Here is a 1,153,433-nt window from a genome sequence, read left to right as displayed (position 1 = left end):
GCAAATGGGACCTAATTAAACTTAAAAGCTTTTGCACAGCAATGGAAACAATCAATAAAATGAAAAGACAACCTAATGAATGGGAGAAAATATTTACAAATGATATGACTGATAAGGGGTTAATATCAAATATATATAAAGAACTCATACAGCTCAGTGTCAAAAAAAATAAACAAAGGAAAAACCTGATTGAAAAATGGGCAGAAGAACTGAATAGACATTTCTCCAAAGAGGAAATGCAGATGGTTAACAGTCACATGAAAAGATGCTCAACATCAGTAATTATGAAGGAAATGCAAATAAAAAACACAATGAGATATCACCTCACACCAGTCAGAATGGCTAACATCAACAATAACACAAACAACAGCTGTTGGCTAGGATGCGGAGAAAAGGGAACCCTCACTCACACTGTTGGTGTGAATTAAATTGGTGCAGCCATTGTGGAAACATTATGGAGTTTTCTTGAAAAACTAAAAATAAACCTAACATATGACCCAGGAATTCCATCCTGGGTATATATGTGAAAAAAAAGCCCACAATAATGTGAAAATATACATGCACGCCAATGTTCAAAGCAATTGGGAAGAAATGGAAGCAACCTAAATGTCCATCAACAGATGAATGAATAGGGTTAAGATGGTGGAATAAGAGGACCTGGAGTTCACCTCTCCCCACAAGTACATCAAGAATATATCTACAGCAGACCTTCAAGATGGCAGAGGAGTAAGATGTGGAGATCACCTTCCTCCCCACAAATACATCAAAAAAATACATCTACATGTAGAACAACTCCTACAGAACACCAACTAAACACTGGCAGAAGACCTCAGACTTCCCAAAAGGCAAGAAATTCCCCACGTACTTGGGTAGGGCAAAAGAAAAAAGAAAAAACAGAGACAAAAGAATAGGGACGGGACCTGCACCTCTGGGAGGTAGCTGTGAAGGAAGAAAAGTTTCCACACACTAAGAAGCCCCTTCACTTGTGGAAACAGGGGGTGGGTGGGGGGAAGCTTCAGAGCCATGGAGGAGAGAGCAGCAACAGGGGTGCAGAGGGCAAAGCCGAGAGAGTCCCGCACAGAGGATCCCTGCCAACCAGCATTCACCAGCCTGAGACGCTTGTCTACTCACACGCTGTGGAGTTGGGGGCTGAGAGCTGAGGCTTAGGCTTCGGAGGTCAGATCCCAGAGAGAGGACTGGGGTTGGCTGCATGAACACAGTCTGAAGGGGGCTAGTGCACCACAACTAGCCAGGTGGGAGTCCGGGAAAATGTCTGGAACTGCCTAAGAAGCAAGAGACCATTGTTTCAGGGTGCACGAGGAGAGGGGATTTAGAACGCTGCCTAAACCAGCTCCAGAGATGGGTGCAAGCCACAGCTATCAGCACGGATATCAGAGACAGGCATGAAATGTAAAGGCTGCTGCTACAGCTACCAAGAAGCCTGTGTGCAAGCACAGGTCACTACCCACACCACCCCTCCTGGGAGCCTGTGCAGCCCACCACTACCAGGGTCCCGTGATCCAGGGACAAGTTCCCCAGAGGAACACACAGCACACCTCAGGCTGTTGCAACATCACGCCGGCCTCTGCCACCTCAGGCTAGCCCCACATTCCATAACCCTCCCTCCACCCGGCCTGAGGGAGACAGATCCCCCTAATCAGCTGCTCCTTTAACCCCCTCAGGTCGGGGTGAACAACAGACACCAGCGGGCGACCTACATGCAGATGTGGGACCAAACCCAAAGCTGAACCCCAGGAGTTGTGCGAAAAAGAAGAGAAAGAGAAATTTCTCTGTGCACCCTCAGGAACAGAGAGTTAAATCTCCACAATCAACTTGATGTACCCTGCATCTGTGGAATACCTGAATAGACAATGAATAATCCCAAAATTGAAGCAGTGGACTTTGGGAGCAGCTGTAGAATTAGGGTTTGCTTTCTGAATCAATTTGTTTCTGATTGTATGTTTATCTTAGTTTTGTATTTAGAGAAAGGACAGACAAAACACAAAATTAGTAGAAAGAAAGAAATTATAAAAATCAGAGTGGAAATAACTAGAGACTAAAGAAAGACAATAGAAAAGTTCAATGGAAATAACAGTTGATTCTTTGAAAATATGGATAAAGTTGACAAAGTTTTAGACAGACTCATCAAGAAAATAAAGAGGGGTCTAATTAAATAAAATCAGAAATTGAAGAGGAGACGTTGCAACCAAACTACAGAAATATAATGGATCATGTGAGATTATTATGAACAATTTGTGCTATTAAAATAGACAACCTAGAGGAAATAGATACATTACTAGAAAAGTTCAATCTCCAAAAACGGAATCAGAAAGAAATAGAAAATATGAACACATTTATTACTACTAATAAAATTAAATCAGTTATGACAAAACTCCCAACAAAAAGTCCAGGAACAGATGATTTCACAGGTGAATTCTACCAAACATTTTTTAACACCTATCCTTCCCAAATTATTACAAAAATTTGAAGAAGGAAAGAACACTTTTAAACTCATTCTATGAGGCTAGCATTACCCTGATACCAAACCCATAAACAGACACAATAAAAAACTGAAGACCAATACCTCTGATGCACATAGATGCAAAACCCTCACAAAACATTAGCACACTAAAATAACAATACAGTAAAAAGCTCATACAACATGATCAAGTGGGATTTATTTCAGTGGTGGAAGAATGGTTCATGTCCACAAATCAATCAATGTGATATATCAAATTAAAAAATTAAGAATAAAAACCATATGATTATCTTAATAGATGTAGAAACTGCTTTGGACAAAATTCAACATCATTTATGATAAAAATTCTCAACAGAGTGGGTATAGAAAACATGTAACTCAACATAATGCAGGCAATATATGACAAATCAACAGCTAACATCATACTCAATGGTAAAAAGCTGAGAGCATTTCCTCTCAGATCAGGAACAAGACAAGAATGTCCACACTCTCCACTTTTCTTCAACATATTTGGAAGTCCTAGCCCCCACTTTTTTCAACATTGTATTGGAAGTCCTAGACACAGCAATCAGGTAAGATACATAAATAAAAGAAATCCAAGTTGGAAAGGAAGAAGTAAAATTGTCACTATTTTCAGATGACACGATACTGTACACAGAAAATTCTAAAAGACACTACCAACAAAATCTGAAAACTAATAAATGAATTTGATAAAGTTGTAGGATACAAAATTGATATACAATATCTGTCGTGTAGCTATACACTATAACTAATTATCAGAAAGAGAAATTAAGAAAACAATCCCATCTCCAACTGCATCAAAAAGAATAAAATACCTAGGAATAACTTTAATTGAAGATATAAACGAATTGTACTCTGAAAACTATAATATGTTGATGAAAGAAATTAAAGACAACAAAAGTAAGAGGAAAGGTAAATTGTGTTCATGGATTGGGATAAATAATATTGTTAAAAATGACAATACCACCCAAAGCAATCTACAGATTTGGTGCAATCCTTATCAAATTATCAAAGACATTTTTCACAGAGCTAGGACAAATAATTCTAAAATTTGTATGGTGTCACAAAATAATGCAACTATCCAAAACAATCTAAAGAAAGAACAAAGCTGGAGGTATCAGGCTCTCTGATTTCAAACTATACTACAAAGCTAGAGTACTCAAAATAGTATGTACTTGCACAGAAGCAGACACACAGGTCAGTGGAACAGAATAGAGTGCCCAGAAATAATTACTTAATGGTTAATTAATCTATGACATAGGAGTCAAGAATATTCAATGGGGAAAAAGCCACTTCAATAAATTCTGTGGGGGAAAACTGGACAGCTACTTGCAAAGGAATCATAGCAGACTACTTTCTCACACAACATATATTAAAAATTAAGGAATTGAGGACCTAAATATAAGACCTAAAACCACAAAACTCCTAGAAGAAAACATAGAGAATACACTCTTTTACATTATTCTCAGCAAATATTTTTAGATCAGTCTCCTCAGACAAGGGAAACAAAAGCAAAAACAAGCAAATGGGACTATATCAAACTAAAATCTTTTGCCCAGCCAGTGACACTATCCAAAAAAAGAAAATGCAGCCTACTGAATATGAGAAGATATTTGCAAACAATATATCTGACAAGGAGTTAATATCCAAAATACACAAACAACTCATGCAACTCAACATCTAAAACCAAACAACCTGATTTAAAAATGGGCATAGCACAGGGAGATCAGCTTGCTGCTTTGTGACCATGTAGAGGGGTGGGATAGGGAGAGTGGAAGGGAACAAAAAGAGGGAGGGGATATGGGGATATATGTATAGCTGATTCACTTTGTTATGCAGCAGCAACTAACACAACAATGTAAAGCAATTATACTTCAATAAAGATGTTTTAAAAAATGGGCAGAAGACATGAATAATCATTTTTCCAAAGAAGACATGCAGATGGCCAACAGACATATGAAAAGATGCTCATTATCACTAATCACAGGGAAATGCAAATAAAAACCATTATGAGATCTCACTTATCACCATGGCTTTTATTAAAAAGATAAGAAATAGCAAGTGTTGGCAGGGATGCGGAGAAAAGGGAACACTTTTACAGTATTAGTGGGAATGTAAATTGGTGCAGTATGGAGGTTTCTCAAAAAATTAAGATAGAACTGCAATATTATCCAGCGGTTTCAATTCTGGATATTTACACAAAGAAAACAAAACAAGAATTCAAAAAGACATAGGCACTCCAATGTTCATTGCAGCATTATTTACAATAGCCAAATATGGAAGCAGTCTCAGTGTCCAAAATGAAATCTTACCATTTGAGGAACATGGATGGATCTAGAGGGTATTATGCTAAGGGAATTAAGTCAGAGGAAGACATATACTGTATTATCTCCCTTACATATGGAATCTAAAAAAACAAAAACAAAAACAGACTATGATACAGAGAGAAAGCTATGGTTGCTATAAGTGCATGGGGTGAGGGAGCAAAATAGGTGAAGGGGATTAAGAGGTACAAACCTCCAATTATATATATATAAAAAAAGTAAGCCACTGGGTGTTAGTATACAGCATAAGAAATATGATCACTAAGATTGTAATAACATTACAAGGGGGCAGATGGTTATTAGACTTATGGTAATCATTCCATAATATATGCATATGTCAAATCACTATGTAGTCCACCTGAAACTAACATAATATTACATGTCACCTATCTTTTTAAAAAAGAAAAGAAAAAAATTACTTTGGGCATATAATCCAAAAGACCAAGTCACTAATAAAGGAAAAAAAACTCAGGATAGTGTTATCTTTATGATAGCAATACTTTATGTCAGAAAACAGTGAGGTAAAATCATGGATACTTAGAAAAAAATGTAATCCACGGGTTTTATATCTACCTAAATTTATCTTCAAGTATAATGGTATTAACAATTACAAAATTTAAAGATATCAAAATTTTGTTCCTATGATCACTTATTGAAAAAGTTACCAGGGAATGAGCTTTATAATGTTACTGACTGACAAAACATCACCTTAAGGACTAGTGGAGAGTCATACACACACACACACACACACACACACACACATACACACATATATATTTGCATTTATTTGTTTTGACATTATTAGAGGATAATTGAAGGACACTGAGCTTTACATATTAATGTGCACAATTTGATCTGTTTTGACATATGTATATACCTATGAAACCATCACTAAATTTAGTATAACAAACATTTCTACCACAGTCAAATGTTTTCTTGTACCTCTTTGTAATCTCTTCCTTCCTCCATCCCCATCCTCAAGCAAGGAGTGATCTGTCTGTCTTATAGGCTTATATGTAGAGATCTTGAGTTTTAAGAATTTTTTTTTTAAATTCTTACCTCTACTACATGTTGGATTACACTAATGGATTCCCTATTATTGAATTATGTTTACATTTCATAATAAACTCATTTAATAAGATAATTTTTAAATTATATTTTTTATGCTTTAAATTTTACTCATTTTTATTATTTCCTCTGACTTGAGTTTATTTCATTATAATTTTTTCCATCATGTTAAGAAATAAACATGCAGTAACATGGATGAATCTCAAAATCATTACAACGAAAGAAGCCAGGAAAAAAGAATATATTCAATATAATTTTATTTATACAAAATTCTTGAATGTGCAAATTAACTTATAGTGATCAATCATTAGTAGTGTCCAACATCTCAAAAGCCCACTGTAGTGCATGGACAGAACCAACACAAGATTAAATTTGTTTTTCTTCTACACTTATCAGCCAATACATGGGGCCTGCATTATCTTTTAGAAAATCCAAATCATAAGGAAATTTTCTCTCTTCTTAAGAAAAATTCAGAATACTGCATTATTTCCAGGAATATATATTCCATACCCCACTTCAAAAATTTATTCTATCCCATAAGAAATTTCAGTTTTTGAATTGACCTTTGTCCCTTTTAAACTCATCACAGAGTACAAAAAGTTTTTTCTTAATTTAGTACAGATATTAATTCCTTCCCAATTTCTCATGCTATATTTAGGTTCAAGCAAAAAATAACATGACTCTAATTCCATGAAGTAATTTGTATACATATCAGTAACTTCAATACTGAAAAATTATCTCATGAAACTGAAAGAAAAACCACAACACCAAAAAAACATGCTGCCATTCACTAGTGCCCAGGATGTTTTTTCCTATTTAAATTGATAATTATATTACATTTGAGATAATATTGTGTATACATACTAACATATACCCAAATATTAACAGTATGCATTTATGCAACATATGACTCAGGTAATTTTTACAGACTGACCACTTAAAAAAGTAGCTTTTCTACCTTTCTCTGTTACTGTTGACTTGATGTTATTTCTATTTAAAAATGCATTATTGCTGGGGCTTCCCTGGTGGCGCAGTGGTTGAGAGTCCGCCTGCCGATACAGGGGACATGGGCTCGTGCCCCGATCCAGGAAGATCCCACATGTCATGGAGCGGCTAGGCCCATGAGCCATGGCCACTGAGCCTGCATGTCCAGAGCCTGTGCTCCGCGACGAGAGAGGCCACAACAGTGAAAGGCCTGCGTACTGAAAGAAAAAAAAAAGCATTATTGCCATCAAAATGGCTTTTTAATTGAAGTATAGTTAAATTACAATGTTATATTAGTTTAAGGCTTGCAACATATTGATTCGATATTTTTTTAAAGACTTAATTTTATTTATTTATTTTTGTCTGCATTGGGTCTTTTTTGCTGTGCATAGGCTTTCTCTAGTTGTGGCAAGTTGGGGCTACTCTTTGTTGTGGTGTGCAGCTCCTCCTTGTGGTGGCTTCTCTTGTGGGGTGCAGGTTCTAGGTGCACAGGCTTCAGTAGTTGTGGCACATGGGCTCAGTAGTTGTGCCCAGTTGATGGGCACTTGGGCTGTTTCTATGTCTTGTTTATGGTAAATAGTGCTGCTATGAACATTGGGGTTCATGTATCTTTAAGAATTAGTGTTTGGGTTTTTTCTGGATATAGGCCCAGGAGTGGAATTGCTGGATCATATGGTAGTTCTACCTTTACCTTTAGGTAGAATTTTGTTTGCAGGGAGTTTTTTTTTTTCTTTAAATTACAGGTTCTATTTATCTTCTCATGATTGGTCTGTTCAAATTATCTCTTTCTTCTTGGCTCAGTTTTAGCAGGCTTTTTGTTTCTAGAATCTTATCCATTTCTTCCACATTATCCAATTAGTTGGCATATAAATGTTCATAGTATTCTCTTATTTTTTTTTTATTTCTGTGGTATCAATTGTTATTTCTCCTCTTTTATTCTTATTTTGTTTATTTGGGTCCTCTCTTTATTCTTCTTGGTGAGCCTGGCTATAAGTTTTTCCATTTTTTATATCTTTACAAAACAGCAGCTCTTTGGGTTTTTGTTTTTGTTTTTGTTTTTGTTTTTTTTGCTTTATGCAGGCCTCTCGTGTTGTGGCCTCTCCCGTTGCGGAGCACAGGCTCCAGATGCACAGGCACAGTGGCCATGGCTCATGGGTCCAGCCACTCAGCGGCATGTTGGATCTTCCTGGACTGGGGCATAAACCCATGTCCCCTGTATCGGCAGGTGGACTCTCAACCACTGTGCCACCAGGGAAGCCCTCAAAACAGCAGCTCTTTATTTTATTTGATATTTTTATCTCTAGCTTATTTACTCTCTGATCTTTATTATTTCCTTCCTTCTGCTGACTTTGAGTTTTGTTTGTTCTTTTTTCTAATTCTTTTAGGTGATAGTTTAGGATGTTTATTTGAGTTTTTTATTTGTTTGTTTTTTCTCATGAGGAATACATATATCATTATGAAATTCCATCATAGAACTACTTTTGCCACATCCCATAAGTTTTGCAAGGTTGTATTTTCATTTTTGTTTGTCTTGAGGTATTTTCTGATATTTTCTTTGATTTCATCATTGACGCAATGGTTTTTTTTTTTTTTTTGGTAGCATGTAGCTTGGTCTCTATACAATTATTTTTAATTTTTTTTTAATTTTGGCTGTGTTGGGTCTTCGTTCCTTCATTTCTTTGTTGGCTTTCTCTAGTAGGGTTGAGCAGGGGCTACTCTTCATTGTGGTGCACGAGCTTCTCATTGCAGTGGCTTCTCTTGTTCTGGAGCACAGGCTCTAGGCATGTGGGCTTCAGTAGTTGTTGTACACAGGCTCAGTAGTTGTGGCTCATGGGCTCTAGAGTGGAGGCTCAGTAATTGTGGTGCATGGGCTTAGTTGTTTTGTGGCATGTGGGATCTTCCCAGACCAGGGATCAAACCCACTTCCCCTGCATTGTCAGGCAGATTCTTAACCACTGTGTCACTAGGGAAGTCCCTCTGTACGATTATTGTTTTCACATTTTTCTGTCTGGGTGATTTCTAGTTTCACACCATTGTGGAATGAGAAGATGCTTAAAATAACTTCCGTCCCCTTCAATTTGTTGAGGCTTGTTTTGTGACCTAGTATATGGTTTATCCTACAGAGTATTCCATATGCACTTGAAAAGAAGGTATATATATATATATATATATATATATATATATATATATATATATATGTAGTGTTCTGCAGATATCAATTAACTTCAACTGTTCTATTGTGTCATGTAGGACCTCTTTTGCCTTATTATTTTTCCTGACTTCCTGATCTGTCCATTGATGTCAGTGGGTTGTTAAAGTATACTACTATTATTGTTAATTTCTCCCTTTATATCTGTTTGTATTTGTTTTATATATTTATGTAATCTTATACTGGGTGCATATATTTTTTTGAATTTTATTTTGTTTATATTTTTATACAACAGGTTCTTGCTAGTTATCAATTTTATACATATTAGTGTATATATGTCAATCCCAATCTCCCAATTCATCACACCACCACCACCACCACCACCCCCGCCACTTTCCCCCCTTGGTGTCCATATGTTTGTTCTCTGCATCAGTGTCTCAATTTCTGCTCTGCACTGGTTCATATGTACAATTTTTCTAAGCTCCACATATATGCATTAACATATGATATTTGTTTTTCCCTTTCTGACTTACTTCACGCTGTATGACAGTCTCTAGATCCATCCACGTCTCTAAAAATGACCCAATTTCGTTCCTTTTAATGGCTGAGTAATATTCCATTGTATATATGAACCACATCTTCTTTATCCATTAATCTGTTGATGGGCATTTAGGTTGCTTCCACGTCCTGGCGATTGTAATTAGTGCTGCAATGAACATTGGGGTGCATGTGTCTTTTTGAATTATGGTTTTCTCAGGATATATGCCCAGTAGTGGGATTGCTGGGTCATATGGTAATTCTATTTTTAGTTTTTTAAGGAACCTCCATACTGTTCTCCATAGTGGCTGTATCAATTTACATTCCCACCAACAGTGCAAAGAGTTCCCTTTTCTCCACACCCTCTCCAGCATTTGTTGTTTGTAGATTTTCTGATGATGCCCATTCTAACTGGTGTGAGGTGATACCACATTGTAATTTTGATTTGCATTTCTCTAATAATTAGTGATGTTGAGCAGCTTTTCATGTGCTTCTTGGCCATCTGTATGTCTTCTTTGGAGAAATGTCTATTTAGGTCTTCTTTCCAGTTTTGGATTGGGGTTTTTGTTTTTTTAATATTGAACTGCATGAGCTGTTTATATATTTTGGAGATTAATCCTTTGTCTGTTGATTTGTTTGCAAATATTTTCTCCCATTCTGAGGATTGACTTTTCGTCTTGTTTGTAGTTTTCTTTGCTGTGCAAAAACTTTTAAGTTTCATTAGGTCCCATTTGTTTACTTTTGTCTTTATTTCCATTACTCTAGGAGGTGGATCAAAAAAGATCTTGTTGTGATTTATGTCAAAGAGTGTTCTTCCTATGTTTTCCTCTAAGAGATTTATAGTGTCTAGTCTTACATTTAGGTCTCTAATCCATTATGAGTTTATTTTTGTGTATGGTGTTAGGGAGTGTTCTAATTTCGTTCTTTTACTTGTAGCAGTCCAGTTTTCCCAGTGCCACTTATTGAAGAGGCTGTCTTTTCTCCATTGTATATCCTTGCCTCCTTTGTCATAGATTAGTTGACCACAGGTGTGTGGGCTTATCTCTGGGCTTTCTATCCTGTTCCATTTATCTATATTTATGTTTTTGTGTTAGTACCATATTGTCTTGATTACTGGAGCTTTGTAGTATAGTCTGACGTCCGGGAGCCTGATTTCTCCAGCTCTATATTTTTCCCTCACGACTGCTTTGGCTATTTTGGGTCTTTTGTTTCTGTATACAAATTTTAATATATTTTGTTCTAGTTCTGGTAAAAAATGCCATTGATAATTTGATAGATGTTGTATTGATTCTGTAGATTGCTTTGGGTAGTAGAGTCATTTGCACAATATTGATTCTTCCAATCCAAGAACATGGTATATCTCTCCATCTGTTTGTTTCATCTTTAATTTCTTTCAGCAATATCTTATAGTTTTCTGCATATTGGTCCTTTGTCTACCTTGGTAGGTTTAATCCTAAGTATTTTATTCTTTTTGCTGCAGTGGTAAATGGGAGTGTTTCCTTAATTTCTCTTTCAGATTTTTCGTCATTAATATATAGGAATGTTAGAGATTTCTGTGCATTAATTTTGTACCCTGCAACTTTACAAAATTCATTGATTAGCTCTAGTAGTTTTCTGGTGGCATGTTTAGGATTCTCTATATATAGTATAATGTCACCTGCAAACAGTGACAGTTTTACTTCTTCTTTTCCAATTTGGATTCCTTTTATTTCTTTTTCTTCTCTGATTGCCATGGCTAAGACTTCCAAAACTATGTTGAATAATACTGGTGAGAGTTGACGTCCTTACCTTGTTCCTGATCTTAGAGGAAATACTTTCAATTTTTCACCATTGAGAATGATGTGTCCTGTGGGTTTGTCTTATATGGCCTTTATTATGTTGAGGTAGGTTCCCTCTGTGCCTACTTTCTGGAGACTGTTTATCATAAATGGGTGCTGAACATTGTCAAAAGCTTCTTCTGCATCTACTGAGATGATCATATGTTTTTTCTTCTTCAATTTGTTAATATGGTGTATCACATTGATTGATTTGCATATATTGAAGAATCCTTGCATACCTGGGATAAATCCCACTTGATCATGGTGTATGATCCTTTAAATGTGCTGTTGGATTCTGTTTGGTAGTATTTTGTTGAGGATTTTTCCGTCTATATTCATGAGTGATATTGGTCTGCAATTTTCTTTTTTTGTAGTATCTTTGTCTTGTTTTGGTATCAGGGTGATGATGGCCTCATAGAACGAGTTTGGGAGTGTTCCTTCCTTGGCAGTGTTTTGGAAGAGTTTCAGAAGGATTGGTGTTAGCTCTTCTCTAAATGCCTAATAGAATTCACCTGTGAAGCCATCTGGTCCTGGACTTTTGTTTGTTGGAAGAGTTTTAATCACAGTTTCAATTTCATTACTTGTGATTCATCTGTTCATATTTTCTATTTCTTCCTGGTCCTCGAAATTTTTGCCTTTCTAAGAATTAATCCATTTCTTCCAAGTTATCTATTTTATTGGCAGAGAGTTGCTTGTAGTCGTCTCTTAGGATGCTTTGTATTTCTGCAGTGTCTGATGTAACTTCTCCTTTTTCATTTCTAATTTTATTGATTTGAGTCCTCTCCCTCTTTTTCTTGATGAGTCTGGCTAATGGTTTATCAATTTTGTTTATCTTCTCAAAGAACCAGCTTTTAGTTTTATCAATCTTTGCTACTGTTTTCTTAGTTTCTATTTCATTTATTTCTTCTTTGCTCTTTATGATTTCTTTCCTTCTACTAAGTTTGGGTTTTGTTTGTTCTTTCTCTAGTTCTTTTAGGTGTGAGGTTTGATTGTTTATTTGAGATGTTTGTTGTTTCTTGAGGTAGGATTGTATTGCTACAAACTTCCCTCTTAGAACTGATTTTGCTGCATCCCATAGGTTTTGGATCATTGTGTTTTCATTGTCATTTGTCTCTAGGTATTTTTTTATTTCCTCTTTGAGTTTTTCAGTGATCTTTTGGTTATTTAGTAACCAAATAAATGGATGTTTAGCATCCATGTCTTCATTTCTTTTCATTCTTTTTTCTTTATTCTGCTCTGCAGTAATTATTTCCACTGTTTTATCTTCCAGGTCACTTATCCGTTTTTCTGCCTCAGTTATTCTGCTATTGATTCCTTCTAGTGTATTTTTCATTTCAGTTATTGTATTGTTCATCTCTGTTTGTGTGTTCTTTAATTCTTCTAGTTCTTTGTTAAACATTTCTTGCATCTTCTCGATCTTTGACTCCACTTTTTCGAGGTCCTGGATCATCTTCACTATCACTCTTCTAGATTCTTTTTCTGGAAGGTTGCCTATCTCCACTTCTTTTAGTTGTTTTTCTGTGGTTTTATCTTGTTCCTTCATCTGGTACATAGCCCTCTGCCTTTTCATCTTGCCTATCTTTCTGTGAATGTGGTTTTTGTTCCACAAGGTGCAGGATTGTAGTTCTTTTTACTTCTTCCATCTGCCCTCTGGTGGATGAGGCTATCTAATGGGCTTGTGCCAGTTTCCTGATGGGAGCGACTGGTGGTGGGAAGATCTGGCTTTTGCTCTGGTGCGCAGAGCTCAGTAAAACTTTAATCTGCTTGTCTGCTAATGGGTGGGGCTGGGTTCCCTTCTTGTTGGTTGTTTGGCCTGAGATTACCCAACACTGGAGCCTACCTGGGCTCTTTGTTGGGGCTAATGGCAAACTTGGGAGGGCTCATGCCCAGGAGTACTTCCCAGAACTTTTGCTGCCAGTGTCCTTGCCCTCACAGTGAGAAACAGCCACCCCCCACGTCTGCAGGAGATCCTCCAACACTAGCAAGTAGGTCTGGTTCAGTCTCCTATGGGGTCACTGCTCCTTCCCCTGTGTCCCAATGTGCACCCTACTTTATGTGTGCCCTCCAGGAATGGAGTCTCTTTTCCCCCAAGTCCTGTTGAAGTCCTACAATCAAATCCCGCTAGCTTTCAAAGTCTGATTCTCTAGGAATTCCTCCTCCTGTTGCTGGACCCCCAGGTTGGGCAGCCTGACGTGGGGCTCTGAATCTTCACTCCAGTGGGTGGACCTCTCTGCTATAAGTGTTCTCCAGTTTGTGAGTCACCCACCCAGCAGTTATGGAATTTGATTTTATTGTGATTGTGCCCCTCCTACCATCTCATTGTGGCTTTTCCTTTGTATTTGGATGTGGGGTATCTTTTTCCATGAGTTCCAGTGTCTTCCTGTCAATGACTGTTCAGAAGTTTGCTGTGATTCCAGTGCTCTCGCAAGAGGAAGTCTTTACTGGGTACATATACGTTGATGAGTGTAATATCCTCTTCTAATATTGATCTCTTTCTCATTATAAAATGCCCTTTTTGTCTTTCTATATGAACTTTGTTTTAAAGTAAATTTGTCTGAAATAGGTAGTGGTACCCCTGTTTTCTTGTCATTTCCATTTGCATAATATATCTTTTCTCATCCTCTCCCTTTTAGTCTGTGTGCGTCTTTTACCCTAAAGTGAGTCTTTTGTAGGCAGCATATTGTAGGTTCTTGTTTTCTAATCCAATCTGCCACTCTATGTCTTTTGAATGGAGCATTTAGTCCATTGACCTGTAAAGTAATTATTTATAGGTGTGTTCTTATTGCCATTTTATTCCTTGTTTTCCAGGATTTTTTTTTTTTGTAGTTGTTCTTTGCTCACTTTTTCTTCCTTTTGTATTTTCCTTTTGTGGTTTGATGATTTTCCTTTGTAGTACACTTGAGTTCTTTTCTTTCTGTTTTTTGTGAATCTATTATATGTTTTTGATTGTTTTTGTATGTTTTTGATTGTGGTTACCATGGAGTTCAAGTATGTTGACCAATAACTATATATATTTGCATTAAATTGATAGTCATTCAAATTCAAACACATTCTAAAAGTCCAATATTTTTATACTCTCGTCCCCTAAATTGTGTGATATTCAAGTACTGAAAACATAGGGAAAATCCAGTTAATAAAATGTATTGAAAAGAATTAAAGTGATAATAACTATTAAGTGCCAGACATTCTGATAAATGATCTGTATTATGTCATATATTCTCACACCTACACCTCTCCACACAGTGGGGCTGGCACTCACTGTATAATTCTGAAGGAGAAGGGCAGCAAGAATGATATTTGGTAAAATACTAGGGAATATGCACAGAAAGCAGATCAGAGTCTGCAGACCAGGGAGACCACACATTTGAGCTGTAGTACCACCTTAAAGAAAACAAATTGGCTCTCAGCACTGGCCTCGTGCATTATAGGAATAAGAGAAAGACATATAAGCTTCAGAATACTCTCATAAGAGGAAGCAAGAACTGTGGAGAAATTTTATCCATACAAGGCCTTATAAAGCCTCAAAATCTATAGAAGGGCTGGAAAAAGCTATTTATATGCAAAAGGAAGTTGGTGAGAAATGGAGGAGGAGATAGATACTTCAAATAAGAAAACAGCAATTAAAATTTCTAAAAAATGTGAAAAAGCAAAGAAACATGACCAAAAGATTACAACAAACTTCCAGTGACCAAAACAAAAATATAGAGATCTACAATTTACTCAATAAAGAATTGGAAATACAAGTTTTATGTAAACTGCAGAGTTTTGAGAAAACACAGAAATGCAATTCAAGAAAATCAGGAACACAATGCGTACTGAAAATAAAACTTTCAAAAAAGACGTTAAATCATAAAAATAATCAAATAGAAGTTCTGGAGCCCAAGAATTCAATGAACATGATCAGAAATGCAGTTGAAAGAATCAACATTAGAACACATCAAAAAGAACAAAGAATCAGTGAGCTAGAAATCAAAACCTGGAAATAACCCAGTTAGAAGACATGAAAAGAAAAAAGAATGAAAAAGAGTGAAGAAATCCTGTGTAATCTATGGCACACCATTACAAGAATCTAAATCATTGGTGTTTCAGAGGAGAAAAGAAAGACAAAGGCTGAAAAAAAGCTTATTTGAAGAAATAATGGTTGAGAATTTCTTAAATCTGGGGAGAGATTTGGACAGCCATGTTCATGTAGCTACAATTTTATTATGTCTTTGAGATGATAGTTTTTGATTGAAATAATAAAACTGTCAAAAATAAAAGACAAAGAGAGAGCTTAAAGCAGGAAAAGAGGGGCTTCCGGGTAGATGGTGGAAGAGTAAGATGCAGAGATCACTTCCTCCCCACAGACACACCAGAAATGCATCTACATGTGGAACAACTCCTACAGAACACCTAGGGAACGCTGGCAGAAGACCTCAGACCTCCCAAAAGGGAAGAAACACCTCACATACCTGGGTAGGGCAAAAGAAAAAAGAATAAACAGAGAAAAAAGGATAGGGACAGGACTAGCACCAGTGGGAGGGAGCTGTGAAGGAGGAAAGGTTTCCAAACACTAGGAAGTCCCTTCACGGGCGGAGACTGCAGGTGGCAGAGGGGGAAAGCTTCGGAGCTACGGAGGTGAGCACAGTAAGAGGGGTGCGGGGGGCAAAGCAGAGAGATTCCCGCACAGAGGATCGGTGCCGACCGGCACTCACCAGCCCGAGAGGACTGTCTGCTCCCCACCGGGGCAGGCTGGGCTGGGAGCTGAGGCTCGGGCTTCTGTCAGAGGCAGGTAGAGGACTGGGGTTGGCAGCGTGAAAACAGCCTGCAGGGGGTTAGTGCGCCACGGGTGGCCAGGATGGAGTCCGGGGGAAAGTCTGGAGCTGCCGAAGAGGCAAGAGACTTTTTCTTCCCTCTTTGTTTCCTGGTGCTCAAGGAGAGGGGATTAAGAATGCTGCTTAAAGGAGCTCCAGAGACGGGTGCGAGCCGCAGCTAAAAGAGCGGACCCCAGAAACAGGCATGAGACGCTAAGGCTGCTGCTGCCGCCACCAAGAAGCCTGTGTGCGATCACAGGTCACTATCCACACCCCTCTTCCGGAGAGCCTGTGCAGCCCGCTACTGCCATGGTCCCGGGAACCAGGGACAACTTTCCCGGGAGAATGCACGGCACGCCTCAGGCTGGTGCAACGTCACGCCGGCCTCTGCCCCTGCAGGCTTGCCCCATACTCCGTGCCCCTCCCTCCCCCCGGCCCGACTGATGCAGAGCCCCCGAATCAGCTGTTCCTTTAACCCCATCCTGTCTGAACAAAGAACAGATGCCCTCCGGTGACCTATACACAGAGGCAGGTCCAAATCCAAAGCTGAGCCCCTGGGAGCTGTGAGAACAAAGAAGAGAAAGGGAAATCTCTCCCAGCACCTTCAGAAGCAGCAGATTAAAGCTCCACAATCAATTTGATGTACCTGCATCTGTGGAATACATGAAGAGACAACAAATCATCCCAAATTAAGGAGGTGGACTTTAAGAGCAAGATTTATGATTTTTTCTCCTTTTCCTTTTTTTGTGAGTTTGTATGTCTATGCTTCTGTGTGAGATTTTGTCTGCATAGCTTTGTTTACACCATTTGTCCGAGGGTTCTATCTGTCCATTTTTTTTAAAAAAATTTTTCATAATAATTACTTTTTATTTTAATAACTTTATCTTATTTTACTTTATCTTCGTTCTTTCTTACATGTCTTCACTCCTTTAGACAACAAATCGTCACAAATAGAGGACTTGGACTTTGAGAGCAAGATTTATGATATTTCCCCCTTTTCCTCTTTTTGTGAGTGTGTATGTGTATGCTTCTGTGTGAGATTTTGTCTGTACAGCTTTGCTTCTACCTTTTGTCCTAGGGCTTTATCCGTCAGACTTTTTAAAAAAATTTTTTTCTCTTTTTTTAGCTTAATAATTATTTTTTATTTTAATAACTTTATTATATTTTATCTTTATTTTATTGTACTTTACCTTCATTCTTTCTTTTTCTCCTTCCTTCCCTCCTTACTTCCTTCCTCCCTTCCCCCTCCCTCCCTCCTTCCCTGCCTCCTTTCTTTCTATTTCTACTAATTCTTTCTTTCTACTTTTTCTGCCTTTTATTCTGAGCCGTGTGGATGAAAGGCTCTTGGTGCTCCAGCCAGGAGTCAGGGCTCTGCCTTTGATGTGGGAGAGCCAACTTCAGGACACTGGTCCACAAGAGACCTCCCAGCTCCACATAATATCAAACAGTGAAAATCTCCCAGAGATCTCCATCTCAACACCAGCACCCAGCTTCACCCAACGACCAGCAAGCTACAGTGCTGAACATCCTATGCCAAACAACTAGCAAGACAGGAACACAACCCCACCCATTAGCAGAGAGGTTGCCTAAAATCATAATAAGGCCGCAGACACCCCAAAACACACCACCAGTCGTGGACCTGCCCACTATAGAGACAAGATGCAGCCTCATCTACCAGAACACATGTACTAGTCCCCTCCACCAGGAAACCTACACAACACACTGAACCATCCTTAGCCACTGTGGACAGACACCAAAAACAACGGGGACTATGAACCTGCAGCGTACAAAAATAGGACCCCAAACACAGTAAGATAAGCAAAATGAGAAGACAGAAAAACACACAGCAGATGAAGGAGCAAGATAAAAACCCACCAGACCTAACAAATGAAGAGGAAATAGGCAGTCTACCTGAAAAACAATTCAGAATAATGATACTAAAGATGATCCCAAATCATGGAAATACAATAGACAAGATGCAAGAAACAATTAACAAGGACCTAGAAGAACTAAAGATGAAACAAACAATGATGAACAACACAATAAAAGAAATGAAAAATACTCTAGAAGGGATCAATAGCAGAATAACTGAGGCAAAAGAATGGATAAGTGACCTGGAAGATAAACTAGTGGAAATAACTACTGCAGAGCAGAATAAAGAAAAAAGAATGAAAAGAACAGAGGACAGTCTCAGAGACCTCTGGGACAACATTAAACACACCAACATTCGAATTATAGGGGTTCCAGAAGAAGAAGAGAAAAAGAAAGGGACTGAGAAAATATTTGAAGAGATTATAGTTGAAAACTTCCCTAATATGGGAAAGGAAATAGTTAATCAAGTCCAGGAAGCACAGAGAGTCCCATACAGGATAAATACAAGGAGAAATACGCCAAGACATATATTAATCAAACTGTCAAAAATTAAATACAAAGAAAGCATATTAAAAGCAGCAAGGGAAAAACAACAAATAACACATAAGGGAATCCCCATAAGGTTAACAGCTGATCTCTCAGCAGAAACCCTACAAGCCAGAAGGGAGTGGCAGGACATACTGAAAGTGATGAAGGAGAAAAACCTGCAGCCAAGACTACTCTACCCAGCAAGGATCTCATTCAGATTTGATGGAGAAATTAAAACCTTTACAGACAAGCAAAAGCTGAGAGAGTTCAGCACCACCAAACCAGCTTTACAACAAATGCTAAAGGATCTTCTCTAGGCAAGAAACACAAGAGAAGGAAAAGACCTATAATAACGAACCCAAAACAATTTAGAAAATGGGAATAGGAACATACATATCGATAATTACCTTAAATGTAAATGGACTAAATGCTCCCACCAAAAGACACAGATTAGCTGAATGGATACAAAAACAAGACCCTTATATATGCTGTCTACAAGAGACCCACTTCAGACCTAGAGACACATACAGACTGAAAGTAAGGGGATGGAAAAAGATATTCCATGCAAATGGAAACCAAAAGAAAGCTGGAGTAGCAATTCTCATATCAGACAAAATAGACTTTAAAATAAGGACTATTAAAAGAGACAAAGAAGGACACTACATAATGATCAAGGGATCGATCCAAGAAGAAGATATAACAATTGTAAATATTTATGCACCCAACGTAGGAGCACCTCCATACATAAGGCAAATACTAACAGCCATAAAAGGGGAAATTGACAGTAACACATTCATAGTATGGGACTTAAACACCCCACTTTCACCCATGGACAGATCATCCAAAATGAAAATAAATAAGGAAACACAAGCTTTAAATGATACATTAAACACGATGGACTTAATTGATATTTATAGGACACTCCATCCAAAAACAACAGAATACACATTTTTCTCAAGTGCTCATGGAACATTCTCCAGGATAGGTCATATCGTAGGTCACAAATCAAGCCTTGGTAAATTTAAGAAAATTGAAATTGTATCAAGTATGTTTTCTGACCACAACGCCATGAGACTAGATATCAATTACAGGAAAAGATCTGTAAAAAATACAAACACATGGAGGCTAAACAATACACTACTTAATAATGAAGTGATCACTGAAGAAATCAAAGAGGAAATCAAAAACTACCTAGAAACAAATGACAATGGAGACACAACGACCCAAAACCTGTGGGATGCAGCAAAAACAGTTCTAAGGGGGAAGTTTATAGCAATACAAGCCCACCTTAAGAAGCAGGAAACATCTCGAATAAACAACCTAACCTTGCATCTCAAGCAATTAGAGAAAGAAGAACAAAAAAAACTGAAAGCTAGCAGAAGGAAAGAAATCATAAAAATCAGATGAGAAATAAATGAAAAAGAAATGAAGGAAACAATAGCAAAGATCAATAAAACTAAAAGCTGGTTCTTTGAGAAGATAAACAAAATAGATAAACCACTAGCCAGACTCATCAAGAAAAAAAGGGAGAAGACTCAAATCAATAGAATTAGAAATGAAAAAGGAGAGGTAAAAACTGACACTGCAGAAATAAAAGAGATCATGAGAGATTACTACAAGCAACTCTATGCCAATAAAATGGACAATCTGGAAGAAATGGACAAATTCTTAGAAATGCACAACCTGCCAAGACTGAATCAGGAAGAAATAGAAAATATGAACAGACCAATCAAAAGCACTGAAATTGAAACTGTGATTAAAAATCTTCCAACAAACAAAAGCCCAGGACCAGATGGCTTCACAGGCGAATTCTATCAAACATTTAGAGAAGAGCTAACACCTATCCTTCTCAAACTCTTCCAAAATATAGCAGAGGGAAGAACACTCCCAAACTCCTTCTACGAGGCCACCATCACCTTGATACCAAAACCAGACAAGGATGTCAGAAAGAAAGAAAACTACAGGCCAATATCACTGATGAACATAGATGCAAAAATCCTCAACAAAATACTAGCAAACAGAATCCAACAGCACATTAAAAGGATCATACACCATGATCAAGTGGGGTTTATTCCAGGAATGCAAGGATTCTTCAATATACGAAAATCTATCAATGTGATAAACCATATTAACAAACTGAAGGAGAAAAACCATATGATCATCTCAATAGATGCAGAGAAAGCTTTCGACAAAATTCAACACCCATTTATGATAAAAACCCTGCAGAAAGTAGGCATAGAGGGAACTTTCCTCAACATAATAAAGGCCATATATGACAAACCCACAGCAAACATCATCCTCAATGGTGAAAAACTGAAAGCATTTCCACTAAGATCAGGAACAAGACAAGGTTGCCCACTCTCACCACTCTTATTTAACATAGTTGTGGAAGTTTTAGCCACAGCAATCAGAGAAGAAAAGGAAATAAAAGGAATCCAAATCGGAAAAGAAGAAGTAAAGCTGTCACTGTTTGCAGATGACATGATCCTATACATAGAGAACCCTAAAAATGCTACCAGAAAACTACTAGAGCTAATCAATGAATTTGCTAAAGTGGCAGGATACAAAATTAATGCACAGAAATCTCTGGCATTCCTATATACTAATGATAAAAAATCTGAAAGTGAAATCAAGAAAACATTCCCATTTACCATTGCAACAAAAAGAATAAAATATCTAGGAATAAACCTACCTAAGGAGACAAAAGACCTGTATGCAGAAAATTATAAGACACTGATGAAAGAAATTAAAGATGATACAAATAGATGGAGAGATATACCATGTTCTTGGATTGGAAGAATCAACATTGTGAAAATGACTCTACTACACAAAGCAATCTATAGATTCAATGCAATCCCTATCAAACTACCACTGGCATTTTTCACAGAACTAGAACAAAAAATTTTGCAATTTGTATGGAAACACAAAAGACCCCGAATAGCCAAAGCAATCTTGAGAACGAAAGAAGGAACTGGAGGAATCAGGCTCCTTGACTTCAGACTATACTACAAAGCTACAGTTATCAAGACGGTATGGTACTGGCACAAAAACAGAAAGATAGATCAATGGAACAGGATAGAAAGCCCAGAGATAAACCCATGCACATATGGACAACTTATCTTTGATAAAGGTGGCAGTAATGTACAGTGGAGAAAGGACAGCCTCTTCAATAAGTGGTGCTGGGAAAACTGGATAGGTACATGTAAAAGTATGAGATTAGATCACTCCCTAACACCATACACAAAAATAAGCTCAAAATGGATTAAAGGCCTAAATGTAAGGCCAGAAACTATCAAACTCTTAGAGGAAAACATAGGCAGAACACTCTATGACATAAATCACAGCAAGATCCTTTCTGACCCACCTCCTAGAGTAATGGAAATAAAAACAAAAATAAACAAATGGGACCTAATGAAACTTCAAAGCTTTTGCACAGCAAAGGAAACCATAAACAAGACCAAAAGACAACCCTCAGAATGGGAGAAAATATTTGCAAATGAAGCAACCGACAAAGGATTAATCTCCAAAATTTACAAGCAGCTCATGCAGCTCAATAACAAGAAAACAAACAACCCAATCCAAAACTGGGCAGAAGACCTAAATAGACATTTCTCCAAAGAAGATATACAGACTGCCAACAAACACATGAAAGAATGCTCAACATCATTAATCATTAGAGAAATGCAAATCAAAACTACAATGAGATATCATCTCACACCAGTCAGAATGGCCATCATCAAAAAATCTAGAAACAATAAATGCTGGAGAGGGTGTGGAGAAAAGGGAACACTCTTGCACTGCTGGTGGGAATGTGAATTGGTTCAGCCACTATGGAGAACAGTATGGAGGTTCCTTAAAAAACTACAAATAGAATTACCATATGACCCAGCAATCCCACTACTGGGCATATACCCTGAGGAAACCAAAATTCAAAAAGAGTCATGTACCAAAATGTTATTGCAGCTCTATTTACAATAGCCCGGAGATGGAAACAACCTAAGTGCCCATCATCGGATGAATGGATAAAGAAGATGTGGCACATATATACAATGGAATATTACTCAGCCATAAAAAGAAACGAAATTGAGCTATTTGTAATGAGGTGGATAGACCTACAGTCTGTCATACAGAGTGAAGTTAGTCAGAAAGAAAAAGACAAATACCGTATGCTAACACATATATATGGAATTTAAGAAAAAAATGTCATGAAGAACCTAGGGGTAAGGCAGGAATAAAGACGCAGACCTCCTAGAGAACGGACTTGAGGTTATGGGGAGGGGGAAGGGTGAGCTGTGACAGGGCGAGAGAGAGTCATGGACATATACACACTAACAAACGTAGTAAGGTCGATAGCTAGAGGGAAGCAGCCGCATGACACAGGGATATTGGCTCGGTGCTTTGTGACAGCCTGGAGGGGTGGGATAGGGAGGGTGGGAGGGAGGGAGACGCAAGAGGGAAGACATATGGGAACATATGTTTATGTATGACTGATTCACTTTGTTATAAAGCAGAAACTAACACACCATTGTAAAGCAACTATACCCCAATAAAGATGTTAAAAAAAAAAAGACACATGAACCCCAATGTTCATTGCAGCACTATTTACAATAGCCAGGACATGAAGCAACCTAAATGCCCAACGACAGATGAATGGATAAAGAAGATGTGGTAAATATATACAATGGAATATTACTCAGTCATAAAAGGAACGAAATTGGGTCATGTGTAGACACGTGGATGGATCTAGAGACTGTCATACAGAGTGAAGTAAGTCAGAAAAAGAGAAACAAATATCGTATATTAACGCATATAAGTGGAACCTAGAAAAATGGTACAGATGAACTGGTTTGCAGGGCAGAAATTGAGACACAGACGTAGTGAACAAATGTATGGACACCAACGGGAAAGTGGCAGGGGGCGGGTGGTGGTGCTGTGATGAATTGGGAGATTGGGATTGACATATATACACTAATATGTATAAAATGAATAACTAATGAGAACCTGCTGTATAAAAAAATAAAATAAAATTCAAAAAAAATAAAAAAATAAATTAAAAGAAAAAAAAAAAGAAACGAAATTGAGCTATTTGTAATGAGGTGGATAGACCTAGAGTCTGTCATACAGAGTGAAGTAAGTTAGAAAAAAAAGACAAATACCGTATGCTAACACATATATATGGAATTTAAGAAAAAAAATGTCATGAAGAACCTAGGGGTAAGGCAGGAATAAAGACGCAGACCTACTAGAGAACGGACTTGAGGTTATGGGGAGGGGGAAGGGTGAGCTGTGACAGGGCGAGAGAGAGTCATGGGCATATACACACTAACAAACGTAGTAAGGTACATAGCTAGTGGGAAGCAGCTGCATGGCACAGGGATATTGGCTCGGTGCTTTGTGACAGCCTGGAGGGGTGGGATAGGGAGGGTGGGAGGGAGGGAGACGCAAGAGGGAAGACATATGGGAACATATGTATATGTATATCTGATTCACTTTGTTATAAAGCAGAAACTAACACACCATTTTAAAGCAATTATACCCCAATAACGATGTTAAAAAAATTTTTTTTAATTTCTCTTTCTGGTAGTTTGTTGTTAGTGTATAGAAATGAGACAGATTTCTGTATATGAATTTTGTATCCTGCATTTTACTGAATTAATTGATGTAATTTAGTAGTTTTCTGGTGGCCTTTTTTGGATTTTTCTCTGTATAGTGTCATGTCATCAGCAAATAGTGACAGTTTGGGGCTCCCCTGGTGGCGCAGTGGTTGAGAGTCCGCCTGCTAATGCGGGGGACGCGGGTTGGTGCCCCAGTCTGGGAGGATCCCACATGCTGCGGAGTGGCTGGGCCTGTGAGCCATGGCTGCTGAGCCTGCGCATCCGGAGCCTGTGCTCCACAATGGGAGAGGCCACAGCAGTGAGAGGCCCGCGTACTGCAAAAAAAAAAAAAAAAAAAGTGACAGTTTTACTTCTTCCTTTCCAATTTAAATTCCATTTATGTCTTTTTCTGCTCTGATTGCTGTGGCTAGGACTTCCAAATCTATGTTGAATAAAAGTGGTGAGAGTGGACATCCTTGTCTTTTTCCTGATCTTAAAGAAAATGCTTTCATCTTTTCACCATTGAGTATGATATTAGATGTGGGTTTGTGATATATGGCCTTTACAATTTCAAGGTATGTTCCCTCTATGACCACTTTCTGGAGAGCTTTTATCATAAATGGATGTTGAATTTTGTTGAAAGGTTTCTCCACATATATTGAGATGATCACATAGTTTTTATTCTTCAATTTTTTAATTTGGTGTATCATATGGATTTATTTGTGAATATTGAAACATCCTTGCATCCCTGGGATAAATCCCACTTGACCACTGTGTATGTGCCCTTTAATATATTGTTGGATTCCGTTTGTTAGTATTTGTTGAGGATTTTTTCATCTATATTCATCAGTGCTATTGACCTGTAATTTTCTTATTTTGTGATATTTTCATCTGGTTTTGTCATGAGGGTGATGGTGGGCTCAGAGAATTGGTTTGAAAGTGTTCCATCCTCTGCAATTTTTTTCAACAGTTGCAGATGTGTAGGTGCTAACTCTTCTCTAAATATTTGGTAGAATTCACCCATGAAGCCATCTCATCCTGGGCTTTTAGTTGTTGGGATTTTTAAAATTACTGATTCAATTTCACTACTGATAATTAGTCTGTTCATATTTTCTACTTCTTTCTGGTTCAGCCTTGGGAGATTGAACCTATCTAATAGTTTTTCCATTTTCTCTAAGTTGTCCATTTTATTGGCACATAGTTGTTCATAGCAATCTCTTAAGGCCCTTCTTATTTCTGTGGTGTTGCTTGTAACTTCTTTTTCATTTCTGATTTTATTGATTTGGGCCTTTTCCCTTTTCTTCCTGGTGAGTCTGGCTAATATTTATCAATTTTGTATATCTTTTCAGATAACCAGCTTTTAGTGTTATTGATTTTTTCATTGTTTTTTAGTCTCTCACTTATTTCTGCTCTGATCTTTATGATTTCTTTCTTTCTACCTACTTTGGGTTTTGTTTGTTCTTGTTTCTCTAGTGACTTTAGGTATAAGGAAAGTTTGTTTATTTGAGATTTTTCTTGTTCCCTGAGGTAAGCTTATATCACTATAAACTTCCCTCTTAGAACTGCTTTTGCTGTGTCCCACAGGTTTTGGATCATCATATTTTCCTTTTCATTTGTCTCTAGGTATTTTTTATTTCCTCTTTGATTTCTTCAGTGTTCCATTGGTTTTTAAGTAGCATATTTTTTAGCCTCCACGTGTTTGTGTTTTTTGCAGTTTTATTCTTGTAGTTGATTTCTAGTCTCATACCATTGCAGTTGGGAAGGATGCTTGATATAATTTACATTTTCTTAAATTTGCTGATGCTAGTTTTGTGGTCTAGCATGTGATCCATCCTGGAGAATGTTCCATGGGCACTTGAAAAGAATGCATATTCTTCTGATTGAGAATGGGATACTATCTATCTATCTATCTATCTATAAATCAATTAAGTCAATTTGGTCTAATGTGTTATTTAAGGCCAATGTTTCCTTCCTTATTGATTTTCTTTCTGGATGATCTGTCCATCTAATGTAAGTGAGGTGTTAAAGTCCCCTTATTATTGTGTTACTGTATATTTCTCCTTTTATGTCTGTTAATATTTGCCTTATATTTTGAGGTGCTCCTATATTGGATGCATATATATTCACAATTATTGTATCTTCCTTTTTGATTGATCCCTTGATGATTTTGTAGTGTTCTTCTTTATCTCTTCTAACAGTCTTTATTTTAAAGTTTACTTCGTGTGATATAAGTATTGCTACTCGACTTTCTTTCGGTTTCCATTTGCATGGAATAACTTTTCTCATCCCCTCACTTTCAGTCTGTATTTGTCTCTAGATTCGAAGTGAGTCTCTTGTAGGCAACATATGTATGGGTCTTGTTTTTGTATCCAGTCAGCCACTCTATGTATTTTGGCTAGAGCATTTAGTCCGCTTACATTTAAGGTAATAATTGATATATATGTTCTTACTGACACTGTGTTAATTGATTTGGATTTGTTTTTGCAGGTCTTTTTTTCCCATCTTTTATTCTCTTTTATTGGGATTTGATTATTATCTTTAGTGTTATGTTTGTTTCCCTCTTCCTTTTTTGTGTGTATATCTATTATAGATTTTTGTTTTGCAATATATTGGGTTGGCCAAACTATATATACATATATATATATATGATTAAGTTGCTGATCTCTTAATTTCAAATGCATGTAATAAACCCTGCATTGTTACTGTCCTCTTTTCACTATTACTGTTTTTGATATCATAAATTACAACTAACTGTTTTGAGTATCTCTTAACTGCTTATTGTGGATATTGATTTTACTACTTTTGTCTTTTAACCTCTGTATTAGCATTGTGTGGATGATTTTCTACCTTTATTGTATTTTTGCCTTTACTGGTGAGATTTTTCATTTCATAATTTTCTTGTTTATTGCTGTGAACTTTTTGGGGCCTAGAAAAATTCCTTTAACATTTGTTGTAAAGTTGGTTTATTGGTGCTGAACTTTTTTAGCTTTTGCTTGTGTGTAAAAGTTATGATTTCTCTATCAAGTCTGAATGAGGATCTTGCTGGGTAGTATATTCTTGGTTGTAGGTTTTTCCCTTTCATCACTTTAAATATATTGTGTCACTTCCTTCTGGCCTGCAGAGTTTCTGCTGGAAAATCTGCTGATAGCATTATGGAACTTCCCTTGTATGCTATTTGTTGCTTTTCCCTTGTTGCTTTTATTATTTTCTCTTTCATTTTTGTCATTTTGATTGCAATGTGTCTTGGTGTGTTCCTTTTTGGCTTAAGCACTCTCTATGCTTCCTGGATTTGGGTGACTGTTTCCTTTCCCAGGTTAGGGAAGTTTTTAACTATTATGTCCTCACATATTTTCTCAGGACCTTTCCTTCTTCTCCTTCTGGGACCCCTATAATTCCAATATAGTAATGTTGTCCCAGAGGCCTTTTAAACTGTCCTCATTTCATTTCATTCTTTTTTCTGATCAGTGGCAGTGCTTTCCTCTATTCTGTCTTCCAGCTCACTGATCCATTCCTCCATATCATTTGTCATACTATTAATTTCTTCTATTGTATTTTTCATGTCAGTTATTGCATTCTTCATCTTTGTTCTTTATGTTTTCTAACTCTCTGTTAAAGCTTCTAACTTACTGTCTCTGCACATCCATTTCTCCCCCCAACTTCTTTGATCATCTTTATGATCATTACTCTAAACTCTTTCTTGGGTAGATTGCCTATCTCCACTTGGCATAGTTCTTCTTCTGAGGTTTTATCTTGTTCCTTCATCTGGAACATATTTCTCTGCTGCCTTATCTTGTCTAAGTTGCTATTTGTATTTTTATGTATGTGCTAGATAGTTATGTTTCTCGATCATGGAGAAGTGGTCTTCTATATGAGATGTTCTATATGTCCCAGCAGTGCACTTCCCTCTCATCACCCAAGTTATATTCTCTAGGGATTCCCCCTAAGAGTGCTGTGTGGGTCTTTCTGTTCTGGCAAGCTGACTATGGAAGTGGTTAGCTAGGCTTTGTTGGCCCTTAGTCCAGTTGGTTGCCAGGTCCTGCCTCATGTGGATGCTGCTGGCTGTTGTTTAGTGAAGAGTGGTCACAAGGCGGCTGGTTGCAGAATCCTACATGGCCCTGTGGCTAGTGAGGCTCAATAGTGAGTGGAGTCATGGTCCCAAAGACTCTGGGGTTGTTCCTGCACCACTGACAGGTGAAGCAATGTCCTGGGATTAGTCCTGGACTACTGGAAGGGAAAGCCATTTCTTGGAGTCTGGCTGCAAGGCCCAAGGATCTCAGAGCACTTTTCAGATGGTTGGAGGCAGGGGGCTGGTCTCTGACAAAGTTCTGTATGGGATTTCGTGTGTCCCACTGATTGTGTTGGTCTGCTAGTTGGCAGGGTCTGGTCCCAGTTTGGTCCAAGAGTAGGGTCTGGCCTGTGGTGGGCAGGCTGGGTACCCAGGCTGTGGGATCATAATTTTTTGTTTTGGTGTCTGCTCCCTAGTGGGTGTGGCTGACCTAGGGGCTAGTGCAGGCTTCCTGGAAATAAGGGCTTTTGCTTGCCCACTGGCGGGTAGAGCTGGTTTTTGGCCCTCTTTTGGGCAGGGCTGTGTCTAGGGGCATGTCTAGTGGTGAATGTGGGCTCAGGAATTCTTTAAGCAGCCTGTCTGCTGATAGGTGGGGTTGTGTACCTGCCCAGTTAAGGTTTTGACCTGAGGCGTCCCAGCAGTGGTGCCTATAGGCTGTTGGGTGGGACCAAGTCTTTTCTTTAATGAACCAAAATGGAAGTCACCAACAGCAGTTTTAATTTAGTTGAATGTTTCCAAATATGGCTGCCACCAGTCTATGTCCCTAGGGTGAGCTTCATCTGTTCCCTGACTCTCCAGGAGCCTTTCCAACACCAACAGGTAGGTTTGGTCCAGGATCCTATCAAATTACTGCTTTTGACATGGGTTCCAGTGTGCAGAAGCTTCTGTGTGCACCCTTTAAGAGTGAAATCTCTATTTCCCCCATTCTTTGGGGCTTCTCATATTAAGCCCCACTGGCCTTCAAAGCCAAATCTTTTGGGGGCTTATCTTCCTAATGCAGGACCCTGGGCTGGGGATCCTGATTTGGGGTTCAGAACTCTCACTCCTCTGGGAGAGCCATTGAAATATAAGTACACTCCAGGTTGTGGGTCACACACACAGGGGGTATGTGATTTGATTATATCACATTTCCACCCCTCCTATTTGTCTCATTGTGGTTCCTTCTTTATACCTTTAGTTGTAGAAGATCTTTTCTAGTAGTTTCCAGTCTCTTTTGTCAATTGTTCTGCAGATAGTTGTGGTTTTGTTTGCTTATGAGAGGAAGTGAGCTCAGGGTCTTTCTGCTCCACCCTTGGCCACTGTTCTAGGCATCAACTTTTGAAAACTAGCCAATATACACTCTCAATAGTGTTCTAGAAAAGGCATTCCCCTTTCACTGGAATCCCAATTGAACTCTGCTTTAAGAACAGCCTGGTTTTCACCTGGGACTCCGTTTGTATCTGCCAGATGAATGTGATGAGTTTGCTCTCAAATTCTGTTTATAACCATTCTTCTCTCATCCCCAGCAGGCATTATATTCGTGAGAATGTGTATGTCTGCTCATGAGGAGTACTGCATGACAAAAATGGAAGTGAACAGCTCAGTCATGCAAAGGCAGTCCTCTCTGACAGAGGAATTACTGTTCTCCCAATTGAACAAATCTGAAGTTAAAAGAGATCATGCATCCATAGATAACTGACTGGCTAGCTATATGCATTGAGGCTCCCTATGGGATATCAGCTTAATGGAAATTGTGCTGCTCAAGGGGTGGTTCCCAGACCAAATTCAATACACTGGCATATCCTAGGCAGTGATTCCAAACCACGTCCCTGTGTCCTAAAGGGGAATTCAGGGAGAATCACTGTTCCCCATATAAGGGAACAGGCCAGATCTCTTGGGACATTTCCTATGTCATGACTGTGAGAACACAGGTAAGAGTTAGACATGCCAGTGTACCTGATGGCAGTGCAGGGATGGAAGGAAGCAAAGAGGAGGAGGCTGCAAATGTAGTTTCATAGGCAAAGCCAGAGATAGATTTAAAGCTTTAAGTAACATGCCTTTATCTCTATCTTCCAACTTTCCCTCTTGCAATACAGGATTTCCCTCTGGTTACCTCTTGCTATTTGTACCATAAAATGGCAGCCATTCTGTTTCTTTTCATCTTGGTCCATGACACCTGTATATATAGGAATTCATCATCCTTTCCTGCTTTTTTACAAAATGATTCTAGCTGTAAAATGGTATAGTAATTTAGTGAGCAATTTAGAGGCCACCACTCTTTCAACCCCAACATGTACTGAGAGCATACAGTATTGCAATAAAATATCATATTTTTCTTAGTCATAGGTTCTTATCTGTACTCTGACCATTTATTTAAGATGCATCCCAAGGGAATCTCTTTGGGATAGATGAAGTTTTTCCCATTTATAAGATGAAAGTACAAAGAGGACACAAGAAGCACAAACAAAGGCAAACAAAGCACAACAAAGGCAAGCAAAAGCAAACAAATGCAAATGAACAAGTTCACAAATCAGGTGGAAGTCCAACAACTATTGCCTTCTCCAATATGGAATCCCACACAAATACAAAACAAACTTGCTTATTCCAGAGAGCAAAAGCTCAAAGAGAAGGAAAGGGAGTTTGCAGGTGTACACATCAGAGTGATTCATCCTATGTCAGAAGTCAAGCCAGTCATCTACTCACAGAGGTTTGTCCATTCTTTGCACAAACAGCCAGGCTCTAGGGCAGCTGGTGCCACTCCAGGCAATTAAAGAGAAAGTTCTCAGAACAAATGGCCCTGGCTGCTGATAGGGAATTCCCACCCCCACCCCGGCTCATTGGAGCCAGCTGGCCACAAGCAGTCAGATCCTGGCTGGTACACCAAATTTTGTACCCAAGTCTAAATTCATAACATTCATCACATGAAGACCAACACATCCAGAGGCAAGGTACTGTGACAAGGAAAAGTGACCTTATTCAGGAAACCAGAAAAGTGAGAAGATTAATGTCTTAAAGAATTTTATTGCTTAGGTTAGAATTCAAGCTTCTTTTACACTAAGAAAAGGTGGAAGTGGAAGGAGCTGAGGTCAGCAGGAGACAGCTGCAAACAGCTGCATGCCAGCCCTAGTCCAAGGGAGGTTACAAAAGATCTTTGTTCTTAGTCAGTTGACTTTGGTTGATGTTAATCTGACCTGGTCATGATGTTCCTGAAGAACTCAATAACACAAATGTTATTTTGTTGTTGTTTTTCATGTTCCTTATCACCAAAGGGCAAGTAGCTTTCCTTTAAAAGGAGCTTATTACAAAAACCCCAAGCTGCAGCAAAATTTCTTCAGTGAGTAATGTGGCTATATGCTGAACTAGCATGACTAACAAAGGCAAGTAATAATAGAACACAAAGATTAGAAATAAAGTAGGTTCAATATGGAGTTAGAGTTGTTCTTCCCTGTTACAATATGAGGGAAGATTATAGCAATAAGTACCTACATTTGGGGTTTCCCTGGTGGTGCAGTGGTTAAGAATCTGTCTGCCAACACAGGGGACATGAGTTTGAGCCCTGGTCCGGGAAGATCCTACATGCAAGGGAGCAACTAAGCCCATGCACCACAACTACTGAGCCTGAGCTCTAGAGCCCACAAGCCACAACTACTGGATCCCACAAGCCTAGAGCCCATACTCCACAACAAGAGAAGGCACCGCAATGAGAAGCCTGTGCACCACAATGAAGAGAAGGCACTGCAATGAGAAGCCTGTGCACCCACTTGCCACAACTAGAGAAAGCCCACACACAGCAACAAAGACCCAACACAGCCGAAAATAAATAAATAAATAAATAGATAAATAAATATCTACATTAAGGAATATAAAAGATCTCAAATAACCTCCCTAAATTAACATCTCAAGGAACTAGAAAAAAGACTAAACTAAGTCCAAAGTTAGTAACTCAAAGGAAAAAATCAGAGCAGAAATAAATGAAATAGAGACCAGAAAGCAATAGAAAGGATGAATAAAACTTTTACTTTCCAGAAAAGTTGCTTTTTTGAAAAGTAAAAAAATTATAGACAAATCTTTAGGTAAACTCATCAAGAAAAAAAGGAGAAGACTCAAAAAACATAAAATAAAATTGGCTGGTGAGATGCTGGAGTAGAAGGACATGAGCTCACCCTTTATTACAAAAGCACCAAAATCACAACTTACTGCTGAACAGCCACTGACAAAAAACAAAAACAACACTGGAACCTACCAAAAAGGGTTCCCTACTCCCAAAGGCAAAGAAGAATCCACAACAAGTTGGTAGGAGGATCACAATCATGATAAAATCAAATCTCATACTTGCTGGGTGGGTGACACACAAACTGGAAAATAATTATACAAGAGAAGTTCTGCCACAGAAGTGACAGTCCTGAGCCTCATGTCAGGCTTCCCAGCCTGGGCATCTGACACAGGGGGAGGAGTTCCCAGGGAATCTGGCTTTGAAAGTCAGCAGGATTTGATGGCAGAAATTCCACAGGACTGAAGGGGAAAGAAACTCCACTCTCAGAGGGTGCACACAAGACCCCATGTGAACAAGGACCCAGGGAAAAACGCAGTGACCTCATAAAAGATTGGGCCACACCTACATGCTAGTATTGGAGGGTCACCTGCAGAGGTGGGGAGTGGCTGTGGGTCACAGCTGGGACAAAGACATTGACAGTGGCAGTTATGCAGAGTACTCCTTGGTGTGAGCCCTCCAAGGGGCCTCCATTTACTTCCCAAGACCTAGCTGCACCCAACAGTCTGTAGATTCCAGCGCTGGGATGCCTCAGGCTAAACAACCAACAGGACGGAAACACAGCCCCACCCATCAGCAGACTGGGCAGTAAAACTCTTTCTGAGCACAGCCCTGCCCACCAGAGGGGCAAGATGCAGCTCCACCCACCAGTAGGCAACAATCCTCCCACCAGGAAGCCAGCGCAAGCCACATAGACAGCTTCACCTACCAGAGTGCAGACAGCAGAAGGAAGAAGAACTACAATCCTGCAGCCTGTGGAACAGAAACCACAATCACAGAAAGGAAGACAAAATGAGACAGCAGAGGAATATGTCCCAGATGAAGGATCAACCCAAGAAGAACAACTAAGTGACGTGGAAGTAGACAATCTACTAGGAAAAGAATTCAGAGTAATGATACTGAAGCTGATCCAAGATCTCAGAAAAGAATGGAGGCACAGATGGAGAGGATGCAACAAATGTTTAACAAAGAGCTAGAAGAACTAAGAAACAAACAGACATGAACAATACAATAATTGAAATGAAAAATACACTAGAATAAATCAATAGCAGAGTAACTGAGGCAGAAGAAAGGTTAAGTGATCTGGAAGACAGAATGGTGAAACTCACTGCCACAGAACAGATTAAAGAAAAAAGAATGAAAATAATTGAAAACAGTCTAAGCGACCTCTGGGAAGACATTAAATGCACCAACATTCACATTATAAGAGTCCCAGAAGGAGAAGAGAGAGAGAAAGAACCTGAGAAAATATTTGAAGAGATAATAGCTGAAACTTCCCAAACATAGGAAGGAAAACAGTTATCCAATCCAGGAAATGCAGAGAATCCCAGACATAAACTCAAGGAGGAAGAAGCCAAGAAACATAGTAAGAAAACTGATAAAAATTAAAGACAAAAAATATTAAAAGCAACAAGGGAAAAGGAACAAATAACATACAAGGGAACTCCAATAAGGCTATCAGCTGATTCCTCAGCAGAAACTCTGCAGGCCAGAAGGGAGTGGCATGATATATTTAAAGTGATGAAAGGGAAGAACATACAACCAAGAATAATCTATCCAGCAAGTGTCTTATTCAGATTTGATGGAGAAATTGAAAACTTTACAGACAAGCAAAAGCTAACAGAATTCAGTACCAACTGACCAGCTTGGCAACAAATGCTAAAGGAAGGCTTCTAAGTGAAAAAGAAAAAGCCACTACTAGAAACAGGAAAATTTCCAATGGAAAAGCTCACCAGTAAATGCACATATAAAGTGAATGTAGAAAATCATCTGCACAAAAAAATGACATCAAAATCAGTCACTGTGTGAAGAGGAGAGCAGAAATGTAGGATATTGTAAATGCATTTAAAATTAAAGGACCAGCTACTTAAAATAATCTTGTTTATATATAGACTGCTATATCAAAACCTCATGATAACTGCAAATCAAAAATCTACAATACATACACACAGAAAAAAGAAAAAGGAAGCCAAACACAACACTAAAGTTGGTCATCAAATGACAAGAGAAAAGACCAAAAGAGGAAGGGAAGAAAAAAAGTGACAAAAACAAATCCAAAACAAGTAAGAAAATGGCAATAGGAATATACATATCTATAATTACCTGAAATGTAAATGAATTAAAAGATATAGACTGGCTGGATGGATACAAAAAACAAGACCTGTGTATATGCTGTCTACAAGATACCCATTTCAGATCTAGGAACACATACAGACTGAAAGTTTAGGGATGGAAAATAGTACTCCATGCAAATGGAAATCAAAAGGAAGCTGGAGTAGCAATACATATATCAGATGAAATCGGTTTTAAAATAAAGACTGTTACAAGAAACAAAGAAGGACACTACGAAATGATCAAGGGAACAATCCAAGAAGAAGAGAAAACAATTGTAAATATATAAGCAACAAACATAGGAGCACACCAGTATATAAGGCAAACACTTACAGCCTTAAAAGGAGAAATTAACAGTAACACAATAATAGTAGGGGCCTTTAACACTAAACTTTCATCAATGGACAGATCATCAAGACAGTAGATCAATAAGGAAACACAGGCCTTAAATGACACATTAGACCAGACCAACTTAACTGATATTTACAGAGCATTCCATTCAACAGCAGCAGAATATAAATTCTTCTCAAATGCAGATGGAACATTCCCCAGGATTGATCACATTCTGGGCCACAAAGCAAGCCTTGATAAATTTAAGAAAATTGAAATCATATCAAGCATCTTTTCCAACCACGACATTATGAGATTAGATAACTACTAGAAAAAACTGTAAGAAACACAAACACAAGGAGGGAAAACTATATGCTACTAAACAACCAATGGATGACTGAAGAAATCAAAGAGGAAATTAAAAATACCTACCGACAAATGAAAATGAAAGCACAATGATCCAAAATCTATGGGACACGTAAAAATATGTTCTCAGAGGGTAGTTTATAGCAATACAATCTTACCTTAAGAAATGAGAAAAATCACAAATAAACAACCTAACCTTACACCTAAAGCAGCTAGAGAAAGAAGAACAAACAAAACCTAAAATTTTTATAAAGAAAGAAATCATAAAAATCAGAGCAGAAATAAATAAAATAGAAATAAAGAAAGAAAAGATTGATGAAATAAAAGCTGATTCTTGAAAAGATAAACAAAATTGATAAACCTTTAGCCTGAGTGATCAAGAAAAAAACAGAGAGGGCTCCAATCGATAAAATTGGAAATGAAAAAGGAGAAGATAATATGGACACCACAGAAATACAAAGGATCATAAGAGACTACTACAAGCAACTATATGTCAATAAAATGGAAACCTTGGAAGAAATGCAAGAATTCTTAGAAAGGTACAATCTCCCAAGACTGAACCAACAAGAAGCAGAAAATATAAACAGACCAATCACAAGTACTGAAATTGAAACTCTGATTTAAAAACTCCCAATAAACAACAGTTCAGGGTCAGATGGCTTCATAGGCGAATTCTATCAAACATTCAGAGAAGAGTTAACACTTATCCTTCTGAAACTCTTCCAAAAAATTGCAGAGAAAAGAACACTCCCAAGCTCATTCTACGAGGCCATGGCCACTCTAATCCCAAAAGCAGACAAAGGTATATCTAAAAAAAGAAGAAAAAGAAAGAAAGAAAAGAAAGAAAATTACAGGCCAATATCACTGATGAACATAGATGCAAAATTCCTCAACAAAATGCTAGCAATCTGAATCTAACATACATTAAATGATGATACACCATGATCAAGTGGGATTTATCCCAAGGATGCAAGGATTTTTCAATATTTGCAAATCATTCAGGGTGACACTGCATCAAAAAAAAGAAGAATAAAAACCATATGTTCATCTCAGTAGATGCAGAAAAAGCTTTTCACAAAATTCAGCACCCGTTTATGATAAAGACTCTCCAGAAAGTGAACACAGAGGGAACCTACTTCAACATAATAAAGGCCATATACGACAAACCCACAGTAAGCATCATTCTCAATGGTGAAAAACTGAAAGCATTTCCTCTAATATCAGGAACAAGACAAGGATGTCCACTCTCACCACTATTATTCAACATAGTTTTGGAAGTCCTAGCCATGGCAATCAGAGAAGAAAAAGAAATAAAAGTAATCCAAATTGGAGAAGAAGAAGTAAAACTGTCACTGTTTGCACATGATATGATACTATACATAGAAAATCCTAAAGATGCCACCAGAATACTACTAGCGCTCATCAATGAATTCAGGAATGTGGCAGCATACAAAATTAATATGTGGAAATCTGTTGCATTTCTATACACTAACTATGAAATATCAGGCATAGAAATTCAAGAAACAATCCAATTTACCATCGCATCATAAAGAATGAAATACCTAGAAATAAACCTACCTAAGGAGACAAAAGACCTGTACTCCAAAAACTATCAGACACTGATGAAAGAAATCGAAGATGACAGAAACTGATAGAAAGATATATCCTGTTCTTGGATTGTCAAATTATTCATTCATTTGAGATTCTTTATTGTCAAAATGACTATATTAACCAAGGCACAATCCCTATCAAATTACCAAGGGCATTTTTCACAGAGACAGAACAAAAAATCTTAAAATTTGTATGGAGACACAAAGGACCCCTTCTGTGTCTCAATAGCAATCTTGAGAAAGAAAAATGGAGAGGGTGGAATTGGGCTCCCTGACATCAGATTATACATCAAAACAGTATGGTACTCACACAAAAACAGAAATATGGATCAATGGAGCAGGGTAGAAAGCCCAGAAATAAGCCCATGCATCTATGGTCAAGTAATCTATGACAAAGGAAGCAACAATACACACTGGAGGGAAGACAGTCTCTTCAATAAATGGTGCTGGGAAAACTGGACAGCTACATGTTTAAAAATGAAATTAGAACATTCTTTAACACTGTACACAAAAATAAACTCAAAATGGATAAAAGAACTAAATGTAAGACCGGATACTATAAAACTATTAGAGAAAAACATAGTCAGAACACTCTTATATACAAATCACAGCAATATCCTTTCCGAGCCAGCTCCTACAATAATGGAAATAAAACAAAAATAAACAAATGGGACCTAATTGAATTCAAAGGCTTTTGCACAACAAATGAAACTATAAACAAAACAAAAACACAACCCACAGATTGTGAGAAAACATTTGCAAATGATGCGACAAACAAGGGATTAGTGTCCAAAATTTACAAACATCTCATGTGGCTCAATATCAAAAAACCAAACAACACATTTCAGAATATTGGCAGAAGACCTAAATCAATATTTCTCTGAAGAAGACATACAGATGACCAGGACAGACATGAAAAGATGCTCAACATTGCTAATTATTAAAGAAATGCAAATCAAAACCACAGTGAGATTTCATCTCACACCAGTCAGAATGGCCATCATCAAAATACCTACAAACAATAAATGCTGGGGATGGTGTGAAGAAAAGGGAACCCTCCTAGACATTGGTGGGAATGTACATTTGCACAGCCACTACAGTGAAGAGTATGGAGTTTTCTTAGGAAACTAAAAAGAGATCTACCATATGATCCAGCAATCCCACTCATGAGCATGTATTCAGACAAAAACATGGTTCAAAAGGATACATGCACCCGACTCTTCATTGCAGTGCTGTTTACAATAACCAAGACATGTATGCAACCTAAAAGTTCATCAACAGATGAATGGATAAAGAAGATGTGGTAATGTACACAACGGAATATTATTCAGCCATTCCAATATTAAATAATTCCATTTGCAGCAACATGGATCAACCTGGAGATTAAAGTTAATCAGACTAAAACAAATATCATATGACATCACTTATATGTGGAATCTAAAATATATATATACAAATGAACTTATTTTCAAAACAGAAACAGATTCACAGATTTAGAGAACTAATTTATGGTTACCAGTGAGATAACAGGGGAGGGGAGGGATAGATTCGTAGTTTGGGATTGACGTGTATGCACTACTATATTTAAAATAGATAACCCACAAGAACCTACTTTATAGCAAAGGTAACTCTGCCTTATATTCCGTAATACCTAAATGGGAAAGGAATTTGAAAAAGAATAGATACATGTATATGTATAACTGAATCCCTTTGCTGTACAACTGAAACTAACAGAACATTGTTAATAAACTATGCTCCAATATAAGATTAAAAAAATTTTTAATTAAAATTAAAATCAGAAATGAAAAAGGAGATATTAAAACTGATACCAGAGAAATACAAATGATTATAATATTGTGAACAAGTATATGCAAATAAACTGAACAACGTAGAAGTAATTGACAAACTTTTAGAAACATACAACTTACCAAGAAATAGAAAATCTGAATACAACAATCACTACTTAGAAGATTAAACATGTAATAAAAAAACCTCACAACAAAACAAAATACAGGAACAGATAGCATCATTGTTATATTTTACCAACCGTTTAAAAAATTAACATCAATCCTTTTTTTTTTACATCTTTATTACAGTATAATTGCTTTACAACGGTGTGCTAGTTTCTGCTTTATAAAGTGAATCAGTTTTACATATACATATGTTCCCATACCTCTTCCCTCTTGCGTCTCCCTCCCTCCCAACCTCCCTATCCCACCCCTCCAGGCAGTCACAAAACACCTAGCTGATATCCCTGTGCTATGAGGCTGCTTCCCACCAGCTATCTACCTTACATTTGATAGTGTATATATGTACATGCCTCTCTCTTGCTTTGTCACAGCTTACCCTTCCCCCTCCCCATATCCTCAAGTCCATTCTCTAGTAGGTCTGTGTCTTTATTCCTGTCTTACCCCTAGGTTTTTCATGACATTTTCCCCTCAAATTCCATATATATGTGTTAACATATGGTATTTGTCTTTCTGTTTCTGACTTACTTCGCTCTGTATGACAGACTCTAGGTCTATCCACCTCATTACAAATAGCATAATTTCATATCTTTATATGACTGAGTAATATTCCATTGTATATATGGGCCACATCTTCTTTTTCCATTCATCCGATGATGGACATTTAGGTTGTTTCCATCTCTGGGCTATTGGAAATAGAGCTGCAATGAACATTTTGGTACATGACTCTTTTTGAATTTTGGTTTTCTCAGGGTATATGCCCAGTAGTGGGATTGCTGGTTAATATGGTAGTTCTATTTGTAGATTTTTAAGGAGCCTCCATACTGTACTACATAGTGACTGTACCAATTCACATTCCCACCAGCAGTACAAGAGTGTTGCCTTTTATCTACACCCTCTCCAGCATTTATTGTTTCTAGATATTTTCATGATGGCCATTCTGACTGGTGTGAGATGATATCTCTTTGCAGTTTTGATTTGCATTTCTCTAATGATTAATGATGTTGAGCATTCTTTCATGTGTTTGTTGGCAGTCTGTATGTCTTCTTTGGAAAAATGTCTCTTTAGGTCTTCTGCCCATTTTTGGATTGGGTTGTTTGTTTTTGGTAGTGAGCTGCATGAGCTTCTTATAAATTTTGGAGATTAATCCTTTGTCAGTTTCTTCATTTGCAAATGTTTTCTCCCATTCTGAGGGTTGTCTTGTGGTCTTGTTTATGGTTTCCTTTGTTGTGCAAAAGCTTCGAAGTTTTATTAAGTCCCATTTGTTTATTTTTGTTTTTATTTCCATTTCTCTAGGAGGTGGGTCAAGAAGGATCTTGCTGTGATTTATGTCATAGAGTGTTCTGCCTATGTTTTCCTCTAAGAGTTTGATAGTTTCTGGCCTTACATTTAGGTCTTTAATCCATTTTGAGCTTATTTTTGCGTATGGTGTTAGGGAGTGATCTAATCTCATACTTTTACATGTACCTGTCCAGTTTTCCCAGCACCACTTACTGAAGAGGCTGTCCTTTCTCCACTGTACATTCCTGCCACCTTTATCAAAGATAAGGTGACCATATGTGCGTCGGTTTATCTCTGGGCTTTCTATCCTGTTCCAGTGATCTATCTTTCTGTTTCTGTGCCGGTATCATACTGTCTTGATTACTGTAGCTTGGTAGTATAGTCTGAAGTCAGGGAGCCTGATTCCTCCAGCTCCGTTTTTCATTCTCAAGGTTGCTTTGGCTATTCAGGGTCTTTTGTGTTTCCATACAAATTGTGAAATTTTTTGTTCTAGTTCTGTGAAAAATGCCAGCGGTAGTTTGATAGGGATTGCATTGAATCCGTAGATTGCTTTGGGTAGTAGAATCATTTTCACAATGTTGATTCTTCCAATACAGGAACATGGTATATCTCTCCATCTATTTGTCTCATTTAATTTCTTTCATCAGTGTCGTATAATTTTCTGCATATAGGACTTTTGTATCCTTAGGTAGGTTTATTCCTAGGTATTTTATTCTTTTTGTTGCAATGGTAAATGGCAGTGTTTCCTTGATTACACTTGCAGATATTTCATTATTAGCGTATAGGAATGCCAGAGATTTCTGTGCATTAATTTTGTATCCTGCTACTTTACCAAATTCATTGATTAGCTCTAGTAGTTTTCTGGTAGCATCTTTATGATCCTCTATGTATAGTATCATGTCATCTGCAAACAGTGACAGCTTTACTTCTTTTCTGACTTGGATTCATTTTATTTCTTTGTCTTCTCTGATTGCTGTGGCTAAAACATCCAAAACTATGTTGAATAAGAGTGGTGAGAGTGGGCAACCTTGTCTTGTTCCTGATCTTAGTGGAAAAGTTTCAGTTTTTCACCATTGGGGACTATGTTGGCTGTGGGTTAGTCATATATGGTCTTTATTATGTTAAGGAAAGTTCCCTCTATGCCTACTTTCTGCAGGGTTTTTATCATAAATGAGTGTTGAATTTGTCAAAAGCTTTCTCTGCATCTATTGAGATGATCATATGGTTTTTCTCCTTCAATTTGTTAATATGGTGTATCACATTGATTGATTTGCATATATTGAAGAATCCTTGCATTCCTGCAATAAACCTCATTTGATCATGCTGTATGATCCTTTTAATGTGCTGTTGGATTCTGTCTGCTAGTATTTTGTTGAGGATTTTTGCATCTATGCTCATCAGTGATATTGCCCTGTAGTTTTCTTTCTTTGTGACATCTTTGTCTGGTTTTGGTATCAAGGTGATGGTGGCCTCATAGAATGAGTTTGGGGATGTTCCTCCCTCTGCTATATTTTGGAAGAGTTTGAGAAGGATAGGTATTAACTCTTCTCTAAATGTTTGAAAGAATTCGCCTGTGAAGCTATCTTGTCCTGGGCTTTTGTTTGTTGGAAGATATTTAATCACAGTTTCAAATTCAGTGCTTGTGATCGGTCTGTTCGTATTTTCTATTTCGTCCTGATTCGGTCTTGGCAGGTTGTGCATTTCTACGACTTTGTCCATTTCTTACAGGATGTCCATTTTATTGGCATAGAGTTGCTTGTAGTAATCTCTCATGATCTTATGTATTTCTGCAGTGTTACTTGTTACTTCTCCTTTTTCATTTCTAATTCTATTGATTTGAGTCTTCTCCCTTTTTTTCTTGATAAGTCTGGCTAATGGCTTATCAATTTTGTTTATCTTCTCAAAGAACCAGCTTTTACTGTTATTGATATTTGCTATTATTGCCTTCATATATTTTTCATTTATTTCTGAACTGATTTTTATGATTTCTTTCCTTCTGCTAACTTTGGGGTTTTTGGTGTTCTATCTCTAATTGCTTTAGGTGCAAGGTTAGGTTGCTTGTTCGACTTGTTTCCTGTTTCTTAAGGTAGAATTCTATTGCTATAAACTTCCCTCTTAGAACTGCTTTTGCTGCATCCCATAGGTTTTGTGTTGTCGTGTCTGCATTGTCATTTGTTTCTTGGTGTTTTATAATTTCCTCTTTGATTTCTTCATTGATCACTTCGTTATTAAGTAGTGCATTGTTTAGCCTCTATGTGTTTGTATTTTTTACAGATCTTTTCCTGTAACTGATATGTAGTCTCATAGCGTTGTGGTCAGAAAAGACACTTGATACAGTTTCAATTTTCTTAACTTTACCAAGGCTTGATTTGTGGCCCAAGATATGATCTATCCTGGAGAATGTTCCATGAGCACTTGAGAAAAATGTGTATTCTGTTGTTTATGGATGGAATGTCCTATAAATATCAATTAAGTCCAACTAGTTTAATGTATCATTTAAAGCCTGTGTTTCCTTATTTACTTTCATTTTGGATGATCTGTCCATTGGTGAAAGTGGGGTGTTGAAGTCCCCTACTATGAATGTGTTACTGTCAATTTCCCCTTTTTTGGCTGTTAGTATTTGCCTTATGTATTGAGGTGCTCCTATGTTGGGTGCATAAATATTTACAACTGTTATATCTTCTTCCTGGATCAATCCCTTGATCATTATGTAGTGTCCTTCTTTTTCTCTTCTAATAGTCTATATTTTAAAGTCTATTTTGCCTGATATGAGACTTGCTACCCCATCTTTCTTTTGGTTTCCATTTGCATGTAATATCGTTTTGCATCCCCTTACTTTCAGTCTGTATGTGTCTCTAGGACTGAAGTGGGTCTCTTGTGGACAGCATATATATGGGTCTTCTTTTCCTATCCATTCAACCAATCTGTGTCTTTTGGTGGGAGCATTTAGTCCATTTACATTTAAAGTAATTATCGATATGTCTGTTCCTATTCCCATTTTCTTAATTGTTTTGTGTTCGTTATTGTAGGTCTTTTCCTTCTCTTGTGTTTCTTGCCTATATAAGTTCCTTTAGCATTTGTTGTAAAGCTTGTTTTGTGGCATTGAACTCTCTCAGATTTTGCTTGTCTGTAAAGGTTTTAATTTCTCCATCAAATCTGAATGAGATCCTTGCTGGGTAGAGTAATCTTGGTTGCAGGTCTTTCTCCTTCATCACTTTAAATATGTCCTGCCAGTCACTTCTGTCTTGTAGAAGTTCTGCTGAAACATCAGCTGTTAACCTTAAGGGGATTTCCTTGTGTGTTATTTGTTCCCTTTCCCTTGTTGCTTTTAATATGTTTTCTTTGTATTTAATTTTTGACAGTTTGATTAATATGTGTCTTGGCATATTTCTCCTTAGATTTATCCTGTATTGGACTCTCTGTGCTTCCTGGACTTGACTATTTCCTTTCCCATATTAGGGAAGTTTTCAGCTATAATCTCTTCAAATATTTCCTCAGTCCCTTTCTTTTTCTCTCTTCTTCTGGTCCCCTATAATTCAAATGTTACTGTGTTTAATGTTGTCCCAGAGGTCTCTGAGACTGTCCTCAGTTCTTTTCATTCTTTTTTCTTTATTCTGCTCTGCAGTAGTTATTTCCATAATTTTACCTTCCAGGTCACTTATCCGTTCTTCTGCCTCAGTTATTCTGCTATTGATCACATCTAGAGTATTTTTAATTTCATTTATTTTGTTGTTCATCATTGCTTGTTTCATCTTTAGTTCTTCTATGTGCTTGTTAACTGTTTCTTGCATTTTGTCTATTCTATTTCCAAGATTTGGATCATCTTTACTATCATTATTCTGAATTCTTTTTCAGGTAGACTGTCTATATACTCTTCATTTGTTAGGTCTGCTGGGTTTTTATCTTGCTTCTTCATCTGCTTTGTGTTTTTCTGTCTTCTCATTTTGCTTATCTTACTGTGTTTGGGGTGTCCTTTCAGCAGGCTGCAGGTTCATATTTCCCGCTGTTTTTGGTGTCTGTCCCCAGTGGCTAAATTTGGTTCAGTGGATTGTGTAGGCTTCCTGGTGGAGGGGACTAGTGCCTGTGTTGTGGTGGATGAGGCTGGATCCTGTCTTTCTTGTGGGCAGGTCCACGTCTGGTGGTGTGTTTTTGGGTGTCTGTGGCCTTATTATGATTTTAGGCAGCCTCTCTGCTAATGAGTGGGTTTGTGTTCCTGTCATGCTAGTTGTTTGTTATAGGATGTACAGCACTTTAGTTTGCTGGTCGTTGAGTGAATCTGGCTGCTGGTGTTGAGATGGAGTTCTCTGGGAGATTTTCACTGTTTGGTATTTTGTGGAGCTGGGAGGTCTCTTGTGGACCAGTGTCCTGAATTTGGTTCTCCTACCTCAGAGGCAGAGCCCTGACTCCTGGCTGCAGCACCAAGAGCCTTTCATCCACATGGCTCAAAATAAAAGGCAGAAAAAGTAGAATGAAAGAATTAGTAGAAGAAGAAAGAAAGAAAGAAAGAAAGAAAGAAAGAAAAATAAGTAAAGAAAGAAAGAAAAAAAGGAGGGAGGGAGGAAGGAAGGAAGGAAAGAGGGAAGAAAGGAAGGAAAAGAAGATAGAAAGAAGGAAGAGGCGGACCTTGAAGATGGCGGAAGAGTAAGATGCGGAGATCACCTTCCTCCACACAGATACACCAGAAATACATCTACACGTGGAACAACTCCTACAGAACACCTACTGAAGGCTGGCAGAAGACCTCAGACCTCCCAAAAGGCAAGAAACTCCCCACTTACCTGGGTAGGGCAAAAGGAAAAAAGAATAAACAGAGACAAAAGAATAGGGACGGCACCTGCACCAGTGGGAGGGAGCTGTGAAGGAAGAAAAGTTTCCACACACTAGGAAGCCCCTTCACGAGCAGAGACTGCGGGAGGCGGAGGGGGGAGCTTCGGGACCACGGAGCAGTGCACAGCAACGGGTACAGAGGGCAAAGCAGGGAGATTCCCACACAGAGGATCGGTGCCGACCGGCACTCACCAGCCCGAGAGGCTTGTCTGCTCACCCGCTGGGGTGGGCAGGGCTGTGAGCTGAGGCTTGGGTTTCGGTTTCGGATGGAGCACAGGGAGAGGACTGGGGTTGGTGGCTTGAACATAGCCTGAAGGGGTTAGTGCACCTCGGCTAGCCGGGAGGGAGTCCGGGAAAAGTCTGCACCTGCCGAAGAGGCAAGAGACTTTTTCTTCCCTCTTTGTTTCCTGGTGTGCAAGGAGAGGGGTTTAAGAGCGCTGCTTAAAGGAACTCCAGAGACAGGCGCGAGCCGCGGCTAAAAGCGCGAACCCCAGAGATGGGCGCGAGCCGTGGCTAAAAGCGTGAAACCCAGAGATGGGCACGAGCCGTGGCTAAAAGTGCAGACTCCAGAGATGGGCGCAAGCCGCGGCTAAAAGCGAGGACCCCAGAGACGGGCGCGAGCCGCAGCTAACATCACGGACCCCAGAGACGGGCACGAGCCGTGGCTAAAAGCATGAAGCACAGAGATGGGCGCGAGCCATGGCTAAAAGCACGGACTCCAGAGATGGGCGCAAGCAGCGGCTAAAAGCGCGGACCCCAGAGACGGGCGCCAGCCACAGCTAACAGCACGGACCCCAGAGACGGGCGGGAGACGCTAAGGCTGCTGCTGCCGCCACCAAGGGGCCTGTGTGCGAGCACAGGTCACTCTCCACACCTCTCTGCCGTGGAGCCTGTGCAGCCTGCCACTGCCAGGTTCCCGGGATCCAGAGACAACTTCCCTGGGAGAACGCACGGCGGGCCTCAGGCTGGAGCAACGTCACACCGGCCTCTGCCGCCGCAGGCCCACCCCGCACGCAGTGCCCCTCCTTCCCCCCCCGCCTCCCCCCCCGGGCTGAGTGTGCCAGAGCCTCCGAATCAGCGGCTCCTTTAACCCCATCCTGTCTGAGCAAAAAACAGACACGCTCCAGCGACGTACACGCAGAGGCAGGGCCAAATCCAAAGCTGAGCTCCTGTGAGCTGTGAGAACAAAGAAGAGAAAGGGAAATCTCTCCCAGCAGCCTCAGAAGCAGCGGATTAAAGCTCCACAATCAACTTGCTATACCCTGCATCTGTGGAATACCTGAGTAGACAAGGAATGATCCCAAATTGAGGAGGTGGACTTTAGGAGCGAGATCTATGATTTTTTTTCCCTTTTCCTCTTTTTGTGAATGTGTATTTGTATGCTTCTGTGTGAGATCTTGTCTGTATAGTCTTGCTTCCACCATTTGTCCTAGGGTTCTATCCGTCCATGGTTTTTTTAAAAAAATTTTTTTCTTAATAATTAATTTTAATAACTTTATTATACTTTACCTTCTTTCTTTCTTTCTTTCCTTCCTTCCTTCCTTCCCTCCTTTAGAAAACGAATCACCCCAAATTGAGGAGGTGGTCTCTGAGAGCAAGATTTATGATTTTTCCCCCTTTACCTCTTTTTGTGACGGTGTATGTGTACGCTTCTGTGTAAGATTTTCTCTGTATAGCTGTGCTTCCAAAATTTGTCCTAAGGTTCTATCCGTCCCTTTTCTTTGTTTTTTCTAAATAAGTATTTTTTAATTCAATAACTTTATTATACTTTATTTTTACTGTATCTTCTTTCTTTCTGTCTTTTTTCCTTCTCTCCCTCCTTCCGTCCTTCCTTCCTCCCTCCCTCCCTCTCTCCTTTCTTTCCTTCTTGCCTTCTTTCCTTCTTTGCTTATTTCTTCCTTCCTTCCTTCCCTCATACTTCTACTAATCCTCTCTACTTTTTCTACCTTTTATTCTGAGCCGTGTGGATAAAAGGCTCTTGGTGCTCCAGCCAGGAGTCAGGGCTCGGCCTCTGAGGTAGGAGAGCCAACTTCAGGACACTGGTCAACAAGAGACCTCCCAGCTCCACATAATATCAAACGGCAAAAATCTCCCAGAGACCTCCATCTTAACACCAGCACCCAGCTTCACTCAATGACCAGCAAGCCACAGTGCTGGACAACCTATGCCAAACAACTAGCAAAACAGGAACACAACCCCACCCATTAGCAGAGAGGCTGACTAAAATCATAATAAGGCCACAGACACCCCAAAACACACCACCAGACGTGAACCTGCCCACTAGAGAGACAAGATCCAGCCTCATCCACCACAACACAGGCACTAGTCCCCTCCACCAGGAAGCCTACACAACCCACTGAACCAACCTTAGCCACTGGAGACAGACATCAAAAACAGTGGGAACTACGAACCTGCAGCCTGCCGAAAGGACACCCCAAACACAGTAAGATAAGCAAAATGAGAAGACAGAAAAACACACAGCAGATAAAGGAGCAAGATAAAAATGCACCAGACCTAACAAATGAAGAGGAAATAGGCAGTCTACCTGAAAAAGAATTCAGAATAATGATAGTAAGGATGATCCGAAATCTTGGAAACAGAATGGACAAAATGCAAGAAACAGTTAACAAGGACCTAGAAGAAATAAAGATGAAACAAGCAATGATGAACAACACAATAAATGAAATTAAAAGTACTCTAGATGGGATCAATAGCTGAATAACTGAGGCAGAAGAATGGATAAGTGACCTGGAAGATAAAATAGTGGAAATAACTACTGCAGAGCAGAATAAAGAAAAAAGAATGAAAAGAACTGAGGACAGTCTCAGAGACCTCTGGGACAACATTAAATGCACCAACATTCAAATTATAGGGGTTCCAGAAGAAGAAGAGAAAAAAGAAAGGGACTGAGAAAACATTTGAAGAGATTATAGTTGAAAACTTCCCTAATATGGGAAAGGAAATAGTTAGTCAAGTCCAGGAAGCACAGAGAGTCCAATACAGGATAAATACAAGGAGAAATATGCCAAGACATATATTAATCAAACTGTCAAAAATTAAATACAAAGAAAGCATATTAAAAGCAGCAAGGGAAAAACAACAAATAACACATAAGGGAATCCCCATAAGGTTAACAGCTGATCTCTCAGCAGAAACCCTACAAGCCAGAAGGGAGTGGCAGGACATACTGAAAGTGATGAAGGAGAAAAACCTGCAGCCAAGACTACTCTACCCAGCAAGGATCTCATTCAGATTTGATGGAGAAATTAAAACCTTTACAGACAAGCAAAAGCTGAGAGAGTTCAGCACCACCAAACCAGCTTTACAACAAATGCTAAAGGAACTTCTCTAGACAAGAAACACAAGAGAAGGAAAAGACCTACAATAACAAACACAAAACAATTAAGAAAATGGGAATAGGACCATACATATCGATAATTACCTTAAATGTAAATGGATTAAATGCTCCCACCAAAAGACACAGATTAGCTGAATGGATACAAAAACAAGACCCTTATATATGCTGTCTACAAGAGACCCACTTCAGACCTAGAGACACATACAGACTGAAAGTAAGGGGATGGAAAAAGATATTCCATGCAAATGGAAACCAAAAGAAAGCTGGAGTAGCAATTCTCATATCAGACAAAATAGACTTTAAAATACGGACTATTAAAAGAGACAAAGAAGGACACTAAATATTGATCAAGGGATCGATCCAAGAGGAAGATAAAACAATTGTAAATATTTATGCACCCAACATAGGAGCACCTCAATACATAAGGCAAATAATAACAGCCATAAAAGGAGAAATCGACAGTAACACATTCATAGTAGGGGACTTTAACACCCCACTTTCACCCATGGACAGATCATCCAAAATGAAAATAAATAAGGAAACACAAGCTTTAAATGATACATTAAACACGATGGACTTAATTGATATTTATAGGGCACTCCATCCAAAAACAACAGAATACACATTTTTCTCAAGTGCTCATGGAACATTCTCCAGGATAAATCATATCGTAGGTCACAAATCAAGCCTTGGTAAATTTAAGAAAATTGAAGTTGTATCAAGTATCTTTTCTGACCACAACGCCATGAGACTAGATATCAATTACAGGAAAAGATCTGTAAAAAATACAAACACATGGCAGCTAAACAATACACTACTTAATAATGAAGTGATCACTGAAGAAATCAAAGAGGAAATCAAAAACTACCTAGAAACAAATGACAATGGAGACACAACGACCCAAAACCTATGGGATGCAGCAAAAGCAGTTCTAAGGGGGAAGTTTATAGCAATACAAGCCCACCTTAAGAAGCAGGAAACATCTTGAATAAACAACCTAACCTTGCACCTCAAGCAATTAGAGAAAGAAGAACAAAAAAACCCCAAAGCTAGCAGAAGGAAAGAAATCATAAAAATCAGATGAGAAATAAATGAAAAAGAAATGAAGGAAACAATAGCAAAGATCAATAAAACTAAAAGCTGGTTCTTTGAGAAGATAAACAAAATAGATAAACCACTAGCCAGACTCATCAAGAAAAAAAGGAAGAAGACTCAAATCAATAGAATTAGAAATGAAAAAGGAGCAGTAACAACTGACACTGCAGAAATAAAAAAGATCATCAGAAATTCCTACAAGCACCTCTGTAACAAAAAAATGGACAATCTGGAAGAAATGGACAAATTCTTAGAAATGCACAACCTGCCAAGACTGAATCAGGAAGAAATAGAAAATATGAACAGACCAATCAAAAGCACTGAAATTGAAACTGTGATTAAAAATCTTCCAACAAACAAAAGCCCAGGACCAGATGGCTTCACAGGCGAATTCTATCAAACATTTAGAGAAGAACTAACACCTATCCTTCTCAAACTCTTCCAAAATATAGCAGAGGGAGGAACACTCCTAAACTCCTTCTATGAGGCCACCATCACCTTGATACCAAAACCAGGCAAGGATGTCACAAAGAAAGAAAACTACAGGCCAATATCATTGATGAACATAGATGCAAAAATCTTCAACAAAATACTAGCAAACAGAATCCAAGAGCACATTAAAAGGATCATACACCATGATCAAGTGGGGGTTATTCCAGGAATGCAAGGATTCTTCAATATACGCAAATCTTTCAATGTGATAAACCATGTTAACAAATTGAAGGAGAAAAACCATATGATCATCTCAATAGATGCAGAGAAAGCTTTTGACAAAATTCAACACCTATTTATGATAAAAACCCTGCAGAAAGTAGGCATAGAGGGAACTTTCCTTAACATAATAAAGGCCATATATGACAAACCCACAGCCAACATCGTCCTCAATGGTGAAAAACTGAAAGCATTTCCACTAAGATCAGGAAAAAGACAAGGTTGCCCACTCTCACCACTCTTATTCAACATAGTTTTGGAAGTTTTAGCCACAGCAATCAGAGAAGAAAAGGAAATAAAAGGAATCTAAATTGGAAAAGAAGATGTAAAGCTGTTACTGTTTGCAGATGACATGACTCTATACATAGAGAATCCTAAAGATGCGACCAGAAAACTACTAGAGCTAATCAATGAATTTGGTAAAGTAGCAGGATACAAAATTAATGCACAGAAATCTCTGGCATGCTTATATACTAATGATGAAAAATCTGAAAGTGAAATCAAGAAAACACTCCCATTTACCATTGCAACAAAAAGAATAAAATACCTAGGAATAAACCTACCTAAGGAGACAAAAGACCTGTATGCAGAAAATTATAAGACACTGATGAAAGAAATTAAGGATGATACAAATAGATGGAGAGATATACCGTGTTCTTGGATTGGAAGAACCAACATTGTGAAAATGACTCTACTACCCAAAGCAATCTACAGTTTCAATGCAATCTCTATCAAACTACCACTGGCATTTTTCAGAGAATTAGAACAAAAAATTTCGCAGTGTGTATGGAAACACAAAAGACCCCGAATAGCCAAAACAATCTTGAGAACGAAAAAAGGAGCTGGAGGAATCAGGCTCCCTGACTACAGACTATACTACAAAGCTACAGTAATCAAGACTGTATGGTACTGGCACAAAAACAGAAAGATAGATCAATGGAACAGGATAGAAAGCCCAGAGATAAACCCACGCACATATGGTCACCTTATCTTTGATAAAGGTGGCAGGAATGTACAGTGGAGAAAGGAGAGCCTCTTCAATAAATGGTGCTGGGAAAACTGGACAGGTACATGTTAAAGTATGAGATTAGATCACTCCCTAACACCATACACAAAAATAAGCTCAAAATGGATTAAAGACCTAAATGTAAGGCCAGAAACTATCAAACTCTTAGAGGAAAACATAGGCAGAACACTCTATGACATAAATCACAGCAAGATCCTTTCTGACCCACCTCCTAGAGTAATGGAAATAAAAACAAAAATAAACAGGTGGGACCTAATGAAACTTCGAAGCTTTTGCACAGCAAAGGAAACCATAAACAAGACCAAAAGACAACCCTCAGAATGGGAGAAAATATTTGCAAATGAAGCAACTGACAAAGGATTAACCTCCAAAATTTACAAGCAGCTCATGCAGCTCAATAATAAAAAAACAAACAACCCAATCCAAAAATGGGCAGAAGACCTAAAGAGACATTTCTGCAAAGAAGATATACAGACTGCCAACAAACACATGAAAGAATGCTCAACATCATTAATCACTAGAGAAATGCAAATCAAAACTACAATGAGATATCATGTCACACTAGTCAGAATGGCCATCATCAAAAAATCTAGAAACAATAAATGCTGGAGAGGGTGTGGAGAAAAGGGAACACTCTTGCACTGCTGGTGGGAATGTGAATTGGTTCAGCCACTATGGAGAACAGTATGGAGGTTCCTTAAAAAATTACAAATAGAATTACCATATGACCCAGCAATCCCACTACTGGGCATATACCCTGAGAAAACCAAAATTCAAAAAGAGTCATGTACCAAAATGTTCATTGCAGCTCTATTTACAATAGCCCAGAGATGGAAACAACCTAAGTGCTCATCATCGGATGAATGGATAAAGAAGATGTGGCACATATATACAATGGAATATTACTCAGCCATAAAAAGAAACGAAATTGAGCTATTTGTAATGAGATGGATAGACCTAGAGTCTGTCATACAGAGTGAAGTAATTCAGAAAGAAAAAGACAAATACTGTATGCTAACATATATATATGGCATTTAAGGGAAAAAATGTCATGAAGAACCTAGGGGTAAGACAGGAATAAAGACGCAGACCTACTGGTGAACGGACTTGAGGATATGGGGAGGGGGAAGGGTGAGCTGTGACAGGGCGAGAGAGAGTCATGGACATATACACACTAACAAACGTAGTAAGGTAGATAGCTAGTGGGAAGCGGCCGCATGGCACAGGGCTATTGGCTCGGTGCTTTGTGACAGCCTGGAGGGGTGGGATAGGGAGGGTGGGAGGGAGGGAGATGCAAGAGGGAAGACATATGGGAACATATGTATATGTATAACTGATTCACTTTGTTGTAAAGCAGAAACTAACACACCATTGTAAAGCAATTATACCCCAATAAAGATGTTTAAAAAAAAAGAAGGAAGATAAAGTAAAATAAAGTAAGATAAAATATAATAAAGTTATTAAAATAGAAAATAACTATTAAGAAAAAATTTTTAAAAACAAACAAAAAAACGAATGGTTAGAACCCAAGGACAATTGGTGGAAGCAAAGCTATACAGAAAAAATTTCACACAGGTGCTTCCCTGGTGGTGCAGTGGTTGAGAGTCTGCCTGCCGATGCAGGGGAAATGGGTTCGTGCCGCTGTCTGGGAAGAGCCCACATGCCGCAGAGCAGCTGGGCCCGTGATCCATGACTGCTGAGCCTGTGCATCTGTAGCCTGTGCTCTGCAATGGGAGAGGCCATAACAGTGAGAGGCCCACGTAACACACACTCAAAATATATATACATAAATAATCTCACACAGGAGCATACACATACACACTCACAAAAAGAGGAAAAGGGGAAAAAATCATAAATCTTTCTCTTGAAGTCCCCTTTCTCAGTTTGGGATGATTCGTTGTCTAAAGGAGGGAAGGTATGAAAGAAAGAAAGAAAGAAAGTAGATAAAGTAAAATAAAATAAAGTTATTAAAATAAAAAATAATTATTAAGAAAAATTTTTTTTAAAAAAAACGGACGGATAGAACCCTAGGACAAATGGTGGAAACAAAGCTATACAGACAAAATCTCACCTAGAAGCATACACATACACACTGACAAAAAGAGGAAAAGGGGAAAAAGTCATAAATCTTGCTCTCAAAGTCCACCTCCTCAATTTGGGATGATTCATTGTCTATTCATGTATTCCACAGATGCAGGGTGCACCAAGTTGATTGTGGAGCTTTAATCCGCTGCTTCTGAGCCTGCTGGGAGAGATTTCCCTTTCTCTTCTTTGTTCGCACAGCTCCCGGGACTCAGCTTTGGATTTGGCCCCACCTCTGCATGTAGGTCGCTGAAGGGCATCTGTTCTTCGCTCTGACAGGACGGGGTTAAAGGAGCAGCAGCTTCGGTCACCCTGGCTCACCCAGCCCGGGGGAAGTGCGGGGCACGGAGTGCAGGGCGGTCCTTCAGCGGCAGAGGCCGGCGAGACGTTGCAGCAGCCTGAGGCGCACCGTGCGTTCTCCCGGGAAAGTTGTCCCTCGATCATGGAACTCTGGCAGTGGCGAGCTGCACAGGCTTCCCAGAAGAGGGGTGTGGATAGTGACCTGTGCTTGCACACAGCCTTCTTGGTGGCGGCAGCAGCAGCCTTAGCATCTCCTGCCGGTCTCTGGGATCCACTCTTTTAGCCATGACTTGCGCCTGTCTCTGGAGCTCCTTTAAGCAGTGCTCTTAATCCCCTCTCCTCACGCATCAGGAGACAAAGAGGGAAGAAAAAGCCTCTTGCCTCTTCGGCAGGTCCAGACTTTTCCCCCGTACTGCCTCCCAGATAGTCGTGGTGCACTAACCCCCAGCAGGCTGTGTTCATGTCGCCAACTCCAGTCCTCTCCCTGAGCTCCGACCGAAGCCGGAGCCTCAGATCCCAGCCCTGCCCACCCCGGTCGGTGAGCAGACAAGCCTCTCAGGCTGGTGAGTGCCGGTCGGCACTGATCCTCTGTGCAGGAATCTCTCCGCTTTGCCCTCCACACCACTGTTGCTGTGCTCTCCTCCATGGCTCTGAGGCTCTGAATCTTTCCCCCTCTGCCACCTGTAGTCTCCACTCACGAAAGGGCTTCCTAATGTGTGGAAACTTTTCCTCCTTCACAGCTCCCTCCCACTGGCGCAGGTCCCATCCCTATTCTTTTGTCTCTGTTTATTCTTTTTCTTTTGCCCTACCCAGGGTCGTGTGGAGTTTCTTGCCTTTTGGGAGGTGTGAGGTCTTCTGCCAGCATTCAGTAGGTGTTCTGTAGGAGTTGTTCCACGTGTAGATGTATTTCTGGTGTATCTGTGTGGAGGAAGGTGATCGCCGCATCTTACTCTTCTGCCATCTTCCCCTCGTCCCCCATCAATCCTTTTAAACTCTTCCAAAAAATAGAAGAGGAAGGAATACTTTGAAACCCATTTTATGAAGTGAGCATCACCCAGCTACAAAAACCAGACAAGAACACTACAAGAAAATAAAATTACACATCACTTTTCCTGATGAATATAGATGCAAAATTCTGAACAACATATTATCAAACCAAATTCAACAATACATTAAAAGAATCAGACACCATGATCAAGTGGGTTTTATTCTGGGGATGCAAGAATGCTTCAACACTTACAAATCAATTAATGTAATACATCACATGAACAAAATGAATATAAACTATCATATAATCATCTCAATAAATGTAGAAAAGCATTACATAAAATTCAACATCCATTTATAATGAAAACTCTCAACAAAATGGACATAGAGAAAATGTACTTCAACATAATAAAAGCAATATATGACAATCCCACAGCTAACATCATATACAAAGGTGAACAGTTGATACCTTCCTCTAGTATAAGTATCAAAACAAAAATGCCTGTTCTCACCATTTTATTCACCATAATATTGGCAATCCCAGACAGAGTAATTGGGCAAGAGAAAGAAATGAAGTCTTCCAATTTGGAAAAGAAGAAGTAAAACTGTCACTGTAGATGACATGATAGAAACCCTAAAGACTCCACCAAAAAAAACGTGTTAGAACTAATCAACTAATTAAGTTGCAGGATAGAAATTCAATATACAGAAAAACTGTGTTTTTCTACATACTACCAAGAACTATCAGAAAGAGAAATTAAGAAATCAATCTCATTTACAATTTCGTCAAAAGGATAACGTATCTAGAAAATAATTTAGCCAAGGAGATGAAAAACTTGTACTCCAGAACTGTAAGACAATGAATAAAATTGAAAAGAAACAAATAAATTGAAAGGTATTCCATGTTTGCAGATTGGACGAATTGATATGTTAAACTGTCCATACTACCCAGAGCACTCTACATATTCAATGCAATCCTTATCAAAATTCCAATAGAATTTTTTACAGAAAAAGAATGAACAATTTAAAAATGTGTATGGATCCCAAAACCCCTGGAATAGCAAAAGCAGTTTTGAGGGAAAAAAAAACTGCTGGAAGCGTCATGCTTTCTGATTTTATTAAAAAATTACACAGCTAAACAGCAGATAATAATCAAAACAGTATGATATTGTCATAAAAATAAACACATAGATTATTGGAGCAGAATAGAGGCCCCAGAAATAGACTCATGCATGTATTGTCAATTAATTTGCAACAAAAAAGCCAAGAAGTACCATGGCGAAAGGAAAGTCTCTTCAGTAAATGGTGTTGGGAAAACTAGACAGCCACATGCAAAAGAATGAAACTAGAACACAATCTTATACCATACACAAAAAGAAAATCAAAATGAATTAAAGACTTTAACCTAAGCCCTAAAAACATAATAATTCGAGGAGAAATCATAGGAAGTCAGCTCCTTGACATTGGTTTGTCAATGATTCCTTTGGATTGTACACAAAAAGCAAAGGTAATAAAAGCAAAAACAAACAAGTGCGACTACATAACAGTAAAATGCTTCATCACAGTAAAAGGAATGATCAACAAAATATGAAGCAACCTACAGACTGGGAGAAAATGTATGGACGTTATATATCTGATAAGGAATATTAATATCCAAAATATGTAAAGAATTCATAAACTCAATAGCAGAAGGAAAGAAAGAAAGAAAGAAAGAAAGAAAGAAAGAAAGAAAGAAAGAAAGAAAGAAAGAAAGAAAGAAAGAAAGAAAGAAAGAAAAAGAAAGAAAGAAAGAAAGAAAGAAAGAAAGAAAGAAAGAAAGAAAGAAAGAAAGAAAGAAAGAAAGAAAGAGAAAGAAAGAAAGAAAGAAGGGGGGAGAGAGAGAGAAGAAGAGGAAAGAAAAGAAAATTTTAAAAATCATTTTTGCCTCTCCAAGATGGCAGAGGAGTAGGAGGACTTGGAGTTCATCTCTCACCACAAACGCATCAAGAATACAACTACAAATGGAACAATTCTCACAGAGCACCTGATGAACACTAGCAGAGGACCTTGGACACCTAAAAGGACAAGAAAGACCACCACATAACCAGATAAGATGAAAGAAAGAAGGTAAAAAGAAGAGGAGAGGAAGCAGAATGGGACCTGCAGCCCTGGAGGAGAGCTGAGGGTGAGAAGAGGTTTCTGCATCTGGGGAAGCCCCCTCAATGGTGAGGTCATCTGGGACAGAATGGGAGCCTTGGGGGCTCAGAGGAGAGCCCAACAATGGGTCTGCGGTAGGCAAGACAGAGTGAGAACTACACAGATGGTCCATGCCACAGCCCTGCATGCTCCCGCCTGAGACTGGTGTCCAGTGCACAGGGGGGCTGGGTGTGGGAACATGGGGTTTGGGAAGCAGACCTGGAGAGGAGATGGCTCTTGGCTGTGAGGAGATATCCTGAGGGGGTGGGAGAGAGGAACTCCACAACTGGGAGTGCTCATGGATGAAGCCCAGACCTCCACAGAAGTGAAGCACCATTGCTGAGTGATGCACAAAAGGCGGCGCCGCCATTGTAGCCTCTCTCCTCCACGGGCACTAGGGAAGACTCCCACTGGAGCCGGCTCACATGCTCCTGCCATCACCTCCTCCACACCCTTCTACCTGCCTGGGTGACCCACTCTCCCTGATCCCCTGTTGCTGCCTGACAGTCTTGCACATTCCAATTGCTAACCCAGCAACCTCCCACCTGGGTGGCCTGCTCACCCAATTGTCACCTCGGCCCCTTCCTCTCTGAAGGGCTTTGTGTGCTCCAGCAACCTCTGGTGCAGAGTTTGGGAGGGGCAGTAGGGACACATGCAGCAGTGAGGCTGAAACCACAGCTGAGCCCTGGGGGCCGTGTGACTAAGGAAGAAGAGCTGTAATCTCTCCTCACAGCTGCGTGAATCATGGAGTTACATCTCCGCTGATGGCTTCCTAAATTCAGCATCTGTGAAACATCTGAAAGGACAAGTGCTCCTGCATCTGGGATGGGTCTTGCTTTAGCAGCTGTGGGCTTTGTGGGCATATACATGCAAGGGTTGGGACAGGCCAGAGTCTGAGCTTCCTCCATAGCTCCCACAAAGGGTCCAGGTGCATCATTATTGCAGTCCTGGGACCTGATTTGCACCACTGGCCTGGTGAAAACAACACCTGAGAGTCCCCAGGGCCAATAGATGGCATACCCACAGTTAAGGTGGGACTAAGAGCAGTGCCAACAACAGTGTACTTTGTGAGCCCAAACGATGGGAGAAAGGGGACACAACAAAGCACATTCACAGTTGAACACATCCAGAGGAGGAATACTCAGTCGCTTCTCTCCGAGGGAGTGCTCCAATCCCACTTACCTCACACTGCAGATCAGAAACACAGCTAAGAAACAGACCTGGGGGTCTCTGCTCCAACAACTAGGGAGAGAACCCCACCTGTGAGAGGGCAGTGAAAATTGCAGAGCAAAGGGGAGGCCCTCCTCCATATCCAGGACAGGCTCTGGTCACCACAACACCAATCAAACCCCCTATCAGGGGGAATAACAGCACAAGCCTCTGGACCAACCTCACCCACAGGGGGCAGACACCAGAAGCAAGAGGAACTACAATCCTGCAGCCTACAGAAAGGATACCAGAAACACAGTAAGTCTGACAAAATGAGAAGACAAAGAAATATCTTTCAGATGAAGGAGCAAGATAAAAACCTACAAGAACAACTAAATTAAGAGGAGATAGGCAATCTACCTGAAAAAAAGAATTCAGAGTGATGACAATAAAGATGATCCAAGATCTCAGAAAAAGAATGGAAGCTAGTTCAAGAAGATACAAAAAATATTTAACAAAGACCTAGAAGAAATAAAGAACAAACAAATAAAGGTGAACAATACAGTAACTGAAAAGAAAAATACACAAGAAGGAATCAATAGCAGAATAACTGAGGTAGAAGAATGTATACGTGAGCTGGAAGACAGAATGGTGAAAATCTCTGACACAGAACAGAATAAAGAAAAAAGAATGAAAAGAGATAAGGACAGTCACACAAACCTCTGGGACAACATTAAATGCACAAATATTCAAATTATAGGGGTTCCAGAAGAAGAAGAGAAAGGGTCTTATAAAATATTTGAAGAGATTATAGTTGAAAACTTCCTAACATGGGAAAGAAAATAGTCACCCAAGTCCAGGAAGCGTAGAGAGTCCCATACAAGATAAACCCAATGAGAAACATGACTAGACATATATTAATCAAGCTAACAAAAATTAAATACAAATAAAAATATTAAAAGCAACATGAGAAAAGCAACAAATAACATACAAGGGAATCCCCATAAGGTTATCAGCTGATTTTTCAGCAGAAACTCTGCAGGCCAGAAGGGAGTGGCTAGGTAATATATTTAAAGGGATGAAAGGGGAAAACCTGCAACCAAGCATACTCTCCCAGCAAGGCTCTCATTCAGATTCAATGGAGAAATCAAAAGCTTTACAGAGAAGCAAAAGCTAAGAGAATTCAGCACCACCAAACCAGCTTTACAATGAACACTAAAGGGACTTCTCTAGGCGGGAAATACAAGAGAAGAGAACAAAAGAGGAAGGGAAGAAAAAAGACCTACAAAAACAAGCCCAAAACAATTAAGAAAATGGCAATAGGAACATACATATCGATAATTACTTTAACAATTCACCAGAGACTTACCCAAACGTTATTGATTGGAGATGTATCAATACATTTTTAGCCAGTGATAAATTTAACATCTTTGTGCAAAGTTGTTAGAGCTTAAAATTGATCAAGTTTCATTATACAACTTATGATTGTCATTATCATTCACTTTTTCTCTGTTAGGTTTTTGTTCCAACCTTGTGTATATTATAAATGCCAGTTTATTATTATAAAGTTTTCAACAATGACTCATCATGAAATTTTGAGTGAAGAAGAATTATTTGGTGAATTTTATGCAGAAACTTTCTCTGATTGTCCGAGCAACATATATACTAGTGTCTCAGAAGATAATAGTTCTTCAGAATATAGTTCTGATTCAGATGATGTGACTGTTTATCAGACCAAGAAAAAGACAAAAAAAACTTAGTGAATGATTCTGATACAGAAAGTGAAAATGTAACTCATGGTGCTGGAGAATGGTCCTTTGCTTCTACAGAAGAGTGGCTTGAAGAAAACATTTCATGAAAATTAGAAGACTTTATAAATGTGTCAGGTATAACTATTAAATGTAAAAACCTGCAAAGTGTTAGTGAAATAACAGAATTAATTTTTGGTAACTACTTTTTCAAGTTGGTCGCTTCTCAAACAAACTTGTATCACAAACAGAATGAAAAATCATATAAAAAGTATGATAAGGCTTTAAAATAGACTGATGTAACCAATAGTGACATGAAGAAAGTTCTTAGATTAATAATTTTGATGGGACAAATAAGAAAGTCATAATGGAAATAATATTGGTCGATTGGTCCCTTACTTGAAACACCTATCTTTACAAAGATTATCATGAGAAGAAGGTTTGAACAAATAATGACATTTCTTCACTTTAATGGTAACTCAGAAACTCCACTTCCTGCAGACAGAATTTCAGAAGTTAAACCTATTTTGGATTATTTTCTACCAAAATTTCTATTGATCTATATACCCAAACAAGAGCTATCACCTGAGGAGGCAATGATAAAGTGGAGAGGACGACTCAGATTCAAAACCTATAATCCTGGAAAACTTACAAAATATGGAATTTTGGTCAGGACGGTTAGTGAAAGTGAAACTGGATATATATGCAACCTTGAGATTTACATAGGTGAAGGAAAGAAACTGCAGGAAACAATGTTATCGGTCCTACAATCTTATCTTTGTTCATGGCACCATATTTACCAAGACAATTATTACAACAGTGTGTCCACATATGAAATGTTGTTGAAAAATAAAACCAGAGTTTGTGGGACTATAAAAGAGAATCATGGTCTACCAAACCAGTTAAAGGAGAAATATAAAAATCTACAGAGGGGATAAATGATATCCTTATGGAAGGGAGAAGAGATTCTTCTTATATGGAAAGATGTGAGGCTAATCCGCATGGTGACAACTATTCATGACACTTCCTTAGCATATAGAGGAAAGGAAGACAAGAGGACTGGCCATCAGATAGCTAAGCCAACTTGTATATTAGAGTATAATACATATAGGAAAGGAGTTGGTCAGACTGATCAATACCTGGCAAACTTCAATATCTTCCAGAAAACTCGTGATGGTATACTGAGTCTAAGCTCACTCTGCTCACTGCACGACAGGCTAATGAATCAGAGACGAGGTGTTGAGGCAAGGAATATGACTATATTGGAAAGCTGGCAGACTGAGAAGATGGCAGACTAGTGTCTCTGAAAAATGATCTTATCGGGGTTTGGATGCCAGTTTCTTTTATAACACAGAGAGGGGGAGAAGATGAGGAAGTAAAGTAAAAAGTGCAGAAATTTTCCAAATACCCCCTGGAATGGCCAGCCTCGGGGAGGGGATGTGGCAAATTTCTTCTTTCTTGGAGCCATCGACAGGTGGACAGGGTCCGGATGTTTCCCAGAACAAAGACACTTTGGTTTAACATTCAGGCAGAGGGGCAGTGTTCCCCAATGCAGGCCATTATGTATAGAAAGTATCCTTTCAGTGAACAAAAGCAATGGGAATCAAAGGTTAAAGTAAGAGAAACAGATTGAACATGTACTCAGATTTGGCTCTTCCCTGTTACAATGGTATAAGAAAGTGGGTCTATATTTAACTAATTGTGGTTTATCCAATGCATTTAAAATTTATTCTACCCCAAGTGAAGGATCTTCAAGATGGTGAAGGAGTAAGATGTGGAGATCACCTTCCTCTCCACAAATACGTCAAAACTACATCTACATGTGGAACAACTCCTACGGAACACCTACTGAATGCTGGCAGAAGACCTCAGACCTCCCAAAAGGCAAGAAAATCCCAAAGTACATGGATAGGGCAAAAGAAAAAACAGAGACGAAAGAATAGGGATAGGGCCTGCACCTCTGGGAGGGAGCTGTGAAGGAGGAAAAGTTTCCACACACTAGGAAGCCCCTTCCCTGTGGGAAACATGGAGTGGGCATGAGGGAAGCTTTGGAGCCACAGAGGACAGTGCAGCAACAGTGGTGCAGAAGGCAAAGTGGAGAGATTCCTGCACAGAGGATCAGGTCTGACCAGCACTCACCAGCCTGAGAGGCTTCTCTGTTCACCCGCTGGGGCTGGCAAGGGCTGGAAGCTGACACTCAGACTTTGGAGTTTCAGATCCCAGGGAGAGGACTGGGTTGGCTGCATGAACACAGCTTGAAGGGGACTACTGCACCAAAGCTAACTGGGAGGGTGTCTGCGGAAAAGTCTGGAAATGCCTAAGAGTCAAGAGACCATTGTTTCAGGGTGTTCAAGGAGAGGAAATTCAGAACACTGCTTAAACGAGATTCAGAGATGGGTGCGAGCTACGGCTATGAGCATGGACACCACTGACGGACATGAAATGCTAAGGCTGCTACTGCAGCCACCAAGAATCCTGTGTGCAAGCACAGGTCACTATCCGCAACTCCCCTTCTGAGAGCCTGTACAGCCCGCCACTGCCAGGGTCCCGTGATCCATGGACAACTTCCCTGGGAGTAGACAAAGCATGTCTCAAGCTGTTGCAACGTCACGCCAGCCTCTGCCATCGCAGGCTCGCCCTGCATTTTGTACCCCTCCCTCCCCCTGTCCTGAGTGAGCCAGAGTCCCTTAATCAGCAATCTCCTTTAACCTCCTCCTGTCTCGGTGAAGAACAGATGCCAGAGCGTGACCTATATGCAGAGACAGGGCCAAATCCAAAGCTGAACCACAGGAGCTGTGCAAAGAAGAGAAAGGGAAATTTCGCAGTGCAGCCTCAGGAGTGGCAGATCAAAGTCCAACATCAACTTGATGTACCTTGCAATTGTGGAATACCTGAATAGACAAGGAATCATCCCAAAATTGAGGCAGTGGACTTTGGAGTCAACTGTAGACAAGGAGTTTGCTGTATGCGGCTGACTAGTTCCTGATTTTTATGTTTATCTTAGTATAGTTTATAGCACTTGTTATCATTGGTGGATTTCTTTATTGGTTTGGTTGTACTCCTCTTTTTTTAATATTTTAAAAGTTTTTATTTTAATACTCTTTCATTTTTAATTTTAATTAATTTAATTTAATTAATTTTGTTTCTTTTTCTCCCTTTTCTTCTGAGCTCTGTGGCAGACAAGGTTTTGGTGCTATAGCCAGGTGTCAGGCCTGAGACGCTGAGGTGGGAGAGCCGTGTTCAGGACATTGGACCACTGAGACCTCCTGACCCCATGTAATATCAATTGGTGACAGCTCTCCCAGAGATCACCATCTCAATGCTACCACACAGCCCCACTCAATGACCAGCAAGCTCCAGTGCTACACACCCCATGACAAACAACTAGGAAGACATGAACACAAACCCACCCATTAGCAGAGAGGCTGCTTAAAAACATAATAAGTTCACAGACACCCAAAAACACATGAACAGATGCGGCCATGTCCACCAGAAAGGCAAGATCCAGCCTCATCCAACAGAACACAGGCACCAGTCCCTTCCACCAGGAAGTCTACACAACCCACTGAACGAACCTTACCCACTGGGGGCAGAAACAAAAAACAAAGGGAACTACGAACTTTCAGCCTGTGAGAAGAAGACGCTAAACACAGTAAGTGAAGCAAAATGAGAACAGAAAAATATGCAGCAGATGAAGGAGCACAGTAAAAACCCACCAGAACAAACAAATGAAGAGGAAATAGGCAGTCTACCTGAAAAAGAATTCACAATAATGATAGTAAAGATGATCCAAAACTTGGAAATAGAATGGAGAAAATACAAAAAATGTTTAACAAGGACTGAGAAAAACTAAAGGGCAAATAAACAATGATGAACAACACAATAAATGTAATTAAAAATTCTCTAGAAGGAATCAATAGCATAATAACTGAGACAGAAGAAAGGATAAGTGACCTGGAAGATAAAATAGTGGAAATAACTACCACAGAGCAGAATAAAGAAAAAATAATGCAAAGATTTGAGGACAGTCTCAGAGACCTATGGGACAACATTAAATGCACCAACATTCGAATTATAGGGGTCCCAGAAGAAGAAGAGAAAAAGAATAGACTGAGAAAATATTTGAAGAGATTATAGTTCAAAACTTCCCTAATATGGGAAAGGAAATAGTTAATCAAGTCAGGGAAGCACAGAGAGTGCCATACAATATAAATCCAAGGAGAAACATGCCAAGACACATATTAATCAAAATATCAAAAATTAAGTACAAAGAAAAATATTAAAAGCAGAAAGGTAAAAGCAACAAATAACATAAAATGGAATCCCCATAAGGTTAACAGCTGATCTTTCAGCAGAAATTCTCCAAGCCAGAAGGGAGTGCCAGGACATATTTAAAGGGATGAAAGGTAAAATCCTACAACCAAGATTACCGTACCCAGCAAGGATCTCATTCACATTCAATGGAGAAATTAAGACCTTTACAGAGAAGGAAAAGTGAAGAGAATTCTGCAACACCAAACCAGCTTTACAACATATGCTAAAGGAACTTCTCTGGGCAGGAAACACAAGAGAAGGAAAAGACCTACAAAATCACAGACAAAACAATTAAGAAAATCTTAATAGGATCATACCTATTGATAATAACGTTAAATGTAAATGGATTAAATGCTCCAACCAAAAGACATAGACTGGCTGAGTGGATACAGAAACAAGACCTGTATGTATGCTGTCTAGAAGAGACTCACTTCACACCTAGGGAAACATACAGACTGAAAGTGATGGGATGGAAAAAGATATTCCATGCAAAAGGAAATCAAAACAAAGCTGGAGTAGCAATTCTCATATCAGTCAAAATAGACTTTAAAATAAAGAGTATTAAAAGAGACAAAAAATGACACTTAATAATGATCACGTGATCAATTGAAGAAGATATAACACTTGTAAATAACTATACACCCAACTTAGGAGTACCTCAATATATAGGCAAATGTTAACAGCCATAAAAGGGGAAAATGAGAGTAACACAATCATAGTAGGGGACTTTAACACTCCACTTTCACCAATGGACAGATCATCCGAAATGAAAATAAATAAGGAGACACAAGCTTTAAATGACACATTAAACAAGATGGACTTAATTGATATTTATAGGACATTCCATCCAAAAACAACAGATTACGATTTCTCCTCAAGTGTTCATGGAACATTCTCTAGGGCTGATCATGTCTTGGGTCACAAATCACGCCTTGGTAAATTTAAGAAAATTGAAATTGTATCAAGTGTCTTTCCATCCACAATGCTCTAAGACTAGATATCAATTACAGGAAAAAAATAGTATAAAAAAAGAAAGCACATGGAGGCAAAAAAAATACACTATGAAAAACCAAAGAGATCACTTAAGAAATCAAAGAGGAATTCAAAAAATATGTAGAAACAAATAACAATGAAAACACGATGACCCAAAACCTAAGGGATGCAGCAAAACCAGTTCTAAGAGGGAAGTTTATAGCAATACAAGCCTACATTAAGAAACAATAAACATCTCAAATAAACAACCTAACCTTACAACTAAAGCAGTTAGAGAAAGAAGAACATGAAAAACACCAAAGTTAGCAGAAAGAAAGAAATCATAAATATCAGATCAGAAATAAATGAAGGAAACAAGAGCAAAGATCAATAAAACTAAAAGCTGGTTCTTTCAAAAGTTAAACAAAATTGGTAAACCACTAGCCAGACTCATCAAGAAAAACAGAGGAGACTCAAATCAATAGAATTAGAAATGAAAAAGAAGTAACAACTGACACTGCAGAAATACAAAGGATCATGAGAGATTACTATAAGCAACTATATGCAAATAAAATGGACATCCTGGAAGAAATGAGCAAACTCTTAGGAAAGCACAACCTTCCAAGACTTAACTGGGAAAAAATAGAAAATATGAACAGACCAATCACAAGCACTGAAATTGAAACTGAAACTGTGATTAAAAATCTTCCAAATAACAAAGGCCAGGATCAGATGGTTTCATAGGCAAATTCTATCAAACATTTAGAGAAGACCTAACATCTATCCGTCTCAAACTCTTCCAAAATATAGCAGAGGGAGGAACACTCCCACCTCATTCTTCGAGTTCACCATCACCCTGATACCAAAATCAGACAAAGATGTCACAGAGAAAGAAAACTACAAGCCAATATCACTGATGAACGTAGATGCATAAATCCTCAACACAATACCAGCAAACAGAATCCAACAGCACATTAAAAGGATCATACAACATGATCAAGTGGGGTTTATCCCAGGAATGCAAGAATTCTTCAATATATGCAAATCAATCAATGCGAAAAACCACATTAACAAACTGAAGGAGAAAAACCATATGATCACCTCAGTAGATGCAGAAAAAGCTTTCAACAAAATTCAACAGCGATTTATGATAATAACCCTCCAGAAACTTGGCATACAGGGAACTTACCTCAACATAATAAAGACCATATATGACAAATCCACAGCCAACACCCTTCTCAATGGTGAAAAACTGAAAACATTTTCACTAAGATCAGGAATAAGACAAGGGCACTCTGTCACCACTGTTATTCAGTTTTGGGAGTTTTAACAACAGCAATCAGAGAACAAAAGGAAACAAAAGGAATTCAATTTGGAAAAGAAGTAAAGCTGTCACTGTTTGCAGATGACCTGATACTATACATAGAGAATCCTAAAGATGTTACCAGAAAACCCCTAGAGCTAATCAATGAATTTGGTAAAATAGCAGAATACAAAATTAAAGCACAGAATTCTCTTGCATTCCTATACACTAATGATGAAAAATCTGAAAGAGAAATTAAGGAAACGTTCCCATTTACAACTGCAACAGAAAGAAAAATAAAGCCAGGAATAAACCTACATAAGGAGACAGAAGACCCCTATGCAGAAAACTATGACACTGATGAAAGAAATTAGAGGTGATACAAACAGATGGAGAGATATACCATGTTCTTGGAATGGAAGAATCAACATTGTGAAAATGACTCTACTACCCAAAGCAATCTACAGATTCAATGCAATCCCTATCAAACTACCACTGACATTTTTCACAGAACAAGAACAAAAAATTTCACAATTTATATGGAAACACAAAAGACCCCGAATACCAAAAAGCAATCTTGAGAAAGAAAAATGGAGCTGGAGGAATCAGGCTCCCTGACTTCAGACTATACTACCAAGCTAGAGTAATCAAGACAGTATGGTACTGGCACAAAAACAGAAATATAGTCAATGGAATGGGGCAGAAAGCCCAGAGATAAACCCATGCACATATGTCACCTTATCTTTGATAAAGGATTCAAGAATATATAATGTAGAAAAGACAGCCTCTTGGATAACTGGTGTTGTGAAAACTGGACAGCTACATGTAAAAGAATGAAATTAGAACACTCCTTAACACCATACACAAAAATAAACTCAAAATGGATCAAAGACCTAAATGTAAGGCCAGACACTATAAAACTCTTAGAGGAAAACATAGGCAGAACACTCTATGACATAAATCACAGCAAGATCCTTCATGACTCCCCTCTTAGAGAACTTGACATAAAAACAGGAATAAATAAATGGGACCTAATGAAACTTTAAAGCATTTACACAGCAAAGGAAACCATAAACAAGATGAAAAGACAACCCTCAAAATGGGAGAAAATATTTGCAAATGGAGCAACTGACAAAGGATTAATCTCCAAAATATATAAGCAGCCCATGCATCAAAAAAACAAATAACCCAATCCAAAAAGGGGAAGAAGACCTAATTAGACATTTCTCCAAAGAAGATATAAAGATTGCCAATGAACACATGAAAGGATGTTCAACATCACTAATCATTAGAGAAATGCAAATCAAAACTACAATGAGCTATCATCTCACCCCAGTCAGAATGGCCATCATCAAAAAATCTTCAAACAATAAATGCTGGAGAGTTTGTGGAGAAAAGGGAACCCTCTTACACTGTTGGTGGGAATGTAAATTGACCCAGACACTATGGAGAACAGTATGGAGGCTTTTTATAAAACTAAAAACAGAACTACCATACAACCCAGCAATCCCACTACTGAACATATTCCCTGATAAAATCATAATTCAAAAAGAGTCATGTACGACATTGTTCATTGTAGCACAATTTACAATAGCCAGGACATGGATGCAACCTACATCTCCATCAACAGGTAAATGGATAAAGAAGTTGTGGCTCATATATACAATGGAATATTGCTCAGCCATAAAAAGAAACAAAATTGAGTTATTTGTAGTGAGGTGGATGGACATAGAGTCTCTCATACAGAGTGAAGTAAGTCAGAAAGAGAGAAACAAATACCATATGTTCACACATATATATGGAAAGTAAAAAAGTGTTTTTAAAAAATTATTTTGAAGAACCTAGGGGCAGAACAGGAATAAAGATGCTGACATAGAGAATGCACTTGAGGACCCCAGGAAGGGGAAGTGTAAGTTGGGACGAAGTGAGAGAGTGGCTTTTATATATATACACTACCAAATGTAAAATAGCTAGTGGGAAGCATTCACTTAGGACAAGGAGATCTGCTTGGTGCTTTGTGACCACCTAGAGGGGTGGGATAGGGAATGTGAGAGGGAGACATAAGAGGGAGTAGATATGGAGATATATGTTTACATATAGCTGATTCACTTTGTTATACAGCAGAAACTAACACAACATTGTAAAGCAATTTTACTCCATTAAAGATGTTAAAAATAAAATAAAATAAAATTTATTAGATCCTTAATGCACAGAATAAAATAACTTACAAGCAATTTTTGTTAGCAGTAGTAAAGAATGGGTAACTGACCTTTCTGGTGAATGTAGTGGTAGTTCCCCACCTGGTCCTTCTTGTAACATCTAAAAGAGCCCCCTCAAAGTCCATCTTGTCTGCTCTCAGGTAAAATCAAAAACGTATTCTAGAAGAATTAATACCCAAAGGAAAAAAAATGCTGCCATAAAGTGTAGAATCCACTCTTTTCTGGGAAAGCACCGTGAAACATGATATATTTGTAGTAGATATTCTGTTCCCCTGCACATAGGTGCCTGCTATACTGCCTATCACACTCAAACGAAATATTAGAATCCTTTAGTAAGACATGTACAAAGTTTCAAATAAATGCATTAAGTGCAAAAAAAGTTGTTGATATTTACAAAAACATGGTGTATCAATATTCACTTATATAACAAATCACCTGCCACAGGTGGTAGTTTCTGCAAAAAAATCCCACAGTCAATAATGTGTTAAATGTAAATGGATTAAATGCTCCAACCAAATGACATAGACTGGTTGAATGGATACAAAAACATGACCTGTATATATGCTGTCTACAAGAGAGTGAAGAGGGGTTGGTCACTGTAGACTTCTGGGCAGAACTTAGTGGCAGAATCCTAAATCTCACCATCTGAGAGTCATTCCTCACTGTAGTTATTTTTCCTCCCAAGGATGGAATGTTCTGGTAGGTTTCACCCAAACAAGCCATGTCATTTATTAGGCAAAACCTTCCTATACAGGACAAAAGGTACATTATATTCAGCACTGTCATATATTTACTGAGATATATTTTGCTACAACTGTTATTTTAATGTCAAGTCCAATTTAAGGAAGTGCAATATTTTATTAGTATTAGAGGAGTACAGGGACTTTCCCATTTCTTAAACTGCAACATTGCTTAATACAATTATAATACAATTTTCATTACTCAGCCATAAAAGAGAATGAAATTTTGCCATTTGGAACAACATGGATGGACTTGGAGGGTCTTATGCTAAGTGAAATAAGTCAGACAGAGAAAGACAAACACTGTATGATATCACTTATATGTGGGATCTAAAAAATGAAACAAACTAGTGAATATAACAAAAAACAAGCACACTCACAGATACAAAGAACAAACTAGAGGTTACCAGTGGTGAGACAGAAAGCAGAGGGGCAATATAAATGTAGGAGATTAAAGGTAAAACTACAATGAGGTATCACTTCACACCAGTCAGAATGGCCATCACCAAAAAATCTACAAATAATAAATGCTGGAGATGTTGTGGAGAAAAGGGAAACCTTTTGTACTGTTGGTGGAAATATAAATTGATACAGCCACTATGGAGAAGAGTATGGAGGTTCCTTAAAAAACTAAAAGTAGTACTACCATGTGACCCAGCAACCCCACTACTGGGCATATAGCCAGAGGAAACCATAATTCAAAAAGACACATGCACCCCAATGTTCACTGCAGCACTATTTACAATAGCCAGGACATGGAAACAACCTAATTGTCCATCAATGGAGGAATGGATAAAGAAAATGTGGTACATATATACAATGGAATATTACTCAACCATAAAAAGAAACGAAACTGAGTTATTTGTAGTGAGGTGGATGGATCTAGAGCCTGTCATACAGAGTGAAGTAATTCAGAAAAAGAAAAACAAATACCATATGCTAATACATATATATGGAATCTTAAAAAAAATGGTCAGATGAACCTAGTGGCAGGACAGTAATAATGATGCAAACATAAAGTAGGGACTTGAGGACATAGGGAGGTGGAAGGGGAAGCTGGGACAAAGTGAGAGAGTAGCATTGACATATATACACTACCAAATGTAAAATTGATAGCTAGTGTGAAGCAGCTGCATAGCACAGGGAGATCAGCTCGGTGCTTTGTTACCAACTAGAGGGGTGGGATAGGGAGCGTGGGAGGGAGGCACAAGAGGGAGGGGATATGGGGATATATGTATACCTATAGCTGATTTACTTTGTTATACAGCAGAAACTAACACAACATTGTAAAGCAATTATACACCAGTCAAGATGTTAAAAAAATTTTTTAAATAACAATGTAAAACAACAACAAAAAAAAACAAAGAAGGTATCCAAATTGCCAACAAGTATTTGAAAATATGCTCAACATCACTAGTCTTTAGGGAAATGCAAATCTAAACAACAGTTAACAATCACTTCACACCTGTTAAGATTGCTATTATCAAAATGTCAAGAGGTAACAAATGATGGAGAGAATGTGTAGAAAAGTGAACCATTATACACTGTTGGTGAGAATGGAAAAGGTATAGCCTGTATGGAAAACAGTATGGAGGGGCCTCATGAAATTAAAAATAGAACTACCATGTGATCTAGTAATCCCACTTTTGTGTGTATATCCAAATGAAATAAAATCACCATCTCCAAGAGGTATCCACATCCATATTCATCGCAGCATTATTCACAGTAGAAAAGATTTGGAAACAGCTAAATGTCCATCAGGCAATGAACAAATAAAGAATATATATATAAACACACACACATATACAGGAATATTATTCAGCCATAAAAAGGAACTCTTTCCTTTGTGACAATATGGATAAACCTAGAAGACATCATGGTAAACGAGATAAGCCAGACACAGAAAGATAAATATTACATGATCTCATGAGGGATCTTCATGCTAACAGAGTGGTGGTTACCTTAGTCTGGGGATGGTGTGGGAAAATGTGGAGGTATTAATCAAATGGTACAAATTTTCAATTGTAAAAAAAAAAAAAAAAGATTTACAAATACTGTATACCTAATGTACAGAAAGTGACTATAGTCTATAATAATTTATATAACAATTATTTGTATATTTTTATATAAATTATTATAGACTATGGTATATAATGGCTATTTTAATTAGTTTGTGTTTATCATCTCACAATATCTACATATTTTTAAAACTTCACATTGTGTACCTTAAATATATACAATTTTTTGTCAAAAATAACCCCACAAAAAATGTAAAGTCAGTTTCTTGCAGACAAAAACAAGCAAAAAAAAAGAAAAAAGAAAAAAATACTTTAAAGAACGAGTGATGTGATTATGACCTGAAAATAACTCTTGTCATAAAATAAAGATTAAGATTCATATGAATTTAAAGATGGATTCTCCTCAGGTCTGAGGCTAAAATGAGAGTTGTTATGCCTCCTTATTCTCTCCCAGTCTGTGACACAGTCTTTCCTTGTCTTTAATTAATGTTGTCGCTTTTGGAGAGTGCAGGACCATAATTTTTTAGAGGATTGTTTGTAATTTGATATTTCCTCATGGAAAATTCAAGAACATAATGGTTAAAATAGCATTTTCTAAATTTCTATGGGGTATTGGACCATTTCAAGTAATCTTTTTCTTAGATCATTAGCTTCCACATGTGATGTTCATTGCTATATTTGAGAAAACATGTAATTGTTCATGAGAGAATTCCAAAACTAACTGAAAATAAGGAAAGAAGGAAGGGAGGGAAGGAGGGGAGAGGAGGAAGAGAGGGAGGGGAGGGAGGGAGGGAGGGAACAGAGACAGAGGAAGGTAGAGAAAGAAGGAAACAGACAAAACAGAGATAGAGAAAGAGGGAGAGATAAAAATAAAGGTAGAGGAGAGAGAGAGTGAAAGCGGGGATTGAACACAACACAAATTCTCAAGCTATCATTATTTTAATCAACAACTGTACTCAGAATAATCGCTGGCATCTTTCAAATAGATTATTCTTAAGGATGACATATTTCTTTGGTATTTCAAAGTGAAAACAGCTTTGTAAACCTGCAAAGTTTAATTGAAGATGGCTCACCCTACTCCCCTATACTTTCATTCATACTTTTCTACATAGAATTATCTTTTAATTACTTGAGATAACATTGAATATTAACATTGAAACAAACTCAGAAGTTAGATATTTAACTTCATGTAGGTTATAGGAACCATCTCTATCTTAGGACTCTATTTATACCAGCCACTGATCTAAAATAAGTCTATGAGCACAACTTGATGAGCTTGCGCTTCCAAGAAGTCAGATGGCCTGTAACTTGTCAAGTAAAAGAAACTTAGACTTTGATAGAGAGTTACTTTATTCAGAAGAATGTCTGTGGTAATAAGAGGAACGTTCCAATCTCAGAAATCTACAAGTGTCTCAAAATCAAACAGAAAAATATTTTCCTTTTATAGGTTAAGGAAGGGTAAGCAAAGATTAGTAGAAAGTTTTAAGGAAAATTTGGACAAACAAGGGGAAATGACCAGTGGGATCTGACAGGAAGTGTCTCACTGTAGTCAGCTGATTATTAGGATAAACTTATAAGGGAGAATATTCTAATTTTTAGTGCTTGCTCAGCCTTGAGAGCAAGCAGAGCTCAGGAGTCTGAAAGAAGGAGAGAAGTGTGACTCAAGTTTGGTCAAGAAAAAGCAGAGGGTAAGAAATGAGCAATTGTAAACACTTGCTTAGTTCCCCTGTTGTTAAGACAGGTAAAGTCTACCCTTAAACACTATTCTGGGTGGAATAAGAGTCATTGCAAATTTGAGGTTTGTGCAAGTAGTTTTCAGCAGTGGATTAGCCTTCAAGTTCTTATTGACCTTAAAGAACTAGCTTTGTTATCTTTTGAGTGTGCTTTTAGACTGACAGCTGTTGGAGAGTCTTAGAGACCAGACATTTAATGAGAAGTATACCTTAGAATATAATAAAATAATAATTATTAAAGGTTGACTAAAGGAGTTAAACCACGATTTGAGGTTTAAATGAGTCAATCGAGAAGATTCCTGGACACTGGACTTGAAGAATCCTTACATGGTAGAATAAAGACAGAAGTGGTGATCTGATAGATTTATTGTTCTGAAATCTGAAAACTTTTGGTGGTGGTATACACATTAGAGAGTTTTCTGAGAACATATGAACAGCAGTCACTTTACACTACTGTACCAGTGCCCCCTCTGGAAATCAACATCATGTCCAATGTCACATAACACTAGAGAACTGCTCACTGCAAGTTCTGTAGTCCTTTGGCAGTGATGATGATTTTGGCATGATGGTCCACAGTCCTGGTCATTTTCTGGAGCAGAGCATAGAAATTGTGGGAGTTCTAGAGAAAATTTTGAGTGACTTACACATCAGCAGCTTTAGGCACAGAGGTTGCCCAGACATGATCTATTGAATCAGTCAAATATTTTTGGTCTACTTCCAATATTTTAAACTCTTGTTCAAAGTTTCTTGAGAACCTTGTGAGAAATAAAGATCACAACCTCCTTCCTGTGCTAGTATTCTGTACCTGAACTTGTCATACCATGTGTTTCCAGAACTTTTGGGTCATCTAGTATTGAAAAACTTAAATCAGGGTTAATAGAGTAGTTAAGGTGAGAAAAGGGAGGCACTAGATTAAATATATGATAAGGGCTAATAAGATTAGATCAATAAAATGATACAATCCAGTTAACAGGCAGATACCGATAAGTATGGATACCACATAGAAAATATGTTTTATTGGAAGCTAGCTAGGATTCTGGAAATAATTGCCCTATGGATTTGCATTTTAGAGTGTATATAAACCCTTTTTTGAAAAGTACCGAGATTGAAGGAAGTCTCTTTGAAGTTTATGGAGAAAGGCAAAAGGGCCGGCCAAGTTTTAAAGGCTGTCCTTAGATTTTCTGATGATGGCCATTCTGAAAGGTGTGAGGTCATACCTCATTGTAGCTTTGATTTGCATTTCTCTAATAATTAGTGATGTTAAGCATCTTTTTATGTGCTTTTAAACCATCTACATGTCTTCTTTGGAGAAATGTGTATTTAGATCTTCTTCCCATTTCTGGATGGGGTTGTTGTTTTTCAGATATTGAGCTGCATGAGCTGCCTGTATATTTTGGAGACTAAGCCTTTGTCAGTTGCTTCATTTGCAAATATTTTCTCCCTTCCTGAGGGTTGTCTTTTCATCTTCTTTATGGTTTCCTTTGCTGTGCAACTAGTTTTCATTTTCCTTAGGTCCCATTTGTTTTTTTGTTTTTATTTTCATTTCTCTAGGAGGTGAGGAAAAAAGGATCTTGCTGTGATGTATATCACACAGTGCTGTGCCTATGTTTTCCTCTAAGAGTTTTATACTGTCTGTCCTTACATTTAATTCTTTAATCCATTTTGAGTTTACTTTTATGTATGGTGTTAGTGAGTGTTCTAATTTCATTTTTTACATGTAGCTGTCCAGTATTCCCAGCGCCATTTATTGAAGAGGATGTCTTCTCTCCATTGTTTATTCTTGCATCCGTTACCAAAGATAAGGTGACCATATGTGGATGGGGTTATCTCTGGGCTTTCTATCCTGTTCCATTGATCTATCTTTCTGTTTTCGTGCCAGTACCATACTCTCTTGGTTAGTTTAGTTTGTAATATATTCTGAAGCCAGGGAGGCTGATTCCTCCAGCTCCAGTTTTCTTTCTCAAGATTGCTTTGGCTATTTGGGGTCTTTGTGTTTCCATAAAAATTGTGAAATTTTTTTTTGTAGTTCTGTGAAAAATGCCATTGGTAGTTTAACAGGGATTGCATTGAATCTGTAGATTGCTTTGGGTAGTAGAGTCATTTTCACAATGTTCATTCTTCTTATCCAAGAACATGGTATATCTCTCCATATGTTTGTACCATCTTTAATTTGTTTCATCAGTGTCTTATAGATTTCTGTATACAGGTCTTTTGTTTCCTTAGGTAGGTTTATTCCTACGTATTTTATTCTTTTTATTGCAATGGTAAATGGGAGTGTTTCCTTAATTTCTCTTTCAGAGTTTTCATCATTAGTTTATAGGAATGCAAGAGATTTCTGTGCATTAATTTTATATCCTGCTACTTTACCATATTCATTGATTAGGTCTAGTAGTTTTCTGGTACCATCTTTGAAATTCTCTTTGTATAATATCATGCCATATGCAAACACTGACAGTTTTATTTCTTCTTTTCTGATTTGGATTCCTTTTATTTTATTTTTATTTTATTTTATTATTATCCCTGATTGCTGTGGCTGAAACTTCCAGAAGTATGTTCAGTAATAGTGGTGAGAGTGGGTAACCTTGTCTTTTTCCTGATCTTAGTAGAAATGGCTTCAGTTTTTCACCATTGAGAAAGATGTTGGCTGTTGGTTTGTCATATATGGCCTTTATTATGTTGAGGTAAGTTTCCTCTTTGTCAACATTCTGGAGAGTTTTTATCATAAATTGGTGTTGAATTTTGTCAAGAGCTTTTGCTGCATCTACTGAGATGATCATATGGTTTTTCCCTTTCAATCTGTTTCTATGGTTTATCATATTAATTGATTTGCATATATTGAAGAATCCTTGCATTCCTGGGATAAACCCCACTTGATCATGTTGTATGATGCTTTTTTTTGTGTGTGTGGTATGTGGGCCTCTCACCGTTGTGGCCTCTCCCGCCGTGGAGCAACAGGCTCTGGACACGCAGGCCCAGCGGCCATGGTCCACGGGTGCAGCCGCTCCGTGGCATGCGGGATCCTCCAGGACCGGGGCATGAACCTACATCCCCCGCATCAGCAGACGGACTCTCAACCACTGCGCCACCAGGGAAGCCCTGTATGATGCTATAAATATGCTGTTGGATTCTGTTTGCCAGTATTTTGTTGAGAATTTTTGCATCTATGTTCATCAGGGATATTTGCCTGTAGTTTTCTTTCTTTGTCACATCTTTGTCAGGTTTTGGTATCAGGGTGATGGTGGGCTCGTAGAATGAGTTTGAGAGTGTTCCTCGCTCTGCTGTATTTTGGAAGAGTTTGATAAGGTTAGGTGTTAGCTCTTCTCTAAATGTTTGATAGAATTCGCCTGTCAGTCATCTGGCCCTGGGCTTTTTGTGTTGGAAGATTTTTTTTTCTTGCGGTACGCGGGCCTCTCACTGTTGTGGCCTCTCCCGTTGTGGAGCACAGGCTCCGGATGCGCAGGCTCAGCAGCCATGGTTCACGGGCCCAGCCACTCCACGGCATGTGGGATCTTCCCAGACCGGGGCATGAACCCGTGTCCTCTGCATCGGCAGGTGGACTCCCAACCACTGCGCCACCAGGGAAGCCCCTGTTGGAAGATTTTTAATCATAGTTTCAATTTCAGTGCTTGTGATTTGTTTGTTTATATTTTCTATTTCTTCCTGGTTCAGTCTCAGAAGGTTGTGCTTTTCTAAGAATTTGTCCATTTCTTCCAGGTTGTCCATTTTATTCGCATACAGTTGCTTATAGTAATCTCTCAAGATCCTTTGTATTTCTGCAGTGTCAGTTGTTACTTCTCCTTTTTCATTTCTAATTCTATTGATTTGAGTCTTCTCCCTTAATTTCTTTTGAGTCTGGCTAGTGGTTTATCAATATTGTTTATCTTCTCAAAGAACCAGCTTTTAGTTTTATTGATCTTATTTATTGTTTCCTTCATTTCTTTTTCATTTATTTTCGATCTGATCCTTATGGTTTCTTTCATTCTGCTAACTTTGGGGGATTTTTGTTGTTGTTCTTTTTCTAATGGGTTTAGGTGTAAGATTAGGTTGTTTATTTGAAATATTTCTTGTTTCTTGAGGTAGGATTGTGTTGCTACACACTTTCCTCTTAGAATGCTTTACTGCATCCCATAGGTTTTGGGTCGCTGTGTTTTCATTGTCATTTGTTTCTACGTATTTTTTGATTTCCTCTTTGATTTCTGCAGTGATCTCTTGGTTATTTAGTAGTGTATTGTTTAGCCTCCATGTGTTTGCATTTTTCACAGCTTTTTTCCTGTAATTGATATCTAGTCTCATAGTGTTGTGGTCAGAAAAGATACTTGATAAGATTTCAATTCTCTTAAATTTACCAAGGTTTGATTTGTGACCCAAGATATGATCTATCCTGGAGAATGTTCCATGAGCACTTGAGAAGAAAATGTATTTGGTTGTTTTTGGATGGAAAGTCCTATAAATGTCAATTAAGTCCATCTTGTTTAATATGTCATTTAAAGCTTATATTTCATTATTTATTTTCATATTTGTTGATCTGTCCATTGGTGAAAGAGAGGTATTAACATTCCCTACTATGATTTTGTTACTGTCGATTTCCCATTTTATAGCTGTTAGCATTTTCCTTATATATTGAGGTGCTCCTCTGTCAGGTGCATAAATATTTACAATTGTTATGTCTTCTTCTTGGATTGATCCCTTGATCATTATGCAGTGTCTTTTTTTTGTCTCTTGTAATAGTGTTTGTTTTAACGTGTAATTTGTCTGATATGAGAATTGCTACTCCAGCTTTGTTTTGATTTCCATTTTCATTGACAATCTTTTTCCATTCCCTCACTTTCAGTCTGTATGTGTCCCTAGGTCTGAAGTGGGTCTCTTGTAGATAGCATATATATGGGTCTTGTTTGTGTATCATTTCAGCCAGTCTATGTCTTGTCTTTGCAGCATTTAATCCATTTATATTGAAAGTAGTTATCAATACATATGATCCTATTACCATTTTCTTAATTGTTTTGGGATTTTTATTGTGAGTCTTTTCCTTTTCTTGTGTTTCCTGCCTAGAGAAGTTCTTTTAGCATTTGTTGCAATGCTGGCTTGGTGGTGCTGAATTCTCTTTGCTTTTGCTTCTCTGTGAAAGTTGTAATTCCTCATCGAATCTGAATGAGATCCTTGCTGGCTAGAGTAATGTTGGTTGTAGGCTTTTCCCTTTCATCACTTTACATATGTCCTGCCACTCACTTGTGGCTTGCAGAGTTTCTGCTGAAAGATCAGCTCCTAACCTTATGGGGATTCCCTTGTATATTATCTGTTGTTTTTCCCTTGCTGATTTTAATATTTTTTCTTTGTATTTAATTTTTGACAGTTTGATTAATATATATCTTGGCATGTTTCTCCTTGGATTTATCCTATATGGGACTCTCTGTGCTTCCTGGACTTGATTGACTATTTCCTTTCCCATATTAGGGAAGTTTTCAACTATAATCTCTTCAAATATTTTTCAGTCCTTTCTCTTTCTCTTCTTCTTCTGAGACCCCTATAATTCGAATGTTGGTGAGTTTAATGGTGTCCCAGAAGTCGCTGAGACTTTCCTCAATTCTTTTCATGCTTTTTTCTTTTCGGCCCTGTGGTAGTTATTTCCACTATTTTGTTTTTAATTTAATAAAAAATATATTATTAAAAATAAAAAAATAAATAAAGAAAGAAAAGATCAACCAAACCAAAAAACAAATGCAGCAATAATAACAAGTGCTAAAAACTATACTCAGAAAAAAAACAACAGCCAATCCCTAGGACAAATGGTAAAAGCAAAGCTATACAGACAAAATCACACAAAGAAGCACACACATACACACTCAACAAAGGAGAAAATGGGGAAAAAAATATATATATAAAGGAAGAGAGCAACAAAATCAATAAACAAATCTACCAATGATAATAAGCTCTAAATACTAAACTAAGAAAAACCTAAAACCAGAAACAAATTAGATGTAGAAAGCAAACCCCAAGCCTACAGTTTCTGTCAATGTCCACTGCCTCGATTTTGGGAGGATTCATTGTCTGTTCAGTTATTCCACATATGCAGGGTACATCAATTCAGTTGTGGAGATTTAATCTGCTGCTCCTGAGGCTGCACGGAGAGATTTCCCTTTCTCTTCTTTGTTTGCACAGCTCCTGGGATTCAGCTTTGGATTTGGCCTGCCTCTGCATGTAGGTCACCTGAGGGCATCTGTTCCCCACGCAGACAGGACAGGGTTAACATTGCAGCTGATTAGGGGGCTCTGGGTCACTCAGGGCAGAGGGAGGGAGGGTTATAGAATGCAGGGCAAGCCTGTAGTGACAGAGGCCAGTGTGACGTTGCACCAGCCTGAAACGCACCTTGTGTTCTCCTGCGGAAGTTGTCCCTGGATCACAGGACCCTGGCAGTGGTGCGCTGCACAGGCTTCAGGGAGGGGAGGTGTGGATAGTGACCTGTACTTGCACACAGGCCTCTTGGTGATGGCAGCAGCAGCCTTAGCATCTCACGCCCATCTCTGGATCTCGTTTAGGTGGTGCTCTGAATCCCCTCTCCTTTCACACCCTGAAACAATGGACTCTTGCCTCTTAGGTAGTTCCAGACTTTTCTGCAGACTCCCTGCTGGCTAGTTGTGGTGCACTAGCCCCCTTCAGGCTGTATTCACGCAGCCAACCTCAGTCCTTTCCCTGGAATCTGACCAAATCCCAAGCCTCAGCTCCCAGTCCCCACCAACCCCAGTGGGTCAGCAGACAAGCCTCGCAGGCTGGTGAGTGCTGGTTGGCAGTGATCCTCTGTGTGGGAACCGCTCCATTTTACCCTCTGTACCCCTGTTGCTACACTCTCCTCCATGGCTCCAAAGCTTTTCCCCTCTCCCGCCCACCCCCAGTCTCCTCCAGTGAAACGGTTTCCTGGTGTGGAGAAACGTTTCCTCCTTCACAGCTCCCTCCCAGACGTGAGGTCCCATCCTTATTCTTTTGTCTCTGTTTTTTTTCTTTTGCCCTACCCATGTATGTGGGGAGTTGCTTGCCTTTTGGGAAGTCTGAGGTCTTCTGCCAGCATTCAGTAGGTGTTCTATAGGAGCTGTTCCTCATGTAGATGTATTTTTGATGTATTTGTGGGGAGGAAGGTGATCTCCACGTCTTACTCCTCTGCCAGCTTGAAGCTATATTCTCTGGATGTCATTTTAAACTCTGAAATTTGTGGTAATTTGATATACAGCAATAGGAAATTCACATAATCATGAAATCAATTTAGTGAGTCATGCCTAGCACGTCTTTTAAATAGAATAGAATAGAGTAGAGTAATATAGAATAGAATAGAATATCATAAACATTTAAGAGTGGCTGGGTTTTGGAAAAGTTAAATATTGTTTCATAAAACTGTTGTTTGTGTGAGTATGCTTTGGGTTTCTATGGAAATTTAGTTTTTACTTGAAAACAGCAGCAGTATATATCGCATCTCCATGGATAGTACCTGGGGCTTAAGTGGTTTCAGGCTGTAGAGAGTTAATAATCATATCACATATCAGAGAGTCAGAGAGCCTGGGATTGCACTCTTGTTCTGTCACCAAATAATTATATGAACTCAAGTCTTATCATTTGATGTCTCCTTGCCTCAGTTTATTCACTGTTAATTTGGAATTAATATTTAATTAATATTTGTTTTATCTACCTGAAACAATTATCATTAGGTAAAAGTTTGTGTTCATTAAGTTCATTAAATGCTCTTTAGTTTTAAATAAATAGAAGTTGCCAGTCCATACATATGTATATATAGATAGATTTGTACTGAGGTGTATGTATTTGTACTACATATTTTGGTACAAATATTTGGAAAAAATTTTATCTGAATATTTGTCTTATTGTAACCTAAACCTGAATATTTGTCTTATTGTAACCCCAACCTGATCATAAATATTCATCTAATCCTGATTCTAATGTAGTCTGCCCTTTTATTTAGATTAAAATGTTGCTATTTTTCATTCTAAATTAGGGTTTTGCAAAGTTTATGGAGTCTAAAATTGGATATAAAAATTCCTTAGTTTTAGGTTTCCCTTTACATCTGTGTACTACCTCACAATATTCAAAGACTTTTATATACATCCAAACCTTATTGACTCTGCAAAACCAGGTTTCATTACCTAGTTTTGCACATGGGGGAATTGAGGCTTAGAAAGGTGGAGTGATTTGTTCAAGGTCCCATTATGAGTGAGAAGCAGAACTGGGATTTGAATCCATGTCAATAGGTACCCAAGGCTTGGTTATAAGAGTGTGATAAAAAAAAAAGTTTGAGAGCTTTAGGTCCAGGCACTAGTGCTATCTCAACTAAGCAAAAAATGTTTCCAAAAATAAATATACTAATGAATTGAAAATATGAACACTTTAAATAAAATCACTTTTGAAGGAGCTTCAAGATGGTGGAAGAGTAAGACGGGGAGATCACCTTCCTCTCCACAAATACATCTAAAATACATCTACATGTGGAACAACTCCTACAGAACACCTACTGAATGCTGACAGAAGACCTCAGACTTCCCCAAAGGCAAGAAACTCCCCATGTACCTGGGTAGGGCAAAAGTAAAAAGAAAAAACAAAGACAAAAGAATAGGGATGGGACCTTCACTACAGGGAGGGAGCTGTGAAGGAGGAAAGGTTTCCACACACTAGGAAGACCCTTCACTGGCGGAGACTGTGGGTGGCGGGGAGAAAGCTTCAGAGCCACAGAGGAGAGCACAGCAACAGTGCTGTGGAGGGCAAAGCGGAGAGATTCCCGCACAGAATATCAGTGCCAACCAGCACTCACTAGCCCGAGAGGCTTGTCTGCTCACCCGCCGGGGTGGGGGTGGGGCTGGGAGCTGAGGTTTCAGCTTTGGTTGGATCCCAGGGAGAGGACTGATGTTGGCTGCCTGAACACAGCCTGAAGGGGGCTAGTGCATGACAGCTGGCCAGGAGAGAGTCCAAGAAAAAGTCTGGAGCTGCCGAAGAGGCAAGAGAATTTTTCTTGCCTCTTTGTTTCCTGGTGCGTGAGGAGGGGGGACTAAGAGTGCCGCTTAAAGGAGCTTCAGAGATGCACGCGAGCTGCGGCTATCAGCGCAGACACTAGAGACGGGCATGAGACGCTAAGGTTGCTGCTGCAGCCACCAAGGAGCCTGTGTGCAAGCAAAGGTCACCATCCACACCTCCCCTCCTGGGAGCCTGTGCAGGGCACCACTGCCAGTGTCTTGTGGTCCAGAGACAAATTCCCTGGGAGAACACAGTGCGCCTAACACTGGTGCAATGTCATGTTGGCCTCTGCCACCGCAGGCACGCACCGCATCCATACGCCTCCCTCCCACAGGCCTGAGTGAGCCAGAGCCCGCGACTCACCTGCTCCTTTAACCCCATACTGTCTGAGTGAAGAACAGACGCCCTCAAACGACCTACACGCAAAGGTGGGTGAAAATCCAAAGCTGAACCCCAGGAGCTGTGCAAACAAAGAAGAGAAAGGAAAATCTCTCCCAGCAGCCTCAGGAGCAGAGGATTAAATCTCCACAATCAACTTGATGTACCCTGAATCTGTGGAATACCTGAATACACAACGAATCATCCACAATTGAGGAGGCGGACTTTGGGAGCAATGACAAATATATTTTTTTCCCTTTATAACTTTTTGTGAGTGTGTATGTGTATGCTTCTGTGTGTAATTTTGTCTGTATAGCTTTGTTTTACCATTTGTCCTAGGGTTCTGTCTGTCTGTCTTTTTTTTGCTCAAAAATATTTTTAAAAAATATTTTCTTTATTTTAATAACATTATATTATTTTTTTACTTTATTATATTTTATTTTATCTTCTTCTTCCTTTCCTTCTTTTTATTCTCCATTTTATTCTGATCCCTGGGGATGACAGGTTCTTGGTGCTCCAGCTGTGCTTGGTGCTTCAGAGCTGTGCCTCTGAGGTGGGAGAGCCAAGTTCAGGACACTGGTCCACAAGAGACCTCCCAGCTCCACATAACATCAAATGAAGATTATCTCCCAGAGATCTCAATCTCAATGCCAAGACCCAGCTCCACTCAATGACCAGCAAGCTACAGTGCTGGACACCATATGCCAAACAACAAGCAAGACACGAACTCAACCCTAATCATTAGCAGAGAGGCTGCCAAAAATCATAATAAGTCCATAGACACCCAAAAACACACCAACAGATGTGGACCTGCCCACCAGAAAGACAAGATTCAGACTCATCCACCAGAAAACAGGCCCTAGTCCCCTCCACCAGGAAGCCTACACAATCCACTGAACCAACCTTAGCTGCTGAGGACAGACACCAAAAACAATGGGAACTACAAACTTGCAGCCTGTGAAAAGGAGACCCAAACACAGTAAGTTAAGCAAAATGAGAAGACAGAGAAACACACAGCAGATGAAGGAGCAAGGCAAAAAAACCACTGGACATAACAAATGAAGAGGAAATAGGCAGTCTACCTGAAAAAGAATTCAGAATAATGATAGTAAAGATGATCGAAAATCTTGGAAATGGAATGGAGAAAATACAGGAAACGTTTCACAAGGACCTAGAAGAACTAAACAGCAAACAAACAGTGATGAACAATACAATAAATGAAATTAAAAATTCTCTAGAAGGGATCAATACCAGAATAACAAAGGCAAAAGAACGGATAAGTGACCTGGAAGATAAAATAGTGGAAATAAGTACTGCAGAGCAAAATAAAGAAAAGAGAATGAAAAGAATTGAGGACAGTCTCAGAGATCTCTGACACATTAAACAAACAAACATTTGAAATATAGGAGTCCAAAGAAGAAGAGAAAGAGACTGAGAAAATATTTCAAGACATTACAGATGAAAACATCCCTAATATGGGACAGGAAACAGTTAAACAAGTCCAGGAAGCACAAAGAGTCCCATACAGGATAAATCCAAAGAGAAACATGGCAAGACACATATTAATCAAACAATCAAAAATTAAATACAAAAAAAATTATTCAAAGCAGCAAGGGAAAATAACAAATAACACACAAGGGAAACCCCATAAGATTAACAGCTGAACTTTCAGGAGAAACTCTCCAAGGCAGCAGGGAGTGGCAGGACATATTTAAAGTGATGAAGGAGAAAAAACTACAACCAAGATTACTCTACACAGCAAGGATCTCATTCAGATTTGACAGAGAAATTAAAACCTTTACAGACAAGCAAAAGCAAAGAGAATTCAGCACCACCAAACCAGCTTTACAACAAATGCTAAAGGAACTTCTCTAGGCAGGAAACGCAAGAGAAGGAAAAGACCTACAAAAACAAAGTGAAAACAGTTAAGAAAATGGTAATAGGAATATAAATAATGATAATTACCTTAAATGTAAACATATTAAATGCTCCAACTAAAGAAACAGACTGGCTGAATGGATACAAAAACAAGACCCGTATATATGCTGTCTACAAGAGACCCAGTTCAGACCTAGGGACACATACAGACTTACAGTGAGGGGATGGAAAAAGATATTCCATGCAAATGAAAATCAAAGGAAAGCTGGAGTAGCAATTCTCATATCAGAAACAATAGGGTTTAAAACAAAGACTATTACAAGAGACAAAGAAGAACACTACATAATGATCAAAGGATCAATCCAAGAAGAAGATATAACAATTGTAAATATTTATGCACCCAATGTAGGAGCACCTCAATACATAAGGCAAATACTAACAGCCATAAAAGGGGAAATCAACAGTAACAAAATCACAGTAGGGGACTTTAATAGCCAACTTTCACCAGTGGACAGATGATGCAAAATGAAAATCAATAAGGAAAAACAAGCTTTAAATGATACATTAAACAAGATAGAATTAATTGATATTTATAGGACATTCCATCCCAAAACAACAGAATACACATTCTTCTCAAGTGCTCATGGAACATTCTCCAGGATAGATCATATCTTGGGTCACAAATAAAGCCTTGGTAAATTTAAGAAAACTGCAATCATATCAAGTAACTTTTCTGACCACAACGCTATGACTCTAGGTATCAATTACAGGAAAAAAATATGTGAAAAATGCAAACACATAGATGCTAAACAATACACTACTAAATAACCCAAATATCAGTAAAGAAGTTGAAGAGGAAATCAATAAATACCTAGAAACAAATGACAATGAAAACACAACGACCCAAAACCTACGAGATGCAGCAAAAGCAGTTCTAACAGGGAAGTTTACAGCAATACAATCCTACCTTAAGAAACAGGAAACATCTCAAATAAACAACCTAACCTTACTCCTAAAGCAAATAGAGAAAGAAGAACAAGAAACCCCAAAGGTAGCAGAAGTAAAGAAATCATAAAGATCAGATCAAAATAAATGAAAAAGAAATGAAGGAAATGATATCAAAGATCAATAAAAGCAAAAGCTGGTTGTTTGAGAAGATAAACAAAATTGATAAACTGTTTACTAGACTCATCAACAAAAAAAAAGGGAAAAGACTCAAACCAATAGAATTAGAATTTAAAAAGAAGTAACAACTGACACTGCAGAAATACAAAGAATCGTGAGAGATTGCTACAAGAAATTATATGCCAATAAAAGGGACAACCTGGAAGAAATGGACAAATTCTTAGAGATGCACAACCTTCTGGCACCGAACCAGGAAGAAATAGAAAATATGAACAGACCAATCACAAGCAATGAAATTGAAACTGTGATGAAAAATCTTCCAAAAAACAGAAGTCCAAGACCAGATGGCTGACAGGCAGATTCTGTCAAACATTTAGAGAAGAGTTAACATGTATCCATCTCAAACTCTTCCAAAATATAGCAGAGGAAGGAACACTCCCAAACTCATTCTATGAGGCCACCATCACCCTGATACCAAAACTAGACAAAGATGTCACAAAGAAAGAAAACTACAGGCCAATATCATTGATGAACATAGATGTAAAAATCCTCAACAAAATACTAGCAAACAAATCCAACAGCACGTTAAAAGGATCATACACCATTAAGAAGTTGGGTTTATCCCAGGAATGCAAGGATTCTTCAATATATGCAAATCAATCAATGTGATACAGCATATTAACAAATGGAAGGAGAAAAACCAGATGATCATCTCAAGAAATGCAGAGAAAGATTTCGACAAAATTAAACACCCATTTATGATAAAAACTTTCCAGAAAGTAAGCATAGAGGGACCTTTCCACAACATAATAAAGGATATATATGACAAACCCACAGCCAACATCGTCTTCAATGTTGAAAAACTGAAACCATTTCCACTATGATCAGGAACAAGACAAGGTTGCCCACTCTCACCACTATTATTTAACATAGTTTTGAAAGTTTTAGCCACAGCAATAAGACAAGAAAAAGAAATAAAAGGAATCCTTAATTGGAAAAGAACAAGTAAAGCTATCAGTGTTTGCAGATGACATGATACTATACATAGAGAATCCTAAAGGTGCTACCAGAACACTACTAGAGCTAATCAATGAATGTGGTAAAGTAGCAGGATACAAAATTAATGCACAGAAATCTCTGGCATTCCTATACACTAATGATGAAATGATACACTGAAAATGAAATTAAGAAAACACTCCCACTTACCATTGCAAGAAAAAGAATAAAATACCAGGGAATAAACCTACCTAAGGAGAAAAAAGACCTGTATGCAGAAAATTAGAAGACACTGATGAAAGAAATTAAAGGTGATACCAATAGATGGAGAGATATACCATGTTCTTGGATTGGAAGAATCAACATTGTGAAAATGAATCTACTACCCAAAGCAATCTACAGATTCAATGCAATCCCTATCAAAGTACCATTGGCAAACTACCACTAGAACAAAAAATTTCACAATTTGTATGGAAACACAAAAGACCCCGAATAGCCAAGGCAATCTTGAGAAAGAAAAACGGAGCTGGAGTAATCAGGCTCCCTGACTTCAGACTATACTACAAAGCTACAATAATCAAGACAGTATGGTACTGGCCCAAATACAGAAATATAGATCAGTGGAACAGGATAGAAAGCCCAGAGATAAACCCATGCACTTATGGTCACCTTATCTTTGATAAAGGAGGCAAGAATATACAGTGGAGAAAAGACAGCCTCTTCAATAAGTTGCACTGGGAAAACTGGACAGCTACATGTAAAAGAATGAAATTAGAACACTTTCTAACACCATACACACAAAAAAATTCAAAATGGATTAAAGACCTAAATGTAAGGCCAGAAACTATCAAACTTTTAGAAGAAAACATAGGCAGAACACTCTATGTCATAAATCACAGCAAGATCCTTTTTGACCCACCTCCTAGAGAAATGGAAATAAAAACAAAAATAAACAAATGGGAAGTAATGAAACTTAAAAGCTTTTCAAAGCAAAGGAAACTGTAAACAAGACGAAAAGACAACCCTCAGAATGGGAGAAAATATTTGCAAATGAAGCAACTGACAAAGATTAATCTCCAAAATATACAAGCAGCTCATGCAGCTCAATATCAAAAAAACAAACAACCCAATCCAAAAATGGGCAGAAGACCTAAATAGACATTTCTCCAAAGAAGATATACAGACTGCCAACAAACACATGAAAGAAGGCTCAACATCATTAATCATTAGAGAAATGCAAATCAAAACTACTATGAGATATCATCTCACACTGCTCAGAATGGCCATCATCAAAAAATCTATGAAAGATAAATGCTGGAGAGGGAGTGGAGAAAAGGGAACCCTCTTCCACTGTTGGTGGGAATGTAAATTGATACAGCCACTACGGAGAACCGTATGGAGGATCATTAAAAATCTAAAAATAAAACTGCCATATGACCCATCAATCTCACTACTGGGCATATACCCTGAGAAAACCATAATTCAAAAAGAGTAATGTACCAAAATGTTCATTGCAGCTCTATGTACAATAGCCAGGACATGGAAGCAACCTAAATGTCCAACAACAGATAAATGAATAAAGCAGATGTGGCACATATATACCATGGAATATTACTCAGCCATAAATGGAAATGAAATGTTATTTGTAGTGAGGTGGATGGACCTAGAGTCTGTCATACAGAGTGAAGAAAGTCAGGAAGAGAAAAACAAATACTATTCTTACACATATACATGCAATCCAATAAAAAATGGTCACGAAGAACCTAGGGGGAAGATGGGAATAAAGACACAGACCTACTAGAGAATGGAGTTGATGATATGGGGAGGGGGAAAGGTAAGCTGGGACAAAATGAGAGAGTGGCATGGACATATATGCACTACCAAACGTAAAATAGATAGCTAGTGGGAAGCAGCCGCATAGCACATAGAGATCAGTTTGGTGCTTTGTGACCACCTGGAAGGGTGGGATAGGGAGGGTGGGAGTGAGGGAGATGCAAGAGGGAACAGATATGGGGACATATGTATATGTATAGCTGATTCACTTTGTTATAAAGCAGAAACTAACACACCATTGTAAATCAATTATACTCCAATAAAGATGTTAAAAAAATCAGTTTCTAACCTATTTATATTTTCCTTTAAACTGTAATTACTGCTGTCAAGGAAATATCTTCTTTGTTGAATTTCTTTATTTACATAGGAATTAATCTTCCTTTTGGAACTCTTTTGAAACTTTGGTTTGAAACACACAGTATTCTCTGTATGGACAAAAAACTGCTGCCTGCCGTTTCAGTAAGTATAAAATGTTGCTTGACATTCCCTTAAACAAAAGATGTTTTGACCATCACGCCATCAGCCACTGATCCACCCCTGACAGTGCACTCTGAGGGAAGTTCAGGATGGAGAAAAGGAGGATACTGGCCCTAGATAGTTAAGATGCATACGAGAGGAATAATTTCAATAAGCCCAGACTCTTGCATCTTACCATACATGGAAAGGCACTAAAATCATTAACTTGAGATGTCTGTCTTTCTTGATCAGCAATAATCTTTTGATGTTTTACTACATTTTTTTTCAGCAAAAATTCCTATATTACCTGACTCCTCACTTACCTCTTTGGTATAGTTTCTCAGAAGTATCTGAGAGGATCTATAGTGGGCTAGAGTTTTCAGGAGGCCATTGAATAAAACATAAATCTCAACTTTTAGGTAGTGCTTTTATTCAGTCAGCAGTTTTGGTGACCACAAAGGGATCCAGAGCATACTTCTCTCCTTCACCTGAACTCCATGAAGAATCAGAGCTTTGGTACCAGGAGAGGGCCCCTTGTGCCTGGTCACCTCCTTGGAGAGTCCAAATGAATTTGGCTGAGTCTCTCCTTGATCTTGGATCTTCCATTATTGGCTGTTGATCCTAAGTTTTATTCAGTGGTGTTAAACTCCTCACTGGAGGAGTAGGTGTTCCTTGAAAGTTAGTTTCAAGAAGAGGTACCTGAGTACCACTGAATGAGTTCCCTCGGTTGAAAGATGCTGGGAAGATTTTGCTCAGTTGAAAGACACGGAGTCGGTTATCCTCAGTTGAGAGGCACTCGGAAGATTTTATTATGTGCATAAAGAATGTATACTTATATGTACTTGCTTAATTGATAATTAAAGGAAATCTCACTTAAAATAGCCTAATTGGAGTTCTTTTGACATACAAAAATTACTTCGTTTTTTGCATGAGCAGCTAGAAAAATCCAGCTTGATAAAATGTCTTCAGAATTCTGACCCTAAAGGAACAAAAGCCCTTCTAGGGGGAATTTGCATTTCTCTCCCTGTGTCATTGACATGTAGATGTTCTAACTGATCTTCTTAGGCATTTTTTCCCTTTTGTTTGAGAGCTTGGCCTCTGCCATCCAGAAGGTACATATCCTGTGTATTTGGCAGCCAGTCAAATAGACTGGGATTCTGAGCAGTCTTTTTCTTGTCTGTGCCAACTCTCAGGGTCCTTTGCCATCTTAACCTTCGTGTATCTGCCTGTACAATGAGGCCCTTTACCTTCTTAGACTCTTTTGGGGAGTAAACTTTCTAGATCTTGTGAAGGCTATATCCTTTGCGCTGTCTTGTGGGGATGCCTCTTGAGTATTATTGGTCTGAGTTGTCAGTGGTCAGATGATGGATCCTTTAAATTGGAGAAACTTCTAAACTGGTAAATTTTTAGAGAGTTCTCATTATGAACAGCTGTTTTATTGGTACCTATTTTAAAAAGGAAAAAACAAATTAGAAGGTGAGTAAAAAAAGCATATAACAGCTAACCTAAGAACTACCTTAGGTTAAAACAAATAACAACAAGAAAAAAATGGTTTGGGAAGCCTTATTTGCGGTCTTGGCTTCACCTCTATGGGTCTTATAGATGCTAATAAAAACATTGGTTAGTTGCAGCTCATGCAGCTCAATATCAAAAAAACAAATAGCCCAATAAAAAAATGGGGGGAAGATCTAAATAGACATTTCTCCAAAGAAGACATACACATGGCCAAAAAGCACATGAAAGGATGCCCAACATCACTAATTATTAGAGAAATGCAAATCAAAATTACAATGAAGTATCACTTCACACCAGTCAGAATGGCTATCACCAAAAAACTCTACAAACAATAAATGCTGGAGAGGGTGTGGAGAAAAGGGAACCCTTTTGTACTGTTGGTAGGAATGTAAATTGGGACAGCCACTATGGAGAACAGTGTGGAGGTTCCTTAAAAAACTAAAAATAGAACTACCTTATGACCCAGCAATCCCACTTCTGGGCATATTCCTGGAGGAAACCATAATTCAAAAAAGATACATGCACCCCAATGTTCATTGCAGCACTATTTATAATATCCAGGACAAGGAAGCAACCTAAATGTCCATCAACAAAGGAATGAATAAAGAAGATGTGGTGTGGTACATATATACAATGGAACATTACTCAGCAATAAAGAAGAACAAAATAATGCCATTTGCAGCAACATGGATGGACCTAGAGATTGTCGTACTGAGGGAAGTAAGTCAGACACAGAAAAACAAATATTGTATGATATCACTTATAGGTAGAAACAAAAAAACGGGAGGTACAAATGAACTTATTTATAAAACAGAAGTAGAGTCACGGATGTAGAAAACAATCTTCTAGTTACCAGGGGATAAGTGGGGGAGGGATAAATTGTGAGACTGAGACTGACTTATACACACTACTATATATAAAATAGATCACTAACTGTAACCTGCTCTATAGCACAGGGAACTCTATTCGATACTCTGTAATGGCCTATATGGGAAAAGAATCTAAATAAAAGAGTGGATATATGTATATGTATAACTGATTCACTTTGCCGTACACCTGAAACTAACAACAACATTTTAAATCAATAAAAATTTTTAAAAATTGGTTAACTAATGTTAGTTAGATTGATTAACAGAAAAAAATGTTGAGGGAAAGACTAGAGACTTCTTCCCAACAAGATGGAAATATTTTAATTGAAATATAGTTGATTTACAATATTGTGTTAGTTTCAGGTATACAGCAAAGTGATTCATTTATATATATATGTATATATCTGTAATCTTTTTTCCATTCTTTTCCATTATAGTTTACTATAAGATATTGAATATAGGTTCCTGTTCTATGCAGTAAAACCTCATTGTTTATCCATTTTATATATGATAGTATGTATCTGTTAATCCCATTCCCAATTTATCCCTCCCCCCCTTCCCCATTGGTAACCATGCTTGTTTTCTGTGTCTGTGAGTTTGTTTTGTGTCTGTGAGTTTGTTTCTGTTTGGCAAATAAGTTCATTTTTACTATTTTTTAGATTCTACATATAAGTGATATTATATGATATTTGTCCTTGTCTGACTTACTTCACTTAATATGATAATTTCTAGGTCCATCCATGTGGCTGCAAATGGCATTATTTCATTCTTTTTTTTATGGCTGCATAAGAAGGAAATGCTAAAGGGACTCTCTCAACTGGATAGAAATCTTTAGATAGTATTAAGAAATTGGATAAATAAAACCGATGTTAATGGGATTAAAGCAAAAGGTTTTGATACAACATTACCTAAGGTTAGATGGGCCAAATGGACACACTATTGGTTCCCAAGGTTAAAAGGCCCCGAATAAGCCCACTCTATCTACCCCAGTTTAATACATATATTTAAAAGGGTGGAAGAAAATTACACTGAGATACCTGACTAACAATTGCTTGGGGCAACAGGCCAATTAATCAAGTTAAAGATTGACAAAAGGGCCGGAGTCCCTTGGCTCAACCCCTCACTGGGGACTCCGAAGCTTTTGTATAAACATAGATAAAATGTCTGGGGGGTGGGTAAAAAGGACTTCTAGGACTTCTTATGAGACCAAAGCTTGTTGATGGGTTCTTAATGGAAACTAAAGTTAAAGCTATAAAAGTTGATAGGATTGAGATGAAAGATTATATAAATTGGTATATTGAAATGGGCTTTGTATAAGATGGTTACATCTCTTTTGCCAGTTATATTGTGGGATAGACATTATGTCTCACTGGGGAATGCTTCCCCTGCCTGTTATTATAAGACAGGGCATATAAATCTGTCCCTTAGAAAATATTAATTAAACATACTAAAAGAAGCCAACAGGGTTACTTGAGCCCACACAATATGAAATAAAAACTGAGTTAACATCCAGGGGCTAATAAAAATATTAATAGAGATTTTTGCGCTGGGTATAACCTGTGCACTCAGAAGAGGGACTTTGTTGAATGCCTTGTGTAAACTTTTGAAAACATGGTAAATTGAACCCTAAAGTTCCCGAACATAAAACACTTGATTTCCAGTTTTGTTGGAAATCTCATTGATATAAAAAAAGCAAATTAAGGAAAATTCAGTTGGGCAAATCAACCTTTTAACATCATTTAGGTGGCAGACCAGGTCATTGGGGAATTCAAAGGAAATGTCTGTGTCTTAAAAATCTCTACAAACCAGAAATGTAACTAACAGCCGATAATGACCTGAAACTGTGCCTAATTAGCCCAATCATGTAAAACCTGAAATCAAAATGGGGAGGGGGGAATAAAGAAATAAAGTGGCCTTTTAACACTCAAACTACTGGATAGGCTCCTTCAACCAAAATCTAATTCAAAGCTTCCTTAAGGATTTATCAAGGACAAATACAAATCTTAAAGTCTTTTCCACAAATAGTAAAGCCTTAATCATCTAAGCAAATAAATTTAACTTATTCCAACTGTTATTTATAAACTAGTAAGTTTATATTGTACTACCTGATTCAAAACTAAGTCTTAAAGTGAAGCCATGAGATCTTGAGTTTTGTCTGTTTATATGTCTGTGTGTACACTATACATATAATACGTCTCTACCTCTGGATAATATTATCAAAATTAAATTTATGAAAAAGCTCCATTTAGTTGACTGAAAAGCAAGCACTTACAAATTAAATATTTCTAAATATAAAGAAAACTGGCAAGAATGAATTTCAGGTTCACATGATCTAGGAAATATTCAATATTAAATTAATATCTGGTATTAAAACCAGCTTAAGCTTTTTGGTTTAATCAATACAGTCATGTCTCTTATTGTAACTAAGTTTACTGAAGGTCAATAAGTTTATGTTATTTGTGTTGTAGACTGTCAGCAAGGAAAATCAACTTGGTATGATGATATTTTCATAAGTTATGAAATAAAGGTAAGTGAGATAAGAGTTTTCAAGTGAACTCTTTAGGAATAATTATGTTTGGGGTATGTCTATCTAAAATAGTTTCTCAAGATTTTTGGTAACTTGAAACTTTAGAGTTTTGCCAAGTTAAATATAGAATTCATTAAATATCAGTTCATTTAAAATAAGATAAGATACTGGAACATTGACTGCTAAACACGTCTAAGTTTACCTACTTTTGTCTCCTTATGAGAGGGAAACTAAAGATGTTTGGGTTTATTAAACCCATAGTTTGTACCACACCAAGGGAAAAATGTGCTATGAGAAGATATATGTTTCCAAATGTTGTGGAATAGTCCTATGTTTGCCAATCAGGAAATTCTGATATGACAAAGAGTTCACAATTACTTGCTAGTCAGTTTTCACTGGAGATTAAGGTTTTTAAGAATTCAAATTGTGATTACAGGTATTGGGTTGGCCAAAAAGTTCCTTTGGGTTTTTCTGTAAGATGTTACAGAAAAACCCGAACTAACTTTTTGGCCAACCCAATAATTAAAGCTACTGGGATAATAAGGGAAATATTTAAGTGTGCAAGGAAAGTAGGATGTGTATTTTCATCAAAAGAAGGTATAAAGAATGGAAATGAACTTTGTTAAGGGAAAGGAAAGTGATTTTGTCTTAAAGCTTGTTGTTTCTGGATGGGAAAGAAAATAAGGGAAAAACTAATACAGACACAGAAAGTTGTAGAAGGTTTGTAAAAGGGAACCCTGAGAAAAGCTTTGTACAAGGTCAAGCTGGGATTGGATCGAATTTAATTAGGTAAATGATTTTTGTTACTGAGGGTGAACTAGTGCAGGATTGGAGTTTGGTTTTCTCTCTCTGTTACAAGAACAAAGTTTTCTTGGAATGTTAAGCTACTTTTAATAACAGATTGTGAGTTTCTTTGCCTTCTAGATGATCTGTATTTGCCTTAAAAATATTTTGTCACTTTGGTTGAATGAATAAGTATTGGATTGTTTCACAGGGGCCCATGATCCTATTTAACCAAGTGTTTTAAAACATTTTTATATCTTTGACAAATTTCCCAAATATCAAATTCTAATTAAGGTTATTTTGACCTCCAACTAACTTTGGGGTGCTTCAAAGGGCCCCTGAAACATCCCAAAGAGAATCATTAAACTAATTAGGTTTATTGAGTATGTTAAATTACGTGGGAAACATTGTCAAATAAATAGTGATAAAACCTTCTTAGGTTATATTGTATGGGTAAATGTCATTAATACAGATATTCCAAAAGTTATACGGAATTCCTAAAAATCTGATATGTCCTGGTATAATGTTATCAGTCATCACTCTAGTTAGTATCTTAAAATGTTGTATGTTACAGAAATAACCAAGTTTCTTGTCAATTGCATTGTAATCAGATCTTTAGCCATGGCACTTTAAGTTTTTACTTTATATACAATCATTATTTTATTCTGATGCGTTTATAAAATGAGTATCTTCAAGAAGATACTCCTGTTAGTCAGGTATCTCAGTGTAATTTTCTTCCACCCTTTTAAAATATATATATATTAAACTGGGGTAGATAGAGTGGACTTGTTCGGGGCCCTTTAACCTTGGGGACCAATAGTGTGTCCATTTGACCCATCCAACCTTAGGTAATGTATCAACCTACAACAAATTGATAAAGTATGCCGTTGTAAATGAAGATGGAACATTTACCTTTTTCTCTTGACCCTCCATAATTTGGCTTCTGCACCTGGCTCCCCTGTGGAATTAATGGCTTATTGTGACTAGATTACAACTAGTTATACTAATCATTGTTTTAGTTTGTTCTGTCTTGTTTTCAAATTATTTATGATTTGTGCCTCTCTCTGCTGTACTATGACTTTATTAATGTTAACAGCTGTATATCCTGTCTATTTTATAAGATTATTGTCTCTTGCATTACCCAAAGTGTAACCAGGCCTCCAACAAAATTATTGATGGCTAAACATCTTGAGCCAGTCGATTATACATATAACTCTACATAGAATAATTATAATAGTTCAACTCTAGATATGAGAAGAAGCAACAAGGGAAAACATTTTCTGGATCATAATAGGCTAGTAAAACTGGCAAACCAGAGAAGTTCAGGTTATCAATAGGGCCTAATCCAAAGATTAGCACATAGTGTCTATCAAGAGAAGCCTCACCTGATCCAGGAATAAGCCTTTCTAGTGCTGTGGGACAAATGGGTCAGGAAATGTCTCAAACCTTGGTTGAATTTATGACCAAGAGGAGTTGCTGTGGACAAAGTGTTGCCTGCAATTTCAGTAAACAAAGAATGCTGCGTGCCATTCTGGTAAACAACAAATGTTGCCTGTCATCAGGCCATCAGCCACTGCAGCCATCCTTGAAGGTGTGACCTGAGAGGAATTCAGGATGGTCCTAGACAGTAAAGATGCAAATGAAAGGAATAATTTCAATGACCCCAGACTCTTGCATCTTACTATACATAAACAGGCACTAAAATCATTAACTTGAGATGTCTGTTTTCTGTGATTAGCAGTAGTCTTATGCTCTTCATCTACGTGTTTGTTTTTCAGCAAAAACTATATATCCTGGCTCCTCCTGTAACTCCTTTGACCAACTTCTCAGAAATATATGAGCAGCTGTATCCTGGGCTATAGTCCTGAGTAAGTCCTGAATAAAACATAACTCTCAACTTCTAGGTTGAGATTTTTTTTAAGTTGACCTCTGAAGTTGTTTCATGTCTGTCTTACAATTAATGGCTGTGTTTGGTTTCTACCTTGCTTTATTTTTAGGGGCTTTCATCTATAGATGGCATGGAATGTTTTCAGGGAAACTATGTGCTGTATACTAACAGGGAAACATTTCCATCACAAAGAAACGTGTGACCTATGCACATATTCCAACCATTCTATATTAAATTGCTGTTTTTCTCCTAATCTCAGAAGTAAATTTAAAACCACAAGCCAAGGGTTTCCGGGAAGATGGCGGAAGAGTAAGAGGCGGAGATCACCTTCCTCCTCACAGATACACCAGAAATACATCTACACGTGGAACAACTCCTACAGAACACCTACTGAACGTTGGCAGAAGACCTCAGACCTCCCAAAAGGCAAGAAATACCACCACCATGTACCTGGGTAGGGCAAAAGAAAACAGAGTAAACAGAGACAAAAGGATAGGGACGGGACTTGCACCAGTGGGAGGGAGCTGTGAAGGAGGAAAGGTTTCCACACACTAGGGAGCCCCTTCTTGGGCAGAGACTGCGGGTGGCAGAGGGGGAAAGATTCAGAGCCGCAGAGGATAGCACAGCAACAGGGGTGCGGAGGGCAAAGCGGAGAGATTCCCACACAGAGGATCAGTGCCGAGCAGCACTCAGCAGCCCGAGAGGCTTGTGTGCTCACCCGCCAGGGTGGGCGGGGCTGAGAGCTGAGGCTCAGGCTTTGGTTGGAGCGCAGGTAGAGGACTGGGGTTGGCGATGTGAACACAGCCTGCAGGGGATTAGTGAGCCACTGCTGGCCAGGAGGGAGTCCCGGGAAAAGTCTGGACCTGCCGAAGAGGCAAGAGACTTTTTCTTCCCTCTTTGTTTCCTGGTGCACAAGGAGAGGGGATTAAGAGCGCTGCTTAAAGAAGTTCCAGAGACAGGCACAAGCTGCGGCTAAGGGTGGACCCCAGAGACAGGCATGAGACGCTAAGGCTGCTGCTGCCACTACCAAGAAGTCTGTGTGCGAGCACAGGTCACGATCCACACCCCCCTTACGGAGAGCCTGTGCAGCCCACTACTGACAGGGTCCCAGGAACCAGGGACAACTCCCCCGGGAGAAGGCATGGCACACCTCAGGCTGGTGCAATGTCAGGCTGGCCTCTGCCGCCGCAGGCTCGCCCCGCACTCCGTGCTCCTCCCTCCCCCTGGGCTGAGTGAGCCACAGCCCCCGAATCAGCTACCCCTTTAATCCCATCCTGTCTGAGCAAAGAACAGACCCCCTCCGGCACCCTACACGCAGAGGCGGGGCCAAATCCAAAACTGAGCCCCTGGGAGCTGTAAGAACAAAGAAGAGAAAGGGAAATCTCTCCCAGTAGCCTCAGAAGCAGCGGATTAAAGCTCCACAATCAATTTGATGTACCCTGCATCTGTGGAATACATGAATAGACAACGAATCATCCCAAATTAAGGAGGTGGACTTTGAGAGCAAGATTTATTATTTTTTCCCCTTTTCCTTTTTTTGTGAGTGTGTATGTGTATGCTTCTGTGTGAGATTTTGTCTGTATAGCTTTGCTTCCACCATTTGACCGAGGGTTCTATCTGTCCATTTTTTTAAAAAAGTTTTTTTAATAATTACTTTTTATTTTAATAACTTTATTTTATTTTACTTTATCTTTGTTCTTTCTTTCCTTCCTTCCCTCCTTTAGACAATGAATCATCCCAAATTAAGAAGGTGGACTTTGAGAGCAAGATTTATGATATTTTCCCCTTTTACTCTTTTTCTGAGTGTGTATGTGTATGCTTCTGTGTGAGATTTTGTCTGTATAGCTTTTCTTCCACCATTTGTCCTAGGGCACTATACATCCATTGTTTTTTCTCTTAATAATTATTTTTTTATTTTAATAATTTTATTATATTTTATCTTACTTTATTTTATTTTACTTTATCTTCTGTCTTTTTTCCTTCCTTCCCTCCTTCCTTCCTTCCTCCATCCCTCCCTCCCTCCTTCCCTCCCTCCTTTCTTTCTTTCTTTCTACTTCTACTAATTCTTTCTATCTACTTTTTCTCCCTTTTATTCTGAGCTGTGTGGAAGAAAGGCTCTTGGGGCTGCAGCCAGGAGTCAGTGCTGTGCCTCTGAGGTGGGAGAGCCAAATTCAGGACACTGGTCCACAAGAGACCTCCCAGCTCCATATAATATCAAATGGCAAAAATATCCCAGAGATCTCGATCTCAACAAGAGCACCCAGCTTCACTCAACGACCAGCAAGTTACAGTAATGAACATCCTATGCCAAACAACTAGCAAGACAGGAACACAACCCCACCCATTAGCAGAGAGGCTGCCTAAAACCATAATAAGTCCACAGACACCACAAAACACACCACCAGACGTGGACCAGTCCACCATAAAGACAAGATCCAGCCTCATCCACCAGGACACAGGCACTAGTCCCAACCACCAGGAAGCCTACACAACCCACTGAACCAACCTTAGCCACTGGGGACAGACACCAAACACAATGGGAACTATGAACCTGCAGCCTGCAAAAAGGAGACCCCAAACACAGTAAGATAAGCAAAATGAAAAGACAGAAAAACACACAGCAGATGAAGGAGCAAGATAAAAACCCACCAGACCTAAAAAAAGAAGAGAAAATAGGCAGTCTACCTGAAGAAGAATTCAGAATAATGATAGTAAAGATGACACAAAATCTTGGAAATAGAACAGACAAAATGCAATAAACATTTAACAAGAACCTACAAGAACTAAAGATGAAACAAACAATGATGAACAACACAATAAATGAAACGAAAAATACTCTACATGGGATCACTAGCAGAATAACTGAGGCAGAAGAATGGATAAGTGACATGGAAGATAAACTAGTGGAAATAACTACTGCAGAGCAGAATAAAGAAAAAAGAATGAAAAGAACTGAGGACAGTCTCAGAGACCTCTGGGACAATATTAAACACACCAACATTCGAATTATTGGGATTCCAGAAGAAGAAGAAGAAAAGAAAGGGACTGATAAAATATTTGAAGAGATTATATTTGCAAACTTCCCTAATATGGGAAAGAAAATAGTTAATCAAGTCCAGGAAGCACAGAGAGTCCCATACAGGGGATTCCAAGGAGAAATACACCAAGACACATATTAATCAAACTGTCAAAAATTAAATACAAAGAAAACATATTAAAAGCAGCAAGGGAAAAACAACAAATAACACACAAGGGAATCCCCATAAGGTTAACAGCTGATCTTTCAGCAGAAACTCTGCAAGCCAGAAGGGACTGGCAGGACATATTTAAAGTGATGAAGGAGAAAAATCTGCAACCAAGATTACTCTACCCAGCAAGGATCTCATTCAGATTTAATGGAGAAATTAAAACCTTTACAGACAAGCAAAAGCTGAGAGAGTTCAGCACTACAAAACCAGCTCTACAACAACTGCTAAAGGAACTTCACTAGGCAAGAAACACAAGAGAAGGAAAAGACCTACAATAACGAACCCAAAATAATTAAGAAAATGGGAATAGGAACATACATATGGATAATTACCTTAAATGTAAATGGACTAAATGCTCCCACCAAAAGACACAGGTTGGTTGAATGGATACAAAAACAAGACCCATATATTTGCTACCTACAAGAGACTCACTTCAGACTTAGGGACACATACAGACTGAAAGTAAGGGTATGGAAAAAGATATTTCATGCAAAGGAAACGAAAAGAAAGCTGGAGTAGCAATTTTCATATCTGACAAAATAGACTTTAAAATAAAGACTATTAGAAGAGACAAAGAAGGACACTACATAATGATCAAGGGATCGATCCAAGAAGAAGATATAACAATTATAAATAGTTATGCACCCAACATAGGAGCACCTCAATACATAAGGCAAATACTAACAGCCATAAAAGGGGAAATCAACAGTAACACATTCATAGTACGGGACTTTAATACCCCATTTTCACCAAAGGAGAGATCATCCAAAATGAAAATAAATAAGGAAACACAAGCTTTAAGTGATACATTAAACAAGATGGACTTGATATTTATAGGACATTCCATCCAAAAACAACAGAATACACATTTTTCTCTAGTGCTCATGGAACATTCTCCAGGATAGATCATATCTTGTGTCACACATCAAGCCTTGGTAATTTTAAGAAAGTTGAAATTGGAAAAATTGTTGATTGGAAGAATCAACAATGTGAAAATTGTTGTACTACTGAAAGCTAAGTACAGATTCAATGCAATCCCTATCAAACTACCACTGGCATTTTTCACAGAAGAAGAAAAAATTTCACAATTTGTATGTAAACACATAAGACCCCGAATAGCCAAGGCAATCTTGAGAACGAAAAACGGAGCTAGAGGAATCAGGCTCCCTGACTTCAGACTATACCACAAAGCTACAGTAATCAAGACAGTATGGTACTGGCACAAAAACAGAGAGATAGATCAATGGAACAGGATAGAAAGCTCAGAGATAAACCCACGCACATATGGTCACCTTATCTTTAATAAAGGGGGCAGGAATATAAACTGGAGAAAGGACAGCCTCTTCAATAAGTGGTGCTGGGAGAACTGGACAGGTACATGTAAAAGTATGAGATTAGATCACTCCCTAACACCATACACAAAAATAAGCTCAAAACGGATTAAAGACCTAAATGTAAGGCCAGACACTATAAAACTCTTAGAGGAAGACATAGGCAGAACACTCTATGACATAAACCACAGCAAGACCCTTTTTGACCCACCTCCTAGAGAAATGGAAATAAAAACAAACATAAACAGATCAGACCTAATGAAACTTCAAAGCTTTTGCACAGCAAAGGAAACCAAAAACAAGACCAAAAAACAGCCTTAAGAATGGGAGAAAATATTTGCAAATGAAGCAACTGACAAAGGATTAATTTCCAAAATTTACAAGCAGCTCATGCAGCTCAATAACAAAAAACAAACAGCCACAGCAATCAGAGAAGAAAAGGAAAGAAAAGGAATCCAAATTGGAAAAGAAGAAGTAAGGCTGTCATTGTTCGCAGATGACATGATACTATACGTAGAGAATCCTAAAGATGCTACCAGAAAACTACTAGAGATAATCAATGAATTTTGTAAAGTAGCAGTGTAGAAAATTAATGCACAGAAATCTCTGGCATTCCTATACACTAATGATGAAAAATCTGAAAATGAAATCAAGAAAACACTTCCATTTTCCATTGCAAAAAAAAGTATAAAATATCTAGGAATAAACCTACCTAAGGAGACAAAAGACCTGTATGCAGAAAATTATAAGACACTGATGAAAGAAATTAAAGATGATACAAGTAGATGGAGAGATATACCATGTTCTTCAATTGGAAGAATCAACATTGTGAAAATGAATCTACTACCCAAAGCAATCTACAGATTCAATGCAATCCCTATCAAACTACCACTGGCATTTTTCACAGAACTAGAACAAAAAATTTCACAATTTGTATGGAAACACAAAAGACCCCGCATAGGCAAAGCAACCTTGAGAATGAAAAACGGAGCTGGAGGAATCAGGCTTCCTGACTTCAGACTATACTACAAAGCTACAGTAATCAAGACAGTATGGTACTGGCACAAAAACAGAAAGATAGATCAATGGAACAGGATAGAAAGCCCAGAGATGAACCCATGCACATATTGACACCTTATCTTTGATAAAGGTGGCAGTAATGTACAGTGGAGAAAGGACAGCCTCTTTAATAAGTGGTGCTGGGAAAACTGGACAGGTACATGTAAAAGTATGAGATTAGATCACTCCCTAACACCATACACAAAAATAAGCTCAAAACGGATTAAAGACCTAAATGTAAGGCCAGAAACTATCAAACTCTTAGAGGAAAACATAGGCAGAGCACTCTATACATAAATCACAGCAAGATCCTTTTTGACCTACCTCCTACATAAATGGAAATAAAAACAAAAATAAACAAATGGGACCTAATGAAACTTCAGAGATTTTACACAGCAAAGAAACCATAAACAAGACCAAAAGACAACCCTCAGAATGGGAGAAAATATTTGCAAATGAAGCAACTGACAAAGGATTAATCTCCAAAATTTACAAGCAGCTCATGCAGCTCAATAAGAAAAAAACAAACAACCCAATCCAAAAATGGGCAGAAGACCTAAATAGACATTTCTCCAAAGAAGATATTCAGACTGCCAACAAACACATTAAAGAATTCTCAACATCACTAATCATTAGAGAAATGCAAATCAAAACTACAATGAGATATCATCTCACACTAGTCAGAATGGCCATCATCAAAAAATCTAGAAACAGTAAATGCTGGAGAGGGTGTGGAGAAAAGGGAATCCTCTTGCACTGTTGTTGGGAGTGTAAATTGATACAGCCACTGTGGAGAACAGTATGGAGGTTCCTTAAAAAACTACAAATAGAACTACCATATGACCCAGCAATCCCACTACTGGGCATATACCCTGAGAAAACCAAAATTCAAAAGGAGTCATGTACCAATATGTTCATTGCAGCTCTATTTACAATAGCCTGGAGATGGAAACAACCTAAGTGTCCAACATCAGATGAATGGATAAAGATGTGGCACATATATACAATGAAATATTACTCATCCATAAAGAGAAACGAAATTGAGCTATTTGTCTTGAGGTGGATAGACCTAGAGTCTGTCATACGGAGTGAAGTAAGTCAGAAAGAGAGGGACAAATACCATGTACTAACACATATATGTGGAATTTAAGAAAAAATATGTCATGAAGAACCTAGGGGTAAGACAGGAATAAAGACACAGACCTACTAGAGAATGGACTTGAGGATATGGGGAGGGGGAAGGGTAAGTTGTGACAAAGCGAGAGAGAGGCATGGTCATATATACACTACCAAAAGTAAGGTAGATAGCTAGTGGGAAGCAGCCGCATAGCACAGGGAGATTAGCTCGGTGCTATGTGATCGCCTGGAGGGGTCGGATAGGGAGTGTGGGAGGGAGGGAGATGCAAGAGGGAAGAGATATGGGAATATATGTATATATATAACTGATTCATTTTGTTGTAAAGCAGAAGCTAACTCACCATTGTAAAGCAATTATACTCCAATAAAGATGTTAAAAAAAAAAAAACCACAAGCCAAGTTCAATTTTATCTCCATATTTTTCCAATAATTTTTATCTAAACACTTTACCAATATGAATTAATAGCAGCAGCAATATACAGAGATACAGTTTAAAAGTCTCTATGTCAATTTACAACGTGATTTTTATTAATAACTAAAGGTACATAATATGCATTTCTTTGGCATTCTATTTCTCTGAAACACAGAAACTTCCAGAAAATTCACTATAAAGCGGATTTCAAATAAATTGTTACATCTAAATTTTTTAAATAAGCTTAAGCTTTCTTCTGTAATTACCTAGGCAACAATTCCTGATTTTAGTTGAGAAATGTAAATTAAAACTACAATGCTATTCCAGTAAACACACTCTAGAATGATTAAATGAAAAAGTCAAACATTACCAGGTCCTGGTCAGGTTGAGGAATAACTAGACCATTCATAACTGCTGGTAGGAGTGTAAATTAGTACAAGAACCTTTGGAAACTGTTTGACAGTACTTACTAAAACTAGACATATCAAGCTCCACTTCTTGGTATATAACTCATAGAAATGAATACATATCCTCACCAAAAAAGGTATATTTGAATGCTCATAGCAGCATAATTAATACTTGCCCAAACCTGAAAACATTAATGCCCATAAACAGAATGTAAAAGTAATTATGATATAGGCATACAATAAAATTCTGTACAAGAAAAAAGTGAATTATTTCTACATGCAAACATGGCTGAATCTTACAAACAAACTGTTGAGTAATATTTTACTTATTTTGACTTATTAGTCAAACACAAAAGGAATACACATCATAAAACTTAAAAATAAGCAAAACTAATCTATGGTTTTAATATATTCATACAAAAATTTGTACACAAATGTTCATAGCAGCATTATTCATAATAGCCCAAAAGTGGAGACAACCCAAAAATCCATTAACTGATGAATGAATAAACAAAATGTGGTATACCCATACAATGGAACATTATTCAGCCACAAAGAGAATGAAGTACTGATACATGCTATAACACAGACAAACATTGAAAACAGTATTATATTAAGTAAAATAATCCAGACACAATAGGTCACATATTGTATAATTCCATTCAGATGAAATATGCAGAATAGGCAAATCCATAGATACAGAAAGTAAATTAGTAGTTTCTAGGGGGTGGGAGGAATGGGGGATTGCTGCTTAGTGGGTATGGGGTTTCTTTTTGAATAATGAAATATTCTGGAAATGGCCGTCTGTGATGATTCCACAACATTGTGAATGTACTAAAACCCACTGAATGGTACACATTAAAGTGGATAAAATAGTGAATGCTATGTTGCATGAATTTTATCTCAATAATAATAAATAATAACAGAGAAACAAACAAAGGCCTGAATTTATGGTTTTAGAAGCCAAGATATTTTTTTGGTTCAGGATAATAGTGCCTGGAAGAGGACATGAAGGAACTTTAGCTTCTGGTAGTATTCTAGTTCTTGATCTGGGTAGTGGTTACATGGATGTACTCACTCTGTGAAAATTCATGTAGCTACATATTCTTATGATCTGTATGTAATATATGTTGTTTCAATTAAAATATAAAAAACAATAAATTTTACAAATAAAATACTTCATAGACCCAGTTATGATTCAATATATGGTAGCTTAAAATTTAAAGCAAGGAATGATTAAAATATATAATGCAGTTTCAAAACAGATAACCTATAGTTTGTTATCTGAATGTTTACTGAATTCAACAATGCATCAATCTTGCAAAGTAAAATCAATAAAAATGAATTATCAACTTTAATGTCATGAATCAAATACTCACATTTAGTTTTAAAATACTTTTTCAACTATTTGGAGTAGAAATAGTTGAAAGCACCAAACACTAAAACGTCAAACATGTAAAATAAACAGCATCTAATTTGACCACATTTTGGCATTTCAATAGGCAAGCCTAAATTTGGAAAACTTTTCTCTTCACTTCTTACTATCCTCATGGAATTTCTGAAAGCCAGATAGTATTAGATAGACAGATGACCAATGTTACAATAACATCTATTTGAAGGTTTTATATTGCTAACTGTAACTGGAAAATACTGGGTGTGTTTTTAAATCGCCATTGTGCTTTTATACAGATGTTGTAGACCAGAGACACTTAGGAAAAGCCAAAACACTTGGCTATAGAGAAAACTTATCTTCTTTTTTTGTTGTTTAAATTTTATTTTCATTTCTGTTTTGGGGAAGAATCCTTAACAATTTTTGCAAGTCCAGGTAACATTTTATCTTTGAGGAATTTTTTGCCCCAAAATAATCTAAGGTGAAGGACAACCAGAATCACTTTGCAAACAAGATCCTATGCAGCAAGTCTTTACAATATTCAGTAGATTTGGTACATAGATTTAGTAGTGAAAAGGACGATCCAATGTCTACTATAGATCCAGAAAACAAACTGGTAGTTGCCAGAGGGGAGGCAGGTGGGGGAACAGGTGAAACGGGTGAAGGGGATTAAGAGGTACAAACTTCCAGCTATAAGTCACGGAGATGTAATGCACAGCATAGTGAATATGGTCAATAATATTGTAACAACTTTGTATGGTGACAGATGATAACTAGACTTATTGTGGTAATCATTTCATAATGTATAAAAGTATCAAATCACTATGCCATACACCTGAAACCGACATTATATTGTTATGTCAAATATAATTCGATAAAAATTAAATATAAAACAAATCAATTTTTTAAGGTCTCATCTAAAGAAAGACTCAGTGCTGTATATGGAGTCTTCTAAAAGCAGACTATAATATGCTGTAAAATGTACAAGATTAATCAGTAAGATTGATAAATACAAAGTCTGATTTAATAACAGAAATGAATCTCTTTTTTCTCAATGAATTTGTCCTTCATTCCTTTCCATAAGCCCTCTCTGTTATTTAGGAAAGTAGTACATCTAGCCTAGGCTTCTCCAATTTTCAAGGTAGTCAAATTACTAAGGTTATAATTGCAAACACTTATTTAACAATGCTCCCAAGTCTTATTGCTTTCTAAGTACATAAACAATGACATACCCATGGGAAAGTGAATCTTCAAAGAAAAAAATAGAAAAATAAGTTTTACTTAATCAACATTTTGGAAAGTGAGGCAAAAATAATAAATATATGACATTTTTTTCTATTAGTATGTCATGGCCTCTGACGACACTTCTTATTGATATTATTGATAATTAACAAAAAAAATTTAGCTCTAAGAAGCACAGGAACGTAAGGTGACTTTAAGGGGCAAAAATGTTGCATTTATTTAGAAACACCAAGTGCTATGTTTGGCATTAATTAATTAATACCAACATGAATCAGGAGGAAAAAAATATCTGTCCAGAAGCACACATTCTAAAATTGGAACTAGCCTGGAATGAACTGCTGCTCTATTCACTGAGTCATTGCCTGAGGAATTTCCACTTCAGCTCTCTGTTTTGGCTAATTTCCCCACAAACAGATATGTGATCAGCTTCCTTCTTCCACATCCAGTGTAATGTAGTCTCATACTGCAGTTATATCCCTCCATTGTATTGTGTAAACAGGAAAGGGAAGTAGGTCCTGATAAAGATTAATAATTTCTTGGCTTCATTCCAAAGTGAGAATGCCTAGAGTTGAAATACCTTTGTTTTTGCTACCATTTGTAATTGCTTTGCATTGTGGAAATGTAGTGTTGCTTGTCACTAAAGAGAGTTTTATTTTGCTATGGTGGACTTTGTTCCCCTTTCCAAATATGTTAAGCTACTTATATTTTATTCATAATCTTAAATTCTTGTTTGATGACTAATCTGACCCTCACCACATAATTGGTGAATTCTCAGGGTTCACCATGCTAAATTCCAGTTCTCAGTCCTAAATATCACATGAAATTTATATACTCTTCTTTTCAACTAGTGTACCTATATGAAATAGTTACATTCAAATTAAAGTCCTTGTTTTTTATTTCAGAAAATTAAAATTTGCCATTATGTGTAATATAAGGAAAGGAAATTTTATTTATCTTAACACCATTTATTTATATTCTATAGTTTTCTCTTTCAAAATAACATATTTGTTTTATATGATCACTTTCATGTATAACACTACATCCAGGATTCCAATTTAGAATAAATAAAAATAAAGCATAATTTAAAAGTTATTTACCAAAGAATTTTGCTATAATTATTTAAGCTATCACTCAAATTTCTGTTTAAGTTTTAATTTAGGATAGTTTAATCTAACTGCTGTATGCCAGATTAAATTTTAGATTCTTAGAATTTTTGGAAATACTTTTGATAATCTGTGCATTGAATTTTTCCTTATCACGATTTTTAGTCCATACTCTAAGAATGACAGCTAATATTTAATCCTTTATTATTCCAAAATGTAACCATTTAGAACTTGATTATATATTATTTTTCATTGCTTGAGATTTTCTTTCTCTGTCTGGATAATAATGTTTGTGAGCATAACAACAGAAATTGTCAAATATGTGCTCAAAAATGTTTGTTTGAATGAATTGATAAAATATGCTTTTGTTTTAAACCTTATAGTATCTCACACAGAGTAGGCACTCAATAATTACCAGCTTCTTAATAAGCTGATAACAATACGAGATATTCCTAAGGGATTCACACTTTATTAGTGTTAAGAATCATTGTCTGGCTTTGTTTAAAATGATGAATTGTTTTCTGTAGGCCAAGTGTTTTTCAGGTCCATAAATGTCAGCAGAAAATTAGAATGAGATGAAGCCTTCTGTTGACAATGCAGGACAGCAAAATTCACCATCAAACAAAATTTAATTGTTAGGTAGTTATTTATGCTACTTATTTACTCTCTCACTCTTTCTTTGGACTCCATTCCTCCTGAGTTATCACCATTAGTGGTAAGAGTAACAAGAAAAAGGAGAAAATATGCTAGGGTATGTAAATAAGAGAGGATGTGATCCCTGTGACTGAGTTCCCACACCACATTAGTTAGTCACAGAGGGGATTATGAGTAAGGAGACCCAAGGATCACATGGAAGTTATTTTTGGACGATTCTAGCCCTATCACTTCCAATCTGAGAAAAATACAGGTAAAATTCAATTTTGCAGTTTATATTGAGGAACTATTGAAATTAATGACTAAGCAGCATCCCCCAAATTCTGGAGAAATGATTTATTATATTACTAAGTACCACATAAAACATCCGTTGAATATCCATAGTAGGGAAGAGAGTAGTAGTAAGAAAGAACTGTCAGACAAAGGTGACATAGCTCATTTTGATGCAGTGTATTCTGGGAGGATATTGTATGAGGTTGAAGAGGCCTGTAAGTACTCAAAGGCAAACAAGAATACAAACGTTGAATATAAATCTGAGAATACATGAGGGAGCCAAGGGAGATGAAATGGCACTCACTGTCTAGTGGTGTGTATAATCCACAATATGTATAGTTTATTCAGGGATAACTGATTTATCACTTCCCAATAAATTAAACATGGCCTGAACTAATTATCTTTCAATATATATTCCTGAAAAGACTTCAATACTCAACGTATTGTTCATGTTAAAGAAATGTAATTTTTAGTTTCAACAAAAAAAATCTTTAGAGTCATTTCTGATCTTCCTTTTTCTCATAAATGTTTCATATATTCAGTCAGTCACCAAGTTATATTTGTTTCTCCAATTTAGAGACATCTCCAATCTGTCCTTTTCTGCCACAACCCCAGTCCAAACCTTCATCACAGAACCCTGAAATTATTACAATAGACTCCTAAATGATTTTCCCATCATCTCTCCTCATCAAATTCACATTGTACATGTCTACTATATTAAACTTTCTATATATTCATCATTTGACTTCTCTTCTTAAATATCTTCACTGACTCTTAACCATGTCCAGAATAAAGTCCTATCCACTGTGACTGGTTTTCTTAACTCTTCAGATTGGCTCCATATTGGCAGTCTAAGCCTAACACTTAGCACTTATCAAACAGGCGTCCTGCATTTGAGCTAGGTTGTCTTTCCGTGTTGTGTGGCCAATTCCATTTCAAATTCTTTCCTTGTGCTTTTTTTTTCCTGGCTGGAATTCACCTATTCTCTTATCTATGTAACTAAATCTAACCATCCATTAAAGCATAGTTACTGCCCCTCCTTTCCCTCCAAGCCATTAAGTTAGTGTCTGAAAACATGCTTGCTGATATTGTTTAGATGTGAAATATTTAATTCCTATGTCCTCTCCAAAATTAAGAAGTAGCTCACATTTTATACCTCTTATCTACATCCCTAGTACTCTTCTACCTTGTATTTTTGTATATAGTCAGTAAATTAACTCAGAATATACAATGAGGTCCCTAGCTTAAAAATGGTTACCAAATCAAATCAGATTTGAAAAATATAAAAAATTCATTTGTAATGAGTGCTTTGCTTTTAATATATAGTTGTGGTCTGACAAAGTGCTTGATAACCTGTTCTCTAAATGTGCAAAACACATTTCACTTTCTAAAAAATTGCTAAACAAATCTTTTGTTCAAAAACATAAATTACATAAATTTCAGCTCAGCCTTATATTTCAATTATCACTATTATCAATATTTTGAATGAGCTGCATCTAAATTAGGTTTTATTATTACCAAATCATCAAATGGATCTGTTTGATATCAGTAATTACTAAGGGATTATGGATATTCCCAAACAGGCAATTAATCAATGCTTTATCTGGAATCAAGGAATAGTCATAAATACCCTTCTCTCATTTTTGCTGGATGGGAATATGAAGTATTTAATCCAGAGAAAAATGACCCTCATATTCTATCAAGTTTCACTTCTACTACTCAAGCCTTTCAATTATGTAATACTATAATGAGACCAGGGTAAAAATGTCAAAATAAAGGTATTTTAACTCATGATGAATATGTTCAAGAGTCCCCTGGATGCAAACCTTCCTGCAAAGTATTTTGTTACTGTGTTTTCAATTGGCAAAATTTTAATAAACCAAGGACTGAAGAAGCACAAAAAGCAAGTGAGATAACATTAAACCATACCCCACTTTTTTAAATGGCAAATTTATGCCAACACTAACAAAAATGTAACCATTATGTTTGTACTGATACTTTTGACTGTAATTTCATGCTATTTTCACCATCATGTTGGAAAAATGGTATTGAATGGGAAATCTTTTGAACAAATTGACTGAAAGAAACCATGTGGGCCCATAAATAATTACAAGATTTTTATCTTCAAGAAAAGTAAAATCTTTCCTTTGACAATTCCACAGAATAGAACAAAAGCATATTTTATGATTGTTTTTAATGAGGGATTGAAGAAACAAAATGACAGGATTTTTAAATATTTTTATGGTTATATATATTAACAGATGCTTAAGACCTGCATGTTCACCTGGGATTTCTGCATTCCTATCTGTAGGAAAAGAAGAATAACTTATTTAAGAGGACTTAACTAATGACAACACATTTCTAAAATGGGCTTAAAAATCCTTCCAAAATGCTGAGGGAGAACTGTTAAATGGTTACAAAAAATCACACTCTGACCATTTCTTTGGATTTCAAATTTATGTATACTTTTTGCTTTTTCACTGAATGAGTACAACCAATTTAAAAATTAGACAGTACAGATGCATTTCAAAATGGCAAATTATAAAGTGCACTGCCAAAGTGCTATGATTGTTATCGACAAATGTACATACAAACAGTACTGGATTAGAATATTTCACAGCAACTAATAGTGTTTGCCAGCCGAACTACGTTAAAAATTTTAGAAGAATAGAAGAACTACATGTCTCATAAAACCTTATATAAAACATTTCCATTATTATTTGATTCATATATAAACACACTGACCTCTAAATCCAGAAAATAATTTCTTAATGCACACTCAGACTTGCAGTAAATATTGGGACTGAAAAATGGGCCATGTCCTGAATGGCTGAGAGATGGTGACCATGAAAAAGGCTTACCTAATTAAAAAAAAAAAGAGAGATCATGGCAAGGAATGGAATGGACACGCTAGAGAATAGGTTGGAGAGGGAGCAGAGCTGGCAGAAGGTAAGAGACATATGTTAATGTGGAATGGAACAAGTGGTTATAAACAAAAGTCATCATGAAACTCAGAAGAGTAGAATGAAAGTTGATGTGCATACACACACACACACACACAAGAGTTCCTAAGCAAGAGTTAGGTAAATTTTAATATGTCTTATAGTTGAAATTTTGCCATAACTATCTTAAAATATTGTGAAGATCAAATATAACAGTTGTGAAAGTGCTACATAAACTGTAAAATGCTATACTCAAGTAAGACAGACAATATTTACTCAAAATGCAAAGTAAAACTCTCATTCCAACTCTGGGAGAAGGCAAACAATGAGCTCTCCAGGGCACAGAGGGGAGAAAAACCTTACTCTGGCCTATTCCCAGATTTCCTTGGAACCACAGGCTCTCCGGTCACTCTATAGGATGGCTTTGAATGCAAGAGTAAAGACACTGGCAAAGTTGGCAAAGTCACAGAATAGTGTGGAGAAAAATCCTTAATCTGTGGAAGAAAGAGATTCCCTTTTCTGTTTCTTAACCTGCATAAAGCATTAGTGCCTGCACATGAGCATGGTGTTAAATTATGCTAATTTCTTTGAGGAAGGGAATAAGAGGGACAGGAAAGGTGTAAAACTTCACTAAAACAGCCAAAGTACAAAACATTTTTCTCTCCATACCTAACTACTAGGATACAAGAAGTCTACAATGCATCAGGTATGTGTAAATTAAAATAACAGCTTTACACCTAGGGAACTGAGGGTTAGTGAGAGGAAATGACTTAATAAGGCCACTTATTCAACACCACAAAGTCAGTATTTCTGAGCCTGAGTCTCATCAAATTACTGGGACTTTCCCCAACACAGCCTTCCATCAAAAAAAAAAAAAAAAAAAAGAGGCTACAAAGATAAACAGGTAAAAAGAACCAACCCAGATTTTCAGCTTTCTTCTTCTTTAAGCTCACCACAAGATTTTAGAAATATTTTAGCACTGTGTAAAATTTTCATTAAATTTTTAAAGTTAAACACCAGTTACATCTCATATCATTAACTCTCAATGCATTTTTCATTACATTAGGAGCACATGCAATTGTTAATCATTTTAAAAGGTCTTAAAATTTTCAAGGAAGAGCACAAAATGATGAAAATAGAGCTGGAATGACCTTAGAAACAATCTATTCAAACCACTCATTTTATAAATAAGGCTCAGATAGGATAAGTGACTTGTTCAGGGTCACACAATCTGTCAGTTCCAGACTCAAGATCAGAATTTAAACCTCCAAATTTGTAGCCCAGGGCTCTGTTCTTTTTCAAACCTATAAGAAATGACTGCATTTAAACATTTAGTCCAGAATACTCTTAAAATTGAGTGTCATCAATAAAAGTAAGCCATGTGGCAAGGAATGGATAGAGTTTAGTTCATACCAAAAATGAGCTGCCAGTCACTGTGATAAGATCTGTTTCTTTCTGAGACCCATGGTTTCCTGCTGGATTGGAGAATGCAAACTGGGTTTCTTCCTCCTCTCCAAAGAAGTCAGAATCAGGATGTACGTTCCATTCCGTTTTGGTTGGCGGCAGTAGTTCTGAGACACTGTTTTCACAAAGGGTGCTCGAAGGAGTCAGAGCATCTGTGTCTACTGTTAGCTTACTGCTGGGGGTCAAAGCTTGGGGCTCTTGACTCGAGGTTTTCATAGTCAAAGAGCTCAGAGATCCTGAAGGCCTCACACTTAGACTTGAGACATCATCCGTATCTAAGGGACTCTGCTGAAAACCAGCAGCTGTCGTTCCAAAGAAGAGTGAGGTATCCAGACTTTGAGGAAGGTCACTGGTGGCCATCAAGGCCTGAGGGTCCACCGCCTGCCCTAAGGAATTATTATTATTATTAACAAGGAGGTTCCCTGCCAGAGTTGAGTTCACAGAAGCCACATCAATAGTCAAGATCCCAGAGTTCACCAATGCGGTGTCCAATACTGCAGCAGAACTATTACTGGGCACATCAGAGAAGAGAGACACAAGCTCTGCATCACCGAGGTCATTCTGCCCTTGGCTGGTAAGTTCACTGCTGGGCGTAAGAGAATTTGCAGCTCCTAGCTGAGCTAAGAGATCCTGGCGCAGGTTGTGCCTTTTGGCCATGTGGGTCTTCATGCTGTGCTTGGATGTGAAGAGTTTATTACAAGTGGAGACTGGGCATCGGCTTTTCCCAGTGTCCACATCCTGCAAGTGTTTCTTGGAGTGAATGTAGAGACTACTGCGAGCAGAGAACCTGGCACAGCAGCCTTCCACGGGGCACACAAAAGGCTTTGTGCCCAGGTGGGTTATGCTGTGGCCTTTCAGATGTTCGGCCCTCGTGAAAGATTTCCCACAGCCTTCTACAGGACACATGAACCTCCGGTCATCGTCGTGCTTCCTTTTGTGCCTAAGGAGTTTGGACATGCTGGTGAAGTTCCAGCCACAGCCCTCAAAGTCACAAAGGAAAGGTCTCTCACCAGTGTGGCTCCGAAGGTGAATTTTCAACCTACAAGCCTTGTCGTACTGTTTGCTGCAGCCAGGAAAGGAGCAGGAAAAGAGTTCCTGTTCCCTGAAGTGGGCGCGGTTATGGGAAAACAGGGCACTCACTGTGATAAACGTCTTCTTGCAGCCCGAAAATGCGCACTGGTAGGGTCTCTCAGGCTCGAAGTGGCTGCGCTGGTGGGCGCTGAGTTTGGCCTGCGTGGGGAAGGTCTCCTCACACACCTCGCATTTGAATGAGTTCTCCTGCTCATGGCCCTTCATGTGTGCTTTGAGGTTATACACCGTGGTGAAGCTCTTGCCACAGCCCTCTGCCGGGCAGCCAAAGGGCCTCAGTTTGTCGTGTGACTGCAGGTGCCTCTTGAGCTTGTACGAGGTGGTGAAGGTCCAGCCGCAACCGCCCAGGGGGCACTTGAAGGGCCGCTGGCCCTGGCTGCTGCTGTGCATCAGCAGGTGCACCTTCAGTTGGTGCTTCTTGGCAAAGGTTTGTCCGCACTGCGCCTCAGGACACAGGTACAGCACCACGCCCTGGCCCGGGCCTAGCGGCCCGCGGGGACTCTCAGCAGCAACCGGGCCCTCCGCCTCCTCCTCGGGCGCTGGGGCGGGCGCGGGTTCGGCCCGCTCGGCCAGCAGGAGGTCGGGCAGCAGCTCGGGACAGTCCCCAGGCTGCGCGGCGTGCGGGATCCCCGCTTGCGGGGCGATCAGACCCCCGGGCTGCGGGGCAGGGGCGACCCCAGGCGCCCAGGCTGGCGGCGGGGGCGTGGCCAGGGTGAGGAAGCCGTTCTCGAAGCGCAACAGCAGGTTTTGTTTGTGAATGGTGACGGTGCCCGCGAAGGCCGCGGCGGGGCCCAGGACTGGGGCGGGAATCGGGGCCAGGGCCGGGACTGGGGCGCGGATAGCGGACAGGGAGCTGGGGCCCAGCGCAGGGCGGCCCTCGGGGTTCGCGCCGCTTTCGTGCCCATGGAACCGTGGGCCCAGCCCGGCCTCCTCCCTCCATAGGGGCCCTGCGGCCTGGCTGGCGCCCATGGAATCTACGTCTCCACCCACCGGGTCCAGCAGCACGAAGAAGAAGTCATCGCCATCGCCGCCGCCGCCGCCGACGCCGCCGCCGCCGCCGCCGCCGCCGCCGCCAGCGTGATCGGGCGTCGGCACCAACGGGCTAGGGCCCGGGCCCGGGGAGGCCGCGCGGGCCACCTCACGCTGCCGCCCGGGCCCGCCATCTTGGGGGCCCCGGAGCAGCAGGAGGCGGCGCGCGGGGGCCTGGCCGGCCCGCGGGTCAGGACCTCCGTGGATCCGGCCGCCGCCCCCGGGGCTGCCAGCGCCGCCGCCCTGTCGCGACCCGCGAGCCGAGAGCAGCCTTGGGATTTCCATCTCCGCGTCCATGAGGCTCCGCTGGAACCAGAATCGCGGAGGAGGTGCGACCCCGCCCCCTGCCGCGGGCCCGAACACGTTCCTGAAAGGAAAAAAAAAAAAAATGTGCAATGCGCAGAAACTGGCCCTATCAGATATAAAAGCGTGTTTAACGCCACCGTGATTTGAATATTCTGGTACTGGGTCTCTAGAACAGAATAGAAAGCCCAGGGTCAGAGCCTCGTATACATAAATAAGTTCCACAGTTAATATTAGTAGGAAATCAAGGAGGTTTTCCCAGATACAGGGGAAATGGTGCTGGAATGAATACCTTAGCTATCTATCTGCTAAATGCAACATAAATCGGTACCTCACTACCGATTTATGTACCAAAATAAACACACCCCCAGCCCCTCCCAGTGCTAAACATGGTGGTTAGCACTTATCCTGTATTAAACATTGTTTACTGGATGGATGGCTGGATTAATGGATGACAGAAAATTCCTGAGAGAATATGCTATGTGTCAAGATTAAACAACCATAGTGCCACCAATTCCTACTGAAAAGGTTGTCTTTTAAAAAAATTTCCTGGAAAGCTTCCATATCCAGAACTGTCTTGAGCAATGTCTTTAGGAAAATTTGTCGCATAGTTAAATTTTTTGTCCTGCTGGTGCAGAGACTAGATTGAGTAAGAGGTGGGGCCGAAGCAGATTAGCACTGTTCAGCCTAGAAATGCAAAGCCTGGAGGATGAAACAATTTATATTGAAATCTGGAGAACCCAACCCACTCCTGGGTTCTCCCTATAAGGTACACAACCTAAACCAACTCTGCTCTTCCACCATTGGTTGCACCATGGTAAATTTTATGTCCAATCTCACAGCATGATGAGGACATTCTTCAGCTTACTCTAGATTCTCCAGCACACGGAGGTCTCTGGACAAGAGTACTAGTTAAATGTGATAAGGTTAAACCCTAAGTTACTGCAGTGGACTCTCCTGAGAACAAGGCACAGATGCCTTTTGCATGCCCAATAGCCCCAATGTGCCTGCTTGCATTTAAGTGTGGTGGCCTAGTCTCACTGTAATGTATTTGGCCTATGATGCCTAATGATCTTATTAATGTTGATGATGATCCTTCAATTTGTCTGTCATCAGTGAGTTGGGAATTGATATAAATACAGGGTGAATTAATCTGGCAAGAGAAAGGTTTAGAGTGATGACTAGATTATGGGATACCTATAGTTTAAGTAATCCCTTCTTTCCCCTCTTTTAATGATAATGGACACTTGCTGATCTCTTGATTAAAAGATCAAGTTTTTCATCCATAACAATTCAAGCCTCATCAAAATTTCTACATCACATATTTTTCTTTCTATTACATTTTTTGGAGGAAACATTTTTTTCAAATCTGAGGTATAGAGGAATGCATAAAATATATCTGCCAGGTTTAGATAATTTATAAAAGCAAACACCCGTGTAACCAGGACGAAGGTCAAGAAATAGACCATTGCCAGCCTTCCAGAATACATCCACCGTATTCCTCTCAATCACAAACCATACCCTCCCCTATAGATATAGTCGTTATCTTGACTTTGTGATAATCATTTCAGTGCTTTTTTTTTAATATGACTTTCCAACTTTTGTATGCATCCCTAAACAATACAGTTTATATGAAGTTATATCAACAGAATCATGCTGCATGCTCCCTTTTATGGCCTGCCTCTTTCACTGTGTATCATATTTATTTGAGAGACTCATCATGTTGTTCCTAGTAGCTGTAGATCTTTTGTCTCCATTGTTGACTAGCATTCCAGTGCATGATTTTAGCAAAGTGATTATGATATGATTATTTCATTCTACACTGGATGAACACTGGGTTCATCCAGGGTTGTTTTTAGCTTTTTATTATGAACAATGGTACAATGAACATTCTTGGACATTTTTCATGGGACTCATGTTTAAAAGTCTCTTGGGTATACATGCAAGAACAGAATCACTGGCCCACAGAGTATGCGTATCTTCAGCTTTTCTACACGATGCCAAATTGTTTTCTATAGTGGTTGTACCAATTTACAATCCCACCAGTAACACAGAGAGTTCCTGCTCCTGCACATCTTCATCTACACCAAGTATTGCCAGAATTTAATTTACTGTTTTTTACCACTACTAAGTTTGGGCACATTCTCATGTTTATGAACCTCTTGGATTTTCTCTTCTGTGAAAAGCCTGTTCATGTTCAACTCTTTCACCATTTTTCTATTCTATTTTCCATCTTGTCTTTACTGATCCAATGAGTTTTTTATGTGTTTTAAATACCAGTCCATTGGTGGTTATATGTGTGGCCAAAATAGTCCTTTGCTTTGTTGTTTGTATTTTCTCTTGCTTTATGCCGTGCTTTGTGAACAAATCTTAGTTATAACATACTTAATTATAACATAGTCAAATTTATCATTCTTTTCCTTGTGGTTAGTGCTTTTCTGTTTCAAGAAATCTGTCCCTGCCCTGGGGCAATGAAAATATTCTCTATATTTCCTTCTGAAATATTTGTGGTTTTGCCTTTCACAGTTAGGTCATAATCCACCTACAAGTGATGTTTGTGTATAGTGTTGAGTAGAGTTTCATTTTTTTTCTTCATGTGGATATCTGATTGTCTCAGTGAACCACTTATTGAAAAGTCTGCCCTTTTACTCTTGATTTGCAGTGCCACATGTGTCATAAATCACGCATCTACCTATGTATGGGCTAGTTTGTGTACTCTCTATTAAGTACCATGGCTCTATTTATCTGTCCATTTTAAATACCACATATCAATATTAATTACTACAGATCTATAAACAATTCTGATCTTTGGATAAGGCCACTCAATTCTGCCTTGTTCTTCAAGAATGTCTAGGTTATTTTTGGCCTGTCTCAACTCCACTTATATTATCAATTCATCAGAAAAGTTTCAACCAAAATCTTGTTTGAGGTTCTAATTAAGATTGCGTTGAACTTTTAGATTTGACTCCTTGTCAATAATATGGAATGTTATTGAATAGATATGGTCTATCTCTCCTTTTAATAAGAACTTCCTTAATGTGTCCCAATAATACTTCATATTTTTCCTATAAGAGGACATTTTATCCTAGGTACTTCATATTTTGCAAATACTGCCTTTGAAATGTTCACTTTGTAAATTTATTGCTGGTAAATACAATACAATTGGCTTCCGTATATTGATATTTTATCCTACAAACAGCTATCTAAACTCTTTTATTGATTCTACCAATTTGAAAATACCTGTAGAATATAGTGTACACAATCATGTCATCTGCAAACAATGCCAGTCTTACTTCTTCCTTTCCGAGCATTTTATTCCTTCTTTTTCCCCTTACTACTCTTTCTGGGTGTTAGTGGACATTCTTACTTGATGCAGCTCTCAAAAGAAGGCTTTCAGTAATTCCAGGAATGATATTTGCTGTAGGTGTTGTGTTCTGTAGCAATCTGGATCCAATCAGGATATGGAAAGTACACAGTGGACAGGGGAATTTTAACATAAAGTGAAGCATAATGTTTAACATAAAGAATTATTAAACTATGACAAATGTAGAATATATAAGATATAGGAAAACTCTATATGGTATCCTGGGCCTGAGGGAGCATACCCAAGGAAAGACAAACTTGGAATGCGGGTCCTTCCCCAAGACTGGAGGTCACACCTCATTGGAGAAGGTGTAGGAGAACCTACTGGATGGCAGAGAAGTTTTCTGGTTTGCCAGCGCCAGAGCAGGTCTGCAAAACCACAGCTGGTCTACAGTTGCAAGGTAAGCAGGAAGGTACCCTCTGGAGCACATCAGTGTGGACAAGCCACTGCTGGTGGCCAGCATGTAGACGTGTAGTAGGAGCAAGGGTCCTGGTGGGGTTGGAGGCCTGGAGCTAACAATGTCCTATACATAGGATCCGGAGGGCCTTGGTGTTGTAAGGGCTGCAGCCTTGGGAGAAGTGCAGGAGGTAACGTTAGTGGTGAGGTGGGGTGGGTCGGGAGAGCAATCAATTAGAGGAAATCAGCGGGTAGGTGGCTGGCTTGGAGCACAGGATGTCCCTATGAAGAGGGCCACAGAAAGCCAATGACCAGGCTACACTCGATAGGACAGTTGTTCTGGGTACATGCTTGGGGCCGAGCACCTAGGATATCCTTACACCCACACTTCTGACAGCCAGAAGTCACAGGAGAGCCACTTTCTCCTTCAGTAACATTTTGATCACTTTGAAGGAGAGATGCTTAAGGTAATTCATCCATTATCAGAGAGAATATATTAAAGGGTGAATTTAGAACAGGGAGAACATTAACAACTGGCTTCATATCCTTTATCAGTTTAGGGGGGTCCCTTCTATTGTTACCTTGCATGAATGGTAGGTACCCTATCTATCATCATATTGTTTCTCTGGTGAATTAATGATTAAAGCAGCAGGACTGGCCACTTCCAGAGTTTTAATAGACTGCTTACAATTCTTGTTGGACCCACGGTTCCCTGGCCTGAAATGAGTTTTGCTGCAAAACCCAGGCTCTGGCACAAAAGGGTGTCATGGGGGTAGGGCAGAGAGCCTGTGAACTCCGCATTCTGGTCCTACCCAGGGCTTGTCTGCTCTACCTGCAAGGAGAACCTTGGTGTGTGGTGAGATTGCCTCTTCCACCATGAGTGTGCATATCACATGTTCTCCTCAGGAATCTTCCACCATGAGTGTGAATATCACATGATCTCCTCAGGAATAGACTAGTTTATACCTGAAATTTTGCTCTACTCTCTTGGTAGCTGTACCTACCAAGATGAAGATGCTTGGATTCCATTTAAAGCCATGCTCATCAGAGCCCTGTCCATGGAGGAGCAGGGCAAAAGTTTCCTGTGTTAGTCTTACAAAGTGTACGTGTTTACCAGTGGTGGCAATTTGAGTGCTTTAATTGCACTTTTCTTGATTGCCTTTAGGCTCCAAAATGGACAAAAATTGATGGGGGAAAATGGCACATAATTTTGCCATTCCTAAGTGACAAATGATCTATTCTTTAGTGGTTGGACTGGCATCTTATACTGGGAAGGAGAGACAATTTAATTTTTTTTAAACTTTTTCTTTCAGTGTGTCCATATTCAATAGATAGAATAAGATACCACTAAATCCAGAGGAAAAATACTTTTTTTAATAATTATTATTTTTTCTAATAATAGTTGCTCATCCTTGGAATCTTGTACTCTCTTCCTAGTACTTCCAATGTATAAAGCATATTCACTTCTGTTCAGAAACCACACAAGACAAATTAACCCACAGCCTTCTGTTCTCACACAGGACTGGGCTGGCCTCCTATCCCCGGCACCCTGAGATCTTGAACAGGAGGACCTGAATATGAACAGCAAGTTTATCCTTTAAATGCTGGTTGGACCTGCTGCCCGGGCTCTCTTAACTGCCACCCTGACAATGATGAGACACAAATGTGAAATCTGAAACCTGCTCACTAACAAGAGGAGCAGCTCTCTAGGCCTGCCACTTGGGAAGCTGTCACCACCAGGCATCCAAGTAGGCACTCTCACTTGGTAGAAATCACTGAGAACCAGGTTTTGTGGAGATAACACACCTCTAGTCTGTCGTTTCTGAAGGTAGGCTGTGTAGCTGCAGCTGCTGTGTCTCTCCCTGCAGGAGGAAGTTGAACTTGGGAGCTCCCCACGAGGCATAGGCTGGGAGGGACCCATCAAGGCTCACATCTTCCCACTGACAACCAGAATGACCCCACTCCTGAACCCCAGCAAAAGAGTAAGAGTCCCCCTGCTGTGTAACCGCTCAAGGATACATTCTTATTCGCTTTGTCCTTCGCTTCAACCTGCTGTGCTCTGGCTGAGGATGCAGAGCAAGAGCTGAGTTTTAGTAGTTCCTGAAAATTCACGTAGTTGTTTCTCCCTGGTTCAACTGAGAGAAGAGAGGACGGTGCCAGGGTACACCCTGTCTTTACTCCTGGGGGCCAGCTCTGCTTTGGGCGAACTTGACAACTACTTAACCACAGAAACCTTCCCCATGCCCTGCATCTGTTCTCAGAATATAATACAGTTTCTGAGGATGCCCAGGCTTCCTTACATTAAGCTCCAGTTTCCCCTCAAGAATTGTATGGGTGAGAGAGTTTTCATTCACTCTCCCTTTCTTCTTACTACAAACACCCCAAACCACACTCAGGGATTGCATGGCCACTCCAAGACTTCACCCAGGTCCCGATTCTCTGCCATCTGCAAGCTTGGCACATTCTGACTGGCTCAGAGGAATTTGATCTCAAGAAAAGTACTCATGGGGGCAATCCTCTCCCTAGAGAGGATCTCTCTGGGACCAGAAAATGAACCAGAGACTGATGGCCTGAGTGCTCCTCTGGAAAAATTTTCACTGTCTGCCAACAGAGGACGTGGCTGAGAGGGACTGTTCTAGTTATCTGCTCAGCAGGGAACACTGAGGACCTGACCCTCTGTCTTCCTTATCTGTTGGAAGTTTAACCCTCTTCATATCCTGACGATGGTTTAGCTTCTCAGAACGATACATGCTATATTTGACTCGTGAACTGGTGACGATGGGAAGAAAAAAAAATGAAATCGCCATCTATCCACATTTATTTTCAACTTCTGTACATTTCACTGTTGTCCTCACCTCCCTCATCCCTCTTTTAGGAGTTTGCTCCCCAGGGCCCCACACCACAGTTAGACAGCCTCACATGGATCTGGGCTTTGGATTTGAGTTCTCTGTGAGGTAAATTTTGGACTCAGGCTCAGCACAGAGGGCAGGGCCTGGAGTGAAAAGAGGTTCACAAGTCAGATTGTTACTTTCGTCAAAAGAAATCTTTTCCTTGTAGCCTGCTCAGCAGGAGGGTCACTGGTTTTCACATCATTTATCCCGCACATGCAGACGTAACGTGCTTGCTTCAAAGCCCAGTGGACTCATATAGTGAATCTCCAGAGTAATGTATGACAATTTTACTGAGGCTAGAGCTGCCACTGACCATCTTTGACACAACAGGGAGCAAACCTGTACTTACCATATACAGGTGTACCTTGGAGTTATTGCAGGTTCTGTTCCAGACTACCACAATAAAGCAAATATTAATAAAGTGAGTCACACGAATTTGTTGGTTTCCCAGTGCTTATAAAAGTTATGTTTACGCTATACTGTAGTCTCTTAGGTGTGCAATAGCATTATGCCTTAAAAAATATACATACCTTAAATAAAAAATACTTTATTGCTAAAAAATGCTAAAATAAATGTTTTCTTCCTCCTCAGCATCTCCCAGGCTCTCCATGCCCAGGCTGAGGATTGTTCCCAACCACTGGCTGCATTTTGCCTCAGCAACTCTTGCACATGACTTACCTTTCCAAGAAAGAAGCACTTCCCCAAGTCTACTCTGGACTGGTATGCAACCTTAGAGTGGGATATCAAGGGTTGAAGAGGTATTGGGAAAAAGAGCTGAGGACAGAAATTGGTTGAAATTTTCTGGTAACAGAACCCAGTTAGTGTGTTTGAGTAGTTGACTTATCAAGTGATATTTGCAATAACTGCTCATCGCTTTTACATTTTCCCAAAAGCAGGTTCCTAGTCCAGAGTGTTCCTTAAATATCAGACTTCTGACCCATAATTGTGCCTAGAAGTGGTTCACATCAGAATCGGACAGGCTCCTGGACCATCAAACTGAAAATCAAGACCGTACTTGAGATGCACATTACTAATACTGAAGAAAAAAAGTGTATTTATAGTGTATTTATTTATTTATATTTGTAAAATATGACTGAGAATGCAAAAAAAATCACATTAATACAAATAGGAAAAAAATCTTGACTATTTTGATTTTTTATTCACTTTAGAGGAAAGCTAATTGGCTAATAAGTTGACAAGCGCTTTGCAGGCCTTAAATTATTTGAAGGTTCTTTGACTCCAAACATGCTTTTACATTCCTTAAATTTAAAAATAATCCCTAAGGGATTTGAGGAAATATGGCAGAGTAAAAGGACCTTGAGCTCACCTCGTCTCATTAGAACACCAAAATCACAACTAACTGCTGACCAACCATCAATAAAAAGACTGGAACCTACCAAAAATTATCTTCTACAGCCAAAGACATAAAGAAGATACCCAATGAGATGGTAGGAGGGGTGCACTGGCAATATAATCAAATACCATACACCCCGGGTAGGTGACCCACAAACAGGAAAATGATTATATCACAGAAATTCTCTCAGTCTCCTCAGCCTGGGGGTCTGGCATCAAGAAGAGGAGCTCCCAGAGCATTTGACTTTGAAGGCCAGTATTGCTTCATTGAAGGACCTCCTTAGGAATGGGAGAAACAGAGACTCCACTCTTGGAGGGTGCACACAAGGTCTCATGTGCACTGGGACTCAGGGCAAATGCAGTGACTTCATAGGGTCCTGGCCCAGACCTACCTACTGGTCTTGAGGGGCTCCTGGGGAGGCAGTGGGTGGCTGTGGTTCTCTCTAGGGTCGTAAAAGCTGGTGGTGGAAGTATTAGGGAGTGTTCATCTACTTGAACTCTTGCTGGAGGCAGACATCTTGCTTGGGTAATTAGCACCTAGACCTGGCCCCACCCAATAGCCTGTAAGTGCCACTGCTGGGACTCCTCAGGCCAAACAACTGACAGGACAGGAACACAACACAACCCATCAGAAGACAGGCTGCTGAAGGACTTCCTGAGCCTACAGCCACCTTTAGACACACCCCTTAACAAAACCCTGCACACCAGAAGGCCAAGAACCAACTCCACCCACCTGTGTGCAGGCACTGGACCCTTCCACCAAGAAACCTGCACAAGCCACCAGACACACTTCACCCACCAAGGGGCAGACACCAGAAGCACGAAAACTATGTTCCAGCAGCCTGAAGATCCAAGGACACAAATACAGGTCAGAACCTAACCTCAGGCCATCTGGTCCCTGGCCCTTGGGTGACGAGGGGGCAGTGTACTGCTGGGACACATAGGACATCCCCTATATAGGACCACTTCACCAATGTCAAGAAACATAACTAATCTTCCACTTACATAAAAATACAAATAGAAATTTAGACAAAATGAGACAGCAGATGAAGATGTTCAAGATGGAGGAGCAAGATAAAACCCCAGAAGAACAGGCCAGTGACATGGAGATAGGCAATCTACTGGAGAAACAGTCCAGAGTAATGATCATAATGATGATCCAAGAACTTGGGAAAAGAATGGATGCACAGAGAGAGAAGTTACAAGAAGTTTTCAACAAAGAGTTACAAAATATAAAGAATAAGCAAACAAAATTGATGAACACAATAAGTAAAATGAAAAATACACCAGAAGGAATCAATAGCAGTATAAACAAGGCAGAAGAACAGATAAGTGAGCTGGAAGACAGAGTGGTGGAAATCACTGCTGCAACACAGAATAAATGAAAAAAGGATGATGAGAAATGAGAACGGTTTAAGAGACCTCTGGAACAATGTCAAATCCTCCACCATTTGCATTATAGGGGTCCCAGGAAGAGAAGAGATAGAGAAAGGTCCTGAGAAAACGTATTTGAAATGATCATAGATGAAAACTTCCATAACATGGGAAAGGAAATAGTCACTCAAGTCCAGGAAGCACAGAGAGTCCCAGGCAGCATTAACCCAAGGAGTAAAACACTGAGACATAAAGTAATCAAATTGAAAAAATTAAAGACAAAGAGAAAATATTAAAAGCAGCAAGGGAAAAGCAACGAATAATATACAATGGAATCCCCATAACGTTATCAGCTGATTTTTCAGCAGTAAGTCTGCAGGCCAGAAGAGGGTGGCACAATATATTTAAAGTGATAAAAAGAAAAAACCTACAACCAAGAAATATAGATAAAAGGAACAGGATAGAAAGCCCAGAAATACACCCACACACCTGTGGTCAATTAATCTATGACAAAGGAGGCAAGGATATACAGTGGAGAAGACAGTCTCTTCAATAAGTGGTACTGGGAAAACTGGACTGCTACAAGTAAAAGAATGAAATTAGAATATCTTCTAACACCACACACAAAAATAAAGTCAAAATGGATTAATGACCTAAATGTAAGACCAGATACTATAAAACTCCTGGAGGAAAACATAGTCAGAACACTCTTTGACATAAATCACAGTGATATCTTTTTGGATCCATCTCCTTGAGTAATGGAAATAAAAATAAACAAATGGGACCTAATTAAACTTAAAAGCTTCTTGCACAGCAAAGGAAACCATAAACAAAATGAAAAGACAACCTACAGAATGAGAGAAAATATTTGCAAATGATATGACTGGCAAGGGATTAATCTCCAAAATATAAAAACAGCGCATGCAGATCAATACCAAAAAATAATAATAATAACAAAAAATGGGCAGAAGACCTAAATCGGCATTCCTCCAAAGAAGACATACAGATGGCCAAGAGACAAAAAACAGGTACTCAATATCACTAATTATTAGATAAATGCAAATCAAAACTACAATGAGGTATCACCTCACACTGGTTAAAATGGCCATCATGAAAAATTCTACAAAGAATAAATGCTGTAGAGGGTGTTCAGAAAAAGGAACCTTACTGCACTGTTGGTGGGAATGTAAATTGATACAGCCACTATGGAGAACAGTATGTAAGTGCCTTAAAAATTCTAAAAATAGAGTTACCATATGATCCTGCAATCCCACTCCTGGGCATATATCCAGAGAAAACCATAATTCGAAAAGTATCATGTGCCCCAATGTTCATTGCAGCATTATTTACCATAGCCAAGACATGGAAGCAACCCAAATGTCCATCAACAGATGAATGGATAAAGAAGATGTGGTACATATATATGATGGAATATTACTCAGCCATATAAAAGAACGAAATAATGCCATTTGCAGCAACATGGATGACCCAGAGATAATGATACTGAGTGAAGTAAGCCAGACAAAGACAAATATCATTTGATATCACTTATATGTTGAATCTACAAAAAAAATGATACAAATGTACTTATGTACAAAACAGAAATAGACCCACAGACACAGAAAACAAACTTATGGTTACCAAAGAGGAAAGGGGCGAGGGACAAATTAGGGGTTTGGCATTAACATATTCTATATGTAACACTGCTATATATGAAATAACCAACAAGATCCTACTGTGTAGCACAGGGAACTATACTCAATATTTTGTAATAACCTATAAGGGAAAATAATCTGAATAATATATATACATATATACATATATATATATATAACTGAATCACTTTTCTATACACCTGAAACTAACACAACTTTGTAAATCAACTATGCTTCAATTTTGAAAATTAAATAAATGAATACATATATAAATAAATAAAATAAAGACAATCCATACGTAAATTTTCATGAAGCCCTAACCACAATCATAAGAGTGACCATGTCGATCACCTCCAAAAGTTTTTTTATACCCCTTTTTATTGCTTTCCTCTCTACACCTCCCCATCCCTACACCTAGGCAACCACTGATCTGCTTTCTCTCACTATAAAGTAGTTTGAATTTTATTGAACTTTATATAAATAGAATAATACACTCATTTTGTCTTTTTTAACTCAGCATAATTATTTTGATATTTTTTTCATGCTGTTATTTAAAGCAATGAACGTTTATTTTCTTGTTGTGTAGTGTTTCTTTGTATGGCTATTTGGGATGTTTTCAGTTCTTAACTATTACACATAAAACTGCTATTAATATTGATGTACAAGCCTTTGTGTCAAACTATGTTTTCATGTCTCTTAGTTAAAATCTTAAGAGTAGCAATATGGTAAGTATATGTTTAACGTTAAAAGAAACTGCCCAACTGTTTCCAAATGTCTGTAACCAAATGTACTCCCATCACATGTTCAGGAAGCCTTCATATGGTCAGTCTTTAAATATGTTTTAACGTTTATTTTTATTTATTTATTTTTTTGTGGTACGCGGGCCTCTCACTCTTGTGGCCTCTCCCACTGCAGAGCACAGGCTCCAGACGCACAGGCTCAGCAGCCATAGCTCATGGGCCCAGCGGCTCCGCAGCATGTGGCATCTTCCAGACCGGGGCACGAACCCGTGTCCCCTGCATCGGCAGGTGGACTCTCAATCACTGTGCCACCAGGGAAGCCCAACGTTTATTTTTAATTGAAGTATAGCAGATTTAAATATTATATTAGTTTCAGGTATACAGCACAGTAATTCAGTATTTTGCAGATTATACTCCGTTATAGGTAATTAGAAGATAATGGCTATAATTCCTTGTGCTATATAGTGTATCCTTCTTGCTTATCAATTTTATATTATACATTTTAGTTTATATCTGTAATCCTGTGCTTGTGATTTGTCCCTCCCACCTCCACTCGCCCCTTGGATGACCACAAGTTTGTTTTCTATATCTGTGAGTCTGTTTCTGTTTTGCATATACATTCACTTGTGTTATTTTTTAGATTCCACATGTAAGTGATACATACAGTTTTTGCTTTACTTTGACTTATTTCAGTAAGCGTAATCTCTAATTCCATCCAGGTTGATGCAAATCACAGAATTTCATTCTATTTTTATGGTTGAATAATATTCCATTGTGTGTATGTGTGTGTGTGTATATATCAACAGATGTTTGGATTAAGAAATGTAGTATATATATATATATATATATATATATCACATTATATACTTTTTTTTTCGGTACACGGGTCTCTCACTGCTGTGGCCTCTCCCATTGCAGAGCACAGGCTCTGGATGCACAGGCTCAGCGGCCATGGCTCACGGGCCTAGCTGCTCCGTGGTATGTGGGATCTTCCCAGACTGGAGCACAAACCTGTGTCCCCTGCATCGGCAGGCAGACTCTCAACCACTGTGCCACCGTGGAAGCCCACATATATATTTAATATATATATGCCACATCATATGTATATATAATATATCTACCACATTATATATATATATATATATATATATATATATATATATATATATATATATATATATATATATATACACCACATTTCTTAATCCCAATGTCTGTTAATAGGCACTTGGGCTGTTTCCAGTCTTGGCTATTTTAAATAGTGCTGTTATGAACACTGGGGGTCATGTAACTTTTCAAAGTAGTGTTTTCATTTTTTCAAAGTATGTACACAGCAGTGGAATTGTTGGATCATATGGTAGTTCTATTTTTAGCTTTTTGAGGAACCTCCATACTGTTTTCCATAGTGTCTGCATCAGTTTACATTACCACCAACAGTGTGCAAGTATGTTTTTTTCTCCACATCCTCTCCAACATTTGCTATTTGTAGACATTTTGATGATAGCCATTCTGAAAGGTGTGAGATGATATCTCATTTGTTGTTTTGATTTGCATTTATCTAATCATTAGTGATACTGAGCATCTTTTCATGTGCCTCCTAACCATCTGTACAACTTACTGGAAAAATGTCTACTCAGGTCTTTTCCCCATTGTTTTATCATTTTTGTTTTGTTTTGTTTTTTGTTTTTTACATTTAGTTGTAGGAGCTATTTGTATATTTTGGATATTAACCACTTGTTGGCCACATCATTTGCAAACATTTTCTCCCAGTCTGTAGGTTTTCTTTTTGTTTTGTCAATGGGTTCTTTTGATGTACAAAAGTTTTTAATTTTAATTAGATCTGGCATGTTTAGTTTTGCTTTTGTTTCTTGGTTGGCAGTGTTTTTTTTTCTTTCTTTCAGCACTTTGAATATATCACCACACTCTTGGCTTGCAAGATTTCTGCTGAGAAGTATACTTATAGCTTATGGGGTTATCTATATGCAAACATTTTTTTCTTGCTGCTTTTACAATTCTTTTTATGTTACGCAGTTTTAGTATAGTTTGTCCTGGAAAATATTGTTTTGGGTTGAAATTTTCAGAGGACCTATTAGCTGCATGAACTTGGATAGCCACATCTTTCCCTAGATTTAGGAAGGTCTTAGCCATTTTATTTTTAAATAAGCTTTCTGTCCCTTTCCCCCTCTCTTCTCCTTCTGGGACTCCAATAATGAGCAGATTGTTCCTTTTTATGGTATCCCATAATTCACATAAGTTTTCTTTACTCTTTTCATTCTTTTTTTTTTCTTTTTGCTCCTAAGACTGGGTAATTCCAGTGACCCATCTGCTACTGCACTAATTCTTTTCCCTCATTGATTGAGTCTGCTCTTGAAGTTCTCTATTGAATTCTTCAGTCATTTTATTCTTCAACTTTAGTATTTAACTATTTTTAATGTTTTACTATTTCTTTGTTGAACACTCATTTTGTTCATGCATTGTTTTTCTAATTTTATTTAATCGCCAGTGCTTTCTGGTAATTAACTGAATTTTTAAAAGATGATTATTATGAATTCTTTTTCTTACAGTTCATAGATCTCCATTTCTTTAAGACTTAGTCATTGGAGTTTTACTATTTTCCTTTGGTGTTGTCATGTTTCATTGATTATCCATGATCTGTTTGGCCCTTTGTAGATATCTGCACACTTGAGTAAGTAGGCACCTCTTCCAGTCTTTACACACTGGTTTGGCAGGCAAAGCCCTTCACCAGTCAGCCTGTCCAGAAATCCTGAGACGGCCACCTAATGGTGTCTTCAAGCAAAAATACTGCCTGTCTTTTGATGGGGAAGCCTGGTGCTTGGGCACATGAGGATCAACCTGCTGTTTGTGTCCACAGGGTTGGGCTTGTAGCCTTGGTTCACTGGAGGTGAGCCTGGCACTTGGTCTGCATTAATGAGCCTAGGACTTGGTTCTGCATGGACAGACCTGGATCCTGAGTCTACAGAGGCCAACCCAGTGCCAGGGACCACTGGAGTGGGCCTGGCATCTGGTTCTTAAATCTTAAAGGGCCAGTCTGTTTGTGGGATGGGACAGGAGCCTGTTTTGGCAGGAGCAGGCCTGGAGGCTGGGCCTATAGGAGTTGGTGGTAAAGTGAGCCTGGAGGCTGGAGCTACAGAAGTTAACTTGTAACCTGGGGCCTCAGGGGACAGCCTAGAGGTTGGATCTGTTGAGACTGGTCTGATGCCATGGCAGGTTGAGAACCTGGTTATTTGGGATCTAGACTCAAGTCTGGAGCCTTGGAAGCTAGCTTAATGCTGGGGCATGATGGGAGCCTGGTTCCATGGGAGCTAGTCTGGAGTCTAGGTCCACAGGGACCAGCTTCAAACTGGAGTGTACTAGGGTCCCAGGGTTGCCTGGTACTGAGATAGGTCAAAAGATTGGGTCTGTGGTAGACATCCTGTTGCTGGACTCAGCTAGGAGCCTGGATTCAAGGGTTTCCACCTGGAGTCTACTGCCATAAGAGTACCTAATGGCCATGGGAGCAGACTGGAAATAGGTTGAACCAAAATCCTGGGTTCTTGAGGGCCTTCTTTGAGCCTGGTACCATGGAAACTGCCCAGGGCTGTAAGAGCCAGCAAGCATCATGGTGGTTCCAGAGCCTGGGGCTGTGGGAATCCACTGAGAGACTGGTCCCACAGGAGTTTCCTGGCACCATGAGAGCCACCTGGAGCTGTACGAGATGTCTGGGACTGCCTGTGTCAGCAGGTACCAAACTAAGATGAGAGGCTGCGTTCATAGAGCCTACCCGGAGCTAGGTGCTGCAGTAGCCAGGTAGGGCCATGGAACTGCTTAGAGCTGCTGAAGCCAGAGGGTGCTGAGGTGAGCTAGGAACCTTGTTTAACAGGAACCCACAGGGAGCTACCTAGGATTGCAGGAGTTAACAAAGTGTTGTGGCAGATGGGCTCTGTCATCCATGGTGAAGCTGTGTGCTCACTTCCCTCTCCTCCCATAGAGAAGGTGTCTCTGCACTGGATTGCCTGGGCTTGAGGGAGAGGTAAAGGGGGACAGTGGATCTATATTTCTTACTCTCTTCTATGCATCTTTTATTTTCTTATTTCTGTGCCTCACCCAGTTACTGTAACCTGTCGAGTCCTTTAAAGGTATTGTTATGCATGGATAGTTGTTCAAATTGATGTTTCTTGGAAGGGGGAAAAGAGAGCTAGAAATTCCTATGTCACCATTTTGCTTTAATGTGCAAATTTAAAATATCAGCCATGTTTTGCTAACATGATGCTTCTATCCTGGTTGCCCCTCCCCAGGAGTATCCATTTTCTTATTATTTGAATGGACTTCCTCAATAAGTAAGTAAGTTCATGGAGCAAAATTAAGGCTTTTATACTACTGATGAGCACTTCCTTGGGAACCAGTTAACCTTCCTCTACTAATACTGGTGATGAATACACCACAGTACCAGCTAAGGCAAGGCACTAAAAATGTACAGTCTGTCATAGGAGACTTAGATAGAGAATGAGTACTGATTCCCACCATCTCACCTTTCAATTACCCTATACGGCCTGTGCTAAAAGTCACCAATAATAAGCGAAACCTAACTACAGACTATAGAGACTCCAGTAATGCTCTTTCCTTTGTTAGAGCAACTTTATCAGATATTGTTGCCTTAATGGATGCCATTAAAAACAACAAAAAAATTATTAAATGCAGGGCATCTATGGCCTCTTGAATTTGGAGTTATAAACTTAGCTAGCATATGCTATTCTGTAAAATGTGTAGGTTATTCAACCACACATTGTCTTCACCTTTGAGCATCAATAATACTCCTTTACCCAATTGCTTTTTAGATACTTCAATAGCCCTCCGATTGCACATGGGCTTTGTGGACAGACAAAGACAGATGCCCTGCAATTTCATCAGAAACTAGGTTTTGGAATTATGTCAGTGACCTCCTCCTTATTAGACCTGACCAAGAATATTTCAGAGGCTATCACTAATGTGTTGGAGAGCCCTGAGATGGTATCTTAAGAATATGTAGATTACATAAAGCTGTTCAAAATTTTGATATAGGAAGATTTTGAACTCACTGCCTTCCATGTACATACCAAATCTACAGATACACATGGAACAATTCCTTCTGAGAAAGAGCTGAAAAGTAACTGAGCGGCTCCTTCACATGAGCAAATGAGAAAAGGGCCACATTGAGATGGGTAGGGGAGACTGGGTGTCTTCTTGCCATAAACCTCATCCCCAGTGTAGCAATTCCCAATTAGGAGGGAATTCACAAACCCTAAGCATCTCCGAAGAATGAAGGGTTGTGTCCCACATCCGACACCCCAAATGTTAAGATCTGCACCTGAAGGACAAGCACCCAAAACATTTGACTTTGAAAAGCAATGAGGTTCCTGTCCAAGAGACCCAGAGAGTTGTAAGGAACTGGAAAACAGCTCTTAAAAAGCTTGCATGTAGACTAAATTACCCCAGGCCCCAAAACTGAAGCAAACTTTTGAAAAGATCCCTGACTTTATGTGAAGATATTTATTCGCTAGTATTAAATCATCACCTGGAAGGGTAGGGGCTGTAGGGATACTCTCTGAGGATGGAGGTGATGGCAGACACAATTTTTTCTGCCCTCCCTATGCCTTCCAACAACTTTCTTTAACTCTAGATTTTTCCACCCTGGGTGGGTGACATCTTCACACTCTCCTTCTGCCGTGCTTCACGTTGCCAGTATCTCCCAGAAGAAAGGTTTTACACACATCTGCTGCTTTGGTTTTTAATGACTGGTGCCCTGGTTTTTGTGACTGCTACCCAAGGGACACCCCTTTAATGTCTGGCTTGTGTTCCTGTGTCCCACAGTACTGTAACAATTGAAGAGACCGTTCTTGTCATGTTACCACACCCAGGGTGCTACACAGACAAAAGACTGAAACACACCCCACAGTTTTTCTGTGACAGAGGTCTGTTTGCTTGTCCTGATGTTTTGGCCTGAGGGGCAGGCTTCAGAATTAGTGCAAATCTAGAGGCCTACAGATATGTTCTTTGGAAATGTTAGAGGACACTCTCTCTGCACTATACATATGCCTAGCTATAACTCATTGGTACCTCCCAGAAAGGAGCTTGTACACTCATCTGCAGCCACAGATGACACGTCCCGATCACGTGGTCTGATGGCCAGCAGGACTTGTGCATGTGGTCCCAGAGTACTATATATATTTTCATACTTTAAAAGTTGCTTCATGAGAGTCTAGCTTCCATAAAGCCTGAAACTAAGTTCTGACAGAAATCCCTCCCTTTGGGACTCTGACAGTCTTGGAACACCCTCAACAACTGAGATATATTAAAAACAAAATAGGCTACTTGGACAATCACCAAGGTTTGAAAGATAAAAAATAGTTGGGCAAGGTTGAATGATATATTTTATATCCTATACAAGGCCACCCTTCCAATACTGGGAGAAGTAGCTCTTTTATCTAACACATAGAAACAAACACAGAGAGTCAAGAAAAATGAGAAAACCTAGGGATATTTCCCAAAAAAAAATGATAAAACCTCAGAAAAAAACTTAATGCCATAGAGGAAAGTAATTGTCTGATAAAGAGTTTAAAGTAATGGTCATAAAAATGTTAATAGAACTTGAGAGAAGAATGGATGAACACAGGGAGAACTTCAAGAACAAGAAAGAAAATATAAGAAAGTACCAAATAGAAGTCATAGAGCTGGAGAATATAGTAACTGAACTGAAAAATATACAATACGGAGAAGACCTTCAAGATGGCGAAGAGTAAGAAGTGGAGATCACCTTCCTCCCCACAAATACATCAGAAATACATCTTCATGTGGAACAATTCCTACAGAACACCTACTGAACACTGGCAGAAGACCTCAGACTTCCCAAAAGGCAAGAAACTCCCCACATACCTGGGTAGGGCAAAAGAAGAAAGAAAAAACAAAGACAAAAGAATAGGAATGGGACTTGCACATCGGGGAGGGAGCTGTGAAGGAGGAAAAGTTTCCACACTCTAGGAAGCCCCTTCACTGGAGGAGGGGGTGCGGTGGTGGGGGAAGCTTTGGTGCCACACAGGAGAGGACAGCAACAGGGATGCAGAGGGCAAAGTGGAGAGATTCCCACACAAGAGGATCATGCCGACCAGCACTCACCAGCCCAAGAGGCTTGTCTGCTCATCCGCTGGGGCGGGTGTGGACTGTGGGCTGAGGCTCGGGCTTCAGAGTTCAGACCCCAGGGAGAGGACCAGGGTTGGTTGTGTGAACACAGCCTAAAGGGAGCTAGTGCGCCAAAGCTAGGTGGGAGGGAATCTGGGAAAATGTATGGAACTGCCAAAGAGGAAAGAGAACATTGTTTCAGGGTGCACGAGGTGAGGGGATTCAGAGCAACACCTAAAAGAGCTCCAGAGATGTGCGCGAGCCTCAGCAATCAGCGCAGACACCAGAGACAGCCATGAAAAGCTAAGGCTGCTGTTGCAGACACCAAGAAGCCTGTTTGCAAGCAAAGGTCACCGTCCACACCTCCATGCCCGAGAGCCTGTGCAGCCCACCACTGCCAGGGTCCTGTGATCCAGGGACAACTTCCACAGGAGAACACATGCCTTCGGCTGGTGCAATGTCATGCCATCCTCTGCTGCCGCAGACAAACCCTTGCATTCCGTACCCCTCCCTCCCCTGACCTGATTGAGCCAGAGCCCCCTAATCAGCTGTTACTTTAACCCCATCATGTCTGAATGAAGAACAGATGCCCTCAGACAACCTACACACAGAGGAGGGCCAAATCCAAAGCTGAACCCCAGGAACTGTGCAAACAAGGAAGGGAAAGGGAAATTTCTCCCAGCAGCCTCAGGAGTAGAAGATTAAATCTCCACAATCAACTTGATGTACCCCGTATCTGTGTAATACCTGAATAGGCAACGAATAATCCCAAAACCGAGGCAGTGGACTTTGGGAACAAATATATATATATATATATTTTCCTTTTTCTCTTTTTGTGAGTGTGTATGTGTATACTTCTTTGTGTGATTTTGCCTCTAGAGCTTGGCTTTTACCATTTGTCTTAGAGTTCTGTCTGTCCTTTTTGTTTTTGTTTTTGTTTTTTAGTGTAGATTTTAGTGCCTGTTATCATTGCTGGATTTGGTTTTTGGTTTGGTAGCTCTCTTTTTTCTTTCTTTCTTTTTCTTTTTTTTTTCTTAATTACTTTTGAGTTTTTTATATTTAATATATACTTTATTTTAATAACTTTATTTTATTTATCTATCTTTCTTTCTTTTTTTCCTCCCTTTTCTTCTGAGCCATGTGGTTGACCAGGTTTTGGTCTTCCTGCCAGGTGTCAGGCCTGTGCTTCTGAGGTGGGACAGCCGAGATCAGGACATTGGTCCACAAGAGAGTTCCTGGCTACACCTAATATCAAATGGCAAAAGCTTCCCAGAGACCTCCATCTGAATGCTAAGACCAGGCTCCACTCAATGATGAGCAAGCTCCAGGGCTGGACACCCTATGCCAAACAACAAGCAAGACAGGAGCACAACCCTACCCATTAGCAGAAAGGCTGCCTAAAGTCATAAAAAGGCCCCAGACACCCAAAACACACCACTGGACATAGACCTGCCCACCAGGAAGAAAAAATCCAGCCTCAATCCACCAGAACACAGGCACTAGTCCCCTTAACCAGAAAGCCTACACAACCCACTGAACCAACCTGAGCCACTGGGGGCAGACAACAGTAACAACAGGAAATACAAACCTGCAGCCTGTGAAAAGGAGACTCCAAACACAGTAAATTCAGCAAAATGATAAGACAGTGAAATGCACATCACATGAAGGAGCAAGTTAGAAAAATACCAGACTAAATAAATGAAGAGGAAATAGGCAGTCTACCTAAAAAATATTTCAGAGAAATGATAGTAGAGATGATCCAAAATCATGGAAATAGAATAGAGAAAATACAAGAAACGTTTAACAAGGATCTAGAAGAACTAAAGAGCAAACAAACAATGATGAACAACACAATAAATGAAATTTAAAATTATCTAGAAGGAATCAATAGCAGAATAACTGAGGCAGAAGAACGGATAAACGACCTGTAAGATAAAATAGTGGAAATAACGACTGCAGAACAGAATAAGGAAAAAGGAATGAAAAGAATTGAGGACAGTCTCAGAGACTTCTCAGACAACAATAAATGCACGAACATTCGAAATATAGGGGCCCAGAAGAAGAAGAGAAAAAGAAAGGAACAGAGAAAGTATTCGAAGAGATTATAGTTGAAAATGTCCCAGGGGGTCCTTGAAGATGGCGGAAGAGTAACACACGGAGATCACCTTCCTCCCCACAGATACACGAGAAATACATCTACATGTGGAACAACTCCTACAGAACACCTACTGAAGGTTGGCAGAAGACCTCAGACCTCGCAAAAGGCAAGAAACTCCCCACATACCTGGGTAGGGCAAAAGAAAAAACAGAGACAAAAGTATAGGGACGGCACCTGCACCAGTGGGAGGGAGCTGTGAAGGAGGAAAAGTTTCCACACACTAGGAAGCCCCTTCGCGGGCAGAGACTGCGGGAGACGGAGGGGGGAGCTTCGGAGCTGCGGAGGAGTGTACAGCAACAGGGGTTGCGGAGGGCAAAAGGGGGAGATTCCCGCACAGAGGATTGGTGCCGACCGGCACTCACCAGCCTGAGAAGCTTGTCCGCTCACCCGCCAGGGTGGGCGGGGCTGCGAGCTGAGGCTCGGGTTTCGGTATGAGCGGAGGCAGAGGACTGGGGATGGTGGCTTGAACATAGCCTGAAGGGGTTAGTTCACCACGGCTAGCCGGGAGGGAGTCCAGGGAAAAGTCTGCACCTGCCGAAGAGGCAAGAGACTTTTTCTTCCCTCTTTGTTTCCTGGAGCGTGAGGAGAGGGGTTTAAGAGCGCTGCTTAAAGGAACTCCAAAGACAGGTGCAGGCCGCGGCTAAAAGAGCGAACCCCAGAGACGGGTGCGAGCCGCGGCTAAAAGCGCGGACCCCAGAGACGGGCAGGAGACGCTAAGGCTGCTGCTGCCACCACCAAGGGGCCTGTGTGCAAGCACAGGTCACTATCCACACCCCTCTTCCGCGGAGCCTGTGCAGCCCACCACTGCCAGGTTCCCGGGATCCAGGGACAACTTCCAGGGGAGAATGCATGGCGGGCCTCAGGCTGGTGCAACATCACGCCAGCCTCTGCCACCGCAGGCCCGCCCCGTACACAGTGCCCCTTCCTCCCCCCAGCCTGAGTGCGCCAGAGCCCCCAAATCAGCGGCTCCTTTAACCCCGTCCTGTCTGAGCAAAAAACAGACACCCTCCAGCGACCTATATGCAGAGGCGGGGCCAAATCCAAAGCTGAGCCCCTGTGAGCTGTGAGAACAAATAAGAGAAAGGGAAATCCCTCCCAGTAGCCTCAGAAACAGCGGATTAAAGCTCCACAATCAACTTGATGTACCCTGCATCTATGGAATATATGAATAGACAACGAATCATCCCAAATTGAGGAGCCGTGTGGATGAAAGGCTCTTGGTGCTCCAGCCAGGAGTCAGGGCTCGGCCTCTGAGGTGGGAGAGCCAACTTTAGGACACTGGTCAACAAGAGACTCCCAGCTCCACATAATATCAAATGGTGAAAATCTCCCAGAGACCTCCATCTTAACACCAGCACCCAGCTTCACTCAACAACCAGCAAGCCACAGTGCTGGACAACCTATGCCAAACAACTAGCAAAACAGAAACACAGCCCAACCCATTAGCAGAGAGGCTGACTAAAATCATAATAAGGCCACAGACAACACAAAACACACCACCAGACGTGAACCTGCCCACTAGAGAGACAAGATCCAGCCTCATCCACCACAACACAGGCACTAGTCCCCTCCAGCAGGAAGCCTACACAACCCACTGAACCAACCTTAGCCACTGGATACAGACATCAAAAACAGCAGGAACTACAAACCTGCAGTCTGCAAAAAGGAGACCCCAAACACAGTAAGATAAGCAAAATGAGAAGACAGAAAAACACACAGCAGATAAAGGAGCAAGATAAAAATGCACCAGACCTAACAAATGAAGAGGAAATAGGCAGTCTACCTGAAAAAGAATTCAGAATAATGATAGTAAGGATGATCCGAAATCTTGGAAACAGAATGGACAAAATGCAAGAAACAGTTAACAAGGACCTAGATGAAATAAAGATGAAACAAGCAATGATGAACAACACAATAAATGAAATTAAAAGTACTCTAGATGGGATCAATAGCTGAATAACTGAGGCAGAAGAATGGATAAGTGACCTGGAAGATAAAATAGTGGAAATAACTACTGCAGAGCAGAATAAAGAAAAAAGAATGAAAAGAACTGAGGACAGTCTCAGAGACCTCTGGGACAACATTAAATGCACCAACATTCAAATTATAGGGGTTCCAGAAGAAGAAGAGAAAAAAGAAAGGGACTGAGAAAATATTTGAAGAGATTATAGTTGAAAACTTCCCTAATATGGGAAAGGAAATAGTTAGTCAAGTCCAGGAAGCACAGAGAGTCCCATACAGGATAAATACAAGGAGAAATATGCCAAGACATATATTAATCAAACTGTCAAAAATTAAATACAAAGAAAGCATATTAAAAGCAGCAAGGGAAAAACAACAAATAACACATAAGGGAATCCCCATAAGGTTAACAGCTGATCTCTCAGCAGAAACCCTACAAGCCAGAAGGGAGTGGCAGGACATACTGAAAGTGATGAAGGAGAAAAACCTGCAGCCAAGACTACTCTACCCAGCAAGGATCTCATTCAGATTTGATGGAGAAATTAAAACCTTTACAGACAAGCAAAAGCTGAGAGAGTTCAGCACCACCAAACCAGCTTTACAACAAATGCTAAAGGAACTTCTCTAGACAAGAAACACAAGAGAAGGAAAAGACCTACAATAACGAACCCAAAACAATTTAGAAAATGGGAATAGGAACATACATATCGATAATTACCTTAAATGTAAGTGCACTAAATGCTCCCACCAAAATACACAGATTGGCTGAATGGATACAAAAACAATACCTTTATATATGCTGTCGACAGGAGACACACTTCAGACCTAGAGAGACATACAGCCTGAAAGTAAGGGGATGGAAAAAGATATTCCATGCAAATGGAAACCAAAAGAAAGCTGGAGTACCAATTCTCATATCAGACAAAATAGACTTTAAAACAAGGACTATTAGAAAAGAAGAACACTACATAATGATCAAGGGACCGATTCAAGAAGAAGATATAACAATTCTAAATATTTTTCACCCAACATAGGAGCACCACAATACATAACGCAAATACTAACAGCCATAAAAGGGGAAATCGACAGTAACACATTCATAGTAGGGGACTTTAACACCCCACTTTCACCCATGGACAGATCATCCAAAATGAAAATAAATAAGGAAACACAAACTTTAACTGATACATTAAACAAGATGGACTTAATTGATGTTTATAGGACATTCCATCCAAAAACAACAGAATACACATTTTCTCAAGTGCTCATGGAATATTCTCCACGATAGATCATATTTGGGCCACAAATCAAGCCTTGGTAAATTTAAGAAAATTGAAGTTGTATCAAGTATCTTTTCCGACCACAATGCCATGAGACTAGATATCAATTACAGGAAAAGATCTGTAAAAAATACAAACACATGGAGGCTAAACAATACACTACTTAATAATGAAGTGATCACTGAAGAAATCAAAGAGGAATTTAAAAAATACCTAGAGACAAATGCCAATGGAGACACAACGACCCAAAAGGTATGGGATGCAGCAAAAGCAGTTCTCAGGGGGAAGTTTATAGCAGTACAAGCCCACCTTAAGAAGCAGGAAACATCTCGAATATGCAATCTAATCTTGCATCTCAAGCAATTAGAGAAAGAAGAAAAAAAAACCCCAAAGCTAGCAGAGGAAAGAAATCATGAAAATCAGATCAGAAATAAATAAAAAAGAAATGAAGGAAACAATAGCAAAGATCAATAAAACTAAAAGCTGGTTCTTTGAGAAGATAAACAAATTAGATAAACCGCTAGCCAGACTCATCAAGAAAGAAAGGGAGAAGACTCAAATTAATAGAATTAGAAATGAAAAAAAGGAGAACTAACAACTGACACTGCAGAAATAAAAAAGATCATGAGAGATTACTACAAGCAACTCTATGCCAAAAAAATGGACAACCTGGAAGAAATGGACAAATCCATAGAAATGCACAACCTGCCAAGACTCAACCAGGAAGAAATAGAAAATATGAACAGACCAATCACAAGCACTGAAATTGAGACTGTGATTAAAACTCTTCCAACAAACAAAAGCCCAGGACCAGATGGCTTCACAGGCGAATTCTATCAAACATTTAGAGAAGAGCTAACACCTATCCTTCTCCAACTCTTCCAGAATATAGCAGAGGGAGGAACACTCCCAAATTCCTGCTACAAGGCCACCATCACCTTGATACCAAAACCAGGCAAGGATGTCACAAAGAAAGAAAACTACAAGCCAATATCACTGATGAACATAAATGCAAAAATCCTGAACAAAATACTAGGAAACAGAATCCAATAGCACATTAAAAGGGTCATACACCATGATCAAGTGGGGTTTATTCCAGGAATGCAAGGATTCTTCAATATACGCATATCTATCAATGTCATAAACCATATTAACAAATTGAAGGAGAAAAACCATATGATCATGTCAATAGATGCAGACAAAGCTTTTGACAAAATTGAACACCCATTTATGATAAAAACCCTGCAGAAAGTAGGCATAGCAGGAACTTTCCTCAACATCATAAAGGCCATATATGAGAAGCCCACATCCAACATCATCCTCAATGGTGAAAAACTGAAAGCATTTCCACTAAGATCAGGAACAAGACAAGGTTGCCCACTCTCACCACTCTTATTCAACATAATTTTGGAAGTTTTAGCCACAGCAATCAGAGAAGAAAAGGAAATAAAAGGAATCCAAATCAGAAAAGAAGAAGTAAAGCTGTCACTGTTTGCAGATGACATGATACTATACATAGAGAATCCTAAAGATGCTACCAGAAAACTACTAGAGCTAATCAATGAATTTGGTAAAGTAGCAGGATACAAAATTAATGAACAGAAATCTCTGGCATTCCTATATACTAATGATGAAAAATCTGAAAGTGAAATCAAGAAAACACTCCCATTTACCACTGCAACAAAAAGAATAAAATATCTATGAATAAACCTACCTAAGGAGACAAAAGACCTGTATGCAGAAAATTATGACACTGATGAAAGAAATTAAAGATGATACAAATAGATGGAGAGATATACCATGTTCTTGGATTGGAAGAATCAACATTGTGAAAATGACTCTACTACCCAAAGCAATCTATAGATTCAATGCAATCCCTATCAAACTACCACTGGCATTTTTCACAGAGGTAGAACAAAAAATTTCGCAATTTGTATGGAAACACAAAAGACCCCGAATAGCCAAAGAAATCTTCAGAACGAAAAAAGGAGCTGGAGGAATCAGGCTCCCTGACTTTAGACTATACTACAAAGCTACAGTAATCAAGACAGTATGATACTGGCACAAAAACAGAAAGATAGATCAATGGAACAGGATAGAAAGCCCAGAGATAAACCCACGCACATATGGACACCTTATCTTTGATAAAGGAGGCAGGAATGTACAGTGGAGAAAGGACAGCCTCTTCAATAAGTGGTGCTGGGAAAACTGGACAGGTACATGTTAAAGTATGGGATTAGATCACTCCTTAACACCATACACAAAAATAAGCTCAAAATGGATTAAAGACCTTAATGTAAGGCCAGAAACTATCAAACTATTACAGGAAAACATAGGCAAAACACTCTATGACATAAATCACAGCAAGATCCTTTCTGACCCACCTCCTAGAGTAATGGAAATAAAAACAAAAATAAACAGGTGGGACCTAATGAAACTTCAAAGCTTTTGCACAGCAAAGGAAACCATAAGCAAGACCACAAGACAACCCTCAGAATGGGAGAAAATATTTGTAAATGAAGCAACCGACAAATGATTCATCTCCAATATTTACAAGCAGCTCATGCAGCTCAATAACAAAAAAACAAACAACCCAATCCAAAAATGGCAGAAGACCTAAATAGACATTTCTCCAAAGAAGATATACAGACTGCCAACAAACACATGAAAGAATGCTCAACATCATTAATCATTAGAGAAATGCAAGTCAAAATTACCATGAGATATCATCTCACACCAGTCAGAATAGCCATCATCAAAAAATCTAGAAACAATAAATGCTGGAGAGGGTGTGGAGAAAAGGGAACACTCTTGCACTGCTGGTGGGAATGTGAATTGGTTCAGCCACTATGGAGAACAGTATGGAGTTTCCTTAAAAAACTACAAATAGAACTACCATATGACCCATCAATCCCACTACTGGGCATATACCCTGAGAAAACCAAAATTCAAAAAGAGTCATGTACCAAAATATTCATTGCAGCTCTGTTTACGATAGCCCAGAGATGGAAACAACCTAAGTGCCCATCATCGGATGAATGGATAAAGAAGATGTGGCACATATATACAATCGAATATTACTCAGCCATAAAAAGAAACGAAATTGAGCTATTTGTAATGAGGTGGATAGACCTAGAGTCTGTCATACAGAGTGAAGTAAGTCAGAAAGAAAAAGACAAATACCATATGCTAACACATATATATGGAATTTAAGAAAAAAATGTCATGAAGAACCTAGGGGTAAGACAGGAATAAAGACAGAGACCTACTGGAGGATATGGGGATAGCCTTGAGGATATGGGCATAGCCTTGAGGATATGGGGAGGGGTAAGGGTGAGCTGTGACAGGGCGAGAGGGAGTCATGGACATATACACACTAACAAACGTAAGGTAGATAGCTAGTGGGAAGCAGCTGCATGGCACAGGGATATCGGCTCGGTGCTTTGTGACTGCCTGGAGGGGTGGGATAGGGAGGGTGAGAGGGAGGGAGACGCATGAGGAAAGAGTTATGGGAACATATGTATATGTATAACTGATTCACTTTGTTATAAAGCAGAAACTAACACACCATTGTAAAGCAATTATACCTCAATAAAGATGTTAAAAAAAAAAAAAAAAGAAAATGTCCCTAATATGGGAAAGGAAATAGTCAAGTCCAGGAAGCACAATGAACCCCATACAGTATAAATCTAAGGAGAAACATGCCAAGACACATATTAATCAAACTGTCAAAAATTAAATAGAAAAATTATTAAAAGCAGCAAGGGAAAAACAACAAAACATACAAGGGCATCCCCATAATGTTAACAGCTGATCATTCAGCAGAAACTCTGCAAGCCAGAGGGAGTGGCAGGACATACTTAAGGTGGTGAAAAGAATACCTACAACCAAGATTACGCAGCAAGGAAATCATTCATATTCGATGGAGAAAATAAAATCTTTACATATAAGTAAAAGCTGAGAAAATTCAGCACCACCAAACCAGCTTTTCAGTAAATGCTAAGGGAACTTCCCTAGGCAGGAAACATAAGAGAAGGAGAAGACCTACATTAACAAACCCAAAACAATTAAGAACATGATACTAGGAACATACATAGTGATAATTACCTTAAATATAAATGGATTAAATGCTCCAACCAAAAACATAGACAGGCTGAATGGATACAAAAAATATCCGTATATATGCTATATACAAGAGACCTGCTTCAGACCTAAGGACACAGACAGACTGAAAGTGAGGGGATGGAAAAAGATATTCCATGCAAATGGAAATCAAAAGAAAACTGGACTAGCAATTCTCATATCAGAAAAAATAGACTTTAAAAAAAGACTATTACAAAAGACAGAAAAGGACACTACATAATGATCAAGGGATCCATCGAAGGAGAAGACAAAACAATTGTAAATATTTCTGCACCCAAAATAGGAGCACCACAATATATAAGGCAAATGCTAACAGCCATAAAAGGGAAAATCGACCATAGCACAATAATAGTAGGGAACTTTAACACCCAACTTTCACCAATGGACAGCTATTCCAAAATTAAAATAAATAAAGAAACACAAGTTTTAAATAATACATTAAACAACATGGACTTAATTGATATTTATCAGACATTCCATCCAAAAACAACACAATACACCTCTTCTTAAGGGCTTATGGAACATTTTCCAGGGTAAGTCATATCTTGGGTCAAAAATCAAGCCTTGGTAAATTTAAGAAATTGAAAATGTATCAAGTACCTTTTCTGATCTCATTGCTGTCAGACTTGCTATCAATTACAGGAAAAAAATCTGTAAAAAGTACAAACACATGGAGGCTAAACAATACACTATTAAATAACCAACAAATCATTGAGGAAATCAAAGAGGAAATCAAAAAATACCTGGAAACAAATGACAATGAAAACATGGTGACCCAAAACCTATGGGGTGCAGCAGTAGAAGTTCCAAGAGGGAAGTGTATAGCAATACAAGCCTACCTTAAGAAACAGGAAACATCTCGAATAAACAACCTAACCTTGCACCTAAAGCAATTAGAGAAAGAAGAACAAAAACCCCCCAAAGTTAGCAGAACAAAAGAAATCATAAATATCAGCTCAGAAATAAATGAAAAGAAATGAAGGAAACAATAGTAAAGATCAATAAAATGAGAAGCTGGTTCTTTCAGAAGAAGAACAAAATTGATAAATCATTAGCCAGACTCATCAAGAAAACATGGGGGAAGACTCAAATCGATAGAATTAGAAATGAAAAAGGAGAAGTAATAACTGACATATCAGGAATACAAAGGATCATGAGAGATTTCTAAAAGCAACTATATGCCAAAAAAAAAATGGGCAACCTGGAAGAACTGGAAAAATTCTTAGTAAAGCACAACCTTCCAAGACTGGACCAGGAGGAAATAGAAAATCTAAACAGACCAATCACAAGCACTGAAATTGAGACTGTGATTAAAACTCTTCCAACACACAAAAGCCCAGGACCAGATGGCTTCACAGGCGAATTCTATCAAATATTTAGGAAGAGCTAACACCTATCCTTCTCAAACTCTACCAAAATACACCAGAGAAACAGTTCCAAACTCATTCTACAAGGCCACTATCACCCTCATACCAAAAACAAAGTTGTCACAAAAAAAGAAAACTACAGACCAATAACACTGTTGAATATATATGCAAAAATCCTCTGCAAAATACTAGCAAACACAGTCCATAGTCCACACAGCACATTAAAAGCATCATACACCATGATCAAATGGTGTTTATCTCAGAAATGTAAGGTTTCTTCAGTATACACAAATCAATGAATATGATACACCATATTAACAAATTGAAGGATAAAAGTCATATGATTAACTCAATACATGGGAAAAAAAACTTTTGACAAAATTCAACATCCAATTATGATAAAAACCTGCCAGAAAGTAGGCATAGAGAGAACTTAACTCAACATAATAAAGTTGATATATGACAAACCCACAGCCAACAGCATTCTCAATGGTGAAAAACTGAAACCATGTTCAATGAGATCAGGAACAAGGCAAAGTTGCCTACACTCACCACTATTATTCAACATAGATTTGGAAGTTTTAGCCTCAGCAATCAGAGAAGAAAAGGAAATAAAAGCAATCCAAACCAGAAAAGAAGAAATAAAGCTGTCACTGTTTGAAGATGACATGATACAATACATAGAAAACAAGGAAACTACTAGAGCTAATCAATGAATTTGATAAAGTAGCAAGATACAAAATTAATGCACAGAAATCTCTTGCATTCCTATACAATAATAATGAAAAATCTGAAAGAGAAATTAAGGAAACACTCGATTTACCATTGCAACAAAAAGAATAAAATACCTAAGATTAAACCTAGTTAAGGAGAAAAGAGACCTGTATGCAGAAAACTATAAGACACTGATGAAAGAAATTAAAGATGATACAAACAGATGGAGAGATATACCATGTTCTTGGATTGGAAGAATCAACATTGTGAAAATGACTCTACTACCTAAAGTAATCTACAGATTCAATGCAATCCCTATCAAACTACCACTGGCATTTTTCACAGAACTAGAACAAAAAATTTCACAATTTGTTATGGGAAAACAAAAGACCCTGTATAGTTTACCAACAAACACATGAAAGAATGCTCAACATCATTAATCATTAGAGAAATGCAAATCAGAACTACAATGAGATAACATCTCACACCGGTCAGAATGGCCATCATCAAAAAATCTACAAACAATAAATGCTAGAGAGGGTGTGGAGAAAAGGGAACACTCTTGCACTGTTGGTGGGAATGTAAATTGTTACAGCCACTATGGAAAACAGTATGGAGGTTCCTTAAAAAACTAAAAATAAAACTACCATACGACCCAGAAATCCCACTACTGGGCATATACACTGAGAAAAACATAATTCAAAAGAGTCATATACCAAAATGTTTATTGCTGCTCTATTTACAATAGCCAGGACATGGAAGCAACCCAAGTGTCCATCAACAGATGAATGAATAAAGAAGATGTGGCACATATGTACAATGGAATATTACTCAGCCATAAAGGAACAAAACTGAGTTATTTGTAGTGAGGTAGATGGACCTAGAGACTGTCATACAGAGTGAAGTAACTCAGAAAGAGAAAAACAAATAGTGTATGCTAACACATATATATGAAATCTAAAAATAAGAAAAAAATATGGTCAGAAGAACCTAGGGCCAAGATGGGAAAAAAGATGCAGACCTACTGGAGAATGGACTTGAGGATACGAGGAGGGGGAAGGGTAACCTGGGACAAAGTGAGAGAGTGGCATGGACATATATACACTACCAAACGTAAAATTGATAGCTAGTGGGAAGCATCTGCATAGCACATGGAGACGAAGTTGGTGCTTTGTGATCACCTAGAGGGGTGGGATAGGGAGGGAGGGACGGAGGGAGATGCAAGAGGAAAGAGATATGGGGACATATGTATATGTATAACTGATTCACTTTGTTATAAAGCAGAAACTAACACACCGTTGTAAAGCAATTATACTGCAATAAAAATGTTTAAAAAAAAAAAAAGACCCTGTATAGCCAAAGGAATCTTGAGAAAGAAAAACGGATCTGGAGGAATCAGGCTCCTGGACTTCAGACTAAACTACAAAGTTACAGTAATCCAGACAGTATGGAGCTGGCACAAAAACAGAAATATAGATCTGTGGAACAGGATAGAAGCCCAGAGATAAACTCACGCACATATGGTCACCTTATCTTTGATAAAAGAGGCAGGACTATACAATGGAGAAAAGTTAGCCTCTTCAGTAAGTGGTGATGGAAAACTGGACAGCTACATGTTAAAAATAATGAAATTAGAATACTCCCTAACACCATATATAAAAATAAACTCAAAATGGATTAAAGGCCTAAATGTAAGGCCAGACACTATCACACTCTTAGAGGAAAACATCGACAGAACACTGTATGATATAAAGCACAGCAATATCCTTTTTGACCCACCTCCTAGAGAAATGGAAATAAAAGCAAAAATAAACAAATGGGACCTAAAGAACCTCAAAAGCTTTTGCACAGCAAAGGAAACCATAAACAACACGAAAAGAAAACCCTCAGAATGGGAGAAAATATTTGCAAATGAAGCAACTGACAAAGGACTAATCCCCATAATTTACAAGCAGCCCATGCAGCTCCGTATCAAGAAAACAAACAACCCAATCCAAAAATAGAAGACCTAAATAGACATTTCTCCAAAGAAGACATACAGCAGCCAAAAAACACATGAAAGAATGCTCAACATCAGTAATCATTAGGGAAATGCAAATCAAAACTACAATGAGATAACATCTCACACCGGTCAGAATGGATATCATCAAAAAATCTACAAACAGTAAATGATGGAGAGGGTGTGGAGAAAAGGGAACCCTCTTGCACTGTTGGTCGGAATGTAAGTTGATAAAGCCACTATGGAGAACAGTTTGGAGCTTCCATAAAAACTAAAAATAATACTGCCATACGACCCAGCAATCCCACTACTGGACATATACCCTCAGAAAACCATAATTCAAAAGAGTCATGTATCACAGTGTTCACTGCAGCTTTATTTATAATAGCCAGTACATGGAAGCAACCTACTTGTCCATCAACAGATGAATGGATAAAGAAATTGTGGCACATATATACAATGGAATATTACTCAGCCATAAAAGAAACAAAATTGAGTTATTTGTAGTGAGGTGGATGGAACTAGTGTCTGTCATACAGAGTGAAGTAAGTCAGAAAGAGAAAAACAAATACTGTATGCTAACATATATATATATGGAATCTAAAGAAAAAAAAGGTTATGAAGAACCTAAGGACATGACAGGAATAAAGACACAGACGTAGAGAATGGACTTGAGGATATGGGTGGAGGAAGGGTAAGTTGGGACAAAGTGAGAGAATGACACGGACTTATATACACTACCAAATGTAAAATAGATAGCTAATGAGAAGCAGCCGTATACCACAGAGAGAACAGCTCGGTGCTTTGTGACCACCTAGAGGGGTGGGATATGGATGGTGTTAGGAAGACACAAGAGGGAGAAGATAAGGGGATATTTGTACACATATAAGTGATTCACTTTGTTATAAAACAGAAACTAACACAATGATGTAACGCAATTATACTCCAATAAACATGTTTAAAAAGAAACAAAAAAAATGGTGGAAGAGTAAGACATAGAGATTACCTTCATCCTCACAAATACATCAGACATACATCAACACGTGGAACAACTCCTACAGAACAAGTACTGAACGCTGGCAGAATACCTCAGACTTCCCCAAAAGCAAGAAACTCCCCATGTACCTGGGTAGGGCAAAAGAAAAGAGATGAAACAGAGACAAATTAATAGGGACAGGACCTGCACCTCAGGGAGGGAGCTGTGAAGAAGGAAATGTTTCCACTCACTAGGAAGCCCCTTCACTGCTGGAGTGTTGGAGTGGCGGAAGGAACCTTTGGAGCTACAGAGGAGAGGGCAACAATATGCATTTAGAGGGCAAAGCAGAGATGTTCCTGCACAGAGAATCATGCCGACCAGGACTCAACAGCCAAAGAGCATTGTCTGCTCACCCGCTGGGGTGGGTTAGGGCTGGGAGCTTTGGCTCAGGCTTCAGAGTTCGGAACCCAGGGAGAGGACTGAGGTTAGCTTCATTAACACAGCCTGAAGTTGGCTAGTTCACCACACCTAGCTGAGATGGAGTATGGGAAAATGTCTGGAACTGCCTAAGAGGAAAGAGACCATTGTTTTAGGGTGTGCAAGGACAGGGGATTCAGGCATAGCCTAACTGAGGTCCAGAGATGGGCGCGAGCTGCAGCTATCATAGCAGACACCAGAGACAGGCATGAAATGCTAAGGCTGCTATTGCAGCCAACAAGAAGCCTGTGTGCAAGCACAGGTCACTATTCACACCTCCCCTCCCAAGAGCCTGTGTATCCCGCCACTGTAAGTGTCCTGTGATCCAGGGACAACTTCCCTGGAAGAACACACAGTGCACCTCAGGCTGTTGCAATGTCATGCTGGCCTTTGCCACCACGGGCTCACCCTGCATTCTGTATCGCTCCCTCTCCTGGCCTGAGTGAGCCAGAGTCCCTAATCAGCTGCTCCTTTAACCCCGTCCTGTCTGAGTGAAGAATGGATGGCCTCAGGCAACCTATACCCAGAGGCAGGGCCAAATCAAAAGCTGAAGCCCAAGAGCTGTGCAAACAAAGAAGAGAAAGGGAAATTTCTCCCAGAAGCCTCAAGAGCAGAAGATTAAATCTCCACAATCAACTTGATGTACCTGTATCTCTGTAATACCTGAATAGGCAACGAATAATCCCAAAACTGAGGCAGTGGACTTTGGGAACAAAGATATATATATTTTTCCTTTTTCTCTTTTTGTGAGTGTGTATGTGTATACTTCTTTGTGTGATTTTTCTTTAATTTTGCCTTAACAATTTTACCTACGGTTCTGTCTGCTTTATTTATTTATTTATTTATTTATTTATTGTATTTTTAGTATAGTTTTTAGCACCTATTATCATTGGTGGATTTGTTTTTTGGTTTGGTTGCTCCCTTTTTCTTTTTCTTTCTTTCTTTCTTTCTTCCTTTCTTATTTTATTTTTCATTACTTTTAAATTTTTTTATATTTAAAAATTATTTTTTTACTTTAATAACTTTATTTTTTCTTTTCTTTTTTTTCACCCGATTCTTCTCAGCCGTGTGGCTGACAGGGTCTTTGTGCTCTGGTGGGGTGTCAGGCCTCTGCCTCTGAGGTGGGAAAGATGAGAACAGGACATTGGTCCACCAAAGACCTCCCATCTCCACATAAAATCAAACTGAAAAAGCTATCACAGAGATGTCCAACTCAATGCTAAGACACACATATTCTCAAAGACCAGCAAGCTACAGTGCTGGACACCCTAGGCCAAACAACTACCAAGACAGGAACACAAACCCACCCATTAGCAGAGAGGCTGCCTAAAATCAAAATAAAGCAAAAGAAACCCCAAAACACACTAACGGATGTGGAACTGCCCAACAGTAAGACAACATCCAGCCTCATCAACCAGAACAAGGCACTAGTCCCTTCCACCAAGAAGCCTACAAAACCTAAAGAACTAAAAGTAGCTACTGGGGGCAGGCACCAAAAACAACAGGAACTATGAACCTGCAGCCTGCAAAATGGAAACCCCAAACAGAGTAAGTTAAGCAAAATGAGAAGACAGATAGATAGCAGATGAAGGAACAAGTTTAACACCCACCAGGACAAAAAAATGAAGAGGAAATAGGCAGTCTACCTGAAATAGAATTCAGAGTAATGATAGTAAAGTTGATCCAAACTTTTCTGTATAGAATAAAGAAATACAAGAAACGTTTAACAAGGACCTAGAAGAGCTAAAGACCAAACAAACAATGATGAACAACACAATAAACAAAATTAAAAATTCTCTAGAAGGAATAAATAGCATAATAACTGAGACAGAAATTCGGAGAAGTGACCTGGAGGATAAAAGAGTGGAAATAACTACTGCAGAGCAGAATAAAGAAAAAAGAATGAGAAGAACTGAGGACAGTCTCAGAGACCTCTGGGAAGACATTAAATGCACCAATATTCAAATTACAGGGATCCCAGAAGAAGAAGAGAAAAATAAAGTGAGTGAGAAAACATTTGAAGAGATTACAGTTGAAAAATTCTCTAATAAAAGAAAGGAAATATTTAATCAAGTACAGGAAGTGAAGCGAGTCCAATACAGGATAAATCTAAGGAGAAATATGCCAAGACACGTATTAATCAAACTATCAAAAATTAATACAATGGTAAACTATTAAAAGCAGCTAAGAAAATACAATAAATAATATACAAGGGAATGCCCATCAGGTTAACAGTTGATGTTTTAGCAGAAATTCTGCAAGCCAGAAGGGAGTGGCAGGAGATATTTAAAGTGATAAAATGGAAAAACCTAAACCAAGATGACTCTACCCAGCAAGGAACTCATTCAGATTCGATGGAGAAATTAAAACCTTTACAGGCAGGCAAAAGCTAGGAAAATTCAGCCTACGAAACCACCTTTACAACATATGCTAAAGGAATGTCTCTAGGTTGGAAACACAAGAGAAGGAAAAGACCTACAATAACGAACCCAAAACAATTAAGAAAATGGTAATAGGAAAAGACATATTGATAATTACCTTACATATAAATGGATTAAATGCTCCAACAAAAAGATATACACTGGCTGAATGGATACAAAGATAAGACCCATATATAAGCTGTCTACAGGAGACCCACTTCTGACTTGGGAAACATACAGACTAAAAGTGATGGGATGGAAAAAGATATTCCATGCAAATGGAAATCAAAAGAAAACTGGAGTAGCAAATCTCATATCAGAGAAAATAGACTTTAAAACAAACACTGTTCCAAGAGACAAAGAGGAACACTACATAATGATCAAGGGATCAATCCAAGAAGAAGATACAACTGTAAATATTTATGGACCCAACATAAGAGCACCTCAATACCTACGGCAAATGGTAAGAACCATAAAAGGGGAAATCGAGAGTAACACAATTGCACTAGGGGACTTTAACACCCCACTTTCACCAGTGAACAGATCATCCAAAATGAAAATAAATAAGGAAACACAAGCTTTAAATGACACATTAAAAAAGATGGACTTAATTGATATTTATAGGACATTCCATCCCAAAACAACAGAATACACTTTCTTCTCAAGTGCTCATGAAACATTCTCCAGGATAGATCATATGTTGGGTCACAAATCAAGCCTTGGTAAATATAAGAAAATTGAAATCATATCAAGTATCTTTTCTGACAGCAATGCTATCAGACTCGATGTAAATTTCAGGACAAAATCTGTAAAAAATACAAACACATAGAGGCTAAACAATACTTAATAACCAAGAGATCACTAAATAAATCAAAATGGAAATCAAAAAATATCTAGAAACAAATGACAATGAAAACAAAACGACCCAAAACCTATGGGAAACCATAAACAACACGAAAAGAAAAACCTCAGAATGGTAGAAAATATTTGCAAATGAAGCACCTGAGAAAGGACTAATCTCTAAAATTTACAAGCAGCTCATGCAGCTCAATATTAAAAAAACAAACAACCCAGTGCAAAATGGGCAGAAGACCTAAATAGACATTTCTCCAAAGGAGATATACAGACAGCCAACAAACACATGAAGGAATGCTCAACATCACTAATCATTAGAGAAATGCAATGAAAAGTACAATGAGGTATCACCTCACACCAGTTGGAATGACCATAATCAGAAAAGCTCTATGCAGTAAATGCTGGAGTGGTTGTGGAGAAAAGGAAACCCTCTTACAGTGTTGATGGGGATGTAAATTGATACAGCCACTATGGAAAACAGTGTGGAGGTTCCTTAAAAAAACAAAAATAGAGCTACCCAGCAATCCCACTACTGTGCATATACACTGAGAAAACCACAATTCAAAAAGAGACATGTACCACAATGTTCATTACAACACTATTTATTTTAGCCCAGACGTGGAAGCAACCTAAATGTTCATTGAGAGATAAATGGATAAAGAAGATGTGGCACATATATACAATGGAATATTACTCTGCTATAGAAAGGAACAAAATTGAGTTATTTGTAATAAGATGGATGGACCTAGAGTCTATCATACAGAGTGAAGTAAGTCAGAAAATGAAAAACAAATACTGTATGGTAACGCATATATATGGAATCTAGCAATGGACGTGAGGACACAGAGGGGAAGAGGAGGCTGGGCCGAATTGAGAGTGTCGCATTGATATATATACAGTACCAAATGTAAAAAAGATAGCTAGTGAGAAGCTGCTGCATAGCACAGGGAGATCAGCTCAGTGCTTTGTCATGACCTAGAGGGGTGAGATAGGGGGTGTGGGAGGGAAGCTCAAGAGAGAGAAGATATACTGATATCTGTATTCATATAGCCGATTCACTTTTTTGTACAGCAGAAACTAACACAACATTTTAAAGCAATTATACTCCAATAAAGATGTAAAAAATGTAAAGTCACAGAACAAAATACAGTAAAATAAAAAACATAAGACCCATCTATATGTTGCTTACAAGAGACCCACTTTAAATATAAGAATACCCACAGACTGAAAAAGAAGGAAAAATATATTCCATGCAAGTAGATATCAAAGAAAGATGGGGTAGCTTTATATATATATATATATATATATATATATATATATATATATATATATATATATATATATATATATATATGGAATAGAAAATTAAATTTAAGCCAAAGGCTGTTATAAAAAGCCAAGAAAGTCATTATATCATGACAAAGGTCAATGTAACAAAAGGACATATAATTTGTAAATATTTATGCACCCAACTTAGAAGAATCTAAATATAGAAAGCAAATATTAACAGACCTATAGGGAGAAACTGACAGGAATGCAATTATAATAGGGTACTTTAATGCCAACTTACATCAATGGATGTATCATCGAGACAGAAAATCAATAAGAAAATATTGCCCTTAAATGACAGGTTAGACCAGGGGTACTGAACATATATATAAAGAACATTCCATCCAAAAGCAGCATAATACACCTTATTTTCAAGTTCACATGCAACATTCTTCAGGATATATTTTCTGTTAGACCATAAAACAATTCTTAATATATTTACTAAGATTGAATTCATATCAAGCATCTTTTCCGGCCACAATGGCATAAAGCTAGAAATCAATTATAGAAAGAAAACTTCAAATTTCACAAATATGTGGAGACAATCACATGCTACTAAACCAAAATTGGTCTATCAATAAATCAAAAGAGAGATCAATAAATACCTTGAGCCAAATCAAAGTGGAAATTCAACATACCAAAATTATGAGATACAACAAAACCTGTGTAAGAAGAAAGTTAAAACAACAAATGCCTATTTCAAGAAACAAAGAAATCTCAAATAATCAACCTACCTTTACACCTCAAGGAACTGTAAAAAGAAGAAAAGGAAACAATGCCCAAAGGTAGTAAAATGAAGGAAATAATAAAGACGAGAGCAGAAATAAATAAAATAGAAACTAAAAACAATAGAAAAATCAATAAAACTAAGTTCTGTTTCTTCGAAAAGAACAAATTTCATGCCCCTTTAGCTAGACTCGGCAAGAAAAGACAGAGAGAGGTCTCAAGTAAATAATATAAAAAATGAAAGAGGGTATATTACAATTGATGCCACATAACTACAATGAATAGTGAGAGACTATTATAGATAATTATACTCCAACAAATTGGACAATCTCGAAAAAAATGGGTAAAATCTTAGAAATATGCAATCTTCTGAGACTGAATCATGAAATAAAAACATCTGAATAGCCCATTTACTAGTAAGGAGATTGAATCAGTAACCAGAAACCTCCTAACAAAGAAAAATCCAGGACCAGATGGTTTCAAAGGTGAATTCTACCAAATTCCAAAGAAGGATTTATGCCAATCTTTCTCAAGGTTTTTCAAAAAGCAAGAGGAAAGAATACTTCCTAAGTAATTTTTCCATGCAAGCATTACCATGATACAAGGACATCACAAGAAAAGAAAATTACAGCCAATACCCCTAATGAACAAAGACACAAAAATGTTCAACAAAATGTTAACACACTGAATTCAACAATACATTAAAAGGATCATACACCATGATCAAGTGGGATTTTTGCCAGGGATACAAGAATGGTTTTAAATTAGCAAATGAATCAACGTGGTACACAAAACTAACAAAATGAAGGATAAAATAATATGATGATCCTAATAGATGAAGAAAAAAAGCATTTGACAAAATTCAACATCCATTCATGATTTTAAAAAAACTCTCAACAAAGTGAGGTATAGCAAGAACATACATCTCATACTAATGGCCATATATGACAAGTCCACAGTTATCATCGTATTTAACAGTGAAAAACTGAAATCTTTTTTTCTAAGATCAGGAACAAGTCAAGGATGCTCACATTCACCATTTTTATTCAACATGGTATTGGAAATCCTAATCAGAGCAGTTAGGCAAGAGAATGACATGAAAGGCATTTATTCTGGAAAGGAAGAAGTAAAACTGTCACACTTTGTAGATGACATAATATTATCTATAGAGACTCTGAAGACTCCACCAAAAAAACTGTTAGAATTAATAAATTCAGTAAAGTTTCAGAATAAATATTCAATATACAGAAATATGTTGCATTTCAGAACACAATAACAAGCTATCAGAAAAGAAATTAAGAAAAAATCCTGTTTACAATTGCAGCCAAACAAACAAAAAAAACCCTAGGAATAAATTTAACCAAGAAAGGGAAAGACCTGTACACTGAAAACTATGTCATTGACTAAAGAAATTGAAGAAGACACAAATAAATGGAAAGATAGTTCATGTTTATGGATTGGAAGAGTCAATATTGTTAAAATATCCATTTTATCCAGAACAATCTACATGTTCATTGCAATCCCTATCAAAATTCTAATGGCATTTTTCCCCAAAATAGAAGAAAACATCCTAAAATTTGTATGTAACTGCAAAAGACCCTGAATGACCACAGCAATCTTGAGAAAGAACTACAAAGCTGGCACCATCATTCTTTCTGATTTCAATCTATATTACAAAACTATGGTAATCAAAACAGCATGGTATTGGCATAAAAATATATACATAGATCAATAGGACAGAATAGAGAATCCAGAAAATAAACCCACATACGTATGTTCAAGTAATTTTCCACAAAAGAGACAAGAATATATAATGGGGAAAGAACAGTTTCTTCAATAAGTGATGTCAGAAAAAAATTGACAGCCACATGCAAAAGAATGAAACTGGACCACTATCTTACACCACACACAAAAATTAAATCAAAATGGACTAAAGACTAGAATGTAAAACCTGAAACCATAAACCTCTTAGAAGAAATTATAGGTGGTAAGTTCTTTGGCATACGTCTTGGTAATGGTGTTTTGTATCTGACTCCAAAAGCAAAGGCAACAAAAGCAGTAATAGACAAGTAGGACTACATCAAACTAAAAAGCTATGCACAGTGAAGAAAATCATCAATAAAATGAAAAGGCAACCTACTGAGTGGGAGAAAATATTTGCAAATCAGATATCTGATAAGCAGTTTATATCCAAAATATATAAAGAACTTACAACTCAATAGCAAAAAAACAATCCAATTTCTGATTAAAAAATGAGCAGAGAATCTGAATAGATATGTTTCCATAAAGGACATACAGTTGGCCAACAGGTATGTAAAAAGATGCTCAACATCTCTAATTATGACGGAAATGCAAATCAAAACCACAATGAGATATCATCTCACACCAGTTAGAATGGCTATAATCCAAAAGATAAGAAATAAATGAGTGTTGGTGAGGATGTGGAGGAAAGGCAACCCTTGTACACTATTGGTGATAAAATAAATTAGTGCTACCTCTATGGAAAACACTATGGAGGCTCCACAAAAATTAAGAATAGAACTATGATATGATCCAGCTATTCCACTTCTGGGTATTTATCCAAAGAATATGAAAACACTAATCCAAAAAGATATATGCAGCCCCCTGTTCATCACATTTTTTTCAATAGCCAAGATATGGAAATAACTGATATCTATCAACAGATGAATGGATTAAGAAGGTGTGGGATATATATATGCTGGATATTATTTAGACAATGGACATTACATATATACAAAGGAATTCTATTCAGCCATAAGAAAGAAATTTTGCCATTTGTGACAATGTGGATGGACCTTGAGGGCATTATGCAAAGTGAAATAAGTCAGGCAGAGAAAGACAAATACCGTATGATCTCATTTTTCACTTTTATCTGGAATTAACAAATAAAAACCAAGCTCATCAATACAGAGAACATATTGTTGGCTTCCAGAGGCAGGAGGATGGGCAAAATTTGTGAAGGGGGTCAAATGTACAGACTTCTAATTATAAAATAAATAAGTCATGGGGATGTAATGTACAACATGGTGACTATATTCAATAGTACTGTATTGCATACTTGAAAGTTGCTAAAATAGTATATCTTAAATGTCCTCATCACAAGAAAAAAATTTGTCACTATATATGTTCACAGATGTTAACAAGACTTATTGTGGTAATCATATATATATATATATATAAAACAAATCATGTTACACAACTGAATTTTTTAAATAAAGTTATTTTATTTTTTATTTATTTACTTTTGGCTGCATTGGGTCTTTGTTGCTGTGCAAGGGTTTTCTCTAGTTGCAACGAATGGGGGCTACTCTTCATTGTGGTTCATGGGCTTCTCATTGTGGTGGCTTCTCTTGTTGTGGAGAACAGGCTCTAGGCATGTGGGCTTCAGTAGTTGTGGTATGTGGGCTCAGTAGTTGTGGTTCGTGGGCTTAGTTGCTCCAAGGTATATGGGATCATCCCAGACTAGGGATCGAACCCATGTCCCCTGCATTGGCAGGCGGATTCTTAAGCACTGTGCCACCAGGGAAGTCCCACACAGCTGACATTTATATGTCAATATACCTCAACAAAAATCATGCAGGTTATGACCTGCTGAATGAGAATGTACAAAGCCACACACAAGGGGCTGGCAGTTGGCACCACCAGCATCTCGGCTCCCACTTTAAGTAAGTGAAAACCCAGAGGATGTTTTGATTCAAGGTACAGTTTCCACACACATAAAGGAAATAAAGTCACAAGGTTTATTACATACAGTTGCCAAATGGGGGTACAGTGAGTCAGGGGGTGGTCAGTCCTCTGTCCCAGGTCACAAGCGAGCAGAAAAGAGAGAGCGAACGAGTATAATAGCACCTATTTTTTATAAAGTGGTTGTAGTAATTGTCTAGTTTTCACAGACTTAACTAATTTTCACAGACTTAACTCTTAGTGGTCATTTTTAAAATTGAGGTATACTTGATTTATTATATTATATTAGTTTTAGGTGTACAGCATAACGATTTAGTATTTTACAGATTATACTTTATTAAAACTTATCACAAGATAATGGCTATAAATTCCCTGTGCTATACAATATATCCTTGTTGCTTATCTATTTTATACATAGTAGTTTGTATCTCTTAATCCTATACCTCTAATGTAACCCTCCCCCTTCCCTCTCCCCACCAATAACCACTAGCTTGTTTTCTATATTTGTGAGTCTATTTTGCTACATATATCCATTTGTATTATTTTTTAGATTGCACATATAAGTGATATCATACAATATTTTTCTTTCTCTTTCTGACATTTCACTAAGCATAATATTATGTATATCCATCCCCATTCCTTCAAATGGTAGGATTTAATTCTTTTCTATGGTTGAGTAATATTCCACTTTATATATATATATATATATATATATATATATATATATATATATATATCCATTCATATTTTGATGCACACTTGGGTTGCATTCTTACCTTTGACTATTGTAAATACTGCTGCTATGAATATTGAGGTGCATGTATCTTTTGAATTATTCTTTTGTTTTCTTGATATATACCCAGGAGTGGAATTGCTGGATCATATGGTAGTTTCCCATAAAAGATGAACACAAACAGACCCACATATCATAATTAAAATGACAAAATTTAAAGATCAAGAGAGAATTCTAAAGGCAGCAAGAGAAAAACAGTCGTATAAAAAGGAACCCCCATAAGGCTATCAGCAGATTTCTCTGCAGAAATTTGCAGGCCAGAAGGGATGGGAATGGTATATTAAAAGTTCTAAAAAGGGAAAACCTGCAATCTAGGATACTCTACCCAGCAAGACTATCATTTAGGATAGAAGGAGAACTTCTCAGACAAGCAAAAACTAAAAGACTTCATCAATACTAATCCTACCCTAAAAGAAATGTAAAGTGGCTTCTCTAAGTGGAAAGGAAGTAAGAATCTATAGGAAAAGAAAAATCCCACTAGGAAAGGCAAGTACTTAGTGGTCATCTTAAAAGATGACCCAGGAAAAGTAAGGTGAAACTTGTGGCCGAACTCCTGCTTAGGTCCTTACAAAAAAGTCCAGACTTTGGATGTGATCAGGGTTGTCATAATGTTAAATGCCAAGGTAGCAACTAAAAATGGTTCTTTTCTCATTACAACTACCCTGAGTAAACATCTCATAGAAGAGATAAGCTATTAAACATCTCACTAGAAGAGATAAGCTATTACACTGCATGTGACACAAGGCCCCTACCACTCTCTTAAATTTTATGGCTACATCTGGAATTCAAAAGAGTGAATTATTTTGTCTGTTAAAAGACAAATTCCTAGTTCTCAAACATTCACATTGGCAAAGAAGCACCAACATTTTATAGGAATGATCTGATTCTGACACCAACACATTCCTCACATCCAATATTTGCTAACCCTATTAAGGTGTCTATTGAGACACCTGTAAATCCACTTTTCAGTGGGGAGCTGAGCCACAACAGGCAGTAGATAAACTAAAAGAGGCTATTACTTTGGCTCTCCCACCAGTGTCTTCAAGCACAGAACATACAAGTAGAAGTTCTGTCACCCCCAAATTTGCATTCTGGAGTCTCTGGACCAAATGGACAGGTAGATGTCTACCCATGGGCTTTTGCTATAAGTAGCTTCCAGACTCAGCTTAAAGTATTCACTACTAGAGAGGTACCTCCTGGCAGCTTATGGGGCACTTATAGACACTGAAGCCTTTACTGAGACAGAGCTAATTACCCTAAGGACCAATATTCTTATTATGACCTAGGTGGTGGAAAAAGCTCCCCATAAAATTTAATTGACAACAGAAGCCTCTTTATTAAAATGGCATCTATAGGATAGATAAACCTGACCCTACTGAAGTGTTATTACTTCATGAAGAAATGCCCTGCTACTGAGGTTAAGTTGACAAAACCCCAATAAGAACCAGAGGGATAATGGTTAGTACTCTCAAAACAAGGAAAGCAATGTTTTTCTTGACGAACGGAGTGAGCACAGAAAATAAAGGGGCTAGAGAATGGACAGCTACAGCCTCTCACTTTTATGCAAATACTCCAGTTTCCATAAAGGGGATAGACCAATGTTCCCAATGGGCCATGTTGTGTGCAATAATCCTAGAAATAGAGAAAGGCTTTGACAATATTTTTCTAAGGTTTGTATTTTCACTGACTCCTCATCAGTGGGCTGACTATCTGATCAAAAATTTAACAAAATTATGGCTGTACGTAGAAGGCTGAGACATTTGGGGTAAGGAGATATAGAAAAGTTGCCATCTTAGCCCCCACTCTGCTCATCTTAGCACACCATACCTCAGCTCATACCAAAGAAGGCATGGAGGGGGCGCAATACAACAACAAAACTGACAAACTAAGCCACCAAAGTTAAGCCCCTTGAAGGAGGGGAAGTTCTCAAAACTTTGGAATGAGCCACCTTACCTTTCCTATCAGTGGACATATTAAAGTTCAGGGCATTTGGGCATCATGGAATTATGAAAATTTGTTGTTCATAGAGGAATCAAGTCAGCAGAGACATTTACATAAAGCTATTAGGGTATCTACCACATGCCAGAAATCTAGACACTGGCTCTAGTGTTGCATGGAGGAGAAATTTACAGAGAAGAGTCATATCAGAACAGTCAAATCAACTTCATTGGACCTCTCTGAAGCAGCAGAAGCTATTAAATATGACTTAACTATGGTAGATACATACACAGACCTACTATCAGCTTATCCATGCAAGGCACCAGCCTATGCTAATGTTATTGAGGAGTTACCAAAATGTCTTTTACAGTCTTTAGGAGAACCAAAGTTACACAAAATTATACAGTCAAATCAAGACTCCCAATTCTCTGCAAGGCAAACACAACAATGGGCATTATAAAAGGACATTGCTTGGATATTTTTACCTATTCTATGGCCATATAGTAGCTGGTATTATAGAATGAACTTGAGGATATGGGGAGGGGGAAGGGTAAGCTGTGACAAAGTGAGAGAGAGGCATGGACATATATACTCTACCAAACGTAAAATAGATAGCTAGTGGGAAGCAGCCGCATAGCACAGGGAGATCACCTCGGTGGTTTGTGACCACCTAGAGGGGTGGGATAAGGAGGGTGGGAAGGAGGGAGATGCAAGAGGGAAAAGATATGGGAACATATATATATATATATATGTGTAACTGATTCACTTTGTTATAAAGCAGAAACTAACACACCATTATAAAGCAATTATACTCCAATAAAGATGTTAAAAAAACAAAGAATGACATAATGGGCTTTTAAAACAAGGGCAATTGAGAGAATTTTTAGAACAATAGCATCCCAAGTGGGCAAAAATACTGCACATAGTCAGGATTACATTAAATCCACACTTCTATGACATAGCTATACCTTATTAAATTCACATAAACTAGGAAATCACCAAAATACTGGTGCAGCAATTTCTGCACACTGGACACAACATGATTACCCATTTTTATGTATATCGGAGTCCTGACACAACCACCAAGTGCAAAGGAATATCTACCTGGTACTTTCACGTTTTCCTTCTACCTAATAGAAAATCCAGAGCATAGCCATTTCTTCATCAATCCTGACAAGCATCTGGCATGGACCACTAACTGTGGGTCCATTCTCAGTCCATCTACTCACCATCCAGCATAATATGATCCACAAATCACACACCACTATGTGGAGAGAGAACAGTCCTCTTTTTCCACCCATGTACTTCACTCCACCAAGGGCACTGTGGAGCAAACAATGACCTGCTCCTGTCACCCAGCAGGTGGAACTAATTGCTCTTGGACTGAGTAGCACCATTTAGATAATACTTAGGGGAAGATCAGATCCCCTACTGCTAACCATACATGACCTTCAACTTTTACCACTACTGTGTTGTTCTGCATTTTTCTTACCTGAGAAGTTTCTACTCTCACTAATGTCGATTATACATCCAACAATAGATCAACCTAGCTATGGTAATCTACACACTAGGTAATCTACACAATACTGCAGAAAATGTATGTATGGAAGTAGCATGCCACATGTACACCACAGGGAGACACAACACAGGTTAGATTTTTGACAATGGGAACCATGCTGATAGTTGTTTCAGTTGGTCAGTCTTACTAACACAGAGACAATATTTACTATCCACATACAATAACACCAAAGCTAGCACTCCTCTTAATTTTACTACCACTAGCAACATCCTTTCATCTAGGTTACTCTCTATAACATCATTACTGACTCATAGATGGCATCTAAGCTCTATTAGCCATCTTTTACTTCAAATCAGATTAAACCAACTATTATCAACTTGTGTCACTGGACGAATAGATCAATGGACCACTATCTATTGAATCACATTTAAGGAATACCCAGAGATAGTATGTACCAAACATTACAACCAGGATGCTCGTGATTAGTGCAATCAGATTAAAAATGCTGTAATCCACATCCAATACCAACAAATCTTAAGAGATTGTGCAGATAAAATTACAGGTTTTACTAATCTCTGGAAATATGATAAATTTAAACCCTGCCAACAATGTATATCTTTACAACCATTTTCCTATTAATTATAATGATTTTTCTCCCTCTCTAGGAGAAGCCCAATTTGAGGTGAAAATAAATTACATTAACCCAGTGTCCAAGGGCACCTCCTCCATGTCTGCTAATCCATATAAACAAGGAAGCAGGTAAGATGGCAGAATAGAAGGCTCCTGACTTTCCTTCCTCCCAGGGATGCACTTAATAAATAGCTACACATGAATCAACTCAGACTGAAAGAAATTAGTGGAGTGACTAATCAGGAAACTGAGAAAATGCCCATATTTATACAGGTAGGAAAACCTGAGACACACACATCATAAACCCCACCGCTGGCACAGCACCTTCCAATCAAGAGGAAACTACAAACTACAAATTCCTGAAGAGAAAAGGGTTTGGAACACACATGTAGAGCTCTTCAGAGCTGCTACCCAAGGGACTGGCTCTGAAATCATACAGCTCTGAGAACCTAAAGGGCTTGGTAGTCACAAGTCCCCCAGGATAAACAAAGAGGGTGTCTTTAAAGGGGTGTATGAACACTTCCCATATCTATCACCCAGGCATAATGCAGAGAGAGCAAGAAGAGAAAGTAATGCTCTCAGTTTCTCCCTAGAAGGGTTTGACTGCATACTTTTTCAACTGTTGCCTGATGGTTGGACTTCTAGTTAGCTTACATCTGGGAGATGACTGGGTTTATCCATGAACATGAAAGGGCTTGTGGGCACTTCCCAAGCCATATACACTGGCTCTCCCCAACAGCAAAACCAAGCCTTCAGCTGCCCCTCTGGAAGGATCTTGTCCACACATCCATTGCCTCAACTTTTATGGCTGCCAACCAAAGGAATAGCTCACAGATCACCTAGCTCTAGAAGTTGATGGGGCTAGGTATTTGTGGGTCCCCAGGACCACAGAGAACAAAGATGTGGTTCTATGTGGGCACACAAGCACTTCCAATGGCTATTGTCCCTGGCTCAAGACAGAGCAATTAGGCAAAAAACAAAGAGCTCACAGTTTTTCTCTGACAGGGGACAGACTGCATATCTAACATCCCAACTTTCCCAACTGCTGCCTGAAGGTTTGGATTCCAATTATCCTGCATCTGGGAGATGAAAAAGCAGGCAATAAATAGTCTTCTGGGAATGTGAAAATGTGTGTGAGCATTTACCCTGTTTACAGGACACTGATGGGACTCGGAACATCCTAATCTACTGGACACCACCAAGAACAAAAACAGCAGTTTGAACAAGCACAAGGATTTGAGAGGCACCCAGAATCTTGGGCCAGACTGATTGATGAGGTTCATCTCTTACATAAGTCTAGTCTACCAAGACAGAGAAAGATGAATGTTTTATCTAATGCACAAACCAAACACAGGGAATCAAAGAAAATGAAGAAACAGGGGAATATGTTCCAAACAAAAGAACATGACAAATCTAAAGGAAACAATCCCAATGAAATATAGGCAAATGATTTCCCCAACAGATGATTCAAAATAAAGGTCATAAAAACATTCACCACGGTCAAGATAAAAATGCATGAACAGAGCTTCCCTGGTTGCACAGTGGTTGGGGGTCCGCCTGCTGATGCAGGGGACACGGGTTCATGCCCCGGTCTGGGAGGATCCCACATTCCGCGGAGCAGCTGGGCCCATGAGCCATGGCCGCTGGGCCTGCGTGTCCGGAGCCTGTGCTCTGCGACGGGAGAGGCCAGAACAGTGAGAGGCCCGCGTACCACAAAAAAAAAAAAAAAAAAAAAGCATGAACAAAGTGAAAATTTCAACAAAGAGATAAAAATGATCAAAGAGCACCAAAGAGAAATCATACAGCTGAAGAATACAATAACAGAATTGAAAAATTCAATAGAAGCTTTCAGTAGCAGACTACATCAAACAGAAAAGAAGACCAGTGAACTCAAAGATAGGACAGTGAAGATCATCCAATCAGAGGAGAAAAAAAAAGAATGCAAAGGACTGAAGATAGCTTAAGGGACTTATAGGACACAATTAAATTGAATTAAATTAATTTAATTCAATTTAATTATAGGACACAATTAAATTAAATACATGTTATGGGAGTCTTAGAAGGAAAAGAGAGTGAGAAAGGGACAGAAAGGTTATTCAAAAAGATAATGTTTGGGGCTTCCCTGGTGGCGCAGTGGTTGAGAGTCTGCCTGCCAATGCAGGGGACATGGGTTCGTGCCCCGGTCCGGGAAGATCCCACATGCCGTGGAGCGGCTAGACCCATGAGCCATGGCCGCTGAGCCTGTGCGTCCGGAGCCTGTTACTCCGCAACGGGAGAGGCCACAACAGTGAGAAGGCCTGCGTACCACAAAAATAACCCAAAACAACAACAACAACAAAATGATAATGTTTGCGAGTGGAACCCATTTTCAAGGAGACAGCCTTGAGAGAGCACTGTGTTGTTAAGACTGTCTGAACTGACTTTGTGGTTGAATGCTGTTAAGACCTCTAGAGAAACTTTAGATTCTGGTGGGAGGATATGAAGATCTACTTGCCTTGTGGCCACCTAAACAAGCCTCATGAAGAGACAGAAGGATTTAGAATCTCATTAAAGGTTTTGAAGCCAATAAGCAGCAGAGCTGAAATCTGAATCCAGAGAATTTCACAAAATGAGCTTGGCTTTTCTTAACTGCTAAGCTGTACTCTTTGGATTCTTAATTGTCCATTACACTTTCCCTGTGTGAGGGACTGTGGACCGTGCATGATTGAGGCAGACCATAAGTCTGGGGTGAAGTTTGTATTGCACTTTTGCTCTCCTATTCCACCCCTCCCCATTAAATGTGTTATTAATAAGAATGGTGAGAGGTCGGGATCAAGATGGCACAGGAGTAGGAGGCAGAATTCACGTCCCTACGCAGAAACATTGAAGATACACCTACAAGTGGAACAATTCACACAGAACAGCTACTGAGCACTGGCAGAAGATCTCAGATGTCCAAAAAGACAAGAAAACCTCCATGTAACTGGGTAGGACAAAAGGAAAAAGAAAAAGAAGGAATCAGGACAGGGCCTGTGCCCTGGGCAGGGAGCTGTAAGGAGGAAAAGTTCCCACACCTTGGGAAGGCTCCTCACCAACAGAGAAATTAGATGGGATGGAGGGGGAGGTTTGGAGCCTAAGAAGGGGAGAGCAGCAACATTTTTGTGGAAGGCAAAATGTACAATAAACTGCACAGAGGGTCAGCACTGCCTGCCAACCTGAGACACTCCTCTGTTGGTGAGGGTGGGAGTCGAGTGCTGAAGCTCAGACTCCAAAGTTCAGTCCCAAGTAGAGGACCAGGGTTAGGTGCAGAAACAGCCTGAGGAGGTGGGGCCATGGCAACTGAGGTGTACTGGGAAGAAGCCTGGGCCTGCCAGGGAGGCAAGGCACCATTATTGGGAGGCACAGTAGGAGAGAGGCGAGACAACCATAAGAAGTCCTTTCCCTGTGAGTGCTCCCAGGAAACAACACTGCCTACAGGAACTGAGTGGATGGGCGTAAGTCACCCCCACCGCCATCTTGGGCTCCAGAGGCAGGCACTGACTGCCTCTTCTAGACAGGCAAAAGCCAGGCACCACCCCTGCTGACCCAGAAGTGTGAGTACAGCTTCCCCCTCTAGGAATTCTGCCAGTGAGCTCCAGAACATGCCCATTCTGTCCCAGGAAGGTGAGAATAGCTTCCACAGCTACAAAATCTGTCAGTGAGTGCCAGAACCCACCCTACTGTCCTGGGAGTGCAAGGATAGCTCTTGCTGCTAGGAAATCTGATAGTGGCTGCCAGGACCTGCCCTGCTGTCCCAGGAGCTCACAGAAACCTCTTGTTACTAGGAAATTTGCCAGTAGGTGCTGGGACACACCACACTGTCCCAGGAAGACACAGATAGCTTCCAAGACTAGGAAATCCATCAGCAGGGGCCAGGACCTGCCCTGCTGTCGCAGGAGAATACGGATACATCCCCCCACTAGGAAAACCGAGTATGGGTCTCAGGACATGCCCTGTTGTCCCAGGAGAGTACAGATAGCTCCCTCCACTAGGAAATCTGCCCAGGGGAGGGGCTGAAACAGCTGAGGCCCAGGGGCTGTGTGACTAAGGAAGAAGAGCTGAAATTTCTCCTTGTGGTTGCAAGAATTGTGGAGTTATACCTTCATTCATGGCTTCCTAAATTCATTGTAACACATCCGAAAAGACAAGTGCTCTTGCAGCTGAGATGAGTCTGAGTCTGGCTGTAGAAACTGTGGGCTCTTTGAGCATATAAACGTGGGGGTTGGGCCAGACCAGAGTCTGAGCTGCCTCCATATTCCCCACAGTGGATCCAGTGCATGACTACTGCAGTCCTGGGACCTGACCTCAGTGGACCTGCACTGGTAGCTGGGTGAAAACAAAACCTGAGAGTCACCAGGACCAATTTCTGGCATACCCACAGTTAAGGTGAGACCAAGAGCTGTGTCAACAACAATATACTTTGTGAGCCCACACAACAGGCCAAAGGAGACAAAACAGAGCACAATCACAGATGAACAGTTCCAGAGGAGGAATATTCAGTAGCTTCTCTCCCAGAAGGAGTGCTCCAATCCCACCTACCTCGAACGCAGATCAGAATGAAAGCAAAGAAACAGATCTGGGTGCCTCTACTCCAACAACTAAGGAAATTATATTCAATAGGAGCAGATCCCGCCCCTGAAAAGGCAGTGAGAAACACAGAGCAAAGGGGAGGCCCCACTCATTATCTAAGATAGGCTCTGATCACCACAACACCAATCAAACAACCTATAAAGGGGATAATGGCACAAGCACCTGGACCAACCACACCCACCAAGGAGCTAACAGGAGAAGTGAGAGGAGCTACTATCCTGCAGCCTATAGAAAGGACACCACAAACACAGTAATTTAGACAAAATGAGATGACAAGGAAATATGTTGCAGACAAAAGAGCAAGATAAAAACCTACAAGAACGACTAAATAAAAAGGAGATAGGCAATCTGCATGAAAAAGAATTCAGAGTAATGATAATAAAAATGATCCAAGATCTCAAAAAAAGAGTGGGAACACAGATCAAGAAGATACAAGAAAACTTTAACAAAAACTAGAAAACTAAAAAAACAGAGACAAAGAAGACAATAACTGAAATGAAAAACACACTAGAAGGAAACAATAGCACAATAACTGAGGCAGAAGAATGGATACGTGATCTGGAAGACAGAATGATGGAAATCTCAGCCATGGAACAGAATAAAGAAAAAAGACTGAAAAGAACTGAGGAGAGTCTCAGAGACCTATGGACAAAATCGAATGCAACAACTTTCGAATTATAGGAGTCCCAGAAGAGGAAGAAAAAGAGAAAGGAACTGAGAAATTATTTGAAGAGATTATAGTCAAAAACTTCCCTAACATGGGAAAGGAAATAATCACACAAAGTCCAGGAAACGCAGAGAGTCCCATACAGGATAAACCCAAAAAGGAACAAACAGTGACACATATTAATCAATTTAACAAAAATTAAAGACAAAGAAAAATTATTAAAAGCAACAAGGGAAAAACAACAAATAACACACAAGGGAATACCCATAAGATTATCAGCTGAACTTTCAGCATAAATTCTGCAGGCCAGAAGGGAGCAGCAAGATATATTTAAAGTGATGAAAGGGAAAAACCAACAACCAAGAATACTCTACACAACAAGGCTTCATTCAGATTCAATGGAGAAACCAAAAGCTTTATAAACAAGCAAAAGCTAAGAGAATTCAGCACCACCAAACCAGCTTTACAACAAATGCTAAAGGAACTACTCTAGGCAAGAAAAAGAAGAGAACAAAAGAAGGAAAGAAAAAAGACCTATAAAAACAAACCCAAAACAATTAGGAAAATGGCAATAGGAACACACATATCAATAATTACCTTAAGGGCTTCCCTCATGGCACAGTGGTTAAGAGCCTGCCTGCCAATGCAGGGGAGACAGGTTTGAGCCCTTGGTCCGGGAAGATCCCACATGCCACAGAACAACTAAGCCCAAGCATCACAACTACTGAGCCTGCACTCTAGAGCCTGCAAGCCACAGCTACTGAACCTGTGTGCCACAACTACTGAAGCCCGCACGCTTATAGCCCATGCTCTGCAACAAGAGAAGCCACCACAATGAGAAACCTGCACACCTCAACGAAGAATGGCCCCCGCTTGCCGTGACTAGAGAAAGCCCATGTGCAGCAACGAAGACACAACACAGCCAAAAATAAATAAATTTTAAAATTTTTTGAATAATAATTACCTTAAATGCAAATGGATTAAATGCCCTGAACAAAAGACATAAACTGGCTGAATGGATACAAAAACAAGACCTGTGCATATACTGTCTACAAGAGACCCACTTCACACCTAGGGACACATACAGACTGAAAGTGATGGGATGGAAAAAAGATATTCCATGAAAATGGAAATCAAAAGAAAACTGGAGTAGCAATTCTCATATCAGACAAAATAGACTTTAAAATAAAGACTATTACAAGAGACAGGGAGGGACACTACATAATGATCAAGGGATCAATCCAAGAAGCAGATCTAAAAATTGTAAGTATTTGCACACCCAACATAGGAGCACCTCAGTACATAAGGAAAATTCTAACAGCCATAACAGGGGAAATCAACAGTAACACAATAATAGTGAAGGACTTTAAGACCCCACTTACACCAATGGACAGAATAACCAGGCAGAAAATTCAGAAGGAAATACAGCCTTAAATGACACAATAGACCCAATAGATTTCATTGATATTTATAGGACATTCCATCCAAAAGCAGCAGAGTACACTTTTTCTCAAGTGCACATGGAACATTCTCCAGGATAGATCACATTTTTGGTCACAAATCAAACTTCAGTAAATTTAAGAAAATTGAAATCATATCAAGCATCTTTCCCGACGACTATTCTATGAGATTAGAAATTAGAAATAAACTACAGTTAAAAAAAAAACCCTGTAAAAACCACAATAACAATATGTAAATAAGCAACACTGAAGAAATAAAAGAGGAAATCAAAAAATACCTAGAGACAATGACAAAGAAAACACAATGATTCAAAACCTATGGGACACAGCAAGAGCAGTTTTAAGAGGACACTTTATAGCAATGCAAGAAACAAGAAACAAGAAAAATTTCAAGTAAACAACCTAAACTTACACATAAAGCAACTAATGAAAGAAGAAAAAGAACAAAACCCAATGTTGGTAGAAGGAAATAAATCATAAAGATCAGAACAAAAATAAATTAAATAGAAACAAAGAAAACAAAAGCAAAGATCAATGAAACCAAAAGCTTGTTCTTTGAGAAGATAAAATTCTTAAACTTTTAGCCAGATTCATTACAAAATAAATGAAAAGGACACAAATCAGAAATGAAAAAGAAGTCACAATGGACACCACAGAAATACAAAGGATCATAAGAGATTACCACAAGCAACTATATGCTAATAAAAAGGAAAACCTAGAAGAAATGAACAAATTCTTAGAAAGGAACAAACTTCCAAGACTGAACCAAGGAGAAATAGAGAATATGAACAGACCAATCACAAGTAATGAAATTGAAACTGTGATTAAATATCTTCCAACAAACAAAAGTTAAGGACCAGATGGCTTCACAGACGAATTCTATCAAATATTCAGAGAAGAGTTAACAACTATCATTCTCAAACTCTTCCAAAATATAGCAGAGGGAAGAAAAATCTCAAGTTAATTCTACGAGCCCACCATCATCCTGATACTGAAACCGGACAAAAATATCACAAAAAAAGAAAATTACAGGCCAATATTACTGAAGAACATAGACGCAAAAATCCTCAACAAAATACTAGCAAATAGAATCCAACAACACATGGAAAGGATCATACACTCTGATCAAATGGGATTTATCCCAGGAATGCAAGGATTCTTCAATATATGCAAACCAATCAATTTGATACACCATATTAACAAATTGAAAAATAAAAGCCATATGATCATCTCAATAGATGCAGAAAAAGCTTTTGACAAAATTCAACATCCTTGTATGAAAAAAACTCTCCAGAAAGTGGGCATGGAGGGAACCTACCTCAACATAATAAAGGTCATATATGACAAACCCACATCAAACATCATTCTTAATGATGAAAACCTGAAAGGATTTCCTCTAACATCAGGAAAAATACAAGGATGTCCACTCTCACCACTATTATTTAACATAATTTTCGAAGTCCTAGCCATGGAAATAAGAGAAGAAAAAGATATAAAAGGAATCCAAACTGGAAAAGAAAAAGTAAACCTGTCATTGGTTGCAGTTGACATGATATGATATGTAGAAAAATCCTAAAACGCTACTAGAAAACTACAAGAACTCAGTGAATTTCACAAAGTAGCAAGATACAAAACTAATACACAGAAATCCCTTGCATTCTAATAAACTAACAACGAAATATCAGAAAGAGAAATTAAGGAAATAATCCCATTTACAATCTCAACAAAGAGAAAAAAATACCTAGGAATAAACCTACCTAAGGAGGCAAAAGACCTGTACTGAGAAAACTATAAGATACTGATGAAAGTCATCAAAGATGACATAGATAGAGAGATATACCATGTTCTTAGATTGGAAGAATCAATATTGTGAAAATGACTATACAGCCCAAAGCAATCTACAGATTCAGTGCAATCTCTGTCAAATTACCAATGGCATTTTTCTCAGAATTAGAACCAAATTTTTACAATATATATGGAAACACAAAAGACCCCAAATAGGCAAAGCAATCTTGCAGAAGAAAAATGTGCCTTGAGGAATCAGGTTCCCTGACTTCAAATTTACTACAAAGCTACAGTAATCAGACAGTATGGTACTGGCACAAAAATAGAAATATAGATCAATGGGATTAGATAGAAAACCCAGAGATAAGCCCATGCACCTATGGTCATCTAATCTATGAAAAAGGGGGTGAGAATATACAGTGGAGGAATGACAGCAGCTTCAATAAGTGGTGATGGGAAAACTGGACAGCTACATGTAAAAGAATGGAATTAGAACACTCCTAAACACCATACACAACAATAAACTCAAAATGGATTAAACACCTAAATGTAAAACTAGATACTATAAAACTCTTAGAGGAAAACATAGGCAGAACACTCTTTGACATAAATGGCAAGATCTTTTTTGATGCACTTCCTAGAATTATGAAAATAAAAACAAAAATATACAAATGGAATCTAATTCAACTTAAAATCTTTTCAACAACAAAGAAAACGATAAAGAAAACAAAAAGACAACCCTCAGAATGGGAGAAAGTATTTCGAAAAGAAACTACTGACAGGGGATTAATCTCCAAATTATATTGTACAAACAGCTCAACAATATCAACAAAATCAAATAACCCAATCCAAAAGTGGGTAGAAGATCTAAATAGACATTTCTCCAAAGAGGACATACAGATGGCAAGAAAGCACATGAAAAGATGTCCATCACTACTTATTAGAGAAATGCAAATCAAAACTACAATGAGGTATCACCTCACACCAGTCAGAATGGGCATCAGCAAAAAATCTGCTAACAATAAATGCTGGAGAGGGTGTGGAAGAAAGGGAACTTTCCTGTGCTGTTGGTGGGAATGTAAGCTGGTGCAGCCACTATGGAGAACAGTATGGAAGTTCCTTAAAAAACTAAAAACAGAGCTACCATATGATTCAGCAATCCCACCCCTGGGCATATATCCAATGAAAACCATAATTTAAAAAGATACATGCATCCTAATTTTCATTGCAACACTATTTACATTAGACAGGATATGGAAGCAACCTAAATGTCCATCAACAGAGATATGGATAAAGGAGATGTGGTACATATATAGAATGGAATATTACTCAGCCATAAGAAAGAATGAAATAGGATCATGAGGAGGAAGATGGCGGAAGAGTAAGACACGGAGATCACTTTTCTCTGCACAGATATATCAGAAATACATCTACACGTGGAACTGCTACTATAGAACACCCACTGAACGCTGGCAGAAGACCTCAGACCCCCCAAAAGTAAAGAAATTTCCCACGTACCTGGGTAGGGCAAAAGAAAAATTTAGAAAACAGAGACAAAAGAATAGGGACGGGACCTGCACCAGTGGGAGGGAGCTGTGAAAGAGGAAAGGTTTCCACACACTAGGAAGCACCTTCACAGGTGGAGACTGCAGGTGGTGGAGGGGGAAGCTTCGGAGTTGCACAGGAGAGCACAGCAACAGGGGTGCGGAGGGCAAAGAGGAGAGATTACCGCACAGAGGATCCGTGCCGACTGGCACTCACCAGCCCGAGAGGCGTGTCTGCTCACACGCCAGGGCGGGCGGGGGCTGGGAGCTGAGGCTCAGGCTTAGGTTGAATTGCAGAGAGAGGCCTGGCGGCGTGAACACAGTCTGAAGGGGTTAGTGCACCATGGCTAGCCCTGAGGGAGTCAGGGAAAATGTCTGGACCTGCCAAAGAGGCAAGAGACTTTGTCTCTTGGAGCTTCAAGGAGCTTCAAGGAGCTCCAGAGACGGGAGCAAGCTGTGGCTAACAGCGCAGACCACAAAGACAGGCATGAGATGCTAAGGCTACTGCTGCCACCACCAAGAGCCTCTGTGCGAGCACAGGTTACTATCCACACTTCCCCTCCTGGGACCATGTGCAGCCAGCCACTGCCAGAGTCCCATGATCCAGGGACAACTTCCCCGGGAGAACAAACAGCGTGCCTCAGGCTGGTGCAACGTCACGCCGGCCTCTGCCGCTGCAGGCTCACGACATACCCCTCTCTCTCCTCATCGTGAGTGAGCCAGAGACCCTGAATGAGCTGCTCCTTTAACCCCGTCCTGTCTGAGGGAAGAACAGACGCCTTCAGGCGACATACATGTAGAGGCCAGGTCAAATCCAAGGCTGAAATCTGGGAGCTGTGCGAACAAAGAAGAGAAAGGGAAATTTCTCCCAGCAGCCTCAGGAGCAGTGGATTAAATCTCCACAATCAACTTGATGTACCCTGCATCTGTGGAATACATGAATATACAACGAATCATCCCAAATTTAAGAGGTGGACAGTGAGAACAAGATATATTATTTTTTCCCCTTTTCCTCTTATTGTGAATGTGTATGTGTATGCTTCTGTGTGAGATTTTGTCTGTATAGCTTTGCTTTCACCATTTGTCCAAGGGTTCTGTCCGTTCATTTTATTTTATTTATTTACATTAAAAATATGTTTTTCTTAATAATTATTTCTAATTCATATAACTTTATTTTTTATCTTACCTTATTTTATTTTATCCAATTTCTTTCTTTCTTTCTTATATCTCTCCCTTTTATTCTGAGCTGTGTGGATGAAAGGCTCTTTGTTCTCCAGACAGGAGTCAGTGCTGTGCCTCTGAGGTGGGAGACCCAACTTCAGGACACTGGTCCACAAGAGACCTCCAAGATCCACATAATATCAAATGGCGAAAATCTCCCAAAGACCTCCATCTCAATGTCAAGACCCAGCTTCACTCAATGATCAGCAAGCTACAGTGCTGGACACCCTATGCCAAACAACTAGCAAGACAGGACCACAGCCACATCTATTAGCAGAGAGGCTGTCTAAAATCATAATAAGACCACAGACACCCCAAAAAACACAACCAGATGGGGAACTGCCCACCAGAAACACAAGATACAGCATCATCAACCAGAACACAGGCACTAGTCCCCTCCACCAAGAAGGCTACACAACCCACTGAAACAAACAGTCGGGGGAGAGACACGAAAAACAACAGGAATTACGAACGTGCAGCCTGCAAAAATAACACCACAAACACAGTAAGATAAGCAAAATGAGATGACAGAAAAACACACAGCAGATGAAGGAGCAAGGTAAAAAAACCAACAAACTTAACAAATGAAGAGGAAATTAGCGGTCTACCTGAAAAAGTATTCAGAATAATGATAGTAAAGATGATTCAAAATCTTGGAAATAGAATAGAGAAAATGCAAGAAACATATAACAAGGAACTAGAAGAAGTAAAGAGGAAAGAAGCAATGATGAACAACACAATAAATGAAAGAAAAATACTCTAGACGGTATTAATAGCAGAATAACTCAGGCAGAATAATGGATGAGTGACCTGGAAGGTAAAATTGTGGAAATATCTACTGCAGAGCAGAATAAAGAGAAAAGAATGAAAAGAACTGAAGAGTCTCAGAGACCTCTGGTACAACATTAAACGCACCAACATTCGAATTATAGGGGTTCCAGAAGAGGAAGAGAAAAAGAAAGGGACTGAGAAAATATTTGAAGAGATTATAGTTGAAAACTTCCCTAATATGGGAAAGGAAGAAGTTAATCAAGTCCAGGACGCACAGAGAGTCCCATACAGGATAAATCCAAGGAGAAACATGCCAAGACACATATTAATCAAACTGTCAAAAATTAAATACAAAGAAAACATATTTAAAAAAAGCAAGGAAAAAACAACAAATAACACACAAGGGAATCCCCATGTTAACAACTGATCTTTCAGCACAAACTGCAATCTAGAAGGGACTGGCAGGACATTTTTAAAGTGATGAATGAGAAAAACCTAAAACTAAGATTACTCTATCCAGCAAGGATCTCATTCAGATTTGATGGAGAAATTAAAACCTTTACAGACAGGCAAAAGCTGAGAGAGTTCAACACCACAAAACCAGCTTTACAACAAATACTAAAGGAACTTATCTAGGCAAGAAACACAACAGAAGGAAAAGACCTACAATAACAAACCCAAAACAATTAAGAAAATGGGAATAGGACCATACATATCGATAATTATCGTAAATGTAAAAGGATTAAATGCTCCCACCAAAAGACACACACTGGCTGAATGGACACAAAAAGAAGACCCATGGGGGCTTCCCTGGTGACGCAGTGGTTGAGAGTCCGCCTGCCGATGCAGGGGACACGGGTTCGTGCCCCGGTCCGGGAAGATCCCACATGCCGCGGAGCGGCTATAGGCCCATGAGCCATGGCCACTGTGCCTGCGCGTCCAGAGCCTGTGCTCCGCAACGGGAAAGGCGGCAACAGTGAGACGCCCGCGTACTGCCAAAAAAAAAAAAAAAAACAAAAAACAAAAAAAAGAAGACCCATATATATGCTGTCTACAAGAGACCCACTTCAGACCAAGAGACACATACAGACTGAGAGTGAGGTGAAGGAAAACGATAATCCATGCAAATCGAAACCAAAAGAAAGCTGGAGTAGTAATTCTCATATCAGACAAAATAGCCTTTAAAATAAAGACTATTAGAAGACACAAAGAAAGACACTACATAGTGATCAAGGGATCGATCCAAGAAGAAGATATAGCAATTCTACATATTTATGCATCCAACATAGGAGCACCTCAATACATAAGGCAAATACTAACAGCCATAAAAATGGAAAACGACAGTAGCACATTCATAGTAGGAGACTTAACACCCCACTTTCACCACGGACAGATCATCAAAAATGAAAATAAATAATGAAACACAAGCTTTAAATTATACATTAAACAAGATGGAGTTAATTGATATTTATAGGACATTCCATCCAAAAACAACAGAACACACATTTTTCTCAAGTGCTCATGGAACATTCTCCAAGATAGATCATATCTTGGGTCACAAATCAAGCCTTGGTTAATTTAAGAAAACTGAAATTATATCATGTATCTTTTTGGACCACAGTGCTATGAAACTAGATATCAATTACAGGAAAAGATCTGTAAAAAATACAAACACATGGAGGCTAATCAATGCACTACTTAATAACGAAGGGATCACTGAAGAAATCAAAGAGAAAATCAAAAAATTCCTGGAAACAGATGACAATGGAGACACGACGACACAAAACTTATGGGATGCAGCAAAAGCAGCTCTAAGAGGGGAGTTTATAGCAATACAATCCTACCTTAAGAAACAGGAAACATCGCAAATAAACAACCTAAACTTGCACCTAAAGCAATTAGAGAAAGAAGAACAAAAACCACAAAGTTAGCAGAAGAAAAGAAACCATAAAGATAAGTTCAGAAATAAATGTAAAAGAAATGAAGGAAACGATAGCAAAGACCAATAAAACTAAAAGCTGTTTCTCTGAGAAGAAAAACAAAATTGATAAACCATTAGCCAGATTCAACAAGAAAAAAGGGAGAAGACTCAAATCAATAGAATGAGAAATGAAAAAGAGTAACAACGGACTGCAGAAATACAAAAGATGATGAGATATTACTACAAGAACCCTATGCCAATAAACTGGACAACCTGGAAGAAATGGAGAAATTCTTAGAAATGCACAACCTGCCGAGACTGAATCAGGAAGAAATAGAAGATATGAATAGACCAATCACAAACACTGAAATTAAAACTCTGATTAAAAACCTTCCAACAAACAAAAGCCCAGAACCAGATGGCTTCATAGGCGAATTCTATCAAATATTTAGAGAAGAGCTAAGACCTATCCTTCTCAAACTCTTCCAAAATATAGCAGAGGGAGGAACACTCCCAACTCATTCTATGAGGTAAACACCACCATGATACAAAAACCAGACAAGGATGTCACAAAGAAAGAAAGCTAAAAGCCAATATCATTGATGAACATAGATGCAAAAATCCTCAACAAAATACTAGCAAACAGAATCGAACAGCACATTAAAAGCATCATACACCATGATCAAGTAGGGTTTATTCCAGGAATGCAAGGATTCTTCAATATACGCAATCAATGTGATACACCATATTAACAAAATGAAGGGGAAAAACCATATGGTGATATCAATAGATGCAGAGAAATATTCCGACAAAATTCAACACCCATTTATGGTAAAAGCCCTGTAGAAAGTAGGAATAGAGAGAACTTTCCTCAACATAAAAAAGGCCTTATATGACAAACCCACAGCCAACATCATCCTCAGTGGTGAAAAACTGAAAACATTTCCACTAAGATCAGGAACAAGACAAGATTGCCCACTCTCACCACTTTACCTCAACATAGTTTTGGAAGTTTTAGCCACAGCAATGAGAGAAGAAAAGAAAAGAAAAGGACTCCAAATCGGAAAAGAAGAAATAAGCTGTCACTGTTTGCAGATAACATGATACTATACATAGAGAATCCTAAAGATGCTACCAGAAAACTCCCAGAGCTAAACAATGAATTTCGTAAAGTAGCAATACAAAATTAATGCACAGAAATCTCTGGCATGCCAATACACTAATGATGAAAAATCTGAAAGTGAAATCAAGAAAACACTCCCATTTACCATTGCAACAAAAAGAATAAAATACCTAGGATTAATCCCACCTAAGGAGACAAAAGACCTGTATGCAGAAAATTATAAGTCACTGATGAAAGAAATTAAGAATGATACAAATAGATGGAGAGATATACCATGTTCTTGGATTGGAAGAATCAACATTGTGAAAATGACTCTGCTCTCCAAAGCAATCTACATATTCAATGCAGTTCCTATCAAACTACCACTGGCATTTTTTCACAGAACTAGAACAAAAAAATTCACAATTTGGAAACACAAAAGACCCCGAATAGCCAAAGCAATCTTCAGAATGAAAAACGGAGCTGGAGGAATAGGGCTCCCTGACTTCAGACTATACTATGAAACTACAGTAATCAAAAGAGTATGGTACTTGAACAAAAGCAGATATATAGATCAATGGAACAGGATAGAAAGCCCAGATGAAAAACCACGCACATATGGTCACCTTATTTTTATAAAGGAGGCAGGAATGTACAGTGGAGAAAGGACAGCCTCTTCAATAAGTGGTGCTGGGAAAACTGGACAGGTACATGTAAAAGTACGAGATTAGAACACTCCCTAAAAACATACAGAAAAATAAGCTCAGAATGTATTAAAGACATAAAGGTAAGGCCAGAAACTATCAAACTCTTAGAGGAAAACCTAGGCAGAACACGCTATGCCATAAATCATACCAAGATCCTTTATGACCCACCTCCTAGAAAAATGGAAATAAAAACAAAAATAAACAAATGGGACCTAATGAAACTTGAAGCCTTTTGCACAGAAAAGGAAACCATAAACCATACCAAAAGACTACACTCAGAATGGGAGAAAATATTTGCAAATGACGCAACTGACAAAGGATTAATCTCCAAATTTTACAAGCAGCACATGCAGCTCAATGACAAAAAAACAAACAACCCAATCCATAAATGGGCCGAAGACCTAAATAGACATTTCTCCAAAGAAGATATACTGACTGCCAACAAACACATGAAAGAATGCTCAGCATCATTAATCATTAGAGAAATGCAAATCAGAACTACAATGAGATATCATCTCACAACCGTCAGAATGGCCATCATCAAAAAATCTAGAAACAATAAATGCTGGGGAGGGTGTGGAGAAAAGGGAACTCTCTTGCACTGCTGGTGGGAATGTTAATTGGTACAGCCACTATGGAGAAAAGTATGGAGGATCCTGAAAAAACTACAAATAGAACTACCATATGACCCAGCAATACCACTACTGAGCATATACCCTGAGAAAACCAAAATTCAAAAAGAGTCATGTACCAAAATGTTCATTGCAGCTCTATTTACAATAGCCCGGAGATGGAAACAACCTAAGTGCCCGTCATCGGATGAATGGATAAAGAAGATGTGGCACATATATACAATGGAATATTACTCAGCCATAAAAAGAAACGAAATTGAGCTATTTGTAATGAGGTGGATAGACCTAGAGTCTGTCATACAGAGTGAAGTAAGTCAGAAAGAAAAAGACAAATACCGTATGCTAACACATATATATGGAATTTAAGAAAAAAATGTCATGAAGAACCGAGGGGTAAAGCAGGAATAAAGACGCAGACCTCCTAGAGAACGGACTTGAGGTTATGGGGAGGGGGAAGGGTGAGCTGTGACAGGGCGAGAGAGAGTCATGGGCATATACACACTAACAAACGCAGTAAGGTAGATAGCTAGTGGGAAGCAGCCGCATGGCACAGGGATATTGGCTCGGTGCTTTGTGACAGCCTGGAGGGGTGGGATGGGGAGGGTGGGAGGGAGGGAGACACAACAGGGAAGACATATGGGAACATATGTTTATGTATGACTGATTCACTTTGTTATAAAGCAGAAACTAACACACCATTGTAAAGCAATTATACCCCAATAAAGATGTTAAAAAAAAAAACAGATTTAAATCTAAAAAAAAAAAAAAAAAAAGAGTCATGCACCAAAATGTTCACTGCAGCTCTATTTACAATAGCGCGGCGATGGAAACAACCTAAGTGTCCATAATCGGATGAAAGAATGAAGAATATGTGGCCCATATATACAATGGAATATTAGCCATAAAGGGAAATGAAATTGAGCTATTTGTATTGAGGTGGATGGACCTAGAGTCTCTCATACAGAGTGAAGTCAGAAAGCCAAATACCATATGCTAACGCATATATATGGAATTTAAGAAAAAGTGTCATGAAGAACCTAGGGGTAAGACAGGAAGAAAGACACAGACCTACTAGAGAATGAACTTGAGGATATGGGGAGGGGGAAGGGTAAGGTGTGACAGAGAGAGAGAGTGGCATCGACATATACACACTACCAAACATAAAATAGATAGCTAGGCTGAAGCAGCAGCATAGCACATGGAGATCAGCTTGGTACATTGTGACCACCTAGAGTGGTGGAATAGGGAGGGTGGGAGGGAGGGAAATGCAAGTGGGAAGAGATACGGGAATATATGTATATGTATAATTGATTCACTTTATTATAAAGCAGAAACTAACACACCATTGTAAACCAATCATACTTCAATAAATATGTAAAAAAAAAGAAAGAAAAAGAGTCATGTACCAAAATGTTCATTGTAGCTCTATTTACAATAGCCAGGATATGGAAACAACATAAGTGCCCATCATTGGGTGAATGGATTAAGAAAATGTGGAACATATATACAATGGAATATTAGCCACAAAAAGAAACGAAATTGAGTTACTTGTAGTGAGGTGGATGGACCTAGAATCTATCATACAGAGTGAAGTAAGTCAGAAATAGAAAGACAAATACGGTAAGCTAACACATATATATGGAAAGTAAGAAAAAAAAATGTCATGAAGAACGTAGAGGTAAGACAGGAAAATAGATACAGACATACTAGAGAACAGACTTGAGGATATGGGGAGGGGGAAGGGTGAGCTGTGACAAAGTGTGAGAGAGGCATGAAAATATATACACTACCAAACGTAAGGTAGCTAGCTAGTGGGAAGCAGCCGCATAGCACAGGGATATCAGCTCGGTGCTTTGTGACGGCCTGGACGGGTGGGAGACGGAGGGTGTAAGGGAGGGAGACGCAAGAGGGAAGAGATATGGGAACATATGTATATGTATAACTGATTCACTTTTTTATAAAGCAGAAACTAACACACCATTGTAAAGCAATTATACCCCAATAAAGCTGTTAAAAATAAATAAATGAAAAATACAAGCAGCAAGGGAAAAACAACAAATAACACACAAGGGAATGCCCATAAGGTTAACAGCTGATCTTTCAGCAGAAACTCTGCAAGCCAGAAGGGACTGGCAGGACATATTTAAAGTGATGAAGGAGAAAAACCTGCAACCAAGATTTCTCTACCCAGCAAGGATCTCATTCAGATTTGATGGAGAAATTAAAACCTTTACAGACAAGCAAACGCTGAGAGAGTTTAGCACCACCAAACCAGCTTTACAACAAATGCTAAGGGATCTTCTCTAGGCAAGAAACATAAGAGAAGGAAAAGACCTACAATAACGAACCCAAAACAATTTAGAAAATGGGAATAGGAACATACATATCGATAATTACCTTAAATGTAAATGGACTAAATGCTCCCACCAAAAGACATAGATTGGCTGAATGGATACAAAAACAAGACCCATATATATGCTGTTTACAAGAGACCCACTTCAGACCTAGAGACACATACAGACTGAAAATAAGGGGATGGAAAAAGATATTCCATGCAAATGGAAACCAAGAGAAAGCTGGAGTAGCAATTCTCATATCAGAAAAAATAGACGTTAAAATAAAGACGATTAGAAGAGACAAAGAAGGACACTACATAATGATCAAGGGATCGATCCAAGAAGGAGATAAAACAATTGTAAATATTTATGCACCCAACATAGGAGCACCTCAATACATAAGGAAAATACTAACAGCCATAAAAGGGGAAATCGACAGTAACACACTCATTGTAGGGGACTTTAACACCCCACTTTCACCAATGGACAGATCATCCAAAATGAAAATAAATAAGGAAACACAAGTTTTAAATGATAGATTAAACAAGATGGACTTAATTGGTATTTATAGGACACTCCATCCAAAAACAACAGAATACACATTTTTCTCAAGTGCTTATGGAACATTCTCCAGGATAGATCATATCCTGGATCACAAATCAAGCCTTGGTAAATTAAAGAAAACTGAAATTCTAACAAGTATCTTTTCCGACCACGATGCTATGAAACTAGATATCAATTACAGGAAAAGATCTGTAAAAACTACAAACACATGGAGGCTAAACAATACACTATTTAATAATGAAGTAATCACTGAAGAAATCAAAGAGGAAATGAAAAAATACCTAGAAACAAATGACAACGGAGGCACGACGACCCAAAACCTACGGGATGCAGCAAAAGCAGTTCTAAGGGGGAAGTTTATAGCAACACAAGCCCACCTTAAGAAACAGAAAACATCTCGAATAAAAAATCTAACCTTGTACCTAAAGCAATTAGAGAAAGAAGAATAAAAGAACCCCAACGTTAGCAGAAGGAAAGAAATCATAAAAATCGGATCAGAAATAAGTGAAAAAGAAATGAAGGAAACGACAGCAAAGATCAATAAAACTACAAACTGGTTCTTTGAGATGATAAAAAGAAAACAGATAAGCCATTAGCCAGACTCATCAAGAAGAAAAGGGAGAAGACTCAAATCAATAGGATTAGAAATGAAAAAGTAGAAGTAACAACTGACACTGCAGAAATACAAAGGATGATGACAGATTTCTACAAGCAACTCTATGCCAATAAAATGGACAACCTGGAAGAAATGGACAAACTCTTGGAAATGCACAACCTGCCAAAACTGAATCAGGAAGAAATAGAAAATATGAACAGAACTATCACAAGCACAGAAATTGAAACTGTGATTTAAAATCTTCCAACAAACAAAAGCCAAGGACCAGATGGCTTCACAGGCGAATTCTATCAATCATTTAGAAAAGAGCTAACACCTATCCTTCTCAAACTCTTCCAAAATATAGCAGAGGGAGGAACGCTCCCAAATTCATTCTACGAGGCCACCATCACCTTGATACCAAAACCAGACAAGGATGTCACAAAGAAAGAAAACTACAGGCCAATATCACTGATGAACAGAGATGCAAAAATCCTCAACAAATACTAGCAAACAGAATCCAACAGCACATTAAAAGGATCAGGCACCATGATCAAGTGGGGTTTATTACAGGAATGCAAGGATTCTTCAATATACGCAAATCAATCAATGTGATAAACCATATTTTTTTTAAACATCTTTATTGGAGTATAATTGCTTTACAATGGTATGTTAGTTTCAGCTTCACAACAAAATGAATCAGTTATATATATACATATGTTCCCATATCTCTTCCCGCTTGCCTCTCCCTCCCTCCCACCCTCCCTATCCCATCCCTCCAGGCGGTCACAAAGCACCGAGCTGATCTCCCTGTGCTATGCGGCTGCTTCCCACTAGCTATCTACCTTACGTAATCATTAGAGAAATGCAAATCAAAACTACAATGGGATATCATCTCACACCAGTCGGAAATGCCCATCATCAAAAAATCTAGAAACAATAAATGCTGGAGAGGGTGTGGAGAAAAGGGAACACTCTTACACTGCTGGTGGGGATGTGAATTGGTTCAGCCACTGTGGAGAACAGTATGGAGGTTCCTTAAAAAGCTACAAATAGAACTACCATATGACCCAGCAATCCCACTACTGGGCATATACCCTGAGGAAACCATAATTCAAAAAGATTCGTGTACCAAAATGTTCATTGCAGCTCTATTTACAAAAGCCCGGAGGTGGAAACAGCCTAAGTGTCCATCATCGTATGAATGGATAAAGAAGATGTGGCACATATATACGATGGAATATTACTCAGCCATAAAAAGAGACAAAATTGAGCTATTTGTCATGAGGTGGATAGACCTAGAGTCTGTCTTACAGAGTGAAGTAATCAGAAAGAGAGAGACAAATACCGTATGCTAACACATATATATGGTATTTAAGAAAAAATAATGTCATGAAGCACCTAAGGGTAAGACAGGAATGAAGACACAGACCTTTTAGAGAATGGACTTGAGGATATCGAGAGGGGGAAGGGTAAGCTGTGACAAAGTGAGAGAGTGCCGTAGACATATATACACTACCAAACGTAAAATTGCTAGGGGGAAGCAGCCGCATAGCACAGGGAGATCTGCCTGGTGCTTTGTGACCACGTAGGTGGGTGGGATAGCGAGGGTGGGAAGGAAGGAGATGCAAGAGGGAAGAGATATGGGAACATATGTATATTTATAAATGATTCACTTTGTTGTAAAGCAGAAACTAATACACAATTGTAAAGCAATTAAAGTCCAATAAAGGTGTTAAAATAAGAAAGAAAAAATAAAATATTTGTTAAAATAAAAATGATTAAAAAGTAATAAAAAAAGAAAGAAGAGAAAACCAAACCAAGAAACAAATCCACCAATGATAACAAGCGCTATAATCTATACTAAAATTTAAAAAAAGACCGACAGACAGAACCCTAGGAGAAATGGTAAAAGCAATGCTATGCAGGCAAATCACACAAAGAAGCATACACATACACACTCACAAAAAGAGAAAAAGGGAAAAATATTTATGTATATATAAAAGGAAGAGAGAAAGCAAATCAATAAACAAACTTACCAATGATAATAAACTCTAAATACAAAACTAAGATAAACATAAAAGCAGAAATAAATTAGATGCAGAAAGCAAACCCCAAGTCTGGATTTGCTCTCAAATTCCACCGCCTCAATTTTCAGATGATTCATTGTCTATTCAGTGTTTCCAGTGATGCAGGTACATCAAGTTGATTGTGGAGATTTAATCCACTGCTCCTGAGGCTGCTGGGAGAAACTTCCTTTTCTCTTCTTTGTTTCCACAGCTTTGGATTTGGTCTCCCCTCTTCTTGTAGGTCGCTTGAGGGCATCTGTTCCCCACCTAGACAGTACGGGGTTAAAGGTATTTTATTCTTTAGAATAAACCATGCTTTTCTTTTACTCTTTATGTCCTGTGATTTTTTTTTTTTGCCTGAAAATTGGGCATTATAATATTATAATATGGTAAATCTGGAAATAATATCCTCTCTCTTCCCCTGAGTTTACTGTTATATTTTTTAGATTATTTAAGACTGTAGTACTCAATTATTTTTATCATTTTCACACACTTATTTTTCGAAGACTATTTCTTGTCAGGGTGATCATTGATCTCTGTTTCATTAGCTTGGCTTCAACTCTTTTGACAGATATTTCCCTGAGATAAGGAATCAAGAAAAACAAAAGAAAACAAAGAAAAGAATACAACATAGAGATTGATAGATGATAGATAGATGAGAGAGAGAAAGAATGAGAGAGCGAGATACAGCAGCCACATCTTCCAGTCTTTAGAGAAAAACTGTTTCAGGATACTCATTCAGCACTTCACTAGGCGTTCACTGAACTTAGGAATATGCTATCAGTGGAAAAAAACTTCTAAGTATTTTCTAAAACGTGTATTTGTTGGACATGTACATATTCCATCAAAAGTGTGGCTGCTACTGAATGGACTAAATTCATCAAAATTCTTATTCCAGACTCTTCTTAAGACTTAGGTAGTATAATCTTTGCCTTCACCTGGAATCTTCACTCAGTTTTCTATGGGTCTGTATGCATCTTGTATTATTTAGGGCATTACCCATAACTTCCAGAGTGGAGGGTTAATTATACAAAACAAATATTAGTGGTTTGTTCCCAATTCAGGTAGCCCCTAAGACAGACTGGAACATAAAAATTTACAAAATGAAATTAACAAAAATTTATGAATGACAAGTGATTTGGTTCTGCAGGGTAGAGATACTGCAAACAATACTACTACCAGCTCAAGAACAGGTTTGAAAGACATGAGAATAGTAAGAGCTACGTGGGAAGGGTAAAATCTGTCAGGCCATCTGAAAGGTCACCCTTGCAAAGGACATGACAAATCACTGTCAAGAACAGGTTTCTAGGTTCCCTCCTGTGATCTAACAGCATTGTATAAGCACGAGTCACCACACACCTCAGTCTTTAAGGACTTCCTGCACTCCAGGAACAAACTCCATCCAGGATCATCTTAGCGCACACTGCAACAAACAAATACCTGCATTCCTTGTAAGAACAGCATCTTCCAAGTAGCCGTCACATTGAACATGCATCTCTAAGCTCCACTTACATAGAGCATATACAATCGATAGGTTTTAAACTCACACCACTCATCACTGCAGGTGTCGCAACACTCGGTATGACCTCCTATTGCTGATGGAACCCTCTTGGGAGAAACGCTTTCAGACCCATATCTGTCTACATAGGGCTTCATGTTGGAAATTGGTAAGGCTTAATTGTGATGTGCATCGACCTGCTAGATTGCTGCTAGTCTCCTGAGATTGCTCCATGTGTGGAGACTGTTTTAAGGCAAGTTATACCCCACATTGGCAGGGGAAGAATGGGACAGAAGACACTATGTGTTCCCCCAAACCAGGGTCAAGTTCCCTATATACAGAACGAAGAAAGCACTTGGAATTTCCTTAATCTAGCTGTCAGGTACACAAACCATTTACCTTGTGAGAAAATGCCTTTGCATGCAGTCTGAAATGCTGTCATTCCATATCACCTTGAGAAACATGGAGCTTAGCACTATTTGAACGAACTGGTGATTGGCGTGCTGAGAAAAGGGGCACAAACCTTTCAGAACCTGCTTGGAACAAGCTGGATAAGAACTGGACAATCCCGAAAGAATCATGGGTATCACATTGCTTTCATCTAGCTCGTCAGCTGCACGTGCACATCCCGTCTGTGGAATGAGCATGGCCATTCTTTCCGCACAAAGCTTCATTTATTCCCTTTCGAATATGGAAGATCAAACTTGGGGCAGCATGAAGGCACTTCTGAGAAAGTGCTATTTCCAGGTGTCCCAAATAATTGGCTCCTTGTCTGGAACTCTGTAGCTAAACTCCAAATCCAGAAATGGCCAAATGCGTAACCTACAGTTCACCAGCTTGAAGGGCACATACCAATTTCCCATGAGGAGGACACTTTTGCCAGGCCATCAGTAAGGTTTTGCCAAACACGTGGCTTCACACATACCACCAGGCACAGGGGCACATGCTGGTTACCCAAACGTGGAGTTCGGGTGTGTAGAAGAAACCACCCAGTGCATGACACATTCAGTATGGGAGCACTCCAGGTATTTCTAACAGCCTGCATCACTTTTCTCTCCTATAGCCTGTAACAGACTTCTGCACTCTTCTAGGAGCAACACATTTCAACATGCCCTCTGTTGAAGGCATGAGCCTCTTTTTGCCCACTGGACTAGAGCCCATTTTGTTAACTTAGATCAGTTCCCAAAGCCCTAAGAGAGAGTGTGTCTGGGTTTGGAAGGTTCGACAGTAATCACTGCATTTGTCCCACAGGAAGGATTGCTTCTGGTCACTAAAAGAGCACTCTCAGGAAACCTTGATTCCAAGGGCTGACATCAAAGGAATCCCGTTCTTTAGGAAAGTTTTCATGGTATGAGGGTGGAGAAAGCACAGCTGTCTCTGGACCTGAAGTCCATGCCTGTGTGGAGTTTCAAGTCAAAGGCAGGCACATCTCCAAAAGCTCGGTGGATAAACCTCTGAAATGACCCAGATTTTGCCTTGGTCACTAGGCTCAGAGGTCAAGGACTGAACAAAATTTTTGTTCCACGTGGGCCGTCCACCTATAGAGTGAAATAAACACACTTTGCAGAGGTTGGCAATCAACACCTGGCCAAGTGCCTTGAAAACCTTTAGCACCCTGTGGGTTTCAGAACCAAGACCTTAGTGTCTTGGGAGGCTCTGTGCAAACCAGGTACCACAGTTCGCACATAGGATTCACTACATTCTAGACACTTGGCCTATGCATTTACTGCACGGAAAGCAAGATAGTATACTATTGTTTCTGCACGGCCCACCTCGGTCATATGAATTTCTGAGCTGGGGAGAAAATCGTTTCCCATAGCCCATGGGAAAGGCCTCCCTTGCAATGGACTTGAGGACACAGTGCCAAGAAGAGTTTTCAGTGTTCCCGCCTGTGATCTGAACCATTTGTGTGAACACAAGTAACCTCAAGCCTCAGTCCATAGGACTTATCTCTTTCAAGGAACAAACACGAACCCAGGTTTCCTTTCCCGCATGCAGCAATGAAAAAGCCCCTGCTTTCAATGTAGGAGCAGCACCTTCCAACTTGCTTTTAAAAGGCTTTCTAGACCCGTACCCTTGAGCAACATTTGCTACACTCCACTTCCAAGAAGCATGTAAAAATGATAAGTTTTAACTCACAGCACTCATCAACGCAGGAGTCACTGCACTCGGTATGACCTTCTATTGTTGAAGGGACCCTCTTGGGCAAAAAGCTTGCGGAACCATCTGTCTCCACAGACCTTCATATTGGAAATCTGCAAGGCTTCTTTGTGATGTGTGTCAACCTGCTTTCTCCTGCTATTCTCTTTGGATGGCTGTATGTGAGCAAAGCGTTTTAAGGGAACCAATGCACCACAGTGAGAGAGGATGTCTGTGAAAAAAGACACTACGTGCTCGCCCGACCTGGGTCTTATTCACCATAAACTGAATGAAATCTGCATATGAAATTTTCTTCATCTAGACTGTCAGGTACACAACCAATTTCCTCTGTGAGAAACTTCCTTCCTATGGAGTCTGAAAGGCTGTCATACCATATCACCTTGAGAAACATGGTACATAGCACTGTTTGAATGAACTGGTGGTTGGCGTGTTGGCAAAAAGGGTGAAAACTTTTCAGAACCTGCTTGGAACAAGCTGGATGAGAACTGGCCAATCCCAAAAGAATCGTGGGTATCACATTGCTTTCCTCTGTCTTGTCAGTTGCACTTGCACATCCCATCGTGGGAACGAGAATGGCTGTGCTTTCCGCATAAGGCTTCTTTTGTTGCATTCTGAATATGGAACACAGTGCTCAGGGCAGCATGAAGGTGTCTCTGTGATACTGATATTTCCAGGTCTCACAAATAATTTGATCCTTGTCTGGAACTCCATGGCTAAACTTCAAATCCAGAAAGGGCTAAATGCATAACATACCTTTCACCTAGCTTTAAGGGCACATACCAATTTCCCATAAGGGGGACACATTTGTGAGGGCAGCAGTAAGGTTTTGCCAAACATGAGGCTTCACAAAGCCTGCCAGACCCAGGGGTACATGTCTATTCTGATACGTGGGTTTTGGTATGTAGAAGAAACCGCCCAATGCATGACATTTTCGGTATGGGACAACGCCAGGGATTTCTACCAGCCTGTGTCATGTTTCTATCCTATAGCCTGTAATGGACTTCTGCAATCCTTCTAGGAGAAACACGTTTTAACATGACCTCTGTTGAGAGGCACGAGCCTCTTTTCACCCGTGGGACCTGAGCCCACTTTGTTAGCTTCACTCAGTTTCAAAAGACCTAAGAGATAGAGTGTCTGGGTTTGGAAGGTATGAAAGTAATCGTTGCATGTGTCCCACACGAGGGATAGATTCTGGTCACTGAAGGAGCACTCTCGGGAAACTGTTCTTTCGAGAGCTGACATCAAAACTGTCCCGTTCCTAAGGACAGTCTCTATGGTATGAGGGTGGAGAAATCAAAAGATTCCCCTGGGCCTGAGGTCCCTACTTTTGAGGAGCTTAAAGTCAATGGTTGGCGCCTCTCCAGAAGCTTGGTGGAGAAGTCTCTGAAATGACCCAGTTTCTGCCTCTCCCACTAGGCTCAGGGGTCAAGGAGTGAATGAAATTTTTGTTCCACATGGATCGACCACCTACAGAGTGAAATTACCATACTTTGCAGAGGGGGGCAACCAGGACGTGGCCAAGTGCCTTTAAAAGCATTTGCACCATGTGGGCTTCAGAACCAAGTCCTTAGTGCAACTTATGGGATCCCCGTTGCAAACCAGGTACCACAATTGTCGCATAGGTTTCACTACATTCTAGACACTTGGCCATTGTATTTCCAGCACGGAAAGCATCATAGATTTACTACTGCTTCCATCTGACCCACCTCAGTCATATACATTTCTGAGCTGGGGAAAACTCGTTTCCCATGCCACGGGGAAGGCATCCTTTGCAATGGACTTGAGCACACAGTGCCAAGAAAAGTTTGCAACGTTCCCTCCTGTGATGGGAACCGCTTTGTGTAAACAAAGATCACCTCAAACCTCACTCAGTAAGGACCTCCTGCATTCAAGGAACAAACACGAACCCAAGATTTCTTTCTCACACACAACAATGAACTTACCCCCGCCTTCAATGTAGGAGCAGTACCCTGCAACTTGTTGTTGAAAGGCTTTCTCATCCCATCCACTTGAGCACCTTTTGCTACACTCCACTTCCAAGAAGCATGTACAAATGATACGTTTTTAACTCACAGCACTCATCACCAAAGTTGTCACTCTACTCCGTATGACCCTCTATTTCTGAAGGAACTCTCTTAGGTGATATGCTTGCAGACCCATTTGTCTCCACAGGCCTTCATATTGGAAATCTGCAAGGTTTCTTTGTGATGTGCGTCAACCTGCTTTCTCCTGCTATTCTCTATAGATGGCTCTATGTAAGCAAAGTGTTTTAAGGGAGCCGATGTACCACAGTGCCAGAGGATGTCTGTGAAAAGAGACACAATGGACTCCCCCAATCTGGGTCCATTTCCCCATACAGTGAACGATATCTACATATGAAATTTTATTCATCTAGCCTGTCAGGTACACATCCCATTTGCCCTGTGAGAAACTTCCTTCCTATGCAGAATGAAAGGCTGTTATTTCATATCACCTTGAGAGACACGGAGTGTAGCATTGTTTGAATGAACTCGTGGTTGGCGTGTTGGGAAAAGAAGCGGAAATCTTTTACAACCTGCTTGGAACAAGTTGTATGAGAACTGGCCAATCCCAAAAGAATCGTGAGTATAAACTTGCTTTCCTCTCGCTCATCAGTTGCACATTCACATGGCATTAGTGGAATGAGCCTAGCCATGCTTTCCGCACAAGGCTTCCTTTATTCCCTTTCGAATATGGAATACGATGCTCGGGGCAGCATAAAAGCACCTCTGTGCTATTTCCAGGTCTCCTAATAGGTTGCTGCTTGTCTGGAACTCCGTTGCTAAAATCCAAATCCAGAAAGGGCCAAATGGGTAACATACAGTTCACCTAGCTTGAAGGGCACATATCCATTTCGCATAAGGGGGACACTTTTGCCAGACCATCAGTAAGGTTTTATGAAACACGTAGCTTCACACACCATGCCAGACACATGGCCACATGTCTGTTACCGATACGTGGGGTTCAGGTATGTAGAAGAATGTACCTAGTGCATGACACTTTCGTTTTTGGATCACTCCAGAGATTTTTCAGCCTGCATCACATTTCTAACCTATAGCCCATAACAGACTTCTGCACTCCTTCTAGGATCAACATGTTTCCACATGCCCTCTGTTGAGAGGCATCAGCCTCTTTTCGCCCATGGGACTTGAGGCCACATTGTTATCTTCACTCAGCTTCCAAAGAGCTAAGAGAAAACATGTCTAGGTTTGGAAGGTTCGAAAGTAATCGCTGCATGTGTTCCACAAGGATAGCTTCTGGTCACTAAAAGAGCAGTCTCCGGAAAACTTTGTTGCGAGAGGTGACATCAAAGTGATCCCCTTCCTTAGGAAACTGTTCATGGTATGAGGGTGGCAAACAGCGGCCCCTGGACCTGAAGTTCCTGCTTGTGTGGGACATCAGGTCAGTGGCCAGTGCCTTGGCCAAAGTGTGGTGGAGAAGCCTCTGAAATGACCCAGTTTTTGCCTCTGCCACTAGGCTCAGGGGTCAAGGAGTGAACAAAATTTGTGTTGCAAGTGAGCAGTCCAACTACAGAGTAAAATGACCATACTTTGCAGAGGTGGGCAACCAGCATGTGGCCAAGTGCCTTTAAAAGCTTTTGCACCAAGTCAGAAAGAAAAAGACAAATACCGTATGCTAACACATATATATGGAATTTAAGGGAAAAAATGTCATGAAGAACCTAGGGGTAAAGCAGGAATGAAGACGCAGACCTCCTAGAGAACGGACTTGAGGTTATGGGGAGGGGGAAGGGTGAGCTGTGACAGGACGAGAGAGAGTCATGGGCATATACACACTAACAAACGTAGTAAGGTAGATAGCTAGTGGGAAGCAGCCGCATGGCACAGAGATATTGGCTCGGTGCTTTGTGACAGCCTGGAGGGGTGGGATAGGGAGGGTGGGAGGGAGGGAGACGCAAGAGGGAAGACATATGGGAACATATGTTTATGTATGACTGATTCACTTTGTTATAAATCAGAAACTAACACACCATTGTAAAGCAATTATACCCCAATAAAGATGTTAAAAAAAAAAAAAAAAAGCTTTTGCACCATGTGGGCTTCAGAACCGAGCCCTTAGTGTGACTTATGGGAGCCCCTGTGCAAACTGGGTACCATAATTCTCGCATAGGTTTCACTACGTTCTAGACCCTTGGCCTATGTGTTTCCTGCACGGAAAGCATCATGAATTTACTATTGCTTCCATCCGGGCCAACTCAGTCATACACATTTTTCAGTTGGGGAGAACCTCATTTCCGATGCCATGGGCAAGGCGTTCCTTGCTAGGGACTTGAGGATCCAATGCCAAGAATAGTCTTCAATGTTCCCTCCTGTGATAGGAAACGCTTTGTGTGAACACAGGTCACCTCAAGCCTCACTCAGTAAGGACATCGCACACTGCACAAACAAACACGAACCCAGGATTTCACGCACACAGCAATGAACCAACCCGTGCCTTTAATGTAGGAGCAGCACTTTGCAACTTGTTTTTGTAAGGCTTTCTCATCCCGTCCTCTTGAGCATGCTTTGCGACAGTCCACTTCCAAGAAGCATGTACAAACGATTCGTTTTTTACTCACAGCACTCATCAGCTCAGGTGTCACTGAACTCGGTATGACTTTCTACTTTTGAAGGAAACTTCTTGGGTGATACACTTGCAAACCCATTTATCTCCACATGCCTTCGTATTGGAAATCTGCAAGGCTGCTCTGTGATGTGCGTCAGCTGCTTTCTCCTGCTATTCTCTTTAGGTGTCTCAATGCGTTTTAAGGGAGCCGATGCACCACAGTGCCGGAGGATGTCTATGACAAAAGATACTATGTGCTCGCCCGACCGGGGTCCTCTTCCCCATACACTGATCAAAATTTGCATATGAACTATTCTTCATTTAGTGTGTCAGGTACACATCCCATTTGCCTGGTGAGAAACTTCCTTCCAATGCAGTCTAAAAGGTTGTCATTCCATATCACCATCAGAAATATGGACTGTAGCACTCTTTGAACGAACGGCTGATAGGCGTGTTGAGAAAGGGGGCGCAAACCTTTCAGACCCTTTTTGGAAGAAGCTGGATGAAAACTGGCCAATGCCGAAAGAATCGTGCGTATCCCATTGCTTTCTTCTGGCTCGTCAGTTGCACATGCACATATCATCTGGGGAATGAGCATGGCCATGCTTTCCGCACGAGGCTTCTTTTATTCCCTTTCAAATATAGAAGACCGAACTCGGTGCAGCATGAAGGCACCTCTACGAAAGTGCAATTTCCAGGTGTCCCAAATAATGTGCTCCTTGTCTGGGACTCCATGGCTAAACTCCAAATCCAGAAAGGGCCAAATGTGTAACATACCTTTCACCTAGCTTGAAGGGCACATACCGGTTTCCCATAAGGGAGACACTTTTGCCAGGCCATCAGTAAGGTTTTGCCAAACACGTGACTTCACACACCCCAACAGGTGCAGGGGAACATGTCCGTTACGTATACATGTGGTACGAGTATGTAGAAGAAACCACCCAATGAATGACACTTTCAGTATTTGACCATTCCACGGATTTTTATTAGCCTGCATCACATTTCTATCCTATAGCCCGTAACGGACTTCTGCACTCCTTCTAGGAGAAAAGCGTTTCAGTCTGCCTTCTGTTGTGAGGCATGAGCATATTTTCACCCATGGGATTTAAGCCCAGCTTGTTAGCTTCTTTCAGCTTCAAAAGACCTGAGAGATAGAGTGTCTGGGTTTGGAAGTTTCAAAAATAATCGCTCGTGTGTTGCACACGAGGGATAAATTCTGGTCACTAAATGAGCCATCTCGGGAAACCGTGGTTCCGAGAGCTGACATCAAAGGTATCCCGTTCCTTAGGGTATGTTCATGGTATGAGGGTGGAGAAAGCACAAGCTGCCCCTGTGCCTGAGATCCCTGCTTTTGTGGAGCTGCAAGGCAATGCCCAGGGCCTCGCAAAACTCTCGGTGGAGAAGCCTCTGAAATGACCCAGATTTTCCTCTGCCACTATGCTCAGGGGTCAAGGAGTGAACAAAATTTGTGTTCCATCTGGGCGATCCACCTATAGAGTGAAATTACCATACTTTGCAGAGGTGGGCAACAAGAACATGGCCAAGTGCCTTTAAAAGCTTTTGCACCATGTGGGCTTCAGAACTAAGCCCTTAGTGCGACATATGGGAGCCATGTGCAAACCAGGTACCACAATTCTCCCATAGGTTTCACTGCGATCTAGATCCTTTGCCTATGTGTTTCTTGCATGGAAAACAACATGGATTTACCATTGCTTCCATCCAGCTCACCTCAGTCATATGCATTTCTGAGCTGGCAAGAAACTCATTCCCCATGCCATGGAGATCACGTCCCTTGCAATGGACTTGAGGACCCAGTGCCCAGGAGAGTTTGCAAAGTTCCCTCCTGTGATAGGAACCACTTTTTGTGAACAGAGGTCACCACAAGCCTCACTCAGTAAGAACCTTTCGCCCTCAAGGAACAAACACGAACGCAGGATTTATTTCCTGCATGCAGCAGTGAAGCAACCCCTGCCATCAATATAAGAGCAGCATCTTGCAACATGTTTTTGAAAGGCTTTCTCATCCCATCAACTTGAGCACCATTTGGTATGCTCCAATTTCAAGAAGCATGTACAAATGATACATTTTTAACTCACAGCATTCATCACCGCAGGTGTCACTGCACTCGACATGACCTTCCGTTGTTGAAGGAACCCTCTTGGGCAAAATACTTGCTGACACATCTGTCTCCAAGGCCTTCATATTGGATATCTGCAAGGTTCTTTGTAATGTGCATCAACCTGCTTTCTCATGATATTGTCTTTTGATGACTCTATGTGAGAAAAGCGTTTTAAGGGAACTGATGCATCACAGTGCCAGAGGATATCTATGACAAAAGACTCTATGTGCTCACCCGACCTTGGTCCTGTTCACCATACACTGAACGAAACATGCATGTAAAATTTTCTTCATCTATCTTGTGAGGTACACATGCCATCTGACCTGTGAGAAACCTCCTTCCTATGCAGTCTGAAAGGCTGTCATTCCATATCACATTGAGAAAACACAGTGTGTAGCACTATTGAACAAACTAGTGGATGGTGTGTTGGGAAAAGGGACACAAACCTTTCAGGACCTGCTTGGAATAAGCTGGATGAGAACTGGCCAATCCTGAAAGAATCGTGGGTATCACAATGCTTTCCTCTGGCTCGTAAGGTGCATGTGCACATCGAATCAGGGAAACGAGCCTGGCCATGCTTTCTGAAAAAGGCTTCATTTATTCCATTTCGAATATGGAACACAGAGCTTGGGGCAACATGAAGACACATCTCGAAAGTGCTATTTCCAGGTTTCCCAAATAATTTGTCTGGAACTCCGGGGCTAAACTCCAAATACAGAAAGGGCCAAATGGGTAACGTACATTTCACCTAGCTTGAAGGGCACATACTGATTTCTCATAAGGGAGACACTTTTGCCAGGCCATCAGTAAGGTTTTACCAAACACGTGTCTTCACACACCCTGCCAGGCACAGGGGCACATGTCCATTACAAATACATGCGGTTCGGGTATGTAGAAGGAACCACCCAGTGCATGACACATTAAGTATGGGACCACTCCAGGGATTTCTATCAGCCTGTATCACGATTCTATCCTACAGCTCGTAATGATCTTCTGCACTCTTTCTAGGAGTAACACATCTCAGCATGCACACTGTTGAGTGGCATGAGCTTCTTTTCACCTGTGGGTATTGAACCAACTTTTTTAGCTTCGCTCAGCTTAAAGAGAACTAAGAGATAGAGTGTCTGGGTTTGGAAGATTCGAAAGTAATTGCTGCATATGTCCCACACGAGGGATAGTTTTTGGTCACAAAGGGAACGTGCTCGGGAAACCGTAGTTCCGAGACCTGACATCAAATGGATCCCGTTCCTTAGGAGAGGTTTCATGGTATGAGGGTGGAGAAAGCACAAGCTCGCCCTGGGCCTGTGACCCCTGCTTTTTTGGAGCTTCAAGTCAATGATGGGTGCCTCACCAAAAGCTCATTTGAAAATCCTCTGAAATGACCCAGATTTTGCCTCTGCCACTAGGCTCAGGGGTCAAGGAGTGAAAGAAATTTGTGTTCTACCTGGGCCGGCCACTTACATGTGAAATTACCATACTCTGCAGAGCTGGGCAAACAGCTCTTGGCCAAGTGCATTTAAAAGCTTTTCCACCATGTGGGCTTCAAAACCAAGCCTTTATCGCAACTTATGGTACCCCAGTTCAAACCGGAACCACCAATCTCGCATAGGTTTCACTACGTTTTAGACACAAGGAAAGCAACATGGATTTGCCATTTCTTCCATCCGGCCCACCTCAGTCATATGCATTTCTGATCTAGGGAGAAACTCCTTTCCCATGGCACCGGGAAGGTTTCCCCTGTAATGGACTTGAGGACACAGTGCCAAGAAGAGTTTGCACTGTTCCCTCCTGTGATCGGAACTGCTTTGTGTGAACACAGGTCAACTCAAGTCTCACTCAACAAGGACTTCCCACACTCAAGGAACAAACACAAAGAAGGATTTCTTTCCCATGCACAGCAATGAACCATAGCCCACCTGCACTGTAGGAGCAGCACCTTGCAACTTGTTTTTGAAAGGTTTTATCCTCCCAGCCACTTGAGAACCCTATTCTACGCTCTACTTCCAAGAAGCATGTGCAAGTGATACGCTTTAAACTCACAGCACTCATCACCAAAGGTGTCACTCCACTCCGTATGACCTTCTATTGTTGCAGCAACCCACTTAGGAGAAAGTATTGCAGATCCATCTGTCTCCACAGGCCTTCATATTGGAAATCTGAAAGGCTTCTTTGTGATGTTCGTCAACCTGCTTTCTCCTGCTATTCTCTTTAGATGGCTCTATGTGAGCAAAGAGTTTTAAGGTAGCCGATGCACAACAGTGCCAGAGGATGTCTGTGACAAAAGACATTATGTGCTAGCCTGCCCTGCGACCTGTTCTTCATGCACTGAATAAAACCTGCATATGAAATTTTCTTCATCTATCCTGTCAGGTACACATCCCTTTTGCCCTGTGAGAAACTTCCTTCCTATGTAGTCTGAAAAGCTGTCATTCCAGATCACCTTGAGAAACAGTGCGGAGAACTGTTTGAATGAACTGGTGGTTGGTGTGTTGGGGGAAGGGTTGGAAACCTTTATGAGCCTTCTTGGAGCAAGCTGGATGAGAACTGGCCAATCCTGAAAGAATCGTGAGTATCATTGCTTTCCTCTGTCTCGTCAATTGCACGTGCACATCCCATCTGGGGAACAAGCCTCGCCTTGCTTTCCAAACAAGGCTTCTTTTATTCCATTTCAAATATGGAACACAGAGCTCGGGGCAGCATGAAGTCACCTCTGCGAAAGTGCTATTTCCAGGGCTTCCAAATAATTTGCTCCTTGTCTGGAACTCCATGGCTAAACTCCATATCCAGAAAGGTCATGTGTAACTTACCTTTTACCTAACATGAAGGGAATATACACATTTCCCATAAGGGGGACAATTTTCCAGTACATCAGATAGGTTTTGCCAAACAGGTGGCTTCACACACATCGCCAGGTGCAGGGGCACATATCTGTTACAGATACGTGTGATTTTGGGATATAGAAGTAACCACCCAGTGCATGACACTTTCAGTAAGAGACACTTCCGGACTTTCTATCAGCCTGCATCACATTTCTATCCTATAGCCCATAATGGACATTTGCACTCCTTCAAGGTGGAATACGTTTCAGCATGCCCACTGTTGAGAGGTATGAGCTTCTTTTCACCAGTGGGACATGAGACCAATTCCTTAGCTTCACTCAGCTTCCAAACACCTAAGAGATAGAGTGTCTGGGTTTGGAACTTTCGAAAGTAATCGCTGCATTTGTCCCACATGAGGGATATATTCTGGTCACTAAAGGAACACTCTCGGGATACCTTGGCTCTGAGAGCTGACATCAAATTGTTCCCTTTGTTTAGGAAAGTCTTCATGGTATGAGGGTTGAGAAAGCACAAGCTGCTCCTGTATCTGAGGTCCCTGCTTGTGTGGAGCTTCAAGTCAATGGCAGGAGCCTGTCCAAAACTTGGTGAGGAAGCCACTCAAATGACACAGCTTTTGCGTCTGTCTCTAGGCCCAGAGGTCAAGGAGTGAATGAAATATTTGTTCGACCTCAGCAGTCCACCTACATAGTGAAATTACCATACTTTGCCTATGTGGGCAACCAGCGCATCGCCAAGAGCCTTCAAAGGCTTTTACAACGGTGGGCTTCAGAACCGAGCTCTTACCGTGACTTATGGGAGCCCCTGTGCAAACTGGGCACCACAATTCTCGCATAGGTTTCACAAAGTTCTAGACCTTGGCTTATGTTTTTCCCATTTGGAAGGCAATATGGATTTACCATTGCTTCCTTCAGGCCCACCTCAGTCATATGCATTTCTGAGCTCCAGAGACACTTGTTTCCCATGCTATGGTGATGGCATCCCTTGCGATGGACTTGGGAACACAGTGCTAAGAAGGGTAAGCAATGGTCCCCCCCTGTGATCGGAATCGTTTGTGTGAACACAGGTCACCTCAAGCCTCACTCAATAAGGACTTGCCGAACTCAAGGAACAAACACGAACCCAGTATTTCTTTCTTGCACACAGCAATGAACAAACCACGGAATTAAATGAAGGAGCAGCACCCTGCAACTCGGTTTAGGAAGGCTTTCTCATCCTGTCCACTTGAGCACCCTTTTGTACACTACACTCCCAAGAAGCATGTACAAATGATATGTTATTAACTCGCAGAACTCACCACCACAGGTGTCACTACACTCAGATGACCTTCCATTGTTAAAGGAACTCTTGTATGAAACGCTTGCAGACCTACCTGTGTCCACTGGCCTTCATTTTGAAAACCTTGAAGGTTCTTTGTGATGTGAGTCAACCTGCTTTCTCCTGCTATTCTCTTTAGATGGTTCTATGTGATCAAAGCCTTGTAAGGGAGCCGAGGCACCACAGTGACACAGGATGTCTGTGACAAAAGACACTATGTGTTCGCCCGACCTGGGTCCTGTTCCTGATACACTGAAAGAAAGCTTCCTATGAAATTTTCTTCATCTAGCCTGTATGTACACATCCCATTTAGCCTGTGAGAAACTTCCTTCCTATGCATTCTGAAAGGCTGTCATTCCATATCACTTTAGAAAAATGGTGCGTAGAACTTTTTGAATGAACCGGTGGTCGGCGTATTGGGAAAAGGGCACAAATCTTTCAGAACCCCCTTGGAACAAGCTGGATGAGAACTGGCCAATCCCGAAAGAATCGTGGATATCACATTGCTTTTCTCTGGCTTGTCAGTTGCACGTGCACATCCCATCTGGGGAACGAGTCAGCCATGCATTCTCCAAAAGGCTTCTTTTATTTTATTTTGCATCTGGAGCACAGAACTCGGGACAGCATGAAGGCACCTCTGTGAAAGTGCTATTTCTAGGTCTCCCAAATAATTTGCTCCTTGTCTGGAACTCCGGGGCTAAACTCCAAATCCAGAAATGACCAATGTGTAACATACCTTTCAGCTAGCTTGAAGGGCACATATTTCCAATAAGGGGGACACTTTTGCCAGGCCATTAGTCAGGATTTGCCAAACACGTGGGTTCACACACCTTGCCAGGTGCAGGGGCACATGTCCATTACTGATACATGCAGTTCGGGTATGCAGAAGAAATCGCCCAGTGCATGATAATTTAAGAATGGGAACACTCCAGGGATTTCTATCAGACTGCATCACGTTTCTGTCCTGAGCCCGTAACGGATATCTGCACTCCCTCTAGATGCAACACGTTTCAGCATGCCCGCTGTTGAGAGGCATGAGTCCCTTTTCACCCATGAGACTTGAGCCCACATTTTTAGCTTCGCTCAGCTTCCAAAGACCTAAGAGATACAGTGTCTGGGTTTGGAAAGTACGTAAGTAATTGCTGCATGTGTCGCAAATGAGGAATAGCTTCTGGTCACTGAAGGAGGGCTCTCGGAAATCCATGGTTCCGAGAGCTGACATCAAAGGAATCACGTTAGGACAGTCTTCATGGTATGACGGTGGAGAAACCACAAGCTGCCCCTGGGCCTGAGGTCCCTGCTTTTGCGGAGCTTGAAGTCAAGGTCAGCGTCTCGCCTAAAGCTATGTGGAGAAGCCTCTGCATGACCCAGATTTTTCCTCTGCCACTAGACTCAGGGGTCAAAGAGTGAACAAAATTTGTGTTCCATGTGGGCCACCCACCTACAAAGGGAAATTACCATACTTTGCAGAGGTGGGCAACATGCACGTAGCCAAGTGCCTTTAAAAGATATTGCACCGTGTGGACTTCAGAGCCATGCTCTTACCGCAACTTGTGGGAGTCCCTGTGTTAACCAGGTACCCGAGTACTCGCATAGATTTCACTACGTTCTGGAACTTTGGCCTATGTGTTTCCTGCATGGAAAGCAACATGCATTTACCATTGCTACCCTCCAGCCCACTGCAATCATATGCATTTCTTTCTTTTTCTTTTTTTTTTCTTGTGGTACGTGGGCCTCTCACTGCTGTGGCCTCTCCTGTTGCAGAGCACAGGTTCCGGACGCGCAGGCTCAGTGGCCATGGCTCACGGGCCCAGCTGCTCCACGGCACGTGGGATCTTCCCGGACCAGGGCACGAACCCGTGTCCCCTGCATCGGGAGGCGGACTCTCAACCACTGCGCCACCAGGGAAGCCCAGTCATATGCATTTCTGAGCTGCGGAGAAACTCTTATCCCATGCCATGGGGAAGGTGGCCCTTGCAATGAGCTTGAGGACACAGTGCCAAGAAGATTTTGCAATGTTCCTCCCTGTGATCGGAACAGCTTTGTGTGAACACAGGCCACGACAAGCGTCACTGAATAAGGACCTCCCACACTCACGGAACAAACACGAACTCAGGGTTTCTCTACCACATGCAGCAATTAATCAACTCCTGCCTTCAATATAGGAGCAGCACCTTGCAACTTCTTTTTGAAAGGCTTTCTTCTCCCATCCCCTTGAGCACCATTTGCTCTGCTCCACATCCAAGAAGCATGTACAGATGATAGGTTTTTAACTCACATCAGTCATCACCACAGGTGCCACTGCACTCGGTATGACCTTCCATTGTTCAAGGAACCCACTTGGGCGAAATGCTTGCGGACACATATGTCGGCCCAAGCCTTCATATTGGAAATCTACAAAGCTTCTTTTTGATGTGCATCAACCTGCTTTCTCCTGCTAGTCTCTTTAGATGGCTCTATGTGAGCCAAGCGTTTTAAGGCAGCCGATGCACCACAGTACCAGAGAACATCTGTGACAAAGACAGGATGTGCTCATCCAACCTTGGTCCTGTTTCCCATACACTGAACGTAATGTGAATGTGAAGTTATCTTCATCTAGTCTTTCAGGTACCCATCCCATTTGCCCTGGAAGAAACTTCATTCCTATGCGGTCTGAAAGGCTGACATTCCATATCACCTTGAGAAACACAGTGCATAGCACTGTTTGAATGAACTGGTGGTTGGTGTATTGGGAAAAGGGGAGCAAACCTTTAAGAACCGGCGTGGAACAAGCAGGATGAGAAGTGGCCAATGCCAAAAGAATCGTGGGTATCACATTGCTTTCCTCTGGCTCATCAATTACCCATGCACATCCCATCTAGGGAACGAGCCTGGCCATGCTTTCCACACAAGGTTTCTTTTATTCCATTTCGATTATGGAACACAGATCTCGTGGCAGTATGAAGGCACCTCTGCTAAAGTGCTATTTCAAGGTCTCCCAAATAATTTGCTCCATCTCTCGAACTCTGGCTAAACTCTAAATCCAGGAAGGGCCGAATGGGTAGCATACAATTCACCTAGATTGAAGGGCACATACATATTTCCATAAGGGTTACACTTTTGCCAGGCCATCAGTAAGGTTTTGTCAAACACGTGGCTTCACACACCCAACCAGGTGCAGGGGCACATGTCCGATACAATTACGTGCCTTTCAGGTATGTAGAAAAAACTACCCAGTTCATGACATTTTCAGTATGGGACCACTCTAGAGATTTCTATCAACCTGCATCACGTTTCTATCCTATAACCCGTAAACGGACTTCTGCACTCCTTTTTAGGAGAAGCACGTCTCAGCATGCCCTCTGCGGAGAGGCATAAGGCCCTTTTCACCTGTCGGACTTGAGCCCTCTTTGTTAGCTTGGCTCAGGTGCAAAAGTCATGAGCAACAGTGTGTGGATTTGGAAGTTTCAAAAGTATCGCGGCATGTGTCCAACACGAGGGATAGCTTCTTGTCACTAAAGGAGACCTCTTGGGAAACCGTAGTTCCAAGTGCTGACATCAAAGGGATCCCGTTCCTTAGGACAGTCTTCATGGTATGAGGATGGAGAAAGCAGAAGCTCCCCCTGGGCCTGAGGTACTTGCTTTAGTGGAACTCCAAGCCATAGGTCAGCGCTTCGCCAAAAACTTGGTGGAGAAGCTGCTTAAATGACCCAGATTTTGCCCCTGCCACTAGACTCAGGAATCAAGGAGTGAATGAAATTTGTGTTCCACATGGGCCATCCACCTACAAAGTGAAATTACCATACGTTGCAAAGGGGCGCAACCAGCACGTGGCCAAGTGCCTTGAAAAGCTTTTACATCGTGTAGGCTTCAGTACCGTGCCCTTAGCGCAAATTATGGGAGCCCCTGTGCAAACCGGGTACCACAATTCTCGCATAGGTTTCACTACTTTCTAGATCCTTGACCTATGTATTTCGTGTACGGAAAGCAACAAGGATTTAACATTGCTTCTATCCAGTCACCTCAGTCTTATGCATTTCTGAGCTGGAGAGAAACACATTTCCCATGTCATGGGGAAGGCAGCCCTTGCAATGGCCATGACGACACAGTGCCAAGAAGAGTCTGAAATGTTCCCCCATGTTATCAGGACAGCTTAGTATGAACACAGGTCACTTCAAGCCTCACTCAGTAAGGACCCTCTGCCCGGAAAGAACAAACACGAACCCAGGATTTCTTTCCCGCATGCAACAATGAACCAACCCCTGACTGTAATGTAGGAGCAGAAAATTGCAACTTGTTTCTGAAAGGTTTTCTCCTCCCGTCATTTGAGCAACCACTGTTAAGCTCCACTTACAAGAAGCATGTACAAACGATATGTTTTTTAACTCACAGCACTCATCACCACAGGTGTCACTACACCCGATATGACCATCTATTGCTGAAAGAACACTCTTGGGAGAAACGCTTGGAGACTCATCTGTCGCCATTAGCTTTCGTATTAGAAATCTGCAAGGCTTCTTTGTAATGTGTTCAACCTGCTTTCTCCTGCTATTCTCTTTAGGTAGCAGTAGGTGAGCAAAGCGTTTTTGTTTTTTCTTTTTTTTACTTTAACTCCCACACCCACTTTAGGAGGTGGATCTTTTGTTTCTTTTATCTTTATTGGAGTATAACTGCTTTACAATGGTGTGTTAGTTTCTGCATTACAACAAAGTGAATCCGTTATACATATACATATGTTCCCATATCTCTTCCCTCTTGCATCTCTCTCCCTCCCACCCTCCTTATCCCACCCCTCCAGGCGGTCACAAAGCACCAAGCTGATCTCCCTGTGCTATGCGGCTGCTTCCCACTAGCTATCTACCTTACCATTGATAGTGTATATATGTCCATGCCTCTCTCTCCCCTTTTCACAGCTTACCCTTCCCCTCCCCATATCCTCAAGCCCATTCTCTAGTAGGTCTGTGTCTTTATTCCTGTCTTACCCTAGGATTTTCATGACTTTTTTCTCTTAAATTCCATAATATATGTATTAGCATACGGTATTTGTCTTTCTCTTTCTGACGTACTTCACTCTGTATGACAGACTCTATGTCCATCCACCTCACTACAAATAACTCAATTTCATTTGTTTTTATGGCTGAGTAATATTCCATTGAATATATGTGTCACATCTTCTTTATCCAGTCATCTGATGACGGACACTTAGGTTGTTTCCATCTCTGGGCTATTGTAAATAGAGCTGTAATGGATATTTTGGTACATGACTCTTTTTGAATTTTGGTTTTCTCAGGCTATAGGCCCAGTAGTGGGATTGCTGGGACATATGGTAGTTCTATTTGTAGTTTTTTAAGGAACCTCCATACTGTTCTCCATAGTGGCTGTACCAATTCACATTCCCACCAGCAGTGCAAGAGTGTTCCCTTTTCTCCACACCCTCTCCAGCATTTATTGTTTCTAGATTTTTTTGATGATGGCCATTCTGACTGGTGTGAGATGATATCTCATTGTAGTTTTTATTTGCACTTCTCTAATGATTAATGATGTTGAGCATTAATTCATGTATTTGTTGGCAGTCTGCATATCTTCTTTGTAGAAAAGTCTATTTAGGTCTTCTGCCCATTTTTGGATTGGGTTGTTTGCTTTCTTGTTATTGAGCTGCATGGGCTGCTTATAAATTTTGGAGATTAATCCTTTGTCAGTTGCTTCATTTGCAAATATTTTCTCCCATTCTGAGGGCTGTCATTGGGTCTTGTTTATGGTTTCCTTTGCTGTGCAAAAGCTTTGAAGTTTCATTAGGTCCCATTATAGGAGTTGGGTCAAAAAGGATCTTGCTGTGATTTATGTCATATTCTGTTCTGCCTATGTTTTCCTCTAAGAGTTTGATAGTTTCTGGCCTTACATTTAGGTCTTTCATTCATTTTGAGCTTATTTTTGTGTATGGCGTTAGGGAGTATTCTAATCTCATACTTTTACATACACGTGTCCAGTTTTCCCAGCAGCACTTATTGAAGAGGCTGTCCTTTCTCCACTGTACATTCTTGCCTCCTTTATCAGAGATAAGGTGACCACATGTGCGTGGGTTTATCTCTGGGCTTTCTATCCTGTTCCATTGATCTATCTTTCTGTTTTTGTGCCAGTACCATAAGGTCTTGATTACTGTAGGTTTGTAGTATAGTCTGAAGTCAGGGAGCCTGATTCCTCCAGCTCAGTTTTTCGATCTCAAGATTGCCTTGGCTATTCGGGGTCTTTTGTGTTTCCATACAAATTGTGAAATTTTTTCTTGTAGTTCTGTGAAAAATGCCAGTGGTAATTTGATAGGGATTACACTGAATCTGTAGATTGCTTTGGGTAGTAGAGTCATTTCCACAGTTGATTCTTCCAATCCAAGAACATGGCATAACTCTCCATCTATTTGGATCATCTTTAATTTCTTTCATCAGTGTCATAATTTTCTGCATACAGGTCTTTTGTCTCCTTAGGTAGGTTTATTCCTAGATATTTTATTTTTTTTGTTGCAGTGGTAACTGGGAGTGTTTTCTTTATTTCATTTTCAGATTTTTCATCATTAGTGTATAGGAATGCAAGAGATTTCTGTGCATTAATTTTATATCCTGCTACTTTACCAAATTCATTGTTTAGCTCAGGTATTTTTCTGATAGCATCTTTAGGATTCTCTATATATAGTATCACGTCATCTGCAAAGAGTGACAGCTTTACTTCTTCTTTTCCGATTTGGATTCCTTTTCTTTCCTTTTCTTCTCTCATTGCTGTGGCTAAAACTTCCAAAACTATGTTGAATAAGAGTGGTGAGAATGGGCAACCTTGTCTTGTTCCTGATCTTAGTGGAAATGCTTTCAGTTTTTCACCATTGAGGATGATATTGGCTGTGGGTTTGTCATATATGGCCTTTTTTATGTTGAGGAAAGTTCCCTCTATGCTTATGTTCTACAATGTTTTTATCATAAAATGGTGTTGAATTTTGTGGAAAGTTTTCTCTGCATCTATTGAGATGATCATATAGTTTTTCTCCTTTGTTAATTTTTTAATATGGTGTATCGCATTGACTGATTTGTGTATATTGAAGAATCCTTGAATTCCTGTGATAAACCCCACTTGATCATGCTGTATGATCCTTTTAATGTGCTGTTGGATTCTGTTTGCTAGTATTTTGTTGAGGAGTTTTGCATCTATGTTCATCAGTGATATTGGCCTGTAGTTTTCTTTCTTTGGGACATCTTTGGTTTTGGTATGAAGGTGAGGGTGGACTCTTAGAATGACTGTGGGAGTATTCCTCTCTCTGCTATATTTCGGAAGAGTTTGAGAAGGATAGGTGTTAGCTCTTTTCTAAATGTTTGATAGAATTCGCCTGTGAATCCCTCTGGTAATGGGCTTTTTTTTTGTTTGAAGATTTTTCATCACAGTTTCTATTTCACTGCTTCTGAGTGGTCTCTTTATATTTTCTATTTCTTCTTGATTCAGTCTCGGACTGTTGTGCGTTTCTAAGAATTTGTCCATTTCTTCCAGGTTGTCCATTTTATTAGCATAGAGTTGCTTGCAGTAATCTCTCATGATCCTCTGTATTTCTGTAGTATCATTTGTTACTTCTCCTTTTGCATTTCTAATTCTATTGATGTGAGTGGTTCCCTTTCTTTCTTGATGAGTCTGAATAATGTTTTATCAATTTTGTTTATCTTCTCAAATAACCAGACACTATTAAACTCTTAGAGGAAAACAGGGGCAGAATACTCTATGACATAAATCATAGCAAGATCCTTTTTGACCCACCTCCTAGAGAAATGGAAATAAAAATAAACATATGGGACCTAATGTAACTTAAAAGCCTTTGCACAGAAAAGGAAATCATAAACAAAACGAAAAGACGACCCTCAGAATAGGGAGAAAATATTTGCAAATGAAGCAACTGACAAAAGATTAATCTCCAAAATTTACAAGCAGGGCATGCAACCCAATCCAAAAATGGGCAGAAGACCTAAATAGACATTTCTCCAAAGAAGATATACTGATTGCCAGAAACATATGAAAGAATGCTCAACATCATTAATCATTAAAGAAATGCAAATCAAAACTACAATGAGATATCATGTCACACTGGTCAGAATGGCCAATATCAAAAAATCTAGAAACAATAAATGCTGGAGAGGGTGTGGAGAAAAGGGAACACTCTTGCACTGCTGGTGGGAATGTGAATTGGTACAGCCACTATGGAGAACAGTATGGAGGTTCCTTAAGAAACTAAAAATAGAACTACCATATGACCCAGCAATCTCCCTACTGGGCACATACCATGTGAAAAAACCATATGAAAAAACCATAATTCAAAAAGATTCATGTACCAAAATGTTCACTGCAGCTCTATTTACAATAGCCAAGACATGGAAGCAACCTAAGTGTCCATCAACAGATGCATGGATAAAGATGTGGCACATATATACAGTTGAATTTTACTAAGCCATAAAAAGAAACGAAATTGAGTCATTTTAGTGAGGCAGATGGACTTAGAGTCTGTCATACAGAGTGAAATAAGTTAGAAAGAGAAAAACAAATACCATTTGCTAACACATATATATGGAATCTAAAAAACGAAAACAAAGAAATGGTCATGAAGAACCTTGCGGCAAGACGGGAATAAAGATGCAGACTTACTAGAGAATGGACTTGAGGATATGGGGAGTGGGAAGGCTAAGATGGGAGAAAGTGAGAGAGTGTCCTGGCTTTATATATATATATATATATATATATATATATATATATATATATATATATATATATATATATATATAGTCAAATGTAAAATAGCTAGTGGGAAGCAGCCGAATAGCACAGGGAGATCAGCTCAGTGCTTTGTGACCACCTAGAGGGGTGGGATAGGGAGAGTGGGACAGAGGAAGATGCAAGAGGGAAGAGTTATTGGGGTATATGTATATGTATAACTGATTCGCTTTGTTATAAAGCAGAAACTGACACACTATTGTAAAGCAGTGGTACTCTAATAAAGATATTAAAACAAACAAAAACCCAGGCACAGTTGCACATGTCCGTTTCTGATATGTGCGGTTCAGGTATGTAGAAGGAACCACCCAGGGCATGACAATTGCAGTATGGGACCACTCCAGGTATTTCTATCACACTGCATCACGTTTCTATCGTTTATTACGTAACGGACTTCTGCACTCCTTCTAGGAGCAACACATTTCAACATGCCCTCTTATGCAGCTCAACATGCGGCATGAGCCTCTTTTCGCCCATGGGACTTGAGCCCACTTTGTTAGCTTTGCTCAGCCTCCAAAGACCTAAGAGGTACAATGTCTGGGTTTGGAAGGATCAAAAGTAAGCACTGGATGTGTCCCTTATGAGGGATACGTTCTGGTCACTAAAGGAGAACTCTCAGCAAACGGTGCAGATAGCTGACATCAAAGGGATGCCATTCGTTAGAGAAATTTTCGTATTATGAGGGTGGAGAAAGCACAAGCTACCCCTGGGCCTGAGGTCCCTGCTTGTGTGGAGCTTTAAGCCAAAGACAGGCGCCTCTGCTCAAGTTCGGTGGAGAAGCCTCTGAGATGACACAGCTTTTGCCTCTGGCACTAGGCTGAGGGGCGAAAGTGTGAGCGAAATTTGTGTTCCCAGTGGGACGACCACCTACAGAGTGAAATTACCATACTTTGCAAAGGTGGGCAAACAGTACGTGGCCAAGTGCCTTTAAAAGCTTTAGCACCGTGTGGGCTTCAGAACTGATCCCTCACCGTGAATTATGGGAGCCCCTATGCAAACCGGGAACCACAGTTCTCTCATAGATTATACTACGTTCTAGAACCTTGGGCCATGTATTTCCTGCAGGAAAAACAGCATAGTGTAACCATGCTTCCTTCCAGCCCACCTCAGCCATCAGCATTTCTGAGTTGGGGAGCAACTCGTTTCTCATGCCACAGGAATGGCCTCTTTTGCAATGGACTTGAGGACACAGTGCCAAGTAGATTTTGCAATGTTCCCTCCTGTGATCGGAACAGCTCTGTGTGAACACAGGTCACCTCAAGCCTCTTTCAATAAGGACCTCCCACAGCCAAGGGACAAAAAAAAGAAAGCCAGGATTTCTTTCCGGCACTCAGCAATGAACCAACCCCTGCCTGCAATGTAGGAGCAGCACCTTACAACTTGTTTTTGAAAGGCTTTCTCCTCCTGTCCACTTGAGCACCCTTTGCTATGGTACAATTCCAAGAAACATGTAAATATGATACATTTTTAACTCACAGCACTAATCAACGCAGGTGTCACTGAACTCGGTATGACTTTTATTTTTGAAGGAACACTCTTGGGCAAAATGCTTGCGGACACATCTGTCTCCACAGGCCTTCGTATTAGAAATATGCAAGGCTTCTGTGTGATGTGCGTCAACCTGCTATCTCTTGCTATTCTCTTTAGATGGCTCTATGTGAGCAAAACGTTTTAGGGGAGCCGATGCACCATATAGCCACAGGATATCTGTGGCAAAATACACTATGTGGTCACCCGACCTAGTTCCTCTACCCATACAGTGAACAAAATCTGCATATGAAATTTTTTTCTCTATCCTTTCAGATGCAAATCCCTTTTGCCCTGTGAGCAACTTCTTTCCTATGCAGTCTGAAGGGCTGTCATTCCATATAACCTTGAGAAAAACAATGGGTAGAACTGTTTGAAAGAACTGGTGGTTGGTGTGTTGGGAAAAGGGGGTCAAATCTTTCAGAACCTGCTTTGAACAAGCTGGATGAGAATTGGTCAATCCAGAAAGAATCGTGGGTATCACATTGCTTTCCTTCAGCATGTCAAAAGCAGGTACACAACCCATGTGGGGAACGAGCTTGGCTGTGCTTTCTGCACAAAGCTTCTTTTATTGCATTTCAAATATTAAACACAGCGCTTGGGTAAGCATGAAGTCACCTCAGCGAGAGTTGGATTTCCAGGTGTCCCAAATAATTTGCTCTTTGTCTGGAACACCATGGCTAAACTCTCAAACCAGAAGGAGCCAAATTCTTAACATACCTTTCACCAAGCTTGAAGGGCACATACCAATTTCCCATAAGGTGGACACTTTTGCCAGGCCATCAGTAAGGTTTTGGCAAACTCGTGGCTTCACACATAACACCAGGGGCACGGACACATGTCTGTTATCGATATGTGCATTTCAGTTATGCAGAAGAAACCACCCAGTGCATAACACTTTCAGTATGGGACCAATTCAGGCATTTCTATAAGTCTCCATCACGATTCTATCCTATAACCCGTAAGGGACTTCTGCACTCCTTCTAGGAGCAACGCGTCTCATCATGCCCTCTGTGGAGAGAAAGGAGCCTCTTTTCGCCCGTTGGATTTGAGCCCACTTTGTTAGCTTTGCTCAGCTTCCAAAGACCTAAGAGATAGATTGTCTGGGTTTGGAAATTTCGAAATTAATTGCTGCATGTTTCCCACAAGAGGAATAGCTTCTGGTCACTAAAGAAGCCCTCTCGGGAATCCGTGGTTCCGAGAGCTGACATCAAAGTGATCCCGATCCTTATGACAGTTTTCATGCTGTGAGAGTAGAAATAAGCTTCACCTGGACCTGAGATCCCTGCTTGTGTGCTGCTTCAAGTCATAGGCACCTCTCCAAAAGCTCGGTGGAGAAGCCTCTGATATGACCCAGCTTTTGGTCTGCCACTAGGCTCAGTTTTCAAGGAGGGAACGAAATTTGTGCTCCAGATGGTCTGTCCACCTACCGAGTGAAATTACCATACTTTGCAGTGGTGAGCAACCAGCACGTGGCCAAGTGCCTTTAAAAGCTTTTGCACCATGTGGGTTTTAGACTGAGACCGTAGCGTGAGTTATGGGAGCCCCTATGCAGACCAGGTACCACAGTTCTCGCATAGGTTTAACTACATTCTAGAACCTTGGCGTATGTTTTTCCTGCACCGAAATAACATGGATTTACCACTTCTTTACTCAGTTCCACCTCAGTCATGTGCATTTCTGAACTGCGCAGGAACTTGTTACCTATGCCATGAGAAGGTGTCCGTTTAATGGACGTGAGGTCAGAGTGCCACGAAGAGATTGCAATGTTTGCTCTTGTGACCGGATCCTCTGTGTGTGAATCCAGGTCACCTCAAGCCTCACTCAATAAGGACTTTCCTCCCTCAAGGAACAAACGAACACAGGATTTCTTTCTCGCATATTGCAATGAACAAACCCCTGCCTTCCGATTAAGGAGCAGCACCTTGCACATGTTTTTGCAAGGCTTTCTCAACCCGTCCTCTTGAGCACCATTTGCTGTGTTCCACTTCCAAGAAGCATGTACAAATGATACGTTTTAACTCACAGAACTCATCACCGTAGGTGTCACTGCACTCGGTATGACTTTCTATTGTTAAAGGAACACTCGTGAAAGGCTTGCAGACACATCTGTCTCCACAGGGCTTCGTATTGGAAATCTGCAAGGCTTCGTTGTGATGTTCGTCAACCTCCTTTCTCCTGCTATTCTCTTTAGATGGCTGTATGGGTGCAAAACCTTTTAAGTGAGCCGATGCATCACAGTGCCGGAGATTGTTTTGACAAAAGACACTATGTGCTCGCCCAACCTGTGTCCTGTTCCCTATACACTGAACGAAAACTGCATATGAAATTTTCTTCATCTAGCCTGTGAGGTACACATCCCATTTGCCCTGTGAGAAACTCCCTTCTTATTCTGTCTGAAAGGCTGTCATTCCATATCACTTTGAGAAACCCAGTGCATAGCATGGTTGGTTTAAACACGTGGTTGGCGTGTGGGCAAAGGGGCGCAAAATTTCAGAACCTGGTTGGAGCGAGCTGGCTTAAACTGGCCAATCCACAAAGAATCGTGTGTATCACATTGTTTTCTTCTATCTCGTCAGTTGCACATGCACATCCCGTCTGGGGAACGAACCTTGCCATGTTTCTGCACAAGACTTCGTTTATTCCATTTTTGAATACAGAACACAGAGCTCAGGGCAACATGAAGGCACCTCTGAAAAAGTGCTATTTCTGGGTCTCCTAAATACTGGCTCTTTCTATGGAATTCTGTGGCTAAAATCCAAATCCAGGAAGGCCTAATGGGTAACATAAATTTCACCTAGCTTAAAGGGCCCATACATATGTCCCATAAGGGGAACAGTTTTGCCAATCCATCAGTAATGCTTTGTCAAACACGTGGCTTCACAACTCCACCAGGCGCAGGGGCACATGTCCGTTATAGATACGTTGGGTTCGAGTATGTAGAAGAAACGACCCAGTGCATGTCACTCTCAGTACGGGACCACTCCAGCGGTATGTATCAGCCTGATTTACTTTTTTATCATGTAGAATGTAATGGATGTCTGTACTCCTTTTAAGAACAACACGTTTCAACATGTCCTCTTTTGAGCAGCATCAGCCTCTTTTTGTCCAAGGGACTTGAGCCCACTTTGTTAGGTTCACTCAGCTTCCAAGACCTAAGACATGGAGTTTCTGCATTTGGAAGGTTTGAAACTAATCACTGCATGTGTCCCACATGAGGGATGGATTCTGGGCACTAAAGGAGCACTCTTGGAAAACATTAGTTCTGAGAGCTGGTATCAACGTGATACCATTCCTTAGAAAAGTCTGCATGGTATGAGGGAAGAGAAAGCACAAAGTGGCCCTGGGCCTGAGTTCAAGGCTTGTGTGCAGCTTCAAGTCAAAGGTAGGCAGTTATCCAAAACTTCGGTGGAGAAGCCTCTAAAATGACCCATGTTTGCCTCTGACACTATGCTCAGGGGTAAAGGGGTGAACGAAATTTCTGTTCCCTGAGCGTCATCCACCTACAGAGTGAAATTACCATACACTGCAGTTGTGGAAAATGAGCACATGGCCAAGTGCCTTAAAAAGCTTTTGCACCATGTGGGCTTCAGAACCAAGCCCTTAGCACAACGTATGGGAGCCCCTGGCAAACTGGATAACACAGTTTTTGCATAGATTACACTATCTTCTAGAACTTGGACTATTTGTTTCCTGCAGGGAAAGCAACATGGTATATCATGTTTCCGTCAGGCCCACCTCAGTCATAAGCATTCATGAAATGGGGACTAACTCTTCCCATGCTACGGGAAAAGCCTCCCTTGAACTGGACTAGAGCCCACAGTGCCAGTAAGTGATTGAAATGTTCCCTCTTGTTGTCATAACTGATCAGTGTGAATACAGGTTACATCAAGCCTCACTCAGTAAGGACTTCAGGCACTCAATGAACAAACACAAACCCAGGATGTCTTTCTCTCACACAACAATGAACAAACCCCGGAAATCAATGTAGTAGCAACACGTTGCAACTTTCGGTGGGAAAACTTTTTCTTTCCATCCACTTGAGCACCATTTCCTATTCTCCACTTCCAAGAAGCAGGTGCAAATGATACGTTTTTCAGTCACATCACTCTTCACTGCAGGTTTCACTGCACTCAGTATGACCTTTAGTGTTGAAGGAACCCTCTTGGGTGAAATGCTTTCAGATCTCTCTGTCTCCACAGGGCTTGGTACTGGAAATCTCCAAGGCTTTTTGTGATGCTCGCCAACCTGCTTTCTCCTGCTATTCCCCTTAGATGGCTCAATGTTAGCAAAGCGTTCAAAGGGAGCTGATGCACCACTGTGCAAGGGGATGTCTGGGACCAAAGACACTATGTGCTACCATGACAAGGGTCCTGTTCCCAATACACTGAATGACAACTGCATATGAAATTTTCTTCATCTAGCCTGTCAGGTAAACATCCCATTTACCCTGTGAGAAAATCACTTCCTATGCAGTCTGAGAGGCTGTCATTCGCTATCACTTTGAGAAAAATGCAGCATAGCACTGTTTGAATGAACTCGTGGTTGACGTGTTGGGAAAAGGGGCGCAAACCTTTCTGAACCTGCTCGGAACAAGTTGGATGAGAACTGGCCAATCCCGAAAGGATCATGGGTAGCACATTGCTGTCCCCTAGCTTGTCAATTGCACGTGCACGTCCCGTGTGGAGAACTAGCCTTGCTGTGCTTTCCGCCCAAGGCTTCATTTATTCCATTTCGAATATGGAACACAGAACTCGGGGCACTATGAATGTACCTCTGTGAAAGTGCTATTTCCATGTCTCTAAAATAATTGGTTCCTTTTCTTAAACTCCGTGGCTAAACTGCAAATCCAAAACGGGCAAAATGCATAACATACCTTTCACCTAAATTGAAGGGCACATACACATTTCAATCAACAGGAATACTTTTGCCAGGCCATCAGTAAGGTTTTGCCAAACACGTGGCTTCACACACACTGCCAGGCACAGGGGCACATGTTCATTATTGATACTGGCAGTTCGGGTATATAGAAGAAACCACCCCGTCCATGACACTTTCAGTATGGGACCAATCCACAGATTTCTATCAGTGTGCATCACGTTTCTATCCTGTAGCCTGTAACGGACTTCCGCACTCCTTCTAGGAGAAACACGTTTCATCCTGCCCTCTGTTGAGAGGTATGAGCCTCCTTTCGCCCATGGGACTTGAGCCCACTTTGTTAGCTTTGCTAAGCTACCAAAGACCAAAGAGATGGAGTATCTGGGTTTGGAAGGTTCAAAGTAATCTCTTTATGTGTCCCAAATGAGGGTTAGCTTTGGGTCACTAAAGGAACAGTCTCGGGAAACCTTTGTTGCGAGAGCTGACATCAAAGGAATCTTTGATTCCATGGTATGAGGGTGGACACAGCACAGTCTGCCCTGGGCCTGAGGTCTCTGCTTCTTTGCAGCATCAAGTCAAAGGCAGGCGCCTCTCCAAATTCTCAGGGGAGAAGCCTATGAAATGACCCAGGTTTTGCCTCTGCCTCTAGTCGCAGAGGCGAAAGTGTGAATGAAATTTGTGTTCCCAGTGGGAAGAACCCTTACAGAGTGAAATTACCATACTTTGCAGAGGTGGGCAACCAGCACGTAGCCAAGTGCATTTAAAACTTTTGCACCTTGTCGGCATCAGATAGAGCCCTTAGCGCGAATTATGGGAACTCCTGTGCAAACCGGGTACCCCAGTTCTCGCAGGGATTACACTATATTTTGGAACCTTGCGCCATGTGTTTCCTGCAGGGAAAGGAACATGGTATACCCATGCTTCCGTCTAGCCCACCTCACTCATGAGCATTTCTGAGCTGGGGAGCAACTTGTATCCCCTGCAACGGGAAAGCCATCCTTTGCAAAGGACTTGAGGCCACTGTGCCCAGAAGTGTTCGTAATGTTCCCTCCTGTGATCGGAACGATTTTTGTGAACGTAAGTCACCAGAAGCCTCACTCAATAAGGACTTCCCACACTGAGGGAACAAACACGAACATAGGCTTTCTCGCACACAGCAATGAACAAACACGGGAATTCCATGTAGGAGCAGCACCCTGCAACCTGTTTTGGGAAGGCTTTCTCGTCCCGTGCCCTTGAGCACCCGTTGCTACACTCCACTTCCAAGAAGCATGTACAAATGATACGTTTATAACTCACAGCCCTCTTCAATTCAGGGGTCACTGAACTCGGTGTGACCTCTAGTGTTGAAGGAACCCACTTGGGCGAAACACTTGGAGAGCCAGCTGTCTACACAGGGCTTGGTATTGGAAATCTGCAAGGGTTCTTCGTGATGTGCATCAACCTGCTTTCTCCGACTATTCTCTTTTTGTGGCTCTATGTTAGCACACCATTTTAAGGGAGCTGATGCAGCACAGTGACAGAGGATACCTCAGACCAAAGACACTGTGCTCGCACGACCTGAGTCCCGTTCCCAATACACTGAACGACAACTGTATAAGAAATTATCTTCGGGCTTCCCTGGTGGCGCAGTGGTTGAGAGTCCGCTTGCTGATGCAAGGGACACGGATTCGTGCCCCGGTCCGGGAGGATCCCACATGCCGCGGAGTGGCTGGGCCCGTGAGCCATGGCCGCTGGACCTGTGCGTCCGGTGCCTGTGCTCTGCAACGGAAGAGGCCACAACAGTGAGAGGCCCGCGTACAGCAAAAAAAAAAAAAAAAATTATCTTCAGCTAGCCTGTCAGTACACATGACATTTACCCTGTGAGAAACTCCCTTCTTATGCAGTCTGAAAGGCGTTCATTCCATATCACCTTGAGAAACACGGAGCATAGCATGTGAGAATGAACTCGTGGTTGGTGTGTTGAGGAAAGGTGCGCCAACCTTTCAAAACCTGCTTGGAACAAGCTGGATGAGAACAGGCCATTCCCAAATGATTACTGGGTATCACATTGCTGTTCTCTACTTAATCAGTTGCAGGTACACATCCCATCTGTGGCGAGCCTGCCAGTGCTTTCCACCCAAGGCTTCTTTTAGTCCATTTCGAATATGAAATACGGCGAACACGGGGTAGCATGAAGCCACCTCTGTGAAAGTGCTATTTCCAGGTCTCCAAAATAATTGGCTCCTTGTCTTGAACTCTGGCAAAACTCAAAATCCAGAAGGGGCAAAGTGCGTAACATACATTTCACCTAGCTAGAAGGGCACATACGCACATACCCATTTCCCATAACGGGGAAACATTTGCCAGCCCATCAATAAAGTTTTGCCAAACACATGGCTTCACACACACTGCTAGGCGCTGGAGCACATATCCATTACCAATGCATGCCATTTGGTTATGGAGAAGAAACCACCTGGTGCATGACACTTTCAGTACGGACCACTCCAGAGATTTCTATAGGCAGGCATCACGTTTCTATCCTATGGCCCGTAACGGACTTCTGCACTTGGATGAGCAACACGTTTCAACATACCCTTTGTTGGGAGGCATGAACATCTTTTCATCCATGGGTCTTGAACCCACTTTGTTAGTTTCACTCAGCTTCCAAAGGCCAAAGAGATAGAGTGTCTGGGTTTGCAAGCTTCAAAAGTAATCACTTCATGTGTTCCACATGAGGGATAGCTTCTGGTCAGTAAAGGAGCACTCTCGGGAAACCTTGCTTCCTATAGCTCACATCAAAAGGATCCTGTTCCTTAAGAAATTCTTCATGGTATAAGGGTGGAGAAAGAACAACCTGCCATTAGTCTGAGGTCCCAGCTTGTGTGGAGCTTCAAGTCAAAGGCAGGCGCCTCTCCAAAAATTCAGTGGAGAATCCTCTGAAATGACCCAGGTTTGGCCTCTGCCACTAGGCACAGGGGCGAAAGTGTAAACGACATTTGTGTTCCCAGTGGGACGATCCCCTACAGAGTGAATTTACCATACTTTGCAGAAGTGGGCAACTACCATGTGGCCAAGTGGCTTTAAAATATTTTTAACCGTATGGTCTTCAGAGCCGAGCCTTTAGGGCGACTTATCGGAGACACTGGGCAAACTGGTACCAAGTTCTCACATATATTACACTATGTTCTATAAGCTGGGATTATCTGTTCCCTTCAGGGAAAGCAACATGGTATACCCATGCTTCCGTCTGGCCCACCGCAGCCATGAGCATTTCTGATCTGGTGAGCAACTCTTCTCCCATTCCAAGGGAAAGGCCTACTTTGCAATGGAATTGAAGCCACAGTGCCAAAAAGTGTTTGCAATGTTTCTTCCTGTGATCGGAACCAAATTGTGTGGACACAGGTCACCTCAAGCGTCACTCAGTAAGGATTTCCCGAACTCAAGGAACGTACAAGAACCCAATATTTCTTTCTCGCTCACAGCAATGAACAAACCCCAGAATTCCATGTAGGAGCAGAAAGAACCCAGCAACTAGTTTTGGGAAGGCTTCCTCGTCCCATCCACTTGAACACGCTTTGCTATGCTTCATTTCCAAGAACCATGTACAAATGATACATTTTTTAACTCACAGCACTCTTCAGTGCAGGTGTCACTGCGCTTGGTATGATGACTAGTGTTGAAGGAACACACTCTTGAGTGAAACGATTGCTGACACATCTGTCTCCATAGGGCTTGGTACTGGAAAACTGCAAGGCTTCTTTTGATGTGCGTCAAACTGCTTTCTTCTCCTATTCTCTTTATATGGCTCTATGTTAGCAAAGCTTTTTTTTTCTAACATCTTTATTGAACTGTAATTGCTTTACAATGGTTTGTTAGTTTCTGCATTATAACAAAGTAAATCAGTTATACATATACATATGTCCCCATATCTCTTCCCTCTTGTGTCTCCCTCCCTCCCACCCTCCGTATCCCACACCTCTAGGTGGTCAAAACAGCTGATCTCCTGGTGCTATGCGGCTGCTTCCCACCAACTATATATTTTACGGTTGGTAGTGTATATATGTCCATGCCACTCTCTCACTTTTTCCCAGCTTCCCCTTCCCCTTCCCCGTATCCACAAGTCCATTCCCTAGTAGGTCTTTGTCTTTATTCCCGTATTGTCCCTAGGTTCTTCATGATTTTTTTTTTAGCTTCCATATATATGTGGCAGTGTACAATATTTTGTTTTCTCTTTCTGACTTACTTCACTCTGTATAACAGTCTCTAGGTCCATCCACCTCAATACAAATAACTCAATTTCATTTCTTTTTATGGCTGAGGAATATTCCATTGTATATATGTGCCACATCTTCTTTATCCATTCATCTGTTGATGGACAATCAGGTTGTTTCCATGTCCTGGCTATTGTAAACAGAGCTGCAATGAACATTTTGGTACATGACTCTTTTTGAACTATGGTTTTCTCATGGTATATGCCCAGTAGTGGGATTGCTGGGTGGTATGGTAGTTCTATTTTTAGATTTAAGGAAGCTCCGTACTGTTCTCCATAGTGACTCTATCAATTTGCATTCCCACCTACATTGCAAGAGAGTTTTCTTTTCTCCACACCCTCTCCAGCATTTATTGTTTGTTGATTTTTGATGATGGCCATTCTGACCAGTGTGAGACGATATCTCATTGTAGTTTTGATTTGCATTTCTCTAATGATTAATGATGTTGAGCATTCTTTCATTTGTTTGTTGGCAGTCTGTATATCTTCTTTGGGGAAATGTCTACTTTGGTCTTCTGCCCATTTTTGGATTGGGTTGTTTGTTTTTATTTGTTATTGAGCTGCTTGTAAAATTTGGAGATTAATCCTTTGTCAGTTGCTTCATTTGCAAATATTTTCTCCCATTCTGAATGTTGTCTTTTCGTCTTATTTGTGGTTTCCTTTGCTGTGCAAAAGTTTTAAGTTTCATTAGGTCAAATTTATTTTTGTTTCTCTAGCCATTTCTCTAGGAGGTGGGTCAAAAAGGATCTTGCTGTGGTTTATGTCATAGAGTGTTCTGCCTATGTTTTCCTCTAATTGTTTGATAGTGTCTGGCCTTACATTTAGGTCTTTAATCTATTTTGAGTTTATTTTTGTGTATGGTGTTAGGGAGTGTTCTAATTTCATTCTTTTACATGTAGCTGTCCACTTTTCCCAGCACCACACACTGAAGTGTCTGTCTTTGTTCCACTGTATATTATTGCCTGCTTTATCAAAGATAAGGTGACAGTATATGCGTGGATGTATCTCTGGGCTTTGTGCCCTGTTCCATTGATCTATATTTCTGGTTTTCTGCAAGTACCATGCTGTCTGGGTTACTGTAGCTTTGTAGTATATTCTGAAGTCAGGGAGACAGATTCCTTTAGCTCCGTTTTTCTTCAAGTTTTCTTTGTCTATTCAGGGTTTCTTATATTTCCATAAAAATTGTGAAATTTTTTGTTCTAGTTTTGTGAAAAATGCCAGTAGTAGTTTGATAGGGATTGCATTGAATCTGTAGATTGCTTTGGGTAGTAGAGTCATTTTCACAATGTTGATTCTTCCAATTTAAGAACATGGTATAACTCTCCATCTATTTGTATCATCGTTAATTAATTTCAATAGTATCTTATAATTTTCTGCATACAAGTTTTCTGTCTCCTTAGATATGTTTATTCCTAGGTATTATATTCTTTTTGTTGCAATGCTAAATGGGAGTGTTCTCTTAATTTCACTTTCAGATTTTTCATCATTTGTGTATAGGAATGCAAGAGATTTCTGTGCATTCATTTTGTATCCTGCTACTTTACCAAATACATTGATTAGTTCTAATAGTTTTCTGGTAACATCGTTAGGATTCTCTATGTATAGTATTATGTCACCTGCAAACAGTGACAGATTTATTTCTTCTTTTCCTATTTGGAATTCTTTTATTGCTTTGTTTTCTCTGATTGCTGTGGCTAAAACTTCCAAATCTATGTTGAATAATAGTGGTGAGAGTGGGCAACATTTTCTTCTTTCTGATCTGAGTGGAAATGGTTTCAATATTCACCATTGACGACGATGTTGGCTGTGGGTTTGCCCTGTATGGCCTTTATTATGTTGAGGAAAGTTCCCTTCATGTCTACTCTCTGGAGGCTTTTTATCATAAATGGGTGTTGAACTTTGTCGGAAGCTTGCTCTGCGTCCGTTCTTCTGCCTCAGTGATTCTGCTATTGATGTCTTTAATTTCATTTATTGTGCTGTTCATCACTATTTGTTTGCTCTTTAGTTCTTCTAGGTCCTTGTTAAAGCTTTCTTGTATTTTGTCCTTTCCAAAATTTTGGAGCATCTTTACTCTCTTTATTCTGAATTCTTTTTCAGGCAGACTGCCTATTGCTTCTTCATTTGTTAGGTCTGGTGGGTTTTGGCTTGCTCCTTCATCTGCTGTGTGATTATCTGTCTTCTCATTTGGCTTATCTTACTGTGTTTCAGGTCTCCTTTTTGCAGGCTGCAGGTTCGTACTTGCCATTGTTTTTGTTGTCTGTCCCCAGTGGTTAAGGTTTGGTCACTGGTTGGTGTAGGCTTTCTGGTGGAGGGGAATATTGTCTGTGTCCTGGTAGATGAGGCTGGATCTTGTCTCTCTGTTGAGCAGGTCCACATCTGGTGGTGTGTTTTCGGGTATCTGTGGTCTTATGAATTTAGGCACCATCCCTGCTAATGGATGAAGTTGTGTTCCTGTCTTGCTAGTTGTTTGGCCTAGGGTTTCCAGTACGGTAGCTTGCTGGTCGTTTAGTGGAGCTAGGTCTTGGCATTAAAATACAGATCTCTGGGAGGCACACCATGTTTTCTCCAGAGGAAGTTGTCCCTGGATCTTGGCGTTGAAATGGAGATCTCTGGGAGATTTTCACCATTTGATATTATGTGGAGCTTGGAGGTCTCTTGTGGACCCGTGTCCTGAACTTGGGTTTCCCACTTCAGAGGCATGGCCTTGACACCTGGCTGGAGCATCAAGAGCATTTTAGCCACAAGGTTCAGAATAAAAGTGAGAAACAAATGAGAGAAAGAAAGAAGAAGATAAAATAAAATAAAGTAAAATAAAATAAAGTTTAGAATAAAAAGTAATTATTGGGCTTCCGGGAAGATGGCAGAAGAGTAAGACGCAGAGATCACCTCCCTCCCCACAGATACACCAGAAATACATCTACATGTGGAACAATGCCTACAGAACACCTACTGAATGCTGGCAGAAGACCTCAGACCTCCCAAAAGGCAAGAACTCCCCACGTACCAGGGTAGAGCAAAAGAAAGAAGAATAAAGAAAGACAAAAGGATAGGGACAGGACCTGCACCAGTGGGAGGGAGTTGTGAAGGAGGAAAGGTTTCCACACACTAGGAAGCCCTTTTGTAGGCAGAGAATATGGGTGGCGGATGGGGGAAGATTTGGAGCCGCGGAGGAGAGCACAGCAACAGGGGTGTGGACGGCAGAGAGGAGAGATTCCCGCACAGAGGATTGGTGCCGACTGACACTAACGAGCCCAAGAGGATTGTCTGCTCAGCCGCCAGGGTGGGCGGGGCTGGGAGCTGAGGCTCAGGCTTCGGTTGGAGCGCAGGGAGAGGACTCGTGCTGGCAGCATGAACACAACCTGCAGAGGGTCAGTGCACCAGGGCTAGCCGGGAGTGAGTCCGGGGAAAACTCTGGATGTGCCGAAGAGGCAAGAGACTTGTTCTTCCCTCTTTGTTTCCTGGTGCACGAGGAGATGAGATTAAAAGCACTGTTTAAGGGAGCTCCAGAGACGGACACAAGCTGCAGCTAAAAGTGCGGACCCCAGAGACAGGCTTAAGATGCTAAGGCTGTTGCAGCTGCCAGCAAGAAGCCTGTGTGCAAGCACAGGTCACTATCCACACACCCCCCTTCCTGGGAGTCTGTGCAGCCCACCACTACCAGGGTCACGAGATCCAGGGACAACTTCCCCAGGAGAAGGCACAGCACACCTCAGGCTGGAGTAATGTCCAGCTGGCCTCTGCCGCCGCAGCCTCGCCATGCATTCCATGCCCCTCCCTCCCCCTCCCGGCCTGAGTGAGCCAGAGTCCCCAAAGCAGCTGCTCCTTTAACCCTGTCCTTTCTGAGGGAAGAACAGACGCGATCCGGCGACCTACATGCAGAGGCGGGGCCAAATCCAAAGCAGAGCCCCAGGATCTGTGAGAAGAAGAGAAAGGGAAATCTCTCCCAGCAGCCTCAGAAGCATCGGATTAAAGCTCCATAATCAACTTGATGTACCCAGCATCTGTGGAATATATGAATAGACAATGAATCATCCCAAATTGAGGAGGAGGACTTTGAGAGCAAGATTAATGAATTTTTCCCCTTTTCCTCTTTTTGTGAGTGTGTATGTGTATGCTTCGGTAAGAGATTTTTGTCTGTATAGCTTTGCGTCCACCATTTGTCCTAGGGTTCTAGCCATCCGTTTTTTTAAATTTTTTCTTAATTATTTTATTTTATTTTATCTTTTTTATTTCTTTCCTTCCTTCCTTCTTCCCTCCCTCCCTTCTTCTCTCCCTCCTTTCTTTCTTTCTTTCTTTCTTTCTTTCTTTCTTTCTTTCTTTCTTTCTTTCTTTCTTTCTTCTTCAACTAATTGTTTCTTTCTACTTTTTCTCCCTTTTATTCTGAGCTGTGTGGATGAAAGGCTCTTGGTGCTGCAGCCAGGAGTCAGCGCTCTGCCTCTGAAGTGGGAGAGACAACTTCAGGACACTGGTCCGCAAGTTACCTCCGAGCTCCATATAATATCAATGACAAAAATCTCCAAGAGATCTCCATCTCAACACCAGCACTCAGCTTCACTCAACGACCAGCAAGCTACAGTGCTGGACACCCTATGCCAAACAACTAGAAAAACAGGAACACAACCCCACCCATTAGCAAGGAGGCTGCTTAAAATCATAATAAATCCACAGACACCCCAAAACATCCCAAGAGACGTGGACTTGCCCACCAGAAAGACAAGATCCAACCTCATCCACCAGAACACCGGCACTAGTCTCCTCATCCAGGAAGCCTACACAACCCACTGAACCAACCTCAGCAAAAGGGGACAGACAGCAAAAACAACGGGAACTACAAACCAGCAGCCTGCAAAAAGGAGACGGCAAACACAGTAAGCTAAGCAAAATCAGAAGACAGAAAAACACACAGCAGTTGATGGAGCAAGATTAAAAAAAACCCAGACCTAACAAAGGAAGAGGAAAGAGGCAGTCTACCTGAAAAAGAATTCAGAATAATGATAGTAAACATGATACAAAATCTTGGAAATAGAAGAGACAAAACGCATGAAACATTTAACAAGGACATAGAAGAATGAAAGATGAAACAAGCAATGATGAACAACACAACAAATGAAATTAATATTACTCTCGATGGGATCAATAGCAGAATAACTGAGGCAGAATAACGGATAACTGACCTGGAATATAAAATAGTGGAAATAACTACTGCAGAGCAGAATAAAGAAAAAAGAACAAAAAGAATTGAGGACAGTCTCAGAGACCTCTGGGACAAAATTAAACACACCAACATTCAAATTATAGGGATTCCAGAAGAAGAAGAGAAAAACAAAGGGACTGAGAAAATATTTGAAGAGATTATAGTTGAAAACTTCCATAATATGGGAAAGCAAATACTTATCAAGTCCAGGGAACACAGAGAGTCCGATACAGGATAAATCCAAGAAGAAATACGCCAAGACACATATTAATCAAACTGTCAAAAATTAAATACAAAAAAACATATTAAAAGTAACAAGGGAAAAATAACACACAAGTGAATCCCCATAAGGTTAACCGCTGACCTTTCAGCAGAAACTCTACAAACCAGAAGGGACTGGCAGGACATATTTAAAGTGAGGAAGGAGAAAAACCTGCAACCAAGATTATCGTACCCAGTATGGTCTCATTCAGATTTGAGGGGGAAATTAAAACCTTTACATACAAGCAAAAGCTGAGAGAATTTAGCACCACCAAACCAACTTTACAACAAATGCTAAAGGAACTTCTCTAGGCAAGAAACACAAGAGAAGGAAAAGACCTACAATAACGAACCCAAAACAATTATGAAAATGGGAATAGGAACATACATATCAATAATTACCTTAAATGTAAATGGACTAAATGCTCCCCCCAAAAGACACAGATTGGGTGAATTGATACAAAACCAAGACAGCAAGATATATGCTATCTACAAGAGAACTACTTCAGACCTACAGATACAGACTGCAAGTGAGGGGATGGAAAAAGATATTCCATGCAAATGGAAGCCAAAATAAAGCTGGAGTAGTTCTCATATCAGACAAAATAGTCTTTAAAATAAAGACTATTAGAAGAGACAAAGAAAGACACTACATAATGATCAAGGGATCGATCCAAGAAGAAGATATAACAATTGTACATATTTATGCACCCAACATACGAGCACCTCAGTACATAAGAAAAATACTAACAGCCATAAAAGGGGAAACCGACAGCAACACATTCACAGTACGGGACTTTAACACGCCACTTTCACAAATGGACGGATCATCCAAAATGAAAATAATTAAGGAAACACAAGCTTTAAATGATACATTAAACAAGATGGACTTAATTGATATTTATAGGACATTCCATCCAAAAACAACAGAATACACATTTTTCTCAAGTGCTCATGGAACATTCTCCAGGATAGATCATTTCTTGGGTCACAAATCAAGCCTTGGTAAATTTAAGAAAATTGAAATTTCTTTTCTGACCACAACACTATGAGACTAGATATCAATTACAAGAAAATATCTGTAAAACATACAAACACATGGAGGCTAAACAATACACTACTTAATAATGAAGTGATCACTGAAGAAATCAAACAGGAAATTAAAAGATACCTAGAAACAAATGACAATGGAGACACGGGGACCCAAAACCTATGGGATGCAGCAAAAAGAGTTGTAAGAGGGAAGTTTATAGCAATACAATCGTACCTTAAGAAACAGGAAACATCTCGAATAAACAACCTAACCTTGTACCTAAATCAATTAGAGAAAGAAGAACAAATAATCCCCAAAGTTAGCAAAAGGAAAGAAATCATAAAGGTCAGATGAGAAATAAGTGAAAAAGAAATGAAGGTAACAATAGCAAAGATCAATAAAACTAAAAGCTGGTTCTTTGAGAAAATAAACAAAATTGATAAACCATTAGCCAGACTCATCAAGAACAAAATGGAGAAGACTCAAATCAATAGAACTAGAAATGAAAAAGGAGAAGTAACAACTGACACTGCAGAAATACAAAAGATCATGAGAGATTACTATAAGCAACTCTATGCCTGTAAAATGGACAACCTGGAAGAAATGGACAAATTCTTAGAAATGCACAAACTGCCAAGCTGAATCAGGAAGGAATAGAAAGTATGAACAGACCAATCACAAGCACTGAAATTGCAACTGTGATTAAAAATCTTCCAACAAAAAGCCAAGGACCAGATGGCTTCAAAGGCAAATTCTATCAAACTTTTAGAAGAGAGCTAACACCTATCCTTTGCAAACTCTTCCAAAATAGGGTAAAGGGAGGAACACTCCCAAACTCATTCTACAAGCCCACCATCACCCTGATACCAAAACCAGACAAGGATGTCAAAAGATAGCTATATGCCAATATCACTGATGAACATAGATGCAAAAATCCTGAACAAAATACTAGCAAACAGAATCCAACAGCACATTAAAAGGATCATACACCATGATCAAGTGGGTTTTCTGCCAGGAATGCAAGCATTCTTCAATATATGCAAATCAATTAACGAGATACACCATATTAACAAATTGAAGGAGAAAAACCATATGATCATCTCAATAGATGCAGAGAAAACTTTCCACAAAATTCAGCACCCATTTATGATAAAAATCCTGTAGAAAGTAGGCATAGAGGGAACCTACCTCAACATAATAAAGGCTATATATAACAAACCCACAGCCAACATCATCCTCAATGGTGAAAAACTGAAAGCATTTCCACTAAGATCAGGAACAAGACAAAGTTGCCCACTCTCACCACTCTTATTCGACACAGTTTTGGAAGTTTGAGCCACAGCAATCAGAGAAGAAAAGGAAATAAATGGAATCCAAATAGGAAAAGAAGTAAAGATGTCACTGTTTGCAGATGACATGATACTATACATAGAGAATCCTAAAGATGCTACCAGAAAGCTACTAGAGATAATCAGTGAATTTGGTAAAGTAGCAGGATACAAAATTAATGCACAGATATCTCTGGCATTCCTATATACTAATGATGAAAAATCTGCAAGAGAAATCAAGAAAACACTCCAATTTACCATTGCAACAAGAAGAATAAAATATCTAGGAATAAATCTACCTAAGGAGACAAGAAACCTGTATGCAGAAAATTATAAGACACTGATGAAAGAAATTAAAGATGATACAAATTGATGGAGAGAAATGCCTTGTTCTTGGATTGGAAGAATCAACTTTGTGAGAATGACACTACCACCCAAAGCAACCTACAGTTCCAATGTAATACCTGTCAAACTACATCTGGCATTTTTCACAGAACTACAACAAAGAATCTCACAATTTGTATGGAAACACAAAAGACCCCGAATAGCCAAAGCAATCTTCAGAACGAAACACGGAGCTGCAGGAATCAGGCTCCCTGACTTCAGACTATACTCCAAAGCTACAGTAATCAAGACAGTATGGTACTGGCACAAAAACAGAAAGATAGATAAATGGAACCAGATAGAAAGCCCAGGGATAAATCCACTCACATATGGTCACCTTATCTTTGATAAAGGAGGCAGGAACGTACAGTGGAGAAAGGACAGCCTCTTCAATAAATGGTGCTGGGAAAACCGGACAGGTACATATAAAATTATGAAATTAGATCACTCCCTAACACCATACACAAAAAATAAGTTCAAAATGGATTAAAGACCTAAATGTAAGGCCAGAAAGTATCAACTCTTAGAGGAAAACATAGGCAGAACACACTATGACATAAATCACAGCACGATCTTTTTTGACCCACCTCCTAGAGAAATGGAAATAAAAACAAAAATAAACACATGGGACCTAATGAAACTTCAAAGCTTTTGCACAGCAAAGGGAACCATAAACAAGATCAAAAGACAACCTTCAGAATGGGAGAAAATATTTGGAAATGAAGCAACTGACAAAGGATAAATTTCCAAAATGTACAAGCGGCTCATGCAGCTCAATAACAAAACAACCAACAACCTAATCCAAAAATGGGCAGAAGACTTAAATAGACATTTCTCCAAAGAAGATATACAGAGTTTCAACAAACACATGAAAGAATGCTCGACATCATTAATCATTAGAGAAACGCAAATGAAAACTACAATGAGATATCTCACACCAGTCAGAATGGTCATCATCAGAAAATCTAGAAACAATAAATGCTGGAGAGGATGTAGAGAAAATGGAACACTCTTGCACTGCTGGCGGGAATGTATATTGGTACAGCCACTATGGAGAACAGTATGGAGGTTCCTTAAAAAACTACAAATAAAACTACCATATGACCCAGCAGTCCTACTACTGGGCATGTACCCTGAGAAAACCATAATTCAAAGAGTCATGTACCAAAATGTTCATTGCAGCTCTATTTACAGTAGCCCAGAGATGGAATCAAACTAAGTGTCCATCATTGGATGAATGGATAAAGAAGATGTGGCACATATATACAATGGAATATTACTCAGCCATAAAAAGAAACGAAATTGAGCTATTTGTAATGAGGTGCATGGACCTAGAGTCTGTCATACAGAGTGAAGTAAGTCAGAAAGAGAAAGACAAATACCGTATGCTAACACATGTATATGGAATTTAAGAAAAAAAATGTCATGAAGAACCTAGGGGTAAGACAGGAGTAAAGACACAGACCTACTAGCGAATGGACTTGAGGATATGGGGAGGGGAAAGGGTAAGCTGTGGCAAAGCGAGAGAGAGTCATGGACATTTATACGCTACCAAACTTAAGGTAGATAGCTAGTGGGAAGCAGCCGCATAGCACGGGGAATTCAGCTCGGTGCTTTGTGACCGCCTGGAGGGGTGGGATGGGGGGCAGGGAAGGAGGGATATGCAAGAGGGTAGAGAGATGGGAACATATATATATGTATAACTGATTCACTTTGTTATAAAGCAGAAACTAACACACCATTGTAAAGCAATTATATTCCAATAAAGATGTAAAAAAAAAGCAGGGCTGAGATGCAAAAAAAAAAATAGTTATTATTTTTAAAAATTTAAATTATTTTTAAAATAAGAAAGAAAGAAAAGAGAGAGCAGCCAAACCAAAAAACAAATCCACCAATGATAACAAGTGCTAAAAACTATGCAAACAAACAAATGGAGAAACAGAACCGTAGGACAAATGGTAAAATCAAAGCTATACAGACAAAATCACACACAGAAATGTCCACATACACGCTCACAAAAAGAGAAAAAGGGAAAATAATTTATGTATATATCTTTGCTCCCAATGTCCACCTCCTCAATGTGGGATGATTTCTTTTCTATTCAGGTATTCCTCAGATGCAGGGTACATTAAGTTGATTGTGGAGACTTAATCCGCTGCTCCTGAGGCTGCTGGGAGAAATTTCCCTTTCTCTTCCTTCTTCGCAAAGCTCCTGGGTTCAGCTTTGGATTTAGACAAACCTCTGCGTGTAGGTCGCCTGAGGGCATGTCTTTTTCCCTCAGACAGGATGGGGTTAAAGGAGCAGCTTATTCTGCGGCTCTGTCTAACTCAGGCTAGGGGGAGGGAGGGGTACAGGGTGCAGTGGGAGCCTGCGGTGGCAGAGCCTGGTGTAGCGTTGCATCAGCCTGAGGTATGCCATGTTTTCTTCCGGGGAATTTGTCCCTGGATCACGAGACCCTGGCAGTGGCAGACTGCAGAGGCTGCTGGGAGGGGTGGTGTGGATAGTGACCCGTGCTTGCACACAGGCTTCTTAGTGGCTGCAGCAGCAGTCTTAGCATCTCATGCCCGTCTCTGGGATCCCTGTTGATAGCCGCGGCCACGCCCATCTCTGGAGCTCTTTTAAGCGGCACTCTTAATCTCCTCTCCTCGCACACCAGGAAACAAAGAGGGAATAAAATGTCTCTTGCTCCTTCGGCAGCCCCAGAGTTTTCCCCAGTCTCCCTCCAGCTAGCCGTGGTGCACTAACCCCCTTCAGGCTGTGTTCAGGCAGCCAACCCCAGTCCTCTTCCTGGAATCTGACCTCCGAAGCCCGAGCCTCAGCTCCCAGCCACCACTCGCCCTGGCGGTTGAGCAGACAAGCCTCTCGGGCTGGTGAGTGCTGGTCAGAACTGATCCTCTGTGTGGCAGTCTCTCTGCTCTGCCCTCTGCACCCCTGTTGCTGTGCTCTCCTCCATGGCTCTGAAGCTTCCCCACTCCACCACACACAGTCTCAGCCTGCGAAGGGAATTCCTTGTGTGTGGAAACATTTCCTCCTTCACAGCTCCCTTCCACTTGTGCAGGTCCCATGTCTTTTCTTTTGTCTCTGTTTTTTTCTGTTTTCTTTTGCCCTACCCATGTACGTGGGGAGTTTCTTGCCTTTTGCGAGGTCTGAGCTCTTCTGCCAACATTCAGTAGGTGTTCTGTAGGAGTTGTCCCACATGTAGATGTATTTCTGATGCATTTGTGGGGAGAAAGGTGATCTCCTCATCTTAATCTTCCCCCATCTTGGAGCTCTACTTAGCAAAGTTTTTTCAGGGAACCAATGCACCACAGTGCCAGAGGATGTCTGGGACCAAAGACACTATGTGTTCTCTCGACCTGGGTCATGTTCCCAATACACTGAATGACAACTGCATATGAAATTTTCTCCCATTTGCCCGTCATGTACACATCCTATTTATGCTGTGAGAGATGACTTTCCTATGCAGTCGAAAAGTTTCATAACATATCGCCTTGAGAAACAGGGAGCATAGCATTGTTTGAACGAACTCGTGGATGGCATGTTGAGAAAAGGGGTGCAACATTTCAAAACATGCTTGGAACAAGCCGGATGAGACCTTGCCAATCCGGAAAGAATTGTGGGTATAACACTGCTCTCCTCTAGCTCATCAGTTGCACGTGCACATCCCATCTAAGGCCAGGCTGGCTGAGCTTTTGCACAAGGCTTTTTTTAGTCCATTGAGAATATGGAACACATAGCTCGGGACAGGATGAAGGCACCTCTGCAAAGGTGCTATCTTCAGGTCTCGAAAATAATTGACTCCTTCCCTTGAACTCCATCACAAAACTCCAAATCCAGAAAGGACAAAAACGTAACATACCTTTCAGCTATCTAGAAGGTCACATGACCATTTCCCAAAAGGGGGACATATTAGCCAGGCCACCAGTAAGGTTTTGCCAAACACGTGGCATCACACACTGCCAGGGCCAGGAGCACATGTCCGTTAGAGATTCGTGAGGTTCGGTTATGTAGATGAAACCACCTGGTGCATGACACTTTCAGTATGGGACCACTCCAGGCATTTTTATCAGCATTCATCACATTTGTATCCAGTAACCCAAAATGGATTTCTGCATTACTTCTAGGAACAACAGTTTCAACATGAACTCTGTTGAGAGGCATGAGCCTCTATTTGCCCATGGGACTTGAAGCCACTTTGTTAGCTTCACTCAGCTTCTAAACACCAAAGAGATGAGTGTCTGAGTTTAGAAGTTTTGAAATTAGTCGCTTCTTGTGGCCCACATGAGGGACAGATTTTGGTCACTAAAGGAACACCCTCAGGAAACCTTGGTTCCAATAACTGACATCAAAAGGATCCTGTTCCTTAGAAAATTCTTCATGGTATGAGGGTGGAGACACCACAGTCTGCCCTGGGTCTATGGTACCTGCTTGTGTGGATCTTCAAGTCAAAGGCAGGCACCTTTACAAAAATTTGGTGGAGAAGCCTCTGAAAAGACGCAGCTTCTGCCTCTGCCACTAGGCTCAGGGGCGAAGTGTGAATGAAATTTGTGTTCCCAGTGGGACGACCCCCTACAGAGTGAAATTACCATACTTTTGCAGAGGTGGACAAGCAGCCCATGGCCAAGCGCGTTTAAAAGATTTGCATCATTTAGGCTTCAGACCCGAGCCCTTAGCGTCATTTATGGGAGCTCCTGTGCAAACCAGATACCACAGTTCTTGCAGATTACAATATGTTCTACAACCTTGGACTATGTGTTTCCTGCAGGGAAAGCAACATGGTATACCCATGATTCCATGTGGCCCACCTCGTCATGAGCATTTCTGAGCTGGGGAGAAACTCATTTCCCATGCCTTGGCAAAGGCCTCCTTTGCAAAGGACTTGAGGCCACAAAGCCAAGAAGTGTTTGCAGTGTTCCCTCCTGTGATGGGAACAGATTTATGTGAACACAGATCACCTGAAGCCTCACTCAATAAGGACTTCTCGCACGCAAAGAACAAAGAGGAAACCAGGATTTCTTTCTTGCACACAGCAATGAACAAACCCCTGAATTCCATGTAAGAACAGCACCCTGCAGCTTGTTTTGGGGAGGCTTTCTGGTCCGGTCCACTTGACCACTTTTGCCACACTCCATTTCCAAGATGCAAGTAGAAATTATACGTTTTTCACACACAGCGCTCTTCACCGCAGGTGCCACTGCACATGGTAGGGCATCTAGTGTTGAAGGAACCCTCTTGGGGGAAACGCTTACAGACCCATCTGTCTCCTCAGGGCTTGGTAAATCTGCAAGGCTTCTTTGTGATGTGCGTCAACCTGCTTTCTACAGCTATTCTTTTTTATATATATATAATTTTTAAACATCTTTATTAGAGTATAATTGCTTTACAATGGTGTGTCAGTTTCTGCCTTATAACAAAGTGAATCAGGTATACATATACATATGTCCCCATACCTCTACCTTCTTGCATCTCCCTCCCTCCCACCCTTCTAGGTGTTCACAAAGCACCGAGCTGATTTCCCTGTGCTATGTGGCTGCTTCCCACTAGTGATCTATTTTACGTTTGGTAGTGTATATATGTCCATGTCACGCTCTCACTTTGTCCCAGCTTACGGTGAGGGGGAACCCTCACCGTATCCTCAAGTCCATTCTCTAGTAGGTCTGCATCTTTTTTTTTTTTTTTTTTTTTTTTTTTTTTGCGGTACGTGGGCCTCTTACTGCTGTGGCCTCTCTCGTTGTGGACCACAGGCTCCAGACGCGCAGGCTCAGCGGCCATGGCTCACGGGCCCAGCCGCTCTGCGGCATGTGGGATCCTCCCGGACAGGGGCACGAACCCGTGTCCCCTGCATCGGCAGGTGGACGCTCAACCACTGCACCACCAGGGAAGCCCCAGTAGGTCTGCATCTTTATTCCCATCTTGCCCCTAGGTTCTCCTGACCATTTTCTTTTCTTTCTTTCTTTTGTTAGGTTCCATATATATGTTTTAGCATATGGTATTTATTTTTCTCTTTCTGACTTACTTCACTCTGTATGACAGTCCCTACCTAAGTCCATCAACCTCACTACAAATAACTCAGTTTCATACCTTTTTATGGCTGAGAAATATTCCATTGTATATATGTGCCACATCTTCTTTATACATTCATCTGTTGATGGACACTTACGTTGCTTCCATGTCCTGAATATTGTAAATAGAGATGCAATGAACGTTTCGGTACATGATGCTTTTTGAATTATGGTCTTCTCAGGGTATATGCCCAGTAGTAGGATTGCTGGGTCATATGGTAGTTCTACTTTTAGTTTTTTAAGGAAACTCCATACAGTTCTCCGTAGTGGCTGTGTCAATTTACATTCCCATCAACAGTGCAAGAGGGTTGCTTTTACTCCACACCCTCCCCAGCATTTATTCTTTGTAGATTTTTTGATGATGTCCATTCTGACCGGTGTGAGATGATATCTCATTGTAGTTTTGATTTGCATTTCTCTAATGATTAATGATGTTGAGCATTCTTTCATGTGTTTGCTGGCAATCTGTATATCTTCTGTGGAGAAATGTCTACTTAGGTCTTCTTCCAACTTTTGGATTGGGTTGTTTGTTTTTTTTATATTGAGCTGCATGAGTTGCTTGTATGTATTGGATATTAATTCTTAGGGAGTTGCTTTATTTGCAAATATTTTCTCCCTTTATAAAGTTGTTTTCCATCTTGTTTATGGTTTCCTTTGATGTTCGAAAGCTTTAAGATTTGTTGGTCCCATTTGTTTATTTTTCTTTTTATTTCCATTTCTCTAGGAGGTGGGTCAAAAAGGACCTTGCTGTGATTTATGTCATAGAGTGTCCCGCATATGATTTCCTCTAAGAATTTTATGGTGTCTGGCCTTACATTTAGGTCTTTAATCCATTTTGAGTTTATTTTTGTGTATGGTTTTAGGGAATGTTCTAATTTCATTCTTTTACATGTCGCTGTCCAGTTGTCCCAGCACCACTTATTGAAGAGGCTGTCTCCTCTCCACTGTATATTCTTGCCTCCTTTATCAAAGATTAGGTGACCAAATGTGTGTGTGTATATCTCCGTGCTTTCTATCCTGTTCCATTGATCTATATTTCTGTTTTTGTTCCAGTACCGTACTGTCTTGATTACTGTAGCTTTGTAGTATAGTCTGAAGTCAGGGAGCCTGATTTCTCCAGCTCCATTTGTCTTTCTCAAGATGGTTTTCAGTATTCATGGTCTTTTCTGTTTCCATACAAATTGTGAATTTTTTCTGTTTCAGTTCTGTGCAAAATGCCGGTTATAGTTTGGTAGGGATTGCATTGAATCCTTAGATGGCTTTGGGTAGTATAGTCATTTTCACAAAGTTGATTCTTCCAATCCAAAAACATGGTATATCTCTCCATCTGCTGGTATCATTTTAATTTCTTTCATTAGTGTCTTATAATTTTCTGCATATAGGTCTTTTGTCTCCTTCGGTAAGTTTATTCATAGATATTTTATTCTTTTGGTTGCAGTGGTAAATGGGAGGGTTTTCTTAATATCACTTTCAGATTTTTCATCATTAGTGTATAGGAATGCAAGAGATTCCTGTGCTTTAATTTTATATCCCACTAGTTTACCAAATTCATTGATTAGCTCTAGTAGTTTTATGGTAGCATCTTTACTTCTTCTTTTCCAATATGGATTCCTTTTATTTCTTTTTCTTCTCTGATTGCTGTGGCTAAAACTTCCAAAGCTATGTTGAAAAATAGTTGTGAGAGTGGGCAACCTTGTCTTGTTCCTGATCTTAATGGAAATGGTTTCAGTTTTCACCACTGAGGACGATGTTGGATGTGGGTTTGTCATAATAGCCTTTATTATGTTGAGGACAGTTCCCTCCATGCCTACTTTCTGGAGGGTTTTTACCATAAATTGGTGTTGAATTTTGTCAAAAGCTTTCTCTGCATGGTTTTTTTTTTTTTCTGCGGTACGTGAGCCTCTCGTTGTGGACTCTCCTGTTGCACAGCACAGGCTCTGGATGCGAAGGCTCAGTGTCCATGGCTCACAGGCCTAGCCGCTCTGTGGCATGTGGGATCTTCCCAGACCAGAGCATGAACCTACCTCCGCTGCATTGGCAGGCAGACTCTCAACCACTGCGCCACCAGGGAAGCCCTCTCTGCATCTATTGAGATGATCTTATGGTTTTTCTTCTGCAATTTGTTAATACGGTGTATCACATTGATTGATTTGTGTATATTGAACAATCCTTGAATTCCTGGGATAAACCCCACTTGATCATTATGTATGATCCTTTTAATGTGCTGCTGGATTATGTTTCCTAGTATTTTGTTGAGGATTTTCATCTATATTCATCAGTGATATTGGCTGTAGATTTCTTTCTTTGGGACAGCTTTGTCTGGTTTTTGTATCAGTGTGATGGTGGCTTCGTAGAATGAGATTGAGAGTGTTCATTCCTCTGCTTTATTCTGGAACAGATTGAGATAGATAGATGTTAGCTCTTGTCTAAATGTTGCATAGAATTCACCCCTGTGAAGCCATCTGGTCCTGGGCTTTTTTTTGTTGGAAGATTTTTATTCACAGTTTCGTTTTCAGTGCTTGTGATTGGTCTGTTCATATTATTTATTTCTTCCTGGTTCAGTCTCGAAAGTTGTGCACTTCTAAGAATTTGTCCATTTCTTCCAGGTTGTCCATTTTTTGGCATATAGTTTCTTTTAGTAGTCTCTCATGATATTTGTTATTTCTGCAGCGTCAGATGTTACTTTTCCTTTTTCATTTCTAATTTCATTGATTTGAGTCTTCTCCCTGTTTTTCATCGTAATCTGGCTAATGGTTTATCAATTTTGTTTATCTTCTCAAAGAACCAGCTTTTAATTTTGTTCATCTTTGCTATCATTTCCTTCATTTCCTTTAATTTTTTTGTGACCTGACCTTTATGATTTCTTTCCTTCTGCTATCTTCAGGGTTTTTTAGTTCTTCTTTCCCTAAACATTTTAAGTGTAAGGATAGGTTTTCTATTTGATATGTTTCTTATTTCTTAAGGTAAGCTTGTATATCTATAAACTGCCCTCTTAGAACTGCTTTTGCTGCATCCCATAGGTTTTGGGTCATTGTGTTTTCATTTTCCTTTGTTTCTAGGTATTTTTTGATTTCCTCTTTGATTTCTTCAGTGATGTCTTGGTTATTAAGTAGTGTGTTGTTTAGCCTCCATGTGTTTGTATTTCTTACATATTTTTTTCCTGTAATTGATATCTAGTCTCATAGCATTGTGGTCGGAAAAGATACCTGATACAATTTCAATTTTCTTAAATTTACCAAGGCTTGATTTGTGACCTAAGATATGATCTATCCTGGAGAATGTTCCATGAGCACTTGAGAAGAATGTGTATTCTGTAGTTTTTGGATGGGATGTCCTATAAATATCAACTAAGTCCATCTTGTTTAGTGTATCATTTAAAGCTTTTTTTCCTTATATATTTTCACTTTGGATGATCTGTCCATTGGTGAAAGTGGGGTGTTAAATTCCTCTACTATGAATGTGTTACTGTCAATTACCCCTTTCATGGCTGTTAGTATTTGCCTTATATATTGTGCTGCAATGTTGGGTGCATAAATATTTACAATTGTTGTATCTTCTTGTTGGATTGATCCCTTGATCATTATGTAGTGTACTTCTTTGTCTCCTATAATAGTCTTCGTTTTAAAGTCTATTTTGTCTGATATGAGAATTGCTACTCCAGCTTTTTTTGATTTCCATTTGCATGGAATATCTTTTTCCATCCCTTCACTTTCAGTCTTTATGTGTCCCTAGGTCTGAAGTGGGTCTCGTGTAGACAGCATTATATACGGGTGTTGTTTTTGTATACATTCAGCCAGTCTATGGCTTTCAATTGGAGCATTTAATCCATTTACATTTAAGGTAATTATCTATATGTGTATTCTTATTACAATTTTCTGAATTGTTTGGGGTTAATTAATGTAGGCCGTTTCCTTCTTTTGTGTTTCCCGCCTAGAGAAGCTCCTTTAAATTTTGTTGTAAAGCTGGTGTTTTGGTGCTGAATTCTCTTAGCCTTTGATTGTCTCTAAACGTTTTAATTTTTCCATCAAATCAGAATGAGATCCTTACTGGGTAGAGGAATCTTGAAAGTAGGTTTTTCTCTTTCATCACTTTAAATATGTCCTGCCATTCCCTTCTGGTTTGTAGAGTTTCTGCTGAAAGATCAGCTGTTAACCATATGGGGATTCCCTTGTGTGTTATTTGTTGTTTTTCCCTTGCTGCTTTTAATATGTTTTCTTTATATTTAATTTTTGACAGTTTGATTAATATGTGTCTTGGCGTATTTCTCCTTGGATTTATCCTGTATGGGACTCTCTGTTCTTCCTCGACTTAATTCCTTTCTCATATTAGGGAAATTTTCAACTGTAATCTCTTCAAATATTTTCTCAATCCCTTTCTTTTACTGTTCTTCTTCTGGGACCCCTTAATTTGAGAGTTGGTATGTTTAACCTTGTCCCAGAGGTCTCTGAGACTGTCCTCAATTCTTTTTAATCTTTTTTATTTATTCTTCTTCTGCAGTAGTTATTTCCAATATTTTATCTTCCAGGTCACTTATCCGTTCTTATGCCTCAATTATTCTGCTAGTGTTCCCTTCTAGAGAAATTTCAATTTCATTTATTGTGTTGTTCATCTCTCTTTGTTTACTCTGTAGTTCTTATAGATCCTTGTTAAATGTTTTTTGTATTTTCTCCATTCTCTCCAAGATTTTGGATCATCTTTACTATCATTATTCGGAATTCTTTTTCAGGTAGAATGCCTATTTCCTCTTCATCTGTTAGGTCTGTTGGGTTTTTGCCTTGCTCCTTCATCTGCTGTGTGTTTGTCTTCTCATTTTGCTTAACTTGCTGTGCTTGGGGTCTCCTGGGCTGCAGGTTCATAGATTCTTTTTTTGTGTGTCTATCCTCAAAGGCTAAGGTTGGTTCAGTGTGTTGTGTAGGCTTCCTGGTGGATGGGAGTAGTGCCTGTGTTCTGGTGGATGAGGCTGGATCTTGTCTTTCTGATGGGCAGGTACACGTCTGTTGGTGTGTTTTGGGGTGTCTGTGGACTTATTATTATTTTAGGCAGCTTCTGTGCTAATGGATGGGTTTGTGTTCCTGTCTTGCTAGTTGTTTGGCATAGGGTGTCCAGCAGTGTCGATTGCTGGTCTTTGAGTGGATCTGGGTCTTGTTGAGATAGAGATCGCTGGGAGATTTTCGCCCTTTGATATTACATGGAGCTGGGAGGTCTCTTGTGGACCAGTGTCCTGAATTTGGTTCTCCCACCTCAGTGGCACAACCGTCATACCTGGATGGAGCACCAAAAGTCTTTCCTCCAAATGTCTCAGAAGAAAAGGGAGAAAAAAAAGAAAGAAGGAAAGAAGATAAAATAAAATATAAAAAATAACATAAAATTATTAAAATAAAAATAATTATTAAAATAAATTTTTAAGTAAAAACAAACAAACCAAAAAAGAAACACCGACGTACAGAATCCTAGGATAAATGGTAAAAGCAAATCTATACAGACAAATCACACACAGAAGCATATACATACACACTCACAAAAAGAGAAAAAGTGGGGAAAATATATATATATCATTGCTCCCAAAGTCCACCTCCTCAATTGCGGATGATTCATTGTCTATTCATGTATTCAACAGATGAAGCGTACATTAAGTTGGTTTTGGAGATTTAATCCACTGCTTGTCAAGCTGCTGGGAGAAATTTCCCTTTCTCTTCTTTCTTCACACAATTTCCAGGGTTCAGCTTTGGATTTGGTTACACCCCTGCGTGTAGGTCACCTGAAAGCGTCTGTTCCTCACTCACACAGGACGGGGATAAAGGAGCAGCTGATTTGGTCTGGGGAGGTAGCGGTACGGATGTGGGGCGAGACTGTGGTGGCAGAGGCCCACGTGACGTTGCAAGAGCCTGAGGCGCTCTGTGTTTTCTCCCAGGGAAATTCCCCCTGGATCACGGGACCTGGCAGTGGCGGACTGCACAGGCTCCCAGGAGGGGAGGTGTGGATAGTGACATGTACTTGCACACAGTCTACTTGGTGGCTGCAGCAGCAGCCTTAGCATTTCATGCCCCTCTCTGGGATCCACGCTGATAGCCCCAGCTCACGCCCGTCTCTGGATCTCCTTTAATCAGAGTTCTTAATCCCCTCTCCAAGTGCAGCAGGAAACAAGAGGTAAGAATACGTCTCTTGTCTCTTCAGCAGCTCCGGAGTTTTCCCGGACTCCCTCCCAGCTAACTATGGCGCACTAGTCCCTTCAGGCTGTGTTCACACAACCAACCCCAGTCCTCTCCCTTGGATCCGAATGAAGCTGGAGTCTAAGCTCCCAACCCACACCTGTCCCGGAGGGTGTGCAGACAAGCCTCTCCGGCTGGTGAGTGCTTGTCGGCACAGATCCTCTGTGCGGGAAGCTCTCTGCTTTTCCCTCAAAACCCCTGTTGCTGCGTTGTCCTCTGGCTCCTAAGCTCCCACCCTCCACCATCAGCAGTCTCTGCCATGAAGGTGTTTCCTAGTGTGTGGAAACCTTGCCTCTTTCACAGCTTCCTCTCACTGGTGCAGGTCCCGTCCCTATTATTTTTTTTATTTTTATTTTTTTTCGGTACGCGGGCCTCTCACTGTTGTGGCCTCTCCCTTCGCGGAACACAGGCTCCGGACGCGCAAGCTCAGTGGCCATGGTTCACGGGCCCAGCCGCTCCGTGGCATGTGGGATCTTCCTGGACCAGGGCACGAACCCGTGTCCCCTGCCTCAGCAGGCGGACTCTCAACCACTGCGCCACCAGGGAAACCCGCCGTCCCTATTATTTTTCTGTGTTTTTCTTTTTTCTTTTACCCTACCCAGGTACATGGGGAATTTCTTCCCTTTGGGGAGGTCTGAGGACTTCTTCCTGCATTCAGTGTTCATTCAGTGAACTCCTATGTGTTCTGTAGGAGTTTTTCCACATGTACATCTATTTCTGATGTATTTGTGGGGAGGAAGGTGATCTTCACGTCTCATTCTTCTGTATTTGTGGGGAGGAAGGTGATCTTCACGTCTCATTCTTCTGTCATCTGGAAGCTCCTCCTACAGTTTTTCTTTTATGTGGCTCTATGTTAGCAAAGTGTTTTAAGAGAGCTGATGCCCCACAGTGGCAGAGGATGTCTGGGAACAAAGCCACTAAATGCTCATCTGACCTGCGTCCTGTTCCCAATACACTGCATGACAACTGTATATGAAATTTTCTTCATCCAACCTGTCAGGTACACGTCCCACTTACCCTGTGAGAAACTGCCTTCCCATGCAGTCTGAACGGTGTCATTCCAAATCACGTTGAGAAACAAGGAGCATAGCACTGTGTGAACGAACTCGTGGTTGGCCTGTTGAGAAAAGGTGCTCAAACCTTTCATAACCTGCTCGGAACAAGCTGGATGAAAACTGTTCAATCCCAAAGAATTGTGGGTATCACATTGCTTTCCTCTATCTTGTCAGTTGTATGTGCTCATCCCATCTGGGGCCAACCTGGCAGAGTTTTCCACCCAAGGCTTAATTTACTCCATTTCAAATACGAAATACAGAGATCAGGGCAGCATGAAGGCACCTCTGCAAAAGTGCTATTTCCAGATACCCAAAATAATTGGCTCCTTGTCTTGAACTCCATGGCAAAACTCCAAATCCAGCAATCGCAAAGTGCATAACATACATTCACCTAGCTAGAAGGGCACATAAACATTTTCCATAAGGGGGACACGTTAGCCAGGCCATCAGTAGCGTTTTGCCAAACACGTGGCTTCACACATCCTGCCAGGCACAGGAGCACATGTCCATTACCGATACACATGGTTCAGTTATGTAGAAGAAACCTCACGGTGCATGACACTTTCACTCTGGTACCACTCCAGGGATTTCTATCAGCGTCCATAACGTTTCTAACCTATAGCCAGAGACAGACTTCCGAATCCTTCCAGCAGCAAAACGCTACAAAATGCCCTCTGTTGAGAGGCATGACCTTCTTTTCATCCACTGCATTTGAGCCCATGTTTTTATCTTCATTCACCATTCAAAGACCAAAGAAATAGAGTGTCTGTGTTTGGAAGTTTCAATAGTAATCACTTCATGTGTCCCACATGAGAGATACCTTCTAGTCACTAAACGAACACTGTCGGGAAACCATGATTCCAAGAACTGACATCAAAGTGATCCCGTTCCTTAAGAAATACTTCATGTTATGAGGGTGGAGACACCACAGTCTGCCCTGGGCCCGAGGTCCCTGCTAGTGCAGAGCTTCAAGTCAAAGGCAGGTGCCTCTCCAAAACTTCGGCCGAGAAGCCTCTGAAATGACCCAGCTTTTGCTTCTGCCACTAGGCTCAGGGGCGAACGTGTGAACGAAATTTGTGTTTCCAGTGGGAGGACCCCCTGCAGAGTGAAATTACAATACTTTTCAAAGGTGGGCAACCAGCACATGGCCAAGTGCATTTAAAGATTTGCATCCTATAGGCTTCAGAACCGAGCGCTTAGCACCACTTATGGGAGCCCCTGTGCAAACCGGGTACTACAGATCTCGCATAGATTACACTATATTTTAGAAGCTTAGGCTATGTGTTTCCTGCAGGTAAAGCAACATTGTATACCCATGCTTCCATCGGGCCCACCTCGTCATGAATATTGTTGAGCTGGAGAGCAACTCGTTTCCCATGCCTCGGCAACGGATTTGCGGCCAGTGCAAGAAGTGTTTGCAAATGTTCCCTCAATTGATTGGAACCGGTTTGTGTGAACACAGGTCAAATCAAGCCTCACTCAGTAAAGACTTCCAGCACTCAAGGCAAAACTTGAACCCATGAATTCTTTCTTGCACACAGCAATGAACAAACCAGAATTCCATGTAGGTGCAGCACCCTGCAACTCGTTTTGGGAAAGCTTCCTCGTCCCGTCCACTTGAGCATCTTTTGCCACACACTACTTCCAAGAAGCATGTACAAATGATAGGTTTTTCACTCACAGCAGTCTTCACTGCAGGCGTCACTGCACTCGGTATGACCTCTAGTGTTGAAGGAACCCTCTGAGGAGAAAAGCTTGCAGACACATCTGTCTCCACAGAGCATGGTATTGGACCTCTTCAAGGTTTCTTTGTGATGTGCGTCAACCTGCTTCCTACTGCTATTCTCTTTATGTGGCTCTATGTTAACAAAGCCTTTTAAGGGAGCTGATGCACAAAAGTGCCAGAAGATGTTTGGGTCCAAAGACACTAGGTGCTTGCCCGACCTGTGTCCTGTTCCCAATACACTGAATGACAACTGCATATGGAATTTTTTAACATCTTCATTGGGGTATAATTCCTTTACAATGGTGTGTTAGTTTCTGCTTTATAACAAAGTGAATCAGTTATACATATACATATCTTCCCATATCTCTTCCCTCTTGGTCTCCTTCCCTCCCACTCTCCCTATCCCACCCTTCCAGGATGTCACAAAACACAGAGCTGATCTCCCTGTGCTATGCGGCTGCTGCCCATTAGCTATCTACCTTACATTTGGTACTGTATATATGTCCATGCCTCTCTCTCGCTTTGTCACACCTCACCATTCCCACTCCCCATATCCTCAAACCCATTCTCTAGTAGGTTTGTGTCTATTCCTGTCTTACCCCTAGGTTCTTCATAACATTTTTTTCTTAAATTCCATATATATGTGTTAGCATACGGTATTTGTCTTTCTCTTTCTGACTTACTTCACTCTGTATGACAGACTCTAGGTCTATCCACCTCATTACAAATAGCTCAATTTCGTTTCTTTTTATGGCTGAGTAATATTCCATTGTATATATGTGCCACATATTCTTTATCCATTCATTCAATGGATATTTAAGTTGTTTCCATCTCCTGACTATTGTAAATAGAGCTGCAATGAACATTTTGGTACATGACTCTTTTTGAATTATGGTTTTCTCAGGGTATATGCCCAGTAGTGGGATTTCTATGTCATATGGTAGTTCTATTTGTAGTTTTTTAAGGAACCTCCATACTGTTCTCCATAGTGGCTGAACCAATTCACATTCCCACCAGCAGTGCAAGAGTGTTCCCTTTTCTCCACACCCTCTCCAGCATTTATTGTTTCTAGATTTTTTGATGATGGCCATTCTGACTGGTGTGAGATGATATCTCATTGTAGTTTTGATTTGCATTTCTCTAATGATTAATGATGTTGAGCATTCTATCATGTGCTTGTTGGCAATCTGTATATCTTCTTTGGAGAAATGCCTGTTTAGGTCTTCTGCCCATTTTTGGATTGGGTTGTTTGGGTTTTTTTTGTTATTGAACTGCTTGTAAATTTTGGAGATTAATCCTTTGTCAGTTGCTTTATTTGCAAATATTTTCTCCCATTCTGAGGGTTGTCTTTTGGTCTTCTTTATGGTGTCCTTTGCTGTGCAAAAGCTTTGAAGTTTCATTAGGTCCCATTTGTTTATTTTTGTTTTTATTTCCATTTCTCTAGGAGGTGGGTCAAAAAGGATCTTGCTGTGATTTTTGTCATAGAGTGTTCTGCCTATGTTTTCCTCTAAGAGGTTGATAGTTTCTGGCCTTACATTTAGGTCTTTAATCCATATTGAGCTTATTTTTGTGTATGGTGTTAAGGAGTGATCTAATCTCATACTTTTGCATGTACCTGTCCAGTTTTCCCAGCGCCACTTAATGAAGAGGCTGTCCTTTCTCCACTGTACATTTCTGCCTCCTTTATGAAAGATAAGGTGACCATATGTGCGTGGGTTTATCTCTGGGCTTTCTATCCTGTTCCATTGATCTGTCTTTCTGTTTTTGTGCCAGTATCATACCGTCTTGATTACTGTAGCTTTGTAGTATAGTCTGAAGTCAGGGAGCCTGATTCCTCCAGCTCCTTTTTTCGTTCTCAAGATTGCTTTGGCTATTCGGGGTCTTTTGTGTTTCCATACAAATTGTGAAATTTTTTGTTGTAGTTCTGTGAAAAATGCCAGTGGTAGTTTGATAGGGATTGCATTGAATCTATAGATTGCTTTGGGTAGTAGTCATTTTCACAATGTTGATTCTTCCAATCCAAGAACATGGTATATCTCTCCATTTATTTGTATCATCTTTAATTTCTTTCATCAGTGTCATAATTTTCTGCATACAGGTCTTTTGTCTCCTTAGGTAGGTTTATTCCTAGATAGTTTATTCTTTTGTTGCAATGGTAAATGGGAGTGTTTTCTTGATTTCACTTTCAGATTTTTCATCATTACTGTATAGGAATGCCAGAGATTTCTGTGTAGCAATTTTGTATCCTGCAACTTTACCAAATTCATTTTTTAGCTCTAGTAGTTTTCTGGTAGCATCTTTAGTATTTATGGAATTTTCTTTATCTAGCCTGTCACGTACACATCCCACTTACCCTCTAAGAAACTCGCTTCCTATGCAGTCAGAAAGGCTGTTATTCCAAATCACATAGAGAAACACAGAGTGTAGCACTGTGTGAATGAACTCGTGGTTCCCGTGTTGAGAAGAGGGGCGCAAACCTTTCAAAACCTGCTTGGAACAAGCTGGATGAGAACTGGCCAAGCCCCCAAAATTTGTGGTTATCACATTGGTCTCCTCTAGCTGGTCACACATGAGCACATACAGTCTGGTGCCAGCCCGGCCGTGCATTCTGCCCAAGTCTTCTTTTACTACATTTTGAATACAGAATACGCAGCTCGGAGCATCATGAAGGCATCTTGCCGAAAGTGGTATTTTCAGGTGTCCAAAATAATTGGCTCATTTACTGAACTCCGTGGCAAGACCTTAAATCCAAAATGGCAAGTGCGTAACATACATTTCCCTTAGTCACTTACATTTCACGTTTCTTGGGAGAGGGAGACATATGCCAGGAAATCATTAAGGTTTTGCCAATCACGTGGCTTCACACACCGTGCCAGGTGCAGGGGCAGATGTTCATTACTGATACATGCAGTTTGGTTTTGTAGAAGAAACCACCCGGTGCATGACACTTTAACTATGGGAACACTCCCGGGACTTCTATCACCGTGCATCACGTTTCTTTCCTATAGCACAAAAGACTTCTGCATTCCTTCTAGCAGGAACACGTCACAAACCGCCCTCTGTTGAGAGGCATGAGCCTCTTTTTGCCTATGAGACTTGAGCCCACTTTATTAACTTAGCTCAGATTCCAAAGATCAAAGAGATAGAGTGTCTGGGTTTGGAAGGTTTGCAAGTAATCGCTTCATGTGTCCCACATGAGGGATAGATTCTGGTCACTAAAGGAGCACTCTTGGAAAACATTGGTTCTGAGAGCTGACATCAAAGGAATCCCGTTCCTCATGAAATTCTTCGTGGTATAAGGGTGGAGACACCACAGTCTGCCTTGGGCGTGAGGTCCCTGCTTGTGTGGATCTTCAAGTCAAAAGCAAGGGCCCCTTCAAAAATTCGGTGGAGAAATCTCTTAAATGACCCAGCTTGATTCTCTGCCACTAGGCTCAGAGGCGAAAATGTGAACAAAATTTTTGTTCCCCGTTGGAAGGACCCCTACAGAGTGAAATTACCATACTTTGCAGAGGTGGGCAACCAGCACGTGGCCAAGGGCCTTTAAAAGATTTTCATCGTATGAGCTTCAGAACCGAGACATTAGCACCACTAATGGAAGCCCCTGTGCAAACGGGGTATCAGAGTTTTCACATAGATTCGCTGTCTTCTAGTACCTAGGACTATGTGTTTCCTGCAGGGAAAGAAACATGGTAGAACCATGCTTCCATCCGGTCCACCCATCATGAGTGTTCCTTAGCTGCGGAGCAACTCGTTTCCCATGCCTCGGCAAAGGCTTCCTTTGCAATGGACTTGAGGCCACAGTGCCAAGAAGTGTTGGCAATATTCCCTCCTGTGATCAGAACTGATATGTGTGAACACAGGTCACTTCAAACCTCATTCAATAAGGACGTCACACACTCAAGGAACAAACACAGGATTTCTTTCTCACACACAGCTATGAACAAACTCCAGAATTCCATGTAGGAGCAGCACCCTACAATTTTTGGGGGGAAGGATGTCTCGTTCCATCCACTTGAGTATCCTTTGCCCCACTCCACTTTCAATAAACATGTACAGATGATACGTTTTTCACACACAGCACTCTTCACCGCAGGCATCACTGCACTCAGTATGACCTCTAGTGTTGAAAGAACCCCCTTGGATGAAACGCTTGCAGACACATCTGTCTCCACAGGGCCTGGTGTTGGAAATCTGCAAGGTTTCGTCGTGATGTGTGTCAACCTGCATTCTACTGCTATTCTTTTTATGTGGCTGTATGTTAGCAAAGGGTTTGAAGTGAGCCGATGCACTGCAGTGCAAGAGGATGTCTGGCACCAAAGCCATAAGTGTTAACCCGACCTGGGTCCTGTTCCCAAAACACTGAATGACAACTTCATATGAAATATTCTTCATCTGGCCTGTCAGGTATGCATCCCATTTACACTGTGAGAAACTCCTTTCCTCTGCATTCTGAAAGGCTGTCATTACAAATCACCTTGAGAAACATGGAGTGTAGTACTGTGTGAGCAAACTCCGGCTTGTCGTGTTGAGAAAGGATGTGCAAACCTTTCTGAACCTGCTTGGAACAAGCTTGATGAGAACTGGCCAATCCCGAAAGAATTTTGTGTATCACACTGCTTTCCTCTAGCTCGTCAGTTGCAGGTGCACATCCCGTCTGTGATGAGCCTGCGCATGCATCTGGCCAAGGCTTCTTTTATTCCATTTCGAACATGGAACACAGACCTCATGTTGCCACTAAGGCACCTCTGTGAAATTCCTATTTCCTTGTCTCAAAATAAGTGGTTCCTTATATTGAACTCATGGCATAACTCCAAATCCAGAAAGGGCTAAGTGCTTTATATACTTTTCACCTAGCTAGAAGGGCATATACACATTTCCCATAAGGGGGACACATTTGCCACGTCATCAGGTTTTGCCGAGCACGTGGCTTCACACACGCTGCCAGCCACAGAGGCACATGTCCATTACTGATACGTGTGGTTCGGTTATGTAGAAAAAACCACCCATTGCATGACAGTTTCAGTATGGGAGCACTCTAGGGATTTCTATCAGCATGCATCACGTTTCTATCCTATAGCCCGTAACAGACTTCTGAACTCCTTCTAAGAGCAACAGGTTACATCATGCCATCTGTTGAGAAGCATGAGCCTCTTATCGCCCATGGGACTTGGCCCACATTGTTAGCTTCACTTACCTTCCAACAACCAGAGAGATAAAGTGTCTGGGTTTGGAAAGTTATAAAATAATTGTTTCATGTGTCCCACGTTAGGGATAGCTTCTGGTTACCAAAGGAGCACTCTCAGAAATCCTTGGTTCCGAGAGCTGACAACAAAGGGATCACTTTTCTTAGGAAATTATTTATGGTATGAGTGTGGAGACACCAAAAAAAATAGACCCTGGGCCTGAGGTCCTAGCTTGGGTGGAGTTTCAAGTGAAAGGCAGGTGCTTCTCCAAACATTTGGTGGAGAATCCTCTGAAATGACCCAGCTTTTCCTTTTGCCAATAGGCTCAGCGGTGAAAGTGTGAACGAAATTTTTGTTCCCAGTGGGACGACCCCGTACAGAGTGAACTAACCAAATTTTGCAGAGGTGTACAAGCAGAATGCAGTCAAGTGCCTGTAAAAGATTTGCATCATATGGGCTTCAGATCCAAGCCCTTAGCGGGACATATGGTAGACCTTGTGAAAACCGGGTATCACACTTCTCGCACAGATTGCCATAACTTTGAGAACCTTAGACTATGTATTTCCTGCAGGTTAAGCAACATGGTACACCCATGCTTCTGTCGGCCCACCTGAGTCAATGCATGTTTTGAGCTGGGGAGCAACTCATTTCCCATGGCACAGGAAAGTCCTCCCTTGCCATGGACTTGAGGATACAGTGCAAAAAAGTGTTTGCAATGTTCCTCCTGTGATCCGACAGGATTTGTGTGAACAGGGGTCTCCTCAACCCTCACTCAATAAGGACTTCCCGTACTCAAGGAAGAAACACGAACCGAGGATTCCTTTCTTGCACACAGCAATGAACAAACCCTGGAATTCCATGTAGGAGGAGCACCCTGCAACTTTTCGGGGGAAGAATTTCTCATTTTGTCCACGTGAGCACATTATGTCCCAGTCCATTTTCAATATGCATGTACAAATGATATGTTTTTCACACACAGCACTCTTCACCACAGGCATCACTGCACTCGGTATGACCTCGAGTTGAACCAAGCAACCCCCTTGAGCAAAACGCTGGCAGACACATCGGTCTCCACAGGGCTTGGTGTTGGAAATCTGCAAGGTTTCGTTGTGATGTGCGTCAACCTGCTTACTACATTTATTCTCTTACATACATTTCACCTAGGTAGAAGGACACATACCCATATCCCATAAGGGGGACACATCCCTTTGCTGAGGTGGGCAACCAGCCGTAGCCAGGCACATTTAAAAGATATGCATCATATGGGATTCAGAACCAAGCCAGAATTAAGCCAGAACTATGCCACTAAATGGAGCCCCAGAGCAAACCGGATACCACAGTCCTCGCACAGATTACACAATGTTCTAGAACCTTGGACTATGTGATTCCAGCAGAGAAAGCAACATGGTATACCCATGCATCCATAACGCCCACCTCATCATGAGCATTTCTGAGCTGGGGAGCAACTCGTTTCCCACACCTTGGCAAATGCCTCATTTGCAATGGACTTTAGGCCACAGTGCCAAAGAGAATTTGCAATGTTCCCTCCAGTGATAGGAATCGATTTGTGCGAACATTGGACACCTCAAGGCTCACTCAGTAGGTACATGCGCACTCACAGAACAAACACGAACCCAGGATTTACTTTCGCACACAGCACTGAACAAACCCCGGAATTCCATGCAACAACAGAACCCTGCAACTTGATTTGGGAAGGCTTTGTCTTCCCGTCCACTTGGGCATGCTTTGCCACCCTGCACGTCCAAGAAACATGGACAAACGATATGTTTTACGCTCACATCACTCTGCAATGGACCTGAGGCCACAGTGCCAACAAGTGTGTGCGATGTTCCGTCCTGTGATCGGAAGCGATTTGGGTGAACACTGGACACCTCAAGCCTCCCTCTACGAGGACTTCCCGCACTCAAGGAACAAACACGAAGCCAGGATTTCTTTGTCGCACACAGCAGTGAACAAAGCCCGGGATTCCATGTAACAACAGCAGCCTGCAACTTGATTTGGGAAGGCTTTGTCCTCCCGTCCACCTGGGGCACGCTTTGCCACACTCCACGTCCAGGAGGCATGGACAAAAGATACGACTGACGCTCACAGCCCTCTTCACCGCAGTCCTCCCTGCACTCGGAATGACCCGGAGTTTTCAAAGAGCCGTCGTGGGTGAAACGCTTTCAGGCCCATCTGTCTCCACAGGGCTTGGGATTGGAACTCTGCAAGGCTACCCTGGGATGTGCGTCAAACTGACTTCCGCAGCGTATTCTACTTACGTGGCTCAATGTCAACACAGCCTTTTAAGGGAGCTGAGGCAGCACACTGCCCCAGAACATGTGGGACCAGAGACACTATGCGCTCGCCAGACCTGGGTCCCTCTCCCGGTCCACTGGAGGACAACTGCATACGAAATTTTGTTCACCCAGCCTGTCCGGTACACATCCCATTTCCCCTGTGAGGAACTCCGTTCCTATGCAGTCAGAAAAGCTGTCCCTCCACGTACCCTTGAGAAACTCCGAGTGTAGTACTGCGTGACCGAACTCGTGTGTGGCGTGTTGAGCAAAGGCATCCAGGCCTTTCGGAGCCTGCTTTCGCAACTAGCTGGATGAGAGCTGGCTTATCCCGAAGAACTGCGGGTATCCCATTTCTCTCCTCTAGCTCGTCTGTTGCACGTGCACATCCCGTCTAGGGCCAGACGGTCCGTGCATTGCACCCCAGGCTGCCTTGACTCCAAGTTGAATACGGAGCCCAGAGCTCGGGGCAGCATGGCGATGCCTCTGCCAAAGCGCTAGTTCCCTATCCCCCAAACCCTTGGGTCTCTGCGTTGCGCTCCATGGCAGAACTCCAAATCCAGAAAACGGCACTGCTCGTAACGTACCTTTCATCAAACCGGAAAGGAATATAACAGTTTCCCATAAACGGGACACATTTGCCAGGCCACCCGTAGGGTTTGCCCAAAGAGGTGGCTTCACGCACCCTGCCCCGCGCAGGGGCACATGTCCGTGACCGGTACGTGTGGCTTGCTTATGTCGAAGAAACCACCAGGTGCATGACACTTTCACTGCGGGCCACTGCCGGCATTTCTATCAGCGAGCACCACGTTTCTAGCCTATAGCCTGAAACAGACGTCTGCAGTCCTTCTGCAGCAGCAGGAGACACGCTGCCTGCCATCTGTTGAGAGGCATGAGACACCTTTCGGGTACTGGACTTGAGCCCACTTTGTTACCTTCGCGCAGCTTCCGAACGCCCCAGAGGTAGAGTGTCTGAGATGGCAAGTCCGAAAGTAACCGCTGCACGTGTCCCGCGTGAGCCATAGATTCTGGTCACCAAAGGAGCACTCTCACGAAATCTTGGATCCCAGAGCTGACACCAAAGTGACCCTGTTCCCGAGGAAATGCTATATGCTGTGAGGGTGGACACCGCTCAGTCTGCCCTGTGCCTGAGGTCCCTGCTTCCGTGTAGCTTCAAGTCCAAGGCAGGCGCCTCTGCGAACGTCTGGCGGAAGAGCCTCTGAAGTGACCCAGCTTTTGCCTCTGCCACTAGGCTCAGGGTCGAGGATGTGAACGAAATTAGCGTCCCCGGTGGGAAGACCTGCTACAGAGTTGAATTCCCATACATTGCAGAGGTGGGCAACCAGCACGTGGGCCAGCAGCAAAGTGCGTTGAAACGATTGGCATCGTATGGGCTTCAGAAGGAGCCCTTAGCGCCCCTCGTTGGAGCCACCGAGCGTCCCGGGTACCACAGTCCTCCCATAGATAACAGTATGTTCTAGAACCTTGTCGTATGTTTCTCCTGCAGGCAAAGCAGCATGGTACCCCCCATGCTTCCATCCGGCCCACCTCATCACGGGCATTTGTGAGCTGGGGAGCGACTCGTTTCCCACGCCTCGGCGAAGGCTTACTTTGCAATGGACCTGAGGCCACAGTGCCAACAAGTGTGTGCGATGTTCCGTCCTGTGATCGGAAGCGATTTGGGTGAACACTGGACACCTCAAGCCTCCCTCTACGAGGACTTCCCGCACTCAAGGAACAAACACGAAGCCAGGATTTCTTTGTCGCACACGGCAGTGAACAAAGCCCGGGATTCCATGTAACAACAGCAGCCTGCAACTTGATTTGGGAAGGCTTTGTCCTCCCGTCCACCTGGGCACGCTTTGCCACACTCCACGTCCAGGAGGCGCGGACAAAAGATACGACTGACGCTCACAGCCCTCTTCACCGCAGTCCTCCCTGCACTCGGAATGACCCGGAGTTTTCAAAGAGCCGTCGTGGGTGAAACGCTTTCAGGCCCATCTGTCTCCACAGGGCTTGGGATTGGAACTCTGCAAGGCTACCCTGGGATGTGCGTCAAACTGACTTCCGCAGCTTATTCTACTTACGTGGCTCAAGGTCAACACAGCCTTGTAAGGGAGCTGAGGCAGCACACTGCCCCAGAACGTGTGGGACCAGAGACACTATGTGCTCGCCAGACCTGGGTCCCTCTCCCGGTCCACTGGAGGACAACTGCATACGAAATTTTGTTCACCCAGCCTGTCCGGTACACATCCCATTTCCCCTGTGAGGAACTCCGTTCCTATGCAGTCAGAAAAGCTGTCCCTCCACGTACCCTTGAGAAACTCCGAGTGTAGTACTGCGTGACTGAACTCGTGTGTGGCGTGTTGAGCAAAGGCATCCAGGCCTTTCGGAGCCCGCTTTCGCAACTAGCTGGATGAGAGCTGGCCTATCCCGAAGAACTGCGGGTATCCCATTTCTCTCCTCTAGCTCGTCTATTGCACGTGCACATCCCGTCTAGGGCCAGACGGTCCGTGCATTGCACCCCAGGCTGCCTTTACTCCAAGTTGAATACGGAGCCCAGAGCTCGGGGCAGCATGGCGATGCCTCTGCCAAAGCGCTAGCTCCCTATCCCCCAAACCCTTGGGTCTCTGCGTTGCGCTCCATGGCAGAACTCCAAATCCAGAAAACGGCAATGCTCGTAACGTACCTTTCATCAAACCGGAAAGGAATATAACAGTTTCCCATAAACGGGACACATTTGCCAGGCCACCCGTAGGGTTTGCCCAAAGAGGTGGCTTCACGCACCCTGCCCCGCGCAGGGGCACATGTCCGTGACCGGTACGTGTGGCTTGCTTATGTCGAAGAAACCACCAGGTGCATGACACTTTCACTGCGGGCCACTGCCGGCATTTCTATCAGCGGGCACCACGTTTCTAGCCTATAGCCTGAAACAGACGTCTGCAGTCCTTCTGCAGCAGCAGGAGACACGCTGCCTGCCATCTGTTGAGAGGCATGAGACACCTTTCGGGTACTGGACTTGAGCCCACTTTGTTACCTTCGCGCAGCTTCCGAACGCCCCAGAGGTAGAGTGTCTGAGATGGCAAGTCCGAAAGTAACCGCTGCACGTGTCCCGCGTGAGCCATAGATTCTGGTCACCAAAGGAGCACTCTCACGAAATCTTGGATCCCAGAGCTGACACCAAAGTGACCCTGTTCCCGAGGAAATGCTATATGCTGTGAGGGTGGACACCGCTCAGTCTGCCCTGTGCCTGAGGTCCCTGCTTCCGTGTAGCTTCAAGTCCAAGGCAGGCGCCTCTGCGAACGTCTGGCGGAAGAGCCTCTGAAGTGACCCAGCTTTTGCCTCTGCCACTAGGCTCAGGGTCGAGGATGTGAACGAAATTAGCGTCCCCGGTGGGAAGACCTGCTACAGAGTTGAATTCCCATACATTGCAGAGGTGGGCAACCAGCACGTGGGCCAGCAGCAAAGTGCGTTGAAACGATTGGCATCGTATGGGCTTCAGAAGGAGCCCTTAGCGCCCCTCGTTGGAGCCACCGAGCGTCCCGGGTACCACAGTCCTCCCATAGATAACAGTATGTTCTAGAACCTTGTCGTATGTTTCTCCTGCAGGCAAAGCAGCATGGTACCCCCCATGCTTCCATCCGGCCCACCTCATCACGGGCATTTGTGAGCTGGGGAGCGACTCGTTTCCCACGCCTCGGCGAAGGCTTACTTTGCAATGGACCTGAGGCCACAGTGCCAACAAGTGTGTGCGATGTTCCGTCCTGTGATCGGAAGCGATTTGGGTGAACACTGGACACCTCAAGCCTCCCTCTACGAGGACTTCCCGCACTCAAGGAACAAACACGAAGCCAGGATTTCTTTGTCGCACACGGCAGTGAACAAAGCCCGGGATTCCATGTAACAACAGCAGCCTGCAACTTGATTTGGGAAGGCTTTGTCCTCCCGTCCACCTGGGCACGCTTTGCCACACTCCACGTCCAGGAGGCGCGGACAAAAGATACGACTGACGCTCACAGCCCTCTTCACCGCAGTCCTCCCTGCACTCGGAATGACCCGGAGTTTTCAAAGAGCCGTCGTGGGTGAAACGCTTTCAGGCCCATCTGTCTCCACAGGGCTTGGGATTGGAACTCTGCAAGGCTACCCTGGGATGTGCGTCAAACTGACTTCCGCAGCTTATTCTACTTACGTAGCTCAAGGTCAACACAGCCTTGTAAGGGAGCTGAGGCAGCACACTGCCCCAGAACGTGTGGGACCAGAGACACTATGTGCTCGCCAGACCTGGGTCCCTCTCCCGCTCCACTGGAGGACAACTGCATACGAAATTTTGTTCACCCAGCCTGTCCGGTACACATCCCATTTCCCCTGTGAGGAACTCCGTTCCTATGCAGTCAGAAAAGCTGTCCCTCCACGTACCCTTGAGAAACTCCGAGTGTAGTACTGCGTGACTGAACTCGTGTGTGGCGTGTTGAGCAAAGGCATCCAGGCCTTTCGGAGCCCGCTTTCGCAACTAGCTGGATGAGAGCTGGCCTATCCCGAAGAACTGCGGGTATCCCATTTCTCTCCTCTAGCTCGTCTATTGCACGTGCACATCCCGTCTAGGGCCAGACGGTCCGTGCATTGCACCCCAGGCTGCCTTTACTCCAAGTTGAATACGGAGCCCAGAGCTCGGGGCAGCATGGCGATGCCTCTGCCAAAGCGCTAGCTCCCTATCCCCCAAACCCTTGGGTCTCTGCGTTGCGCTCCATGGCAGAACTCCAAATCCAGAAAACGGCAATGCTCGTAACGTACCTTTCATCAAACCGGAAAGGAATATAACAGTTTCCCATAAACGGGACACATTTGCCAGGCCACCCGTAGGGTTTGCCCAAAGAGGTGGCTTCACGCACCCTGCCCCGCGCAGGGGCACATGTCCGTGACCGGTACGTGTGGCTTGCTTATGTCGAAGAAACCACCAGGTGCATGACACTTTCACTGCGGGCCACTGCCGGCATTTCTATCAGCGGGCACCACGTTTCTAGCCTATAGCCTGAAACAGACGTCTGCAGTCCTTCTGCAGCAGCAGGAGACACGCTGCCTGCCATCTGTTGAGAGGCATGAGACACCTTTCGGGTACTGGACTTGAGCCCACTTTGTTACCTTCGCGCAGCTTCCGAACGCCCCAGAGGTAGAGTGTCTGAGATGGCAAGTCCGAAAGTAACCGCTGCACGTGTCCCGCGTGAGCCATAGATTCTGGTCACCAAAGGAGCACTCTCACGAAATCTTGGATCCCAGAGCTGACACCAAAGTGACCCTGTTCCCGAGGAAATGCTATATGCTGTGAGGGTGGACACCGCTCAGTCTGCCCTGTGCCTGAGGTCCCTGCTTCCGTGTAGCTTCAAGTCCAAGGCAGGCGCCTCTGCGAACGTCTGGCGGAAGAGCCTCTGAAGTGACCCAGCTTTTGCCTCTGCCACTAGGCTCAGGGTCGAGGATGTGAACGAAATTAGCGTCCCCGGTGGGAAGACCTGCTACAGAGTTGAATTCCCATACATTGCAGAGGTGGGCAACCAGCACGTGGGCCAGCAGCAAAGTGCGTTGAAACGATTGGCATCGTATGGGCTTCAGAAGGAGCCCTTAGCGCCCCTCGTTGGAGCCACCGAGCGTCCCGGGTACCACAGTCCTCCCATAGATAACAGTATGTTCTAGAACCTTGTCGTATGTTTCTCCTGCAGGCAAAGCAGCATGGTACCCCCCATGCTTCCATCCGGCCCACCTCATCACGGGCATTTGTGAGCTGGGGAGCGACTCGTTTCCCACGCCTCGGCGAAGGCTTACTTTGCAATGGACCTGAGGCCACAGTGCCAACAAGTGTGTGCGATGTTCCGTCCTGTGATCGGAAGCGATTTGGGTGAACACTGGACACCTCAAGCCTCCCTCTACGAGGACTTCCCGCACTCAAGGAACAAACACGAAGCCAGGATTTCTTTGTCGCACACGGCAGTGAACAAAGCCCGGGATTCCATGTAACAACAGCAGCCTGCAACTTGATTTGGGAAGGCTTTGTCCTCCCGTCCACCTGGGCACGCTTTGCCACACTCCACGTCCAGGAGGCGCGGACAAAAGATACGACTGACGCTCACAGCCCTCTTCACCGCAGTCCTCCCTGCACTCGGAATGACCCGGAGTTTTCAAAGAGCCGTCGTGGGTGAAACGCTTTCAGGCCCATCTGTCTCCACAGGGCTTGGGATTGGAACTCTGCAAGGCTACCCTGGGATGTGCGTCAAACTGACTTCCGCAGCTTATTCTACTTACGTGGCTCAAGGTCAACACAGCCTTGTAAGGGAGCTGAGGCAGCACACTGCCCCAGAACGTGTGGGACCAGAGACACTATGTGCTCGCCAGACCTGGGTCCCTCTCCCGGTCCACTGGAGGACAACTGCATACGAAATTTTGTTCACCCAGCCTGTCCGGTACACATCCCATTTCCCCTGTGAGGAACTCCGTTCCTATGCAGTCAGAAAAGCTGTCCCTCCACGTACCCTTGAGAAACTCCGAGTGTAGTACTGCGTGACTGAACTCGTGTGTGGCGTGTTGAGCAAAGGCATCCAGGCCTTTCGGAGCCCGCTTTCGCAACTAGCTGGATGAGAGCTGGCCTATCCCGAAGAACTGCGGGTATCCCATTTCTCTCCTCTAGCTCGTCTATTGCACGTGCACATCCCGTCTAGGGCCAGACGGTCCGTGCATTGCACCCCAGGCTGCCTTTACTCCAAGTTGAATACGGAGCCCAGAGCTCGGGGCAGCATGGCGATGCCTCTGCCAAAGCGCTAGCTCCCTATCCCCCAAACCCTTGGGTCTCTGCGTTGCGCTCCATGGCAGAACTCCAAATCCAGAAAACGGCAATGCTCGTAACGTACCTTTCATCAAACCGGAAAGGAATATAACAGTTTCCCATAAACGGGACACATTTGCCAGGCCACCCGTAGGGTTTGCCCAAAGAGGTGGCTTCACGCACCCTGCCCCGCGCAGGGGCACATGTCCGTGACCGGTACGTGTGGCTTGCTTATGTCGAAGAAACCACCAGGTGCATGACACTTTCACTGCGGGCCACTGCCGGCATTTCTATCAGCGGGCACCACGTTTCTAGCCTATAGCCTGAAACAGACGTCTGCAGTCCTTCTGCAGCAGCAGGAGACACGCTGCCTGCCATCTGTTGAGAGGCATGAGACACCTTTCGGGTACTGGACTTGAGCCCACTTTGTTACCTTCGCGCAGCTTCCGAACGCCCCAGAGGTAGAGTGTCTGAGATGGCAAGTCCGAAAGTAACCGCTGCACGTGTCCCGCGTGAGCCATAGATTCTGGTCACCAAAGGAGCACTCTCACGAAATCTTGGATCCCAGAGCTGACACCAAAGTGACCCTGTTCCCGAGGAAATGCTATATGCTGTGAGGGTGGACACCGCTCAGTCTGCCCTGTGCCTGAGGTCCCTGCTTCCGTGTAGCTTCAAGTCCAAGGCAGGCGCCTCTGCGAACGTCTGGCGGAAGAGCCTCTGAAGTGACCCAGCTTTTGCCTCTGCCACTAGGCTCAGGGTCGAGGATGTGAACGAAATTAGCGTCCCCGGTGGGAAGACCTGCTACAGAGTTGAATTCCCATACATTGCAGAGGTGGGCAACCAGCACGTGGGCCAGCAGCAAAGTGCGTTGAAACGATTGGCATCGTATGGGCTTCAGAAGGAGCCCTTAGCGCCCCTCGTTGGAGCCACCGAGCGTCCCGGGTACCACAGTCCTCCCATAGATAACAGTATGTTCTAGAACCTTGTCGTATGTTTCTCCTGCAGGCAAAGCAGCATGGTACCCCCCATGCTTCCATCCGGCCCACCTCATCACGGGCATTTGTGAGCTGGGGAGCGACTCGTTTCCCACGCCTCGGCGAAGGCTTACTTTGCAATGGACCTGAGGCCACAGTGCCAACAAGTGTGTGCGATGTTCCGTCCTGTGATCGGAAGCGATTTGGGTGAACACTGGACACCTCAAGCCTCCCTCTACGAGGACTTCCCGCACTCAAGGAACAAACACGAAGCCAGGATTTCTTTGTCGCACACGGCAGTGAACAAAGCCCGGGATTCCATGTAACAACAGCAGCCTGCAACTTGATTTGGGAAGGCTTTGTCCTCCCGTCCACCTGGGCACGCTTTGCCACACTCCACGTCCAGGAGGCGCGGACAAAAGATACGACTGACGCTCACAGCCCTCTTCACCGCAGTCCTCCCTGCACTCGGAATGACCCGGAGTTTTCAAAGAGCCGTCGTGGGTGAAACGCTTTCAGGCCCATCTGTCTCCACAGGGCTTGGGATTGGAACTCTGCAAGGCTACCCTGGGATGTGCGTCAAACTGACTTCCGCAGCTTATTCTACTTACGTGGCTCAAGGTCAACACAGCCTTGTAAGGGAGCTGAGGCAGCACACTGCCCCAGAACGTGTGGGACCAGAGACACTATGTGCTCGCCAGACCTGGGTCCCTCTCCCGGTCCACTGGAGGACAACTGCATACGAAATTTTGTTCACCCAGCCTGTCCGGTACACATCCCATTTCCCCTGTGAGGAACTCCGTTCCTATGCAGTCAGAAAAGCTGTCCCTCCACGTACCCTTGAGAAACTCCGAGTGTAGTACTGCGTGACTGAACTCGTGTGTGGCGTGTTGAGCAAAGGCATCCAGGCCTTTCGGAGCCCGCTTTCGCAACTAGCTGGATGAGAGCTGGCCTATCCCGAAGAACTGCGGGTATCCCATTTCTCTCCTCTAGCTCGTCTATTGCACGTGCACATCCCGTCTAGGGCCAGACGGTCCGTGCATTGCACCCCAGGCTGCCTTTACTCCAAGTTGAATACGGAGCCCAGAGCTCGGGGCAGCATGGCGATGCCTCTGCCAAAGCGCTAGCTCCCTATCCCCCAAACCCTTGGGTCTCTGCGTTGCGCTCCATGGCAGAACTCCAAATCCAGAAAACGGCAATGCTCGTAACGTACCTTTCATCAAACCGGAAAGGAATATAACAGTTTCCCATAAACGGGACACATTTGCCAGGCCACCCGTAGGGTTTGCCCAAAGAGGTGGCTTCACGCACCCTGCCCCGCGCAGGGGCACATGTCCGTGACCGGTACGTGTGGCTTGCTTATGTCGAAGAAACCACCAGGTGCATGACACTTTCACTGCGGGCCACTGCCGGCATTTCTATCAGCGGGCACCACGTTTCTAGCCTATAGCCTGAAACAGACGTCTGCAGTCCTTCTGCAGCAGCAGGAGACACGCTGCCTGCCATCTGTTGAGAGGCATGAGACACCTTTCGGGTACTGGACTTGAGCCCACTTTGTTACCTTCGCGCAGCTTCCGAACGCCCCAGAGGTAGAGTGTCTGAGATGGCAAGTCCGAAAGTAACCGCTGCACGTGTCCCGCGTGAGCCATAGATTCTGGTCACCAAAGGAGCACTCTCACGAAATCTTGGATCCCAGAGCTGACACCAAAGTGACCCTGTTCCCGAGGAAATGCTATATGCTGTGAGGGTGGACACCGCTCAGTCTGCCCTGTGCCTGAGGTCCCTGCTTCCGTGTAGCTTCAAGTCCAAGGCAGGCGCCTCTGCGAACGTCTGGCGGAAGAGCCTCTGAAGTGACCCAGCTTTTGCCTCTGCCACTAGGCTCAGGGTCGAGGATGTGAACGAAATTAGCGTCCCCGGTGGGAAGACCTGCTACAGAGTTGAATTCCCATACATTGCAGAGGTGGGCAACCAGCACGTGGGCCAGCAGCAAAGTGCGTTGAAACGATTGGCATCGTATGGGCTTCAGAAGGAGCCCTTAGCGCCCCTCGTTGGAGCCACCGAGCGTCCCGGGTACCACAGTCCTCCCATAGATAACAGTATGTTCTAGAACCTTGTCGTATGTTTCTCCTGCAGGCAAAGCAGCATGGTACCCCCCATGCTTCCATCCGGCCCACCTCATCACGGGCATTTGTGAGCTGGGGAGCGACTCGTTTCCCACGCCTCGGCGAAGGCTTACTTTGCAATGGACCTGAGGCCACAGTGCCAACAAGTGTGTGCGATGTTCCGTCCTGTGATCGGAAGCGATTTGGGTGAACACTGGACACCTCAAGCCTCCCTCTACGAGGACTTCCCGCACTCAAGGAACAAACACGAAGCCAGGATTTCTTTGTCGCACACGGCAGTGAACAAAGCCCGGGATTCCATGTAACAACAGCAGCCTGCAACTTGATTTGGGAAGGCTTTGTCCTCCCGTCCACCTGGGCACGCTTTGCCACACTCCACGTCCAGGAGGCGCGGACAAAAGATACGACTGACGCTCACAGCCCTCTTCACCGCAGTCCTCCCTGCACTCGGAATGACCCGGAGTTTTCAAAGAGCCGTCGTGGGTGAAACGCTTTCAGGCCCATCTGTCTCCACAGGGCTTGGGATTGGAACTCTGCAAGGCTACCCTGGGATGTGCGTCAAACTGACTTCCGCAGCTTATTCTACTTACGTGGCTCAAGGTCAACACAGCCTTGTAAGGGAGCTGAGGCAGCACACTGCCCCAGAACGTGTGGGACCAGAGACACTATGTGCTCGCCAGACCTGGGTCCCTCTCCCGGTCCACTGGAGGACAACTGCATACGAAATTTTGTTCACCCAGCCTGTCCGGTACACATCCCATTTCCCCTGTGAGGAACTCCGTTCCTATGCAGTCAGAAAAGCTGTCCCTCCACGTACCCTTGAGAAACTCCGAGTGTAGTACTGCGTGACTGAACTCGTGTGTGGCGTGTTGAGCAAAGGCATCCAGGCCTTTCGGAGCCCGCTTTCGCAACTAGCTGGATGAGAGCTGGCCTATCCCGAAGAACTGCGGGTATCCCATTTCTCTCCTCTAGCTCGTCTATTGCACGTGCACATCCCGTCTAGGGCCAGACGGTCCGTGCATTGCACCCCAGGCTGCCTTTACTCCAAGTTGAATACGGAGCCCAGAGCTCGGGGCAGCATGGCGATGCCTCTGCCAAAGCGCTAGCTCCCTATCCCCCAAACCCTTGGGTCTCTGCGTTGCGCTCCATGGCAGAACTCCAAATCCAGAAAACGGCAATGCTCGTAACGTACCTTTCATCAAACCGGAAAGGAATATAACAGTTTCCCATAAACGGGACACATTTGCCAGGCCACCCGTAGGGTTTGCCCAAAGAGGTGGCTTCACGCACCCTGCCCCGCGCAGGGGCACATGTCCGTGACCGGTACGTGTGGCTTGCTTATGTCGAAGAAACCACCAGGTGCATGACACTTTCACTGCGGGCCACTGCCGGCATTTCTATCAGCGGGCACCACGTTTCTAGCCTATAGCCTGAAACAGACGTCTGCAGTCCTTCTGCAGCAGCAGGAGACACGCTGCCTGCCATCTGTTGAGAGGCATGAGACACCTTTCGGGTACTGGACTTGAGCCCACTTTGTTACCTTCGCGCAGCTTCCGAACGCCCCAGAGGTAGAGTGTCTGAGATGGCAAGTCCGAAAGTAACCGCTGCACGTGTCCCGCGTGAGCCATAGATTCTGGTCACCAAAGGAGCACTCTCACGAAATCTTGGATCCCAGAGCTGACACCAAAGTGACCCTGTTCCCGAGGAAATGCTATATGCTGTGAGGGTGGACACCGCTCAGTCTGCCCTGTGCCTGAGGTCCCTGCTTCCGTGTAGCTTCAAGTCCAAGGCAGGCGCCTCTGCGAACGTCTGGCGGAAGAGCCTCTGAAGTGACCCAGCTTTTGCCTCTGCCACTAGGCTCAGGGTCGAGGATGTGAACGAAATTAGCGTCCCCGGTGGGAAGACCTGCTACAGAGTTGAATTCCCATACATTGCAGAGGTGGGCAACCAGCACGTGGGCCAGCAGCAAAGTGCGTTGAAACGATTGGCATCGTATGGGCTTCAGAAGGAGCCCTTAGCGCCCCTCGTTGGAGCCACCGAGCGTCCCGGGTACCACAGTCCTCCCATAGATAACAGTATGTTCTAGAACCTTGTCGTATGTTTCTCCTGCAGGCAAAGCAGCATGGTACCCCCCATGCTTCCATCCGGCCCACCTCATCACGGGCATTTGTGAGCTGGGGAGCGACTCGTTTCCCACGCCTCGGCGAAGGCTTACTTTGCAATGGACCTGAGGCCACAGTGCCAACAAGTGTGTGCGATGTTCCGTCCTGTGATCGGAAGCGATTTGGGTGAACACTGGACACCTCAAGCCTCCCTCTACGAGGACTTCCCGCACTCAAGGAACAAACACGAAGCCAGGATTTCTTTGTCGCACACGGCAGTGAACAAAGCCCGGGATTCCATGTAACAACAGCAGCCTGCAACTTGATTTGGGAAGGCTTTGTCCTCCCGTCCACCTGGGCACGCTTTGCCACACTCCACGTCCAGGAGGCGCGGACAAAAGATACGACTGACGCTCACAGCCCTCTTCACCGCAGTCCTCCCTGCACTCGGAATGACCCGGAGTTTTCAAAGAGCCGTCGTGGGTGAAACGCTTTCAGGCCCACCTGTCTCCACAGGGCTTGGGATTGGAACTCTGCAAGGCTACCCTGGGATGTGCGTCAAACTGACTTCCGCAGCTTATTCTACTTACGTGGCTCAAGGTCAACACAGCCTTGTAAGGGAGCTGAGGCAGCACACTGCCCCAGAACGTGTGGGACCAGAGACACTATGTGCTCGCCAGACCTGGGTCCCTCTCCCGGTCCACTGGAGGACAACTGCATACGAAATTTTGTTCACCCAGCCTGTCCGGTACACATCCCATTTCCCCTGTGAGGAACTCCGTTCCTATGCAGTCAGAAAAGCTGTCCCTCCACGTACCCTTGAGAAACTCCGAGTGTAGTACTGCGTGACTGAACTCGTGTGTGGCGTGTTGAGCAAAGGCATCCAGGCCTTTCGGAGCCCGCTTTCGCAACTAGCTGGATGAGAGCTGGCCTATCCCGAAGAACTGCGGGTATCCCATTTCTCTCCTCTAGCTCGTCTATTGCACGTGCACATCCCGTCTAGGGCCAGACGGTCCGTGCATTGCACCCCAGGCTGCCTTTACTCCAAGTTGAATACGGAGCCCAGAGCTCGGGGCAGCATGGCGATGCCTCTGCCAAAGCGCTAGCTCCCTATCCCCCAAACCCTTGGGTCTCTGCGTTGCGCTCCATGGCAGAACTCCAAATCCAGAAAACGGCAATGCTCGTAACGTACCTTTCATCAAACCGGAAAGGAATATAACAGTTTCCCATAAACGGGACACATTTGCCAGGCCACCCGTAGGGTTTGCCCAAAGAGGTGGCTTCACGCACCCTGCCCCGCGCAGGGGCACATGTCCGTGACCGGTACGTGTGGCTTGCTTATGTCGAAGAAACCACCAGGTGCATGACACTTTCACTGCGGGCCACTGCCGGCATTTCTATCAGCGGGCACCACGTTTCTAGCCTATAGCCTGAAACAGACGTCTGCAGTCCTTCTGCAGCAGCAGGAGACACGCTGCCTGCCATCTGTTGAGAGGCATGAGACACCTTTCGGGTACTGGACTTGAGCCCACTTTGTTACCTTCGCGCAGCTTCCGAACGCCCCAGAGGTAGAGTGTCTGAGATGGCAAGTCCGAAAGTAACCGCTGCACGTGTCCCGCGTGAGCCATAGATTCTGGTCACCAAAGGAGCACTCTCACGAAATCTTGGATCCCAGAGCTGACACCAAAGTGACCCTGTTCCCGAGGAAATGCTATATGCTGTGAGGGTGGACACCGCTCAGTCTGCCCTGTGCCTGAGGTCCCTGCTTCCGTGTAGCTTCAAGTCCAAGGCAGGCGCCTCTGCGAACGTCTGGCGGAAGAGCCTCTGAAGTGACCCAGCTTTTGCCTCTGCCACTAGGCTCAGGGTCGAGGATGTGAACGAAATTAGCGTCCCCGGTGGGAAGACCTGCTACAGAGTTGAATTCCCATACATTGCAGAGGTGGGCAACCAGCACGTGGGCCAGCAGCAAAGTGCGTTGAAACGATTGGCATCGTATGGGCTTCAGAAGGAGCCCTTAGCGCCCCTCGTTGGAGCCACCGAGCGTCCCGGGCACCACAGTCCTCCCATAGATAACAGTATGTTCTAGAACCTTGTCGTATGTTTCTCCTGCAGGCAAAGCAGCATGGTACCCCCCATGCTTCCATCCGGCCCACCTCATCACGGGCATTTGTGAGCTGGGGAGCGACTCGTTTCCCACGCCTCGGCGAAGGCTTACTTTGCAATGGACCTGAGGCCACAGTGCCAACAAGTGTGTGCGATGTTCCGTCCTGTGATCGGAAGCGATTTGGGTGAACACTGGACACCTCAAGCCTCCCTCTACGAGGACTTCCCGCACTCAAGGAACAAACACGAAGCCAGGATTTCTTTGTCGCACACGGCAGTGAACAAAGCCCGGGATTCCATGTAACAACAGCAGCCTGCAACTTGATTTGGGAAGGCTTTGTCCTCCCGTCCACCTGGGCACGCTTTGCCACACTCCACGTCCAGGAGGCGTGGACAAAAGATACGACTGACGCTCACAGCCCTCTTCACCGCAGTCCTCCCTGCACTCGGAATGACCCGGAGTTTTCAAAGAGCCGTCGTGGGTGAAACGCTTTCAGGCCCATCTGTCTCCACAGGGCTTGGGATTGGAACTCTGCAAGGCTACCCTGGGATGTGCGTCAAACTGACTTCCGCAGCTTATTCTACTTACGTGGCTCAAGGTCAACACAGCCTTGTAAGGGAGCTGAGGCAGCACACTGCCCCAGAACGTGTGGGACCAGAGACACTATGTGCTCGCCAGACCTGGGTCCCTCTCCCGCTCCACTGGAGGACAACTGCATACGAAATTTTGTTCACCCAGCCTGTCCGGTACACATCCCATTTCCCCTGTGAGGAACTCCGTTCCTATGCAGTCAGAAAAGCTGTCCCTCCACGTACCCTTGAGAAACTCCGAGTGTAGTACTGCGTGACTGAACTCGTGTGTGGCGTGTTGAGCAAAGGCATCCAGGCCTTTCGGAGCCCGCTTTCGCAACTAGCTGGATGAGAGCTGGCCTATCCCGAAGAACTGCGGGTATCCCATTTCTCTCCTCTAGCTCGTCTATTGCACGTGCACATCCCGTCTAGGGCCAGACGGTCCGTGCATTGCACCCCAGGCTGCCTTTACTCCAAGTTGAATACGGAGCCCAGAGCTCGGGGCAGCATGGCGATGCCTCTGCCAAAGCGCTAGCTCCCTATCCCCCAAACCCTTGGGTCTCTGCGTTGCACTCCATGGCAGAACTCCAAATCCAGAAAACGGCAATGCTCGTAACGTACCTTTCATCAAACCGGAAAGGAATATAACAGTTTCCCATAAACGGGACACATTTGCCAGGCCACCCGTAGGGTTTGCCCAAAGAGGTGGCTTCACGCACCCTGCCCCGCGCAGGGGCACATGTCCGTGACCGGTACGTGTGGCTTGCTTATGTCGAAGAAACCACCAGGTGCATGACACTTTCACTGCGGGCCACTGCCGGCATTTCTATCAGCGGGCACCACGTTTCTAGCCTATAGCCTGAAACAGACGTCTGCAGTCCTTCTGCAGCAGCAGGAGACACGCTGCCTGCCATCTGTTGAGAGGCATGAGACACCTTTCGGGTACTGGACTTGAGCCCACTTTGTTACCTTCGCGCAGCTTCCGAACGCCCCAGAGGTAGAGTGTCTGAGATGGCAAGTCCGAAAGTAACCGCTGCACGTGTCCCGCGTGAGCCATAGATTCTGGTCACCAAAGGAGCACTCTCACGAAATCTTGGATCCCAGAGCTGACACCAAAGTGACCCTGTTCCCGAGGAAATGCTATATGCTGTGAGGGTGGACACCGCTCAGTCTGCCCTGTGCCTGAGGTCCCTGCTTCCGTGTAGCTTCAAGTCCAAGGCAGGCGCCTCTGCGAACGTCTGGCGGAAGAGCCTCTGAAGTGACCCAGCTTTTGCCTCTGCCACTAGGCTCAGGGTCGAGGATGTGAACGAAATTAGCGTCCCCGGTGGGAAGACCTGCTACAGAGTTGAATTCCCATACATTGCAGAGGTGGGCAACCAGCACGTGGGCCAGCAGCAAAGTGCGTTGAAACGATTGGCATCGTATGGGCTTCAGAAGGAGCCCTTAGCGCCCCTCGTTGGAGCCACCGAGCGTCCCGGGTACCACAGTCCTCCCATAGATAACAGTATGTTCTAGAACCTTGTCGTATGTTTCTCCTGCAGGCAAAGCAGCATGGTACCCCCCATGCTTCCATCCGGCCCACCTCATCACGGGCATTTGTGAGCTGGGGAGCGACTCGTTTCCCACGCCTCGGCGAAGGCTTACTTTGCAATGGACCTGAGGCCACAGTGCCAACAAGTGTGTGCGATGTTCCGTCCTGTGATCGGAAGCGATTTGGGTGAACACTGGACACCTCAAGCCTCCCTCTACGAGGACTTCCCGCACTCAAGGAACAAACACGAAGCCAGGATTTCTTTGTCGCACACGGCAGTGAACAAAGCCCGGGATTCCATGTAACAACAGCAGCCTGCAACTTGATTTGGGAAGGCTTTGTCCTCCCGTCCACCTGGGCACGCTTTGCCACACTCCACGTCCAGGAGGCGCGGACAAAAGATACGACTGACGCTCACAGCCCTCTTCACCGCAGTCCTCCCTGCACTCGGAATGACCCGGAGTTTTCAAAGAGCCGTCGTGGGTGAAACGCTTTCAGGCCCATCTGTCTCCACAGGGCTTGGGATTGGAACTCTGCAAGGCTACCCTGGGATGTGCGTCAAACTGACTTCCGCAGCTTATTCTACTTACGTGGCTCAAGGTCAACACAGCCTTGTAAGGGAGCTGAGGCAGCACACTGCCCCAGAACGTGTGGGACCAGAGACACTATGTGCTCGCCAGACCTGGGTCCCTCTCCCGGTCCACTGGAGGACAACTGCATACGAAATTTTGTTCACCCAGCCTGTCCGGTACACATCCCATTTCCCCTGTGAGGAACTCCGTTCCTATGCAGTCAGAAAAGCTGTCCCTCCACGTACCCTTGAGAAACTCCGAGTGTAGTACTGCGTGACTGAACTCGTGTGTGGCGTGTTGAGCAAAGGCATCCAGGCCTTTCGGAGCCCGCTTTCGCAACTAGCTGGATGAGAGCTGGCCTATCCCGAAGAACTGCGGGTATCCCATTTCTCTCCTCTAGCTCGTCTATTGCACGTGCACATCCCGTCTAGGGCCAGACGGTCCGTGCATTGCACCCCAGGCTGCCTTTACTCCAAGTTGAATACGGAGCCCAGAGCTCGGGGCAGCATGGCGATGCCTCTGCCAAAGCGCTAGCTCCCTATCCCCCAAACCCTTGGGTCTCTGCGTTGCGCTCCATGGCAGAACTCCAAATCCAGAAAACGGCAATGCTCGTAACGTACCTTTCATCAAACCGGAAAGGAATATAACAGTTTCCCATAAACGGGACACATTTGCCAGGCCACCCGTAGGGTTTGCCCAAAGAGGTGGCTTCACGCACCCTGCCCCGCGCAGGGGCACATGTCCGTGACCGGTACGTGTGGCTTGCTTATGTCGAAGAAACCACCAGGTGCATGACACTTTCACTGCGGGCCACTGCCGGCATTTCTATCAGCGGGCACCACGTTTCTAGCCTATAGCCTGAAACAGACGTCTGCAGTCCTTCTGCAGCAGCAGGAGACACGCTGCCTGCCATCTGTTGAGAGGCATGAGACACCTTTCGGGTACTGGACTTGAGCCCACTTTGTTACCTTCGCGCAGCTTCCGAACGCCCCAGAGGTAGAGTGTCTGAGATGGCAAGTCCGAAAGTAACCGCTGCACGTGTCCCGCGTGAGCCATAGATTCTGGTCACCAAAGGAGCACTCTCACGAAATCTTGGATCCCAGAGCTGACACCAAAGTGACCCTGTTCCCGAGGAAATGCTATATGCTGTGAGGGTGGACACCGCTCAGTCTGCCCTGTGCCTGAGGTCCCTGCTTCCGTGTAGCTTCAAGTCCAAGGCAGGCGCCTCTGCGAACGTCTGGCGGAAGAGCCTCTGAAGTGACCCAGCTTTTGCCTCTGCCACTAGGCTCAGGGTCGAGGATGTGAACGAAATTAGCGTCCCCGGTGGGAAGACCTGCTACAGAGTTGAATTCCCATACATTGCAGAGGTGGGCAACCAGCACGTGGGCCAGCAGCAAAGTGCGTTGAAACGATTGGCATCGTATGGGCTTCAGAAGGAGCCCTTAGCGCCCCTCGTTGGAGCCACCGAGCGTCCCGGGTACCACAGTCCTCCCATAGATAACAGTATGTTCTAGAACCTTGTCGTATGTTTCTCCTGCAGGCAAAGCAGCATGGTACCCCCCATGCTTCCATCCGGCCCACCTCATCACGGGCATTTGTGAGCTGGGGAGCGACTCGTTTCCCACGCCTCGGCGAAGGCTTACTTTGCAATGGACCTGAGGCCACAGTGCCAACAAGTGTGTGCGATGTTCCGTCCTGTGATCGGAAGCGATTTGGGTGAACACTGGACACCTCAAGCCTCCCTCTACGAGGACTTCCCGCACTCAAGGAACAAACACGAAGCCAGGATTTCTTTGTCGCACACGGCAGTGAACAAAGCCCGGGATTCCATGTAACAACAGCAGCCTGCAACTTGATTTGGGAAGGCTTTGTCCTCCCGTCCACCTGGGCACGCTTTGCCACACTCCACGTCCAGGAGGCGCGGACAAAAGATACGACTGACGCTCACAGCCCTCTTCACCGCAGTCCTCCCTGCACTCGGAATGACCCGGAGTTTTCAAAGAGCCGTCGTGGGTGAAACGCTTTCAGGCCCATCTGTCTCCACAGGGCTTGGGATTGGAACTCTGCAAGGCTACCCTGGGATGTGCGTCAAACTGACTTCCGCAGCTTATTCTACTTACGTGGCTCAAGGTCAACACAGCCTTGTAAGGGAGCTGAGGCAGCACACTGCCCCAGAACGTGTGGGACCAGAGACACTATGTGCTCGCCAGACCTGGGTCCCTCTCCCGGTCCACTGGAGGACAACTGCATACGAAATTTTGTTCACCCAGCCTGTCCGGTACACATCCCATTTCCCCTGTGAGGAACTCCGTTCCTATGCAGTCAGAAAAGCTGTCCCTCCACGTACCCTTGAGAAACTCCGAGTGTAGTACTGCGTGACTGAACTCGTGTGTGGCGTGTTGAGCAAAGGCATCCAGGCCTTTCGGAGCCCGCTTTCGCAACTAGCTGGATGAGAGCTGGCCTATCCCGAAGAACTGCGGGTATCCCATTTCTCTCCTCTAGCTCGTCTATTGCACGTGCACATCCCGTCTAGGGCCAGACGGTCCGTGCATTGCACCCCAGGCTGCCTTTACTCCAAGTTGAATACGGAGCCCAGAGCTCGGGGCAGCATGGCGATGCCTCTGCCAAAGCGCTAGCTCCCTATCCCCCAAACCCTTGGGTCTCTGCGTTGCGCTCCATGGCAGAACTCCAAATCCAGAAAACGGCAATGCTCGTAACGTACCTTTCATCAAACCGGAAAGGAATATAACAGTTTCCCATAAACGGGACACATTTGCCAGGCCACCCGTAGGGTTTGCCCAAAGAGGTGGCTTCACGCACCCTGCCCCGCGCAGGGGCACATGTCCGTGACCGGTACGTGTGGCTTGCTTATGTCGAAGAAACCACCAGGTGCATGACACTTTCACTGCGGGCCACTGCCGGCATTTCTATCAGCGGGCACCACGTTTCTAGCCTATAGCCTGAAACAGACGTCTGCAGTCCTTCTGCAGCAGCAGGAGACACGCTGCCTGCCATCTGTTGAGAGGCATGAGACACCTTTCGGGTACTGGACTTGAGCCCACTTTGTTACCTTCGCGCAGCTTCCGAACGCCCCAGAGGTAGAGTGTCTGAGATGGCAAGTCCGAAAGTAACCGCTGCACGTGTCCCGCGTGAGCCATAGATTCTGGTCACCAAAGGAGCACTCTCACGAAATCTTGGATCCCAGAGCTGACACCAAAGTGACCCTGTTCCCGAGGAAATGCTATATGCTGTGAGGGTGGACACCGCTCAGTCTGCCCTGTGCCTGAGGTCCCTGCTTCCGTGTAGCTTCAAGTCCAAGGCAGGCGCCTCTGCGAACGTCTGGCGGAAGAGCCTCTGAAGTGACCCAGCTTTTGCCTCTGCCACTAGGCTCAGGGTCGAGGATGTGAACGAAATTAGCGTCCCCGGTGGGAAGACCTGCTACAGAGTTGAATTCCCATACATTGCAGAGGTGGGCAACCAGCACGTGGGCCAGCAGCAAAGTGCGTTGAAACGATTGGCATCGTATGGGCTTCAGAAGGAGCCCTTAGCGCCCCTCGTTGGAGCCACCGAGCGTCCCGGGTACCACAGTCCTCCCATAGATAACAGTATGTTCTAGAACCTTGTCGTATGTTTCTCCTGCAGGCAAAGCAGCATGGTACCCCCCATGCTTCCATCCGGCCCACCTCATCACGGGCATTTGTGAGCTGGGGAGCGACTCGTTTCCCACGCCTCGGCGAAGGCTTACTTTGCAATGGACCTGAGGCCACAGTGCCAACAAGTGTGTGCGATGTTCCGTCCTGTGATCGGAAGCGATTTGGGTGAACACTGGACACCTCAAGCCTCCCTCTACGAGGACTTCCCGCACTCAAGGAACAAACACGAAGCCAGGATTTCTTTGTCGCACACGGCAGTGAACAAAGCCCGGGATTCCATGTAACAACAGCAGCCTGCAACTTGATTTGGGAAGGCTTTGTCCTCCCGTCCACCTGGGCACGCTTTGCCACACTCCACGTCCAGGAGGCGCGGACAAAAGATACGACTGACGCTCACAGCCCTCTTCACCGCAGTCCTCCCTGCACTCGGAATGACCCGGAGTTTTCAAAGAGCCGTCGTGGGTGAAACGCTTTCAGGCCCACCTGTCTCCACAGGGCTTGGGATTGGAACTCTGCAAGGCTACCCTGGGATGTGCGTCAAACTGACTTCCGCAGCTTATTCTACTTACGTGGCTCAAGGTCAACACAGCCTTGTAAGGGAGCTGAGGCAGCACACTGCCCCAGAACGTGTGGGACCAGAGACACTATGTGCTCGCCAGACCTGGGTCCCTCTCCCGGTCCACTGGAGGACAACTGCATACGAAATTTTGTTCACCCAGCCTGTCCGGTACACATCCCATTTCCCCTGTGAGGAACTCCGTTCCTATGCAGTCAGAAAAGCTGTCCCTCCACGTACCCTTGAGAAACTCCGAGTGTAGTACTGCGTGACTGAACTCGTGTGTGGCGTGTTGAGCAAAGGCATCCAGGCCTTTCGGAGCCCGCTTTCGCAACTAGCTGGATGAGAGCTGGCCTATCCCGAAGAACTGCGGGTATCCCATTTCTCTCCTCTAGCTCGTCTATTGCACGTGCACATCCCGTCTAGGGCCAGACGGTCCGTGCATTGCACCCCAGGCTGCCTTTACTCCAAGTTGAATACGGAGCCCAGAGCTCGGGGCAGCATGGCGATGCCTCTGCCAAAGCGCTAGCTCCCTATCCCCCAAACCCTTGGGTCTCTGCGTTGCGCTCCATGGCAGAACTCCAAATCCAGAAAACGGCAATGCTCGTAACGTACCTTTCATCAAACCGGAAAGGAATATAACAGTTTCCCATAAACGGGACACATTTGCCAGGCCACCCGTAGGGTTTGCCCAAAGAGGTGGCTTCACGCACCCTGCCCCGCGCAGGGGCACATGTCCGTGACCGGTACGTGTGGCTTGCTTATGTCGAAGAAACCACCAGGTGCATGACACTTTCACTGCGGGCCACTGCCGGCATTTCTATCAGCGGGCACCACGTTTCTAGCCTATAGCCTGAAACAGACGTCTGCAGTCCTTCTGCAGCAGCAGGAGACACGCTGCCTGCCATCTGTTGAGAGGCATGAGACACCTTTCGGGTACTGGACTTGAGCCCACTTTGTTACCTTCGCGCAGCTTCCGAACGCCCCAGAGGTAGAGTGTCTGAGATGGCAAGTCCGAAAGTAACCGCTGCACGTGTCCCGCGTGAGCCATAGATTCTGGTCACCAAAGGAGCACTCTCACGAAATCTTGGATCCCAGAGCTGACACCAAAGTGACCCTGTTCCCGAGGAAATGCTATATGCTGTGAGGGTGGACACCGCTCAGTCTGCCCTGTGCTTGAGGTCCCTGCTTCCGTGTAGCTTCAAGTCCAAGGCAGGCGCCTCTGCGAACGTCTGGCGGAAGAGCCTCTGAAGTGACCCAGCTTTTGCCTCTGCCACTAGGCTCAGGGTCGAGGATGTGAACGAAATTAGCGTCCCCGGTGGGAAGACCTGCTACAGAGTTGAATTCCCATACATTGCAGAGGTGGGCAACCAGCACGTGGGCCAGCAGCAAAGTGCGTTGAAACGATTGGCATCGTATGGGCTTCAGAAGGAGCCCTTAGCGCCCCTCGTTGGAGCCACCGAGCGTCCCGGGCACCACAGTCCTCCCATAGATAACAGTATGTTCTAGAACCTTGTCGTATGTTTCTCCTGCAGGCAAAGCAGCATGGTACCCCCCATGCTTCCATCCGGCCCACCTCATCACGGGCATTTGTGAGCTGGGGAGCGACTCGTTTCCCACGCCTCGGCGAAGGCTTACTTTGCAATGGACCTGAGGCCACAGTGCCAACAAGTGTGTGCGATGTTCCGTCCTGTGATCGGAAGCGATTTGGGTGAACACTGGACACCTCAAGCCTCCCTCTACGAGGACTTCCCGCACTCAAGGAACAAACACGAAGCCAGGATTTCTTTGTCGCACACGGCAGTGAACAAAGCCCGGGATTCCATGTAACAACAGCAGCCTGCAACTTGATTTGGGAAGGCTTTGTCCTCCCGTCCACCTGGGCACGCTTTGCCACACTCCACGTCCAGGAGGCGTGGACAAAAGATACGACTGACGCTCACAGCCCTCTTCACCGCAGTCCTCCCTGCACTCGGAATGACCCGGAGTTTTCAAAGAGCCGTCGTGGGTGAAACGCTTTCAGGCCCATCTGTCTCCACAGGGCTTGGGATTGGAACTCTGCAAGGCTACCCTGGGATGTGCGTCAAACTGACTTCCGCAGCTTATTCTACTTACGTGGCTCAAGGTCAACACAGCCTTGTAAGGGAGCTGAGGCAGCACACTGCCCCAGAACGTGTGGGACCAGAGACACTATGTGCTCGCCAGACCTGGGTCCCTCTCCCGCTCCACTGGAGGACAACTGCATACGAAATTTTGTTCACCCAGCCTGTCCGGTACACATCCCATTTCCCCTGTGAGGAACTCCGTTCCTATGCAGTCAGAAAAGCTGTCCCTCCACGTACCCTTGAGAAACTCCGAGTGTAGTACTGCGTGACTGAACTCGTGTGTGGCGTGTTGAGCAAAGGCATCCAGGCCTTTCGGAGCCCGCTTTCGCAACTAGCTGGATGAGAGCTGGCCTATCCCGAAGAACTGCGGGTATCCCATTTCTCTCCTCTAGCTCGTCTATTGCACGTGCACATCCCGTCTAGGGCCAGACGGTCCGTGCATTGCACCCCAGGCTGCCTTTACTCCAAGTTGAATACGGAGCCCAGAGCTCGGGGCAGCATGGCGATGCCTCTGCCAAAGCGCTAGCTCCCTATCCCCCAAACCCTTGGGTCTCTGCGTTGCACTCCATGGCAGAACTCCAAATCCAGAAAACGGCAATGCTCGTAACGTACCTTTCATCAAACCGGAAAGGAATATAACAGTTTCCCATAAACGGGACACATTTGCCAGGCCACCCGTAGGGTTTGCCCAAAGAGGTGGCTTCACGCACCCTGCCCCGCGCAGGGGCACATGTCCGTGACCGGTACGTGTGGCTTGCTTATGTCGAAGAAACCACCAGGTGCATGACACTTTCACTGCGGGCCACTGCCGGCATTTCTATCAGCGGGCACCACGTTTCTAGCCTATAGCCTGAAACAGACGTCTGCAGTCCTTCTGCAGCAGCAGGAGACACGCTGCCTGCCATCTGTTGAGAGGCATGAGACACCTTTCGGGTACTGGACTTGAGCCCACTTTGTTACCTTCGCGCAGCTTCCGAACGCCCCAGAGGTAGAGTGTCTGAGATGGCAAGTCCGAAAGTAACCGCTGCACGTGTCCCGCGTGAGCCATAGATTCTGGTCACCAAAGGAGCACTCTCACGAAATCTTGGATCCCAGAGCTGACACCAAAGTGACCCTGTTCCCGAGGAAATGCTATATGCTGTGAGGGTGGACACCGCTCAGTCTGCCCTGTGCCTGAGGTCCCTGCTTCCGTGTAGCTTCAAGTCCAAGGCAGGCGCCTCTGCGAACGTCTGGCGGAAGAGCCTCTGAAGTGACCCAGCTTTTGCCTCTGCCACTAGGCTCAGGGTCGAGGATGTGAACGAAATTAGCGTCCCCGGTGGGAAGACCTGCTACAGAGTTGAATTCCCATACATTGCAGAGGTGGGCAACCAGCACGTGGGCCAGCAGCAAAGTGCGTTGAAACGATTGGCATCGTATGGGCTTCAGAAGGAGCCCTTAGCGCCCCTCGTTGGAGCCACCGAGCGTCCCGGGCACCACAGTCCTCCCATAGATAACAGTATGTTCTAGAACCTTGTCGTATGTTTCTCCTGCAGGCAAAGCAGCATGGTACCCCCCATGCTTCCATCCGGCCCACCTCATCACGGGCATTTGTGAGCTGGGGAGCGACTCGTTTCCCACGCCTCGGCGAAGGCTTACTTTGCAATGGACCTGAGGCCACAGTGCCAACAAGTGTGTGCGATGTTCCGTCCTGTGATCGGAAGCGATTTGGGTGAACACTGGACACCTCAAGCCTCCCTCTACGAGGACTTCCCGCACTCAAGGAACAAACACGAAGCCAGGATTTCTTTGTCGCACACGGCAGTGAACAAAGCCCGGGATTCCATGTAACAACAGCAGCCTGCAACTTGATTTGGGAAGGCTTTGTCCTCCCGTCCACCTGGGCACGCTTTGCCACACTCCACGTCCAGGAGGCGTGGACAAAAGATACGACTGACGCTCACAGCCCTCTTCACCGCAGTCCTCCCTGCACTCGGAATGACCCGGAGTTTTCAAAGAGCCGTCGTGGGTGAAACGCTTTCAGGCCCATCTGTCTCCACAGGGCTTGGGATTGGAACTCTGCAAGGCTACCCTGGGATGTGCGTCAAACTGACTTCCGCAGCTTATTCTACTTACGTGGCTCAAGGTCAACACAGCCTTGTAAGGGAGCTGAGGCAGCACACTGCCCCAGAACGTGTGGGACCAGAGACACTATGTGCTCGCCAGACCTGGGTCCCTCTCCCGGTCCACTGGAGGACAACTGCATACGAAATTTTGTTCACCCAGCCTGTCCGGTACACATCCCATTTCCCCTGTGAGGAACTCCGTTCCTATGCAGTCAGAAAAGCTGTCCCTCCACGTACCCTTGAGAAACTCCGAGTGTAGTACTGCGTGACTGAACTCGTGTGTGGCGTGTTGAGCAAAGGCATCCAGGCCTTTCGGAGCCCGCTTTCGCAACTAGCTGGATGAGAGCTGGCCTATCCCGAAGAACTGCGGGTATCCCATTTCTCTCCTCTAGCTCGTCTATTGCACGTGCACATCCCGTCTAGGGCCAGACGGTCCGTGCATTGCACCCCAGGCTGCCTTTACTCCAAGTTGAATACGGAGCCCAGAGCTCGGGGCAGCATGGCGATGCCTCTGCCAAAGCGCTAGCTCCCTATCCCCCAAACCCTTGGGTCTCTGCGTTGCACTCCATGGCAGAACTCCAAATCCAGAAAACGGCAATGCTCGTAACGTACCTTTCATCAAACCGGAAAGGAATATAACAGTTTCCCATAAACGGGACACATTTGCCAGGCCACCCGTAGGGTTTGCCCAAAGAGGTGGCTTCACGCACCCTGCCCCGCGCAGGGGCACATGTCCGTGACCGGTACGTGTGGCTTGCTTATGTCGAAGAAACCACCAGGTGCATGACACTTTCACTGCGGGCCACTGCCGGCATTTCTATCAGCGGGCACCACGTTTCTAGCCTATAGCCTGAAACAGACGTCTGCAGTCCTTCTGCAGCAGCAGGAGACACGCTGCCTGCCATCTGTTGAGAGGCATGAGACACCTTTCGGGTACTGGACTTGAGCCCACTTTGTTACCTTCGCGCAGCTTCCGAACGCCCCAGAGGTAGAGTGTCTGAGATGGCAAGTCCGAAAGTAACCGCTGCACGTGTCCCGCGTGAGCCATAGATTCTGGTCACCAAAGGAGCACTCTCACGAAATCTTGGATCCCAGAGCTGACACCAAAGTGACCCTGTTCCCGAGGAAATGCTATATGCTGTGAGGGTGGACACCGCTCAGTCTGCCCTGTGCCTGAGGTCCCTGCTTCCGTGTAGCTTCAAGTCCAAGGCAGGCGCCTCTGCGAACGTCTGGCGGAAGAGCCTCTGAAGTGACCCAGCTTTTGCCTCTGCCACTAGGCTCAGGGTCGAGGATGTGAACGAAATTAGCGTCCCCGGTGGGAAGACCTGCTACAGAGTTGAATTCCCATACATTGCAGAGGTGGGCAACCAGCACGTGGGCCAGCAGCAAAGTGCGTTGAAACGATTGGCATCGTATGGGCTTCAGAAGGAGCCCTTAGCGCCCCTCGTTGGAGCCACCGAGCGTCCCGGGCACCACAGTCCTCCCATAGATAACAGTATGTTCTAGAACCTTGTCGTATGTTTCTCCTGCAGGCAAAGCAGCATGGTACCCCCCATGCTTCCATCCGGCCCACCTCATCACGGGCATTTGTGAGCTGGGGAGCGACTCGTTTCCCACGCCTCGGCGAAGGCTTACTTTGCAATGGACCTGAGGCCACAGTGCCAACAAGTGTGTGCGATGTTCCGTCCTGTGATCGGAAGCGATTTGGGTGAACACTGGACACCTCAAGCCTCCCTCTACGAGGACTTCCCGCACTCAAGGAACAAACACGAAGCCAGGATTTCTTTGTCGCACACGGCAGTGAACAAAGCCCGGGATTCCATGTAACAACAGCAGCCTGCAACTTGATTTGGGAAGGCTTTGTCCTCCCGTCCACCTGGGCACGCTTTGCCACACTCCACGTCCAGGAGGCGTGGACAAAAGATACGACTGACGCTCACAGCCCTCTTCACCGCAGTCCTCCCTGCACTCGGAATGACCCGGAGTTTTCAAAGAGCCGTCGTGGGTGAAACGCTTTCAGGCCCATCTGTCTCCACAGGGCTTGGGATTGGAACTCTGCAAGGCTACCCTGGGATGTGCGTCAAACTGACTTCCGCAGCTTATTCTACTTACGTGGCTCAAGGTCAACACAGCCTTGTAAGGGAGCTGAGGCAGCACACTGCCCCAGAACGTGTGGGACCAGAGACACTATGTGCTCGCCAGACCTGGGTCCCTCTCCCGGTCCACTGGAGGACAACTGCATACGAAATTTTGTTCACCCAGCCTGTCCGGTACACATCCCATTTCCCCTGTGAGGAACTCCGTTCCTATGCAGTCAGAAAAGCTGTCCCTCCACGTACCCTTGAGAAACTCCGAGTGTAGTACTGCGTGACTGAACTCGTGTGTGGCGTGTTGAGCAAAGGCATCCAGGCCTTTCGGAGCCCGCTTTCGCAACTAGCTGGATGAGAGCTGGCCTATCCCGAAGAACTGCGGGTATCCCATTTCTCTCCTCTAGCTCGTCTATTGCACGTGCACATCCCGTCTAGGGCCAGACGGTCCGTGCATTGCACCCCAGGCTGCCTTTACTCCAAGTTGAATACGGAGCCCAGAGCTCGGGGCAGCATGGCGATGCCTCTGCCAAAGCGCTAGCTCCCTATCCCCCAAACCCTTGGGTCTCTGCGTTGCACTCCATGGCAGAACTCCAAATCCAGAAAACGGCAATGCTCGTAACGTACCTTTCATCAAACCGGAAAGGAATATAACAGTTTCCCATAAACGGGACACATTTGCCAGGCCACCCGTAGGGTTTGCCCAAAGAGGTGGCTTCACGCACCCTGCCCCGCGCAGGGGCACATGTCCGTGACCGGTACGTGTGGCTTGCTTATGTCGAAGAAACCACCAGGTGCATGACACTTTCACTGCGGGCCACTGCCGGCATTTCTATCAGCGGGCACCACGTTTCTAGCCTATAGCCTGAAACAGACGTCTGCAGTCCTTCTGCAGCAGCAGGAGACACGCTGCCTGCCATCTGTTGAGAGGCATGAGACACCTTTCGGGTACTGGACTTGAGCCCACTTTGTTACCTTCGCGCAGCTTCCGAACGCCCCAGAGGTAGAGTGTCTGAGATGGCAAGTCCGAAAGTAACCGCTGCACGTGTCCCGCGTGAGCCATAGATTCTGGTCACCAAAGGAGCACTCTCACGAAATCTTGGATCCCAGAGCTGACACCAAAGTGACCCTGTTCCCGAGGAAATGCTATATGCTGTGAGGGTGGACACCGCTCAGTCTGCCCTGTGCCTGAGGTCCCTGCTTCCGTGTAGCTTCAAGTCCAAGGCAGGCGCCTCTGCGAACGTCTGGCGGAAGAGCCTCTGAAGTGACCCAGCTTTTGCCTCTGCCACTAGGCTCAGGGTCGAGGATGTGAACGAAATTAGCGTCCCCGGTGGGAAGACCTGCTACAGAGTTGAATTCCCATACATTGCAGAGGTGGGCAACCAGCACGTGGGCCAGCAGCAAAGTGCGTTGAAACGATTGGCATCGTATGGGCTTCAGAAGGAGCCCTTAGCGCCCCTCGTTGGAGCCACCGAGCGTCCCGGGCACCACAGTCCTCCCATAGATAACAGTATGTTCTAGAACCTTGTCGTATGTTTCTCCTGCAGGCAAAGCAGCATGGTACCCCCCATGCTTCCATCCGGCCCACCTCATCACGGGCATTTGTGAGCTGGGGAGCGACTCGTTTCCCACGCCTCGGCGAAGGCTTACTTTGCAATGGACCTGAGGCCACAGTGCCAACAAGTGTGTGCGATGTTCCGTCCTGTGATCGGAAGCGATTTGGGTGAACACTGGACACCTCAAGCCTCCCTCTACGAGGACTTCCCGCACTCAAGGAACAAACACGAAGCCAGGATTTCTTTGTCGCACACGGCAGTGAACAAAGCCCGGGATTCCATGTAACAACAGCAGCCTGCAACTTGATTTGGGAAGGCTTTGTCCTCCCGTCCACCTGGGCACGCTTTGCCACACTCCACGTCCAGGAGGCGTGGACAAAAGATACGACTGACGCTCACAGCCCTCTTCACCGCAGTCCTCCCTGCACTCGGAATGACCCGGAGTTTTCAAAGAGCCGTCGTGGGTGAAACGCTTTCAGGCCCATCTGTCTCCACAGGGCTTGGGATTGGAACTCTGCAAGGCTACCCTGGGATGTGCGTCAAACTGACTTCCGCAGCTTATTCTACTTACGTGGCTCAAGGTCAACACAGCCTTGTAAGGGAGCTGAGGCAGCACACTGCCCCAGAACGTGTGGGACCAGAGACACTATGTGCTCGCCAGACCTGGGTCCCTCTCCCGCTCCACTGGAGGACAACTGCATACGAAATTTTGTTCACCCAGCCTGTCCGGTACACATCCCATTTCCCCTGTGAGGAACTCCGTTCCTATGCAGTCAGAAAAGCTGTCCCTCCACGTACCCTTGAGAAACTCCGAGTGTAGTACTGCGTGACTGAACTCGTGTGTGGCGTGTTGAGCAAAGGCATCCAGGCCTTTCGGAGCCCGCTTTCGCAACTAGCTGGATGAGAGCTGGCCTATCCCGAAGAACTGCGGGTATCCCATTTCTCTCCTCTAGCTCGTCTATTGCACGTGCACATCCCGTCTAGGGCCAGACGGTCCGTGCATTGCACCCCAGGCTGCCTTTACTCCAAGTTGAATACGGAGCCCAGAGCTCGGGGCAGCATGGCGATGCCTCTGCCAAAGCGCTAGCTCCCTATCCCCCAAACCCTTGGGTCTCTGCGTTGCACTCCATGGCAGAACTCCAAATCCAGAAAACGGCAATGCTCGTAACGTACCTTTCATCAAACCGGAAAGGAATATAACAGTTTCCCATAAACGGGACACATTTGCCAGGCCACCCGTAGGGTTTGCCCAAAGAGGTGGCTTCACGCACCCTGCCCCGCGCAGGGGCACATGTCCGTGACCGGTACGTGTGGCTTGCTTATGTCGAAGAAACCACCAGGTGCATGACACTTTCACTGCGGGCCACTGCCGGCATTTCTATCAGCGGGCACCACGTTTCTAGCCTATAGCCTGAAACAGACGTCTGCAGTCCTTCTGCAGCAGCAGGAGACACGCTGCCTGCCATCTGTTGAGAGGCATGAGACACCTTTCGGGTACTGGACTTGAGCCCACTTTGTTACCTTCGCGCAGCTTCCGAACGCCCCAGAGGTAGAGTGTCTGAGATGGCAAGTCCGAAAGTAACCGCTGCACGTGTCCCGCGTGAGCCATAGATTCTGGTCACCAAAGGAGCACTCTCACGAAATCTTGGATCCCAGAGCTGACACCAAAGTGACCCTGTTCCCGAGGAAATGCTATATGCTGTGAGGGTGGACACCGCTCAGTCTGCCCTGTGCCTGAGGTCCCTGCTTCCGTGTAGCTTCAAGTCCAAGGCAGGCGCCTCTGCGAACGTCTGGCGGAAGAGCCTCTGAAGTGACCCAGCTTTTGCCTCTGCCACTAGGCTCAGGGTCGAGGATGTGAACGAAATTAGCGTCCCCGGTGGGAAGACCTGCTACAGAGTTGAATTCCCATACATTGCAGAGGTGGGCAACCAGCACGTGGGCCAGCAGCAAAGTGCGTTGAAACGATTGGCATCGTATGGGCTTCAGAAGGAGCCCTTAGCGCCCCTCGTTGGAGCCACCGAGCGTCCCGGGCACCACAGTCCTCCCATAGATAACAGTATGTTCTAGAACCTTGTCGTATGTTTCTCCTGCAGGCAAAGCAGCATGGTACCCCCCATGCTTCCATCCGGCCCACCTCATCACGGGCATTTGTGAGCTGGGGAGCGACTCGTTTCCCACGCCTCGGCGAAGGCTTACTTTGCAATGGACCTGAGGCCACAGTGCCAACAAGTGTGTGCGATGTTCCGTCCTGTGATCGGAAGCGATTTGGGTGAACACTGGACACCTCAAGCCTCCCTCTACGAGGACTTCCCGCACTCAAGGAACAAACACGAAGCCAGGATTTCTTTGTCGCACACGGCAGTGAACAAAGCCCGGGATTCCATGTAACAACAGCAGCCTGCAACTTGATTTGGGAAGGCTTTGTCCTCCCGTCCACCTGGGCACGCTTTGCCACACTCCACGTCCAGGAGGCGTGGACAAAAGATACGACTGACGCTCACAGCCCTCTTCACCGCAGTCCTCCCTGCACTCGGAATGACCCGGAGTTTTCAAAGAGCCGTCGTGGGTGAAACGCTTTCAGGCCCATCTGTCTCCACAGGGCTTGGGATTGGAACTCTGCAAGGCTACCCTGGGATGTGCGTCAAACTGACTTCCGCAGCTTATTCTACTTACGTGGCTCAAGGTCAACACAGCCTTGTAAGGGAGCTGAGGCAGCACACTGCCCCAGAACGTGTGGGACCAGAGACACTATGTGCTCGCCAGACCTGGGTCCCTCTCCCGCTCCACTGGAGGACAACTGCATACGAAATTTTGTTCACCCAGCCTGTCCGGTACACATCCCATTTCCCCTGTGAGGAACTCCGTTCCTATGCAGTCAGAAAAGCTGTCCCTCCACGTACCCTTGAGAAACTCCGAGTGTAGTACTGCGTGACTGAACTCGTGTGTGGCGTGTTGAGCAAAGGCATCCAGGCCTTTCGGAGCCCGCTTTCGCAACTAGCTGGATGAGAGCTGGCCTATCCCGAAGAACTGCGGGCATCCCATTTCTCTCCTCTAGCTCGTCTATTGCACGTGCACATCCCGTCTAGGGCCAGACGGTCCGTGCATTGCACCCCAGGCTGCCTTTACTCCAAGTTGAATACGGAGCCCAGAGCTCGGGGCAGCATGGCGATGCCTCTGCCAAAGCGCTAGCTCCCTATCCCCCAAACCCTTGGGTCTCTGCGTTGCACTCCATGGCAGAACTCCAAATCCAGAAAACGGCAATGCTCGTAACGTACCTTTCATCAAACCGGAAAGGAATATAACAGTTTCCCATAAACGGGACACATTTGCCAGGCCACCCGTAGGGTTTGCCCAAAGAGGTGGCTTCACGCACCCTGCCCCGCGCAGGGGCACATGTCCGTGACCGGTACGTGTGGCTTGCTTATGTCGAAGAAACCACCAGGTGCATGACACTTTCACTGCGGGCCACTGCCGGCATTTCTATCAGCGGGCACCACGTTTCTAGCCTATAGCCTGAAACAGACGTCTGCAGTCCTTCTGCAGCAGCAGGAGACACGCTGCCTGCCATCTGTTGAGAGGCATGAGACACCTTTCGGGTACTGGACTTGAGCCCACTTTGTTACCTTCGCGCAGCTTCCGAACGCCCCAGAGGTAGAGTGTCTGAGATGGCAAGTCCGAAAGTAACCGCTGCACGTGTCCCGCGTGAGCCATAGATTCTGGTCACCAAAGGAGCACTCTCACGAAATCTTGGATCCCAGAGCTGACACCAAAGTGACCCTGTTCCCGAGGAAATGCTATATGCTGTGAGGGTGGACACCGCTCAGTCTGCCCTGTGCCTGAGGTCCCTGCTTCCGTGTAGCTTCAAGTCCAAGGCAGGCGCCTCTGCGAACGTCTGGCGGAAGAGCCTCTGAAGTGACCCAGCTTTTGCCTCTGCCACTAGGCTCAGGGTCGAGGATGTGAACGAAATTAGCGTCCCCGGTGGGAAGACCTGCTACAGAGTTGAATTCCCATACATTGCAGAGGTGGGCAACCAGCACGTGGGCCAGCAGCAAAGTGCGTTGAAACGATTGGCATCGTATGGGCTTCAGAAGGAGCCCTTAGCGCCCCTCGTTGGAGCCACCGAGCGTCCCGGGCACCACAGTCCTCCCATAGATAACAGTATGTTCTAGAACCTTGTCGTATGTTTCTCCTGCAGGCAAAGCAGCATGGTACCCCCCATGCTTCCATCCGGCCCACCTCATCACGGGCATTTGTGAGCTGGGGAGCGACTCGTTTCCCACGCCTCGGCGAAGGCTTACTTTGCAATGGACCTGAGGCCACAGTGCCAACAAGTGTGTGCGATGTTCCGTCCTGTGATCGGAAGCGATTTGGGTGAACACTGGACACCTCAAGCCTCCCTCTACGAGGACTTCCCGCACTCAAGGAACAAACACGAAGCCAGGATTTCTTTGTCGCACACGGCAGTGAACAAAGCCCGGGATTCCATGTAACAACAGCAGCCTGCAACTTGATTTGGGAAGGCTTTGTCCTCCCGTCCACCTGGGCACGCTTTGCCACACTCCACGTCCAGGAGGCGTGGACAAAAGATACGACTGACGCTCACAGCCCTCTTCACCGCAGTCCTCCCTGCACTCGGAATGACCCGGAGTTTTCAAAGAGCCGTCGTGGGTGAAACGCTTTCAGGCCCATCTGTCTCCACAGGGCTTGGGATTGGAACTCTGCAAGGCTACCCTGGGATGTGCGTCAAACTGACTTCCGCAGCTTATTCTACTTACGTGGCTCAAGGTCAACACAGCCTTGTAAGGGAGCTGAGGCAGCACACTGCCCCAGAACGTGTGGGACCAGAGACACTATGTGCTCGCCAGACCTGGGTCCCTCTCCCGGTCCACTGGAGGACAACTGCATACGAAATTTTGTTCACCCAGCCTGTCCGGTACACATCCCATTTCCCCTGTGAGGAACTCCGTTCCTATGCAGTCAGAAAAGCTGTCCCTCCACGTACCCTTGAGAAACTCCGAGTGTAGTACTGCGTGACTGAACTCGTGTGTGGCGTGTTGAGCAAAGGCATCCAGGCCTTTCGGAGCCCGCTTTCGCAACTAGCTGGATGAGAGCTGGCCTATCCCGAAGAACTGCGGGTATCCCATTTCTCTCCTCTAGCTCGTCTATTGCACGTGCACATCCCGTCTAGGGCCAGACGGTCCGTGCATTGCACCCCAGGCTGCCTTTACTCCAAGTTGAATACGGAGCCCAGAGCTCGGGGCAGCATGGCGATGCCTCTGCCAAAGCGCTAGCTCCCTATCCCCCAAACCCTTGGGTCTCTGCGTTGCACTCCATGGCAGAACTCCAAATCCAGAAAACGGCAATGCTCGTAACGTACCTTTCATCAAACCGGAAAGGAATATAACAGTTTCCCATAAACGGGACACATTTGCCAGGCCACCCGTAGGGTTTGCCCAAAGAGGTGGCTTCACGCACCCTGCCCCGCGCAGGGGCACATGTCCGTGACCGGTACGTGTGGCTTGCTTATGTCGAAGAAACCACCAGGTGCATGACACTTTCACTGCGGGCCACTGCCGGCATTTCTATCAGCGGGCACCACGTTTCTAGCCTATAGCCTGAAACAGACGTCTGCAGTCCTTCTGCAGCAGCAGGAGACACGCTGCCTGCCATCTGTTGAGAGGCATGAGACACCTTTCGGGTACTGGACTTGAGCCCACTTTGTTACCTTCGCGCAGCTTCCGAACGCCCCAGAGGTAGAGTGTCTGAGATGGCAAGTCCGAAAGTAACCGCTGCACGTGTCCCGCGTGAGCCATAGATTCTGGTCACCAAAGGAGCACTCTCACGAAATCTTGGATCCCAGAGCTGACACCAAAGTGACCCTGTTCCCGAGGAAATGCTATATGCTGTGAGGGTGGACACCGCTCAGTCTGCCCTGTGCCTGAGGTCCCTGCTTCCGTGTAGCTTCAAGTCCAAGGCAGGCGCCTCTGCGAACGTCTGGCGGAAGAGCCTCTGAAGTGACCCAGCTTTTGCCTCTGCCACTAGGCTCAGGGTCGAGGATGTGAACGAAATTAGCGTCCCCGGTGGGAAGACCTGCTACAGAGTTGAATTCCCATACATTGCAGAGGTGGGCAACCAGCACGTGGGCCAGCAGCAAAGTGCGTTGAAACGATTGGCATCGTATGGGCTTCAGAAGGAGCCCTTAGCGCCCCTCGTTGGAGCCACCGAGCGTCCCGGGCACCACAGTCCTCCCATAGATAACAGTATGTTCTAGAACCTTGTCGTATGTTTCTCCTGCAGGCAAAGCAGCATGGTACCCCCCATGCTTCCATCCGGCCCACCTCATCACGGGCATTTGTGAGCTGGGGAGCGACTCGTTTCCCACGCCTCGGCGAAGGCTTACTTTGCAATGGACCTGAGGCCACAGTGCCAACAAGTGTGTGCGATGTTCCGTCCTGTGATCGGAAGCGATTTGGGTGAACACTGGACACCTCAAGCCTCCCTCTACGAGGACTTCCCGCACTCAAGGAACAAACACGAAGCCAGGATTTCTTTGTCGCACACGGCAGTGAACAAAGCCCGGGATTCCATGTAACAACAGCAGCCTGCAACTTGATTTGGGAAGGCTTTGTCCTCCCGTCCACCTGGGCACGCTTTGCCACACTCCACGTCCAGGAGGCGTGGACAAAAGATACGACTGACGCTCACAGCCCTCTTCACCGCAGTCCTCCCTGCACTCGGAATGACCCGGAGTTTTCAAAGAGCCGTCGTGGGTGAAACGCTTTCAGGCCCATCTGTCTCCACAGGGCTTGGGATTGGAACTCTGCAAGGCTACCCTGGGATGTGCGTCAAACTGACTTCCGCAGCTTATTCTACTTACGTGGCTCAAGGTCAACACAGCCTTGTAAGGGAGCTGAGGCAGCACACTGCCCCAGAACGTGTGGGACCAGAGACACTATGTGCTCGCCAGACCTGGGTCCCTCTCCCGCTCCACTGGAGGACAACTGCATACGAAATTTTGTTCACCCAGCCTGTCCGGTACACATCCCATTTCCCCTGTGAGGAACTCCGTTCCTATGCAGTCAGAAAAGCTGTCCCTCCACGTACCCTTGAGAAACTCCGAGTGTAGTACTGCGTGACTGAACTCGTGTGTGGCGTGTTGAGCAAAGGCATCCAGGCCTTTCGGAGCCCGCTTTCGCAACTAGCTGGATGAGAGCTGGCCTATCCCGAAGAACTGCGGGTATCCCATTTCTCTCCTCTAGCTCGTCTATTGCACGTGCACATCCCGTCTAGGGCCAGACGGTCCGTGCATTGCACCCCAGGCTGCCTTTACTCCAAGTTGAATATGGAGCCCAGAGCTCGGGGCAGCATGGCGATGCCTCTGCCAAAGCGCTAGCTCCCTATCCCCCAAACCCTTGGGTCTCTGCGTTGCACTCCATGGCAGAACTCCAAATCCAGAAAACGGCAATGCTCGTAACGTACCTTTCATCAAACCGGAAAGGAATATAACAGTTTCCCATAAACGGGACACATTTGCCAGGCCACCCGTAGGGTTTGCCCAAAGAGGTGGCTTCACGCACCCTGCCCCGCGCAGGGGCACATGTCCGTGACCGGTACGTGTGGCTTGCTTATGTCGAAGAAACCACCAGGTGCATGACACTTTCACTGCGGGCCACTGCCGGCATTTCTATCAGCGGGCACCACGTTTCTAGCCTATAGCCTGAAACAGACGTCTGCAGTCCTTCTGCAGCAGCAGGAGACACGCTGCCTGCCATCTGTTGAGAGGCATGAGACACCTTTCGGGTACTGGACTTGAGCCCACTTTGTTACCTTCGCGCAGCTTCCGAACGCCCCAGAGGTAGAGTGTCTGAGATGGCAAGTCCGAAAGTAACCGCTGCACGTGTCCCGCGTGAGCCATAGTTTCTGGTCACCAAAGGAGCACTCTCACGAAATCTTGGATCCCAGAGCTGACACCAAAGTGACCCTGTTCCCGAGGAAATGCTATATGCTGTGAGGGTGGACACCGCTCAGTCTGCCCTGTGCCTGAGGTCCCTGCTTCCGTGTAGCTTCAAGTCCAAGGCAGGCGCCTCTGCGAACGTCTGGCGGAAGAGCCTCTGAAGTGACCCAGCTTTTGCCTCTGCCACTAGGCTCAGGGTCGAGGATGTGAACGAAATTAGCGTCCCCGGTGGGAAGACCTGCTACAGAGTTGAATTCCCATACATTGCAGAGGTGGGCAACCAGCACGTGGGCCAGCAGCAAAGTGCGTTGAAACGATTGGCATCGTATGGGCTTCAGAAGGAGCCCTTAGCGCCCCTCGTTGGAGCCACCGAGCGTCCCGGGCACCACAGTCCTCCCATAGATAACAGTATGTTCTAGAACCTTGTCGTATGTTTCTCCTGCAGGCAAAGCAGCATGGTACCCCCCATGCTTCCATCCGGCCCACCTCATCACGGGCATTTGTGAGCTGGGGAGCGACTCGTTTCCCACGCCTCGGCGAAGGCTTACTTTGCAATGGACCTGAGGCCACAGTGCCAACAAGTGTGTGCGATGTTCCGTCCTGTGATCGGAAGCGATTTGGGTGAACACTGGACACCTCAAGCCTCCCTCTACGAGGACTTCCCGCACTCAAGGAACAAACACGAAGCCAGGATTTCTTTGTCGCACACGGCAGTGAACAAAGCCCGGGATTCCATGTAACAACAGCAGCCTGCAACTTGATTTGGGAAGGCTTTGTCCTCCCGTCCACCTGGGCACGCTTTGCCACACTCCACGTCCAGGAGGCGTGGACAAAAGATACGACTGACGCTCACAGCCCTCTTCACCGCAGTCCTCCCTGCACTCGGAATGACCCGGAGTTTTCAAAGAGCCGTCGTGGGTGAAACGCTTTCAGGCCCATCTGTCTCCACAGGGCTTGGGATTGGAACTCTGCAAGGCTACCCTGGGATGTGCGTCAAACTGACTTCCGCAGCTTATTCTACTTACGTGGCTCAAGGTCAACACAGCCTTGTAAGGGAGCTGAGGCAGCACACTGCCCCAGAACGTGTGGGACCAGAGACACTATGTGCTCGCCAGACCTGGGTCCCTCTCCCGCTCCACTGGAGGACAACTGCATACGAAATTTTGTTCACCCAGCCTGTCCGGTACACATCCCATTTCCCCTGTGAGGAACTCCGTTCCTATGCAGTCAGAAAAGCTGTCCCTCCACGTACCCTTGAGAAACTCCGAGTGTAGTACTGCGTGACTGAACTCGTGTGTGGCGTGTTGAGCAAAGGCATCCAGGCCTTTCGGAGCCCGCTTTCGCAACTAGCTGGATGAGAGCTGGCCTATCCCGAAGAACTGCGGGCATCCCATTTCTCTCCTCTAGCTCGTCTATTGCACGTGCACATCCCGTCTAGGGCCAGACGGTCCGTGCATTGCACCCCAGGCTGCCTTTACTCCAAGTTGAATACGGAGCCCAGAGCTCGGGGCAGCATGGCGATGCCTCTGCCAAAGCGCTAGCTCCCTATCCCCCAAACCCTTGGGTCTCTGCGTTGCACTCCATGGCAGAACTCCAAATCCAGAAAACGGCAATGCTCGTAACGTACCTTTCATCAAACCGGAAAGGAATATAACAGTTTCCCATAAACGGGACACATTTGCCAGGCCACCCGTAGGGTTTGCCCAAAGAGGTGGCTTCACGCACCCTGCCCCGCGCAGGGGCACATGTCCGTGACCGGTACGTGTGGCTTGCTTATGTCGAAGAAACCACCAGGTGCATGACACTTTCACTGCGGGCCACTGCCGGCATTTCTATCAGCGGGCACCACGTTTCTAGCCTATAGCCTGAAACAGACGTCTGCAGTCCTTCTGCAGCAGCAGGAGACACGCTGCCTGCCATCTGTTGAGAGGCATGAGACACCTTTCGGGTACTGGACTTGAGCCCACTTTGTTACCTTCGCGCAGCTTCCGAACGCCCCAGAGGTAGAGTGTCTGAGATGGCAAGTCCGAAAGTAACCGCTGCACGTGTCCCGCGTGAGCCATAGATTCTGGTCACCAAAGGAGCACTCTCACGAAATCTTGGATCCCAGAGCTGACACCAAAGTGACCCTGTTCCCGAGGAAATGCTATATGCTGTGAGGGTGGACACCGCTCAGTCTGCCCTGTGCCTGAGGTCCCTGCTTCCGTGTAGCTTCAAGTCCAAGGCAGGCGCCTCTGCGAACGTCTGGCGGAAGAGCCTCTGAAGTGACCCAGCTTTTGCCTCTGCCACTAGGCTCAGGGTCGAGGATGTGAACGAAATTAGCGTCCCCGGTGGGAAGACCTGCTACAGAGTTGAATTCCCATACATTGCAGAGGTGGGCAACCAGCACGTGGGCCAGCAGCAAAGTGCGTTGAAACGATTGGCATCGTATGGGCTTCAGAAGGAGCCCTTAGCGCCCCTCGTTGGAGCCACCGAGCGTCCCGGGCACCACAGTCCTCCCATAGATAACAGTATGTTCTAGAACCTTGTCGTATGTTTCTCCTGCAGGCAAAGCAGCATGGTACCCCCCATGCTTCCATCCGGCCCACCTCATCACGGGCATTTGTGAGCTGGGGAGCGACTCGTTTCCCACGCCTCGGCGAAGGCTTACTTTGCAATGGACCTGAGGCCACAGTGCCAACAAGTGTGTGCGATGTTCCGTCCTGTGATCGGAAGCGATTTGGGTGAACACTGGACACCTCAAGCCTCCCTCTACGAGGACTTCCCGCACTCAAGGAACAAACACGAAGCCAGGATTTCTTTGTCGCACACGGCAGTGAACAAAGCCCGGGATTCCATGTAACAACAGCAGCCTGCAACTTGATTTGGGAAGGCTTTGTCCTCCCGTCCACCTGGGCACGCTTTGCCACACTCCACGTCCAGGAGGCGTGGACAAAAGATACGACTGACGCTCACAGCCCTCTTCACCGCAGTCCTCCCTGCACTCGGAATGACCCGGAGTTTTCAAAGAGCCGTCGTGGGTGAAACGCTTTCAGGCCCATCTGTCTCCACAGGGCTTGGGATTGGAACTCTGCAAGGCTACCCTGGGATGTGCGTCAAACTGACTTCCGCAGCTTATTCTACTTACGTGGCTCAAGGTCAACACAGCCTTGTAAGGGAGCTGAGGCAGCACACTGCCCCAGAACGTGTGGGACCAGAGACACTATGTGCTCGCCAGACCTGGGTCCCTCTCCCGCTCCACTGGAGGACAACTGCATACGAAATTTTGTTCACCCAGCCTGTCCGGTACACATCCCATTTCCCCTGTGAGGAACTCCGTTCCTATGCAGTCAGAAAAGCTGTCCCTCCACGTACCCTTGAGAAACTCCGAGTGTAGTACTGCGTGACTGAACTCGTGTGTGGCGTGTTGAGCAAAGGCATCCAGGCCTTTCGGAGCCCGCTTTCGCAACTAGCTGGATGAGAGCTGGCCTATCCCGAAGAACTGCGGGTATCCCATTTCTCTCCTCTAGCTCGTCTATTGCACGTGCACATCCCGTCTAGGGCCAGACGGTCCGTGCATTGCACCCCAGGCTGCCTTTACTCCAAGTTGAATACGGAGCCCAGAGCTCGGGGCAGCATGGCGATGCCTCTGCCAAAGCGCTAGCTCCCTATCCCCCAAACCCTTGGGTCTCTGCGTTGCACTCCATGGCAGAACTCCAAATCCAGAAAACGGCAATGCTCGTAACGTACCTTTCATCAAACCGGAAAGGAATATAACAGTTTCCCATAAACGGGACACATTTGCCAGGCCACCCGTAGGGTTTGCCCAAAGAGGTGGCTTCACGCACCCTGCCCCGCGCAGGGGCACATGTCCGTGACCGGTACGTGTGGCTTGCTTATGTCGAAGAAACCACCAGGTGCATGACACTTTCACTGCGGGCCACTGCCGGCATTTCTATCAGCGGGCACCACGTTTCTAGCCTATAGCCTGAAACAGACGTCTGCAGTCCTTCTGCAGCAGCAGGAGACACGCTGCCTGCCATCTGTTGAGAGGCATGAGACACCTTTCGGGTACTGGACTTGAGCCCACTTTGTTACCTTCGCGCAGCTTCCGAACGCCCCAGAGGTAGAGTGTCTGAGATGGCAAGTCCGAAAGTAACCGCTGCACGTGTCCCGCGTGAGCCATAGATTCTGGTCACCAAAGGAGCACTCTCACGAAATCTTGGATCCCAGAGCTGACACCAAAGTGACCCTGTTCCCGAGGAAATGCTATATGCTGTGAGGGTGGACACCGCTCAGTCTGCCCTGTGCCTGAGGTCCCTGCTTCCGTGTAGCTTCAAGTCCAAGGCAGGCGCCTCTGCGAACGTCTGGCGGAAGAGCCTCTGAAGTGACCCAGCTTTTGCCTCTGCCACTAGGCTCAGGGTCGAGGATGTGAACGAAATTAGCGTCCCCGGTGGGAAGACCTGCTACAGAGTTGAATTCCCATACATTGCAGAGGTGGGCAACCAGCACGTGGGCCAGCAGCAAAGTGCGTTGAAACGATTGGCATCGTATGGGCTTCAGAAGGAGCCCTTAGCGCCCCTCGTTGGAGCCACCGAGCGTCCCGGGCACCACAGTCCTCCCATAGATAACAGTATGTTCTAGAACCTTGTCGTATGTTTCTCCTGCAGGCAAAGCAGCATGGTACCCCCCATGCTTCCATCCGGCCCACCTCATCACGGGCATTTGTGAGCTGGGGAGCGACTCGTTTCCCACGCCTCGGCGAAGGCTTACTTTGCAATGGACCTGAGGCCACAGTGCCAACAAGTGTGTGCGATGTTCCGTCCTGTGATCGGAAGCGATTTGGGTGAACACTGGACACCTCAAGCCTCCCTCTACGAGGACTTCCCGCACTCAAGGAACAAACACGAAGCCAGGATTTCTTTGTCGCACACGGCAGTGAACAAAGCCCGGGATTCCATGTAACAACAGCAGCCTGCAACTTGATTTGGGAAGGCTTTGTCCTCCCGTCCACCTGGGCACGCTTTGCCACACTCCACGTCCAGGAGGCGTGGACAAAAGATACGACTGACGCTCACAGCCCTCTTCACCGCAGTCCTCCCTGCACTCGGAATGACCCGGAGTTTTCAAAGAGCCGTCGTGGGTGAAACGCTTTCAGGCCCATCTGTCTCCACAGGGCTTGGGATTGGAACTCTGCAAGGCTACCCTGGGATGTGCGTCAAACTGACTTCCGCAGCTTATTCTACTTACGTGGCTCAAGGTCAACACAGCCTTGTAAGGGAGCTGAGGCAGCACACTGCCCCAGAACGTGTGGGACCAGAGACACTATGTGCTCGCCAGACCTGGGTCCCTCTCCCGCTCCACTGGAGGACAACTGCATACGAAATTTTGTTCACCCAGCCTGTCCGGTACACATCCCATTTCCCCTGTGAGGAACTCCGTTCCTATGCAGTCAGAAAAGCTGTCCCTCCACGTACCCTTGAGAAACTCCGAGTGTAGTACTGCGTGACTGAACTCGTGTGTGGCGTGTTGAGCAAAGGCATCCAGGCCTTTCGGAGCCCGCTTTCGCAACTAGCTGGATGAGAGCTGGCCTATCCCGAAGAACTGCGGGTATCCCATTTCTCTCCTCTAGCTCGTCTATTGCACGTGCACATCCCGTCTAGGGCCAGACGGTCCGTGCATTGCACCCCAGGCTGCCTTTACTCCAAGTTGAATACGGAGCCCAGAGCTCGGGGCAGCATGGCGATGCCTCTGCCAAAGCGCTAGCTCCCTATCCCCCAAACCCTTGGGTCTCTGCGTTGCACTCCATGGCAGAACTCCAAATCCAGAAAACGGCAATGCTCGTAACGTACCTTTCATCAAACCGGAAAGGAATATAACAGTTTCCCATAAACGGGACACATTTGCCAGGCCACCCGTAGGGTTTGCCCAAAGAGGTGGCTTCACGCACCCTGCCCCGCGCAGGGGCACATGTCCGTGACCGGTACGTGTGGCTTGCTTATGTCGAAGAAACCACCAGGTGCATGACACTTTCACTGCGGGCCACTGCCGGCATTTCTATCAGCGGGCACCACGTTTCTAGCCTATAGCCTGAAACAGACGTCTGCAGTCCTTCTGCAGCAGCAGGAGACACGCTGCCTGCCATCTGTTGAGAGGCATGAGACACCTTTCGGGTACTGGACTTGAGCCCACTTTGTTACCTTCGCGCAGCTTCCGAACGCCCCAGAGGTAGAGTGTCTGAGATGGCAAGTCCGAAAGTAACCGCTGCACGTGTCCCGCGTGAGCCATAGATTCTGGTCACCAAAGGAGCACTCTCACGAAATCTTGGATCCCAGAGCTGACACCAAAGTGACCCTGTTCCCGAGGAAATGCTATATGCTGTGAGGGTGGACACCGCTCAGTCTGCCCTGTGCCTGAGGTCCCTGCTTCCGTGTAGCTTCAAGTCCAAGGCAGGCGCCTCTGCGAACGTCTGGCGGAAGAGCCTCTGAAGTGACCCAGCTTTTGCCTCTGCCACTAGGCTCAGGGTCGAGGATGTGAACGAAATTAGCGTCCCCGGTGGGAAGACCTGCTACAGAGTTGAATTCCCATACATTGCAGAGGTGGGCAACCAGCACGTGGGCCAGCAGCAAAGTGCGTTGAAACGATTGGCATCGTATGGGCTTCAGAAGGAGCCCTTAGCGCCCCTCGTTGGAGCCACCGAGCGTCCCGGGCACCACAGTCCTCCCATAGATAACAGTATGTTCTAGAACCTTGTCGTATGTTTCTCCTGCAGGCAAAGCAGCATGGTACCCCCCATGCTTCCATCCGGCCCACCTCATCACGGGCATTTGTGAGCTGGGGAGCGACTCGTTTCCCACGCCTCGGCGAAGGCTTACTTTGCAATGGACCTGAGGCCACAGTGCCAACAAGTGTGTGCGATGTTCCGTCCTGTGATCGGAAGCGATTTGGGTGAACACTGGACACCTCAAGCCTCCCTCTACGAGGACTTCCCGCACTCAAGGAACAAACACGAAGCCAGGATTTCTTTGTCGCACACGGCAGTGAACAAAGCCCGGGATTCCATGTAACAACAGCAGCCTGCAACTTGATTTGGGAAGGCTTTGTCCTCCCGTCCACCTGGGCACGCTTTGCCACACTCCACGTCCAGGAGGCGTGGACAAAAGATACGACTGACGCTCACAGCCCTCTTCACCGCAGTCCTCCCTGCACTCGGAATGACCCGGAGTTTTCAAAGAGCCGTCGTGGGTGAAACGCTTTCAGGCCCATCTGTCTCCACAGGGCTTGGGATTGGAACTCTGCAAGGCTACCCTGGGATGTGCGTCAAACTGACTTCCGCAGCTTATTCTACTTACGTGGCTCAAGGTCAACACAGCCTTGTAAGGGAGCTGAGGCAGCACACTGCCCCAGAACGTGTGGGACCAGAGACACTATGTGCTCGCCAGACCTGGGTCCCTCTCCCGCTCCACTGGAGGACAACTGCATACGAAATTTTGTTCACCCAGCCTGTCCGGTACACATCCCATTTCCCCTGTGAGGAACTCCGTTCCTATGCAGTCAGAAAAGCTGTCCCTCCACGTACCCTTGAGAAACTCCGAGTGTAGTACTGCGTGACTGAACTCGTGTGTGGCGTGTTGAGCAAAGGCATCCAGGCCTTTCGGAGCCCGCTTTCGCAACTAGCTGGATGAGAGCTGGCCTATCCCGAAGAACTGCGGGTATCCCATTTCTCTCCTCTAGCTCGTCTATTGCACGTGCACATCCCGTCTAGGGCCAGACGGTCCGTGCATTGCACCCCAGGCTGCCTTTACTCCAAGTTGAATACGGAGCCCAGAGCTCGGGGCAGCATGGCGATGCCTCTGCCAAAGCGCTAGCTCCCTATCCCCCAAACCCTTGGGTCTCTGCGTTGCACTCCATGGCAGAACTCCAAATCCAGAAAACGGCAATGCTCGTAACGTACCTTTCATCAAACCGGAAAGGAATATAACAGTTTCCCATAAACGGGACACATTTGCCAGGCCACCCGTAGGGTTTGCCCAAAGAGGTGGCTTCACGCACCCTGCCCCGCGCAGGGGCACATGTCCGTGACCGGTACGTGTGGCTTGCTTATGTCGAAGAAACCACCAGGTGCATGACACTTTCACTGCGGGCCACTGCCGGCATTTCTATCAGCGGGCACCACGTTTCTAGCCTATAGCCTGAAACAGACGTCTGCAGTCCTTCTGCAGCAGCAGGAGACACGCTGCCTGCCATCTGTTGAGAGGCATGAGACACCTTTCGGGTACTGGACTTGAGCCCACTTTGCTACCTTCGCGCAGCTTCCGAACGCCCCAGAGGTAGAGTGTCTGAGATGGCAAGTCCGAAAGTAACCGCTGCACGTGTCCCGCGTGAGCCATAGATTCTGGTCACCAAAGGAGCACTCTCACGAAATCTTGGATCCCAGAGCTGACACCAAAGTGACCCTGTTCCCGAGGAAATGCTATATGCTGTGAGGGTGGACACCGCTCAGTCTGCCCTGTGCCTGAGGTCCCTGCTTCCGTGTAGCTTCAAGTCCAAGGCAGGCGCCTCTGCGAACGTCTGGCGGAAGAGCCTCTGAAGTGACCCAGCTTTTGCCTCTGCCACTAGGCTCAGGGTCGAGGATGTGAACGAAATTAGCGTCCCCGGTGGGAAGACCTGCTACAGAGTTGAATTCCCATACATTGCAGAGGTGGGCAACCAGCACGTGGGCCAGCAGCAAAGTGCGTTGAAACGATTGGCATCGTATGGGCTTCAGAAGGAGCCCTTAGCGCCCCTCGTTGGAGCCACCGAGCGTCCCGGGCACCACAGTCCTCCCATAGATAACAGTATGTTCTAGAACCTTGTCGTATGTTTCTCCTGCAGGCAAAGCAGCATGGTACCCCCCATGCTTCCATCCGGCCCACCTCATCACGGGCATTTGTGAGCTGGGGAGCGACTCGTTTCCCACGCCTCGGCGAAGGCTTACTTTGCAATGGACCTGAGGCCACAGTGCCAACAAGTGTGTGCGATGTTCCGTCCTGTGATCGGAAGCGATTTGGGTGAACACTGGACACCTCAAGCCTCCCTCTACGAGGACTTCCCGCACTCAAGGAACAAACACGAAGCCAGGATTTCTTTGTCGCACACGGCAGTGAACAAAGCCCGGGATTCCATGTAACAACAGCAGCCTGCAACTTGATTTGGGAAGGCTTTGTCCTCCCGTCCACCTGGGCACGCTTTGCCACACTCCACGTCCAGGAGGCGTGGACAAAAGATACGACTGACGCTCACAGCCCTCTTCACCGCAGTCCTCCCTGCACTCGGAATGACCCGGAGTTTTCAAAGAGCCGTCGTGGGTGAAACGCTTTCAGGCCCATCTGTCTCCACAGGGCTTGGGATTGGAACTCTGCAAGGCTACCCTGGGATGTGCGTCAAACTGACTTCCGCAGCTTATTCTACTTACGTGGCTCAAGGTCAACACAGCCTTGTAAGGGAGCTGAGGCAGCACACTGCCCCAGAACGTGTGGGACCAGAGACACTATGTGCTCGCCAGACCTGGGTCCCTCTCCCGCTCCACTGGAGGACAACTGCATACGAAATTTTGTTCACCCAGCCTGTCCGGTACACATCCCATTTCCCCTGTGAGGAACTCCGTTCCTATGCAGTCAGAAAAGCTGTCCCTCCACGTACCCTTGAGAAACTCCGAGTGTAGTACTGCGTGACTGAACTCGTGTGTGGCGTGTTGAGCAAAGGCATCCAGGCCTTTCGGAGCCCGCTTTCGCAACTAGCTGGATGAGAGCTGGCCTATCCCGAAGAACTGCGGGTATCCCATTTCTCTCCTCTAGCTCGTCTATTGCACGTGCACATCCCGTCTAGGGCCAGACGGTCCGTGCATTGCACCCCAGGCTGCCTTTACTCCAAGTTGAATACGGAGCCCAGAGCTCGGGGCAGCATGGCGATGCCTCTGCCAAAGCGCTAGCTCCCTATCCCCCAAACCCTTGGGTCTCTGCGTTGCACTCCATGGCAGAACTCCAAATCCAGAAAACGGCAATGCTCGTAACGTACCTTTCATCAAACCGGAAAGGAATATAACAGTTTCCCATAAACGGGACACATTTGCCAGGCCACCCGTAGGGTTTGCCCAAAGAGGTGGCTTCACGCACCCTGCCCCGCGCAGGGGCACATGTCCGTGACCGGTACGTGTGGCTTGCTTATGTCGAAGAAACCACCAGGTGCATGACACTTTCACTGCGGGCCACTGCCGGCATTTCTATCAGCGGGCACCACGTTTCTAGCCTATAGCCTGAAACAGACGTCTGCAGTCCTTCTGCAGCAGCAGGAGACACGCTGCCTGCCATCTGTTGAGAGGCATGAGACACCTTTCGGGTACTGGACTTGAGCCCACTTTGTTACCTTCGCGCAGCTTCCGAACGCCCCAGAGGTAGAGTGTCTGAGATGGCAAGTCCGAAAGTAACCGCTGCACGTGTCCCGCGTGAGCCATAGATTCTGGTCACCAAAGGAGCACTCTCACGAAATCTTGGATCCCAGAGCTGACACCAAAGTGACCCTGTTCCCGAGGAAATGCTATATGCTGTGAGGGTGGACACCGCTCAGTCTGCCCTGTGCCTGAGGTCCCTGCTTCCGTGTAGCTTCAAGTCCAAGGCAGGCGCCTCTGCGAACGTCTGGCGGAAGAGCCTCTGAAGTGACCCAGCTTTTGCCTCTGCCACTAGGCTCAGGGTCGAGGATGTGAACGAAATTAGCGTCCCCGGTGGGAAGACCTGCTACAGAGTTGAATTCCCATACATTGCAGAGGTGGGCAACCAGCACGTGGGCCAGCAGCAAAGTGCGTTGAAACGATTGGCATCGTATGGGCTTCAGAAGGAGCCCTTAGCGCCCCTCGTTGGAGCCACCGAGCGTCCCGGGCACCACAGTCCTCCCATAGATAACAGTATGTTCTAGAACCTTGTCGTATGTTTCTCCTGCAGGCAAAGCAGCATGGTACCCCCCATGCTTCCATCCGGCCCACCTCATCACGGGCATTTGTGAGCTGGGGAGCGACTCGTTTCCCACGCCTCGGCGAAGGCTTACTTTGCAATGGACCTGAGGCCACAGTGCCAACAAGTGTGTGCGATGTTCCGTCCTGTGATCGGAAGCGATTTGGGTGAACACTGGACACCTCAAGCCTCCCTCTACGAGGACTTCCCGCACTCAAGGAACAAACACGAAGCCAGGATTTCTTTGTCGCACACGGCAGTGAACAAAGCCCGGGATTCCATGTAACAACAGCAGCCTGCAACTTGATTTGGGAAGGCTTTGTCCTCCCGTCCACCTGGGCACGCTTTGCCACACTCCACGTCCAGGAGGCGTGGACAAAAGATACGACTGACGCTCACAGCCCTCTTCACCGCAGTCCTCCCTGCACTCGGAATGACCCGGAGTTTTCAAAGAGCCGTCGTGGGTGAAACGCTTTCAGGCCCATCTGTCTCCACAGGGCTTGGGATTGGAACTCTGCAAGGCTACCCTGGGATGTGCGTCAAACTGACTTCCGCAGCTTATTCTACTTACGTGGCTCAAGGTCAACACAGCCTTGTAAGGGAGCTGAGGCAGCACACTGCCCCAGAACGTGTGGGACCAGAGACACTATGTGCTCGCCAGACCTGGGTCCCTCTCCCGCTCCACTGGAGGACAACTGCATACGAAATTTTGTTCACCCAGCCTGTCCGGTACACATCCCATTTCCCCTGTGAGGAACTCCGTTCCTATGCAGTCAGAAAAGCTGTCCCTCCACGTACCCTTGAGAAACTCCGAGTGTAGTACTGCGTGACTGAACTCGTGTGTGGCGTGTTGAGCAAAGGCATCCAGGCCTTTCGGAGCCCGCTTTCGCAACTAGCTGGATGAGAGCTGGCCTATCCCGAAGAACTGCGGGTATCCCATTTCTCTCCTCTAGCTCGTCTATTGCACGTGCACATCCCGTCTAGGGCCAGACGGTCCGTGCATTGCACCCCAGGCTGCCTTTACTCCAAGTTGAATACGGAGCCCAGAGCTCGGGGCAGCATGGCGATGCCTCTGCCAAAGCGCTAGCTCCCTATCCCCCAAACCCTTGGGTCTCTGCGTTGCACTCCATGGCAGAACTCCAAATCCAGAAAACGGCAATGCTCGTAACGTACCTTTCATCAAACCGGAAAGGAATATAACAGTTTCCCATAAACGGGACACATTTGCCAGGCCACCCGTAGGGTTTGCCCAAAGAGGTGGCTTCACGCACCCTGCCCCGCGCAGGGGCACATGTCCGTGACCGGTACGTGTGGCTTGCTTATGTCGAAGAAACCACCAGGTGCATGACACTTTCACTGCGGGCCACTGCCGGCATTTCTATCAGCGGGCACCACGTTTCTAGCCTATAGCCTGAAACAGACGTCTGCAGTCCTTCTGCAGCAGCAGGAGACACGCTGCCTGCCATCTGTTGAGAGGCATGAGACACCTTTCGGGTACTGGACTTGAGCCCACTTTGCTACCTTCGCGCAGCTTCCGAACGCCCCAGAGGTAGAGTGTCTGAGATGGCAAGTCCGAAAGTAACCGCTGCACGTGTCCCGCGTGAGCCATAGATTCTGGTCACCAAAGGAGCACTCTCACGAAATCTTGGATCCCAGAGCTGACACCAAAGTGACCCTGTTCCCGAGGAAATGCTATATGCTGTGAGGGTGGACACCGCTCAGTCTGCCCTGTGCCTGAGGTCCCTGCTTCCGTGTAGCTTCAAGTCCAAGGCAGGCGCCTCTGCGAACGTCTGGCGGAAGAGCCTCTGAAGTGACCCAGCTTTTGCCTCTGCCACTAGGCTCAGGGTCGAGGATGTGAACGAAATTAGCGTCCCCGGTGGGAAGACCTGCTACAGAGTTGAATTCCCATACATTGCAGAGGTGGGCAACCAGCACGTGGGCCAGCAGCAAAGTGCGTTGAAACGATTGGCATCGTATGGGCTTCAGAAGGAGCCCTTAGCGCCCCTCGTTGGAGCCACCGAGCGTCCCGGGCACCACAGTCCTCCCATAGATAACAGTATGTTCTAGAACCTTGTCGTATGTTTCTCCTGCAGGCAAAGCAGCATGGTACCCCCCATGCTTCCATCCGGCCCACCTCATCACGGGCATTTGTGAGCTGGGGAGCGACTCGTTTCCCACGCCTCGGCGAAGGCTTACTTTGCAATGGACCTGAGGCCACAGTGCCAACAAGTGTGTGCGATGTTCCGTCCTGTGATCGGAAGCGATTTGGGTGAACACTGGACACCTCAAGCCTCCCTCTACGAGGACTTCCCGCACTCAAGGAACAAACACGAAGCCAGGATTTCTTTGTCGCACACGGCAGTGAACAAAGCCCGGGATTCCATGTAACAACAGCAGCCTGCAACTTGATTTGGGAAGGCTTTGTCCTCCCGTCCACCTGGGCACGCTTTGCCACACTCCACGTCCAGGAGGCGCGGACAAAAGATACGACTGACGCTCACAGCCCTCTTCACCGCAGTCCTCCCTGCACTCGGAATGACCCGGAGTTTTCAAAGAGCCGTCGTGGGTGAAACGCTTTCAGGCCCATCTGTCTCCACAGGGCTTGGGATTGGAACTCTGCAAGGCTACCCTGGGATGTGCGTCAAACTGACTTCCGCAGCTTATTCTACTTACGTGGCTCAAGGTCAACACAGCCTTGTAAGGGAGCTGAGGCAGCACACTGCCCCAGAACGTGTGGGACCAGAGACACTATGCGCTCGCCAGACCTGGGTCCCTCTCCCGCTCCACTGGAGGACAACTGCATACGAAATTTTGTTCACCCAGCCTGTCCGGTACACATCCCATTTCCCCTGTGAGGAACTCCGTTCCTATGCAGTCAGAAAAGCTGTCCCTCCACGTACCCTTGAGAAACTCCGAGTGTAGTACTGCGTGACTGAACTCGTGTGTGGCGTGTTGAGCAAAGGCATCCAGGCCTTTCGGAGCCCGCTTTCGCAACTAGCTGGATGAGAGCTGGCCTATCCCGAAGAACTGCGGGTATCCCATTTCTCTCCTCTAGCTCGTCTATTGCACGTGCACATCCCGTCTAGGGCCAGACGGTCCGTGCATTGCACCCCAGGCTGCCTTTACTCCAAGTTGAATACGGAGCCCAGAGCTCGGGGCAGCATGGCGATGCCTCTGCCAAAGCGCTAGCTCCCTATCCCCCAAACCCTTGGGTCTCTGCGTTGCACTCCATGGCAGAACTCCAAATCCAGAAAACGGCAATGCTCGTAACGTACCTTTCATCAAACCGGAAAGGAATATAACAGTTTCCCATAAACGGGACACATTTGCCAGGCCACCCGTAGGGTTTGCCCAAAGAGGTGGCTTCACGCACCCTGCCCCGCGCAGGGGCACATGTCCGTGACCGGTACGTGTGGCTTGCTTATGTCGAAGAAACCACCAGGTGCATGACACTTTCACTGCGGGCCACTGCCGGCATTTCTATCAGCGGGCACCACGTTTCTAGCCTATAGCCTGAAACAGACGTCTGCAGTCCTTCTGCAGCAGCAGGAGACACGCTGCCTGCCATCTGTTGAGAGGCATGAGACACCTTTCGGGTACTGGACTTGAGCCCACTTTGTTACCTTCGCGCAGCTTCCGAACGCCCCAGAGGTAGAGTGTCTGAGATGGCAAGTCCGAAAGTAACCGCTGCACGTGTCCCGCGTGAGCCATAGATTCTGGTCACCAAAGGAGCACTCTCACGAAATCTTGGATCCCAGAGCTGACACCAAAGTGACCCTGTTCCCGAGGAAATGCTATATGCTGTGAGGGTGGACACCGCTCAGTCTGCCCTGTGCCTGAGGTCCCTGCTTCCGTGTAGCTTCAAGTCCAAGGCAGGCGCCTCTGCGAACGTCTGGCGGAAGAGCCTCTGAAGTGACCCAGCTTTTGCCTCTGCCACTAGGCTCAGGGTCGAGGATGTGAACGAAATTAGCGTCCCCGGTGGGAAGACCTGCTACAGAGTTGAATTCCCATACATTGCAGAGGTGGGCAACCAGCACGTGGGCCAGCAGCAAAGTGCGTTGAAACGATTGGCATCGTATGGGCTTCAGAAGGAGCCCTTAGCGCCCCTCGTTGGAGCCACCGAGCGTCCCGGGCACCACAGTCCTCCCATAGATAACAGTATGTTCTAGAACCTTGTCGTATGTTTCTCCTGCAGGCAAAGCAGCATGGTACCCCCCATGCTTCCATCCGGCCCACCTCATCACGGGCATTTGTGAGCTGGGGAGCGACTCGTTTCCCACGCCTCGGCGAAGGCTTACTTTGCAATGGACCTGAGGCCACAGTGCCAACAAGTGTGTGCGATGTTCCGTCCTGTGATCGGAAGCGATTTGGGTGAACACTGGACACCTCAAGCCTCCCTCTACGAGGACTTCCCGCACTCAAGGAACAAACACGAAGCCAGGATTTCTTTGTCGCACACGGCAGTGAACAAAGCCCGGGATTCCATGTAACAACAGCAGCCTGCAACTTGATTTGGGAAGGCTTTGTCCTCCCGTCCACCTGGGCACGCTTTGCCACACTCCACGTCCAGGAGGCGCGGACAAAAGATACGACTGACGCTCACAGCCCTCTTCACCGCAGTCCTCCCTGCACTCGGAATGACCCGGAGTTTTCAAAGAGCCGTCGTGGGTGAAACGCTTTCAGGCCCATCTGTCTCCACAGGGCTTGGGATTGGAACTCTGCAAGGCTACCCTGGGATGTGCGTCAAACTGACTTCCGCAGCTTATTCTACTTACGTGGCTCAAGGTCAACACAGCCTTGTAAGGGAGCTGAGGCAGCACACTGCCCCAGAACGTGTGGGACCAGAGACACTATGCGCTCGCCAGACCTGGGTCCCTCTCCCGCTCCACTGGAGGACAACTGCATACGAAATTTTGTTCACCCAGCCTGTCCGGTACACATCCCATTTCCCCTGTGAGGAACTCCGTTCCTATGCAGTCAGAAAAGCTGTCCCTCCACGTACCCTTGAGAAACTCCGAGTGTAGTACTGCGTGACTGAACTCGTGTGTGGCGTGTTGAGCAAAGGCATCCAGGCCTTTCGGAGCCCGCTTTCGCAACTAGCTGGATGAGAGCTGGCCTATCCCGAAGAACTGCGGGTATCCCATTTCTCTCCTCTAGCTCGTCTATTGCACGTGCACATCCCGTCTAGGGCCAGACGGTCCGTGCATTGCACCCCAGGCTGCCTTTACTCCAAGTTGAATACGGAGCCCAGAGCTCGGGGCAGCATGGCGATGCCTCTGCCAAAGCGCTAGCTCCCTATCCCCCAAACCCTTGGGTCTCTGCGTTGCACTCCATGGCAGAACTCCAAATCCAGAAAACGGCAATGCTCGTAACGTACCTTTCATCAAACCGGAAAGGAATATAACAGTTTCCCATAAACGGGACACATTTGCCAGGCCACCCGTAGGGTTTGCCCAAAGAGGTGGCTTCACGCACCCTGCCCCGCGCAGGGGCACATGTCCGTGACCGGTACGTGTGGCTTGCTTATGTCGAAGAAACCACCAGGTGCATGACACTTTCACTGCGGGCCACTGCCGGCATTTCTATCAGCGGGCACCACGTTTCTAGCCTATAGCCTGAAACAGACGTCTGCAGTCCTTCTGCAGCAGCAGGAGACACGCTGCCTGCCATCTGTTGAGAGGCATGAGACACCTTTCGGGTACTGGACTTGAGCCCACTTTGTTACCTTCGCGCAGCTTCCGAACGCCCCAGAGGTAGAGTGTCTGAGATGGCAAGTCCGAAAGTAACCGCTGCACGTGTCCCGCGTGAGCCATAGATTCTGGTCACCAAAGGAGCACTCTCACGAAATCTTGGATCCCAGAGCTGACACCAAAGTGACCCTGTTCCCGAGGAAATGCTATATGCTGTGAGGGTGGACACCGCTCAGTCTGCCCTGTGCCTGAGGTCCCTGCTTCCGTGTAGCTTCAAGTCCAAGGCAGGCGCCTCTGCGAACGTCTGGCGGAAGAGCCTCTGAAGTGACCCAGCTTTTGCCTCTGCCACTAGGCTCAGGGTCGAGGATGTGAACGAAATTAGCGTCCCCGGTGGGAAGACCTGCTACAGAGTTGAATTCCCATACATTGCAGAGGTGGGCAACCAGCACGTGGGCCAGCAGCAAAGTGCGTTGAAACGATTGGCATCGTATGGGCTTCAGAAGGAGCCCTTAGCGCCCCTCGTTGGAGCCACCGAGCGTCCCGGGCACCACAGTCCTCCCATAGATAACAGTATGTTCTAGAACCTTGTCGTATGTTTCTCCTGCAGGCAAAGCAGCATGGTACCCCCCATGCTTCCATCCGGCCCACCTCATCACGGGCATTTGTGAGCTGGGGAGCGACTCGTTTCCCACGCCTCGGCGAAGGCTTACTTTGCAATGGACCTGAGGCCACAGTGCCAACAAGTGTGTGCGATGTTCCGTCCTGTGATCGGAAGCGATTTGGGTGAACACTGGACACCTCAAGCCTCCGTCTACGAGGACTTCCCGCACTCAAGGAACAAACACGAAGCCAGGATTTCTTTGTCGCACACGGCAGTGAACAAAGCCCGGGATTCCATGTAACAACAGCAGCCTGCAACTTGATTTGGGAAGGCTTTGTCCTCCCGTCCACCTGGGCACGCTTTGCCACACTCCACGTCCAGGAGGCGCGGACAAAAGATACGACTGACGCTCACAGCCCTCTTCACCGCAGTCCTCCCTGCACTCGGAATGACCCGGAGTTTTCAAAGAGCCGTCGTGGGTGAAACGCTTTCAGGCCCATCTGTCTCCACAGGGCTTGGGATTGGAACTCTGCAAGGCTACCCTGGGATGTGCGTCAAACTGACTTCCGCAGCTTATTCTACTTACGTGGCTCAAGGTCAACACAGCCTTGTAAGGGAGCTGAGGCAGCACACTGCCCCAGAACGTGTGGGACCAGAGACACTATGCGCTCGCCAGACCTGGGTCCCTCTCCCGCTCCACTGGAGGACAACTGCATACGAAATTTTGTTCACCCAGCCTGTCCGGTACACATCCCATTTCCCCTGTGAGGAACTCCGTTCCTATGCAGTCAGAAAAGCTGTCCCTCCACGTACCCTTGAGAAACTCCGAGTGTAGTACTGCGTGACTGAACTCGTGTGTGGCGTGTTGAGCAAAGGCATCCAGGCCTTTCGGAGCCCGCTTTCGCAACTAGCTGGATGAGAGCTGGCCTATCCCGAAGAACTGCGGGTATCCCATTTCTCTCCTCTAGCTCGTCTATTGCACGTGCACATCCCGTCTAGGGCCAGACGGTCCGTGCATTGCACCCCAGGCTGCCTTTACTCCAAGTTGAATACGGAGCCCAGAGCTCGGGGCAGCATGGCGATGCCTCTGCCAAAGCGCTAGCTCCCTATCCCCCAAACCCTTGGGTCTCTGCGTTGCACTCCATGGCAGAACTCCAAATCCAGAAAACGGCAATGCTCGTAACGTACCTTTCATCAAACCGGAAAGGAATATAACAGTTTCCCATAAACGGGACACATTTGCCAGGCCACCCGTAGGGTTTGCCCAAAGAGGTGGCTTCACGCACCCTGCCCCGCGCAGGGGCACATGTCCGTGACCGGTACGTGTGGCTTGCTTATGTCGAAGAAACCACCAGGTGCATGACACTTTCACTGCGGGCCACTGCCGGCATTTCTATCAGCGGGCACCACGTTTCTAGCCTATAGCCTGAAACAGACGTCTGCAGTCCTTCTGCAGCAGCAGGAGACACGCTGCCTGCCATCTGTTGAGAGGCATGAGACACCTTTCGGGTACTGGACTTGAGCCCACTTTGTTACCTTCGCGCAGCTTCCGAACGCCCCAGAGGTAGAGTGTCTGAGATGGCAAGTCCGAAAGTAACCGCTGCACGTGTCCCGCGTGAGCCATAGATTCTGGTCACCAAAGGAGCACTCTCACGAAATCTTGGATCCCAGAGCTGACACCAAAGTGACCCTGTTCCCGAGGAAATGCTATATGCTGTGAGGGTGGACACCGCTCAGTCTGCCCTGTGCCTGAGGTCCCTGCTTCCGTGTAGCTTCAAGTCCAAGGCAGGCGCCTCTGCGAACGTCTGGCGGAAGAGCCTCTGAAGTGACCCAGCTTTTGCCTCTGCCACTAGGCTCAGGGTCGAGGATGTGAACGAAATTAGCGTCCCCGGTGGGAAGACCTGCTACAGAGTTGAATTCCCATACATTGCAGAGGTGGGCAACCAGCACGTGGGCCAGCAGCAAAGTGCGTTGAAACGATTGGCATCGTATGGGCTTCAGAAGGAGCCCTTAGCGCCCCTCGTTGGAGCCACCGAGCGTCCCGGGCACCACAGTCCTCCCATAGATAACAGTATGTTCTAGAACCTTGTCGTATGTTTCTCCTGCAGGCAAAGCAGCATGGTACCCCCCATGCTTCCATCCGGCCCACCTCATCACGGGCATTTGTGAGCTGGGGAGCGACTCGTTTCCCACGCCTCGGCGAAGGCTTACTTTGCAATGGACCTGAGGCCACAGTGCCAACAAGTGTGTGCGATGTTCCGTCCTGTGATCGGAAGCGATTTGGGTGAACACTGGACACCTCAAACCTCCCTCTACGAGGACTTCCCGCACTCAAGGAACAAACACGAAGCCAGGATTTCTTTGTCGCACACGGCAGTGAACAAAGCCCGGGATTCCATGTAACAACAGCAGCCTGCAACTTGATTTGGGAAGGCTTTGTCCTCCCGTCCACCTGGGCACGCTTTGCCACACTCCACGTCCAGGAGGCGCGGACAAAAGATACGACTGACGCTCACAGCCCTCTTCACCGCAGTCCTCCCTGCACTCGGAATGACCCGGAGTTTTCAAAGAGCCGTCGTGGGTGAAACGCTTTCAGGCCCATCTGTCTCCACAGGGCTTGGGATTGGAACTCTGCAAGGCTACCCTGGGATGTGCGTCAAACTGACTTCCGCAGCTTATTCTACTTACGTGGCTCAAGGTCAACACAGCCTTGTAAGGGAGCTGAGGCAGCACACTGCCCCAGAACGTGTGGGACCAGAGACACTATGCGCTCGCCAGACCTGGGTCCCTCTCCCGCTCCACTGGAGGACAACTGCATACGAAATTTTGTTCACCCAGCCTGTCCGGTACACATCCCATTTCCCCTGTGAGGAACTCCGTTCCTATGCAGTCAGAAAAGCTGTCCCTCCACGTACCCTTGAGAAACTCCGAGTGTAGTACTGCGTGACTGAACTCGTGTGTGGCGTGTTGAGCAAAGGCATCCAGGCCTTTCGGAGCCCGCTTTCGCAACTAGCTGGATGAGAGCTGGCCTATCCCGAAGAACTGCGGGTATCCCATTTCTCTCCTCTAGCTCGTCTATTGCACGTGCACATCCCGTCTAGGGCCAGACGGTCCGTGCATTGCACCCCAGGCTGCCTTTACTCCAAGTTGAATACGGAGCCCAGAGCTCGGGGCAGCATGGCGATGCCTCTGCCAAAGCGCTAGCTCCCTATCCCCCAAACCCTTGGGTCTCTGCGTTGCACTCCATGGCAGAACTCCAAATCCAGAAAACGGCAATGCTCGTAACGTACCTTTCATCAAACCGGAAAGGAATATAACAGTTTCCCATAAACGGGACACATTTGCCAGGCCACCCGTAGGGTTTGCCCAAAGAGGTGGCTTCACGCACCCTGCCCCGCGCAGGGGCACATGTCCGTGACCGGTACGTGTGGCTTGCTTATGTCGAAGAAACCACCAGGTGCATGACACTTTCACTGCGGGCCACTGCCGGCATTTCTATCAGCGGGCACCACGTTTCTAGCCTATAGCCTGAAACAGACGTCTGCAGTCCTTCTGCAGCAGCAGGAGACACGCTGCCTGCCATCTGTTGAGAGGCATGAGACACCTTTCGGGTACTGGACTTGAGCCCACTTTGTTACCTTCGCGCAGCTTCCGAACGCCCCAGAGGTAGAGTGTCTGAGATGGCAAGTCCGAAAGTAACCGCTGCACGTGTCCCGCGTGAGCCATAGATTCTGGTCACCAAAGGAGCACTCTCACGAAATCTTGGATCCCAGAGCTGACACCAAAGTGACCCTGTTCCCGAGGAAATGCTATATGCTGTGAGGGTGGACACCGCTCAGTCTGCCCTGTGCCTGAGGTCCCTGCTTCCGTGTAGCTTCAAGTCCAAAGCAGGCGCCTCTGCGAACGTCTGGCGGAAGAGCCTCTGAAGTGACCCAGCTTTTGCCTCTGCCACTAGGCTCAGGGTCGAGGATGTGAACGAAATTAGCGTCCCCGGTGGGAAGACCTGCTACAGAGTTGAATTCCCATACATTGCAGAGGTGGGCAACCAGCACGTGGGCCAGCAGCAAAGTGCGTTGAAACGATTGGCATCGTATGGGCTTCAGAAGGAGCCCTTAGCGCCCCTCGTTGGAGCCACCGAGCGTCCCGGGCACCACAGTCCTCCCATAGATAACAGTATGTTCTAGAACCTTGTCGTATGTTTCTCCTGCAGACAAAGCAGCATGGTACCCCCCATGCTTCCATCCGGCCCACCTCATCACGGGCATTTGTGAGCTGGGGAGCGACTCGTTTCCCACGCCTCGGCGAAGGCTTACTTTGCAATGGACCTGAGGCCACAGTGCCAACAAGTGTGTGCGATGTTCCGTCCTGTGATCGGAAGCGATTTGGGTGAACACTGGACACCTCAAGCCTCCCTCTACGAGGACTTCCCGCACTCAAGGAACAAACACGAAGCCAGGATTTCTTTGTCGCACACGGCAGTGAACAAAGCCCGGGATTCCATGTAACAACAGCAGCCTGCAACTTGATTTGGGAAGGCTTTGTCCTCCCGTCCACCTGGGCACGCTTTGCCACACTCCACGTCCAGGAGGCGCGGACAAAAGATACGACTGACGCTCACAGCCCTCTTCACCGCAGTCCTCCCTGCACTCGGAATGACCCGGAGTTTTCAAAGAGCCGTCGTGGGTGAAACGCTTTCAGGCCCATCTGTCTCCACAGGGCTTGGGATTGGAACTCTGCAAGGCTACCCTGGGATGTGCGTCAAACTGACTTCCGCAGCTTATTCTACTTACGTGGCTCAAGGTCAACACAGCCTTGTAAGGGAGCTGAGGCAGCACACTGCCCCAGAACGTGTGGGACCAGAGACACTATGCGCTCGCCAGACCTGGGTCCCTCTCCCGGTCCACTGGAGGACAACTGCATACGAAATTTTGTTCACCCAGCCTGTCCGGTACACATCCCATTTCCCCTGTGAGGAACTCCGTTCCTATGCAGTCAGAAAAGCTGTCCCTCCACGTACCCTTGAGAAACTCCGAGTGTAGTACTGCGTGACTGAACTCGTGTGTGGCGTGTTGAGCAAAGGCATCCAGGCCTTTCGGAGCCCGCTTTCGCAACTAGCTGGATGAGAGCTGGCCTATCCCGAAGAACTGCGGGTATCCCATTTCTCTCCTCTAGCTCGTCTATTGCACGTGCACATCCCGTCTAGGGCCAGACGGTCCGTGCATTGCACCCCAGGCTGCCTTTACTCCAAGTTGAATACGGAGCCCAGAGCTCGGGGCAGCATGGCGATGCCTCTGCCAAAGCGCTAGCTCCCTATCCCCCAAACCCTTGGGTCTCTGCGTTGCACTCCATGGCAGAACTCCAAATCCAGAAAACGGCAATGCTCGTAACGTACCTTTCATCAAACCGGAAAGGAATATAACAGTTTCCCATAAACGGGACACATTTGCCAGGCCACCCGTAGGGTTTGCCCAAAGAGGTGGCTTCACGCACCCTGCCCCGCGCAGGGGCACATGTCCGTGACCGGTACGTGTGGCTTGCTTATGTCGAAGAAACCACCAGGTGCATGACACTTTCACTGCGGGCCACTGCCGGCATTTCTATCAGCGGGCACCACGTTTCTAGCCTATAGCCTGAAACAGACGTCTGCAGTCCTTCTGCAGCAGCAGGAGACACGCTGCCTGCCATCTGTTGAGAGGCATGAGACACCTTTCGGGTACTGGACTTGAGCCCACTTTGTTACCTTCGCGCAGCTTCCGAACGCCCCAGAGGTAGAGTGTCTGAGATGGCAAGTCCGAAAGTAACCGCTGCACGTGTCCCGCGTGAGCCATAGATTCTGGTCACCAAAGGAGCACTCTCACGAAATCTTGGATCCCAGAGCTGACACCAAAGTGACCCTGTTCCCGAGGAAATGCTATATGCTGTGAGGGTGGACACCGCTCAGTCTGCCCTGTGCCTGAGGTCCCTGCTTCCGTGTAGCTTCAAGTCCAAGGCAGGCGCCTCTGCGAACGTCTGGCGGAAGAGCCTCTGAAGTGACCCAGCTTTTGCCTCTGCCACTAGGCTCAGGGTCGAGGATGTGAACGAAATTAGCGTCCCCGGTGGGAAGACCTGCTACAGAGTTGAATTCCCATACATTGCAGAGGTGGGCAACCAGCACGTGGGCCAGCAGCAAAGTGCGTTGAAACGATTGGCATCGTATGGGCTTCAGAAGGAGCCCTTAGCGCCCCTCGTTGGAGCCACCGAGCGTCCCGGGCACCACAGTCCTCCCATAGATAACAGTATGTTCTAGAACCTTGTCGTATGTTTCTCCTGCAGGCAAAGCAGCATGGTACCCCCCATGCTTCCATCCGGCCCACCTCATCACGGGCATTTGTGAGCTGGGGAGCGACTCGTTTCCCACGCCTCGGCGAAGGCTTACTTTGCAATGGACCTGAGGCCACAGTGCCAACAAGTGTGTGCGATGTTCCGTCCTGTGATCGGAAGCGATTTGGGTGAACACTGGACACCTCAAGCCTCCCTCTACGAGGACTTCCCGCACTCAAGGAACAAACACGAAGCCAGGATTTCTTTGTCGCACACGGCAGTGAACAAAGCCCGGGATTCCATGTAACAACAGCAGCCTGCAACTTGATTTGGGAAGGCTTTGTCCTCCCGTCCACCTGGGCACGCTTTGCCACACTCCACGTCCAGGAGGCGCGGACAAAAGATACGACTGACGCTCACAGCCCTCTTCACCGCAGTCCTCCCTGCACTCGGAATGACCCGGAGTTTTCAAAGAGCCGTCGTGGGTGAAACGCTTTCAGGCCCATCTGTCTCCACAGGGCTTGGGATTGGAACTCTGCAAGGCTACCCTGGGATGTGCGTCAAACTGACTTCCGCAGCTTATTCTACTTACGTGGCTCAAGGTCAACACAGCCTTGTAAGGGAGCTGAGGCAGCACACTGCCCCAGAACGTGTGGGACCAGAGACACTATGCGCTCGCCAGACCTGGGTCCCTCTCCCGGTCCACTGGAGGACAACTGCATACGAAATTTTGTTCACCCAGCCTGTCCGGTACACATCCCATTTCCCCTGTGAGGAACTCCGTTCCTATGCAGTCAGAAAAGCTGTCCCTCCACGTACCCTTGAGAAACTCCGAGTGTAGTACTGCGTGACTGAACTCGTGTGTGGCGTGTTGAGCAAAGGCATCCAGGCCTTTCGGAGCCCGCTTTCGCAACTAGCTGGATGAGAGCTGGCCTATCCCGAAGAACTGCGGGTATCCCATTTCTCTCCTCTAGCTCGTCTATTGCACGTGCACATCCCGTCTAGGGCCAGACGGTCCGTGCATTGCACCCCAGGCTGCCTTTACTCCAAGTTGAATACGGAGCCCAGAGCTCGGGGCAGCATGGCGATGCCTCTGCCAAAGCGCTAGCTCCCTATCCCCCAAACCCTTGGGTCTCTGCGTTGCACTCCATGGCAGAACTCCAAATCCAGAAAACGGCAATGCTCGTAACGTACCTTTCATCAAACCGGAAAGGAATATAACAGTTTCCCATAAACGGGACACATTTGCCAGGCCACCCGTAGGGTTTGCCCAAAGAGGTGGCTTCACGCACCCTGCCCCGCGCAGGGGCACATGTCCGTGACCGGTACGTGTGGCTTGCTTATGTCGAAGAAACCACCAGGTGCATGACACTTTCACTGCGGGCCACTGCCGGCATTTCTATCAGCGGGCACCACGTTTCTAGCCTATAGCCTGAAACAGACGTCTGCAGTCCTTCTGCAGCAGCAGGAGACACGCTGCCTGCCATCTGTTGAGAGGCATGAGACACCTTTCGGGTACTGGACTTGAGCCCACTTTGTTACCTTCGCGCAGCTTCCGAACGCCCCAGAGGTAGAGTGTCTGAGATGGCAAGTCCGAAAGTAACCGCTGCACGTGTCCCGCGTGAGCCATAGATTCTGGTCACCAAAGGAGCACTCTCATGAAATCTTGGATCCCAGAGCTGACACCAAAGTGACCCTGTTCCCGAGGAAATGCTATATGCTGTGAGGGTGGACACCGCTCAGTCTGCCCTGTGCCTGAGGTCCCTGCTTCCGTGTAGCTTCAAGTCCAAGGCAGGCGCCTCTGCGAACGTCTGGCGGAAGAGCCTCTGAAGTGACCCAGCTTTTGCCTCTGCCACTAGGCTCAGGGTCGAGGATGTGAACGAAATTAGCGTCCCCGGTGGGAAGACCTGCTACAGAGTTGAATTCCCATACATTGCAGAGGTGGGCAACCAGCACGTGGGCCAGCAGCAAAGTGCGTTGAAACGATTGGCATCGTATGGGCTTCAGAAGGAGCCCTTAGCGCCCCTCGTTGGAGCCACCGAGCGTCCCGGGCACCACAGTCCTCCCATAGATAACAGTATGTTCTAGAACCTTGTCGTATGTTTCTCCTGCAGGCAAAGCAGCATGGTACCCCCCATGCTTCCATCCGGCCCACCTCATCACGGGCATTTGTGAGCTGGGGAGCGACTCGTTTCCCACGCCTCGGCGAAGGCTTACTTTGCAATGGACCTGAGGCCACAGTGCCAACAAGTGTGTGCGATGTTCCGTCCTGTGATCGGAAGCGATTTGGGTGAACACTGGACACCTCAAGCCTCCCTCTACGAGGACTTCCCGCACTCAAGGAACAAACACGAAGCCAGGATTTCTTTGTCGCACACGGCAGTGAACAAAGCCCGGGATTCCATGTAACAACAGCAGCCTGCAACTTGATTTGGGAAGGCTTTGTCCTCCCGTCCACCTGGGCACGCTTTGCCACACTCCACGTCCAGGAGGCGCGGACAAAAGATACGACTGACGCTCACAGCCCTCTTCACCGCAGTCCTCCCTGCACTCGGAATGACCCGGAGTTTTCAAAGAGCCGTCGTGGGTGAAACGCTTTCAGGCCCATCTGTCTCCACAGGGCTTGGGATTGGAACTCTGCAAGGCTACCCTGGGATGTGCGTCAAACTGACTTCCGCAGCTTATTCTACTTACGTGGCTCAAGGTCAACACAGCCTTGTAAGGGAGCTGAGGCAGCACACTGCCCCAGAACGTGTGGGACCAGAGACACTATGTGCTCGCCAGACCTGGGTCCCTCTCCCGGTCCACTGGAGGACAACTGCATACGAAATTTTGTTCACCCAGCCTGTCCGGTACACATCCCATTTCCCCTGTGAGGAACTCCGTTCCTATGCAGTCAGAAAAGCTGTCCCTCCACGTACCCTTGAGAAACTCCGAGTGTAGTACTGCGTGACTGAACTCGTGTGTGGCGTGTTGAGCAAAGGCATCCAGGCCTTTCGGAGCCCGCTTTCGCAACTAGCTGGATGAGAGCTGGCCTATCCCGAAGAACTGTGGGTATCCCATTTCTCTCCTCTAGCTCGTCTATTGCACGTGCACATCCCGTCTAGGGCCAGACGGTCCGTGCATTGCACCCCAGGCTGCCTTTACTCCAAGTTGAATACGGAGCCCAGAGCTCGGGGCAGCATGGCGATGCCTCTGCCAAAGCGCTAGCTCCCTATCCCCCAAACCCTTGGGTCTCTGCGTTGCACTCCATGGCAGAACTCCAAATCCAGAAAACGGCAATGCTCGTAACGTACCTTTCATCAAACCGGAAAGGAATATAACAGTTTCCCATAAACGGGACACATTTGCCAGGCCACCCGTAGGGTTTGCCCAAAGAGGTGGCTTCACGCACCCTGCCCCGCGCAGGGGCACATGTCCGTGACCGGTACGTGTGGCTTGCTTATGTCGAAGAAACCACCAGGTGCATGACACTTTCACTGCGGGCCACTGCCGGCATTTCTATCAGCGGGCACCACGTTTCTAGCCTATAGCCTGAAACAGACGTCTGCAGTCCTTCTGCAGCAGCAGGAGACACGCTGCCTGCCATCTGTTGAGAGGCATGAGACACCTTTCGGGTACTGGACTTGAGCCCACTTTGTTACCTTCGCGCAGCTTCCGAACGCCCCAGAGGTAGAGTGTCTGAGATGGCAAGTCCGAAAGTAACCGCTGCACGTGTCCCGCGTGAGCCATAGATTCTGGTCACCAAAGGAGCACTCTCACGAAATCTTGGATCCCAGAGCTGACACCAAAGTGACCCTGTTCCCGAGGAAATGCTATATGCTGTGAGGGTGGACACCGCTCAGTCTGCCCTGTGCCTGAGGTCCCTGCTTCCGTGTAGCTTCAAGTCCAAGGCAGGCGCCTCTGCGAACGTCTGGCGGAAGAGCCTCTGAAGTGACCCAGCTTTTGCCTCTGCCACTAGGCTCAGGGTCGAGGATGTGAACGAAATTAGCGTCCCCGGTGGGAAGACCTGCTACAGAGTTGAATTCCCATACATTGCAGAGGTGGGCAACCAGCACGTGGGCCAGCAGCAAAGTGCGTTGAAACGATTGGCATCGTATGGGCTTCAGAAGGAGCCCTTAGCGCCCCTCGTTGGAGCCACCGAGCGTCCCGGGCACCACAGTCCTCCCATAGATAACAGTATGTTCTAGAACCTTGTCGTATGTTTCTCCTGCAGGCAAAGCAGCATGGTACCCCCCATGCTTCCATCCGGCCCACCTCATCACGGGCATTTGTGAGCTGGGGAGCGACTCGTTTCCCACGCCTCGGCGAAGGCTTACTTTGCAATGGACCTGAGGCCACAGTGCCAACAAGTGTGTGCGATGTTCCGTCCTGTGATCGGAAGCGATTTGGGTGAACACTGGACACCTCAAGCCTCCGTCTACGAGGACTTCCCGCACTCAAGGAACAAACACGAAGCCAGGATTTCTTTGTCGCACACGGCAGTGAACAAAGCCCGGGATTCCATGTAACAACAGCAGCCTGCAACTTGATTTGGGAAGGCTTTGTCCTCCCGTCCACCTGGGCACGCTTTGCCACACTCCACGTCCAGGAGGCGCGGACAAAAGATACGACTGACGCTCACAGCCCTCTTCACCGCAGTCCTCCCTGCACTCGGAATGACCCGGAGTTTTCAAAGAGCCGTCGTGGGTGAAACGCTTTCAGGCCCATCTGTCTCCACAGGGCTTGGGATTGGAACTCTGCAAGGCTACCCTGGGATGTGCGTCAAACTGACTTCCGCAGCTTATTCTACTTACGTGGCTCAAGGTCAACACAGCCTTGTAAGGGAGCTGAGGCAGCACACTGCCCCAGAACGTGTGGGACCAGAGACACTATGCGCTCGCCAGACCTGGGTCCCTCTCCCGGTCCACTGGAGGACAACTGCATACGAAATTTTGTTCACCCAGCCTGTCCGGTACACATCCCATTTCCCCTGTGAGGAACTCCGTTCCTATGCAGTCAGAAAAGCTGTCCCTCCACGTACCCTTGAGAAACTCCGAGTGTAGTACTGCGTGACTGAACTCGTGTGTGGCGTGTTGAGCAAAGGCATCCAGGCCTTTCGGAGCCCGCTTTCGCAACTAGCTGGATGAGAGCTGGCCTATCCCGAAGAACTGCGGGTATCCCATTTCTCTCCTCTAGCTCGTCTATTGCACGTGCACATCCCGTCTAGGGCCAGACGGTCCGTGCATTGCACCCCAGGCTGCCTTTACTCCAAGTTGAATACGGAGCCCAGAGCTCGGGGCAGCATGGCGATGCCTCTGCCAAAGCGCTAGCTCCCTATCCCCCAAACCCTTGGGTCTCTGCGTTGCACTCCATGGCAGAACTCCAAATCCAGAAAACGGCAATGCTCGTAACGTACCTTTCATCAAACCGGAAAGGAATATAACAGTTTCCCATAAACGGGACACATTTGCCAGGCCACCCGTAGGGTTTGCCCAAAGAGGTGGCTTCACGCACCCTGCCCCGCGCAGGGGCACATGTCCGTGACCGGTACGTGTGGCTTGCTTATGTCGAAGAAACCACCAGGTGCATGACACTTTCACTGCGGGCCACTGCCGGCATTTCTATCAGCGGGCACCACGTTTCTAGCCTATAGCCTGAAACAGACGTCTGCAGTCCTTCTGCAGCAGCAGGAGACACGCTGCCTGCCATCTGTTGAGAGGCATGAGACACCTTTCGGGTACTGGACTTGAGCCCACTTTGTTACCTTCGCGCAGCTTCCGAACGCCCCAGAGGTAGAGTGTCTGAGATGGCAAGTCCGAAAGTAACCGCTGCACGTGTCCCGCGTGAGCCATAGATTCTGGTCACCAAAGGAGCACTCTCATGAAATCTTGGATCCCAGAGCTGACACCAAAGTGACCCTGTTCCCGAGGAAATGCTATATGCTGTGAGGGTGGACACCGCTCAGTCTGCCCTGTGCCTGAGGTCCCTGCTTCCGTGTAGCTTCAAGTCCAAGGCAGGCGCCTCTGCGAACGTCTGGCGGAAGAGCCTCTGAAGTGACCCAGCTTTTGCCTCTGCCACTAGGCTCAGGGTCGAGGATGTGAACGAAATTAGCGTCCCCGGTGGGAAGACCTGCTACAGAGTTGAATTCCCATACATTGCAGAGGTGGGCAACCAGCACGTGGGCCAGCAGCAAAGTGCGTTGAAACGATTGGCATCGTATGGGCTTCAGAAGGAGCCCTTAGCGCCCCTCGTTGGAGCCACCGAGCGTCCCGGGCACCACAGTCCTCCCATAGATAACAGTATGTTCTAGAACCTTGTCGTATGTTTCTCCTGCAGGCAAAGCAGCATGGTACCCCCCATGCTTCCATCCGGCCCACCTCATCACGGGCATTTGTGAGCTGGGGAGCGACTCGTTTCCCACGCCTCGGCGAAGGCTTACTTTGCAATGGACCTGAGGCCACAGTGCCAACAAGTGTGTGCGATGTTCCGTCCTGTGATCGGAAGCGATTTGGGTGAACACTGGACACCTCAAGCCTCCCTCTACGAGGACTTCCCGCACTCAAGGAACAAACACGAAGCCAGGATTTCTTTGTCGCACACGGCAGTGAACAAAGCCCGGGATTCCATGTAACAACAGCAGCCTGCAACTTGATTTGGGAAGGCTTTGTCCTCCCGTCCACCTGGGCACGCTTTGCCACACTCCACGTCCAGGAGGCGCGGACAAAAGATACGACTGACGCTCACAGCCCTCTTCACCGCAGTCCTCCCTGCACTCGGAATGACCCGGAGTTTTCAAAGAGCCGTCGTGGGTGAAACGCTTTCAGGCCCATCTGTCTCCACAGGGCTTGGGATTGGAACTCTGCAAGGCTACCCTGGGATGTGCGTCAAACTGACTTCCGCAGCTTATTCTACTTACGTGGCTCAAGGTCAACACAGCCTTGTAAGGGAGCTGAGGCAGCACACTGCCCCAGAACGTGTGGGACCAGAGACACTATGTGCTCGCCAGACCTGGGTCCCTCTCCCGCTCCACTGGAGGACAACTGCATACGAAATTTTGTTCACCCAGCCTGTCCGGTACACATCCCATTTCCCCTGTGAGGAACTCCGTTCCTATGCAGTCAGAAAAGCTGTCCCTCCACGTACCCTTGAGAAACTCCGAGTGTAGTACTGCGTGACTGAACTCGTGTGTGGCGTGTTGAGCAAAGGCATCCAGGCCTTTCGGAGCCCGCTTTCGCAACTAGCTGGATGAGAGCTGGCCTATCCCGAAGAACTGTGGGTATCCCATTTCTCTCCTCTAGCTCGTCTATTGCACGTGCACATCCCGTCTAGGGCCAGACGGTCCGTGCATTGCACCCCAGGCTGCCTTTACTCCAAGTTGAATACGGAGCCCAGAGCTCGGGGCAGCATGGCGATGCCTCTGCCAAAGCGCTAGCTCCCTATCCCCCAAACCCTTGGGTCTCTGCGTTGCACTCCATGGCAGAACTCCAAATCCAGAAAACGGCAATGCTCGTAACGTACCTTTCATCAAACCGGAAAGGAATATAACAGTTTCCCATAAACGGGACACATTTGCCAGGCCACCCGTAGGGTTTGCCCAAAGAGGTGGCTTCACGCACCCTGCCCCGCGCAGGGGCACATGTCCGTGACCGGTACGTGTGGCTTGCTTATGTCGAAGAAACCACCAGGTGCATGACACTTTCACTGCGGGCCACTGCCGGCATTTCTATCAGCGGGCACCACGTTTCTAGCCTATAGCCTGAAACAGACGTCTGCAGTCCTTCTGCAGCAGCAGGAGACACGCTGCCTGCCATCTGTTGAGAGGCATGAGACACCTTTCGGGTACTGGACTTGAGCCCACTTTGTTACCTTCGCGCAGCTTCCGAACGCCCCAGAGGTAGAGTGTCTGAGATGGCAAGTCCGAAAGTAACCGCTGCACGTGTCCCGCGTGAGCCATAGATTCTGGTCACCAAAGGAGCACTCTCACGAAATCTTGGATCCCAGAGCTGACACCAAAGTGACCCTGTTCCCGAGGAAATGCTATATGCTGTGAGGGTGGACACCGCTCAGTCTGCCCTGTGCCTGAGGTCCCTGCTTCCGTGTAGCTTCAAGTCCAAGGCAGGCGCCTCTGCGAACGTCTGGCGGAAGAGCCTCTGAAGTGACCCAGCTTTTGCCTCTGCCACTAGGCTCAGGGTCGAGGATGTGAACGAAATTAGCGTCCCCGGTGGGAAGACCTGCTACAGAGTTGAATTCCCATACATTGCAGAGGTGGGCAACCAGCACGTGGGCCAGCAGCAAAGTGCGTTGAAACGATTGGCATCGTATGGGCTTCAGAAGGAGCCCTTAGCGCCCCTCGTTGGAGCCACCGAGCGTCCCGGGCACCACAGTCCTCCCATAGATAACAGTATGTTCTAGAACCTTGTCGTATGTTTCTCCTGCAGGCAAAGCAGCATGGTACCCCCCATGCTTCCATCCGGCCCACCTCATCACGGGCATTTGTGAGCTGGGGAGCGACTCGTTTCCCACGCCTCGGCGAAGGCTTACTTTGCAATGGACCTGAGGCCACAGTGCCAACAAGTGTGTGCGATGTTCCGTCCTGTGATCGGAAGCGATTTGGGTGAACACTGGACACCTCAAGCCTCCGTCTACGAGGACTTCCCGCACTCAAGGAACAAACACGAAGCCAGGATTTCTTTGTCGCACACGGCAGTGAACAAAGCCCGGGATTCCATGTAACAACAGCAGCCTGCAACTTGATTTGGGAAGGCTTTGTCCTCCCGTCCACCTGGGCACGCTTTGCCACACTCCACGTCCAGGAGGCGCGGACAAAAGATACGACTGACGCTCACAGCCCTCTTCACCGCAGTCCTCCCTGCACTCGGAATGACCCGGAGTTTTCAAAGAGCCGTCGTGGGTGAAACGCTTTCAGGCCCATCTGTCTCCACAGGGCTTGGGATTGGAACTCTGCAAGGCTACCCTGGGATGTGCGTCAAACTGACTTCCGCAGCTTATTCTACTTACGTGGCTCAAGGTCAACACAGCCTTGTAAGGGAGCTGAGGCAGCACACTGCCCCAGAACGTGTGGGACCAGAGACACTATGTGCTCGCCAGACCTGGGTCCCTCTCCCGGTCCACTGGAGGACAACTGCATACGAAATTTTGTTCACCCAGCCTGTCCGGTACACATCCCATTTCCCCTGTGAGGAACTCCGTTCCTATGCAGTCAGAAAAGCTGTCCCTCCACGTACCCTTGAGAAACTCCGAGTGTAGTACTGCGTGACTGAACTCGTGTGTGGCGTGTTGAGCAAAGGCATCCAGGCCTTTCGGAGCCCGCTTTCGCAACTAGCTGGATGAGAGCTGGCCTATCCCGAAGAACTGCGGGTATCCCATTTCTCTCCTCTAGCTCGTCTATTGCACGTGCACATCCCGTCTAGGGCCAGACGGTCCGTGCATTGCACCCCAGGCTGCCTTTACTCCAAGTTGAATACGGAGCCCAGAGCTCGGGGCAGCATGGCGATGCCTCTGCCAAAGCGCTAGCTCCCTATCCCCCAAACCCTTGGGTCTCTGCGTTGCACTCCATGGCAGAACTCCAAATCCAGAAAACGGCAATGCTCGTAACGTACCTTTCATCAAACCGGAAAGGAATATAACAGTTTCCCATAAACGGGACACATTTGCCAGGCCACCCGTAGGGTTTGCCCAAAGAGGTGGCTTCACGCACCCTGCCCCGCGCAGGGGCACATGTCCGTGACCGGTACGTGTGGCTTGCTTATGTCGAAGAAACCACCAGGTGCATGACACTTTCACTGCGGGCCACTGCCGGCATTTCTATCAGCGGGCACCACGTTTCTAGCCTATAGCCTGAAACAGACGTCTGCAGTCCTTCTGCAGCAGCAGGAGACACGCTGCCTGCCATCTGTTGAGAGGCATGAGACACCTTTCGGGTACTGGACTTGAGCCCACTTTGTTACCTTCGCGCAGCTTCCGAACGCCCCAGAGGTAGAGTGTCTGAGATGGCAAGTCCGAAAGTAACCGCTGCACGTGTCCCGCGTGAGCCATAGATTCTGGTCACCAAAGGAGCACTCTCACGAAATCTTGGATCCCAGAGCTGACACCAAAGTGACCCTGTTCCCGAGGAAATGCTATATGCTGTGAGGGTGGACACCGCTCAGTCTGCCCTGTGCCTGAGGTCCCTGCTTCCGTGTAGCTTCAAGTCCAAGGCAGGCGCCTCTGCGAACGTCTGGCGGAAGAGCCTCTGAAGTGACCCAGCTTTTGCCTCTGCCACTAGGCTCAGGGTCGAGGATGTGAACGAAATTAGCGTCCCCGGTGGGAAGACCTGCTACAGAGTTGAATTCCCATACATTGCAGAGGTGGGCAACCAGCACGTGGGCCAGCAGCAAAGTGCGTTGAAACGATTGGCATCGTATGGGCTTCAGAAGGAGCCCTTAGCGCCCCTCGTTGGAGCCACCGAGCGTCCCGGGCACCACAGTCCTCCCATAGATAACAGTATGTTCTAGAACCTTGTCGTATGTTTCTCCTGCAGGCAAAGCAGCATGGTACCCCCCATGCTTCCATCCGGCCCACCTCATCACGGGCATTTGTGAGCTGGGGAGCGACTCGTTTCCCACGCCTCGGCGAAGGCTTACTTTGCAATGGACCTGAGGCCACAGTGCCAACAAGTGTGTGCGATGTTCCGTCCTGTGATCGGAAGCGATTTGGGTGAACACTGGACACCTCAAGCCTCCGTCTACGAGGACTTCCCGCACTCAAGGAACAAACACGAAGCCAGGATTTCTTTGTCGCACACGGCAGTGAACAAAGCCCGGGATTCCATGTAACAACAGCAGCCTGCAACTTGATTTGGGAAGGCTTTGTCCTCCCGTCCACCTGGGCACGCTTTGCCACACTCCACGTCCAGGAGGCGCGGACAAAAGATACGACTGACGCTCACAGCCCTCTTCACCGCAGTCCTCCCTGCACTCGGAATGACCCGGAGTTTTCAAAGAGCCGTCGTGGGTGAAACGCTTTCAGGCCCATCTGTCTCCACAGGGCTTGGGATTGGAACTCTGCAAGGCTACCCTGGGATGTGCGTCAAACTGACTTCCGCAGCTTATTCTACTTACGTGGCTCAAGGTCAACACAGCCTTGTAAGGGAGCTGAGGCAGCACACTGCCCCAGAACGTGTGGGACCAGAGACACTATGCGCTCGCCAGACCTGGGTCCCTCTCCCGCTCCACTGGAGGACAACTGCATACGAAATTTTGTTCACCCAGCCTGTCCGGTACACATCCCATTTCCCCTGTGAGGAACTCCGTTCCTATGCAGTCAGAAAAGCTGTCCCTCCACGTACCCTTGAGAAACTCCGAGTGTAGTACTGCGTGACTGAACTCGTGTGTGGCGTGTTGAGCAAAGGCATCCAGGCCTTTCGGAGCCCGCTTTCGCAACTAGCTGGATGAGAGCTGGCCTATCCCGAAGAACTGCGGGTATCCCATTTCTCTCCTCTAGCTCGTCTATTGCACGTGCACATCCCGTCTAGGGCCAGACGGTCCGTGCATTGCACCCCAGGCTGCCTTTACTCCAAGTTGAATACGGAGCCCAGAGCTCGGGGCAGCATGGCGATGCCTCTGCCAAAGCGCTAGCTCCCTATCCCCCAAACCCTTGGGTCTCTGCGTTGCACTCCATGGCAGAACTCCAAATCCAGAAAACGGCAATGCTCGTAACGTACCTTTCATCAAACCGGAAAGGAATATAACAGTTTCCCATAAACGGGACACATTTGCCAGGCCACCCGTAGGGTTTGCCCAAAGAGGTGGCTTCACGCACCCTGCCCCGCGCAGGGGCACATGTCCGTGACCGGTACGTGTGGCTTGCTTATGTCGAAGAAACCACCAGGTGCATGACACTTTCACTGCGGGCCACTGCCGGCATTTCTATCAGCGGGCACCACGTTTCTAGCCTATAGCCTGAAACAGACGTCTGCAGTCCTTCTGCAGCAGCAGGAGACACGCTGCCTGCCATCTGTTGAGAGGCATGAGACACCTTTCGGGTACTGGACTTGAGCCCACTTTGTTACCTTCGCGCAGCTTCCGAACGCCCCAGAGGTAGAGTGTCTGAGATGGCAAGTCCGAAAGTAACCGCTGCACGTGTCCCGCGTGAGCCATAGATTCTGGTCACCAAAGGAGCACTCTCACGAAATCTTGGATCCCAGAGCTGACACCAAAGTGACCCTGTTCCCGAGGAAATGCTATATGCTGTGAGGGTGGACACCGCTCAGTCTGCCCTGTGCCTGAGGTCCCTGCTTCCGTGTAGCTTCAAGTCCAAGGCAGGCGCCTCTGCGAACGTCTGGCGGAAGAGCCTCTGAAGTGACCCAGCTTTTGCCTCTGCCACTAGGCTCAGGGTCGAGGATGTGAACGAAATTAGCGTCCCCGGTGGGAAGACCTGCTACAGAGTTGAATTCCCATACATTGCAGAGGTGGGCAACCAGCACGTGGGCCAGCAGCAAAGTGCGTTGAAACGATTGGCATCGTATGGGCTTCAGAAGGAGCCCTTAGCGCCCCTCGTTGGAGCCACCGAGTGTCCCGGGCACCACAGTCCTCCCATAGATAACAGTATGTTCTAGAACCTTGTCGTATGTTTCTCCTGCAGGCAAAGCAGCATGGTACCCCCCATGCTTCCATCCGGCCCACCTCATCACGGGCATTTGTGAGCTGGGGAGCGACTCGTTTCCCACGCCTCGGCGAAGGCTTACTTTGCAATGGACCTGAGGCCACAGTGCCAACAAGTGTGTGCGATGTTCCGTCCTGTGATCGGAAGCGATTTGGGTGAACACTGGACACCTCAAGCCTCCCTCTACGAGGACTTCCCGCACTCAAGGAACAAACACGAAGCCAGGATTTCTTTGTCGCACACGGCAGTGAACAAAGCCCGGGATTCCATGTAACAACAGCAGCCTGCAACTTGATTTGGGAAGGCTTTGTCCTCCCGTCCACCTGGGCACGCTTTGCCACACTCCACGTCCAGGAGGCGCGGACAAAAGATACGACTGACGCTCACAGCCCTCTTCACCGCAGTCCTCCCTGCACTCGGAATGACCCGGAGTTTTCAAAGAGCCGTCGTGGGTGAAACGCTTTCAGGCCCATCTGTCTCCACAGGGCTTGGGATTGGAACTCTGCAAGGCTACCCTGGGATGTGCGTCAAACTGACTTCCGCAGCTTATTCTACTTACGTGGCTCAAGGTCAACACAGCCTTGTAAGGGAGCTGAGGCAGCACACTGCCCCAGAACGTGTGGGACCAGAGACACTATGCGCTCGCCAGACCTGGGTCCCTCTCCCGGTCCACTGGAGGACAACTGCATACGAAATTTTGTTCACCCAGCCTGTCCGGTACACATCCCATTTCCCCTGTGAGGAACTCCGTTCCTATGCAGTCAGAAAAGCTGTCCCTCCACGTACCCTTGAGAAACTCCGAGTGTAGTACTGCGTGACTGAACTCGTGTGTGGCGTGTTGAGCAAAGGCATCCAGGCCTTTCGGAGCCCGCTTTCGCAACTAGCTGGATGAGAGCTGGCCTATCCCGAAGAACTGCGGGTATCCCATTTCTCTCCTCTAGCTCGTCTATTGCACTTGCACATCCCGTCTAGGGCCAGACGGTCCGTGCATTGCACCCCAGGCTGCCTTTACTCCAAGTTGAATACGGAGCCCAGAGCTCGGGGCAGCATGGCGATGCCTCTGCCAAAGCGCTAGCTCCCTATCCCCCAAACCCTTGGGTCTCTGCGTTGCACTCCATGGCAGAACTCCAAATCCAGAAAACGGCAATGCTCGTAACGTACCTTTCATCAAACCGGAAAGGAATATAACAGTTTCCCATAAACGGGACACATTTGCCAGGCCACCCGTAGGGTTTGCCCAAAGAGGTGGCTTCACGCACCCTGCCCCGCGCAGGGGCACATGTCCGTGACCGGTACGTGTGGCTTGCTTATGTCGAAGAAACCACCAGGTGCATGACACTTTCACTGCGGGCCACTGCCGGCATTTCTATCAGCGGGCACCACGTTTCTAGCCTATAGCCTGAAACAGACGTCTGCAGTCCTTCTGCAGCAGCAGGAGACACGCTGCCTGCCATCTGTTGAGAGGCATGAGACACCTTTCGGGTACTGGACTTGAGCCCACTTTGTTACCTTCGCGCAGCTTCCGAACGCCCCAGAGGTAGAGTGTCTGAGATGGCAAGTCCGAAAGTAACCGCTGCACGTGTCCCGCGTGAGCCATAGATTCTGGTCACCAAAGGAGCACTCTCACGAAATCTTGGATCCCAGAGCTGACACCAAAGTGACCCTGTTCCCGAGGAAATGCTATATGCTGTGAGGGTGGACACCGCTCAGTCTGCCCTGTGCCTGAGGTCCCTGCTTCCGTGTAGCTTCAAGTCCAAGGCAGGCGCCTCTGCGAACGTCTGGCGGAAGAGCCTCTGAAGTGACCCAGCTTTTGCCTCTGCCACTAGGCTCAGGGTCGAGGATGTGAACGAAATTAGCGTCCCCGGTGGGAAGACCTGCTACAGAGTTGAATTCCCATACATTGCAGAGGTGGGCAACCAGCACGTGGGCCAGCAGCAAAGTGCGTTGAAACGATTGGCATCGTATGGGCTTCAGAAGGAGCCCTTAGCGCCCCTCGTTGGAGCCACCGAGCGTCCCGGGCACCACAGTCCTCCCATAGATAACAGTATGTTCTAGAACCTTGTCGTATGTTTCTCCTGCAGGCAAAGCAGCATGGTACCCCCCATGCTTCCATCCGGCCCACCTCATCACGGGCATTTGTGAGCTGGGGAGCGACTCGTTTCCCACGCCTCGGCGAAGGCTTACTTTGCAATGGACCTGAGGCCACAGTGCCAACAAGTGTGTGCGATGTTCCGTCCTGTGATCGGAAGCGATTTGGGTGAACACTGGACACCTCAAGCCTCCGTCTACGAGGACTTCCCGCACTCAAGGAACAAACACGAAGCCAGGATTTCTTTGTCGCACACGGCAGTGAACAAAGCCCGGGATTCCATGTAACAACAGCAGCCTGCAACTTGATTTGGGAAGGCTTTGTCCTCCCGTCCACCTGGGCACGCTTTGCCACACTCCACGTCCAGGAGGCGCGGACAAAAGATACGACTGACGCTCACAGCCCTCTTCACCGCAGTCCTCCCTGCACTCGGAATGACCCGGAGTTTTCAAAGAGCCGTCGTGGGTGAAACGCTTTCAGGCCCATCTGTCTCCACAGGGCTTGGGATTGGAACTCTGCAAGGCTACCCTGGGATGTGCGTCAAACTGACTTCCGCAGCTTATTCTACTTACGTGGCTCAAGGTCAACACAGCCTTGTAAGGGAGCTGAGGCAGCACACTGCCCCAGAACGTGTGGGACCAGAGACACTATGCGCTCGCCAGACCTGGGTCCCTCTCCCGGTCCACTGGAGGACAACTGCATACGAAATTTTGTTCACCCAGCCTGTCCGGTACACATCCCATTTCCCCTGTGAGGAACTCCGTTCCTATGCAGTCAGAAAAGCTGTCCCTCCACGTACCCTTGAGAAACTCCGAGTGTAGTACTGCGTGACTGAACTCGTGTGTGGCGTGTTGAGCAAAGGCATCCAGGCCTTTCGGAGCCCGCTTTCGCAACTAGCTGGATGAGAGCTGGCCTATCCCGAAGAACTGCGGGTATCCCATTTCTCTCCTCTAGCTCGTCTATTGCACGTGCACATCCCGTCTAGGGCCAGACGGTCCGTGCATTGCACCCCAGGCTGCCTTTACTCCAAGTTGAATACGGAGCCCAGAGCTCGGGGCAGCATGGCGATGCCTCTGCCAAAGCGCTAGCTCCCTATCCCCCAAACCCTTGGGTCTCTGCGTTGCACTCCATGGCAGAACTCCAAATCCAGAAAACGGCAATGCTCGTAACGTACCTTTCATCAAACCGGAAAGGAATATAACAGTTTCCCATAAACGGGACACATTTGCCAGGCCACCCGTAGGGTTTGCCCAAAGAGGTGGCTTCACGCACCCTGCCCCGCGCAGGGGCACATGTCCGTGACCGGTACGTGTGGCTTGCTTATGTCGAAGAAACCACCAGGTGCATGACACTTTCACTGCGGGCCACTGCCGGCATTTCTATCAGCGGGCACCACGTTTCTAGCCTATAGCCTGAAACAGACGTCTGCAGTCCTTCTGCAGCAGCAGGAGACACGCTGCCTGCCATCTGTTGAGAGGCATGAGACACCTTTCGGGTACTGGACTTGAGCCCACTTTGTTACCTTCGCGCAGCTTCCGAACGCCCCAGAGGTAGAGTGTCTGAGATGGCAAGTCCGAAAGTAACCGCTGCACGTGTCCCGCGTGAGCCATAGATTCTGGTCACCAAAGGAGCACTCTCACGAAATCTTGGATCCCAGAGCTGACACCAAAGTGACCCTGTTCCCGAGGAAATGCTATATGCTGTGAGGGTGGACACCGCTCAGTCTGCCCTGTGCCTGAGGTCCCTGCTTCCGTGTAGCTTCAAGTCCAAGGCAGGCGCCTCTGCGAACGTCTGGCGGAAGAGCCTCTGAAGTGACCCAGCTTTTGCCTCTGCCACTAGGCTCAGGGTCGAGGATGTGAACGAAATTAGCGTCCCCGGTGGGAAGACCTGCTACAGAGTTGAATTCCCATACATTGCAGAGGTGGGCAACCAGCACGTGGGCCAGCAGCAAAGTGCGTTGAAACGATTGGCATCGTATGGGCTTCAGAAGGAGCCCTTAGCGCCCCTCGTTGGAGCCACCGAGCGTCCCGGGCACCACAGTCCTCCCATAGATAACAGTATGTTCTAGAACCTTGTCGTATGTTTCTCCTGCAGGCAAAGCAGCATGGTACCCCCCATGCTTCCATCCGGCCCACCTCATCACGGGCATTTGTGAGCTGGGGAGCGACTCGTTTCCCACGCCTCGGCGAAGGCTTACTTTGCAATGGACCTGAGGCCACAGTGCCAACAAGTGTGTGCGATGTTCCGTCCTGTGATCGGAAGCGATTTGGGTGAACACTGGACACCTCAAGCCTCCCTCTACGAGGACTTCCCGCACTCAAGGAACAAACACGAAGCCAGGATTTCTTTGTCGCACACGGCAGTGAACAAAGCCCGGGATTCCATGTAACAACAGCAGCCTGCAACTTGATTTGGGAAGGCTTTGTCCTCCCGTCCACCTGGGCACGCTTTGCCACACTCCACGTCCAGGAGGCGCGGACAAAAGATACGACTGACGCTCACAGCCCTCTTCACCGCAGTCCTCCCTGCACTCGGAATGACCCGGAGTTTTCAAAGAGCCGTCGTGGGTGAAACGCTTTCAGGCCCATCTGTCTCCACAGGGCTTGGGATTGGAACTCTGCAAGGCTACCCTGGGATGTGCGTCAAACTGACTTCCGCAGCTTATTCTACTTACGTGGCTCAAGGTCAACACAGCCTTGTAAGGGAGCTGAGGCAGCACACTGCCCCAGAACGTGTGGGACCAGAGACACTATGCGCTCGCCAGACCTGGGTCCCTCTCCCGGTCCACTGGAGGACAACTGCATACGAAATTTTGTTCACCCAGCCTGTCCGGTACACATCCCATTTCCCCTGTGAGGAACTCCGTTCCTATGCAGTCAGAAAAGCTGTCCCTCCACGTACCCTTGAGAAACTCCGAGTGTAGTACTGCGTGACTGAACTCGTGTGTGGCGTGTTGAGCAAAGGCATCCAGGCCTTTCGGAGCCCGCTTTCGCAACTAGCTGGATGAGAGCTGGCCTATCCCGAAGAACTGCGGGTATCCCATTTCTCTCCTCTAGCTCGTCTATTGCACGTGCACATCCCGTCTAGGGCCAGACGGTCCGTGCATTGCACCCCAGGCTGCCTTTACTCCAAGTTGAATACGGAGCCCAGAGCTCGGGGCAGCATGGCGATGCCTCTGCCAAAGCGCTAGCTCCCTATCCCCCAAACCCTTGGGTCTCTGCGTTGCACTCCATGGCAGAACTCCAAATCCAGAAAACGGCAATGCTCGTAACGTACCTTTCATCAAACCGGAAAGGAATATAACGGTTTCCCATAAACGGGACACATTTGCCAGGCCACCCGTAGGGTTTGCCCAAAGAGGTGGCTTCACGCACCCTGCCCCGCGCAGGGGCACATGTCCGTGACCGGTACGTGTGGCTTGCTTATGTCGAAGAAACCACCAGGTGCATGACACTTTCACTGCGGGCCACTGCCGGCATTTCTATCAGCGGGCACCACGTTTCTAGCCTATAGCCTGAAACAGACGTCTGCAGTCCTTCTGCAGCAGCAGGAGACACGCTGCCTGCCATCTGTTGAGAGGCATGAGACACCTTTCGGGTACTGGACTTGAGCCCACTTTGTTACCTTCGCGCAGCTTCCGAACGCCCCAGAGGTAGAGTGTCTGAGATGGCAAGTCCGAAAGTAACCGCTGCACGTGTCCCGCGTGAGCCATAGATTCTGGTCACCAAAGGAGCACTCTCACGAAATCTTGGATCCCAGAGCTGACACCAAAGTGACCCTGTTCCCGAGGAAATGCTATATGCTGTGAGGGTGGACACCGCTCAGTCTGCCCTGTGCCTGAGGTCCCTGCTTCCGTGTAGCTTCAAGTCCAAGGCAGGCGCCTCTGCGAACGTCTGGCGGAAGAGCCTCTGAAGTGACCCAGCTTTTGCCTCTGCCACTAGGCTCAGGGTCGAGGATGTGAACGAAATTAGCGTCCCCGGTGGGAAGACCTGCTACAGAGTTGAATTCCCATACATTGCAGAGGTGGGCAACCAGCACGTGGGCCAGCAGCAAAGTGCGTTGAAACGATTGGCATCATATGGGCTTCAGAAGGAGCCCTTAGCGCCCCTCGTTGGAGCCACCGAGCGTCCCGGGCACCACAGTCCTCCCATAGATAACAGTATGTTCTAGAACCTTGTCGTATGTTTCTCCTGCAGGCAAAGCAGCATGGTACCCCCCATGCTTCCATCCGGCCCACCTCATCACGGGCATTTGTGAGCTGGGGAGCGACTCGTTTCCCACGCCTCGGCGAAGGCTTACTTTGCAATGGACCTGAGGCCACAGTGCCAACAAGTGTGTGCGATGTTCCGTCCTGTGATCGGAAGCGATTTGGGTGAACACTGGACACCTCAAGCCTCCGTCTACGAGGACTTCCCGCACTCAAGGAACAAACACGAAGCCAGGATTTCTTTGTCGCACACGGCAGTGAACAAAGCCCGGGATTCCATGTAACAACAGCAGCCTGCAACTTGATTTGGGAAGGCTTTGTCCTCCCGTCCACCTGGGCACGCTTTGCCACACTCCACGTCCAGGAGGCGCGGACAAAAGATACGACTGACGCTCACAGCCCTCTTCACCGCAGTCCTCCCTGCACTCGGAATGACCCGGAGTTTTCAAAGAGCCGTCGTGGGTGAAACGCTTTCAGGCCCATCTGTCTCCACAGGGCTTGGGATTGGAACTCTGCAAGGCTACCCTGGGATGTGCGTCAAACTGACTTCCGCAGCTTATTCTACTTACGTGGCTCAAGGTCAACACAGCCTTGTAAGGGAGCTGAGGCAGCACACTGCCCCAGAACGTGTGGGACCAGAGACACTATGCGCTCGCCAGACCTGGGTCCCTCTCCCGGTCCACTGGAGGACAACTGCATACGAAATTTTGTTCACCCAGCCTGTCCGGTACACATCCCATTTCCCCTGTGAGGAACTCCGTTCCTATGCAGTCAGAAAAGCTGTCCCTCCACGTACCCTTGAGAAACTCCGAGTGTAGTACTGCGTGACTGAACTCGTGTGTGGCGTGTTGAGCAAAGGCATCCAGGCCTTTCGGAGCCCGCTTTCGCAACTAGCTGGATGAGAGCTGGCCTATCCCGAAGAACTGCGGGTATCCCATTTCTCTCCTCTAGCTCGTCTATTGCACGTGCACATCCCGTCTAGGGCCAGACGGTCCGTGCATTGCACCCCAGGCTGCCTTTACTCCAAGTTGAATACGGAGCCCAGAGCTCGGGGCAGCATGGCGATGCCTCTGCCAAAGCGCTAGCTCCCTATCCCCCAAACCCTTGGGTCTCTGCGTTGCACTCCATGGCAGAACTCCAAATCCAGAAAACGGCAATGCTCGTAACGTACCTTTCATCAAACCGGAAAGGAATATAACGGTTTCCCATAAACGGGACACATTTGCCAGGCCACCCGTAGGGTTTGCCCAAAGAGGTGGCTTCACGCACCCTGCCCCGCGCAGGGGCACATGTCCGTGACCGGTACGTGTGGCTTGCTTATGTCGAAGAAACCACCAGGTGCATGACACTTTCACTGCGGGCCACTGCCGGCATTTCTATCAGCGGGCACCACGTTTCTAGCCTATAGCCTGAAACAGACGTCTGCAGTCCTTCTGCAGCAGCAGGAGACACGCTGCCTGCCATCTGTTGAGAGGCATGAGACACCTTTCGGGTACTGGACTTGAGCCCACTTTGTTACCTTCGCGCAGCTTCCGAACGCCCCAGAGGTAGAGTGTCTGAGATGGCAAGTCCGAAAGTAACCGCTGCACGTGTCCCGCGTGAGCCATAGATTCTGGTCACCAAAGGAGCACTCTCACGAAATCTTGGATCCCAGAGCTGACACCAAAGTGACCCTGTTCCCGAGGAAATGCTATATGCTGTGAGGGTGGACACCGCTCAGTCTGCCCTGTGCCTGAGGTCCCTGCTTCCGTGTAGCTTCAAGTCCAAGGCAGGCGCCTCTGCGAACGTCTGGCGGAAGAGCCTCTGAAGTGACCCAGCTTTTGCCTCTGCCACTAGGCTCAGGGTCGAGGATGTGAACGAAATTAGCGTCCCCGGTGGGAAGACCTGCTACAGAGTTGAATTCCCATACATTGCAGAGGTGGGCAACCAGCACGTGGGCCAGCAGCAAAGTGCGTTGAAACGATTGGCATCGTATGGGCTTCAGAAGGAGCCCTTAGCGCCCCTCGTTGGAGCCACCGAGCGTCCCGGGCACCACAGTCCTCCCATAGATAACAGTATGTTCTAGAACCTTGTCGTATGTTTCTCCTGCAGGCAAAGCAGCATGGTACCCCCCATGCTTCCATCCGGCCCACCTCATCACGGGCATTTGTGAGCTGGGGAGCGACTCGTTTCCCACGCCTCGGCGAAGGCTTACTTTGCAATGGACCTGAGGCCACAGTGCCAACAAGTGTGTGCGATGTTCCGTCCTGTGATCGGAAGCGATTTGGGTGAACACTGGACACCTCAAGCCTCCCTCTACGAGGACTTCCCGCACTCAAGGAACAAACACGAAGCCAGGATTTCTTTGTCGCACACGGCAGTGAACAAAGCCCGGGATTCCATGTAACAACAGCAGCCTGCAACTTGATTTGGGAAGGCTTTGTCCTCCCGTCCACCTGGGCACGCTTTGCCACACTCCACGTCCAGGAGGCGCGGACAAAAGATACGACTGACGCTCACAGCCCTCTTCACCGCAGTCCTCCCTGCACTCGGAATGACCCGGAGTTTTCAAAGAGCCGTCGTGGGTGAAACGCTTTCAGGCCCATCTGTCTCCACAGGGCTTGGGATTGGAACTCTGCAAGGCTACCCTGGGATGTGCGTCAAACTGACTTCCGCAGCTTATTCTACTTACGTGGCTCAAGGTCAACACAGCCTTGTAAGGGAGCTGAGGCAGCACACTGCCCCAGAACGTGTGGGACCAGAGACACTATGCGCTCGCCAGACCTGGGTCCCTCTCCCGGTCCACTGGAGGACAACTGCATACGAAATTTTGTTCACCCAGCCTGTCCGGTACACATCCCATTTCCCCTGTGAGGAACTCCGTTCCTATGCAGTCAGAAAAGCTGTCCCTCCACGTACCCTTGAGAAACTCCGAGTGTAGTACTGCGTGACAGAACTCGTGTGTGGCGTGTTGAGCAAAGGCATCCAGGCCTTTCGGAGCCCGCTTTCGCAACTAGCTGGATGAGAGCTGGCCTATCCCGAAGAACTGCGGGTATCCCATTTCTCTCCTCTAGCTCGTCTATTGCACGTGCACATCCCGTCTAGGGCCAGACGGTCCGTGCATTGCACCCCAGGCTGCCTTTACTCCAAGTTGAATACGGAGCCCAGAGCTCGGGGCAGCATGGCGATGCCTCTGCCAAAGCGCTAGCTCCCTATCCCCCAAACCCTTGGGTCTCTGCGTTGCACTCCATGGCAGAACTCCAAATCCAGAAAACGGCAATGCTCGTAACGTACCTTTCATCAAACCGGAAAGGAATATAACGGTTTCCCATAAACGGGACACATTTGCCAGGCCACCCGTAGGGTTTGCCCAAAGAGGTGGCTTCACGCACCCTGCCCCGCGCAGGGGCACATGTCCGTGACCGGTACGTGTGGCTTGCTTATGTCGAAGAAACCACCAGGTGCATGACACTTTCACTGCGGGCCACTGCCGGCATTTCTATCAGCGGGCACCACGTTTCTAGCCTATAGCCTGAAACAGACGTCTGCAGTCCTTCTGCAGCAGCAGGAGACACGCTGCCTGCCATCTGTTGAGAGGCATGAGACACCTTTCGGGTACTGGACTTGAGCCCACTTTGTTACCTTCGCGCAGCTTCCGAACGCCCCAGAGGTAGAGTGTCTGAGATGGCAAGTCCGAAAGTAACCGCTGCACGTGTCCCGCGTGAGCCATAGATTCTGGTCACCAAAGGAGCACTCTCACGAAATCTTGGATCCCAGAGCTGACACCAAAGTGACCCTGTTCCCGAGGAAATGCTATATGCTGTGAGGGTGGACACCGCTCAGTCTGCCCTGTGCCTGAGGTCCCTGCTTCCGTGTAGCTTCAAGTCCAAGGCAGGCGCCTCTGCGAACGTCTGGCGGAAGAGCCTCTGAAGTGACCCAGCTTTTGCCTCTGCCACTAGGCTCAGGGTCGAGGATGTGAACGAAATTAGCGTCCCCGGTGGGAAGACCTGCTACAGAGTTGAATTCCCATACATTGCAGAGGTGGGCAACCAGCACGTGGGCCAGCAGCAAAGTGCGTTGAAACGATTGGCATCGTATGGGCTTCAGAAGGAGCCCTTAGCGCCCCTCGTTGGAGCCACCGAGCGTCCCGGGCACCACAGTCCTCCCATAGATAACAGTATGTTCTAGAACCTTGTCGTATGTTTCTCCTGCAGGCAAAGCAGCATGGTACCCCCCATGCTTCCATCCGGCCCACCTCATCACGGGCATTTGTGAGCTGGGGAGCGACTCGTTTCCCACGCCTCGGCGAAGGCTTACTTTGCAATGGACCTGAGGCCACAGTGCCAACAAGTGTGTGCGATGTTCCGTCCTGTGATCGGAAGCGATTTGGGTGAACACTGGACACCTCAAGCCTCCCTCTACGAGGACTTCCCGCACTCAAGGAACAAACACGAAGCCAGGATTTCTTTGTCGCACACGGCAGTGAACAAAGCCCGGGATTCCATGTAACAACAGCAGCCTGCAACTTGATTTGGGAAGGCTTTGTCCTCCCGTCCACCTGGGCACGCTTTGCCACACTCCACGTCCAGGAGGCGTGGACAAAAGATACGACTGACGCTCACAGCCCTCTTCACCGCAGTCCTCCCTGCACTCGGAATGACCCGGAGTTTTCAAAGAGCCGTCGTGGGTGAAACGCTTTCAGGCCCATCTGTCTCCACAGGGCTTGGGATTGGAACTCTGCAAGGCTACCCTGGGATGTGCGTCAAACTGACTTCCGCAGCTTATTCTACTTACGTGGCTCAAGGTCAACACAGCCTTGTAAGGGAGCTGAGGCAGCACACTGCCCCAGAACGTGTGGGACCAGAGACACTATGCGCTCGCCAGACCTGGGTCCCTCTCCCGGTCCACTGGAGGACAACTGCATACGAAATTTTGTTCACCCAGCCTGTCCGGTACACATCCCATTTCCCCTGTGAGGAACTCCGTTCCTATGCAGTCAGAAAAGCTGTCCCTCCACGTACCCTTGAGAAACTCCGAGTGTAGTACTGCGTGACTGAACTCGTGTGTGGCGTGTTGAGCAAAGGCATCCAGGCCTTTCGGAGCCCGCTTTCGCAACTAGCTGGATGAGAGCTGGCCTATCCCGAAGAACTGCGGGTATCCCATTTCTCTCCTCTAGCTCGTCTATTGCACGTGCACATCCCGTCTAGGGCCAGACGGTCCGTGCATTGCACCCCAGGCTGCCTTTACTCCAAGTTGAATACGGAGCCCAGAGCTCGGGGCAGCATGGCGATGCCTCTGCCAAAGCGCTAGCTCCCTATCCCCCAAACCCTTGGGTCTCTGCGTTGCACTCCATGGCAGAACTCCAAATCCAGAAAACGGCAATGCTCGTAACGTACCTTTCATCAAACCGGAAAGGAATATAACGGTTTCCCATAAACGGGACACATTTGCCAGGCCACCCGTAGGGTTTGCCCAAAGAGGTGGCTTCACGCACCCTGCCCCGCGCAGGGGCACATGTCCGTGACCGGTACGTGTGGCTTGCTTATGTCGAAGAAACCACCAGGTGCATGACACTTTCACTGCGGGCCACTGCCGGCATTTCTATCAGCGGGCACCACGTTTCTAGCCTATAGCCTGAAACAGACGTCTGCAGTCCTTCTGCAGCAGCAGGAGACACGCTGCCTGCCATCTGTTGAGAGGCATGAGACACCTTTCGGGTACTGGACTTGAGCCCACTTTGTTACCTTCGCGCAGCTTCCGAACGCCCCAGAGGTAGAGTGTCTGAGATGGCAAGTCCGAAAGTAACCGCTGCACGTGTCCCGCGTGAGCCATAGATTCTGGTCACCAAAGGAGCACTCTCACGAAATCTTGGATCCCAGAGCTGACACCAAAGTGACCCTGTTCCCGAGGAAATGCTATATGCTGTGAGGGTGGACACCGCTCAGTCTGCCCTGTGCCTGAGGTCCCTGCTTCCGTGTAGCTTCAAGTCCAAGGCAGGCGCCTCTGCGAACGTCTGGCGGAAGAGCCTCTGAAGTGACCCAGCTTTTGCCTCTGCCACTAGGCTCAGGGTCGAGGATGTGAACGAAATTAGCGTCCCCGGTGGGAAGACCTGCTACAGAGTTGAATTCCCATACATTGCAGAGGTGGGCAACCAGCACGTGGGCCAGCAGCAAAGTGCGTTGAAACGATTGGCATCGTATGGGCTTCAGAAGGAGCCCTTAGCGCCCCTCGTTGGAGCCACCGAGCGTCCCGGGCACCACAGTCCTCCCATAGATAACAGTATGTTCTAGAACCTTGTCGTATGTTTCTCCTGCAGGCAAAGCAGCATGGTACCCCCCATGCTTCCATCCGGCCCACCTCATCACGGGCATTTGTGAGCTGGGGAGCGACTCGTTTCCCACGCCTCGGCGAAGGCTTACTTTGCAATGGACCTGAGGCCACAGTGCCAACAAGTGTGTGCGATGTTCCGTCCTGTGATCGGAAGCGATTTGGGTGAACACTGGACACCTCAAGCCTCCCTCTACGAGGACTTCCCGCACTCAAGGAACAAACACGAAGCCAGGATTTCTTTGTCGCACACGGCAGTGAACAAAGCCCGGGATTCCATGTAACAACAGCAGCCTGCAACTTGATTTGGGAAGGCTTTGTCCTCCCGTCCACCTGGGCACGCTTTGCCACACTCCACGTCCAGGAGGCGCGGACAAAAGATACGACTGACGCTCACAGCCCTCTTCACCGCAGTCCTCCCTGCACTCGGAATGACCCGGAGTTTTCAAAGAGCCGTCGTGGGTGAAACGCTTTCAGGCCCATCTGTCTCCACAGGGCTTGGGATTGGAACTCTGCAAGGCTACCCTGGGATGTGCGTCAAACTGACTTCCGCAGCTTATTCTACTTACGTGGCTCAAGGTCAACACAGCCTTGTAAGGGAGCTGAGGCAGCACACTGCCCCAGAACGTGTGGGACCAGAGACACTATGTGCTCGCCAGACCTGGGTCCCTCTCCCGGTCCACTGGAGGACAACTGCATACGAAATTTTGTTCACCCAGCCTGTCCGGTACACATCCCATTTCCCCTGTGAGGAACTCCGTTCCTATGCAGTCAGAAAAGCTGTCCCTCCACGTACCCTTGAGAAACTCCGAGTGTAGTACTGCGTGACTGAACTCGTGTGTGGCGTGTTGAGCAAAGGCATCCAGGCCTTTCGGAGCCCGCTTTCGCAACTAGCTGGATGAGAGCTGGCCTATCCCGAAGAACTGCGGGTATCCCATTTCTCTCCTCTAGCTCGTCTATTGCACGTGCACATCCCGTCTAGGGCCAGACGGTCCGTGCATTGCACCCCAGGCTGCCTTTACTCCAAGTTGAATACGGAGCCCAGAGCTCGGGGCAGCATGGCGATGCCTCTGCCAAAGCGCTAGCTCCCTATCCCCCAAACCCTTGGGTCTCTGCGTTGCACTCCATGGCAGAACTCCAAATCCAGAAAACGGCAATGCTCGTAACGTACCTTTCATCAAACCGGAAAGGAATATAACGGTTTCCCATAAACGGGACACATTTGCCAGGCCACCCGTAGGGTTTGCCCAAAGAGGTGGCTTCACGCACCCTGCCCCGCGCAGGGGCACATGTCCGTGACCGGTACGTGTGGCTTGCTTATGTCGAAGAAACCACCAGGTGCATGACACTTTCACTGCGGGCCACTGCCGGCATTTCTATCAGCGGGCACCACGTTTCTAGCCTATAGCCTGAAACAGACGTCTGCAGTCCTTCTGCAGCAGCAGGAGACACGCTGCCTGCCATCTGTTGAGAGGCATGAGACACCTTTCGGGTACTGGACTTGAGCCCACTTTGTTACCTTCGCGCAGCTTCCGAACGCCCCAGAGGTAGAGTGTCTGAGATGGCAAGTCCGAAAGTAACCGCTGCACGTGTCCCGCGTGAGCCATAGATTCTGGTCACCAAAGGAGCACTCTCACGAAATCTTGGATCCCAGAGCTGACACCAAAGTGACCCTGTTCCCGAGGAAATGCTATATGCTGTGAGGGTGGACACCGCTCAGTCTGCCCTGTGCCTGAGGTCCCTGCTTCCGTGTAGCTTCAAGTCCAAGGCAGGCGCCTCTGCGAACGTCTGGCGGAAGAGCCTCTGAAGTGACCCAGCTTTTGCCTCTGCCACTAGGCTCAGGGTCGAGGATGTGAACGAAATTAGCGTCCCCGGTGGGAAGACCTGCTACAGAGTTGAATTCCCATACATTGCAGAGGTGGGCAACCAGCACGTGGGCCAGCAGCAAAGTGCGTTGAAACGATTGGCATCGTATGGGCTTCAGAAGGAGCCCTTAGCGCCCCTCGTTGGAGCCACCGAGCGTCCCGGGCACCACAGTCCTCCCATAGATAACAGTATGTTCTAGAACCTTGTCGTATGTTTCTCCTGCAGGCAAAGCAGCATGGTACCCCCCATGCTTCCATCCGGCCCACCTCATCACGGGCATTTGTGAGCTGGGGAGCGACTCGTTTCCCACGCCTCGGCGAAGGCTTACTTTGCAATGGACCTGAGGCCACAGTGCCAACAAGTGTGTGCGATGTTCCGTCCTGTGATCGGAAGCGATTTGGGTGAACACTGGACACCTCAAGCCTCCCTCTACGAGGACTTCCCGCACTCAAGGAACAAACACGAAGCCAGGATTTCTTTGTCGCACACGGCAGTGAACAAAGCCCGGGATTCCATGTAACAACAGCAGCCTGCAACTTGATTTGGGAAGGCTTTGTCCTCCCGTCCACCTGGGCACGCTTTGCCACACTCCACGTCCAGGAGGCGCGGACAAAAGATACGACTGACGCTCACAGCCCTCTTCACCGCAGTCCTCCCTGCACTCGGAATGACCCGGAGTTTTCAAAGAGCCGTCGTGGGTGAAACGCTTTCAGGCCCATCTGTCTCCACAGGGCTTGGGATTGGAACTCTGCAAGGCTACCCTGGGATGTGCGTCAAACTGACTTCCGCAGCTTATTCTACTTACGTGGCTCAAGGTCAACACAGCCTTGTAAGGGAGCTGAGGCAGCACACTGCCCCAGAACGTGTGGGACCAGAGACACTATGTGCTCGCCAGACCTGGGTCCCTCTCCCGGTCCACTGGAGGACAACTGCATACGAAATTTTGTTCACCCAGCCTGTCCGGTACACATCCCATTTCCCCTGTGAGGAACTCCGTTCCTATGCAGTCAGAAAAGCTGTCCCTCCACGTACCCTTGAGAAACTCCGAGTGTAGTACTGCGTGACTGAACTCGTGTGTGGCGTGTTGAGCAAAGGCATCCAGGCCTTTCGGAGCCCGCTTTCGCAACTAGCTGGATGAGAGCTGGCCTATCCCGAAGAACTGCGGGTATCCCATTTCTCTCCTCTAGCTCGTCTATTGCACGTGCACATCCCGTCTAGGGCCAGACGGTCCGTGCATTGCACCCCAGGCTGCCTTTACTCCAAGTTGAATACGGAGCCCAGAGCTCGGGGCAGCATGGCGATGCCTCTGCCAAAGCGCTAGCTCCCTATCCCCCAAACCCTTGGGTCTCTGCGTTGCACTCCATGGCAGAACTCCAAATCCAGAAAACGGCAATGCTCGTAACGTACCTTTCATCAAACCGGAAAGGAATATAACGGTTTCCCATAAACGGGACACATTTGCCAGGCCACCCGTAGGGTTTGCCCAAAGAGGTGGCTTCACGCACCCTGCCCCGCGCAGGGGCACATGTCCGTGACCGGTACGTGTGGCTTGCTTATGTCGAAGAAACCACCAGGTGCATGACACTTTCACTGCGGGCCACTGCCGGCATTTCTATCAGCGGGCACCACGTTTCTAGCCTATAGCCTGAAACAGACGTCTGCAGTCCTTCTGCAGCAGCAGGAGACACGCTGCCTGCCATCTGTTGAGAGGCATGAGACACCTTTCGGGTACTGGACTTGAGCCCACTTTGTTACCTTCGCGCAGCTTCCGAACGCCCCAGAGGTAGAGTGTCTGAGATGGCAAGTCCGAAAGTAACCGCTGCACGTGTCCCGCGTGAGCCATAGATTCTGGTCACCAAAGGAGCACTCTCACGAAATCTTGGATCCCAGAGCTGACACCAAAGTGACCCTGTTCCCGAGGAAATGCTATATGCTGTGAGGGTGGACACCGCTCAGTCTGCCCTGTGCCTGAGGTCCCTGCTTCCGTGTAGCTTCAAGTCCAAGGCAGGCGCCTCTGCGAACGTCTGGCGGAAGAGCCTCTGAAGTGACCCAGCTTTTGCCTCTGCCACTAGGCTCAGGGTCGAGGATGTGAACGAAATTAGCGTCCCCGGTGGGAAGACCTGCTACAGAGTTGAATTCCCATACATTGCAGAGGTGGGCAACCAGCACGTGGGCCAGCAGCAAAGTGCGTTGAAACGATTGGCATCGTATGGGCTTCAGAAGGAGCCCTTAGCGCCCCTCGTTGGAGCCACCGAGCGTCCCGGGCACCACAGTCCTCCCATAGATAACAGTATGTTCTAGAACCTTGTCGTATGTTTCTCCTGCAGGCAAAGCAGCATGGTACCCCCCATGCTTCCATCCGGCCCACCTCATCACGGGCATTTGTGAGCTGGGGAGCGACTCGTTTCCCACGCCTCGGCGAAGGCTTACTTTGCAATGGACCTGAGGCCACAGTGCCAACAAGTGTGTGCGATGTTCCGTCCTGTGATCGGAAGCGATTTGGGTGAACACTGGACACCTCAAGCCTCCCTCTACGAGGACTTCCCGCACTCAAGGAACAAACACGAAGCCAGGATTTCTTTGTCGCACACGGCAGTGAACAAAGCCCGGGATTCCATGTAACAACAGCAGCCTGCAACTTGATTTGGGAAGGCTTTGTCCTCCCGTCCACCTGGGCACGCTTTGCCACACTCCACGTCCAGGAGGCGCGGACAAAAGATACGACTGACGCTCACAGCCCTCTTCACCGCAGTCCTCCCTGCACTCGGAATGACCCGGAGTTTTCAAAGAGCCGTCGTGGGTGAAACGCTTTCAGGCCCATCTGTCTCCACAGGGCTTGGGATTGGAACTCTGCAAGGCTACCCTGGGATGTGCGTCAAACTGACTTCCGCAGCTTATTCTACTTACGTGGCTCAAGGTCAACACAGCCTTGTAAGGGAGCTGAGGCAGCACACTGCCCCAGAACGTGTGGGACCAGAGACACTATGTGCTCGCCAGACCTGGGTCCCTCTCCCGGTCCACTGGAGGACAACTGCATACGAAATTTTGTTCACCCAGCCTGTCCGGTACACATCCCATTTCCCCTGTGAGGAACTCCGTTCCTATGCAGTCAGAAAAGCTGTCCCTCCACGTACCCTTGAGAAACTCCGAGTGTAGTACTGCGTGACTGAACTCGTGTGTGGCGTGTTGAGCAAAGGCATCCAGGCCTTTCGGAGCCCGCTTTCGCAACTAGCTGGATGAGAGCTGGCCTATCCCGAAGAACTGCGGGTATCCCATTTCTCTCCTCTAGCTCGTCTATTGCACGTGCACATCCCGTCTAGGGCCAGACGGTCCGTGCATTGCACCCCAGGCTGCCTTTACTCCAAGTTGAATACGGAGCCCAGAGCTCGGGGCAGCATGGCGATGCCTCTGCCAAAGCGCTAGCTCCCTATCCCCCAAACCCTTGGGTCTCTGCGTTGCACTCCATGGCAGAACTCCAAATCCAGAAAACGGCAATGCTCGTAACGTACCTTTCATCAAACCAGAAAGGAATATAACAGTTTCCCATAAACGGGACACATTTGCCAGGCCACCCGTAGGGTTTGCCCAAAGAGGTGGCTTCACGCACCCTGCCCCGCGCAGGGGCACATGTCCGTGACCGGTACGTGTGGCTTGCTTATGTCGAAGAAACCACCAGGTGCATGACACTTTCACTGCGGGCCACTGCCGGCATTTCTATCAGCGGGCACCACGTTTCTAGCCTATAGCCTGAAACAGACGTCTGCAGTCCTTCTGCAGCAGCAGGAGACACGCTGCCTGCCATCTGTTGAGAGGCATGAGACACCTTTCGGGTACTGGACTTGAGCCCACTTTGTTACCTTCGCGCAGCTTCCGAACGCCCCAGAGGTAGAGTGTCTGAGATGGCAAGTCCGAAAGTAACCGCTGCACGTGTCCCGCGTGAGCCATAGATTCTGGTCACCAAAGGAGCACTCTCACGAAATCTTGGATCCCAGAGCTGACACCAAAGTGACCCTGTTCCCGAGGAAATGCTATATGCTGTGAGGGTGGACACCGCTCAGTCTGCCCTGTGCCTGAGGTCCCTGCTTCCGTGTAGCTTCAAGTCCAAGGCAGGCGCCTCTGCGAACGTCTGGCGGAAGAGCCTCTGAAGTGACCCAGCTTTTGCCTCTGCCACTAGGCTCAGGGTCGAGGATGTGAACGAAATTAGCGTCCCCGGTGGGAAGACCTGCTACAGAGTTGAATTCCCATACATTGCAGAGGTGGGCAACCAGCACGTGGGCCAGCAGCAAAGTGCGTTGAAACGATTGGCATCGTATGGGCTTCAGAAGGAGCCCTTAGCGCCCCTCGTTGGAGCCACCGAGCGTCCCGGGCACCACAGTCCTCCCATAGATAACAGTATGTTCTAGAACCTTGTCGTATGTTTCTCCTGCAGGCAAAGCAGCATGGTACCCCCCATGCTTCCATCCGGCCCACCTCATCACGGGCATTTGTGAGCTGGGGAGCGACTCGTTTCCCACGCCTCGGCGAAGGCTTACTTTGCAATGGACCTGAGGCCACAGTGCCAACAAGTGTGTGCGATGTTCCGTCCTGTGATCGGAAGCGATTTGGGTGAACACTGGACACCTCAAGCCTCCCTCTACGAGGACTTCCCGCACTCAAGGAACAAACACGAAGCCAGGATTTCTTTGTCGCACACGGCAGTGAACAAAGCCCGGGATTCCATGTAACAACAGCAGCCTGCAACTTGATTTGGGAAGGCTTTGTCCTCCCGTCCACCTGGGCACGCTTTGCCACACTCCACGTCCAGGAGGCGCGGACAAAAGATACGACTGACGCTCACAGCCCTCTTCACCGCAGTCCTCCCTGCACTCGGAATGACCCGGAGTTTTCAAAGAGCCGTCGTGGGTGAAACGCTTTCAGGCCCATCTGTCTCCACAGGGCTTGGGATTGGAACTCTGCAAGGCTACCCTGGGATGTGCGTCAAACTGACTTCCGCAGCTTATTCTACTTACGTGGCTCAAGGTCAACACAGCCTTGTAAGGGAGCTGAGGCAGCACACTGCCCCAGAACGTGTGGGACCAGAGACACTATGTGCTCGCCAGACCTGGGTCCCTCTCCCGGTCCACTGGAGGACAACTGCATACGAAATTTTGTTCACCCAGCCTGTCCGGTACACATCCCATTTCCCCTGTGAGGAACTCCGTTCCTATGCAGTCAGAAAAGCTGTCCCTCCACGTACCCTTGAGAAACTCCGAGTGTAGTACTGCGTGACTGAACTCGTGTGTGGCGTGTTGAGCAAAGGCATCCAGGCCTTTCGGAGCCCGCTTTCGCAACTAGCTGGATGAGAGCTGGCCTATCCCGAAGAACTGCGGGTATCCCATTTCTCTCCTCTAGCTCGTCTATTGCACGTGCACATCCCGTCTAGGGCCAGACGGTCCGTGCATTGCACCCCAGGCTGCCTTTACTCCAAGTTGAATACGGAGCCCAGAGCTCGGGGCAGCATGGCGATGCCTCTGCCAAAGCGCTAGCTCCCTATCCCCCAAACCCTTGGGTCTCTGCGTTGCACTCCATGGCAGAACTCCAAATCCAGAAAACGGCAATGCTCGTAACGTACCTTTCATCAAACCGGAAAGGAATATAACGGTTTCCCATAAACGGGACACATTTGCCAGGCCACCCGTAGGGTTTGCCCAAAGAGGTGGCTTCACGCACCCTGCCCCGCGCAGGGGCACATGTCCGTGACCGGTACGTGTGGCTTGCTTATGTCGAAGAAACCACCAGGTGCATGACACTTTCACTGCGGGCCACTGCCGGCATTTCTATCAGCGGGCACCACGTTTCTAGCCTATAGCCTGAAACAGACGTCTGCAGTCCTTCTGCAGCAGCAGGAGACACGCTGCCTGCCATCTGTTGAGAGGCATGAGACACCTTTCGGGTACTGGACTTGAGCCCACTTTGTTACCTTCGCGCAGCTTCCGAACGCCCCAGAGGTAGAGTGTCTGAGATGGCAAGTCCGAAAGTAACCGCTGCACGTGTCCCGCGTGAGCCATAGATTCTGGTCACCAAAGGAGCACTCTCACGAAATCTTGGATCCCAGAGCTGACACCAAAGTGACCCTGTTCCCGAGGAAATGCTATATGCTGTGAGGGTGGACACCGCTCAGTCTGCCCTGTGCCTGAGGTCCCTGCTTCCGTGTAGCTTCAAGTCCAAGGCAGGCGCCTCTGCGAACGTCTGGCGGAAGAGCCTCTGAAGTGACCCAGCTTTTGCCTCTGCCACTAGGCTCAGGGTCGAGGATGTGAACGAAATTAGCGTCCCCGTTGGGAAGACCTGCTACAGAGTTGAATTCCCATACATTGCAGAGGTGGGCAACCAGCACGTGGGCCAGCAGCAAAGTGCGTTGAAACGATTGGCATCGTATGGGCTTCAGAAGGAGCCCTTAGCGCCCCTCGTTGGAGCCACCGAGCGTCCCGGGCACCACAGTCCTCCCATAGATAACAGTATGTTCTAGAACCTTGTCGTATGTTTCTCCTGCAGGCAAAGCAGCATGGTACCCCCCATGCTTCCATCCGGCCCACCTCATCACGGGCATTTGTGAGCTGGGGAGCGACTCGTTTCCCACGCCTCGGCGAAGGCTTACTTTGCAATGGACCTGAGGCCACAGTGCCAACAAGTGTGTGCGATGTTCCGTCCTGTGATCGGAAGCGATTTGGGTGAACACTGGACACCTCAAGCCTCCCTCTACGAGGACTTCCCGCACTCAAGGAACAAACACGAAGCCAGGATTTCTTTGTCGCACACGGCAGTGAACAAAGCCCGGGATTCCATGTAACAACAGCAGCCTGCAACTTGATTTGGGAAGGCTTTGTCCTCCCGTCCACCTGGGCACGCTTTGCCACACTCCACGTCCAGGAGGCGCGGACAAAAGATACGACTGACGCTCACAGCCCTCTTCACCGCAGTCCTCCCTGCACTCGGAATGACCCGGAGTTTTCAAAGAGCCGTCGTGGGTGAAACGCTTTCAGGCCCATCTGTCTCCACAGGGCTTGGGATTGGAACTCTGCAAGGCTACCCTGGGATGTGCGTCAAACTGACTTCCGCAGCTTATTCTACTTACGTGGCTCAAGGTCAACACAGCCTTGTAAGGGAGCTGAGGCAGCACACTGCCCCAGAACGTGTGGGACCAGAGACACTATGTGCTCGCCAGACCTGGGTCCCTCTCCCGGTCCACTGGAGGACAACTGCATACGAAATTTTGTTCACCCAGCCTGTCCGGTACACATCCCATTTCCCCTGTGAGGAACTCCGTTCCTATGCAGTCAGAAAAGCTGTCCCTCCACGTACCCTTGAGAAACTCCGAGTGTAGTACTGCGTGACTGAACTCGTGTGTGGCGTGTTGAGCAAAGGCATCCAGGCCTTTCGGAGCCCGCTTTCGCAACTAGCTGGATGAGAGCTGGCCTATCCCGAAGAACTGCGGGTATCCCATTTCTCTCCTCTAGCTCGTCTATTGCACGTGCACATCCCGTCTAGGGCCAGACGGTCCGTGCATTGCACCCCAGGCTGCCTTTACTCCAAGTTGAATACGGAGCCCAGAGCTCGGGGCAGCATGGCGATGCCTCTGCCAAAGCGCTAGCTCCCTATCCCCCAAACCCTTGGGTCTCTGCGTTGCACTCCATGGCAGAACTCCAAATCCAGAAAACGGCAATGCTCGTAACGTACCTTTCATCAAACCAGAAAGGAATATAACAGTTTCCCATAAACGGGACACATTTGCCAGGCCACCCGTAGGGTTTGCCCAAAGAGGTGGCTTCACGCACCCTGCCCCGCGCAGGGGCACATGTCCGTGACCGGTACGTGTGGCTTGCTTATGTCGAAGAAACCACCAGGTGCATGACACTTTCACTGCGGGCCACTGCCGGCATTTCTATCAGCGGGCACCACGTTTCTAGCCTATAGCCTGAAACAGACGTCTGCAGTCCTTCTGCAGCAGCAGGAGACACGCTGCCTGCCATCTGTTGAGAGGCATGAGACACCTTTCGGGTACTGGACTTGAGCCCACTTTGTTACCTTCGCGCAGCTTCCGAACGCCCCAGAGGTAGAGTGTCTGAGATGGCAAGTCCGAAAGTAACCGCTGCACGTGTCCCGCGTGAGCCATAGATTCTGGTCACCAAAGGAGCACTCTCACGAAATCTTGGATCCCAGAGCTGACACCAAAGTGACCCTGTTCCCGAGGAAATGCTATATGCTGTGAGGGTGGACACCGCTCAGTCTGCCCTGTGCCTGAGGTCCCTGCTTCCGTGTAGCTTCAAGTCCAAGGCAGGCGCCTCTGCGAACGTCTGGCGGAAGAGCCTCTGAAGTGACCCAGCTTTTGCCTCTGCCACTAGGCTCAGGGTCGAGGATGTGAACGAAATTAGCGTCCCCGGTGGGAAGACCTGCTACAGAGTTGAATTCCCATACATTGCAGAGGTGGGCAACCAGCACGTGGGCCAGCAGCAAAGTGCGTTGAAACGATTGGCATCGTATGGGCTTCAGAAGGAGCCCTTAGCGCCCCTCGTTGGAGCCACCGAGCGTCCCGGGCACCACAGTCCTCCCATAGATAACAGTATGTTCTAGAACCTTGTCGTATGTTTCTCCTGCAGGCAAAGCAGCATGGTACCCCCCATGCTTCCATCCGGCCCACCTCATCACGGGCATTTGTGAGCTGGGGAGCGACTCGTTTCCCACGCCTCGGCGAAGGCTTACTTTGCAATGGACCTGAGGCCACAGTGCCAACAAGTGTGTGCGATGTTCCGTCCTGTGATCGGAAGCGATTTGGGTGAACACTGGACACCTCAAGCCTCCCTCTACGAGGACTTCCCGCACTCAAGGAACAAACACGAAGCCAGGATTTCTTTGTCGCACACGGCAGTGAACAAAGCCCGGGATTCCATGTAACAACAGCAGCCTGCAACTTGATTTGGGAAGGCTTTGTCCTCCCGTCCACCTGGGCACGCTTTGCCACACTCCACGTCCAGGAGGCGCGGACAAAAGATACGACTGACGCTCACAGCCCTCTTCACCGCAGTCCTCCCTGCACTCGGAATGACCCGGAGTTTTCAAAGAGCCGTCGTGGGTGAAACGCTTTCAGGCCCATCTGTCTCCACAGGGCTTGGGATTGGAACTCTGCAAGGCTACCCTGGGATGTGCGTCAAACTGACTTCCGCAGCTTATTCTACTTACGTGGCTCAAGGTCAACACAGCCTTGTAAGGGAGCTGAGGCAGCACACTGCCCCAGAACGTGTGGGACCAGAGACACTATGTGCTCGCCAGACCTGGGTCCCTCTCCCGGTCCACTGGAGGACAACTGCATACGAAATTTTGTTCACCCAGCCTGTCCGGTACACATCCCATTTCCCCTGTGAGGAACTCCGTTCCTATGCAGTCAGAAAAGCTGTCCCTCCACGTACCCTTGAGAAACTCCGAGTGTAGTACTGCGTGACTGAACTCGTGTGTGGCGTGTTGAGCAAAGGCATCCAGGCCTTTCGGAGCCCGCTTTCGCAACTAGCTGGATGAGAGCTGGCCTATCCCGAAGAACTGCGGGTATCCCATTTCTCTCCTCTAGCTCGTCTATTGCACGTGCACATCCCGTCTAGGGCCAGACGGTCCGTGCATTGCACCCCAGGCTGCCTTTACTCCAAGTTGAATACGGAGCCCAGAGCTCGGGGCAGCATGGCGATGCCTCTGCCAAAGCGCTAGCTCCCTATCCCCCAAACCCTTGGGTCTCTGCGTTGCACTCCATGGCAGAACTCCAAATCCAGAAAACGGCAATGCTCGTAACGTACCTTTCATCAAACCAGAAAGGAATATAACAGTTTCCCATAAACGGGACACATTTGCCAGGCCACCCGTAGGGTTTGCCCAAAGAGGTGGCTTCACGCACCCTGCCCCGCGCAGGGGCACATGTCCATGACCGGTACGTGTGGCTTGCTTATGTCGAAGAAACCACCAGGTGCATGACACTTTCACTGCGGGCCACTGCCGGCATTTCTATCAGCGGGCACCACGTTTCTAGCCTATAGCCTGAAACAGACGTCTGCAGTCCTTCTGCAGCAGCAGGAGACACGCTGCCTGCCATCTGTTGAGAGGCATGAGACACCTTTCGGGTACTGGACTTGAGCCCACTTTGTTACCTTCGCGCAGCTTCCGAACGCCCCAGAGGTAGAGTGTCTGAGATGGCAAGTCCGAAAGTAACCGCTGCACGTGTCCCGCGTGAGCCATAGATTCTGGTCACCAAAGGAGCACTCTCACGAAATCTTGGATCCCAGAGCTGACACCAAAGTGACCCTGTTCCCGAGGAAATGCTATATGCTGTGAGGGTGGACACCGCTCAGTCTGCCCTGTGCCTGAGGTCCCTGCTTCCGTGTAGCTTCAAGTCCAAGGCAGGCGCCTCTGCGAACGTCTGGCGGAAGAGCCTCTGAAGTGACCCAGCTTTTGCCTCTGCCACTAGGCTCAGGGTCGAGGATGTGAACGAAATTAGCGTCCCCGGTGGGAAGACCTGCTACAGAGTTGAATTCCCATACATTGCAGAGGTGGGCAACCAGCACGTGGGCCAGCAGCAAAGTGCGTTGAAACGATTGGCATCGTATGGGCTTCAGAAGGAGCCCTTAGCGCCCCTCGTTGGAGCCACCGAGCGTCCCGGGCACCACAGTCCTCCCATAGATAACAGTATGTTCTAGAACCTTGTCGTATGTTTCTCCTGCAGGCAAAGCAGCATGGTACCCCCCATGCTTCCATCCGGCCCACCTCATCACGGGCATTTGTGAGCTGGGGAGCGACTCGTTTCCCACGCCTCGGCGAAGGCTTACTTTGCAATGGACCTGAGGCCACAGTGCCAACAAGTGTGTGCGATGTTCCGTCCTGTGATCGGAAGCGATTTGGGTGAACACTGGACACCTCAAGCCTCCCTCTACGAGGACTTCCCGCACTCAAGGAACAAACACGAAGCCAGGATTTCTTTGTCGCACACGGCAGTGAACAAAGCCCGGGATTCCATGTAACAACAGCAGCCTGCAACTTGATTTGGGAAGGCTTTGTCCTCCCGTCCACCTGGGCACGCTTTGCCACACTCCACGTCCAGGAGGCGCGGACAAAAGATACGACTGACGCTCACAGCCCTCTTCACCGCAGTCCTCCCTGCACTCGGAATGACCCGGAGTTTTCAAAGAGCCGTCGTGGGTGAAACGCTTTCAGGCCCATCTGTCTCCACAGGGCTTGGGATTGGAACTCTGCAAGGCTACCCTGGGATGTGCGTCAAACTGACTTCCGCAGCTTATTCTACTTACGTGGCTCAAGGTCAACACAGCCTTGTAAGGGAGCTGAGGCAGCACACTGCCCCAGAACGTGTGGGACCAGAGACACTATGTGCTCGCCAGACCTGGGTCCCTCTCCCGGTCCACTGGAGGACAACTGCATACGAAATTTTGTTCACCCAGCCTGTCCGGTACACATCCCATTTCCCCTGTGAGGAACTCCGTTCCTATGCAGTCAGAAAAGCTGTCCCTCCACGTACCCTTGAGAAACTCCGAGTGTAGTACTGCGTGACTGAACTCGTGTGTGGCGTGTTGAGCAAAGGCATCCAGGCCTTTCGGAGCCCGCTTTCGCAACTAGCTGGATGAGAGCTGGCCTATCCCGAAGAACTGCGGGTATCCCATTTCTCTCCTCTAGCTCGTCTATTGCACGTGCACATCCCGTCTAGGGCCAGACGGTCCGTGCATTGCACCCCAGGCTGCCTTTACTCCAAGTTGAATACGGAGCCCAGAGCTCGGGGCAGCATGGCGATGCCTCTGCCAAAGCGCTAGCTCCCTATCCCCCAAACCCTTGGGTCTCTGCGTTGCACTCCATGGCAGAACTCCAAATCCAGAAAACGGCAATGCTCGTAACGTACCTTTCATCAAACCGGAAAGGAATATAACGGTTTCCCATAAACGGGACACATTTGCCAGGCCACCCGTAGGGTTTGCCCAAAGAGGTGGCTTCACGCACCCTGCCCCGCGCAGGGGCACATGTCCGTGACCGGTACGTGTGGCTTGCTTATGTCGAAGAAACCACCAGGTGCATGACACTTTCACTGCGGGCCACTGCCGGCATTTCTATCAGCGGGCACCACGTTTCTAGCCTATAGCCTGAAACAGACGTCTGCAGTCCTTCTGCAGCAGCAGGAGACACGCTGCCTGCCATCTGTTGAGAGGCATGAGACACCTTTCGGGTACTGGACTTGAGCCCACTTTGTTACCTTCGCGCAGCTTCCGAACGCCCCAGAGGTAGAGTGTCTGAGATGGCAAGTCCGAAAGTAACCGCTGCACGTGTCCCGCGTGAGCCATAGATTCTGGTCACCAAAGGAGCACTCTCACGAAATCTTGGATCCCAGAGCTGACACCAAAGTGACCCTGTTCCCGAGGAAATGCTATATGCTGTGAGGGTGGACACCGCTCAGTCTGCCCTGTGCCTGAGGTCCCTGCTTCCGTGTAGCTTCAAGTCCAAGGCAGGCGCCTCTGCGAACGTCTGGCGGAAGAGCCTCTGAAGTGACCCAGCTTTTGCCTCTGCCACTAGGCTCAGGGTCGAGGATGTGAACGAAATTAGCGTCCCCGGTGGGAAGACCTGCTACAGAGTTGAATTCCCATACATTGCAGAGGTGGGCAACCAGCACGTGGGCCAGCAGCAAAGTGCGTTGAAACGATTGGCATCGTATGGGCTTCAGAAGGAGCCCTTAGCGCCCCTCGTTGGAGCCACCGAGCGTCCCGGGCACCACAGTCCTCCCATAGATAACAGTATGTTCTAGAACCTTGTCGTATGTTTCTCCTGCAGGCAAAGCAGCATGGTACCCCCCATGCTTCCATCCGGCCCACCTCATCACGGGCATTTGTGAGCTGGGGAGCGACTCGTTTCCCACGCCTCGGCGAAGGCTTACTTTGCAATGGACCTGAGGCCACAGTGCCAACAAGTGTGTGCGATGTTCCGTCCTGTGATCGGAAGCGATTTGGGTGAACACTGGACACCTCAAGCCTCCCTCTACGAGGACTTCCCGCACTCAAGGAACAAACACGAAGCCAGGATTTCTTTGTCGCACACGGCAGTGAACAAAGCCCGGGATTCCATGTAACAACAGCAGCCTGCAACTTGATTTGGGAAGGCTTTGTCCTCCCGTCCACCTGGGCACGCTTTGCCACACTCCACGTCCAGGAGGCGCGGACAAAAGATACGACTGACGCTCACAGCCCTCTTCACCGCAGTCCTCCCTGCACTCGGAATGACCCGGAGTTTTCAAAGAGCCGTCGTGGGTGAAACGCTTTCAGGCCCATCTGTCTCCACAGGGCTTGGGATTGGAACTCTGCAAGGCTACCCTGGGATGTGCGTCAAACTGACTTCCGCAGCTTATTCTACTTACGTGGCTCAAGGTCAACACAGCCTTGTAAGGGAGCTGAGGCAGCACACTGCCCCAGAACGTGTGGGACCAGAGACACTATGTGCTCGCCAGACCTGGGTCCCTCTCCCGGTCCACTGGAGGACAACTGCATACGAAATTTTGTTCACCCAGCCTGTCCGGTACACATCCCATTTCCCCTGTGAGGAACTCCGTTCCTATGCAGTCAGAAAAGCTGTCCCTCCACGTACCCTTGAGAAACTCCGAGTGTAGTACTGCGTGACTGAACTCGTGTGTGGCGTGTTGAGCAAAGGCATCCAGGCCTTTCGGAGCCCGCTTTCGCAACTAGCTGGATGAGAGCTGGCCTATCCCGAAGAACTGCGGGTATCCCATTTCTCTCCTCTAGCTCGTCTATTGCACGTGCACATCCCGTCTAGGGCCAGACGGTCCGTGCATTGCACCCCAGGCTGCCTTTACTCCAAGTTGAATACGGAGCCCAGAGCTCGGGGCAGCATGGCGATGCCTCTGCCAAAGCGCTAGCTCCCTATCCCCCAAACCCTTGGGTCTCTGCGTTGCACTCCATGGCAGAACTCCAAATCCAGAAAACGGCAATGCTCGTAACGTACCTTTCATCAAACCGGAAAGGAATATAACGGTTTCCCATAAACGGGACACATTTGCCAGGCCACCCGTAGGGTTTGCCCAAAGAGGTGGCTTCACGCACCCTGCCCCGCGCAGGGGCACATGTCCGTGACCGGTACGTGTGGCTTGCTTATGTCGAAGAAACCACCAGGTGCATGACACTTTCACTGCGGGCCACTGCCGGCATTTCTATCAGCGGGCACCACGTTTCTAGCCTATAGCCTGAAACAGACGTCTGCAGTCCTTCTGCAGCAGCAGGAGACACGCTGCCTGCCATCTGTTGAGAGGCATGAGACACCTTTCGGGTACTGGACTTGAGCCCACTTTGTTACCTTCGCGCAGCTTCCGAACGCCCCAGAGGTAGAGTGTCTGAGATGGCAAGTCCGAAAGTAACCGCTGCACGTGTCCCGCGTGAGCCATAGATTCTGGTCACCAAAGGAGCACTCTCACGAAATCTTGGATCCCAGAGCTGACACCAAAGTGACCCTGTTCCCGAGGAAATGCTATATGCTGTGAGGGTGGACACCGCTCAGTCTGCCCTGTGCCTGAGGTCCCTGCTTCCGTGTAGCTTCAAGTCCAAGGCAGGCGCCTCTGCGAACGTCTGGCGGAAGAGCCTCTGAAGTGACCCAGCTTTTGCCTCTGCCACTAGGCTCAGGGTCGAGGATGTGAACGAAATTAGCGTCCCCGGTGGGAAGACCTGCTACAGAGTTGAATTCCCATACATTGCAGAGGTGGGCAACCAGCACGTGGGCCAGCAGCAAAGTGCGTTGAAACGATTGGCATCGTATGGGCTTCAGAAGGAGCCCTTAGCGCCCCTCGTTGGAGCCACCGAGCGTCCCGGGCACCACAGTCCTCCCATAGATAACAGTATGTTCTAGAACCTTGTCGTATGTTTCTCCTGCAGGCAAAGCAGCATGGTACCCCCCATGCTTCCATCCGGCCCACCTCATCACGGGCATTTGTGAGCTGGGGAGCGACTCGTTTCCCACGCCTCGGCGAAGGCTTACTTTGCAATGGACCTGAGGCCACAGTGCCAACAAGTGTGTGCGATGTTCCGTCCTGTGATCGGAAGCGATTTGGGTGAACACTGGACACCTCAAGCCTCCCTCTACGAGGACTTCCCGCACTCAAGGAACAAACACGAAGCCAGGATTTCTTTGTCGCACACGGCAGTGAACAAAGCCCGGGATTCCATGTAACAACAGCAGCCTGCAACTTGATTTGGGAAGGCTTTGTCCTCCCGTCCACCTGGGCACGCTTTGCCACACTCCACGTCCAGGAGGCGCGGACAAAAGATACGACTGACGCTCACAGCCCTCTTCACCGCAGTCCTCCCTGCACTCGGAATGACCCGGAGTTTTCAAAGAGCCGTCGTGGGTGAAACGCTTTCAGGCCCATCTGTCTCCACAGGGCTTGGGATTGGAACTCTGCAAGGCTACCCTGGGATGTGCGTCAAACTGACTTCCGCAGCTTATTCTACTTACGTGGCTCAAGGTCAACACAGCCTTGTAAGGGAGCTGAGGCAGCACACTGCCCCAGAACGTGTGGGACCAGAGACACTATGTGCTCGCCAGACCTGGGTCCCTCTCCCGGTCCACTGGAGGACAACTGCATACGAAATTTTGTTCACCCAGCCTGTCCGGTACACATCCCATTTCCCCTGTGAGGAACTCCGTTCCTATGCAGTCAGAAAAGCTGTCCCTCCACGTACCCTTGAGAAACTCCGAGTGTAGTACTGCGTGACTGAACTCGTGTGTGGCGTGTTGAGCAAAGGCATCCAGGCCTTTCGGAGCCCGCTTTCGCAACTAGCTGGATGAGAGCTGGCCTATCCCGAAGAACTGCGGGTATCCCATTTCTCTCCTCTAGCTCGTCTATTGCACGTGCACATCCCGTCTAGGGCCAGACGGTCCGTGCATTGCACCCCAGGCTGCCTTTACTCCAAGTTGAATACGGAGCCCAGAGCTCGGGGCAGCATGGCGATGCCTCTGCCAAAGCGCTAGCTCCCTATCCCCCAAACCCTTGGGTCTCTGCGTTGCACTCCATGGCAGAACTCCAAATCCAGAAAACGGCAATGCTCGTAACGTACCTTTCATCAAACCGGAAAGGAATATAACAGTTTCCCATAAACGGGACACATTTGCCAGGCCACCCGTAGGGTTTGCCCAAAGAGGTGGCTTCACGCACCCTGCCCCGCGCAGGGGCACATGTCCGTGACCGGTACGTGTGGCTTGCTTATGTCGAAGAAACCACCAGGTGCATGACACTTTCACTGCGGGCCACTGCCGGCATTTCTATCAGCGGGCACCACGTTTCTAGCCTATAGCCTGAAACAGACGTCTGCAGTCCTTCTGCAGCAGCAGGAGACACGCTGCCTGCCATCTGTTGAGAGGCATGAGACACCTTTCGGGTACTGGACTTGAGCCCACTTTGTTACCTTCGCGCAGCTTCCGAACGCCCCAGAGGTAGAGTGTCTGAGATGGCAAGTCCGAAAGTAACCGCTGCACGTGTCCCGCGTGAGCCATAGATTCTGGTCACCAAAGGAGCACTCTCACGAAATCTTGGATCCCAGAGCTGACACCAAAGTGACCCTGTTCCCGAGGAAATGCTATATGCTGTGAGGGTGGACACCGCTCAGTCTGCCCTGTGCCTGAGGTCCCTGCTTCCGTGTAGCTTCAAGTCCAAGGCAGGCGCCTCTGCGAACGTCTGGCGGAAGAGCCTCTGAAGTGACCCAGCTTTTGCCTCTGCCACTAGGCTCAGGGTCGAGGATGTGAACGAAATTAGCGTCCCCGGTGGGAAGACCTGCTACAGAGTTGAATTCCCATACATTGCAGAGGTGGGCAACCAGCACGTGGGCCAGCAGCAAAGTGCGTTGAAACGATTGGCATCGTATGGGCTTCAGAAGGAGCCCTTAGCGCCCCTCGTTGGAGCCACCGAGCGTCCCGGGCACCACAGTCCTCCCATAGATAACAGTATGTTCTAGAACCTTGTCGTATGTTTCTCCTGCAGGCAAAGCAGCATGGTACCCCCCATGCTTCCATCCGGCCCACCTCATCACGGGCATTTGTGAGCTGGGGAGCGACTCGTTTCCCACGCCTCGGCGAAGGCTTACTTTGCAATGGACCTGAGGCCACAGTGCCAACAAGTGTGTGCGATGTTCCGTCCTGTGATCGGAAGCGATTTGGGTGAACACTGGACACCTCAAGCCTCCCTCTACGAGGACTTCCCGCACTCAAGGAACAAACACGAAGCCAGGATTTCTTTGTCGCACACGGCAGTGAACAAAGCCCGGGATTCCATGTAACAACAGCAGCCTGCAACTTGATTTGGGAAGGCTTTGTCCTCCCGTCCACCTGGGCACGCTTTGCCACACTCCACGTCCAGGAGGCGCGGACAAAAGATACGACTGACGCTCACAGCCCTCTTCACCGCAGTCCTCCCTGCACTCGGAATGACCCGGAGTTTTCAAAGAGCCGTCGTGGGTGAAACGCTTTCAGGCCCATCTGTCTCCACAGGGCTTGGGATTGGAACTCTGCAAGGCTACCCTGGGATGTGCGTCAAACTGACTTCCGCAGCTTATTCTACTTACGTGGCTCAAGGTCAACACAGCCTTGTAAGGGAGCTGAGGCAGCACACTGCCCCAGAACGTGTGGGACCAGAGACACTATGTGCTCGCCAGACCTGGGTCCCTCTCCCGGTCCACTGGAGGACAACTGCATACGAAATTTTGTTCACCCAGCCTGTCCGGTACACATCCCATTTCCCCTGTGAGGAACTCCGTTCCTATGCAGTCAGAAAAGCTGTCCCTCCACGTACCCTTGAGAAACTCCGAGTGTAGTACTGCGTGACTGAACTCGTGTGTGGCGTGTTGAGCAAAGGCATCCAGGCCTTTCGGAGCCCGCTTTCGCAACTAGCTGGATGAGAGCTGGCCTATCCCGAAGAACTGCGGGTATCCCATTTCTCTCCTCTAGCTCGTCTATTGCACGTGCACATCCCGTCTAGGTCCAGACGGTCCGTGCATTGCACCCCAGGCTGCCTTTACTCCAAGTTGAATACGGAGCCCAGAGCTCGGGGCAGCATGGCGATGCCTCTGCCAAAGCGCTAGCTCCCTATCCCCCAAACCCTTGGGTCTCTGCGTTGCACTCCATGGCAGAACTCCAAATCCAGAAAACGGCAATGCTCGTAACGTACCTTTCATCAAACCGGAAAGGAATATAACAGTTTCCCATAAACGGGACACATTTGCCAGGCCACCCGTAGGGTTTGCCCAAAGAGGTGGCTTCACGCACCCTGCCCCGCGCAGGGGCACATGTCCGTGACCGGTACGTGTGGCTTGCTTATGTCGAAGAAACCACCAGGTGCATGACACTTTCACTGCGGGCCACTGCCGGCATTTCTATCAGCGGGCACCACGTTTCTAGCCTATAGCCTGAAACAGACGTCTGCAGTCCTTCTGCAGCAGCAGGAGACACGCTGCCTGCCATCTGTTGAGAGGCATGAGACACCTTTCGGGTACTGGACTTGAGCCCACTTTGTTACCTTCGCGCAGCTTCCGAACGCCCCAGAGGTAGAGTGTCTGAGATGGCAAGTCCGAAAGTAACCGCTGCACGTGTCCCGCGTGAGCCATAGATTCTGGTCACCAAAGGAGCACTCTCACGAAATCTTGGATCCCAGAGCTGACACCAAAGTGACCCTGTTCCCGAGGAAATGCTATATGCTGTGAGGGTGGACACCGCTCAGTCTGCCCTGTGCCTGAGGTCCCTGCTTCCGTGTAGCTTCAAGTCCAAGGCAGGCGCCTCTGCGAACGTCTGGCGGAAGAGCCTCTGAAGTGACCCAGCTTTTGCCTCTGCCACTAGGCTCAGGGTCGAGGATGTGAACGAAATTAGCGTCCCCGGTGGGAAGACCTGCTACAGAGTTGAATTCCCATACATTGCAGAGGTGGGCAACCAGCACGTGGGCCAGCAGCAAAGTGCGTTGAAACGATTGGCATCGTATGGGCTTCAGAAGGAGCCCTTAGCGCCCCTCGTTGGAGCCACCGAGCGTCCCGGGCACCACAGTCCTCCCATAGATAACAGTATGTTCTAGAACCTTGTCGTATGTTTCTCCTGCAGGCAAAGCAGCATGGTACCCCCCATGCTTCCATCCGGCCCACCTCATCACGGGCATTTGTGAGCTGGGGAGCGACTCGTTTCCCACGCCTCGGCGAAGGCTTACTTTGCAATGGACCTGAGGCCACAGTGCCAACAAGTGTGTGCGATGTTCCGTCCTGTGATCGGAAGCGATTTGGGTGAACACTGGACACCTCAAGCCTCCCTCTACGAGGACTTCCCGCACTCAAGGAACAAACACGAAGCCAGGATTTCTTTGTCGCACACGGCAGTGAACAAAGCCCGGGATTCCATGTAACAACAGCAGCCTGCAACTTGATTTGGGAAGGCTTTGTCCTCCCGTCCACCTGGGCACGCTTTGCCACACTCCACGTCCAGGAGGCGCGGACAAAAGATACGACTGACGCTCACAGCCCTCTTCACCGCAGTCCTCCCTGCACTCGGAATGACCCGGAGTTTTCAAAGAGCCGTCGTGGGTGAAACGCTTTCAGGCCCATCTGTCTCCACAGGGCTTGGGATTGGAACTCTGCAAGGCTACCCTGGGATGTGCGTCAAACTGACTTCCGCAGCTTATTCTACTTACGTGGCTCAAGGTCAACACAGCCTTGTAAGGGAGCTGAGGCAGCACACTGCCCCAGAACGTGTGGGACCAGAGACACTATGTGCTCGCCAGACCTGGGTCCCTCTCCCGGTCCACTGGAGGACAACTGCATACGAAATTTTGTTCACCCAGCCTGTCCGGTACACATCCCATTTCCCCTGTGAGGAACTCCGTTCCTATGCAGTCAGAAAAGCTGTCCCTCCACGTACCCTTGAGAAACTCCGAGTGTAGTACTGCGTGACTGAACTCGTGTGTGGCGTGTTGAGCAAAGGCATCCAGGCCTTTCGGAGCCCGCTTTCGCAACTAGCTGGATGAGAGCTGGCCTATCCCGAAGAACTGCGGGTATCCCATTTCTCTCCTCTAGCTCGTCTATTGCACGTGCACATCCCGTCTAGGGCCAGACGGTCCGTGCATTGCACCCCAGGCTGCCTTTACTCCAAGTTGAATACGGAGCCCAGAGCTCGGGGCAGCATGGCGATGCCTCTGCCAAAGCGCTAGCTCCCTATCCCCCAAACCCTTGGGTCTCTGCGTTGCACTCCATGGCAGAACTCCAAATCCAGAAAACGGCAATGCTCGTAACGTACCTTTCATCAAACCGGAAAGGAATATAACAGTTTCCCATAAACGGGACACATTTGCCAGGCCACCCGTAGGGTTTGCCCAAAGAGGTGGCTTCACGCACCCTGCCCCGCGCAGGGGCACATGTCCGTGACCGGTACGTGTGGCTTGCTTATGTCGAAGAAACCACCAGGTGCATGACACTTTCACTGCGGGCCACTGCCGGCATTTCTATCAGCGGGCACCACGTTTCTAGCCTATAGCCTGAAACAGACGTCTGCAGTCCTTCTGCAGCAGCAGGAGACACGCTGCCTGCCATCTGTTGAGAGGCATGAGACACCTTTCGGGTACTGGACTTGAGCCCACTTTGTTACCTTCGCGCAGCTTCCGAACGCCCCAGAGGTAGAGTGTCTGAGATGGCAAGTCCGAAAGTAACCGCTGCACGTGTCCCGCGTGAGCCATAGATTCTGGTCACCAAAGGAGCACTCTCACGAAATCTTGGATCCCAGAGCTGACACCAAAGTGACCCTGTTCCCGAGGAAATGCTATATGCTGTGAGGGTGGACACCGCTCAGTCTGCCCTGTGCCTGAGGTCCCTGCTTCCGTGTAGCTTCAAGTCCAAGGCAGGCGCCTCTGCGAACGTCTGGCGGAAGAGCCTCTGAAGTGACCCAGCTTTTGCCTCTGCCACTAGGCTCAGGGTCGAGGATGTGAACGAAATTAGCGTCCCCGGTGGGAAGACCTGCTACAGAGTTGAATTCCCATACATTGCAGAGGTGGGCAACCAGCACGTGGGCCAGCAGCAAAGTGCGTTGAAACGATTGGCATCGTATGGGCTTCAGAAGGAGCCCTTAGCGCCCCTCGTTGGAGCCACCGAGCGTCCCGGGCACCACAGTCCTCCCATAGATAACAGTATGTTCTAGAACCTTGTCGTATGTTTCTCCTGCAGGCAAAGCAGCATGGTACCCCCCATGCTTCCATCCGGCCCACCTCATCACGGGCATTTGTGAGCTGGGGAGCGACTCGTTTCCCACGCCTCGGCGAAGGCTTACTTTGCAATGGACCTGAGGCCACAGTGCCAACAAGTGTGTGCGATGTTCCGTCCTGTGATCGGAAGCGATTTGGGTGAACACTGGACACCTCAAGCCTCCCTCTACGAGGACTTCCCGCACTCAAGGAACAAACACGAAGCCAGGATTTCTTTGTCGCACACGGCAGTGAACAAAGCCCGGGATTCCATGTAACAACAGCAGCCTGCAACTTGATTTGGGAAGGCTTTGTCCTCCCGTCCACCTGGGCACGCTTTGCCACACTCCACGTCCAGGAGGCGCGGACAAAAGATACGACTGACGCTCACAGCCCTCTTCACCGCAGTCCTCCCTGCACTCGGAATGACCCGGAGTTTTCAAAGAGCCGTCGTGGGTGAAACGCTTTCAGGCCCATCTGTCTCCACAGGGCTTGGGATTGGAACTCTGCAAGGCTACCCTGGGATGTGCGTCAAACTGACTTCCGCAGCTTATTCTACTTACGTGGCTCAAGGTCAACACAGCCTTGTAAGGGAGCTGAGGCAGCACACTGCCCCAGAACGTGTGGGACCAGAGACACTATGTGCTCGCCAGACCTGGGTCCCTCTCCCGGTCCACTGGAGGACAACTGCATACGAAATTTTGTTCACCCAGCCTGTCCGGTACACATCCCATTTCCCCTGTGAGGAACTCCGTTCCTATGCAGTCAGAAAAGCTGTCCCTCCACGTACCCTTGAGAAACTCCGAGTGTAGTACTGCGTGACAGAACTCGTGTGTGGCGTGTTGAGCAAAGGCATCCAGGCCTTTCGGAGCCCGCTTTCGCAACTAGCTGGATGAGAGCTGGCCTATCCCGAAGAACTGCGGGTATCCCATTTCTCTCCTCTAGCTCGTCTATTGCACGTGCACATCCCGTCTAGGGCCAGACGGTCCGTGCATTGCACCCCAGGCTGCCTTTACTCCAAGTTGAATACGGAGCCCAGAGCTCGGGGCAGCATGGCGATGCCTCTGCCAAAGCGCTAGCTCCCTATCCCCCAAACCCTTGGGTCTCTGCGTTGCACTCCATGGCAGAACTCCAAATCCAGAAAACGGCAATGCTCGTAACGTACCTTTCATCAAACCGGAAAGGAATATAACAGTTTCCCATAAACGGGACACATTTGCCAGGCCACCCGTAGGGTTTGCCCAAAGAGGTGGCTTCACGCACCCTGCCCCGCGCAGGGGCACATGTCCGTGACCGGTACGTGTGGCTTGCTTATGTCGAAGAAACCACCAGGTGCATGACACTTTCACTGCGGGCCACTGCCGGCATTTCTATCAGCGGGCACCACGTTTCTAGCCTATAGCCTGAAACAGACGTCTGCAGTCCTTCTGCAGCAGCAGGAGACACGCTGCCTGCCATCTGTTGAGAGGCATGAGACACCTTTCGGGTACTGGACTTGAGCCCACTTTGTTACCTTCGCGCAGCTTCCGAACGCCCCAGAGGTAGAGTGTCTGAGATGGCAAGTCCGAAAGTAACCGCTGCACGTGTCCCGCGTGAGCCATAGATTCTGGTCACCAAAGGAGCACTCTCACGAAATCTTGGATCCCAGAGCTGACACCAAAGTGACCCTGTTCCCGAGGAAATGCTATATGCTGTGAGGGTGGACACCGCTCAGTCTGCCCTGTGCCTGAGGTCCCTGCTTCCGTGTAGCTTCAAGTCCAAGGCAGGCGCCTCTGCGAACGTCTGGCGGAAGAGCCTCTGAAGTGACCCAGCTTTTGCCTCTGCCACTAGGCTCAGGGTCGAGGATGTGAACGAAATTAGCGTCCCCGGTGGGAAGACCTGCTACAGAGTTGAATTCCCATACATTGCAGAGGTGGGCAACCAGCACGTGGGCCAGCAGCAAAGTGCGTTGAAACGATTGGCATCGTATGGGCTTCAGAAGGAGCCCTTAGCGCCCCTCGTTGGAGCCACCGAGCGTCCCGGGCACCACAGTCCTCCCATAGATAACAGTATGTTCTAGAACCTTGTCGTATGTTTCTCCTGCAGGCAAAGCAGCATGGTACCCCCCATGCTTCCATCCGGCCCACCTCATCACGGGCATTTGTGAGCTGGGGAGCGACTCGTTTCCCACGCCTCGGCGAAGGCTTACTTTGCAATGGACCTGAGGCCACAGTGCCAACAAGTGTGTGCGATGTTCCGTCCTGTGATCGGAAGCGATTTGGGTGAACACTGGACACCTCAAGCCTCCCTCTACGAGGACTTCCCGCACTCAAGGAACAAACACGAAGCCAGGATTTCTTTGTCGCACACGGCAGTGAACAAAGCCCGGGATTCCATGTAACAACAGCAGCCTGCAACTTGATTTGGGAAGGCTTTGTCCTCCCGTCCACCTGGGCACGCTTTGCCACACTCCACGTCCAGGAGGCGCGGACAAAAGATACGACTGACGCTCACAGCCCTCTTCACCGCAGTCCTCCCTGCACTCGGAATGACCCGGAGTTTTCAAAGAGCCGTCGTGGGTGAAACGCTTTCAGGCCCATCTGTCTCCACAGGGCTTGGGATTGGAACTCTGCAAGGCTACCCTGGGATGTGCGTCAAACTGACTTCCGCAGCTTATTCTACTTACGTGGCTCAAGGTCAACACAGCCTTGTAAGGGAGCTGAGGCAGCACACTGCCCCAGAACGTGTGGGACCAGAGACACTATGTGCTCGCCAGACCTGGGTCCCTCTCCCGGTCCACTGGAGGACAACTGCATACGAAATTTTGTTCACCCAGCCTGTCCGGTACACATCCCATTTCCCCTGTGAGGAACTCCGTTCCTATGCAGTCAGAAAAGCTGTCCCTCCACGTACCCTTGAGAAACTCCGAGTGTAGTACTGCGTGACTGAACTCGTGTGTGGCGTGTTGAGCAAAGGCATCCAGGCCTTTCGGAGCCCGCTTTCGCAACTAGCTGGATGAGAGCTGGCCTATCCCGAAGAACTGCGGGTATCCCATTTCTCTCCTCTAGCTCGTCTATTGCACGTGCACATCCCGTCTAGGGCCAGACGGTCCGTGCATTGCACCCCAGGCTGCCTTTACTCCAAGTTGAATACGGAGCCCAGAGCTCGGGGCAGCATGGCGATGCCTCTGCCAAAGCGCTAGCTCCCTATCCCCCAAACCCTTGGGTCTCTGCGTTGCACTCCATGGCAGAACTCCAAATCCAGAAAACGGCAATGCTCGTAACGTACCTTTCATCAAACCGGAAAGGAATATAACAGTTTCCCATAAACGGGACACATTTGCCAGGCCACCCGTAGGGTTTGCCCAAAGAGGTGGCTTCACGCACCCTGCCCCGCGCAGGGGCACATGTCCGTGACCGGTACGTGTGGCTTGCTTATGTCGAAGAAACCACCAGGTGCATGACACTTTCACTGCGGGCCACTGCCGGCATTTCTATCAGCGGGCACCACGTTTCTAGCCTATAGCCTGAAACAGACGTCTGCAGTCCTTCTGCAGCAGCAGGAGACACGCTGCCTGCCATCTGTTGAGAGGCATGAGACACCTTTCGGGTACTGGACTTGAGCCCACTTTGTTACCTTCGCGCAGCTTCCGAACGCCCCAGAGGTAGAGTGTCTGAGATGGCAAGTCCGAAAGTAACCGCTGCACGTGTCCCGCGTGAGCCATAGATTCTGGTCACCAAAGGAGCACTCTCACGAAATCTTGGATCCCAGAGCTGACACCAAAGTGACCCTGTTCCCGAGGAAATGCTATATGCTGTGAGGGTGGACACCGCTCAGTCTGCCCTGTGCCTGAGGTCCCTGCTTCCGTGTAGCTTCAAGTCCAAGGCAGGCGCCTCTGCGAACGTCTGGCGGAAGAGCCTCTGAAGTGACCCAGCTTTTGCCTCTGCCACTAGGCTCAGGGTCGAGGATGTGAACGAAATTAGCGTCCCCGGTGGGAAGACCTGCTACAGAGTTGAATTCCCATACATTGCAGAGGTGGGCAACCAGCACGTGGGCCAGCAGCAAAGTGCGTTGAAACGATTGGCATCGTATGGGCTTCAGAAGGAGCCCTTAGCGCCCCTCGTTGGAGCCACCGAGCGTCCCGGGCACCACAGTCCTCCCATAGATAACAGTATGTTCTAGAACCTTGTCGTATGTTTCTCCTGCAGGCAAAGCAGCATGGTACCCCCCATGCTTCCATCCGGCCCACCTCATCACGGGCATTTGTGAGCTGGGGAGCGACTCGTTTCCCACGCCTCGGCGAAGGCTTACTTTGCAATGGACCTGAGGCCACAGTGCCAACAAGTGTGTGCGATGTTCCGTCCTGTGATCGGAAGCGATTTGGGTGAACACTGGACACCTCAAGCCTCCCTCTACGAGGACTTCCCGCACTCAAGGAACAAACACGAAGCCAGGATTTCTTTGTCGCACACGGCAGTGAACAAAGCCCGGGATTCCATGTAACAACAGCAGCCTGCAACTTGATTTGGGAAGGCTTTGTCCTCCCGTCCACCTGGGCACGCTTTGCCACACTCCACGTCCAGGAGGCGCGGACAAAAGATACGACTGACGCTCACAGCCCTCTTCACCGCAGTCCTCCCTGCACTCGGAATGACCCGGAGTTTTCAAAGAGCCGTCGTGGGTGAAACGCTTTCAGGCCCATCTGTCTCCACAGGGCTTGGGATTGGAACTCTGCAAGGCTACCCTGGGATGTGCGTCAAACTGACTTCCGCAGCTTATTCTACTTACGTGGCTCAAGGTCAACACAGCCTTGTAAGGGAGCTGAGGCAGCACACTGCCCCAGAACGTGTGGGACCAGAGACACTATGTGCTCGCCAGACCTGGGTCCCTCTCCCGGTCCACTGGAGGACAACTGCATACGAAATTTTGTTCACCCAGCCTGTCCGGTACACATCCCATTTCCCCTGTGAGGAACTCCGTTCCTATGCAGTCAGAAAAGCTGTCCCTCCACGTACCCTTGAGAAACTCCGAGTGTAGTACTGCGTGACTGAACTCGTGTGTGGCGTGTTGAGCAAAGGCATCCAGGCCTTTCGGAGCCCGCTTTCGCAACTAGCTGGATGAGAGCTGGCCTATCCCGAAGAACTGCGGGTATCCCATTTCTCTCCTCTAGCTCGTCTATTGCACGTGCACATCCCGTCTAGGGCCAGACGGTCCGTGCATTGCACCCCAGGCTGCCTTTACTCCAAGTTGAATACGGAGCCCAGAGCTCGGGGCAGCATGGCGATGCCTCTGCCAAAGCGCTAGCTCCCTATCCCCCAAACCCTTGGGTCTCTGCGTTGCACTCCATGGCAGAACTCCAAATCCAGAAAACGGCAATGCTCGTAACGTACCTTTCATCAAACCGGAAAGGAATATAACAGTTTCCCATAAACGGGACACATTTGCCAGGCCACCCGTAGGGTTTGCCCAAAGAGGTGGCTTCACGCACCCTGCCCCGCGCAGGGGCACATGTCCGTGACCGGTACGTGTGGCTTGCTTATGTCGAAGAAACCACCAGGTGCATGACACTTTCACTGCGGGCCACTGCCGGCATTTCTATCAGCGGGCACCACGTTTCTAGCCTATAGCCTGAAACAGACGTCTGCAGTCCTTCTGCAGCAGCAGGAGACACGCTGCCTGCCATCTGTTGAGAGGCATGAGACACCTTTCGGGTACTGGACTTGAGCCCACTTTGTTACCTTCGCGCAGCTTCCGAACGCCCCAGAGGTAGAGTGTCTGAGATGGCAAGTCCGAAAGTAACCGCTGCACGTGTCCCGCGTGAGCCATAGATTCTGGTCACCAAAGGAGCACTCTCACGAAATCTTGGATCCCAGAGCTGACACCAAAGTGACCCTGTTCCCGAGGAAATGCTATATGCTGTGAGGGTGGACACCGCTCAGTCTGCCCTGTGCCTGAGGTCCCTGCTTCCGTGTAGCTTCAAGTCCAAGGCAGGCGCCTCTGCGAACGTCTGGCGGAAGAGCCTCTGAAGTGACCCAGCTTTTGCCTCTGCCACTAGGCTCAGGGTCGAGGATGTGAACGAAATTAGCGTCCCCGGTGGGAAGACCTGCTACAGAGTTGAATTCCCATACATTGCAGAGGTGGGCAACCAGCACGTGGGCCAGCAGCAAAGTGCGTTGAAACGATTGGCATCGTATGGGCTTCAGAAGGAGCCCTTAGCGCCCCTCGTTGGAGCCACCGAGCGTCCCGGGCACCACAGTCCTCCCATAGATAACAGTATGTTCTAGAACCTTGTCGTATGTTTCTCCTGCAGGCAAAGCAGCATGGTACCCCCCATGCTTCCATCCGGCCCACCTCATCACGGGCATTTGTGAGCTGGGGAGCGACTCGTTTCCCACGCCTCGGCGAAGGCTTACTTTGCAATGGACCTGAGGCCACAGTGCCAACAAGTGTGTGCGATGTTCCGTCCTGTGATCGGAAGCGATTTGGGTGAACACTGGACACCTCAAGCCTCCCTCTACGAGGACTTCCCGCACTCAAGGAACAAACACGAAGCCAGGATTTCTTTGTCGCACACGGCAGTGAACAAAGCCCGGGATTCCATGTAACAACAGCAGCCTGCAACTTGATTTGGGAAGGCTTTGTCCTCCCGTCCACCTGGGCACGCTTTGCCACACTCCACGTCCAGGAGGCGCGGACAAAAGATACGACTGACGCTCACAGCCCTCTTCACCGCAGTCCTCCCTGCACTCGGAATGACCCGGAGTTTTCAAAGAGCCGTCGTGGGTGAAACGCTTTCAGGCCCATCTGTCTCCACAGGGCTTGGGATTGGAACTCTGCAAGGCTACCCTGGGATGTGCGTCAAACTGACTTCCGCAGCTTATTCTACTTACGTGGCTCAAGGTCAACACAGCCTTGTAAGGGAGCTGAGGCAGCACACTGCCCCAGAACGTGTGGGACCAGAGACACTATGTGCTCGCCAGACCTGGGTCCCTCTCCCGGTCCACTGGAGGACAACTGCATACGAAATTTTGTTCACCCAGCCTGTCCGGTACACATCCCATTTCCCCTGTGAGGAACTCCGTTCCTATGCAGTCAGAAAAGCTGTCCCTCCACGTACCCTTGAGAAACTCCGAGTGTAGTACTGCGTGACTGAACTCGTGTGTGGCGTGTTGAGCAAAGGCATCCAGGCCTTTCGGAGCCCGCTTTCGCAACTAGCTGGATGAGAGCTGGCCTATCCCGAAGAACTGCGGGTATCCCATTTCTCTCCTCTAGCTCGTCTATTGCACGTGCACATCCCGTCTAGGGCCAGACGGTCCGTGCATTGCACCCCAGGCTGCCTTTACTCCAAGTTGAATACGGAGCCCAGAGCTCGGGGCAGCATGGCGATGCCTCTGCCAAAGCGCTAGCTCCCTATCCCCCAAACCCTTGGGTCTCTGCGTTGCACTCCATGGCAGAACTCCAAATCCAGAAAACGGCAATGCTCGTAACGTACCTTTCATCAAACCGGAAAGGAATATAACAGTTTCCCATAAACGGGACACATTTGCCAGGCCACCCGTAGGGTTTGCCCAAAGAGGTGGCTTCACGCACCCTGCCCCGCGCAGGGGCACATGTCCGTGACCGGTACGTGTGGCTTGCTTATGTCGAAGAAACCACCAGGTGCATGACACTTTCACTGCGGGCCACTGCCGGCATTTCTATCAGCGGGCACCACGTTTCTAGCCTATAGCCTGAAACAGACGTCTGCAGTCCTTCTGCAGCAGCAGGAGACACGCTGCCTGCCATCTGTTGAGAGGCATGAGACACCTTTCGGGTACTGGACTTGAGCCCACTTTGTTACCTTCGCGCAGCTTCCGAACGCCCCAGAGGTAGAGTGTCTGAGATGGCAAGTCCGAAAGTAACCGCTGCACGTGTCCCGCGTGAGCCATAGATTCTGGTCACCAAAGGAGCACTCTCACGAAATCTTGGATCCCAGAGCTGACACCAAAGTGACCCTGTTCCCGAGGAAATGCTATATGCTGTGAGGGTGGACACCGCTCAGTCTGCCCTGTGCCTGAGGTCCCTGCTTCCGTGTAGCTTCAAGTCCAAGGCAGGCGCCTCTGCGAACGTCTGGCGGAAGAGCCTCTGAAGTGACCCAGCTTTTGCCTCTGCCACTAGGCTCAGGGTCGAGGATGTGAACGAAATTAGCGTCCCCGGTGGGAAGACCTGCTACAGAGTTGAATTCCCATACATTGCAGAGGTGGGCAACCAGCACGTGGGCCAGCAGCAAAGTGCGTTGAAACGATTGGCATCGTATGGGCTTCAGAAGGAGCCCTTAGCGCCCCTCGTTGGAGCCACCGAGCGTCCCGGGCACCACAGTCCTCCCATAGATAACAGTATGTTCTAGAACCTTGTCGTATGTTTCTCCTGCAGGCAAAGCAGCATGGTACCCCCCATGCTTCCATCCGGCCCACCTCATCACGGGCATTTGTGAGCTGGGGAGCGACTCGTTTCCCACGCCTCGGCGAAGGCTTACTTTGCAATGGACCTGAGGCCACAGTGCCAACAAGTGTGTGCGATGTTCCGTCCTGTGATCGGAAGCGATTTGGGTGAACACTGGACACCTCAAGCCTCCCTCTACGAGGACTTCCCGCACTCAAGGAACAAACACGAAGCCAGGATTTCTTTGTCGCACACGGCAGTGAACAAAGCCCGGGATTCCATGTAACAACAGCAGCCTGCAACTTGATTTGGGAAGGCTTTGTCCTCCCGTCCACCTGGGCACGCTTTGCCACACTCCACGTCCAGGAGGCGCGGACAAAAGATACGACTGACGCTCACAGCCCTCTTCACCGCAGTCCTCCCTGCACTCGGAATGACCCGGAGTTTTCAAAGAGCCGTCGTGGGTGAAACGCTTTCAGGCCCATCTGTCTCCACAGGGCTTGGGATTGGAACTCTGCAAGGCTACCCTGGGATGTGCGTCAAACTGACTTCCGCAGCTTATTCTACTTACGTGGCTCAAGGTCAACACAGCCTTGTAAGGGAGCTGAGGCAGCACACTGCCCCAGAACGTGTGGGACCAGAGACACTATGTGCTCGCCAGACCTGGGTCCCTCTCCCGGTCCACTGGAGGACAACTGCATACGAAATTTTGTTCACCCAGCCTGTCCGGTACACATCCCATTTCCCCTGTGAGGAACTCCGTTCCTATGCAGTCAGAAAAGCTGTCCCTCCACGTACCCTTGAGAAACTCCGAGTGTAGTACTGCGTGACTGAACTCGTGTGTGGCGTGTTGAGCAAAGGCATCCAGGCCTTTCGGAGCCCGCTTTCGCAACTAGCTGGATGAGAGCTGGCCTATCCCGAAGAACTGCGGGTATCCCATTTCTCTCCTCTAGCTCGTCTATTGCACGTGCACATCCCGTCTAGGGCCAGACGGTCCGTGCATTGCACCCCAGGCTGCCTTTACTCCAAGTTGAATACGGAGCCCAGAGCTCGGGGCAGCATGGCGATGCCTCTGCCAAAGCGCTAGCTCCCTATCCCCCAAACCCTTGGGTCTCTGCGTTGCACTCCATGGCAGAACTCCAAATCCAGAAAACGGCAATGCTCGTAACGTACCTTTCATCAAACCGGAAAGGAATATAACAGTTTCCCATAAACGGGACACATTTGCCAGGCCACCCGTAGGGTTTGCCCAAAGAGGTGGCTTCACGCACCCTGCCCCGCGCAGGGGCACATGTCCGTGACCGGTACGTGTGGCTTGCTTATGTCGAAGAAACCACCAGGTGCATGACACTTTCACTGCGGGCCACTGCCGGCATTTCTATCAGCGGGCACCACGTTTCTAGCCTATAGCCTGAAACAGACGTCTGCAGTCCTTCTGCAGCAGCAGGAGACACGCTGCCTGCCATCTGTTGAGAGGCATGAGACACCTTTCGGGTACTGGACTTGAGCCCACTTTGTTACCTTCGCGCAGCTTCCGAACGCCCCAGAGGTAGAGTGTCTGAGATGGCAAGTCCGAAAGTAACCGCTGCACGTGTCCCGCGTGAGCCATAGATTCTGGTCACCAAAGGAGCACTCTCACGAAATCTTGGATCCCAGAGCTGACACCAAAGTGACCCTGTTCCCGAGGAAATGCTATATGCTGTGAGGGTGGACACCGCTCAGTCTGCCCTGTGCCTGAGGTCCCTGCTTCCGTGTAGCTTCAAGTCCAAGGCAGGCGCCTCTGCGAACGTCTGGCGGAAGAGCCTCTGAAGTGACCCAGCTTTTGCCTCTGCCACTAGGCTCAGGGTCGAGGATGTGAACGAAATTAGCGTCCCCGGTGGGAAGACCTGCTACAGAGTTGAATTCCCATACATTGCAGAGGTGGGCAACCAGCACGTGGGCCAGCAGCAAAGTGCGTTGAAACGATTGGCATCGTATGGGCTTCAGAAGGAGCCCTTAGCGCCCCTCGTTGGAGCCACCGAGCGTCCCGGGCACCACAGTCCTCCCATAGATAACAGTATGTTCTAGAACCTTGTCGTATGTTTCTCCTGCAGGCAAAGCAGCATGGTACCCCCCATGCTTCCATCCGGCCCACCTCATCACGGGCATTTGTGAGCTGGGGAGCGACTCGTTTCCCACGCCTCGGCGAAGGCTTACTTTGCAATGGACCTGAGGCCACAGTGCCAACAAGTGTGTGCGATGTTCCGTCCTGTGATCGGAAGCGATTTGGGTGAACACTGGACACCTCAAGCCTCCCTCTACGAGGACTTCCCGCACTCAAGGAACAAACACGAAGCCAGGATTTCTTTGTCGCACACGGCAGTGAACAAAGCCCGGGATTCCATGTAACAACAGCAGCCTGCAACTTGATTTGGGAAGGCTTTGTCCTCCCGTCCACCTGGGCACGCTTTGCCACACTCCACGTCCAGGAGGCGCGGACAAAAGATACGACTGACGCTCACAGCCCTCTTCACCGCAGTCCTCCCTGCACTCGGAATGACCCGGAGTTTTCAAAGAGCCGTCGTGGGTGAAACGCTTTCAGGCCCATCTGTCTCCACAGGGCTTGGGATTGGAACTCTGCAAGGCTACCCTGGGATGTGCGTCAAACTGACTTCCGCAGCTTATTCTACTTACGTGGCTCAAGGTCAACACAGCCTTGTAAGGGAGCTGAGGCAGCACACTGCCCCAGAACGTGTGGGACCAGAGACACTATGTGCTCGCCAGACCTGGGTCCCTCTCCCGGTCCACTGGAGGACAACTGCATACGAAATTTTGTTCACCCAGCCTGTCCGGTACACATCCCATTTCCCCTGTGAGGAACTCCGTTCCTATGCAGTCAGAAAAGCTGTCCCTCCACGTACCCTTGAGAAACTCCGAGTGTAGTACTGCGTGACAGAACTCGTGTGTGGCGTGTTGAGCAAAGGCATCCAGGCCTTTCGGAGCCCGCTTTCGCAACTAGCTGGATGAGAGCTGGCCTATCCCGAAGAACTGCGGGTATCCCATTTCTCTCCTCTAGCTCGTCTATTGCACGTGCACATCCCGTCTAGGGCCAGACGGTCCGTGCATTGCACCCCAGGCTGCCTTTACTCCAAGTTGAATACGGAGCCCAGAGCTCGGGGCAGCATGGCGATGCCTCTGCCAAAGCGCTAGCTCCCTATCCCCCAAACCCTTGGGTCTCTGCGTTGCACTCCATGGCAGAACTCCAAATCCAGAAAACGGCAATGCTCGTAACGTACCTTTCATCAAACCGGAAAGGAATATAACAGTTTCCCATAAACGGGACACATTTGCCAGGCCACCCGTAGGGTTTGCCCAAAGAGGTGGCTTCACGCACCCTGCCCCGCGCAGGGGCACATGTCCGTGACCGGTACGTGTGGCTTGCTTATGTCGAAGAAACCACCAGGTGCATGACACTTTCACTGCGGGCCACTGCCGGCATTTCTATCAGCGGGCACCACGTTTCTAGCCTATAGCCTGAAACAGACGTCTGCAGTCCTTCTGCAGCAGCAGGAGACACGCTGCCTGCCATCTGTTGAGAGGCATGAGACACCTTTCGGGTACTGGACTTGAGCCCACTTTGTTACCTTCGCGCAGCTTCCGAACGCCCCAGAGGTAGAGTGTCTGAGATGGCAAGTCCGAAAGTAACCGCTGCACGTGTCCCGCGTGAGCCATAGATTCTGGTCACCAAAGGAGCACTCTCACGAAATCTTGGATCCCAGAGCTGACACCAAAGTGACCCTGTTCCCGAGGAAATGCTATATGCTGTGAGGGTGGACACCGCTCAGTCTGCCCTGTGCCTGAGGTCCCTGCTTCCGTGTAGCTTCAAGTCCAAGGCAGGCGCCTCTGCGAACGTCTGGCGGAAGAGCCTCTGAAGTGACCCAGCTTTTGCCTCTGCCACTAGGCTCAGGGTCGAGGATGTGAACGAAATTAGCGTCCCCGGTGGGAAGACCTGCTACAGAGTTGAATTCCCATACATTGCAGAGGTGGGCAACCAGCACGTGGGCCAGCAGCAAAGTGCGTTGAAACGATTGGCATCGTATGGGCTTCAGAAGGAGCCCTTAGCGCCCCTCGTTGGAGCCACCGAGCGTCCCGGGCACCACAGTCCTCCCATAGATAACAGTATGTTCTAGAACCTTGTCGTATGTTTCTCCTGCAGGCAAAGCAGCATGGTACCCCCCATGCTTCCATCCGGCCCACCTCATCACGGGCATTTGTGAGCTGGGGAGCGACTCGTTTCCCACGCCTCGGCGAAGGCTTACTTTGCAATGGACCTGAGGCCACAGTGCCAACAAGTGTGTGCGATGTTCCGTCCTGTGATCGGAAGCGATTTGGGTGAACACTGGACACCTCAAGCCTCCCTCTACGAGGACTTCCCGCACTCAAGGAACAAACACGAAGCCAGGATTTCTTTGTCGCACACGGCAGTGAACAAAGCCCGGGATTCCATGTAACAACAGCAGCCTGCAACTTGATTTGGGAAGGCTTTGTCCTCCCGTCCACCTGGGCACGCTTTGCCACACTCCACGTCCAGGAGGCGCGGACAAAAGATACGACTGACGCTCACAGCCCTCTTCACCGCAGTCCTCCCTGCACTCGGAATGACCCGGAGTTTTCAAAGAGCCGTCGTGGGTGAAACGCTTTCAGGCCCATCTGTCTCCACAGGGCTTGGGATTGGAACTCTGCAAGGCTACCCTGGGATGTGCGTCAAACTGACTTCCGCAGCTTATTCTACTTACGTGGCTCAAGGTCAACACAGCCTTGTAAGGGAGCTGAGGCAGCACACTGCCCCAGAACGTGTGGGACCAGAGACACTATGTGCTCGCCAGACCTGGGTCCCTCTCCCGGTCCACTGGAGGACAACTGCATACGAAATTTTGTTCACCCAGCCTGTCCGGTACACATCCCATTTCCCCTGTGAGGAACTCCGTTCCTATGCAGTCAGAAAAGCTGTCCCTCCACGTACCCTTGAGAAACTCCGAGTGTAGTACTGCGTGACTGAACTCGTGTGTGGCGTGTTGAGCAAAGGCATCCAGGCCTTTCGGAGCCCGCTTTCGCAACTAGCTGGATGAGAGCTGGCCTATCCCGAAGAACTGCGGGTATCCCATTTCTCTCCTCTAGCTCGTCTATTGCACGTGCACATCCCGTCTAGGGCCAGACGGTCCGTGCATTGCACCCCAGGCTGCCTTTACTCCAAGTTGAATACGGAGCCCAGAGCTCGGGGCAGCATGGCGATGCCTCTGCCAAAGCGCTAGCTCCCTATCCCCCAAACCCTTGGGTCTCTGCGTTGCACTCCATGGCAGAACTCCAAATCCAGAAAACGGCAATGCTCGTAACGTACCTTTCATCAAACCGGAAAGGAATATAACAGTTTCCCATAAACGGGACACATTTGCCAGGCCACCCGTAGGGTTTGCCCAAAGAGGTGGCTTCACGCACCCTGCCCCGCGCAGGGGCACATGTCCGTGACCGGTACGTGTGGCTTGCTTATGTCGAAGAAACCACCAGGTGCATGACACTTTCACTGCGGGCCACTGCCGGCATTTCTATCAGCGGGCACCACGTTTCTAGCCTATAGCCTGAAACAGACGTCTGCAGTCCTTCTGCAGCAGCAGGAGACACGCTGCCTGCCATCTGTTGAGAGGCATGAGACACCTTTCGGGTACTGGACTTGAGCCCACTTTGTTACCTTCGCGCAGCTTCCGAACGCCCCAGAGGTAGAGTGTCTGAGATGGCAAGTCCGAAAGTAACCGCTGCACGTGTCCCGCGTGAGCCATAGATTCTGGTCACCAAAGGAGCACTCTCACGAAATCTTGGATCCCAGAGCTGACACCAAAGTGACCCTGTTCCCGAGGAAATGCTATATGCTGTGAGGGTGGACACCGCTCAGTCTGCCCTGTGCCTGAGGTCCCTGCTTCCGTGTAGCTTCAAGTCCAAGGCAGGCGCCTCTGCGAACGTCTGGCGGAAGAGCCTCTGAAGTGACCCAGCTTTTGCCTCTGCCACTAGGCTCAGGGTCGAGGATGTGAACGAAATTAGCGTCCCCGGTGGGAAGACCTGCTACAGAGTTGAATTCCCATACATTGCAGAGGTGGGCAACCAGCACGTGGGCCAGCAGCAAAGTGCGTTGAAACGATTGGCATCGTATGGGCTTCAGAAGGAGCCCTTAGCGCCCCTCGTTGGAGCCACCGAGCGTCCCGGGCACCACAGTCCTCCCATAGATAACAGTATGTTCTAGAACCTTGTCGTATGTTTCTCCTGCAGGCAAAGCAGCATGGTACCCCCCATGCTTCCATCCGGCCCACCTCATCACGGGCATTTGTGAGCTGGGGAGCGACTCGTTTCCCACGCCTCGGCGAAGGCTTACTTTGCAATGGACCTGAGGCCACAGTGCCAACAAGTGTGTGCGATGTTCCGTCCTGTGATCGGAAGCGATTTGGGTGAACACTGGACACCTCAAGCCTCCCTCTACGAGGACTTCCCGCACTCAAGGAACAAACACGAAGCCAGGATTTCTTTGTCGCACACGGCAGTGAACAAAGCCCGGGATTCCATGTAACAACAGCAGCCTGCAACTTGATTTGGGAAGGCTTTGTCCTCCCGTCCACCTGGGCACGCTTTGCCACACTCCACGTCCAGGAGGCGCGGACAAAAGATACGACTGACGCTCACAGCCCTCTTCACCGCAGTCCTCCCTGCACTCGGAATGACCCGGAGTTTTCAAAGAGCCGTCGTGGGTGAAACGCTTTCAGGCCCATCTGTCTCCACAGGGCTTGGGATTGGAACTCTGCAAGGCTACCCTGGGATGTGCGTCAAACTGACTTCCGCAGCTTATTCTACTTACGTGGCTCAAGGTCAACACAGCCTTGTAAGGGAGCTGAGGCAGCACACTGCCCCAGAACGTGTGGGACCAGAGACACTATGTGCTCGCCAGACCTGGGTCCCTCTCCCGGTCCACTGGAGGACAACTGCATACGAAATTTTGTTCACCCAGCCTGTCCGGTACACATCCCATTTCCCCTGTGAGGAACTCCGTTCCTATGCAGTCAGAAAAGCTGTCCCTCCACGTACCCTTGAGAAACTCCGAGTGTAGTACTGCGTGACTGAACTCGTGTGTGGCGTGTTGAGCAAAGGCATCCAGGCCTTTCGGAGCCCGCTTTCGCAACTAGCTGGATGAGAGCTGGCCTATCCCGAAGAACTGCGGGTATCCCATTTCTCTCCTCTAGCTCGTCTATTGCACGTGCACATCCCGTCTAGGGCCAGACGGTCCGTGCATTGCACCCCAGGCTGCCTTTACTCCAAGTTGAATACGGAGCCCAGAGCTCGGGGCAGCATGGCGATGCCTCTGCCAAAGCGCTAGCTCCCTATCCCCCAAACCCTTGGGTCTCTGCGTTGCACTCCATGGCAGAACTCCAAATCCAGAAAACGGCAATGCTCGTAACGTACCTTTCATCAAACCGGAAAGGAATATAACAGTTTCCCATAAACGGGACACATTTGCCAGGCCACCCGTAGGGTTTGCCCAAAGAGGTGGCTTCACGCACCCTGCCCCGCGCAGGGGCACATGTCCGTGACCGGTACGTGTGGCTTGCTTATGTCGAAGAAACCACCAGGTGCATGACACTTTCACTGCGGGCCACTGCCGGCATTTCTATCAGCGGGCACCACGTTTCTAGCCTATAGCCTGAAACAGACGTCTGCAGTCCTTCTGCAGCAGCAGGAGACACGCTGCCTGCCATCTGTTGAGAGGCATGAGACACCTTTCGGGTACTGGACTTGAGCCCACTTTGTTACCTTCGCGCAGCTTCCGAACGCCCCAGAGGTAGAGTGTCTGAGATGGCAAGTCCGAAAGTAACCGCTGCACGTGTCCCGCGTGAGCCATAGATTCTGGTCACCAAAGGAGCACTCTCACGAAATCTTGGATCCCAGAGCTGACACCAAAGTGACCCTGTTCCCGAGGAAATGCTATATGCTGTGAGGGTGGACACCGCTCAGTCTGCCCTGTGCCTGAGGTCCCTGCTTCCGTGTAGCTTCAAGTCCAAGGCAGGCGCCTCTGCGAACGTCTGGCGGAAGAGCCTCTGAAGTGACCCAGCTTTTGCCTCTGCCACTAGGCTCAGGGTCGAGGATGTGAACGAAATTAGCGTCCCCGGTGGGAAGACCTGCTACAGAGTTGAATTCCCATACATTGCAGAGGTGGGCAACCAGCACGTGGGCCAGCAGCAAAGTGCGTTGAAACGATTGGCATCGTATGGGCTTCAGAAGGAGCCCTTAGCGCCCCTCGTTGGAGCCACCGAGCGTCCCGGGCACCACAGTCCTCCCATAGATAACAGTATGTTCTAGAACCTTGTCGTATGTTTCTCCTGCAGGCAAAGCAGCATGGTACCCCCCATGCTTCCATCCGGCCCACCTCATCACGGGCATTTGTGAGCTGGGGAGCGACTCGTTTCCCACGCCTCGGCGAAGGCTTACTTTGCAATGGACCTGAGGCCACAGTGCCAACAAGTGTGTGCGATGTTCCGTCCTGTGATCGGAAGCGATTTGGGTGAACACTGGACACCTCAAGCCTCCCTCTACGAGGACTTCCCGCACTCAAGGAACAAACACGAAGCCAGGATTTCTTTGTCGCACACGGCAGTGAACAAAGCCCGGGATTCCATGTAACAACAGCAGCCTGCAACTTGATTTGGGAAGGCTTTGTCCTCCCGTCCACCTGGGCACGCTTTGCCACACTCCACGTCCAGGAGGCGCGGACAAAAGATACGACTGACGCTCACAGCCCTCTTCACCGCAGTCCTCCCTGCACTCGGAATGACCCGGAGTTTTCAAAGAGCCGTCGTGGGTGAAACGCTTTCAGGCCCATCTGTCTCCACAGGGCTTGGGATTGGAACTCTGCAAGGCTACCCTGGGATGTGCGTCAAACTGACTTCCGCAGCTTATTCTACTTACGTGGCTCAAGGTCAACACAGCCTTGTAAGGGAGCTGAGGCAGCACACTGCCCCAGAACGTGTGGGACCAGAGACACTATGTGCTCGCCAGACCTGGGTCCCTCTCCTGGTCCACTGGAGGACAACTGCATACGAAATTTTGTTCACCCAGCCTGTCCGGTACACATCCCATTTCCCCTGTGAGGAACTCCGTTCCTATGCAGTCAGAAAAGCTGTCCCTCCACGTACCCTTGAGAAACTCCGAGTGTAGTACTGCGTGACTGAACTCGTGTGTGGCGTGTTGAGCAAAGGCATCCAGGCCTTTCGGAGCCCGCTTTCGCAACTAGCTGGATGAGAGCTGGCCTATCCCGAAGAACTGCGGGTATCCCATTTCTCTCCTCTAGCTCGTCTATTGCACGTGCACATCCCGTCTAGGGCCAGACGGTCCGTGCATTGCACCCCAGGCTGCCTTTACTCCAAGTTGAATACGGAGCCCAGAGCTCGGGGCAGCATGGCGATGCCTCTGCCAAAGCGCTAGCTCCCTATCCCCCAAACCCTTGGGTCTCTGCGTTGCACTCCATGGCAGAACTCCAAATCCAGAAAACGGCAATGCTCGTAACGTACCTTTCATCAAACCGGAAAGGAATATAACAGTTTCCCATAAACGGGACACATTTGCCAGGCCACCCGTAGGGTTTGCCCAAAGAGGTGGCTTCACGCACCCTGCCCCGCGCAGGGGCACATGTCCGTGACCGGTACGTGTGGCTTGCTTATGTCGAAGAAACCACCAGGTGCATGACACTTTCACTGCGGGCCACTGCCGGCATTTCTATCAGCGGGCACCACGTTTCTAGCCTATAGCCTGAAACAGACGTCTGCAGTCCTTCTGCAGCAGCAGGAGACACGCTGCCTGCCATCTGTTGAGAGGCATGAGACACCTTTCGGGTACTGGACTTGAGCCCACTTTGTTACCTTCGCGCAGCTTCCGAACGCCCCAGAGGTAGAGTGTCTGAGATGGCAAGTCCGAAAGTAACCGCTGCACGTGTCCCGCGTGAGCCATAGATTCTGGTCACCAAAGGAGCACTCTCACGAAATCTTGGATCCCAGAGCTGACACCAAAGTGACCCTGTTCCCGAGGAAATGCTATATGCTGTGAGGGTGGACACCGCTCAGTCTGCCCTGTGCCTGAGGTCCCTGCTTCCGTGTAGCTTCAAGTCCAAGGCAGGCGCCTCTGCGAACGTCTGGCGGAAGAGCCTCTGAAGTGACCCAGCTTTTGCCTCTGCCACTAGGCTCAGGGTCGAGGATGTGAACGAAATTAGCGTCCCCGGTGGGAAGACCTGCTACAGAGTTGAATTCCCATACATTGCAGAGGTGGGCAACCAGCACGTGGGCCAGCAGCAAAGTGCGTTGAAACGATTGGCATCGTATGGGCTTCAGAAGGAGCCCTTAGCGCCCCTCGTTGGAGCCACCGAGCGTCCCGGGCACCACAGTCCTCCCATAGATAACAGTATGTTCTAGAACCTTGTCGTATGTTTCTCCTGCAGGCAAAGCAGCATGGTACCCCCCATGCTTCCATCCGGCCCACCTCATCACGGGCATTTGTGAGCTGGGGAGCGACTCGTTTCCCACGCCTCGGCGAAGGCTTACTTTGCAATGGACCTGAGGCCACAGTGCCAACAAGTGTGTGCGATGTTCCGTCCTGTGATCGGAAGCGATTTGGGTGAACACTGGACACCTCAAGCCTCCCTCTACGAGGACTTCCCGCACTCAAGGAACAAACACGAAGCCAGGATTTCTTTGTCGCACACGGCAGTGAACAAAGCCCGGGATTCCATGTAACAACAGCAGCCTGCAACTTGATTTGGGAAGGCTTTGTCCTCCCGTCCACCTGGGCACGCTTTGCCACACTCCACGTCCAGGAGGCGCGGACAAAAGATACGACTGACGCTCACAGCCCTCTTCACCGCAGTCCTCCCTGCACTCGGAATGACCCGGAGTTTTCAAAGAGCCGTCGTGGGTGAAACGCTTTCAGGCCCATCTGTCTCCACAGGGCTTGGGATTGGAACTCTGCAAGGCTACCCTGGGATGTGCGTCAAACTGACTTCCGCAGCTTATTCTACTTACGTGGCTCAAGGTCAACACAGCCTTGTAAGGGAGCTGAGGCAGCACACTGCCCCAGAACGTGTGGGACCAGAGACACTATGTGCTCGCCAGACCTGGGTCCCTCTCCCGGTCCACTGGAGGACAACTGCATACGAAATTTTGTTCACCCAGCCTGTCCGGTACACATCCCATTTCCCCTGTGAGGAACTCCGTTCCTATGCAGTCAGAAAAGCTGTCCCTCCACGTACCCTTGAGAAACTCCGAGTGTAGTACTGCGTGACTGAACTCGTGTGTGGCGTGTTGAGCAAAGGCATCCAGGCCTTTCGGAGCCCGCTTTCGCAACTAGCTGGATGAGAGCTGGCCTATCCCGAAGAACTGCGGGTATCCCATTTCTCTCCTCTAGCTCGTCTATTGCACGTGCACATCCCGTCTAGGGCCAGACGGTCCGTGCATTGCACCCCAGGCTGCCTTTACTCCAAGTTGAATACGGAGCCCAGAGCTCGGGGCAGCATGGCGATGCCTCTGCCAAAGCGCTAGCTCCCTATCCCCCAAACCCTTGGGTCTCTGCGTTGCACTCCATGGCAGAACTCCAAATCCAGAAAACGGCAATGCTCGTAACGTACCTTTCATCAAACCGGAAAGGAATATAACAGTTTCCCATAAATGGGACACATTTGCCAGGCCACCCGTAGGGTTTGCCCAAAGAGGTGGCTTCACGCACCCTGCCCCGCGCAGGGGCACATGTCCGTGACCGGTACGTGTGGCTTGCTTATGTCGAAGAAACCACCAGGTGCATGACACTTTCACTGCGGGCCACTGCCGGCATTTCTATCAGCGGGCACCACGTTTCTAGCCTATAGCCTGAAACAGACGTCTGCAGTCCTTCTGCAGCAGCAGGAGACACGCTGCCTGCCATCTGTTGAGAGGCATGAGACACCTTTCGGGTACTGGACTTGAGCCCACTTTGTTACCTTCGCGCAGCTTCCGAACGCCCCAGAGGTAGAGTGTCTGAGATGGCAAGTCCGAAAGTAACCGCTGCACGTGTCCCGCGTGAGCCATAGATTCTGGTCACCAAAGGAGCACTCTCACGAAATCTTGGATCCCAGAGCTGACACCAAAGTGACCCTGTTCCCGAGGAAATGCTATATGCTGTGAGGGTGGACACCGCTCAGTCTGCCCTGTGCCTGAGGTCCCTGCTTCCGTGTAGCTTCAAGTCCAAGGCAGGCGCCTCTGCGAACGTCTGGCGGAAGAGCCTCTGAAGTGACCCAGCTTTTGCCTCTGCCACTAGGCTCAGGGTCGAGGATGTGAACGAAATTAGCGTCCCCGGTGGGAAGACCTGCTACAGAGTTGAATTCCCATACATTGCAGAGGTGGGCAACCAGCACGTGGGCCAGCAGCAAAGTGCGTTGAAACGATTGGCATCGTATGGGCTTCAGAAGGAGCCCTTAGCGCCCCTCGTTGGAGCCACCGAGCGTCCCGGGCACCACAGTCCTCCCATAGATAACAGTATGTTCTAGAACCTTGTCGTATGTTTCTCCTGCAGGCAAAGCAGCATGGTACCCCCCATGCTTCCATCCGGCCCACCTCATCACGGGCATTTGTGAGCTGGGGAGCGACTCGTTTCCCACGCCTCGGCGAAGGCTTACTTTGCAATGGACCTGAGGCCACAGTGCCAACAAGTGTGTGCGATGTTCCGTCCTGTGATCGGAAGCGATTTGGGTGAACACTGGACACCTCAAGCCTCCCTCTACGAGGACTTCCCGCACTCAAGGAACAAACACGAAGCCAGGATTTCTTTGTCGCACACGGCAGTGAACAAAGCCCGGGATTCCATGTAACAACAGCAGCCTGCAACTTGATTTGGGAAGGCTTTGTCCTCCCGTCCACCTGGGCACGCTTTGCCACACTCCACGTCCAGGAGGCGCGGACAAAAGATACGACTGACGCTCACAGCCCTCTTCACCGCAGTCCTCCCTGCACTCGGAATGACCCGGAGTTTTCAAAGAGCCGTCGTGGGTGAAACGCTTTCAGGCCCATCTGTCTCCACAGGGCTTGGGATTGGAACTCTGCAAGGCTACCCTGGGATGTGCGTCAAACTGACTTCCGCAGCTTATTCTACTTACGTGGCTCAAGGTCAACACAGCCTTGTAAGGGAGCTGAGGCAGCACACTGCCCCAGAACGTGTGGGACCAGAGACACTATGTGCTCGCCAGACCTGGGTCCCTCTCCCGGTCCACTGGAGGACAACTGCATACGAAATTTTGTTCACCCAGCCTGTCCGGTACACATCCCATTTCCCCTGTGAGGAACTCCGTTCCTATGCAGTCAGAAAAGCTGTCCCTCCACGTACCCTTGAGAAACTCCGAGTGTAGTACTGCGTGACTGAACTCGTGTGTGGCGTGTTGAGCAAAGGCATCCAGGCCTTTCGGAGCCCGCTTTCGCAACTAGCTGGATGAGAGCTGGCCTATCCCGAAGAACTGCGGGTATCCCATTTCTCTCCTCTAGCTCGTCTATTGCACGTGCACATCCCGTCTAGGGCCAGACGGTCCGTGCATTGCACCCCAGGCTGCCTTTACTCCAAGTTGAATACGGAGCCCAGAGCTCGGGGCAGCATGGCGATGCCTCTGCCAAAGCGCTAGCTCCCTATCCCCCAAACCCTTGGGTCTCTGCGTTGCACTCCATGGCAGAACTCCAAATCCAGAAAACGGCAATGCTCGTAACGTACCTTTCATCAAACCGGAAAGGAATATAACGGTTTCCCATAAACGGGACACATTTGCCAGGCCACCCGTAGGGTTTGCCCAAAGAGGTGGCTTCACGCACCCTGCCCCGCGCAGGGGCACATGTCCGTGACCGGTACGTGTGGCTTGCTTATGTCGAAGAAACCACCAGGTGCATGACACTTTCACTGCGGGCCACTGCCGGCATTTCTATCAGCGGGCACCACGTTTCTAGCCTATAGCCTGAAACAGACGTCTGCAGTCCTTCTGCAGCAGCAGGAGACACGCTGCCTGCCATCTGTTGAGAGGCATGAGACACCTTTCGGGTACTGGACTTGAGCCCACTTTGTTACCTTCGCGCAGCTTCCGAACGCCCCAGAGGTAGAGTGTCTGAGATGGCAAGTCCGAAAGTAACCGCTGCACGTGTCCCGCGTGAGCCATAGATTCTGGTCACCAAAGGAGCACTCTCACGAAATCTTGGATCCCAGAGCTGACACCAAAGTGACCCTGTTCCCGAGGAAATGCTATATGCTGTGAGGGTGGACACCGCTCAGTCTGCCCTGTGCCTGAGGTCCCTGCTTCCGTGTAGCTTCAAGTCCAAGGCAGGCGCCTCTGCGAACGTCTGGCGGAAGAGCCTCTGAAGTGACCCAGCTTTTGCCTCTGCCACTAGGCTCAGGGTCGAGGATGTGAACGAAATTAGCGTCCCCGGTGGGAAGACCTGCTACAGAGTTGAATTCCCATACATTGCAGAGGTGGGCAACCAGCACGTGGGCCAGCAGCAAAGTGCGTTGAAACGATTGGCATCGTATGGGCTTCAGAAGGAGCCCTTAGCGCCCCTCGTTGGAGCCACCGAGCGTCCCGGGCACCACAGTCCTCCCATAGATAACAGTATGTTCTAGAACCTTGTCGTATGTTTCTCCTGCAGGCAAAGCAGCATGGTACCCCCCATGCTTCCATCCGGCCCACCTCATCACGGGCATTTGTGAGCTGGGGAGCGACTCGTTTCCCACGCCTCGGCGAAGGCTTACTTTGCAATGGACCTGAGGCCACAGTGCCAACAAGTGTGTGCGATGTTCCGTCCTGTGATCGGAAGCGATTTGGGTGAACACTGGACACCTCAAGCCTCCCTCTACGAGGACTTCCCGCACTCAAGGAACAAACACGAAGCCAGGATTTCTTTGTCGCACACGGCAGTGAACAAAGCCCGGGATTCCATGTAACAACAGCAGCCTGCAACTTGATTTGGGAAGGCTTTGTCCTCCCGTCCACCTGGGCACGCTTTGCCACACTCCACGTCCAGGAGGCGCGGACAAAAGATACGACTGACGCTCACAGCCCTCTTCACCGCAGTCCTCCCTGCACTCGGAATGACCCGGAGTTTTCAAAGAGCCGTCGTGGGTGAAACGCTTTCAGGCCCATCTGTCTCCACAGGGCTTGGGATTGGAACTCTGCAAGGCTACCCTGGGATGTGCGTCAAACTGACTTCCGCAGCTTATTCTACTTACGTGGCTCAAGGTCAACACAGCCTTGTAAGGGAGCTGAGGCAGCACACTGCCCCAGAACGTGTGGGACCAGAGACACTATGTGCTCGCCAGACCTGGGTCCCTCTCCCGGTCCACTGGAGGACAACTGCATACGAAATTTTGTTCACCCAGCCTGTCCGGTACACATCCCATTTCCCCTGTGAGGAACTCCGTTCCTATGCAGTCAGAAAAGCTGTCCCTCCACGTACCCTTGAGAAACTCCGAGTGTAGTACTGCGTGACTGAACTCGTGTGTGGCGTGTTGAGCAAAGGCATCCAGGCCTTTCGGAGCCCGCTTTCGCAACTAGCTGGATGAGAGCTGGCCTATCCCGAAGAACTGCGGGTATCCCATTTCTCTCCTCTAGCTCGTCTATTGCACGTGCACATCCCGTCTAGGGCCAGACGGTCCGTGCATTGCACCCCAGGCTGCCTTTACTCCAAGTTGAATACGGAGCCCAGAGCTCGGGGCAGCATGGCGATGCCTCTGCCAAAGCGCTAGCTCCCTATCCCCCAAACCCTTGGGTCTCTGCGTTGCACTCCATGGCAGAACTCCAAATCCAGAAAACGGCAATGCTCGTAACGTACCTTTCATCAAACCGGAAAGGAATATAACAGTTTCCCATAAACGGGACACATTTGCCAGGCCACCCGTAGGGTTTGCCCAAAGAGGTGGCTTCACGCACCCTGCCCCGCGCAGGGGCACATGTCCGTGACCGGTACGTGTGGCTTGCTTATGTCGAAGAAACCACCAGGTGCATGACACTTTCACTGCGGGCCACTGCCGGCATTTCTATCAGCGGGCACCACGTTTCTAGCCTATAGCCTGAAACAGACGTCTGCAGTCCTTCTGCAGCAGCAGGAGACACGCTGCCTGCCATCTGTTGAGAGGCATGAGACACCTTTCGGGTACTGGACTTGAGCCCACTTTGTTACCTTCGCGCAGCTTCCGAACGCCCCAGAGGTAGAGTGTCTGAGATGGCAAGTCCGAAAGTAACCGCTGCACGTGTCCCGCGTGAGCCATAGATTCTGGTCACCAAAGGAGCACTCTCACGAAATCTTGGATCCCAGAGCTGACACCAAAGTGACCCTGTTCCCGAGGAAATGCTATATGCTGTGAGGGTGGACACTGCTCAGTCTGCCCTGTGCCTGAGGTCCCTGCTTCCGTGTAGCTTCAAGTCCAAGGCAGGCGCCTCTGCGAACGTCTGGCGGAAGAGCCTCTGAAGTGACCCAGCTTTTGCCTCTGCCACTAGGCTCAGGGTCGAGGATGTGAACGAAATTAGCGTCCCCGGTGGGAAGACCTGCTACAGAGTTGAATTCCCATACATTGCAGAGGTGGGCAACCAGCACGTGGGCCAGCAGCAAAGTGCGTTGAAACGATTGGCATCGTATGGGCTTCAGAAGGAGCCCTTAGCGCCCCTCGTTGGAGCCACCGAGCGTCCCGGGCACCACAGTCCTCCCATAGATAACAGTATGTTCTAGAACCTTGTCGTATGTTTCTCCTGCAGGCAAAGCAGCATGGTACCCCCCATGCTTCCATCCGGCCCACCTCATCACGGGCATTTGTGAGCTGGGGAGCGACTCGTTTCCCACGCCTCGGCGAAGGCTTACTTTGCAATGGACCTGAGGCCACAGTGCCAACAAGTGTGTGCGATGTTCCGTCCTGTGATCGGAAGCGATTTGGGTGAACACTGGACACCTCAAGCCTCCCTCTACGAGGACTTCCCGCACTCAAGGAACAAACACGAAGCCAGGATTTCTTTGTCGCACACGGCAGTGAACAAAGCCCGGGATTCCATGTAACAACAGCAGCCTGCAACTTGATTTGGGAAGGCTTTGTCCTCCCGTCCACCTGGGCACGCTTTGCCACACTCCACGTCCAGGAGGCGCGGACAAAAGATACGACTGACGCTCACAGCCCTCTTCACCGCAGTCCTCCCTGCACTCGGAATGACCCGGAGTTTTCAAAGAGCCGTCGTGGGTGAAACGCTTTCAGGCCCATCTGTCTCCACAGGGCTTGGGATTGGAACTCTGCAAGGCTACCCTGGGATGTGCGTCAAACTGACTTCCGCAGCTTATTCTACTTACGTGGCTCAAGGTCAACACAGCCTTGTAAGGGAGCTGAGGCAGCACACTGCCCCAGAACGTGTGGGACCAGAGACACTATGTGCTCGCCAGACCTGGGTCCCTCTCCCGGTCCACTGGAGGACAACTGCATACGAAATTTTGTTCACCCAGCCTGTCCGGTACACATCCCATTTCCCCTGTGAGGAACTCCGTTCCTATGCAGTCAGAAAAGCTGTCCCTCCACGTACCCTTGAGAAACTCCGAGTGTAGTACTGCGTGACTGAACTCGTGTGTGGCGTGTTGAGCAAAGGCATCCAGGCCTTTCGGAGCCCGCTTTCGCAACTAGCTGGATGAGAGCTGGCCTATCCCGAAGAACTGCGGGTATCCCATTTCTCTCCTCTAGCTCGTCTATTGCACGTGCACATCCCGTCTAGGGCCAGACGGTCCGTGCATTGCACCCCAGGCTGCCTTTACTCCAAGTTGAATACGGAGCCCAGAGCTCGGGGCAGCATGGCGATGCCTCTGCCAAAGCGCTAGCTCCCTATCCCCCAAACCCTTGGGTCTCTGCGTTGCACTCCATGGCAGAACTCCAAATCCAGAAAACGGCAATGCTCGTAACGTACCTTTCATCAAACCGGAAAGGAATATAACGGTTTCCCATAAACGGGACACATTTGCCAGGCCACCCGTAGGGTTTGCCCAAAGAGGTGGCTTCACGCACCCTGCCCCGCGCAGGGGCACATGTCCGTGACCGGTACGTGTGGCTTGCTTATGTCGAAGAAACCACCAGGTGCATGACACTTTCACTGCGGGCCACTGCCGGCATTTCTATCAGCGGGCACCACGTTTCTAGCCTATAGCCTGAAACAGACGTCTGCAGTCCTTCTGCAGCAGCAGGAGACACGCTGCCTGCCATCTGTTGAGAGGCATGAGACACCTTTCGGGTACTGGACTTGAGCCCACTTTGTTACCTTCGCGCAGCTTCCGAACGCCCCAGAGGTAGAGTGTCTGAGATGGCAAGTCCGAAAGTAACCGCTGCACGTGTCCCGCGTGAGCCATAGATTCTGGTCACCAAAGGAGCACTCTCACGAAATCTTGGATCCCAGAGCTGACACCAAAGTGACCCTGTTCCCGAGGAAATGCTATATGCTGTGAGGGTGGACACCGCTCAGTCTGCCCTGTGCCTGAGGTCCCTGCTTCCGTGTAGCTTCAAGTCCAAGGCAGGCGCCTCTGCGAACGTCTGGCGGAAGAGCCTCTGAAGTGACCCAGCTTTTGCCTCTGCCACTAGGCTCAGGGTCGAGGATGTGAACGAAATTAGCGTCCCCGGTGGGAAGACCTGCTACAGAGTTGAATTCCCATACATTGCAGAGGTGGGCAACCAGCACGTGGGCCAGCAGCAAAGTGCGTTGAAACGATTGGCATCGTATGGGCTTCAGAAGGAGCCCTTAGCGCCCCTCGTTGGAGCCACCGAGCGTCCCGGGCACCACAGTCCTCCCATAGATAACAGTATGTTCTAGAACCTTGTCGTATGTTTCTCCTGCAGGCAAAGCAGCATGGTACCCCCCATGCTTCCATCCGGCCCACCTCATCACGGGCATTTGTGAGCTGGGGAGCGACTCGTTTCCCACGCCTCGGCGAAGGCTTACTTTGCAATGGACCTGAGGCCACAGTGCCAACAAGTGTGTGCGATGTTCCGTCCTGTGATCGGAAGCGATTTGGGTGAACACTGGACACCTCAAGCCTCCGTCTACGAGGACTTCCCGCACTCAAGGAACAAACACGAAGCCAGGATTTCTTTGTCGCACACGGCAGTGAACAAAGCCCGGGATTCCATGTAAAAACAGCAGCCTGCAACTTGATTTGGGAAGGCTTTGTCCTCCCGTCCACCTGGGCACGCTTTGCCACACTCCACGTCCAGGAGGCGCGGACAAAAGATACGACTGACGCTCACAGCCCTCTTCACCGCAGTCCTCCCTGCACTCGGAATGACCCGGAGTTTTCAAAGAGCCGTCGTGGGTGAAACGCTTTCAGGCCCATCTGTCTCCACAGGGCTTGGGATTGGAACTCTGCAAGGCTACCCTGGGATGTGCGTCAAACTGACTTCCGCAGCTTATTCTACTTACGTGGCTCAAGGTCAACACAGCCTTGTAAGGGAGCTGAGGCAGCACACTGCCCCAGAACGTGTGGGACCAGAGACACTATGTGCTCGCCAGACCTGGGTCCCTCTCCCGGTCCACTGGAGGACAACTGCATACGAAATTTTGTTCACCCAGCCTGTCCGGTACACATCCCATTTCCCCTGTGAGGAACTCCGTTCCTATGCAGTCAGAAAAGCTGTCCCTCCACGTACCCTTGAGAAACTCCGAGTGTAGTACTGCGTGACTGAACTCGTGTGTGGCGTGTTGAGCAAAGGCATCCAGGCCTTTCGGAGCCCGCTTTCGCAACTAGCTGGATGAGAGCTGGCCTATCCCGAAGAACTGCGGGTATCCCATTTCTCTCCTCTAGCTCGTCTATTGCACGTGCACATCCCGTCTAGGGCCAGACGGTCCGTGCATTGCACCCCAGGCTGCCTTTACTCCAAGTTGAATACGGAGCCCAGAGCTCGGGGCAGCATGGCGATGCCTCTGCCAAAGCGCTAGCTCCCTATCCCCCAAACCCTTGGGTCTCTGCGTTGCACTCCATGGCAGAACTCCAAATCCAGAAAACGGCAATGCTCGTAACGTACCTTTCATCAAACCGGAAAGGAATATAACGGTTTCCCATAAACGGGACACATTTGCCAGGCCACCCGTAGGGTTTGCCCAAAGAGGTGGCTTCACGCACCCTGCCCCGCGCAGGGGCACATGTCCGTGACCGGTACGTGTGGCTTGCTTATGTCGAAGAAACCACCAGGTGCGTGACACTTTCACTGCGGGCCACTGCCGGCATTTCTATCAGCGGGCACCACGTTTCTAGCCTATAGCCTGAAACAGACGTCTGCAGTCCTTCTGCAGCAGCAGGAGACACGCTGCCTGCCATCTGTTGAGAGGCATGAGACACCTTTCGGGTACTGGACTTGAGCCCACTTTGTTACCTTCGCACAGCTTCCGAACGCCCCAGAGGTAGAGTGTCTGAGATGGCAAGTCCGAAAGTAACCGCTGCACGTGTCCCGCGTGAGCCATAGATTCTGGTCACCAAAGGAGCACTCTCACGAAATCTTGGATCCCAGAGCTGACACCAAAGTGACCCTGTTCCCGAGGAAATGCTATATGCTGTGAGGGTGGACACCGCTCAGTCTGCCCTGTGCCTGAGGTCCCTGCTTCCGTGTAGCTTCAAGTCCAAGGCAGGCGCCTCTGCGAACGTCTGGTGGAAGAGCCTCTGAAGTGACCCAGCTTTTGCCTCTGCCACTAGGCTCAGGGTCGAGGATGTGAACGAAATTAGCGTCCCCGGTGGGAAGACCTGCTACAGAGTTGAATTCCCATACATTGCAGAGGTGGGCAACCAGCACGTGGGCCAGCAGCAAAGTGCGTTGAAACGATTGGCATCGTATGGGCTTCAGAAGGAGCCCTTAGCGCCCCTCGTTGGAGCCACCGAGCGTCCCGGGCACCACAGTCCTCCCATAGATAACAGTATGTTCTAGAACCTTGTCGTATGTTTCTCCTGCAGGCAAAGCAGCATGGTACCCCCCATGCTTCCATCCGGCCCACCTCATCACGGGCATTTGTGAGCTGGGGAGCGACTCGTTTCCCACGCCTCGGCGAAGGCTTACTTTGCAATGGACCTGAGGCCACAGTGCCAACAAGTGTGTGCGATGTTCCGTCCTGTGATCGGAAGCGATTTGGGTGAACACTGGACACCTCAAGCCTCCCTCTACGAGGACTTCCCGCACTCAAGGAACAAACACGAAGCCAGGATTTCTTTGTCGCACACGGCAGTGAACAAAGCCCGGGATTCCATGTAAAAACAGCAGCCTGCAACTTGATTTGGGAAGGCTTTGTCCTCCCGTCCACCTGGGCACGCTTTGCCACACTCCACGTCCAGGAGGCGTGGACAAAAGATACGACTGACGCTCACAGCCCTCTTCACCGCAGTCCTCCCTGCACTCGGAATGACCCGGAGTTTTCAAAGAGCCGTCGTGGGTGAAACGCTTTCAGGCCCATCTGTCTCCACAGGGCTTGGGATTGGAACTCTGCAAGGCTACCCTGGGATGTGCGTCAAACTGACTTCCGCAGCTTATTCTACTTACGTGGCTCAAGGTCAACACAGCCTTGTAAGGGAGCTGAGGCAGCACACTGCCCCAGAACGTGTGGGACCAGAGACACTATGTGCTCGCCAGACCTGGGTCCCTCTCCCGGTCCACTGGAGGACAACTGCATACGAAATTTTGTTCACCCAGCCTGTCCGGTACACATCCCATTTCCCCTGTGAGGAACTCCGTTCCTATGCAGTCAGAAAAGCTGTCCCTCCACGTACCCTTGAGAAACTCCGAGTGTAGTACTGCGTGACTGAACTCGTGTGTGGCGTGTTGAGCAAAGGCATCCAGGCCTTTCGGAGCCCGCTTTCGCAACTAGCTGGATGAGAGCTGGCCTATCCCGAAGAACTGCGGGTATCCCATTTCTCTCCTCTAGCTCGTCTATTGCACGTGCACATCCCGTCTAGGGCCAGACGGTCCGTGCATTGCACCCCAGGCTGCCTTTACTCCAAGTTGAATACGGAGCCCAGAGCTCGGGGCAGCATGGCGATGCCTCTGCCAAAGCGCTAGCTCCCTATCCCCCAAACCCTTGGGTCTCTGCGTTGCACTCCATGGCAGAACTCCAAATCCAGAAAACGGCAATGCTCGTAACGTACCTTTCATCAAACCGGAAAGGAATATAACAGTTTCCCATAAACGGGACACATTTGCCAGGCCACCCGTAGGGTTTGCCCAAAGAGGTGGCTTCACGCACCCTGCCCCGCGCAGGGGCACATGTCCGTGACCGGTACGTGTGGCTTGCTTATGTCGAAGAAACCACCAGGTGCATGACACTTTCACTGCGGGCCACTGCCGGCATTTCTATCAGCGGGCACCACGTTTCTAGCCTATAGCCTGAAACAGACGTCTGCAGTCCTTCTGCAGCAGCAGGAGACACGCTGCCTGCCATCTGTTGAGAGGCATGAGACACCTTTCGGGTACTGGACTTGAGCCCACTTTGTTACCTTCGCGCAGCTTCCGAACGCCCCAGAGGTAGAGTGTCTGAGATGGCAAGTCCGAAAGTAACCGCTGCACGTGTCCCGCGTGAGCCATAGATTCTGGTCACCAAAGGAGCACTCTCACGAAATCTTGGATCCCAGAGCTGACACCAAAGTGACCCTGTTCCCGAGGAAATGCTATATGCTGTGAGGGTGGACACCGCTCAGTCTGCCCTGTGCCTGAGGTCCCTGCTTCCGTGTAGCTTCAAGTCCAAGGCAGGCGCCTCTGCGAACGTCTGGCGGAAGAGCCTCTGAAGTGACCCAGCTTTTGCCTCTGCCACTAGGCTCAGGGTCGAGGATGTGAACGAAATTAGCGTCCCCGGTGGGAAGACCTGCTACAGAGTTGAATTCCCATACATTGCAGAGGTGGGCAACCAGCACGTGGGCCAGCAGCAAAGTGCGTTGAAACGATTGGCATCGTATGGGCTTCAGAAGGAGCCCTTAGCGCCCCTCGTTGGAGCCACCGAGCGTCCCGGGCACCACAGTCCTCCCATAGATAACAGTATGTTCTAGAACCTTGTCGTATGTTTCTCCTGCAGGCAAAGCAGCATGGTACCCCCCATGCTTCCATCCGGCCCACCTCATCACGGGCATTTGTGAGCTGGGGAGCGACTCGTTTCCCACGCCTCGGCGAAGGCTTACTTTGCAATGGACCTGAGGCCACAGTGCCAACAAGTGTGTGCGATGTTCCGTCCTGTGATCGGAAGCGATTTGGGTGAACACTGGACACCTCAAGCCTCCCTCTACGAGGACTTCCCGCACTCAAGGAACAAACACGAAGCCAGGATTTCTTTGTCGCACACGGCAGTGAACAAAGCCCGGGATTCCATGTAACAACAGCAGCCTGCAACTTGATTTGGGAAGGCTTTGTCCTCCCGTCCACCTGGGCACGCTTTGCCACACTCCACGTCCAGGAGGCACGGACAAAAGATACGATTGACGCTCACAGCCCTCTTCACCGCAGTCCTCCCTGCACTCGGAATGACCCGGAGTTTTCAAAGAGCCGTCGTGGGTGAAACGCTTTCAGGCCCATCTGTCTCCACAGGGCTTGGGATTGGAACTCTGCAAGGCTACCCTGGGATGTGCGTCAAACTGACTTCCGCAGCTTATTCTACTTACGTGGCTCAAGGTCAACACAGCCTTGTAAGGGAGCTGAGGCAGCACACTGCCCCAGAACGTGTGGGACCAGAGACACTATGTGCTCGCCAGACCTGGGTCCCTCTCCCGGTCCACTGGAGGACAACTGCATACGAAATTTTGTTCACCCAGCCTGTCCGGTACACATCCCATTTCCCCTGTGAGGAACTCCGTTCCTATGCAGTCAGAAAAGCTGTCCCTCCACGTACCCTTGAGAAACTCCGAGTGTAGTACTGCGTGACTGAACTCGTGTGTGGCGTGTTGAGCAAAGGCATCCAGGCCTTTCGGAGCCCGCTTTCGCAACTAGCTGGATGAGAGCTGGCCTATCCCGAAGAACTGCGGGTATCCCATTTCTCTCCTCTAGCTCGTCTATTGCACGTGCACATCCCGTCTAGGGCCAGACGGTCCGTGCATTGCACCCCAGGCTGCCTTTACTCCAAGTTGAATACGGAGCCCAGAGCTCGGGGCAGCATGGCGATGCCTCTGCCAAAGCGCTAGCTCCCTATCCCCCAAACCCTTGGGTCTCTGCGTTGCACTCCATGGCAGAACTCCAAATCCAGAAAACGGCAATGCTCGTAACGTACCTTTCATCAAACCGGAAAGGAATATAACAGTTTCCCATAAACGGGACACATTTGCCAGGCCACCCGTAGGGTTTGCCCAAAGAGGTGGCTTCACGCACCCTGCCCCGCGCAGGGGCACATGTCCGTGACCGGTACGTGTGGCTTGCTTATGTCGAAGAAACCACCAGGTGAGTGACACTTTCACTGCGGGCCACTGCCGGCATTTCTATCAGCGGGCACCACGTTTCTAGCCTATAGCCTGAAACAGACGTCTGCAGTCCTTCTGCAGCAGCAGGAGACACGCTGCCTGCCATCTGTTGAGAGGCATGAGACACCTTTCGGGTACTGGACTTGAGCCCACTTTGTTACCTTCGCGCAGCTTCCGAACGCCCCAGAGGTAGAGTGTCTGAGATGGCAAGTCCGAAAGTAACCGCTGCACGTGTCCCGCGTGAGCCATAGATTCTGGTCACCAAAGGAGCACTCTCACGAAATCTTGGATCCCAGAGCTGACACCAAAGTGACCCTGTTCCCGAGGAAATGCTATATGCTGTGAGGGTGGACACCGCTCAGTCTGCCCTGTGCCTGAGGTCCCTGCTTCCGTGTAGCTTCAAGTCCAAGGCAGGCGCCTCTGCGAACGTCTGGCGGAAGAGCCTCTGAAGTGACCCAGCTTTTGCCTCTGCCACTAGGCTCAGGGTCGAGGATGTGAACGAAATTAGCGTCCCCGGTGGGAAGACCTGCTACAGAGTTGAATTCCCATACATTGCAGAGGTGGGCAACCAGCACGTGGGCCAGCAGCAAAGTGCGTTGAAACGATTGCCATCGTATGGGCTTCAGAAGGAGCCCTTAGCGCCCCTCGTTGGAGCCACCGAGCGTCCCGGGCACCACAGTCCTCCCATAGATAACAGTATGTTCTAGAACCTTGTCGTATGTTTCTCCTGCAGGCAAAGCAGCATGGTACCCCCCATGCTTCCATCCGGCCCACCTCATCACGGGCATTTGTGAGCTGGGGAGCGACTCGTTTCCCACGCCTCGGCGAAGGCTTACTTTGCAATGGACCTGAGGCCACAGTGCCAACAAGTGTGTGCGATGTTCCGTCCTGTGATCGGAAGCGATTTGGGTGAACACTGGACACCTCAAGCCTCCGTCTACGAGGACTTCCCGCACTCAAGGAACAAACACGAAGCCAGGATTTCTTTGTCGCACACGGCAGTGAACAAAGCCCGGGATTCCATGTAACAACAGCAGCCTGCAACTTGATTTGGGAAGGCTTTGTCCTCCCGTCCACCTGGGCACGCTTTGCCACACTCCACGTCCAGGAGGCACGGACAAAAGATACGATTGACGCTCACAGCCCTCTTCACCGCAGTCCTCCCTGCACTCGGAATGACCCGGAGTTTTCAAAGAGCCGTCGTGGGTGAAACGCTTTCAGGCCCATCTGTCTCCACAGGGCTTGGGATTGGAACTCTGCAAGGCTACCCTGGGATGTGCGTCAAACTGACTTCCGCAGCTTATTCTACTTACGTGGCTCAAGGTCAACACAGCCTTGTAAGGGAGCTGAGGCAGCACACTGCCCCAGAACGTGTGGGACCAGAGACACTATGTGCTCGCCAGACCTGGGTCCCTCTCCCGGTCCACTGGAGGACAACTGCATACGAAATTTTGTTCACCCAGCCTGTCCGGTACACATCCCATTTCCCCTGTGAGGAACTCCGTTCCTATGCAGTCAGAAAAGCTGTCCCTCCACGTACCCTTGAGAAACTCCGAGTGTAGTACTGCGTGACTGAACTCGTGTGTGGCGTGTTGAGCAAAGGCATCCAGGCCTTTCGGAGCCCGCTTTCGCAACTAGCTGGATGAGAGCTGGCCTATCCCGAAGAACTGCGGGTATCCCATTTCTCTCCTCTAGCTCGTCTATTGCACGTGCACATCCCGTCTAGGGCCAGACGGTCCGTGCATTGCACCCCAGGCTGCCTTTACTCCAAGTTGAATACGGAGCCCAGAGCTCGGGGCAGCATGGCGATGCCTCTGCCAAAGCGCTAGCTCCCTATCCCCCAAACCCTTGGGTCTCTGCGTTGCACTCCATGGCAGAACTCCAAATCCAGAAAACGGCAATGCTCGTAACGTACCTTTCATCAAACCGGAAAGGAATATAACAGTTTCCCATAAACGGGACACATTTGCCAGGCCACCCGTAGGGTTTGCCCAAAGAGGTGGCTTCACGCACCCTGCCCCGCGCAGGGGCACATGTCCGTGACCGGTACGTGTGGCTTGCTTATGTCGAAGAAACCACCAGGTGCGTGACACTTTCACTGCGGGCCACTGCCGGCATTTCTATCAGCGGGCACCACGTTTCTAGCCTATAGCCTGAAACAGACGTCTGCAGTCCTTCTGCAGCAGCAGGAGACACGCTGCCTGCCATCTGTTGAGAGGCATGAGACACCTTTCGGGTACTGGACTTGAGCCCACTTTGTTACCTTCGCGCAGCTTCCGAACGCCCCAGAGGTAGAGTGTCTGAGATGGCAAGTCCGAAAGTAACCGCTGCACGTGTCCCGCGTGAGCCATAGATTCTGGTCACCAAAGGAGCACTCTCACGAAATCTTGGATCCCAGAGCTGACACCAAAGTGACCCTGTTCCCGAGGAAATGCCATATGCTGTGAGGGTGGACACCGCTCAGTCTGCCCTGTGCCTGAGGTCCCTGCTTCCGTGTAGCTTCAAGTCCAAGGCAGGCGCCTCTGCGAACGTCTGGTGGAAGAGCCTCTGAAGTGACCCAGCTTTTGCCTCTGCCACTAGGCTCAGGGTCGAGGATGTGAACGAAATTAGCGTCCCCGGTGGGAAGACCTGCTACAGAGTTGAATTCCCATACATTGCAGAGGTGGGCAACCAGCACGTGGGCCAGCAGCAAAGTGCGTTGAAACGATTGGCATCGTATGGGCTTCAGAAGGAGCCCTTAGCGCCCCTCGTTGGAGCCACCGAGCGTCCCGGGCACCACAGTCCTCCCATAGATAACAGTATGTTCTAGAACCTTGTCGTATGTTTCTCCTGCAGGCAAAGCAGCATGGTACCCCCCATGCTTCCATCCGGCCCACCTCATCACGGGCATTTGTGAGCTGGGGAGCGACTCGTTTCCCACGCCTCGGCGAAGGCTTACTTTGCAATGGACCTGAGGCCACAGTGCCAACAAGTGTGTGCGATGTTCCGTCCTGTGATCGGAAGCGATTTGGGTGAACACTGGACACCTCAAGCCTCCCTCTACGAGGACTTCCCGCACTCAAGGAACAAACACGAAGCCAGAATTTCTTTGTCGCACACGGCAGTGAACAAAGCCCGGGATTCCATGTAACAACAGCAGCCTGCAACTTGATTTGGGAAGGCTTTGTCCTCCCGTCCACCTGGGCACGCTTTGCCACACTCCACGTCCAGGAGGCACGGACAAAAGATACGACTGACGCTCACAGCCCTCTTCACCGCAGTCCTCCCTGCACTCGGAATGACCCGGAGTTTTCAAAGAGCCGTCGTGGGTGAAACGCTTTCAGGCCCATCTGTCTCCACAGGGCTTGGGATTGGAACTCTGCAAGGCTACCCTGGGATGTGCGTCAAACTGACTTCCGCAGCTTATTCTACTTACGTGGCTCAAGGTCAACACAGCCTTGTAAGGGAGCTGAGGCAGCACACTGCCCCAGAACGTGTGGGACCAGAGACACTATGTGCTCGCCAGACCTGGGTCCCTCTCCCGGTCCACTGGAGGACAACTGCATACGAAATTTTGTTCACCCAGCCTGTCCGGTACACATCCCATTTCCCCTGTGAGGAACTCCGTTCCTATGCAGTCAGAAAAGCTGTCCCTCCACGTACCCTTGAGAAACTCCGAGTGTAGTACTGCGTGACTGAACTCGTGTGTGGCGTGTTGAGCAAAGGCATCCAGGCCTTTCGGAGCCCGCTTTCGCAACTAGCTGGATGAGAGCTGGCCTATCCCGAAGAACTGCGGGTATCCCATTTCTCTCCTCTAGCTCGTCTATTGCACGTGCACATCCCGTCTAGGGCCAGACGGTCCGTGCATTGCACCCCAGGCTGCCTTTACTCCAAGTTGAATACGGAGCCCAGAGCTCGGGGCAGCATGGCGATGCCTCTGCCAAAGCGCTAGCTCCCTATCCCCCAAACCCTTGGGTCTCTGCGTTGCACTCCATGGCAGAACTCCAAATCCAGAAAACGGCAATGCTCGTAACGTACCTTTCATCAAACCGGAAAGGAATATAACAGTTTCCCATAAACGGGACACATTTGCCAGGCCACCCGTAGGGTTTGCCCAAAGAGGTGGCTTCACGCACCCTGCCCCGCGCAGGGGCACATGTCCGTGACCGGTACGTGTGGCTTGCTTATGTCGAAGAAACCACCAGGTGCATGACACTTTCACTGCGGGCCACTGCCGGCATTTCTATCAGCGGGCACCACGTTTCTAGCCTATAGCCTGAAACAGACGTCTGCAGTCCTTCTGCAGCAGCAGGAGACACGCTGCCTGCCATCTGTTGAGAGGCATGAGACACCTTTCGGGTACTGGACTTGAGCCCACTTTGTTACCTTCGCGCAGCTTCCGAACGCCCCAGAGGTAGAGTGTCTGAGATGGCAAGTCCGAAAGTAACCGCTGCAAGTGTCCCGCGTGAGCCATAGATTCTGGTCACCAAAGGAGCACTCTCACGAAATCTTGGATCCCAGAGCTGACACCAAAGTGACCCTGTTCCCGAGGAAATGCTATATGCTGTGAGGGTGGACACCGCTCAGTCTGCCCTGTGCCTGAGGTCCCTGCTTCCGTGTAGCTTCAAGTCCAAGGCAGGCGCCTCTGCGAACGTCTGGCGGAAGAGCCTCTGAAGTGACCCAGCTTTTGCCTCTGCCACTAGGCTCAGGGTCGAGGATGTGAACGAAATTAGCGTCCCCGGTGGGAAGACCTGCTACAGAGTTGAATTCCCATACATTGCAGAGGTGGGCAACCAGCACGTGGGCCAGCAGCAAAGTGCGTTGAAACGATTGGCATCGTATGGGCTTCAGAAGGAGCCCTTAGCGCCCCTCGTTGGAGCCACCGAGCGTCCCGGGCACCACAGTCCTCCCATAGATAACAGTATGTTCTAGAACCTTGTCGTATGTTTCTCCTGCAGGCAAAGCAGCATGGTACCCCCCATGCTTCCATCCGGCCCACCTCATCACGGGCATTTGTGAGCTGGGGAGCGACTCGTTTCCCACGCCTCGGCGAAGGCTTACTTTGCAATGGACCTGAGGCCACAGTGCCAACAAGTGTGTGCGATGTTCCGTCCTGTGATCGGAAGCGATTTGGGTGAACACTGGACACCTCAAGCCTCCATCTACGAGGACTTCCCGCACTCAAGGAACAAACACGAAGCCAGGATTTCTTTGTCGCACACGGCAGTGAACAAAGCCCGGGATTCCATGTAACAACAGCAGCCTGCAACTTGATTTGGGAAGGCTTTGTCCTCCCGTCCACCTGGGCACGCTTTGCCACACTCCACGTCCAGGAGGCACGGACAAAAGATACGACTGACGCTCACAGCCCTCTTCACCGCAGTCCTCCCTGCACTCGGAATGACCCGGAGTTTTCAAAGAGCCGTCGTGGGTGAAACGCTTTCAGGCCCATCTGTCTCCACAGGGCTTGGGATTGGAACTCTGCAAGGCTACCCTGGGATGTGCGTCAAACTGACTTCCGCAGCTTATTCTACTTACGTGGCTCAAGGTCAACACAGCCTTGTAAGGGAGCTGAGGCAGCACACTGCCCCAGAACGTGTGGGACCAGAGACACTATGTGCTCGCCAGACCTGGGTCCCTCTCCCGGTCCACTGGAGGACAACTGCATACGAAATTTTGTTCACCCAGCCTGTCCGGTACACATCCCATTTCCCCTGTGAGGAACTCCGTTCCTATGCAGTCAGAAAAGCTGTCCCTCCACGTACCCTTGAGAAACTCCGAGTGTAGTACTGCGTGACTGAACTCGTGTGTGGCGTGTTGAGCAAAGGCATCCAGGCCTTTCGGAGCCCGCTTTCGCAACTAGCTGGATGAGAGCTGGCCTATCCCGAAGAACTGCGGGTATCCCATTTCTCTCCTCTAGCTCGTCTATTGCACGTGCACATCCCGTCTAGGGCCAGACGGTCCGTGCATTGCACCCCAGGCTGCCTTTACTCCAAGTTGAATACGGAGCCCAGAGCTCGGGGCAGCATGGCGATGCCTCTGCCAAAGCGCTAGCTCCCTATCCCCCAAACCCTTGGGTCTCTGCGTTGCACTCCATGGCAGAACTCCAAATCCAGAAAACGGCAATGCTCGTAACGTACCTTTCATCAAACCGGAAAGGAATATAACAGTTTCCCATAAACGGGACACATTTGCCAGGCCACCCGTAGGGTTTGCCCAAAGAGGTGGCTTCACGCACCCTGCCCCGCGCAGGGGCACATGTCCGTGACCGGTACGTGTGGCTTGCTTATGTCGAAGAAACCACCAGGTGCATGACACTTTCACTGCGGGCCACTGCCGGCATTTCTATCAGCGGGCACCACGTTTCTAGCCTATAGCCTGAAACAGACGTCTGCAGTCCTTCTGCAGCAGCAGGAGACACGCTGCCTGCCATCTGTTGAGAGGCATGAGACACCTTTCGGGTACTGGACTTGAGCCCACTTTGTTACCTTCGCGCAGCTTCCGAACGCCCCAGAGGTAGAGTGTCTGAGATGGCAAGTCCGAAAGTAACCGCTGCAAGTGTCCCGCGTGAGCCATAGATTCTGGTCACCAAAGGAGCACTCTCACGAAATCTTGGATCCCAGAGCTGACACCAAAGTGACCCTGTTCCCGAGGAAATGCTATATGCTGTGAGGGTGGACACCGCTCAGTCTGCCCTGTGCCTGAGGTCCCTGCTTCCGTGTAGCTTCAAGTCCAAGGCAGGCGCCTCTGCGAACGTCTGGCGGAAGAGCCTCTGAAGTGACCCAGCTTTTGCCTCTGCCACTAGGCTCAGGGTCGAGGATGTGAACGAAATTAGCGTCCCCGGTGGGAAGACCTGCTACAGAGTTGAATTCCCATACATTGCAGAGGTGGGCAACCAGCACGTGGGCCAGCAGCAAAGTGCGTTGAAACGATTGGCATCGTATGGGCTTCAGAAGGAGCCCTTAGCGCCCCTCGTTGGAGCCACCGAGCGTCCCGGGCACCACAGTCCTCCCATAGATAACAGTATGTTCTAGAACCTTGTCGTATGTTTCTCCTGCAGGCAAAGCAGCATGGTACCCCCCATGCTTCCATCCGGCCCACCTCATCACGGGCATTTGTGAGCTGGGGAGCGACTCGTTTCCCACGCCTCGGCGAAGGCTTACTTTGCAATGGACCTGAGGCCACAGTGCCAACAAGTGTGTGCGATGTTCCGTCCTGTGATCGGAAGCGATTTGGGTGAACACTGGACACCTCAAGCCTCCATCTACGAGGACTTCCCGCACTCAAGGAACAAACACGAAGCCAGGATTTCTTTGTCGCACACGGCAGTGAACAAAGCCCGGGATTCCATGTAACAACAGCAGCCTGCAACTTGATTTGGGAAGGCTTTGTCCTCCCGTCCACCTGGGCACGCTTTGCCACACTCCACGTCCAGGAGGCACGGACAAAAGATACGACTGACGCTCACAGCCCTCTTCACCGCAGTCCTCCCTGCACTCGGAATGACCCGGAGTTTTCAAAGAGCCGTCGTGGGTGAAACGCTTTCAGGCCCATCTGTCTCCACAGGGCTTGGGATTGGAACTCTGCAAGGCTACCCTGGGATGTGCGTCAAACTGACTTCCGCAGCTTATTCTACTTACGTGGCTCAAGGTCAACACAGCCTTGTAAGGGAGCTGAGGCAGCACACTGCCCCAGAACGTGTGGGACCAGAGACACTATGTGCTCGCCAGACCTGGGTCCCTCTCCCGGTCCACTGGAGGACAACTGCATACGAAATTTTGTTCACCCAGCCTGTCCGGTACACATCCCATTTCCCCTGTGAGGAACTCCGTTCCTATGCAGTCAGAAAAGCTGTCCCTCCACGTACCCTTGAGAAACTCCGAGTGTAGTACTGCGTGACTGAACTCGTGTGTGGCGTGTTGAGCAAAGGCATCCAGGCCTTTCGGAGCCCGCTTTCGCAACTAGCTGGATGAGAGCTGGCCTATCCCGAAGAACTGCGGGTATCCCATTTCTCTCCTCTAGCTCGTCTATTGCACGTGCACATCCCGTCTAGGGCCAGACGGTCTGTGCATTGCACCCCAGGCTGCCTTTACTCCAAGTTGAATACGGAGCCCAGAGCTCGGGGCAGCATGGCGATGCCTCTGCCAAAGCGCTAGCTCCCTATCCCCCAAACCCTTGGGTCTCTGCGTTGCACTCCATGGCAGAACTCCAAATCCAGAAAACGGCAATGCTCGTAACGTACCTTTCATCAAACCGGAAAGGAATATAACAGTTTCCCATAAACGGGACACATTTGCCAGGCCACCCGTAGGGTTTGCCCAAAGAGGTGGCTTCACGCACCCTGCCCCGCGCAGGGGCACATGTCCGTGACCGGTACGTGTGGCTTGCTTATGTCGAAGAAACCACCAGGTGCATGACACTTTCACTGCGGGCCACTGCCGGCATTTCTATCAGCGGGCACCACGTTTCTAGCCTATAGCCTGAAACAGACGTCTGCAGTCCTCCTGCAGCAGCAGGAGACACGCTGCCTGCCATCTGTTGAGAGGCATGAGACACCTTTCGGGTACTGGACTTGAGCCCACTTTGTTACCTTCGCGCAGCTTCCGAACGCCCCAGAGGTAGAGTGTCTGAGATGGCAAGTCCGAAAGTAACCGCTGCACGTGTCCCGCGTGAGCCATAGATTCTGGTCACCAAAGGAGCACTCTCACGAAATCTTGGATCCCAGAGCTGACACCAAAGTGACCCTGTTCCCGAGGAAATGCTATATGCTGTGAGGGTGGACACCGCTCAGTCTGCCCTGTGCCTGAGGTCCCTGCTTCCGTGTAGCTTCAAGTCCAAGGCAGGCGCCTCTGCGAACGTCTGGCGGAAGAGCCTCTGAAGTGACCCAGCTTTTGCCTCTGCCACTAGGCTCAGGGTCGAGGATGTGAACGAAATTAGCGTCCCCGGTGGGAAGACCTGCTACAGAGTTGAATTCCCATACATTGCAGAGGTGGGCAACCAGCACGTGGGCCAGTAGCAAAGTGCGTTGAAACGATTGGCATCGTATGGGCTTCAGAAGGAGCCCTTAGCGCCCCTCGTTGGAGCCACCGAGCGTCCCGGGCACCACAGTCCTCCCATAGATAACAGTATGTTCTAGAACCTTGTCGTATGTTTCTCCTGCAGGCAAAGCAGCATGGTACCCCCCATGCTTCCATCCGGCCCACCTCATCACGGGCATTTGTGAGCTGGGGAGCGACTCGTTTCCCACGCCTCGGCGAAGGCTTACTTTGCAATGGACCTGAGGCCACAGTGCCAACAAGTGTGTGCGATGTTCCGTCCTGTGATCGGAAGCGATTTGGGTGAACACTGGACACCTCAAGCCTCCCTCTACGAGGACTTCCCGCACTCAAGGAACAAACACGAAGCCAGGATTTCTTTGTCGCACACGGCAGTGAACAAAGCCCGGGATTCCATGTAACAACAGCAGCCTGCAACTTGATTTGGGAAGGCTTTGTCCTCCCGTCCACCTGGGCACGCTTTGCCACACTCCACGTCCAGGAGGCGTGGACAAAAGATACGACTGACGCTCACAGCCCTCTTCACCGCAGTCCTCCCTGCACTCGGAATGACCCGGAGTTTTCAAAGAGCCGTCGTGGGTGAAACGCTTTCAGGCCCATCTGTCTCCACAGGGCTTGGGATTGGAACTCTGCAAGGCTACCCTGGGATGTGCGTCAAACTGACTTCCGCAGCTTATTCTACTTACGTGGCTCAAGGTCAACACAGCCTTGTAAGGGAGCTGAGGCAGCACACTGCCCCAGAACGTGTGGGACCAGAGACACTATGTGCTCGCCAGACCTGGGTCCCTCTCCCGGTCCACTGGAGGACAACTGCATACGAAATTTTGTTCACCCAGCCTGTCCGGTACACATCCCATTTCCCCTGTGAGGAACTCCGTTCCTATGCAGTCAGAAAAGCTGTCCCTCCACGTACCCTTGAGAAACTCCGAGTGTAGTACTGCGTGACTGAACTCGTGTGTGGCGTGTTGAGCAAAGGCATCCAGGCCTTTCGGAGCCCGCTTTCGCAACTAGCTGGATGAGAGCTGGCCTATCCCGAAGAACTGCGGGTATCCCATTTCTCTCCTCTAGCTCGTCTATTGCACGTGCACATCCCGTCTAGGGCCAGACGGTCCGTGCATTGCACCCCAGGCTGCCTTTACTCCAAGTTGAATACGGAGCCCAGAGCTCGGGGCAGCATGGCGATGCCTCTGCCAAAGCGCTAGCTCCCTATCCCCCAAACCCTTGGGTCTCTGCGTTGCACTCCATGGCAGAACTCCAAATCCAGAAAACGGCAATGCTCGTAACGTACCTTTCATCAAACCGGAAAGGAATATAACAGTTTCCCATAAACGGGACACATTTGCCAGGCCACCCGTAGGGTTTGCCCAAAGAGGTGGCTTCACGCACCCTGCCCCGCGCAGGGGCACATGTCCGTGACCGGTACGTGTGGCTTGCTTATGTCGAAGAAACCACCAGGTGCGTGACACTTTCACTGCGGGCCACTGCCGGCATTTCTATCAGCGGGCACCACGTTTCTAGCCTATAGCCTGAAACAGACGTCTGCAGTCCTTCTGCAGCAGCAGGAGACACGCTGCCTGCCATCTGTTGAGAGGCATGAGACACCTTTCGGGTACTGGACTTGAGCCCACTTTGTTACCTTCGCGCAGCTTCCGAACGCCCCAGAGGTAGAGTGTCTGAGATGGCAAGTCCGAAAGTAACCGCTGCACGTGTCCCGCGTGAGCCATAGATTCTGGTCACCAAAGGAGCACTCTCACGAAATCTTGGATCCCAGAGCTGACACCAAAGTGACCCTGTTCCCGAGGAAATGCTATATGCTGTGAGGGTGGACACCGCTCAGTCTGCCCTGTGCCTGAGGTCCCTGCTTCCGTGTAGCTTCAAGTCCAAGGCAGGCGCCTCTGCGAACGTCTGGTGGAAGAGCCTCTGAAGTGACCCAGCTTTTGCCTCTGCCACTAGGCTCAGGGTCGAGGATGTGAACGAAATTAGCGTCCCCGGTGGGAAGACCTGCTACAGAGTTGAATTCCCATACATTGCAGAGGTGGGCAACCAGCACGTGGGCCAGCAGCAAAGTGCGTTGAAACGATTGGCATCGTATGGGCTTCAGAAGGAGCCCTTAGCGCCCCTCGTTGGAGCCACCGAGCGTCCCGGGCACCACAGTCCTCCCATAGATAACAGTATGTTCTAGAACCTTGTCGTATGTTTCTCCTGCAGGCAAAGCAGCATGGTACCCCCCATGCTTCCATCCGGCCCACCTCATCACGGGCATTTGTGAGCTGGGGAGCGACTCGTTTCCCACGCCTCGGCGAAGGCTTACTTTGCAATGGACCTGAGGCCACAGTGCCAACAAGTGTGTGCGATGTTCCGTCCTGTGATCGGAAGCGATTTGGGTGAACACTGGACACCTCAAGCCTCCGTCTACGAGGACTTCCCGCACTCAAGGAACAAACACGAAGCCAGGATTTCTTTGTCGCACACGGCAGTGAACAAAGCCCGGGATTCCATGTAACAACAGCAGCCTGCAACTTGATTTGGGAAGGCTTTGTCCTCCCGTCCACCTGGGCACGCTTTGCCACACTCCACGTCCAGGAGGCGTGGACAAAAGATACGACTGACGCTCACAGCCCTCTTCACCGCAGTCCTCCCTGCACTCGGAATGACCCGGAGTTTTCAAAGAGCCGTCGTGGGTGAAACGCTTTCAGGCCCATCTGTCTCCACAGGGCTTGGGATTGGAACTCTGCAAGGCTACCCTGGGATTTGCGTCAAACTGACTTCCGCAGCTTATTCTACTTACGTGGCTCAAGGTCAACACAGCCTTGTAAGGGAGCTGAGGCAGCACACTGCCCCAGAACGTGTGGGACCAGAGACACTATGTGCTCGCCAGACCTGGGTCCCTCTCCCGGTCCACTGGAGGACAACTGCATACGAAATTTTGTTCACCCAGCCTGTCCGGTACACATCCCATTTCCCCTGTGAGGAACTCCGTTCCTATGCAGTCAGAAAAGCTGTCCCTCCACGTACCCTTGAGAAACTCCGAGTGTAGTACTGCGTGACTGAACTCGTGTGTGGCGTGTTGAGCAAAGGCATCCAGGCCTTTCGGAGCCCGCTTTCGCAACTAGCTGGATGAGAGCTGGCCTATCCCGAAGAACTGCGGGTATCCCATTTCTCTCCTCTAGCTCGTCTATTGCACGTGCACATCCCGTCTAGGGCCAGACGGTCCGTGCATTGCACCCCAGGCTGCCTTTACTCCAAGTTGAATACGGAGCCCAGAGCTCGGGGCAGCATGGCGATGCCTCTGCCAAAGCGCTAGCTCCCTATCCCCCAAACCCTTGGGTCTCTGCGTTGCACTCCATGGCAGAACTCCAAATCCAGAAAACGGCAATGCTCGTAACGTACCTTTCATCAAACCGGAAAGGAATATAACAGTTTCCCATAAACGGGACACATTTGCCAGGCCACCCGTAGGGTTTGCCCAAAGAGGTGGCTTCACGCACCCTGCCCCGCGCAGGGGCACATGTCCATGACCGGTACGTGTGGCTTGCTTATGTCGAAGAAACCACCAGGTGCGTGACACTTTCACTGCGGGCCACTGCCGGCATTTCTATCAGCGGGCACCACGTTTCTAGCCTATAGCCTGAAACAGACGTCTGCAGTCCTTCTGCAGCAGCAGGAGACACGCTGCCTGCCATCTGTTGAGAGGCATGAGACACCTTTCGGGTACTGGACTTGAGCCCACTTTGTTACCTTCGCGCAGCTTCCGAACGCCCCAGAGGTAGAGTGTCTGAGATGGCAAGTCCGAAAGTAACCGCTGCAAGTGTCCCGCGTGAGCCATAGATTCTGGTCACCAAAGGAGCACTCTCACGAAATCTTGGATCCCAGAGCTGACACCAAAGTGACCCTGTTCCCGAGGAAATGCTATATGCTGTGAGGGTGGACACCGCTCAGTCTGCCCTGTGCCTGAGGTCCCTGCTTCCGTGTAGCTTCATGTCCAAGGCAGGCGCCTCTGCGAACGTCTGGTGGAAGAGCCTCTGAAGTGACCCAGCTTTTGCCTCTGCCACTAGGCTCAGGGTCGAGGATGTGAACGAAATTAGCGTCCCCGGTGGGAAGACCTGCTACAGAGTTGAATTCCCATACATTGCAGAGGTGGGCAACCAGCACGTGGGCCAGCAGCAAAGTGCGTTGAGACGATTGGCATCGTATGGGCTTCAGAAGGAGCCCTTAGCGCCCCTCGTTGGAGCCACCGAGCGTCCCGGGCACCACAGTCCTCCCATAGATAACAGTATGTTCTAGAACCTTGTCGTATGTTTCTCCTGCAGGCAAAGCAGCATGGTACCCCCCATGCTTCCATCCGGCCCACCTCATCACGGGCATTTGTGAGCTGGGGAGCGACTCGTTTCCCACGCCTCGGCGAAGGCTTACTTTGCAATGGACCTGAGGCCACAGTGCCAACAAGTGTGTGCGATGTTCCGTCCTGTGATCGGAAGCGATTTGGGTGAACACTGGACACCTCAAGCCTCCGTCTACGAGGACTTCCCGCACTCAAGGAACAAACACGAAGCCAGGATTTCTTTGTCGCACACAGCAGTGAACAAAGCCCGGGATTCCATGTAACAACAGCAGCCTGCAACTTGATTTGGGAAGGCTTTGTCCTCCCGTCCACCTGGGCACGCTTTGCCACACTCCACGTCCAGGAGGCGTGGACAAAAGATACGACTGACGCTCACAGCCCTCTTCACTGCAGTCCTCCCTGCACTCAGAATGACCCGGAGTTTTCAAAGAGCCGTCGTGGGTGAAACGCTTTCAGGCCCATCTGTCTCCACAGGGCTTGGGATTGGAACTCTGCAAGGCTACCCTGGGATGTGCGTCAAACTGACTTCCGCAGCTTATTCTACTTACGTGGCTCAAGGTCAACACAGCCTTGTAAGGGAGCTGAGGCAGCACACTGCCCCAGAACGTGTGGGACCAGAGACACTATGTGCTCGCCAGACCTGGGTCCCTCTCCCGGTCCACTGGAGGACAACTGCATACGAAATTTTGTTCACCCAGCCTGTCCGGTACACATCCCATTTCCCCTGTGAGGAACTCCGTTCCTATGCAGTCTGAAAAGCTGTCCCTCCACGTACCCTTGAGAAACTCCGAGTGTAGTACTGCGTGACTGAACTCGTGTGTGGCGTGTTGAGCAAAGGCATCCAGGCCTTTCGGAGCCCGCTTTCGCAACTAGCTGGATGAGAGCTGGCCTATCCCGAAGAACTGCGGGTATCCCATTTCTCTCCTCTAGCTCGTCTATTGCACGTGCACATCCCGTCTAGGGCCAGACGGTCCGTGCATTGCACCCCAGGCTGCCTTTACTCCAAGTTGAATACAGAGCCCAGAGCTCGGGGCAGCATGGCGATGCCTCTGCCAAAGCGCTAGCTCCCTATCCCCCAAACCCTTGGGTCTCTGCGTTGCACTCCATGGCAGAACTCCAAATCCAGAAAACGGCAATGCTCGTAACGTACCTTTCATCAAACCGGAAAGGAATATAACAGTTTCCCATAAACGGGACACATTTGCCAGGCCACACGTAGGGTTTGCCCAAAGAGGTGGCTTCACGCACCCTGCCCCGTGCAGGGGCACATGTCCATGACCGGTACGTGTGGCTTGCTTATGTCGAAGAAACCACCAGGTGCATGACACTTTCACTGCGGGCCACTGCCGGCATTTCTATCAGCGGGCACCACGTTTCTAGCCTATAGCCTGAAACAGACGTCTGCAGTCCTTCTGCAGCAGCAGGAGACACGCTGCCTGCCATCTGTTGAGAGGCATGAGACACCTTTCGGGTACTGGACTTGAGCCCACTTTGTTACCTTCGCGCAGCTTCCGAACGCCCCAGAGGTAGAGTGTCTGAGATGGCAAGTCCGAAAGTAACCGCTGCAAGTGTCCCGCGTGAGCCATAGATTCTGGTCACCAAAGGAGCACTCTCACGAAATCTTGGATCCCAGAGCTGACACCAAAGTGACCCTGTTCCCGAGGAAATGCTATATGCTGTGAGGGTGGACACCGCTCAGTCTGCCCTGTGCCTGAGGTCCCTGCTTCCGTGTAGCTTCAAGTCCAAGGCAGGCGCCTCTGCGAACGTCTGGTGGAAGAGCCTCTGAAGTGACCCAGCTTTTGCCTCTGCCACTAGGCTCAGGGTCGAGGATGTGAACGAAATTAGCGTCCCCGGTGGGAAGACCTGCTACAGAGTTGAATTCCCATACATTGCAGAGGTGGGCAACCAGCACGTGGGCCAGCAGCAAAGTGCATTGAAACGATTGGCATCGTATGGGCTTCAGAAGGAGCCCTTAGCGCCCCTCGTTGGAGCCACCGAGCGTCCCGGGCACCACAGTCCTCCCATAGATAACAGTATGTTCTAGAACCTTGTCGTATGTTTCTCCTGCAGGCAAAGCAGCATGGTACCCCCCATGCTTCCATCCGGCCCACCTCATCACGGGCATTTGTGAGCTGGGGAGCGACTCGTTTCCCACGCCTCGGCGAAGGCTTACTTTGCAATGGACCTGAGGCCACAGTGCCAACAAGTGTGTGCGATGTTCCGTCCTGTGATCGGAAGCGATTTGGGTGAACACTGGACACCTCAAGCCTCCGTCTACGAGGACTTCCCGCACTCAAGGAACAAACACGAAGCCAGGATTTCTTTGTCGCACACGGCAGTGAACAAAGCCCGGGATTCCATGTAACAACAGCAGCCTGCAACTTGATTTGGGAAGGCTTTGTCCTCCCGTCCACCTGGGCACGCTTTGCCACACTCCACGTCCAGGAGGCGTGGACAAAAGATACGACTGACGCTCACAGCCCTCTTCACTGCAGTCCTCCCTGCACTCGGAATGACCCGGAGTTTTCAAAGAGCCGTCGTGGGTGAAACGCTTTCAGGCCCATCTGTCTCCACAGGGCTTGGGATTGGAACTCTGCAAGGCTACCCTGGGATGTGCGTCAAACTGACTTCCGCAGCTTATTCTACTTACGTGGCTCAAGGTCAACACAGCCTTGTAAGGGAGCTGAGGCAGCACACTGCCCCAGAACGTGTGGGACCAGAGACACTATGTGCTCGCCAGACCTGGGTCCCTCTCCCGGTCCACTGGAGGACAACTGCATACGAAATTTTGTTCACCCAGCCTGTCCGGTACACATCCCATTTCCCCTGTGAGGAACTCCGTTCCTATGCAGTCAGAAAAGCTGTCCCTCCACGTACCCTTGAGAAACTCCGAGTGTAGTACTGCGTGACTGAACTCGTGTGTGGCGTGTTGAGCAAAGGCATCCAGGCCTTTCGGAGCCCGCTTTCGCAACTAGCTGGATGAGAGCTGGCCTATCCCGAAGAACTGCGGGTATCCCATTTCTCTCCTCTAGCTCGTCTATTGCACGTGCACATCCCGTCTAGGGCCAGACGGTCCGTGCATTGCACCCCAGGCTGCCTTTACTCCAAGTTGAATACGGAGCCCAGAGCTCGGGGCAGCATGGCGATGCCTCTGCCAAAGCGCTAGCTCCCTATCCCCCAAACCCTTGGGTCTCTGCGTTGCACTCCATGGCAGAACTCCAAATCCAGAAAACGGCAATGCTCGTAACGTACCTTTCATCAAACCGGAAAGGAATATAACAGTTTCCCATAAACGGGACACATTTGCCAGGCCACCCGTAGAGTTTGCCCAAAGAGGTGGCTTCACGCACCCTGCCCCGCGCAGGGGCACATGTCCGTGACCGGTACGTGTGGCTTGCTTATGTCGAAGAAACCACCAGGTGCATGACACTTTCACTGCGGGCCACTGCCGGCATTTCTATCAGCGGGCACCACGTTTCTAGCCTATAGCCTGAAACAGACGTCTGCAGTCCTTCTGCAGCAGCAGGAGACACGCTGCCTGCCATCTGTTGAGAGGCATGAGACACTTTTCGGGTACTGGACTTGAGCCCACTTTGTTACCTTCGCGCAGCTTCCGAACGCCCCAGAGGTAGAGTGTCTGAGATGGCAAGTCCGAAAGTAACCGCTGCACGTGTCCCGCGTGAGCCATAGATTCTGGTCACCAAAGGAGCACTCTCACGAAATCTTGGATCCCAGAGCTGACACCAAAGTGACCCTGTTCCCGAGGAAATGCTATATGCTGTGAGGGTGGACACCGCTCAGTCTGCCCTGTGCCTGAGGTCCCTGCTTCCGTGTAGCTTCAAGTCCAAGGCAGGCGCCTCTGCGAACGTCTGGTGGAAGAGCCTCTGAAGTGACCCAGCTTTTGCCTCTGCCACTAGGCTCAGGGTCGAGGATGTGAACGAAATTAGCGTCCCCGGTGGGAAGACCTGCTACAGAGTTGAATTCCCATACATTGCAGAGGTGGGCAACCAGCACGTGGGCCAGCAGCAAAGTGCGTTGAAACGATTGGCATCGTATGGGCTTCAGAAGGAGCCCTTAGCGCCCCTCGTTGGAGCCACCGAGCGTCCCGGGCACCACAGTCCTCCCATAGATAACAGTATGTTCTAGAACCTTGTCGTATGTTTCTCCTGCAGGCAAAGCAGCATGGTACCCCCCATGCTTCCATCCGGCCCACCTCATCACGGGCATTTGTGAGCTGGGGAGCGACTCGTTTCCCACGCCTCGGCGAAGGCTTACTTTGCAATGGACCTGAGGCCACAGTGCCAACAAGTGTGTGCGATGTTCCGTCCTGTGATCGGAAGCGATTTGGGTGAACACTGGACACCTCAAGCCTCCCTCTACGAGGACTTCCCGCACTCAAGGAACAAACACGAAGCCAGGATTTCTTTGTCGCACACGGCAGTGAACAAAGCCCGGGATTCCATGTAACAACAGCAGCCTGCAACTTGATTTGGGAAGGCTTTGTCCTCCCGTCCACCTGGGCACGCTTTGCCACACTCCACGTCCAGGAGGCGTGGACAAAATATACGACTGACGCTCACAGCCCTCTTCACCGCAGTCCTCCCTGCACTCGGAATGACCCGGAGTTTTCAAAGAGCCGTCGTGGGTGAAACGCTTTCAGGCCCATCTGTCTCCACAGGGCTTGGGATTGGAACTCTGCAAGGCTACCCTGGGATGTGCGTCAAACTGACTTCCGCAGCTTATTCTACTTACGTGGCTCAAGGTCAACACAGCCTTGTAAGGGAGCTGAGGCAGCACACTGCCCCAGAACGTGTGGGACCAGAGACACTATGTGCTCGCCAGACCTGGGTCCCTCTCCCGGTCCACTGGAGGACAACTGCATACGAAATTTTGTTCACCCAGCCTGTCCGGTACACATCCCATTTCCCCTGTGAGGAACTCCGTTCCTATGCAGTCAGAAAAGCTGTCCCTCCACGTACCCTTGAGAAACTCCGAATGTAGTACTGCGTGACAGAACTCGTGTGTGGCGTGTTGAGCAAAGGCATCCAGGCCTTTCGGAGCCTGCTTTCGCAACTAGCTGGATGAGAGCTGGCCTATCCCGAAGAACTGCGGGTATCCCATTTCTCTCCTCTAGCTCGTCTATTGCACGTGCACATCCCGTCTAGGGCCAGACGGTCCGTGCATTGCACCCCAGGCTGCCTTTACTCCAAGTTGAATACGGAGCCCAGAGCTCGGGGCAGCATGGCGATGCCTCTGCCAAAGCGCTAGCTCCCTATCCCCCAAACCCTTGGGTCTCTGCGTTGCACTCCATGGCAGAACTCCAAATCCAGAAAACGGCAATGCTCGTAACTTACCTTTCATCAAACCGGAAAGGAATATAACAGTTTCCCATAAACGGGACACATTTGCCAGGCCACCCGTAGGGTTTGCCCAAAGAGGTGGCTTCACGCACCCTGCCCCGCACAGGGGCACATGTCCGTGACCGGTACGTGTGGCTTGCTTATGTCGAAGAAACCACCAGGTGCATGACACTTTCACTGCGGGCCACTGCCGGCATTTCTATCAGCGGGCACCACGTTTCTAGCCTATAGCCTGAAACAGACGTCTGCAGTCCTTCTGCAGCAGCAGGAGACACGCTGCCTGCCATCTGTTGAGAGGCATGAGACACTTTTCGGGTACTGGACTTGAGCCCACTTTGTTACCTTCGCGCAGCTTCCGAACGCCCCAGAGGTAGAGTGTCTGAGATGGCAAGTCCGAAAGTAACCGCTGCACGTGTCCCGCGTGAGCCATAGATTCTGGTCACCAAAGGAGCACTCTCACGAAATCTTGGATCCCAGAGCTGACACCAAAGTGACCCTGTTCCCGAGGAAATGCTATATGCTGTGAGGGTGGACACCGCTCAGTCTGCCCTGTGCCTGAGGTCCCTGCTTCCGTGTAGCTTCAAGTCCAAGGCAGGCGCCTCTGCGAACGTCTGGTGGAAGAGCCTCTGAAGTGACCCAGCTTTTGCCTCTGCCACTAGGCTCAGGGTCGAGGATGTGAACGAAATTAGCGTCCCCGGTGGGAAGACCTGCTACAGAGTTGAATTCCCATACATTGCAGAGGTGGGCAACCAGCACGTGGGCCAGCAGCAAAGTGCGTTGAAACGATTGGCATCGTATGGGCTTCAGAAGGAGCCCTTAGCGCCCCTCGTTGGAGCCACCGAGCGTCCCGGGCACCACAGTCCTCCCATAGATAACAGTATGTTCTAGAACCTTGTCGTATGTTTCTCCTGCAGGCAAAGCAGCATGGTACCCCCCATGCTTCCATCCGGCCCACCTCATCACGGGCATTTGTGAGCTGGGGAGCGACTCGTTTCCCACGCCTCGGCGAAGGCTTACTTTGCAATGGACCTGAGGCCACAGTGCCAACAAGTGTGTGCGATGTTCCGTCCTGTGATCGGAAGCGATTTGGGTGAACACTGGACACCTCAAGCCTCCCTCTACGAGGACTTCCCGCACTCAAGGAACAAACACGAAGCCAGGATTTCTTTGTCGCACACGGCAGTGAACAAAGCCCGGGATTCCATGTAACAACAGCAGCCTGCAACTTGATTTGGGAAGGCTTTGTCCTCCCGTCCACCTGGGCACGCTTTGCCACACTCCACGTCCAGGAGGCGTGGACAAAAGATACGACTGACGCTCACAGCCCTCTTCACCGCAGTCCTCCCTGCACTCGGAATGACCCGGAGTTTTCAAAGAGCCGTCGTGGGTGAAACGCTTTCAGGCCCATCTGTCTCCACAGGGCTTGGGATTGGAACTCTGCAAGGCTACCCTGGGATGTGCGTCAAACTGACTTCCGCAGCTTATTCTACTTACGTGGCTCAAGGTCAACACAGCCTTGTAAGGGAGCTGAGGCAGCACACTGCCCCAGAACGTGTGGGACCAGAGACACTATGTGCTCGCCAGACCTGGGTCCCTCTCCCGGTCCACTGGAGGACAACTGCATACGAAATTTTGTTCACCCAGCCTGTCCGGTACACATCCCATTTCCCCTGTGAGGAACTCCGTTCCTATGCAGTCAGAAAAGCTGTCCCTCCACGTACCCTTGAGAAACTCCGAATGTAGTACTGCGTGACAGAACTCGTGTGTGGCGTGTTGAGCAAAGGCATCCAGGCCTTTCGGAGCCTGCTTTCGCAACTAGCTGGATGAGAGCTGGCCTATCCCGAAGAACTGCGGGTATCCCATTTCTCTCCTCTAGCTCGTCTATTGCACGTGCACATCCCGTCTAGGGCCAGACGGTCCGTGCATTGCACCCCAGGCTGCCTTTACTCCAAGTTGAATACGGAGCCCAGAGCTCGGGGCAGCATGGCGATGCCTCTGCCAAAGCGCTAGCTCCCTATCCCCCAAACCCTTGGGTCTCTGCGTTGCACTCCATGGCAGAACTCCAAATCCAGAAAACGGCAATGCTCGTAACGTACCTTTCATCAAACCGGAAAGGAATATAACAGTTTCCCATAAACGGGACACATTTGCCAGGCCACCCGTAGGGTTTGCCCAAAGAGGTGGCTTCACGCACCCTGCCCCGCGCAGGGGCACATGTCCGTGACCGGTACGTGTGGCTTGCTTATGTCGAAGAAACCACCAGGTGCATGACACTTTCACTGCGGGCCACTGCCGGCATTTCTATCAGCGGGCACCACGTTTCTAGCCTATAGCCTGAAACAGACGTCTGCAGTCCTTCTGCAGCAGCAGGAGACACGCTGCCTGCCATCTGTTGAGAGGCATGAGACACCTTTCGGGTACTGGACTTGAGCCCACTTTGTTACCTTCGCGCAGCTTCCGAACGCCCCAGAGGTAGAGTGTCTGAGATGGCAAGTCCGAAAGTAACCGCTGCACGTGTCCCGCGTGAGCCATAGATTCTGGTCACCAAAGGAGCACTCTCACGAAATCTTGGATCCCAGAGCTGACACCAAAGTGACCCTGTTCCCGAGGAAATGCTATATGCTGTGAGGGTGGACACCGCTCAGTCTGCCCTGTGCCTGAGGTCCCTGCTTCCGTGTAGCTTCAAGTCCAAGGCAGGCGCCTCTGCGAACGTCTGGTGGAAGAGCCTCTGAAGTGACCCAGCTTTTGCCTCTGCCACTAGGCTCAGGGTCGAGGATGTGAACGAAATTAGCGTCCCCGGTGGGAAGACCTGCTACAGAGTTGAATTCCCATACATTGCAGAGGTGGGCAACCAGCACGTGGGCCAGCAGCAAAGTGCGTTGAAACGATTGGCATCGTATGGGCTTCAGAAGGAGCCCTTAGCGCCCCTCGTTGGAGCCACCGAGCGTCCCGGGCACCACAGTCCTCCCATAGATAACAGTATGTTCTAGAACCTTGTCGTATGTTTCTCCTGCAGGCAAAGCAGCATGGTACCCCCCATGCTTCCATCCGGCCCACCTCATCACGGGCATTTGTGAGCTGGGGAGCGACTCGTTTCCCACGCCTCGGCGAAGGCTTACTTTGCAATGGACCTGAGGCCACAGTGCCAACAAGTGTGTGCGATGTTCCGTCCTGTGATCGGAAGCGATTTGGGTGAACACTGGACACCTCAAGCCTCCCTCTACGAGGACTTCCCGCACTCAAGGAACAAACACGAAGCCAGAATTTCTTTGTCGCACACGGCAGTGAACAAAGCCCGGGATTCCATGTAACAACAGCAGCCTGCAACTTGATTTGGGAAGGCTTTGTCCTCCCGTCCACCTGGGCACGCTTTGCCACACTCCACGTCCAGCAGGCGTGGACAAAAGAAACGACAGACGCTCACAGCCCTCTTCACCGCAGTCCTCCCTGCACTCGGAATGACCCGGAGTTTTCAAAGAGCCGTCGTGGGTGAAACGCTTTCAGGCCCATCTGTCTCCACAGGGCTTGGGATTGGAACTCTGCAAGGCTACCATGGGATGTGCGTCAAACTGACTTCCGCAGCTTATTCTACTTACGTGGCTCAAGGTCAACACAGCCTTGTAAGGGAGCTGAGGCAGCACACTGCCCCAGAACGTGTGGGACCAGAGACACTATGTGCTCGCCAGACCTGGGTCCCTCTCCCGGTCCACTGGAGGACAACTGCATACGAAATTTTGTTCACCCAGCCTGTCCGGTACACATCCCATTTCCCCTGTGAGGAACTCCGTTCCTATGCAGTCAGAAAAGCTGTCCCTCCACGTACCCTTGAGAAACTCCGAGTGTAGTACTGCGTGACTGAACTCGTGTGTGGCGTGTTGAGCAAAGGCATCCAGGCCTTTCGGAGCCCGCTTTCGCAACTAGCTGGATGAGAGCTGGCCTATCCCGAAGAACTGCGGGTATCCCATTTCTCTCCTCTAGCTCGTCTATTGCACGTGCACATCCCGTCTAGGGCCAGACGGTCCGTGCATTGCACCCCAGGCTGCCTTTACTCCAAGTTGAATACGGAGCCCAGAGCTCGGGGCAGCATGGCGATGCCTCTGCCAAAGCGCTAGCTCCCTATCCCCCAAACCCTTGGGTCTCTGCGTTGCACTCCATGGCAGAACTCCAAATCCAGAAAACGGCAATGCTCGTAACGTACCTTTCATCAAACCGGAAAGGAATATAACAGTTTCCCATAAACGGGACACATTTGCCAGGCCACCCGTAGGGTTTGCCCAAAGAGGTGGCTTCACGCACACTGCCCCGCGCAGGGGCACATGTCCATGACCGGTACGTGTGGCTTGCTTATGTCGAAGAAACCACCAGGTGCGTGACACTTTCACTGCGGGCCACTGCCGGCATTTCTATCAGCGGGCACCACGTTTCTAGCCTATAGCCTGAAACAGACGTCTGCAGTCCTTCTGCAGCAGCAGGAGACACGCTGCCTGCCATCTGTTGAGAGGCATGAGACACCTTTCGGGTACTGGACTTGAGCCCACTTTGTTACCTTCGCGCAGCTTCCGAACGCCCCAGAGGTAGAGTGTCTGAGATGGCAAGTCTGAAAGTAACCGCTGCACGTGTCCCGCGTGAGCCATAGATTCTGGTCACCAAAGGAGCACTCTCACGAAATCTTGGATCCCAGAGCTGACACCAAAGTGACCCTGTTCCCGAGGAAATGCTATATGCTGTGAGGGTGGACACCGCTCAGTCTGCCCTGTGCCTGAGGTCCCTGCTTCCGTGTAGCTTCAAGTCCAAGGCAGGCGCCTCTGCGAACGTCTGGTGGAAGAGCCTCTGAAGTGACCCAGCTTTTGCCTCTGCCACTAGGCTCAGGGTCGAGGATGTGAACGAAATTAGCGTCCCCGGTGGGAAGACCTGCTACAGAGTTGAATTCCCATACATTGCAGAGGTGGGCAACCAGCACGTGGGCCAGCAGCAAAGTGCGTTGAAACGATTGGCATCGTATGGGCTTCAGAAGGAGCCCTTAGCGCCCCTCGTTGGAGCCACCGAGCGTCCCGGGCACCACAGTCCTCCCATAGATAACAGTATGTTCTAGAACCTTGTCGTATGTTTCTCCTGCAGGCAAAGCAGCATGGTACCCCCCATGCTTCCATCCGGCCCACCTCATCACGGGCATTTGTGAGCTGGGGAGCGACTCGTTTCCCACGCCTCGGCGAAGGCTTACTTTGCAATGGACCTGAGGCCACAGTGCCAACAAGTGTGTGCGATGTTCCGTCCTGTGATCGGAAGCGATTTGGGTGAACACTGGACACCTCAAGCCTCCCTCTACGAGGACTTCCCGCACTCAAGGAACAAACACGAAGCCAGGATTTCTTTGTCGCACACGGCAGTGAACAAAGCCCGGGATTCCATGTAACAACAGCAGCCTGCAACTTGATTTGGGAAGGCTTTGTCCTCCCGTCCACCTGGGCACGCTTTGCCACACTCCACGTCCAGGAGGCGTGGACAAAAGATACGACTGACGCTCACAGCCCTCTTCACCGCAGTCCTCCCTGCACTCGGAATGACCCGGAGTTTTCAAAGAGCCGTCGTGGGTGAAACGCTTTCAGGCCCATCTGTCTCCACAGGGCTTGGGATTGGAACTCTGCAAGGCTACCCTGGGATGTGCGTCAAACTGACTTCCGCAGCTTATTCTACTTACGTGGCTCAAGGTCAACACAGCCTTGTAAGGGAGCTGAGGCAGCACACTGCCCCAGAACGTGTGGGACCAGAGACACTATGTGCTCGCCAGACCTGGGTCCCTCTCCCGGTCCACTGGAGGACAACTGCATACGAAATTTTGTTCACCCAGCCTGTCCGGTACACATCCCATTTCCCCTGTGAGGAACTCCGTTCCTATGCAGTCAGAAAAGCTGTCCCTCCACGTACCCTTGAGAAACTCCGAGTGTAGTACTGCGTGACTGAACTCGTGTGTGGCGTGTTGAGCAAAGGCATCCAGGCCTTTCGGAGCCCGCTTTCGCAACTAGCTGGATGAGAGCTGGCCTATCCCGAAGAACTGCGGGTATCCCATTTCTCTCCTCTAGCTCGTCTATTGCACGTGCACATCCCGTCTAGGGCCAGACGGTCCGTGCATTGCACCCCAGGCTGCCTTTACTCCAAGTTGAATACGGAGCCCAGAGCTCGGGGCAGCATGGCGATGCCTCTGCCAAAGCGCTAGCTCCCTATCCCCCAAACCCTTGGGTCTCTGCGTTGCACTCCATGGCAGAACTCCAAATCCAGAAAACGGCAATGCTCGTAACGTACCTTTCATCAAACCGGAAAGGAATATAACAGTTTCCCATAAACGGGACACATTTGCCAGGCCACCCGTAGGGTTTGCCCAAAGAGGTGGCTTCACGCACCCTGCCCCGCGCAGGGGCACATGTCCGTGACCGGTACGTGTGGCTTGCTTATGTCGAAGAAACCACCAGGTGCATGACACTTTCACTGTGGGCCACTGCCGGCATTTCTATCAGCGGGCACCACGTTTCTAGCCTATAGCCTGAAACAGACGTCTGCAGTCCTTCTGCAGCAGCAGGAGACACGCTGCCTGCCATCTGTTGAGAGGCATGAGACACCTTTCGGGTACTGGACTTGAGCCCACTTTGTTACCTTCGCGCAGCTTCCGAACGCCCCAGAGGTAGAGTGTCTGAGATGGCAAGTCCGAAAGTAACCGCTGCACGTGTCCCGCGTGAGCCATAGATTCTGGTCACCAAAGGAGCACTCTCACGAAATCTTGGATCCCAGAGCTGACACCAAAGTGACCCTGTTCCCGAGGAAATGCTATATGCTGTGAGGGTGGACACCGCTCAGTCTGCCCTGTGCCTGAGGTCCCTGCTTCCGTGTAGCTTCAAGTCCAAGGCAGGCGCCTCTGCGAACGTCTGGTGGAAGAGCCTCTGAAGTGACCCAGCTTTTGCCTCTGCCACTAGGCTCAGGGTCGAGGATGTGAACGAAATTAGCGTCCCCGGTGGGAAGACCTGCTACAGAGTTGAATTCCCATACATTGCAGAGGTGGGCAACAAGCACGTGGGCCAGCAGCAAAGTGCGTTGAAACGATTGGCATCATATGGGCTTCAGAAGGAGCCCTTAGCGCCCCTCGTTGGAGCCACCGAGCGTCCCGGGCACCACAGTCCTCCCATAGATAACAGTATGTTCTAGAACCTTGTCGTATGTTTCTCCTGCAGGCAAAGCAGCATGGTACCCCCCATGCTTCCATCCGGCCCACCTCATCACGGGCATTTGTGAGCTGGGGAGCGACTCGTTTCCCACGCCTCGGCGAAGGCTTACTTTGCAATGGACCTGAGGCCACAGTGCCAACAAGTGTGTGCGATGTTCCGTCCTGTGATCGGAAGCGATTTGGGTGAACACTGGACACCTCAAGCCTCCGTCTACGAGGACTTCCCGCACTCAAGGAACAAACACGAAGCCAGGATTTCTTTGTCGCACACGGCAGTGAACAAAGCCCGGGATTCCATGTAACAACAGCAGCCTGCAACTTGATTTGGGAAGGCTTTGTCCTCCCGTCCACCTGGGCACGCTTTGCCACACTCCACGTCCAGGAGGCGTGGACAAAAGATACGACTGACGCTCACAGCCCTCTTCACCGCAGTCCTCCCTGCACTCGGAATGACCCGGAGTTTTCAAAGAGCCGTCGTGGGTGAAACGCTTTCAGGCCCATCTGTCTCCACAGGGCTTGGGATTGGAACTCTGCAAGGCTACCCTGGGATGTGCGTCAAACTGACTTCCGCAGCTTATTCTACTTACGTGGCTCAAGGTCAACACAGCCTTGTAAGGGAGCTGAGGCAGCACACTGCCCCAGAACGTGTGGGACCAGAGACACTATGTGCTCGCCAGACCTGGGTCCCTCTCCCGGTCCACTGGAGGACAACTGCATACGAAATTTTGTTCACCCAGCCTGTCCGGTACACATCCCATTTCCCCTGTGAGGAACTCCGTTCCTATGCAGTCAGAAAAGCTGTCCCTCCACGTACCCTTGAGAAACTCCGAGTGTAGTACTGCGTGACTGAACTCGTGTGTGGCGTGTTGAGCAAAGGCATCCAGGCCTTTCGGAGCCCGCTTTCGCAACTAGCTGGATGAGAGCTGGCCTATCCCGAAGAACTGCGGGTATCCCATTTCTCTCCTCTAGCTCGTCTATTGCACGTGCACATCCCGTCTAGGGCCAGACGGTCCGTGCATTGCACCCCAGGCTGCCTTTACTCCAAGTTGAATACGGAGCCCAGAGCTCGGGGCAGCATGGCGATGCCTCTGCCAAAGCGCTAGCTCCCTATCCCCCAAACCCTTGGGTCTCTGCGTTGCACTCCATGGCAGAACTCCAAATCCAGAAAACGGCAATGCTCGTAACGTACCTTTCATCAAACCGGAAAGGAATATAACAGTTTCCCATAAACGGGACACATTTGCCAGGCCACCCGTAGGGTTTGCCCAAAGAGGTGGCTTCACGCACACTGCCCCGCGCAGGGGCACATGTCCATGACCGGTACGTGTGGCTTGCTTATGTCGAAGAAACCACCAGGTGCGTGACACTTTCACTGCGGGCCACTGCCGGCATTTCTATCAGCGGGCACCACGTTTCTAGCCTATAGCCTGAAACAGACGTCTGCAGTCCTTCTGCAGCAGCAGGAGACACGCTGCCTGCCATCTGTTGAGAGGCATGAGACACCTTTCGGGTACTGGACTTGAGCCCACTTTGTTACCTTCGCGCAGCTTCCGAACGCCCCAGAGGTAGAGTGTCTGAGATGGCAAGTCTGAAAGTAACCGCTGCACGTGTCCCGCGTGAGCCATAGATTCTGGTCACCAAAGGAGCACTCTCACGAAATCTTGGATCCCAGAGCTGACACCAAAGTGACCCTGTTCCCGAGGAAATGCTATATGCTGTGAGGGTGGACACCGCTCAGTCTGCCCTGTGCCTGAGGTCCCTGCTTCCGTGTAGCTTCAAGTCCAAGGCAGGCGCCTCTGCGAACGTCTGGTGGAAGAGCCTCTGAAGTGACCCAGCTTTTGCCTCTGCCACTAGGCTCAGGGTCGAGGATGTGAACGAAATTAGCGTCCCCGGTGGGAAGACCTGCTACAGAGTTGAATTCCCATACATTGCAGAGGTGGGCAACCAGCACGTGGGCCAGCAGCAAAGTGCGTTGAAACGATTGGCATCGTATGGGCTTCAGAAGGAGCCCTTAGCGCCCCTCGTTGGAGCCACCGAGCGTCCCGGGCACCACAGTCCTCCCATAGATAACAGTATGTTCTAGAACCTTGTCGTATGTTTCTCCTGCAGGCAAAGCAGCATGGTACCCCCCATGCTTCCATCCGGCCCACCTCATCACGGGCATTTGTGAGCTGGGGAGCGACTCGTTTCCCACGCCTCGGCGAAGGCTTACTTTGCAATGGACCTGAGGCCACAGTGCCAACAAGTGTGTGCGATGTTCCGTCCTGTGATCGGAAGCGATTTGGGTGAACACTGGACACCTCAAGCCTCCCTCTACGAGGACTTCCCGCACTCAAGGAACAAACACGAAGCCAGGATTTCTTTGTCGCACACGGCAGTGAACAAAGCCCGGGATTCCATGTAACAACAGCAGCCTGCAACTTGATTTGGGAAGGCTTTGTCCTCCCGTCCACCTGGGCACGCTTTGCCACACTCCACGTCCAGGAGGCGTGGACAAAAGATACGACTGACGCTCACAGCCCTCTTCACCGCAGTCCTCCCTGCACTCGGAATGACCCGGAGTTTTCAAAGAGCCGTCGTGGGTGAAACGCTTTCAGGCCCATCTGTCTCCACAGGGCTTGGGATTGGAACTCTGCAAGGCTACCCTGGGATGTGCGTCAAACTGACTTCCGCAGCTTATTCTACTTACGTGGCTCAAGGTCAACACAGCCTTGTAAGGGAGCTGAGGCAGCACACTGCCCCAGAACGTGTGGGACCAGAGACACTATGTGCTCGCCAGACCTGGGTCCCTCTCCCGGTCCACTGGAGGACAACTGCATACGAAATTTTGTTCACCCAGCCTGTCCGGTACACATCCCATTTCCCCTGTGAGGAACTCCGTTCCTATGCAGTCAGAAAAGCTGTCCCTCCACGTACCCTTGAGAAACTCCGAGTGTAGTACTGCGTGACTGAACTCGTGTGTGGCGTGTTGAGCAAAGGCATCCAGGCCTTTCGGAGCCCGCTTTCGCAACTAGCTGGATGAGAGCTGGCCTATCCCGAAGAACTGCGGGTATCCCATTTCTCTCCTCTAGCTCGTCTATTGCACGTGCACATCCCGTCTAGGGCCAGACGGTCCGTGCATTGCACCCCAGGCTGCCTTTACTCCAAGTTGAATACGGAGCCCAGAGCTCGGGGCAGCATGGCGATGCCTCTGCCAAAGCGCTAGCTCCCTATCCCCCAAACCCTTGGGTCTCTGCGTTGCACTCCATGGCAGAACTCCAAATCCAGAAAACGGCAATGCTCGTAACGTACCTTTCATCAAACCGGAAAGGAATATAACAGTTTCCCATAAACGGGACACATTTGCCAGGCCACCCGTAGGGTTTGCCCAAAGAGGTGGCTTCACGCACCCTGCCCCGCGCAGGGGCACATGTCCGTGACCGGTACGTGTGGCTTGCTTATGTCGAAGAAACCACCAGGTGCATGACACTTTCACTGCGGGCCACTGCCGGCATTTCTATCAGCGGGCACCACGTTTCTAGCCTATAGCCTGAAACAGACGTCTGCAGTCCTTCTGCAGCAGCAGGAGACACGCTGCCTGCCATCTGTTGAGAGGCATGAGACACCTTTCGGGTACTGGACTTGAGCCCACTTTGTTACCTTCGCGCAGCTTCCGAACGCCCCAGAGGTAGAGTGTCTGAGATGGCAAGTCCGAAAGTAACCGCTGCACGTGTCCCGCGTGAGCCATAGATTCTGGTCACCAAAGGAGCACTCTCACGAAATCTTGGATCCCAGAGCTGACACCAAAGTGACCCTGTTCCCGAGGAAATGCTATATGCTGTGAGGGTGGACACCGCTCAGTCTGCCCTGTGCCTGAGGTCCCTGCTTCCGTGTAGCTTCAAGTCCAAGGCAGGCGCCTCTGCGAACGTCTGGTGGAAGAGCCTCTGAAGTGACCCAGCTTTTGCCTCTGCCACTAGGCTCAGGGTCGAGGATGTGAACGAAATTAGCGTCCCCGGTGGGAAGACCTGCTACAGAGTTGAATTCCCATACATTGCAGAGGTGGGCAACAAGCACGTGGGCCAGCAGCAAAGTGCGTTGAAACGATTGGCATCATATGGGCTTCAGAAGGAGCCCTTAGCGCCCCTCGTTGGAGCCACCGAGCGTCCCGGGCACCACAGTCCTCCCATAGATAACAGTATGTTCTAGAACCTTGTCGTATGTTTCTCCTGCAGGCAAAGCAGCATGGTACCCCCCATGCTTCCATCCGGCCCACCTCATCACGGGCATTTGTGAGCTGGGGAGCGACTCGTTTCCCACGCCTCGGCGAAGGCTTACTTTGCAATGGACCTGAGGCCACAGTGCCAACAAGTGTGTGCGATGTTCCGTCCTGTGATCGGAAGCGATTTGGGTGAACACTGGACACCTCAAGCCTCCCTCTACGAGGACTTCCCGCACTCAAGGAACAAACACGAAGCCAGGATTTCTTTGTCGCACACGGCAGTGAACAAAGCCCGGGATTCCATGTAACAACAGCAGCCTGCAACTTGATTTGGGAAGGCTTTGTCCTCCCGTCCACCTGGGCACGCTTTGCCACACTCCACGTCCAGGAGGCGTGGACAAAAGATACGACTGACGCTCACAGCCCTCTTCACCGCAGTCCTCCCTGCACTCGGAATGACCCGGAGTTTTCAAAGAGCCGTCGTGGGTGAAACGCTTTCAGGCCCATCTGTCTCCACAGGGCTTGGGATTGGAACTCTGCAAGGCTACCCTGGGATGTGCGTCAAACTGACTTCCGCAGCTTATTCTACTTACGTGGCTCAAGGTCAACACAGCCTTGTAAGGGAGCTGAGGCAGCACACTGCCCCAGAACGTGTGGGACCAGAGACACTATGTGCTCGCCAGACCTGGGTCCCTCTCCCGGTCCACTGGAGGACAACTGCATACGAAATTTTGTTCACCCAGCCTGTCCGGTACACATCCCATTTCCCCTGTGAGGAACTCCGTTCCTATGCAGTCAGAAAAGCTGTCCCTCCACGTACCCTTGAGAAACTCCGAGTGTAGTACTGCGTGACTGAACTCGTGTGTGGCGTGTTGAGCAAAGGCATCCAGGCCTTTCGGAGCCCGCTTTCGCAACTAGCTGGATGAGAGCTGGCCTATCCCGAAGAACTGCGGGTATCCCATTTCTCTCCTCTAGCTCGTCTATTGCACGTGCACATCCCGTCTAGGGCCAGACGGTCCGTGCATTGCACCCCAGGCTGCCTTTACTCCAAGTTGAATACGGAGCCCAGAGCTCGGGGCAGCATGGCGATGCCTCTGCCAAAGCGCTAGCTCCCTATCCCCCAAACCCTTGGGTCTCTGCGTTGCACTCCATGGCAGAACTCCAAATCCAGAAAACGGCAATGCTCGTAACGTACCTTTCATCAAACCGGAAAGGAATATAACAGTTTCCCATAAACGGGACACATTTGCCAGGCCACCCGTAGGGTTTGCCCAAAGAGGTGGCTTCACGCACCCTGCCCCGCGCAGGGGCACATGTCCGTGACCGGTACGTGTGGCTTGCTTATGTCGAAGAAACCACCAGGTGCATGACACTTTCACTGCGGGCCACTGCCGGCATTTCTATCAGCGGGCACCACGTTTCTAGCCTATAGCCTGAAACAGACGTCTGCAGTCCTTCTGCAGCAGCAGGAGACACGCTGCCTGCCATCTGTTGAGAGGCATGAGACACCTTTCGGGTACTGGACTTGAGCCCACTTTGTTACCTTCGCGCAGCTTCCGAACGCCCCAGAGGTAGAGTGTCTGAGATGGCAAGTCCGAAAGTAACCGCTGCACGTGTCCCGCGTGAGCCATAGATTCTGGTCACCAAAGGAGCACTCTCACGAAATCTTGGATCCCAGAGCTGACACCAAAGTGACCCTGTTCCCGAGGAAATGCTATATGCTGTGAGGGTGGACACCGCTCAGTCTGCCCTGTGCCTGAGGTCCCTGCTTCCGTGTAGCTTCAAGTCCAAGGCAGGCGCCTCTGCGAACGTCTGGTGGAAGAGCCTCTGAAGTGACCCAGCTTTTGCCTCTGCCACTAGGCTCAGGGTCGAGGATGTGAACGAAATTAGCGTCCCCGGTGGGAAGACCTGCTACAGAGTTGAATTCCCATACATTGCAGAGGTGGGCAACAAGCACGTGGGCCAGCAGCAAAGTGCGTTGAAACGATTGGCATCATATGGGCTTCAGAAGGAGCCCTTAGCGCCCCTCGTTGGAGCCACCGAGCGTCCCGGGCACCACAGTCCTCCCATAGATAACAGTATGTTCTAGAACCTTGTCGTATGTTTCTCCTGCAGGCAAAGCAGCATGGTACCCCCCATGCTTCCATCCGGCCCACCTCATCACGGGCATTTGTGAGCTGGGGAGCGACTCGTTTCCCACGCCTCGGCGAAGGCTTACTTTGCAATGGACCTGAGGCCACAGTGCCAACAAGTGTGTGCGATGTTCCGTCCTGTGATCGGAAGCGATTTGGGTGAACACTGGACACCTCAAGCCTCCGTCTACGAGGACTTCCCGCACTCAAGGAACAAACACGAAGCCAGGATTTCTTTGTCGCACACGGCAGTGAACAAAGCCCGGGATTCCATGTAACAACAGCAGCCTGCAACTTGATTTGGGAAGGCTTTGTCCTCCCGTCCACCTGGGCACGCTTTGCCACACTCCACGTCCAGGAGGCGTGGACAAAAGATACGACTGACGCTCACAGCCCTCTTCACCGCAGTCCTCCCTGCACTCGGAATGACCCGGAGTTTTCAAAGAGCCGTCGTGGGTGAAACGCTTTCAGGCCCATCTGTCTCCACAGGGCTTGGGATTGGAACTCTGCAAGGCTACCCTGGGATGTGCGTCAAACTGACTTCCGCAGCTTATTCTACTTACGTGGCTCAAGGTCAACACAGCCTTGTAAGGGAGCTGAGGCAGCACACTGCCCCAGAACGTGTGGGACCAGAGACACTATGTGCTCGCCAGACCTGGGTCCCTCTCCCGGTCCACTGGAGGACAACTGCATACGAAATTTTGTTCACCCAGCCTGTCCGGTACACATCCCATTTCCCCTGTGAGGAACTCCGTTCCTATGCAGTCAGAAAAGCTGTCCCTCCACGTACCCTTGAGAAACTCCGAGTGTAGTACTGCGTGACTGAACTCGTGTGTGGCGTGTTGAGCAAAGGCATCCAGGCCTTTCGGAGCCCGCTTTCGCAACTAGCTGGATGAGAGCTGGCCTATCCCGAAGAACTGCGGGTATCCCATTTCTCTCCTCTAGCTCGTCTATTGCACGTGCACATCCCGTCTAGGGCCAGACGGTCCGTGCATTGCACCCCAGGCTGCCTTTACTCCAAGTTGAATACGGAGCCCAGAGCTCGGGGCAGCATGGCGATGCCTCTGCCAAAGCGCTAGCTCCCTATCCCCCAAACCCTTGGGTCTCTGCGTTGCACTCCATGGCAGAACTCCAAATCCAGAAAACGGCAATGCTCGTAACGTACCTTTCATCAAACCGGAAAGGAATATAACAGTTTCCCATAAACGGGACACATTTGCCAGGCCACCCGTAGGGTTTGCCCAAAGAGGTGGCTTCACGCACCCTGCCCCGCGCAGGGGCACATGTCCGTGACCGGTACGTGTGGCTTGCTTATGTCGAAGAAACCACCAGGTGCGTGACACTTTCACTGCGGGCCACTGCCGGCATTTCTATCAGCGGGCACCACGTTTCTAGCCTATAGCCTGAAACAGACGTCTGCAGTCCTTCTGCAGCAGCAGGAGACACGCTGCCTGCCATCTGTTGAGAGGCATGAGACACCTTTCGGGTACTGGACTTGAGCCCACTTTGTTACCTTCGCGCAGCTTCCGAACGCCCCAGAGGTAGAGTGTCTGAGATGGCAAGTCCGAAAGTAACCGCTGCACGTGTCCCACGTGAGCCATAGATTCTGGTCACCAAAGGAGCACTCTCACGAAATCTTGGATCCCAGAGCTGACACCAAAGTGACCCTGTTCCCGAGGAAATGCTATATGCTGTGAGGGTGGACACCGCTCAGTCTGCCCTGTGCCTGAGGTCCCTGCTTCCGTGTAGCTTCAAGTCCAAGGCAGGCGCCTCTGCAAACGTCTGGTGGAAGAGCCTCTGAAGTGACCCAGCTTTTGCCTCTGCCACTAGGCTCAGGGTCGAGGATGTGAACGAAGTTAGCGTCCCCGGTGGGAAGACCTGCTACAGAGTTGAATTCCCATACATTGCAGAGGTGGGCAACCAGCACGTGGGCCAGCAGCAAAGTGCGTTGAAACGATTGGCATCGTATGGGCTTCAGAAGGAGCCCTTAGCGCCCCTCGTTGGAGCCACCGAGCGTCCCGGGCACCACAGTCCTCCCATAGATAACAGTATGTTCTAGAACCTTGTCGTATGTTTCTCCTGCAGGCAAAGCAGCATGGTACCCCCATGCTTCCATCCGGCCCACCTCATCACGGGCATTTGTGAGCTGGGGAGCGACTCGTTTCCCACGCCTCGGCGAAGGCTTACTTTGCAATGGACCTGAGGCCACAGTGCCAACAAGTGTGTGCGATGTTCCGTCCTGTGATCGGAAGCGATTTGGGTGAACACTGGACACCTCAAGCCTCCGTCTACGAGGACTTCCCGCACTCAAGGAACAAACACGAAGCCAGGATTTCTTTGTCGCACACGGCAGTGAACAAAGCCCGGGATTCCATGTAACAACAGCAGCCTGCAACTTGATTTGGGAAGGCTTTGTCCTCCCGTCCACCTGGGCACGCTTTGCCACACTCCACGTCCAGGAGGCGTGGACAAAAGATACGACTGACGCTCACAGCCCTCTTCACCGCAGTCCTCCCTGCACTCGGAATGACCCGGAGTTTTCAAAGAGCCGTCGTGGGTGAAACGCTTTCAGGCCCATCTGTCTCCACAGGGCTTGGGATTGGAACTCTGCAAGGCTACCCTGGGATGTGCGTCAAACTGACTTCCGCAGCTTATTCTACTTACGTGGCTCAAGGTCAACACAGCCTTGTAAGGGAGCTGAGGCAGCACACTGCCCCAGAACGTGTGGGACCAGAGACACTATGTGCTCGCCAGACCTGGGTCCCTCTCCCGGTCCACTGGAGGACAACTGCATACGAAATTTTGTTCACCCAGCCTGTCCGGTACACATCCCATTTCCCCTGTGAGGAACTCCGTTCCTATGCAGTCAGAAAAGCTGTCCCTCCACGTACCCTTGAGAAACTCCGAGTGTAGTACTGCGTGACTGAACTCGTGTGTGGCGTGTTGAGCAAAGGCATCCAGGCCTTTCGGAGCCCGCTTTCGCAACTAGCTGGATGAGAGCTGGCCTATCCCGAAGAACTGCGGGTATCCCATTTCTCTCCTCTAGCTCGTCTATTGCACGTGCACATCCCGTCTAGGGCCAGACGGTCCGTGCATTGCACCCCAGGCTGCCTTTACTCCAAGTTGAATACGGAGCCCAGAGCTCGGGGCAGCATGGCGATGCCTCTGCCAAAGCGCTAGCTCCCTATCCCCCAAACCCTTGGGTCTCTGCGTTGCACTCCATGGCAGAACTCCAAATCCAGAAAACGGCAATGCTCGTAACGTACCTTTCATCAAACCGGAAAGGAATATAACAGTTTCCCATAAACGGGACACATTTGCCAGGCCACCCGTAGGGTTTGCCCAAAGAGGTGGCTTCACGCACCCTGCCCCGCGCAGGGGCACATGTCCGTGACCGGTACGTGTGGCTTGCTTATGTCGAAGAAACCACCAGGTGCATGACACTTTCACTGCGGGCCACTGCCGGCATTTCTATCAGCGGGCACCACGTTTCTAGCCTATAGCCTGAAACAGACGTCTGCAGTCCTTCTGCAGCAGCAGGAGACACGCTGCCTGCCATCTGTTGAGAGGCATGAGACACCTTTCGGGTACTGGACTTGAGCCCACTTTGTTACCTTCGCGCAGCTTCCGAACGCCCCAGAGGTAGAGTGTCTGAGATGGCAAGTCCGAAAGTAACCGCTGCACGTGTCCCGCGTGAGCCATAGATTCTGGTCACCAAAGGAGCACTCTCACGAAATCTTGGATCCCAGAGCTGACACCAAAGTGACCCTGTTCCCGAGGAAATGCTATATGCTGTGAGGGTGGACACCGCTCAGTCTGCCCTGTGCCTGAGGTCCCTGCTTCCGTGTAGCTTCAAGTCCAAGGCAGGCGCCTCTGCGAACGTCTGGTGGAAGAGCCTCTGAAGTGACCCAGCTTTTGCCTCTGCCACTAGGCTCAGGGTCGAGGATGTGAACGAAGTTAGCGTCCCCGGTGGGAAGACCTGCTACAGAGTTGAATTCCCATACATTGCAGAGGTGGGCAACCAGCACGTGGGCCAGCAGCAAAGTGCGTTGAAACGATTGGCATCGTATGGGCTTCAGAAGGAGCCCTTAGCGCCCCTCGTTGGAGCCACCGAGCGTCCCGGGCACCACAGTCCTCCCATAGATAACAGTATGTTCTAGAACCTTGTCGTATGTTTCTCCTGCAGGCAAAGCAGCATGGTACCCCCCATACTTCCATCCGGCCCACCTCATCACGGGCATTTGTGAGCTGGGGAGCGACTCGTTTCCCACGCCTCGGCGAAGGCTTACTTTGCAATGGACCTGAGGCCACAGTGCCAACAAGTGTGTGCGATGTTCCGTCCTGTGATCGGAAGCGATTTGGGTGAACACTGGACACCTCAAGCCTCCGTCTACGAGGACTTCCCGCACTCAAGGAACAAACACGAAGCCAGGATTTCTTTGTCGCACACGGCAGTGAACAAAGCCCGGGATTCCATGTAACAACAGCAGCCTGCAACTTGATTTGGGAAGGCTTTGTCCTCCCGTCCACCTGGGCACGCTTTGCCACACTCCACGTCCAGGAGGCGTGGACAAAAGATACGACTGACGCTCACAGCCCTCTTCACCGCAGTCCTCCCTGCACTCGGAATGACCCGGAGTTTTCAAAGAGCCGTCGTGGGTGAAACGCTTTCAGGCCCATCTGTCTCCACAGGGCTTGGGATTGGAACTCTGCAAGGCTACCCTGGGATGTGCGTCAAACTGACTTCCGCAGCTTATTCTACTTACGTGGCTCAAGGTCAACACAGCCTTGTAAGGGAGCTGAGGCAGCACACTGCCCCAGAACGTGTGGGACCAGAGACACTATGTGCTCGCCAGACCTGGGTCCCTCTCCCGGTCCACTGGAGGACAACTGCATACGAAATTTTGTTCACCCAGCCTGTCCGGTACACATCCCATTTCCCCTGTGAGGAACTCCGTTCCTATGCAGTCAGAAAAGCTGTCCCTCCACGTACCCTTGAGAAACTCCGAGTGTAGTACTGCGTGACTGAACTCGTGTGTGGCGTGTTGAGCAAAGGCATCCAGGCCTTTCGGAGCCCGCTTTCGCAACTAGCTGGATGAGAGCTGGCCTATCCCGAAGAACTGCGGGTATCCCATTTCTCTCCTCTAGCTCGTCTATTGCACGTGCACATCCCGTCTAGGGCCAGACGGTCCGTGCATTGCACCCCAGGCTGCCTTTACTCCAAGTTGAATACGGAGCCCAGAGCTCGGGGCAGCATGGCGATGCCTCTGCCAAAGCGCTAGCTCCCTATCCCCCAAACCCTTGGGTCTCTGCGTTGCACTCCATGGCAGAACTCCAAATCCAGAAAACGGCAATGCTCGTAACGTACCTTTCATCAAACCGGAAAGGAATATAACAGTTTCCCATAAACGGGACACATTTGCCAGGCCACCCGTAGGGTTTGCCCAAAGAGGTGGCTTCACGCACCCTGCCCCGCGCAGGGGCACATGTCCGTGACCGGTACGTGTGGCTTGCTTATGTCGAAGAAACCACCAGGTGCATGACACTTTCACTGCGGGCCACTGCCGGCATTTCTATCAGCGGGCACCACGTTTCTAGCCTATAGCCTGAAACAGACGTCTGCAGTCCTTCTGCAGCAGCAGGAGACACGCTGCCTGCCATCTGTTGAGAGGCATGAGACACCTTTCGGGTACTGGACTTGAGCCCACTTTGTTACCTTCGCGCAGCTTCCGAACGCCCCAGAGGTAGAGTGTCTGAGATGGCAAGTCCGAAAGTAACCGCTGCACGTGTCCCGCGTGAGCCATAGATTCTGGTCACCAAAGGAGCACTCTCACGAAATCTTGGATCCCAGAGCTGACACCAAAGTGACCCTGTTCCCGAGGAAATGCTATATGCTGTGAGGGTGGACACCGCTCAGTCTGCCCTGTGCCTGAGGTCCCTGCTTCCGTGTAGCTTCAAGTCCAAGGCAGGCGCCTCTGCGAACGTCTGGTGGAAGAGCCTCTGAAGTGACCCAGCTTTTGCCTCTGCCACTAGGCTCAGGGTCGAGGATGTGAACGAAATTAGCGTCCCCGGTGGGAAGACCTGCTACAGAGTTGAATTCCCATACATTGCAGAGGTGGGCAACCAGCACGTGGGCCAGCAGCAAAGTGCGTTGAAACGATTGGCATCGTATGGGCTTCAGAAGGAGCCCTTAGCGCCCCTCGTTGGAGCCACCGAGCGTCCCGGGCACCACAGTCTTCCCATAGATAACAGTATGTTCTAGAACCTTGTCGTATGTTTCTCCTGCAGGCAAAGCAGCATGGTACCCCCCATGCTTCCATCCGGCCCACCTCATCACGGGCATTTGTGAGCTGGGGAGCGACTCGTTTCCCACGCCTCGGCGAAGGCTTACTTTGCAATGGACCTGAGGCCACAGTGCCAACAAGTGTGTGCGATGTTCCGTCCTGTGATCGGAAGCGATTTGGGTGAACACTGGACACCTCAAGCCTCCCTCTACGAGGACTTCCCGCACTCAAGGAACAAACACGAAGCCAGGATTTCTTTGTCGCACACGGCAGTGAACAAAGCCCGGGATTCCATGTAACAACAGCAGCCTGCAACTTGATTTGGGAAGGCTTTGTCCTCCCGTCCACCTGGGCACGCTTTGCCACACTCCACGTCCAGGAGGCGTGGACAAAAGATACGATTGACGCTCACAGCCCTCTTCACCGCAGTCCTCCCTGCACACGGAATGACCCGGAGTTTTCAAAGAGCCGTCGTGGGTGAAACGCTTTCAGGCCCATCTGTCTCCACAGGGCTTGGGATTGGAACTCTGCAAGGCTACCCTGGGATGTGCGTCAAACTGACTTCCGCAGCTTATTCTACTTACGTGGCTCAAGGTCAACACAGCCTTGTAAGGGAGCTGAGGCAGCACACTGCCCCAGAACGTGTGGGACCAGAGACACTATGTGCTCGCCAGACCTGGGTCCCTCTCCCGGTCCACTGGAGGACAACTGCATACGAAATTTTGTTCACCCAGCCTGTCCGGTACACATCCCATTTCCCCTGTGAGGAACTCCGTTCCTATGCAGTCAGAAAAGCTGTCCCTCCACGTACCCTTGAGAAACTCCGAGTGTAGTACTGCGTGACTGAACTCGTGTGTGGCGTGTTGAGCAAAGGCATCCAGGCCTTTCGGAGCCCGCTTTCGCAACTAGCTGGATGAGAGCTGGCCTATCCCGAAGAACTGCGGGTATCCCATTTCTCTCCTCTAGCTCGTCTATTGCACGTGCACATCCCGTCTAGGGCCAGACGGTCCGTGCATTGCACCCCAGGCTGCCTTTACTCCAAGTTGAATACGGAGCCCAGAGCTCGGGGCAGCATGGCGATGCCTCTGCCAAAGCGCTAGCTCCCTATCCCCCAAACCCTTGGGTCTCTGCGTTGCACTCCATGGCAGAACTCCAAATCCAGAAAACGGCAATGCTCGTAACGTACCTTTCATCAAACCGGAAAGGAATATAACAGTTTCCCATAAACGGGACACATTTGCCAGGCCACCCGTAGGGTTTGCCCAAAGAGGTGGCTTCACGCACCCTGCCCCGCGCAGGGGCACATGTCCGTGACCGGTACGTGTGGCTTGCTTATGTCGAAGAAACCACCAGGTGCATGACACTTTCACTGCGGGCCACTGCCGGCATTTCTATCAGCGGGCACCACGTTTCTAGCCTATAGCCTGAAACAGACGTCTGCAGTCCTTCTGCAGCAGCAGGAGACACGCTGCCTGCCATCTGTTGAGAGGCATGAGACACCTTTCGGGTACTGGACTTGAGCCCACTTTGTTACCTTCGCGCAGCTTCCGAACGCCCCAGAGGTAGAGTGTCTGAGATGGCAAGTCCGAAAGTAACCGCTGCACGTGTCCCGCGTGAGCCATAGATTCTGGTCACCAAAGGAGCACTCTCACGAAATCTTGGATCCCAGAGCTGACACCAAAGTGACCCTGTTCCCGAGGAAATGCTATATGCTGTGAGGGTGGACACCGCTCAGTCTGCCCTGTGCCTGAGGTCCCTGCTTCCGTGTAGCTTCAAGTCCAAGGCAGGCGCCTCTGCGAACGTCTGGTGGAAGAGCCTCTGAAGTGACCCAGCTTTTGCCTCTGCCACTAGGCTCAGGGTCGAGGATGTGAACGAAATTAGCGTCCCCGGTGGGAAGACCTGCTACAGAGTTGAATTCCCATACATTGCAGAGGTGGGCAACCAGCACGTGGGCCAGCAGCAAAGTGCGTTGAAACGATTGGCATCGTATGGGCTTCAGAAGGAGCCCTTAGCGCCCCTCGTTGGAGCCACCGAGCGTCCCGGGCACCACAGTCTTCCCATAGATAACAGTATGTTCTAGAACCTTGTCGTATGTTTCTCCTGCAGGCAAAGCAGCATGGTACCCCCCATGCTTCCATCCGGCCCACCTCATCACGGGCATTTGTGAGCTGGGGAGCGACTCGTTTCCCACGCCTCGGCGAAGGCTTACTTTGCAATGGACCTGAGGCCACAGTGCCAACAAGTGTGTGCGATGTTCCGTCCTGTGATCGGAAGCGATTTGGGTGAACACTGGACACCTCAAGCCTCCCTCTACGAGGACTTCCCGCACTCAAGGAACAAACACGAAGCCAGGATTTCTTTGTCGCACACGGCAGTGAACAAAGCCCGGGATTCCATGTAACAACAGCAGCCTGCAACTTGATTTGGGAAGGCTTTGTCCTCCCGTCCACCTGGGCACGCTTTGCCACACTCCACGTCCAGGAGGCGTGGACAAAAGATACGATTGACGCTCACAGCCCTCTTCACCGCAGTCCTCCCTGCACACGGAATGACCCGGAGTTTTCAAAGAGCCGTCGTGGGTGAAACGCTTTCAGGCCCATCTGTCTCCACAGGGCTTGGGATTGGAACTCTGCAAGGCTACCCTGGGATGTGCGTCAAACTGACTTCCGCAGCTTATTCTACTTACGTGGCTCAAGGTCAACACAGCCTTGTAAGGGAGCTGAGGCAGCACACTGCCCCAGAACGTGTGGGACCAGAGACACTATGTGCTCGCCAGACCTGGGTCCCTCTCCCGGTCCACTGGAGGACAACTGCATACGAAATTTTGTTCACCCAGCCTGTCCGGTACACATCCCATTTCCCCTGTGAGGAACTCCGTTCCTATGCAGTCAGAAAAGCTGTCCCTCCACGTACCCTTGAGAAACTCCGAGTGTAGTACTGCGTGACTGAACTCGTGTGTGGCGTGTTGAGCAAAGGCATCCAGGCCTTTCGGAGCCCGCTTTCGCAACTAGCTGGATGAGAGCTGGCCTATCCCGAAGAACTGCGGGTATCCCATTTCTCTCCTCTAGCTCGTCTATTGCACGTGCACATCCCGTCTAGGGCCAGACGGTCCGTGCATTGCACCCCAGGCTGCCTTTACTCCAAGTTGAATACGGAGCCCAGAGCTCGGGGCAGCATGGCGATGCCTCTGCCAAAGCGCTAGCTCCCTATCCCCCAAACCCTTGGGTCTCTGCGTTGCACTCCATGGCAGAACTCCAAATCCAGAAAACGGCAATGCTCGTAACGTACCTTTCATCAAACCGGAAAGGAATATAACAGTTTCCCATAAACGGGACACATTTGCCAGGCCACCCGTAGGGTTTGCCCAAAGAGGTGGCTTCACGCACCCTGCCCCGCGCAGGGGCACATGTCCGTGACCGGTACGTGTGGCTTGCTTATGTCGAAGAAACCACCAGGTGCATGACACTTTCACTGCGGGCCACTGCCGGCATTTCTATCAGCGGGCACCACGTTTCTAGCCTATAGCCTGAAACAGACGTCTGCAGTCCTTCTGCAGCAGCAGGAGACACGCTGCCTGCCATCTGTTGAGAGGCATGAGACACCTTTCGGGTACTGGACTTGAGCCCACTTTGTTACCTTCGCGCAGCTTCCGAACGCCCCAGAGGTAGAGTGTCTGAGATGGCAAGTCCGAAAGTAACCGCTGCACGTGTCCCGCGTGAGCCATAGATTCTGGTCACCAAAGGAGCACTCTCACGAAATCTTGGATCCCAGAGCTGACACCAAAGTGACCCTGTTCCCGAGGAAATGCTATATGCTGTGAGGGTGGACACCGCTCAGTCTGCCCTGTGCCTGAGGTCCCTGCTTCCGTGTAGCTTCAAGTCCAAGGCAGGCGCCTCTGCGAACGTCTGGTGGAAGAGCCTCTGAAGTGACCCAGCTTTTGCCTCTGCCACTAGGCTCAGGGTCGAGGATGTGAACGAAATTAGCGTCCCCGGTGGGAAGACCTGCTACAGAGTTGAATTCCCATACATTGCAGAGGTGGGCAACCAGCACGTGGGCCAGCAGCAAAGTGCGTTGAAACGATTGGCATCGTATGGGCTTCAGAAGGAGCCCTTAGCGCCCCTCGTTGGAGCCACCGAGCGTCCCGGGCACCACAGTCCTCCCATAGATAACAGTATGTTCTAGAACCTTGTCGTATGTTTCTCCTGCAGGCAAAGCAGCATGGTACCCCCCATGCTTCCATCCGGCCCACCTCATCACGGGCATTTGTGAGCTGGGGAGCGACTCGTTTCCCACGCCTCGGCGAAGGCTTACTTTGCAATGGACCTGAGGCCACAGTGCCAACAAGTGTGTGCGATGTTCCGTCCTGTGATCGGAAGCGATTTGGGTGAACACTGGACACCTCAAGCCTCCCTCTACGAGGACTTCCCGCACTCAAGGAACAAACACGAAGCCAGGATTTCTTTGTCGCACACGGCAGTGAACAAAGCCCGGGATTCCATGTAACAACAGCAGCCTGCAACTTGATTTGGGAAGGCTTTGTCCTCCCGTCCACCTGGGCACGCTTTGCCACACTCCACGTCCAGCAGGCGTGGACAAAAGATACGATTGACGCTCACAGCCCTCTTCACCGCAGTCCTCCCTGCACTCGGAATGACCCGGAGTTTTCAAAGAGCCGTCGTGGGTGAAACGCTTTCAGGCCCATCTGTCTCCACAGGGCTTGGGATTGGAACTCTGCAAGGCTACCATGGGATGTGCGTCAAACTGACTTCCGCAGCTTATTCTACTTACGTGGCTCAAGGTCAACACAGCCTTGTAAGGGAGCTGAGGCAGCACACTGCCCCAGAACGTGTGGGACCAGAGACACTATGTGCTCGCCAGACCTGGGTCCCTCTCCCGCTCCACTGGAGGACAACTGCATACGAAATTTTGTTCACCCAGCCTGTCCGGTACACATCCCATTTCCCCTGTGAGGAACTCCGTTCCTATGCAGTCAGAAAAGCTGTCCCTCCACGTACCCTTGAGAAACTCCGAGTGTAGTACTGCGTGACTGAACTCGTGTGTGGCGTGTTGAGCAAAGGCATCCAGGCCTTTCGGAGCCCGCTTTCGCAACTAGCTGGATGAGAGCTGGCCTATCCCGAAGAACTGCGGGTATCCCATTTCTCTCCTCTAGCTCGTCTATTGCACGTGCACATCCCGTCTAGGGCCAGACGGTCCGTGCATTGCACCCCAGGCTGCCTTTACTCCAAGTTGAATACGGAGCCCAGAGCTCGGGGCAGCATGGCGATGCCTCTGCCAAAGCGCTAGCTCCCTATCCCCCAAACCCTTGGGTCTCTGCGTTGCACTCCATGGCAGAACTCCAAATCCAGAAAACGGCAATGCTCGTAACGTACCTTTCATCAAACCGGAAAGGAATATAACAGTTTCCCATAAACGGGACACATTTGCCAGGCCACCCGTAGGGTTTGCCCAAAGAGGTGGCTTCACGCACCCTGCCCCGCGCAGGGGCACATGTCCGTGACCGGTACGTGTGGCTTGCTTATGTCGAAGAAACCACCAGGTGCATGACACTTTCACTGCGGGCCACTGCCGGCATTTCTATCAGCGGGCACCACGTTTCTAGCCTATAGCCTGAAACAGACGTCTGCAGTCCTTCTGCAGCAGCAGGAGACACGCTGCCTGCCATCTGTTGAGAGGCATGAGACACCTTTCGGGTACTGGACTTGAGCCCACTTTGTTACCTTCGCGCAGCTTCCGAACGCCCCAGAGGTAGAGTGTCTGAGATGGCAAGTCCGAAAGTAACCGCTGCACGTGTCCCGCGTGAGCCATAGATTCTGGTCACCAAAGGAGCACTCTCACGAAATCTTGGATCCCAGAGCTGACACCAAAGTGACCCTGTTCCCGAGGAAATGCTATATGCTGTGAGGGTGGACACCGCTCAGTCTGCCCTGTGCCTGAGGTCCCTGCTTCCGTGTAGCTTCAAGTCCAAGGCAGGCGCCTCTGCGAACGTCTGGTGGAAGAGCCTCTGAAGTGACCCAGCTTTTGCCTCTGCCACTAGGCTCAGGGTCGAGGATGTGAACGAAATTAGCGTCCCCGGTGGGAAGACCTGCTACAGAGTTGAATTCCCATACATTGCAGAGGTGGGCAACCAGCACGTGGGCCAGCAGCAAAGTGCGTTGAAACGATTGGCATCGTATGGGCTTCAGAAGGAGCCCTTAGCGCCCCTCGTTGGAGCCACCGAGCGTCCCGGGCACCACAGTCTTCCCATAGATAACAGTATGTTCTAGAACCTTGTCGTATGTTTCTCCTGCAGGCAAAGCAGCATGGTACCCCCCATGCTTCCATCCGGCCCACCTCATCACGGGCATTTGTGAGCTGGGGAGCGACTCGTTTCCCACGCCTCGGCGAAGGCTTACTTTGCAATGGACCTGAGGCCACAGTGCCAACAAGTGTGTGCGATGTTCCGTCCTGTGATCGGAAGCGATTTGGGTGAACACTGGACACCTCAAGCCTCCCTCTACGAGGACTTCCCGCACTCAAGGAACAAACACGAAGCCAGGATTTCTTTGTCGCACACGGCAGTGAACAAAGCCCGGGATTCCATGTAACAACAGCAGCCTGCAACTTGATTTGGGAAGGCTTTGTCCTCCCGTCCACCTGGGCACGCTTTGCCACACTCCACGTCCAGGAGGCGTGGACAAAAGATACGATTGACGCTCACAGCCCTCTTCACCGCAGTCCTCCCTGCACACGGAATGACCCGGAGTTTTCAAAGAGCCGTCGTGGGTGAAACGCTTTCAGGCCCATCTGTCTCCACAGGGCTTGGGATTGGAACTCTGCAAGGCTACCCTGGGATGTGCGTCAAACTGACTTCCGCAGCTTATTCTACTTACGTGGCTCAAGGTCAACACAGCCTTGTAAGGGAGCTGAGGCAGCACACTGCCCCAGAACGTGTGGGACCAGAGACACTATGTGCTCGCCAGACCTGGGTCCCTCTCCCGGTCCACTGGAGGACAACTGCATACGAAATTTTGTTCACCCAGCCTGTCCGGTACACATCCCATTTCCCCTGTGAGGAACTCCGTTCCTATGCAGTCAGAAAAGCTGTCCCTCCACGTACCCTTGAGAAACTCCGAGTGTAGTACTGCGTGACTGAACTCGTGTGTGGCGTGTTGAGCAAAGGCATCCAGGCCTTTCGGAGCCCGCTTTCGCAACTAGCTGGATGAGAGCTGGCCTATCCCGAAGAACTGCGGGTATCCCATTTCTCTCCTCTAGCTCGTCTATTGCACGTGCACATCCCGTCTAGGGCCAGACGGTCCGTGCATTGCACCCCAGGCTGCCTTTACTCCAAGTTGAATACGGAGCCCAGAGCTCGGGGCAGCATGGCGATGCCTCTGCCAAAGCGCTAGCTCCCTATCCCCCAAACCCTTGGGTCTCTGCGTTGCACTCCATGGCAGAACTCCAAATCCAGAAAACGGCAATGCTCGTAACGTACCTTTCATCAAACCGGAAAGGAATATAACAGTTTCCCATAAACGGGACACATTTGCCAGGCCACCCGTAGGGTTTGCCCAAAGAGGTGGCTTCACGCACCCTGCCCCGCGCAGGGGCACATGTCCGTGACCGGTACGTGTGGCTTGCTTATGTCGAAGAAACCACCAGGTGCATGACACTTTCACTGCGGGCCACTGCCGGCATTTCTATCAGCGGGCACCACGTTTCTAGCCTATAGCCTGAAACAGACGTCTGCAGTCCTTCTGCAGCAGCAGGAGACACGCTGCCTGCCATCTGTTGAGAGGCATGAGACACCTTTCGGGTACTGGACTTGAGCCCACTTTGTTACCTTCGCGCAGCTTCCGAACGCCCCAGAGGTAGAGTGTCTGAGATGGCAAGTCCGAAAGTAACCGCTGCACGTGTCCCGCGTGAGCCATAGATTCTGGTCACCAAAGGAGCACTCTCACGAAATCTTGGATCCCAGAGCTGACACCAAAGTGACCCTGTTCCCGAGGAAATGCTATATGCTGTGAGGGTGGACACCGCTCAGTCTGCCCTGTGCCTGAGGTCCCTGCTTCCGTGTAGCTTCAAGTCCAAGGCAGGCGCCTCTGCGAACGTCTGGTGGAAGAGCCTCTGAAGTGACCCAGCTTTTGCCTCTGCCACTAGGCTCAGGGTCGAGGATGTGAACGAAATTAGCGTCCCCGGTGGGAAGACCTGCTACAGAGTTGAATTCCCATACATTGCAGAGGTGGGCAACCAGCACGTGGGCCAGCAGCAAAGTGCGTTGAAACGATTGGCATCGTATGGGCTTCAGAAGGAGCCCTTAGCGCCCCTCGTTGGAGCCACCGAGCGTCCCGGGCACCACAGTCCTCCCATAGATAACAGTATGTTCTAGAACCTTGTCGTATGTTTCTCCTGCAGGCAAAGCAGCATGGTACCCCCCATGCTTCCATCCGGCCCACCTCATCACGGGCATTTGTGAGCTGGGGAGCGACTCGTTTCCCACGCCTCGGCGAAGGCTTACTTTGCAATGGACCTGAGGCCACAGTGCCAACAAGTGTGTGCGATGTTCCGTCCTGTGATCGGAAGCGATTTGGGTGAACACTGGACACCTCAAGCCTCCCTCTACGAGGACTTCCCGCACTCAAGGAACAAACACGAAGCCAGGATTTCTTTGTCGCACACGGCAGTGAACAAAGCCCGGGATTCCATGTAACAACAGCAGCCTGCAACTTGATTTGGGAAGGCTTTGTCCTCCCGTCCACCTGGGCACGCTTTGCCACACTCCACGTCCAGCAGGCGTGGACAAAAGATACGATTGACGCTCACAGCCCTCTTCACCGCAGTCCTCCCTGCACTCGGAATGACCCGGAGTTTTCAAAGAGCCGTCGTGGGTGAAACGCTTTCAGGCCCATCTGTCTCCACAGGGCTTGGGATTGGAACTCTGCAAGGCTACCATGGGATGTGCGTCAAACTGACTTCCGCAGCTTATTCTACTTACGTGGCTCAAGGTCAACACAGCCTTGTAAGGGAGCTGAGGCAGCACACTGCCCCAGAACGTGTGGGACCAGAGACACTATGTGCTCGCCAGACCTGGGTCCCTCTCCCGGTCCACTGGAGGACAACTGCATACGAAATTTTGTTCACCCAGCCTGTCCGGTACACATCCCATTTCCCCTGTGAGGAACTCCGTTCCTATGCAGTCAGAAAAGCTGTCCCTCCACGTACCCTTGAGAAACTCCGAGTGTAGTACTGCGTGACTGAACTCGTGTGTGGCGTGTTGAGCAAAGGCATCCAGGCCTTTCGGAGCCCGCTTTCGCAACTAGCTGGATGAGAGCTGGCCTATCCCGAAGAACTGCGGGTATCCCATTTCTCTCCTCTAGCTCGTCTATTGCACGTGCACATCCCGTCTAGGGCCAGACGGTCCGTGCATTGCACCCCAGGCTGCCTTTACTCCAAGTTGAATACGGAGCCCAGAGCTCGGGGCAGCATGGCGATGCCTCTGCCAAAGCGCTAGCTCCCTATCCCCCAAACCCTTGGGTCTCTGCGTTGCACTCCATGGCAGAACTCCAAATCCAGAAAACGGCAATGCTCGTAACGTACCTTTCATCAAACCGGAAAGGAATATAACAGTTTCCCATAAACGGGACACATTTGCCAGGCCACCCGTAGGGTTTGCCCAAAGAGGTGGCTTCACGCACCCTGCCCCGCGCAGGGGCACATGTCCATGACCGGTACGTGTGGCTTGCTTATGTCGAAGAAACCACCAGGTGCGTGAAACTTTCACTGCGGGCCACTGCCGGCATTTCTATCAGCGGGCACCACGTTTCTAGCCTATAGCCTGAAACAGACGTCTGCAGTCCTTCTGCAGCAGCAGGAGACACGCTGCCTGCCATCTGTTGAGAGGCATGAGACACCTTTCGGGTACTGGACTTGAGCCCACTTTGTTACCTTCGCGCAGCTTCCGAACGCCCCAGAGGTAGAGTGTCTGAGATGGCAAGTCCGAAAGTAACCGCTGCAAGTGTCCCGCGTGAGCCATAGATTCTGGTCACCAAAGGAGCACTCTCACGAAATCTTGGATCCCAGAGCTGACACCAAAGTGACCCTGTTCCCGAGGAAATGCTATATGCTGTGAGGGTGGACACCGCTCAGTCTGCCCTGTGCCTGAGGTCCCTGCTTCCGTGTAGCTTCAAGTCCAAGGCAGGCGCCTCTGCGAACGTCTGGTGGAAGAGCCTCTGAAGTGACCCAGCTTTTGCCTCTGCCACTAGGCTCAGGGTCGAGGATGTGAACGAAATTAGCGTCCCCGGTGGGAAGACCTGCTACAGAGTTGAATTCCCATACATTGCAGAGGTGGGCAACCAGCACGTGGGCCAGCAGCAAAGTGCGTTGAAACGATTGGCATCGTATGGGCTTCAGAAGGAGCCCTTAGCGCCCCTCGTTGGAGCCACCGAGCGTCCCGGGCACCACAGTCCTCCCATAGATAACAGTATGTTCTAGAACCTTGTCGTATGTTTCTCCTGCAGGCAAAGCAGCATGGTACCCCCCATGCTTCCATCCGGCCCACCTCATCACGGGCATTTGTGAGCTGGGGAGCGACTCGTTTCCCACGCCTCGGCGAAGGCTTACTTTGCAATGGACCTGAGGCCACAGTGCCAACAAGTGTGTGCGATGTTCCGTCCTGTGATCGGAAGCGATTTGGGTGAACACTGGACACCTCAAGCCTCCCTCTACGAGGACTTCCCGCACTCAAGGAACAAACACGAAGCCAGGATTTCTTTGTCGCACACGGCAGTGAACAAAGCCCGGGATTCCATGTAACAACAGCAGCCTGCAACTTGATTTGGGAAGGCTTTGTCCTCCCGTCCACCTGGGCACGCTTTGCCACACTCCACGTCCAGGAGGCGTGGACAAAAGATACGATTGACGCTCACAGCCCTCTTCACCGCAGTCCTCCCTGCACTCGGAATGACCCGGAGTTTTCAAAGAGCCGTCGTGGGTGAAACGCTTTCAGGCCCATCTGTCTCCACAGGGCTTGGGATTGGAACTCTGCAAGGCTACCATGGGATGTGCGTCAAACTGACTTCCGCAGCTTATTCTACTTACGTGGCTCAAGGTCAACACAGCCTTGTAAGGGAGCTGAGGCAGCACACTGCCCCAGAACGTGTGGGACCAGAGACACTATGTGCTCGCCAGACCTGGGTCCCTCTCCCGCTCCACTGGAGGACAACTGCATACGAAATTTTGTTCACCCAGCCTGTCCGGTACACATCCCATTTCCCCTGTGAGGAACTCCGTTCCTATGCAGTCAGAAAAGCTGTCCCTCCACGTACCCTTGAGAAACTCCGAGTGTAGTACTGCGTGACTGAACTCGTGTGTGGCGTGTTGAGCAAAGGCATCCAGGCCTTTCGGAGCCCGCTTTCGCAACTAGCTGGATGAGAGCTGGCCTATCCCGAAGAACTGCGGGTATCCCATTTCTCTCCTCTAGCTCGTCTATTGCACGTGCACATCCCGTCTAGGGCCAGACGGTCCGTGCATTGCACCCCAGGCTGCCTTTACTCCAAGTTGAATACGGAGCCCAGAGCTCGGGGCAGCATGGCAATGCCTCTGCCAAAGCGCTAGCTCCCTATCCCCCAAACCCTTGGGTCTCTGCGTTGCACTCCATGGCAGAACTCCAAATCCAGAAAACGGCAATGCTCGTAACGTACCTTTCATCAAACCGGAAAGGAATATAACAGTTTCCCATAAACGGGACACATTTGCCAGGCCACCCGTAGGGTTTGCCCAAAGAGGTGGCTTCACGCACCCTGCCCCGCGCAGGGGCACATGTCCATGACCGGTACGTGTGGCTTGCTTATGTCGAAGAAACCACCAGGTGCGTGACACTTTCACTGCGGGCCACTGCCGGCATTTCTATCAGCGGGCACCACGTTTCTAGCCTATAGCCTGAAACAGACGTCTGCAGTCCTTCTGCAGCAGCAGGAGACACGCTGCCTGCCATCTGTTGAGAGGCATGAGACACCTTTCGGGTACTGGACTTGAGCCCACTTTGTTACCTTCGCGCAGCTTCCGAACGCCCCAGAGGTAGAGTGTCTGAGATGGCAAGTCCGAAAGTAACCGCTGCAAGTGTCCCGCGTGAGCCATAGATTCTGGTCACCAAAGGAGCACTCTCACGAAATCTTGGATCCCAGAGCTGACACCAAAGTGACCCTGTTCCCGAGGAAATGCTATATGCTGTGAGGGTGGACACCGCTCAGTCTGCCCTGTGCCTGAGGTCCCTGCTTCCGTGTAGCTTCAAGTCCAAGGCAGGCGCCTCTGCGAACGTCTGGTGGAAGAGCCTCTGAAGTGACCCAGCTTTTGCCTCTGCCACTAGGCTCAGGGTCGAGGATGTGAACGAAATTAGCGTCCCCGGTGGGAAGACCTGCTACAGAGTTGAATTCCCATACATTGCAGAGGTGGGCAACCAGCACGTGGGCCAGCAGCAAAGTGCGTTGAAACGATTGGCATCGTATGGGCTTCAGAAGGAGCCCTTAGCGCCCCTCGTTGGAGCCACCGAGCGTCCCGGGCACCACAGTCCTCCCATAGATAACAGTATGTTCTAGAACCTTGTGGTATGTTTCTCCTGCAGGCAAAGCAGCATGGTACCCCCCATGCTTCCATCCGGCCCACCTCATCACGGGCATTTGTGAGCTGGGGAGCGACTCGTTTCCCACGCCTCGGCGAAGGCTTACTTTGCAATGGACCTGAGGCCACAGTGCCAACAAGTGTGTGCGATGTTCCGTCCTGTGATCGGAAGCGATTTGGGTGAACACTGGACACCTCAAGCCTCCCTCTACGAGGACTTCCCGCACTCAAGGAACAAACACGAAGCCAGGATTTCTTTGTCGCACACGGCAGTGAACAAAGCCCGGGATTCCATGTAACAACAGCAGCCTGCAACTTGATTTGGGAAGGCTTTGTCCTCCCGTCCACCTGGGCACGCTTTGCCACACTCCACGTCCAGGAGGCGTGGACAAAAGATACGACTGACGCTCACAGCCCTCTTCACCGCAGTCCTCCCTGCACTCGGAATGACCCGGAGTTTTCAAAGAGCCGTCGTGGGTGAAACGCTTTCAGGCCCATCTGTCTCCACAGGGCTTGGGATTGGAACTCTGCAAGGCTACCCTGGGATGTGCGTCAAACTGACTTCCGCAGCTTATTCTACTTACGTGGCTCAAGGTCAACACAGCCTTGTAAGGGAGCTGAGGCAGCACACTGCCCCAGAACGTGTGGGACCAGAGACACTATGTGCTCGCCAGACCTGGGTCCCTCTCCCGGTCCACTGGAGGACAACTGCATACGAAATTTTGTTCACCCAGCCTGTCCGGTACACATCCCATTTCCCCTGTGAGGAACTCCGTTCCTATGCAGTCAGAAAAGCTGTTCCTCCACGTACCCTTGAGAAACTCCGAGTGTAGTACTGCGTGACTGAACTCGTGTGTGGCGTGTTGAGCAAAGGCATCCAGGCCTTTCGGAGCCCGCTTTCGCAACTAGCTGGATGAGAGCTGGCCTATCCCGAAGAACTGCGGGTATCCCATTTCTCTCCTCTAGCTCGTCTATTGCACGTGCACATCCCGTCTAGGGCCAGACGGTCCGTGCATTGCACCCCAGGCTGCCTTTACTCCAAGTTGAATACGGAGCCCAGAGCTCGGGGCAGCATGGCGATGCCTCTGCCAAAGCGCTAGCTCCCTATCCCCCAAACCCTTGGGTCTCTGCGTTGCACTCCATGGCAGAACTCCAAATCCAGAAAACGGCAATGCTCGTAACGTACCTTTCATCAAACCGGAAAGGAATATAACAGTTTCCCATAAACGGGACACATTTGCCAGGCCACCCGTAGGGTTTGCCCAAAGAGGTGGCTTCACGCACCCTGCCCCGCGCAGGGGCACATGTCCATGACCGGTACGTGTGGCTTGCTTATGTCGAAGAAACCACCAGGTGCGTGACACTTTCACTGCGGGCCACTGCCGGCATTTCTATCAGCGGGCACCACGTTTCTAGCCTATAGCCTGAAACAGACGTCTGCAGTCCTTCTGCAGCAGCAGGAGACACGCTGCCTGCCATCTGTTGAGAGGCATGAGACACCTTTCGGGTACTGGACTTGAGCCCACTTTGTTACCTTCGCGCAGCTTCCGAACGCCCCAGAGGTAGAGTGTCTGAGATGGCAAGTCCGAAAGTAACCGCTGCAAGTGTCCCGCGTGAGCCATAGATTCTGGTCACCAAAGGAGCACTCTCACGAAATCTTGGATCCCAGAGCTGACACCAAAGTGACCCTGTTCCCGAGGAAATGCTATATGCTGTGAGGGTGGACACCGCTCAGTCTGCCCTGTGCCTGAGGTCCCTGCTTCCGTGTAGCTTCAAGTCCAAGGCAGGCGCCTCTGCGAACGTCTGGTGGAAGAGCCTCTGAAGTGACCCAGCTTTTGCCTCTGCCACTAGGCTCAGGGTCGAGGATGTGAACGAAATTAGCGTCCCCGGTGGGAAGACCTGCTACAGAGTTGAATTCCCATACATTGCAGAGGTGGGCAACCAGCACGTGGGCCAGCAGCAAAGTGCGTTGAAACGATTGGCATCGTATGGGCTTCAGAAGGAGCCCTTAGCGCCCCTCGTTGGAGCCACCGAGCGTCCCGGGCACCACAGTCCTCCCATAGATAACAGTATGTTCTAGAACCTTGTCGTATGTTTCTCCTGCAGGCAAAGCAGCATGGTACCCCCCATGCTTCCATCCGGCCCACCTCATCACGGGCATTTGTGAGCTGGGGAGCGACTCGTTTCCCACGCCTCGGCGAAGGCTTACTTTGCAATGGACCTGAGGCCACAGTGCCAACAAGTGTGTGCGATGTTCCGTCCTGTGATCGGAAGCGATTTGGGTGAACACTGGACACCTCAAGCCTCCCTCTACGAGGACTTCCCGCACTCAAGGAACAAACACGAAGCCAGGATTTCTTTGTCGCACACGGCAGTGAACAAAGCCCGGGATTCCATGTAACAACAGCAGCCTGCAACTTGATTTGGGAAGGCTTTGTCCTCCCGTCCACCTGGGCACGCTTTGCCACACTCCACGTCCAGGAGGCGTGGACAAAAGATACGACTGACGCTCACAGCCCTCTTCACCGCAGTCCTCCCTGCACTCGGAATGACCCGGAGTTTTCAAAGAGCCGTCGTGGGTGAAACGCTTTCAGGCCCATCTGTCTCCACAGGGCTTGGGATTGGAACTCTGCAAGGCTACCCTGGGATGTGCGTCAAACTGACTTCCGCAGCTTATTCTACTTACGTGGCTCAAGGTCAACACAGCCTTGTAAGGGAGCTGAGGCAGCACACTGCCCCAGAACGTGTGGGACCAGAGACACTATGTGCTCGCCAGACCTGGGTCCCTCTCCCGCTCCACTGGAGGACAACTGCATACGAAATTTTGTTCACCCAGCCTGTCCGGTACACATCCCATTTCCCCTGTGAGGAACTCCGTTCCTATGCAGTCAGAAAAGCTGTCCCTCCACGTACCCTTGAGAAACTCCGAGTGTAGTACTGCGTGACTGAACTCGTGTGTGGCGTGTTGAGCAAAGGCATCCAGGCCTTTCGGAGCCCGCTTTCGCAACTAGCTGGATGAGAGCTGGCCTATCCCGAAGAACTGCGGGTATCCCATTTCTCTCCTCTAGCTCGTCTATTGCACGTGCACATCCCGTCTAGGGCCAGACGGTCCGTGCATTGCACCCCAGGCTGCCTTTACTCCAAGTTGAATACGGAGCCCAGAGCTCGGGGCAGCATGGCGATGCCTCTGCCAAAGCGCTAGCTCCCTATCCCCCAAACCCTTGGGTCTCTGCGTTGCACTCCATGGCAGAACTCCAAATCCAGAAAACGGCAATGCTCGTAACGTACCTTTCATCAAACCGGAAAGGAATATAACAGTTTCCCATAAACGGGACACATTTGCCAGGCCACCCGTAGGGTTTGCCCAAAGAGGTGGCTTCACGCACCCTGCCCCGCGCAGGGGCACATGTCCATGACCGGTACGTGTGGCTTGCTTATGTCGAAGAAACCACCAGGTACGTGACACTTTCACTGCGGGCCACTGCCGGCATTTCTATCAGCGGGCACCACGTTTCTAGCCTATAGCCTGAAACAGACGTCTGCAGTCCTTCTGCAGCAGCAGGAGACACGCTGCCTGCCATCTGTTGAGAGGCATGAGACACCTTTCGGGTACTGGACTTGAGCCCACTTTGTTACCTTCGCGCAGCTTCCGAACGCCCCAGAGGTAGAGTGTCTGAGATGGCAAGTCCGAAAGTAACCGCTGCACGTGTCCCGCGTGAGCCATAGATTCTGGTCACCAAAGGAGCACTCTCACGAAATCTTGGATCCCAGAGCTGACACCAAAGTGACCCTGTTCCCGAGGAAATGCTATATGCTGTGAGGGTGGACACCGCTCAGTCTGCCCTGTGCCTGAGGTCCCTGCTTCCGTGTAGCTTCAAGTCCAAGGCAGGCGCCTCTGCGAACGTCTGGCGGAAGAGCCTCTGAAGTGACCCAGCTTTTGCCTCTGCCACTAGGCTCAGGGTCGAGGATGTGAACGAAATTAGCGTCCCCGGTGGGAAGACCTGCTACAGAGTTGAATTCCCATACATTGCAGAGGTGGGCAACCAGCACGTGGGCCAGCAGCAAAGTGCGTTGAAACGATTGGCATAGTATGGGCTTCAGAAGGAGCCCTTAGCGCCCCTCGTTGGAGCCACCGAGCGTCCCGGGCACCACAGTCCTCCCATAGATAACAGTATGTTCTAGAACCTTGTCGTATGTTTCTCCTGCAGGCAAAGCAGCATGGTACCCCCCATGCTTCCATCCGGCCCACCTCATCACGGGCATTTGTGAGCTGGGGAGCGACTCGTTTCCCACGCCTCGGCGAAGGCTTACTTTGCAATGGACCTGAGGCCACAGTGCCAACAAGTGTGTGCGATGTTCCGTCCTGTGATCGGAAGCGATTTGGGTGAACACTGGACACCTCAAGCCTCCCTCTACGAGGACTTCCCGCACTCAAGGAACAAACACGAAGCCAGGATTTCTTTGTCGCACACAGCAGTGAACAAAGCCCGGGATTCCATGTAACAACAGCAGCCTGCAACTTGATTTGGGAAGGCTTTGTCCTCCCGTCCACCTGGGCACGCTTTGCCACACTCCACGTCCAGGAGGCGTGGACAAAAGATACGACTGACGCTCACAGCCCTCTTCACCGCAGTCCTCCCTGCACTCGGAATGACCCGGAGTTTTCAAAGAGCCGTCGTGGGTGAAACGCTTTCAGGCCCATCTGTCTCCACAGGGCTTGGGATTGGAACTCTGCAAGGCTACCCTGGGATGTGCGTCAAACTGACTTCCGCAGCGTATTCTACTTACGTGGCTCAAGGTCAACACAGCCTTGTAAGGGAGCTGAGGCAGCACACTGCCCCAGAACGTGTGGGACCAGAGACACTATGTGCTCGCCAGACCTGGGTCCCTCTCCCGGTCCACTGGAGGACAACTGCATACGAAATTTTGTTCACCCAGCCTGTCCGGTACACATCCCATTTCCCCTGTGAGGAACTCCGTTCCTATGCAGTCAGAAAAGCTGTCCCTCCACGTACCCTTGAGAAACTCCGAGTGTAGTACTGCGTGACTGAACTCGTGTGTGGCGTGTTGAGCAAAGGCATCCAGGCCTTTCGGAGCCCGCTTTCGCAACTAGCTGGATGAGAGCTGGCCTATCCCGAAGAACTGCGGGTATCCCATTTCTCTCCTCTAGCTCGTCTATTGCACGTGCACATCCCGTCTAGGGCCAGACGGTCCGTGCATTGCACCCCAGGCTGCCTTTACTCCAAGTTGAATACGGAGCCCAGAGCTCGGGGCAGCATGGCGATGCCTCTGCCAAAGCGCTAGCTCCCTATCCCCCAAACCCTTGGGTCTCTGCGTTGCACTCCATGGCAGAACTCCAAATCCAGAAAACGGCAATGCTCGTAACGTACCTTTCATCAAACCGGAAAGGAATATAACAGTTTCCCATAAACGGGACACATTTGCCAGGCCACCCGTAGGGTTTGCCCAAAGAGGTGGCTTCACGCACCCTGCCCCGCGCAGGGGCACATGTCCATGACCGGTACGTGTGGCTTGCTTATGTCGAAGAAACCACCAGGTGCGTGACACTTTCACTGCGGGCCACTGCCGGCATTTCTATCAGCGGGCACCACGTTTCTAGCCTATAGCCTGAAACAGACGTCTGCAGTCCTTCTGCAGCAGCAGGAGACACGCTGCCTGCCATCTGTTGAGAGGCATGAGACACCTTTCGGGTACTGGACTTGAGCCCACTTTGTTACCTTCGCGCAGCTTCCGAACGCCCCAGAGGTAGAGTGTCTGAGATGGCAAGTCCGAAAGTAACCGCTGCACGTGTCCCGCGTGAGCCATAGATTCTGGTCACCAAAGGAGCACTCTCACGAAATCTTGGATCCCAGAGCTGACACCAAAGTGACCCTGTTCCCGAGGAAATGCTATATGCTGTGAGGGTGGACACCGCTCAGTCTGCCCTGTGCCTGAGGTCCCTGCTTCCGTGTAGCTTCAAGTCCAAGGCAGGCACCTCTGCGAACGTCTGGTGGAAGAGCCTCTGAAGTGACCCAGCTTTTGCCTCTGCCACTAGGCTCAGGGTCGAGGATGTGAACGAAATTAGCGTCCCCGGTGGGAAGATCTGCTACAGAGTTGAATTCCCATACATTGCAGAGGTGGGCAACCAGCACGTGGGCCAGCAGCAAAGTGCGTTGAAACGATTGGCATCGTATGGGCTTCAGAAGGAGCCCTTAGCGCCCCTCGTTGGAGCCACCGAGCGTCCCGGGCACCACAGTCCTCCCATAGATAACAGTATGTTCTAGAACCTTGTCGTATGTTTCTCCTGCAGGCAAAGCAGCATGGTACCCCCCATGCTTCCATCCGGCCCACCTCATCACGGGCATTTGTGAGCTGGGGAGCGACTCGTTTCCCACGCCTCGGCGAAGGCTTACTTTGCAATGGACCTGAGGCCACAGTGCCAACAAGTGTGTGCGATGTTCCGTCCTGTGATCGGAAGCGATTTGGGTGAACACTGGACACCTCAAGCCTCCCTCTACGAGGACTTCCCGCACTCAAGGAACAAACACGAAGCCAGGATTTCTTTGTCGCACACAGCAGTGAACAAAGCCCGGGATTCCATGTAACAACAGCAGCCTGCAACTTGATTTGGGAAGGCTTTGTCCTCCCGTCCACCTGGGCACGCTTTGCCACACTCCACGTCCAGGAGGCGTGGACAAAAGATACGACTGACGCTCACAGCCCTCTTCACCGCAGTCCTCCCTGCACTCGGAATGACCCGGAGTTTTCAAAGAGCCGTCGTGGGTGAAACGCTTTCAGGCCCATCTGTCTCCACAGGGCTTGGGATTGGAACTCTGCAAGGCTACCCTGGGATGTGCGTCAAACTGACTTCCGCAGCTTATTCTACTTACGTGGCTCAAGGTCAACACAGCCTTGTAAGGGAGCTGAGGCAGCACACTGCCCCAGAACGTGTGGGACCAGAGACACTATGTGCTCGCCAGACCTGGGTCCCTCTCCCGCTCCACTGGAGGACAACTGCATACGAAATTTTGTTCACCCAGCCTGTCCGGTACACATCCCATTTCCCCTGTGAGGAACTCCGTTCCTATGCAGTCAGAAAAGCTGTCCCTCCACGTACCCTTGAGAAACTCCGAGTGTAGTACTGCGTGACTGAACTCGTGTGTGGCGTGTTGAGCAAAGGCATCCAGGCCTTTCGGAGCCCGCTTTCGCAACTAGCTGGATGAGAGCTGGCCTATCCCGAAGAACTGCGGGTATCCCATTTCTCTCCTCTAACTCGTCTATTGCACGTGCACATCCCGTCTAGGGCCAGACGGTCCGTGCATTGCACCCCAGGCTGCCTTTACTCCAAGTTGAATACGGAGCCCAGAGCTCGGGGCAGCATGGCGATGCCTCTGCCAAAGCGCTAGCTCCCTATCCCCCAAACCCTTGGGTCTCTGCGTTGCACTCCATGGCAGAACTCCAAATCCAGAAAACGGCAATGCTCGTAACGTACCTTTCATCAAACCGGAAAGGAATATAACAGTTTCCCATAAACGGGACACATTTGCCAGGCCACCCGTAGGGTTTGCCCAAAGAGGTGGCTTCACGCACCCTGCCCCGCGCAGGGGCACATGTCCATGACCGGTACGTGTGGCTTGCTTATGTCGAAGAAACCACCAGGTGCATGACACTTTCACTGCGGGCCACTGCCGGCATTTCTATCAGCGGGCACCACGTTTCTAGCCTATAGCCTGAAACAGACGTCTGCAGTCCTTCTGCAGCAGCAGGAGACACGCTGCCTGCCATCTGTTGAGAGGCATGAGACACCTTTCGGGTACTGGACTTGAGCCCACTTTGTTACCTTCGCGCAGCTTCCGAACGCCCCAGAGGTAGAGTGTCTGAGATGGCAAGTCCGAAAGTAACCGCTGCACGTGTCCCGCGTGAGCCATAGATTCTGGTCACCAAAGGAGCACTCTCACGAAATCTTGGATCCCAGAGCTGACACCAAAGTGACCCTGTTCCCGAGGAAATGCTATATGCTGTGAGGGTGGACACCGCTCAGTCTGCCCTGTGCCTGAGGTCCCTGCTTCCGTGTAGCTTCAAGTCCAAGGCAGGCGCCTCTGCGAACGTCTGGTGGAAGAGCCTCTGAAGTGACCCAGCTTTTGCCTCTGCCACTAGGCTCAGGGTCGAGGATGTGAACGAAATTAGCGTCCCCGGTGGGAAGACCTGCTACAGAGTTGAATTCCCATACATTGCAGAGGTGGGCAACCAGCACGTGGGCCAGCAGCAAAGTGCGTTGAAACGATTGGCATCGTATGGGCTTCAGAAGGAGCCCTTAGCGCCCCTCGTTGGAGCCACCGAGCGTCCCGGGCACCACAGTCTTCCCATAGATAACAGTATGTTCTAGAACCTTGTCGTATGTTTCTCCTGCAGGCAAAGCAGCATGGTACCCCCCATGCTTCCATCCGGCCCACCTCATCACGGGCATTTGTGAGCTGGGGAGCGACTCGTTTCCCACGCCTCGGCGAAGGCTTACTTTGCAATGGACCTGAGGCCACAGTGCCAACAAGTGTGTGCGATGTTCCGTCCTGTGATCGGAAGCGATTTGGGTGAACACTGGACACCTCAAGCCTCCCTCTACGAGGACTTCCCGCACTCAAGGAACAAACACGAAGCCAGGATTTCTTTGTCGCACATGGCAGTGAACAAAGCCCGGGATTCCATGTAACAACAGCAGCCTGCAACTTGATTTGGGAAGGCTTTGTCCTCCCGTCCACCTGGGCACGCTTTGCCACACTCCACGTCCAGGAGGCGTGGACAAAAGATACGATTGACGCTCACAGCCCTCTTCACCGCAGTCCTCCCTGCACACGGAATGACCCGGAGTTTTCAAAGAGCCGTCGTGGGTGAAACGCTTTCAGGCCCATCTGTCTCCACAGGGCTTGGGATTGGAACTCTGCAAGGCTACCCTGGGATGTGCGTCAAACTGACTTCCGCAGCTTATTCTACTTACGTGGCTCAAGGTCAACACAGCCTTGTAAGGGAGCTGAGGCAGCACACTGCCCCAGAACGTGTGGGACCAGAGACACTATGTGCTCGCCAGACCTGGGTCCCTCTCCCGGTCCACTGGAGGACAACTGCATACGAAATTTTGTTCACCCAGCCTGTCCGGTACACATCCCATTTCCCCTGTGAGGAACTCCGTTCCTATGCAGTCAGAAAAGCTGTCCCTCCACGTACCCTTGAGAAACTCCGAGTGTAGTACTGCGTGACTGAACTCGTGTGTGGCGTGTTGAGCAAAGGCATCCAGGCCTTTCGGAGCCCGCTTTCGCAACTAGCTGGATGAGAGCTGGCCTATCCCGAAGAACTGCGGGTATCCCATTTCTCTCCTCTAGCTCGTCTATTGCACGTGCACATCCCGTCTAGGGCCAGACGGTCCGTGCATTGCACCCCAGGCTGCCTTTACTCCAAGTTGAATACGGAGCCCAGAGCTCGGGGCAGCATGGCGATGCCTCTGCCAAAGCGCTAGCTCCCTATCCCCCAAACCCTTGGGTCTCTGCGTTGCACTCCATGGCAGAACTCCAAATCCAGAAAACGGCAATGCTCGTAACGTACCTTTCATCAAACCGGAAAGGAATATAACAGTTTCCCATAAACGGGACACATTTGCCAGGCCACCCGTAGGGTTTGCCCAAAGAGGTGGCTTCACGCACCCTGCCCCGCGCAGGGGCACATGTCCGTGACCGGTACGTGTGGCTTGCTTATGTCGAAGAAACCACCAGGTGCATGACACTTTCACTGCGGGCCACTGCCGGCATTTCTATCAGCGGGCACCACGTTTCTAGCCTATAGCCTGAAACAGACGTCTGCAGTCCTTCTGCAGCAGCAGGAGACACGCTGCCTGCCATCTGTTGAGAGGCATGAGACACCTTTCGGGTACTGGACTTGAGCCCACTTTGTTACCTTCGCGCAGCTTCCGAACGCCCCAGAGGTAGAGTGTCTGAGATGGCAAGTCCGAAAGTAACCGCTGCACGTGTCCCGCGTGAGCCATAGATTCTGGTCACCAAAGGAGCACTCTCACGAAATCTTGGATCCCAGAGCTGACACCAAAGTGACCCTGTTCCCGAGGAAATGCTATATGCTGTGAGGGTGGACACCGCTCAGTCTGCCCTGTGCCTGAGGTCCCTGCTTCCGTGTAGCTTCAAGTCCAAGGCAGGCACCTCTGCGAACGTCTGGTGGAAGAGCCTCTGAAGTGACCCAGCTTTTGCCTCTGCCACTAGGCTCAGGGTCGAGGATGTGAACGAAATTAGCGTCCCCGGTGGGAAGACCTGCTACAGAGTTGAATTCCCATACATTGCAGAGGTGGGCAACCAGCACGTGGGCCAGCAGCAAAGTGCGTTGAAACGATTGGCATCGTATGGGCTTCAGAAGGAGCCCTTAGCGCCCCTCGTTGGAGCCACCGAGCGTCCCGGGCACCACAGTCCTCCCATAGATAACAGTATGTTCTAGAACCTTGTCGTATGTTTCTCCTGCAGGCAAAGCAGCATGGTACCCCCCATGCTTCCATCCGGCCCACCTCATCACGGGCATTTGTGAGCTGGGGAGCGACTCGTTTCCCACGCCTCGGCGAAGGCTTACTTTGCAATGGACCTGAGGCCACAGTGCCAACAAGTGTGTGCGATGTTCCGTCCTGTGATCGGAAGCGATTTGGGTGAACACTGGACACCTCAAGCCTCCCTCTACGAGGACTTCCCGCACTCAAGGAACAAACACGAAGCCAGGATTTCTTTGTCGCACACAGCAGTGAACAAAGCCCGGGATTCCATGTAACAACAGCAGCCTGCAACTTGATTTGGGAAGGCTTTGTCCTCCCGTCCACCTGGGCACGCTTTGCCACACTCCACGTCCAGGAGGCGTGGACAAAAGATACGACTGACGCTCACAGCCCTCTTCACCGCAGTCCTCCCTGCACTCGGAATGACCCGGAGTTTTCAAAGAGCCGTCGTGGGTGAAACGCTTTCAGGCCCATCTGTCTCCACAGGGCTTGGGATTGGAACTCTGCAAGGCTACCCTGGGATGTGCGTCAAACTGACTTCCGCAGCTTATTCTACTTACGTGGCTCAAGGTCAACACAGCCTTGTAAGGGAGCTGAGGCAGCACACTGCCCCAGAACGTGTGGGACCAGAGACACTATGTGCTCCCCAGACCTGGGTCCCTCTCCCGCTCCACTGGAGGACAACTGCATACGAAATTTTGTTCACCCAGCCTGTCCGGTACACATCCCATTTCCCCTGTGAGGAACTCCGTTCCTATGCAGTCAGAAAAGCTGTCCCTCCACGTACCCTTGAGAAACTCCGAGTGTAGTACTGCGTGACTGAACTCGTGTGTGGCGTGTTGAGCAAAGGCATCCAGGCCTTTCGGAGCCCGCTTTCGCAACTAGCTGGATGAGAGCTGGCCTATCCCGAAGAACTGCGGGTATCCCATTTCTCTCCTCTAACTCGTCTATTGCACGTGCACATCCCGTCTAGGGCCAGACGGTCCGTGCATTGCACCCCAGGCTGCCTTTACTCCAAGTTGAATACGGAGCCCAGAGCTCGGGGCAGCATGGCGATGCCTCTGCCAAAGCGCTAGCTCCCTATCCCCCAAACCCTTGGGTCTCTGCGTTGCACTCCATGGCAGAACTCCAAATCCAGAAAACGGCAATGCTCGTAACGTACCTTTCATCAAACCGGAAAGGAATATAACAGTTTCCCATAAACGGGACACATTTGCCAGGCCACCCGTAGGGTTTGCCCAAAGAGGTGGCTTCACGCACCCTGCCCCGCGCAGGGGCACATGTCCATGACCGGTACGTGTGGCTTGCTTATGTCGAAGAAACCACCAGGTGCGTGACACTTTCACTGCGGGCCACTGCCGGCATTTCTATCAGCGGGCACCACGTTTCTAGCCTATAGCCTGAAACAGACGTCTGCAGTCCTTCTGCAGCAGCAGGAGACACGCTGCCTGCCATCTGTTGAGAGGCATGAGACACCTTTCGGGTACTGGACTTGAGCCCACTTTGTTACCTTCGCGCAGCTTCCGAACGCCCCAGAGGTAGAGTGTCTGAGATGGCAAGTCCGAAAGTAACCGCTGCACGTGTCCCGCGTGAGCCATAGATTCTGGTCACCAAAGGAGCACTCTCACGAAATCTTGGATCCCAGAGCTGACACCAAAGTGACCCTGTTCCCGAGGAAATGCTATATGCTGTGAGGGTGGACACCGCTCAGTCTGCCCTGTGCCTGAGGTCCCTGCTTCCGTGTAGCTTCAAGTCCAAGGCAGGCGCCTCTGCGAACGTCTGGTGGAAGAGCCTCTGAAGTGACCCAGCTTTTGCCTCTGCCACTAGGCTCAGGGTCGAGGATGTGAACGAAATTAGCGTCCCCGGTGGGAAGACCTGCTACAGAGTTGAATTCCCATACATTGCAGAGGTGGGCAACCAGCACGTGGGCCAGCAGCAAAGTGCGTTGAAACGATTGGCATCGTATGGGCTTCAGAAGGAGCCCTTAGCGCCCCTCGTTGGAGCCACCGAGCGTCCCGGGCACCACAGTCCTCCCATAGATAACAGTATGTTCTAGAACCTTGTCGTATGTTTCTCCTGCAGGCAAAGCAGCATGGTACCCCCCATGCTTCCATCCGGCCCACCTCATCACGGGCATTTGTGAGCTGGGGAGCGACTCGTTTCCCACGCCTCGGCGAAGGCTTACTTTGCAATGGACCTGAGGCCACAGTGCCAACAAGTGTGTGCGATGTTCCGTCCTGTGATCGGAAGCGATTTGGGTGAACACTGGACACCTCAAGCCTCCGTCTACGAGGACTTCCCGCACTCAAGGAACAAACACGAAGCCAGGATTTCTTTGTCGCACACGGCAGTGAACAAAGCCCGGGATTCCATGTAACAACAGCAGCCTGCAACTTGATTTGGGAAGGCTTTGTCCTCCCGTCCACCTGGGCACGCTTTGCCACACTCCACGTCCAGGAGGCGTGGACAAAAGATACGACTGACGCTCACAGCCCTCTTCACCGCAGTCCTCCCTGCACTCGGAATGACCCGGAGTTTTCAAAGAGCCGTCGTGGGTGAAACGCTTTCAGGCCCATCTGTCTCCACAGGGCTTGGGATTGGAACTCTGCAAGGCTACCCTGGGATGTGCGTCAAACTGACTTCTGCAGCTTATTCTACTTACGTGGCTCAAGGTCAACACAGCCTTGTAAGGGAGCTGAGGCAGCACACTGCCCCAGAACGTGTGGGACCAGAGACACTATGTGCTCGCCAGACCTGGGTCCCTCTCCCGCTCCACTGGAGGACAACTGCATACGAAATTTTGTTCACCCAGCCTGTCCGGTACACATCCCATTTCCCCTGTGAGGAACTCCGTTCCTATGCAGTCAGAAAAGCTGTCCCTCCACGTACCCTTGAGAAACTCCGAGTGTAGTACTGCGTGACTGAACTCGTGTGTGGCGTGTTGAGCAAAGGCATCCAGGCCTTTCGGAGCCCGCTTTCGCAACTAGCTGGATGAGAGCTGGCCTATCCCGAAGAACTGCGGGTATCCCATTTCTCTCCTCTAGCTCGTCTATTGCACGTGCACATCCCGTCTAGGGCCAGACGGTCCGTGCATTGCACCCCAGGCTGCCTTTACTCCAAGTTGAATACGGAGCCCAGAGCTCGGGGCAGCATGGCGATGCCTCTGCCAAAGCGCTAGCTCCCTATCCCCCAAACCCTTGGGTCTCTGCGTTGCACTCCATGGCAGAACTCCAAATCCAGAAAACGGCAATGCTCGTAACGTACCTTTCATCAAACCGGAAAGGAATATAACAGTTTCCCATAAACGGGACACATTTGCCAGGCCACCCGTAGGGTTTGCCCAAAGAGGTGGCTTCACGCACCCTGCCCCGCGCAGGGGCACATGTCCGTGACCGGTACGTGTGGCTTGCTTATGTCGAAGAAACCACCAGGTGCGTGACACTTTCACTGTGGGCCACTGCCGGCATTTCTATCAGCGGGCACCACGTTTCTAGCCTATAGCCTGAAACAGACGTCTGCAGTCCTTCTGCAGCAGCAGGAGACACGCTGCCTGCCATCTGTTGAGAGGCATGAGACACCTTTCGGGTACTGGACTTGAGCCCACTTTGTTACCTTCGCGCAGCTTCCGAACGCCCCAGAGGTAGAGTGTCTGAGATGGCAAGTCCGAAAGTAACCGCTGCACGTGTCCCGCGTGAGCCATAGATTCTGGTCACCAAAGGAGCACTCTCACGAAATCTTGGATCCCAGAGCTGACACCAAAGTGACCCTGTTCCCGAGGAAATGCTATATGCTGTGAGGGTGGACACCGCTCAGTCTGCCCTGTGCCTGAGGTCCCTGCTTCCGTGTAGCTTCAAGTCCAAGGCAGGCGCCTCTGCGAACGTCTGGTGGAAGAGCCTCTGAAGTGACCCAGCTTTTGCCTCTGCCACTAGGCTCAGGGTCGAGGATGTGAACGAAATTAGCGTCCCCGGTGGGAAGACCTGCTACAGAGTTGAATTCCCATACATTGCAGAGGTGGGCAACCAGCACGTGGGCCAGCAGCAAAGTGCGTTGAAACGATTGGCATCATATGGGCTTCAGAAGGAGCCCTTAGCGCCCCTCGTTGGAGCCACCGAGCGTCCCGGGCACCACAGTCCTCCCATAGATAACAGTATGTTCTAGAACCTTGTCGTATGTTTCTCCTGCAGGCAAAGCAGCATGGTACCCCCCATGCTTCCATCCGGCCCACCTCATCACGGGCATTTGTGAGCTGGGGAGCGACTCGTTTCCCACGCCTCGGCGAAGGCTTACTTTGCAATGGACCTGAGGCCACAGTGCCAACAAGTGTGTGCGATGTTCCGTCCTGTGATCGGAAGCGATTTGGGTGAACACTGGACACCTCAAGCCTCCCTCTACGAGGACTTCCCGCACTCAAGGAACAAACACGAAGCCAGGATTTCTTTGTCGCACACGGCAGTGAACAAAGCCCGGGATTCCATGTAACAACAGCAGCCTGCAACTTGATTTGGGAAGGCTTTGTCCTCCCGTCCACCTGGGCACGCTTTGCCACACTCCACGTCCAGGAGGCGTGGACAAAAGATACGACTGACGCTCACAGCCCTCTTCACCGCAGTCCTCCCTGCACTCGGAATGACCCGGAGTTTTCAAAGAGCCGTCGTGGGTGAAACGCTTTCAGGCCCATCTGTCTCCACAGGGCTTGGGATTGGAACTCTGCAAGGCTACCCTGGGATGTGCGTCAAACTGACTTCCGCAGCTTATTCTACTTACGTGGCTCAAGGTCAACACAGCCTTGTAAGGGAGCTGAGGCAGCACACTGCCCCAGAACGTGTGGGACCAGAGACACTATGTGCTCGCCAGACCTGGGTCCCTCTCCCGCTCCACTGGAGGACAACTGCATACGAAATTTTGTTCACCCAGCCTGTCCGGTACACATCCCATTTCCCCTGTGAGGAACTCCGTTCCTATGCAGTCAGAAAAGCTGTCCCTCCACGTACCCTTGAGAAACTCCGAGTGTAGTACTGCGTGACTGAACTCGTGTGTGGCGTGTTGAGCAAAGGCATCCAGGCCTTTCGGAGCCCGCTTTCGCAACTAGCTGGATGAGAGCTGGCCTATCCCGAAGAACTGCGGGTATCCCATTTCTCTCCTCTAGCTCGTCTATTGCACGTGCACATCCCGTCTAGGGCCAGACGGTCCGTGCATTGCACCCCAGGCTGCCTTTACTCCAAGTTGAATACGGAGCCCAGAGCTCGGGGCAGCATGGCGATGCCTCTGCCAAAGCGCTAGCTCCCTATCCCCCAAACCCTTGGGTCTCTGCGTTGCACTCCATGGCAGAACTCCAAATCCAGAAAACGGCAATGCTCGTAACGTACCTTTCATCAAACCGGAAAGGAATATAACAGTTTCCCATAAACGGGACACATTTGCCAGGCCACCCGTAGGGTTTGCCCAAAGAGGTGGCTTCACGCACCCTGCCCCGCGCAGGGGCACATGTCCATGACCGGTACGTGTGGCTTGCTTATGTCGAAGAAACCACCAGGTGCGTGACACTTTCACTGCGGGCCACTGCCGGCATTTCTATCAGCGGGCACCACGTTTCTAGCCTATAGCCTGAAACAGACGTCTGCAGTCCTTCTGCAGCAGCAGGAGACACGCTGCCTGCCATCTGTTGAGAGGCATGAGACACCTTTCGGGTACTGGACTTGAGCCCACTTTGTTACCTTCGCGCAGCTTCCGAACGCCCCAGAGGTAGAGTGTCTGAGATGGCAAGTCCGAAAGTAACCGCTGCAAGTGTCCCGCGTGAGCCATAGATTCTGGTCACCAAAGGAGCACTCTCACGAAATCTTGGATCCCAGAGCTGACACCAAAGTGACCCTGTTCCCGAGGAAATGCTATATGCTGTGAGGGTGGACACCGCTCAGTCTGCCCTGTGCCTGAGGTCCCTGCTTCCGTGTAGCTTCAAGTCCAAGGCAGGCGCCTCTGCGAACGTCTGGTGGAAGAGCCTCTGAAGTGACCCAGCTTTTGCCTCTGCCACTAGGCTCAGGGTCGAGGATGTGAACGAAATTAGCGTCCCCGGTGGGAAGACCTGCTACAGAGTTGAATTCCCATACATTGCAGAGGTGGGCAACCAGCACGTGGGCCAGCAGCAAAGTGCGTTGAAACGATTGGCATCGTATGGGCTTCAGAAGGAGCCCTTAGCGCCCCTCGTTGGAGCCACCGAGCGTCCCGGGCACCACAGTCCTCCCATAGATAACAGTATGTTCTAGAACCTTGTCGTATGTTTCTCCTGCAGGCAAAGCAGCATGGTACCCCCCATGCTTCCATCCGGCCCACCTCATCACGGGCATTTGTGAGCTGGGGAGCGACTCGTTTCCCACGCCTCGGCGAAGGCTTACTTTGCAATGGACCTGAGGCCACAGTGCCAACAAGTGTGTGCGATGTTCCGTCCTGTGATCGGAAGCGATTTGGGTGAACACTGGACACCTCAAGCCTCCCTCTACGAGGACTTCCCGCACTCAAGGAACAAACACGAAGCCAGGATTTCTTTGTCGCACACGGCAGTGAACAAAGCCCGGGATTCCATGTAACAACAGCAGCCTGCAACTTGATTTGGGAAGGCTTTGTCCTCCCGTCCACCTGGGCACGCTTTGCCACACTCCACGTCCAGGAGGCGTGGACAAAAGATACGACTGACGCTCACAGCCCTCTTCACCGCAGTCCTCCCTGCACTCGGAATGACCCGGAGTTTTCAAAGAGCCGTCGTGGGTGAAACGCTTTCAGGCCCATCTGTCTCCACAGGGCTTGGGATTGGAACTCTGCAAGGCTACCCTGGGATGTGCGTCAAACTGACTTCCGCAGCTTATTCTACTTACGTGGCTCAAGGTCAACACAGCCTTGTAAGGGAGCTGAGGCAGCACACTGCCCCAGAACGTGTGGGACCAGAGACACTATGTGCTCGCCAGACCTGGGTCCCTCTCCCGCTCCACTGGAGGACAACTGCATACGAAATTTTGTTCACCCAGCCTGTCCGGTACACATCCCATTTCCCCTGTGAGGAACTCCGTTCCTATGCAGTCAGAAAAGCTGTCCCTCCACGTACCCTTGAGAAACTCCGAGTGTAGTACTGCGTGACTGAACTCGTGTGTGGCGTGTTGAGCAAAGGCATCCAGGCCTTTCGGAGCCCGCTTTCGCAACTAGCTGGATGAGAGCTGGCCTATCCCGAAGAACTGCGGGTATCCCATTTCTCTCCTCTAGCTCGTCTATTGCACGTGCACATCCCGTCTAGGGCCAGACGGTCCGTGCATTGCACCCCAGGCTGCCTTTACTCCAAGTTGAATACGGAGCCCAGAGCTCGGGGCAGCATGGCGATGCCTCTGCCAAAGCGCTAGCTCCCTATCCCCCAAACCCTTGGGTCTCTGCGTTGCACTCCATGGCAGAACTCCAAATCCAGAAAACGGCAATGCTCGTAACGTACCTTTCATCAAACCGGAAAGGAATATAACAGTTTCCCATAAACGGGACACATTTGCCAGGCCACCCGTAGGGTTTGCCCAAAGAGGTGGCTTCACGCACCCTGCCCCGCGCAGGGGCACATGTCCGTGACCGGTACGTGTGGCTTGCTTATGTCGAAGAAACCACCAGGTGCATGACACTTTCACTGCGGGCCACTGCCGGCATTTCTATCAGCGGGCACCACGTTTCTAGCCTATAGCCTGAAACAGACGTCTGCAGTCCTTCTGCAGCAGCAGGAGACACGCTGCCTGCCATCTGTTGAGAGGCATGAGACACCTTTCGGGTACTGGACTTGAGCCCACTTTGTTACCTTCGCGCAGCTTCCGAACGCCCCAGAGGTAGAGTGTCTGAGATGGCAAGTCCGAAAGTAACCGCTGCACGTGTCCCGCGTGAGCCATAGATTCTGGTCACCAAAGGAGCACTCTCACGAAATCTTGGATCCCAGAGCTGACACCAAAGTGACCCTGTTCCCGAGGAAATGCTATATGCTGTGAGGGTGGACACCGCTCAGTCTGCCCTGTGCCTGAGGTCCCTGCTTCCGTGTAGCTTCAAGTCCAAGGCAGGCGCCTCTGCGAACGTCTGGTGGAAGAGCCTCTGAAGTGACCCAGCTTTTGCCTCTGCCACTAGGCTCAGGGTCGAGGATGTGAACGAAATTAGCGTCCCCGGTGGGAAGACCTGCTACAGAGTTGAATTCCCATACATTGCAGAGGTGGGCAACCAGCACGTGGGCCAGCAGCAAAGTGCGTTGAAACGATTGGCATCATATGGGCTTCAGAAGGAGCCCTTAGCGCCCCTCGTTGGAGCCACCGAGCGTCCCGGGCACCACAGTCCTCCCATAGATAACAGTATGTTCTAGAACCTTGTCGTATGTTTCTCCTGCAGGCAAAGCAGCATGGTACCCCCCATGCTTCCATCCGGCCCACCTCATCACGGGCATTTGTGAGCTGGGGAGCGACTCGTTTCCCACGCCTCGGCGAAGGCTTACTTTGCAATGGACCTGAGGCCACAGTGCCAACAAGTGTGTGCGATGTTCCGTCCTGTGATCGGAAGCGATTTGGGTGAACACTGGACACCTCAAGCCTCCCTCTACGAGGACTTCCCGCACTCAAGGAACAAACACGAAGCCAGGATTTCTTTGTCGCACACGGCAGTGAACAAAGCCCGGGATTCCATGTAACAACAGCAGCCTGCAACTTGATTTGGGAAGGCTTTGTCCTCCCGTCCACCTGGGCACGCTTTGCCACACTCCACGTCCAGGAGGCGTGGACAAAAGATACGACTGACGCTCACAGCCCTCTTCACCGCAGTCCTCCCTGCACTCGGAATGACCCGGAGTTTTCAAAGAGCCGTCGTGGGTGAAACGCTTTCAGGCCCATCTGTCTCCACAGGGCTTGGGATTGGAACTCTGCAAGGCTACCCTGGGATGTGCGTCAAACTGACTTCCGCAGCTTATTCTACTTACGTGGCTCAAGGTCAACACAGCCTTGTAAGGGAGCTGAGGCAGCACACTGCCCCAGAACGTGTGGGACCAGAGACACTATGTGCTCGCCAGACCTGGGTCCCTCTCCCGCTCCACTGGAGGACAACTGCATACGAAATTTTGTTCACCCAGCCTGTCCGGTACACATCCCATTTCCCCTGTGAGGAACTCCGTTCCTATGCAGTCAGAAAAGCTGTCCCTCCACGTACCCTTGAGAAACTCCGAGTGTAGTACTGCGTGACTGAACTCGTGTGTGGCGTGTTGAGCAAAGGCATCCAGGCCTTTCGGAGCCCGCTTTCGCAACTAGCTGGATGAGAGCTGGCCTATCCCGAAGAACTGCGGGTATCCCATTTCTCTCCTCTAGCTCGTCTATTGCACGTGCACATCCCGTCTAGGGCCAGACGGTCCGTGCATTGCACCCCAGGCTGCCTTTACTCCAAGTTGAATACGGAGCCCAGAGCTCGGGGCAGCATGGCGATGCCTCTGCCAAAGCGCTAGCTCCCTATCCCCCAAACCCTTGGGTCTCTGCGTTGCACTCCATGGCAGAACTCCAAATCCAGAAAACGGCAATGCTCGTAACGTACCTTTCATCAAACCGGAAAGGAATATAACAGTTTCCCATAAACGGGACACATTTGCCAGGCCACCCGTAGGGTTTGCCCAAAGAGGTGGCTTCACGCACCCTGCCCCGCGCAGGGGCACATGTCCGTGACCGGTACGTGTGGCTTGCTTATGTCGAAGAAACCACCAGGTGCATGACACTTTCACTGCGGGCCACTGCCGGCATTTCTATCAGCGGGCACCACGTTTCTAGCCTATAGCCTGAAACAGACGTCTGCAGTCCTTCTGCAGCAGCAGGAGACACGCTGCCTGCCATCTGTTGAGAGGCATGAGACACCTTTCGGGTACTGGACTTGAGCCCACTTTGTTACCTTCGCGCAGCTTCCGAACGCCCCAGAGGTAGAGTGTCTGAGATGGCAAGTCCGAAAGTAACCGCTGCACGTGTCCCGCGTGAGCCATAGATTCTGGTCACCAAAGGAGCACTCTCACGAAATCTTGGATCCCAGAGCTGACACCAAAGTGACCCTGTTCCCGAGGAAATGCTATATGCTGTGAGGGTGGACACCGCTCAGTCTGCCCTGTGCCTGAGGTCCCTGCTTCCGTGTAGCTTCAAGTCCAAGGCAGGCGCCTCTGCGAACGTCTGGCGGAAGAGCCTCTGAAGTGACCCAGCTTTTGCCTCTGCCACTAGGCTCAGGGTCGAGGATGTGAACGAAATTAGCGTCCCCGGTGGGAAGACCTGCTACAGAGTTGAATTCCCATACATTGCAGAGGTGGGCAACCAGCACGTGGGCCAGCAGCAAAGTGCGTTGAAACGATTGGCATCGTATGGGCTTCAGAAGGAGCCCTTAGCGCCCCTCGTTGGAGCCACCGAGCGTCCCGGGCACCACAGTCCTCCCATAGATAACAGTATGTTCTAGAACCTTGTCGTATGTTTCTCCTGCAGGCAAAGCAGCATGGTACCCCCCATGCTTCCATCCGGCCCACCTCATCACGGGCATTTGTGAGCTGGGGAGCGACTCGTTTCCCACGCCTCGGCGAAGGCTTACTTTGCAATGGACCTGAGGCCACAGTGCCAACAAGTGTGTGCGATGTTCCGTCCTGTGATCGGAAGCGATTTGGGTGAACACTGGACACCTCAAGCCTCCCTCTACGAGGACTTCCCGCACTCAAGGAACAAACACGAAGCCAGGATTTCTTTGTCGCACACGGCAGTGAACAAAGCCCGGGATTCCATGTAACAACAGCAGCCTGCAACTTGATTTGGGAAGGCTTTGTCCTCCCGTCCACCTGGGCACGCTTTGCCACACTCCACGTCCAGGAGGCACGGACAAAAGATACGATTGACGCTCACAGCCCTCTTCACCGCAGTCCTCCCTGCACTCGGAATGACCCGGAGTTTTCAAAGAGCCGTCGTGGGTGAAACGCTTTCAGGCCCATCTGTCTCCACAGGGCTTGGGATTGGAACTCTGCAAGGCTACCCTGGGATGTGCGTCAAACTGACTTCCGCAGCTTATTCTACTTACGTGGCTCAAGGTCAACACAGCCTTGTAAGGGAGCTGAGGCAGCACACTGCCCCAGAACGTGTGGGACCAGAGACACTATGTGCTCGCCAGACCTGGGTCCCTCTCCCGGTCCACTGGAGGACAACTGCATACGAAATTTTGTTCACCCAGCCTGTCCGGTACACATCCCATTTCCCCTGTGAGGAACTCCGTTCCTATGCAGTCAGAAAAGCTGTCCCTCCACGTACCCTTGAGAAACTCCGAGTGTAGTACTGCGTGACTGAACTCGTGTGTGGCGTGTTGAGCAAAGGCATCCAGGCCTTTCGGAGCCCGCTTTCGCAACTAGCTGGATGAGAGCTGGCCTATCCCGAAGAACTGCGGGTATCCCATTTCTCTCCTCTAGCTCGTCTATTGCACGTGCACATCCCGTCTAGGGCCAGACGGTCCGTGCATTGCACCCCAGGCTGCCTTTACTCCAAGTTGAATACGGAGCCCAGAGCTCGGGGCAGCATGGCGATGCCTCTGCCAAAGCGCTAGCTCCCTATCCCCCAAACCCTTGGGTCTCTGCGTTGCACTCCATGGCAGAACTCCAAATCCAGAAAACGGCAATGCTCGTAACGTACCTTTCATCAAACCGGAAAGGAATATAACAGTTTCCCATAAACGGGACACATTTGCCAGGCCACCCGTAGGGTTTGCCCAAAGAGGTGGCTTCACGCACCCTGCCCCGCGCAGGGGCACATGTCCGTGACCGGTACGTGTGGCTTGCTTATGTCGAAGAAACCACCAGGTGCATGACACTTTCACTGCGGGCCACTGCCGGCATTTCTATCAGCGGGCACCACGTTTCTAGCCTATAGCCTGAAACAGACGTCTGCAGTCCTTCTGCAGCAGCAGGAGACACGCTGCCTGCCATCTGTTGAGAGGCATGAGACACCTTTCGGGTACTGGACTTGAGCCCACTTTGTTACCTTCGCGCAGCTTCCGAACGCCCCAGAGGTAGAGTGTCTGAGATGGCAAGTCCGAAAGTAACCGCTGCACGTGTCCCGCGTGAGCCATAGATTCTGGTCACCAAAGGAGCACTCTCACGAAATCTTGGATCCCAGAGCTGACACCAAAGTGACCCTGTTCCCGAGGAAATGCTATATGCTGTGAGGGTGGACACCGCTCAGTCTGCCCTGTGCCTGAGGTCCCTGCTTCCGTGTAGCTTCAAGTCCAAGGCAGGCGCCTCTGCGAACGTCTGGCGGAAGAGCCTCTGAAGTGACCCAGCTTTTGCCTCTGCCACTAGGCTCAGGGTCGAGGATGTGAACGAAATTAGCGTCCCCGGTGGGAAGACCTGCTACAGAGTTGAATTCCCATACATTGCAGAGGTGGGCAACCAGCACGTGGGCCAGCAGCAAAGTGCGTTGAAACGATTGGCATCGTATGGGCTTCAGAAGGAGCCCTTAGCGCCCCTCGTTGGAGCCACCGAGCGTCCCGGGCACCACAGTCCTCCCATAGATAACAGTATGTTCTAGAACCTTGTCGTATGTTTCTCCTGCAGGCAAAGCAGCATGGTACCCCCCATGCTTCCATCCGGCCCACCTCATCACGGGCATTTGTGAGCTGGGGAGCGACTCGTTTCCCACGCCTCGGCGAAGGCTTACTTTGCAATGGACCTGAGGCCACAGTGCCAACAAGTGTGTGCGATGTTCCGTCCTGTGATCGGAAGCGATTTGGGTGAACACTGGACACCTCAAGCCTCCCTCTACGAGGACTTCCCGCACTCAAGGAACAAACACGAAGCCAGGATTTCTTTGTCGCACACGGCAGTGAACAAAGCCCGGGATTCCATGTAACAACAGCAGCCTGCAACTTGATTTGGGAAGGCTTTGTCCTCCCGTCCACCTGGGCACGCTTTGCCACACTCCACGTCCAGGAGGCGTGGACAAAAGATACGACTGACGCTCACAGCCCTCTTCACCGCAGTCCTCCCTGCACTCGGAATGACCCGGAGTTTTCAAAGAGCCGTCGTGGGTGAAACGCTTTCAGGCCCATCTGTCTCCACAGGGCTTGGGATTGGAACTCTGCAAGGCTACCCTGGGATGTGCGTCAAACTGACTTCCGCAGCTTATTCTACTTACGTGGCTCAAGGTCAACACAGCCTTGTAAGGGAGCTGAGGCAGCACACTGCCCCAGAACGTGTGGGACCAGAGACACTATGTGCTCGCCAGACCTGGGTCCCTCTCCCGGTCCACTGGAGGACAACTGCATACGAAATTTTGTTCACCCAGCCTGTCCGGTACACATCCCATTTCCCCTGTGAGGAACTCCGTTCCTATGCAGTCAGAAAAGCTGTCCCTCCACGTACCCTTGAGAAACTCCGAGTGTAGTACTGCGTGACTGAACTCGTGTGTGGCGTGTTGAGCAAAGGCATCCAGGCCTTTCGGAGCCCGCTTTCGCAACTAGCTGGATGAGAGCTGGCCTATCCCGAAGAACTGCGGGTATCCCATTTCTCTCCTCTAGCTCGTCTATTGCACGTGCACATCCCGTCTAGGGCCAGACGGTCCGTGCATTGCACCCCAGGCTGCCTTTACTCCAAGTTGAATACGGAGCCCAGAGCTCGGGGCAGCATGGCGATGCCTCTGCCAAAGCGCTAGCTCCCTATCCCCCAAACCCTTGGGTCTCTGCGTTGCACTCCATGGCAGAACTCCAAATCCAGAAAACGGCAATGCTCGTAACGTACCTTTCATCAAACCGGAAAGGAATATAACAGTTTCCCATAAACGGGACACATTTGCCAGGCCACCCGTAGGGTTTGCCCAAAGAGGTGGCTTCACGCACCCTGCCCCGCGCAGGGGCACATGTCCGTGACCGGTACGTGTGGCTTGCTTATGTCGAAGAAACCACCAGGTGCATGACACTTTCACTGCGGGCCACTGCCGGCATTTCTATCAGCGGGCACCACGTTTCTAGCCTATAGCCTGAAACAGACGTCTGCAGTCCTTCTGCAGCAGCAGGAGACACGCTGCCTGCCATCTGTTGAGAGGCATGAGACACCTTTCGGGTACTGGACTTGAGCCCACTTTGTTACCTTCGCGCAGCTTCCGAACGCCCCAGAGGTAGAGTGTCTGAGATGGCAAGTCCGAAAGTAACCGCTGCACGTGTCCCGCGTGAGCCATAGATTCTGGTCACCAAAGGAGCACTCTCACGAAATCTTGGATCCCAGAGCTGACACCAAAGTGACCCTGTTCCCGAGGAAATGCTATATGCTGTGAGGGTGGACACCGCTCAGTCTGCCCTGTGCCTGAGGTCCCTGCTTCCGTGTAGCTTCAAGTCCAAGGCAGGCGCCTCTGCGAACGTCTGGCGGAAGAGCCTCTGAAGTGACCCAGCTTTTGCCTCTGCCACTAGGCTCAGGGTCGAGGATGTGAACGAAATTAGCGTCCCCGGTGGGAAGACCTGCTACAGAGTTGAATTCCCATACATTGCAGAGGTGGGCAACCAGCACGTGGGCCAGCAGCAAAGTGCGTTGAAACGATTGGCATCGTATGGGCTTCAGAAGGAGCCCTTAGCGCCCCTCGTTGGAGCCACCGAGCGTCCCGGGCACCACAGTCCTCCCATAGATAACAGTATGTTCTAGAACCTTGTCGTATGTTTCTCCTGCAGGCAAAGCAGCATGGTACCCCCCATGCTTCCATCCGGCCCACCTCATCACGGGCATTTGTGAGCTGGGGAGCGACTCGTTTCCCACGCCTCGGCGAAGGCTTACTTTGCAATGGACCTGAGGCCACAGTGCCAACAAGTGTGTGCGATGTTCCGTCCTGTGATCGGAAGCGATTTGGGTGAACACTGGACACCTCAAGCCTCCCTCTACGAGGACTTCCCGCACTCAAGGAACAAACACGAAGCCAGGATTTCTTTGAAGCACACGGCAGTGAACAAAGCCCGGGATTCCATGTAACAACAGCAGCCTGCAACTTGATTTGGGAAGGCTTTGTCCTCCCGTCCACCTGGGCACGCTTTGCCACACTCCACGTCCAGGAGGCGCGGACAAAAGATACGACTGACGCTCACAGCCCTCTTCACCGCAGTCCTCCCTGCACTCGGAATGACCCGGAGTTTTCAAAGAGCCGTCGTGGGTGAAACGCTTTCAGGCCCATCTGTCTCCACAGGGCTTGGGATTGGAACTCTGCAAGGCTACCCTGGGATGTGCGTCAAACTGACTTCCGCAGCTTATTCTACTTACGTGGCTCAAGGTCAACACAGCCTTGTAAGGGAGCTGAGGCAGCACACTGCCCCAGAACGTGTGGGACCAGAGACACTATGTGCTCGCCAGACCTGGGTCCCTCTCCCGCTCCACTGGAGGACAACTGCATACGAAATTTTGTTCACCCAGCCTGTCCGGTACACATCCCATTTCCCCTGTGAGGAACTCCGTTCCTATGCAGTCAGAAAAGCTGTCCCTCCACGTACCCTTGAGAAACTCCGAGTGTAGTACTGCGTGACTGAACTCGTGTGTGGCGTGTTGAGCAAAGGCATCCAGGCCTTTCGGAGCCCGCTTTCGCAACTAGCTGGATGAGAGCTGGCCTATCCCGAAGAACTGCGGGTATCCCATTTCTCTCCTCTAGCTCGTCTATTGCACGTGCACATCCCGTCTAGGGCCAGACGGTCCGTGCATTGCACCCCAGGCTGCCTTTACTCCAAGTTGAATACGGAGCCCAGAGCTCGGGGCAGCATGGCGATGCCTCTGCCAAAGCGCTAGCTCCCTATCCCCCAAACCCTTGGGTCTCTGCGTTGCACTCCATGGCAGAACTCCAAATCCAGAAAACGGCAATGCTCGTAACGTACCTTTCATCAAACCGGAAAGGAATATAACAGTTTCCCATAAACGGGACACATTTGCCAGGCCACCCGTAGGGTTTGCCCAAAGAGGTGGCTTCACGCACCCTGCCCCGCGCAGGGGCACATGTCCGTGACCGGTACGTGTGGCTTGCTTATGTCGAAGAAACCACCAGGTGCATGACACTTTCACTGCGGGCCACTGCCGGCATTTCTATCAGCGGGCACCACGTTTCTAGCCTATAGCCTGAAACAGACGTCTGCAGTCCTTCTGCAGCAGCAGGAGACACGCTGCCTGCCATCTGTTGAGAGGCATGAGACACCTTTCGGGTACTGGACTTGAGCCCACTTTGTTACCTTCGCGCAGCTTCCGAACGCCCCAGAGGTAGAGTGTCTGAGATGGCAAGTCCGAAAGTAACCGCTGCACGTGTCCCGCGTGAGCCATAGATTCTGGTCACCAAAGGAGCACTCTCACGAAATCTTGGATCCCAGAGCTGACACCAAAGTGACCCTGTTCCCGAGGAAATGCTATATGCTGTGAGGGTGGACACCGCTCAGTCTGCCCTGTGCCTGAGGTCCCTGCTTCCGTGTAGCTTCAAGTCCAAGGCAGGCGCCTCTGCGAACGTCTGGCGGAAGAGCCTCTGAAGTGACCCAGCTTTTGCCTCTGCCACTAGGCTCAGGGTCGAGGATGTGAACGAAATTAGCGTCCCCGGTGGGAAGACCTGCTACAGAGTTGAATTCCCATACATTGCAGAGGTGGGCAACCAGCACGTGGGCCAGCAGCAAAGTGCGTTGAAACGATTGGCATCGTATGGGCTTCAGAAGGAGCCCTTAGCGCCCCTCGTTGGAGCCACCGAGCGTCCCGGGCACCACAGTCCTCCCATAGATAACAGTATGTTCTAGAACCTTGTCGTATGTTTCTCCTGCAGGCAAAGCAGCATGGTACCCCCCATGCTTCCATCCGGCCCACCTCATCACGGGCATTTGTGAGCTGGGGAGCGACTCGTTTCCCACGCCTCGGCGAAGGCTTACTTTGCAATGGACCTGAGGCCACAGTGCCAACAAGTGTGTGCGATGTTCCGTCCTGTGATCGGAAGCGATTTGGGTGAACACTGGACACCTCAAGCCTCCCTCTACGAGGACTTCCCGCACTCAAGGAACAAACACGAAGCCAGGATTTCTTTGTCGCACACGGCAGTGAACAAAGCCCGGGATTCCATGTAACAACAGCAGCCTGCAACTTGATTTGGGAAGGCTTTGTCCTCCCGTCCACCTGGGCACGCTTTGCCACACTCCACGTCCAGGAGGCGTGGACAAAAGATACGACTGACGCTCACAGCCCTCTTCACCGCAGTCCTCCCTGCACTCGGAATGACCCGGAGTTTTCAAAGAGCCGTCGTGGGTGAAACGCTTTCAGGCCCATCTGTCTCCACAGGGCTTGGGATTGGAACTCTGCAAGGCTACCCTGGGATGTGCGTCAAACTGACTTCCGCAGCTTATTCTACTTACGTGGCTCAAGGTCAACACAGCCTTGTAAGGGAGCTGAGGCAGCACACTGCCCCAGAACGTGTGGGACCAGAGACACTATGTGCTCGCCAGACCTGGGTCCCTCTCCCGGTCCACTGGAGGACAACTGCATACGAAATTTTGTTCACCCAGCCTGTCCGGTACACATCCCATTTCCCCTGTGAGGAACTCCGTTCCTATGCAGTCAGAAAAGCTGTCCCTCCACGTACCCTTGAGAAACTCCGAGTGTAGTACTGCGTGACTGAACTCGTGTGTGGCGTGTTGAGCAAAGGCATCCAGGCCTTTCGGAGCCCGCTTTCGCAACTAGCTGGATGAGAGCTGGCCTATCCCGAAGAACTGCGGGTATCCCATTTCTCTCCTCTAGCTCGTCTATTGCACGTGCACATCCCGTCTAGGGCCAGACGGTCCGTGCATTGCACCCCAGGCTGCCTTTACTCCAAGTTGAATACGGAGCCCAGAGCTCGGGGCAGCATGGCGATGCCTCTGCCAAAGCGCTAGCTCCCTATCCCCCAAACCCTTGGGTCTCTGCGTTGCACTCCATGGCAGAACTCCAAATCCAGAAAACGGCAATGCTCGTAACGTACCTTTCATCAAACCGGAAAGGAATATAACAGTTTCCCATAAACGGGACACATTTGCCAGGCCACCCGTAGGGTTTGCCCAAAGAGGTGGCTTCACGCACCCTGCCCCGCGCAGGGGCACATGTCCGTGACCGGTACGTGTGGCTTGCTTATGTCGAAGAAACCACCAGGTGCATGACACTTTCACTGCGGGCCACTGCCGGCATTTCTATCAGCGGGCACCACGTTTCTAGCCTATAGCCTGAAACAGACGTCTGCAGTCCTTCTGCAGCAGCAGGAGACACGCTGCCTGCCATCTGTTGAGAGGCATGAGACACCTTTCGGGTACTGGACTTGAGCCCACTTTGTTACCTTCGCGCAGCTTCCGAACGCCCCAGAGGTAGAGTGTCTGAGATGGCAAGTCCGAAAGTAACCGCTGCACGTGTCCCGCGTGAGCCATAGATTCTGGTCACCAAAGGAGCACTCTCACGAAATCTTGGATCCCAGAGCTGACACCAAAGTGACCCTGTTCCCGAGGAAATGCTATATGCTGTGAGGGTGGACACCGCTCAGTCTGCCCTGTGCCTGAGGTCCCTGCTTCCGTGTAGCTTCAAGTCCAAGGCAGGCGCCTCTGCGAACGTCTGGCGGAAGAGCCTCTGAAGTGACCCAGCTTTTGCCTCTGCCACTAGGCTCAGGGTCGAGGATGTGAACGAAATTAGCGTCCCCGGTGGGAAGACCTGCTACAGAGTTGAATTCCCATACATTGCAGAGGTGGGCAACCAGCACGTGGGCCAGCAGCAAAGTGCGTTGAAACGATTGGCATCGTATGGGCTTCAGAAGGAGCCCTTAGCGCCCCTCGTTGGAGCCACCGAGCGTCCCGGGCACCACAGTCCTCCCATAGATAACAGTATGTTCTAGAACCTTGTCGTATGTTTCTCCTGCAGGCAAAGCAGCATGGTACCCCCCATGCTTCCATCCGGCCCACCTCATCACGGGCATTTGTGAGCTGGGGAGCGACTCGTTTCCCACGCCTCGGCGAAGGCTTACTTTGCAATGGACCTGAGGCCACAGTGCCAACAAGTGTGTGCGATGTTCCGTCCTGTGATCGGAAGCGATTTGGGTGAACACTGGACACCTCAAGCCTCCCTCTACGAGGACTTCCCGCACTCAAGGAACAAACACGAAGCCAGGATTTCTTTGTCGCACACGGCAGTGAACAAAGCCCGGGATTCCATGTAACAACAGCAGCCTGCAACTTGATTTGGGAAGGCTTTGTCCTCCCGTCCACCTGGGCACGCTTTGCCACACTCCACGTCCAGGAGGCACGGACAAAAGATACGATTGACGCTCACAGCCCTCTTCACCGCAGTCCTCCCTGCACTCGGAATGACCCGGAGTTTTCAAAGAGCCGTCGTGGGTGAAACGCTTTCAGGCCCATCTGTCTCCACAGGGCTTGGGATTGGAACTCTGCAAGGCTACCCTGGGATGTGCGTCAAACTGACTTCCGCAGCTTATTCTACTTACGTGGCTCAAGGTCAACACAGCCTTGTAAGGGAGCTGAGGCAGCACACTGCCCCAGAACGTGTGGGACCAGAGACACTATGTGCTCGCCAGACCTGGGTCCCTCTCCCGCTCCACTGGAGGACAACTGCATACGAAATTTTGTTCACCCAGCCTGTCCGGTACACATCCCATTTCCCCTGTGAGGAACTCCGTTCCTATGCAGTCAGAAAAGCTGTCCCTCCACGTACCCTTGAGAAACTCCGAGTGTAGTACTGCGTGACTGAACTCGTGTGTGGCGTGTTGAGCAAAGGCATCCAGGCCTTTCGGAGCCCGCTTTCGCAACTAGCTGGATGAGAGCTGGCCTATCCCGAAGAACTGCGGGTATCCCATTTCTCTCCTCTAGCTCGTCTATTGCACGTGCACATCCCGTCTAGGGCCAGACGGTCCGTGCATTGCACCCCAGGCTGCCTTTACTCCAAGTTGAATACGGAGCCCAGAGCTCGGGGCAGCATGGCGATGCCTCTGCCAAAGCGCTAGCTCCCTATCCCCCAAACCCTTGGGTCTCTGCGTTGCACTCCATGGCAGAACTCCAAATCCAGAAAACGGCAATGCTCGTAACGTACCTTTCATCAAACCGGAAAGGAATATAACAGTTTCCCATAAACGGGACACATTTGCCAGGCCACCCGTAGGGTTTGCCCAAAGAGGTGGCTTCACGCACCCTGCCCCGCGCAGGGGCACATGTCCGTGACCGGTACGTGTGGCTTGCTTATGTCGAAGAAACCACCAGGTGCATGACACTTTCACTGCGGGCCACTGCCGGCATTTCTATCAGCGGGCACCACGTTTCTAGCCTATAGCCTGAAACAGACGTCTGCAGTCCTTCTGCAGCAGCAGGAGACACGCTGCCTGCCATCTGTTGAGAGGCATGAGACACCTTTCGGGTACTGGACTTGAGCCCACTTTGTTACCTTCGCGCAGCTTCCGAACGCCCCAGAGGTAGAGTGTCTGAGATGGCAAGTCCGAAAGTAACCGCTGCACGTGTCCCGCGTGAGCCATAGATTCTGGTCACCAAAGGAGCACTCTCACGAAATCTTGGATCCCAGAGCTGACACCAAAGTGACCCTGTTCCCGAGGAAATGCTATATGCTGTGAGGGTGGACACCGCTCAGTCTGCCCTGTGCCTGAGGTCCCTGCTTCCGTGTAGCTTCAAGTCCAAGGCAGGCGCCTCTGCGAACGTCTGGCGGAAGAGCCTCTGAAGTGACCCAGCTTTTGCCTCTGCCACTAGGCTCAGGGTCGAGGATGTGAACGAAATTAGCGTCCCCGGTGGGAAGACCTGCTACAGAGTTGAATTCCCATACATTGCAGAGGTGGGCAACCAGCACGTGGGCCAGCAGCAAAGTGCGTTGAAACGATTGGCATCGTATGGGCTTCAGAAGGAGCCCTTAGCGCCCCTCGTTGGAGCCACCGAGCGTCCCGGGCACCACAGTCCTCCCATAGATAACAGTATGTTCTAGAACCTTGTCGTATGTTTCTCCTGCAGGCAAAGCAGCATGGTACCCCCCATGCTTCCATCCGGCCCACCTCATCACGGGCATTTGTGAGCTGGGGAGCGACTCGTTTCCCACGCCTCGGCGAAGGCTTACTTTGCAATGGACCTGAGGCCACAGTGCCAACAAGTGTGTGCGATGTTCCGTCCTGTGATCGGAAGCGATTTGGGTGAACACTGGACACCTCAAGCCTCCCTCTACGAGGACTTCCCGCACTCAAGGAACAAACACGAAGCCAGGATTTCTTTGTCGCACACGGCAGTGAACAAAGCCCGGGATTCCATGTAACAACAGCAGCCTGCAACTTGATTTGGGAAGGCTTTGTCCTCCCGTCCACCTGGGCACGCTTTGCCACACTCCACGTCCAGGAGGCACGGACAAAAGATACGATTGACGCTCACAGCCCTCTTCACCGCAGTCCTCCCTGCACTCGGAATGACCCGGAGTTTTCAAAGAGCCGTCGTGGGTGAAACGCTTTCAGGCCCATCTGTCTCCACAGGGCTTGGGATTGGAACTCTGCAAGGCTACCCTGGGATGTGCGTCAAACTGACTTCCGCAGCTTATTCTACTTACGTGGCTCAAGGTCAACACAGCCTTGTAAGGGAGCTGAGGCAGCACACTGCCCCAGAACGTGTGGGACCAGAGACACTATGTGCTCGCCAGACCTGGGTCCCTCTCCCGCTCCACTGGAGGACAACTGCATACGAAATTTTGTTCACCCAGCCTGTCCGGTACACATCCCATTTCCCCTGTGAGGAACTCCGTTCCTATGCAGTCAGAAAAGCTGTCCCTCCACGTACCCTTGAGAAACTCCGAGTGTAGTACTGCGTGACTGAACTCGTGTGTGGCGTGTTGAGCAAAGGCATCCAGGCCTTTCGGAGCCCGCTTTCACAACTAGCTGGATGAGAGCTGGCCTATCCCGAAGAACTGCGGGTATCCCATTTCTCTCCTCTAGCTCGTCTATTGCACGTGCACATCCCGTCTAGGGCCAGACGGTCCGTGCATTGCACCCCAGGCTGCCTTTACTCCAAGTTGAATACGGAGCCCAGAGCTCGGGGCAGCATGGCGATGCCTCTGCCAAAGCGCTAGCTCCCTATCCCCCAAACCCTTGGGTCTCTGCGTTGCACTCCATGGCAGAACTCCAAATCCAGAAAACGGCAATGCTCGTAACGTACCTTTCATCAAACCGGAAAGGAATATAACAGTTTCCCATAAACGGGACACATTTGCCAGGCCACCCGTAGGGTTTGCCCAAAGAGGTGGCTTCACGCACCCTGCCCCGCGCAGGGGCACATGTCCGTGACCGGTACGTGTGGCTTGCTTATGTCGAAGAAACCACCAGGTGCATGACACTTTCACTGCGGGCCACTGCCGGCATTTCTATCAGCGGGCACCACGTTTCTAGCCTATAGCCTGAAACAGACGTCTGCAGTCCTTCTGCAGCAGCAGGAGACACGCTGCCTGCCATCTGTTGAGAGGCATGAGACACCTTTCGGGTACTGGACTTGAGCCCACTTTGTTACCTTCGCGCAGCTTCCGAACGCCCCAGAGGTAGAGTGTCTGAGATGGCAAGTCCGAAAGTAACCGCTGCACGTGTCCCGCGTGAGCCATAGATTCTGGTCACCAAAGGAGCACTCTCACGAAATCTTGGATCCCAGAGCTGACACCAAAGTGACCCTGTTCCCGAGGAAATGCTATATGCTGTGAGGGTGGACACCGCTCAGTCTGCCCTGTGCCTGAGGTCCCTGCTTCCGTGTAGCTTCAAGTCCAAGGCAGGCGCCTCTGCGAACGTCTGGCGGAAGAGCCTCTGAAGTGACCCAGCTTTTGCCTCTGCCACTAGGCTCAGGGTCGAGGATGTGAACGAAATTAGCGTCCCCGGTGGGAAGACCTGCTACAGAGTTGAATTCCCATACATTGCAGAGGTGGGCAACCAGCACGTGGGCCAGCAGCAAAGTGCGTTGAAACGATTGGCATCGTATGGGCTTCAGAAGGAGCCCTTAGCGCCCCTCGTTGGAGCCACCGAGCGTCCCGGGCACCACAGTCCTCCCATAGATAACAGTATGTTCTAGAACCTTGTCGTATGTTTCTCCTGCAGGCAAAGCAGCATGGTACCCCCCATGCTTCCATCCGGCCCACCTCATCACGGGCATTTGTGAGCTGGGGAGCGACTCGTTTCCCACGCCTCGGCGAAGGCTTACTTTGCAATGGACCTGAGGCCACAGTGCCAACAAGTGTGTGCGATGTTCCGTCCTGTGATCGGAAGCGATTTGGGTGAACACTGGACACCTCAAGCCTCCCTCTACGAGGACTTCCCGCACTCAAGGAACAAACACGAAGCCAGGATTTCTTTGTCGCACACGGCAGTGAACAAAGCCCGGGATTCCATGTAACAACAGCAGCCTGCAACTTGATTTGGGAAGGCTTTGTCCTCCCGTCCACCTGGGCACGCTTTGCCACACTCCACGTCCAGGAGGCGTGGACAAAAGATACGACTGACGCTCACAGCCCTCTTCACCGCAGTCCTCCCTGCACTCGGAATGACCCGGAGTTTTCAAAGAGCCGTCGTGGGTGAAACGCTTTCAGGCCCATCTGTCTCCACAGGGCTTGGGATTGGAACTCTGCAAGGCTACCCTGGGATGTGCGTCAAACTGACTTCCGCAGCTTATTCTACTTACGTGGCTCAAGGTCAACACAGCCTTGTAAGGGAGCTGAGGCAGCACACTGCCCCAGAACGTGTGGGACCAGAGACACTATGTGCTCGCCAGACCTGGGTCCCTCTCCCGCTCCACTGGAGGACAACTGCATACGAAATTTTGTTCACCCAGCCTGTCCGGTACACATCCCATTTCCCCTGTGAGGAACTCCGTTCCTATGCAGTCAGAAAAGCTGTCCCTCCACGTACCCTTGAGAAACTCCGAGTGTAGTACTGCGTGACTGAACTCGTGTGTGGCGTGTTGAGCAAAGGCATCCAGGCCTTTCGGAGCCCGCTTTCGCAACTAGCTGGATGAGAGCTGGCCTATCCCGAAGAACTGCGGGTATCCCATTTCTCTCCTCTAGCTCGTCTATTGCACGTGCACATCCCGTCTAGGGCCAGACGGTCCGTGCATTGCACCCCAGGCTGCCTTTACTCCAAGTTGAATACGGAGCCCAGAGCTCGGGGCAGCATGGCGATGCCTCTGCCAAAGCGCTAGCTCCCTATCCCCCAAACCCTTGGGTCTCTGCGTTGCACTCCATGGCAGAACTCCAAATCCAGAAAACGGCAATGCTCGTAACGTACCTTTCATCAAACCGGAAAGGAATATAACAGTTTCCCATAAACGGGACACATTTGCCAGGCCACCCGTAGGGTTTGCCCAAAGAGGTGGCTTCACGCACCCTGCCCCGCGCAGGGGCACATGTCCGTGACCGGTACGTGTGGCTTGCTTATGTCGAAGAAACCACCAGGTGCATGACACTTTCACTGCGGGCCACTGCCGGCATTTCTATCAGCGGGCACCACGTTTCTAGCCTATAGCCTGAAACAGACGTCTGCAGTCCTTCTGCAGCAGCAGGAGACACGCTGCCTGCCATCTGTTGAGAGGCATGAGACACCTTTCGGGTACTGGACTTGAGCCCACTTTGTTACCTTCGCGCAGCTTCCGAACGCCCCAGAGGTAGAGTGTCTGAGATGGCAAGTCCGAAAGTAACCGCTGCACGTGTCCCGCGTGAGCCATAGATTCTGGTCACCAAAGGAGCACTCTCACGAAATCTTGGATCCCAGAGCTGACACCAAAGTGACCCTGTTCCCGAGGAAATGCTATATGCTGTGAGGGTGGACACCGCTCAGTCTGCCCTGTGCCTGAGGTCCCTGCTTCCGTGTAGCTTCAAGTCCAAGGCAGGCGCCTCTGCGAACGTCTGGCGGAAGAGCCTCTGAAGTGACCCAGCTTTTGCCTCTGCCACTAGGCTCAGGGTCGAGGATGTGAACGAAATTAGCGTCCCCGGTGGGAAGACCTGCTACAGAGTTGAATTCCCATACATTGCAGAGGTGGGCAACCAGCACGTGGGCCAGCAGCAAAGTGCGTTGAAACGATTGGCATCGTATGGGCTTCAGAAGGAGCCCTTAGCGCCCCTCGTTGGAGCCACCGAGCGTCCCGGGCACCACAGTCCTCCCATAGATAACAGTATGTTCTAGAACCTTGTCGTATGTTTCTCCTGCAGGCAAAGCAGCATGGTACCCCCCATGCTTCCATCCGGCCCACCTCATCACGGGCATTTGTGAGCTGGGGAGCGACTCGTTTCCCACGCCTCGGCGAAGGCTTACTTTGCAATGGACCTGAGGCCACAGTGCCAACAAGTGTGTGCGATGTTCCGTCCTGTGATCGGAAGCGATTTGGGTGAACACTGGACACCTCAAGCCTCCCTCTACGAGGACTTCCCGCACTCAAGGAACAAACACGAAGCCAGGATTTCTTTGAAGCACACGGCAGTGAACAAAGCCCGGGATTCCATGTAACAACAGCAGCCTGCAACTTGATTTGGGAAGGCTTTGTCCTCCCGTCCACCTGGGCACGCTTTGCCACACTCCACGTCCAGGAGGCGCGGACAAAAGATACGACTGACGCTCACAGCCCTCTTCACCGCAGTCCTCCCTGCACTCGGAATGACCCGGAGTTTTCAAAGAGCCGTCGTGGGTGAAACGCTTTCAGGCCCATCTGTCTCCACAGGGCTTGGGATTGGAACTCTGCAAGGCTACCCTGGGATGTGCGTCAAACTGACTTCCGCAGCTTATTCTACTTACGTGGCTCAAGGTCAACACAGCCTTGTAAGGGAGCTGAGGCAGCACACTGCCCCAGAACGTGTGGGACCAGAGACACTATGTGCTCGCCAGACCTGGGTCCCTCTCCCGCTCCACTGGAGGACAACTGCATACGAAATTTTGTTCACCCAGCCTGTCCGGTACACATCCCATTTCCCCTGTGAGGAACTCCGTTCCTATGCAGTCAGAAAAGCTGTCCCTCCACGTACCCTTGAGAAACTCCGAGTGTAGTACTGCGTGACTGAACTCGTGTGTGGCGTGTTGAGCAAAGGCATCCAGGCCTTTCGGAGCCCGCTTTCGCAACTAGCTGGATGAGAGCTGGCCTATCCCGAAGAACTGCGGGTATCCCATTTCTCTCCTCTAGCTCGTCTATTGCACGTGCACATCCCGTCTAGGGCCAGACGGTCCGTGCATTGCACCCCAGGCTGCCTTTACTCCAAGTTGAATACGGAGCCCAGAGCTCGGGGCAGCATGGCGATGCCTCTGCCAAAGCGCTAGCTCCCTATCCCCCAAACCCTTGGGTCTCTGCGTTGCACTCCATGGCAGAACTCCAAATCCAGAAAACGGCAATGCTCGTAACGTACCTTTCATCAAACCGGAAAGGAATATAACAGTTTCCCATAAACGGGACACATTTGCCAGGCCACCCGTAGGGTTTGCCCAAAGAGGTGGCTTCACGCACCCTGCCCCGCGCAGGGGCACATGTCCGTGACCGGTACGTGTGGCTTGCTTATGTCGAAGAAACCACCAGGTGCATGACACTTTCACTGCGGGCCACTGCCGGCATTTCTATCAGCGGGCACCACGTTTCTAGCCTATAGCCTGAAACAGACGTCTGCAGTCCTTCTGCAGCAGCAGGAGACACGCTGCCTGCCATCTGTTGAGAGGCATGAGACACCTTTCGGGTACTGGACTTGAGCCCACTTTGTTACCTTCGCGCAGCTTCCGAACGCCCCAGAGGTAGAGTGTCTGAGATGGCAAGTCCGAAAGTAACCGCTGCACGTGTCCCGCGTGAGCCATAGATTCTGGTCACCAAAGGAGCACTCTCACGAAATCTTGGATCCCAGAGCTGACACCAAAGTGACCCTGTTCCCGAGGAAATGCTATATGCTGTGAGGGTGGACACCGCTCAGTCTGCCCTGTGCCTGAGGTCCCTGCTTCCGTGTAGCTTCAAGTCCAAGGCAGGCGCCTCTGCGAACGTCTGGCGGAAGAGCCTCTGAAGTGACCCAGCTTTTGCCTCTGCCACTAGGCTCAGGGTCGAGGATGTGAACGAAATTAGCGTCCCCGGTGGGAAGACCTGCTACAGAGTTGAATTCCCATACATTGCAGAGGTGGGCAACCAGCACGTGGGCCAGCAGCAAAGTGCGTTGAAACGATTGGCATCGTATGGGCTTCAGAAGGAGCCCTTAGCGCCCCTCGTTGGAGCCACCGAGCGTCCCGGGCACCACAGTCCTCCCATAGATAACAGTATGTTCTAGAACCTTGTCGTATGTTTCTCCTGCAGGCAAAGCAGCATGGTACCCCCCATGCTTCCATCCGGCCCACCTCATCACGGGCATTTGTGAGCTGGGGAGCGACTCGTTTCCCACGCCTCGGCGAAGGCTTACTTTGCAATGGACCTGAGGCCACAGTGCCAACAAGTGTGTGCGATGTTCCGTCCTGTGATCGGAAGCGATTTGGGTGAACACTGGACACCTCAAGCCTCCCTCTACGAGGACTTCCCGCACTCAAGGAACAAACACGAAGCCAGGATTTCTTTGTCGCACACGGCAGTGAACAAAGCCCGGGATTCCATGTAACAACAGCAGCCTGCAACTTGATTTGGGAAGGCTTTGTCCTCCCGTCCACCTGGGCACGCTTTGCCACACTCCACGTCCAGGAGGCGTGGACAAAAGATACGACTGACGCTCACAGCCCTCTTCACCGCAGTCCTCCCTGCACTCGGAATGACCCGGAGTTTTCAAAGAGCCGTCGTGGGTGAAACGCTTTCAGGCCCATCTGTCTCCACAGGGCTTGGGATTGGAACTCTGCAAGGCTACCCTGGGATGTGCGTCAAACTGACTTCCGCAGCTTATTCTACTTACGTGGCTCAAGGTCAACACAGCCTTGTAAGGGAGCTGAGGCAGCACACTGCCCCAGAACGTGTGGGACCAGAGACACTATGTGCTCGCCAGACCTGGGTCCCTCTCCCGGTCCACTGGAGGACAACTGCATACGAAATTTTGTTCACCCAGCCTGTCCGGTACACATCCCATTTCCCCTGTGAGGAACTCCGTTCCTATGCAGTCAGAAAAGCTGTCCCTCCACGTACCCTTGAGAAACTCCGAGTGTAGTACTGCGTGACTGAACTCGTGTGTGGCGTGTTGAGCAAAGGCATCCAGGCCTTTCGGAGCCCGCTTTCGCAACTAGCTGGATGAGAGCTGGCCTATCCCGAAGAACTGCGGGTATCCCATTTCTCTCCTCTAGCTCGTCTATTGCACGTGCACATCCCGTCTAGGGCCAGACGGTCCGTGCATTGCACCCCAGGCTGCCTTTACTCCAAGTTGAATACGGAGCCCAGAGCTCGGGGCAGCATGGCGATGCCTCTGCCAAAGCGCTAGCTCCCTATCCCCCAAACCCTTGGGTCTCTGCGTTGCACTCCATGGCAGAACTCCAAATCCAGAAAACGGCAATGCTCGTAACGTACCTTTCATCAAACCGGAAAGGAATATAACAGTTTCCCATAAACGGGACACATTTGCCAGGCCACCCGTAGGGTTTGCCCAAAGAGGTGGCTTCACGCACCCTGCCCCGCGCAGGGGCACATGTCCGTGACCGGTACGTGTGGCTTGCTTATGTCGAAGAAACCACCAGGTGCATGACACTTTCACTGCGGGCCACTGCCGGCATTTCTATCAGCGGGCACCACGTTTCTAGCCTATAGCCTGAAACAGACGTCTGCAGTCCTTCTGCAGCAGCAGGAGACACGCTGCCTGCCATCTGTTGAGAGGCATGAGACACCTTTCGGGTACTGGACTTGAGCCCACTTTGTTACCTTCGCGCAGCTTCCGAACGCCCCAGAGGTAGAGTGTCTGAGATGGCAAGTCCGAAAGTAACCGCTGCACGTGTCCCGCGTGAGCCATAGATTCTGGTCACCAAAGGAGCACTCTCACGAAATCTTGGATCCCAGAGCTGACACCAAAGTGACCCTGTTCCCGAGGAAATGCTATATGCTGTGAGGGTGGACACCGCTCAGTCTGCCCTGTGCCTGAGGTCCCTGCTTCCGTGTAGCTTCAAGTCCAAGGCAGGCGCCTCTGCGAACGTCTGGCGGAAGAGCCTCTGAAGTGACCCAGCTTTTGCCTCTGCCACTAGGCTCAGGGTCGAGGATGTGAACGAAATTAGCGTCCCCGGTGGGAAGACCTGCTACAGAGTTGAATTCCCATACATTGCAGAGGTGGGCAACCAGCACGTGGGCCAGCAGCAAAGTGCGTTGAAACGATTGGCATCGTATGGGCTTCAGAAGGAGCCCTTAGCGCCCCTCGTTGGAGCCACCGAGCGTCCCGGGCACCACAGTCCTCCCATAGATAACAGTATGTTCTAGAACCTTGTCGTATGTTTCTCCTGCAGGCAAAGCAGCATGGTACCCCCCATGCTTCCATCCGGCCCACCTCATCACGGGCATTTGTGAGCTGGGGAGCGACTCGTTTCCCACGCCTCGGCGAAGGCTTACTTTGCAATGGACCTGAGGCCACAGTGCCAACAAGTGTGTGCGATGTTCCGTCCTGTGATCGGAAGCGATTTGGGTGAACACTGGACACCTCAAGCCTCCGTCTACGAGGACTTCCCGCACTCAAGGAACAAACACGAAGCCAGGATTTCTTTGTCGCACACGGCAGTGAACAAAGCCCGGGATTCCATGTAACAACAGCAGCCTGCAACTTGATTTGGGAAGGCTTTGTCCTCCCGTCCACCTGGGCACGCTTTGCCACACTCCACGTCCAGGAGGCGTGGACAAAAGATACGACTGACGCTCACAGCCCTCTTCACCGCAGTCCTCCCTGCACTCGGAATGACCCGGAGTTTTCAAAGAGCCGTCGTGGGTGAAACGCTTTCAGGCCCATCTGTCTCCACAGGGCTTGGGATTGGAACTCTGCAAGGCTACCCTGGGATGTGCGTCAAACTGACTTCCGCAGCTTATTCTACTTACGTGGCTCAAGGTCAACACAGCCTTGTAAGGGAGCTGAGGCAGCACACTGCCCCAGAACGTGTGGGACCAGAGACACTATGTGCTCGCCAGACCTGGGTCCCTCTCCCGGTCCACTGGAGGACAACTGCATACGAAATTTTGTTCACCCAGCCTGTCCGGTACACATCCCATTTCCCCTGTGAGGAACTCCGTTCCTATGCAGTCAGAAAAGCTGTCCCTCCACGTACCCTTGAGAAACTCCGAGTGTAGTACTGCGTGACTGAACTCGTGTGTGGCGTGTTGAGCAAAGGCATCCAGGCCTTTCGGAGCCCGCTTTCGCAACTAGCTGGATGAGAGCTGGCCTATCCCGAAGAACTGCGGGTATCCCATTTCTCTCCTCTAGCTCGTCTATTGCACGTGCACATCCCGTCTAGGGCCAGACGGTCCGTGCATTGCACCCCAGGCTGCCTTTACTCCAAGTTGAATACGGAGCCCAGAGCTCGGGGCAGCATGGCGATGCCTCTGCCAAAGCGCTAGCTCCCTATCCCCCAAACCCTTGGGTCTCTGCGTTGCACTCCATGGCAGAACTCCAAATCCAGAAAACGGCAATGCTCGTAACGTACCTTTCATCAAACCGGAAAGGAATATAACAGTTTCCCATAAACGGGACACATTTGCCAGGCCACCCGTAGGGTTTGCCCAAAGAGGTGGCTTCACGCACCCTGCCCCGCGCAGGGGCACATGTCCGTGACCGGTACGTGTGGCTTGCTTATGTCGAAGAAACCACCAGGTGCATGACACTTTCACTGCGGGCCACTGCCGGCATTTCTATCAGCGGGCACCACGTTTCTAGCCTATAGCCTGAAACAGACGTCTGCAGTCCTTCTGCAGCAGCAGGAGACACGCTGCCTGCCATCTGTTGAGAGGCATGAGACACCTTTCGGGTACTGGACTTGAGCCCACTTTGTTACCTTCGCGCAGCTTCCGAACGCCCCAGAGGTAGAGTGTCTGAGATGGCAAGTCCGAAAGTAACCGCTGCACGTGTCCCGCGTGAGCCATAGATTCTGGTCACCAAAGGAGCACTCTCACGAAATCTTGGATCCCAGAGCTGACACCAAAGTGACCCTGTTCCCGAGGAAATGCTATATGCTGTGAGGGTGGACACCGCTCAGTCTGCCCTGTGCCTGAGGTCCCTGCTTCCGTGTAGCTTCAAGTCCAAGGCAGGCGCCTCTGCGAACGTCTGGCGGAAGAGCCTCTGAAGTGACCCAGCTTTTGCCTCTGCCACTAGGCTCAGGGTCGAGGATGTGAACGAAATTAGCGTCCCCGGTGGGAAGACCTGCTACAGAGTTGAATTCCCATACATTGCAGAGGTGGGCAACCAGCACGTGGGCCAGCAGCAAAGTGCGTTGAAACGATTGGCATCGTATGGGCTTCAGAAGGAGCCCTTAGCGCCCCTCGTTGGAGCCACCGAGCGTCCCGGGCACCACAGTCCTCCCATAGATAACAGTATGTTCTAGAAGCTTGTCGTATGTTTCTCCTGCAGGCAAAGCAGCATGGTACCCCCCATGCTTCCATCCGGCCCACCTCATCACGGGCATTTGTGAGCTGGAGAGCGACTCGTTTCCCACGCCTCGGCGAAGGCTTACTTTGCAATGGACCTGAGGCCACAGTGCCAACAAGTGTGTGCGATGTTCCGTCCTGTGATCGGAAGCGATTTGGGTGAACACTGGACACCTCAAGCCTCCGTCTACGAGGACTTCCCGCACTCAAGGAACAAACACGAAGCCAGGATTTCTTTGTCGCACACGGCAGTGAACAAAGCCCGGGATTCCATGTAACAACAGCAGCCTGCAACTTGATTTGGGAAGGCTTTGTCCTCCCGTCCACCTGGGCACGCTTTGCCACACTCAACGTCCAGGAGGCACGGACAAAAGATACGACTGACGCTCACAGCCCTCTTCACCGCAGTCCTCCCTGCACTCGGAATGACCCGGAGTTTTCAAAGAGCCGTCGTGGGTGAAACGCTTTCAGGCCCATCTGTCTCCACAGGGCTTGGGATTGGAACTCTGCAAGGCTACCCTGGGATGTGCGTCAAACTGACTTCCGCAGCTTATTCTACTTACGTGGCTCAAGGTCAACACAGCCTTGTAAGGGAGCTGAGGCAGCACACTGCCCCAGAACGTGTGGGACCAGAGACACTATGTGCTCGCCAGACCTGGGTCCCTCTCCCGCTCCACTGGAGGACAACTGCATACGAAATTTTGTTCACCCAGCCTGTCCGGTACACATCCCATTTCCCCTGTGAGGAACTCCGTTCCTATGCAGTCAGAAAAGCTGTCCCTCCACGTACCCTTGAGAAACTCCGAGTGTAGTACTGCGTGACTGAACTCGTGTGTGGCGTGTTGAGCAAAGGCATCCAGGCCTTTCGGAGCCCGCTTTCGCAACTAGCTGGATGAGAGCTGGCCTATCCCGAAGAACTGCGGGTATCCCATTTCTCTCCTCTAGCTCGTCTATTGCACGTGCACATCCCGTCTAGGGCCAGACGGTCCGTGCATTGCACCCCAGGCTGCCTTTACTCCAAGTTGAATACGGAGCCCAGAGCTCGGGGCAGCATGGCGATGCCTCTGCCAAAGCGCTAGCTCCCTATCCCCCAAACCCTTGGGTCTCTGCGTTGCACTCCATGGCAGAACTCCAAATCCAGAAAACGGCAATGCTCGTAACGTACCTTTCATCAAACCGGAAAGGAATATAACAGTTTCCCATAAACGGGACACATTTGCCAGGCCACCCGTAGGGTTTGCCCAAAGAGGTGGCTTCACGCACCCTGCCCCGCGCAGGGGCACATGTCCGTGACCGGTACGTGTGGCTTGCTTATGTCGAAGAAACCACCAGGTGCATGACACTTTCACTGCGGGCCACTGCCGGCATTTCTATCAGCGGGCACCACGTTTCTAGCCTATAGCCTGAAACAGACGTCTGCAGTCCTTCTGCAGCAGCAGGAGACACGCTGCCTGCCATCTGTTGAGAGGCATGAGACACCTTTCGGGTACTGGACTTGAGCCCACTTTGTTACCTTCGCGCAGCTTCCGAACGCCCCAGAGGTAGAGTGTCTGAGATGGCAAGTCCGAAAGTAACCGCTGCACGTGTCCCGCGTGAGCCATAGATTCTGGTCACCAAAGGAGCACTCTCACGAAATCTTGGATCCCAGAGCTGACACCAAAGTGACCCTGTTCCCGAGGAAATGCTATATGCTGTGAGGGTGGACACCGCTCAGTCTGCCCTGTGCCTGAGGTCCCTGCTTCCGTGTAGCTTCAAGTCCAAGGCAGGCGCCTCTGCGAACGTCTGGCGGAAGAGCCTCTGAAGTGACCCAGCTTTTGCCTCTGCCACTAGGCTCAGGGTCGAGGATGTGAACGAAATTAGCGTCCCCGGTGGGAAGACCTGCTACAGAGTTGAATTCCCATACATTGCAGAGGTGGGCAACCAGCACGTGGGCCAGCAGCAAAGTGCGTTGAAACGATTGGCATCGTATGGGCTTCAGAAGGAGCCCTTAGCGCCCCTCGTTGGAGCCACCGAGCGTCCCGGGCACCACAGTCCTCCCATAGATAACAGTATGTTCTAGAACCTTGTCGTATGTTTCTCCTGCAGGCAAAGCAGCATGGTACCCCCCATGCTTCCATCCGGCCCACCTCATCACGGGCATTTGTGAGCTGGGGAGCGACTCGTTTCCCACGCCTCGGCGAAGGCTTACTTTGCAATGGACCTGAGGCCACAGTGCCAACAAGTGTGTGCGATGTTCCGTCCTGTGATCGGAAGCGATTTGGGTGAACACTGGACACCTCAAGCCTCCGTCTACGAGGACTTCCCGCACTCAAGGAACAAACACGAAGCCAGGATTTCTTTGTCGCACACGGCAGTGAACAAAGCCCGGGATTCCATGTAACAACAGCAGCCTGCAACTTGATTTGGGAAGGCTTTGTCCTCCCGTCCACCTGGGCACGCTTTGCCACACCCCACGTCCAGGAGGCGCGGACAAAAGATACGACTGACGCTCACAGCCCTCTTCACCGCAGTCCTCCCTGCACTCGGAATGACCCGGAGTTTTCAAAGAGCCGTCGTGGGTGAAACGCTTTCAGGCCCATCTGTCTCCACAGGGCTTGGGATTGGAACTCTGCAAGGCTACCCTGGGATGTGCGTCAAACTGACTTCCGCAGCTTATTCTACTTACGTGGCTCAAGGTCAACACAGCCTTGTAAGGGAGCTGAGGCAGCACACTGCCCCAGAACGTGTGGGACCAGAGACACTATGCGCTCGCCAGACCTGGGTCCCTCTCCCGCTCCACTGGAGGACAACTGCATACGAAATTTTGTTCACCCAGCCTGTCCGGTACACATCCCATTTCCCCTGTGAGGAACTCCGTTCCTATGCAGTCAGAAAAGCTGTCCCTCCACGTACCCTTGAGAAACTCCGAGTGTAGTACTGCGTGACTGAACTCGTGTGTGGCGTGTTGAGCAAAGGCATCCAGGCCTTTCGGAGCCCGCTTTCGCAACTAGCTGGATGAGAGCTGGCCTATCCCGAAGAACTGCGGGTATCCCATTTCTCTCCTCTAGCTCGTCTATTGCACGTGCACATCCCGTCTAGGGCCAGACGGTCCGTGCATTGCACCCCAGGCTGCCTTTACTCCAAGTTGAATATGGAGCCCAGAGCTCGGGGCAGCATGGCGATGCCTCTGCCAAAGCGCTAGCTCCCTATCCCCCAAACCCTTGGGTCTCTGCGTTGCACTCCATGGCAGAACTCCAAATCCAGAAAACGGCAATGCTCGTAACGTACCTTTCATCAAACCGGAAAGGAATATAACAGTTTCCCATAAACGGGACACATTTGCCAGGCCACCCGTAGGGTTTGCCCAAAGAGGTGGCTTCACGCACCCTGCCCCGCGCAGGGGCACATGTCCGTGACCGGTACGTGTGGCTTGCTTATGTCGAAGAAACCACCAGGTGCATGACACTTTCACTGCGGGCCACTGCCGGCATTTCTATCAGCGGGCACCACGTTTCTAGCCTATAGCCTGAAACAGACGTCTGCAGTCCTTCTGCAGCAGCAGGAGACACGCTGCCTGCCATCTGTTGAGAGGCATGAGACACCTTTCGGGTACTGGACTTGAGCCCACTTTGTTACCTTCGCGCAGCTTCCGAACGCCCCAGAGGTAGAGTGTCTGAGATGGCAAGTCCGAAAGTAACCGCTGCACGTGTCCCGCGTGAGCCATAGATTCTGGTCACCAAAGGAGCACTCTCACGAAATCTTGGATCCCAGAGCTGACACCAAAGTGACCCTGTTCCCGAGGAAATGCTATATGCTGTGAGGGTGGACACCGCTCAGTCTGCCCTGTGCCTGAGGTCCCTGCTTCCGTGTAGCTTCAAGTCCAAGGCAGGCGCCTCTGCGAACGTCTGGCGGAAGAGCCTCTGAAGTGACCCAGCTTTTGCCTCTGCCACTAGGCTCAGGGTCGAGGATGTGAACGAAATTAGCGTCCCCGGTGGGAAGACCTGCTACAGAGTTGAATTCCCATACATTGCAGAGGTGGGCAACCAGCACGTGGGCCAGCAGCAAAGTGCGTTGAAACGATTGGCATCGTATGGGCTTCAGAAGGAGCCCTTAGCGCCCCTCGTTGGAGCCACCGAGCGTCCCGGGCACCACAGTCCTCCCATAGATAACAGTATGTTCTAGAACCTTGTCGTATGTTTCTCCTGCAGGCAAAGCAGCATGGTACCCCCCATGCTTCCATCCGGCCCACCTCATCACGGGCATTTGTGAGCTGGGGAGCGACTCGTTTCCCACGCCTCGGCGAAGGCTTACTTTGCAATGGACCTGAGGCCACAGTGCCAACAAGTGTGTGCGATGTTCCGTCCTGTGATCGGAAGCGATTTGGGTGAACACTGGACACCTCAAGCCTCCGTCTACGAGGACTTCCCGCACTCAAGGAACAAACACGAAGCCAGGATTTCTTTGTCGCACACGGCAGTGAACAAAGCCCGGGATTCCATGTAACAACAGCAGCCTGCAACTTGATTTGGGAAGGCTTTGTCCTCCCGTCCACCTGGGCACGCTTTGCCACACTCCACGTCCAGGAGGCGTGGACAAAAGATACGACTGACGCTCACAGCCCTCTTCACCGCAGTCCTCCCTGCACTCGGAATGACCCGGAGTTTTCAAAGAGCCGTCGTGGGTGAAACGCTTTCAGGCCCATCTGTCTCCACAGGGCTTGGGATTGGAACTCTGCAAGGCTACCCTGGGATGTGCGTCAAACTGACTTCCGCAGCTTATTCTACTTACGTGGCTCAAGGTCAACACAGCCTTGTAAGGGAGCTGAGGCAGCACACTGCCCCAGAACGTGTGGGACCAGAGACACTATGTGCTCGCCAGACCTGGGTCCCTCTCCCGGTCCACTGGAGGACAACTGCATACGAAATTTTGTTCACCCAGCCTGTCCGGTACACATCCCATTTCCCCTGTGAGGAACTCCGTTCCTATGCAGTCAGAAAAGCTGTCCCTCCACGTACCCTTGAGAAACTCCGAGTGTAGTACTGCGTGACTGAACTCGTGTGTGGCGTGTTGAGCAAAGGCATCCAGGCCTTTCGGAGCCCGCTTTCGCAACTAGCTGGATGAGAGCTGGCCTATCCCGAAGAACTGCGGGTATCCCATTTCTCTCCTCTAGCTCGTCTATTGCACGTGCACATCCCGTCTAGGGCCAGACGGTCCGTGCATTGCACCCCAGGCTGCCTTTACTCCAAGTTGAATACGGAGCCCAGAGCTCGGGGCAGCATGGCGATGCCTCTGCCAAAGCGCTAGCTCCCTATCCCCCAAACCCTTGGGTCTCTGCGTTGCACTCCATGGCAGAACTCCAAATCCAGAAAACGGCAATGCTCGTAACGTACCTTTCATCAAACCGGAAAGGAATATAACAGTTTCCCATAAACGGGACACATTTGCCAGGCCACCCGTAGGGTTTGCCCAAAGAGGTGGCTTCACGCACCCTGCCCCGCGCAGGGGCACATGTCCGTGACCGGTACGTGTGGCTTGCTTATGTCGAAGAAACCACCAGGTGCATGACACTTTCACTGCGGGCCACTGCCGGCATTTCTATCAGCGGGCACCACGTTTCTAGCCTATAGCCTGAAACAGACGTCTGCAGTCCTTCTGCAGCAGCAGGAGACACGCTGCCTGCCATCTGTTGAGAGGCATGAGACACCTTTCGGGTACTGGACTTGAGCCCACTTTGTTACCTTCGCGCAGCTTCCGAACGCCCCAGAGGTAGAGTGTCTGAGATGGCAAGTCCGAAAGTAACCGCTGCACGTGTCCCGCGTGAGCCATAGATTCTGGTCACCAAAGGAGCACTCTCACGAAATCTTGGATCCCAGAGCTGACACCAAAGTGACCCTGTTCCCGAGGAAATGCTATATGCTGTGAGGGTGGACACCGCTCAGTCTGCCCTGTGCCTGAGGTCCCTGCTTCCGTGTAGCTTCAAGTCCAAGGCAGGCGCCTCTGCGAACGTCTGGCGGAAGAGCCTCTGAAGTGACCCAGCTTTTGCCTCTGCCACTAGGCTCAGGGTCGAGGATGTGAACGAAATTAGCGTCCCCGGTGGGAAGACCTGCTACAGAGTTGAATTCCCATACATTGCAGAGGTGGGCAACCAGCACGTGGGCCAGCAGCAAAGTGCGTTGAAACGATTGGCATCGTATGGGCTTCAGAAGGAGCCCTTAGCGCCCCTCGTTGGAGCCACCGAGCGTCCCGGGCACCACAGTCCTCCCATAGATAACAGTATGTTCTAGAAGCTTGTCGTATGTTTCTCCTGCAGGCAAAGCAGCATGGTACCCCCCATGCTTCCATCCGGCCCACCTCATCACGGGCATTTGTGAGCTGGAGAGCGACTCGTTTCCCACGCCTCGGCGAAGGCTTACTTTGCAATGGACCTGAGGCCACAGTGCCAACAAGTGTGTGCGATGTTCCGTCCTGTGATCGGAAGCGATTTGGGTGAACACTGGACACCTCAAGCCTCCGTCTACGAGGACTTCCCGCACTCAAGGAACAAACACGAAGCCAGGATTTCTTTGTCGCACACGGCAGTGAACAAAGCCCGGGATTCCATGTAACAACAGCAGCCTGCAACTTGATTTGGGAAGGCTTTGTCCTCCCGTCCACCTGGGCACGCTTTGCCACACTCAACGTCCAGGAGGCACGGACAAAAGATACGACTGACGCTCACAGCCCTCTTCACCGCAGTCCTCCCTGCACTCGGAATGACCCGGAGTTTTCAAAGAGCCGTCGTGGGTGAAACGCTTTCAGGCCCATCTGTCTCCACAGGGCTTGGGATTGGAACTCTGCAAGGCTACCCTGGGATGTGCGTCAAACTGACTTCCGCAGCTTATTCTACTTACGTGGCTCAAGGTCAACACAGCCTTGTAAGGGAGCTGAGGCAGCACACTGCCCCAGAACGTGTGGGACCAGAGACACTATGTGCTCGCCAGACCTGGGTCCCTCTCCCGCTCCACTGGAGGACAACTGCATACGAAATTTTGTTCACCCAGCCTGTCCGGTACACATCCCATTTCCCCTGTGAGGAACTCCGTTCCTATGCAGTCAGAAAAGCTGTCCCTCCACGTACCCTTGAGAAACTCCGAGTGTAGTACTGCGTGACTGAACTCGTGTGTGGCGTGTTGAGCAAAGGCATCCAGGCCTTTCGGAGCCCGCTTTCGCAACTAGCTGGATGAGAGCTGGCCTATCCCGAAGAACTGCGGGTATCCCATTTCTCTCCTCTAGCTCGTCTATTGCACGTGCACATCCCGTCTAGGGCCAGACGGTCCGTGCATTGCACCCCAGGCTGCCTTTACTCCAAGTTGAATACGGAGCCCAGAGCTCGGGGCAGCATGGCGATGCCTCTGCCAAAGCGCTAGCTCCCTATCCCCCAAACCCTTGGGTCTCTGCGTTGCACTCCATGGCAGAACTCCAAATCCAGAAAACGGCAATGCTCGTAACGTACCTTTCATCAAACCGGAAAGGAATATAACAGTTTCCCATAAACGGGACACATTTGCCAGGCCACCCGTAGGGTTTGCCCAAAGAGGTGGCTTCACGCACCCTGCCCCGCGCAGGGGCACATGTCCGTGACCGGTACGTGTGGCTTGCTTATGTCGAAGAAACCACCAGGTGCATGACACTTTCACTGCGGGCCACTGCCGGCATTTCTATCAGCGGGCACCACGTTTCTAGCCTATAGCCTGAAACAGACGTCTGCAGTCCTTCTGCAGCAGCAGGAGACACGCTGCCTGCCATCTGTTGAGAGGCATGAGACACCTTTCGGGTACTGGACTTGAGCCCACTTTGTTACCTTCGCGCAGCTTCCGAACGCCCCAGAGGTAGAGTGTCTGAGATGGCAAGTCCGAAAGTAACCGCTGCACGTGTCCCGCGTGAGCCATAGATTCTGGTCACCAAAGGAGCACTCTCACGAAATCTTGGATCCCAGAGCTGACACCAAAGTGACCCTGTTCCCGAGGAAATGCTATATGCTGTGAGGGTGGACACCGCTCAGTCTGCCCTGTGCCTGAGGTCCCTGCTTCCGTGTAGCTTCAAGTCCAAGGCAGGCGCCTCTGCGAACGTCTGGCGGAAGAGCCTCTGAAGTGACCCAGCTTTTGCCTCTGCCACTAGGCTCAGGGTCGAGGATGTGAACGAAATTAGCGTCCCCGGTGGGAAGACCTGCTACAGAGTTGAATTCCCATACATTGCAGAGGTGGGCAACCAGCACGTGGGCCAGCAGCAAAGTGCGTTGAAACGATTGGCATCGTATGGGCTTCAGAAGGAGCCCTTAGCGCCCCTCGTTGGAGCCACCGAGCGTCCCGGGCACCACAGTCCTCCCATAGATAACAGTATGTTCTAGAACCTTGTCGTATGTTTCTCCTGCAGGCAAAGCAGCATGGTACCCCCCATGCTTCCATCCGGCCCACCTCATCACGGGCATTTGTGAGCTGGGGAGCGACTCGTTTCCCACGCCTCGGCGAAGGCTTACTTTGCAATGGACCTGAGGCCACAGTGCCAACAAGTGTGTGCGATGTTCCGTCCTGTGATCGGAAGCGATTTGGGTGAACACTGGACACCTCAAGCCTCCGTCTACGAGGACTTCCCGCACTCAAGGAACAAACACGAAGCCAGGATTTCTTTGTCGCACACGGCAGTGAACAAAGCCCGGGATTCCATGTAACAACAGCAGCCTGCAACTTGATTTGGGAAGGCTTTGTCCTCCCGTCCACCTGGGCACGCTTTGCCACACCCCACGTCCAGGAGGCGCGGACAAAAGATACGACTGACGCTCACAGCCCTCTTCACCGCAGTCCTCCCTGCACTCGGAATGACCCGGAGTTTTCAAAGAGCCGTCGTGGGTGAAACGCTTTCAGGCCCATCTGTCTCCACAGGGCTTGGGATTGGAACTCTGCAAGGCTACCCTGGGATGTGCGTCAAACTGACTTCCGCAGCTTATTCTACTTACGTGGCTCAAGGTCAACACAGCCTTGTAAGGGAGCTGAGGCAGCACACTGCCCCAGAACGTGTGGGACCAGAGACACTATGCGCTCGCCAGACCTGGGTCCCTCTCCCGCTCCACTGGAGGACAACTGCATACGAAATTTTGTTCACCCAGCCTGTCCGGTACACATCCCATTTCCCCTGTGAGGAACTCCGTTCCTATGCAGTCAGAAAAGCTGTCCCTCCACGTACCCTTGAGAAACTCCGAGTGTAGTACTGCGTGACTGAACTCGTGTGTGGCGTGTTGAGCAAAGGCATCCAGGCCTTTCGGAGCCCGCTTTCGCAACTAGCTGGATGAGAGCTGGCCTATCCCGAAGAACTGCGGGTATCCCATTTCTCTCCTCTAGCTCGTCTATTGCACGTGCACATCCCGTCTAGGGCCAGACGGTCCGTGCATTGCACCCCAGGCTGCCTTTACTCCAAGTTGAATATGGAGCCCAGAGCTCGGGGCAGCATGGCGATGCCTCTGCCAAAGCGCTAGCTCCCTATCCCCCAAACCCTTGGGTCTCTGCGTTGCACTCCATGGCAGAACTCCAAATCCAGAAAACGGCAATGCTCGTAACGTACCTTTCATCAAACCGGAAAGGAATATAACAGTTTCCCATAAACGGGACACATTTGCCAGGCCACCCGTAGGGTTTGCCCAAAGAGGTGGCTTCACGCACCCTGCCCCGCGCAGGGGCACATGTCCGTGACCGGTACGTGTGGCTTGCTTATGTCGAAGAAACCACCAGGTGCATGACACTTTCACTGCGGGCCACTGCCGGCATTTCTATCAGCGGGCACCACGTTTCTAGCCTATAGCCTGAAACAGACGTCTGCAGTCCTTCTGCAGCAGCAGGAGACACGCTGCCTGCCATCTGTTGAGAGGCATGAGACACCTTTCGGGTACTGGACTTGAGCCCACTTTGTTACCTTCGCGCAGCTTCCGAACGCCCCAGAGGTAGAGTGTCTGAGATGGCAAGTCCGAAAGTAACCGCTGCACGTGTCCCGCGTGAGCCATAGATTCTGGTCACCAAAGGAGCACTCTCACGAAATCTTGGATCCCAGAGCTGACACCAAAGTGACCCTGTTCCCGAGGAAATGCTATATGCTGTGAGGGTGGACACCGCTCAGTCTGCCCTGTGCCTGAGGTCCCTGCTTCCGTGTAGCTTCAAGTCCAAGGCAGGCGCCTCTGCGAACGTCTGGCGGAAGAGCCTCTGAAGTGACCCAGCTTTTGCCTCTGCCACTAGGCTCAGGGTCGAGGATGTGAACGAAATTAGCGTCCCCGGTGGGAAGACCTGCTACAGAGTTGAATTCCCATACATTGCAGAGGTGGGCAACCAGCACGTGGGCCAGCAGCAAAGTGCGTTGAAACGATTGGCATCGTATGGGCTTCAGAAGGAGCCCTTAGCGCCCCTCGTTGGAGCCACCGAGCGTCCCAGGCACCACAGTCCTCCCATAGATAACAGTATGTTCTAGAACCTTGTCGTATGTTTCTCCTGCAGGCAAAGCAGCATGGTACCCCCCATGCTTCCATCCGGCCCACCTCATCACGGGCATTTGTGAGCTGGGGAGCGACTCGTTTCCCACGCCTCGGCGAAGGCTTACTTTGCAATGGACCTGAGGCCACAGTGCCAACAAGTGTGTGCGATGTTCCGTCCTGTGATCGGAAGCGATTTGGGTGAACACTGGACACCTCAAGCCTCCGTCTACGAGGACTTCCCGCACTCAAGGAACAAACACGAAGCCAGGATTTCTTTGTCGCACACGGCAGTGAACAAAGCCCGGGATTCCATGTAACAACAGCAGCCTGCAACTTGATTTGGGAAGGCTTTGTCCTCCCGTCCACCTGGGCACGCTTTGCCACACTCCACGTCCAGGAGGCGTGGACAAAAGATACGACTGACGCTCACAGCCCTCTTCACCGCAGTCCTCCCTGGACTCGGAATGACCCGGAGTTTTCAAAGAGCCGTCGTGGGTGAAACGCTTTCAGGCCCATCTGTCTCCACAGGGCTTGGGATTGGAACTCTGCAAGGCTACCCTGGGATGTGCGTCAAACTGACTTCCGCAGCTTATTCTACTTACGTGGCTCAAGGTCAACACAGCCTTGTAAGGGAGCTGAGGCAGCACACTGCCCCAGAACGTGTGGGACCAGAGACACTATGTGCTCGCCAGACCTGGGTCCCTCTCCCGCTCCACTGGAGGACAACTGCATACGAAATTTTGTTCACCCAGCCTGTCCGGTACACATCCCATTTCCCCTGTGAGGAACTCCGTTCCTATGCAGTCAGAAAAGCTGTCCCTCCACGTACCCTTGAGAAACTCCGAGTGTAGTACTGCGTGACTGAACTCGTGTGTGGCGTGTTGAGCAAAGGCATCCAGGCCTTTCGGAGCCCGCTTTCGCAACTAGCTGGATGAGAGCTGGCCTATCCCGAAGAACTGCGGGTATCCCATTTCTCTCCTCTAGCTCGTCTATTGCACGTGCACATCCCGTCTAGGGCCAGACGGTCCGTGCATTGCACCCCAGGCTGCCTTTACTCCAAGTTGAATACGGAGCCCAGAGCTCGGGGCAGCATGGCGATGCCTCTGCCAAAGCGCTAGCTCCCTATCCCCCAAACCCTTGGGTCTCTGCGTTGCACTCCATGGCAGAACTCCAAATCCAGAAAACGGCAATGCTCGTAACGTACCTTTCATCAAACCGGAAAGGAATATAACAGTTTCCCATAAACGGGACACATTTGCCAGGCCACCCGTAGGGTTTGCCCAAAGAGGTGGCTTCACGCACCCTGCCCCGCGCAGGGGCACATGTCCGTGACCGGTACGTGTGGCTTGCTTATGTCGAAGAAACCACCAGGTGCATGACACTTTCACTGCGGGCCACTGCCGGCATTTCTATCAGCGGGCACCACGTTTCTAGCCTATAGCCTGAAACAGACGTCTGCAGTCCTTCTGCAGCAGCAGGAGACACGCTGCCTGCCATCTGTTGAGAGGCATGAGACACCTTTCGGGTACTGGACTTGAGCCCACTTTGTTACCTTCGCGCAGCTTCCGAACGCCCCAGAGGTAGAGTGTCTGAGATGGCAAGTCCGAAAGTAACCGCTGCACGTGTCCCGCGTGAGCCATAGATTCTGGTCACCAAAGGAGCACTCTCACGAAATCTTGGATCCCAGAGCTGACACCAAAGTGACCCTGTTCCCGAGGAAATGCTATATGCTGTGAGGGTGGACACCGCTCAGTCTGCCCTGTGCCTGAGGTCCCTGCTTCCGTGTAGCTTCAAGTCCAAGGCAGGCGCCTCTGCGAACGTCTGGCGGAAGAGCCTCTGAAGTGACCCAGCTTTTGCCTCTGCCACTAGGCTCAGGGTCGAGGATGTGAACGAAATTAGCGTCCCCGGTGGGAAGACCTGCTACAGAGTTGAATTCCCATACATTGCAGAGGTGGGCAACCAGCACGTGGGCCAGCAGCAAAGTGCGTTGAAACGATTGGCATCGTATGGGCTTCAGAAGGAGCCCTTAGCGCCCCTCGTTGGAGCCACCGAGCGTCCCGGGCACCACAGTCCTCCCATAGATAACAGTATGTTCTAGAACCTTGTCGTATGTTTCTCCTGCAGGCAAAGCAGCATGGTACCCCCCATGCTTCCATCCGGCCCACCTCATCACGGGCATTTGTGAGCTGGGGAGCGACTCGTTTCCCACGCCTCGGCGAAGGCTTACTTTGCAATGGACCTGAGGCCACAGTGCCAACAAGTGTGTGCGATGTTCCGTCCTGTGATCGGAAGTGATTTGGGTGAACACTGGACACCTCAAGCCTCCGTCTACGAGGACTTCCCGCACTCAAGGAACAAACACGAAGCCAGGATTTCTTTGTCGCACACGGCAGTGAACAAAGCCCGGGATTCCATGTAACAACAGCAGCCTGCAACTTGATTTGGGAAGGCTTTGTCCTCCCGTCCACCTGGGCACGCTTTGCCACACTCCACGTCCAGGAGGCGCGGACAAAAGATACGACTGACGCTCACAGCCCTCTTCACCGCAGTCCTCCCTGCACTCGGAATGACCCGGAGTTTTCAAAGAGCCGTCGTGGGTGAAACGCTTTCAGGCCCATCTGTCTCCACAGGGCTTGGGATTGGAACTCTGCAAGGCTACCCTGGGATGTGCGTCAAACTGACTTCCGCAGCTTATTCTACTTACGTGGCTCAAGGTCAACACAGCCTTGTAAGGGAGCTGAGGCAGCACACTGCCCCAGAACGTGTGGGACCAGAGACACTATGTGCTCGCCAGACCTGGGTCCCTCTCCCGCTCCACTGGAGGACAACTGCATACGAAATTTTGTTCACCCAGCCTGTCCGGTACACATCCCATTTCCCCTGTGAGGAACTCCGTTCCTATGCAGTCAGAAAAGCTGTCCCTCCACGTACCCTTGAGAAACTCCGAGTGTAGTACTGCGTGACTGAACTCGTGTGTGGCGTGTTGAGCAAAGGCATCCAGGCCTTTCGGAGCCCGCTTTCGCAACTAGCTGGATGAGAGCTGGCCTATCCCGAAGAACTGCGGGTATCCCATTTCTCTCCTCTAGCTCGTCTATTGCACGTGCACATCCCGTCTAGGGCCAGACGGTCCGTGCATTGCACCCCAGGCTGCCTTTACTCCAAGTTGAATACGGAGCCCAGAGCTCGGGGCAGCATGGCGATGCCTCTGCCAAAGCGCTAGCTCCCTATCCCCCAAACCCTTGGGTCTCTGCGTTGCACTCCATGGCAGAACTCCAAATCCAGAAAACGGCAATGCTCGTAACGTACCTTTCATCAAACCGGAAAGGAATATAACAGTTTCCCATAAACGGGACACATTTGCCAGGCCACCCGTAGGGTTTGCCCAAAGAGGTGGCTTCACGCACCCTGCCCCGCGCAGGGGCACATGTCCGTGACCGGTACGTGTGGCTTGCTTATGTCGAAGAAACCACCAGGTGCATGACACTTTCACTGCGGGCCACTGCCGGCATTTCTATCAGCGGGCACCACGTTTCTAGCCTATAGCCTGAAACAGACGTCTGCAGTCCTTCTGCAGCAGCAGGAGACACGCTGCCTGCCATCTGTTGAGAGGCATGAGACACCTTTCGGGTACTGGACTTGAGCCCACTTTGTTACCTTCGCGCAGCTTCCGAACGCCCCAGAGGTAGAGTGTCTGAGATGGCAAGTCCGAAAGTAACCGCTGCACGTGTCCCGCGTGAGCCATAGATTCTGGTCACCAAAGGAGCACTCTCACGAAATCTTGGATCCCAGAGCTGACACCAAAGTGACCCTGTTCCCGAGGAAATGCTATATGCTGTGAGGGTGGACACCGCTCAGTCTGCCCTGTGCCTGAGGTCCCTGCTTCCGTGTAGCTTCAAGTCCAAGGCAGGCGCCTCTGCGAACGTCTGGCGGAAGAGCCTCTGAAGTGACCCAGCTTTTGCCTCTGCCACTAGGCTCAGGGTCGAGGATGTGAACGAAATTAGCGTCCCCGGTGGGAAGACCTGCTACAGAGTTGAATTCCCATACATTGCAGAGGTGGGCAACCAGCACGTGGGCCAGCAGCAAAGTGCGTTGAAACGATTGGCATCGTATGGGCTTCAGAAGGAGCCCTTAGCGCCCCTCGTTGGAGCCACCGAGCGTCCCGGGCACCACAGTCCTCCCATAGATAACAGTATGTTCTAGAACCTTGTCGTATGTTTCTCCTGCAGGCAAAGCAGCATGGTACCCCCCATGCTTCCATCCGGCCCACCTCATCACGGGCATTTGTGAGCTGGGGAGCGACTCGTTTCCCACGCCTCGGCGAAGGCTTACTTTGCAATGGACCTGAGGCCACAGTGCCAACAAGTGTGTGCGATGTTCCGTCCTGTGATCGGAAGCGATTTGGGTGAACACTGGACACCTCAAGCCTCCGTCTACGAGGACTTCCCGCACTCAAGGAACAAACACGAAGCCAGGATTTCTTTGTCGCACACGGCAGTGAACAAAGCCCGGGATTCCATGTAACAACAGCAGCCTGCAACTTGATTTGGGAAGGCTTTGTCCTCCCGTCCACCTGGGCACGCTTTGCCACACTCCACGTCCAGGAGGCGCGGACAAAAGATACGACTGACGCTCACAGCCCTCTTCACCGCAGTCCTCCCTGCACTCGGAATGACCCGGAGTTTTCAAAGAGCCGTCGTGGGTGAAACGCTTTCAGGCCCATCTGTCTCCACAGGGCTTGGGATTGGAACTCTGCAAGGCTACCCTGGGATGTGCGTCAAACTGACTTCCGCAGCTTATTCTACTTACGTGGCTCAAGGTCAACACAGCCTTGTAAGGGAGCTGAGGCAGCACACTGCCCCAGAACGTGTGGGACCAGAGACACTATGTGCTCGCCAGACCTGGGTCCCTCTCCCGCTCCACTGGAGGACAACTGCATACGAAATTTTGTTCACCCAGCCTGTCCGGTACACATCCCATTTCCCCTGTGAGGAACTCCGTTCCTATGCAGTCAGAAAAGCTGTCCCTCCACGTACCCTTGAGAAACTCCGAGTGTAGTACTGCGTGACAGAACTCGTGTGTGGCGTGTTGAGCAAAGGCATCCAGGCCTTTCGGAGCCCGCTTTCGCAACTAGCTGGATGAGAGCTGGCCTATCCCGAAGAACTGCGGGTATCCCATTTCTCTCCTCTAGCTCGTCTATTGCACGTGCACATCCCGTCTAGGGCCAGACGGTCCGTGCATTGCACCCCAGGCTGCCTTTACTCCAAGTTGAATACGGAGCCCAGAGCTCGGGGCAGCATGGCGATGCCTCTGCCAAAGCGCTAGCTCCCTATCCCCCAAACCCTTGGGTCTCTGCGTTGCACTCCATGGCAGAACTCCAAATCCAGAAAACGGCAATGCTCGTAACGTACCTTTCATCAAACCGGAAAGGAATATAACAGTTTCCCATAAACGGGACACATTTGCCAGGCCACCCGTAGGGTTTGCCCAAAGAGGTGGCTTCACGCACCCTGCCCCACGCAGGGGCACATGTCCGTTACCGGTACGTGTGGCTTGCTTATGTCGAAGAAACCACCAGGTGCATGACACTTTCACTGCGGGCCACTGCCGGCATTTCTATCAGCGGGCACCACGTTTCTAGCCTATAGCCTGAAACAGACGTCTGCAGTCCTTCTGCAGCAGCAGGAGACACGCTGCCTGCCATCTGTTGAGAGGCATGAGACACCTTTCGGGTACTGGACTTGAGCCCACTTTGTTACCTTCGCGCAGCTTCCGAACGCCCCAGAGGTAGAGTGTCTGAGATGGCAAGTCCGAAAGTAACCGCTGCACGTGTCCCGCGTGAGCCATAGATTCTGGTCACCAAAGGAGCACTCTCACGAAATCTTGGATCCCAGAGCTGACACCAAAGTGACCCTGTTCCCGAGGAAATGCTATATGCTGTGAGGGTGGACACCGCTCAGTCTGCCCTGTGCCTGAGGTCCCTGCTTCCGTGTAGCTTCAAGTCCAAGGCAGGCGCCTCTGCGAACGTCTGGCGGAAGAGCCTCTGAAGTGACCCAGCTTTTGCCTCTGCCACTAGGCTCAGGGTCGAGGATGTGAACGAAATTAGCGTCCCCGGTGGGAAGACCTGCTACAGAGTTGAATTCCCATACATTGCAGAGGTGGGCAACCAGCACGTGGGCCAGCAGCAAAGTGCGTTGAAACGATTGGCATCGTATGGGCTTCAGAAGGAGCCCTTAGCGCCCCTCGTTGGAGCCACCGAGCGTCCCGGGCACCACAGTCCTCCCATAGATAACAGTATGTTCTAGAACCTTGTCGTATGTTTCTCCTGCAGGCAAAGCAGCATGGTACCCCCCATGCTTCCATCCGGCCCACCTCATCACGGGCATTTGTGAGCTGGGGAGCGACTCGTTTCCCACGCCTCGGCGAAGGCTTACTTTGCAATGGACCTGAGGCCACAGTGCCAACAAGTGTGTGCGATGTTCCGTCCTGTGATCGGAAGCGATTTGGGTGAACACTGGACACCTCAAGCCTCCCTCTACGAGGACTTCCCGCACTCAAGGAACAAACACGAAGCCAGGATTTCTTTGTCGCACACGGCAGTGAACAAAGCCCGGGATTCCATGTAACAACAGCAGCCTGCAACTTGATTTGGGAAGGCTTTGTCCTCCCGTCCACCTGGGCACGCTTTGCCACACTCCACGTCCAGGAGGCGCGGACAAAAGATACGACTGACGCTCACAGCCCTCTTCACCGCAGTCCTCCCTGCACTCGGAATGACCCGGAGTTTTCAAAGAGCCGTCGTGGGTGAAACGCTTTCAGGCCCATCTGTCTCCACAGGGCTTGGGATTGGAACTCTGCAAGGCTACCCTGGGATGTGCGTCAAACTGACTTCCGCAGCTTATTCTACTTACGTGGCTCAAGGTCAACACAGCCTTGTAAGGGAGCTGAGGCAGCACACTGCCCCAGAACGTGTGGGACCAGAGACACTATGTGCTCGCCAGACCTGGGTCCCTCTCCCGGTCCACTGGAGGACAACTGCATACGAAATTTTGTTCACCCAGCCTGTCCGGTACACATCCCATTTCCCCTGTGAGGAACTCCGTTCCTATGCAGTCAGAAAAGCTGTCCCTCCACGTACCCTTGAGAAACTCCGAGTGTAGTACTGCGTGACTGAACTCGTGTGTGGCGTGTTGAGCAAAGGCATCCAGGCCTTTCGGAGCCCGCTTTCGCAACTAGCTGGATGAGAGCTGGCCTATCCCGAAGAACTGCGGGTATCCCATTTCTCTCCTCTAGCTCGTCTATTGCACGTGCACATCCCGTCTAGGGCCAGACGGTCCGTGCATTGCACCCCAGGCTGCCTTTACTCCAAGTTGAATACGGAGCCCAGAGCTCGGGGCAGCATGGCGATGCCTCTGCCAAAGCGCTAGCTCCCTATCCCCCAAACCCTTGGGTCTCTGCGTTGCACTCCATGGCAGAACTCCAAATCCAGAAAACGGCAATGCTCGTAACGTACCTTTCATCAAACCGGAAAGGAATATAACAGTTTCCCATAAACGGGACACATTTGCCAGGCCACCCGTAGGGTTTGCCCAAAGAGGTGGCTTCACGCACCCTGCCCCGCGCAGGGGCACATGTCCGTGACCGGTACGTGTGGCTTGCTTATGTCGAAGAAACCACCAGGTGCATGACACTTTCACTGCGGGCCACTGCCGGCATTTCTATCAGCGGGCACCACGTTTCTAGCCTATAGCCTGAAACAGACGTCTGCAGTCCTTCTGCAGCAGCAGGAGACACGCTGCCTGCCATCTGTTGAGAGGCATGAGACACCTTTCGGGTACTGGACTTGAGCCCACTTTGTTACCTTCGCGCAGCTTCCGAACGCCCCAGAGGTAGAGTGTCTGAGATGGCAAGTCCGAAAGTAACCGCTGCACGTGTCCCGCGTGAGCCATAGATTCTGGTCACCAAAGGAGCACTCTCACGAAATCTTGGATCCCAGAGCTGACACCAAAGTGACCCTGTTCCCGAGGAAATGCTATATGCTGTGAGGGTGGACACCGCTCAGTCTGCCCTGTGCCTGAGGTCCCTGCTTCCGTGTAGCTTCAAGTCCAAGGCAGGCGCCTCTGCGAACGTCTGGCGGAAGAGCCTCTGAAGTGACCCAGCTTTTGCCTCTGCCACTAGGCTCAGGGTCGAGGATGTGAACGAAATTAGCGTCCCCGGTGGGAAGACCTGCTACAGAGTTGAATTCCCATACATTGCAGAGGTGGGCAACCAGCACGTGGGCCAGCAGCAAAGTGCGTTGAAACGATTGGCATCGTATGGGCTTCAGAAGGAGCCCTTAGCGCCCCTCGTTGGAGCCACCGAGCGTCCCGGGCACCACAGTCCTCCCATAGATAACAGTATGTTCTAGAACCTTGTCGTATGTTTCTCCTGCAGGCAAAGCAGCATGGTACCCCCCATGCTTCCATCCGGCCCACCTCATCACGGGCATTTGTGAGCTGGGGAGCGACTCGTTTCCCACGCCTCGGCGAAGGCTTACTTTGCAATGGACCTGAGGCCACAGTGCCAACAAGTGTGTGCGATGTTCCGTCCTGTGATCGGAAGCGATTTGGGTGAACACTGGACACCTCAAGCCTCCGTCTACGAGGACTTCCCGCACTCAAGGAACAAACACGAAGCCAGGATTTCTTTGTCGCACACGGCAGTGAACAAAGCCCGGGATTCCATGTAACAACAGCAGCCTGCAACTTGATTTGGGAAGGCTTTGTCCTCCCGTCCACCTGGGCACGCTTTGCCACACTCCACGTCCAGGAGGCGCGGACAAAAGATACGACTGACGCTCACAGCCCTCTTCACCGCAGTCCTCCCTGCACTCGGAATGACCCGGAGTTTTCAAAGAGCCGTCGTGGGTGAAACGCTTTCAGGCCCATCTGTCTCCACAGGGCTTGGGATTGGAACTCTGCAAGGCTACCCTGGGATGTGCGTCAAACTGACTTCCGCAGCTTATTCTACTTACGTGGCTCAAGGTCAACACAGCCTTGTAAGGGAGCTGAGGCAGCACACTGCCCCAGAACGTGTGGGACCAGAGACACTATGTGCTCGCCAGACCTGGGTCCCTCTCCCGGTCCACTGGAGGACAACTGCATACGAAATTTTGTTCACCCAGCCTGTCCGGTACACATCCCATTTCCCCTGTGAGGAACTCCGTTCCTATGCAGTCAGAAAAGCTGTCCCTCCACGTACCCTTGAGAAACTCCGAGTGTAGTACTGCGTGACTGAACTCGTGTGTGGCGTGTTGAGCAAAGGCATCCAGGCCTTTCGGAGCCCGCTTTCGCAACTAGCTGGATGAGAGCTGGCCTATCCCGAAGAACTGCGGGTATCCCATTTCTCTCCTCTAGCTCGTCTATTGCACGTGCACATCCCGTCTAGGGCCAGACGGTCCGTGCATTGCACCCCAGGCTGCCTTTACTCCAAGTTGAATACGGAGCCCAGAGCTCGGGGCAGCATGGCGATGCCTCTGCCAAAGCGCTAGCTCCCTATCCCCCAAACCCTTGGGTCTCTGCGTTGCACTCCATGGCAGAACTCCAAATCCAGAAAACGGCAATGCTCGTAACGTACCTTTCATCAAACCGGAAAGGAATATAACAGTTTCCCATAAACGGGACACATTTGCCAGGCCACCCGTAGGGTTTGCCCAAAGAGGTGGCTTCACGCACCCTGCCCCGCGCAGGGGCACATGTCCGTGACCGGTACGTGTGGCTTGCTTATGTCGAAGAAACCACCAGGTGCATGACACTTTCACTGCGGGCCACTGCCGGCATTTCTATCAGCGGGCACCACGTTTCTAGCCTATAGCCTGAAACAGACGTCTGCAGTCCTTCTGCAGCAGCAGGAGACACGCTGCCTGCCATCTGTTGAGAGGCATGAGACACCTTTCGGGTACTGGACTTGAGCCCACTTTGTTACCTTCGCGCAGCTTCCGAACGCCCCAGAGGTAGAGTGTCTGAGATGGCAAGTCCGAAAGTAACCGCTGCACGTGTCCCGCGTGAGCCATAGATTCTGGTCACCAAAGGAGCACTCTCACGAAATCTTGGATCCCAGAGCTGACACCAAAGTGACCCTGTTCCCGAGGAAATGCTATATGCTGTGAGGGTGGACACCGTTCAGTCTGCCCTGTGCCTGAGGTCCCTGCTTCCGTGTAGCTTCAAGTCCAAGGCAGGCGCCTCTGCGAACGTCTGGCGGAAGAGCCTCTGAAGTGACCCAGCTTTTGCCTCTGCCACTAGGCTCAGGGTCGAGGATGTGAACGAAATTAGCGTCCCCGGTGGGAAGACCTGCTACAGAGTTGAATTCCCATACATTGCAGAGGTGGGCAACCAGCACGTGGGCCAGCAGCAAAGTGCGTTGAAACGATTGGCATCGTATGGGCTTCAGAAGGAGCCCTTAGCGCCCCTCGTTGGAGCCACCGAGCGTCCCGGGCACCACAGTCCTCCCATAGATAACAGTATGTTCTAGAACCTTGTCGTATGTTTCTCCTGCAGGCAAAGCAGCATGGTACCCCCCATGCTTCCATCCGGCCCACCTCATCACGGGCATTTGTGAGCTGGGGAGCGACTCGTTTCCCACGCCTCGGCGAAGGCTTACTTTGCAATGGACCTGAGGCCACAGTGCCAACAAGTGTGTGCGATGTTCCGTCCTGTGATCGGAAGCGATTTGGGTGAACACTGGACACCTCAAGCCTCCCTCTACGAGGACTTCCCGCACTCAAGGAACAAACACGAAGCCAGGATTTCTTTGTCGCACACGGCAGTGAACAAAGCCCGGGATTCCATGTAACAACAGCAGCCTGCAACTTGATTTGGGAAGGCTTTGTCCTCCCGTCCACCTGGGCACGCTTTGCCACACTCCACGTCCAGGAGGCGCGGACAAAAGATACGACTGACGCTCACAGCCCTCTTCACCGCAGTCCTCCCTGCACTCGGAATGACCCGGAGTTTTCAAAGAGCCGTCGTGGGTGAAACGCTTTCAGGCCCATCTGTCTCCACAGGGCTTGGGATTGGAACTCTGCAAGGCTACCCTGGGATGTGCGTCAAACTGACTTCCGCAGCTTATTCTACTTACGTGGCTCAAGGTCAACACAGCCTTGTAAGGGAGCTGAGGCAGCACACTGCCCCAGAACGTGTGGGACCAGAGACACTATGTGCTCGCCAGACCTGGGTCCCTCTCCCGCTCCACTGGAGGACAACTGCATACGAAATTTTGTTCACCCAGCCTGTCCGGTACACATCCCATTTCCCCTGTGAGGAACTCCGTTCCTATGCAGTCAGAAAAGCTGTCCCTCCACGTACCCTTGAGAAACTCCGAGTGTAGTACTGCGTGACTGAACTCGTGTGTGGCGTGTTGAGCAAAGGCATCCAGGCCTTTCGGAGCCCGCTTTCGCAACTAGCTGGATGAGAGCTGGCCTATCCCGAAGAACTGCGGGTATCCCATTTCTCTCCTCTAGCTCGTCTATTGCACGTGCACATCCCGTCTAGGGCCAGACGGTCCGTGCATTGCACCCCAGGCTGCCTTTACTCCAAGTTGAATACGGAGCCCAGAGCTCGGGGCAGCATGGCGATGCCTCTGCCAAAGCGCTAGCTCCCTATCCCCCAAACCCTTGGGTCTCTGCGTTGCACTCCATGGCAGAACTCCAAATCCAGAAAACGGCAATGCTCGTAACGTACCTTTCATCAAACCGGAAAGGAATATAACAGTTTCCCATAAACGGGACACATTTGCCAGGCCACCCGTAGGGTTTGCCCAAAGAGGTGGCTTCACGCACCCTGCCCCGCGCAGGGGCACATGTCCGTGACCGGTACGTGTGGCTTGCTTATGTCGAAGAAACCACCAGGTGCATGACACTTTCACTGCGGGCCACTGCCGGCATTTCTATCAGCGGGCACCACGTTTCTAGCCTATAGCCTGAAACAGACGTCTGCAGTCCTTCTGCAGCAGCAGGAGACACGCTGCCTGCCATCTGTTGAGAGGCATGAGACACCTTTCGGGTACTGGACTTGAGCCCACTTTGTTACCTTCGCGCAGCTTCCGAACGCCCCAGAGGTAGAGTGTCTGAGATGGCAAGTCCGAAAGTAACCGCTGCACGTGTCCCGCGTGAGCCATAGATTCTGGTCACCAAAGGAGCACTCTCACGAAATCTTGGATCCCAGAGCTGACACCAAAGTGACCCTGTTCCCGAGGAAATGCTATATGCTGTGAGGGTGGACACCGCTCAGTCTGCCCTGTGCCTGAGGTCCCTGCTTCCGTGTAGCTTCAAGTCCAAGGCAGGCGCCTCTGCGAACGTCTGGCGGAAGAGCCTCTGAAGTGACCCAGCTTTTGCCTCTGCCACTAGGCTCAGGGTCGAGGATGTGAACGAAATTAGCGTCCCCGGTGGGAAGACCTGCTACAGAGTTGAATTCCCATACATTGCAGAGGTGGGCAACCAGCACGTGGGCCAGCAGCAAAGTGCGTTGAAACGATTGGCATCGTATGGGCTTCAGAAGGAGCCCTTAGCGCCCCTCGTTGGAGCCACCGAGCGTCCCGGGCACCACAGTCCTCCCATAGATAACAGTATGTTCTAGAACCTTGTCGTATGTTTCTCCTGCAGGCAAAGCAGCATGGTACCCCCCATGCTTCCATCCGGCCCACCTCATCACGGGCATTTGTGAGCTGGGGAGCGACTCGTTTCCCACGCCTCGGCGAAGGCTTACTTTGCAATGGACCTGAGGCCACAGTGCCAACAAGTGTGTGCGATGTTCCGTCCTGTGATCGGAAGCGATTTGGGTGAACACTGGACACCTCAAGCCTCCCTCTACGAGGACTTCCCGCACTCAAGGAACAAACACGAAGCCAGGATTTCTTTGTCGCACACGGCAGTGAACAAAGCCCGGGATTCCATGTAACAACAGCAGCCTGCAACTTGATTTGGGAAGGCTTTGTCCTCCCGTCCACCTGGGCACGCTTTGCCACACTCCACGTCCAGGAGGCGCGGACAAAAGATACGACTGACGCTCACAGCCCTCTTCACCGCAGTCCTCCCTGCACTCGGAATGACCCGGAGTTTTCAAAGAGCCGTCGTGGGTGAAACGCTTTCAGGCCCATCTGTCTCCACAGGGCTTGGGATTGGAACTCTGCAAGGCTACCCTGGGATGTGCGTCAAACTGACTTCCGCAGCTTATTCTACTTACGTGGCTCAAGGTCAACACAGCCTTGTAAGGGAGCTGAGGCAGCACACTGCCCCAGAACGTGTGGGACCAGAGACACTATGTGCTCGCCAGACCTGGGTCCCTCTCCCGGTCCACTGGAGGACAACTGCATACGAAATTTTGTTCACCCAGCCTGTCCGGTACACATCCCATTTCCCCTGTGAGGAACTCCGTTCCTATGCAGTCAGAAAAGCTGTCCCTCCACGTACCCTTGAGAAACTCCGAGTGTAGTACTGCGTGACTGAACTCGTGTGTGGCGTGTTGAGCAAAGGCATCCAGGCCTTTCGGAGCCCGCTTTCGCAACTAGCTGGATGAGAGCTGGCCTATCCCGAAGAACTGCGGGTATCCCATTTCTCTCCTCTAGCTCGTCTATTGCACGTGCACATCCCGTCTAGGGCCAGACGGTCCGTGCATTGCACCCCAGGCTGCCTTTACTCCAAGTTGAATACGGAGCCCAGAGCTCGGGGCAGCATGGCGATGCCTCTGCCAAAGCGCTAGCTCCCTATCCCCCAAACCCTTGGGTCTCTGCGTTGCACTCCATGGCAGAACTCCAAATCCAGAAAACGGCAATGCTCGTAACGTACCTTTCATCAAACCGGAAAGGAATATAACAGTTTCCCATAAACGGGACACATTTGCCAGGCCACCCGTAGGGTTTGCCCAAAGAGGTGGCTTCACGCACCCTGCCCCGCGCAGGGGCACATGTCCGTGACCGGTACGTGTGGCTTGCTTATGTCGAAGAAACCACCAGGTGCATGACACTTTCACTGCGGGCCACTGCCGGCATTTCTATCAGCGGGCACCACGTTTCTAGCCTATAGCCTGAAACAGACGTCTGCAGTCCTTCTGCAGCAGCAGGAGACACGCTGCCTGCCATCTGTTGAGAGGCATGAGACACCTTTCGGGTACTGGACTTGAGCCCACTTTGTTACCTTCGCGCAGCTTCCGAACGCCCCAGAGGTAGAGTGTCTGAGATGGCAAGTCCGAAAGTAACCGCTGCACGTGTCCCGCGTGAGCCATAGATTCTGGTCACCAAAGGAGCACTCTCACGAAATCTTGGATCCCAGAGCTGACACCAAAGTGACCCTGTTCCCGAGGAAATGCTATATGCTGTGAGGGTGGACACCGCTCAGTCTGCCCTGTGCCTGAGGTCCCTGCTTCCGTGTAGCTTCAAGTCCAAGGCAGGCGCCTCTGCGAACGTCTGGCGGAAGAGCCTCTGAAGTGACCCAGCTTTTGCCTCTGCCACTAGGCTCAGGGTCGAGGATGTGAACGAAATTAGCGTCCCCGGTGGGAAGACCTGCTACAGAGTTGAATTCCCATACATTGCAGAGGTGGGCAACCAGCACGTGGGCCAGCAGCAAAGTGCGTTGAAACGATTGGCATCGTATGGGCTTCAGAAGGAGCCCTTAGCGCCCCTCGTTGGAGCCACCGAGCGTCCCGGGCACCACAGTCCTCCCATAGATAACAGTATGTTCTAGAACCTTGTCGTATGTTTCTCCTGCAGGCAAAGCAGCATGGTACCCCCCATGCTTCCATCCGGCCCACCTCATCACGGGCATTTGTGAGCTGGGGAGCGACTCGTTTCCCACGCCTCGGCGAAGGCTTACTTTGCAATGGACCTGAGGCCACAGTGCCAACAAGTGTGTGCGATGTTCCGTCCTGTGATCGGAAGCGATTTGGGTGAACACTGGACACCTCAAGCCTCCCTCTACGAGGACTTCCCGCACTCAAGGAACAAACACGAAGCCAGGATTTCTTTGTCGCACACGGCAGTGAACAAAGCCCGGGATTCCATGTAAAAACAGCAGCCTGCAACTTGATTTGGGAAGGCTTTGTCCTCCCGTCCACCTGGGCACGCTTTGCCACACTCCACGTCCAGGAGGCGTGGACAAAAGATACGACTGACGCTCACAGCCCTCTTCACCGCAGTCCTCCCTGCACTCGGAATGACCCGGAGTTTTCAAAGAGCCGTCGTGGGTGAAACGCTTTCAGGCCCATCTGTCTCCACAGGGCTTGGGATTGGAACTCTGCAAGGCTACCCTGGGATGTGCGTCAAACTGACTTCCGCAGCTTATTCTACTTACGTGGCTCAAGGTCAACACAGCCTTGTAAGGGAGCTGAGGCAGCACACTGCCCCAGAACGTGTGGGACCAGAGACACTATGTGCTCGCCAGACCTGGGTCCCTCTCCCGGTCCACTGGAGGACAACTGCATACGAAATTTTGTTCACCCAGCCTGTCCGGTACACATCCCATTTCCCCTGTGAGGAACTCCGTTCCTATGCAGTCAGAAAAGCTGTCCCTCCACGTACCCTTGAGAAACTCCGAGTGTAGTACTGCGTGACTGAACTCGTGTGTGGCGTGTTGAGCAAAGGCATCCAGGCCTTTCGGAGCCCGCTTTCGCAACTAGCTGGATGAGAGCTGGCCTATCCCGAAGAACTGCGGGTATCCCATTTCTCTCCTCTAGCTCGTCTATTGCACGTGCACATCCCGTCTAGGGCCAGACGGTCCGTGCATTGCACCCCAGGCTGCCTTTACTCCAAGTTGAATACGGAGCCCAGAGCTCGGGGCAGCATGGCGATGCCTCTGCCAAAGCGCTAGCTCCCTATCCCCCAAACCCTTGGGTCTCTGCGTTGCACTCCATGGCAGAACTCCAAATCCAGAAAACGGCAATGCTCGTAACGTACCTTTCATCAAACCGGAAAGGAATATAACAGTTTCCCATAAACGGGACACATTTGCCAGGCCACCCGTAGGGTTTGCCCAAAGAGGTGGCTTCACGCACCCTGCCCCGCGCAGGGGCACATGTCCGTGACCGGTACGTGTGGCTTGCTTATGTCAAAGAAACCACCAGGTGCATGACACTTTCACTGCGGGCCACTGCCGGCATTTCTATCAGCGGGCACCACGTTTCTAGCCTATAGCCTGAAACAGACGTCTGCAGTCCTTCTGCAGCAGCAGGAGACACGCTGCCTGCCATCTGTTGAGAGGCATGAGACACCTTTCGGGTACTGGACTTGAGCCCACTTTGTTACCTTCGCGCAGCTTCCGAACGCCCCAGAGGTAGAGTGTCTGAGATGGCAAGTCCGAAAGTAACCGCTGCACGTGTCCCGCGTGAGCCATAGATTCTGGTCACCAAAGGAGCACTCTCACGAAATCTTGGATCCCAGAGCTGACACCAAAGTGACCCTGTTCCCGAGGAAATGCTATATGCTGTGAGGGTGGACACCGCTCAGTCTGCCCTGTGCCTGAGGTCCCTGCTTCCGTGTAGCTTCAAGTCCAAGGCAGGCGCCTCTGCGAACGTCTGGCGGAAGAGCCTCTGAAGTGACCCAGCTTTTGCCTCTGCCACTAGGCTCAGGGTCGAGGATGTGAACGAAATTAGCGTCCCCGGTGGGAAGACCTGCTACAGAGTTGAATTCCCATACATTGCAGAGGTGGGCAACCAGCACGTGGGCCAGCAGCAAAGTGCGTTGAAACGATTGGCATCGTATGGGCTTCAGAAGGAGCCCTTAGCGCCCCTCGTTGGAGCCACCGAGCGTCCCGGGCACCACAGTCCTCCCATAGATAACAGTATGTTCTAGAACCTTGTCGTATGTTTCTCCTGCAGGCAAAGCAGCATGGTACCCCCCATGCTTCCATCCGGCCCACCTCATCACGGGCATTTGTGAGCTGGGGAGCGACTCGTTTCCCACGCCTCGGCGAAGGCTTACTTTGCAATGGACCTGAGGCCACAGTGCCAACAAGTGTGTGCGATGTTCCGTCCTGTGATCGGAAGCGATTTGGGTGAACACTGGACACCTCAAGCCTCCCTCTACGAGGACTTCCCGCACTCAAGGAACAAACACGAAGCCAGGATTTCTTTGTCGCACACGGCAGTGAACAAAGCCCGGGATTCCATGTAACAACAGCAGCCTGCAACTTGATTTGGGAAGGCTTTGTCCTCCCGTCCACCTGGGCACGCTTTGCCACACTCCACGTCCAGGAGGCGTGGACAAAAGATACGACTGACGCTCACAGCCCTCTTCACCGCAGTCCTCCCTGCACTCGGAATGACCCGGAGTTTTCAAAGAGCCGTCGTGGGTGAAACGCTTTCAGGCCCATCTGTCTCCACAGGGCTTGGGATTGGAACTCTGCAAGGCTACCCTGGGATGTGCGTCAAACTGACTTCCGCAGCTTATTCTACTTACGTGGCTCAAGGTCAACACAGCCTTGTAAGGGAGCTGAGGCAGCACACTGCCCCAGAACGTGTGGGACCAGAGACACTATGTGCTCGCCAGACCTGGGTCCCTCTCCCGGTCCACTGGAGGACAACTGCATACGAAATTTTGTTCACCCAGCCTGTCCGGTACACATCCCATTTCCCCTGTGAGGAACTCCGTTCCTATGCAGTCAGAAAAGCTGTCCCTCCACGTACCCTTGAGAAACTCCGAGTGTAGTACTGCGTGACTGAACTCGTGTGTGGCGTGTTGAGCAAAGGCATCCAGGCCTTTCGGAGCCCGCTTTCGCAACTAGCTGGATGAGAGCTGGCCTATCCCGAAGAACTGCGGGTATCCCATTTCTCTCCTCTAGCTCGTCTATTGCACGTGCACATCCCGTCTAGGGCCAGACGGTCCGTGCATTGCACCCCAGGCTGCCTTTACTCCAAGTTGAATACGGAGCCCAGAGCTCGGGGCAGCATGGCGATGCCTCTGCCAAAGCGCTAGCTCCCTATCCCCCAAACCCTTGGGTCTCTGCGTTGCACTCCATGGCAGAACTCCAAATCCAGAAAACGGCAATGCTCGTAACGTACCTTTCATCAAACCGGAAAGGAATATAACAGTTTCCCATAAACGGGACACATTTGCCAGGCCACCCGTAGGGTTTGCCCAAAGAGGTGGCTTCACGCACCCTGCCCCGCGCAGGGGCACATGTCCGTGACCGGTACGTGTGGCTTGCTTATGTCGAAGAAACCACCAGGTGCATGACACTTTCACTGCGGGCCACTGCCGGCATTTCTATCAGCGGGCACCACGTTTCTAGCCTATAGCCTGAAACAGACGTCTGCAGTCCTTCTGCAGCAGCAGGAGACACGCTGCCTGCCATCTGTTGAGAGGCATGAGACACCTTTCGGGTACTGGACTTGAGCCCACTTTGTTACCTTCGCGCAGCTTCCGAACGCCCCAGAGGTAGAGTGTCTGAGATGGCAAGTCCGAAAGTAACCGCTGCACGTGTCCCGCGTGAGCCATAGATTCTGGTCACCAAAGGAGCACTCTCACGAAATCTTGGATCCCAGAGCTGACACCAAAGTGACCCTGTTCCCGAGGAAATGCTATATGCTGTGAGGGTGGACACCGCTCAGTCTGCCCTGTGCCTGAGGTCCCTGCTTCCGTGTAGCTTCAAGTCCAAGGCAGGCGCCTCTGCGAACGTCTGGCGGAAGAGCCTCTGAAGTGACCCAGCTTTTGCCTCTGCCACTAGGCTCAGGGTCGAGGATGTGAACGAAATTAGCGTCCCCGGTGGGAAGACCTGCTACAGAGTTGAATTCCCATACATTGCAGAGGTGGGCAACCAGCACGTGGGCCAGCAGCAAAGTGCGTTGAAACGATTGGCATCGTATGGGCTTCAGAAGGAGCCCTTAGCGCCCCTCGTTGGAGCCACCGAGCGTCCCGGGCACCACAGTCCTCCCATAGATAACAGTATGTTCTAGAACCTTGTCGTATGTTTCTCCTGCAGGCAAAGCAGCATGGTACCCCCCATGCTTCCATCCGGCCCACCTCATCACGGGCATTTGTGAGCTGGGGAGCGACTCGTTTCCCACGCCTCGGCGAAGGCTTACTTTGCAATGGACCTGAGGCCACAGTGCCAACAAGTGTGTGCGATGTTCCGTCCTGTGATCGGAAGCGATTTGGGTGAACACTGGACACCTCAAGCCTCCCTCTACGAGGACTTCCCGCACTCAAGGAACAAACACGAAGCCAGGATTTCTTTGTCGCACACGGCAGTGAACAAAGCCCGGGATTCCATGTAACAACAGCAGCCTGCAACTTGATTTGGGAAGGCTTTGTCCTCCCGTCCACCTGGGCACGCTTTGCCACACTCCACGTCCAGGAGGCGTGGACAAAAGATACGACTGACGCTCACAGCCCTCTTCACCGCAGTCCTCCCTGCACTCGGAATGACCCGGAGTTTTCAAAGAGCCGTCGTGGGTGAAACGCTTTCAGGCCCATCTGTCTCCACAGGGCTTGGGATTGGAACTCTGCAAGGCTACCCTGGGATGTGCGTCAAACTGACTTCCGCAGCTTATTCTACTTACGTGGCTCAAGGTCAACACAGCCTTGTAAGGGAGCTGAGGCAGCACACTGCCCCAGAACGTGTGGGACCAGAGACACTATGTGCTCGCCAGACCTGGGTCCCTCTCCCGGTCCACTGGAGGACAACTGCATACGAAATTTTGTTCACCCAGCCTGTCCGGTACACATCCCATTTCCCCTGTGAGGAACTCCGTTCCTATGCAGTCAGAAAAGCTGTCCCTCCACGTACCCTTGAGAAACTCCGAGTGTAGTACTGCGTGACTGAACTCGTGTGTGGCGTGTTGAGCAAAGGCATCCAGGCCTTTCGGAGCCCGCTTTCGCAACTAGCTGGATGAGAGCTGGCCTATCCCGAAGAACTGCGGGTATCCCATTTCTCTCCTCTAGCTCGTCTATTGCACGTGCACATCCCGTCTAGGGCCAGACGGTCCGTGCATTGCACCCCAGGCTGCCTTTACTCCAAGTTGAATACGGAGCCCAGAGCTCGGGGCAGCATGGCAATGCCTCTGCCAAAGCGCTAGCTCCCTATCCCCCAAACCCTTGGGTCTCTGCGTTGCACTCCATGGCAGAACTCCAAATCCAGAAAACGGCAATGCTCGTAACGTACCTTTCATCAAACCGGAAAGGAATATAACAGTTTCCCATAAACGGGACACATTTGCCAGGCCACCCGTAGGGTTTGCCCAAAGAGGTGGCTTCACGCACCCTGCCCCGCGCAGGGGCACATGTCCGTGACCGGTACGTGTGGCTTGCTTATGTCGAAGAAACCACCAGGTGCATGACACTTTCACTGCGGGCCACTGCCGGCATTTCTATCAGCGGGCACCACGTTTCTAGCCTATAGCCTGAAACAGACGTCTGCAGTCCTTCTGCAGCAGCAGGAGACACGCTGCCTGCCATCTGTTGAGAGGCATGAGACACCTTTCGGGTACTGGACTTGAGCCCACTTTGTTACCTTCGCGCAGCTTCCGAACGCCCCAGAGGTAGAGTGTCTGAGATGGCAAGTCCGAAAGTAACCGCTGCACGTGTCCCGCGTGAGCCATAGATTCTGGTCACCAAAGGAGCACTCTCACGAAATCTTGGATCCCAGAGCTGACACCAAAGTGACCCTGTTCCCGAGGAAATGCTATATGCTGTGAGGGTGGACACCGCTCAGTCTGCCCTGTGCCTGAGGTCCCTGCTTCCGTGTAGCTTCAAGTCCAAGGCAGGCGCCTCTGCGAACGTCTGGCGGAAGAGCCTCTGAAGTGACCCAGCTTTTGCCTCTGCCACTAGGCTCAGGGTCGAGGATGTGAACGAAATTAGCGTCCCCGGTGGGAAGACCTGCTACAGAGTTGAATTCCCATACATTGCAGAGGTGGGCAACCAGCACGTGGGCCAGCAGCAAAGTGCGTTGAAACGATTGGCATCGTATGGGCTTCAGAAGGAGCCCTTAGCGCCCCTCGTTGGAGCCACCGAGCGTCCCGGGCACCACAGTCCTCCCATAGATAACAGTATGTTCTAGAACCTTGTCGTATGTTTCTCCTGCAGGCAAAGCAGCATGGTACCCCCCATGCTTCCATCCGGCCCACCTCATCACGGGCATTTGTGAGCTGGGGAGCGACTCGTTTCCCACGCCTCGGCGAAGGCTTACTTTGCAATGGACCTGAGGCCACAGTGCCAACAAGTGTGTGCGATGTTCCGTCCTGTGATCGGAAGCGATTTGGGTGAACACTGGACACCTCAAGCCTCCCTCTACGAGGACTTCCCGCACTCAAGGAACAAACACGAAGCCAGGATTTCTTTGTCGCACACGGCAGTGAACAAAGCCCGGGATTCCATGTAAAAACAGCAGCCTGCAACTTGATTTGGGAAGGCTTTGTCCTCCCGTCCACCTGGGCACGCTTTGCCACACTCCACGTCCAGGAGGCGTGGACAAAAGATACGACTGACGCTCACAGCCCTCTTCACCGCAGTCCTCCCTGCACTCGGAATGACCCGGAGTTTTCAAAGAGCCGTCGTGGGTGAAACGCTTTCAGGCCCATCTGTCTCCACAGGGCTTGGGATTGGAACTCTGCAAGGCTACCCTGGGATGTGCGTCAAACTGACTTCCGCAGCTTATTCTACTTACGTGGCTCAAGGTCAACACAGCCTTGTAAGGGAGCTGAGGCAGCACACTGCCCCAGAACGTGTGGGACCAGAGACACTATGTGCTCGCCAGACCTGGGTCCCTCTCCCGCTCCACTGGAGGACAACTGCATACGAAATTTTGTTCACCCAGCCTGTCCGGTACACATCCCATTTCCCCTGTGAGGAACTCCGTTCCTATGCAGTCAGAAAAGCTGTCCCTCCACGTACCCTTGAGAAACTCCGAGTGTAGTACTGCGTGACTGAACTCGTGTGTGGCGTGTTGAGCAAAGGCATCCAGGCCTTTCGGAGCCCGCTTTCGCAACTAGCTGGATGAGAGCTGGCCTATCCCGAAGAACTGCGGGTATCCCATTTCTCTCCTCTAGCTCGTCTATTGCACGTGCACATCCCGTCTAGGGCCAGACGGTCCGTGCATTGCACCCCAGGCTGCCTTTACTCCAAGTTGAATACGGAGCCCAGAGCTCGGGGCAGCATGGCGATGCCTCTGCCAAAGCGCTAGCTCCCTATCCCCCAAACCCTTGGGTCTCTGCGTTGCACTCCATGGCAGAACTCCAAATCCAGAAAACGGCAATGCTCGTAACGTACCTTTCATCAAACCGGAAAGGAATATAACAGTTTCCCATAAACGGGACACATTTGCCAGGCCACCCGTAGGGTTTGCCCAAAGAGGTGGCTTCACGCACCCTGCCCCGCGCAGGGGCACATGTCCGTGACCGGTACGTGTGGCTTGCTTATGTCGAAGAAACCACCAGGTGCATGACACTTTCACTGCGGGCCACTGCCGGCATTTCTATCAGCGGGCACCACGTTTCTAGCCTATAGCCTGAAACAGACGTCTGCAGTCCTTCTGCAGCAGCAGGAGACACGCTGCCTGCCATCTGTTGAGAGGCATGAGACACCTTTCGGGTACTGGACTTGAGCCCACTTTGTTACCTTCGCGCAGCTTCCGAACGCCCCAGAGGTAGAGTGTCTGAGATGGCAAGTCCGAAAGTAACCGCTGCACGTGTCCCGCGTGAGCCATAGATTCTGGTCACCAAAGGAGCACTCTCACGAAATCTTGGATCCCAGAGCTGACACCAAAGTGACCCTGTTCCCGAGGAAATGCTATATGCTGTGAGGGTGGACACCGCTCAGTCTGCCCTGTGCCTGAGGTCCCTGCTTCCGTGTAGCTTCAAGTCCAAGGCAGGCGCCTCTGCGAACGTCTGGCGGAAGAGCCTCTGAAGTGACCCAGCTTTTGCCTCTGCCACTAGGCTCAGGGTCGAGGATGTGAACGAAATTAGCGTCCCCGGTGGGAAGACCTGCTACAGAGTTGAATTCCCATACATTGCAGAGGTGGGCAACCAGCACGTGGGCCAGCAGCAAAGTGCGTTGAAACGATTGGCATCGTATGGGCTTCAGAAGGAGCCCTTAGCGCCCCTCGTTGGAGCCACCGAGCGTCCCGGGCACCACAGTCCTCCCATAGATAACAGTATGTTCTAGAACCTTGTCGTATGTTTCTCCTGCAGGCAAAGCAGCATGGTACCCCCCATGCTTCCATCCGGCCCACCTCATCACGGGCATTTGTGAGCTGGGGAGCGACTCGTTTCCCACGCCTCGGCGAAGGCTTACTTTGCAATGGACCTGAGGCCACAGTGCCAACAAGTGTGTGCGATGTTCCGTCCTGTGATCGGAAGCGATTTGGGTGAACACTGGACACCTCAAGCCTCCCTCTACGAGGACTTCCCGCACTCAAGGAACAAACACGAAGCCAGGATTTCTTTGTCGCACACGGCAGTGAACAAAGCCCGGGATTCCATGTAACAACAGCAGCCTGCAACTTGATTTGGGAAGGCTTTGTCCTCCCGTCCACCTGGGCACGCTTTGCCACACTCCACGTCCAGGAGGCGTGGACAAAAGATACGACTGACGCTCACAGCCCTCTTCACCGCAGTCCTCCCTGCACTCGGAATGACCCGGAGTTTTCAAAGAGCCGTCGTGGGTGAAACGCTTTCAGGCCCATCTGTCTCCACAGGGCTTGGGATTGGAACTCTGCAAGGCTACCCTGGGATGTGCGTCAAACTGACTTCCGCAGCTTATTCTACTTACGTGGCTCAAGGTCAACACAGCCTTGTAAGGGAGCTGAGGCAGCACACTGCCCCAGAACGTGTGGGACCAGAGACACTATGTGCTCGCCAGACCTGGGTCCCTCTCCCGGTCCACTGGAGGACAACTGCATACGAAATTTTGTTCACCCAGCCTGTCCGGTACACATCCCATTTCCCCTGTGAGGAACTCCGTTCCTATGCAGTCAGAAAAGCTGTCCCTCCACGTACCCTTGAGAAACTCCGAGTGTAGTACTGCGTGACTGAACTCGTGTGTGGCGTGTTGAGCAAAGGCATCCAGGCCTTTCGGAGCCCGCTTTCGCAACTAGCTGGATGAGAGCTGGCCTATCCCGAAGAACTGCGGGTATCCCATTTCTCTCCTCTAGCTCGTCTATTGCACGTGCACATCCCGTCTAGGGCCAGACGGTCCGTGCATTGCACCCCAGGCTGCCTTTACTCCAAGTTGAATACGGAGCCCAGAGCTCGGGGCAGCATGGCGATGCCTCTGCCAAAGCGCTAGCTCCCTATCCCCCAAACCCTTGGGTCTCTGCGTTGCACTCCATGGCAGAACTCCAAATCCAGAAAACGGCAATGCTCGTAACGTACCTTTCATCAAACCGGAAAGGAATATAACAGTTTCCCATAAACGGGACACATTTGCCAGGCCACCCGTAGGGTTTGCCCAAAGAGGTGGCTTCACGCACCCTGCCCCGCGCAGGGGCACATGTCCGTGACCGGTACGTGTGGCTTGCTTATGTCGAAGAAACCACCAGGTGCATGACACTTTCACTGCGGGCCACTGCCGGCATTTCTATCAGCGGGCACCACGTTTCTAGCCTATAGCCTGAAACAGACGTCTGCAGTCCTTCTGCAGCAGCAGGAGACACGCTGCCTGCCATCTGTTGAGAGGCATGAGACACCTTTCGGGTACTGGACTTGAGCCCACTTTGTTACCTTCGCGCAGCTTCCGAACGCCCCAGAGGTAGAGTGTCTGAGATGGCAAGTCCGAAAGTAACCGCTGCACGTGTCCCGCGTGAGCCATAGATTCTGGTCACCAAAGGAGCACTCTCACGAAATCTTGGATCCCAGAGCTGACACCAAAGTGACCCTGTTCCCGAGGAAATGCTATATGCTGTGAGGGTGGACACCGCTCAGTCTGCCCTGTGCCTGAGGTCCCTGCTTCCGTGTAGCTTCAAGTCCAAGGCAGGCGCCTCTGCGAACGTCTGGCGGAAGAGCCTCTGAAGTGACCCAGCTTTTGCCTCTGCCACTAGGCTCAGGGTCGAGGATGTGAACGAAATTAGCGTCCCCGGTGGGAAGACCTGCTACAGAGTTGAATTCCCATACATTGCAGAGGTGGGCAACCAGCACGTGGGCCAGCAGCAAAGTGCGTTGAAACGATTGGCATCGTATGGGCTTCAGAAGGAGCCCTTAGCGCCCCTCGTTGGAGCCACCGAGCGTCCCGGGCACCACAGTCCTCCCATAGATAACAGTATGTTCTAGAACCTTGTCGTATGTTTCTCCTGCAGGCAAAGCAGCATGGTACCCCCCATGCTTCCATCCGGCCCACCTCATCACGGGCATTTGTGAGCTGGGGAGCGACTCGTTTCCCACGCCTCGGCGAAGGCTTACTTTGCAATGGACCTGAGGCCACAGTGCCAACAAGTGTGTGCGATGTTCCGTCCTGTGATCGGAAGCGATTTGGGTGAACACTGGACACCTCAAGCCTCCCTCTACGAGGACTTCCCGCACTCAAGGAACAAACACGAAGCCAGGATTTCTTTGTCGCACACGGCAGTGAACAAAGCCCGGGATTCCATGTAACAACAGCAGCCTGCAACTTGATTTGGGAAGGCTTTGTCCTCCCGTCCACCTGGGCACGCTTTGCCACACTCCACGTCCAGGAGGCGTGGACAAAAGATACGACTGACGCTCACAGCCCTCTTCACCGCAGTCCTCCCTGCACTCGGAATGACCCGGAGTTTTCAAAGAGCCGTCGTGGGTGAAACGCTTTCAGGCCCATCTGTCTCCACAGGGCTTGGGATTGGAACTCTGCAAGGCTACCCTGGGATGTGCGTCAAACTGACTTCCGCAGCTTATTCTACTTACGTGGCTCAAGGTCAACACAGCCTTGTAAGGGAGCTGAGGCAGCACACTGCCCCAGAACGTGTGGGACCAGAGACACTATGTGCTCGCCAGACCTGGGTCCCTCTCCCGGTCCACTGGAGGACAACTGCATACGAAATTTTGTTCACCCAGCCTGTCCGGTACACATCCCATTTCCCCTGTGAGGAACTCCGTTCCTATGCAGTCAGAAAAGCTGTCCCTCCACGTACCCTTGAGAAACTCCGAGTGTAGTACTGCGTGACTGAACTCGTGTGTGGCGTGTTGAGCAAAGGCATCCAGGCCTTTCGGAGCCCGCTTTCGCAACTAGCTGGATGAGAGCTGGCCTATCCCGAAGAACTGCGGGTATCCCATTTCTCTCCTCTAGCTCGTCTATTGCACGTGCACATCCCGTCTAGGGCCAGACGGTCCGTGCATTGCACCCCAGGCTGCCTTTACTCCAAGTTGAATACGGAGCCCAGAGCTCGGGGCAGCATGGCGATGCCTCTGCCAAAGCGCTAGCTCCCTATCCCCCAAACCCTTGGGTCTCTGCGTTGCACTCCATGGCAGAACTCCAAATCCAGAAAACGGCAATGCTCGTAACGTACCTTTCATCAAACCGGAAAGGAATATAACAGTTTCCCATAAACGGGACACATTTGCCAGGCCACCCGTAGGGTTTGCCCAAAGAGGTGGCTTCACGCACCCTGCCCCGCGCAGGGGCACATGTCCGTGACCGGTACGTGTGGCTTGCTTATGTCGAAGAAACCACCAGGTGCATGACACTTTCACTGCGGGCCACTGCCGGCATTTCTATCAGCGGGCACCACGTTTCTAGCCTATAGCCTGAAACAGACGTCTGCAGTCCTTCTGCAGCAGCAGGAGACACGCTGCCTGCCATCTGTTGAGAGGCATGAGACACCTTTCGGGTACTGGACTTGAGCCCACTTTGTTACCTTCGCGCAGCTTCCGAACGCCCCAGAGGTAGAGTGTCTGAGATGGCAAGTCCGAAAGTAACCGCTGCACGTGTCCCGCGTGAGCCATAGATTCTGGTCACCAAAGGAGCACTCTCACGAAATCCTGGATCCCAGAGCTGACACCAAAGTGACCCTGTTCCCGAGGAAATGCTATATGCTGTGAGGGTGGACACCGCTCAGTCTGCCCTGTGCCTGAGGTCCCTGCTTCCGTGTAGCTTCAAGTCCAAGGCAGGCGCCTCTGCGAACGTCTGGCGGAAGAGCCTCTGAAGTGACCCAGCTTTTGCCTCTGCCACTAGGCTCAGGGTCGAGGATGTGAACGAAATTAGCGTCCCCGGTGGGAAGACCTGCTACAGAGTTGAATTCCCATACATTGCAGAGGTGGGCAACCAGCACGTGGGCCAGCAGCAAAGTGCGTTGAAACGATTGGCATCGTATGGGCTTCAGAAGGAGCCCTTAGCGCCCCTCGTTGGAGCCACCGAGCGTCCCGGGCACCACAGTCCTCCCATAGATAACAGTATGTTCTAGAACCTTGTCGTATGTTTCTCCTGCAGGCAAAGCAGCATGGTACCCCCCATGCTTCCATCCGGCCCACCTCATCACGGGCATTTGTGAGCTGGGGAGCGACTCGTTTCCCACGCCTCGGCGAAGGCTTACTTTGCAATGGACCTGAGGCCACAGTGCCAACAAGTGTGTGCGATGTTCCGTCCTGTGATCGGAAGCGATTTGGGTGAACACTGGACACCTCAAGCCTCCCTCTACGAGGACTTCCCGCACTCAAGGAACAAACACGAAGCCAGGATTTCTTTGTCGCACACGGCAGTGAACAAAGCCCGGGATTCCATGTAACAACAGCAGCCTGCAACTTGATTTGGGAAGGCTTTGTCCTCCCGTCCACCTGGGCACGCTTTGCCACACTCCACGTCCAGGAGGCGTGGACAAAAGATACGACTGACGCTCACAGCCCTCTTCACCGCAGTCCTCCCTGCACTCGGAATGACCCGGAGTTTTCAAAGAGCCGTCGTGGGTGAAACGCTTTCAGGCCCATCTGTCTCCACAGGGCTTGGGATTGGAACTCTGCAAGGCTACCCTGGGATGTGCGTCAAACTGACTTCCGCAGCTTATTCTACTTACGTGGCTCAAGGTCAACACAGCCTTGTAAGGGAGCTGAGGCAGCACACTGCCCCAGAACGTGTGGGACCAGAGACACTATGTGCTCGCCAGACCTGGGTCCCTCTCCCGGTCCACTGGAGGACAACTGCATACGAAATTTTGTTCACCCAGCCTGTCCGGTACACATCCCATTTCCCCTGTGAGGAACTCCGTTCCTATGCAGTCAGAAAAGCTGTCCCTCCACGTACCCTTGAGAAACTCCGAGTGTAGTACTGCGTGACTGAACTCGTGTGTGGCGTGTTGAGCAAAGGCATCCAGGCCTTTCGGAGCCCGCTTTCGCAACTAGCTGGATGAGAGCTGGCCTATCCCGAAGAACTGCGGGTATCCCATTTCTCTCCTCTAGCTCGTCTATTGCACGTGCACATCCCGTCTAGGGCCAGACGGTCCGTGCATTGCACCCCAGGCTGCCTTTACTCCAAGTTGAATACGGAGCCCAGAGCTCGGGGCAGCATGGCGATGCCTCTGCCAAAGCGCTAGCTCCCTATCCCCCAAACCCTTGGGTCTCTGCGTTGCACTCCATGGCAGAACTCCAAATCCAGAAAACGGCAATGCTCGTAACGTACCTTTCATCAAACCGGAAAGGAATATAACAGTTTCCCATAAACGGGACACATTTGCCAGGCCACCCGTAGGGTTTGCCCAAAGAGGTGGCTTCACGCACCCTGCCCCGCGCAGGGGCACATGTCCGTGACCGGTACGTGTGGCTTGCTTATGTCGAAGAAACCACCAGGTGCATGACACTTTCACTGCGGGCCACTGCCGGCATTTCTATCAGCGGGCACCACGTTTCTAGCCTATAGCCTGAAACAGACGTCTGCAGTCCTTCTGCAGCAGCAGGAGACACGCTGCCTGCCATCTGTTGAGAGGCATGAGACACCTTTCGGGTACTGGACTTGAGCCCACTTTGTTACCTTCGCGCAGCTTCCGAACGCCCCAGAGGTAGAGTGTCTGAGATGGCAAGTCCGAAAGTAACCGCTGCACGTGTCCCGCGTGAGCCATAGATTCTGGTCACCAAAGGAGCACTCTCACGAAATCTTGGATCCCAGAGCTGACACCAAAGTGACCCTGTTCCCGAGGAAATGCTATATGCTGTGAGGGTGGACACCGCTCAGTCTGCCCTGTGCCTGAGGTCCCTGCTTCCGTGTAGCTTCAAGTCCAAGGCAGGCGCCTCTGCGAACGTCTGGCGGAAGAGCCTCTGAAGTGACCCAGGTTTTGCCTCTGCCACTAGGCTCAGGGTCGAGGATGTGAACGAAATTAGCGTCCCCGGTGGGAAGACCTGCTACAGAGTTGAATTCCCATACATTGCAGAGGTGGGCAACCAGCACGTGGGCCAGCAGCAAAGTGCGTTGAAACGATTGGCATCGTATGGGCTTCAGAAGGAGCCCTTAGCGCCCCTCGTTGGAGCCACCGAGCGTCCCAGGCACCACAGTCCTCCCATAGATAACAGTATGTTCTAGAACCTTGTCGTATGTTTCTCCTGCAGGCAAAGCAGCATGGTACCCCCCATGCTTCCATCCGGCCCACCTCATCACGGGCATTTGTGAGCTGGGGAGCGACTCGTTTCCCACGCCTCGGCGAAGGCTTACTTTGCAATGGACCTGAGGCCACAGTGCCAACAAGTGTGTGCGATGTTCCGTCCTGTGATCGGAAGCGATTTGGGTGAACACTGGACACCTCAAGCCTCCCTCTACGAGGACTTCCCGCACTCAAGGAACAAACACGAAGCCAGGATTTCTTTGTCGCACACGGCAGTGAACAAAGCCCGGGATTCCATGTAACAACAGCAGCCTGCAACTTGATTTGGGAAGGCTTTGTCCTCCCGTCCACCTGGGCACGCTTTGCCACACTCCACGTCCAGGAGGCGTGGACAAAAGATACGACTGACGCTCACAGCCCTCTTCACCGCAGTCCTCCCTGCACTTGGAATGACCCGGAGTTTTCAAAGAGCCGTCGTGGGTGAAACGCTTTCAGGCCCATCTGTCTCCACAGGGCTTGGGATTGGAACTCTGCAAGGCTACCCTGGGATGTGCGTCAAACTGACTTCCGCAGCTTATTCTACTTACGTGGCTCAAGGTCAACACAGCCTTGTAAGGGAGCTGAGGCAGCACACTGCCCCAGAACGTGTGGGACCAGAGACACTATGTGCTCGCCAGACCTGGGTCCCTCTCCCGGTCCACTGGAGGACAACTGCATACGAAATTTTGTTCACCCAGCCTGTCCGGTACACATCCCATTTCCCCTGTGAGGAACTCCGTTCCTATGCAGTCAGAAAAGCTGTCCCTCCACGTACCCTTGAGAAACTCCGAGTGTAGTACTGCGTGACTGAACTCGTGTGTGGCGTGTTGAGCAAAGGCATCCAGGCCTTTCGGAGCCCGCTTTCGCAACTAGCTGGATGAGAGCTGGCCTATCCCGAAGAACTGCGGGTATCCCATTTCTCTCCTCTAGCTCGTCTATTGCACGTGCACATCCCGTCTAGGGCCAGACGGTCCGTGCATTGCACCCCAGGCTGCCTTTACTCCAAGTTGAATACGGAGCCCAGAGCTCGGGGCAGCATGGCGATGCCTCTGCCAAAGCGCTAGCTCCCTATCCCCCAAACCCTTGGGTCTCTGCGTTGCACTCCATGGCAGAACTCCAAATCCAGAAAACGGCAATGCTCGTAACGTACCTTTCATCAAACCGGAAAGGAATATAACAGTTTCCCATAAACGGGACACATTTGCCAGGCCACCCGTAGGGTTTGCCCAAAGAGGTGGCTTCACGCACCCTGCCCCGCGCAGGGGCACATGTCCGTGACCGGTACGTGTGGCTTGCTTATGTCGAAGAAACCACCAGGTGCATGACACTTTCACTGCGGGCCACTGCCGGCATTTCTATCAGCGGGCACCACGTTTCTAGCCTATAGCCTGAAACAGACGTCTGCAGTCCTTCTGCAGCAGCAGGAGACACGCTGCCTGCCATCTGTTGAGAGGCATGAGACACCTTTCGGGTACTGGACTTGAGCCCACTTTGTTACCTTCGCGCAGCTTCCGAACGCCCCAGAGGTAGAGTGTCTGAGATGGCAAGTCCGAAAGTAACCGCTGCACGTGTCCCGCGTGAGCCATAGATTCTGGTCACCAAAGGAGCACTCTCACGAAATCTTGGATCCCAGAGCTGACACCAAAGTGACCCTGTTCCCGAGGAAATGTTATATGCTGTGAGGGTGGACACCGCTCAGTCTGCCCTGTGCCTGAGGTCCCTGCTTCCGTGTAGCTTCAAGTCCAAGGCAGGCGCCTCTGCGAACGTCTGGCGGAAGAGCCTCTGAAGTGACCCAGCTTTTGCCTCTGCCACTAGGCTCAGGGTCGAGGATGTGAACGAAATTAGCGTCCCCGGTGGGAAGACCTGCTACAGAGTTGAATTCCCATACATTGCAGAGGTGGGCAACCAGCACGTGGGCCAGCAGCAAAGTGCGTTGAAACGATTGGCATCGTATGGGCTTCAGAAGGAGCCCTTAGCGCCCCTCGTTGGAGCCACCGAACGTCCCGGGCACCACAGTCCTCCCATAGATAACAGTATGTTCTAGAACCTTGTCGTATGTTTCTCCTGCAGGCAAAGCAGCATGGTACCCCCCATGCTTCCATCCGGCCCACCTCATCACGGGCATTTGTGAGCTGGGGAGCGACTCGTTTCCCACGCCTCGGCGAAGGCTTACTTTGCAATGGACCTGAGGCCACAGTGCCAACAAGTGTGTGCGATGTTCCGTCCTGTGATCGGAAGCGATTTGGGTGAACACTGGACACCTCAAGCCTCCCTCTACGAGGACTTCCCGCACTCAAGGAACAAACACGAAGCCAGGATTTCTTTGTCGCACACGGCAGTGAACAAAGCCCGGGATTCCATGTAACAACAGCAGCCTGCAACTTGATTTGGGAAGGCTTTGTCCTCCCGTCCACCTGGGCACGCTTTGCCACACTCCACGTCCAGGAGGCGTGGACAAAAGATACGACTGACGCTCACAGCCCTCTTCACCGCAGTCCTCCCTGCACTCGGAATGACCCGGAGTTTTCAAAGAGCCGTCGTGGGTGAAACGCTTTCAGGCCCATCTGTCTCCACAGGGCTTGGGATTGGAACTCTGCAAGGCTACCCTGGGATGTGCGTCAAACTGACTTCCGCAGCTTATTCTACTTACGTGGCTCAAGGTCAACACAGCCTTGTAAGGGAGCTGAGGCAGCACACTGCCCCAGAACGTGTGGGACCAGAGACACTATGTGCTCGCCAGACCTGGGTCCCTCTCCCGGTCCACTGGAGGACAACTGCATACGAAATTTTGTTCACCCAGCCTGTCCGGTACACATCCCATTTCCCCTGTGAGGAACTCCGTTCCTATGCAGTCAGAAAAGCTGTCCCTCCACGTACCCTTGAGAAACTCCGAGTGTAGTACTGCGTGACTGAACTCGTGTGTGGCGTGTTGAGCAAAGGCATCCAGGCCTTTCGGAGCCCGCTTTCGCAACTAGCTGGATGAGAGCTGGCCTATCCCGAAGAACTGCGGGTATCCCATTTCTCTCCTCTAGCTCGTCTATTGCACGTGCACATCCCGTCTAGGGCCAGACGGTCCGTGCATTGCACCCCAGGCTGCCTTTACTCCAAGTTGAATACGGAGCCCAGAGCTCGGGGCAGCATGGCGATGCCTCTGCCAAAGCGCTAGCTCCCTATCCCCCAAACCCTTGGGTCTCTGCGTTGCACTCCATGGCAGAACTCCAAATCCAGAAAACGGCAATGCTCGTAACGTACCTTTCATCAAACCGGAAAGGAATATAACAGTTTCCCATAAACGGGACACATTTGCCAGGCCACCCGTAGGGTTTGCCCAAAGAGGTGGCTTCACGCACCCTGCCCCGCGCAGGGGCACATGTCCGTGACCGGTACGTGTGGCTTGCTTATGTCGAAGAAACCACCAGGTGCATGACACTTTCACTGCGGGCCACTGCCGGCATTTCTATCAGCGGGCACCACGTTTCTAGCCTATAGCCTGAAACAGACGTCTGCAGTCCTTCTGCAGCAGCAGGAGACACGCTGCCTGCCATCTGTTGAGAGGCATGAGACACCTTTCGGGTACTGGACTTGAGCCCACTTTGTTACCTTCGCGCAGCTTCCGAACGCCCCAGAGGTAGAGTGTCTGAGATGGCAAGTCCGAAAGTAACCGCTGCACGTGTCCCGCGTGAGCCATAGATTCTGGTCACCAAAGGAGCACTCTCACGAAATCTTGGATCCCAGAGCTGACACCAAAGTGACCCTGTTCCCGAGGAAATGCTATATGCTGTGAGGGTGGACACCGCTCAGTCTGCCCTGTGCCTGAGGTCCCTGCTTCCGTGTAGCTTCAAGTCCAAGGCAGGCGCCTCTGCGAACGTCTGGCGGAAGAGCCTCTGAAGTGACCCAGCTTTTGCCTCTGCCACTAGGCTCAGGGTCGAGGATGTGAACGAAATTAGCGTCCCCGGTGGGAAGACCTGCTACAGAGTTGAATTCCCATACATTGCAGAGGTGGGCAACCAGCACGTGGGCCAGCAGCAAAGTGCGTTGAAACGATTGGCATCGTATGGGCTTCAGAAGGAGCCCTTAGCGCCCCTCGTTGGAGCCACCGAGCGTCCCGGGCACCACAGTCCTCCCATAGATAACAGTATGTTCTAGAACCTTGTCGTATGTTTCTCCTGCAGGCAAAGCAGCATGGTACCCCCCATGCTTCCATCCGGCCCACCTCATCACGGGCATTTGTGAGCTGGGGAGCGACTCGTTTCCCACGCCTCGGCGAAGGCTTACTTTGCAATGGACCTGAGGCCACAGTGCCAACAAGTGTGTGCGATGTTCCGTCCTGTGATCGGAAGCGATTTGGGTGAACACTGGACACCTCAAGCCTCCCTCTACGAGGACTTCCCGCACTCAAGGAACAAACACGAAGCCAGGATTTCTTTGTCGCACACGGCAGTGAACAAAGCCCGGGATTCCATGTAACAACAGCAGCCTGCAACTTGATTTGGGAAGGCTTTGTCCTCCCGTCCACCTGGGCACGCTTTGCCACACTCCACGTCCAGGAGGCGTGGACAAAAGATACGACTGACGCTCACAGCCCTCTTCACCGCAGTCCTCCCTGCACTCGGAATGACCCGGAGTTTTCAAAGAGCCGTCGTGGGTGAAACGCTTTCAGGCCCATCTGTCTCCACAGGGCTTGGGATTGGAACTCTGCAAGGCTACCCTGGGATGTGCGTCAAACTGACTTCCGCAGCTTATTCTACTTACGTGGCTCAAGGTCAACACAGCCTTGTAAGGGAGCTGAGGCAGCACACTGCCCCAGAACGTGTGGGACCAGAGACACTATGTGCTCGCCAGACCTGGGTCCCTCTCCCGGTCCACTGGAGGACAACTGCATACGAAATTTTGTTCACCCAGCCTGTCCGGTACACATCCCATTTCCCCTGTGAGGAACTCCGTTCCTATGCAGTCAGAAAAGCTGTCCCTCCACGTACCCTTGAGAAACTCCGAGTGTAGTACTGCGTGACTGAACTCGTGTGTGGCGTGTTGAGCAAAGGCATCCAGGCCTTTCGGAGCCCGCTTTCGCAACTAGCTGGATGAGAGCTGGCCTATCCCGAAGAACTGCGGGTATCCCATTTCTCTCCTCTAGCTCGTCTATTGCACGTGCACATCCCGTCTAGGGCCAGACGGTCCGTGCATTGCACCCCAGGCTGCCTTTACTCCAAGTTGAATACGGAGCCCAGAGCTCGGGGCAGCATGGCGATGCCTCTGCCAAAGCGCTAGCTCCCTATCCCCCAAACCCTTGGGTCTCTGCGTTGCACTCCATGGCAGAACTCCAAATCCAGAAAACGGCAATGCTCGTAACGTACCTTTCATCAAACCGGAAAGGAATATAACAGTTTCCCATAAACGGGACACATTTGCCAGGCCACCCGTAGGGTTTGCCCAAAGAGGTGGCTTCACGCACCCTGCCCCGCGCAGGGGCACATGTCCGTGACCGGTACGTGTGGCTTGCTTATGTCGAAGAAACCACCAGGTGCATGACACTTTCACTGCGGGCCACTGCCGGCATTTCTATCAGCGGGCACCACGTTTCTAGCCTATAGCCTGAAACAGACGTCTGCAGTCCTTCTGCAGCAGCAGGAGACACGCTGCCTGCCATCTGTTGAGAGGCATGAGACACCTTTCGGGTACTGGACTTGAGCCCACTTTGTTACCTTCGCGCAGCTTCCGAACGCCCCAGAGGTAGAGTGTCTGAGATGGCAAGTCCGAAAGTAACCGCTGCACGTGTCCCGCGTGAGCCATAGATTCTGGTCACCAAAGGAGCACTCTCACGAAATCTTGGATCCCAGAGCTGACACCAAAGTGACCCTGTTCCCGAGGAAATGCTATATGCTGTGACGGTGGACACCGCTCAGTCTGCCCTGTGCCTGAGGTCCCTGCTTCCGTGTAGCTTCAAGTCCAAGGCAGGCGCCTCTGCGAACGTCTGGCGGAAGAGCCTCTGAAGTGACCCAGCTTTTGCCTCTGCCACTAGGCTCAGGGTCGAGGATGTGAACGAAATTAGCGTCCCCGGTGGGAAGACCTGCTACAGAGTTGAATTCCCATACATTGCAGAGGTGGGCAACCAGCACGTGGGCCAGCAGCAAAGTGCGTTGAAACGATTGGCATCGTATGGGCTTCAGAAGGAGCCCTTAGCGCCCCTCGTTGGAGCCACCGAGCGTCCCGGGCACCACAGTCCTCCCATAGATAACAGTATGTTCTAGAACCTTGTCGTATGTTTCTCCTGCAGGCAAAGCAGCATGGTACCCCCCATGCTTCCATCCGGCCCACCTCATCACGGGCATTTGTGAGCTGGGGAGCGACTCGTTTCCCACGCCTCGGCGAAGGCTTACTTTGCAATGGACCTGAGGCCACAGTGCCAACAAGTGTGTGCGATGTTCCGTCCTGTGATCGGAAGCGATTTGGGTGAACACTGGACACCTCAAGCCTCCGTCTACGAGGACTTCCCGCACTCAAGGAACAAACACGAAGCCAGGATTTCTTTGTCGCACACGGCAGTGAACAAAGCCCGGGATTCCATGTAACAACAGCAGCCTGCAACTTGATTTGGGAAGGCTTTGTCCTCCCGTCCACCTGGGCACGCTTTGCCACACTCCACGTCCAGGAGGCGTGGACAAAAGATACGACTGACGCTCACAGCCCTCTTCACCGCAGTCCTCCCTGCACTCGGAATGACCCGGAGTTTTCAAAGAGCCGTCGTGGGTGAAACGCTTTCAGGCCCATCTGTCTCCACAGGGCTTGGGATTGGAACTCTGCAAGGCTACCCTGGGATGTGCGTCAAACTGACTTCCGCAGCTTATTCTACTTACGTGGCTCAAGGTCAACACAGCCTTGTAAGGGAGCTGAGGCAGCACACTGCCCCAGAACGTGTGGGACCAGAGACACTATGTGCTCGCCAGACCTGGGTCCCTCTCCCGCTCCACTGGAGGACAACTGCATACGAAATTTTGTTCACCCAGCCTGTCCGGTACACATCCCATTTCCCCTGTGAGGAACTCCGTTCCTATGCAGTCAGAAAAGCTGTCCCTCCACGTACCCTTGAGAAACTCCGAGTGTAGTACTGCGTGACTGAACTCGTGTGTGGCGTGTTGAGCAAAGGCATCCAGGCCTTTCGGAGCCCGCTTTCGCAACTAGCTGGATGAGAGCTGGCCTATCCCGAAGAACTGCGGGTATCCCATTTCTCTCCTCTAGCTCGTCTATTGCACGTGCACATCCCGTCTAGGGCCAGACGGTCCGTGCATTGCACCCCAGGCTGCCTTTACTCCAAGTTGAATACGGAGCCCAGAGCTCGGGGCAGCATGGCGATGCCTCTGCCAAAGCGCTAGCTCCCTATCCCCCAAACCCTTGGGTCTCTGCGTTGCACTCCATGGCAGAACTCCAAATCCAGAAAACGGCAATGCTCGTAACGTACCTTTCATCAAACCGGAAAGGAATATAACAGTTTCCCATAAACGGGACACATTTGCCAGGCCACCCGTAGGGTTTGCCCAAAGAGGTGGCTTCACGCACCCTGCCCCGCGCAGGGGCACATGTCCGTGACCGGTACGTGTGGCTTGCTTATGTCGAAGAAACCACCAGGTGCATGACACTTTCACTGCGGGCCACTGCCGGCATTTCTATCAGCGGGCACCACGTTTCTAGCCTATAGCCTGAAACAGACGTCTGCAGTCCTTCTGCAGCAGCAGGAGACACGCTGCCTGCCATCTGTTGAGAGGCATGAGACACCTTTCGGGTACTGGACTTGAGCCCACTTTGTTACCTTCGCGCAGCTTCCGAACGCCCCAGAGGTAGAGTGTCTGAGATGGCAAGTCCGAAAGTAACCGCTGCACGTGTCCCGCGTGAGCCATAGATTCTGGTCACCAAAGGAGCACTCTCACGAAATCTTGGATCCCAGAGCTGACACCAAAGTGACCCTGTTCCCGAGGAAATGCTATATGCTGTGAGGGTGGACACCGCTCAGTCTGCCCTGTGCCTGAGGTCCCTGCTTCCGTGTAGCTTCAAGTCCAAGGCAGGCGCCTCTGCGAACGTCTGGCGGAAGAGCCTCTGAAGTGACCCAGCTTTTGCCTCTGCCACTAGGCTCAGGGTCGAGGATGTGAACGAAATTAGCGTCCCCGGTGGGAAGACCTGCTACAGAGTTGAATTCCCATACATTGCAGAGGTGGGCAACCAGCACGTGGGCCAGCAGCAAAGTGCGTTGAAACGATTGGCATCGTATGGGCTTCAGAAGGAGCCCTTAGCGCCCCTCGTTGGAGCCACCGAGCGTCCCGGGCACCACAGTCCTCCCATAGATAACAGTATGTTCTAGAACCTTGTCGTATGTTTCTCCTGCAGGCAAAGCAGCATGGTACCCCCCATGCTTCCATCCGGCCCACCTCATCACGGGCATTTGTGAGCTGGGGAGCGACTCGTTTCCCACGCCTCGGCGAAGGCTTACTTTGCAATGGACCTGAGGCCACAGTGCCAACAAGTGTGTGCGATGTTCCGTCCTGTGATCGGAAGCGATTTGGGTGAACACTGGACACCTCAAGCCTCCCTCTACGAGGACTTCCCGCACTCAAGGAACAAACACGAAGCCAGGATTTCTTTGTCGCACACGGCAGTGAACAAAGCCCGGGATTCCATGTAACAACAGCAGCCTGCAACTTGATTTGGGAAGGCTTTGTCCTCCCGTCCACCTGGGCACGCTTTGCCACACTCCACGTCCAGGAGGCGTGGACAAAAGATACGACTGACGCTCACAGCCCTCTTCACCGCAGTCCTCCCTGCACTCGGAATGACCCGGAGTTTTCAAAGAGCCGTCGTGGGTGAAACGCTTTCAGGCCCATCTGTCTCCACAGGGCTTGGGATTGGAACTCTGCAAGGCTACCCTGGGATGTGCGTCAAACTGACTTCCGCAGCTTATTCTACTTACGTGGCTCAAGGTCAACACAGCCTTGTAAGGGAGCTGAGGCAGCACACTGCCCCAGAACGTGTGGGACCAGAGACACTATGTGCTCGCCAGACCTGGGTCCCTCTCCCGGTCCACTGGAGGACAACTGCATACGAAATTTTGTTCACCCAGCCTGTCCGGTACACATCCCATTTCCCCTGTGAGGAACTCCGTTCCTATGCAGTCAGAAAAGCTGTCCCTCCACGTACCCTTGAGAAACTCCGAGTGTAGTACTGCGTGACTGAACTCGTGTGTGGCGTGTTGAGCAAAGGCATCCAGGCCTTTCGGAGCCCGCTTTCGCAACTAGCTGGATGAGAGCTGGCCTATCCCGAAGAACTGCGGGTATCCCATTTCTCTCCTCTAGCTCGTCTATTGCACGTGCACATCCCGTCTAGGGCCAGACGGTCCGTGCATTGCACCCCAGGCTGCCTTTACTCCAAGTTGAATACGGAGCCCAGAGCTCGGGGCAGCATGGCGATGCCTCTGCCAAAGCGCTAGCTCCCTATCCCCCAAACCCTTGGGTCTCTGCGTTGCACTCCATGGCAGAACTCCAAATCCAGAAAACGGCAATGCTCGTAACGTACCTTTCATCAAACCGGAAAGGAATATAACAGTTTCCCATAAACGGGACACATTTGCCAGGCCACCCGTAGGGTTTGCCCAAAGAGGTGGCTTCACGCACCCTGCCCCGCGCAGGGGCACATGTCCGTGACCGGTACGTGTGGCTTGCTTATGTCGAAGAAACCACCAGGTGCATGACACTTTCACTGCGGGCCACTGCCGGCATTTCTATCAGCGGGCACCACGTTTCTAGCCTATAGCCTGAAACAGACGTCTGCAGTCCTTCTGCAGCAGCAGGAGACACGCTGCCTGCCATCTGTTGAGAGGCATGAGACACCTTTCGGGTACTGGACTTGAGCCCACTTTGTTACCTTCGCGCAGCTTCCGAACGCCCCAGAGGTAGAGTGTCTGAGATGGCAAGTCCGAAAGTAACCGCTGCACGTGTCCCGCGTGAGCCATAGATTCTGGTCACCAAAGGAGCACTCTCACGAAATCTTGGATCCCAGAGCTGACACCAAAGTGACCCTGTTCCCGAGGAAATGCTATATGCTGTGAGGGTGGACACCGCTCAGTCTGCCCTGTGCCTGAGGTCCCTGCTTCCGTGTAGCTTCAAGTCCAAGGCAGGCGCCTCTGCGAACGTCTGGCGGAAGAGCCTCTGAAGTGACCCAGCTTTTGCCTCTGCCACTAGGCTCAGGGTCGAGGATGTGAACGAAATTAGCGTCCCCGGTGGGAAGACCTGCTACAGAGTTGAATTCCCATACATTGCAGAGGTGGGCAACCAGCACGTGGGCCAGCAGCAAAGTGCGTTGAAACGATTGGCATCGTATGGGCTTCAGAAGGAGCCCTTAGCGCCCCTCGTTGGAGCCACCGAGCGTCCCGGGCACCACAGTCCTCCCATAGATAACAGTATGTTCTAGAACCTTGTCGTATGTTTCTCCTGCAGGCAAAGCAGCATGGTACCCCCCATGCTTCCATCCGGCCCACCTCATCACGGGCATTTGTGAGCTGGGGAGCGACTCGTTTCCCACGCCTCGGCGAAGGCTTACTTTGCAATGGACCTGAGGCCACAGTGCCAACAAGTGTGTGCGATGTTCCGTCCTGTGATCGGAAGCGATTTGGGTGAACACTGGACACCTCAAGCCTCCCTCTACGAGGACTTCCCGCACTCAAGGAACAAACACGAAGCCAGGATTTCTTTGTCGCACACGGCAGTGAACAAAGCCCGGGATTCCATGTAACAACAGCAGCCTGCAACTTGATTTGGGAAGGCTTTGTCCTCCCGTCCACCTGGGCACGCTTTGCCACACTCCACGTCCAGGAGGCGTGGACAAAAGATACGACTGACGCTCACAGCCCTCTTCACCGCAGTCCTCCCTGCACTCGGAATGACCCGGAGTTTTCAAAGAGCCGTCGTGGGTGAAACGCTTTCAGGCCCATCTGTCTCCACAGGGCTTGGGATTGGAACTCTGCAAGGCTACCCTGGGATGTGCGTCAAACTGACTTCCGCAGCTTATTCTACTTACGTGGCTCAAGGTCAACACAGCCTTGTAAGGGAGCTGAGGCAGCACACTGCCCCAGAACGTGTGGGACCAGAGACACTATGTGCTCGCCAGACCTGGGTCCCTCTCCCGCTCCACTGGAGGACAACTGCATACGAAATTTTGTTCACCCAGCCTGTCCGGTACACATCCCATTTCCCCTGTGAGGAACTCCGTTCCTATGCAGTCAGAAAAGCTGTCCCTCCACGTACCCTTGAGAAACTCCGAGTGTAGTACTGCGTGACTGAACTCGTGTGTGGCGTGTTGAGCAAAGGCATCCAGGCCTTTCGGAGCCCGCTTTCGCAACTAGCTGGATGAGAGCTGGCCTATCCCGAAGAACTGCGGGTATCCCATTTCTCTCCTCTAGCTCGTCTATTGCACGTGCACATCCCGTCTAGGGCCAGACGGTCCGTGCATTGCACCCCAGGCTGCCTTTACTCCAAGTTGAATACGGAGCCCAGAGCTCGGGGCAGCATGGCGATGCCTCTGCCAAAGCGCTAGCTCCCTATCCCCCAAACCCTTGGGTCTCTGCGTTGCACTCCATGGCAGAACTCCAAATCCAGAAAACGGCAATGCTCGTAACGTACCTTTCATCAAACCGGAAAGGAATATAACAGTTTCCCATAAACGGGACACATTTGCCAGGCCACCCGTAGGGTTTGCCCAAAGAGGTGGCTTCACGCACCCTGCCCCGCGCAGGGGCACATGTCCGTGACCGGTACGTGTGGCTTGCTTATGTCGAAGAAACCACCAGGTGCATGACACTTTCACTGCGGGCCACTGCCGGCATTTCTATCAGCGGGCACCACGTTTCTAGCCTATAGCCTGAAACAGACGTCTGCAGTCCTTCTGCAGCAGCAGGAGACACGCTGCCTGCCATCTGTTGAGAGGCATGAGACACCTTTCGGGTACTGGACTTGAGCCCACTTTGTTACCTTCGCGCAGCTTCCGAACGCCCCAGAGGTAGAGTGTCTGAGATGGCAAGTCCGAAAGTAACCGCTGCACGTGTCCCGCGTGAGCCATAGATTCTGGTCACCAAAGGAGCACTCTCACGAAATCTTGGATCCCAGAGCTGACACCAAAGTGACCCTGTTCCCGAGGAAATGCTATATGCTGTGAGGGTGGACACCGCTCAGTCTGCCCTGTGCCTGAGGTCCCTGCTTCCGTGTAGCTTCAAGTCCAAGGCAGGCGCCTCTGCGAACGTCTGGCGGAAGAGCCTCTGAAGTGACCCAGCTTTTGCCTCTGCCACTAGGCTCAGGGTCGAGGATGTGAACGAAATTAGCGTCCCCGGTGGGAAGACCTGCTACAGAGTTGAATTCCCATACATTGCAGAGGTGGGCAACCAGCACGTGGGCCAGCAGCAAAGTGCGTTGAAACGATTGGCATCGTATGGGCTTCAGAAGGAGCCCTTAGCGCCCCTCGTTGGAGCCACCGAGCGTCCCGGGCACCACAGTCCTCCCATAGATAACAGTATGTTCTAGAACCTTGTCGTATGTTTCTCCTGCAGGCAAAGCAGCATGGTACCCCCCATGCTTCCATCCGGCCCACCTCATCACGGGCATTTGTGAGCTGGGGAGCGACTCGTTTCCCACGCCTCGGCGAAGGCTTACTTTGCAATGGACCTGAGGCCACAGTGCCAACAAGTGTGTGCGATGTTCCGTCCTGTGATCGGAAGCGATTTGGGTGAACACTGGACACCTCAAGCCTCCCTCTACGAGGACTTCCCGCACTCAAGGAACAAACACGAAGCCAGGATTTCTTTGTCGCACACGGCAGTGAACAAAGCCCGGGATTCCATGTAACAACAGCAGCCTGCAACTTGATTTGGGAAGGCTTTGTCCTCCCGTCCACCTGGGCACGCTTTGCCACACTCCACGTCCAGGAGGCGTGGACAAAAGATACGACTGACGCTCACAGCCCTCTTCACCGCAGTCCTCCCTGCACTCGGAATGACCCGGAGTTTTCAAAGAGCCGTCGTGGGTGAAACGCTTTCAGGCCCATCTGTCTCCACAGGGCTTGGGATTGGAACTCTGCAAGGCTACCCTGGGATGTGCGTCAAACTGACTTCCGCAGCTTATTCTACTTACGTGGCTCAAGGTCAACACAGCCTTGTAAGGGAGCTGAGGCAGCACACTGCCCCAGAACGTGTGGGACCAGAGACACTATGTGCTCGCCAGACCTGGGTCCCTCTCCCGCTCCACTGGAGGACAACTGCATACGAAATTTTGTTCACCCAGCCTGTCCGGTACACATCCCATTTCCCCTGTGAGGAACTCCGTTCCTATGCAGTCAGAAAAGCTGTCCCTCCACGTACCCTTGAGAAACTCCGAGTGTAGTACTGCGTGACTGAACTCGTGTGTGGCGTGTTGAGCAAAGGCATCCAGGCCTTTCGGAGCCCGCTTTCGCAACTAGCTGGATGAGAGCTGGCCTATCCCGAAGAACTGCGGGTATCCCATTTCTCTCCTCTAGCTCGTCTATTGCACGTGCACATCCCGTCTAGGGCCAGACGGTCCGTGCATTGCACCCCAGGCTGCCTTTACTCCAAGTTGAATACGGAGCCCAGAGCTCGGGGCAGCATGGCGATGCCTCTGCCAAAGCGCTAGCTCCCTATCCCCCAAACCCTTGGGTCTCTGCGTTGCACTCCATGGCAGAACTCCAAATCCAGAAAACGGCAATGCTCGTAACGTACCTTTCATCAAACCGGAAAGGAATATAACAGTTTCCCATAAACGGGACACATTTGCCAGGCCACCCGTAGGGTTTGCCCAAAGAGGTGGCTTCACGCACCCTGCCCCGCGCAGGGGCACATGTCCGTGACCGGTACGTGTGGCTTGCTTATGTCGAAGAAACCACCAGGTGCATGACACTTTCACTGCGGGCCACTGCCGGCATTTCTATCAGCGGGCACCACGTTTCTAGCCTATAGCCTGAAACAGACGTCTGCAGTCCTTCTGCAGCAGCAGGAGACACGCTGCCTGCCATCTGTTGAGAGGCATGAGACACCTTTCGGGTACTGGACTTGAGCCCACTTTGTTACCTTCGCGCAGCTTCCGAACGCCCCAGAGGTAGAGTGTCTGAGATGGCAAGTCCGAAAGTAACCGCTGCACGTGTCCCGCGTGAGCCATAGATTCTGGTCACCAAAGGAGCACTCTCACGAAATCTTGGATCCCAGAGCTGACACCAAAGTGACCCTGTTCCCGAGGAAATGCTATATGCTGTGAGGGTGGACACCGCTCAGTCTGCCCTGTGCCTGAGGTCCCTGCTTCCGTGTAGCTTCAAGTCCAAGGCAGGCGCCTCTGCGAACGTCTGGCGGAAGAGCCTCTGAAGTGACCCAGCTTTTGCCTCTGCCACTAGGCTCAGGGTCGAGGATGTGAACGAAATTAGCGTCCCCGGTGGGAAGACCTGCTACAGAGTTGAATTCCCATACATTGCAGAGGTGGGCAACCAGCACGTGGGCCAGCAGCAAAGTGCGTTGAAACGATTGGCATCGTATGGGCTTCAGAAGGAGCCCTTAGCGCCCCTCGTTGGAGCCACCGAGCGTCCCGGGCACCACAGTCCTCCCATAGATAACAGTATGTTCTAGAACCTTGTCGTATGTTTCTCCTGCAGGCAAAGCAGCATGGTACCCCCCATGCTTCCATCCGGCCCACCTCATCACGGGCATTTGTGAGCTGGGGAGCGACTCGTTTCCCACGCCTCGGCGAAGGCTTACTTTGCAATGGACCTGAGGCCACAGTGCCAACAAGTGTGTGCGATGTTCCGTCCTGTGATCGGAAGCGATTTGGGTGAACACTGGACACCTCAAGCCTCCCTCTACGAGGACTTCCCGCACTCAAGGAACAAACACGAAGCCAGGATTTCTTTGTCGCACACGGCAGTGAACAAAGCCCGGGATTCCATGTAACAACAGCAGCCTGCAACTTGATTTGGGAAGGCTTTGTCCTCCCGTCCACCTGGGCACGCTTTGCCACACTCCACGTCCAGGAGGCGTGGACAAAAGATACGACTGACGCTCACAGCCCTCTTCACCGCAGTCCTCCCTGCACTCGGAATGACCCGGAGTTTTCAAAGAGCCGTCGTGGGTGAAACGCTTTCAGGCCCATCTGTCTCCACAGGGCTTGGGATTGGAACTCTGCAAGGCTACCCTGGGATGTGCGTCAAACTGACTTCCGCAGCTTATTCTACTTACGTGGCTCAAGGTCAACACAGCCTTGTAAGGGAGCTGAGGCAGCACACTGCCCCAGAACGTGTGGGACCAGAGACACTATGTGCTCGCCAGACCTGGGTCCCTCTCCCGCTCCACTGGAGGACAACTGCATACGAAATTTTGTTCACCCAGCCTGTCCGGTACACATCCCATTTCCCCTGTGAGGAACTCCGTTCCTATGCAGTCAGAAAAGCTGTCCCTCCACGTACCCTTGAGAAACTCCGAGTGTAGTACTGCGTGACTGAACTCGTGTGTGGCGTGTTGAGCAAAGGCATCCAGGCCTTTCGGAGCCCGCTTTCGCAACTAGCTGGATGAGAGCTGGCCTATCCCGAAGAACTGCGGGTATCCCATTTCTCTCCTCTAGCTCGTCTATTGCACGTGCACATCCCGTCTAGGGCCAGACGGTCCGTGCATTGCACCCCAGGCTGCCTTTACTCCAAGTTGAATACGGAGCCCAGAGCTCGGGGCAGCATGGCGATGCCTCTGCCAAAGCGCTAGCTCCCTATCCCCCAAACCCTTGGGTCTCTGCGTTGCACTCCATGGCAGAACTCCAAATCCAGAAAACGGCAATGCTCGTAACGTACCTTTCATCAAACCGGAAAGGAATATAACAGTTTCCCATAAACGGGACACATTTGCCAGGCCACCCGTAGGGTTTGCCCAAAGAGGTGGCTTCACGCACCCTGCCCCGCGCAGGGGCACATGTCCGTGACCGGTACGTGTGGCTTGCTTATGTCGAAGAAACCACCAGGTGCATGACACTTTCACTGCGGGCCACTGCCGGCATTTCTATCAGCGGGCACCACGTTTCTAGCCTATAGCCTGAAACAGACGTCTGCAGTCCTTCTGCAGCAGCAGGAGACACGCTGCCTGCCATCTGTTGAGAGGCATGAGACACCTTTCGGGTACTGGACTTGAGCCCACTTTGTTACCTTCGCGCAGCTTCCGAACGCCCCAGAGGTAGAGTGTCTGAGATGGCAAGTCCGAAAGTAACCGCTGCACGTGTCCCGCGTGAGCCATAGATTCTGGTCACCAAAGGAGCACTCTCACGAAATCTTGGATCCCAGAGCTGACACCAAAGTGACCCTGTTCCCGAGGAAATGCTATATGCTGTGAGGGTGGACACCGCTCAGTCTGCCCTGTGCCTGAGGTCCCTGCTTCCGTGTAGCTTCAAGTCCAAGGCAGGCGCCTCTGCGAACGTCTGGCGGAAGAGCCTCTGAAGTGACCCAGCTTTTGCCTCTGCCACTAGGCTCAGGGTCGAGGATGTGAACGAAATTAGCGTCCCCGGTGGGAAGACCTGCTACAGAGTTGAATTCCCATACATTGCAGAGGTGGGCAACCAGCACGTGGGCCAGCAGCAAAGTGCGTTGAAACGATTGGCATCGTATGGGCTTCAGAAGGAGCCCTTAGCGCCCCTCGTTGGAGCCACCGAGCGTCCCGGGCACCACAGTCCTCCCATAGATAACAGTATGTTCTAGAACCTTGTCGTATGTTTCTCCTGCAGGCAAAGCAGCATGGTACCCCCCATGCTTCCATCCGGCCCACCTCATCACGGGCATTTGTGAGCTGGGGAGCGACTCGTTTCCCACGCCTCGGCGAAGGCTTACTTTGCAATGGACCTGAGGCCACAGTGCCAACAAGTGTGTGCGATGTTCCGTCCTGTGATCGGAAGCGATTTGGGTGAACACTGGACACCTCAAGCCTCCCTCTACGAGGACTTCCCGCACTCAAGGAACAAACACGAAGCCAGGATTTCTTTGTCGCACACGGCAGTGAACAAAGCCCGGGATTCCATGTAACAACAGCAGCCTGCAACTTGATTTGGGAAGGCTTTGTCCTCCCGTCCACCTGGGCACGCTTTGCCACACTCCACGTCCAGGAGGCGTGGACAAAAGATACGACTGACGCTCACAGCCCTCTTCACCGCAGTCCTCCCTGCACTCGGAATGACCCGGAGTTTTCAAAGAGCCGTCGTGGGTGAAACGCTTTCAGGCCCATCTGTCTCCACAGGGCTTGGGATTGGAACTCTGCAAGGCTACCCTGGGATGTGCGTCAAACTGACTTCCGCAGCTTATTCTACTTACGTGGCTCAAGGTCAACACAGCCTTGTAAGGGAGCTGAGGCAGCACACTGCCCCAGAACGTGTGGGACCAGAGACACTATGTGCTCGCCAGACCTGGGTCCCTCTCCCGGTCCACTGGAGGACAACTGCATACGAAATTTTGTTCACCCAGCCTGTCCGGTACACATCCCATTTCCCCTGTGAGGAACTCCGTTCCTATGCAGTCAGAAAAGCTGTCCCTCCACGTACCCTTGAGAAACTCCGAGTGTAGTACTGCGTGACTGAACTCGTGTGTGGCGTGTTGAGCAAAGGCATCCAGGCCTTTCGGAGCCCGCTTTCGCAACTAGCTGGATGAGAGCTGGCCTATCCCGAAGAACTGCGGGTATCCCATTTCTCTCCTCTAGCTCGTCTATTGCACGTGCACATCCCGTCTAGGGCCAGACGGTCCGTGCATTGCACCCCAGGCTGCCTTTACTCCAAGTTGAATACGGAGCCCAGAGCTCGGGGCAGCATGGCGATGCCTCTGCCAAAGCGCTAGCTCCCTATCCCCCAAACCCTTGGGTCTCTGCGTTGCACTCCATGGCAGAACTCCAAATCCAGAAAACGGCAATGCTCGTAACGTACCTTTCATCAAACCGGAAAGGAATATAACAGTTTCCCATAAACGGGACACATTTGCCAGGCCACCCGTAGGGTTTGCCCAAAGAGGTGGCTTCACGCACCCTGCCCCGCGCAGGGGCACATGTCCGTGACCGGTACGTGTGGCTTGCTTATGTCGAAGAAACCACCAGGTGCATGACACTTTCACTGCGGGCCACTGCCGGCATTTCTATCAGCGGGCACCACGTTTCTAGCCTATAGCCTGAAACAGACGTCTGCAGTCCTTCTGCAGCAGCAGGAGACACGCTGCCTGCCATCTGTTGAGAGGCATGAGACACCTTTCGGGTACTGGACTTGAGCCCACTTTGTTACCTTCGCGCAGCTTCCGAACGCCCCAGAGGTAGAGTGTCTGAGATGGCAAGTCCGAAAGTAACCGCTGCACGTGTCCCGCGTGAGCCATAGATTCTGGTCACCAAAGGAGCACTCTCACGAAATCTTGGATCCCAGAGCTGACACCAAAGTGACCCTGTTCCCGAGGAAATGCTATATGCTGTGAGGGTGGACACCGCTCAGTCTGCCCTGTGCCTGAGGTCCCTGCTTCCGTGTAGCTTCAAGTCCAAGGCAGGCGCCTCTGCGAACGTCTGGCGGAAGAGCCTCTGAAGTGACCCAGGTTTTGCCTCTGCCACTAGGCTCAGGGTCGAGGATGTGAACGAAATTAGCGTCCCCGGTGGGAAGACCTGCTACAGAGTTGAATTCCCATACATTGCAGAGGTGGGCAACCAGCACGTGGGCCAGCAGCAAAGTGCGTTGAAACGATTGGCATCGTATGGGCTTCAGAAGGAGCCCTTAGCGCCCCTCGTTGGAGCCACCGAGCGTCCCGGGCACCACAGTCCTCCCATAGATAACAGTATGTTCTAGAACCTTGTCGTATGTTTCTCCTGCAGGCAAAGCAGCATGGTACCCCCCATGCTTCCATCCGGCCCACCTCATCACGGGCATTTGTGAGCTGGGGAGCGACTCGTTTCCCACGCCTCGGCGAAGGCTTACTTTGCAATGGACCTGAGGCCACAGTGCCAACAAGTGTGTGCGATGTTCCGTCCTGTGATCGGAAGCGATTTGGGTGAACACTGGACACCTCAAGCCTCCCTCTACGAGGACTTCCCGCACTCAAGGAACAAACACGAAGCCAGGATTTCTTTGTCGCACACGGCAGTGAACAAAGCCCGGGATTCCATGTAACAACAGCAGCCTGCAACTTGATTTGGGAAGGCTTTGTCCTCCCGTCCACCTGGGCACGCTTTGCCACACTCCACGTCCAGGAGGCGTGGACAAAAGATACGACTGACGCTCACAGCCCTCTTCACCGCAGTCCTCCCTGCACTCGGAATGACCCGGAGTTTTCAAAGAGCCGTCGTGGGTGAAACGCTTTCAGGCCCATCTGTCTCCACAGGGCTTGGGATTGGAACTCTGCAAGGCTACCCTGGGATGTGCGTCAAACTGACTTCCGCAGCTTATTCTACTTACGTGGCTCAAGGTCAACACAGCCTTGTAAGGGAGCTGAGGCAGCACACTGCCCCAGAACGTGTGGGACCAGAGACACTATGTGCTCGCCAGACCTGGGTCCCTCTCCCGGTCCACTGGAGGACAACTGCATACGAAATTTTGTTCACCCAGCCTGTCCGGTACACATCCCATTTCCCCTGTGAGGAACTCCGTTCCTATGCAGTCAGAAAAGCTGTCCCTCCACGTACCCTTGAGAAACTCCGAGTGTAGTACTGCGTGACTGAACTCGTGTGTGGCGTGTTGAGCAAAGGCATCCAGGCCTTTCGGAGCCCGCTTTCGCAACTAGCTGGATGAGAGCTGGCCTATCCCGAAGAACTGCGGGTATCCCATTTCTCTCCTCTAGCTCGTCTATTGCACGTGCACATCCCGTCTAGGGCCAGACGGTCCGTGCATTGCACCCCAGGCTGCCTTTACTCCAAGTTGAATACGGAGCCCAGAGCTCGGGGCAGCATGGCGATGCCTCTGCCAAAGCGCTAGCTCCCTATCCCCCAAACCCTTGGGTCTCTGCGTTGCACTCCATGGCAGAACTCCAAATCCAGAAAACGGCAATGCTCGTAACGTACCTTTCATCAAACCGGAAAGGAATATAACAGTTTCCCATAAACGGGACACATTTGCCAGGCCACCCGTAGGGTTTGCCCAAAGAGGTGGCTTCACGCACCCTGCCCCGCGCAGGGGCACATGTCCGTGACCGGTACGTGTGGCTTGCTTATGTCGAAGAAACCACCAGGTGCATGACACTTTCACTGCGGGCCACTGCCGGCATTTCTATCAGCGGGCACCACGTTTCTAGCCTATAGCCTGAAACAGACGTCTGCAGTCCTTCTGCAGCAGCAGGAGACACGCTGCCTGCCATCTGTTGAGAGGCATGAGACACCTTTCGGGTACTGGACTTGAGCCCACTTTGTTACCTTCGCGCAGCTTCCGAACGCCCCAGAGGTAGAGTGTCTGAGATGGCAAGTCCGAAAGTAACCGCTGCACGTGTCCCGCGTGAGCCATAGATTCTGGTCACCAAAGGAGCACTCTCACGAAATCTTGGATCCCAGAGCTGACACCAAAGTGACCCTGTTCCCGAGGAAATGCTATATGCTGTGAGGGTGGACACCGCTCAGTCTGCCCTGTGCCTGAGGTCCCTGCTTCCGTGTAGCTTCAAGTCCAAGGCAGGCGCCTCTGCGAACGTCTGGCGGAAGAGCCTCTGAAGTGACCCAGCTTTTGCCTCTGCCACTAGGCTCAGGGTCGAGGATGTGAACGAAATTAGCGTCCCCGGTGGGAAGACCTGCTACAGAGTTGAATTCCCATACATTGCAGAGGTGGGCAACCAGCACGTGGGCCAGCAGCAAAGTGCGTTGAAACGATTGGCATCGTATGGGCTTCAGAAGGAGCCCTTAGCGCCCCTCGTTGGAGCCACCGAGCGTCCCGGGCACCACAGTCCTCCCATAGATAACAGTATGTTCTAGAACCTTGTCGTATGTTTCTCCTGCAGGCAAAGCAGCATGGTACCCCCCATGCTTCCATCCGGCCCACCTCATCACGGGCATTTGTGAGCTGGGGAGCGACTCGTTTCCCACGCCTCGGCGAAGGCTTACTTTGCAATGGACCTGAGGCCACAGTGCCAACAAGTGTGTGCGATGTTCCGTCCTGTGATCGGAAGCGATTTGGGTGAACACTGGACACCTCAAGCCTCCCTCTACGAGGACTTCCCGCACTCAAGGAACAAACACGAAGCCAGGATTTCTTTGTCGCACACGGCAGTGAACAAAGCCCGGGATTCCATGTAACAACAGCAGCCTGCAACTTGATTTGGGAAGGCTTTGTCCTCCCGTCCACCTGGGCACGCTTTGCCACACTCCACGTCCAGGAGGCGTGGACAAAAGATACGACTGACGCTCACAGCCCTCTTCACCGCAGTCCTCCCTGCACTCGGAATGACCCGGAGTTTTCAAAGAGCCGTCGTGGGTGAAACGCTTTCAGGCCCATCTGTCTCCACAGGGCTTGGGATTGGAACTCTGCAAGGCTACCCTGGGATGTGCGTCAAACTGACTTCCGCAGCTTATTCTACTTACGTGGCTCAAGGTCAACACAGCCTTGTAAGGGAGCTGAGGCAGCACACTGCCCCAGAACGTGTGGGACCAGAGACACTATGTGCTCGCCAGACCTGGGTCCCTCTCCCGGTCCACTGGAGGACAACTGCATACGAAATTTTGTTCACCCAGCCTGTCCGGTACACATCCCATTTCCCCTGTGAGGAACTCCGTTCCTATGCAGTCAGAAAAGCTGTCCCTCCACGTACCCTTGAGAAACTCCGAGTGTAGTACTGCGTGACTGAACTCGTGTGTGGCGTGTTGAGCAAAGGCATCCAGGCCTTTCGGAGCCCGCTTTCGCAACTAGCTGGATGAGAGCTGGCCTATCCCGAAGAACTGCGGGTATCCCATTTCTCTCCTCTAGCTCGTCTATTGCACGTGCACATCCCGTCTAGGGCCAGACGGTCCGTGCATTGCACCCCAGGCTGCCTTTACTCCAAGTTGAATACGGAGCCCAGAGCTCGGGGCAGCATGGCGATGCCTCTGCCAAAGCGCTAGCTCCCTATCCCCCAAACCCTTGGGTCTCTGCGTTGCACTCCATGGCAGAACTCCAAATCCAGAAAACGGCAATGCTCGTAACGTACCTTTCATCAAACCGGAAAGGAATATAACAGTTTCCCATAAACGGGACACATTTGCCAGGCCACCCGTAGGGTTTGCCCAAAGAGGTGGCTTCACGCACCCTGCCCCGCGCAGGGGCACATGTCCGTGACCGGTACGTGTGGCTTGCTTATGTCGAAGAAACCACCAGGTGCATGACACTTTCACTGCGGGCCACTGCCGGCATTTCTATCAGCGGGCACCACGTTTCTAGCCTATAGCCTGAAACAGACGTCTGCAGTCCTTCTGCAGCAGCAGGAGACACGCTGCCTGCCATCTGTTGAGAGGCATGAGACACCTTTCGGGTACTGGACTTGAGCCCACTTTGTTACCTTCGCGCAGCTTCCGAACGCCCCAGAGGTAGAGTGTCTGAGATGGCAAGTCCGAAAGTAACCGCTGCACGTGTCCCGCGTGAGCCATAGATTCTGGTCACCAAAGGAGCACTCTCACGAAATCTTGGATCCCAGAGCTGACACCAAAGTGACCCTGTTCCCGAGGAAATGCTATATGCTGTGAGGGTGGACACCGCTCAGTCTGCCCTGTGCCTGAGGTCCCTGCTTCCGTGTAGCTTCAAGTCCAAGGCAGGCGCCTCTGCGAACGTCTGGCGGAAGAGCCTCTGAAGTGACCCAGCTTTTGCCTCTGCCACTAGGCTCAGGGTCGAGGATGTGAACGAAATTAGCGTCCCCGGTGGGAAGACCTGCTACAGAGTTGAATTCCCATACATTGCAGAGGTGGGCAACCAGCACGTGGGCCAGCAGCAAAGTGCGTTGAAACGATTGGCATCGTATGGGCTTCAGAAGGAGCCCTTAGCGCCCCTCGTTGGAGCCACCGAGCGTCCCGGGCACCACAGTCCTCCCATAGATAACAGTATGTTCTAGAACCTTGTCGTATGTTTCTCCTGCAGGCAAAGCAGCATGGTACCCCCCATGCTTCCATCCGGCCCACCTCATCACGGGCATTTGTGAGCTGGGGAGCGACTCGTTTCCCACGCCTCGGCGAAGGCTTACTTTGCAATGGACCTGAGGCCACAGTGCCAACAAGTGTGTGCGATGTTCCGTCCTGTGATCGGAAGCGATTTGGGTGAACACTGGACACCTCAAGCCTCCCTCTACGAGGACTTCCCGCACTCAAGGAACAAACACGAAGCCAGGATTTCTTTGTCGCACACGGCAGTGAACAAAGCCCGGGATTCCATGTAACAACAGCAGCCTGCAACTTGATTTGGGAAGGCTTTGTCCTCCCGTCCACCTGGGCACGCTTTGCCACACTCCACGTCCAGGAGGCGTGGACAAAAGATACGACTGACGCTCACAGCCCTCTTCACCGCAGTCCTCCCTGCACTCGGAATGACCCGGAGTTTTCAAAGAGCCGTCGTGGGTGAAACGCTTTCAGGCCCATCTGTCTCCACAGGGCTTGGGATTGGAACTCTGCAAGGCTACCCTGGGATGTGCGTCAAACTGACTTCCGCAGCTTATTCTACTTACGTGGCTCAAGGTCAACACAGCCTTGTAAGGGAGCTGAGGCAGCACACTGCCCCAGAACGTGTGGGACCAGAGACACTATGTGCTCGCCAGACCTGGGTCCCTCTCCCGCTCCACTGGAGGACAACTGCATACGAAATTTTGTTCACCCAGCCTGTCCGGTACACATCCCATTTCCCCTGTGAGGAACTCCGTTCCTATGCAGTCAGAAAAGCTGTCCCTCCACGTACCCTTGAGAAACTCCGAGTGTAGTACTGCGTGACTGAACTCGTGTGTGGCGTGTTGAGCAAAGGCATCCAGGCCTTTCGGAGCCCGCTTTCGCAACTAGCTGGATGAGAGCTGGCCTATCCCGAAGAACTGCGGGTATCCCATTTCTCTCCTCTAGCTCGTCTATTGCACGTGCACATCCCGTCTAGGGCCAGACGGTCCGTGCATTGCACCCCAGGCTGCCTTTACTCCAAGTTGAATACGGAGCCCAGAGCTCGGGGCAGCATGGCGATGCCTCTGCCAAAGCGCTAGCTCCCTATCCCCCAAACCCTTGGGTCTCTGCGTTGCACTCCATGGCAGAACTCCAAATCCAGAAAACGGCAATGCTCGTAACGTACCTTTCATCAAACCGGAAAGGAATATAACAGTTTCCCATAAACGGGACACATTTGCCAGGCCACCCGTAGGGTTTGCCCAAAGAGGTGGCTTCACGCACCCTGCCCCGCGCAGGGGCACATGTCCGTGACCGGTACGTGTGGCTTGCTTATGTCGAAGAAACCACCAGGTGCATGACACTTTCACTGCGGGCCACTGCCGGCATTTCTATCAGCGGGCACCACGTTTCTAGCCTATAGCCTGAAACAGAGGTCTGCAGTCCTTCTGCAGCAGCAGGAGACACGCTGCCTGCCATCTGTTGAGAGGCATGAGACACCTTTCGGGTACTGGACTTGAGCCCACTTTGTTACCTTCGCGCAGCTTCCGAACGCCCCAGAGGTAGAGTGTCTGAGATGGCAAGTCCGAAAGTAACCGCTGCACGTGTCCCGCATGAGCCATAGATTCTGGTCACCAAAGGAGCACTCTCACGAAATCTTGGATCCCAGAGCTGACACCAAAGTGACCCTGTTCCCGAGGAAATGCTATATGCTGTGAGGGTGGACACCGCTCAGTCTGCCCTGTGCCTGAGGTCCCTGCTTCCGTGTAGCTTCAAGTCCAAGGCAGGCGCCTCTGCGAACGTCTGGCGGAAGAGCCTCTGAAGTGACCCAGCTTTTGCCTCTGCCACTAGGCTCAGGGTCGAGGATGTGAACGAAATTAGCGTCCCCGGTGGGAAGACCTGCTACAGAGTTGAATTCCCATACATTGCAGAGGTGGGCAACCAGCACGTGGGCCAGCAGCAAAGTGCGTTGAAACGATTGGCATCATATGGGCTTCAGAAGGAGCCCTTAGCGCCCCTCGTTGGAGCCACCGAGCGTCCCGGGCACCACAGTCCTCCCATAGATAACAGTATGTTCTAGAACCTTGTCGTATGTTTCTCCTGCAGGCAAAGCAGCATGGTACCCCCCATGCTTCCATCCGGCCCACCTCATCACGGGCATTTGTGAGCTGGGGAGCGACTCGTTTCCCACGCCTCGGCGAAGGCTTACTTTGCAATGGACCTGAGGCCACAGTGCCAACAAGTGTGTGCGATGTTCCGTCCTGTGATCGGAAGCGATTTGGGTGAACACTGGACACCTCAAGCCTCCCTCTACGAGGACTTCCCGCACTCAAGGAACAAACACGAAGCCAGGATTTCTTTGTCGCACACAGCAGTGAACAAAGCCCGGGATTCCATGTAACAACAGCAGCCTGCAACTTGATTTGGGAAGGCTTTGTCCTCCCGTCCACCTGGGCACGCTTTGCCACACTCCACGTCCAGGAGGCGTGGACAAAAGATACGACTGACGCTCACAGCCCTCTTCACCGCAGTCCTCCCTGCACTCGGAATGACCCGGAGTTTTCAAAGAGCCGTCGTGGGTGAAACGCTTTCAGGCCCATCTGTCTCCACAGGGCTTGGGATTGGAACTCTGCAAGGCTACCCTGGGATGTGCGTCAAACTGACTTCCGCAGCTTATTCTACTTACGTGGCTCAAGGTCAACACAGCCTTGTAAGGGAGCTGAGGCAGCACACTGCCCCAGAACGTGTGGGACCAGAGACACTATGTGCTCGCCAGACCTGGGTCCCTCTCCCGCTCCACTGGAGGACAACTGCATACGAAATTTTGTTCACCCAGCCTGTCCGGTACACATCCCATTTCCCCTGTGAGGAACTCCGTTCCTATGCAGTCAGAAAAGCTGTCCCTCCACGTACCCTTGAGAAACTCCGAGTGTAGTACTGCGTGACTGAACTCGTGTGTGGCGTGTTGAGCAAAGGCATCCAGGCCTTTCGGAGCCCGCTTTCGCAACTAGCTGGATGAGAGCTGGCCTATCCCGAAGAACTGCGGGTATCCCATTTCTCTCCTCTAGCTCGTCTATTGCACGTGCACATCCCGTCTAGGGCCAGACGGTCCGTGCATTGCACCCCAGGCTGCCTTTACTCCAAGTTGAATACGGAGCCCAGAGCTCGGGGCAGCATGGCGATGCCTCTGCCAAAGCGCTAGCTCCCTATCCCCCAAACCCTTGGGTCTCTGCGTTGCACTCCATGGCAGAACTCCAAATCCAGAAAACGGCAATGCTCGTAACGTACCTTTCATCAAACCGGAAAGGAATATAACAGTTTCCCATAAACGGGACACATTTGCCAGGCCACCCGTAGGGTTTGCCCAAAGAGGTGGCTTCACGCACCCTGCCCCGCGCAGGGGCACATGTCCGTGACCGGTACGTGTGGCTTGCTTATGTCGAAGAAACCACCAGGTGCATGACACTTTCACTGCGGGCCACTGCCGGCATTTCTATCAGCGGGCACCACGTTTCTAGCCTATAGCCTGAAACAGACGTCTGCAGTCCTTCTGCAGCAGCAGGAGACACGCTGCCTGCCATCTGTTGAGAGGCATGAGACACCTTTCGGGTACTGGACTTGAGCCCACTTTGTTACCTTCGCGCAGCTTCCGAACGCCCCAGAGGTAGAGTGTCTGAGATGGCAAGTCCGAAAGTAACCGCTGCACGTGTCCCGCGTGAGCCATAGATTCTGGTCACCAAAGGAGCACTCTCACGAAATCTTGGATCCCAGAGCTGACACCAAAGTGACCCTGTTCCCGAGGAAATGCTATATGCTGTGAGGGTGGACACCGCTCAGTCTGCCCTGTGCCTGAGGTCCCTGCTTCCGTGTAGCTTCAAGTCCAAGGCAGGCGCCTCTGCGAACGTCTGGCGGAAGAGCCTCTGAAGTGACCCAGCTTTTGCCTCTGCCACTAGGCTCAGGGTCGAGGATGTGAACGAAATTAGCGTCCCCGGTGGGAAGACCTGCTACAGAGTTGAATTCCCATACATTGCAGAGGTGGGCAACCAGCACGTGGGCCAGCAGCAAAGTGCGTTGAAACGATTGGCATCGTATGGGCTTCAGAAGGAGCCCTTAGCGCCCCTCGTTGGAGCCACCGAGCGTCCCGGGCACCACAGTCCTCCCATAGATAACAGTATGTTCTAGAACCTTGTCGTATGTTTCTCCTGCAGGCAAAGCAGCATGGTACCCCCCATGCTTCCATCCGGCCCACCTCATCACGGGCATTTGTGAGCTGGGGAGCGACTCGTTTCCCACGCCTCGGCGAAGGCTTACTTTGCAATGGACCTGAGGCCACAGTGCCAACAAGTGTGTGCGATGTTCCGTCCTGTGATCGGAAGCGATTTGGGTGAACACTGGACACCTCAAGCCTCCCTCTACGAGGACTTCCCGCACTCAAGGAACAAACACGAAGCCAGGATTTCTTTGTCGCACACAGCAGTGAACAAAGCCCGGGATTCCATGTAACAACAGCAGCCTGCAACTTGATTTGGGAAGGCTTTGTCCTCCCGTCCACCTGGGCACGCTTTGCCACACTCCACGTCCAGGAGGCGTGGACAAAAGATACGACTGACGCTCACAGCCCTCTTCACCGCAGTCCTCCCTGCACTCGGAATGACCCGGAGTTTTCAAAGAGCCGTCGTGGGTGAAACGCTTTCAGGCCCATCTGTCTCCACAGGGCTTGGGATTGGAACTCTGCAAGGCTACCCTGGGATGTGCGTCAAACTGACTTCCGCAGCTTATTCTACTTACGTGGCTCAAGGTCAACACAGCCTTGTAAGGGAGCTGAGGCAGCACACTGCCCCAGAACGTGTGGGACCAGAGACACTATGTGCTCGCCAGACCTGGGTCCCTCTCCCGCTCCACTGGAGGACAACTGCATACGAAATTTTGTTCACCCAGCCTGTCCGGTACACATCCCATTTCCCCTGTGAGGAACTCCGTTCCTATGCAGTCAGAAAAGCTGTCCCTCCACGTACCCTTGAGAAACTCCGAGTGTAGTACTGCGTGACTGAACTCGTGTGTGGCGTGTTGAGCAAAGGCATCCAGGCCTTTCGGAGCCCGCTTTCGCAACTAGCTGGATGAGAGCTGGCCTATCCCGAAGAACTGCGGGTATCCCATTTCTCTCCTCTAGCTCGTCTATTGCACGTGCACATCCCGTCTAGGGCCAGACGGTCCGTGCATTGCACCCCAGGCTGCCTTTACTCCAAGTTGAATACGGAGCCCAGAGCTCGGGGCAGCATGGCGATGCCTCTGCCAAAGCGCTAGCTCCCTATCCCCCAAACCCTTGGGTCTCTGCGTTGCACTCCATGGCAGAACTCCAAATCCAGAAAACGGCAATGCTCGTAACGTACCTTTCATCAAACCGGAAAGGAATATAACAGTTTCCCATAAACGGGACACATTTGCCAGGCCACCCGTAGGGTTTGCCCAAAGAGGTGGCTTCACGCACCCTGCCCCGCGCAGGGGCACATGTCCGTGACCGGTACGTGTGGCTTGCTTATGTCGAAGAAACCACCAGGTGCATGACACTTTCACTGCGGGCCACTGCCGGCATTTCTATCAGCGGGCACCACGTTTCTAGCCTATAGCCTGAAACAGAGGTCTGCAGTCCTTCTGCAGCAGCAGGAGACACGCTGCCTGCCATCTGTTGAGAGGCATGAGACACCTTTCGGGTACTGGACTTGAGCCCACTTTGTTACCTTCGCGCAGCTTCCGAACGCCCCAGAGGTAGAGTGTCTGAGATGGCAAGTCCGAAAGTAACCGCTGCACGTGTCCCGCGTGAGCCATAGATTCTGGTCACCAAAGGAGCACTCTCACGAAATCTTGGATCCCAGAGCTGACACCAAAGTGACCCTGTTCCCGAGGAAATGCTATATGCTGTGAGGGTGGACACCGCTCAGTCTGCCCTGTGCCTGAGGTCCCTGCTTCCGTGTAGCTTCAAGTCCAAGGCAGGCGCCTCTGCGAACGTCTGGCGGAAGAGCCTCTGAAGTGACCCAGCTTTTGCCTCTGCCACTAGGCTCAGGGTCGAGGATGTGAACGAAATTAGCGTCCCCGGTGGGAAGACCTGCTACAGAGTTGAATTCCCATACATTGCAGAGGTGGGCAACCAGCACGTGGGCCAGCAGCAAAGTGCGTTGAAACGATTGGCATCGTATGGGCTTCAGAAGGAGCCCTTAGCGCCCCTCGTTGGAGCCACCGAGCGTCCCGGGCACCACAGTCCTCCCATAGATAACAGTATGTTCTAGAACCTTGTCGTATGTTTCTCCTGCAGGCAAAGCAGCATGGTACCCCCCATGCTTCCATCCGGCCCACCTCATCACGGGCATTTGTGAGCTGGGGAGCGACTCGTTTCCCACGCCTCGGCGAAGGCTTACTTTGCAATGGACCTGAGGCCACAGTGCCAACAAGTGTGTGCGATGTTCCGTCCTGTGATCGGAAGCGATTTGGGTGAACACTGGACACCTCAAGCCTCCCTCTACGAGGACTTCCCGCACTCAAGGAACAAACACGAAGCCAGGATTTCTTTGTCGCACACGGCAGTGAACAAAGCCCGGGATTCCATGTAACAACAGCAGCCTGCAACTTGATTTGGGAAGGCTTTGTCCTCCCGTCCACCTGGGCACGCTTTGCCACACTCCACGTCCAGGAGGCGTGGACAAAAGATACGACTGACGCTCACAGCCCTCTTCACCGCAGTCCTCCCTGCACTCGGAATGACCCGGAGTTTTCAAAGAGCCGTCGTGGGTGAAACGCTTTCAGGCCCATCTGTCTCCACAGGGCTTGGGATTGGAACTCTGCAAGGCTACCCTGGGATGTGCGTCAAACTGACTTCCGCAGCTTATTCTACTTACGTGGCTCAAGGTCAACACAGCCTTGTAAGGGAGCTGAGGCAGCACACTGCCCCAGAACGTGTGGGACCAGAGACACTATGTGCTCGCCAGACCTGGGTCCCTCTCCCGGTCCACTGGAGGACAACTGCATACGAAATTTTGTTCACCCAGCCTGTCCGGTACACATCCCATTTCCCCTGTGAGGAACTCCGTTCCTATGCAGTCAGAAAAGCTGTCCCTCCACGTACCCTTGAGAAACTCCGAGTGTAGTACTGCGTGACTGAACTCGTGTGTGGCGTGTTGAGCAAAGGCATCCAGGCCTTTCGGAGCCCACTTTCGCAACTAGCTGGATGAGAGCTGGCCTATCCCGAAGAACTGCGGGTATCCCATTTCTCTCCTCTAGCTCGTCTATTGCACGTGCACATCCCGTCTAGGGCCAGACGGTCCGTGCATTGCACCCCAGGCTGCCTTTACTCCAAGTTGAATACGGAGCCCAGAGCTCGGGGCAGCATGGCGATGCCTCTGCCAAAGCGCTAGCTCCCTATCCCCCAAACCCTTGGGTCTCTGCGTTGCACTCCATGGCAGAACTCCAAATCCAGAAAACGGCAATGCTCGTAACGTACCTTTCATCAAACCGGAAAGGAATATAACAGTTTCCCATAAACGGGACACATTTGCCAGGCCACCCGTAGGGTTTGCCCAAAGAGGTGGCTTCACGCACCCTGCCCCGCGCAGGGGCACATGTCCGTGACCGGTACGTGTGGCTTGCTTATGTCGAAGAAACCACCAGGTGCGTGACACTTTCACTGCGGGCCACTGCCGGCATTTCTATCAGCGGGCACCACGTTTCTAGCCTATAGCCTGAAACAGAGGTCTGCAGTCCTTCTGCAGCAGCAGGAGACACGCTGCCTGCCATCTGTTGAGAGGCATGAGACACCTTTCGGGTACTGGACTTGAGCCCACTTTGTTACCTTCGCGCAGCTTCCGAACGCCCCAGAGGTAGAGTGTCTGAGATGGCAAGTCCGAAAGTAACCGCTGCACGTGTCCCGCGTGAGCCATAGATTCTGGTCACCAAAGGAGCACTCTCACGAAATCTTGGATCCCAGAGCTGACACCAAAGTGACCCTGTTCCCGAGGAAATGCTATATGCTGTGAGGGTGGACACCGCTCAGTCTGCCCTGTGCCTGAGGTCCCTGCTTCCGTGTAGCTTCAAGTCCAAGGCAGGCGCCTCTGCGAACGTCTGGCGGAAGAGCCTCTGAAGTGACCCAGCTTTTGCCTCTGCCACTAGGCTCAGGGTCGAGGATGTGAACGAAATTAGCGTCCCCGGTGGGAAGACCTGCTACAGAGTTGAATTCCCATACATTGCAGAGGTGGGCAACCAGCACGTGGGCCAGCAGCAAAGTGCGTTGAAACGATTGGCATCATATGGGCTTCAGAAGGAGCCCTTAGCGCCCCTCGTTGGAGCCACCGAGCGTCCCGGGCACCACAGTCCTCCCATAGATAACAGTATGTTCTAGAACCTTGTCGTATGTTTCTCCTGCAGGCAAAGCAGCATGGTACCCCCCATGCTTCCATCCGGCCCACCTCATCACGGGCATTTGTGAGCTGGGGAGCGACTCGTTTCCCACGCCTCGGCGAAGGCTTACTTTGCAATGGACCTGAGGCCACAGTGCCAACAAGTGTGTGCGATGTTCCGTCCTGTGATCGGAAGCGATTTGGGTGAACACTGGACACCTCAAGCCTCCCTCTACGAGGACTTCCCGCACTCAAGGAACAAACACGAAGCCAGGATTTCTTTGTCGCACACAGCAGTGAACAAAGCCCGGGATTCCATGTAACAACAGCAGCCTGCAACTTGATTTGGGAAGGCTTTGTCCTCCCGTCCACCTGGGCACGCTTTGCCACACTCCACGTCCAGGAGGCGTGGACAAAAGATACGACTGACGCTCACAGCCCTCTTCACCGCAGTCCTCCCTGCACTCGGAATGACCCGGAGTTTTCAAAGAGCCGTCGTGGGTGAAACGCTTTCAGGCCCATCTGTCTCCACAGGGCTTGGGATTGGAACTCTGCAAGGCTACCCTGGGATGTGCGTCAAACTGACTTCCGCAGCTTATTCTACTTACGTGGCTCAAGGTCAACACAGCCTTGTAAGGGAGCTGAGGCAGCACACTGCCCCAGAACGTGTGGGACCAGAGACACTATGTGCTCGCCAGACCTGGGTCCCTCTCCCGCTCCACTGGAGGACAACTGCATACGAAATTTTGTTCACCCAGCCTGTCCGGTACACATCCCATTTCCCCTGTGAGGAACTCCGTTCCTATGCAGTCAGAAAAGCTGTCCCTCCACGTACCCTTGAGAAACTCCGAGTGTAGTACTGCGTGACTGAACTCGTGTGTGGCGTGTTGAGCAAAGGCATCCAGGCCTTTCGGAGCCCGCTTTCGCAACTAGCTGGATGAGAGCTGGCCTATCCCGAAGAACTGCGGGTATCCCATTTCTCTCCTCTAGCTCGTCTATTGCACGTGCACATCCCGTCTAGGGCCAGACGGTCCGTGCATTGCACCCCAGGCTGCCTTTACTCCAAGTTGAATACGGAGCCCAGAGCTCGGGGCAGCATGGCGATGCCTCTGCCAAAGCGCTAGCTCCCTATCCCCCAAACCCTTGGGTCTCTGCGTTGCACTCCATGGCAGAACTCCAAATCCAGAAAACGGCAATGCTCGTAACGTACCTTTCATCAAACCGGAAAGGAATATAACAGTTTCCCATAAACGGGACACATTTGCCAGGCCACCCGTAGGGTTTGCCCAAAGAGGTGGCTTCACGCACCCTGCCCCGCGCAGGGGCACATGTCCGTGACCGGTACGTGTGGCTTGCTTATGTCGAAGAAACCACCAGGTGCATGACACTTTCACTGCGGGCCACTGCCGGCATTTCTATCAGCGGGCACCACGTTTCTAGCCTATAGCCTGAAACAGACGTCTGCAGTCCTTCTGCAGCAGCAGGAGACACGCTGCCTGCCATCTGTTGAGAGGCATGAGACACCTTTCGGGTACTGGACTTGAGCCCACTTTGTTACCTTCGCGCAGCTTCCGAACGCCCCAGAGGTAGAGTGTCTGAGATGGCAAGTCCGAAAGTAACCGCTGCACATGTCCCGCGTGAGCCATAGATTCTGGTCACCAAAGGAGCACTCTCACGAAATCTTGGATCCCAGAGCTGACACCAAAGTGACCCTGTTCCCGAGGAAATGCTATATGCTGTGAGGGTGGACACCGCTCAGTCTGCCCTGTGCCTGAGGTCCCTGCTTCCGTGTAGCTTCAAGTCCAAGGCAGGCGCCTCTGCGAACGTCTGGCGGAAGAGCCTCTGAAGTGACCCAGCTTTTGCCTCTGCCACTAGGCTCAGGGTCGAGGATGTGAACGAAATTAGCGTCCCCGGTGGGAAGACCTGCTACAGAGTTGAATTCCCATACATTGCAGAGGTGGGCAACCAGCACGTGGGCCAGCAGCAAAGTGCGTTGAAACGATTGGCATCGTATGGGCTTCAGAAGGAGCCCTTAGCGCCCCTCGTTGGAGCCACCGAGCGTCCCGGGCACCACAGTCCTCCCATAGATAACAGTATGTTCTAGAACCTTGTCGTATGTTTCTCCTGCAGGCAAAGCAGCATGGTACCCCCCATGCTTCCATCCGGCCCACCTCATCACGGGCATTTGTGAGCTGGGGAGCGACTCGTTTCCCACGCCTCGGCGAAGGCTTACTTTGCAATGGACCTGAGGCCACAGTGCCAACAAGTGTGTGCGATGTTCCGTCCTGTGATCGGAAGCGATTTGGGTGAACACTGGACACCTCAAGCCTCCCTCTACGAGGACTTCCCGCACTCAAGGAACAAACACGAAGCCAGGATTTCTTTGTCGCACACAGCAGTGAACAAAGCCCGGGATTCCATGTAACAACAGCAGCCTGCAACTTGATTTGGGAAGGCTTTGTCCTCCCGTCCACCTGGGCACGCTTTGCCACACTCCACGTCCAGGAGGCGTGGACAAAAGATACGACTGACGCTCACAGCCCTCTTCACCGCAGTCCTCCCTGCACTCGGAATGACCCGGAGTTTTCAAAGAGCCGTCGTGGGTGAAACGCTTTCAGGCCCATCTGTCTCCACAGGGCTTGGGATTGGAACTCTGCAAGGCTACCCTGGGATGTGCGTCAAACTGACTTCCGCAGCTTATTCTACTTACGTGGCTCAAGGTCAACACAGCCTTGTAAGGGAGCTGAGGCAGCACACTGCCCCAGAACGTGTGGGACCAGAGACACTATGTGCTCGCCAGACCTGGGTCCCTCTCCCGCTCCACTGGAGGACAACTGCATACGAAATTTTGTTCACCCAGCCTGTCCGGTACACATCCCATTTCCCCTGTGAGGAACTCCGTTCCTATGCAGTCAGAAAAGCTGTCCCTCCACGTACCCTTGAGAAACTCCGAGTGTAGTACTGCGTGACTGAACTCGTGTGTGGCGTGTTGAGCAAAGGCATCCAGGCCTTTCGGAGCCCGCTTTCGCAACTAGCTGGATGAGAGCTGGCCTATCCCGAAGAACTGCGGGTATCCCATTTCTCTCCTCTAGCTCGTCTATTGCACGTGCACATCCCGTCTAGGGCCAGACGGTCCGTGCATTGCACCCCAGGCTGCCTTTACTCCAAGTTGAATACGGAGCCCAGAGCTCGGGGCAGCATGGCGATGCCTCTGCCAAAGCGCTAGCTCCCTATCCCCCAAACCCTTGGGTCTCTGCGTTGCACTCCATGGCAGAACTCCAAATCCAGAAAACGGCAATGCTCGTAACGTACCTTTCATCAAACCGGAAAGGAATATAACAGTTTCCCATAAACGGGACACATTTGCCAGGCCACCCGTAGGGTTTGCCCAAAGAGGTGGCTTCACGCACCCTGCCCCGCGCAGGGGCACATGTCCGTGACCGGTACGTGTGGCTTGCTTATGTCGAAGAAACCACCAGGTGCATGACACTTTCACTGCGGGCCACTGCCGGCATTTCGATCAGCGGGCACCACGTTTCTAGCCTATAGCCTGAAACAGAGGTCTGCAGTCCTTCTGCAGCAGCAGGAGACACGCTGCCTGCCATCTGTTGAGAGGCATGAGACACCTTTCGGGTACTGGACTTGAGCCCACTTTGTTACCTTCGCGCAGCTTCCGAACGCCCCAGAGGTAGAGTGTCTGAGATGGCAAGTCCGAAAGTAACCGCTGCACGTGTCCCGCGTGAGCCATAGATTCTGGTCACCAAAGGAGCACTCTCACGAAATCTTGGATCCCAGAGCTGACACCAAAGTGACCCTGTTCCCGAGGAAATGCTATATGCTGTGAGGGTGGACACCGCTCAGTCTGCCCTGTGCCTGAGGTCCCTGCTTCCGTGTAGCTTCAAGTCCAAGGCAGGCGCCTCTGCGAACGTCTGGCGGAAGAGCCTCTGAAGTGACCCAGCTTTTGCCTCTGCCACTAGGCTCAGGGTCGAGGATGTGAACGAAATTAGCGTCCCCGGTGGGAAGACCTGCTACAGAGTTGAATTCCCATACATTGCAGAGGTGGGCAACCAGCACGTGGGCCAGCAGCAAAGTGCGTTGAAACGATTGGCATCGTATGGGCTTCAGAAGGAGCCCTTAGCGCCCCTCGTTGGAGCCACCGAGCGTCCCGGGCACCACAGTCCTCCCATAGATAACAGTATGTTCTAGAACCTTGTCGTATGTTTCTCCTGCAGGCAAAGCAGCATGGTACCCCCCATGCTTCCATCCGGCCCACCTCATCACGGGCATTTGTGAGCTGGGGAGCGACTCGTTTCCCACGCCTCGGCGAAGGCTTACTTTGCAATGGACCTGAGGCCACAGTGCCAACAAGTGTGTGCGATGTTCCGTCCTGTGATCGGAAGCGATTTGGGTGAACACTGGACACCTCAAGCCTCCGTCTACGAGGACTTCCCGCACTCAAGGAACAAACACGAAGCCAGGATTTCTTTGTCGCACACGGCAGTGAACAAAGCCCGGGATTCCATGTAACAACAGCAGCCTGCAACTTGATTTGGGAAGGCTTTGTCCTCCCGTCCACCTGGGCACGCTTTGCCACACTCCACGTCCAGGAGGCGCGGACAAAAGATACGACTGACGCTCACAGCCCTCTTCACCGCAGTCCTCCCTGCACTCGGAATGACCCGGAGTTTTCAAAGAGCCGTCGTGGGTGAAACGCTTTCAGGCCCATCTGTCTCCACAGGGCTTGGGATTGGAACTCTGCAAGGCTACCCTGGGATGTGCGTCAAACTGACTTCCGCAGCTTATTCTACTTACGTGGCTCAAGGTCAACACAGCCTTGTAAGGGAGCTGAGGCAGCACACTGCCCCAGAACGTGTGGGACCAGAGACACTATGTGCTCGCCAGACCTGGGTCCCTCTCCCGGTCCACTGGAGGACAACTGCATACGAAATTTTGTTCACCCAGCCTGTCCGGTACACATCCCATTTCCCCTGTGAGGAACTCCGTTCCTATGCAGTCTGAAAAGCTGTCCCTCCACGTACCCTTGAGAAACTCCGAGTGTAGTACTGCGTGACTGAACTCGTGTGTGGCGTGTTGAGCAAAGGCATCCAGGCCTTTCGGAGCCCGCTTTCGCAACTAGCTGGATGAGAGCTGGCCTATCCCGAAGAACTGCGGGTATCCCATTTCTCTCCTCTAGCTCGTCTATTGCACGTGCACATCCCGTCTAGGGCCAGACGGTCCGTGCATTGCACCCCAGGCTGCCTTTACTCCAAGTTGAATACGGAGCCCAGAGCTCGGGGCAGCATGGCGATGCCTCTGCCAAAGCGCTAGCTCCCTATCCCCCAAACCCTTGGGTCTCTGCGTTGCACTCCATGGCAGAACTCCAAATCCAGAAAACGGCAATGCTCGTAACGTACCTTTCATCAAACCGGAAAGGAATATAACAGTTTCCCATAAACGGGACACATTTGCCAGGCCACCCGTAGGGTTTGCCCAAAGAGGTGGCTTCACGCACCCTGCCCCGCGCAGGGGCACATGTCCGTGACCGGTACGTGTGGCTTGCTTATGTCGAAGAAACCACCAGGTGCATGACACTTTCACTGCGGGCCACTGCCGGCATTTCTATCAGCGGGCACCACGTTTCTAGCCTATAGCCTGAAACAGACGTCTGCAGTCCTTCTGCAACAGCAGGAGACACGCTGCCTGCCATCTGTTGAGAGGCATGAGACACTTTTCGGGTACTGGACTTGAGCCCACTTTGTTACCTTCGCGCAGCTTCCGAACGCCCCAGAGGTAGAGTGTCTGAGATGGCAAGTCCGAAAGTAACCGCTGCACGTGTCCCGCGTGAGCCATAGATTCTGGTCACCAAAGGAGCACTCTCACGAAATCTTGGATCCCAGAGCTGACACCAAAGTGACCCTGTTCCCGAGGAAATGCTATATGCTGTGAGGGTGGACACCGCTCAGTCTGCCCTGTGCCTGAGGTCCCTGCTTCCGTGTAGCTTCAAGTCCAAGGCAGGCGCCTCTGCGAACGTCTGGTGGAAGAGCCTCTGAAGTGACCCAGGTTTTGCCTCTGCCACTAGGCTCAGGGTCGAGGATGTGAACGAAATTAGCGTCCCCGGTGGGAAGACCTGCTACAGAGTTGAATTCCCATACATTGCAGAGGTGGGCAACCAGCACGTGGGCCAGCAGCAAAGTGCGTTGAAACGATTGGCATCGTATGGGCTTCAGAAGGAGCCCTTAGCGCCCCTCGTTGGAGCCACCGAGCGTCCCGGGCACCACAGTCCTCCCATAGATAACAGTATGTTCTAGAACCTTGTCGTATGTTTCTCCTGCAGGCAAAGCAGCATGGTACCCCCCATGCTTCCATCCGGCCCACCTCATCACGGGCATTTGTGAGCTGGGGAGCGACTCGTTTCCCACGCCTCGGCGAAGGCTTACTTTGCAATGGACCTGAGGCCACAGTGCCAACAAGTGTGTGCGATGTTCCGTCCTGTGATCGGAAGCGATTTGGGTGAACACTGGACACCTCAAGCCTCCCTCTACGAGGACTTCCCGCACTCAAGGAACAAACACGAAGCCAGGATTTCTTTGTCGCACACGGCAGTGAACAAAGCCCGGGATTCCATGTAACAACAGCAGCCTGCAACTTGATTTGGGAAGGCTTTGTCCTCCCGTCCACCTGGGCAGGCTTTGCCACACTCCACGTCCAGGAGGCGTGGACAAAAGATACGACTGACGCTCACAGCCCTCTTCACCGCAGTCCTCCCTGCACTCGGAATGACCCGGAGTTTTCAAAGAGCCGTCGTGGGTGAAACGCTTTCAGGCCCATCTGTCTCCACAGGGCTTGGGATTGGAACTCTGCAAGGCTACCCTGGGATGTGCGTCAAACTGACTTCCGCAGCTTATTCTACTTACGTGGCTCAAGGTCAACACAGCCTTGTAAGGGAGCTGAGGCAGCACACTGCCCCAGAACGTGTGGGACCAGAGACACTATGTGCTCGCCAGACCTGGGTCCCTCTCCCGGTCCACTGGAGGACAACTGCATACGAAATTTTGTTCACCCAGCCTGTCCGGTACACATCCCATTTCCCCTGTGAGGAACTCCGTTCCTATGCAGTCAGAAAAGCTGTCCCTCCACGTACCCTTGAGAAACTCCGAGTGTAGTACTGCGTGACTGAACTCGTGTGTGGCGTGTTGAGCAAAGGCATCCAGGCCTTTCGGAGCCCGCTTTCGCAACTAGCTGGATGAGAGCTGGCCTATCCCGAAGAACTGCGGGTATCCCATTTCTCTCCTCTAGCTCGTCTATTGCACGTGCACATCCCGTCTAGGGCCAGACGGTCCGTGCATTGCACCCCAGGCTGCCTTTACTCCAAGTTGAATACGGAGCCCAGAGCTCGGGGCAGCATGGCGATGCCTCTGCCAAAGCGCTAGCTCCCTATCCCCCAAACCCTTGGGTCTCTGCGTTGCACTCCATGGCAGAACTCCAAATCCAGAAAACGGCAATGCTCGTAACGTACCTTTCATCAAACCGGAAAGGAATATAACAGTTTCCCATAAACGGGACACATTTGCCAGGTCACCCGTAGGGTTTGCCCAAAGAGGTGGCTTCACGCACCCTGCCCCGCGCAGGGGCACATGTCCGTGACCGGTACGTGTGGCTTGCTTATGTCGAAGAAACCACCAGGTGCATGACACTTTCACTGCGGGCCACTGCCGGCATTTCTATCAGCGGGCACCACGTTTCTAGCCTATAGCCTGAAACAGACGTCTGCAGTCCTTCTGCAGCAGCAGGAGACACGCTGCCTGCCATCTGTTGAGAGGCATGAGACACCTTTCGGGTACTGGACTTGAGCCCACTTTGTTACCTTCGCGCAGCTTCCGAACGCCCCAGAGGTAGAGTGTCTGAGATGGCAAGTCCGAAAGTAACCGCTGCACGTGTCCCACGTGAGCCATAGATTCTGGTCACCAAAGGAGCACTCTCACGAAATCTTGGATCCCAGAGCTGACACCAAAGTGACCCTGTTCCCGAGGAAATGCTATATGCTGTGAGGGTGGACACCGCTCAGTCTGCCCTGTGCCTGAGGTCCCTGCTTCCGTGTAGCTTCAAGTCCAAGGCAGGCGCCTCTGCGAACGTCTGGTGGAAGAGCCTCTGAAGTGACCCAGCTTTTGCCTCTGCCACTAGGCTCAGGGTCGAGGATGTGAACGAAATTAGCGTCCCCGGTGGGAAGACCTGCTACAGAGTTGAATTCCCATACATTGCAGAGGTGGGCAACCAGCACGTGGGCCAGCAGCAAAGTGCGTTGAAACGATTGGCATCGTATGGGCATCAGAAGGAGCCCTTAGCGCCCCTCGTTGGAGCCACCGAGCGTCCCGGGCACCACAGTCCTCCCATAGATAACAGTATGTTCTAGAACCTTGTCGTATGTTTCTCCTGCAGGCAAAGCAGCATGGTACCCCCCATGCTTCCATCCGGCCCACCTCATCACGGGCATTTGTGAGCTGGGGAGCGACTCGTTTCCCACGCCTCGGCGAAGGCTTACTTTGCAATGGACCTGAGGCCACAGTGCCAACAAGTGTGTGCGATGTTCCGTCCTGTGATCGGAAGCGATTTGGGTGAACACTGGACACCTCAAGCCTCCGTCTACGAGGACTTCCCGCACTCAAGGAACAAACACGAAGCCAGGATTTCTTTGTCGCACACGGCAGTGAACAAAGCCCGGGATTCCATTTAACAACAGCAGCCTGCAACTTGATTTGGGAAGGCTTTGTCCTCCCGTCCACCTGGGCACGCTTTGCCACACTCCACGTCTAGCAGGCGTGGACAAAAGATACGACTGACGCTCACAGCCCTCTTCACCGCAGTCCTCCCTGCACTCGGAATGACCCGGAGTTTTCAAAGAGCCGTCGTGGGTGAAACGCTTTCAGGCCCATCTGTCTCCACAGGGCTTGGGATTGGAACTCTGCAAGGCTACCATGGGATGTGCGTCAAACTGACTTCCGCAGCTTATTCTACTTACGTGGCTCAAGGTCAACACAGCCTTGTAAGGGAGCTGAGGCAGCACACTGCCCCAGAACGTGTGGGACCAGAGACACTATGTGCTCGCCAGACCTGGGTCCCTCTCCCGCTCCACTGGAGGACAACTGCATACGAAATTTTGTTCACCCAGCCTGTCCGGTACACATCCCATTTCCCCTGTGAGGAACTCCGTTCCTATGCAGTCAGAAAAGCTGTCCCTCCACGTACCCTTGAGAAACTCCGAGTGTAGTACTGCGTGACTGAACTCGTGTGTGGCGTGTTGAGCAAAGGCATCCAGGCCTTTCGGAGCCCGCTTTCGCAACTAGCTGGATGAGAGCTGGCCTATCCCGAAGAACTGCGGGTATCCCATTTCTCTCCTCTAGCTCGTCTATTGCACGTGCACATCCCGTCTAGGGCCAGACGGTCCGTGCATTGCACCCCAGGCTGCCTTTACTCCAAGTTGAATACGGAGCCCAGAGCTCGGGGCAGCATGGCGATGCCTCTGCCAAAGCGCTAGCTCCCTATCCCCCAAACCCTTGGGTCTCTGCGTTGCACTCCATGGCAGAACTCCAAATCCAGAAAACGGCAATGCTCGTAACGTACCTTTCATCAAACCGGAAAGGAATATAACAGTTTCCCATAAACGGGACACATTTGCCAGGCCACCCGTAGGGTTTGCCCAAAGAGGTGGCTTCACGCACCCTGCCCCGCGCAGGGGCACATGTCCGTGACCGGTACGTGTGGCTTGCTTATGTCGAAGAAACCACCAGGTGCGTGACACTTTCACTGCGGGCCACTGCCGGCATTTCTATCAGCGGGCACCACGTTTCTAGCCTATAGCCTGAAACAGACGTCTGCAGTCCTTCTGCAGCAGCAGGAGACACGCTGCCTGCCATCTGTTGAGAGGCATGAGACACCTTTCGGGTACTGGACTTGAGCCCACTTTGTTACCTTCGCGCAGCTTCCGAACGCCCCAGAGGTAGAGTGTCTGAGATGGCAAGTCCGAAAGTAACCGCTGCACGTGTCCCGCGTGAGCCATAGATTCTGGTCACCAAAGGAGCACTCTCACGAAATCTTGGATCCCAGAGCTGACACCAAAGTGACCCTGTTCCCGAGGAAATGCTATATGCTGTGAGGGTGGACACCGCTCAGTCTGCCCTGTGCCTGAGGTCCCTGCTTCCGTGTAGCTTCAAGTCCAAGGCAGGCGCCTCTGCGAACGTCTGGTGGAAGAGCCTCTGAAGTGACCCAGCTTTTGCCTCTGCCACTAGGCTCAGGGTCGAGGATGTGAACGAAGTTAGCGTCCCCGGTGGGAAGACCTGCTACAGAGTTGAATTCCCATACATTGCAGAGGTGGGCAACCAGCACGTGGGCCAGCAGCAAAGTGCGTTGAAACGATTGGCATCGTATGGGCTTCAGAAGGAGCCCTTAGCGCCCCTCGTTGGAGCCACCGAGCGTCCCGGGCACCACAGTCCTCCCATAGATAACAGTATGTTCTAGAACCTTGTCGTATGTTTCTCCTGCAGGCAAAGCAGCATGGTACCCCCCATGCTTCCATCCGGCCCACCTCATCACGGGCATTTGTGAGCTGGGGAGCGACTCGTTTCCCACGCCTCGGCGAAGGCTTACTTTGCAATGGACCTGAGGCCACAGTGCCAACAAGTGTGTGCGATGTTCCGTCCTGTGATCGGAAGCGATTTGGGTGAACACTGGACACCTCAAGCCTCCGTCTACGAGGACTTCCCGCACTCAAGGAACAAACACGAAGCCAGGATTTCTTTGTCGCACACGGCAGTGAACAAAGCCCGGGATTCCATGTAACAACAGCAGCCTGCAACTTGATTTGGGAAGGCTTTGTCCTCCCGTCCACCTGGGCAGGCTTTGCCACACTCCACGTCCAGGAGGCGTGGACAAAAGATACGACTGACGCTCACAGCCCTCTTCACCGCAGTCCTCCCTGCACTCGGAATGACCCGGAGTTTTCAAAGAGCCGTCGTGGGTGAAACGCTTTCAGGCCCATCTGTCTCCACAGGGCTTGGGATTGGAACTCTGCAAGGCTACCCTGGGATGTGCGTCAAACTGACTTCCGCAGCTTATTCTACTTACGTGGCTCAAGGTCAACACAGCCTTGTAAGGGAGCTGAGGCAGCACACTGCCCCAGAACGTGTGGGACCAGAGACACTATGTGCTCGCCAGACCTGGGTCCCTCTCCCGGTCCACTGGAGGACAACTGCATACGAAATTTTGTTCACCCAGCCTGTCCGGTACACATCCCATTTCCCCTGTGAGGAACTCCGTTCCTATGCAGTCAGAAAAGCTGTCCCTCCACGTACCCTTGAGAAACTCCGAGTGTAGTACTGCGTGACTGAACTCGTGTGTGGCGTGTTGAGCAAAGGCATCCAGGCCTTTCGGAGCCCGCTTTCGCAACTAGCTGGATGAGAGCTGGCCTATCCCGAAGAACTGCGGGTATCCCATTTCTCTCCTCTAGCTCGTCTATTGCACGTGCACATCCCGTCTAGGGCCAGACGGTCCGTGCATTGCACCCCAGGCTGCCTTTACTCCAAGTTGAATACGGAGCCCAGAGCTCGGGGCAGCATGGCGATGCCTCTGCCAAAGCGCTAGCTCCCTATCCCCCAAACCCTTGGGTCTCTGCGTTGCACTCCATGGCAGAACTCCAAATCCAGAAAACGGCAATGCTCGTAACGTACCTTTCATCAAACCGGAAAGGAATATAACAGTTTCCCATAAACGGGACACATTTGCCAGGCCACCCGTAGGGTTTGCCCAAAGAGGTGGCTTCACGCACCCTGCCCCGCGCAGGGGCACATGTCCGTGACCGGTACGTGTGGCTTGCTTATGTCGAAGAAACCACCAGGTGCGTGACACTTTCACTGCGGGCCACTGCCGGCATTTCTATCAGCGGGCACCACGTTTCTAGCCTATAGCCTGAAACAGACGTCTGCAGTCCTTCTGCAGCAGCAGGAGACACGCTGCCTGCCATCTGTTGAGAGGCATGAGACACCTTTCGGGTACTGGACTTGAGCCCACTTTGTTACCTTCGCGCAGCTTCCGAACGCCCCAGAGGTAGAGTGTCTGAGATGGCAAGTCCGAAAGTAACCGCTGCACGTGTCCCGCGTGAGCCATAGATTCTGGTCACCAAAGGAGCACTCTCACGAAATCTTGGATCCCAGAGCTGACACCAAAGTGACCCTGTTCCCGAGGAAATGCTATATGCTGTGAGGGTGGACACCGCTCAGTCTGCCCTGTGCCTGAGGTCCCTGCTTCCGTGTAGCTTCAAGTCCAAGGCAGGCGCCTCTGCGAACGTCTGGTGGAAGAGCCTCTGAAGTGACCCAGCTTTTGCCTCTGCCACTAGGCTCAGGGTCGAGGATGTGAACGAAGTTAGCGTCCCCGGTGGGAAGACCTGCTACAGAGTTGAATTCCCATACATTGCAGAGGTGGGCAACCAGCACGTGGGCCAGCAGCAAAGTGCGTTGAAACGATTGGCATCGTATGGGCTTCAGAAGGAGCCCTTAGCGCCCCTCGTTGGAGCCACCGAGCGTCCCGGGCACCACAGTCCTCCCATAGATAACAGTATGTTCTAGAACCTTGTCGTATGTTTCTCCTGCAGGCAAAGCAGCATGGTACCCCCCATGCTTCCATCCGGCCCACCTCATCACGGGCATTTGTGAGCTGGGGAGCGACTCGTTTCCCACGCCTCGGCGAAGGCTTACTTTGCAATGGACCTGAGGCCACAGTGCCAACAAGTGTGTGCGATGTTCCGTCCTGTGATCGGAAGCGATTTGGGTGAACACTGGACACCTCAAGCCTCCGTCTACGAGGACTTCCCGCACTCAAGGAACAAACACGAAGCCAGGATTTCTTTGTCGCACACGGCAGTGAACAAAGCCCGGGATTCCATTTAACAACAGCAGCCTGCAACTTGATTTGGGAAGGCTTTGTCCTCCCGTCCACCTGGGCACGCTTTGCCACACTCCACGTCCAGCAGGCGTGGACAAAAGATACGACTGACGCTCACAGCCCTCTTCACCGCAGTCCTCCCTGCACTCGGAATGACCCGGAGTTTTCAAAGAGCCGTCGTGGGTGAAACGCTTTCAGGCCCATCTGTCTCCACAGGGCTTGGGATTGGAACTCTGCAAGGCTACCCTGGGATGTGCGTCAAACTGACTTCCGCAGCTTATTCTACTTACGTGGCTCAAGGTCAACACAGCCTTGTAAGGGAGCTGAGGCAGCACACTGCCCCAGAACGTGTGGGACCAGAGACACTATGTGCTCGCCAGACCTGGGTCCCTCTCCCGGTCCACTGGAGGACAACTGCATACGAAATTTTGTTCACCCAGCCTGTCCGGTACACATCCCATTTCCCCTGTGAGGAACTCCGTTCCTATGCAGTCAGAAAAGCTGTCCCTCCACGTACCCTTGAGAAACTCCGAGTGTAGTACTGCGTGACTGAACTCGTGTGTGGCGTGTTGAGCAAAGGCATCCAGGCCTTTCGGAGCCCGCTTTCGCAACTAGCTGGATGAGAGCTGGCCTATCCCGAAGAACTGCGGGTATCCCATTTCTCTCCTCTAGCTCGTCTATTGCACGTGCACATCCCGTCTAGGGCCAGACGGTCCGTGCATTGCACCCCAGGCTGCCTTTACTCCAAGTTGAATACGGAGCCCAGAGCTCGGGGCAGCATGGCGATGCCTCTGCCAAAGCGCTAGCTCCCTATCCCCCAAACCCTTGGGTCTCTGCGTTGCACTCCATGGCAGAACTCCAAATCCAGAAAACGGCAATGCTCGTAACGTACCTTTCATCAAACCGGAAAGGAATATAACAGTTTCCCATAAACGGGACACATTTGCCAGGCCACCCGTAGGGTTTGCCCAAAGAGGTGGCTTCACGCACCCTGCCCCGCGCAGGGGCACATGTCCGTGACCGGTACGTGTGGCTTGCTTATGTCGAAGAAACCACCAGGTGCGTGACACTTTCACTGCGGGCCACTGCCGGCATTTCTATCAGCGGGCACCACGTTTCTAGCCTATAGCCTGAAACAGACGTCTGCAGTCCTTCTGCAGCAGCAGGAGACACGCTGCCTGCCATCTGTTGAGAGGCATGAGACACCTTTCGGGTACTGGACTTGAGCCCACTTTGTTACCTTCGCGCAGCTTCCGAACGCCCCAGAGGTAGAGTGTCTGAGATGGCAAGTCCGAAAGTAACCGCTGCACGTGTCCCGCGTGAGCCATAGATTCTGGTCACCAAAGGAGCACTCTCACGAAATCTTGGATCCCAGAGCTGACACCAAAGTGACCCTGTTCCCGAGGAAATGCTATATGCTGTGAGGGTGGACACCGCTCAGTCTGCCCTGTGCCTGAGGTCCCTGCTTCCGTGTAGCTTCAAGTCCAAGGCAGGCGCCTCTGCGAACGTCTGGTGGAAGAGCCTCTGAAGTGACCCAGCTTTTGCCTCTGCCACTAGGCTCAGGGTCGAGGATGTGAACGAAGTTAGCGTCCCCGGTGGGAAGACCTGCTACAGAGTTGAATTCCCATACATTGCAGAGGTGGGCAACCAGCACGTGGGCCAGCAGCAAAGTGCGTTGAAACGATTGGCATCGTATGGGCTTCAGAAGGAGCCCTTAGCGCCCCTCGTTGGAGCCACCGAGCGTCCCGGGCACCACAGTCCTCCCATAGATAACAGTATGTTCTAGAACCTTGTCGTATGTTTCTCCTGCAGGCAAAGCAGCATGGTACCCCCCATGCTTCCATCCGGCCCACCTCATCACGGGCATTTGTGAGCTGGGGAGCGACTCGTTTCCCACGCCTCGGCGAAGGCTTACTTTGCAATGGACCTGAGGCCACAGTGCCAACAAGTGTGTGCGATGTTCCGTCCTGTGATCGGAAGCGATTTGGGTGAACACTGGACACCTCAAGCCTCCGTCTACGAGGACTTCCCGCACTCAAGGAACAAACACGAAGCCAGGATTTCTTTGTCGCACACGGCAGTGAACAAAGCCCGGGATTCCATGTAACAACAGCAGCCTGCAACTTGATTTGGGAAGGCTTTGTCCTCCCGTCCACCTGGGCAGGCTTTGCCACACTCCACGTCCAGGAGGCGTGGACAAAAGATACGACTGACGCTCACAGCCCTCTTCACCGCAGTCCTCCCTGCACTCGGAATGACCCGGAGTTTTCAAAGAGCCGTCGTGGGTGAAACGCTTTCAGGCCCATCTGTCTCCACAGGGCTTGGGATTGGAACTCTGCAAGGCTACCCTGGGATGTGCGTCAAACTGACTTCCGCAGCTTATTCTACTTACGTGGCTCAAGGTCAACACAGCCTTGTAAGGGAGCTGAGGCAGCACACTGCCCCAGAACGTGTGGGACCAGAGACACTATGTGCTCGCCAGACCTGGGTCCCTCTCCCGCTCCACTGGAGGACAACTGCATACGAAATTTTGTTCACCCAGCCTGTCCGGTACACATCCCATTTCCCCTGTGAGGAACTCCGTTCCTATGCAGTCAGAAAAGCTGTCCCTCCACGTACCCTTGAGAAACTCCGAGTGTAGTACTGCGTGACTGAACTCGTGTGTGGCGTGTTGAGCAAAGGCATCCAGGCCTTTCGGAGCCCGCTTTCGCAACTAGCTGGATGAGAGCTGGCCTATCCCGAAGAACTGCGGGTATCCCATTTCTCTCCTCTAGCTCGTCTATTGCACGTGCACATCCCGTCTAGGGCCAGACGGTCCGTGCATTGCACCCCAGGCTGCCTTTACTCCAAGTTGAATACGGAGCCCAGAGCTCGGGGCAGCATGGCGATGCCTCTGCCAAAGCGCTAGCTCCCTATCCCCCAAACCCTTGGGTCTCTGCGTTGCACTCCATGGCAGAACTCCAAATCCAGAAAACGGCAATGCTCGTAACGTACCTTTCATCAAACCGGAAAGGAATATAACAGTTTCCCATAAACGGGACACATTTGCCAGGCCACCCGTAGGGTTTGCCCAAAGAGGTGGCTTCACGCACCCTGCCCCGCGCAGGGGCACATGTCCGTGACCGGTACGTGTGGCTTGCTTATGTCGAAGAAACCACCAGGTGCGTGACACTTTCACTGCGGGCCACTGCCGGCATTTCTATCAGCGGGCACCACGTTTCTAGCCTATAGCCTGAAACAGACGTCTGCAGTCCTTCTGCAGCAGCAGGAGACACGCTGCCTGCCATCTGTTGAGAGGCATGAGACACCTTTCGGGTACTGGACTTGAGCCCACTTTGTTACCTTCGCGCAGCTTCCGAACGCCCCAGAGGTAGAGTGTCTGAGATGGCAAGTCCGAAAGTAACCGCTGCACGTGTCCCGCGTGAGCCATAGATTCTGGTCACCAAAGGAGCACTCTCACGAAATCTTGGATCCCAGAGCTGACACCAAAGTGACCCTGTTCCCGAGGAAATGCTATATGCTGTGAGGGTGGACACCGCTCAGTCTGCCCTGTGCCTGAGGTCCCTGCTTCCGTGTAGCTTCAAGTCCAAGGCAGGCGCCTCTGCGAACGTCTGGTGGAAGAGCCTCTGAAGTGACCCAGCTTTTGCCTCTGCCACTAGGCTCAGGGTCGAGGATGTGAACGAAATTAGCCTCCCCGGTGGGAAGACCTGCTACAGAGTTGAATTCCCATACATTACAGAGGTGGGCAACCAGCACGTGGGCCAGCAGCAAAGTGCGTTGAAACGATTGGCATCGTATGGGCTTCAGAAGGAGCCCTTAGCGCCCCTCGTTGGAGCCACCGAGCGTCCCGGGCACCACAGTCCTCCCATAGATAACAGTATGTTCTAGAACCTTGTCGTATGTTTCTCCTGCAGGCAAAACAGCATGGTACCCCCCATGCTTCCATCCGGCCCACCTCATCACGGGCATTTGTGAGCTGGGGAGCGACTCGTTTCCCACGCCTCGGCGAAGGCTTACTTTGCAATGGACCTGAGGCCACAGTGCCAACAAGTGTGTGCGATGTTCCGTCCTGTGATCGGAAGCGATTTGGGTGAACACTGGACACCTCAAGCCTCCGTCTACGAGGACTTCCCGCACTCAAGGAACAAACACGAAGCCAGGATTTCTTTGTCGCACACGGCAGTGAACAAAGCCCGGGATTCCATGTAACAACAGCAGCCTGCAACTTGATTTGGGAAGGCTTTGTCCTCCCGTCCACCTGGGCACGCTTTGCCACACTCCACGTCCAGGAGGCGTGGACAAAAGATACGACTGACGCTCACAGCCCTCTTCACCGCAGTCCTCCCTGCACTCGGAATGACCCGGAGTTTTCAAAGAGCCGTCGTGGGTGAAACGCTTTCAGGCCCATCTGTCTCCACAGGGCTTGGGATTGGAACTCTGCAAGGCTACCCTGGGATGTGCGTCAAACTGACTTCCGCAGCTTATTCTACTTACGTGGCTCAAGGTCAACACAGCCTTGTAAGGGAGCTGAGGCAGCACACTGCCCCAGAACGTGTGGGACCAGAGACACTATGTGCTCGCCAGACCTGGGTCCCTCTCCCGGTCCACTGGAGGACAACTGCATACGAAATTTTGTTCACCCAGCCTGTCCGGTACACATCCCATTTCCCCTGTGAGGAACTCCGTTCCTATGCAGTCTGAAAAGCTGTCCCTCCACGTACCCTTGAGAAACTCCGAGTGTAGTACTGCGTGACTGAACTCGTGTGTGGCGTGTTGAGCAAAGGCATCCAGGCCTTTCGGAGCCCGCTTTCGCAACTAGCTGGATGAGAGCTGGCCTATCCCGAAGAACTGCGGGTATCCCATTTCTCTCCTCTAGCTCGTCTATTGCACGTGCACATCCCGTCTAGGGCCAGACGGTCCGTGCATTGCACCCCAGGCTGCCTTTACTCCAAGTTGAATACGGAGCCCAGAGCTCGGGGCAGCATGGCGATGCCTCTGCCAAAGCGCTAGCTCCCTATCCCCCAAACCCTTGGGTCTCTGCGTTGCACTCCATGGCAGAACTCCAAATCCAGAAAACGGCAATGCTCGTAACGTACCTTTCATCAAACCGGAAAGGAATATAACAGTTTCCCATAAACGGGACACATTTGCCAGGCCACCCGTAGGGTTTGCCCAAAGAGGTGGCTTCACGCACCCTGCCCCGCGCAGGGGCACATGTCCGTGACCGGTACGTGTGGCTTGCTTATGTCGAAGAAACCACCAGGTGCGTGACACTTTCACTGCGGGCCACTGCCGGCATTTCTATCAGCGGGCACCACGTTTCTAGCCTATAGCCTGAAACAGACGTCTGCAGTCCTTCTGCAGCAGCAGGAGACACGCTGCCTGCCATCTGTTGAGAGGCATGAGACACCTTTCGGGTACTGGACTTGAGCCCACTTTGTTACCTTCGCGCAGCTTCCGAACGCCCCAGAGGTAGAGTGTCTGAGATGGCAAGTCCGAAAGTAACCGCTGCACGTGTCCCGCGTGAGCCATAGATTCTGGTCACCAAAGGAGCACTCTCACGAAATCTTGGATCCCAGAGCTGACACCAAAGTGACCCTGTTCCCGAGGAAATGCTATATGCTGTGAGGGTGGACACCGCTCAGTCTGCCCTGTGCCTGAGGTCCCTGCTTCCGTGTAGCTTCAAGTCCAAGGCAGGCGCCTCTGCGAACGTCTGGTGGAAGAGCCTCTGAAGTGACCCAGCTTTTGCCTCTGCCACTAGGCTCAGGGTCGAGGATGTGAACGAAATTAGCGTCCCCGGTGGGAAGACCTGCTACAGAGTTGAATTCCCATACATTGCAGAGGTGGGCAACCAGCACGTGGGCCAGCAGCAAAGTGCGTTGAAACGATTGGCATCGTATGGGCTTCAGAAGGAGCCCTTAGCGCCCCTCGTTGGAGCCACCGAGCGTCCCGGGCACCACAGTCCTCCCATAGATAACAGTATGTTCTAGAACCTTGTCGTATGTTTCTCCTGCAGGCAAAGCAGCATGGTACCCCCCATGCTTCCATCCGGCCCACCTCATCACGGGCATTTGTGAGCTGGGGAGCGACTCGTTTCCCACGCCTCGGCGAAGGCTTACTTTGCAATGGACCTGAGGCCACAGTGCCAACAAGTGTGTGCGATGTTCCGTCCTGTGATCGGAAGCGATTTGGGTGAACACTGGACACCTCAAGCCTCCGTCTACGAGGACTTCCCGCACTCAAGGAACAAACACGAAGCCAGGATTTCTTTGTCGCACACGGCAGTGAACAAAGCCCGGGATTCCATGTAACAACAGCAGCCTGCAACTTGATTTGGGAAGGCTTTGTCCTCCCGTCCACCTGGGCACGCTTTGCCACACTCCACGTCCAGGAGGCGTGGACAAAAGATACGACTGACGCTCACAGCCCTCTTCACCGCAGTCCTCCCTGCACTCGGAATGACCCGGAGTTTTCAAAGAGCCGTCGTGGGTGAAACGCTTTCAGGCCCATCTGTCTCCACAGGGCTTGGGATTGGAACTCTGCAAGGCTACCCTGGGATGTGCGTCAAACTGACTTCCGCAGCTTATTCTACTTACGTGGCTCAAGGTCAACACAGCCTTGTAAGGGAGCTGAGGCAGCACACTGCCCCAGAACGTGTGGGACCAGAGACACTATGTGCTCGCCAGACCTGGGTCCCTCTCCCGGTCCACTGGAGGACAACTGCATACGAAATTTTGTTCACCCAGCCTGTCCGGTACACATCCCATTTCCCCTGTGAGGAACTCCGTTCCTATGCAGTCAGAAAAGCTGTCCCTCCACGTACCCTTGAGAAACTCCGAGTGTAGTACTGCGTGACTGAACTCGTGTGTGGCGTGTTGAGCAAAGGCATCCAGGCCTTTCGGAGCCCGCTTTCGCAACTAGCTGGATGAGAGCTGGCCTATCCCGAAGAACTGCGGGTATCCCATTTCTCTCCTCTAGCTCGTCTATTGCACGTGCACATCCCGTCTAGGGCCAGACGGTCCGTGCATTGCACCCCAGGCTGCCTTTACTCCAAGTTGAATACGGAGCCCAGAGCTCGGGGCAGCATGGCGATGCCTCTGCCAAAGCGCTAGCTCCCTATCCCCCAAACCCTTGGGTCTCTGCGTTGCACTCCATGGCAGAACTCCAAATCCAGAAAACGGCAATGCTCGTAACGTACCTTTCATCAAACCGGAAAGGAATATAACAGTTTCCCATAAACGGGACACATTTGCCAGGCCACCCGTAGGGTTTGCCCAAAGAGGTGGCTTCACGCACCCTGCCCCGCGCAGGGGCACATGTCCGTGACCGGTACGTGTGGCTTGCTTATGTCGAAGAAACCACCAGGTGCATGACACTTTCACTGCGGGCCACTGCCGGCATTTCTATCAGCGGGCACCACGTTTCTAGCCTATAGCCTGAAACAGACGTCTGCAGTCCTTCTGCAGCAGCAGGAGACACGCTGCCTGCCATCTGTTGAGAGGCATGAGACACCTTTCGGGTACTGGACTTGAGCCCACTTTGTTACCTTCGCGCAGCTTCCGAACGCCCCAGAGGTAGAGTGTCTGAGATGGCAAGTCCGAAAGTAACCGCTGCACGTGTCCCGCGTGAGCCATAGATTCTGGTCACCAAAGGAGCACTCTCACGAAATCTTGGATCCCAGAGCTGACACCAAAGTGACCCTGTTCCCGAGGAAATGCTATATGCTGTGAGGGTGGACACCGCTCAGTCTGCCCTGTGCCTGAGGTCCCTGCTTCCGTGTAGCTTCAAGTCCAAGGCAGGCGCCTCTGCGAACGTCTGGTGGAAGAGCCTCTGAAGTGACCCAGCTTTTGCCTCTGCCACTAGGCTCAGGGTCGAGGATGTGAACGAAGTTAACGTCCCCGGTGGGAAGACCTGCTACAGAGTTGAATTCCCATACATTGCAGAGGTGGGCAACCAGCACGTGGGCCAGCAGCAAAGTGCGTTGAAACGATTGGCATCGTATGGGCTTCAGAAGGAGCCCTTAGCGCCCCTCGTTGGAGCCACCGAGCGTCCCGGGCACCACAGTCCTCCCATAGATAACAGTATGTTCTAGAACCTTGTCGTATGTTTCTCCTGCAGGCAAAGCAGCATGGTACCCCCCATGCTTCCATCCGGCCCACCTCATCACGGGCATTTGTGAGCTGGGGAGCGACTCGTTTCCCACGCCTCGGCGAAGGCTTACTTTGCAATGGACCTGAGGCCACAGTGCCAACAAGTGTGTGCGATGTTCCGTCCTGTGATCGGAAGCGATTTGGGTGAACACTGGACACCTCAAGCCTCCGTCTACGAGGACTTCCCGCACTCAAGGAACAAACACGAAGCCAGGATTTCTTTGTCGCACACGGCAGTGAACAAAGCCCGGGATTCCATGTAACAACAGCAGCCTGCAACTTGATTTGGGAAGGCTTTGTCCTCCCGTCCACCTGGGCACGCTTTGCCACACTCCACGTCCAGGAGGCGTGGACAAAAGATACGACTGACGCTCACAGCCCTCTTCACCGCAGTCCTCCCTGCACTCGGAATGACCCGGAGTTTTCAAAGAGCCGTCGTGGGTGAAACGCTTTCAGGCCCATCTGTCTCCACAGGGCTTGGGATTGGAACTCTGCAAGGCTACCCTGGGATGTGCGTCAAACTGACTTCCGCAGCTTATTCTACTTACGTGGCTCAAGGTCAACACAGCCTTGTAAGGGAGCTGAGGCAGCACACTGCCCCAGAACGTGTGGGACCAGAGACACTATGTGCTCGCCAGACCTGGGTCCCTCTCCCGGTCCACTGGAGGACAACTGCATACGAAATTTTGTTCACCCAGCCTGTCCGGTACACATCCCATTTCCCCTGTGAGGAACTCCGTTCCTATGCAGTCTGAAAAGCTGTCCCTCCACGTACCCTTGAGAAACTCCGAGTGTAGTACTGCGTGACTGAACTCGTGTGTGGCGTGTTGAGCAAAGGCATCCAGGCCTTTCGGAGCCCGCTTTCGCAACTAGCTGGATGAGAGCTGGCCTATCCCGAAGAACTGCGGGTATCCCATTTCTCTCCTCTAGCTCGTCTATTGCACGTGCACATCCCGTCTAGGGCCAGACGGTCCGTGCATTGCACCCCAGGCTGCCTTTACTCCAAGTTGAATACGGAGCCCAGAGCTCGGGGCAGCATGGCGATGCCTCTGCCAAAGCGCTAGCTCCCTATCCCCCAAACCCTTGGGTCTCTGCGTTGCACTCCATGGCAGAACTCCAAATCCAGAAAACGGCAATGCTCGTAACGTACCTTTCATCAAACCGGAAAGGAATATAACAGTTTCCCATAAACGGGACACATTTGCCAGGCCACCCGTAGGGTTTGCCCAAAGAGGTGGCTTCACGCACCCTGCCCCGCGCAGGGGCACATGTCCGTGACCGGTACGTGTGGCTTGCTTATGTCGAAGAAACCACCAGGTGCGTGACACTTTCACTGCGGGCCACTGCCGGCATTTCTATCAGCGGGCACCACGTTTCTAGCCTATAGCCTGAAACAGACGTCTGCAGTCCTTCTGCAGCAGCAGGAGACACGCTGCCTGCCATCTGTTGAGAGGCATGAGACACCTTTCGGGTACTGGACTTGAGCCCACTTTGTTACCTTCGCGCAGCTTCCGAACGCCCCAGAGGTAGAGTGTCTGAGATGGCAAGTCCGAAAGTAACCGCTGCACGTGTCCCGCGTGAGCCATAGATTCTGGTCACCAAAGGAGCACTCTCACGAAATCTTGGATCCCAGAGCTGACACCAAAGTGACCCTGTTCCCGAGGAAATGCTATATGCTGTGAGGGTGGACACCGCTCAGTCTGCCCTGTGCCTGAGGTCCCTGCTTCCGTGTAGCTTCAAGTCCAAGGCAGGCGCCTCTGCGAACGTCTGGTGGAAGAGCCTCTGAAGTGACCCAGCTTTTGCCTCTGCCACTAGGCTCAGGGTCGAGGATGTGAACGAAATTAGCGTCCCCGGTGGGAAGACCTGCTACAGAGTTGAATTCCCATACATTGCAGAGGTGGGCAACCAGCACGTGGGCCAGCAGCAAAGTGCGTTGAAACGATTGGCATCGTATGGGCTTCAGAAGGAGCCCTTAGCGCCCCTCGTTGGAGCCACCGAGCGTCCCGGGCACCACAGTCCTCCCATAGATAACAGTATGTTCTAGAACCTTGTCGTATGTTTCTCCTGCAGGCAAAGCAGCATGGTACCCCCCATGCTTCCATCCGGCCCACCTCATCACGGGCATTTGTGAGCTGGGGAGCGACTCGTTTCCCACGCCTCGGCGAAGGCTTACTTTGCAATGGACCTGAGGCCACAGTGCCAACAAGTGTGTGCGATGTTCCGTCCTGTGATCGGAAGCGATTTGGGTGAACACTGGACACCTCAAGCCTCCGTCTACGAGGACTTCCCGCACTCAAGGAACAAACACGAAGCCAGGATTTCTTTGTCGCACACGGCAGTGAACAAAGCCCGGGATTCCATGTAACAACAGCAGCCTGCAACTTGATTTGGGAAGGCTTTGTCCTCCCGTCCACCTGGGCACGCTTTGCCACACTCCACGTCCAGGAGGCGTGGACAAAAGATACGACTGACGCTCACAGCCCTCTTCACCGCAGTCCTCCCTGCACTCGGAATGACCCGGAGTTTTCAAAGAGCCGTCGTGGGTGAAACGCTTTCAGGCCCATCTGTCTCCACAGGGCTTGGGATTGGAACTCTGCAAGGCTACCCTGGGATGTGCGTCAAACTGACTTCCGCAGCTTATTCTACTTACGTGGCTCAAGGTCAACACAGCCTTGTAAGGGAGCTGAGGCAGCACACTGCCCCAGAACGTGTGGGACCAGAGACACTATGTGCTCGCCAGACCTGGGTCCCTCTCCCGGTCCACTGGAGGACAACTGCATACGAAATTTTGTTCACCCAGCCTGTCCGGTACACATCCCATTTCCCCTGTGAGGAACTCCGTTCCTATGCAGTCAGAAAAGCTGTCCCTCCACGTACCCTTGAGAAACTCCGAGTGTAGTACTGCGTGACTGAACTCGTGTGTGGCGTGTTGAGCAAAGGCATCCAGGCCTTTCGGAGCCCGCTTTCGCAACTAGCTGGATGAGAGCTGGCCTATCCCGAAGAACTGCGGGTATCCCATTTCTCTCCTCTAGCTCGTCTATTGCACGTGCACATCCCGTCTAGGGCCAGACGGTCCGTGCATTGCACCCCAGGCTGCCTTTACTCCAAGTTGAATACGGAGCCCAGAGCTCGGGGCAGCATGGCGATGCCTCTGCCAAAGCGCTAGCTCCCTATCCCCCAAACCCTTGGGTCTCTGCGTTGCACTCCATGGCAGAACTCCAAATCCAGAAAACGGCAATGCTCGTAACGTACCTTTCATCAAACCGGAAAGGAATATAACAGTTTCCCATAAACGGGACACATTTGCCAGGCCACCCGTAGGGTTTGCCCAAAGAGGTGGCTTCACGCACCCTGCCCCGCGCAGGGGCACATGTCCGTGACCGGTACGTGTGGCTTGCTTATGTCGAAGAAACCACCAGGTGCATGACACTTTCACTGCGGGCCACTGCCGGCATTTCTATCAGCGGGCACCACGTTTCTAGCCTATAGCCTGAAACAGACGTCTGCAGTCCTTCTGCAGCAGCAGGAGACACGCTGCCTGCCATCTGTTGAGAGGCATGAGACACCTTTCGGGTACTGGACTTGAGCCCACTTTGTTACCTTCGCGCAGCTTCCGAACGCCCCAGAGGTAGAGTGTCTGAGATGGCAAGTCCGAAAGTAACCGCTGCACGTGTCCCGCGTGAGCCATAGATTCTGGTCACCAAAGGAGCACTCTCACGAAATCTTGGATCCCAGAGCTGACACCAAAGTGACCCTGTTCCCGAGGAAATGCTATATGCTGTGAGGGTGGACACCGCTCAGTCTGCCCTGTGCCTGAGGTCCCTGCTTCCGTGTAGCTTCAAGTCCAAGGCAGGCGCCTCTGCGAACGTCTGGTGGAAGAGCCTCTGAAGTGACCCAGCTTTTGCCTCTGCCACTAGGCTCAGGGTCGAGGATGTGAACGAAGTTAACGTCCCCGGTGGGAAGACCTGCTACAGAGTTGAATTCCCATACATTGCAGAGGTGGGCAACCAGCACGTGGGCCAGCAGCAAAGTGCGTTGAAACGATTGGCATCGTATGGGCTTCAGAAGGAGCCCTTAGCGCCCCTCGTTGGAGCCACCGAGCGTCCCGGGCACCACAGTCCTCCCATAGATAACAGTATGTTCTAGAACCTTGTCGTATGTTTCTCCTGCAGGCAAAGCAGCATGGTACCCCCCATGCTTCCATCCGGCCCACCTCATCACGGGCATTTGTGAGCTGGGGAGCGACTCGTTTCCCACGCCTCGGCGAAGGCTTACTTTGCAATGGACCTGAGGCCACAGTGCCAACAAGTGTGTGCGATGTTCCGTCCTGTGATCGGAAGCGATTTGGGTGAACACTGGACACCTCAAGCCTCCGTCTACGAGGACTTCCCGCACTCAAGGAACAAACACGAAGCCAGGATTTCTTTGTCGCACACGGCAGTGAACAAAGCCCGGGATTCCATGTAACAACAGCAGCCTGCAACTTGATTTGGGAAGGCTTTGTCCTCCCGTCCACCTGGGCACGCTTTGCCACACTCCACGTCCAGGAGGCGTGGACAAAAGATACGACTGACGCTCACAGCCCTCTTCACCGCAGTCCTCCCTGCACTCGGAATGACCCGGAGTTTTCAAAGAGCCGTCGTGGGTGAAACGCTTTCAGGCCCATCTGTCTCCACAGGGCTTGGGATTGGAACTCTGCAAGGCTACCCTGGGATGTGCGTCAAACTGACTTCCGCAGCTTATTCTACTTACGTGGCTCAAGGTCAACACAGCCTTGTAAGGGAGCTGAGGCAGCACACTGCCCCAGAACGTGTGGGACCAGAGACACTATGTGCTCGCCAGACCTGGGTCCCTCTCCCGGTCCACTGGAGGACAACTGCATACGAAATTTTGTTCACCCAGCCTGTCCGGTACACATCCCATTTCCCCTGTGAGGAACTCCGTTCCTATGCAGTCTGAAAAGCTGTCCCTCCACGTACCCTTGAGAAACTCCGAGTGTAGTACTGCGTGACTGAACTCGTGTGTGGCGTGTTGAGCAAAGGCATCCAGGCCTTTCGGAGCCCGCTTTCGCAACTAGCTGGATGAGAGCTGGCCTATCCCGAAGAACTGCGGGTATCCCATTTCTCTCCTCTAGCTCGTCTATTGCACGTGCACATCCCGTCTAGGGCCAGACGGTCCGTGCATTGCACCCCAGGCTGCCTTTACTCCAAGTTGAATACGGAGCCCAGAGCTCGGGGCAGCATGGCGATGCCTCTGCCAAAGCGCTAGCTCCCTATCCCCCAAACCCTTGGGTCTCTGCGTTGCACTCCATGGCAGAACTCCAAATCCAGAAAACGGCAATGCTCGTAACGTACCTTTCATCAAACCGGAAAGGAATATAACAGTTTCCCATAAACGGGACACATTTGCCAGGCCACCCGTAGGGTTTGCCCAAAGAGGTGGCTTCACGCACCCTGCCCCGCGCAGGGGCACATGTCCGTGACCGGTACGTGTGGCTTGCTTATGTCGAAGAAACCACCAGGTGCGTGACACTTTCACTGCGGGCCACTGCCGGCATTTCTATCAGCGGGCACCACGTTTCTAGCCTATAGCCTGAAACAGACGTCTGCAGTCCTTCTGCAGCAGCAGGAGACACGCTGCCTGCCATCTGTTGAGAGGCATGAGACACCTTTCGGGTACTGGACTTGAGCCCACTTTGTTACCTTCGCGCAGCTTCCGAACGCCCCAGAGGTAGAGTGTCTGAGATGGCAAGTCCGAAAGTAACCGCTGCACGTGTCCCGCGTGAGCCATAGATTCTGGTCACCAAAGGAGCACTCTCACGAAATCTTGGATCCCAGAGCTGACACCAAAGTGACCCTGTTCCCGAGGAAATGCTATATGCTGTGAGGGTGGACACCGCTCAGTCTGCCCTGTGCCTGAGGTCCCTGCTTCCGTGTAGCTTCAAGTCCAAGGCAGGCGCCTCTGCGAACGTCTGGTGGAAGAGCCTCTGAAGTGACCCAGCTTTTGCCTCTGCCACTAGGCTCAGGGTCGAGGATGTGAACGAAATTAGCGTCCCCGGTGGGAAGACCTGCTACAGAGTTGAATTCCCATACATTGCAGAGGTGGGCAACCAGCACGTGGGCCAGCAGCAAAGTGCGTTGAAACGATTGGCATCGTATGGGCTTCAGAAGGAGCCCTTAGCGCCCCTCGTTGGAGCCACCGAGCGTCCCGGGCACCACAGTCCTCCCATAGATAACAGTATGTTCTAGAACCTTGTCGTATGTTTCTCCTGCAGGCAAAGCAGCATGGTACCCCCCATGCTTCCATCCGGCCCACCTCATCACGGGCATTTGTGAGCTGGGGAGCGACTCGTTTCCCACGCCTCGGCGAAGGCTTACTTTGCAATGGACCTGAGGCCACAGTGCCAACAAGTGTGTGCGATGTTCCGTCCTGTGATCGGAAGCGATTTGGGTGAACACTGGACACCTCAAGCCTCCCTCTACGAGGACTTCCCGCACTCAAGGAACAAACACGAAGCCAGGATTTCTTTGTCGCACACGGCAGTGAACAAAGCCCGGGATTCCATGTAACAACAGCAGCCTGCAACTTGATTTGGGAAGGCTTTGTCCTCCCGTCCACCTGGGCACGCTTTGCCACACTCCACGTCCAGGAGGCGTGGACAAAAGATACGACTGACGCTCACAGCCCTCTTCACCGCAGTCCTCCCTGCACTCGGAATGACCCGGAGTTTTCAAAGAGCCGTCGTGGGTGAAACGCTTTCAGGCCCATCTGTCTCCACAGGGCTTGGGATTGGAACTCTGCAAGGCTACCCTGGGATGTGCGTCAAACTGACTTCCGCAGCTTATTCTACTTACGTGGCTCAAGGTCAACACAGCCTTGTAAGGGAGCTGAGGCAGCACACTGCCCCAGAACGTGTGGGACCAGAGACACTATGTGCTCGCCAGACCTGGGTCCCTCTCCCGGTCCACTGGAGGACAACTGCATACGAAATTTTGTTCACCCAGCCTGTCCGGTACACATCCCATTTCCCCTGTGAGGAACTCCGTTCCTATGCAGTCTGAAAAGCTGTCCCTCCACGTACCCTTGAGAAACTCCGAGTGTAGTACTGCGTGACTGAACTCGTGTGTGGCGTGTTGAGCAAAGGCATCCAGGCCTTTCGGAGCCCGCTTTCGCAACTAGCTGGATGAGAGCTGGCCTATCCCGAAGAACTGCGGGTATCCCATTTCTCTCCTCTAGCTCGTCTATTGCACGTGCACATCCCGTCTAGGGCCAGACGGTCCGTGCATTGCACCCCAGGCTGCCTTTACTCCAAGTTGAATACGGAGCCCAGAGCTCGGGGCAGCATGGCGATGCCTCTGCCAAAGCGCTAGCTCCCTATCCCCCAAACCCTTGGGTCTCTGCGTTGCACTCCATGGCAGAACTCCAAATCCAGAAAACGGCAATGCTCGTAACGTACCTTTCATCAAACCGGAAAGGAATATAACAGTTTCCCATAAACGGGACACATTTGCCAGGCCACCCGTAGGGTTTGCCCAAAGAGGTGGCTTCACGCACCCTGCCCCGCGCAGGGGCACATGTCCGTGACCGGTACGTGTGGCTTGCTTATGTCGAAGAAACCACCAGGTGCGTGACACTTTCACTGCGGGCCACTGCCGGCATTTCTATCAGCGGGCACCACGTTTCTAGCCTATAGCCTGAAACAGACGTCTGCAGTCCTTCTGCAGCAGCAGGAGACACGCTGCCTGCCATCTGTTGAGAGGCATGAGACACCTTTCGGGTACTGGACTTGAGCCCACTTTGTTACCTTCGCGCAGCTTCCGAACGCCCCAGAGGTAGAGTGTCTGAGATGGCAAGTCCGAAAGTAACCGCTGCACGTGTCCCGCGTGAGCCATAGATTCTGGTCACCAAAGGAGCACTCTCACGAAATCTTGGATCCCAGAGCTGACACCAAAGTGACCCTGTTCCCGAGGAAATGCTATATGCTGTGAGGGTGGACACCGCTCAGTCTGCCCTGTGCCTGAGGTCCCTGCTTCCGTGTAGCTTCAAGTCCAAGGCAGGCGCCTCTGCGAACGTCTGGTGGAAGAGCCTCTGAAGTGACCCAGCTTTTGCCTCTGCCACTAGGCTCAGGGTCGAGGATGTGAACGAAATTAGCGTCCCCGGTGGGAAGACCTGCTACAGAGTTGAATTCCCATACATTGCAGAGGTGGGCAACCAGCACGTGGGCCAGCAGCAAAGTGCGTTGAAACGATTGGCATCGTATGGGCTTCAGAAGGAGCCCTTAGCGCCCCTCGTTGGAGCCACCGAGCGTCCCGGGCACCACAGTCCTCCCATAGATAACAGTATGTTCTAGAACCTTGTCGTATGTTTCTCCTGCAGGCAAAGCAGCATGGTACCCCCCATGCTTCCATCCGGCCCACCTCATCACGGGCATTTGTGAGCTGGGGAGCGACTCGTTTCCCACGCCTCGGCGAAGGCTTACTTTGCAATGGACCTGAGGCCACAGTGCCAACAAGTGTGTGCGATGTTCCGTCCTGTGATCGGAAGCGATTTGGGTGAACACTGGACACCTCAAGCCTCCGTCTACGAGGACTTCCCGCACTCAAGGAACAAACACGAAGCCAGGATTTCTTTGTCGCACACGGCAGTGAACAAAGCCCGGGATTCCATGTAACAACAGCAGCCTGCAACTTGATTTGGGAAGGCTTTGTCCTCCCGTCCACCTGGGCACGCTTTGCCACACTCCACGTCCAGGAGGCGTGGACAAAAGATACGACTGACGCTCACAGCCCTCTTCACCGCAGTCCTCCCTGCACTCGGAATGACCCGGAGTTTTCAAAGAGCCGTCGTGGGTGAAACGCTTTCAGGCCCATCTGTCTCCACAGGGCTTGGGATTGGAACTCTGCAAGGCTACCCTGGGATGTGCGTCAAACTGACTTCCGCAGCTTATTCTACTTACGTGGCTCAAGGTCAACACAGCCTTGTAAGGGAGCTGAGGCAGCACACTGCCCCAGAACGTGTGGGACCAGAGACACTATGTGCTCGCCAGACCTGGGTCCCTCTCCCGCTCCACTGGAGGACAACTGCATACGAAATTTTGTTCACCCAGCCTGTCCGGTACACATCCCATTTCCCCTGTGAGGAACTCCGTTCCTATGCAGTCAGAAAAGCTGTCCCTCCACGTACCCTTGAGAAACTCCGAGTGTAGTACTGCGTGACTGAACTCGTGTGTGGCGTGTTGAGCAAAGGCATCCAGGCCTTTCGGAGCCCGCTTTCGCAACTAGCTGGATGAGAGCTGGCCTATCCCGAAGAACTGCGGGTATCCCATTTCTCTCCTCTAGCTCGTCTATTGCACGTGCACATCCCGTCTAGGGCCAGACGGTCCGTGCATTGCACCCCAGGCTGCCTTTACTCCAAGTTGAATACGGAGCCCAGAGCTCGGGGCAGCATGGCGATGCCTCTGCCAAAGCGCTAGCTCCCTATCCCCCAAACCCTTGGGTCTCTGCGTTGCACTCCATGGCAGAACTCCAAATCCAGAAAACGGCAATGCTCGTAACGTACCTTTCATCAAACCGGAAAGGAATATAACAGTTTCCCATAAACGGGACACATTTGCCAGGCCACCCGTAGGGTTTGCCCAAAGAGGTGGCTTCACGCACCCTGTCCCGCGCAGGGGCACATGTCCGTGACCGGTACGTGTGGCTTGCTTATGTCGAAGAAACCACCAGGTGCGTGACACTTTCACTGCGGGCCACTGCCGGCATTTCTATCAGCGGGCACCACGTTTCTAGCCTATAGCCTGAAACAGACGTCTGCAGTCCTTCTGCAGCAGCAGGAGACACGCTGCCTGCCATCTGTTGAGAGGCATGAGACACCTTTCGGGTACTGGACTTGAGCCCACTTTGTTACCTTCGCGCAGCTTCCGAACGCCCCAGAGGTAGAGTGTCTGAGATGGCAAGTCCGAAAGTAACCGCTGCACGTGTCCCGCGTGAGCCATAGATTCTGGTCACCAAAGGAGCACTCTCACGAAATCTTGGATCCCAGAGCTGACACCAAAGTGACCCTGTTCCCGAGGAAATGCTATATGCTGTGAGGGTGGACACCGCTCAGTCTGCCCTGTGCCTGAGGTCCCTGCTTCCGTGTAGCTTCAAGTCCAAGGCAGGCGCCTCTGCGAACGTCTGGTGGAAGAGCCTCTGAAGTGACCCAGCTTTTGCCTCTGCCACTAGGCTCAGGGTCGAGGATGTGAACGAAGTTAGCGTCCCCGGTGGGAAGACCTGCTACAGAGTTGAATTCCCATACATTGCAGAGGTGGGCAACCAGCACGTGGGCCAGCAGCAAAGTGCGTTGAAACGATTGGCATCGTATGGGCTTCAGAAGGAGCCCTTAGCGCCCCTCGTTGGAGCCACCGAGCGTCCCGGGCACCACAGTCCTCCCATAGATAACAGTATGTTCTAGAACCTTGTCGTATGTTTCTCCTGCAGGCAAAGCAGCATGGTACCCCCCATGCTTCCATCCGGCCCACCTCATCACGGGCATTTGTGAGCTGGGGAGCGACTCGTTTCCCACGCCTCGGCGAAGGCTTACTTTGCAATGGACCTGAGGCCACAGTGCCAACAAGTGTGTGCGATGTTCCGTCCTGTGATCGGAAGCGATTTGGGTGAACACTGGACACCTCAAGCCTCCGTCTACGAGGACTTCCCGCACTCAAGGAACAAACACGAAGCCAGGATTTCTTTGTCGCACACGGCAGTGAACAAAGCCCGGGATTCCATGTAACAACAGCAGCCTGCAACTTGATTTGGGAAGGCTTTGTCCTCCCGTCCACCTGGGCACGCTTTGCCACACTCCACGTCCAGGAGGCGTGGACAAAAGATACGACTGACGCTCACAGCCCTCTTCACCGCAGTCCTCCCTGCACTCGGAATGACCCGGAGTTTTCAAAGAGCCGTCGTGGGTGAAACGCTTTCAGGCCCATCTGTCTCCACAGGGCTTGGGATTGGAACTCTGCAAGGCTACCCTGGGATGTGCGTCAAACTGACTTCCGCAGCTTATTCTACTTACGTGGCTCAAGGTCAACACAGCCTTGTAAGGGAGCTGAGGCAGCACACTGCCCCAGAACGTGTGGGACCAGAGACACTATGTGCTCGCCAGACCTGGGTCCCTCTCCCGGTCCACTGGAGGACAACTGCATACGAAATTTTGTTCACCCAGCCTGTCCGGTACACATCCCATTTCCCCTGTGAGGAACTCCGTTCCTATGCAGTCAGAAAAGCTGTCCCTCCACGTACCCTTGAGAAACTCCGAGTGTAGTACTGCATGACTGAACTCGTGTGTGGCGTGTTGAGCAAAGGCATCCAGGCCTTTCGGAGCCCGCTTTCGCAACTAGCTGGATGAGAGCTGGCCTATCCCGAAGAACTGCGGGTATCCCATTTCTCTCCTCTAGCTCGTCTATTGCACGTGCACATCCCGTCTAGGGCCAGACGGTCCGTGCATTGCACCCCAGGCTGCCTTTACTCCAAGTTGAATACGGAGCCCAGAGCTCGGGGCAGCATGGCGATGCCTCTGCCAAAGCGCTAGCTCCCTATCCCCCAAACCCTTGGGTCTCTGCGTTGCACTCCATGGCAGAACTCCAAATCCAGAAAACGGCAATGCTCGTAACGTACCTTTCATCAAACCGGAAAGGAATATAACAGTTTCCCATAAACGGGACACATTTGCCAGGCCACCCGTAGGGTTTGCCCAAAGAGGTGGCTTCACGCACCCTGCCCCGCGCAGGGGCACATGTCCGTGACCGGTACGTGTGGCTTGCTTATGTCGAAGAAACCACCAGGTGCGTGACACTTTCACTGCGGGCCACTGCCGGCATTTCTATCAGCGGGCACCACGTTTCTAGCCTATAGCCTGAAACAGACGTCTGCAGTCCTTCTGCAGCAGCAGGAGACACGCTGCCTGCCATCTGTTGAGAGGCATGAGACACCTTTCGGGTACTGGACTTGAGCCCACTTTGTTACCTTCGCGCAGCTTCCGAACGCCCCAGAGGTAGAGTGTCTGAGATGGCAAGTCCGAAAGTAACCGCTGCACGTGTCCCGCGTGAGCCATAGATTCTGGTCACCAAAGGAGCACTCTCACGAAATCTTGGATCCCAGAGCTGACACCAAAGTGACCCTGTTCCCGAGGAAATGCTATATGCTGTGAGGGTGGACACCGCTCAGTCTGCCCTGTGCCTGAGGTCCCTGCTTCCGTGTAGCTTCAAGTCCAAGGCAGGCGCCTCTGCGAACGTCTGGTGGAAGAGCCTCTGAAGTGACCCAGCTTTTGCCTCTGCCACTAGGCTCAGGGTCGAGGATGTGAACGAAGTTAGCGTCCCCGGTGGGAAGACCTGCTACAGAGTTGAATTCCCATACATTGCAGAGGTGGGCAACCAGCACGTGGGCCAGCAGCAAAGTGCGTTGAAACGATTGGCATCGTATGGGCTTCAGAAGGAGCCCTTAGCGCCCCTCGTTGGAGCCACCGAGCGTCCCGGGCACCACAGTCCTCCCATAGATAACAGTATGTTCTAGAACCTTGTCGTATGTTTCTCCTGCAGGCAAAGCAGCATGGTACCCCCCATGCTTCCATCCGGCCCACCTCATCACGGGCATTTGTGAGCTGGGGAGCGACTCGTTTCCCACGCCTCGGCGAAGGCTTACTTTGCAATGGACCTGAGGCCACAGTGCCAACAAGTGTGTGCGATGTTCCGTCCTGTGATCGGAAGCGATTTGGGTGAACACTGGACACCTCAAGCCTCCGTCTACGAGGACTTCCCGCACTCAAGGAACAAACACGAAGCCAGGATTTCTTTGTCGCACACGGCAGTGAACAAAGCCCGGGATTCCATGTAACAACAGCAGCCTGCAACTTGATTTGGGAAGGCTTTGTCCTCCCGTCCACCTGGGCACGCTTTGCCACACTCCACGTCCAGGAGGCGTGGACAAAAGATACGACTGACGCTCACAGCCCTCTTCACCGCAGTCCTCCCTGCACTCGGAATGACCCGGAGTTTTCAAAGAGCCGTCGTGGGTGAAACGCTTTCAGGCCCATCTGTCTCCACAGGGCTTGGGATTGGAACTCTGCAAGGCTACCCTGGGATGTGCGTCAAACTGACTTCCGCAGCTTATTCTACTTACGTGGCTCAAGGTCAACACAGCCTTGTAAGGGAGCTGAGGCAGCACACTGCCCCAGAACGTGTGGGACCAGAGACACTATGTGCTCGCCAGACCTGGGTCCCTCTCCCGGTCCACTGGAGGACAACTGCATACGAAATTTTGTTCACCCAGCCTGTCCGGTACACATCCCATTTCCCCTGTGAGGAACTCCATTCCTATGCAGTCAGAAAAGCTGTCCCTCCACGTACCCTTGAGAAACTCCGAGTGTAGTACTGCGTGACTGAACTCGTGTGTGGCGTGTTGAGCAAAGGCATCCAGGCCTTTCGGAGCCCGCTTTCGCAACTAGCTGGATGAGAGCTGGCCTATCCCGAAGAACTGCGGGTATCCCATTTCTCTCCTCTAGCTCGTCTATTGCACGTGCACATCCCGTCTAGGGCCAGACGGTCCGTGCATTGCACCCCAGGCTGCCTTTACTCCAAGTTGAATACGGAGCCCAGAGCTCGGGGCAGCATGGCGATGCCTCTGCCAAAGCGCTAGCTCCCTATCCCCCAAACCCTTGGGTCTCTGCGTTGCACTCCATGGCAGAACTCCAAATCCAGAAAACGGCAATGCTCGTAACGTACCTTTCATCAAACCGGAAAGGAATATAACAGTTTCCCATAAACGGGACACATTTGCCAGGCCACCCGTAGGGTTTGCCCAAAGAGGTGGCTTCACGCACCCTGCCCCGCGCAGGGGCACATGTCCATGAACGGTACGTGTGGCTTGCTTATGTCGAAGAAACCACCAGGTGCGTGACACTTTCACTGCGGGCCACTGCCGGCATTTCTATCAGCGGGCACCACGTTTCTAGCCTATAGCCTGAAACAGACGTCTGCAGTCCTTCTGCAGCAGCAGGAGACACGCTGCCTGCCATCTGTTGAGAGGCATGAGACACCTTTCGGGTACTGGACTTGAGCCCACTTTGTTACCTTCGCGCAGCTTCCGAACGCCCCAGAGGTAGAGTGTCTGAGATGGCAAGTCCGAAAGTAACCGCTGCACGTGTCCCGCGTGAGCCATAGATTCTGGTCACCAAAGGAGCACTCTCACGAAATCTTGGATCCCAGAGCTGACACCAAAGTGACCCTGTTCCCGAGGAAATGCTATATGCTGTGAGGGTGGACACCGCTCAGTCTGCCCTGTGCCTGAGGTCCCTGCTTCCGTGTAGCTTCAAGTCCAAGGCAGGCGCCTCTGCGAACGTCTGGTGGAAGAGCCTCTGAAGTGACCCAGCTTTTGCCTCTGCCACTAGGCTCAGGGTCGAGGATGTGAACGAAGTTAGCGTCCCCGGTGGGAAGACCTGCTACAGAGTTGAATTCCCATACATTGCAGAGGTGGGCAACCAGCACGTGGGCCAGCAGCAAAGTGCGTTGAAACGATTGGCATCGTATGGGCTTCAGAAGGAGCCCTTAGCGCCCCTCGTTGGAGCCACCGAGCGTCCCGGGCACCACAGTCCTCCCATAGATAACAGTATGTTCTAGAACCTTGTCGTATGTTTCTCCTGCAGGCAAAGCAGCATGGTACCCCCCATGCTTCCATCCGGCCCACCTCATCACGGGCATTTGTGAGCTGGGGAGCGACTCGTTTCCCACGCCTCGGCGAAGGCTTACTTTGCAATGGACCTGAGGCCACAGTGCCAACAAGTGTGTGCGATGTTCCGTCCTGTGATCGGAAGCGATTTGGGTGAACACTGGACACCTCAAGCCTCCGTCTACGAGGACTTCCCGCACTCAAGGAACAAACACGAAGCCAGGATTTCTTTGTCGCACACGGCAGTGAACAAAGCCCGGGATTCCATGTAACAACAGCAGCCTGCAACTTGATTTGGGAAGGCTTTGTCCTCCCGTCCACCTGGGCACGCTTTGCCACACTCCACGTCCAGGAGGCGTGGACAAAAGATACGACTGACGCTCACAGCCCTCTTCACCGCAGTCCTCCCTGCACTCGGAATGACCCGGAGTTTTCAAAGAGCCGTCGTGGGTGAAACGCTTTCAGGCCCATCTGTCTCCACAGGGCTTGGGATTGGAACTCTGCAAGGCTACCCTGGGATGTGCGTCAAACTGACTTCCGCAGCTTATTCTACTTACGTGGCTCAAGGTCAACACAGCCTTGTAAGGGAGCTGAGGCAGCACACTGCCCCAGAACGTGTGGGACCAGAGACACTATGTGCTCGCCAGACCTGGGTCCCTCTCCCGGTCCACTGGAGGACAACTGCATACGAAATTTTGTTCACCCAGCCTGTCCAGTACACATCCCATTTCCCCTGTGAGGAACTCCGTTCCTATGCAGTCAGAAAAGCTGTCCCTCCACGTACCCTTGAGAAACTCCGAGTGTAGTACTGCATGACTGAACTCGTGTGTGGCGTGTTGAGCAAAGGCATCCAGGCCTTTCGGAGCCCGCTTTCGCAACTAGCTGGATGAGAGCTGGCCTATCCCGAAGAACTGCGGGTATCCCATTTCTCTCCTCTAGCTCGTCTATTGCACGTGCACATCCCGTCTAGGGCCAGACGGTCCGTGCATTGCACCCCAGGCTGCCTTTACTCCAAGTTGAATACGGAGCCCAGAGCTCGGGGCAGCATGGCGATGCCTCTGCCAAAGCGCTAGCTCCCTATCCCCCAAACCCTTGGGTCTCTGCGTTGCACTCCATGGCAGAACTCCAAATCCAGAAAACGGCAATGCTCGTAACGTACCTTTCATCAAACCGGAAAGGAATATAACAGTTTCCCATAAACGGGACACATTTGCCAGGCCACCCGTAGGGTTTGCCCAAAGAGGTGGCTTCACGCACCCTGCCCCGCGCAGGGGCACATGTCCGTGACCGGTACGTGTGGCTTGCTTATGTCGAAGAAACCACCAGGTGCGTGACACTTTCACTGCGGGCCACTGCCGGCATTTCTATCAGCGGGCACCACGTTTCTAGCCTATAGCCTGAAACAGACGTCTGCAGTCCTTCTGCAGCAGCAGGAGACACGCTGCCTGCCATCTGTTGAGAGGCATGAGACACCTTTCGGGTACTGGACTTGAGCCCACTTTGTTACCTTCGCGCAGCTTCCGAACGCCCCAGAGGTAGAGTGTCTGAGATGGCAAGTCCGAAAGTAACCGCTGCATGTGTCCCGCGTGAGCCATAGATTCTGGTCACCAAAGGAGCACTCTCACGAAATCTTGGATCCCAGAGCTGACACCAAAGTGACCCTGTTCCCGAGGAAATGCTATATGCTGTGAGGGTGGACACCGCTCAGTCTGCCCTGTGCCTGAGGTCCCTGCTTCCGTGTAGCTTCAAGTCCAAGGCAGGCGCCTCTGCGAACGTCTGGTGGAAGAGCCTCTGAAGTGACCCAGCTTTTGCCTCTGCCACTAGGCTCAGGGTCGAGGATGTGAACGAAGTTAGCGTCCCCGGTGGGAAGACCTGCTACAGAGTTGAATTCCCATACATTGCAGAGGTGGGCAACCAGCACGTGGGCCAGCAGCAAAGTGCGTTGAAACGATTGGCATCGTATGGGCTTCAGAAGGAGCCCTTAGCGCCCCTCGTTGGAGCCACCGAGCGTCCCGGGCACCACAGTCCTCCCATAGATAACAGTATGTTCTAGAACCTTGTCGTATGTTTCTCCTGCAGGCAAAGCAGCATGGTACCCCCCATGCTTCCATCCGGCCCACCTCATCACGGGCATTTGTGAGCTGGGGAGCGACTCGTTTCCCACGCCTCGGCGAAGGCTTACTTTGCAATGGACCTGAGGCCACAGTGCCAACAAGTGTGTGCGATGTTCCGTCCTGTGATCGGAAGCGATTTGGGTGAACACTGGACACCTCAAGCCTCCGTCTACGAGGACTTCCCGCACTCAAGGAACAAACACGAAGCCAGGATTTCTTTGTCGCACACGGCAGTGAACAAAGCCCGGGATTCCATGTAACAACAGCAGCCTGCAACTTGATTTGGGAAGGCTTTGTCCTCCCGTCCACCTGGGCACGCTTTGCCACACTCCACGTCCAGGAGGCGTGGACAAAAGATACGACTGACGCTCACAGCCCTCTTCACCGCAGTCCTCCCTGCACTCGGAATGACCCGGAGTTTTCAAAGAGCCGTCGTGGGTGAAACGCTTTCAGGCCCATCTGTCTCCACAGGGCTTGGGATTGGAACTCTGCAAGGCTACCCTGGGATGTGCGTCAAACTGACTTCCGCAGCTTATTCTACTTACGTGGCTCAAGGTCAACACAGCCTTGTAAGGGAGCTGAGGCAGCACACTGCCCCAGAACGTGTGGGACCAGAGACACTATGTGCTCGCCAGACCTGGGTCCCTCTCCCGCTCCACTGGAGGACAACTGCATACGAAATTTTGTTCACCCAGCCTGTCCGGTACACATCCCATTTCCCCTGTGAGGAACTCCATTCCTATGCAGTCAGAAAAGCTGTCCCTCCACGTACCCTTGAGAAACTCCGAGTGTAGTACTGCGTGACTGAACTCGTGTGTGGCGTGTTGAGCAAAGGCATCCAGGCCTTTCGGAGCCCGCTTTCGCAACTAGCTGGATGAGAGCTGGCCTATCCCGAAGAACTGCGGGTATCCCATTTCTCTCCTCTAGCTCGTCTATTGCACGTGCACATCCCGTCTAGGGCCAGACGGTCCGTGCATTGCACCCCAGGCTGCCTTTACTCCAAGTTGAATACGGAGCCCAGAGCTCGGGGCAGCATGGCGATGCCTCTGCCAAAGCGCTAGCTCCCTATCCCCCAAACCCTTGGGTCTCTGCGTTGCACTCCATGGCAGAACTCCAAATCCAGAAAATGGCAATGCTCGTAACGTACCTTTCATCAAACCGGAAAGGAATATAACAGTTTCCCATAAACGGGACACATTTGCCAGGCCACCCGTAGGGTTTGCCCAAAGAGGTGGCTTCACGCACCCTGCCCCGCGCAGGGGCACATGTCCATGACCGGTACGTGTGGCTTGCTTATGTCGAAGAAACCACCAGGTGCGTGACACTTTCACTGCGGGCCACTGCCGGCATTTCTATCAGCGGGCACCACGTTTCTAGCCTATAGCCTGAAACAGACGTCTGCAGTCCTTCTGCAGCAGCAGGAGACACGCTGCCTGCCATCTGTTGAGAGGCATGAGACACCTTTCGGGTACTGGACTTGAGCCCACTTTGTTACCTTCGCGCAGCTTCCGAACGCCCCAGAGGTAGAGTGTCTGAGATGGCAAGTCCGAAAGTAACCGCTGCACGTGTCCCGCGTGAGCCATAGATTCTGGTCACCAAAGGAGCACTCTCACGAAATCTTGGATCCCAGAGCTGACACCAAAGTGACCCTGTTCCCGAGGAAATGCTATATGCTGTGAGGGTGGACACCGCTCAGTCTGCCCTGTGCCTGAGGTCCCTGCTTCCGTGTAGCTTCAAGTCCAAGGCAGGCGCCTCTGCGAACGTCTGGTGGAAGAGCCTCTGAAGTGACCCAGCTTTTGCCTCTGCCACTAGGCTCAGGGTCGAGGATGTGAACGAAGTTAGCGTCCCCGGTGGGAAGACCTGCTACAGAGTTGAATTCCCATACATTGCAGAGGTGGGCAACCAGCACGTGGGCCAGCAGCAAAGTGCGTTGAAACGATTGGCATCGTATGGGCTTCAGAAGGAGCCCTTAGCGCCCCTCGTTGGAGCCACCGAGCGTCCCGGGCACCACAGTCCTCCCATAGATAACAGTATGTTCTAGAACCTTGTCGTATGTTTCTCCTGCAGGCAAAGCAGCATGGTACCCCCCATGCTTCCATCCGGCCCACCTCATCACGGGCATTTGTGAGCTGGGGAGCGACTCGTTTCCCACGCCTCGGCGAAGGCTTACTTTGCAATGGACCTGAGGCCACAGTGCCAACAAGTGTGTGCGATGTTCCGTCCTGTGATCGGAAGCGATTTGGGTGAACACTGGACACCTCAAGCCTCCGTCTACGAGGACTTCCCGCACTCAAGGAACAAACACGAAGCCAGGATTTCTTTGTCGCACACGGCAGTGAACAAAGCCCGGGATTCCATGTAACAACAGCAGCCTGCAACTTGATTTGGGAAGGCTTTGTCCTCCCGTCCACCTGGGCACGCTTTGCCACACTCCACGTCCAGGAGGCGTGGACAAAAGATACGACTGACGCTCACAGCCCTCTTCACCGCAGTCCTCCCTGCACTCGGAATGACCCGGAGTTTTCAAAGAGCCGTCGTGGGTGAAACGCTTTCAGGCCCATCTGTCTCCACAGGGCTTGGGATTGGAACTCTGCAAGGCTACCCTGGGATGTGCGTCAAACTGACTTCCGCAGCTTATTCTACTTACGTGGCTCAAGGTCAACACAGCCTTGTAAGGGAGCTGAGGCAGCACACTGCCCCAGAACGTGTGGGACCAGAGACACTATGTGCTCGCCAGACCTGGGTCCCTCTCCCGGTCCACTGGAGGACAACTGCATACGAAATTTTGTTCACCCAGCCTGTCCGGTACACATCCCATTTCCCCTGTGAGGAACTCCGTTCCTATGCAGTCAGAAAAGCTGTCCCTCCACGTACCCTTGAGAAACTCCGAGTGTAGTACTGCGTGACTGAACTCGTGTGTGGCGTGTTGAGCAAAGGCATCCAGGCCTTTCGGAGCCCGCTTTCGCAACTAGCTGGATGAGAGCTGGCCTATCCCGAAGAACTGCGGGTATCCCATTTCTCTCCTCTAGCTCGTCTATTGCACGTGCACATCCCGTCTAGGGTCCGTGCATTGCACCCCAGGCTGCCTTTACTCCAAGTTGAATACGGAGCCCAGAGCTCGGGGCAGCATGGCGATGCCTCTGCCAAAGCGCTAGCTCCCTATCCCCCAAACCCTTGGGTCTCTGCGTTGCACTCCATGGCAGAACTCCAAATCCAGAAAACGGCAATGCTCGTAACGTACCTTTCATCAAACCGGAAAGGAATATAACAGTTTCCCATAAACGGGACACATTTGCCAGGCCACCCGTAGGGTTTGCCCAAAGAGGTGGCTTCACGCACCCTGCCCCGCGCAGGGGCACATGTCCGTGACCGGTACGTGTGGCTTGCTTATGTCGAAGAAACCACCAGGTGCGTGACACTTTCACTGCGGGCCACTGCCGGCATTTCTATCAGCGGGCACCACGTTTCTAGCCTATAGCCTGAAACAGACGTCTGCAGTCCTTCTGCAGCAGCAGGAGACACGCTGCCTGCCATCTGTTGAGAGGCATGAGACACCTTTCGGGTACTGGACTTGAGCCCACTTTGTTACCTTCGCGCAGCTTCCGAACGCCCCAGAGGTAGAGTGTCTGAGATGGCAAGTCCGAAAGTAACCGCTGCACGTGTCCCGCGTGAGCCATAGATTCTGGTCACCAAAGGAGCACTCTCACGAAATCTTGGATCCCAGAGCTGACACCAAAGTGACCCTGTTCCCGAGGAAATGCTATATGCTGTGAGGGTGGACACCGCTCAGTCTGCCCTGTGCCTGAGGTCCCTGCTTCCGTGTAGCTTCAAGTCCAAGGCAGGCGCCTCTGCGAACGTCTGGTGGAAGAGCCTCTGAAGTGACCCAGCTTTTGCCTCTGCCACTAGGCTCAGGGTCGAGGATGTGAACGAAGTTAGCGTCCCCGGTGGGAAGACCTGCTACAGAGTTGAATTCCCATACATTGCAGAGGTGGGCAACCAGCACGTGGGCCAGCAGCAAAGTGCGTTGAAACGATTGGCATCGTATGGGCTTCAGAAGGAGCCCTTAGCGCCCCTCGTTGGAGCCACCGAGCGTCCCGGGCACCACAGTCCTCCCATAGATAACAGTATGTTCTAGAACCTTGTCGTATGTTTCTCCTGCAGGCAAAGCAGCATGGTACCCCCCATGCTTCCATCCGGCCCACCTCATCACGGGCATTTGTGAGCTGGGGAGCGACTCGTTTCCCACGCCTCGGCGAAGGCTTACTTTGCAATGGACCTGAGGCCACAGTGCCAACAAGTGTGTGCGATGTTCCGTCCTGTGATCGGAAGCGATTTGGGTGAACACTGGACACCTCAAGCCTCCGTCTACGAGGACTTCCCGCACTCAAGGAACAAACACGAAGCCAGGATTTCTTTGTCGCACACGGCAGTGAACAAAGCCCGGGATTCCATGTAACAACAGCAGCCTGCAACTTGATTTGGGAAGGCTTTGTCCTCCCGTCCACCTGGGCACGCTTTGCCACACTCCACGTCCAGGAGGCGTGGACAAAAGATACGACTGACGCTCACAGCCCTCTTCACCGCAGTCCTCCCTGCACTCGGAATGACCCGGAGTTTTCAAAGAGCCGTCGTGGGTGAAACGCTTTCAGGCCCATCTGTCTCCACAGGGCTTGGGATTGGAACTCTGCAAGGCTACCCTGGGATGTGCGTCAAACTGACTTCCGCAGCTTATTCTACTTACGTGGCTCAAGGTCAACACAGCCTTGTAAGGGAGCTGAGGCAGCACACTGCCCCAGAACGTGTGGGACCAGAGACACTATGTGCTCGCCAGACCTGGGTCCCTCTCCCGGTCCACTGGAGGACAACTGCATACGAAATTTTGTTCACCCAGCCTGTCCGGTACACATCCCATTTCCCCTGTGAGGAACTCCGTTCCTATGCAGTCAGAAAAGCTGTCCCTCCACGTACCCTTGAGAAACTCCGAGTGTAGTACTGCGTGACTGAACTCGTGTGTGGCGTGTTGAGCAAAGGCATCCAGGCCTTTCGGAGCCCGCTTTCGCAACTAGCTGGATGAGAGCTGGCCTATCCCGAAGAACTGCGGGTATCCCATTTCTCTCCTCTAGCTCGTCTATTGCACGTGCACATCCCGTCTAGGGCCAGACGGTCCGTGCATTGCACCCCAGGCTGCCTTTACTCCAAGTTGAATACGGAGCCCAGAGCTTGGGGCAGCATGGCGATGCCTCTGCCAAAGCGCTAGCTCCCTATCCCCCAAACCCTTGGGTCTCTGCGTTGCACTCCATGGCAGAACTCCAAATCCAGAAAACGGCAATGCTCGTAACGTACCTTTCATCAAACCAGAAAGGAATATAACAGTTTCCCATAAACGGGACACATTTGCCAGGCCACCCGTAGGGTTTGCCCAAAGAGGTGGCTTCACGCACCCTGCCCCGCGCAGGGGCACATGTCCGTGACCGGTACGTGTGGCTTGCTTATGTCGAAGAAACCACCAGGTGCATGACACTTTCACTGCGGGCCACTGCCGGCATTTCTATCAGCGGGCACCACGTTTCTAGCCTATAGCCTGAAACAGACGTCTGCAGTCCTTCTGCAGCAGCAGGAGACATGCTGCCTGCCATCTGTTGAGAGGCATGAGACACCTTTCGGGTACTGGACTTGAGCCCACTTTGTTACCTTCGCGCAGCTTCCGAACGCCCCAGAGGTAGAGTGTCTGAGATGGCAAGTCCGAAAGTAACCGCTGCACGTGTCCCGCGTGAGCCATAGATTCTGGTCACCAAAGGAGCACTCTCACGAAATCTTGGATCCCAGAGCTGACACCAAAGTGACCCTGTTCCCGAGGAAATGCTATATGCTGTGAGGGTGGACACCGCTCAGTCTGCCCTGTGCCTGAGGTCCCTGCTTCCGTGTAGCTTCAAGTCCAAGGCAGGCGCCTCTGCGAACGTCTGGTGGAAGAGCCTCTGAAGTGACCCAGCTTTTGCCTCTGCCACTAGGCTCAGGGTCGAGGATGTGAACGAAGTTAGCGTCCCCGGTGGGAAGACCTGCTACAGAGTTGAATTCCCATACATTGCAGAGGTGGGCAACCAGCACGTGGGCCAGCAGCAAAGTGCGTTGAAACGATTGGCATCGTATGGGCTTCAGAAGGAGCCCTTAGCACCCCTCGTTGGAGCCACCGAGCGTCCCGGGCACCACAGTCCTCCCATAGATAACAGTATGTTCTAGAACCTTGTCGTATGTTTCTCCTGCAGGCAAAGCAGCATGGTACCCCCCATGCTTCCATCCGGCCCACCTCATCACGGGCATTTGTGAGCTGGGGAGCGACTCGTTTCCCACGCCTCGGCGAAGGCTTACTTTGCAATGGACCTGAGGCCACAGTGCCAACAAGTGTGTGCGATGTTCCGTCCTGTGATCGGAAGCGATTTGGGTGAACACTGGACACCTCAAGCCTCCGTCTACGAGGACTTCCCGCACTCAAGGAACAAACACGAAGCCAGGATTTCTTTGTCGCACACGGCAGTGAACAAAGCCCGGGATTCCATGTAACAACAGCAGCCTGCAACTTGATTTGGGAAGGCTTTGTCCTCCCGTCCACCTGGGCACGCTTTGCCACACTCCACGTCCAGGAGGCGTGGACAAAAGATACGACTGACGCTCACAGCCCTCTTCACCGCAGTCCTCCCTGCACTCGGAATGACCCGGAGTTTTCAAAGAGCCGTCGTGGGTGAAACGCTTTCAGGCCCATCTGTCTCCACAGGGCTTGGGATTGGAACTCTGCAAGGCTACCCTGGGATGTGCGTCAAACTGACTTCCGCAGCTTATTCTACTTACGTGGCTCAAGGTCAACACAGCCTTGTAAGGGAGCTGAGGCAGCACACTGCCCCAGAACGTGTGGGACCAGAGACACTATGTGCTCGCCAGACCTGGGTCCCTCTCCCGGTCCACTGGAGGACAACTGCATACGAAATTTTGTTCACCCAGCCTGTCCGGTACACATCCCATTTCCCCTGTGAGGAACTCCGTTCCTATGCAGTCAGAAAAGCTGTCCCTCCACGTACCCTTGAGAAACTCCGAGTGTAGTACTGCGTGACTGAACTCGTGTGTGGCGTGTTGAGCAAAGGCATCCAGGCCTTTCGGAGCCCGCTTTCGCAACTAGCTGGATGAGAGCTGGCCTATCCCGAAGAACTGCGGGTATCCCATTTCTCTCCTCTAGCTCGTCTATTGCACGTGCACATCCCGTCTAGGGCCAGACGGTCCGTGCATTGCACCCCAGGCTGCCTTTACTCCAAGTTGAATACAGAGCCCAGAGCTCGGGGCAGCATGGCGATGCCTCTGCCAAAGCGCTAGCTCCCTATCCCCCAAACCCTTGGGTCTCTGCGTTGCACTCCATGGCAGAACTCCAAATCCAGAAAACGGCAATGCTCGTAACGTACCTTTCATCAAACCGGAAAGGAATATAACAGTTTCCCATAAACGGGACACATTTGCCAGGCCACCCGTAGGGTTTGCCCAAAGAGGTGGCTTCACGCACCCTGCCCCGCGCAGGGGCACATGTCCGTGACCGGTACGTGTGGCTTGCTTATGTCGAAGAAACCACCAGGTGCATGACACTTTCACTGCGGGCCACTGCCGGCATTTCTATCAGCGGGCACCACGTTTCTAGCCTATAGCCTGAAACAGACGTCTGCAGTCCTTCTGCAGCAGCAGGAGACACGCTGCCTGCCATCTGTTGAGAGGCATGAGACACCTTTCGGGTACTGGACTTGAGCCCACTTTGTTACCTTCGCGCAGCTTCCGAACGCCCCAGAGGTAGAGTGTCTGAGATGGCAAGTCCGAAAGTAACCGCTGCACGTGTCCCGCGTGAGCCATAGATTCTGGTCACCAAAGGAGCACTCTCACGAAATCTTGGATCCCAGAGCTGACACCAAAGTGACCCTGTTCCCGAGGAAATGCTATATGCTGTGAGGGTGGACACCGCTCAGTCTGCCCTGTGCCTGAGGTCCCTGCTTCCGTGTAGCTTCAAGTCCAAGGCAGGCGCCTCTGCGAACGTCTGGTGGAAGAGCCTCTGAAGTGACCCAGCTTTTGCCTCTGCCACTAGGCTCAGGGTCGAGGATGTGAACGAAATTAGCGTCCCCGGTGGGAAGACCTGCTACAGAGTTGAATTCCCATACATTGCAGAGGTGGGCAACCAGCACGTGGGCCAGCAGCAAAGTGCGTTGAAACGATTGGCATCGTATGGGCTTCAGAAGGAGCCCTTAGCGCCCCTCGTTGGAGCCACCGAGCGTCCCGGGCACCACAGTCCTCCCATAGATAACAGTATGTTCTAGAACCTTGTCGTATGTTTCTCCTGCAGGCAAAGCAGCATGGTACCCCCCATGCTTCCATCCGGCCCACCTCATCACGGGCATTTGTGAGCTGGGGAGCGACTCGTTTCCCACGCCTCGGCGAAGGCTTACTTTGCAATGGACCTGAGGCCACAGTGCCAACAAGTGTGTGCGATGTTCCGTCCTGTGATCGGAAGTGATTTGGGTGAACACTGGACACCTCAAGCCTCCCTCTACGAGGACTTCCCGCACTCAAGGAACAAACACGAAGCCAGGATTTCTTTGTCGCACACGGCAGTGAACAAAGCCCGGGATTCCATGTAACAACAGCAGCCTGCAACTTGATTTGGGAAGGCTTTGTCCTCCCGTCCACCTGGGCACGCTTTGCCACACTCCACGTCCAGGAGGCGTGGACAAAAGATACGACTGACGCTCACAGCCCTCTTCACCGCAGTCCTCCCTGCACTCGGAATGACCCGGAGTTTTCAAAGAGCCGTCGTGGGTGAAACGCTTTCAGGCCCATCTGTCTCCACAGGGCTTGGGATTGGAACTCTGCAAGGCTACCCTGGGATGTGCGTCAAACTGACTTCCGCAGCTTATTCTACTTACGTGGCTCAAGGTCAACACAGCCTTGTAAGGGAGCTGAGGCAGCACACTGCCCCAGAACGTGTGGGACCAGAGACACTATGTGCTCGCCAGACCTGGGTCCCTCTCCCGCTCCACTGGAGGACAACTGCATACGAAATTTTGTTCACCCAGCCTGTCCGGTACACATCCCATTTCCCCTGTGAGGAACTCCGTTCCTATGCAGTCAGAAAAGCTGTCCCTCCACGTACCCTTGAGAAACTCCGAGTGTAGTACTGCGTGACTGAACTCGTGTGTGGCGTGTTGAGCAAAGGCATCCAGGCCTTTCGGAGCCCGCTTTCGCAACTAGCTGGATGAGAGCTGGCCTATCCCGAAGAACTGCGGGTATCCCATTTCTCTCCTCTAGCTCGTCTATTGCACGTGCACATCCCGTCTAGGGCCAGACGGTCCGTGCATTGCACCCCAGGCTGCCTTTACTCCAAGTTGAATACGGAGCCCAGAGCTCGGGGCAGCATGGCGATGCCTCTGCCAAAGCGCTAGCTCCCTATCCCCCAAACCCTTGGGTCTCTGCGTTGCACTCCATGGCAGAACTCCAAATCCAGAAAACGGCAATGCTCGTAACGTACCTTTCATCAAACCGGAAAGGAATATAACAGTTTCCCATAAACGGGACACATTTGCCAGGCCACCCGTAGGGTTTGCCCAAAGAGGTGGCTTCACGCACCCTGCCCCGCGCAGGGGCACATGTCCATGACCGGTACGTGTGGCTTGCTTATGTCGAAGAAACCACCAGGTGCGTGACACTTTCACTGCGGGCCACTGCCGGCATTTCTATCAGCGGGCACCACGTTTCTAGCCTATAGCCTGAAACAGACGTCTGCAGTCCTTCTGCAGCAGCAGGAGACACGCTGCCTGCCATCTGTTGAGAGGCATGAGACACCTTTCGGGTACTGGACTTGAGCCCACTTTGTTACCTTCGCGCAGCTTCCGAACGCCCCAGAGGTAGAGTGTCTGAGATGGCAAGTCCGAAAGTAACCGCTGCACGTGTCCCGCGTGAGCCATAGATTCTGGTCACCAAAGGAGCACTCTCACGAAATCTTGGATCCCAGAGCTGACACCAAAGTGACCCTGTTCCCGAGGAAATGCTATATGCTGTGAGGGTGGACACCGCTCAGTCTGCCCTGTGCCTGAGGTCCCTGCTTCCGTGTAGCTTCAAGTCCAAGGCAGGCGCCTCTGCGAACGTCTGGTGGAAGAGCCTCTGAAGTGACCCAGCTTTTGCCTCTGCCACTAGGCTCAGGGTCGAGGATGTGAACGAAATTAGCGTCCCCGGTGGGAAGACCTGCTACAGAGTTGAATTCCCATACATTGCAGAGGTGGGCAACCAGCACGTGGGCCAGCAGCAAAGTGCGTTGAAACGATTGGCATCGTATGGGCTTCAGAAGGAGCCCTTAGCGCCCCTCGTTGGAGCCACCGAGCGTCCCGGGCACCACAGTCCTCCCATAGATAACAGTATGTTCTAGAACCTTGTCGTATGTTTCTCCTGCAGGCAAAGCAGCATGGTACCCCCCATGCTTCCATCCGGCCCACCTCATCACGGGCATTTGTGAGCTGGGGAGCGACTCGTTTCCCACGCCTCGGCGAAGGCTTACTTTGCAATGGACCTGAGGCCACAGTGCCAACAAGTGTGTGCGATGTTCCGTCCTGTGATCGGAAGCGATTTGGGTGAACACTGGACACCTCAAGCCTCCCTCTACGAGGACTTCCCGCACTCAAGGAACAAACACGAAGCCAGGATTTCTTTGTCGCACACGGCAGTGAACAAAGCCCGGGATTCCATGTAACAACAGCAGCCTGCAACTTGATTTGGGAAGGCTTTGTCCTCCCGTCCACCTGGGCACGCTTTGCCACACTCCACGTCCAGGAGGCGTGGACAAAAGATACGACTGACGCTCACAGCCCTCTTCACTGCAGTCCTCCCTGCACTCGGAATGACCCGGAGTTTTCAAAGAGCCGTCGTGGGTGAAACGCTTTCAGGCCCATCTGTCTCCACAGGGCTTGGGATTGGAACTCTGCAAGGCTACCCTGGGATGTGCGTCAAACTGACTTCCGCAGCTTATTCTACTTACGTGGCTCAAGGTCAACACAGCCTTGTAAGGGAGCTGAGGCAGCACACTGCCCCAGAACGTGTGGGACCAGAGACACTATGTGCTCGCCAGACCTGGGTCCCTCTCCCGGTCCACTGGAGGACAACTGCATACGAAATTTTGTTCACCCAGCCTGTCCGGTACACATCCCATTTCCCCTGTGAGGAACTCCGTTCCTATGCAGTCTGAAAAGCTGTCCCTCCACGTACCCTTGAGAAACTCCGAGTGTAGTACTGCGTGACTGAACTCGTGTGTGGCGTGTTGAGCAAAGGCATCCAGGCCTTTCGGAGCCCGCTTTCGCAACTAGCTGGATGAGAGCTGGCCTATCCCGAAGAACTGCGGGTATCCCATTTCTCTCCTCTAGCTCGTCTATTGCACGTGCACATCCCGTCTAGGGCCAGACGGTCCGTGCATTGCACCCCAGGCTGCCTTTACTCCAAGTTGAATACGGAGCCCAGAGCTCGGGGCAGCATGGCGATGCCTCTGCCAAAGCGCTAGCTCCCTATCCCCCAAACCCTTGGGTCTCTGCGTTGCACTCCATGGCAGAACTCCAAATCCAGAAAACGGCAATGCTCGTAACGTACCTTTCATCAAACCGGAAAGGAATATAACAGTTTCCCATAAACGGGACACATTTGCCAGGCCACCCGTAGAGTTTGCCCAAAGAGGTGGCTTCACGCACCCTGCCCCGCGCAGGGGCACATGTCCGTGACCGGTACGTGTGGCTTGCTTATGTCGAAGAAACCACCAGGTGCATGACACTTTCACTGCGGGCCACTGCCGGCATTTCTATCAGCGGGCACCACGTTTCTAGCCTATAGCCTGAAACAGACGTCTGCAGTCCTTCTGCAGCAGCAGGAGACACGCTGCCTGCCATCTGTTGAGAGGCATGAGACACCTTTCGGGTACTGGACTTGAGCCCACTTTGTTACCTTCGCGCAGCTTCCGAACGCCCCAGAGGTAGAGTGTCTGAGATGGCAAGTCCGAAAGTAACCGCTGCAAGTGTCCCGCGTGAGCCATAGATTCTGGTCACCAAAGGAGCACTCTCACGAAATCTTGGATCCCAGAGCTGACACCAAAGTGACCCTGTTCCCGAGGAAATGCTATATGCTGTGACGGTGGACACCGCTCAGTCTGCCCTGTGCCTGAGGTCCCTGCTTCCGTGTAGCTTCAAGTCCAAGGCAGGCGCCTCTGCGAACGTCTGGCGGAAGAGCCTCTGAAGTGACCCAGCTTTTGCCTCTGCCACTAGGCTCAGGGTCGAGGATGTGAACGAAATTAGCGTCCCCGGTGGGAAGACCTGCTACAGAGTTGAATTCCCATACATTGCAGAGGTGGGCAACCAGCACGTGGGCCAGCAGCAAAGTGCGTTGAAACGATTGGCATCGTATGGGCTTCAGAAGGAGCCCTTAGCGCCCCTCGTTGGAGCCACCGAGCGTCCCGGGCACCACAGTCCTCCCATAGATAACAGTATGTTCTAGAACCTTGTCGTATGTTTCTCCTGCAGGCAAAGCAGCATGGTACCCCCCATGCTTCCATCCGGCCCACCTCATCACGGGCATTTGTGAGCTGGGGAGCGACTCGTTTCCCACGCCTCGGCGAAGGCTTACTTTGCAATGGACCTGAGGCCACAGTGCCAACAAGTGTGTGCGATGTTCCGTCCTGTGATCGGAAGCGATTTGGGTGAACACTGGACACCTCAAGCCACCCTCTACGAGGACTTCCCGCACTCAAGGAACAAACACGAAGCCAGGATTTCTTTGTCGCACATGGCAGTGAACAAAGCCCGGGATTCCATGTAACAACAGCAGCCTGCAACTTGATTTGGGAAGGCTTTGTCCTCCCGTCCACCTGGGCACGCTTTGCCACACTCGACGTCCAGCAGGCGTGGACAAAAGATACGATTGACGCTCACAGCCCTCTTCACCGCAGTCCTCCCTGCATTCGGAATGACCCGGAGTTTTCAAAGAGCCGTCGTGGGTGAAACGCTTTCAGGCCCATCTGTCTCCACAGGGCTTGGGATTGGAACTCTGCAAGGCTACCATGGGATGTGCGTCAAACTGACTTCCGCAGCTTATTCTACTTACGTGGCTCAAGGTCAACACAGCCTTGTAAGGGAGCTGAGGCAGCACACTGCCCCAGAACGTGTGGGACCAGAGACACTATGTGCTCGCCAGACCTGGGTCCCTCTCCCGGTCCACTGGAGGACAACTGCATACGAAATTTTGTTCACCCAGCCTGTCCGGTACACATCCCATTTCCCCTGTGAGGAACTCCGTTCCTATGCAGTCAGAAAAGCTGTCCCTCCACGTACCCTTGAGAAACTCCGAGTGTAGTACTGCGTGACTGAACTCGTGTGTGGCGTGTTGAGCAAAGGCATCCAGGCCTTTCGGAGCCCGCTTTCGCAACTAGCTGGATGAGAGCTGGCCTATCCCGAAGAACTGCGGGTATCCCATTTCTCTCCTCTAGCTCGTCTATTGCACGTGCACATCCCGTCTAGGGCCAGACGGTCCGTGCATTGCACCCCAGGCTGCCTTTACTCCAAGTTGAATACGGAGCCCAGAGCTCGGGGCAGCATGGCGATGCCTCTGCCAAAGCGCTAGCTCCCTATCCCCCAAACCCTTGGGTCTCTGCGTTGCACTCCATGGCAGAACTCCAAATCCAGAAAACGGCAATGCTCGTAACGTACCTTTCATCAAACCGGAAAGGAATATAACAGTTTCCCATAAACGGGACACATTTGCCAGGCCACCCGTAGGGTTTGCCCAAAGAGGTGGCTTCACGCACCCTGCCCCGCACAGGGGCACATGTCCGTGACCGGTACGTGTGGCTTGCTTATGTCGAAGAAACCACCAGGTGCGTGACACTTTCACTGCGGGCCACTGCCGGCATTTCTATCAGCGGGCACCACGTTTCTAGCCTATAGCCTGAAACAGACGTCTGCAGTCCTTCTGCAGCAGCAGGAGACACGCTGCCTGCCATCTGTTAAGAGGCATGAGACACCTTTCGGGTACTGGACTTGAGCCCACTTTGTTACCTTCGCGCAGCTTCCGAACGCCCCAGAGGTAGAGTGTCTGAGATGGCAAGTCCGAAAGTAACCGCTGCAAGTGTCCCGCGTGAGCCATAGATTCTGGTCACCAAAGGAGCACTCTCACGAAATCTTGGATCCCATAGCTGACACCAAAGTGACCCTGTTCCCGAGGAAATGCTATATGCTGTGAGGGTGGACACCGCTCAGTCTGCCCTGTGCCTGAGGTCCCTGCTTCCGTGTAGCTTCAAGTCCAAGGCAGGCGCCTCTGCGAACGTCTGGTGGAAGAGCCTCTGAAGTGACCCAGCTTTTGCCTCTGCCACTAGGCTCAGGGTCGAGGATGTGAACGAAATTAGCGTCCCCGGTGGGAAGACCTGCTACAGAGTTGAATTCCCATACATTGCAGAGGTGGGCAACCAGCACGTGGGCCAGCAGCAAAGTGCGTTGAAACGATTGGCATCGTATGGGCTTCAGAAGGAGCCCTTAGCGCCCCTCGTTGGAGCCACCGAGCGTCCCGGGCACCACAGTCCTCCCATAGATAACAGTATGTTCTAGAACCTTGTCGTATGTTTCTCCTGCAGGCAAAGCAGCATGGTACCCCCCATGCTTCCATCCGGCCCACCTCATCACGGGCATTTGTGAGCTGGGGAGCGACTCGTTTCCCACGCCTCGGCGAAGGCTTACTTTGCAATGGACCTGAGGCCACAGTGCCAACAAGTGTGTGCGATGTTCCGTCCTGTGATCGGAAGCGATTTGGGTGAACACTGGACACCTCAAGCCTCCGTCTACGAGGACTTCCCGCACTCAAGGAACAAACACGAAGCCAGGATTTCTTTGTCGCACACGGCAGTGAACAAAGCCCGGGATTCCATGTAACAACAGCAGCCTGCAACTTGATTTGGGAAGGCTTTGTCCTCCCGTCCACCTGGGCACGCTTTGCCACACTCCACGTCCAGGAGGCTCGGACAAAAGATACGATTGACGCTCACAGCCCTCTTCACCGCAGTCCTCCCTGCACTCGGAATGACCCGGAGTTTTCAAAGAGCCGTCGTGGGTGAAACGCTTTCAGGCCCATCTGTCTCCACAGGGCTTGGGATTGGAACTCTGCAAGGCTACCCTGGGATGTGCGTCAAACTGACTTCCGCAGCTTATTCTACTTACGTGGCTCAAGGTCAACACAGCCTTGTAAGGGAGCTGAGGCAGCACACTGCCCCAGAACGTGTGGGACCAGAGACACTATGCGCTCGCCAGACCTGGGTCCCTCTCCCGCTCCACTGGAGGACAACTGCATACGAAATTTTGTTCACCCAGCCTGTCCGGTACACATCCCATTTCCCCTGTGAGGAACTCCATTCCTATGCAGTCAGAAAAGCTGTCCCTCCACGTACCCTTGAGAAACTCCGAGTGTAGTACTGCGTGACTGAACTCGTGTGTGCCGTGTTGAGCAAAGGCATCCAGGCCTTTCGGAGCCTGCTTTCGCAACTAGCTGGATGAGAGCTGGCCTATCCCGAAGAACTGCGGGTATCCCATTTCTCTCCTCTAGCTCGTCTGTTGCACGTGCACATCCCGTCTAGGGCCAGACGGTCCGTGCATTGCACCCCAGGCTGCCTTTACTCCAAGTTGAACACGGAGCCCAGAGCTCGGGGCAGCATGGAGATGCCTCTGCCAAAGTGCTAGCTCCCTATCCCCCAAACCCTTGGGTCTCTGCGTTGCACTCCATGGCAGAACTCCAAATCCAGAAAACGGCAATGCTCGTAACGTACCTTTCATCAAACCGGAAAGGAATATAACAGTTTCCCATAAACGGGACACATTTGCCAGGCCACCCGTAGGGTTTGCCCAAAGAGGTGGCTTCACGCACCCTGCCCCGCGCAGGGGCACATGTCCGCGACCGGTACGTGTGGCTTGCTTATGTCGAAGAAACCACCAGGTGCGTGACACTTTCACTGCGGGCCACTGCCGGCATTTCTATCAGCGGGCACCACGTTTCTAGCCTATAGCCTGAAACAGACGTCTGCAGTCCTTCTGCAGCAGCAGGAGACACGCTGCCTGCCATCTGTTGAGAGGCATGAGACACCTTTCGGGTACTGGACTTGAGCCCGCTTTGTTACCTTCGCGCAGCTTCCGAACGCCCCAGAGGTAGAGTGTCTGAGATGGCAAGTCCGAAAGTAACCGCTGCACGTGTCCCGCGTGAGCCATAGATTCTGGTCACCAAAGGAGCACTCTCACGAAATCTTGGATCCCAGAGCTGACACCAAAGTGACCCTGTTCCCGAGGAAATGCTATATGCTGTGAGGGTGGACACCGCTCAGTCTGCCCTGTGCCTGAGGTCCCTGCTTCCGTGTAGCTTCAAGTCCAAGGCAGGCGCCTCTGCGAACGTCTGGTGGAAGAGCCTCTGAAGTGACCCAGCTTTTGCCTCTGCCACTAGGCTCAGGGTCGAGGATGTGAACGAAATTAGCGTCCCCGGTGGGAAGACCTGCTACAGAGTTGAATTCCCATACATTGCAGAGGTGGGCAACCAGCACGTGGGCCAGCAGCAAAGTGCGTTGAAACGATTGGCATCGTATGGGCTTCAGAAGGAGCCCTTAGCGCCCCTCGTTGGAGCCACCGAGCGTCCCGGGCACCACAGTCCTCCCATAGATAACAGTATGTTCTAGAACCTTGTCGTATGTTTCTCCTGCAGGCAAAGCAGCATGGTACCCCCCATGCTTCCATCCGGCCCACCTCATCACGGGCATTTGTGAGCTGGGGAGCGACTCGTTTCCCACGCCTCGGCGAAGGCTTACTTTGCAATGGACCTGAGGCCACAGTGCCAACAAGTGTGTGCGATGTTCCGTCCTGTGATCGGAAGCGATTTGGGTGAACACTGGACACCTCAAGCCTCCCTCTACGAGGACTTCCCGCACTCAAGGAACAAACACGAAGCCAGGATTTCTTTGTCGCACACGGCAGTGAACAAAGCCCGGGATTCCATGTAACAACAGCAGCCTGCAACTTGATTTGGGAAGGCTTTGTCCTCCCGTCCACCTGGGCACGCTTTGCCACACTCCACGTCCAGGAGGCGTGGACAAAAGATACGACTGACGCTCACAGCCCTCTTCACCGCAGTCCTCCCTGCACTCGGAATGACCCGGAGTTTTCAAAGAGCCGTCGTGGGTGAAACGCTTTCAGGCCCATCTGTCTCCACAGGGCTTGGGATTGGAACTCTGCAAGGCTACCCTGGGATGTGCGTCAAACTGACTTCCGCAGCTTATTCTACTTACGTGGCTCAAGGTCAACACAGCCTTGTAAGGGAGCTGAGGCAGCACACTGCCCCAGAACGTGTGGGACCAGAGACACTATGTGCTCGCCAGACCTGGGTCCCTCTCCCGGTCCACTGGAGGACAACTGCATACGAAATTTTGTTCACCCAGCCTGTCCGGTACACATCCCATTTCCCCTGTGAGGAACTCCGTTCCTATGCAGTCAGAAAAGCTGACCCTCCACGTACCCTTGAGAAACTCTGAGTGTAGTACTGCGTGACTGAACTCGTGTGTGGCGTGTTGAGCAAAGGCATCCAGGCCTTTCGGAGCCCGCTTTCGCAACTAGCTGGATGAGAGCTGGCCTATCCCGAAGAACTGCGGGTATCCCATTTCTCTCCTCTAGCTCGTCTATTGCACGTGCACATCCCGTCTAGGGCCAGACGGTCCGTGCATTGCACCCCAGGCTGCCTTTACTCCAAGTTGAATACGGAGCCCAGAGCTCGGGGCAGCATGGCGATGCCTCTGCCAAAGCGCTAGCTCCCTATCCCCCAAACCCTTGGGTCTCTGCGTTGCACTCCATGGCAGAACTCCAAATCCAGAAATCGGCAATGCTCGTAACGTACCTTTCATCAAACCGGAAAGGAATATAACAGTTTCCCATAAACGGGACACATTTGCCAGGCCACCCGTAGAGTTTGCCCAAAGAGGTGGCTTCACGCACCCTGCCCCGCGCAGGGGCACATGTCCGTGACCGGTACGTGTGGCTTGCTTATGTCGAAGAAACCACCTGGTGCATGACACTTTCACTGCGGGCCACTGCCGGCATTTCTATCAGCGGGCACCACGTTTCTAGCCTATAGCCTGAAACAGACGTCTGCAGTCCTTCTGCAGCAGCAGGAGACACGCTGCCTGCCATCTGTTGAGAGGCATGAGACACCTTTCGGGTACTGGACTTGAGCCCACTTTGTTACCTTCGCGCAGCTTCCGAACGCCCCAGAGGTAGAGTGTCTGAGATGGCAAGTCCGAAAGTAACCGCTGCAAGTGTCCCGCGTGAGCCATAGATTCTGGTCACCAAAGGAGCACTCTCACGAAATCTTGGATCCCAGAGCTGACACCAAAGTGACCCTGTTCCCGAGGAAATGCTATATGCTGTGAGGGTGGACACCGCTCAGTCTGCCCTGTGCCTGAGGTCCCTGCTTCCGTGTAGCTTCAAGTCCAAGGCAGGCGCCTCTGCGAACGTCTGGTGGAAGAGCCTCTGAAGTGACCCAGCTTTTGCCTCTGCCACTAGGCTCAGGGTCGAGGATGTGAACGAAATTAGCGTCCCCGGTGGGAAGACCTGCTACAGAGTTGAATTCCCATACATTGCAGAGGTGGGCAACCAGCACGTGGGCCAGCAGCAAAGTGCGTTGAAACGATTGGCATCGTATGGGCTTCAGAAGGAGCCCTTAGCGCCCCTCGTTGGAGCCACCGAGCGTCCCGGGCACCACAGTCCTCCCATAGATAACAGTATGTTCTAGAACCTTGTCGTATGTTTCTCCTGCAGGCAAAGCAGCATGGTACCCCCCATGCTTCCATCCGGCCCACCTCATCACGGGCATTTGTGAGCTGGGGAGCGACTCGTTTCCCACGCCTCGGCGAAGGCTTACTTTGCAATGGACCTGAGGCCACAGTGCCAACAAGTGTGTGCGATGTTCCGTCCTGTGATCGGAAGCGATTTGGGTGAACACTGGACACCTCAAGCCTCCGTCTACGAGGACTTCCCGCACTCAAGGAACAAACACGAAGCCAGGATTTCTTTGTCGCACACGGCAGTGAACAAAGCCCGGGATTCCATGTAACAACAGCAGCCTGCAACTTGATTTGGGAAGGCTTTGTCCTCCCGTCCACCTGGGCACGCTTTGCCACACTCCACGTCCAGGAGGCGTGGACAAAAGATACGACTGACGCTCACAGCCCTCTTCACCGCAGTCCTCCCTGCACTCGGAATGACCCGGAGTTTTCAAAGAGCCGTCGTGGGTGAAACGCTTTCAGGCCCATCTGTCTCCACAGGGCTTGGGATTGGAACTCTGCAAGGCTACCCTGGGATGTGCATCAAACTGACTTCCGCAGCTTATTCTACTTACGTGGCTCAAGGTCAACAAAGCCTTGTAAGGGAGCTGAGGCAGCACACTGCCCCAGAACGTGTGGGACCAGAGACACTATGTGCTCGCCAGACCTGGGTCCCTCTCCCGCTCCACTGGAGGACAACTGCATACGAAATTTTGTTCACCCAGCCTGTCCGGTACACATCCCATTTCCCCTGTGAGGAACTCCGTTCCTATGCAGTCAGAAAAGCTGTCCCTCCACGTACCCTTGAGAAACTCCGAGTGCAGTACTGCGTGACTGAACTCGTGTGTGGCGTGTTGAACAAAGGCATCCAGGCCTTTCGGAGCCCGCTTTCGCAACTAGCTGGATGAGAGCTGGCCTATCCCGAAGAACTGCGGGTATCCCATTTCTCTCCTCTAGCTCGTCTATTGCACGTGCACATCCCGTCTAGGGCCAGACGGTCCGTGCATTGCACCCCAGGCTGCCTTTACTCCAAGTTGAATACGGAGCCCAGAGCTCGGGGCAGCATGGCGATGCCTCTGCCAAAGCGCTAGCTCCCTATCCCCCAAACCCTTGGGTCTCTGCGTTGCACTCCATGGCAGAACTCCAAATCCAGAAAACGGCAATGCTCGTAACGTACCTTTCATCAAACCGGAAAGGAATATAACAGTTTCCCATAAACGGGACACATTTGCCAGGCCACCCGTAGGGTTTGCCCAAAGAGGTGGCTTCACGCACCCTGCCCCGCGCAGGGGCACATGTCCATGACCGGTACGTGTGGCTTGCTTATGTCGAAGAAACCACCAGGTGCATGACACTTTCACTGCGGGCCACTGCCGGCATTTCTATCAGCGGGCACCACGTTTCTAGCCTATAGCCTGAAACAGACGTCTGCAGTCCTTCTGCAGCAGCAGGAGACACGCTGCCTGCCATCTGTTGAGAGGCATGAGACACCTTTCGGGTACTGGACTTGAGCCCACTTTGTTACCTTCGCGCAGCTTCCGAACGCCCCAGAGGTAGAGTGTCTGAGATGGCAAGTCCGAAAGTAACCGCTGCAAGTGTCCCGCGTGAGCCATAGATTCTGGTCACCAAAGGAGCACTCTCACGAAATCTTGGATCCCAGAGCTGACACCAAAGTGACCCTGTTCCCGAGGAAATGCTATATGCTGTGAGGGTGGACACCGCTCAGTCTGCCCTGTGCCTGAGGTCCCTGCTTCCGTGTAGCTTCAAGTCCAAGGCAGGCGCCTCTGCGAACGTCTGGTGGAAGAGCCTCTGAAGTGACCCAGCTTTTGCCTCTGCCACTAGGCTCAGGGTCGAGGATGTGAACGAAATTAGCGTCCCCGGTGGGAAGACCTGCTACAGAGTTGAATTCCCATACATTGCAGAGGTGGGCAACCAGCACGTGGGCCAGCAGCAAAGTGCGTTGAAACGATTGGCATCGTATGGGCTTCAGAAGGAGCCCTTAGCGCCCCTCGTTGGAGCCACCGAGCGTCCCGGGCACCACAGTCCTCCCATAGATAACAGTATGTTCTAGAACCTTGTCGTATGTTTCTCCTGCAGGCAAAGCAGCATGGTACCCCCCATGCTTCCATCCGGCCCACCTCATCACGGGCATTTGTGAGCTGGGGAGCGACTCGTTTCCCACGCCTCGGCGAAGGCTTACTTTGCAATGGACCTGAGGCCACAGTGCCAACAAGTGTGTGCGATGTTCCGTCCTGTGATCGGGAGCGATTTGGGTGAACACTGGACACCTCAAGCCTCCCTCTACGAGGACTTCCCGCACTCAAGGAACAAACACGAAGCCAGGATTTCTTTGTCGCACACGGCAGTGAACAAAGCCCGGGATTCCATGTAACAACAGCAGCCTGCAACTTGATTTGGGAAGGCTTTGTCCTCCCGTCCACCTGGGCACGCTTTGCCACACTCCACGTCCAGGAGGCGTGGACAAAAGATACGACTGACGCTCACAGCCCTCTTCACCGCAGTCCTCCCTGCACTCGGAATGACCCGGAGTTTTCAAAGAGCCGTCGTGGGTGAAACGCTTTCAGGCCCATCTGTCTCCACAGGGCTTGGGATTGGAACTCTGCAAGGCTACCCTGGGATGTGCGTCAAACTGACTTCCGCAGCTTATTCTACTTACGTGGCTCAAGGTCAACACAGCCTTGTAAGGGAGCTGAGGCAGCACACTGCCCCAGAACGTGTGGGACCAGAGACACTATGTGCTCGCCAGACCTGGGTCCCTCTCCCGGTCCACTGGAGGACAACTGCATACGAAATTTTGTTCACCCAGCCTGTCCGGTACACATCCCATTTCCCCTGTGAGGAACTCCGTTCCTATGCAGTCAGAAAAGCTGTCCCTCCACGTACCCTTGAGAAACTCCGAGTGTAGTACTGCGTGACAGAACTCGTGTGTGGCGTGTTGAGCAAAGGCATCCAGGCCTTTCGGAGCCTGCTTTCGCAACTAGCTGGATGAGAGCTGGCCTATCCCGAAGAACTGCGGGTATCCCATTTCTCTCCTCTAGCTCGTCTATTGCACGTGCACATCCCGTCTAGGGCCAGACGGTCCGTGCATTGCACCCCAGGCTGCCTTTACTCCAAGTTGAATACGGAGCCCAGAGCTCGGGGCAGCATGGCGATGCCTCTGTCAAAGCGCTAGCTCCCTATCCCCCAAACCCTTGGGTCTCTGCGTTGCACTCCATGGCAGAACTCCAAATCCAGAAAACGGCAATGCTCGTAACGTACCTTTCATCAAACCGGAAAGGAATATAACAGTTTCCCATAAACGGGACACATTTGCCAGGCCACCCGTAGGGTTTGCCCAAAGAGGTGGCTTCACGCACCCTGCCCCGCGAAGGGGCACATGTCCGTGACCGGTACGTGTGGCTTGCTTATGTCGAAGAAACCACCAGGTGCGTGACACTTTCACTGCGGGCCACTGCCGGCATTTCTATCAGCGGGCACCACGTTTCTAGCCTATAGCCTGAAACAGACGTCTGCAGTCCTTCTGCAGCAGCAGGAGACACGCTGCCTGCCATCTGTTGAGAGGCATGAGACACCTTTCGGGTACTGGACTTGAGCCCACTTTGTTACCTTCGCGCAGCTACCGAACGCCCCAGAGGTAGAGTGTCTGAGATGGCAAGTCCGAAAGTAACCGCTGCACGTGTCCCGCGTGAGCCATAGATTCTGGTCACCAAAGGAGCACTCTCACGAAATCTTGGATCCCAGAGCTGACACCAAAGTGACCCTGTTCCCGAGGAAATGCTATATGCTGTGAGGGTGGACACCACTCAGTCTGCCCTGTGCCTGAGGTCCCTGCTTCCGTGTAGCTTCAAGTCCAAGGCAGGCGCCTCTGCGAACGTCTGGTGGAAGAGCCTCTGAAGTGACCCAGCTTTTGCCTCTGCCACTAGGCTCAGGGTCGAGGATGTGAACGAAATTAGCGTCCCCGGTGGGAAGACCTGCTACAGAGTTGAATTCCCATACATTGCAGAGGTGGGCAACCAGCACGTGGGCCAGCAGCAAAGTGCGTTGAAACGATTGGCATCGTATGGGCTTCAGAAGGAGCCCTTAGCGCCCCTCGTTGGAGCCACCGAGCGTCCCGGGCACCACAGTCCTCCCATAGATAACAGTATGTTCTAGAACCTTGTCGTATGTTTCTCCTGCAGGCAAAGCAGCATGGTACCCCCCATGCTTCCATCCGGCCCACCTCATCACGGGCATTTGTGAGCTGGGGAGCGACTCGTTTCCCACGCCTCGGCGAAGGCTTACTTTGCAATGGACCTGAGGCCACAGTGCCAACAAGTGTGTGCGATGTTCCGTCCTGTGATCGGAAGCGATTTGGGTGAACACTGGACACCTCAAGCCTCCGTCTACGAGGACTTCCCGCACTCAAGGAACAAACACGAAGCCAGGATTTCTTTGTCGCACACGGCAGTGAACAAAGCCCGGGATTCCATGTAACAACAGCAGCCTGCAACTTGATTTGGGAAGGCTTTGTCCTCCCGTCCACCTGGGCACGCTTTGCCACACTCCACGTCCAGGAGGCGTGGACAAAAGATACGACTGACGCTCACAGCCCTCTTCACCGCAGTCCTCCCTGCACTCGGAATGACCCGGAGTTTTCAAAGAGCCGTCGTGGGTGAAACGCTTTCAGGCCCATCTGTCTCCACAGGGCTTGGGATTGGAACTCTGCAAGGCTACCCTGGGATGTGCGTCAAACTGACTTCCGCAGCGTATTCTACTTACGTGGCTCAAGGTCAACACAGCCTTGTAAGGGAGCTGAGGCAGCACACTGCCCCAGAACGTGTGGGACCAGAGACACTATGCGCTCGCCAGACCTGGGTCCCTCTCCCGCTCCACTGGAGGACAACTGCATACGAAATTTTGTTCACCCAGCCTGTCCGGTACACATCCCATTTCCCCTGTGAGGAACTCCGTTCCTATGCAGTCAGAAAAGCTGTCCCTCCACGTACCCTTGAGAAACTCCGAGTGTAGTACTGCGTGACTGAACTCGTGTGTGGCGTGTTGAGCAAAGGCATCCAGGCCTTTCGGAGCCTGCTTTCGCAACTAGCTGGATGAGAGCTGGCCTATCCCGAAGAACTGCGGGTATCCCATTTCTCTCCTCTAGCTCGTCTATTGCACGTGCACATCCCGTCTAGGGCCAGACGGTCCGTGCATTGCACCCCAGGCTGCCTTTACTCCAAGTTGAACACGGAGCCCAGAGCTCGGGGCAGCATGGAGATGCCTCTGCCAAAGCGCTAGCTCCCTATCCCCCAAACCCTTGGGTCTCTGCGTTGCACTCCATGGCAGAACTCCAAATCCAGAAAACGGCAATGCTCGTAACGTACCTTTCATCAAACCGGAAAGGAATATAACAGTTTCCCATAAACGGGACACATTTGCCAGGCCACCCGTAGGGTTTGCCCAAAGAGGTGGCTTCACGCACCCTGCCCCGCGCAGGGGCACATGTCCGTGACCGGTACATGTGGCTTGCTTATGTCGAAGAAACCACCAGGTGCGTGACACTTTCACTGCGGGCCACTGCCGGCATTTCTATCAGCGGGCACCACGTTTCTAGCCTATAGCCTGAAACAGACGTCTGCAGTCCTTCTGCAGCAGCAGGAGACACGCTGCCTGCCATCTGTTGAGAGGCATGAGACACCTTTCGGGTACTGGACTTCAGCCCACTTTGTTACCTTCGCGCAGCTACCGAACGCCCCAGAGGTAGAGTGTCTGAGATGGCAAGTCCGAAAGTAACCGCTGCACGTGTCCCGCGTGAGCCATAGATTCTGGTCACCAAAGGAGCACTCTCACGAAATCTTGGATCCCAGAGCTGACACCAAAGTGACCCTGTTCCCGAGGAAATGCTATATGCTGTGAGGGTGGACACCGCTCAGTCTGCCCTGTGCCTGAGGTCCCTGCTTCCGTGTAGCTTCAAGTCCAAGGCAGGCGCCTCTGCGAACGTCTGGTGGAAGAGCCTCTGAAGTGACCCAGCTTTTGCCTCTGCCACTAGGCTCAGGGTCGAGGATGTGAACGAAATTAGCGTCCCCGGTGGGAAGACCTGCTACAGAGTTGAATTCCCATACATTGCAGAGGTGGGCAACCAGCACGTGGGCCAGCAGCAAAGTGCGTTGAAACGATTGGCATCGTATGGGCTTCAGAAGGAGCCCTTAGCGCCCCTCGTTGGAGCCACCGAGCGTCCCGGGCACCACAGTCCTCCCATAGATAACAGTATGTTCTAGAACCTTGTCGTATGTTTCTCCTGCAGGCAAAGCAGCATGGTACCCCCCATGCTTCCATCCGGCCCACCTCATCACGGGCATTTGTGAGCTGGGGAGCGACTCGTTTCCCACGCCTCGGCGAAGGCTTACTTTGCAATGGACCTGAGGCCACAGTGCCAACAAGTGTGTGCGATGTTCCGTCCTGTGATCGGAAGCGATTTGGGTGAACACTGGACACCTCAAGCCTCCGTCTACGAGGACATCCCGCACTCAAGGAACAAACACGCAGCCAGGATTTCTTTGTCGCACACGGCAGTGAACAAAGCCCGGGATTCCATGTAACAACAGCAGCCTGCAACTTGATTTGGGAAGGCTTTGTCCTCCCGTCCACCTGGGCACGCTTTGCCACACTCCACGTCCAGGAGGCACGGACAAAAGATACGATTGACGCTCACAGCCCTCTTCACCGCAGTCCTCCCTGCACTCGGAATGACCCGGAGTTTTCAAAGAGCCGTCGTGGGTGAAACGCTTTCAGGCCCATCTGTCTCCACAGGGCTTGGGATTGGAACTCTGCAAGGCTCCCCTGGGATGTGCGTCAAACTGACTTCCGCAGCTTATTCTACTTACGTGGCTCAATGTCAACACAGCCTTGTAAGGGAGCTGAGGCAATACACTGCCCCAGAACGTGTGGGACCAGAGACACTATGCGCTCGCCAGACCTGGGTCCCTCTCCCGCTCCACTGGAGGACAACTGCATACGAAATTTTGTTCACCCAGCCTGTCCGGTACACATCCCATTTCCCCTGTGAGGAACTCCATTCCTATGCAGTCAGAAAAGCTGTCCCTCCACGTACCCTTGAGAAACTCCGAGTGTAGTACTGCGTGACTGAACTCGTGTGTGGCGTGTTGAGCAAAGGCATCCAGGCCTTTCGGAGCCTGCTTTCGCAACTAGCTGGATGAGAGCTGGCCTATCCCGAAGAACTGCGGGTATCCCATTTCTCTCCTCTAGCTCGTCTGTTGCACGTGCACATCCCGTCTAGGGCCAGACGGTCCGTGCATTGCACCTCAGGCTGCCTTTACTCCAAGTTGAACACGGAGCCCAGAGCTCGGGGCAGCATGGAGCTGCCTCTGCCAAAGTGCTAGCTCCCTATCCCCCAAACCCTTGGGTCTCTGTGTTGCACTCCATGGCAGAACTCCAAATCCAGAAAACGGCAATGCTCGTAACGTACCTTTCATCAAACCGGAAAGGAATATAACAGTTTCCCATAAACGGGACACATTTGCCAGGCCACCCGTAGGGTTTGCCCAAAGAGGTGGCTTCACGCACACTGCCCCGCGCAGGGGCACATGTCCGTGACCGGTACGTGTGGCTTGCTTATGTCGAAGAAACCACCAGGTGCGTGACACTTTCACTGCGGGCCACTGCCGGCATTTCTATCAGCGGGCACCACGTTTCTAGCCTATAGCCTGAAACAGACGTCTGCAGTCCTTCTGCAGCAGCAGGAGACACGCTGCCTGCCATCTGTTGAGAGGCATGAGACACCTTTCGGGTACTGGACTTGAGCCCACTTTGTTACCTTCGCGCAGCTTCCGAACGCCCCAGAGGTAGAGTGTCTGAGATGGCAAGTCCGAAAGTAACCGCTGCACGTGTCCCGCGTGAGCCATAGATTCTCGTCACCAAAGGAGCACTCTCACGAAATCTTGGATCCCAGAGCTGACACCAAAGTGACCCTGTTCCCGAGGAAATGCTATATGCTGTGAGGGTGGACACCGCTCAGTCTGCCCTGTGCCTGAGGTCCCTGCTTCCGTGTAGCTTCAAGTCCAAAGCAGGCGCCTCTGCGAACGTCTGGTAGAAGAGCCTCTGAAGTGACCCAGCTTTTGCCTCTGCCACTAGGCTCAGGGTCGAGGATGTGAACGAAATTAGCGTCCCCGGTGGGAAGACCTGCTACAGAGTTGAATTCCCATACATTGCAGAGGTGGGCAACCAGCACGTGGGCCAGCAGCAAAGTGCGTTGAAACGATTGGCATCGTATGGGCTTCAGAAGGAGCCCTTAGCGCCCCTCGTTGGAGCCACCGAGCGTCCCGGGCACCACAGTCCTCCCATAGATAACAGTATGTTCTAGAACCTTGTCGTATGTTTCTCCTGCAGGCAAAGCAGCATGGTACCCCCCATGCTTCCATCCGGCCCACCTCATCACGGGCATTTGTGAGCTGGGGAGTGACTCGTTTCCCACGCCTCGGCGAAGGCTTACTTTGCAATGGACCTGAGGCCACAGTGCCAACAAGTGTGTGCGATGTTCCGTCCTGTGATCGGAAGCGATTTGGGTGAACACTGGACACCTCAAGCCTCCCTCTACGAGGACTTCTCGCACTCAAGGAACAAACACGAAGCCAGGATTGCTTTGTCGCACACAGCAGTGAACAAAGCCCGGGATTCCATGTAACAACAGCAGCCTGCAACTTGATTTGGGAAGGCTTTGTCCTCCCATCCACCTGGGCACGCTTTGCCACACTCCACGTCCAGGAGGCACGGACAAAAGATACGACTGACGCTCACAGCCCTCTTCACCGCAGTCCTCCCTGCACTCGGAATGACCCGGAGTTTTCAAAGAGCCGTCGTGGGTGAAACGCTTTCAGGCCCATCTGTCTCCACAGGGCTTGGGATTGGAACTCTGCAAGGCTACCCTGGGATGTGCGTCAAACTGACTTCCGCAGCTTATTCTACTTACGTGGCTCAAGGTCAACACAGCCTTGTAAGGGAGCTGAGGCAGCACACTGCCCCAGAACGTGTGGGACCAGAGACACTATGTGCTCGCCAGACCTGGGTCCCTCTCCCGCTCCACTGGAGGACAACTGCATACGAAATTTTGTTCACCCAGCCTGTCCGGTACACATCCCATTTCCCCTGTGAGGAACTCCGTTCCTATGCAGTCAGAAAAGCTGTCCCTCCACGTACCCTTGAGAAACTCCGAGTGTAGTACTGCGTGACTGAACTCGTGTGTGGCGTGTTGAGAAAAGGCATCCAGGCCTTTCGGAGCCCGCTTTCGCAACTAGCTGGATGAGAGCTGGCCTATCCCAAAGGACTGTGGGTATCCCATTTCTCTCCTCTAGCTCGTCTGTTGCACGTGCACATCCCGTCTAGGGCCAGACGGTCCGTGCATTGCACCCCAGGCTGCCTTGACTCCAAGTTGAACACGGAGCCCAGAGCTCGGGGCAGCATGGCGATGCCTCTGCCAAAGCGCTAGCTCCCTATCCCCCAAACCCTTGGGTCTCTGCGTTGCACTCCATGGCAGAACTCCAAATCCAGAAAACGGCAATGCTCGTAACGTACCTTTCATCAAACCGGAAAGGAATATAACAGTTTCCCATAAACGGGACACATTTGCCAGGCCACCCGTAGGGTTTGCCCAAAGAGGTGGCTTCACGCACCCTGCCCCGCGCAGGGGCACATGTCCGTGACCGGTACGTGTGGCTTGCTTATGTCGAAGAAACCACCAGGTGCGTGACACTTTCACTGCGGGCCACTGCCGGCATTTCTATCAGCGGGCACCACGTTTCTAGCCTATAGCCTGAAACAGACGTCTGCAGTCCTTCTGCAGCAGCAGGAGACACGCTGCCTGCCATCTGTTGAGAGGCATGAGACACCTTTCGGGTACTGGACTTGAGCCCACTTTGTTACCTTCGCGCAGCTACCGAACGCCCCAGAGGTAGAGTGTCTGAGATGGCAAGTCCGAAAGTAACCGCTGCACGTGTCCCGCGTGAGCCATAGATTCTGGTCACCAAAGGAGCACTCTCACGAAATCTTGGATCCCAGAGCTGACACCAAAGTGACCCTGTTCCCGAGGAAATGCTATATGCTGTGAGGGTGGACACCGCTCAGTCTGCCCTGTGCCTGAGGTCCCTGCTTCCGTGTAGCTTCAAGTCCAAGGCAGGCGCCTCTGCGAACGTCTGGTGGAAGAGCCTCTGAAGTGACCCAGCTTTTGCCTCTGCCACTAGGCTCAGGGTCGAGGATGTGAACGAAATTAGCGTCCCCGGTGGGAAGACCTGCTACAGAGTTGAATTCCCATACATTGCAGAGGTGGGCAACCAGCACGTGGGCCAGCAGCAAAGTGCGTTGAAACGATTGGCATCGTATGGGCTTCAGAAGGAGCCCTTAGCGCCCCTCGTTGGAGCCACCGAGCGTCCCGGGCACCACAGTCCTCCCATAGATAACAGTATGTTCTAGAACCTTGTCGTATGTTTCTCCTGCAGGCAAAGCAGCATGGTACCCCCCATGCTTCCATCCGGCCCACCTCATCACGGGCATTTGTGAGCTGGGGAGCGACTCGTTTCCCACGCCTCGGCGAAGGCTTACTTTGCAATGGACCTGAGGCCACAGTGCCAACAAGTGTGTGCGATGTTCCGTCCTGTGATCGGAAGCGATTTGGGTGAACACTGGACACCTCAAGCCTCCCTCTACGAGGACTTCCCGCACTCAAGGAACAAACACGAAGCCAGGATTGCTTTGTTGCACACAGCAGTGAACAAAGCCCGGGATTCCATGTAACAACAGCAGCCTGCAACTTGATTTGGGAAGGCTTTGTCCTCCCGTCCACCTGGGCACGCTTTGCCACACTCCACGTCCAGGAGGCACGGACAAAAGATACGATTGACGCTCACAGCCCTCTTCACCGCAGTCCTCCCTGCACTCGGAATGACCCGGAGTTTTCAAAGAGCCGTCGTGGGTGAAACGCTTTCAGGCCCATCTGTCTCCACAGGGCTTGGGATTGGAACTCTGCAAGGCTCCCCTGGGATGTGCGTCAAACTGACTTCTGTAGCTTATTCTACTTACGTGGCTCAAGGTCAACACAGCCTTGTAAGGGAGCTGAGGCAGCACACTGCCCCAGAACGTGTGGGACCAGAGACACTATGCGCTCGCCAGACCTGGGTCCCTCTCCCGGTCCACTGGAGGACAACTGCATACGAAATTTTGTTCACCCAGCCTGTCCGGTACACATCCCATTTCCCCTGTGAGGAACTCCGTTCCTATGCAGTCAGAAAAGCTGTCCCTCCACGTACCCTTGAGAAACTCCGAGTGTAGTACTGCGTGACTGAACTCGTGTGTGGCGTGTTGAGCAAAGGCATCCAGGCCTTTCGGAGCCTGCTTTCGCAACTAGCTGGATGAGAGCTGGCCTATCCCGAAGAACTGCGGGTATCCCATTTCTCTCCTCTAGCTCGTCTGTTGCACGTGCACATCCCGTCTAGGGCCAGACGGTCCGTGCATTGCACCCCAGGCTGCCTTTACTCCAAGTTGAACACGGAGCCCAGAGCTCGGGGCAGCATGGAGCTGCCTCTGCCAAAGCGCTAGCTCCCTATCCCCCAAACCCTTGGGTCTCTGCGTTGCACTCCATGGCAGAACTCCAAATCCAGAAAACGGCAATGCTCGTAACGTACCTTTCATCAAACCGGAAAGGAATATAACAGTTTCCCATAAACGGGACACATTTGCCAGGCCACCCGTAGGGTTTGCCCAAAGAGGTGGCTTCACGCACCCTGCCCCGCGCAGGGGCACATGTCCGTGACCGGTACGTGTGGCTTGCTTATGTCGAAGAAACCACCAGGTGCGTGACACTTTCACTGCGGGCCACTGCCGGCATTTCTATCAGCGGGCACCACGTTTCTAGCCTATAGCCTGAAACAGACGTCTGCAGTCCTTCTGCAGCAGCAGGAGACACGCTGCCTGCCATCTGTTGAGAGGCATGAGACACCTTTCGGGTACTGGACTTGAGCCCACTTTGTTACCTTCGTGCAGCTACCGAACGCCCCAGAGGTAGAGTGTCTGAGACGGCAAGTCCGAAAGTAACCGCTGCAAGTGTCCCGCGTGAGCCATAGATTCTGGTCACCAAAGGAGCACTCTCACGAAATCTTGGATCCCAGAGCTGACACCAAAGTGACCCTGTTCCCGAGGAAATGCTATATGCTGTGAGGGTGGACACCGCTCAGTCTGCCCTGTGCCTGAGGTCCCTGCTTCCGTGTAGCTTCAAGTCCAAGGCAGGCGCCTCTGCGAACGTCTGGTGGAAGAGCCTCTGAAGTGACCCAGCTTTTGCCTCTGCCACTAGGCTCAGGGTCGAGGATGTGAACGAAATTAGCGTCCCCGGTGGGAAGACCTGCTACAGAGTTGAATTCCCATACATTGCAGAGGTGGGCAACCAGCACGTGGGCCAGCAGCAAAGTGCGTTGAAACGATTGGCATCGTATGGGCTTCAGAAGGAGCCCTTAGTGCCCCTCGTTGGAGCCACCGAGCGTCCCGGGCACCACAGTCCTCCCATAGATAACAGTATGTTCTAGAACCTTGTCGTATGTTTCTCCTGCAGGCAAAGCAGCATGGTACCCCCCATGCTTCCATCCGGCCCACCTCATCACGGGCATTTGTGAGCTGGGGAGTGACTCGTTTCCCACGCCTCGGCGAAGGCTTACTTTGCAATGGACCTGAGGCCACAGTGCCAACAAGTGTGTGCGATGTTCCGTCCTGTGATCGGAAGCGATTTGGGTGAACACTGGACACCTCAAGCCTCCCTCTACGAGGACTTCCCACACTCAAGGAACAAACACGAAGCCAGGATTTCTTTGTCGCACACGGCAGTGAACAAAGCCCGGGATTCCATGTAACAACAGCAGCCTGCAACTTGATTTGGGAAGGCTTTGTCCTCCCGTCCACCTGGGCACGCTTTGCCACACTCCACGTCCAGCAGGCGTGGACAAAAGATACGATTGACGCTCACAGCCCTCTTCACCGCAGTCCTCCCTGCACTCGGAATGACCCGGAGTTTTCAAAGAGCCGTCGTGGGTGAAACGCTTTCAGGCCCATCTGTCTCCACAGGGCTTGGGATTGGAACTCTGCAAGGCTACCATGGGTTGTGCGTCAAACTGACTTCCGCAGCTTATTCTACTTACGTGGCTCAAGGTCAACACAGCCTTGTAAGGGAGCTGAGGCAGCACACTGCCCCAGAACGTGTGGGACCAGAGACACTATGTGCTCGCCAGACCTGGGTCCCTCTCCCGCTCCACTGGAGGACAACTGCATACGAAATTTTGTTCACCCAGCCTGTCCGGTACACATCCCATTTCCCCTGTGAGGAACACCGTTCCTAAGCAGTCAGAAAAGCTGTCCCTCCACGTACCCTTGAGAAACTCCGAGTGTAGTACTGCGTGACTGAACTCGTGTGTGGCGTGTTGAGCAAAGGCATCCAGGCCTTTCAGAGCCCGCTTTCGCAACTAGCTGGATGAGAGCTGGCCTATCCCGAAGAACTGCGGGTATCCCATTTCTCTCCTCTAGCTCGTCTATTGCACGTGCACATCCCGTCTAGGGCCAGACGGTCCGTGCATTGCACCCCAGGCTGCCTTTACTCCAAGTTGAATACGGAGCCCAGAGCTCGGGGCAGCATGGCGATGCCTCTGCCAAAGCGCTAGCTCCCTATCCCCCAAACCCTTGGGTCTCTGCGTTGCACTCCATGGCAGAACTCCAAATCCAGAAAACGGCAATGCTCGTAACGTACCTTTCATCAAACCGGAAAGGAATATAACAGTTTCCCATAAACGGGACACATTTGCCAGGCCACCCTTAGGGTTTGCCCAAAGAGGTGGCTTCACGCACCCTGCCCCGCGCAGGGGCACATGTCCGTGACCGGTACGTGTGGCTTGCTTATGTCGAAGAAACCACCAGGTGCGTGACACTTTCACTGCGGGCCACTGCCGGCATTTCTATCAGCGGGCACCACGTTTCTAGCCTATAGCCTGAAACAGACGTCTGCAGTCCTTCTGCAGCAGCAGGAGACACGCTGCCTGCCATCTGTTGAGAGGCATGAGACACCTTTCGGGTACTGGACTTGAGCCCACTTTGTTACCTTCGCGCAGCTTCCGAACGCCCCAGAGGTAGAGTGTCTGAGATGGCAAGTCCGAAAGTAACCGCTGCACGTGTCCCGCGTGAGCCATAGATTCTGGTCACCAAAGGAGCACTCTCACGAAATCTTGGATCCCAGAGCTGACACCAAAGTGACCCTGTTCCCGAGGAAATGCTATATGCTGTGAGGGTGGACACCGCTCAGTCTGCCCTGTGCCTGAGGTCCCTGCTTCCGTGTAGCTTCAAGTCCAAGGCAGGCGCCTCTGCGAACGTCTGGTGGAAGAGCCTCTGAAGTGACCCAGCTTTTGCCTCTGCCACTAGGCTCAGGGTCGAGGATGTGAACGAAATTAGCGTCCCCGGTGGGAAGACCTGCTACAGAGTTGAATTCCCATACATTGCAGAGGTGGGCAACCAGCACGTGGGCCAGCAGCAAAGTGCGTTGAAACGATTGGCATCGTATGGGCTTCAGAAGGAGCCCTTAGCGCCCCTCGTTGGAGCCACCGAGCGTCCCGGGCACCACAGTCCTCCCATAGATAACAGTATGTTCTAGAACCTTGTCGTATGTTTCTCCTGCAGGCAAAGCAGCATGGTACCCCCCATGCTTCCATCCGGCCCACCTCATCACGGGCATTTGTGAGCTGGGGAGCGACTCGTTTCCCACGCCTCGGCGAAGGCTTACTTTGCAATGGACCTGAGGCCACAGTGCCAACAAGTGTGTGCGATGTTCCGTCCTGTGATCGGAAGCGATTTGGGTGAACACTGGACACCTCAAGCCTCCGTCTACGAGGACTTCCCACACTCAAGGAACAAACACGAAGCCAGGATTTCTTTGTCGCACACGGCAGTGAACAAAGCCCGGGATTCCATGTAACAACAGCAGCCTGCAACTTGATTTGGGAAGGCTTTGTCCTCCCGTCCACCTGGGCACGCTTTGCCACACTCCACGTCCAGGAGGCGTGGACAAAAGATACGACTGACGCTCACAGCCCTCTTCACCGCAGTCCTCCCTGCACTCGGAATGACCCGGAGTTTTCAAAGAGCCGTCGTGGGTGAAACGCTTTCAGGCCCATCTGTCTCCACAGGGCTTGGGATTGGAACTCTGCAAGGCTACCCTGGGATGTGCGTCAAACTGACTTCCGCAGCTTATTCTACTTACGTGGCTCAAGGTCAACACAGCCTTGTAAGGGAGCTGAGGCAGCACACTGCCCCAGAACGTGTGGGACCAGAGACACTATGTGCTCGCCAGACCTGGGTCCCTCTCCCGGTCCACTGGAGGACAACTGCATACGAAATTTTGTTCACCCAGCCTGTCCGGTACACATCCCATTTCCCCTGTGAGGAACACCGTTCCTAAGCAGTCAGAAAAGCTGTCCCTCCACGTACCCTTGAGAAACTCCGAGTGTAGTACTGCGTGACTGAACTCGTGTGTGGCGTGTTGAGCAAAGGCATCCAGGCCTTTCAGAGCCCGCTTTCGCAACTAGCTGGATGAGAGCTGGCCTATCCCGAAGAACTGCGGGTATCCCATTTCTCTCCTCTAGCTCGTCTATTGCACGTGCACATCCCGTCTAGGGCCAGACGGTCCGTGCATTGCACCCCAGGCTGCCTTTACTCCAAGTTGAATACGGAGCCCAGAGCTCGGGGCAGCATGGCGATGCCTCTGCCAAAGCGCTAGCTCCCTATCCCCCAAACCCTTGGGTCTCTGCGTTGCACTCCATGGCAGAACTCCAAATCCAGAAAACGGCAATGCTCGTAACGTACCTTTCATCAAACCGGAAAGGAATATAACAGTTTCCCATAAACGGGACACATTTGCCAGGCCACCCGTAGGGTTTGCCCAAAGAGGTGGCTTCACGCACCCTGCCCCGCGCAGGGGCACATGTCCGTGACCGGTACGTGTGGCTTGCTTATGTCGAAGAAACCACCAGGTGCGTGACACTTTCACTGCGGGCCACTGCCGGCATTTCGATCAGCGGGCACCACGTTTCTAGCCTATAGCCTGAAACAGACGTCTGCAGTCCTTCTGCAGCAGCAGGAGACACGCTGCCTGCCATCTGTTGAGAGGCATGAGACACCTTTCGGGTACTGGACTTGAGCCCACTTTGTTACCTTCGCGCAGCTTCCGAACGCCCCAGAGGTAGAGTGTCTGAGATGGCAAGTCCGAAAGTAACCGCTGCACGTGTCCCGCGTGAGCCATAGATTCTGGTCACCAAAGGAGCACTCTCACGAAATCTTGGATCCCAGAGCTGACACCAAAGTGACCCTGTTCCCGAGGAAATGCTATATGCTGTGAGGGTGGACACCGCTCAGTCTGCCCTGTGCCTGAGGTCCCTGCTTCCGTGTAGCTTCAAGTCCAAGGCAGGCGCCTCTGCGAACGTCTGGTGGAAGAGCCTCTGAAGTGACCCAGCTTTTGCCTCTGCCACTAGGCTCAGGGTCGAGGATGTGAACGAAATTAGCGTCCCCGGTGGGAAGACCTGCTACAGAGTTGAATTCCCATACATTGCAGAGGTGGGCAACCAGCACGTGGGCCAGCAGCAAAGTGCGTTGAAACGATTGGCATCGTATGGGCTTCAGAAGGAGCCCTTAGCGCCCCTCGTTGGAGCCACCGAGCGTCCCGGGCACCACAGTCCTCCCATAGATAACAGTATGTTCTAGAACCTTGTCATATGTTTCTCCTGCAGGCAAAGCAGCATGGTACCCCCCATGCTTCCATCCGGCCCACCTCATCACGGGCATTTGTGAGCTGGGGAGCGACTCGTTTCCCACGCCTCGGCGAAGGCTTACTTTGCAATGGACCTGAGGCCACAGTGCCAACAAGTGTGTGCGATGTTCCGTCCTGTGATCGGAAGCGATTTGGGTGAACACTGGACACCTCAAGCCTCCGTCTACGAGGACTTCCCACACTCAAGGAACAAACACGAAGCCAGGATTTCTTTGTCGCACACGGCAGTGAACAAAGCCCGGGATTCCATGTAACAACAGCAGCCTGCAACTTGATTTGGGAAGGCTTTGTCCTCCCGTCCACCTGGGCACGCTTTGCCACACTCCACGTCCAGGAGGCGTGGACAAAAGATACGACTGACGCTCACAGCCCTCTTCACCGCAGTCCTCCCTGCACTCGGAATGACCCGGAGTTTTCAAAGAGCCGTCGTGGGTGAAACGCTTTCAGGCCCATCTGTCTCCACAGGGCTTGGGATTGGAACTCTGCAAGGCTACCCTGGGATGTGCGTCAAACTGACTTCCGCAGCTTATTCTACTTACGTGGCTCAAGGTCAACACAGCCTTGTAAGGGAGCTGAGGCAGCACACTGCCCCAGAACGTGTGGGACCAGAGACACTATGTGCTCGCCAGACCTGGGTCCCTCTCCCGGTCCACTGGAGGACAACTGCATACGAAATTTCGTTCACCCAGCCTGTCCGGTACACATCCCATTTCCCCTGTGAGGAACTCCGTTCCTATGCAGTCAGAAAAGCTGTCCCTCCACGTACCCTTGAGAAACTCCGAGTGTAGTACTGCGTGACAGAACTCGTGTGTGGCGTGTTGAGCAAAGGCATCCAGGCCTTTCGGAGCCTGCTTTCGCAACTAGCTGGATGAGAGCTGGCCTATCCCGAAGAACTGCGGGTATCCCATTTCTCTCCTCTAGCTCGTCTGTTGCACGTGCACATCCCGTCTAGGGCCAGACGGTCCGTGCATTGCACCCCAGGCTGCCTTTACTCCAAGTTGAACACGGAGCCCAGAGCTCGGGGCAGCATGGAGCTGCCTCTGCCAAAGCGCTAGCTCCCTATCCCCCAAACCCTTGGGTCTCTGCGTTGCACTCCATGGCAGAACTCCAAATCCAGAAAACGGCAATGCTCGTAACGTACCTTTCATCAAACCGGAAAGGAATATAACAGTTTCCCATAAACGGGACACATTTGCCAGGCCACCCGTAGGGTTTGCCCAAAGAGGTGGCTTCACGCACCCTGCCCCGCGCAGGGGCACATGTCCGTGACCGGTACGTGTGGCTTGCTTATGTCGAAGAAACCACCAGGTGCGTGACACTTTCACTGCGGGCCACTGCCGGCATTTCTATCAGCGGGCACCACGTTTCTAGCCTATAGCCTGAAACAGACGTCTGCAGTCCTTCTGCAGCAGCAGGAGACACGCTGCCTGCCATCTGTTGAGAGGCATGAGACACCTTTCGGGTACTGGACTTGAGCCCACTTTGTTACCTTCGTGCAGCTACCGAACGCCCCAGAGGTAGAGTGTCTGAGACGGCAAGTCCGAAAGTAACCGCTGCAAGTGTCCCGCGTGAGCCATAGATTCTGGTCACCAAAGGAGCACTCTCACGAAATCTTGGATCCCAGAGCTGACACCAAAGTGACCCTGTTCCCGAGGAAATGCTATATGCTGTGAGGGTGGACACCGCTCAGTCTGCCCTGTGCCTGAGGTCCCTGCTTCCGTGTAGCTTCAAGTCCAAGGCAGGCGCCTCTGCGAACGTCTGGTGGAAGAGCCTCTGAAGTGACCCAGCTTTTGCCTCTGCCACTAGGCTCAGGGTCGAGGATGTGAACGAAATTAGCGTCCCCGGTGGGAAGACCTGCTACAGAGTTGAATTCCCATACATTGCAGAGGTGGGCAACCAGCACGTGGGCCAGCAGCAAAGTGCGTTGAAACGATTGGCATCGTATGGGCTTCAGAAGGAGCCCTTAGTGCCCCTCGTTGGAGCCACCGAGCGTCCCGGGCACCACAGTCCTCCCATAGATAACAGTCCTCCCATAGTATATTCTAGAACCTTGTCGTATGTTTCTCCTGCAGGCAAAGCAGCATGGTACCCCCCATGCTTCCATCCGGCCCACCTCATCACGGGCATTTGTGAGCTGGGGAGTGACTCGTTTCCCACGCCTCGGCGAAGGCTTACTTTGCAATGGACCTGAGGCCACAGTGTCAACAAGTGTGTGCGATGTTCCGTCCTGTGATCGGAAGCGATTTGGGTGAACACTGGACACCTCAAGCCTCCCTCTACGAGGACTTCCCACACTCAAGGAACAAACACGAAGCCAGGATTTCTTTGTCGCACACGGCAGTGAACAAAGCCCGGGATTCCATGTAACAACAGCAGCCTGCAACTTGATTTGGGAAGGCTTTGTCCTCCCGTCCACCTGGGCACGCTTTGCCACACTCCACGTCCAGCAGGCGTGGACAAAAGATACGATTGACGCTCACAGCCCTCTTCACCGCAGTCCTCCCTGCACTCGGAATGACCCGGAGTTTTCAAAGAGCCGTCGTGGGTGAAACGCTTTCAGGCCCATCTGTCTCCACAGGGCTTGGGATTGGAACTCTGCAAGGCTACCATGGGTTGTGCGTCAAACTGACTTCCGCAGCTTATTCTACTTACGTGGCTCAAGGTCAACACAGCCTTGTAAGGGAGCTGAGGCAGCACACTGCCCCAGAACGTGTGGGACCAGAGACACTATGTGCTCGCCAGACCTGGGTCCCTCTCCCGCTCCACTGGAGGACAACTGCATACGAAATTTTGTTCACCCAGCCTGTCCGGTACACATCCCATTTCCCCTGTGAGGAACACCGTTCCTAAGCAGTCAGAAAAGCTGTCCCTCCACGTACCCTTGAGAAACTCCGAGTGTAGTACTGCGTGACTGAACTCGTGTGTGGCGTGTTGAGCAAAGGCATCCAGGCCTTTCAGAGCCCGCTTTCGCAACTAGCTGGATGAGAGCTGGCCTATCCCGAAGAACTGCGGGTATCCCATTTCTCTCCTCTAGCTCGTCTATTGCACGTGCACATCCCGTCTAGGGCCAGACGGTCCGTGCATTGCACCCCAGGCTGCCTTTACTCCAAGTTGAATACGGAGCCCAGAGCTCGGGGCAGCATGGCGATGCCTCTGCCAAAGCGCTAGCTCCCTATCCCCCAAACCCTTGGGTCTCTGCGTTGCACTCCATGGCAGAACTCCAAATCCAGAAAACGGCAATGCTCGTAACGTACCTTTCATCAAACCGGAAAGGAATATAACAGTTTCCCATAAACGGGACACATTTGCCAGGCCACCCGTAGGGTTTGCCCAAAGAGGTGGCTTCACGCACCCTGCCCCGCGCAGGGGCACATGTCCGTGACCGGTACGTGTGGCTTGCTTATGTCGAAGAAACCACCAGGTGCGTGACACTTTCACTGCGGGCCACTGCCGGCATTTCTATCAGCGGGCACCACGTTTCTAGCCTATAGCCTGAAACAGACGTCTGCAGTCCTTCTGCAGCAGCAGGAGACACGCTGCCTGCCATCTGTTGAGAGGCATGAGACACCTTTCGGGTACTGGACTTGAGCCCACTTTGTTACCTTCGCGCAGCTTCCGAACGCCCCAGAGGTAGAGTGTCTGAGATGGCAAGTCCGAAAGTAACCGCTGCACGTGTCCCGCGTGAGCCATAGATTCTGGTCACCAAAGGAGCACTCTCACGAAATCTTGGATCCCAGAGCTGACACCAAAGTGACCCTGTTCCCGAGGAAATGCTATATGCTGTGAGGGTGGACACCGCTCAGTCTGCCCTGTGCCTGAGGTCCCTGCTTCCGTGTAGCTTCAAGTCCAAGGCAGGCGCCTCTGCGAACGTCTGGTGGAAGAGCCTCTGAAGTGACCCAGCTTTTGCCTCTGCCACTAGGCTCAGGGTCGAGGATGTGAACGAAATTAGCGTCCCCGGTGGGAAGACCTGCTACAGAGTTGAATTCCCATACATTGCAGAGGTGGGCAACCAGCACGTGGGCCAGCAGCAAAGTGCGTTGAAACGATTGGCATCGTATGGGCTTCAGAAGGAGCCCTTAGCGCCCCTCGTTGGAGCCACCGAGCGTCCCGGGCACCACAGTCCTCCCATAGATAACAGTATGTTCTAGAACCTTGTCGTATGTTTCTCCTGCAGGCAAAGCAGCATGGTACCCCCCATGCTTCCATCCGGCCCACCTCATCACGGGCATTTGTGAGCTGGGGAGCGACTCGTTTCCCACGCCTCGGCGAAGGCTTACTTTGCAATGGACCTGAGGCCACAGTGCCAACAAGTGTGTGCGATGTTCCGTCCTGTGATCGGAAGCGATTTGGGTGAACACTGGACACCTCAAGCCTCCGTCTACGAGGACTTCCCACACTCAAGGAACAAACACGAAGCCAGGATTTCTTTGTCGCACACGGCAGTGAACAAAGCCCGGGATTCCATGTAACAACAGCAGCCTGCAACTTGATTTGGGAAGGCTTTGTCCTCCCGTCCACCTGGGCACGCTTTGCCACACTCCACGTCCAGGAGGCGTGGACAAAAGATACGACTGACGCTCACAGCCCTCTTCACCGCAGTCCTCCCTGCACTCGGAATGACCCGGAGTTTTCAAAGAGCCGTCGTGGGTGAAACGCTTTCAGGCCCATCTGTCTCCACAGGGCTTGGGATTGGAACTCTGCAAGGCTACCCTGGGATGTGCGTCAAACTGACTTCCGCAGCTTATTCTACTTACGTGGCTCAAGGTCAACACAGCCTTGTAAGGGAGCTGAGGCAGCACACTGCCCCAGAACGTGTGGGACCAGAGACACTATGTGCTCGCCAGACCTGGGTCCCTCTCCCGCTCCACTGGAGGACAACTGCATACGAAATTTTGTTCACCCAGCCTGTCCGGTACACATCCCATTTCCCCTGTGAGGAACTCCGTTCCTATGCAGTCAGAAAAGCTGTCCCTCCACGTACCCTTGAGAAACTCCGAGTGTAGTACTGCGTGACAGAACTCGTGTGTGGCGTGTTGAGCAAAGGCATCCAGGCCTTTCGGAGCCTGCTTTCGCAACTAGCTGGATGAGAGCTGGCCTATCCCGAAGAACTGCGGGTATCCCATTTCTCTCCTCTAGCTCGTCTGTTGCACGTGCACATCCCGTCTAGGGCCAGACGGTCCGTGCATTGCACCCCAGGCTGCCTTTACTCCAAGTTGAATACGGAGCCCAGAGCTCGGGGCAGCATGGCGATGCCTCTGTCAAAGCGCTAGCTCCCTATCCCCCAAACCCTTGGGTCTCTGCGTTGCACTCCATGGCAGAACTCCAAATCCAGAAAACGGCAATGCTCGTAACGTACCTTTCATCAAACCGGAAAGGAATATAACAGTTTCCCATAAACGGGACACATTTGCCAGGCCACCCGTAGGGTTTGCCCAAAGAGGTGGCTTCACGCACCCTGCCCCGCGCAGGGGCACATGTCCGCGACCGGTACGTGTGGCTTGCTTATGTCGAAGAAACCACCAGGTGCATGACACTTTCACTGCGGGCCACTGCCGGCATTTCTATCAGCGGGCACCACGTTTCTAGCCTATAGCCTGAAACAGACGTCTGCAGTCCTTCTGCAGCAGCAGGAGACACGCTGCCTGCCATCTGTTGAGAGGCATGAGACACCTTTCGGGTACTGGACTTGAGCCCACTTTGTTACCTTCGCGCAGCTTCCGAACGCCCCAGAGGTAGAGTGTCTGAGATGGCAAGTCCGAAAGTAACCGCTGCACGTGTCCCGCGTGAGCCATAGATTCTGGTCACCAAAGGAGCACTCTCACGAAATCTTGGATCCCAGAGCTGACACCAAAGTGACCCTGTTCCCGAGGAAATGCTATATGCTGTGAGGGTGGACACCGCTCAGTCTGCCCTGTGCCTGAGGTCCCTGCTTCCGTGTAGCTTCAAGTCCAAGGCAGGCGCCTCTGCGAACGTCTGGTGGAAGAGCCTCTGAAGTGACCCAGCTTTTGCCTCTGCCACTAGGCTCAGGGTCGAGGATGTGAACGAAATTAGCGTCCCCGGTGGGAAGACCTGCTACAGAGTTGAATTCCCATACATTGCAGAGGTGGGCAACCAGCACGTGGGCCAGCAGCAAAGTGCGTTGAAACGATTGGCATCGTATGGGCTTCAGAAGGAGCCCTTAGCGCCCCTCGTTGGAGCCACCGAGCGTCCCGGGCACCACAGTCCTCCCATAGATAACAGTATGTTCTAGAACCTTGTCGTATGTTTCTCCTGCAGGCAAAGCAGCATGGTACCCCCCATGCTTCCATCCGGCCCACCTCATCACGGGCATTTGTGAGCTGGGGAGCGACTCGTTTCCCACGCCTCGGCGAAGGCTTACTTTGCAATGGACCTGAGGCCACAGTGCCAACAAGTGTGTGCGATGTTCCGTCCTGTGATCGGAAGCGATTTGGGTGAACACTGGACACCTCAAGCCTCCGTCTACGAGGACTTCCCGCACTCAAGGAACAAACACGAAGCCAGGATTTCTTTGTCGCACACGGCAGTGAACAAAGCCCGGGATTCCATGTAACAACAGCAGCCTGCAACTTGATTTGGGAAGGCTTTGTCCTCCCGTCCACCTGGGCACGCTTTGCCACACTCCACGTCCAGGAGGCACGGACAAAAGATACGATTGACGCTCACAGCCCTCTTCACCGCAGTCCTCCCTGCACTCGGAATGACCCGGAGTTTTCAAAGAGCCGTCGTGGGTGAAACGCTTTCAGGCCCATCTGTCTCCACAGGGCTTGGGATTGGAACTCTGCAAGGCTCCCCTGGGATGTGCGTCAAACTGACTTCCGCAGCTTATTCTACTTACGTGGCTCAATGTCAACACAGCCTTGTAAGGGAGCTGAGGCAGCACACTGCCCCAGAACGTGTGGGACCAGAGACACTATGCGCTCGCCAGACCTGGGTCCCTCTCCCGCTCCACTGGAGGACAACTGCATACGAAATTTTGTTCACCCAGCCTGTCCGGTACACATCCCATTTCCCCTGTGAGGAACTCCGTTCCTATGCAGTCAGAAAAGCTGTCCCTCCACGTACCCTTGAGAAACTCCGAGTGTAGTACTGCGTGACTGAACTCGTGTGTGGCGTGTTGAGAAAAGGCATCCAGGCCTTTCGGAGCCTGCTTTCGCAACTAGCTGGATGAGAGCTGGCCTATCCCGAAGAACTGCGGGTATCCCATTTCTCTCCTCTAGCTCGTCTATTGCACGTGCACATCCCGTCTAGGGCCAGACGGTCCGTGCATTGCACCCCAGGCTGCCTTTACTCCAAGTTGAACACGGAGCCCAGAGCTCGGGGCAGCATGGAGATGCCTCTGCCAAAGTGCTAGCTCCCTATCCCCCAAACCCTTGGGTCTCTGCGTTGCACTCCATGGCAGAACTCCAAATCCAGAAAACGGCAATGCTCGTAACGTACCTTTCATCAAACCGGAAAGGAATATAACAGTTTCCCATAAACGGGACACATTTGCCAGGCCACCCGTAGGGTTTGCCCAAAGAGGTGGCTTCACGCACCCTGCCCCGCGCAGGGGCACATGTCCGTGACCGGTACGTGTGGCTTGCTTATGTCGAGGAAACCACCAGGTGCGTGACACTTTCACTGAGGGCCACTGCCGGCATTTCGATCAGCGGGCACCACGTTTCTAGCCTATAGCCTGAAACAGACGTCTGCAGTCCTTCTGCAGCAGCAGGAGACACGCTGCCTGCCATCTGTTGAGAGGCATGAGACACCTTTCGGGTACTGGACTTGAGCCCACTTTGTTACCTTCGCGCAGCTTCCGAACGCCCCAGAGGTAGAGTGTCTGAGATGGCAAGTCCGAAAGTAACCGCTGCACGTGTCCCGCGTGAGCCATAGATTCTGGTCACCAAAGGAGCACTCTCACGAAATCTTGGATCCCAGAGCTGACACCAAAGTGACCCTGTTCCCGAGGAAATGCTATATGCTGTGAGGGTGGACACCGCTCAGTCTGCCCTGTGCCTGAGGTCCCTGCTTCCGTGTAGCTTCAAGTCCAAGGCAGGCGCCTCTGCGAACGTCTGGTGGAAGAGCCTCTGAAGTGACCCAGCTTTTGCCTCTGCCACTAGGCTCAGGGTCGAGGATGTGAACGAAATTAGCGTCCCCGGTGGGAAGACCTGCTACAGAGTTGAATTCCCATACATTGCAGAGGTGGGCAACCAGCACGTGGGCCAGCAGCAAAGTGCGTTGAAACGATTGGCATCGTATGGGCTTCAGAAGGAGCCCTTAGCGCCCCTCGTTGGAGCCACCGAGCGTCCCGGGCACCACAGTCCTCCCATAGATAACAGTATGTTCTAGAACCTTGTCGTATGTTTCTCCTGCAGGCAAAGCAGCATGGTACCCCCCATGCTTCCATCCGGCCCACCTCATCACGGGCATTTGTGAGCTGGGGAGCGACTCGTTTCCCACGCCTCGGCGAAGGCTTACTTTGCAATGGACCTGAGGCCACAGTGCCAACAAGTGTGTGCGATGTTCCGTCCTGTGATCGGAAGCGATTTGGGTGAACACTGGACACCTCAAGCCTCCCTCTACGAGGACTTCCCGCACTCAAGGAACAAACACGAAGCCAGGATTTCTTTGTCGCACACGGCAGTGAACAAAGCCCGGGATTCCATGTAACAACAGCAGCCTGCAACTTGATTTGGGAAGGCTTTGTCCTCCCGTCCACCTGGGCACGCTTTGCCACACTCCACGTCCAGGAGGCGCGGACAAAAGATACGACTGACGCTCACAGCCCTCTTCACCGCAGTCCTCCCTGCACTCGGAATGACCCGGAGTTTTCAAAGAGCCGTCGTGGGTGAAACGCTTTCAGGCCCATCTGTCTCCACAGGGCTTGGGATTGGAACTCTGCAAGGCTACCCTGGGATGTGCGTCAAACTGACTTCCGCAGCTTATTCTACTTACGTGGCTCAAGGTCAACACAGCCTTGTAAGGGAGCTGAGGCAGCACACTGCCCCAGAACGTGTGGGACCAGAGACACTATGTGCTCGCCAGACCTGGGTCCCTCTCCCGGTCCACTGGAGGACAACTGCATACGAAATTTTGTTCACCCAGCCTGTCCGGTACACATCCCATTTCCCCTGTGAGGAACTCCGTTCCTATGCAGTCAGAAAAGCTGTCCCTCCACGTACCCTTGAGAAACTCCGAGTGTAGTACTGCGTGACAGAACTCGTGTGTGGCGTGTTGAGCAAAGGCATCCAGGCCTTTCGGAGCCTGCTTTCGCAACTAGCTGGATGAGAGCTGGCCTATCCCGAAGAACTGCGGGTATCCCATTTCTCTCCTCTAGCTCGTCTGTTGCACGTGCACATCCCGTCTAGGGCCAGACGGTCCGTGCATTGCACCCCAGGCTGCCTTTACTCCAAGTTGAACACGGAGCCCAGAGCTCGGGGCAGCATGTCAATGCCTCTGTCAAAGCGCTAGCTCCCTATCCCCCAAACCCTTGGGTCTCTGCGTTGCACTCCATGGCAGAACTCCAAATCCAGAAAACGGCAATGCTCGTAACGTACCTTTCATCAAACCGGAAAGGAATATAACAGTTTCCCATAAACGGGACACATTTGCCAGGCCACCCGTAGGGCTTGCCCAAAGAGGTGGCTTCACGCACCCTGCCCCGCGCAGGGGCACATGTCCGCGACCGGTACGTGTGGCTTGCTTATGTCGAAGAAACCACCAGGTGCATGACACTTTCACTGCGGGCCACTGCCGGCATTTCTATCAGCGGGCACCACGTTTCTAGCCTATAGCCTGAAACAGACGTCTGCAGTCCTTCTGCAGCAGCAGGAGACACGCTGCCTGCCATCTGTTGAGAGGCATGAGACACCTTTCGGGTACTGGACTTGAGCCCACTTTGTTACCTTCGCGCAGCTTCCGAACGCCCCAGAGGTAGAGTGTCTGAGATGGCAAGTCCGAAAGTAACCGCTGCACGTGTCCCGCGTGAGCCATAGATTCTGGTCACCAAAGGAGCACTCTCACGAAATCTTGGATCCCAGAGCTGACACCAAAGTGACCCTGTTCCCGAGGAAATGCTATATGCTGTGAGGGTGGACACCGCTCAGTCTGCCCTGTGCCTGAGGTCCCTGCTTCCGTGTAGCTTCAAGTCCAAGGCAGGCGCCTCTGCGAACGTCTGGTGGAAGAGCCTCTGAAGTGACCCAGCTTTTGCCTCTGCCACTAGGCTCAGGGTCGAGGATGTGAACGAAATTAGCGTCCCCGGTGGGAAGACCTGCTACAGAGTTGAATTCCCATACATTGCAGAGGTGGGCAACCAGCACGTGGGCCAGCAGCAAAGTGCGTTGAAACGATTGGCATCATATGGGCTTCAGAAGGAGCCCTTAGCGCCCCTCGTTGGAGCCACCGAGCGTCCCGGGCACCACAGTCCTCCCATAGATAACAGTATGTTCTAGAACCTTGTCGTATGTTTCTCCTGCAGGCAAAGCAGCATGGTACCCCCCATGCTTCCATCCGGCCCACCTCATCACGGGCATTTGTGAGCTGGGGAGCGACTCGTTTCCCACGCCTCGGCGAAGGCTTACTTTGCAATGGACCTGAGGCCACAGTGCCAACAAGTGTGTGCGATGTTCCGTCCTGTGATCGGAAGCGATTTGGGTGAACACTGGACACCTCAAGCCTCCCTCTACGAGGACTTCCCGCACTCAAGGAACAAACACGAAGCCAGGATTTCTTTGTCGCACACGGCAGTGAACAAAGCCCGGGATTCCATGTAACAACAGCAGCCTGCAACTTGATTTGGGAAGGCTTTGTCCTCCCGTCCACCTGGGCACGCTTTGCCACACTCCACGTCCAGGAGGCGTGGACAAAAGATACGACTGACGCTCACAGCCCTCTTCACCGCAGTCCTCCCTGCACTCGGAATGACCCGGAGTTTTCAAAGAGCCGTCGTGGGTGAAACGCTTTCAGGCCCATCTATCTCCACAGGGCTTGGGATTGGAACTCTGCAAGGCTACCCTGGGATGTGCGTCAAACTGACTTCCGCAGCGTATTCTACTTACGTGGCTCAAGGTCAACACAGCCTTGTAAGGGAGCTGAGGCAGCACACTGCCCCAGAACGTGTGGGACCAGAGACACTATGCGCTCGCCAGACCTGGGTCCCTCTCCCGCTCCACTGGAGGACAACTGCATACGAAATTTTGTTCACCCAGCCTGTCCGGTACACATCCCATTTCCCCTGTGAGGAACTCCATTCCTATGCAGTCAGAAAAGCTGTCCCTCCACGTACCCTTGAGAAACTCCGAGTGTAGTACTGCGTGACTGAACTCGTGTGTGGCGTGTTGAGCAAAGGCATCCAGGCCTTTCGGAGCCTGCTTTCGCAACTAGCTGGATGAGAGCTGGCCTATCCCGAAGAACTGCGGGTATCCCATTTCTCTCCTCTAGCTCGTCTATTGCACGTGCACATCCCGTCTAGGGCCAGACGGTCCGTGCATTGCACCCCAGGCTGCCTTTACTCCAAGTTGAACACGGAGCCCAGAGCTCGGGGCAGCATGGAGATGCCTCTGCCAAAGTGCTAGCTCCCTATCCCCCAAACCCTTGGGTCTCTGCGTTGCACTCCATGGCAGAACTCCAAATCCAGAAAACGGCAATGCTCGTAACGTACCTTTCATCAAACCGGAAAGGAATATAACAGTTTCCCATAAACGGGACACATTTGCCAGGCCACCCGTAGGGTTTGCCCAAAGAGGTGGCTTCACGCACCCTGCCCCGCGCAGGGGCACATGTCCGTGACCGGTACGTGTGGCTTGCTTATGTCGAAGAAACCACCAGGTGCGTGACACTTTCACTGCGGGCCACTGCCGGCATTTCTATCAGCAGGCACCACGTTTCTAGCCTATAGCCTGAAACAGACGTCTGCAGTCCTTCTGCAGCAGCAGGAGACACGCTGCCTGCCATCTGTTGAGAGGCATGAGACACCTTTCGGGTACTGGACTTGAGCCCACTTTGTTACCTTCGCGCAGCTTCCGAACGCCCCAGAGGTAGAGTGTCTGAGATGGCAAGTCCGAAAGTAACCGCTGCACGTGTCCCGCGTGAGCCATAGATTCTGGTCACCAAAGGAGCACTCTCACGAAATCTTGGATCCCAGAGCTGACACCAAAGTGACCCTGTTCCCGAGGAAATGCTATATGCTGTGAGGGTGGACACCGCTCAGTCTGCCCTGTGCCTGAGGTCCCTGCTTCCGTGTAGCTTCAAGTCCAAGGCAGGCACCTCTGCGAACGTCTGGTGGAAGAGCCTCTGAAGTGACCCAGCTTTTGCCTCTGCCACTAGGCTCAGGGTCGAGGATGTGAACGAAATTAGCGTCCCCGGTGGGAAGACCTGCTACAGAGTTGAATTCCCATACATTGCAGAGGTGGGCAACCAGCACGTGGGCCAGCAGCAAAGTGCGTTGAAACGATTGGCATCGTATGGGCTTCAGAAGGAGCCCTTAGCGCCCCTCGTTGGAGCCACCGAGCGTCCCGGGCACCACAGTCCTCCCATAGATAACAGTATGTTCTAGAACCTTGTCGTATGTTTCTCCTGCAGGCAAAGCAGCATGGTACCCCCCATGCTTCCATCCGGCCCACCTCATCACGGGCATTTGTGAGCTGGGGAGCGACTCGTTTCCCACGCCTCGGCGAAGGCTTACTTTGCAATGGACCTGAGGCCACAGTGCCAACAAGTGTGTGCGATGTTCCGTCCTGTGATCGGAAGCGATTTGGGTGAACACTGGACACCTCAAGCCTCCCTCTACGAGGACTTCCCGCACTCAAGGAACAAACACGAAGCCAGGATTTCTTTGTCGCACACAGCAGTGAACAAAGCCCGGGATTCCATGTAACAACAGCAGCCTGCAACTTGATTTGGGAAGGCTTTGTCCTCCCGTCCACCTGGGCACGCTTTGCCACACTCCACGTCCAGGAGGCACGGACAAAAGATACGATTGACGCTCACAGCCCTCTTCACCGCAGTCCTCCCTGCACTCGGAATGACCCGGAGTTTTCAAAGAGCCGTCGTGGGTGAAACGCTTTCAGGCCCATCTGTCTCCACAGGGCTTGGGATTGGAACTCTGCAAGGCTACCCTGGGATGTGCGTCAAACTGACTTCCGCAGCTTATTCTACTTACGTGGCTCAATGTCAACACAGCCTTGTAAGGGAGCTGAGGCAGCACACTGCCCCCGAACGTGTGGGACCAGAGACACTATGCGCTCGCCAGACCTGGGTCCCTCTCCCGCTCCACTGGAGGACAACTGCATACGAAATTTTGTTCACCCAGCCTGTCCGGTACACATCCCATTTCCCCTGTGAGGAACTCCGTTCCTATGCAGTCAGAAAAGCTGTCCCTCCACGTACCCTTGAGAAACTCCGAGTGTAGTACTGCGTGACTGAACTCGTGTGTGGCGTGTTGAGCAAAGGCATCCAGGCCTTTCGGAGCCTGCTTTCGCAACTAGCTGGATGAGAGCTGGCCTATCCCGAAGAACTGCGGGTATCCCATTTCTCTCCTCTAGCTCGTCTATTGCACGTGCACATCCCGTCTAGGGCCAGACGGTCCGTGCATTGCACCCCAGGCTGCCTTTACTCCAAGTTGAACACGGAACCCAGAGCTCGGGGCAGCATGGAGATGCCTCTGCCAAAGCGCTAGTTCCCTATCCCCCAAACCCTTGGGTCTCTGCGTTGCACTCCATGGCAGAACTCCAAATCCAGAAAACGGCAATGCTCGTAACGTACCTTTCATCAAACCGGAAAGGAATATAACAGTTTCCCATAAACGGGACACATTTGCCAGGCCACCCGTAGGGTTTGCCCAAAGAGGTGGCTTCACGCACCCTGCCCCGCGCAGGGGCACATGTCCGTGACCGGTACGTGTGGCTTGCTTATGTCGAAGAAACCACCAGGTGCGTGACACTTTCACTGCGGGCCACTGCCGGCATTTCTATCAGCGGGCACCACGTTTCTAGCCTATAGCCTGAAACAGACGTCTGCAGTCCTTCTGCAGCAGCAGGAGACACGCTGCCTGCCATCTGTTGAGAGGCATGAGACACCTTTCGGGTACTGGACTTGAGCCCACTTTGTTACCTTCGCGCAGCTTCCGAACGCCCCAGAGGTAGAGTGTCTGAGATGGCAAGTCCGAAAGTAACCGCTGCACGTGTCCCACGTGAGCCATAGATTCTGGTCACCAAAGGAGCACTCTCACGAAATCTTGGATCCCAGAGCTGACACCAAAGTGACCCTGTTCCCGAGGAAATGCTATATGCTGTGAGGGTGGACACCGCTCAGTCTGCCCTGTGCCTGAGGTCCCTGCTTCCGTGTAGCTTCAAGTCCAAGGCAGGCGCCTCTGCGAACGTCTGGTGGAAGAGCCTCTGAAGTGACCCAGCTTTTGCCTCTGCCACTAGGCTCAGGGTCGAGGATGTGAACGAAATTAGCGTCCCCGGTGGGAAGACCTGCTACAGAGTTGAATTCCCATACATTGCAGAGGTGGGCAACCAGCACGTGGGCCAGCAGCAAAGTGCGTTGAAACGATTGGCATCATATGGGCTTCAGAAGGAGCCCTTAGCGCCCCTCGTTGGAGCCACCGAGCGTCCCGGGCACCACAGTCCTCCCATAGATAACAGTATGTTCTAGAACCTTGTCGTATGTTTCTCCTGCAGGCAAAGCAGCATGGTACCCCCCATGCTTCCATCCGGCCCACCTCATCACGGGCATTTGTGAGCTGGGGAGCGACTCGTTTCCCACGCCTCGGCGAAGGCTTACTTTGCAATGGACCTGAGGCCACAGTGCCAACAAGTGTGTGCGATGTTCCGTCCTGTGATCGGAAGCGATTTGGGTGAACACTGGACACCTCAAGCCTCCCTCTACGAGGACTTCCCGCACTCAAGGAACAAACACGAAGCCAGGATTTCTTTGTCGCACACAGCAGTGAACAAAGCCCGGGATTCCATGTAACAACAGCAGCCTGCAACTTGATTTGGGAAGGCTTTGTCCTCCCGTCCACCTGGGCACGCTTTGCCACACTCCACGTCCAGGAGGCACGGACAAAAGATACGACTGACGCTCACAGCCCTCTTCACCGCAGTCCTCCCTGCACTCGGAATGACCCGGAGTTTTCAAAGAGCCGTCGTGGGTGAAACGCTTTCAGGCCCATCTGTCTCCACAGGGCTTGGGATTGGAACTCTGCAAGGCTACCCTGGGATGTGCGTCAAACTGACTTCCGCAGCTTATTCTACTTACGTGGCTCAAGGTCAACACAGCCTTGTAAGGGAGCTGAGGCAGCACACTGCCCCAGAACGTGTGGGACCAGAGACACTATGCGCTCGCCAGACCTGGGTCCCTCTCCCGCTCCACTGGAGGACAACTGCATACGAAATTTTGTTCACCCAGCCTGTCCGGTACACATCCCATTTCCCCTGTGAGGAACTCCGTTCCTATGCAGTCAGAAAAGCTGTCCCTCCACGTACCCTTGAGAAACTCCGAGTGTAGTACTGCGTGACTGAACTCGTGTGTGGCGTGTTGAGAAAAGGCATCCAGGCCTTTCGGAGCCTGCTTTCGCAACTAGCTGGATGAGAGCTGGCCTATCCCGAAGAACTGCGGGTATCCCATTTCTCTCCTCTAGCTCGTCTGTTGCACGTGCACATCCCGTCTAGGGCCAGACGGTCCGTGCATTGCACCCCAGGCTGCCTTGACTCCAAGTTGAACACGGAACCCAGAGCTCGGGGCAGCATGGCGATGCCTCTGCCAAAGCGCTAGCTCCCTATCCCCCAAATCCTTGGGTCTCTGCGTTGCACTCCATGGCAGAACTCCAAATCCAGAAAACGGCAATGCTCGTAACGGACCTTTCATCAAACCGGAAAGGAATATAACAGTTTCCCATAAACGGGACACATTTGCCAGGCCACCCATAGGGTTTGCCCAAAGAGGTGGCTTCACGCACCCTGCCCCGCGCAGGGGCACATGTCCGTGACCGGTACGTGTGGCTTGCTTATGTCGAAGAAACCACCAGGTGCGTGACACTTTCACTGCGGGCCACTGCCGGCATTTCTATCAGCGGGCACCACGTTTCTAGCCTATAGCCTGAAACAGACGTCTGCAGTCCTTCTGCAGCAGCAGGAGACACGCTGCCTGCCATCTGTTGAGAGGCATGAGACACCTTTCGGGTACTGGACTTGAGCCCACTTTGTTACCTTCGCGCAGCTACCGAACGCCCCAGAGGTAGAGTGTCTGAGATGGCAAGTCCGAAAGTAACCGCTGCACGTGTCCCGCGTGAGCCATAGATTCTGGTCACCAAAGGAGCACTCTCACGAAATCTTGGATCCCAGAGCTGACACCAAAGTGACCCTGTTCCCGAGGAAATGCTATATGCTGTGAGGGTGGACACCGCTCAGTCTGCCCTGTGCCTGAGGTCCCTGCTTCCGTGTAGCTTCAAGTCCAAAGCAGGCGCCTCTGCGAACGTCTGGTAGAAGAGCCTCTGAAGTGACCCAGCTTTTGCCTCTGCCACTAGGCTCAGGGTCGAGGATGTGAACGAAATTAGCGTCCCCGGTGGGAAGACCTGCTACAGAGTTGAATTCCCATACATTGCAGAGGTGGGCAACCAGCACGTGGGCCAGCAGCAAAGTGCGTTGAAACGATTGGCATCGTATGGGCTTCAGAAGGAGCCCTTAGCGCCCCTCGTTGGAGCCACCGAGCGTCCCGGGCACCACAGTCCTCCCATAGATAACAGTATGTTCTAGAACCTTGTCGTATGTTTCTCCTGCAGGCAAAGCAGCATGGTACCCCCCATGCTTCCATCCGGCCCACCTCATCACGGGCATTTGTGAGCTGGGGAGTGACTCGTTTCCCACGCCTCGGCGAAGGCTTACTTTGCAATGGACCTGAGGCCACAGTGCCAACAAGTGTGTGCGATGTTCCGTCCTGTGATCGGAAGCGATTTGGGTGAACACTGGACACCTCAAGCCTCCCTCTACGAGGACTTCCCGCACTCAAGGAACAAACACGAAGCCAGGATTGCTTTGTCGCACACAGCAGTGAACAAAGCCCGGGATTCCATGTAACAACAGCAGCCTGCAACTTGATTTGGGAAGGCTTTGTCCTCCCGTCCACCTGGGCACGCTTTGCCACACTCCACGTCCAGGAGGCACGGACAAAAGATACGACTGACGCTCACAGCCCTCTTCACCGCAGTCCTCCCTGCACTCGGAATGACCCGGAGTTTTCAAAGAGCCGTCGTGGGTGAAACGCTTTCAGGCCCATCTGTCTCCACAGGGCTTGGGATTGGAACTCTGCAAGGCTACCCTGGGATGTGCGTCAAACTGACTTCCGCAGCTTATTCTACTTACGTGGCTCAAGGTCAACACAGCCTTGTAAGGGAGCTGAGGCAGCACACTGCCCCAGAACGTGTGGGACCAGAGACACTATGCGCTCGCCAGACCTGGGTCCCTCTCCCGCTCCACTGGAGGACAACTGCATACGAAATTTTGTTCACCCAGCCTGTCCGGTACACATCCCATTTCCCCTGTGAGGAACTCCGTTCCTATGCAGTCAGAAAAGCTGTCCCTCCACGTACCCTTGAGAAACTCCGAGTGTAGTACTGCGTGACTGAACTCGTGTGTGGCGTGTTGAGAAAAGGCATCCAGGCCTTTCGGAGCCTGCTTTCGCAACTAGCTGGATGAGAGCTGGCCTATCCCGAAGAACTGCGGGTATCCCATTTCTCTCCTCTAGCTCGTCTGTTGCACGTGCACATCCCGTCTAGGGCCAGACGGTCCGTGCATTGCACCCCAGGCTGCCTTGACTCCAAGTTGAACACGGAACCCAGAGCTCGGGGCAGCATGGCGATGCCTCTGCCAAAGCGCTAGCTCCCTATCCCCCAAACCCTTGGGTCTCTGCGTTGCACTCCATGGCAGAACTCCAAATCCAGAAAACGGCAATGCTCGTAACGTACCTTTCATCAAACCGGAAAGGAATATAACAGTTTCCCATAAACGGGACACATTTGCCAGGCCACCCGTAGGGTTTGCCCAAAGAGGTGGCTTCACGCACCCTGCCCCGCGCAGGGGCACATGTCCGTGACCGGTACGTGTGGCTTGCTTATGTCGAAGAAACCACCAGGTGCGTGACACTTTCACTGCGGGCCACTGCCGGCATTTCTATCAGCGGGCACCACGTTTCTAGCCTATAGCCTGAAACAGACGTCTGCAGTCCTTCTGCAGCAGCAGGAGACACGCTGCCTGCCATCTGTTGAGAGGCATGAGACACCTTTCGGGTACTGGACTTGAGCCCACTTTGTTACCTTCGCGCAGCTACCGAACGCCCCAGAGGTAGAGTGTCTGAGATGGCAAGTCCGAAAGTAACCGCTGCACGTGTCCCGCGTGAGCCATAGATTCTGGTCACCAAAGGAGCACTCTCACGAAATCTTGGATCCCAGAGCTGACACCAAAGTGACCCTGTTCCCGAGGAAATGCTATATGCTGTGAGGGTGGACACCGCTCAGTCTGCCCTGTGCCTGAGGTCCCTGCTTCCGTGTAGCTTCAAGTCCAAGGCAGGCGCCTCTGCGAACGTCTGGTGGAAGAGCCTCTGAAGTGACCCAGCTTTTGCCTCTGCCACTAGGCTCAGGGTCGAGGATGTGAACGAAATTAGCGTCCCCGGTGGGAAGACCTGCTACAGAGTTGAATTCCCATACATTGCAGAGGTGGGCAACCAGCACGTGGGCCAGCAGCAAAGTGCGTTGAAACGATTGGCATCGTATGGGCTTCAGAAGGAGCCCTTAGCGCCCCTCGTTGGAGCCACCGAGCGTCCCGGGCACCACAGTCCTCCCATAGATAACAGTATGTTCTAGAACCTTGTCGTATGTTTCTCCTGCAGGCAAAGCAGCATGGTACCCCCCATGCTTCCATCCGGCCCACCTCATCACGGGCATTTGTGAGCTGGGGAGCGACTCGTTTCCCACGCCTCGGCGAAGGCTTACTTTGCAATGGACCTGAGGCCACAGTGCCAACAAGTGTGTGCGATGTTCCGTCCTGTGATCGGAAGCGATTTGGGTGAACACTGGACACCTCAAGCCTCCCTCTACGAGGACTTCCCGCACTCAAGGAACAAACACGAAGCCAGGATTGCTTTGTTGCACACAGCAGTGAACAAAGCCCGGGATTCCATGTAACAACAGCAGCCTGCAACTTGATTTGGGAAGGCTTTGTCCTCCCGTCCACCTGGGCACGCTTTGCCACACTCAACGTCCAGGAGGCACGGACAAAAGATACGATTGACGCTCACAGCCCTCTTCACCGCAGTCCTCCCTGCACTCGGAATGACCCGGAGTTTTCAAAGAGCCGTCGTGGGTGAAACGCTTTCAGGCCCATCTGTCTCCACAGGGCTTGGGATTGGAACTCTGCAAGGCTCCCCTGGGATGTGCGTCAAACTGACTTCCGTAGCTTATTCTACTTACGTGGCTCAAGGTCAACACAGCCTTGTAAGGGAGCTGAGGCAGCACACTGCCCCAGAACGTGTGGGACCAGAGACACTATGCGCTCGCCAGACCTGGGTCCCTCTCCCGCTCCACTGGAGGACAACTGCATACGAAATTTTGTTCACCCAGCCTGTCCGGTACACATCCCATTTCCCCTGTGAGGAACTCCGTTCCTATGCAGTCAGAAAAGCTGTCCCTCCACGTACCCTTGAGAAACTCCGAGTGTAGTACTGCGTGACTGAACTCGTGTGTGGCGTGTTGAGCAAAGGCATCCAGGCCTTTCGGAGCCTGCTTTCGCAACTAGCTGGATGAGAGCTGGCCTATCCCGAAGAACTGCGGGTATCCCATTTCTCTCCTCTAGCTCGTCTGTTGCACGTGCACATCCCGTCTAGGGCCAGACGGTCCGTGCATTGCACCCCAGGCTGCCTTTACTCCAAGTTGAACACGGAGCCCAGAGCTCGGGGCAGCATGGAGCTGCCTCTGCCAAAGTGCTAGCTCCCTATCCCCCAAACCCTTGGGTCTCTGCGTTGCACTCCATGGCAGAACTCCAAATCCAGAAAACGGCAATGCTCGTAACGTACCTTTCATCAAACCGGAAAGGAATATAACAGTTTCCCATAAACGGGACACATTTGCCAGGCCACCCGTAGGGTTTGCCCAAAGAGGTGGCTTCACGCACCCTGCCCCGCGCAGGGGCACATGTCCGTGACCGGTACGTGTGGCTTGCTTATGTCGAAGAAACCACCAGGTGCGTGACACTTTCACTGCGGGCCACTGCCGGCATTTCTATCAGCGGGCACCACGTTTCTAGCCTATAGCCTGAAACAGACGTCTGCAGTCCTTCTGCAGCAGCAGGAGACACGCTGCCTGCCATCTGTTGAGAGGCATGAGACACCTTTCGGGTACTGGACTTGAGCCCACTTTGTTACCTTCGCGCAGCTACCGAACGCCCCAGAGGTAGAGTGTCTGAGACGGCAAGTCCGAAAGTAACCGCTGCAAGTGTCCCGCGTGAGCCATAGATTCTGGTCACCAAAGGAGCACTCTCACGAAATCTTGGATCCCAGAGCTGACACCAAAGTGACCCTGTTCCCGAGGAAATGCTATATGCTGTGAGGGTGGACACCGCTCAGTCTGCCCTGTGCCTGAGGTCCCTGCTTCCGTGTAGCTTCAAGTCCAAGGCAGGCGCCTCTGCGAACGTCTGGTGGAAGAGCCTCTGAAGTGACCCAGCTTTTGCCTCTGCCACTAGGCTCAGGGTCGAGGATGTGAACGAAATTAGCGTCCCCGGTGGGAAGACCTGCTACAGAGTTGAATTCCCATACATTGCAGAGGTGGGCAACCAGCACGTGGGCCAGCAGCAAAGTGCGTTGAAACGATTGGCATCGTATGGGCTTCAGAAGGAGCCCTTAGCGCCCCTCGTTGGAGCCACCGAGCGTCCCGGGCACCACAGTCCTCCCATAGATAACAGTATGTTCTAGAACCTTGTCGTATGTTTCTCCTGCAGGCAAAGCAGCATGGTACCCCCCATGCTTCCATCCGGCCCACCTCATCACGGGCATTTGTGAGCTGGGGAGCGACTCGTTTCCCACGCCTCGGCGAAGGCTTACTTTGCAATGGACCTGAGGCCACAGTGCCAACAAGTGTGTGCGATGTTCCGTCCTGTGATCGGAAGCGATTTGGGTGAACACTGGACACCTCAAGCCTCCCTCTACGAGGACTTCCCGCACTCAAGGAACAAACACGAAGCCAGGATTTCTTTGTCGCACACAGCAGTGAACAAAGCCCGGGATTCCATGTAACAACAGCAGCCTGCAACTTGATTTGGGAAGGCTTTGTCCTCCCGTCCACCTGGGCACGCTTTGCCACACTCCACGTCCAGGAGGCACGGACAAAAGATACGATTGACGCTCACAGCCCTCTTCACCGCAGTCCTCCCTGCACTCGGAATGACCCGGAGTTTTCAAAGAGCCGTCGTGGGTGAAACGCTTTCAGGCCCATCTGTCTCCACAGGGCTTGGGATTGGAACTCTGCAAGGCTACCCTGGGATGTGCGTCAAACTGACTTCCGCAGCTTATTCTACTTACGTGGCTCAAGGTCAACACAGCCTTGTAAGGGAGCTGAGGCAGCACACTGCCCCAGAACGTGTGGGACCAGAGACACTATGCGCTCGCCAGACCTGGGTCCCTCTCCCGCTCCACTGGAGGACAACTGCATACGAAATTTTGTTCACCCAGCCTGTCCGGTACACATCCCATTTCCCCTGTGAGGAACTCCATTCCTATGCAGTCAGAAAAGCTGTCCCTCCACGTACCCTTGAGAAACTCCGAGTGTAGTACTGCGTGACTGAACTCGTGTGTGGCGTGTTGAGCAAAGGCATCCAGGCCTTTCGGAGCCTGCTTTCGCAACTAGCTGGATGAGAGCTGGCCTATCCCGAAGAACTGCGGGTATCCCATTTCTCTCCTCTAGCTCGTCTGTTGCACGTGCACATCCCGTCTAGGGCCAGACGGTCCGTGCATTGCACCCCAGGCTGCCTTTACTCCAAGTTGAACACGGAGCCCAGAGCTCGGGGCAGCATGGAGATGCCTCTGCCAAAGCGCTAGTTCCCTATCCCCCAAACCCTTGGGTCTCTGCGTTGCACTCCATGGCAGAACTCCAAATCCAGAAAACGGCAATGCTCGTAACGTACCTTTCATCAAACCGGAAAGGAATATAACAGTTTCCCATAAACGGGACACATTTGCCAGGCCACCCGTAGGGTTTGCCCAAAGAGGTGGCTTCACGCACCCTGCCCCGCGAAGGGGCACATGTCCGTGACCGGTACGTGTGGCTAGCTTATGTCGAAGAAACCACCAGGTGCGTGACACTTTCACTGCGGGCCACTGCCGGCATTTCTATCAGCGGGCACCACGTTTCTAGCCTGTAGCCTGAAACAGACGTCTGCAGTCCTTCTGCAGCAGCAGGAGACACGCTGCCTGCCATCTGTTGAGAGGCATGAGACACCTTTCGGGTACTGGACTTGAGCCCACTTTGTTACCTTCGCGCAGCTACCGAACGCCCCAGAGGTAGAGTGTCTGAGACGGCAAGTCCGAAAGTAACCGCTGCACGTGTCCCGCGTGAGCCATAGATTCTGGTCACCAAAGGAGCACTCTCACGAAATCTTGGATCCCAGAGCTGACACCAAAGTGACCCTGTTCCCGAGGAAATGCTATATGCTGTGAGGGTGGACACCGCTCAGTCTGCCCTGTGCCTGAGGTCCCTGCTTCCGTGTAGCTTCAAGTCCAAGGCAGGCGCCTCTGCGAACGTCTGGTGGAAGAGCCTCTGAAGTGACCCAGCTTTTACCTCTGCCACTAGGCTCAGGGTCGAGGATGTGAACGAAATTAGCGTCCCCGGTGGGAAGACCTGCTACAGAGTTGAATTCCCATACTTTGCAGAGGTGGGCAACCAGCACGTGGGCCAGCAGCAAAGTGCGTTGAAACGATTGGCATCGTATGGGCTTCAGAAGGAGCCCTTAGCGCCCCTCGTTGGAGCCACCGAGCGTCCCGGGCAGCACAGTCCTCCCATAGATAACAGTATGTTCTAGAACCTTGTCGTATGTTTCTCCTGCAGGCAAAGCAGCATGGTACCCCCCATGCTTCCATCCGGCCCACCTCATCACGGGCATTTGTGAGCTGGGGAGCGACTCGTTTCCCACGCCTCGGCGAAGGCTTACTTTGCAATGGACCTGAGGCCACAGTGCCAACAAGTGTGTGCGATGTTCCGTCCTGTGATCGGAAGCGATTTGGGTGAACACTGGACACCTCAAGCCTCCCTCTACGAGGACTTCCCGCACTCAAGGAACAAACACGAAGCCAGGATTGCTTTGTCGCACACAGCAGTGAACAAAGCCCGGGATTCCATGTAACAACAGCAGCCTGCAACTTGATTTGGGAAGGCTTTGTCCTCCCGTCCACCTGGGCACGCTTTGCCACACTCCACGTCCAGGAGGCACGGACAAAAGATACGATTGACGCTCACAGCCCTCTTCACCGCAGTCCTCCCTGCACTCGGAATGACCCGGAGTTTTCAAAGAGCCGTCGTGGGTGAAACGCTTTCAGGCCCATCTGTCTCCACAGGGCTTGGGATTGGAACTCTGCAAGGCTACCCTGGGATGTGCGTCAAACTGACTTCCGCAGCTTATTCTACTTACGTGGCTCAATGTCAACACAGCCTTGTAAGGGAGCTGAGGCAGCACACTGCCCCAGAACGTGTGGGACCAGAGACACTATGCGCTCGCCAGACCTGGGTCCCTCTCCCGCTCCACTGGAGGACAACTGCATACGAAATTTTGTTCACCCAGCCTGTCCGGTACACATCCCATTTCCCCTGTGAGGAACTCCGTTCCTATGCAGTCAGAAAAGCTGTCCCTCCACGTACCCTTGAGAAACTCCGAGTGTAGTACTGCGTGACTGAACTCGTGTGTGGCGTGTTGAGCAAAGGCATCCAGGCCTTTCGGAGCCTGCTTTCGCAACTAGCTGGATGAGAGCTGGCCTATCCCGAAGAACTGCGGGTATCCCATTTCTCTCCTCTAGCTCGTCTGTTGCACGTGCACATCCCGTCTAGGGCCAGACGGTCCGTGCATTGCACCCCAGGCTGCCTTTACTCCAAGTTGAACACGGAGCCCAGAGCTCGGGGCAGCATGGAGATGCCTCTGCCAAAGCGCTAGTTCCCTATCCCCCAAACCCTTGGGTCTCTGCGTTGCACTCCATGGCAGAACTCCAAATCCAGAAAACGGCAATGCTCGTAACGTACCTTTCATCAAACCGGAAAGGAATATAACAGTTTCCCATAAACGGGACACATTTGCCAGGCCACCCGTAGGGTTTGCCCAAAGAGGTGGCTTCACGCACCCTGCCCCGCGAAGGGGCACATGTCCGTGACCGGTACGTGTGGCTTGCTTATGTCGAAGAAACCACCAGGTGCGTGACACTTTCACTGCGGGCCACTGCCGGCATTTCTATCAGCGGGCACCACGTTTCTAGCCTATAGCCTGAAACAGACGTCTGCAGTCCTTCTGCAGCAGCAGGAGACACGCTGCCTGCCATCTGTTGAGAGGCATGAGACACCTTTCGGGTACTGGACTTGAGCCCACTTTGTTACCTTCGCGCAGCTACCGAACGCCCCAGAGGTAGAGTGTCTGAGATGGCAAGTCCGAAAGTAACCGCTGCACGTGTCCCGCGTGAGCCATAGATTCTGGTCACCAAAGGAGCACTCTCACGAAATCTTGGATCCCAGAGCTGACACCAAATTGACCCTGTTCCCGAGGAAATGCTATATGCTGTGAGGGTGGACACCGCTCAGTCTGCCCTGTGCCTGAGGTCCCTGCTTCCGTGTAGCTTCAAGTCCAAGGCAGGCGCCTCTGCGAACGTCTGGTGGAAGAGCCTCTGAAGTGACCCAGCTTTTGCCTCTGCCACTAGGCTCAGGGTCGAGGATGTGAACGAAATTAGCGTCCCCGGTGGGAAGACCTGCTACAGAGTTGAATTCCCATACATTGCAGAGGTGGGCAACCAGCACGTGGGCCAGCAGCAAAGTGCGTTGAAACGATTGGCATCGTATGGGCTTCAGAAGGAGCCCTTAGCGCCCCTCGTTGGAGCCACCGAGCGTCCCGGGCAGCACAGTCCTCCCATAGATAACAGTATGTTCTAGAACCTTGTCGTATGTTTCTCCTGCAGGCAAAGCAGCATGGTACCCCCCATGCTTCCATCCGGCCCACCTCATCACGGGCATTTGTGAGCTGGGGAGCGACTCGTTTCCCACGCCTCGGCGAAGGCTTACTTTGCAATGGACCTGAGGCCACAGTGCCAACAAGTGTGTGCGATGTTCCGTCCTGTGATCGGAAGCGATTTGGGTGAACACTGGACACCTCAAGCCTCCCTCTACGAGGACTTCCCGCACTCAAGGAACAAACACGAAGCCAGGATTTCTTTGTCGCACACAGCAGTGAACAAAGCCCGGGATTCCATGTAACAACAGCAGCCTGCAACTTGATTTGGGAAGGCTTTGTCCTCCCGTCCACCTGGGCACGCTTTGCCACACTCCACGTCCAGGAGGCACGGACAAAAGATACGATTGACGCTCACAGCCCTCTTCACCGCAGTCCTCCCTGCACTCGGAATGACCCGGAGTTTTCAAAGAGCCGTCGTGGGTGAAACGCTTTCAGGCCCATCTGTCTCCACAGGGCTTGGGATTGGAACTCTGCAAGGCTCCCCTGGGATGTGCGTCAAACTGACTTCCGCAGCTTATTCTACTTACGTGGCTCAAGGTCAACACAGCCTTGTAAGGGAGCTGAGGCAGCACACTGCCCCAGAACGTGTGGGACCAGAGACACTATGCGCTCGCCAGACCTGGGTCCCTCTCCCGCTCCACTGGAGGACAACTGCATACGAAATTTTGTTCACCCAGCCTGTCCGGTACACATCCCATTTCCCCTGTGAGGAACTCCATTCCTATGCAGTCAGAAAAGCTGTCCCTCCACGTACCATTGAGAAACTCCGAGTGTAGTACTGCGTGACTGAACTCGTGTGTGGCGTGTTGAGAAAAGGCATCCAGGCCTTTCGGAGCCTGCTTTCGCAACTAGCTGGATGAGAGCTGGCCTATCCCGAAGAACTGCGGGTATCCCATTTCTCTCCTCTAGCTCGTCTGTTGCACGTGCACATCCCGTCTAGGGCCAGACGGTCCGTGCATTGCACCCCAGGCTGCCTTTACTCCAAGTTGAATACGGAGCCCAGAGCTCGGGGCAGCATGGCGATGCCTCTGCCAAAGCGCTAGCTCCCTATCCCCCAAAACCTTGGGTCTCTGCGTTGCACTCCATGGCAGAACTCCAAATCCAGAAAACGGCAATGCTCGTAACGGACCTTTCATCAAACCGGAAAGGAATATAACAGTTTCCCATAAACGGGACACATTTGCCAGGCCACCCATAGGGTTTGCCCAAAGAGGTGGCTTCACGCACCCTGCCCCGCGCAGGGGCACATGTCCGTGACCGGTACGTGTGGCTTGCTTATGTCGAAGAAACCACCAGGTGCGTGACACTTTCACTGCGGGCCACTGCCGGCATTTCTATCAGCGGGCACCACGTTTCTAGCCTATAGCCTGAAACAGACGTCTGCAGTCCTTCTGCAGCAGCAGGAGACACGCTGCCTGCCATCTGTTGAGAGGCATGAGACACCTTTCGGGTACTGGACTTGAGCCCACTTTGTTACCTTCGCGCAGCTTCCGAACGCCCCAGAGGTAGAGTGTCTGAGATGGCAAGTCCGAAAGTAACCGCTGCACGTGTCCCGCGTGAGCCATAGATTCTGGTCACCAAAGGAGCACTCTCACGAAATCTTGGATCCCAGAGCTGACACCAAAGTGACCCTGTTCCCGAGGAAATGCTATATGCTGTGAGGGTGGACACCGCTCAGTCTGCCCTGTGCCTGAGGTCCCTGCTTCCGTGTAGCTTCAAGTCCAAGGCAGGCGCCTCTGCGAACGTCTGGTGGAAGAGCCTCTGAAGTGACCCAGCTTTTGCCTCTGCCACTAGGCTCAGGGTCGAGGATGTGAACGAAATTAGCGTCCCCGGTGGGAAGACCTGCTACAGAGTTGAATTCCCATACATTGCAGAGGTGGGCAACCAGCACGTGGGCCAGCAGCAAAGTGCGTTGAAACGATTGGCATCGTATGGGCTTCAGAAGGAGCCCTTAGTGCCCCTCGTTGGAGCCACCGAGCGTCCCGGGCACCACAGTCCTCCCATAGATAACAGTCCTCCCATAGTATATTCTAGAACCTTGTCGTATGTTTCTCCTGCAGGCAAAGCAGCATGGTACCCCCCATGCTTCCATCCGGCCCACCTCATCACGGGCATTTGTGAGCTGGGGAGTGACTCGTTTCCCACGCCTCGGCGAAGGCTTACTTTGCAATGGACCTGAGGCCACAGTGTCAACAAGTGTGTGCGATGTTCCGTCCTGTGATCGGAAGCGATTTGGGTGAACACTGGACACCTCAAGCCTCCCTCTACGAGGACTTCCCACACTCAAGGAACAAACACGAAGCCAGGATTTCTTTGTCGCACACGGCAGTGAACAAAGCCCGGGATTCCATGTAACAACAGCAGCCTGCAACTTGATTTGGGAAGGCTTTGTCCTCCCGTCCACCTGGGCACGCTTTGCCACACTCCACGTCCAGCAGGCGTGGACAAAAGATACGATTGACGCTCACAGCCCTCTTCACCGCAGTCCTCCCTGCACTCGGAATGACCCGGAGTTTTCAAAGAGCCGTCGTGGGTGAAACGCTTTCAGGCCCATCTGTCTCCACAGGGCTTGGGATTGGAACTCTGCAAGGCTACCATGGGTTGTGCGTCAAACTGACTTCCGCAGCTTATTCTACTTACGTGGCTCAAGGTCAACACAGCCTTGTAAGGGAGCTGAGGCAGCACACTGCCCCAGAACGTGTGGGACCAGAGACACTATGTGCTCGCCAGACCTGGGTCCCTCTCCCGCTCCACTGGAGGACAACTGCATACGAAATTTTGTTCACCCAGCCTGTCCGGTACACATCCCATTTCCCCTGTGAGGAACACCGTTCCTAAGCAGTCAGAAAAGCTGTCCCTCCACGTACCCTTGAGAAACTCCGAGTGTAGTACTGCGTGACTGAACTCGTGTGTGGCGTGTTGAGCAAAGGCATCCAGGCCTTTCAGAGCCCGCTTTCGCAACTAGCTGGATGAGAGCTGGCCTATCCCGAAGAACTGCGGGTATCCCATTTCTCTCCTCTAGCTCGTCTATTGCACGTGCACATCCCGTCTAGGGCCAGACGGTCCGTGCATTGCACCCCAGGCTGCCTTTACTCCAAGTTGAATACGGAGCCCAGAGCTCGGGGCAGCATGGCGATGCCTCTGCCAAAGCGCTAGCTCCCTATCCCCCAAACCCTTGGGTCTCTGCGTTGCACTCCATGGCAGAACTCCAAATCCAGAAAACGGCAATGCTCGTAACGTACCTTTCATCAAACCGGAAAGGAATATAACAGTTTCCCATAAACGGGACACATTTGCCAGGCCACCCGTAGGGTTTGCCCAAAGAGGTGGCTTCACGCACCCTGCCCCGCGCAGGGGCACATGTCCGTGACCGGTACGTGTGGCTTGCTTATGTCGAAGAAACCACCAGGTGCGTGACACTTTCACTGCGGGCCACTGCCGGCATTTCTATCAGCGGGCACCACGTTTCTAGCCTATAGCCTGAAACAGACGTCTGCAGTCCTTCTGCAGCAGCAGGAGACACGCTGCCTGCCATCTGTTGAGAGGCATGAGACACCTTTCGGGTACTGGACTTGAGCCCACTTTGTTACCTTCGCGCAGCTTCCGAACGCCCCAGAGGTAGAGTGTCTGAGATGGCAAGTCCGAAAGTAACCGCTGCACGTGTCCCGCGTGAGCCATAGATTCTGGTCACCAAAGGAGCACTCTCACGAAATCTTGGATCCCAGAGCTGACACCAAAGTGACCCTGTTCCCGAGGAAATGCTATATGCTGTGAGGGTGGACACCGCTCAGTCTGCCCTGTGCCTGAGGTCCCTGCTTCCGTGTAGCTTCAAGTCCAAGGCAGGCGCCTCTGCGAACGTCTGGTGGAAGAGCCTCTGAAGTGACCCAGCTTTTGCCTCTGCCACTAGGCTCAGGGTCGAGGATGTGAACGAAATTAGCGTCCCCGGTGGGAAGACCTGCTACAGAGTTGAATTCCCATACATTGCAGAGGTGGGCAACCAGCACGTGGGCCAGCAGCAAAGTGCGTTGAAACGATTGGCATCGTATGGGCTTCAGAAGGAGCCCTTAGCGCCCCTCGTTGGAGCCACCGAGCGTCCCGGGCACCACAGTCCTCCCATAGATAACAGTATGTTCTAGAACCTTGTCGTATGTTTCTCCTGCAGGCAAAGCAGCATGGTACCCCCCATGCTTCCATCCGGCCCACCTCATCACGGGCATTTGTGAGCTGGGGAGCGACTCGTTTCCCACGCCTCGGCGAAGGCTTACTTTGCAATGGACCTGAGGCCACAGTGCCAACAAGTGTGTGCGATGTTCCGTCCTGTGATCGGAAGCGATTTGGGTGAACACTGGACACCTCAAGCCTCCGTCTACGAGGACTTCCCACACTCAAGGAACAAACACGAAGCCAGGATTTCTTTGTCGCACACGGCAGTGAACAAAGCCCGGGATTCCATGTAACAACAGCAGCCTGCAACTTGATTTGGGAAGGCTTTGTCCTCCCGTCCACCTGGGCACGCTTTGCCACACTCCACGTCCAGGAGGCGTGGACAAAAGATACGACTGACGCTCACAGCCCTCTTCACCGCAGTCCTCCCTGCACTCGGAATGACCCGGAGTTTTCAAAGAGCCGTCGTGGGTGAAACGCTTTCAGGCCCATCTGTCTCCACAGGGCTTGGGATTGGAACTCTGCAAGGCTACCCTGGGATGTGCGTCAAACTGACTTCCGCAGCTTATTCTACTTACGTGGCTCAAGGTCAACACAGCCTTGTAAGGGAGCTGAGGCAGCACACTGCCCCAGAACGTGTGGGACCAGAGACACTATGTGCTCGCCAGACCTGGGTCCCTCTCCCGCTCCACTGGAGGACAACTGCATACGAAATTTTGTTCACCCAGCCTGTCCGGTACACATCCCATTTCCCCTGTGAGGAACTCCGTTCCTATGCAGTCAGAAAAGCTGTCCCTCCACGTACCCTTGAGAAACTCCGAGTGTAGTACTGCGTGACAGAACTCGTGTGTGGCGTGTTGAGCAAAGGCATCCAGGCCTTTCGGAGCCTGCTTTCGCAACTAGCTGGATGAGAGCTGGCCTATCCCGAAGAACTGCGGGTATCCCATTTCTCTCCTCTAGCTCGTCTGTTGCACGTGCACATCCCGTCTAGGGCCAGACGGTCCGTGCATTGCACCCCAGGCTGCCTTTACTCCAAGTTGAATACGGAGCCCAGAGCTCGGGGCAGCATGGCGATGCCTCTGTCAAAGCGCTAGCTCCCTATCCCCCAAACCCTTGGGTCTCTGCGTTGCACTCCATGGCAGAACTCCAAATCCAGAAAACGGCAATGCTCGTAACGTACCTTTCATCAAACCGGAAAGGAATATAACAGTTTCCCATAAACGGGACACATTTGCCAGGCCACCCGTAGGGTTTGCCCAAAGAGGTGGCTTCACGCACCCTGCCCCGCGCAGGGGCACATGTCCGCGACCGGTACGTGTGGCTTGCTTATGTCGAAGAAACCACCAGGTGCATGACACTTTCACTGCGGGCCACTGCCGGCATTTCTATCAGCGGGCACCACGTTTCTAGCCTATAGCCTGAAACAGACGTCTGCAGTCCTTCTGCAGCAGCAGGAGACACGCTGCCTGCCATCTGTTGAGAGGCATGAGACACCTTTCGGGTACTGGACTTGAGCCCACTTTGTTACCTTCGCGCAGCTTCCGAACGCCCCAGAGGTAGAGTGTCTGAGATGGCAAGTCCGAAAGTAACCGCTGCACGTGTCCCGCGTGAGCCATAGATTCTGGTCACCAAAGGAGCACTCTCACGAAATCTTGGATCCCAGAGCTGACACCAAAGTGACCCTGTTCCCGAGGAAATGCTATATGCTGTGAGGGTGGACACCGCTCAGTCTGCCCTGTGCCTGAGGTCCCTGCTTCCGTGTAGCTTCAAGTCCAAGGCAGGCGCCTCTGCGAACGTCTGGTGGAAGAGCCTCTGAAGTGACCCAGCTTTTGCCTCTGCCACTAGGCTCAGGGTCGAGGATGTGAACGAAATTAGCGTCCCCGGTGGGAAGACCTGCTACAGAGTTGAATTCCCATACATTGCAGAGGTGGGCAACCAGCACGTGGGCCAGCAGCAAAGTGCGTTGAAACGATTGGCATCGTATGGGCTTCAGAAGGAGCCCTTAGCGCCCCTCGTTGGAGCCACCGAGCGTCCCGGGCACCACAGTCCTCCCATAGATAACAGTATGTTCTAGAACCTTGTCGTATGTTTCTCCTGCAGGCAAAGCAGCATGGTACCCCCCATGCTTCCATCCGGCCCACCTCATCACGGGCATTTGTGAGCTGGGGAGCGACTCGTTTCCCACGCCTCGGCGAAGGCTTACTTTGCAATGGACCTGAGGCCACAGTGCCAACAAGTGTGTGCGATGTTCCGTCCTGTGATCGGAAGCGATTTGGGTGAACACTGGACACCTCAAGCCTCCGTCTACGAGGACTTCCCGCACTCAAGGAACAAACACGAAGCCAGGATTTCTTTGTCGCACACGGCAGTGAACAAAGCCCGGGATTCCATGTAACAACAGCAGCCTGCAACTTGATTTGGGAAGGCTTTGTCCTCCCGTCCACCTGGGCACGCTTTGCCACACTCCACGTCCAGGAGGCACGGACAAAAGATACGATTGACGCTCACAGCCCTCTTCACCGCAGTCCTCCCTGCACTCGGAATGACCCGGAGTTTTCAAAGAGCCGTCGTGGGTGAAACGCTTTCAGGCCCATCTGTCTCCACAGGGCTTGGGATTGGAACTCTGCAAGGCTCCCCTGGGATGTGCGTCAAACTGACTTCCGCAGCTTATTCTACTTACGTGGCTCAATGTCAACACAGCCTTGTAAGGGAGCTGAGGCAGCACACTGCCCCAGAACGTGTGGGACCAGAGACACTATGCGCTCGCCAGACCTGGGTCCCTCTCCCGCTCCACTGGAGGACAACTGCATACGAAATTTTGTTCACCCAGCCTGTCCGGTACACATCCCATTTCCCCTGTGAGGAACTCCGTTCCTATGCAGTCAGAAAAGCTGTCCCTCCACGTACCCTTGAGAAACTCCGAGTGTAGTACTGCGTGACTGAACTCGTGTGTGGCGTGTTGAGAAAAGGCATCCAGGCCTTTCGGAGCCTGCTTTCGCAACTAGCTGGATGAGAGCTGGCCTATCCCGAAGAACTGCGGGTATCCCATTTCTCTCCTCTAGCTCGTCTATTGCACGTGCACATCCCGTCTAGGGCCAGACGGTCCGTGCATTGCACCCCAGGCTGCCTTTACTCCAAGTTGAACACGGAGCCCAGAGCTCGGGGCAGCATGGAGATGCCTCTGCCAAAGTGCTAGCTCCCTATCCCCCAAACCCTTGGGTCTCTGCGTTGCACTCCATGGCAGAACTCCAAATCCAGAAAACGGCAATGCTCGTAACGTACCTTTCATCAAACCGGAAAGGAATATAACAGTTTCCCATAAACGGGACACATTTGCCAGGCCACCCGTAGGGTTTGCCCAAAGAGGTGGCTTCACGCACCCTGCCCCGCGCAGGGGCACATGTCCGTGACCGGTACGTGTGGCTTGCTTATGTCGAGGAAACCACCAGGTGCGTGACACTTTCACTGAGGGCCACTGCCGGCATTTCTATCAGCGGGCACCACGTTTCTAGCCTATAGCCTGAAACAGACGTCTGCAGTCCTTCTGCAGCAGCAGGAGACACGCTGCCTGCCATCTGTTGAGAGGCATGAGACACCTTTCGGGTACTGGACTTGAGCCCACTTTGTTACCTTCGCGCAGCTTCCGAACGCCCCAGAGGTAGAGTGTCTGAGATGGCAAGTCCGAAAGTAACCGCTGCACGTGTCCCGCGTGAGCCATAGATTCTGGTCACCAAAGGAGCACTCTCACGAAATCTTGGATCCCAGAGCTGACACCAAAGTGACCCTGTTCCCGAGGAAATGCTATATGCTGTGAGGGTGGACACCGCTCAGTCTGCCCTGTGCCTGAGGTCCCTGCTTCCGTGTAGCTTCAAGTCCAAGGCAGGCGCCTCTGCGAACGTCTGGTGGAAGAGCCTCTGAAGTGACCCAGCTTTTGCCTCTGCCACTAGGCTCAGGGTCGAGGATGTGAACGAAATTAGCGTCCCCGGTGGGAAGACCTGCTACAGAGTTGAATTCCCATACATTGCAGAGGTGGGCAACCAGCACGTGGGCCAGCAGCAAAGTGCGTTGAAACGATTGGCATCGTATGGGCTTCAGAAGGAGCCCTTAGCGCCCCTCGTTGGAGCCACCGAGCGTCCCGGGCACCACAGTCCTCCCATAGATAACAGTATGTTCTAGAACCTTGTCGTATGTTTCTCCTGCAGGCAAAGCAGCATGGTACCCCCCATGCTTCCATCCGGCCCACCTCATCACGGGCATTTGTGAGCTGGGGAGCGACTCGTTTCCCACGCCTCGGCGAAGGCTTACTTTGCAATGGACCTGAGGCCACAGTGCCAACAAGTGTGTGCGATGTTCCGTCCTGTGATCGGAAGCGATTTGGGTGAACACTGGACACCTCAAGCCTCCCTCTACGAGGACTTCCCGCACTCAAGGAACAAACACGAAGCCAGGATTTCTTTGTCGCACACGGCAGTGAACAAAGCCCGGGATTCCATGTAACAACAGCAGCCTGCAACTTGATTTGGGAAGGCTTTGTCCTCCCGTCCACCTGGGCACGCTTTGCCACACTCCACGTCCAGGAGGCGCGGACAAAAGATACGACTGACGCTCACAGCCCTCTTCACCGCAGTCCTCCCTGCACTCGGAATGACCCGGAGTTTTCAAAGAGCCGTCGTGGGTGAAACGCTTTCAGGCCCATCTGTCTCCACAGGGCTTGGGATTGGAACTCTGCAAGGCTACCCTGGGATGTGCGTCAAACTGACTTCCGCAGCTTATTCTACTTACGTGGCTCAAGGTCAACACAGCCTTGTAAGGGAGCTGAGGCAGCACACTGCCCCAGAACGTGTGGGACCAGAGACACTATGTGCTCGCCAGACCTGGGTCCCTCTCCCGGTCCACTGGAGGACAACTGCATACGAAATTTTGTTCACCCAGCCTGTCCGGTACACATCCCATTTCCCCTGTGAGGAACTCCGTTCCTATGCAGTCAGAAAAGCTGTCCCTCCACGTACCCTTGAGAAACTCCGAGTGTAGTACTGCGTGACAGAACTCGTGTGTGGCGTGTTGAGCAAAGGCATCCAGGCCTTTCGGAGCCTGCTTTCGCAACTAGCTGGATGAGAGCTGGCCTATCCCGAAGAACTGCGGGTATCCCATTTCTCTCCTCTAGCTCGTCTGTTGCACGTGCACATCCCGTCTAGGGCCAGACGGTCCGTGCATTGCACCCCAGGCTGCCTTTACTCCAAGTTGAACACGGAGCCCAGAGCTCGGGGCAGCATGTCGATGCCTCTGTCAAAGCGCTAGCTCCCTATCCCCCAAACCCTTGGGTCTCTGCGTTGCACTCCATGGCAGAACTCCAAATCCAGAAAACGGCAATGCTCGTAACGTACCTTTCATCAAACCGGAAAGGAATATAACAGTTTCCCATAAACGGGACACATTTGCCAGGCCACCCGTAGGGCTTGCCCAAAGAGGTGGCTTCACGCACCCTGCCCCGCGCAGGGGCACATGTCCGCGACCGGTACGTGTGGCTTGCTTATGTCGAAGAAACCACCAGGTGCATGACACTTTCACTGCGGGCCACTGCCGGCATTTCTATCAGCGGGCACCACGTTTCTAGCCTATAGCCTGAAACAGACGTCTGCAGTCCTTCTGCAGCAGCAGGAGACACGCTGCCTGCCATCTGTTGAGAGGCATGAGACACCTTTCGGGTACTGGACTTGAGCCCACTTTGTTACCTTCGCGCAGCTTCCGAACGCCCCAGAGGTAGAGTGTCTGAGATGGCAAGTCCGAAAGTAACCGCTGCACGTGTCCCGCGTGAGCCATAGATTCTGGTCACCAAAGGAGCACTCTCACGAAATCTTGGATCCCAGAGCTGACACCAAAGTGACCCTGTTCCCGAGGAAATGCTATATGCTGTGAGGGTGGACACCGCTCAGTCTGCCCTGTGCCTGAGGTCCCTGCTTCCGTGTAGCTTCAAGTCCAAGGCAGGCGCCTCTGCGAACGTCTGGTGGAAGAGCCTCTGAAGTGACCCAGCTTTTGCCTCTGCCACTAGGCTCAGGGTCGAGGATGTGAACGAAATTAGCGTCCCCGGTGGGAAGACCTGCTACAGAGTTGAATTCCCATACATTGCAGAGGTGGGCAACCAGCACGTGGGCCAGCAGCAAAGTGCGTTGAAACGATTGGCATCATATGGGCTTCAGAAGGAGCCCTTAGCGCCCCTCGTTGGAGCCACCGAGCGTCCCGGGCACCACAGTCCTCCCATAGATAACAGTATGTTCTAGAACCTTGTCGTATGTTTCTCCTGCAGGCAAAGCAGCATGGTACCCCCCATGCTTCCATCCGGCCCACCTCATCACGGGCATTTGTGAGCTGGGGAGCGACTCGTTTCCCACGCCTCGGCGAAGGCTTACTTTGCAATGGACCTGAGGCCACAGTGCCAACAAGTGTGTGCGATGTTCCGTCCTGTGATCGGAAGCGATTTGGGTGAACACTGGACACCTCAAGCCTCCCTCTACGAGGACTTCCCGCACTCAAGGAACAAACACGAAGCCAGGATTTCTTTGTCGCACACGGCAGTGAACAAAGCCCGGGATTCCATGTAACAACAGCAGCCTGCAACTTGATTTGGGAAGGCTTTGTCCTCCCGTCCACCTGGGCACGCTTTGCCACACTCCACGTCCAGGAGGCGTGGACAAAAGATACGACTGACGCTCACAGCCCTCTTCACCGCAGTCCTCCCTGCACTCGGAATGACCCGGAGTTTTCAAAGAGCCGTCGTGGGTGAAACGCTTTCAGGCCCATCTATCTCCACAGGGCTTGGGATTGGAACTCTGCAAGGCTACCCTGGGATGTGCGTCAAACTGACTTCCGCAGCGTATTCTACTTACGTGGCTCAAGGTCAACACAGCCTTGTAAGGGAGCTGAGGCAGCACACTGCCCCAGAACGTGTGGGACCAGAGACACTATGCGCTCGCCAGACCTGGGTCCCTCTCCCGCTCCACTGGAGGACAACTGCATACGAAATTTTGTTCACCCAGCCTGTCCGGTACACATCCCATTTCCCCTGTGAGGAACTCCATTCCTATGCAGTCAGAAAAGCTGTCCCTCCACGTACCCTTGAGAAACTCCGAGTGTAGTACTGCGTGACTGAACTCGTGTGTGGCGTGTTGAGCAAAGGCATCCAGGCCTTTCGGAGCCTGCTTTCGCAACTAGCTGGATGAGAGCTGGCCTATCCCGAAGAACTGCGGGTATCCCATTTCTCTCCTCTAGCTCGTCTATTGCACGTGCACATCCCGTCTAGGGCCAGACGGTCCGTGCATTGCACCCCAGGCTGCCTTTACTCCAAGTTGAACACGGAGCCCAGAGCTCGGGGCAGCATGGAGATGCCTCTGCCAAAGTGCTAGCTCCCTATCCCCCAAACCCTTGGGTCTCTGCGTTGCACTCCATGGCAGAACTCCAAATCCAGAAAACGGCAATGCTCGTAACGTACCTTTCATCAAACCGGAAAGGAATATAACAGTTTCCCATAAACGGGACACATTTGCCAGGCCACCCGTAGGGTTTGCCCAAAGAGGTGGCTTCACGCACCCTGCCCCGCGCAGGGGCACATGTCCGTGACCGGTACGTGTGGCTTGCTTATGTCGAAGAAACCACCAGGTGCGTGACACTTTCACTGCGGGCCACTGCCGGCATTTCTATCAGCAGGCACCACGTTTCTAGCCTATAGCCTGAAACAGACGTCTGCAGTCCTTCTGCAGCAGCAGGAGACACGCTGCCTGCCATCTGTTGAGAGGCATGAGACACCTTTCGGGTACTGGACTTGAGCCCACTTTGTTACCTTCGCGCAGCTTCCGAACGCCCCAGAGGTAGAGTGTCTGAGATGGCAAGTCCGAAAGTAACCGCTGCACGTGTCCCGCGTGAGCCATAGATTCTGGTCACCAAAGGAGCACTCTCACGAAATCTTGGATCCCAGAGCTGACACCAAAGTGACCCTGTTCCCGAGGAAATGCTATATGCTGTGAGGGTGGACACCGCTCAGTCTGCCCTGTGCCTGAGGTCCCTGCTTCCGTGTAGCTTCAAGTCCAAGGCAGGCACCTCTGCGAACGTCTGGTGGAAGAGCCTCTGAAGTGACCCAGCTTTTGCCTCTGCCACTAGGCTCAGGGTCGAGGATGTGAACGAAATTAGCGTCCCCGGTGGGAAGACCTGCTACAGAGTTGAATTCCCATACATTGCAGAGGTGGGCAACCAGCACGTGGGCCAGCAGCAAAGTGCGTTGAAACGATTGGCATCGTATGGGCTTCAGAAGGAGCCCTTAGCGCCCCTCGTTGGAGCCACCGAGCGTCCCGGGCACCACAGTCCTCCCATAGATAACAGTATGTTCTAGAACCTTGTCGTATGTTTCTCCTGCAGGCAAAGCAGCATGGTACCCCCCATGCTTCCATCCGGCCCACCTCATCACGGGCATTTGTGAGCTGGGGAGCGACTCGTTTCCCACGCCTCGGCGAAGGCTTACTTTGCAATGGACCTGAGGCCACAGTGCCAACAAGTGTGTGCGATGTTCCGTCCTGTGATCGGAAGCGATTTGGGTGAACACTGGACACCTCAAGCCTCCCTCTACGAGGACTTCCCGCACTCAAGGAACAAACACGAAGCCAGGATTTCTTTGTCGCACACAGCAGTGAACAAAGCCCGGGATTCCATGTAACAACAGCAGCCTGCAACTTGATTTGGGAAGGCTTTGTCCTCCCGTCCACCTGGGCACGCTTTGCCACACTCCACGTCCAGGAGGCACGGACAAAAGATACGATTGACGCTCACAGCCCTCTTCACCGCAGTCCTCCCTGCACTCGGAATGACCCGGAGTTTTCAAAGAGCCGTCGTGGGTGAAACGCTTTCAGGCCCATCTGTCTCCACAGGGCTTGGGATTGGAACTCTGCAAGGCTACCCTGGGATGTGCGTCAAACTGACTTCCGCAGCTTATTCTACTTACGTGGCTCAATGTCAACACAGCCTTGTAAGGGAGCTGAGGCAGCACACTGCCCCCGAACGTGTGGGACCAGAGACACTATGCGCTCGCCAGACCTGGGTCCCTCTCCCGCTCCACTGGAGGACAACTGCATACGAAATTTTGTTCACCCAGCCTGTCCGGTACACATCCCATTTCCCCTGTGAGGAACTCCGTTCCTATGCAGTCAGAAAAGCTGTCCCTCCACGTACCCTTGAGAAACTCCGAGTGTAGTACTGCGTGACTGAACTCGTGTGTGGCGTGTTGAGCAAAGGCATCCAGGCCTTTCGGAGCCTGCTTTCGCAACTAGCTGGATGAGAGCTGGCCTATCCCGAAGAACTGCGGGTATCCCATTTCTCTCCTCTAGCTCGTCTATTGCACGTGCACATCCCGTCTAGGGCCAGACGGTCCGTGCATTGCACCCCAGGCTGCCTTTACTCCAAGTTGAACACGGAACCCAGAGCTCGGGGCAGCATGGAGATGCCTCTGCCAAAGCGCTAGTTCCCTATCCCCCAAACCCTTGGGTCTCTGCGTTGCACTCCATGGCAGAACTCCAAATCCAGAAAACGGCAATGCTCGTAACGTACCTTTCATCAAACCGGAAAGGAATATAACAGTTTCCCATAAACGGGACACATTTGCCAGGCCACCCGTAGGGTTTGCCCAAAGAGGTGGCTTCACGCACCCTGCCCCGCGCAGGGGCACATGTCCGTGACCGGTACGTGTGGCTTGCTTATGTCGAAGAAACCACCAGGTGCGTGACACTTTCACTGCGGGCCACTGCCGGCATTTCTATCAGCGGGCACCACGTTTCTAGCCTATAGCCTGAAACAGACGTCTGCAGTCCTTCTGCAGCAGCAGGAGACACGCTGCCTGCCATCTGTTGAGAGGCATGAGACACCTTTCGGGTACTGGACTTGAGCCCACTTTGTTACCTTCGCGCAGCTTCCGAACGCCCCAGAGGTAGAGTGTCTGAGATGGCAAGTCCGAAAGTAACCGCTGCACGTGTCCCACGTGAGCCATAGATTCTGGTCACCAAAGGAGCACTCTCACGAAATCTTGGATCCCAGAGCTGACACCAAAGTGACCCTGTTCCCGAGGAAATGCTATATGCTGTGAGGGTGGACACCGCTCAGTCTGCCCTGTGCCTGAGGTCCCTGCTTCCGTGTAGCTTCAAGTCCAAGGCAGGCGCCTCTGCGAACGTCTGGTGGAAGAGCCTCTGAAGTGACCCAGCTTTTGCCTCTGCCACTAGGCTCAGGGTCGAGGATGTGAACGAAATTAGCGTCCCCGGTGGGAAGACCTGCTACAGAGTTGAATTCCCATACATTGCAGAGGTGGGCAACCAGCACGTGGGCCAGCAGCAAAGTGCGTTGAAACGATTGGCATCATATGGGCTTCAGAAGGAGCCCTTAGCGCCCCTCGTTGGAGCCACCGAGCGTCCCGGGCACCACAGTCCTCCCATAGATAACAGTATGTTCTAGAACCTTGTCGTATGTTTCTCCTGCAGGCAAAGCAGCATGGTACCCCCCATGCTTCCATCCGGCCCACCTCATCACGGGCATTTGTGAGCTGGGGAGCGACTCGTTTCCCACGCCTCGGCGAAGGCTTACTTTGCAATGGACCTGAGGCCACAGTGCCAACAAGTGTGTGCGATGTTCCGTCCTGTGATCGGAAGCGATTTGGGTGAACACTGGACACCTCAAGCCTCCCTCTACGAGGACTTCCCGCACTCAAGGAACAAACACGAAGCCAGGATTTCTTTGTCGCACACGGCAGTGAACAAAGCCCGGGATTCCATGTAACAACAGCAGCCTGCAACTTGATTTGGGAAGGCTTTGTCCTCCCGTCCACCTGGGCACGCTTTGCCACACTCCACGTCCAGGAGGCACGGACAAAAGATACGATTGACGCTCACAGCCCTCTTCACCGCAGTCCTCCCTGCACTCGGAATGACCCGGAGTTTTCAAAGAGCCGTCGTGGGTGAAACGCTTTCAGGCCAATCTGTCTCCACAGGGCTTGGGATTGGAACTCTGCAAGGCTCCCCTGGGATGTGCGTCAAACTGACTTCCGCAGCTTATTCTACTTACGTGGCTCAATGTCAACACAGCCTTGTAAGGGAGCTGAGGCAGCACACTGCCCCAGAACGTGTGGGACCAGAGACACTATGCGCTCGCCAGACCTGGGTCCCTCTCCCGCTCCACTGGAGGACAACTGCATACGAAATTTTGTTCACCCAGCCTGTCCGGTACACATCCCATTTCCCCTGTGAGGAACTCCATTCCTATGCAGTCAGAAAAGCTGTCCCTCCACGTACCCTTGAGAAACTCCGAGTGTAGTACTGCGTGACTGAACTCGTGTGTGGCGTGTTGAGCAAAGGCATCCAGGCCTTTCGGAGCCTGCTTTCGCAACTAGCTGGATGAGAGCTGGCCTATCCCGAAGAACTGCGGGTATCCCATTTCTCTCCTCTAGCTCGTCTGTTGCACGTGCACATCCCGTCTAGGGCCAGACGGTCCGTGCATTGCACCTCAGGCTGCCTTTACTCCAAGTTGAACACGGAGCCCAGAGCTCGGGGCAGCATGGAGCTGCCTCTGCCAAAGTGCTAGCTCCCTATCCCCCAAACCCTTGGGTCTCTGTGTTGCACTCCATGGCAGAACTCCAAATCCAGAAAACGGCAATGCTCGTAACGTACCTTTCATCAAACCGGAAAGGAATATAACAGTTTCCCATAAACGGGACACATTTGCCAGGCCACCCGTAGGGTTTGCCCAAAGAGGTGGCTTCACGCACCCTGCCCCGCGCAGGGGCACATGTCCGTGACCGGTACGTGTGGCTTGCTTATGTCGAAGAAACCACCAGGTGCGTGACACTTTCACTGCGGGCCACTGCCGGCATTTCTATCAGCGGGCACCACGTTTCTAGCCTATAGCCTGAAACAGACGTCTGCAGTCCTTCTGCAGCAGCAGGAGACACGCTGCCTGCCATCTGTTGAGAGGCATGAGACACCTTTCGGGTACTGGACTTGAGCCCACTTTGTTACCTTCGCGCAGCTTCCGAACGCCCCAGAGGTAGAGTGTCTGAGATGGCAAGTCCGAAAGTAACCGCTGCACGTGTCCCGCGTGAGCCATAGATTCTCGTCACCAAAGGAGCACTCTCACGAAATCTTGGATCCCAGAGCTGACACCAAAGTGACCCTGTTCCCGAGGAAATGCTATATGCTGTGAGGGTGGACACCGCTCAGTCTGCCCTGTGCCTGAGGTCCCTGCTTCCGTGTAGCTTCAAGTCCAAAGCAGGCGCCTCTGCGAACGTCTGGTAGAAGAGCCTCTGAAGTGACCCAGCTTTTGCCTCTGCCACTAGGCTCAGGGTCAAGGATGTGAACGAAATTAGCGTCCCCGGTGGGAAGACCTGCTACAGAGTTGAATTCCCATACATTGCAGAGGTGGGCAACCAGCACGTGGGCCAGCAGCAAAGTGCGTTGAAACGATTGGCATCGTATGGGCTTCAGAAGGAGCCCTTAGCGCCCCTCGTTGGAGCCACCGAGCGTCCCGGGCACCACAGTCCTCCCATAGATAACAGTATGTTCTAGAACCTTGTCGTATGTTTCTCCTGCAGGCAAAGCAGCATGGTACCCCCCATGCTTCCATCCGGCCCACCTCATCACGGGCATTTGTGAGCTGGGGAGTGACTCGTTTCCCACGCCTCGGCGAAGGCTTACTTTGCAATGGACCTGAGGCCACAGTGCCAACAAGTGTGTGCGATGTTCCGTCCTGTGATCGGAAGCGATTTGGGTGAACACTGGACACCTCAAGCCTCCCTCTACGAGGACTTCCCGCACTCAAGGAACAAACACGAAGCCAGGATTTCTTTGTCGCACACAGCAGTGAACAAAGCCCGGGATTCCATGTAACAACAGCAGCCTGCAACTTGATTTGGGAAGGCTTTGTCCTCCCGTCCACCTGGGCACGCTTTGCCACACTCCACGTCCAGGAGGCACGGACAAAAGATACGACTGACGCTCACAGCCCTCTTCACCGCAGTCCTCCCTGCACTCGGAATGACCCGGAGTTTTCAAAGAGCCGTCGTGGGTGAAACGCTTTCAGGCCCATCTGTCTCCACAGGGCTTGGGATTGGAACTCTGCAAGGCTACCCTGGGATGTGCGTCAAACTGACTTCCGCAGCTTATTCTACTTACGTGGCTCAAGGTCAACACAGCCTTGTAAGGGAGCTGAGGCAGCACACTGCCCCAGAACGTGTGGGACCAGAGACACTATGCGCTCGCCAGACCTGGGTCCCTCTCCCGCTCCACTGGAGGACAACTGCATACGAAATTTTGTTCACCCAGCCTGTCCGGTACACATCCCATTTCCCCTGTGAGGAACTCCGTTCCTATGCAGTCAGAAAAGCTGTCCCTCCACGTACCCTTGAGAAACTCCGAGTGTAGTACTGCGTGACTGAACTCGTGTGTGGCGTGTTGAGAAAAGGCATCCAGGCCTTTCGGAGCCTGCTTTCGCAACTAGCTGGATGAGAGCTGGCCTATCCCGAAGAACTGCGGGTATCCCATTTCTCTCCTCTAGCTCGTCTGTTGCACGTGCACATCCCGTCTAGGGCCAGACGGTCCGTGCATTGCACCCCAGGCTGCCTTGACTCCAAGTTGAACACGGAACCCAGAGCTCGGGGCAGCATGGCGATGCCTCTGCCAAAGCGCTAGCTCCCTATCCCCCAAATCCTTGGGTCTCTGCGTTGCACTCCATGGCAGAACTCCAAATCCAGAAAACGGCAATGCTCGTAACGGACCTTTCATCAAACCGGAAAGGAATATAACAGTTTCCCATAAACGGGACACATTTGCCAGGCCACCCATAGGGTTTGCCCAAAGAGGTGGCTTCACGCACCCTGCCCCGCGCAGGGGCACATGTCCGTGACCGGTACGTGTGGCTTGCTTATGTCGAAGAAACCACCAGGTGCGTGACACTTTCACTGCGGGCCACTGCCGGCATTTCTATCAGCGGGCACCACGTTTCTAGCCTATAGCCTGAAACAGACGTCTGCAGTCCTTCTGCAGCAGCAGGAGACACGCTGCCTGCCATCTGTTGAGAGGCATGAGACACCTTTCGGGTACTGGACTTGAGCCCACTTTGTTACCTTCGCGCAGCTACCGAACGCCCCAGAGGTAGAGTGTCTGAGATGGCAAGTCCGAAAGTAACCGCTGCACGTGTCCCGCGTGAGCCATAGATTCTGGTCACCAAAGGAGCACTCTCACGAAATCTTGGATCCCAGAGCTGACACCAAAGTGACCCTGTTCCCGAGGAAATGCTATATGCTGTGAGGGTGGACACCGCTCAGTCTGCCCTGTGCCTGAGGTCCCTGCTTCCGTGTAGCTTCAAGTCCAAAGCAGGCGCCTCTGCGAACGTCTGGTAGAAGAGCCTCTGAAGTGACCCAGCTTTTGCCTCTGCCACTAGGCTCAGGGTCGAGGATGTGAACGAAATTAGCGTCCCCGGTGGGAAGACCTGCTACAGAGTTGAATTCCCATACATTGCAGAGGTGGGCAACCAGCACGTGGGCCAGCAGCAAAGTGCGTTGAAACGATTGGCATCGTATGGGCTTCAGAAGGAGCCCTTAGCGCCCCTCGTTGGAGCCACCGAGCGTCCCGGGCACCACAGTCCTCCCATAGATAACAGTATGTTCTAGAACCTTGTCGTATGTTTCTCCTGCAGGCAAAGCAGCATGGTACCCCCCATGCTTCCATCCGGCCCACCTCATCACGGGCATTTGTGAGCTGGGGAGTGACTCGTTTCCCACGCCTCGGCGAAGGCTTACTTTGCAATGGACCTGAGGCCACAGTGCCAACAAGTGTGTGCGATGTTCCGTCCTGTGATCGGAAGCGATTTGGGTGAACACTGGACACCTCAAGCCTCCCTCTACGAGGACTTCCCGCACTCAAGGAACAAACACGAAGCCAGGATTGCTTTGTCGCACACAGCAGTGAACAAAGCCCGGGATTCCATGTAACAACAGCAGCCTGCAACTTGATTTGGGAAGGCTTTGTCCTCCCGTCCACCTGGGCACGCTTTGCCACACTCCACGTCCAGGAGGCACGGACAAAAGATACGACTGACGCTCACAGCCCTCTTCACCGCAGTCCTCCCTGCACTCGGAATGACCCGGAGTTTTCAAAGAGCCGTCGTGGGTGAAACGCTTTCAGGCCCATCTGTCTCCACAGGGCTTGGGATTGGAACTCTGCAAGGCTACCCTGGGATGTGCGTCAAACTGACTTCCGCAGCTTATTCTACTTACGTGGCTCAAGGTCAACACAGCCTTGTAAGGGAGCTGAGGCAGCACACTGCCCCAGAACGTGTGGGACCAGAGACACTATGCGCTCGCCAGACCTGGGTCCCTCTCCCGCTCCACTGGAGGACAACTGCATACGAAATTTTGTTCACCCAGCCTGTCCGGTACACATCCCATTTCCCCTGTGAGGAACTCCGTTCCTATGCAGTCAGAAAAGCTGTCCCTCCACGTACCCTTGAGAAACTCCGAGTGTAGTACTGCGTGACTGAACTCGTGTGTGGCGTGTTGAGAAAAGGCATCCAGGCCTTTCGGAGCCTGCTTTCGCAACTAGCTGGATGAGAGCTGGCCTATCCCGAAGAACTGCGGGTATCCCATTTCTCTCCTCTAGCTCGTCTGTTGCACGTGCACATCCCGTCTAGGGCCAGACGGTCCGTGCATTGCACCCCAGGCTGCCTTGACTCCAAGTTGAACACGGAACCCAGAGCTCGGGGCAGCATGGCGATGCCTCTGCCAAAGCGCTAGCTCCCTATCCCCCAAACCCTTGGGTCTCTGCGTTGCACTCCATGGCAGAACTCCAAATCCAGAAAACGGCAATGCTCGTAACGTACCTTTCATCAAACCGGAAAGGAATATAACAGTTTCCCATAAACGGGACACATTTGCCAGGCCACCCGTAGGGTTTGCCCAAAGAGGTGGCTTCACGCACCCTGCCCCGCGCAGGGGCACATGTCCGTGACCGGTACGTGTGGCTTGCTTATGTCGAAGAAACCACCAGGTGCGTGACACTTTCACTGCGGGCCACTGCCGGCATTTCTATCAGCGGGCACCACGTTTCTAGCCTATAGCCTGAAACAGACGTCTGCAGTCCTTCTGCAGCAGCAGGAGACACGCTGCCTGCCATCTGTTGAGAGGCATGAGACACCTTTCGGGTACTGGACTTGAGCCCACTTTGTTACCTTCGCGCAGCTACCGAACGCCCCAGAGGTAGAGTGTCTGAGATGGCAAGTCCGAAAGTAACCGCTGCACGTGTCCCGCGTGAGCCATAGATTCTGGTCACCAAAGGAGCACTCTCACGAAATCTTGGATCCCAGAGCTGACACCAAAGTGACCCTGTTCCCGAGGAAATGCTATATGCTGTGAGGGTGGACACCGCTCAGTCTGCCCTGTGCCTGAGGTCCCTGCTTCCGTGTAGCTTCAAGTCCAAGGCAGGCGCCTCTGCGAACGTCTGGTGGAAGAGCCTCTGAAGTGACCCAGCTTTTGCCTCTGCCACTAGGCTCAGGGTCGAGGATGTGAACGAAATTAGCGTCCCCGGTGGGAAGACCTGCTACAGAGTTGAATTCCCATACATTGCAGAGGTGGGCAACCAGCACGTGGGCCAGCAGCAAAGTGCGTTGAAACGATTGGCATCGTATGGGCTTCAGAAGGAGCCCTTAGCGCCCCTCGTTGGAGCCACCGAGCGTCCCGGGCACCACAGTCCTCCCATAGATAACAGTATGTTCTAGAACCTTGTCGTATGTTTCTCCTGCAGGCAAAGCAGCATGGTACCCCCCATGCTTCCATCCGGCCCACCTCATCACGGGCATTTGTGAGCTGGGGAGCGACTCGTTTCCCACGCCTCGGCGAAGGCTTACTTTGCAATGGACCTGAGGCCACAGTGCCAACAAGTGTGTGCGATGTTCCGTCCTGTGATCGGAAGCGATTTGGGTGAACACTGGACACCTCAAGCCTCCCTCTACGAGGACTTCCCGCACTCAAGGAACAAACACGAAGCCAGGATTGCTTTGTTGCACACAGCAGTGAACAAAGCCCGGGATTCCATGTAACAACAGCAGCCTGCAACTTGATTTGGGAAGGCTTTGTCCTCCCGTCCACCTGGGCACGCTTTGCCACACTCCACGTCCAGGAGGCACGGACAAAAGATACGATTGACGCTCACAGCCCTCTTCACCGCAGTCCTCCCTGCACTCGGAATGACCCGGAGTTTTCAAAGAGCCGTCGTGGGTGAAACGCTTTCAGGCCCATCTGTCTCCACAGGGCTTGGGATTGGAACTCTGCAAGGCTCCCCTGGGATGTGCGTCAAACTGACTTCCGTAGCTTATTCTACTTACGTGGCTCAAGGTCAACACAGCCTTGTAAGGGAGCTGAGGCAGCACACTGCCCCAGAACGTGTGGGACCAGAGACACTATGCGCTCGCCAGACCTGGGTCCCTCTCCCGCTCCACTGGAGGACAACTGCATACGAAATTTTGTTCACCCAGCCTGTCCGGTACACATCCCATTTCCCCTGTGAGGAACTCCGTTCCTATGCAGTCAGAAAAGCTGTCCCTCCACGTACCCTTGAGAAACTCCGAGTGTAGTACTGCGTGACTGAACTCGTGTGTGGCGTGTTGAGCAAAGGCATCCAGGCCTTTCGGAGCCTGCTTTCGCAACTAGCTGGATGAGAGCTGGCCTATCCCGAAGAACTGCGGGTATCCCATTTCTCTCCTCTAGCTCGTCTGTTGCACGTGCACATCCCGTCTAGGGCCAGACGGTCCGTGCATTGCACCCCAGGCTGCCTTTACTCCAAGTTGAACACGGAGCCCAGAGCTCGGGGCAGCATGGAGCTGCCTCTGCCAAAGTGCTAGCTCCCTATCCCCCAAACCCTTGGGTCTCTGCGTTGCACTCCATGGCAGAACTCCAAATCCAGAAAACGGCAATGCTCGTAACGTACCTTTCATCAAACCGGAAAGGAATATAACAGTTTCCCATAAACGGGACACATTTGCCAGGCCACCCGTAGGGTTTGCCCAAAGAGGTGGCTTCACGCACCCTGCCCCGCGCAGGGGCACATGTCCGTGACCGGTACGTGTGGCTTGCTTATGTCGAAGAAACCACCAGGTGCGTGACACTTTCACTGCGGGCCACTGCCGGCATTTCTATCAGCGGGCACCACGTTTCTAGCCTATAGCCTGAAACAGACGTCTGCAGTCCTTCTGCAGCAGCAGGAGACACGCTGCCTGCCATCTGTTGAGAGGCATGAGACACCTTTCGGGTACTGGACTTGAGCCCACTTTGTTACCTTCGCGCAGCTACCGAACGCCCCAGAGGTAGAGTGTCTGAGACGGCAAGTCCGAAAGTAACCGCTGCAAGTGTCCCGCGTGAGCCATAGATTCTGGTCACCAAAGGAGCACTCTCACGAAATCTTGGATCCCAGAGCTGACACCAAAGTGACCCTGTTCCCGAGGAAATGCTATATGCTGTGAGGGTGGACACCGCTCAGTCTGCCCTGTGCCTGAGGTCCCTGCTTCCGTGTAGCTTCAAGTCCAAGGCAGGCGCCTCTGCGAACGTCTGGTGGAAGAGCCTCTGAAGTGACCCAGCTTTTGCCTCTGCCACTAGGCTCAGGGTCGAGGATGTGAACGAAATTAGCGTCCCCGGTGGGAAGACCTGCTACAGAGTTGAATTCCCATACATTGCAGAGGTGGGCAACCAGCACGTGGGCCAGCAGCAAAGTGCGTTGAAACGATTGGCATCGTATGGGCTTCAGAAGGAGCCCTTAGCGCCCCTCGTTGGAGCCACCGAGCGTCCCGGGCACCACAGTCCTCCCATAGATAACAGTATGTTCTAGAACCTTGTCGTATGTTTCTCCTGCAGGCAAAGCAGCATGGTACCCCCCATGCTTCCATCCGGCCCACCTCATCACGGGCATTTGTGAGCTGGGGAGCGACTCGTTTCCCACGCCTCGGCGAAGGCTTACTTTGCAATGGACCTGAGGCCACAGTGCCAACAAGTGTGTGCGATGTTCCGTCCTGTGATCGGAAGCGATTTGGGTGAACACTGGACACCTCAAGCCTCCCTCTACGAGGACTTCCCGCACTCAAGGAACAAACACGAAGCCAGGATTTCTTTGTCGCACACAGCAGTGAACAAAGCCCGGGATTCCATGTAACAACAGCAGCCTGCAACTTGATTTGGGAAGGCTTTGTCCTCCCGTCCACCTGGGCACGCTTTGCCACACTCCACGTCCAGGAGGCACGGACAAAAGATACGATTGACGCTCACAGCCCTCTTCACCGCAGTCCTCCCTGCACTCGGAATGACCCGGAGTTTTCAAAGAGCCGTCGTGGGTGAAACGCTTTCAGGCCCATCTGTCTCCACAGGGCTTGGGATTGGAACTCTGCAAGGCTACCCTGGGATGTGCGTCAAACTGACTTCCGCAGCTTATTCTACTTACGTGGCTCAAGGTCAACACAGCCTTGTAAGGGAGCTGAGGCAGCACACTGCCCCAGAACGTGTGGGACCAGAGACACTATGCGCTCGCCAGACCTGGGTCCCTCTCCCGCTCCACTGGAGGACAACTGCATACGAAATTTTGTTCACCCAGCCTGTCCGGTACACATCCCATTTCCCCTGTGAGGAACTCCATTCCTATGCAGTCAGAAAAGCTGTCCCTCCACGTACCCTTGAGAAACTCCGAGTGTAGTACTGCGTGACTGAACTCGTGTGTGGCGTGTTGAGCAAAGGCATCCAGGCCTTTCGGAGCCTGCTTTCGCAACTAGCTGGATGAGAGCTGGCCTATCCCGAAGAACTGCGGGTATCCCATTTCTCTCCTCTAGCTCGTCTGTTGCACGTGCACATCCCGTCTAGGGCCAGACGGTCCGTGCATTGCACCCCAGGCTGCCTTTACTCCAAGTTGAACACGGAGCCCAGAGCTCGGGGCAGCATGGAGATGCCTCTGCCAAAGCGCTAGTTCCCTATCCCCCAAACCCTTGGGTCTCTGCGTTGCACTCCATGGCAGAACTCCAAATCCAGAAAACGGCAATGCTCGTAACGTACCTTTCATCAAACCGGAAAGGAATATAACAGTTTCCCATAAACGGGACACATTTGCCAGGCCACCCGTAGGGTTTGCCCAAAGAGGTGGCTTCACGCACCCTGCCCCGCGAAGGGGCACATGTCCGTGACCGGTACGTGTGGCTAGCTTATGTCGAAGAAACCACCAGGTGCGTGACACTTTCACTGCGGGCCACTGCCGGCATTTCTATCAGCGGGCACCACGTTTCTAGCCTGTAGCCTGAAACAGACGTCTGCAGTCCTTCTGCAGCAGCAGGAGACACGCTGCCTGCCATCTGTTGAGAGGCATGAGACACCTTTCGGGTACTGGACTTGAGCCCACTTTGTTACCTTCGCGCAGCTACCGAACGCCCCAGAGGTAGAGTGTCTGAGACGGCAAGTCCGAAAGTAACCGCTGCACGTGTCCCGCGTGAGCCATAGATTCTGGTCACCAAAGGAGCACTCTCACGAAATCTTGGATCCCAGAGCTGACACCAAAGTGACCCTGTTCCCGAGGAAATGCTATATGCTGTGAGGGTGGACACCGCTCAGTCTGCCCTGTGCCTGAGGTCCCTGCTTCCGTGTAGCTTCAAGTCCAAGGCAGGCGCCTCTGCGAACGTCTGGTGGAAGAGCCTCTGAAGTGACCCAGCTTTTACCTCTGCCACTAGGCTCAGGGTCGAGGATGTGAACGAAATTAGCGTCCCCGGTGGGAAGACCTGCTACAGAGTTGAATTCCCATACTTTGCAGAGGTGGGCAACCAGCACGTGGGCCAGCAGCAAAGTGCGTTGAAACGATTGGCATCGTATGGGCTTCAGAAGGAGCCCTTAGCGCCCCTCGTTGGAGCCACCGAGCGTCCCGGGCAGCACAGTCCTCCCATAGATAACAGTATGTTCTAGAACCTTGTCGTATGTTTCTCCTGCAGGCAAAGCAGCATGGTACCCCCCATGCTTCCATCCGGCCCACCTCATCACGGGCATTTGTGAGCTGGGGAGCGACTCGTTTCCCACGCCTCGGCGAAGGCTTACTTTGCAATGGACCTGAGGCCACAGTGCCAACAAGTGTGTGCGATGTTCCGTCCTGTGATCGGAAGCGATTTGGGTGAACACTGGACACCTCAAGCCTCCCTCTACGAGGACTTCCCGCACTCAAGGAACAAACACGAAGCCAGGATTGCTTTGTCGCACACAGCAGTGAACAAAGCCCGGGATTCCATGTAACAACAGCAGCCTGCAACTTGATTTGGGAAGGCTTTGTCCTCCCGTCCACCTGGGCACGCTTTGCCACACTCCACGTCCAGGAGGCACGGACAAAAGATACGATTGACGCTCACAGCCCTCTTCACCGCAGTCCTCCCTGCACTCGGAATGACCCGGAGTTTTCAAAGAGCCGTCGTGGGTGAAACGCTTTCAGGCCCATCTGTCTCCACAGGGCTTGGGATTGGAACTCTGCAAGGCTACCCTGGGATGTGCGTCAAACTGACTTCCGCAGCTTATTCTACTTACGTGGCTCAATGTCAACACAGCCTTGTAAGGGAGCTGAGGCAGCACACTGCCCCAGAACGTGTGGGACCAGAGACACTATGCGCTCGCCAGACCTGGGTCCCTCTCCCGCTCCACTGGAGGACAACTGCATACGAAATTTTGTTCACCCAGCCTGTCCGGTACACATCCCATTTCCCCTGTGAGGAACTCCGTTCCTATGCAGTCAGAAAAGCTGTCCCTCCACGTACCCTTGAGAAACTCCGAGTGTAGTACTGCGTGACTGAACTCGTGTGTGGCGTGTTGAGCAAAGGCATCCAGGCCTTTCGGAGCCTGCTTTCGCAACTAGCTGGATGAGAGCTGGCCTATCCCGAAGAACTGCGGGTATCCCATTTCTCTCCTCTAGCTCGTCTGTTGCACGTGCACATCCCGTCTAGGGCCAGACGGTCCGTGCATTGCACCCCAGGCTGCCTTTACTCCAAGTTGAACACGGAGCCCAGAGCTCGGGGCAGCATGGAGATGCCTCTGCCAAAGCGCTAGTTCCCTATCCCCCAAACCCTTGGGTCTCTGCGTTGCACTCCATGGCAGAACTCCAAATCCAGAAAACGGCAATGCTCGTAACGTACCTTTCATCAAACCGGAAAGGAATATAACAGTTTCCCATAAACGGGACACATTTGCCAGGCCACCCGTAGGGTTTGCCCAAAGAGGTGGCTTCACGCACCCTGCCCCGCGAAGGGGCACATGTCCGTGACCGGTACGTGTGGCTTGCTTATGTCGAAGAAACCACCAGGTGCGTGACACTTTCACTGCGGGCCACTGCCGGCATTTCTATCAGCGGGCACCACGTTTCTAGCCTATAGCCTGAAACAGACGTCTGCAGTCCTTCTGCAGCAGCAGGAGACACGCTGCCTGCCATCTGTTGAGAGGCATGAGACACCTTTCGGGTACTGGACTTGAGCCCACTTTGTTACCTTCGCGCAGCTACCGAACGCCCCAGAGGTAGAGTGTCTGAGATGGCAAGTCCGAAAGTAACCGCTGCACGTGTCCCGCGTGAGCCATAGATTCTGGTCACCAAAGGAGCACTCTCACGAAATCTTGGATCCCAGAGCTGACACCAAATTGACCCTGTTCCCGAGGAAATGCTATATGCTGTGAGGGTGGACACCGCTCAGTCTGCCCTGTGCCTGAGGTCCCTGCTTCCGTGTAGCTTCAAGTCCAAGGCAGGCGCCTCTGCGAACGTCTGGTGGAAGAGCCTCTGAAGTGACCCAGCTTTTGCCTCTGCCACTAGGCTCAGGGTCGAGGATGTGAACGAAATTAGCGTCCCCGGTGGGAAGACCTGCTACAGAGTTGAATTCCCATACATTGCAGAGGTGGGCAACCAGCACGTGGGCCAGCAGCAAAGTGCGTTGAAACGATTGGCATCGTATGGGCTTCAGAAGGAGCCCTTAGCGCCCCTCGTTGGAGCCACCGAGCGTCCCGGGCAGCACAGTCCTCCCATAGATAACAGTATGTTCTAGAACCTTGTCGTATGTTTCTCCTGCAGGCAAAGCAGCATGGTACCCCCCATGCTTCCATCCGGCCCACCTCATCACGGGCATTTGTGAGCTGGGGAGCGACTCGTTTCCCACGCCTCGGCGAAGGCTTACTTTGCAATGGACCTGAGGCCACAGTGCCAACAAGTGTGTGCGATGTTCCGTCCTGTGATCGGAAGCGATTTGGGTGAACACTGGACACCTCAAGCCTCCCTCTACGAGGACTTCCCGCACTCAAGGAACAAACACGAAGCCAGGATTTCTTTGTCGCACACAGCAGTGAACAAAGCCCGGGATTCCATGTAACAACAGCAGCCTGCAACTTGATTTGGGAAGGCTTTGTCCTCCCGTCCACCTGGGCACGCTTTGCCACACTCCACGTCCAGGAGGCACGGACAAAAGATACGATTGACGCTCACAGCCCTCTTCACCGCAGTCCTCCCTGCACTCGGAATGACCCGGAGTTTTCAAAGAGCCGTCGTGGGTGAAACGCTTTCAGGCCCATCTGTCTCCACAGGGCTTGGGATTGGAACTCTGCAAGGCTCCCCTGGGATGTGCGTCAAACTGACTTCCGCAGCTTATTCTACTTACGTGGCTCAAGGTCAACACAGCCTTGTAAGGGAGCTGAGGCAGCACACTGCCCCAGAACGTGTGGGACCAGAGACACTATGCGCTCGCCAGACCTGGGTCCCTCTCCCGCTCCACTGGAGGACAACTGCATACGAAATTTTGTTCACCCAGCCTGTCCGGTACACATCCCATTTCCCCTGTGAGGAACTCCATTCCTATGCAGTCAGAAAAGCTGTCCCTCCACGTACCATTGAGAAACTCCGAGTGTAGTACTGCGTGACTGAACTCGTGTGTGGCGTGTTGAGAAAAGGCATCCAGGCCTTTCGGAGCCTGCTTTCGCAACTAGCTGGATGAGAGCTGGCCTATCCCGAAGAACTGCGGGTATCCCATTTCTCTCCTCTAGCTCGTCTGTTGCACGTGCACATCCCGTCTAGGGCCAGACGGTCCGTGCATTGCACCCCAGGCTGCCTTTACTCCAAGTTGAATACGGAGCCCAGAGCTCGGGGCAGCATGGCGATGCCTCTGCCAAAGCGCTAGCTCCCTATCCCCCAAAACCTTGGGTCTCTGCGTTGCACTCCATGGCAGAACTCCAAATCCAGAAAACGGCAATGCTCGTAACGGACCTTTCATCAAACCGGAAAGGAATATAACAGTTTCCCATAAACGGGACACATTTGCCAGGCCACCCATAGGGTTTGCCCAAAGAGGTGGCTTCACGCACCCTGCCCCGCGCAGGGGCACATGTCCGTGACCGGTACGTGTGGCTTGCTTATGTCGAAGAAACCACCAGGTGCGTGACACTTTCACTGCGGGCCACTGCCGGCATTTCTATCAGCGGGCACCACGTTTCTAGCCTATAGCCTGAAACAGACGTCTGCAGTCCTTCTGCAGCAGCAGGAGACACGCTGCCTGCCATCTGTTGAGAGGCATGAGACACCTTTCGGGTACTGGACTTGAGCCCACTTTGTTACCTTCGCGCAGCTTCCGAACGCCCCAGAGGTAGAGTGTCTGAGATGGCAAGTCCGAAAGTAACCGCTGCACGTGTCCCGCGTGAGCCATAGATTCTGGTCACCAAAGGAGCACTCTCACGAAATCTTGGATCCCAGAGCTGACACCAAAGTGACCCTGTTCCCGAGGAAATGCTATATGCTGTGAGGGTGGACACCGCTCAGTCTGCCCTGTGCCTGAGGTCCCTGCTTCCGTGTAGCTTCAAGTCCAAGGCAGGCGCCTCTGCGAACGTCTGGTGGAAGAGCCTCTGAAGTGACCCAGCTTTTGCCTCTGCCACTAGGCTCAGGGTCGAGGATGTGAACGAAATTAGCGTCCCCGGTGGGAAGACCTGCTACAGAGTTGAATTCCCATACATTGCAGAGGTGGGCAACCAGCACGTGGGCCAGCAGCAAAGTGCGTTGAAACGATTGGCATCGTATGGGCTTCAGAAGGAGCCCTTAGCGCCCCTCGTTGGAGCCACCGAGCGTCCCGGGCACCACAGTCCTCCCATAGATAACAGTATGTTCTAGAACCTTGTCGTATGTTTCTCCTGCAGGCAAAGCAGCATGGTACCCCCCATGCTTCCATCCGGCCCACCTCATCACGGGCATTTGTGAGCTGGGGAGCGACTCGTTTCCCACGCCTCGGCGAAGGCTTACTTTGCAATGGACCTGAGGCCACAGTGCCAACAAGTGTGTGCGATGTTCCGTCCTGTGATCGGAAGCGATTTGGGTGAACACTGGACACCTCAAGCCTCCCTCTACGAGGACTTCCCGCACTCAAGGAACAAACACGAAGCCAGGATTTCTTTGTCGCACACAGCAGTGAACAAAGCCCGGGATTCCATGTAACAACAGCAGCCTGCAACTTGATTTGGGAAGGCTTTGTCCTCCCGTCCACCTGGGCACGCTTTGCCACACTCCACGTCCAGGAGGCACGGACAAAAGATACGATTGACGCTCACAGCCCTCTTCACCGCAGTCCTCCCTGCACTCGGAATGACCCGGAGTTTTCAAAGAGCCGTCGTGGGTGAAACGCTTTCAGGCCCATCTGTCTCCACAGGGCTTGGGATTGGAACTCTGCAAGGCTCCCCTGGGATGTGCGTCAAACTGACTTCCGCAGCTTATTCTACTTACGTGGCTCAAGGTCAACACAGCCTTGTAAGGGAGCTGAGGCAGCACACTGCCCCAGAACGTGTGGGACCAGAGACACTATGCGCTCGCCAGACCTGGGTCCCTCTCCCGCTCCACTGGAGGACAACTGCATACGAAATTTTGTTCACCCAGCCTGTCCGGTACACATCCCATTTCCCCTGTGAGGAACTCCATTCCTATGCAGTCAGAAAAGCTGTCCCTCCACGTACCCTTGAGAAACTCCGAGTGTAGTACTGCGTGACTGAACTCGTGTGTGGCGTGTTGAGAAAAGGCATCCAGGCCTTTCGGAGCCTGCTTTCGCAACTAGCTGGATGAGAGCTGGCCTATCCCGAAGAACTGCGGGTATCCCATTTCTCTCCTCTAGCTCGTCTGTTGCACGTGCACATCCCGTCTAGGGCCAGACGGTCCGTGCATTGCACCCCAGGCTGCCTTTACTCCAAGTTGAATACGGAGCCCAGAGCTCGGGGCAGCATGGCGATGCCTCTGCCAAAGCGCTAGCTCCCTATCCCCCAAAACCTTGGGTCTCTGCGTTGCACTCCATGGCAGAACTCCAAATCCAGAAAACGGCAATGCTCGTAACGGACCTTTCATCAAACCGGAAAGGAATATAACAGTTTCCCATAAACGGGACACATTTGCCAGGCCACCCATAGGGTTTGCCCAAAGAGGTGGCTTCACGCACCCTGCCCCGCGCAGGGGCACATGTCCGTGACCGGTACGTGTGGCTTGCTTATGTCGAAGAAACCACCAGGTGCGTGACACTTTCACTGCGGGCCACTGCCGGCATTTCTATCAGCGGGCACCACGTTTCTAGCCTATAGCCTGAAACAGACGTCTGCAGTCCTTCTGCAGCAGCAGGAGACACGCTGCCTGCCATCTGTTGAGAGGCATGAGACACCTTTCGGGTACTGGACTTGAGCCCACTTTGTTACCTTCGCGCAGCTTCCGAACGCCCCAGAGGTAGAGTGTCTGAGATGGCAAGTCCGAAAGTAACCGCTGCACGTGTCCCGCGTGAGCCATAGATTCTGGTCACCAAAGGAGCACTCTCACGAAATCTTGGATCCCAGAGCTGACACCAAAGTGACCCTGTTCCCGAGGAAATGCTATATGCTGTGAGGGTGGACACCGCTCAGTCTGCCCTGTGCCTGAGGTCCCTGCTTCCGTGTAGCTTCAAGTCCAAGGCAGGCGCCTCTGCGAACGTCTGGTGGAAGAGCCTCTGAAGTGACCCAGCTTTTGCCTCTGCCACTAGGCTCAGGGTCGAGGATGTGAACGAAATTAGCGTCCCCGGTGGGAAGACCTGCTACAGAGTTGAATTCCCATACATTGCAGAGGTGGGCAACCAGCACGTGGGCCAGCAGCAAAGTGCGTTGAAACGATTGGCATCGTATGGGCTTCAGAAGGAGCCCTTAGCGCCCCTCGTTGGAGCCACCGAGCGTCCCGGGCACCACAGTCCTCCCATAGATAACAGTATGTTCTAGAACCTTGTCGTATGTTTCTCCTGCAGGCAAAGCAGCATGATACCCCCCATGCTTCCATCCGGCCCACCTCATCACGGGCATTTGTGAGCTGGGGAGCGACTCGTTTCCCACGCCTCGGCGAAGGCTTACTTTGCAATGGACCTGAGGCCACAGTGCCAACAAGTGTGTGCGATGTTCCGTCCTGTGATCGGAAGCGATTTGGGTGAACACTGGACACCTCAAGCCTCCCTCTACGAGGACTTCCCGCACTCAAGGAACAAACACGAAGCCAGGATTTCTTTGTCGCACACAGCAGTGAACAAAGCCCGGGATTCCATGTAACAACAGCAGCCTGCAACTTGATTTGGGAAGGCTTTGTCCTCCCGTCCACCTGGGCACGCTTTGCCACACTCCACGTCCAGGAGGCACGGACAAAAGATACGATTGACGCTCACAGCCCTCTTCACCGCAGTCCTCCCTGCACTCGGAATGACCCGGAGTTTTCAAAGAGCCGTCGTGGGTGAAACGCTTTCAGGCCCATCTGTCTCCACAGGGCTTGGGATTGGAACTCTGCAAGGCTACCCTGGGATGTGCGTCAAACTGACTTCCGCAGCTTATTCTACTTACGTGGCTCAAGGTCAACACAGCCTTGTAAGGGAGCTGAGGCAGCACACTGCCCCAGAACGTGTGGGACCAGAGACACTATGCGCTCGCCAGACCTGGGTCCCTCTCCCGCTCCACTGGAGGACAACTGCATACGAAATTTTGTTCACCCAGCCTGTCCGGTACACATCCCATTTCCCCTGTGAGGAACTCCGTTCCTATGCAGTCAGAAAAGCTGTCCCTCCACGTACCCTTGAGAAACTCCGAGTGTAGTACTGCGTGACTGAACTCGTGTGTGGCGTGTTGAGCAAAGGCATCCAGGCCTTTCGGAGCCTGCTTTCGCAACTAGCTGGATGAGAGCTGGCCTATCCCGAAGAACTGCGGGTATCCCATTTCTCTCCTCTAGCTCGTCTGTTGCACGTGCACATCCCGTCTAGGGCCAGACGGTCCGTGCATTGCACCCCAGGCTGCCTTTACTCCAAGTTGAACACGGAGCCCAGAGCTCGGGGCAGCATGGAGATGCCTCTGCCAAAGTGCTAGTTCCCTATCCCCCAAACCCTTGGGTCTCTGCGTTGCACTCCATGGCAGAACTCCAAATCCAGAAAACGGCAATGCTCGTAACGTACCTTTCATCAAACCGGAAAGGAATATAACAGTTTCCCATAAACGGGACACATTTGCCAGGCCACCCGTAGGGTTTGCCCAAAGAGGTGGCTTCACGCACCCTGCCCCGCGAAGGGGCACATGTCCGTGACCGGTACGTGTGGCTTGCTTATGTCGAAGAAACCACCAGTTGCGTGACACTTTCACTGCGGGCCACTGCCGGCATTTCTATCAGCGGGCACCACGTTTCTAGCCTATAGCCTGAAACAGACGTCTGCAGTCCTTCTGCAGCAGCAGGAGACACGCTGCCTGCCATCTGTTGAGAGGCATGAGACACCTTTCGGGTACTGGACTTGAGCCCACTTTGTTACCTTCGCGCAGCTTCCGAACGCCCCAGAGGTAGAGTGTCTGAGATGGCAAGTCCGAAAGTAACCGCTGCAAGTGTCCCGCGTGAGCCATAGATTCTGGTCACCAAAGGAGCACTCTCACGAAATCTTGGATCCCAGAGCTGACACCAAAGTGACCCTGTTCCCGAGGAAATGCTATATGCTGTGAGGGTGGACACCGCTCAGTCTGCCCTGTGCCTGAGGTCCCTGCTTCCGTGTAGCTTCAAGTCCAAGGCAGGCGCCTCTGCGAACGTCTGGTGGAAGAGCCTCTGAAGTGACCCAGCTTTTGCCTCTGCCACTAGGCTCAGGGTCGAGGATGTGAACGAAATTAGCGTCCCCGGTGGGAAGACCTGCTACAGAGTTGAATTCCCATACATTGCAGAGGTGGGCAACCAGCACGTGGGCCAGCAGCAAAGTGCGTTGAAACGATTGGCATCGTATGGGCTTCAGAAGGAGCCCTTAGCGCCCCTCGTTGGAGCCACCGAGCGTCCCGGGCACCACAGTCCTCCCATAGATAACAGTATGTTCTAGAACCTTGTCGTATGTTTCTCCTGCAGGCAAAGCAGCATGGTACCCCCCATGCTTCCATCCGGCCCACCTCATCACGGGCATTTGTGAGCTGGGGAGCGACTCGTTTCCCACGCCTCGGCGAAGGCTTACTTTGCAATGGACCTGAGGCCACAGTGCCAACAAGTGTGTGCGATGTTCCGTCCTGTGATCGGAAGCGATTTGGGTGAACACTGGACACCTCAAGCCTCCCTCTACGAGGACTTCCCGCACTCAAGGAACAAACACGAAGCCAGGATTTCTTTGTCGCACACGGCAGTGAACAAAGCCCGGGATTCCATGTAACAACAGCAGCCTGCAACTTGATTTGGGAAGGCTTTGTCCTCCCGTCCACCTGGGCACGCTTTGCCACACTCCACGTCCAGGAGGCACGGACAAAAGATACGATTGACGCTCACAGCCCTCTTCACCGCAGTCCTCCCTGCACTCGGAATGACCCGGAGTTTTCAAAGAGCCGTCGTGGGTGAAACGCTTTCAGGCCCATCTGTCTCCACAGGGCTTGGGATTGGAACTCTGCAAGGCTACCCTGGGATGTGCGTCAAACTGACTTCCGCAGCTTATTCTACTTACGTGGCTCAAGGTCAACACAGCCTTGTAAGGGAGCTGAGGCAGCACACTGCCCCAGAACGTGTGGGACCAGAGACACTATGCGCTCGCCAGACCTGGGTCCCTCTCCCGCTCCACTGGAGGACAACTGCATACGAAATTTTGTTCACCCAGCCTGTCCGGTACACATCCCATTTCCCCTGTGAGGAACTCCGTTCCTATGCAGTCAGAAAAGCTGTCCCTCCACGTACCCTTGAGAAACTCCGAGTGTAGTACTGCGTGACTGAACTCGTGTGTGGCGTGTTGAGAAAAGGCATCCAGGCCTTTCGGAGCCTGCTTTCGCAACTAGCTGGATGAGAGCTGGCCTATCCCGAAGAACTGCGGGTATCCCATTTCTCTCCTCTAGCTCGTCTGTTGCACGTGCACATCCCGTCTAGGGCCAGACGGTCCGTGCATTGCACCCCAGGCTGCCTTTACTCCAAGTTGAACACGGAGCCCAGAGCTCGGGGCAGCATGGAGATGCCTCTGCCAAAGCGCTAGTTCCCTATCCCCCAAACCCTTGGGTCTCTGCGTTGCACTCCATGGCAGAACTCCAAATCCAGAAAACGGCAATGCTCGTAACGTACCTTTCATCAAACCGGAAAGGAATATAACAGTTTCCCATAAACGGGACACATTTGCCAGGCCACCCGTAGGGTTTGCCCAAAGAGGTGGCTTCACGCACCCTGCCCCGCGAAGGGGCACATGTCCGTGACCGGTACGTGTGGCTTGCTTATGTCGAAGAAACCACCAGGTGCGTGACACTTTCACTGCGGGCCACTGCCGGCATTTCTATCAGCGGGCACCACGTTTCTAGCCTATAGCCTGAAACAGACGTCTGCAGTCCTTCTGCAGCAGCAGGAGACACGCTGCCTGCCATCTGTTGAGAGGCATGAGACACCTTTCGGGTACTGGACTTGAGCCCACTTTGTTACCTTCGCGCAGCTACCGAACGCCCCAGAGGTAGAGTGTCTGAGATGGCAAGTCCGAAAGTAACCGCTGCACGTGTCCCGCGTGAGCCATAGATTCTGGTCACCAAAGGAGCACTCTCACGAAATCTTGGATCCCAGAGCTGACACCAAAGTGACCCTGTTCCCGAGGAAATGCTATATGCTGTGAGGGTGGACACCGCTCAGTCTGCCCTGTGCCTGAGGTCCCTGCTTCCGTGTATCTTCAAGTCCAAGGCAGGCGCCTCTGCGAACGTCTGGTGGAAGAGCCTCTGAAGTGACCCAGCTTTTGCCTCTGCCACTAGGCTCAGGGTCGAGGATGTGAACGAAATTAGCGTCCCCGGTGGGAAGACCTGCTACAGAGTTGAATTCCCATACATTGCAGAGGTGGGCAACCAGCACGTGGGCCAGCAGCAAAGTGCGTTGAAACGATTGGCATCGTATGGGCTTCAGAAGGAGCCCTTAGCGCCCCTCGTTGGAGCCACCGAGCGTCCCGGGCACCACAGTCCTCCCATAGATAACAGTATGTTCTAGAACCTTGTCGTATGTTTCTCCTGCAGGCAAAGCAGCATGGTACCCCCCATGCTTCCATCCGGCCCACCTCATCACGGGCATTTGTGAGCTGGGGAGCGACTCGTTTCCCACGCCTCGGCGAAGGCTTACTTTGCAATGGACCTGAGGCCACAGTGCCAACAAGTGTGTGCGATGTTCCGTCCTGTGATCGGAAGCGATTTGGGTGAACACTGGACACCTCAAGCCTCCCTCTACGAGGACTTCCCGCACTCAAGGAACAAACACGAAGCCAGGATTTCTTTGTCGCACACGGCAGTGAACAAAGCCCGGGATTCCATGTAACAACAGCAGCCTGCAACTTGATTTGGGAAGGCTTTGTCCTCCCGTCCACCTGGGCACGCTTTGCCACACTCCACGTCCAGGAGGCGTGGACAAAAGATACGACTGACGCTCACAGCCCTCTTCACCGCAGTCCTCCCTGCACTCGGAATGACCCGGAGTTTTCAAAGAGCCGTCGTGGGTGAAACGCTTTCAGGCCCATCTGTCTCCACAGGGCTTGGGATTGGAACTCTGCAAGGCTACCCTGGGATGTGCGTCAAACTGACTTCCGCAGCTTATTCTACTTACGTGGCTCAAGGTCAACACAGCCTTGTAAGGGAGCTGAGGCAGCACACTGCCCCAGAACGTGTGGGACCAGAGACACTATGCGCTCGCCAGACCTGGGTCCCTCTCCCGCTCCACTGGAGGACAACTGCATACGAAATTTTGTTCACCCAGCCTGTCCGGTACACATCCCATTTCCCCTGTGAGGAACTCCGTTCCTATGCAGTCAGAAAAGCTGTCCCTCCACGTACCCTTGAGAAACTCCGAGTGTAGTACTGCGTGACTGAACTCGTGTGTGGCGTGTTGAGAAAAGGCATCCAGGCCTTTCGGAGCCTGCTTTCGCAACTAGCTGGATGAGAGCTGGCCTATCCCGAAGAACTGCGGGTATCCCATTTCTCTCCTCTAGCTCGTCTGTTGCACGTGCACATCCCGTCTAGGGCCAGACGGTCCGTGCATTGCACCCCAGGCTGCCTTGACTCCAAGTTGAACACGGAGCCCAGAGCTCGGGGCAGCATGGCGATGCCTCTGCCAAAGCGCTAGCTCCCTATCCCCCAAACCCTTGGGTCTCTGCGTTGCACTCCATGGCAGAACTCCAAATCCAGAAAACGGCAATGCTCGTAACGGACCTTTCATCAAACCGGAAAGGAATATAACAGTTTCCCATAAACGGGACACATTTGCCAGGCCACCCGTAGGGTTTGCCCAAAGAGGTGGCTTCACGCACCCTGCCCCGTGCAGGGGCACATGTCCGTGACCGGTACGTGTGGCTTGCTTATGTCGAAGAAACCACCAGGTGCGTGACACTTTCACTGCGGGCCACTGCCGGCATTTCTATCAGCGGGCACCACGTTTCTAGCCTATAGCCTGAAACAGACGTCTGCAGTCCTTCTGCAGCAGCAGGAGACACGCTGCCTGCCATCTGTTGAGAGGCATGAGACACCTTTCGGGTACTGGACTTGAGCCCACTTTGTTACCTTCGCGCAGCTTCCGAACGCCCCAGAGGTAGAGTGTCTGAGATGGCAAGTCCGAAAGTAACCGCTGCAAGTGTCCCGCGTGAGCCATAGATTCTGGTCACCAAAGGAGCACTCTCACGAAATCTTGGATCCCAGAGCTGACACCAAAGTGACCCTGTTCCCGAGGAAATGCTATATGCTGTGAGGGTGGACACCGCTCAGTCTGCCCTGTGCCTGAGGTCCCTGCTTCCGTGTAGCTTCAAGTCCAAGGCAGGCGCCTCTGCGAACGTCTGGTGGAAGAGCCTCTGAAGTGACCCAGCTTTTGCCTCTGCCACTAGGCTCAGGGTCGAGGATGTGAACGAAATTAGCGTCCCCGGTGGGAAGACCTGCTACAGAGTTGAATTCCCATACATTGCAGAGGTGGGCAACCAGCACGTGGGCCAGCAGCAAAGTGCGTTGAAACGATTGGCATCGTATGGGCTTCAGAAGGAGCCCTTAGCGCCCCTCGTTGGAGCCACCGAGCGTCCCGGGCACCACAGTCCTCCCATAGATAACAGTATGTTCTAGAACCTTGTCGTATGTTTCTCCTGCAGGCAAAGCAGCATGGTACCCCCCATGCTTCCATCCGGCCCACCTCATCACGGGCATTTGTGAGCTGGGGAGCGACTCGTTTCCCACGCCTCGGCGAAGGCTTACTTTGCAATGGACCTGAGGCCACAGTGCCAACAAGTGTGTGCGATGTTCCGTCCTGTGATCGGAAGCGATTTGGGTGAACACTGGACACCTCAAGCCTCCCTCTACGAGGACTTCCCGCACTCAAGGAACAAACACGAAGCCAGGATTTCTTTGTCGCACACGGCAGTGAACAAAGCCCGGGATTCCATGTAACAACAGCAGCCTGCAACTTGATTTGGGAAGGCTTTGTCCTCCCGTCCACCTGGGCACGCTTTGCCACACTCCACGTCCAGGAGGCGTGGACAAAAGATACGACTGACGCTCACAGCCCTCTTCACCGCAGTCCTCCCTGCACTCGGAATGACCCGGAGTTTTCAAAGAGCCGTCGTGGGTGAAACGCTTTCAGGCCCATCTGTCTCCACAGGGCTTGGGATTGGAACTCTGCAAGGCTACCCTGGGATGTGCGTCAAACTGACTTCCGCAGCTTATTCTACTTACGTGGCTCAAGGTCAACACAGCCTTGTAAGGGAGCTGAGGCAGCACACTGCCCCAGAACGTGTGGGACCAGAGACACTATGCGCTCGCCAGACCTGGGTCCCTCTCCCGCTCCACTGGAGGACAACTGCATACGAAATTTTGTTCACCCAGCCTGTCCGGTACACATCCCATTTCCCCTGTGAGGAACTCCGTTCCTATGCAGTCAGAAAAGCTGTCCCTCCACGTACCCTTGAGAAACTCCGAGTGTAGTACTGCGTGACTGAACTCGTGTGTGGCGTGTTGAGAAAAGGCATCCAGGCCTTTCGGAGCCTGCTTTCGCAACTAGCTGGATGAGAGCTGGCCTATCCCGAAGAACTGCGGGTATCCCATTTCTCTCCTCTAGCTCGTCTGTTGCACGTGCACATCCCGTCTAGGGCCAGACGGTCCGTGCATTGCACCCCAGGCTGCCTTGACTCCAAGTTGAATACGGAGCCCAGAGCTCGGGGCAGCATGGCGATGCCTCTGCCAAAGCGCTAGCTCCCTATCCCCCAAACCCTTGGGTCTCTGCGTTGCACTCCATGGCAGAACTCCAAATCCAGAAAACGGCAATGCTCGTAATGGACCTTTCATCAAACCGGAAAGGAATATAACAGTTTCCCATAAACGGGACACATTTGCCAGGCCACCCGTAGGGTTTGCCCAAAGAGGTGGCTTCACGCACCCTGCCCCGCGCAGGGGCACATGTCCGTGACCGGTACGTGTGGCTTGCTTATGTCGAAGAAACCACCAGGTGCGTGACACTTTCACTGCGGGCCACTGCCGGCATTTCTATCAGCGGGCACCACGTTTCTAGCCTATAGCCTGAAACAGACGTCTGCAGTCCTTCTGCAGCAGCAGGAGACACGCTGCCTGCCATCTGTTGAGAGGCATGAGACACCTTTCGGGTACTGGACTTGAGCCCACTTTGTTACCTTCGCGCAGCTTCCGAACGCCCCAGAGGTAGAGTGTCTGAGATGGCAAGTCCGAAAGTAACCGCTGCAAGTGTCCCGCGTGAGCCATAGATTCTGGTCACCAAAGGAGCACTCTCACGAAATCTTGGATCCCAGAGCTGACACCAAAGTGACCCTGTTCCCGAGGAAATGCTATATGCTGTGAGGGTGGACACCGCTCAGTCTGCCCTGTGCCTGAGGTCCCTGCTTCCGTGTAGCTTCAAGTCCAAGGCAGGCGCCTCTGCGAACGTCTGGTGGAAGAGCCTCTGAAGTGACCCAGCTTTTGCCTCTGCCACTAGGCTCAGGGTCGAGGATGTGAACGAAATTAGCGTCCCCGGTGGGAAGACCTGCTACAGAGTTGAATTCCCATACATTGCAGAGGTGGGCAACCAGCACGTGGGCCAGCAGCAAAGTGCGTTGAAACGATTGGCATCGTATGGGCTTCAGAAGGAGCCCTTAGCGCCCCTCGTTGGAGCCACCGAGCGTCCCGGGCACCACAGTCCTCCCATAGATAACAGTATGTTCTAGAACCTTGTCGTATGTTTCTCCTGCAGGCAAAGCAGCATGGTACCCCCCATGCTTCCATCCGGCCCACCTCATCACGGGCATTTGTGAGCTGGGGAGCGACTCGTTTCCCACGCCTCGGCGAAGGCTTACTTTGCAATGGACCTGAGGCCACAGTGCCAACAAGTGTGTGCGATGTTCCGTCCTGTGATCGGAAGCGATTTGGGTGAACACTGGACACCTCAAGCCTCCCTCTACGAGGACTTCCCGCACTCAAGGAACAAACACGAAGCCAGGATTTCTTTGTCGCACACGGCAGTGAACAAAGCCCGGGATTCCATGTAACAACAGCAGCCTGCAACTTGATTTGGGAAGGCTTTGTCCTCCCGTCCACCTGGGCACGCTTTGCCACACTCCACGTCCAGGAGGCACGGACAAAAGATACGATTGACGCTCACAGCCCTCTTCACCGCAGTCCTCCCTGCACTCGGAATGACCCGGAGTTTTCAAAGAGCCGTCGTGGGTGAAACGCTTTCAGGCCCATCTGTCTCCACAGGGCTTGGGATTGGAACTCTGCAAGGCTACCCTGGGATGTGCGTCAAACTGACTTCCGCAGCTTATTCTACTTACGTGGCTCAATGTCAACACAGCCTTGTAAGGGAGCTGAGGCAGCACACTGCCCCAGAACGTGTGGGACCAGAGACACTATGCGCTCGCCAGACCTGGGTCCCTCTCCCGCTCCACTGGAGGACAACTGCATACGAAATTTTGTTCACCCAGCCTGTCCGGTACACATCCCATTTCCCCTGTGAGGAACTCCGTTCCTATGCAGTCAGAAAAGCTGTCCCTCCACGTACCCTTGAGAAACTCCGAGTGTAGTACTGCGTGACTGAACTCGTGTGTGGCGTGTTGAGAAAAGGCATCCAGGCCTTTCGGAGCCTGCTTTCGCAACTAGCTGGATGAGAGCTGGCCTATCCCGAAGAACTGCGGGTATCCCATTTCTCTCCTCTAGCTCGTCTGTTGCACGTGCACATCCCGTCTAGGGCCAGACGGTCCATGCATTGCACCCCAGGCTGCCTTGACTCCAAGTTGAATACGGAGCCCAGAGCTCGGGGCAGCATGGCGATGCCTCTGCCAAAGCGCTAGCTCCCTATCCCCCAAACCCTTGGGTCTCTGCGTTGCACTCCATGGCAGAACTCCAAATCCAGAAAACGGCAATGCTCGTAACGGACCTTTCATCAAACCGGAAAGGAATATAACAGTTTCCCATAAACGGGACACATTTGCCAGGCCACCCGTAGGGTTTGCCCAAAGAGGTGGCTTCACGCACCCTGCCCCGCGCAGGGGCACATGTCCGTGACCGGTACGTGTGGCTTGCTTATGTCGAAGAAACCACCAGGTGCGTGACACTTTCACTGCGGGCCACTGCCGGCATTTCGATCAGCGGGCACCACGTTTCTAGCCTATAGCCTGAAACAGACGTCTGCAGTCCTTCTGCAGCAGCAGGAGACACGCTGCCTGCCATCTGTTGAGAGGCATGAGACACTTTTCGGGTACTGGACTTGAGCCCACTTTGTTACCTTCGCGCAGCTACCGAACGCCCCAGAGGTAGAGTGTCTGAGATGGCAAGTCCGAAAGTAACCGCTGCACGTGTCCCGCGTGAGCCATAGATTCTGGTCACCAAAGGAGCACTCTCACGAAATCTTGGATCCCAGAGCTGACACCAAAGTGACCCTGTTCCCGAGGAAATGCTATATGCTGTGAGGGTGGACACCGCTCAGTCTGCCCTGTGCCTGAGGTCCCTGCTTCCGTGTAGCTTCAAGTCCAAGGCAGGCGCCTCTGCGAACGTCTGGTGGAAGAGCCTCTGAAGTGACCCAGCTTTTGCCTCTGCCACTAGGCTCAGGGTCGAGGATGTGAACGAAATTAGCGTCCCCGGTGGGAAGACCTGCTACAGAGTTGAATTCCCATACATTGCAGAGGTGGGCAACCAGCACGTGGGCCAGCAGCAAAGTGCGTTGAAACGATTGGCATCGTATGGGCTTCAGAAGGAGCCCTTAGCGCCCCTCGTTGGAGCCACCGAGCGTCCCGGGCAGCACAGTCCTCCCATAGATAACAGTATGTTCTAGAACCTTGTCGTATGTTTCTCCTGCAGGCAAAGCAGCATGGTACCCCCCATGCTTCCATCCGGCCCACCTCATCACGGGCATTTGTGAGCTGGGGAGCGACTCGTTTCCCACGCCTCGGCGAAGGCTTACTTTGCAATGGACCTGAGGCCACAGTGCCAACAAGTGTGTGCGATGTTCCGTCCTGTGATCGGAAGCGATTTGGGTGAACACTGGACACCTCAAGCCTCCCTCTACGAGGACTTCCCGCACTCAAGGAACAAACACGAAGCCAGGATTTCTTTCTCGCACACAGCAGTGAACAAAGCCCGGGATTCCATGTAACAACAGCAGCCTGCAACTTGATTTGGGAAGGCTTTGTCCTCCCGTCCACCTGGGCACGCTTTGCCACACTCCACGTCCAGGAGGCACGGACAAAAGATACGATTGACGCTCACAGCCCTCTTCACCGCAGTCCTCCCTGCACTCGGAATGACCCGGAGTTTTCAAAGAGCCGTCGTGGGTGAAACGCTTTCAGGCCCATCTGTCTCCACAGGGCTTGGGATTGGAACTCTGCAAGGCTACCCTGGGATGTGCGTCAAACTGACTTCCGCAGCTTATTCTACTTACGTGGCTCAATGTCAACACAGCCTTGTAAGGGAGCTGAGGCAGCACACTGCCCCAGAACGTGTGGGACCAGAGACACTATGCGCTCGCCAGACCTGGGTCCCTCTCCCGCTCCACTGGAGGACAACTGCATACGAAATTTTGTTCACCCAGCCTGTCCGGTACACATCCCATTTCCCCTGTGAGGAACTCCGTTCCTATGCAGTCAGAAAAGCTGTCCCTCCACGTACCCTTGAGAAACTCCGAGTGTAGTACTGCGTGACTGAACTCGTGTGTGGCGTGTTGAGAAAAGGCATCCAGGCCTTTCGGAGCCTGCTTTCGCAACTAGCTGGATGAGAGCTGGCCTATCCCGAAGAACTGCGGGTATCCCATTTCTCTCCTCTAGCTCGTCTGTTGCACGTGCACATCCCGTCTAGGGCCAGACGGTCCGTGCATTGCACCCCAGGCTGCCTTTACTCCAAGTTGAACACGGAGCCCAGAGCTCGGGGCAGCATGGCGATGCCTCTGCCAAAGCGCTAGCTCCCTATCCCCCAAACCCTTGGGTCTCTGTGTTGCACTCCATGGCAGAACTCCAAATCCAGAAAACGGCAATGCTCGTAACGGACCTTTCATCAAACCGGAAAGGAATATAACAGTTTCCCATAAACGGGACACATTTGCCAGGCCACCCGTAGGGTTTGCCCAAAGAGGTGGCTTCACGCACCCTGCCCCGCGAAGGGGCACATGTCCGTGACCGGTACGTGTGGCTTGCTTATGTCGAAGAAACCACCAGGTGCGTGACACTTTCACTGCGGGCCACTGCCGGCATTTCTATCAGCGGGCACCACGTTTCTAGCCTATAGCCTGAAACAGACGTCTGCAGTCCTTCTGCAGCAGCAGGAGACACGCTGCCTGCCATCTGTTGAGAGGCATGAGACACCTTTCGGGTACTGGACTTGAGCCCACTTTGTTACCTTCGCGCAGCTACCGAACGCCCCAGAGGTAGAGTGTCTGAGATGGCAAGTCCGAAAGTAACCGCTGCACGTGTCCCGCGTGAGCCATAGATTCTGGTCACCAAAGGAGCACTCTCACGAAATCTTGGATCCCAGAGCTGACACCAAAGTGACCCTGTTCCCGAGGAAATGCTATATGCTGTGAGGGTGGACACCGCTCAGTCTGCCCTGTGCCTGAGGTCCCTGCTTCCGTGTAGCTTCAAGTCCAAGGCAGGCGCCTCTGCGAACGTCTGGTGGAAGAGCCTCTGAAGTGACCCAGCTTTTGCCTCTGCCACTAGGCTCAGGGTCGAGGATGTGAACGAAATTAGCGTCCCCGGTGGGAAGACCTGCTACAGAGTTGAATTCCCATACATTGCAGAGGTGGGCAACCAGCACGTGGGCCAGCAGCAAAGTGCGTTGAAACGATTGGCATCGTATGGGCTTCAGAAGGAGCCCTTAGCGCCCCTCGTTGGAGCCACCGAGCGTCCCGGGCACCACAGTCCTCCCATAGATAACAGTATGTTCTAGAACCTTGTCGTATGTTTCTCCTGCAGGCAAAGCAGCATGGTACCCCCCATGCTTCCATCCGGCCCACCTCATCACGGGCATTTGTGAGCTGGGGAGCGACTCGTTTCCCACGCCTCGGCGAAGGCTTACTTTGCAATGGACCTGAGGCCACAGTGCCAACAAGTGTGTGCGATGTTCCGTCCTGTGATCGGAAGCGATTTGGGTGAACACTGGACACCTCAAGCCTCCGTCTACGAGGACTTCCCGCACTCAAGGAACAAACACGAAGCCAGGATTTCTTTCTCGCACACAGCAGTGAACAAAGCCCGGGATTCCATGTAACAACAGCAGCCTGCAACTTGATTTGGGAAGGCTTTGTCCTCCCGTCCACCTGGGCACGCTTTGCCACACTCCACGTCCAGGAGGCACGGACAAAAGATACGATTGACGCTCACAGCCCTCTTCACCGCAGTCCTCCCTGCACTCGGAATGACCCGGAGTTTTCAAAGAGCCGTCGTGGGTGAAACGCTTTCAGGCCCATCTGTCTCCACAGGGCTTGGGATTGGAACTCTGCAAGGCTACCCTGGGATGTGCGTCAAACTGACTTCCGCAGCTTATTCTACTTACGTGGCTCAAGGTCAACACAGCCTTGTAAGGGAGCTGAGGCAGCACACTGCCCCAGAACGTGTGGGACCAGAGACACTATGCGCTCGCCAGACCTGGGTCCCTCTCCCGCTCCACTGGAGGACAACTGCATACGAAATTTTGTTCACCCAGCCTGTCCGGTACACATCCCATTTCCCCTGTGAGGAACTCCGTTCCTATGCAGTCAGAAAAGCTGTCCCTCCACGTACCCTTGAGAAACTCCGAGTGTAGTACTGCGTGACTGAACTTGTGTGTGGCGTGTTGAGAAAAGGCATCCAGGCCTTTCGGAGCCTGCTTTCGCAACTAGCTGGATGAGAGCTGGCCTATCCCGAAGAACTGCGGGTATCCCATTTCTCTCCTCTAGCTCGTCTGTTGCACGTGCACATCCCGTCTAGGGCCAGACGGTCCGTGCATTGCACCCCAGGCTGCCTTGACTCCAAGTTGAATACGGAGCCCAGAGCTCGGGGCAGCATGGCGATGCCTCTGCCAAAGCGCTAGCTCCCTATCCCCCAAACCCTTGGGTCTCTGCGTTGCACTCCATGGCAGAACTCCAAATCCAGAAAACGGCAATGCTCGTAACGGACCTTTCATCAAACCGGAAAGGAATATAACAGTTTCCCATAAACGGGACACATTTGCCAGGCCACCCGTAGGGTTTGCCCAAAGAGGTGGCTTCACGCACCCTGCCCCGCGAAGGGGCACATGTCCGTGACCGGTACGTGTGGCTTGCTTATGTCGAAGAAACCACCAGGTGCGTGACACTTTCACTGCGGGCCACTGCCGGCATTTCTATCAGCGGGCACCACGTTTCTAGCCTATAGCCTGAAACAGACGTCTGCAGTCCTTCTGCAGCAGCAGGAGACACGCTGCCTGCCATCTGTTGAGAGGCATGAGACACCTTTCGGGTACTGGACTTGAGCCCACTTTGTTACCTTCGCGCAGCTACCGAACGCCCCAGAGGTAGAGTGTCTGAGATGGCAAGTCCGAAAGTAACCGCTGCACGTGTCCCGCGTGAGCCATAGATTCTGGTCACCAAAGGAGCACTCTCACGAAATCTTGGATCCCAGAGCTGACACCAAAGTGACCCTGTTCCCGAGGAAATGCTATATGCTGTGAGGGTGGACACCGCTCAGTCTGCCCTGTGCCTGAGGTCCCTGCTTCCGTGTAGCTTCAAGTCCAAGGCAGGCGCCTCTGCGAACGTCTGGTGGAAGAGCCTCTGAAGTGACCCAGCTTTTGCCTCTGCCACTAGGCTCAGGGTCGAGGATGTGAACGAAATTAGCGTCCCCGGTGGGAAGACCTGCTACAGAGTTGAATTCCCATACATTGCAGAGGTGGGCAACCAGCACGTGGGCCAGCAGCAAAGTGCGTTGAAACGATTGGCATCGTATGGGCTTCAGAAGGAGCCCTTAGCGCCCCTCGTTGGAGCCACCGAGCGTCCCGGGCACCACAGTCCTCCCATAGATAACAGTATGTTCTAGAACCTTGTCGTATGTTTCTCCTGCAGGCAAAGCAGCATGGTACCCCCCATGCTTCCATCCGGCCCACCTCATCACGGGCATTTGTGAGCTGGGGAGCGACTCGTTTCCCACGCCTCGGCGAAGGCTTACTTTGCAATGGACCTGAGGCCACAGTGCCAACAAGTGTGTGCGATGTTCCGTCCTGTGATCGGAAGCGATTTGGGTGAACACTGGACACCTCAAGCCTCCCTCTACGAGGACTTCCCGCACTCAAGGAACAAACACGAAGCCAGGATTTCTTTCTCGCACACAGCAGTGAACAAAGCCCGGGATTCCATGTAACAACAGCAGCCTGCAACTTGATTTGGGAAGGCTTTGTCCTCCCGTCCACCTGGGCACGCTTTGCCACACTCCACGTCCAGGAGGCACGGACAAAAGATACGATTGACGCTCACAGCCCTCTTCACCGCAGTCCTCCCTGCACTCGGAATGACCCGGAGTTTTCAAAGAGCCGTCGTGGGTGAAACGCTTTCAGGCCCATCTGTCTCCACAGGGCTTGGGATTGGAACTCTGCAAGGCTACCCTGGGATGTGCGTCAAACTGACTTCCGCAGCTTATTCTACTTACGTGGCTCAAGGTCAACACAGCCTTGTAAGGGAGCTGAGGCAGCACACTGCCCCAGAACGTGTGGGACCAGAGACACTATGCGCTCGCCAGACCTGGGTCCCTCTCCCGCTCCACTGGAGGACAACTGCATACGAAATTTTGTTCACCCAGCCTGTCCGGTACACATCCCATTTCCCCTGTGAGGAACTCCGTTCCTATGCAGTCAGAAAAGCTGTCCCTCCACGTACCCTTGAGAAACTCCGAGTGTAGTACTGCGTGACTGAACTTGTGTGTGGCGTGTTGAGAAAAGGCATCCAGGCCTTTCGGAGCCTGCTTTCGCAACTAGCTGGATGAGAGCTGGCCTATCCCGAAGAACTGCGGGTATCCCATTTCTCTCCTCTAGCTCGTCTGTTGCACGTGCACATCCCGTCTAGGGCCAGACGGTCCGTGCATTGCACCCCAGGCTGCCTTGACTCCAAGTTGAATACGGAGCCCAGAGCTCGGGGCAGCATGGCGATGCCTCTGCCAAAGCGCTAGCTCCCTATCCCCCAAACCCTTGGGTCTCTGCGTTGCACTCCATGGCAGAACTCCAAATCCAGAAAACGGCAATGCTCGTAACGGACCTTTCATCAAACCGGAAAGGAATATAACAGTTTCCCATAAACGGGACACATTTGCCAGGCCACCCGTAGGGTTTGCCCAAAGAGGTGGCTTCACGCACCCTGCCCCGCGAAGGGGCACATGTCCGTGACCGGTACGTGTGGCTTGCTTATGTCGAAGAAACCACCAGGTGCGTGACACTTTCACTGCGGGCCACTGCCGGCATTTCTATCAGCGGGCACCACGTTTCTAGCCTATAGCCTGAAACAGACGTCTGCAGTCCTTCTGCAGCAGCAGGAGACACGCTGCCTGCCATCTGTTGAGAGGCATGAGACACCTTTCGGGTACTGGACTTGAGCCCACTTTGTTACCTTCGCGCAGCTACCGAACGCCCCAGAGGTAGAGTGTCTGAGATGGCAAGTCCGAAAGTAACCGCTGCACGTGTCCCGCGTGAGCCATAGATTCTGGTCACCAAAGGAGCACTCTCACGAAATCTTGGATCCCAGAGCTGACACCAAAGTGACCCTGTTCCCGAGGAAATGCTATATGCTGTGAGGGTGGACACCGCTCAGTCTGCCCTGTGCCTGAGGTCCCTGCTTCCGTGTAGCTTCAAGTCCAAGGCAGGCGCCTCTGCGAACGTCTGGTGGAAGAGCCTCTGAAGTGACCCAGCTTTTGCCTCTGCCACTAGGCTCAGGGTCGAGGATGTGAACGAAATTAGCGTCCCCGGTGGGAAGACCTGCTACAGAGTTGAATTCCCATACATTGCAGAGGTGGGCAACCAGCACGTGGGCCAGCAGCAAAGTGCGTTGAAACGATTGGCATCGTATGGGCTTCAGAAGGAGCCCTTAGCGCCCCTCGTTGGAGCCACCGAGCGTCCCGGGCACCACAGTCCTCCCATAGATAACAGTATGTTCTAGAACCTTGTCGTATGTTTCTCCTGCAGGCAAAGCAGCATGGTACCCCCCATGCTTCCATCCGGCCCACCTCATCACGGGCATTTGTGAGCTGGGGAGCGACTCGTTTCCCACGCCTCGGCGAAGGCTTACTTTGCAATGGACCTGAGGCCACAGTGCCAACAAGTGTGTGCGATGTTCCGTCCTGTGATCGGAAGCGATTTGGGTGAACACTGGACACCTCAAGCCTCCCTCTACGAGGACTTCCCGCACTCAAGGAACAAACACGAAGCCAGGATTTCTTTCTCGCACACAGCAGTGAACAAAGCCCGGGATTCCATGTAACAACAGCAGCCTGCAACTTGATTTGGGAAGGCTTTGTCCTCCCGTCCACCTGGGCACGCTTTGCCACACTCCACGTCCAGGAGGCACGGACAAAAGATACGATTGACGCTCACAGCCCTCTTCACCGCAGTCCTCCCTGCACTCGGAATGACCCGGAGTTTTCAAAGAGCCGTCGTGGGTGAAACGCTTTCAGGCCCATCTGTCTCCACAGGGCTTGGGATTGGAACTCTGCAAGGCTACCCTGGGATGTGCGTCAAACTGACTTCCGCAGCTTATTCTACTTACGTGGCTCAATGTCAACACAGCCTTGTAAGGGAGCTGAGGCAGCACACTGCCCCAGAACGTGTGGGACCAGAGACACTATGCGCTCGCCAGACCTGGGTCCCTCTCCCGCTCCACTGGAGGACAACTGCATACGAAATTTTGTTCACCCAGCCTGTCCGGTACACATCCCATTTCCCCTGTGAGGAACTCCATTCCTATGCAGTCAGAAAAGCTGTCCCTCCACGTACCCTTGAGAAACTCCGAGTGTAGTACTGCGTGACTGAACTCGTGTGTGGCGTGTTGAGAAAAGGCATCCAGGCCTTTCGGAGCCTGCTTTCGCAACTAGCTGGATGAGAGCTGGCCTATCCCGAAGAACTGCGGGTATCCCATTTCTCTCCTCTAGCTCGTCTGTTGCACGTGCACATCCCGTCTAGGGCCAGACGGTCCGTGCATTGCACCCCAGGCTGCCTTTACTCCAAGTTGAACACGGAGCCCAGAGCTCGGGGCAGCATGGCGATGCCTCTGCCAAAGCGCTAGCTCCCTATCCCCCAAACCCTTGGGTCTCTGTGTTGCACTCCATGGCAGAACTCCAAATCCAGAAAACGGCAATGCTCGTAACGGACCTTTCATCAAACCGGAAAGGAATATAACAGTTTCCCATAAACGGGACACATTTGCCAGGCCACCCGTAGGGTTTGCCCAAAGAGGTGGCTTCACGCACCCTGCCCCGCGAAGGGGCACATGTCCGTGACCGGTACGTGTGGCTTGCTTATGTCGAAGAAACCACCAGGTGCGTGACACTTTCACTGCGGGCCACTGCCGGCATTTCTATCAGCGGGCACCACGTTTCTAGCCTATAGCCTGAAACAGACGTCTGCAGTCCTTCTGCAGCAGCAGGAGACACGCTGCCTGCCATCTGTTGAGAGGCATGAGACACCTTTCGGGTACTGGACTTGAGCCCACTTTGTTACCTTCGCGCAGCTACCGAACGCCCCAGAGGTAGAGTGTCTGAGATGGCAAGTCCGAAAGTAACCGCTGCACGTGTCCCGCGTGAGCCATAGATTCTGGTCACCAAAGGAGCACTCTCACGAAATCTTGGATCCCAGAGCTGACACCAAAGTGACCCTGTTCCCGAGGAAATGCTATATGCTGTGAGGGTGGACACCGCTCAGTCTGCCCTGTGCCTGAGGTCCCTGCTTCCGTGTAGCTTCAAGTCCAAGGCAGGCGCCTCTGCGAACGTCTGGTGGAAGAGCCTCTGAAGTGACCCAGCTTTTGCCTCTGCCACTAGGCTCAGGGTCGAGGATGTGAACGAAATTAGCGTCCCCGGTGGGAAGACCTGCTACAGAGTTGAATTCCCATACATTGCAGAGGTGGGCAACCAGCACGTGGGCCAGCAGCAAAGTGCGTTGAAACGATTGGCATCGTATGGGCTTCAGAAGGAGCCCTTAGCGCCCCTCGTTGGAGCCACCGAGCGTCCCGGGCACCACAGTCCTCCCATAGATAACAGTATGTTCTAGAACCTTGTCGTATGTTTCTCCTGCAGGCAAAGCAGCATGGTACCCCCCATGCTTCCATCCGGCCCACCTCATCACGGGCATTTGTGAGCTGGGGAGCGACTCGTTTCCCACGCCTCGGCGAAGGCTTACTTTGCAATGGACCTGAGGCCACAGTGCCAACAAGTGTGTGCGATGTTCCGTCCTGTGATCGGAAGCGATTTGGGTGAACACTGGACACCTCAAGCCTCCCTCTACGAGGACTTCCCGCACTCAAGGAACAAACACGAAGCCAGGATTTCTTTCTCGCACACAGCAGTGAACAAAGCCCGGGATTCCATGTAACAACAGCAGCCTGCAACTTGATTTGGGAAGGCTTTGTCCTCCCGTCCACCTGGGCACGCTTTGCCACACTCCACGTCCAGGAGGCACGGACAAAAGATACGATTGACGCTCACAGCCCTCTTCACCGCAGTCCTCCCTGCACTCGGAATGACCCGGAGTTTTCAAAGAGCCGTCGTGGGTGAAACGCTTTCAGGCCCATCTGTCTCCACAGGGCTTGGGATTGGAACTCTGCAAGGCTACCCTGGGATGTGCGTCAAACTGACTTCCGCAGCTTATTCTACTTACGTGGCTCAAGGTCAACACAGCCTTGTAAGGGAGCTGAGGCAGCACACTGCCCCAGAACGTGTGGGACCAGAGACACTATGCGCTCGCCAGACCTGGGTCCCTCTCCCGCTCCACTGGAGGACAACTGCATACGAAATTTTGTTCACCCAGCCTGTCCGGTACACATCCCATTTCCCCTGTGAGGAACTCCGTTCCTATGCAGTCAGAAAAGCTGTCCCTCCACGTACCCTTGAGAAACTCCGAGTGTAGTACTGCGTGACTGAACTTGTGTGTGGCGTGTTGAGAAAAGGCATCCAGGCCTTTCGGAGCCTGCTTTCGCAACTAGCTGGATGAGAGCTGGCCTATCCCGAAGAACTGCGGGTATCCCATTTCTCTCCTCTAGCTCGTCTGTTGCACGTGCACATCCCGTCTAGGGCCAGACGGTCCGTGCATTGCACCCCAGGCTGCCTTGACTCCAAGTTGAATACGGAGCCCAGAGCTCGGGGCAGCATGGCGATGCCTCTGCCAAAGCGCTAGCTCCCTATCCCCCAAACCCTTGGGTCTCTGCGTTGCACTCCATGGCAGAACTCCAAATCCAGAAAACGGCAATGCTCGTAACGTACCTTTCATCAAACCGGAAAGGAATATAACAGTTTCCCATAAACGGGACACATTTGCCAGGCCACCCGTAGGGTTTGCCCAAAGAGGTGGCTTCACGCACCCTGCCCCGCGAAGGGGCACATGTCCGTGACCGGTACGTGTGGCTTGCTTATGTCGAAGAAACCACCAGGTGCGTGACACTTTCACTGCGGGCCACTGCCGGCATTTCTATCAGCGGGCACCACGTTTCTAGCCTATAGCCTGAAACAGACGTCTGCAGTCCTTCTGCAGCAGCAGGAGACACGCTGCCTGCCATCTGTTGAGAGGCATGAGACACCTTTCGGGTACTGGACTTGAGCCCACTTTGTTACCTTCGCGCAGCTACCGAACGCCCCAGAGGTAGAGTGTCTGAGATGGCAAGTCCGAAAGTAACCGCTGCACGTGTCCCGCGTGAGCCATAGATTCTGGTCACCAAAGGAGCACTCTCACGAAATCTTGGATCCCAGAGCTGACACCAAAGTGACCCTGTTCCCGAGGAAATGCTATATGCTGTGAGGGTGGACACCGCTCAGTCTGCCCTGTGCCTGAGGTCCCTGCTTCCGTGTAGCTTCAAGTCCAAGGCAGGCGCCTCTGCGAACGTCTGGTGGAAGAGCCTCTGAAGTGACCCAGCTTTTGCCTCTGCCACTAGGCTCAGGGTCGAGGATGTGAACGAAATTAGCGTCCCCGGTGGGAAGACCTGCTACAGAGTTGAATTCCCATACATTGCAGAGGTGGGCAACCAGCACGTGGGCCAGCAGCAAAGTGCGTTGAAACGATTGGCATCGTATGGGCTTCAGAAGGAGCCCTTAGCGCCCCTCGTTGGAGCCACCGAGCGTCCCGGGCACCACAGTCCTCCCATAGATAACAGTATGTTCTAGAACCTTGTCGTATGTTTCTCCTGCAGGCAAAGCAGCATGGTACCCCCCATGCTTCCATCCGGCCCACCTCATCACGGGCATTTGTGAGCTGGGGAGCGACTCGTTTCCCACGCCTCGGCGAAGGCTTACTTTGCAATGGACCTGAGGCCACAGTGCCAACAAGTGTGTGCGATGTTCCGTCCTGTGATCGGAAGCGATTTGGGTGAACACTGGACACCTCAAGCCTCCCTCTACGAGGACTTCCCGCACTCAAGGAACAAACACGAAGCCAGGATTTCTTTGTCGCACACGGCAGTGAACAAAGCCCGGGATTCCATGTAACAACAGCAGCCTGCAACTTGATTTGGGAAGGCTTTGTCCTCCCGTCCACCTGGGCACGCTTTGCCACACTCCACGTCCAGGAGGCACGGACAAAAGATACGATTGACGCTCACAGCCCTCTTCACCGCAGTCCTCCCTGCACTCGGAATGACCCGGAGTTTTCAAAGAGCCGTCGTGGGTGAAACGCTTTCAGGCCCATCTGTCTCCACAGGGCTTGGGATTGGAACTCTGCAAGGCTACCCTGGGATGTGCGTCAAACTGACTTCCGCAGCTTATTCTACTTACGTGGCTCAATGTCAACACAGCCTTGTAAGGGAGCTGAGGCAGCACACTGCCCCAGAACGTGTGGGACCAGAGACACTATGCGCTCGCCAGACCTGGGTCCCTCTCCCGCTCCACTGGAGGACAACTGCATACGAAATTTTGTTCACCCAGCCTGTCCGGTACACATCCCATTTCCCCTGTGAGGAACTCCGTTCCTATGCAGTCAGAAAAGCTGTCCCTCCACGTACCCTTGAGAAACTCCGAGTGTAGTACTGCGTGACTGAACTCGTGTGTGGCGTGTTGAGAAAAGGCATCCAGGCCTTTCGGAGCCTGCTTTCGCAACTAGCTGGATGAGAGCTGGCCTATCCCGAAGAACTGCGGGTATCCCATTTCTCTCCTCTAGCTCGTCTGTTGCACGTGCACATCCCGTCTAGGGCCAGACGGTCCATGCATTGCACCCCAGGCTGCCTTGACTCCAAGTTGAATACGGAGCCCAGAGCTCGGGGCAGCATGGCGATGCCTCTGCCAAAGCGCTAGCTCCCTATCCCCCAAACCCTTGGGTCTCTGCGTTGCACTCCATGGCAGAACTCCAAATCCAGAAAACGGCAATGCTCGTAACGGACCTTTCATCAAACCGGAAAGGAATATAACAGTTTCCCATAAACGGGACACATTTGCCAGGCCACCCGTAGGGTTTGCCCAAAGAGGTGGCTTCACGCACCCTGCCCCGCGCAGGGGCACATGTCCGTGACCGGTACGTGTGGCTTGCTTATGTCGAAGAAACCACCAGGTGCGTGACAATTTCACTGCGGGCCACTGCCGGCATTTCTATCAGCGGGCACCACGTTTCTAGCCTATAGCCTGAAACAGACGTCTGCAGTCCTTCTGCAGCAGCAGGAGACACGCTGCCTGCCATCTGTTGAGAGGCATGAGACACCTTTCGGGTACTGGACTTGAGCCCACTTTGTTACCTTCGCGCAGCTTCCGAACGCCCCAGAGGTAGAGTGTCTGAGATGGCAAGTCCGAAAGTAACCGCTGCAAGTGTCCCGCGTGAGCCATAGATTCTGGTCACCAAAGGAGCACTCTCACGAAATCTTGCATCCCAGAGCTGACACCAAAGTGACCCTGTTCCCGAGGAAATGCTATATGCTGTGAGGGTGGACACCGCTCAGTCTGCCCTGTGCCTGAGGTCCCTGCTTCCGTGTAGCTTCAAGTCCAAGGCAGGCGCCTCTGCGAACGTCTGGTGGAAGAGCCTCTGAAGTGACCCAGCTTTTGCCTCTGCCACTAGGCTCAGGGTCGAGGATGTGAACGAAATTAGCGTCCCCGGTGGGAAGACCTGCTACAGAGTTGAATTCCCATACATTGCAGAGGTGGGCAACCAGCACGTGGGCCAGCAGCAAAGTGCGTTGAAACGATTGGCATCGTATGGGCTTCAGAAGGAGCCCTTAGCGCCCCTCGTTGGAGCCACCGAGCGTCCCGGGCACCACAGTCCTCCCATAGATAACAGTATGTTCTAGAACCTTGTCGTATGTTTCTCCTGCAGGCAAAGCAGCATGGTACCCCCCATGCTTCCATCCGGCCCACCTCATCACGGGCATTTGTGAGCTGGGGAGCGACTCGTTTCCCACGCCTCGGCGAAGGCTTACTTTGCAATGGACCTGAGGCCACAGTGCCAACAAGTGTGTGCGATGTTCCGTCCTGTGATCGGAAGCGATTTGGGTGAACACTGGACACCTCAAGCCTCCCTCTACGAGGACTTCCCGCACTCAAGGAACAAACACGAAGCCAGGATTTCTTTGTCGCACACGGCAGTGAACAAAGCCCGGGATTCCATGTAACAACAGCAGCCTGCAACTTGATTTGGGAAGGCTTTGTCCTCCCGTCCACCTGGGCACGCTTTGCCACACTCCACGTCCAGGAGGCACGGACAAAAGATACGATTGACGCTCACAGCCCTCTTCACCGCAGTCCTCCCTGCACTCGGAATGACCCGGAGTTTTCAAAGAGCCGTCGTGGGTGAAACGCTTTCAGGCCCATCTGTCTCCACAGGGCTTGGGATTGGAACTCTGCAAGGCTACCCTGGGATGTGCGTCAAACTGACTTCCGCAGCTTATTCTACTTACGTGGCTCAATGTCAACACAGCCTTGTAAGGGAGCTGAGGCAGCACACTGCCCCAGAACGTGTGGGACCAGAGACACTATGCGCTCGCCAGACCTGGGTCCCTCTCCCGCTCCACTGGAGGACAACTGCATACGAAATTTTGTTCACCCAGCCTGTCCGGTACACATCCCATTTCCCCTGTGAGGAACTCCATTCCTATGCAGTCAGAAAAGCTGTCCCTCCACGTACCCTTGAGAAACTCCGAGTGTAGTACTGCGTGACTGAACTCGTGTGTGGCGTGTTGAGAAAAGGCATCCAGGCCTTTCGGAGCCTGCTTTCGCAACTAGCTGGATGAGAGCTGGCCTATCCCGAAGAACTGCGGGTATCCCATTTCTCTCCTCTAGCTCGTCTGTTGCACGTGCACATCCCGTCTAGGGCCAGACGGTCCGTGCATTGCACCCCAGGCTGCCTTTACTCCAAGTTGAACACGGAGCCCAGAGCTCGGGGCAGCATGGAGCTGCCTCTGCCAAAGTGCTAGTTCCCTATCCCCCAAACCCTTGGGTCTCTGTGTTGCACTCCATGGCAGAACTCCAAATCCAGAAAACGGCAATGCTCGTAACGTACCTTTCATCAAACCGGAAAGGAATATAACAGTTTCCCATAAACGGGACACATTTGCCAGGCCACCCGTAGGGTTTGCCCAAAAAGGTGGCTTCACGCACCCTGCCCCGCGCAGGGGCACATGTCCGTGACTGGTACGTGTGGCTTGCTTATGTCGAAGAAACCACCAGGTGCGTGACACTTTCACTGCGGGCCACTGCCGGCATTTCTATCAGCGGGCACCACGTTTCTAGCCTATAGCCTGAAACAGACGTCTGCAGTCCTTCTGCAGCAGCAGGAGACACGCTGCCTGCCATCTGTTGAGAGGCATGAGACACTTTTCGGGTACTGGACTTGAGCCCACTTTGTTACCTTCGCGCAGCTACCGAACGCCCCAGAGGTAGAGTGTCTGAGATGGCAAGTCCGAAAGTAACCGCTGCACGTGTCCCGCGTGAGCCATAGATTCTGGTCACCAAAGGAGCACTCTCACGAAATCTTGCATCCCAGAGCTGACACCAAAGTGACCCTGTTCCCGAGGAAATGCTATATGCTGTGAGGGTGGACACCGCTCAGTCTGCCCTGTGCCTGAGGTCCCTGCTTCCGTGTAGCTTCAAGTCCAAGGCAGGCGCCTCTGCGAACGTCTGGTGGAAGAGCCTCTGAAGTGACCCAGCTTTTGCCTCTGCCACTAGGCTCAGGGTCGAGGATGTGAACGAAATTAGCGTCCCCGGTGGGAAGACCTGCTACAGAGTTGAATTCCCATACATTGCAGAGGTGGGCAACCAGCACGTGGGCCAGCAGCAAAGTGCGTTGAAACGATTGGCATCGTATGGGCTTCAGAAGGAGCCCTTAGCGCCCCTCGTTGGAGCCACCGAGCGTCCCGGGCACCACAGTCCTCCCATAGATAACAGTATGTTCTAGAACCTTGTCGTATGTTTCTCCTGCAGGCAAAGCAGCATGGTACCCCCCATGCTTCCATCCGGCCCACCTCATCACGGGCATTTGTGAGCTGGGGAGCGACTCGTTTCCCACGCCTCGGCGAAGGCTTACTTTGCAATGGACCTGAGGCCACAGTGCCAACAAGTGTGTGCGATGTTCCGTCCTGTGATCGGAAGCGATTTGGGTGAACACTGGACACCTCAAGCCTCCCTCTACGAGGACTTCCCGCACTCAAGGAACAAACACGAAGCCAGGATTTCTTTCTCGCACACAGCAGTGAACAAAGCCCGGGATTCCATGTAACAACAGCAGCCTGCAACTTGATTTGGGAAGGCTTTGTCCTCCCGTCCACCTGGGCACGCTTTGCCACACTCCACGTCCAGGAGGCACGGACAAAAGATACGATTGACGCTCACAGCCCTCTTCACCGCAGTCCTCCCTGCACTCGGAATGACCCGGAGTTTTCAAAGAGCCGTCGTGGGTGAAACGCTTTCAGGCCCATCTGTCTCCACAGGGCTTGGGATTGGAACTCTGCAAGGCTACCCTGGGATGTGCGTCAAACTGACTTCCGCAGCTTATTCTACTTACGTGGCTCAAGGTCAACACAGCCTTGTAAGGGAGCTGAGGCAGCACACTGCCCCAGAACGTGTGGGACCAGAGACACTATGCGCTCGCCAGACCTGGGTCCCTCTCCCGCTCCACTGGAGGACAACTGCATACGAAATTTTGTTCACCCAGCCTGTCCGGTACACATCCCATTTCCCCTGTGAGGAACTCCGTTCCTATGCAGTCAGAAAAGCTGTCCCTCCACGTACCCTTGAGAAACTCCGAGTGTAGTACTGCGTGACTGAACTTGTGTGTGGCGTGTTGAGAAAAGGCATCCAGGCCTTTCGGAGCCTGCTTTCGCAACTAGCTGGATGAGAGCTGGCCTATCCCGAAGAACTGCGGGTATCCCATTTCTCTCCTCTAGCTCGTCTGTTGCACGTGCACATCCCGTCTAGGGCCAGACGGTCCGTGCATTGCACCCCAGGCTGCCTTGACTCCAAGTTGAATACGGAGCCCAGAGCTCGGGGCAGCATGGCGATGCCTCTGCCAAAGCGCTAGCTCCCTATCCCCCAAACCCTTGGGTCTCTGCGTTGCACTCCATGGCAGAACTCCAAATCCAGAAAACGGCAATGCTCGTAACGTACCTTTCATCAAACCGGAAAGGAATATAACAGTTTCCCATAAACGGGACACATTTGCCAGGCCACCCGTAGGGTTTGCCCAAAGAGGTGGCTTCACGCACCCTGCCCCGCGAAGGGGCACATGTCCGTGACCGGTACGTGTGGCTTGCTTATGTCGAAGAAACCACCAGGTGCGTGACACTTTCACTGCGGGCCACTGCCGGCATTTCTATCAGCGGGCACCACGTTTCTAGCCTATAGCCTGAAACAGACGTCTGCAGTCCTTCTGCAGCAGCAGGAGACACGCTGCCTGCCATCTGTTGAGAGGCATGAGACACCTTTCGGGTACTGGACTTGAGCCCACTTTGTTACCTTCGCGCAGCTACCGAACGCCCCAGAGGTAGAGTGTCTGAGATGGCAAGTCCGAAAGTAACCGCTGCACGTGTCCCGCGTGAGCCATAGATTCTGGTCACCAAAGGAGCACTCTCACGAAATCTTGGATCCCAGAGCTGACACCAAAGTGACCCTGTTCCCGAGGAAATGCTATATGCTGTGAGGGTGGACACCGCTCAGTCTGCCCTGTGCCTGAGGTCCCTGCTTCCGTGTAGCTTCAAGTCCAAGGCAGGCGCCTCTGCGAACGTCTGGTGGAAGAGCCTCTGAAGTGACCCAGCTTTTGCCTCTGCCACTAGGCTCAGGGTCGAGGATGTGAACGAAATTAGCGTCCCCGGTGGGAAGACCTGCTACAGAGTTGAATTCCCATACATTGCAGAGGTGGGCAACCAGCACGTGGGCCAGCAGCAAAGTGCGTTGAAACGATTGGCATCGTATGGGCTTCAGAAGGAGCCCTTAGCGCCCCTCGTTGGAGCCACCGAGCGTCCCGGGCACCACAGTCCTCCCATAGATAACAGTATGTTCTAGAACCTTGTCGTATGTTTCTCCTGCAGGCAAAGCAGCATGGTACCCCCCATGCTTCCATCCGGCCCACCTCATCACGGGCATTTGTGAGCTGGGGAGCGACTCGTTTCCCACGCCTCGGCGAAGGCTTACTTTGCAATGGACCTGAGGCCACAGTGCCAACAAGTGTGTGCGATGTTCCGTCCTGTGATCGGAAGCGATTTGGGTGAACACTGGACACCTCAAGCCTCCCTCTACGAGGACTTCCCGCACTCAAGGAACAAACACGAAGCCAGGATTTCTTTGTCGCACACGGCAGTGAACAAAGCCCGGGATTCCATGTAACAACAGCAGCCTGCAACTTGATTTGGGAAGGCTTTGTCCTCCCGTCCACCTGGGCACGCTTTGCCACACTCCACGTCCAGGAGGCACGGACAAAAGATACGATTGACGCTCACAGCCCTCTTCACCGCAGTCCTCCCTGCACTCGGAATGACCCGGAGTTTTCAAAGAGCCGTCGTGGGTGAAACGCTTTCAGGCCCATCTGTCTCCACAGGGCTTGGGATTGGAACTCTGCAAGGCTACCCTGGGATGTGCGTCAAACTGACTTCCGCAGCTTATTCTACTTACGTGGCTCAATGTCAACACAGCCTTGTAAGGGAGCTGAGGCAGCACACTGCCCCAGAACGTGTGGGACCAGAGACACTATGCGCTCGCCAGACCTGGGTCCCTCTCCCGCTCCACTGGAGGACAACTGCATACGAAATTTTGTTCACCCAGCCTGTCCGGTACACATCCCATTTCCCCTGTGAGGAACTCCGTTCCTATGCAGTCAGAAAAGCTGTCCCTCCACGTACCCTTGAGAAACTCCGAGTGTAGTACTGCGTGACTGAACTCGTGTGTGGCGTGTTGAGAAAAGGCATCCAGGCCTTTCGGAGCCTGCTTTCGCAACTAGCTGGATGAGAGCTGGCCTATCCCGAAGAACTGCGGGTATCCCATTTCTCTCCTCTAGCTCGTCTGTTGCACGTGCACATCCCGTCTAGGGCCAGACGGTCCATGCATTGCACCCCAGGCTGCCTTGACTCCAAGTTGAATACGGAGCCCAGAGCTCGGGGCAGCATGGCGATGCCTCTGCCAAAGCGCTAGCTCCCTATCCCCCAAACCCTTGGGTCTCTGCGTTGCACTCCATGGCAGAACTCCAAATCCAGAAAACGGCAATGCTCGTAACGGACCTTTCATCAAACCGGAAAGGAATATAACAGTTTCCCATAAACGGGACACATTTGCCAGGCCACCCGTAGGGTTTGCCCAAAGAGGTGGCTTCACGCACCCTGCCCCGCGCAGGGGCACATGTCCGTGACCGGTACGTGTGGCTTGCTTATGTCGAAGAAACCACCAGGTGCGTGACAATTTCACTGCGGGCCACTGCCGGCATTTCTATCAGCGGGCACCACGTTTCTAGCCTATAGCCTGAAACAGACGTCTGCAGTCCTTCTGCAGCAGCAGGAGACACGCTGCCTGCCATCTGTTGAGAGGCATGAGACACCTTTCGGGTACTGGACTTGAGCCCACTTTGTTACCTTCGCGCAGCTTCCGAACGCCCCAGAGGTAGAGTGTCTGAGATGGCAAGTCCGAAAGTAACCGCTGCAAGTGTCCCGCGTGAGCCATAGATTCTGGTCACCAAAGGAGCACTCTCACGAAATCTTGCATCCCAGAGCTGACACCAAAGTGACCCTGTTCCCGAGGAAATGCTATATGCTGTGAGGGTGGACACCGCTCAGTCTGCCCTGTGCCTGAGGTCCCTGCTTCCGTGTAGCTTCAAGTCCAAGGCAGGCGCCTCTGCGAACGTCTGGTGGAAGAGCCTCTGAAGTGACCCAGCTTTTGCCTCTGCCACTAGGCTCAGGGTCGAGGATGTGAACGAAATTAGCGTCCCCGGTGGGAAGACCTGCTACAGAGTTGAATTCCCATACATTGCAGAGGTGGGCAACCAGCACGTGGGCCAGCAGCAAAGTGCGTTGAAACGATTGGCATCGTATGGGCTTCAGAAGGAGCCCTTAGCGCCCCTCGTTGGAGCCACCGAGCGTCCCGGGCACCACAGTCCTCCCATAGATAACAGTATGTTCTAGAACCTTGTCGTATGTTTCTCCTGCAGGCAAAGCAGCATGGTACCCCCCATGCTTCCATCCGGCCCACCTCATCACGGGCATTTGTGAGCTGGGGAGCGACTCGTTTCCCACGCCTCGGCGAAGGCTTACTTTGCAATGGACCTGAGGCCACAGTGCCAACAAGTGTGTGCGATGTTCCGTCCTGTGATCGGAAGCGATTTGGGTGAACACTGGACACCTCAAGCCTCCCTCTACGAGGACTTCCCGCACTCAAGGAACAAACACGAAGCCAGGATTTCTTTGTCGCACACGGCAGTGAACAAAGCCCGGGATTCCATGTAACAACAGCAGCCTGCAACTTGATTTGGGAAGGCTTTGTCCTCCCGTCCACCTGGGCACGCTTTGCCACACTCCACGTCCAGGAGGCACGGACAAAAGATACGATTGACGCTCACAGCCCTCTTCACCGCAGTCCTCCCTGCACTCGGAATGACCCGGAGTTTTCAAAGAGCCGTCGTGGGTGAAACGCTTTCAGGCCCATCTGTCTCCACAGGGCTTGGGATTGGAACTCTGCAAGGCTACCCTGGGATGTGCGTCAAACTGACTTCCGCAGCTTATTCTACTTACGTGGCTCAATGTCAACACAGCCTTGTAAGGGAGCTGAGGCAGCACACTGCCCCAGAACGTGTGGGACCAGAGACACTATGCGCTCGCCAGACCTGGGTCCCTCTCCCGCTCCACTGGAGGACAACTGCATACGAAATTTTGTTCACCCAGCCTGTCCGGTACACATCCCATTTCCCCTGTGAGGAACTCCATTCCTATGCAGTCAGAAAAGCTGTCCCTCCACGTACCCTTGAGAAACTCCGAGTGTAGTACTGCGTGACTGAACTCGTGTGTGGCGTGTTGAGAAAAGGCATCCAGGCCTTTCGGAGCCTGCTTTCGCAACTAGCTGGATGAGAGCTGGCCTATCCCGAAGAACTGCGGGTATCCCATTTCTCTCCTCTAGCTCGTCTGTTGCACGTGCACATCCCGTCTAGGGCCAGACGGTCCGTGCATTGCACCCCAGGCTGCCTTTACTCCAAGTTGAACACGGAGCCCAGAGCTCGGGGCAGCATGGAGCTGCCTCTGCCAAAGTGCTAGTTCCCTATCCCCCAAACCCTTGGGTCTCTGTGTTGCACTCCATGGCAGAACTCCAAATCCAGAAAACGGCAATGCTCGTAACGTACCTTTCATCAAACCGGAAAGGAATATAACAGTTTCCCATAAACGGGACACATTTGCCAGGCCACCCGTAGGGTTTGCCCAAAGAGGTGGCTTCACGCACCCTGCCCCGCGCAGGGGCACATGTCCGTGACCGGTACGTGTGGCTTGCTTATGTCGAAGAAACCACCAGGTGCGTGACACTTTCACTGCGGGCCACTGCCGGCATTTCTATCAGCGGGCACCACGTTTCTAGCCTATAGCCTGAAACAGACGTCTGCAGTCCTTCTGCAGCAGCAGGAGACACGCTGCCTGCCATCTGTTGAGAGGCATGAGACACTTTTCGGGTACTGGACTTGAGCCCACTTTGTTACCTTCGCGCAGCTACCGAACGCCCCAGAGGTAGAGTGTCTGAGATGGCAAGTCCGAAAGTAACCGCTGCACGTGTCCCGCGTGAGCCATAGATTCTGGTCACCAAAGGAGCACTCTCACGAAATCTTGGATCCCAGAGCTGACACCAAAGTGACCCTGTTCCCGAGGAAATGCTATATGCTGTGAGGGTGGACACCGCTCAGTCTGCCCTGTGCCTGAGGTCCCTGCTTCCGTGTAGCTTCAAGTCCAAGGCAGGCGCCTCTGCGAACGTCTGGTGGAAGAGCCTCTGAAGTGACCCAGCTTTTGCCTCTGCCACTAGGCTCAGGGTCGAGGATGTGAACGAAATTAGCGTCCCCGGTGGGAAGACCTGCTACAGAGTTGAATTCCCATACATTGCAGAGGTGGGCAACCAGCACGTGGGCCAGCAGCAAAGTGCGTTGAAACGATTGGCATCGTATGGGCTTCAGAAGGAGCCCTTAGCGCCCCTCGTTGGAGCCACCGAGCGTCCCGGGCACCACAGTCCTCCCATAGATAACAGTATGTTCTAGAACCTTGTCGTATGTTTCTCCTGCAGGCAAAGCAGCATGGTACCCCCCATGCTTCCATCCGGCCCACCTCATCACGGGCATTTGTGAGCTGGGGAGCGACTCGTTTCCCACGCCTCGGCGAAGGCTTACTTTGCAATGGACCTGAGGCCACAGTGCCAACAAGTGTGTGCGATGTTCCGTCCTGTGATCGGAAGCGATTTGGGTGAACACTGGACACCTCAAGCCTCCCTCTACGAGGACTTCCCGCACTCAAGGAACAAACACGAAGCCAGGATTTCTTTCTCGCACACAGCAGTGAACAAAGCCCGGGATTCCATGTAACAACAGCAGCCTGCAACTTGATTTGGGAAGGCTTTGTCCTCCCGTCCACCTGGGCACGCTTTGCCACACTCCACGTCCAGGAGGCACGGACAAAAGATATGATTGACGCTCACAGCCCTCTTCACCGCAGTCCTCCCTGCACTCGGAATGACCCGGAGTTTTCAAAGAGCCGTCGTGGGTGAAACGCTTTCAGGCCCATCTGTCTCCACAGGGCTTGGGATTGGAACTCTGCAAGGCTACCCTGGGATGTGCGTCAAACTGACTTCCGCAGCTTATTCTACTTACGTGGCTCAAGGTCAACACAGCCTTGTAAGGGAGCTGAGGCAGCACACTGCCCCAGAACGTGTGGGACCAGAGACACTATGCGCTCGCCAGACCTGGGTCCCTCTCCCGCTCCACTGGAGGACAACTGCATACGAAATTTTGTTCACCCAGCCTGTCCGGTACACATCCCATTTCCCCTGTGAGGAACTCCGTTCCTATGCAGTCAGAAAAGCTGTCCCTCCACGTACCCTTGAGAAACTCCGAGTGTAGTACTGCGTGACTGAACTCGTGTGTGGCGTGTTGAGCAAAGGCATCCAGGCCTTTCGGAGCCTGCTTTCGCAACTAGCTGGATGAGAGCTGGCCTATCCCGAAGAACTGCGGGTATCCCATTTCTCTCCTCTAGCTCGTCTGTTGCACGTGCACATCCCGTCTAGGGCCAGACGGTCCGTGCATTGCACCCCAGGCTGCCTTTACTCCAAGTTGAACACGGAGCCCAGAGCTCGGGCCAGCATGGAGCTGCCTCTGCCAAAGTGCTAGCTCCCTATCCCCCAAACCCTTGGGTCTCTGCGTTGCACTCCATGGCAGAACTCCAAATCCAGAAAACGGCAATGCTCGTAACGTACCTTTCATCAAACCGGAAAGGAATATAACAGTTTCCCATAAACGGGACACATTTGCCAGGCCACCCGTAGGGTTTGCCCAAAGAGGTGGCTTCACGCACCCTGCCCCGCGCAGGGGCACATGTCCGTGACCGGTACGTGTGGCTTGCTTATGTCGAAGAAACCACCAGGTGCGTGACACTTTCACTGCGGGCCACTGCCGGCATTTCTATCAGCGGGCACCACGTTTCTAGCCTATAGCCTGAAACAGACGTCTGCAGTCCTTCTGCAGCAGCAGGAGACACGCTGCCTGCCATCTGTTGAGAGGCATGAGACACTTTTCGGGTACTGGACTTGAGCCCACTTTGTTACCTTCGCGCAGCTACCGAACGCCCCAGAGGTAGAGTGTCTGAGATGGCAAGTCCGAAAGTAACCGCTGCACGTGTCCCGCGTGAGCCATAGATTCTGGTCACCAAAGGAGCACTCTCACGAAATCTTGGATCCCAGAGCTGACACCAAAGTGACCCTGTTCCCGAGGAAATGCTATATGCTGTGAGGGTGGACACCGCTCAGTCTGCCCTGTGCCTGAGGTCCCTGCTTCCGTGTAGCTTCAAGTCCAAGGCAGGCGCCTCTGCGAACGTCTGGTGGAAGAGCCTCTGAAGTGACCCAGCTTTTGCCTCTGCCACTAGGCTCAGGGTCGAGGATGTGAACGAAATTAGCGTCCCCGGTGGGAAGACCTGCTACAGAGTTGAATTCCCATACATTGCAGAGGTGGGCAACCAGCACGTGGGCCAGCAGCAAAGTGCGTTGAAACGATTGGCATCGTATGGGCTTCAGAAGGAGCCCTTAGCGCCCCTCGTTGGAGCCACCGAGCGTCCCGGGCAGCACAGTCCTCCCATAGATAACAGTATGTTCTAGAACCTTGTCGTATGTTTCTCCTGCAGGCAAAGCAGCATGGTACCCCCCATGCTTCCATCCGGCCCACCTCATCACGGGCATTTGTGAGCTGGGGAGCGACTCGTTTCCCACGCCTCGGCGAAGGCTTACTTTGCAATGGACCTGAGGCCACAGTGCCAACAAGTGTGTGCGATGTTCCGTCCTGTGATCGGAAGCGATTTGGGTGAACACTGGACACCTCAAGCCTCCCTCTACGAGGACTTCCCGCACTCAAGGAACAAACACGAAGCCAGGATTTCTTTCTAGCACACAGCAGTGAACAAAGCCCGGGATTCCATGTAACAACAGCAGCCTGCAACTTGATTTGGGAAGGCTTTGTCCTCCCGTCCACCTGGGCACGCTTTGCCACACTCCACGTCCAGGAGGCACGGACAAAAGATACGATTGACGCTCACAGCCCTCTTCACCGCAGTCCTCCCTGCACTCGGAATGACCCGGAGTTTTCAAAGAGCCGTCGTGGGTGAAACGCTTTCAGGCCCATCTGTCTCCACAGGGCTTGGGATTGGAACTCTGCAAGGCTACCCTGGGATGTGCGTCAAACTGACTTCCGCAGCTTATTCTACTTACGTGGCTCAAGGTCAACACAGCCTTGTAAGGGAGCTGAGGCAGCACACTGCCCCAGAACGTGTGGGACCAGAGACACTATGCGCTCGCCAGACCTGGGTCCCTCTCCCGCTCCACTGGAGGACAACTGCATACGAAATTTTGTTCACCCAGCCTGTCCGGTACACATCCCATTTCCCCTGTGAGGAACTCCGTTCCTATGCAGTCAGAAAAGCTGTCCCTCCACGTACCCTTGAGAAACTCCGAGTGTAGTACTGCGTGACTGAACTCGTGTGTGGCGTGTTGAGCAAAGGCATCCAGGCCTTTCGGAGCCTGCTTTCGCAACTAGCTGGATGAGAGCTGGCCTATCCCGAAGAACTGCGGGTATCCCATTTCTCTCCTCTAGCTCGTCTGTTGCACGTGCACATCCCGTCTAGGGCCAGACGGTCCGTGCATTGCACCCCAGGCTGCCTTTACTCCAAGTTGAACACGGAGCCCAGAGCTCGGGGCAGCATGGAGCTGCCTCTGCCAAAGTGCTAGCTCCCTATCCCCCAAACCCTTGGGTCTCTGCGTTGCACTCCATGGCAGAACTCCAAATCCAGAAAACGGCAATGCTCGTAACGTACCTTTCATCAAACCGGAAAGGAATATAACAGTTTCCCATAAACGGGACACATTTGCCAGGCCACCCGTAGGGTTTGCCCAAAGAGGTGGCTTCACGCACCCTGCCCCGCGCAGGGGCACATGTCCGTGACCGGTACGTGTGGCTTGCTTATGTCGAAGAAACCACCAGGTGCGTGACACTTTCACTGCGGGCCACTGCCGGCATTTCTATCAGCGGGCACCACGTTTCTAGCCTATAGCCTGAAACAGACGTCTGCAGTCCTTCTGCAGCAGCAGGAGACACGCTGCCTGCCATCTGTTGAGAGGCATGAGACACTTTTCGGGTACTGGACTTGAGCCCACTTTGTTACCTTCGCGCAGCTACCGAACGCCCCAGAGGTAGAGTGTCTGAGATGGCAAGTCCGAAAGTAACCGCTGCACGTGTCCCGCGTGAGCCATAGATTCTGGTCACCAAAGGAGCACTCTCACGAAATCTTGGATCCCAGAGCTGACACCAAAGTGACCCTGTTCCCGAGGAAATGCTATATGCTGTGAGGGTGGACACCGCTCAGTCTGCCCTGTGCCTGAGGTCCCTGCTTCCGTGTAGCTTCAAGTCCAAGGCAGGCACCTCTGCGAACGTCTGGTGGAAGAGCCTCTGAAGTGACCCAGCTTTTGCCTCTGCCACTAGGCTCAGGGTCGAGGATGTGAACGAAATTAGCGTCCCCGGTGGGAAGACCTGCTACAGAGTTGAATTCCCATACATTGCAGAGGTGGGCAACCAGCACGTGGGCCAGCAGCAAAGTGCGTTGAAACGATTGGCATCGTATGGGCTTCAGAAGGAGCCCTTAGCGCCCCTCGTTGGAGCCACCGAGCGTCCCGGGCACCACAGTCCTCCCATAGATAACAGTATGTTCTAGAACCTTGTCGTATGTTTCTCCTGCAGGCAAAGCAGCATGGTACCCCCCATGCTTCCATCCGGCCCACCTCATCACGGGCATTTGTGAGCTGGGGAGCGACTCGTTTCCCACGCCTCGGCGAAGGCTTACTTTGCAATGGACCTGAGGCCACAGTGCCAACAAGTGTGTGCGATGTTCCGTCCTGTGATCGGAAGCGATTTGGGTGAACACTGGACACCTCAAGCCTCCCTCTACGAGGACTTCCCGCACTCAAGGAACAAACACGAAGCCAGGATTTCTTTGTCGCACACAGCAGTGAACAAAGCCCGGGATTCCATGTAACAACAGCAGCCTGCAACTTGATTTGGGAAGGCTTTGTCCTCCCGTCCACCTGGGCACGCTTTGCCGCACTCCACGTCCAGGAGGCGTGGACAAAAGATACGACTGACGCTCACAGCCCTCTTCACCGCAGTCCTCCCTGCACTCGGAATGACCCGGAGTTTTCAAAGAGCCGTCGTGGGTGAAACGCTTTCAGGCCCATCTGTCTCCACAGGGCTTGGGATTGGAACTCTGCAAGGCTACCCTGGGATCTGCGTCAAACTGACTTCCGCAGCTTATTCTACTTACGTGGCTCAAGGTCAACACAGCCTTGTAAGGGAGCTGAGGCAGCACACTGCCCCAGAACGTGTGGGACCAGAGACACTATGCGCTCGCCAGACCTGGGTCCCTCTCCCGCTCCACTGGAGGACAACTGCATACGAAATTTTGTTCACCCAGCCTGTCCGGTACACATCCCATTTCCCCTGTGAGGAACTCCGTTCCTATGCAGTCAGAAAAGCTGTCCCTCCACGTACCCTTGAGAAACTCCGAGTGTAGTACTGCGTGACTGAACTCGTGTGTGGCGTGTTGAGCAAAGGCATCCAGGCCTTTCGGAGCCTGCTTTCGCAACTAGCTGGATGAGAGCTGGCCTATCCCGAAGAACTGCGGGTATCCCATTTCTCTCCTCTAGCTCGTCTGTTGCATGTGCACATCCCGTCTAGGGCCAGACGGTCCGTGCATTGCACCCCAGGCTGCCTTTACTCCAAGTTGAACACGGAGCCCAGAGCTCGGGGCAGCATGGAGCTGCCTCTGCCAAAGTGCTAGCTCCCTATCCCCCAAACCCTTGGGTCTCTGCGTTGCACTCCATGGCAGAACTCCAAATCCAGAAAACGGCAATGCTCGTAACGTACCTTTCATCAAACCGGAAAGGAATATAACAGTTTCCCATAAACGGGACACATTTGCCAGGCCACCCGTAGGGTTTGCCCAAAGAGGTGGCTTCACGCACCCTGCCCCGCGCAGGGGCACATGTCCGTGACCGGTACGTGTGGCTTGCTTATGTCGAAGAAACCACCAGGTGCGTGACACTTTCACTGCGGGCCACTGCCGGCATTTCTATCAGCGGGCACCACGTTTCTAGCCTATAGCCTGAAACAGACGTCTGCAGTCCTTCTGCAGCAGCAGGAGACACGCTGCCTGCCATCTGTTGAGAGGCATGAGACACTTTTCGGGTACTGGACTTGAGCCCACTTTGTTACCTTCGCGCAGCTACCGAACGCCCCAGAGGTAGAGTGTCTGAGATGGCAAGTCCGAAAGTAACCGCTGCACGTGTCCCGCGTGAGCCATAGATTCTGGTCACCAAAGGAGCACTCTCACGAAATCTTGGATCCCAGAGCTGACACCAAAGTGACCCTGTTCCCGAGGAAATGCTATATGCTGTGAGGGTGGACACCGCTCAGTCTGCCCTGTGCCTGAGGTCCCTGCTTCCGTGTAGCTTCAAGTCCAAGGCAGGCGCCTCTGCGAACGTCTGGTGGAAGAGCCTCTGAAGTGACCCAGCTTTTGCCTCTGCCACTAGGCTCAGGGTCGAGGATGTGAACGAAATTAGCGTCCCCGGTGGGAAGACCTGCTACAGAGTTGAATTCCCATACATTGCAGAGGTGGGCAACCAGCACGTGGGCCAGCAGCAAAGTGCGTTGAAACGATTGGCATCGTATGGGCTTCAGAAGGAGCCCTTAGCGCCCCTCGTTGGAGCCACCGAGCGTCCCGGGCAGCACAGTCCTCCCATAGATAACAGTATGTTCTAGAACCTTGTCGTATGTTTCTCCTGCAGGCAAAGCAGCATGGTACCCCCCATGCTTCCATCCGGCCCACCTCATCACGGGCATTTGTGAGCTGGGGAGCGACTCGTTTCCCACGCCTCGGCGAAGGCTTACTTTGCAATGGACCTGAGGCCACAGTGCCAACAAGTGTGTGCGATGTTCCGTCCTGTGATCGGAAGCGATTTGGGTGAACACTGGACACCTCAAGCCTCCCTCTACGAGGACTTCCCGCACTCAAGGAACAAACACGAAGCCAGGATTTCTTTGTCGCACACAGCAGTGAACAAAGCCCGGGATTCCATGTAACAACAGCAGCCTGCAACTTGATTTGGGAAGGCTTTGTCCTCCCGTCCACCTGGGCACGCTTTGCCACACTCCACGTCCAGGAGGCACGGACAAAAGATACGATTGACGCTCACAGCCCTCTTCACCGCAGTCCTCCCTGCACTCGGAATGACCCGGAGTTTTCAAAGAGCCGTCGTGGGTGAAACGCTTTCAGGCCCATCTGTCTCCACAGGGCTTGGGATTGGAACTCTGCAAGGCTACCCTGGGATGTGCGTCAAACTGACTTCCGCAGCTTATTCTACTTACGTGGCTCAAGGTCAACACAGCCTTGTAAGGGAGCTGAGGCAGCACACTGCCCCAGAACGTGTGGGACCAGAGACACTATGCGCTCGCCAGACCTGGGTCCCTCTCCCGCTCCACTGGAGGACAACTGCATACGAAATTTTGTTCACCCAGCCTGTCCGGTACACATCCCATTTCCCCTGTGAGGAACTCCGTTCCTATGCAGTCAGAAAAGCTGTCCCTCCACGTACCCTTGAGAAACTCCGAGTGTAGTACTGCGTGACTGAACTCGTGTGTGGCGTGTTGAGCAAAGGCATCCAGGCCTTTCGGAGCCTGCTTTCGCAACTAGCTGGATGAGAGCTGGCCTATCCCGAAGAACTGCGGGTATCCCATTTCTCTCCTCTAGCTCGTCTGTTGCACGTGCACATCCCGTCTAGGGCCAGACGGTCCGTGCATTGCACCCCAGGCTGCCTTTACTCCAAGTTGAACACGGAGCCCAGAGCTCGGGGCAGCATGGAGCTGCCTCTGCCAAAGTGCTAGCTCCCTATCCCCCAAACCCTTGGGTCTCTGCGTTGCGCTCCATGGCAGAACTCCAAATCCAGAAAACGGCAATGCTCGTAACGTACCTTTCATCAAACCGGAAAGGAATATAACAGTTTCCCATAAACGGGACACATTTGCCAGGCCACCCGTAGGGTTTGCCCAAAGAGGTGGCTTCACGCACCCTGCCCCGCGCAGGGGCACATGTCCGTGACCGGTACGTGTGGCTTGCTTATGTCGAAGAAACCACCAGGTGCGTGACACTTTCACTGCGGGCCACTGCCGGCATTTCTATCAGCGGGCACCACGTTTCTAGCCTATAGCCTGAAACAGACGTCTGCAGTCCTTCTGCAGCAGCAGGAGACACGCTGCCTGCCATCTGTTGAGAGGCATGAGACACCTTTCGGGTACTGGACTTGAGCCCACTTTGTTACCTTCGCGCAGCTACCGAACGCCCCAGAGGTAGAGTGTCTGAGATGGCAAGTCCGAAAGTAACCGCTGCACGTGTCCCGCGTGAGCCATAGATTCTGGTCACCAAAGGAGCACTCTCACGAAATCTTGCATCCCAGAGCTGACACCAAAGTGACCCTGTTCCCGAGGAAATGCTATATGCTGTGAGGGTGGACACCGCTCAGTCTGCCCTGTGCCTGAGGTCCCTGCTTCCGTGTAGCTTCAAGTCCAAGGCAGGCGCCTCTGCGAACGTCTGGTGGAAGAGCCTCTGAAGTGACCCAGCTTTTGCCTCTGCCACTAGGCTCAGGGTCGAGGATGTGAACGAAATTAGCGTCCCCGGTGGGAAGACCTGCTACAGAGTTGAATTCCCATACATTGCAGAGGTGGGCAACCAGCACGTGGGCCAGCAGCAAAGTGCGTTGAAACGATTGGCATCGTATGGGCTTCAGAAGGAGCCCTTAGCGCCCCTCGTTGGAGCCACCGAGCGTCCCGGGCAGCACAGTCCTCCCATAGATAACAGTATGTTCTAGAACCTTGTCGTATGTTTCTCCTGCAGGCAAAGCAGCATGGTACCCCCCCATGCTTCCATCCGGCCCACCTCATCACGGGCATTTGTGAGCTGGGGAGCGACTCGTTTCCCACGCCTCGGCGAAGGCTTACTTTGCAATGGACCTGAGGCCACAGTGCCAACAAGTGTGTGCGATGTTCCGTCCTGTGATCGGAAGCGATTTGGGTGAACACTGGACACCTCAAGCCTCCCTCTACGAGGACTTCCCGCACTCAAGGAACAAACACGAAGCCAGGATTTCTTTGTCGCACACAGCAGTGAACAAAGCCCGGGATTCCATGTAACAACAGCAGCCTGCAACTTGATTTGGGAAGGCTTTGTCCTCCCGTCCACCTGGGCACGCTTTGCCACACTCCACGTCCAGGAGGCACGGACAAAAGATACGATTGACGCTCACAGCCCTCTTCACCGCAGTCCTCCCTGCACTCGGAATGACCCGGAGTTTTCAAAGAGCCGTCGTGGGTGAAACGCTTTCAGGCCCATCTGTCTCCACAGGGCTTGGGATTGGAACTCTGCAAGGCTACCCTGGGATGTGCGTCAAACTGACTTCCGCAGCTTATTCTACTTACGTGGCTCAATGTCAACACAGCCTTGTAAGGGAGCTTGTGGGACGCCGCCAGGAAGGAGCTGGATTCTTGGTCCAGAGGAAGGTGAAATTACATTGTTGCATCTTGCTTGCACTACCCGGGAGTGCCGCGTAAGGCGCCACGCGTGCATCCCGTGGATTGTAGGCGTAGCAATATATTGTCACATGTACTGACACACACCAATCCAGGGCTGTTGTGTGGACCTTCTGGCCAGTATAAAGCCTGCCATATTCTGCTGCGTAGGGTCTTCCTTCCATCTTTCTTCAACCAAGCTGTGCTCCAATAAAGTGTGATACGAGAAGAATCTTGCGTGTGGCGGCTCGTTATTCTGCTGGTCGGAAACGGCCCGCTGCAAGTGGTGCCGAAACCCGGGAACTTCGCGCCTTGCATGGAGGACCGATTCAGAACTCGACACACGGAGTGAACCGGTAATTTTGCTGGTACGTAGCTTTTGTGCCTTGCACTGTCTTGTTGTGTGTGTAATGGTGTAAATCTTTTAGTGAAAGTAAGTAAAAGTACATAATGGGGAATACTCATGTTAACCCCACGGCAAATTTTTATGAGCCGATACAGGCACTTTTACGGGATCGGGGGTTGACGTTATCTCACAAGACTCTTGGCCGTTTACTGAATGATATAGATCAAGCAGCGCCATGGTTTGGAGTTTCGGGTACTTTGACTATCCCTTCATGGGAGAAATTAGGAAAGGATTTGCACCGTTTTCAGGAGGAGGGTAAGCTGTGCTGTGCGACTTTCCCTTTGTGGAATTTAGTTCGATCTTGTCTTAAGGAGGGAAAGTGTACAGACATAGTGAAACAAGCGACGCAAGTTTTGCGGTCATATCAAGATAGTGCTTCCGAAGCAGGCAGTCATAAGGCTACAGATGATAGGCCTACAAAAGAAGAATTAGTAGATAATAAGGTTAAGAAAAAGTTAAAATCTAAACAACCAGACGCCCAAGAGATTGGGCGAGAACCAATGTATCCGCTATTGTCTGGCTTGCAAGCCATGTATTTATCAGATGATGAGGAGCTAGATCCCGGCGATGCTGCGGATTTGGCAGAAGCTGCTGCAAAATATGAGGAGGAGCGTTATGGCCCTTTTGGGGCTTTGCCCCCTTCTCGACCTCAGGAATTTTTTGCCTCAAGGAGTGTTGTTCAACCTAGGCGTTCTGCGCCTTCCATTCCTTCCCCGCAATGTACTTTTATTCCCCGCGAGGCTTGGTTTCAAGTTCCTTCTTCTTTGTCCAATGCGTTTCCAGTATTTGAAGATCCGGCTACACGCCAGCGATATTATGATATGATAGATCATAAATTAATTAGAGATCTTGCAGAAGCTTCCAAACGAGATGGCATTTCTGCTAATTATACTATTATGCTTTTGCAGCGGCTTACAAGAAATGCCTTGACCCCTACTGATTGGCAAGATATTGCTCGTGCGTGTTTAACGATGGGGCAATATTTAGACTGGAAGTCTATTGTTTCTGATTTGGCTCACAGTCAAGCGAGGGAAAATGCTGCCAATGGGCAGCCTGCCTGGAATGTAGATATGTTATTAGGACAAGGACAGTGGATAAATAATCAGACTATGTTCCCTGTACAAGTTTATAATCAAATAAATGAGATTAATATGCGTGCATGGCGAGCCCTCCCAAATAAAGGGGAGGTGTCAGGGAATTTAACAAAAATAATACAGGGAGGCACAGAGCCATTTTCTGATTTTGTAGCCCGGATGATGGAAGCGGCGGGAAGAATTTTTGGTAATGTGGATGAGGCGATGCCTCTAGTGAAACAACTTGTTTATGAACAATGTACAAAAGAATGCCGCCGAGCCATTACACCTTTTAAAGGAAAGGACATTGAAGTGTGGATGAAAGCTTGCAGGGAGATTGGAGGCCCTTTGTCTAATGCAGGGCTTGCCGCTGCGGTAATGACAGCTGCTAAAGGTATACAAGATCCTGTGCGATCTGGGAATTGTTTCCATTGTGGAAAACCAGGACATTTAAAGAAACAATGTAGAATGTTAGGAGCTAAACCTAAGACGTCCCAGTCGGCACGCCCTCCTGGGACATGTCCAAGATGCAAGAAAGGGAAGCATTGGGCTAATGAATGCAAATCTGTGAAGGATATTAATGGCCAGCCTTTACTACCCCTAACTCAATCCAAGAGCTTTCAACCAACCTTTGGAAATGCCCAGTCAAAAAACGGGTTAATGGGCCCACGGTCTCAGGGCCCGAAAATTTTTGGGGCCCACGAGAATGTGAACTTGCAGCCACCCAAGCCCCGCGGCGAGCCACGGCAGGCTCCGCAGGGCTGGACCTCCGTGCCACCTCCCGAATGGTATTGACAGCCAATATGGGCATTCAGCCTATAGATTCAGATATGCATGGACCATTACCCAAGGGCACGGTAGGATTAGTGTTGGGCCGTTCTTCCTGTACCTTGAAAGGTTTGATAGTTTCCCCAGGGGTAATTGATTCTGATTATACAGGTAATATAAAGGTGTTATGTCAATCACCTAGGGGAATAATAGTTATTGCCCCTGGTGATCGTATTGCACAACTTTTAATTTTACCCTCTTGCCATGATAAATATCCCTCTTTGCCCGCTGAACGGGGCTCTCATGGATTTGGGTCATCAGGCATTGATTCAGCTTTTCTTTCTTTGTCTCTTGATGATCGGCCAATGATAACTTTATGGATTGAGGGCCGTAGATTTGTAGGCCTTATAGATACTGGAGCTGATCGTAGTATTATTACCCAACAAGATTGGCCAAAAGCATGGCCCCTTCAACAATCTTCACAAACTTTGCAAGGTTTGGGATATGCTAAAACACCTAATCTTAGTTTAAAATTGTTGACTTGGAAATTTGAAAAGCATAGTGGTTGTTTTCAGCCTTTTGTAGTAGATGGGTTGCCTTTTAATTTGTGGGGCCGAGATGTTCAATCTCAAATGAAGTTGGCATTGACCAATGATTATTCTGAAGCAGCCCAGAGAATAATGCTGAAGCAAGGTTATGTTCCCGACAGAGGCCTAGGCCAGCGGTTACAAGGTACACAATCCCCTTTGGAATTGATTCAAAAAAGAGATCGGGCAGGCTTGGGTTTTTCTTAGGGGCCACTGAGTCTATGATTCCTATTACTTGGATGACTTTTGACCCTATTTGGGTTCCTCAGTGGCCTTTATCCCGAGAAAAGTTATTGGCAGCCACACAATTGGTTACAGAACAGATACATTTGGGACATATAGAAGAATCTACTTCACCTTGGAATACCCCTATTTTTGTAATTAAGAAAAAATCTGGTAAATGGCGATTGCTACATGATTTGCGCGCCATCAATCAGCAAATGCAAATAATGGGACCTATTCAGCGTGGTTTACCGGTTTTGTCCACTCTTCCTAGGGATTGGCCGATTATAGTAGTAGATATTAAAGATTGTTTCTTTTCTATCCCTTTACATAAAAATGATAGGGAGCGTTTTGCTTTTACTTTGCCAACGGTGAATCATGAATACCCGGATAAGCGGTACCAGTGGATTGTGTTACCTCAAGGAATGGCAAATAGCCCTACTATGTGTCAGTTATATGTGGATACCGCTTTACAGCCCCTTCGAAAATTGTGTCCATCTTTACGTATCATTCATTATATGGATGATATATTGCTAGCTGCTCCTATTATGGAAGATTTGGAACATGCTTTGACTGTGCTAGTGCAATGCTTGCAAGAGAAAGGATTATATCTTGCTCCTGAGAAAATTCAGAGGGGTGACGTAACACAGTTTTTGGGAGCGCGGATTACTAATCATACAATTTTGCCACAGAAATTGATAATCAGGACTGAGCATTTACGAACTTTGAATGATTTTCAAAAGTTATTAGGTGATATAAACTGGTTACGTCCTTATTTAAAATTAACCCGTCATGATTTGATGCCTTTATTTCGTATTTTAGAAGGAGATTCCGATCTTCTTTCTCCCCGAAGTTTAACACCAGAAGCTATTACGGCCTTATCCAAAGTGGAACAAGCAATGAGTGCTGCACAATTGATTAGATTCGATTCATCCCTTCCCCTTTGGTTATGTGTTTTGCCAACTTTTGGATTTCCTACTGCTGTATTATGGCAGGATGGACCTTTATTGTGGATCCATACTAAATCTCTTGGATTACGAACATTAACCTATTATCCTTCCATGGTTGCTGAAGTAGCTATTTTAGGCATTAAACAGTGCTTGAGTTGCTTTGCAGTGATGCCTGATAAATTAATTATACCTTATACTAAAGAGCAAATGGAAGTTTTGATAGCTACTGTGACTGAGTGGTCTGTTCTTGCGTGTATGTTTCCTAATGTTTTTGATAATCATTTGCCTAAAAGTGAATTATTGAAATTTGTAATAAATCATCCCATATTGTTTCCTAGGATAACTGCTTCAGCTCCTTTAAAGGATGCATTGACCATTTATACTGATGGTTCTAAGTCGGGGAAAGGTGCTTATATGGTAGAGGGTAATGACCTCGTAATTTTAAATTTTTGTCTTAATACCCCTCAATTGGTTGAGTGTGAAGTAGTATTAACGGTATTTAATAGATTTCCTCAGCCTTTTAATTTGGTTTCGGATTCATTATATGTGGTGAATGCTGTTAAAAATTTAGAATTAGTTTCTTTTATTAAACCCTCGAGCATTATAGCTCCTTTATTAGTACAGTTACGTGCTTGTATTTTACAGCGCGTAAATCCCTTTTATATTACTCATATACGTGCACATAGTTTATTGCCTGGACCAATGGCGTCTGCTAATGCACAAGTAGATCTGGCAACTCGTGCTTTTCCCATTTTAGATCCCCTTTTGCAGGCCCAAGAATTTCATGCTTTATATCATGTTTCTTCTGTGGTACTTCGGAAAAAGTTTTTTATTTCCCGTGCCGCTGCTCGAAAGATTGTAAAGCAATGCCCTGTCTGCGTAACCTTTACATCTGCTTCTCCTGTTGGAGTTAATCCTCGTGGGTTGCTTCCGAATAGTTTGTGGCAAATGGATGTAACTCATTTTTCCTCTTTTGGGAAGTTACAGTATATTCATGTTTCTATTGACACTTGCTCTGGCGTCCTTCATGCCACTCCGTTGGCTGGAGAACGAGTACAGCATGTAATTACTCACTGTCTGGAGGCCTGGGCTGCATGGGGCAAACCATTACAATTAAAAACAGATAATGGCCCTGCATATACTGCAAAATCATTTGCACAATTTTGTCAGCGTATGGGTGTTTCCCATGTTACGGGCATACCCTATAATCCTCAGGGACAAGGTATTATTGAGCGTGCTCATAGAAATCTTAAAACTGTTTTACTTAAACAAAAAGGGGGAATTGCTGAAGGCTGTACTCCAAAACAAAGAATTTCGCTTGCCCTATATACAATAAATTTTTTACAAGAGGGTATTGCAGCTAGTACTGCGGCTGACCGCCATTCGGTGCGGGAGTTGCAGGATTATGGGAAAGTTATGTGGAAAGATGTTTTAACCAACACCTGGAGAGGCCCGGATGCTGTTCTTACACGATCTAGGGGGTCCTTATGTGTTTCCCCGCAGGGTCAAGAACCAGTTTGGGTGCCGGTACGTTGCACTAGAACGGTTGAAGAGTGATGGCCTTTCTACGTCAGTTACTTCTACTATGCTGCCTGTGGGGAACAATGCAGACAATGGAAGACACCTTTTGGGGAATAAGTAGAACCTGGCCGGTACCCATGCCAGTCCATGCTAAGAGTCGAGTACTCCCAATTTTATATGCTAGTGATTGCTCTATGTATACTCCTTGTATAGATCCACAGAATATGGATTGGATATCATATAATGGCAGTTCTGTTAGAATTAATAAAACCCTTTGTTTTAGTTGGGATTTGAATGTAAGCTGTATAGGCTTGTTATGGAAAAGACTTGTTGCCTGGGATAATCCATTGAAACATAATCAAATGCCGTTTAATATGCTGTCTGAAGCCCTATCCAAAATATCCTTAGGTGCTCAATCTGGCTCAGGTGATGGAGCAAATGGCTTAGAGTTAATGAATGTGACTACTTTATTATTTTATCATGATGGAGTGATTCCTGTAAGGAATAAAAAAGTTAATCACACCAGGGGAAATAATACGTTAAATTTTTTATCCTGTGTTCCAAATGTTAGGTACCCTCCGGTATTCACATCTTGTGCTGGTAAGGATTTTGCATCGTTGCAAGTTGCCCATGGTTTTCGATTATCATTTAATATAAAGTCTTTTGCGGGCAGGAAAAATTGTAATGCTTCTAATGTTACCTGGTATTATGAAGGGTGGCCGTTTTATTCTTGGGTTGTGACTAATGATGCTGGCGCTAGCATGGATCTTTCTGCGTTGGCCATGATTTATTCTAGTAATGGCACCTTGTATAATGTGAGCGGGGAGGTTAAATTAGCTAATAAAAGTCAAATATATAAATTGAAATTACGTAATATACTAAATTCTTTGTATAATTATTCCAAGCCTGCAGCTGTGATATGCGTACAACCCCCTTTTATGTTTTTATTGTCTAATGATACAGAAGGATGTAATAAGGGCGTTTCTTGCTGGATTTCACAATGTTGGAATGGAACAATCGTGCAGACTGCTGTAGTACTACGTATACCTACATTTGTTCCCATTCCAGTTAAGGCAGATCCCGCTACTTTTCCATTAATTAATCTGGTGAGGCAGCGGCGGGATCTTGGGATTACTGCTGCACTTATAATTGCCTTAACTGCTTCTGTGACGGCGGCCGCCACTGCTGCTGCAGCAATGGTGAATCAGGTACAATCAGCTGCTGTAATTAATGGTATAGTAAAGCAAACGTCGCTAGCTTTAGAAAATCAGAATCGCTTTAATACACATTTACATGCTGGCATTTTATCTTTAAATCAACGGATGGATTTGCTGGAGGATGCTTTTGAAGAGTTGTATGATATGCTTCAGCTTGGTTGTGTTGCTAAATTTAATCATCTTTGTGTTACTCCCTATAAAATTATAGGACGTTTGAACCAAAGTAAATTGATCGGGGAATATTTAAAAGGAAATTGGTCTGAAGAAGCAGAAAGACTGCTGTTTGAACAACGATTACAGATTATTCATCTTAATACTACCGAGTTACACCCTATTTCTTTTGGGAATTTTGCTTCATGGCTATCCTCTACTTTTCTTTTCTTTAAAGAATGGGTAGGCATGGGGGCTTTTGGCATCCTTTGTGCAGTGGGGATCGCACTATGCCTGTGGTTGGTGTGTCGTCCGAAACGTAAGTCACACACACAGAAGATTATGTTGATGCAAGCTTTGGTGGCCATTGAAAACGGCCAGCCTGCCGGTGCCTGGATCTCCCTGCTAAACAAGTCCTAGTGGTTGCCCCTGCACAGGATGGCCATGAGCCATTGCACTCCTAGTGGGAACCTCTGCCTGAAATCAGCCCTTGCACCCCGCGCTGTAAGCAGCATTGCACTATGGGAGGGTGATTTCTGCCGCCCATGACAATAGCCCTTGAACAGCCATGTCCCCTTGGGGGCAAGACTTGTACGGGCGACCGTTATGTGGTCTAAGGACATAAAGAAAAAGGGGGAGATGTGGGACGCCGCCAGGAAGGAGCTGGATTCTTGGTCCAGAGGAAGGTGAAATTACATTGTTGCATCTTGCTTGCACTACCCGGGAGTGCCGCGTAAGGCGCCACGCGTGCATCCCGTGGATTGTAGGCGTAGCAATATATTGTCACATATACTGACACACACCAATCCAGGGCTGTTGTGTGGACCTTCTGGCCAGTATAAAGCCTGCCATATTCTGCTGCGTAGGGTCTTCCTTCCATCTTTCTTCAACCAAGCTGTGCTCCAATAAAGTGTGATACGAGAAGAATCTTGCGTGTGGCGGCTCGTTATTCTGCTGGTCGGAAACGGCCCGCTGCAGGAGCTGAGGCAGCACACTGCCCCAGAACGTGTGGGACCAGAGACACTATGCGCTCGCCAGACCTGGGTCCCTCTCCCGCTCCACTGGAGGACAACTGCATACGAAATTTTGTTCACCCAGCCTGTCCGGTACACATCCCATTTCCCCTGTGAGGAACTCCGTTCCTATGCAGTCAGAAAAGCTGTCCCTCCACGTACCCTTGAGAAACTCCGAGTGTAGTACTGCGTGACTGAACTCGTGTGTGGCGTGTTGAGAAAAGGCATCCAGGCCTTTCGGAGCCTGCTTTCGCAACTAGCTGGATGAGAGCTGGCCTATCCCGAAGAACTGCGGGTATCCCATTTCTCTCCTCTAGCTCGTCTGTTGCACGTGCACATCCCGTCTAGGGCCAGACGGTCCGTGCATTGCACCCCAGGCTGCCTTTACTCCAAGTTGAACACGGAGCCCAGAGCTCGGGGCAGCATGGAGCTGCCTCTGCCAAAGCGCTAGCTCCCTATCCCCCAAACCCTTGGGTCTCTGCGTTGCGCTCCATGGCAGAACTCCAAATCCAGAAAACGGCAATGCTCGTAACGTACCTTTCATCAAACCGGAAAGGAATATAACAGTTTCCCATAAACGGGACACATTTGCCAGGCCACCCGTAGGGTTTGCCCAAAGAGGTGGCTTCACGCACCCTGCCCCGCGCAGGGGCACATGTCCGTGACCGGTACGTGTGGCTTGCTTATGTCGAAGAAACCACCAGGTGCGTGACACTTTCACTGCGGGCCACTGCCGGCATTTCTATCAGCGGGCACCACGTTTCTAGCCTATAGCCTGAAACAGACGTCTGCAGTCCTTCTGCAGCAGCAGGAGACACGCTGCCTGCCATCTGTTGAGAGGCATGAGACACTTTTCGGGTACTGGACTTGAGCCCACTTTGTTACCTTCGCGCAGCTACCGAACGCCCCAGAGGTAGAGTGTCTGAGATGGCAAGTCCGAAAGTAACCGCTGCACGTGTCCCGCGTGAGCCATAGATTCTGGTCACCAAAGGAGCACTCTCACGAAATCTTGGATCCCAGAGCTGACACCAAAGTGACCCTGTTCCCGAGGAAATGCTATATGCTGTGAGGGTGGACACCGCTCAGTCTGCCCTGTGCCTGAGGTCCCTGCTTCCGTGTAGCTTCAAGTCCAAGGCAGGTGCCTCTGCGAACGTCTGGTGGAAGAGCCTCTGAAGTGACCCAGCTTTTGCCTCTGCCACTAGGCTCAGGGTCGAGGATGTGAACGAAATTAGCGTCCCCGGTGGGAAGACCTGCTACAGAGTTGAATTCCCATACATTGCAGAGGTGGGCAACCAGCACGTGGGCCAGCAGCAAAGTGCGTTGAAACGATTGGCATCGTATGGGCTTCAGAAGGAGCCCTTAGCGCCCCTCGTTGGAGCCACCGAGCGTCCCGGGCACCACAGTCCTCCCATAGATAACAGTATGTTCTAGAACCTTGTCGTATGTTTCTCCTGCAGGCAAAGCAGCATGGTACCCCCCCATGCTTCCATCCGGCCCACCTCATCATGGGCATTTGTGAGCTGGGGAGCGACTCGTTTCCCACGCCTCGGCGAAGGCTTACTTTGCAATGGACCTGAGGCCACAGTGCCAACAAGTGTGTGCGATGTTCCGTCCTGTGATCGGAAGCGATTTGGGTGAACACTGGACACCTCAAGCCTCCCTCTACGAGGACTTCCCGCACTCAAGGAACAAACACGAAGCCAGGATTTCTTTGTCGCACACAGCAGTGAACAAAGCCCGGGATTCCATGTAACAACAGCAGCCTGCAACTTGATTTGGGAAGGCTTTGTCCTCCCGTCCACCTGGGCACGCTTTGCCACACTCCACGTCCAGGAGGCACGGACAAAAGATACGATTGACGCTCACAGCCCTCTTCACCGCAGTCCTCCCTGCACTCGGAATGACCCGGAGTTTTCAAAGAGCCGTCGTGGGTGAAACGCTTTCAGGCCCATCTGTCTCCACAGGGCTTGGGATTGGAACACTGCAAGGCTACCCTGGGATGTGCGTCAAACTGACTTCCGCAGCTTATTCTACTTACGTGGCTCAATGTCAACACAGCCTTGTAAGGGAGCTGAGGCAGCACACTGCCCCAGAACGTGTGGGACCAGAGACACTATGCGCTCGCCAGACCTGGGTCCCTCTCCCGCTCCACTGGAGGACAACTGCATACGAAATTTTGTTCACCCAGCCTGTCCGGTACACATCCCATTTCCCCTGTGAGGAACTCCGTTCCTATGCAGTCAGAAAAGCTGTCCCTCCACGTACCCTTGAGAAACTCCGAGTGTAGTACTGCGTGACTGAACTCGTGTGTGGCGTGTTGAGAAAAGGCATCCAGGCCTTTCGGAGCCTGCTTTCGCAACTAGCTGGATGAGAGCTGGCCTATCCCGAAGAACTGCGGGTATCCCATTTCTCTCCTCTAGCTCGTCTGTTGCACGTGCACATCCCGTCTAGGGCCAGACGGTCCGTGCATTGCACCCCAGGCTGCCTTGACTCCAAGTTGAACACGGAGCCCAGAGCTCGGGGCAGCATGGCGATGTCTCTGCCAAAGCGCTAGCTCCCTATCCCCCAAACCCTTGGGTCTCTGCGTTGCACTCCATGGCAGAACTCCAAATCCAGAAAACGGCAATGCTCGTAACGTACCTTTCATCAAACCGGAAAGGAATATAACAGTTTCCCATAAACGGGACACATTTGCCAGGCCACCCGTAGGGTTTGCCCAAAGAGGTGGCTTCACGCACCCTGCCCCGCGCAGGGGCACATGTCCGTGACCGGTACGTGTGGCTTGCTTATGTCGAAGAAACCACCAGGTGCGTGACACTTTCACTGCGGGCCACTGCCGGCATTTCTATCAGCGGGCACCACGTTTCTAGCCTATAGCCTGAAACAGACGTCTGCAGTCCTTCTGCAGCAGCAGGAGACACGCTGCCTGCCATCTGTTGAGAGGCATGAGACACTTTTCGGGTACTGGACTTGAGCCCACTTTGTTACCTTCGCGCAGCTACCGAACGCCCCAGAGGTAGAGTGTCTGAGATGGCAAGTCCGAAAGTAACCGCTGCACGTGTCCCGCGTGAGCCATAGATTCTGGTCACCAAAGGAGCACTCTCACGAAATCTTGGATCCCAGAGCTGACACCAAAGTGACCCTGTTCCCGAGGAAATGCTATATGCTGTGAGGGTGGACACCGCTCAGTCTGCCCTGTGCCTGAGGTCCCTGCTTCCGTGTAGCTTCAAGTCCAAGGCAGGCGCCTCTGCGAACGTCTGGTGGAAGAGCCTCTGAAGTGACCCAGCTTTTGCCTCTGCCACTAGGCTCAGGGTCGAGGATGTGAACGAAATTAGCGTCCCCGGTGGGAAGACCTGCTACAGAGTTGAATTCCCATACATTGCAGAGGTGGGCAACCAGCACGTGGGCCAGCAGCAAAGTGCGTTGAAACGATTGGCATCGTATGGGCTTCAGAAGGAGCCCTTAGCGCCCCTCGTTGGAGCCACCGAGCGTCCCGGGCACCACAGTCCTCCCATAGATAACAGTATGTTCTAGAACCTTGTGGTATGTTTCTCCTGCAGGCAAAGCAGCATGGTACCCCCCATGCTTCCATCCGGCCCACCTCATCACGGGCATTTGTGAGCTGGGGAGCGACTCGTTTCCCACGCCTCGGCGAAGGCTTACTTTGCAATGGACCTGAGGCCACAGTGCCAACAAGTGTGTGCGATGTTCCGTCCTGTGATCGGAAGCGATTTGGGTGAACACTGGACACCTCAAGCCTCCCTCTACGAGGACTTCCCGCACTCAAGGAACAAACACGAAGCCAGGATTTCTTTGTCGCACACAGCAGTGAACAAAGCCCGGGATTCCATGTAACAACAGCAGCCTGCAACTTGATTTGGGAAGGCTTTGTCCTCCCGTCCACCTGGGCACGCTTTGCCACACTCCACGTCCAGGAGGCACGGACAAAAGATACGATAGACGCTCACAGCCCTCTTCACCGCAGTCCTCCCTGCACTCGGAATGACCCGGAGTTTTCAAAGAGCCGTCGTGGGTGAAACGCTTTCAGGCCCATCTGTCTCCACAGGGCTTGGGATTGGAACTCTGCAAGGCTACCCTGGGATGTGCGTCAAACTGACTTCCGCAGCTTATTCTACTTACGTGGCTCAAGGTCAACACAGCCTTGTAAGGGAGCTGAGGCAGCACACTGCCCCAGAACTTGTGGGACCAGAGACACTATGCGCTCGCCAGACCTGGGTCCCTCTCCCGCTCCACTGGAGGACAACTGCATACGAAATTTTGTTCACCCAGCCTGTCCGGTACACATCCCATTTCCCCTGTGAGGAACTCCGTTCCTATGCAGTCAGAAAAGCTGTCCCTCCACGTACCCTTGAGAAACTCCGAGTGTAGTACTGCGTGACTGAACTCGTGTGTGGCATGTTGAGCAAAGGCATCCAGGCCTTTCGGAGCCTGCTTTCGCAACTAGCTGGATGAGAGCTGGCCTATCCCGAAGAACTGCGGGTATCCCATTTCTCTCCTCTAGCTCGTCTGTTGCACGTGCACATCCCGTCTAGGGCCAGACGGTCCGTGCATTGCACCCCAGGCTGCCTTGACTCCAAGTTGAATACGGAGCCCAGAGCTCGGGGCAGCATGGCGATGCCTCTGCCAAAGCGCTAGCTCCCTATCCCCCAAACCCTTGGGTCTCTGCGTTGCGCTCCATGGCAGAACTCCAAATCCAGAAAACGGCAATGCTCGTAACGTACCTTTCATCAAACCGGAAAGGAATATAACAGTTTCCCATAAACGGGACACATTTGCCAGGCCACCCGTAGGGTTTGCCCAAAGAGGTGGCTTCACGCACCCTGCCCCGCGCAGGGGCACATGTCCGTGACCGGTACGTGTGGCTTGCTTATGTCGAAGAAACCACCAGGTGCGTGACACTTTCACTGCGGGCCACTGCCGGCATTTCTATCAGCGGGCACCACGTTTCTAGCCTATAGCCTGAAACAGACGTCTGCAGTCCTTCTGCAGCAGCAGGAGACACGCTGCCTGCCATCTGTTGAGAGGCATGAGACACTTTTCGGGTACTGGACTTGAGCCCACGTTGTTACCTTCGCGCAGCTACCGAACGCCCCAGAGGTAGAGTGTCTGAGATGGCAAGTCCGAAAGTAACCGCTGCACGTGTCCCGCGTGAGCCATAGATTCTGGTCACCAAAGGAGCACTCTCACGAAATCTTGGATCCCAGAGCTGACACCAAAGTGACCCTGTTCCCGAGGAAATGCTATATGCTGTGAGGGTGGACACCGCTCAGTCTGCCCTGTGCCTGAGGTCCCTGCTTCCGTGTAGCTTCAAGTCCAAGGCAGGCGCCTCTGCGAACGTCTGGTGGAAGAGCCTCTGAAGTGACCCAGCTTTTGCCTCTGCCACTAGGCTCAGGGTCGAGGATGTGAACGAAATTAGCGTCCCCGGTGGGAAGACCTGCTACAGAGTTGAATTCCCATACATTGCAGAGGTGGGCAACCAGCACGTGGGCCAGCAGCAAAGTGCGTTGAAACGATTGGCATCGTATGGGCTTCAGAAGGAGCCCTTAGCGCCCCTCGTTGGAGCCACCAAGCGTCCCGGGCAGCACAGTCCTCCCATAGATAACAGTATGTTCTAGAACCTTGTGGTATGTTTCTCCTGCAGGCAAAGCAGCATGGTACCCCCCATGCTTCCATCCGGCACACCTCATCACGGGCATTTGTGAGCTGGGGAGCGACTCGTTTCCCACGCCTCGGCGAAGGCTTACTTTGCAATGGACCTGAGGCCACAGTGCCAACAAGTGTGTGCGATGTTCCGTCCTGTGATCGGAAGCGATTTGGGTGAACACTGGACACCTCAAGCCTCCCTCTACGAGGACTTCCCGCACTCAAGGAACAAACACGAAGCCAGGATTTCTTTGTCGCACACAGCAGTGAACAAAGCCCGGGATTCCATGTAACAACAGCAGCCTGCAACTTGATTTGGGAAGGCTTTGTCCTCCCGTCCACCTGGGCACGCTTTGCCACACTCAACGTCCAGGAGGCACGGACAAAAGATACGATTGACGCTCACAGCCCTCTTCACTGCAGTCCTCCCTGCACTCGGAATGACCCGGAGTTTTCAAAGAGCCGTCGTGGGTGAAACGCTTTCAGGCCCATCTGTCTCCACAGGGCTTGGGATTGGAACTCTGCAAGGCTACCCTGGGATGTGCGTCAAACTGACTTCCGCAGCTTATTCTACTTACGTGGCTCAATGTCAACACAGCCTTGTAAGGGAGCTGAGGCAGCACACTGCCCCAGAACGTGTGGGACCAGAGACACTATGCGCTCGCCAGACCTGGGTCCCTCTCCCGGTCCACTGGAGGACAACTGCATACGAAATTTTGTTCACCCAGCCTGTCCGGTACACATCCCATTTCCCCTGGGAGGAACTCCGTTCCTATGCAGTCAGAAAAGCTGTCCCTTCACGTACCCTTGAGAAACTCCGAGTGTAGTACTGCGTGACTGAACTCGTGTGTGGCGTGTTGAGCAAAGGCATCCAGGCCTTTCGGAGCCTGCTTTCGCAACTAGCTGGATGAGAGCTGGCCTATCCCGAAGAACTGCGGGTATCCCATTTATCTCCTCTAGCTCGTCTATTGCACGTGCACATCCCGTCTAGGGCCAGACGGTCCGTGCATTGCACCCCAGGCTGCCTTGACTCCAAGTTGAACACGGAGCCCAGAGCTCGGGGCAGCATGGAGCTGCCTCTGCCAAAGCGCTAGCTCCCTATCCCCCAAACCCTTGGGTCTCTGCGTTGCGCTCCATGGCAGAACTCCAAATCCAGAAAACGGCAATGCTCGTAACGTACCTTTCATCAAACCGGAAAGGAATATAACAGTTTCCCATAAACGGGACACATTTGCCAGGCCACCCGTAGGGTTTGCCCAAAGAGGTGGCTTCACGCACCCTGCCCCGCGCAGGGGCACATGTCCGTGACCGGTACGTGTGGCTTGCTTATGTCGAAGAAACCACCAGGTGCGTGACACTTTCACTGCGGGCCACTGCCGGCATTTCTATCAGCGGGCACCACGTTTCTAGCCTATAGCCTGAAACAGACGTCTGCAGTCCTTCTGCAGCAGCAGGAGACACGCTGCCTGCCATCTGTTGAGAGGCATGAGACACTTTTCGGGTACTGGACTTGAGCCCACTTTGTCACCTTCGCGCAGCTACCGAACGCCCCAGAGGTAGAGTGTCTGAGATGGCAAGTCCGAAAGTAACCGCTGCACGTGTCCCGCGTGAGCCATAGATTCTGGTCACCAAAGGAGCACTCTCACGAAATCTTGGATCCCAGAGCTGACACCAAAGTGACCCTGTTCCCGAGGAAATGCTATATGCTGTGAGGGTGGACACCGCTCAGTCTGCCCTGTGCCTGAGGTCCCTGCTTCCGTGTAGCTTCAAGTCCAAGGCAGGCGCCTCTGCGAACGTCTGGTGGAAGAGCCTCTGAAGTGACCCAGCTTTTGCCTCTGCCACTAGGCTCAGGGTCGAGGATGTGAACGAAATTAGCGTCCCCGGTGGGAAGACCTGCTACAGAGTTGAATTCCCATACATTGCAGAGGTGGGCAACCAGCACGTGGGCCAGCAGCAAAGTGCGTTGAAACGATTGGCATCGTATGGGCTTCAGAAGGAGCCCTTAGCGCCCCTCGTTGGAGCCACCGAGCGTCCCGGGCAGCACAGTCCTCCCATAGATAACAGTATGTTCTAGAACCTTGTCGTATGTTTCTCCTGCAGGCAAAGCAGCATGGTACCCCCCATGCTTCCATCCGGCCCACCTCATCACGGGCATTTGTGAGCTGGGGAGCGACTCGTTTCCCACGCCTCGGCGAAGGCTTACTTTGCAATGGACCTGAGGCCACAGTGCCAACAAGTGTGTGCGATGTTCCGTCCTGTGATCGGAAGCGATTTGGGTGAACACTGGACACCTCAAGCCTCCCTCTACGAGGACTTCCCGCACTCAAGGAACAAACACGAAGCCAGGATTTCTTTGTCGCACACAGCAGTGAACAAAGCCCGGGATTCCATGTAACAACAGCAGCCTGCAACTTGATTTGGGAAGGCTTTGTCCTCCCGTCCACCTGGGCACGCTTTGCCACACTCCACGTCCAGGAGGCACGGACAAAAGATACGATTGACGCTCACAGCCCTCTTCACCGCAGTCCTCCCTGCACTCGGAATGACCCGGAGTTTTCAAAGAGCCGTCGTGGGTGAAACGCTTTCAGGCCCATCTGTCTCCACAGGGCTTGGGATTGGAACTCTGCAAGGCTACCCTGGGATGTGCGTCAAACTGACTTCCGCAGCTTATTCTACTTACGTGGCTCAAGGTCAACACAGCCTTGTAAGGGAGCTGAGGCAGCACACTGCCCCAGAACGTGTGGGACCAGAGACACTATGCGCTCGCCAGACCTGGGTCCCTCTCCCGCTCCACTGGAGGACAACTGCATACGAAAATTTGTTCACCCGGCCTGTCCGGTACACATCCCATTTCCCCTGTGAGGAACTCCGTTCCTATGCAGTCAGAAAAGCTGTCCCTTCACGTACCCTTGAGAAACTCCGAGTGTAGTACTGCGTGACTGAACTCGTGTGTGGCGTGTTGAGCAAAGGCATCCAGGCCTTTCGGAGCCTGCTTTCGCAACTAGCTGGATGAGAGCTGGCCTATCCCGAAGAACTGCGGGTATCCCATTTCTCTCCTCTAGCTCGTCTGTTGCACGTGCACATCCCGTCTAGGGCCAGACGGTCCGTGCATTGCACCCCAGGCTGCCTTGACTCCAAGTTGAATACGGAGCCCAGAGCTCGGGGCAGCATGGCGATGCCTCTGCCAAAGCGCTAGCTCCCTATCCCCCAAACCCTTGGGTCTCTGCGTTGCACTCCATGGCAGAACTCCAAATCCAGAAAACGGCAATGCTCGTAACGTACCTTTCATCAAACCGGAAAGGAATATAACAGTTTCCCATAAACGGGACACATTTGCCAGGCCACCCGTAGGGTTTGCCCAAAGAGGTGGCTTCACGCACCCTGCCCCGCGCAGGGGCACATGTCCGTGACCGGTACGTGTGGCTTGCTTATGTCGAAGAAACCACCAGGTGCGTGACACTTTCACTGCGGGCCACTGCCGGCATTTCGATCAGCGGGCACCACGTTTCTAGCCTATAGCCTGAAACAGACGTCTGCAGTCCTTCTGCAGCAGCAGGAGACATGCTGCCTGCCATCTGTTGAGAGGCATGAGACACTTTTCGGGTACTGGACTTGAGCCCACTTTGTTACCTTCGCGCAGCTACCGAACGCCCCAGAGGTAGAGTGTCTGAGATGGCAAGTCCGAAAGTAACCGCTGCACGTGTCCCGCGTGAGCCATAGATTCTGGTCACCAAAGGAGCACTCTCACGAAATCTTGGATCCCAGAGCTGACACCAAAGTGACCCTGTTCCCGAGGAAATGCTATATGCTGTGAGGGTGGACACCGCTCAGTCTGCCCTGTGCCTGAGGTCCCTGCTTCCGTGTAGCTTCAAGTCCAAGGCAGGCGCCTCTGCGAACGTCTGGTGGAAGAGCCTCTGAAGTGACCCAGCTTTTGCCTCTGCCACTAGGCTCAGGGTCGAGGATGTGAACGAAATTAGCGTCCCCGGTGGGAAGACCTGCTACAGAGTTGAATTCCCATACATTGCAGAGGTGGGCAACCAGCACGTGGGCCAGCAGCAGAGTGCGTTGAAACGATTGGCATCGTATGGGCTTCAGAAGGAGCCCTTAGCGCCCCTCGTTGGAGCCACCGAGCGTCCCGGGCACCACAGTCCTCCCATAGATAACAGTATGTTCTAGAACCTTGTCGTATGTTTCTCCTGCAGGCAAAGCAGCATGGTACCCCCCCATGATTCCATCCGGCCCACCTCATCACGGGCATTTGTGAGCTGGGGAGCGACTCGTTTCCCACGCCTCGGCGAAGGCTTACTTTGCAATGGACCTGAGGCCACAGTGCCAACAAGTGTGTGCGATGTTCCGTCCTGTGATCGGAAGCGATTTGGGTGAACACTGGACACCTCAAGCCTCCCTCTACGAGGACTTCCCGCACTCAAGGAACAAACACGAAGCCAGGATTTCTTTGTCGCACACAGCAGTGAACAAAGCCCGGGATTCCATGTAACAACAGCAGCCTGCAACTTGATTTGGGAAGGCTTTGTCCTCCCGTCCACCTGGGCACGCTTTGCCACACTCCACGTCCAGGAGGCACGGACAAAAGATACGATTGACGCTCACAGCCCTCTTCACCGCAGTCCTCCCTGCACTCGGAATGACCCGGAGTTTTCAAAGAGCCGTCGTGGGTGAAACGCTTTCAGGCCCATCTGTCTCCACAGGGCTTGGGATTGGAACTCTGCAAGGCTACCCTGGGATGTGCGTCAAACTGACTTCCGCAGCTTATTCTACTTACGTGGCTCAAGGTCAACACAGCCTTGTAAGGGAGCTGAGGCAGCACACTGCCCCAGAACGTGTGGGACCAGAGACACTATGCGCTCGCCAGACCTGGGTCCCTCTCCCGCTCCACTGGAGGACAACTGCATACGAAATTTTGTTCACCCGGCCTGTCCGGTACACATCCCATTTCCCCTGTGAGGAACTCCGTTCCTATGCAGTCAGAAAAGCTGTCCCTCCACGTACCCTTGAGAAACTCCGAGTGTAGTACTGCGTGACTGAACTCGTGTGTGGCGTGTTGAGCAAAGGCATCCAGGCCTTTCGGAGCCTGCTTTCGCAACTAGCTGGATGAGAGCTGGCCTATCCCGAAGAACTGCGGGTATCCCATTTCTCTCCTCTAGCTCGTCTGTTGCACGTGCACATCCCGTCTAGGGCCAGACGGTCCGTGCATTGCACCCCAGGCTGCCTTGACTCCAAGTTGAATACGGAGCCCAGAGCTCGGGGCAGCATGGCGATGCCTCTGCCAAAGCGCTAGCTCCCTATCCCCCAAACCCTTGGGTCTCTGCGTTGCGCTCCATGGCAGAACTCCAAATCCAGAAAACGGCAATGCTCGTAACGTACCTTTCATCAAACCGGAAAGGAATATAACAGTTTCCCATAAACGGGACACATTTGCCAGGCCACCCGTAGGGTTTGCCCAAAGAGGTGGCTTCACGCACCCTGCCCCGCGCAGGGGCACATGTCCGTGACCGGTACGTGTGGCTTGCTTATGTCGAAGAAACCACCAGGTGCGTGACACTTTCACTGCGGGCCACTGCCGGCATTTCGATCAGCGGGCACCACGTTTCTAGCCTATAGCCTGAAACAGACGTCTGCAGTCCTTCTGCAGCAGCAGGAGACACGCTGCCTGCCATCTGTTGAGAGGCATGAGACACTTTTCGGGTACTGGACTTGAGCCCACTTTGTTACCTTCGCGCAGCTACCGAACGCCCCAGAGGTAGAGTGTCTGAGATGGCAAGTCCGAAAGTAACCGCTGCACGTGTCCCGCGTGAGCCATAGATTCTGGTCACCAAAGGAGCACTCTCACGAAATCTTGGATCCCAGAGCTGACACCAAAGTGACCCTGTTCCCGAGGAAATGCTATATGCTGTGAGGGTGGACACCGCTCAGTCTGCCCTGTGCCTGAGGTCCCTGCTTCCGTGTAGCTTCAAGTCCAAGGCAGGCGCCTCTGCGAACGTCTGGTGGAAGAGCCTCTGAAGTGACCCAGCTTTTGCCTCTGCCACTAGGCTCAGGGTCGAGGATGTGAACGAAATTAGCGTCCCCGGTGGGAAGACCTGCTACAGAGTTGAATTCCCATACATTGCAGAGGTGGGCAACCAGCACGTGGGCCAGCAGCAAAGTGCGTTGAAACGATTGGCATCGTATGGGCTTCAGAAGGAGCCCTTAGCGCCCCTCGTTGGAGCCACCGAGCGTCCCGGGCAGCACAGTCCTCCCATAGATAACAGTATGTTCTAGAACCTTGTCGTATGTTTCTCCTGCAGGCAAAGCAGCATGGTACCCCCCATGCTTCCATCCGGCCCACCTCATCACGGGCATTTGTGAGCTGGGGAGCGACTCGTTTCCCACGCCTCGGCGAAGGCTTACTTTGCAATGGACCTGAGGCCACAGTGCCAACAAGTGTGTGCGATGTTCCGTCCTGTGATCGGAAGCGATTTGGGTGAACACTGGACACCTCAAGCCTCCCTCTACGAGGACTTCCCGCACTCAAGGAACAAACACGAAGCCAGGATTTCTTTGTCGCACACAGCAGTGAACAAAGCCCGGGATTCCATGTAACAACAGCAGCCTGCAACTTGATTTGGGAAGGCTTTGTCCTCCCGTCCACCTGGGCACGCTTTGCCACACTCCACGTCCAGGAGGCACGGACAAAAGATACGATTGACGCTCACAGCCCTCTTCACCGCAGTCCTCCCTGCACTCGGAATGACCCGGAGTTTTCAAAGAGCCGTCGTGGGTGAAACGCTTTCAGGCCCATCTGTCTCCACAGGGCTTGGGATTGGAACTCTGCAAGGCTACCCTGGGATGTGCGTCAAACTGACTTCCGCAGCTTATTCTACTTACGTGGCTGAAGGTCAACACAGCCTTGTAAGGGAGCTGAGGCAGCACACTGCCCCAGAACGTGTGGGACCAGAGACACTATGCGCTCGCCAGACCTGGGTCCCTCTCCCGCTCCACTGGAGGACAACTGCATACGAAATTTTGTTCACCCGGCCTGTCCGGTACACATCCCATTTCCCCTGTGAGGAACTCCGTTCCTATGCAGTCAGAAAAGCTGTCCCTTCACGTACCCTTGAGAAACTCCGAGTGTAGTACTGCGTGACTGAACTCGTGTGTGGCGTGTTGAGCAAAGGCATCCAGGCCTTTCGGAGCCTGCTTTCGCAACTAGCTGGATGAGAGCTGGCCTATCCCGAAGAACTGCGAGTATCCCATTTCTCTCCTCTAGCTCGTCTGTTGCACGTGCACATCCCGTCTAGGGCCAGACGGTCCGTGCATTGCACCCCAGGCTGCCTTGACTCCAAGTTGAATACGGAGCCCAGAGCTCGGGGCAGCATGGCGATGCCTCTGCCAAAGCACTAGCTCCCTATCCCCCAAACCCTTGGGTCTCTGCGTTGCACTCCATGGCAGAACTCCAAATCCAGAAAACGGCAATGCTCGTAACGTACCTTTCATCAAACCGGAAAGGAATATAACAGTTTCCCATAAACGGGACACATTTGCCAGGCCACCCGTAGGGTTTGCCCAAAGAGGTGGCTTCACGCACCCTGCCCCGCGCAGGGGCACATGTCCGTGACCGGTACGTGTGGCTTGCTTATGTCGAAGAAACCACCAGGTGCGTGACACTTTCACTGAGGGCCACTGCCGGCATTTCTATCAGCGGGCACCACGTTTCTAGCCTATAGCCTGAAACAGACGTCTGCAGTCCTTCTGCAGCAGCAGGAGACACGCTGCCTGCCATCTGTTGAGAGGCATGAGACACTTTTCGGGTACTGGACTTGAGCCCACTTTGTTACCTTCGCGTAGCTACCGAACGCCCCAGAGGTAGAGTGTCTGAGATGGCAAGTCCGAAAGTAACCGCTGCACGTGTCCCGCGTGAGCCATAGATTCTGGTCACCAAAGGAGCACTCTCACGAAATCTTGGATCCCAGAGCTGACACCAAAGTGACCCTGTTCCCGAGGAAATGCTATATGCTGTGAGGGTGGACACCGCTCAGTCTGCCCTGTGCCTGAGGTCCCTGCTTCCGTGTAGCTTCAAGTCCAAGGCAGGCGCCTCTGCGAACGTCTGGTGGAAGAGCCTCTGAAGTGACCCAGCTTTTGCCTCTGCCACTAGGCTCAGGGTCGAGGATGTGAACGAAATTAGCGTCCCCGGTGGGAAGACCTGCTACAGAGTTGAATTCCCATACATTGCAGAGGTGGGCAACCAGCACGTGGGCCAGCAGCAAAGTGCGTTGAAACGATTGGCATCGTATGGGCTTCAGAAGGAGCCCTTAGCGCCCCTCGTTGGAGCCACCGAGCGTCCCGGGCAGCACAGTCCTCCCATAGATAACAGTATGTTCTAGAACCTTGTCGTATGTTTCTCCTGCAGGCAAAGCAGCATGGTACCCCCCATGCTTCCATCCGGCCCACCTCATCACGGGCATTTGTGAGCTGGGGAGCGACTCGTTTCCCACGCCTCGGCGAAGGCTTACTTTGCAATGGACCTGAGGCCACAGTGCCAACAAGTGTGTGCGATGTTCCGTCCTGTGATCGGAAGCGATTTGGGTGAACACTGGACACCTCAAGCCTCCCTCTACGAGGACTTCCCGCACTCAAGGAACAAACACGAAGCCAGGATTTCTTTGTCGCACACAGCAGTGAACAAAGCCCGGGATTCCATGTAACAACAGCAGCCTGCAACTTGATTTGGGAAGGCTTTGTCCTCCCGTCCACCTGGGCACGCTTTGCCACACTCCACGTCCAGGAGGCACGGACAAAAGATACGATTGACGCTCACAGCCCTCTTCACCGCAGTCCTCCCTGCACTCGGAATGACCCGGAGTTTTCAAAGAGCCGTCGTGGGTGAAACGCTTTCAGGCCCATCTGTCTCCACAGGGCTTGGGATTGGAACTCTGCAAGGCTACCCTGGGATGTGCGTCAAACTGACTTCCGCAGCTTATTCTACTTACGTGGCTCAAGGTCAACACAGCCTTGTAAGGGAGCTGAGGCAGCACACTGCCCCAGAACGTGTGGGACCAGAGACACTATGCGCTCGCCAGACCTGGGTCCCTCTCCCGCTCCACTGGAGGACAACTGCATACGAAATTTTGTTCACCCGGCCTGTCCGGTACACATCCCATTTCCCCTGTGAGGAACTCCGTTCCTATGCAGTCAGAAAAGCTGTCCCTTCACGTACCCTTGAGAAACTCCGAGTGTAGTACTGCGTGACTGAACTCGTGTGTGGCGTGTTGAGCAAAGGCATCCAGGCCTTTCGGAGCCTGCTTTCGCAACTAGCTGGATGAGAGCTGGCCTATCCCGAAGAACTGCGGGTATCCCATTTCTCTCCTCTAGCTCGTCTGTTGCACGTGCACATCCCGTCTAGGGCCAGACGGTCCGTGCATTGCACCCCAGGCTGCCTTGACTCCAAGTTGAATACGGAGCCCAGATTTCGGGGCAGCATGGCGATGCCTCTGCCAAAGCGCTAGCTCCCTATCCCCCAAACCCTTGGGTCTCTGCGTTGCGCTCCATGGCAGAACTCCAAATCCAGAAAACGGCAATGCTCGTAACGTACCTTTCATCAAACCGGAAAGGAATATAACAGTTTCCCATAAACGGGACACATTTGCCAGGCCACCCGTAGGGTTTGCCCAAAGAGGTGGCTTCACGCACCCTGCCCCGCGCAGGGGCACATGTCCGTGACCGGTACGTGTGGCTTGCTTATGTCGAAGAAACCACCAGGTGCGTGACACTTTCACTGCGGGCCACTGCCGGCATTTCTATCAGCGGGCACCACGTTTCTAGCCTATAGCCTGAAACAGACGTCTGCAGTCCTTCTGCAGCAGCAGGAGACACGCTGCCTGCCATCTGTTGAGAGGCATGAGACACTTTTCGGGTACTGGACTTGAGCCCACTTTGTTACCTTCGCGCAGCTACTGAACGCCCCAGAGGTAGAGTGTCTGAGATGGCAAGTCCGAAAGTAACCGCTGCACGTGTCCCGCGTGAGCCATAGATTCTGGTCACCAAAGGAGCACTCTCACGAAATCTTGGATCCCAGAGCTGACACCAAAGTGACCCTGTTCCCGAGGAAATGCTATATGCTGTGAGGGTGGACACCGCTCAGTCTGCCCTGTGCCTGAGGTCCCTGCTTCCGTGTAGCTTCAAGTCCAAGTCAGGTGCCTCTGCGAACGTCTGGTGGAAGAGCCTCTGAAGTGACCCAGCTTTTGCCTCTGCCACTAGGCTCAGGGTCGAGGATGTGAACGAAATTAGCGTCCCCGGTGGGAAGACCTGCTACAGAGTTGAATTCCCATACATTGCAGAGGTGGGCAACCAGCACGTGGGCCAGCAGCAAAGTGCGTTGAAACGATTGGCATCGTATGGGCTTCAGAAGGAGCCCTTAGCGCCCCTCGTTGGAGCCACCGAGCGTCCCGGGCACCACAGTCCTCCCATAGATAACAGTATGTTCTAGAACCTTGTCGTATGTTTCTCCTGCAGGCAAAGCAGCATGGTACCCCCCATGCTTCCATCCGGCCCACCTCATCACGGGCATTTGTGAGCTGGGGAGCGACTCGTTTCCCACGCCTCGGTGAAGGCTTACTTTGCAATGGACCTGAGGCCACAGTGCCAACAAGTGTGTGCGATGTTCCGTCCTGTGATCGGAAGCGATTTGGGTGAACACTGGACACCTCAAGCCTCCCTCTACGAGGACTTCCCGCACTCAAGGAACAAACACGAAGCCAGGATTTCTTTGTCGCACACAGCAGTGAACAAAGCCCGGGATTCCATGTAACAACAGCAGCCTGCAACTTGATTTGGGAAGGCTTTGTCCTCCCGTCCACCTGGGCACGCTTTGCCACACTCCACGTCCAGGAGGCACGGACAAAAGATACGATTGACGCTCACAGCCCTCTTCACCGCAGTCCTCCCTGCACTCGGAATGACCCGGAGTTTTCAAAGAGCCGTCGTGGGTGAAACGCTTTCAGGCCCATCTGTCTCCACAGGGCTTGGGATTGGAACTCTGCAAGGCTACCCTGGGATGTGCGTCAAACTGACTTCCGCAGCTTATTCTACTTACGTGGCTCAAGGTCAACACAGCCTTGTAAGGGAGCTGAGGCAGCACACTGCCCCAGAACGTGTGGGACCAGAGACACTATGCGCTCGCCAGACCTGGGTCCCTCTCCCGCTCCACTGGAGGACAACTGCATACGAAATTTTGTTCACCCGGCCTGTCCGGTACACATCCCATTTCCCCTGTGAGGAACTCCGTTCCTATGCAGTCAGAAAAGCTGTCCCTTCACGTACCCTTGAGAAACTCCGAGTGTAGTACTGCGTGACTGAACTCGTGTGTGGCGTGTTGAGCAAAGGCATCCAGGCCTTTCGGAGCCTGCTTTCGCAACTAGCTGGATGAGAGCTGGCCTATCCCGAAGAACTGCGGGTATCCCATTTCTCTCCTCTAGCTCGTCTGTTGCACGTGCACATCCCGTCTAGGGCCAGACGGTCCGTGCATTGCACCCCAGGCTGCCTTGACTCCAAGTTGAATACGGAGCCCAGATTTCGGGGCAGCATGGCGATGCCTCTGCCAAAGCGCTAGCTCCCTATCCCCCAAACCCTTGGGTCTCTGCGTTGCGCTCCATGGCAGAACTCCAAATCCAGAAAACGGCAATGCTCGTAACGTACCTTTCATCAAACCGGAAAGGAATATAACAGTTTCCCATAAACGGGACACATTTGCCAGGCCACCCGTAGGGTTTGCCCAAAGAGGTGGCTTCACGCACCCTGCCCCGCGCAGGGGCACATGTCCGTGACCGGTACGTGTGGCTTGCTTATGTCGAAGAAACCACCAGGTGCGTGACACTTTCACTGCGGGCCACTGCCGGCATTTCTATCAGCGGGCACCACGTTTCTAGCCTATAGCCTGAAACAGACGTCTGCAGTCCTTCTGCAGCAGCAGGAGACACGCTGCCTGCCATCTGTTGAGAGGCATGAGACACTTTTCGGGTACTGGACTTGAGCCCACTTTGTTACCTTCGCGCAGCTACCGAACGCCCCAGAGGTAGAGTGTCTGAGATGGCAAGTCCGAAAGTAACCGCTGCACGTGTCCCGCGTGAGCCATAGATTCTGGTCACCAAAGGAGCACTCTCACGAAATCTTGGATCCCAGAGCTGACACCAAAGTGACCCTGTTCCCGAGGAAATGCTATATGCTGTGAGGGTGGACACCGCTCAGTCTGCCCTGTGCCTGAGGTCCCTGCTTCCGTGTAGCTTCAAGTCCAAGTCAGGTGCCTCTGCGAACGTCTGGTGGAAGAGCCTCTGAAGTGACCCAGCTTTTGCCTCTGCCACTAGGCTCAGGGTCGAGGATGTGAACGAAATTAGCGTCCCCGGTGGGAAGACCTGCTACAGAGTTGAATTCCCATACATTGCAGAGGTGGGCAACCAGCACGTGGGCCAGCAGCAAAGTGCGTTGAAACGATTGGCATCGTATGGGCTTCAGAAGGAGCCCTTAGCGCCCCTCGTTGGAGCCACCGAGCGTCCCGGGCACCACAGTCCTCCCATAGATAACAGTATGTTCTAGAACCTTGTCGTATGTTTCTCCTGCAGGCAAAGCAGCATGGTACCCCCCATGCTTCCATCCGGCCCACCTCATCACGGGCATTTGTGAGCTGGGGAGCGACTCGTTTCCCACGCCTCGGTGAAGGCTTACTTTGCAATGGACCTGAGGCCACAGTGCCAACAAGTGTGTGCGATGTTCCGTCCTGTGATCGGAAGCGATTTGGGTGAACACTGGACACCTCAAGCCTCCCTCTACGAGGACTTCCCGCACTCAAGGAACAAACACGAAGCCAGGATTTCTTTGTCGCACACAGCAGTGAACAAAGCCCGGGATTCCATGTAACAACAGCAGCCTGCAACTTGATTTGGGAAGGCTTTGTCCTCCCGTCCACCTGGGCACGCTTTGCCACACTCCACGTCCAGGAGGCACGGACAAAAGATACGATTGACGCTCACAGCCCTCTTCACCGCAGTCCTCCCTGCACTCGGAATGACCCGGAGTTTTCAAAGAGCCGTCGTGGGTGAAACGCTTTCAGGCCCATCTGTCTCCACAGGGCTTGGGATTGGAACTCTGCAAGGCTACCCTGGGATGTGCGTCAAACTGACTTCCGCAGCTTATTCTACTTACGTGGCTCAAGGTCAACACAGCCTTGTAAGGGAGCTGAGGCAGCACACTGCCCCAGAACGTGTGGGACCAGAGACACTATGCGCTCGCCAGACCTGGGTCCCTCTCCCGCTCCACTGGAGGACAACTGCATACGAAATTTTGTTCACCCGGCCTGTCCGGTACACATCCCATTTCCCCTGTGAGGAACTCCGTTCCTATGCAGTCAGAAAAGCTGTCCCTCCACGTACCCTTGAGAAACTCCGAGTGTAGTACTGCGTGACTGAACTCGTGTGTGGCGTGTTGAGCAAAGGCATCCAGGCCTTTCGGAGCCTGCTTTCGCAACTAGCTGGATGAGAGCTGGCCTATCCCGAAGAACTGCGGGTATCCCATTTCTCTCCTCTAGCTCGTCTGTTGCACGTGCACATCCCGTCTAGGGCCAGACGGTCCGTGCATTGCACCCCAGGCTGCCTTGACTCCAAGTTGAATACGGAGCCCAGAGCTCGGGGCAGCATGGCGATGCCTCTGCCAAAGCGCTAGCTCCCTATCCCCCAAACCCTTGGGTCTCTGCGTTGCGCTCCATGGCAGAACTCCAAATCCAGAAAACGGCAATGCTCGTAACGTACCTTTCATCAAACCGGAAAGGAATATAACAGTTTCCCATAAACGGGACACATTTGCCAGGCCACCCGTAGGGTTTGCCCAAAGAGGTGGCTTCACGCACCCTGCCCCGCGCAGGGGCACATGTCCGTGACCGGTACGTGTGGCTTGCTTATGTCGAAGAAACCACCAGGTGCGTGACACTTTCACTGCGGGCCACTGCCGGCATTTCTATCAGTGGGCACCACGTTTCTAGCCTATAGCCTGAAACAGACGTCTGCAGTCCTTCTGCAGCAGCAGGAGACACGCTGCCTGCCATCTGTTGAGAGGCATGAGACACTTTTCGGGTACTGGACTTGAGCCCACTTTGTTACCTTCGCGCAGCTACCGAACGCCCCAGAGGTAGAGTGTCTGAGATGGCAAGTCCGAAAGTAACCGCTGCACGTGTCCCGCATGAGCCATAGATTCTGGTCACCAAAGGAGCACTCTCACGAAATCTTGGATCCCAGAGCTGACACCAAAGTGACCCTGTTCCCGAGGAAATGCTATATGCTGTGAGGGTGGACACCGCTCAGTCTGCCCTGTGCCTGAGGTCCCTGCTTCCGTGTAGCTTCAAGTCCAAGGCAGGCGCCTCTGCGAACGTCTGGTGGAAGAGCCTCTGAAGTGACCCAGCTTTTGCCTCTGCCACTAGGCTCAGGGTCGAGGATGTGAACGAAATTAGCGTCCCCGGTGGGAAGACCTGCTACAGAGTTGAATTCCCATACATTGCAGAGGTGGGCAACCAGCACGTGGGCCAGCAGCAAAGTGCGTTGAAACGATTGGCATCGTATGGGCTTCAGAAGGAGCCCTTAGCGCCCCTCGTTGGAGCCACCGAGCGTCCCGGGCACCACAGTCCTCCCATAGATAACAGTATGTTCTAGAACCTTGTCGTATGTTTCTCCTGCAGGCAAAGCAGCATGGTACCCCCCCATGCTTCCATCCGGCCCACCTCATCACGGGCATTTGTGAGCTGGGGAGCGACTCGTTTCCCACGCCTCGGCGAAGGCTTACTTTGCAATGGACCTGAGGCCACAGTGCCAACAAGTGTGTGCGATGTTCCGTCCTGTGATCGGAAGCGATTTGGGTGAACACTGGACACCTCAAGCCTCCCTCTACGAGGACTTCCCGCACTCAAGGAACAAACACGAAGCCAGGATTTCTTTGTCGCACACAGCAGTGAACAAAGCCCGGGATTCCATGTAACAACAGCAGCCTGCAACTTGATTTGGGAAGGCTTTGTCCTCCCGTCCACCTGGGCACGCTTTGCCACACTCCACGTCCAGGAGGCACGGACAAAAGATACGATTGACGCTCACAGCCCTCTTCACCGCAGTCCTCCCTGCACTCGGAATGACCCGGAGTTTTCAAAGAGCCGTCGTGGGTGAAACGCTTTCAGGCCCATCTGTCTCCACAGGGCTTGGGATTGGAACTCTGCAAGGCTACCCTGGGATGTGCGTCAAACTGACTTCCGCAGCTTATTCTACTTACGTGGCTCAATGTCAACACAGCCTTGTAAGGGAGCTGAGGCAGCACACTGCCCCAGAACGTGTGGGACCAGAGACACTATGCGCTCGCCAGACCTGGGTCCCTCTCCCGCTCCACTGGAGGACAACTGCATACGAAATTTTGTTCACCCGGCCTGTCCGGTACACATCCCATTTCCCCTGTGAGGAACTCCGTTCCTATGCAGTCAGAAAAGCTGTCCCTCCACGTACCCTTGAGAAACTCCGAGTGTAGTACTGCGTGACTGAACTCGTGTGTGGCGTGTTGAGCAAAGGCATCCAGGCCTTTCGGAGCCTGCTTTCGCAACTAGCTGGATGAGAGCTGGCCTATCCCGAAGAACTGCGGGTATCCCATTTCTCTCCTCTAGCTCGTCTGTTGCACGTGCACATCCCGTCTAGGGCCAGACGGTCCGTGCATTGCACCCCAGGCTGCCTTGACTCCAAGTTGAATACGGAGCCCAGAGCTCGGGGCAGCATGGCGATGCCTCTGCCAAAGCGCTAGCTCCCTATTCCCCAAACCCTTGGGTCTCTGCGTTGCGCTCCATGGCAGAACTCCAAATCCAGAAAACGGCAATGCTCGTAACGTACCTTTCATCAAACCGGAAAGGAATATAACAGTTTCCCATAAACGGGACACATTTGCCAGGCCACCCGTAGGGTTTGCCCAAAGAGGTGGCTTCACGCACCCTGCCCCGCGCAGGGGCACATGTCCGTGACCGGTACGTGTGGCTTGCTTATGTCGAAGAAACCACCAGGTGCGTGACACTTTCACTGCGGGCCACTGCCGGCATTTCGATCAGCGGGCACCACGTTTCTAGCCTATAGCCTGAAACAGACGTCTGCAGTCCTTCTGCAGCAGCAGGAGACACGCTGCCTGCCATCTGTTGAGAGGCATGAGACACTTTTCGGGTACTGGACTTGAGCCCACTTTGTTACCTTCGCGCAGCTACCGAACGCCCCAGAGGTAGAGTGTCTGAGATGGCAAGTCCGAAAGTAACCGCTGCACGTGTCCCGCGTGAGCCATAGATTCTGGTCACCAAAGGAGCACTCTCACGAAATCTTGGATCCCAGAGCTGACACCAAAGTGACCCTGTTCCCGAGGAAATGCTATATGCTGTGAGGGTGGACACCGCTCAGTCTGCCCTGTGCCTGAGGTCCCTGCTTCCGTGTAGCTTCAAGTCCAAGGCAGGCGCCTCTGCGAACGTCTGGTGGAAGAGCCTCTGAAGTGACCCAGCTTTTGCCTCTGCCACTAGGCTCAGGGTCGAGGATGTGAACGAAATTAGCGTCCCCGGTGGGAAGACCTGCTACAGAGTTGAATTCCCATACATTGCAGAGGTGGGCAACCAGCACGTGGGCCAGCAGCAAAGTGCGTTGAAACGATTGGCATCGTATGGGCTTCAGAAGGAGCCCTTAGCGCCCCTCGTTGGAGCCACCGAGCGTCCCGGGCAGCACAGTCCTCCCATAGATAACAGTATGTTCTAGAACCTTGTCGTATGTTTCTCCTGCAGGCAAAGCAGCATGGTACCCCCCATGCTTCCATCCGGCCCACCTCATCACGGGCATTTGTGAGCTGGGGAGCGACTCGTTTCCCACGCCTCGGCGAAGGCTTACTTTGCAATGGACCTGAGGCCACAGTGCCAACAAGTGTGTGCGATGTTCCGTCCTGTGATCGGAAGCGATTTGGGTGAACACTGGACACCTCAAGCCTCCCTCTACGAGGACTTCCCGCACTCAAGGAACAAACACGAAGCCAGGATTTCTTTGTCGCACACAGCAGTGAACAAAGCCCGGGATTCCATGTAACAACAGCAGCCTGCAACTTGATTTGGGAAGGCTTTGTCCTCCCGTCCACCTGGGCACGCTTTGCCACACTCCACGTCCAGGAGGCACGGACAAAAGATACGATTGACGCTCACAGCCCTCTTCACCGCAGTCCTCCCTGCACTCGGAATGACCCGGAGTTTTCAAAGAGCCGTCGTGGGTGAAACGCTTTCAGGCCCATCTGTCTCCACAGGGCTTGGGATTGGAACTCTGCAAGGCTCCCCTGGGATGTGCGTCAAACTGACTTCCGCAGCTTATTCTACTTACGTGGCTGAAGGTCAACACAGCCTTGTAAGGGAGCTGAGGCAGCACACTGCCCCAGAACGTGTGGGACCAGAGACACTATGCGCTCGCCAGACCTGGGTCCCTCTCCCGCTCCACTGGAGGACAACTGCATACGAAATTTTGTTCACCCGGCCTGTCCGGTACACATCCCATTTCCCCTGTGAGGAACTCCGTTCCTATGCAGTCAGAAAAGCTGTCCCTTCACGTACCCTTGAGAAACTCCGAGTGTAGTACTGCGTGACTGAACTCGTGTGTGGCGTGTTGAGCAAAGGCATCCAGGCCTTTCGGAGCCTGCTTTCGCAACTAGCTGGATGAGAGCTGGCCTATCCCGAAGAACTGCGAGTATCCCATTTCTCTCCTCTAGCTCGTCTGTTGCACGTGCACATCCCGTCTAGGGCCAGACGGTCCGTGCATTGCACCCCAGGCTGCCTTGACTCCAAGTTGAATACGGAGCCCAGAGCTCGGGGCAGCATGGCGATGCCTCTGCCAAAGCACTAGCTCCCTATCCCCCAAACCCTTGGGTCTCTGCGTTGCACTCCATGGCAGAACTCCAAATCCAGAAAACGGCAATGCTCGTAACGTACCTTTCATCAAACCGGAAAGGAATATAACAGTTTCCCATAAACGGGACACATTTGCCAGGCCACCCGTAGGGTTTGCCCAAAGAGGTGGCTTCACGCACCCTGCCCCGCGCAGGGGCACATGTCCGTGACCGGTACGTGTGGCTTGCTTATGTCGAAGAAACCACCAGGTGCGTGACACTTTCACTGAGGGCCACTGCCGGCATTTCTATCAGCGGGCACCACGTTTCTAGCCTATAGCCTGAAACAGACGTCTGCAGTCCTTCTGCAGCAGCAGGAGACACGCTGCCTGCCATCTGTTGAGAGGCATGAGACACTTTTCGGGTACTGGACTTGAGCCCACTTTGTTACCTTCGCGTAGCTACCGAACGCCCCAGAGGTAGAGTGTCTGAGATGGCAAGTCCGAAAGTAACCGCTGCACGTGTCCCGCGTGAGCCATAGATTCTGGTCACCAAAGGAGCACTCTCACGAAATCTTGGATCCCAGAGCTGACACCAAAGTGACCCTGTTCCCGAGGAAATGCTATATGCTGTGAGGGTGGACACCGCTCAGTCTGCCCTGTGCCTGAGGTCCCTGCTTCCGTGTAGCTTCAAGTCCAAGGCAGGCGCCTCTGCGAACGTCTGGTGGAAGAGCCTCTGAAGTGACCCAGCTTTTGCCTCTGCCACTAGGCTCAGGGTCGAGGATGTGAACGAAATTAGCGTCCCCGGTGGGAAGACCTGCTACAGAGTTGAATTCCCATACATTGCAGAGGTGGGCAACCAGCACGTGGGCCAGCAGCAAAGTGCGTTGAAACGATTGGCATCGTATGGGCTTCAGAAGGAGCCCTTAGCGCCCCTCGTTGGAGCCACCGAGCGTCCCGGGCAGCACAGTCCTCCCATAGATAACAGTATGTTCTAGAACCTTGTCGTATGTTTCTCCTGCAGGCAAAGCAGCATGGTACCCCCCATGCTTCCATCCGGCCCACCTCATCACGGGCATTTGTGAGCTGGGGAGCGACTCGTTTCCCACGCCTCGGCGAAGGCTTACTTTGCAATGGACCTGAGGCCACAGTGCCAACAAGTGTGTGCGATGTTCCGTCCTGTGATCGGAAGCGATTTGGGTGAACACTGGACACCTCAAGCCTCCCTCTACGAGGACTTCCCGCACTCAAGGAACAAACACGAAGCCAGGATTTCTTTGTCGCACACAGCAGTGAACAAAGCCCGGGATTCCATGTAACAACAGCAGCCTGCAACTTGATTTGGGAAGGCTTTGTCCTCCCGTCCACCTGGGCACGCTTTGCCACACTCCACGTCCAGGAGGCACGGACAAAAGATACGATTGACGCTCACAGCCCTCTTCACCGCAGTCCTCCCTGCACTCGGAATGACCCGGAGTTTTCAAAGAGCCGTCGTGGGTGAAACGCTTTCAGGCCCATCTGTCTCCACAGGGCTTGGGATTGGAACTCTGCAAGGCTACCCTGGGATGTGCGTCAAACTGACTTCCGCAGCTTATTCTACTTACGTGGCTCAAGGTCAACACAGCCTTGTAAGGGAGCTGAGGCAGCACACTGCCCCAGAACGTGTGGGACCAGAGACACTATGCGCTCGCCAGACCTGGGTCCCTCTCCCGCTCCACTGGAGGACAACTGCATACGAAATTTTGTTCACCCGGCCTGTCCGGTACACATCCCATTTCCCCTGTGAGGAACTCCGTTCCTATGCAGTCAGAAAAGCTGTCCCTTCACGTACCCTTGAGAAACTCCGAGTGTAGTACTGCGTGACTGAACTCGTGTGTGGCGTGTTGAGCAAAGGCATCCAGGCCTTTCGGAGCCTGCTTTCGCAACTAGCTGGATGAGAGCTGGCCTATCCCGAAGAACTGCGGGTATCCCATTTCTCTCCTCTAGCTCGTCTGTTGCACGTGCACATCCCGTCTAGGGCCAGACGGTCCGTGCATTGCACCCCAGGCTGCCTTGACTCCAAGTTGAATACGGAGCCCAGATTTCGGGGCAGCATGGCGATGCCTCTGCCAAAGCGCTAGCTCCCTATCCCCCAAACCCTTGGGTCTCTGCGTTGCGCTCCATGGCAGAACTCCAAATCCAGAAAACGGCAATGCTCGTAACGTACCTTTCATCAAACCGGAAAGGAATATAACAGTTTCCCATAAACGGGACACATTTGCCAGGCCACCCGTAGGGTTTGCCCAAAGAGGTGGCTTCACGCACCCTGCCCCGCGCAGGGGCACATGTCCGTGACCGGTACGTGTGGCTTGCTTATGTCGAAGAAACCACCAGGTGCGTGACACTTTCACTGCGGGCCACTGCCGGCATTTCTATCAGCGGGCACCACGTTTCTAGCCTATAGCCTGAAACAGACGTCTGCAGTCCTTCTGCAGCAGCAGGAGACACGCTGCCTGCCATCTGTTGAGAGGCATGAGACACTTTTCGGGTACTGGACTTGAGCCCACTTTGTTACCTTCGCGCAGCTACCGAACGCCCCAGAGGTAGAGTGTCTGAGATGGCAAGTCCGAAAGTAACCGCTGCACGTGTCCCGCGTGAGCCATAGATTCTGGTCACCAAAGGAGCACTCTCACGAAATCTTGGATCCCAGAGCTGACACCAAAGTGACCCTGTTCCCGAGGAAATGCTATATGCTGTGAGGGTGGACACCGCTCAGTCTGCCCTGTGCCTGAGGTCCCTGCTTCCGTGTAGCTTCAAGTCCAAGGCAGGCGCCTCTGCGAACGTCTGGTGGAAGAGCCTCTGAAGTGACCCAGCTTTTGCCTCTGCCACTAGGCTCAGGGTCGAGGATGTGAACGAAATTAGCGTCCCCGGTGGGAAGACCTGCTACAGAGTTGAATTCCCATACATTGCAGAGGTGGGCAACCGGCACGTGGGCCAGCAGCAAAGTGCGTTGAAACGATTGGCATCGTATGGGCTTCAGAAGGAGCCCTTAGCGCCCCTCGTTGGAGCCACCGAGCGTCCCGGGCACCACAGTCCTCCCATAGATAACAGTATGTTCTAGAACCTTGTCGTATGTTTCTCCTGCAGGCAAAGCAGCATGGTACCCCCCCATGCTTCCATCCGGCCCACCTCATCACGGGCATTTGTGAGCTGGGGAGCGACTCGTTTCCCACGCCTCGGCGAAGGCTTACTTTGCAATGGACCTGAGGCCACAGTGCCAACAAGTGTGTGCGATGTTCCGTCCTGTGATCGGAAGCGATTTGGGTGAACACTGGACACCTCAAGCCTCCCTCTACGAGGACTTCCCGCACTCAAGGAACAAACACGAAGCCAGGATTTCTTTGTCGCACACAGCAGTGAACAAAGCCCGGGATTCCATGTAACAACAGCAGCCTGCAACTTGATTTGGGAAGGCTTTGTCCTCCCGTCCACCTGGGCACGCTTTGCCACACTCCACGTCCAGGAGGCACGGACAAAAGATACGATTGACGCTCACAGCCCTCTTCACCGCAGTCCTCCCTGCACTCGGAATGACCCGGAGTTTTCAAAGAGCCGTCGTGGGTGAAACGCTTTCAGGCCCATCTGTCTCCACAGGGCTTGGGATTGGAACTCTGCAAGGCTACCCTGGGATGTGCGTCAAACTGACTTCCGCAGCTTATTCTACTTACGTGGCTCAAGGTCAACACAGCCTTGTAAGGGAGCTGAGGCAGCACACTGCCCCAGAACGTGTGGGACCAGAGACATTATGCGCTCGCCAGACCTGGGTCCCTCTCCCGCTCCACTGGAGGACAACTGCATACGAAATTTTGTTCACCCAGCCTGTCCGGTACACATCCCATTTCCCCTGTGAGGAACTCCGTTCCTATGCAGTCAGAAAAGCTGTCCCTCCACGTACCCTTGAGAAACTCCGAGTGTAGTACTGCGTGACTGAACTCGTGTGTGGCGTGTTGAGAAAAGGCATCCAGGCCTTTCGGAGCCTGCTTTCGCAACTAGCTGGATGAGAGCTGGCCTATCCCGAAGAACTGCGGGTATCCCATTTCTCTCCTCTAGCTCGTCTGTTGCACGTGCACATCCCGTCTAGGGCCAGACGGTCCGTGCATTGCACCCCAGGCTGCCTTTACTCCAAGTTGAACACGGAGCCCAGAGCTCGGGGCAGCATGGAGATGCCTCTGCCAAAGTGCTAGCTCCCTATCCCCCAAACCCTTGGGTCTCTGCGTTGCACTCCATGGCAGAACTCCAAATCCAGAAAACGGCAATGCTCGTAACGTACCTTTCATCAAACCGGAAAGGAATATAACAGTTTCCCATAAACGGGACACATTTGCCAGGCCACCCGTAGGGTTTGCCCAAAGAGGTGGCTTCACGCACCCTGCCCCGCGCAGGGGCACACGTCCGTGACCGGTACGTGTGGCTTGCTTATGTCGAAGAAACCACCAGGTGCGTGACACTTTCATTGCGGGCCACTGCCGGCATTTCTATCAGCGGGCACCACGTTTCTAGCCTATAGCCTGAAACAGACGTCTGCAGTCCTTCTGCAGCAGCAGGAGACACGCTGCCTGCCATCTGTTGAGAGGCATGAGACACTTTTCGGGTACTGGACTTGAGCCCACTTTGTTACCTTCGCGCAGCTACCGAACGCCCCAGAGGTAGAGTGTCTGAGATGGCAAGTCCGAAAGTAACCGCTGCACGTGTCCCGCGTGAGCCATAGATTCTGGTCACCAAAGGAGCACTCTCACGAAATCTTGGATCCCAGAGCTGACACCAAAGTGACCCTGTTCCCGAGGAAATGCTATATGCTGTGAGGGTGGACACCGCTCAGTCTGCCCTGTGCCTGAGGTCCCTGCTTCCGTGTAGCTTCAAGTCCAAGGCAGGCGCCTCTGCGAACGTCTGGTGGAAGAGCCTCTGAAGTGACCCAGCTTTTGCCTCTGCCACTAGGCTCAGGGTCGAGGATGTGAACAAAATTAGCGTCCCCGGTGGGAAGACCTGCTACAGAGTTGAATTCCCATACATTGCAGAGGTGGGCAACCAGCACGTGGGCCAGCAGCAAAGTGCGTTGAAACGATTGGCATCGTATGGGCTTCAGAAGGAGCCCTTAGCGCCCCTCGTTGGAGCCACCGAGCGTCCCGGGCAGCACAGTCCTCCCATAGATAACAGTATGTTCTAGAACCTTGTCGTATGTTTCTCCTGCAGGCAAAGCAGCATGGTACACCCCCATGCTTCCATCCGGCCCACCTCATCACGGGCATTTGTGAGCTGGGGAGCGACTCGTTTCCCACGCCTCGGCGAAGGCTTACTTTGCAATGGACCTGAGGCCACAGTGCCAACAAGTGTGTGCGATGTTCCGTCCTGTGATCGGAAGCGATTTGGGTGAACACTGGACACCTCAAGCCTCCCTCTACGAGGACTTCCCGCACTCAAGGAACAAACACGATGCCAGGATTTCTTTGTCGCACACAGCAGTGAACAAAGCCCGGGATTCCATGTAACAACAGCAGCCTGCAACTTGATGTGGGAAGGCTTTGTCCTCCCGTCCACCTGGGCACGCTTTGCCACACTCCACGTCCAGGAGGCACGGACAAAAGATACGATTGACGCTCACAGCCCTCTTCACCGCAGTCCTCCCTGCACTCGGAATGACCCGGAGTTTTCAAAGAGCCGTCGTGGGTGAAACGCTTTCAGGCCCATCTGTCTCCACAGGGCTTGGGATTGGAACTCTGCAAGGCTACCCTGGGATGTACGTCAAACTGACTTCCGCAGCTTATTCTACTTACGTGGCTCAATGTCAACACAGCCTTGTAAGGGAGCTGAGGCAGCACACTGCCCCAGAACGTGTGGGACCAGAGACACTATGCGCTCGCCAGACCTGGGTCCCTCTCCCGCTCCACTGGAGGACAACTGCATACGAAATTTTGTTCACCCAGCCTGTCCGGTACACATCCCATTTCCCCTGTGAGGAACTCCGTTCCTATGCAGTCAGAAAAGCTGTCCCTCCACGTACCCTTGAGAAACTCCGAGTGTAGTACTGCGTGACTGAACTCGTGTGTGGCGTGTTGAGCAAAGGCATCCAGGCCTTTCGGAGCCTGCTTTCGCAACTAGCTGGATGAGAGCTGGCCTATCCCGAAGAACTGCGGGTATCCCATTTCTCTCCTCTAGCTCGTCTGTTGCACGTGCACATCCCGTCTAGGGCCAGACGGTCCGTGCATTGCACCCCAGGCTGCCTTTACTCCAAGTTGAACACGGAGCCCAGAGCTCGGGGCAGCATGGAGCTGCCTCTGCCAAAGTGCTAGTTCCCTATCCCCCAAACCCTTGGGTCTCTGCGTTGCACTCCATGGCAGAACTCCAAATCCAGAAAACGGCAATGCTCGTAACGTACCTTTCATCAAACCGGAAAGGAATATAACAGTTTCCCATAAACGGGACACATTTGCCAGGCCACCCGTAGGGTTTGCCCAAAGAGGTGGCTTCACGCACCCTGCCCCGCGCAGGGGCACACGTCCGTGACCGGTACGTGTGGCTTGCTTATGTCGAAGAAACCACCAGGTGCGTGACACTTTCATTGCGGGCCACTGCCGGCATTTCTATCAGCGGGCACCACGTTTCTAGCCTATAGCCTGAAACAGACGTCTGCAGTCCTTCTGCAGCAGCAGGAGACACGCTGCCTGCCATCTGTTGAGAGGCATGAGACACTTTTCGGGTACTGGACTTGAGCCCACTTTGTTACCTTCGCGCAGCTACCGAACGCCCCAGAGGTAGAGTGTCTGAGATGGCAAGTCCGAAAGTAACCGCTGCACGTGTCCCGCGTGAGCCATAGATTCTGGTCACCAAAGGAGCACTCTCACGAAATCTTGGATCCCAGAGCTGACACCAAAGTGACCCTGTTCCCGAGGAAATGCTATATGCTGTGAGGGTGGACACCGCTCAGTCTGCCCTGTGCCTGAGGTCCCTGCTTCCGTGTAGCTTCAAGTCCAAGGCAGGCGCCTCTGCGAACGTCTGGTGGAAGAGCCTCTGAAGTGACCCAGCTTTTGCCTCTGCCACTAGGCTCAGGGTCGAGGATGTGAACAAAATTAGCGTCCCCGGTGGGAAGACCTGCTACAGAGTTGAATTCCCATACATTGCAGAGGTGGGCAACCAGCACGTGGGCCAGCAGCAAAGTGCGTTGAAACGATTGGCATCGTATGGGCTTCAGAAGGAGCCCTTAGCGCCCCTCGTTGGAGCCACCGAGCGTCCCGGGCAGCACAGTCCTCCCATAGATAACAGTATGTTCTAGAACCTTGTCGTATGTTTCTCCTGCAGGCAAAGCAGCATGGTACACCCCCATGCTTCCATCCGGCCCACCTCATCACGGGCATTTGTGAGCTGGGGAGCGACTCGTTTCCCACGCCTCGGCGAAGGCTTACTTTGCAATGGACCTGAGGCCACAGTGCCAACAAGTGTGTGCGATGTTCCGTCCTGTGATCGGAAGCGATTTGGGTGAACACTGGACACCTCAAGCCTCCCTCTACGAGGACTTCCCGCACTCAAGGAACAAACACGATGCCAGGATTTCTTTGTCGCACACAGCAGTGAACAAAGCCCGGGATTCCATGTAACAACAGCAGCCTGCAACTTGATGTGGGAAGGCTTTGTCCTCCCGTCCACCTGGGCACGCTTTGCCACACTCCACGTCCAGGAGGCACGGACAAAAGATACGATTGACGCTCACAGCCCTCTTCACCGCAGTCCTCCCTGCACTCGGAATGACCCGGAGTTTTCAAAGAGCCGTCGTGGGTGAAACGCTTTCAGGCCCATCTGTCTCCACAGGGCTTGGGATTGGAACTCTGCAAGGCTACCCTGGGATGTACGTCAAACTGACTTCCGCAGCTTATTCTACTTACGTGGCTCAATGTCAACACAGCCTTGTAAGGGAGCTGAGGCAGCACACTGCCCCAGAACGTGTGGGACCAGAGACACTATGCGCTCGCCAGACCTGGGTCCCTCTCCCGCTCCACTGGAGGACAACTGCATACGAAATTTTGTTCACCCAGCCTGTCCGGTACACATCCCATTTCCCCTGTGAGGAACTCCGTTCCTATGCAGTCAGAAAAGCTGTCCCTCCACGTACCCTTGAGAAACTCCGAGTGTAGTACTGCGTGACTGAACTCGTGTGTGGCGTGTTGAGCAAAGGCATCCAGGCCTTTCGGAGCCTGCTTTCGCAACTAGCTGGATGAGAGCTGGCCTATCCCGAAGAACTGCGGGTATCCCATTTCTCTCCTCTAGCTCGTCTGTTGCACGTGCACATCCCGTCTAGGGCCAGACGGTCCGTGCATTGCACCCCAGGCTGCCTTTACTCCAAGTTGAACACGGAGCCCAGAGCTCGGGGCAGCATGGAGCTGCCTCTGCCAAAGTGCTAGTTCCCTATCCCCCAAACCCTTGGGTCTCTGCGTTGCACTCCATGGCAGAACTCCAAATCCAGAAAACGGCAATGCTCGTAACGTACCTTTCATCAAACCGGAAAGGAATATAACAGTTTCCCATAAACGGGACACATTTGCCAGGCCACCCGTAGGGTTTGCCCAAAGAGGTGGCTTCACGCACCCTGCCCCGCGCAGGGGCACATGTCCGTGACCGGTACGTGTGGCTTGCTTATGTCGAAGAAACCACCAGGTGCGTGACACTTTCACTGCGGGCCACTGCCGGCATTTCGATCAGCGGGCACCACGTTTCTAGCCTATAGCCTGAAACAGACGTCTGCAGTCCTTCTGCAGCAGCAGGAGACACGCTGCCTGCCATCTGTTGAGAGGCATGAGACACTTTTCGGGTACTGGACTTGAGCCCACTTTGTTACCTTCGCGCAGCTACCGAACGCCCCAGAGGTAGAGTGTCTGAGATGGCAAGTCCGAAAGTAACCGCTGCACGTGTCCCGCGTGAGCCATAGATTCTGGTCACCAAAGGAGCACTCTCACGAAATCTTGGATCCCAGAGCTGACACCAAAGTGACCCTGTTCCCGAGGAAATGCTATATGCTGTGAGGGTGGACACCGCTCAGTCTGCCCTGTGCCTGAGGTCCCTGCTTCCGTGTAGCTTCAAGTCCAAGGCAGGCGCCTCTGCGAACGTCTGGTGGAAGAGCCTCTGAAGTGACCCAGCTTTTGCCTCTGCCACTAGGCTCAGGGTCGAGGATGTGAACGAAATTAGCGTCCCCGGTGGGAAGACCTGCTACAGAGTTGAATTCCCATACATTGCAGAGGTGGGCAACCAGCACGTGGGCCAGCAGCAAAGTGCGTTGAAACGATTGGCATCGTATGGGCTTCAGAAGGAGCCCTTAGCGCCCCTCGTTGGAGCCACCGAGCGTCCCGGGCACCACAGTCCTCCCATAGATAACAGTATGTTCTAGAACCTTGTCGTATGTTTCTCCTGCAGGCAAAGCAGCATGGTACCCCCCCCCATGCTTCCATCCGGCCCACCTCATCACGGGCATTTGTGAGCTGGGGAGCGACTCGTTTCCCACGCCTCGGCGAAGGCTTACTTTGCAATGGACCTGAGGCCACAGTGCCAACAAGTGTGTGCGATGTTCCGTCCTGTGATCGGAAGCGATTTGGGTGAACACTGGACACCTCAAGCCTCCCTCTACGAGGACTTCCCGCACTCAAGGAACAAACACGAAGCCAGGATTTCTTTGTCGCACACAGCAGTGAACAAAGCCCGGGATTCCATGTAACAACAGCAGCCTGCAACTTGATTTGGGAAGGCTTTGTCCTCCCGTCCACCTGGGCACGCTTTGCCACACTCCACGTCCAGGAGGCACGGACAAAAGATACGATTGACGCTCACAGCCCTCTTCACCGCAGTCCTCCCTGCACTCGGAATGACCCGGAGTTTTCAAAGAGCCGTCGTGGGTGAAACGCTTTCAGGCCCATCTGTCTCCACAGGGCTTGGGATTGGAACTCTGCAAGGCTACCCTGGGATGTGCGTCAAACTGACTTCCGCAGCTTATTCTACTTACGTGGCTCAATGTCAACATAGCCTTGTAAGAGAGCTGAGGCAGCACACTGCCCCCGAACGTGTGGGACCAGAGACACTATGCGCTCGCCAGACCTGGGTCCCTCTCCCGCTCCACTGGAGGACAACTGCATACGAAATTTTGTTCACCCAGCCTGTCCGGTACACATCCCATTTCCCCTGTGAGGAACTCCGTTCCTATGCAGTCAGAAAAGCTGTCCCTCCACGTACCCTTGAGAAACTCCGAGTGTAGTACTGCGTGACTGAACTCGTGTGTGGCGTGTTGAGAAAAGGCATCCAGGCCTTTCGGAGCCTGCTTTCGCAACTAGCTGGATGAGAGCTGGCCTATCCCGAAGAACTGCGGGTATCCCATTTCTCTCCTCTAGCTCGTCTGTTGCACGTGCACATCCCGTCTAGGGCCAGACGGTCCGTGCATTGCACCCCAGGCTGCCTTTACTCCAAGTTGAACACGGAGCCCAGAGCTCGGGGCAGCATGGAGCTGCCTCTGCCAAAGTGCTAGTTCCCTATCCCCCAAACCCTTGGGTCTCTGCGTTGCACTCCATGGCAGAACTCCAAATCCAGAAAACGGCAATGCTCGTAACGGACCTTTCATCAAACCGGAAAGGAATATAACAGTTTCCCATAAACGGGACACATTTGCCAGGCCACCCGTAGGGTTTGCCCAAAGAGGTGGCTTCACGCACCCTGCCCCGCGCAGGGGCACATGTCCGTGACCGGTACGTGTGGCTTGCTTATGTCGAAGAAACCACCAGGTGCGTGACACTTTCACTGCGGGCCACTGCCGGCATTTCGATCAGCGGGCACCACGTTTCTAGCCTATAGCCTGAAACAGACGTCTGCAGTCCTTCTGCAGCAGCAGGAGACACGCTGCCTGCCATCTGTTGAGAGGCATGAGACACTTTTCGGGTACTGGACTTGAGCCCACTTTGTTACCTTCGCGCAGCTACCGAACGCCCCAGAGGTAGAGTGTCTGAGATGGCAAGTCCGAAAGTAACCGCTGCACGTGTCCCGCGTGAGCCATAGATTCTGGTCACCAAAGGAGCACTCTCACGAAATCTTGGATCCCAGAGCTGACACCAAAGTGACCCTGTTCCCGAGGAAATGCTATATGCTGTGAGGGTGGACACCGCTCAGTCTGCCCTGTGCCTGAGGTCCCTGCTTCCGTGTAGCTTCAAGTCCAAGGCAGGCGCCTCTGCGAACGTCTGGTGGAAGAGCCTCTGAAGTGACCCAGCTTTTGCCTCTGCCACTAGGCTCAGGGTCGAGGATGTGAACGAAATTAGCGTCCCCGGTGGGAAGACCTGCTACAGAGTTGAATTCCCATACATTGCAGAGGTGGGCAACCAGCACGTGGGCCAGCAGCAAAGTGCGTTGAAACGATTGGCATCGTATGGGCTTCAGAAGGAGCCCTTAGCGCCCCTCGTTGGAGCCACCGAGCGTCCCGGGCACCACAGTCCTCCCATAGATAACAGTATGTTCTAGAACCTTGTCGTATGTTTCTCCTGCAGGCAAAGCAGCATGGTACCCCCCCATGCTTCCATCCGGCCCACCTCATCACGGGCATTTGTGAGCTGGGGAGCGACTCGTTTCCCACGCCTCGGCGAAGGCTTACTTTGCAATGGACCTGAGGCCACAGTGCCAACAAGTGTGTGCGATGTTCCGTCCTGTGATCGGAAGCGATTTGGGTGAACACTGGACACCTCAAGCCTCCCTCTACGAGGACTTCCCGCACTCAAGGAACAAACACGAAGCCAGGATTTCTTTGTCGCACACAGCAGTGAACAAAGCCCGGGATTCCATGTAACAACAGCAGCCTGCAACTTGATTTGGGAAGGCTTTGTCCTCCCGTCCACCTGGGCACGCTTTGCCACACTCCACGTCCAGGAGGCACGGACAAAAGATACGATTGACGCTCACAGCCCTCTTCACCGCAGTCCTCCCTGCACTCGGAATGACCCGGAGTTTTCAAAGAGCCGTCGTGGGTGAAACGCTTTCAGGCCCATCTGTCTCCACAGGGCTTGGGATTGGAACTCTGCAAGGCTACCCTGGGATGTGCGTCAAACTGACTTCCGCAGCTTATTCTACTTACGTGGCTCAATGTCAACACAGCCTTGTAAGGGAGCTGAGGCAGCACACTGCCCCAGAACGTGTGGGACCAGAGACACTATGCGCTCGCCAGACCTGGGTCCCTCTCCCGCTCCACTGGAGGACAACTGCATACGAAATTTTGTTCACCCAGCCTGTCCGGTACACATCCCATTTCCCCTGTGAGGAACTCCGTTCCTATGCAGTCAGAAAAGCTGTCCCTCCACGTACCCTTGAGAAACTCCGAGTGTAGTACTGCGTGACTGAACTCGTGTGTGGCGTGTTGAGAAAAGGCATCCAGGCCTTTCGGAGCCTGCTTTCGCAACTAGCTGGATGAGAGCTGGCCTATCCCGAAGAACTGCGGGTATCCCATTTCTCTCCTCTAGCTCGTCTGTTGCACGTGCACATCCCGTCTAGGGCCAGACGGTCCGTGCATTGCACCCCAGGCTGCCTTGACTCCAAGTTGAACACGGAGCCCAGAGCTCGGGGCAGCATGGAGCTGCCTCTGCCAAAGTGCTAGTTCCCTATCCCCCAAACCCTTGGGTCTCTGCGTTGCACTCCATGGCAGAACTCCAAATCCAGAAAACGGCAATGCTCGTAACGTACCTTTCATCAAACCGGAAAGGAATATAACAGTTTCCCATAAACGGGACACATTTGCCAGGCCACCCGTAGGGTTTGCCCAAAGAGGTGGCTTCACGCACCCTGCCCCGCGCAGGGGCACATGTCCGTGACCGGTACGTGTGGCTTGCTTATGTCGAAGAAACCACCAGGTGCGTGACACTTTCACTGCGGGCCACTGCCGGCATTTCTATCAGCGGGCACCACGTTTCTAGCCTATAGCCTGAAACAGACGTCTGCAGTCCTTCTGCAGCAGCAGGAGACACGCTGCCTGCCATCTGTTGAGAGGCATGAGACACTTTTCGGGTACTGGACTTGAGCCCACTTTGTTACCTTCGCGCAGCTACCGAACGCCCCAGAGGTAGAGTGTCTGAGATGGCAAGTCCGAAAGTAACCGCTGCACGTGTCCCGCGTGAGCCATAGATTCTGGTCACCAAAGGAGCACTCTCACGAAATCTTGGATCCCAGAGCTGACACCAAAGTGACCCTGTTCCCGAGGAAATGCTATATGCTGTGAGGGTGGACACCGCTCAGTCTGCCCTGTGCCTGAGGTCCCTGCTTCCGTGTAGCTTCAAGTCCAAGGCAGGCGCCTCTGCGAACGTCTGGTGGAAGAGCCTCTGAAGTGACCCAGCTTTTGCCTCTGCCACTAGGCTCAGGGTCGAGGATGTGAACGAAATTAGCGTCCCCGGTGGGAAGACCTGCTACAGAGTTGAATTCCCATACATTGCAGAGGTGGGCAACCAGCACGTGGGCCAGCAGCAAAGTGCGTTGAAACGATTGGCATCGTATGGGCTTCAGAAGGAGCCCTTAGCGCCCCTCGTTGGAGCCACCGAGCGTCCCGGGCAGCACAGTCCTCCCATAGATAACAGTATGTTCTAGAACCTTGTCGTATGTTTCTCCTGCAGGCAAAGCAGCATGGTACCCCCCCATGCTTCCATCCGGCCCACCTCATCACGGGCATTTGTGAGCTGGGGAGCGACTCGTTTCCCACGCCTCGGCGAAGGCTTACTTTGCAATGGACCTGAGGCCACAGTGCCAACAAGTGTGTGCGATGTTCCGTCCTGTGATCGGAAGCGATTTGGGTGAACACTGGACACCTCAAGCCTCCCTCTACGAGGACTTCCCGCACTCAAGGAACAAACACGAAGCCAGGATTTCTTTGTCGCACACAGCAGTGAACAAAGCCCGGGATTCCATGTAACAACAGCAGCCTGCAACTTGATTTGGGAAGGCTTTGTCCTCCCGTCCACCTGGGCACGCTTTGCCACACTCCACGTCCAGGAGGCACGGACAAAAGATACGATTGACGCTCACAGCCCTCTTCACCGCAGTCCTCCCTGCACTCGGAATGACCCGGAGTTTTCAAAGAGCCGTCGTGGGTGAAACGCTTTCAGGCCCATCTGTCTCCACAGGGCTTGGGATTGGAACTCTGCAAGGCTACCCTGGGATGTGCGTCAAACTGACTTCCGCAGCTTATTCTACTTACGTGGCTCAATGTCAACACAGCCTTGTAAGGGAGCTGAGGCAGCACACTGCCCCAGAACGTGTGGGACCAGAGACACTATGCGCTCGCCAGACCTGGGTCCCTCTCCCGCTCCACTGGAGGACAACTGCATACGAAATTTTGTTCACCCAGCCTGTCCGGTACACATCCCATTTCCCCTGTGAGGAACTCCGTTCCTATGCAGTCAGAAAAGCTGTCCCTCCACGTACCCTTGAGAAACTCCGAGTGTAGTACTGCGTGACTGAACTCGTGTGTGGCGTGTTGAGAAAAGGCATCCAGGCCTTTCGGAGCCTGCTTTCGCAACTAGCTGGATGAGAGCTGGCCTATCCCGAAGAACTGCGGGTATCCCATTTCTCTCCTCTAGCTCGTCTGTTGCACGTGCACATCCCGTCTAGGGCCAGACGGTCCGTGCATTGCACCCCAGGCTGCCTTTACTCCAAGTTGAACACGGAGCCCAGAGCTCGGGGCAGCATGGAGCTGCCTCTGCCAAAGTGCTAGTTCCCTATCCCCCAAACCCTTGGGTCTCTGCGTTGCACTCCATGGCAGAACTCCAAATCCAGAAAACGGCAATGCTCGTAACGGACCTTTCATCAAACCGGAAAGGAATATAACAGTTTCCCATAAACGGGACACATTTGCCAGGCCACCCGTAGGGTTTGCCCAAAGAGGTGGCTTCACGCACCCTGCCCCGCGCAGGGGCACATGTCCGTGACCGGTACGTGTGGCTTGCTTATGTCGAAGAAACCACCAGGTGCGTGACACTTTCACTGCGGGCCACTGCCGGCATTTCTATCAGCGGGCACCACGTTTCTAGCCTATAGCCTGAAACAGACGTCTGCAGTCCTTCTGCAGCAGCAGGAGACACGCTGCCTGCCATCTGTTGAGAGGCATGAGACACTTTTCGGGTACTGGACTTGAGCCCACTTTGTTACCTTCGCGCAGCTACCGAACGCCCCAGAGGTAGAGTGTCTGAGATGGCAAGTCCGAAAGTAACCGCTGCACGTGTCCCGCGTGAGCCATAGATTCTGGTCACCAAAGGAGCACTCTCACGAAATCTTGGATCCCAGAGCTGACACCAAAGTGACCCTGTTCCCGAGGAAATGCTATATGCTGTGAGGGTGGACACCGCTCAGTCTGCCCTGTGCCTGAGGTCCCTGCTTCCGTGTAGCTTCAAGTCCAAGGCAGGCGCCTCTGCGAACGTCTGGTGGAAGAGCCTCTGAAGTGACCCAGCTTTTGCCTCTGCCACTAGGCTCAGGGTCAAGGATGTGAACGAAATTAGCGTCCCCGGTGGGAAGACCTGCTACAGAGTTGAATTCCCATACATTGCAGAGGTGGGCAACCAGCACGTGGGCCAGCAGCAAAGTGCGTTGAAACGATTGGCATCGTATGGGCTTCAGAAGGAGCCCTTAGCGCCCCTCGTTGGAGCCACCGAGCGTCCCGGGCACCACAGTCCTCCCATAGATAACAGTATGTTCTAGAACCTTGTCGTATGTTTCTCCTGCAGGCAAAGCAGCATGGTACCCCCCCATGCTTCCATCCGGCCCACCTCATCACGGGCATTTGTGAGCTGGGGAGCGACTCGTTTCCCACGCCTCGGCGAAGGCTTACTTTGCAATGGACCTGAGGCCACAGTGCCAACAAGTGTGTGCGATGTTCCGTCCTGTGATCGGAAGCGATTTGGGTGAACACTGGACACCTCAAGCCTCCCTCTACGAGGACTTCCCGCACTCAAGGAACAAACACGAAGCCAGGATTTCTTTGTCGCACACAGCAGTGAACAAAGCCCGGGATTCCATGTAACAACAGCAGCCTGCAACTTGATTTGGGAAGGCTTTGTCCTCCCGTCCACCTGGGCACGCTTTGCCACACTCCACGTCCAGGAGGCACGGACAAAAGATACGATTGACGCTCACAGCCCTCTTCACCGCAGTCCTCCCTGCACTCGGAATGACCCGGAGTTTTCAAAGAGCCGTCGTGGGTGAAACGCTTTCAGGCCCATCTGTCTCCACAGGGCTTGGGATTGGAACTCTGCAAGGCTACCCTGGGATGTGCGTCAAACTGACTTCCGCAGCTTATTCTACTTACGTGGCTCAATGTCAACACAGCCTTGTAAGGGAGCTGAGGCAGCACACTGCCCCCGAACGTGTGGGACCAGAGACACTATGCGCTCGCCAGACCTGGGTCCCTCTCCCGCTCCACTGGAGGACAACTGCATACGAAATTTTGTTCACCCAGCCTGTCCGGTACACATCCCATTTCCCCTGTGAGGAACTCCGTTCCTATGCAGTCAGAAAAGCTGTCCCTCCACGTACCCTTGAGAAACTCCGAGTGTAGTACTGCGTGACTGAACTCGTGTGTGGCGTGTTGAGAAAAGGCATCCAGGCCTTTCGGAGCCTGCTTTCGCAACTAGCTGGATGAGAGCTGGCCTATCCCGAAGAACTGCGGGTATCCCATTTCTCTCCTCTAGCTCGTCTGTTGCACGTGCACATCCCGTCTAGGGCCAGACGGTCCGTGCATTGCACCCCAGGCTGCCTTGACTCCAAGTTGAACACGGAGCCCAGAGCTCGGGGCAGCATGGAGCTGCCTCTGCCAAAGTGCTAGTTCCCTATCCCCCAAACCCTTGGGTCTCTGCGTTGCACTCCATGGCAGAACTCCAAATCCAGAAAACGGCAATGCTCGTAACGGACCTTTCATCAAACCGGAAAGGAATATAACAGTTTCCCATAAACGGGACACATTTGCCAGGCCACCCGTAGGGTTTGCCCAAAGAGGTGGCTTCACGCACCCTGCCCCGCGCAGGGGCACATGTCCGTGACCGGTACGTGTGGCTTGCTTATGTCGAAGAAACCACCAGGTGCGTGACACTTTCACTGCGGGCCACTGCCGGCATTTCTATCAGCGGGCACCACGTTTCTAGCCTATAGCCTGAAACAGACGTCTGCAGTCCTTCTGCAGCAGCAGGAGACACGCTGCCTGCCATCTGTTGAGAGGCATGAGACACTTTTCGGGTACTGGACTTGAGCCCACTTTGTTACCTTCGCGCAGCTACCGAACGCCCCAGAGGTAGAGTGTCTGAGATGGCAAGTCCGAAAGTAACCGCTGCACGTGTCCCGCGTGAGCCATAGATTCTGGTCACCAAAGGAGCACTCTCACGAAATCTTGGATCCCAGAGCTGACACCAAAGTGACCCTGTTCCCGAGGAAATGCTATATGCTGTGAGGGTGGACACCGCTCAGTCTGCCCTGTGCCTGAGGTCCCTGCTTCCGTGTAGCTTCAAGTCCAAGGCAGGCGCCTCTGCGAACGTCTGGTGGAAGAGCCTCTGAAGTGACCCAGCTTTTGCCTCTGCCACTAGGCTCAGGGTCGAGGATGTGAACGAAATTAGCGTCCCCGGTGGGAAGACCTGCTACAGAGTTGAATTCCCATACATTGCAGAGGTGGGCAACCAGCACGTGGGCCAGCAGCAAAGTGCGTTGAAACGATTGGCATCGTATGGGCTTCAGAAGGAGCCCTTAGCGCCCCTCGTTGGAGCCACCGAGCGTCCCGGGCAGCACAGTCCTCCCATAGATAACAGTATGTTCTAGAACCTTGTCGTATGTTTCTCCTGCAGGCAAAGCAGCATGGTACCCCCCCATGCTTCCATCCGGCCCACCTCATCACGGGCATTTGTGAGCTGGGGAGCGACTCGTTTCCCACGCCTCGGCGAAGGCTTACTTTGCAATGGACCTGAGGCCACAGTGCCAACAAGTGTGTGCGATGTTCCGTCCTGTGATCGGAAGCGATTTGGGTGAACACTGGACACCTCAAGCCTCCCTCTACGAGGACTTCCCGCACTCAAGGAACAAACACGAAGCCAGGATTTCTTTGTCGCACACAGCAGTGAACAAAGCCCGGGATTCCATGTAACAACAGCAGCCTGCAACTTGATTTGGGAAGGCTTTGTCCTCCCGTCCACCTGGGCACGCTTTGCCACACTCCACGTCCAGGAGGCACGGACAAAAGATACGATTGACGCTCACAGCCCTCTTCACCGCAGTCCTCCCTGCACTCGGAATGACCCGGAGTTTTCAAAGAGCCGTCGTGGGTGAAACGCTTTCAGGCCCATCTGTCTCCACAGGGCTTGGGATTGGAACTCTGCAAGGCTACCCTGGGATGTGCGTCAAACTGACTTCCGCAGCTTATTCTACTTACGTGGCTCAATGTCAACACAGCCTTGTAAGGGAGCTGAGGCAGCACACTGCCCCAGAACGTGTGGGACCAGAGACACTATGCGCTCGCCAGACCTGGGTCCCTCTCCCGCTCCACTGGAGGACAACTGCATACGAAATTTTGTTCACCCAGCCTGTCCGGTACACATCCCATTTCCCCTGTGAGGAACTCCGTTCCTATGCAGTCAGAAAAGCTGTCCCTCCACGTACCCTTGAGAAACTCCGAGTGTAGTACTGCGTGACTGAACTCGTGTGTGGCGTGTTGAGAAAAGGCATCCAGGCCTTTCGGAGCCTGCTTTCGCAACTAGCTGGATGAGAGCTGGCCTATCCCGAAGAACTGCGGGTATCCCATTTCTCTCCTCTAGCTCGTCTGTTGCACGTGCACATCCCGTCTAGGGCCAGATGGTCCGTGCATTGCACCCCAGGCTGCCTTTACTCCAAGTTGAACACGGAGCCCAGAGCTCGGGGCAGCATGGAGCTGCCTCTGCCAAAGTGCTAGTTCCCTATCCCCCAAACCCTTGGGTCTCTGCGTTGCACTCCATGGCAGAACTCCAAATCCAGAAAACGGCAATGCTCGTAACGGACCTTTCATCAAACCGGAAAGGAATATAACAGTTTCCCATAAACGGGACACATTTGCCAGGCCACCCGTAGGGTTTGCCCAAAGAGGTGGCTTCACGCACCCTGCCCCGCGGAGGGGCACATGTCCGTGACCGGTACGTGTGGCTTGCTTATGTCGAAGAAACCACCAGGTGCGTGACACTTTCACTGCGGGCCACTGCCGGCATTTCTATCAGCGGGCACCACGTTTCTAGCCTATAGCCTGAAACAGACGTCTGCAGTCCTTCTGCAGCAGCAGGAGACACGCTGCCTGCCATCTGTTGAGAGGCATGAGACACTTTTCGGGTACTGGACTTGAGCCCACTTTGTTACCTTCGCGCAGCTACCGAACGCCCCAGAGGTAGAGTGTCTGAGATGGCAAGTCCGAAAGTAACCGCTGCACGTGTCCCGCGTGAGCCATAGATTCTGGTCACCAAAGGAGCACTCTCACGAAATCTTGCATCCCAGAGCTGACACCAAAGTGACCCTGTTCCCGAGGAAATGCTATATGCTGTGAGGGTGGACACCGCTCAGTCTGCCCTGTGCCTGAGGTCCCTGCTTCCGTGTAGCTTCAAGTCCAAGGCAGGCGCCTCTGCGAACGTCTGGTGGAAGAGCCTCTGAAGTGACCCAGCTTTTGCCTCTGCCACTAGGCTCAGGGTCGAGGATGTGAACGAAATTAGCGTCCCCGGTGGGAAGACCTGCTACAGAGTTGAATTCCCATACATTGCAGAGGTGGGCAACCGGCACGTGGGCCAGCAGCAAAGTGCGTTGAAACGATTGGCATCGTATGGGCTTCAGAAGGAGCCCTTAGCGCCCCTCGTTGGAGCCACCGAGCGTCCCGGGCAGCACAGTCCTCCCATAGATAACAGTATGTTCTAGAACCTTGTCGTATGTTTCTCCTGCAGGCAAAGCAGCATGGTACCCCCCCATGCTTCCATCCGGCCCACCTCATCACGGGCATTTGTGAGCTGGGGAGCGACTCGTTTCCCACGCCTCGGCGAAGGCTTACTTTGCAATGGACCTGAGGCCACAGTGCCAACAAGTGTGTGCGATGTTCCGTCCTGTGATCGGAAGCGATTTGGGTGAACACTGGACACCTCAAGCCTCCCTCTACGAGGACTTCCCGCACTCAAGGAACAAACACGAAGCCAGGATTTCTTTGTCGCACACAGCAGTGAACAAAGCCCGGGATTCCATGTAACAACAGCAGCCTGCAACTTGATTTGGGAAGGCTTTGTCCTCCCGTCCACCTGGGCACGCTTTGCCACACTCCACGTCCAGGAGGCACGGACAAAAGATACGATTGACGCTCACAGCCCTCTTCACCGCAGTCCTCCCTGCACTCGGAATGACCCGGAGTTTTCAAAGAGCCGTCGTGGGTGAAACGCTTTCAGGCCCATCTGTCTCCACAGGGCTTGGGATTGGAACTCTGCAAGGCTACCCTGGGATGTGCGTCAAACTGACTTCCGCAGCTTATTCTACTTACGTGGCTCAAGGTCAACACAGCCTTGTAAGGGAGCTGAGGCAGCACACTGCCCCAGAACGTGTGGGACCAGAGACACTATGCGCTCGCCAGACCTGGGTCCCTCTCCCGCTCCACTGGAGGACAACTGCATACGAAATTTTGTTCACCCAGCCTGTCCGGTACACATCCCATTTCCCCTGTGAGGAACTCCGTTCCTATGCAGTCAGAAAAGCTGTCCCTCCACGTACCCTTGAGAAACTCCGAGTGTAGTACTGCGTGACTGAACTCGTGTGTGGCGTGTTGAGAAAAGGCATCCAGGCCTTTCGGAGCCTGCTTTCGCAACTAGCTGGATGAGAGCTGGCCTATCCCGAAGAACTGCGGGTATCCCATTTCTCTCCTCTAGCTCGTCTGTTGCACGTGCACATCCCGTCTAGGGCCAGACGGTCCGTGCATTGCACCCCAGGCTGCCTTTACTCCAAGTTGAACACGGAGCCCAGAGCTCGGGGCAGCATGGAGCTGCCTCTGCCAAAGTGCTAGTTCCCTATCCCCCAAACCCTTGGGTCTCTGTGTTGCACTCCATGGCAGAACTCCAAATCCAGAAAACGGCAATGCTCGTAACGGACCTTTCATCAAACCGGAAAGGAATATAACAGTTTCCCATAAACGGGACACATTTGCCAGGCCACCCGTAGGGTTTGCCCAAAGAGGTGGCTTCACGCACCCTGCCCCGCGCAGGGGCACATGTCCGTGACCGGTACGTGTGGCTTGCTTATGTCGAAGAAACCACCAGGTGCGTGACACTTTCACTGCGGGCCACTGCCGGCATTTCTATCAGCGGGCACCACGTTTCTAGCCTATAGCCTGAAACAGACGTCTGCAGTCCTTCTGCAGCAGCAGGAGACACGCTGCCTGCCATCTGTTGAGAGGCATGAGACACTTTTCGGGTACTGGACTTGAGCCCACTTTGTTACCTTCGCGCAGCTACCGAATGCCCCAGAGGTAGAGTGTCTGAGATGGCAAGTCCGAAAGTAACCGCTGCACGTGTCCCGCGTGAGCCATAGATTCTGGTCACCAAAGGAGCACTCTCACGAAATCTTGCATCCCAGAGCTGACACCAAAGTGACCCTGTTCCCGAGGAAATGCTATATGCTGTGAGGGTGGACACCGCTCAGTCTGCCCTGTGCCTGAGGTCCCTGCTTCCGTGTAGCTTCAAGTCCAAGGCAGGCGCCTCTGCGAACGTCTGGTGGAAGAGCCTCTGAAGTGACCCAGCTTTTGCCTCTGCCACTAGGCTCAGGGTCGAGGATGTGAACGAAATTAGCGTCCCCGGTGGGAAGACCTGCTACAGAGTTGAATTCCCATACATTGCAGAGGTGGGCAACCAGCACGTGGGCCAGCAGCAAAGTGCGTTGAAACGATTGGCATCGTATGGGCTTCAGAAGGAGCCCTTAGCGCCCCTCGTTGGAGCCACCGAGCGTCCCGGGCACCACAGTCCTCCCATAGATAACAGTATGTTCTAGAACCTTGTCGTATGTTTCTCCTGCAGGCAAAGCAGCATGGTACCCCCCCATGCTTCCATCCGGCCCACCTCATCACGGGCATTTGTGAGCTGGGGAGCGACTCGTTTCCCACGCCTCGGCGAAGGCTTACTTTGCAATGGACCTGAGGCCACAGTGCCAACAAGTGTGTGCGATGTTCCGTCCTGTGATCGGAAGCGATTTGGGTGAACACTGGACACCTCAAGCCTCCCTCTACGAGGACTTCCCGCACTCAAGGAACAAACACGAAGCCAGGATTTCTTTGTCGCACACAGCAGTGAACAAAGCCCGGGATTCCATGTAACAACAGCAGCCTGCAACTTGATTTGGGAAGGCTTTGTCCTCCCGTCCACCTGGGCACGCTTTGCCACACTCCACGTCCAGGAGGCACGGACAAAAGATACGATTGACGCTCACAGCCCTCTTCACCGCAGTCCTCCCTGCACTCGGAATGACCCGGAGTTTTCAAAGAGCCGTCGTGGGTGAAACGCTTTCAGGCCCATCTGTCTCCACAGGGCTTGGGATTGGAACTCTGCAAGGCTACCCTGGGATGTGCGTCAAACTGACTTCCGCAGCTTATTCTACTTACGTGGCTCAAGGTCAACACAGCCTTGTAAGGGAGCTGAGGCAGCACACTGCCCCCGAACGTGTGGGACCAGAGACACTATGCGCTCGCCAGACCTGGGTCCCTCTCCCGCTCCACTGGAGGACAACTGCATACGAAATTTTGTTCACCCAGCCTGTCCGGTACACATCCCATTTCCCCTGTGAGGAACTCCGTTCCTATGCAGTCAGAAAAGCTGTCCCTCCACGTACCCTTGAGAAACTCCGAGTGTAGTACTGCGTGACTGAACTCGTGTGTGGCGTGTTGAGAAAAGGCATCCAGGCCTTTCGGAGCCTGCTTTCGCAACTAGCTGGATGAGAGCTGGCCTATCCCGGAGAACTGCGGGTATCCCATTTCTCTCCTCTAGCTCGTCTGTTGCACGTGCACATCCCGTCTAGGGCCAGACGGTCCGTGCATTGCACCCCAGGCTGCCTTTACTCCAAGTTGAACACGGAGCCCAGAGCTCGGGGCAGCATGGAGCTGCCTCTGCCAAAGTGCTAGTTCCCTATCCCCCAAACCCTTGGGTCTCTGCGTTGCACTCCATGGCAGAACTCCAAATCCAGAAAACGGCAATGCTCGTAACGTACCTTTCATCAACCCGGAAAGGAATATAACAGTTTCCCATAAACGGGACACATTTGCCAGGCCACCCGTAGGGTTTGCCCAAAGAGGTGGCTTCACGCACCCTGCCCCGCGCAGGGGCACATGTCCGTGACCGGTACGTGTGGCTTGCTTATGTCGAAGAAACCACCAGGTGCGTGACACTTTCACTGCGGGCCACTGCCGGCATTTCTATCAGCGGGCACCACGTTTCTAGCCTATAGCCTGAAACAGACGTCTGCAGTCCTTCTGCAGCAGCAGGAGACACGCTGCCTGCCATCTGTTGAGAGGCATGAGACACTTTTCGGGTACTGGACTTGAGCCCACTTTGTTACCTTCGCGCAGCTACCGAACGCCCCAGAGGTAGAGTGTCTGAGATGGCAAGTCCGAAAGTAACCGCTGCACGTGTCCCGCGTGAGCCATAGATTCTGGTCACCAAAGGAGCACTCTCACGAAATCTTGGATCCCAGAGCTGACACCAAAGTGACCCTGTTCCCGAGGAAATGCTATATGCTGTGAGGGTGGACACCGCTCAGTCTGCCCTGTGCCTGAGGTCCCTGCTTCCGTGTAGCTTCAAGTCCAAGGCAGGCGCCTCTGCGAACGTCTGGTGGAAGAGCCTCTGAAGTGACCCAGCTTTTGCCTCTGCCACTAGGCTCAGGGTCGAGGATGTGAACGAAATTAGCGTCCCCGGTGGGAAGACCTGCTACAGAGTTGAATTCCCATACATTGCAGAGGTGGGCAACCAGCACGTGGGCCAGCAGCAAAGTGCGTTGAAACGATTGGCATCGTATGGGCTTCAGAAGGAGCCCTTAGCGCCCCTCGTTGGAGCCACCGAGCGTCCCGGGCAGCACAGTCCTCCCATAGATAACAGTATGTTCTAGAACCTTGTCGTATGTTTCTCCTGCAGGCAAAGCAGCATGGTACCCCCCATGCTTCCATCCGGCCCACCTCATCACGGGCATTTGTGAGCTGGGGAGCGACTCGTTTCCCACGCCTCGGCGAAGGCTTACTTTGCAATGGACCTGAGGCCACAGTGCCAACAAGTGTGTGCGATGTTCCGTCCTGTGATCGGAAGCGATTTGGGTGAACACTGGACACCTCAAGCCTCCCTCTACGAGGACTTCCCGCACTCAAGGAACAAACACGAAGCCAGGATTTCTTTGTCGCACACAGCAGTGAACAAAGCCCGGGATTCCATGTAACAACAGCAGCCTGCAACTTGATTTGGGAAGGCTTTGTCCTCCCGTCCACCTGGGCACGCTTTGCCACACTCCACGTCCAGGAGGCACGGACAAAAGATACGATTGACGCTCACAGCCCTCTTCACCGCAGTCCTCCCTGCACTCGGAATGACCCGGAGTTTTCAAAGAGCCGTCGTGGGTGAAACGCTTTCAGGCCCATCTGTCTCCACAGGGCTTGGGATTGGAACTCTGCAAGGCTACCCTGGGATGTGCGTCAAACTGACTTCCGCAGCTTATTCTACTTACGTGGCTCAAGGTCAACACAGCCTTGTAAGGAAGCTGAGGCAGCACACTGCCCCAGAACGTGTGGGACCAGAGACACTATGCGCTCGCCAGACCTGGGTCCCTCTCCCGCTCCACTGGAGGACAACTGCATACGAAATTTTGTTCACCCGGCCTGTCCGGTACACATCCCATTTCCCCTGTGAGGAACTCCGTTCCTATGCAGTCAGAAAAGCTGTCCCTTCACGTACCCTTGAGAAACTCCGAGTGTAGTACTGCGTGACTGAACTCGTGTGTGGCGTGTTGAGCAAAGGCATCCAGGCCTTTCGGAGCCTGCTTTCGCAACTAGCTGGATGAGAGCTGGCCTATCCCGAAGAACTGCGGGTATCCCATTTCTCTCCTCTAGCTCGTCTGTTGCACGTGCACATCCCGTCTAGGGCCAGACGGTCCGTGCATTGCACCCCAGGCTGCCTTGACTCCAAGTTGAATACGGAGCCCAGAGCTCGGGGCAGCATGGCGATGCCTCTGCCAAAGCGCTAGCTCCCTATCCCCCAAACCCTTGGGTCTCTGCGTTGCGCTCCATGGCAGAACTCCAAATCCAGAAAACGGCAATGCTCGTAACGTACCTTTCATCAAACCGGAAAGGAATATAACAGTTTCCCATAAACGGGACACATTTGCCAGGCCACCCGTAGGGTTTGCCCAAAGAGGTGGCTTCACGCACCCTGCCCCGCACAGGGGCACATGTCCGTGACCGGTACGTGTGGCTTGCTTATGTCGAAGAAACCACCAGGTGCGTGACACTTTCACTGCGGGCCACTGCCGGCATTTCTATCAGCGGGCACCACGTTTCTAGCCTATAGCCTGAAACAGACGTCTGCAGTCCTTCTGCAGCAGCAGGAGACACGCTGCCTGCCATCTGTTGAGAGGCATGAGACACTTTTCGGGTACTGGACTTGAGCCCACTTTGTTACCTTCGCGCAGCTACCGAACGCCCCAGAGGTAGAGTGTCTGAGATGGCAAGTCCGAAAGTAACCGCTGCACGTGTCCCGCGTGAGCCATAGATTCTGGTCACCAAAGGAGCACTCTCACGAAATCTTGGATCCCAGAGCTGACACCAAAGTGACCCTGTTCCCGAGGAAATGCTATATGCTGTGAGGGTGGACACCGCTCAGTCTGCCCTGTGCCTGAGGTCCCTGCTTCCGTGTAGCTTCAAGTCCAAGGCAGGCGCCTCTGCGAACGTCTGGTGGAAGAGCCTCTGAAGTGACCCAGCTTTTGCCTCTGCCACTAGGCTCAGGGTCGAGGATGTGAACGAAATTAGCGTCCCCGGTGGGAAGACCTGCTACAGAGTTGAATTCCCATACATTGCAGAGGTGGGCAACCAGCACGTGGGCCAGCAGCAGAGTGCGTTGAAACGATTGGCATCGTATGGGCTTCAGAAGGAGCCCTTAGCGCCCCTCGTTGGAGCCACCGAGCGTCCCGGGCACCACAGTCCTCCCATAGATAACAGTATGTTCTAGAACCTTGTCGTATGTTTCTCCTGCAGGCAAAGCAGCATGGTACCCCCCCATGATTCCATCCGGCCCACCTCATCACGGGCATTTGTGAGCTGGGGAGCGACTCGTTTCCCACGCCTCGGCGAAGGCTTACTTTGCAATGGACCTGAGGCCACAGTGCCAACAAGTGTGTGCGATGTTCCGTCCTGTGATCGGAAGCGATTTGGGTGAACACTGGACACCTCAAGCCTCCCTCTACGAGGACTTCCCGCACTCAAGGAACAAACACGAAGCCAGGATTTCTTTGTCGCACACAGCAGTGAACAAAGCCCGGGATTCCATGTAACAACAGCAGCCTGCAACTTGATTTGGGAAGGCTTTGTCCTCCCGTCCACCTGGGCACGCTTTGCCACACTCCACGTCCAGGAGGCACGGACAAAAGATACGATTGACGCTCACAGCCCTCTTCACCGCAGTCCTCCCTGCACTCGGAATGACCCGGAGTTTTCAAAGAGCCGTCGTGGGTGAAACGCTTTCAGGCCCATCTGTCTCCACAGGGCTTGGGATTGGAACTCTGCAAGGCTACCCTGGGATGTGCGTCAAACTGACTTCCGCAGCTTATTCTACTTACGTGGCTCAAGGTCAACACAGCCTTGTAAGGGAGCTGAGGCAGCACACTGCCCCAGAACGTGTGGGACCAGAGACACTATGCGCTCGCCAGACCTGGGTCCCTCTCCCGCTCCACTGGAGGACAACTGCATACGAAATTTTGTTCACCCGGCCTGTCCGGTACACATCCCATTTCCCCTGTGAGGAACTCCGTTCCTATGCAGTCAGAAAAGCTGTCCCTCCACGTACCCTTGAGAAACTCCGAGTGTAGTACTGCGTGACTGAACTCGTGTGTGGCGTGTTGAGCAAAGGCATCCAGGCCTTTCGGAGCCTGCTTTCGCAACTAGCTGGATGAGAGCTGGCCTATCCCGAAGAACTGCGGGTATCCCATTTCTCTCCTCTAGCTCGTCTGTTGCACGTGCACATCCCGTCTAGGGCCAGACGGTCCGTGCATTGCACCCCAGGCTGCCTTGACTCCAAGTTGAATACGGAGCCCAGAGCTCGGGGCAGCATGGCGATGCCTCTGCCAAAGCGCTAGCTCCCTATCCCCCAAACCCTTGGGTCTCTGCGTTGCGCTCCATGGCAGAACTCCAAATCCAGAAAACGGCAATGCTCGTAACGTACCTTTCATCAAACCGGAAAGGAATATAACAGTTTCCCATAAACGGGACACATTTGCCAGGCCACCCGTAGGGTTTGCCCAAAGAGGTGGCTTCACGCACCCTGCCCCGCGCAGGGGCACATGTCCGTGACCGGTACGTGTGGCTTGCTTATGTCGAAGAAACCACCAGGTGCGTGACACTTTCACTGCGGGCCACTGCCGGCATTTCGATCAGCGGGCACCACGTTTCTAGCCTATAGCCTGAAACAGACGTCTGCAGTCCTTCTGCAGCAGCAGGAGACACGCTGCCTGCCATCTGTTGAGAGGCATGAGACACTTTTCGGGTACTGGACTTGAGCCCACTTTGTTACCTTCGCGCAGCTACCGAACGCCCCAGAGGTAGAGTGTCTGAGATGGCAAGTCCGAAAGTAACCGCTGCACGTGTCCCGCGTGAGCCATAGATTCTGGTCACCAAAGGAGCACTCTCACGAAATCTTGGATCCCAGAGCTGACACCAAAGTGACCCTGTTCCCGAGGAAATGCTATATGCTGTGAGGGTGGACACCGCTCAGTCTGCCCTGTGCCTGAGGTCCCTGCTTCCGTGTAGCTTCAAGTCCAAGGCAGGCGCCTCTGCGAACGTCTGGTGGAAGAGCCTCTGAAGTGACCCAGCTTTTGCCTCTGCCACTAGGCTCAGGGTCGAGGATGTGAACGAAATTAGCGTCCCCGGTGGGAAGACCTGCTACAGAGTTGAATTCCCATACATTGCAGAGGTGGGCAACCAGCACGTGGGCCAGCAGCAAAGTGCGTTGAAACGATTGGCATCGTATGGGCTTCAGAAGGAGCCCTTAGCGCCCCTCGTTGGAGCCACCGAGCGTCCCGGGCAGCACAGTCCTCCCATAGATAACAGTATGTTCTAGAACCTTGTCGTATGTTTCTCCTGCAGGCAAAGCAGCATGGTACCCCCCATGCTTCCATCCGGCCCACCTCATCACGGGCATTTGTGAGCTGGGGAGCGACTCGTTTCCCACGCCTCGGCGAAGGCTTACTTTGCAATGGACCTGAGGCCACAGTGCCAACAAGTGTGTGCGATGTTCCGTCCTGTGATCGGAAGCGATTTGGGTGAACACTGGACACCTCAAGCCTCCCTCTACGAGGACTTCCCGCACTCAAGGAACAAACACGAAGCCAGGATTTCTTTGTCGCACACAGCAGTGAACAAAGCCCGGGATTCCATGTAACAACAGCAGCCTGCAACTTGATTTGGGAAGGCTTTGTCCTCCCGTCCACCTGGGCACGCTTTGCCACACTCCACGTCCAGGAGGCACGGACAAAAGATACGATTGACGCTCACAGCCCTCTTCACCGCAGTCCTCCCTGCACTCGGAATGACCCGGAGTTTTCAAAGAGCCGTCGTGGGTGAAACGCTTTCAGGCCCATCTGTCTCCACAGGGCTTGGGATTGGAACTCTGCAAGGCTACCCTGGGATGTGCGTCAAACTGACTTCCGCAGCTTATTCTACTTACGTGGCTGAAGGTCAACACAGCCTTGTAAGGGAGCTGAGGCAGCACACTGCCCCAGAACGTGTGGGACCAGAGACACTATGCGCTCGCCAGACCTGGGTCCCTCTCCCGCTCCACTGGAGGACAACTGCATACGAAATTTTGTTCACCCGGCCTGTCCGGTACACATCCCATTTCCCCTGTGAGGAACTCCGTTCCTATGCAGTCAGAAAAGCTGTCCCTTCACGTACCCTTGAGAAACTCCGAGTGTAGTACTGCGTGACTGAACTCGTGTGTGGCGTGTTGAGCAAAGGCATCCAGGCCTTTCGGAGCCTGCTTTCGCAACTAGCTGGATGAGAGCTGGCCTATCCCGAAGAACTGCGAGTATCCCATTTCTCTCCTCTAGCTCGTCTGTTGCACGTGCACATCCCGTCTAGGGCCAGACGGTCCGTGCATTGCACCCCAGGCTGCCTTGACTCCAAGTTGAATACGGAGCCCAGAGCTCGGGGCAGCATGGCGATGCCTCTGCCAAAGCACTAGCTCCCTATCCCCCAAACCCTTGGGTCTCTGCGTTGCACTCCATGGCAGAACTCCAAATCCAGAAAACGGCAATGCTCGTAACGTACCTTTCATCAAACCGGAAAGGAATATAACAGTTTCCCATAAACGGGACACATTTGCCAGGCCACCCGTAGGGTTTGCCCAAAGAGGTGGCTTCACGCACCCTGCCCCGCGCAGGGGCACATGTCCGTGACCGGTACGTGTGGCTTGCTTATGTCGAAGAAACCACCAGGTGCGTGACACTTTCACTGAGGGCCACTGCCGGCATTTCTATCAGCGGGCACCACGTTTCTAGCCTATAGCCTGAAACAGACGTCTGCAGTCCTTCTGCAGCAGCAGGAGACACGCTGCCTGCCATCTGTTGAGAGGCATGAGACACTTTTCGGGTACTGGACTTGAGCCCACTTTGTTACCTTCGCGTAGCTACCGAACGCCCCAGAGGTAGAGTGTCTGAGATGGCAAGTCCGAAAGTAACCGCTGCACGTGTCCCGCGTGAGCCATAGATTCTGGTCACCAAAGGAGCACTCTCACGAAATCTTGGATCCCAGAGCTGACACCAAAGTGACCCTGTTCCCGAGGAAATGCTATATGCTGTGAGGGTGGACACCGCTCAGTCTGCCCTGTGCCTGAGGTCCCTGCTTCCGTGTAGCTTCAAGTCCAAGGCAGGCGCCTCTGCGAACGTCTGGTGGAAGAGCCTCTGAAGTGACCCAGCTTTTGCCTCTGCCACTAGGCTCAGGGTCGAGGATGTGAACGAAATTAGCGTCCCCGGTGGGAAGACCTGCTACAGAGTTGAATTCCCATACATTGCAGAGGTGGGCAACCAGCACGTGGGCCAGCAGCAAAGTGCGTTGAAACGATTGGCATCGTATGGGCTTCAGAAGGAGCCCTTAGCGCCCCTCGTTGGAGCCACCGAGCGTCCCGGGCAGCACAGTCCTCCCATAGATAACAGTATGTTCTAGAACCTTGTCGTATGTTTCTCCTGCAGGCAAAGCAGCATGGTACCCCCCATGCTTCCATCCGGCCCACCTCATCACGGGCATTTGTGAGCTGGGGAGCGACTCGTTTCCCACGCCTCGGCGAAGGCTTACTTTGCAATGGACCTGAGGCCACAGTGCCAACAAGTGTGTGCGATGTTCCGTCCTGTGATCGGAAGCGATTTGGGTGAACACTGGACACCTCAAGCCTCCCTCTACGAGGACTTCCCGCACTCAAGGAACAAACACGAAGCCAGGATTTCTTTGTCGCACACAGCAGTGAACAAAGCCCGGGATTCCATGTAACAACAGCAGCCTGCAACTTGATTTGGGAAGGCTTTGTCCTCCCGTCCACCTGGGCACGCTTTGCCACACTCCACGTCCAGGAGGCACGGACAAAAGATACGATTGACGCTCACAGCCCTCTTCACCGCAGTCCTCCCTGCACTCGGAATGACCCGGAGTTTTCAAAGAGCCGTCGTGGGTGAAACGCTTTCAGGCCCATCTGTCTCCACAGGGCTTGGGATTGGAACTCTGCAAGGCTACCCTGGGATGTGCGTCAAACTGACTTCCGCAGCTTATTCTACTTACGTGGCTCAAGGTCAACACAGCCTTGTAAGGGAGCTGAGGCAGCACACTGCCCCAGAACGTGTGGGACCAGAGACACTATGCGCTCGCCAGACCTGGGTCCCTCTCCCGCTCCACTGGAGGACAACTGCATACGAAATTTTGTTCACCCGGCCTGTCCGGTACACATCCCATTTCCCCTGTGAGGAACTCCGTTCCTATGCAGTCAGAAAAGCTGTCCCTTCACGTACCCTTGAGAAACTCCGAGTGTAGTACTGCGTGACTGAACTCGTGTGTGGCGTGTTGAGCAAAGGCATCCAGGCCTTTCGGAGCCTGCTTTCGCAACTAGCTGGATGAGAGCTGGCCTATCCCGAAGAACTGCGGGTATCCCATTTCTCTCCTCTAGCTCGTCTGTTGCACGTGCACATCCCGTCTAGGGCCAGACGGTCCGTGCATTGCACCCCAGGCTGCCTTGACTCCAAGTTGAATACGGAGCCCAGATTTCGGGGCAGCATGGCGATGCCTCTGCCAAAGCGCTAGCTCCCTATCCCCCAAACCCTTGGGTCTCTGCGTTGCGCTCCATGGCAGAACTCCAAATCCAGAAAACGGCAATGCTCGTAACGTACCTTTCATCAAACCGGAAAGGAATATAACAGTTTCCCATAAACGGGACACATTTGCCAGGCCACCCGTAGGGTTTGCCCAAAGAGGTGGCTTCACGCACCCTGCCCCGCGCAGGGGCACATGTCCGTGACCGGTACGTGTGGCTTGCTTATGTCGAAGAAACCACCAGGTGCGTGACACTTTCACTGCGGGCCACTGCCGGCATTTCTATCAGCGGGCACCACGTTTCTAGCCTATAGCCTGAAACAGACGTCTGCAGTCCTTCTGCAGCAGCAGGAGACACGCTGCCTGCCATCTGTTGAGAGGCATGAGACACTTTTCGGGTACTGGACTTGAGCCCACTTTGTTACCTTCGCGCAGCTACCGAACGCCCCAGAGGTAGAGTGTCTGAGATGGCAAGTCCGAAAGTAACCGCTGCACGTGTCCCGCGTGAGCCATAGATTCTGGTCACCAAAGGAGCACTCTCACGAAATCTTGGATCCCAGAGCTGACACCAAAGTGACCCTGTTCCCGAGGAAATGCTATATGCTGTGAGGGTGGACACCGCTCAGTCTGCCCTGTGCCTGAGGTCCCTGCTTCCGTGTAGCTTCAAGTCCAAGTCAGGTGCCTCTGCGAACGTCTGGTGGAAGAGCCTCTGAAGTGACCCAGCTTTTGCCTCTGCCACTAGGCTCAGGGTCGAGGATGTGAACGAAATTAGCGTCCCCGGTGGGAAGACCTGCTACAGAGTTGAATTCCCATACATTGCAGAGGTGGGCAACCAGCACGTGGGCCAGCAGCAAAGTGCGTTGAAACGATTGGCATCGTATGGGCTTCAGAAGGAGCCCTTAGCGCCCCTCGTTGGAGCCACCGAGCGTCCCGGGCACCACAGTCCTCCCATAGATAACAGTATGTTCTAGAACCTTGTCGTATGTTTCTCCTGCAGGCAAAGCAGCATGGTACCCCCCATGCTTCCATCCGGCCCACCTCATCACGGGCATTTGTGAGCTGGGGAGCGACTCGTTTCCCACGCCTCGGTGAAGGCTTACTTTGCAATGGACCTGAGGCCACAGTGCCAACAAGTGTGTGCGATGTTCCGTCCTGTGATCGGAAGCGATTTGGGTGAACACTGGACACCTCAAGCCTCCCTCTACGAGGACTTCCCGCACTCAAGGAACAAACACGAAGCCAGGATTTCTTTGTCGCTCACAGCAGTGAACAAAGCCCGGGATTCCATGTAACAACAGCAGCCTGCAACTTGATTTGGGAAGGCTTTGTCCTCCCGTCCACCTGGGCACGCTTTGCCACACTCCACGTCCAGGAGGCACGGACAAAAGATACGATTGACGCTCACAGCCCTCTTCACCGCAGTCCTCCCTGCACTCGGAATGACCCGGAGTTTTCAAAGAGCCGTCGTGGGTGAAACGCTTTCAGGCCCATCTGTCTCCACAGGGCTTGGGATTGGAACTCTGCAAGGCTACCCTGGGATGTGCGTCAAACTGACTTCCGCAGCTTATTCTACTTACGTGGCTCAAGGTCAACACAGCCTTGTAAGGGAGCTGAGGCAGCACACTGCCCCAGAACGTGTGGGACCAGAGACACTATGCGCTCGCCAGACCTGGGTCCCTCTCCCGCTCCACTGGAGGACAACTGCATACGAAATTTTGTTCACCCGGCCTGTCCGGTACACATCCCATTTCCCCTGTGAGGAACTCCGTTCCTATGCAGTCAGAAAAGCTGTCCCTCCACGTACCCTTGAGAAACTCCGAGTGTAGTACTGCGTGACTGAACTCGTGTGTGGCGTGTTGAGCAAAGGCATCCAGGCCTTTCGGAGCCTGCTTTCGCAACTAGCTGGATGAGAGCTGGCCTATCCCGAAGAACTGCGGGTATCCCATTTCTCTCCTCTAGCTCGTCTGTTGCACGTGCACATCCCGTCTAGGGCCAGACGGTCCGTGCATTGCACCCCAGGCTGCCTTGACTCCAAGTTGAATACGGAGCCCAGAGCTCGGGGCAGCATGGCGATGCCTCTGCCAAAGCGCTAGCTCCCTATCCCCCAAACCCTTGGGTCTCTGCGTTGCGCTCCATGGCAGAACTCCAAATCCAGAAAACGGCAATGCTCGTAACGTACCTTTCATCAAACCGGAAAGGAATATAACAGTTTCCCATAAACGGGACACATTTGCCAGGCCACCCGTAGGGTTTGCCCAAAGAGGTGGCTTCACGCACCCTGCCCCGCGCAGGGGCACATGTCCGTGACCGGTACGTGTGGCTTGCTTATGTCGAAGAAACCACCAGGTGCGTGACACTTTCACTGCGGGCCACTGCCGGCATTTCTATCAGCGGGCACCACGTTTCTAGCCTATAGCCTGAAACAGACGTCTGCAGTCCTTCTGCAGCAGCAGGAGACACGCTGCCTGCCATCTGTTGAGAGGCATGAGACACTTTTCGGGTACTGGACTTGAGCCCACTTTGTTACCTTCGCGCAGCTACCGAACGCCCCAGAGGTAGAGTGTCTGAGATGGCAAGTCCGAAAGTAACCGCTGCACGTGTCCCGCGTGAGCCATAGATTCTGGTCACCAAAGGAGCACTCTCACGAAATCTTGGATCCCAGAGCTGACACCAAAGTGACCCTGTTCCCGAGGAAATGCTATATGCTGTGAGGGTGGACACCGCTCAGTCTGCCCTGTGCCTGAGGTCCCTGCTTCCGTGTAGCTTCAAGTCCAAGGCAGGCGCCTCTGCGAACGTCTGGTGGAAGAGCCTCTGAAGTGACCCAGCTTTTGCCTCTGCCACTAGGCTCAGGGTCGAGGATGTGAACGAAATTAGCGTCCCCGGTGGGAAGACCTGCTACAGAGTTGAATTCCCATACATTGCAGAGGTGGGCAACCAGCACGTGGGCCAGCAGCAAAGTGCGTTGAAACGATTGGCGTCGTATGGGCTTCAGAAGGAGCCCTTAGCGCCCCTCGTTGGAGCCACCGAGCGTCCCGGGCACCACAGTCCTCCCATAGATAACAGTATGTTCTAGAACCTTGTCGTATGTTTCTCCTGCAGGCAAAGCAGCATGGTACCCCCCCATGCTTCCATCCGGCCCACCTCATCACGGGCATTTGTGAGCTGGGGAGCGACTCGTTTCCCACGCCTCGGCGAAGGCTTACTTTGCAATGGACCTGAGGCCACAGTGCCAACAAGTGTGTGCGATGTTCCGTCCTGTGATCGGAAGCGATTTGGGTGAACACTGGACACCTCAAGCCTCCCTCTACGAGGACTTCCCGCACTCAAGGAACAAACACGAAGCCAGGATTTCTTTGTCGCACACAGCAGTGAACAAAGCCCGGGATTCCATGTAACAACAGCAGCCTGCAACTTGATTTGGGAAGGCTTTGTCCTCCCGTCCACCTGGGCACGCTTTGCCACACTCCACGTCCAGGAGGCACGGACAAAAGATACGATTGACGCTCACAGCCCTCTTCACCGCAGTCCTCCCTGCACTCGGAATGACCCGGAGTTTTCAAAGAGCCGTCGTGGGTGAAACGCTTTCAGGCCCATCTGTCTCCACAGGGCTTGGGATTGGAACTCTGCAAGGCTACCCTGGGATGTGCGTCAAACTGACTTCCGCAGCTTATTCTACTTACGTGGCTCAATGTCAACACAGCCTTGTAAGGGAGCTGAGGCAGCACACTGCCCCAGAACGTGTGGGACCAGAGACACTATGCGCTCGCCAGACCTGGGTCCCTCTCCCGCTCCACTGGAGGACAACTGCATACGAAATTTTGTTCACCCGGCCTGTCCGGTACACATCCCATTTCCCCTGTGAGGAACTCCGTTCCTATGCAGTCAGAAAAGCTGTCCCTCCACGTACCCTTGAGAAACTCCGAGTGTAGTACTGCGTGACTGAACTCGTGTGTGGCGTGTTGAGCAAAGGCATCCAGGCCTTTCGGAGCCTGCTTTCGCAACTAGCTGGATGAGAGCTGGCCTATCCCGAAGAACTGCGGGTATCCCATTTCTCTCCTCTAGCTCGTCTGTTGCACGTGCACATCCCGTCTAGGGCCAGACGGTCCGTGCATTGCACCCCAGGCTGCCTTGACTCCAAGTTGAATACGGAGCCCAGAGCTCGGGGCAGCATGGCGATGCCTCTGCCAAAGCGCTAGCTCCCTATCCCCCAAACCCTTGGGTCTCTGCGTTGCGCTCCATGGCAGAACTCCAAATCCAGAAAACGGCAATGCTCGTAACGTACCTTTCATCAAACCGGAAAGGAATATAACAGTTTCCCATAAACGGGACACATTTGCCAGGCCACCCGTAGGGTTTGCCCAAAGAGGTGGCTTCACGCACCCTGCCCCGCGCAGGGGCACATGTCCGTGACCGGTACGTGTGGCTTGCTTATGTCGAAGAAACCACCAGGTGCGTGACACTTTCACTGCGGGCCACTGCCGGCATTTCGATCAGCGGGCACCACGTTTCTAGCCTATAGCCTGAAACAGACGTCTGCAGTCCTTCTGCAGCAGCAGGAGACACGCTGCCTGCCATCTGTTGAGAGGCATGAGACACTTTTCGGGTACTGGACTTGAGCCCACTTTGTTACCTTCGCGCAGCTACCGAACGCCCCAGAGGTAGAGTGTCTGAGATGGCAAGTCCGAAAGTAACCGCTGCACGTGTCCCGCGTGAGCCATAGATTCTGGTCACCAAAGGAGCACTCTCACGAAATCTTGGATCCCAGAGCTGACACCAAAGTGACCCTGTTCCCGAGGAAATGCTATATGCTGTGAGGGTGGACACCGCTCAGTCTGCCCTGTGCCTGAGGTCCCTGCTTCCGTGTAGCTTCAAGTCCAAGGCAGGCGCCTCTGCGAACGTCTGGTGGAAGAGCCTCTGAAGTGACCCAGCTTTTGCCTCTGCCACTAGGCTCAGGGTCGAGGATGTGAACGAAATTAGCGTCCCCGGTGGGAAGACCTGCTACAGAGTTGAATTCCCATACATTGCAGAGGTGGGCAACCAGCACGTGGGCCAGCAGCAAAGTGCGTTGAAACGATTGGCATCGTATGGGCTTCAGAAGGAGCCCTTAGCGCCCCTCGTTGGAGCCACCGAGCGTCCCGGGCAGCACAGTCCTCCCATAGATAACAGTATGTTCTAGAACCTTGTCGTATGTTTCTCCTGCAGGCAAAGCAGCATGGTACCCCCCATGCTTCCATCCGGCCCACCTCATCACGGGCATTTGTGAGCTGGGGAGCGACTCGTTTCCCACGCCTCGGCGAAGGCTTACTTTGCAATGGACCTGAGGCCACAGTGCCAACAAGTGTGTGCGATGTTCCGTCCTGTGATCGGAAGCGATTTGGGTGAACACTGGACACCTCAAGCCTCCCTCTACGAGGACTTCCCGCACTCAAGGAACAAACACGAAGCCAGGATTTCTTTGTCGCACACAGCAGTGAACAAAGCCCGGGATTCCATGTAACAACAGCAGCCTGCAACTTGATTTGGGAAGGCTTTGTCCTCCCGTCCACCTGGGCACGCTTTGCCACACTCCACGTCCAGGAGGCACGGACAAAAGATACGATTGACGCTCACAGCCCTCTTCACCGCAGTCCTCCCTGCACTCGGAATGACCCGGAGTTTTCAAAGAGCCGTCGTGGGTGAAACGCTTTCAGGCCCATCTGTCTCCACAGGGCTTGGGATTGGAACTCTGCAAGGCTCCCCTGGGATGTGCGTCAAACTGACTTCCGCAGCTTATTCTACTTACGTGGCTGAAGGTCAACACAGCCTTGTAAGGGAGCTGAGGCAGCACACTGCCCCAGAACGTGTGGGACCAGAGACACTATGCGCTCGCCAGACCTGGGTCCCTCTCCCGCTCCACTGGAGGACAACTGCATACGAAATTTTGTTCACCCGGCCTGTCCGGTACACATCCCATTTCCCCTGTGAGGAACTCCGTTCCTATGCAGTCAGAAAAGCTGTCCCTTCACGTACCCTTGAGAAACTCCGAGTGTAGTACTGCGTGACTGAACTCGTGTGTGGCGTGTTGAGCAAAGGCATCCAGGCCTTTCGGAGCCTGCTTTCGCAACTAGCTGGATGAGAGCTGGCCTATCCCGAAGAACTGCGAGTATCCCATTTCTCTCCTCTAGCTCGTCTGTTGCACGTGCACATCCCGTCTAGGGCCAGACGGTCCGTGCATTGCACCCCAGGCTGCCTTGACTCCAAGTTGAATACGGAGCCCAGAGCTCGGGGCAGCATGGCGATGCCTCTGCCAAAGCACTAGCTCCCTATCCCCCAAACCCTTGGGTCTCTGCGTTGCACTCCATGGCAGAACTCCAAATCCAGAAAACGGCAATGCTCGTAACGTACCTTTCATCAAACCGGAAAGGAATATAACAGTTTCCCATAAACGGGACACATTTGCCAGGCCACCCGTAGGGTTTGCCCAAAGAGGTGGCTTCACGCACCCTGCCCCGCGCAGGGGCACATGTCCGTGACCGGTACGTGTGGCTTGCTTATGTCGAAGAAACCACCAGGTGCGTGACACTTTCACTGAGGGCCACTGCCGGCATTTCTATCAGCGGGCACCACGTTTCTAGCCTATAGCCTGAAACAGACGTCTGCAGTCCTTCTGCAGCAGCAGGAGACACGCTGCCTGCCATCTGTTGAGAGGCATGAGACACTTTTCAGGTACTGGACTTGAGCCCACTTTGTTACCTTCGCGTAGCTACCGAACGCCCCAGAGGTAGAGTGTCTGAGATGGCAAGTCCGAAAGTAACCGCTGCACGTGTCCCGCGTGAGCCATAGATTCTGGTCACCAAAGGAGCACTCTCACGAAATCTTGGATCCCAGAGCTGACACCAAAGTGACCCTGTTCCCGAGGAAATGCTATATGCTGTGAGGGTGGACACCGCTCAGTCTGCCCTGTGCCTGAGGTCCCTGCTTCCGTGTAGCTTCAAGTCCAAGGCAGGCGCCTCTGCGAACGTCTGGTGGAAGAGCCTCTGAAGTGACCCAGCTTTTGCCTCTGCCACTAGGCTCAGGGTCGAGGATGTGAACGAAATTAGCGTCCCCGGTGGGAAGACCTGCTACAGAGTTGAATTCCCATACATTGCAGAGGTGGGCAACCAGCACGTGGGCCAGCAGCAAAGTGCGTTGAAACGATTGGCATCGTATGGGCTTCAGAAGGAGCCCTTAGCGCCCCTCGTTGGAGCCACCGAGCGTCCCGGGCACCACAGTCCTCCCATAGATAACAGTATGTTCTAGAACCTTGTCGTATGTTTCTCCTGCAGGCAAAGCAGCATGGTACCCCCCATGCTTCCATCCGGCCCACCTCATCACGGGCATTTGTGAGCTGGGGAGCGACTCGTTTCCCACGCCTCGGCGAAGGCTTACTTTGCAATGGACCTGAGGCCACAGTGCCAACAAGTGTGTGCGATGTTCCGTCCTGTGATCGGAAGCGATTTGGGTGAACACTGGACACCTCAAGCCTCCCTCTACGAGGACTTCCCGCACTCAAGGAACAAACACGAAGCCAGGATTTCTTTGTCGCACACAGCAGTGAACAAAGCCCGGGATTCCATGTAACAACAGCAGCCTGCAACTTGATTTGGGAAGGCTTTGTCCTCCCGTCCACCTGGGCACGCTTTGCCACACTCCACGTCCAGGAGGCACGGACAAAAGATACGATTGACGCTCACAGCCCTCTTCACCGCAGTCCTCCCTGCACTCGGAATGACCCGGAGTTTTCAAAGAGCCGTCGTGGGTGAAACGCTTTCAGGCCCATCTGTCTCCACAGGGCTTGGGATTGGAACTCTGCAAGGCTACCCTGGGATGTGCGTCAAACTGACTTCCGCAGCTTATTCTACTTACGTGGCTCAAGGTCAACACAGCCTTGTAAGGGAGCTGAGGCAGCACACTGCCCCAGAACGTGTGGGACCAGAGACACTATGCGCTCGCCAGACCTGGGTCCCTCTCCCGCTCCACTGGAGGACAACTGCATACGAAATTTTGTTCACCCGGCCTGTCCGGTACACATCCCATTTCCCCTGTGAGGAACTCCGTTCCTATGCAGTCAGAAAAGCTGTCCCTTCACGTACCCTTGAGAAACTCCGAGTGTAGTACTGCGTGACTGAACTCGTGTGTGGCGTGTTGAGCAAAGGCATCCAGGCCTTTCGGAGCCTGCTTTCGCAACTAGCTGGATGAGAGCTGGCCTATCCCGAAGAACTGCGGGTATCCCATTTCTCTCCTCTAGCTCGTCTGTTGCACGTGCACATCCCGTCTAGGGCCAGACGGTCCGTGCATTGCACCCCAGGCTGCCTTGACTCCAAGTTGAATACGGAGCCCAGATTTCGGGGCAGCATGGCGATGCCTCTGCCAAAGCGCTAGCTCCCTATCCCCCAAACCCTTGGGTCTCTGCGTTGCGCTCCATGGCAGAACTCCAAATCCAGAAAACGGCAATGCTCGTAACGTACCTTTCATCAAACCGGAAAGGAATATAACAGTTTCCCATAAACGGGACACATTTGCCAGGCCACCCGTAGGGTTTGCCCAAAGAGGTGGCTTCACGCACCCTGCCCCGCGCAGGGGCACATGTCCGTGACCGGTACGTGTGGCTTGCTTATGTCGAAGAAACCACCAGGTGCGTGACACTTTCACTGCGGGCCACTGCCGGCATTTCTATCAGCGGGCACCACGTTTCTAGCCTATAGCCTGAAACAGACGTCTGCAGTCCTTCTGCAGCAGCAGGAGACACGCTGCCTGCCATCTGTTGAGAGGCATGAGACACTTTTCGGGTACTGGACTTGAGCCCACTTTGTTACCTTCGCGCAGCTACCGAACGCCCCAGAGGTAGAGTGTCTGAGATGGCAAGTCCGAAAGTAACCGCTGCACGTGTCCCGCGTGAGCCATAGATTCTGGTCACCAAAGGAGCACTCTCACGAAATCTTGGATCCCAGAGCTGACACCAAAGTGACCCTGTTCCCGAGGAAATGCTATATGCTGTGAGGGTGGACACCGCTCAGTCTGCCCTGTGCCTGAGGTCCCTGCTTCCGTGTAGCTTCAAGTCCAAGTCAGGTGCCTCTGCGAACGTCTGGTGGAAGAGCCTCTGAAGTGACCCAGCTTTTGCCTCTGCCACTAGGCTCAGGGTCGAGGATGTGAACGAAATTAGCGTCCCCGGTGGGAAGACCTGCTACAGAGTTGAATTCCCATACATTGCAGAGGTGGGCAACCAGCACGTGGGCCAGCAGCAAAGTGCGTTGAAACGATTGGCATCGTATGGGCTTCAGAAGGAGCCCTTAGCGCCCCTCGTTGGAGCCACCGAGCGTCCCGGGCACCACAGTCCTCCCATAGATAACAGTATGTTCTAGAACCTTGTCGTATGTTTCTCCTGCAGGCAAAGCAGCATGGTACCCCCCATGCTTCCATCCGGCCCACCTCATCACGGGCATTTGTGAGCTGGGGAGCGACTCGTTTCCCACGCCTCGGTGAAGGCTTACTTTGCAATGGACCTGAGGCCACAGTGCCAACAAGTGTGTGCGATGTTCCGTCCTGTGATCGGAAGCGATTTGGGTGAACACTGGACACCTCAAGCCTCCCTCTACGAGGACTTCCCGCACTCAAGGAACAAACACGAAGCCAGGATTTCTTTGTCGCACACAGCAGTGAACAAAGCCCGTGATTCCATGTAACAACAGCAGCCTGCAACTTGATTTGGGAAGGCTTTGTCCTCCCGTCCACCTGGGCACGCTTTGCCACACTCCACGTCCAGGAGGCACGGACAAAAGATACGATTGACGCTCACAGCCCTCTTCACCGCAGTCCTCCCTGCACTCGGAATGACCCGGAGTTTTCAAAGAGCCGTCGTGGGTGAAACGCTTTCAGGCCCATCTGTCTCCACAGGGCTTGGGATTGGAACTCTGCAAGGCTACCCTGGGATGTGCGTCAAACTGACTTCCGCAGCTTATTCTACTTACGTGGCTCAAGGTCAACACAGCCTTGTAAGGGAGCTGAGGCAGCACACTGCCCCAGAACGTGTGGGACCAGAGACACTATGCGCTCGCCAGACCTGGGTCCCTCTCCCGCTCCACTGGAGGACAACTGCATACGAAATTTTGTTCACCCGGCCTGTCCGGTACACATCCCATTTCCCCTGTGAGGAACTCCGTTCCTATGCAGTCAGAAAAGCTGTCCCTCCACGTACCCTTGAGAAACTCCGAGTGTAGTACTGCGTGACTGAACTCGTGTGTGGCGTGTTGAGCAAAGGCATCCAGGCCTTTCGGAGCCTGCTTTCGCAACTAGCTGGATGAGAGCTGGCCTATCCCGAAGAACTGCGGGTATCCCATTTCTCTCCTCTAGCTCGTCTGTTGCACGTGCACATCCCGTCTAGGGCCAGACGGTCCGTGCATTGCACCCCAGGCTGCCTTTACTCCAAGTTGAACACGGAGCCCAGAGCTCGGGGCAGCATGGAGATGCCTCTGCCAAAGTGCTAGCTCCCTATCCCCCAAACCCTTGGGTCTCTGCGTTGCGCTCCATGGCAGAACTCCAAATCCAGAAAACGGCAATGCTCGTAACGGACCTTTCATCAAACCGGAAAGGAATATAACAGTTTCCCATAAACGGGACACATTTGCCAGGCCACCCGTAGGGTTTGCCCAAAGAGGTGGCTTCACGCACCCTGCCCCGCGCAGGGGCACATGTCCGTGACCGGTACGTGTGGCTTGCTTATGTCGAAGAAACCACCAGGTGCGTGACACTTTCACTGCGGGCCACTGCCGGCATTTCTATCAGCGGGCACCACGTTTCTAGCCTATAGCCTGAAACAGACGTCTGCAGTCCTTCTGCAGCAGCAGGAGACACGCTGCCTGCCATCTGTTGAGAGGCATGAGACACCTTTCGGGTACTGGACTTGAGCCCACTTTGTTACCTTCGCGCAGCTACCGAACGCCCCAGAGGTAGAGTGTCTGAGATGGCAAGTCCGAAAGTAACCGCTGCACGTGTCCCGCGTGAGCCATAGATTCTGGTCACCAAAGGAGCACTCTCACGAAATCTTGGATCCCAGAGCTGACACCAAAGTGACCCTGTTCCCGAGGAAATGCTATATGCTGTGAGGGTGGACACCGCTCAGTCTGCCCTGTGCCTGAGGTCCCTGCTTCCGTGTAGCTTCAAGTCCAAGGCAGGCGCCTCTGCGAACGTCTGGTGGAAGAGCCTCTGAAGTGACCCAGCTTTTGCCTCTGCCACTAGGCTCAGGGTCGAGGATGTGAACGAAATTAGCGTCCCCGGTGGGAAGACCTGCTACAGAGTTGAATTCCCATACATTGCAGAGGTGGGCAACCGGCACGTGGGCCAGCAGCAAAGTGCGTTGAAACGATTGGCATCGTATGGGCTTCAGAAGGAGCCCTTAGCGCCCCTCGTTGGAGCCACCGAGCGTCCCGGGCACCACAGTCCTCCCATAGATAACAGTATGTTCTAGAACCTTGTCGTATGTTTCTCCTGCAGGCAAAGCAGCATGGTACCCCCCCATGCTTCCATCCGGCCCACCTCATCACGGGCATTTGTGAGCTGGGGAGCGACTCGTTTCCCACGCCTCGGCGAAGGCTTACTTTGCAATGGACCTGAGGCCACAGTGCCAACAAGTGTGTGCGATGTTCCGTCCTGTGATCGGAAGCGATTTGGGTGAACACTGGACACCTCAAGCCTCCCTCTACGAGGACTTCCCGCACTCAAGGAACAAACACGAAGCCAGGATTTCTTTGTCGCACACAGCAGTGAACAAAGCCCGGGATTCCATGTAACAACAGCAGCCTGCAACTTGATTTGGGAAGGCTTTGTCCTCCCGTCCACCTGGGCACGCTTTGCCACACTCCACGTCCAGGAGGCACGGACAAAAGATACGATTGACGCTCACAGCCCTCTTCACCGCAGTCCTCCCTGCACTCGGAATGACCCGGAGTTTTCAAAGAGCCGTCGTGGGTGAAACGCTTTCAGGCCCTTCTGTCTCCACAGGGCTTGGGATTGGAACTCTGCAAGGCTACCCTGGGATGTGCGTCAAACTGACTTCCGCAGCTTATTCTACTTACGTGGCTCAATGTCAACACAGCCTTGTAAGGGAGCTGAGGCAGCACACTGCCCCCGAACGTGTGGGACCAGAGACACTATGCGCTCGCCAGACCTGGGTCCCTCTCCCGCTCCACTGGAGGACAACTGCATACGAAATTTTGTTCACCCAGCCTGTCCGGTACACATCCCATTTCCCCTGTGAGGAACTCCGTTCCTATGCAGTCAGAAAAGCTGTCCCTCCACGTACCCTTGAGAAACTCCGAGTGTAGTACTGCGTGACTGAACTCGTGTGTGGCGTGTTGAGAAAAGGCATCCAGGCCTTTCGGAGCCTGCTTTCGCAACTAGCTGGATGAGAGCTGGCCTATCCCGAAGAACTGCGGGTATCCCATTTCTCTCCTCTAGCTCGTCTGTTGCACGTGCACATCCCGTCTAGGGCCAGACGGTCCGTGCATTGCACCCCAGGCTGCCTTTACTCCAAGTTGAACACGGAGCCCAGAGCTCGGGGCAGCATGGAGATGCCTCTGCCAAAGTGCTAGTTCCCTATCCCCCAAACCCTTGGGTCTCTGCGTTGCACTCCATGGCAGAACTCCAAATCCAGAAAACGGCAATGCTCGTAACGGACCTTTCATCAAACCGGAAAGGAATATAACAGTTTCCCATAAACGGGACACATTTGCCAGGCCACCCGTAGGGTTTGCCCAAAGAGGTGGCTTCACGCACCCTGCCCCGCGCAGGGGCACATGTCCGTGACCGGTACGTGTGGCTTGCTTATGTCGAAGAAACCACCAGGTGCGTGACACTTTCACTGCGGGCCACTGCCGGCATTTCTATCAGCGGGCACCACGTTTCTAGCCTATAGCCTGAAACAGACGTCTGCAGTCCTTCTGCAGCAGCAGGAGACACGCTGCCTGCCATCTGTTGAGAGGCATGAGACACCTTTCGGGTACTGGACTTGAGCCCACTTTGTTACCTTCGCGCAGCTACCGAACGCCCCAGAGGTAGAGTGTCTGAGATGGCAAGTCCGAAAGTAACCGCTGCACGTGTCCCGCGTGAGCCATAGATTCTGGTCACCAAAGGAGCACTCTCACGAAATCTTGGATCCCAGAGCTGACACCAAAGTGACCCTGTTCCCGAGGAAATGCTATATGCTGTGAGGGTGGACACCGTTCAGTCTGCCCTGTGCCTGAGGTCCCTGCTTCCGTGTAGCTTCAAGTCCAAGGCAGGCGCCTCTGCGAACGTCTGGTGGAAGAGCCTCTGAAGTGACCCAGCTTTTGCCTCTGCCACTAGGCTCAGGGTCGAGGATGTGAACGAAATTAGCGTCCCCGGTGGGAAGACCTGCTACAGAGTTGAATTCCCATACATTGCAGAGGTGGGCAACCAGCACGTGGGCCAGCAGCAAAGTGCGTTGAAACGATTGGCATCGTATGGGCTTCAGAAGGAGCCCTTAGCGCCCCTCGTTGGAGCCACCGAGCGTCCCGGGCAGCACAGTCCTCCCATAGATAACAGTATGTTCTAGAACCTTGTCGTATGTTTCTCCTGCAGGCAAAGCAGCATGGTACCCCCCCATGCTTCCATCCGGCCCACCTCATCACGGGCATTTGTGAGCTGGGGAGCGACTCGTTTCCCACGCCTCGGCGAAGGCTTACTTTGCAATGGACCTGAGGCCACAGTGCCAACAAGTGTGTGCGATGTTCCGTCCTGTGATCGGAAGCGATTTGGGTGAACACTGGACACCTCAAGCCTCCCTCTACGAGGACTTCCCGCACTCAAGGAACAAACACGATGCCAGGATTTCTTTGTCGCACACAGCAGTGAACAAAGCCCGGGATTCCATGTAACAACAGCAGCCTGCAACTTGATGTGGGAAGGCTTTGTCCTCCCGTCCACCTGGGCACGCTTTGCCACACTCCACGTCCAGGAGGCACGGACAAAAGATACGATTGACGCTCACAGCCCTCTTCACCGCAGTCCTCCCTGCACTCGGAATGACCCGGAGTTTTCAAAGAGCCGTCGTGGGTGAAACGCTTTCAGGCCCATCTGTCTCCACAGGGCTTGGGATTGGAACTCTGCAAGGCTACCCTGGGATGTACGTCAAACTGACTTCCGCAGCTTATTCTACTTACGTGGCTCAATGTCAACACAGCCTTGTAAGGGAGCTGAGGCAGCACACTGCCCCAGAACGTGTGGGACCAGAGACACTATGCGCTCGCCAGACCTGGGTCCCTCTCCCGCTCCACTGGAGGACAACTGCATACGAAATTTTGTTCACCCAGCCTGTCCGGTACACATCCCATTTCCCCTGTGAGGAACTCCGTTCCTATGCAGTCAGAAAAGCTGTCCCTCCACGTACCCTTGATAAACTCCGAGTGTAGTACTGCGTGACTGAACTCGTGTGTGGCGTGTTGAGCAAAGGCATCCAGGCCTTTCGGAGCCTGCTTTCGCAACTAGCTGGATGAGAGCTGGCCTATCCCGAAGAACTGCGGGTATCCCATTTCTCTCCTCTAGCTCGTCTGTTGCACGTGCACATCCCGTCTAGGGCCAGACGGTCCGTGCATTGCACCCCAGGCTGCCTTTACTCCAAGTTGAACACGGAGCCCAGAGCTCGGGGCAGCATGGAGCTGCCTCTGCCAAAGTGCTAGTTCCCTATCCCCCAAACCCTTGGGTCTCTGCGTTGCACTCCATGGCAGAACTCCAAATCCAGAAAACGGCAATGCTCGTAACGGACCTTTCATCAAACCGGAAAGGAATATAACAGTTTCCCATAAACGGGACACATTTGCCAGGCCACCCGTAGGGTTTGCCCAAAGAGGTGGCTTCACGCACCCTGCCCCGCGCAGGGGCACACGTCCGTGACCGGTACGTGTGGCTTGCTTATGTCGAAGAAACCACCAGGTGCGTGACACTTTCACTGCGGGCCACTGCCGGCATTTCTATCAGCGGGCACCACGTTTCTAGCCTATAGCCTGAAACAGACGTCTGCAGTCCTTCTGCAGCAGCAGGAGACACGCTGCCTGCCATCTGTTGAGAGGCATGAGACACTTTTCGGGTACTGGACTTGAGCCCACTTTGTTACCTTCGCGCAGCTACCGAACGCCCCAGAGGTAGAGTGTCTGAGATGGCAAGTCCGAAAGTAACCGCTGCACGTGTCCCGCGTGAGCCATAGATTCTGGTCACCAAAGGAGCACTCTCACGAAATCTTGGATCCCAGAGCTGACACCAAAGTGACCCTGTTCCCGAGGAAATGCTATATGCTGTGAGGGTGGACACCGCTCAGTCTGCCCTGTGCCTGAGGTCCCTGCTTCCGTGTAGCTTCAAGTCCAAGGCAGGCGCCTCTGCGAACGTCTGGTGGAAGAGCCTCTGAAGTGACCCAGCTTTTGCCTCTGCCACTAGGCTCAGGGTCGAGGATGTGAACGAAATTAGCGTCCCCGGTGGGAAGACCTGCTACAGAGTTGAATTCCCATACATTGCAGAGGTGGGCAACCAGCACGTGGGCCAGCAGCAAAGTGCGTTGAAACGATTGGCATCGTATGGGCTTCAGAAGGAGCCCTTAGCGCCCCTCGTTGGAGCCACCGAGCGTCCCGGGCAGCACAGTCCTCCCATAGATAACAGTATGTTCTAGAACCTTGTCGTATGTTTCTCCTGCAGGCAAAGCAGCATGGTACCCCCCCATGCTTCCATCCGGCCCACCTCATCACGGGCATTTGTGAGCTGGGGAGCGACTCGTTTCCCACGCCTCGGCGAAGGCTTACTTTGCAATGGACCTGAGGCCACAGTGCCAACAAGTGTGTGCGATGTTCCGTCCTGTGATCGGAAGCGATTTGGGTGAACACTGGACACCTCAAGCCTCCCTCTACGAGGACTTCCCGCACTCAAGGAACAAACACGAAGCCAGGATTTCTTTGTCGCACACAGCAGTGAACAAAGCCCGGGATTCCATGTAACAACAGCAGCCTGCAACTTGATTTGGGAAGGCTTTGTCCTCCCGTCCACCTGGGCACGCTTTGCCACACTCCACGTCCAGGAGGCACGGACAAAAGATACGATTGACGCTCACAGCCCTCTTCACCGCAGTCCTCCCTGCACTCGGAATGACCCGGAGTTTGCAAAGAGCCGTCGTGGGTGAAACGCTTTCAGGCCCATCTGTCTCCACAGGGCTTGGGATTGGAACTCTGCAAGGCTACCCTGGGATGTGCGTCAAACTGACTTCCGCAGCTTATTCTACTTACGTGGCTCAATGTCAACACAGCCTTGTAAGGGAGCTGAGGCAGCACACTGCCCCAGAACGTGTGGGACCAGAGACACTATGCGCTCGCCAGACCTGGGTCCCTCTCCCGCTCCACTGGAGGACAACTGCATACGAAATTTTGTTCACCCAGCCTGTCCGGTACACATCCCATTTCCCCTGTGAGGAACTCCGTTCCTATGCAGTCAGAAAAGCTGTCCCTCCACGTACCCTTGAGAAACTCCGAGTGTAGTACTGCGTGACTGAACTCGTGTGTGGCGTGTTGAGCAAAGGCATCCAGGCCTTTCGGAGCCTGCTTTCGCAACTAGCTGGATGAGAGCTGGCCTATCCCGAAGAACTGCGGGTATCCCATTTCTCTCCTCTAGCTCGTCTGTTGCACGTGCACATCCCGTCTAGGGCCAGACGGTCCGTGCATTGCACCCCAGGCTGCCTTTACTCCAAGTTGAACACGGAGCCCAGAGCTCGGGGCAGCATGGAGCTGCCTCTGCCAAAGTGCTAGTTCCCTATCCCCCAAACCCTTGGGTCTCTGCGTTGCACTCCATGGCAGAACTCCAAATCCAGAAAACGGCAATGCTCGTAACGTACCTTTCATCAAACCGGAAAGGAATATAACAGTTTCCCATAAACGGGACACATTTGCCAGGCCACCCGTAGGGTTTGCCCAAAGAGGTGGCTTCACGCACCCTGCCCCGCGCAGGGGCACATGTCCGTGACCGGTACGTGTGGCTTGCTTATGTCGAAGAAACCACCAGGTGCGTGACACTTTCACTGCGGGCCACTGCCGGCATTTCGATCAGCGGGCACCACGTTTCTAGCCTATAGCCTGAAACAGACGTCTGCAGTCCTTCTGCAGCAGCAGGAGACACGCTGCCTGCCATCTGTTGAGAGGCATGAGACACTTTTCGGGTACTGGACTTGAGCCCACTTTGTTACCTTCGCGCAGCTACCGAACGCCCCAGAGGTAGAGTGTCTGAGATGGCAAGTCCGAAAGTAACCGCTGCACGTGTCCCGCGTGAGCCATAGATTCTGGTCACCAAAGGAGCACTCTCACGAAATCTTGGATCCCAGAGCTGACACCAAAGTGACCCTGTTCCCGAGGAAATGCTATATGCTGTGAGGGTGGACACCGCTCAGTCTGCCCTGTGCCTGAGGTCCCTGCTTCCGTGTAGCTTCAAGTCCAAGGCAGGCGCCTCTGCGAACGTCTGGTGGAAGAGCCTCTGAAGTGACCCAGCTTTTGCCTCTGCCACTAGGCTCAGGGTCGAGGATGTGAACGAAATTAGCGTCCCCGGTGGGAAGACCTGCTACAGAGTTGAATTCCCATACATTGCAGAGGTGGGCAACCAGCACGTGGGCCAGCAGCAAAGTGCGTTGAAACGATTGGCATCGTATGGGCTTCAGAAGGAGCCCTTAGCGCCCCTCGTTGGAGCCACCGAGCGTCCCGGGCACCACAGTCCTCCCATAGATAACAGTATGTTCTAGAACCTTGTCGTATGTTTCTCCTGCAGGCAAAGCAGCATGGTACCCCCCCCCATGCTTCCATCCGGCCCACCTCATCACGGGCATTTGTGAGCTGGGGAGCGACTCGTTTCCCACGCCTCGGCGAAGGCTTACTTTGCAATGGACCTGAGGCCACAGTGCCAACAAGTGTGTGCGATGTTCCGTCCTGTGATCGGAAGCGATTTGGGTGAACACTGGACACCTCAAGCCTCCCTCTACGAGGACTTCCCGCACTCAAGGAACAAACACGAAGCCAGGATTTCTTTGTCGCACACAGCAGTGAACAAAGCCCGGGATTCCATGTAACAACAGCAGCCTGCAACTTGATTTGGGAAGGCTTTGTCCTCCCGTCCACCTGGGCACGCTTTGCCACACTCCATGTCCAGGAGGCACGGACAAAAGATACGATTGACGCTCACAGCCCTCTTCACCGCAGTCCTCCCTGCACTCGGAATGACCCGGAGTTTTCAAAGAGCCGTCGTGGGTGAAACGCTTTCAGGCCCATCTGTCTCCACAGGGCTTGGGATTGGAACTCTGCAAGGCTACCCTGGGATGTGCGTCAAACTGACTTCCGCAGCTTATTCTACTTACGTGGCTCAATGTCAACATAGCCTTGTAAGAGAGCTGAGGCAGCACACTGCCCCCGAACGTGTGGGACCAGAGACACTATGCGCTCGCCAGACCTGGGTCCCTCTCCCGCTCCACTGGAGGACAACTGCATACGAAATTTTGTTCACCCAGCCTGTCCGGTACACATCCCATTTCCCCTGTGAGGAACTCCGTTCCTATGCAGTCAGAAAAGCTGTCCCTCCACGTACCCTTGAGAAACTCCGAGTGTAGTACTGCGTGACTGAACTCGTGTGTGGCGTGTTGAGAAAAGGCATCCAGGCCTTTCGGAGCCTGCTTTCGCAACTAGCTGGATGAGAGCTGGCCTATCCCGAAGAACTGCGGGTATCCCATTTCTCTCCTCTAGCTCGTCTGTTGCACGTGCACATCCCGTCTAGGGCCAGACGGTCCGTGCATTGCACCCCAGGCTGCCTTTACTCCAAGTTGAACACGGAGCCCAGAGCTCGGGGCAGCATGGAGCTGCCTCTGCCAAAGTGCTAGTTCCCTATCCCCCAAACCCTTGGGTCTCTGCGTTGCACTCCATGGCAGAACTCCAAATCCAGAAAACGGCAATGCTCGTAACGGACCTTTCATCAAACCGGAAAGGAATATAACAGTTTCCCATAAACGGGACACATTTGCCAGGCCACCCGTAGGGTTTGCCCAAAGAGGTGGCTTCACGCACCCTGCCCCGCGCAGGGGCACATGTCCGTGACCGGTACGTGTGGCTTGCTTATGTCGAAGAAACCACCAGGTGCGTGACACTTTCACTGCGGGCCACTGCCGGCATTTCGATCAGCGGGCACCACGTTTCTAGCCTATAGCCTGAAACAGACGTCTGCAGTCCTTCTGCAGCAGCAGGAGACACGCTGCCTGCCATCTGTTGAGAGGCATGAGACACTTTTCGGGTACTGGACTTGAGCCCACTTTGTTACCTTCGCGCAGCTACCGAACGCCCCAGAGGTAGAGTGTCTGAGATGGCAAGTCCGAAAGTAACCGCTGCACGTGTCCCGCGTGAGCCATAGATTCTGGTCACCAAAGGAGCACTCTCACGAAATCTTGGATCCCAGAGCTGACACCAAAGTGACCCTGTTCCCGAGGAAATGCTATATGCTGTGAGGGTGGACACCGCTCAGTCTGCCCTGTGCCTGAGGTCCCTGCTTCCGTGTAGCTTCAAGTCCAAGGCAGGCGCCTCTGCGAACGTCTGGTGGAAGAGCCTCTGAAGTGACCCAGCTTTTGCCTCTGCCACTAGGCTCAGGGTCGAGGATGTGAACGAAATTAGCGTCCCCGGTGGGAAGACCTGCTACAGAGTTGAATTCCCATACATTGCAGAGGTGGGCAACCAGCACGTGGGCCAGCAGCAAAGTGCGTTGAAACGATTGGCATCGTATGGGCTTCAGAAGGAGCCCTTAGCGCCCCTCGTTGGAGCCACCGAGCGTCCCGGGCAGCACAGTCCTCCCATAGATAACAGTATGTTCTAGAACCTTGTCGTATGTTTCTCCTGCAGGCAAAGCAGCATGGTACCCCCCCATGCTTCCATCCGGCCCACCTCATCACGGGCATTTGTGAGCTGGGGAGCGACTCGTTTCCCACGCCTCGGCGAAGGCTTACTTTGCAATGGACCTGAGGCCACAGTGCCAACAAGTGTGTGCGATGTTCCGTCCTGTGATCGGAAGCGATTTGGGTGAACACTGGACACCTCAAGCCTCCCTCTACGAGGACTTCCCGCACTCAAGGAACAAACACGAAGCCAGGATTTCTTTGTCGCACACAGCAGTGAACAAAGCCCGGGATTCCATGTAACAACAGCAGCCTGCAACTTGATTTGGGAAGGCTTTGTCCTCCCGTCCACCTGGGCACGCTTTGCCACACTCCACGTCCAGGAGGCACGGACAAAAGATACGATTGACGCTCACAGCCCTCTTCACCGCAGTCCTCCCTGCACTCGGAATGACCCGGAGTTTTCAAAGAGCCGTCGTGGGTGAAACGCTTTCAGGCCCATCTGTCTCCACAGGGCTTGGGATTGGAACTCTGCAAGGCTACCCTGGGATGTGCGTCAAACTGACTTCCGCAGCTTATTCTACTTACGTGGCTCAATGTCAACACAGCCTTGTAAGGGAGCTGAGGCAGCACACTGCCCCAGAACGTGTGGGACCAGAGACACTATGCGCTCGCCAGACCTGGGTCCCTCTCCCGCTCCACTGGAGGACAACTGCATACGAAATTTTGTTCACCCAGCCTGTCCGGTACACATCCCATTTCCCCTGTGAGGAACTCCGTTCCTATGCAGTCAGAAAAGCTGTCCCTCCACGTACCCTTGAGAAACTCCGAGTGTAGTACTGCGTGACTGAACTCGTGTGTGGCGTGTTGAGAAAAGGCATCCAGGCCTTTCGGAGCCTGCTTTCGCAACTAGCTGGATGAGAGCTGGCCTATCCCGAAGAACTGCGGGTATCCCATTTCTCTCCTCTAGCTCGTCTGTTGCACGTGCACATCCCGTCTAGGGCCAGACGGTCCGTGCATTGCACCCCAGGCTGCCTTTACTCCAAGTTGAACACGGAGCCCAGAGCTCGGGGCAGCATGGAGCTGCCTCTGCCAAAGTGCTAGTTCCCTATCCCCCAAACCCTTGGGTCTCTGCGTTGCACTCCATGGCAGAACTCCAAATCCAGAAAACGGCAATGCTCGTAACGGACCTTTCATCAAACCGGAAAGGAATATAACAGTTTCCCATAAACGGGACACATTTGCCAGGCCACCCGTAGGGTTTGCCCAAAGAGGTGGCTTCACGCACCCTGCCCCGCGCAGGGGCACATGTCCGTGACCGGTACGTGTGGCTTGCTTATGTCGAAGAAACCACCAGGTGCGTGACACTTTCACTGCGGGCCACTGCCGGCATTTCTATCAGCGGGCACCACGTTTCTAGCCTATAGCCTGAAACAGACGTCTGCAGTCCTTCTGCAGCAGCAGGAGACACGCTGCCTGCCATCTGTTGAGAGGCATGAGACACTTTTCGGGTACTGGACTTGAGCCCACTTTGTTACCTTCGCGCAGCTACCGAACGCCCCAGAGGTAGAGTGTCTGAGATGGCAAGTCCGAAAGTAACCGCTGCACGTGTCCCGCGTGAGCCATAGATTCTGGTCACCAAAGGAGCACTCTCACGAAATCTTGGATCCCAGAGCTGACACCAAAGTGACCCTGTTCCCGAGGAAATGCTATATGCTGTGAGGGTGGACACCGCTCAGTCTGCCCTGTGCCTGAGGTCCCTGCTTCCGTGTAGCTTCAAGTCCAAGGCAGGCGCCTCTGCGAACGTCTGGTGGAAGAGCCTCTGAAGTGACCCAGCTTTTGCCTCTGCCACTAGGCTCAGGGTCGAGGATGTGAACGAAATTAGCGTCCCCGGTGGGAAGACCTGCTACAGAGTTGAATTCCCATACATTGCAGAGGTGGGCAACCAGCACGTGGGCCAGCAGCAAAGTGCGTTGAAACGATTGGCATCGTATGGGCTTCAGAAGGAGCCCTTAGCGCCCCTCGTTGGAGCCACCGAGCGTCCCGGGCAGCACAGTCCTCCCATAGATAACAGTATGTTCTAGAACCTTGTCGTATGTTTCTCCTGCAGGCAAAGCAGCATGGTACCCCCCCATGCTTCCATCCGGCCCACCTCATCACGGGCATTTGTGAGCTGGGGAGCGACTCGTTTCCCACGCCTCGGCGAAGGCTTACTTTGCAATGGACCTGAGGCCACAGTGCCAACAAGTGTGTGCGATGTTCCGTCCTGTGATCGGAAGCGATTTGGGTGAACACTGGACACCTCAAGCCTCCCTCTACGAGGACTTCCCGCACTCAAGGAACAAACACGAAGCCAGGATTTCTTTGTCGCACACAGCAGTGAACAAAGCCCGGGATTCCATGTAACAACAGCAGCCTGCAACTTGATTTGGGAAGGCTTTGTCCTCCCGTCCACCTGGGCACGCTTTGCCACACTCCACGTCCAGGAGGCACGGACAAAAGATACGATTGACGCTCACAGCCCTCTTCACCGCAGTCCTCCCTGCACTCGGAATGACCCGGAGTTTTCAAAGAGCCGTCGTGGGTGAAACGCTTTCAGGCCCATCTGTCTCCACAGGGCTTGGGATTGGAACTCTGCAAGGCTACCCTGGGATGTGCGTCAAACTGACTTCCGCAGCTTATTCTACTTACGTGGCTCAATGTCAACACAGCCTTGTAAGGGAGCTGAGGCAGCACACTGCCCCAGAACGTGTGGGACCAGAGACACTATGCGCTCGCCAGACCTGGGTCCCTCTCCCGCTCCACTGGAGGACAACTGCATACGAAATTTTGTTCACCCAGCCTGTCCGGTACACATCCCATTTCCCCTGTGAGGAACTCCGTTCCTATGCAGTCAGAAAAGCTGTCCCTCCACGTACCCTTGAGAAACTCCGAGTGTAGTACTGCGTGACTGAACTCGTGTGTGGCGTGTTGAGAAAAGGCATCCAGGCCTTTCGGAGCCTGCTTTCGCAACTAGCTGGATGAGAGCTGGCCTATCCCGAAGAACTGCGGGTATCCCATTTCTCTCCTCTAGCTCGTCTGTTGCACGTGCACATCCCGTCTAGGGCCAGACGGTCCGTGCATTGCACCCCAGGCTGCCTTTACTCCAAGTTGAACACGGAGCCCAGAGCTCGGGGCAGCATGGAGCTGCCTCTGCCAAAGTGCTAGTTCCCTATCCCCCAAACCCTTGGGTCTCTGCGTTGCACTCCATGGCAGAACTCCAAATCCAGAAAACGGCAATGCTCGTAACGGACCTTTCATCAAACCGGAAAGGAATATAACAGTTTCCCATAAACGGGACACATTTGCCAGGCCACCCGTAGGGTTTGCCCAAAGAGGTGGCTTCACGCACCCTGCCCCGCGCAGGGGCACATGTCCGTGACCGGTACGTGTGGCTTGCTTATGTCGAAGAAACCACCAGGTGCGTGACACTTTCACTGCGGGCCACTGCCGGCATTTCTATCAGCGGGCACCACGTTTCTAGCCTATAGCCTGAAACAGACGTCTGCAGTCCTTCTGCAGCAGCAGGAGACACGCTGCCTGCCATCTGTTGAGAGGCATGAGACACTTTTCGGGTACTGGACTTGAGCCCACTTTGTTACCTTCGCGCAGCTACCGAACGCCCCAGAGGTAGAGTGTCTGAGATGGCAAGTCCGAAAGTAACCGCTGCACGTGTCCCGCGTGAGCCATAGATTCTGGTCACCAAAGGAGCACTCTCACGAAATCTTGGATCCCAGAGCTGACACCAAAGTGACCCTGTTCCCGAGGAAATGCTATATGCTGTGAGGGTGGACACCGCTCAGTCTGCCCTGTGCCTGAGGTCCCTGCTTCCGTGTAGCTTCAAGTCCAAGGCAGGCGCCTCTGCGAACGTCTGGTGGAAGAGCCTCTGAAGTGACCCAGCTTTTGCCTCTGCCACTAGGCTCAGGGTCAAGGATGTGAACGAAATTAGCGTCCCCGGTGGGAAGACCTGCTACAGAGTTGAATTCCCATACATTGCAGAGGTGGGCAACCGGCACGTGGGCCAGCAGCAAAGTGCGTTGAAACGATTGGCATCGTATGGGCTTCAGAAGGAGCCCTTAGCGCCCCTCGTTGGAGCCACCGAGCGTCCCGGGCACCACAGTCCTCCCATAGATAACAGTATGTTCTAGAACCTTGTCGTATGTTTCTCCTGCAGGCAAAGCAGCATGGTACCCCCCCATGCTTCCATCCGGCCCACCTCATCACGGGCATTTGTGAGCTGGGGAGCGACTCGTTTCCCACGCCTCGGCGAAGGCTTACTTTGCAATGGACCTGAGGCCACAGTGCCAACAAGTGTGTGCGATGTTCCGTCCTGTGATCGGAAGCGATTTGGGTGAACACTGGACACCTCAAGCCTCCCTCTACGAGGACTTCCCGCACTCAAGGAACAAACACGAAGCCAGGATTTCTTTGTCGCACACAGCAGTGAACAAAGCCCGGGATTCCATGTAACAACAGCAGCCTGCAACTTGATTTGGGAAGGCTTTGTCCTCCCGTCCACCTGGGCACGCTTTGCCACACTCCACGTCCAGGAGGCACGGACAAAAGATACGATTGACGCTCACAGCCCTCTTCACCGCAGTCCTCCCTGCACTCGGAATGACCCGGAGTTTTCAAAGAGCCGTCGTGGGTGAAACGCTTTCAGGCCCATCTGTCTCCACAGGGCTTGGGATTGGAACTCTGCAAGGCTACCCTGGGATGTGCGTCAAACTGACTTCCGCAGCTTATTCTACTTACGTGGCTCAATGTCAACACAGCCTTGTAAGGGAGCTGAGGCAGCACACTGCCCCCGAACGTGTGGGACCAGAGACACTATGCGCTCGCCAGACCTGGGTCCCTCTCCCGCTCCACTGGAGGACAACTGCATACGAAATTTTGTTCACCCAGCCTGTCCGGTACACATCCCATTTCCCCTGTGAGGAACTCCGTTCCTATGCAGTCAGAAAAGCTGTCCCTCCACGTACCCTTGAGAAACTCCGAGTGTAGTACTGCGTGACTGAACTCGTGTGTGGCGTGTTGAGAAAAGGCATCCAGGCCTTTCGGAGCCTGCTTTCGCAACTAGCTGGATGAGAGCTGGCCTATCCCGAAGAACTGCGGGTATCCCATTTCTCTCCTCTAGCTCGTCTGTTGCACGTGCACATCCCGTCTAGGGCCAGACGGTCCGTGCATTGCACCCCAGGCTGCCTTTACTCCAAGTTGAACACGGAGCCCAGAGCTCGGGGCAGCATGGAGCTGCCTCTGCCAAAGTGCTAGTTCCCTATCCCCCAAACCCTTGGGTCTCTGCGTTGCACTCCATGGCAGAACTCCAAATCCAGAAAACGGCAATGCTCGTAACGGACCTTTCATCAAACCGGAAAGGAATATAACAGTTTCCCATAAACGGGACACATTTGCCAGGCCACCCGTAGGGTTTGCCCAAAGAGGTGGCTTCACGCACCCTGCCCCGCGCAGGGGCACATGTCCGTGACCGGTACGTGTGGCTTGCTTATGTCGAAGAAACCACCAGGTGCGTGACACTTTCACTGCGGGCCACTGCCGGCATTTCTATCAGCGGGCACCACGTTTCTAGCCTATAGCCTGAAACAGACGTCTGCAGTCCTTCTGCAGCAGCAGGAGACACGCTGCCTGCCATCTGTTGAGAGGCATGAGACACTTTTCGGGTACTGGACTTGAGCCCACTTTGTTACCTTCGCGCAGCTACCGAACGCCCCAGAGGTAGAGTGTCTGAGATGGCAAGTCCGAAAGTAACCGCTGCACGTGTCCCGCGTGAGCCATAGATTCTGGTCACCAAAGGAGCACTCTCACGAAATCTTGGATCCCAGAGCTGACACCAAAGTGACCCTGTTCCCGAGGAAATGCTATATGCTGTGAGGGTGGACACCGCTCAGTCTGCCCTGTGCCTGAGGTCCCTGCTTCCGTGTAGCTTCAAGTCCAAGGCAGGCGCCTCTGCGAACGTCTGGTGGAAGAGCCTCTGAAGTGACCCAGCTTTTGCCTCTGCCACTAGGCTCAGGGTCGAGGATGTGAACGAAATTAGCGTCCCCGGTGGGAAGACCTGCTACAGAGTTGAATTCCCATACATTGCAGAGGTGGGCAACCAGCACGTGGGCCAGCAGCAAAGTGCGTTGAAACGATTGGCATCGTATGGGCTTCAGAAGGAGCCCTTAGCGCCCCTCGTTGGAGCCACCGAGCGTCCCGGGCAGCACAGTCCTCCCATAGATAACAGTATGTTCTAGAACCTTGTCGTATGTTTCTCCTGCAGGCAAAGCAGCATGGTACCCCCCCATGCTTCCATCCGGCCCACCTCATCACGGGCATTTGTGAGCTGGGGAGCGACTCGTTTCCCACGCCTCGGCGAAGGCTTACTTTGCAATGGACCTGAGGCCACAGTGCCAACAAGTGTGTGCGATGTTCCGTCCTGTGATCGGAAGCGATTTGGGTGAACACTGGACACCTCAAGCCTCCCTCTACGAGGACTTCCCGCACTCAAGGAACAAACACGAAGCCAGGATTTCTTTGTCGCACACAGCAGTGAACAAAGCCCGGGATTCCATGTAACAACAGCAGCCTGCAACTTGATTTGGGAAGGCTTTGTCCTCCCGTCCACCTGGGCACGCTTTGCCACACTCCACGTCCAGGAGGCACGGACAAAAGATACGATTGACGCTCACAGCCCTCTTCACCGCAGTCCTCCCTGCACTCGGAATGACCCGGAGTTTTCAAAGAGCCGTCGTGGGTGAAACGCTTTCAGGCCCATCTGTCTCCACAGGGCTTGGGATTGGAACTCTGCAAGGCTACCCTGGGATGTGCGTCAAACTGACTTCCGCAGCTTATTCTACTTACGTGGCTCAATGTCAACACAGCCTTGTAAGGGAGCTGAGGCAGCACACTGCCCCAGAACGTGTGGGACCAGAGACACTATGCGCTCGCCAGACCTGGGTCCCTCTCCCGCTCCACTGGAGGACAACTGCATACGAAATTTTGTTCACCCAGCCTGTCCGGTACACATCCCATTTCCCCTGTGAGGAACTCCGTTCCTATGCAGTCAGAAAAGCTGTCCCTCCACGTACCCTTGAGAAACTCCGAGTGTAGTACTGCGTGACTGAACTCGTGTGTGGCGTGTTGAGAAAAGGCATCCAGGCCTTTCGGAGCCTGCTTTCGCAACTAGCTGGATGAGAGCTGGCCTATCCCGAAGAACTGCGGGTATCCCATTTCTCTCCTCTAGCTCGTCTGTTGCACGTGCACATCCCGTCTAGGGCCAGATGGTCCGTGCATTGCACCCCAGGCTGCCTTTACTCCAAGTTGAACACGGAGCCCAGAGCTCGGGGCAGCATGGAGCTGCCTCTGCCAAAGTGCTAGTTCCCTATCCCCCAAACCCTTGGGTCTCTGCGTTGCACTCCATGGCAGAACTCCAAATCCAGAAAACGGCAATGCTCGTAACGGACCTTTCATCAAACCGGAAAGGAATATAACAGTTTCCCATAAACGGGACACATTTGCCAGGCCACCCGTAGGGTTTGCCCAAAGAGGTGGCTTCACGCACCCTGCCCCGTGCAGGGGCACATGTCCGTGACCGGTACGTGTGGCTTGCTTATGTCGAAGAAACCACCAGGTGCGTGACACTTTCACTGCGGGCCACTGCCGGCATTTCTATCAGCGGGCACCACGTTTCTAGCCTATAGCCTGAAACAGACGTCTGCAGTCCTTCTGCAGCAGCAGGAGACACGCTGCCTGCCATCTGTTGAGAGGCATGAGACACTTTTCGGGTACTGGACTTGAGCCCACTTTGTTACCTTCGCGCAGCTACCGAACGCCCCAGAGGTAGAGTGTCTGAGATGGCAAGTCCGAAAGTAACCGCTGCACGTGTCCCGCGTGAGCCATAGATTCTGGTCACCAAAGGAGCACTCTCACGAAATCTTGCATCCCAGAGCTGACACCAAAGTGACCCTGTTCCCGAGGAAATGCTATATGCTGTGAGGGTGGACACCGCTCAGTCTGCCCTGTGCCTGAGGTCCCTGCTTCCGTGTAGCTTCAAGTCCAAGGCAGGCGCCTCTGCGAACGTCTGGTGGAAGAGCCTCTGAAGTGACCCAGCTTTTGCCTCTGCCACTAGGCTCAGGGTCGAGGATGTGAACGAAATTAGCGTCCCCGGTGGGAAGACCTGCTACAGAGTTGAATTCCCATACATTGCAGAGGTGGGCAACCGGCACGTGGGCCAGCAGCAAAGTGCGTTGAAACGATTGGCATCGTATGGGCTTCAGAAGGAGCCCTTAGCGCCCCTCGTTGGAGCCACCGAGCGTCCCGGGCAGCACAGTCCTCCCATAGATAACAGTATGTTCTAGAAACTTGTCGTATGTTTCTCCTGCAGGCAAAGCAGCATGGTACCCCCCCATGCTTCCATCCGGCCCACCTCATCACGGGCATTTGTGAGCTGGGGAGCGACTCGTTTCCCACGCCTCGGCGAAGGCTTACTTTGCAATGGACCTGAGGCCACAGTGCCAACAAGTGTGTGCGATGTTCCGTCCTGTGATCGGAAGCGATTTGGGTGAACACTGGACACCTCAAGCCTCCCTCTACGAGGACTTCCCGCACTCAAGGAACAAACACGAAGCCAGGATTTCTTTGTCGCACACAGCAGTGAACAAAGCCCGGGATTCCATGTAACAACAGCAGCCTGCAACTTGATTTGGGAAGGCTTTGTCCTCCCGTCCACCTGGGCACGCTTTGCCACACTCCACGTCCAGGAGGCACGGACAAAAGATACGATTGACGCTCACAGCCCTCTTCACCGCAGTCCTCCCTGCACTCGGAATGACCCGGAGTTTTCAAAGAGCCGTCGTGGGTGAAACGCTTTCAGGCCCATCTGTCTCCACAGGGCTTGGGATTGGAACTCTGCAAGGCTACCCTGGGATGTGCGTCAAACTGACTTCCGCAGCTTATTCTACTTACGTGGCTCAAGGTCAACACAGCCTTGTAAGGGAGCTGAGGCAGCACACTGCCCCAGAACGTGTGGGACCAGAGACACTATGCGCTCGCCAGACCTGGGTCCCTCTCCCGCTCCACTGGAGGACAACTGCATACGAAATTTTGTTCACCCAGCCTGTCCGGTACACATCCCATTTCCCCTGTGAGGAACTCCGTTCCTATGCAGTCAGAAAAGCTGTCCCTCCACGTACCCTTGAGAAACTCCGAGTGTAGTACTGCGTGACTGAACTCGTGTGTGGCGTGTTGAGAAAAGGCATCCAGGCCTTTCGGAGCCTGCTTTCGCAACTAGCTGGATGAGAGCTGGCCTATCCCGAAGAACTGCGGGTATCCCATTTCTCTCCTCTAGCTCGTCTGTTGCACGTGCACATCCCGTCTAGGGCCAGACGGTCCGTGCATTGCACCCCAGGCTGCCTTTACTCCAAGTTGAACACGGAGCCCAGAGCTCGGGGCAGCATGGAGCTGCCTCTGCCAAAGTGCTAGTTCCCTATCCCCCAAACCCTTGGGTCTCTGTGTTGCACTCCATGGCAGAACTCCAAATCCAGAAAACGGCAATGCTCGTAACGGACCTTTCATCAAACCGGAAAGGAATATAACAGTTTCCCATAAACGGGACACATTTGCCAGGCCACCCGTAGGGTTTGCCCAAAGAGGTGGCTTCACGCACCCTGCCCCGCGCAGGGGCACATGTCCGTGACCGGTACGTGTGGCTTGCTTATGTCGAAGAAACCACCAGGTGCGTGACACTTTCACTGCGGGCCACTGCCGGCATTTCTATCAGCGGGCACCACGTTTCTAGCCTATAGCCTGAAACAGACGTCTGCAGTCCTTCTGCAGCAGCAGGAGACACGCTGCCTGCCATCTGTTGAGAGGCATGAGACACTTTTCGGGTACTGGACTTGAGCCCACTTTGTTACCTTCGCGCAGCTACCGAATGCCCCAGAGGTAGAGTGTCTGAGATGGCAAGTCCGAAAGTAACCGCTGCACGTGTCCCGCGTGAGCCATAGATTCTGGTCACCAAAGGAGCACTCTCACGAAATCTTGCATCCCAGAGCTGACACCAAAGTGACCCTGTTCCCGAGGAAATGCTATATGCTGTGAGGGTGGACACCGCTCAGTCTGCCCTGTGCCTGAGGTCCCTGCTTCCGTGTAGCTTCAAGTCCAAGGCAGGCGCCTCTGCGAACGTCTGGTGGAAGAGCCTCTGAAGTGACCCAGCTTTTGCCTCTGCCACTAGGCTCAGGGTCGAGGATGTGAACGAAATTAGCGTCCCCGGTGGGAAGACCTGCTACAGAGTTGAATTCCCATACATTGCAGAGGTGGGCAACCAGCACGTGGGCCAGCAGCAAAGTGCGTTGAAACGATTGGCATCGTATGGGCTTCAGAAGGAGCCCTTAGCGCCCCTCGTTGGAGCCACCGAGCGTCCCGGGCACCACAGTCCTCCCATAGATAACAGTATGTTCTAGAACCTTGTCGTATGTTTCTCCTGCAGGCAAAGCAGCATGGTACCCCCCCATGCTTCCATCCGGCCCACCTCATCACGGGCATTTGTGAGCTGGGGAGCGACTCGTTTCCCACGCCTCGGCGAAGGCTTACTTTGCAATGGACCTGAGGCCACAGTGCCAACAAGTGTGTGCGATGTTCCGTCCTGTGATCGGAAGCGATTTGGGTGAACACTGGACACCTCAAGCCTCCCTCTACGAGGACTTCCCGCACTCAAGGAACAAACACGAAGCCAGGATTTCTTTGTCGCACACAGCAGTGAACAAAGCCCGGGATTCCATGTAACAACAGCAGCCTGCAACTTGATTTGGGAAGGCTTTGTCCTCCCGTCCACCTGGGCACGCTTTGCCACACTCCACGTCCAGGAGGCACGGACAAAAGATACGATTGACGCTCACAGCCCTCTTCACCGCAGTCCTCCCTGCACTCGGAATGACCCGGAGTTTTCAAAGAGCCGTCGTGGGTGAAACGCTTTCAGGCCCATCTGTCTCCACAGGGCTTGGGATTGGAACTCTGCAAGGCTACCCTGGGATGTGCGTCAAACTGACTTCCGCAGCTTATTCTACTTACGTGGCTCAAGGTCAACACAGCCTTGTAAGGGAGCTGAGGCAGCACACTGCCCCCGAACGTGTGGGACCAGAGACACTATGCGCTCGCCAGACCTGGGTCCCTCTCCCGCTCCACTGGAGGACAACTGCATACGAAATTTTGTTCACCCAGCCTGTCCGGTACACATCCCATTTCCCCTGTGAGGAACTCCGTTCCTATGCAGTCAGAAAAGCTGTCCCTCCACGTACCCTTGAGAAACTCCGAGTGTAGTACTGCGTGACTGAACTCGTGTGTGGCGTGTTGAGAAAAGGCATCCAGGCCTTTCGGAGCCTGCTTTCGCAACTAGCTGGATGAGAGCTGGCCTATCCCGGAGAACTGCGGGTATCCCATTTCTCTCCTCTAGCTCGTCTGTTGCACGTGCACATCCCGTCTAGGGCCAGACGGTCCGTGCATTGCACCCCAGGCTGCCTTTACTCCAAGTTGAACACGGAGCCCAGAGCTCGGGGCAGCATGGAGCTGCCTCTGCCAAAGTGCTAGTTCCCTATCCCCCAAACCCTTGGGTCTCTGCGTTGCACTCCATGGCAGAACTCCAAATCCAGAAAACGGCAATGCTCGTAACGTACCTTTCATCAACCCGGAAAGGAATATAACAGTTTCCCATAAACGGGACACATTTGCCAGGCCACCCGTAGGGTTTGCCCAAAGAGGTGGCTTCACGCACCCTGCCCCGCGCAGGGGCACATGTCCGTGACCGGTACGTGTGGCTTGCTTATGTCGAAGAAACCACCAGGTGCGTGACACTTTCACTGCGGGCCACTGCCGGCATTTCTATCAGCGGGCACCACGTTTCTAGCCTATAGCCTGAAACAGACGTCTGCAGTCCTTCTGCAGCAGCAGGAGACACGCTGCCTGCCATCTGTTGAGAGGCATGAGACACTTTTCGGGTACTGGACTTGAGCCCACTTTGTTACCTTCGCGCAGCTACCGAACGCCCCAGAGGTAGAGTGTCTGAGATGGCAAGTCCGAAAGTAACCGCTGCACGTGTCCCGCGTGAGCCATAGATTCTGGTCACCAAAGGAGCACTCTCACGAAATCTTGCATCCCAGAGCTGACACCAAAGTGACCCTGTTCCCGAGGAAATGCTATATGCTGTGAGGGTGGACACCGCTCAGTCTGCCCTGTGCCTGAGGTCCCTGCTTCCGTGTAGCTTCAAGTCCAAGGCAGGCGCCTCTGCGAACGTCTGGTGGAAGAGCCTCTGAAGTGACCCAGCTTTTGCCTCTGCCACTAGGCTCAGGGTCGAGGATGTGAACGAAATTAGCGTCCCCGGTGGGAAGACCTGCTACAGAGTTGAATTCCCATACATTGCAGAGGTGGGCAACCGGCACGTGGGCCAGCAGCAAAGTGCGTTGAAACGATTGGCATCGTATGGGCTTCAGAAGGAGCCCTTAGCGCCCCTCGTTGGAGCCACCGAGCGTCCCGGGCAGCACAGTCCTCCCATAGATAACAGTATGTTCTAGAACCTTGTCGTATGTTTCTCCTGCAGGCAAAGCAGCATGGTACCCCCCCATGCTTCCATCCGGCCCACCTCATCACGGGCATTTGTGAGCTGGGGAGCGACTCGTTTCCCACGCCTCGGCGAAGGCTTACTTTGCAATGGACCTGAGGCCACAGTGCCAACAAGTGTGTGCGATGTTCCGTCCTGTGATCGGAAGCGATTTGGGTGAACACTGGACACCTCAAGCCTCCCTCTACGAGGACTTCCCGCACTCAAGGAACAAACACGAAGCCAGGATTTCTTTGTCGCACACAGCAGTGAACAAAGCCCGGGATTCCATGTAACAACAGCAGCCTGCAACTTGATTTGGGAAGGCTTTGTCCTCCCGTCCACCTGGGCACGCTTTGCCACACTCCACGTCCAGGAGGCACGGACAAAAGATACGATTGACGCTCACAGCCCTCTTCACCGCAGTCCTCCCTGCACTCGGAATGACCCGGAGTTTTCAAAGAGCCGTCGTGGGTGAAACGCTTTCAGGCCCATCTGTCTCCACAGGGCTTGGGATTGGAACTCTGCAAGGCTACCCTGGGATGTGCGTCAAACTGACTTCCGCAGCTTATTCTACTTACGTGGCTCAAGGTCAACACAGCCTTGTAAGGGAGCTGAGGCAGCACACTGCCCCAGAACGTGTGGGACCAGAGACACTATGCGCTCGCCAGACCTGGGTCCCTCTCCCGCTCCACTGGAGGACAACTGCATACGAAATTTTGTTCACCCAGCCTGTCCGGTACACATCCCATTTCCCCTGTGAGGAACTCCGTTCCTATGCAGTCAGAAAAGCTGTCCCTCCACGTACCCTTGAGAAACTCCGAGTGTAGTACTGCGTGACTGAACTCGTGTGTGGCGTGTTGAGAAAAGGCATCCAGGCCTTTCGGAGCCTGCTTTCGCAACTAGCTGGATGAGAGCTGGCCTATCCCGAAGAACTGCGGGTATCCCATTTCTCTCCTCTAGCTCGTCTGTTGCACGTGCACATCCCGTCTAGGGCCAGACGGTCCGTGCATTGCACCCCAGGCTGCCTTTACTCCAAGTTGAACACGGAGCCCAGAGCTCGGGGCAGCATGGAGCTGCCTCTGCCAAAGTGCTAGTTCCCTATCCCCCAAACCCTTGGGTCTCTGTGTTGCACTCCATGGCAGAACTCCAAATCCAGAAAACGGCAATGCTCGTAACGGACCTTTCATCAAACCGGAAAGGAATATAACAGTTTCCCATAAACGGGACACATTTGCCAGGCCACCCGTAGGGTTTGCCCAAAGAGGTGGCTTCACGCACCCTGCCCCGCGCAGGGGCACATGTCCGTGACCGGTACGTGTGGCTTGCTTATGTCGAAGAAACCACCAGGTGCGTGACACTTTCACTGCGGGCCACTGCCGGCATTTCTATCAGCGGGCACCACGTTTCTAGCCTATAGCCTGAAACAGACGTCTGCAGTCCTTCTGCAGCAGCAGGAGACACGCTGCCTGCCATCTGTTGAGAGGCATGAGACACTTTTCGGGTACTGGACTTGAGCCCACTTTGTTACCTTCGCGCAGCTACCGAATGCCCCAGAGGTAGAGTGTCTGAGATGGCAAGTCCGAAAGTAACCGCTGCACGTGTCCCGCGTGAGCCATAGATTCTGGTCACCAAAGGAGCACTCTCACGAAATCTTGCATCCCAGAGCTGACACCAAAGTGACCCTGTTCCCGAGGAAATGCTATATGCTGTGAGGGTGGACACCGCTCAGTCTGCCCTGTGCCTGAGGTCCCTGCTTCCGTGTAGCTTCAAGTCCAAGGCAGGCGCCTCTGCGAACGTCTGGTGGAAGAGCCTCTGAAGTGACCCAGCTTTTGCCTCTGCCACTAGGCTCAGGGTCGAGGATGTGAACGAAATTAGCGTCCCCGGTGGGAAGACCTGCTACAGAGTTGAATTCCCATACATTGCAGAGGTGGGCAACCAGCACGTGGGCCAGCAGCAAAGTGCGTTGAAACGATTGGCATCGTATGGGCTTCAGAAGGAGCCCTTAGCGCCCCTCGTTGGAGCCACCGAGCGTCCCGGGCACCACAGTCCTCCCATAGATAACAGTATGTTCTAGAACCTTGTCGTATGTTTCTCCTGCAGGCAAAGCAGCATGGTACCCCCCCATGCTTCCATCCGGCCCACCTCATCACGGGCATTTGTGAGCTGGGGAGCGACTCGTTTCCCACGCCTCGGCGAAGGCTTACTTTGCAATGGACCTGAGGCCACAGTGCCAACAAGTGTGTGCGATGTTCCGTCCTGTGATCGGAAGCGATTTGGGTGAACACTGGACACCTCAAGCCTCCCTCTACGAGGACTTCCCGCACTCAAGGAACAAACACGAAGCCAGGATTTCTTTGTCGCACACAGCAGTGAACAAAGCCCGGGATTCCATGTAACAACAGCAGCCTGCAACTTGATTTGGGAAGGCTTTGTCCTCCCGTCCACCTGGGCACGCTTTGCCACACTCCACGTCCAGGAGGCACGGACAAAAGATACGATTGACGCTCACAGCCCTCTTCACCGCAGTCCTCCCTGCACTCGGAATGACCCGGAGTTTTCAAAGAGCCGTCGTGGGTGAAACGCTTTCAGGCCCATCTGTCTCCACAGGGCTTGGGATTGGAACTCTGCAAGGCTACCCTGGGATGTGCGTCAAACTGACTTCCGCAGCTTATTCTACTTACGTGGCTCAAGGTCAACACAGCCTTGTAAGGGAGCTGAGGCAGCACACTGCCCCCGAACGTGTGGGACCAGAGACACTATGCGCTCGCCAGACCTGGGTCCCTCTCCCGCTCCACTGGAGGACAACTGCATACGAAATTTTGTTCACCCAGCCTGTCCGGTACACATCCCATTTCCCCTGTGAGGAACTCCGTTCCTATGCAGTCAGAAAAGCTGTCCCTCCACGTACCCTTGAGAAACTCCGAGTGTAGTACTGCGTGACTGAACTCGTGTGTGGCGTGTTGAGAAAAGGCATCCAGGCCTTTCGGAGCCTGCTTTCGCAACTAGCTGGATGAGAGCTGGCCTATCCCGGAGAACTGCGGGTATCCCATTTCTCTCCTCTAGCTCGTCTGTTGCACGTGCACATCCCGTCTAGGGCCAGACGGTCCGTGCATTGCACCCCAGGCTGCCTTTACTCCAAGTTGAACACGGAGCCCAGAGCTCGGGGCAGCATGGAGCTGCCTCTGCCAAAGTGCTAGTTCCCTATCCCCCAAACCCTTGGGTCTCTGCGTTGCACTCCATGGCAGAACTCCAAATCCAGAAAACGGCAATGCTCGTAACGTACCTTTCATCAACCCGGAAAGGAATATAACAGTTTCCCATAAACGGGACACATTTGCCAGGCCACCCGTAGGGTTTGCCCAAAGAGGTGGCTTCACGCACCCTGCCCCGCGCAGGGGCACATGTCCGTGACCGGTACGTGTGGCTTGCTTATGTCGAAGAAACCACCAGGTGCGTGACACTTTCACTGCGGGCCACTGCCGGCATTTCTATCAGCGGGCACCACGTTTCTAGCCTATAGCCTGAAACAGACGTCTGCAGTCCTTCTGCAGCAGCAGGAGACACGCTGCCTGCCATCTGTTGAGAGGCATGAGACACTTTTCGGGTACTGGACTTGAGCCCACTTTGTTACCTTCGCGCAGCTACCGAACGCCCCAGAGGTAGAGTGTCTGAGATGGCAAGTCCGAAAGTAACCGCTGCACGTGTCCCGCGTGAGCCATAGATTCTGGTCACCAAAGGAGCACTCTCACGAAATCTTGGATCCCAGAGCTGACACCAAAGTGACCCTGTTCCCGAGGAAATGCTATATGCTGTGAGGGTGGACACCGCTCAGTCTGCCCTGTGCCTGAGGTCCCTGCTTCCGTGTAGCTTCAAGTCCAAGGCAGGCGCCTCTGCGAACGTCTGGTGGAAGAGCCTCTGAAGTGACCCAGCTTTTGCCTCTGCCACTAGGCTCAGGGTCGAGGATGTGAACGAAATTAGCGTCCCCGGTGGGAAGACCTGTTACAGAGTTGAATTCCCATACATTGCAGAGGTGGGCAACCGGCACGTGGGCCAGCAGCAAAGTGCGTTGAAACGATTGGCATCGTATGGGCTTCAGAAGGAGCCCTTAGCGCCCCTCGTTGGAGCCACCGAGCGTCCCGGGCACCACAGTCCTCCCATAGATAACAGTATGTTCTAGAACCTTGTCGTATGTTTCTCCTGCAGGCAAAGCAGCATGGTACCCCCCCATGCTTCCATCCGGCCCACCTCATCACGGGCATTTGTGAGCTGGGGAGCGACTCGTTTCCCACGCCTCGGCGAAGGCTTACTTTGCAATGGACCTGAGGCCACAGTGCCAACAAGTGTGTGCGATGTTCCGTCCTGTGATCGGAAGCGATTTGGGTGAACACTGGACACCTCAAGCCTCCCTCTACGAGGACTTCCCGCACTCAAGGAACAAACACGAAGCCAGGATTTCTTTGTCGCACACAGCAGTGAACAAAGCCCGGGATTCCATGTAACAACAGCAGCCTGCAACTTGATTTGGGAAGGCTTTGTCCTCCCGTCCACCTGGGCACGCTTTGCCACACTCCACGTCCAGGAGGCACGGACAAAAGATACGATTGACGCTCACAGCCCTCTTCACCGCAGTCCTCCCTGCACTCGGAATGACCCGGAGTTTTCAAAGAGCCGTCGTGGGTGAAACGCTTTCAGGCCCATCTGTCTCCACAGGGCTTGGGATTGGAACTCTGCAAGGCTACCCTGGGATGTGCGTCAAACTGACTTCCGCAGCTTATTCTACTTACGTGGCTCAATGTCAACACAGCCTTGTAAGGGAGCTGAGGCAGCACACTGCCCCAGAACGTGTGGGACCAGAGACACTATGCGCTCGCCAGACCTGGGTCCCTCTCCCGCTCCACTGGAGGACAACTGCATACGAAATTTTGTTCACCCAGCCTGTCCGGTACACATCCCATTTCCCCTGTGAGGAACTCCGTTCCTATGCAGTCAGAAAAGCTGTCCCTCCACGTACCCTTGAGAAACTCCGAGTGTAGTACTGCGTGACTGAACTCGTGTGTGGCGTGTTGAGAAAAGGCATCCAGGCCTTTCGGAGCCTGCTTTCGCAACTAGCTGGATGAGAGCTGGCCTATCCCGAAGAACTGCGGGTATCCCATTTCTCTCCTCTAGCTCGTCTGTTGCACGTGCACATCCCGTCTAGGGCCAGACGGTCCGTGCATTGCACCCCAGGCTGCCTTTACTCCAAGTTGAACACGGAGCCCAGAGCTCGGGGCAGCATGGAGCTGCCTCTGCCAAAGTGCTAGTTCCCTATCCCCCAAACCCTTGGGTCTCTGCGTTGCACTCCATGGCAGAACTCCAAATCCAGAAAACGGCAATGCTCGTAACGGACCTTTCATCAAACCGGAAAGGAATATAACAGTTTCCCATAAACGGGACACATTTGCCAGGCCACCCGTAGGGTTTGCCCAAAGAGGTGGCTTCACGCACCCTGCCCCGCGCAGGGGCACATGTCCGTGACCGGTACGTGTGGCTTGCTTATGTCGAAGAAACCACCAGGTGCGTGACACTTTCACTGCGGGCCACTGCCGGCATTTCGATCAGCGGGCACCACGTTTCTAGCCTATAGCCTGAAACAGACGTCTGCAGTCCTTCTGCAGCAGCAGGAGACACGCTGCCTGCCATCTGTTGAGAGGCATGAGACACTTTTCGGGTACTGGACTTGAGCCCACTTTGTTACCTTCGCGCAGCTACCGAACGCCCCAGAGGTAGAGTGTCTGAGATGGCAAGTCCGAAAGTAACCGCTGCACGTGTCCCGCGTGAGCCATAGATTCTGGTCACCAAAGGAGCACTCTCACGAAATCTTGGATCCCAGAGCTGACACCAAAGTGACCCTGTTCCCGAGGAAATGCTATATGCTGTGAGGGTGGACACCGCTCAGTCTGCCCTGTGCCTGAGGTCCCTGCTTCCGTGTAGCTTCAAGTCCAAGGCAGGCGCCTCTGCGAACGTCTGGTGGAAGAGCCTCTGAAGTGACCCAGCTTTTGCCTCTGCCACTAGGCTCAGGGTCGAGGATGTGAACGAAATTAGCGTCCCCGGTGGGAAGACCTGCTACAGAGTTGAATTCCCATACATTGCAGAGGTGGGCAACCGGCACGTGGGCCAGCAGCAAAGTGCGTTGAAACGATTGGCATCGTATGGGCTTCAGAAGGAGCCCTTAGCGCCCCTCGTTGGAGCCACCGAGCGTCCCGGGCAGCACAGTCCTCCCATAGATAACAGTATGTTCTAGAACCTTGTCGTATGTTTCTCCTGCAGGCAAAGCAGCATGGTACCCCCCATGCTTCCATCCGGCCCACCTCATCACGGGCATTTGTGAGCTGGGGAGCGACTCGTTTCCCACGCCTCGGCGAAGGCTTACTTTGCAATGGACCTGAGGCCACAGTGCCAACAAGTGTGTGCGATGTTCCGTCCTGTGATCGGAAGCGATTTGGGTGAACACTGGACACCTCAAGCCTCCCTCTACGAGGACTTCCCGCACTCAAGGAACAAACACGAAGCCAGGATTTCTTTGTCGCACACAGCAGTGAACAAAGCCCGGGATTCCATGTAACAACAGCAGCCTGCAACTTGATTTGGGAAGGCTTTGTCCTCCCGTCCACCTGGGCACGCTTTGCCACACTCCACGTCCAGGAGGCACGGACAAAAGATACGATTGACGCTCACAGCCCTCTTCACCGCAGTCCTCCCTGCACTCGGAATGACCCGGAGTTTTCAAAGAGCCGTCGTGGGTGAAACGCTTTCAGGCCCATCTGTCTCCACAGGGCTTGGGATTGGAACTCTGCAAGGCTACCCTGGGATGTGCGTCAAACTGACTTCCGCAGCTTATTCTACTTACGTGGCTCAATGTCAACACAGCCTTGTAAGGGAGCTGAGGCAGCACACTGCCCCAGAACGTGTGGGACCAGAGACACTATGCGCTCGCCAGACCTGGGTCCCTCTCCCGCTCCACTGGAGGACAACTGCATACGAAATTTTGTTCACCCAGCCTGTCCGGTACACATCCCATTTCCCCTGTGAGGAACTCCGTTCCTATGCAGTCAGAAAAGCTGTCCCTCCACGTACCCTTGAGAAACTCCGAGTGTAGTACTGCGTGACTGAACTCGTGTGTGGCGTGTTGAGAAAAGGCATCCAGGCCTTTCGGAGCCTGCTTTCGCAACTAGCTGGATGAGAGCTGGCCTATCCCGAAGAACTGCGGGTATCCCATTTCTCTCCTCTAGCTCGTCTGTTGCACGTGCACATCCCGTCTAGGGCCAGACGGTCCGTGCATTGCACCCCAGGCTGCCTTTACTCCAAGTTGAACACGGAGCCCAGAGCTCGGGGCAGCATGGAGCTGCCTCTGCCAAAGTGCTAGTTCCCTATCCCCCAAACCCTTGGGTCTCTGCGTTGCACTCCATGGCAGAACTCCAAATCCAGAAAACGGCAATGCTCGTAACGGACCTTTCATCAAACCGGAAAGGAATATAACAGTTTCCCATAAACGGGACACATTTGCCAGGCCACCCGTAGGGTTTGCCCAAAGAGGTGGCTTCACGCACCCTGCCCCGCGCAGGGGCACATGTCCGTGACCGGTACGTGTGGCTTGCTTATGTCGAAGAAACCACCAGGTGCGTGACACTTTCACTGCGGGCCACTGCCGGCATTTCTATCAGCGGGCACCACGTTTCTAGCCTATAGCCTGAAACAGACGTCTGCAGTCCTTCTGCAGCAGCAGGAGACACGCTGCCTGCCATCTGTTGAGAGGCATGAGACACTTTTCGGGTACTGGACTTGAGCCCACTTTGTTACCTTCGCGCAGCTACCGAACGCCCCAGAGGTAGAGTGTCTGAGATGGCAAGTCCGAAAGTAACCGCTGCACGTGTCCCGCGTGAGCCATAGATTCTGGTCACCAAAGGAGCACTCTCACGAAATCTTGGATCCCAGAGCTGACACCAAAGTGACCCTGTTCCCGAGGAAATGCTATATGCTGTGAGGGTGGACACCGCTCAGTCTGCCCTGTGCCTGAGGTCCCTGCTTCCGTGTAGCTTCAAGTCCAAGGCAGGCGCCTCTGCGAACGTCTGGTGGAAGAGCCTCTGAAGTGACCCAGCTTTTGCCTCTGCCACTAGGCTCAGGGTCGAGGATGTGAACGAAATTAGCGTCCCCGGTGGGAAGACCTGCTACAGAGTTGAATTCCCATACATTGCAGAGGTGGGCAACCAGCACGTGGGCCAGCAGCAAAGTGCGTTGAAACGATTGGCATCGTATGGGCTTCAGAAGGAGCCCTTAGCGCCCCTCGTTGGAGCCACCGAGCGTCCCGGGCAGCACAGTCCTCCCATAGATAACAGTATGTTCTAGAACCTTGTCGTATGTTTCTCCTGCAGGCAAAGCAGCATGGTACCCCCCCATGCTTCCATCCGGCCCACCTCATCACGGGCATTTGTGAGCTGGGGAGCGACTCGTTTCCCACGCCTCGGCGAAGGCTTACTTTGCAATGGACCTGAGGCCACAGTGCCAACAAGTGTGTGCGATGTTCCGTCCTGTGATCGGAAGCGATTTGGGTGAACACTGGACACCTCAAGCCTCCCTCTACGAGGACTTCCCGCACTCAAGGAACAAACACGAAGCCAGGATTTCTTTGTCGCACACAGCAGTGAACAAAGCCCGGGATTCCATGTAACAACAGCAGCCTGCAACTTGATTTGGGAAGGCTTTGTCCTCCCGTCCACCTGGGCACGCTTTGCCACACTCCACGTCCAGGAGGCACGGACAAAAGATACGATTGACGCTCACAGCCCTCTTCACCGCAGTCCTCCCTGCACTCGGAATGACCCGGAGTTTGCAAAGAGCCGTCGTGGGTGAAACGCTTTCAGGCCCATCTGTCTCCACAGGGCTTGGGATTGGAACTCTGCAAGGCTACCCTGGGATGTGCGTCAAACTGACTTCCGCAGCTTATTCTACTTACGTGGCTCAATGTCAACACAGCCTTGTAAGGGAGCTGAGGCAGCACACTGCCCCAGAACGTGTGGGACCAGAGACACTATGCGCTCGCCAGACCTGGGTCCCTCTCCCGCTCCACTGGAGGACAACTGCATACGAAATTTTGTTCACCCAGCCTGTCCGGTACACATCCCATTTCCCCTGTGAGGAACTCCGTTCCTATGCAGTCAGAAAAGCTGTCCCTCCACGTACCCTTGAGAAACTCCGAGTGTAGTACTGCGTGACTGAACTCGTGTGTGGCGTGTTGAGAAAAGGCATCCAGGCCTTTCGGAGCCTGCTTTCGCAACTAGCTGGATGAGAGCTGGCCTATCCCGAAGAACTGCGGGTATCCCATTTCTCTCCTCTAGCTCGTCTGTTGCACGTGCACATCCCGTCTAGGGCCAGACGGTCCGTGCATTGCACCCCAGGCTGCCTTTACTCCAAGTTGAACACGGAGCCCAGAGCTCGGGGCAGCATGGAGCTGCCTCTGCCAAAGTGCTAGTTCCCTATCCCCCAAACCCTTGGGTCTCTGCGTTGCACTCCATGGCAGAACTCCAAATCCAGAAAACGGCAATGCTCGTAACGGACCTTTCATCAAACCGGAAAGGAATATAACAGTTTCCCATAAACGGGACACATTTGCCAGGCCACCCGTAGGGTTTGCCCAAAGAGGTGGCTTCACGCACCCTGCCCCGCGCAGGGGCACATGTCCGTGACCGGTACGTGTGGCTTGCTTATGTCGAAGAAACCACCAGGTGCGTGACACTTTCACTGCGGGCCACTGCCGGCATTTCGATCAGCGGGCACCACGTTTCTAGCCTATAGCCTGAAACAGACGTCTGCAGTCCTTCTGCAGCAGCAGGAGACACGCTGCCTGCCATCTGTTGAGAGGCATGAGACACTTTTCGGGTACTGGACTTGAGCCCACTTTGTTACCTTCGCGCAGCTACCGAACGCCCCAGAGGTAGAGTGTCTGAGATGGCAAGTCCGAAAGTAACCGCTGCACGTGTCCCGCGTGAGCCATAGATTCTGGTCACCAAAGGAGCACTCTCACGAAATCTTGCATCCCAGAGCTGACACCAAAGTGACCCTGTTCCCGAGGAAATGCTATATGCTGTGAGGGTGGACACCGCTCAGTCTGCCCTGTGCCTGAGGTCCCTGCTTCCGTGTAGCTTCAAGTCCAAGGCAGGCGCCTCTGCGAACGTCTGGTGGAAGAGCCTCTGAAGTGACCCAGCTTTTGCCTCTGCCACTAGGCTCAGGGTCGAGGATGTGAACGAAATTAGCGTCCCCGGTGGGAAGACCTGCTACAGAGTTGAATTCCCATACATTGCAGAGGTGGGCAACCAGCACGTGGGCCAGCAGCAAAGTGCGTTGAAACGATTGGCATCGTATGGGCTTCAGAAGGAGCCCTTAGCGCCCCTCGTTGGAGCCACCGAGCGTCCCGGGCAGCACAGTCCTCCCATAGATAACAGTATGTTCTAGAACCTTGTCGTATGTTTCTCCTGCAGGCAAAGCAGCATGGTACCCCCCCATGCTTCCATCCGGCCCACCTCATCACAGGCATTTGTGAGCTGGGGAGCGACTCGTTTCCCACGCCTCGGCGAAGGCTTACTTTGCAATGGACCTGAGGCCACAGTGCCAACAAGTGTGTGCGATGTTCCGTCCTGTGATCGGAAGCGATTTGGGTGAACACTGGACACCTCAAGCCTCCCTCTACGAGGACTTCCCGCACTCAAGGAACAAACACGAAGCCAGGATTTCTTTGTCGCACACAGCAGTGAACAAAGCCCGGGATTCCATGTAACAACAGCAGCCTGCAACTTGATTTGGGAAGGCTTTGTCCTCCCGTCCACCTGGGCACGCTTTGCCACACTCCACGTCCAGGAGGCACGGACAAAAGATACGATTGACGCTCACAGCCCTCTTCACCGCAGTCCTCCCTGCACTCGGAATGACCCGGAGTTTTCAAAGAGCCGTCGTGGGTGAAACGCTTTCAGGCCCATCTGTCTCCACAGGGCTTGGGATTGGAACTCTGCAAGGCTACCCTGGGATGTGCGTCAAACTGACTTCCGCAGCTTATTCTACTTACGTGGCTCAATGTCAACACAGCCTTGTAAGGGAGCTGAGGCAGCACACTGCCCCAGAACGTGTGGGACCAGAGACACTATGCGCTCGCCAGACCTGGGTCCCTCTCCCGCTCCACTGGAGGACAACTGCATACGAAATTTTGTTCACCCAGCCTGTCCGGTACACATCCCATTTCCCCTGTGAGGAACTCCGTTCCTATGCAGTCAGAAAAGCTGTCCCTCCACGTACCCTTGAGAAACTCCGAGTGTAGTAATGCGTGACTGAACTCGTGTGTGGCGTGTTGAGAAAAGGCATCCAGGCCTTTCGGAGCCTGCTTTCGCAACTAGCTGGATGAGAGCTGGCCTATCCCGAAGAACTGCGGGTATCCCATTTCTCTCCTCTAGCTCGTCTGTTGCACGTGCACATCCCGTCTAGGGCCAGACGGTCCGTGCATTGCACCCCAGGCTGCCTTTACTCCAAGTTGAACACGGAGCCCAGAGCTCGGGGCAGCATGGAGCTGCCTCTGCCAAAGTGCTAGCTCCCTATCCCCCAAACCCTTGGGTCTCTGCGTTGCACTCCATGGCAGAACTCCAAATCCAGAAAACGGCAATGCTCGTAACGGACCTTTCATCAAACCGGAAAGGAATATAACAGTTTCCCATAAACGGGACACATTTGCCAGGCCACCCGTAGGGTTTGCCCAAAGAGGTGGCTTCACGCACCCTGCCCCGCGCAGGGGCACATGTCCGTGACCGGTACGTGTGGCTTGCTTATGTCGAAGAAACCACCAGGTGCGTGACACTTTCACTGCGGGCCACTGCCGGCATTTCTATCAGCGGGCACCACGTTTCTAGCCTATAGCCTGAAACAGACGTCTGCAGTCCTTCTGCAGCAGCAGGAGACACGCTGCCTGCCATCTGTTGAGAGGCATGAGACACTTTTCGGGTACTGGACTTGAGCCCACTTTGTTACCTTCGCGCAGCTACCGAACGCCCCAGAGGTAGAGTGTCTGAGATGGCAAGTCCGAAAGTAACCGCTGCACGTGTCCCGCGTGAGCCATAGATTCTGGTCACCAAAGGAGCACTCTCACGAAATCTTGGATCCCAGAGCTGACACCAAAGTGACCCTGTTCCCGAGGAAATGCTATATGCTGTGAGGGTGGACACCGCTCAGTCTGCCCTGTGCCTGAGGTCCCTGCTTCCGTGTAGCTTCAAGTCCAAGGCAGGCGCCTCTGCGAACGTCTGGTGGAAGAGCCTCTGAAGTGACCCAGCTTTTGCCTCTGCCACTAGGCTCAGGGTCGAGGATGTGAACGAAATTAGCGTCCCCGGTGGGAAGACCTGCTACAGAGTTGAATTCCCATACATTGCAGAGGTGGGCAACCAGCACGTGGGCCAGCAGCAAAGTGCGTTGAAACGATTGGCATCGTATGGGCTTCAGAAGGAGCCCTTAGCGCCCCTCGTTGGAGCCACCGAGCGTCCCGGGCAGCACAGTCCTCCCATAGATAACAGTATGTTCTAGAACCTTGTCGTATGTTTCTCCTGCAGGCAAAGCAGCATGGTACCCCCCCATGCTTCCATCCGGCCCACCTCATCACGGGCATTTGTGAGCTGGGGAGCGACTCGTTTCCCACGCCTCGGCGAAGGCTTACTTTGCAATGGACCTGAGGCCACAGTGCCAACAAGTGTGTGCGATGTTCCGTCCTGTGATTGGAAGCGATTTGGGTGAACACTGGACACCTCAAGCCTCCCTCTACGAGGACTTCCCGCACTCAAGGAACAAACACGAAGCCAGGATTTCTTTGTCGCACACAGCAGTGAACAAAGCCCGGGATTCCATGTAACAACAGCAGCCTGCAACTTGATTTGGGAAGGCTTTGTCCTCCCGTCCACCTGGGCACGCTTTGCCACACTCCACGTCCAGGAGGCACGGACAAAAGATACGATTGACGCTCACAGCCCTCTTCACCGCAGTCCTCCCTGCACTCGGAATGACCCGGAGTTTTCAAAGAGCCGTCGTGGGTGAAACGCTTTCAGGCCCATCTGTCTCCACAGGGCTTGGGATTGGAACTCTGCAAGGCTACCCTGGGATGTGCGTCAAACTGACTTCCGCAGCTTATTCTACTTACGTGGCTCAATGTCAACACAGCCTTGTAAGGGAGCTGAGGCAGCACACTGCCCCAGAACGTGTGGGACCAGAGACACTATGCGCTCGCCAGACCTGGGTCCCTCTCCCGCTCCACTGGAGGACAACTGCATACGAAATTTTGTTCACCCAGCCTGTCCGGTACACATCCCATTTCCCCTGTGAGGAACTCCGTTCCTATGCAGTCAGAAAAGCTGTCCCTCCACGTACCCTTGAGAAACTCCGAGTGTAGTACTGCGTGACTGAACTCGTGTGTGGCGTGTTGAGAAAAGGCATCCAGGCCTTTCGGAGCCTGCTTTCGCAACTAGCTGGATGAGAGCTGGCCTATCCCGAAGAACTGCGGGTATCCCATTTCTCTCCTCTAGCTCGTCTGTTGCACGTGCACATCCCGTCTAGGGCCAGACGGTCCGTGCATTGCACCCCAGGCTGCCTTTACTCCAAGTTGAACACGGAGCCCAGAGCTCGGGGCAGCATGGAGCTGCCTCTGCCAAAGTGCTAGTTCCCTATCCCCCAAACCCTTGGGTCTCTGCGTTGCACTCCATGGCAGAACTCCAAATCCAGAAAACGGCAATGCTCGTAACGTACCTTTCATCAAACCGGAAAGGAATATAACAGTTTCCCATAAACGGGACACATTTGCCAGGCCACCCGTAGGGTTTGCCCAAAGAGGTGGCTTCACGCACCCTGCCCCGCGCAGGGGCACATGTCCGTGACCGGTACGTGTGGCTTGCTTATGTCGAAGAAACCACCAGGTGCGTGACACTTTCACTGCGGGCCACTGCCGGCATTTCTATCAGCGGGCACCACGTTTCTAGCCTATAGCCTGAAACAGACGTCTGCAGTCCTTCTGCAGCAGCAGGAGACACGCTGCCTGCCATCTGTTGAGAGGCATGAGACACTTTTCGGGTACTGGACTTGAGCCCACTTTGTTACCTTCGCGCAGCTACCGAACGCCCCAGAGGTAGAGTGTCTGAGATGGCAAGTCCGAAAGTAACCGCTGCACGTGTCCCGCGTGAGCCATAGATTCTGGTCACCAAAGGAGCACTCTCACGAAATCTTGCATCCCAGAGCTGACACCAAAGTGACCCTGTTCCCGAGGAAATGCTATATGCTGTGAGGGTGGACACCGCTCAGTCTGCCCTGTGCCTGAGGTCCCTGCTTCCGTGTAGCTTCAAGTCCAAGGCAGGCGCCTCTGCGAACGTCTGGTGGAAGAGCCTCTGAAGTGACCCAGCTTTTGCCTCTGCCACTAGGCTCAGGGTCGAGGATGTGAACGAAATTAGCGTCCCCGGTGGGAAGACCTGCTACAGAGTTGAATTCCCATACATTGCAGAGGTGGGCAACCAGCACGTGGGCCAGCAGCAAAGTGCGTTGAAACGATTGGCATCGTATGGGCTTCAGAAGGAGCCCTTAGCGCCCCTCGTTGGAGCCACCGAGCGTCCCGGGCACCACAGTCCTCCCATAGATAACAGTATGTTCTAGAACCTTGTCGTATGTTTCTCCTGCAGGCAAAGCAGCATGGTACCCCCCCATGCTTCCATCCGGCCCACCTCATCACGGGCATTTGTGAGCTGGGGAGCGACTCGTTTCCCACGCCTCGGCGAAGGCTTACTTTGCAATGGACCTGAGGCCACAGTGCCAACAAGTGTGTGCGATGTTCCGTCCTGTGATCGGAAGCGATTTGGGTGAACACTGGACACCTCAAGCCTCCCTCTACGAGGACTTCCCGCACTCAAGGAACAAACACGAAGCCAGGATTTCTTTGTCGCACACAGCAGTGAACAAAGCCCGGGATTCCATGTAACAACAGCAGCCTGCAACTTGATTTGGGAAGGCTTTGTCCTCCCGTCCACCTGGGCACGCTTTGCCACACTCCACGTCCAGGAGGCACGGACAAAAGATACGATTGACGCTGACAGCCCTCTTCACCGCAGTCCTCCCTGCACTCGGAATGACCCGGAGTTTTCAAAGAGCCGTCGTGGGTGAAACGCTTTCAGGCCCATCTGTCTCCACAGGGCTTGGGATTGGAACTCTGCAAGGCTACCCTGGGATGTGCGTCAAACTGACTTCCGCAGCTTATTCTACTTACGTGGCTCAATGTCAACACAGCCTTGTAAGGGAGCTGAGGCAGCACACTGCCCCAGAACGTGTGGGACCAGAGACACTATGCGCTCGCCAGACCTGGGTCCCTCTCCCGCTCCACTGGAGGACAACTGCATACGAAATTTTGTTCACCCAGCCTGTCCGGTACACATCCCATTTCCCCTGTGAGGAACTCCGTTCCTATGCAGTCAGAAAAGCTGTCCCTCCACGTACCCTTGAGAAACTCCGAGTGTAGTACTGCGTGACTGAACTCGTGTGTGGCGTGTTGAGAAAAGGCATCCAGGCCTTTCGGAGCCTGCTTTCGCAACTAGCTGGATGAGAGCTGGCCTATCCCGAAGAACTGCGGGTATCCCATTTCTCTCCTCTAGCTCGTCTGTTGCACGTGCACATCCCGTCTAGGGCCAGACGGTCCGTGCATTGCACCCCAGGCTGCCTTTACTCCAAGTTGAACACGGAGCCCAGAGCTCGGGGCAGCATGGAGCTGCCTCTGCCAAAGTGCTAGTTCCCTATCCCCCAAACCCTTGGGTCTCTGCGTTGCACTCCATGGCAGAACTCCAAATCCAGAAAACGGCAATGCTCGTAACGGACCTTTCATCAAACCGGAAAGGAATATAACAGTTTCCCATAAACGGGACACATTTGCCAGGCCACCCGTAGGGTTTGCCCAAAGAGGTGGCTTCACGCACCCTGTCCCGCGCAGGGGCACATGTCCGTGACCGGTACGTGTGGCTTGCTTATGTCGAAGAAACCACCAGGTGCGTGACACTTTCACTGCGGGCCACTGCCGGCATTTCTATCAGCGGGCACCACGTTTCTAGCCTATAGCCTGAAACAGACGTCTGCAGTCCTTCTGCAGCAGCAGGAGACACGCTGCCTGCCATCTGTTGAGAGGCATGAGACACTTTTCGGGTACTGGACTTGAGCCCACTTTGTTACCTTCGCGCAGCTACCGAACGCCCCAGAGGTAGAGTGTCTGAGATGGCAAGTCCGAAAGTAACCGCTGCACGTGTCCCGCGTGAGCCATAGATTCTGGTCACCAAAGGAGCACTCTCACGAAATCTTGCATCCCAGAGCTGACACCAAAGTGACCCTGTTCCCGAGGAAATGCTATATGCTGTGAGGGTGGACACCGCTCAGTCTGCCCTGTGCCTGAGGTCCCTGCTTCCGTGTAGCTTCAAGTCCAAGGCAGGCGCCTCTGCGAACGTCTGGTGGAAGAGCCTCTGAAGTGACCCAGCTTTTGCCTCTGCCACTAGGCTCAGGGTCGAGGATGTGAACGAAATTAGCGTCCCCGGTGGGAAGACCTGCTACAGAGTTGAATTCCCATACATTGCAGAGGTGGGCAACCAGCACGTGGGCCAGCAGCAAAGTGCGTTGAAACGATTGGCATCGTATGGGCTTCAGAAGGAGCCCTTAGCGCCCCTCGTTGGAGCCACCGAGCGTCCCGGGCAGCACAGTCCTCCCATAGATAACAGTATGTTCTAGAACCTTGTCGTATGTTTCTCCTGCAGGCAAAGCAGCATGGTACCCCCCCATGCTTCCATCCGGCCCACCTCATCACGGGCATTTGTGAGCTGGGGAGCGACTCGTTTCCCACGCCTCGGCGAAGGCTTACTTTGCAATGGACCTGAGGCCACAGTGCCAACAAGTGTGTGCGATGTTCCGTCCTGTGATCGGAAGCGATTTGGGTGAACACTGGACACCTCAAGCCTCCCTCTACGAGGACTTCCCGCACTCAAGGAACAAACACGAAGCCAGGATTTCTTTGTCGCACACAGCAGTGAACAAAGCCCGGGATTCCATGTAACAACAGCAGCCTGCAACTTGATTTGGGAAGGCTTTGTCCTCCCGTCCACCTGGGCACACTTTGCCACACTCCACGTCCAGGAGGCACGGACAAAAGATACGATTGACGCTGACAGCCCTCTTCACCGCAGTCCTCCCTGCACTCGGAATGACCCGGAGTTTTCAAAGAGCCGTCGTGGGTGAAACGCTTTCAGGCCCATCTGTCTCCACAGGGCTTGGGATTGGAACTCTGCAAGGCTACCCTGGGATGTGCGTCAAACTGACTTCCGCAGCTTATTCTACTTACGTGGCTCAATGTCAACACAGCCTTGTAAGGGAGCTGAGGCAGCACACTGCCCCAGAACGTGTGGGACCAGAGACACTATGCGCTCGCCAGACCTGGGTCCCTCTCCCGCTCCACTGGAGGACAACTGCATACGAAATTTTGTTCACCCAGCCTGTCCGGTACACATCCCATTTCCCCTGTGAGGAACTCCGTTCCTATGCAGTCAGAAAAGCTGTCCCTCCACGTACCCTTGAGAAACTCCGAGTGTAGTACTGCGTGACTGAACTCGTGTGTGGCGTGTTGAGAAAAGGCATCCAGGCCTTTCGGAGCCTGCTTTCGCAACTAGCTGGATGAGAGCTGGCCTATCCCGAAGAACTGCGGGTATCCCATTTCTCTCCTCTAGCTCGTCTGTTGCACGTGCACATCCCGTCTAGGGCCAGACGGTCCGTGCATTGCACCCCAGGCTGCCTTTACTCCAAGTTGAACACGGAGCCCAGAGCTCGGGGCAGCATGGAGCTGCCTCTGCCAAAGTGCTAGTTCCCTATCCCCCAAACCCTTGGGTCTCTGCGTTGCACTCCATGGCAGAACTCCAAATCCAGAAAACGGCAATGCTCGTAACGGACCTTTCATCAAACCGGAAAGGAATATAACAGTTTCCCATAAACGGGACACATTTGCCAGGCCACCCGTAGGGTTTGCCCAAAGAGGTGGCTTCACGCACCCTGCCCCGCGCAGGGGCACATGTCCGTGACCGGTACGTGTGGCTTGCTTATGTCGAAGAAACCACCAGGTGCGTGACACTTTCACTGCCGGCCACTGCCGGCATTTCTATCAGCGGGCACCACGTTTCTAGCCTATAGCCTGAAACAGACGTCTGCAGTCCTTCTGCAGCAGCAGGAGACACGCTGCCTGCCATCTGTTGAGAGGCATGAGACACTTTTCGGGTACTGGACTCGAGCCCGCTTTGTTACCTTCGCGCAGCTACCGAACGCCCCAGAGGTAGAGTGTCTGAGATGGCAAGTCCGAAAGTAACCGCTGCACGTGTCCCGCGTGAGCCATAGATTCTGGTCACCAAAGGAGCACTCTCACGAAATCTTGCATCCCAGAGCTGACACCAAAGTGACCCTGTTCCCGAGGAAATGCTATATGCTGTGAGGGTGGACACCGCTCAGTCTGCCCTGTGCCTGAGGTCCCTGCTTCCGTGTAGCTTCAAGTCCAAGGCAGGCGCCTCTGCGAACGTCTGGTGGAAGAGCCTCTGAAGTGACCCAGCTTTTGCCTCTGCCACTAGGCTCAGGGTCGAGGATGTGAACGAAATTAGCGTCCCCGGTGGGAAGACCTGCTACAGAGTTGAATTCCCATACATTGCAGAGGTGGGCAACCGGCACGTGGGCCAGCAGCAAAGTGCGTTGAAACGATTGGCATCGTATGGGCTTCAGAAGGAGCCCTTAGCGCCCCTCGTTGGAGCCACCGAGCGTCCCGGGCAGCACAGTCCTCCCATAGATAACAGTATGTTCTAGAACCTTGTCGTATGTTTCTCCTGCAGGCAAAGCAGCATGGTACCCCCCATGCTTCCATCCGGCCCACCTCATCACGGGCATTTGTGAGCTGGGGAGCGACTCGTTTCCCACGCCTCGGCGAAGGCTTACTTTGCAATGGACCTGAGGCCACAGTGCCAACAAGTGTGTGCGATGTTCCGTCCTGTGATCGGAAGCGATTTGGGTGAACACTGGACACCTCAAGCCTCCCTCTACGAGGACTTCCCGCACTCAAGGAACAAACACGAAGCCAGGATTTCTTTGTCGCACACAGCAGTGAACAAAGCCCGGGATTCCATGTAACAACAGCAGCCTGCAACTTGATTTGGGAAGGCTTTGTCCTCCCGTCCACCTGGGCACGCTTTGCCACACTCCACGTCCAGGAGGCACGGACAAAAGATACGATTGACGCTCACAGCCCTCTTCACCGCAGTCCTCCCTGCACTCGGAATGACCCGGAGTTTTCAAAGAGCCGTCGTGGGTGAAACGCTTTCAGGCCCATCTGTCTCCACAGGGCTTGGGATTGGAACTCTGCAAGGCTACCCTGGGATGTGCGTCAAACTGACTTCCGCAGCTTATTCTACTTACGTGGCTCAATGTCAACACAGCCTTGTAAGGGAGCTGAGGCAGCACACTGCCCCAGAACGTGTGGGACCAGAGACACTATGCGCTCGCCAGACCTGGGTCCCTCTCCCGCTCCACTGGAGGACAACTGCATACGAAATTTTGTTCACCCAGCCTGTCCGGTACACATCCCATTTCCCCTGTGAGGAACTCCGTTCCTATGCAGTCAGAAAAGCTGTCCCTCCACGTACCCTTGAGAAACTCCGAGTGTAGTACTGCGTGACTGAACTCGTGTGTGGCGTGTTGAGAAAAGGCATCCAGGCCTTTCGGAGCCTGCTTTCGCAACTAGCTGGATGAGAGCTGGCCTATCCTGAAGAACTGCGGGTATCCCATTTCTCTCCTCTAGCTCGTCTGTTGCACGTGCACATCCCGTCTAGGGCCAGACGGTCCGTGCATTGCACCCCAGGCTGCCTTTACTCCAAGTTGAACACGGAGCCCAGAGCTCGGGGCAGCATGGAGCTGCCTCTGCCAAAGTGCTAGTTCCCTATCCCCCAAACCCTTGGGTCTCTGCGTTGCACTCCATGGCAGAACTCCAAATCCAGAAAACGGCAATGCTCGTAACGTACCTTTCATCAACCCGGAAAGGAATATAACAGTTTCCCATAAACGGGACACATTTGCCAGGCCACCCGTAGGGTTTGCCCAAAGAGGTGGCTTCACGCACCCTGCCCCGCGCAGGGGCACATGTCCGTGACCGGTACGTGTGGCTTGCTTATGTCGAAGAAACCACCAGGTGCGTGACACTTTCACTGCGGGCCACTGCCGGCATTTCTATCAGCGGGCACCACGTTTCTAGCCTATAGCCTGAAACAGACGTCTGCAGTCCTTCTGCAGCAGCAGGAGACACGCTGCCTGCCATCTGTTGAGAGGCATGAGACACTTTTCGGGTACTGGACTTGAGCCCACTTTGTTACCTTCGCGCAGCTACCGAACGCCCCAGAGGTAGAGTGTCTGAGATGGCAAGTCCGAAAGTAACCGCTGCACGTGTCCCGCGTGAGCCATAGATTCTGGTCACCAAAGGAGCACTCTCACGAAATCTTGGATCCCAGAGCTGACACCAAAGTGACCCTGTTCCCGAGGAAATGCTATATGCTGTGAGGGTGGACACCGCTCAGTCTGCCCTGTGCCTGAGGTCCCTGCTTCCGTGTAGCTTCAAGTCCAAGGCAGGCGCCTCTGCGAACGTCTGGTGGAAGAGCCTCTGAAGTGACCCAGCTTTTGCCTCTGCCACTAGGCTCAGGGTCGAGGATGTGAACGAAATTAGCGTCCCCGGTGGGAAGACCTGCTACAGAGTTGAATTCCCATACATTGCAGAGGTGGGCAACCGGCACGTGGGCCAGCAGCAAAGTGCGTTGAAACGATTGGCATCGTATGGGCTTCAGAAGGAGCCCTTAGCGCCCCTCGTTGGAGCCACCGAGCGTCCCGGGCACCACAGTCCTCCCATAGATAACAGTATGTTCTAGAACCTTGTCGTATGTTTCTCCTGCAGGCAAAGCAGCATGGTACCCCCCCATGCTTCCATCCGGCCCACCTCATCACGGGCATTTGTGAGCTGGGGAGCGACTCGTTTCCCACGCCTCGGCGAAGGCTTACTTTGCAATGGACCTGAGGCCACAGTGCCAACAAGTGTGTGCGATGTTCCGTCCTGTGATCGGAAGCGATTTGGGTGAACACTGGACACCTCAAGCCTCCCTCTACGAGGACTTCCCGCACTCAAGGAACAAACACGAAGCCAGGATTTCTTTGTCGCACACAGCAGTGAACAAAGCCCGGGATTCCATGTAACAACAGCAGCCTGCAACTTGATTTGGGAAGGCTTTGTCCTCCCGTCCACCTGGGCACGCTTTGCCACACTCCACGTCCAGGAGGCACGGACAAAAGATACGATTGACGCTCACAGCCCTCTTCACCGCAGTCCTCCCTGCACTCGGAATGACCCGGAGTTTTCAAAGAGCCGTCGTGGGTGAAACGCTTTCAGGCCCATCTGTCTCCACAGGGCTTGGGATTGGAACTCTGCAAGGCTACCCTGGGATGTGCGTCAAACTGACTTCCGCAGCTTATTCTACTTACGTGGCTCAATGTCAACACAGCCTTGTAAGGGAGCTGAGGCAGCACACTGCCCCAGAACGTGTGGGACCAGAGACACTATGCGCTCGCCAGACCTGGGTCCCTCTCCCACTCCACTGGAGGACAACTGCATACGAAATTTTGTTCACCCAGCCTGTCCGGTACACATCCCATTTCCCCTGTGAGGAACTCCGTTCCTATGCAGTCAGAAAAGCTGTCCCTCCACGTACCCTTGAGAAACTCCGAGTGTAGTACTGCGTGACTGAACTCGTGTGTGGCGTGTTGAGAAAAGGCATCCAGGCCTTTCGGAGCCTGCTTTCGCAACTAGCTGGATGAGAGCTGGCCTATCCCGGAGAACTGCGGGTATCCCATTTCTCTCCTCTAGCTCGTCTGTTGCACGTGCACATCCCGTCTAGGGCCAGACGGTCCGTGCATTGCACCCCAGGCTGCCTCTACTCCAAGTTGAACACGGAGCCCAGAGCTCGGGGCAGCATGGAGCTGCCTCTGCCAAAGTGCTAGTTCCCTATCCCCCAAACCCTTGGGTCTCTGCGTTGCACTCCATGGCAGAACTCCAAATCCAGAAAACGGCAATGCTCGTAACGTACCTTTCATCAACCCGGAAAGGAATATAACAGTTTCCCATAAACGGGACACATTTGCCAGGCCACCCGTAGGGTTTGCCCAAAGAGGTGGCTTCACGCACCCTGCCCCGCGCAGGGGCACATGTCCGTGACCGGTACGTGTGGCTTGCTTATGTCGAAGAAACCACCAGGTGCGTGACACTTTCACTGCGGGCCACTGCCGGCATTTCTATCAGCGGGCACCACGTTTCTAGCCTATAGCCTGAAACAGACGTCTGCAGTCCTTCTGCAGCAGCAGGAGACACGCTGCCTGCCATCTGTTGAGAGGCATGAGACACTTTTCGGGTACTGGACTTGAGCCCACTTTGTTACCTTCGCGCAGCTACCGAACGCCCCAGAGGTAGAGTGTCTGAGATGGCAAGTCCGAAAGTAACCGCTGCACGTGTCCCGCGTGAGCCATAGATTCTGGTCACCAAAGGAGCACTCTCACGAAATCTTGGATCCCAGAGCTGACACCAAAGTGACCCTGTTCCCGAGGAAATGCTATATGCTGTGAGGGTGGACACCGCTCAGTCTGCCCTGTGCCTGAGGTCCCTGCTTCCGTGTAGCTTCAAGTCCAAGGCAGGCGCCTCTGCGAACGTCTGGTGGAAGAGCCTCTGAAGTGACCCAGCTTTTGCCTCTGCCACTAGGCTCAGGGTCGAGGATGTGAACGAAATTAGCGTCCCCGGTGGGAAGACCTGCTACAGAGTTGAATTCCCATACATTGCAGAGGTGGGCAACCGGCACGTGGGCCAGCAGCAAAGTGCGTTGAAACGATTGGCATCGTATGGGCTTCAGAAGGAGCCCTTAGCGCCCCTCGTTGGAGCCACCGAGCGTCCCGGGCACCACAGTCCTCCCATAGATAACAGTATGTTCTAGAACCTTGTCGTATGTTTCTCCTGCAGGCAAAGCAGCATGGTACCCCCCCATGCTTCCATCCGGCCCACCTCATCACGGGCATTTGTGAGCTGGGGAGCGACTCATTTCCCACGCCTCGGCGAAGGCTTACTTTGCAATGGACCTGAGGCCACAGTGCCAACAAGTGTGTGCGATGTTCCGTCCTGTGATCGGAAGCGATTTGGGTGAACACTGGACACCTCAAGCCTCCCTCTACGAGGACTTCCCGCACTCAAGGAACAAACACGAAGCCAGGATTTCTTTGTCGCACACAGCAGTGAACAAAGCCCGGGATTCCATGTAACAACAGCAGCCTGCAACTTGATTTGGGAAGGCTTTGTCCTCCCGTCCACCTGGGCACGCTTTGCCACACTCCACGTCCAGGAGGCACGGACAAAAGATACGATTGACGCTCACAGCCCTCTTCACCGCAGTCCTCCCTGCACTCGGAATGACCTGGAGTTTTCAAAGAGCCGTCGTGGGTGAAACGCTTTCAGGCCCATCTGTCTCCACAGGGCTTGGGATTGGAACTCTGCAAGGCTACCCTGGGATGTGCGTCAAACTGACTTCCGCAGCTTATTCTACTTACGTGGCTCAATGTCAACACAGCCTTGTAAGGGAGCTGAGGCAGCACACTGCCCCAGAACGTGTGGGACCAGAGACACTATGCGCTCGCCAGACCTGGGTCCCTCTCCCGCTCCACTGGAGGACAACTGCATACGAAATTTTGTTCACCCAGCCTGTCCGGTACACATCCCATTTCCCCTGTGAGGAACTCCGTTCCTATGCAGTCAGAAAAGCTGTCCCTCCACGTACCCTTGAGAAACTCCGAGTGTAGTACTGCGTGACTGAACTCGTGTGTGGCGTGTTGAGAAAAGGCATCCAGGCCTTTCGGAGCCTGCTTTCGCAACTAGCTGGATGAGAGCTGGCCTATCCCGAAGAACTGCGGGTATCCCATTTCTCTCCTCTAGCTCGTCTGTTGCACGTGCACATCCCGTCTAGGGCCAGACGGTCCGTGCATTGCACCCCAGGCTGCCTTTACTCCAAGTTGAACACGGAGCCCAGAGCTCGGGGCAGCATGGAGCTGCCTCTGCCAAAGTGCTAGTTCCCTATCCCCCAAACCCTTGGGTCTCTGCGTTGCACTCCATGGCAGAACTCCAAATCCAGAAAACGGCAATGCTCGTAACGTACCTTTCATCAAACCGGAAAGGAATATAACAGTTTCCCATAAACGGGACACATTTGCCAGGCCACCCGTAGGGTTTGCCCAAAGAGGTGGCTTCACGCACCCTGCCCCGCGCAGGGGCACATGTCCGTGACCGGTACGTGTGGCTTGCTTATGTCGAAGAAACCACCAGGTGCGTGACACTTTCACTGCGGGCCACTGCCGGCATTTCTATCAGCGGGCACCACGTTTCTAGCCTATAGCCTGAAACAGACGTCTGCAGTCCTTCTGCAGCAGCAGGAGACACGCTGCCTGCCATCTGTTGAGAGGCATGAGACACTTTTCGGGTACTGGACTTGAGCCCACTTTGTTACCTTCGCGCAGCTACCGAACGCCCCAGAGGTAGAGTGTCTGAGATGGCAAGTCCGAAAGTAACCGCTGCACGTGTCCCGCGTGAGCCATAGATTCTGGTCACCAAAGGAGCACTCTCACGAAATCTTGCATCCCAGAGCTGACACCAAAGTGACCCTGTTCCCGAGGAAATGCTATATGCTGTGAGGGTGGACACCGCTCAGTCTGCCCTGTGCCTGAGGTCCCTGCTTCCGTGTAGCTTCAAGTCCAAGGCAGGCGCCTCTGCGAACGTCTGGTGGAAGAGCCTCTGAAGTGACCCAGCTTTTGCCTCTGCCACTAGGCTCAGGGTCGAGGATGTGAACGAAATTAGCGTCCCCGGTGGGAAGACCTGCTACAGAGTTGAATTCCCATACATTGCAGAGGTGGGCAACCGGCACGTGGGCCAGCAGCAAAGTGCGTTGAAACGATTGGCATCGTATGGGCTTCAGAAGGAGCCCTTAGCGCCCCTCGTTGGAGCCACCGAGCGTCCCGGGCAGCACAGTCCTCCCATAGATAACAGTATGTTCTAGAACCTTGTCGTATGTTTCTCCTGCAGGCAAAGCAGCATGGTACCCCCCCATGCTTCCATCCGGCCCACCTCATCACGGGCATTTGTGAGCTGGGGAGCGACTCGTTTCCCACGCCTCGGCGAAGGCTTACTTTGCAATGGACCTGAGGCCACAGTGCCAACAAGTGTGTGCGATGTTCCGTCCTGTGATCGGAAGCGATTTGGGTGAACACTGGACACCTCAAGCCTCCCTCTACGAGGACTTCCCGCACTCAAGGAACAAACACGAAGCCAGGATTTCTTTGTCGCACACAGCAGTGAACAAAGCCCGGGATTCCATGTAACAACAGCAGCCTGCAACTTGATTTGGGAAGGCTTTGTCCTCCCGTCCACCTGGGCACGCTTTGCCACACTCCACGTCCAGGAGGCACGGACAAAAGATACGATTGACGCTCACAGCCCTCTTCACCGCAGTCCTCCCTGCACTCGGAATGACCCGGAGTTTTCAAAGAGCCGTCGTGGGTGAAACGCTTTCAGGCCCATCTGTCTCCACAGGGCTTGGGATTGGAACTCTGCAAGGCTACCCTGGGATGTGCGTCAAACTGACTTCCGCAGCTTATTCTACTTACGTGGCTCAATGTCAACACAGCCTTGTAAGGGAGCTGAGGCAGCACACTGCCCCAGAACGTGTGGGACCAGAGACACTATGCGCTCGCCAGACCTGGGTCCCTCTCCCGCTCCACTGGAGGACAACTGCATACGAAATTTTGTTCACCCAGCCTGTCCGGTACACATCCCATTTCCCCTGTGAGGAACTCCGTTCCTATGCAGTCAGAAAAGCTGTCCCTCCACGTACCCTTGAGAAACTCCGAGTGTAGTACTGCGTGACTGAACTCGTGTGTGGCGTGTTGAGAAAAGGCATCCAGGCCTTTCGGAGCCTGCTTTCGCAACTAGCTGGATGAGAGCTGGCCTATCCCGGAGAACTGCGGGTATCCCATTTCTCTCCTCTAGCTCGTCTGTTGCACGTGCACATCCCGTCTAGGGCCAGACGGTCCGTGCATTGCACCCCAGGCTGCCTTTACTCCAAGTTGAACACGGAGCCCAGAGCTCGGGGCAGCATGGAGCTGCCTCTGCCAAAGTGCTAGTTCCCTATCCCCCAAACCCTTGGGTCTCTGCGTTGCACTCCATGGCAGAACTCCAAATCCAGAAAACGGCAATGCTCGTAACGGACCTTTCATCAAACCGGAAAGGAATATAACAGTTTCCCATAAACGGGACACATTTGCCAGGCCACCCGTAGGGTTTGCCCAAAGAGGTGGCTTCACGCACCCTGCCCCGCGCAGGGGCACATGTCCGTGACCGGTACGTGTGGCTTGCTTATGTCGAAGAAACCACCAGGTGCGTGACACTTTCACTGCGGGCCACTGCCGGCATTTCTATCAGCGGGCACCACGTTTCTAGCCTATAGCCTGAAACAGACGTCTGCAGTCCTTCTGCAGCAGCAGGAGACACGCTGCCTGCCATCTGTTGAGAGGCATGAGACACTTTTCGGGTACTGGACTTGAGCCCACTTTGTTACCTTCGCGCAGCTACCGAACGCCCCAGAGGTAGAGTGTCTGAGATGGCAAGTCCGAAAGTAACCGCTGCACGTGTCCCGCGTGAGCCATAGATTCTGGTCACCAAAGGAGCACTCTCACGAAATCTTGGATCCCAGAGCTGACACCAAAGTGACCCTGTTCCCGAGGAAATGCTATATGCTGTGAGGGTGGACACCGCTCAGTCTGCCCTGTGCCTGAGGTCCCTGCTTCCGTGTAGCTTCAAGTCCAAGGCAGGCGCCTCTGCGAACGTCTGGTGGAAGAGCCTCTGAAGTGACCCAGCTTTTGCCTCTGCCACTAGGCTCAGGGTCGAGGATGTGAACGAAATTAGCGTCCCCGGTGGGAAGACCTGCTACAGAGTTGAATTCCCATACATTGCAGAGGTGGGCAACCAGCACGTGGGCCAGCAGCAAAGTGCGTTGAAACGATTGGCGTCGTATGGGCTTCAGAAGGAGCCCTTAGCGCCCCTCGTTGGAGCCACCGAGCGTCCCGGGCACCACAGTCCTCCCATAGATAACAGTATGTTCTAGAACCTTGTCGTATGTTTCTCCTGCAGGCAAAGCAGCATGGTACCCCCCCATGCTTCCATCCGGCCCACCTCATCACGGGCATTTGTGAGCTGGGGAGCGACTCGTTTCCCACGCCTCGGCGAAGGCTTACTTTGCAATGGACCTGAGGCCACAGTGCCAACAAGTGTGTGCGATGTTCCGTCCTGTGATCGGAAGCGATTTGGGTGAACACTGGACACCTCAAGCCTCCCTCTACGAGGACTTCCCGCACTCAAGGAACAAACACGAAGCCAGGATTTCTTTGTCGCACACAGCAGTGAACAAAGCCCGGGATTCCATGTAACAACAGCAGCCTGCAACTTGATTTGGGAAGGCTTTGTCCTCCCGTCCACCTGGGCACGCTTTGCCACACTCCACGTCCAGGAGGCACGGACAAAAGATACGATTGACGCTCACAGCCCTCTTCACCGCAGTCCTCCCTGCACTCGGAATGACCCGGAGTTTTCAAAGAGCCGTCGTGGGTGAAACGCTTTCAGGCCCATCTGTCTCCACAGGGCTTGGGATTGGAACTCTGCAAGGCTACCCTGGGATGTGCGTCAAACTGACTTCCGCAGCTTATTCTACTTACGTGGCTCAATGTCAACACAGCCTTGTAAGGGAGCTGAGGCAGCACACTGCCCCAGAACGTGTGGGACCAGAGACACTATGCGCTCGCCAGACCTGGGTCCCTCTCCCGCTCCACTGGAGGACAACTGCATACGAAATTTTGTTCACCCAGCCTGTCCGGTACACATCCCATTTCCCCTGTGAGGAACTCCGTTCCTATGCAGTCAGAAAAGCTGTCCCTCCACGTACCCTTGAGAAACTCCGAGTGTAGTACTGCGTGACTGAACTCGTGTGTGGCGTGTTGAGAAAAGGCATCCAGGCCTTTCGGAGCCTGCTTTCGCAACTAGCTGGATGAGAGCTGGCCTATCCCGAAGAACTGCGGGTATCCCATTTCTCTCCTCTAGCTCGTCTGTTGCACGTGCACATCCCGTCTAGGGCCAGACGGTCCGTGCATTGCACCCCAGGCTGCCTTTACTCCAAGTTGAACACGGAGCCCAGAGCTCGGGGCAGCATGGAGCTGCCTCTGCCAAAGTGCTAGTTCCCTATCCCCCAAACCCTTGGGTCTCTGCGTTGCACTCCATGGCAGAACTCCAAATCCAGAAAACGGCAATGCTCGTAACGTACCTTTCATCAAACCGGAAAGGAATATAACAGTTTCCCATAAACGGGACACATTTGCCAGGCCACCCGTAGGGTTTGCCCAAAGAGGTGGCTTCACGCACCCTGCCCCGCGCAGGGGCACATGTCCGTGACCGGTACGTGTGGCTTGCTTATGTCGAAGAAACCACCAGGTGCGTGACACTTTCACTGCGGGCCACTGCCGGCATTTCGATCAGCGGGCACCACGTTTCTAGCCTATAGCCTGAAACAGACGTCTGCAGTCCTTCTGCAGCAGCAGGAGACACGCTGCCTGCCATCTGTTGAGAGGCATGAGACACTTTTCGGGTACTGGACTTGAGCCCACTTTGTTACCTTCGCGCAGCTACCGAACGCCCCAGAGGTAGAGTGTCTGAGATGGCAAGTCCGAAAGTAACCGCTGCACGTGTCCCGCGTGAGCCATAGATTCTGGTCACCAAAGGAGCACTCTCACGAAATCTTGGATCCCAGAGCTGACACCAAAGTGACCCTGTTCCCGAGGAAATGCTATATGCTGTGAGGGTGGACACCGCTCAGTCTGCCCTGTGCCTGAGGTCCCTGCTTCCGTGTAGCTTCAAGTCCAAGGCAGGCGCCTCTGCGAACGTCTGGTGGAAGAGCCTCTGAAGTGACCCAGCTTTTGCCTCTGCCACTAGGCTCAGGGTCGAGGATGTGAACGAAATTAGCGTCCCCGGTGGGAAGACCTGCTACAGAGTTGAATTCCCATACATTGCAGAGGTGGGCAACCAGCACGTGGGCCAGCAGCAAAGTGCGTTGAAACGATTGGCATCGTATGGGCTTCAGAAGGAGCCCTTAGCGCCCCTCGTTGGAGCCACCGAGCGTCCCGGGCAGCACAGTCCTCCCATAGATAACAGTATGTTCTAGAACCTTGTCGTATGTTTCTCCTGCAGGCAAAGCAGCATGGTACCCCCCCATGCTTCCATCCGGCCCACCTCATCACGGGCATTTGTGAGCTGGGGAGCGACTCGTTTCCCACGCCTCGGCGAAGGCTTACTTTGCAATGGACCTGAGGCCACAGTGCCAACAAGTGTGTGCGATGTTCCGTCCTGTGATCGGAAGCGATTTGGGTGAACACTGGACACCTCAAGCCTCCCTCTACGAGGACTTCCCGCACTCAAGGAACAAACACGAAGCCAGGATTTCTTTGTCGCACACAGCAGTGAACAAAGCCCGGGATTCCATGTAACAACAGCAGCCTGCAACTTGATTTGGGAAGGCTTTGTCCTCCCGTCCACCTGGGCACGCTTTGCCACACTCCACGTCCAGGAGGCACGGACAAAAGATACGATTGACGCTCACAGCCCTCTTCACCGCAGTCCTCCCTGCACTCGGAATGACCCGGAGTTTTCAAAGAGCCGTCGTGGGTGAAACGCTTTCAGGCCCATCTGTCTCCACAGGGCTTGGGATTGGAACTCTGCAAGGCTACCCTGGGATGTGCGTCAAACTGACTTCCGCAGCTTATTCTACTTACGTGGCTCAATGTCAACACAGCCTTGTAAGGGAGCTGAGGCAGCACACTGCCCCAGAACGTGTGGGACCAGAGACACTATGCGCTCGCCAGACCTGGGTCCCTCTCCCGCTCCACTGGAGGACAACTGCATACGAAATTTTGTTCACCCAGCCTGTCCGGTACACATCCCATTTCCCCTGTGAGGAACTCCGTTCCTATGCAGTCAGAAAAGCTGTCCCTCCACGTACCCTTGAGAAACTCCGAGTGTAGTACTGCGTGACTGAACTCGTGTGTGGCGTGTTGAGAAAAGGCATCCAGGCCTTTCGGAGCCTGCTTTCGCAACTAGCTGGATGAGAGCTGGCCTATCCCGGAGAACTGCGGGTATCCCATTTCTCTCCTCTAGCTCGTCTGTTGCACGTGCACATCCCGTCTAGGGCCAGACGGTCCGTGCATTGCACCCCAGGCTGCCTTTACTCCAAGTTGAACACGGAGCCCAGAGCTCGGGGCAGCATGGAGCTGCCTCTGCCAAAGTGCTAGTTCCCTATCCCCCAAACCCTTGGGTCTCTGCGTTGCACTCCATGGCAGAACTCCAAATCCAGAAAACGGCAATGCTCGTAACGGACCTTTCATCAAACCGGAAAGGAATATAACAGTTTCCCATAAACGGGACACATTTGCCAGGCCACCCGTAGGGTTTGCCCAAAGAGGTGGCTTCACGCACCCTGCCCCGCGCAGGGGCACATGTCCGTGACCGGTACGTGTGGCTTGCTTATGTCGAAGAAACCACCAGGTGCGTGACACTTTCACTGCGGGCCACTGCCGGCATTTCTATCAGCGGGCACCACGTTTCTAGCCTATAGCCTGAAACAGACGTCTGCAGTCCTTCTGCAGCAGCAGGAGACACGCTGCCTGCCATCTGTTGAGAGGCATGAGACACTTTTCGGGTACTGGACTTGAGCCCACTTTGTTACCTTCGCGCAGCTACCGAACGCCCCAGAGGTAGAGTGTCTGAGATGGCAAGTCCGAAAGTAACCGCTGCACGTGTCCCGCGTGAGCCATAGATTCTGGTCACCAAAGGAGCACTCTCACGAAATCTTGGATCCCAGAGCTGACACCAAAGTGACCCTGTTCCCGAGGAAATGCTATATGCTGTGAGGGTGGACACCGCTCAGTCTGCCCTGTGCCTGAGGTCCCTGCTTCCGTGTAGCTTCAAGTCCAAGGCAGGCGCCTCTGCGAACGTCTGGTGGAAGAGCCTCTGAAGTGACCCAGCTTTTGCCTCTGCCACTAGGCTCAGGGTCGAGGATGTGAACGAAATTAGCGTCCCCGGTGGGAAGACCTGCTACAGAGTTGAATTCCCATACATTGCAGAGGTGGGCAACCAGCACGTGGGCCAGCAGCAAAGTGCGTTGAAACGATTGGCATCGTATGGGCTTCAGAAGGAGCCCTTAGCGCCCCTCGTTGGAGCCACCGAGCGTCCCGGGCAGCACAGTCCTCCCATAGATAACAGTATGTTCTAGAACCTTGTCGTATGTTTCTCCTGCAGGCAAAGCAGCATGGTACCCCCCCATGCTTCCATCCGGCCCACCTCATCACGGGCATTTGTGAGCTGGGGAGCGACTCGTTTCCCACGCCTCGGCGAAGGCTTACTTTGCAATGGACCTGAGGCCACAGTGCCAACAAGTGTGTGCGATGTTCCGTCCTGTGATCGGAAGCGATTTGGGTGAACACTGGACACCTCAAGCCTCCCTCTACGAGGACTTCCCGCACTCAAGGAACAAACACGAAGCCAGGATTTCTTTGTCGCACACAGCAGTGAACAAAGCCCGGGATTCCATGTAACAACAGCAGCCTGCAACTTGATTTGGGAAGGCTTTGTCCTCCCGTCCACCTGGGCACGCTTTGCCACACTCCACGTCCAGGAGGCACGGACAAAAGATACGATTGACGCTCACAGCCCTCTTCACCGCAGTCCTCCCTGCACTCGGAATGACCCGGAGTTTTCAAAGAGCCGTCGTGGGTGAAACGCTTTCAGGCCCATCTGTCTCCACAGGGCTTGGGATTGGAACTCTGCAAGGCTACCCTGGGATGTGCGTCAAACTGACTTCCGCAGCTTATTCTACTTACGTGGCTCAATGTCAACACAGCCTTGTAAGGGAGCTGAGGCAGCACACTGCCCCAGAACGTGTGGGACCAGAGACACTATGCGCTCGCCAGACCTGGGTCCCTCTCCCGCTCCACTGGAGGACAACTGCATACGAAATTTTGTTCACCCAGCCTGTCCGGTACACATCCCATTTCCCCTGTGAGGAACTCCGTTCCTATGCAGTCAGAAAAGCTGTCCCTCCACGTACCCTTGAGAAACTCCGAGTGTAGTACTGCGTGACTGAACTCGTGTGTGGCGTGTTGAGAAAAGGCATCCAGGCCTTTCGGAGCCTGCTTTCGCAACTAGCTGGATGAGAGCTGGCCTATCCCGGAGAACTGCGGGTATCCCATTTCTCTCCTCTAGCTCGTCTGTTGCACGTGCACATCCCGTCTAGGGCCAGACGGTCCGTGCATTGCACCCCAGGCTGCCTTTACTCCAAGTTGAACACGGAGCCCAGAGCTCGGGGCAGCATGGAGCTGCCTCTGCCAAAGTGCTAGTTCCCTATCCCCCAAACCCTTGGGTCTCTGCGTTGCACTCCATGGCAGAACTCCAAATCCAGAAAACGGCAATGCTCGTAACGGACCTTTCATCAAACCGGAAAGGAATATAACAGTTTCCCATAAACGGGACACATTTGCCAGGCCACCCGTAGGGTTTGCCCAAAGAGGTGGCTTCACGCACCCTGCCCCGCGCAGGGGCACATGTCCGTGACCGGTACGTGTGGCTTGCTTATGTCGAAGAAACCACCAGGTGCGTGACACTTTCACTGCGGGCCACTGCCGGCATTTCTATCAGCGGGCACCACGTTTCTAGCCTATAGCCTGAAACAGACGTCTGCAGTCCTTCTGCAGCAGCAGGAGACACGCTGCCTGCCATCTGTTGAGAGGCATGAGACACTTTTCGGGTACTGGACTTGAGCCCACTTTGTTACCTTCGCGCAGCTACCGAACGCCCCAGAGGTAGAGTGTCTGAGATGGCAAGTCTGAAAGTAACCGCTGCACGTGTCCCGCGTGAGCCATAGATTCTGGTCACCAAAGGAGCACTCTCACGAAATCTTGCATCCCAGAGCTGACAACAAAGTGACCCTGTTCCCGAGGAAATGCTATATGCTGTGAGGGCGGACACCGCTCAGTCTGCCCTGTGCCTGAGGTCCCTGCTTCCGTGTAGCTTCAAGTCCAAGGCAGGCGCCTCTGCGAACGTCTGGTGGAAGAGCCTCTGAAGTGACCCAGCTTTTGCCTCTGCCACTAGGCTCAGGGTCGAGGATGTGAACGAAATTAGCGTCCCCGGTGGGAAGACCTGCTACAGAGTTGAATTCCCATACATTGCAGAGGTGGGCAACCGGCACGTGGGCCAGCAGCAAAGTGCGTTGAAACGATTGGCATCGTATGGGCTTCAGAAGGAGCCCTTAGCGCCCCTCGTTGGAGCCACCGAGCGTCCCGGGCAGCACAGTCCTCCCATAGATAACAGTATGTTCTAGAACCTTGTCGTATGTTTCTCCTGCAGGCAAAGCAGCATGGTACCCCCCCATGCTTCCATCCGGCCCACCTCATCACGGGCATTTGTGAGCTGGGGAGCGACTCGTTTCCCACGCCTCGGCGAAGGCTTACTTTGCAATGGACCTGAGGCCACAGTGGCAACAAGTGTGTGCGATGTTCCGTCCTGTGATCGGAAGCGATTTGGGTGAACACTGGACACCTCAAGCCTCCCTCTACGAGGACTTCCCGCACTCAAGGAACAAACACGAAGCCAGGATTTCTTTGTCGCACACAGCAGTGAACAAAGCCCGGGATTCCATGTAACAACAGCAGCCTGCAACTTGATTTGGGAAGGCTTTGTCCTCCCGTCCACCTGGGCACGCTTTGCCACACTCCACGTCCAGGAGGCACGGACAAAAGATACGATTGACGCTCACAGCCCTCTTCACCGCAGTCCTCCCTGCACTCGGAATGACCCGGAGTTTTCAAAGAGCCGTCGTGGGTGAAACGCTTTCAGGCCCATCTGTCTCCACAGGGCTTGGGATTGGAACTCTGCAAGGCTACCCTGGGATGTGCGTCAAACTGACTTCCGCAGCTTATTCTACTTACGTGGCTCAAGGTCAACACAGCCTTGTAAGGGAGCTGAGGCAGCACACTGCCCCAGAACGTGTGGGACCAGAGACACTATGCGCTCGCCAGACCTGGGTCCCTCTCCCGCTCCACTGGAGGACAACTGCATACGAAATTTTGTTCACCCAGCCTGTCCGGTACACATCCCATTTCCCCTGTGAGGAACTCCGTTCCTATGCAGTCAGAAAAGCTGTCCCTCCACGTACCCTTGAGAAACTCCGAGTGTAGTACTGCGTGACTGAACTCGTGTGTGGCGTGTTGAGAAAAGGCATCCAGGCCTTTCGGAGCCTGCTTTCGCAACTAGCTGGATGAGAGCTGGCCTATCCCGAAGAACTGCGGGTATCCCATTTCTCTCCTCTAGCTCGTCTGTTGCACGTGCACATCCCGTCTAGGGCCAGACGGTCCGTGCATTGCACCCCAGGCTGCCTTTACTCCAAGTTGAACACGGAGCCCAGAGCTCGGGGCAGCATGGAGCTGCCTCTGCCAAAGTGCTAGTTCCCTATCCCCCAAACCCTTGGGTCTCTGCGTTGCACTCCATGGCAGAACTCCAAATCCAGAAAACGGCAATGCTCGTAACGGACCTTTCATCAAACCGGAAAGGAATATAACAGTTTCCCATAAACGGGACACATTTGCCAGGCCACCCGTAGGGTTTGCCCAAAGAGGTGGCTTCACGCACCCTGCCCCGCGCAGGGGCACATGTCCGTGACCGGTACGTGTGGCTTGCTTATGTCGAAGAAACCACCAGGTGCGTGACACTTTCACTGCGGGCCACTGCCGGCATTTCTATCAGCGGGCACCACGTTTCTAGCCTATAGCCTGAAACAGACGTCTGCAGTCCTTCTGCAGCAGCAGGAGACACGCTGCCTGCCATCTGTTGAGAGGCATGAGACACTTTTCGGGTACTGGACTTGAGCCCACTTTGTTACCTTCGCGCAGCTACCGAACGCCCCAGAGGTAGAGTGTCTGAGATGGCAAGTCCGAAAGTAACCGCTGCACGTGTCCCGCGTGAGCCATAGATTCTGGTCACCAAAGGAGCACTCTCACGAAATCTTGGATCCCAGAGCTGACACCAAAGTGACCCTGTTCCCGAGGAAATGCTATATGCTGTGAGGGTGGACACCGCTCAGTCTGCCCTGTGCCTGAGGTCCCTGCTTCCGTGTAGCTTCAAGTCCAAGGCAGGCGCCTCTGCGAACGTCTGGTGGAAGAGCCTCTGAAGTGACCCAGCTTTTGCCTCTGCCACTAGGCTCAGGGTCGAGGATGTGAACGAAATTAGCGTCCCCGGTGGGAAGACCTGCTACAGAGTTGAATTCCCATACATTGCAGAGGTGGGCAACCAGCACGTGGGCCAGCAGCAAAGTGCGTTGAAACGATTGGCATCGTATGGGCTTCAGAAGGAGCCCTTAGCGCCCCTCGTTGGAGCCACCGAGCGTCCCGGGCAGCACAGTCCTCCCATAGATAACAGTATGTTCTAGAACCTTGTCGTATGTTTCTCCTGCAGGCAAAGCAGCATGGTACCCCCCCATGCTTCCATCCGGCCCACCTCATCACGGGCATTTGTGAGCTGGGGAGCGACTCGTTTCCCACGCCTCGGCGAAGGCTTACTTTGCAATGGACCTGAGGCCACAGTGCCAACAAGTGTGTGCGATGTTCCGTCCTGTGATCGGAAGCGATTTGGGTGAACACTGGACACCTCAAGCCTCCCTCTACGAGGACTTCCCGCACTCAAGGAACAAACACGAAGCCAGGATTTCTTTGTCGCACACAGCAGTGAACAAAGCCCGGGATTCCATGTAACAACAGCAGCCTGCAACTTGATTTGGGAAGGCTTTGTCCTCCCGTCCACCTGGGCACGCTTTGCCACACTCCACGTCCAGGAGGCACGGACAAAAGATACGATTGACGCTCACAGCCCTCTTCACCGCAGTCCTCCCTGCACTCGGAATGACCCGGAGTTTTCAAAGAGCCGTCGTGGGTGAAACGCTTTCAGGCCCATCTGTCTCCACAGGGCTTGGGATTGGAACTCTGCAAGGCTACCCTGGGATGTGCGTCAAACTGACTTCCGCAGCTTCTTCTACTTACGTGGCTCAATGTCAACACAGCCTTGTAAGGGAGCTGAGGCAGCACACTGCCCCCGAACGTGTGGGACCAGAGACACTATGCGCTCGCCAGACCTGGGTCCCTCTCCCGCTCCACTGGAGGACAACTGCATACGAAATTTTGTTCACCCAGCCTGTCCGGTACACATCCCATTTCCCCTGTGAGGAACTCCGTTCCTATGCAGTCAGAAAAGCTGTCCTTCCACGTACCCTTGAGAAACTTCGAGTGTAGTACTGCGTGACTGAACTCGTGTGTGGCGTGTTGAGAAAAGGCATCCAGGCCTTTCGGAGCCTGCTTTCGCAACTAGCTGGATGAGAGCTGGCCTATCCCGAAGAACTGCGGGTATCCCATTTCTCTCCTCTAGCTCGTCTGTTGCACGTGCACATCCCGTCTAGGGCCAGACGGTCCGTGCATTGCACCCCAGGCTGCCTTTACTCCAAGTTGAACACGGAGCCCAGAGCTCGGGGCAGCATGGAGCTGCCTCTGCCAAAGTGCTAGTTCCCTATCCCCCAAACCCTTGGGTCTCTGCGTTGCACTCCATGGCAGAACTCCAAATCCAGAAAACGGCAATGCTCGTAACGTACCTTTCATCAAACCGGAAAGGAATATAACAGTTTCCCATAAACGGGACACATTTGCCAGGCCACCCGTAGGGTTTGCCCAAAGAGGTGGCTTCACGCACCCTGCCCCGCGCAGGGGCACATGTCCGTGACCGGTACGTGTGGCTTGCTTATGTCGAAAAAACCACCAGGTGCGTGACACTTTCACTGCGGGCCACTGCCGGCATTTCGATCAGCGGGCACCACGTTTCTAGCCTATAGCCTGAAACAGACGTCTGCAGTCCTTCTGCAGCAGCAGGAGACACGCTGCCTGCCATCTGTTGAGAGGCATGAGACACTTTTCGGGTACTGGACTTGAGCCCACTTTGTTACCTTCGCGCAGCTACCGAACGCCCCAGAGGTAGAGTGTCTGAGATGGCAAGTCCGAAAGTAACCGCTGCACGTGTCCCGCGTGAGCCATAGATTCTGGTCACCAAAGGAGCACTCTCACGAAATCTTGGATCCCAGAGCTGACACCAAAGTGACCCTGTTCCCGAGGAAATGCTATATGCTGTGAGGGTGGACACCGCTCAGTCTGCCCTGTGCCTGAGGTCCCTGCTTCCGTGTAGCTTCAAGTCCAAGGCAGGCGCCTCTGCGAACGTCTGGTGGAAGAGCCTCTGAAGTGACCCAGCTTTTGCCTCTGCCACTAGGCTCAGGGTCGAGGATGTGAACGAAATTAGCGTCCCCGGTGGGAAGACCTGCTACAGAGTTGAATTCCCATACATTGCAGAGGTGGGCAACCAGCACGTGGGCCAGCAGCAAAGTGCGTTGAAACGATTGGCATCGTATGGGCTTCAGAAGGAGCCCTTAGCGCCCCTCGTTGGAGCCACCGAGCGTCCCGGGCAGCACAGTCCTCCCATAGATAACAGTATGTTCTAGAACCTTGTCGTATGTTTCTCCTGCAGGCAAAGCAGCATGGTACCCCCCCATGCTTCCATCCGGCCCACCTCATCACGGGCATTTGTGAGCTGGGGAGCGACTCGTTTCCCACGCCTCGGCGAAGGCTTACTTTGCAATGGACCTGAGGCCACAGTGCCAACAAGTGTGTGCGATGTTCCGTCCTGTGATCGGAAGCGATTTGGGTGAACACTGGACACCTCAAGCCTCCCTCTACGAGGACTTCCCGCACTCAAGGAACAAACACGAAGCCAGGATTTCTTTGTCGCACACAGCAGTGAACAAAGCCCGGGATTCCATGTAACAACAGCAGCCTGCAACTTGATTTGGGAAGGCTTTGTCCTCCCGTCCACCTGGGCACGCTTTGCCACACTCCACGTCCAGGAGGCACGGACAAAAGATACGATTGACGCTCACAGCCCTCTTCACCGCAGTCCTCCCTGCACTCGGAATGACCCGGAGTTTTCAAAGAGCCGTCGTGGGTGAAACGCTTTCAGGCCCATCTGTCTCCACAGGGCTTGGGATTGGAACTCTGCAAGGCTACCCTGGGATGTGCGTCAAACTGACTTCCGCAGCTTATTCTACTTACGTGGCTCAATGTCAACACAGCCTTGTAAGGGAGCTGAGGCAGCACACTGCCCCAGAACGTGTGGGACCAGAGACACTATGCGCTCGCCAGACCTGGGTCCCTCTCCCGCTCCACTGGAGGACAACTGCATACGTAATTTTGTTCACCCAGCCTGTCCGGTACACATCCCATTTCCCCTGTGAGGAACTCCGTTCCTATGCAGTCAGAAAAGCTGTCCCTCCACGTACCCTTGAGAAACTCCGAGTGCAGTACTGCGTGACTGAACTCGTGTGTGGCGTGTTGAGAAAAGGCATCCAGGCCTTTCGGAGCCTGCTTTCGCAACTAGCTGGATGAGAGCTGGCCTATCCCGAAGAACTGCGGGTATCCCATTTCTCTCCTCTAGCTCGTCTGTTGCACGTGCACATCCCGTCTAGGGCCAGACGGTCCGTGCATTGCACCCCAGGCTGCCTTTACTCCAAGTTGAACACGGAGCCCAGAGCTCGGGGCAGCATGGAGCTGCCTCTGCCAAAGTGCTAGTTCCCTATCCCCCAAACCCTTGGGTCTCTGCGTTGCACTCCATGGCAGAACTCCAAATCCAGAAAACGGCAATGCTCGTAACGGACCTTTCATCAAACCGGAAAGGAATATAACAGTTTCCCATAAACGGGACACATTTGCCAGGCCACCCGTAGGGTTTGCCCAAAGAGGTGGCTTCACGCACCCTGCCCCGCGCAGGGGCACATGTCCGTGACCGGTACGTGTGGCTTGCTTATGTCGAAGAAACCACCAGGTGCGTGACACTTTCACTGCGGGCCACTGCCGGCATTTCGATCAGCGGGCACCACGTTTCTAGCCTATAGCCTGAAACAGACGTCTGCAGTCCTTCTGCAGCAGCAGGAGACACGCTGCCTGCCATCTGTTGAGAGGCATGAGACACTTTTCGGGTACTGGACTTGAGCCCACTTTGTTACCTTCGCGCAGCTACCGAACGCCCCAGAGGTAGAGTGTCTGAGATGGCAAGTCCGAAAGTAACCGCTGCACGTGTCCCGCGTGAGCCATAGATTCTGGTCACCAAAGGAGCACTCTCACGAAATCTTGGATCCCAGAGCTGACACCAAAGTGACCCTGTTCCCGAGGAAATGCTATATGCTGTGAGGGTGGACACCGCTCAGTCTGCCCTGTGCCTGAGGTCCCTGCTTCCGTGTAGCTTCAAGTCCAAGGCAGGCGCCTCTGCGAACATCTGGTGGAAGAGCCTCTGAAGTGACCCAGCTTTTGCCTCTGCCACTAGGCTCAGGGTCGAGGATGTGAACGAAATTAGCGTCCCCGGTGGGAAGACCTGCTACAGAGTTGAATTCCCATACATTGCAGAGGTGGGCAACCAGCACGTGGGCCAGCAGCAAAGTGCGTTGAAACGATTGGCATCGTATGGGCTTCAGAAGGAGCCCTTAGCGCCCCTCGTTGGAGCCACCGAGCGTCCCGGGCACCACAGTCCTCCCATAGATAACAGTATGTTCTAGAACCTTGTCGTATGTTTCTCCTGCAGGCAAAGCAGCATGGTACCCCCCCATGCTTCCATCCGGCCCACCTCATCACGGGCATTTGTGAGCTGGGGAGCGACTCGTTTCCCACGCCTCGGCGAAGGCTTACTTTGCAATGGACCTGAGGCCACAGTGCCAACAAGTGTGTGCGATGTTCCGTCCTGTGATCGGAAGCGATTTGGGTGAACACTGGACACCTCAAGCCTCCCTCTACGAGGACTTCCCGCACTCAAGGAACAAACACGAAGCCAGGATTTCTTTGTCGCACACAGCAGTGAACAAAGCCCGGGATTCCATGTAACAACAGCAGCCTGCAACTTGATTTGGGAAGGCTTTGTCCTCCCGTCCACCTGGGCACGCTTTGCCACACTCCACGTCCAGGAGGCACGGACAAAAGATACGATTGACGCTCACAGCCCTCTTCACTGCAGTCCTCCCTGCACTCGGAATGACCCGGAGTTTTCAAAGAGCCGTCGTGGGTGAAACGCTTTCAGGCCCATCTGTCTCCACAGGGCTTGGGATTGGAACTCTGCAAGGCTACCCTGGGATGTGCGTCAAACTGACTTCCGCAGCTTCTTCTACTTACGTGGCTCAATGTCAACACAGCCTTGTAAGGGAGCTGAGGCAGCACACTGCCCCCGAACGTGTGGGACCAGAGACACTATGCGCTCGCCAGACCTGGGTCCCTCTCCCGCTCCACTGGAGGACAACTGCATACGAAATTTTGTTCACCCAGCCTGTCCGGTACACATCCCATTTCCCCTGTGAGGAACTCCGTTCCTATGCAGTCAGAAAAGCTGTCCCTCCACGTACCCTTGAGAAACTCCGAGTGTAGTACTGCGTGACTGAACTCGTGTGTGGCGTGTTGAGAAAAGGCATCCAGGCCTTTCGGAGCCTGCTTTCGCAACTAGCTGGATGAGAGCTGGCCTATCCCGAAGAACTGCGGGTATCCCATTTCTCTCCTCTAGCTCGTCTGTTGCACGTGCACATCCCGTCTAGGGCCAGACGGTCCGTGCATTGCACCCCAGGCTGCCTTTACTCCAAGTTGAACACGGAGCCCAGAGCTCGGGGCAGCATGGAGCTGCCTCTGCCAAAGTGCTAGTTCCCTATCCCCCAAACCCTTGGGTCTCTGCGTTGCACTCCATGGCAGAACTCCAAATCCAGAAAACGGCAATGCTCGTAACGTACCTTTCATCAAACCGGAAAGGAATATAACAGTTTCCCATAAACGGGACACATTTGCCAGGCCACCCGTAGGGTTTGCCCAAAGAGGTGGCTTCACGCACCCTGCCCCGCGCAGGGGCACATGTCCGTGACCGGTACGTGTGGCTTGCTTATGTCGAAGAAACCACCAGGTGCGTGACACTTTCACTGCGGGCCACTGCCGGCATTTCTATCAGCGGGCACCACGTTTCTAGCCTATAGCCTGAAACAGACGTCTGCAGTCCTTCTGCAGCAGCAGGAGACACGCTGCCTGCCATCTGTTGAGAGGCATGAGACACTTTTCGGGTACTGGACTTGAGCCCACTTTGTTACCTTCGCGCAGCTACCGAACGCCCCAGAGGTAGAGTGTCTGAGATGGCAAGTCCGAAAGTAACCGCTGCACGTGTCCCGCGTGAGCCATAGATTCTGGTCACCAAAGGAGCACTCTCACGAAATCTTGCATCCCAGAGCTGACACCAAAGTGACCCTGTTCCCGAGGAAATGCTATATGCTGTGAGGGTGGACACCGCTCAGTCTGCCCTGTGCCTGAGGTCCCTGCTTCCGTGTAGCTTCAAGTCCAAGGCAGGCGCCTCTGCGAACGTCTGGTGGAAGAGCCTCTGAAGTGACCCAGCTTTTGCCTCTGCCACTAGGCTCAGGGTCGAGGATGTGAACGAAATTAGCGTCCCCGGTGGGAAGACCTGCTACAGAGTTGAATTCCCATACATTGCAGAGGTGGGCAACCAGCACGTGGGCCAGCAGCAAAGTGCGTTGAAACGATTGGCATCGTATGGGCTTCAGAAGGAGCCCTTAGCGCCCCTCGTTGGAGCCACCGAGCGTCCCGGGCAGCACAGTCCTCCCATAGATAACAGTATGTTCTAGAACCTTGTCGTATGTTTCTCCTGCAGGCAAAGCAGCATGGTACCCCCCCATGCTTCCATCCGGCCCACCTCATCACGGGCATTTGTGAGCTGGGGAGCGACTCGTTTCCCACGCCTCGGCGAAGGCTTACTTTGCAATGGACCTGAGGCCACAGTGCCAACAAGTGTGTGCGATGTTCCGTCCTGTGATCGGAAGCGATTTGGGTGAACACTGGACACCTCAAGCCTCCCTCTACGAGGACTTCCCGCACTCAAGGAACAAACACGAAGCCAGGATTTCTTTGTCGCACACAGCAGTGAACAAAGCCCGGGATTCCATGTAACAACAGCAGCCTGCAACTTGATTTGGGAAGGCTTTGTCCTCCCGTCCACCTGGGCACGCTTTGCCACACTCCACGTCCAGGAGGCACGGACAAAAGATACGATTGACGCTCACAGCCCTCTTCACCGCAGTCCTCCCTGCACTCGGAATGACTCGGAGTTTTCAAAGAGCCGTCGTGGGTGAAACGCTTTCAGGCCCATCTGTCTCCACAGGGCTTGGGATTGGAACTCTGCAAGGCTACCCTGGGATGTGCGTCAAACTGACTTCCGCAGCTTATTCTACTTACGTGGCTCAATGTCAACACAGCCTTGTAAGGGAGCTGAGGCAGCACACTGCCCCAGAACGTGTGGGACCAGAGACACTATGCGCTCGCCAGACCTGGGTCCCTCTCCCGCTCCACTGGAGGACAACTGCATACGAAATTTTGTTCACCCAGCCTGTCCGGTACACATCCCATTTCCCCTGTGAGGAACTCCGTTCCTATGCAGTCAGAAAAGCTGTCCCTCCACGTACCCTTGAGAAACTCCGAGTGTAGTACTGCGTGACTGAACTCGTGTGTGGCGTGTTGAGAAAAGGCATCCAGGCCTTTCGGAGCCTGCTTTCGCAACTAGCTGGATGAGAGCTGGCCTATCCCGAAGAACTGCGGGTATCCCATTTCTCTCCTCTAGCTCGTCTGTTGCACGTGCACATCCCGTCTAGGGCCAGACGGTCCGTGCATTGCACCCCAGGCTGCCTTTACTCCAAGTTGAACACGGAGCCCAGAGCTCGGGGCAGCATGGAGCTGCCTCTGCCAAAGTGCTAGCTCCCTATCCCCCAAACCCTTGGGTCTCTGCGTTGCACTCCATGGCAGAACTCCAAATCCAGAAAACGGCAATGCTCGTAACGGACCTTTCATCAAACCGGAAAGGAATATAACAGTTTCCCATAAACGGGACACATTTGCCAGGCCACCCGTAGGGTTTGCCCAAAGAGGTGGCTTCACGCACCCTGCCCCGCGCAGGGGCACATGTCCGTGACCGGTACGTGTGGCTTGCTTATGTCGAAGAAACCACCAGGTGCGTGACACTTTCACTGCGGGCCACTGCCGGCATTTCTATCAGCGGGCACCACGTTTCTAGCCTATAGCCTGAAACAGACGTCTGCAGTCCTTCTGCAGCAGCAGGAGACACGCTGCCTGCCATCTGTTGAGAGGCATGAGACACTTTTCGGGTACTGGACTTGAGCCCACTTTGTTACCTTCGCGCAGCTACCGAACGCCCCAGAGGTAGAGTGTCTGAGATGGCAAGTCCGAAAGTAACCGCTGCACGTGTCCCGCGTGAGCCATAGATTCTGGTCACCAAAGGAGCACTCTCACGAAATCTTGGATCCCAGAGCTGACACCAAAGTGACCCTGTTCCCGAGGAAATGCTATATGCTGTGAGGGTGGACACCGCTCAGTCTGCCCTGTGCCTGAGGTCCCTGCTTCCGTGTAGCTTCAAGTCCAAGGCAGGCGCCTCTGCGAACGTCTGGTGGAAGAGCCTCTGAAGTGACCCAGCTTTTGCCTCTGCCACTAGGCTCAGGGTCGAGGATGTGAACGAAATTAGCGTCCCCGGTGGGAAGACCTGCTACAGAGTTGAATTCCCATACATTGCAGAGGTGGGCAACCAGCACGTGGGCCAGCAGCAAAGTGCGTTGAAACGATTGGCATCGTATGGGCTTCAGAAGGAGCCCTTAGCGCCCCTCGTTGGAGCCACCGAGCGTCCCGGGCAGCACAGTCCTCCCATAGATAACAGTATGTTCTAGAACCTTGTCGTATGTTTCTCCTGCAGGCAAAGCAGCATGGTACCCCCCATGCTTCCATCCGGCCCACCTCATCACGGGCATTTGTGAGCTGGGGAGCGACTCGTTTCCCACGCCTCGGCGAAGGCTTACTTTGCAATGGACCTGAGGCCACAGTGCCAACAAGTGTGTGCGATGTTCCGTCCTGTGATCGGAAGCGATTTGGGTGAACACTGGACACCTCAAGCCTCCCTCTACGAGGACTTCCCGCACTCAAGGAACAAACACGAAGCCAGGATTTCTTTGTCGCACACAGCAGTGAACAAAGCCCGGGATTCCATGTAACAACAGCAGCCTGCAACTTGATTTGGGAAGGCTTTGTCCTCCCGTCCACCTGGGCACGCTTTGCCACACTCCACGTCCAGGAGGCACGGACAAAAGATACGATTGACGCTCACAGCCCTCTTCACCGCAGTCCTCCCTGCACTCGGAATGACCCGGAGTTTTCAAAGAGCCGTCGTGGGTGAAACGCTTTCAGGCCCATCTGTCTCCACAGGGCTTGGGATTGGAACTCTGCAAGGCTACCCTGGGATGTGCGTCAAACTGACTTCCGCAGCTTATTCTACTTACGTGGCTCAATGTCAACACAGCCTTGTAAGGGAGCTGAGGCAGCACACTGCCCCAGAACGTGTGGGACCAGAGACACTATGCGCTCGCCAGACCTGGGTCCCTCTCCCGCTCCACTGGAGGACAACTGCATACGTAATTTTGTTCACCCAGCCTGTCCGGTACACATCCCATTTCCCCTGTGAGGAACTCCGTTTCTATGCAGTCAGAAAAGCTGTCCCTCCACGTACCCTTGAGAAACTCCGAGTGCAGTACTGCGTGACTGAACTCGTGTGTGGCGTGTTGAGAAAAGGCATCCAGGCCTTTCGGAGCCTGCTTTCGCAACTAGCTGGATGAGAGCTGGCCTATCCCGAAGAACTGCGGGTATCCCATTTCTCTCCTCTAGCTCGTCTGTTGCACGTGCACATCCCGTCTAGGGCCAGACGGTCCGTGCATTGCACCCCAGGCTGCCTTTACTCCAAGTTGAACACGGAGCCCAGAGCTCGGGGCAGCATGGAGCTGCCTCTGCCAAAGTGCTAGTTCCCTATCCCCCAAACCCTTGGGTCTCTGCGTTGCACTCCATGGCAGAACTCCAAATCCAGAAAACGGCAATGCTCGTAACGGACCTTTCATCAAACCGGAAAGGAATATAACAGTTTCCCATAAACGGGACACATTTGCCAGGCCACCCGTAGGGTTTGCCCAAAGAGGTGGCTTCACGCACCCTGCCCCGCGCAGGGGCACATGTCCGTGACCGGTACGTGTGGCTTGCTTATGTCGAAGAAACCACCAGGTGCGTGACACTTTCACTGCGGGCCACTGCCGGCATTTCTATCAGCGGGCACCACGTTTCTAGCCTATAGCCTGAAACAGACGTCTGCAGTTCTTCTGCAGCAGCAGGAGACACGCTGCCTGCCATCTGTTGAGAGGCATGAGACACTTTTCGGGTACTGGACTTGAGCCCACTTTGTTACCTTCGCGCAGCTACCGAACGCCCCAGAGGTAGAGTGTCTGAGATGGCAAGTCCGAAAGTAACCGCTGCACGTGTCCCGCGTGAGCCATAGATTCTGGTCACCAAAGGAGCACTCTCACGAAATCTTGGATCCCAGAGCTGACACCAAAGTGACCCTGTTCCCGAGGAAATGCTATATGCTGTGAGGGTGGACACCGCTCAGTCTGCCCTGTGCCTGAGGTCCCTGCTTCCGTGTAGCTTCAAGTCCAAGGCAGGCACCTCTGCGAACGTCTGGTGGAAGAGCCTCTGAAGTGACCCAGCTTTTGCCTCTGCCACTAGGCTCAGGGTCGAGGATGTGAACGAAATTAGCGTCCCCGGTGGGAAGACCTGCTACAGAGTTGAATTCCCATACATTGCAGAGGTGGGCAACCAGCACGTGGGCCAGCAGCAAAGTGCGTTGAAACGATTGGCATCGTATGGGCTTCAGAAGGAGCCCTTAGCGCCCCTCGTTGGAGCCACCGAGCGTCCCGGGCAGCACAGTCCTCCCATAGATAACAGTATGTTCTAGAACCTTGTCGTATGTTTCTCCTGCAGGCAAAGCAGCATGGTACCCCCCATGCTTCCATCCGGCCCACCTCATCACGGGCATTTGTGAGCTGGGGAGCGACTCGTTTCCCACGCCTCGGCGAAGGCTTACTTTGCAATGGACCTGAGGCCACAGTGCCAACAAGTGTGTGCGATGTTCCGTCCTGTGATCGGAAGCGATTTGGGTGAACACTGGACACCTCAAGCCTCCCTCTACGAGGACTTCCCGCACTCAAGGAACAAACACGAAGCCAGGATTTCTTTGTCGCACACAGCAGTGAACAAAGCCCGGGATTCCATGTAACAACAGCAGCCTGCAACTTGATTTGGGAAGGCTTTGTCCTCCCGTCCACCTGGGCACGCTTTGCCACACTCCACGTCCAGGAGGCACGGACAAAAGATACGATTGACGCTCACAGCCCTCTTCACCGCAGTCCTCCCTGCACTCGGAATGACCCGGAGTTTTCAAAGAGCCGTCGTGGGTGAAACGCTTTCAGGCCCATCTGTCTCCACAGGGCTTGGGATTGGAACTCTGCAAGGCTACCCTGGGATATGCGTCAAACTGACTTCCGCAGCTTATTCTACTTACGTGGCTCAATGTCAACACAGCCTTGTAAGGGAGCTGAGGCAGCACACTGCCCCAGAACGTGTGGGACCAGAGACACTATGCGCTCGTCAGACCTGGGTCCCTCTCCCGCTCCACTGGAGGACAACTGCATACGAAATTTTGTTCACCCAGCCTGTCCGGTACACATCCCATTTCCCCTGTGAGGAACTCCGTTCCTATGCAGTCAGAAAAGCTGTCCCTCCACGTACCCTTGAGAAACTCCGAGTGTAGTACTGCGTGACTGAACTCGTGTGTGGCGTGTTGAGAAAAGGCATCCAGGCCTTTCGGAGCCTGCTTTCGCAACTAGCTGGATGAGAGCTGGCCTATCCCGAAGAACTGCGGGTATCCCATTTCTCTCCTCTAGCTCGTCTGTTGCACGTGCACATCCCGTCTAGGGCCAGACGGTCCGTGCATTGCACCCCAGGCTGCCTTTACTCCAAGTTGAACACGGAGCCCAGAGCTCGGGGCAGCATGGAGCTGCCTCTGCCAAAGTGCTAGTTCCCTATCCCCCAAACCCTTGGGTCTCTGCGTTGCACTCCATGGCAGAACTCCAAATCCAGAAAACGGCAATGCTCGTAACGTACCTTTCATCAAACCGGAAAGGAATATAACAGTTTCCCATAAACGGGACACATTTGCCAGGCCACCCGTAGGGTTTGCCCAAAGAGGTGGCTTCACGCACCCTGCCCCGCGCAGGGGCACAGTCCGTGACCGGTACGTGTGGCTTGCTTATGTCGAAGAAACCACCAGGTGCGTGACACTTTCACTGCGGGCCACTGCCGGCATTTCTATCAGCGGGCACCACGTTTCTAGCCTATAGCCTGAAACAGACGTCTGCAGTCCTTCTGCAGCAGCAGGAGACACGCTGCCTGCCATCTGTTGAGAGGCATGAGACACTTTTCGGGTACTGGACTTGAGCCCACTTTGTTACCTTCGCGCAGCTACCGAACGCCCCAGAGGTAGAGTGTCTGAGATGGCAAGTCCGAAAGTAACCGCTGCACGTGTCCCGCGTGAGCCATAGATTCTGGTCACCAAAGGAGCACTCTCACGAAATCTTGGATCCCAGAGCTGACACCAAAGTGACCCTGTTCCCGAGGAAATGCTATATGCTGTGAGGGTGGACACCGCTCAGTCTGCCCTGTGCCTGAGGTCCCTGCTTCCGTGTAGCTTCAAGTCCAAGGCAGGCGCCTCTGCGAACGTCTGGTGGAAGAGCCTCTGAAGTGACCCAGCTTTTGCCTCTGCCACTAGGCTCAGGGTCGAGGATGTGAACGAAATTAGCGTCCCCGGTGGGAAGACCTGCTACAGAGTTGAATTCCCATACATTGCAGAGGTGGGCAACCAGCACGTGGGCCAGCAGCAAAGTGCGTTGAAACGATTGGCATCGTATGGGCTTCAGAAGGAGCCCTTAGCGCCCCTCGTTGGAGCCACCGAGCGTCCCGGGCAGCACAGTCCTCCCATAGATAACAGTATGTTCTAGAACCTTGTCGTATGTTTCTCCTGCAGGCAAAGCAGCATGGTACCCCCCCATGCTTCCATCCGGCCCACCTCATCACGGGCATTTGTGAGCTGGGGAGCGACTCGTTTCCCACGCCTCGGCGAAGGCTTACTTTGCAATGGACCTGAGGCCACAGTGCCAACAAGTGTGTGCGATGTTCCGTCCTGTGATCGGAAGCGATTTGGGTGAACACTGGACACCTCAAGCCTCCCTCTACGAGGACTTCCCGCACTCAAGGAACAAACACGAAGCCAGGATTTCTTTGTCGCACACAGCAGTGAACAAAGCCCGGGATTCCATGTAACAACAGCAGCCTGCAACTTGATTTGGGAAGGCTTTGTCCTCCCGTCCACCTGGGCACGCTTTGCCACACTCCACGTCCAGGAGGCACGGACAAAAGATACGATTGACGCTCACAGCCCTCTTCACTGCAGTCCTCCCTGCACTCGGAATGACCCGGAGTTTTCAAAGAGCCGTCGTGGGTGAAACGCTTTCAGGCCCATCTGTCTCCACAGGGCTTGGGATTGGAACTCTGCAAGGCTACCCTGGGATGTGCGTCAAACTGACTTCCGCAGCTTATTCTACTTACGTGGCTCAATGTCAACACAGCCTTGTAAGGGAGCTGAGGCAGCACACTGCCCCAGAACGTGTGGGACCAGAGACACTATGCGCTCGCCAGACCTGGGTCCCTCTCCCGCTCCACTGGAGGACAACTGCATACGAAATTTTGTTCACCCAGCCTGTCCGGTACACATCCCATTTCCCCTGTGAGGAACTCCATTCCTATGCAGTCAGAAAAGCTGTCCCTCCACGTACCCTTGAGAAACTCCGAGTGTAGTACTGCGTGACTGAACTCGTGTGTGGCGTGTTGAGAAAAGGCATCCAGGCCTTTCGGAGCCTGCTTTCGCAACTAGCTGGATGAGAGCTGGCCTATCCCGAAGAACTGCGGGTATCCCATTTCTCTCCTCTAGCTCGTCTGTTGCACGTGCACATCCCGTCTAGGGCCAGACGGTCCGTGCATTGCACCCCAGGCTGCCTTTACTCCAAGTTGAACACGGAACCCAGAGCTCGGGGCAGCATGGAGCTGCCTCTGCCAAAGTGCTAGTTCCCTATCCCCCAAACCCTTGGGTCTCTGCGTTGCACTCCATGGCAGAACTCCAAATCCAGAAAACGGCAATGCTCGTAACGTACCTTTCATCAAACCGGAAAGGAATATAACAGTTTCCCATAAACCGGACACATTTGCCAGGCCACCCGTAGGGTTTGCCCAAAGAGGTGGCTTCACGCACCCTGCCCCGTGCAGGGGCACATGTCCGTGACCGGTACGTGTGGCTTGCTTATGTCGAAGAAACCACCAGGTGCGTGACACTTTCACTGCGGGCCACTGCCGGCATTTCTATCAGCGGGCACCACGTTTCTAGCCTATAGCCTGAAACAGACGTCTGCAGTCCTTCTGCAGCAGCAGGAGACACGCTGCCTGCCATCTGTTGAGACGCATGATACACTTTTCGGGTACTGGACTTGAGCCCACTTTGTTACCTTCGCGCATCTACCGAACGCCCCAGAGGTAGAGTGTCTGAGATGGCAAGTCCGAAAGTAACCGCTGCACGTGTCCCGCGTGAGCCATAGATTCTGGTCACCAAAGGAGCATTCTCACGAAATCTTGGATCCCAGAGCTGACACCAAAGTGACCCTGTTCCCGAGGAAATGCTATATGCTGTGAGGGTGGACACTGCTCAGTCTGCCCTGTGCCTGAGGTCCCTGCTTCCGTGTAGCTTCAAGTCCAAGGCAGGCGCCTCTGCGAACGTCTGGTGGAAGAGCCTCTGAAGTGACCCAGCTTTTGCCTCTGCCACTAGGCTCAGGGTCGAGGATGTGAACGAAATTAGCGTCCCCGGTGGGAAGACCTGCTACAGAGTTGAATTCCCATACATTGCAGAGGTGGGCAACCAGCACGTGGGCCAGCAGCAAAGTGCGTTGAAACGATTGGCATCGTATGGGCTTCAGAAGGAGCCCTTAGCGCCCCTCGTTGGAGACACCGAGCGTCCCGGGCAGCACAGTCCTCCCATAGATAACAGTATGTTCTAGAACCTTGTCGTATGTTTCTCCTGCAGGCAAAGCAGCATGGTACCCCCCCCATGATTCCATCCGGCCCACCTCATCACGGGCATTTGTGAGCTGGGGAGCGACTCGTTTCCCACGCCTCGGCGAAGGCTTACTTTGCAATGGACCTGAGGCCACAGTGCCAACAAGTGTGTGCGATGTTCCGTCCTGTGATCGGAAGCGATTTGGGTGAACACTGGACACCTCAAGCCTCCCTCTACGAGGACTTCCCGCACTCAAGGAACAAACACGAAGCCAGGATTTCTTTGTCGCACACAGCAGTGAACAAAGCCCGGGATTCCATGTAACAACAGCAGCCTGCAACTTGATTTGGGAAGGCTTTGTCCTCCCGTCCACCTGGGCACGCTTTGCCACACTCCACGTCCAGGAGGCACGGACAAAAGATACGATTGACGCTCACAGCCCTCTTCACCGCAGTCCTCCCTGCACTCGGAATGACCCGGAGTTTTCAAAGAGCCGTCGTGGGTGAAACGCTTTCAGGCCCATCTGTCTCCACAGGGCTTGGGATTGGAACTCTGCAAGGCTACCCTGGGATGTGCGTCAAACTGACTTCCGCAGCTTATTCTACTTACGTGGCTCAATGTCAACACAGCCTTGTAAGGGAGCTGAGGCAGCACACTGCCCCCGAACGTGTGGGACCAGAGACACTATGCGCTCGCCAGACCTGGGTCCCTCTCCCGCTCCACTGGAGGACAACTGCATACGAAATTTTGTTCACCCAGCCTGTCCGGTACACATCCCATTTCCCCTGTGAGGAACTCCGTTCCTATGCAGTCAGAAAAGCTGTCCCTCCACGTACCCTTGAGAAACTCCGAGTGTAGTACTGCGTGACTGAACTCGTGTGTGGCGTGTTGAGAAAAGGCATCCAGGCCTTTCGGAGCCTGCTTTCGCAACTAGCTGGATGAGAGCTGGCCTATCCCGAAGAACTGCGGGTATCCCATTTCTCTCCTCTAGCTCGTCTGTTGGACGTGCACATCCCGTCTAGGGCCAGACGGTCCGTGCATTGCACCCCAGGCTGCCTTTACTCCAAGTTGAACACGGAGCCCAGAGCTCGGGGCAGCATGGAGCTGCCTCTGCCAAAGTGCTAGTTCCCTATCCCCCAAACCCTTGGGTCTCTGCGTTGCACTCCATGGCAGAACTCCAAATCCAGAAAACGGCAATGCTCGTAACGGACCTTTCATCAAACCGGAAAGGAATATAACAGTTTCCCATAAACGGGACACATTTGCCAGGCCACCCGTAGGGTTTGCCCAAAGAGGTGGCTTCACGCACCCTGCCCCGCGCAGGGGCACATGTCCGTGACCGGTACGTGTGGCTTGCTTATGTCGAAGAAACCACCAGGTGCGTGACACTTTCACTGCGGGCCACTGCCGGCATTTCTATCAGCGGGCACCACGTTTCTAGCCTATAGCCTGAAACAGACGTCTGCAGTCCTTCTGCAGCAGCAGGAGACACGCTGCCTGCCATCTGTTGAGAGGCATGAGACACTTTTCGGGTACTGGACTTGAGCCCACTTTGTTACCTTCGCGCAGCTACCGAACGCCCCAGAGGTAGAGTGTCTGAGATGGCAAGTCCGAAAGTAACCGCTGCACGTGTCCCGCGTGAGCCATAGATTCTGGTCACCAAAGGAGCACTCTCACGAAATCTTGGATCCCAGAGCTGACACCAAAGTGACCCTGTTCCCGAGGAAATGCTATATGCTGTGAGGGTGGACACCGTTCAGTCTGCCCTGTGCCTGAGGTCCCTGCTTCCGTGTAGCTTCAAGTCCAAGGCAGGCGCCTCTGCGAACGTCTGGTGGAAGAGCCTCTGAAGTGACCCAGCTTTTGCCTCTGCCACTAGGCTCAGGGTCGAGGATGTGAACGAAATTAGCGTCCCCGGTGGGAAGACCTGCTACAGAGTTGAATTCCCATACATTGCAGAGGTGGGCAACCAGCACGTGGGCCAGCAGCAAAGTGCGTTGAAACGATTGGCATCGTATGGGCTTCAGAAGGAGCCCTTAGCGCCCCTCGTTGGAGCCACCGAGCGTCCCGGGCAGCACAGTCCTCCCATAGATAACAGTATGTTCTAGAACCTTGTCGTATGTTTCTCCTGCAGGCAAAGCAGCATGGTACCCCCCCATGCTTCCATCCGGCCCACCTCATCACGGGCATTTGTGAGCTGGGGAGCGACTCGTTTCCCACGCCTCGGCGAAGGCTTACTTTGCAATGGACCTGAGGCCACAGTGCCAACAAGTGTGTGCGATGTTCCGTCCTGTGATCGGAAGCGATTTGGGTGAACACTGGACACCTCAAGCCTCCCTCTACGAGGACTTCCCGCACTCAAGGAACAAACACGAAGCCAGGATTTCTTTGTCGCACACAGCAGTGAACAAAGCCCGGGATTCCATGTAACAACAGCAGCCTGCAACTTGATTTGGGAAGGCTTTGTCCTCCCGTCCACCTGGGCACGCTTTGCCACACTCCACGTCCAGGAGGCACGGACAAAAGATACGATTGACGCTCACAGCCCTCTTCACCGCAGTCCTCCCTGCACTCGGAATGACCCGGAGTTTTCAAAGAGCCGTCGTGGGTGAAACGCTTTCAGGCCCTTCTGTCTCCACAGGGCTTGGGATTGGAACTCTGCAAGGCTACCCTGGGATGTGCGTCAAACTGACTTCCGCAGCTTCTTCTACTTACGTGGCTCAAGGTCAACACAGCCTTGTAAGGGAGCTGAGGCAGCACACTGCCCCCGAACGTGTGGGACCAGAGACACTATGCGCTCGCCAGACCTGGGTCCCTCTCCCGCTCCACTGGAGGACAACTGCATACGAAATTTTGTTCACCCAGCCTGTCCGGTACACATCCCATTTCCCCTGTGAGGAACTCCGTTCCTATGCAGTCAGAAAAGCTGTCCCTCCACGTACCCTTGAGAAACTCCGAGTGTAGTACTGCGTGACTGAACTCGTGTGTGGCGTGTTGAGAAAAGGCATCCAGGCCTTTCGGAGCCTGCTTTCGCAACTAGCTGGATGAGAGCTGGCCTATCCCGAAGAACTGCGGGTATCCCATTTCTCTCCTCTAGCTCGTCTGTTGCACGTGCACATCCCGTCTAGGGCCAGACGGTCCGTGCATTGCACCCCAGGCTGCCTTTACTCCAAGTTGAACACGGAGCCCAGAGCTCGGGGCAGCATGGAGATGCCTCTGCCAAAGTGCTAGCTCCCTATCCCCCAAACCCTTGGGTCTCTGCGTTGCACTCCATGGCAGAACTCCAAATCCAGAAAACGGCAATGCTCGTAACGGACCTTTCATCAAACCGGAAAGGAATATAACAGTTTCCCATAAACGGGACACATTTGCCAGGCCACCCGTAGGGTTTGCCCAAAGAGGTGGCTTCACGCACCCTGCCCCGCGCAGGGGCACATGTCCGTGACCGGTACGTGTGGCTTGCTTATGTCGAAGAAACCACCAGGTGCGTGACACTTTCACTGCGGGCCACTGCCGGCATTTCTATCAGCGGGCACCACGTTTCTAGCCTATAGCCTGAAACAGACGTCTGCAGTCCTTCTGCAGCAGCAGGAGACACGCTGCCTGCCATCTGTTGAGAGGCATGAGACACCTTTCGGGTACTGGACTTGAGCCCACTTTGTTACCTTCGCGCAGCTACCGAACGCCCCAGAGGTAGAGTGTCTGAGATGGCAAGTCCGAAAGTAACCGCTGCACGTGTCCCGCGTGAGCCATAGATTCTGGTCACCAAAGGAGCACTCTCACGAAATCTTGGATCCCAGAGCTGACACCAAAGTGACCCTGTTCCCGAGGAAATGCTATATGCTGTGAGGGTGGACACCGTTCAGTCTGCCCTGTGCCTGAGGTCCCTGCTTCCGTGTAGCTTCAAGTCCAAGGCAGGCGCCTCTGCGAACGTCTGGTGGAAGAGCCTCTGAAGTGACCCAGCTTTTGCCTCTGCCACTAGGCTCAGGGTCGAGGATGTGAACGAAATTAGCGTCCCCGGTGGGAAGACCTGCTACAGAGTTGAATTCCCATACATTGCAGAGGTGGGCAACCAGCACGTGGGCCAGCAGCAAAGTGCGTTGAAACGATTGGCATCGTATGGGCTTCAGAAGGAGCCCTTAGCGCCCCTCGTTGGAGCCACCGAGCGTCCCGGGCAGCACAGTCCTCCCATAGATAACAGTATGTTCTAGAACCTTGTCGTATGTTTCTCCTGCAGGCAAAGCAGCATGGTACCCCCCCATGCTTCCATCCGGCCCACCTCATCACGGGCATTTGTGAGCTGGGGAGCGACTCGTTTCCCACGCCTCGGCGAAGGCTTACTTTGCAATGGACCTGAGGCCACAGTGCCAACAAGTGTGTGCGATGTTCCGTCCTGTGATCGGAAGCGATTTGGGTGAACACTGGACACCTCAAGCCTCCCTCTACGAGGACTTCCCGCACTCAAGGAACAAACACGAAGCCAGGATTTCTTTGTCGCACACAGCAGTGAACAAAGCCCGGGATTCCATGTAACAACAGCAGCCTGCAACTTGATTTGGGAAGGCTTTGTCCTCCCGTCCACCTGGGCACGCTTTGCCACACTCCACGTCCAGGAGGCACGGACAAAAGATACGATTGACGCTCACAGCCCTCTTCACCGCAGTCCTCCCTGCACTCGGAATGACCCGGAGTTTTCAAAGAGCCGTCGTGGGTGAAACGCTTTCAGGCCCTTCTGTCTCCACAGGGCTTGGGATTGGAACTCTGCAAGGCTACCCTGGGATGTGCGTCAAACTGACTTCCGCAGCTTATTCTACTTACGTGGCTCAATGTCAACACAGCCTTGTAAGGGAGCTGAGGCAGCACACTGCCCCCGAACGTGTGGGACCAGAGACACTATGCGCTCGCCAGACCTGGGTCCCTCTCCCGCTCCACTGGAGGACAACTGCATACGAAATTTTGTTCACCCAGCCTGTCCGGTACACATCCCATTTCCCCTGTGAGGAACTCCGTTCCTATGCAGTCAGAAAAGCTGTCCCTCCACGTACCCTTGAGAAACTCCGAGTGTAGTACTGCGTGACTGAACTCGTGTGTGGCGTGTTGAGAAAAGGCATCCAGGCCTTTCGGAGCCTGCTTTCGCAACTAGCTGGATGAGAGCTGGCCTATCCCGAAGAACTGCGGGTATCCCATTTCTCTCCTCTAGCTCGTCTGTTGCACGTGCACATCCCGTCTAGGGCCAGACGGTCCGTGCATTGCACCCCAGGCTGCCTTTACTCCAAGTTGAACACGGAGCCCAGAGCTCGGGGCAGCATGGAGATGCCTCTGCCAAAGTGCTAGTTCCCTATCCCCCAAACCCTTGGGTCTCTGCGTTGCACTCCATGGCAGAACTCCAAATCCAGAAAACGGCAATGCTCGTAACGGACCTTTCATCAAACCGGAAAGGAATATAACAGTTTCCCATAAACGGGACACATTTGCCAGGCCACCCGTAGGGTTTGCCCAAAGAGGTGGCTTCACGCACCCTGCCCCGCGCAGGGGCACATGTCCGTGACCGGTACGTGTGGCTTGCTTATGTCGAAGAAACCACCAGGTGCGTGACACTTTCACTGCGGGCCACTGCCGGCATTTCTATCAGCGGGCACCACGTTTCTAGCCTATAGCCTGAAACAGACGTCTGCAGTCCTTCTGCAGCAGCAGGAGACACGCTGCCTGCCATCTGTTGAGAGGCATGAGACACCTTTCGGGTACTGGACTTGAGCCCACTTTGTTACCTTCGCGCAGCTACCGAACGCCCCAGAGGTAGAGTGTCTGAGATGGCAAGTCCGAAAGTAACCGCTGCACGTGTCCCGCGTGAGCCATAGATTCTGGTCACCAAAGGAGCACTCTCACGAAATCTTGGATCCCAGAGCTGACACCAAAGTGACCCTGTTCCCGAGGAAATGCTATATGCTGTGAGGGTGGACACCGTTCAGTCTGCCCTGTGCCTGAGGTCCCTGCTTCCGTGTAGCTTCAAGTCCAAGGCAGGCGCCTCTGCGAACGTCTGGTGGAAGAGCCTCTGAAGTGACCCAGCTTTTGCCTCTGCCACTAGGCTCAGGGTCGAGGATGTGAACGAAATTAGCGTCCCCGGTGGGAAGACCTGCTACAGAGTTGAATTCCCATACATTGCAGAGGTGGGCAACCAGCACGTGGGCCAGCAGCAAAGTGCGTTGAAACGATTGGCATCGTATGGGCTTCAGAAGGAGCCCTTAGCGCCCCTCGTTGGAGCCACCGAGCGTCCCGGGCAGCACAGTCCTCCCATAGATAACAGTATGTTCTAGAACCTTGTCGTATGTTTCTCCTGCAGGCAAAGCAGCATGGTACCCCCCCATGCTTCCATCCGGCCCACCTCATCACGGGCATTTGTGAGCTGGGGAGCGACTCGTTTCCCACGCCTCGGCGAAGGCTTACTTTGCAATGGACCTGAGGCCACAGTGCCAACAAGTGTGTGCGATGTTCCGTCCTGTGATCGGAAGCGATTTGGGTGAACACTGGACACCTCAAGCCTCCCTCTACGAGGACTTCCCGCACTCAAGGAACAAACACGAAGCCAGGATTTCTTTGTCGCACACAGCAGTGAACAAAGCCCGGGATTCCATGTAACAACAGCAGCCTGCAACTTGATTTGGGAAGGCTTTGTCCTCCCGTCCACCTGGGCACGCTTTGCCACACTCCACGTCCAGGAGGCACGGACAAAAGATACGATTGACGCTCACAGCCCTCTTCACCGCAGTCCTCCCTGCACTCGGAATGACCCGGAGTTTTCAAAGAGCCGTCGTGGGTGAAACGCTTTCAGGCCCATCTGTCTCCACAGGGCTTGGGATTGGAACTCTGCAAGGCTACCCTGGGATGTGCGTCAAACTGACTTCCGCAGCTTATTCTACTTACGTGGCTCAAGGTCAACACAGCCTTGTAAGGGAGCTGAGGCAGCACACTGCCCCCGAACGTGTGGGACCAGAGACACTATGCGCTCGCCAGACCTGGGTCCCTCTCCCGCTCCACTGGAGGACAACTGCATACGAAATTTTGTTCACCCAGCCTGTCCGGTACACATCCCATTTCCCCTGTGAGGAACTCCGTTCCTATGCAGTCAGAAAAGCTGTCCCTCCACGTACCCTTGAGAAACTCCGAGTGTAGTACTGCGTGACTGAACTCGTGTGTGGCGTGTTGAGAAAAGGCATCCAGGCCTTTCGGAGCCTGCTTTCGCAACTAGCTGGATGAGAGCTGGCCTATCCCGAAGAACTGCGGGTATCCCATTTCTCTCCTCTAGCTCGTCTGTTGCACGTGCACATCCCGTCTAGGGCCAGACGGTCCGTGCATTGCACCCCAGGCTGCCTTTACTCCAAGTTGAACACGGAGCCCAGAGCTCGGGGCAGCATGGAGCTGCCTCTGCCAAAGTGCTAGCTCCCTATCCCCCAAACCCTTGGGTCTCTGCGTTGCACTCCATGGCAGAACTCCAAATCCAGAAAACGGCAATGCTCGTAACGGACCTTTCATCAAACCGGAAAGGAATATAACAGTTTCCCATAAACGGGACACATTTGCCAGGCCACCCGTAGGGTTTGCCCAAAGAGGTGGCTTCACGCACCCTGCCCCGCGCAGGGGCACATGTCCGTGACCGGTACGTGTGGCTTGCTTATGTCGAAGAAACCACCAGGTGCGTGACACTTTCACTGCGGGCCACTGCCGGCATTTCGATCAGCGGGCACCACGTTTCTAGCCTATAGCCTGAAACAGACGTCTGCAGTCCTTCTGCAGCAGCAGGAGACACGCTGCCTGCCATCTGTTGAGAGGCATGAGACACTTTTCGGGTACTGGACTTGAGCCCACTTTGTTACCTTCGCGCAGCTACCGAACGCCCCAGAGGTAGAGTGTCTGAGATGGCAAGTCCGAAAGTAACCGCTGCACGTGTCCCGCGTGAGCCATAGATTCTGGTCACCAAAGGAGCACTCTCACGAAATCTTGGATCCCAGAGCTGACACCAAAGTGACCCTGTTCCCGAGGAAATGCTATATGCTGTGAGGGTGGACACCGCTCAGTCTGCCCTGTGCCTGAGGTCCCTGCTTCCGTGTAGCTTCAAGTCCAAGGCAGGCGCCTCTGCGAACGTCTGGTGGAAGAGCCTCTGAAGTGACCCAGCTTTTGCCTCTGCCACTAGGCTCAGGGTCGAGGATGTGAACGAAATTAGCGTCCCCGGTGGGAAGACCTGCTACAGAGTTGAATTCCCATACATTGCAGAGGTGGGCAACCAGCACGTGGGCCAGCAGCAAAGTGCGTTGAAACGATTGGCATCGTATGGGCTTCAGAAGGAGCCCTTAGCGCCCCTCGTTGGAGCCACCGAGCGTCCCGGGCAGCACAGTCCTCCCATAGATAACAGTATGTTCTAGAACCTTGTCGTATGTTTCTCCTGCAGGCAAAGCAGCATGGTACCCCCCCATGCTTCCATCCGGCCCACCTCATCACGGGCATTTGTGAGCTGGGGAGCGACTCGTTTCCCACGCCTCGGCGAAGGCTTACTTTGCAATGGACCTGAGGCCACAGTGCCAACAAGTGTGTGCGATGTTCCGTCCTGTGATCGGAAGCGATTTGGGTGAACACTGGACACCTCAAGCCTCCCTCTACGAGGACTTCCCGCACTCAAGGAACAAACACGAAGCCAGGATTTCTTTGTCGCACACAGCAGTGAACAAAGCCCGGGATTCCATGTAACAACAGCAGCCTGCAACTTGATTTGGGAAGGCTTTGTCCTCCCGTCCACCTGGGCACGCTTTGCCACACTCCACGTCCAGGAGGCACGGACAAAAGATACGATTGACGCTCACAGCCCTCTTCACCGCAGTCCTCCCTGCACTCGGAATGACCCGGAGTTTTCAAAGAGCCGTCGTGGGTGAAACGCTTTCAGGCCCATCTGTCTCCACAGGGCTTGGGATTGGAACTCTGCAAGGCTACCCTGGGATGTGCGTCAAACTGACTTCCGCAGCTTATTCTACTTACGTGGCTCAATGTCAACACAGCCTTGTAAGGGAGCTGAGGCAGCACACTGCCCCCGAACGTGTGGGACCAGAGACACTATGCGCTCGCCAGACCTGGGTCCCTCTCCCGCTCCACTGGAGGACAACTGCATACGAAATTTTGTTCACCCAGCCTGTCCGGTACACATCCCATTTCCCCTGTGAGGAACTCCGTTCCTATGCAGTCAGAAAAGCTGTCCCTCCACGTACCCTTGAGAAACTCCGAGTGTAGTACTGCGTGACTGAACTCGTGTGTGGCGTGTTGAGAAAAGGCATCCAGGCCTTTCGGAGCCTGCTTTCGCAACTAGCTGGATGAGAGCTGGCCTATCCCGAAGAACTGCGGGTATCCCATTTCTCTCCTCTAGCTCGTCTGTTGCACGTGCACATCCCGTCTAGGGCCAGACGGTCCGTGCATTGCACCCCAGGCTGCCTTTACTCCAAGTTGAACACGGAGCCCAGAGCTCGGGGCAGCATGGAGCTGCCTCTGCCAAAGTGCTAGTTCCCTATCCCCCAAACCCTTGGGTCTCTGCGTTGCACTCCATGGCAGAACTCCAAATCCAGAAAACGGCAATGCTCGTAACGGACCTTTCATCAAACCGGAAAGGAATATAACAGTTTCCCATAAACGGGACACATTTGCCAGGCCACCCGTAGGGTTTGCCCAAAGAGGTGGCTTCACGCACCCTGCCCCGCGCAGGGGCACATGTCCGTGACCGGTACGTGTGGCTTGCTTATGTCGAAGAAACCACCAGGTGCGTGACACTTTCACTGCGGGCCACTGCCGGCATTTCTATCAGCGGGCACCACGTTTCTAGCCTATAGCCTGAAACAGACGTCTGCAGTCCTTCTGCAGCAGCAGGAGACACGCTGCCTGCCATCTGTTGAGAGGCATGAGACACTTTTCGGGTACTGGACTTGAGCCCACTTTGTTACCTTCGCGCATCTACCGAACGCCCCAGAGGTAGAGTGTCTGAGATGGCAAGTCCGAAAGTAACCGCTGCACGTGTCCCGCGTGAGCCATAGATTCTGGTCACCAAAGGAGCATTCTCACGAAATCTTGGATCCCAGAGCTGACACCAAAGTGACCCTGTTCCCGAGGAAATGCTATATGCTGTGAGGGTGGACACTGCTCAGTCTGCCCTGTGCCTGAGGTCCCTGCTTCCGTGTAGCTTCAAGTCCAAGGCAGGCGCCTCTGCGAACGTCTGGTGGAAGAGCCTCTGAAGTGACCCAGCTTTTGCCTCTGCCACTAGGCTCAGGGTCGAGGATGTGAACGAAATTAGCGTCCCCGGTGGGAAGACCTGCTACAGAGTTGAATTCCCATACATTGCAGAGGTGGGCAACCAGCACGTGGGCCAGCAGCAAAGTGCGTTGAAACGATTGGCATCGTATGGGCTTCAGAAGGAGCCCTTAGCGCCCCTCGTTGGAGCCACCGAGCGTCCCGGGCAGCACAGTCCTCCCATAGATAACAGTATGTTCTAGAACCTTGTCGTATGTTTCTCCTGCAGGCAAAGCAGCATGGTACCCCCCCCATGATTCCATCCGGCCCACCTCATCACGGGCATTTGTGAGCTGGGGAGCGACTCGTTTCCCACGCCTCGGCGAAGGCTTACTTTGCAATGGACCTGAGGCCACAGTGCCAACAAGTGTGTGCGATGTTCCGTCCTGTGATCGGAAGCGATTTGGGTGAACACTGGACACCTCAAGCCTCCCTCTACGAGGACTTCCCGCACTCAAGGAACAAACACGAAGCCAGGATTTCTTTGTCGCACACAGCAGTGAACAAAGCCCGGGATTCCATGTAACAACAGCAGCCTGCAACTTGATTTGGGAAGGCTTTGTCCTCCCGTCCACCTGGGCACGCTTTGCCACACTCCACGTCCAGGAGGCACGGACAAAAGATACGATTGACGCTCACAGCCCTCTTCACCGCAGTCCTCCCTGCACTCGGAATGACCCGGAGTTTTCAAAGAGCCGTCGTGGGTGAAACGCTTTCAGGCCCATCTGTCTCCACAGGGCTTGGGATTGGAACTCTGCAAGGCTACCCTGGGATGTGCGTCAAACTGACTTCCGCAGCTTATTCTACTTACGTGGCTCAATGTCAACACAGCCTTGTAAGGGAGCTGAGGCAGCACACTGCCCCCGAACGTGTGGGACCAGAGACACTATGCGCTCGCCAGACCTGGGTCCCTCTCCCGCTCCACTGGAGGACAACTGCATACGAAATTTTGTTCACCCAGCCTGTCTGGTACACATCCCATTTCCCCTGTGAGGAACTCCGTTCCTATGCAGTCAGAAAAGCTGTCCCTCCACGTACCCTTGAGAAACTCCGAGTGTAGTACTGCGTGACTGAACTCGTGTGTGGCGTGTTGAGAAAAGGCATCCAGGCCTTTCGGAGCCTGCTTTCGCAACTAGCTGGATGAGAGCTGGCCTATCCCGAAGAACTGCGGGTATCCCATTTCTCTCCTCTAGCTCGTCTGTTGCACGTGCACATCCCGTCTAGGGCCAGACGGTCCGTGCATTGCACCCCAGGCTGCCTTTACTCCAAGTTGAACACGGAGCCCAGAGCTCGGGGCAGCATGGAGCTGCCTCTGCCAAAGTGCTAGTTCCCTATCCCCCAAACCCTTGGGTCTCTGCGTTGCACTCCATGGCAGAACTCCAAATCCAGAAAACGGCAATGCTCGTAACGGACCTTTCATCAAACCGGAAAGGAATATAACAGTTTCCCATAAACGGGACACATTTGCCAGGCCACCCGTAGGGTTTGCCCAAAGAGGTGGCTTCACGCACCCTGCCCCGCGCAGGGGCACATGTCCGTGACCGGTACGTGTGGCTTGCTTATGTCGAAGAAACCACCAGGTGCGTGACACTTTCACTGCGGGCCACTGCCGGCATTTCTATCAGCGGGCACCACGTTTCTAGCCTATAGCCTGAAACAGACGTCTGCAGTCCTTCTGCAGCAGCAGGAGACACGCTGCCTGCCATCTGTTGAGAGGCATGAGACACCTTTCGGGTACTGGACTTGAGCCCACTTTGTTACCTTCGCGCAGCTACCGAACGCCCCAGAGGTAGAGTGTCTGAGATGGCAAGTCCGAAAGTAACCGCTGCACGTGTCCCGCGTGAGCCATAGATTCTGGTCACCAAAGGAGCACTCTCACGAAATCTTGGATCCCAGAGCTGACACCAAAGTGACCCTGTTCCCGAGGAAATGCTATATGCTGTGAGGGTGGACACCGCTCAGTCTGCCCTGTGCCTGAGGTCCCTGCTTCCGTGTAGCTTCAAGTCCAAGGCAGGCGCCTCTGCGAACGTCTGGTGGAAGAGCCTCTGAAGTGACCCAGCTTTTGCCTCTGCCACTAGGCTCAGGGTCGAGGATGTGAACGAAATTAGCGTCCCCGGTGGGAAGACCTGCTACAGAGTTGAATTCCCATACATTGCAGAGGTGGGCAACCAGCACGTGGGCCAGCAGCAAAGTGCGTTGAAACGATTGGCATCGTATGGGCTTCAGAAGGAGCCCTTAGCGCCCCTCGTTGGAGCCACCGAGCGTCCCGGGCAGCACAGTCCTCCCATAGATAACAGTATGTTCTAGAACCTTGTCGTATGTTTCTCCTGCAGGCAAAGCAGCATGGTACCCCCCCATGCTTCCATCCGGCCCACCTCATCACGGGCATTTGTGAGCTGGGGAGCGACTCGTTTCCCACGCCTCGGCGAAGGCTTACTTTGCAATGGACCTGAGGCCACAGTGCCAACAAGTGTGTGCGATGTTCCGTCCTGTGATCGGAAGCGATTTGGGTGAACACTGGACACCTCAAGCCTCCCTCTACGAGGACTTCCCGCACTCAAGGAACAAACACGAAGCCAGGATTTCTTTGTCGCACACAGCAGTGAACAAAGCCCGGGATTCCATGTAACAACAGCAGCCTGCAACTTGATTTGGGAAGGCTTTGTCCTCCCGTCCACCTGGGCACGCTTTGCCACACTCCACGTCCAGGAGGCACGGACAAAAGATACGATTGACGCTCACAGCCCTCTTCACCGCAGTCCTCCCTGCACTCGGAATGACCCGGAGTTTTCAAAGAGCCGTCGTGGGTGAAACGCTTTCAGGCCCATCTGTCTCCACAGGGCTTGGGATTGGAACTCTGCAAGGCTACCCTGGGATGTGCGTCAAACTGACTTCCGCAGCTTATTCTACTTACGTGGCTCAAGGTCAACACAGCCTTGTAAGGGAGCTGAGGCAGCACACTGCCCCCGAACGTGTGGGACCAGAGACACTATGCGCTCGCCAGACCTGGGTCCCTCTCCCGCTCCACTGGAGGACAACTGCATACGAAATTTTGTTCACCCAGCCTGTCCGGTACACATCCCATTTCCCCTGTGAGGAACTCCGTTCCTATGCAGTCAGAAAAGCTGTCCCTCCACGTACCCTTGAGAAACTCCGAGTGTAGTACTGCGTGACTGAACTCGTGTGTGGCGTGTTGAGAAAAGGCATCCAGGCCTTTCGGAGCCTGCTTTCGCAACTAGCTGGATGAGAGCTGGCCTATCCCGAAGAACTGCGGGTATCCCATTTCTCTCCTCTAGCTCGTCTGTTGCACGTGCACATCCCGTCTAGGGCCAGACGGTCCGTGCATTGCACCCCAGGCTGCCTTTACTCCAAGTTGAACACGGAGCCCAGAGCTCGGGGCAGCATGGAGCTGCCTCTGCCAAAGTGCTAGCTCCCTATCCCCCAAACCCTTGGGTCTCTGCGTTGCACTCCATGGCAGAACTCCAAATCCAGAAAACGGCAATGCTCGTAACGGACCTTTCATCAAACCGGAAAGGAATATAACAGTTTCCCATAAACGGGACACATTTGCCAGGCCACCCGTAGGGTTTGCCCAAAGAGGTGGCTTCACGCACCCTGCCCCGCGCAGGGGCACATGTCCGTGACCGGTACGTGTGGCTTGCTTATGTCGAAGAAACCACCAGGTGCGTGACACTTTCACTGCGGGCCACTGCCGGCATTTCTATCAGCGGGCACCACGTTTCTAGCCTATAGCCTGAAACAGACGTCTGCAGTCCTTCTGCAGCAGCAGGAGACACGCTGCCTGCCATCTGTTGAGAGGCATGAGACACTTTTCGGGTACTGGACTCGAGCCCACTTTGTTACCTTCGCGCAGCTACCGAACGCCCCAGAGGTAGAGTGTCTGAGATGGCAAGTCCGAAAGTAACCGCTGCACGTGTCCCGCGTGAGCCATAGATTCTGGTCACCAAAGGAGCACTCTCACGAAATCTTGGATCCCAGAGCTGACACCAAAGTGACCCTGTTCCCGAGGAAATGCTATATGCTGTGAGGGTGGACACCGCTCAGTCTGCCCTGTGCCTGAGGTCCCTGCTTCCGTGTAGCTTCAAGTCCAAGGCAGGCGCCTCTGCGAACGTCTGGTGGAAGAGCCTCTGAAGTGACCCAGCTTTTGCCTCTGCCACTAGGCTCAGGGTCGAGGATGTGAACGAAATTAGCGTCCCCGGTGGGAAGACCTGCTACAGAGTTGAATTCCCATACATTGCAGAGGTGGGCAACCAGCACGTGGGCCAGCAGCAAAGTGCGTTGAAACGATTGGCATCGTATGGGCTTCAGAAGGAGCCCTTAGCGCCCCTCGTTGGAGCCACCGAGCGTCCCGGGCAGCACAGTCCTCCCATAGATAACAGTATGTTCTAGAACCTTGTCGTATGTTTCTCCTGCAGGCAAAGCAGCATGGTACCCCCCATGCTTCCATCCGGCCCACCTCATCACGGGCATTTGTGAGCTGGGGAGCGACTCGTTTCCCACGCCTCGGCGAAGGCTTACTTTGCAATGGACCTGAGGCCACAGTGCCAACAAGTGTGTGCGATGTTCCGTCCTGTGATCGGAAGCGATTTGGGTGAACACTGGACACCTCAAGCCTCCCTCTACGAGGACTTCCCGCACTCAAGGAACAAACACGAAGCCAGGATTTCTTTGTCGCACACAGCAGTGAACAAAGCCCGGGATTCCATGTAACAACAGCAGCCTGCAACTTGATTTGGGAAGGCTTTGTCCTCCCGTCCACCTGGGCACGCTTTGCCACACTCCACGTCCAGGAGGCACGGACAAAAGATACGATTGACGCTCACAGCCCTCTTCACCGCAGTCCTCCCTGCACTCGGAATGACCCGGAGTTTTCAAAGAGCCGTCGTGGGTGAAACGCTTTCAGGCCCATCTGTCTCCACAGGGCTTGGGATTGGAACTCTGCAAGGCTACCCTGGGATGTGCGTCAAACTGACTTCCGCAGCTTATTCTACTTACGTGGCTCAATGTCAACACAGCCTTGTAAGGGAGCTGAGGCAGCACACTGCCCCCGAACGTGTGGGACCAGAGACACTATGCGCTCGCCAGACCTGGGTCCCTCTCCCGCTCCACTGGAGGACAACTGCATACGAAATTTTGTTCACCCAGCCTGTCCGGTACACATCCCATTTCCCCTGTGAGGAACTCCGTTCCTATGCAGTCAGAAAAGCTGTCCCTCCACGTACCCTTGAGAAACTCCGAGTGTAGTACTGCGTGACTGAACTCGTGTGTGGCGTGTTGAGAAAAGGCATCCAGGCCTTTCGGAGCCTGCTTTCGCAACTAGCTGGATGAGAGCTGGCCTATCCCGAAGAACTGCGGGTATCCCATTTCTCTCCTCTAGCTCGTCTGTTGCACGTGCACATCCCGTCTAGGGCCAGACGGTCCGTGCATTGCACCCCAGGCTGCCTTTACTCCAAGTTGAACACGGAGCCCAGAGCTCGGGGCAGCATGGAGATGCCTCTGCCAAAGTGCTAGCTCCCTATCCCCCAAACCCTTGGGTCTCTGCGTTGCACTCCATGGCAGAACTCCAAATCCAGAAAACGGCAATGCTCGTAACGTACCTTTCATCAAACCGGAAAGGAATATAACAGTTTCCCATAAACGGGACACATTTGCCAGGCCACCCGTAGGGTTTGCCCAAAGAGGTGGCTTCACGCACCCTGCCCCGTGCAGGGGCACATGTCCGTGACCGGTACGTGTGGCTTGCTTATGTCGAAGAAACCACCAGGTGCGTGACACTTTCACTGCGGGCCACTGCCGGCATTTCGATCAGCGGGCACCACGTTTCTAGCCTATAGCCTGAAACAGACGTCTGCAGTCCTTCTGCAGCAGCAGGAGACACGCTGCCTGCCATCTGTTGAGAGGCATGAGACACTTTTCGGGTACTGGACTCGAGCCCACTTTGTTACCTTCGCGCAGCTACCGAACGCCCCAGAGGTAGAGTGTCTGAGATGGCAAGTCCGAAAGTAACCGCTGCACGTGTCCCGCGTGAGCCATAGATTCTGGTCACCAAAGGAGCACTCTCACGAAATCTTGGATCCCAGAGCTGACACCAAAGTGACCCTGTTCCCGAGGAAATGCTATATGCTGTGAGGGTGGACACCGCTCAGTCTGCCCTGTGCCTGAGGTCCCTGCTTCCGTGTAGCTTCAAGTCCAAGGCAGGCGCCTCTGCGAACGTCTGGTGGAAGAGCCTCTGAAGTGACCCAGCTTTTGCCTCTGCCACTAGGCTCAGGGTCGAGGATGTGAACGAAATTAGCGTCCCCGGTGGGAAGACCTGCTACAGAGTTGAATTCCCATACATTGCAGAGGTGGGCAACCAGCACGTGGGCCAGCAGCAAAGTGCGTTGAAACGATTGGCATCGTATGGGCTTCAGAAGGAGCCCTTAGCGCCCCTCGTTGGAGCCACCGAGCGTCCCGGGCAGCACAGTCCTCCCATAGATAACAGTATGTTCTAGAACCTTGTCGTATGTTTCTCCTGCAGGCAAAGCAGCATGGTACCCCCCCATGCTTCCATCCGGCCCACCTCATCACGGGCATTTGTGAGCTGGGGAGCGACTCGTTTCCCACGCCTCGGCGAAGGCTTACTTTGCAATGGACCTGAGGCCACAGTGCCAACAAGTGTGTGCGATGTTCCGTCCTGTGATCGGAAGCGATTTGGGTGAACACTGGACACCTCAAGCCTCCCTCTACGAGGACTTCCCGCACTCAAGGAACAAACACGAAGCCAGGATTTCTTTGTCGCACACAGCAGTGAACAAAGCCCGGGATTCCATGTAACAACAGCAGCCTGCAACTTGATTTGGGAAGGCTTTGTCCTCCCGTCCACCTGGGCACGCTTTGCCACACTCCACGTCCAGGAGGCACGGACAAAAGATACGATTGACGCTCACAGCCCTCTTCACCGCAGTCCTCCCTGCACTCGGAATGACCCGGAGTTTTCAAAGAGCCGTCGTGGGTGAAACGCTTTCAGGCCCATCTGTCTCCACAGGGCTTGGGATTGGAACTCTGCAAGGCTACCCTGGGATGTGCGTCAAACTGACTTCCGCAGCTTATTCTACTTACGTGGCTCAATGTCAACACAGCCTTGTAAGGGAGCTGAGGCAGCACACTGCCCCCGAACGTGTGGGACCAGAGACACTATGCGCTCGCCAGACCTGGGTCCCTCTCCCGCTCCACTGGAGGACAACTGCATACGAAATTTTGTTCACCCAGCCTGTCCGGTACACATCCCATTTCCCCTGTGAGGAACTCCGTTCCTATGCAGTCAGAAAAGCTGTCCCTCCACGTACCCTTGAGAAACTCCGAGTGTAGTACTGCGTGACTGAACTCGTGTGTGGCGTGTTGAGCAAGGCATCCAGGCCTTTCGGAGCCTGCTTTCGCAACTAGCTGGATGAGAGCTGGCCTATCCCGAAGAACTGCGGGTATCCCATTTCTCTCCTCTAGCTCGTCTGTTGCACGTGCACATCCCGTCTAGGGCCAGACGGTCCGTGCATTGCACCCCAGGCTGCCTTTACTCCAAGTTGAACATGGAGCCCAGAGCTCGAGGCAGCATGGAGCTGCCTCTGCCAAAGTGCTAGTTCCCTATCCCCCAAACCCTTGGGTCTCTGCGTTGCACTCCATGGCAGAACTCCAAATCCAGAAAACGGCAATGCTCGTAACGTACCTTTCATCAAACCGGAAAGGAATATAACAGTTTCCCATAAACGGGACACATTTGCCAGGCCACCCGTAGGGTTTGCCCAAAGAGGTGGCTTCACGCACCCTGCCCCGCGCAGGGGCACATGTCCGTGACCGGTACGTGTGGCTTGCTTATGTCGAAGAAACCACCAGGTGCGTGACACTTTCACTGCGGGCCACTGCCGGCATTTCGATCAGCGGGCACCACGTTTCTAGCCTATAGCCTGAAACAGACGTCTGCAGTCCTTCTGCAGCAGCAGGAGACACGCTGCCTGCCATCTGTTGAGAGGCATGAGACACTTTTCGGGTACTGGACTCGAGCCCACTTTGTTACCTTCGCGCAGCTACCGAACGCCCCAGAGGTAGAGTGTCTGAGATGGCAAGTCCGAAAGTAACCGCTGCACGTGTCCCGCGTGAGCCATAGATTCTGGTCACCAAAGGAGCACTCTCACGAAATCTTGGATCCCAGAGCTGACACCAAAGTGACCCTGTTCCCGAGGAAATGCTATATGCTGTGAGGGTGGACACCGCTCAGTCTGCCCTGTGCCTGAGGTCCCTGCTTCCGTGTAGCTTCAAGTCCAAGGCAGGCGCCTCTGCGAACGTCTGGTGGAAGAGCCTCTGAAGTGACCCAGCTTTTGCCTCTGCCACTAGGCTCAGGGTCGAGGATGTGAACGAAATTAGCGTCCCCGGTGGGAAGACCTGCTACAGAGTTGAATTCCCATACATTGCAGAGGTGGGCAACCAGCACGTGGGCCAGCAGCAAAGTGCGTTGAAACGATTGGCATCGTATGGGCTTCAGAAGGAGCCCTTAGCGCCCCTCGTTGGAGCCACCGAGCGTCCCGGGCAGCACAGTCCTCCCATAGATAACAGTATGTTCTAGAACCTTGTCGTATGTTTCTCCTGCAGGCAAAGCAGCATGGTACCCCCCCATGCTTCCATCCGGCCCACCTCATCACGGGCATTTGTGAGCTGGGGAGCGACTCGTTTCCCACGCCTCGGCGAAGGCTTACTTTGCAATGGACCTGAGGCCACAGTGCCAACAAGTGTGTGCGATGTTCCGTCCTGTGATCGGAAGCGATTTGGGTGAACACTGGACACCTCAAGCCTCCCTCTACGAGGACTTCCCGCACTCAAGGAACAAACACGAAGCCAGGATTTCTTTGTCGCACACAGCAGTGAACAAAGCCCGGGATTCCATGTAACAACAGCAGCCTGCAACTTGATTTGGGAAGGCTTTGTCCTCCCGTCCACCTGGGCACGCTTTGCCACACTCCACGTCCAGGAGGCACGGACAAAAGATACGATTGACGCTCACAGCCCTCTTCACCGCAGTCCTCCCTGCACTCGGAATGACCCGGAGTTTTCAAAGAGCCGTCGTGGGTGAAACGCTTTCAGGCCCATCTGTCTCCACAGGGCTTGGGATTGGAACTCTGCAAGGCTACCCTGGGATGTGCGTCAAACTGACTTCCGCAGCTTATTCTACTTACGTGGCTCAAGGTCAACACAGCCTTGTAAGGGAGCTGAGGCAGCACACTGCCCCCGAACGTGTGGGACCAGAGACACTATGCGCTCGCCAGACCTGGGTCCCTCTCCCGCTCCACTGGAGGACAACTGCATACGAAATTTTGTTCACCCAGCCTGTCCGGTACACATCCCATTTCCCCTGTGAGGAACTCCGTTCCTATGCAGTCAGAAAAGCTGTCCCTCCACGTACCCTTGAGAAACTCCGAGTGTAGTACTGCGTGACTGAACTCGTGTGTGGCGTGTTGAGAAAAGGCATCCAGGCCTTTCGGAGCCTGCTTTCGCAACTAGCTGGATGAGAGCTGGCCTATCCCGAAGAACTGCGGGTATCCCATTTCTCTCCTCTAGCTCGTCTGTTGCACGTGCACATCCCGTCTAGGGCCAGACGGTCCGTGCATTGCACCCCAGGCTGCCTTTACTCCAAGTTGAACACGGAGCCCAGAGCTCGGGGCAGCATGGAGATGCCTCTGCCAAAGTGCTAGCTCCCTATCCCCCAAACCCTTGGGTCTCTGCGTTGCACTCCATGGCAGAACTCCAAATCCAGAAAACGGCAATGCTCGTAACGTACCTTTCATCAAACCGGAAAGGAATATAACAGTTTCCCATAAACGGGACACATTTGCCAGGCCACCCGTAGGGTTTGCCCAAAGAGGTGGCTTCACGCACCCTGCCCCGCGCAGGGGCACATGTCCGTGACCGGTACGTGTGGCTTGCTTATGTCGAAGAAACCACCAGGTGCGTGACACTTTCACTGCGGGCCACTGCCGGCATTTCGATCAGCGGGCACCACGTTTCTAGCCTATAGCCTGAAACAGACGTCTGCAGTCCTTCTGCAGCAGCAGGAGACACGCTGCCTGCCATCTGTTGAGAGGCATGAGACACTTTTCGGGTACTGGACTCGAGCCCACTTTGTTACCTTCGCGCAGCTACCGAACGCCCCAGAGGTAGAGTGTCTGAGATGGCAAGTCCGAAAGTAACCGCTGCACGTGTCCCGCGTGAGCCATAGATTCTGGTCACCAAAGGAGCACTCTCACGAAATCTTGGATCCCAGAGCTGACACCAAAGTGACCCTGTTCCCGAGGAAATGCTATATGCTGTGAGGGTGGACACCGCTCAGTCTGCCCTGTGCCTGAGGTCCCTGCTTCCGTGTAGCTTCAAGTCCAAGGCAGGCGCCTCTGCGAACGTCTGGTGGAAGAGCCTCTGAAGTGACCCAGCTTTTGCCTCTGCCACTAGGCTCAGGGTCGAGGATGTGAACGAAATTAGCGTCCCCGGTGGGAAGACCTGCTACAGAGTTGAATTCCCATACATTGCAGAGGTGGGCAACCAGCACGTGGGCCAGCAGCAAAGTGCGTTGAAACGATTGGCATCGTATGGGCTTCAGAAGGAGCCCTTAGCGCCCCTCGTTGGAGCCACCGAGCGTCCCGGGCAGCACAGTCCTCCCATAGATAACAGTATGTTCTAGAACCTTGTCGTATGTTTCTCCTGCAGGCAAAGCAGCATGGTACCCCCCCATGCTTCCATCCGGCCCACCTCATCACGGGCATTTGTGAGCTGGGGAGCGACTCGTTTCCCACGCCTCGGCGAAGGCTTACTTTGCAATGGACCTGAGGCCACAGTGCCAACAAGTGTGTGCGATGTTCCGTCCTGTGATCGGAAGCGATTTGGGTGAACACTGGACACCTCAAGCCTCCCTCTACGAGGACTTCCCGCACTCAAGGAACAAACACGAAGCCAGGATTTCTTTGTCGCACACAGCAGTGAACAAAGCCCGGGATTCCATGTAACAACAGCAGCCTGCAACTTGATTTGGGAAGGCTTTGTCCTCCCGTCCACCTGGGCACGCTTTGCCACACTCCACGTCCAGGAGGCATGGACAAAAGATACGATTGACGCTCACAGCCCTCTTCACCGCAGTCCTCCCTGCACTCGGAATGACCCGGAGTTTTCAAAGAGCCGTCGTGGGTGAAACGCTTTCAGGCCCATCTGTCTCCACAGGGCTTGGGATTGGAACTCTGCAAGGCTACCCTGGGATGTGCGTCAAACTGACTTCCGCAGCTTATTCTACTTACGTGGCTCAAGGTCAACACAGCCTTGTAAGGGAGCTGAGGCAGCACACTGCCCCCGAACGTGTGGGACCAGAGACACTATGCGCTCGCCAGACCTGGGTCCCTCTCCCGCTCCACTGGAGGACAACTGCATACGAAATTTTGTTCACCCAGCCTGTCCGGTACACATCCCATTTCCCCTGTGAGGAACTCCGTTCCTATGCAGTCAGAAAAGCTGTCCCTCCACGTACCCTTGAGAAACTCCGAGTGTAGTATTGCGTGACTGAACTCGTGTGTGGCGTGTTGAGAAAAGGCATCCAGGCCTTTCGGAGCCTGCTTTCGCAACTAGCTGGATGAGAGCTGGCCTATCCCGAAGAACTGCGGGTATCCCATTTCTCTCCTCTAGCTCGTCTGTTGCACGTGCACATCCCGTCTAGGGCCAGACGGTCCGTGCATTGCACCCCAGGCTGCCTTTACTCCAAGTTGAACACGGAGCCCAGAGCTCGGGGCAGCATGGAGCTGCCTCTGCCAAAGTGCTAGTTCCCTATCCCCCAAACCCTTGGGTCTCTGCGTTGCACTCCATGGCAGAACTCCAAATCCAGAAAACGGCAATGCTCGTAACGGACCTTTCATCAAACCGGAAAGGAATATAACAGTTTCCCATAAACGGGACACATTTGCCAGGCCACCCGTAGGGTTTGCCCAAAGAGGTGGCTTCACGCACCCTGCCCCGCGCAGGGGCACATGTCCGTGACCGGTACGTGTGGCTTGCTTATGTCGAAGAAACCACCAGGTGCGTGACACTTTCACTGCGGGCCACTGCCGGCATTTCTATCAGCGGGCACCACGTTTCTAGCCTATAGCCTGAAACAGACGTCTGCAGTCCTTCTGCAGCAGCAGGAGACACGCTGCCTGCCATCTGTTGAGAGGCATGAGACACTTTTCGGGTACTGGACTTGAGCCCACTTTGTTACCTTCGCGCAGCTACCGAACGCCCCAGAGGTAGAGTGTCTGAGATGGCAAGTCCGAAAGTAACCGCTGCACGTGTCCCGCGTGAGCCATAGATTCTGGTCACCAAAGGAGCACTCTCACGAAATCTTGGATCCCAGAGCTGACACCAAAGTGACGCTGTTCCCGAGGAAATGCTATATGCTGTGAGGGTGGACACCGCTCAGTCTGCCCTGTGCCTGAGGTCCCTGCTTCCGTGTAGCTTCAAGTCCAAGGCAGGCGCCTCTGCGAACGTCTGGTGGAAGAGCCTCTGAAGTGACCCAGCTTTTGCCTCTGCCACTAGGCTCAGGGTCGAGGATGTGAACGAAATTAGCGTCCCCGGTGGGAAGACCTGCTACAGAGTTGAATTCCCATACATTGCAGAGGTGGGCAACCAGCACGTGGGCCAGCAGCAAAGTGCGTTGAAACGATTGGCATCGTATGGGCTTCAGAAGGAGCCCTTAGCGCCCCTCGTTGGAGCCACCGAGCGTCCCGGGCACCACAGTCCTCCCATAGATAACAGTATGTTCTAGAACCTTGTCGTATGTTTCTCCTGCAGGCAAAGCAGCATGGTACCCCCCATGCTTCCATCCGGCCCACCTCATCACGGGCATTTGTGAGCTGGGGAGCGACTCGTTTCCCACGCCTCGGCGAAGGCTTACTTTGCAATGGACCTGAGGCCACAGTGCCAACAAGTGTGTGCGATGTTCCGTCCTGTGATCGGAAGCGATTTGGGTGAACACTGGACACCTCAAGCCTCCCTCTACGAGGACTTCCCGCACTCAAGGAACAAACACGAAGCCAGGATTTCTTTGTCGCACACAGCAGTGAACAAAGCCCGGGATTCCATGTAACAACAGCAGCCTGCAACTTGATTTGGGAAGGCTTTGTCCTCCCGTCCACCTGGGCACGCTTTGCCACACTCCACGTCCAGGAGGCACGGACAAAAGATACGACTGACGCTCACAGCCCTCTTCACCGCAGTCCTCCCTGCACTCGGAATGACCCGGAGTTTTCAAAGAGCCGTCGTGGGTGAAACGCTTTCAGGCCCATCTGTCTCCACAGGGCTTGGGATTGGAACTCTGCAAGGCTACCCTGGGATGTGCGTCAAACTGACTTCCGCAGCTTATTCTACTTACGTGGCTCAAGGTCAACACAGCCTTGTAAGGGAGCTGAGGCAGCACACTGCCCCCGAACGTGTGGGACCAGAGACACTATGCGCTCGCCAGACCTGGGTCCCTCTCCCGCTCCACTGGAGGACAACTGCATACGAAATTTTGTTCACCCAGCCTGTCCGGTACACATCCCATTTCCCCTGTGAGGAACTCCGTTCCTATGCAGTCAGAAAAGCTGTCCCTCCACGTACCCTTGAGAAACTCCGAGTGTAGTACTGCGTGACTGAACTCGTGTGTGGCGTGTTGAGAAAAGGCATCCAGGCCTTTCGGAGCCTGCTTTCGCAACTAGCTGGATGAGAGCTGGCCTATCCCGAAGAACTGCGGGTATCCCATTTCTCTCCTCTAGCTCGTCTGTTGCACGTGCACATCCCGTCTAGGGCCAGACGGTCCGTGCATTGCACCCCAGGCTGCCTTTACTCCAAGTTGAACACGGAGCCCAGAGCTCGGGGCAGCATGGAGATGCCTCTGCCAAAGTGCTAGCTCCCTATCCCCCAAACCCTTGGGTCTCTGCGTTGCACTCCATGGCAGAACTCCAAATCCAGAAAACGGCAATGCTCGTAACGGACCTTTCATCAAACCGGAAAGGAATATAACAGTTTCCCATAAACGGGACACATTTGCCAGGCCACCCGTAGGGTTTGCCCAAAGAGGTGGCTTCACGCACCCTGCCCCGCGCAGGGGCACATGTCCGTGACCGGTACGTGTGGCTTGCTTATGTCGAAGAAACCACCAGGTGCGTGACACTTTCACTGCGGGCCACTGCCGGCATTTCTGTCAGCGGGCACCACGTTTCTAGCCTATAGCCTGAAACAGACGTCTGCAGTCCTTCTGCAGCAGCAGGAGACACGCTGCCTGCCATCTGTTGAGAGGCATGAGACACTTTTCGGGTACTGGACTTGAGCCCACTTTGTTACCTTCGCGCAGCTACCGAACGCCCCAGAGGTAGAGTGTCTGAGATGGCAAGTCCGAAAGTAACCGCTGCACGTGTCCCGCGTGAGCCATAGATTCTGGTCACCAAAGGAGCACTCTCACGAAATCTTGGATCCCAGAGCTGACACCAAAGTGACCCTGTTCCCGAGGAAATGCTATATGCTGTGAGGGTGGACACCGCTCAGTCTGCCCTGTGCCTGAGGTCCCTGCTTCCGTGTAGCTTCAAGTCCAAGGCAGGCGCCTCTGCGAACGTCTGGTGGAAGAGCCTCTGAAGTGACCCAGCTTTTGCCTCTGCCACTAGGCTCAGGGTCGAGGATGTGAACGAAATTAGCGTCCCCGGTGGGAAGACCTGCTACAGAGTTGAATTCCCATACATTGCAGAGGTGGGCAACCAGCACGTGGGCCAGCAGCAAAGTGCGTTGAAACGATTGGCATCGTATGGGCTTCAGAAGGAGCCCTTAGCGCCCCTCGTTGGAGCCACCGAGCGTCCCGGGCACCACAGTCCTCCCATAGATAACAGTATGTTCTAGAACCTTGTCGTATGTTTCTCCTGCAGGCAAAGCAGCATGGTACCCCCCCATGCTTCCATCCGGCCCACCTCATCACGGGCATTTGTGAGCTGGGGAGCGACTCGTTTCCCACGCCTCGGCGAAGGCTTACTTTGCAATGGACCTGAGGCCACAGTGCCAACAAGTGTGTGCGATGTTCCGTCCTGTGATCGGAAGCGATTTGGGTGAACACTGGACACCTCAAGCCTCCCTCTACGAGGACTTCCCGCACTCAAGGAACAAACACGAAGCCAGGATTTCTTTGTCGCACACAGCAGTGAACAAAGCCCGGGATTCCATGTAACAACAGCAGCCTGCAACTTGATTTGGGAAGGCTTTGTCCTCCCGTCCACCTGGGCACGCTTTGCCACACTCCACGTCCAGGAGGCACGGACAAAAGATACGATTGACGCTCACAGCCCTCTTCACCGCAGTCCTCCCTGCACTCGGAATGACCCGGAGTTTTCAAAGAGCCGTCGTGGGTGAAACGCTTTCAGGCCCATCTGTCTCCACAGGGCTTGGGATTGGAACTCTGCAAGGCTACCCTGGGATGTGCGTCAAACTGACTTCCGCAGCTTATTCTACTTACGTGGCTCAAGGTCAACACAGCCTTGTAAGGGAGCTGAGGCAGCACACTGCCCCCGAACGTGTGGGACCAGAGACACTATGCGCTCGCCAGACCTGGGTCCCTCTCCCGCTCCACTGGAGGACAACTGCATACGAAATTTTGTTCACCCAGCCTGTCCGGTACACATCCCATTTCCCCTGTGAGGAACTCCGTTCCTATGCAGTCAGAAAAGCTGTCCCTCCACGTACCCTTGAGAAACTCCGAGTGTAGTATTGCGTGACTGAACTCGTGTGTGGCGTGTTGAGAAAAGGCATCCAGGCCTTTCGGAGCCTGCTTTCGCAACTAGCTGGATGAGAGCTGGCCTATCCCGAAGAACTGCGGGTATCCCATTTCTCTCCTCTAGCTCGTCTGTTGCACGTGCACATCCCGTCTAGGGCCAGACGGTCCGTGCATTGCACCCCAGGCTGCCTTTACTCCAAGTTGAACACGGAGCCCAGAGCTCGGGGCAGCATGGAGCTGCCTCTGCCAAAGTGCTAGTTCCCTATCCCCCAAACCCTTGGGTCTCTGCGTTGCACTCCATGGCAGAACTCCAAATCCAGAAAACGGCAATGCTCGTAACGGACCTTTCATCAAACCGGAAAGGAATATAACAGTTTCCCATAAACGGGATACATTTGCCAGGCCACCCGTAGGGTTTGCCCAAAGAGGTGGCTTCACGCACCCTGCCCCGCGCAGGGGCACATGTCCGTGACCGGTACGTGTGGCTTGCTTATGTCGAAGAAACCACCAGGTGCGTGACACTTTCACTGCGGGCCACTGCCGGCATTTCTATCAGCGGGCACCACGTTTCTAGCCTATAGCCTGAAACAGACGTCTGCAGTCCTTCTGCAGCAGCAGGAGACACGCTGCCTGCCATCTGTTGAGAGGCATGAGACACTTTTCGGGTACTGGACTTGAGCCCACTTTGTTACCTTCGCGCAGCTACCGAACGCCCCAGAGGTAGAGTGTCTGAGATGGCAAGTCCGAAAGTAACCGCTGCACGTGTCCCGCGTGAGCCATAGATTCTGGTCACCAAAGGAGCACTCTCACGAAATCTTGGATCCCAGAGCTGACACCAAAGTGACGCTGTTCCCGAGGAAATGCTATATGCTGTGAGGGTGGACACCGCTCAGTCTGCCCTGTGCCTGAGGTCCCTGCTTCCGTGTAGCTTCAAGTCCAAGGCAGGCGCCTCTGCGAACGTCTGGTGGAAGAGCCTCTGAAGTGACCCAGCTTTTGCCTCTGCCACTAGGCTCAGGGTCGAGGATGTGAACGAAATTAGCGTCCCCGGTGGGAAGACCTGCTACAGAGTTGAATTCCCATACATTGCAGAGGTGGGCAACCAGCACGTGGGCCAGCAGCAAAGTGCGTTGAAACGATTGGCATCGTATGGGCTTCAGAAGGAGCCCTTAGCGCCCCTCGTTGGAGCCACCGAGCGTCCCGGGCAGCACAGTCCTCCCATAGATAACAGTATGTTCTAGAACCTTGTCGTATGTTTCTCTTGCAGGCAAAGCAGCATGGTACCCCCCATGCTTCCATCCGGCCCACCTCATCACGGGCATTTGTGAGCTGGGGAGCGACTCGTTTCCCACGCCTCGGCGAAGGCTTACTTTGCAATGGACCTCAGGCCACAGTGCCAACAAGTGTGTGCGATGTTCCGTCCTGTGATCGGAAGCGATTTGGGTGAACACTGGACACCTCAAGCCTCCCTCTACGAGGACTTCCCGCACTCAAGGAACAAACACGAAGCCAGGATTTCTTTGTCGCACACAGCAGTGAACAAAGCCCGGGATTCCATGTAACAACAGCAGCCTGCAACTTGATTTGGGAAGGCTTTGTCCTCCCGTCCACCTGGGCACGCTTTGCCACACTCCACGTCCAGGAGGCACGGACAAAAGATACGATTGACGCTCACAGCCCTCTTCACCGCAGTCCTCCCTGCACTCGGAATGACCCGGAGTTTTCAAAGAGCCGTCGTGGGTGAAACGCTTTCAGGCCCATCTGTCTCCACAGGGCTTGGGATTGGAACTCTGCAAGGCTACCCTGGGATGTGCGTCAAACTGACTTCCGCAGCTTATTCTACTTACGTGGCTCAAGGTCAACACAGCCTTGTAAGGGAACTGAGGCAGCACACTGCCCCCGAACGTGTGGGACCAGAGACACTATGCGCTCGCCAGACCTGGGTCCCTCTCCCGCTCCACTGGAGGACAACTGCATACGAAATTTTGTTCACCCAGCCTGTCCGGTACACATCCCATTTCCCCTGTGAGGAACTCCGTTCCTATGCAGTCAGAAAAGCTGTCCCTCCACGTACCCTTGAGAAACTCCGAGTGTAGTACTGCGTGACTGAACTCGTGTGTGGCGTGTTGAGAAAAGGCATCCAGGCCTTTCGGAGCCTGCTTTCGCAACTAGCTGGATGAGAGCTGGCCTATCCCGAAGAACTGCGGGTATCCCATTTCTCTCCTCTAGCTCGTCTGTTGCACGTGCACATCCCGTCTAGGGCCAGACGGTCCGTGCATTGCACCCCAGGCTGCCTTTACTCCAAGTTGAACACGGAGCCCAGAGCTCGGGGCAGCATGGAGCTGCCTCTGCCAAAGTGCTAGCTCCCTATCCCCCAAACCCTTGGGTCTCTGCGTTGCACTCCATGGCAGAACTCCAAATCCAGAAAACGGCAATGCTCGTAACGGACCTTTCATCAAACCGGAAAGGAATATAACAGTTTCCCATAAACGGGACACATTTGCCAGGCCACCCGTAGGGTTTGCCCAAAGAGGTGGCTTCACGCACCCTGCCCCGCGCAGGGGCACATGTCCGTGACCGGTACGTGTGGCTTGCTTATGTCGAAGAAACCACCAGGTGCGTGACACTTTCACTGCGGGCCACTGCCGGCATTTCTATCAGCGGGCACCACGTTTCTAGCCTATAGCCTGAAACAGACGTCTGCAGTCCTTCTGCAGCAGCAGGAGACACGCTGCCTGCCATCTGTTGAGAGGCATGAGACACTTTTCGGGTACTGGACTTGAGCCCACTTTGTTACCTTCGCGCAGCTACCGAACGCCCCAGAGGTAGAGTGTCTGAGATGGCAAGTCCGAAAGTAACCGCTGCACGTGTCCCGCATGAGCCATAGATTCTGGTCACCAAAGGAGCACTCTCACGAAATCTTGGATCCCAGAGCTGACACCAAAGTGACCCTGTTCCCGAGGAAATGCTATATGCTGTGAGGGTGGACACCGCTCAGTCTGCCCTGTGCCTGAGGTCCCTGCTTCCGTGTAGCTTCAAGTCCAAGGCAGGCGCCTCTGCGAACGTCTGGTGGAAGAGCCTCTGAAGTGACCCAGCTTTTGCCTCTGCCACTAGGCTCAGGGTCGAGGATGTGAACGAAATTAGCGTCCCCGGTGGGAAGACCTGCTACAGAGTTGAATTCCCATACATTGCAGAGGTGGGCAACCAGCACGTGGGCCAGCAGCAAAGTGCGTTGAAACGATTGGCATCGTATGGGCTTCAGAAGGAGCCCTTAGCGCCCCTCGTTGGAGCCACCGAGCGTCCCGGGCACCACAGTCCTCCCATAGATAACAGTATGTTCTAGAACCTTGTCGTATGTTTCTCCTGCAGGCAAAGCAGCATGGTACCCCCCATGCTTCCATCCGGCCCACCTCATCACGGGCATTTGTGAGCTGGGGAGCGACTCGTTTCCCACGCCTCGGCGAAGGCTTACTTTGCAATGGACCTGAGGCCACAGTGCCAACAAGTGTGTGCGATGTTCCGTCCTGTGATCGGAAGCGATTTGGGTGAACACTGGACACCTCAAGCCTCCCTCTACGAGGACTTCCCGCACTCAAGGAACAAACACGAAGCCAGGATTTCTTTGTCGCACACAGCAGTGAACAAAGCCCGGGATTCCATGTAACAACAGCAGCCTGCAACTTGATTTGGGAAGGCTTTGTCCTCCCGTCCACCTGGGCACGCTTTGCCACACTCCACGTCCAGGAGACACGGACAAAAGATACGATTGACGCTCACAGCCCTCTTCACCGCAGTCCTCCCTGCACTCGGAATGACCCGGAGTTTTCAAAGAGCCGTCGTGGGTGAAACGCTTTCAGGCCCATCTGTCTCCACAGGGCTTGGGATTGGAACTCTGCAAGGCTACCCTGGGATGTGCGTCAAACTGACTTCCGCAGCTTATTCTACTTACGTGGCTCAAGGTCAACACAGCCTTGTAAGGGAGCTGAGGCAGCACACTGCCCCAGAACGTGTGGGACCAGAGACACTATGCGCTCGCCAGACCTGGGTCCCTCTCCCGCTCCACTGGAGGACAACTGCATACGAAATTTTGTTCACCCAGCCTGTCCGGTACACATCCCATTTCCCCTGTGAGGAACTCCGTTCCTATGCAGTCAGAAAAGCTGTCCCTCCACGTACCCTTGAGAAACTCCGAGTGTAGTACTGCGTGACTGAACTCGTGTGTGGCGTGTTGAGAAAAGGCATCCAGGCCTTTCGGAGCCTGCTTTCGCAACTAGCTGGATGAGAGCTGGCCTATCCCGAAGAACTGCGGGTATCCCATTTCTCTCCTCTAGCTCGTCTGTTGCACGTGCACATCCCGTCTAGGGCCAGACGGTCCGTGCATTGCACCCCAGGCTGCCTTTACTCCAAGTTGAACACGGAGCCCAGAGCTCGGGGCAGCATGGAGCTGCCTCTGCCAAAGTGCTAGCTCCCTATCCCCCAAACCCTTGGGTCTCTGCGTTGCACTCCATGGCAGAACTCCAAATCCAGAAAACGGCAATGCTCGTAACGGACCTTTCATCAAACCGGAAAGGAATATAACAGTTTCCCATAAACGGGACACATTTGCCAGGCCACCCGTAGGGTTTGCCCAAAGAGGTGGCTTCACGCACCCTGCCCCGCGCAGGGGCACATGTCCGTGACCGGTACGTGTGGCTTGCTTATGTCGAAGAAACCACCAGGTGCGTGACACTTTCACTGCGGGCCACTGCCGGCATTTCGATCAGCGGGCACCACGTTTCTAGCCTATAGCCTGAAACAGACGTCTGCAGTCCTTCTGCAGCAGCAGGAGACACGCTGCCTGCCATCTGTTGAGAGGCATGAGACACTTTTCGGGTACTGGACTTGAGCCCACTTTGTTACCTTCACGCAGCTACCGAACGCCCCAGAGGTAGAGTGTCTGAGATGGCAAGTCCGAAAGTAACCGCTGCACGTGTCCCGCGTGAGCCATAGATTCTGGTCACCAAAGGAGCACTCTCACGAAATCTTGGATCCCAGAGCTGACACCAAAGTGACCCTGTTCCCGAGGAAATGCTATATGCTGTGAGGGTGGACACCGCTCAGTCTGCCCTGTGCCTGAGGTCCCTGCTTCCGTGTAGCTTCAAGTCCAAGGCAGGCGCCTCTGCGAACGTCTGGTGGAAGAGCCTCTGAAGTGACCCAGCTTTTGCCTCTGCCACTAGGCTCAGGGTCGAGGATGTGAACGAAATTAGCGTCCCCGGTGGGAAGACCTGCTACAGAGTTGAATTCCCATACATTGCAGAGGTGGGCAACCAGCACGTGGGCCAGCAGCAAAGTGCGTTGAAACGATTGGCATCGTATGGGCTTCAGAAGGAGCCCTTAGCGCCCCTCGTTGGAGCCACCGAGCGTCCCGGGCAGCACAGTCCTCCCATAGATAACAGTATGTTCTAGAACCTTGTCGTATGTTTCTCCTGCAGGCAAAGCAGCATGGTACCCCCCATGCTTCCATCCGGCCCACCTCATCACGGGCATTTGTGAGCTGGGGAGCGACTCGTTTCCCACGCCTCGGCGAAGGCTTACTTTGCAATGGACCTGAGGCCACAGTGCCAACAAGTGTGTGCGATGTTCCGTCCTGTGATCGGAAGCGATTTGGGTGAACACTGGACACCTCAAGCCTCCCTCTACGAGGACTTCCCGCACTCAAGGAACAAACACGAAGCCAGGATTTCTTTGTCGCACACAGCAGTGAACAAAGCCCGGGATTCCATGTAACAACAGCAGCCTGCAACTTGATTTGGGAAGGCTTTGTCCTCCCGTCCACCTGGGCACGCTTTGCCACACTCCACGTCCAGGAGGCACGGACAAAAGATACGATTGACGCTCACAGCCCTCTTCACCGCAGTCCTCCCTGCACTCGGAATGACCCGGAGTTTTCAAAGAGCCGTCGTGGGTGAAACGCTTTCAGGCCCATCTGTCTCCACAGGGCTTGGGATTGGAACTCTGCAAGGCTACCCTGGGATGTGCGTCAAACTGACTTCCGCAGCTTATTCTACTTACGTGGCTCAATGTCAACACAGCCTTGTAAGGGAGCTGAGGCAGCACACTGCCCCAGAACGTGTGGGACCAGAGACACTATGCGCTCGCCAGACCTGGGTCCCTCTCCCGCTCCACTGGAGGACAACTGCATACGAAATTTTGTTCACCCAGGCTGTCCGGTACACATCCCATTTCCCCTGTGAGGAACTCCGTTCCTATGCAGTCAGAAAAGCTGTCCCTCCACGTACCCTTGAGAAACTCCGAGTGTAGTACTGCGTGACTGAACTCGTGTGTGGCGTGTTGAGAAAAGGCATCCAGGCCTTTCGGAGCCTGCTTTCGCAACTAGCTGGATGAGAGCTGGCCTATCCCGAAGAACTGCGGGTATCCCATTTCTCTCCTCTAGCTCGTCTGTTGCACGTGCACATCCCGTCTAGGGCCAGACGGTCCGTGCATTGCACCCCAGGCTGCCTTTACTCCAAGTTGAACACGGAGCCCAGAGCTCGGGGCAGCATGGAGCTGCCTCTGCCAAAGTGCTAGCTCCCTATCCCCCAAACCCTTGGGTCTCTGCGTTGCACTCCATGGCAGAACTCCAAATCCAGAAAACGGCAATGCTCGTAACGGACCTTTCATCAAACCGGAAAGGAATATAACAGTTTCCCATAAACGGGACACATTTGCCAGGCCACCCGTAGGGTTTGCCCAAAGAGGTGGCTTCACGCACCCTGCCCCGCGCAGGGGCACATGTCCGTGACCGGTACGTGTGGCTTGCTTATGTCGAAGAAACCACCAGGTGCGTGACACTTTCACTGCGGGCCACTGCCGGCATTTCTATCAGCGGGCACCACGTTTCTAGCCTATAGCCTGAAACAGACGTCTGCAGTCCTTCTGCAGCAGCAGGAGACACGCTGCCTGCCATCTGTTGAGAGGCATGAGACACTTTTCGGGTACTGGACTTGAGCCCACTTTGTTACCTTCACGCAGCTACCGAACGCCCCAGAGGTAGAGTGTCTGAGATGGCAAGTCCGAAAGTAACCGCTGCACGTGTCCCGCGTGAGCCATAGATTCTGGTCACCAAAGGAGCACTCTCACGAAATCTTGGATCCCAGAGCTGACACCAAAGTGACCCTGTTCCCGAGGAAATGCTATATGCTGTGAGGGTGGACACCGCTCAGTCTGCCCTGTGCCTGAGGTCCCTGCTTCCGTGTAGCTTCAAGTCCAAGGCAGGCGCCTCTGCGAACGTCTGGTGGAAGAGCCTCTGAAGTGACCCAGCTTTTGCCTCTGCCACTAGCCTCAGGGTCGAGGATGTGAACGAAATTAGCGTCCCCGGTGGGAAGACCTGCTACAGAGTTGAATTCCCATACATTGCAGAGGTGGGCAACCAGCACGTGGGCCAGCAGCAAAGTGCGTTGAAACGATTGGCATCGTATGGGCTTCAGAAGGAGCCCTTAGCGCCCCTCGTTGGAGCCACCGAGCGTCCCGGGCAGCACAGTCCTCCCATAGATAACAGTATGTTCTAGAACCTTGTCGTATGTTTCTCCTGCAGGCAAAGCAGCATGGTACCCCCCATGCTTCCATCCGGCCCACCTCATCACGGGCATTTGTGAGCTGGGGAGCGACTCGTTTCCCACGCCTCGGCGAAGGCTTACTTTGCAATGGACCTGAGGCCACAGTGCCAACAAGTGTGTGCGATGTTCCGTCCTGTGATCGGAAGCGATTTGGGTGAACACTGGACACCTCAAGCCTCCCTCTACGAGGACTTCCCGCACTCAAGGAACAAACACGAAGCCAGGATTTCTTTGTCGCACACAGCAGTGAACAAAGCCCGGGATTCCATGTAACAACAGCAGCCTGCAACTTGATTTGGGAAGGCTTTGTCCTCCCGTCCACCTGGGCACGCTTTGCCACACTCCACGTCCAGGAGGCACGGACAAAAGATACGATTGACGCTCACAGCCCTCTTCACCGCAGTCCTCCCTGCACTCGGAATGACCCGGAGTTTTCAAAGAGCCGTCGTGGGTGAAACGCTTTCAGGCCCATCTGTCTCCACAGGGCTTGGGATTGGAACTCTGCAAGGCTACCCTGGGATGTGCGTCAAACTGACTTCCGCAGCTTATTCTACTTACGTGGCTCAATGTCAACACAGCCTTGTAAGGGAGCTGAGGCAGCACACTGCCCCAGAACGTGTGGGACCAGAGACACTATGCGCTCGCCAGACCTGGGTCCCTCTCCCGCTCCACTGGAGGACAACTGCATACGAAATTTTGTTCACCCAGGCTGTCCGGTACACATCCCATTTCCCCTGTGAGGAACTCCGTTCCTATGCAGTCAGAAAAGCTGTCCCTCCACGTACCCTTGAGAAACTCCGAGTGTAGTACTGCGTGACTGAACTCGTGTGTGGCGTGTTGAGAAAAGGCATCCAGGCCTTTCGGAGCCTGCTTTCGCAACTAGCTGGATGAGAGCTGGCCTATCCCGAAGAACTGCGGGTATCCCATTTCTCTCCTCTAGCTCGTCTGTTGCACGTGCACATCCCGTCTAGGGCCAGACGGTCCGTGCATTGCACCCCAGGCTGCCTTTACTCCAAGTTGAACACGGAGCCCAGAGCTCGGGGCAGCATGGAGCTGCCTCTGCCAAAGTGCTAGCTCCCTATCCCCCAAACCCTTGGGTCTCTGCGTTGCACTCCATGGCAGAACTCCAAATCCAGAAAACGGCAATGCTCGTAACGGACCTTTCATCAAACCGGAAAGGAATATAACAGTTTCCCATAAACGGGACACATTTGCCAGGCCACCCGTAGGGTTTGCCCAAAGAGGTGGCTTCACGCACCCTGCCCCGCGCAGGGGCACATGTCCGTGACCGGTACGTGTGGCTTGCTTATGTCGAAGAAACCACCAGGTGCGTGACACTTTCACTGCGGGCCACTGCCGGCATTTCTATCAGCGGGCACCACGTTTCTAGCCTATAGCCTGAAACAGACGTCTGCAGTCCTTCTGCAGCAGCAGGAGACACGCTGCCTGCCATCTGTTGAGAGGCATGAGACACTTTTCGGGTACTGGACTCGAGCCCACTTTGTTACCTTCGCGCAGTGCCGGGGACCAGCCCCAGCCGGACAGGTTTCACCCAAAGGGGAGACGGAGTCGGCGTGGACAGAGCACAAGACACCTCAGAGGATGCAAGGATCTGCCAAATTTATTGTCATGATTCCACAGCTTTTATACTGTAAGGCAATCTCATTTTCAATCTTAAAACTTCATTCCCATGCCAAAAAATCCCCTACATACATCATAAAAACAAAAATAATTTACATCAGCAGGTTAAACAAGTTAAGTAATCTTCTTATTGTTTCCAGTCTCCTTCGTCCCCTGTGGTTAGGTACATCTTGATCACATCTAGGTCAGGAACTCTGTTTGTTCTTCTCAGGAGATTAAGGTGTTCTTGTACCTGCACATTCCGCTTGATCAAACCATAAACTTAAACATATTATTCGATTAACCATTAAAAACAATAATACAACATCTCATCCACAAATTTTCTTACCCTACCATAATAATCAAAACAATACACATTATTTTTTATACTTCTAAAAAACCATGGGAGCGGACATTGTACCGTAAACTCATTGATTAAACCCACTGTTGCATAAAACTTCGCCACCATACCCAGGTATTTCCCAGCATGTTTATAACTCCACTGGGAGGCCATAACTCTCGCAATTTTTCTTTTAGAATCAAAAGCTGCTGCAGAAATGTTCCCACCATTGTATTTCCCCAACAAATATAATCATTAAACAAATATAATCATTAAAGGAGCCGAAGTAGCTATAATCCTTCTCTTGATTTTTACCCTAAATTGGGGTCTTTCTTAAACCCCTGCATTAAAACTACACATTTTTCCCAACACCAATAGCAATCCTACAAAAATCACCTTAGGCAAAAACAGGGGAAAACAAGGGGAACCACACAGAGCAAAGCTTTGCTTCCACACAGAGGAAAGCTGTGGTCCACGGAGGAAATGGGAAACAAAGCCCTGCTGCGGCGGGAGAGCAGTTGCTATTGGCCAGGTCTCTTGTCTGCCACCTGGGTTCCCATCTAAGCTGGGCGTGGGAAGCGAAGCAGCCATGGGGACAAGTTGGGGGGGTGAGGGTCTGTGCCCCACCTCTGTTGGCCCCCAAGTTCTCTCCTGATGGCCCCTCTGCGACTGTGCCTGTCTTAGGTTGTTCCTTCCCTGAGGAATCTTACCCGTCTCTGGCTAACCAGCCATCCTCCGGGGCCAAGCAGGGAGATGTGAGGTGTGCGAGTGAGCGAGGTGCAGCGCCCCCAGAGAAGGTCAGTTCTCTGTCACCTTGGTAGCCTATGCCCCCGTGGCCTCCACGCCCAGCACCTGCCCTGGGATTCCCTCGCCAAAAGGCGGGGCCCCGGCTCTGGTCACATGTCTTCGGGAACCCAGGTTTCTCCTCCAGAGAGGGCCCAGCTTACAGCACTGGGCAAGAGAGACCAATTACACGGCACCAGCCACCAGGAGGGAGCTGCTCTTCATGGAACAACAGGGTAGGGGGAGTGTAGAAAACCCTGTGTTCAGGAAGCTTTGCAAACGAGAGCTTTGCTTTTCCATTTTTATGTCCAACAGCATCAGCTTTGCAGAGGAGAACTTTGCCTCTCCATATTTATACCTGACAGCACCAGCTTTGCTGACACTAAGGGTCTCGTCCGTGCTGAGACTCAAAGGCACTTCCTATGTGGCTCCCGACATCTCCCCCTTTTTTATTTTTTAAAAGGGCAGTATGCAATTCCACTTTGGTTTTATATACACTTTGAAGGGCAGCTTGAATTAATCGGATAATAACTGGAAAAAATATAAGAAGCAAAATTATAACCACTCCGGCAGCCCCATAATTTATTAAAATATGCATAAAGGAATTATCCTTAAAATAATTTTGTAAATTTTGTAAAAATTCTGCAGCAGCCTTAGAGGGATTCATATCATATTGAGAGGCTGCAATATCATGAATTTGTTTATGTAAACGTTCCAAATCAATTCCCAAATCACTAGAATTCCATACATTTAAAATATGCATTTGAATTTGTTCCCAAGAATATTCAGAATAATTTACTTTTAAAGGGGTAACACATATCCAAGAATATTTTTTATGGCATGTTAAAGATAGGCAAACTTTTAAAGCAGTAAGTTCTTGACCAATATGTAAAACTGCTTCTTCAAGGGCATCAACTTTAGTTTCTAACTTTCTATCTATTGCTTCCTGGGTTGCTAAAGCCAAGGATATATTTTTTGATAAATCATTAGCATATTGTGCTATTTGTACTTCCTTTACTAAAGAATATGTTGCAATAGTAAAAGAGCTCAGTATTCCTATCAAGGCTGAAATTCCTAAAATCAAAGTAGCCACAAATCTTTTTGGCCGTATGAGCTCTCCAACTTGTCTTACAATTTCCGCCCCTATATCTGTATACCAAAATTCATTAAGCGCTACTGGCAGCATAATATAAGCTGGTCTTTTTAACACCATTATCGTTGATACATTCATTTCAGGAACAATGCAAGTGGTTAGTATACATTGCTGACAAGTAATATAAAACCTCATATTATACTGCATAATCTGCAACTTTTCACTATCATTAGAAAGCAATAAGGAATACGAAGATGACACACAGGTTTGAACATAATACTCTTCTACATGGGTAGTAGCTCTAATTAACGTTATTTTACGAGTGGTTAAAGGCAATCTCCATAACTGAGATTGATAATAGGTTTTATTTTCATAAACAAAAGTATAAATAGGAGCCACCCATCCATGACTATTCCATCTATTTACCTTCAATGGACGGGGAATATAGGAATCATTCCATGGGTATAGCAAGCCTGACTTTAAATATGTTCTATAATCTCCTTCAGGAAAATTACTACTCCAATCTGAAATATAATATTTAGTTCCAGGAATAAATATTTTATTCTCTTTATTATACATACAATATATCCATAAAGGATATCCAGTTTTAATATTTATCCAAATCCATTCATTTGTAGCTTCCCCTGCAGCCTCATCACAATCATCATATCTAAAAGGATAAACAACTTTAGGCAAAGATTTATTAACATAAACTTGATTTTGTCCTACAACTTTCCCTAACAATGACCATAAATATCTTGTGGTTTTATCTCTTCCTACTGGCTCTTTAGGGGGCCTTTTAGGGGAGTCTGTCAAAAATCCTGCATCAACTATTGACAAACACCCATTTTTTGTTTGATTATCTCCTATTAACCCTGAGCCAAAAAAAAAGCATATCGGAGGAAAGTCAGTCTGACCTGTAAATGAATAATTAAAATTGATTACAAATTGTTTATAGCCCTGTACTCCTCGAATGCCATCGGTCAATTCAGGAAATGAGGAAGTTACTGGAATATTGGAATCTTTCCAAGTACATGTATGTAAAATAGGAGGATCTGGAAAATAAGCCCAATACGTACCGTTGGCACTTACCTAAACCGAAAGCAAGCTAAGCATAGCCACAAAAAAATTAGCAGTCGTCAAAGGCAATCCTTGAGCATTCACAGCATTCTCAGCACTCAGGCAAAGCTTTTTAATTGCTCCCCAAGTTATTGGAGCCGCTTCAACGGTGGAGGCAGCGTACCTTCTTTTTCGTAAACGAGAAGGCAATAAAGGCTTCTTCTCCAAAATTTTTGGAGAAGTTTGTACTTCCTTATCGCAAGATGATTCAAGCGACAGCTGTTTCATCGGAGGAACTAACGTCGCAGCCACAAGACTATCTGGTTTCACTTTCTGTGACTGCGGTTCCGCCATCTCGGCAGTGAAATTCCTTTTCTTATTTAAAGCATATTGCTTAGCCACCAATTCTTCATATTCTGTTTTCCAAAGCAAATATTGTCCTCCAGATAAACAGGCCTTTGTAACCTGAATCCAATCATATGGAGTCATCCATCTATTTGCCAAGGCATCTATAAGAGTCATAGTATAAGGCGCTAACGGTCCATAATCTACACAGGCCTTTTTAAGTTCTTTTAAAAGTTTTAAAGGCAAGGGTTCCCAATATACCGCATCATCATCATCAAAATCATTATCAAAAATAACTGGAAAACAGGCTGCAAAAGCATAATCATCATCTTCACCGTTTATTCTCCTATGCTTTTTATTTTTGCCTTGATTATTATTAAAAGGTGGTGGAGGTGGTGGGCCCTTGGCCTTAAAAGGTGGTGGAGGCGGTAGGCCCCCAACATTTAAAATTGAATGCCCTGACCTTTTTAAAGGGGGAACTGAAGAACCTAAAGGTGCCGGTGGGGCGGTCGGTAAACGACCCAAAGGGCGCATATCCTGTAATTTAGGCCTATTTTTCTTAGTTTCTTGCATAGAAAAAGCACCATAGGGTTCATACTTCCTTCTTTCATAATCATATGCAGCAGCATCTAAATCATCCTGATCTGCAGGAGGCAATTCATCATCAAAAGGAGGGTTCTTTAACAAATTAAACTTATTATCAGTAGGTGACTCAGTTTCCTCCTCTGAGTCATTATCATTAAGGTTACAACCTTTTAAAGCTGCAGCCAAGACCTCAGTTCCTTTTGATGTTTTTGGAGAAAGTAACGGAGTACATTCATCTATTACTTCTGCAGGATATTTATATGGGGTCTTTTGACCTTCAGGCAAGGGAGCAATGCTCTCTCTAATAAGGTTCCATAAAGTAAAAGTATCTACTGGAACCTTCTCAGGTCCAAAATGACTATAATATACTTGCAAAGTTTGCCCCACCTTTTGCCAGGTTTCTATATTAACTGTTCCCTGTTCTGGAAACCATGGGCATTGTTCCTGTACAAACTGAAAAAATTGAGTTAGTTGCTTACTAGTTACCTTAATTCCTCTTCCATTTATCATATGTTTAACTATATCAATAAATAAGAGCCTCTCTTTGGACTCAGCGTGTCCCATCTTGACACCGCCTTACTCACCTTCCTAACCAGTATTCCTAACTGGGGGTCTGCAGCACCCTACGGTGAGACTCCTATCCGTCCGAGAAAAAAATAATACTTACCCCTTCAGGTCCCTGTTCGGGCGCCACTTGCCGGGGACCAGCCCCAGCCGGACAGGTTTCACCCAAAGGGGAGACGGAGTCGGCGTGGACAGAGCACAAGACACCTCAGAGGATGCAAGGATCTGCCAAATTTATTGTCATGATTCCACAGCTTTTATACTGTAAGGCAATCTCATTTTCAATCTTAAAACTTCATTCCCATGCCAAAAAATCCCCTACATACATCATAAAAACAAAAATAATTTACATCAGCAGGTTAAACAAGTTAAGTAATCTTCTTATTGTTTCCAGTCTCCTTCGTCCCCTGTGGTTAGGTACATCTTGATCACATCTAGGTCAGGAACTCTGTTTGTTCTTCTCAGGAGATTAAGGTGTTCTTGTACCTGCACATTCCGCTTGATCAAACCATAAACTTAAACATATTATTCGATTAACCATTAAAAACAATAATACAACATCTCATCCACAAATTTTCTTACCCTACCATAATAATCAAAACAATACACATTATTTTTTATACTTCTAAAAAACCATGGGAGCGGACATTGTACCGTAAACTCATTGATTAAACCCACTGTTGCATAAAACTTCGCCACCATACCCAGGTATTTCCCAGCATGTTTATAACTCCACTGGGAGGCCATAACTCTCGCAATTTTTCTTTTAGAATCAAAAGCTGCTGCAGAAATGTTCCCACCATTGTATTTCCCCAACAAATATAATCATTAAACAAATATAATCATTAAAGGAGCCGAAGTAGCTATAATCCTTCTCTTGATTTTTACCCTAAATTGGGGTCTTTCTTAAACCCCTGCATTAAAACTACACATTTTTCCCAACACCAATAGCAATCCTACAAAAATCACCTTAGGCAAAAACAGGGGAAAACAAGGGGAACCACACAGAGCAAAGCTTTGCTTCCACACAGAGGAAAGCTGTGGTCCACGGAGGAAATGGGAAACAAAGCCCTGCTGCGGCGGGAGAGCAGTTGCTATTGGCCAGGTCTCTTGTCTGCCACCTGGGTTCCCATCTAAGCTGGGCGTGGGAAGCGAAGCAGCCATGGGGACAAGTTGGGGGGGTGAGGGTCTGTGCCCCACCTCTGTTGGCCCCCAAGTTCTCTCCTGATGGCCCCTCTGCGACTGTGCCTGTCTTAGGTTGTTCCTTCCCTGAGGAATCTTACCCGTCTCTGGCTAACCAGCCATCCTCCGGGGCCAAGCAGGGAGATGTGAGGTGTGCGAGTGAGCGAGGTGCAGCGCCCCCAGAGAAGGTCAGTTCTCTGTCACCTTGGTAGCCTATGCCCCCGTGGCCTCCACGCCCAGCACCTGCCCTGGGATTCCCTCGCCAAAAGGCGGGGCCCCGGCTCTAGTCACATGTCTTCGGGAACCCAGGTTTCTCCTCCAGAGAGGGCCCAGCTTACAGCACTGGGCAAGAGAGACCAATTACACGGCACCAGCCACCAGGAGGGAGCTGCTCTTCATGGAACAACAGGGTAGGGGGAGTGTAGAAAACCCTGTGTTCAGGAAGCTTTGCAAACGAGAGCTTTGCTTTTCCATTTTTATGTCCAACAGCATCAGCTTTGCAGAGGAGAACTTTGCCTCTCCATATTTATACCTGACAGCACCAGCTTTGCTGACACTAAGGGTCTCGTCCGTGCTGAGACTCAAAGGCACTTCCTATGTGGCTCCCGACATCGCAGCTACCGAACGCCCCAGAGGTAGAGTGTCTGAGATGGCAAGTCCGAAAGTAACCGCTGCACGTGTCCCGCGTGAGCCATAGATTCTGGTCACCAAAGGAGCACTCTCACGAAATCTTGGATCCCAGAGCTGACACCAAAGTGACCCTGTTCCCGAGGAAATGCTATATGCTGTGAGGGTGGACACCGCTCAGTCTGCCCTGTGCCTGAGGTCCCTGCTTCCGTGTAGCTTCAAGTCCAAGGCAGGCGCCTCTGCGAACGTCTGGTGGAAGAGCCTCTGAAGTGACCCAGCTTTTGCCTCTGCCACTAGGCTCAGGGTCGAGGATGTGAACGAAATTAGCGTCCCCGGTGGGAAGACCTGCTACAGAGTTGAATTCCCATACATTGCAGAGGTGGGCAACCAGCACGTGGGCCAGCAGCAAAGTGCGTTGAAACGATTGGCATCGTATGGGCTTCAGAAGGAGCCCTTAGCGCCCCTCGTTGGAGCCACCGAGCGTCCCGGACAGCACAGTCCTCCCATAGATAACAGTATGTTCTAGAACCTTGTCGTATGTTTCTCCTGCAGGCAAAGCAGCATGGTACCCCCCCATGCTTCCATCCGGCCCACCTCATCACGGGCATTTGTGAGCTGGGGAGCGACTCGTTTCCCACGCCTCGGCGAAGGCTTACTTTGCAATGGACCTGAGGCCACAGTGCCAACAAGTGTGTGCGATGTTCCGTCCTGTGATCGGAAGCGATTTGGGTGAACACTGGACACCTCAAGCCTCCCTCTACGAGGACTTCCCGCACTCAAGGAACAAACACGAAGCCAGGATTTCTTTGTCGCACACAGCAGTGAACAAAGCCCGGGATTCCATGTAACAACAGCAGCCTGCAACTTCATTTGGGAAGGCTTTGTCCTCCCGTCCACCTGGGCACGCTTTGCCACACTCCACGTCCAGGAGGCACGGACAAAAGATACGATTGACGCTCACAGCCCTCTTCACCGCAGTCCTCCCTGCACTCGGAATGACCCGGAGTTTTCAAAGAGCCGTCGTGGGTGAAACGCTTTCAGGCCCATCTGTCTCCACAGGGCTTGGGATTGGAACTCTGCAAGGCTACCCTGGGATGTGCGTCAAACTGACTTCCGCAGCTTATTCTACTTACGTGGCTCAATGTCAACACAGCCTTGTAAGGGAGCTGAGGCAGCACACTGCCCCCGAACGTGTGGGACCAGAGACACTATGCGCTCGCCAGACCTGGGTCCCTCTCCCGCTCCACTGGAGGACAACTGCATACGAAATTTTGTTCACCCAGCCTGTCCGGTACACATCCCATTTCCCCTGTGAGGAACTCCGTTCCTATGCAGTCAGAAAAGCTGTCCCTCCACGTACCCTTGAGAAACTCCGAGTGTAGTACTGCGTGACTGAACTCGTGTGTGGCGTGTTGAGAAAAGGCATCCAGGCCTTTCGGAGCCTGCTTTCGCAACTAGCTGGATGAGAGCTGGCCTATCCCGAAGAACTGCGGGTATCCCATTTCTCTCCTCTAGCTCGTCTGTTGCACGTGCACATCCCGTCTAGGGCCAGACGGTCCGTGCATTGCACCCCAGGCTGCCTTTACTCCAAGTTGAACACGGAGCCCAGAGCTCGGGGCAGCATGGAGCTGCCTCTGCCAAAGTGCTAGCTCCCTATCCCCCAAACCCTTGGGTCTCTGCGTTGCACTCCATGGCAGAACTCCAAATCCAGAAAACGGCAATGCTCGTAACGGACCTTTCATCAAACCGGAAAGGAATATAACAGTTTCCCATAAACGGGACACATTTGCCAGGCCACCCGTAGGGTTTGCCCAAAGAGGTGGCTTCACGCACCCTGCCCCGCGCAGGGGCACATGTCCGTGACCGGTACGTGTGGCTTGCTTATGTCGAAGAAACCACCAGGTGCGTGACACTTTCACTGCGGGCCACTGCCGGCATTTCGATCAGCGGGCACCACGTTTCTAGCCTATAGCCTGAAACAGACGTCTGCAGTCCTTCTGCAGCAGCAGGAGACACGCTGCCTGCCATCTGTTGAGAGGCATGAGACACTTTTCGGGTACTGGACTTGAGCCCACTTTGTTACCTTCGCGCAGCTACCGAACGCCCCAGAGGTAGAGTGTCTGAGATGGCAAGTCCGAAAGTAACCGCTGCACGTGTCCCGCGTGAGCCATAGATTCTGGTCACCAAAGGAGCACTCTCACGAAATCTTGGATCCCGGAGCTGACACCAAAGTGACCCTGTTCCCGAGGAAATGCTATATGCTGTGAGGGTGGACACCACTCAGTCTGCCCTGTGCCTGAGGTCCCTGCTTCCGTGTAGCTTCAAGTCCAAGGCAGGCGCCTCTGCGAACGTCTGGTGGAAGAGCCTCTGAAGTGACCCAGCTTTTGCCTCTGCCACTAGGCTCAGGGTCGAGGATGTGAACGAAATTAGCGTCCCCGGTGGGAAGACCTGCTACAGAGTTGAATTCCCATACATTGCAGAGGTGGGCAACCAGCACGTGGGCCAGCAGCAAAGTGCGTTGAAACGATTGGCATCGTATGGGCTTCAGAAGGAGCCCTTAGCGCCCCTCGTTGGAGCCACCGAGCGTCCCGGGCAGCACAGTCCTCCCATAGATAACAGTATGTTCTAGAACCTTGTCGTATGTTTCTCCTGCAGGCAAAGCAGCATGGTACCCCCCCATGCTTCCATCCGGCCCACCTCATCACGGGCATTTGTGAGCTGGGGAGCGACTCGTTTCCCACGCCTCGGCGAAGGCTTACTTTGCAATGGACCTGAGGCCACAGTGCCAACAAGTGTGTGCGATGTTCCGTCCTGTGATCGGAAGCGATTTGGGTGAACACTGGACACCTCAAGCCTCCCTCTACGAGGACTTCCCGCACTCAAGGAACAAACACGAAGCCAGGATTTCTTTGTCGCACACAGCAGTGAACAAAGCCCGGGATTCCATGTAACAACAGCAGCCTGCAACTTGATTTGGGAAGGCTTTGTCCTCCCGTCCACCTGGGCACGCTTTGCCACACTCCACGTCCAGGAGGCACGGACAAAAGATACGATTGACGCTCACAGCCCTCTTCACCGCAGTCCTCCCTGCACTCGGAATGACCCGGAGTTTTCAAAGAGCCGTCGTGGATGAAACGCTTTCAGGCCCATCTGTCTCCACAGGGCTTGGGATTGGAACTCTGCAAGGCTACCCTGGGATGTGCGTCAAACTGACTTCCGCAGCTTATTCTACTTACGTGGCTCAAGGTCAACACAGCCTTGTAAGTGAGCTGAGGCAGCACACTGCCCCAGAACGTGTGGGACCAGAGACACTATGCGCTCGCCAGACCTGGGTCCCTCTCCCGCTCCACTGGAGGACAACTGCATACGAAATTTTGTTCACCCAGCCTGTCCGGTACACATCCCATTTCCCCTGTGAGGAACTCCGTTCCTATGCAGTCAGAAAAGCTGTCCCTCCACGTACCCTTGAGGAACTCCGAGTGTAGTACTGCGTGACTGAACTCGTGTGTGGCGTGTTGAGAAAAGGCATCCAGGCCTTTCGGAGCCTGCTTTCGCAACTAGCTGGATGAGAGCTGGCCTATCCCGAAGAACTGCGGGTATCCCATTTCTCTCCTCTAGCTCGTCTGTTGCACGTGCACATCCCGTCTAGGGCCAGACGGTCCGTGCATTGCACCCCAGGCTGCCTTTACTCCAAGTTGAACACGGAGCCCAGAGCTCGGGGCAGCATGGAGCTGCCTCTGCCAAAGTGCTAGTTCCCTATCCCCCAAACCCTTGGGTCTCTGCGTTGCACTCCATGGCAGAACTCCAAATCCAGAAAACGGCAATGCTCGTAACGTACCTTTCATCAAACCGGAAAGGAATATAACAGTTTCCCATAAACGGGACACATTTGCCAGGCCACCCGTAGGGTTTGCCCAAAGAGGTGGCTTCACGCACCCTGCCCCACGCAGGGGCACATGTCCGTGACCGGTACGTGTGGCTTGCTTATGTCGAAGAAACCACCAGGTGCGTGACACTTTCACTGCGGGCCACTGCCGGCATTTCTATCAGCGGGCACCACGTTTCTAGCCTATAGCCTGAAACAGACGTCTGCAGTCCTTCTGCAGCAGCAGGAGACACGCTGCCTGCCATCTGTTGAGAGGCATGAGACACTTTTCGGGTACTGGACTTGAGCCCACTTTGTTACCTTCGCGCAGCTACCGAACGCCCCAGAGGTAGAGTGTCTGAGATGGCAAGTCCGAAAGTAACCGCTGCACGTGTCCCGCGTGAGCCATAGATTCTGGTCACCAAAGGAGCACTCTCACGAAATCTTGGATCCCAGAGCTGACACCAAAGTGACCCTGTTCCCGAGGAAATGCTATATGCTGTGAGGGTGGACACCGTTCAGTCTGCCCTGTGCCTGAGGTCCCTGCTTCCGTGTAGCTTCAAGTCCAAGGCAGGCGCCTCTGCGAACGTCTGGTGGAAGAGCCTCTGAAGTGACCCAGCTTTTGCCTCTGCCACTAGGCTCAGGGTCGAGGATGTGAACGAAATTAGCGTCCCCGGTGGGAAGACCTGCTACAGAGTTGAATTCCCATACATTGCAGAGGTGGGCAACCAGCACGTGGGCCAGCAGCAAAGTGCGTTGAAACGATTGGCATCGTATGGGCTTCAGAAGGAGCCCTTAGCGCCCCTCGTTGGAGCCACCGAGCGTCCCGGGCAGCACAGTCCTCCCATAGATAACAGTATGTTCTAGAACCTTGTCGTATGTTTCTCCTGCAGGCAAAGCAGCATGGTACCCCCCCCATGCTTCCATCCGGCCCACCTCATCACGGGCATTTGTGAGCTGGGGAGCGACTCGTTTCCCACGCCTCGGCGAAGGCTTACTTTGCAATGGACCTGAGGCCACAGTGCCAACAAGTGTGTGCGATGTTCCGTCCTGTGATCGGAAGCGATTTGGGTGAACACTGGACACCTCAAGCCTCCCTCTACGAGGACTTCCCGCACTCAAGGAACAAACACGAAGCCAGGATTTCTTTGTCGCACACAGCAGTGAACAAAGCCCGGGATTCCATGTAACAACAGCAGCCTGCAACTTGATTTGGGAAGGCTTTGTCCTCCCGTCCACCTGGGCACGCTTTGCCACACTCCACGTCCAGGAGGCACGGACAAAAGATATGATTGACGCTCACAGCCCTCTTCACCGCAGTCCTCCCTGCACTCGGAATGACCCGGAGTTTTCAAAGAGCCGTCGTGGGTGAAACGCTTTCAGGCCCATCTGTCTCCACAGGGCTTGGGATTGGAACTCTGCAAGGCTACCCTGGGATGTGCGTCAAACTGACTTCCGCAGCTTCTTCTACTTACGTGGCTCAATGTCAACACAGCCTTGTAAGGGAGCTGAGGCAGCACACTGCCCCCGAACGTGTGGGACCAGAGACACTATGCGCTCGCCAGACCTGGGTCCCTCTCCCGCTCCAGTGGAGGACAACTGCATACGAAATTTTGTTCACCCAGCCTGTCCGGTACACATCCCATTTCCCCTGTGAGGAACTCCGTTCCTATGCAGTCAGAAAAGCTGTCCCTCCACGTACCCTTGAGAAACTCCGAGTGTAGTACTGCGTGACTGAACTCGTGTGTGGCGTGTTGAGAAAAGGCATCCAGGCCTTTCGGAGCCTGCTTTCGCAACTAGCTGGATGAGAGCTGGCCTATCCCGAAGAACTGCGGGTATCCCATTTCTCTCCTCTAGCTCGTCTGTTGCACGTGCACATCCCGTCTAGGGCCAGACGGTCCGTGCATTGCACCCCAGGCTGCCTTTACTCCAAGTTGAACACGGAGCCCAGAGCTCGGGGCAGCATGGAGCTGCCTCTGCCAAAGTGCTATTTCCCTATCCCCCAAACCCTTGGGTCTCTGCGTTGCACTCCATGGCAGAACTCCAAATCCAGAAAACGGCAATGCTCGTAACGTACCTTTCATCAAACCGGAAAGGAATATAACAGTTTCCCATAAACGGGACACATTTGCCAGGCCACCCGTAGGGTTTGCCCAAAGAGGTGGCTTCACGCACCCTGCCCCGCGCAGGGGCACATGTCCGTGACCGGTACGTGTGGCTTGCTTATGTCGAAGAAACCACCAGGTGCGTGACACTTTCACTGCGGGCCACTGCCGGCATTTCTATCAGCGGGCACCACGTTTCTAGCCTATAGCCTGAAACAGACGTCTGCAGTCCTTCTGCAGCAGCAGGAGACACGCTGCCTGCCATCTGTTGAGAGGCATGAGACACTTTTCGGGTACTGGACTTGAGCCCACTTTGTTACCTTCGCGCAGCTACCGAACGCCCCAGAGGTAGAGTGTCTGAGATGGCAAGTCCGAAAGTAACCGCTGCACGTGTCCCGCGTGAGCCATAGATTCTGGTCACCAAAGGAGCACTCTCACGAAATCTTGGATCCCAGAGCTGACACCAAAGTGACCCTGTTCCCGAGGAAATGCTATATGCTGTGAGGGTGGACACCATTCAGTCTGCCCTGTGCCTGAGGTCCCTGCTTCCGTGTAGCTTCAAGTCCAAGGCAGGCGCCTCTGCGAACGTCTGGTGGAAGAGCCTCTGAAGTGACCCAGCTTTTGCCTCTGCCACTAGGCTCAGGGTCGAGGATGTGAACGAAATTAGCGTCCCCGGTGGGAAGACCTGCTACAGAGTTGAATTCCCATACATTGCAGAGGTGGGCAACCAGCACGTGGGCCAGCAGCAAAGTGCGTTGAAACGATTGGCATCGTATGGGCTTCAGAAGGAGCCCTTAGCGCCCCTCGTTGGAGCCACCGAGCGTCCCGGGCAGCACAGTCCTCCCATAGATAACAGTATGTTCTAGAACCTTGTCGTATGTTTCTCCTGCAGGCAAAGCAGCATGGTACCCCCCCATGCTTCCATCCGGCCCACCTCATCACGGGCATTTGTGAGCTGGGGAGCGACTCGTTTCCCACGCCTCGGCGAAGGCTTACTTTGCAATGGACCTGAGGCCACAGTGCCAACAAGTGTGTGCGATGTTCCGTCCTGTGATCGGAAGCGATTTGGGTGAACACTGGACACCTCAAGCCTCCCTCTACGAGGACTTCCCGCACTCAAGGAACAAACACGAAGCCAGGATTTCTTTGTCGCACACAGCAGTGAACAAAGCCCGGGATTCCATGTAACAACAGCAGCCTGCAACTTGATTTGGGAAGGCTTTGTCCTCCCGTCCACCTGGGCACGCTTTGCCACACTCCACGTCCAGGAGGCACGGACAAAAGATACGATTGACGCTCACAGCCCTCTTCACCGCAGTCCTCCCTGCACTCGGAATGACCCGGAGTTTTCAAAGAGCCGTCGTGGGTGAAACGCTTTCAGGCCCATCTGTCTCCACAGGGCTTGGGATTGGAACTCTGCAAGGCTACCCTGGGATGTGCGTCAAACTGACTTCCGCAGCTTATTCTACTTACGTGGCTCAATGTCAACACAGCCTTGTAAGGGAGCTGAGGCAGCACACTGCCCCAGAACGTGTGGGACCAGAGACACTATGCGCTCGCCAGACCTGGGTCCCTCTCCCGCTCCACTGGAGGACAACTGCATACGAAATTTTGTTCACCCAGCCTGTCCGGTACACATCCCATTTCCCCTGTGAGGAACTCCGTTCCTATGCAGTCAGAAAAGCTGTCCCTCCACGTACCCTTGAGAAACTCCGAGTGTAGTACTGCGTGACTGAACTCGTGTGTGGCGTGTTGAGAAAAGGCATCCAGGCCTTTCGGAGCCTGCTTTCGCAACTAGCTGGATGAGAGCTGGCCTATCCCGAAGAACTGCGGGTATCCCATTTCTCTCCTCTAGCTCGTCTGTTGCACGTGCACATCCCGTCTAGGGCCAGACGGTCCGTGCATTGCACCCCAGGCTGCCTTTACTCCAAGTTGAACACGGAGCCCAGAGCTCGGGGCAGCATGGAGCTGCCTCTGCCAAAGTGCTATTTCCCTATCCCCCAAACCCTTGGGTCTCTGCGTTGCACTCCATGGCAGAACTCCAAATCCAGAAAACGGCAATGCTCGTAACGTACCTTTCATCAAACCGGAAAGGAATATAACAGTTTCCCATAAACGGGACACATTTGCCAGGCCACCCGTAGGGTTTGCCCAAAGAGGTGGCTTCACGCACCCTGCCCCGCGCAGGGGCACATGTCCGTGACCGGTACGTGTGGCTTGCTTATGTCGAAGAAACCACCAGGTGCGTGACACTTTCACTGCGGGCCACTGCCGGCATTTCTATCAGCGGGCACCACGTTTCTAGCCTATAGCCTGAAACAGACGTCTGCAGTCCTTCTGCAGCAGCAGGAGACACGCTGCCTGCCATCTGTTGAGAGGCATGAGACACTTTTCGGGTACTGGACTTGAGCCCACTTTGTTACCTTCGCGCAGCTACCGAACGCCCCAGAGGTAGAGTGTCTGAGATGGCAAGTCCGAAAGTAACCGCTGCACGTGTCCCGCGTGAGCCATAGATTCTGGTCACCAAAGGAGCACTCTCACGAAATCTTGGATCCCAGAGCTGACACCAAAGTGACCCTGTTCCCGAGGAAATGCTATATGCTGTGAGGGTGGACACCGCTCAGTCTGCCCTGTGCCTGAGGTCCCTGCTTCCGTGTAGCTTCAAGTCCAAGGCAGGCGCCTCTGCGAACGTCTGGTGGAAGAGCCTCTGAAGTGACCCAGCTTTTGCCTCTGCCACTAGGCTCAGGGTCGAGGATGTGAACGAAATTAGCGTCCCCGGTGGGAAGACCTGCTACAGAGTTGAATTCCCATACATTGCAGAGGTGGGCAACCAGCACGTGGGCCAGCAGCAAAGTGCGTTGAAACGATTGGCATCGTATGGGCTTCAGAAGGAGCCCTTAGCGCCCCTCGTTGGAGCCACCGAGCGTCCCGGGCAGCACAGTCCTCCCATAGATAACAGTATGTTCTAGAACCTTGTCGTATGTTTCTCCTGCAGGCAAAGCAGCATGGTACCCCCCCATGCTTCCATCCGGCCCACCTCATCACGGGCATTTGTGAGCTGGGGAGCGACTCGTTTCCCACGCCTCGGCGAAGGCTTACTTTGCAATGGACCTGAGGCCACAGTGCCAACAAGTGTGTGCGATGTTCCGTCCTGTGATCGGAAGCGATTTGGGTGAACACTGGACACCTCAAGCCTCCCTCTACGAAGACTTCCCGCACTCAAGGAACAAACACGAAGCCAGGATTTCTTTGTCGCACACAGCAGTGAACAAAGCCCGGGATTCCATGTAACAACAGCAGCCTGCAACTTGATTTGGGAAGGCTTTGTCCTCCCGTCCACCTGGGCACGCTTTGCCACACTCCACGTCCAGGAGGCACGGACAAAAGATACGATTGACGCTCACAGCCCTCTTCACCGCAGTCCTCCCTGCACTCGGAATGACCCGGAGTTTTCAAAGAGCCGTCGTGGGTGAAACGCTTTCAGGCCCATCTGTCTCCACAGGGCTTGGGATTGGAACTCTGCAAGGCTACCCTGGGATGTGCGTCAAACTGACTTCCGCAGCTTATTCTACTTACGTGGCTCAATGTCAACACAGCCTTGTAAGGGAGCTGAGGCAGCACACTGCCCCCGAACGTGTGGGACCAGAGACACTATGCGCTCGCCAGACCTGGGTCCCTCTCCCGCTCCACTGGAGGACAACTGCATACGAAATTTTGTTCACCCAGCCTGTCCGGTACACATCCCATTTCCCCTGTGAGGAACTCCGTTCCTATGCAGTCAGAAAAGCTGTCCCTCCACGTACCCTTGAGAAACTCCGAGTGTAGTACTGCGTGACTGAACTCGTGTGTGGCGTGTTGAGAAAAGGCATCCAGGCCTTTCGGAGCCTGCTTTCGCAACTAGCTGGATGAGAGCTGGCCTATCCCGAAGAACTGCGGGTATCCCATTTCTCTCCTCTAGCTCGTCTGTTGCACGTGCACATCCCGTCTAGGGCCAGACGGTCCGTGCATTGCACCCCAGGCTGCCTTTACTCCAAGTTGAACACGGAGCCCAGAGCTCGGGGCAGCATGGAGCTGCCTCTGCCAAAGTGCTAGTTCCCTATCCCCCAAACCCTTGGGTCTCTGCGTTGCACTCCATGGCAGAACTCCAAATCCAGAAAACGGCAATGCTCGTAACGGACCTTTCATCAAACCGGAAAGGAATATAACAGTTTCCCATAAACGGGACACATTTGCCAGGCCACCCGTAGGGTTTGCCCAAAGAGGTGGCTTCACGCACCCTGCCCCGCGCAGGGGCACATGTCCGTGACCGGTACGTGTGGCTTGCTTATGTCGAAGAAACCACCAGGTGCGTGACACTTTCACTGCGGGCCACTGCCGGCATTTCGATCAGCGGGCACCACGTTTCTAGCCTATAGCCTGAAACAGACGTCTGCAGTCCTTCTGCAGCAGCAGGAGACACGCTGCCTGCCATCTGTTGAGAGGCATGAGACACTTTTCGGGTACTGGACTTGAGCCCACTTTGTTACCTTCGCGCAGCTACCGAACGCCCCAGAGGTAGAGTGTCTGAGATGGCAAGTCCGAAAGTAACCGCTGCACGTGTCCCGCGTGAGCCATAGATTCTGGTCACCAAAGGAGCACTCTCACGAAATCTTGGATCCCGGAGCTGACACCAAAGTGACCCTGTTCCCGAGGAAATGCTATATGCTGTGAGGGTGGACACCGCTCAGTCTGCCCTGTGCCTGAGGTCCCTGCTTCCGTGTAGCTTCAAGTCCAAGGCAGGCGCCTCTGCGAACGTCTGGTGGAAGAGCCTCTGAAGTGACCCAGCTTTTGCCTCTGCCACTAGGCTCAGGGTCGAGGATGTGAACGAAATTAGCGTCCCCGGTGGGAAGACCTGCTACAGAGTTGAATTCCCATACATTGCAGAGGTGGGCAACCAGCACGTGGGCCAGCAGCAAAGTGCGTTGAAACGATTGGCATCGTATGGGCTTCAGAAGGAGCCCTTAGCGCCCCTCGTTGGAGCCACCGAGCGTCCCGGGCAGCACAGTCCTCCCATAGATAACAGTATGTTCTAGAACCTTGTCGTATGTTTCTCCTGCAGGCAAAGCAGCATGGTACCCCCCCATGCTTCCATCCGGCCCACCTCATCACGGGCATTTGTGAGCTGGGGAGCGACTCGTTTCCCACGCCTCGGCGAAGGCTTACTTTGCAATGGACCTGAGGCCACAGTGCCAACAAGTGTGTGCGATGTTCCGTCCTGTGATCGGAAGCGATTTGGGTGAACACTGGACACCTCAAGCCTCCCTCTACGAAGACTACCCGCACTCAAGGAACAAACACGAAGCCAGGATTTCTTTGTCGCACACAGCAGTGAACAAAGCCCGGGATTCCATGTAACAACAGCAGCCTGCAACTTGATTTGGGAAGGCTTTGTCCTCCCGTCCACCTGGGCACGCTTTGCCACACTCCACGTCCAGGAGGCACGGACAAAAGATACGATTGACGCTCACAGCCCTCTTCACCGCAGTCCTCCCTGCACTCGGAATGACCCGGAGTTTTCAAAGAGCCGTCGTGGTTGAAACGCTTTCAGGCCCATCTGTCTCCACAGGGCTTGGGATTGGAACTCTGCAAGGCTACCCTGGGATGTGCGTCAAACTGACTTCTGCAGCTTATTCTACTTACGTGGCTCAAGGTCAACACAGCCTTGTAAGGGAGCTGAGGCAGCACACTGCCCCCGAACGTGTGGGACCAGAGACACTATGCGCTCGCCAGACCTGGGTCCCTCTCCCGCTCCACTGGAGGACAACTGCATACGAAATTTTGTTCACCCAGCCTGTCCGGTACACATCCCATTTCCCCTGTGAGGAACTCCGTTCCTATGCAGTCAGAAAAGCTGTCCCTCCACGTACCCTTGAGAAACTCCGAGTGTAGTACTGCGTGACTGAACTCGTGTGTGGCGTGTTGAGAAAAGGCATCCAGGCCTTTCGGAGCCTGCTTTCGCAACTAGCTGGATGAGAGCTGGTCTATCCCGAAGAACTGCGGGTATCCCATTTCTCTCCTCTAGCTCGTCTGTTGCACGTGCACATCCCGTCTAGGGCCAGACGGTCCGTGCATTGCACCCCAGGCTGCCTTTACTCCAAGTTGAACACGGAGCCCAGAGCTCGGGGCAGCATGGAGCTGCCTCTGCCAAAGTGCTAGCTCCCTATCCCCCAAACCCTTGGGTCTCTGCGTTGCACTCCATGGCAGAACTCCAAATCCAGAAAACGGCAATGCTCGTAACGGACCTTTCATCAAACCGGAAAGGAATATAACAGTTTCCCATAAACGGGACACATTTGCCAGGCCACCCGTAGGGTTTGCCCAAAGAGGTGGCTTCACGCACCCTGCCCCGCGCAGGGGCACATGTCCGTGACCGGTACGTGTGGCTTGCTTATGTCGAAGAAACCACCAGGTGCGTGACACTTTCATTGCGGGCCACTGCCGGCATTTCTATCAGCGGGCACCACGTTTCTAGCCTATAGCCTGAAACAGACGTCTGCAGTCCTTCTGCAGCAGCAGGAGACACGCTGCCTGCCATCTGTTGAGAGGCATGAGACACTTTTCGGGTACTGGACTTGAGCCCACTTTGTTACCTTCGCGCAGCTACCGAACGCCCCAGAGGTAGAGTGTCTGAGATGGCAAGTCCGAAAGTAACCGCTGCACGTGTCCCGCGTGAGCCATAGATTCTGGTCACCAAAGGAGCACTCTCACGAAATCTTGGATCCCGGAGCTGACACCAAAGTGACCCTGTTCCCGAGGAAATGCTATATGCTGTGAGGGTGGACACCGCTCAGTCTGCCCTGTGCCTGAGGTCCCTGCTTCCGTGTAGCTTCAAGTCCAAGGCAGGCGCCTCTGCGAACGTCTGGTGGAAGAGCCTCTGAAGTGACCCAGCTTTTGCCTCTGCCACTAGGCTCAGGGTCGAGGATGTGAACGAAATTAGCGTCCCCGGTGGGAAGACCTGCTACAGAGTTGAATTCCCATACATTGCAGAGGTGGGCAACCAGCACGTGGGTCAGCAGCAAAGTGCGTTGAAACGATTGGCATCGTATGGGCTTCAGAAGGAGCCCTTAGCGCCCCTCGTTGGAGCCACCGAGCGTCCCGGGCAGCACAGTCCTCCCATAGATAACAGTATGTTCTAGAACCTTGTCGTATGTTTCTCCTGCAGGCAAAGCAGCATGGTACCCCCCCATGCTTCCATCCGGCCCACCTCATCACGGGCATTTGTGAGCTGGGGAGCGACTCGTTTCCCACACCTCGGCGAAGGCTTACTTTGCAATGGACCTGAGGCCACAGTGCCAACAAGTGTGTGCGATGTTCCGTCCTGTGATCGGAAGCGATTTGGGTGAACACTGGACACCTCAAGCCTCCCTCTACGAGGACTTCCCGCACTCAAGGAACAAACACGAAGCCAGGATTTCTTTGTCGCACACAGCAGTGAACAAAGCCCGGGATTCCATGTAACAACAGCAGCCTGCAACTTGATTTGGGAAGGCTTTGTCCTCCCGTCCACCTGGGCACGCTTTGCCACACTCCACGTCCAGGAGGCACGGACAAAAGATACGATTGACGCTCACAGCCCTCTTCACCGCAGTCCTCCCTGCACTCGGAATGACCCGGAGTTTTCAAAGAGCCGTCGTGGGTGAAACGCTTTCAGGCCCATCTGTCTCCACAGGGCTTGGGATTGGAACTCTGCAAGGCTACCCTGGGATGTGCGTCAAACTGACTTCCGCAGCTTATTCTACTTACGTGGCTCAAGGTCAACACAGCCTTGTAAGGGAGCTGAGGCAGCACACTGCCCCCGAACGTGTGGGACCAGAGACACTATGCGCTCGCCAGACCTGGGTCCCTCTCCCGCTCCACTGGAGGACAACTGCATACGAAATTTTGTTCACCCAGCCTGTCCGGTACACATCCCATTTCCCCTGTGAGGAACTCCGTTCCTATGCAGTCAGAAAAGCTGTCCCTCCACGTACCCTTGAGAAACTCCGAGTGTAGTACTGCGTGACTGAACTCGTGTGTGGCGTGTTGAGAAAAGGCATCCAGGCCTTTCGGAGCCTGCTTTCGCAACTAGCTGGATGAGAGCTGGCCTATCCCGAAGAACTGCGGGTATCCCATTTCTCTCCTCTAGCTCGTCTGTTGCACGTGCACATCCCGTCTAGGGCCAGACGGTCCGTGCATTGCACCCCAGGCTGCCTTTACTCCAAGTTGAACACGGAGCCCAGAGCTCGGGGCAGCATGGAGCTGCCTCTGCCAAAGTGCTAGCTCCCTATCCCCCAAACCCTTGGGTCTCTGCGTTGCACTCCATGGCAGAACTCCAAATCCAGAAAACGGCAATGCTCGTAACGGACCTTTCATCAAACCGGAAAGGAATATAACAGTTTCCCATAAACGGGACACATTTGCCAGGCCACCCGTAGGGTTTGCCCAAAGAGGTGGCTTCACGCACCCTGCCCCGCGCAGGGGCACATGTCCGTGACCGGTACGTGTGGCTTGCTTATGTCGAAGAAACCACCAGGTGCGTGACACTTTCACTGCGGGCCACTGCCGGCATTTCTATCAGCGGGCACCACGTTTCTAGCCTATAGCCTGAAACAGACGTCTGCAGTCCTTCTGCAGCAGCAGGAGACACGCTGCCTGCCATCTGTTGAGAGGCATGAGACACTTTTCGGGTACTGGACTTGAGCCCACTTTGTTACCTTCGCGCAGCTACCGAACGCCCCAGAGGTAGAGTGTCTGAGATGGCAAGTCCGAAAGTAACCGCTGCACGTGTCCCGCGTGAGCCATAGATTCTGGTCACCAAAGGAGCACTCTCACGAAATCTTGGATCCCGGAGCTGACACCAAAGTGACCCTGTTCCCGAGGAAATGCTATATGCTGTGAGGGTGGACACCGCTCAGTCTGCCCTGTGCCTGAGGTCCCTGCTTCCGTGTAGCTTCAAGTCCAAGGCAGGCGCCTCTGCGAACGTCTGGTGGAAGAGCCTCTGAAGTGACCCAGCTTTTGCCTCTGCCACTAGGCTCAGGGTCGAGGATGTGAACGAAATTAGCGTCCCCGGTGGGAAGACCTGCTACAGAGTTGAATTCCCATACATTGCAGAGGTGGGCAACCAGCACGTGGGCCAGCAGCAAAGTGCGTTGAAACGATTGGCATCGTATGGGCTTCAGAAGGAGCCCTTAGCGCCCCTCGTTGGAGCCACCGAGCGTCCCGGGCAGCACAGTCCTCCCATAGATAACAGTATGTTCTAGAACCTTGTCGTATGTTTCTCCTGCAGGCAAAGCAGCATGGTACCCCCCATGCTTCCATCCGGCCCACCTCATCACGGGCATTTGTGAGCTGGGGAGCGACTCGTTTCCCACGCCTCGGCGAAGGCATACTTTGCAATGGACCTGAGGCCACAGTGCCAACAAGTGTGTGCGATGTTCCGTCCTGTGATCGGAAGCGATTTGGGTGAACACTGGACACCTCAAGCCTCCCTCTACGAGGACTTCCCGCACTCAAGGAACAAACACGAAGCCAGGATTTCTTTGTCGCACACAGCAGTGAACAAAGCCCGGGATTCCATGTAACAACAGCAGCCTGCAACTTGATTTGGGAAGGCTTTGTCCTCCCGTCCACCTGGGCACGCTTTGCCACACTCCACGTCCAGGAGGCACGGACAAAAGATACGATTGACGCTCACAGCCCTCTTCACCGCAGTCCTCCCTGCACTCGGAATGACCCGGAGTTTTCAAAGAGCCGTCGTGGGTGAAACGCTTTCAGGCCCATCTGTCTCCACAGGGCTTGGGATTGGAACTCTGCAAGGCTACCCTGGGATGTGCGTCAAACTGACTTCCGCAGCTTATTCTACTTACGTGGCTCAATGTCAACACAGCCTTGTAAGGGAGCTGAGGCAGCACACTGCCCCAGAACGTGTGGGACCAGAGACACTATGCGCTCGCCAGACCTGGGTCCCTCTCCCGCTCCACTGGAGGACAACTGCATACGAAATTTTGTTCACCCAGCCTGTCCGGTACACATCCCATTTCCCCTGTGAGGAACTCCGTTCCTATGCAGTCAGAAAAGCTGTCCCTCCACGTACCCTTGAGAAACTCCGAGTGTAGTACTGCGTGACTGAACTCGTGTGTGGCGTGTTGAGAAAAGGCATCCAGGCCTTTCGGAGCCTGCTTTCGCAACTAGCTGGATGAGAGCTGGCCTATCCCGAAGAACTGCGGGTATCCCATTTCTCTCCTCTAGCTCGTCTGTTGCACGTGCACATCCCGTCTAGGGCCAGACGGTCCGTGCATTGCACCCCAGGCTGCCTTTACTCCAAGTTGAACACGGAGCCCAGAGCTCGGGGCAGCATGGAGCTGCCTCTGCCAAAGTGCTAGCTCCCTATCCCCCAAACCCTTGGGTCTCTGCGTTGCACTCCATGGCAGAACTCCAAATCCAGAAAACGGCAATGCTCGTAACGTACCTTTCATCAAACCGGAAAGGAATATAACAGTTTCCCATAAACGGGACACATTTGCCAGGCCACCCGTAGGGTTTGCCCAAAGAGGTGGCTTCACGCACCCTGCCCCGCGCAGGGGCACATGTCCGTGACCGGTACGTGTGGCTTGCTTATGTCGAAGAAACCACCAGGTGCGTGACACTTTCACTGCGGGCCACTGCCGGCATTTCTATCAGCGGGCACCACGTTTCTAGCCTATAGCCTGAAACAGACGTCTGCAGTCCTTCTGCAGCAGCAGGAGACACGCTGCCTGCCATCTGTTGAGAGGCATGAGACACTTTTCGGGTACTGGACTTGAGCCCACTTTGTTACCTTCGCGCAGCTACCGAACGCCCCAGAGGTAGAGTGTCTGAGATGGCAAGTCCGAAAGTAACCGCTACACGTGTCCCGCGTGAGCCATAGATTCTGGTCACCAAAGGAGCACTCTCACGAAATCTTGGATCCCAGAGCTGACACCAAAGTGACCCTGTTCCCGAGGAAATGCTATATGCTGTGAGGGTGGACACCGCTCAGTCTGCCCTGTGCCTGAGGTCCCTGCTTCCGTGTAGCTTCAAGTCCAAGGCAGGCGCCTCTGCGAACGTCTGGTGGAAGAGCCTCTGAAGTGACCCAGCTTTTGCCTCTGCCACTAGGCTCAGGGTCGAGGATGTGAACGAAATTAGCGTCCCCGGTGGGAAGACCTGCTACAGAGTTGAATTCCCATACATTGCAGAGGTGGGCAACCAGCACGTGGGCCAGCAGCAAAGTGCGTTGAAACGATTGGCATCGTATGGGCTTCAGAAGGAGCCCTTAGCGCCCCTCGTTGGAGCCACCGAGCGTCCCGGGCAGCACAGTCCTCCCATAGATAACAGTATGTTCTAGAACCTTGTCGTATGTTTCTCCTGCAGGCAAAGCAGCATGGTACCCCCCCATGCTTCCATCCGGCCCACCTCATCACGGGCATTTGTGAGCTGGGGAGCGACTCGTTTCCCACGCCTCGGCGAAGGCTTACTTTGCAATGGACCTGAGGCCACAGTGCCAACAAGTGTGTGCGATGTTCCGTCCTGTGATCGGAAGCGATTTGGGTGAACACTGGACACCTCAAGCCTCCCTCTACGAGGACTTCCCGCACTCAAGGAACAAACACGAAGCCAGGATTTCTTTGTCGCACACAGCAGTGAACAAAGCCCGGGATTCCATGTAACAACAGCAGCCTGCAACTTGATTTGGGAAGGCTTTGTCCTCCCGTCCACCTGGGCACGCTTTGCCACACTCCACGTCCAGGAGGCACGGACAAAAGATACGATTGACGCTCACAGCCCTCTTCACCGCAGTCCTCCCTGCACTCGGAATGACCCGGAGTTTTCAAAGAGCCGTCGTGGGTGAAACGCTTTCAGGCCCATCTGTCTCCACAGGGCTTGGGATTGGAACTCTGCAAGGCTACCCTGGGATGTGCGTCAAACTGACTTCCGCAGCTTATTCTACTTACGTGGCTCAAGGTCAACACAGCCTTGTAAGGGAGCTGAGGCAGCACACTGCCCCAGAACGTGTGGGACCAGAGACACTATGCGCTCGCCAGACCTGGGTCCCTCTCCCGCTCCACTGGAGGACAACTGCATACGAAATTTTGTTCACCCAGCCTGTCCGGTACACATCCCATTTCCCCTGTGAGGAACTCCGTTCCTATGCAGTCAGAAAAGCTGTCCCTCCACGTACCCTTGAGAAACTCCGAGTGTAGTACTGCGTGACTGAACTCGTGTGTGGCGTGTTGAGAAAAGGCATCCAGGCCTTTCGGAGCCTGCTTTCGCAACTAGCTGGATGAGAGCTGGCCTATCCCGAAGAACTGCGGGTATCCCATTTCTCTCCTCTAGCTCGTCTGTTGCACGTGCACATCCCGTCTAGGGCCAGACGGTCCGTGCATTGCACCCCAGGCTGCCTTTACTCCAAGTTGAACACGGAGCCCAGAGCTCGGGGCAGCATGGAGCTGCCTCTGCCAAAGTGCTAGCTCCCTATCCCCCAAACCCTTGGGTCTCTGCGTTGCACTCCATGGCAGAACTCCAAATCCAGAAAACGGCAATGCTCGTAACGGACCTTTCATCAAACCGGAAAGGAATATAACAGTTTCCCATAAACGGGACACATTTGCCAGGCCACCCGTAGGGTTTGCCCAAAGAGGTGGCTTCACGCACCCTGCCCCGCGCAGGGGCACATGTCCGTGACCGGTACGTGTGGCTTGCTTATGTCGAAGAAACCACCAGGTGCGTGACACTTTCACTGCGGGCCACTGCCGGCATTTCGATCAGCGGGCACCACGTTTCTAGCCTATAGCCTGAAACAGACGTCTGCAGTCCTTCTGCAGCAGCAGGAGACACGCTGCCTGCCATCTGTTGAGAGGCATGAGACACTTTTCGGGTACTGGACTTGAGCCCACTTTGTTACCTTCGCGCAGCTACCGAACGCCCCAGAGGTAGAGTGTCTGAGATGGCAAGTCCGAAAGTAACCGCTGCACGTGTCCCGCGTGAGCCATAGATTCTGGTCACCAAAGGAGCACTCTCACGAAATCTTGGATCCCGGAGCTGACACCAAAGTGACCCTGTTCCCGAGGAAATGCTATATGCTGTGAGGGTGGACACCGCTCAGTCTGCCCTGTGCCTGAGGTCCCTGCTTCCGTGTAGCTTCAAGTCCAAGGCAGGTGCCTCTGCGAACGTCTGGTGGAAGAGCCTCTGAAGTGACCCAGCTTTTGCCTCTGCCACTAGGCTCAGGGTCGAGGATGTGAACGAAATTAGCGTCCCCGGTGGGAAGACCTGCTACAGAGTTGAATTCCCATACATTGCAGAGGTGGGCAACCAGCACGTGGGCCAGCAGCAAAGTGCGTTGAAACGATTGGCATCGTATGGGCTTCAGAAGGAGCCCTTAGCGCCCCTCGTTGGAGCCACCGAGCGTCCCGGGCAGCACAGTCCTCCCATAGATAACAGTATGTTCTAGAACCTTGTCGTATGTTTCTCCTGCAGGCAAAGCAGCATGGTACCCCCCCATGCTTCCATCCGGCCCACCTCATCACGGGCATTTGTGAGCTGGGGAGCGACTCGTTTCCCACGCCTCGGCGAAGGCTTACTTTGCAATGGACCTGAGGCCACAGTGCCAACAAGTGTGTGCGATGTTCCGTCCTGTGATCGGAAGCGATTTGGGTGAACACTGGACACCTCAAGCCTCCCTCTACGAGGACTTCCCGCACTCAAGGAACAAACACGAAGCCAGGATTTCTTTGTCGCACACAGCAGTGAACAAAGCCCGGGATTCCATGTAACAACAGCAGCCTGCAACTTGATTTGGGAAGGCTTTGTCCTCCCGTCCACCTGGGCACGCTTTGCCACACTCCACGTCCAGGAGGCACGGACAAAAGATACGATTGACGCTCACAGCCCTCTTCACCGCAGTCCTCCCTGCACTCGGAATGACCCGGAGTTTTCAAAGAGCCGTCGTGGGTGAAACGCTTTCAGGCCCATCTGTCTCCACAGGGCTTGGGATTGGAACTCTGCAAGGCTACCCTGGGATGTGCGTCAAACTGACTTCCGCAGCTTATTCTACTTACGTGGCTCAAGGTCAACACAGCCTTGTAAGGGAGCTGAGGCAGCACACTGCCCCCGAACGTGTGGGACCAGAGACACTATGCGCTCGCCAGACCTGGGTCCCTCTCCCGCTCCACTGGAGGACAACTGCATACGAAATTTTGTTCACCCAGCCTGTCCGGTACACATCCCATTTCCCCTGTGAGGAACTCCGTTCCTATGCAGTCAGAAAAGCTGTCCCTCCACGTACCCTTGAGAAACTCCGAGTGTAGTACTGCGTGACTGAACTCGTGTGTGGCGTGTTGAGAAAAGGCATCCAGGCCTTTCGGAGCCTGCTTTCGCAACTAGCTGGATGAGAGCTGGCCTATCCCGAAGAACTGCGGGTATCCCATTTCTCTCCTCTAGCTCGTCTGTTGCACGTGCACATCCCGTCTAGGGCCAGACGGTCCGTGCATTGCACCCCAGGCTGCCTTTACTCCAAGTTGAACACGGAGCCCAGAGCTCGGGGCAGCATGGAGCTGCCTCTGCCAAAGTGCTAGTTCCCTATCCCCCAAACCCTTGGGTCTCTGCGTTGCACTCCATGGCAGAACTCCAAATCCAGAAAACGGCAATGCTCGTAACGTACCTTTCATCAAACCGGAAAGGAATATAACAGTTTCCCATAAACGGGACACATTTGCCAGGCCACCCGTAGGGTTTGCCCAAAGAGGTGGCTTCACGCACCCTGCCCCGCGCAGGGGCACATGTCCGTGACCGGTATGTGTGGCTTGCTTATGTCGAAGAAACCACCAGGTGCGTGACACTTTCACTGCGGGCCACTGCCGGCATTTCTATCAGCGGGCACCACGTTTCTAGCCTATAGCCTGAAACAGACGTCTGCAGTCCTTCTGCAGCAGCAGGAGACACGCTGCCTGCCATCTGTTGAGAGGCATGAGACACTTTTCGGGTACTGGACTTGAGCCCACTTTGTTACCTTCGCGCAGCTACGGAACGCCCCAGAGGTAGAGTGTCTGAGATGGCAAGTCCGAAAGTAACCGCTGCACGTGTCCCGCGTGAGCCATAGATTCTGGTCACCAAAGGAGCACTCTCACGAAATCTTGGATCCCAGAGCTGACACCAAAGTGACCCTGTTCCCGAGGAAATGCTATATGCTGTGAGGGTGGACACCGCTCAGTCTGCCCTGTGCCTGAGGTCCCTGCTTCCGTGTAGCTTCAAGTCCAAGGCAGGCGCCTCTGCAAACGTCTGGTGGAAGAGCCTCTGAAGTGACCCAGCTTTTGCCTCTGCCACTAGGCTCAGGGTCGAGGATGTGAACGAAATTAGCGTCCCCGGTGGGAAGACCTGCTACAGAGTTGAATTCCCATACATTGCAGAGGTGGGCAACCAGCACGTGGGCCAGCAGCAAAGTGCGTTGAAACGATTGGCATCGTATGGGCTTCAGAAGGAGCCCTTAGCGCCCCTCGTTGGAGCCACCGAGCGTCCCGGGCAGCACAGTCCTCCCATAGATAACAGTATGTTCTAGAACCTTGTCGTATGTTTCTCCTGCAGGCAAAGCAGCATGGTACCCCCCCATGCTTCCATCCGGCCCACCTCATCACGGGCATTTGTGAGCTGGGGAGCGACTCGTTTCCCACGCCTCGGCGAAGGCTTACTTTGCAATGGACCTGAGGCCACAGTGCCAACAAGTGTGTGCGATGTTCCGTCCTGTGATCGGAAGCGATTTGGGTGAACACTGGACACCTCAAGCCTCCCTCTACGAGGACTTCCCGCACTCAAGGAACAAACACGAAGCCAGGATTTCTTTGTCGCACACAGCAGTGAACAAAGCCCGGGATTCCATGTAACAACAGCAGCCTGCAACTTGATTTGGGAAGGCTTTGTCCTCCCGTCCACCTGGGCACGCTTTGCCACACTCCACGTCCAGGAGGCACGGACAAAAGATACGATTGACGCTCACAGCCCTCTTCACCGCAGTCCTCCCTGCACTCGGAATGACCCGGAGTTTTCAAAGAGCCGTCGTGGGTGAAACGCTTTCAGGCCCATCTGTCTCCACAGGGCTTGGGATTGGAACTCTGCAAGGCTACCCTGGGATGTGCGTCAAACTGACTTCCGCAGCTTATTCTACTTACGTGGCTCAAGGTCAACACAGCCTTGTAAGGGAGCTGAGGCAGCACACTGCCCCCGAACGTGTGGGACCAGAGACACTATGCGCTCGCCAGACCTGGGTCCCTCTCCCGCTCCACTGGAGGACAACTGCATACGAAATTTTGTTCACCCAGCCTGTCCGGTACACATCCCATTTCCCCTGTGAGGAACTCCGTTCCTATGCAGTCAGAAAAGCTGTCCCTCCACGTACCCTTGAGAAACTCCGAGTGTAGTACTGCGTGACTGAACTCGTGTGTGGCGTGTTGAGAAAAGGCATCCAGGCCTTTCGGAGCCTGCTTTCGCAACTAGCTGGATGAGAGCTGGCCTATCCCGAAGAACTGCGGGTATCCCATTTCTCTCCTCTAGCTCGTCTGTTGCACGTGCACATCCCGTCTAGGGCCAGACGGTCCGTGCATTGCACCCCAGGCTGCCTTTACTCCAAGTTGAACACGGAGCCCAGAGCTCGGGGCAGCATGGAGCTGCCTCTGCCAAAGTGCTAGTTCCCTATCCCCCAAACCCTTGGGTCTCTGCGTTGCACTCCATGGCAGAACTCCAAATCCAGAAAACGGCAATGCTCGTAACGGACCTTTCATCAAACCGGAAAGGAATATAACAGTTTCCCATAAACGGGACACATTTGCCAGGCCACCCGTAGGGTTTGCCCAAAGAGGTGGCTTCACGCACCCTGCCCCGCGCAGGGGCACATGTCCGTGACCGGTACGTGTGGCTTGCTTATGTCGAAGAAACCACCAGGTGCGTGACACTTTCACTGCGGGCCACTGCCGGCATTTCTATCAGCGGGCACCACGTTTCTAGCCTATAGCCTGAAACAGACGTCTGCAGTCCTTCTGCAGCAGCAGGAGACACGCTGCCTGCCATCTGTTGAGAGGCATGAGACACTTTTCGGGTACTGGACTTGAGCCCACTTTGTTACCTTCGCGCAGCTACCGAACGCCCCAGAGGTAGAGTGTCTGAGATGGCAAGTCCGAAAGTAACCGCTGCACGTGTCCCGCGTGAGCCATAGATTCTGGTCACCAAAGGAGCACTCTCACGAAATCTTGGATCCCAGAGCTGACACCAAAGTGACCCTGTTCCCGAGGAAATGCTATATGCTGTGAGGGTGGACACCGCTCAGTCTGCCCTGTGCCTGAGGTCCCTGCTTCCGTGTAGCTTCAAGTCCAAGGCAGGCGCCTCTGCAAACGTCTGGTGGAAGAGCCTCTGAAGTGACCCAGCTTTTGCCTCTGCCACTAGGCTCAGGGTCGAGGATGTGAACGAAATTAGCGTCCCCGGTGGGAAGACCTGCTACAGAGTTGAATTCCCATACATTGCAGAGGTGGGCAACCAGCACGTGGGCCAGCAGCAAAGTGCGTTGAAACGATTGGCATCGTATGGGCTTCAGAAGGAGCCCTTAGCGCCCCTCGTTGGAGCCACCGAGCGTCCCGGGCAGCACAGTCCTCCCATAGATAACAGTATGTTCTAGAACCTTGTCGTATGTTTCTCCTGCAGGCAAAGCAGCATGGTACCCCCCCATGCTTCCATCCGGCCCACCTCATCACGGGCATTTGTGAGCTGGGGAGCGACTCGTTTCCCACGCCTCGGCGAAGGCTTACTTTGCAATGGACCTGAGGCCACAGTGCCAACAAGTGTGTGCGATGTTCCGTCCTGTGATCGGAAGCGATTTGGGTGAACGCTGGACACCTCAAGCCTCCCTCTACGAGGACTTCCCGCACTCAAGGAACAAACACGAAGCCAGGATTTCTTTGTCGCACACAGCAGTGAACAAAGCCCGGGATTCCATGTAACAACAGCAGCCTGCAACTTGATTTGGGAAGGCTTTGTCCTCCCGTCCACCTGGGCACGCTTTGCCACACTCCACGTCCAGGAGGCACGGACAAAAGATACGATTGACGCTCACAGCCCTCTTCACCGCAGTCCTCCCTGCACTCGGAATGACCCGGAGTTTTCAAAGAGCCGTCGTGGGTGAAACGCTTTCAGGCCCATCTGTCTCCACAGGGCTTGGGATTGGAACTCTGCAAGGCTACCCTGGGATGTGCGTCAAACTGACTTCCGCAGCTTATTCTACTTACGTGGCTCAAGGTCAACACAGCCTTGTAAGGGAGCTGAGGCAGCACACTGCCCCCGAACGTGTGGGACCAGAGACACTATGCGCTCGCCAGACCTGGGTCCCTCTCCCGCTCCACTGGAGGACAACTGCATACGAAATTTTGTTCACCCAGCCTGTCCGGTACACATCCCATTTCCCCTGTGAGGAACTCCGTTCCTATGCAGTCAGAAAAGCTGTCCCTCCACGTACCCTTGAGAAACTCCGAGTGTAGTACTGCGTGACTGAACTCGTGTGTGGCGTGTTGAGAAAAGGCATCCAGGCCTTTCGGAGCCTGCTTTCGCAACTAGCTGGATGAGAGCTGGCCTATCCCGAAGAACTGCGGGTATCCCATTTCTCTCCTCTAGCTCGTCTGTTGCACGTGCACATCCCGTCTAGGGCCAGACGGTCCGTGCATTGCACCCCAGGCTGCCTTTACTCCAAGTTGAACACGGAGCCCAGAGCTCGGGGCAGCATGGAGCTGCCTCTGCCAAAGTGCTAGTTCCCTATCCCCCAAACCCTTGGGTCTCTGCGTTGCACTCCATGGCAGAACTCCAAATCCAGAAAACGGCAATGCTCGTAACGTACCTTTCATCAAACCGGAAAGGAATATAACAGTTTCCCATAAACGGGACACATTTGCCAGGCCACCCGTAGGGTTTGCCCAAAGAGGTGGCTTCACGCACCCTGCCCCGCGCAGGGGCACATGTCCGTGACCGGTACGTGTGGCTTGCTTATGTCGAAGAAACCACCAGGTGCGTGACACTTTCACTGCGGGCCACTGCCGGCATTTCTATCAGCGGGCACCACGTTTCTAGCCTATAGCCTGAAACAGACGTCTGCAGTCCTTCTGCAGCAGCAGGAGACACGCTGCCTGCCATCTGTTGAGAGGCATGAGACACTTTTCGGGTACTGGACTTGAGCCCACTTTGTTACCTTCGCGCAGCTACCGAACGCCCCAGAGGTAGAGTGTCTGAGATGGCAAGTCCGAAAGTAACCGCTGCACGTGTCCCGCGTGAGCCATAGATTCTGGTCACCAAAGGAGCACTCTCACGAAATCTTGGATCCCAGAGCTGACACCAAAGTGACCCTGTTCCCGAGGAAATGCTATATGCTGTGAGGGTGGACACCGCTCAGTCTGCCCTGTGCCTGAGGTCCCTGCTTCCGTGTAGCTTCAAGTCCAAGGCAGGCGCCTCTGCGAACGTCTGGTGGAAGAGCCTCTGAAGTGACCCAGCTTTTGCCTCTGCCACTAGGCTCAGGGTCGAGGATGTGAACGAAATTAGCGTCCCCGGTGGGAAGACCTGCTACAGAGTTGAATTCCCATACATTGCAGAGGTGGGCAACCAGCACGTGGGCCAGCAGCAAAGTGCGTTGAAACGATTGGCATCGTATGGGCTTCAGAAGGAGCCCTTAGCGCCCCTCGTTGGAGCCACCGAGCGTCCCGGGCAGCACAGTCCTCCCATAGATAACAGTATGTTCTAGAACCTTGTCGTATGTTTCTCCTGCAGGCAAAGCAGCATGGTACCCCCCCATGCTTCCATCCGGCCCACCTCATCACGGGCATTTGTGAGCTGGGGAGCGACTCGTTTCCCACGCCTCGGCGAAGGCTTACTTTGCAATGGACCTGAGGCCACAGTGCCAACAAGTGTGTGCGATGTTCCGTCCTGTGATCGGAAGCGATTTGGGTGAACACTGGACACCTCAAGCCTCCCTCTACGAGGACTTCCCGCACTCAAGGAACAAACACGAAGCCAGGATTTCTTTGTCGCACACAGCAGTGAACAAAGCCCGGGATTCCATGTAACAACAGCAGCCTGCAACTTGATTTGGGAAGGCTTTGTCCTCCCGTCCACCTGGGCACGCTTTGCCACACTCCACGTCCAGGAGGCACGGACAAAAGATACGATTGACGCTCACAGCCCTCTTCACCGCAGTCCTCCCTGCACTCGGAATGACCCGGAGTTTTCAAAGAGCCGTCGTGGGTGAAACGCTTTCAGGCCCATCTGTCTCCACAGGGCTTGGGATTGGAACTCTGCAAGGCTACCCTGGGATGTGCGTCAAACTGACTTCCGCAGCTTATTCTACTTACGTGGCTCAAGGTCAACACAGCCTTGTAAGGGAGCTGAGGCAGCACACTGCCCCCGAACGTGTGGGACCAGAGACACTATGCGCTCGCCAGACCTGGGTCCCTCTCCCGCTCCACTGGAGGACAACTGCATACGAAATTTTGTTCACCCAGCCTGTCCGGTACACATCCCATTTCCCCTGTGAGGAACTCCGTTCCTACGCAGTCAGAAAAGCTGTCCCTCCACGTACCCTTGAGAAACTCCGAGTGTAGTACTGCGTGACTGAACTCGTGTGTGGCGTGTTGAGAAAAGGCATCCAGGCCTTTCGGAGCCTGCTTTCGCAACTAGCTGGATGAGAGCTGGCCTATCCCGAAGAACTGCGGGTATCCCATTTCTCTCCTCTAGCTCGTCTGTTGCACGTGCACATCCCGTCTAGGGCCAGACGGTCCGTGCATTGCACCCCAGGCTGCCTTTACTCCAAGTTGAACACGGAGCCCAGAGCTCGGGGCAGCATGGAGCTGCCTCTGCCAAAGTGCTAGCTCCCTATCCCCCAAACCCTTGGGTCTCTGCGTTGCACTCCATGGCAGAACTCCAAATCCAGAAAACGGCAATGCTCGTAACGGACCTTTCATCAAACCGGAAAGGAATATAACAGTTTCCCATAAACGGGACACATTTGCCAGGCCACCCGTAGGGTTTGCCCAAAGAGGTGGCTTCACGCACCCTGCCCCGCGCAGGGGCACATGTCCGTGACCGGTACGTGTGGCTTGCTTATGTCGAAGAAACCACCAGGTGCGTGACACTTTCACTGCGGGCCACTGCCGGCATTTCGATCAGCGGGCACCACGTTTCTAGCCTATAGCCTGAAACAGACGTCTGCAGTCCTTCTGCAGCAGCAGGAGACACGCTGCCTGCCATCTGTTGAGAGGCATGAGACACTTTTCGGGTACTGGACTTGAGCCCACTTTGTTACCTTCGCGCAGCTACCGAACGCCCCAGAGGTAGAGTGTCTGAGATGGCAAGTCCGAAAGTAACCGCTGCACGTGTCCCGCGTGAGCCATAGATTCTGGTCACCAAAGGAGCACTCTCACGAAATCTTGGATCCCGGAGCTGACACCAAAGTGACCCTGTTCCCGAGGAAATGCTATATGCTGTGAGGGTGGACACCGCTCAGTCTGCCCTGTGCCTGAGGTCCCTGCTTCCGTGTAGCTTCAAGTCCAAGGCAGGCGCCTCTGCGAACGTCTGGTGGAAGAGCCTCTGAAGTGACCCAGCTTTTGCCTCTGCCACTAGGCTCAGGGTCGAGGATGTGAACGAAATTAGCGTCCCCGGTGGGAAGACCTGCTACAGAGTTGAATTCCCATACATTGCAGAGGTGGGCAACCAGCACGTGGGCCAGCAGCAAAGTGCGTTGAAACGATTGGCATCGTATGGGCTTCAGAAGGAGCCCTTAGCGCCCCTCGTTGGAGCCACCGAGCGTCCCGGGCAGCACAGTCCTCCCATAGATAACAGTATGTTCTAGAACCTTGTCGTATGTTTCTCCTGCAGGCAAAGCAGCATGGTACCCCCCCATGCTTCCATCCGGCCCACCTCATCACGGGCATTTGTGAGCTGGGGAGCGACTCGTTTCCCACGCCTCGGCGAAGGCTTACTTTGCAATGGACCTGAGGCCACAGTGCCAACAAGTGTGTGCGATGTTCCGTCCTGTGATCGGAAGCGATTTGGGTGAACACTGGACACCTCAAGCCTCCCTCTACGAGGACTTCCCGCACTCAAGGAACAAACACGAAGCCAGGATTTCTTTGTCGCACACAGCAGTGAACAAAGCCCGGGATTCCATGTAACAACAGCAGCCTGCAACTTGATTTGGGAAGGCTTTGTCCTCCCGTCCACCTGGGCACGCTTTGCCACACTCCACGTCCAGGAGGCACGGACAAAAGATACGATTGACGCTCACAGCCCTCTTCACCGCAGTCCTCCCTGCACTCGGAATGACCCGGAGTTTTCAAAGAGCCGTCGTGGGTGAAACGCTTTCAGGCCCATCTGTCTCCACAGGGCTTGGGATTGGAACTCTGCAAGGCTACCCTGGGATGTGCGTCAAACTGACTTCCGCAGCTTATTCTACTTACGTGGCTCAAGGTCAACACAGCCTTGTAAGGGAGCTGAGGCAGCACACTGCCCCCGAACGTGTGGGACCAGAGACACTATGCGCTCGCCAGACCTGGGTCCCTCTCCCGCTCCACTGGAGGACAACTGCATACGAAATTTTGTTCACCCAGCCTGTCCGGTACACATCCCATTTCCCCTGTGAGGAACTCCGTTCCTACGCAGTCAGAAAAGCTGTCCCTCCACGTACCCTTGAGAAACTCCGAGTGTAGTACTGCGTGACTGAACTCGTGTGTGGCGTGTTGAGAAAAGGCATCCAGGCCTTTCGGAGCCTGCTTTCGCAACTAGCTGGATGAGAGCTGGCCTATCCCGAAGAACTGCGGGTATCCCATTTCTCTCCTCTAGCTCGTCTGTTGCACGTGCACATCCCGTCTAGGGCCAGACGGTCCGTGCATTGCACCCCAGGCTGCCTTTACTCCAAGTTGAACACGGAGCCCAGAGCTCGGGGCAGCATGGAGCTGCCTCTGCCAAAGTGCTAGCTCCCTATCCCCCAAACCCTTGGGTCTCTGCGTTGCACTCCATGGCAGAACTCCAAATCCAGAAAACGGCAATGCTCGTAACGGACCTTTCATCAAACCGGAAAGGAATATAACAGTTTCCCATAAACGGGACACATTTGCCAGGCCACCCGTAGGGTTTGCCCAAAGAGGTGGCTTCACGCACCCTGCCCCGCGCAGGGGCACATGTCCGTGACCGGTACGTGTGGCTTGCTTATGTCGAAGAAACCACCAGGTGCGTGACACTTTCACTGCGGGCCACTGCCGGCATTTCGATCAGCGGGCACCACGTTTCTAGCCTATAGCCTGAAACAGACGTCTGCAGTCCTTCTGCAGCAGCAGGAGACACGCTGCCTGCCATCTGTTGAGAGGCATGAGACACTTTTCGGGTACTGGACTTGAGCCCACTTTGTTACCTTCGCGCAGCTACCGAACGCCCCAGAGGTAGAGTGTCTGAGATGGCAAGTCCAAAAGTAACCGCTGCACGTGTCCCGCGTGAGCCATAGATTCTGGTCACCAAAGGAGCACTCTCACGAAATCTTGGATCCCGGAGCTGACACCAAAGTGACCCTGTTCCCGAGGAAATGCTATATGCTGTGAGGGTGGACACCGCTCAGTCTGCCCTGTGCCTGAGGTCCCTGCTTCCGTGTAGCTTCAAGTCCAAGGCAGGCGCCTCTGCGAACGTCTGGTGGAAGAGCCTCTGAAGTGACCCAGCTTTTGCCTCTGCCACTAGGCTCAGGGTCGAGGATGTGAACGAAATTAGCGTCCCCGGTGGGAAGACCTGCTACAGAGTTGAATTCCCATACATTGCAGAGGTGGGCAACCAGCACGTGGGCCAGCAGCAAAGTGCGTTGAAACGATTGGCATCGTATGGGCTTCAGAAGGAGCCCTTAGCGCCCCTCGTTGGAGCCACCGAGCGTCCCGGGCAGCACAGTCCTCCCATAGATAACAGTATGTTCTAGAACCTTGTCGTATGTTTCTCCTGCAGGCAAAGCAGCATGGTACCCCCCCATGCTTCCATCCGGCCCACCTCATCACGGGCATTTGTGAGCTGGGGAGCGACTCGTTTCCCACGCCTCGGCGAAGGCTTACTTTGCAATGGACCTGAGGCCACAGTGCCAACAAGTGTGTGCGATGTTCCGTCCTGTGATCGGAAGCGATTTGGGTGAACACTGGACACCTCAAGCCTCCCTCTACGAGGACTTCCCGCACTCAAGGAACAAACACGAAGCCAGGATTTCTTTGTCGCACACAGCAGTGAACAAAGCCCGGGATTCCATGTAACAACAGCAGCCTGCAACTTGATTTGGGAAGGCTTTGTCCTCCCGTCCACCTGGGCACGCTTTGCCACACTCCACGTCCAGGAGGCACGGACAAAAGATACGATTGACGCTCACAGCCCTCTTCACCGCAGTCCTCCCTGCACTCGGAATGACCCGGAGTTTTCAAAGAGCCGTCGTGGGTGAAACGCTTTCAGGCCCATCTGTCTCCACAGGGCTTGGGATTGGAACTCTGCAAGGCTACCCTGGGATGTGCGTCAAACTGACTTCCGCAGCTTATTCTACTTACGTGGCTCAAGGTCAACACAGCCTTGTAAGGGAGCTGAGGCAGCACACTGCCCCCGAACGTGTGGGACCAGAGACACTATGCGCTCGCCAGACCTGGGTCCCTCTCCCGCTCCACTGGAGGACAACTGCATACGAAATTTTGTTCACCCAGCCTGTCCGGTACACATCCCATTTCCCCTGTGAGGAACTCCGTTCCTACGCAGTCAGAAAAGCTGTCCCTCCACGTACCCTTGAGAAACTCCGAGTGTAGTACTGCGTGACTGAACTCGTGTGTGGCGTGTTGAGAAAAGGCATCCAGGCCTTTCGGAGCCTGCTTTCGCAACTAGCTGGATGAGAGCTGGCCTATCCCGAAGAACTGCGGGTATCCCATTTCTCTCCTCTAGCTCGTCTGTTGCACGTGCACATCCCGTCTAGGGCCAGACGGTCCGTGCATTGCACCCCAGGCTGCCTTTACTCCAAGTTGAACACGGAGCCCAGAGCTCGGGGCAGCATGGAGCTGCCTCTGCCAAAGTGCTAGCTCCCTATCCCCCAAACCCTTGGGTCTCTGCGTTGCACTCCATGGCAGAACTCCAAATCCAGAAAACGGCAATGCTCGTAACGGACCTTTCATCAAACCGGAAAGGAATATAACAGTTTCCCATAAACGGGACACATTTGCCAGGCCACCCGTAGGGTTTGCCCAAAGAGGTGGCTTCACGCACCCTGCCCCGCGCAGGGGCACATGTCCGTGACCGGTACGTGTGGCTTGCTTATGTCGAAGAAACCACCAGGTGCGTGACACTTTCACTGCGGGCCACTGCCGGCATTTCGATCAGCGGGCACCACGTTTCTAGCCTATAGCCTGAAACAGACGTCTGCAGTCCTTCTGCAGCAGCAGGAGACACGCTGCCTGCCATCTGTTGAGAGGCATGAGACACTTTTCGGGTACTGGACTTGAGCCCACTTTGTTACCTTCGCGCAGCTACCGAACGCCCCAGAGGTAGAGTGTCTGAGATGGCAAGTCCAAAAGTAACCGCTGCACGTGTCCCGCGTGAGCCATAGATTCTGGTCACCAAAGGAGCACTCTCACGAAATCTTGGATCCCGGAGCTGACACCAAAGTGACCCTGTTCCCGAGGAAATGCTATATGCTGTGAGGGTGGACACCGCTCAGTCTGCCCTGTGCCTGAGGTCCCTGCTTCCGTGTAGCTTCAAGTCCAAGGCAGGCGCCTCTGCGAACGTCTGGTGGAAGAGCCTCTGAAGTGACCCAGCTTTTGCCTCTGCCACTAGGCTCAGGGTCGAGGATGTGAACGAAATTAGCGTCCCCGGTGGGAAGACCTGCTACAGAGTTGAATTCCCATACATTGCAGAGGTGGGCAACCAGCACGTGGGCCAGCAGCAAAGTGCGTTGAAACGATTGGCATCGTATGGGCTTCAGAAGGAGCCCTTAGCGCCCCTCGTTGGAGCCACCGAGCGTCCCGGGCAGCACAGTCCTCCCATAGATAACAGTATGTTCTAGAACCTTGTCGTATGTTTCTCCTGCAGGCAAAGCAGCATGGTACCCCCCCATGCTTCCATCCGGCCCACCTCATCACGGGCATTTGTGAGCTGGGGAGCGACTCGTTTCCCACGCCTCGGCGAAGGCTTACTTTGCAATGGACCTGAGGCCACAGTGCCAACAAGTGTGTGCGATGTTCCGTCCTGTGATCGGAAGCGATTTGGGTGAACACTGGACACCTCAAGCCTCCCTCTACGAGGACTTCCCGCACTCAAGGAACAAACACGAAGCCAGGATTTCTTTGTCGCACACAGCAGTGAACAAAGCCCGGGATTCCATGTAACAACAGCAGCCTGCAACTTGATTTGGGAAGGCTTTGTCCTCCCGTCCACCTGGGCACGCTTTGCCACACTCCACGTCCAGGAGGCACGGACAAAAGATACGATTGACGCTCACAGCCCTCTTCACCGCAGTCCTCCCTGCACTCGGAATGACCCGGAGTTTTCAAAGAGCCGTCGTGGGTGAAACGCTTTCAGGCCCATCTGTCTCCACAGGGCTTGGGATTGGAACTCTGCAAGGCTACCCTGGGATGTGCGTCAAACTGACTTCCGCAGCTTATTCTACTTACGTGGCTCAAGGTCAACACAGCCTTGTAAGGGAGCTGAGGCAGCACACTGCCCCCGAACGTGTGGGACCAGAGACACTATGCGCTCGCCAGACCTGGGTCCCTCTCCCGCTCCACTGGAGGACAACTGCATACGAAATTTTGTTCACCCAGCCTGTCCGGTACACATCCCATTTCCCCTGTGAGGAACTCCGTTCCTACGCAGTCAGAAAAGCTGTCCCTCCACGTACCCTTGAGAAACTCCGAGTGTAGTACTGCGTGACTGAACTCGTGTGTGGCGTGTTGAGAAAAGGCATCCAGGCCTTTCGGAGCCTGCTTTCGCAACTAGCTGGATGAGAGCTGGCCTATCCCGAAGAACTGCGGGTATCCCATTTCTCTCCTCTAGCTCGTCTGTTGCACGTGCACATCCCGTCTAGGGCCAGACGGTCCGTGCATTGCACCCCAGGCTGCCTTTACTCCAAGTTGAACACGGAGCCCAGAGCTCGGGGCAGCATGGAGCTGCCTCTGCCAAAGTGCTAGCTCCCTATCCCCCAAACCCTTGGGTCTCTGCGTTGCACTCCATGGCAGAACTCCAAATCCAGAAAACGGCAATGCTCGTAACGGACCTTTCATCAAACCGGAAAGGAATATAACAGTTTCCCATAAACGGGACACATTTGCCAGGCCACCCGTAGGGTTTGCCCAAAGAGGTGGCTTCACGCACCCTGCCCCGCGCAGGGGCACATGTCCGTGACCGGTACGTGTGGCTTGCTTATGTCGAAGAAACCACCAGGTGCGTGACACTTTCACTGCGGGCCACTGCCGGCATTTCTATCAGCGGGCACCACGTTTCTAGCCTATAGCCTGAAACAGACGTCTGCAGTCCTTCTGCAGCAGCAGGAGACACGCTGCCTGCCATCTGTTGAGAGGCATGAGACACTTTTCGGGTACTGGACTTGAGCCCACTTTGTTACCTTCGCGCAGCTACCGAACGCCCCAGAGGTAGAGTGTCTGAGATGGCAAGTCCGAAAGTAACCGCTGCACGTGTCCCGCGTGAGCCATAGATTCTGGTCACCAAAGGAGCACTCTCACGAAATCTTGGATCCCGGAGCTGACACCAAAGTGACCCTGTTCCCGAGGAAATGCTATATGCTGTGAGGGTGGACACCGCTCAGTCTGCCCTGTGCCTGAGGTCCCTGCTTCCGTGTAGCTTCAAGTCCAAGGCAGGCGCCTCTGCGAACGTCTGGTGGAAGAGCCTCTGAAGTGACCCAGCTTTTGCCTCTGCCACTAGGCTCAGGGTCGAGGATGTGAACGAAATTAGCGTCCCCGGTGGGAAGACCTGCTACAGAGTTGAATTCCCATACATTGCAGAGGTGGGCAACCAGCACGTGGGCCAGCAGCAAAGTGCGTTGAAACGATTGGCATCGTATGGGCTTCAGAAGGAGCCCTTAGCGCCCCTCGTTGGAGCCACCGAGCGTCCCGGGCAGCACAGTCCTCCCATAGATAACAGTATGTTCTAGAACCTTGTCGTATGTTTCTCCTGCAGGCAAAGCAGCATGGTACCCCCCCATGCTTCCATCCGGCCCACCTCATCACGGGCATTTGTGAGCTGGGGAGCGACTCGTTTCCCACGCCTCGGCGAAGGCTTACTTTGCAATGGACCTGAGGCCACAGTGCCAACAAGTGTGTGCGATGTTCCGTCCTGTGATCGGAAGCGATTTGGGTGAACACTGGACACCTCAAGCCTCCCTCTACGAGGACTTCCCGCACTCAAGGAACAAACACGAAGCCAGGATTTCTTTGTCGCACACAGCAGTGAACAAAGCCCGGGATTCCATGTAACAACAGCAGCCTGCAACTTGATTTGGGAAGGCTTTGTCCTCCCGTCCACCTGGGCACGCTTTGCCACACTCCACGTCCAGGAGGCACGGACAAAAGATACGATTGACGCTCACAGCCCTCTTCACCGCAGTCCTCCCTGCACTCGGAATGACCCGGAGTTTTCAAAGAGCCGTCGTGGGTGAAACGCTTTCAGGCCCATCTGTCTCCACAGGGCTTGGGATTGGAACTCTGCAAGGCTACCCTGGGATGTGCGTCAAACTGACTTCCGCAGCTTATTCTACTTACGTGGCTCAAGGTCAACACAGCCTTGTAAGGGAGCTGAGGCAGCACACTGCCCCCGAACGTGTGGGACCAGAGACACTATGCGCTCGCCAGACCTGGGTCCCTCTCCCGCTCCACTGGAGGACAACTGCATACGAAATTTTGTTCACCCAGCCTGTCCGGTACACATCCCATTTCCCCTGTGAGGAACTCCGTTCCTACGCAGTCAGAAAAGCTGTCCCTCCACATACCCTTGAGAAACTCCGAGTGTAGTACTGCGTGACTGAACTCGTGTGTGGCGTGTTGAGAAAAGGCATCCAGGCCTTTCGGAGCCTGCTTTCGCAACTAGCTGGATGAGAGCTGGCCTATCCCGAAGAACTGCGGGTATCCCATTTCTCTCCTCTAGCTCGTCTGTTGCACGTGCACATCCCGTCTAGGGCCAGACGGTCCGTGCATTGCACCCCAGGCTGCCTTTACTCCAAGTTGAACACGGAGCCCAGAGCTCGGGGCAGCATGGAGCTGCCTCTGCCAAAGTGCTAGCTCCCTATCCCCCAAACCCTTGGGTCTCTGCGTTGCACTCCATGGCAGAACTCCAAATCCAGAAAACGGCAATGCTCGTAACGGACCTTTCATCAAACCGGAAAGGAATATAACAGTTTCCCATAAACGGGACACATTTGCCAGGCCACCCGTAGGGTTTGCCCAAAGAGGTGGCTTCACGCACCCTGCCCCGCGCAGGGGCACATGTCCGTGACCGGTACGTGTGGCTTGCTTATGTCGAAGAAACCACCAGGTGCGTGACACTTTCACTGCGGGCCACTGCCGGCATTTCGATCAGCGGGCACCACGTTTCTAGCCTATAGCCTGAAACAGACGTCTGCAGTCCTTCTGCAGCAGCAGGAGACACGCTGCCTGCCATCTGTTGAGAGGCATGAGACACTTTTCGGGTACTGGACGTGAGCCCACTTTGTTACCTTCGCGCAGCTACCGAACGCCCCAGAGGTAGAGTGTCTGAGATGGCAAGTCCAAAAGTAACCGCTGCACGTGTCCCGCGTGAGCCATAGATTCTGGTCACCAAAGGAGCACTCTCACGAAATCTTGGATCCCGGAGCTGACACCAAAGTGACCCTGTTCCCGAGGAAATGCTATATGCTGTGAGGGTGGACACCGCTCAGTCTGCCCTGTGCCTGAGGTCCCTGCTTCCGTGTAGCTTCAAGTCCAAGGCAGGCGCCTCTGCGAACGTCTGGTGGAAGAGCCTCTGAAGTGACCCAGCTTTTGCCTCTGCCACTAGGCTCAGGGTCGAGGATGTGAACGAAATTAGCGTCCCCGGTGGGAAGACCTGCTACAGAGTTGAATTCCCATACATTGCAGAGGTGGGCAACCAGCACGTGGGCCAGCAGCAAAGTGCGTTGAAACGATTGGCATCGTATGGGCTTCAGAAGGAGCCCTTAGCGCCCCTCGTTGGAGCCACCGAGCGTCCCGGGCAGCACAGTCCTCCCATAGATAACAGTATGTTCTAGAACCTTGTCGTATGTTTCTCCTGCAGGCAAAGCAGCATGGTACCCCCCCATGCTTCCATCCGGCCCACCTCATCACGGGCATTTGTGAGCTGGGGAGCGACTCGTTTCCCACGCCTCGGCGAAGGCTTACTTTGCAATGGACCTGAGGCCACAGTGCCAACAAGTGTGTGCGATGTTCCGTCCTGTGATCGGAAGCGATTTGGGTGAACACTGGACACCTCAAGCCTCCCTCTACGAGGACTTCCCGCACTCAAGGAACAAACACGAAGCCAGGATTTCTTTGTCGCACACAGCAGTGAACAAAGCCCGGGATTCCATGTAACAACAGCAGCCTGCAACTTGATTTGGGAAGGCTTTGTCCTCCCGTCCACCTGGGCACGCTTTGCCACACTCCACGTCCAGGAGGCACGGACAAAAGATACGATTGACGCTCACAGCCCTCTTCACCGCAGTCCTCCCTGCACTCGGAATGACCCGGAGTTTTCAAAGAGCCGTCGTGGGTGAAACGATTTCAGGCCCATCTGTCTCCACAGGGCTTGGGATTGGAACTCTGCAAGGCTACCCTGGGATGTGCGTCAAACTGACTTCCGCAGCTTATTCTACTTACGTGGCTCAATGTCAACACAGCCTTGTAAGGGAGCTGAGGCAGCACACTGCCCCCGAACGTGTGGGACCAGAGACACTATGCGCTCGCCAGACCTGGGTCCCTCTCCCGCTCCACTGGAGGACAACTGCATACGAAATTTTGTTCACCCAGCCTGTCCGGTACACATCCCATTTCCCCTGTGAGGAACTCCGTTCCTATGCAGTCAGAAAAGCTGTCCCTCCACGTACCCTTGAGAAACTCCGAGTGTAGTACTGCGTGACTGAACTCGTGTGTGGCGTGTTGAGAAAAGGCATCCAGGCCTTTCGGAGCCTGCTTTCGCAACTAGCTGGATGAGAGCTGGCCTATCCCGAAGAACTGCGGGTATCCCATTTCTCTCCTCTAGCTCGTCTGTTGCACGTGCACATCCCGTCTAGGGCCAGACGGTCCGTGCATTGCACCCCAGGCTGCCTTTACTCCAAGTTGAACACGGAGCCCAGAGCTCGGGGCAGCATGGAGCTGCCTCTGCCAAAGTGCTAGTTCCCTATCCCCCAAACCCTTGGGTCTCTGCGTTGCACTCCATGGCAGAACTCCAAATCCAGAAAACGGCAATGCTCGTAACGGACCTTTCATCAAACCGGAAAGGAATATAACAGTTTCCCATAAACGGGACACATTTGCCAGGCCACCCGTAGGGTTTGCCCAAAGAGGTGGCTTCACGCACCCTGCCCCGCGCAGGGGCACATGTCCGTGACCGGTACGTGTGGCTTGCTTATGTCGAAGAAACCACCAGGTGCGTGACACTTTCACTGCGGGCCACTGCCGGCATTTCTATCAGCGGGCACCATGTTTCTAGCCTATAGCCTGAAACAGACGTCTGCAGTCCTTCTGCAGCAGCAGGAGACACGCTGCCTGCCATCTGTTGAGAGGCATGAGACACTTTTCGGGTACTGGACTTGAGCCCACTTTGTTACCTTCGCGCAGCTACCGAACGCCCCAGAGGTAGAGTGTCTGAGATGGCAAGTCCGAAAGTAACCGCTGCACGTGTCCCGCGTGAGCCATAGATTCTGGTCACCAAAGGAGCACTCTCACGAAATCTTGGATCCCGGAGCTGACACCAAAGTGACCCTGTTCCCGAGGAAATGCTATATGCTGTGAGGGTGGACACCGCTCAGTCTGCCCTGTGCCTGAGGTCCCTGCTTCCGTGTAGCTTCAAGTCCAAGGCAGGCGCCTCTGCGAACGTCTGGTGGAAGAGCCTCTGAAGTGACCCAGCTTTTGCCTCTGCCACTAGGCTCAGGGTCGAGGATGTGAACGAAATTAGCGTCCCCGGTGGGAAGACCTGCTACAGAGTTGAATTCCCATACATTGCAGAGGTGGGCAACCAGCACGTGGGCCAGCAGCAAAGTGCGTTGAAACGATTGGCATCGTATGGGCTTCAGAAGGAGCCCTTAGCGCCCCTCGTTGGAGCCACCGAGCGTCCCGGGCAGCACAGTCCTCCCATAGATAACAGTATGTTCTAGAACCTTGTCGTATGTTTCTCCTGCAGGCAAAGCAGCATGGTACCCCCCCATGCTTCCATCCGGCCCACCTCATCACGGGCATTTGTGAGCTGGGGAGCGACTCGTTTCCCACGCCTCGGCGAAGGCTTACTTTGCAATGGACCTGAGGCCACAGTGCCAACAAGTGTGTGCGATGTTCCGTCCTGTGATCGGAAGCGATTTGGGTGAACACTGGACACCTCAAGCCTCCCTCTACGAGGACTTCCCGCACTCAAGGAACAAACACGAAGCCAGGATTTCTTTGTCGCACACAGCAGTGAACAAAGCCCGGGATTCCATGTAACAACAGCAGCCTGCAACTTGATTTGGGAAGGCTTTGTCCTCCCGTCCACCTGGGCACGCTTTGCCACACTCCACGTCCAGGAGGCACGGACAAAAGATACGATTGACGCTCACAGCCCTCTTCACCGCAGTCCTCCCTGCACTCGGAATGACCCGGAGTTTTCAAAGAGCCGTCGTGGGTGAAACGCTTTCAGGCCCATCTGTCTCCACAGGGCTTGGGATTGGAACTCTGCAAGGCTACCCTGGGATGTGCGTCAAACTGACTTCCGCAGCTTATTCTACTTACGTGGCTCAATGTCAACACAGCCTTGTAAGGGAGCTGAGGCAGCACACTGCCCCAGAACGTGTGGGACCAGAGACACTATGCGCTCGCCAGACCTGGGTCCCTCTCCCGCTCCACTGGAGGACAACTGCATACGAAATTTTGTTCACCCAGCCTGTCCGGTACACATCCCATTTCCCCTGTGAGGAACTCCGTTCCTATGCAGTCAGAAAAGCTGTCCCTCCACGTACCCTTGAGAAACTCCGAGTGTAGTACTGCGTGACTGAACTCGTGTGTGGCGTGTTGAGAAAAGGCATCCAGGCCTTTCGGAGCCTGCTTTCGCAACTAGCTGGATGAGAGCTGGCCTATCCCGAAGAACTGCGGGTATCCCATTTCTCTCCTCTAGCTCGTCTGTTGCACGTGCACATCCCGTCTAGGGCCAGACGGTCCGTGCATTGCACCCCAGGCTGCCTTTACTCCAAGTTGAACACGGAGCCCAGAGCTCGGGGCAGCATGGAGCTGCCTCTGCCAAAGTGCTAGTTCCCTATCCCCCAAACCCTTGGGTCTCTGCGTTGCACTCCATGGCAGAACTCCAAATCCAGAAAACGGCAATGCTCGTAACGGACCTTTCATCAAACCGGAAAGGAATATAACAGTTTCCCATAAACGGGACACATTTGCCAGGCCACCCGTAGGGTTTGCCCAAAGAGGTGGCTTCACGCACCCTGCCCCGCGCAGGGGCACATGTCCGTGACCGGTACGTGTGGCTTGCTTATGTCGAAGAAACCACCAGGTGCGTGACACTTTCACTGCGGGCCACTGCCGGCATTTCGATCAACGGGCACCACGTTTCTAGCCTATAGCCTGAAACAGACGTCTGCAGTCCTTCTGCAGCAGCAGGAGACACGCTGCCTGCCATCTGTTGAGAGGCATGAGACACTTTTCGGGTACTGGACTTGAGCCCACTTTGTTACCTTCGCGCAGCTACCGAACGCCCCAGAGGTAGAGTGTCTGAGATGGCAAGTCCGAAAGTAACCGCTGCACGTGTCCCGCGTGAGCCATAGATTCTGGTCACCAAAGGAGCACTCTCACGAAATCTTGGATCCCAGAGCTGACACCAAAGTGACCCTGTTCCCGAGGAAATGCTATATGCTGTGAGGGTGGACACCGCTCAGTCTGCCCTGTGCCTGAGGTCCCTGCTTCCGTGTAGCTTCAAGTCCAAGGCAGGCGCCTCTGCGAACGTCTGGTGGAAGAGCCTCTGAAGTGACCCAGCTTTTGCCTCTGCCACTAGGCTCAGGGTCGAGGATGTGAACGAAATTAGCGTCCCCGGTGGGAAGACCTGCTACAGAGTTGAATTCCCATACATTGCAGAGGTGGGCAACCAGCACGTGGGCCAGCAGCAAAGTGCGTTGAAACGATTGGCATCGTATGGGCTTCAGAAGGAGCCCTTAGCGCCCCTCGTTGGAGCCACCGAGCGTCCCGGGCAGCACAGTCCTCCCATAGATAACAGTATGTTCTAGAACCTTGTCGTATGTTTCTCCTGCAGGCAAAGCAGCATGGTACCCCCCCATGCTTCCATCCGGCCCACCTCATCACGGGCATTTGTGAGCTGGGGAGCGACTCGTTTCCCACGCCTCGGCGAAGGCTTACTTTGCAATGGACCTGAGGCCACAGTGCCAACAAGTGTGTGCGATGTTCCGTCCTGTGATCGGAAGCGATTTGGGTGAACACTGGACACCTCAAGCCTCCCTCTACGAGGACTTCCCGCACTCAAGGAACAAACACGAAGCCAGGATTTCTTTGTCGCACACAGCAGTGAACAAAGCCCGGGATTCCATGTAACAACAGCAGCCTGCAACTTGATTTGGGAAGGCTTTGTCCTCCCGTCCACCTGGGCACGCTTTGCCACACTCCACGTCCAGGAGGCACGGACAAAAGATACGATTGACGCTCACAGCCCTCTTCACCGCAGTCCTCCCTGCACTCGGAATGACCCGGAGTTTTCAAAGAGCCGTCGTGGGTGAAACGCTTTCAGGCCCATCTGTCTCCACAGGGCTTGGGATTGGAACTCTGCAAGGCTACCCTGGGATGTGCGTCAAACTGACTTCCGCAGCTTATTCTACTTACGTGGCTCAAGGTCAACACAGCCTTGTAAGGGAGCTGAGGCAGCACACTGCCCCCGAACGTGTGGGACCAGAGACACTATGCGCTCGCCAGACCTGGGTCCCTCTCCCGCTCCACTGGAGGACAACTGCATACGAAATTTTGTTCACCCAGCCTGTCCGGTACACATCCCATTTCCCCTGTGAGGAACTCCGTTCCTATGCAGTCAGAAAAGCTGTCCCTCCACGTACCCTTGAGAAACTCCGAGTGTAGTACTGCGTGACTGAACTCGTGTGTGGCGTGTTGAGAAAAGGCATCCAGGCCTTTCGGAGCCTGCTTTCGCAACTAGCTGGATGAGAGCTGGCCTATCCCGAAGAACTGCGGGTATCCCATTTCTCTCCTCTAGCTCGTCTGTTGCACGTGCACATCCCGTCTAGGGCCAGACGGTCCGTGCATTGCACCCCAGGCTGCCTTTACTCCAAGTTGAACACGGAGCCCAGAGCTCGGGGCAGCATGGAGATGCCTCTGCCAAAGTGCTAGCTCCCTATCCCCCAAACCCTTGGGTCTCTGCGTTGCACTCCATGGCAGAACTCCAAATCCAGAAAACGGCAATGCTCGTAACGGACCTTTCATCAAACCGGAAAGGAATATAACAGTTTCCCATAAACGGGACACATTTGCCAGGCCACCCGTAGGGTTTGCCCAAAGAGGTGGCTTCACGCACCCTGCCCCGCGCAGGGGCACATGTCCGTGACCGGTACGTGTGGCTTGCTTATGTCGAAGAAACCACCAGGTGCGTGACACTTTCACTGCGGGCCACTGCCGGCATTTCTATCAGCGGGCACCACGTTTCTAGCCTATAGCCTGAAACAGACGTCTGCAGTCCTTCTGCAGCAGCAGGAGACACGCTGCCTGCCATCTGTTGAGAGGCATGAGACACTTTTCGGGTACTGGACTTGAGCCCACTTTGTTACCTTCGCGCAGCTACCGAACGCCCCAGAGGTAGAGTGTCTGAGATGGCAAGTCCGAAAGTAACCGCTGCACGTGTCCCGCGTGAGCCATAGATTCTGGTCACCAAAGGAGCACTCTCACGAAATCTTGGATCCCGGAGCTGACACCAAAGTGACCCTGTTCCCGAGGAAATGCTATATGCTGTGAGGGTGGACACCGCTCAGTCTGCCCTGTGCCTGAGGTCCCTGCTTCCATGTAGCTTCAAGTCCAAGGCAGGCGCCTCTGCGAACGTCTGGTGGAAGAGCCTCTGAAGTGACCCAGCTTTTGCCTCTGCCACTAGGCTCAGGGTCGAGGATGTGAACGAAATTAGCGTCCCCGGTGGGAAGACCTGCTACAGAGTTGAATTCCCATACATTTCAGAGGTGGGCAACCAGCACGTGGGCCAGCAGCAAAGTGCGTTGAAACGATTGGCATCGTATGGGCTTCAGAAGGAGCCCTTAGCGCCCCTCGTTGGAGCCACCGAGCGTCCCGGGCAGCACAGTCCTCCCATAGATAACAGTATGTTCTAGAACCTTGTCGTATGTTTCTCCTGCAGGCAAAGCAGCATGGTACCCCCCATGCTTCCATCCGGCCCACCTCATCACGGGCATTTGTGAGCTGGGGAGCGACTCGTTTCCCACGCCTCGGCGAAGGCTTACTTTGCAATGGACCTGAGGCCACAGTGCCAACAAGTGTGTGCGATGTTCCGTCCTGTGATCGGAAGCGATTTGGGTGAACACTGGACACCTCAAGCCTCCCTCTACGAGGACTTCCCGCACTCAAGGAACAAACACGAAGCCAGGATTTCTTTGTCGCACACAGCAGTGAACAAAGCCCGGGATTCCATGTAACAACAGCAGCCTGCAACTTGATTTGGGAAGGCTTTGTCCTCCCGTCCACCTGGGCACGCTTTGCCACACTCCACGTCCAGGAGGCACGGACAAAAGATACGATTGACGCTCACAGCCCTCTTCACCGCAGTCCTCCCTGCACTCGGAATGACCCGGAGTTTTCAAAGAGCCGTCGTGGGTGAAACGCTTTCAGGCCCATCTGTCTCCACAGGGCTTGGGATTGGAACTCTGCAAGGCTACCCTGGGATGTGCGTCAAACTGACTTCCGCAGCTTATTCTACTTACGTGGCTCAAGGTCAACACAGCCTTGTAAGGGAGCTGAGGCAGCACACTGCCCCCGAACGTGTGGGACCAGAGACACTATGCGCTCGCCAGACCTGGGTCCCTCTCCCGCTCCACTGGAGGACAACTGCATACGAAATTTTGTTCACCCAGCCTGTCCGGTACACATCCCATTTCCCCTGTGAGGAACTCCGTTCCTATGCAGTCAGAAAAGCTGTCCCTCCACGTACCCTTGAGAAACTCCGAGTGTAGTACTGCGTGACTGAACTCGTGTGTGGCGTGTTGAGAAAAGGCATCCAGGCCTTTCGGAGCCTGCTTTCGCAACTAGCTGGATGAGAGCTGGCCTATCCCGAAGAACTGCGGGTATCCCATTTCTCTCCTCTAGCTCGTCTGTTGCACGTGCACATCCCGTCTAGGGCCAGACGGTCCGTGCATTGCACCCCAGGCTGCCTTTACTCCAAGTTGAACACGGAGCCCAGAGCTCGGGGCAGCATGGAGCTGCCTCTGCCAAAGTGCTAGTTCCCTATCCCCCAAACCCTTGGGTCTCTGCGTTGCACTCCATGGCAGAACTCCAAATCCAGAAAACGGCAATGCTCGTAACGTACCTTTCATCAAACCGGAAAGGAATATAACAGTTTCCCATAAACGGGACACATTTGCCAGGCCACCCGTAGGGTTTGCCCAAAGAGGTGGCTTCACGCACCCTGCCCCGCGCAGGGGCACATGTCCGTGACCGGTACGTGTGGCTTGCTTATGTCGAAGAAACCACCAGGTGCGTGACACTTTCACTGCGGGCCACTGCCGGCATTTCTATCAGCGGGCACCACGTTTCTAGCCTATAGCCTGAAACAGACGTCTGCAGTCCTTCTGCAGCAGCAGGAGACACGCTGCCTGCCATCTGTTGAGAGGCATGAGACACTTTTCGGGTACTGGACTTGAGCCCACTTTGTTACCTTCGCGCAGCTACCGAACGCCCCAGAGGTAGAGTGTCTGAGATGGCAAGTCCGAAAGTAACCGCTGCACGTGTCCCGTGTGAGCCATAGATTCTGGTCACCAAAGGAGCACTCTCACGAAATCTTGGATCCCGGAGCTGACACCAAAGTGACCCTGTTCCCGAGGAAATGCTATATGCTGTGAGGGTGGACACCGCTCAGTCTGCCCTGTGCCTGAGGTCCCTGCTTCCGTGTAGCTTCAAGTCCAAGGCAGGCGCCTCTGCGAACGTCTGGTGGAAGAGCCTCTGAAGTGACCCAGCTTTTGCCTCTGCCACTAGGCTCAGGGTCGAGGATGTGAACGAAATTAGCGTCCCCGGTGGGAAGACCTGCTACAGAGTTGAATTCCCATACATTGCAGAGGTGGGCAACCAGCACGTGGGCCAGCAGCAAAGTGCGTTGAAACGATTGGCATCGTATGGGCTTCAGAAGGAGCCCTTAGCGCCCCTCGTTGGAGCCACCGAGCGTCCCGGGCAGCACAGTCCTCCCATAGATAACAGTATGTTCTAGAACCTTGTCGTATGTTTCTCCTGCAGGCAAAGCAGCATGGTACCCCCCCATGCTTCCATCCGGCCCACCTCATCACGGGCATTTGTGAGCTGGGGAGCGACTCGTTTCCCACGCCTCGGCGAAGGCTTACTTTGCAATGGACCTGAGGCCACAGTGCCAACAAGTGTGTGCGATGTTCCGTCCTGTGATCGGAAGCGATTTGGGTGAACACTGGACACCTCAAGCCTCCCTCTACGAGGACTTCCCGCACTCAAGGAACAAACACGAAGCCAGGATTTCTTTGTCGCACACAGCAGTGAACAAAGCCCGGGATTCCATGTAACAACAGCAGCCTGCAACTTGATTTGGGAAGGCTTTGTCCTCCCGTCCACCTGGGCACGCTTTGCCACACTCCACGTCCAGGAGGCACGGACAAAAGATACGATTGACGCTCACAGCCCTCTTCACCGCAGTCCTCCCTGCACTCGGAATGACCCGGAGTTTTCAAAGAGCCGTCGTGGGTGAAACGCTTTCAGGCCCATCTGTCTCCACAGGGCTTGGGATTGGAACTCTGCAAGGCTACCCTGGGATGTGCGTCAAACTGACTTCCGCAGCTTATTCTACTTACGTGGCTCAAGGTCAACACAGCCTTGTAAGGGAGCTGAGGCAGCACACTGCCCCCGAACGTGTGGGACCAGAGACACTATGCGCTCGCCAGACCTGGGTCCCTCTCCCGCTCCACTGGAGGACAACTGCATACGAAATTTTGTTCACCCAGCCTGTCCGGTACACATCCCATTTCCCCTGTGAGGAACTCCGTTCCTATGCAGTCAGAAAAGCTGTCCCTCCACGTACCCTTGAGAAACTCCGAGTGTAGTACTGCGTGACTGAACTCGTGTGTGGCGTGTTGAGAAAAGGCATCCAGGCCTTTCGGAGCCTGCTTTCGCAACTAGCTGGATGAGAGCTGGCCTATCCCGAAGAACTGCGGGTATCCCATTTCTCTCCTCTAGCTCGTCTGTTGCACGTGCACATCCCGTCTAGGGCCAGACGGTCCGTGCATTGCACCCCAGGCTGCCTTTACTCCAAGTTGAACACGGAGCCCAGAGCTCGGGGCAGCATGGAGCTGCCTCTGCCAAAGTGCTAGCTCCCTATCCCCCAAACCCTTGGGTCTCTGCGTTGCACTCCATGGCAGAACTCCAAATCCAGAAAACGGCAATGCTCGTAACGGACCTTTCATCAAACCGGAAAGGAATATAACAGTTTCCCATAAACGGGACACATTTGCCAGGCCACCCGTAGGGTTTGCCCAAAGAGGTGGCTTCACGCACCCTGCCCCGCGCAGGGGCACATGTCCGTGACCGGTACGTGTGGCTTGCTTATGTCGAAGAAACCACCAGGTGCGTGACACTTTCACTGCGGGCCACTGCCGGCATTTCGATCAGCGGGCACCACGTTTCTAGCCTATAGCCTGAAACAGACGTCTGCAGTCCTTCTGCAGCAGCAGGAGACACGCTGCCTGCCATCTGTTGAGAGGCATGAGACACTTTTCGGGTACTGGACTTGAGCCCACTTTGTTACCTTCGCGCAGCTACCGAACGCCCCAGAGGTAGAGTGTCTGAGATGGCAAGTCCGAAAGTAACCGCTGCACGTGTCCCGCGTGAGCCATAGATTCTGGTCACCAAAGGAGCACTCTCACGAAATCTTGGATCCCAGAGCTGACACCAAAGTGACCCTGTTCCCGAGGAAATGCTATATGCTGTGAGGGTGGACACCGCTCAGTCTGCCCTGTGCCTGAGGTCCCTGCTTCCGTGTAGCTTCAAGTCCAAGGCAGGCGCCTCTGCGAACGTCTGGTGGAAGAGCCTCTGAAGTGACCCAGCTTTTGCCTCTGCCACTAGGCTCAGGGTCGAGGATGTGAACGAAATTAGCGTCCCCGGTGGGAAGACCTGCTACAGAGTTGAATTCCCATACATTGCAGAGGTGGGCAACCAGCACGTGGGCCAGCAGCAAAGTGCGTTGAAACGATTGGCATCGTATGGGCTTCAGAAGGAGCCCTTAGCGCCCCTCGTTGGAGCCACCGAGCGTCCCGGGCAGCACAGTCCTCCCATAGATAACAGTATGTTCTAGAACCTTGTCGTATGTTTCTCCTGCAGGCAAAGCAGCATGGTACCCCCCCATGCTTCCATCCGGCCCACCTCATCACGGGCATTTGTGAGCTGGGGAGCGACTCGTTTCCCACGCCTCGGCGAAGGCTTACTTTGCAATGGACCTGAGGCCACAGTGCCAACAAGTGTGTGCGATGTTCCGTCCTGTGATCGGAAGCGATTTGGGTGAACACTGGACACCTCAAGCCTCCCTCTACGAGGACTTCCCGCACTCAAGGAACAAACACGAAGCCAGGATTTCTTTGTCGCACACAGCAGTGAACAAAGCCCGGGATTCCATGTAACAACAGCAGCCTGCAACTTGATTTGGGAAGGCTTTGTCCTCCCGTCCACCTGGGCACGCTTTGCCACACTCCACGTCCAGGAGGCACGGACAAAAGATACGATTGACGCTCACAGCCCTCTTCACCGCAGTCCTCCCTGCACTCGGAATGACCCGGAGTTTTCAAAGAGCCGTCGTGGGTGAAACGCTTTCAGGCCCATCTGTCTCCACAGGGCTTGGGATTGGAACTCTGCAAGGCTACCCTGGGATGTGCGTCAAACTGACTTCCGCAGCTTATTCTACTTACGTGGCTCAAGGTCAACACAGCCTTGTAAGGGAGCTGAGGCAGCACACTGCCCCCGAACGTGTGGGACCAGAGACACTATGCGCTCGCCAGACCTGGGTCCCTCTCCCGCTCCACTGGAGGACAACTGCATACGAAATTTTGTTCACCCAGCCTGTCCGGTACACATCCCATTTCCCCTGTGAGGAACTCCGTTCCTATGCAGTCAGAAAAGCTGTCCCTCCACGTACCCTTGAGAAACTCCGAGTGTAGTACTGCGTGACTGAACTCGTGTGTGGCGTGTTGAGAAAAGGCATCCAGGCCTTTCGGAGCCTGCTTTCGCAACTAGCTGGATGAGAGCTGGCCTATCCCGAAGAACTGCGGGTATCCCATTTCTCTCCTCTAGCTCGTCTGTTGCACGTGCACATCCCGTCTAGGGCCAGACGGTCCGTGCATTGCACCCCAGGCTGCCTTTACTCCAAGTTGAACACGGAGCCCAGAGCTCGGGGCAGCATGGAGCTGCCTCTGCCAAAGTGCTAGCTCCCTATCCCCCAAACCCTTGGGTCTCTGCGTTGCACTCCATGGCAGAACTCCAAATCCAGAAAACGGCAATGCTCGTAACGGACCTTTCATCAAACCGGAAAGGAATATAACAGTTTCCCATAAACGGGACACATTTGCCAGGCCACCCGTAGGGTTTGCCCAAAGAGGTGGCTTCACGCACCCTGCCCCGCGCAGGGGCACATGTCCGTGACCGGTACGTGTGGCTTGCTTATGTCGAAGAAACCACCAGGTGCGTGACACTTTCACTGCGGGCCACTGCCGGCATTTCTATCAGCGGGCACCACGTTTCTAGCCTATAGCCTGAAACAGACGTCTGCAGTCCTTCTGCAGCAGCAGGAGACACGCTGCCTGCCATCTGTTGAGAGGCATGAGACACTTTTCGGGTACTGGACTTGAGCCCACTTTGTTACCTTCGCGCAGCTACCGAACGCCCCAGAGGTAGAGTGTCTGAGATGGCAAGTCCGAAAGTAACCGCTGCACGTGTCCCGCGTGAGCCATAGATTCTGGTCACCAAAGGAGCACTCTCACGAAATCTTGGATCCCGGAGCTGACACCAAAGTGACCCTGTTCCCGAGGAAATGCTATATGCTGTGAGGGTGGACACCGCTCAGTCTGCCCTGTGCCTGAGGTCCCTGCTTCCATGTAGCTTCAAGTCCAAGGCAGGCGCCTCTGCGAACGTCTGGTGGAAGAGCCTCTGAAGTGACCCAGCTTTTGCCTCTGCCACTAGGCTCAGGGTCGAGGATGTGAACGAAATTAGCGTCCCCGGTGGGAAGACCTGCTACAGAGTTGAATTCCCATACATTGCAGAGGTGGGCAACCAGCACGTGGGCCAGCAGCAAAGTGCGTTGAAACGATTGGCATCGTATGGGCTTCAGAAGGAGCCCTTAGCGCCCCTCGTTGGAGCCACCGAGCGTCCCGGGCAGCACAGTCCTCCCATAGATAACAGTATGTTCTAGAACCTTGTCGTATGTTTCTCCTGCAGGCAAAGCAGCATGGTACCCCCCATGCTTCCATCCGGCCCACCTCATCACGGGCATTTGTGAGCTGGGGAGCGACTCGTTTCCCACGCCTCGGCGAAGGCTTACTTTGCAATGGACCTGAGGCCACAGTGCCAACAAGTGTGTGCGATGTTCCGTCCTGTGATCGGAAGCGATTTGGGTGAACACTGGACACCTCAAGCCTCCCTCTACGAGGACTTCCCGCACTCAAGGAACAAACACGAAGCCAGGATTTCTTTGTCGCACACAGCAGTGAACAAAGCCCGGGATTCCATGTAACAACAGCAGCCTGCAACTTGATTTGGGAAGGCTTTGTCCTCCCGTCCACCTGGGCACGCTTTGCCACACTCCACGTCCAGGAGGCACGGACAAAAGATACGATTGACGCTCACAGCCCTCTTCACCGCAGTCCTCCCTGCACTCGGAATGACCCGGAGTTTTCAAAGAGCCGTCGTGGGTGAAACGCTTTCAGGCCCATCTGTCTCCACAGGGCTTGGGATTGGAACTCTGCAAGGCTACCCTGGGATGTGCGTCAAACTGACTTCCGCAGCTTATTCTACTTACGTGGCTCAAGGTCAACACAGCCTTGTAAGGGAGCTGAGGCAGCACACTGCCCCCGAACGTGTGGGACCAGAGACACTATGCGCTCGCCAGACCTGGGTCCCTCTCCCGCTCCACTGGAGGACAACTGCATACGAAATTTTGTTCACCCAGCCTGTCCGGTACACATCCCATTTCCCCTGTGAGGAACTCCGTTCCTATGCAGTCAGAAAAGCTGTCCCTCCACGTACCCTTGAGAAACTCCGAGTGTAGTACTGCGTGACTGAACTCGTGTGTGGCGTGTTGAGAAAAGGCATCCAGGCCTTTCGGAGCCTGCTTTCGCAACTAGCTGGATGAGAGCTGGCCTATCCCGAAGAACTGCGGGTATCCCATTTCTCTCCTCTAGCTCGTCTGTTGCACGTGCACATCCCGTCTAGGGCCAGACGGTCCGTGCATTGCACCCCAGGCTGCCTTTACTCCAAGTTGAACACGGAGCCCAGAGCTCGGGGCAGCATGGAGATGCCTCTGCCAAAGTGCTAGCTCCCTATCCCCCAAACCCTTGGGTCTCTGCGTTGCACTCCATGGCAGAACTCCAAATCCAGAAAACGGCAATGCTCGTAACGGACCTTTCATCAAACCGGAAAGGAATATAACAGTTTCCCATAAACGGGACACATTTGCCAGGCCACCCGTAGGGTTTGCCCAAAGAGGTGGCTTCACGCACCCTGCCCCGCGCAGGGGCACATGTCCGTGACCGGTACGTGTGGCTTGCTTATGTCGAAGAAACCACCAGGTGCGTGACACTTTCACTGCGGGCCACTGCCGGCATTTCTATCAGCGGGCACCACGTTTCTAGCCTATAGCCTGAAACAGACGTCTGCAGTCCTTCTGCAGCAGCAGGAGACACGCTGCCTGCCATCTGTTGAGAGGCATGAGACACTTTTCGGGTACTGGACTTGAGCCCACTTTGTTACCTTCGCGCAGCTACCAAACGCCCCAGAGGTAGAGTGTCTGAGATGGCAAGTCCGAAAGTAACCGCTGCACGTGTCCCGCGTGAGCCATAGATTCTGGTCACCAAAGGAGCACTCTCACGAAATCTTGGATCCCGGAGCTGACACCAAAGTGACCCTGTTCCCGAGGAAATGCTATATGCTGTGAGGGTGGACACCGCTCAGTCTGCCCTGTGCCTGAGGTCCCTGCTTCCGTGTAGCTTCAAGTCCAAGGCAGGCGCCTCTGCGAACGTCTGGTGGAAGAGCCTCTGAAGTGACCCAGCTTTTGCCTCTGCCACTAGGCTCAGGGTCGAGGATGTGAACGAAATTAGCGTCCCCGGTGGGAAGACCTGCTACAGAGTTGAATTCCCATACATTTCAGAGGTGGGCAACCAGCACGTGGGCCAGCAGCAAAGTGCGTTGAAACGATTGGCATCGTATGGGCTTCAGAAGGAGCCCTTAGCGCCCCTCGTTGGAGCCACCGAGCGTCCCGGGCAGCACAGTCCTCCCATAGATAACAGTATGTTCTAGAACCTTGTCGTATGTTTCTCCTGCAGGCAAAGCAGCATGGTACCCCCCATGCTTCCATCCGGCCCACCTCATCACGGGCATTTGTGAGCTGGGGAGCGACTCGTTTCCCACGCCTCGGCGAAGGCTTACTTTGCAATGGACCTGAGGCCACAGTGCCAACAAGTGTGTGCGATGTTCCGTCCTGTGATCGGAAACAATTTGGGTGAACACTGGACACCTCAAGCCTCCCTCTACGAGGACTTCCCGCACTCAAGGAACAAACACGAAGCCAGGATTTCTTTGTCGCACACAGCAGTGAACAAAGCCCGGGATTCCATGTAACAACAGCAGCCTGCAACTTGATTTGGGAAGGCTTTGTCCTCCCGTCCACCTGGGCACGCTTTGCCACACTCCACGTCCAGGAGGCACGGACAAAAGATACGATTGACGCTCACAGCCCTCTTCACCGCAGTCCTCCCTGCACTCGGAATGACCCGGAGTTTTCAAAGAGCCGTCGTGGGTGAAACGCTTTCAGGCCCATCTGTCTCCACAGGGCTTGGGATTGGAACTCTGCAAGGCTACCCTGGGATGTGCGTCAAACTGACTTCCGCAGCTTATTCTACTTACGTGGCTCAATGTCAACACAGCCTTGTAAGGGAGCTGAGGCAGCACACTGCCCCAGAACGTGTGGGACCAGAGACACTATGCGCTCGCCAGACCTGGGTCCCTCTCCCGCTCCACTGGAGGACAACTGCATACGAAATTTTGTTCACCCAGCCTGTCCGGTACACATCCCATTTCCCCTGTGAGGAACTCCGTTCCTATGCAGTCAGAAAAGCTGTCCCTCCACGTACCCTTGAGAAACTCCGAGTGTAGTACTGCGTGACTGAACTCGTGTGTGGCGTGTTGAGAAAAGGCATCCAGGCCTTTCGGAGCCTGCTTTCGCAACTAGCTGGATGAGAGCTGGCCTATCCCGAAGAACTGCGGGTATCCCATTTCTCTCCTCTAGCTCGTCTGTTGCACGTGCACATCCCGTCTAGGGCCAGACGGTCCGTGCATTGCACCCCAGGCTGCCTTTACTCCAAGTTGAACACGGAGCCCAGAGCTCGGGGCAGCATGGAGCTGCCTCTGCCAAAGTGCTAGCTCCCTATCCCCCAATCCCTTGGGTCTCTGCGTTGCACTCCATGGCAGAACTCCAAATCCAGAAAACGGCAATGCTCGTAACGGACCTTTCATCAAACCGGAAAGGAATATAACAGTTTCCCATAAACGGGACACATTTGCCAGGCCACCCGTAGGGTTTGCCCAAAGAGGTGGCTTCACGCACCCTGCCCCGCGCAGGGGCACATGTCCGTGACCGGTACGTGTGGCTTGCTTATGTCGAAGAAACCACCAGGTGCGTGACACTTTCACTGCGGGCCACTGCCGGCATTTCGATCAGCGGGCACCACGTTTCTAGCCTATAGCCTGAAACAGACGTCTGCAGTCCTTCTGCAGCAGCAGGAGACACGCTGCCTGCCATCTGTTGAGAGGCATGAGACACTTTTCGGGTACTGGACTTGAGCCCACTTTGTTACCTTCGCGCAGCTACCGAACGCCCCAGAGGTAGAGTGTCTGAGATGGCAAGTCCGAAAGTAACCGCTGCACGTGTCCCGCGTGAGCCATAGATTCTGGTCACCAAAGGAGCACTCTCACGAAATCTTGGATCCCAGAGCTGACACAAAAGTGACCCTGTTCCCGAGGAAATGCTATATGCTGTGAGGGTGGACACCGCTCAGTCTGCCCTGTGCCTGAGGTCCCTGCTTCCGTGTAGCTTCAAGTCCAAGGCAGGCGCCTCTGCGAACGTCTGGTGGAAGAGCCTCTGAAGTGACCCAGCTTTTGCCTCTGCCACTAGGCTCAGGGTCGAGGATGTGAACGAAATTAGCGTCCCCGGTGGGAAGACCTGCTACAGAGTTGAATTCCCATACATTGCAGAGGTGGGCAACCAGCACGTGGGCCAGCAGCAAAGTGCGTTGAAACGATTGGCATCGTATGGGCTTCAGAAGGAGCCCTTAGCGCCCCTCGTTGGAGCCACCGAGCGTCCCGGGCAGCACAGTCCTCCCATAGATAACAGTATGTTCTAGAACCTTGTCGTATGTTTCTCCTGCAGGCAAAGCAGCATGGTACCCCCCATGCTTCCATCCGGCCCACCTCATCACGGGCATTTGTGAGCTGGGGAGCGACTCGTTTCCCACGCCTCGGCGAAGGCTTACTTTGCAATGGACCTGAGGCCACAGTGCCAACAAGTGTGTGCGATGTTCCGTCCTGTGATCGGAAGCGATTTGGGTGAACACTGGACACCTCAAGCCTCCCTCTACGAGGACTTCCCGCACTCAAGGAACAAACACGAAGCCAGGATTTCTTTGTCGCACACAGCAGTGAACAAAGCCCGGGATTCCATGTAACAACAGCAGCCTGCAACTTGATTTGGGAAGGCTTTGTCCTCCCGTCCACCTGGGCACGCTTTGCCACACTCCACGTCCAGGAGGCACGGACAAAAGATACGATTGACGCTCACAGCCCTCTTCACCGCAGTCCTCCCTGCACTCGGAATGACCCGGAGTTTTCAAAGAGCCGTCGTGGATGAAACGCTTTCAGGCCCATCTGTCTCCACAGGGCTTGGGATTGGAACTCTGCAAGGCTACCCTGGGATGTGCGTCAAACTGACTTCCGCAGCTTATTCTACTTACGTGGCTCAAGGTCAACACAGCCTTGTAAGGGAGCTGAGGCAGCACACTGCCCCCGAACGTGTGGGACCAGAGACACTATGCGCTCGCCAGACCTGGGTCCCTCTCCCGCTCCACTGGAGGACAACTGCATACGAAATTTTGTTCACCCAGCCTGTCCGGTACACATCCCATTTCCCCTGTGAGGAACTCCGTTCCTATGCAGTCAGAAAAGCTGTCCCTCCACGTACCCTTGAGAAACTCCGAGTGTAGTACTGCGTGACTGAACTCGTGTGTGGCGTGTTGAGAAAAGGCATCCAGGCCTTTCGGAGCCTGCTTTCGCAACTAGCTGGATGAGAGCTGGCCTATCCCGAAGAACTGCGGGTATCCCATTTCTCTCCTCTAGCTCGTCTGTTGCACGTGCACATCCCGTCTAGGGCCAGACGGTCCGTGCATTGCACCCCAGGCTGCCTTTACTCCAAGTTGAACACGGAGCCCAGAGCTCGGGGCAGCATGGAGCTGCCTCTGCCAAAGTGCTAGTTCCCTATCCCCCAAACCCTTGGGTCTCTGCGTTGCACTCCATGGCAGAACTCCAAATCCAGAAAACGGCAATGCTCGTAACGGACCTTTCATCAAACCGGAAAGGAATATAACAGTTTCCCATAAACGGGACACATTTGCCAGGCCACCCGTAGGGTTTGCCCAAAGAGGTGGCTTCACGCACCCTGCCCCGCGCAGGGGCACATGTCCGTGACCGGTACGTGTGGCTTGCTTATGTCGAAGAAACCACCAGGTGCGTGACACTTTCACTGCGGGCCACTGCCGGCATTTCGATCAGCGGGCACCACGTTTCTAGCCTATAGCCTGAAACAGACGTCTGCAGTCCTTCTGCAGCAGCAGGAGACACGCTGCCTGCCATCTGTTGAGAGGCATGAGACACTTTTCGGGTACTGGACTTGAGCCCACTTTGTTACCTTCGCGCAGCTACCGAACGCCCCAGAGGTAGAGTGTCTGAGATGGCAAGTCCGAAAGTAACCGCTGCACGTGTCCCGCGTGAGCCATAGATTCTGGTCACCAAAGGAGCACTCTCACGAAATCTTGGATCCCGGAGCTGACACCAAAGTGACCCTGTTCCCGAGGAAATGCTATATGCTGTGAGGGTGGACACCGCTCAGTCTGCCCTGTGCCTGAGGTCCCTGCTTCCGTGTAGCTTCAAGTCCAAGGCAGGCGCCTCTGCGAACGTCTGGTGGAAGAGCCTCTGAAGTGACCCAGCTTTTGCCTCTGCCACTAGGCTCAGGGTCGAGGATGTGAACGAAATTAGCGTCCCCGGTGGGAAGACCTGCTACAGAGTTGAATTCCCATACATTGCAGAGGTGGGCAACCAGCACGTGGGCCAGCAGCAAAGTGCGTTGAAACGATTGGCATCGTATGGGCTTCAGAAGGAGCCCTTAGCGCCCCTCGTTGGAGCCACCGAGCGTCCCGGGCAGCACAGTCCTCCCATAGATAACAGTATGTTCTAGAACCTTGTCGTATGTTTCTCCTGCAGGCAAAGCAGCATGGTACCCCCCATGCTTCCATCCGGCCCACCTCATCACGGGCATTTGTGAGCTGGGGAGCGACTCGTTTCCCACGCCTCGGCGAAGGCTTACTTTGCAATGGACCTGAGGCCACAGTGCCAACAAGTGTGTGCGATGTTCCGTCCTGTGATCGGAAGCGATTTGGGTGAACACTGGACACCTCAAGCCTCCCTCTACGAGGACTTCCCGCACTCAAGGAACAAACACGAAGCCAGGATTTCTTTGTCGCACACAGCAGTGAACAAAGCCCGGGATTCCATGTAACAACAGCAGCCTGCAACTTGATTTGGGAAGGCTTTGTCCTCCCGTCCACCTGGGCACGCTTTGCCACACTCCACGTCCAGGAGGCACGGACAAAAGATACGATTGACGCTCACAGCCCTCTTCACCGCAGTCCTCCCTGCACTCGGAATGACCCGGAGTTTTCAAAGAGCCGTCGTGGGTGAAACGCTTTCAGGCCCATCTGTCTCCACAGGGCTTGGGATTGGAACTCTGCAAGGCTACCCTGGGATGTGCGTCAAACTGACTTCCGCAGCTTATTCTACTTACGTGGCTCAAGGTCAACACAGCCTTGTAAGGGAGCTGAGGCAGCACACTGCCCCAGAACGTGTGGGACCAGAGACACTATGCGCTCGCCAGACCTGGGTCCCTCTCCCGCTCCACTGGAGGACAACTGCATACGAAATTTTGTTCACCCAGCCTGTCCGGTACACATCCCATTTCCCCTGTGAGGAACTCCGTTCCTATGCAGTCAGAAAAGCTGTCCCTCCACGTACCCTTGAGAAACTCCGAGTGTAGTACTGCGTGACTGAACTCGTGTGTGGCGTGTTGAGAAAAGGCATCCAGGCCTTTCGGAGCCTGCTTTCGCAACTAGCTGGATGAGAGCTGGCCTATCCCGAAGAACTGCGGGTATCCCATTTCTCTCCTCTAGCTCGTCTGTTGCACGTGCACATCCCGTCTAGGGCCAGACGGTCCGTGCATTGCACCCCAGGCTGCCTTTACTCCAAGTTGAACACGGAGCCCAGAGCTCGGGGCAGCATGGAGCTGCCTCTGCCAAAGTGCTAGTTCCCTATCCCCCAAACCCTTGGGTCTCTGCGTTGCACTCCATGGCAGAACTCCAAATCCAGAAAACGGCAATGCTCGTAACGGACCTTTCATCAAACCGGAAAGGAATATAACAGTTTCCCATAAACGGGACACATTTGCCAGGCCACCCGTAGGGTTTGCCCAAAGAGGTGGCTTCACGCACCCTGCCCCGCGCAGGGGCACATGTCCGTGACCGGTACGTGTGGCTTGCTTATGTCGAAGAAACCACCAGGTGCGTGACACTTTCACTGCGGGCCACTGCCGGCATTTCTATCAGCGGGCACCACGTTTCTAGCCTATAGCCTGAAACAGACGTCTGCAGTCCTTCTGCAGCAGCAGGAGACACGCTGCCTGCCATCTGTTGAGAGGCATGAGACACTTTTCGGGTACTGGACTTGAGCCCACTTTGTTACCTTCGCGCAGCTACCGAACGCCCCAGAGGTAGAGTGTCTGAGATGGCAAGTCCGAAAGTAACCGCTGCACGTGTCCCGCGTGAGCCATAGATTCTGGTCACCAAAGGAGCACTCTCACGAAATCTTGGATCCCAGAGCTGACACCAAAGTGACCCTGTTCCCGAGGAAATGCTATATGCTGTGAGGGTGGACACCGCTCAGTCTGCCCTGTGCCTGAGGTCCCTGCTTCCGTGTAGCTTCAAGTCCAAGGCAGGCGCCTCTGCGAACGTCTGGTGGAAGAGCCTCTGAAGTGACCCAGCTTTTGCCTCTGCCACTAGGCTCAGGGTCGAGGATGTGAACGAAATTAGCGTCCCCGGTGGGAAGACCTGCTACAGAGTTGAATTCCCATACATTGCAGAGGTGGGCAACCAGCACGTGGGCCAGCAGCAAAGTGCGTTGAAACGATTGGCATCGTATGGGCTTCAGAAGGAGCCCTTAGCGCCCCTCGTTGGAGCCACCGAGCGTCCCGGGCAGCACAGTCCTCCCATAGATAACAGTATGTTCTAGAACCTTGTCGTATGTTTCTCCTGCAGGCAAAGCAGCATGGTACCCCCCCATGCTTCCATCCGGCCCACCTCATCACGGGCATTTGTGAGCTGGGGAGCGACTCGTTTCCCACGCCTCGGCGAAGGCTTACTTTGCAATGGACCTGAGGCCACAGTGCCAACAAGTGTGTGCGATGTTCCGTCCTGTGATCGGAAGCGATTTGGGTGAACACTGGACACCTCAAGCCTCCCTCTACGAGGACTTCCCGCACTCAAGGAACAAACACGAAGCCAGGATTTCTTTGTCGCACACAGCAGTGAACAAAGCCCGGGATTCCATGTAACAACAGCAGCCTGCAACTTGATTTGGGAAGGCTTTGTCCTCCCGTCCACCTGGGCACGCTTTGCCACACTCCACGTCCAGGAGGCACGGACAAAAGATACGATTGACGCTCACAGCCCTCTTCACCGCAGTCCTCCCTGCACTCGGAATGACCCGGAGTTTTCAAAGAGCCGTCGTGGGTGAAACGCTTTCAGGCCCATCTGTCTCCACAGGGCTTGGGATTGGAACTCTGCAAGGCTACCCTGGGATGTGCGTCAAACTGACTTCCGCAGCTTATTCTACTTACGTGGCTCAAGGTCAACACAGCCTTGTAAGGGAGCTGAGGCAGCACACTGCCCCCGAACGTGTGGGACCAGAGACACTATGCGCTCGCCAGACCTGGGTCCCTCTCCCGCTCCACTGGAGGACAACTGCATACGAAATTTTGTTCACCCAGCCTGTCCGGTACACATCCCATTTCCCCGGTGAGGAACTCCGTTCCTATGCAGTCAGAAAAGCTGTCCCTCCACGTACCCTTGAGAAACTCCGAGTGTAGTACTGCGTGACTGAACTCGTGTGTGGCGTGTTGAGAAAAGGCATCCAGGCCTTTCGGAGCCTGCTTTCGCAACTAGCTGGATGAGAGCTGGCCTATCCCGAAGAACTGCGGGTATCCCATTTCTCTCCTCTAGCTCGTCTGTTGCACGTGCACATCCCGTCTAGGGCCAGACGGTCCGTGCATTGCACCCCAGGCTGCCTTTACTCCAAGTTGAACACGGAGCCCAGAGCTCGGGGCAGCATGGAGCTGCCTCTGCCAAAGTGCTAGTTCCCTATCCCCCAAACCCTTGGGTCTCTGCGTTGCACTCCATGGCAGAACTCCAAATCCAGAAAACGGCAATGCTCGTAACGGACCTTTCATCAAACCGGAAAGGAATATAACAGTTTCCCATAAACGGGACACATTTGCCAGGCCACCCGTAGGGTTTGCCCAAAGAGGTGGCTTCACGCACCCTGCCCCGCGCAGGGGCACATGTCCGTGACCGGTACGTGTGGCTTGCTTATGTCGAAGAAACCACCAGGTGCGTGACACTTTCACTGCGGGCCACTGCCGGCATTTCTATCAGCGGGCACCACGTTTCTAGCCTATAGCCTGAAACAGACGTCTGCAGTCCTTCTGCAGCAGCAGGAGACACGCTGCCTGCCATCTGTTGAGAGGCATGAGACACTTTTCGGGTACTGGACTTGAGCCCACTTTGTTACCTTCGCGCAGCTACCGAACGCCCCAGAGGTAGAGTGTCTGAGATGGCAAGTCCGAAAGTAACCGCTGCACGTGTCCCGCGTGAGCCATAGATTCTGGTCACCAAAGGAGCACTCTCACGAAATCTTGGATCCCAGAGCTGACACCAAAGTGACCCTGTTCCCGAGGAAATGCTATATGCTGTGAGGGTGGACACCGCTCAGTCTGCCCTGTGCCTGAGGTCCCTGCTTCCGTGTAGCTTCAAGTCCAAGGCAGGCGCCTCTGCGAACGTCTGGTGGAAGAGCCTCTGAAGTGACCCAGCTTTTGCCTCTGCCACTAGGCTCAGGGTCGAGGATGTGAACGAAATTAGCGTCCCCGGTGGGAAGACCTGCTACAGAGTTGAATTCCCATACATTGCAGAGGTGGGCAACCAGCACGTGGGCCAGCAGCAAAGTGCGTTGAAACGATTGGCATCGTATGGGCTTCAGAAGGAGCCCTTAGCGCCCCTCGTTGGAGCCACCGAGCGTCCCGGGCAGCACAGTCCTCCCATAGATAACAGTATGTTCTAGAACCTTGTCGTATGTTTCTCCTGCAGGCAAAGCAGCATGGTACCCCCCCATGCTTCCATCCGGCCCACCTCATCACGGGCATTTGTGAGCTGGGGAGCGACTCGTTTCCCACGCCTCGGCGAAGGCTTACTTTGCAATGGACCTGAGGCCACAGTGCCAACAAGTGTGTGCGATGTTCCGTCCTGTGATCGGAAGCGATTTGGGTGAACACTGGACACCTCAAGCCTCCCTCTACGAGGACTTCCCGCACTCAAGGAACAAACACGAAGCCAGGATTTCTTTGTCGCACACAGCAGTGAACAAAGCCCGGGATTCCATGTAACAACAGCAGCCTGCAACTTGATTTGGGAAGGCTTTGTCCTCCCGTCCACCTGGGCACGCTTTGCCACACTCCACGTCCAGGAGGCACGGACAAAAGATACGATTGACGCTCACAGCCCTCTTCACCGCAGTCCTCCCTGCACTCGGAATGACCCGGAGTTTTCAAAGAGCCGTCGTGGGTGAAACGCTTTCAGGCCCATCTGTCTCCACAGGGCTTGGGATTGGAACTCTGCAAGGCTACCCTGGGATGTGCGTCAAACTGACTTCCGCAGCTTATTCTACTTACGTGGCTCAAGGTCAACACAGCCTTGTAAGGGAGCTGAGGCAGCACACTGCCCCCGAACGTGTGGGACCAGAGACACTATGCGCTCGCCAGACCTGGGTCCCTCTCCCGCTCCACTGGAGGACAACTGCATACGAAATTTTGTTCACCCAGCCTGTCCGGTACACATCCCATTTCCCCTGTGAGGAACTCCGTTCCTATGCAGTCAGAAAAGCTGTCCCTCCACGTACCCTTGAGAAACTCCGAGTGTAGTACTGCGTGACTGAACTCGTGTGTGGCGTGTTGAGAAAAGGCATCCAGGCCTTTCGGAGCCTGCTTTCGCAACTAGCTGGATGAGAGCTGGCCTATCCCGAAGAACTGCGGGTATCCCATTTCTCTCCTCTAGCTCGTCTGTTGCACGTGCACATCCCGTCTAGGGCCAGACGGTCCGTGCATTGCACCCCAGGCTGCCTTTACTCCAAGTTGAACACGGAGCCCAGAGCTCGGGGCAGCATGGAGCTGCCTCTGCCAAAGTGCTAGTTCCCTATCCCCCAAACCCTTGGGTCTCTGCGTTGCACTCCATGGCAGAACTCCAAATCCAGAAAACGGCAATGCTCGTAACGGACCTTTCATCAAACCGGAAAGGAATATAACAGTTTCCCATAAACGGGACACATTTGCCAGGCCACCCGTAGGGTTTGCCCAAAGAGGTGGCTTCACGCACCCTGCCCCGCGCAGGGGCACATGTCCGTGACCGGTACGTGTGGCTTGCTTATGTCGAAGAAACCACCAGGTGCGTGACACTTTCACTGCGGGCCACTGCCGGCATTTCGATCAGCGGGCACCACGTTTCTAGCCTATAGCCTGAAACAGACGTCTGCAGTCCTTCTGCAGCAGCAGGAGACACGCTGCCTGCCATCTGTTGAGAGGCATGAGACACTTTTCGGGTACTGGACTTGAGCCCACTTTGTTACCTTCGCGCAGCTACCGAACGCCCCAGAGGTAGAGTGTCTGAGATGGCAAGTCCGAAAGTAACCGCTGCACGTGTCCCGCGTGAGCCATAGATTCTGGTCACCAAAGGAGCACTCTCACGAAATCTTGGATCCCGGAGCTGACACCAAAGTGACCCTGTTCCCGAGGAAATGCTATATGCTGTGAGGGTGGACACCGCTCAGTCTGCCCTGTGCCTGAGGTCCCTGCTTCCGTGTAGCTTCAAGTCCAAGGCAGGCGCCTCTGCGAACGTCTGGTGGAAGAGCCTCTGAAGTGACCCAGCTTTTGCCTCTGCCACTAGGCTCAGGGTCGAGGATGTGAACGAAATTAGCGTCCCCGGTGGGAAGACCTGCTACAGAGTTGAATTCCCATACATTGCAGAGGTGGGCAACCAGCACGTGGGCCAGCAGCAAAGTGCGTTGAAACGATTGGCATCGTATGGGCTTCAGAAGGAGCCCTTAGCGCCCCTCGTTGGAGCCACCGAGCGTCCCGGGCAGCACAGTCCTCCCATAGATAACAGTATGTTCTAGAACCTTGTCGTATGTTTCTCCTGCAGGCAAAGCAGCATGGTACCCCCCCATGCTTCCATCCGGCCCACCTCATCACGGGCATTTGTGAGCTGGGGAGCGACTCGTTTCCCACGCCTCGGCGAAGGCTTACTTTGCAATGGACCTGAGGCCACAGTGCCAACAAGTGTGTGCGATGTTCCGTCCTGTGATCGGAAGCGATTTGGGTGAACACTGGACACCTCAAGCCTCCCTCTACGAGGACTTCCCGCACTCAAGGAACAAACACGAAGCCAGGATTTCTTTGTCGCACACAGCAGTGAACAAAGCCCGGGATTCCATGTAACAACAGCAGCCTGCAACTTGATTTGGGAAGGCTTTGTCCTCCCGTCCACCTGGGCACGCTTTGCCACACTCCACGTCCAGGAGGCACGGACAAAAGATACGATTGACGCTCACAGCCCTCTTCACCGCAGTCCTCCCTGCACTCGGAATGACCCGGAGTTTTCAAAGAGCCGTCGTGGGTGAAACGCTTTCAGGCCCATCTGTCTCCACAGGGCTTGGGATTGGAACTCTGCAAGGCTACCCTGGGATGTGCGTCAAACTGACTTCCGCAGCTTATTCTACTTACGTGGCTCAAGGTCAACACAGCCTTGTAAGGGAGCTGAGGCAGCACACTGCCCCCGAACGTGTGGGACCAGAGACACTATGCGCTCGCCAGACCTGGGTCCCTCTCCCGCTCCACTGGAGGACAACTGCATACGAAATTTTGTTCACCCAGCCTGTCCGGTACACATCCCATTTCCCCTGTGAGGAACTCCGTTCCTATGCAGTCAGAAAAGCTGTCCCTCCACGTACCCTTGAGAAACTCCGAGTGTAGTACTGCGTGACTGAACTCGTGTGTGGCGTGTTGAGAAAAGGCATCCAGGCCTTTCGGAGCCTGCTTTCGCAACTAGCTGGATGAGAGCTGGCCTATCCCGAAGAACTGCGGGTATCCCATTTCTCTCCTCTAGCTCGTCTGTTGCACGTGCACATCCCGTCTAGGGCCAGACGGTCCGTGCATTGCACCTCAGGCTGCCTTTACTCCAAGTTGAACACGGAGCCCAGAGCTCGGGGCAGCATGGGGCTGCCTCTGCCAAAGTGCTAGCTCCCTATCCCCCAAACCCTTGGGTCTCTGCGTTGCACTCCATGGCAGAACTCCAAATCCAGAAAACGGCAATGCTCGTAACGGACCTTTCATCAAACCGGAAAGGAATATAACAGTTTCCCATAAACGGGACACATTTGCCAGGCCACCCGTAGGGTTTGCCCAAAGAGGTGGCTTCACGCACCCTGCCCCGCGCAGGGGCACATGTCCGTGACCGGTACGTGTGGCTTGCTTATGTCGAAGAAACCACCAGGTGCGTGACACTTTCACTGCGGGCCACTGCCGGCATTTCGATCAGCGGGCACCACGTTTCTAGCCTATAGCCTGAAACAGACGTCTGCAGTCCTTCTGCAGCAGCAGGAGACACGCTGCCTGCCATCTGTTGAGAGGCATGAGACACTTTTCGGGTACTGGACTTGAGCCCACTTTGTTACCTTCGCGCAGCTACCGAACGCCCCAGAGGTAGAGTGTCTGAGATGGCAAGTCCGAAAGTAACCGCTGCACGTGTCCCGCGTGAGCCATAGATTCTGGTCACCAAAGGAGCACTCTCACGAAATCTTGGATCCCAGAGCTGACACCAAAGTGACCCTGTTCCCGAGGAAATGCTATATGCTGTGAGGGTGGACACCGCTCAGTCTGCCCTGTGCCTGAGGTCCCTGCTTCCGTGTAGCTTCAAGTCCAAGGCAGGCGCCTCTGCGAACGTCTGGTGGAAGAGCCTCTGAAGTGACCCAGCTTTTGCCTCTGCCACTAGGCTCAGGGTCGAGGATGTGAACGAAATTAGCGTCCCCGGTGGGAAGACCTGCTACAGAGTTGAATTCCCATACATTGCAGAGGTGGGCAACCAGCACGTGGGCCAGCAGCAAAGTGCGTTGAAACGATTGGCATCGTATGGGCTTCAGAAGGAGCCCTTAGCGCCCCTCGTTGGAGCCACCGAGCGTCCCGGGCAGCACAGTCCTCCCATAGATAACAGTATGTTCTAGAACCTTGTCGTATGTTTCTCCTGCAGGCAAAGCAGCATGGTACCCCCCCATGCTTCCATCCGGCCCACCTCATCACGGGCATTTGTGAGCTGGGGAGCGACTCGTTTCCCACGCCTCGGCGAAGGCTTACTTTGCAATGGACCTGAGGCCACAGTGCCAACAAGTGTGTGCGATGTTCCGTCCTGTGATCGGAAGCGATTTGGGTGAACACTGGACACCTCAAGCCTCCCTCTACGAGGACTTCCCGCACTCAAGGAACAAACACGAAGCCAGGATTTCTTTGTCGCACACAGCAGTGAACAAAGCCCGGGATTCCATGTAACAACAGCAGCCTGCAACTTGATTTGGGAAGGCTTTGTCCTCCCGTCCACCTGGGCACGCTTTGCCACACTCCACGTCCAGGAGGCACGGACAAAAGATACGATTGACGCTCACAGCCCTCTTCACCGCAGTCCTCCCTGCACTCGGAATGACCCGGAGTTTTCAAAGAGCCGTCGTGGGTGAAACGCTTTCAGGCCCATCTGTCTCCACAGGGCTTGGGATTGGAACTCTGCAAGGCTACCCTGGGATGTGCGTCAAACTGACTTCCGCAGCTTATTCTACTTACGTGGCTCAAGGTCAACACAGCCTTGTAAGGGAGCTGAGGCAGCACACTGCCCCCGAACGTGTGGGACCAGAGACACTATGCGCTCGCCAGACCTGGGTCCCTCTCCCGCTCCACTGGAGGACAACTGCATACGAAATTTTGTTCACCCAGCCTGTCCGGTACACATCCCATTTCCCCTGTGAGGAACTCCGTTCCTATGCAGTCAGAAAAGCTGTCCCTCCACGTACCCTTGAGAAACTCCGAGTGTAGTACTGCGTGACTGAACTCGTGTGTGGCGTGTTGAGAAAAGGCATCCAGGCCTTTCGGAGCCTGCTTTCGCAACTAGCTGGATGAGAGCTGGCCTATCCCGAAGAACTGCGGGTATCCCATTTCTCTCCTCTAGCTCGTCTGTTGCACGTGCACATCCCGTCTAGGGCCAGACGGTCCGTGCATTGCACCCCAGGCTGCCTTTACTCCAAGTTGAACACGGAGCCCAGAGCTCGGGGCAGCATGGAGCTGCCTCTGCCAAAGTGCTAGCTCCCTATCCCCCAAACCCTTGGGTCTCTGCGTTGCACTCCATGGCAGAACTCCAAATCCAGAAAACGGCAATGCTCGTAACGGACCTTTCATCAAACCGGAAAGGAATATAACAGTTTCCCATAAACGGGACACATTTGCCAGGCCACCCGTAGGGTTTGCCCAAAGAGGTGGCTTCACGCACCCTGCCCCGCGCAGGGGCACATGTCCGTGACCGGTACGTGTGGCTTGCTTATGTCGAAGAAACCACCAGGTGCGTGACACTTTCACTGCGGGCCACTGCCGGCATTTCGATCAGCGGGCACCACGTTTCTAGCCTATAGCCTGAAACAGACGTCTGCAGTCCTTCTGCAGCAGCAGGAGACACGCTGCCTGCCATCTGTTGAGAGGCATGAGACACTTTTCGGGTACTGGACTTGAGCCCACTTTGTTACCTTCGCGCAGCTACCGAACGCCCCAGAGGTAGAGTGTCTGAGATGGCAAGTCCGAAAGTAACCGCTGCACGTGTCCCGCGTGAGCCATAGATTCTGGTCACCAAAGGAGCACTCTCACGAAATCTTGGATCCCAGAGCTGACACCAAAGTGACCCTGTTCCCGAGGAAATGCTATATGCTGTGAGGGTGGACACCGCTCAGTCTGCCCTGTGCCTGAGGTCCCTGCTTCCGTGTAGCTTCAAGTCCAAGGCAGGCGCCTCTGCGAACGTCTGGTGGAAGAGCCTCTGAAGTGACCCAGCTTTTGCCTCTGCCACTAGGCTCAGGGTCGAGGATGTGAACGAAATTAGCGTCCCCGGTGGGAAGACCTGCTACAGAGTTGAATTCCCATACATTGCAGAGGTGGGCAACCAGCACGTGGGCCAGCAGCAAAGTGCGTTGAAACGATTGGCATCGTATGGGCTTCAGAAGGAGCCCTTAGCGCCCCTCGTTGGAGCCACCGAGCGTCCCGGGCAGCACAGTCCTCCCATAGATAACAGTATGTTCTAGAACCTTGTCGTATGTTTCTCCTGCAGGCAAAGCAGCATGGTACCCCCCCATGCTTCCATCCGGCCCACCTCATCACGGGCATTTGTGAGCTGGGGAGCGACTCGTTTCCCACGCCTCGGCGAAGGCTTACTTTGCAATGGACCTGAGGCCACAGTGCCAACAAGTGTGTGCGATGTTCCGTCCTGTGATCGGAAGCGATTTGGGTGAACACTGGACACCTCAAGCCTCCCTCTACGAGGACTTCCCGCACTCAAGGAACAAACACGAAGCCAGGATTTCTTTGTCGCACACAGCAGTGAACAAAGCCCGGGATTCCATGTAACAACAGCAGCCTGCAACTTGATTTGGGAAGGCTTTGTCCTCCCGTCCACCTGGGCACGCTTTGCCACACTCCACGTCCAGGAGGCACGGACAAAAGATACGATTGACGCTCACAGCCCTCTTCACCGCAGTCCTCCCTGCACTCGGAATGACCCGGAGTTTTCAAAGAGCCGTCGTGGGTGAAACGCTTTCAGGCCCATCTGTCTCCACAGGGCTTGGGATTGGAACTCTGCAAGGCTACCCTGGGATGTGCGTCAAACTGACTTCCGCAGCTTATTCTACTTACGTGGCTCAAGGTCAACACAGCCTTGTAAGGGAGCTGAGGCAGCACACTGCCCCCGAACGTGTGGGACCAGAGACACTATGCGCTCGCCAGACCTGGGTCCCTCTCCCGCTCCACTGGAGGACAACTGCATACGAAATTTTGTTCACCCAGCCTGTCCGGTACACATCCCATTTCCCCTGTGAGGAACTCCGTTCCTATGCAGTCAGAAAAGCTGTCCCTCCACGTACCCTTGAGAAACTCCGAGTGTAGTACTGCGTGACTGAACTCGTGTGTGGCGTGTTGAGAAAAGGCATCCAGGCCTTTCGGAGCCTGCTTTCGCAACTAGCTGGATGAGAGCTGGCCTATCCCGAAGAACTGCGGGTATCCCATTTCTCTCCTCTAGCTCGTCTGTTGCACGTGCACATCCCGTCTAGGGCCAGACGGTCCGTGCATTGCACCCCAGGCTGCCTTTACTCCAAGTTGAACACGGAGCCCAGAGCTCGGGGCAGCATGGAGCTGCCTCTGCCAAAGTGCTAGCTCCCTATCCCCCAAACCCTTGGGTCTCTGCGTTGCACTCCATGGCAGAACTCCAAATCCAGAAAACGGCAATGCTCGTAACGGACCTTTCATCAAACCGGAAAGGAATATAACAGTTTCCCATAAACGGGACACATTTGCCAGGCCACCCGTAGGGTTTGCCCAAAGAGGTGGCTTCACGCACCCTGCCCCGCGCAGGGGCACATGTCCGTGACCGGTACGTGTGGCTTGCTTATGTCGAAGAAACCACCAGGTGCGTGACACTTTCACTGCGGGCCACTGCCGGCATTTCGATCAGCGGGCACCACGTTTCTAGCCTATAGCCTGAAACAGACGTCTGCAGTCCTTCTGCAGCAGCAGGAGACACGCTGCCTGCCATCTGTTGAGAGGCATGAGACACTTTTCGGGTACTGGACTTGAGCCCACTTTGTTACCTTCGCGCAGCTACCGAACGCCCCAGAGGTAGAGTGTCTGAGATGGCAAGTCCGAAAGTAACCGCTGCACGTGTCCCGCGTGAGCCATAGATTCTGGTCACCAAAGGAGCACTCTCACGAAATCTTGGATCCCAGAGCTGACACCAAAGTGACCCTGTTCCCGAGGAAATGCTATATGCTGTGAGGGTGGACACCGCTCAGTCTGCCCTGTGCCTGAGGTCCCTGCTTCCGTGTAGCTTCAAGTCCAAGGCAGGCGCCTCTGCGAACGTCTGGTGGAAGAGCCTCTGAAGTGACCCAGCTTTTGCCTCTGCCACTAGGCTCAGGGTCGAGGATGTGAACGAAATTAGCGTCCCCGGTGGGAAGACCTGCTACAGAGTTGAATTCCCATACATTGCAGAGGTGGGCAACCAGCACGTGGGCCAGCAGCAAAGTGCGTTGAAACGATTGGCATCGTATGGGCTTCAGAAGGAGCCCTTAGCGCCCCTCGTTGGAGCCACCGAGCGTCCCGGGCAGCACAGTCCTCCCATAGATAACAGTATGTTCTAGAACCTTGTCGTATGTTTCTCCTGCAGGCAAAGCAGCATGGTACCCCCCCATGCTTCCATCCGGCCCACCTCATCACGGGCATTTGTGAGCTGGGGAGCGACTCGTTTCCCACGCCTCGGCGAAGGCTTACTTTGCAATGGACCTGAGGCCACAGTGCCAACAAGTGTGTGCGATGTTCCGTCCTGTGATCGGAAGCGATTTGGGTGAACACTGGACACCTCAAGCCTCCCTCTACGAGGACTTCCCGCACTCAAGGAACAAACACGAAGCCAGGATTTCTTTGTCGCACACAGCAGTGAACAAAGCCCGGGATTCCATGTAACAACAGCAGCCTGCAACTTGATTTGGGAAGGCTTTGTCCTCCCGTCCACCTGGGCACGCTTTGCCACACTCCACGTCCAGGAGGCACGGACAAAAGATACGATTGACGCTCACAGCCCTCTTCACCGCAGTCCTCCCTGCACTCGGAATGACCCGGAGTTTTCAAAGAGCCGTCGTGGGTGAAACGCTTTCAGGCCCATCTGTCTCCACAGGGCTTGGGATTGGAACTCTGCAAGGCTACCCTGGGATGTGCGTCAAACTGACTTCCGCAGCTTATTCTACTTACGTGGCTCAAGGTCAACACAGCCTTGTAAGGGAGCTGAGGCAGCACACTGCCCCCGAACGTGTGGGACCAGAGACACTATGCGCTCGCCAGACCTGGGTCCCTCTCCCGCTCCACTGGAGGACAACTGCATACGAAATTTTGTTCACCCAGCCTGTCCGGTACACATCCCATTTCCCCTGTGAGGAACTCCGTTCCTATGCAGTCAGAAAAGCTGTCCCTCCACGTACCCTTGAGAAACTCCGAGTGTAGTACTGCGTGACTGAACTCGTGTGTGGCGTGTTGAGAAAAGGCATCCAGGCCTTTCGGAGCCTGCTTTCGCAACTAGCTGGATGAGAGCTGGCCTATCCCGAAGAACTGCGGGTATCCCATTTCTCTCCTCTAGCTCGTCTGTTGCACGTGCACATCCCGTCTAGGGCCAGACGGTCCGTGCATTGCACCCCAGGCTGCCTTTACTCCAAGTTGAACACGGAGCCCAGAGCTCGGGGCAGCATGGAGCTGCCTCTGCCAAAGTGCTAGCTCCCTATCCCCCAAACCCTTGGGTCTCTGCGTTGCACTCCATGGCAGAACTCCAAATCCAGAAAACGGCAATGCTCGTAACGGACCTTTCATCAAACCGGAAAGGAATATAACAGTTTCCCATAAACGGGACACATTTGCCAGGCCACCCGTAGGGTTTGCCCAAAGAGGTGGCTTCACGCACCCTGCCCCGCGCAGGGGCACATGTCCGTGACCGGTACGTGTGGCTTGCTTATGTCGAAGAAACCACCAGGTGCGTGACACTTTCACTGCGGGCCACTGCCGGCATTTCGATCAGCGGGCACCACGTTTCTAGCCTATAGCCTGAAACAGACGTCTGCAGTCCTTCTGCAGCAGCAGGAGACACGCTGCCTGCCATCTGTTGAGAGGCATGAGACACTTTTCGGGTACTGGACTTGAGCCCACTTTGTTACCTTCGCGCAGCTACCGAACGCCCCAGAGGTAGAGTGTCTGAGATGGCAAGTCCGAAAGTAACCGCTGCACGTGTCCCGCGTGAGCCATAGATTCTGGTCACCAAAGGAGCACTCTCACGAAATCTTGGATCCCAGAGCTGACACCAAAGTGACCCTGTTCCCGAGGAAATGCTATATGCTGTGAGGGTGGACACCGCTCAGTCTGCCCTGTGCCTGAGGTCCCTGCTTCCGTGTAGCTTCAAGTCCAAGGCAGGCGCCTCTGCGAACGTCTGGTGGAAGAGCCTCTGAAGTGACCCAGCTTTTGCCTCTGCCACTAGGCTCAGGGTCGAGGATGTGAACGAAATTAGCGTCCCCGGTGGGAAGACCTGCTACAGAGTTGAATTCCCATACATTGCAGAGGTGGGCAACCAGCACGTGGGCCAGCAGCAAAGTGCGTTGAAACGATTGGCATCGTATGGGCTTCAGAAGGAGCCCTTAGCGCCCCTCGTTGGAGCCACCGAGCGTCCCGGGCAGCACAGTCCTCCCATAGATAACAGTATGTTCTAGAACCTTGTCGTATGTTTCTCCTGCAGGCAAAGCAGCATGGTACCCCCCCATGCTTCCATCCGGCCCACCTCATCACGGGCATTTGTGAGCTGGGGAGCGACTCGTTTCCCACGCCTCGGCGAAGGCTTACTTTGCAATGGACCTGAGGCCACAGTGCCAACAAGTGTGTGCGATGTTCCGTCCTGTGATCGGAAGCGATTTGGGTGAACACTGGACACCTCAAGCCTCCCTCTACGAGGACTTCCCGCACTCAAGGAACAAACACGAAGCCAGGATTTCTTTGTCGCACACAGCAGTGAACAAAGCCCGGGATTCCATGTAACAACAGCAGCCTGCAACTTGATTTGGGAAGGCTTTGTCCTCCCGTCCACCTGGGCACGCTTTGCCACACTCCACGTCCAGGAGGCACGGACAAAAGATACGATTGACGCTCACAGCCCTCTTCACCGCAGTCCTCCCTGCACTCGGAATGACCCGGAGTTTTCAAAGAGCCGTCGTGGGTGAAACGCTTTCAGGCCCATCTGTCTCCACAGGGCTTGGGATTGGAACTCTGCAAGGCTACCCTGGGATGTGCGTCAAACTGACTTCCGCAGCTTATTCTACTTACGTGGCTCAAGGTCAACACAGCCTTGTAAGGGAGCTGAGGCAGCACACTGCCCCCGAACGTGTGGGACCAGAGACACTATGCGCTCGCCAGACCTGGGTCCCTCTCCCGCTCCACTGGAGGACAACTGCATACGAAATTTTGTTCACCCAGCCTGTCCGGTACACATCCCATTTCCCCTGTGAGGAACTCCGTTCCTATGCAGTCAGAAAAGCTGTCCCTCCACGTACCCTTGAGAAACTCCGAGTGTAGTACTGCGTGACTGAACTCGTGTGTGGCGTGTTGAGAAAAGGCATCCAGGCCTTTCGGAGCCTGCTTTCGCAACTAGCTGGATGAGAGCTGGCCTATCCCGAAGAACTGCGGGTATCCCATTTCTCTCCTCTAGCTCGTCTGTTGCACGTGCACATCCCGTCTAGGGCCAGACGGTCCGTGCATTGCACCCCAGGCTGCCTTTACTCCAAGTTGAACACGGAGCCCAGAGCTCGGGGCAGCATGGAGCTGCCTCTGCCAAAGTGCTAGCTCCCTATCCCCCAAACCCTTGGGTCTCTGCGTTGCACTCCATGGCAGAACTCCAAATCCAGAAAACGGCAATGCTCGTAACGGACCTTTCATCAAACCGGAAAGGAATATAACAGTTTCCCATAAACGGGACACATTTGCCAGGCCACCCGTAGGGTTTGCCCAAAGAGGTGGCTTCACGCACCCTGCCCCGCACAGGGGCACATGTCCGTGACCGGTACGTGTGGCTTGCTTATGTCGAAGAAACCACCAGGTGCGTGACACTTTCACTGCGGGCCACTGCCGGCATTTCTATCAGCGGGCACCACGTTTCTAGCCTATAGCCTGAAACAGACGTCTGCAGTCCTTCTGCAGCAGCAGGAGACACGCTGCCTGCCATCTGTTGAGAGGCATGAGACACTTTTCGGGTACTGGACTTGAGCCCACTTTGTTACCTTCGCACAGCTACCGAACGCCCCAGAGGTAGAGTGTCTGAGATGGCAAGTCCGAAAGTAACCGCTGCACGTGTCCCGCGTGAGCCATAGATTCTGGTCACCAAAGGAGCACTCTCACGAAATCTTGGATCCCAGAGCTGACACCAAAGTGACCCTGTTCCCGAGGAAATGCTATATGCTGTGAGGGTGGACACCGCTCAGTCTGCCCTGTGCCTGAGGTCCCTGCTTCCGTGTAGCTTCAAGTCCAAGGCAGGCGCCTCTGCGAACGTCTGGTGGAAGAGCCTCTGAAGTGACCCAGCTTTTGCCTCTGCCACTAGGCTCAGGGTCGAGGATGTGAACGAAATTAGCGTCCCCGGTGGGAAGACCTGCTACAGAGTTGAATTCCCATACATTGCAGAGGTGGGCAACCAGCACGTGGGCCAGCAGCAAAGTGCGTTGAAACGATTGGCATCGTATGGGCTTCAGAAGGAGCCCTTAGCGCCCCTCGTTGGAGCCACCGAGCGTCCCGGGCAGCACAGTCCTCCCATAGATAACAGTATGTTCTAGAACCTTGTCATATGTTTCTCCTGCAGGCAAAGCAGCATGGTACCCCCCCATGCTTCCATCCGGCCCACCTCATCACGGGCATTTGTGAGCTGGGGAGCGACTCGTTTCCCACGCCTCGGCGAAGGCTTACTTTGCAATGGACCTGAGGCCACAGTGCCAACAAGTGTGTGCGATGTTCCGTCCTGTGATCGGAAGCGATTTGGGTGAACGCTGGACACCTCAAGCCTCCCTCTACGAGGACTTCCCGCACTCAAGGAACAAACACGAAGCCAGGATTTCTTTGTCGCACACAGCAGTGAACAAAGCCCGGGATTCCATGTAACAACAGCAGCCTGCAACTTGATTTGGGAAGGCTTTGTCCTCCCGTCCACCTGGGCACGCTTTGCCACACTCCACGTCCAGGAGGCACGGACAAAAGATACGATTGACGCTCACAGCCCTCTTCACCGCAGTCCTCCCTGCACTCGGAATGACCCGGAGTTTTCAAAGAGCCGTCGTGGGTGAAACGCTTTCAGGCCCATCTGTCTCCACAGGGCTTGGGATTGGAACTCTGCAAGGCTACCCTGGGATGTGCGTCAAACTGACTTCCGCAGCTTATTCTACTTACGTGGCTCAAGGTCAACACAGCCTTGTAAGGGAGCTGAGGCAGCACACTGCCCCCGAACGTGTGGGACCAGAGACACTATGCGCTCGCCAGACCTGGGTCCCTCTCCCGCTCCACTGGAGGACAACTGCATACGAAATTTTGTTCACCCAGCCTGTCCGGTACACATCCCATTTCCCCTGTGAGGAACTCCGTTCCTATGCAGTCAGAAAAGCTGTCCCTCCACGTACCCTTGAGAAACTCCGAGTGTAGTACTGCGTGACTGAACTCGTGTGTGGCGTGTTGAGAAAAGGCATCCAGGCCTTTCGGAGCCTGCTTTCGCAACTAGCTGGATGAGAGCTGGCCTATCCCGAAGAACTGCGGGTATCCCATTTCTCTCCTCTAGCTCGTCTGTTGCACGTGCACATCCCGTCTAGGGCCAGACGGTCCGTGCATTGCACCCCAGGCTGCCTTTACTCCAAGTTGAACACGGAGCCCAGAGCTCGGGGCAGCATGGAGCTGCCTCTGCCAAAGTGCTAGCTCCCTATCCCCCAAACCCTTGGGTCTCTGCGTTGCACTCCATGGCAGAACTCCAAATCCAGAAAACGGCAATGCTCGTAACGGACCTTTCATCAAACCGGAAAGGAATATAACAGTTTCCCATAAACGGGACACATTTGCCAGGCCACCCGTAGGGTTTGCCCAAAGAGGTGGCTTCACGCACCCTGCCCCGCGCAGGGGCACATGTCCGTGACCGGTACGTGTGGCTTGCTTATGTCGAAGAAACCACCAGGTGCGTGACACTTTCACTGCGGGCCACTGCCGGCATTTCGATCAGCGGGCACCACGTTTCTAGCCTATAGCCTGAAACAGACGTCTGCAGTCCTTCTGCAGCAGCAGGAGACACGCTGCCTGCCATCTGTTGAGAGGCATGAGACACTTTTCGGGTACTGGACTTGAGCCCACTTTGTTACCTTCGCGCAGCTACCGAACGCCCCAGAGGTAGAGTGTCTGAGATGGCAAGTCCAAAAGTAACCGCTGCACGTGTCCCGCGTGAGCCATAGATTCTGGTCACCAAAGGAGCACTCTCACGAAATCTTGGATCCCGGAGCTGACACCAAAGTGACCCTGTTCCCGAGGAAATGCTATATGCTGTGAGGGTGGACACCGCTCAGTCTGCCCTGTGCCTGAGGTCCCTGCTTCCGTGTAGCTTCAAGTCCAAGGCAGGCGCCTCTGCGAACGTCTGGTGGAAGAGCCTCTGAAGTGACCCAGCTTTTGCCTCTGCCACTAGGCTCAGGGTCGAGGATGTGAACGAAATTAGCGTCCCCGGTGGGAAGACCTGCTACAGAGTTGAATTCCCATACATTGCAGAGGTGGGCAACCAGCACGTGGGCCAGCAGCAAAGTGCGTTGAAACGATTGGCATCGTATGGGCTTCAGAAGGAGCCCTTAGCGCCCCTCGTTGGAGCCACCGAGCGTCCCGGGCAGCACAGTCCTCCCATAGATAACAGTATGTTCTAGAACCTTGTCGTATGTTTCTCCTGCAGGCAAAGCAGCATGGTACCCCCCCATGCTTCCATCCGGCCCACCTCATCACGGGCATTTGTGAGCTGGGGAGCGACTCGTTTCCCACGCCTCGGCGAAGGCTTACTTTGCAATGGACCTGAGGCCACAGTGCCAACAAGTGTGTGCGATGTTCCGTCCTGTGATCGGAAGCGATTTGGGTGAACGCTGGACACCTCAAGCCTCCCTCTACGAGGACTTCCCGCACTCAAGGAACAAACACGAAGCCAGGATTTCTTTGTCGCACACAGCAGTGAACAAAGCCCGGGATTCCATGTAACAACAGCAGCCTGCAACTTGATTTGGGAAGGCTTTGTCCTCCCGTCCACCTGGGCACGCTTTGCCACACTCCACGTCCAGGAGGCACGGACAAAAGATACGATTGACGCTCACAGCCCTCTTCACCGCAGTCCTCCCTGCACTCGGAATGACCCGGAGTTTTCAAAGAGCCGTCGTGGGTGAAACGCTTTCAGGCCCATCTGTCTCCACAGGGCTTGGGATTGGAACTCTGCAAGGCTACCCTGGGATGTGCGTCAAACTGACTTCCGCAGCTTATTCTACTTACGTGGCTCAAGGTCAACACAGCCTTGTAAGGGAGCTGAGGCAGCACACTGCCCCCGAACGTGTGGGACCAGAGACACTATGCGCTCGCCAGACCTGGGTCCCTCTCCCGCTCCACTGGAGGACAACTGCATACGAAATTTTGTTCACCCAGCCTGTCCGGTACACATCCCATTTCCCCTGTGAGGAACTCCGTTCCTATGCAGTCAGAAAAGCTGTCCCTCCACGTACCCTTGAGAAACTCCGAGTGTAGTACTGCGTGACTGAACTCGTGTGTGGCGTGTTGAGAAAAGGCATCCAGGCCTTTCGGAGCCTGCTTTCGCAACTAGCTGGATGAGAGCTGGCCTATCCCGAAGAACTGCGGGTATCCCATTTCTCTCCTCTAGCTCGTCTGTTGCACGTGCACATCCCGTCTAGGGCCAGACGGTCCGTGCATTGCACCCCAGGCTGCCTTTACTCCAAGTTGAACACGGAGCCCAGAGCTCGGGGCAGCATGGAGCTGCCTCTGCCAAAGTGCTAGCTCCCTATCCCCCAAACCCTTGGGTCTCTGCGTTGCACTCCATGGCAGAACTCCAAATCCAGAAAACGGCAATGCTCGTAACGGACCTTTCATCAAACCGGAAAGGAATATAACAGTTTCCCATAAACGGGACACATTTGCCAGGCCACCCGTAGGGTTTGCCCAAAGAGGTGGCTTCACGCACCCTGCCCCGCGCAGGGGCACATGTCCGTGACCGGTACGTGTGGCTTGCTTATGTCGAAGAAACCACCAGGTGCGTGACACTTTCACTGCGGGCCACTGCCGGCATTTCGATCAGCGGGCACCACGTTTCTAGCCTATAGCCTGAAACAGACGTCTGCAGTCCTTCTGCAGCAGCAGGAGACACGCTGCCTGCCATCTGTTGAGAGGCATGAGACACTTTTCGGGTACTGGACTTGAGCCCACTTTGTTACCTTCGCGCAGCTACCGAACGCCCCAGAGGTAGAGTGTCTGAGATGGCAAGTCCGAAAGTAACCGCTGCACGTGTCCCGCGTGAGCCATAGATTCTGGTCACCAAAGGAGCACTCTCACGAAATCTTGGATCCCGGAGCTGACACCAAAGTGACCCTGTTCCCGAGGAAATGCTATATGCTGTGAGGGTGGACACCGCTCAGTCTGCCCTGTGCCTGAGGTCCCTGCTTCCGTGTAGCTTCAAGTCCAAGGCAGGCGCCTCTGCGAACGTCTGGTGGAAGAGCCTCTGAAGTGACCCAGCTTTTGCCTCTGCCACTAGGCTCAGGGTCGAGGATGTGAACGAAATTAGCGTCCCCGGTGGGAAGACCTGCTACAGAGTTGAATTCCCATACATTGCAGAGGTGGGCAACCAGCACGTGGGCCAGCAGCAAAGTGCGTTGAAACGATTGGCATCGTATGGGCTTCAGAAGGAGCCCTTAGCGCCCCTCGTTGGAGCCACCGAGCGTCCCGGGCAGCACAGTCCTCCCATAGATAACAGTATGTTCTAGAACCTTGTGGTATGTTTCTCCTGCAGGCAAAGCAGCATGGTACCCCCCCATGCTTCCATCCGGCCCACCTCATCACGGGCATTTGTGAGCTGGGGAGCGACTCGTTTCCCACGCCTCGGCGAAGGCTTACTTTGCAATGGACCTGAGGCCACAGTGCCAACAAGTGTGTGCGATGTTCCGTCCTGTGATCGGAAGCGATTTGGGTGAACGCTGGACACCTCAAGCCTCCCTCTACGAGGACTTCCCGCACTCAAGGAACAAACACGAAGCCAGGATTTCTTTGTCGCACACAGCAGTGAACAAAGCCCGGGATTCCATGTAACAACAGCAGCCTGCAACTTGATTTGGGAAGGCTTTGTCCTCCCGTCCACCTGGGCACGCTTTGCCACACTCCACGTCCAGGAGGCACGGACAAAAGATACGATTGACGCTCACAGCCCTCTTCACCGCAGTCCTCCCTGCACTCGGAATGACCCGGAGTTTTCAAAGAGCCGTCGTGGGTGAAACGCTTTCAGGCCCATCTGTCTCCACAGGGCTTGGGATTGGAACTCTGCAAGGCTACCCTGGGATGTGCGTCAAACTGACTTCCGCAGCTTATTCTACTTACGTGGCTCAAGGTCAACACAGCCTTGTAAGGGAGCTGAGGCAGCACACTGCCCCCGAACGTGTGGGACCAGAGACACTATGCGCTCGCCAGACCTGGGTCCCTCTCCCGCTCCACTGGAGGACAACTGCATACGAAATTTTGTTCACCCAGCCTGTCCGGTACACATCCCATTTCCCCTGTGAGGAACTCCGTTCCTATGCAGTCAGAAAAGCTGTCCCTCCACGTACCCTTGAGAAACTCCGAGTGTAGTACTGCGTGACTGAACTCGTGTGTGGCGTGTTGAGAAAAGGCATCCAGGCCTTTCGGAGCCTGCTTTCGCAACTAGCTGGATGAGAGCTGGCCTATCCCGAAGAACTGCGGGTATCCCATTTCTCTCCTCTAGCTCGTCTGTTGCACGTGCACATCCCGTCTAGGGCCAGACGGTCCGTGCATTGCACCCCAGGCTGCCTTTACTCCAAGTTGAACACGGAGCCCAGAGCTCGGGGCAGCATGGAGCTGCCTCTGCCAAAGTGCTAGCTCCCTATCCCCCAAACCCTTGGGTCTCTGCGTTGCACTCCATGGCAGAACTCCAAATCCAGAAAACGGCAATGCTCGTAACGGACCTTTCATCAAACCGGAAAGGAATATAACAGTTTCCCATAAACGGGACACATTTGCCAGGCCACCCGTAGGGTTTGCCCAAAGAGGTGGCTTCACGCACCCTGCCCCGCGCAGGGGCACATGTCCGTGACCGGTACGTGTGGCTTGCTTATGTCGAAGAAACCACCAGGTGCGTGACACTTTCACTGCGGGCCACTGCCGGCATTTCGATCAGCGGGCACCACGTTTCTAGCCTATAGCCTGAAACAGACGTCTGCAGTCCTTCTGCAGCAGCAGGAGACACGCTGCCTGCCATCTGTTGAGAGGCATGAGACACTTTTCGGGTACTGGACTTGAGCCCACTTTGTTACCTTCGCGCAGCTACCGAACGCCCCAGAGGTAGAGTGTCTGAGATGGCAAGTCCGAAAGTAACCGCTGCACGTGTCCCGCGTGAGCCATAGATTCTGGTCACCAAAGGAGCACTCTCACGAAATCTTGGATCCCGGAGCTGACACCAAAGTGACCCTGTTCCCGAGGAAATGCTATATGCTGTGAGGGTGGACACCGCTCAGTCTGCCCTGTGCCTGAGGTCCCTGCTTCCGTGTAGCTTCAAGTCCAAGGCAGGCGCCTCTGCGAACGTCTGGTGGAAGAGCCTCTGAAGTGACCCAGCTTTTGCCTCTGCCACTAGGCTCAGGGTCGAGGATGTGAACGAAATTAGCGTCCCCGGTGGGAAGACCTGCTACAGAGTTGAATTCCCATACATTGCAGAGGTGGGCAACCAGCACGTGGGCCAGCAGCAAAGTGCGTTGAAACGATTGGCATCGTATGGGCTTCAGAAGGAGCCTTTAGCGCCCCTCGTTGGAGCCACCGAGCGTCCCGGGCAGCACAGTCCTCCCATAGATAACAGTATGTTCTAGAACCTTGTCGTATGTTTCTCCTGCAGGCAAAGCAGCATGGTACCCCCCCATGCTTCCATCCGGCCCACCTCATCACGGGCATTTGTGAGCTGGGGAGCGACTCGTTTCCCACGCCTCGGCGAAGGCTTACTTTGCAATGGACCTGAGGCCACAGTGCCAACAAGTGTGTGCGATGTTCCGTCCTGTGATCGGAAGCGATTTGGGTGAACGCTGGACACCTCAAGCCTCCCTCTACGAGGACTTCCCGCACTCAAGGAACAAACACGAAGCCAGGATTTCTTTGTCGCACACAGCAGTGAACAAAGCCCGGGATTCCATGTAACAACAGCAGCCTGCAACTTGATTTGGGAAGGCTTTGTCCTCCCGTCCACCTGGGCACGCTTTGCCACACTCCACGTCCAGGAGGCACGGACAAAAGATACGATTGACGCTCACAGCCCTCTTCACCGCAGTCCTCCCTGCACTCGGAATGACCCGGAGTTTTCAAAGAGCCGTCGTGGGTGAAACGCTTTCAGGCCCATCTGTCTCCACAGGGCTTGGGATTGGAACTCTGCAAGGCTACCCTGGGATGTGCGTCAAACTGACTTCCGCAGCTTATTCTACTTACGTGGCTCAAGGTCAACACAGCCTTGTAAGGGAGCTGAGGCAGCACACTGCCCCCGAACGTGTGGGACCAGAGACACTATGCGCTCGCCAGACCTGGGTCCCTCTCCCGCTCCACTGGAGGACAACTGCATACGAAATTTTGTTCACCCAGCCTGTCCGGTACACATCCCATTTCCCCTGTGAGGAACTCCGTTCCTATGCAGTCAGAAAAGCTGTCCCTCCACGTACCCTTGAGAAACTCCGAGTGTAGTACTGCGTGACTGAACTCGTGTGTGGCGTGTTGAGAAAAGGCATCCAGGCCTTTCGGAGCCTGCTTTCGCAACTAGCTGGATGAGAGCTGGCCTATCCCGAAGAACTGCGGGTATCCCATTTCTCTCCTCTAGCTCGTCTGTTGCACGTGCACATCCCGTCTAGGCCCAGACGGTCCGTGCATTGCACCCCAGGCTGCCTTTACTCCAAGTTGAACACGGAGCCCAGAGCTCGGGGCAGCATGGAGCTGCCTCTGCCAAAGTGCTAGCTCCCTATCCCCCAAACCCTTGGGTCTCTGCGTTGCACTCCATGGCAGAACTCCAAATCCAGAAAACGGCAATGCTCGTAACGGACCTTTCATCAAACCGGAAAGGAATATAACAGTTTCCCATAAACGGGACACATTTGCCAGGCCACCCGTAGGGTTTGCCCAAAGAGGTGGCTTCACGCACCCTGCCCCGCGCAGGGGCACATGTCCGTGACCGGTACGTGTGGCTTGCTTATGTCGAAGAAACCACCAGGTGCGTGACACTTTCACTGCGGGCCACTGCCGGCATTTCGATCAGCGGGCACCACGTTTCTAGCCTATAGCCTGAAACAGACGTCTGCAGTCCTTCTGCAGCAGCAGGAGACACGCTGCCTGCCATCTGTTGAGAGGCATGAGACACTTTTCGGGTACTGGACTTGAGCCCACTTTGTTACCTTCGCGCAGCTACCGAACGCCCCAGAGGTAGAGTGTCTGAGATGGCAAGTCCGAAAGTAACCGCTGCACGTGTCCCGCGTGAGCCATAGATTCTGGTCACCAAAGGAGCACTCTCACGAAATCTTGGATCCCGGAGCTGACACCAAAGTGACCCTGTTCCCGAGGAAATGCTATATGCTGTGAGGGTGGACACCGCTCAGTCTGCCCTGTGCCTGAGGTCCCTGCTTCCGTGTAGCTTCAAGTCCAAGGCAGGCGCCTCTGCGAACGTCTGGTGGAAGAGCCTCTGAAGTGACCCAGCTTTTGCCTCTGCCACTAGGCTCAGGGTCGAGGATGTGAACGAAATTAGCGTCCCCGGTGGGAAGACCTGCTAGAGAGTTGAATTCCCATACATTGCAGAGGTGGGCAACCAGCACGTGGGCCAGCAGCAAAGTGCGTTGAAACGATTGGCATCGTATGGGCTTCAGAAGGAGCCCTTAGCGCCCCTCGTTGGAGCCACCGAGCGTCCCGGGCAGCACAGTCCTCCCATAGATAACAGTATGTTCTAGAACCTTGTGGTATGTTTCTCCTGCAGGCAAAGCAGCATGGTACCCCCCCATGCTTCCATCCGGCCCACCTCATCACGGGCATTTGTGAGCTGGGGAGCGACTCGTTTCCCACGCCTCGGCGAAGGCTTACTTTGCAATGGACCTGAGGCCACAGTGCCAACAAGTGTGTGCGATGTTCCGTCCTGTGATCGGAAGCGATTTGGGTGAACGCTGGACACCTCAAGCCTCCCTCTACGAGGACTTCCCGCACTCAAGGAACAAACACGAAGCCAGGATTTCTTTGTCGCACACAGCAGTGAACAAAGCCCGGGATTCCATGTAACAACAGCAGCCTGCAACTTGATTTGGGAAGGCTTTGTCCTCCCGTCCACCTGGGCACGCTTTGCCACACTCCACGTCCAGGAGGCACGGACAAAAGATACGATTGACGCTCACAGCCCTCTTCACCGCAGTCCTCCCTGCACTCGGAATGACCCGGAGTTTTCAAAGAGCCGTCGTGGGTGAAACGCTTTCAGGCCCATCTGTCTCCACAGGGCTTGGGATTGGAACTCTGCAAGGCTACCCTGGGATGTGCGTCAAACTGACTTCCGCAGCTTATTCTACTTACGTGGCTCAATGTCAACACAGCCTTGTAAGGGAGCTGAGGCAGCACACTGCCCCCGAACGTGTGGGACCAGAGACACTATGCGCTCGCCAGACCTGGGTCCCTCTCCCGCTCCACTGGAGGACAACTGCATACGAAATTTTGTTCACCCAGCCTGTCCGGTACACATCCCATTTCCCCTGTGAGGAACTCCGTTCCTATGCAGTCAGAAAAGCTGTCCCTCCACGTACCCTTGAGAAACTCCGAGTGTAGTACTGCGTGACTGAACTCGTGTGTGGCGTGTTGAGAAAAGGCATCCAGGCCTTTCGGAGCCTGCTTTCGCAACTAGCTGGATGAGAGCTGGCCTATCCCGAAGAACGGCGGGTATCCCATTTCTCTCCTCTAGCTCGTCTGTTGCACGTGCACATCCCGTCTAGGCCCAGACGGTCCGTGCATTGCACCCCAGGCTGCCTTTACTCCAAGTTGAACACGGAGCCCAGAGCTCGGGGCAGCATGGAGCTGCCTCTGCCAAAGTGCTAGCTCCCTATCCCCCAAACCCTTGGGTCTCTGCGTTGCACTCCATGGCAGAACTCCAAATCCAGAAAACGGCAATGCTCGTAACGGACCTTTCATCAAACCGGAAAGGAATATAACAGTTTCCCATAAACGGGACACATTTGCCAGGCCACCCGTAGGGTTTGCCCAAAGAGGTGGCTTCACGCACCCTGCCCCGCGCAGGGGCACATGTCCGTGACGGGTACGTGTGGCTTGCTTATGTCGAAGAAACCACCAGGTGCGTGACACTTTCACTGCGGGCCACTGCCGGCATTTCGATCAGCGGGCACCACGTTTCTAGCCTATAGCCTGAAACAGACGTCTGCAGTCCTTCTGCAGCAGCAGGAGACACGCTGCCTGCCATCTGTTGAGAGGCATGAGACACTTTTCGGGTACTGGACTTGAGCCCACTTTGTTACCTTCGCGCAGCTACCGAACGCCCCAGAGGTAGAGTGTCTGAGATGGCAAGTCCGAAAGTAACCGCTGCACGTGTCCCGCGTGAGCCATAGATTCTGGTCACCAAAGGAGCACTCTCACGAAATCTTGGATCCCGGAGCTGACACCAAAGTGACCCTGTTCCCGAGGAAATGCTATATGCTGTGAGGGTGGACACCGCTCAGTCTGCCCTGTGCCTGAGGTCCCTGCTTCCGTGTAGCTTCAAGTCCAAGGCAGGCGCCTCTGCGAACGTCTGGTGGAAGAGCCTCTGAAGTGACCCAGCTTTTGCCTCTGCCACTAGGCTCAGGGTCGAGGATGCGAACGAAATTAGCGTCCCCGGTGGGAAGACCTGCTACAGAGTTGAATTCCCATACATTGCAGAGGTGGGCAACCAGCACGTGGGCCAGCAGCAAAGTGCGTTGAAACGATTGGCATCGTATGGGCTTCAGAAGGAGCCCTTAGCGCCCCTCGTTGGAGCCACCGAGCGTCCCGGGCAGCACAGTCCTCCCATAGATAACAGTATGTTCTAGAACCTTGTGGTATGTTTCTCCTGCAGGCAAAGCAGCATGGTACCCCCCCATGCTTCCATCCGGCCCACCTCATCACGGGCATTTGTGAGCTGGGGAGCGACTCGTTTCCCACGCCTCGGCGAAGGCTTACTTTGCAATGGACCTGAGGCCACAGTGCCAACAAGTGTGTGCGATGTTCCGTCCTGTGATCGGAAGCGATTTGGGTGAACGCTGGACACCTCAAGCCTCCCTCTACGAGGACTTCCCGCACTCAAGGAACAAACACGAAGCCAGGATTTCTTTGTCGCACACAGCAGTGAACAAAGCCCGGGATTCCATGTAACAACAGCAGCCTGCAACTTGATTTGGGAAGGCTTTGTCCTCCCGTCCACCTGGGCACGCTTTGCCACACTCCACGTCCAGGAGGCACGGACAAAAGATACGATTGACGCTCACAGCCCTCTTCACCGCAGTCCTCCCTGCACTCGGAATGACCCGGAGTTTTCAAAGAGCCGTCGTGGGTGAAACGCTTTCAGGCCCATCTGTCTCCACAGGGCTTGGGATTGGAACTCTGCAAGGCTACCCTGGGATGTGCGTCAAACTGACTTCCGCAGCTTATTCTACTTACGTGGCTCAATGTCAACACAGCCTTGTAAGGGAGCTGAGGCAGCACACTGCCCCCGAACGTGTGGGACCAGAGACACTATGCGCTCGCCAGACCTGGGTCCCTCTCCCGCTCCACTGGAGGACAACTGTATACGAAATTTTGTTCACCCAGCCTGTCCGGTACACATCCCATTTCCCCTGTGAGGAACTCCGTTCCTATGCAGTCAGAAAAGCTGTCCCTCCACGTACCCTTGAGAAACTCCGAGTGTAGTACTGCGTGACTGAACTCGTGTGTGGCGTGTTGAGAAAAGGCATCCAGGCCTTTCGGAGCCTGCTTTCGCAACTAGCTGGATGAGAGCTGGCCTATCCCGAAGAACTGCGGGTATCCCATTTCTCTCCTCTAGCTCGTCTGTTGCACGTGCACATCCCGTCTAGGGCCAGACGGTCCGTGCATTGCACCCCAGGCTGCCTTTACTCCAAGTTGAACACGGAGCCCAGAGCTCGGGGCAGCATGGAGCTGCCTCTGCCAAAGTGCTAGCTCCCTATCCCCCAAACCCTTGGGTCTCTGCGTTGCACTCCATGGCAGAACTCCAAATCCAGAAAACGGCAATGCTCGTAACGGACCTTTCATCAAACCGGAAAGGAATATAACAGTTTCCCATAAACGGGACACATTTGCCAGGCCACCCGTAGGGTTTGCCCAAAGAGGTGGCTTCACGCACCCTGCCCCGCGCAGGGGCACATGTCCGTGACCGGTACGTGTGGCTTGCTTATGTCGAAGAAACCACCAGGTGCGTGACACTTTCACTGCGGGCCACTGCCGGCATTTCGATCAGCGGGCACCACGTTTCTAGCCTATAGCCTGAAACAGACGTCTGCAGTCCTTCTGCAGCAGCAGGAGACACGCTGCCTGCCATCTGTTGAGAGGCATGAGACACTTTTCGGGTACTGGACTTGAGCCCACTTTGTTACCTTCGCGCAGCTACCGAACGCCCCAGAGGTAGAGTGTCTGAGATGGCAAGTCCGAAAGTAACCGCTGCACGTGTCCCGCGTGAGCCATAGATTCTGGTCACCAAAGGAGCACTCTCACGAAATCTTGGATCCCGGAGCTGACACCAAAGTGACCCTGTTCCCGAGGAAATGCTATATGCTGTGAGGGTGGACACCGCTCAGTCTGCCCTGTGCCTGAGGTCCCTGCTTCCGTGTAGCTTCAAGTCCAAGGCAGGCGCCTCTGCGAACGTCTGGTGGAAGAGCCTCTGAAGTGACCCAGCTTTTGCCTCTGCCACTAGGCTCAGGGTCGAGGATGTGAACGAAATTAGCGTCCCCGGTGGGAAGACCTGCTACAGAGTTGAATTCCCATACATTGCAGAGGTGGGCAACCAGCACGTGGGCCAGCAGCAAAGTGCGTTGAAACGATTGGCATCTTATGGGCTTCAGAAGGAGCCCTTAGCGCCCCTCGTTGGAGCCACCGAGCGTCCCGGGCAGCACAGTCCTCCCATAGATAACAGTATGTTCTAGAACCTTGTCGTATGTTTCTCCTGCAGGCAAAGCAGCATGGTACCCCCCCATGCTTCCATCCGGCCCACCTCATCACGGGCATTTGTGAGCTGGGGAGCGACTCGTTTCCCACGCCTCGGCGAAGGCTTACTTTGCAATGGACCTGAGGCCACAGTGCCAACAAGTGTGTGCGATGTTCCGTCCTGTGATCGGAAGCGATTTGGGTGAACGCTGGACACCTCAAGCCTCCCTCTACGAGGACTTCCCGCACTCAAGGAACAAACACGAAGCCAGGATTTCTTTGTCGCACACAGCAGTGAACAAAGCCCGGGATTCCATGTAACAACAGCAGCCTGCAACTTGATTTGGGAAGGCTTTGTCCTCCCGTCCACCTGGGCACGCTTTGCCACACTCCACGTCCAGGAGGCACGGACAAAAGATACGATTGACGCTCACAGCCCTCTTCACCGCAGTCCTCCCTGCACTCGGAATGACCCGGAGTTTTCAAAGAGCCGTCGTGGGTGAAACGCTTTCAGGCCCATCTGTCTCCACAGGGCTTGGGATTGGAACTCTGCAAGGCTACCCTGGGATGTGCGTCAAACTGACTTCCGCAGCTTATTCTACTTACGTGGCTCAAGGTCAACACAACCTTGTAAGGGAGCTGAGGCAGCACACTGCCCCCGAACGTGTGGGACCAGAGACACTATGCGCTCGCCAGACCTGGGTCCCTCTCCCGCTCCACTGGAGGACAACTGCATACGAAATTTTGTTCACCCAGCCTGTCCGGTACACATCCCATTTCCCCTGTGAGGAACTCCGTTCCTATGCAGTCAGAAAAGCTGTCCCTCCACGTACCCTTGAGAAACTCCGAGTGTAGTACTGCGTGACTGAACTCGTGTGTGGCGTGTTGAGAAAAGGCATCCAGGCCTTTCGGAGCCTGCTTTCGCAACTAGCTGGATGAGAGCTGGCCTATCCCGAAGAACTGCGGGTATCCCATTTCTCTCCTCTAGCTCGTCTGTTGCACGTGCACATCCCGTCTAGGGCCAGACGGTCCGTGCATTGCACCCCAGGCTGCCTTTACTCCAAGTTGAACACGGAGCCCAGAGCTCGGGGCAGCATGGAGCTGCCTCTGCCAAAGTGCTAGCTCCCTATCCCCCAAACCCTTGGGTCTCTGCGTTGCACTCCATGGCAGAACTCCAAATCCAGAAAACGGCAATGCTCGTAACGGACCTTTCATCAAACCGGAAAGGAATATAACAGTTTCCCATAAACGGGACACATTTGCCAGGCCACCCGTAGGGTTTGCCCAAAGAGGTGGCTTCACGCACCCTGCCCCGCGCAGGGGCACATGTCCGTGACCGGTACGTGTGGCTTGCTTATGTCGAAGAAACCACCAGGTGCGTGACACTTTCACTGCGGGCCACTGCCGGCATTTCGATCAGCGGGCACCACGTTTCTAGCCTATAGCCTGAAACAGACGTCTGCAGTCCTTCTGCAGCAGCAGGAGACACGCTGCCTGCCATCTGTTGAGAGGCATGAGACACTTTTCGGGTACTGGACTTGAGCCCACTTTGTTACCTTCGCGCAGCTACCGAACGCCCCAGAGGTAGAGTGTCTGAGATGGCAAGTCCGAAAGTAACCGCTGCACGTGTCCCGCGTGAGCCATAGATTCTGGTCACCAAAGGAGCACTCTCACGAAATCTTGGATCCCGGAGCTGACACCAAAGTGACCCTGTTCCCGAGGAAATGCTATATGCTGTGAGGGTGGACACCGCTCAGTCTGCCCTGTGCCTGAGGTCCCTGCTTCCGTGTAGCTTCAAGTCCAAGGCAGGCGCCTCTGCGAACGTCTGGTGGAAGAGCCTCTGAAGTGACCCAGCTTTTGCCTCTGCCACTAGGCTCAGGGTCGAGGATGTGAACGAAATTAGCGTCCCCGGTGGGAAGACCTGCTACAGAGTTGAATTCCCATACATTGCAGAGGTGGGCAACCAGCACGTGGGCCAGCAGCAAAGTGCGTTGAAACGATTGGCATCGTATGGGCTTCAGAAGGAGCCCTTAGCGCCCCTCGTTGGAGCCACCGAGCGTCCCGGGCAGCACAGTCCTCCCATAGATAACAGTATGTTCTAGAACCTTGTCGTATGTTTCTCCTGCAGGCAAAGCAGCATGGTACCCCCCCATGCTTCCATCCGGCCCACCTCATCACGGGCATTTGTGAGCTGGGGAGCGACTCGTTTCCCACGCCTCGGCGAAGGCTTACTTTGCAATGGACCTGAGGCCACAGTGCCAACAAGTGTGTGCGATGTTCCGTCCTGTGATCGGAAGCGATTTGGGTGAACGCTGGACACCTCAAGCCTCCCTCTACGAGGACTTCCCGCACTCAAGGAACAAACACGAAGCCAGGATTTCTTTGTCGCACACAGCAGTGAACAAAGCCCGGGATTCCATGTAACAACAGCAGCCTGCAACTTGATTTGGGAAGGCTTTGTCCTCCCGTCCACCTGGGCACGCTTTGCCACACTCCACGTCCAGGAGGCACGGACAAAAGATACGATTGACGCTCACAGCCCTCTTCACCGCAGTCCTCCCTGCACTCGGAATGACCCGGAGTTTTCAAAGAGCCGTCGTGGGTGAAACGCTTTCAGGCCCATCTGTCTCCACAGGGCTTGGGATTGGAACTCTGCAAGGCTACCCTGGGATGTGCGTCAAACTGACTTCCGCAGCTTATTCTACTTACGTGGCTCAATGTCAACACAGCCTTGTAAGGGAGCTGAGGCAGCACACTGCCCCCGAACGTGTGGGACCAGAGACACTATGCGCTCGCCAGACCTGGGTCCCTCTCCCGCTCCACTGGAGGACAACTGCATACGAAATTTTGTTCACCCAGCCTGTCCGGTACACATCCCATTTCCCCTGTGAGGAACTCCGTTCCTATGCAGTCAGAAAAGCTGTCCCTCCACGTACCCTTGAGAAACTCCGAGTGTAGTACTGCGTGACTGAACTCGTGTGTGGCGTGTTGAGAAAAGGCATCCAGGCCTTTCGGAGCCTGCTTTCGCAACTAGCTGGATGAGAGCTGGCCTATCCCGAAGAACTGCGGGTATCCCATTTCTCTCCTCTAGCTCGTCTGTTGCACGTGCACATCCCGTCTAGGGCCAGACGGTCCGTGCATTGCACCCCAGGCTGCCTTTACTCCAAGTTGAACACGGAGCCCAGAGCTCGGGGCAGCATGGAGCTGCCTCTGCCAAAGTGCTAGCTCCCTATCCCCCAAACCCTTGGGTCTCTGCGTTGCACTCCATGGCAGAACTCCAAATCCAGAAAACGGCAATGCTCGTAACGGACCTTTCATCAAACCGGAAAGGAATATAACAGTTTCCCATAAACGGGACACATTTGCCAGGCCACCCGTAGGGTTTGCCCAAAGAGGTGGCTTCACGCACCCTGCCCCGCGCAGGGGCACATGTCCGTGACCGGTACGTGTGGCTTGCTTATGTCGAAGAAACCACCAGCTGCGTGACACTTTCACTGCGGGCCACTGCCGGCATTTCGATCAGCGGGCACCACGTTTCTAGCCTATAGCCTGAAACAGACGTCTGCAGTCCTTCTGCAGCAGCAGGAGACACGCTGCCTGCCATCTGTTGAGAGGCATGAGACACTTTTCGGGTACTGGACTTGAGCCCACTTTGTTACCTTCGCGCAGCTACCGAACGCCCCAGAGGTAGAGTGTCTGAGATGGCAAGTCCGAAAGTAACCGCTGCACGTGTCCCGCGTGAGCCATAGATTCTGGTCACCAAAGGAGCACTCTCACGAAATCTTGGATCCCAGAGCTGACACCAAAGTGACCCTGTTCCCGAGGAAATGCTATATGCTGTGAGGGTGGACACCGCTCAGTCTGCCCTGTGCCTGAGGTCCCTGCTTCCGTGTAGCTTCAAGTCCAAGGCAGGCGCCTCTGCGAACGTCTGGTGGAAGAGCCTCTGAAGTGACCCAGCTTTTGCCTCTGCCACTAGGCTCAGGGTCGAGGATGTGAACGAAATTAGCGTCCCCGGTGGGAAGACCTGCTACAGAGTTGAATTCCCATACATTGCAGAGGTGGGCAACCAGCACGTGGGCCAGCAGCAAAGTGCGTTGAAACGATTGGCATCGTATGGGCTTCAGAAGGAGCCCTTAGCGCCCCTCGTTGGAGCCACCGAGCGTCCCGGGCAGCACAGTCCTCCCATAGATAACAGTATGTTCTAGAACCTTGTCGTATGTTTCTCCTGCAGGCAAAGCAGCATGGTACCCCCCCATGCTTCCATCCGGCCCACCTCATCACGGGCATTTGTGAGCTGGGGAGCGACTCGTTTCCCACGCCTCGGCGAAGGCTTACTTTGCAATGGACCTGAGGCCACAGTGCCAACAAGTGTGTGCGATGTTCCGTCCTGTGATCGGAAGCGATTTGGGTGAACACTGGACACCTCAAGCCTCCCTCTACGAGGACTTCCCGCACTCAAGGAACAAACACGAAGCCAGGATTTCTTTGTCGCACACAGCAGTGAACAAAGCCCGGGATTCCATGTAACAACAGCAGCCTGCAACTTGATTTGGGAAGGCTTTGTCCTCCCGTCCACCTGGGCACGCTTTGCCACACTCCACGTCCAGGAGGCACGGACAAAAGATACGATTGACGCTCACAGCCCTCTTCACCGCAGTCCTCCCTGCACTCGGAATGACCCGGAGTTTTCAAAGAGCCGTCGTGGGTGAAACGCTTTCAGGCCCATCTGTCTCCACAGGGCTTGGGATTGGAACTCTGCAAGGCTACCCTGGGATGTGCGTCAAACTGACTTCCGCAGCTTATTCTACTTACGTGGCTCAAGGTCAACACAGCCTTGTAAGGGAGCTGAGGCAGCACACTGCCCCCGAACGTGTGGGACCAGAGACACTATGCGCTCGCCAGACCTGGGTCCCTCTCCCGCTCCACTGGAGGACAACTGCATACGAAATTTTGTTCACCCAGCCTGTCCGGTACACATCCCATTTCCCCTGTGAGGAACTCCGTTCCTATGCAGTCAGAAAAGCTGTCCCTCCACGTACCCTTGAGAAACTCCGAGTGTAGTACTGCGTGACTGAACTCGTGTGTGGTGTGTTGAGAAAAGGCATCCAGGCTTTTCGGAGCCTGCTTTCGCAACTAGCTGGATGAGAGCTGGCCTATCCCGAAGAACTGCGGGTATCCCATTTCTCTCCTCTAGCTCGTCTGTTGCACGTGCACATCCCGTCTAGGGCCAGACGGTCCGTGCATTGCACCCCAGGCTGCCTTTACTCCAAGTTGAACACGGAGCCCAGAGCTCGGGGCAGCATGGAGCTGCCTCTGCCAAAGTGCTAGCTCCCTATCCCCCAAACCCTTGGGTCTCTGCGTTGCACTCCATGGCAGAACTCCAAATCCAGAAAACGGCAATGCTCGTAACGGACCTTTCATCAAACCGGAAAGGAATATAACAGTTTCCCATAAACGGGACACATTTGCCAGGCCACCCGTAGGGTTTGCCCAAAGAGGTGGCTTCACGCACCCTGCCCCGCGCAGGGGCACATGTCCGTGACCGGTACGTGTGGCTTGCTTATGTCGAAGAAACCACCAGGTGCGTGACACTTTCACTGCGGGCCACTGCCGGCATTTCGATCAGCGGGCACCACGTTTCTAGCCTATAGCCTGAAACAGACGTCTGCAGTCCTTCTGCAGCAGCAGGAGACACGCTGCCTGCCATCTGTTGAGAGGCATGAGACACTTTTCGGGTACTGGACTTGAGCCCACTTTGTTACCTTCGCGCAGCTACCGAACGCCCCAGAGGTAGAGTGTCTGAGATGGCAAGTCCGAAAGTAACCGCTGCACGTGTCCCGCGTGAGCCATAGATTCTGGTCACCAAAGGAGCACTCTCACGAAATCTTGGATCCCGGAGCTGACACCAAAGTGACCCTGTTCCCGAGGAAATGCTATATGCTGTGAGGGTGGACACCGCTCAGTCTGCCCTGTGCCTGAGGTCCCTGCTTCCGTGTAGCTTCAAGTCCAAGGCAGGCGCCTCTGCGAACGTCTGGTGGAAGAGCCTCTGAAGTGACCCAGCTTTTGCCTCTGCCACTAGGCTCAGGGTCGAGGATGTGAACGAAATTAGCGTCCCCGGTGGGAAGACCTGCTACAGAGTTGAATTCCCATACATTGCAGAGGTGGGCAACCAGCACGTGGGCCAGCAGCAAAGTGCGTTGAAACGATTGGCATCGTATGGGCTTCAGAAGGAGCCCTTAGCGCCCCTCGTTGGAGCCACCGAGCGTCCCGGGCAGCACAGTCCTCCCATAGATAACAGTATGTTCTAGAACCTTGTCGTATGTTTCTCCTGCAGGCAAAGCAGCATGGTACCCCCCCATGCTTCCATCCGGCCCACCTCATCACGGGCATTTGTGAGCTGGGGAGCGACTCGTTTCCCACGCCTCGGCGAAGGCTTACTTTGCAATGGACCTGAGGCCACAGTGCCAACAAGTGTGTGCGATGTTCCGTCCTGTGATCGGAAGCGATTTGGGTGAACGCTGGACACCTCAAGCCTCCCTCTACGAGGACTTCCCGCACTCAAGGAACAAACACGAAGCCAGGATTTCTTTGTCGCACACAGCAGTGAACAAAGCCCGGGATTCCATGTAACAACAGCAGCCTGCAACTTGATTTGGGAAGGCTTTGTCCTCCCGTCCACCTGGGCACGCTTTGCCACACTCCACGTCCAGGAGGCACGGACAAAAGATACGATTGACGCTCACAGCCCTCTTCACCGCAGTCCTCCCTGCACTCGGAATGACCCGGAGTTTTCAAAGAGCCGTCGTGGGTGAAACGCTTTCAGGCCCATCTGTCTCCACAGGGCTTGGGATTGGAACTCTGCAAGGCTACCCTGGGATATGCGTCAAACTGACTTCCGCAGCTTATTCTACTTACGTGGCTCAATGTCAACACAGCCTTGTAAGGGAGCTGAGGCAGCACACTGCCCCCGAACGTGTGGGACCAGAGACACTATGCGCTCGCCAGACCTGGGTCCCTCTCCCGCTCCACTGGAGGACAACTGCATACGAAATTTTGTTCACCCAGCCTGTCCGGTACACATCCCATTTCCCCTGTGAGGAACTCCGTTCCTATGCAGTCAGAAAAGCTGTCCCTCCACGTACCCTTGAGAAACTCCGAGTGTAGTACTGCGTGACTGAACTCGTGTGTGGCGTGTTGAGAAAAGGCATCCAGGCCTTTCGGAGCCTGCTTTCGCAACTAGCTGGATGAGAGCTGGCCTATCCCGAAGAACTGCGGGTATCCCATTTCTCTCCTCTAGCTCGTCTGTTGCACGTGCACATCCCGTCTAGGGCCAGACGGTCCGTGCATTGCACCCCAGGCTGCCTTTACTCCAAGTTGAACACGGAGCCCAGAGCTCGGGGCAGCATGGAGCTGCTTCTGCCAAAGTGCTAGCTCCCTATCCCCCAAACCCTTGGGTCTCTGCGTTGCACTCCATGGCAGAACTCCAAATCCAGAAAACGGCAATGCTCGTAACGGACCTTTCATCAAACCGGAAAGGAATATAACAGTTTCCCATAAACGGGACACATTTGCCAGGCCACCCGTAGGGTTTGCCCAAAGAGGTGGCTTCACGCACCCTGCCCCGCGCAGGGGCACATGTCCGTGACCGGTACGTGTGGCTTGCTTATGTCGAAGAAACCACCAGGTGCGTGACACTTTCACTGCGGGCCACTGCCGGCATTTCGATCAGCGGGCACCACGTTTCTAGCCTATAGCCTGAAACAGACGTCTGCAGTCCTTCTGCAGCAGCAGGAGACACGCTGCCTGCCATCTGTTGAGAGGCATGAGACACTTTTCGGGTACTGGACTTGAGCCCACTTTGTTACCTTCGCGCAGCTACCGAACGCCCCAGAGGTAGAGTGTCTGAGATGGCAAGTCCGAAAGTAACCGCTGCACGTGTCCCGCGTGAGCCATAGATTCTGGTCACCAAAGGAGCACTCTCACGAAATCTTGGATCCCGGAGCTGACACCAAAGTGACCCTGTTCCCGAGGAAATGCTATATGCTGTGAGGGTGGACACCGCTCAGTCTGCCCTGTGCCTGAGGTCCCTGCTTCCGTGTAGCTTCAAGTCCAAGGCAGGCGCCTCTGCGAACGTCTGGTGGAAGAGCCTCTGAAGTGACCCAGCTTTTGCCTCTGCCACTAGGCTCAGGGTCGAGGATGTGAACGAAATTAGCGTCCCCGGTGGGAAGACCTGCTACAGAGTTGAATTCCCATACATTGCAGAGGTGGGCAACCAGCACGTGGGCCAGCAGCAAAGTGCGTTGAAACGATTGGCATCGTATGGGCTTCAGAAGGAGCCCTTAGCGCCCCTCGTTGGAGCCACCGAGCGTCCCGGGCAGCACAGTCCTCCCATAGATAACAGTATGTTCTAGAACCTTGTCGTATGTTTCTCCTGCAGGCAAAGCAGCATGGTACCCCCCCATGCTTCCATCCGGCCCACCTCATCACGGGCATTTGTGAGCTGGGGAGCGACTCGTTTCCCACGCCTCGGCGAAGGCTTACTTTGCAATGGACCTGAGGCCACAGTGCCAACAAGTGTGTGCGATGTTCCATCCTGTGATCGGAAGCGATTTGGGTGAACACTGGACACCTCAAGCCTCCCTCTACGAGGACTTCCCGCACTCAAGGAACAAACACGAAGCCAGGATTTCTTTGTCGCACACAGCAGTGAACAAAGCCCGGGATTCCATGTAACAACAGCAGCCTGCAACTTGATTTGGGAAGGCTTTGTCCTCCCGTCCACCTGGGCACGCTTTGCCACACTCCACGTCCAGGAGGCACGGACAAAAGATACGATTGACGCTCACAGCCCTCTTCACCGCAGTCCTCCCTGCACTCGGAATGACCCGGAGTTTTCAAAGAGCCGTCGTGGGTGAAACGCTTTCAGGCCCATCTGTCTCCACAGGGCTTGGGATTGGAACTCTGCAAGGCTACCCTGGGATGTGCGTCAAACTGACTTCCGCAGCTTATTCTACTTACGTGGCTCAAGGTCAACACAGCCTTGTAAGGGAGCTGAGGCAGCACACTGCCCCCGAACGTGTGGGACCAGAGACACTATGCGCTCGCCAGACCTGGGTCCCTCTCCCGCTCCACTGGAGGACAACTGCATACGAAATTTTGTTCACCCAGCCTGTCCGGTACACATCCCATTTCCCCTGTGAGGAACTCCGTTCCTATGCAGTCAGAAAAGCTGTCCCTCCACGTACCCTTGAGAAACTCCGAGTGTAGTACTGCGTGACTGAACTCGTGTGTGGCGTGTTGAGAAAAGGCATCCAGGCCTTTCGGAGCCTGCTTTCGCAACTAGCTGGATGAGAGCTGGCCTATCCCGAAGAACTGCGGGTATCCCATTTCTCTCCTCTAGCTCGTCTGTTGCACGTGCACATCCCGTCTAGGGCCAGACGGTCCGTGCATTGCACCCCAGGCTGCCTTTACTCCAAGTTGAACACGGAGCCCAGAGCTCGGGGCAGCATGGAGCTGCCTCTGCCAAAGTGCTAGCTCCCTATCCCCCAAACCCTTGGGTCTCTGCGTTGCACTCCATGGCAGAACTCCAAATCCAGAAAACGGCAATGCTCGTAACGGACCTTTCATCAAACCGGAAAGGAATATAACAGTTTCCCATAAACGGGACACATTTGCCAGGCCACCCGTAGGGTTTGCCCAAAGAGGTGGCTTCACGCACCCTGCCCCGCGCAGGGGCACATGTCCGTGACCGGTACGTGTGGCTTGCTTATGTCGAAGAAACCACCAGGTGCGTGACACTTTCACTGCGGGCCACTGCCGGCATTTCGATCAGCGGGCACCACGTTTCTAGCCTATAGCCTGAAACAGACGTCTGCAGTCCTTCTGCAGCAGCAGGAGACACGCTGCCTGCCATCTGTTGAGAGGCATGAGACACTTTTCGGGTACTGGACTTGAGCCCACTTTGTTACCTTCGCGCAGCTACCGAACGCCCCAGAGGTAGAGTGTCTGAGATGGCAAGTCCGAAAGTAACCGCTGCACGTGTCCCGCGTGAGCCATAGATTCTGGTCACCAAAGGAGCACTCTCACGAAATCTTGGATCCCGGAGCTGACACCAAAGTGACCCTGTTCCCGAGGAAATGCTATATGCTGTGAGGGTGGACACCGCTCAGTCTGCCCTGTGCCTGAGGTCCCTGCTTCCGTGTAGCTTCAAGTCCAAGGCAGGCGCCTCTGCGAACGTCTGGTGGAAGAGCCTCTGAAGTGACCCAGCTTTTGCCTCTGCCACTAGGCTCAGGGTCGAGGATGTGAACGAAATTAGCGTCCCCGGTGGGAAGACCTGCTACAGAGTTGAATTCCCATACATTGCAGAGGTGGGCAACCAGCACGTGGGCCAGCAGCAAAGTGCGTTGAAACGATTGGCATCGTATGGGCTTCAGAAGGAGCCCTTAGCGCCCCTCGTTGGAGCCACCGAGCGTCCCGGGCAGCACAGTCCTCCCATAGATAACAGTATGTTCTAGAACCTTGTCGTATGTTTCTCCTGCAGGCAAAGCAGCATGGTACCCCCCCATGCTTCCATCCGGCCCACCTCATCACGGGCATTTGTGAGCTGGGGAGCGACTCGTTTCCCACGCCTCGGCGAAGGCTTACTTTGCAATGGACCTGAGGCCACAGTGCCAACAAGTGTGTGCGATGTTCCGTCCTGTGATCGGAAGCGATTTGGGTGAACGCTGGACACCTCAAGCCTCCCTCTACGAGGACTTCCCGCACTCAAGGAACAAACACGAAGCCAGGATTTCTTTGTCGCACACAGCAGTGAACAAAGCCCGGGATTCCATGTAACAACAGCAGCCTGCAACTTGATTTGGGAAGGCTTTGTCCTCCCGTCCACCTGGGCACGCTTTGCCACACTCCACGTCCAGGAGGCACGGACAAAAGATACGATTGACGCTCACAGCCCTCTTCACCGCAGTCCTCCCTGCACTCGGAATGACCCGGAGTTTTCAAAGAGCCGTCGTGGGTGAAACGCTTTCAGGCCCATCTGTCTCCACAGGGCTTGGGATTGGAACTCTGCAAGGCTACCCTGGGATGTGCGTCAAACTGACTTCCGCAGCTTATTCTACTTACGTGGCTCAAGGTCAACACAGCCTTGTAAGGGAGCTGAGGCAGCACACTGCCCCCGAACGTGTGGGACCAGAGACACTATGCGCTCGCCAGACCTGGGTCCCTCTCCCGCTCCACTGGAGGACAACTGCATACGAAATTTTGTTCACCCAGCCTGTCCGGTACACATCCCATTTCCCCTGTGAGGAACTCCGTTCCTATGCAGTCAGAAAAGCTGTCCCTCCACGTACCCTTGAGAAACTCCGAGTGTAGTACTGCGTGACTGAACTCGTGTGTGGCGTGTTGAGCAAAGGCATCCAGGCCTTTCGGAGCCTGCTTTCGCAACTAGCTGGATGAGAGCTGGCCTATCCCGAAGAACTGCGGGTATCCCATTTCTCTCCTCTAGCTCGTCTGTTGCACGTGCACATCCCGTCTAGGGCCAGACGGTCCGTGCATTGCACCCCAGGCTGCCTTTACTCCAAGTTGAACACGGAGCCCAGAGCTCGGGGCAGCATGGAGCTGCCTCTGCCAAAGTGCTAGCTCCCTATCCCCCAAACCCTTGGGTCTCTGCGTTGCACTCCATGGCAGAACTCCAAATCCAGAAAACGGCAATGCTCGTAACGGACCTTTCATCAAACCGGAAAGGAATATAACAGTTTCCCATAAACGGGACACATTTGCCAGGCCACCCGTAGGGTTTGCCCAAAGAGGTGGCTTCACGCACCCTGCCCCGCGCAGGGGCACATGTCCGTGACCGGTACGTGTGGCTTGCTTATGTCGAAGAAACCACCAGGTGCGTGACACTTTCACTGCGGGCCACTGCCGGCATTTCGATCAGCGGGCACCACGTTTCTAGCCTATAGCCTGAAACAGACGTCTGCAGTCCTTCTGCAGCAGCAGGAGACACGCTGCCTGCCATCTGTTGAGAGGCATGAGACACTTTTCGGGTACTGGACTTGAGCCCACTTTGTTACCTTCGCGCAGCTACCGAACGCCCCAGAGGTAGAGTGTCTGAGATTGCAAGTCCGAAAGTAACCGCTGCACGTGTCCCGCGTGAGCCATAGATTCTGGTCACCAAAGGAGCACTCTCACGAAATCTTGGATCCCGGAGCTGACACCAAAGTGACCCTGTTCCCGAGGAAATGCTATATGCTGTGAGGGTGGACACCGCTCAGTCTGCCCTGTGCCTGAGGTCCCTGCTTCCGTGTAGCTTCAAGTCCAAGGCAGGCGCCTCTGCGAACGTCTGGTGGAAGAGCCTCTGAAGTGACCCAGCTTTTGCCTCTGCCACTAGGCTCAGGGTCGAGGATGTGAACGAAATTAGCGTCCCCGGTGGGAAGACCTGCTACAGAGTTGAATTCCCATACATTGCAGAGGTGGGCAACCAGCACGTGGGCCAGCAGCAAAGTGCGTTGAAACTATTGGCATCGTATGGGCTTCAGAAGGAGCCCTTAGCGCCCCTCGTTGGAGCCACCGAGCGTCCCGGGCAGCACAGTCCTCCCATAGATAACAGTATGTTCTAGAACCTTGTCGTATGTTTCTCCTGCAGGCAAAGCAGCATGGTACCCCCCCATGCTTCCATCCGGCCCACCTCATCACGGGCATTTGTGAGCTGGGGAGCGACTCGTTTCCCACGCCTCGGCGAAGGCTTACTTTGCAATGGACCTGAGGCCACAGTGCCAACAAGTGTGTGCGATGTTCCGTCCTGTGATCGGAAGCGATTTGGGTGAACACTGGACACCTCAAGCCTCCCTCTACGAGGACTTCCCGCACTCAAGGAACAAACACGAAGCCAGGATTTCTTTGTCGCACACAGCAGTGAACAAAGCCCGGGATTCCATGTAACAACAGCAGCCTGCAACTTGATTTGGGAAGGCTTTGTCCTCCCGTCCACCTGGGCACGCTTTGCCACACTCCACGTCCAGGAGGCACGGACAAAAGATACGATTGACGCTCACAGCCCTCTTCACCGCAGTCCTCCCTGCACTCGGAATGACCCGGAGTTTTCAAAGAGCCGTCGTGGGTGAAACGCTTTCAGGCCCATCTGTCTCCACAGGGCTTGGGATTGGAACTCTGCAAGGCTACCCTGGGATGTGCGTCAAACTGACTTCCGCAGCTTATTCTACTTACGTGGCTCAATGTCAACACAGCCTTGTAAGGGAGCTGAGGCAGCACACTGCCCCCGAACGTGTGGGACCAGAGACACTATGCGCTCGCCAGACCTGGGTCCCTCTCCCGCTCCACTGGAGGACAACTGCATACGAAATTTTGTTCACCCAGCCTGTCCGGTACACATCCCATTTCCCCTGTGAGGAACTCCGTTCCTATGCAGTCAGAAAAGCTGTCCCTCCACGTACCCTTGAGAAACTCCGAGTGTAGTACTGTGTGACTGAACTCGTGTGTGGCGTGTTGAGCAAAGGCATCCAGGCCTTTCGGAGCCTGCTTTCGCAACTAGCTGGATGAGAGCTGGCCTATCCCGAAGAACTGCGGGTATCCCATTTCTCTCCTCTAGCTCGTCTGTTGCACGTGCACATCCCGTCTAGGGCCAGACGGTCCGTGCATTGCACCCCAGGCTGCCTTTACTCCAAGTTGAACACGGAGCCCAGAGCTCGGGGCAGCATGGAGCTGCCTCTGCCAAAGTGCTAGTTCCCTATCCCCCAAACCCTTGGGTCTCTGCGTTGCACTCCATGGCAGAACTCCAAATCCAGAAAACGGCAATGCTCGTAACGGACCTTTCATCAAACCGGAAAGGAATATAACAGTTTCCCATAAACGGGACACATTTGCCAGGCCACCCGTAGGGTTTGCCCAAAGAGGTGGCTTCACGCACCCTGCCCTGCGCAGGGGCACATGTCCGTGACCGGTACGTGTGGCTTGCTTATGTCGAAGAAACCACCAGGTGCGTGACACTTTCACTGCGGGCCACTGCCGGCATTTCGATCAGCGGGCACCACGTTTCTAGCCTATAGCCTGAAACAGACGTCTGCAGTCCTTCTGCAGCAGCAGGAGACACGCTGCCTGCCATCTGTTGAGAGGCATGAGACACTTTTCGGGTACTGGACTTGAGCCCACTTTGTTACCTTCGCGCAGCTACCGAACGCCCCAGAGGTAGAGTGTCTGAGATGGCAAGTCCGAAAGTAACCGCTGCACGTGTCCCGCGTGAGCCATAGATTCTGGTCACCAAAGGAGCACTCTCACGAAATCTTGGATCCCGGAGCTGACACCAAAGTGACCCTGTTCCCGAGGAAATGCTATATGCTGTGAGGGTGGACACCGCTCAGTCTGCCCTGTGCCTGAGGTCCCTGCTTCCGTGTAGCTTCAAGTCCAAGGCAGGCGCCTCTGCGAACGTCTGGTGGAAGAGCCTCTGAAGTGACCCAGCTTTTGCCTCTGCCACTAGGCTCAGGGTCGAGGATGTGAACGAAATTAGCGTCCCCGGTGGGAAGACCTGCTACAGAGTTGAATTCCCATACATTGCAGAGGTGGGCAACCAGCACGTGGGCCAGCAGCAAAGTGCGTTGAAACGATTGGCATCGTATGGGCTTCAGAAGGAGCCCTTAGCGCCCCTCGTTGGAGCCACCGAGCGTCCCGGGCAGCACAGTCCTCCCATAGATAACAGTATGTTCTAGAACCTTGTCGTATGTTTCTCCTGCAGGCAAAGCAGCATGGTACCCCCCCATGCTTCCATCCGGCCCACCTCATCACGGGCATTTGTGAGCTGGGGAGCGACTCGTTTCCCACGCCTCGGCGAAGGCTTACTTTGCAATGGACCTGAGGCCACAGTGCCAACAAGTGTGTGCGATGTTCCGTCCTGTGATCGGAAGCGATTTGGGTGAACACTGGACACCTCAAGCCTCCCTCTACGAGGACTTCCCGCACTCAAGGAACAAACACGAAGCCAGGATTTCTTTGTCGCACACAGCAGTGAACAAAGCCCGGGATTCCATGTAACAACAGCAGCCTGCAACTTGATTTGGGAAGGCTTTGTCCTCCCGTCCACCTGGGCACGCTTTGCCACACTCCACGTCCAGGAGGCACGGACAAAAGATACGATTGACGCTCACAGCCCTCTTCACCGCAGTCCTCCCTGCACTCGGAATGACCCGGAGTTTTCAAAGAGCCGTCGTGGGTGAAACGCTTTCAGGCCCATCTGTCTCCACAGGGCTTGGGATTGGAACTCTGCAAGGCTACCCTGGGATGTGCGTCAAACTGACTTCCGCAGCTTATTCTACTTACGTGGCTCAATGTCAACACAGCCTTGTAAGGGAGCTGAGGCAGCACACTGCCCCCGAACGTGTGGGACCAGAGACACTATGCGCTCGCCAGACCTGGGTCCCTCTCCCGCTCCACTGGAGGACAACTGCATACGAAATTTTGTTCACCCAGCCTGTCCGGTACACATCCCATTTCCCCTGTGAGGAACTCCGTTCCTATGCAGTCAGAAAAGCTGTCCCTCCACGTACCCTTGAGAAACTCCGAGTGTAGTACTGCGTGACTGAACTCGTGTGTGGCGTGTTGAGAAAAGGCATCCAGGCCTTTCGGAGCCTGCTTTCGCAACTAGCTGGATGAGAGCTGGCCTATCCCGAAGAACTGCGGGTATCCCATTTCTCTCCTCTAGCTCGTCTGTTGCACGTGCACATCCCGTCTAGGGCCAGACGGTCCGTGCATTGCACCCCAGGCTGCCTTTACTCCAAGTTGAACACGGAGCCCAGAGCTCGGGGCAGCATGGAGCTGCCTCTGCCAAAGTGCTAGTTCCCTATCCCCCAAACCCTTGGGTCTCTGCGTTGCACTCCATGGCAGAACTCCAAATCCAGAAAACGGCAATGCTCGTAACGGACCTTTCATCAAACCGGAAAGGAATATAACAGTTTCCCATAAACGGGACACATTTGCCAGGCCACCCGTAGGGTTTGCCCAAAGAGGTGGCTTCACGCACCCTGCCCCGCGCAGGGGCACATGTCCGTGACCGGTACGTGTGGCTTGCTTATGTCGAAGAAACCACCAGGTGCGTGACACTTTCACTGCGGGCCACTGCCGGCATTTCGATCAGCGGGCACCACGTTTCTAGCCTATAGCCTGAAACAGACGTCTGCAGTCCTTCTGCAGCAGCAGGAGACACGCTGCCTGCCATCTGTTGAGAGGCATGAGACACTTTTCGGGTACTGGACTTGAGCCCACTTTGTTACCTTCGCGCAGCTACCGAACGCCCCAGAGGTAGAGTGTCTGAGATGGCAAGTCCGAAAGTAACCGCTGCACGTGTCCCGCGTGAGCCATAGATTCTGGTCACCAAAGGAGCACTCTCACGAAATCTTGGATCCCGGAGCTGACACCAAAGTGACCCTGTTCCCGAGGAAATGCTATATGCTGTGAGGGTGGACACCGCTCAGTCTGCCCTGTGCCTGAGGTCCCTGCTTCCGTGTAGCTTCAAGTCCAAGGCAGGCGCCTCTGCGAACGTCTGGTGGAAGAGCCTCTGAAGTGACCCAGCTTTTGCCTCTGCCACTAGGCTCAGGGTCGAGGATGTGAACGATATTAGCGTCCCCGGTGGGAAGACCTGCTACAGAGTTGAATTCCCATACATTGCAGAGGTGGGCAACCAGCACGTGGGCCAGCAGCAAAGTGCGTTGAAACGATTGGCATCGTATGGGCTTCAGAAGGAGCCCTTAGCGCCCCTCGTTGGAGCCACCGAGCGTCCCGGGCAGCACAGTCCTCCCATAGATAACAGTATGTTCTAGAACCTTGTCGTATGTTTCTCCTGCAGGCAAAGCAGCATGGTACCCCCCCATGCTTCCATCCGGCCCACCTCATCACGGGCATTTGTGAGCTGGGGAGCGACTCGTTTCCCACGCCTCGGCGAAGGCTTACTTTGCAATGGACCTGAGGCCACAGTGCCAACAAGTGTGTGCGATGTTCCGTCCTGTGATCGGAAGCGATTTGGGTGAACACTGGACACCTCAAGCCTCCCTCTACGAGGACTTCCCGCACTCAAGGAACAAACACGAAGCCAGGATTTCTTTGTCGCACACAGCAGTGAACAAAGCCCGGGATTCCATGTAACAACAGCAGCCTGCAACTTGATTTGGGAAGGCTTTGTCCTCCCGTCCACCTGGGCACGCTTTGCCACACTCCACGTCCAGGAGGCACGGACAAAAGATACGATTGACGCTCACAGCCCTCTTCACCGCAGTCCTCCCTGCAATCGGAATGACCCGGAGTTTTCAAAGAGCCGTCGTGGGTGAAACGCTTTCAGGCCCATCTGTCTCCACAGGGCTTGGGATTGGAATTCTGCAAGGCTACCCTGGGATGTGCGTCAAACTGACTTCCGCAGCTTATTCTACTTACGTGGCTCAATGTCAACACAGCCTTGTAAGGGAGCTGAGGCAGCACACTGCCCCAGAACGTGTGGGACCAGAGACACTATGCGCTCGCCAGACCTGGGTCCCTCTCCCGCTCCACTGGAGGACAACTGCATACGAAATTTTGTTCACCCAGCCTGTCCGGTACACATCCCATTTCCCCTGTGAGGAACTCCGTTCCTATGCAGTCAGAAAAGCTGTCCCTCCACGTAAACTTGAGAAACTCCGAGTGTAGTACTGCGTGACTGAACTCGTGTGTGGCGTGTTGAGAAAAGGCATCCAGGCCTTTCGGAGCCTGCTTTCGCAACTAGCTGGATGAGAGCTGGCCTATCCCGAAGAACGGCGGGTATCCCATTTCTCTCCTCTAGCTCGTCTGTTGCACGTGCACATCCCGTCTAGGGCCAGACGGTCCGTGCATTGCACCCCAGGCTGCCTTTACTCCAAGTTGAACACGGAGCCCAGAGCTCGGGGCAGCATGGAGCTGCCTCTGCCAAAGTGCTAGCTCCCTATCCCCCAAACCCTTGGGTCTCTGCGTTGCACTCCATGGCAGAACTCCAAATCCAGAAAACGGCAATGCTCGTAACGGACCTTTCATCAAACCGGAAAGGAATATAACAGTTTCCCATAAACGGGACACATTTGCCAGGCCACCCGTAGGGTTTGCCCAAAGAGGTGGCTTCACGCACCCTGCCCCGCGCAGGGGCACATGTCCGTGACCGGTACGTGTGGCTTGCTTATGTCGAAGAAACCACCAGGTGCGTGACACTTTCACTGCGGGCCACTGCCGGCATTTCGATCAGCGGGCACCACGTTTCTAGCCTATAGCCTGAAACAGACGTCTGCAGTCCTTCTGCAGCAGCAGGAGACATGCTGCCTGCCATCTGTTGAGAGGCATGAGACACTTTTCGGGTACTGGACTTGAGCCCACTTTGTTACCTTCGCGCAGCTACCGAACGCCCCAGAGGTAGAGTGTCTGAGATGGCAAGTCCGAAAGTAACCCCTGCACGTGTCCCGCGTGAGCCATAGATTCTGGTCACCAAAGGAGCACTCTCACGAAATCTTGGATCCCGGAGCTGACACCAAAGTGACCCTGTTCCCGAGGAAATGCTATATGCTGTGAGGGTGGACACCGCTCAGTCTGCCCTGTGCCTGAGGTCCCTGCTTCCGTGTAGCTTCAAGTCCAAGGCAGGCGCCTCTGCGAACGTCTGGTGGAAGAGCCTCTGAAGTGACCCAGCTTTTGCCTCTGCCACTAGGCTCAGGGTCGAGGATGTGAACGAAATTAGCGTCCCCGGTGGGAAGACCTGCTACAGAGTTGAATTCCCATACATCGCAGAGGTGGGCAACCAGCACGTGGGCCAGCAGCAAAGTGCGTTGAAACGATTGGCATCGTATGGGCTTCAGAAGGAGCCCTTAGCGCCCCTCGTTGGAGCCACCGAGCGTCCCGGGCAGCACAGTCCTCCCATAGATAACAGTATGTTCTAGAACCTTGTCGTATGTTTCTCCTGCAGGCAAAGCAGCATGGTACCCCCCCATGCTTCCATCCGGCCCACCTCATCACGGGCATTTGTGAGCTGGGGAGCGACTCGTTTCCCACGCCTCGGCGAAGGCTTACTTTGCAATGGACCTGAGGCCACAGTGCCAACAAGTGTGTGCGATGTTCCGTCCTGTGATCGGAAGCGATTTGGGTGAACACTGGACACCTCAAGCCTCCCTCTACGAGGACTTCCCGCACTCAAGGAACAAACACGAAGCCAGGATTTCTTTGTCGCACACAGCAGTGAACAAAGCCCGGGATTCCATGTAACAACAGCAGCCTGCAACTTGATTTGGGAAGGCTTTGTCCTCCCGTCCACCTGGGCACGCTTTGCCACACTCCACGTCCAGGAGGCACGGACAAAAGATACGATTGACGCTCACAGCCCTCTTCACCGCAGTCCTCCCTGCACTCGGAATGACCCGGAGTTTTCAAAGAGCCGTCGTGGGTGAAACGCTTTCAGGCCCATCTGTCTCCACAGGGCTTGGGATTGGAACTCTGCAAGGCTACCCTGGGATGTGCGTCAAACTGACTTCCGCAGCTTATTCTACTTACGTGGCTCAAGGTCAACACAGCCTTGTAAGGGAGCTGAGGCAGCACACTGCCCCAGAACGTGTGGGACCAGAGACACTATGCGCTCGCCAGACCTGGGTCCCTCTCCCGCCCCACTGGAGGACAACTGCATACGAAATTTTGTTCACCCAGCCTGTCCGGTACACATCCCATTTCCCCTGTGAGGAACTCCGTTCCTATGCAGTCAGAAAAGCTGTCCCTCCACGTACCCTTGAGAAACTCCGAGTGTAGTACTGCATGACTGAACTCGTGTGTGGCGTGTTGAGAAAAGGCATCCAGGCCTTTCGGAGCCTGCTTTCGCAACTAGCTGGATGAGAGCTGGCCTATCCCGAAGAACTGCGGGTATCCCATTTCTCTCCTCTAGCTCGTCTGTTGCACGTGCACATCCCGTCTAGGGCCAGACGGTCCGTGCATTGCACCCCAGGCTGCCTTTACTCCAAGTTGAACACGGAGCCCAGAGCTCGGGGCAGCATGGAGCTGCCTCTGCCAAAGTGCTAGTTCCCTATCCCCCAAACCCTTGGGTCTCTGCGTTGCACTCCATGGCAGAACTCCAAATCCAGAAAACGGCAATGCTCGTAACGGACCTTTCATCAAACCGGAAAGGAATATAACAGTTTCCCATAAACGGGACACATTTGCCAGGCCACCCGTAGGGTTTGCCCAAAGAGGTGGCTTCACGCACCCTGCCCCGCGCAGGGGCACATGTCCGTGACCGGTACGTGTGGCTTGCTTATGTCGAAGAAACCACCAGGTGCATGACACTTTCACTGCGGGCCACTGCCGGCATTTCGATCAGCGGGCACCACGTTTCTAGCCTATAGCCTGAAACAGACGTCTGCAGTCCTTCTGCAGCAGCAGGAGACACGCTGCCTGCCATCTGTTGAGAGGCATGAGACACTTTTCGGGTACTGGACTTGAGCCCACTTTGTTACCTTCGCGCAGCTACCGAACGCCCCAGAGGTAGAGTGTCTGAGATGGCAAGTCCGAAAGTAACCGCTGCACGTGTCCCGCGTGAGCCATAGATTCTGGTCACCAAAGGAGCACTCTCACGAAATCTTGGATCCCGGAGCTGACACCAAAGTGACCCTGTTCCCGAGGAAATGCTATATGCTGTGAGGGTGGACACCGCTCAGTCTGCCCTGTGCCTGAGGTCCCTGCTTCCGTGTAGCTTCAAGTCCAAGGCAGGCACCTCTGCGAACGTCTGGTGGAAGAGCCTCTGAAGTGACCCAGCTTTTGCCTCTGCCACTAGGCTCAGGGTCGAGGATGTGAACGAAATTAGCGTCCCCGGTGGGAAGACCTGCTACAGAGTTGAATTCCCATACATTGCAGAGGTGGGCAACCAGCACGTGGGCCAGCAGCAAAGTGCGTTGAAACGATTGGCATCGTATGGGCTTCAGAAGGAGCCCTTAGCGCCCCTCGTTGGAGCCACCGAGCGTCCCGGGCAGCACAGTCCTCCCATAGATAACAGTATGTTCTAGAACCTTGTCGTATGTTTCTCCTGCAGGCAAAGCAGCATGGTACCCCCCCATGCTTCCATCCGGCCCACCTCATCACGGGCATTTGTGAGCTGGGGAGCGACTCGTTTCCCACGCCTCGGCGAAGGCTTACTTTGCAATGGACCTGAGGCCACAGTGCCAACAAGTGTGTGCGATGTTCCGTCCTGTGATCGGAAGCGATTTGGGTGAACACTGGACACCTCAAGCCTCCCTCTACGAGGACTTCCCGCACTCAAGGAACAAACACGAAGCCAGGATTTCTTTGTCGCACACAGCAGTGAACAAAGCCCGGGATTCCATGTAACAACAGCAGCCTGCAACTTGATTTGGGAAGGCTTTGTCCTCCCGTCCACCTGGGCACGCTTTGCCACACTCCACGTCCAGGAGGCACGGACAAAAGATACGATTGACGCTCACAGCCCTCTTCACCGCAGTCCTCCCTGCACTCGGAATGACCCGGAGTTTTCAAAGAGCCGTCGTGGGTGAAACGCTTTCAGGCCCATCTGTCTCCACAGGGCTTGGGATTGGAACTCTGCAAGGCTACCCTGGGATGTGCGTCAAACTGACTTCCGCAGCTTATTCTACTTACGTGGCTCAAGGTCAACACAGCCTTGTAAGGGAGCTGAGGCAGCACACTGCCCCCGAACGTGTGGGACCAGAGACACTATGCGCTCGCCAGACCTGGGTCCCTCTCCCGCTCCACTGGAGGACAACTGCATACGAAATTTTGTTCACCCAGCCTGTCCGGTACACATCCCATTTCCCCTGTGAGGAACTCCGTTCCTATGCAGTCAGAAAAGCTGTCCCTCCACGTACCCTTGAGAAACTCCGAGTGTAGTACTGCGTGACTGAACTCGTGTGTGGCGTGTTGAGCAAAGGCATCCAGGCCTTTCGGAGCCTGCTTTCGCAACTAGCTGGATGAGAGCTGGCCTATCCCGAAGAACTGCGGGTATCCCATTTCTCTCCTCTAGCTCGTCTGTTGCACGTGCACATCCCGTCTAGGGCCAGACGGTCCGTGCATTGCACCCCAGGCTGCCTTTACTCCAAGTTGAACACGGAGCCCAGAGCTCGGGGCAGCATGGAGCTGCCTCTGCCAAAGTGCTAGTTCCCTATCCCCCAAACCCTTGGGTCTCTGCGTTGCACTCCATGGCAGAACTCCAAATCCAGAAAACGGCAATGCTCGTAACGGACCTTTCATCAAACCGGAAAGGAATATAACAGTTTCCCATAAACGGGACACATTTGCCAGGCCACCCGTAGGGTTTGCCCAAAGAGGTGGCTTCACGCACCCTGCCCCGCGCAGGGGCACATGTCCGTGACCGGTACGTGTGGCTTGCTTATGTCGAAGAAACCACCAGGTGCGTGACACTTTCACTGCGGGCCACTGCCGGCATTTCGATCAGCGGGCACCACGTTTCTAGCCTATAGCCTGAAACAGACGTCTGCAGTCCTTCTGCAGCAGCAGGAGACACGCTGCCTGCCATCTGTTGAGAGGCATGAGACACTTTTCGGGTACTGGACTTGAGCCCACTTTGTTACCTTCGCGCAGCTACCGAACGCCCCAGAGGTAGAGTGTCTGAGATGGCAAGTCCGAAAGTAACCGCTGCACGTGTCCCGCGTGAGCCATAGATTCTGGTCACCAAAGGAGCACTCTCACGAAATCTTGGATCCCGGAGCTGACACCAAAGTGACCCTGTTCCCGAGGAAATGCTATATGCTGTGAGGGTGGACACCGCTCAGTCTGCCCTGTGCCTGAGGTCCCTGCTTCCGTGTAGCTTCAAGTCCAAGGCAGGCGCCTCTGCGAACGTCTGGTGGAAGAGCCTCTGAAGTGACCCAGCTTTTGCCTCTGCCACTAGGCTCAGGGTCGAGGATGTGAACGAAATTAGCGTCCCCGGTGGGAAGACCTGCTACAGAGTTGAATTCCCATACATCGCAGAGGTGGGCAACCAGCACGTGGGCCAGCAGCAAAGTGCGTTGAAACGATTGGCATCGTATGGGCTTCAGAAGGAGCCCTTAGCGCCCCTCGTTGGAGCCACCGAGCGTCCCGGGCAGCACAGTCCTCCCATAGATAACAGTATGTTCTAGAACCTTGTCGTATGTTTCTCCTGCAGGCAAAGCAGCATGGTACCCCCCCATGCTTCCATCCGGCCCACCTCATCACGGGCATTTGTGAGCTGGGGAGCGACTCGTTTCCCACGCCTCGGCGAAGGCTTACTTTGCAATGGACCTGAGGCCACAGTGCCAACAAGTGTGTGCGATGTTCCGTCCTGTGATCGGAAGCGATTTGGGTGAACACTGGACACCTCAAGCCTCCCTCTACGAGGACTTCCCGCACTCAAGGAACAAACACGAAGCCAGGATTTCTTTGTCGCACACAGCAGTGAACAAAGCCCGGGATTCCATGTAACAACAGCAGCCTGCAACTTGATTTGGGAAGGCTTTGTCCTCCCGTCCACCTGGGCACGCTTTGCCACACTCCACGTCCAGGAGGCACGGACAAAAGATACGATTGACGCTCACAGCCCTCTTCACCGCAGTCCTCCCTGCACTCGGAATGACCCGGAGTTTTCAAAGAGCCGTCGTGGGTGAAACGCTTTCAGGCCCATCTGTCTCCACAGGGCTTGGGATTGGAACTCTGCAAGGCTACCCTGGGATGTGCGTCAAACTGACTTCCGCAGCTTCTTCTACTTACGTGGCTCAATGTCAACACAGCCTTGTAAGGGAGCTGAGGCAGCACACTGCCCCCGAACGTGTGGGACCAGAGACACTATGCGCTCGCCAGACCTGGGTCCCTCTCCCGCTCCACTGGAGGACAACTGCATACGAAATTTTGTTCACCCAGCCTGTCCGGTACACATCCCATTTCCCCTGTGAGGAACTCCGTTCCTATGCAGTCAGAAAAGCTGTCCCTCCACGCACCCTTGAGAAACTCCGAGTGTAGTACTGCGTGACTGAACTCGTGTGTGGCGTGTTGAGCAAAGGCATCCAGGCCTTTCGGAGCCTGCTTTCGCAACTAGCTGGATGAGAGCTGGCCTATCCCGAAGAACTGCGGGTATCCCATTTCTCTCCTCTAGCTCGTCTGTTGCACGTGCACATCCCGTCTAGGGCCAGACGGTCCGTGCATTGCACCCCAGGCTGCCTTTACTCCAAGTTGAACACGGAGCCCAGAGCTCGGGGCAGCATGGAGCTGCCTCTGCCAAAGTGCTAGTTCCCTATCCCCCAAACCCTTGGGTCTCTGCGTTGCACTCCATGGCAGAACTCCAAATCCAGAAAACGGCAATGCTCGTAACGGACCTTTCATCAAACCGGAAAGGAATATAACAGTTTCCCATAAACGGGACACATTTGCCAGGCCACCCGTAGGGTTTGCCCAAAGAGGTGGCTTCACACACCCTGCCCCGCGCAGGGGCACATGTCCGTGACCGGTACGTGTGGCTTGCTTATGTCGAAGAAACCACCAGGTGCGTGACACTTTCACTGCGGGCCACTGCCGGCATTTCGATCAGCGGGCACCACGTTTCTAGCCTATAGCCTGAAACAGACGTCTGCAGTCCTTCTGCAGCAGCAGGAGACACGCTGCCTGCCATCTGTTGAGAGGCATGAGACACTTTTCGGGTACTGGACTTGAGCCCACTTTGTTACCTTCGCGCAGCTACCGAACGCCCCAGAGGTAGAGTGTCTGAGATGGCAAGTCCGAAAGTAACCGCTGCACGTGTCCCGCGTGAGCCATAGATTCTGGTCACCAAAGGAGCACTCTCACGAAATCTTGGATCCCAGAGCTGACACAAAAGTGACCCTGTTCCCGAGGAAATGCTATATGCTGTGAGGGTGGACACCGCTCAGTCTGCCCTGTGCCTGAGGTCCCTGCTTCCGTGTAGCTTCAAGTCCAAGGCAGGCGCCTCTGCGAACGTCTGGTGGAAGAGCCTCTGAAGTGACCCAGCTTTTGCCTCTGCCACTAGGCTCAGGGTCGAGGATGTGAACGAAATTAGCGTCCCCGGTGGGAAGACCTGCTACAGAGTTGAATTCCCATACATTGCAGAGGTGGGCAACCAGCACGTGGGCCAGCAGCAAAGTGCGTTGAAACGATTGGCATCGTATGGGCTTCAGAAGGAGCCCTTAGCGCCCCTCGTTGGAGCCACCGAGCGTCCCGGGCAGCACAGTCCTCCCATAGATAACAGTATGTTCTAGAACCTTGTCGTATGTTTCTCCTGCAGGCAAAGCAGCATGGTACCCCCCATGCTTCCATCCGGCCCACCTCATCACGGGCATTTGTGAGCTGGGGAGCGACTCGTTTCCCACGCCTCGGCGAAGGCTTACTTTGCAATGGACCTGAGGCCACAGTGCCAACAAGTGTGTGCGATGTTCCGTCCTGTGATCGGAAGCGATTTGGGTGAACACTGGACACCTCAAGCCTCCCTCTACGAGGACTTCCCGCACTCAAGGAACAAACACGAAGCCAGGATTTCTTTGTCGCACACAGCAGTGAACAAAGCCCGGGATTCCATGTAACAACAGCAGCCTGCAACTTGATTTGGGAAGGCTTTGTCCTCCCGTCCACCTGGGCACGCTTTGCCACACTCCACGTCCAGGAGGCACGGACAAAAGATACGATTGACGCTCACAGCCCTCTTCACCGCAGTCCTCCCTGCACTCGGAATGACCCGGAGTTTTCAAAGAGCCGTCGTGGATGAAACGCTTTCAGGCCCATCTGTCTCCACAGGGCTTGGGATTGGAACTCTGCAAGGCTACCCTGGGATGTGCGTCAAACTGACTTCCGCAGCTTATTCTACTTACGTGGCTCAAGGTCAACACAGCCTTGTAAGGGAGCTGAGGCAGCACACTGCCCCCGAACGTGTGGGACCAGAGACACTATGCGCTCGCCAGACCTGGGTCCCTCTCCCGCTCCACTGGAGGACAACTGCATACGAAATTTTGTTCACCCAGCCTGTCCGGTACACATCCCATTTCCCCTGTGAGGAACTCCGTTCCTATGCAGTCAGAAAAGCTGTCCCTCCACGTACCCTTGAGAAACTCCGAGTGTAGTACTGCGTGACTGAACTCGTGTGTGGCGTGTTGAGAAAAGGCATCCAGGCCTTTCGGAGCCTGCTTTCGCAACTAGCTGGATGAGAGCTGGCCTATCCCGAAGAACTGCGGGTATCCCATTTCTCTCCTCTAGCTCGTCTGTTGCACGTGCACATCCCGTCTAGGGCCAGACGGTCCGTGCATTGCACCCCAGGCTGCCTTTACTCCAAGTTGAACACGGAGCCCAGAGCTCGGGGCAGCATGGAGCTGCCTCTGCCAAAGTGCTAGTTCCCTATCCCCCAAACCCTTGGGTCTCTGCGTTGCACTCCATGGCAGAACTCCAAATCCAGAAAACGGCAATGCTCGTAACGGACCTTTCATCAAACCGGAAAGGAATATAACAGTTTCCCATAAACGGGACACATTTGCCAGGCCACCCGTAGGGTTTGCCCAAAGAGGTGGCTTCACGCACCCTGCCCCGCGCAGGGGCACATGTCCGTGACCGGTACGTGTGGCTTGCTTATGTCGAAGAAACCACCAGGTGCGTGACACTTTCACTGCGGGCCACTGCCGGCATTTCGATCAGCGGGCACCACGTTTCTAGCCTATAGCCTGAAACAGACGTCTGCAGTCCTTCTGCAGCAGCAGGAGACACGCTGCCTGCCATCTGTTGAGAGGCATGAGACACTTTTCGGGTACTGGACTTGAGCCCACTTTGTTACCTTCGCGCAGCTACCGAACGCCCCAGAGGTAGAGTGTCTGAGATGGCAAGTCCGAAAGTAACCGCTGCACGTGTCCCGCGTGAGCCATAGATTCTGGTCACCAAAGGAGCACTCTCACGAAATCTTGGATCCCGGAGCTGACACCAAAGTGACCCTGTTCCCGAGGAAATGCTATATGCTGTGAGGGTGGACACCGCTCAGTCTGCCCTGTGCCTGAGGTCCCTGCTTCCGTGTAGCTTCAAGTCCAAGGCAGGCGCCTCTGCGAACGTCTGGTGGAAGAGCCTCTGAAGTGACCCAGCTTTTGCCTCTGCCACTAGGCTCAGGGTCGAGGATGTGAACGAAATTAGCGTCCCCGGTGGGAAGACCTGCTACAGAGTTGAATTCCCATACATTGCAGAGGTGGGCAACCAGCACGTGGGCCAGCAGCAAAGTGCGTTGAAACGATTGGCATCGTATGGGCTTCAGAAGGAGCCCTTAGCGCCCCTCGTTGGAGCCACCGAGCGTCCCGGGCAGCACAGTCCTCCCATAGATAACAGTATGTTCTAGAACCTTGTCGTATGTTTCTCCTGCAGGCAAAGCAGCATGGTACCCCCCATGCTTCCATCCGGCCCACCTCATCACGGGCATTTGTGAGCTGGGGAGCGACTCGTTTCCCACGCCTCGGCGAAGGCTTACTTTGCAATGGACCTGAGGCCACAGTGCCAACAAGTGTGTGCGATGTTCCGTCCTGTGATCGGAAGCGATTTGGGTGAACACTGGACACCTCAAGCCTCCCTCTACGAGGACTTCCCGCACTCAAGGAACAAACACGAAGCCAGGATTTCTTTGTCGCACACAGCAGTGAACAAAGCCCGGGATTCCATGTAACAACAGCAGCCTGCAACTTGATTTGGGAAGGCTTTGTCCTCCCGTCCACCTGGGCACGCTTTGCCACACTCCACGTCCAGGAGGCACGGACAAAAGATACGATTGACGCTCACAGCCCTCTTCACCGCAGTCCTCCCTGCACTCGGAATGACCCGGAGTTTTCAAAGAGCCGTCGTGGGTGAAACGCTTTCAGGCCCATCTGTCTCCACAGGGCTTGGGATTGGAACTCTGCAAGGCTACCCTGGGATGTGCGTCAAACTGACTTCCGCAGCTTATTCTACTTACGTGGCTCAAGGTCAACACAGCCTTGTAAGGGAGCTGAGGCAGCACACTGCCCCCGAACGTGTGGGACCAGAGACACTATGCGCTCGCCAGACCTGGGTCCCTCTCCCGCTCCACTGGAGGACAACTGCATACGAAATTTTGTTCACCCAGCCTGTCCGGTACACATCCCATTTCCCCTGTGAGGAACTCCGTTCCTATGCAGTCAGAAAAGCTGTCCCTCCACGTACCCTTGAGAAACTCCGAGTGTAGTACTGCGTGACTGAACTCGTGTGTGGCGTGTTGAGAAAAGGCATCCAGGCCTTTCGGAGCCTGCTTTCGCAACTAGCTGGATGAGAGCTGGCCTATCCCGAAGAACTGCGGGTATCCCATTTCTCTCCTCTAGCTCGTCTGTTGCACGTGCACATCCCGTCTAGGGCCAGACGGTCCGTGCATTGCACCCCAGGCTGCCTTTACTCCAAGTTGAACACGGAGCCCAGAGCTCGGGGCAGCATGGAGCTGCCTCTGCCAAAGTGCTAGTTCCCTATCCCCCAAACCCTTGGGTCTCTGCGTTGCACTCCATGGCAGAACTCCAAATCCAGAAAACGGCAATGCTCGTAACGGACCTTTCATCAAACCGGAAAGGAATATAACAGTTTCCCATAAACGGGACACATTTGCCAGGCCACCCGTAGGGTTTGCCCAAAGAGGTGGCTTCACGCACCCTGCCCCACGCAGGGGCACATGTCCGTGACCGGTACGTGTGGCTTGCTTATGTCGAAGAAACCACCAGGTGCGTGACACTTTCACTGCGGGCCACTGCCGGCATTTCTATCAGCGGGCACCACGTTTCTAGCCTATAGCCTGAAACAGACGTCTGCAGTCCTTCTGCAGCAGCAGGAGACACGCTGCCTGCCATCTGTTGAGAGGCATGAGACACTTTTCGGGTACTGGACTTGAGCCCACTTTGTTACCTTCGCGCAGCTACCGAACGCCCCAGAGGTAGAGTGTCTGAGATGGCAAGTCCGAAAGTAACCGCTGCACGTGTCCCGCGTGAGCCATAGATTCTGGTCACCAAAGGAGCACTCTCACGAAATCTTGGATCCCAGAGCTGACACCAAAGTGACCCTGTTCCCGAGGAAATGCTATATGCTGTGAGGGTGGACACCGCTCAGTCTGCCCTGTGCCTGAGGTCCCTGCTTCCGTGTAGCTTCAAGTCCAAGGCAGGCGCCTCTGCGAACGTCTGGTGGAAGAGCCTCTGAAGTGACCCAGCTTTTGCCTCTGCCACTAGGCTCAGGGTCGAGGATGTGAACGAAATTAGCGTCCCCGGTGGGAAGACCTGCTACAGAGTTGAATTCCCATACATTGCAGAGGTGGGCAACCAGCACGTGGGCCAGCAGCAAAGTGCGTTGAAACGATTGGCATCTTATGGGCTTCAGAAGGAGCCCTTAGCGCCCCTCGTTGGAGCCACCGAGCGTCCCGGGCAGCACAGTCCTCCCATAGATAACAGTATGTTCTAGAACCTTGTCGTATGTTTCTCCTGCAGGCAAAGCAGCATGGTACCCCCCCATGCTTCCATCCGGCCCACCTCATCACGGGCATTTGTGAGCTGGGGAGCGACTCGTTTCCCACGCCTCGGCGAAGGCTTACTTTGCAATGGACCTGAGGCCACAGTGCCAACAAGTGTGTGCGATGTTCCGTCCTGTGATCGGAAGCGATTTGGGTGAACACTGGACACCTCAAGCCTCCCTCTACGAGGACTTCCCGCACTCAAGGAACAAACACGAAGCCAGGATTTCTTTGTCGCACACAGCAGTGAACAAAGCCCGGGATTCCATGTAACAACAGCAGCCTGCAACTTGATTTGGGAAGGCTTTGTCCTCCCGTCCACCTGGGCACGCTTTGCCACACTCCACGTCCAGGAGGCACGGACAAAAGATACGATTGACGCTCACAGCCCTCTTCACCGCAGTCCTCCCTGCACTCGGAATGACCCGGAGTTTTCAAAGAGCCGTCGTGGGTGAAACGCTTTCAGGCCCATCTGTCTCCACAGGGCTTGGGATTGGAACTCTGCAAGGCTACCCTGGGATGTGCGTCAAACTGACTTCCGCAGCTTATTCTACTTACGTGGCTCAAGGTCAACACAGCCTTGTAAGGGAGCTGAGGCAGCACACTGCCCCCGAACGTGTGGGACCAGAGACACTATGCGCTCGCCAGACCTGGGTCCCTCTCCCGCTCCACTGGAGGACAACTGCATACGAAATTTTGTTCACCCAGCCTGTCCGGTACACATCCCATTTCCCCTGTGAGGAACTCCGTTCCTATGCAGTCAGAAAAGCTGTCCCTCCACGTACCCTTGAGAAACTCCGAGTGTAGTACTGCGTGACTGAACTCGTGTGTGGCGTGTTGAGAAAAGGCATCCAGGCCTTTCGGAGCCTGCTTTCGCAACTAGCTGGATGAGAGCTGGCCTATCCCGAAGAACTGCGGGTATCCCATTTCTCTCCTCTAGCTCGTCTGTTGCACGTGCACATCCCGTCTAGGGCCAGACGGTCCGTGCATTGCACCCCAGGCTGCCTTTACTCCAAGTTGAACACGGAGCCCAGAGCTCGGGGCAGCATGGAGCTGCCTCTGCCAAAGTGCTAGTTCCCTATCCCCCAAACCCTTGGGTCTCTGCGTTGCACTCCATGGCAGAACTCCAAATCCAGAAAACGGCAATGCTCGTAACGGACCTTTCATCAAACCGGAAAGGAATATAACAGTTTCCCATAAACGGGACACATTTGCCAGGCCACCCGTAGGGTTTGCCCAAAGAGGTGGCTTCACGCACCCTGCCCCGCGCAGGGGCACATGTCCGTGACCGGTACGTGTGGCTTGCTTATGTCGAAGAAACCACCAGGTGCGTGACACTTTCACTGCGGGCCACTGCCGGCATTTCGATCAGCGGGCACCACGTTTCTAGCCTATAGCCTGAAACAGACGTCTGCAGTCCTTCTGCAGCAGCAGGAGACACGCTGCCTGCCATCTGTTGAGAGGCATGAGACACTTTTCGGGTACTGGACTTGAGCCCACTTTGTTACCTTCGCGCAGCTACCGAACGCCCCAGAGGTAGAGTGTCTGAGATGGCAAGTCCGAAAGTAACCGCTGCACGTGTCCCGCGTGAGCCATAGATTCTGGTCACCAAAGGAGCACTCTCACGAAATCTTGGATCCCGGAGCTGACACCAAAGTGACCCTGTTCCCGAGGAAATGCTATATGCTGTGAGGGTGGACACCGCTCAGTCTGCCCTGTGCCTGAGGTCCCTGCTTCCGTGTAGCTTCAAGTCCAAGGCAGGCGCCTCTGCGAACGTCTGGTGGAAGAGCCTCTGAAGTGACCCAGCTTTTGCCTCTGCCACTAGGCTCAGGGTCGAGGATGTGAACGAAATTAGCGTCCCCGGTGGGAAGACCTGCTACAGAGTTGAATTCCCATACATTGCAGAGGTGGGCAACCAGCACGTGGGCCAGCAGCAAAGTGCGTTGAAACGATTGGCATCGTATGGGCTTCAGAAGGAGCCCTTAGCGCCCCTCGTTGGAGCCACCGAGCGTCCCGGGCAGCACAGTCCTCCCATAGATAACAGTATGTTCTAGAACCTTGTCGTATGTTTCTCCTGCAGGCAAAGCAGCATGGTACCCCCCCATGCTTCCATCCGGCCCACCTCATCACGGGCATTTGTGAGCTGGGGAGCGACTCGTTTCCCACGCCTCGGCGAAGGCTTACTTTGCAATGGACCTGAGGCCACAGTGCCAACAAGTGTGTGCGATGTTCCGTCCTGTGATCGGAAGCGATTTGGGTGAACACTGGACACCTCAAGCCTCCCTCTACGAGGACTTCCCGCACTCAAGGAACAAACACGAAGCCAGGATTTCTTTGTCGCACACAGCAGTGAACAAAGCCCGGGATTCCATGTAACAACAGCAGCCTGCAACTTGATTTGGGAAGGCTTTGTCCTCCCGTCCACCTGGGCACGCTTTGCCACACTCCACGTCCAGGAGGCACGGACAAAAGATACGATTGACGCTCACAGCCCTCTTCACCGCAGTCCTCCCTGCACTCGGAATGACCCGGAGTTTTCAAAGAGCCGTCGTGGGTGAAACGCTTTCAGGCCCATCTGTCTCCACAGGGCTTGGGATTGGAACTCTGCAAGGCTACCCTGGGATGTGCGTCAAACTGACTTCCGCAGCTTATTCTACTTACGTGGCTCAAGGTCAACACAGCCTTGTAAGGGAGCTGAGGCAGCACACTGCCCCCGAACGTGTGGGACCAGAGACACTATGCGCTCGCCAGACCTGGGTCCCTCTCCCGCTCCACTGGAGGACAACTGCATACGAAATTTTGTTCACCCAGCCTGTCCGGTACACATCCCATTTCCCCTGTGAGGAACTCCGTTCCTATGCAGTCAGAAAAGCTGTCCCTCCACGTACCCTTGAGAAACTCCGAGTGTAGTACTGCGTGACTGAACTCGTGTGTGGCGTGTTGAGAAAAGGCATCCAGGCCTTTCGGAGCCTGCTTTCGCAACTAGCTGGATGAGAGCTGGCCTATCCCGAAGAACTGCGGGTATCCCATTTCTCTCCTCTAGCTCGTCTGTTGCACGTGCACATCCCGTCTAGGGCCAGACGGTCCGTGCATTGCACCCCAGGCTGCCTTTACTCCAAGTTGAACACGGAGCCCAGAGCTCGGGGCAGCATGGAGCTGCCTCTGCCAAAGTGCTAGTTCCCTATCCCCCAAACCCTTGGGTCTCTGCGTTGCACTCCATGGCAGAACTCCAAATCCAGAAAACGGCAATGCTCGTAACGGACCTTTCATCAAACCGGAAAGGAATATAACAGTTTCCCATAAACGGGACACATTTGCCAGGCCACCCGTAGGGTTTGCCCAAAGAGGTGGCTTCACGCACCCTGCCCCGCGCAGGGGCACATGTCCGTGACCGGTACGTGTGGCTTGCTTATGTCGAAGAAACCACCAGGTGCGTGACACTTTCACTGCGGGCCACTGCCGGCATTTCTATCAGCGGGCACCACGTTTCTAGCCTATAGCCTGAAACAGACGTCTGCAGTCCTTCTGCAGCAGCAGGAGACACGCTGCCTGCCATCTGTTGAGAGGCATGAGACACTTTTCGGGTACTGGACTTGAGCCCACTTTGTTACCTTCGCGCAGCTACCGAACGCCCCAGAGGTAGAGTGTCTGAGATGGCAAGTCCGAAAGTAACCGCTGCACGTGTCCCGCGTGAGCCATAGATTCTGGTCACCAAAGGAGCACTCTCACGAAATCTTGGATCCCAGAGCTGACACCAAAGTGACCCTGTTCCCGAGGAAATGCTATATGCTGTGAGGGTGGACACCGCTCAGTCTGCCCTGTGCCTGAGGTCCCTGCTTCCGTGTAGCTTCAAGTCCAAGGCAGGCGCCTCTGCGAACGTCTGGTGGAAGAGCCTCTGAAGTGACCCAGCTTTTGCCTCTGCCACTAGGCTCAGGGTCGAGGATGTGAACGAAATTAGCGTCCCCGGTGGGAAGACCTGCTACAGAGTTGAATTCCCATACATTGCAGAGGTGGGCAACCAGCACGTGGGCCAGCAGCAAAGTGCGTTGAAACGATTGGCATCGTATGGGCTTCAGAAGGAGCCCTTAGCGCCCCTCGTTGGAGCCACCGAGCGTCCCGGGCAGCACAGTCCTCCCATAGATAACAGTATGTTCTAGAACCTTGTCGTATGTTTCTCCTGCAGGCAAAGCAGCATGGTACCCCCCCATGCTTCCATCCGGCCCACCTCATCACGGGCATTTGTGAGCTGGGGAGCGACTCGTTTCCCACGCCTCGGCGAAGGCTTACTTTGCAATGGACCTGAGGCCACAGTGCCAACAAGTGTGTGCGATGTTCCGTCCTGTGATCGGAAGCGATTTGGGTGAACACTGGACACCTCAAGCCTCCCTCTACGAGGACTTCCCGCACTCAAGGAACAAACACGAAGCCAGGATTTCTTTGTCGCACACAGCAGTGAACAAAGCCCGGGATTCCATGTAACAACAGCAGCCTGCAACTTGATTTGGGAAGGCTTTGTCCTCCCGTCCACCTGGGCACGCTTTGCCACACTCCACGTCCAGGAGGCACGGACAAAAGATACGATTGACGCTCACAGCCCTCTTCACCGCAGTCCTCCCTGCACTCGGAATGACCCGGAGTTTTCAAAGAGCCGTCGTGGGTGAAACGCTTTCAGGCCCATCTGTCTCCACAGGGCTTGGGATTGGAACTCTGCAAGGCTACCCTGGGATGTGCGTCAAACTGACTTCCGCAGCTTATTCTACTTACGTGGCTCAAGGTCAACACAGCCTTGTAAGGGAGCTGAGGCAGCACACTGCCCCCGAACGTGTGGGACCAGAGACACTATGCGCTCGCCAGACCTGGGTCCCTCTCCCGCTCCACTGGAGGACAACTGCATACGAAATTTTGTTCACCCAGCCTGTCCGGTACACATCCCATTTCCCCTGTGAGGAACTCCGTTCCTATGCAGTCAGAAAAGCTGTCCCTCCACGTACCCTTGAGAAACTCCGAGTGTAGTACTGCGTGACTGAACTCGTGTGTGGCGTGTTGAGAAAAGGCATCCAGGCCTTTCGGAGCCTGCTTTCGCAACTAGCTGGATGAGAGCTGGCCTATCCCGAAGAACTGCGGGTATCCCATTTCTCTCCTCTAGCTCGTCTGTTGCACGTGCACATCCCGTCTAGGGCCAGACGGTCCGTGCATTGCACCCCAGGCTGCCTTTACTCCAAGTTGAACACGGAGCCCAGAGCTCGGGGCAGCATGGAGCTGCCTCTGCCAAAGTGCTAGTTCCCTATCCCCCAAACCCTTGGGTCTCTGCGTTGCACTCCATGGCAGAACTCCAAATCCAGAAAACGGCAATGCTCGTAACGGACCTTTCATCAAACCGGAAAGGAATATAACAGTTTCCCATAAACGGGACACATTTGCCAGGCCACCCGTAGGGTTTGCCCAAAGAGGTGGCTTCACGCACCCTGCCCCGCGCAGGGGCACATGTCCGTGACCGGTACGTGTGGCTTGCTTATGTCGAAGAAACCACCAGGTGCGTGACACTTTCACTGCGGGCCACTGCCGGCATTTCGATCAGCGGGCACCACGTTTCTAGCCTATAGCCTGAAACAGACGTCTGCAGTCCTTCTGCAGCAGCAGGAGACACGCTGCCTGCCATCTGTTGAGAGGCATGAGACACTTTTCGGGTACTGGACTTGAGCCCACTTTGTTACCTTCGCGCAGCTACCGAACGCCCCAGAGGTAGAGTGTCTGAGATGGCAAGTCCGAAAGTAACCGCTGCACGTGTCCCGCGTGAGCCATAGATTCTGGTCACCAAAGGAGCACTCTCACGAAATCTTGGATCCCGGAGCTGACACCAAAGTGACCCTGTTCCCGAGGAAATGCTATATGCTGTGAGGGTGGACACCGCTCAGTCTGCCCTGTGCCTGAGGTCCCTGCTTCCGTGTAGCTTCAAGTCCAAGGCAGGCGCCTCTGCGAACGTCTGGTGGAAGAGCCTCTGAAGTGACCCAGCTTTTGCCTCTGCCACTAGGCTCAGGGTCGAGGATGTGAACGAAATTAGCGTCCCCGGTGGGAAGACCTGCTACAGAGTTGAATTCCCATACATTGCAGAGGTGGGCAACCAGCACGTGGGCCAGCAGCAAAGTGCGTTGAAACGATTGGCATCGTATGGGCTTCAGAAGGAGCCCTTAGCGCCCCTCGTTGGAGCCACCGAGCGTCCCGGGCAGCACAGTCCTCCCATAGATAACAGTATGTTCTAGAACCTTGTCGTATGTTTCTCCTGCAGGCAAAGCAGCATGGTACCCCCCCATGCTTCCATCCGGCCCACCTCATCACGGGCATTTGTGAGCTGGGGAGCGACTCGTTTCCCACGCCTCGGCGAAGGCTTACTTTGCAATGGACCTGAGGCCACAGTGCCAACAAGTGTGTGCGATGTTCCGTCCTGTGATCGGAAGCGATTTGGGTGAACACTGGACACCTCAAGCCTCCCTCTACGAGGACTTCCCGCACTCAAGGAACAAACACGAAGCCAGGATTTCTTTGTCGCACACAGCAGTGAACAAAGCCCGGGATTCCATGTAACAACAGCAGCCTGCAACTTGATTTGGGAAGGCTTTGTCCTCCCGTCCACCTGGGCACGCTTTGCCACACTCCACGTCCAGGAGGCACGGACAAAAGATACGATTGACGCTCACAGCCCTCTTCACCGCAGTCCTCCCTGCACTCGGAATGACCCGGAGTTTTCAAAGAGCCGTCGTGGGTGAAACGCTTTCAGGCCCATCTGTCTCCACAGGGCTTGGGATTGGAACTCTGCAAGGCTACCCTGGGATGTGCGTCAAACTGACTTCCGCAGCTTATTCTACTTACGTGGCTCAAGGTCAACACAGCCTTGTAAGGGAGCTGAGGCAGCACACTGCCCCCGAACGTGTGGGACCAGAGACACTATGCGCTCGCCAGACCTGGGTCCCTCTCCCGCTCCACTGGAGGACAACTGCATACGAAATTTTGTTCACCCAGCCTGTCCGGTACACATCCCATTTCCCCTGTGAGGAACTCCGTTCCTATGCAGTCAGAAAAGCTGTCCCTCCACGTACCCTTGAGAAACTCCGAGTGTAGTACTGCGTGACTGAACTCGTGTGTGGCGTGTTGAGAAAAGGCATCCAGGCCTTTCGGAGCCTGCTTTCGCAACTAGCTGGATGAGAGCTGGCCTATCCCGAAGAACTGCGGGTATCCCATTTCTCTCCTCTAGCTCGTCTGTTGCACGTGCACATCCCGTCTAGGGCCAGACGGTCCGTGCATTGCACCTCAGGCTGCCTTTACTCCAAGTTGAACACGGAGCCCAGAGCTCGGGGCAGCATGGGGCTGCCTCTGCCAAAGTGCTAGCTCCCTATCCCCCAAACCCTTGGGTCTCTGCGTTGCACTCCATGGCAGAACTCCAAATCCAGAAAACGGCAATGCTCGTAACGGACCTTTCATCAAACCGGAAAGGAATATAACAGTTTCCCATAAACGGGACACATTTGCCAGGCCACCCGTAGGGTTTGCCCAAAGAGGTGGCTTCACGCACCCTGCCCCGCGCAGGGGCACATGTCCGTGACCGGTACGTGTGGCTTGCTTATGTCGAAGAAACCACCAGGTGCGTGACACTTTCACTGCGGGCCACTGCCGGCATTTCGATCAGCGGGCACCACGTTTCTAGCCTATAGCCTGAAACAGACGTCTGCAGTCCTTCTGCAGCAGCAGGAGACACGCTGCCTGCCATCTGTTGAGAGGCATGAGACACTTTTCGGGTACTGGACTTGAGCCCACTTTGTTACCTTCGCGCAGCTACCGAACGCCCCAGAGGTAGAGTGTCTGAGATGGCAAGTCCGAAAGTAACCGCTGCACGTGTCCCGCGTGAGCCATAGATTCTGGTCACCAAAGGAGCACTCTCACGAAATCTTGGATCCCAGAGCTGACACCAAAGTGACCCTGTTCCCGAGGAAATGCTATATGCTGTGAGGGTGGACACCGCTCAGTCTGCCCTGTGCCTGAGGTCCCTGCTTCCGTGTAGCTTCAAGTCCAAGGCAGGCGCCTCTGCGAACGTCTGGTGGAAGAGCCTCTGAAGTGACCCAGCTTTTGCCTCTGCCACTAGGCTCAGGGTCGAGGATGTGAACGAAATTAGCGTCCCCGGTGGGAAGACCTGCTACAGAGTTGAATTCCCATACATTGCAGAGGTGGGCAACCAGCACGTGGGCCAGCAGCAAAGTGCGTTGAAACGATTGGCATCGTATGGGCTTCAGAAGGAGCCCTTAGCGCCCCTCGTTGGAGCCACCGAGCGTCCCGGGCAGCACAGTCCTCCCATAGATAACAGTATGTTCTAGAACCTTGTCGTATGTTTCTCCTGCAGGCAAAGCAGCATGGTACCCCCCCATGCTTCCATCCGGCCCACCTCATCACGGGCATTTGTGAGCTGGGGAGCGACTCGTTTCCCACGCCTCGGCGAAGGCTTACTTTGCAATGGACCTGAGGCCACAGTGCCAACAAGTGTGTGCGATGTTCCGTCCTGTGATCGGAAGCGATTTGGGTGAACACTGGACACCTCAAGCCTCCCTCTACGAGGACTTCCCGCACTCAAGGAACAAACACGAAGCCAGGATTTCTTTGTCGCACACAGCAGTGAACAAAGCCCGGGATTCCATGTAACAACAGCAGCCTGCAACTTGATTTGGGAAGGCTTTGTCCTCCCGTCCACCTGGGCACGCTTTGCCACACTCCACGTCCAGGAGGCACGGACAAAAGATACGATTGACGCTCACAGCCCTCTTCACCGCAGTCCTCCCTGCACTCGGAATGACCCGGAGTTTTCAAAGAGCCGTCGTGGGTGAAACGCTTTCAGGCCCATCTGTCTCCACAGGGCTTGGGATTGGAACTCTGCAAGGCTACCCTGGGATGTGCGTCAAACTGACTTCCGCAGCTTATTCTACTTACGTGGCTCAAGGTCAACACAGCCTTGTAAGGGAGCTGAGGCAGCACACTGCCCCCGAACGTGTGGGACCAGAGACACTATGCGCTCGCCAGACCTGGGTCCCTCTCCCGCTCCACTGGAGGACAACTGCATACGAAATTTTGTTCACCCAGCCTGTCCGGTACACATCCCATTTCCCCTGTGAGGAACTCCGTTCCTATGCAGTCAGAAAAGCTGTCCCTCCACGTACCCTTGAGAAACTCCGAGTGTAGTACTGCGTGACTGAACTCGTGTGTGGCGTGTTGAGAAAAGGCATCCAGGCCTTTCGGAGCCTGCTTTCGCAACTAGCTGGATGAGAGCTGGCCTATCCCGAAGAACTGCGGGTATCCCATTTCTCTCCTCTAGCTCGTCTGTTGCACGTGCACATCCCGTCTAGGGCCAGACGGTCCGTGCATTGCACCCCAGGCTGCCTTTACTCCAAGTTGAACACGGAGCCCAGAGCTCGGGGCAGCATGGAGCTGCCTCTGCCAAAGTGCTAGCTCCCTATCCCCCAAACCCTTGGGTCTCTGCGTTGCACTCCATGGCAGAACTCCAAATCCAGAAAACGGCAATGCTCGTAACGGACCTTTCATCAAACCGGAAAGGAATATAACAGTTTCCCATAAACGGGACACATTTGCCAGGCCACCCGTAGGGTTTGCCCAAAGAGGTGGCTTCACGCACCCTGCCCCGCGCAGGGGCACATGTCCGTGACCGGTACGTGTGGCTTGCTTATGTCGAAGAAACCACCAGGTGCGTGACACTTTCACTGCGGGCCACTGCCGGCATTTCGATCAGCGGGCACCACGTTTCTAGCCTATAGCCTGAAACAGACGTCTGCAGTCCTTCTGCAGCAGCAGGAGACACGCTGCCTGCCATCTGTTGAGAGGCATGAGACACTTTTCGGGTACTGGACTTGAGCCCACTTTGTTACCTTCGCGCAGCTACCGAACGCCCCAGAGGTAGAGTGTCTGAGATGGCAAGTCCGAAAGTAACCGCTGCACGTGTCCCGCGTGAGCCATAGATTCTGGTCACCAAAGGAGCACTCTCACGAAATCTTGGATCCCAGAGCTGACACCAAAGTGACCCTGTTCCCGAGGAAATGCTATATGCTGTGAGGGTGGACACCGCTCAGTCTGCCCTGTGCCTGAGGTCCCTGCTTCCGTGTAGCTTCAAGTCCAAGGCAGGCGCCTCTGCGAACGTCTGGTGGAAGAGCCTCTGAAGTGACCCAGCTTTTGCCTCTGCCACTAGGCTCAGGGTCGAGGATGTGAACGAAATTAGCGTCCCCGGTGGGAAGACCTGCTACAGAGTTGAATTCCCATACATTGCAGAGGTGGGCAACCAGCACGTGGGCCAGCAGCAAAGTGCGTTGAAACGATTGGCATCGTATGGGCTTCAGAAGGAGCCCTTAGCGCCCCTCGTTGGAGCCACCGAGCGTCCCGGGCAGCACAGTCCTCCCATAGATAACAGTATGTTCTAGAACCTTGTCGTATGTTTCTCCTGCAGGCAAAGCAGCATGGTACCCCCCCATGCTTCCATCCGGCCCACCTCATCACGGGCATTTGTGAGCTGGGGAGCGACTCGTTTCCCACGCCTCGGCGAAGGCTTACTTTGCAATGGACCTGAGGCCACAGTGCCAACAAGTGTGTGCGATGTTCCGTCCTGTGATCGGAAGCGATTTGGGTGAACACTGGACACCTCAAGCCTCCCTCTACGAGGACTTCCCGCACTCAAGGAACAAACACGAAGCCAGGATTTCTTTGTCGCACACAGCAGTGAACAAAGCCCGGGATTCCATGTAACAACAGCAGCCTGCAACTTGATTTGGGAAGGCTTTGTCCTCCCGTCCACCTGGGCACGCTTTGCCACACTCCACGTCCAGGAGGCACGGACAAAAGATACGATTGACGCTCACAGCCCTCTTCACCGCAGTCCTCCCTGCACTCGGAATGACCCGGAGTTTTCAAAGAGCCGTCGTGGGTGAAACGCTTTCAGGCCCATCTGTCTCCACAGGGCTTGGGATTGGAACTCTGCAAGGCTACCCTGGGATGTGCGTCAAACTGACTTCCGCAGCTTATTCTACTTACGTGGCTCAAGGTCAACACAGCCTTGTAAGGGAGCTGAGGCAGCACACTGCCCCCGAACGTGTGGGACCAGAGACACTATGCGCTCGCCAGACCTGGGTCCCTCTCCCGCTCCACTGGAGGACAACTGCATACGAAATTTTGTTCACCCAGCCTGTCCGGTACACATCCCATTTCCCCTGTGAGGAACTCCGTTCCTATGCAGTCAGAAAAGCTGTCCCTCCACGTACCCTTGAGAAACTCCGAGTGTAGTACTGCGTGACTGAACTCGTGTGTGGCGTGTTGAGAAAAGGCATCCAGGCCTTTCGGAGCCTGCTTTCGCAACTAGCTGGATGAGAGCTGGCCTATCCCGAAGAACTGCGGGTATCCCATTTCTCTCCTCTAGCTCGTCTGTTGCACGTGCACATCCCGTCTAGGGCCAGACGGTCCGTGCATTGCACCCCAGGCTGCCTTTACTCCAAGTTGAACACGGAGCCCAGAGCTCGGGGCAGCATGGAGCTGCCTCTGCCAAAGTGCTAGCTCCCTATCCCCCAAACCCTTGGGTCTCTGCGTTGCACTCCATGGCAGAACTCCAAATCCAGAAAACGGCAATGCTCGTAACGGACCTTTCATCAAACCGGAAAGGAATATAACAGTTTCCCATAAACGGGACACATTTGCCAGGCCACCCGTAGGGTTTGCCCAAAGAGGTGGCTTCACGCACCCTGCCCCGCGCAGGGGCACATGTCCGTGACCGGTACGTGTGGCTTGCTTATGTCGAAGAAACCACCAGGTGCGTGACACTTTCACTGCGGGCCACTGCCGGCATTTCGATCAGCGGGCACCACGTTTCTAGCCTATAGCCTGAAACAGACGTCTGCAGTCCTTCTGCAGCAGCAGGAGACACGCTGCCTGCCATCTGTTGAGAGGCATGAGACACTTTTCGGGTACTGGACTTGAGCCCACTTTGTTACCTTCGCGCAGCTACCGAACGCCCCAGAGGTAGAGTGTCTGAGATGGCAAGTCCGAAAGTAACCGCTGCACGTGTCCCGCGTGAGCCATAGATTCTGGTCACCAAAGGAGCACTCTCACGAAATCTTGGATCCCAGAGCTGACACCAAAGTGACCCTGTTCCCGAGGAAATGCTATATGCTGTGAGGGTGGACACCGCTCAGTCTGCCCTGTGCCTGAGGTCCCTGCTTCCGTGTAGCTTCAAGTCCAAGGCAGGCGCCTCTGCGAACGTCTGGTGGAAGAGCCTCTGAAGTGACCCAGCTTTTGCCTCTGCCACTAGGCTCAGGGTCGAGGATGTGAACGAAATTAGCGTCCCCGGTGGGAAGACCTGCTACAGAGTTGAATTCCCATACATTGCAGAGGTGGGCAACCAGCACGTGGGCCAGCAGCAAAGTGCGTTGAAACGATTGGCATCGTATGGGCTTCAGAAGGAGCCCTTAGCGCCCCTCGTTGGAGCCACCGAGCGTCCCGGGCAGCACAGTCCTCCCATAGATAACAGTATGTTCTAGAACCTTGTCGTATGTTTCTCCTGCAGGCAAAGCAGCATGGTACCCCCCCATGCTTCCATCCGGCCCACCTCATCACGGGCATTTGTGAGCTGGGGAGCGACTCGTTTCCCACGCCTCGGCGAAGGCTTACTTTGCAATGGACCTGAGGCCACAGTGCCAACAAGTGTGTGCGATGTTCCGTCCTGTGATCGGAAGCGATTTGGGTGAACACTGGACACCTCAAGCCTCCCTCTACGAGGACTTCCCGCACTCAAGGAACAAACACGAAGCCAGGATTTCTTTGTCGCACACAGCAGTGAACAAAGCCCGGGATTCCATGTAACAACAGCAGCCTGCAACTTGATTTGGGAAGGCTTTGTCCTCCCGTCCACCTGGGCACGCTTTGCCACACTCCACGTCCAGGAGGCACGGACAAAAGATACGATTGACGCTCACAGCCCTCTTCACCGCAGTCCTCCCTGCACTCGGAATGACCCGGAGTTTTCAAAGAGCCGTCGTGGGTGAAACGCTTTCAGGCCCATCTGTCTCCACAGGGCTTGGGATTGGAACTCTGCAAGGCTACCCTGGGATGTGCGTCAAACTGACTTCCGCAGCTTATTCTACTTACGTGGCTCAAGGTCAACACAGCCTTGTAAGGGAGCTGAGGCAGCACACTGCCCCCGAACGTGTGGGACCAGAGACACTATGCGCTCGCCAGACCTGGGTCCCTCTCCCGCTCCACTGGAGGACAACTGCATACGAAATTTTGTTCACCCAGCCTGTCCGGTACACATCCCATTTCCCCTGTGAGGAACTCCGTTCCTATGCAGTCAGAAAAGCTGTCCCTCCACGTACCCTTGAGAAACTCCGAGTGTAGTACTGCGTGACTGAACTCGTGTGTGGCGTGTTGAGAAAAGGCATCCAGGCCTTTCGGAGCCTGCTTTCGCAACTAGCTGGATGAGAGCTGGCCTATCCCGAAGAACTGCGGGTATCCCATTTCTCTCCTCTAGCTCGTCTGTTGCACGTGCACATCCCGTCTAGGGCCAGACGGTCCGTGCATTGCACCCCAGGCTGCCTTTACTCCAAGTTGAACACGGAGCCCAGAGCTCGGGGCAGCATGGAGCTGCCTCTGCCAAAGTGCTAGCTCCCTATCCCCCAAACCCTTGGGTCTCTGCGTTGCACTCCATGGCAGAACTCCAAATCCAGAAAACGGCAATGCTCGTAACGGACCTTTCATCAAACCGGAAAGGAATATAACAGTTTCCCATAAACGGGACACATTTGCCAGGCCACCCGTAGGGTTTGCCCAAAGAGGTGGCTTCACGCACCCTGCCCCGCGCAGGGGCACATGTCCGTGACCGGTACGTGTGGCTTGCTTATGTCGAAGAAACCACCAGGTGCGTGACACTTTCACTGCGGGCCACTGCCGGCATTTCGATCAGCGGGCACCACGTTTCTAGCCTATAGCCTGAAACAGACGTCTGCAGTCCTTCTGCAGCAGCAGGAGACACGCTGCCTGCCATCTGTTGAGAGGCATGAGACACTTTTCGGGTACTGGACTTGAGCCCACTTTGTTACCTTCGCGCAGCTACCGAACGCCCCAGAGGTAGAGTGTCTGAGATGGCAAGTCCGAAAGTAACCGCTGCACGTGTCCCGCGTGAGCCATAGATTCTGGTCACCAAAGGAGCACTCTCACGAAATCTTGGATCCCAGAGCTGACACCAAAGTGACCCTGTTCCCGAGGAAATGCTATATGCTGTGAGGGTGGACACCGCTCAGTCTGCCCTGTGCCTGAGGTCCCTGCTTCCGTGTAGCTTCAAGTCCAAGGCAGGCGCCTCTGCGAACGTCTGGTGGAAGAGCCTCTGAAGTGACCCAGCTTTTGCCTCTGCCACTAGGCTCAGGGTCGAGGATGTGAACGAAATTAGCGTCCCCGGTGGGAAGACCTGCTACAGAGTTGAATTCCCATACATTGCAGAGGTGGGCAACCAGCACGTGGGCCAGCAGCAAAGTGCGTTGAAACGATTGGCATCGTATGGGCTTCAGAAGGAGCCCTTAGCGCCCCTCGTTGGAGCCACCGAGCGTCCCGGGCAGCACAGTCCTCCCATAGATAACAGTATGTTCTAGAACCTTGTCGTATGTTTCTCCTGCAGGCAAAGCAGCATGGTACCCCCCCATGCTTCCATCCGGCCCACCTCATCACGGGCATTTGTGAGCTGGGGAGCGACTCGTTTCCCACGCCTCGGCGAAGGCTTACTTTGCAATGGACCTGAGGCCACAGTGCCAACAAGTGTGTGCGATGTTCCGTCCTGTGATCGGAAGCGATTTGGGTGAACACTGGACACCTCAAGCCTCCCTCTACGAGGACTTCCCGCACTCAAGGAACAAACACGAAGCCAGGATTTCTTTGTCGCACACAGCAGTGAACAAAGCCCGGGATTCCATGTAACAACAGCAGCCTGCAACTTGATTTGGGAAGGCTTTGTCCTCCCGTCCACCTGGGCACGCTTTGCCACACTCCACGTCCAGGAGGCACGGACAAAAGATACGATTGACGCTCACAGCCCTCTTCACCGCAGTCCTCCCTGCACTCGGAATGACCCGGAGTTTTCAAAGAGCCGTCGTGGGTGAAACGCTTTCAGGCCCATCTGTCTCCACAGGGCTTGGGATTGGAACTCTGCAAGGCTACCCTGGGATGTGCGTCAAACTGACTTCCGCAGCTTATTCTACTTACGTGGCTCAAGGTCAACACAGCCTTGTAAGGGAGCTGAGGCAGCACACTGCCCCCGAACGTGTGGGACCAGAGACACTATGCGCTCGCCAGACCTGGGTCCCTCTCCCGCTCCACTGGAGGACAACTGCATACGAAATTTTGTTCACCCAGCCTGTCCGGTACACATCCCATTTCCCCTGTGAGGAACTCCGTTCCTATGCAGTCAGAAAAGCTGTCCCTCCACGTACCCTTGAGAAACTCCGAGTGTAGTACTGCGTGACTGAACTCGTGTGTGGCGTGTTGAGAAAAGGCATCCAGGCCTTTCGGAGCCTGCTTTCGCAACTAGCTGGATGAGAGCTGGCCTATCCCGAAGAACTGCGGGTATCCCATTTCTCTCCTCTAGCTCGTCTGTTGCACGTGCACATCCCGTCTAGGGCCAGACGGTCCGTGCATTGCACCCCAGGCTGCCTTTACTCCAAGTTGAACACGGAGCCCAGAGCTCGGGGCAGCATGGAGCTGCCTCTGCCAAAGTGCTAGCTCCCTATCCCCCAAACCCTTGGGTCTCTGCGTTGCACTCCATGGCAGAACTCCAAATCCAGAAAACGGCAATGCTCGTAACGGACCTTTCATCAAACCGGAAAGGAATATAACAGTTTCCCATAAACGGGACACATTTGCCAGGCCACCCGTAGGGTTTGCCCAAAGAGGTGGCTTCACGCACCCTGCCCCGCGCAGGGGCACATGTCCGTGACCGGTACGTGTGGCTTGCTTATGTCGAAGAAACCACCAGGTGCGTGACACTTTCACTGCGGGCCACTGCCGGCATTTCGATCAGCGGGCACCACGTTTCTAGCCTATAGCCTGAAACAGACGTCTGCAGTCCTTCTGCAGCAGCAGGAGACACGCTGCCTGCCATCTGTTGAGAGGCATGAGACACTTTTCGGGTACTGGACTTGAGCCCACTTTGTTACCTTCGCGCAGCTACCGAACGCCCCAGAGGTAGAGTGTCTGAGATGGCAAGTCCGAAAGTAACCGCTGCACGTGTCCCGCGTGAGCCATAGATTCTGGTCACCAAAGGAGCACTCTCACGAAATCTTGGATCCCAGAGCTGACACCAAAGTGACCCTGTTCCCGAGGAAATGCTATATGCTGTGAGGGTGGACACCGCTCAGTCTGCCCTGTGCCTGAGGTCCCTGCTTCCGTGTAGCTTCAAGTCCAAGGCAGGCGCCTCTGCGAACGTCTGGTGGAAGAGCCTCTGAAGTGACCCAGCTTTTGCCTCTGCCACTAGGCTCAGGGTCGAGGATGTGAACGAAATTAGCGTCCCCGGTGGGAAGACCTGCTACAGAGTTGAATTCCCATACATTGCAGAGGTGGGCAACCAGCACGTGGGCCAGCAGCAAAGTGCGTTGAAACGATTGGCATCGTATGGGCTTCAGAAGGAGCCCTTAGCGCCCCTCGTTGGAGCCACCGAGCGTCCCGGGCAGCACAGTCCTCCCATAGATAACAGTATGTTCTAGAACCTTGTCGTATGTTTCTCCTGCAGGCAAAGCAGCATGGTACCCCCCCATGCTTCCATCCGGCCCACCTCATCACGGGCATTTGTGAGCTGGGGAGCGACTCGTTTCCCACGCCTCGGCGAAGGCTTACTTTGCAATGGACCTGAGGCCACAGTGCCAACAAGTGTGTGCGATGTTCCGTCCTGTGATCGGAAGCGATTTGGGTGAACACTGGACACCTCAAGCCTCCCTCTACGAGGACTTCCCGCACTCAAGGAACAAACACGAAGCCAGGATTTCTTTGTCGCACACAGCAGTGAACAAAGCCCGGGATTCCATGTAACAACAGCAGCCTGCAACTTGATTTGGGAAGGCTTTGTCCTCCCGTCCACCTGGGCACGCTTTGCCACACTCCACGTCCAGGAGGCACGGACAAAAGATACGATTGACGCTCACAGCCCTCTTCACCGCAGTCCTCCCTGCACTCGGAATGACCCGGAGTTTTCAAAGAGCCGTCGTGGGTGAAACGCTTTCAGGCCCATCTGTCTCCACAGGGCTTGGGATTGGAACTCTGCAAGGCTACCCTGGGATGTGCGTCAAACTGACTTCCGCAGCTTATTCTACTTACGTGGCTCAAGGTCAACACAGCCTTGTAAGGGAGCTGAGGCAGCACACTGCCCCCGAACGTGTGGGACCAGAGACACTATGCGCTCGCCAGACCTGGGTCCCTCTCCCGCTCCACTGGAGGACAACTGCATACGAAATTTTGTTCACCCAGCCTGTCCGGTACACATCCCATTTCCCCTGTGAGGAACTCCGTTCCTATGCAGTCAGAAAAGCTGTCCCTCCACGTACCCTTGAGAAACTCCGAGTGTAGTACTGCGTGACTGAACTCGTGTGTGGCGTGTTGAGAAAAGGCATCCAGGCCTTTCGGAGCCTGCTTTCGCAACTAGCTGGATGAGAGCTGGCCTATGCCGAAGAACTGCGGGTATCCCATTTCTCTCCTCTAGCTCGTCTGTTGCACGTGCACATCCCGTCTAGGGCCAGACGGTCCGTGCATTGCACCCCAGGCTGCCTTTACTCCAAGTTGAACACGGAGCCCAGAGCTCGGGGCAGCATGGAGCTGCCTCTGCCAAAGTGCTAGTTCCCTATCCCCCAAACCCTTGGGTCTCTGCGTTGCACTCCATGGCAGAACTCCAAATCCAGAAAACGGCAATGCTCGTAACGGACCTTTCATCAAACCGGAAAGGAATATAACAGTTTCCCATAAACGGGACACATTTGCCAGGCCACCCGTAGGGTTTGCCCAAAGAGGTGGCTTCACGCACCCTGCCCCGCGCAGGGGCACATGTCCGTGACCGGTACGTGTGGCTTGCTTATGTCGAAGAAACCACCAGGTGCGTGACACTTTCACTGCGGGCCACTGCCGGCATTTCGATCAGCGGGCACCACGTTTCTAGCCTATAGCCTGAAACAGACGTCTGCAGTCCTTCTGCAGCAGCAGGAGACACGCTGCCTGCCATCTGTTGAGAGGCATGAGACACTTTTCGGGTACTGGACTTGAGCCCACTTTGTTACCTTCGCGCAGCTACCGAACGCCCCAGAGGTAGAGTGTCTGAGATGGCAAGTCCGAAAGTAACCGCTGCACGTGTCCCGCGTGAGCCATAGATTCTGGTCACCAAAGGAGCACTCTCACGAAATCTTGGATCCCAGAGCTGACACCAAAGTGACCCTGTTCCCGAGGAAATGCTATATGCTGTGAGGGTGGACACCGCTCAGTCTGCCCTGTGCCTGAGGTCCCTGCTTCCGTGTAGCTTCAAGTCCAAGGCAGGCGCCTCTGCGAACGTCTGGTGGAAGAGCCTCTGAAGTGACCCAGCTTTTGCCTCTGCCACTAGGCTCAGGGTCGAGGATGTGAACGAAATTAGCGTCCCCGGTGGGAAGACCTGCTACAGAGTTGAATTCCCATACATTGCAGAGGTGGGCAACCAGCACGTGGGCCAGCAGCAAAGTGCGTTGAAACGATTGGCATCGTATGGGCTTCAGAAGGAGCCCTTAGCGCCCCTCGTTGGAGCCACCGAGCGTCCCGGGCAGCACAGTCCTCCCATAGATAACAGTATGTTCTAGAACCTTGTCGTATGTTTCTCCTGCAGGCAAAGCAGCATGGTACCCCCCCCCATGCTTCCATCCGGCCCACCTCATCACGGGCATTTGTGAGCTGGGGAGCGACTCGTTTCCCACGCCTCGGCGAAGGCTTACTTTGCAATGGACCTGAGGCCACAGTGCCAACAAGTGTGTGCGATGTTCCGTCCTGTGATCGGAAGCGATTTGGGTGAACACTGGACACCTCAAGCCTCCCTCTACGAGGACTTCCCGCACTCAAGGAACAAACACGAAGCCAGGATTTCTTTGTCGCACACAGCAGTGAACAAAGCCCGGGATTCCATGTAACAACAGCAGCCTGCAACTTGATTTGGGAAGGCTTTGTCCTCCCGTCCACCTGGGCACGCTTTGCCACACTCCACGTCCAGGAGGCACGGACAAAAGATACGATTGACGCTCACAGCCCTCTTCACCGCAGTCCTCCCTGCACTCGGAATGACCCGGAGTTTTCAAAGAGCCGTCGTGGGTGAAACGCTTTCAGGCCCATCTGTCTCCACAGGGCTTGGGATTGGAACTCTGCAAGGCTACCCTGGGATGTGCGTCAAACTGACTTCCGCAGCTTCTTCTACTTACGTGGCTCAATGTCAACACAGCCTTGTAAGGGAGCTGAGGCAGCACACTGCCCCCGAACGTGTGGGACCAGAGACACTATGCGCTCGCCAGACCTGGGTCCCTCTCCCGCTCCACTGGAGGACAACTGCATACGAAATTTTGTTCACCCAGCCTGTCCGGTACACATCCCATTTCCCCTGTGAGGAACTCCGTTCCTATGCAGTCAGAAAAGCTGTCCCTCCACGTACCCTTGAGAAACTCCGAGTGTAGTACTGCGTGACTGAACTCGTGTGTGGCGTGTTGAGAAAAGGCATCCAGGCCTTTCGGAGCCTGCTTTCGCAACTAGCTGGATGAGAGCTGGCCTATCCCGAAGAACTGCGGGTATCCCATTTCTCTCCTCTAGCTCGTCTGTTGCACGTGCACATCCCGTCTAGGGCCAGACGGTCCGTGCATTGCACCCCAGGCTGCCTTTACTCCAAGTTGAACACGGAGCCCAGAGCTCGGGGCAGCATGGAGCTGCCTCTGCCAAAGTGCTAGCTCCCTATCCCCCAAACCCTTGGGTCTCTGCGTTGCACTCCATGGCAGAACTCCAAATCCAGAAAACGGCAATGCTCGTAACGGACCTTTCATCAAACCGGAAAGGAATATAACAGTTTCCCATAAACGGGACACATTTGCCAGGCCACCCGTAGGGTTTGCCCAAAGAGGTGGCTTCACGCACCCTGCCCCGCGCAGGGGCACATGTCTGTGACCGGTACGTGTGGCTTGCTTATGTCGAAGAAACCACCAGGTGCGTGACACTTTCACTGCGGGCCACTGCCGGCATTTCGATCAGCGGGCACCACGTTTCTAGCCTATAGCCTGAAACAGACGTCTGCAGTCCTTCTGCAGCAGCAGGAGACACGCTGCCTGCCATCTGTTGAGAGGCATGAGACACTTTTCGGGTACTGGACTTGAGCCCACTTTGTTACCTTCGCGCAGCTACCGAACGCCCCAGAGGTAGAGTGTCTGAGATGGCAAGTCCGAAAGTAACCGCTGCACGTGTCCCGCGTGAGCCATAGATTCTGGTCACCAAAGGAGCACTCTCACGAAATCTTGGATCCCAGAGCTGACACCAAAGTGACCCTGTTCCCGAGGAAATGCTATATGCTGTGAGGGTGGACACCGCTCAGTCTGCCCTGTGCCTGAGGTCCCTGCTTCCGTGTAGCTTCAAGTCCAAGGCAGGCGCCTCTGCGAACGTCTGGTGGAAGAGCCTCTGAAGTGACCCAGCTTTTGCCTCTGCCACTAGGCTCAGGGTCGAGGATGTGAACGAAATTAGCGTCCCCGGTGGGAAGACCTGCTACAGAGTTGAATTCCCATACATTGCAGAGGTGGGCAACCAGCACGTGGGCCAGCAGCAAAGTGCGTTGAAACGATTGGCATCGTATGGGCTTCAGAAGGAGCCCTTAGCGCCCCTCGTTGGAGCCACCGAGCGTCCCGGGCAGCACAGTCCTCCCATAGATAACAGTATGTTCTAGAACCTTGTCGTATGTTTCTCCTGCAGGCAAAGCAGCATGGTACCCCCCCCCATGCTTCCATCCGGCCCACCTCATCACGGGCATTTGTGAGCTGGGGAGCGACTCGTTTCCCACGCCTCGGCGAAGGCTTACTTTGCAATGGACCTGAGGCCACAGTGCCAACAAGTGTGTGCGATGTTCCGTCCTGTGATCGGAAGCGATTTGGGTGAACACTGGACACCTCAAGCCTCCCTCTACGAGGACTTCCCGCACTCAAGGAACAAACACGAAGCCAGGATTTCTTTGTCGCACACAGCAGTGAACAAAGCCCGGGATTCCATGTAACAACAGTAGCCTGCAACTTGATTTGGGAAGGCTTTGTCCTCCCGTCCACCTGGGCACGCTTTGCCACACTCCACGTCCAGGAGGCACGGACAAAAGATACGATTGACGCTCACAGCCCTCTTCACCGCAGTCCTCCCTGCACTCGGAATGACCCGGAGTTTTCAAAGAGCCGTCGTGGGTGAAACGCTTTCAGGCCCATCTGTCTCCACAGGGCTTGGGATTGGAACTCTGCAAGGCTACCCTGGGATGTGCGTCAAACTGACTTCCGCAGCTTCTTCTACTTACGTGGCTCAATGTCAACACAGCCTTGTAAGGGAGCTGAGGCAGCACACTGCCCCCGAACGTGTGGGACCAGAGACACTATGCGCTCGCCAGACCTGGGTCCCTCTCCCGCTCCACTGGAGGACAACTGCATACGAAATTTTGTTCACCCAGCCTGTCCGGTACACATCCCATTTCCCCTGTGAGGAACTCCGTTCCTATGCAGTCAGAAAAGCTGTCCCTCCACGTACCCTTGAGAAACTCCGAGTGTAGTACTGCGTGACTGAACTCGTGTGTGGCGTGTTGAGAAAAGGCATCCAGGCCTTTCGGAGCCTGCTTTCGCAACTAGCTGGATGAGAGCTGGCCTATCCCGAAGAACTGCGGGTATCCCATTTCTCTCCTCTAGCTCGTCTGTTGCACGTGCACATCCCGTCTAGGGCCAGACGGTCCGTGCATTGCACCCCAGGCTGCCTTTACTCCAAGTTGAACACGGAGCCCAGAGCTCGGGGCAGCATGGAGCTGCCTCTGCCAAAGTGCTAGCTCCCTATCCCCCAAACCCTTGGGTCTCTGCGTTGCACTCCATGGCAGAACTCCAAATCCAGAAAACGGCAATGCTCGTAACGGACCTTTCATCAAACCGGAAAGGAATATAACAGTTTCCCATAAACGGGACACATTTGCCAGGCCACCCGTAGGGTTTGCCCAAAGAGGTGGCTTCACGCACCCTGCCCCGCGCAGGGGCACATGTCCGTGACCGGTACGTGTGGCTTGCTTATGTCGAAGAAACCACCAGGTGCGTGACACTTTCACTGCGGGCCACTGCCGGCATTTCGATCAGCGGGCACCACGTTTCTAGCCTATAGCCTGAAACAGACGTCTGCAGTCCTTCTGCAGCAGCAGGAGACACGCTGCCTGCCATCTGTTGAGAGGCATGAGACACTTTTCGGGTACTGGACTTGAGCCCACTTTGTTACCTTCGCGCAGCTACCGAACGCCCCAGAGGTAGAGTGTCTGAGATGGCAAGTCCGAAAGTAACCGCTGCACGTGTCCCGCGTGAGCCATAGATTCTGGTCACCAAAGGAGCACTCTCACGAAATCTTGGATCCCAGAGCTGACACCAAAGTGACCCTGTTCCCGAGGAAATGCTATATGCTGTGAGGGTGGACACCGCTCAGTCTGCCCTGTGCCTGAGGTCCCTGCTTCCGTGTAGCTTCAAGTCCAAGGCAGGCGCCTCTGCGAACGTCTGGTGGAAGAGCCTCTGAAGTGACCCAGCTTTTGCCTCTGCCACTAGGCTCAGGGTCGAGGATGTGAACGAAATTAGCGTCCCCGGTGGGAAGACCTGCTACAGAGTTGAATTCCCATACATTGCAGAGGTGGGCAACCAGCACGTGGGCCAGCAGCAAAGTGCGTTGAAACGATTGGCATCGTATGGGCTTCAGAAGGAGCCCTTAGCGCCCCTCGTTGGAGCCACCGAGCGTCCCGGGCAGCACAGTCCTCCCATAGATAACAGTATGTTCTAGAACCTTGTCGTATGTTTCTCCTGCAGGCAAAGCAGCATGGTACCCCCCCCCCATGCTTCCATCCGGCCCACCTCATCACGGGCATTTGTGAGCTGGGGAGCGACTCGTTTCCCACGCCTCGGCGAAGGCTTACTTTGCAATGGACCTGAGGCCACAGTGCCAACAAGTGTGTGCGATGTTCCGTCCTGTGATCGGAAGCGATTTGGGTGAACACTGGACACCTCAAGCCTCCCTCTACGAGGACTTCCCGCACTCAAGGAACAAACACGAAGCCAGGATTTCTTTGTCGCACACAGCAGTGAACAAAGCCCGGGATTCCATGTAACAACAGCAGCCTGCAACTTGATTTGGGAAGGCTTTGTCCTCCCGTCCACCTGGGCACGCTTTGCCACACTCCACGTCCAGGAGGCACGGACAAAAGATACGATTGACGCTCACAGCCCTCTTCACCGCAGTCCTCCCTGCACTCGGAATGACCCGGAGTTTTCAAAGAGCCGTCGTGGGTGAAACGCTTTCAGGCCCATCTGTCTCCACAGGGCTTGGGATTGGAACTCTGCAAGGCTACCCTGGGATGTGCGTCAAACTGACTTCCGCAGCTTCTTCTACTTACGTGGCTCAATGTCAACACAGCCTTGTAAGGGAGCTGAGGCAGCACACTGCCCCCGAACGTGTGGGACCAGAGACACTATGCGCTCGCCAGACCTGGGTCCCTCTCCCGCTCCACTGGAGGACAACTGCATACGAAATTTTGTTCACCCAGCCTGTCCGGTACACATCCCATTTCCCCTGTGAGGAACTCCGTTCCTATGCAGTCAGAAAAGCTGTCCCTCCACGTACCCTTGAGAAACTCCGAGTGTAGTACTGCGTGACTGAACTCGTGTGTGGCGTGTTGAGAAAAGGCATCCAGGCCTTTCGGAGCCTGCTTTCGCAACTAGCTGGATGAGAGCTGGCCTATCCCGAAGAACTGCGGGTATCCCATTTCTCTCCTCTAGCTCGTCTGTTGCACGTGCACATCCCGTCTAGGGCCAGACGGTCCGTGCATTGCACCCCAGGCTGCCTTTACTCCAAGTTGAACACGGAGCCCAGAGCTCGGGGCAGCATGGAGCTGCCTCTGCCAAAGTGCTAGCTCCCTATCCCCCAAACCCTTGGGTCTCTGCGTTGCACTCCATGGCAGAACTCCAAATCCAGAAAACGGCAATGCTCGTAACGGACCTTTCATCAAACCGGAAAGGAATATAACAGTTTCCCATAAACGGGACACATTTGCCAGGCCACCCGTAGGGTTTGCCCAAAGAGGTGGCTTCACGCACCCTGCCCCGCGCAGGGGCACATGTCCGTGACCGGTACGTGTGGCTTGCTTATGTCGAAGAAACCACCAGGTGCGTGACACTTTCACTGCGGGCCACTGCCGGCATTTCGATCAGCGGGCACCACGTTTCTAGCCTATAGCCTGAAACAGACGTCTGCAGTCCTTCTGCAGCAGCAGGAGACACGCTGCCTGCCATCTGTTGAGAGGCATGAGACACTTTTCGGGTACTGGACTTGAGCCCACTTTGTTACCTTCGCGCAGCTACCGAACGCCCCAGAGGTAGAGTGTCTGAGATGGCAAGTCCGAAAGTAACCGCTGCACGTGTCCCGCGTGAGCCATAGATTCTGGTCACCAAAGGAGCACTCTCACGAAATCTTGGATCCCAGAGCTGACACCAAAGTGACCCTGTTCCCGAGGAAATGCTATATGCTGTGAGGGTGGACACCGCTCAGTCTGCCCTGTGCCTGAGGTCCCTGCTTCCGTGTAGCTTCAAGTCCAAGGCAGGCGCCTCTGCGAACGTCTGGTGGAAGAGCCTCTGAAGTGACCCAGCTTTTGCCTCTGCCACTAGGCTCAGGGTCGAGGATGTGAACGAAATTAGCGTCCCCGGTGGGAAGACCTGCTACAGAGTTGAATTCCCATACATTGCAGAGGTGGGCAACCAGCACGTGGGCCAGCAGCAAAGTGCGTTGAAACGATTGGCATCGTATGGGCTTCAGAAGGAGCCCTTAGCGCCCCTCGTTGGAGCCACCGAGCGTCCCGGGCAGCACAGTCCTCCCATAGATAACAGTATGTTCTAGAACCTTGTCGTATGTTTCTCCTGCAGGCAAAGCAGCATGGTACCCCCCCCCCCATGCTTCCATCCGGCCCACCTCATCACGGGCATTTGTGAGCTGGGGAGCGACTCGTTTCCCACGCCTCGGCGAAGGCTTACTTTGCAATGGACCTGAGGCCACAGTGCCAACAAGTGTGTGCGATGTTCCGTCCTGTGATCGGAAGCGATTTGGGTGAACACTGGACACCTCAAGCCTCCCTCTACGAGGACTTCCCGCACTCAAGGAACAAACACGAAGCCAGGATTTCTTTGTCGCACACAGCAGTGAACAAAGCCCGGGATTCCATGTAACAACAGCAGCCTGCAACTTGATTTGGGAAGGCTTTGTCCTCCCGTCCACCTGGGCACGCTTTGCCACACTCCACGTCCAGGAGGCATGGACAAAAGATACGATTGACGCTCACAGCCCTCTTCACCGCAGTCCTCCCTGCACTCGGAATGACCCGGAGTTTTCAAAGAGCCGTCGTGGGTGAAACGCTTTCAGGCCCATCTGTCTCCACAGGGCTTGGGATTGGAACTCTGCAAGGCTACCCTGGGATGTGCGTCAAACTGACTTCCGCAGCTTCTTCTACTTACGTGGCTCAATGTCAACACAGCCTTGTAAGGGAGCTGAGGCAGCACACTGCCCCCGAACGTGTGGGACCAGAGACACTATGCGCTCGCCAGACCTGGGTCCCTCTCCCGCTCCACTGGAGGACAACTGCATACGAAATTTTGTTCACCCAGCCTGTCCGGTACACATCCCATTTCCCCTGTGAGGAACTCCGTTCCTATGCAGTCAGAAAAGCTGTCCCTCCACGTACCCTTGAGAAACTCCGAGTGTAGTACTGCGTGACTGAACTCGTGTGTGGCGTGTTGAGAAAAGGCATCCAGGCCTTTCGGAGCCTGCTTTCGCAACTAGCTGGATGAGAGCTGGCCTATCCCGAAGAACTGCGGGTATCCCATTTCTCTCCTCTAGCTCGTCTGTTGCACGTGCACATCCCGTCTAGGGCCAGACGGTCCGTGCATTGCACCCCAGGCTGCCTTTACTCCAAGTTGAACACGGAGCCCAGAGCTCGGGGCAGCATGGAGCTGCCTCTGCCAAAGTGCTAGCTCCCTATCCCCCAAACCCTTGGGTCTCTGCGTTGCACTCCATGGCAGAACTCCAAATCCAGAAAACGGCAATGCTCGTAACGGACCTTTCATCAAACCGGAAAGGAATATAACAGTTTCCCATAAACGGGACACATTTGCCAGGCCACCCGTAGGGTTTGCCCAAAGAGGTGGCTTCACGCACCCTGCCCCGCGCAGGGGCACATGTCCGTGACCGGTACGTGTGGCTTGCTTATGTCGAAGAAACCACCAGGTGCGTGACACTTTCACTGCGGGCCACTGCCGGCATTTCGATCAGCGGGCACCACGTTTCTAGCCTATAGCCTGAAACAGACGTCTGCAGTCCTTCTGCAGCAGCAGGAGACACGCTGCCTGCCATCTGTTGAGAGGCATGAGACACTTTTCGGGTACTGGACTTGAGCCCACTTTGTTACCTTCGCGCAGCTACCGAACGCCCCAGAGGTAGAGTGTCTGAGATGGCAAGTCCGAAAGTAACCGCTGCACGTGTCCCGCGTGAGCCATAGATTCTGGTCACCAAAGGAGCACTCTCACGAAATCTTGGATCCCAGAGCTGACACCAAAGTGACCCTGTTCCCGAGGAAATGCTATATGCTGTGAGGGTGGACACCGCTCAGTCTGCCCTGTGCCTGAGGTCCCTGCTTCCGTGTAGCTTCAAGTCCAAGGCAGGCGCCTCTGCGAACGTCTGGTGGAAGAGCCTCTGAAGTGACCCAGCTTTTGCCTCTGCCACTAGGCTCAGGGTCGAGGATGTGAACGAAATTAGCGTCCCCGGTGGGAAGACCTGCTACAGAGTTGAATTCCCATACATTGCAGAGGTGGGCAACCAGCACGTGGGCCAGCAGCAAAGTGCGTTGAAACGATTGGCATCGTATGGGCTTCAGAAGGAGCCCTTAGCGCCCCTCGTTGGAGCCACCGAGCGTCCCGGGCAGCACAGTCCTCCCATAGATAACAGTATGTTCTAGAACCTTGTCGTATGTTTCTCCTGCAGGCAAAGCAGCATGGTACCCCCCCCCATGCTTCCATCCGGCCCATCTCATCACGGGCATTTGTGAGCTGGGGAGCGACTCGTTTCCCACGCCTCGGCGAAGGCTTACTTTGCAATGGACCTGAGGCCACAGTGCCAACAAGTGTGTGCGATGTTCCGTCCTGTGATCGGAAGCGATTTGGGTGAACACTGGACACCTCAAGCCTCCCTCTACGAGGACTTCCCGCACTCAAGGAACAAACACGAAGCCAGGATTTCTTTGTCGCACACAGCAGTGAACAAAGCCCGGGATTCCATGTAACAACAGCAGCCTGCAACTTGATTTGGGAAGGCTTTGTCCTCCCGTCCACCTGGGCACGCTTTGCCACACTCCACGTCCAGGAGGCACGGACAAAAGATACGATTGACGCTCACAGCCCTCTTCACCGCAGTCCTCCCTGCACTCGGAATGACCCGGAGTTTTCAAAGAGCCGTCGTGGGTGAAACGCTTTCAGGCCCATCTGTCTCCACAGGGCTTGGGATTGGAACTCTGCAAGGCTACCCTGGGATGTGCGTCAAACTGACTTCCGCAGCTTCTTCTACTTACGTGGCTCAATGTCAACACAGCCTTGTAAGGGAGCTGAGGCAGCACACTGCCCCCGAACGTGTGGGACCAGAGACACTATGCGCTCGCCAGACCTGGGTCCCTCTCCCGCTCCACTGGAGGACAACTGCATACGAAATTTTGTTCACCCAGCCTGTCCGGTACACATCCCATTTCCCCTGTGAGGAACTCCGTTCCTATGCAGTCAGAAAAGCTGTCCCTCCACGTACCCTTGAGAAACTCCGAGTGTAGTACTGCGTGACTGAACTCGTGTGTGGCGTGTTGAGAAAAGGCATCCAGGCCTTTCGGAGCCTGCTTTCGCAACTAGCTGGATGAGAGCTGGCCTATCCCGAAGAACTGCGGGTATCCCATTTCTCTCCTCTAGCTCGTCTGTTGCACGTGCACATCCCGTCTAGGGCCAGACGGTCCGTGCATTGCACCCCAGGCTGCCTTTACTCCAAGTTGAACACGGAGCCCAGAGCTCGGGGCAGCATGGAGCTGCCTCTGCCAAAGTGCTAGCTCCCTATCCCCCAAACCCTTGGGTCTCTGCGTTGCACTCCATGGCAGAACTCCAAATCCAGAAAACGGCAATGCTCGTAACGGACCTTTCATCAAACCGGAAAGGAATATAACAGTTTCCCATAAACGGGACACATTTGCCAGGCCACCCGTAGGGTTTGCCCAAAGAGGTGGCTTCACGCACCCTGCCCCGCGCAGGGGCACATGTCCATGACCGGTACGTGTGGCTTGCTTATGTCGAAGAAACCACCAGGTGCGTGACACTTTCACTGCGGGCCACTGCCGGCATTTCGATCAGCGGGCACCACGTTTCTAGCCTATAGCCTGAAACAGACGTCTGCAGTCCTTCTGCAGCAGCAGGAGACACGCTGCCTGCCATCTGTTGAGAGGCATGAGACACTTTTCGGGTACTGGACTTGAGCCCACTTTGTTACCTTCGCGCAGCTACCGAACGCCCCAGAGGTAGAGTGTCTGAGATGGCAAGTCCGAAAGTAACCGCTGCACGTGTCCCGCGTGAGCCATAGATTCTGGTCACCAAAGGAGCACTCTCACGAAATCTTGGATCCCAGAGCTGACACCAAAGTGACCCTGTTCCCGAGGAAATGCTATATGCTGTGAGGGTGGACACCGCTCAGTCTGCCCTGTGCCTGAGGTCCCTGCTTCCGTGTAGCTTCAAGTCCAAGGCAGGCGCCTCTGCGAACGTCTGGTGGAAGAGCCTCTGAAGTGACCCAGCTTTTGCCTCTGCCACTAGGCTCAGGGTCGAGGATGTGAACGAAATTAGCGTCCCCGGTGGGAAGACCTGCTACAGAGTTGAATTCCCATACATTGCAGAGGTGGGCAACCAGCACGTGGGCCAGCAGCAAAGTGCGTTGAAACGATTGGCATCGTATGGGCTTCAGAAGGAGCCCTTAGCGCCCCTCGTTGGAGCCACCGAGCGTCCCGGGCAGCACAGTCCTCCCATAGATAACAGTATGTTCTAGAACCTTGTCGTATGTTTCTCCTGCAGGCAAAGCAGCATGGTACCCCCCCCCCCATGCTTCCATCCGGCCCACCTCATCACGGGCATTTGTGAGCTGGGGAGCGACTCGTTTCCCACGCCTCGGCGAAGGCTTACTTTGCAATGGACCTGAGGCCACAGTGCCAACAAGTGTGTGCGATGTTCCGTCCTGTGATCGGAAGCGATTTGGGTGAACACTGGACACCTCAAGCCTCCCTCTACGAGGACTTCCCGCACTCAAGGAACAAACACGAAGCCAGGATTTCTTTGTCGCACACAGCAGTGAACAAAGCCCGGGATTCCATGTAACAACAGCAGCCTGCAACTTGATTTGGGAAGGCTTTGTCCTCCCGTCCACCTGGGCACGCTTTGCCACACTCCACGTCCAGGAGGCACGGACAAAAGATACGATTGACGCTCACAGCCCTCTTCACCGCAGTCCTCCCTGCACTCGGAATGACCCGGAGTTTTCAAAGAGCCGTCGTGGGTGAAACGCTTTCAGGCCCATCTGTCTCCACAGGGCTTGGGATTGGAACTCTGCAAGGCTACCCTGGGATGTGCGTCAAACTGACTTCCGCAGCTTCTTCTACTTACGTGGCTCAATGTCAACACAGCCTTGTAAGGGAGCTGAGGCAGCACACTGCCCCCGAACGTGTGGGACCAGAGACACTATGCGCTCGCCAGACCTGGGTCCCTCTCCCGCTCCACTGGAGGACAACTGCATACGAAATTTTGTTCACCCAGCCTGTCCGGTACACATCCCATTTCCCCTGTGAGGAACTCCGTTCCTATGCAGTCAGAAAAGCTGTCCCTCCACGTACCCTTGAGAAACTCCGAGTGTAGTACTGCGTGACTGAACTCGTGTGTGGCGTGTTGAGAAAAGGCATCCAGGCCTTTCGGAGCCTGCTTTCGCAACTAGCTGGATGAGAGCTGGCCTATCCCGAAGAACTGCGGGTATCCCATTTCTCTCCTCTAGCTCGTCTGTTGCACGTGCACATCCCGTCTAGGGCCAGACGGTCCGTGCATTGCACCCCAGGCTGCCTTTACTCCAAGTTGAACACGGAGCCCAGAGCTCGGGGCAGCATGGAGCTGCCTCTGCCAAAGTGCTAGCTCCCTATCCCCCAAACCCTTGGGTCTCTGCGTTGCACTCCATGGCAGAACTCCAAATCCAGAAAACGGCAATGCTCGTAACGGACCTTTCATCAAACCGGAAAGGAATATAACAGTTTCCCATAAACGGGACACATTTGCCAGGCCACCCGTAGGGTTTGCCCAAAGAGGTGGCTTCACGCACCCTGCCCCGCGCAGGGGCACATGTCCGTGACCGGTACGTGTGGCTTGCTTATGTCGAAGAAACCACCAGGTGCGTGACACTTTCACTGCGGGCCACTGCCGGCATTTCGATCAGCGGGCACCACGTTTCTAGCCTATAGCCTGAAACAGACGTCTGCAGTCCTTCTGCAGCAGCAGGAGACACGCTGCCTGCCATCTGTTGAGAGGCATGAGACACTTTTCGGGTACTGGACTTGAGCCCACTTTGTTACCTTCGCGCAGCTACCGAACGCCCCAGAGGTAGAGTGTCTGAGATGGCAAGTCCGAAAGTAACCGCTGCACGTGTCCCGCGTGAGCCATAGATTCTGGTCACCAAAGGAGCACTCTCACGAAATCTTGGATCCCAGAGCTGACACCAAAGTGACCCTGTTCCCGAGGAAATGCTATATGCTGTGAGGGTGGACACCGCTCAGTCTGCCCTGTGCCTGAGGTCCCTGCTTCCGTGTAGCTTCAAGTCCAAGGCAGGCGCCTCTGCGAACGTCTGGTGGAAGAGCCTCTGAAGTGACCCAGCTTTTGCCTCTGCCACTAGGCTCAGGGTCGAGGATGTGAACGAAATTAGCGTCCCCGGTGGGAAGACCTGCTACAGAGTTGAATTCCCATACATTGCAGAGGTGGGCAACCAGCACGTGGGCCAGCAGCAAAGTGCGTTGAAACGATTGGCATCGTATGGGCTTCAGAAGGAGCCCTTAGCGCCCCTCGTTGGAGCCACCGAGCGTCCCGGGCAGCACAGTCCTCCCATAGATAACAGTATGTTCTAGAACCTTGTCGTATGTTTCTCCTGCAGGCAAAGCAGCATGGTACCCCCCCCCATGCTTCCATCCAGCCCACCTCATCACGGGCATTTGTGAGCTGGGGAGCGACTCGTTTCCCACGCCTCGGCGAAGGCTTACTTTGCAATGGACCTGAGGCCACAGTGCCAACAAGTGTGTGCGATGTTCCGTCCTGTGATCGGAAGCGATTTGGGTGAACACTGGACACCTCAAGCCTCCCTCTACGAGGACTTCCCGCACTCAAGGAACAAACACGAAGCCAGGATTTCTTTGTCGCACACAGCAGTGAACAAAGCCCGGGATTCCATGTAACAACAGCAGCCTGCAACTTGATTTGGGAAGGCTTTGTCCTCCCGTCCACCTGGGCACGCTTTGCCACACTCCACGTCCAGGAGGCACGGACAAAAGATACGATTGACGCTCACAGCCCTCTTCACCGCAGTCCTCCCTGCACTCGGAATGACCCGGAGTTTTCAAAGAGCCGTCGTGGGTGAAACGCTTTCAGGCCCATCTGTCTCCACAGGGCTTGGGATTGGAACTCTGCAAGGCTACCCTGGGATGTGCGTCAAACTGACTTCCGCAGCTTCTTCTAGTTACGTGGCTCAATGTCAACACAGCCTTGTAAGGGAGCTGAGGCAGCACACTGCCCCCGAACGTGTGGGACCAGAGACACTATGCGCTCGCCAGACCTGGGTCCCTCTCCCTCTCCACTGGAGGACAACTGCATACGAAATTTTGTTCACCCAGCCTGTCCGGTACACATCCCATTTCCCCTGTGAGGAACTCCGTTCCTATGCAGTCAGAAAAGCTGTCCCTCCACGTACCCTTGAGAAACTCCGAGTGTAGTACTGCGTGACTGAACTCGTGTGTGGCGTGTTGAGAAAAGGCATCCAGGCCTTTCGGAGCCTGCTTTCGCAACTAGCTGGATGAGAGCTGGCCTATCCCGAAGAACTGCGGGTATCCCATTTCTCTCCTCTAGCTCGTCTGTTGCACGTGCACATCCCGTCTAGGGCCAGACGGTCCGTGCATTGCACCCCAGGCTGCCTTTACTCCAAGTTGAACACGGAGCCCAGAGCTCGGGGCAGCATGGAGCTGCCTCTGCCAAAGTGCTAGCTCCCTATCCCCCAAACCCTTGGGTCTCTGCGTTGCACTCCATGGCAGAACTCCAAATCCAGAAAACGGCAATGCTCGTAACGGACCTTTCATCAAACCGGAAAGGAATATAACAGTTTCCCATAAACGGGACACATTTGCCAGGCCACCCGTAGGGTTTGCCCAAAGAGGTGGCTTCACGCACCCTGCCCCGCGCAGGGGCACATGTCCGTGACCGGTACGTGTGGCTTGCTTATGTCGAAGAAACCACCAGGTGCGTGACACTTTCACTGCGGGCCACTGCCGGCATTTCGATCAGCGGGCACCACGTTTCTAGCCTATAGCCTGAAACAGACGTCTGCAGTCCTTCTGCAGCAGCAGGAGACACGCTGCCTGCCATCTGTTGAGAGGCATGAGACACTTTTCGGGTACTGGACTTGAGCCCACTTTGTTACCTTCGCGCAGCTACCGAACGCCCCAGAGGTAGAGTGTCTGAGATGGCAAGTCCGAAAGTAACCGCTGCACGTGTCCCGCGTGAGCCATAGATTCTGGTCACCAAAGGAGCACTCTCACGAAATCTTGGATCCCAGAGCTGACACCAAAGTGACCCTGTTCCCGAGGAAATGCTATATGCTGTGAGGGTGGACACCGCTCAGTCTGCCCTGTGCCTGAGGTCCCTGCTTCCGTGTAGCTTCAAGTCCAAGGCAGGCGCCTCTGCGAACGTCTGGTGGAAGAGCCTCTGAAGTGACCCAGCTTTTGCCTCTGCCACTAGGCTCAGGGTCGAGGATGTGAACGAAATTAGCGTCCCCGGTGGGAAGACCTGCTACAGAGTTGAATTCCCATACATTGCAGAGGTGGGCAACCAGCACGTGGGCCAGCAGCAAAGTGCGTTGAAACGATTGGCATCGTATGGGCTTCAGAAGGAGCCCTTAGCGCCCCTCGTTGGAGCCACCGAGCGTCCCGGGCAGCACAGTCCTCCCATAGATAACAGTATGTTCTAGAACCTTGTCGTATGTTTCTCCTGCAGGCAAAGCAGCATGGTACCCCCCCCCCATGCTTCCATCCGGCCCACCTCATCACGGGCATTTGTGAGCTGGGGAGCGACTCGTTTCCCACGCCTCGGCGAAGGCTTACTTTGCAATGGACCTGAGGCCACAGTGCCAACAAGTGTGTGCGATGTTCCGTCCTGTGATCGGAAGCGATTTGGGTGAACACTGGACACCTCAAGCCTCCCTCTACGAGGACTTCCCGCACTCAAGGAACAAACACGAAGCCAGGATTTCTTTGTCGCACACAGCAGTGAACAAAGCCCGGGATTCCATGTAACAACAGCAGCCTGCAACTTGATTTGGGAAGGCTTTGTCCTCCCGTCCACCTGGGCACGCTTTGCCACACTCCACGTCCAGGAGGCACGGACAAAAGATACGATTGACGCTCACAGCCCTCTTCACCGCAGTCCTCCCTGCACTCGGAATGACCCGGAGTTTTCAAAGAGCCGTCGTGGGTGAAACGCTTTCAGGCCCATCTGTCTCCACAGGGCTTGGGATTGGAACTCTGCAAGGCTACCCTGGGATGTGCGTCAAACTGACTTCCGCAGCTTCTTCTACTTACGTGGCTCAATGTCAACACAGCCTTGTAAGGGAGCTGAGGCAGCACACTGCCCCCGAACGTGTGGGACCAGAGACACTATGCGCTCGCCAGACCTGGGTCCCTCTCCCGCTCCACTGGAGGACAACTGCATACGAAATTTTGTTCACCCAGCCTGTCCGGTACACATCCCATTTCCCCTGTGAGGAACTCCGTTCCTATGCAGTCAGAAAAGCTGTCCCTCCACGTACCCTTGAGAAACTCCGAGTGTAGTACTGCGTGACTGAACTCGTGTGTGGCGTGTTGAGAAAAGGCATCCAGGCCTTTCGGAGCCTGCTTTCACAACTAGCTGGATGAGAGCTGGCCTATCCCGAAGAACTGCGGGTATCCCATTTCTCTCCTCTAGCTCGTCTGTTGCACGTGCACATCCCGTCTAGGGCCAGACGGTCCGTGCATTGCACCCCAGGCTGCCTTTACTCCAAGTTGAACACGGAGCCCAGAGCTCGGGGCAGCATGGAGCTGCCTCTGCCAAAGTGCTAGCTCCCTATCCCCCAAACCCTTGGGTCTCTGCGTTGCACTCCATGGCAGAACTCCAAATCCAGAAAACGGCAATGCTCGTAACGGACCTTTCATCAAACCGGAAAGGAATATAACAGTTTCCCATAAACGGGACACATTTGCCAGGCCACCCGTAGGGTTTGCCCAAAGAGGTGGCTTCACGCACCCTGCCCCGCGCAGGGGCACATGTCCGTGACCGGTACGTGTGGCTTGCTTATGTCGAAGAAACCACCAGCTGCGTGACACTTTCACTGCGGGCCACTGCCGGCATTTCGATCAGCGGGCACCACGTTTCTAGCCTATAGCCTGAAACAGACGTCTGCAGTCCTTCTGCAGCAGCAGGAGACACGCTGCCTGCCATCTGTTGAGAGGCATGAGACACTTTTCGGGTACTGGACTTGAGCCCACTTTGTTACCTTCGCGCAGCTACCGAACGCCCCAGAGGTAGAGTGTCTGAGATGGCAAGTCCGAAAGTAACCGCTGCACGTGTCCCGCGTGAGCCATAGATTCTGGTCACCAAAGGAGCACTCTCACGAAATCTTGGATCCCAGAGCTGACACCAAAGTGACCCTGTTCCCGAGGAAATGCTATATGCTGTGAGGGTGGACACCGCTCAGTCTGCCCTGTGCCTGAGGTCCCTGCTTCCGTGTAGCTTCAAGTCCAAGGCAGGCGCCTCTGCGAACGTCTGGTGGAAGAGCCTCTGAAGTGACCCAGCTTTTGCCTCTGCCACTAGGCTCAGGGTCGAGGATGTGAACGAAATTAGCGTCCCCGGTGGGAAGACCTGCTACAGAGTTGAATTCCCATACATTGCAGAGGTGGGCAACCAGCACGTGGGCCAGCAGCAAAGTGCGTTGAAACGATTGGCATCGTATGGGCTTCAGAAGGAGCCCTTAGCGCCCCTCGTTGGAGCCACCGAGCGTCCCGGGCAGCACAGTCCTCCCATAGATAACAGTATGTTCTAGAACCTTGTCGTATGTTTCTCCTGCAGGCAAAGCAGCATGGTACCCCCCCCCCATGCTTCCATCCGGCCCACCTCATCACGGGCATTTGTGAGCTGGGGAGCGACTCGTTTCCCACGCCTCGGCGAAGGCTTACTTTGCAATGGACCTGAGGCCACAGTGCCAACAAGTGTGTGCGATGTTCCGTCCTGTGATCGGAAGCGATTTGGGTGAACACTGGACACCTCAAGCCTCCCTCTACGAGGACTTCCCGCACTCAAGGAACAAACACGAAGCCAGGATTTCTTTGTCGCACACAGCAGTGAACAAAGCCCGGGATTCCATGTAACAACAGCAGCCTGCAACTTGATTTGGGAAGGCTTTGTCCTCCCGTCCACCTGGGCACGCTTTGCCACACTCCACGTCCAGGAGGCACGGACAAAAGATACGATTGACGCTCACAGCCCTCTTCACCGCAGTCCTCCCTGCACTCGGAATGACCCGGAGTTTTCAAAGAGCCGTCGTGGGTGAAACGCTTTCAGGCCCATCTGTCTCCACAGGGCTTGGGATTGGAACTCTGCAAGGCTACCCTGGGATGTGCGTCAAACTGACTTCCGCAGCTTCTTCTACTTACGTGGCTCAATGTCAACACAGCCTTGTAAGGGAGCTGAGGCAGCACACTGCCCCCGAACGTGTGGGACCAGAGACACTATGCGCTCGCCAGACCTGGGTCCCTCTCCCGCTCCACTGGAGGACAACTGCATACGAAATTTTGTTCACCCAGCCTGTCCGGTACACATCCCATTTCCCCTGTGAGGAACTCCGTTCCTATGCAGTCAGAAAAGCTGTCCCTCCACGTACCCTTGAGAAACTCCGAGTGTAGTACTGTGTGACTGAACTCGTGTGTGGCGTGTTGAGAAAAGGCATCCAGGCCTTTCGGAGCCTGCTTTCGCAACTAGCTGGATGAGAGCTGGCCTATCCCGAAGAACTGCGGGTATCCCATTTCTCTCCTCTAGCTCGTCTGTTGCACGTGCACATCCCGTCTAGGGCCAGACGGTCCGTGCATTGCACCCCAGGCTGCCTTTACTCCAAGTTGAACACGGAGCCCAGAGCTCGGGGCAGCATGGAGCTGCCTCTGCCAAAGTGCTAGCTCCCTATCCCCCAAACCCTTGGGTCTCTGCGTTGCACTCCATGGCAGAACTCCAAATCCAGAAAACGGCAATGCTCGTAACGGACCTTTCATCAAACCGGAAAGGAATATAACAGTTTCCCATAAACGGGACACATTTGCCAGGCCACCCGTAGGGTTTGCCCAAAGAGGTGGCTTCACGCACCCTGCCCCGCGCAGGGGCACATGTCCGTGACCGGTACGTGTGGCTTGCTTATGTCGAAGAAACCACCAGGTGCGTGACACTTTCACTGCGGGCCACTGCCGGCATTTCGATCAGCGGGCACCACGTTTCTAGCCTATAGCCTGAAACAGACGTCTGCAGTCCTTCTGCAGCAGCAGGAGACACGCTGCCTGCCATCTGTTGAGAGGCATGAGACACTTTTCGGGTACTGGACTTGAGCCCACTTTGTTACCTTCGCGCAGCTACCGAACGCCCCAGAGGTAGAGTGTCTGAGATGGCAAGTCCGAAAGTAACCGCTGCACGTGTCCCGCGTGAGCCATAGATTCTGGTCACCAAAGGAGCACTCTCACGAAATCTTGGATCCCAGAGCTGACACCAAAGTGACCCTGTTCCCGAGGAAATGCTATATGCTGTGAGGGTGGACACCGCTCAGTCTGCCCTGTGCCTGAGGTCCCTGCTTCCGTGTAGCTTCAAGTCCAAGGCAGGCGCCTCTGCGAACGTCTGGTGGAAGAGCCTCTGAAGTGACCCAGCTTTTGCCTCTGCCACTAGGCTCAGGGTCGAGGATGTGAACGAAATTAGCGTCCCCGGTGGGAAGACCTGCTACAGAGTTGAATTCCCATACATTGCAGAGGTGGGCAACCAGCACGTGGGCCAGCAGCAAAGTGCGTTGAAACGATTGGCATCGTATGGGCTTCAGAAGGAGCCCTTAGCGCCCCTCGTTGGAGCCACCGAGCGTCCCGGGCAGCACAGTCCTCCCATAGATAACAGTATGTTCTAGAACCTTGTCGTATGTTTCTCCTGCAGGCAAAGCAGCATGGTACCCCCCCCCATGCTTCCATCCGGCCCACCTCATCACGGGCATTTGTGAGCTGGGGAGCGACTCGTTTCCCACGCCTCGGCGAAGGCTTACTTTGCAATGGACCTGAGGCCACAGTGCCAACAAGTGTGTGCGATGTTCCGTCCTGTGATCGGAAGCGATTTGGGTGAACACTGGACACCTCAAGCCTCCCTCTACGAGGACTTCCCGCACTCAAGGAACAAACACGAAGCCAGGATTTCTTTGTCGCACACAGCAGTGAACAAAGCCCGGGATTCCATGTAACAACAGCAGCCTGCAACTTGATTTGGGAAGGCTTTGTCCTCCCGTCCACCTGGGCACGCTTTGCCACACTCCACGTCCAGGAGGCACGGACAAAAGATACGATTGACGCTCACAGCCCTCTTCACCGCAGTCCTCCCTGCACTCGGAATGACCCGGAGTTTTCAAAGAGCCGTCGTGGGTGAAACGCTTTCAGGCCCATCTGTCTCCACAGGGCTTGGGATTGGAACTCTGCAAGGCTACCCTGGGATGTGCGTCAAACTGACTTCCGCAGCTTCTTCTACTTACGTGGCTCAATGTCAACACAGCCTTGTAAGGGAGCTGAGGCAGCACACTGCCCCCGAACGTGTGGGACCAGAGACACTATGCGCTCGCCAGACCTGGGTCCCTCTCCCGCTCCACTGGAGGACAACTGCATACGAAATTTTGTTCACCCAGCCTGTCCGGTACACATCCCATTTCCCCTGTGAGGAACTCCGTTCCTATGCAGTCAGAAAAGCTGTCCCTCCACGTACCCTTGAGAAACTCCGAGTGTAGTACTGCGTGACTGAACTCGTGTGTGGCGTGTTGAGAAAAGGCATCCAGGCCTTTCGGAGCCTGCTTTCGCAACTAGCTGGATGAGAGCTGGCCTATCCCGAAGAACTGCGGGTATCCCATTTCTCTCCTCTAGCTCGTCTGTTGCACGTGCACATCCCGTCTAGGGCCAGACGGTCCGTGCATTGCACCCCAGGCTGCCTTTACTCCAAGTTGAACACGGAGCCCAGAGCTCGGGGCAGCATGGAGCTGCCTCTGCCAAAGTGCTAGCTCCCTATCCCCCAAACCCTTGGGTCTCTGCGTTGCACTCCATGGCAGAACTCCAAATCCAGAAAACGGCAATGCTCGTAACGGACCTTTCATCAAACCGGAAAGGAATATAACAGTTTCCCATAAACGGGACACATTTGCCAGGCCACCCGTAGGGTTTGCCCAAAGAGGTGGCTTCACGCACCCTGCCCCGCGCAGGGGCACATGTCCGTGACCGGTACGTGTGGCTTGCTTATGTCGAAGAAACCACCAGGTGCGTGACACTTTCACTGCGGGCCACTGCCGGCATTTCGATCAGCGGGCACCACGTTTCTAGCCTATAGCCTGAAACAGACGTCTGCAGTCCTTCTGCAGCAGCAGGAGACACGCTGCCTGCCATCTGTTGAGAGGCATGAGACACTTTTCGGGTACTGGACTTGAGCCCACTTTGTTACCTTCGCGCAGCTACCGAACGCCCCAGAGGTAGAGTGTCTGAGATGGCAAGTCCGAAAGTAACCGCTGCACGTGTCCCGCGTGAGCCATAGATTCTGGTCACCAAAGGAGCACTCTCACGAAATCTTGGATCCCAGAGCTGACACCAAAGTGACCCTGTTCCCGAGGAAATGCTATATGCTGTGAGGGTGGACACCGCTCAGTCTGCCCTGTGCCTGAGGTCCCTGCTTCCGTGTAGCTTCAAGTCCAAGGCAGGCGCCTCTGCGAACGTCTGGTGGAAGAGCCTCTGAAGTGACCCAGCTTTTGCCTCTGCCACTAGGCTCAGGGTCGAGGATGTGAACGAAATTAGCGTCCCCGGTGGGAAGACCTGCTACAGAGTTGAATTCCCATACATTGCAGAGGTGGGCAACCAGCACGTGGGCCAGCAGCAAAGTGCGTTGAAACGATTGGCATCGTATGGGCTTCAGAAGGAGCCCTTAGCGCCCCTCGTTGGAGCCACCGAGCGTCCCGGGCAGCACAGTCCTCCCATAGATAACAGTATGTTCTAGAACCTTGTCGTATGTTTCTCCTGCAGGCAAAGCAGCATGGTACCCCCCCCCCATGCTTCCATCCGGCCCACCTCATCACGGGCATTTGTGAGCTGGGGAGCGACTCGTTTCCCACGCCTCGGCGAAGGCTTACTTTGCAATGGACCTGAGGCCACAGTGCCAACAAGTGTGTGCGATGTTCCGTCCTGTGATCGGAAGCGATTTGGGTGAACACTGGACACCTCAAGCCTCCCTCTACGAGGACTTCCCGCACTCAAGGAACAAACACGAAGCCAGGATTTCTTTGTCGCACACAGCAGTGAACAAAGCCCGGGATTCCATGTAACAACAGCAGCCTGCAACTTGATTTGGGAAGGCTTTGTCCTCCCGTCCACCTGGGCACGCTTTGCCACACTCCACGTCCAGGAGGCACGGACAAAAGATACGATTGACGCTCACAGCCCTCTTCACCGCAGTCCTCCCTGCACTCGGAATGACCCGGAGTTTTCAAAGAGCCGTCGTGGGTGAAACGCTTTCAGGCCCATCTGTCTCCACAGGGCTTGGGATTGGAACTCTGCAAGGCTACCCTGGGATGTGCGTCAAACTGACTTCCGCAGCTTCTTCTACTTACGTGGCTCAATGTCAACACAGCCTTGTAAGGGAGCTGAGGCAGCACACTGCCCCCGAACGTGTGGGACCAGAGACACTATGCGCTCGCCAGACCTGGGTCCCTCTCCCGCTCCACTGGAGGACAACTGCATACGAAATTTTGTTCACCCAGCCTGTCCGGTACACATCCCATTTCCCCTGTGAGGAACTCCGTTCCTATGCAGTCAGAAAAGCTGTCCCTCCACGTACCCTTGAGAAACTCCGAGTGTAGTACTGCGTGACTGAACTCGTGTGTGGCGTGTTGAGAAAAGGCATCCAGGCCTTTCGGAGCCTGCTTTCGCAACTAGCTGGATGAGAGCTGGCCTATCCCGAAGAACTGCGGGTATCCCATTTCTCTCCTCTAGCTCGTCTGTTGCACGTGCACATCCCGTCTAGGGCCAGACGGTCCGTGCATTGCACCCCAGGCTGCCTTTACTCCAAGTTGAACACGGAGCCCAGAGCTCGGGGCAGCATGGAGCTGCCTCTGCCAAAGTGCTAGCTCCCTATCCCCCAAACCCTTGGGTCTCTGCGTTGCACTCCATGGCAGAACTCCAAATCCAGAAAACGGCAATGCTCGTAACGGACCTTTCATCAAACCGGAAAGGAATATAACAGTTTCCCATAAACGGGACACATTTGCCAGGCCACCCGTAGGGTTTGCCCAAAGAGGTGGCTTCACGCACCCTGCCCCGCGCAGGGGCACATGTCCGTGACCGGTACGTGTGGCTTGCTTATGTCGAAGAAACCACCAGGTGCGTGACACTTTCACTGCGGGCCACTGCCGGCATTTCGATCAGCGGGCACCACGTTTCTAGCCTATAGCCTGAAACAGACGTCTGCAGTCCTTCTGCAGCAGCAGGAGACACGCTGCCTGCCATCTGTTGAGAGGCATGAGACACTTTTCGGGTACTGGACTTGAGCCCACTTTGTTACCTTCGCGCAGCTACCGAACGCCCCAGAGGTAGAGTGTCTGAGATGGCAAGTCCGAAAGTAACCGCTGCACGTGTCCCGCGTGAGCCATAGATTCTGGTCACCAAAGGAGCACTCTCACGAAATCTTGGATCCCAGAGCTGACACCAAAGTGACCCTGTTCCCGAGGAAATGCTATATGCTGTGAGGGTGGACACCGCTCAGTCTGCCCTGTGCCTGAGGTCCCTGCTTCCGTGTAGCTTCAAGTCCAAGGCAGGCGCCTCTGCGAACGTCTGGTGGAAGAGCCTCTGAAGTGACCCAGCTTTTGCCTCTGCCACTAGGCTCAGGGTCGAGGATGTGAACGAAATTAGCGTCCCCGGTGGGAAGACCTGCTACAGAGTTGAATTCCCATACATTGCAGAGGTGGGCAACCAGCACGTGGGCCAGCAGCAAAGTGCGTTGAAACGATTGGCATCGTATGGGCTTCAGAAGGAGCCCTTAGCGCCCCTCGTTGGAGCCACCGAGCGTCCCGGGCAGCACAGTCCTCCCATAGATAACAGTATGTTCTAGAACCTTGTCGTATGTTTCTCCTGCAGGCAAAGCAGCATGGTACCCCCCCCCCCATGCTTCCATCCGGCCCACCTCATCACGGGCATTTGTGAGCTGGGGAGCGACTCGTTTCCCACGCCTCGGCGAAGGCTTACTTTGCAATGGACCTGAGGCCACAGTGCCAACAAGTGTGTGCGATGTTCCGTCCTGTGATCGGAAGCGATTTGGGTGAACACTGGACACCTCAAGCCTCCCTCTACGAGGACTTCCCGCACTCAAGGAACAAACACGAAGCCAGGATTTCTTTGTCGCACACAGCAGTGAACAAAGCCCGGGATTCCATGTAACAACAGCAGCCTGCAACTTGATTTGGGAAGGCTTTGTCCTCCCGTCCACCTGGGCACGCTTTGCCACACTCCACGTCCAGGAGGCACGGACAAAAGATACGATTGACGCTCACAGCCCTCTTCACCGCAGTCCTCCCTGCACTCGGAATGACCCGGAGTTTTCAAAGAGCCGTCGTGGGTGAAACGCTTTCAGGCCCATCTGTCTCCACAGGGCTTGGGATTGGAACTCTGCAAGGCTACCCTGGGATGTGCGTCAAACTGACTTCCGCAGCTTCTTCTACTTACGTGGCTCAATGTCAACACAGCCTTGTAAGGGAGCTGAGGCAGCACACTGCCCCCGAACGTGTGGGACCAGAGACACTATGCGCTCGCCAGACCTGGGTCCCTCTCCCGCTCCACTGGAGGACAACTGCATACGAAATTTTGTTCACCCAGCCTGTCCGGTACACATCCCATTTCCCCTGTGAGGAACTCCGTTCCTATGCAGTCAGAAAAGCTGTCCCTCCACGTACCCTTGAGAAACTCCGAGTGTAGTACTGCGTGACTGAACTCGTGTGTGGCGTGTTGAGAAAAGGCATCCAGGCCTTTCGGAGCCTGCTTTCGCAACTAGCTGGATGAGAGCTGGCCTATCCCGAAGAACTGCGGGTATCCCATTTCTCTCCTCTAGCTCGTCTGTTGCACGTGCACATCCCGTCTAGGGCCAGACGGTCCGTGCATTGCACCCCAGGCTGCCTTTACTCCAAGTTGAACACGGAGCCCAGAGCTCGGGGCAGCATGGAGCTGCCTCTGCCAAAGTGCTAGCTCCCTATCCCCCAAACCCTTGGGTCTCTGCGTTGCACTCCATGGCAGAACTCCAAATCCAGAAAACGGCAATGCTCGTAACGGACCTTTCATCAAACCGGAAAGGAATATAACAGTTTCCCATAAACGGGACACATTTGCCAGGCCACCCGTAGGGTTTGCCCAAAGAGGTGGCTTCACGCACCCTGCCCCGCGCAGGGGCACATGTCCGTGACCGGTACGTGTGGCTTGCTTATGTCGAAGAAACCACCAGGTGCGTGACACTTTCACTGCGGGCCACTGCCGGCATTTCGATCAGCGGGCACCACGTTTCTAGCCTATAGCCTGAAACAGACGTCTGCAGTCCTTCTGCAGCAGCAGGAGACACGCTGCCTGCCATCTGTTGAGAGGCATGAGACACTTTTCGGGTACTGGACTTGAGCCCACTTTGTTACCTTCGCGCAGCTACCGAACGCTCCAGAGGTAGAGTGTCTGAGATGGCAAGTCCGAAAGTAACCGCTGCACGTGTCCCGCGTGAGCCATAGATTCTGGTCACCAAAGGAGCACTCTCACGAAATCTTGGATCCCAGAGCTGACACCAAAGTGACCCTGTTCCCGAGGAAATGCTATATGCTGTGAGGGTGGACACCGCTCAGTCTGCCCTGTGCCTGAGGTCCCTGCTTCCGTGTAGCTTCAAGTCCAAGGCAGGCGCCTCTGCGAACGTCTGGTGGAAGAGCCTCTGAAGTGACCCAGCTTTTGCCTCTGCCACTAGGCTCAGGGTCGAGGATGTGAACGAAATTAGCGTCCCCGGTGGGAAGACCTGCTACAGAGTTGAATTCCCATACATTGCAGAGGTGGGCAACCAGCACGTGGGCCAGCAGCAAAGTGCGTTGAAACGATTGGCATCGTATGGGCTTCAGAAGGAGCCCTTAGCGCCCCTCGTTGGAGCCACCGAGCGTCCCGGGCAGCACAGTCCTCCCATAGATAACAGTATGTTCTAGAACCTTGTCGTATGTTTCTCCTGCAGGCAAAGCAGCATGGTACCCCCCCCCCCATGCTTCCATCCGGCCCACCTCATCACGGGCATTTGTGAGCTGGGGAGCGACTCGTTTCCCACGCCTCGGCGAAGGCTTACTTTGCAATGGACCTGAGGCCACAGTGCCAACAAGTGTGTGCGATGTTCCGTCCTGTGATCGGAAGCGATTTGGGTGAACACTGGACACCTCAAGCCTCCCTCTACGAGGACTTCCCGCACTCAAGGAACAAACACGAAGCCAGGATTTCTTTGTCGCACACAGCAGTGAACAAAGCCCGGGATTCCATGTAACAACAGCAGCCTGCAACTTGATTTGGGAAGGCTTTGTCCTCCCGTCCACCTGGGCACGCTTTGCCACACTCCACGTCCAGGAGGCACGGACAAAAGATACGATTGACGCTCACAGCCCTCTTCACCGCAGTCCTCCCTGCACTCGGAATGACCCGGAGTTTTCAAAGAGCCGTCGTGGGTGAAACGCTTTCAGGCCCATCTGTCTCCACAGGGCTTGGGATTGGAACTCTGCAAGGCTACCCTGGGATGTGCGTCAAACTGACTTCCGCAGCTTCTTCTACTTACGTGGCTCAATGTCAACACAGCCTTGTAAGGGAGCTGAGGCAGCACACTGCCCCCGAACGTGTGGGACCAGAGACACTATGCGCTCGCCAGACCTGGGTCCCTCTCCCGCTCCACTGGAGGACAACTGCATACGAAATTTTGTTCACCCAGCCTGTCCGGTACACATCCCATTTCCCCTGTGAGGAACTCCGTTCCTATGCAGTCAGAAAAGCTGTCCCTCCACGTACCCTTGAGAAACTCCGAGTGTAGTACTGCGTGACTGAACTCGTGTGTGGCGTGTTGAGAAAAGGCATCCAGGCCTTTCGGAGCCTGCTTTCGCAACTAGCTGGATGAGAGCTGGCCTATCCCGAAGAACTGCGGGTATCCCATTTCTCTCCTCTAGCTCGTCTGTTGCACGTGCACATCCCGTCTAGGGCCAGACGGTCCGTGCATTGCACCCCAGGCTGCCTTTACTCCAAGTTGAACACGGAGCCCAGAGCTCGGGGCAGCATGGAGCTGCCTCTGCCAAAGTGCTAGCTCCCTATCCCCCAAACCCTTGGGTCTCTGCGTTGCACTCCATGGCAGAACTCCAAATCCAGAAAACGGCAATGCTCGTAACGGACCTTTCATCAAACCGGAAAGGAATATAACAGTTTCCCATAAACGGGACACATTTGCCAGGCCACCCGTAGGGTTTGCCCAAAGAGGTGGCTTCACGCACCCTGCCCCGCGCAGGGGCACATGTCCGTGACCGGTACGTGTGGCTTGCTTATGTCGAAGAAACCACCAGGTGCGTGACACTTTCACTGCGGGCCACTGCCGGCATTTCGATCAGCGGGCACCACGTTTCTAGCCTATAGCCTGAAACAGACGTCTGCAGTCCTTCTGCAGCAGCAGGAGACACGCTGCCTGCCATCTGTTGAGAGGCATGAGACACTTTTCGGGTACTGGACTTGAGCCCACTTTGTTACCTTCGCGCAGCTACCGAACGCCCCAGAGGTAGAGTGTCTGAGATGGCAAGTCCGAAAGTAACCGCTGCACGTGTCCCGCGTGAGCCATAGATTCTGGTCACCAAAGGAGCACTCTCACGAAATCTTGGATCCCAGAGCTGACACCAAAGTGACCCTGTTCCCGAGGAAATGCTATATGCTGTGAGGGTGGACACCGCTCAGTCTGCCCTGTGCCTGAGGTCCCTGCTTCCGTGTAGCTTCAAGTCCAAGGCAGGCGCCTCTGCGAACGTCTGGTGGAAGAGCCTCTGAAGTGACCCAGCTTTTGCCTCTGCCACTAGGCTCAGGGTCGAGGATGTGAACGAAATTAGCGTCCCCGGTGGGAAGACCTGCTACAGAGTTGAATTCCCATACATTGCAGAGGTGGGCAACCAGCACGTGGGCCAGCAGCAAAGTGCGTTGAAACGATTGGCATCGTATGGGCTTCAGAAGGAGCCCTTAGCGCCCCTCGTTGGAGCCACCGAGCGTCCCGGGCAGCACAGTCCTCCCATAGATAACAGTATGTTCTAGAACCTTGTCGTATGTTTCTCCTGCAGGCAAAGCAGCATGGTACCCCCCCCCCATGCTTCCATCCGGCCCACCTCATCACGGGCATTTGTGAGCTGGGGAGCGACTCGTTTCCCACGCCTCGGCGAAGGCTTACTTTGCAATGGACCTGAGGCCACAGTGCCAACAAGTGTGTGCGATGTTCCGTCCTGTGATCGGAAGCGATTTGGGTGAACACTGGACACCTCAAGCCTCCCTCTACGAGGACTTCCCGCACTCAAGGAACAAACACGAAGCCAGGATTTCTTTGTCGCACACAGCAGTGAACAAAGCCCGGGATTCCATGTAACAACAGCAGCCTGCAACTTGATTTGGGAAGGCTTTGTCCTCCCGTCCACCTGGGCACGCTTTGCCACACTCCACGTCCAGGAGGCACGGACAAAAGATACGATTGACGCTCACAGCCCTCTTCACCGCAGTCCTCCCTGCACTCGGAATGACCCGGAGTTTTCAAAGAGCCGTCGTGGGTGAAACGCTTTCAGGCCCATCTGTCTCCACAGGGCTTGGGATTGGAACTCTGCAAGGCTACCCTGGGATGTGCGTCAAACTGACTTCCGCAGCTTCTTCTACTTACGTGGCTCAATGTCAACACAGCCTTGTAAGGGAGCTGAGGCAGCACACTGCCCCCGAACGTGTGGGACCAGAGACACTATGCGCTCGCCAGACCTGGGTCCCTCTCCCGCTCCACTGGAGGACAACTGCATACGAAATTTTGTTCACCCAGCCTGTCCGGTACACATCCCATTTCCCCTGTGAGGAACTCCGTTCCTATGCAGTCAGAAAAGCTGTCCCTCCACGTACCCTTGAGAAACTCCGAGTGTAGTACTGCGTGACTGAACTCGTGTGTGGCGTGTTGAGAAAAGGCATCCAGGCCTTTCGGAGCCTGCTTTCGCAACTAGCTGGATGAGAGCTGGCCTATCCCGAAGAACTGCGGGTATCCCATTTCTCTCCTCTAGCTCGTCTGTTGCACGTGCACATCCCGTCTAGGGCCAGACGGTCCGTGCATTGCACCCCAGGCTGCCTTTACTCCAAGTTGAACACGGAGCCCAGAGCTCGGGGCAGCATGGAGCTGCCTCTGCCAAAGTGCTAGCTCCCTATCCCCCAAACCCTTGGGTCTCTGCGTTGCACTCCATGGCAGAACTCCAAATCCAGAAAACGGCAATGCTCGTAACGGACCTTTCATCAAACCGGAAAGGAATATAACAGTTTCCCATAAACGGGACACATTTGCCAGGCCACCCGTAGGGTTTGCCCAAAGAGGTGGCTTCACGCACCCTGCCCCGCGCAGGGGCACATGTCCGTGACCGGTACGTGTGGCTTGCTTATGTCGAAGAAACCACCAGGTGCGTGACACTTTCACTGCGGGCCACTGCCGGCATTTCGATCAGCGGGCACCACGTTTCTAGCCTATAGCCTGAAACAGACGTCTGCAGTCCTTCTGCAGCAGCAGGAGACACGCTGCCTGCCATCTGTTGAGAGGCATGAGACACTTTTCGGGTACTGGACTTGAGCCCACTTTGTTACCTTCGCGCAGCTACCGAACGCCCCAGAGGTAGAGTGTCTGAGATGGCAAGTCCGAAAGTAACCGCTGCACGTGTCCCGCGTGAGCCATAGATTCTGGTCACCAAAGGAGCACTCTCACGAAATCTTGGATCCCAGAGCTGACACCAAAGTGACCCTGTTCCCGAGGAAATGCTATATGCTGTGAGGGTGGACACCGCTCAGTCTGCCCTGTGCCTGAGGTCCCTGCTTCCGTGTAGCTTCAAGTCCAAGGCAGGCGCCTCTGCGAACGTCTGGTGGAAGAGCCTCTGAAGTGACCCAGCTTTTGCCTCTGCCACTAGGCTCAGGGTCGAGGATGTGAACGAAATTAGCGTCCCCGGTGGGAAGACCTGCTACAGAGTTGAATTCCCATACATTGCAGAGGTGGGCAACCAGCACGTGGGCCAGCAGCAAAGTGCGTTGAAACGATTGGCATCGTATGGGCTTCAGAAGGAGCCCTTAGCGCCCCTCGTTGGAGCCACCGAGCGTCCCGGGCAGCACAGTCCTCCCATAGATAACAGTATGTTCTAGAACCTTGTCGTATGTTTCTCCTGCAGGCAAAGCAGCATGGTACCCCCCCCCCCATGCTTCCATCCGGCCCACCTCATCACGGGCATTTGTGAGCTGGGGAGCGACTCGTTTCCCACGCCTCGGCGAAGGCTTACTTTGCAATGGACCTGAGGCCACAGTGCCAACAAGTGTGTGCGATGTTCCGTCCTGTGATCGGAAGCGATTTGGGTGAACACTGGACACCTCAAGCCTCCCTCTACGAGGACTTCCCGCACTCAAGGAACAAACACGAAGCCAGGATTTCTTTGTCGCACACAGCAGTGAACAAAGCCCGGGATTCCATGTAACAACAGCAGCCTGCAACTTGATTTGGGAAGGCTTTGTCCTCCCGTCCACCTGGGCACGCTTTGCCACACTCCACGTCCAGGAGGCACGGACAAAAGATACGATTGACGCTCACAGCCCTCTTCACCGCAGTCCTCCCTGCACTCGGAATGACCCGGAGTTTTCAAAGAGCCGTCGTGGGTGAAACGCTTTCAGGCCCATCTGTCTCCACAGGGCTTGGGATTGGAACTCTGCAAGGCTACCCTGGGATGTGCGTCAAACTGACTTCCGCAGCTTCTTCTACTTACGTGGCTCAATGTCAACACAGCCTTGTAAGGGAGCTGAGGCAGCACACTGCCCCCGAACGTGTGGGACCAGAGACACTATGCGCTCGCCAGACCTGGGTCCCTCTCCCGCTCCACTGGAGGACAACTGCATACGAAATTTTGTTCACCCAGCCTGTCCGGTACACATCCCATTTCCCCTGTGAGGAACTCCGTTCCTATGCAGTCAGAAAAGCTGTCCCTCCACGTACCCTTGAGAAACTCCGAGTGTAGTACTGCGTGACTGAACTCGTGTGTGGCGTGTTGAGAAAAGGCATCCAGGCCTTTCGGAGCCTGCTTTCGCAACTAGCTGGATGAGAGCTGGCCTATCCCGAAGAACTGCGGGTATCCCATTTCTCTCCTCTAGCTCGTCTGTTGCACGTGCACATCCCGTCTAGGGCCAGACGGTCCGTGCATTGCACCCCAGGCTGCCTTTACTCCAAGTTGAACACGGAGCCCAGAGCTCGGGGCAGCATGGAGCTGCCTCTGCCAAAGTGCTAGCTCCCTATCCTCCAAACCCTTGGGTCTCTGCGTTGCACTCCATGGCAGAACTCCAAATCCAGAAAACGGCAATGCTCGTAACGGACCTTTCATCAAACCGGAAAGGAATATAACAGTTTCCCATAAACGGGACACATTTGCCAGGCCACCCGTAGGGTTTGCCCAAAGAGGTGGCTTCACGCACCCTGCCCCGCGCAGGGGCACATGTCCGTGACCGGTACGTGTGGCTTGCTTATGTCGAAGAAACCACCAGCTGCGTGACACTTTCACTGCGGGCCACTGCCGGCATTTCGATCAGCGGGCACCACGTTTCTAGCCTATAGCCTGAAACAGACGTCTGCAGTCCTTCTGCAGCAGCAGGAGACACGCTGCCTGCCATCTGTTGAGAGGCATGAGACACTTTTCGGGTACTGGACTTGAGCCCACTTTGTTACCTTCGCGCAGCTACCGAACGCCCCAGAGGTAGAGTGTCTGAGATGGCAAGTCCGAAAGTAACCGCTGCACGTGTCCCGCGTGAGCCATAGATTCTGGTCACCAAAGGAGCACTCTCACGAAATCTTGGATCCCAGAGCTGACACCAAAGTGACCCTGTTCCCGAGGAAATGCTATATGCTGTGAGGGTGGACACCGCTCAGTCTGCCCTGTGCCTGAGGTCCCTGCTTCCGTGTAGCTTCAAGTCCAAGGCAGGCGCCTCTGCGAACGTCTGGTGGAAGAGCCTCTGAAGTGACCCAGCTTTTGCCTCTGCCACTAGGCTCAGGGTCGAGGATGTGAACGAAATTAGCGTCCCCGGTGGGAAGACCTGCTACAGAGTTGAATTCCCATACATTGCAGAGGTGGGCAACCAGCACGTGGGCCAGCAGCAAAGTGCGTTGAAACGATTGGCATCGTATGGGCTTCAGAAGGAGCCCTTAGCGCCCCTCGTTGGAGCCACCGAGCGTCCCGGGCAGCACAGTCCTCCCATAGATAACAGTATGTTCTAGAACCTTGTCGTATGTTTCTCCTGCAGGCAAAGCAGCATGGTACCCCCCCCCATGCTTCCATCCGGCCCACCTCATCACGGGCATTTGTGAGCTGGGGAGCGACTCGTTTCCCACGCCTCGGCGAAGGCTTACTTTGCAATGGACCTGAGGCCACAGTGCCAACAAGTGTGTGCGATGTTCCGTCCTGTGATCGGAAGCGATTTGGGTGAACACTGGACACCTCAAGCCTCCCTCTACGAGGACTTCCCGCACTCAAGGAACAAACACGAAGCCAGGATTTCTTTGTCGCACACAGCAGTGAACAAAGCCCGGGATTCCATGTAACAACAGCAGCCTGCAACTTGATTTGGGAAGGCTTTGTCCTCCCGTCCACCTGGGCACGCTTTGCCACACTCCACGTCCAGGAGGCACGGACAAAAGATACGATTGACGCTCACAGCCCTCTTCACCGCAGTCCTCCCTGCACTCGGAATGACCCGGAGTTTTCAAAGAGCCGTCGTGGGTGAAACGCTTTCAGGCCCATCTGTCTCCACAGGGCTTGGGATTGGAACTCTGCAAGGCTACCCTGGGATGTGCGTCAAACTGACTTCCGCAGCTTCTTCTACTTACGTGGCTCAATGTCAACACAGCCTTGTAAGGGAGCTGAGGCAGCACACTGCCCCCGAACGTGTGGGACCAGAGACACTATGCGCTCGCCAGACCTGGGTCCCTCTCCCGCTCCACTGGAGGACAACTGCATACGAAATTTTGTTCACCCAGCCTGTCCGGTACACATCCCATTTCCCCTGTGAGGAACTCCGTTCCTATGCAGTCAGAAAAGCTGTCCCTCCACGTACCCTTGAGAAACTCCGAGTGTAGTACTGCGTGACTGAACTCGTGTGTGGCGTGTTGAGAAAAGGCATCCAGGCCTTTCGGAGCCTGCTTTCGCAACTAGCTGGATGAGAGCTGGCCTATCCCGAAGAACTGCGGGTATCCCATTTCTCTCCTCTAGCTCGTCTGTTGCACGTGCACATCCCGTCTAGGGCCAGACGGTCCGTGCATTGCACCCCAGGCTGCCTTTACTCCAAGTTGAACACGGAGCCCAGAGCTCGGGGCAGCATGGAGCTGCCTCTGCCAAAGTGCTAGCTCCCTATCCCCCAAACCCTTGGGTCTCTGCGTTGCACTCCATGGCAGAACTCCAAATCCAGAAAACGGCAATGCTCGTAACGGACCTTTCATCAAACCGGAAAGGAATATAACAGTTTCCCATAAACGGGACACATTTGCCAGGCCACCCGTAGGGTTTGCCCAAAGAGGTGGCTTCACGCACCCTGCCCCGCGCAGGGGCACATGTCCGTGACCGGTACGTGTGGCTTGCTTATGTCGAAGAAACCACCAGGTGCGTGACACTTTCACTGCGGGCCACTGCCGGCATTTCGATCAGCGGGCACCACGTTTCTAGCCTATAGCCTGAAACAGACGTCTGCAGCAGCAGGAGACACGCTGCCTGCCATCTGTTGAGAGGCATGAGACACTTTTCGGGTACTGGACTTGAGCCCACTTTGTTACCTTCGCGCAGCTACCGAACGCCCCAGAGGTAGAGTGTCTGAGATGGCAAGTCCGAAAGTAACCGCTGCACGTGTCCCGCGTGAGCCATAGATTCTGGTCACCAAAGGAGCACTCTCACGAAATCTTGGATCCCAGAGCTGACACCAAAGTGACCCTGTTCCCGAGGAAATGCTATATGCTGTGAGGGTGGACACCGCTCAGTCTGCCCTGTGCCTGAGGTCCCTGCTTCCGTGTAGCTTCAAGTCCAAGGCAGGCGCCTCTGCGAACGTCTGGTGGAAGAGCCTCTGAAGTGACCCAGCTTTTGCCTCTGCCACTAGGCTCAGGGTCGAGGATGTGAACGAAATTAGCGTCCCCGGTGGGAAGACCTGCTACAGAGTTGAATTCCCATACATTGCAGAGGTGGGCAACCAGCACGTGGGCCAGCAGCAAAGTGCGTTGAAACGATTGGCATCGTATGGGCTTCAGAAGGAGCCCTTAGCGCCCCTCGTTGGAGCCACCGAGCGTCCCGGGCAGCACAGTCCTCCCATAGATAACAGTATGTTCTAGAACCTTGTCGTATGTTTCTCCTGCAGGCAAAGCAGCATGGTACCCCCCCCCCATGCTTCCATCCGGCCCACCTCATCACGGGCATTTGTGAGCTGGGGAGCGACTCGTTTCCCACGCCTCGGCGAAGGCTTACTTTGCAATGGACCTGAGGCCACAGTGCCAACAAGTGTGTGCGATGTTCCGTCCTGTGATCGGAAGCGATTTGGGTGAACACTGGACACCTCAAGCCTCCCTCTACGAGGACTTCCCGCACTCAAGGAACAAACACGAAGCCAGGATTTCTTTGTCGCACACAGCAGTGAACAAAGCCCGGGATTCCATGTAACAACAGCAGCCTGCAACTTGATTTGGGAAGGCTTTGTCCTCCCGTCCACCTGGGCACGCTTTGCCACACTCCACGTCCAGGAGGCACGGACAAAAGATACGATTGACGCTCACAGCCCTCTTCACCGCAGTCCTCCCTGCACTCGGAATGACCCGGAGTTTTCAAAGAGCCGTCGTGGGTGAAACGCTTTCAGGCCCATCTGTCTCCACAGGGCTTGGGATTGGAACTCTGCAAGGCTACCCTGGGATGTGCATCAAACTGACTTCCGCAGCTTCTTCTACTTACGTGGCTCAATGTCAACACAGCCTTGTAAGGGAGCTGAGGCAGCACACTGCCCCCGAACGTGTGGGACCAGAGACACTATGCGCTCGCCAGACCTGGGTCCCTCTCCCGCTCCACTGGAGGACAACTGCATACGAAATTTTGTTCACCCAGCCTGTCCGGTACACATCCCATTTCCCCTGTGAGGAACTCCGTTCCTATGCAGTCAGAAAAGCTGTCCCTCCACGTACCCTTGAGAAACTCCGAGTGTAGTACTGCGTGACTGAACTCGTGTGTGGCGTGTTGAGAAAAGGCATCCAGGCCTTTCGGAGCCTGCTTTCGCAACTAGCTGGATGAGAGCTGGCCTATCCCGAAGAACTGCGGGTATCCCATTTCTCTCCTCTAGCTCGTCTGTTGCACGTGCACATCCCGTCTAGGGCCAGACGGTCCGTGCATTGCACCCCAGGCTGCCTTTACTCCAAGTTGAACACGGAGCCCAGAGCTCGGGGCAGCATGGAGCTGCCTCTGCCAAAGTGCTAGCTCCCTATCCCCCAAACCCTTGGGTCTCTGCGTTGCACTCCATGGCAGAACTCCAAATCCAGAAAACGGCAATGCTCGTAACGGACCTTTCATCAAACCGGAAAGGAATATAACAGTTTCCCATAAACGGGACACATTTGCCAGGCCACCCGTAGGGTTTGCCCAAAGAGGTGGCTTCACGCACCCTGCCCCGCGCAGGGGCACATGTCCGTGACCGGTACGTGTGGCTTGCTTATGTCGAAGAAACCACCAGGTGCGTGACACTTTCACTGCGGGCCACTGCCGGCATTTCGATCAGCGGGCACCACGTTTCTAGCCTATAGCCTGAAACAGACGTCTGCAGTCCTTCTGCAGCAGCAGGAGACACGCTGCCTGCCATCTGTTGAGAGGCATGAGACACTTTTCGGGTACTGGACTTGAGCCCACTTTGTTACCTTCGCGCAGCTACCGAACGCCCCAGAGGTAGAGTGTCTGAGATGGCAAGTCCGAAAGTAACCGCTGCACGTGTCCCGCGTGAGCCATAGATTCTGGTCACCAAAGGAGCACTCTCACGAAATCTTGGATCCCAGAGCTGACACCAAAGTGACCCTGTTCCCGAGGAAATGCTATATGCTGTGAGGGTGGACACCGCTCAGTCTGCCCTGTGCCTGAGGTCCCTGCTTCCGTGTAGCTTCAAGTCCAAGGCAGGCGCCTCTGCGAACGTCTGGTGGAAGAGCCTCTGAAGTGACCCAGCTTTTGCCTCTGCCACTAGGCTCAGGGTCGAGGATGTGAACGAAATTAGCGTCCCCGGTGGGAAGACCTGCTACAGAGTTGAATTCCCATACATTGCAGAGGTGGGCAACCAGCACGTGGGCCAGCAGCAAAGTGCGTTGAAACGATTGGCATCGTATGGGCTTCAGAAGGAGCCCTTAGCGCCCCTCGTTGGAGCCACCGAGCGTCCCGGGCAGCACAGTCCTCCCATAGATAACAGTATGTTCTAGAACCTTGTCGTATGTTTCTCCTGCAGGCAAAGCAGCATGGTACCCCCCCCCCATGCTTCCATCCGGCCCACCTCATCACGGGCATTTGTGAGCTGGGGAGCGACTCGTTTCCCACGCCTCGGCGAAGGCTTACTTTGCAATGGACCTGAGGCCACAGTGCCAACAAGTGTGTGCGATGTTCCGTCCTGTGATCGGAAGCGATTTGGGTGAACACTGGACACCTCAAGCCTCCCTCTACGAGGACTTCCCGCACTCAAGGAACAAACACGAAGCCAGGATTTCTTTGTCGCACACAGCAGTGAACAAAGCCCGGGATTCCATGTAACAACAGCAGCCTGCAACTTGATTTGGGAAGGCTTTGTCCTCCCGTCCACCTGGGCACGCTTTGCCACACTCCACGTCCAGGAGGCACGGACAAAAGATACGATTGACGCTCACAGCCCTCTTCACCGCAGTCCTCCCTGCACTCGGAATGACCCGGAGTTTTCAAAGAGCCGTCGTGGGTGAAACGCTTTCAGGCCCATCTGTCTCCACAGGGCTTGGGATTGGAACTCTGCAAGGCTACCCTGGGATGTGCGTCAAACTGACTTCCGCAGCTTCTTCTACTTACGTGGCTCAATGTCAACACAGCCTTGTAAGGGAGCTGAGGCAGCACACTGCCCCCGAACGTGTGGGACCAGAGACACTATGCGCTCGCCAGACCTGGGTCCCTCTCCCGCTCCACTGGAGGACAACTGCATACGAAATTTTGTTCACCCAGCCTGTCCGGTACACATCCCATTTCCCCTGTGAGGAACTCCGTTCCTATGCAGTCAGAAAAGCTGTCCCTCCACGTACCCTTGAGAAACTCCGAGTGTAGTACTGCGTGACTGAACTCGTGTGTGGCGTGTTGAGAAAAGGCATCCAGGCCTTTCGGAGCCTGCTTTCGCAACTAGCTGGATGAGAGCTGGCCTATCCCGAAGAACTGCGGGTATCCCATTTCTCTCCTCTAGCTCGTCTGTTGCACGTGCACATCCCGTCTAGGGCCAGACGGTCCGTGCATTGCACCCCAGGCTGCCTTTACTCCAAGTTGAACACGGAGCCCAGAGCTCGGGGCAGCATGGAGCTGCCTCTGCCAAAGTGCTAGCTCCCTATCCCCCAAACCCTTGGGTCTCTGCGTTGCACTCCATGGCAGAACTCCAAATCCAGAAAACGGCAATGCTCGTAACGGACCTTTCATCAAACCGGAAAGGAATATAACAGTTTCCCATAAACGGGACACATTTGCCAGGCCACCCGTAGGGTTTGCCCAAAGAGGTGGCTTCACGCACCCTGCCCCGCGCAGGGGCACATGTCCGTGACCGGTACGTGTGGCTTGCTTATGTCGAAGAAACCACCAGGTGCGTGACACTTTCACTGCGGGCCACTGCCGGCATTTCGATCAGCGGGCACCACGTTTCTAGCCTATAGCCTGAAACAGACGTCTGCAGTCCTTCTGCAGCAGCAGGAGACACGCTGCCTGCCATCTGTTGAGAGGCATGAGACACTTTTCGGGTACTGGACTTGAGCCCACTTTGTTACCTTCGCGCAGCTACCGAACGCCCCAGAGGTAGAGTGTCTGAGATGGCAAGTCCGAAAGTAACCGCTGCACGTGTCCCGCGTGAGCCATAGATTCTGGTCACCAAAGGAGCACTCTCACGAAATCTTGGATCCCAGAGCTGACACCAAAGTGACCCTGTTCCCGAGGAAATGCTATATGCTGTGAGGGTGGACACCGCTCAGTCTGCCCTGTGCCTGAGGTCCCTGCTTCCGTGTAGCTTCAAGTCCAAGGCAGGCGCCTCTGCGAACGTCTGGTGGAAGAGCCTCTGAAGTGACCCAGCTTTTGCCTCTGCCACTAGGCTCAGGGTCGAGGATGTGAACGAAATTAGCGTCCCCGGTGGGAAGACCTGCTACAGAGTTGAATTCCCATACATTGCAGAGGTGGGCAACCAGCACGTGGGCCAGCAGCAAAGTGCGTTGAAACGATTGGCATCGTATGGGCTTCAGAAGGAGCCCTTAGCGCCCCTCGTTGGAGCCACCGAGCGTCCCGGGCAGCACAGTCCTCCCATAGATAACAGTATGTTCTAGAACCTTGTCGTATGTTTCTCCTGCAGGCAAAGCAGCATGGTACCCCCCCCCCCATGCTTCCATCCGGCCCACCTCATCACGGGCATTTGTGAGCTGGGGAGCGACTCGTTTCCCACGCCTCGGCGAAGGCTTACTTTGCAATGGACCTGAGGCCACAGTGCCAACAAGTGTGTGCGATGTTCCGTCCTGTGATCGGAAGCGATTTGGGTGAACACTGGACACCTCAAGCCTCCCTCTACGAGGACTTCCCGCACTCAAGGAACAAACACGAAGCCAGGATTTCTTTGTCGCACACAGCAGTGAACAAAGCCCGGGATTCCATGTAACAACAGCAGCCTGCAACTTGATTTGGGAAGGCTTTGTCCTCCCGTCCACCTGGGCACGCTTTGCCACACTCCACGTCCAGGAGGCACGGACAAAAGATACGATTGACGCTCACAGCCCTCTTCACCGCAGTCCTCCCTGCACTCGGAATGACCCGGAGTTTTCAAAGAGCCGTCGTGGGTGAAACGCTTTCAGGCCCATCTGTCTCCACAGGGCTTGGGATTGGAACTCTGCAAGGCTACCCTGGGATGTGCGTCAAACTGACTTCCGCAGCTTCTTCTACTTACGTGGCTCAATGTCAACACAGCCTTGTAAGGGAGCTGAGGCAGCACACTGCCCCCGAACGTGTGGGACCAGAGACACTATGCGCTCGCCAGACCTGGGTCCCTCTCCCGCTCCACTGGAGGACAACTGCATACGAAATTTTGTTCACCCAGCCTGTCCGGTACACATCCCATTTCCCCTGTGAGGAACTCCGTTCCTATGCAGTCAGAAAAGCTGTCCCTCCACGTACCCTTGAGAAACTCCGAGTGTAGTACTGCGTGACTGAACTCGTGTGTGGCGTGTTGAGAAAAGGCATCCAGGCCTTTCGGAGCCTGCTTTCGCAACTAGCTGGATGAGAGCTGGCCTATCCCGAAGAACTGCGGGTATCCCATTTCTCTCCTCTAGCTCGTCTGTTGCACGTGCACATCCCGTCTAGGGCCAGACGGTCCGTGCATTGCACCCCAGGCTGCCTTTACTCCAAGTTGAACACGGAGCCCAGAGCTCGGGGCAGCATGGAGCTGCCTCTGCCAAAGTGCTAGCTCCCTATCCCCCAAACCCTTGGGTCTCTGCGTTGCACTCCATGGCAGAACTCCAAATCCAGAAAACGGCAATGCTCGTAACGGACCTTTCATCAAACCGGAAAGGAATATAACAGTTTCCCATAAACGGGACACATTTGCCAGGCCACCCGTAGGGTTTGCCCAAAGAGGTGGCTTCACGCACCCTGCCCCGCGCAGGGGCACATGTCCGTGACCGGTACGTGTGGCTTGCTTATGTCGAAGAAACCACCAGGTGCGTGACACTTTCACTGCGGGCCACTGCCGGCATTTCGATCAGCGGGCACCACGTTTCTAGCCTATAGCCTGAAACAGACGTCTGCAGCAGCAGGAGACACGCTGCCTGCCATCTGTTGAGAGGCATGAGACACTTTTCGGGTACTGGACTTGAGCCCACTTTGTTACCTTCGCGCAGCTACCGAACGCCCCAGAGGTAGAGTGTCTGAGATGGCAAGTCCGAAAGTAACCGCTGCACGTGTCCCGCGTGAGCCATAGATTCTGGTCACCAAAGGAGCACTCTCACGAAATCTTGGATCCCAGAGCTGACACCAAAGTGACCCTGTTCCCGAGGAAATGCTATATGCTGTGAGGGTGGACACCGCTCAGTCTGCCCTGTGCCTGAGGTCCCTGCTTCCGTGTAGCTTCAAGTCCAAGGCAGGCGCCTCTGCGAACGTCTGGTGGAAGAGCCTCTGAAGTGACCCAGCTTTTGCCTCTGCCACTAGGCTCAGGGTCGAGGATGTGAACGAAATTAGCGTCCCCGGTGGGAAGACCTGCTACAGAGTTGAATTCCCATACATTGCAGAGGTGGGCAACCAGCACGTGGGCCAGCAGCAAAGTGCGTTGAAACGATTGGCATCGTATGGGCTTCAGAAGGAGCCCTTAGCGCCCCTCGTTGGAGCCACCGAGCGTCCCGGGCAGCACAGTCCTCCCATAGATAACAGTATGTTCTAGAACCTTGTCGTATGTTTCTCCTGCAGGCAAAGCAGCATGGTACCCCCCCCCCCCATGCTTCCATCCGGCCCACCTCATCACGGGCATTTGTGAGCTGGGGAGCGACTCGTTTCCCACGCCTCGGCGAAGGCTTACTTTGCAATGGACCTGAGGCCACAGTGCCAACAAGTGTGTGCGATGTTCCGTCCTGTGATCGGAAGCGATTTGGGTGAACACTGGACACCTCAAGCCTCCCTCTACGAGGACTTCCCGCACTCAAGGAACAAACACGAAGCCAGGATTTCTTTGTCGCACACAGCAGTGAACAAAGCCCGGGATTCCATGTAACAACAGCAGCCTGCAACTTGATTTGGGAAGGCTTTGTCCTCCCGTCCACCTGGGCACGCTTTGCCACACTCCACGTCCAGGAGGCACGGACAAAAGATACGATTGACGCTCACAGCCCTCTTCACCGCAGTCCTCCCTGCACTCGGAATGACCCGGAGTTTTCAAAGAGCCGTCGTGGGTGAAACGCTTTCAGGCCCATCTGTCTCCACAGGGCTTGGGATTGGAACTCTGCAAGGCTACCCTGGGATGTGCGTCAAACTGACTTCCGCAGCTTCTTCTACTTACGTGGCTCAATGTCAACACAGCCTTGTAAGGGAGCTGAGGCAGCACACTGCCCCCGAACGTGTGGGACCAGAGACACTATGCGCTCGCCAGACCTGGGTCCCTCTCCCGCTCCACTGGAGGACAACTGCATACGAAATTTTGTTCACCCAGCCTGTCCGGTACACATCCCATTTCCCCTGTGAGGAACTCCGTTCCTATGCAGTCAGAAAAGCTGTCCCTCCACGTACCCTTGAGAAACTCCGAGTGTAGTACTGCGTGACTGAACTCGTGTGTGGCGTGTTGAGAAAAGGCATCCAGGCCTTTCGGAGCCTGCTTTCGCAACTAGCTGGATGAGAGCTGGCCTATCCCGAAGAACTGCGGGTATCCCATTTCTCTCCTCTAGCTCGTCTGTTGCACGTGCACATCCCGTCTAGGGCCAGACGGTCCGTGCATTGCACCCCAGGCTGCCTTTACTCCAAGTTGAACACGGAGCCCAGAGCTCGGGGCAGCATGGAGCTGCCTCTGCCAAAGTGCTAGCTCCCTATCCCCCAAACCCTTGGGTCTCTGCGTTGCACTCCATGGCAGAACTCCAAATCCAGAAAACGGCAATGCTCGTAACGGACCTTTCATCAAACCGGAAAGGAATATAACAGTTTCCCATAAACGGGACACATTTGCCAGGCCACCCGTAGGGTTTGCCCAAAGAGGTGGCTTCACGCACCCTGCCCCGCGCAGGGGCACATGTCCGTGACCGGTACGTGTGGCTTGCTTATGTCGAAGAAACCACCAGGTGCGTGACACTTTCACTGCGGGCCACTGCCGGCATTTCGATCAGCGGGCACCACGTTTCTAGCCTATAGCCTGAAACAGACGTCTGCAGTCCTTCTGCAGCAGCAGGAGACACGCTGCCTGCCATCTGTTGAGAGGCATGAGACACTTTTCGGGTACTGGACTTGAGCCCACTTTGTTACCTTCGCGCAGCTACCGAACGCTCCAGAGGTAGAGTGTCTGAGATGGCAAGTCCGAAAGTAACCGCTGCACGTGTCCCGCGTGAGCCATAGATTCTGGTCACCAAAGGAGCACTCTCACGAAATCTTGGATCCCAGAGCTGACACCAAAGTGACCCTGTTCCCGAGGAAATGCTATATGCTGTGAGGGTGGACACCGCTCAGTCTGCCCTGTGCCTGAGGTCCCTGCTTCCGTGTAGCTTCAAGTCCAAGGCAGGCGCCTCTGCGAACGTCTGGTGGAAGAGCCTCTGAAGTGACCCAGCTTTTGCCTCTGCCACTAGGCTCAGGGTCGAGGATGTGAACGAAATTAGCGTCCCCGGTGGGAAGACCTGCTACAGAGTTGAATTCCCATACATTGCAGAGGTGGGCAACCAGCACGTGGGCCAGCAGCAAAGTGCGTTGAAACGATTGGCATCGTATGGGCTTCAGAAGGAGCCCTTAGCGCCCCTCGTTGGAGCCACCGAGCGTCCCGGGCAGCACAGTCCTCCCATAGATAACAGTATGTTCTAGAACCTTGTCGTATGTTTCTCCTGCAGGCAAAGCAGCATGGTACCCCCCCCCCCATGCTTCCATCCGGCCCACCTCATCACGGGCATTTGTGAGCTGGGGAGCGACTCGTTTCCCACGCCTCGGCGAAGGCTTACTTTGCAATGGACCTGAGGCCACAGTGCCAACAAGTGTGTGCGATGTTCCGTCCTGTGATCGGAAGCGATTTGGGTGAACACTGGACACCTCAAGCCTCCCTCTACGAGGACTTCCCGCACTCAAGGAACAAACACGAAGCCAGGATTTCTTTGTCGCACACAGCAGTGAACAAAGCCCGGGATTCCATGTAACAACAGCAGCCTGCAACTTGATTTGGGAAGGCTTTGTCCTCCCGTCCACCTGGGCACGCTTTGCCACACTCCACGTCCAGGAGGCACGGACAAAAGATACGATTGACGCTCACAGCCCTCTTCACCGCAGTCCTCCCTGCACTCGGAATGACCCGGAGTTTTCAAAGAGCCGTCGTGGGTGAAACGCTTTCAGGCCCATCTGTCTCCACAGGGCTTGGGATTGGAACTCTGCAAGGCTACCCTGGGATGTGCGTCAAACTGACTTCCGCAGCTTCTTCTACTTACGTGGCTCAATGTCAACACAGCCTTGTAAGGGAGCTGAGGCAGCACACTGCCCCCGAACGTGTGGGACCAGAGACACTATGCGCTCGCCAGACCTGGGTCCCTCTCCCGCTCCACTGGAGGACAACTGCATACGAAATTTTGTTCACCCAGCCTGTCCGGTACACATCCCATTTCCCCTGTGAGGAACTCCGTTCCTATGCAGTCAGAAAAGCTGTCCCTCCACGTACCCTTGAGAAACTCCGAGTGTAGTACTGCGTGACTGAACTCGTGTGTGGCGTGTTGAGAAAAGGCATCCAGGCCTTTCGGAGCCTGCTTTCGCAACTAGCTGGATGAGAGCTGGCCTATCCCGAAGAACTGCGGGTATCCCATTTCTCTCCTCTAGCTCGTCTGTTGCACGTGCACATCCCGTCTAGGGCCAGACGGTCCGTGCATTGCACCCCAGGCTGCCTTTACTCCAAGTTGAACACGGAGCCCAGAGCTCGGGGCAGCATGGAGCTGCCTCTGCCAAAGTGCTAGCTCCCTATCCCCCAAACCCTTGGGTCTCTGCGTTGCACTCCATGGCAGAACTCCAAATCCAGAAAACGGCAATGCTCGTAACGGACCTTTCATCAAACCGGAAAGGAATATAACAGTTTCCCATAAACGGGACACATTTGCCAGGCCACCCGTAGGGTTTGCCCAAAGAGGTGGCTTCACGCACCCTGCCCCGCGCAGGGGCACATGTCCGTGACCGGTACGTGTGGCTTGCTTATGTCGAAGAAACCACCAGGTGCGTGACACTTTCACTGCGGGCCACTGCCGGCATTTCGATCAGCGGGCACCACGTTTCTAGCCTATAGCCTGAAACAGACGTCTGCAGTCCTTCTGCAGCAGCAGGAGACACGCTGCCTGCCATCTGTTGAGAGGCATGAGACACTTTTCGGGTACTGGACTTGAGCCCACTTTGTTACCTTCGCGCAGCTACCGAACGCTCCAGAGGTAGAGTGTCTGAGATGGCAAGTCCGAAAGTAACCGCTGCACGTGTCCCGCGTGAGCCATAGATTCTGGTCACCAAAGGAGCACTCTCACGAAATCTTGGATCCCAGAGCTGACACCAAAGTGACCCTGTTCCCGAGGAAATGCTATATGCTGTGAGGGTGGACACCGCTCAGTCTGCCCTGTGCCTGAGGTCCCTGCTTCCGTGTAGCTTCAAGTCCAAGGCAGGCGCCTCTGCGAACGTCTGGTGGAAGAGCCTCTGAAGTGACCCAGCTTTTGCCTCTGCCACTAGGCTCAGGGTCGAGGATGTGAACGAAATTAGCGTCCCCGGTGGGAAGACCTGCTACAGAGTTGAATTCCCATACATTGCAGAGGTGGGCAACCAGCACGTGGGCCAGCAGCAAAGTGCGTTGAAACGATTGGCATCGTATGGGCTTCAGAAGGAGCCCTTAGCGCCCCTCGTTGGAGCCACCGAGCGTCCCGGGCAGCACAGTCCTCCCATAGATAACAGTATGTTCTAGAACCTTGTCGTATGTTTCTCCTGCAGGCAAAGCAGCATGGTACCCCCCCCCCCATGCTTCCATCCGGCCCACCTCATCACGGGCATTTGTGAGCTGGGGAGCGACTCGTTTCCCACGCCTCGGCGAAGGCTTACTTTGCAATGGACCTGAGGCCACAGTGCCAACAAGTGTGTGCGATGTTCCGTCCTGTGATCGGAAGCGATTTGGGTGAACACTGGACACCTCAAGCCTCCCTCTACGAGGACTTCCCGCACTCAAGGAACAAACACGAAGCCAGGATTTCTTTGTCGCACACAGCAGTGAACAAAGCCCGGGATTCCATGTAACAACAGCAGCCTGCAACTTGATTTGGGAAGGCTTTGTCCTCCCGTCCACCTGGGCACGCTTTGCCACACTCCACGTCCAGGAGGCACGGACAAAAGATACGATTGACGCTCACAGCCCTCTTCACCGCAGTCCTCCCTGCACTCGGAATGACCCGGAGTTTTCAAAGAGCCGTCGTGGGTGAAACGCTTTCAGGCCCATCTGTCTCCACAGGGCTTGGGATTGGAACTCTGCAAGGCTACCCTGGGATGTGCGTCAAACTGACTTCCGCAGCTTCTTCTACTTACGTGGCTCAATGTCAACACAGCCTTGTAAGGGAGCTGAGGCAGCACACTGCCCCCGAACGTGTGGGACCAGAGACACTATGCGCTCGCCAGACCTGGGTCCCTCTCCCGCTCCACTGGAGGACAACTGCATACGAAATTTTGTTCACCCAGCCTGTCCGGTACACATCCCATTTCCCCTGTGAGGAACTCCGTTCCTATGCAGTCAGAAAAGCTGTCCCTCCACGTACCCTTGAGAAACTCCGAGTGTAGTACTGCGTGACTGAACTCGTGTGTGGCGTGTTGAGAAAAGGCATCCAGGCCTTTCGGAGCCTGCTTTCGCAACTAGCTGGATGAGAGCTGGCCTATCCCGAAGAACTGCGGGTATCCCATTTCTCTCCTCTAGCTCGTCTGTTGCACGTGCACATCCCGTCTAGGGCCAGACGGTCCGTGCATTGCACCCCAGGCTGCCTTTACTCCAAGTTGAACACGGAGCCCAGAGCTCGGGGCAGCATGGAGCTGCCTCTGCCAAAGTGCTAGCTCCCTATCCCCCAAACCCTTGGGTCTCTGCGTTGCACTCCATGGCAGAACTCCAAATCCAGAAAACGGCAATGCTCGTAACGGACCTTTCATCAAACCGGAAAGGAATATAACAGTTTCCCATAAACGGGACACATTTGCCAGGCCACCCGTAGGGTTTGCCCAAAGAGGTGGCTTCACGCACCCTGCCCCGCGCAGGGGCACATGTCCGTGACCGGTACGTGTGGCTTGCTTATGTCGAAGAAACCACCAGGTGCGTGACACTTTCACTGCGGGCCACTGCCGGCATTTCGATCAGCGGGCACCACGTTTCTAGCCTATAGCCTGAAACAGACGTCTGCAGTCCTTCTGCAGCAGCAGGAGACACGCTGCCTGCCATCTGTTGAGAGGCATGAGACACTTTTCGGGTACTGGACTTGAGCCCACTTTGTTACCTTCGCGCAGCTACCGAACGCCCCAGAGGTAGAGTGTCTGAGATGGCAAGTCCGAAAGTAACCGCTGCACGTGTCCCGCGTGAGCCATAGATTCTGGTCACCAAAGGAGCACTCTCACGAAATCTTGGATCCCAGAGCTGACACCAAAGTGACCCTGTTCCCGAGGAAATGCTATATGCTGTGAGGGTGGACACCGCTCAGTCTGCCCTGTGCCTGAGGTCCCTGCTTCCGTGTAGCTTCAAGTCCAAGGCAGGCGCCTCTGCGAACGTCTGGTGGAAGAGCCTCTGAAGTGACCCAGCTTTTGCCTCTGCCACTAGGCTCAGGGTCGAGGATGTGAACGAAATTAGCGTCCCCGGTGGGAAGACCTGCTACAGAGTTGAATTCCCATACATTGCAGAGGTGGGCAACCAGCACGTGGGCCAGCAGCAAAGTGCGTTGAAACGATTGGCATCGTATGGGCTTCAGAAGGAGCCCTTAGCGCCCCTCGTTGGAGCCACCGAGCGTCCCGGGCAGCACAGTCCTCCCATAGATAACAGTATGTTCTAGAACCTTGTCGTATGTTTCTCCTGCAGGCAAAGCAGCATGGTACCCCCCCCCCATGCTTCCATCCGGCCCACCTCATCACGGGCATTTGTGAGCTGGGGAGCGACTCGTTTCCCACGCCTCGGCGAAGGCTTACTTTGCAATGGACCTGAGGCCACAGTGCCAACAAGTGTGTGCGATGTTCCGTCCTGTGATCGGAAGCGATTTGGGTGAACACTGGACACCTCAAGCCTCCCTCTACGAGGACTTCCCGCACTCAAGGAACAAACACGAAGCCAGGATTTCTTTGTCGCACACAGCAGTGAACAAAGCCCGGGATTCCATGTAACAACAGCAGCCTGCAACTTGATTTGGGAAGGCTTTGTCCTCCCGTCCACCTGGGCACGCTTTGCCACACTCCACGTCCAGGAGGCACGGACAAAAGATACGATTGACGCTCACAGCCCTCTTCACCGCAGTCCTCCCTGCACTCGGAATGACCCGGAGTTTTCAAAGAGCCGTCGTGGGTGAAACGCTTTCAGGCCCATCTGTCTCCACAGGGCTTGGGATTGGAACTCTGCAAGGCTACCCTGGGATGTGCGTCAAACTGACTTCCGCAGCTTCTTCTACTTACGTGGCTCAATGTCAACACAGCCTTGTAAGGGAGCTGAGGCAGCACACTGCCCCCGAACGTGTGGGACCAGAGACACTATGCGCTCGCCAGACCTGGGTCCCTCTCCCGCTCCACTGGAGGACAACTGCATACGAAATTTTGTTCACCCAGCCTGTCCGGTACACATCCCATTTCCCCTGTGAGGAACTCCGTTCCTATGCAGTCAGAAAAGCTGTCCCTCCACGTACCCTTGAGAAACTCCGAGTGTAGTACTGCGTGACTGAACTCGTGTGTGGCGTGTTGAGAAAAGGCATCCAGGCCTTTCGGAGCCTGCTTTCGCAACTAGCTGGATGAGAGCTGGCCTATCCCGAAGAACTGCGGGTATCCCATTTCTCTCCTCTAGCTCGTCTGTTGCACGTGCACATCCCGTCTAGGGCCAGACGGTCCGTGCATTGCACCCCAGGCTGCCTTTACTCCAAGTTGAACACGGAGCCCAGAGCTCGGGGCAGCATGGAGCTGCCTCTGCCAAAGTGCTAGCTCCCTATCCCCCAAACCCTTGGGTCTCTGCGTTGCACTCCATGGCAGAACTCCAAATCCAGAAAACGGCAATGCTCGTAACGGACCTTTCATCAAACCGGAAAGGAATATAACAGTTTCCCATAAACGGGACACATTTGCCAGGCCACCCGTAGGGTTTGCCCAAAGAGGTGGCTTCACGCACCCTGCCCCGCGCAGGGGCACATGTCCGTGACCGGTACGTGTGGCTTGCTTATGTCGAAGAAACCACCAGGTGCGTGACACTTTCACTGCGGGCCACTGCCGGCATTTCGATCAGCGGGCACCACGTTTCTAGCCTATAGCCTGAAACAGACGTCTGCAGTCCTTCTGCAGCAGCAGGAGACACGCTGCCTGCCATCTGTTGAGAGGCATGAGACACTTTTCGGGTACTGGACTTGAGCCCACTTTGTTACCTTCGCGCAGCTACCGAACGCCCCAGAGGTAGAGTGTCTGAGATGGCAAGTCCGAAAGTAACCGCTGCACGTGTCCCGCGTGAGCCATAGATTCTGGTCACCAAAGGAGCACTCTCACGAAATCTTGGATCCCAGAGCTGACACCAAAGTGACCCTGTTCCCGAGGAAATGCTATATGCTGTGAGGGTGGACACCGCTCAGTCTGCCCTGTGCCTGAGGTCCCTGCTTCCGTGTAGCTTCAAGTCCAAGGCAGGCGCCTCTGCGAACGTCTGGTGGAAGAGCCTCTGAAGTGACCCAGCTTTTGCCTCTGCCACTAGGCTCAGGGTCGAGGATGTGAACGAAATTAGCGTCCCCGGTGGGAAGACCTGCTACAGAGTTGAATTCCCATACATTGCAGAGGTGGGCAACCAGCACGTGGGCCAGCAGCAAAGTGCGTTGAAACGATTGGCATCGTATGGGCTTCAGAAGGAGCCCTTAGCGCCCCTCGTTGGAGCCACCGAGCGTCCCGGGCAGCACAGTCCTCCCATAGATAACAGTATGTTCTAGAACCTTGTCGTATGTTTCTCCTGCAGGCAAAGCAGCATGGTACCCCCCCCCCCATGCTTCCATCCGGCCCACCTCATCACGGGCATTTGTGAGCTGGGGAGCGACTCGTTTCCCACGCCTCGGCGAAGGCTTACTTTGCAATGGACCTGAGGCCACAGTGCCAACAAGTGTGTGCGATGTTCCGTCCTGTGATCGGAAGCGATTTGGGTGAACACTGGACACCTCAAGCCTCCCTCTACGAGGACTTCCCGCACTCAAGGAACAAACACGAAGCCAGGATTTCTTTGTCGCACACAGCAGTGAACAAAGCCCGGGATTCCATGTAACAACAGCAGCCTGCAACTTGATTTGGGAAGGCTTTGTCCTCCCGTCCACCTGGGCACGCTTTGCCACACTCCACGTCCAGGAGGCACGGACAAAAGATACGATTGACGCTCACAGCCCTCTTCACCGCAGTCCTCCCTGCACTCGGAATGACCCGGAGTTTTCAAAGAGCCGTCGTGGGTGAAACGCTTTCAGGCCCATCTGTCTCCACAGGGCTTGGGATTGGAACTCTGCAAGGCTACCCTGGGATGTGCGTCAAACTGACTTCCGCAGCTTCTTCTACTTACGTGGCTCAATGTCAACACAGCCTTGTAAGGGAGCTGAGGCAGCACACTGCCCCCGAACGTGTGGGACCAGAGACACTATGCGCTCGCCAGACCTGGGTCCCTCTCCCGCTCCACTGGAGGACAACTGCATACGAAATTTTGTTCACCCAGCCTGTCCGGTACACATCCCATTTCCCCTGTGAGGAACTCCGTTCCTATGCAGTCAGAAAAGCTGTCCCTCCACGTACCCTTGAGAAACTCCGAGTGTAGTACTGCGTGACTGAACTCGTGTGTGGCGTGTTGAGAAAAGGCATCCAGGCCTTTCGGAGCCTGCTTTCGCAACTAGCTGGATGAGAGCTGGCCTATCCCGAAGAACTGCGGGTATCCCATTTCTCTCCTCTAGCTCGTCTGTTGCACGTGCACATCCCGTCTAGGGCCAGACGGTCCGTGCATTGCACCCCAGGCTGCCTTTACTCCAAGTTGAACACGGAGCCCAGAGCTCGGGGCAGCATGGAGCTGCCTCTGCCAAAGTGCTAGCTCCCTATCCCCCAAACCCTTGGGTCTCTGCGTTGCACTCCATGGCAGAACTCCAAATCCAGAAAACGGCAATGCTCGTAACGGACCTTTCATCAAACCGGAAAGGAATATAACAGTTTCCCATAAACGGGACACATTTGCCAGGCCACCCGTAGGGTTTGCCCAAAGAGGTGGCTTCACGCACCCTGCCCCGCGCAGGGGCACATGTCCGTGACCGGTACGTGTGGCTTGCTTATGTCGAAGAAACCACCAGGTGCGTGACACTTTCACTGCGGGCCACTGCCGGCATTTCGATCAGCGGGCACCACGTTTCTAGCCTATAGCCTGAAACAGACGTCTGCAGTCCTTCTGCAGCAGCAGGAGACACGCTGCCTGCCATCTGTTGAGAGGCATGAGACACTTTTCGGGTACTGGACTTGAGCCCACTTTGTTACCTTCGCGCAGCTACCGAACGCCCCAGAGGTAGAGTGTCTGAGATGGCAAGTCCGAAAGTAACCGCTGCACGTGTCCCGCGTGAGCCATAGATTCTGGTCACCAAAGGAGCACTCTCACGAAATCTTGGATCCCAGAGCTGACACCAAAGTGACCCTGTTCCCGAGGAAATGCTATATGCTGTGAGGGTGGACACCGCTCAGTCTGCCCTGTGCCTGAGGTCCCTGCTTCCGTGTAGCTTCAAGTCCAAGGCAGGCGCCTCTGCGAACGTCTGGTGGAAGAGCCTCTGAAGTGACCCAGCTTTTGCCTCTGCCACTAGGCTCAGGGTCGAGGATGTGAACGAAATTAGCGTCCCCGGTGGGAAGACCTGCTACAGAGTTGAATTCCCATACATTGCAGAGGTGGGCAACCAGCACGTGGGCCAGCAGCAAAGTGCGTTGAAACGATTGGCATCGTATGGGCTTCAGAAGGAGCCCTTAGCGCCCCTCGTTGGAGCCACCGAGCGTCCCGGGCAGCACAGTCCTCCCATAGATAACAGTATGTTCTAGAACCTTGTCGTATGTTTCTCCTGCAGGCAAAGCAGCATGGTACCCCCCCCCCCATGCTTCCATCCGGCCCACCTCATCACGGGCATTTGTGAGCTGGGGAGCGACTCGTTTCCCACGCCTCGGCGAAGGCTTACTTTGCAATGGACCTGAGGCCACAGTGCCAACAAGTGTGTGCGATGTTCCGTCCTGTGATCGGAAGCGATTTGGGTGAACACTGGACACCTCAAGCCTCCCTCTACGAGGACTTCCCGCACTCAAGGAACAAACACGAAGCCAGGATTTCTTTGTCGCACACAGCAGTGAACAAAGCCCGGGATTCCATGTAACAACAGCAGCCTGCAACTTGATTTGGGAAGGCTTTGTCCTCCCGTCCACCTGGGCACGCTTTGCCACACTCCACGTCCAGGAGGCACGGACAAAAGATACGATTGACGCTCACAGCCCTCTTCACCGCAGTCCTCCCTGCACTCGGAATGACCCGGAGTTTTCAAAGAGCCGTCGTGGGTGAAACGCTTTCAGGCCCATCTGTCTCCACAGGGCTTGGGATTGGAACTCTGCAAGGCTACCCTGGGATGTGCGTCAAACTGACTTCCGCAGCTTCTTCTACTTACGTGGCTCAATGTCAACACAGCCTTGTAAGGGAGCTGAGGCAGCACACTGCCCCCGAACGTGTGGGACCAGAGACACTATGCGCTCGCCAGACCTGGGTCCCTCTCCCGCTCCACTGGAGGACAACTGCATACGAAATTTTGTTCACCCAGCCTGTCCGGTACACATCCCATTTCCCCTGTGAGGAACTCCGTTCCTATGCAGTCAGAAAAGCTGTCCCTCCACGTACCCTTGAGAAACTCCGAGTGTAGTACTGCGTGACTGAACTCGTGTGTGGCGTGTTGAGAAAAGGCATCCAGGCCTTTCGGAGCCTGCTTTCGCAACTAGCTGGATGAGAGCTGGCCTATCCCGAAGAACTGCGGGTATCCCATTTCTCTCCTCTAGCTCGTCTGTTGCACGTGCACATCCCGTCTAGGGCCAGACGGTCCGTGCATTGCACCCCAGGCTGCCTTTACTCCAAGTTGAACACGGAGCCCAGAGCTCGGGGCAGCATGGAGCTGCCTCTGCCAAAGTGCTAGCTCCCTATCCCCCAAACCCTTGGGTCTCTGCGTTGCACTCCATGGCAGAACTCCAAATCCAGAAAACGGCAATGCTCGTAACGGACCTTTCATCAAACCGGAAAGGAATATAACAGTTTCCCATAAACGGGACACATTTGCCAGGCCACCCGTAGGGTTTGCCCAAAGAGGTGGCTTCACGCACCCTGCCCCGCGCAGGGGCACATGTCCGTGACCGGTACGTGTGGCTTGCTTATGTCGAAGAAACCACCAGCTGCGTGACACTTTCACTGCGGGCCACTGCCGGCATTTCGATCAGCGGGCACCACGTTTCTAGCCTATAGCCTGAAACAGACGTCTGCAGTCCTTCTGCAGCAGCAGGAGACACGCTGCCTGCCATCTGTTGAGAGGCATGAGACACTTTTCGGGTACTGGACTTGAGCCCACTTTGTTACCTTCGCGCAGCTACCGAACGCCCCAGAGGTAGAGTGTCTGAGATGGCAAGTCCGAAAGTAACCGCTGCACGTGTCCCGCGTGAGCCATAGATTCTGGTCACCAAAGGAGCACTCTCACGAAATCTTGGATCCCAGAGCTGACACCAAAGTGACCCTGTTCCCGAGGAAATGCTATATGCTGTGAGGGTGGACACCGCTCAGTCTGCCCTGTGCCTGAGGTCCCTGCTTCCGTGTAGCTTCAAGTCCAAGGCAGGCGCCTCTGCGAACGTCTGGTGGAAGAGCCTCTGAAGTGACCCAGCTTTTGCCTCTGCCACTAGGCTCAGGGTCGAGGATGTGAACGAAATTAGCGTCCCCGGTGGGAAGACCTGCTACAGAGTTGAATTCCCATACATTGCAGAGGTGGGCAACCAGCACGTGGGCCAGCAGCAAAGTGCGTTGAAACGATTGGCATCGTATGGGCTTCAGAAGGAGCCCTTAGCGCCCCTCGTTGGAGCCACCGAGCGTCCCGGGCAGCACAGTCCTCCCATAGATAACAGTATGTTCTAGAACCTTGTCGTATGTTTCTCCTGCAGGCAAAGCAGCATGGTACCCCCCCCCCCCCATGCTTCCATCCGGCCCACCTCATCACGGGCATTTGTGAGCTGGGGAGCGACTCGTTTCCCACGCCTCGGCGAAGGCTTACTTTGCAATGGACCTGAGGCCACAGTGCCAACAAGTGTGTGCGATGTTCCGTCCTGTGATCGGAAGCGATTTGGGTGAACACTGGACACCTCAAGCCTCCCTCTACGAGGACTTCCCGCACTCAAGGAACAAACACGAAGCCAGGATTTCTTTGTCGCACACAGCAGTGAACAAAGCCCGGGATTCCATGTAACAACAGCAGCCTGCAACTTGATTTGGGAAGGCTTTGTCCTCCCGTCCACCTGGGCACGCTTTGCCACACTCCACGTCCAGGAGGCACGGACAAAAGATACGATTGACGCTCACAGCCCTCTTCACCGCAGTCCTCCCTGCACTCGGAATGACCCGGAGTTTTCAAAGAGCCGTCGTGGGTGAAACGCTTTCAGGCCCATCTGTCTCCACAGGGCTTGGGATTGGAACTCTGCAAGGCTACCCTGGGATGTGCGTCAAACTGACTTCCGCAGCTTCTTCTACTTACGTGGCTCAATGTCAACACAGCCTTGTAAGGGAGCTGAGGCAGCACACTGCCCCCGAACGTGTGGGACCAGAGACACTATGCGCTCGCCAGACCTGGGTCCCTCTCCCGCTCCACTGGAGGACAACTGCATACGAAATTTTGTTCACCCAGCCTGTCCGGTACACATCCCATTTCCCCTGTGAGGAACTCCGTTCCTATGCAGTCAGAAAAGCTGTCCCTCCACGTACCCTTGAGAAACTCCGAGTGTAGTACTGCGTGACTGAACTCGTGTGTGGCGTGTTGAGAAAAGGCATCCAGGCCTTTCGGAGCCTGCTTTCGCAACTAGCTGGATGAGAGCTGGCCTATCCCGAAGAACTGCGGGTATCCCATTTCTCTCCTCTAGCTCGTCTGTTGCACGTGCACATCCCGTCTAGGGCCAGACGGTCCGTGCATTGCACCCCAGGCTGCCTTTACTCCAAGTTGAACACGGAGCCCAGAGCTCGGGGCAGCATGGAGCTGCCTCTGCCAAAGTGCTAGCTCCCTATCCCCCAAACCCTTGGGTCTCTGCGTTGCACTCCATGGCAGAACTCCAAATCCAGAAAACGGCAATGCTCGTAACGGACCTTTCATCAAACCGGAAAGGAATATAACAGTTTCCCATAAACGGGACACATTTGCCAGGCCACCCGTAGGGTTTGCCCAAAGAGGTGGCTTCACGCACCCTGCCCCGCGCAGGGGCACATGTCCGTGACCGGTACGTGTGGCTTGCTTATGTCGAAGAAACCACCAGCTGCGTGACACTTTCACTGCGGGCCACTGCCGGCATTTCGATCAGCGGGCACCACGTTTCTAGCCTATAGCCTGAAACAGACGTCTGCAGTCCTTCTGCAGCAGCAGGAGACACGCTGCCTGCCATCTGTTGAGAGGCATGAGACACTTTTCGGGTACTGGACTTGAGCCCACTTTGTTACCTTCGCGCAGCTACCGAACGCCCCAGAGGTAGAGTGTCTGAGATGGCAAGTCCGAAAGTAACCGCTGCACGTGTCCCGCGTGAGCCATAGATTCTGGTCACCAAAGGAGCACTCTCACGAAATCTTGGATCCCAGAGCTGACACCAAAGTGACCCTGTTCCCGAGGAAATGCTATATGCTGTGAGGGTGGACACCGCTCAGTCTGCCCTGTGCCTGAGGTCCCTGCTTCCGTGTAGCTTCAAGTCCAAGGCAGGCGCCTCTGCGAACGTCTGGTGGAAGAGCCTCTGAAGTGACCCAGCTTTTGCCTCTGCCACTAGGCTCAGGGTCGAGGATGTGAACGAAATTAGCGTCCCCGGTGGGAAGACCTGCTACAGAGTTGAATTCCCATACATTGCAGAGGTGGGCAACCAGCACGTGGGCCAGCAGCAAAGTGCGTTGAAACGATTGGCATCGTATGGGCTTCAGAAGGAGCCCTTAGCGCCCCTCGTTGGAGCCACCGAGCGTCCCGGGCAGCACAGTCCTCCCATAGATAACAGTATGTTCTAGAACCTTGTCGTATGTTTCTCCTGCAGGCAAAGCAGCATGGTACCCCCCCCCCCATGCTTCCATCCGGCCCACCTCATCACGGGCATTTGTGAGCTGGGGAGCGACTCGTTTCCCACGCCTCGGCGAAGGCTTACTTTGCAATGGACCTGAGGCCACAGTGCCAACAAGTGTGTGCGATGTTCCGTCCTGTGATCGGAAGCGATTTGGGTGAACACTGGACACCTCAAGCCTCCCTCTACGAGGACTTCCCGCACTCAAGGAACAAACACGAAGCCAGGATTTCTTTGTCGCACACAGCAGTGAACAAAGCCCGGGATTCCATGTAACAACAGCAGCCTGCAACTTGATTTGGGAAGGCTTTGTCCTCCCGTCCACCTGGGCACGCTTTGCCACACTCCACGTCCAGGAGGCACGGACAAAAGATACGATTGACGCTCACAGCCCTCTTCACCGCAGTCCTCCCTGCACTCGGAATGACCCGGAGTTTTCAAAGAGCCGTCGTGGGTGAAACGCTTTCAGGCCCATCTGTCTCCACAGGGCTTGGGATTGGAACTCTGCAAGGCTACCCTGGGATGTGCGTCAAACTGACTTCCGCAGCTTCTTCTACTTACGTGGCTCAATGTCAACACAGCCTTGTAAGGGAGCTGAGGCAGCACACTGCCCCCGAACGTGTGGGACCAGAGACACTATGCGCTCGCCAGACCTGGGTCCCTCTCCCGCTCCACTGGAGGACAACTGCATACGAAATTTTGTTCACCCAGCCTGTCCGGTACACATCCCATTTCCCCTGTGAGGAACTCCGTTCCTATGCAGTCAGAAAAGCTGTCCCTCCACGTACCCTTGAGAAACTCCGAGTGTAGTACTGCGTGACTGAACTCGTGTGTGGCGTGTTGAGAAAAGGCATCCAGGCCTTTCGGAGCCTGCTTTCGCAACTAGCTGGATGAGAGCTGGCCTATCCCGAAGAACTGCGGGTATCCCATTTCTCTCCTCTAGCTCGTCTGTTGCACGTGCACATCCCGTCTAGGGCCAGACGGTCCGTGCATTGCACCCCAGGCTGCCTTTACTCCAAGTTGAACACGGAGCCCAGAGCTCGGGGCAGCATGGAGCTGCCTCTGCCAAAGTGCTAGCTCCCTATCCCCCAAACCCTTGGGTCTCTGCGTTGCACTCCATGGCAGAACTCCAAATCCAGAAAACGGCAATGCTCGTAACGGACCTTTCATCAAACCGGAAAGGAATATAACAGTTTCCCATAAACGGGACACATTTGCCAGGCCACCCGTAGGGTTTGCCCAAAGAGGTGGCTTCACGCACCCTGCCCCGCGCAGGGGCACATGTCCGTGACCGGTACGTGTGGCTTGCTTATGTCGAAGAAACCACCAGGTGCGTGACACTTTCACTGCGGGCCACTGCCGGCATTTCGATCAGCGGGCACCACGTTTCTAGCCTATAGCCTGAAACAGACGTCTGCAGTCCTTCTGCAGCAGCAGGAGACACGCTGCCTGCCATCTGTTGAGAGGCATGAGACACTTTTCGGGTACTGGACTTGAGCCCACTTTGTTACCTTCGCGCAGCTACCGAACGCCCCAGAGGTAGAGTGTCTGAGATGGCAAGTCCGAAAGTAACCGCTGCACGTGTCCCGCGTGAGCCATAGATTCTGGTCACCAAAGGAGCACTCTCACGAAATCTTGGATCCCAGAGCTGACACCAAAGTGACCCTGTTCCCGAGGAAATGCTATATGCTGTGAGGGTGGACACCGCTCAGTCTGCCCTGTGCCTGAGGTCCCTGCTTCCGTGTAGCTTCAAGTCCAAGGCAGGCGCCTCTGCGAACGTCTGGTGGAAGAGCCTCTGAAGTGACCCAGCTTTTGCCTCTGCCACTAGGCTCAGGGTCGAGGATGTGAACGAAATTAGCGTCCCCGGTGGGAAGACCTGCTACAGAGTTGAATTCCCATACATTGCAGAGGTGGGCAACCAGCACGTGGGCCAGCAGCAAAGTGCGTTGAAACGATTGGCATCGTATGGGCTTCAGAAGGAGCCCTTAGCGCCCCTCGTTGGAGCCACCGAGCGTCCCGGGCAGCACAGTCCTCCCATAGATAACAGTATGTTCTAGAACCTTGTCGTATGTTTCTCCTGCAGGCAAAGCAGCATGGTACCCCCCCCCCCCATGCTTCCATCCGGCCCACCTCATCACGGGCATTTGTGAGCTGGGGAGCGACTCGTTTCCCACGCCTCGGCGAAGGCTTACTTTGCAATGGACCTGAGGCCACAGTGCCAACAAGTGTGTGCGATGTTCCGTCCTGTGATCGGAAGCGATTTGGGTGAACACTGGACACCTCAAGCCTCCCTCTACGAGGACTTCCCGCACTCAAGGAACAAACACGAAGCCAGGATTTCTTTGTCGCACACAGCAGTGAACAAAGCCCGGGATTCCATGTAACAACAGCAGCCTGCAACTTGATTTGGGAAGGCTTTGTCCTCCCGTCCACCTGGGCACGCTTTGCCACACTCCACGTCCAGGAGGCACGGACAAAAGATACGATTGACGCTCACAGCCCTCTTCACCGCAGTCCTCCCTGCACTCGGAATGACCCGGAGTTTTCAAAGAGCCGTCGTGGGTGAAACGCTTTCAGGCCCATCTGTCTCCACAGGGCTTGGGATTGGAACTCTGCAAGGCTACCCTGGGATGTGCGTCAAACTGACTTCCGCAGCTTCTTCTACTTACGTGGCTCAATGTCAACACAGCCTTGTAAGGGAGCTGAGGCAGCACACTGCCCCCGAACGTGTGGGACCAGAGACACTATGCGCTCGCCAGACCTGGGTCCCTCTCCCGCTCCACTGGAGGACAACTGCATACGAAATTTTGTTCACCCAGCCTGTCCGGTACACATCCCATTTCCCCTGTGAGGAACTCCGTTCCTATGCAGTCAGAAAAGCTGTCCCTCCACGTACCCTTGAGAAACTCCGAGTGTAGTACTGCGTGACTGAACTCGTGTGTGGCGTGTTGAGAAAAGGCATCCAGGCCTTTCGGAGCCTGCTTTCGCAACTAGCTGGATGAGAGCTGGCCTATCCCGAAGAACTGCGGGTATCCCATTTCTCTCCTCTAGCTCGTCTGTTGCACGTGCACATCCCGTCTAGGGCCAGACGGTCCGTGCATTGCACCCCAGGCTGCCTTTACTCCAAGTTGAACACGGAGCCCAGAGCTCGGGGCAGCATGGAGCTGCCTCTGCCAAAGTGCTAGCTCCCTATCCCCCAAACCCTTGGGTCTCTGCGTTGCACTCCATGGCAGAACTCCAAATCCAGAAAACGGCAATGCTCGTAACGGACCTTTCATCAAACCGGAAAGGAATATAACAGTTTCCCATAAACGGGACACATTTGCCAGGCCACCCGTAGGGTTTGCCCAAAGAGGTGGCTTCACGCACCCTGCCCCACGCAGGGGCACATGTCCGTGACCGGTACGTGTGGCTTGCTTATGTCGAAGAAACCACCAGGTGCGTGACACTTTCACTGCGGGCCACTGCCGGCATTTCGATCAGCGGGCACCACGTTTCTAGCCTATAGCCTGAAACAGACGTCTGCAGTCCTTCTGCAGCAGCAGGAGACACGCTGCCTGCCATCTGTTGAGAGGCATGAGACACTTTTCGGGTACTGGACTTGAGCCCACTTTGTTACCTTCGCGCAGCTACCGAACGCCCCAGAGGTAGAGTGTCTGAGATGGCAAGTCCGAAAGTAACCGCTGCACGTGTCCCGCGTGAGCCATAGATTCTGGTCACCAAAGGAGCACTCTCACGAAATCTTGGATCCCAGAGCTGACACCAAAGTGACCCTGTTCCCGAGGAAATGCTATATGCTGTGAGGGTGGACACCGCTCAGTCTGCCCTGTGCCTGAGGTCCCTGCTTCCGTGTAGCTTCAAGTCCAAGGCAGGCGCCTCTGCGAACGTCTGGTGGAAGAGCCTCTGAAGTGACCCAGCTTTTGCCTCTGCCACTAGGCTCAGGGTCGAGGATGTGAACGAAATTAGCGTCCCCGGTGGGAAGACCTGCTACAGAGTTGAATTCCCATACATTGCAGAGGTGGGCAACCAGCACGTGGGCCAGCAGCAAAGTGCGTTGAAACGATTGGCATCGTATGGGCTTCAGAAGGAGCCCTTAGCGCCCCTCGTTGGAGCCACCGAGCGTCCCGGGCAGCACAGTCCTCCCATAGATAACAGTATGTTCTAGAACCTTGTCGTATGTTTCTCCTGCAGGCAAAGCAGCATGGTACCCCCCCCCCCATGCTTCCATCCGGCCCACCTCATCACGGGCATTTGTGAGCTGGGGAGCGACTCGTTTCCCACGCCTCGGCGAAGGCTTACTTTGCAATGGACCTGAGGCCACAGTGCCAACAAGTGTGTGCGATGTTCCGTCCTGTGATCGGAAGCGATTTGGGTGAACACTGGACACCTCAAGCCTCCCTCTACGAGGACTTCCCGCACTCAAGGAACAAACACGAAGCCAGGATTTCTTTGTCGCACACAGCAGTGAACAAAGCCCGGGATTCCATGTAACAACAGCAGCCTGCAACTTGATTTGGGAAGGCTTTGTCCTCCCGTCCACCTGGGCACGCTTTGCCACACTCCACGTCCAGGAGGCATGGACAAAAGATACGATTGACGCTCACAGCCCTCTTCACCGCAGTCCTCCCTGCACTCGGAATGACCCGGAGTTTTCAAAGAGCCGTCGTGGGTGAAACGCTTTCAGGCCCATCTGTCTCCACAGGGCTTGGGATTGGAACTCTGCAAGGCTACCCTGGGATGTGCGTCAAACTGACTTCCGCAGCTTCTTCTACTTACGTGGCTCAATGTCAACACAGCCTTGTAAGGGAGCTGAGGCAGCACACTGCCCCCGAACGTGTGGGACCAGAGACACTATGCGCTCGCCAGACCTGGGTCCCTCTCCCGCTCCACTGGAGGACAACTGCATACGAAATTTTGTTCACCCAGCCTGTCCGGTACACATCCCATTTCCCCTGTGAGGAACTCCGTTCCTATGCAGTCAGAAAAGCTGTCCCTCCACGTACCCTTGAGAAACTCCGAGTGTAGTACTGCGTGACTGAACTCGTGTGTGGCGTGTTGAGAAAAGGCATCCAGGCCTTTCGGAGCCTGCTTTCGCAACTAGCTGGATGAGAGCTGGCCTATCCCGAAGAACTGCGGGTATCCCATTTCTCTCCTCTAGCTCGTCTGTTGCACGTGCACATCCCGTCTAGGGCCAGACGGTCCGTGCATTGCACCCCAGGCTGCCTTTACTCCAAGTTGAACACGGAGCCCAGAGCTCGGGGCAGCATGGAGCTGCCTCTGCCAAAGTGCTAGCTCCCTATCCCCCAAACCCTTGGGTCTCTGCGTTGCACTCCATGGCAGAACTCCAAATCCAGAAAACGGCAATGCTCGTAACGGACCTTTCATCAAACCGGAAAGGAATATAACAGTTTCCCATAAACGGGACACATTTGCCAGGCCACCCGTAGGGTTTGCCCAAAGAGGTGGCTTCACGCACCCTGCCCCGCGCAGGGGCACATGTCCGTGACCGGTACGTGTGGCTTGCTTATGTCGAAGAAACCACCAGGTGCGTGACACTTTCACTGCGGGCCACTGCCGGCATTTCGATCAGCGGGCACCACGTTTCTAGCCTATAGCCTGAAACAGACGTCTGCAGTCCTTCTGCAGCAGCAGGAGACACGCTGCCTGCCATCTGTTGAGAGGCATGAGACACTTTTCGGGTACTGGACTTGAGCCCACTTTGTTACCTTCGCGCAGCTACCGAACGCCCCAGAGGTAGAGTGTCTGAGATGGCAAGTCCGAAAGTAACCGCTGCACGTGTCCCGCGTGAGCCATAGATTCTGGTCACCAAAGGAGCACTCTCACGAAATCTTGGATCCCAGAGCTGACACCAAAGTGACCCTGTTCCCGAGGAAATGCTATATGCTGTGAGGGTGGACACCGCTCAGTCTGCCCTGTGCCTGAGGTCCCTGCTTCCGTGTAGCTTCAAGTCCAAGGCAGGCGCCTCTGCGAACGTCTGGTGGAAGAGCCTCTGAAGTGACCCAGCTTTTGCCTCTGCCACTAGGCTCAGGGTCGAGGATGTGAACGAAATTAGCGTCCCCGGTGGGAAGACCTGCTACAGAGTTGAATTCCCATACATTGCAGAGGTGGGCAACCAGCACGTGGGCCAGCAGCAAAGTGCGTTGAAACGATTGGCATCGTATGGGCTTCAGAAGGAGCCCTTAGCGCCCCTCGTTGGAGCCACCGAGCGTCCCGGGCAGCACAGTCCTCCCATAGATAACAGTATGTTCTAGAACCTTGTCGTATGTTTCTCCTGCAGGCAAAGCAGCATGGTACCCCCCCCCCCATGCTTCCATCCGGCCCACCTCATCACGGGCATTTGTGAGCTGGGGAGCGACTCGTTTCCCACGCCTCGGCGAAGGCTTACTTTGCAATGGACCTGAGGCCACAGTGCCAACAAGTGTGTGCGATGTTCCGTCCTGTGATCGGAAGCGATTTGGGTGAACACTGGACACCTCAAGCCTCCCTCTACGAGGACTTCCCGCACTCAAGGAACAAACACGAAGCCAGGATTTCTTTGTCGCACACAGCAGTGAACAAAGCCCGGGATTCCATGTAACAACAGCAGCCTGCAACTTGATTTGGGAAGGCTTTGTCCTCCCGTCCACCTGGGCACGCTTTGCCACACTCCACGTCCAGGAGGCACGGACAAAAGATACGATTGACGCTCACAGCCCTCTTCACCGCAGTCCTCCCTGCACTCGGAATGACCCGGAGTTTTCAAAGAGCCGTCGTGGGTGAAACGCTTTCAGGCCCATCTGTCTCCACAGGGCTTGGGATTGGAACTCTGCAAGGCTACCCTGGGATGTGCGTCAAACTGACTTCCGCAGCTTCTTCTACTTACGTGGCTCAATGTCAACACAGCCTTGTAAGGGAGCTGAGGCAGCACACTGCCCCCGAACGTGTGGGACCAGAGACACTATGCGCTCGCCAGACCTGGGTCCCTCTCCCGCTCCACTGGAGGACAACTGCATACGAAATTTTGTTCACCCAGCCTGTCCGGTACACATCCCATTTCCCCTGTGAGGAACTCCGTTCCTATGCAGTCAGAAAAGCTGTCCCTCCACGTACCCTTGAGAAACTCCGAGTGTAGTACTGCGTGACTGAACTCGTGTGTGGCGTGTTGAGAAAAGGCATCCAGGCCTTTCGGAGCCTGCTTTCGCAACTAGCTGGATGAGAGCTGGCCTATCCCGAAGAACTGCGGGTATCCCATTTCTCTCCTCTAGCTCGTCTGTTGCACGTGCACATCCCGTCTAGGGCCAGACGGTCCGTGCATTGCACCCCAGGCTGCCTTTACTCCAAGTTGAACACGGAGCCCAGAGCTCGGGGCAGCATGGAGCTGCCTCTGCCAAAGTGCTAGCTCCCTATCCCCCAAACCCTTGGGTCTCTGCGTTGCACTCCATGGCAGAACTCCAAATCCAGAAAACGGCAATGCTCGTAACGGACCTTTCATCAAACCGGAAAGGAATATAACAGTTTCCCATAAACGGGACACATTTGCCAGGCCACCCGTAGGGTTTGCCCAAAGAGGTGGCTTCACGCACCCTGCCCCGCGCAGGGGCACATGTCCGTGACCGGTACGTGTGGCTTGCTTATGTCGAAGAAACCACCAGGTGCGTGACACTTTCACTGCGGGCCACTGCCGGCATTTCGATCAGCGGGCACCACGTTTCTAGCCTATAGCCTGAAACAGACGTCTGCAGTCCTTCTGCAGCAGCAGGAGACACGCTGCCTGCCATCTGTTGAGAGGCATGAGACACTTTTCGGGTACTGGACTTGAGCCCACTTTGTTACCTTCGCGCAGCTACCGAACGCCCCAGAGGTAGAGTGTCTGAGATGGCAAGTCCGAAAGTAACCGCTGCACGTGTCCCGCGTGAGCCATAGATTCTGGTCACCAAAGGAGCACTCTCACGAAATCTTGGATCCCAGAGCTGACACCAAAGTGACCCTGTTCCCGAGGAAATGCTATATGCTGTGAGGGTGGACACCGCTCAGTCTGCCCTGTGCCTGAGGTCCCTGCTTCCGTGTAGCTTCAAGTCCAAGGCAGGCGCCTCTGCGAACGTCTGGTGGAAGAGCCTCTGAAGTGACCCAGCTTTTGCCTCTGCCACTAGGCTCAGGGTCGAGGATGTGAACGAAATTAGCGTCCCCGGTGGGAAGACCTGCTACAGAGTTGAATTCCCATACATTGCAGAGGTGGGCAACCAGCACGTGGGCCAGCAGCAAAGTGCGTTGAAACGATTGGCATCGTATGGGCTTCAGAAGGAGCCCTTAGCGCCCCTCGTTGGAGCCACCGAGCGTCCCGGGCAGCACAGTCCTCCCATAGATAACAGTATGTTCTAGAACCTTGTCGTATGTTTCTCCTGCAGGCAAAGCAGCATGGTACCCCCCCCCCCATGCTTCCATCCGGCCCACCTCATCACGGGCATTTGTGAGCTGGGGAGCGACTCGTTTCCCACGCCTCGGCGAAGGCTTACTTTGCAATGGACCTGAGGCCACAGTGCCAACAAGTGTGTGCGATGTTCCGTCCTGTGATCGGAAGCGATTTGGGTGAACACTGGACACCTCAAGCCTCCCTCTACGAGGACTTCCCGCACTCAAGGAACAAACACGAAGCCAGGATTTCTTTGTCGCACACAGCAGTGAACAAAGCCCGGGATTCCATGTAACAACAGCAGCCTGCAACTTGATTTGGGAAGGCTTTGTCCTCCCGTCCACCTGGGCACGCTTTGCCACACTCCACGTCCAGGAGGCACGGACAAAAGATACGATTGACGCTCACAGCCCTCTTCACCGCAGTCCTCCCTGCACTCGGAATGACCCGGAGTTTTCAAAGAGCCGTCGTGGGTGAAACGCTTTCAGGCCCATCTGTCTCCACAGGGCTTGGGATTGGAACTCTGCAAGGCTACCCTGGGATGTGCGTCAAACTGACTTCCGCAGCTTCTTCTACTTACGTGGCTCAATGTCAACACAGCCTTGTAAGGGAGCTGAGGCAGCACACTGCCCCCGAACGTGTGGGACCAGAGACACTATGCGCTCGCCAGACCTGGGTCCCTCTCCCGCTCCACTGGAGGACAACTGCATACGAAATTTTGTTCACCCAGCCTGTCCGGTACACATCCCATTTCCCCTGTGAGGAACTCCGTTCCTATGCAGTCAGAAAAGCTGTCCCTCCACGTACCCTTGAGAAACTCCGAGTGTAGTACTGCGTGACTGAACTCGTGTGTGGCGTGTTGAGAAAAGGCATCCAGGCCTTTCGGAGCCTGCTTTCGCAACTAGCTGGATGAGAGCTGGCCTATCCCGAAGAACTGCGGGTATCCCATTTCTCTCCTCTAGCTCGTCTGTTGCACGTGCACATCCCGTCTAGGGCCAGACGGTCCGTGCATTGCACCCCAGGCTGCCTTTACTCCAAGTTGAACACGGAGCCCAGAGCTCGGGGCAGCATGGAGCTGCCTCTGCCAAAGTGCTAGCTCCCTATCCCCCAAACCCTTGGGTCTCTGCGTTGCACTCCATGGCAGAACTCCAAATCCAGAAAACGGCAATGCTCGTAACGGACCTTTCATCAAACCGGAAAGGAATATAACAGTTTCCCATAAACGGGACACATTTGCCAGGCCACCCGTAGGGTTTGCCCAAAGAGGTGGCTTCACGCACCCTGCCCCGCGCAGGGGCACATGTCCGTGACCGGTACGTGTGGCTTGCTTATGTCGAAGAAACCACCAGGTGCGTGACACTTTCACTGCGGGCCACTGCCGGCATTTCGATCAGCGGGCACCACGTTTCTAGCCTATAGCCTGAAACAGACGTCTGCAGTCCTTCTGCAGCAGCAGGAGACACGCTGCCTGCCATCTGTTGAGAGGCATGAGACACTTTTCGGGTACTGGACTTGAGCCCACTTTGTTACCTTCGCGCAGCTACCGAACGCCCCAGAGGTAGAGTGTCTGAGATGGCAAGTCCGAAAGTAACCGCTGCACGTGTCCCGCGTGAGCCATAGATTCTGGTCACCAAAGGAGCACTCTCACGAAATCTTGGATCCCAGAGCTGACACCAAAGTGACCCTGTTCCCGAGGAAATGCTATATGCTGTGAGGGTGGACACCGCTCAGTCTGCCCTGTGCCTGAGGTCCCTGCTTCCGTGTAGCTTCAAGTCCAAGGCAGGCGCCTCTGCGAACGTCTGGTGGAAGAGCCTCTGAAGTGACCCAGCTTTTGCCTCTGCCACTAGGCTCAGGGTCGAGGATGTGAACGAAATTAGCGTCCCCGGTGGGAAGACCTGCTACAGAGTTGAATTCCCATACATTGCAGAGGTGGGCAACCAGCACGTGGGCCAGCAGCAAAGTGCGTTGAAACGATTGGCATCGTATGGGCTTCAGAAGGAGCCCTTAGCGCCCCTCGTTGGAGCCACCGAGCGTCCCGGGCAGCACAGTCCTCCCATAGATAACAGTATGTTCTAGAACCTTGTCGTATGTTTCTCCTGCAGGCAAAGCAGCATGGTACCCCCCCCCCCATGCTTCCATCCGGCCCACCTCATCACGGGCATTTGTGAGCTGGGGAGCGACTCGTTTCCCACGCCTCGGCGAAGGCTTACTTTGCAATGGACCTGAGGCCACAGTGCCAACAAGTGTGTGCGATGTTCCGTCCTGTGATCGGAAGCGATTTGGGTGAACACTGGACACCTCAAGCCTCCCTCTACGAGGACTTCCCGCACTCAAGGAACAAACACGAAGCCAGGATTTCTTTGTCGCACACAGCAGTGAACAAAGCCCGGGATTCCATGTAACAACAGCAGCCTGCAACTTGATTTGGGAAGGCTTTGTCCTCCCGTCCACCTGGGCACGCTTTGCCACACTCCACGTCCAGGAGGCACGGACAAAAGATACGATTGACGCTCACAGCCCTCTTCACCGCAGTCCTCCCTGCACTCGGAATGACCCGGAGTTTTCAAAGAGCCGTCGTGGGTGAAACGCTTTCAGGCCCATCTGTCTCCACAGGGCTTGGGATTGGAACTCTGCAAGGCTACCCTGGGATGTGCGTCAAACTGACTTCCGCAGCTTCTTCTACTTACGTGGCTCAATGTCAACACAGCCTTGTAAGGGAGCTGAGGCAGCACACTGCCCCCGAACGTGTGGGACCAGAGACACTATGCGCTCGCCAGACCTGGGTCCCTCTCCCGCTCCACTGGAGGACAACTGCATACGAAATTTTGTTCACCCAGCCTGTCCGGTACACATCCCATTTCCCCTGTGAGGAACTCCGTTCCTATGCAGTCAGAAAAGCTGTCCCTCCACGTACCCTTGAGAAACTCCGAGTGTAGTACTGCGTGACTGAACTCGTGTGTGGCGTGTTGAGAAAAGGCATCCAGGCCTTTCGGAGCCTGCTTTCGCAACTAGCTGGATGAGAGCTGGCCTATCCCGAAGAACTGCGGGTATCCCATTTCTCTCCTCTAGCTCGTCTGTTGCACGTGCACATCCCGTCTAGGGCCAGACGGTCCGTGCATTGCACCCCAGGCTGCCTTTACTCCAAGTTGAACACGGAGCCCAGAGCTCGGGGCAGCATGGAGCTGCCTCTGCCAAAGTGCTAGCTCCCTATCCCCCAAACCCTTGGGTCTCTGCGTTGCACTCCATGGCAGAACTCCAAATCCAGAAAACGGCAATGCTCGTAACGGACCTTTCATCAAACCGGAAAGGAATATAACAGTTTCCCATAAACGGGACACATTTGCCAGGCCACCCGTAGGGTTTGCCCAAAGAGGTGGCTTCACGCACCCTGCCCCGCGCAGGGGCACATGTCCGTGACCGGTACGTGTGGCTTGCTTATGTCGAAGAAACCACCAGGTGCGTGACACTTTCACTGCGGGCCACTGCCGGCATTTCGATCAGCGGGCACCACGTTTCTAGCCTATAGCCTGAAACAGACGTCTGCAGTCCTTCTGCAGCAGCAGGAGACACGCTGCCTGCCATCTGTTGAGAGGCATGAGACACTTTTCGGGTACTGGACTTGAGCCCACTTTGTTACCTTCGCGCAGCTACCGAACGCCCCAGAGGTAGAGTGTCTGAGATGGCAAGTCCGAAAGTAACCGCTGCACGTGTCCCGCGTGAGCCATAGATTCTGGTCACCAAAGGAGCACTCTCACGAAATCTTGGATCCCAGAGCTGACACCAAAGTGACCCTGTTCCCGAGGAAATGCTATATGCTGTGAGGGTGGACACCGCTCAGTCTGCCCTGTGCCTGAGGTCCCTGCTTCCGTGTAGCTTCAAGTCCAAGGCAGGCGCCTCTGCGAACGTCTGGTGGAAGAGCCTCTGAAGTGACCCAGCTTTTGCCTCTGCCACTAGGCTCAGGGTCGAGGACGTGAACGAAATTAGCGTCCCCGGTGGGAAGACCTGCTACAGAGTTGAATTCCCATACATTGCAGAGGTGGGCAACCAGCACGTGGGCCAGCAGCAGAGTGCGTTGAAACGATTGGCATCGTATGGGCTTCAGAAGGAGCCCTTAGCGCCCCTCGTTGGAGCCACCGAGCGTCCCGGGCAGCACAGTCCTCCCATAGATAACAGTATGTTCTAGAACCTTGTCGTATGTTTCTCCTGCAGGCAAGGCAGCATGGTACCCCCCCCCCATGCTTCCATCCGGCCCACCTCATCACGGGCATTTGTGAGCTGGGGAGCGACTCGTTTCCCACGCCTCGGCGAAGGCTTACTTTGCAATGGACCTGAGGCCACAGTGCCAACAAGTGTGTGCGATGTTCCGTCCTGTGATCGGAAGCGATTTGGGTGAACACTGGACACCTCAAGCCTCCCTCTACGAGGACTTCCCGCACTCAAGGAACAAACACGAAGCCAGGATTTCTTTGTCGCACACAGCAGTGAACAAAGCCCGGGATTCCATGTAACAACAGCAGCCTGCAACTTGATTTGGGAAGGCTTTGTCCTCCCGTCCACCTGGGCACGCTTTGCCACACTCCACGTCCAGGAGGCACGGACAAAAGATACGATTGACGCTCACAGCCCTCTTCACCGCAGTCCTCCCTGCACTCGGAATGACCCGGAGTTTTCAAAGAGCCGTCGTGGGTGAAACGCTTTCAGGCCCATCTGTCTCCACAGGGCTTGGGATTGGAACTCTGCAAGGCTACCCTGGGATGTGCGTCAAACTGACTTCCGCAGCTTCTTCTACTTACGTGGCTCAATGTCAACACAGCCTTGTAAGGGAGCTGAGGCAGCACACTGCCCCCGAACGTGTGGGACCAGAGACACTATGCGCTCGCCAGACCTGGGTCCCTCTCCCGCTCCACTGGAGGACAACTGCATACGAAATTTTGTTCACCCAGCCTGTCCGGTACACATCCCATTTCCCCTGTGAGGAACTCCGTTCCTATGCAGTCAGAAAAGCTGTCCCTCCACGTACCCTTGAGAAACTCCGAGTGTAGTACTGCGTGACTGAACTCGTGTGTGGCGTGTTGAGAAAAGGCATCCAGGCCTTTCGGAGCCTGCTTTCGCAACTAGCTGGATGAGAGCTGGCCTATCCCGAAGAACTGCGGGTATCCCATTTCTCTCCTCTAGCTCGTCTGTTGCACGTGCACATCCCGTCTAGGGCCAGACGGTCCGTGCATTGCACCCCAGGCTGCCTTTACTCCAAGTTGAACACGGAGCCCAGAGCTCGGGGCAGCATGGAGCTGCCTCTGCCAAAGTGCTAGCTCCCTATCCCCCAAACCCTTGGGTCTCTGCGTTGCACTCCATGGCAGAACTCCAAATCCAGAAAACGGCAATGCTCGTAACGGACCTTTCATCAAACCGGAAAGGAATATAACAGTTTCCCATAAACGGGACACATTTGCCAGGCCACCCGTAGGGTTTGCCCAAAGAGGTGGCTTCACGCACCCTGCCCCGCGCAGGGGCACATGTCCGTGACCGGTACGTGTGGCTTGCTTATGTCGAAGAAACCACCAGGTGCGTGACACTTTCACTGCGGGCCACTGCCGGCATTTCGATCAGCGGGCACCACGTTTCTAGCCTATAGCCTGAAACAGACGTCTGCAGTCCTTCTGCAGCAGCAGGAGACACGCTGCCTGCCATCTGTTGAGAGGCATGAGACACTTTTCGGGTACTGGACTTGAGCCCACTTTGTTACCTTCGCGCAGCTACCGAACGCCCCAGAGGTAGAGTGTCTGAGATGGCAAGTCCGAAAGTAACCGCTGCACGTGTCCCGCGTGAGCCATAGATTCTGGTCACCAAAGGAGCACTCTCACGAAATCTTGGATCCCAGAGCTGACACCAAAGTGACCCTGTTCCCGAGGAAATGCTATATGCTGTGAGGGTGGACACCGCTCAGTCTGCCCTGTGCCTGAGGTCCCTGCTTCCGTGTAGCTTCAAGTCCAAGGCAGGCGCCTCTGCGAACGTCTGGTGGAAGAGCCTCTGAAGTGACCCAGCTTTTGCCTCTGCCACTAGGCTCAGGGTCGAGGATGTGAACGAAATTAGCGTCCCCGGTGGGAAGACCTGCTACAGAGTTGAATTCCCATACATTGCAGAGGTGGGCAACCAGCACGTGGGCCAGCAGCAAAGTGCGTTGAAACGATTGGCATCGTATGGGCTTCAGAAGGAGCCCTTAGCGCCCCTCGTTGGAGCCACCGAGCGTCCCGGGCAGCACAGTCCTCCCATAGATAACAGTATGTTCTAGAACCTTGTCGTATGTTTCTCCTGCAGGCAAAGCAGCATGGTACCCCCCCCCCCATGCTTCCATCCGGCCCACCTCATCACGGGCATTTGTGAGCTGGGGAGCGACTCGTTTCCCACGCCTCGGCGAAGGCTTACTTTGCAATGGACCTGAGGCCACAGTGCCAACAAGTGTGTGCGATGTTCCGTCCTGTGATCGGAAGTGATTTGGGTGAACACTGGACACCTCAAGCCTCCCTCTACGAGGACTTCCCGCACTCAAGGAACAAACACGAAGCCAGGATTTCTTTGTCGCACACAGCAGTGAACAAAGCCCGGGATTCCATGTAACAACAGCAGCCTGCAACTTGATTTGGGAAGGCTTTGTCCTCCCGTCCACCTGGGCACGCTTTGCCACACTCCACGTCCAGGAGGCACGGACAAAAGATACGATTGACGCTCACAGCCCTCTTCACCGCAGTCCTCCCTGCACTCGGAATGACCCGGAGTTTTCAAAGAGCCGTCGTGGGTGAAACGCTTTCAGGCCCATCTGTCTCCACAGGGCTTGGGATTGGAACTCTGCAAGGCTACCCTGGGATGTGCGTCAAACTGACTTCCGCAGCTTCTTCTACTTACGTGGCTCAATGTCAACACAGCCTTGTAAGGGAGCTGAGGCAGCACACTGCCCCCGAACGTGTGGGACCAGAGACACTATGCGCTCGCCAGACCTGGGTCCCTCTCCCGCTCCACTGGAGGACAACTGCATACGAAATTTTGTTCACCCAGCCTGTCCGGTACACATCCCATTTCCCCTGTGAGGAACTCCGTTCCTATGCAGTCAGAAAAGCTGTCCCTCCACGTACCCTTGAGAAACTCCGAGTGTAGTACTGCGTGACTGAACTCGTGTGTGGCGTGTTGAGAAAAGGCATCCAGGCCTTTCGGAGCCTGCTTTCGCAACTAGCTGGATGAGAGCTGGCCTATCCCGAAGAACTGCGGGTATCCCATTTCTCTCCTCTAGCTCGTCTGTTGCACGTGCACATCCCGTCTAGGGCCAGACGGTCCGTGCATTGCACCCCAGGCTGCCTTTACTCCAAGTTGAACACGGAGCCCAGAGCTCGGGGCAGCATGGAGCTGCCTCTGCCAAAGTGCTAGCTCCCTATCCCCCAAACCCTTGGGTCTCTGCGTTGCACTCCATGGCAGAACTCCAAATCCAGAAAACGGCAATGCTCGTAACGGACCTTTCATCAAACCGGAAAGGAATATAACAGTTTCCCATAAACGGGACACATTTGCCAGGCCACCCGTAGGGTTTGCCCAAAGAGGTGGCTTCACGCACCCTGCCCCGCGCAGGGGCACATGTCCGTGACCGGTACGTGTGGCTTGCTTATGTCGAAGAAACCACCAGGTGCGTGACACTTTCACTGCGGGCCACTGCCGGCATTTCGATCAGCGGGCACCACGTTTCTAGCCTATAGCCTGAAACAGACGTCTGCAGTCCTTCTGCAGCAGCAGGAGACACGCTGCCTGCCATCTGTTGAGAGGCATGAGACACTTTTCGGGTACTGGACTTGAGCCCACTTTGTTACCTTCGCGCAGCTACCGAACGCCCCAGAGGTAGAGTGTCTGAGATGGCAAGTCCGAAAGTAACCGCTGCACGTGTCCCGCGTGAGCCATAGATTCTGGTCACCAAAGGAGCACTCTCACGAAATCTTGGATCCCAGAGCTGACACCAAAGTGACCCTGTTCCCGAGGAAATGCTATATGCTGTGAGGGTGGACACCGTTCAGTCTGCCCTGTGCCTGAGGTCCCTGCTTCCGTGTAGCTTCAAGTCCAAGGCAGGCGCCTCTGCGAACGTCTGGTGGAAGAGCCTCTGAAGTGACCCAGCTTTTGCCTCTGCCACTAGGCTCAGGGTCGAGGATGTGAACGAAATTAGCGTCCCCGGTGGGAAGACCTGCTACAGAGTTGAATTCCCATACATTGCAGAGGTGGGCAACCAGCACGTGGGCCAGCAGCAAAGTGCGTTGAAACGATTGGCATCGTATGGGCTTCAGAAGGAGCCCTTAGCGCCCCTCGTTGGAGCCACCGAGCGTCCCGGGCAGCACAGTCCTCCCATAGATAACAGTATGTTCTAGAACCTTGTCGTATGTTTCTCCTGCAGGCAAAGCAGCATGGTACCCCCCCCCCCCATGCTTCCATCCGGCCCACCTCATCACGGGCATTTGTGAGCTGGGGAGCGACTCGTTTCCCACGCCTCGGCGAAGGCTTACTTTGCAATGGACCTGAGGCCACAGTGCCAACAAGTGTGTGCGATGTTCCGTCCTGTGATCGGAAGCGATTTGGGTGAACACTGGACACCTCAAGCCTCCCTCTACGAGGACTTCCCGCACTCAAGGAACAAACACGAAGCCAGGATTTCTTTGTCGCACACAGCAGTGAACAAAGCCCGGGATTCCATGTAACAACAGCAGCCTGCAACTTGATTTGGGAAGGCTTTGTCCTCCCGTCCACCTGGGCACGCTTTGCCACACTCCACGTCCAGGAGGCACGGACAAAAGATACGATTGACGCTCACAGCCCTCTTCACCGCAGTCCTCCCTGCACTCGGAATGACCCGGAGTTTTCAAAGAGCCGTCGTGGGTGAAACGCTTTCAGGCCCATCTGTCTCCACAGGGCTTGGGATTGGAACTCTGCAAGGCTACCCTGGGATGTGCGTCAAACTGACTTCCGCAGCTTCTTCTACTTACGTGGCTCAAGGTCAACACAGCCTTGTAAGGGAGCTGAGGCAGCACACTGCCCCCGAACGTGTGGGACCAGAGACACTATGCGCTCGCCAGACCTGGGTCCCTCTCCCGCTCCACTGGAGGACAACTGCATACGAAATTTTGTTCACCCAGCCTGTCCGGTACACATCCCATTTCCCCTGTGAGGAACTCCGTTCCTATGCAGTCAGAAAAGCTGTCCCTCCACGTACCCTTGAGAAACTCCGAGTGTAGTACTGCGTGACTGAACTCGTGTGTGGCGTGTTGAGAAAAGGCATCCAGGCCTTTCGGAGCCTGCTTTCGCAACTAGCTGGATGAGAGCTGGCCTATCCCGAAGAACTGCGGGTATCCCATTTCTCTCCTCTAGCTCGTCTGTTGCACGTGCACATCCCGTCTAGGGCCAGACGGTCCGTGCATTGCACCCCAGGCTGCCTTTACTCCAAGTTGAACACGGAGCCCAGAGCTCGGGGCAGCATGGAGCTGCCTCTGCCAAAGTGCTAGCTCCCTATCCCCCAAACCCTTGGGTCTCTGCGTTGCACTCCATGGCAGAACTCCAAATCCAGAAAACGGCAATGCTCGTAACGGACCTTTCATCAAACCGGAAAGGAATATAACAGTTTCCCATAAACGGGACACATTTGCCAGGCCACCCGTAGGGTTTGCCCAAAGAGGTGGCTTCACGCACCCTGCCCCGCGCAGGGGCACATGTCCGTGACCGGTACGTGTGGCTTGCTTATGTCGAAGAAACCACCAGGTGCGTGACACTTTCACTGCGGGCCACTGCCGGCATTTCGATCAGCGGGCACCACGTTTCTAGCCTATAGCCTGAAACAGACGTCTGCAGTCCTTCTGCAGCAGCAGGAGACACGCTGCCTGCCATCTGTTGAGAGGCATGAGACACTTTTCGGGTACTGGACTTGAGCCCACTTTGTTACCTTCGCGCAGCTACCGAACGCCCCAGAGGTAGAGTGTCTGAGATGGCAAGTCCGAAAGTAACCGCTGCACGTGTCCCGCGTGAGCCATAGATTCTGGTCACCAAAGGAGCACTCTCACGAAATCTTGGATCCCAGAGCTGACACCAAAGTGACCCTGTTCCCGAGGAAATGCTATATGCTGTGAGGGTGGACACCGTTCAGTCTGCCCTGTGCCTGAGGTCCCTGCTTCCGTGTAGCTTCAAGTCCAAGGCAGGCGCCTCTGCGAACGTCTGGTGGAAGAGCCTCTGAAGTGACCCAGCTTTTGCCTCTGCCACTAGGCTCAGGGTCGAGGATGTGAACGAAATTAGCGTCCCCGGTGGGAAGACCTGCTACAGAGTTGAATTCCCATACATTGCAGAGGTGGGCAACCAGCACGTGGGCCAGCAGCAAAGTGCGTTGAAACGATTGGCATCGTATGGGCTTCAGAAGGAGCCCTTAGCGCCCCTCGTTGGAGCCACCGAGCGTCCCGGGCAGCACAGTCCTCCCATAGATAACAGTATGTTCTAGAACCTTGTCGTATGTTTCTCCTGCAGGCAAAGCAGCATGGTACCCCCCCCCCCATGCTTCCATCCGGCCCACCTCATCACGGGCATTTGTGAGCTGGGGAGCGACTCGTTTCCCACGCCTCGGCGAAGGCTTACTTTGCAATGGACCTGAGGCCACAGTGCCAACAAGTGTGTGCGATGTTCCGTCCTGTGATCGGAAGCGATTTGGGTGAACACTGGACACCTCAAGCCTCCCTCTACGAGGACTTCCCGCACTCAAGGAACAAACACGAAGCCAGGATTTCTTTGTCGCACACAGCAGTGAACAAAGCCCGGGATTCCATGTAACAACAGCAGCCTGCAACTTGATTTGGGAAGGCTTTGTCCTCCCGTCCACCTGGGCACGCTTTGCCACACTCCACGTCCAGGAGGCACGGACAAAAGATACGATTGACGCTCACAGCCCTCTTCACCGCAGTCCTCCCTGCACTCGGAATGACCCGGAGTTTTCAAAGAGCCGTCGTGGGTGAAACGCTTTCAGGCCCATCTGTCTCCACAGGGCTTGGGATTGGAACTCTGCAAGGCTACCCTGGGATGTGCGTCAAACTGACTTCCGCAGCTTCTTCTACTTACGTGGCTCAATGTCAACACAGCCTTGTAAGGGAGCTGAGGCAGCACACTGCCCCCGAACGTGTGGGACCAGAGACACTATGCGCTCGCCAGACCTGGGTCCCTCTCCCGCTCCACTGGAGGACAACTGCATACGAAATTTTGTTCACCCAGCCTGTCCGGTACACATCCCATTTCCCCTGTGAGGAACTCCGTTCCTATGCAGTCAGAAAAGCTGTCCCTCCACGTACCCTTGAGAAACTCCGAGTGTAGTACTGCGTGACTGAACTCGTGTGTGGCGTGTTGAGAAAAGGCATCCAGGCCTTTCGGAGCCTGCTTTCGCAACTAGCTGGATGAGAGCTGGCCTATCCCGAAGAACTGCGGGTATCCCATTTCTCTCCTCTAGCTCGTCTGTTGCACGTGCACATCCCGTCTAGGGCCAGACGGTCCGTGCATTGCACCCCAGGCTGCCTTTACTCCAAGTTGAACACGGAGCCCAGAGCTCGGGGCAGCATGGAGCTGCCTCTGCCAAAGTGCTAGCTCCCTATCCCCCAAACCCTTGGGTCTCTGCGTTGCACTCCATGGCAGAACTCCAAATCCAGAAAACGGCAATGCTCGTAACGGACCTTTCATCAAACCGGAAAGGAATATAACAGTTTCCCATAAACGGGACACATTTGCCAGGCCACCCGTAGGGTTTGCCCAAAGAGGTGGCTTCACGCACCCTGCCCCGCGCAGGGGCACATGTCCGTGACCGGTACGTGTGGCTTGCTTATGTCGAAGAAACCACCAGGTGCGTGACACTTTCACTGCGGGCCACTGCCGGCATTTCGATCAGCGGGCACCACGTTTCTAGCCTATAGCCTGAAACAGACGTCTGCAGTCCTTCTGCAGCAGCAGGAGACACGCTGCCTGCCATCTGTTGAGAGGCATGAGACACTTTTCGGGTACTGGACTTGAGCCCACTTTGTTACCTTCGCGCAGCTACCGAACGCCCCAGAGGTAGAGTGTCTGAGATGGCAAGTCCGAAAGTAACCGCTGCACGTGTCCCGCGTGAGCCATAGATTCTGGTCACCAAAGGAGCACTCTCACGAAATCTTGGATCCCAGAGCTGACACCAAAGTGACCCTGTTCCCGAGGAAATGCTATATGCTGTGAGGGTGGACACCGTTCAGTCTGCCCTGTGCCTGAGGTCCCTGCTTCCGTGTAGCTTCAAGTCCAAGGCAGGCGCCTCTGCGAACGTCTGGTGGAAGAGCCTCTGAAGTGACCCAGCTTTTGCCTCTGCCACTAGGCTCAGGGTCGAGGATGTGAACGAAATTAGCGTCCCCGGTGGGAAGACCTGCTACAGAGTTGAATTCCCATACATTGCAGAGGTGGGCAACCAGCACGTGGGCCAGCAGCAAAGTGCGTTGAAACGATTGGCATCGTATGGGCTTCAGAAGGAGCCCTTAGCGCCCCTCGTTGGAGCCACCGAGCGTCCCGGGCAGCACAGTCCTCCCATAGATAACAGTATGTTCTAGAACCTTGTCGTATGTTTCTCCTGCAGGCAAAGCAGCATGGTACCCCCCCCCCCATGCTTCCATCCGGCCCACCTCATCACGGGCATTTGTGAGCTGGGGAGCGACTCGTTTCCCACGCCTCGGCGAAGGCTTACTTTGCAATGGACCTGAGGCCACAGTGCCAACAAGTGTGTGCGATGTTCCGTCCTGTGATCGGAAGCGATTTGGGTGAACACTGGACACCTCAAGCCTCCCTCTACGAGGACTTCCCGCACTCAAGGAACAAACACGAAGCCAGGATTTCTTTGTCGCACACAGCAGTGAACAAAGCCCGGGATTCCATGTAACAACAGCAGCCTGCAACTTGATTTGGGAAGGCTTTGTCCTCCCGTCCACCTGGGCACGCTTTGCCACACTCCACGTCCAGGAGGCACGGACAAAAGATACGATTGACGCTCACAGCCCTCTTCACCGCAGTCCTCCCTGCACTCGGAATGACCCGGAGTTTTCAAAGAGCCGTCGTGGGTGAAACGCTTTCAGGCCCATCTGTCTCCACAGGGCTTGGGATTGGAACTCTGCAAGGCTACCCTGGGATGTGCGTCAAACTGACTTCCGCAGCTTCTTCTACTTACGTGGCTCAAGGTCAACACAGCCTTGTAAGGGAGCTGAGGCAGCACACTGCCCCCGAACGTGTGGGACCAGAGACACTATGCGCTCGCCAGACCTGGGTCCCTCTCCCGCTCCACTGGAGGACAACTGCATACGAAATTTTGTTCACCCAGCCTGTCCGGTACACATCCCATTTCCCCTGTGAGGAACTCCGTTCCTATGCAGTCAGAAAAGCTGTCCCTCCACGTACCCTTGAGAAACTCCGAGTGTAGTACTGCGTGACTGAACTCGTGTGTGGCGTGTTGAGAAAAGGCATCCAGGCCTTTCGGAGCCTGCTTTCGCAACTAGCTGGATGAGAGCTGGCCTATCCCGAAGAACTGCGGGTATCCCATTTCTCTCCTCTAGCTCGTCTGTTGCACGTGCACATCCCGTCTAGGGCCAGACGGTCCGTGCATTGCACCCCAGGCTGCCTTTACTCCAAGTTGAACACGGAGCCCAGAGCTCGGGGCAGCATGGAGCTGCCTCTGCCAAAGTGCTAGCTCCCTATCCCCCAAACCCTTGGGTCTCTGCGTTGCACTCCATGGCAGAACTCCAAATCCAGAAAACGGCAATGCTCGTAACGGACCTTTCATCAAACCGGAAAGGAATATAACAGTTTCCCATAAACGGGACACATTTGCCAGGCCACCCGTAGGGTTTGCCCAAAGAGGTGGCTTCACGCACCCTGCCCCGCGCAGGGGCACATGTCCGTGACCGGTACGTGTGGCTTGCTTATGTCGAAGAAACCACCAGGTGCGTGACACTTTCACTGCGGGCCACTGCCGGCATTTCGATCAGCGGGCACCACGTTTCTAGCCTATAGCCTGAAACAGACGTCTGCAGTCCTTCTGCAGCAGCAGGAGACACGCTGCCTGCCATCTGTTGAGAGGCATGAGACACTTTTCGGGTACTGGACTTGAGCCCACTTTGTTACCTTCGCGCAGCTACCGAACGCCCCAGAGGTAGAGTGTCTGAGATGGCAAGTCCGAAAGTAACCGCTGCACGTGTCCCGCGTGAGCCATAGATTCTGGTCACCAAAGGAGCACTCTCACGAAATCTTGGATCCCAGAGCTGACACCAAAGTGACCCTGTTCCCGAGGAAATGCTATATGCTGTGAGGGTGGACACCGTTCAGTCTGCCCTGTGCCTGAGGTCCCTGCTTCCGTGTAGCTTCAAGTCCAAGGCAGGCGCCTCTGCGAACGTCTGGTGGAAGAGCCTCTGAAGTGACCCAGCTTTTGCCTCTGCCACTAGGCTCAGGGTCGAGGATGTGAACGAAATTAGCGTCCCCGGTGGGAAGACCTGCTACAGAGTTGAATTCCCATACATTGCAGAGGTGGGCAACCAGCACGTGGGCCAGCAGCAAAGTGCGTTGAAACGATTGGCATCGTATGGGCTTCAGAAGGAGCCCTTAGCGCCCCTCGTTGGAGCCACCGAGCGTCCCGGGCAGCACAGTCCTCCCATAGATAACAGTATGTTCTAGAACCTTGTCGTATGTTTCTCCTGCAGGCAAAGCAGCATGGTACCCCCCCCCCCATGCTTCCATCCGGCCCACCTCATCACGGGCATTTGTGAGCTGGGGAGCGACTCGTTTCCCACGCCTCGGCGAAGGCTTACTTTGCAATGGACCTGAGGCCACAGTGCCAACAAGTGTGTGCGATGTTCCGTCCTGTGATCGGAAGCGATTTGGGTGAACACTGGACACCTCAAGCCTCCCTCTACGAGGACTTCCCGCACTCAAGGAACAAACACGAAGCCAGGATTTCTTTGTCGCACACAGCAGTGAACAAAGCCCGGGATTCCATGTAACAACAGCAGCCTGCAACTTGATTTGGGAAGGCTTTGTCCTCCCGTCCACCTGGGCACGCTTTGCCACACTCCACGTCCAGGAGGCACGGACAAAAGATACGATTGACGCTCACAGCCCTCTTCACCGCAGTCCTCCCTGCACTCGGAATGACCCGGAGTTTTCAAAGAGCCGTCGTGGGTGAAACGCTTTCAGGCCCATCTGTCTCCACAGGGCTTGGGATTGGAACTCTGCAAGGCTACCCTGGGATGTGCGTCAAACTGACTTCCGCAGCTTCTTCTACTTACGTGGCTCAATGTCAACACAGCCTTGTAAGGGAGCTGAGGCAGCACACTGCCCCCGAACGTGTGGGACCAGAGACACTATGCGCTCGCCAGACCTGGGTCCCTCTCCCGCTCCACTGGAGGACAACTGCATACGAAATTTTGTTCACCCAGCCTGTCCGGTACACATCCCATTTCCCCTGTGAGGAACTCCGTTCCTATGCAGTCAGAAAAGCTGTCCCTCCACGTACCCTTGAGAAACTCCGAGTGTAGTACTGCGTGACTGAACTCGTGTGTGGCGTGTTGAGAAAAGGCATCCAGGCCTTTCGGAGCCTGCTTTCGCAACTAGCTGGATGAGAGCTGGCCTATCCCGAAGAACTGCGGGTATCCCATTTCTCTCCTCTAGCTCGTCTGTTGCACGTGCACATCCCGTCTAGGGCCAGACGGTCCGTGCATTGCACCCCAGGCTGCCTTTACTCCAAGTTGAACACGGAGCCCAGAGCTCGGGGCAGCATGGAGCTGCCTCTGCCAAAGTGCTAGCTCCCTATCCCCCAAACCCTTGGGTCTCTGCGTTGCACTCCATGGCAGAACTCCAAATCCAGAAAACGGCAATGCTCGTAACGGACCTTTCATCAAACCGGAAAGGAATATAACAGTTTCCCATAAACGGGACACATTTGCCAGGCCACCCGTAGGGTTTGCCCAAAGAGGTGGCTTCACGCACCCTGCCCCGCGCAGGGGCACATGTCCGTGACCGGTACGTGTGGCTTGCTTATGTCGAAGAAACCACCAGGTGCGTGACACTTTCACTGCGGGCCACTGCCGGCATTTCGATCAGCGGGCACCACGTTTCTAGCCTATAGCCTGAAACAGACGTCTGCAGTCCTTCTGCAGCAGCAGGAGACACGCTGCCTGCCATCTGTTGAGAGGCATGAGACACTTTTCGGGTACTGGACTTGAGCCCACTTTGTTACCTTCGCGCAGCTACCGAACGCCCCAGAGGTAGAGTGTCTGAGATGGCAAGTCCGAAAGTAACCGCTGCACGTGTCCCGCGTGAGCCATAGATTCTGGTCACCAAAGGAGCACTCTCACGAAATCTTGGATCCCAGAGCTGACACCAAAGTGACCCTGTTCCCGAGGAAATGCTATATGCTGTGAGGGTGGACACCGCTCAGTCTGCCCTGTGCCTGAGGTCCCTGCTTCCGTGTAGCTTCAAGTCCAAGGCAGGCGCCTCTGCGAACGTCTGGTGGAAGAGCCTCTGAAGTGACCCAGCTTTTGCCTCTGCCACTAGGCTCAGGGTCGAGGATGTGAACGAAATTAGCGTCCCCGGTGGGAAGACCTGCTACAGAGTTGAATTCCCATACATTGCAGAGGTGGGCAACCAGCACGTGGGCCAGCAGCAAAGTGCGTTGAAACGATTGGCATCGTATGGGCTTCAGAAGGAGCCCTTAGCGCCCCTCGTTGGAGCCACCGAGCGTCCCGGGCAGCACAGTCCTCCCATAGATAACAGTATGTTCTAGAACCTTGTCGTATGTTTCTCCTGCAGGCAAAGCAGCATGGTACCCCCCCCCCCATGCTTCCATCCGGCCCACCTCATCACGGGCATTTGTGAGCTGGGGAGCGACTCGTTTCCCACGCCTCGGCGAAGGCTTACTTTGCAATGGACCTGAGGCCACAGTGCCAACAAGTGTGTGCGATGTTCCGTCCTGTGATCGGAAGCGATTTGGGTGAACACTGGACACCTCAAGCCTCCCTCTACGAGGACTTCCCGCACTCAAGGAACAAACACGAAGCCAGGATTTCTTTGTCGCACACAGCAGTGAACAAAGCCCGGGATTCCATGTAACAACAGCAGCCTGCAACTTGATTTGGGAAGGCTTTGTCCTCCCGTCCACCTGGGCACGCTTTGCCACACTCCACGTCCAGGAGGCACGGACAAAAGATACGATTGACGCTCACAGCCCTCTTCACCGCAGTCCTCCCTGCACTCGGAATGACCCGGAGTTTTCAAAGAGCCGTCGTGGGTGAAACGCTTTCAGGCCCATCTGTCTCCACAGGGCTTGGGATTGGAACTCTGCAAGGCTACCCTGGGATGTGCGTCAAACTGACTTCCGCAGCTTCTTCTACTTACGTGGCTCAATGTCAACACAGCCTTGTAAGGGAGCTGAGGCAGCACACTGCCCCCGAACGTGTGGGACCAGAGACACTATGCGCTCGCCAGACCTGGGTCCCTCTCCCGCTCCACTGGAGGACAACTGCATACGAAATTTTGTTCACCCAGCCTGTCCGGTACACATCCCATTTCCCCTGTGAGGAACTCCGTTCCTATGCAGTCAGAAAAGCTGTCCCTCCACGTACCCTTGAGAAACTCCGAGTGTAGTACTGCGTGACTGAACTCGTGTGTGGCGTGTTGAGAAAAGGCATCCAGGCCTTTCGGAGCCTGCTTTCGCAACTAGCTGGATGAGAGCTGGCCTATCCCGAAGAACTGCGGGTATCCCATTTCTCTCCTCTAGCTCGTCTGTTGCACGTGCACATCCCGTCTAGGGCCAGACGGTCCGTGCATTGCACCCCAGGCTGCCTTTACTCCAAGTTGAACACGGAGCCCAGAGCTCGGGGCAGCATGGAGCTGCCTCTGCCAAAGTGCTAGCTCCCTATCCCCCAAACCCTTGGGTCTCTGCGTTGCACTCCATGGCAGAACTCCAAATCCAGAAAACGGCAATGCTCGTAACGGACCTTTCATCAAACCGGAAAGGAATATAACAGTTTCCCATAAACGGGACACATTTGCCAGGCCACCCGTAGGGTTTGCCCAAAGAGGTGGCTTCACGCACCCTGCCCCGCGCAGGGGCACATGTCCGTGACCGGTACGTGTGGCTTGCTTATGTCGAAGAAACCACCAGGTGCGTGACACTTTCACTGCGGGCCACTGCCGGCATTTCGATCAGCGGGCACCACGTTTCTAGCCTATAGCCTGAAACAGACGTCTGCAGTCCTTCTGCAGCAGCAGGAGACACGCTGCCTGCCATCTGTTGAGAGGCATGAGACACTTTTCGGGTACTGGACTTGAGCCCACTTTGTTACCTTCGCGCAGCTACCGAACGCCCCAGAGGTAGAGTGTCTGAGATGGCAAGTCCGAAAGTAACCGCTGCACGTGTCCCGCGTGAGCCATAGATTCTGGTCACCAAAGGAGCACTCTCACGAAATCTTGGATCCCAGAGCTGACACCAAAGTGACCCTGTTCCCGAGGAAATGCTATATGCTGTGAGGGTGGACACCGCTCAGTCTGCCCTGTGCCTGAGGTCCCTGCTTCCGTGTAGCTTCAAGTCCAAGGCAGGTGCCTCTGCGAACGTCTGGTGGAAGAGCCTCTGAAGTGACCCAGCTTTTGCCTCTGCCACTAGGCTCAGGGTCGAGGATGTGAACGAAATTAGCGTCCCCGGTGGGAAGACCTGCTACAGAGTTGAATTCCCATACATTGCAGAGGTGGGCAACCAGCACGTGGGCCAGCAGCAAAGTGCGTTGAAACGATTGGCATCGTATGGGCTTCAGAAGGAGCCCTTAGCGCCCCTCGTTGGAGCCACCGAGCGTCCCGGGCAGCACAGTCCTCCCATAGATAACAGTATGTTCTAGAACCTTGTCGTATGTTTCTCCTGCAGGCAAAGCAGCATGGTACCCCCCCCCCCCATGCTTCCATCCGGCCCACCTCATCACGGGCATTTGTGAGCTGGGGAGCGACTCGTTTCCCACGCCTCGGCGAAGGCTTACTTTGCAATGGACCTGAGGCCACAGTGCCAACAAGTGTGTGCGATGTTCCGTCCTGTGATCGGAAGCGATTTGGGTGAACACTGGACACCTCAAGCCTCCCTCTACGAGGACTTCCCGCACTCAAGGAACAAACACGAAGCCAGGATTTCTTTGTCGCACACAGCAGTGAACAAAGCCCGGGATTCCATGTAACAACAGCAGCCTGCAACTTGATTTGGGAAGGCTTTGTCCTCCCGTCCACCTGGGCACGCTTTGCCACACTCCACGTCCAGGAGGCACGGACAAAAGATACGATTGACGCTCACAGCCCTCTTCACCGCAGTCCTCCCTGCACTCGGAATGACCCGGAGTTTTCAAAGAGCCGTCGTGGGTGAAACGCTTTCAGGCCCATCTGTCTCCACAGGGCTTGGGATTGGAACTCTGCAAGGCTACCCTGGGATGTGCGTCAAACTGACTTCCGCAGCTTCTTCTACTTACGTGGCTCAATGTCAACACAGCCTTGTAAGGGAGCTGAGGCAGCACACTGCCCCCGAACGTGTGGGACCAGAGACACTATGCGCTCGCCAGACCTGGGTCCCTCTCCCGCTCCACTGGAGGACAACTGCATACGAAATTTTGTTCACCCAGCCTGTCCGGTACACATCCCATTTCCCCTGTGAGGAACTCCGTTCCTATGCAGTCAGAAAAGCTGTCCCTCCACGTACCCTTGAGAAACTCCGAGTGTAGTACTGCGTGACTGAACTCGTGTGTGGCGTGTTGAGAAAAGGCATCCAGGCCTTTCGGAGCCTGCTTTCGCAACTAGCTGGATGAGAGCTGGCCTATCCCGAAGAACTGCGGGTATCCCATTTCTCTCCTCTAGCTCGTCTGTTGCACGTGCACATCCCGTCTAGGGCCAGACGGTCCGTGCATTGCACCCCAGGCTGCCTTTACTCCAAGTTGAACACGGAGCCCAGAGCTCGGGGCAGCATGGAGCTGCCTCTGCCAAAGTGCTAGCTCCCTATCCCCCAAACCCTTGGGTCTCTGCGTTGCACTCCATGGCAGAACTCCAAATCCAGAAAACGGCAATGCTCGTAACGGACCTTTCATCAAACCGGAAAGGAATATAACAGTTTCCCATAAACGGGACACATTTGCCAGGCCACCCGTAGGGTTTGCCCAAAGAGGTGGCTTCACGCACCCTGCCCCGCGCAGGGGCACATGTCCGTGACCGGTACGTGTGGCTTGCTTATGTCGAAGAAACCACCAGGTGCGTGACACTTTCACTGCGGGCCACTGCCGGCATTTCGATCAGCGGGCACCACGTTTCTAGCCTATAGCCTGAAACAGACGTCTGCAGTCCTTCTGCAGCAGCAGGAGACACGCTGCCTGCCATCTGTTGAGAGGCATGAGACACTTTTCGGGTACTGGACTTGAGCCCACTTTGTTACCTTCGCGCAGCTACCGAACGCCCCAGAGGTAGAGTGTCTGAGATGGCAAGTCCGAAAGTAACCGCTGCACGTGTCCCGCGTGAGCCATAGATTCTGGTCACCAAAGGAGCACTCTCACGAAATCTTGGATCCCAGAGCTGACACCAAAGTGACCCTGTTCCCGAGGAAATGCTATATGCTGTGAGGGTGGACACCGCTCAGTCTGCCCTGTGCCTGAGGTCCCTGCTTCCGTGTAGCTTCAAGTCCAAGGCAGGCGCCTCTGCGAACGTCTGGTGGAAGAGCCTCTGAAGTGACCCAGCTTTTGCCTCTGCCACTAGGCTCAGGGTCGAGGATGTGAACGAAATTAGCGTCCCCGGTGGGAAGACCTGCTACAGAGTTGAATTCCCATACATTGCAGAGGTGGGCAACCAGCACGTGGGCCAGCAGCAAAGTGCGTTGAAACGATTGGCATCGTATGGGCTTCAGAAGGAGCCCTTAGCGCCCCTCGTTGGAGCCACCGAGCGTCCCGGGCAGCACAGTCCTCCCATAGATAACAGTATGTTCTAGAACCTTGTCGTATGTTTCTCCTGCAGGCAAAGCAGCATGGTACCCCCCCCCCCATGCTTCCATCCGGCCCACCTCATCACGGGCATTTGTGAGCTGGGGAGCGACTCGTTTCCCACGCCTCGGCGAAGGCTTACTTTGCAATGGACCTGAGGCCACAGTGCCAACAAGTGTGTGCGATGTTCCGTCCTGTGATCGGAAGCGATTTGGGTGAACACTGGACACCTCAAGCCTCCCTCTACGAGGACTTCCCGCACTCAAGGAACAAACACGAAGCCAGGATTTCTTTGTCGCACACAGCAGTGAACAAAGCCCGGGATTCCATGTAACAACAGCAGCCTGCAACTTGATTTGGGAAGGCTTTGTCCTCCCGTCCACCTGGGCACGCTTTGCCACACTCCACGTCCAGGAGGCACGGACAAAAGATACGATTGACGCTCACAGCCCTCTTCACCGCAGTCCTCCCTGCACTCGGAATGACCCGGAGTTTTCAAAGAGCCGTCGTGGGTGAAACGCTTTCAGGCCCATCTGTCTCCACAGGGCTTGGGATTGGAACTCTGCAAGGCTACCCTGGGATGTGCGTCAAACTGACTTCCGCAGCTTCTTCTACTTACGTGGCTCAATGTCAACACAGCCTTGTAAGGGAGCTGAGGCAGCACACTGCCCCCGAACGTGTGGGACCAGAGACACTATGCGCTCGCCAGACCTGGGTCCCTCTCCCGCTCCACTGGAGGACAACTGCATACGAAATTTTGTTCACCCAGCCTGTCCGGTACACATCCCATTTCCCCTGTGAGGAACTCCGTTCCTATGCAGTCAGAAAAGCTGTCCCTCCACGTACCCTTGAGAAACTCCGAGTGTAGTACTGCGTGACTGAACTCGTGTGTGGCGTGTTGAGAAAAGGCATCCAGGCCTTTCGGAGCCTGCTTTCGCAACTAGCTGGATGAGAGCTGGCCTATCCCGAAGAACTGCGGGTATCCCATTTCTCTCCTCTAGCTCGTCTGTTGCACGTGCACATCCCGTCTAGGGCCAGACGGTCCGTGCATTGCACCCCAGGCTGCCTTTACTCCAAGTTGAACACGGAGCCCAGAGCTCGGGGCAGCATGGAGCTGCCTCTGCCAAAGTGCTAGCTCCCTATCCCCCAAACCCTTGGGTCTCTGCGTTGCACTCCATGGCAGAACTCCAAATCCAGAAAACGGCAATGCTCGTAACGGACCTTTCATCAAACCGGAAAGGAATATAACAGTTTCCCATAAACGGGACACATTTGCCAGGCCACCCGTAGGGTTTGCCCAAAGAGGTGGCTTCACGCACCCTGCCCCGCGCAGGGGCACATGTCCGTGACCGGTACGTGTGGCTTGCTTATGTCGAAGAAACCACCAGGTGCGTGACACTTTCACTGCGGGCCACTGCCGGCATTTCGATCAGCGGGCACCACGTTTCTAGCCTATAGCCTGAAACAGACGTCTGCAGTCCTTCTGCAGCAGCAGGAGACACGCTGCCTGCCATCTGTTGAGAGGCATGAGACACTTTTCGGGTACTGGACTTGAGCCCACTTTGTTACCTTCGCGCAGCTACCGAACGCCCCAGAGGTAGAGTGTCTGAGATGGCAAGTCCGAAAGTAACCGCTGCACGTGTCCCGCGTGAGCCATAGATTCTGGTCACCAAAGGAGCACTCTCACGAAATCTTGGATCCCAGAGCTGACACCAAAGTGACCCTGTTCCCGAGGAAATGCTATATGCTGTGAGGGTGGACACCGCTCAGTCTGCCCTGTGCCTGAGGTCCCTGCTTCCGTGTAGCTTCAAGTCCAAGGCAGGCGCCTCTGCGAACGTCTGGTGGAAGAGCCTCTGAAGTGACCCAGCTTTTGCCTCTGCCACTAGGCTCAGGGTCGAGGATGTGAACGAAATTAGCGTCCCCGGTGGGAAGACCTGCTACAGAGTTGAATTCCCATACATTGCAGAGGTGGGCAACCAGCACGTGGGCCAGCAGCAAAGTGCGTTGAAACGATTGGCATCGTATGGGCTTCAGAAGGAGCCCTTAGCGCCCCTCGTTGGAGCCACCGAGCGTCCCGGGCAGCACAGTCCTCCCATAGATAACAGTATGTTCTAGAACCTTGTCGTATGTTTCTCCTGCAGGCAAAGCAGCATGGTACCCCCCCCCCCATGCTTCCATCCGGCCCACCTCATCACGGGCATTTGTGAGCTGGGGAGCGACTCGTTTCCCACGCCTCGGCGAAGGCTTACTTTGCAATGGACCTGAGGCCACAGTGCCAACAAGTGTGTGCGATGTTCCGTCCTGTGATCGGAAGCGATTTGGGTGAACACTGGACACCTCAAGCCTCCCTCTACGAGGACTTCCCGCACTCAAGGAACAAACACGAAGCCAGGATTTCTTTGTCGCACACAGCAGTGAACAAAGCCCGGGATTCCATGTAACAACAGCAGCCTGCAACTTGATTTGGGAAGGCTTTGTCCTCCCGTCCACCTGGGCACGCTTTGCCACACTCCACGTCCAGGAGGCACGGACAAAAGATACGATTGACGCTCACAGCCCTCTTCACCGCAGTCCTCCCTGCACTCGGAATGACCCGGAGTTTTCAAAGAGCCGTCGTGGGTGAAACGCTTTCAGGCCCATCTGTCTCCACAGGGCTTGGGATTGGAACTCTGCAAGGCTACCCTGGGATGTGCGTCAAACTGACTTCCGCAGCTTCTTCTACTTACGTGGCTCAATGTCAACACAGCCTTGTAAGGGAGCTGAGGCAGCACACTGCCCCCGAACGTGTGGGACCAGAGACACTATGCGCTCGCCAGACCTGGGTCCCTCTCCCGCTCCACTGGAGGACAACTGCATACGAAATTTTGTTCACCCAGCCTGTCCGGTACACATCCCATTTCCCCTGTGAGGAACTCCGTTCCTATGCAGTCAGAAAAGCTGTCCCTCCACGTACCCTTGAGAAACTCCGAGTGTAGTACTGCGTGACTGAACTCGTGTGTGGCGTGTTGAGAAAAGGCATCCAGGCCTTTCGGAGCCTGCTTTCGCAACTAGCTGGATGAGAGCTGGCCTATCCCGAAGAACTGCGGGTATCCCATTTCTCTCCTCTAGCTCGTCTGTTGCACGTGCACATCCCGTCTAGGGCCAGACGGTCCGTGCATTGCACCCCAGGCTGCCTTTACTCCAAGTTGAACACGGAGCCCAGAGCTCGGGGCAGCATGGAGCTGCCTCTGCCAAAGTGCTAGCTCCCTATCCCCCAAACCCTTGGGTCTCTGCGTTGCACTCCATGGCAGAACTCCAAATCCAGAAAACGGCAATGCTCGTAACGGACCTTTCATCAAACCGGAAAGGAATATAACAGTTTCCCATAAACGGGACACATTTGCCAGGCCACCTGTAGGGTTTGCCCAAAGAGGTGGCTTCACGCACCCTGCCCCGCGCAGGGGCACATGTCCGTGACCGGTACGTGTGGCTTGCTTATGTCGAAGAAACCACCAGGTGCGTGACACTTTCACTGCGGGCCACTGCCGGCATTTCGATCAGCGGGCACCACGTTTCTAGCCTATAGCCTGAAACAGACGTCTGCAGTCCTTCTGCAGCAGCAGGAGACACGCTGCCTGCCATCTGTTGAGAGGCATGAGACACTTTTCGGGTACTGGACTTGAGCCCACTTTGTTACCTTCGCGCAGCTACCGAACGCCCCAGAGGTAGAGTGTCTGAGATGGCAAGTCCGAAAGTAACCGCTGCACGTGTCCCGCGTGAGCCATAGATTCTGGTCACCAAAGGAGCACTCTCACGAAATCTTGGATCCCAGAGCTGACACCAAAGTGACCCTGTTCCCGAGGAAATGCTATATGCTGTGAGGGTGGACACCGCTCAGTCTGCCCTGTGCCTGAGGTCCCTGCTTCCGTGTAGCTTCAAGTCCAAGGCAGGTGCCTCTGCGAACGTCTGGTGGAAGAGCCTCTGAAGTGACCCAGCTTTTGCCTCTGCCACTAGGCTCAGGGTCGAGGATGTGAACGAAATTAGCGTCCCCGGTGGGAAGACCTGCTACAGAGTTGAATTCCCATACATTGCAGAGGTGGGCAACCAGCACGTGGGCCAGCAGCAAAGTGCGTTGAAACGATTGGCATCGTATGGGCTTCAGAAGGAGCCCTTAGCGCCCCTCGTTGGAGCCACCGAGCGTCCCGGGCAGCACAGTCCTCCCATAGATAACAGTATGTTCTAGAACCTTGTCGTATGTTTCTCCTGCAGGCAAAGCAGCATGGTACCCCCCCCCCATGCTTCCATCCGGCCCACCTCATCACGGGCATTTGTGAGCTGGGGAGCGACTCGTTTCCCACGCCTCGGCGAAGGCTTACTTTGCAATGGACCTGAGGCCACAGTGCCAACAAGTGTGTGCGATGTTCCGTCCTGTGATCGGAAGCGATTTGGGTGAACACTGGACACCTCAAGCCTCCCTCTACGAGGACTTCCCGCACTCAAGGAACAAACACGAAGCCAGGATTTCTTTGTCGCACACAGCAGTGAACAAAGCCCGGGATTCCATGTAACAACAGCAGCCTGCAACTTGATTTGGGAAGGCTTTGTCCTCCCGTCCACCTGGGCACGCTTTGCCACACTCCACGTCCAGGAGGCACGGACAAAAGATACGATTGACGCTCACAGCCCTCTTCACCGCAGTCCTCCCTGCACTCGGAATGACCCGGAGTTTTCAAAGAGCCGTCGTGGGTGAAACGCTTTCAGGCCCATCTGTCTCCACAGGGCTTGGGATTGGAACTCTGCAAGGCTACCCTGGGATGTGCGTCAAACTGACTTCCGCAGCTTCTTCTACTTACGTGGCTCAATGTCAACACAGCCTTGTAAGGGAGCTGAGGCAGCACACTGCCCCCGAACGTGTGGGACCAGAGACACTATGCGCTCGCCAGACCTGGGTCCCTCTCCCGCTCCACTGGAGGACAACTGCATACGAAATTTTGTTCACCCAGCCTGTCCGGTACACATCCCATTTCCCCTGTGAGGAACTCCGTTCCTATGCAGTCAGAAAAGCTGTCCCTCCACGTACCCTTGAGAAACTCCGAGTGTAGTACTGCGTGACTGAACTCGTGTGTGGCGTGTTGAGAAAAGGCATCCAGGCCTTTCGGAGCCTGCTTTCGCAACTAGCTGGATGAGAGCTGGCCTATCCCGAAGAACTGCGGGTATCCCATTTCTCTCCTCTAGCTCGTCTGTTGCACGTGCACATCCCGTCTAGGGCCAGACGGTCCGTGCATTGCACCCCAGGCTGCCTTTACTCCAAGTTGAACACGGAGCCCAGAGCTCGGGGCAGCATGGAGCTGCCTCTGCCAAAGTGCTAGCTCCCTATCCCCCAAACCCTTGGGTCTCTGCGTTGCACTCCATGGCAGAACTCCAAATCCAGAAAACGGCAATGCTCGTAACGGACCTTTCATCAAACCGGAAAGGAATATAACAGTTTCCCATAAACGGGACACATTTGCCAGGCCACCCGTAGGGTTTGCCCAAAGAGGTGGCTTCACGCACCCTGCCCCGCGCAGGGGCACATGTCCGTGACCGGTACGTGTGGCTTGCTTATGTCGAAGAAACCACCAGGTGCGTGACACTTTCACTGCGGGCCACTGCCGGCATTTCGATCAGCGGGCACCACGTTTCTAGCCTATAGCCTGAAACAGACGTCTGCAGTCCTTCTGCAGCAGCAGGAGACACGCTGCCTGCCATCTGTTGAGAGGCATGAGACACTTTTCGGGTACTGGACTTGAGCCCACTTTGTTACCTTCGCGCAGCTACCGAACGCCCCAGAGGTAGAGTGTCTGAGATGGCAAGTCCGAAAGTAACCGCTGCACGTGTCCCGCGTGAGCCATAGATTCTGGTCACCAAAGGAGCACTCTCACGAAATCTTGGATCCCAGAGCTGACACCAAAGTGACCCTGTTCCCGAGGAAATGCTATATGCTGTGAGGGTGGACACCGCTCAGTCTGCCCTGTGCCTGAGGTCCCTGCTTCCGTGTAGCTTCAAGTCCAAGGCAGGCGCCTCTGCGAACGTCTGGTGGAAGAGCCTCTGAAGTGACCCAGCTTTTGCCTCTGCCACTAGGCTCAGGGTCGAGGATGTGAACGAAATTAGCGTCCCCGGTGGGAAGACCTGCTACAGAGTTGAATTCCCATACATTGCAGAGGTGGGCAACCAGCACGTGGGCCAGCAGCAAAGTGCGTTGAAACGATTGGCATCGTATGGGCTTCAGAAGGAGCCCTTAGCGCCCCTCGTTGGAGCCACCGAGCGTCCCGGGCAGCACAGTCCTCCCATAGATAACAGTATGTTCTAGAACCTTGTCGTATGTTTCTCCTGCAGGCAAAGCAGCATGGTACCCCCCCCCCCATGCTTCCATCCGGCCCACCTCATCACGGGCATTTGTGAGCTGGGGAGCGACTCGTTTCCCACGCCTCGGCGAAGGCTTACTTTGCAATGGACCTGAGGCCACAGTGCCAACAAGTGTGTGCGATGTTCCGTCCTGTGATCGGAAGCGATTTGGGTGAACACTGGACACCTCAAGCCTCCCTCTACGAGGACTTCCCGCACTCAAGGAACAAACACGAAGCCAGGATTTCTTTGTCGCACACAGCAGTGAACAAAGCCCGGGATTCCATGTAACAACAGCAGCCTGCAACTTGATTTGGGAAGGCTTTGTCCTCCCGTCCACCTGGGCACGCTTTGCCACACTCCACGTCCAGGAGGCACGGACAAAAGATACGATTGACGCTCACAGCCCTCTTCACCGCAGTCCTCCCTGCACTCGGAATGACCCGGAGTTTTCAAAGAGCCGTCGTGGGTGAAACGCTTTCAGGCCCATCTGTCTCCACAGGGCTTGGGATTGGAACTCTGCAAGGCTACCCTGGGATGTGCGTCAAACTGACTTCCGCAGCTTCTTCTACTTACGTGGCTCAATGTCAACACAGCCTTGTAAGGGAGCTGAGGCAGCACACTGCCCCCGAACGTGTGGGACCAGAGACACTATGCGCTCGCCAGACCTGGGTCCCTCTCCCGCTCCACTGGAGGACAACTGCATACGAAATTTTGTTCACCCAGCCTGTCCGGTACACATCCCATTTCCCCTGTGAGGAACTCCGTTCCTATGCAGTCAGAAAAGCTGTCCCTCCACGTACCCTTGAGAAACTCCGAGTGTAGTACTGCGTGACTGAACTCGTGTGTGGCGTGTTGAGAAAAGGCATCCAGGCCTTTCGGAGCCTGCTTTCGCAACTAGCTGGATGAGAGCTGGCCTATCCCGAAGAACTGCGGGTATCCCATTTCTCTCCTCTAGCTCGTCTGTTGCACGTGCACATCCCGTCTAGGGCCAGACGGTCCGTGCATTGCACCCCAGGCTGCCTTTACTCCAAGTTGAACACGGAGCCCAGAGCTCGGGGCAGCATGGAGCTGCCTCTGCCAAAGTGCTAGCTCCCTATCCCCCAAACCCTTGGGTCTCTGCGTTGCACTCCATGGCAGAACTCCAAATCCAGAAAACGGCAATGCTCGTAACGGACCTTTCATCAAACCGGAAAGGAATATAACAGTTTCCCATAAACGGGACACATTTGCCAGGCCACCCGTAGGGTTTGCCCAAAGAGGTGGCTTCACGCACCCTGCCCCGCGCAGGGGCACATGTCCGTGACCGGTACGTGTGGCTTGCTTATGTCGAAGAAACCACCAGGTGCGTGACACTTTCACTGCGGGCCACTGCCGGCATTTCGATCAGCGGGCACCACGTTTCTAGCCTATAGCCTGAAACAGACGTCTGCAGTCCTTCTGCAGCAGCAGGAGACACGCTGCCTGCCATCTGTTGAGAGGCATGAGACACTTTTCGGGTACTGGACTTGAGCCCACTTTGTTACCTTCGCGCAGCTACCGAACGCCCCAGAGGTAGAGTGTCTGAGATGGCAAGTCCGAAAGTAACCGCTGCACGTGTCCCGCGTGAGCCATAGATTCTGGTCACCAAAGGAGCACTCTCACGAAATCTTGGATCCCAGAGCTGACACCAAAGTGACCCTGTTCCCGAGGAAATGCTATATGCTGTGAGGGTGGACACCGCTCAGTCTGCCCTGTGCCTGAGGTCCCTGCTTCCGTGTAGCTTCAAGTCCAAGGCAGGTGCCTCTGCGAACGTCTGGTGGAAGAGCCTCTGAAGTGACCCAGCTTTTGCCTCTGCCACTAGGCTCAGGGTCGAGGATGTGAACGAAATTAGCGTCCCCGGTGGGAAGACCTGCTACAGAGTTGAATTCCCATACATTGCAGAGGTGGGCAACCAGCACGTGGGCCAGCAGCAAAGTGCGTTGAAACGATTGGCATCGTATGGGCTTCAGAAGGAGCCCTTAGCGCCCCTCGTTGGAGCCACCGAGCGTCCCGGGCAGCACAGTCCTCCCATAGATAACAGTATGTTCTAGAACCTTGTCGTATGTTTCTCCTGCAGGCAAAGCAGCATGGTACCCCCCCCCCCATGCTTCCATCCGGCCCACCTCATCACGGGCATTTGTGAGCTGGGGAGCGACTCGTTTCCCACGCCTCGGCGAAGGCTTACTTTGCAATGGACCTGAGGCCACAGTGCCAACAAGTGTGTGCGATGTTCCGTCCTGTGATCGGAAGCGATTTGGGTGAACACTGGACACCTCAAGCCTCCCTCTACGAGGACTTCCCGCACTCAAGGAACAAACACGAAGCCAGGATTTCTTTGTCGCACACAGCAGTGAACAAAGCCCGGGATTCCATGTAACAACAGCAGCCTGCAACTTGATTTGGGAAGGCTTTGTCCTCCCGTCCACCTGGGCACGCTTTGCCACACTCCACGTCCAGGAGGCACGGACAAAAGATACGATTGACGCTCACAGCCCTCTTCACCGCAGTCCTCCCTGCACTCGGAATGACCCGGAGTTTTCAAAGAGCCGTCGTGGGTGAAACGCTTTCAGGCCCATCTGTCTCCACAGGGCTTGGGATTGGAACTCTGCAAGGCTACCCTGGGATGTGCGTCAAACTGACTTCCGCAGCTTCTTCTACTTACGTGGCTCAATGTCAACACAGCCTTGTAAGGGAGCTGAGGCAGCACACTGCCCCCGAACGTGTGGGACCAGAGACACTATGCGCTCGCCAGACCTGGGTCCCTCTCCCGCTCCACTGGAGGACAACTGCATACGAAATTTTGTTCACCCAGCCTGTCCGGTACACATCCCATTTCCCCTGTGAGGAACTCCGTTCCTATGCAGTCAGAAAAGCTGTCCCTCCACGTACCCTTGAGAAACTCCGAGTGTAGTACTGCGTGACTGAACTCGTGTGTGGCGTGTTGAGAAAAGGCATCCAGGCCTTTCGGAGCCTGCTTTCGCAACTAGCTGGATGAGAGCTGGCCTATCCCGAAGAACTGCGGGTATCCCATTTCTCTCCTCTAGCTCGTCTGTTGCACGTGCACATCCCGTCTAGGGCCAGACGGTCCGTGCATTGCACCCCAGGCTGCCTTTACTCCAAGTTGAACACGGAGCCCAGAGCTCGGGGCAGCATGGAGCTGCCTCTGCCAAAGTGCTAGCTCCCTATCCCCCAAACCCTTGGGTCTCTGCGTTGCACTCCATGGCAGAACTCCAAATCCAGAAAACGGCAATGCTCGTAACGGACCTTTCATCAAACCGGAAAGGAATATAACAGTTTCCCATAAACGGGACACATTTGCCAGGCCACCCGTAGGGTTTGCCCAAAGAGGTGGCTTCACGCACCCTGCCCCGCGCAGGGGCACATGTCCGTGACCGGTACGTGTGGCTTGCTTATGTCGAAGAAACCACCAGGTGCGTGACACTTTCACTGCGGGCCACTGCCGGCATTTCGATCAGCGGGCACCACGTTTCTAGCCTATAGCCTGAAACAGACGTCTGCAGTCCTTCTGCAGCAGCAGGAGACACGCTGCCTGCCATCTGTTGAGAGGCATGAGACACTTTTCGGGTACTGGACTTGAGCCCACTTTGTTACCTTCGCGCAGCTACCGAACGCCCCAGAGGTAGAGTGTCTGAGATGGCAAGTCCGAAAGTAACCGCTGCACGTGTCCCGCGTGAGCCATAGATTCTGGTCACCAAAGGAGCACTCTCACGAAATCTTGGATCCCAGAGCTGACACCAAAGTGACCCTGTTCCCGAGGAAATGCTATATGCTGTGAGGGTGGACACCGCTCAGTCTGCCCTGTGCCTGAGGTCCCTGCTTCCGTGTAGCTTCAAGTCCAAGGCAGGTGCCTCTGCGAACGTCTGGTGGAAGAGCCTCTGAAGTGACCCAGCTTTTGCCTCTGCCACTAGGCTCAGGGTCGAGGATGTGAACGAAATTAGCGTCCCCGGTGGGAAGACCTGCTACAGAGTTGAATTCCCATACATTGCAGAGGTGGGCAACCAGCACGTGGGCCAGCAGCAAAGTGCGTTGAAACGATTGGCATCGTATGGGCTTCAGAAGGAGCCCTTAGCGCCCCTCGTTGGAGCCACCGAGCGTCCCGGGCAGCACAGTCCTCCCATAGATAACAGTATGTTCTAGAACCTTGTCGTATGTTTCTCCTGCAGGCAAAGCAGCATGGTACCCCCCCCCCCATGCTTCCATCCGGCCCACCTCATCACGGGCATTTGTGAGCTGGGGAGCGACTCGTTTCCCACGCCTCGGCGAAGGCTTACTTTGCAATGGACCTGAGGCCACAGTGCCAACAAGTGTGTGCGATGTTCCGTCCTGTGATCGGAAGCGATTTGGGTGAACACTGGACACCTCAAGCCTCCCTCTACGAGGACTTCCCGCACTCAAGGAACAAACACGAAGCCAGGATTTCTTTGTCGCACACAGCAGTGAACAAAGCCCGGGATTCCATGTAACAACAGCAGCCTGCAACTTGATTTGGGAAGGCTTTGTCCTCCCGTCCACCTGGGCACGCTTTGCCACACTCCACGTCCAGGAGGCACGGACAAAAGATACGATTGACGCTCACAGCCCTCTTCACCGCAGTCCTCCCTGCACTCGGAATGACCCGGAGTTTTCAAAGAGCCGTCGTGGGTGAAACGCTTTCAGGCCCATCTGTCTCCACAGGGCTTGGGATTGGAACTCTGCAAGGCTACCCTGGGATGTGCGTCAAACTGACTTCCGCAGCTTCTTCTACTTACGTGGCTCAATGTCAACACAGCCTTGTAAGGGAGCTGAGGCAGCACACTGCCCCCGAACGTGTGGGACCAGAGACACTATGCGCTCGCCAGACCTGGGTCCCTCTCCCGCTCCACTGGAGGACAACTGCATACGAAATTTTGTTCACCCAGCCTGTCCGGTACACATCCCATTTCCCCTGTGAGGAACTCCGTTCCTATGCAGTCAGAAAAGCTGTCCCTCCACGTACCCTTGAGAAACTCCGAGTGTAGTACTGCGTGACTGAACTCGTGTGTGGCGTGTTGAGAAAAGGCATCCAGGCCTTTCGGAGCCTGCTTTCGCAACTAGCTGGATGAGAGCTGGCCTATCCCGAAGAACTGCGGGTATCCCATTTCTCTCCTCTAGCTCGTCTGTTGCACGTGCACATCCCGTCTAGGGCCAGACGGTCCGTGCATTGCACCCCAGGCTGCCTTTACTCCAAGTTGAACACGGAGCCCAGAGCTCGGGGCAGCATGGAGCTGCCTCTGCCAAAGTGCTAGCTCCCTATCCCCCAAACCCTTGGGTCTCTGCGTTGCACTCCATGGCAGAACTCCAAATCCAGAAAACGGCAATGCTCGTAACGGACCTTTCATCAAACCGGAAAGGAATATAACAGTTTCCCATAAACGGGACACATTTGCCAGGCCACCCGTAGGGTTTGCCCAAAGAGGTGGCTTCACGCACCCTGCCCCGCGCAGGGGCACATGTCCGTGACCGGTACGTGTGGCTTGCTTATGTCGAAGAAACCACCAGGTGCGTGACACTTTCACTGCGGGCCACTGCCGGCATTTCGATCAGCGGGCACCACGTTTCTAGCCTATAGCCTGAAACAGACGTCTGCAGTCCTTCTGCAGCAGCAGGAGACACGCTGCCTGCCATCTGTTGAGAGGCATGAGACACTTTTCGGGTACTGGACTTGAGCCCACTTTGTTACCTTCGCGCAGCTACCGAACGCCCCAGAGGTAGAGTGTCTGAGATGGCAAGTCCGAAAGTAACCGCTGCACGTGTCCCGCGTGAGCCATAGATTCTGGTCACCAAAGGAGCACTCTCACGAAATCTTGGATCCCAGAGCTGACACCAAAGTGACCCTGTTCCCGAGGAAATGCTATATGCTGTGAGGGTGGACACCGCTCAGTCTGCCCTGTGCCTGAGGTCCCTGCTTCCGTGTAGCTTCAAGTCCAAGGCAGGTGCCTCTGCGAACGTCTGGTGGAAGAGCCTCTGAAGTGACCCAGCTTTTGCCTCTGCCACTAGGCTCAGGGTCGAGGATGTGAACGAAATTAGCGTCCCCGGTGGGAAGACCTGCTACAGAGTTGAATTCCCATACATTGCAGAGGTGGGCAACCAGCACGTGGGCCAGCAGCAAAGTGCGTTGAAACGATTGGCATCGTATGGGCTTCAGAAGGAGCCCTTAGCGCCCCTCGTTGGAGCCACCGAGCGTCCCGGGCAGCACAGTCCTCCCATAGATAACAGTATGTTCTAGAACCTTGTCGTATGTTTCTCCTGCAGGCAAAGCAGCATGGTACCCCCCCCCCCATGCTTCCATCCGGCCCACCTCATCACGGGCATTTGTGAGCTGGGGAGCGACTCGTTTCCCACGCCTCGGCGAAGGCTTACTTTGCAATGGACCTGAGGCCACAGTGCCAACAAGTGTGTGCGATGTTCCGTCCTGTGATCGGAAGCGATTTGGGTGAACACTGGACACCTCAAGCCTCCCTCTACGAGGACTTCCCGCACTCAAGGAACAAACACGAAGCCAGGATTTCTTTGTCGCACACAGCAGTGAACAAAGCCCGGGATTCCATGTAACAACAGCAGCCTGCAACTTGATTTGGGAAGGCTTTGTCCTCCCGTCCACCTGGGCACGCTTTGCCACACTCCACGTCCAGGAGGCACGGACAAAAGATACGATTGACGCTCACAGCCCTCTTCACCGCAGTCCTCCCTGCACTCGGAATGACCCGGAGTTTTCAAAGAGCCGTCGTGGGTGAAACGCTTTCAGGCCCATCTGTCTCCACAGGGCTTGGGATTGGAACTCTGCAAGGCTACCCTGGGATGTGCGTCAAACTGACTTCCGCAGCTTCTTCTACTTACGTGGCTCAATGTCAACACAGCCTTGTAAGGGAGCTGAGGCAGCACACTGCCCCCGAACGTGTGGGACCAGAGACACTATGCGCTCGCCAGACCTGGGTCCCTCTCCCGCTCCACTGGAGGACAACTGCATACGAAATTTTGTTCACCCAGCCTGTCCGGTACACATCCCATTTCCCCTGTGAGGAACTCCGTTCCTATGCAGTCAGAAAAGCTGTCCCTCCACGTACCCTTGAGAAACTCCGAGTGTAGTACTGCGTGACTGAACTCGTGTGTGGCGTGTTGAGCAAAGGCATCCAGGCCTTTCGGAGCCTGCTTTCGCAACTAGCTGGATGAGAGCTGGCCTATCCCGAAGAACTGCGGGTATCCCATTTCTCTCCTCTAGCTCGTCTGTTGCACGTGCACATCCCGTCTAGGGCCAGACGGTCCGTGCATTGCACCCCAGGCTGCCTTTACTCCAAGTTGAACACGGAGCCCAGAGCTCGGGGCAGCATGGAGCTGCCTCTGCCAAAGTGCTAGCTCCCTATCCCCCAAACCCTTGGGTCTCTGCGTTGCACTCCATGGCAGAACTCCAAATCCAGAAAACGGCAATGCTCGTAACGGACCTTTCATCAAACCGGAAAGGAATATAACAGTTTCCCATAAACGGGACACATTTGCCAGGCCACCCGTAGGGTTTGCCCAAAGAGGTGGCTTCACGCACCCTGCCCCGCGCAGGGGCACATGTCCGTGACCGGTACGTGTGGCTTGCTTATGTCGAAGAAACCACCAGGTGCGTGACACTTTCACTGCGGGCCACTGCCGGCATTTCGATCAGCGGGCACCACGTTTCTAGCCTATAGCCTGAAACAGACGTCTGCAGTCCTTCTGCAGCAGCAGGAGACACGCTGCCTGCCATCTGTTGAGAGGCATGAGACACTTTTCGGGTACTGGACTTGAGCCCACTTTGTTACCTTCGCGCAGCTACCGAACGCCCCAGAGGTAGAGTGTCTGAGATGGCAAGTCCGAAAGTAACCGCTGCACGTGTCCCGCGTGAGCCATAGATTCTGGTCACCAAAGGAGCACTCTCACGAAATCTTGGATCCCAGAGCTGACACCAAAGTGACCCTGTTCCCGAGGAAATGCTATATGCTGTGAGGGTGGACACCGCTCAGTCTGCCCTGTGCCTGAGGTCCCTGCTTCCGTGTAGCTTCAAGTCCAAGGCAGGTGCCTCTGCGAACGTCTGGTGGAAGAGCCTCTGAAGTGACCCAGCTTTTGCCTCTGCCACTAGGCTCAGGGTCGAGGATGTGAACGAAATTAGCGTCCCCGGTGGGAAGACCTGCTACAGAGTTGAATTCCCATACATTGCAGAGGTGGGCAACCAGCACGTGGGCCAGCAGCAAAGTGCGTTGAAACGATTGGCATCGTATGGGCTTCAGAAGGAGCCCTTAGCGCCCCTCGTTGGAGCCACCGAGCGTCCCGGGCAGCACAGTCCTCCCATAGATAACAGTATGTTCTAGAACCTTGTCGTATGTTTCTCCTGCAGGCAAAGCAGCATGGTACCCCCCCCCCATGCTTCCATCCGGCCCACCTCATCACGGGCATTTGTGAGCTGGGGAGCGACTCGTTTCCCACGCCTCGGCGAAGGCTTACTTTGCAATGGACCTGAGGCCACAGTGCCAACAAGTGTGTGCGATGTTCCGTCCTGTGATCGGAAGCGATTTGGGTGAACACTGGACACCTCAAGCCTCCCTCTACGAGGACTTCCCGCACTCAAGGAACAAACACGAAGCCAGGATTTCTTTGTCGCACACAGCAGTGAACAAAGCCCGGGATTCCATGTAACAACAGCAGCCTGCAACTTGATTTGGGAAGGCTTTGTCCTCCCGTCCACCTGGGCACGCTTTGCCACACTCCACGTCCAGGAGGCACGGACAAAAGATACGATTGACGCTCACAGCCCTCTTCACCGCAGTCCTCCCTGCACTCGGAATGACCCGGAGTTTTCAAAGAGCCGTCGTGGGTGAAACGCTTTCAGGCCCATCTGTCTCCACAGGGCTTGGGATTGGAACTCTGCAAGGCTACCCTGGGATGTGCGTCAAACTGACTTCCGCAGCTTCTTCTACTTACGTGGCTCAATGTCAACACAGCCTTGTAAGGGAGCTGAGGCAGCACACTGCCCCCGAACGTGTGGGACCAGAGACACTATGCGCTCGCCAGACCTGGGTCCCTCTCCCGCTCCACTGGAGGACAACTGCATACGAAATTTTGTTCACCCAGCCTGTCCGGTACACATCCCATTTCCCCTGTGAGGAACTCCGTTCCTATGCAGTCAGAAAAGCTGTCCCTCCACGTACCCTTGAGAAACTCCGAGTGTAGTACTGCGTGACTGAACTCGTGTGTGGCGTGTTGAGAAAAGGCATCCAGGCCTTTCGGAGCCTGCTTTCGCAACTAGCTGGATGAGAGCTGGCCTATCCCGAAGAACTGCGGGTATCCCATTTCTCTCCTCTAGCTCGTCTGTTGCACGTGCACATCCCGTCTAGGGCCAGACGGTCCGTGCATTGCACCCCAGGCTGCCTTTACTCCAAGTTGAACACGGAGCCCAGAGCTCGGGGCAGCATGGAGCTGCCTCTGCCAAAGTGCTAGCTCCCTATCCCCCAAACCCTTGGGTCTCTGCGTTGCACTCCATGGCAGAACTCCAAATCCAGAAAACGGCAATGCTCGTAACGGACCTTTCATCAAACCGGAAAGGAATATAACAGTTTCCCATAAACGGGACACATTTGCCAGGCCACCCGTAGGGTTTGCCCAAAGAGGTGGCTTCACGCACCCTGCCCCGCGCAGGGGCACATGTCCGTGACCGGTACGTGTGGCTTGCTTATGTCGAAGAAACCACCAGGTGCGTGACACTTTCACTGCGGGCCACTGCCGGCATTTCGATCAGCGGGCACCACGTTTCTAGCCTATAGCCTGAAACAGACGTCTGCAGTCCTTCTGCAGCAGCAGGAGACACGCTGCCTGCCATCTGTTGAGAGGCATGAGACACTTTTCGGGTACTGGACTTGAGCCCACTTTGTTACCTTCGCGCAGCTACCGAACGCCCCAGAGGTAGAGTGTCTGAGATGGCAAGTCCGAAAGTAACCGCTGCACGTGTCCCGCGTGAGCCATAGATTCTGGTCACCAAAGGAGCACTCTCACGAAATCTTGGATCCCAGAGCTGACACCAAAGTGACCCTGTTCCCGAGGAAATGCTATATGCTGTGAGGGTGGACACCGCTCAGTCTGCCCTGTGCCTGAGGTCCCTGCTTCCGTGTAGCTTCAAGTCCAAGGCAGGCGCCTCTGCGAACGTCTGGTGGAAGAGCCTCTGAAGTGACCCAGCTTTTGCCTCTGCCACTAGGCTCAGGGTCGAGGATGTGAACGAAATTAGCGTCCCCGGTGGGAAGACCTGCTACAGAGTTGAATTCCCATACATTGCAGAGGTGGGCAACCAGCACGTGGGCCAGCAGCAAAGTGCGTTGAAACGATTGGCATCGTATGGGCTTCAGAAGGAGCCCTTAGCGCCCCTCGTTGGAGCCACCGAGCGTCCCGGGCAGCACAGTCCTCCCATAGATAACAGTATGTTCTAGAACCTTGTCGTATGTTTCTCCTGCAGGCAAAGCAGCATGGTACCCCCCCCCCCATGCTTCCATCCGGCCCACCTCATCACGGGCATTTGTGAGCTGGGGAGCGACTCGTTTCCCACGCCTCGGCGAAGGCTTACTTTGCAATGGACCTGAGGCCACAGTGCCAACAAGTGTGTGCGATGTTCCGTCCTGTGATCGGAAGCGATTTGGGTGAACACTGGACACCTCAAGCCTCCCTCTACGAGGACTTCCCGCACTCAAGGAACAAACACGAAGCCAGGATTTCTTTGTCGCACACAGCAGTGAACAAAGCCCGGGATTCCATGTAACAACAGCAGCCTGCAACTTGATTTGGGAAGGCTTTGTCCTCCCGTCCACCTGGGCACGCTTTGCCACACTCCACGTCCAGGAGGCACGGACAAAAGATACGATTGACGCTCACAGCCCTCTTCACCGCAGTCCTCCCTGCACTCGGAATGACCCGGAGTTTTCAAAGAGCCGTCGTGGGTGAAACGCTTTCAGGCCCATCTGTCTCCACAGGGCTTGGGATTGGAACTCTGCAAGGCTACCCTGGGATGTGCGTCAAACTGACTTCCGCAGCTTCTTCTACTTACGTGGCTCAATGTCAACACAGCCTTGTAAGGGAGCTGAGGCAGCACACTGCCCCCGAACGTGTGGGACCAGAGACACTATGCGCTCGCCAGACCTGGGTCCCTCTCCCGCTCCACTGGAGGACAACTGCATACGAAATTTTGTTCACCCAGCCTGTCCGGTACACATCCCATTTCCCCTGTGAGGAACTCCGTTCCTATGCAGTCAGAAAAGCTGTCCCTCCACGTACCCTTGAGAAACTCCGAGTGTAGTACTGCGTGACTGAACTCGTGTGTGGCGTGTTGAGAAAAGGCATCCAGGCCTTTCGGAGCCTGCTTTCGCAACTAGCTGGATGAGAGCTGGCCTATCCCGAAGAACTGCGGGTATCCCATTTCTCTCCTCTAGCTCGTCTGTTGCACGTGCACATCCCGTCTAGGGCCAGACGGTCCGTGCATTGCACCCCAGGCTGCCTTTACTCCAAGTTGAACACGGAGCCCAGAGCTCGGGGCAGCATGGAGCTGCCTCTGCCAAAGTGCTAGCTCCCTATCCCCCAAACCCTTGGGTCTCTGCGTTGCACTCCATGGCAGAACTCCAAATCCAGAAAACGGCAATGCTCGTAACGGACCTTTCATCAAACCGGAAAGGAATATAACAGTTTCCCATAAACGGGACACATTTGCCAGGCCACCCGTAGGGTTTGCCCAAAGAGGTGGCTTCACGCACCCTGCCCCGCGCAGGGGCACATGTCCGTGACCGGTACGTGTGGCTTGCTTATGTCGAAGAAACCACCAGGTGCGTGACACTTTCACTGCGGGCCACTGCCGGCATTTCGATCAGCGGGCACCACGTTTCTAGCCTATAGCCTGAAACAGACGTCTGCAGTCCTTCTGCAGCAGCAGGAGACACGCTGCCTGCCATCTGTTGAGAGGCATGAGACACTTTTCGGGTACTGGACTTGAGCCCACTTTGTTACCTTCGCGCAGCTACCGAACGCCCCAGAGGTAGAGTGTCTGAGATGGCAAGTCCGAAAGTAACCGCTGCACGTGTCCCGCGTGAGCCATAGATTCTGGTCACCAAAGGAGCACTCTCACGAAATCTTGGATCCCAGAGCTGACACCAAAGTGACCCTGTTCCCGAGGAAATGCTATATGCTGTGAGGGTGGACACCGTTCAGTCTGCCCTGTGCCTGAGGTCCCTGCTTCCGTGTAGCTTCAAGTCCAAGGCAGGCGCCTCTGCGAACGTCTGGTGGAAGAGCCTCTGAAGTGACCCAGCTTTTGCCTCTGCCACTAGGCTCAGGGTCGAGGATGTGAACGAAATTAGCGTCCCCGGTGGGAAGACCTGCTACAGAGTTGAATTCCCATACATTGCAGAGGTGGGCAACCAGCACGTGGGCCAGCAGCAAAGTGCGTTGAAACGATTGGCATCGTATGGGCTTCAGAAGGAGCCCTTAGCGCCCCTCGTTGGAGCCACCGAGCGTCCCGGGCAGCACAGTCCTCCCATAGATAACAGTATGTTCTAGAACCTTGTCGTATGTTTCTCCTGCAGGCAAAGCAGCATGGTACCCCCCCCCCCCATGCTTCCATCCGGCCCACCTCATCACGGGCATTTGTGAGCTGGGGAGCGACTCGTTTCCCACGCCTCGGCGAAGGCTTACTTTGCAATGGACCTGAGGCCACAGTGCCAACAAGTGTGTGCGATGTTCCGTCCTGTGATCGGAAGCGATTTGGGTGAACACTGGACACCTCAAGCCTCCCTCTACGAGGACTTCCCGCACTCAAGGAACAAACACGAAGCCAGGATTTCTTTGTCGCACACAGCAGTGAACAAAGCCCGGGATTCCATGTAACAACAGCAGCCTGCAACTTGATTTGGGAAGGCTTTGTCCTCCCGTCCACCTGGGCACGCTTTGCCACACTCCACGTCCAGGAGGCACGGACAAAAGATACGATTGACGCTCACAGCCCTCTTCACCGCAGTCCTCCCTGCACTCGGAATGACCCGGAGTTTTCAAAGAGCCGTCGTGGGTGAAACGCTTTCAGGCCCATCTGTCTCCACAGGGCTTGGGATTGGAACTCTGCAAGGCTACCCTGGGATGTGCGTCAAACTGACTTCCGCAGCTTCTTCTACTTACGTGGCTCAATGTCAACACAGCCTTGTAAGGGAGCTGAGGCAGCACACTGCCCCCGAACGTGTGGGACCAGAGACACTATGCGCTCGCCAGACCTGGGTCCCTCTCCCGCTCCACTGGAGGACAACTGCATACGAAATTTTGTTCACCCAGCCTGTCCGGTACACATCCCATTTCCCCTGTGAGGAACTCCGTTCCTATGCAGTCAGAAAAGCTGTCCCTCCACGTACCCTTGAGAAACTCCGAGTGTAGTACTGCGTGACTGAACTCGTGTGTGGCGTGTTGAGAAAAGGCATCCAGGCCTTTCGGAGCCTGCTTTCGCAACTAGCTGGATGAGAGCTGGCCTATCCCGAAGAACTGCGGGTATCCCATTTCTCTCCTCTAGCTCGTCTGTTGCACGTGCACATCCCGTCTAGGGCCAGACGGTCCGTGCATTGCACCCCAGGCTGCCTTTACTCCAAGTTGAACACGGAGCCCAGAGCTCGGGGCAGCATGGAGCTGCCTCTGCCAAAGTGCTAGCTCCCTATCCCCCAAACCCTTGGGTCTCTGCGTTGCACTCCATGGCAGAACTCCAAATCCAGAAAACGGCAATGCTCGTAACGGACCTTTCATCAAACCGGAAAGGAATATAACAGTTTCCCATAAACGGGACACATTTGCCAGGCCACCCGTAGGGTTTGCCCAAAGAGGTGGCTTCACGCACCCTGCCCCGCGCAGGGGCACATGTCCGTGACCGGTACGTGTGGCTTGCTTATGTCGAAGAAACCACCAGGTGCGTGACACTTTCACTGCGGGCCACTGCCGGCATTTCGATCAGCGGGCACCACGTTTCTAGCCTATAGCCTGAAACAGACGTCTGCAGTCCTTCTGCAGCAGCAGGAGACACGCTGCCTGCCATCTGTTGAGAGGCATGAGACACTTTTCGGGTACTGGACTTGAGCCCACTTTGTTACCTTCGCGCAGCTACCGAACGCCCCAGAGGTAGAGTGTCTGAGATGGCAAGTCCGAAAGTAACCGCTGCACGTGTCCCGCGTGAGCCATAGATTCTGGTCACCAAAGGAGCACTCTCACGAAATCTTGGATCCCAGAGCTGACACCAAAGTGACCCTGTTCCCGAGGAAATGCTATATGCTGTGAGGGTGGACACCGCTCAGTCTGCCCTGTGCCTGAGGTCCCTGCTTCCGTGTAGCTTCAAGTCCAAGGCAGGCGCCTCTGCGAACGTCTGGTGGAAGAGCCTCTGAAGTGACCCAGCTTTTGCCTCTGCCACTAGGCTCAGGGTCGAGGATGTGAACGAAATTAGCGTCCCCGGTGGGAAGACCTGCTACAGAGTTGAATTCCCATACATTGCAGAGGTGGGCAACCAGCACGTGGGCCAGCAGCAAAGTGCGTTGAAACGATTGGCATCGTATGGGCTTCAGAAGGAGCCCTTAGCGCCCCTCGTTGGAGCCACCGAGCGTCCCGGGCAGCACAGTCCTCCCATAGATAACAGTATGTTCTAGAACCTTGTCGTATGTTTCTCCTGCAGGCAAAGCAGCATGGTACCCCCCCCCCCCATGCTTCCATCCGGCCCACCTCATCACGGGCATTTGTGAGCTGGGGAGCGACTCGTTTCCCACGCCTCGGCGAAGGCTTACTTTGCAATGGACCTGA

General features: G+C 52.5%; 1 protein-coding gene across 1 annotated transcript; it reads right to left on the bottom strand.

The window, feature by feature from the left end:
* Positions 1 to 104,131: 104,131 nt before the first annotated feature.
* On the bottom strand, positions 104,132 to 115,612 carry LOC137217571 (zinc finger X-linked protein ZXDB-like). The gene is made up of 2 exons (XM_067724585.1): positions 112,768 to 115,612; positions 104,132 to 111,273 (listed from the first exon to the last, which is right to left on the bottom strand). The coding sequence occupies exons 1-2, from the start codon at positions 115,231 to 115,233 to the stop codon at positions 111,181 to 111,183; spliced, it is 2,559 nt and encodes an 852-aa protein (XP_067580686.1). The 5' UTR covers positions 115,234 to 115,612; the 3' UTR covers positions 104,132 to 111,180.
* Between the last annotated feature and the right edge of the window lie 1,037,821 nt (positions 115,613 to 1,153,433).

Source organism: Pseudorca crassidens, chromosome X, assembly GCF_039906515.1.
Source record: "Pseudorca crassidens isolate mPseCra1 chromosome X, mPseCra1.hap1, whole genome shotgun sequence".
In the NCBI taxonomy this organism is placed as follows: Eukaryota; Metazoa; Chordata; class Mammalia; order Artiodactyla; family Delphinidae; genus Pseudorca; species Pseudorca crassidens.
Note: the sequence above shows the minus strand (reverse complement) of the source record. Positions and strands in the feature narration are given on the sequence as shown.

Bases quoted from the DNA above. Each gene is read 5' to 3' on its own strand.
- LOC137217571 (XM_067724585.1), bottom strand. From the start codon at position 115,233: ATGGACGCGGAGATGGAAATCCCAAGGCTGCTCTCGGCTCGCGGGTCG. The intron at 111,274-112,767 runs GTATGAACTAAA...TTTTTTAATTAG, and splicing joins TGACTGGCAGCTCATTTTTG to GTAAGCCTTTTTCATGGTCA.